A 1153433-nucleotide genomic window follows, 5' to 3' on the forward strand; every position below is an offset into this window, starting at 1 on the left:
CTGCTGTTGGCTGTGAGAAGACAGTCTGAGGGGATGGGAATGAGGAGCTCCACAATGGAGAACGCTCATGAAGCAAGCCCAGATCGCCATAGAAGCGAAGTGCCGTTGTTGAGTGATGTGCAAAGGGCAGGCCACCTATGCAGCCTCTCTCCCCATGCACCAGCACCTGCCTCCCCAGGCACTAGGAAGGGCTCCCGCTAGGGCAGGCTCTCACGCCCCTGGCTGCCGCCTACTCCACCCCCTCCTGCCAGGGTAGGCTTGTGTGCTCCGGGGCAGCTTCAGGAGCAGATGCCTGTGGGTGGCTGACACACAGAGGTGGGGCTGAAACCATAGCTGTGCCCCAGGGGCCGTGAGAGATGGGAGAAGAGCTGAAATCTCTCCTCACAGCTGCACAAACTGTGGATTTACACCCTGCGACTGGCTTTGTAAACTCAGAACCTGCAGAACATCTGATCTGACAATGAGTGCTCCCACAGCCAAGATGGGTCAAGCTTTAGCAGCTGTGGACTTTGTGGGCAGGTACATGTGGGGGTTGGGCAAGGCCAGAGTCTGAGATGCTTCCATAGTGCCCATAGCCTGTCCAGATCCATGATTACTGCAATCTTGGGACCTGACTTCAGTGGATCTGTGCTGGTGGCTTGGTGAAAACAATGCCTGAGAGACACCAGGGCCAACTGCTGGCATACCTATGGTTAAGGTGGGACTGACAGCAGTGCCAATGACAGTGTAATCTGAGTGCTCCCACAACAGGTGAAAGGTGACAAAACAGAGCACACCTGCAGGTGAACAGTTCCAGAGGAGGAATACTCGGTGGCTTCACTCTCAGTGGGAATGCTCCAATCCTGTCTACATCACACCACAGATCAGAAACACAGCTAAGAAACAGATCTGGGGGCCTCTATTCCAACAACAAGGGAGCAGACGCTGATCCAAACAGAGCGGTGACAACCACAGAGCAAAGGGGAGTCCCCACTAAATATGCAGGGCTGGCTCTGGTCACCACAATACCAGTCACACCTCCTGTATCAAGGGGATAACTACCAGCATACACTGAGAAAAGAGGTGTCAGACATCTATAATAAAAACAGCTCTCACATCAAAACATATTAAACCAATGCAGGCTACGCAGGGACATTCCCACATAAAAATAGCCCTCCAAGACAGTCTGAGCATCTGGTATCTGGAGGAAGAACCCCCAGAGCATTTAGCCTTGACACCCAGTGGGGCGTGAGTGCAGGAGTTCTGCAAGGCTGGGGGAAACAGAAACTCCACTCCTGGAAGGCATACAAGATCCCACATGCACTGGGGCCCAGTCCAAACAGTACCTCCATAGGAACCTGGGATAGACCTACCTAGGGGTCTTGGAGTGTCTTCTGGGGAGGCCAGGTCAGCTGTAGCTCACTGTGGGAGCACCAGTAGCAGAGGTCCCAGGTAATACTGATCAGCATGAGCTCTCTGGGAAGTCCCCATTATGCCACAAAGACCTGGCTTCACCCAATAGCCTGCAGGCTCTAGTGCTGTAAATCCTCAGGCCAAACAACCAACAAGATAGGAATACAGCCCCACCCATCAGAAGACAGGCTGACTAAAGACGTACTGAGCTCACAGCCACCTCAAAACACAGCCCTTGACACGGCTCTGCCCACCAGAGGGACAAGTGCCAGCTCTACCCACCTGAGGGCAGGCACCAGTCCCCTCCCACCAGGATGGCTACATAAGCCCCTGGACCAGCCTCACCCACCAGGGGGCAGACACCAGAAGCAAGAGGAACTATGATCCTGCAGCCTGTGGGAAGGAGACCACATACACAAACAGACAAATGAGATGACACAGAAATATGTTGCAAACAAAGGAACAAGAGAAGAACCCACAAGAACAACTAAATGAAGAGGAGATAGGCAATCTCCCTGAAAAAAGTATTCAGAGTAATGATAGTAAATGATCCAAAACCTCAGAAGAATGGAGGTATAGACCAAGAAGATGCAAAAAATTTTCAACAGAGATAGAAGATTTAAAGAACAAAGAAAAAAACAAACAGATGAACATAATAACTGAAATGAAAAATATACTGGAAGGAATTAATAGCAGAATAACTGAGGCAGAAGAACAGATAAGTGAACTGGAAGACAGAGTGGTGGACATCAATGCCACAGAACAGAATAAAGAAAAAAAAAAGGGGGACTTCCCTCATGGTGTAGTGGTTAAGAATCCACCTGCCAATGCAGGGAACATGGGTTCGAGCCCTGGTCTGGGAAGATCCCACATGCCACAAAGCAACTAAGCCCGTGCACCACAACTACTGAGCCTGTGCTCTAGAGCCTGTGAGCCACAACTACTGAGCCTGCATGCCTAGAGCCCGTGCTCTGCAACAAGAGAAGCCATGACAATGAGAAGCCCGTGCACTGCAACGAACAGTAGCCCCCACTCTCTGCAACTAGAGAAAGGTCGCACAGAGCAACAAAGACCCAATGCAGCCAAAAATAAATAAATAAATAAATAAATAAATAAATGCATTTATTTATTTATTTAAAAGACGAGAAAAGAATGAAAAGCAATGATGAAAGTTTCAGAGACCTCTGGGACAATGTTAAATGCACCAACATTCACAGAAGAAGAAAAAGGGAAAGGGCCTGAGAAAATATTTGAAGATATAATAGCCGAAAATTTCCCCAACACAGGAAAGGAAACAGTCACCCAAGTCCAGGAAATGCAGGGTACAGGATCCTGATACAGGATAAACCCAAGGAGGAACACACCGAGACACATAGTAATCAAACTAACAAAAATTAAATACAAAGAAAAATTATTAAAAGCAACAAGGGAAAACAACAAATAACATAAAAAGGAATCCTCATAAGGCTATCAGCTGATTTTTTCATCAGAAACTCTGCAGGCCAAAAGGGAGTGGCATTATATATTTACAATTATGAAAGGGAAATACCTACAACCAAGAATATTCTACCCAGCAAGGCTCTTGTTCAGAATCAATGGAGAAATCCAAAGCATTACAGACAAGCAAAAGCTAAAAGAATACACAGAAATCTGTTGCATTCCTATACATTAACAATAAAAGATCAGAAAGAGAAATTAAGGAAACAGTTCCATTTACCATCACACCCTAAAGAATAAAATACCTAGGAATAAACTTAACTAAGGAGGCAAAAGACCTGTACTCAATAAACTATAAGATGCTGATGAAAGAAATCAAAGATGACACAAACAGATGGAAAGATATACCATGTTCTTGGACTGGAAGAATCAGTATTGTCAAAATGACTATACTACCCAAGGCAATCTAGAGATTCAATGAAATCCTTATCAAACTATCAATGGCATTTTTTACAGAAGTAGAACAAAAAAATCTTAAAATTTGTATGAGTCACAAAAGACTTTGAATAGCCAAAGCAATCTTGAGAAAGAAAAATGGAGCTGGAGGAATCAGCCTCCCTGGCTTCAGACTATGCTATCAATACAAAGCTACAAGTCATCAAAACAGTATGGTACTGGCACAAAAAGAGAAATATAGAAACCCAGGCAGCTATGGTCAGTCTACAACAAAGGAAGCAAGACTATACAATGGAGAAAAGACAGTCTCTTCAGTAACTGGTGCTGGGGAAACTGGACAGCTATATGTAAAAGAATAAAATAGAATATTCTTTAACACCATATACAAAAATAAATTCAAAATTGATTAAAGACCCAAATATAAGACTGTATACTATAAAACTCTTAGAGGAAAACATAGGAAGAACACTCTCTGACATAAATTGCAGCAATATCTTTTCTGATCTGTCTCCTAGAGTAATGGAAATAAAAACAAATATAAGCAAATGGGACCCAATTAAACTCAAAAGCTTTTGCACAGCAAAGGAAACCATAAACAAAATGAAAAGACAATCCACACAATGGGAGAAAATATTTGCAAATGATGCAACTGACAAGGAATTTATCTACAAAATATATAAACAGCTCATGGAACTCAATATAAAAAAAAACCCAATCGAAAAATGTGCAGAAGACCTAAATACATGTTTCTTCAAAGAAGAAAAGATGCTCAACATCACTAATTATTAGCAAATCAAAACTACAATGAGATATGACCTCACACCAGTCAGAATGGCCATCATCAAAAGTCTACTAACAATAAATGCTGGAGAGGATGTGGAGAAAAAGGGAACCCTCCTACACTGTTGGTGGGAATGTAAATTGCTAAAGCCACTATGGAAAGCAATATGGAGGTTCCTTAAAAAACCAATAGTGCTACCATATGATCCAGCAATCCCAGTCCTGAGCATATATCTGGAGAAAATAATGGTTCAAAATGATACATGCACCCCCAGTGTTCATTGCAGCACTATTTCCAATAGCCAAGATGTGGAAGCAACCTAAATGTCCATAAACAGATGAATGATTAAAGAAGATGATGTACATATATACAACAGAATATTACTCAGCCATTAAAGAGATGAAATAATACCAGTTGCAGCAACATGGATGGACCTGGAGATTATCATACTAAGTGAAGTAAGACAGAGAAAGACAAATATCATATGATATGGCTTATATGTGGAATCTAAAAACATGATACAAATGAACTTATTTACAAAACAGAAACAGACTCACAGACTTAGAAAACAAACCTATGGTTACCAAAGGGGAAAAGTGGGGGGGGGGGCAGGGCTAAATTGGGGGTTTGGGATTGACATATACACACTATTATATTCAAAATAGGTAACAAACAAGGACCTACTGTATAGCACAGGGAACTCTGCTCAATATTCTGTAATAACCTAAATGGAAAAGAATTTGAAAAAAGAATAGATACATGTATATGTATAAGTGAATCATTTTGCTGTACACCTGAAACTAACACAACATTTTTAATCAACTAAACTCCAATATAAAATAAAAATTTAAAAACTTACAAATAAAAAACAAAAATGCCTTATTCACTACAGATATTTCCTGAAAGTTGTGTAATAGTAATAATGATAATAGTAGTAGGAGTAGTAATGATAATAATAATAGTAATAATAATACCTTGTATTTGTAAGGTTAAGTCATGTTCTAGCATATTTAATTTGGAGGACTGACTTTAGAAGTTAAAGCACATACTGAAGACTCCATTACCATTATTAATCTTTCAACAACAAACAAATCTCTAAATGTGTATTGAGATGAAAGAAAACTGATGATCAAGAAATGGAACAGCACTCTGCAAACAGGAAGGGTCTTTTGGGAATTTTCTATTCAGCAGGGCTTTGACTGTTACCTATAAAGTAAAATAGTTAGCATGACAAGACATCTGTATATAGATTGAACTTTTGTTAATTCCTTTGGTTTCAATCAAAACCTTTCAAATTTTATCTCCATAATTACTCAACACAAAGCTAACTGAACTTTGCTCTCTCAGTGATTTAAGGATTTTTCAGTAGTAATTCTGACTCCCTGATTTTTGCTTTGCCACTTAATTCCTCAATAAGACCGTACTCCATGTTGTTTTATATTTAACAATACTCTTTTTCATAAACTGTTTTACTGGGTGAGTTTGAAGCACCCTTGCCAGGGGAGTGTTACTGTCTTCATTTAAGAATGACGTCAAGTGTGAATATTGGAGGTTTTCAAAAAATATGTGTGGTAGAATTTTTTTTGGTAACAATGTCTATGGTGCCCCTCTCTGTATCCAAGCCTTTTGGTAGTGAATTCCTACATTAACTCTGGGCTTGGTCACATGACTTGCGTTTGACCTATGGGACAATAGCAAATGAGTCATAAACAGAATTCAAAACATGCTGGTCATTTGGGCATCGTCTCTTGCTGTTCTCTGAATTCTGAGACTTCCATGGGAATAAGCCTGCTAGAGGGTCAGCAATACATGGCTCATTGGTGTCCATCACTCAACCATCAGACAACTAACACCCAGAAGCAGAACTGTGAAGATGCCCAGGAGCTATGCCCAGATAGCTCAAGCAAGTCCAGTCAATATCAGAAGAACCATTCACCTGAGGTCAGCCCAAATTCTAACCCACAGAATAATGAACTAAATATATGATTGTCACTAAGTTAGGGATGGTCTGTACTGCAGCAAAAGATAGCAGATGCCACATAAGAGAATAATGTCCAGATGGCTGACCTGGAGGGAAAGAGTTTAGTATGGCTTGAACTTACTTAGACTGTTGGTAAGAATATGCGGATGCATGCTCGTTGGATGTGTCCACTGCTATCTGCTGCTGCTGACCACTTGTGTCCTGGGATGAAGGTGCCACTGTCTGGGGAGAGGTATCAGCAACAACACCCTATGGAGGCAATAAGAACACAAAAGTCTTATTGGCTTTAGCAAAAGGGCTTCTTGCAGATGGACTGTAGGGCATACCCATCTTCCATATGGCTTGAGTAGAGCTGCACTCAGCTATATAAAGCCACAGCAAGAACCCAAAGAAAAACCACAGAGCACATTTGAATAAGGGCTGAGGAATCTACCTCAATGTGTCACCAAGAAGCCTTGCCATCAGAAGACCCTGTAGCAGTCAAATGATGAGGAAAGCATTTTGCCCATAGTTAGAACTTTTAAATCATGGTTGCATACAGCCACACTAAATAATGATTCCTTAATCAAAAAATTCACGCAGAATTCCTATAAAAACGTGTATATTTGAGCATTTTCCTGGGAATAAAGTAGTCTACCCTGTCTCTATGATCTGGCAAAACAATGGACTTTGACCTTCATAAAAATCTACATCCAAGTTTGGAATTCTTTTAAAGGACACTGTTAAGCAGGGTCTCCCTTAAGCAATTTGATTTGTTTTATTTATTTATTTTCATTTTCCTTGATGTGAACTGGAATTCATTTAGAAGTTTCAGAAAAAGAAAGAAAGAAACAAGCATCCTTAATTTTGATTCGCTTCTCCCCTTACCATTTTAATGGCTTTTGCCAACAAGAATGGATTTCTTGAGTTGGTCATCATTCAGAATGTGTTTGGTTCCGAGAGAGGTTTGGTAGTTAGTAGTCCTAAGGAGGGAATCTATCTGAATACATTCTCCTGGTTTTACTTATATTATAGCCTTGGGCTTCTGCAGGGATATAGGTTTTTGGTCAACTCCCTATCCCTAACAAAAGCTCCCTGAAATTGTTCCTCAGAATCTGAAAATTCTCCCTTTATGAATTCAATCTTTTTTTTTTCCTAATATACTATTTGATGTTATGCATTTTGATGAAACTCCCACCCACACTGATTTGTGTGGATACTGGTGAATTTTCAATGCGTGTTTTTACATAGAAAATGAATCAGTGCTTTCCTTTATAAGCACAAATTCAAGGCAATATATCAGGCTATACTTATATAATTCTTAGTGAAATATTTCTTTTTAAATCCCAGATTTAACTATAATTAGACTGTTCCCACTAAGCAACACCGTCAAATGTGTCTCCTTATTTTATAGTCCTCAAATAGCTCAGATTCTGGAGATAAGCACACACATTTGGTCCAGAGATAGAGAAATGCGGATATGTGGCAGAGATTTATGCTTAAAGTCACCTACAATGTCTAGATTCATAATTTTCTTATGGCCTAGATGGGTTTTGATAGCTAAATATAGCAAAGAACATACATTTTAATCACATATTCTTGAAATTCTGAAAAGCCAATTAAAACTTCTTTAATACTGAAACATTCCTTGGGGACCATAGGTCTGGAACACATAAAAGATTTAAAAATTGGACCTCCTTGGTTTCCTAAGTGGCAGGACACTGTCCTCTTAAATGTCTGTGCTTCCCAAACCCTGGTACAAGCAAATATTTGTCACACACTAAAAACAAGCAAACAAACATTTCAAAAGATCTAATTTGGTCTGTAAAGATCTCACCCAATCTCTGTGGCTCCAGAGGTTGGAAGAGTCATGGTGGTCTCCCACAATGAGTGGTACCAACATGAGTTGGTTGGCCAACTCATGGAGTATCAATGGCGTGAACTCCAGAGGAGTCCCAACTGATGGAAGAAATGCACTGTGACCATAATGGCAAATGTGCATCAGGAGAAGGGGAAGCGGGGGCAAGAAACAATAATGGTTAGAACCGGAGAGAAGTATACACCTCTAAGTGTCTTACCACCATCCACATAGCCCTATGCCCCACTCCTTTCCTATGTATCTTGCTGGCTCTGTCCAGTAAAATAATGTGTAGAGGAAATGGATTCAGCCCAATGAAAAGAGAGAAGGAAGGGACAAAGCTTCTAGTAAGGAAAATACGACTTTATCTTTCACAGTATCCACAGGAATATGAGTGGTAGAAGTTTTTCTCTCTTGTCTGTAGGATGCCACAGTCCTGTCAAGGTTCATTGGCAAGAGCAGTGGTTCTTCATCTTTGGTACACATTAGAATCACCTAGCATCTTTTAAAAATCCTGGTATCCAGTCCATACCCTAGACCCCATCAGACTCTCTGGCAATAGGACCTAGGCATCACAATTTTTTAAAGTATTAAGTTTTAAAATAATTTTGATATGCAGAAAAGTTTGACAACCAGTTCTTTAATCCAGTCCCTCTCAACTTTTAATGTGCACCTTGATCCTTAAGGGATCGTGTTAAAATGCAAACTCTGATTCAGTAGATCTGGGTGAGGTCTGAAAATCTGCATTGCTAACAGGCTCTCAGGTGATACTGATAACGCTGGTCTAGGGACCACTACTGGAGAAACAAGGCATCAGAGAACTAGCTCATTCAAATAGCTGCACATGTTTGCCTTCCTCTTTCAGAGTGTTTGTGGCTAACATTTGATGAGGTAGTTATTTGATCTCTGATCTTTTCTCTAAACATAAAAATGGCACTCCTCTCAGACCGGGATACCGAATTTTGCTTATGTCATATGCAAAGCAAAACATAGGTATGTTCAAGTAAAGTACATACTTTCACAGAGTGAGTTTGCAACTTCAAATTTTCAAGTAGCACAAAAATCACAAATAAGGATTTTGGGGGTTATGGTGGACCCCAGTGCATGTGGCTGAGATTTATCTGCCCTAACCTTGTTCTGTAAGAAGAGACAGACTTACTTCAATGGAAACAGCTGTTGGAGGCACAGGCGTGTACTGGGGAATGTAGGTCCCTTGCATAGGAGCGGCGGCAGTCATATACTAGAGGGAATCAAAGAAAAATGCAGGTGAACTTGGGCGTGCAACCAGTGAGAAAAGTGATATCACATAAGACTGCTTTCGATGTGTGGCCCCCCACCAATGCATGATGAAACTTAAACTTTATTTTGACCAAAAATATTGCAGTTCCTATCAGCATAGAATAGTCATCGCTTACTGATTCCGTACCAACAGCAGCCCACCTCCCCGATGTCAGTAAAAGTTAATTCACCCCATCCCCTCATTTTGTCCTTTTGAATATTCTACATCAGCTCCCAAACGTTTCACTTTCACATCTAAAACACAAATGCCAGGAGGGCAGGGATGACGTCTGTTTTTTTCTCCATTTTATTGCTAGCACATAGTAGGCTCTCAACAGATTATTTGTTGAATGAATGAATCATTATATTGTGAATAATAATTTCTTTTCTAACTAACGTAAAAGAGAGGAATAATGTAAGAAATACTTATCTAGCAACAATCAGAATAGGTAAATGTTATCATTTTTGTCATTTGATCACTTTTTTATATATGAAGGAAATAGAGTGTTCCAGATAATGTTGAAGTTGCTTTTCTTCCTTCCCCCTATTCCATGTTCATTTCACTGTATTTCCTTTTCCACTCCTTTAATTCTCCAAATTTTCTTCATCCAGATGAACAATACAACAGTCCAATCATTCTTCACTACATTGTAGTAGTCAGTAAAATATGTTGGGGATAACATGTATTTTGGCAATGAAAAACGGAAGCCCCAGAAAAATTATATGCCCACCACCATAAGCATGACCCATATTCCTATTTGTAATACACATACCCCCTGAAAAGTCAAAGTTCTACTCTTTGAGAATGGAATCTTCTATGAAATCAACTGTATTTCTGAGTTTCTAAACTTGAACATCACAAAATTTCAGAACCAGAACCATCTAATGAAAACAAGGTTTCTCAATACACAAAGCTTTAGAGGAACACTTTTTATGGAAAACGACAAGCCCATGATTCTTTCTTCTTCTAAATTTGCTGAGTTCATGTATTAAGGCCATGCATAAATATGCAAAACCTAAATTACAATGTTGTGCATTGATCGGTACTTTCAGTATCCAAGAGGCATGATAATTCTGAATCGAGAGAAATATCTGAATGGAGGTTGATTCATCAGATGTTGTTGTTTACTATTGAAGAGAAATACAGCAATAAAGCAACTCTGGGATAAGTGCTTCTCCATCCTAAACTAAGCACTGTCTTACTACATCTATTTGCTAAAAACAGAGACAGCCTTAGTGAAACAACACTAAATCAAACAAACCAAACCGCTGCCTGTAATCCATGTGTTACTGCTGATAACAACTGTGTGCAATTCCTATGTGTACAAAAAACAGCCTTGTAATGTGTACCAAGGGCAGTTGTTTGCAAGGATTGGGGATATTACTAATTAACTTCATAACTGAAAATTAGCAGAGGTTTCTGTGCCCCATCCTCTGTGTTCCCAGAGTGTTCATCACTCGTCTATTAAAATTGTCCAGACTCTCATCTCTCTAAAGGCATGGACCAAGTGTTACATGTCTCTGCATCTTCCAACACTCCACACAATGCCTGGTACCTAGTAAATAATTGTTCAATGGCTGAATAAAAGGACACAAGAAGAAAGCCTTCCATTTCCAATTACAAATCTTGTATGCCTCTTAGCTGTCAATAATTCTGAGTTCTCTATAGATATCAATTTCCCCACCCCTATGAAGTGTTTGTATAACCTTTAAACAAATACTTTAGCCCCCCTTGCTCATCATTACCCCGTGTCCTTAAGCAGACAATGATTATTCAGGTATCCAACTGCTATCAATTTTTCAAATAAGTACAGAACTCTGGAGTCACATTTCAGCAAATATTATTTCATATCTAGTACCCATGGCAGGTGTCTGCTTTGCCAACAAAATTGCTCTAGAAAGTATATTGGAGATAACAGTTTCTTGGCCATTTCAGACAGGTCATATAGGTTTTAAACATCCCTTAATTTAGTATTCCCTACAATGTATTTTTTTAAAAATATTAGCTCAACTGAGAAAAAAGCTTTCTGTGTTCCAGAGCAATGCTGCACAATGTATCCTCTTTGCTATAGAGATAGAATTTTAAAACTCTGAGAAATCAGGTTTTACAGAAGCCTATTTAAAGGAGATCTAAAATCAGTGTTTCTAAAACTGTTTTTGGTAGCACCTACTGATTGTGCTTAAAACTAGTACTCTCAAGAATATACTTTGAAAAAGGTTTCTTTAATTGAATATCAAAAATCCTAGTAGATCTGTAGCAAGTGGGAATGTGTTTTCACCAACAGAGTTAATGCTCTTGTGGCTCACGTTCTCCCCTTTGGTCATGGTTTTTCAAGATGTATAATACACCAGTAAAAGGATGCTCCCTCACTGATCTGAGTATTTTCTATTCCTGAGTTAGTAATTCCAAACTTTGCAATTGTCATCAGTGAGTGTGCGTGTCCTTCCTCGACTTAAGACAATGTCACTGGACATGGCTCGACCCACCCCTGCTCCATGGTCTGCATCGCTAAGGAGACCTTTCTGTGAACTAGATTTAGGGACGTGGGCTGGGGCCACACGTAGCACCGTTCACGACTTCTCATGAGAATCCACCTCAGTTTTAGACCTCTCTTGTCAAACTAGAGTTCTCAAGCAGTGTAGTTAATGAAAAGCATTTTGTGTCATTCTTAGCTAAAGCTTCTTGAAATGACTCTGAGTTATTCAAAACCCCATCTGCGTTCTGTTCAGTAAAATCAGTACATCTTCATACCTTCTGTGGCATTCAATGAAGTTGTGAAAGTGGCCCAGACTGAACTGCTTATAGCATAAATTCAGAGTTATCTCTTCAGAACAATGCTGTGAGTTAGGCAGTATGGCTTACCCATTTTACAGACTGAGAAACTGAGATATACTGGAATAATTCCAGTTCTGTTGACACAAGATTCAGCCCACTTTTCAGTCTACTTCAGTACCCTTGAAATAAAATAACTAAGGTCCTAAGAGCTTTTATGATCATTACCATGCAAAATAATATCAACTTTTAAAAAAATAATAGACTTTAAAATTGGAGTTTCAATTAAATATAGGATAATAATACCTTGGTTTAAACATTTTATTGTCATTTAATTTCCATAGATTTAAAAATTTTCACTATATACTCAGAATACCTCATTTTCTTCTAGAAAGGCTATCCCTTGTGCTTAACTTATTTTATAATTTAATTTTATGCTACTCTTCAGAACTAATAGAGATTTTATAGTATAAATGAGATCAGCTCAGTTCAATGTGTTGTGTATGTGTATTTTTTAATTAAAAAAAAAAAAGCCCTTCTGGCTGCTCTTCTTTTTTTTGGTGTCACAGAAAATCTAATAGAGCTGGAGAATGTTGTTTCAAAATTAGGGATAGGCTTATTTTAAACAAGTCAATGCTATGGAGTCTTATACCCCGTAAGGCTATTTATCTCTCGATAAACGTTTGCAATGAAACTTTTCTGTGGTAGACATATATTTTCTAGGGTAAAGCCTCAAGAAGTGACAGCCTTGTAAAATAACGCACAAGAACTTACAGGAAACGGCTACAGCTATGTGTAAGATCAACTCTCAGCTTTAGGTAATTGGTGACAAATAACTCTGAACTTTCTCTAAGCATACAGTATGATTTCCTTAAGAGCAAAGATAAACTACAGTCAGACTTAATAATGCAGGCTGTACAAACATGGTTTAGATCTCAGTGCCTAAGATTGCTTTCTTTTCATCCAGCTAATAAATGACAAAAACCTAAAGAAGGACCTGTGATATAAAAAAAATCTGCCCTTTGAGTTGATAAATTTCTGTGAATTACTTATTAAAACCAAAAGAAGAATGGATTTCTATCCTTTAAGCTAATTTATTTTACTGGTTTTTCTCAAAAGCTAGAAAATGTCTTCCATAATTCTTTCACGAGTACACATTATTTTGCATTGTGGGGGGATATAATGGCTGATGGGACCCATATTACAATAAGATGATGTAGATAAAATGGATAAATCCATATAATATTTCCCCGTTGGTGGCAGCTTAAAGTTGTGATATTCATGGATAAGTTTTCTTTTTTGGTAAACAATTCAATGATTTTTACATATTCTGAAAGCACTGGATTTTCACATAGAAGTATGTAGGAGACGCAAATAGCCATTTTCAAACCCACGGAATAAATTCCAGACTCCATCACTTCTTCCAAGAAGTCTAGACACTGCATCACCAAGACAGTTACATGAAGAGAGAAAAAAAATGGTGAAGTTGGAGAGGAATTGTGTTTTTGTCTATTTAATTTAGAACAAACTGTTTCTGTTACTGTGGACTCATTGATTATTTCTGAAGAAACAGAAAGTGAAAACTCCAAATTTTTAGTTCCTGATTTACTTTCTCTTCCCCCACCAAAGCATAACAAATAAAAAACGTTTTCTATATTTCCCTTGAGCAAACTTTTCCTTTTATTTATCTGTAGAGCAAAGGAGTGGCAAGGAAATCCCCACATTTCAATTCTTGGAATTTCGTAAAATAAAATAATTGATCAAACTTGTTCATTAGGAGTTATTGTTATACTACGTAGGTTTAAAATTGGTGCGTCTAGTCCTTGCTATAACATTCAAAAATCGGTTTAACAAATTTCAGCAAGAGTAGTTGTCCAGGTCCTATCAAACCCAGAAAGTCACTGAGAAGGATACAGGAAAGGAAGTTGAGCAGAGAAAGCAGAAATTGTGCTGGATGATGCTAATAGCATGCAGTGTGGATTACTATGAGTTCCGTCTAATACAAAGTTTCCTTTCATAAAGGAAGCTTGTGGGTATAGGGAACAACCTGAATTATGATTCATCAGTATCTGGTAAGCGGCTCAGGAGGAGGCCACAGAGTTACCTTAGGTAGAGGTATTCTGGGGTTTTGAGGATTATATTTCTTGGATTTGCAAAATTCTGTCATCTCAGAGCTAGGGAGAGGTTGGTGTACTTGGGGCGGCAAATTAGTATCATTTCACATGTTTACATTGGCTAAGTAGCAACAGCTGCCTGGAGTATAATTCTAAGAATGCCTTCTAAGTCTCCATGTCACTCAGTGGATGAGAGACCATCCATAGAGAAGAATAGAGCTGAAGAGGGTCTCGTTGAAAGGAAAGAGTGCCCCCACTAGGGCACTATGGCTGAACTTCTACTTGGACCTCTACTGCTCAGTTCTTCCTATATTCTTCCACTCCTGCCAATGAAATGCTGGAGAGTAAGTGGATACTCCCATAACAGTAATAGTGTAGGCTTTCATTATGTTTTATGTTAGTGCTAATTTATAGCCTATTTACTTTTTAAGGTACTAATGCAGAAATATCAAAGTAGACATCTATGAGTGATGAAATAATTATCCCTAAAGTGTAGGTAGATGTGAATATAGATAGCAGCATAGACTTCACCTACTAGAGTAAAAGCACCTGAAAAGGGAAGAAGACCAGTTAGTAGGCTTGACAGAAACGGGAGCCCAGAATTTTTAGGAGTATGTAGCCTATGTTATCTTATACAGCTCACCAGAATAGTGCTAAACATAGCTCAGAGAGGTGTGCATTAAACTGTTAAACAAAAAATACAGATTGTTGTCACTGTATTCGGGGTTGAGGCCTATTTGTTGCTGAGGAAAGAGAGGAACAGCAAAGAGAGGAACAAAGAAGAATCTTGGAGGTTGATCTTAGACTGGAAATCTACAAAACCTCACCCACTGCAATATAGGGAGAAGTTGTCATTCCCACGGGATCACAGTCTATGGAAGCCTTCAACTGTGCAGAAAAAGCAATTTTCAGGAATGTTTGGGAAAAAACCAAAGCCCATTAAGTTTGAGCATGTGCACAGATCACGTGGTAGCAATCAAAATAAAAGATAATACTATGGAAATTTAGCTGATTAAGAATCTATGTCTAGGGCTTCCCTGGTGGTGCAGTGGTTAAGAATCTGCCTACCAATGCAAGGGACACAGGTTCGTGCCCTGGCCCAGGAAGATCCCACATGCCGTGGAGCAACTAAGCCCGTGTGCTGCAACTACTGAGCCTGAGCTCTAGAGCCCGCAAGCCACAACTACTGAGCCCGTGTGCCACAACTACTGAAGGCTGCATGCCTAGAGCCCGTGCTCTGCAGCAAGAGAAGCCACAACAATGAGAAGCCCGTGCACTGCAACAAAGAGTAGCCCCCACTCACCGCAACTAGAGAAAGCCTGCACACAGCAACGAAGACCCAACACAGCCAATAAATAAATAATAATAATTTAAAAAAGAAACTATGTCTTAAAATTTGAACTTGAAACAACTCCATATAGATATCATGAATTCCTTCCTACCCTCTCCTCAATTTTTCTGTGATGGGTAACATGAAATACAGAGAAAGATAAGAGAGATTCCATGAACCACAAAGACCACTCAGGAGATAAAAGTAAGTCAGATAAAACTAGGAATTAGAATGGAGGCAACTATGAAAGCATATTCACAGTGGAGTAGCAGGAATTAAAGACTCCTTGGGCTTAGTAGAGAAGGGAGGTAAGTAGAAAAGATAGTAAAAGAATATTATGAGTAAAATTATGTCAATACATTTGACAACTTAGATAAAATACACAAATTTGCTGAACAGCAAAATTTAGTAAAATGGGTGCAAAAAGAGATAAAAAATCTGCATAGGGCTTCCCTGGTGGCGCAGTGGTTGAGAGCTCGCCTGCCGATGCAAGGGACATGGGTTCATGCCCCAGTCCGGGAAGATCCCACATGCTGCAGAGTGGCTAGGCCCGTGAGCCGTGGCTGCTGAGCCCGCGCGTCCGGAGCCTGTGCTCCGCAACAGGAGAGGCCATGACAGTGAGAGGCCTGTGTACTGCAAAAAAAAAAAAAAAACAAATATCTGCATAGTCTATATTTACTAAAAAAAATAAATTCAGAATCCAAAACCTTCCCAAAATAAAATCTTCAGCTTCAACTGGCTTCTCTGGTGAATTTTCCAAACATTTAAGGAGTAAATAATAGCAATCTTGTATACATTCTTCCAGAGAGTGCTAAAGAAGGAACACTTCTCAACTCATCTTATGAAGTAGCATATTCTTTATATCAAAATTTGAAAGGGACATTACGAGAAGAGAAAACTACAAAAACTACAGCCCAATGTCTTTCATGAGTATTTATAAAAGCTCCCTAAATAGTGTAGAAAATAAAATTTATCAACTCAGTGAGATATATATATATATATATATATATATATATATATAAAAATATATAATAATATATATAATATATATAATGTTCAAGTAGAATTTATTTCAGGATTGCAAGGTAGGTTTAATATTTGAAAGTCAATCAACATAATTCACCATAAAGAAAATTATATGATCATTGTAATGACTTAAAATAACTTTTATAAAATCTAACGTCTGCATATGAGGAAATGTCTTGGCACACTAGGAGTAGATGGAAACTAGGAATAGAAGTCGGTAAACAAAAAATTTACAGCTAACCTCACAGTTAATGGTGACACAGTGAATGCTTTCTATTTGAATTTTGGAATAACACAAAGATGTTCAGTATCATCTCTTCTAACATTGTTTAGAGATTCTAGGCAGTGCACAAAGACAAGAAAAAGAAATGGAAGGCATAAAGAGAAAAGATCACCAGAAGTGAGAAATGAAGGAAACTGAGAGGTGACGGTGCTCTACTGTAAAATTCCAATAATTAGCAACATTCAGTAAAACTGTATTGAGCCCCTAGTGTGTGCCAAATACTAAGTAAACATAAACTACAGTCTTAAAGCATGGGTTAGGCAATAGGACCTGATAGAGCCCAGAAAAAACAGATTTCATTACCAACCCACTGGATGTCCTGGATAGTTCCTTTCTCCTTTATTGTCTGACATATATAAAGCTATTCAGTTTTATATATTATTCATTATTGCCAATTTTACATTTACCACAGTATCCAGGAACAGATTAAGTTGGTCTACTGTATTAGTACTTTCTTGTTAGTCTTCCCTTGTTGTATTTAAATTTCCTGTCTGTTAATACCATCCTTTTTGTTTCTTAACATTCTCTATTATTTTTGCTTATTATTATTGCAAAGAATTAAGAGTCTCTGTAAAGTAATGACCTCTTCAGATGAGAGAGGCTGTTGAGGTCAAATCAATGTTTACTCAAATCTGCCTCTAAATCTGCAAGCTTCAAGAAGAAAAAATCACTTTAACAAATGACCTGACTGACCTGTTACCTGGATAGCACTTTCAGAAACTTACATGAACACACAGGCCAACAACTAACACCCTCAGCCTCTCAAGGCTCGCTTGATCTTTCCCCTAGGAAACGGAGTTTTCTTCTCCGTCTTGGAAATGAAAGAATGGAGGGATTTTTGTCAAGAAGATAGACAAGTCCTCCATGTGCCTCAAAGCTTTGTTGTTTTCTACTTAAGTCTGTGACTAAAGCATTAAATTGGACTAGGTGAGGACACTTCAGACAAACTGAAAAAGCACTCATTCAGGCTGACATACACACAGTAAATTCCATTTCCACACAAAAGATTTCCCCTCAACCATCTCAGACCCACTCTTCATAAATTCTAGCCATTCCAGTGAACTAGAGTAGACAATGAAAGTCAACAAGAGGAAATGTTGAGGGTGCCCTTTAAACTGTCCTTTAAAACAAAGTTCAGTCTCTACAAGAGTCAACAAACATATCGTTTTTGTGTGCGTTTGGTTCTGAGTCAAGAGACTTTCAGGTGTGGAACCTGACCTACTCGACTAGATAGAATATTCACATTAGAGATTGATCTAAGATGGGTGGGGAACAAGTGAAGATAAGAAGGAAGTGAGGAGAAGCAGGGAAGATGCGGTAATGTCCTAAATAAGGAGGAAAAAATAATATAAAGCAACAACAAGTTGAAAACTGCAAAAGTAGAGCATAAAGCTATTTGAGAAAAGTAATTCTAGGAACTGTACATATTTAGGGGGAAAAAACCCAGATTGGAACAATATTACCCTATCCATGTGAGCATATATAACTTTGGCAACACAAAAGCATAATAGAGGAGTTTCTGCTGAGCTACAGATATTATCATTCTTGCCTCCAAGGATGTGTTCAAAGTAAAGAGTTAAGGGCAAGGGATAGGAGGACCAGCAGGAAAGAGACCTTCTGGTACCAGAGTCCAGATTCCACTTTTTGCCACAAAAATTGAAGAAAAACTTGTTTGATAACAGCTGTCAAACAATGGATAGACAAAGGACATCATCTTGGGGTAAATTTCAACCCACTCGCACTGAGGTCTTAAGAATCACCGTGAACTGCACCATCTCACATATGTTCAGTTTTACCCCAGTCCACCTGCTCGCAGTTTACTTGAGTTGTTTAGCATGATGGTTAAGAAAAATCTCAATTTGTAGCTATAAATCTCTTAGTGCGTTGTAAAATGGAGTCAAATATTCATACTCGAAAGCTTTTTTTTTGAGACATATTAGTCAAATAATGCATACAAGGCTCTTAGCATAGAGCTGGGTATATACTAACAACCTAATAGATAGGAACAGTCATTGCTATTGGTTTGATTGATTGATTGATTGATTGATTGATTGCGGTACGCGGGCCTCTCACTGTTGTGGCCTCTCCCGTTGCGGACCACAGGCTCCGGACGCGCAGGCTCAGCGGCCATGGCTCACGGGCCCAGCCGCTCCGCGGCATGTGGGATCTTCCCGGACCGGGGCACGAACCCACGTCCCCTGCACCGGCAGGTGGACTCTCAACCACTGCGCCACCAGGGAAGCCCCTGGTTTTATTTTTATTGATTTGATTATTATGACAAGATGGAAATGTCATTATCTTCATAGTTTGGCAGGATCAGAAATCAGCTTAGGCAGGAAATGTTCATTTCTTTCTCTTGGAAATTACATTGATAAGACACTTGGTATCAACAGAGTCTCCTAAGGCATGGGTGACAGACACTTAACGTACATGAAGAGATAGTTGTAAATGGAGGGAACTTGTGTTTCTGAGAAAGAGGGAGAGGAAGGAAGCCCGGAGGAGCTAGAGGAAAGTGGGAGGAGAGAGGTGGCCAGGAGCACGTGGAGGGGAAGGGCTGGCCGAATCCCATGGTGGGGCAGGGGGTCGCTGAAGGGCATTTTAAGCACAGGGATGAATCTTTATATTCAGTCTGAAATTGCTTACATGTCCATTACATGTCCATTACTGAACATGACTCAAGCCTTCCCTAATGTTATTCTGAGTAGGATTTTTGGGGGAAAACTGGAAAGAGGGTGAATTTTACATCTGAATCAGTGTGGAGTAGACAGAGCAGACACAGGTGACAATATGGTCTCAAAAACGTAAATACATAATTCAGAAAGCGTTGGACTTCTAAAGGGCATGGAATTGGGGGTTCCAGACAATCTTATCTGGTTTCATAGTATGTCAGGATCCAGTGACATCTGGGTTACATTCTTAAACAGAGAAAATAGACTTGGATACAGTTGACTCAAAAAGACTGAAAAGTTGCCCCAAATCTTAGTATTTTCTGTCTACTGGAGAAATAAATAAAGGGTTGGATCATTGAGAGAAGCATCTAAGAAGCAGTTCCAAAAAGAAAGAAAAGCAACGGTTATTAAAAAATATGAACAGGAAGACCAGAAGTGCACGTTTTAGGGTGGTGGTATAGAAGAAGTTAGGCAGTAAAGGTCAAACAGAAAAATCAGTATAGATACAGACTATTCTTAATTTCATTTCCGTATCTTCCTTGGCCTGGTCCTACCATCTGACCTTGATTTCTATATCCCAGGAGACGTTAGCTTCTGTTTAGGGCCTGGGAACACTCCTTCACAAACTCACAGGCTACTATGGACACTGTTTTCCTAGAATGTTAACTATAGATTTTTCTGGAGTTTAGGTCCTGTTTTTCTTTCTCATGACCAAGGCACTGTGTTTCCCACATATCATTAAAAAATATTTATGAAAGCCAACTATGTTTAAGATGTTATGAGTCTTATTTCTCCAAAGAAGACATATAGATTAGGCACATGAAAAGATGCTCAACATTGCTAATTGTTAGGGAAATGAAAATCAAAACTACAGTGAGGTACCACCTCACACCAGTCAGAATGGCCATCATTAAAAAGTGTACAAATAAGAAATGCTGGAGAGGGTGTGGAGAAAAGGGAACCCTCCTACACTGTTGGTGGGAATGTAAGTTGGTGCAGCCACTGTGGAAAACAGTGAGGAGGTTCCTCAGAAAACTAAAAATAGAATTACCATATGATCCAACAATCCCACTCCTGGGCATATATCTGCACAAAACTATAATTCAAAAAGATACATGCACACATATGTTCGTAGCAGCACTATTTACAATAGCCATGACATGGAAACAACCTAATGTCCATCAACAGATGAATGGATAAAGAAGATGTGGTATGTATATACAATGGAAAGAAGGAAATAATGCCATTTGCAGTAACATGGATACAACTAGAGATTAGCATACAAAGTGAAGTCAGAAAGAGAAAGATAAATACCATATGATGTCACTTCTATGTGGAATCTAAAATATGACACAAGTGAACCTATCTATGAAACAGACACACAGACATAGAGAACAGACTTGTGGTTGCCAAGGGCGGGGGTGGGGGGCGTTGGGGGAGGAATGGAGTGGTAGGTTGGGGTTAGCAGAGCCCTACTGTATGGCACAGAGAACTATCAATATGTTCAATATCCTATGATAAACTGTAATGGGAAAGAATATTAAAAAAAAAGGCATGGGGCTTCCCTGGTGGCACAATGGTTGGGAGTCCGCCTGCCCATGCAGGGCCAGGGGTATGCGGGTTTGGGCCCTGGTCCGGGGGCATCCCGCATGCCACGGAGTGGCTGGGCCCGTGAGGCACAACTGCTGAGCCCACGCACCTGGAGCCCGTACTCCAGGGCAGGACAGGCCACTGCGATGAGAAGCCCGTGCACCACAACCGAGAGTGGCCCCCGCTCACCACAACTAGAGGGGACCTGTGTGCAGCAGCAAAGATCCAACACAGCCAAAAATAAATAAATAAATACATTTATTTTTTAAAAAAAGGGAATGTAATAAAAAGGTGTTATGAGGGCTTCCCTGGTGGCACAGTGGTTGAGAGTCTGCCTGCTGATGCAGGGGATGTGGGTTCATGCCCCGGTCCGGGAGGATCCCACGTGCCGCAGAGCGGCTGGGCCCATGAGCCATGGCTACTGAGCCTGTGCGTCCGGAGCCTGTGGTCCGCAACGGGAGAGGCCACAACAAGTGAGAGGCCCGCGTACCGCAAAAAAAAAAAAAAAAAAAGGTGTTATGAGTCTTATAGTGGCAGATACAAACCAATCTCCTTCTTGATGAATTTCAGGCACTCTTATAGAAAATAAAAATACATGGATTTCAATTTACTAAAAAATATCCTTAATTGTTATCTAAAGGATATTTATAAAACAAGAAAAGAAACTTAAAAAGAGGGATCAATGACTAAACCGTGACCCTAGATCAAAAGTGAAAAATCCAAGTCTATAGTAAGTGTAGATTCTAGACAGCAGGGCAGGAAGAATGATAAGAGGGCAGGTACAGTGACCAGTTACTTTCAACCACTCAAAATCCATTTTCCCTTCCCAATGTAACCTGTATTTCCTTTGGGAATTCTTATGCACCCCCCCCTTCTCCAATCACATAATTAGAATGTGACTGACTCCACAGTTAGTATACCCTGATCCCCTGTCCAGAAATGGATGAAAATAACCCTCGCAGAACCAATGAAACTAGAGAAGATGTTTATTAGGAATTCTGGGAGAAGAAAATATTATTCTTTGTATGTGTAGAAACTTCTAGAAATTACCTTTTCTCTTCCTTTGGCATGTAAGTGTGAGCATGTAAGGGCATCATTGCTACCTTGACAATGACGGGGAGGAACGGGTAGGCTGGGTTCATCAGACGTGAGGCTGTGAAGATGATACACAGCTTAGTAGAAAGAAAACAGGTCTTTAGAGATATCATTTGAGCCAGTTCTCTCTATGGCTTTTCAGGTACATGAATCAATACATTTATTTTTAAATTAAATCTTTTTGAGCTGAGTGTTTAATTATTCCTTGTGGTTGAGGAGGTCATATGAATTTGAAAGGGGAAATTAGGCAAATGAGAAAATGAGTTTAAAAAATACACAACATCATCAGCTCTGATAGAACTGCCCAGAACAGCAGGTCAGGGGTAGCACAGGCCTCTGTTACCTTGCCTACTAGGCATTTGGTCCTCTTATTCTGTCAATAAAACTCAACTGCTTACAGAGCCTTCTCTGACATTTGAGAGTTGGCTCTGCCTTTCAAATGTTTATCCGAATCCAATTTGCCTAATTACTTTAAATATTTTTCATTACTATTTACAGCATCTCAAGAACTTTTCCTAATTAGGAGACACTAATTAGCAGAATTTTTTGAGATTTCTGAGGAAACTCATATGGAGAATGCCCACCATCATTCTGCAACGGCCCTGCAACTAAAATGGAAACAATCTACCACAGTGCCTAAAATTCCACCCTGGGATTAAATGTTAACTCAGTCAGAAACTGGTATTTTACCATATAACTGGCCCTCAAGAAGGAGCTGGGAGAATCCTGAGAAAGAGACTGAGGCTAGTTTTGATGAAGGGAAGAAGAAACTATAGGATTAGAGTTGATGGGACAGGCCCCAGGGGTATAAAGTTCTGAGGTTTTTAGAAAAGCCTAGGAGAAGAGAATATCAAATGGAGTGTAGGGATGTGGAATAGTCCCAAACTATCACTTTATTTGTATTGACCCTGAATGGGCCACCAAGTACTAGATCTCAGGTATCCTGGCATATTTCTGCTATCTTATCACTCCATTTTCTTACCTGATTGGATTTCCCAAACTTTTCCAGTGTTTACTACACGTGGGATCTCTCCAGGTACCATTCATCGAACTTGTTTGTTCTGTGGATTTGGGGGAGATTGACTTTCCTCAACTAAATCTTGTTTACTGCCTGTGACCCAAGTATCCTGTTTCTATCAGACACCTTGTGTAAATTCTGAACTTGTATGCTAACCTCAGTAAGTTACTTTAAATACAAATACCTCACGAGGGTGAAACAAATCTGGATATCTGCAGGGTTTTAGCGAGCATTGCAAGAAAAGACTTTGCACTGGATTTCTTTTATTCAGTATCTTCCAAATAATATTCCATGGAAGGCTCTTTCAAGGAATTTTTTACAGCTGTTCCACAGTCTTGTTTACTCTGAGTCAAAAAATTTGAAAAATGAAGGAATAAACCAAGCTAAGCAGGTATTTTCATTTTTCTTGCAGATGAGGTTTCCTTTCTCTCTTTTTCCTCCTTCCTTCTTTATATCCACTGTTTTTTTCCCCTGAAGTACTTCTCCATCTTTAGTTTGTAAATATTTATTGTGAACCTACAAGCATCTTAAGAAGAAAAATGCAGTTGGTTATACTTCCCAAAAGTGCTGGACCTCAGCACTTTTAATTTTTTAAATACAGTAACATCTCATGAGATGGAGGCGCAGTCTCTAGGACCCTGGTTCTCAACTTTGGCTTTACATTGGAATCACCTGAGCCATTTGAAGAAAACGCTGATGCCTGGGGCCCACCTACAGAGAACCTGATTTAATTGGCCTGGAGTGTGGCCTGGGCATTAATATTTAATGCTCACCTGGTAATTCCAATATGCTACAAAATTTAAATCTGCTACCCTAAGGACTGTTCGGAAAATTATGCTTAAATATGTTCCCCAAGGAAATCTATAATTCACATAAATGATCAAAAGATTAATTAAGTATAAGTGATAGATTTATGTTACATACTCTGAACTTCTATCATTCTTCCTTGGAGGATCTTGCATTAAGAAAAGGAAAACAAAACAGAAAAATATATATATCCCCAAAGGAACTGAAAACAATTGTGAAAGGTGCTGGGAGGTAAGTAAATATATGCCCAATAAAATTTCTTCCCAATTCTACCCAGGATTCTGCAGGCACTGGCAAAGGGTTGGGGGCAGGGTGAAGAGGAGGAGAGAAAAGTACAACTGTCCTCATTAGCCATAAGTCACAGTGAGTCTGTAGACAACCAAGGTCAACTTGGGTGTGAAATTAGGGGCTCAGTTGAAAGCTTTGTTTCTAGTTTTATGTATCTTAGAAATACAAACAGTGAATAATCAGGATTAGATGCTGCCAGTTACAAAAAGAGCTTTAATATCCAAGTATGGAGTAATCCTCTTAGCTGTATTTCATACCAGTGGAAAACAAAAAAGACCAGTTTAGTTACTGTCCTAATTACTAGAGGCTCAAAGGAATGTGCTGGGGAAGAAGATGCTTGTTGACAATATATGAGTCCTTCCCTGAACTCATGGGCTGCCATGAGTTCTTTAAAAGGACCAAGACTCTTATTATAATATATATGTCCTTAAAAATGGAATGAAAACTCTTGACATTAGGAAGACCTTCCTGAAGTATGAAGTATGAGTATGAATATAATAGAAAGGGGAAAAGAAGACCATAAGCACTTCACACCCAGGAATTACTGCTGTTATGTTTGTAAACAATGTTGGTTCCCTCCCCTCCACATTAAGAGATAGGATTGAGCTCCCATTCTGGTTTGGGGTCTTAATAATCCTAAAAGTATCTCCTGGGAAATAACCGTGCCCTAGTGAATACATACACTACACCCATGTGCCAGTTCACACGGTTTCTTTGTCCCGCGAGTTCTTACATATATCATTACAGGCCATGAACCCTGATAGTTTTGAGCATAGAGCGTAAATTCAACTAGGGATTCATCTCTTTCTCCCCAAGGACCCACTCTACTCAGATTCCAACCTAAGTCCAGTTCTGTTGGTCTTTAAAAACACATCAAGCAGAAGGAAGGAAATCATACAAGACAACAACAATATATGATGGAATTCTGGAAGGAAGGAAAAAGTTGGAATAATAGAGGATAATAAGCATCTCTACTTTTATTCTATCATAAATTTAATCCTCCATTGTCTTAAGCGTTTTTTCCTTCCCCCATTCACACGCATGCCTGTGATTGGCTCCTTGGCTGGCAACTGTGGTTCTCAAACTTGATTGTGCCTCAGAACCACCTGGAGGGCTGTTAAAGACGATAGTGCTGGGTCCATGGCCAGTTTTGGATTCAGTATGTCTGGTGTGGGGTCTGGGAATTGTATTTCTAAGGTTCTCTCGTCTTCTCATTCTGTCCCTGGGAGTGGATTGTGGTGCGGAAGAGATGATGAAGGTCACCCACTGCCCTTCCCCAGGCTTCAATGCATCGGTTGTATCACATGCTTCAATACTCATCTTTGTAACACATAACTTAGCAATTGTAGTAAAAGGCCCGTGAGGCTGATGTCCTTTGCTCTGGCTGAGTGGTTGCATTCCACTCTTCGTGAGATTCCTAAGGAAAGGTATTTTAGGAACTGGACTGTATACACACGTGTGCACTTTAGCATCGTGTGGAATTAGCCCTTCCAATAAACTTGAAGTCTAAGTGGCTTGGGTGATAAGTACGAATGTCAGGGGTGTAAACTTTAAAGCAAGCAGACACCGTATAAAGTATCAGCAAAGGGCAAAATAGTTCAATTGAGTTTAGGGGATTAAAAAACCCTCAACTGTGGCCTGAACTAGCTGAGTTCAAGGCCATCAATCAAACAATTTTCTAAAGGAATGAAAATAACAGGGGGGTTTTACTACATGACTGCTAAAAGAATGATAATAATAATTTTTAAAAAAACAAAATGGCTACATATTTTATATGTATATCCAGTTTTATAATGAAAAAAAAATCAAGGGGAAAGCATCTCTTTGAGAGTAAGAAATTCAGGAAGCTAAAATCCACAGACAGAAACAATCAAACAGAAAGGTTTTCAAAAGACGAATTGATTTTTTTTTTCTTTATGAAACTGTTAATCTGCAAGGATTTTCAATGTCATTTAGAAAACAGTTCAATTCCTTATGGGCTGTCAGGACAAACTGGGACAAAACAAAATGAGAAAGAGGAAGGGGAGGAGAGCACAAACTTTCCTGCTAGATGAAATGGTGCCTTGTCTGATCCTGGTTGAAAATCCTACTTAAGGGAAAACAGCCTTATGTCCACTGGCTGGCTGCCTTTTTTCAGTAAGCTCTCAGTATAATAGTGCGTCACTAATGGATTGGGTATGGCGCGTTTCCATTTCATTAATGAAAAAAAGCTGAAGGCCGTTACTTGTCCTGATTACCATTCACAATGATGGTGGGGCACTTGGATGCATGTCTTCCAGAAAATCTGCAAAAGGCATGACACACGCCGCTGAAGAATTGATTTAAGAAATGACACACACACACACAAATAAGGCAAAAATGCTACGTCACTGAGACCAGTATGTTTGCAGTGGTGTCCACATGAGAGACCTGGACAATGAAAAGGGTATAAAAGTACTTTCAGAAGGTGACTGGGGAATCCATTATAATGATGTTGGTAAGATAAATAAATGTGATGACTATCTAGGGAAAACAATGAACAAAAATGAAACCTTCCAGATAAGTGGCAGTGATAAAGCGTAGTTATAGTTCTAACAGACACGTTGTAGAGTTCCACCAATATTTTAAATTATTTCATATAAAGATCCTCTCAGTAATTCTGCTTTCTCCAAATCCTTTCACTTTTTCTCTAACTTCTTGGGAATTCAGAATCTGTTTTCCTCTTGCTATTTTCATCTTTTGAAGTTAAGGTTAGGATTATACACAATGTGTTTCTTGCCATTCAGCATTCTTACAAGTAGGTATTATTTATTCAATAAACAAATATTTGTTAAACACCTACCCCGATACTACTGGGTCACAGAGAAATAAGGTAAATAGAAGTAGTCCCTGCTCTCAAGGAGTTTACAGTCTTGACTCTAGAGAGAAAGAAAGGTAATTTAGCAGAAAATGATGATTTAGTGAATTAAATTTTATGATGGAGATATTCCCAGGGATCTGAGGGAATAAGAAAAATGGGCAACTCTAGGACAAGATGGAAGGATGAGGGAGACTTCTAATGAGAAGGAAACATCGAGACAAGCCCTGCAAAACCAGCTACAGATCCCTGCTGAGAAAGCATCAGGTTGAAGCATGGAGGAAACAGCATTCTAGCCAGAGGGACTGCTCATAGCTACCATACTCTCACTTATATGAAGACCCTGGTGGCTTGGCCCATCCTGGGAGCTGAGAGGAGCGCCCTCTGCCTGGAGCACAGGAGGAGTAAGAGGTCAGTCTGCAGCAGCAGGCGCCAGGCTTAGGAAGGGCTGTGTACATGGGCTAAGGACTGAGGCTGATGTTTGGAAGGTTGTGGAAGGATGGGAGGCCGGTCATATGTGTGGTAGAAAGATGGCTCTGGTGGCTACAGAGAGAATGGATGAGGGTGGGTGAAGACTTGGATCTGCAAAACCCATCAGATGGATGCTGCGCTAAGCCTGCAATGGATGACCGTTAATTACAGTAACTTTCTGGGGGAGAATGTCCAAACTTTTAGACCTTTTAGAGAAAATGCAGGCATCTGATGAGCTTAGTATTGTCTCCCCATTTTGTCTTCCACATTGATTTGGAGTGAAAGCCAGTGCTGAATTCTTTAATTGAGGGTGAGTCTTTATTTAAGGACTGTTTTAGACTCACAGACATAGAGAACAGACTCGTGGTTGCCAAGGGGAAAGGGGAGTGGGGGAAGGAAGGATTGGGAGCTTGGGACTAGCAGATGCAAACTAATGTATATAGAATGGATAAACAACAAGGTCCTACTGTATAGCACAGGGAACTATATTCAATACCCTGTGATAAACCATAATGGAAAAGAATATAAAGAATGTATATCTATGTATAACTGAATCACTTTGCTGTACAGCAGAGATTAATACAACACTGTAAATCAACTAGACTTCAATAAAAAATACTGTTTTATTTTCATCAAAAATTTGAGCTTTAGTGCCACCAGAAATAATAGGAATAGTACAGTCCTTGACCTCCAAACCTCCATGGACCTACAATCTAAAAATGGGGTAGAGAGTGGTGAGGAATGTACAAGTATCTATACAACAGGAGCCCACAGAGGGCTTTGAGAGTTTTCCAGATAAAGTGAGATCACATCTGGCTGTGCGAATCAGAAAGAGATTGGTGGAAGAGATACACCGTTACTGATAGGTAAGATCTGACCAACAGAAACTGCAGGTGTGACGGGGAAGAAATTCCACGTTGAAAGTCAGCAAGAGCAAGGCAAGAAAGAAAGTTCTCACAGCCAAACACATACTACAAATAATTATGACCAGTGAAAGAACAGAGTTATGGGGGCAGACAGTAGGAATAACAGTTGGTTAAAGTAGCTTGAGGATTATACGGCGGCAAACTCAAACACAGGCTGCTGAGTCTTTAATTTTTGCAGTCTTTGTGTTGTGGCTTTTGACTGGGAAAATAATGTATTAGGAGTCTCCCTTCACAGAATTTAAGTATAGCTCACCTTGCTCTCCAAAAGGATTTTAGGCAGCTTCCAAACTTGTATAAAGTGTTGTAGTACCAATAAGTGAGAAAAATGAGACAAAGGGAAAGAAAGTACAGCGAGGCTAATAAAATAAATGCCATTAAAATTTATCAGAGATAAAAAAAAAATGGTTCTGAAGAACCTAGGGGCAGCACAGGGATAAAGACGCAGATGTAGAAAATGGACTTGAGGACACAGGGAGGGCGAAGGATAAGCTGGGAAGAAGTGAGAGAGTGGCATGGACATATACACACTACCAAATGTAAAATAGATAGCTAGTGGGAAGCAGCTACATAGCACCTGGAGATCAGCTCGGTGCTTTGTGTCCACCTAGATGGGTGGGATAGGGGGGGTGGGAGGGATTTGCAAGATGGGGGAGATATGGGGATATATGTATATGTATAGCTGATTCACTTTGTTATAAAGCAGAAACTCACACACCATTATAAAGCAATTATACTCCAATAAAGATGTTAAAAATTTATCAGAGTTATTTAGCAATAAATTACATGATTCCCTGTGTTCATTAGGTAAGAAAATAAACCAGATACACGGAAAAATAATTCCCAATATGGAGGCAAGAGAGATATTTCTCCCATAAGTCTGAAAGGAGCAGATACTATGTAATCTTAATGAACAACAGCTTTAAAGTAAGCAAGCAAGTTTCCAAGGGCTATTTATCATACATTCCTTCAAATGTAAGTGAATGGCATGATGCCAATGCATACTTTAGGAAAAGCTATTTTTCAGGGGGTCAGTGGGACACAGTCATCCAAGTAAGACGGCTTTCGCAGGTTAATCCAGGGATATAATTTAGATGAACCAAGGAGAATGGATATACTGCACATTTTCCAAATGCTCCTCCCAAAATTTTATTTTCTCTTAGCCAAGGTTCTGAAAGGTAGGAATAGCAGTGACTTTGGAATGGTTATACTTCTTGACAAGGACTTGGAATGTAGCTTTCTTTGCTGCTGGTTACACATGGACCCCTATGTTTTAACCATCAGCCACATTTGGCATTGGATGGATCGTGTCAAATTAAGGAAGCTAAAAATAATTTCAGAGAACCTACTCACTCCATATGAGATAAACCTCCTCTATTTGGAGGTTAAATTCTTCTCAGAAAAATTTTAGGTCTGTATACACACAGAGACATCACACTGTGGGTCTACAGTATGACATCTTCGTAGAACAATCTACGTAAGCCATCCACAGCTTTGAGCAGTGAAGTCGTTCTGGTATATCCTGGGCAGGCAAGTTTGAGTCTTGCTATTAAAAAAATGACTTCAGATTCAGAGATCTAATCTGTACCCTCTTTCTGGCAATAGTCATATGGTAGGGATAGTTACCTACTAAGGTAGTCCCAATTGTTATATTAAGACCATATCCTTGCAAATAAAGTTTAAAAAATGTTAATGTCAAATTTTATTCATGTATTTGGGGGAAGGCTAAATAAGAAAGGGAAGGGCCAGGTGTTGACACTAGGAAAACACTGCAATAATAAGATTTAAAGGTAACAAAGGTGCAACCTGGATGGAGGTAAGGGAATGGAATGGGAAGGACAGAGTAGAAGTATATTGTAGAAGTAGAATATACAAGAAAAAGGAAGCTTGCATGTGGGTAGACTGAGCCAAAACATCTCGGAGGTTTTGAGCACAATTGCCTGGAATAAAAATCACCTGTCAATGAATAAGAGATTTTTCTATCCTTTCTACTCCAAGCTCAGTTGAATATTAAATCATATAGCTCTCACCCAGAAAGAAGAGCTATACTGCAAACCACTGTCAAAGACCATAACAACCCTAAACTCGTAGCTACACTTTCCTTGCAAGATCTTGGCTTAGAGAAATAATATTTATAGAGGTTTGCTCAAACCCTAGGGAGGTCTGGAAAAGAAACTGGATTGGGAGGAAAGATTATGAGACAAATTGTGAACATGAAGTTTGAACTTCCATGGGGCTATCCAAGGGTGGGGGCACCTACAAGGTGGCTGGAAACACAGGTGTGGAACTCAAAACAGAGGCAGGATGAGCAATATAGATAAGGAGGTCACCTCTATGACAGCTAGAGCTGAGGAAGTAGATGGCTTCACTGAGGGAGAAAACAGAAAAGTAAAGTTCTCTGAGACCAGCACCCTGAGAAACATGAAAACAAGATAGAAAGGATCTACACATTTTTTTAAAGCAGAGTAAAGTCACCAATGGTTAAGTATATAATGAAGGAGACACATGTGGGTTAGAGAATAATCAATGCTGTAAACCAAAAGAAAAAAATAGGTAAAAATAGATGAAATCAAGAATATAGGAGGAAGGGTTAACATTGACAAAGAGAGGACCTTGACCTGACAAACTATAGGAGGATAGGAAGAGAGGAGGAATGAAGAAACAGACATTTGAAGTAAAGAGAACACCTTTGTGGGAGATCAGATCAGTTATGGTTTCCATCTTCTCATCAAGGAGGAGGTCGCCATTTTCTGAGAATAAAAAGCAGGGCTTGTGTTTGGCCTTTGAGAAGAGCAAAAAGTTTTAAACAGCCAAAGGAGCATAAATGTAAGTGAGGGTCTAGCTAGGCTTATAAAGAATCAATTTGTAGAGGACATATAAACTTCCTTACTGGGTGGTTGTGACTACTGTATGTATCAAATGGACCCACCTGAAGCCCTCAGCTCAGTGCCCTGGACATAGCATGTTCTGTGAGTACATATATTCACCTTCGCATTCACAATACCTTCCATATACACTCAATGTATGTGATTAATAAACCACATTTGACCTACCCCACATTTGTGTTTACATTTGATCAAGGCTACTAAATGTTCAGTTATATTTTTGTCAGGCAACATGATAATTGTCCTTTAGATAAGGAAATAATTTATGGAAATCTTCCAAATTATCTTTAATTAGCTGGTAGCTATTAGCCAGGTCATAGTATTCACAATTAAACTATTTTAAGTTATCAACAATTATCAGACAAGAACACACCATGAGTAGGGTAGATAAAAGACAGAGGGAAGGACATTTTGCAAACCTAAAAACAATGAAACACCTCCCTTTTCAGTCTATCGTGACTGCTGCATCTTTATCAATGAAGCTCTGCTTCGTTCCTCTCACCTACTGGACGATGCTTAAGAAGACGCCCAATCTTTCAAGCCCCCCACCACTTCCTGATAGCACCCAATGCAGAAAAGACCATCACTTAAGCTTTTACCAAAGTCACACTGCATGCTCAAATCCTACAATAAGACCCTCCAAATTTCCTCTTCTCAGATGTTCCATTATTCACCTGATATAACTTCTCCCTTGTTTCTGCAGGCTAGTAAACCTAACTTTGCTTGACTATAGTTGGTTCTTGGTCTCTGTTGGCTACGAGGTTTTACCCTTCCAAAACAAGCATCTCAAAAATCTCAATAACTATTTTTTTTTAATTAACTCTGCATATTTAATTTGCTAAAGTAACTGCTCAGTTATGAATGCAATGCCCATTCTCTGAATCTGGAGTCCTAAGCTTTCCCAGATTTGATTCTCTTGGGCAGACGGATGGACTCAGAGCAGGCACATAAAGTAATTAAATTTATGTCTTAAAGGGACCCACAGTCCATTACTCTGAATCCAAAGTGGTTTTGCTGCCAACAGAAATATGCCCATTGCATGTAAATTAAAGAGCATCATTGGTTTAAAGTCTTTTCAATGTATTGTTTTCCATTTTTAAGGAAATTTGATTGGAAATGATTCTAGTTTTTATATGTCGTATTTGGGCCAGGTAGCTGATGGCCTTTCAATCAATATTTTATCAAAGCTAAATCACAGTGATTACACCAGAGTGCATGGTTCAGACAAGTGGGGAAAAAAAAGACTGGCCTGATAAGAAATAATATACTGTTTGTAATATAGTCTGCATTATCAAAATGAATAAAAGTTAGTTAGTAGAAAAGAGAGAAGAAGCAGCAATACCTTGGGTGGCAAATGGACTTTGAAATGATATTATAATTTTGGTAGGAATAAATATTTTGTGATCTACAGCTTGGGAAAATGAATTATCTCCAATATTAGGAGATTTCATGTATACACACACACAAACATGAATACACACATATAATTATATATACATATATAGATATAAAACTTGTGGAAATTAGACTTAATGTCATATGTAATTAAAGTATATTGTATATGATCCCAATTTCAAATGTATGACATCAATCCCATTAAACATAAGAGACTGGAAGTCTCACTTTAAAAAAGCTGGGAGGGGGACTTCCCTGGTGGCGCAGTGGTTAAGAATCCGCCTGCCAATGCAGGGGACACGGGGTCGAGCCCTGGTCCGGGAAGATCCCACGTGCCCCGGAGCAGCTAAGCCTGTGCGCCACAACTACTGAGTCTGTGCTCTAAAGCCCACGAGCCACAACGACTGAGGCCGTGTGCCACAACTACTGAAGCCCGTGTGTCTAGAGCCCATGCTCTGCAACAAGAGAAGCCACCACAATGAGAAATGAGAAGCCTGTGCACCGCAACGAAGTGTAGCCCCCGCTCGCCACAACTAGAGAAAGTTCCGTGTGCAGCAATAAAGACCTGATGCAGCCAAAAAAATAAATAAATAAATTTATTAAAGAAACCCAAAAAACTGGTAAGATTTTAGGTTATTCCAAGCACTATACGCAAGGAACAGAATATATATCACTTGAAATTTGATTTCAATAAGAAAAATGTTAAAGGCGGCAGTCACTTGGTTGTGGAGATGCACCTTCTGATAGGTGGATAATTAATCCACATAAAAATAGTAGTGTCTTAAAAATAAACTCAAAATGGATTAAAGACCTAAATGTAAGGCCAGACACCATCAAACTCTTAGAGGAAAACATAGGCAGAACACTCTATGACATAAATCACAGCAAGATCCTTTTTGACCCACCTCCTAGAGAAATGAAAATAAAAACAAAAATAAACAAATGGGACCTAATGAAACTTCAAAGCTTTTGCACAGCAAAGGAAACCATAAACAAGACCAAAAGACAACCCTCAGAATGGGAGAAAATATTTGCAAATGAAGCAACTGACAAAGGATTAATCTCCAGAATTTACAAGCAGCTCATGCAGCTCAATATCAAAAAAACAAACAACCCAATCAAAAAATGGGCAGAAGACCTAAATAGACATTTCTCCAAAGAAGATATACAGATTGCCTACAGACACATGAAAGAATGCTCAACGTCATTAATCATTAGAGAAATGCAATTCAAAACTACAATGAGATATCATCTCACACTGGTCAGAATGGCCATCATCAAAAAATCTACAAATAGTAAATGCTGGAGAGGGTGTGGAGAAAAGGGAACCCTCTTGCACTGTTGGTGGGAATGTAAATTGATACAGCCACTGTGGAGAACAGCATGGAGGTTCCTTAAACAACTACAAATAGAACTACCATATGACCCAACAATCCCACTACTGGGCATATACCCTGAGAAAACCATAATTCAAAAAGAGTCATGTACCAAAATGTTCATTGCAGCTCTATTTACAATAGCCAGGACATGGAAGCAACCTAAGTGTCCATCAACAGATGAATGGGTAAAGAAGATGTGGCACATATATACAATGAAATATTACTCAGCCATAAAAAGAAATGAAATTGAGTTATTTGTAGTGAGATGGATGGACCTAGAGTCTGTCATACAGAGTGAAGTCAGTCAGAAAGAGAAAAACAAATACTGTATGCTAACCCACATATATGGAATCTAAAAAATAAAAAAGGGGTCATGAAGAACCTAGGGGCAAGACAGGAATAAAGACTCAGTCCTACTAGAGAAGGACTTGAGGATACCGGGAGGGGGAAGGGTAAGCTGGGACAAAGTGAGAGAGTGGCATGGACATATATACACTACCAAACGTAAAACAGATAGCTAGTGGGAAGCAGCCGCATAGCACAGGGAGATCAGCTCGGTGCTTTGTGACCACCTAGAGGGGTGGGATAGGGAGGGTGGGAGGGAGGGAGACGCAAGAGGGAAGAGATATGGGGACATATGTATATGTATAACTGACTCACTTTGTTATAAAGCAGAAACTAACACACCATTGTAAAGCAATTATACTCCAATAAAGATGTTTAAAAAACAAAGCCCCCCCCAAAACGTCTTTATTATTTTCTTTATTTTTATTTTTTTTATTGACGTATAGTTGATTTAAACAGTGACTTTAGACAATAGAATTGCTCATAAATTCTATGCCACCTCTATAGAAAGATATGTTTCTTGTAATTCTGCCTTAAGTGCCATAGGGTTGAGATACAATGAATGGAAGTGGGGACATTTTTAGAGGTCACCACTGCTACCACTACCATCAATATAATCGTCATAATCACCATAGTCCTCATTGTCATAGTAATATATTCCTGTTTCCCCAGCATATAAATTGTGCACTTTAATACAGTGCTTAATTTTTTATTTTATTTATTTATTTATTTATGCATGCCGTACGTGGGCCTCTCACTGCCACGGCCTCTGCCGTTGCGGAGCCCAGGCTCCGGACGCGCAGGCCCAGCAGCCATGGCCCACGGGCCCAGGCGCTCCGCGGCACGTGGGATCCTCCCGGACCGGGGCGCGAACCCGCGTCCCCTGCATCAGCAGGCGGACTCCCAACCACTGCGCCACCAGGGAAGCCCCTACAGTGCTTAATTTTATAAACCCTTCACAAATTCTACTTGGAAACACAAAAGCTCTAATTCCTATGGTAAATAATAAATGAAAGAAAACTATGTATATTTAAAGACTGTGCTGTTAAAATTAGGTATGTATACATACATACATAAAATTATGTATATTAAAAGACTAAAATTATGTATATTCAAAGACTGTGCTGTTAAAATTCTAGTAAATTATATAAGCCGCAAAGCAGCATGTCTAAAAGTTTAGAAAAAAATTAAAAGCACTTATGATAATCACTTAATTCATTCTCTTCTAGCTTCTGTTCATATGTACGTTTTAGGACCCAAAATCCTAATGATTATTTACTTCTGTTACCTTTTTTCACCTTCCATTTAGAAGATTATTTTTCATCTTGTTAAAAAAGCTTTATAATTTATTTATTATATTAATTCAGCTAATAATATTATGATAGTTCAGCCAATAGAGAAGATACACATTTAAACCCCTTAATATTTCTTCTATCTTTAGATACTGAGTTTGGAAACTCTATTTTAAAATACTATTTTGGTTCAGTCCACCTATCATGTAAATGTAAGGTTAGTGACACTTCAAAATTCCTAATACACTTCCCTAAATGTGAGGAAAGGAAGAGGAAAAGAAGGCTCAATGATAATTTAATATCTATTATGAGTCAGGTACTAGGTACTTTAGCTGTGTCACCTCAATAAATTCTTCTATTAATACACATAGAGAGATGCTAATGCATTATTATCTATACTTAAAGAGAGGGAAAGTTAGCTTCAGAAAATTTAAGTGGCTGTCATTGTTAAATAATTATTAACTAGCTGGACCAGGAATCACATACATACTCTTGACTCTAAAAGCCATTTCCAATTATTATACCATACTTACTCCTATTCAGAGTTGCATGTGTAATGAATAAAAACAGTGCCTGCTGGCAATTTTTTCTATCAGATCAACGCATAATCATGATCATCTTTCATTTTATCTTTCCACCGAGACTTTAGAGCACGCAAACTTCCCTGAGCCCATTAGCATTTGTTTCGTTTATTTTTTACCATAGGAATTAGAGCTTTTGTGCTTCCAAGGGGAATTTGTGAGGGATTTATAAAATTAAGCACTGTATTAGAAAGCACAATGAAAAACACCAGCAAATCAACAAACAGCTGAGAGCAAGAGAGAGAACATGATATACCAGGAAAGTCTGCAGTGTAGTACATCTGATTCCCACTGTCCTGACAACCAAGGCCAAAGGGAAATAGACTAAGTTATGTATTTTTATATTGCCAGTTCAAAAGAAGTATATCCGCTCACGTGGAGAGAGATACTTGCCGAGGCACTGAACTCAAGGAGCGATTCATCATTTGTTTCTTTATAAAGGATGCTGGGTAAAATAATGGATAATTACGTCCACTGTGGCATCTTAAAAAAGCTAGATGTTGCTTAAATGTGTGTGTCATATATCACCTGTCTAAGAAAGAAGAGGTTAAAATGTTAAAATTCACCCTGAGAAAGCATTTCTACAGGGATGTGCCATTATATGGTTCAGGTATTTTGCTATCTGATAAACCAATTTAACACAGAGTCTAGAGAAATGTTAGCGTGTCTGCGAGGCAGTCTCTCTCCAGTGTCAGGTGTCTCAAGCATGCCTTTGGCAAGGGCTGCATTGTAGTCAATTCATGGTTGGGTTCTCCGACAGGAACCTCAAGTGCCCACTTTGTGCAGTTGATTAAAAAGGGAACAATGTGGTGTTAGTGCCAGATGGGCTGATGCCTGCACATGCAGTTAGCTTCCTTTAAAATCTGTTGTTGTCTTGAAAATGCTCTCTTTCTCTGTCACCCTTACGTAGGTACTGCCTTTTACAGATGACTGAAGTACTCAGGACACGTGTGTGGCGGCCATGGCTGCCCTAAGCCCATTGCTGCCACCCACTGAAGGATTCTACCACAGGGAAGACACTGTGGATACTGCCTTTCCATTGGATGTGTGCGCCAAGCAGAACACAATGCTCAGAGAAAGCAGTCACCCGGGAACACAGAATCACTAGCGCTGACAGATCAAGGACAACTTCAGTGGACTCAAACCAACCACAACAGCAACAACAGTACCAGCCCAGGTGGAAGGACAAAGATGTAAAATACATTTTTACTACAAATCTATTGAGATGATGTATCTTTTACCTTTTCCCTAAATTGCTAAAAGTACAGAATTCTAAAGGCTGCCAAGGGGATATTAACAGAATATATATTGATTTTCCTGGTTGATAATCCTCTGTTGCTGGCACATACAGATACATCCCAGAAAACGCATATAGGCTGAGCACATGAAAAATATAAATATGCTTAAAGTGTTTTCATACTTCGGAACTACAATCAGTCATGTTGTGCAAAGTAAAACTATAAGAAATGTCTCTCTCAGTACTCATTTCCATCTCTCCACCTCTGCCTTTCTGACATTTCATCTGCTTTTCATGAAATTAAAAACACACACACAACTGCTAGCTTTAAAGGAAAAGAACTTCATGCTCTTATTACAAGGAATGTCAGTAATAGTATTTAATTTGGAATACTTAAGAAAATACATTGAGTAGAGCAGAGGTGGGCAAACTGTACCCCACAGGCCAATCTTGGTTGCTGCCTTGTTTTATAAATAAAGTTTTATTGGGATGTGGCCATGTTCATCCATTTACACATGGTCTGTGGCTGCTTTCATCCTGAAAGGCAAGAGTAGTTGTGACATGAGCCAATGGCTGGCAAAGCCTACAATATTTACTTCTGGACCTTTACAGAAAAAAAAAAAACTCGCTGGATTAGAAGGTAAGGCATAGGATTTTGTATCCTCCTATCCCATGCTCTGCTCCACCTCCACCCCGGAAAAAAGAAACTGGGCTAAATAACAGTGATGTTTAGATATCAGAAAAGACTATGTGTGTAAGTTCTCTTTAGTTAACAGTTTCTTGAATAGAGCACTAAAAGTTGTGGTCCCACAGTTAGTCTTTTAAAACTTCATTTCTGTAATGTAGTGAACAATACAAATGCGCCAGCAGGATCACAGTAACAGCGTGCACGGGCCTGTGTGTCAAATGCTTGTACAAAGTCCCGCTCTGTGTACTGCTCTTAGGATATCTGTCACATGCTGTGTTTCGTGACAGTTCTTTGTAACTCTGTCCTTTGCTGTTAGAATCTATGTTCTTTGAAGGCAAGGGATGTATCTCTATTTTATACCATCTAGCCTTGGCTCCTTGTAGCACTCTAGGAGCTCAGTGAATATTAGTTGAATGAACGAATAATAAGTAGAACAAAGTCTCCTTATTGAACTTATCAAAAAGAAAAAAAATCAATTAATTAGTACATTTAAACAAATGCAGTTTGGTAATCAAAGTAGATGCACAGAATCTGAGCAAAGAAATGAAACTGATTTTCATGCATGGCTTGTGGGAGCACGTATAACTCTGTGTCAGGTCTTTTACAGTAAATACAACTTAATGGCTAATTGTAGCTAATTGGAGGTACTAATGGACCTAATTTTTAATTAAGAGATGGAGATCATTTGTAATTAGCTCATGGTATCCATGAAAACCAATGTTTAGAGCTTCAAAAATGGTTTGAAGTAGCTTAAACACACCCCCATTTGAAAAATGGTTTTGCTCTTTGACGTAGCTTAAACATCACCCCTCATCCCTGCCAAATTATGGAAGAGTTTTATAAAGTAATACCCACTCAAGAAGAGTTAGTACAAAGATGGGTTTCAACCAAATCTTTGGTAGAGCATCACCGATTCCAAATTAGGGAGGCTGGGCTTCCCTGGTGGAGCAGTGGTTGAGGGTCCGCCTGCCGATGCAGGGGACGCGGGTTTGTGCCCCGGTCTGGGAGGATCCCACATGCCGTGGAGCGGCTGGGCCCGTGAGCCATGGCCGCTGAGCCTACGCGTCCGGAGCCTGTGCTCCGCAACGGGAGAGGCCACAACAGTGAAAGGCCCGTGTACCGCAAAAACAAAAACAAAAAACAAAAACAAATTAGGGAAGCTTTCCAATGCAAACTGATATTATTGACTAGCAAAACAACATGGAAAAACTGCATAAGTTTAACAGTGAATTTTGTCTGAATCAGGGCAAGTACCATGGTGGAGACTTCATTCTTGTCCTGAAGTTGCACTGATGATAAGATTGACTCTTTTCAACCTATTTTAGCCAGTATGTAGAAGGAATATGGCAGAGGATGAAAGTATGTTCAGAAGTTCTATGGGTTGCTGTCAAGGTATTTTTGGCCCTTTGTTTCATTTTTTCCAAACACGGATTCAAATTCTGAATTCTAAGGTTTTCAGAAAAGGAGAATGAATTTTGGTTCTACTTCAGTTTGTTCTCCGTCCATTGTGGTGTTTTTCTTGATTTCATCATCACAATGCCCATCTAGGAAATTAAGTCCAAAGCAACTGAGATAAACATCTGACAACATTTATCTGTAGTTTTCATATGTTTCTCATAAAATCCAACTATGAAAAGAAAAAAAATGATGTTTTACTTTTCATTTTCAAATAGGAGGATCTTTTAAAGAGTTATCATTGTATGGAAAAGAAACACTAAAAAGAGAATAGACTCGTGATTTTGCATGAAAATGTGGAGGGTAGTTCCGGACTTCCTGTTTTCTGTCCTTGAAATGAGCTGGATACGGTGTAGCTGAGACTTGGAGAGGAGAGAGGAAGTAAATCAGAGACCCCCATCTCCCAAACCTCAACCACTTTTTCTGGACATGACCACTCTGGCCTTAGCTCTATCCTTCCTGAATTATTTTTTTGTTTTAATGTATTCACTGTTTAAGTATTCACCTTAGACTTTTCCTAAGCAAAGAGATCTTCAGCCATGCATCTGACGACCTTAATTCAAATTCACATTAAAGTAACTCTACAGCTGCTGAAGTCAAAATAAAAGGTTTTGGTGCCTATACTCCTAAAATCACTTCAAGTAGCATGGTGATACCCAAATCACACTCTGAAAAAATACTACTCTGATATACTTTCCTGCCTTTAATTAGATGTATATTCCAAAGGTTCCAGAAAAAAAACTTGATTCTTAAATATTCTGTGAGGTCAAGTCTTCAGTGTCTTTGTAACATGTTCCAGAAATATGTTCTATCAGTGATCCCTTCTATTGGGGACATTCTTCCTGATGATTAGCCCACATCTTATTAGTGTCAAAAACCAAATCAACAGGGCTTCCCTGGTGGCGCAGCTGTTGAGAGTCCGCCTGCCGATGCAGGGGACACAGGTTCGTGCCCCGGTCCAGGAAGATCCCACATGCACGGAGCGGCTGGGACCGTGAGCCATGGCCGCTGAGCCTGTGCGTCTGGAGCCTGTGCTCCGCAACGGGAAAGGCCGCAACAGTGAGAGGCCCGCGTACCGCAAAAAACAAACAAAAACAAATCAACAAAACAAAACAAAATCTAGACGTACAAAAATACCCCACTGAAATAGCACCTTCTTATGCTCATATTGATGAACTTCCTTAACCTCCGTCACCTTCACCTCAAGTCCACTTTGGCCAGCTACTCCCATGACCTTGACTTTGCTGAGAAATATTAGTTCATTATCCACATTCCTAAATCTAAGTATTGTACTTCTGACCACTTCGTATGCCTCGTTGAGACCTCTAGTCTCTATCTTCCTTGCTTTCTCCTTTTCTCCCACACTCCACTGCCTTCTCTTCTTTTTCTATCCATCCCGGAAACTAGTTTGTCACTCGGTAACTCTCTTGCCAATGTCAGCACACGTTGCCCCTTTTCTCACTCCACTCAGTGAAACCTTAGCCCTGGATTAATCCACCTGTCTGCCTTCTTGGCTACTGATCACTACAGTGAAAAATCGAACATCCTCACAGACTGGTATAACAAAGATCTATAGTCTGTAGCTTCAAATGGCCCCCCAGGGCTGCCCCTCAAGCTTCCTGTGTATTGCTAATTGGCTTTCTTTTTCCAAATCTCTGTTCTCCTTCAGTCCCTTACCATGCCATTCCCACTCACTCTCAGAAGATGGCACTTAATACTTCACACACACACACACACACACACACACACACACACACACACACACAAACAAGTAGTATCATAGAGATGATCATACTAAGTGAAGTAGGTCGGTCAGACAGAGAAAGACAAATATCATATGATATCACTTATATGTGGAATCTAAAATACGACACAAATGAACTTATCTATGAAACAGAAACAGACTCACAGACATAGAGAACAGACTGGTGGTTGCCAAGGGGGAGGGGGTTGGGGGGAGGGATGGAGTGGGAGGCTGGAGTTAGCAGATGCAAACTAGTATATATAGGAAGGACAAACAGCAAGGTCCTACTGTACAGCACAGGGAACTATATTCAATATCCTGTGATGTTTTATCACAGGATATACATGTATATATACATGAATATATACGCGTATATATATATATATATGTGTGTGTGTGTGTGTGTGTGTGTGTGTATAACTGAATCATACTGTACAGCAGAAATTAACACAACATTGTAAATCAACTATACTTCAATTAAAAAAATTAAAACAAACAAACAAAAAAAGTATTTATCATGTAGGAAACCCTACATTTGGCTTCCTACTCGTATGCTTACAAACTTACATGCAGGGGCACTGTCCTTTCCTCCTGTCCTCCTGCATTCCTAGAGGAGATGTCTGGCTTCCTCAGTGATCTTGTTCTATCAGTCATCCCCTGTATGAGTTACATCTTCAACCATTAGAACTCTTTCCTGGCTTCTTCCTATCATGACCAAACATTTCCCATCTTAAAAAAAAAACTAGTCAATGGATCAGTTCCCTTCTCCATTCGTTTTCCGTTATTATCGTCTCTCCTCTTCAAAGCCAATTTTGTTAGGTACGACACTTTTTACATCCACTTTGTCATAGGACATTCACTGTCTTGCTCTTCCCCCTAAAACGGCCCTAGCAGAGTGGCTAGTGACCTCTGTGTCACGAAATCCAATGGCTTCTTTTCAAAACTCATCTTAACAGACTGGCCTCTCTTGCTTTGGTGAAACCCTCTCTTGCTTTGGTGTCTTTGGAAACCTCACACTCTTGATTTTCCTTTTATGTCTATAGTTATCTTTTCCAATCTTTACTTTAGGTTCCTTTTTCTGCCCATTCTTTATTTTCAAGGATCTCTTCACTTGAAGCACATTTTCTGGGTGACATGAGTTTAATTCCATGACGATGACTCCAAAATCCATTTCTACCTAAAAGCTGTCTTATGAGCTCCAGAAACAGACATCCAAATATTTATTGATTATCTCTATTTGGATGCCTCACAGACATCTCAAACTCAACGTGTACAACACTGCACTCAAACTCTTTCTTGCCAAATTTGATTCTCTTTCCTCTGGTTCAGAGCTCAGCAAATGATACCTCAGGCCATTGAGTGCTAGGAACTTAAGAGCTACCTTTAACTCTTTCCTCTCCTTCTACTCTGACATCCAGTGAGTTACTAAGTCCTGTGTATTCTACCTCTTTCAAATTTGTCAAATTTGTTAACTCTCCATTCTTATTTGCACACCTTGGGCACATGTCAACTTGATTTTGTGCTTGGACTCCTGAGTCCTGGTCCCTGTTTTCCAGTTCTGTCTCTCTCCAGTGCATTCTCCACCTATATCCAGAGTGATCATGTCACTCTCCAACTTAAACTTTTTAGTTTACATCTATTGCCAGCAGGATGGAGTCCCAGCTACCATAGCTGGTGACATCGCTCTACCTTATTTGTCCAGGATCATTTTCTCTACTCTCATCTCTCTTTATGCATCCCTGTCCTACTGAACCATCTGCAGTTCCCCGAATTTGCCATATCCTGCTACCCATGAGCTTTGTACATGCTGCCCTGTTAGTCTGAAACTCCCCCCTCCATCTTATTTTTCACTTGGCTAATTCCCATGTGTCCTTATGTCTCCATTCAGAGGTTTCTTCCACTTTCTCTGACTCCTACCGTGGGTCAGTTTTCTCTTTGTGTCCCCATAGCACCTTGTAACAAGGATGATTAGCATAGCTGTTGCTAATAACATTTGAGCACTTATTTGATGCCAGAACCTGTGCTAAGCAGGCTACATATCTTAACTCATCTAATGCTCACAACACCTTACGAGGTAATTAATATTTCCTCAGATAAATAATCCAAGCTACAGAGAAGCTACATAATTTTCCCAAGGTTCCACAACTAGTAAGTGACACAGTAGATTCTGAACTCAGGCATCTTATTGAAGACTTTACAAACTTGTAATCTCTTGCTTGTGCCTAACTTCCTAATCGGACCCTAAGTTCTTAGAAGGAAGTTGTATCCCTAGCACCCGACACAGTGATTGTCACAAAGTGTGCTCCCAATAAATACTATTTGAATAACTAAAAGAACAAGGTGGCATGTGGCTCAAAGAGGAAAGAGCTCTTGCCTAAAATCAGATTTACCCTGATTACCCTGAGATCACCTTCGGTGTCTGCCATCGTGATGTTTTGCCCCAAGAATACCAAATAACTTGCTGTCATCTAATCACCCCATAGCATTTCATTTCCTGTCCCATTCACCTCATGTACATTTCCCACTCTTGTCCAGCTGGTAAACTCATATTCATCCTTCCACATCAAGCTCAGAATTCACTTTATTCCTGAGGGTTCCCAATCTTCACTGTAGATTCTAAATTTTAGTTCCTCCATACTTTATACATTTCAACATCATCATCATCAACAACAACAACATTAATTTAGACCATCATATATTTTTTTAACCAATGGTCCATTTTCTATTCATCTCTGTATCCCTAGTACTTCAGCGTTGTGCCCAGCACTCAGAGGGTGGTCAAAAAATGTTTGATATATTGATCGAACAGAATTAGGTTGGGTTTTGTTTCTGTAGATTACCACGGAGATATCTCAAACTCTGATACATCATGGCAGTTTAGTTGGCTCCTACAATGGCCAAGAATCGATTGCTATTGGAGTTGTCCAACACTGGCATATTGGGAGACATGAGAAGAGGATATCACAATACCTTATGGCTGTTTCACTTTCCTGATCTGATCAAGGGTTTGGCAAAGGATATGTTACCTTTTCAAGTGTCATTCAAGTTGTGCCCACCAGGTAAGTCACAAACATTTTAGGAAGGAAAGTCTATTTTCCTTTAGAGATGGACTAAAAAGGCCAAAGAAGTCTGTGCAAATTTATAAGATGTCAAACCACCAACCCAAGCTTGTAAGGGGAAAACAACTGTAAAATCTCCCAAAGTGTTATTTTTCCTGTCACTTCTATTTTAGTCCCTTTGTATTTCACTGGGGTCTTAGCACTTATTTTAGTTTAGTGATATCATATCTGAGCTTTCTAAATGTTCTACGTAATTACTGGGTCTTATTCCTCAAGCACACACCAAACTGCCAGATTAAGTTTCTCAAAGCACTGCTTTGAGCAAGTCATTTCTCTGCTCAAGGACTCTCAATGGCACCTGACTATGGAATTAGGTGGGAACTCTGAGTCCAGATTTGCCTCCAGATGTTCTGCCACAATTGATTTGTGTAGAGCCTGACCCATGACACACATCTAGTAAGTGCTTTTGATGTTTTCATTGATTTTTCCATTGTGTTTTTGAAAGTGAAATCAGAAAACCTAGTTGAAGGAAAGTTCCATTTTGTGTCTTTCATTATTATCAATACTGGCAAATTATTAAGAGTAGATGCCTCTTGTTAAACAAAGATGCCACACGGTAAACAAAGTAAAGGCTACATACGTTAGAGAAAGCATCTTCCCAGGGGTCCCATATCCTAAATAAAACAGGCACATGAAGATATGACAGGTAATACACTTTAGGGAAAGATAAGTGGCATTTTCATTAATGACAACTTATAGAGATTTCCAGGAGGACCAAAGTAAGTAACTTCACAGCTGAAAGCTAACTCATTGCTTCTCAACTGAACTTCTAAGAGGAGTATTCAGCCATGAGCATAATTAAACAAGTCCACAAGACATGAGAAAAGGATTACCCTGAATATGCTGGGTCAAGCAAACCAGGTGGCCAAGAACACGATGTTCTCTGCTTGAAAACCACCACTCAGTTGCCAGACTCTGCTGCTCTCTGGGCTCTCCCATTCTGTTTCTGGCCTTTGTCTCTTGCTCTCTCTCCAGTGCCCTTTCTTGGTTTAGATTTTATGTCCTCATCATCTGACACATCAAAGGATTAAAGAGTTCAAAGCCCTTCATGCTGCCAGTATTATATTTAGTTAAAATCAACAAAAATGAAAACTTGTGCCCATTTTCCTCTTTGCAAGAAACCAAAATGCAAAATCAAGATGAAAGCACAAGAAGATCTGTGCTGTTCAAAATTAAAACTCATGTCTTCACATATGTATACTCTGTGACAAACTGCACCACTGGATTTTATGAAACTACTTCAATATTGCTAATTAAAATGCTCGAGACACTAACGAATTCTCAAATCAACCTCTGCCACTTTGTTGTACAAATGGAACATTGGCAGATTTTCTTTCAATATCCAAAACACCATTTTTGGAACAAATTTGAAGTTTTGATTCATTCAACAATTGTATCGAGTACCTACTATGTGTCAGACACTATAGTGGGTGCAGAGCAAGCAAAATGGGATGATTTTCTGATTTCAGAGGAATTCCGGTCTCTAAAGCAGTGCTTCTCAAACTACTTTTATTCATCTGTGCCCTCTTTTGATAAACACAAGTATCCTTCTCCAATTTCCCAGAAAGTCTAATGAACGCTCCAACACTAAGAATTACTGATACACAGAACATAGACTCAATTTTCTGTGTATCCTTCATAGACCAAAAGTCTTTGAGCTTTTACTTTTTATTTCAAAAGCAACACATTTATTTTCCATACACAAAACTGGATTGGAATATTAAATATCCTTTTTTGAACCACATATGCTAACCCCCCACCCCGGAACTGAAATTGAAATGCCTGCTTAGAATCACTGTTTGAGAATCACTGCTTTAAAGAGTTTTGGAGAAAAACCAGGCAAGCTCCCTCTCTCCCATCCAATCAAGTCTTAAAGGAATTAGAATTTTCCTACCTGACACAACAGCTGGTGGAGTATCATAATCCTGTCTTGGGACTGAATCTTTGAATGAAAAGAGCATGAGAAAGAATGCAATGAAGTACAAAAGAAAATAAAATAGAATTTTAGCTCTAAAACGTGGAAGTGCCCACTGTATGTCACATGGTACCTAAGGCTCCTGCCTTCAAGCACTCAAGGAGGCACTCTGACCCCTTGACAGTTGACAGTTGACACAACGGTCCCCACAACCACCACTCTGGACGTGTCGTTAGGCCCCGTATGACCTGCGAGGACAGCATCATCTGTCCCAGAGTATTGTCATCTTCCTCATCTTTCATAACTTTGGTCCCTCCCTTGGGTCATCAACTTGCAATATGTACCCTCTTTGGCTGACACAAAAGTTCTACAAAGTGGCCCGTCAGGAAGGGGACCAAAGTGCAATATGAAACCCCAGTCCTGGAGAACAAAAGAAATAACTACAATTTCAAAAGAGATAAATGAAAAATTTGCACATTCCCAAATTCTATGGAGGCTGACATGCTTTGAAGCTAGAATTTTGTTATTGACCACTCATCTCAGGCTCTGTCTCCAGTGGTCGAGGCCAAGGAGCTTCGTGTGCTGGTATCGTGAGGACACAGATCAATAGAACAGAATCTATTCAACAGATGGCTGCTGTCTTTTTCCAAAGTGTCATAAAACTGGAGGTGGCAAATTGTAGATCGAGGTTAATTAAACAACATGACAACCATTTCAAAAGTTGGGGTGATGTGGGACCAAATATAACTGCTTTTTTAAAGATGAAAAAGAGGCTTTGGCTTAATATCATTTCTTTAGCCAGGGATCTTACAAAGGAAAGTGGGACATGGCCCCACTTCTAAAAATGGAAAGTTCTAATTTCTCCAGCTCCCCTTGGAGGGTAAACTGTGTAAAAGGGAACGGGTATTGCTCATATTCAAATAAACTGCCCAAACATGGTTAAAAGGATGCTTTTGCATGACCCTCATTCCATTCATATGATCATTATTCCATTTTAAAAACTAAAACCTCAAACTTCGCTTGTCCACCTACTTGGTAACTTAATTTGGACTATCACAAATTTATCCGTTTCATCTCCTTGCCACAAAAGGACAATGTTGATCACTCTCCCATGAGTGAATGGTGTGTGAAAAGACAGATTAGAACTTGAACAATGCAAGGCCAGGCAAGCAAGCATTGATCAAAGATTCAAATGCAAGTAAACCTTAGGCATGAGTTATTCTGTTTCTCAGAACAGGTATGTGAACTAGTGACTTGATTATAATCCCCTAATCTAGAATATATAAAATCATTTTCAAGGGGTCTCCAAATATTTTATTAATACTGGTAGTAACTCCGATTATCTTTTAAAAAACTAAGCGCACATTATTACTACAAACAAGACTGTGACACTAGTCATTTTCCAAGAATATATTTATAACATTTTAGAATTTATAAAAAACCATGCTCATTGTTGAATTCTTGGAGAATGTAGAAAAGTATCATGATTAATATAGAAATTATCCCTAATCCCATCATCTAGAAACCATCACACTTGTTTGTACTTGTTATAGCCTTATTTCATAAATATTTTTTCATAGTTGATACGAACTTCACACATGCAAATTTACATCCTGCTCTTTTGATTTAACATGATAGTTAATCCCTTCCTAATTATTTTATACACTTATAGCTTCATGCTGCATTACATTCTAGTTTATGGATGGATTATGATTTATTTAATCTTCCTTATTAGACATTATAAAGAACACTGGGCTGAATATTTTTAAGATATATTTTCTGTTATTCTAGAATATTTCCAGAGAATAGATCTTCAAAACTGCAACTATTTGGTCGGGGAATAGAGCTATTTTTGAAATGTCTTTCAGGCCCACCCTGCTATCCAGTTGACACTTTCACAAATTTGGATTCCTACCATCACACTATCCATGCTTGAGAATGTATATCTCCCCACCCCTTCGTCAGCAATGTGTATTATTTTAATAACTTTATTTAACGGGTTATATGTGTGTGTCTGTATTAGATTTACTGTTAAGTTGATCGTTTTTCATATGTTTTTTGGCTTTCTATTTCCTCCTTTATCAACTATCTGTTCATTTCTTTGGCATTTTATACATTGGTACTTTTGTATTTTTTGCTAATTTATTGGAATTCAGAATCTAGTTTTTAAACAGCAAAAGCTTACTATTTGCAAATAAACTTTCATAATACTAGACTTTCACTTAATGCCTACTTGTTTATTGTTTATATTGTACTAACTTCAAAAATTCACTTATCTTACAATAAGACTAAATAAATTTTAAAAAACTCTTCCCTTTCATCTATATTTTCTTTCTTGTATTTAACCATTTTTAATTGATTGATACTTTTTCCTGAAAAAACATTTCAGGAGATGTACTCATGACCACTTATGAATTTATGATACTGTTTCCGAATCATGAGTCCATTTAACATTGTGTATTGGTTTTTATCACTCTGTCTTAATACTTATATTCCTGGATAATAGTTGAAAATAGACAATCTCTAAGCAAAATGAATAATTCAGGATTTTCACCTGATACCATCAGAATTTCAAAGCAATACAGGAGGGATGGTGCCACTGAAAACTGTGAGAGAACTATGTTGAACAAGTCAAGAACAATTACAAGATTATCTCTGTGAGTGGCTAGGTTACACCACCAGAATCCAATGATGTCACAAATCACCAGTGGTCTGGAGACACAAACAGAACTGCAGATAAGGAGGCTGCAGAACAAAAACTTTTTATTTCTTTCCACAGATTCTGGTGACATTGTAAGCCACTGGTGACCACCAACTGAACAAATGAAAAGGAGATAAGAAACTTGTAAAACCAGATTGTCATGCAATTTGGAGGTTCTCATAACACAGTAAAATCCCCAATGGTTTCTGCTAAAGCTTACAATAGACTGGTAAGAAATTACGGATAATAGGGCTTTGGTCCTTGAGGGAATCCTGTGACAAAAAAATAAACAAAAGCAGAAAAGCTAGATACTTCTTCAAGGTCAGCAGAGCCCTGGAATAAAACCGTTATACTGCTTGCATAAAATTCATTTCTTTTAAGCGCTGCAGATTCTGTCCAGCTTAAAAATAGGCAAAGAATTGAACGATAAACATTTGAGGTGGCAAAGAATGGTTAATTAACCTACAAGGCATCCCTTTCAAAATGTGGGGTCATGGGGGACCAAATACATCTAATTTTATGAAGATGAAAAAGAGGCTTTGGCTCAGTACACTTCCTTTATTCAGGGATCTTAGAAAAGAAAACAGGACAGAGTGTATGGCCTAAGGCACCCCTTCTGAAGATGGAAAATTCTAATCTAGCTCCAGGTCCCATTAGCCTTGAACCCTGCTTACTTTGGTTACTCCCTGGATCTCTCTGCTCTGCCCCTGGAAACTATTTCTGGACTTGAGGTTCCTGTCTTAATCTCGACTTGTCACTGTTCACACCTTGTTGTGCAGAATTTCAGTGAGCTCAGATGTCTGAAAGCCTCTGGAAAATTATAGTAGGAGAGAGACGTGGTCGGAGAGTTTTAGATTGACTGGCTGTGGCAATATGGCTGGGAACAGACTGGAGTAAATTGAGGTGGGAAACAGGAAGAACAGTTAGGGGACTATTACAGTTAATCAAACAAGGCCCAGGGCAGAGACTCTAGAATATGAAGGAAGGGATGTATTTGACAGATGTCTATGGGACTTGAATAGTAACTGTATGTGATGGGACTTGAGAAGGAAAGGGTCTACACTGGGTCCTAAGTGTAGTGTTGGACTCCCCCGGTGAGTGGTCGTGGGTTCAGCTTGAGAGGGGACAGGAGCAGGACCCTATAAGAGGAAGGGTCAGTGGGGAGAAAGCTTGGGAAGCTCATGAGATTAGTTTGGGTCATGTTGACTTCGAGATGTCAGAGGGAGAGTCATGGGGAAATATTTAGCAAGTGGTTGGACAAATGACTAAAATTCTAAAATGGTCTAAAATTCTAAGACAAGGTTAGCCCTGAGGACTCAGATATAAGAGTCTTCGTCATAGAAGGCAGAGTTCAAAACCATCGAAGTGGAGGAGCTTGTTGAGGAAATCATATATGAATGAGAAGTAAGTTTAAAAACTTATTTAGCAGCCTAAGAAAGAAAAGAAGCAATGGCCAGAGAGATCAGAGGAGGACCAGGAAAACCTTGGGGAGGAGTCTCAAACTGACAGCTCTTAGGAAAATTGGGTCCAATATGCAAACATAGGGAGATTTCCCATTAAAATCCAAGTAGTTTATCTTGAAAAACTGGAAGTTTTCCGTATCTCATGCCATTAACACTCACAACACCCCTGGGATATAAACATTACTTTTCCCACTTTGCAAAAGAGGAAATAAAAGTTCAGAGAGGTCAAGTAACCTGCCTAAACATGCACAGCTAATAAGGGGGCAGAACCAGGCTTTAAACTCAAATTCAACACCCACTGTTCTTTCCATGATACCAGGCCACCTTCCCAGCAATGGATAAAGTGTGTTGAAAAGATGTAATAAGGTGGTGAAATCTGATTAAAAGAATCAAAAGAATCAATAAGAGCCACTCCAAATGCCAATCAAAAATTCAGATAAAATGAATCTATTATATTATATCAAAGTGTAAGAGTGACAGTTTAAGAAAAAAGTATAACTTCCTGCTGGACACTCAACATTGTCAGTGATATTTTGTTGACTAAGTCTAAAAATTAATACTGTTTTCTCTCTGCCTTTTCAGAACCTTATGAAACTTTGAACCTTTGCAAAACATCAATTTACATAAAGCTTATAATGTTTTTAAGCATTAGTACAAATGTGAAGGAGGAAAATAATTTTTAAAAAAGCTAAAAGAAATTTGATGTTAAATATAAGCCACATGCTTAAAACTTTTGCTTTCTGAGAAAGAAAAGGGGATATATCATTATTGAATACTTTGGCTATTACCAGCTGGACAAAAATTGTGGTCTTGTATAAACGAATCCTTTTTGAAAATACTAAAACAGTAGTCATAATAGACATTATTGAATCAATAAGTATTGTACTTCTGACACTGTTCTATATAATTGAGCTTATTTTTCAATTTCTTAAAGGATTCAGTCATATTCTCAATTAACTTAGGTCATATTTTTCCTAGTTTCCTCCAAATTTGAATTTCAGTGAGTCAGCTGGCTTTGCTTTTGATTCAAATGAGTAGAATTTATAAAGTGTTTCTTTTTATGCTTTGCCTTACAACTCCCTCCTTTATCGGATTACAATTTGTCATTCAATACAGTAAAAGTGCATTACTTCATTTGTTCATAATTTGTGATCATTTAAGTAGGGGAAAGCAGATATAAAGGGAAATCAGTAGTGGGACATGAGAAACTTCAAGCCTTCCAATATTGTCCTGGGATCTGCTTTATTAATAAATGAGAAAAGTGACTACAGATAATCTTCACACATTACTAAAAGCTATAGAAATAGTATCTTCAAATTCTAATGAAAATTAGCTGTACCACACTGTAAAATTAAACATAGTCTTAGACATGACTTTTAGAAGTCTAGTTCAGAGACCTAAAGAATCATCTGATCTAGTCTAAGCTTTCAGGCACACAGGTATCATCAAATGCTTTTTATAGGTTCAGCAACTGAGGCCTTCTAGATGGGTACTTTGTTTCTGTTCATAAAACTAAATTTCTTTATTGAAACAATGGGACTCTTTCCATTAGGTATACAGACTTTCCTCCTATTTAGAGCAGATTACTGAGACCTCAGTGGACATGTCAGAAACGTCTTAAATCCTCAAAAGCCTGTGAGTCAACACATCTATGTAGCAAGCAAGCCATTGCTTTAAGGTAAAATCTCCAATATACAGCTAATGTACCTAGTGTACTTAGATGTTTGGAGATGTTGCCAGCATAACTGAGAAGAATCACAGTAGTGGTGACTATGAGACATATAGGCATAAAGTCATAGAGGCATATGGTTGAAGGGGTCCCACAGATCTCCATGTTCGTTACTTCAACTGGATGGAGAGGGGCATTGAGATCAGGAGATGTTATCTTCCTAAGGACAGACAGAAGCAATAGGGCTCCATCAAGCTTTCTATAGTATTAAAGCTGTCTCACTCAGAAGAAGATACATGTTTTCCTCTCTCCATCTTTAAAAATGACAAAATTATCTTCATTAACATTTATGAAAAATAAAAACTGTTGCATAGGATATTGGTTTTGACAGTTTTCATTGTTCTCTATAATAAAGTTGCAGTATTCCATGTTGTATTTGACATTTGCCCTCCTGACCGTTTGGGGAACTGTCTTTGAAAAGATTTTTTAAAAAACAAAGGTTTGCCAATGATTTCAACTGCCTTGTTGATATAAAAGCAAGGCTGCAATGGGTATTTTTGAATATACTTTTGTGCCCTAAGGAAAAATAATGGCTAATCAAAAACATCCCTACCTATTAAAAAAATCAGGTACATTAGATTCCTTTCCTTTCTTGAACATCATCTATGTTGACATATTCAAAAGAAAGATTAGAATAAGTTGATTATGTGAGGTTCTCAATTACTTTTCATTGCTTTAAACATTGAAAGTAAATAAAAAGCCCTGCATATTAGTCATAATCAAGGTTGGCCCCTCTCTTGTGAATAACCTGGGGATGCTGTGAGCTGAAGTGGTAAATATCTGGGAAAGAAAAACTAGGTTCAAGTGTATGAAGTTACAAGGTCTAAAATAGACACACCTGGTGCATTGCATCATAGGAACCAGAAGTAACACAAATTTAAATGCAACGCGGTAGAACCTTCAGCCTTGTCAATGCGAGTAAATGTGCCCTGGAACTGTGCATGCAGAGGGCAGTTCATTCACAGTGGGACCTAAAAGGCATGTTAGTCAGTGGTGCAGAACCAGTTCTGCTGATGATGTCAGTAAGAACAGCGAGTATTGCACCTTATATTGATGAAGTCCAAGAAAACAAAAGGAAACAAACTCTTCAACTCACCGTTCCTGTTGTGCCCAATGAAAGGTGATTCATCTGTTGTGTCAAGGGGCCCATCATGTTTGCTGGCTGCATTGACATAGGATGGTCCATTGTTGGCGTAATCACAGCACCCTATAAGCACACACAACGTCCAACTGAAAACATGTTCCACAATGAAGGAAACTTTAAAAAAATAAACACAGTAGCTGTGTTAACATCATACGTGCTTACTTCTCACTAAAAAGGCTAACTTGAGCCATGTGTGATTTTTACATCCATTCATTTCATTTTGTGCCTGTCTAAATATGTAACATTAGCGACTTTATCTCTGATGTGATTTATCTGTCATTGTCATTTATACTTCCAATATTCAATGTAGAATGTATTCTAAGGACATCAGATATATCCTCTCTCACTGTTCTAATACAAACTTCTCTGACTGAAAAATATAAATACTATGGAAATTCTCTAATTGTTCTTGATATTGAGTGAAACTTTCGTTTTTGTCATTTACCCAGGATTTATACAGATAATTCTTGATCACCTTAATACAACCTTCCCTCAGGGGGATAATTCTGGTCCAGATGGGTTTCTTGACGGGATACCTTTAAAGGACATATTGAGATCTAACACAAATGTTATAAAAATCAAAGCTACTATTTCCCATATTTTTTCCTCCTAATCTTTTGACCTACTTTCTTTCTATCTGTGCTTTTGACACAAGCCTAGAGGATACTAAACTCTGCTAAACGCTGGTCAAATGAAACAGCACTGAAATTTTTTTAAATGCAAAAATATCAAGTGTTTCATCATGGAAAGGCCTACTTCTAGAATATGCTTTCTGATTTATCATAACTGTTGGAAATGCAAGAAATAATAGACATAAAAAAAAATTCTTTCCATATACAAAGTGTCACATGGCCCATGAAGCCTGGAGCCAGGCCACACTACCCTTCCCTTCCTTGTCCTTTCCACTATCCTACTATTCCACCTTAATTGACTAACTTAGAGAATGGAAAGATTTTTTTTTTTAATTGAAAAGCTAGGGTTGGATGGAACCTTTGAGACTGTATAATTCCAGTGCTTTATTTTAAAGATAGTAATAAAGGCAGAAGCTCATTTAAATACCCAGTGGTAGAAAAATGATTATGAATCTGAATGCTATTTTTTTCTGTAAACATTATTTTTCTATGTGACTTTTTTCATATAAATAAACATTTTGAAGAAAAAAAAAATAAGTCAGATTCATGTGGATGGAAGGATCTCGGCACCCAAACTAATTACCCACAAGCAAATATGTCCTAAAATGCCTTAGCTCAGTATAATCAGTTTCTCGTGCTATTATCCAAATCCAGCTCCCTGACTGTACCTGTTAAAAGATCAGGCTGTCACTCAGCCTTCCTTGTGGGCTCTACCTCATCAATATGGAAGGAAAATAGAAACTGAACCGTATATTTGTAAATGATTGATATACAGAGCTAGCTTTGTTCTCAAAGACGTTTGGACTTTTGAGCTAGAATCAATCAAAACACATATGTTATTTTATAATCTGTAGCTTGTAAATAGACATAGTTGTGCATTTGCATTGCTTGAATTTCTTGATGCTTCCATAAACTGTCATTCATCAGAATGCTTCTCAAATGAGAGACATGATAAGCTTTTACTTAATTATAATTCAGAGACACAACACTTTTTCTTCCGGCTGCCTGAATTTAACAAAAGCATCTTTACTTTTTCCTTAAAAAAAAAGAAAAAAGTTACTAGCCTTTATTTCAGGTATTTGTCATATCAAACTAGCAGTAAATACTTTGAGAAGAACTGAGACGCTTCTTAAATCACTTAGGGATAAACGATAGAATAATCTCAGAGTTAAGACAGAAGTTCTGAAGCATTCTTTTTTTAGCCAAAATGTGGCACTTTCACAACATTCTAATCCTCAGCAGGTGCAAGACTTCAATACTCTTCTTGAACTTGAGATTTAGGCTATCTTCTTAGAATATTTGCCCCTACAGGTTCTGACACACAGCTAACTTGTGACAGTCCCGGAAACGCCACAATTCTAATCAGACTGCCCTAGTCACATAAAGAATTGTTCATCATATATCAGAGATAAAGACCAAATTGTGTTTGGCCAGGAAACTTTCTTTGCAATGCCCTAGGGGTGACCTCACTCCCCAGCAGTGTGAGAGGTAGTCTTAAGTCTTTTTTTGGGGTGGCAACACGTAAATGAGATAAGGTGAGCCTGTGACAGACAGATAAATCAAAATCCATGCATGATAAGTATAGAAGGATTGAATGTCTGCATTTGGAATTAATTTCGGAAGGATCGTCTGGTCTCTTTAGAGAATCTTTTCATGGAAAATGCTTGGGGACTCATTTGATTACAGATGCCACAGAGTGAACACTGCTTCTGTGTATAAACCAGAAACCTGACAATCAAAGGGAAGAGTGTGTGTGTGTGTGTGTGTGTGTGTGTGTGTGTGTGTGTGTGGTGGGGGGAGGGATGTGTCATCATTTAGAATTGGAAATAGCAAAGCTAGGCACGGAAGACAATGTAAGAGAAACATTCCTAACCAGGCCAGCTATTGCAAATAAAATGAACAACGAAATAAGGCTTCTTGGGGGAGGACACATCAGGTCATACATTCTTATTCAAATTTAGTAAAAATGTTCAAGAAACACAGGATTCCAACAAATGATTAAGATCATACATTTCTTAAGAATCTCAAGGGACGGAAGAAACTTACAAGCAGTAAGTTGGAAATAGCAGACAGGAACCCCTTGGGGAAACACATTGTCTTGATGGTGCTTTACTAGGGACAGACAACTTAGGGAGTTTGAAGCGCTGGTTATCTACAACAAAGACTGGGCTTTGCCAGTCACTGTGTTCATCAATTGCAATTCAGCTACAGAATCTCTTTTGTATTGTGTAAGACATGAAAAAGTGTGGGGGAGAGAAAAAAGAAAGAAAAAACAACAAAAAAGGAAGAGAAAAATCTATGGTTGTTAAGGCAAAATTATAATCGTGCCTCATTAAATCCCTTCCTATCCGATGCATTTAAGCCATAGACTGAAGAGTGTATTGTGACAGATGTTGCCAACACATTAAGGGTAATTTCATTTACTCGAAAGGTATAGAATGTGCTGTCTGACGGAGTTTGCTTGGCAAATGGCAAAGCAAGAGGAAACAGATTTTTCATTTTAGCATCTCCGGATGTCTGGGTTTGCTCAATGTTTAAGCTGCAAAGAAAAATACTGTAACATGCTGCAATTCCACTAAAAAGCACAATGACCAGACAGCTGATGGGACTGCCTGGTCTGTTTTAGCCACGGCCTCTGCAAAACAAAGCTGTTCACACTCAAGTGTCATAGGGTGGAACCGTTTGCCCTAATTCTGAAATAAACAATTTCAACAGGATTTTGAATAAAGTTTCCAAAGATCACTAATGTGGAATAAATATATCTGACCTAAGGCCACAAAAGCATCTGTGTTGTTAACCTCCTGCCAATATTTGAAAGAAATTTTAAGTCTAGGAGAGTTCATTGATATTTTAATTTTCTAACAGAAATATAGGATCATTGGCAAATTGGGGAAAACACCAGCAAGGCTCTCTCCCATCAAGAACACACATAGCTGGTTTAAAACCTACATTAATGCCATGATATGGACCACAATGAGAATTACCTGTATGAATGTTCCTGTGAATGTCAATATTCTAGGCCAGTGCCACTCCAAATAAGATCAAGAATTTAAATTCGACTCTCTGGGCTTCGGGCATTGGAATCTGTGTTTTAATAAACTCTCCACCAGCTTGAGTGTGTTTTATAATTCACTGAACTGGCAAAACTATGGGCATTGAATTATTCAAAACATGGTAGGTGAAGGAGTGATATGTGGGGAGGAGGTGATCAAAGAAATCAGTGAGACTTGATATGTCTTGTTATCTCATTTTATTTACCTTTTAGAACTCTTCCAAATATCAGAGGAAAGAAATCAATATCAATTTTCACCTGTCACGTTCCACACTTCAATTATTAACGAATGTCAAATTTGACCACAGTTTTCTGTACCACCTGCTCTGCAATAATATTTCTGAGCCTTTATTAAAAATGTAAAATTGTCGTTGAACTTCCAAAAAAAAAATAAAATAAAATAAACTCTCCAAATGATTCTGATGCCCCCTACATTTGAGACGTGTGCTCTGTCTATAAACGGCTATTGTATAAGTCAGTGCTACAAATACTTGGTCTTACTTTATTTATACTGTTTCTCAATTATTTGTTTTAAACCAATCTTGTGATAGGGTATGAGCCTTTGTATAGCAATTATATTACATTTTGTTTAAAAATGCAAAGAGGTCAAGCCTGCATTTTTGACGAGCTGAAATGGGGTGATTATCTGAGTAATTCAGGCCTCAGTCTGATGATCTGACATGTTTCTTTTTGATCAGTGTGCTTGTGTTGGAGCACATTTAAAATTCCTTCCTGTTTGGAATCTTAGGGAGCCTTGAATCTGAAATCACAGAAATGTAAAAGTATTAATAAAAGGTAGGAAAATTATAACATAAGTGAAAAAAAGGAAAAGAAATATCACCCGCTTTTTCCCTCTTGTCCAATCTAGATGCCTCAAGTCAAAATGTTTGCAGCCCAAACTGGTATATATAGGACGGATAAACAACAAGGTCCTACTGTATAGCACAGGGAACTGTATTCAATATCTTGTGACAAACCATAATGGAAAATAATATGAAAAAGAATGTATATATGTGTATAACTGAGTCACTTTGCTGTACAGCAGTAATTAACACAACATTGTAATTCAACTATACTTCAATAAAAAATAAATTAAAAATAAGAAAAAAATGAAAAGAAATCTTTATGTTTCTTCCAAAAAGAAAAAAAATGTTTGCAGCCCATATTGTGCTCTTTTCCTATGGTCACTTATGCAAAACCATAGGACTTGTTAGTAGTAATCATTCAACACGACTTAAAAAAATGTGGTTTAAGGTCATTTGTCTTCTTTCTCATCTGTGTGTTTTCTGGTTCTCAGTTTTTAATATTTCTAGAATAAATACCTAGTGGAGTTTGTGTACACCAGGCTATTTTTAGCACATGTGATGTACAGAGAATGATATGCCCTTACAAGTAAACTAGTTAGTGTAACGGATTTTCCAGTAGCAATGATGTTTTCATAATATAAATGGCATAAAGTTATTTCACTTAACTTGGGAAAGCAAATGCGGTGCCTTGCTATATGAGTGTGTGACACTCCATGCTGTGTATGTAGAGATGTTTCACCTTTTCATTTGCTGATGTTGGCATGGGTTTTGTTTTCTTTTGTTTTGTTTGCAGGGGTGCTTGGTGAGGTTTACATAGGGCTGCCTAGGGAGAGATAAAAAAGGATTGGGAAAGATTTCCCCATCCTCAGAAACGCTCATTAATCCTCGACTACCTTGATCAATGTCCAACTTGCAGAGGATGGTCTGTCTTAAAAAAATATATATATATATATTTGAAACCCAGAAAGCTGTGGCAAAGCTGGTAGACTTCCACTCTGGAAGCATTTTGGAATGATCTCCAACAAACACTGGAGGCTTGGGAGAATCATAAATAACCAGGTGTGGAAGACAGGTTGCCTCGAGGACCCCATGTTAGCCCCTATCCTTCCTTCCCTTTATTATTCTCCACTTGCTTCTTTCAATATACCTTCCAAGAGGGCGAGGGTAATGTTTACACATATTTGTAATCCCTGTAATTATGAATTACATGCAGTAGATACTTGAAACTGTTTGTGAATTAATTTTATATATCGGCACCACGAATTGTTCAGTAAAATTAAAAATGGCTAGCATTTACCAACTTTTAAAATTTCGATTGTTCATTCTAAAAGGGCTGAAATCACGTTTGCTTGTTCAAACTGTCTATTCACAGTGTCGTGGTGTTGTCTACAGTAGGAGGCATGTAATATATATTTCATAAATATTGGTTGGAAAATGATGAAAGAGAAAAACTCAAATCAAAAGGTTCTTACAAATGTTATTTTGAGATTAATAGTCAAAAGGAAGCAATCCAAAGATTCTGAAAAATCTTGTTCCACAAAGGGCAGTACAGTTTCAAAACCAAGGTTGTGCTCACGTATGTGTGCATTTATTAATATATTCAATCACGACAACCTTACAGGTGAGATCTGAAATTCACCTGATGTAAAAAGTTCTACTAATGCCACCATCACGTATTTATGGAAATTATCAAAATAAAAAGTATCTGTGTATGTGCATACACCAGTGGTCCTCACCAAGGGGTGATTCTGCAGTGGCTAAAAGGGCCATTTGGCAATGTCTGGAGACATTTTTAGTTGTCAAACTGGGGAAGGGGTGCCGCTGACACCTCGTGTGTAGAGGCTATGGTTGCCGAATATCCTACAACACACAGAACAATTCTCCACAACAAAGAATTATCCAGCCAAAAACACTAGTGCTAGGGTTCAGAAATCCTGGTATACACAAATATATATTCATAAGCTCCAGTTACACAAAATGAGAAAGATTTGAAATTGCAGTAATTAGAAAATGCCACAAAGTAGGCATCCACTCTCTGCTCCCTACATCTAACAGCAGACCTTAGATTCTATACTGAGATTATATTTATGCTATAAACCAGTTTCTTAAACACCTGACATCTAAATCAATTGCCCAAATCCTATAATTTATCAATGAAAGGAAGCAAGACTATTATTGACTTTACATTATGTAACTTTATAGAGCCTATATGGTTAGTTTTGAGTTCAAATGTATATTGCTATTTATTTTGGAAACACAGCTAACTAGAGCTGGGTTTCTCTTTTTAAGTTTAGACAAATTAGGTTTGATTGGTATATTTGGACTACTACCTAGAGGTGTGTACCTGTAGGTTTGGGGTATCATGTTTAGAAGCAGGGCATCTTCCATTGTTATGTGGTAAATTTAGAAGAGTTTTGTACGTAGTTTATCTAATGAGAGAATATCTATTAACTGTAAAAACAGAGGGTTTTTTCTTACAGTCTTATAAACATTCTTCATTTCATGTTGCTTTTGGGTTCAGTTGCCATTAATTGGAAGTGTTTTATTAAAAATATGTAATATTAAAAGTCAAGCCAAATTTATTTTAACCATGGAGTCCCCTTTAAAAGAATCCTAATTATATACCATGCTTATTCAACTGTGAATAATGGTTTCAACTACTGGTTAAGTGCTTATTTATACAAGAGTGTCATTTTGAATGAGAATTTAAGTAAATATGTCACATGGAAGTATTTTTTACCAAAGCAGGTATATAGATAATAGTATTCTCAACAATGCTTTATTGAATCCTTTAGAGTTCTGTGCTTAAAATTAAGAAATTTGTTTAGCAGTGACTTCTGATGTTTTAACAATCTTCTTTAGAATTCTAATCGAGTACAATGGCTTTTAAATATACTACAGAATTGAGGAAGAGTTGATATTTTGAAGACCTTGGGGCCCAAGGCTCAAATGGTTTTGTTGACTGAATGTGTAGTAGACCAATTAGTTCTTTTATCATTAGACTCCTAGACCTGGTTAAAACTATAAAAGGAATTTCATCATGCAGGTGGGTTACAATATAATCTTTTCTTTTCATATTTCTACTTAAAGAATTATCATTGCTGAGACAATGGAAATATTAAGTGTGCATGGAAGGATCCCAGGGCCGCCTCAGAGAGTCTTATGTCTTCAGCAACAAAGGGTGGATTTGTGTTCATCACCTCCCATTCCAACCATGTAATCAATGTGTGGCTCTCGGCCACGAGATCCACCACACACAAACCTATGTGCCATAAAAACCCATGCAGTGTGAGGTAGACGATGTGAAGGAATCACATTATTTGTGTGGGAAAACTAATGGTGTAACCTAAGTCCTCTGTCTCCATTTGCAGGGCCCCTGTGGTATATGGCTTCCTCACCCAGGTGCGTTGCACAGTTCCAAAATCAGTTTAAAGAGATTTGTAAGCTATTATCTATGGAATGGATAAACAACAAGGTCCTACTGTATGACACAGAGAACTATATTCAGTATCCTATGATAAACCATAATGGAAAAGAATATGAAAAAAGAATGTATATATACATATAAATGAATCACTTTGCTGTACAGCAGAAATTAACACAACATTGTAAATCAACTATATTTTGATTAAAAAAAAAGAAGTTGCATGAGCAGGGAAACGATGTAAAAGGCTCCATAATTTTTCTAATAAGAAAAAAATTTTAAAAAGAGATTTGAGAAAAATAAAAATAAATAAATATTAAGGACCATTAAGCTGTGGCACTTATCAAATGAATGGGTTAGTCACATTATATTTCACCATCTTCCCTATTTTTTTTGTTTGTTTTTTGCGGTACGCGGGCCTCTCACTGCTGTGGCCTCTCCCGTTGCGGAGCACAGGCTCAGGAAGCGCAGGCTCAGTGGCCATGGCTCACGGGCCTAGCCGCTCCGCGGCATGTGGGATCTTCCCGGACCGGGGCACGAACCCGTGTCCCCTGCATCGGCAGGCGGACTCTCAACCACTGCGCCACCAGGGAAGCCCCCTATTTTTTAAGAACAAAAAAAGCCTCTGATATCTACTCATCACATATATTACATAATAGAAAATTATACTATCAATATGGATAACAGCTCCCAACCATTTTCCTACCTTAAAAAAAAAAAAAAAAAATACACTTGTCACTTTAAAGATGAGCAAAACTGATTTTCTTTAATTTTTGTTCTAACACAGGATATAAAGGAAACTGTGTTAAACTGTCTTCTCTACCAAAGTACAGCCTAGATTTCATGCTTACAACTGAGTTAGCATCTTGAAAAATATTGTCTTATAGCGGAAATGTCACATGTTTAGGACACTGGCACTGATAAGCCAATGGCTACTGTAAGTTATATTTGAGTATAAGAGTAGATAGGATGATCAATTAGAAGATCAAAATAGTTTCCATTCCTGCTTATCCCATCTAGATTGAATGAGCAGTAGGGTCACCCATGAGGTTGTGCCTTCCTACTCATTTCTACATTTTATCTCCAAAAGAAGGTCCCTGCAGGTAGATCCAAGATGGCCCCTTGAGCATGGTACACATGTTCCATTAAGATCCCATGGCTTACAATTTACCCTTCTAATCTAAATCCCATCCACATGAAGCCTCTCCTCCAGCACACTGAACTACGCAACTGTCTCCGACCCATCTTGCTCTCCCATCCTTGGCGTCTTTGCCTGGGCATCTCCAGCAGATCTGCATGCGTGTCTTAAGATTCTTATCAAATGCTCCATTCTAGGGAACAGCTCCTGTGTCTGACCCAGGTCATTTGCTCCTCTCTTGTCTCCTAGCTTTTGGCATACATCTGATCATGAGTATACTTATTTATACTTATTTATTTCTCCCCTGAATTCTAAGTTCATTGTGCCATTCATGATACTTTATTTTCTAAGGGTTTCAGAGCCCTTCACAGTGTCTATCATGAAATGGGTCATAGTGGTGCTGAATTTCTAAATGAGTGAAGGGCACTTGCTCATCTGACAGGGCTGCCATGACTTTAAAAAGATGAAAAACGTAACAGCGACTCTATGTTCTAACTGGACAAGGTGATTGGACAACAGCATGGTCTTAAAAATCCATTCATTCAGTTGCTCTGCTTTCCTTTAAAAGTGCCCATATCTGACCACTGCCAGCTGGACAGTCTCGCCATTTACCAAGAGAATTTCTGGGCTTCTAATTCTAAGGGCTGCACACCACCCAAGGAACTCTAAGGTTGGATCCACTGCACGATTTCCATTTTACGCAAGAATTACATGGACCCAATCAAATGCTGCAAAATTTCCTTTATATATCACAGTATAAGCTTGTTTTTACGAGGGCTTTCACATGCCACACACTGCTTTAAGAGCCATATATATGCCTAAGATTCTTGTCAAACCTTGCCATGTGATGGAGAAGAAATGCTTTATTCACTTGTACAGCCATCACTTTGTATACCTCCAAGCAGATTTTCAACGTACAGAAAGTTTAAAATGCACATCAGAAGCAGGATTCCAGGCCAGTCTTCTTCCAAATGATAAGGCAAACAGGATTCCCAGCAGAGGTCTGAATATTTATGGGCAGCGTCTTTTGTCTGGTAAGATGTTTGTCTCACTTTAGCACTCAGGATTGTGAGCTGTCATAAAACTTCTCATTAAAAATTTCTCCTTGCTGACAAATAAGCCAAAACACCCTGCTGCAAATTATTTTCAAGGTCTTGCAGCATCCTATTGGTGAAGGGGCCTGGGAGATCATTTCTTGATCACGGGGGTGATCAAGAAGAAGGGCTATCTGTTACCCTACTTATGGCCATTGTATATAGTGCAAATTACCAAAATATGTCACAGGCACCTTGATTCTGGATATTACTAGGAAAGCCACTATTCCTTGTCCTGCAATTTGTTACAAAATGCACTTTATTTTGTGGTCCCTCGGAGGACACTTCTGAGCTATTTGTTTTCTCCTTTAAGACATTTTTAGGAATTTGCCTGGTTAAAGCTGCCAACTTGAATAGACCTAAGATACAGGTATGAAGCCACGACCCTATTCAAAAAGGGATTTACTCCCTTTAAAGTGCACTTTCTGTCAGTACTATTGTCACTAACATGCCTCAAACTTAGTATATACACTGTTGATGAAATGTTTAGTAACCTAACGCTGATATAAAATACGTCCTGGTGGCATGGCCATATCCTAAGGTAAAAAAGTTACATATTAGCAGCATCCAACCAAGATATATTCTGAGGGATGTGAGATGTTAGTTAATGTACCTAAAGTTGTCCAGTAGATGAGATGAAAGCCAACTTTATGTTTCTACTCTTCAGTATTCTATTTTTTGTATTATTTGTGCTAGAAATTTAGTTACACTTAGATTTTATTGCCATTTCTCCTAAACAGTATTACTATATCAGTGGGTGTGACTTTTTCTTTGTTTAATAGAATGGTCTTAAACTCTCTAGTACCTTGCTCTTCATAGTGTGGTCCAGGCACAGATAGTGTCATCTGGGAGCCTAGTATAGAATCTCTGGTCCACCCCAGCCCCACTGCATCAGAATCTGCAGTTCGATAAGATTTCCAGGTGAGTCATATTCAAGGTCAAGTATGAGAAACTTTGCTCTATTTTTTATATGTCTGCCATGCCTCTAGCTGAGTAATTATTCTACTGCATTGCTTCTAAAGAAATTCTTCATGTATTTCTTACTCATTTTGTTAATTCCCTTTTCGGTTCCTATTTGAGGGCCACGCAGCTTCAAATAGTCTTTGTAACATTAATACGCCTCCTGCAAATATCTTATAACCACGAACAGCCAGTAATATTTAGTTCATCTCCTCAATAGTCTCCATAGGGTTTCTGCCTTTATCCATACAATCTCCTCTCCAAAACAATTTCCTTTCTTTTCTCATGACATATTTGCATGGCAAAACCCTCCAACTGAAACCACCATTTCTCTCCAAATAATGTCTTTTCCATTGATGAGTTTGAAATGGCTATTGCAGGCAAGTGTTGGAAGAGATGCTAAATGCCTTGTAAAGTAGTGAGTCAGCATCTACGTACATATCACAACTACATACAAGGGGTTAGGTGTCAGAAGTAAAATTCCAAAATATTACTACTTGCTAGGTCCTTATGGAATTAGTCTAAAGGTAGTTTAAAAACGAAAGTTTTTGAAAAGTTCTTTGTTGTCTTGGCCTTTTTTCTGAACTCTTAACCCAAGTTTCCAGCTGCTCACTGAACCTAGAATCTCAGGCACCTCAAAACTACCATGTCCCATTTTGAACATTCTCTTTCTATCCTCAGAGCATATCATATTCTTTCTCCTCTGTTCCATTCTTGGAATAATACGTAAAATTCGAAGCCATCCTTGCCTTCTTTTCCCTCATCACACATAACAATACCACAGTCAAGTCTTGCCAATCCCACATCATAAATGACTCCAGATCCTCTCTCTTCTGTTCAGGGCTACTAGCTAGGTTATCCCTCATTGGCTTAATCCAGCTACTTCTTGTGGTGCCTCCGTCAGTCATGGCTGGAGACATTTGTTTTTTAATACTCTCTTGGCATGTTATTAGTTTCCCCCAAAGTGAATCCTGCCTTTTCAATATAGAATTGAAAAAAAAAAAACCCAAAACACTACATTTCCTAGACTCCCTCGCTGTAAGATGTAGATATATGACTAGCGTTAGACAGAAGTACCTGTGAAGGACTTAGATTTTGAAGATGATGACGAATGAGAAGTGGCCAGGGCCTGTGGCATCCATTTTGCAATCCAGGCAGGGGCAGAAGCAGCATGAATTCATGGTTTGCAGCAATGTGGTTTTGGGGGATAGTGGCAGTAGCACCTCTTTGGGTCACGTTACAAGCGATCTAGAAATTTCTTATCTGCTAATCATCAGCATTTATTTGCTATCAGACTAATCTATTGTCAGAATTTGTCTTTCTATAGCAACTTTACTTAGGAAATAAAAACATGCTAATTTCATTGTATTTAATTAATTAATTAATTTATTTATTTATTTATTGCCGTACGCGGGCCTCTCACTGTTGTGGCCTCTCCCGTTGCGGAGCACAGGCTCCGGAAGCGCAGGCTAAGCGGCCATGGCTCATGGGCCCAGCCGCTCCGCGGCATGTGGGATCTTCCCAGACCGGTGCACGAACCCGTGTCCCCTGCATCGGCAGGCGGACTCTCAACCACTACGCCACCAGGGAAGCCTGTATTTAATTTATTTTTGAAGGTAGCGGGTGTGAGAAAATAAACTAGCATTATTCTTTTAAAAATAGTTCACCAAGTTTTTTGTTTTATTATTTCCTACTGTTCCCTGAAGGAAAACAGATATGTCTTTATATATACTAACTGGTATTCAAATTTTGAAGTGTTTATCATCTTAGGGCCTTGATGATATACCATCTTTATATTACTTTTCAAAACTTCTATAAAAGATAACATGGGGCTGCAAATACATTAAAATAAACTTATAGCAAAAAGGATCTTTCTGACTTTTTGACCACCAGCTAAAATTATACTATTGTTTTAAAGTTATTCAAGAGAAAGTATTCATAACCAGTTTTTCCTCCTAGATTTACTCCCATCTTTCTTTTGGCACGCCTTCTCTTTCTCATAGATTTTGTGTGCAATAGGTGGGGAAATAAATGTTTGGCAAAATCAGGCAATTTGACTACTCAGGGGTTTCAACACGTACGTTTGCTTTATTTCATGCAAGAGCAGGCCCGAAGCCATCTGCCTGCCAACAACTACATCCTTCATTTCCACTACGGAGGCAGAGCCCCCACCTCATCATTCAAAGGCAATCTTCAAAGGGACCTTGTTTTTGCTCATTCCCGTTGTGACAGATGTTTTCTATCATCTACCTCCACATGCTAACTCATCTGTGAGGGTCTGCCCACCCCCTCTCTGCAGCCAGCTGTGGAAACAGCCCCAGTGTCATCTGTGGCAACACTCATTCCGTTCTTCTGACCTCACCAAAGACCACATCCAAGAGCAGGAAAAACAAACATCCCTGATAACTTCCTTCAAAACATTTCCAGGGCAGGAGATAGGCCGGCTCCAGATAAGAGCCCTTTACAAAGTTTGTTACAAAAGAGAGGAAAGCTTATTGGAAACACTCAAATGTCACCAGGCTAGCCAATTGGGGTAATCCCCAGATTAAGGACTAATGAAGCAATAGCATCTGTGGGCATAGTTCAGCTGAAAACATCTGGTTGACTCAGAACCACTTCAATTAGCCTAGGTACATATCAGTCATTCATTTCTTTTCTTTGATTGTATAAAGTTCCCATGAGGAAATGTTTACACCCCAACTCATCCAAGTCTTTGAAATACTGTGAAAAGACGGTATCATTTCTTAAACGGACAGACAATTAACTTGAGTTGCTCTGTGGCAGAGTTACACTCCGATATTAGAATATATTTTAGGAAGAAAAATTATTACGCTTTTTAAGAAGTCTGTCTTGGCTTGCTTGAAACTGACAAAGCAAAACTTTTAGTATAAGAATCATATCACTTCCTGATATTGAGGGGACTGCTTAAATTACAGTATATATGCCAAAATGTCTGCAGTGTTAGGGCCTTAATAACTTTTTAAAAGATATTTTGGTGATATTTAGAGTTTAGGAACAAGAACATTAATTAATTGATTCATTCACTAATACTTACTGAGGTACTCTTATGTCTTGCCCTGAAAAATCTTAGTGTTTAGTAGTTAAATAACTTTAATGAAGTGTAAGAAAAACCAAGTTTCAAAAATGTAATGCGGACAAAGAGATCAAGGACATTACAATTTCTCAGAGAGGTAAGCATCATTGGCAATACCAATATCAATTTCTGTCTTCAGTTTGTCTACAGTGTTGGCTGACTGTTTGCTAACACTCAAGTCCTGGGGTCACCAGTGAGGCCCAGGATGTGTGTCTCCCCTATAAGTTAAGGCATTACCCAGGCTGAGAAAGCCTGGAGGTTTTTCTACAGCAGGAGGCCATGGGCCCTTAGGAAACAGTCTGAGATCACCAAGCACCAGGCTGAATATGAGAAGGAAATAGCTCTAAAAAATGAGAGAGAATTATAGATTAGACACACAGTAGAGTGTGTCTAAAAATAACTCCATGTTTACCTTAGTTATCAGGGTCAAAAATGCCCTTAAAGGCTGAGGTTTCTCAGGATGGATGGCTCATCCTCGAAGAAGAGTTGGTGGTAATTTCAGATGTGTTCATTTCTATTGTCAACCATAGCTCACTTAGCTCTTTCATTAAAGCCCATCGTTAATTGACTGGTAATATTGTATTGTGTTATTCCTCCTAAGAATTTTGCCTGCACCCCAGAAACAACTATTCAATTGATAGCTTTTAGTATTTGCATGGTAATGGAACAGCAAGCATGACTACCCCACACCTACCTATTCTGACTATGGTGGGCATTTTATAAAATTTTTCAAAAACACAAATCTAATTATAATTCAGTGGTTTTCTCCTAGGATAGGCCTAACAAATATTAATATCCAGTGGTCTTGGTGTAGGCCTAACTTTTAAAAAATTATTTCTACACAATGTATAAAATTCAAACAAAAATCATTAAACATCATTGGTTCATAATAGTTTCTGTGGCTTTTAAAACAACTATTTCTCTGATAAAACATTCATCTGGGGACTTTATGACTCAGGAAATCAATGATCAAAGCTAAAAATAAAAATTATATTCCAAGACTATATCCAGATAAGAAGAGATTATTTCACCCCATACTACATCCTATAGCCCTATTGTGGACTCAAATGGGTAAAATGACCTTTTCAAGGTATTTTTGGGATGAAGCTAGTCTGCAAGAAGGTAGCCTGCAAAAATTTAAGAAAAGGAGAGAGAACTGTTTTTGATTCACCATTCTTTTTGAAAACAACAGCAGAATGCAATGTTTAATTTGGCATTCTTTTAACACCTAAACTGTGAAGACCAGTAATCATATTTGTCAATTTACTCCTGTCATAAAATTTCAAAAGCCAAAGTATAAGTGAGTCTGCTCAGACACAGAAAAGAAGGTCCATTTCAAATGCCAAAACTTATCAGCAAAAAGCAAAGGACAGTCCAACTTTCCTTCTTTCCTTCTTCTTTCCTCCCTCCCTCCCTTCCTTCCTTTCTCTTTTGGTCGCATTTACCTTTTTGGATCTGATTTGATTTTTAACCTATGTGGCTAATTTTCAGCAGGTCAATGGAAATCTTGCTTCTTGTTACTGCTATGCGTGATCAAATTTCATGAATCAGATCCCCAGAGGTAGTGGGACATCTTCCATATAGGTGTGCTAAAAAAGTAAGTCAGTAATGGAAGAAACAAGCTTTCTGAGGAGTGCTAGGGCTAACACTCTAAAATCATGTCAAATCAACCATATTAGTCCACAATCTTTTTCTTAGAATCTGAAGTGGGGAGAAGCAGGGAGGTCATTGGGTGGAAAATGTGAGAACAAAATTCCAAGATGTAGTGGCAGAAAAGTTGACAATCCACAGAGTTTAAGAGAAGCTGGTACAGCTGTTTCAGGCAATGGCTTTGGCACTGTGCAGCGGGGCCTGCATGGAGCTTTCTAGAATACCTGAAGCTCTCTAGAATTGCTGGCCCCTGAATCTGGTTCTGGGAGGGATCCCCTAAGCCTGCTCCACGGAGGCATCCACAGTATTAAAATAAAATTGCATCCCAAACCTGAATATTGTGATTATAATTACGAAGAGACAGGGAATTACAATGGAAAGGTAGGTGGACAGTTGAAAAAGTTATTAAGTAGAATTAGCAACTGCAGAAATTATTGATGCCACAAACTTGCTTGCAGGCATCACACTCACTTGTGTAGGAGGATGCTGTGATAGTTCGCATGAATTGAATTAGAGGTTCTACAGTTTTGAGAACTGCATTCCCCACCCCTCCCCCTCTCCATGAAAGCTTCTTTCCTTTTTTTCTTCTTTGAGAAATTCTCCCTTTCTCTGGTCCTTTACTTTAGCTGTCCCTGACTTCCTGGAAGAGAGTTTGCAATCCCCATGCAAATCCAATATTGACTTTCTCTCCCCAAAGGAGTGAGCTGGTCCCATTCTTTGTCTTTCATCTTTGGTGAGTCAGAAAAAGGTCAATGAAACTTGCTGAGTTTGTTTCTGTAGTTTTAAAACTTCTGTGTTTGGCAAATTATTCTCAATGACATTACATGAATGTAGGATTTTTAGCAAAACTTCCTAAGTCATTTTAAAAATGAATTAGGAAAAAACCTAAAAACTGTAGGAGATAGTCCATGTTTACTAATAATTACTTTTCTCATTAAAAAAAATGTGAGTTTATATGAAAAGACAAAAAAAGGAACTTCTTTTTTGGTTTTATTTTTAATGATTTATTGTTTTTACTTTATAAAATAGAACCTAATATAAGTAATTTAACAAAATATCATTACTTTAGAAGAAATTATTCAATTTGAGTTTAATTCAGAACTCCTTGATCTTTTTGAATTAATATGTGGGATTTTGAAAAAAGTAAGAGTCTGGTCTTCAAATCAAAATTAAAGCAAAATTATTATACAATCCTCAAATTACTTATGGTGCTTCAGTAATAAGCTATCTTCTGTGTGGAGAAATTATAAAGAATTTTAGCACATAGTTTCAGACAGTGCTCTAGTTAACACAGGCTTAAAGAAAATTCAGTAACACATTTTTTGGTATTGTGCTTTCATGATATTTTCTCTATTTATTATGTGCTTTATCTAATCTACCTCTTTTAAGATGCAAAAAGGGTCTTTAAATTGATAAGCTGAAATATCTACAATATTTATGTTAATATGAGCCATTTCCAATGATTATGCAGACTAAAATTAAGAAAAATTTACCTCAGGCATATCATCTAGCATTATATAGTTTTAAGACAAAAAGCATTACATGATCATGATATGTATTTGGATGAAGGTGCCTGTCAAAATAAAAACTTTTAACTAAATTATATGAACTCTTTTCCACTTAAACTGTAATGATGGGACAGCTAAAAGATTAAAAATTTCTTACTTCTTATGCTAATCTATTCGGCATTAATGGACATAATTACTAGTATTTCATGTTCTATGTAGAGAAGGACCCAATCACAATTTTTTTTATTAATCTGTCAACTTGATTTACTCTGGGTTAAATTATATAACATGAAATATAAAAATTTAATGAAGAATCAAGCCAGATGTAATGAAATAGAATTGGTGTTAACTGGATTGAAATATACCTGTCCCAGCTCTGCCAGCAACTTGTGTGATATTAGAAAAGTCAATTAACCTCTCTGAGCCTCACCTTCTTCATCCATAAAAACATTATTCTATAATATTCAGGTTTATCTTTTGTGATAACATGTAATATCATAAAAAACCTCATAAGAAGACAGAGCAAAGGACTTCTATGGAAACTGAACAGGGAGGGCATTATTTCAGAGATTGGAAATTCTAAATCCAAGGACCAATGCACTTGTATGCTGATGCCTGGAATTTTCTAGGGAGTTAAACTTTTCATTTATGTAGTGATAGAAAAAAATGCGCATACCCAAGCCTACTGATAACCTCATCCACACTAAGATGCTAATAATCAAATTGAATTCTTCGGAAAAGGCTTTGAAAGAAGCATACACTCTATTAGTTTAGTTGGCCTGAAAGGCTGTTTTATGTTTCCCATCGTCCCTCTCTTGGCTTCCACCAGACAGACAGACAGACAGACACACACACACACACACACACACACACACACACACACACACAGAGTCAGTGCCCACTGACAGATACAACCAGAATCTCATAAATCTTTCTTTAATAGGATTTATAACCAGCTTATTTTCATGTTCCTTAAGACACTCATTTGATTTCTCTCTTTCTTCCCAGACACACTTTAAGTTTCATGGGGGCAGGAACCACACCTGTTCACCCTGCATTGTAGGCATGAACATGGAACAGCAAACAGTGTCTGGCACATAGTCAGTTCTCTATAAATACTATTTAAATAAAAAAGCAAAAGAGAGAAAGAACGAGCTTTTGGAATATCTAAGTGTCTTGAAGAAAGGGCATCATGGTGGGGTTGGGGGTGGAGTGGGTGTTGAAAATAAATGGCTGAGATTCCCAAAGACAAATCATACCTTCTTGATAATTTCATCAAAATCTGGCCTCGAATATTTAACATCGTTGCTTAGCATATTCTTTGTTATTTAATTAATTTTTTCCTGCTAGAATGTACGTTCCATTTGGGAAAAAATCTCTTTTAGGTTCACTTCTGCATTCCAAGTGCAAAGCAGACACCTGATAAATGTTTGTTGAATGAATGAATACATGGATGGATAAATGATTCTGGTTTGATTTTCCAATAAGTTTACTGCCTTAAAAGAAATCTAGCATCTTTAGTGTTACAAAAGGAAAGACTGGGTAAGGAGTATCTACTTTTTCATTGCTGTTATTATTCCAAGATACAGGCAACAGAAGTTTTCTTGATTCTACTGGAACTGTTCCAGAAGTTTATTAATTACACAATAATTATAATCTGAAGCCCTTGAATGTTTCTTTGGAGGATTCTTACATATCAGGAGATTAATAAAATTTAAAACACATGTTCTTTCCCTAAGGAATCTCCTTAATTTTCAAATGCACAATATTTTTATGGAATTATAATCTACATGTTTTTGATTCATTTGCACTTATGATGTTCTATCACAATTTTAGTTAGACATGTGATAATGAAAAGCCTACTTTAAGACAAACATGTGTTTCTCCTGAACAATCAATAAACAAGTTTTCAAATGAAAGCAATACGAGGGATATCCAACCACTTTCAGATAGGTTCAAAAATCATGATTTTTGAGGAAATTTAATCATTCAAAGTGAAAAAAAGTATATGATCTCTAATGGATACTCACTGGAGTTTATTAAACTTAGTAAAATCAAGAAGAGAAAATATACCTTAAACAAAAGTGTGGTGAGATTTAGTAATTGTCTAATGAATTTAATCTGTATCAGATCAAAAGTAAATGAAGAGAGAAGGAAGGAGAGAAAAAGATCAGAGAGTAAAGGAATATAAGTAAAAGCAGGACTTTCCTTCTTACATAATTTTGACTCTGCTAGGAAATCAATGCTGTAACAATTTATTTCATTTTCTAGGACAGTTGTAAGAAGAAACTGTGTCAGCCAAAACACTTCTCATCACATGCCTGGCCATGTGTAATAGAAATGGACAGGATCAAACGACTGGACCATTCTGATTTACGTGGTACTGTCTATATAACTTCATAAGCAAGGGTGATTGCAACTAACAGGGCAGCCTTGTTGAACCAGGCAAACCAGAATCATGAAGTACTGGAGATATATTCTAATCTATCTCAAGAGAAAAGGCTGAAGCTGCATGTTCTTGCATTAGATGTTTATTCCAGATGCAAAATTGAGAGTCTCTTGTTTTACTGTTGTTCTTATTAGAATTACGAAAGGAAAAAAATTGACAAAATCTTAGACACCGGTTCCGATGTCAGTAATTAGATGGTACAGAGACTAAAGGTTTATATGTGAAACATTTAATCCTGTTGTATTTCACATAATATTCCACTAAAGGACCCTCCTGCTGATTGGCTGCCAATGAATCATCACTCTTGCCAATTTCAGACTGAACCTTATTTTGAGAAAAAGACATGAAGGAAAGTTAAATCTTTGAGCCACAATCCGATTTGTAAACACTGTCAAGTGATATGGACATATGCTAGGGATTCTTAAGAAATGTACTTTAAACGTTCTACTCTTTAAAATGTCAAATAGGGAGGAGAGAAAAGCCCAAGGAACAGCATGTATGAAACCCTCAGGGCATGGAAAAATCCCACAGGAAAATATGATGTTCTTCAATAACTTAGCTCTCACAACCCCCTTCTGTGTCCTTTCAAGTTGGCCATTTGGAACGCTGGAATTATTGAGTCACTCTGAGCTCATGCTTTTATGATCAGTAAAAGCGGTTCTTATTACCAGCATCAAGCATAATGTCAGAGAAAACTACAGTTGAAAAGCCCCAGGGCTAAGGATAGGATAATCCAGAAAAGCCTGAATTAATCTAATCTTGTCAATAAAACAAAAGAAATGAAACATTTTCATGAACATAAAGAAAGACCATCCTATGCTAAAAGCGGTAAGACCCTCCAATGGTAGTAGTTTAGAGTTTATAGATTTCCTACGTTCACAATGACTAACAATGAGATAAATAAATCTAAATATACAGAGGCCCCTTTGGATGTTTGGCAAAGGGTTGATTGCTTCCTTGGTTTGTACCAGGCAGGGGATTGCTTCTGTGCTTTTCAAATTTTGTCGATTTTCCTTGTGCTGGATTGCTGGCTACAGAGGAAAGGTGATTTAATGAAAAATACCTTCCCAAACTGTTACATGGAATTGGAATAAAACAGTCTTGTATGACGATTTTTCAAACCATTATATCAACTCCTAAACTTCAGTGGGGGTTGGATTAAATAGCCTCTAATTGAAAGTATCTATCTCTATTTTCCAATTTATCACTGTAGTCAGTTCCCGAAGTGGAAACATTAGGTGCATATACTTTGGTTGACAAAAAGTCATATATGATATAATACATAATTAGCCTAAAGTTATAGCTGTAAGCAAAAGTATAAGTAAGTTGCTAAATAATCTTGCTTGCAAGGGGTATAAGGAAGCATTTGATTTAGTGTACATTAGACTAGTACACTAGATATTATGTCATCATATGTATATTATTTCATATTCCTACATCTAAGGGCTATTGCATAGATCAAGCAAGGTAATTATTAGTGAAAAGTAAATGGATTGCTAGAAATCCCACCTGTTCTCTCCAATGGGAATGAACGACTCCCAAGTCTATCACTGCCACTTTTGTATGCCCAAAGCTACATATTGAAAACCTTTATCTGGTTCCACAAATTCAACATGCTCCAAAGGAACTCTGTGTCCCGGATCTTGAACTTAATCCTTTTCTTACATACACTAATTCAGTTTAAGGACATCACCTTCTACCTAGCCATCTAGGCTGAAATCGGCTAGAGTCAGATTTGACCTGTGCATCCTCCATATCTATTCTATTTCTCTTCTTCAATTTTTCTATTTCATCTCCTTCATACCTTTCTTTCTTCCTCCTCTCATTCTAGTTTATACCATGAATTTCAACAGTGTTTAGTCTTTCTTTTGTATCATGCAAGTGTGACTTTGAACATGGTCATATAAACATCTACCTATTTGTATTATATGTATAGGTCAGTGTTTTGGAAATAATATTTACAGTGGAGATCAGCATATGTGGACAGAAATATGTTCATGGTATTTATCCATCTATACACCAGTCCATGCCATGTATAATATAAACTATTCTTTGAAGTAAACTTTGTGTATGCATCTCAGGAAGTTAGAGAAATAATTTTAGAGCGTGACAAGAATCTAAGGATTTCTGCATGTAGCATGTAACAGAAACTTAGCATTATAATGATTTTTTCGTATTGATTGAAAACATTCCAGATACAGGACTGAGAGATAGACAGCTTTATAGAAAAGTAAGGATTGATTTTTAATATACACTATTGTTATGCAGAAGTTGTTCTAATGTGTATTGATCAAACGCTTTCAGGATAACTCTTTGATAAAAAGTCTCTCTTGTGAATAGAAGTTTTAAGATTACGGTTCAGAGCTCAACTTCATAATCTGATTTCCTTTGTGTTAAATGAGAATTAAGAAGCCAAGAACACACTATGCTTTTTAACATGGATAAGGATGAATCCTCTTCCTTGAAATCTGCTTTCAGATTTCTCACCTTGTTCCTAGTTTTCATCATGTACAATGAAGTCATACTTACATTATGTGGTGTAAAAAGGAACAAGCGCCACAGTAATTTTTAAAAATGTCTTACGTAAATAGTGTATTGCCAACAGAACTATTTGTGTGTCTTCCCGTCAAAATTAGAAGGAAGGTACGTTTTGTCTTCTCTGCTGATAATCTGGTTTTGCTGTCATTTCTCAAATGTAGTTTTCAGAGTCAGCTAAACTTGAGGAATGACTGTAAGATACAATGGCTTGATTTGGCTGAAGCTAAATCGTTAATCTATGCATATACTCTAAAAATCTCATAATCCATACCAAATAATTCAATTCTGTGGTTCAGTTTACTACATTTTACATCTCACTCATCTTGACAACACATCAGGACCTAGTACTAGTAAACATCATGAATGTAAGCCACTGAGTGATGATGGCCAGTGGTTCTCACACCTACCATCAGTATTTTAGGTGAAATTTGCCTCTCAAACACTCAAAGAAACAGAACCACAGGCTCTTAATTGAGTGTATGTCCAGGCTATTCTAAAAGATAGAGAATTATGGCACAAACTGCAGATAATTTTGCAGCCCCCTTTAATGAGGAAGAAAAACAACTTTATCTGGATGATACTCTGTCAGAGGGCATAATTTTCATAAAATCCTGGCTGAGGTGAAGGATATTTGAAAGACTGAACAAGCCCAAATCTAACCAATTAGATTTCTTAAGTGGCACGGTTGTATCAAGTTAGGTCATGAGAAACTTGTATATCTGAAAAATCTTAATTTAGCTGCTCTAGACATTTCATCACAAAATTGAAAGTTAACATTTGCTTGTTTTTTATTGAGAGTTAATAAACGAAATGGCCACATTTATTATCTCAGCATGTAAAACTGCTAAGACACTGAGTTGGGAAATGACATTATACCATTATAATTTTTTTTTCTAGAATATAGCAACAGAAAAAGAAAAAAAAAATTCTCTCCCTGGCCTTATGATGTTTCCTTTTATCAGAGAAAGAAACAATATAACCAGTTTTATTTTTTTTCTTTTTAGCCATTTGGCCTTGGCTTCTAAAAACTCAAGATGAAATTTGAATACTCCGTTATAGTAAATTACCCACAGACAGCCTAAAGTTTTAATAAATTTATTTCCTCTGCTATATGACACGTGTTCCTTTTTGCTTAACTGTCTTTTTGAGTGTGTCTTTAATTTTAAGTAACCTCAGCTCTTTTCTAAGAGTGGGCAAGGTAGAAATCCTTATTACTCATTCTTCTTGGTTATGGAAGGGGGTGGATATCTCCTTTTTATTCAAATGAATCTCAATATCAAAAGAAAGAGATTTGCTGGTAGAAAATTAGGTCACACAGGAAGCAGAAGAACTAAACTTGCTCAGATATCAAACTGTACAAATTTTTCCAAATTCGTTCTTTTATTTGATCTGAGAAGAGTGTTTTCCTATATCATAGCGAAAGTGAGGGTTGCTGCTTTTCCTAACAAGTAGATCTACTGATTTTTCAGGTTTTTAAGACGGAAAAGAAGATGGAGAAGAGATTGGCAAGAATCACCTTCACTATATACAGCCTTTGCCTATAATGATCACCCATGGCCAACAACTGCATAAATATACTGCAAACACTGCACTCTGGAGCTTCATAATGGACAAACGAAATTTTGCAAACCCTTTCCAAATTTCCCAGAAAGTGATGAGAGCAGAGATTAGGGAACAAATACACTTGGTGAATAACACAGTTTGCTTAAGCTCATATAAGCAAAACTATAACTAAAAAGCAATTAGACTTTTACATTATGAACACAGAAGTGTTTTTCCTAAGTTGTTTTGAACAAACCTGTTGACTGTCAATGACAAGATTTAATAATCAAATATACAGAGACAAATTTGATAGCAGCATCAATTTCCCTTAAATGTTAGGCTTGGATTCAAAGAGGATGCACCCTTTTGCTTTCCTCAGAAACTTTGTCAGCGTCCTTGTCTAACAGAAGCTGGTTGCTTGTAGTGTATCAATATTTGTCAATGTAGAAATAGCCTATGCAGTGTAGTCTATCAACAAATATTTAGTTAGTACCTAATCTGTGCCAGAAAATAAATGAAAAGGGAGAGATACTGTGAATTATATGTGATAAGCTCTCAAATAGTAAAATTATACTCCAGTTGAGAAAGAACTAGTCAAATGCCCCTGGATAAAGTAACGATTACCTATCTATGTATCTTCCTATCTATCTATATCTATCTATCTATCTAACTATCTATCTAATCTATCATCACTATCTATCGATCTATTTTGTGAATATTACCTGATTAACTTGTTTTTCTTGTGTGATTAATAAATTACTCTGAAAATTATTCCCAAGAGGAATTAAAAAATTTTTTCTGTTCTAAGATGACATCATTAGAAAATGCCTCCCAAATTGATTCCACTGCAGAAAAAACGAAATGAAAAACAAAACAAAAGGCAAACAAAACCCCCTCATGTAGACATATAAGTCCTGCTATTTTTTCTTAGCATATCAACCCTCTCACTTTATCATTTGAATAACTAAACAATGAAGCATTTGGGACAGTCAAGTGATGAGACACTATGCACTCTCCGGGCTCTGAGGAGGGTGGGTATCCCACTTCCAACTGGGGTGCTCAGGGACTAGACCTAAGACAGCCTAATGCAGAAAGTGCAGTGATTATTTTATGACACCCAAGTGATATTAAACACATGCCCTGCATATTTCACTCAACTCTGAGTGGAGAGCTTGTGAAAGGTCTGGTGTAAGGCTTTGTCCGGAGGTGTGGGCACATCTCTAGGAGAAGATGCCATGTTGAATGGGATGATATGACAGCCCTAATTCATGATTAAGTGACACCTTCTGTGGCATCACTGTTGAAGGTCACACAGATGCCATGTTCATGGCAGATGCAGCGTTAGAGGCACCTGGTAGCCTTTGGAAATTCCTTGCCATCTCAGATGCTCACCAGCTGTAACATGTGGTATATAAACCAAAGCCTTGGCTGTGAGCTCGTGTTTGCTTAGAATACCCTTCCTGCCTGACATCCACAACTCTGCCTGAAAAACTCCTTTATTTTTCAAAGCCAAGTTCAGGAGTTACCTCCTCTGTGAAGCCTGCTCTTACTCCTTTACTCCCTGGCACAATGAATAAGCCCACCCTCTTTACCAGTTCTACACTTTGCACACATTTTCCCTGCTACCCATAGCTGAATATACTATAAGCATTTATTTTCTAACAGGGAGTTTGAACAAGAGAGAAGCAAACAATATGTGAGTGCAAGTCCTACCTTTGGCAAATATTCCTCTTAGGCAGTAGAAGAGAAAAGTTTGAAGGCACTTTACTAGTATTTGCATTAGTATTTTGACAAATATTACTGTAAATTGTGTAACTTCTTACATTTGTTACTGAAGCTAAAATGATGCCACTTTTTTCAAAGCATACTTGATTAGATCATATGTGACTCTGTCTCTATTACGTCCCCTCCCCCGACCTGGTGCATCTTAATTATTGGCTTAACAAAACCTAAGCTAGCCAACACAATAAACCATGACCCTAAATGGTAAACACACCACCTAGGTAGAAATACCTGGGCTCTCCAGGGCTAACCCAGCAAAGGTTAATCTTTAAAGCAAAATAAGGTGTCCCCATGACATTCTGAGGGGCAAGAAATAGTGAATAATATCTTTGAATACTTAGAAATACTCTCAATATTTGAACTCGTTCATTACCATTTGTTTAATGAATATCCACATACTTCACAAAACTGTTAAGATCATATATAAAGATAAATAAAACAAACCTTTTATTCCAGTGTGCTACAAAAGAACAAATAGTTCCATAGATTATCTGTACACTAATCCTCAATCCTCTACTGATTTCATAAGTAGTTTCTGTTGCCCTGGCAGCATTTATAAAATAAATTATTTACCCTATCTCAATATGATTGTGTTGCCCTGGTAACTCGCTGTTTTCTAGAAAGTCTGACATAGATTTTATTTTAGCTACATACTTGCTTTGTCTAGAGATAATCCATAGAAAATAGGGCTTTAATAGATTCGATAAATTTGTATCCTATGTTTACAACATATCTAATTATATTTCATATGCTAAGTAGCTCTTAAGGATGTAATGTTGTTAACACCTTTACAAAGGAACTCGCAAATTCTGGTTTACTGATGATGCTGTGACAAAGAAATTCTAAGTGCTATCTAAGGACACACTGGGGGTAATGTGCCATTGGAACTTTATCTCTTAGTACCTTGTCAATCTTATGTTCAGAATGACGCACCTTCAGTTCTAAAAAGTAATACACTATTCCTTGACCTATTCTTTCTCTTTAAAGGTCCGTATTAAAATAATATAAAACTGCATGGCAAAAGACAGGTGATATGCACACATCTGGATTTATAAAGACTCCACATTCACTGCTTATTCTCACCACTCCTGTGCTTAGAAGGCAGGGATCTTAGACATCGGGAAACGTTCTCTCCAAGAAACTTTCAGAAGCTCTACTTGAAAAATGACTGTTACCTCCAAAAATAATTCCATGGATATAAAAAGAGGCTGTGCATGATGACATTTTCATAATGCAGCCAAATTGAAAAGTTTTGTCCATTCATGAATGATTCATCCATGATGCCCCTGGAAATTGTGACTTTTTCACACACATCAGTGACATAATTTAGCCTATTTTCCAAAGTAAGCCTAAATTCTAGACAATAGCATTGGGACCACCAAGCTAATAAAAAATGTATAGGAAAGTGTGCCAGATTTGATGAATAAAAGTTGTATTTCAATAGAACACAATTTACCTTTCCAACCAAATCTTTCCCTAACACAAAAAATTCACTTAATGCAGGCTACCTGCCTTGCTGCCCCCTGAAATAATCTGAGGACCCCCTCAGTACTTTTGGTGTGTTATTTTCACTGAAAATGCCCTCCTTCTTTTTCTTTATCCCCATCAACCCCACCCATCCTTTAAGTTCATGCTTTCATCTCGGTTCTTCCATGTCCTTAGCTGTTCATAGATACTTTGTCATTTTCAGTGTTATATAAATGCTAAGCGTTTCACACCTTTTCTGCTGTAGATTTTTAATTGAATCATTCTACACATATAATAATTATCTCTACAGAGAGATCGTGTGCCTTGAGGACAGATTGTTTCTTTCTTACTCTCTCTCATTTCCAACAATACCTAGAAGAATATTCTGTGCATATTTAATGCTCAAGAATATTTGTTTATTATTTGTTGATTTTTTTTTCATTGAACTCAATGTTCTCAGTTTCTTGAAATGAAGAGTTGACGTCTGGTATAACTAAGGGCCCAGTAAAAGACTTAATCAAGTGACCATTTCAAGGACAAAAATGACCATTTCAAGGAGAAAAACACTCTCATGTTCATTGCAGAATTATTCACAATAGCCAAGATATGGAACAATTTAAGTCTCCTTCAGTGGATGAATGGAACAAGAAAGTGTGACATATATATGTATGTGTTATGTGTGTATGTGTGTGTATGTGTGTGTATACTGGAACATTATTCAGCTGCAGAAAGAAGGAATCCTACCATTTGTGATAACATGGATGACCTTGAGAGCATTATGCAAAGTGAAATAATCCAGATAGAGAAAGACAAATACTACATGGTACCGCTTACATGTGGAATCTAGGGAAAGACAAAAATAATCAGACTCATAGAAACGAGAAGAAAGCAGTTGCTAAGGGCTGGGGGTGTGGTGGGGAGTACAAATTTTCAGCTATAAGATAAATAAGATTTGAGAAGCTAATGTAAATCATGGTGACTATAGTTGATAACACCATGTTGGATAACTGAAATTTGCTAAGAGAGTAGAACTTAAATGTTAAGGTATCGAGGAGACTTTCTGTGCAAGTGGTCTTCTTTGTATTTACTTTACCCCAGGAGTATATTTATAGGGAGGTGACACCCAAATGAAGTTGTTCCTTCTAAATTTACTCTCACATATTTTTTTAAATTCTCTTCTGGTAGAAATAGTATAAATGGGCTAGAGTTACTGTTCTGTGTTTGCTAGTCACTTAAAAAAGATTTGGTCTGTAGATCTATATCCACCAGGTAACTCCTTACGTAGCAAACACACTGTCTTTGTTTGGTACTTTGACAATGATACTTACAAAGAATTTTTGCTCAGTTCAGCGGTTGGAATAAAATGATAGTATCTGAAAACTTTGCTTTCTGAACAGAATTCGAATGACTTAAATGTTCTTTCCAAATTTGGTGATGTGTTTTAGGAAAAACATGCCTGCAAATTTGGAGGACATGGTCCCTAAAATTAAGCCTTAGGTCTTACCTACCTGCAGGTAAAGAATGACCAAATCAAGTATTCTGGGGCTTTTTTGAACTTCTTCTTTTGTTGTAGAGGGAAAGTTTATATTGACTGTTTAGCTATAAATGTAAGGTTTATTCATCATAAGTCGTACTTTAGCCATGCATAGCAACAAATCATCCAATGACTCCATAAGAGCATCTTGCATTTCTTAGAATCCTGTAGTTAGGTAAGTTATTTGTAATTAGGCAAAAATGAAAGTTGACCTTTCTCCTTGAGAATAATTAATGCTAACCACATGAAGAACAGAAGATTTATGATTCACATGAGCCTAAATAAAATTTAAGAGAATTGAACTCCACTTCTTCTTGGGAACTATCATCTTTTCTTCCTGTCAGTAGGGATGTAACAAAATACCTGACGTATCATAACACAGGGATTTCAATTGTGCATTCATATGAGATTCCAGTGTGACAAGCTGCCACACAGAGTAGATATTTAGTGCAATCCGTCCTCTATTAAAATCCTGTCAGTCCCACCTTACTCTTCCCCCTCCCCGTGTCCTCAAGTCCATTCTCAGATAGCTAGTGGGAAGCAGCCGCATAGCACAGGGAGATCAGATTGGTGCTTTGTAACCACCTAGAAGGGTGGGCTAGGGAGGGTGGGAGGAAGAAGCAAGAGGGAGGGGATATGGGGATATATGTATGCATATAGCTGATTCACTTTGTTATAAAGCAGAAACTAACACACCATTGTAAAGCAATTATACTCCAATAAAGATGTTTAAAAAAAAAAAAAATCCTGTCAGTGTCGTGGTGAGATTTCAGAGTTTAGGACAGAACTCTGCACTGGGAAACAGCAACACGTACCAATTGCATTGGCAACATCAGCAAAGAGTGAATTCCTGATTTAGTCTCACAGTGCTCTCTTTCAGTGGAAAAAAAATAAAGTGCAAATAGAAACGCTCTTGCTGTCCTCAGTGGGGTTTGACCTGATAAAGTTCCAGAGTCAGACAACTGACAGAGAATGGTTTCCTTGCAGAAACACCCGTACGAGAGATATGACCAAGGCAGGGAGAATTTTATCCCCTCTTCCTTAAAAGTGAAAAGCCTCTCAGAGTTTTCTTCTAAGTTTACAAAAAAGTGCATTGCACACAACTCAGAAATTTCAATCTGCAAAGAAGCAAACCTAAACAACCAACTTCAGCTTTATGCTTATGCTTTCTGTTTTTCTCTTGTCCTTTTACTACTCCCCTCCCTTCTTTCCATCAATTCATGTCTCTCTTATAGATCATTACCCCTCGCCAGTAGGGAAAGATTAGAGGCACTGTGCTCTACTTTAAGATTTGAATGAAGCACTGTTTTCTCTTCAGATACAAGCCTGGTTGAGACCTTGGGGCCCTCGCGTAGAGCCTAAAAAGAACCTGAAGGGCTCTTGCTGCAGTGTAGGAGGCCGTGTGATTCACAGTGATGGGGGAAGCATGCCTTTGCACCCTATACACAGAGAGCTTATCTGTGCGATTTTCTCAAAATAGTGGAAGAGAAAACGTGAGAAGGGAGAAAAGTTGTAAGCAAATCATTATTATGGGCAATATATTGGAGATGTGTAGCTATGGACACCTTGAATTTATTTGTAAAGTAGGTTCCAGTTACTGACATACAAGAGGTACCCAATGGGCCTTTATTTTTTATTTTCATTATTTTTATTATAGGTGTTGAAAGATTTAGGAAGTAAATGAGATAAACACCAATCTAAGCAATTTATCTTATTTATAGCCATAGAGGCTATCTCCACCAAACTCATTAGGAAAGTATGCTAAATAAGCAGTATGAATGTGGTAGAAATGGGTGATTATTGCTTTTTCTCATCTTCTTCCTATACCAACAGTCATTTCATATAATTGGGCTAATCTAAAGCACAATGTGCAGTCATCTACTCATACAACTGAATAATGATAACAGTAATTTACTGAGTGTTTGCTATTTGTCTGGCATTATTTTAAGAGCTTTAAAGCCTTGCTTCATTTCATGAACTGAAACCATAATAATTTAGTCATGATTATATCCATATTACAGATGAGAAAACTGTGGCTCAGAAAGTTTAATTGCCTAAAGTCCTATAACAGAAAGGTTTTCCTCTCTCAAAGAGACTAACCAAGAATCCATGCTATTGGGACTTCCCTGGTGGTGCAGTGGTTAAGAATCCACCTGCCAATGCAGGGGACACAGGTTTGATCCCTAGTCTGGGAAGATCCCACATGCTGCAGAGCAACTAGGCCCATGCACCACAACTGAGCCCACGTGCTACAACTACTGAAGCCCGTGCTCAGCAACAAAAGAAGCCACTGCAATGAAAAGCCCGTGCACTGCAACGAAGAGTAGCCCCCACTCGCTGCAACTAGAGAAAGCCCACGTGCAGCAACGAAGACCCAACGCAGCCAAAAAAAAAGAGTCCATGCTATTAATCACCACGTCATTCATTCCTTCCCTTCAGATCCAGGTATTTTATTTCTCCACCCTGGACTGCCTAATTATTTTTATGTTTTAGTATCACAGAGTGATTAATTTAACCAACCCCACTTTGATGATGAAACTAAGACCAGTTGGGTAAAGGTTCTTTATACAATAAAGACAACCAACAAAACTGTTACAGGGAAACGACTGATGGAAAATTGTGTCTCCATGATGCGGTTTAGCCAATTTTTCCATGTTAAAGATAACAAGGTGGTGGGCGCCCCAGCCACTCCTTTCCCCAGGAATCTGCCCCAGCCACAAGCATTACATCTTAAGGGGGGTGACCTAAGCTCAAATATCATGCAGAGTCTAGTCAGGGGAAGTGAAAAGATATTAGGGAGCAGAAGCCATTGCAAGAAAGATCCTGGTGGGGGACAAATGAACACACACACACACACACACACACACTCACACACACACACACACACACAACTATTGCTAGGGGAAGATATACAAGAAATAATACGTCCAAAAAATGGGTGAAGCTGGTCTGGGGAGAAGGAGAAGCTAATAAAACATTTAGCTAAGGCCCTGAGTGACAGTCGGAAAGAAACACATACAAATATCTTCTCATCTCCTCACAGCTCCAGAAGTACTATGGAATCTTACATACTTTGGTATCTGGAAAAATATTCAGATTTTGCCAGATGTGCATTCCTTTAGGCCACGATGAGATGATGCTTGACCTCAGTGTGAGGACTAAGCTAGCCTCAATGCCCTTTAAACACACACAATATTTTTTTAGAGGGTAGTTGTTTCCATCTATTGAGTTCTACCTCACACCTGGGACGGAAAAGAACAGCCTGGATTCGTTGCGTGTTGGTCTGATTTATACAACACAGATCAGATGAACTCAGGAAGCCCCCAAGGTATGTGAATAAGAGTAAATATGGGGATCTGCAGAATAGGGTCTAAAGTTCTGCTCTAGTAAGCTACATATTTTTATTCTTCAAATAAAAAGAAAACTATCAAAACACTAGGAGCAACATGGAGTGTTCCTTATTTTTTAAGAAAATGGACAAAGCTCAAATATGAAAGCCAGGTGCTGTGATCCTTTGAGTCCAGGAAATAGATGTCTGTGTATTTAACTCCCTGGTTTTTAATATGTGCTACCTTATTTACATTTAGCTTTGAAAAGGCTTAAAATGTAGCATTGCTTCTTCTTTGAACAACTAATACATTCAATAATAAGGATTAATGATAATAATAAGGTATAGTATGTCATACTTCAAACACTGTTTTCACATATTCTCTCTGTTTTGATCCTCTCCAAAGCCATGTTAAGTATAGTGACAGAAAAGGAAACAAAGTTACAGATTTGAACATACCCAGGAGAGTACAGCAGAGACCTTGTCACACAACCTTCTGCTGGGGATCTTTCCCCTATCTCACACTCCCATGAGTATATTGCTCTTGAAATCTCCCTGGCTAGTACTTCTATAGAGCTCAAAAACATGGAAGACCTCGACAAAGATACATGGAATCAATAGCCTTCAGCCTGGATTCTAATGGAATAAGTAATATTATTTCCCTTGGGACTAATGTAATATTGTACCACAAAATGGGAAAGCTAGCTAGTAGAAAATAGAGTTTGAATATTTTGGGAAGAAATTTTCCACTAAAAGAAGAAGAGAATGGCTCTAGTTAGTTAACATAAAAGTCATCTACCAACCTTGCTATCTATTATCTATCTGCATCTATTAGTAGACAAATACCTTCCTATTTCAAATATATTGCTTTGAGTCAACACTTAGCCATGATACACAAAATCGTTCCCAAAGCACACCCAACTGCAGCCGAAGAAAACAAAGCATAACAGGAGGAGAAGGACAACAGAAAGGCTTTCCTCCTATAATGGATTTAACTGTCCAGAGTTCACAATTCTGCATGAAGTAGACATTCCCCTTTCATAACAAATGGTAGACTGCAACATGAGAGTTCGATTGCTATTTCCTCCAATCAAGTTTGTTCTCTTCCTCCCTCTCTCTCTTCCTCTCTCAACTCTGTTTCTCCCCATCACTATCACTCTACCTACTGTATACACTTTTATAGAATTTCAGGAACAGCTTTGTATCTGGAAAATAGGGCTGCCAGAAAGAGGCATGGAATAGAACAAAAGCTTTACCCCAAAGCTTCTATGCATTACAAAAGCTTGCACTCGGATAATAGAAACATCGAGCCTCAGGTGACTGAGAACACTTACTGTTGGTTGCATAACGTATGGCGGATGAGGCATCCATGAAGTACTCTGGACCTATGCATCAAACAGCATTTATTAGAAGAAAGCAATCACAGAGAGAACTCGGTTCTTGCGTTCAGTGGAGTCACACTAGGTCATAAGAAAGTGGAGTCCACCTGACTTACAGCGAATCAGTGCTCAAAACTAAGGGTACAAAGGAAATTCTTGGACCTGATTCATTTGGTCCCTGAAACATGGTACAATGTAAAGCAAATTCCTACTTCCCTGGAGCTGGCTGTAGTGCCCACATGGGCCAGGCTGGGCCATGGAGCACATTTGGAGGCTTCAGGAATCTCCTGTTTATAGGTCAACTTCCGGGAAGACCCGGGCGAATAAGGAAGGAGGCATTACTTAGCATGACTGCTAAGACTTCCTCTTTTTCTGTCATTGGTTCTAACTTCATACTCTCAAGTGATCCCATCTTGGAAATAAATCCAAGTGGCAAAAGTTGGGGAAGAATCAGAGAGATCAACCAGAAATTTTGAGGTATGTTTTGGGTTAAACCCTAGTTAAGCAAGTCTGTGATTTTTCTCGCTCATGGTAATTGGTATGGCAAATAAAAATGAGTATATGAGCCAGCCAAGTGTTCTGAATGTTCGCCATCAGCCAAATGAGAAAGTCAGCTTCTAAGAGCTGATTGTGACATAGAGAGCCCCGAAGATTTTGTTTTCAATATACTCACATCAATGAAATTGACAATGAACTTTAGATTAAAAAAAAAAAAAAAAGAAGTGGTGAAAAGCAAGAATCAACAACATAGGAAATTGCTCTAATTCCTTTTTTGAGAAAAGAGAGCCAGAGTTAAATTCCACTTATGAACCCTCCCAAAAGAAATGACTGTTCTGTGGAGATTTTATTCATGTCACCAAAGTGCTCTACAGTGGAGCTCAATGGGTGGTCTTGGCTGAAACAGAGGCCAAGATTAGAAAAAAATGGGTAAAAAACCAAAAAACACACATTACAACCAGGCAGGCCTGTAGGAAGAACAAAAACTGAACAGCATCTGCACTTAGCCTCATGGGTCCCAAGGAAAGGCAATTAAGAAATCAGCCATTCTGAGACCCTCTAATGCAATTCACATAAAAGTCTATTCCGCTCACCTGACAGGTATCAAGAATCTAAGTGCAGACACAGAATGAGAATGATCTGCTTTGGGGGGAATCAGTTAAGGAAAAAAGTGCATAGTCTCAAGCATGATGCTCTGACAGCTGGGACCTCCTGATATGACGTATGTAGTGGATGAATAATGTGAAACTTCACTGAATTCGTAGCAGTCAGCAACATTACAGTTTTCCCTGTTGTAAACCCCCCACCCACCCACCATCTGCACAATATAGGGAAACACGCAGGCACACAGTCACACTCTTGCTCTTTCTTTCTCTCTCCAAAGCTTTAAACAGTGACACTCAACACTCTTGGTAGCATTCATAGGCATTTTTTTCTATTTTGGATTAGAAGAATTGTCTGAAGAACGACATGAGGTAAAGAGAAGCAGGGAGAAATATCATATCTTTGATGACTCAAAGGAATAAGATAAGGAGCACTGTTTGAGGGAGAAGGATGGCTATTTCAATCCACCTGTGGACTTAGCATTACTAACTGGCTACAACATCTGGTTTAGGACACACACTGAGTCTCAGATTTTCTTGTGTTTCAACATGTGGAACCCCCGAGGTCTCTTTTGGCCTCTTTGGAACTGAGAATGAAGTAAGAGGAGGAAGTAGGAATTACTTTTACCCCTTTGATAATCTTCCCTATTTCTTGGAGCAAATGATTTTGCATCTATCCATGTAGCTTTCCATGGATACACAGAACGATTGTGACAAAATGAGATGACAATGATACAATATCCTGGAGGGTGTGCAGGGAGTTGCCAGAAATGTGTTCTCATAAAAGATACCCTAGGGAACAACAACCAAAATAACAGAAAACACACAAAATAACCTCTCAGTGGTAAGAAAGCTGCACTAATGTTGGCTGGAAAGTAGCAAAATCATGAAAACTCAGCAGGAAGAATGGAAAGCTTGGTGGATTTTTATCATTCAGTGAAACAGATGCAAACAAGCCCTTGAAAGTGTAGGCTCAATGGATAGTTTGAGTATTATGACATTAAGATATGACTAAAGGGAAGACAACTTAAAACAAAAATCCTACTGTTTCCCTTTTGTCTTGATCTAGTCTGTTCCTGGCAAGAAAGGTTTCCCGGGAGGTGCAGGTAAACCGGACATACCTGGTATGTGGAGACAGGGGAAGCAGCAATGAATGGCGTGATGGGTGTCTGTGGAATCATGCGGTTGGTTGCAATACTGTACGGTGAAGAATAAAATCTGCAAACAGAAAAACAAAAAGAAGATTCATAGATTCATGAAGCTGATGTACGCCTGGCTGCTAACCAAACGCTACCACACACGTCTGGAGAAGACAGAGTTCCACCCTCATGTTGCCCATCAACTGTTAACAGGATCATGCAGGAGACTGATGGTCTTTGATTCCACAAGAAATAAGTTGTTCTGAATAAAATGACAATTTTGAGTCCTCTTATAAAATTGACTGCACAAAAATCTCTTAGGCCAGGTGATTGTAATAGTATGCTTAACCAATAGCAGAGAAAAGCCATGTGCATTGTTTCTAAAGCTCCTTGAAAGAAAGGCAAAACCACAGCACCAAGCTTTATAAAAGTTGCTGGTGTTACACAGACAGAAATTGCATCTATCCCTTCATTCAAGAAAGAGGATCAGGGCTTCCCTGATGGTGCAGTGGTTGAGAGTCCGCCTGCCGATGCAGGGGACACGGGTCCGTGCCCCCGTCCGGGAAGATCCCACATGCCGCGGAGCGGCTGGGCCCGTGAGCCACGGCCGCTGAGCCTGCGCATCTGGAGCCTGTGCTCTGCAACGGGAGAGGCCACAACAGTGAGAGGCCCGCGTACCGCAAAAAAAAAAAGAAGTAATACTTTGAGGAGAAACCGAAGCACAGTTTCCTATGAAATAGTATAGCTAAAGAAAAAAAAAAAGAAATAGGATCAGCTTACAGAGAATTCTGGATAATTTGTGCTAGGCATGAATCTATGCCCTCAGGTAGAAACTAAGTTAAGTACTTTCTTTCTCCATGAAAAGAGAAGGACAATTTGTGGACAATTTAGGTCTAGGTGAGGAAAGGAATCTTTTCTGGATTCAGTCAGGGCACTGATGGAGATTATGGACCTATGTGATATACCTCTGTACACGCTGTAAAAAGCACTGAGTTTTCTAGTCCTCCAGGGTCCTTCATTGAACAATTATAGAATAATACTGGGCAAGATCAGAGCTTCACAAATCAGAAGTGGGATAATCCTTCTGGAGATCTATTGAAGGACAGCTTTAATAGAGATCTATTAAAGGGTATCAAAAACACTTACAGGCCATCTCTGCTCAGATTTATACCCTGGAGTCCACAAGTTACCTAATGCTCAAATTCCTCAGCAGAATTTTAAATCATGTTTTTTTCTTTATGTCTCACTGGTAAGGGAAAGGCTAGAGTGACCAGCCACACATCGTGCAGACAAAACCAGGTGGGCTGTGATGGAGTATTTCACTGATATCAGGATAGAATGCGAAAATGCCTCTCAGGGATCATGGAATCATTACTTCACTTTGCCATACTCTTAGCAAAAGACAATTACTACTTTTAGTTTCTTTCTTTCTTTCTTTCTTTTCTTTCTTTCTTCCTTTCTTCCTTTCTTTCTTTCTTCCTTTCTTCCTTTCTTTCTTTCTTTCTTTCTTTTTTTTAAATAGTATGACTGAGGTTGGAGTTTTGGACACAAAAACTTCATCATCTCTCAGGGGTCACTGATATTTTGAATAGAGGATCTCATGGGTCACCTTTCTAAAGAAGCATTCCATGAGAACCCCACTGAGTGTAGGGGGGCTGGATTTCAAGGTTGCCAGGTTTCAAAGAGTAAATTCTTTAAGCTTAGATCCTATACAAGTCTTCAAGCAAGGACTGGGGAACTAGAGTCTTAAATTGATCTAGCTCTCAACAAGGATTATAAGGTCACAGTCTTTTGGTTAAAAAAGATGTAGCTGAAAAAATTACACCATTACACATTGCATCCTCCTTACTATCCATACCTATACCTACAATACCTCTAAAATTTTAGAAAAAAAGAATATTGACTATATACTCATTAAAATGGCCAAATTAAAAAAAAAGACAATCAGAGCTGTCAAGGATTCAGAGAAAGTGGAACTCTTTCATTGTTGGTGGAGATACAGGATGATACAGCCCTTTTAGAAAACAGTTTGGCAGTTTCTTATAAAGTTAAACATATACATAGCATATAACCCAATTATCCCACTGGTACATAGTAACTGAAGATAAATGAAAACTTGAGTTCACACAAAAACCTTAATGCAAATATTTATAGCAGCTTTATTTAATACTTGCCAAAAACTGGAAACAAGCCAAATATCCTTCAATTGAATTAATAAACTGTGGTCCATCCATACACTGGGATGCTACTAAACAATTAAAAGGAAAGAACTACTGATATATTTAACATGGTGAATCTTAAGTAAATTATGCTAAATGAAAGAAGTCTAACTCAAAAGTCTATATTTTATATCCATTTATATAATACTATGGAAAATGCAAAACTTTAAAGACCGAAAATAAATCATGGATGCCAAAGGCTGGGATTGGGGGAAGAGTCTGAGTGCACAGACACCTGAGGGAATTTTGGAAAGTGATGTAACTGTTCTATACCTTCATTGCTTGGTGATTCCACAACTGTGTGCTTGTCAGACCTCACAGAATTGTACACTCTTAAGAGTGAATACATACACGATATAAATTACAGTTAATAAATCTGACTTTAAAGTCAATTACTATGTAAGAAAACATCCATCCTTCCACTTTAAAAAATGTGTTGAACATTTACTATGTATACCAAAGATGGGTAGGACGTTCCTTTGAGTTTTTCTATTTAAGCATTTAAATTGAACCTTATCTATTCATTAACCAGCCTAAAGCTGGTCAATGGCTTTCCGTTGCAATGAGAACAAAAATTGAATTCCTCATATTGATGAGCACAATCAGGCTATTGCCCACCTCTCTCCCCAGAGCCAACTAGGATCCAACCACACTGACCTTCATCTGTCACATGAGCCTGTCATTCTCACTCTCATCTTGGGCCACTATGCTTACAATTCTCTCTACCTGGAATGGTTATTTCCCCAAATCACCCTAGAACTATCTCTTTCTCATTATTGATCTCACTCAACTTTCCCATCTTTTCAGAGGTCTCTAGTTAAAGTAGCAACCACCATCTCTGCCCCAATTGTTCTCTATTCCTTTCCTCTATTTTTTTCCCATTGTTCTTATCACTATCTGAACTAGTAATTTAAAAAAATGTCTTTATATATGCTATGGACCGAATGTTTGTGTCCCTTTAAAATTCATATATTGAAGTCCTAATTTCCAAAGTGGCTGTATGTGGAGATGGAGCATTTAAGGAAGAAACTAAGGTTAAATGAGCTCATGAGCTCAATGAGCTCACTCAAATGGTTAGTGCCCTTATAAGAAGAGGCATTAGAGTGCTTGCTCTCTCTCTATCCACATGCTCACATGGAGGAAAGGCTGTGTGAGGACATAATGAGAAAGCAGCCTTGTAAAAGCCAGAAACTAAATCCCAAACTAAATCAGCCTGATCTTGGACTTCCAGCCTCCAGAACTGTGAGAAAATATATTTCTGTTGTTTAAAGCCACACAATCAATGGCATTTTGTTACAGCAGTCAAGTTGACTAATGGAATGTATTTATTGATTATTTCTCCCTCTAGAATGTCAGCTTCAACAGAGTTGAGGACACCTTGACTTTGTTGCCTAGAACAGAGCCTGGGACACAGTAAATACAGGAATACCTCACTTTATTGTGCTTTGCTGTATTACACTTCACAGATATCGCAACTTTTACAAATTGAAGGTTTGTGGCAACCCTGCATTGTCAGATGGTGCTTAGCATATTTTAGCAATGAAATATTTTTAATTGATGTATGTACATTGCTTTTTTAGACATAATGCTTTGCACATTTAATAGACTACAGTCTAGTCCAAACATAACTTCTATATGCACTGGGAAATTTTTAAAAATTGTGTGACTCATTTTATTGAGATATCTGCTTTACTGCAGTGGTCTGGAACTGAACCCACAGTATCTCCAAGGTATGTCTTGCTTAATACCTGTAGGTTGAATGAATGAATAAATGAATGCAGAGCAGTTTAGAGAGATAAGTAGTGATTACAGTAGAGGCCGCCAGTGTCAAATTGGTGGGGGCACAGAAGATGGCTTCTGTTCAAATAGGCAGCTGAGAGGTGAGAACCCAGAGAAAATTGGCTGGCATCACATATCTGTAAATGCTCAATGGAAGCTTAAACAAATGCCTGTTTTCTAAGCATGCAAAGGTACTGACAACCAGGGAAAACAGACCTTTTCTATAAAAATCATGGTTTGCATTAAAAAAAATGCTTTAGGTCTTATCTTTGACAGATTTTATTTATGAGTCAGTGAACAGAAAGACTTATTTGGGGCTCATAATAACATAGCAGGTACTCATGACCACTCCACAAACAGCCCTTTTCATTCACCATGCAAGTTTCTTAGAAACCCAGTTTCAGGCTCTTGTACCAACAGAGTGAATCATGCGTCACATTTTAGAGTGGCTGGTTTATTTTGTGAAATGTACCAATTGTCATATTAAAAATGAAAGCAGTAAGAATAGGATGGACTCGCAAAGTTTTCAGGAAATTTTATGGGAAAAACAGCAGAAACATAAACAGCCAAGTAAACGGATACTAACAAAGGGCACCCTTGGGGGAAATTTTCAGGCATTTTTGTTCTGTCTGCTCTAATCCTATCCATCAAACAAGAATATTTCATACTTCCCAGCAAGTTCCAGTACTGCCCCTCAAATCGGAGAGTCATTTAGAACAGAAAATGTACTGAGAAGATCAGACTCAGCACACTGTCTTGATCCCCTAATTCTGGTATTCTGAAATAGGATCTCCCCAAATCCAAACATAAACCGGATGAATTCACAGGAAACCTTTGCTTAAACCATGACAGGAGAGGATATTATTGAATCTCAGGCTTAAAGGCACCATATCTAAAGAAAATGCACCTAGCCAGACTCCAAAGAGAGAACTGCAGAATGAATTTCCCAATCTCTTCACTTTTTCTCAATCCCTGCCATGTATCCTTCATGGTTTAAAAACACTCTCACATGGCCATCACATTTAAAAAGAAGAAGAAAGAAAGAAAGAACATCCAAATAAATACTTCAAGAATAGGTGTCCTGTTTGGGGGGAACAGGAAAGATGAAATTGACAGCACTTTTTGGCCATAATAACAAAGCTAAGGTCATTCTAAACATGTGACTTAATGTTTTTGTATCTGGTTATTTATGCATTATGCCTTGCAAATGCTATTATAGAAAACTGGGAATGAATTTTTAGCTAACCATTTTTCTGGGAAGAGTTTACTCCCCTAAGGTATTTCTTTGCCAAAAAGTACATAGCGAATCCACAAGTGTATGACAAGTATTCCTTTTCTACCTTGTTCTAAACTAAAAGGGATTTTGCTCCCCAGGGGACATTTGGCAGGATCTGGAGATATTTTTGGTTGTCACAACTGGGTCAGGGGGCTGCTACTGGCATCTGTTTGGTAGAGGTCTGGGATGCTGCTAAATACAGTACAGCTCCCACCCAAAAAATGATCTGGTCCAAAATGTCACTAGTGTCAAGTTTGAGAAACTGTTGCAGGAATGCGAACTAGTTATCTCTGGAGAGGTTTCCCATGAACAAAATTCCAAATGCTAAAGGGGCTAAATGGGTTAACTAAAAATGATCTATCTGTAGAACTCTAAGCCAGCCTCTGAAAAAAGTTATATATATATATATTTTTTTTTTTTTTTGGTGGTACGTGGGCCTCTCACTGTCGTGGCCTCTCCCATTGCGGAGCACAGGCTCCGGACGCGCAGGCCCAGCAGCCATGGCTCACGGGCCCAGCCGCTCCGCGGCACGTGGGATCTTCCTGGACCGGGGCACGAACCCGTGTCCCCTGCATCGGCAGGCGGACTCCCAACCACTGCGCCACCAGGGAAGTCCTGAAAAACGCAATATTTTTAAGGAATGCAAAGGGTTATTTGGTTTTCTGGCATGTAAAGCAAGTGGGCTCCAGAAATCCAGAAAATGGAAGTCTAGGTCACTAATAGGACATTATTTTGCCTGCAGAAAAGTCATCTTCAGGGGATTTGGCAGTCAGTAGTAATATGGTGAAATCTTATTTCACTGACAATAAAAATAACATGTATATATCAATAACCCCAGGGTAGGATGTTTTTTAATGCAGAAAACCACACACAATCCTATTTGCCCACTGAAATAAACAGCCCTGCCTTGTCTTTCATGTCCATAGGCAATTTTGTTGGAGTCAGAACCACAAATACTATCCTCAGGGCAATACTATAGCACAAGATTAATAAGTTATTGGTCATTTTTATTGTAATGCCAACGTATCCTTCACACTAGATTCCTTTCCTAGTGTAATAAGATAAGGTTTCTGTATCACTTAATATCAAATGCCCATATAAAACAGCTGGCAAACCAAGGCTACAGAAAACATTTTTTTTCACATCTCTCCCAAGAATCCATTTTCTTCAAATAAAACAATCCAAAAGGCTTTTACACAGCAGCCCTTAGTGAAAAGATCACAGGAAAGTTGCGATTTTGACTATGGGGGAGGAATTATTTCCCACCTCCCATGCTCATAGTTGAAAGTGATGGAATTTCATATTGGACTGTTAAAAAAGCAATAGGGCAATAGTAATAACACATTATAGATTTATGCCAGATAGCTCCGAAAGAAGAATGGACATTTTTATTTTCCTAAGTTAGCCTATAGTAAAAAGTACCAAGCGTTTTACTTTTCCATTGTGACCCAGAAATTTCTTCACTGTAACCTTCAAAGCCTTAGATAAAAGTGACATTGAATTAATTTTTTTAAGTGATAATTTGTGTAGATTCAAGCAGATGACACAACTGACATTTTTTACTGCCTACATGCAAGCAGCTCAGATACACCATGGTCCATGTTTACAAGTGTTTGTTCTTCATTAGAGAAATATCAAGCTTAATTTGGGAGTACTTATTTCAGTTTTATGTTGCTGTATTCAGGTTGAGGTTATAGAATTCAGAACATTTAACTGTTGACACAATTAAGTTACCAGCTATTCCTGAGACACATATTTGGACTTGATACTCAGAAACCCCTATGGCTGAGTGCAGTTAAGGGATGCCACAGGATCATAACATATGTCCTTTTTTTTTTTAATTGAAGTATAGTTGATTTACAACGTTGTGTTAATATCTTCTGTACGGCAAAGTGATTCAGTTATATATATATATATATATATACACACACACACACACACACACACACACACACATTCTTTTTTATATTCTTTTCCATTATGGTTTATTGCAGGATATTGAATATAGTTCCCTGTGCTATACAGTAGGACCTTGTTGTTTATCCCTTCTGTATATAATAGTTTGCATCTGCTCACCCCAAACTACATAGGGTTGCCATATGATCCAGCAATCCCACTTCTGGGTATATATCCAGACAAAACTATGATTCAAAAAGATAAAATATGATCTTTAGTGGTGACATGGCACATCTCCAAGAGGACAAGCTCATGTCACTGTTCCATCAAGAAGCCTTCAGAATCCCTCATTAGAATGTAACTGCCTTTTCTCTGTAGTCCTATGACATTAATTTTCTTTATTTTTCTTTGTGAAGAGAATAGAAAAATATAAACAGTGAAAAATAAGTCTCCCTCTCACCCCTACTTCTCGGTACTCTGTTGGCTCTCCCCAGAGAACCACTGTCACCATGTCTTGTGTATTCTTTCAGAAATATTTTATACATATAAAAGTTAATACATACATAAATCTCATAGCACTTTGTGCTTCTGTCACAATACTACTTGCATTGTATGTAGAATTTGCATGCGTGCCCATTTGTACCTAACAGGATGGGAAATATTTTTTTTCAAATTTGCATCACCAGAATGATTTTAAATGGTACAATAGATAAGTATTCAAATGATAAAATTTGTTAATCTGAGTCAGCATTAAGCGACCTTTAACAATATTAACTGGATTGGAGTCAGCTGCAACTGTATCTTTGGATACATTTGTTCTACATAAAATGGGACCAGTTTCTTCTCTACAGCAATAAATATTTCTCTCTCTGTTAGGTTACCGCTCTCTGAGTTAGGTTTGCCTACTGGATCGAATACAGCAATGTAACTAGGAGTAAATGCTTAACTCTGGATATTCATGTTCCATTCCTTCATATGCTAAGTGAATTTTCTAAATCAGCTTCCCCACTTCAAAGAGGTACATGCTGACAATAACTCAAGGAACAGTGTGTTGAGGAAACGTGTGTGGTTATTTTGGCATCTTAACATCCATAGAAATGACCATTCTTCTACTCCCCATTATTTAAATGTTACCATATAAGGCAATAAAACCAAAGATGAACAAAACATTTAAAAAGTCGTCTACATGAAGAAATATCAAGTGAATAAGGTTAGTGAGCTACAATCTTCTGATCTCTTCCACTTCATGAAATAAAGTTTCTACCTTCTTGGCACCAACAACACAATGGATAGTCTAAGCCTTCCGAAATTCCATTCTTAACCCAGGACATGAGAAACTCAAGTGCAGTTTGGCTCCTTTGGGTGAAACTGCAGGTTGCATTTAAGTAGGATCAAAGCAGAAATAGAGACACAGACATTGAGAACAAACGTACGGATACCAAGGCGGCGGGGGGATGAGTTGGGAGATGGGGATTGACATATGTACACTATTGATACTATGTATAAAATAGATAACTAATGAGAACCTACTGTATAGCACAGGGAACTCTACTCAATGCTCTGCAGTGACCCAAATGAGAAGGAAATCCAAAAAAGAGGGGATATATGTATAGCTGATTCAATTTGCTGTACTGTGTAAACTAACACAATATTGTAAAGCAACTATACTCCAATAAAAAAAATAATAAAGCGGATTAGATTTGGGTGTTACATGGGGACTGAGTGGCTTGATGCCAGGAAGGGGAATGGTTTCCCTAATGCCACCTTGCTGGAGCCAAGCAGACGTCATCAGTCACATTTTCTGTATCTGATTTGGCATTCATAGTACTAAGTTAAACAGTCTGTAAAGATGAATAAGACATGGAACCTGACTTCAGAGTTAATAGTCCATCAAGGAAATAAATATGATGTCAACAGCTACATGATAAAAAGACTGTCAGTGTATCATGGTCACATGAAATGTAGTGTAACAATAGTGTCAATATTGACAATGAAGATCACATTGTGCCATGCAGGGGTCCTTTGATCCTTACAAAGTCTTATGAAAAGGTACTGTTACTATCATCTCCACAGAGGAGGAAACTAAAGCACAAACAACTTGCCCATGTCTGGTAAATGACAGAATTTGGTTGTGCTCCTGGGCAGGCTGGTTTTGGAGTCTGAACTCCTAACCACTGCTTAAACTGTGTCTCTTACGATTAATTGTGTAATTAGCTCTGCCTGGTATGATTTAATGGTGTTCTTTATTTTATTTATTTATTATTTTATTTGGCTACATTGGGTGTTCATTGCTGCGCGTGGGCTTTCTCTAGTTGCGTTGAGTGGGGGCTACTCTTCGTTGCGGTGCGTGGGCTTCTCATTGCGGTGGCTTCCCTTGTTGCAGAGCATGGGCTCTAGGTGCATGGGCTTCAGTAGTTGTGGCATGCGGGCTCAGTAGTTGTGGCTCGTGGACTCTAGAGCACAGGTTCAGTAGTTGTGGCACGTGGGCTTAGTTGCTCCACAGCATGTGGGATCTTCCCAGACCAGGGCTTGATTCTTAACCACTGTGCCACCAGGGAAGTCCCTAATGGTGTTCTTTAAATGAGAGCAGTGAAAGAAAGAAAGAAGGAAGGAAGGAAGAAAGGGATGGAGGGAGGGAGGGAGGAAAGAAGGGAGGAAGGAAGGAATTAGGAAGGAAGGAAGAATATCACCATTCTCTCCAGGCAGAGAGAATTCCATGAGCAACAAGACACACGGGTTAAAGTAGCTTGGGATTCTCTGAGAATCAAAGAAGGTCCAGTTCAGTTGCAGGAACCAAATCATGGAGTTCTTTTTGTGCCATTCTTGGAAGTTTGAGCTCTGTTCTGCAGTTAGTAAAGTCCACGTAATATATTAAACCAGGCAGGTGGATAATTACTGGTTGCTTTTTGCTTTAAAAAATTAATTCAAAAAGCAATGTGAAAATGGTTTGGAGGTCAGTTATATTAGAAGCAAGTAAAAGCTTAGTACAGGTAGGGACTGGTGATTGAATAAACTCAACCAGCGGCAGGGAGGCAGAGCTGGGTTGAAGATACAGTTCAAAGACAGATGGAGTAAGTTTTAAGGACCAATTTTATTATAAAGAATGTCTTAGGAGAGAATACCCAGAGAACTGGAATTTATGGCTTAAATGGCTTTAGAGTGTATTTTTAAAAAAGGAACAAGTAATTTGATCTTGTTTTTCATTTGATTTGGTTTGTATGCTGAAAGATTGATTGAAGATAATGACCTCACTTTGGGACAAAGACATCCAGGAGCAGCACCTAATGCAGTTAGACACACAGGTGATTTTTTTTGGCATCTAGTTATGAACTTGAAGTATGGACTTGGGAGTCTTCAGTTCCTAAAAGCAGGAGGAGTGGATGAGATCAACTGGAGAGAACACAGAGCGAGAAAAGACTAAACCCTGAGAAAGATTAGTAAAAGTGGGCAGAAGAGGAGGAATCCGCAGACACCAAGTGAGCAGTGCAAGGGGAAAGCAAGGAGGATCAGCAAAGGATGCAGTGGTGAAATCTAAGAAATAGGAAATTTTCATGAAGCTGTAAATGGTAACAACAACAACAACAACAACAGAAAATCAATGATGCAAGATCTCAAACAGTATAAGGACTAAGAATGTGTCAGTTACAACTGACAAATTTGGAGATGAATTTGGACAAAAAAATTTGGACAAAAAAATTTGGACAAATTTTCTTCTCCAATTTGGAGACACCAACAGGGAAAATTCCAGTCAAGTCTGAGACCAGAATTCACACTTTAATGGGCTTAATTAGAGACAATATGGGAAGACAGTGTGTATAGAAAACTGGGGTTGTTTACCAGTGAAAAGAAAGCTAGAAGAGTGTGGTCAGTAGAAGTGATCTCATGGGCAGAAAAGGATTGTTTTGCTTCTACCTTCTTTATAGGCGGGAGAGGCTCGAGTATTTTACAGGCTGAAAGGAATATTCAGTAGACAAGACAGTATTGAAGACAGGGACTGCTGGATGACACAAAGTTCTTTATCAGATGACAGGAGATAAAATAAAGAAGATGGTATTCTCAGCATCTTAACTACAATTTGTTTCCTGAGGGAAATATTCATTGTTGTAAATGTCTAAGTGGACAGTGGAGAGGATGAACCACTTTTGCAACTGTTGAGAAATAGTTCAAAGAATAGAATGTTATACTTTTACCATAAGGTTCAGACAAAGATGTCACAGACGGCAGACGTATGTACTTGCAGTCGACCTCTATACGGTATAGATGGTGACCTGGGAAGGGAGACATGCTCCCTGTGTACTAGGCAGTCCTCACTGCCTCTAATACGGCACCACCCAAAGTTCACTTTGGTCTGCTCAGATTGCAGGCTGAAATCTCAATCTTTTTCCCCTGTACGTTTGTAATGGATCAGGATGAAAACTTGGAAAGTTAGGTCTTTGGGAAAACAAATTCAGATTTTAAATTGTGCACTGGAAAGATGACTGACTAAAGCAGAGCATTCACTCTCTCCAGTCCGGACCTAGGTCACTGGGGCATCTCCAATCCTTGACACCATGTGCCATTAAATTACAAATGTAAAATACTTGGTACTTAGTATGTGTTCAACAAATGTCATTCCCTTACATTATAATACCTGTTTTCTGTCACTGTCGCTGAGCATATAATGCCTTATTCTATGCCTTTTGAGTTAACTATTTTATTTTCCCAACTATACAGTATGATTCTAGAGGACTTTATTTCATGTCTTTACATCTTGTCTTGTGTTCTTCTGACCACCAAGTTTAAAGTGCCTTGTTGGAAATAAGAGAAGGCTTATTGGATAAATGAAAGGATATTCTTAAGTTTCACTCCTAGAAAAGTTTTAACGAACAAAGGACAAAGGACTAGACTCTTACCCTAGACTACCAACCATGTTGACTCTTTCATGGAAGGATAGACCATGAGTTTCTTGAGGGCAAAGCCCTTGTCTCATACATTGTTTTTTTTAACCTATAGAGCATAGTACTGTGCTTGGCAGACTCATTGGATGTTTACTGAATGAGTAAATAAATGACCCCCTGAATGAATAACTATAAAAATAAGAGGGAGCTAAACATTTTCTACATCCCACAGGTGTTCATTAGATGCAGCTGACTAACTAGAAAAATGGAGTTTAATTCCTTCTATCCTCTAAGTTGATCTTAAATGAGACCTTCATTCTGATTGATTCTTTCATGAGACTGAAAGACAGAACACTGAAAGCCATGGAGAAATCTAAGATAAAAGGGTGTGAAAATAAAAATAATACTTATTCTTTGGTTTGTTGGTCCATTGCAGGATGGCCAAACTAAAGAAAAGGAATTGCAAAGTAAGAAGAAAGTTTCAACCAAAGAATATTCAGAATGACAGAATTTTAGAGAGGCCAGATCGTGTAGCTTAAGTCTGATTTTTCAGAGGAGAATTTTAGGCTATGTGACTTGTTCTAAGTAAGAGGCTGCAAGTTTCCAGGTGCTTATTACGATGAAGAATGAAAATGCAATCACCAAGCTACTAACTTGACTCTGTCCGTTACCCTTCCCCTGATAGCCAGAAGGCAAGAGTGGAAGCACTGTTAATGTCAAAATGAACCTGGGCACATGCTAAAACTACTGAAGTCTAAACTCTAGATTTATTAGTAGGAGTGACACTCTTACCATAGCGATACACGGACACTTCTCCCAGACCAGTCTATCTACATACACCCCCCTTCAAATCCTACTCCTTACTCTTTCTCAGATGAGAAAGGGAGAGTCAGAATGTGGGCAGAAGCATTGTAAGAATGGGTGACATGGGGGGTGCCATGAAATAAGAGTCACTCACAGGAAGAAAAAAATACAATGATGAGAAAGGTTTAAAACAAAAAGAAAGATTTGAATATTTTTCTTCAGTACTGATTTCAGAGTTCAAAGATACCTTAGCAATTAAAATAGAGAAAATGTAGTCTACTTACCCATTCTGTATGGCAGCTGTGGGGTCATAGGTCAGAGCCATGCCAGCCTGTATATGGGGGGAAGAGGGGAGAAAATGTATCTTAACATTTTTATGGTGGTGTCCAAAGCATTCAATACGCACAATGCTTTTATCTTTACTTTCTACGATTTAAGTTTACTTTATCCTGTATATTTCTCCTCCCTTACTACCAAGACTAGCAGTTTTACTATCTGAACACAAGAATCCACCAGTGAGTTAGGGAGTTTATATTATATATCCAGACAAACCAAAGAACAATGCAGTTTGGATGATTTTCATTTCTAATTCATAAGCCATGCACTGTTTAATCTGGTATCCTTATAATTTCTCAGTACTTTCAAGAATACCTATTGTATATCCCATGGCATGAAAAAAAGGAAAGGATAGATGCTGGGGTCAGAGTAAAAATAAAAGCTACTTAAAACACATTCGACCTTTTAGAAGAAAATGTTAAGAAACATTTATTTTAAAATATTGCATGCCTCAGGGGTGTCTAGGCAATGAATCACAGAGTGCTGTCCAATACTTGCTGGTACCTGTCTCACTAAGAGTGTAGAAAGGGAAGGTCATTTACATGTGATGGAAATTCTAGGCCTTGTGGCTAATAAGGAGGTGGTTTAGTTTTTTTCCTAAGAATAAAACCACCACTGAAAAACTACATTTCTGTAACCGGCAGTTGTTGCAGAAAAGAATATCAACTTGATGGTCGCTGACTGACACCCTACCTCCTTTCATACACATCATCATATTTCATCCTCACAAGGACCCTATGAAGTAGGCAGGAGAAATATTTCCTCCATTTGATAGATGCAGACACGGAAACTTGGAGGGATCAATTGACTTGGTTAAGGTCACATGTGTGGAGGAAGAACCAGATTCCAACCCAGACCAGCCATGACATTGACTAGGATTTTGAATGAGCCCCGAAGATCATTTCTCTGTGGCCGCATGGGTCTACCACCCTTTGTTTTCCAGAACTGTCAGCCTGGTTATTGCTTGTGAGCAGAAACAGAAATAGAATGAAACAAAGATGACTAGGTTGTCTTTAGGTCGGATTTTTTTCTTTTTGGAAACTTAAAAATAAATTAGTCCAATGTCAATCTCCTGGCTCGATAATGCACTATTATTATATAAGATGTAACCACTGGGAGAGACGGGGTGCAGGGTAAACAGGACCTCCCTGTGCGTGTCTTTTGCAATTTCCTGTGAATATATAATTATTTCAAAATAATAAGAAAAAATAAATTAGCTTTAGTAAGAAAAAAAATAAGAAAAAAATAAATTGACTTTTGTAGAGGATAAGAAAAACCATAAAAACTTTAGAGAAAATAAAAAAGAGCTTTCATGTTTGAGTTTTTTTCCAGTGTGATTGAAGGTGGTTTTCCTGATAAGCTCATTTAATTCCTCAGTTTTAACACATAACTGAAATGAAAATTCTCAGGCTTTCTAAGATAGGGCCTGAAGTCCAGGACGGCCTGCTACATTCAAGTTTACATGCATTGTTTTCCCTAAACAGTAATTTAAAAATTATTATTAAGATTGGTATGAGGAACAAAACTGTAGAGCCATCTATAAATGAAACTGGCATACAGGGAGCACACGTAATTGAAACGAAGTTTGCAAACAAAGCTGAGATGGAGATGCACTGAGAATACAGGCTTAATGATAACTGCCCATCACTCATGTTGAAGAAATACGATATGATAATGTGACAAGCTGGGGTCTGGAAAATGAGAATAGAAGAGTGGAAATGAAGACAGATTACTTTCCCCCCATGGGAGAAGCAAAGGCAGTGATGTCAAAGCACATAGATTCTAAGTCTAAATTCTTCCCTAGATGGGGTTTCTGCCATGTGACAAACAGGAGGCTGGTCTGAGGCCAAAGACTCCCCAGGAGGGACCTGTCCAGGCGGGACTCCATGGTTCTGGGTCCTGGAGAGGGCAGCTGGAAAAGCTGTCCATCTGGGATGAGATTTCCCTCTTAGAAACCCTAAGCTTCTTTCCTCTAACTTATCCAAGATGTCACACCAAAGACAGGATGAAAAAAACAGGTTTTGTACTCAATAAAGATATTGTTATTTAATAAGAGATTTAAATGATCACTGTATCTTCAGACCCCTGTTCGCCCCCAAATTGTTTAAATCCCAGGGGACTTTAGGAAGTCACATTGAACGTATTTTCCGATAGTGCTCAGAGACCAATGCCTTTCTTGAATTATAGGTCTTCACTATTCTCTTTTAATGCCATGTGTATTTGTTCTGGCAATGTCAGGTAAAGATTTTTTTCCTTTCACATTTGACTTGAATTCCTCATGGATTATAGTTAACCAATCAGGTCTAGCTAGGAATACGGTAATTATCACAAAAATTCTCTCTCTTTCTTGAATAGTATTTGATAATCAGAAAGCCTAAGTTGGCCTCTTCCTCCATCTTAAACCTCCACTCATCTTTCAGAAGATGGAAAGAACTAAATAGATGATAATATGGTTTAGTGGAAAGAATATATGTTTTGGACCTGGGTCCAAGTCTTAGCTCTGTTGTTCTCTAGCACTGTGACCTCAGGCAAGTTATTTAATCTATTTGAGCCTCATTTTCCTTAACTGTCAAGTGGTATAGTAATACCTACCTCAGATGATTGTTGTGAAATTTAAAAGATATTACTTTTGTGAAACGCCCACCACAGTGCCTGGAGACAAGACACACACATAAACATTATAACACAAAGCAACACGTGGCAAGTGCCCCATGAGGGTATGCATGAGGTGTAGGGGAGAGGCCAGGGTGGTCGGGGAAGGCACTTGGAGGAGGTACAGGTGAGAGATTTCCATAGATGGAGATGAGAGGCGGAGGCCAGCTTAGGCAGAAGGAATAATAGCATGGAAAAGGCGTGTGAATAAAAAGGGCAAGGCGGACGATCCACTTGCAGTAGAACATTGGAGGGAGCAGTTGACAATAAGATTTGGAAGGAAAGGAGGAAGGTCTGGTCATGATTCCTTGGTTCCTCTTGGGGAGCCACTGATCATTTTTCAAGCAGGAAAATGATATAGTCAAAGAGGGCTTTGGCAACAAGAAATAGCATGAGCCCCCTGGAAAACAGCGGGAAGAACCAGAGTGATGGGTGAGTAGGGTAGGCACTGGGGGACAGGTGGGTGGAGAGAAACTAAGGAGAGGATGAAGCCAAGTTTCATCTACTTCATGATTTGGCCTGGGGCCAGTCGTGCCTCTGAGGACCTTTGGCAAGAGAAGACAACCAGAGATCTGCATTTGGAACACTGTGGTTTACAAAGCAAGGCATGGGTTAAACAAAGGGGTGTTTGAACTTAAACCGCTGGCTGAATATCACAGCACAATAACTAACACTGGGATGCACCTGGTTTTCATTTCATGTGTAACAGATTGTTGAGTTATAATTCTAATATGGTCTTAATGCAGATTTTGCATTCCATTTCCTTTTGTTTCTTTCCACAAGGTAAAAAAGAAAATCGATTTTGCTGCTCTGTCTAGCCACCTTTATACTGAGCTAGAACCATGAAATCGTCATTATGTAATTAACAAATTTTATGGCATGTTTACAAACTCCAGAGTCACACAAAAAGTAAAGTAACTTGGAACAAAACGAAAATGCCACACCACATAAATAGAGAAGTGATGTTTAATCCCGTCACTCTCTTTTGAAAGGGGTTTATTAAATTCACAAATATTTTCCACTTTTTAAGTTCACATTATTTGTGGATTAAAGGCATTTATGATTTATTTAAAACAAAGAGGGGACATTTTTGTCATTTTCCAGCAGCAGCTGAGTTTTGGCTTAATATTTCAGCCATAATGGGGTATTTCTAGTCCTTTCAGATAGAATCTAAAAGAGCTAAATAAAAAATTTTAAAATATGGTTTATTGGAGTAATTAGGTGTCAATGAAAAAATGTTGCCTGCCATATCAGTAAACAAAGATTTGCAGCCATCAAGCCATCACACTACAGCCACTCTGGTGAGCCCTGAGGGAACTCAGGATAGAAATAGGATGCCCACCGTCAAATCATCAGACACTGCAGCCACTGCCCACCCCACAGTGCATCCTGAAGAGACTCAGGATGAGAAAGCACGGGATACTGGCCCCAGATAGCTGAGGTGCATATCAAAGCAATGATTTCAATGAGCCCTGACTTTTGCATCTTCCCATATATAGGAAGATGCATCCTTAACTTGAGATCTTTTGTTGCAAAAACTCCTGTATCTCCTGGTTCCTCCCTTACCTCTTTGGAAGCAGTCTCTCAGAGTGATCTGGATGCTGTGTCCCAGGCTTAAGTTCTCAGTTTTGTCCAACAAATAAAACATAATTCTCAACTTTTAGGTGGTGCATTTTTTTTTCAGTGGACATAGGGACCCAAAATTATTTCCAATAAACATAGGGGATTCATTGAGACACATCATTTTGACTTAGGGGCTAGATATTTGATATCCATAACTTTAAATGAGGAAGTAATAATTATGGAAATACTGCTTAAAATGTACTTGCTAGAGAAGGCATTACCACTTCAAGAAGACCTTCTAGACCGGAATGCTTGGTCTTATCTGAGGAGCAGAGTAACATTGACTCTAACAAAGCCACTGAAAAGATAGCTGATAGAACGGTTTCTATGATTTTTGAAACTGTTTTTAACAGTGTAATGTGAATGGGAATCAAAACATTTGATTACATGGACAAATACACACTGTAATTCCTGGAAAACTGAAACACTGATGTTGTAGCCTAATGTTTCTCCTTTTTCTAAATTCTGCCCTGACACACAATACATCATGATGAGATGAGTTACAAATGAATAATTATAAAACTTTCCAATCTTCTAAGATCAGATTTCAGGCAACACTTTAATAAATAGCTAGTAAATATTGTATATTTTAGTAAATATCGCGTACTGAGTTAGCACAAGATGAGTTCAGGAAGCCAACGAAGAAAAGGATAACTTGGTTTTCTGGATATTATTTTTAAAGAGTTTAATTCTTGCAACTAATTAAACAATCTTTATAACTGTTAGCTGGTTATGGTTAAAAATTTAATAAGTGAAATAAGATGACTTAAAAAGTGATATGTGAAAATGGCTTAAAAGTATAATGCGTTATAAATGTTTAGGTACTGCTATTGTCATGAAACCTCAATTAACTTTGTTTATATTTATTTACCAGCCTTTCTCTTTAGAAAACATGCCTTTTAGTGAAGAAATCATGATACAAAATTACGTGTACAATATGTGTGAACAAATAAAAATTTTAAAAATCTTCGACTACTAAGGAAAAATTACTGTCAACAATGTTCAATATTGGGATAAGTATTAACTATAAATGGCTTTCTTTTCTTTCATATTTTTTTCTGGCTCTTTTAAGTTGTATATGATGAGAAATATTTTATAATGGAGGAAAACCCAAAGAAACATACTATATCTTCTATTATTTGTTTTAAAATTATAAATTCAGGAGGGTAGAAAAAGGCATACTATTTGTAAAAAGTCATATAGATCAGAGGCCTGATTCAGAAGTAAGCTTGAAAATGTCAGGAGACATTTGGGTTTGCTGGGTCAGTAGAATACAGAAAGCTGGGAAGGATAGGGACTGTTACAGCCAGAAGGGTCAAGGTGACAATGAGCAGGGGGTCAAGAATGAAGACCGAGAATCCAGGGTTAATGATTCAGGGTTTCTAGTGGTGGAAGCTAGTAACAATTTATAAATCCAAAGGCCAAACTGGCTGAGAAATTGAAGGTTTCATATGTGATCCCCGAAGTGTGGATATCCAAGACATTCAGAGGAATCAGTAAAAATCACCAGAAAACCACAAAATGATCAATACCCTGTCAAGCTTTTGGCCAAAGAAAGGGCTTTTAACCTCTTTCCTGTTAAGAGAGTGCGCTTGCTGAAGAGGATATGAGAGCCTGAACTCCTGGCCTTCAGAAGAGGCAAGTGGTAGGGTTTTACTGGGAATGGCTCTGGCATGGATACGTGACCACTGAGTGGTCTGTGTCTCCTGGGAGAGGCAGTCAACCATGTAAGGCAGGTCTCTGCTCTCACCTGCTGGAGGGATGCTCCTTGGGCTTTGTGCAGCCAGCCCCTCCTCTAAAGAGAGGATGAGGGACAAATGAGACGGGAGACAAGGAAATGTCCAAAGCCTACAAAAGGGAGCCAATACTGCATGGTCCTAAGATAAGACAGAAATCCTAGCTAACTGTCCCAAAAGATGCCAACGAACCCCTGAACTGGCTTACAGTACACTCCCTGACTTTCATAATTTCTGAACCCCCAAATCACTGTTATTCCAAATCGTATTTGATTAGTTTGCATCATTTGACCAGGGATTTTTTTTTTTTCCCTTCTTCCTTCAAAACTCCTTTCCCTCTGCTTCTGTGAGGCTCTCCCCTAGTTTTCTTCTGACCTCTCAGAGGGCTTTTTCTTGCTCGATCCGCCTTTGAGGTGCCAGTGCTCAGGACCAGGGTTTCCCTCGTTCTCTCTCCTTCTACACAACGATGACATTCACTTTCTGATCCCAACTATTGTTTATGTCCAAGTGATGCCCAAATCTTGGTCTCAAACTCAAGTATCCATACTGAGTTCCAGACACTTATTGCCAAGTTAAATTAGTAAGTTCATGTATCATCAGTATCTTTTTTTAGGTTATCATTTCTTGTTTGGGTGTTTACTACTATCCTTTGGTAAAAATATCCTCTCCAGCCTTTGCTTGCACCTTCCTTTCCATCCACCAACCATACCATCATGCTGTGAAATGAGTTCTTATGATAGGCAGATCTGAACACATTGATGGCATCTTATCACCTTTGAGATAAAACATGGCTTACAGAGCCCTTCATGATCAAATGTGTATGTACCGCCTCACCTCCACAACTTTCCTGTGCAATTCCAGACCCCACCCTTCACCAAACTCAGACATACACTCACCCTGCCCTATAGTGTTAACCTCTGGGCCTTTGCTGCTATAGGTTTTGGCTGGAAATGTTCTGTATCATTGTCTGAGGGAATATTGCAATGCTCTTCTCCCAGCCTCAGGCTAAATGTCATAGCCTCTAAAAGCCATTTCTCTCTCCGTAAAGCATTAACCTCTTTCTTAGCTCTGTCCCCATGACGCAGGATGGGAGCTAACATGACCACACTTTGCCATGCATATGCCTCTCTTAACCAGGCTCCTGACTGTTTCCATCTTGGTATATCTTCTTCCCGAACCAGTGCTTGGAATGTAACAGACTCAGTAAATGTTTGTTCAATGAATTAGTAAATGAATATATTTCCACTGTGGGGAATGGAAATTTTACGCAGTGGAAATGTGGAGCCCCAACCGCTGGACTGTCAGGGAATTCCCAAATTTGTATTTGAAAATGGAATTGGAGTGTTTTAGATTTTCCTTATTAGCAAAATTTCCTTAAAACAATTTCAAGTGAACTCACTCAAACGTCTAAAGACGATGTCTCAGCCCTTGATTGATTAGTAGAGATGGGGGGAAGCAAAATGATTGTTGGGGTCATTGGGAGACCTTCCCGATGTAACAGGGCAGCCCGTGCACATGAACCATATCGTGAGGGGGAGGCCAGGAGGAACTCGAGGCCCCTCCTTACCCAGGCATCTGACCCCAAGTGCAGAGAAGAGGAGATCGTTAAAAGTCGTCTTGAAATCTCCAGGAGTTTGTCAGGAATCAAGCAAATGAAATGCAGGGGACTTATCACTTTAAAAAGAAATAGTAACAACAGGCAGAGAATAGAGGTAATTTGCCTCCTTGTGTTTGGGAAAAGAACATCAAGGAGAGTTATGCTATTGTTTATGAACTCTGTCATCTCGATATTTCTGCTTTTTTGGCTTTCGCTACAGCATTCTTGTCAGACAGAGATGCTCTCCCTTATCTTACAATAGAGAAGGTCAAGATAAAAAGATGCAGACAGAATTAAGACTGGAAGGCTGAGAAAGTCTATGGCGGCACACACAAAAAAGCATTGTTAAAAAGGAAACAGGGGGCTTCCCTGGTGGCGTAGTGGTTAAAGATCCGCCTGCCAATGCAAGGGACACAGGTTCAAACCCTGGTCCGGGAAGATCCCACATGCTGCGGAGCAGCTAAGCCCGTGAGCCACAACTACTGAGCCTGCGCTCTAGAGCCTGCAAGCCACAACCACTGAAGCCTGTGTGCCTAGAGCCTGTGCTCCACAACAGAAGCCACCGCAATGAGAAGCCCGGGCACCACAGCCAAGAGTAGCCCCTGCTCTCTGCAAGTAGAGAGAGCCCATGCGCAGCAACAAAGACCCAATGCAGCCAAAAATAAAAATAAATAAATAAATAAAATTAAAAAAAAAAAGAAGGAAGCGGAAGAAAAGGTATCATAGCATTATACCATGTAGCTAAAGGTCTCAAAGTCTTGGGGGAAAAAAAGTGCTAGTCTGAGTTCGTCATTAAAACCAAAGTTAAATGAAGCCTTGATTGATAATTATAAAAGCGATAAGAGAACATTGCCATATTTAATGTAGGTACTTCTGTTTTTATCTCTGTCTAAATGACTGATCTTTGTAGATTCCAAGACATAGTTTTGTTTTTTGTTTTTATTTTATATTGGAGTATAGCTGATTAACAATGTTGTGTTAGTTTCAGGCATACAGCAATCCAAAACATAGTTTTGTTTCACTTTTTAATATCCATGAAATTGGGGCTCACAGTATACTTGATGGCATTTGAGAGTTTGGCAAGTTTCTCTGCTTTTTTAGTGGTATTTGATATAATACTTTATCTTTAATTGATGGTGTCTTAGAGTCAATGATGTAGTGTATATGCTTATTAATCTCCACCATAACATGGATAAATAGGGTAAAAAATATCAGATGCTGAGGTTGCATCCAGGGTGAGCCTGTGCTGCTAGACAGCTGAAAGTCCCAGGTATCTAGCTAACTGATCCGTATTCTGCCAGGTCCCAGCCATAGTTTGATGTTACCTTGAGGTCATAAGCTGCAGCTTAAATATTGATGGGGATGACCCTGCATCTTGTGACAGGTGGGTTGCCAAGACAGTGCCCACAACTCCAGAAATCCCCCAGGTTGTTGATGCCCCACTTAGCTGCCCTGATCCATGGAGACTGGGTCAAGGGCATACAGGAGACGTGGAGATCAACCATCAGCCTTTCTCCTTGTAATTGCTTGATGTAATCTTCCCAGCCTTCAGCCCCTCCTAATTCTCCCAACACTATCCCCTCCCCAAGAATATAAGTAAGTTTTCCCATTCTCCTCCTTGGGAATGGAGAGGAGACAGAGGACTAGAGCTTGTCATCAATCACATTTTATCCAAACTTACACTATTACAGGAATTTACAAGATTTACCTTTAGTGATCATAGGTTAGTAAATATTAGACTCAGCAGCTTTAAAATAAGAACACTTGGGCTCCCCTGGTGGCCCAGTGGTTGAGAGTCGTCTGGGAAGATCCCACATGCCGCGGAGTGGCTGGGCCCGTGAGCCATGGCCGCTGAGCCTGTGCGTCCGGAGCCTGTGCTCCGCAGCGGGAGAGGCCGTGACAGTGAGAGGCCCGCGTAGCGCAAAAAAAAAAAAAAGAACACTTAACTAAGAAAGCATTCATGCTGAGTTACTAAGAATTCAAGTTCTTTTGCCAATGGGAAGCTTTCTTTTGAGATTAGAAGGGTCATTCACCTTGAGTCTGCTTTTGAAATTGCAGGCAAAGCACATGAAATGAAAACACTACATCTGGTGGGCTGGCTAACACACTTAACTGCAAGTGCTGTCGTGTATCATAACAGCCAATTGCCCTTTTCAAGATCACATATGTAAAGATTCTCCTTCAGTTCAAAGTTAAAAGGACTATTTTCAGAACCTGGCCATGTTGCTAGATACATCTTAACTTTTTTCCCAAGGTCTCATTAAAGAAAATAATTGGACAACTAACTGCCAAGCACTATGATATATCCAATGGAAACAGTAGCAAACTATATAGATGATGTTTCTACTTCCATGGAATATGGTTGAAGATAACCTCAATCTACATGCAACTATTACTAAGATTTTCAGATACTTCTTTAGCTATACTATTTCACAGGAAACTGTGCTTCAGTTTCTCCTCAAAGTATTACTTCTTCTTTTTTTTTTTTTTTTTTTTTTTTTGTGGTACTTGGGCCTCTCACTGTTGTGGCCTCTCCTGCTGCGGAGCACAGGCTCCGGACGCACAGGCTCAGTGGCCATGGCTCACGGGCCCAGCCGCTCCGCGGCATGTGGGATCTTCCCGGACCGGGGCACGAACCCGCGTCCCCTGCATCGGCAGGCAGACTCCCAACCACTGCGCCACCAGGGAAGCCCTAAAGTATTACTTCTAATGGCTCATTGGGGCAGGACGTCAATTCTGTATCTCTGAAACAAATTTTCTAATGTTCAGTATTGTAAAATAAAATTGTAGTCAATAGGGTTCCCAAGCTAACAGAAATGATGAATTCCTGGGCCTGCTGTCAGGTTCTTCTCATACTTAACACGAAGGACACTGACTGGTGACTGATCAAATAGTTTGGAAGCAGGATGCACTAGTCAGAAAAGATCCAACTGCAGGCCAGAGGGCCACGTGTTTGAGTTGTGCCTTGTTTTCCTCACTGCTAAGAATGTCTCAAAACATGTGCTTTACAATAACATTGGTAACAACTACTGACAGCCAAATGCTTTCAAGAAACTCAAAATATTCTGTTGCTAGGGTTCCCTATGAACTGTGACTGGAGTGATAGCCTCTTCTCTCCAGATTTTATGGAGCATGTTTGCTGTTACTTCCACAGACATCTACATGCCCTTCAGCATCAATAATGTCCATATCAACGTGACCCAGTTTGGTTCCTACAGAGCCAAAATGGCTTCTTCTCAGATGCAAAGAGGTGTGTAAATAAGAATGATATAAATGTAGTAGAAATAATTCAATGTATTAGGCTAATGACTTTTTCTTGCTAAGGAAGATACATGAATCTTTACATTGTGTCAAATGTTTAAGGATTTCATGAAATAATTCCGAGTCTACTGGTCACTCATAGACTCATTAAATTAATGAAAACAGGATCAGGGCTTTTTCCAAATTCCTTAGAAAGTTTTACAAATATTGGTTGAGTAGAGTAAGAACTAATGTCTTTAAATCCATAAAGGCTGACAATAGACTGTAACACAACTCTTCAAATTAAGACAGTAGGCTCATACACTGGTAACAGTTACTTTTGATACCCATGCACATTATTTTTTACATCAGTGGGAGAGACATAAACTTAACCAAGAGACTGGATCCCATTCAATGGCAGTGATCATAAAACAAGATAGACTTGAATCTTGTTATCTGAAGTAATTCTATTCTATTAAGTCACCATGAACACTGAATTAGGGAATACTGAGTCACTGCTTCTAGAGGAAATATACAGTTAGGCTCCTGCCTGGTCACAACATTTTCACCAACTAATCAATAGATAACCTTGTTTTATATCTATTTTTCTCTAAAGACACCATATTTAATATATGCTGCTGATTCATTAACACTGAACTCAAAACCAACAGTGCTCTAAGTCATGCCTGAACAAAGCTTATCTTTACTTTTCCATATTTTTTCCATAAGGCACATTATAGATTTCTTTCACATAGAAACACTAGACAACACTTCGGCACTACACTTGAGGGCCATTTTAAACAGTGAAAAGCACGAACAAACAAAACCTGTAACCCTAAATAAACCAAAGAAAGGACATTAGTTGATAGTATAAGAACTGAAACAAGAAGGCAAAGCATCACGTGCTTAACCTCATCTGGGGGGTATGTGTTTGGTGACTCAAACTTTTTGCTGCTCTGCACATCTTCAAATGACCATAAAAACACGGTGAGTATTGATCCTGGTACCAAATAAATTTTAGCAAGTGGGATAAATTTACAAATCTGGTTCCCACGAATAACAAAGATCAACTGTACCTTTTTTTTTTTATGCGGTACGCAGGCCTCTCACTGCTGTGGCCTCTCCCGCTGCGGAGCACAGGCTCCGGACACGCAGGCCCAGCGGCCACGGCTCACGGGCCCAGCCGCTCCGCGTCACGCGGGATCCTCCCGGACCGGGGCACGAACCCGCGTCCCCTGCATCGGCAGGCGGACTCCCAACCACTGCGCCACCAGGGAAGCCCAACTGTACCTTTTTTCAAACTGATTATTTCGTGAGTCTGAGTCTTTCATTAAACAAAAGGAAATTTTATAAATTAATAGCACTATTTATAAGGATTCTAAAAATTCCTTACACAGAAGAATTTGGTAACCTCACCCTTGAAATAGATTAGGATGCAGAAGCTTAAAGCTTATTCAGTACTATGAAGTCCGTAGAATATGTAAGAGAATTCGTTTGCTAATTCTTTGTTAAATCCAGAAAGTCACCAGTTGTGGCATCAGAATGCTTCTTCTGTCAAAGATAATAGTTTTGAAAGATACTGGAAAGTACTTGACCATGAGGAGTACTTTTCATAGCCAGGGAGGTTGTATAAGCACTTTTGTAAACGTCATTATCTGCCAGAATAGGTAGGTTAATAATTCATCTTCTTTCCCTTTAAAAACACCAACCATGTAATTCATCAGTAGCTCAATCTTTTCCTTGATATCTACAAGAGTTCATGTTTTTCTTTTACTTTTTTCTCTTTTTCTTTCATCTTCTCCATCCAAGTCCCCCTCTCCTTGCCAGCTCTTGGCTTTTTTGATTACATGACCTTCAAGGGAAAATTTGCTAGAAATTTGAAAATCACGTAATGTTCAGTGCCAAATAATGCTTGGAACGCAAATAACGATTGTGGGTATGATCTTATAAAAACATTAACAAAACGTGGGTCAAAGTTTGTCATTCAGCTTGAAAGCTGTGGATTTGTGACTTAAACTCCAGTGTTTGACCGCGTTAGCCACTCGAGTAGCGTGCCTGGTAAATTACAATCAAAAGCAAACAATTTTGAGCATATCACAGACCTTGACACACATGATTCCCTAAAGTTCAGAAAGAATTATTATTCTCAGTTGGGCACATTAGAGGACTCAAGATTTATTAAATAACAACTCAAAGCTCAAGTTACTTCTCTTAACTTTATTATCTCAGAGCCACTCAGCACCCGTGAGCATGGATGCCTCTACGGGATGGGTGACAAAGCAGAGCTTTCCAACTTTCAGGAGAATTGGGGGTGGGGTGGGGTTTAAATGTAGACAAATCAGCTACCTACCCTGAAAAACAAACAACCAATCAATCAAATGAACAGTTAATGGTTAGTAACATGACAAATGTGAGCTGATATTCATGCGGCTGCTGTTTTTGTTATTATTTTTGCTGTTATTTTGGCTTTGGCTTTCTTTAACTGTTGTGTAGGTACGAAGCCAGTTACAGTCAGTGATTTGATTTCTACAACCTAAATTGTATTCAGTTCTCCTTTTAATCTCCTACTTTGCCACTTTAGGTTCCAAGGGGGTAGGGAGTCTGTCTATATGTTTCCATCATGTCTGTAGTATCCAGTCTTGGATACTTTGGCTTCAACTTCATGTCACCAGCTGCATTAGCCCCTAACAAAAGTCAGCGTGTCCTTTGAAACTTTGAAGCTGGGCACTGACTTCTCCCCTCCAGCTGGGAAAGTCCTAGATAGCATATTCCTCCCGAAGAAGGCTGTTTCATCTACACTGAAAATCTGTTATTTAGTGTAGCCACTTTTATTATCTTATCTAGACCTTCTGGAGAACTTGCTGCAACTTCTACATCAGCACTTGCTGCTTCACTTTGCACTTTGATGTTACTGAGATGGAGTCTTTCCTTAAACCTCTGCTAGCTTCAGACTCTTCTTCCGCAGCTTTCTCACCTCTTTCATCGTTCCTAGCATTGAAGAGAGTTAGGGCCTGGCTATGGATCAGGCTTTGGCCTAAGGGAATGTTGTGGCTGGTTTGGTCTTCTATCCAGACAACTAAAACTGTCTCTGTATCAGCAATAAGGCTATTCTGCTTTTTTATCATTCATGTGTTCACTGGAGTAGTGCTTCTAATTTCCTTCCAGAACTTTTCCTTTGTAGTGACTACTTGGCCAACTTTCAGCCTATCTGGGCTTTTGATATACCTTCCTCACTAAGCTTAATTATTTCTAGCTTTTGATTTAAAGTGAGGGATGTGGGACTCTTCCTTTCACTTGAACACTTAGAGACCATTAATCAGCCTAATTTCAGCATTGCCTCAGAAAACAGGGAGGCCCAAGAAGAGGGAGAGAGATGGGGGAATGGCCAGAGAGTGGAGCAGTCAGAACACACACATCATCCTATATGGACACAGTTCATGATGCCCCAAAACAATCACAATAATCACATCAAAGATCACTGATCACAGATCACTATAACAAATATAATAATAATGAAAAATTTTGAAATAGTGCGAGAATTATGAAAATGTGCTGCTAGAAAAATGGCACCAATAGACTTGCTCAATGCAGGGTTGCCACAAACGTCAATTTGTAAAAGACACAACATCTGTCAAGTGTAGAAAAGGGAAGTGCAGTAAAACGAGGTCTGCCTGAATGCAAGTCTAGTCATCTTCTACTCAGCCAGACATTAAAGGGATGGGCAAAAATGTAAAACAGTGCCTTTCTTCAAAAAAAAGTCTTTGCTTTGAAAAACATAGTACTTTCCATAAAAGAGTTCTATTTTTGTTAACAGGTGATGGGTTTATTTTTTTTAATGAATAACTAATAATTTTTAAGAGCATAAAGGAAAACAAAGACCAAAGAATTTGAGGAAGGCTGCATTAAGAAACAAAATGGTAAGACTGTTATAGAGTCCTTGGAAAGAGAGGGCTCACAGCCCCAATCCTTGGCCCTTCTGCTCATAGCTTTTGGCGTCACTTGAGAGATTAGTTAATAACTTAAAAATATTCCAGTATTCTTCACTTATGCAAAAATATGTCTGCCAGCATATACTTATATTTCAAAACCTGGCTAATTTACACTAATTTATGTGTATAACGTGTTCAGTAATAGCATTTCACCAAACTATGCTAGAAGAACTGTTATCAAAATGCCACCCAGAATAAAACAGCTTCACATAATAAATTAAAATTTTAATTAGCCTATCAATTTTCATGTTTAAGGTACTTCAAAGTTGCTTGCAAGCCACTAGTTTTGTATCTGAAGCATTGTCTCAGAAATCTTTTTCACACTATCATTTTTCACCTGACTCAAGAGAGAGGACAAGTAAACATTAGCCTCATTCTGGGCTATGATCTCAGGTTGTGAAGAAGCAGAATCTAAACTATCATTTTTTATTTTATCTAAGGCAACGATGATCGAAAGGTTTACCATTATTTTATATAACAAAACAAATAAGCAAAAACAAACAGCCCAAATGATCTCCTTATAAAGCTGGAATGCCGAAGGGCTACAAGGTAAATAAAACACCAAACCACCCACCAGAAATGGACTTCAAGGGAAGATGCATGTCTCAATCTGGGTGAGGGAAGGAAGCAAAAAGTTCTCTTTAAGAGTCTGACCCACAGTCCTTGCTTTGGTTAGAGTTTCAATTGATAAGATCTATGCGGTCAAAGACCTAAAGCAGAGAATGTAGATAGTACCCCCAGGTGACTTAACAGGAGAAAATACAAACTGTCTTGCCATTGATTATAAGATGAGAGTCAATTTCAACAGTGTCAAAATGTGGAAAAACAACAGCGACAAAAATGTGTGTCTTAGAAACAATGAAATACAGTAACTAGAACTGACTGGTTTATAAGAAATGATTAAAAATTGCTTACACAGGATTAATTTGTATGATGTCATACCTTATACACCATACTAATATACACACTTTTATTTAGTCTAGCAAGTACTATGCAAGGGGAAATAGAAGAAAAAATATATGTAATAATGGGCAAAGCTTTCCAATATTCTTGGTGTGTCTACTTCTAAGACCACAATCACATAATCACAGAGTAAAAATTAACATGCTCATCTCAAAACCAAGATATCTGATAAGTGTATTTTCAGTTCATGCCATCTATTTTCCTGATTTCTTTCCTCTGAAATGTATCTGCATACTTGGAATATGTTTTTATTGGTCACAGATAAATTTATGATGGTCCCTTGATTTTCATATTCAACAAGAAAACCTATAGCTCTTAAAAAGCAACTTTTGAAAACAAAGATTAAGAATATACTTTAAAACCTACATTTAAATTACAAGGTGCCTGGGTCCTAAATTTGACTCCACAATGCTTCCATGGCAATAGTACACGTGGTCTTTATCATGCTCTAAACCCAGAGCCCTGGATTCTGTATACGGTAGCAAGGTGGCCGCTCTAAGTTTACATTTCTTTTATGTTTATTGGTTTGGTTTCTAAGAAATGTAGACTCAAGTGAGGTGTCTTGCTGCAATTGGTATCTATTCAGTGAATGTAATAATATAGGAACTGAAATTTCAGTCATCATTGCTAAGTTACCTAGTTAAATATTGAGGCTTTGGGGTTATGGTCTGTGATCCAGAAATCTCTAATCAGCGGGCATTTGACTCAAGTACATTTTGAAAGATCAAATGAGTCTTTCTAGACCATGGATGACTGGCATGGGACCATTGTGAAAATGAGTGCTATCACAAATCACCTTTCTTCTGGGGGCAGTGGGCTACCTGCTGATCACAAACTGCCCACTAAAAACACACGGTCACACCCTGCCCTCTTCTGTTCTGACTACTTTGCTAATATTGAAACTCTTGGTTTTTTTTTTAAATTAGCTTCACGTGTTCAGTGGTGATTCTCTTTTTCCTTAAGGTAATGAGTTATAGATTATACAGTACTCAAACATAGCTATCCACTTTACAAGGGGTTTTGAGATCTGCATGGAAATACTCAAAACAGACTACAGTCTTAGAAACTGAAAAATGGCTAAAGGTTTTGCTGAGTAAAAAATCCCACCCTCTTTTCTTTCCTTACAACTGTAATCTCAGTGTTGAAAGTATAAAATGCTGCATCAAGTAGGATGCCTCTTAAATGATAAATGGATGAAGTAGATGCTTTGAATAGAAATACTAAATAAAGCTCTTCTGTTGAAATGATGGTCTTGGTGCAAAATGGCATTTATTCAAGGCATTCAAACAACTCCATTCTATTTCACAAAGAATAAAAAGACCTCTTGGAAGCCCAGACACCTTTTCCTTGTCTTCTCACAACAAAAATAACCAACAGGAATCCATTCCCAAGTGGCCCTGGAGCCATAAGCTTGCTTTTCTACTGTTTTGTGTTAGGAGAGTAAAGGGATAATTAACTGTTAAATGCTTTTCTCCTTTTTGGGAAAAGCAAAACCTTGTGTGTGTCTGCTTTTCTTTCTTCTTGACCGACAGAAAATGTTATATTTTATATTGATATATACATATATAAGACACATATCAACATGTTTATGAGCACATGGGCATTTCGTAACTACACATATATGTGCAAGTGGAACATCTCAACAGTAGAATGAAATAAATCTAAATTTTTGTTTGTTTTTTTCACATAAACATTTAACTCTCACTATTGTTTTCACTGAAAATATTTTCTTAAGTAATCATACCCCCATTTTATAACTATGACACAATTATGGATCAATTCTTTGTGGCTAAGCCTTTCAGTGAGTATTATAGGATTCAAGTTTGGTTTAAGAGAGAAGACTTACTGTAGTGCAGAACTGAGGTCAATTTGGAAGTCCTATACTCCTCCTGAACTGATTTTATTCTGATTAAATCAATATAGGCCTGCTCATTTGCCATCTGGTTTTCTACAGGACCTGGTTCTCTCACAGCCCCGTGTGTCTGTCTTGCCACCCTCCTGAGGGATGTCTGTGGCCACATTTCTGAGCACAGGTCAGTCAGGACTCACCTCTCCTTCCCTGGGCCAAGGCCTTCCATTCTGGGTGTATTTACTTTGATTCTGTCGCTTCTTTTGTCCTCCATCAGCGAATTTGCACAGTAAAGGCTCACTAGGGGCTGGGAAGATAAGAAACCAATTTTACATTAGCAAATCCCCTTTAAAAATAAGTGATTATGTGAGTCACAGTAGTGCTTTGTAATGCATATCTTTTGAAGTCCTCTTGCTTCTGGAGAGACATTTGGCCCCCTTTTAGTTTCAACTCTGTTGGCGGCTGTTCTAACTAACTGGGCTTCAAAAAAGTACTGGCAGACCATAAAAGAATATAACAAATATTGTTGAAAAAAATAATCAGTTGAAGCAGAATGTGAACTTGCCTTAGAAGTAAAGAGACAAGAATCAACCCCTTCCGATTATGTTTGTGTTAAAAACAAGACAACAAGCCCTAAATGAAGTCACTTATGCTAAGCCCCATGTCACCAAACAGAGACTTATAGTTTCAGCCTCTCTGAGAAATGGAATCTGAAACCAGTCCATCAGGAATCCCTTGGTCAGCACTAGAGAGGTAACCTGCCTGACAGACCCCCTGCATCCCCTAAAGGAAAGGGACCTTGTCACAACCAATCCACTTTTTGCTAGTATGCCTTTCTTGTCCCACTCTTTTCTGCGTATAAAAGTCTTTTATTTTATACAGCTCCTGGTAGCTCCATTCTCTCTGCTGGCTGGGATGCTGCCCAATTCATGATCTCCCACATGTGGTCCTAATTCTTCACCCTTCCCTGTATCCTTGTCTTTTGCCATGAATGACTGCTGACTGAGGGGCTCAGTTTTTCTGAGTGCCTGTCAGGTATATAGGAAGTATACATGCTATTAAACGCCTGTTTGTTTTTCTCTTGTTAATCTGTCATTTATTACAGGGGGTGTCTCAGTCAAGACCTAGAAGAGTAGAGAGAAAATTATTTTTCCTCTCCTACTATACATATGTTTATGTGTGTATATATACATTTAAAAGTCTTTTTTTGGTGAAACCTTGGAAGCTATAGAATTGGGGAACAGTACTGGCAGGAAAAGAAAAGACTGAATGAATGATTAACCTTAAGATTTCTTTTACCCACTAGCATAAAAAATTGTGCAGAAGCATCCCTGAAACAAATATTACCAGATAACAATAGTCTAGCTTGCCAAGGATCAAATATAGATAGACTAGGAGATTCTGGATTTTAAGCCTATCTTGAAGTTTGCCATTACTGAAATGAGAACTTTCAAAAAATTGTTTTTAACACTAGGGGACATTTAAAAAGTCATGGGGTGAGACTTTCTTAGCTTTCAACTGAGATATCATTGCAAATTGTGTTTTACAGTGTCTTAGAGGCTTCAAATATTAGCCACCCTGATATTCAAGGATCTTCATAAACTGTCAAGCTATGGATGTTGACAATGACCTATTTGTATTTATTGGCATTGCTAAGTTGAAACATCTCCTGTTACTTTCTTAATTTGAAGATGATTATGATGGTAAAGAAGATAGGGCCACAATGTTTCGCTAAATGAATTTAAAAAATAAAACCCCAGAAACAAATGTTCAAAAGTGTCATTAGAATAAGATGGAATATCCGTAATATTACCCTTGAATTGCAGGCTTGTCATTCTGATTGTTAGTTTCCCAAGGGACTATTTTATTCAGAGTGGAAGAGAAAACATTAGTAAATTAGTTAGATTTATATAATCTTCTAGTCCTCATGTAATTTCTAAGCACCTGCAGGATAAAATCTCAACTCCTCAATTAGAAGATAAGAATTTGTGCCCTTAATCTTACCTTTCATCAGTCTCCTCCTCACCCCCAGTGGTTTACAGTCCCCTCACCTCTAAATGCCTTTCCTCCTGCCTGAAATTTCCTTTTGCATCTCCCTCCTACCCCGCCCCCTGGACCCATACCCTCCATCTGGCAAACTACTAATCAACCTTCAGAATGTAGCTCAAATGTCACATTCTTCTGGAAGCTGTCTCTTACTACCCCATGTCACTTCAGAGTGAAATCCCCTAATGCTTACTTGGCAGATTTTTTTCACAGGTTCAATGATGTTTTGAAACCAAGAAGGACCCTGTGGGGCCCTCCTGGGTACAAATCCTTTCCGTGTCCCCCATTTCTTCTTCGTAGGAAATAGGCTTCATTCAGCCTCCTTGACCTTCCCTGAGTTCCAAAGGGTAGATTCAAAGAGTTGCTAATCAGGGAGAGGAGAGAATGCAGAAACAAAGGAGGAGCAGGCAAGAACCACTAGTGCAGCCGCCCTGGGGCAGGGTCCTGGTTCCTCCTTAAGGAATATACGGAACAATATAGCTCTGAGTTCTTCTGCAGGAACTAAGGCCCCAGGATGATAACTTCGGGTCAAGCACAAAATTCCTGGATACCACCCTTGCTACCTCAACACCAACCAATCAGAAGAAGGGCTATACACAGAGGAAGATAACAAAGACTCTGACCCCCTCCCCAAATGATTCTTCCTTTAAAAACTTTCATGGTTGAGCAGAAACTTGGGAGTTGGTTCTTGGACACGAGTCTACCTTCTCCCCACGTTACTGGTCTCCTGAATAAAGCAATCTTTTCTTTTCAACCAACACTTGTCTCTTGAGTATTGGCTTCTGAGTGGTGAACAGCGGAAGTTGATTTTGGTAACAGTTTCTGTTAAGTCTTCTAACAATAATAAGTAATTTCCAGGCTTGAAGGTGGAAAGTGATTATAGCAGAGTTCTGGGTGAAGTTTGTGTGTGGGTGTGAAAATTGTTAACAGCATTTTGCACATAGATATACATAATACTTGACAGTGTTGCTATTCAGTGTGGCCCAAGGACCAGCAGCAGTGGTATCAGCACATGGGAGCCTGTTAGAAATGCAGAGTCGAGGGCCCTTTCCCAGATATACTGAATTAAAATCTGTATTTGCAGCAGATCCCAAGGTGATTCCTGTACGCATTGAAGTTTGAGAAGCACTGATGTAATTATGACTGAATCCTTAAGGAAGGAGGAATATACCTTAGATGTTAAACATGAATCCTCTGAATAATGAGACGATTTCAGTAGCACAGAAATATTATATTGTCTACAATTTCCTTATTGCAGTATTATGATGCCAATTGATTTTGTTTAGTCTCTTTTAACAGTAGTTGAAATAGAGGCTAAATGAAGAAAAGGCCTTTGTGGAAGTGAGATGCAGTTATAAGCCACAGTTTGTAATGTGCTAGAAGACATTATGGTCTCTCATGTAAATGGGGAATATTTAAAATATAATTATAACAATGCATGGCAATAAAGTTGCATGGCAATTATGAAGAAGTAATTACAATTTGCTTGCTTAGTGGATTATTTCTAGTCTTCCAAACTCTGCACTAAACATAAAACATCGGATGCATAAACTGATAAAATAATCTAATGGTTTACAGGATTTGCTATCTTAAGCAAATGAACAGACGACAAGTATTTTGCTTAGCAAAATTAATGTAAAACACTATATACTGATTTTTATTTAAAACTTAACACAAGTCCAGTTTTATGATTCACTAAAAATGTTTCTAACATCGTATCTTATAAGTAGATACTGACATACATTTCAGCTAATATGTATTAATAGGAGAATTCCTGCTGTCCCTTAGAGAAGTTGAACATTTTAAATTAGCATTCAGTTTATTTAAATTCTTCTAGTATTTATATTGGATTTGTAGTGATGCTTTTTAAAAAATATCTCTTTATTATCATAACTTACAAGTCTGATTTTTTTTTTTTTTTTTTTTTTGCAGTACGCGGGCCTCTTACTGCTGTGGTCTCTCCAGACGCACAGGCTCAGCGGCCATGGCTCACGGGCCCAGCCGCTCCGCGGCATGTGGGATCTTCCCGGACCGGGGCACAAACCCACGTCCCCTGCATTAGCAGGCAGACTCTCAATCACTGCGCCACCAGAGAAGCCCAAGTCTGATGTTTTAAATATTAAATTTTAAAATTTCTCACCTCAGATAGATTATAAATCTTACTTCAGAAAAAAAAAAGTACAGTGGGAGGAGCTGGTAGAGAGAGTAAGCTAATGACAACAGAAGCAGTTTATTGGGGGCGAGCTTAAAAAAATCTTTGTGTGAGAGTAGAGGGATGAGATGAAAACAAATTTAAAAAAATTTCAAGAACTAAGATAAAATATGATAAAATTTTAATCTAGAAACTATCTTTTTTTTCAGGTATGGATATGAATTAGTTTTTAATTAAACTATCCCTGTGATATTCAGGGTGACTTGTACATTAAAAAGCTGTTCAGGGCTTCCCTGGTGGCGCAGTGGTTGAGAGTCCGCCTGCCGATGCAGGGGACACGGGTTCGTGCCCCAGTCCGGGAAGATCCCACATGCCACAGAGCGGCTGGGCCCGTGAGCCATGGCCGCTGAGCCTGTGTGTCTGGAGCCTGTGCTCCGCAACGGGAGAGGCCGCAACAGTGAGAGGCCCGCGTATCGCAAAATAAAAAGCTGTTCATACTAATGAATTCAAAAACGATACTAATCAAAGGATGTTAAACTTAGAAACATTTTTAACACATTCGTTCATTAATAAAAGAAAACTGAAAGCTATTCAGTATACGTATATGTTTCACTACCCTGGACTCTGTACCTGAAAAAGTGGTCAGTCTAGAGGGAAAAAGACAAGTAAAAGGAATACTCTAATGGATGGCAATGGCTGTCATAATAGAAATATGGATCGGTATTTGGGGAACAGAGAATGGATGTCTGCCTCTATGCATAATAGCCATAGAACATCCTCTAGCTTAGAAATCACGTCCAACACCACAGAGTTTGGAAACATCACAGTTCACATGCATGGTTCTCTCCATGCCAAGTGCCAGATTATGACCTGAGCACAGGAAGGACTAATACCAAGTCTGGCTAAAAGCAGGCTTCTATCAAATGTTTGCTAAATGAAAATATTAATAAATGAGATGGATACAATGATAGGATGTAGTTGAAACACTTTTAGAATTCCAGATGAAAACTGCCAGCACTAGAGCTGAGAACAAAGAACAAAGAGCCTGGCTCAGCCCTCAGCCCTAGGTCCTTAGCCACTGCTGTCACCAACAGGGTACCGTCAGGGGAATCTGGGATGAAAAACAGGATGCAGCACTCTGTGCTTTGGACAAACAGGCCCCTTAGACAGTTAGATGTAGAGGTCAGGGAGAATTTTAATGAGCCCCGATTCTTGCTTCCTCCCATTGATAGAAAAGCACCAAAATCATTAACTTAAGATATTTGTTCTTTGTGACTAGCAGTAATTTTTTATCAAGGTGTATGCTTGACTGCACATATTCCCAGGCCAAAAGTCATATGTAAGCTAGTTTCTCCACTACCTTTTTGGAACAATTCCCTCAGAGCTTCTGAGAGGCTGTCTTCCAGGCCACAGTCCTCAGTAAGGTCCCTGAATAAAACTTTAACAACTCCTATGTTGTGTGTTTTTCTTCAAGTTGACACAACAGTGTATTTGGACTTTCAGCCCTTACTATAATTCTCCATAGTCCTTAAGCTTCCTGCTGTCTTCTACCTGATCAGGATCCCTAATTCCTTCATATGTAGACAGAAGTAGCCTGTACTGATATGGGATAAATAATAATGATGTACAAGTTATGGATATAAGTCTGGTTCTAACTCTATGTTAGAACCCATGTCCTTATTTTTTTAATACTACCTTTAAAATACTTGCAGTTAGATGCAGAAAACAAACTTATGGTTAGCAAGGGGGGAAGGGGGGACAGGGATAAACTGAGAGATTGGGATTGACATATACACACTACTATATATAAAATAGACAACTAATAAGGACCTACTGTACAGCACAGGGAACTCTATTCAATACTCTGTAATGACCTGTATGGGAAAAGAATCTAAAAATTCTTTTAGAATGGATATATGTATAACCGATTCACTTTGCTGTATAGCAGAAACTAATACAACATTGTAAATCAACTATACTCCAATAAAAATTAATTAAAAAAAAATAAAGTGCTTTGCAGTAGAAAAATAAAATAAAATACTTGCTGTTATATCCAGGAAAGTTTGCAGATGAATTCCTCTGATTCGTATGCAAATGATTTGCTATTTTCTCTCCCTCATATGCTTTATAATGATAAAGTTCATATGCATATATGTACGTGTATATCTATAGCTACATATCTTCCTAGATGTAGAAACAGCAAGTCCCAAATCTAGACCACAACCGACATGACAAACATTACTTGAAGGTTACAACACTGAATTATTATATTTTGGAGTTAGAAAGCCTTTTGCATATAGCAAAGTGGGCTATTTGGTTCCATTTCCTTTCAACTTCTATAGCCTGTTTACCATTTAACTATGTTTTGCATACTAAATGAGGTATAGTTATTTGGACAGTTCTTAGTTGTACTAAACTTCCATCCTGGAAGGCCTATAGTCCCTGTCTATTGTTTGATCTTAAAATGTATTTAATTTAAACTCTTTACTTTGCCAATAAAGAAAATAAAAGTTCGATGAATTGCCGGCTAAATTGTGGTAGCTAATAGAAACATCATACCCAGAACCGCGTATTCTGAATTTCTAATCAAACACTCTCTCCAACTGCTTACCTTCCACCTTCCCCATCAGAGGTAAAAAGAAATGAGTTTTGGGCAGTTCTTGTGCTTGAGCCATAACTTTGGGATGGAGCAAAAAGACTGAATATTCACTAAGATATGATCACTGTGGTTCTCTGAGCACAGGTTAGAATTAGAAGTGAAAACCAAGCATTCAATGAGATCTGCTAAAATGATTTGTACTGCCATTCTAATAACAGTTTTTTTTAACAGAATAAACAAATTACATGGGTAATATATATATATATTTTCACATTTTATTTTTTTATTATTTTTAAACATCTTTATTGGAGTATAATTGCTTTACAATGGTGCGTTAGTTTCTGCTTTGTAACAAAGTGAATCAGTTATACATATACATATGTTCCCAATATCTCTTCCCTCTTGCATCTCCCTCCCTCCCACCCTCCCTACCCCACCCCTCTAGATGGTCACAAAGCACCGAGCTGATCTCCCTGTGCTATGAGGCTACTTCCCACTAGCTATCTATTTTACGTTTGGTAGTGTATATATGTCCATGCCACTCTCTCACTTTGTCACAGCTTACCCTTCCCCCTCCCCATATCCTCAAGTCCATTCTCTAGTAGGTCTGTGTCTTTATTCCCGTCTTGCTCCTAGGTTCTTCATGACCTTTTTTCTTAGATTCCATATATATGTGTTAGCATACAGTATTTGTTTTTCTCTTTCTGACTTACCATAGGTAATATTTACAAATGTCAGACACATGTGTACTCCTATCATTTAGGCCAAAGAAAGGTAAAATGGTGGAAACAAATAAAAAGTTAATAACACTTAAAGAAAGTGTAACTTGCATGTACACTCCTAATTTTATCTTTCTGAAATGGATTAGTGCTTATATTTAGTTGCAAATAAAATTCTTTACTATGGGAAGCAGGCTGACAGAAAAAGAAAATGCTCCAGAGTGACAACAAAAGCAGAACAGCTGTTTGCCTAGAAAGAAAGAGAGAAAAAACATAGTATGGTGTTTTTTTTGATAAATCATACTATGGCTAAGTAATTATCTCAAGCTCACCTCTCTGTTTCAAGTATTAAAACAAACAGACTGGTGGTTGCTAAGGGGGAGGGCATTGGAGGAGGGATGGAGTGGCAGGTTGGGGTTAGCAGATGTAAGCTTTTATATATAGAATGGGTAAACAACAAGGTCCTCCTGTATAGTGCAGTGAACTATATTCAATATCCTATGATAAACCATCATGGAAAAGAATATGGAAAAAAATATATATATATGCACAACCGAATCACTTTGCTGTACAGCAGAAATTAACAACATTGTAAATCAACTGTACTTCAATTAAAATTTTTTTTTAAATTAAAAAAAAAGGAAACAAACAAGCAAGGCACCATCTTTTTCTTATTTGTAACAATTCTCTGATAATTCTTTTCATATAGAAAAATTTACTCTTAGAAGAAAAACCAAACCTTGTTTAGGGGAATAACATAAGAGAGAAAGTTGATGATTCACGTAGATGAGACACAATGTACATGTTGGAGGTACAATTGGTTCCTTCTGACTGAAACCTCATCTGTGCTGAGTGAAGACACCAAGAAAGTGCAAAGCACAGGTACTTCCAAGAAGCACCAACTGACTAATCTACAACTGGCTGACTTACCTGTCCAACAACAGATTGTGGAAGCTTGTGTAGTTGGAAGGCAAAACATCAAAGGAAAATGTTTCTAAGATAAAGAGTCTTTAAAACAAGGAGAATCTTATTTACTGACCAAGATGGACCATATCTGGTCTTGTCTTCCTCCTCCCCTCCCTCGTATTTCCATGTGCTGTACTTGCCCCTGATAGACCTCTTTGCATACTATATGTAATCTTTATAGATTACTACACACTCTATGTAACATGGCACTTTTTATTAGAAAGAGGCACAAAGAAGAAAAAATATACAGCAATAATCTTATAGTACAGATATCCCTTTGATATTAAAAATCAATAAACACATAAACAAAAGAAGGACATTCTTGGTAGTAAATTCAAATTATACAAAGGTTAAAAACAAAAAGTATAAGACCCCTTCTCAACTCCCCCCATTTTATTATAATTCCTTCCAGGAAAATGCATAAATATATACCTACTAATCCATCTTCCAGTTATCTGGTTCTTTTTTTTTTTAATTCCAAAGGGGACACTCAGAATGTGGGTTTTATTGTTTGTTTAATTATATATGAAGAGTCAGCACATATCATCCTTTTGAAATGCTGCTCAGTATTGTAGCATAATTATCATGTACCATAATTTATCAATGTCCATCAATAGGGGACCAGCTAAATCTCATTAAATTTCCATAATGCGTGTCCATGTTCTTCTCCACTATTAGGAGAATTTGATTTGATTGGAGTCGGGAGCTGGGTCATATTCACCTTTGCCCAGCATCCACCCCAGTGGCCCAGCAAATTGTCTGAGAGAAGCACACAATTCATTATCTGCTGATCAAATTATTAAATACATGCAGACAGATAGACAAGAAAACTTCTTAAGATTCCTTACATTAATGAAATTCTAAAGGATTTAAGAGTGAGAGCACAACCTTTTCCTCTTTTAAGAGAGAATAGAGTCCCATAATTTCCATATTTAGATATAACTAGCCAGCCTGCTTGAAAAATCAAAAAACAAGAGAGAATTTCAAGTCCTAGTCCCAGGTATAACTCTAATTTCACATGGAGCTCATGTTACCTGCCCTAAAAACAAATGGAGGGGGAACCAGAGTAAGGAATCTTATAATGAAAAACATCAGGATTTTCCCCAGTATCCACTTACAATCCTCCACCAAGGAAGCAAACGCATATGCACCCCCAAACTGAACCCAAACTCAGGTCAAGAAAACATAGGTCAATTTCCTGTATGCTGTTTCTAAGCATATATTACCTGGGCTAGAGACTGAAAGAATTCCCAAAATGCAGTAACTGAGTTAGTAGAAATAAATGTGTCCCAGTATCAAAGGGAAAGCTGTATATAACTGGGTAGGTATCTGTTTACAGGGCTCCAGGCATCAGCTGGGAGGAGAACGTCCCTACTGTGGATGAAGGATTTATGGGGGAAATGGCTTGGGGCTGAGCTTTTTCTAACTCAAGATTCAAGGAACTAAAATTGTGACAATTTGAAGAGTGCTTTCATGGAGCCTGAATCACTTACTAATCGATACTAAGTAAATTTAACCGAGACACTAGAAACTGCGTCCTTCAAAGATGTGTTAAAGACCATATGTGCCATAAATGTCTACAGATAAATCTATCTAAGGAGTCATACAAGGAATCAGTCCTCGCTATCGAGGAGTTGAGTGTAAAAACAATGCATATGAATGGCTCTAAAATAGAATATCCATTTGTACTTGCTACAGAAGCAAAGGGATAAAACAGTTTAGGGCTAGACTACCCCAGAGGAAGATTGAGTAACTATCCTAAATTCATTTTTCTTAGATAGGTATCAATTCTTCCATTGGGACTGGACATTAAAGGTATTTTATATGGATTTCTATTGCCTATAGATCTTCCTATAATGCAAACTTTTTCATGTTAATCTTCCATATGTCCACCTATAGGATAAAGTCCAAACTCCTTAGCACAAAATGCTATCCAAAATCATGACCTAAATATACACATCTCTATTTCCACTTAAAGGACTACTCAGAAAGGGTTGAGACCTTTCACACATTCCTAGATTTGCTTATACTGATCCTTCTGTCCTGACTGGCTTCCCATTTTCCCCACTTAATCATTTTCATAGAATCTTTCCTGATCTCTTTATCCACGTCCCCTGCCCCAAGTTCCCATAGAGAGACCTTACCATTAATTAATGTTTTAATACATTCATTCAGTTAATTCATCCAACCTTTCCTGAAATACTTTCAAAATTAATTTGAAACATAAGTGCTATCTACCAGGTATTGTGCTATCCATGAAAGATTTAAACAGGGAATAAAATGGACACATTTATTCCCACACAGTTCTAGCCCTCAAAGAATTTTCTTTCTGATAGCAAAATAGACATTAAACAAGTGATAAAAAAATCGCAAGTCGATTCCAATCTCTTCCTGTGTGCATCTACCATATAGACATTTAATTTGGCATGTGTAAAACACTGCTGCTCGTTCAGGTTTATATCTTCCTCTACCAAATCAAAAACCTCTTGAGGGTAGGCTCCCTGCATTATTCATCTTTGTTTTCCCCAAGCATAACGTAGCTTCTGGAACATAGTCGATTACACACACACACACACACACACACACACACACACACACACACACACAATTTTAGTAAGCATGCCTATTTTTCATTTTTAGGGCAGAAGACACCCAGAAAACTGTATCATGACTTGACAACAGAAAGCACGGAGGATCATTCCTTCTGCATCTACTCAGCTGAATAAGCCAAGACTGTTCTTCAGTCCGGTTGGGCAGTGGATAATACCTGCCAAGTTTTTAAAATATTTTTGCCTGAAGAGAGTCTCTAAGTTTCTTAATAATACGTTTGGTGTTTAATAAGTCTGCAAGGAAGGCTTTTTTTTATCTAAAGTAGGCATGGAAACCTTTTCCTGGTTTCCTAAAGATTATTTCAAATTTGGCTACTATAAGCAACTGTGGTTTGATAATACGCTCCTTTTTAACTTAAAAATAATCATAATCAAAGAAGTAAACACTTTGTATTGAACACAGCATGTATTTCCTGGACATGGTGATTAGATATAAAACCTGTAGCAGCAGTCACCAACCAGGGATATATAAAAGCTTTCCTGAAAGGAAAAAGCCATTGACACAGTTCTCACAAACTGAGGATAGTTGAAGGTATGAGGTGTACGGTCATTTTGCTGATCATGAATTTTATTTTCACATCTCAGTTTTACCATTTATTCATTATAAAACCTTGGACGAGCTGCTTACGATTTCTGGAACTTACTTTTAACTTGTGGCTGCTCCCTGACTCACAGGGTCACGTGACTTTACATTCAGCACTTAACCCTAAATCTGGTATATAGTACCACAGAGTAAATATTAGTTGAACGAATGAAAGATTGGGAGTAAATGTGTGACAATTACATAAGACAGGCAGAGAAATAGCTTTTTATGAACCATGAAGCATACAAATGTTAGGTGTTATTAATATCTTTGGGGCACATGTAAAAAATATGACTTTTAGAGCCATTTCCCTGGAGCCATTTCTCTTTTATTGCCACCATAGATAATATCGTCACTTGAAAATAGACCCCAAACTGCAGGCATCACAGTGATGAATTTCAAGTGATGAGTTCAAAGGTTCTGTTTTAGACTCTAAAACTTTAAGTGGTAAAAAAAAAAAATAGTCACAAAGTGGAAATGCATTATAAATTGCTTTCTGCTTAATTATATGTATATGTGTGTGTATATGTGTGTGTGTGTGTGTGTGTGTGTGTGTATGCAGGATCTTCGTGTCTGCTGGTTTTGTTTCTTTAATATTATTGGACCTTCCCAACATATATAAACATCTAAATTTGAAAGAGAATTTTCAGCATTACCTGATTAACAAAAAAGCTATAATGATAAAACAACTCTTTAATTGACCTGCCTTTAAATGTGAAACACACACACACTCATGCACATTTCATTAGTGGCAGGGGTGGAAGGAATTCTAGGAGTTGTGTGTGTGTGCATGTGTCCATATATGTGAAAGAGAATATTTTTAAAAAGGAATATATTTTTCATCTATTCATGATGTATTATGACAGAAAAGAATATCAGTCTCTAAAAGCCTGCAAATATGCTAACAATCACAAAAATATTTTGTGTGATTTTCTGATCAAATAAAATGATGCCAATTACACTCCAAGGAGTAAATTCCATTACTCGCAACGGGAAACTGAAAAATGTTCTAAAATTGTAGCATTTTTTCCCCTTAATTTCCACTTAGGTTTTAGATTGTCCCCTTACATTTTTGAACCTTATGTATCAATGACATAAAACGCCTCAAAAGTTTGTCTAAAAAATGCTCAATCATCCCTATATGCCTGTTATAAATAACTCTCTTTACGAAAATTTTCAAACATACACAGAAGAGAGAAAATAGTGTCCCCGTATCCCACTCCCCCAGTTTCAACATTCATTCATTGTATACCAATACAGCCTTATCTAACATTCCTGTCCTTTTTTTGGCTGATGTACTTTTAGGCAATTCACAGACTATAAGAAGACTCTTACATAAAAATCCTAGATTATTTTTTAGGTCCTTGGACTTTCCTTGGATTTCCTTGTTGGACAATAGTTGTTCCAGAACCTATAGTTATCCCTGAAGAAAATCTAAAGTACCTCATAAAAATATGCATAAGCTTCAAGTAAAAGAAAAGACACAAGAGAAACCACTGAGCTGCTATTAAACATGAGTTAAAACAGAGTAAGGTAACACTAGAACACTGCTATGTAGCTTAGTTTATGAAATATAGACATATGAAGAAAAGTGACAATGGCATATTGGAGGAAGAGCCTGTGAAGGCATTCCTGCAGTCTGTCTATGTGCTCTGGCTACCTTGCTCTGTAGGACCTCACTCATCTGCCTTTGGAGGGTAGGACTTCTGGGAGCAGCCCTTCTCTCTCTCCTGAAATGGCCATCAGCACTGAGAAACTCTACATTTGGTTCCTTCACTGCAGACATAGCGAGGCATCAAGGAAAGAGGCGAACAGAGTCGGCTCTGTTCTGTATTGAGAACAGGTGTCCTGACAATCTACACAGTATGAGGGGAAAGCCACATCCCAGTATGTGGATTCACAGTGTTTTATTTAAGATGCAAAACTAGAGTGGTCCAGGGCTTCCCTGGTGGCGCAGTGGTTGAGAGTCCGCCTGCCAATGCAGGGGACACGGGTTCGTGCTCCGGTCTGGGAAGATCCCACATGCTGCGGAGCAGCTGGGCCTGTGAGCCATGGCCGCTGAGCCTGTGCGTCCAGAGCCTGTGCTCCACAACGGGAGAGGCCACAACAGTGAGAGGCCCGCGTACCACAAAACAAACAGACAAACAAAAAAACCCCAAAAAACTACAGTGGTCCAGATTTATCCCCTTTACTGGACTTAATAGAATTACTAATCTGCTTCATGAGAAAAAGAATTTTAAATGAGTCACTGATACTTCACTTTACTTGTTCAAGACTTAATATAGAAAATTACAGATCTTGGCCCAGGGAAATTTTCATCTCTGCCCATAATAACAGGCCTTCAGCTGCCAAAGGCAAGGGCTTTGTGCACTGAAATTGGAACTCTGACCCTAGGTACAAAGTCATAACCAGTAAGCTCAAAGAGAGATTTCAGTACTTGAACGACTTAACATGGAAACAAACGTGGGTCAGTTTATTTATCCACACAATGTGTACCTTGTACAACAGTATATCTTAGATCAGGGGGGTAGAACCTTCTGCTCAATATAAACTATTTTATTGGACACGATTGAAAAGATAAAAGGCAGGTTTAATTTATCATTCTAAATGGCTTCTCCATTTATCTCTCCAAAACAGGCTTTCCCAAGATTATGTCAGGTAAGAGCTTCCCTGAAATGACAAATGTATTTACCCTATGCTCCTTGTTATCATGTATGTCATACCATAAACCTCTTGTATCTCTCATTTCTTCTGCCCAACATCAAATGGGCATGGCAGTAGATTACAGCAACCCATACTTAATTAACTCAAAATTTCAGCCTAATATTTTATTTCATTAGAAAAAAACCTGACCTAGTTATTTTTAAAATAAGGGAGCTATATAAACCTGTTATGAGTAAAAACCACTCTTCCTGGCTTTTGGGCCATGGATGAATCCTCAAAAGAAAATGAATTTTCCCCGTTTCTGACCCTGAAGTAAAATGTATTTGCCTCCATCAGTAAGTCATCTTTGTAAATTCTATCAGATGTTTCTTTGGAGGGCATTTATGAACTTCTAAGTTCATAAATCTAAGAGGTTTCCTTTCTTTACCTCCACATCTTTACCAACCTTTAGCTCTACTTTCAAAATGCATCCCAAATCTTTCCACTTTTGTCCATCTCCCCTCCCATCTAATTTGTTCAAAAGTACCAGGGATTAGCAGATGTATGCTATTATATATAGGATGGATAAACAACAAGGTCCTAGCAGAGAGAGCTATATTCAATATCCTATGATAAACCATAATGGAAAAGAATATAAAAAAAAGAATGTGTATATATGTATAACTGAATCACTTCGCTGTACAGCAGAAATTAACACAACATTGTAAATCAACTATACCTCAATTAAAGAAAAAGTACCACTATCTCTTTCGGGGATTCTGCAATAGCCTCTATTACTGGTTTTTTTGTGAAGCAGTCAGTGAAATAAAGCAAAAATCAGGTGAGTCCTTCTCTTGCTTGAAAACCTCTGATAGTTTTTCATCAAATTTAGAAAAAGAAAAATCAAACTCTTTTCATAGCAAAGGTCCCTCCTTATCTCTATGACCTCATTTCTAACCACTCTGCCCATCACTTACTCTGCTCTAATGACATTTAATGAGTCAAGGTGCTTTGTACTTGGAATTCTGCCAGGCAGGCTTTTCTACCAAATACCTTTGTGTCATTCGAATCTCAGCTGAAATATTGCTTCTTCAGAGCCATCTCTGATCTTACAAAATGAAATATTCACCAGTCTTTACCAAACATTTCTGTTTTTGTACATTCATAGGAATTATCATGATCTGAAATTACACAGTTCATTTACCATTGCTTGTTTATTCCCTGTTTCCCTCGTCACTGTTCCAGAATCCAAATTCCATGAAGGTAAAGACCTTGCCTATCTTGTTTATTGCTCATCCCTAGACTCTAGAATTCGGTGTATGCTTAATAAACACCTGCTGACTGTATAATTAATAATTGTATATATCTGTCACAAATGGAAAAATCAATATTTTTTTAGCATATAAATGCTAAAATGAATCAAGGTATCTTAACACCATTGCATTAAAAACACACACAAATAGGCATTTAAATGGTTTGAATCAACTGGTAGATCCAATGAAGGGTAAAAATGTGCAGTGACAACAAAACCCCCATCTTTTTGGAGGGAGTGCTACATGGCAGCACTTTATTTCAGTTAGTCCCTATAACAATCTGATGAGGTGAACCAACCTTACAGTGGAAGAAATGGAGGTTCAGAGAGTTTTAAAAGTTTGCCCGAAGTCATAGAGTTGGTGGTGGATTCTTAGCTATAAACGTACTGCCTCTAAAGTAATCATGATGATGATGATGGCAGCAAAGACAATCACTAACATTTATCGAGCTATTCTAATTATGTGCCAGGCATCTCGCTAAGCATTTCAGATGCTGTGGGAAAGACCATGCCTGTAAATATCCATATTCCCAGTCTTCCTTATGTTTCCAAGTCTCTCTGGCCTATGTACCAACAAATGACACCTGTGTGCCTTCTGAGACAGCCTCCAGGGCTTGTGTGCCCCTCCCGTCTCTGATCCCCTGTCATCATGACCTTGGAGGCCAGGGGTTCTATTGGTGGTGCAGCGTCCTCTCACGATGCTTTCTGAGTCACTGTGCGGCAGAGTCCCCAACAACTGACTTTATAACGTGAATAAGGAATAACACTTTTTAGGAGTTAAGCCACTGATATTTGAGAACTTATTCATTACCACTTTATGTTATATCTGACTTGGACCAATTCAGATACACTATCTCACTTAATTCCTAAAACAATTCAATGAACTACATGACTCCCTCCATTTTATGGATTATATAAGTAAGTCTTAGTGACAAATCAATCCATCAAAACCATATAATCAGTAAGTGGATGGAAATGCCAGGCTATCTGAACCCAAAGTCTGAACCTTCCACTGAGGACTGTGTTCAGTCCTACAGCGGGATTCTGCTCTTTAGAGGAAGTAACTTTAAATTATTCAGTGGTGATATTAATCATATTGGCTTACATTGCATAACCTCCTAGAGAAAGTTTGGATTAAAGGACAACTAAAATCTTATTTTCTTACCAAGAAATGCGACCAAATCACACATTAGTTAATGGTGACATTTCTGGACTCTAGTGTTTCCTAACAAACCTTAGACACAACAGATTGTGCTCTAATAACAGATTGTGAGATTGTACTGGCTAGCCCAGTCATAACTGCATTATAATTTATAACTCCCCCACAGCTTTCCACTTTATCAGAAATTGTGGATTTTGCAGGTCCCCATGGGAACCAATTATAAGCAAAGCAATTCAAAGAGCCTTCTTAGCCCATCAGTATAAATGGTCAGTTATTTTACAGTTAGAACAATATTTATATAACCAGGGAATTTGTACCACATCTATTTGCATTCTTCCTGATGTAGACAGAATGACTACTAAGAGCAGAAAATGTAAAATGACATATTTTAAATATGAACCAAAGGAAGAATGCCGCCAATTGTTTTGGTCGCTAGTTTTCCCACGCCTCAGAGGTATCAATTATACTTTCTGTGAGCAGACTAACTGAGCCCAATTGTTAACATTTTGCTCTTTATAGTCCAAGATGCATAAGATAAATAAAAGCAGATACAATTCATCTTCCATTAACGAAGAAATAAAACAAAACCCTAGTTAATGTCCATGGGTTTGATAAATTATGTTTATGCTATAGCAAAAGGATTTTGGTTATAGATTGTGAACAATGAAATATACTTCAGTGGCTATTGGAATAAACACACATAAACTAAATATATGCCTATGAACATCGTTTCAATAATTTCAATGTTTTAAGATCACACCTAGGCTGATAACATAAAAATCACTGGAGTCCTGCATTGCTTATCTCCATGACCCTGTATCTTTAAATAATTTAATGTTATTTTCCAATAAAGATATGAGGTTAAGTTCTGCAGGTGCAAAGTTAAAGGACAATTTGTTCTTCTAAAAGTGGGCAGTATACTTTGATTTGAATGTGTTTACATTCATGTGACAAAGACACAAAAGGCCTTTAAGCTGATAGAAGGCATAGTTCACTCATACAAACAGAATATCTGCTACGGCAAAAGGGTTGAACGAAAATGTGAACTCCACATATCACCAATCTAAGTGCTAAGCACTGTCGCAGATGTTTGGTTCTGGAGGCAACAACTAATGGCATGAAATATAGAAAGAAATGGAAGCAAAAGGGGTGTATTAGATGGCCATTGCTGCTACAACAAATTTCCCCAAACTCAGTGGCTTAAACAATACAAATTTATTCTCTTACAGTTCTGAAAGTCAAAACTCTAAAATTAGCAGAACTAGGTCCCTTCTGGAGGCTTCTGGGGAACATCGGTTTTCTTGCCTTTTCAGCTTCTAGAAGCCGTCTGTATTCCTTGGTCTGTGGTCCCTCCCTCACATTTCCTAATCCTCAGATCCTCCTGCCTCTCTCTTATAAGGACTCTTGCAGTTACATGGGACCCATCAGAACAATCTAGGATAATCTCCCTATCCCAAGATACTAAATTAATCACATCTGCAAAGTCCCTTTTACCAGGTAAGGTGATATGTTTATGAATTCTCGAGATTGGGACATGGATATCTCTGAAGTGCTATTACTCAGCCTACTTCAGAGGAAAGTAAATGAAAGAAAAAGCAAAAGAGGTAGAGAATTTTCAAGTATTGGTGTAATAATAATATCACTAGTAGTAGTAGTAGTAGTAGTAATTATTATTCATTCATTCAGCAAATATCTATTTGAGCCATTAAATCACATCAAATAAGATCTGGTAGATGGTAGACACACTCTAAAATAGTTAGCCCACATTAGCAACACTGGTCATCTATTCAAATGCTTATGGCCTCTGAATGTCCAGAGTGAGTATTGAGAAATAAGTCATATTGTGAACAAAGCTTCAAGACAAGTCTTAAAAGAAGTTTCATAACTTCTGAAAGAAGTTTCATAACTGAATAAGAACTTGCTTATTCAGTTTCTTCAAAATGTGATAAAAATATATTTTTAACTAGATTTGGTACCAGGATGCTTTCAATAATGACATAACATGGGTGGTGCTCAGAAGAAACAGCAAATTCAAAATAATATGTTTTAAAAAGTTTTAACTGAGGAACGTTCTTTTACTGTGAAAAGATGTGTAATATTGCGAAGAATGAGTTGAAGGTAAAGTATAACTGAAGGTCTAAGAACAGCCATTCGAGAAGAACTTTTTTTTATGGGGAATCTTCCTTTTTTGCATTCATTGGCAAAAACAAGAAAAGAAGACACTAAGTGGTCAGATGAAAAAGACAATTACTAAGACCTTCTCTTTTATGCCTTGGAGAAAATTAGAGCTGGATTTCAGATTGTGTCTCTTCTTTTTAACAAGAAAATGGAAACACTTATGAAAGTAGAACAGATTTTGCCTCAGGACAATTTCAGGAATTATTAAAATTTTGGAATTCATCTATTTTGATACATTATTCCAATTATGGAAACTATCATTTTCTTATGAGTTTATCAAAACCACAGCACAGTCTTAAAAGATTTCTATATCTAAGTGCATTACATTGGGAATTTCCAGTAGATGGAAATGGAGAAAAAGAGTGTTTGATTAACATCACTGTAGAAGCTCCCAAAATATTAAAAACCATGGACAAGGGACATAATCTATAAAATTTAGACAGTACTGCAATTCCAAATCATCAGATTGAGGAAAGTCTATCAAAAATTGTGAATGTATTGATTGGGAAAAATATTTATGGGACATATACCTACAACATTTATTCTTTCTTAGTATTTCAAAGAGCTAGGGAACAAGAGTGTATATTGCTTTGCTTGAATTAAATATTTATAAAACCTTTTCCTTAGAGGGTCAACACATCATACTTTAAAATATGCATAACTTTTAAAAAATTGAAGTGTATTTGGTTTACAATGTTGTGTTAGTTTCAGTGTACAGAAAAGTGATTCAGAGATATCTATATATATGTAGATATAGATATATATAGATATATGCTTTTTCAGATTCAGATATATATATATATATATATATATATATATATATATATATATATATATGCTTTTTCAGATTCTTTTCCCTTATAGATTATTATAAGATATTGAGCATAGTTCCCTGTGCTATACAGTAGGACCTTGTTGGTTATCTATTTTATATTTAGTAATGTGCATATATTAATCCCAAACTCCAAATTTATCCCTCTCCTCACCCCTTTCCCCTTTGGAAACCACAAGTTTGTTTTCTCTGTCTGTGGGTCTATTTCTGTTTGGTAAATAAGTTCATTTGTATCATTTTTTCAGTTTCCACATGTAAGCAATATCATATGATATCTGTCTTTCTCTGTCTGGCTTATGTGCACCCCAATGTTCATAGCAGCACTATTCACAATAGCAAAGACATGGAAACAACCTAAATGCCCATCAACAGATGAATGGATAAAGAAGATGTGGTACATGTATACAATGGAATACTACTCAGTCATAAAAAAGAATGAAATAATGCCATTTGCAGACATGGATGGACCTAGAGATGATCATACTAAGTGAAGTAAGTATGCATAACTTTTAAGACAGTAATTCATTTTTAAATATCCATCCTTTACATATACCCATGCATGTGGACAAATATATCTTTCCATCCCTTTTTTTTTTTTTTTATTGCGGTACGCGGGCCTCTCACTGTTGTGGCCTCTCCTGTTGCGGAGCACAGGCTCCGGATGCGTAGGCTCAGCAGCCATGGCTCACGGGCCCAGCTGCTCCGCGGCATGTGGGATCTTCCCAGACTGGGGCACGAACCCGTGTCCCCTGCATCGGCAGGCAGACTCTCAACCACTGCGCCATCAGGGAAGCCCATATCTTTATAAAGATTTTCATTGCTGCATTGTTTGTAAGGAAAATAAAACCTCAAAGAGATACAAATACACATCTGCAGAGCAATTTTATAAATAGGGTATGTTCATTAAAATGGAATACTATACAGCTACAAAAATAAAATATGTCTATCCTAGGCTAGCAATTTTCAAATTGTTGTCTGTGTTTCAGAGAGCTGTCAAGGAGTTTACAAGGTCAAGACTATTTCATAATACTAAGATGCTATTGGCATTTTTTCACTTTTTTTTTTAGGCCTCATTCTCAACAGGTACAGTGTAGCTTTTTTAAAGGCTACACAATGTGTATTATAGCAACTGCAGAAGCAGATATGAAAATTCAACTATGTTCTATTAGATAAAACATTAAAGATAGTTTCAAAGATATAGAGCAATTCCACCCTTCTTACTAGTTGTTTGCTTGTTTGGAAAATATGATTATTTTTATAAATATCATTTAGATTAATATTTCAATAGGTTTATTATTATTCTAAACAAATTAAATAATTTCCAATTTGGTAAATTATGATAAGTATAACCAACATACAATTTTTGGAATTCTTGATAGTTTTGTAGAGTGTAAAGGAGTCCTGAAACCAAAAGCCTTGAAAACCATTAAACTCTGTCAATATGCTATTTCCCAGTAGAATTCTCCACTCTATTCATTCTCTTACAGCTTCATATTAAAATATAGATATATAGGAGGAAGAGGAAGGGATAAGGATATAAATAAAAAACACACACACACAGAGAAGAATTGAAGTCATGAAGAAGTAAAAAGTATTCCTATATAATTTTCAAAGTATATTGAATAGTAATAGGTAGGTGGTGTAAATGTCACAGAGAAAATTAGTATTACACTAAAATTATATGGTAAAAGTCTTTGAAAGATATTCTTTTTTGTAATAATTTTCATTATGTTTATTATTCATGGATATAATCATTATTTTAGTATTATAAAGATTTTTTTCCCAAAAAAATTGTTTTATAATATTTGCAAAATGCAGAGCACAAAGAAGAAATCTGTAACTCCACTGCTAAGACCAATCATTGCCATCATGTTGGTGTATTCCATCTGACTGTTTTCCTACTATGATTGAATTATTTATGAAATAAAAATGAGTTCATTTTTTAACTTTTTGGGTAACATTTTATAAACTTTTTCAGTGTCATTCCAATTATATCTTAAAATGTTTCCTCATTAATAATTTTGAGAATTGTGCCCTTATGAAATTTCATAAGAGTCTGACATTATTTCCAGGAAAATGACCCAGCAGGGAGCCCTAAGAATGAAGGGGATCCTATTTTTTAAGAGAAGTTGGGACACTTCACGCAAAATAACCTTAGCAGATGTTGACAGCAGTGGCTCTGAAGACAAGAGAAGCTTTCCAGACTCTGAGAGCCACTGCAGGGAGGCCTTATAACAGAGAATAAATGATTAGGCCAAATGTCACTGCTGACAGGAAATTCTTTGGGTAGTGACAGAAACCTCTCAGAAATTTAGAAGTGTTCCCTGCACCACACAGGAAGAAAGCCATCTGTGCGTTTCAGTATCAGGGACCACTTAAAATAATTATTGGCTGTCACCAAATTAATGGCTACAGATGAAGGACTTGGGCTACCTGGAAGAAAGTATTTACAAATCTACTCACTACTGTTGACATTGTAGTTCTGGAATAAGGGACAATCGTTCACTTTAGTAAAACCTTAGCCATTAATCAGGAGGACTCACAAAGTGTATTTCCAATAGTAGCTGGCAGCCTTATAAGGATGTTCATGAACATAAACTAGTCAGTTTCAAATACTCTCCTCCTCTTTGATTACCCTATATTTGGAGAGCTACCTCATGAAACCCAATCTCACAGAATTTATGAACCTGTTTTTTAGAGTTTTTTATGTAACAAAAACATTCTAGTTGACAATAGAAATATAAACTTGAATCAAACCTAAGAGTTCTCAACACAAATAATTTTTTTCTTTTTTTGCTTTCTCTTTTTATTGTATTTATTTGAGATGATGGATGCTCACTAAACTTACTGCAGTAATCATTTCACAATACATGTCAAACCACTGTGTTGTATACCTTAAATTTATACAGTGATGTATGTCAATTATATCTCAGTAAAATTGGGTAAAAAAAGCTCCAAGTAATCCCAAATATTTCACTTGAGAACATATTAAAATGGTGAAATATCTGAAGCAATCTCATGTGTTACTGTATATTAGTTACCATTTTCTATTGAAAAATTTCCTGTGCTAATATTGATAATGATTTTATCACATTTTTAAATGTTTAAAAAAGAAATATAAACTTGACACTAATGGGTACCTTTATTTGTATTAAATCTTTCTGGTTAGTTGATTTAATTACTGCATAAAACCAGGACTAATAAATTGCCAATCTAAACTAAAAAATAATTGGCTATACTGGATTCTGCAAATACCCGGCATTTAAAACCCTCCAATGATAAACTGCATCAAAGTGACTGAGATAAAAATATAAGTACATGGCACAAAATAAATCAAAACACACTTTGAAAAAGTAAGTGGGAAATTCACAATGTAATATGCTTCTTACTATTATTAGTTGGCCTTCTTTTATGGTTTTCCACTTTAATATTTGTGTTTGAAATACCCTATTTAGGTGGGGCCAAAATCAATAAAACATTGAAGAACATACTATTACTTAAGGGTCAAGTGGTCTCATCATAATCAAAGTGTTAATCATAAATATTAGATAAATTTATAGTAGAAAGTGTTAGTTTTATTTCTACAAAGTGGCCTGTTTCAATATTCAAGTATTCAGAAGGAAGGAAGAGACTATCAAACACCTACTCTGTGACATAAACTTAGAAAAAGACAGTTTGGCATCTGTCACCCCTCACAGGGAAGCCCGTGGAGGATGCCTTCATTAGAGCACGATCGTATAGTCCTGTGTCTATGACTTGGAAGACCTCTGGCAGGATGAAGGAATGACAGAGGACGTCATTCAGTGGACTATGCCTCACCAGATAGACCCAGAAGCATATATGACCACAGAGCCACAAAACGAAGGAATCACAAAAATGCTAATTTAATCTTTGGTGTCTCAGTCACTACCATCATGGATTTAGATTTCACACTTCCTTGAAATTAAATGTCCATTGCTTTGTTGACAAAAGGTCCATGGACAATTTTGATGACCAGGGAATGAAATAACTATTCTATTTTGATTTCATAAAATATGGAAGCAGAAATCTCCATTGCAACAATTTGACTTACTTTCTTGGAACAAAAATACCATTCATTAGTGGCATTAATTAAATGCATGAGTAGCTCATACCAGGCCAGGGCAAGTGGTACAGCATTGCATCCAACTTTGATTCAGACCTATATGTAAGAAGGACACAGGTCTAAAATCCTTGGAAAGTTCGACGGGTTTAAGTGAACAAAATAGCAATCAGAGTTTAATGTTCCAAATGTACACCAGGTATACATTTATAATTTATAATTAACTCTTAATTAAAGTATAAAGAAGAAAAGCAAGGAAATTAAACCTGAACACCAAGGACATAAAAAGTACACAACCCACCATAGGGATTTAAGAAATATCAATAAGCAACAACAGAAAAACAGTAAAAAAAAAATATTACTCTATGCTCACTAGGATACAGCTTCTATTCAATAGACTCATAATCACTATGATTAAGGAGAAGAATCATCTGTGCTGAAACTATCATTACAGCAGTGTTGGGATGAAAAATTGCTAAAGTGTCTGCACTAATGATGATTGGCCCAATCTTCCAATGTAATGAAAACCATCATTTGAGGACAGCACTATTCAAGGATTAGATATCAAGGCAAAGGCAAGATCTGAAAGGTCATTTCTCTTGGTTCTACACCCACTCAAGGGCAAGGTCACAATTATCTGGAGATATTAGGAGGACAAAGATGAGGCCACTTGTTGAGATCAGAAAGTATAGGCTAGATCTTCATCTTATATGTAAGTCCATCATTAGAGTTTAATAAATTTATCACCTGACCATCTACTTGGTGTAAAAGAAAGAACTCACATTAGGCAAAAATACATCACAAGTCATATTTCTCTCTGTCTCACCTTACTGATGGCATTTCTTGAAGGCTTCGATATGCCAAGCGCAGTGTTTAATGCATTATTAGCATTATCGCATTTAGTCTTTACCAGCATCTTATGAGGAATATTTTACCATTACCTCTATTGTTCAGCTGAGGAAACAGAGACTTTTAGAAACTGAGGTTACACGGGGTCTTGTGTTTAGTAGGACCAATGTCATGGTTTATAACCCAGGTCTGCCTGTCTCCAGAGCCTGAACTTGTCATCAATCTGTTAGATTCCTTTGCCGTGAAGTATATCAATAGATTTCATATCTAAGCCAAAGAGATAGTACTTTAACTGTAGTCACCAGTTTCAATTTTAATATTATTTCAAGATGTATAAAGATAAAAATTTCTCATTATATTCCTCTATTTTTCAATTAGTTCCTGTTCCACCATTTTGAAGGAATATATTCATTAAATTACTTTCAAGTGAGCTCTCAAGGATTATGAGTATGAATATTAATAAAGGAAAAGAAAGTAGTAGATGAGTGGTGGGAATGGAAGACATTTGAGTACAATCAGTTAATTAATCTCACTGGTGTTCATGCCATTCCACAGATGTAAAAGCTGAGGATGGGAGGGATTAAGTAACCCACTTAAATTTATGGGTAAATACAGAAGTCAGGATTCTAAACTGGGTTAAAATCTAGTAATGCTTGTTCTACTCCAAAAAACAAAGAACATATAGTCAGCCTATGAGTCTATAAGAAAAAAAAGACATATTCATTTTAAGTATTTAACATGGCACTGAATAGAGAGACAACATAATTCCTTCAAATCTATCTATCTTCCTTGGCATATATTTCTAAGAGATCAGGGTATTAATTTCCATGGCATTGGGCCTGGTGTAGAAAGTGATAGAAAAACACAAAGGAATATTATAGAAAATAAAAAGTGGATCATATAACAATTAAATAAGCCATTTAAGTCTTATTAAGTTTGTGATCACACACTAAAGTTTTACATTAAAAATGGATTTTTTTTTTCCCATCAAGAAATTTTGCACTTCAGTGAAAGGGTACTAAAAAGCTACATGTTAATAAAGTCTAGAGATTTTGGTTAGGTACCAAAGCACTCATGCCATTAAAAATATATTTGTTGAGTATCCATTAGGAACAACTAAAAGTCTGCTAGGTGTTAGGAATACAAAGGTGACCGAGGCAGGCATGGTCCTTTGTCTAGTAGAGATGACATTCTAATAGGTAAGAAAGACATGGAATAATTCATTACATAAATTATCACTTTGTTGAAATTCTGATATGTTAAAAATGCCAAATGAAACGGTCTGATCTGGTCATGGAAAGGCCAAGAAAGGCTTTCAGGAGGATGGGAGTTTCAGCTGAGCTCAAATTTCTGCTGAAGTTTGAGCAGAAATTAAAAGGATGAAAGAAGGGAAAGAGAATTCTAAGCAAATGGTTCAGCACATGAAAAGCTATGATGAAGGAAGAAACATAGACTGTTCAAAGGGAGGGAAAATGATCCACCTGATTAAATGATGAAAAGTGAGGGAGTAAGTTAAGACAGCAAAGTAGGGGCAGCTAGATTTTATAGGGACTTTTAGACTCTGGTAAATAAAGTTGGTCCTACAACTAAATATTTGGAAAGTCTTTAAGGATTTTTAAGTATTTGAGTAAGAATCATATTTGTTTTTGGTTGTTTGTTTTTAAAGATTAGGCCGGTTCCAGCGGGGAAAATAAAGTAAGGACAACTTGAGAGAAAGCTGGGGAGGGAGGAGGATAATTATTTCTATTTTAATTCAAGTTTCGAGGTACTTCTGAAATGTCTAAAAGGAGATATTAAATAAGTAGTTGCTCATACACATTTGGAGCTCAAAGCTGGACTGGAGCTGAAAAATGGGAGAGTCATATAAATCAACACTGAAGCCTGACCATGGATTCAGGTGTTTAGAAACAGAGTATATGGTAAGAAAAAAAAGAGTTTTGAGGGTTAACCTGGAGGGATGCCATGATTTATAGGAAGAAGTAGAGAAGCCAGTAAAAGAGTATGGAGTTACAGAAACCTAGAAAAGAAGGAGGAAATGGATAATGTGATTGGATGCTAGTGAGAGGTTAAGTAAAATAAAAAACAAAAACTGAGCAATGAATTCAGTGCATGAGACCATTGATGATATTGACAAGAGATATCACAGCAAACTGGTGGGGGTGGAAGGCAGGTGGCTAAGATGTGCATAGGAGTTTCTTAACAACTTTCAAGAAGTTATGCTATAAAAGAGCTGTAATAGAGGAAAAAGAGATGGAGGGAGATGTATGTTTTGCTTTGCCTGATTTTTAACTGGAGAAAATTGTTTCTGTATAGATATGGATGCTATTGAGAAAGATCCAATAGAGAGAGAAGAGCCAAGTAACAGGTGATCAAAGGGATATTCATTAATGAGAATTATAGAGAACAGGGAAGGGTGGATTCCAAGGTGTGAAGAAAAAGAAAACAGCCTCTGAGAGGAAGAGAGACACCTCTTTTATTGCAATAGGAAGGAAGGACACAGCTGTGTTCTGATGATAGATTTGTAAATTTGACGGTGGCAGGTTAAGGGAGTTCCCATCACATAACTGCTACCCTCTAAGATAAGTGAAAAGGGATGTCATTTGCTGAGTGTCTGGAGAGGCATGGCAGCAGCAATTTCAGAAGAGTGAAGACTGTTTGCAATAGCCATTGCGAATTGGAGACTAAGTTAACCAGTGAAAATAGGCGGATTTTAGAGGAATTCCAGAGATGCAGTTGAGGTTGGCGATCATAGTACAGCAATTTGTTTTCCTCTTCTGATTTATTTTATTTATGGTTTATCTGGAGACACAAAAAAAGACATAGCCAGTGTCTGGAGACACTGGAGACACAGCCAGTTGAGTGCATCTAAGTTTGGGATTTAATCAGATAAGAACCACAAAGGATGACAAGTCCAAGTTAGGGGACAGGATAAAGAAAGAGGGGTCAGTGGACCAGACATTCCCAAGAGGCTGGAGAAAGATCATTAACTGAACAACCACCCTGGAAAATAGAAGGTTACAAGATGAGAGTAGGAAGTTGACGTCATGATTTTGGAGAGAGCAGTTTCCTGAGGTTGTGTGATCTTGAGTTTGAGAGTGAGTGGCTGAGAAGAAATGAAGAGGAAGTTATGGCAGATGATGAGGTAAAAACATCGAGAGGCCAGGTGTTTAGGCAGGATGGTTCAATATAACAAATGACTGTTGACAACACTTAGAGTATTGGCAGGAACTTTGTTAGAAATGGAAACTTATCCAGATGCCAAAACTTCAGTGACAGAGCACATTATCTGAAGGCCAATGGATGATGGGTGAAGAGGGTGGTCTTGTGTGAGCCTCAAACAAAGCAGAGTGTTTACCAAAAGGAAGAGGAACCATCATCCAGAAGCCACAAAAGAGCGTAAAAGCCACTACCCCAGTGAGAATAAGCAGAGCTCAGAAAGGTTGGAATGGAGTAGTTTCTTTGGGGAAGAGCCTGGATTTGATGCTGGCAGGGTGGTAGCAGAAACTCTGAGTGAATGCTGAGGGTATACTGTCTTTGCTGATGGTGAAACAGTGGATCCAGGGATAGATCAAAAAGGAAGAACACAATTTTATGGAATGGTAGATAACAGAGGACAAACAACATGGAGAATGAATATTATACCTCAAGTACCGATGACTTCAAGATGAGACCTCAGGGAAGTCCTCTAGGATAAAGGCAACACTAGGTCTAAAATATGGAATTTCTGACCTATTGGGCTTTAAGCAGCACCAGTATATTCAGTCCTCAAATTCTAGAATAAAAGAATCTTAACTGCTGAACTAGTGGTTTACCATCCCCACTACAGCTGATTCAGGATAACCTTTATCATCTATGAAAGACTGCATCCTACGGTGTCAATTCTCCCGCCTTAATTTGTTAACTAAGGTGAAGGTTTACTCTCAAGGTGAATCAAAAAAGCATTAATACTCTTCTAAAAATCTAAAAAAATGATACAAATGAACTTATTTACAAAACTTACAGACATAGAAAACAAACTTATAACCATAAGTTATAACCAAAGGGGAAAGGGGATAAATTGGAATTTGGAATTAACAGATACAGACTACTATATATAAAGTAGATAAACAACAAGGATATATCACAGGGAACTATATTCAACAACTTGCAATAACATATAATGGAAAAGAAAATGAGCATATATAAATGTATGTATATATATGTAAATATAACTGAATCACTTTTCTGTACACCTGAAACACTGTAAATCAACCATACTTCAATTTAAAAAAATTAAAAATAAAACTCAATATCAATTTACTCCCTAGAGAAACAAGAGGATAAAACAAAATCAGTCAGTGGCCTTTGGAAAATCAGGATCTTATATAGAATTTTTAAAATAAATTAATTTTATTTATTTATTATTTTTGGCCGTGTTGGGTCTTCATTGTTGCACGTGGGCTTTCTCTAGTTGCAGCAAGTGGGGTTTATTGCTTGTTGCCGTGCATGGGCTTTTCATTGTGGTGGCTTCTCTTGTTGCGGAGCACGGGCTCTAGGTGCATGGGCTTCAGTAGTTGTGGCATGTGGGCTCAGTAGTTGTGGCTCACAGGCTCTAGAGCGCAGGCTCAGTAGTTGTAGTGCACGGGCTTAGTGGCTCCATGGCATGTGGGATCTTCCCGGACCAGGGCTCGAACCCGTGTCCCCTGCATTGGCAGGCGGATTCTTAACCACTGCACCACCAGGGAAGCCTGAGGATCTTATATAGAATTTTGAAGAGAATAATACTCTAACAGATTTACTACACATTTCTATTTTTTCTCAGTCAAAGTATTTGAAGGATTTTGAAATATTTATTTTACCTTCTATATCAGCAAGTTTTGAGTGAATTATAATAATTAATTACAGTAACTATGTGAAACTCAGATTATTCATCTCTTTAATTTATATTCCTTTTCTATAGTTTTAAATTGCCTGTATTAGAGATCTTATGGTACATATATCTTGAATTATGGATCATTTAAAAATCCTTTTTGAGATATAATCCAGAATTTTCAAAGCTTAAAAAGACCTTGAACATCATTTTGTCCTCTGCTTTTATTTTGTAGCCAAGGAAACCAAGGTACAGAGAAGTCCCACCAGGAGGGGCAGGGTCCAAGGTAACTTTAGAAGAAAAGTGGGATGGGAACCCATGCCCTTAACGCCTATCCAGCCCTCATAAGAGGTGAAAATTATGAGCAAAGAAACATATCTTGCTCTCAAATGTTTCTTTTTTTCATTCATCTTTGCACCATTTCAGCCTGTAAATAAAGTAAAAGCACAGAGCAGCCATGTTTTAGTTTCTTCATGTAGGAAGGCTGTTTAAAACACACTCTTGAGTCAATCTTTTGGCAGTCAAAAGCTTTCACAGAAGATCTGTGTTATTTTAAGAATGGTATTTTTTCACTGATCCCTGAAGAACTAGATACTTAAACATTTATTGGTACAAGGTCATTGCTTTACTGAAATGGCTTTAACTTAATATAAATCAACTTAGCACCTCTGTATATCCTACTTTAAGGAAGGACAGAGAAATCTGAAGTTGAAGGTCAATTTAATTCTTTCTGGCCCAAACTTATTGAGCTAATTTCTACCTCCCTGTACCTCTATTTTCTGTTGGGTGTTTAAGCACTAAGGCTATTGCAAACATTATTGGAAATGAATACACAAGTGACAGAGTCTGAACTGCAGTGTGTTAGCTAAACAAGTCGTTTTCTATTTGATGTGTTCACTAGAAATAAAAAATGAAAGAGTCCAAAAGCCATAATTTTAAGTTAAATACTAAAATTCTCAACAAGGGAAACTTTCCAGGGGGCTCTTGTGACCTGTGCATATATTACATACACAACCACTCTACGTATATATTTTGTCAAAGCTTTATGAACAAAGCGATCTATTGACCACAATCAAAAGTACTCGTGTTCTGAAATTTCTTTCGTTTTTCAGTGCTACAGCCTGCCCTGAATCTTCACTATCATCTCTTGCACTCTGTTGACTTTATCTGTGAGATAAGTGTTAAAAAGCATAGCATGTGGTCAAAGAAGGGCTGAAGATGGATTAAGTGGGTTGTTTGCTTGATATCTGCTCCAGAACAAAGTTTTTCTATGTAAAAACGAAAACGCTCTCTTCTTGAAAGAAATCTTTGATTTTAGTTTCATGTGCACAACTTCATTGAGTCAAATTGTTTAAAAAAGTTTTAATATATAAAAACGATCCTTTTCAAGTTGCTCCCAGCAAAACTTTCTCAAAAATGCTCCAAGACGGAAGTGACAAGTGGAGCAAAAGATTGTCAACTGCTAAAAATATCTGCACTATGTCATTAGTGGATACGCGTATATAAATGTAGCCCAAAGAAATAGCACAGCTTGCTAACAAAATCGACTTCTATTTAACTGAAATAAGGAGACTTTCACAAGCCGCTCAAAAATAAAGCAACTTTAAAAAATTAATTCCCTTGACTAAAGTATCGAAGAGAGACCGAGAGGCAGGAAGCCCTCTATTAATTCTGCAAGTTCTAATCAGACATGCTAGAGATCTAAGCATGAGAAATGGGACCAGAATTCATGTAAACAGAAAATCCCTCTGAGCAGAGGCAGTCTCCTCTTACTCTTCCTTTCCAGTTTCCTTTAGAAACCAATCTTGGATGCACATTCCATCTTAATGTCTGATACTGGAATAGGGGGTGCTATAGGAATTTGTATGAAATCTGTTGTAAATGGCTTTAAACCCAACTGCTTCGTCAAACTACAAGTTTTTGTCAGCATCAACTCTAAGCATATGATAAAAATTAACAAAAAAAAGTACCATTCTCAATGCTTGGTTTAAACAATTTCCTTTTATTCTCCACCATCTCCACTCTCATTCTGCCTTGGCTATCTTCACAATACTCCAAAATATAATGAAGATGGAAAGAAGACTGTTGTGTCAGCAGCTCTGGAGAACTGAGATGGCAGATTGGAATCAGTGGCGGAGGGAGAGGAAATTCCACCAGCGAGATGGGAAACATATCTATTTTATCTTAGCAGGATAGTCAGCAAGTTTGTATCATGAAATGAGAAAAGAAACTCCAATTAGCACTGTAGCCTAAGAAACATGTTCGCTGACAGTGGCTGATGCCAAAGGCACAGCAACTCTTGATTCTGCTCCCTACTACGTGGATTATTACTGAATAGACAATTATGTTTAGGATGGGGAGAAAAACAAATGCTTAAGCATGTAAACTGATTGCAGAGAATGCAAATATTTCCATTTTGCTTTGCTAAGGCCATTAAAAATACACAGAGGAAAAAAAAAGCTACTTTTTCACAAATTAATTTTCCTCCTCTAGACTATGCAGGTTTCAATCCAACATCTGTTACCATTGTTAGTCTGTGATCTGCCAGAGATTGTTCTTTTTAAGGACTGTCTAGCACTACGTAAAATTCATAACTTTAATTCTTTGAATGTTATATAATTTTTAAACATGTATCTTATTTAGTGGAGGTTATGTGGAAGACAATGTTGAGGGAAAGATACATATCCTGTGCTCTCGTATTACTTAGGGCTTGGGAAAAAATGATAATATACTGTGTACTGGATGCACCATTTTCTATGTTCCAAGTCATTTAGTGCTAAGCAACTTTCAAAAGAGTATGTGTTGGGGGGCAGCTTCAAGATAAAGGAAGAATAAGACGTGGAGATCACCTTCCTCCCCACAGATACATCAGAAATACATCTACATGTGGAACTGCTCCTATAGAACACCTACTGAAGGCTGGCAGAAGACCTCAGACCTCCCAAAAGGCAAGAAACTCCCCACGTACCTGGGTAGGGCAAAAGAAAAGAGAAAAAACAGAGACAAAGAATAGGGACGGGACACGCACCAGTGGGAGGGAGCTGTGAAGGAGGAAAGGTTTCCACACACTAGGAAGCCCCTTCGCGGGTGGAGACTGCGGGTGGCATAGGGGGGAGCTTCGGAGCCGTGGAGGAGAGTGCAGCCACAGGGATGCAGAGGGCAAAGTGGGAAGATTCCCACACAGAGGATCGGTGCCGACCAGCACTCACCAGCCCTAGAGGCTTGTCTGCTCACCACCGGCGCGGGCGGGGGCTGGGAGCTAAGGCTCGGGCTTTCGTCGGATCGCAGGGAGAGGAATGGGGTTGGCGGCCTGAACACAGCCTGAAGAGGTTAGTGCCAAACAACTAGCAAGACAGGAACACAGCCCCATCCAATAGCAGGGAGGCTGCCTAAAATCATAATAAGGCCACAGACCCCCCAAAACACACCACCAGATGTGGACCTGCCCACCAGAAAGACAAGATCCAGCTTCATCCACCAGAACACAGGCACTAGTCCCCTCCACCAGGAAGCCTACACAACCCACTGAACCAAGCTTAGCCACTGGGGACAGACACCAAAACCAACGGGAACTACAACCTGAAACCTGTGAAAAGGAGACCCCAAACACAGTAAGTTAAGCAAAATGAGAAGACAGAAAAACACACAGCAGATGAAGGAGCAAGGTAAAAACCCACCAGACCTAATAAATGAAGAGAAAATAGGCAGTCTACCGAAAAAGAATTCAGAATGACAGTAAAGATGATCCAAAACCTTGGAAATAGAATAGAGAAAATACAAGAAATGTTTAACAAGGATCTTTTAGAACTAAAGAGCAAAGAAACAGTGATGAACAACACAATAAATGAAATTGAAAATTCTCTAGAAGGGATCAATAGCAGAATAACTGAGGCAGAAGAACGGATAAGTGACCTGGAAGATAAAATAGTGGAAATAACTACTGCAGAGCAGAATAAAGAAAAAAGAATGAAAAGAACCAAGGACAGTCTCAGAGACCTCTGGGAAAACATTAAACGCACCAACATTCGAATTACAGAGGTTCCAGAAGAAGAAGAGAAAAAGAAAGGGACTGAGAAAATATTTGAAGAGATTATAGTTGAAAACTTCCCTAATATGGGAAAGGAAATAGTTAATCAAGTCCAGGAAGCACAGAGAGTCCAATACAGGATAAATCCAAGGAGAAACATGCCAAGACACATATTAATCAAACTGTCAAAAATTAAATACAAAAAAACATATTAAAAGCAGCAAGGGAAAAACAACAAATAACACACAAGGGAATCCCCATAAGGTTAACAGCTGATCTTTCAGCAGAAACTGCAAGCAAGAAGGGAGTGGCAGGACATATTGAAAGTGATGAAGGAGAAAAACCTACAACCAAGATTACTCTACCCAGCAAGGATCTCATTCAGATTTGATGGAGAAACTAAAACCTTTACAGACAAGCAAAAGCTGAGAAAGTTCAGCACCACCAAACCAGCTTTACAACAAATGCTAAAGGAACTTTTCTAGGTAGGAAACACAAGAGAAGGAGAAGATCTACAATAACAAACCCAAAACAATTAAGAAAATGGGAATAGGAACATACATATCAATAATTACCTTAAATGTAAATGGATTAAAGGCTCCCACCAAAAGACACAGACTCACTGAATGGATACAAAAACAAGACCCGTATATATGCTGTCTACAAGAGACCCACTTCAGACCTAGGGACACATACAGACTGAAAGTGAAGGGATGGAAAAATATATTGAATGCAAACGGAAACCAAAACAAAGCTGCAGTAGCAATTCTCATATCAGACAAAATAGACTTTAAAATAAAGAATATTACAAGAGACAAAGAAGGACACTACATAATGATCAAGGGATCAATCCAAGAAGAAGATATAACAATTGTAAATATTTATGCACCCAACATAGGAGCACCTCAATACATAAGGCAAATACTAACAACCATAAAAGGGGAAATTGACAGTAACACAATCAGAATAGGGGACTTTAACACCCCAGTTTCACCAATGGACAGATCATTCAAACTGAAAATAAATAAGGAAACACAAGCTTTAAAGATACATTAAACAAGATGGACTTAATTGATATTTATACAACATTCCATCCAAAGACAACAGAATACACATTTTTCTCAAGTGCTCATGGAACATCCTACAGGATAGGTCATATCTTGTGTCACAAATCAAGCTTTGGTAAATTTAAGACAATTGAAATTGTATCAAATATCTTTTCCGACCACAATGCTATGAGACTAGATATCAATTACAGGAAATGATCTGTAAAAAATACAAACACGTGGAGGCTAAACAATACACTACTTAATAACGAAGTGATCATTGAAGAAATCAAAGAGGAAATCAAAAACTACCTAGAAACAAATGACAATGGAGACATGATGACCCCAAACCTATGGGATGCAGCAAAAGCAGTTCTAAGAGGGAAGTTTGTAGCAATACAATCCTAACTTAAGAAACACAAAACACCTCAAATAAACAAATGGGCAACCTGGAAGAAATGGACAAATGCTTAAAAATGCACAACCTGCCAAGACTGAACCAGGAAAAAAGAGAAAATATAAACAGACCAACCACAAGCACTTAAATTGAAACTGTGATTAAAAGTCTTCCAACAAACAAAAGCCCAGGACCAGATGGCTTCACAGGCAAATTCTATCAAACATTTAGAGAAGAGCTAACACCTATCCTTCTCAAACTCTTCCAAAACACAGCAGAGGGAGGAAGACTCCCAAACTCATTCTACGAGGCCACCATCACCCTGATACCAAAACCAGAGAAAGATGCCACAAAGAAAGCAAACTGCAGGCCAATATCACTGATGAACATAGATGTCAAAATCCTCAACAAAATATTAGCAAACAGAATCCAACAGCACATTAAAAACATCACACACCATGCTCAAGTGGGGTTTATTCCAGGAATGCAAGGATTCTTCAATATACGCAAATCAATCAACGTGATACACCATATTAACAAATTGAAGGAGAAAAACCATATGATCATCTCAATTGATGCAGATAAAGCTTTCAACAAAATTCAACACCCATTTATGATAAAAACCCTGCAGAAAGTAGGCATAGAGGGAACTTTCCTCAACATAAAAAAGGCCATATATGACAAACCCACAGCCAACATCGTCCTCAATGGTGAAAAACTGAAAGCATTTGCACTAAGGTCAGGAACAAGACAAGGTTGCCCACTCTCACCACTCTTATTCAACATAGCTTTGGAAGTTGTAGCCACAACAATCAGAGAAGAAAAAGAAATAAAAGGAATCCAAATTGGAAAAGAAGAAGTAAAGCTGTCACCGTTTGTAGATGACATGATACTATACATAGAGAATCCTAAAGATGCTACCAGAAAACTACTAAAGCTAATCAATGAATTTGGTAAAGTAGCAGGATACAAAATTAATGCACAGAAATCTCTGGCATTCCTATACACGAATGATGAAAAATCTGAAAGTGAAATTAAGAAAACACTCCCATTTACCACTGCACCAAAAAGAATAAAATATCTAGGAATAAACCTACCTAAGAGAGAAAAGACCTGTATGCAGAAAATTATAAGACACTGATTAAAGAAATTAAAGATGATACAAATAGATGGAGAGATATACCATGTTCTTGGATTGGAAGAATCAACATTGTGAAAATGACTCTACTACCCAAAGCAATCTACAGATTCAATGCAATCTCTATCAAACTACCATTTTCCCAGAACTAGAACAAAAAATTTCACAATTTGTATGGAAACACAAAAGACCCCGAATAGCCAAAGCAATCTTGAGAATGCAAAACGGAGCTGGAGGAATCAGGCTCCCTGACTTCAGACTATACTACAAAGCTACAGTAATCAAGACAGTATGGTGCTAGCACAAAAACAGAAATATAGATCAATGGAATAGGATAGAAAGCCCAGAGATAAACCCACACACATATGGTCACCTTATCTTTGATAAAGGAAGCAAGAATATACAGTGGAGAAAAGACAGCCTCTTCAATAAGTGGTGCTGGGAAAACTGGATAGGTACATGTAAAAGGATGAAATTAGAACAGTTCCTAACACCTTACACAAAAATAAACTCAAAATGGATTAAAGACCTAAATGTAAGGCCAGACACTCTCAATCTCTTAAAGGAAAACATAGGCAGAACACTCTATGACATAAATCACAGCAAGATCCTTTTTGAGCCACCTCCTAGAGAAATGGAAATCAAAAGAAAAATAAACAAATGGGACCTAATGAAACTTAAAAGCTTTTTCACAGCAAAGGAAACCATAAACAAGACCAAAAGACAACCCTCAGAATGGGAGAAAATATTTGCAAATGAAGAACTGACAAAGGATTAATCTCCAAAATTTACAAGCAACTCATGCAGGTCAATATCCAAAAAACAAAGAACCCAATCCAAAAATGGGCTGAAGACCTAAATAGACATTTCTCCAAAGAAGATATACAGATTGCCAACAAACACAGGAAAGAATGCTCAACATCATTAATGATTAGAGAAATGCAAATCTAAACTACAATGAGATATCATCTCACACTGGTCAGAATGGCCATCATCAAAAAATCTATAAAGAATAAATGCTGGAGAGTGTGTGGAGAAATGGGAACACTCTTGCATTGTTGGTGGGAATGTAAATTGATACAGCCACTATGGAGAACAGTATGGAGGTTCCTTAATAAACTAAAAATAGAACTACCATACAACCCAGTAATCCCAGTACTGGGAATATATCCTGAGAAAACTATAATTCAAAAAGAGTCATGTACCAAAATGTTCACTGCAGTTCTATTTACAATAGCCAGGACATGGAAGCAGCCTAAGTGTCCATCAACAGATGAATGGATAAAGAAGATGTGGCACATATATACAATGGAATATTACTCAGCCATAAAAAGAAATGAAATTGAGTTATTTGTAGTGAGGTGGATGGACCTAGAGTCTGTCATACAGAGTGAAGTAAGTCAGAAAGAGAAAACGAAATACCGTATGCTAACAGGTGTATATGGAATCTAAGAAAAAGAAAAAAAAAACGGTCATGAAGAACCTAGGGGCAAGATGAGAATAAACACAGACCTACTAGAGAATGGACTTGAGGATATACGGAGGGGGACGTGTAAGCTGTGAGAAAGTGGCATGGACATATATACACTACCAAATGTAAAACAGATAGCTAGTGGGAAGCAGCCGCATAGCACAGGGAGATCAGCTCGGTGCTTTGTGACCAACTAAAGGGATGGGATAGGGAGGGTGGGAGGGAGGGAGATACAAGAGGGAAGAGATATGGGAACATATGTATATGTATAACTGATTCACTTTGTTATAAAGCAGAGACTAACACACCATTGTAAAGCAATTATACTCCAATAAAGATGTTAAAAAAAAAAGTACAGCAGTGGAGATCTATAAAGCTAGTTGATTCTTTGAAAAGTTGATAAATAAACATTACTTAAAATAGAAAAAAAAGAGCATGGGTGCATATCAGTCTAGAAGCATATATAAAAGGTTTCGCTGAATATAGTCAAATAATCTGTTTATATTAAAACAAAATAAACAACAGCAATAATAATAGTAAGCAGTTTGAGTTGAAGGCACGCAACTGGAAAGGGACAGGGAAAGAGGGGTCTACAGAATAGTGGCAAGTCGGAGCTCCTCGGGGTATGAGGACAGCAGAATTTCATGTGGCTGGAAAGTGATTTCTAGGAGAGTATGGCTAATAGATTTAGGTTGGCAGCTGAATTGTTGAGACCTGTTCAGACCTGAGCTACTCCTGAAAAGCAAGGGGAAAGGATATAAATGACTCATAGTTTCTTGATGCTCTGAGGTTACCAGCAGGGAAAGTATTCACCAAAAGATTTAACAGAGACACAATCTAATTATGCCATTTCCATAGGCCTTTCCCTGTCATCTTTCTGGTCTGTATCTTTCAGCCTCCCAACTTGCTGACTAAGCTGTGGGTTACCCAGTGAACAGGCTGAGTTGGGATTCATTCATTGTTTTTCTTAGGTAATACACTTTGTTCCAACTATGCCCCAGATGCAATGTGATATTCAAATAATGTATCACCAATGGTTCTGGTTCTAAGAGACCTACTCCAGTAAGTTAACACAGTATTCAGTAACACAGTATGGCATTGAGAGAAAGCCTCTTTATGTAAGTCAGAACTGAGAGCTCCAGCCCCGACTCAGCCACAAACAAAGGAGACATGTGAACTGGAGAATCTGTTAGCCTTCTTGGGTATCAGCATGCATATTTATACAATGAAGGGGAAAGACAGGATAAAACATCACAACCCTGCAGCTCCCCCCCAAAAGTCTAAGATTCCAGGATATTTATTCAAATAATGTATTTGCAAGAGAAAGCAAGACAATAATTATCACAAGAAAACTACTGACCACAGACTCAGAAAACAACCTGACAGTCACATGGCCTTGAAAGAACCACTGAATCCACAGATCCCATTAACTCTATGATTTTCACTGCAAATTGTTCCTGCTGAACCTGACTGATGGTACTTCAAGTGAGAGTGTATCTAGAAGAATCTTTAGAGGGAAATACAAGAGACCTCTGAGACTCAAGACTTTAAGGAAGATTCTCTAGCAATCATAAAAGGAGAACTAGGTTCTAATCCTCAACTTGGTAAAGATGGGTAAGCCAGTTTGGTACTCCAGAAGAACAACATGTGGTTTCACCAGACTTCATCATTTACCACTTTTCTGCAAGAAACTTCTCATCCTTGTGACTGTCTCTATCGCACTGCAGAAAAAAAAAAACTCAAAGAAGAGAGGTCACTGCACACTCAGATAAGTATCAAAGTAAGTCAGTTGCCCAAATGGGAATCACAGAAGTCTTCCAAGGAGAAATACGCCCATCCATTCCTTTCTTTATCATGGTAACTTCACACCAATTTCAGCATCAGATAATCTATCCCTGGTTGAAGTTGCTACCAGTATATCTACGGATAGTGTAGGCTGTATGTGGGCAAACTTGGAAAAGTTTGCAAATTATAAGCGTTTGCAATTATAACCCTATATAACAAATTCTGAAGAAATTCAGCTCAGAAGCCAAACAGGATAAAAACATCCTAGTTTATAGAAGAGGATGCTATATTTGTACAGATATATCTACTGATTCCCGATGAACAAAGAAACCAAAAATTCACATCAAAAAATGTGTGATTAAATAGACAAAGAACATTTTAAATTTTCACTTAGTCTTTTCTGAAATTCAATTACGGTAGTGCAGCAAATACACTTGCATTATTCTCCATTTCTTTACTCTGTTCATTGTCAAATCAATACATTTCCACAGCACCTGCTATTCTTATAACATGGATTCTTAGAATAAGGTTATGAGTCCAGTATCTTTAAACATTCTTGTTTTGAATGGCTGTCCATTCTGATCCTTTTTTTTTTATTGTTTGTCAGTGATGTAACTGGTAGAACATCTTAAAGTAGTGATTCAAATTAGAGGTAAATGGAAAGGTCAGAGTAAGATAGTTTATTCATTTATAGTATCATTTGCCAACAAAGCAGGCCATTAAAGTCTGGGTGTCTCATTCTAATGACAATGAATAAAATGAAAGCATAAATGAATTGAAGGACCCCATGAGGACTCACTAGAAGGTCTGGCTGCGTTTCCTCAGACCTTGCTTGCCTTTTAAAACTCATGAGAACTCTCCCATTGTGTGTAACAATGCTATGGACTTACCCTGTCATTTTTGTTCTGATGTGTGTGTGTGTGTGTGTGTGTGTGTGTGTGTATATATTCACATACACGCACATATAAATATAAATATATATAGAGAGAGGGAGTGTTTTATTTAGAAGTACCATAATACACATACCTTTTAATTGAAGTCATTTCTTTTATGTTCTAAAATTTTATCTAAATATTTTACTTTCTTTTTAAGTCATTTTACCTTAGTGATATATCAGAGTCATTTGGTCCTAACACTCACTTTCTCCCCGAGCTCTTGAAGTCAGTAATTTAAAAATTATAGAGTAAGACCTATGGCATCTCAGAGGCAATATGATAAAGCACAAGGAAGTTTTAAGAATTAAACAAGGAAACAACTGTGAAGTAGCTCTGTCTACCAAGTATAGTGGTAGCAACAGTTCTGTAGAACCCAAGGCTACCTTGGCTTCAACATGAATTTCCTCTATGCATATATTTTTACTTAGTTTAATCTTTCATTCATTTCATAATACTTCACTCAAAGGTAATAAATTGTTTTAACCATTGGGTTCTTAGGTATGCTAATCAGTGATTTCAAATATAATGTTAAAACCTCATATACAAATATATTTTCATTGTTCTGGCTATAAGCACACATATATAAGTTATACCACTTTTTAAATAAAATATACCTCTCCAATTGCTTGGAAGCTGCAAAAGTTTCCTTCTCAAACTTGCTAACTTTTCAAAACAATGTGTTTCTCAAGGAACAGAAACCTTGTCTCTGAAGAAACTGGTGTGAATCACTTCCTTAGATCTCGGTCGTCATCTTGAGAAGAGAATAAGTCCCAGCATAACATTTTCCTTAATGAATATCCCCAAATAATTCACATACTCTGTTATCATAAGAGGGTAAGAAAGAAAAGAGAGAGTGAAGAGAAAGAAAAAAGATACTAGTTTGCCTTTCTCCTCTGTGTTTTGAGTTAGGTTTTTAGTAACACCTTTTTATCACTGAAGAACAGACAAAAGCAAAGAACTTACTCCTCAAGGACATTGCGGCAAGAATATTCAATCACTCATCTTTCCACTGATTCATCTGTTTATCCATCCAGCCAGCCAGCCAGCCTTCCAGCCATGCAGTCACTCATTTATTCATGTGTCCATTCTTTCAAGAGAGGAGGCTGTATCTTTTCTCTTTTACTCTGGCCAATGCACCTCCTTGAAGAAAAAATCACGTTGCTGCAGAATAATTTTAATTGTGAAGATTCCAGTCTCTGATTAGGGCCAGTGTTTCATGGGCAGATTTTCCTGCTTCCTGTAACTTTGTTCCATAAGCCTGGGAACAGTTTGGCAATAATCTTTCTTACCATGTAAACAATTTTACTCAGAACTACTCAGTGAATCACACTAAATCCTAATAACAAGGTATAAAGAGGCAGCCAGTAAGCTGAGGGAAAAGGTCTGGACCAAGGGTCAGGAGACCGTTGATCCAGCTCCTCTCCATGAATTTCCAAAGTCCTCAGGTATCCAGACGCCACAGTGCCTTCCATAATGGTTTTTGCTAGAACTCCTCTGGTTTTCTCTCTTTCCCAAAGTATTGTCTTCTTCTGAAGTGTGCTATGTCTAGTGAAGAGTGACATTAGAACATAGCAATACACTTTCTCTAGAACAAGTGAAAGAAACGAGGTCCTTCTCAAAAAAAAGTTTTATCTGGAAGTCATATGGGAAAACTATAGATACGTGACGCTTCCTAGGAGCAGAGCAAGTGAATGCCTCCAAGTGAAACCTGTAGAGAAATGAGGGTCGCAGGGCAGAGCAGGGGAGAAGCTAAGCAAGGATGTTATCTCAGGCTTGAGTCTAGCCTCAACCTGGTCCCTGGGGGAGGTGGAGAGCAGGAATGGCACCATCAAGGTGTCCTTCCTTGCAGCAAGATGGCTGGTCTTTTATATCCTATGGAGGTCAGTCATTGGCTGTTGATTTTTCCTAGGAGAAGAAAATAATCTCCAAGGAATTTGTGGTCAACGTAGGTGCCTGTTGCCAAAAGTAATTCTTAAGAGCAGGGCACAGGTACAATCTGTCAGCCCCCACAGAGGCTGGAGGGGGGAGTGTTGGGGGGGATGATACAGCCTGATAACAGGGATCTGGGTTGGGGTACCAATGGGCTTCAGTCAGGATGTTTTTAGGTTCTCTTACAGTTTGTCATAGGGGTAATAAATGAATCTTATAGGGAAAACTTGTTTCTACTTGATATCTGTGCTATATTTCTCTAGCTTGTTCTGAAAAGGATGTCTTCTCGGGATCAACCACAGTATAAGGATCTTGAAGACAGGCCTGTGCACAGTGACCCCTGGCATTTAGCACAACATGATGGTAAGTGGGCATCCTGGGAAATCTTTTCACTCCTCCAGATACCATTTCTTCTTCTGCAAAATGTAAAACTCTTACTAATAAGCTACTTCTAATTTATCCATTAAAGCAACTTGTCTTGAGATCTTAAATTGGCCTCTGAGGATGTAAATTTGGATCAAGTTTGAAAACATGAAATGAACTTACAGGATTCTAGATCCAATGTAAAATTTGGATTTGGGAGAGGCTCCTTTGGCAAGATGGTGTGAAAGTACTGAGAGCACAAAACAGTTTCTCTGTTTCATCTTTTATTCTGAGTTGGCCCTTTCTGTTACTAGGCTTTCTTTAAAAACAATCCTAAGAAATATGAACTAAACACACTTTATCAATCTTTAGTCAATTGGAAGATAGTGAACTAAGGCACTCTCCATTGCCCTGGAGTCTTCAAACTGTTGTTGAAATTGAGATAAATTGTATCATCATTCCTTTCTAATTTGTTGCACATGAGAGATATTAACTGGTTAAGAGTTTGCCTTCCTAAATCATAAAACATCAGTTCAAATCCCAGTCCTGCCACCTACCACCTGCAAGACTTTAGGCCGTTTACTTAACTGTTCTAATATTCAGTACTAGTATTAGTTTACAGATGGGATTAAGAATAGTATCTGTTGCGAGGAGTTCTGAAGATTAAATAACAGAGTGCTTAGAAAACACTGTCTCTTACACACAGCAAACATCAAACAATTCTTCTTATTTTCTTTTGCATGGTCTTACTCTTATACTTGTTTGTATAATGCTTTGGGAAAATTCTGAAAGTGAAGGGCTTTTCTTCCATCTTGGTATCAGTCAATTGGGTCATTAAGACCCCAACTGGCTTGTCCATGGTATACATTGATGGTGTCAACCTCAGTGATTAGATGGCTAGAATGATGACTTTTAGTTTTAGCTAGACACTTTAATTCGCAGTGATAACATTAGTTTAAGATGCTGGTTGCAAACTTTAACCGTCACAAGCTATGAGTCTACTACAGCCGTTGTTCACCTTAATGCTTCATGGGTCCTTCTGTCTAATTACCACACACACTGTATTTCTGGCTTAAAAGGTTCTTGCTACGCTCTCTATAAGAGCAAATACAGCTCATCTCTCATGACCCATAAAATAGGCCTCTTTCCTGAAAACTTCTCTGTTCAGCCCAGCTGTTAGGCTCTCTCCCTCATTACCTTTTAACTTTACATATTCCAGTTAGGCGTTTGTATTCGTTTTCTGTTGGTGTAACAAGTCCATAAACGTTGTGGCTTAAACCAATATAAATTTACTACCTTATACTGCTGTAGGTTAGAATTCTGACATGGGTCTCACTGGGCTAAAATTAAGGTGTCACCAGGGCTGAGTTCTCTTCTGGAGGCTCTAGGAGAGAATCCACTCCCTTGCCTTGTTTGCTTTCTAGAGTCACGCACATTCCTCGGCTCTGGTCCCCAGTCCTCCATGTTCAAAGCCAGCGTCATTGGGTCAAGTCCTTCTCATAACATCACTTTGACCTTCTCTTTTTCCTTCCTCTTCTACTTTTTGGAACCCTTATGATTATACTGGGCCAAAAGAGGTAACCCAGGATAATTTCACTAATTTCACTAAGGGTGCTGATTAGCACCCTTGATTCTGTCTGCAACCTTTATTCCCCTTTGCCACATAGCATAACATCTTCACAGGTTCTGGGGATTAGGATGTGGACATCTTTGCGGGGCGTGGGGGAGCATTATTCTGCCTGTCACAGTCATTAGCACAGGAGGCGTGTCTTTACCATTATAGAATTATAATCTAGTGGGGTGAGGGGGAGATACAAGTAAGAAAAGTAAACAAATAACCCAATGAATGACAATAAGTAGCGATAATATTTAGGAAAGAAATAAACCAGATGAACTGTTAGAACCTGTGAGAGGAGGACCTGTATAGATAGATAGTCAGGGCACGCATCACTAAAAAGGTGACACTGAAGCTGAGATCTGAAGGAGGAGATTGGTGCTCATGTGAATGGCAGACAAAGTAGAGTCAGGAAAGGCTGGGAGGGGAAAGAAGGATAGCTTTCCAGGCAGGAGGGACCACAGTACAAAGTTTAAAAGGCAAAAGAGAGATATTTGTCCATTTAATGAACCACAGAGAGTCCATGGAGCTAGAGTATAATAGGCTTGGGGGAGGGTCGGAGGCTTTAATCCTAGGAAAATAACCAGGACCACATCACTTTGACAATACAATGGGAAATACAATGGGAAATGGGTAACGAAACTAAAGCAAGGAGTTACTGTAAACTGATTTGTATTTTTCAAAAGCAAGGAGTTACTGTAAACTGATTTGTGTTTTTAAAAGGATCTGACTCTTTTGTGAAGACTGGATTGGAAGGAGCCAGGAATGGAAGTGGGAAGACTATGCGGGCAGCTACAAAAGTCAATCTATTAATGGCTAATTTTATGTAATAAAAAATATCAAGTATTATCAGGGATGTGGAGAAAGTAGAAGTGTCATACATTTCTGGGAAGGCAAATTGGCTCATCTGAACACTACTGGTGGAGAAATACTAAAGCTGAACATTTGCATACCCTATGACTAAGCAATTCTACTCCCAGATATAACAGAAATAATTCCCAATAGAAATGAGTACATGCATTTACCTAAAGGCATGTTCTAGAACTGAGCTATCCAATACGGTAGCCACTAGCCAAATGTGACTATTTAAATTTAAATTAATTACAATTAGCTAAAATTAAAAGTTTATTTCCTCAGTCACACTAGCCACATTTCAAGAGTTCAACAGCCACATGTGGCTAGTGGCTGCCATATTGGACAGTGTAGACATAAGATGCTTCTATCATTGTAGGAAGTTCTATTGGACTGTAGAATCCTAGAAGGTTCATAGTGACACTGTTAGTAACGGACAAAAGTTTGAAGCTACCTAAAAGTCTGTCCACATTAGAATGGATAAATAAATTATGACATATTCACACAAAAGGATACTATGCAACAAATATAATAAATAATCTACTCCTATAGGGAACAGGATGGGTGAATCTCACAAACATATTTGAGTAAAATGTCAGACACAAAAGATTATGGACTGTAAGATCCACTATAATGTACAAAAACAGGTAAAACTCATGCATTGTGTTAAAGGTTAGGACAGTGGTTATCCTTAGTAGGTGGAGGGGTAGTGAGTGGGAGAGAATATGAGGAGTCCTTTGTAGAACTGGTAACATTTTGCTCAGTGATGTGGCTGTTTAGTTTGTGAAAATTTATCAAGCTATTTATAATACATATATATATTATACTTTAATAAAAAGAATTTTTTCAAGTTAAGCTGTAACACAAATTTTAGTGTGAATTAAAAAATATAGATAATCAACGGGGACCTACTGTATAGCACAGGGAACTCTACTCAACACTCTGTAATAATCTATACGGGAAAAGAATCTGGAAAAGAATGGATATATGTATAACTGAATCACTTTACTGTACACCTGAAACTAACACATTATAAATCAACTATACTTCAATATAAAATAAAAAATTCAATTAAAAAATGTAAATATTCACCCTCTCTTCATTGCCAGAAAAAGTGAGGTGTTTAATTTCTTGAATTTATCAACAAAACAATGGGTTCCTCCAGGTACCACACTTGACTAATCTGTCCTTCTTAATGTTTTCAGATGGAGCATGCAAGGTGCCTCTGAGACAGTGGAGGATTTTAGAGTATTTCTTACCACCAAACCCACCACTGTGCACCAGAAAATATCTCTGATGTACTATGGCAGCCATGACACCTTCGCAGATAGGCAGGAATGGTGACACAAATGAAGGCCCACGGAGGTTACACAGTTTGCCCAGTGTCACAGAGCAAATCAGTCATGGAAAATCAAATCAAATCCATATCTCCTTCATGTACTCTCTCCAGTATATTGCTTTACCTTTCTACTCTGAGTTTTGGGCCCCAAAGCCAATAATTTATAGCATACATTGTCACTGGATACACTGAAAAATGTAGACACATCACATAGAGAGTGGAGTGTTGGAGAGAAACTCAATCTAAAGCCAAAATTAATTGAAGTGTCTCAGAATCTGACATTACTAGAAGAAACATTGCTGCGACTCTCAATTTATTCCACCAAAAAAGTGCAACCTAATATGTTTTAATGCACTTTCTGTAGGTCTGCAATGCAAGTTTGATTTGTTTTCCCCAGAAGCAATTTACTTTTAAATTCCAAAGCCTCAGATGTCATTGAAGAATGTTTTGGACAACTTAATCATGGCAACAGGGATTAAACTGGGAAACCGGCAGAAATAGTTTGTCTAAAATTAGGCATTCACTAGTCTGAAGGAAGGCAGGACGAAAACTCTCAAATACTTGCTGTCACACACTCAGACTGAGGAAGTGGCAAAGGGCACCGAATGCCCTGACAAATGAAGTATGTCTGAGCAAATGTGAAAAAGAGAAAAGCATCTACCAGCCTGACACAATGCACACAGGAAAGCTTAAGGAGTATCACCCAGTGCAGTTGGTAAAAGGCCAGTCATATATATGAGTTTGAATTACTGACTCACGAAGGAACGTCTAATGGGGTAATAATGTTCCCTAGGAATCAAGTGACAGTTGAGTTTGGAGAAAATCAGTCAGACATAGTCTATTCCTGATCACTTGTTTTCAAGTTTCTATTTCCTGATGACGATTACAAAGGATCCACTTTCATCAAAATCTGATGTGGCGAGAAGCAACAAGAAAGAAAAAAAAATAAAGGCAAGAACTTAATGGTAACCGCAAACATCCCTGGGTGTTTCAGGACTATATTGACTCTGGGAACAGTGCTGAAGTAGACGCATCTACAATGACTATTTCTTTTAGTATTTGGTTTACTTTAAAAAAAAATCTTTCAAATGGTTTATTCTTGCTCCCCACTGGCCCACACAGACTTAGTTCTCACTAGGATATCATCTTCCAAAATGGAAGATGACATTGCATTCATAAATCTACTTTCCTATACTAAGGATGCTATCCAAAAACATTTCTTGTTCCTGATGTTTTCTTTCCCAAATGCACGCTGACTTCTATTTTTAGATTCAATCAGAAATAAGGAAAACGTGACAGAACACACAATTACTAAACTCAATTTGTGTCTTTCAGAATGTGTCTCTTAAAGATTTTAAATGCAACACATTTTAATTCAAAAAATTAAGAGTAATAAAAAAGATGGCTAATAGGAGATATGTGATATATGCTTCATTTTCCACTTATATAAAAAAATATATATCTATTTAGACGTCAATTGAGACCAAACATGACTTATGTACTCTGTGCCAATTTTAAAGGCTCACAACAGTTTTGGGGGTGTAGAAATGACTATTTTCAAAGGTTCATTTTTTGTTAAAAATGAAAAGACCTGTAAATCATGAAGATTTATAATAATACCTTTGTATGAAATTGTTTCCAATCACTGCAAAAAAACTTTGATTTCTGGGCTGGGCTGGGTTAAATTCAACAAAGCAAGTCACCATCGGAGGAATGCTTAGAGGCTGTGCCAATTCACAGAAATATGTTGATTTTATCCCCAAATGATAATCGCAGCAGAAGCTAGCTGAAATGTTCACCAGCATCTGTGTTCTCTTTCTCCTGGGCATACAAACAGACTACATCTCCCTGCTCTTCTGCATTTAGGGGGCCGAGTCACAGGACGGGGCTCAGTCCAGTGAAACGTGCGGAGGAATGTATGTGACTTAGGGGTTTGCTACTCAGGCTTTCTCCCTTCCTTTGCCTGCTTCTGAATAGAAGAGCATGCAGTGGAGGACTCTGAGGTCCTAAAAATGGTCAAGCCATATGATGATAGAGGCCTGAATGTGGGCGTGGGTTAGAATCCACATACCCTACACTCTGACCACACTGCACCATGACATAATGAAAAATTAACTTCTACTGAGTTATGACAGGGAACCAATAGTAGCTACAATAATAGCTAACACACTTATTTAATCCTCACAACACCCTGTTTTTCATTTTAATGTTAACCCTCTTGTAGCAAAGAACAAACTGAGACTTAGAGCAGTTAAATAATTGCCTTCAACTTCTAACCACATGTCAGTGTAAAGCCTGTATTGTTCAACATTGCCATGTATTGTTCCCTAAGAAGAAATGTGGATGTGAGGAAGAAGAGAAAGGAGATACAACCATGGTTTCAGTGTTTAAATCTGTGACAGAGGAGACTATAATTAACAGCTGAGCAGGGCAGTTGAGGCAGGTGGTCTCAGGGTTGGGACATATAAGGGAAACAGTGCAGGGAGGAGGCTTAGGAACCTGGGAATTACCTTACATGAACAGGGGTGATGCTTCCCTGCATCTAAAGTAAAGTGACAATTAAATCTATTAGCTTGTGCTGCAGTTGGAGATGAGACCCCAGGGCCCCAGAGAAGTGCCTGGAAGATGGGAAATGGGGATGAGTGGATGTCTACTCAATCCTGCCTGGACCATCTCATTTGCCATTATGAGAGCTATTGTTACACTACTTCTCACCACATCTTTTTCTCAACATCAATTCTTACAAAAAGATTCAACCAATGCTTTTAAAATCTTTTAAACAAGATATTCTCTGGCAACACGTGGATAGTAAGTGCAACGAAGAAGAGATAAAGAGCCTTTAGGGTTATGACTAATATCTGACCAAACCCTCAATGGCAAATACTCCCAGGAAGTCGTTTTATTCTGCTTTATTGGGGAAGCATCAAAGCTAAAGGGTTCTTTTGGAAGGAATTTCTAATGATGGAAAAGACCCTGAAAAAATCATCTCTATGTTCATCTGTAAAAGGAAAAAATTTCTCTGAAACTAAATATTCTAGTTTTGAATTTTCTATAAATTGGAGGGATAAATCAGCATATCTATCTACATGTTAGATGCACTTACCTTGGGATCCCAGTGCCCCAAATAGAAAATATATATCATCATATGTATGTAGAGAAGTCCTTTGAAATATTGCTTCCTCCTCCTAGGGTTTAAATGAGATCATACAGTGGACCCTTGAACAATGCAGGGGTTGGAAGCATGGAATATCTGCCCATATAACTTTACAGTCAGTCCTCAGTATATGTGGGTACGCATCTACGGATTCCACTAACCTCAGATTGTGCAGGACACCAGCATGTATTTAGTGGAAAAAATCCACATATAAATGGAACTGCACAGTTCAAACCAGTGTTCTTCAAGGGTCAACTGTACATATAAAGAACATAAGCCCTCAATAATGTTTTTAAAATACAGGTTATTTTCATTATAGTAAAAATAGGGAGATGGTCAAGTAAATTATGGTATATGCATGCAACTGAATACTATGAAACTATTTTAAAAAACGAATCGGATCTGTATTACACAATACCAATCAAAAATCAAGCTGCCAAAAATATTTATAATTTCTTTCCATTTATAACTCAAATCTATGTGCTTCATTTGGCATAGAAAATATTTGGGTATATATTTTATATATGACCGAATGTTTTAATTTCTTACAGTGAGAATTATGTAAATAAAAGAGAATTCTTTAAAATTATAATATTAGGGCCTTATTTCCAAGCTCATCTTACTTTAATTTTATTTATTTTTTAAATAAATGTATTTATTTATTTATTTTTGGTTGTGTTGGGTCTTTGTTGTTGCGGGTGGGCTTTCTCTAGTTGTGGCGAGTGGGGGCTACTCTTCGTTGCGGTGTGTAGGCTTCTCATTGTGGTGGCTTCTCTTGTTGCGGAGCACGGGCTCTAGGTGTGCGGGCTTCAGTCGTCGTGGCGCACGGGCTCAGTAGTTGTGGCTTGTGGGCTCTAGAGCGCAGGCTCAGTAGCTGTAGCGCACGGCATGTGGGATCTTCCCAGACCAGGGCTCGAACCCACATCCCCTGCATTGGCAGGTGGATTCTTAACCACTGCGCCACCAGGTAAGTCCCCTTGCTTTAATTTTAAACTGGCAACCAGGCAGACCTACTTTCCAAATAGCCACTTGGAGTTTTCAAGGAAACACTCATTCTGAAACTCTCTCTTCTACAGGGAGGAGACATAAAAGAGGGCTTTCTAAACTAACATGAGAGATTTCTAAGCTCTTTTGGTTTATGGGAAACTGTTCCACAAAAGACAGAAAATGAGATATCAATTTTGAATTTCTGTATAGCACAACATGGTCTCCTGAGGGAATTTTCTAGGAAGATTTCTTAACTCATGCCATTTTGGGGCTGTTATGCCAAGAATCTTATGGAAATATTATGTTTTAACAACATAAATAAAGCTTTCCAGAGTTGGTTGTAAAAGATTTACCACATTTTGAACTAGGTATCTATGATGACCCATAAAACATATTAAACTCAAAGAGTGACTTTGATAAAATTACCCCAAGCAAATAATTGAGGATCTGTAGAAAGGGAGAACCATAAGTATGCTTATTGCAGCATTATTCATAATAATGAAAGCTGGAAACGGCACTCGGGTCCAATAACAGGGGAATTAGTTAAATGTTATGGCACATGAAGCTATTAAGAGACATATTTATATGTAAAGGAGTTCATGATGAACTACCTCAAGAAGACAGCAGATAGTACAACAATATATAGTATATGAAACTATTTATACCTATGCATATGTGTGTATATATGAAAAAATATTCATGATCAAATAAATAAGTTCGGGAAAATATACATGCACTAGGAAATAAGTAATACGTTTCTATGGGGAGAATTTGTTTTCCTACTTAGGTATATTTTTTATTGGTATCTAAAATAAATAATTAAGATGTTATAAAAATCAAAAGGAACCAAAAATAAGGCTCAGTACAACCATGACTCTGTTATTTGGGGGGAAAACAACTTCCAAGAGTGAGACGAGAAATATGAATTTGCTTACTTTAATCCTTATTACTGTCTTCTCTGAGAATAAAAAGTGATATATATATATATATATATATATACACACACATATGTGTGTATATATGTGTGTGTGTATGTGTGTGTATATATAGACACCTACCTGTGTGTGTATGTATATTTGAAATGTCACCTGAAGGAGACATGTAAAATGCAAAAGAGCTCCAAGATTGTTTGTATATTTCAACCATTCACTTAAACAGAAATAACCTATGACACATAAATATCTAATGCTTCCTGGATAGCACAAAGGAAGTCCAGAAAGTTTTAATTTTAAGTTAGAAATAAAAGAATTATAACTGGAGATCCACAGAATATTAGCGCTAAAGAGATCACCTGTCTTTAATTAGACATTGCTCATCAAATCTCTTGTTCTTATCCACCCAAATGACCTTGTCAAGATGACTATCTTTATAAGGAAACATTGTGCTAATTATCACCAGGATGAAAAGAATTACTTCTATTAACTAAGTGTACACTACAATCTAGGAACTATGCTGTTTCTTTACATTTCTAACATAATGGCTTATTTGATATTGATAAAGAAATTGAAAATGATGTTTCCTGGATTTAAAAAAAGCAGATTCCTTAAACACTGTGTCAATACTATGATAAAATGAAATAAAACAAAATTTGAACATGTCTAACCAATGGAAGAAAAGAACCAAGATGGGGGTGACAGCAGTGATGGAATCTTGATTTTAAACAGATGTTACTGATGTACTTTTTTCTTCCTCCAAAACTCCTGAGGTTAAAGCTCTTTTCTTCATTTACTAGAAAGCATTTCAGCCTAACATTGCTGTCTTCACAGGAAATAGCAGCCCACTATATTAATCATCACAGTAAACAAACCTTAAAGAGCAATCTCCAGAAAGAGGGCACTCTCCCAATTCCTCAAAAATCTGTGAGAGACGGGAACACTCAGGGGAAAACAGAAAATGTGAGCTCTGAAATGAGCTGCTTCCCTGCTACCTTTTATTAAAAAAAAAAAAAAAAAAACCGCAAAACTTTAATCAAATGAAATAAACTTTTAACTTTAGTAGTGAAAACTGGCCATAACTATTGACATAGTCAAAGACCTATATTCCTAGTAATAAATTGATAATTTATTTTCTTATCCCAGAATAAAAAGCTATGCACACATGTGCATATACAAATGTTAGCTGGTATAACACACACACACACACACACACACACACATTGTGTCCATGTGGATAAATGAAACAAATTTAACACCTAGGTATTTTTAAAAGATGTTCTTATGACATTCTCTAAAGTTAAAGAACCAAACCCTTTTTTTTTTTTTGTGGTACGCGGGCCTCTCACTGTTGTGGCCTCTCCCGTTGCGGAGCACAGGCTCCAGACGCGCAGGCTCAGCAGCCATGGCTCACGGGCCCAGCCGCTCCGTGACATGTGGGATCTTCCTGGACCGGGGCACGAACCCGCGTCCCCTGCATCGGCAGGCGGACTCTCAACCACTGCGCCACCAGGGAAGCCCCAAACCCATATTTAAAAAAAAAACAAAAGAACTGAGGTATGTATTGTCTTTAAAACTTAAAAATATATACATTTAATATTATTTTACATATCTTTTAAACAGTAATTCCTCTGTCTATTTCCAACTCAGGAGAAATAAGAGGGAAAATCATCAAAGCTGGGTGTAGAAATGGAAATTTAAATACTTTTGTTATATCAGGACCATCATCATATACGTATTTTTTATTTTTTTTGTAGAGAAAACAAGAAAATCAATTATGTGAAAAAAGACAAGTTTATTTTATACCTCCTATGACCCAAAACTATTATGAAAAAATAAAGCTAGTCAATTTCTGAACATAAACTGAAATTTTAAAAAGCATTTTTAGATCAATTCCTCATTTCTTTCATTGGTCCACAACAAAGACTTGGTTGATTCTTTCTTTCTTTCAGTATTATTTTATTCAACTTTTGAAGTCTGAGATAGTGGCAAATAATATTTTCTGACCTTTAAGTTTTATTTTATCTTCTTCATTGACTGTTAGGAAATAAAAGTAAATCAGAGGACAAATAAGAAGAATCTACATTTAGGTTCTTTTCTGTCACTGTAACAAATCACATTAAAAATCAATATTTCCTCACTGACCATTTAATTAATGTTCTTTATTCAGCAGAATTCAGCAGGAAATTTTAAAAAATTATTTAATTAAAGTATAGCTCATTTACAGTGTTGTATTAATTTCTACTGTACAGCAAAGTGATTCAGTATTACGTGTGTGTGTGTATATATACATATATATATATGTATATACACACACATATATTCTTTTTCATTTTCTTTTCTATTATGGTTTATCACAGGATATTGAATATAGTTCCCTGTGCTATATAGTAAGACCTTGTTGTTTATTCATTCTCTATACAATAGTTTGCATCTACTAATCCCAACTTCCACTCCATCCCTTCCCCATCCCTGCTCCCCCTTGGCAACCTCAAGTCTGTTCTTTATGCCTGTTTCTGTTTCATAGATAAGTTCATTTGTGTCATATTTTAGATTCCACATATAAGTCATATCATACGGTATTTAAAATACCTTTTAAAATATCCTTCACTTCATGAAAATATCAGAATTGCTATTGTCATCATCATAATGCTTTTAAAGCACGTTATCCAATGTACTGATCCTTCCCATTTCTCACACTTTTCTTATTCTTTTCTTCCTTTATAATTTAATTCTTTTCAAAATGAGTCAAACAGGTCTAAGTGATAGTTGAACAGGTAGAATGAGCCCCACTGTGATGTCTTTTTTTTTTTCGGCCGTGCCATGCAGTATGTGAGATCTTAGTTCCCCGACCAGGGATCAAACCCATGCCTGCTGCAGTGGAAGCACAAGGTCTTAACCACTGGACCGCCAGGGAAGTCCCTGTGATGTCTTATTATAAGGTATGGGGTCAAGCAGACATTAACTTATTTAACCCATCCTTATAGTGATGTGGGATTAGAGGATCATTCGTACACTTGGCTGCTTTACTGAACAGCTGATCAGAAGATCTGCTCTAGGTATTGTATAAAATTCTTTCCTGTGGGGAAGTGATGTGTTACACTGTAACTTCAGCAATGCATTCTTATTTTACCCTCTGTGTTTCAAATTGCAAGCTCCTTTGGCATTTTCCTTTTCATTTGTCACTGGGGTTTAGAAGGCGAGAGATTTCCTGGAGCATATTCCATTGCATGGTTAACAATATCAATTCTACATTCGATACATTAGCAGGCAGAAGGAAAGAGAAGAAGCCAAATTGAGTATAAATAATTAAATTTGTGAAAGGTCAGTGAGCAATGGCAGGAAGGAGAAACCCTGGAGAAGTTGTGGGGCTTTGCTGCTTCACCACAGAGGTATTAAAATATGAATATTATCTGCTGACATAGCCAACAAAAGGGATGAACAACAACAATGCTTCCAACTAGCACGAGATCCTGAACTGTGCTGGAAACAGAGTGGCGACCTGTGAATTGTGCTTTAAAGGGAAGTGACACAAACCACGGACTCCTATACTATAAACTAACGTGAGAGCAACTTATCCACTTACATTTAAAAATAAAATCAATGTGATATGTATTATGCTTTGAGTCAAAATTTGGTGACACTAATTTGGAAAAAAACTGCATTTCCTTTGGCTTAAACAAAAACTGAAGTTTGGAATTAAGCTGTAGGGGAGAGGAAGAAAAGGATTAGAATTTGAAAATGGGAAAATATTATTTTTCCCATTGCCCAAAGCAATATATTTAGATATTACACACACACATGCACACGCACACACACACACACACCTTCACGTGGTATTTTATTTTTACAGTGGGATTGAGCTACACCTAGTGATCCTGAAACCTGCTTATTTCATGTAAAAATGTACTGTGGAACATCTTTACAAGTCATCACATCATCATCTTTTTTTTAATGTCTGCATAGTATTCCATTGTACATTGTAAGGTTTTCTAAATTTTAAAAAATCATTTTCTTGTTGAGAGACATCTGAATTGTAATACCAGTTTTTTAAAAAAAATATTACTAGCAATGCGGCAATGAATTTCTTTGCACAAATATCTGTATGCATATATGCTCCACACAGGATTATGCATGCTTTTTATTTTAATGCACAGTAGAAGATCACCCTCCAGTAAGGTTTTATGTCTAGCAGAGATCATAGAAAATATTTTATTTCATTTAATTTTGTTTATTAATGTATTAGGCTCACTGCTTCACTCTGAAAAGGATTTGGGGAAGCTGAGAGGCTAGATGTATGCAGAGCAGAAAAAGGCAGTGGCTTAGTGAGGCAGTGGCATTTTTGTCATGGTTTGATATAAAAAAGCAATCTTGATGCTGACAGTTTTATGTTCTTACTCTTTCATTACAGGTGATTGTACCCCTCCTTCAGACACTCTTTAACACTTTCCCTTAAGGAAGTAAGAACTCATTTATTTCTCTGCTTCTAAAGGTTTTCCTGCTTAATTGTCCATTAACAAATTAAAGCATATATTTTCACACACACCCAACTTAGAGCTTAATAATGCCGATAGTCAAAATTGATTCATTGTGACATTTGAAAGTGAATACAGATGTTCATGACTCAGATATTTATAAAATTCAAAAAACAAATCCACTTCAATTGCACTGCAAAAGAATCCAAATCCTTTTGGAAAAAGCAACTGCAAATACTTAATTTGTGAAAAGCAATAAGCTTAAAAAGCATGTAGATCCTTCAGGACTCAACGTAGAATAATCAGTAGGTGCTGAAAGAAATAGAATTCATGATGTACCTGAATCAAGTGAGAGATAATACATGGACGTCCAGAAATCTGACATTACCTTGTAATAATTATTAAAGATCCGTGCCATTCTAGGCTGGATTCTACAAACTCATGTGGTGAAGGACTAAAGCAACCATGATTTCACTACTCTCTTTCTCTGTGACATTTCACATTTACTTGTAAACTCTGTGTTAAGTCTTCGACCTGATGTGAGAATTACCCATGTAGGTTTGAAAATTGGGCTGGCTTCCTTCATTACCCACCAAAACTCTGCCAGCTGGTATGGTCAATAGAAAGTATAAAATAATTCTAGATTTGCAGGATAACGCTTCCACAAAACATCATACCTCATACAGCACACTTCCTGGGTGACTTTTGGACTGTCTGTCCCAACAGACTCTCTGTGCCTATCTTCTTCCTCGCTGACTTAGATTATGAGGAGGAGAGCATGTGGATGAAACACTGTCATTCGCCTGGTTTGAGACACTTGCACCGTGACAGGTGATATCAAAGCGACAGGAAATAAACCAGCGGTGGAAAAAATAAATTCTGCTTTTTGAAAATATGGTGCGATTTCTTTCCCTAGGTTCTTTTTTTTTTTTGCTGTACGCGGGCCTCTCGCTGTTGTGGCCTCTCCCACTGCGGAGCACAGGCTCCAGACGCGAAGGCCCAGCGGCCATGGCTCACGGGCCCAGCTGCTCCGCAGCACGTGGGATCCTCCCGGACCAGGGCACGAACCCGTATCCCCCGCATCGGCAGGCGGACTCTCAAACACTGCACCACCAGGGAAACCCTTTCCCTAGGTTCTTTTTTGTGTGTCTGTAGGTTTCAATTCTCTGTTTGAGAAGAGAAATATGGCTCATGGATCAAAGCTTTAGTTTTTAAAAATCTATTATGCTGCAGAATGAAAAAGAACAGGCTATGTCTCAGAGTCATTCTTACTCCTCATACATTTTGAAGACAAATTTGTGCTAAAACCAGATATTAGATGGCAGTTAAAGTGAGAGGGGGAGGACTATTAGCCAAGTTTGAATACACGAGGGAACAAAAATCTCTATTTGTCCATTTTTAATGTACTTAGAAATCCAACAATCCAGTCACAGACCAGATAATAAACAAAAGGATTTAACACTACTAGTGGTTTTAGAATAGAAAATTAAATGGATTCAAGAGGTATTCCTGGACATTTCAAAATTTCAACAGGATTTTGCCACAAACATCACACACACACACACACACACACACATACACTTGTCTTTGCCAAGAAAGCCTGATACACTGTAGTAAGGTATGTTATTAATTAGACTAGTTAAAGCAATTGGCATCTTCATTCATACATGATGAGAAAAATATCACAGATTCATCTTGTCCTTTCTTTAAGGTATAATGTAAATTGAGGTTTCATTACAGGCTCTGTAAGTGAACAAACTGGCTTTTGATAGGGAAGAAATCAGAAATAGAGACTTTTATGAAAAACATGGATTATCTCTAGTTTCTAGAAATAAACAGTAAGAAAAAAGAAGCATTTTAAAAAACATATAAAGCTCAGAGTGTTAGAAGAGCAGCCTTTGTATCACAAGTTTTACTATTTCTTAAAAGTAATAGAATAGTAGACTTGCTTCTTAATTATTGGCATATGGTTTATCTAATTTGGAGAGTTTCTGTGATGGATCTTAAAACATAGGTTTCTTTACTAAGCTCTGCGTTGTCTTTGAATTACTTGGCATGGATTCAAAAAACATTAACCCAAATAGAATATATGTCTATGTATTGTGAAGCTAATTATAAATTATTCAGGTCTGTTTTGTGATCCTGTTTTTTCCTGTGTTAATTTCTCAAATCAAGTCAAAAGCAGATCTGAAATAAATGGCTTCCAGACTGATATCTATGTATGTATCTTTTCTGTCAGAATTTTCTTCTCAATTAGTTTTATATCAAACATGAATACAACCAAATTTCTCTGAATAGAAAGGTCACATAAAGAATTTCAGTCTTGCTTTTTTTTTTTTTTTTTTTTTTGAGAGCAGTGGTAAAAAGACCAGGTTTTCTCAAATCCATCATAAAGAAATATACGTGCAACCTGGTGGTCCAGGGCAAATGAATTAACTGGATAGGGATTTCCTTATCTGTGATGATGGATTTGAGTTCCTTAAGGATTCTTATGTGCTTTTATAAGAAATCAGAAGTAGTTTAGAAGAAAAACACACATGATTGTGAAGTTGCATTTTTTAAGGGAGAAAATGGCTCTGCTCTAGGTCACAACATTTATCTTTGAGAATATTTCCTAATAAAAGGAGCTAAAATAAAACAAAAATAAAGAACTTAACGTCCACTCTATGTATACAAATATTGCCACATTAAATGTTATTCTACTCAATAATAATTACTCATTTGATAATAATTACAATTACCATTTATAGAGAATGTACCATGACAACAACTTATGCTCAGTTTAAAAATGTATTCTTTGTTCTTTATTTGCAGTTTCTCTGTAGCTTGAGATTGTTATATGTGTACACGTATATATATGTGTATGTATATTATATATGAAATTGTCTCAACATGTTGATAAAATTCACCTTCTGGCTGTATGCTAAGACACTACAGCCAATCACTTTCCAAACTATAAAGACCACATTAAGGTGGATGGATGTTCCCATCAACTGCAGCTTTCCTCTTCAGCACTCCTTTGTCCCTAACTTCCACTCCATAGATATCATTCATATAACCCTACGGTGAGGGATGGGTGGAGGTACTCCATGCTGCCACTGAAGATAATGTTTTACATTTATTCAGTAGTTTTTAGGTTTTTGTGAAGCATCTTTACAGTCATCATCAAATTTCAGTCTAAAAAAATGAATACAAGAAACTGAGATTAAGAGCAAAGGTCCTGTGGTACCTGTAACACAGATGAACCACAGCTGGGTCTCCAAATGATCTGTGCACTGACCTCCATTACCATTTAATGTAAGATACATTAAAGCTTCAGTTTTTAATTTGCCTTTAAATAAATAATGTAAAACTGGCTTCTATTATCCTTCATTACTCACCTATTAGTTTACACTATTTTTCAACAGCTAGACTATAACAGCCTATTAATTTCTTTATTCTGGTTAGGTAAGGGGAGGAAGAGATTGGACAGGTAAGCAAGTGAACAGGGAGATGTTAGGTAGGTAGTTCTAGGACACTTTTCTCTTAACAAAAGGGTCCCAGGGACTGGGAATGTTTGACAAACCCTGTAAAAGATCAAAATTTTGTGATGTGGAAAAATCTGTATGTTCTTCATGTAATTTTCACAAAGTAAGTGTCAACTCATCACTATTAATACAATGTTTTAATATACTTTAACTTTACCATTATTTAAAAAATGGGCAGTATTGAATGTATACAAATTTTTCTGGTTCCTCAGAAATTATATTAGAGAATATTTAAATTGTATTATTATTATTAATTACTAATATAAAAATATGTTTTGTAGTGTAGTTCTGATATATAACCCTTGGGATCTGATGATATGATGCTACAGAGACTCTTCAAATAAGCAGGAATAGTGATTATTGCCAAATATTGTGATAAAGTCTTATGTAGAAAACATCTCATAGATTATTTTATTCTTTGTATTCTATAACACTGAAATTTTACCTACTACACTTATAGGAGATAGTTTTGGTTTTTTTTTAAAATAAAAATTATAGAAAGCAAATCCCTTGAAAGAGAGGACCCAGCATTGGGTCTTTAACTGCCAGACTGTCTTTTTTCCTTCCCTTCCTTTTTTTATCTAATTTTTCTAGGCTTAACACATAACCAGATGAATGGGGGCGGGAGAAAATGCTATAATGGTGAAAAATATTATCCCCTCCTCCAAAACTATTCAGAGCATCAGTTAACAGAGTTCAAAAGGAAGGGGAGTGAATACAACTGAAGATTTTTTTCCTGCACTGCATGAGATGAGTTCCCATTGATTAATTTTCGAGAAGCTAAAGCTGATTAGCATTCTCTGTGTTGGCTTCGATTCCTAGATGTCATTCAGTGTACCTGGACCATCTATCATGTGATGTGAGCAGAGAGAGCTAAAAGGGACAAACAGTGACTACAAATCTTGTTAAAGGTATTCACAAGGAAAGCAGGCTACGGGGGAAAAGGTATCGAAATATCCTGGCTAGCAACTTCCATATATTTGCTGATATAAATAAAGCTCTCAAGGGGCCCAGGGGTGTGGAGATGCTGCTACACCTTCCTTGTAGAGGCATATGGAATCACAGAATTCCAGGGTTAGCTTTCTACCAGCTTTTACTTTTTTTTTTTTTGCGGTACGCGGGCCTCTCACTGTTGTGGCCTCTCCCGTTGCGGAGCACAGGCTCCGGACGTGCAGGCTCAGCGGCCATGGCTCACGGGCCCAGCTGCTCCGCGGCATGTGGGATCCTCCCGGACCGGGGCACGAACCCGTGTCCCCTGTATCGGCAGGCAGACTCCCAACCACTGTGCCACCAGGGAAGTCCCCAGCTTTTACTTTTGTTTGCTCATTTGAACGAAGTATATACTTTAAATGTATTAACATGAATTATTTAAGGACACAGCAGGAAAGCAACAGATGTACCCAGCTGAGGGGGGTCATGCTTAGTTTCACTTGATGAATGCTTGTTTTGTTGCTTTGAAAAATTAATGCAATAAAATATTTTACATGAATAAGGAGGTTTCAAATCGAGTGGGAGAAAAAAGTCTTTCCTTCCAGGATTGTTTTTTGATGCGCCATTGGCATTTAGTAGGATAGTATTAACATAGTTTGTCGTGATGTGTTAAGAAAGTTGAAGAGAATATTTATTAAGTGTAGGTGTGTGAGCATCCATCATGCATTTAAGACAAATTTTGAAATGTGAGAAACTCAAGTGTATCATGTCACTGAATTAAGTCAGAAAAAAATGTAAAAGGCTTAACAATTTGGAAACGGGTTATTTGGTGGAGGAAGACAGGATTATATAAAATTTGAATCACTTAATCACCTGTGTTCAAAGTTTCTTCAGTTGTCTTCTAATCTTGGAACATAGTTTAGCATTAAGTCAACTCCATTTATGAATAGTTGACAGGAACTCATCATTATTTCCTTAATGAGAATTGGCTGCTCTATTGGTAAATCAATGGCATTTCTCAAGAAAAACCTGTCTGAAACATCTGTTAAATAGTTTAAAAAGTTAAAGAAAAATATAACAACAGACAATAACTTTAAGGATCATACAATCCAGTGTGTGCTTGGGGTAGTGTTACTGGTTTCTAGAGAGTTGCCCCTCACATGGCACTTTACCATCATCCCTGGAGGTGACAATAAATGACTGAGATGCCTGTGTTTTCCCCTTGCATCACCCTTCACTCAACCAAAATAACTGATGTTTTAAACCTCTCATATATTCCCTCATCACTTATAGGAGAAAATATTTTCTCCAAGTATTTATTTTTTCATTTTTAAAAAAGAGCATCCTTAATGGATGTAAAGGCTAATTTCCCTTCCATGTGGAAAGAGAAGCTTTTCTCAGAGAAAACTTTGCATATATCCTGAACTTCCTTTGGATACTGTCAGAGAGATGGTTCAAATGAGTACTGGGCAACAGCATCCGGGGCTTAGCGCCTGGTACAGACAGGGGCTTGGAGGAGCAACTGTTGGACCTATGAGAGAAGTACTTGCTTTCACGTGTCTAGAGAAGGGGACGACAAGAGTCAGTCCTCAAACATTAACTTGCAGGCTACTGTTTCCCTCACTCTTCCCAATCTACATGTATTGTCAATCAACAGAGCCATGTGACCAGCTGTGAAAAACAGTGGCTTGTATTAACTGTGCTCCCAACAAATGAGGCAAATTTACCTCTGCCCTCGCAGTAAAGGGCCCCATTAAACCTCAAAACAAACAAAAACAGGGGCTTCCCTGGTGGCGCAGTGGTTGAGAGTCTGCCTGCCGATGCAGGGGACACGGGTTCGTGCCCCGGTCCGGGAAGATCCCACATGCCGCGGAGCAGCTGGGCCCGTGAGCCATGGCCGCTGAGCCTGCACGTCCGGAGCCTGTGCTCCGCAGTGGGAGAGGCCACAACAGTGAGAGGCCCACGTACAGCAAACAAACAAACAAACAAAAACAGTGGACCGGAGAGTCTCTGATGCTAACAGGCCCTTCTATGTACCATGTCAAATATACAAGTTCCCAGCCTAAATCTTGTAGGTAAATAGTTAAGTTTTTACTGAGCACTTGCTATATGCAGGTATTTTACCGGTTCTTTACATGAATTATTTTATTTAATCTTTAGCAGGCATCTATACTGACTCCTGATCAGAAATGAACACAAGACTCTTCAGCCACTTTGAAAGCATTCTTCATCTTTTCTACCTTCATAGATGATGACGCCACCTATTTACATCTGTAATGTGAAGTAATGTTACTCACATCATTAATCTAAGAGTCATCTGGGATTCATCCTGGAAACCATCCTTTCCCCCCAAACTAACACGCAATCTCTCACCCAGGTCCTGCCTCTTCTACCTCCAAAATGTAACTGTAAATGTAATTAAAAATAAGTAAATGCAATTTGGGATAAGACCATATCCACCCCCGACCCCCAAGCCATCTTTAGCTCTTTCCTGTGCATAGCAATAGCTTCTAATGGTCACCTGGTTTCCACTCAATTTTTTCTATAGTCCAGTTTCTACACATGAACCAGTGCAATCTTTTAAAGATATAAATTGGACTATGTCACCCCGCCCTGCCTAAAAACTTCCCAGTGTACTTAGAATCCAGTCCTGACCTTTAAGGAGGTCTCTGAGGCCCTGAGGGATCAGACCAGCCCCCGATCCTGGCCTATGACTGAGCCCTGCTCTCTCCTTCCTGGGCTCCACAGGCATCAATTGTCCTGCAACTGCTCAGACCCCCTCACTCCTTCTGCCTCAGGGCTTTTGCACATGGGTTCCTTCTGCCTGTAATGCCGCCTCTCTCTCTCCCACTCTTCACCTTCCTATGTCCATTTCAGGTCTCAAATTAAACAGTCAACTCCAGAAAGCTTTTTTTGATAACTAAAATAGGTCATATCTTATTCTTTTCATTGCATTCTGTTTAATTTATAGGCATTACACATTTGGGGGTTATCTGATTATCAACTGTCTCCCACCCAGACATTAAGTTTCATGAGTTCAGGGCCCATAACTATTTTGGTTGCCACCATATTTCCAGGACCTTGCACTCTGCCTGATTAATGGTAGAGATTCAATAAGTACTTGCTGAGTAAAGAATAAATGCCAGGACAGACAGTTTCACTCAAGCAATTTCCCTAGATACTCTCTTCTTGTTCTTTGTTGCTGTTGTTCTTGTTGAATTGTGCAGCTAGTCTAGAAAGTAATTAGGGCTGCTAACAAGAATAGCTGTCTCCCACTCCAAAACTCTTGATGGCAGAGTTTAGGATGTGCTAAAGCAAGGTGAAAGTGAATAAATAACACTGACCTCTATTTGTGTTGGTGATGATGATAAATATTCTTACTGAGTACTTATTGGGAGGTGACTCTACATTAAGGGCTTTACATCTATAACCTCATTTAACTTAAAAATCCTATGAGGTAGATGCTATTATTGTTCTCATTATACAGGTGCAGAAACTGAGTCACAGAGGGGTTAAGTCACTTGCCCCTGGTCACACAACCAGTAGGTGGTGGAGCTGGGATTCTGATCTCTGGTTCAAGTTCAGTTCATGCAGCCCTTTTTTTCTGAGCAGCCATGGTGGTAGAGGACAAGGCTAGGAACCTTGGTAAGTGTCAGAGTGTGGAGCCAAAGCATAAGGGGCCCTCCATTTGAAAGGAAGGTATTCAGCTGGAATATGAAAAACAAGAAGACATATGGGAATTCCTGTCCTAGAAACTGAAGTGGAATTTGGATTGAGTACCTATTTTTTGATAACTGGAATTGAGACTGTGAAAAATGAATGATAATTATGGATGAAGCAGGGAACCAAGGTTTGGATATTGCTCTAAATCCATTTTCTCTCCTCTTTTTAACCCTCTGTTACTTTTAGACTGAGAATAGCAGAGGCCCAAAAGAGAAATCATAGTATTATATGGTTAACAGAAAGCTATGATGATACACCATTGAATTCTGGTTAGTACACTAAAATTTACTTCAATAAGTCATCGGACTTTAGATCACTCAAGGAAGAGCTCAGTGATGTTTCTAGTTAACTGAATATATTCAATAAACTATGATAGGATTTAAAACAAATTGGAAACTAAGGTGTGTTATTATCTTTAAATTAAAAAGTAGAAACTGGTCATTTCAGGGAAAAAATAAATTGGTGATGATTAAGTACAGGAATAACCATTACATGCTAGTGCCAATTCAAGTTTCCTATTTATGTGTCCAAGACATTGTCATATAAATGCAAAATGCATTGACATATCTGTCAGTGCTTTGTTAATGGGAGTCTTTTCTGGGACATCCACTAACAAGTTGTTAGTGGATCCCACCATGGTATCTTAGAAGAGAAGGAGGTTCTATCTTGGTTCTCCTAGCTGAGTAGATGGAGTTTCGGACTAGAGGGCAGTTCTAGCCATTTAATGATGAGCTCAACTGTGGTATCTCTAGGTAAGAAAATCCTCCACCTTTAATGATAAACAGTAAGATCTATTCTTTATAGATTGGGCCTAGTTCAAAGCCATCTTCCAAAAGCGGATTTTCTAGAAGGAAAGAGAAAAGAGAAAAAAGAAAAGAAACCACCAAGAAGCTATTTGAATAATGATGTCAGCTAAAGTACACAACCATTTGTTCTTTTTATCATTTATTTGTTTGGATTTTTTTTTTTTTAAATGACATTCTGAAACTCCGAAGATGACAGGTAAGAGGCTTTTAAGCATGATTTCAACATCTCTGGTCAGTCACTTTCATTTTGCAACATGGAATTTCTGTGAAAACAGCAATACACACAAAAAATAGGGTTGACTTCAAGGCTTTAAGATGAGATCAATGTAGGAAACGAAAATGCAATTCTACCAGGTGGCATTTACATAACACCCCTCTCGAAAGAAATCAATGTTATTCACCTACTCACCTCACTTAGGTATGAGAGGCTTTATAAAATAAATAAAAGGCCTTCTGAAAGCAGGATTTCTTACATAATTTCACAAACACACAATTTCCTCTGTAAATTTCCTTACAGAGGAATAAGGTGCACATTCTACCAGAGGCTGGTGTGAGGGTTCCCTCTGATTTCCTTGACTGTCGCCCACCAAGTCCAACATTCACTTGGAAAGGAGGAGACAAAGTTAAACAAACAGAAGGTCTTCGGAGCTCAGTGCCAGGGGATGTTCACCAAAAAAGCATTAAAAGCTTTGAAAAGTAAATGTAAATCAAATTTGTATTTCAAAGATCATGCAATTGGGGAAATTTCACTCCATATCAAAGTATAAATATTTTACTGTGGAGGCTATAAAATAGCTCAGTATTTTCAACTTCAAAATCCCTAAAACTGACTCAAAAAGCAAGAAAATGGGGCAGGCACACAAAAAAAGCAGTTCTTTTGAAAATTAAGCAATTCTCCAGCAGGCTTAATCTCTTCCTGTAAAACACTTGGTAAATCACAATACCAGAGAGACGAAAGGCGGGGGTAACACCTGGGTCATTCTGGAGACGCTCCTACATCTGTGTAGGGTCATTCCCAGAGGCATACTTCTGAGCGCTTTGATATTCAATGAAAAATCATCAAGGCAGGCTTTTCTAATGATTATACAAGAAGTATGGGTTACAGATTACTCAGGAATGAATCATGCTCTTTGGAAGGTCACAGAGCCAAAATCCACAGAATACATTCGTAAGTCCCATCTACACTAAGGTAAACTATGTAATGGAGTCCTCCTAGTGGCCTGCTGTACTTTACAAAAGATGCTTCAGAAACAAGTGGTATAATGCAAGCATTTTCATTCTTTAAATATGAGATCTAACCTTTATATTGTTATATAATTAACAATTATATTTTGTTTTGATACAATGTTTTAACTTTCATATATTGCTTTTCTTCCACCACTGTTTCCAGAGTGGATTTTTTAACTGTATTTGAAATATTGGGCAAGAAATATTTTTCTCAATATCAGTGTAGAAGAGAGCTATTCATTTCAGTAAAAATGTGTTCACAGTCAAAGAAAATGGAAAAGGATCTCATCATGGTTGGTGTTTCTTAGCTGAATCACTTGTAAATATGCAGAATTATAAGATATTGTAATACCTTCTGCCTTTAAAACTGTGAGTTGTAAGAGGCAGAAAATGGTTAGCATTGCCTATGGAGTGGAAGTGATTTATGTCACACTATCTAGCACAGCAAGAAACCATTCTGGAACACATGGCTATAATTTGGAATGGCTGTCAGGTGATGTCATAGTTTTCCTTTGGTAACTAGCCCTCAAAGTTGAAAGTCTCCTCTTGAAAACAATAGGTTTGTCTCACAAATGAACAAGTCATAAAATGACCATATATTTTGGGGGGGAGCAGGTATAAAATGAATTCTAAAGTTAGTGTCAAAAGAAATCAGAAATATTATTAAAAAGAAGAAAATTGTCAAGGTGGTGATGGGCATAGTCCTTCCAGGTATTAAAACATCATAGAAATTACTCGTTATTAAAGTTGTAAGTTAACACCTGATTTGACAGAACAATAAAAATAGAAATTTCAAGGAAATTAAAAAATGTACATGGTAATTGAATAGATGAAAAATGTAGCATTTGAATTCAGGGGGAAGGAATGTATCATTCAATAAGTGGTGTTGGAACAACTGACTCTCAGGAAATAAAGAAAAATAAAGCTCGTTTCTCCCTTTTTGCAGCTCATGCTAAAATCAATTCTAGATGATGTCACAATTAGATTTTAAAAGATGAAATGATACCATTAGTAGAGAAAACAATGATATTTTAATATTTTTAGAGTGGGCATTACATGTGTGTGTGTGTGTGTGTGTGTATAATCTTAAAAGAATCTGAAATGGAAAAAAAACCCCACCATTAATGAAGGCAAAAGATAAGTGACTGACAAACACCAGTTTTCTTTACTGTAATAAAGTACCTACAAATGAATAAGAAGAAGGCCAGTTGAAAACTGGACAAACAATATGAACAGAGTTCAAAAAGAGGAAATATCAAAGCCCTAAACACATGCAAAGATGCTCAACCTTCATTTACATTTCTTTTATTACTCTTAAGACTACAATATGGTAAAACATCACCTGTTATATTAGCTAAGAAAAAGATTCATAACCATTATACTGGCCGAGGTGTCAGGAGAAAGAACTTCTTATACTGACTGGTGTGAGTGGGGCTCAGGATAACCTATGAGAGGAGCAATTTGGCAAAATTTATCAAAATCTAATAAGCAAGGAAGTATTACTTTACCTACCAAGTCCACTTTCCATATTTTTCCTGTAGATATGTTGCATTTATGTGCAAAGGGTACGAATATCAATGTTCATTTCTGTGCTATTTGTAATAGAAAAGGATTAAAAAAAAACCTAGATATTCATAAGTAAGGAACTTTGAACATTTTTATAAAAAGCACTGTGTATCAATAAAACGGTATACTATACAACCATCAAAAATAGTGAAACAGCTTTCCTTGCACTGTGAAGAATAAATCTGAAGGTAGCTTGTTCAGTGAAAAATATCAAGGTTTAGAAGAGAGTGTCTACTTGCTACCATTGGAGTGAAAATCTAAATGTTTGGTATTCATGAACAGCCTCTGGAAACACAAGAAATGTTGACACCAGTTCTTCTAGGGAGAAAACTAGGGTGACCACTGCAGGAAAGGGAGAGAAACTATTTTTCACTGTGAAGTTCTTTTGAATGTTGTAACTATTTGTACATATTACCAACTCAAAATATAACATAAACCAAATGTATGTTGAAAAAATAATCCATCATAGTCAAGTTTTAAATTTGCCAGGAAAATAAACGGCTTAGTATTTTAAACTTTAGCTACAAAAGAGACAACAAGTCAAGGATTAGATAGTGATTACTCCACGTGTTAGATAAAATCCAGGATCCACTCCCAATTAATAGTACCCCCCTCCCCCCCAAAAAAGACACTGATTTGGCATCAAAAATGGGTACTTCGTCATATCTAGTTTCAAAAAACTTATCTGCCTTTCAACTGAAGAATAAACAAAATGAGGCACAACAATTTAAAGAAATACTACACAGCAATAACAAGAAGTGAACTAATGATCACCCAACAGCATGCACGGACTTTAAATCCTTAGGCTAAGAGAAGGAAGGCAGATTTAGAAGACTCCACAGTGTATGATTGCATTTATATAGCATTCTCCAAAAGGCAAAACTACAGGGATGGAAAACAAAGTCGTGGTTTCCAGTGACTAAAGGGGAAAGGGAGGGTTTGACTACAAAGGGGAAGCATAAGGGAGTTTTCAGGAACTATGTATGTGATTTTCATTTTGGAGACAGTGTGACAAAACTGATTTTAAAGTAGGTCTGGAAGCAAAATAGCTAAAACTAAAAAATAAACATCTGATCTCCCTGTGCTATGTGGCTGCCTCCCACTAGCTGTCTATTTTACATTTGGTAGTGTATATATGTCCATGACACTCTCTCACTTCGTCCCAGCTTACCATCCCCCTTCCCCGTGTTCTCAAGTATGTGACCACCTAGAGGGGTGGGATAGGGAGGGTGGGAGGGAGAGGCAAGAGAGAGGAGCTATGGGGATATATGTATATATGTATAGCTGATTCACTTTGTTATACAGCAGAAAGTAACACACCATTGTAAAGCAATTATACTCCAATAAAGATGTTTAAAAAAATGAATAAATAAAAATAAATAAAAAATAAAAATCTGGGGCTTCCCTAGTGGCGCAGTGGTTGAGAGTCCGCCTGCCAATGCAGGGGACGCGGGTTCGTGCCCCGGTCCGGGAAGATCCCACATGCCGCGGAGCGGCTGGACCTGTGGGTCATGGCCGCTGGGCCTGCGCGTCCGGGGCCTGTGCTCCGCAACGGGAGAGGCCACAACAGTGAGAGGCCCGCGTACCGCAAAAAAATAAAAAAAAATAAAAAAAAAATAAAAATCTGAAAGTAAGATCTAGAGGAGGGTCTAGCTCTATGATATACAGTATAATGTCGGATACGTGTACTATTGTGACTCTTGTGCAAAGTAAGCACACGTATCACAGGTAATTAACCTAGCACAGGGAAAGGTAATATCAAGTATGTGCAAGGGATGCATTAATTTCTAAGTACTGATGAGATACCTTGTTAAATAATCAATTTAGATACTTAGTTGATACCAAATACACTAACAAGTTAAATGTAGAGGAAAAGTAAAAGATACAGAAGTGAATGCTAATGAAATCGCTTACATTCAAAGTTTTTTTAAAAAGATATAGTGGAGAAGATTACTTTATTTCACATAAAAATTAAACTATTTTTTTAAAAAATGGAAGTTAAATAGTAAACTAGGTAAAAACACTTGTAAGAAATGTGATAGACAAATGTTTAATATCTTTAATATAGAAGCACTTAGTTAAAAATAAAATTGATCAACTTCAGGTTTCTAAAAAATCTAACTGTATGGAACTTAATCCAAGTACCTAGTTTAAGCCCAATCAGACCAAACCAGCCCCAGCTAGTTCTATTCAATTCAAAGTATTCATCAAGATCTGATCTGGGCATCTCTCCTCCAAGTGGAATTGCTCATTCCCTCCTTTTACACCCATTCTCTGGCCGCTTCATTACTCTTCTTCCACTGTATGTTTATTCCTCACCCTGGAAACGTATTCCTAGGTCTACTTTACACTCAAATTAAAAATATTTGCTTAATAAATAAAGAAAAAGTATTAAATGTCTACTAGTGTAAAGGACATTGAATTACCATCAGATAAACCAGGCTTTAAAGTACCATCTTTCTGTGCCTCCAGTCATTAAACTATACAGATTTTCTAACATGTCATTGAGATTTTGATTTTTTGGCCTTAATCTAGGATTGCCAGAAATTTTTTCAAGCCAGTAGATATTCTTTATGACTTTGAGATTCATAGCCCCTTTGTAATCACAAAAGGAATTCTAGTCAGTTCTTTGAATTAGGTACCTGTAGTAATTGCTTTTCTAAGTGGTACTTTTCAGGCTGGAAACAGTACTGAAAGCAAGATACTTTCTCCAGTATCTTTGGTATACAGGGAATAAAAAGCATTATCAGGTCTCAATCAGTTTCCATTGCTTCTTTGGTCCATCCAATGAGAGGATACCATAGAGGAGAAAAAAACAAGTCTGTAATTCCTCTAATTGAGGCTTTTTTAGCAATCTGCCTTTTCTTCTGGACCCAGCTCTCAAACTTTATATACAACTCAAAACAGCAAAAATAAAAGAAAAAAATCATTCTTCAGCTTAGTTTTTGAAGAAAGATGGTTTCTCCAAAGGAAGTTTCTATAAATAGGTTACCTATCCTTTACAACAAGAGAACCACTTATTAAACACTAGTATAAAAATGAAGTACATGGTTTGCTGAAAGTGATGGCCAAATATTTCTACTCCTCTAAAAGCTAGAATAAGTATTGAAGTGAGCAACTGAATCTCAAAGAGGAAGGCTTCAAATGTACTAAAGGAATGAAACACTTAACCCAATACAGAATATTAATACTCATCTTATTTAGCAAATAAAGAAGAAACATGGTGTTCCAAGTTTGGGAATGGAGGGAAAACATACATAGAGGAAGAGTTATGGGATTTCCTCTCCTATAGTACTTCCCCTTTCCATCCAAGAAAAAACATTATGACAGTATAACTAAGTGCTACTTACACCTAAAAAGCACTTAGTATTTACCGGGAACATTCCAAGAGTTCAATATATAGGTGTTAACTTATTTAATCCACAGCCACCTCACGATGATGGTATAGAAAGGAACTATGATTATCTCCATTTTGCTGATGAGAAAATTGAGGCACAGAGAGGTTAAGTAACTTGTCCAAGTCACATATCCAGTAAGTGGCAGAAATTAATCCTGGGATCAATCAGCCCACTTACCATGTGTGAGTCTGAGCAATTTACATAAATTCTGTAAGTCTCAGCCTTCTCATCTGCAAAATGGAACAGTGCCTTTTTCCGAAGGGCACTTTGAGAATAAAATAGAATAACCCATAATGCACTAACCACAATGTTTAGCATATAGTAACCCCCCTTTATTCTCCTCATAAAAGAAGTGTTCATTGATAGAACGTGGGAACAGGGAAACAGAGGCATTTCTTGGCTCTATCTTTTCTTCCCCCAGCTTTATTGAGATTTAATTGACATGTAACATGTAAATTTAGCTTAGGTGTTCAAAGTGTGTTTGATGCACGCATATATTGGTTTGATTACCTCCATAGTGTCCGCTAACACCTCCTCTAACTGTATCTTGTAGGAGACATTGTTATCAAAAAGTGAAATTGAAGTAATCACATACAAAGAATATCAAGAGAAATACTCCACAGGCAGACAAGAAACAGAAAGACAAACATTCAGAAATTGGAAATGTTTATATCCTAAAGTTAAAACAGGAAACCCAAAGACAGAAATTATTTTCTTTGCAGAAGCCAAAAGAGTGTAAAATAATTCCACTAAATCCAGAATGAATATGTTTCTGTGCCAAACCTAAGGCAGTAAGGGATTAACAATGTAAACAAAACAGCTTGATAAAAATTTTCTGAACGAACAGGTGACAAAGGTCAAGGGGAGAAGCTCTTCGTGCTGTTGATAAAGGACTTCATTAAGCCATCAGGGGAAAAGGGTATAAATATTTATTCAAACGACAGTTCAAATCAACGGAAAGGTTAATGAGTCCATTCTGCTGATGGCATGGGGCACTGTGGCCCCTATGCACGACAAGGACAGAAGCTGCAGGAACTTTAGGAAGAGAGAAACCTTTGAAAGGGCTAGAGCTGTGTTCTCAAAGGATTGTAAGTAAAAGACAGTAGGTCTGTTGTTAGTTGTAGAATTAATTGTAAAATCCAACAGGATGTTTGGTGTTCTAACACATTTATTTTATATTCTTTTTGCTTCTTTTATATTTCATAGCCCATTACTTTTTTGTTTTTTTAATCGGATGTAGTAGGGTATAGAATGGAGAGATAATTTAACCTTTATGAGAAAGAAAAGGATAGTTGTATTTTTGAACACTGACTTCCAACCAATGAAAGCTTTTGAGATTTAAATGTTTTAAAATTTACAAAAAGGAACATATTATGCAAAATATTTCTATATGGAATTGTCATAGTTGATAGCTTCTATATTCACTTTATAAGTATTTACTGATCGAATGCATTATTAAGACAGTATTAAGAAATCACACTGGAATAATGGGCTCAATGTTTTAAAATTAAATTCAGTGTATCTATATTAAGCATCTCCTATGTTTAAATGCTAGACATTGGAGGAGATATAAGTATTAAAAAAGGCATAATTCTGCCATCCAGTGGGATAAGGCAAGTAGACAGCAATTGTCACACGAGGCTTTATACCACAAATGGATACCCAATATAGGAGAAAACAATTCAATGGGATGCAGTGAAATTTAAGAGCAGAGAAGTTGGAAATCAGGAAAATCTACATGAAAAATGTTATATTTACTTTTGAGCAGGATTTCTTTGGGAAATTAGGGTAGAGGGGGATCCTAGGACCTGTGAACTGGAGGTGCAAAGATACGCCGAGAAATGATTACAAGAGGTTTGAGGTCATTCGTTTTTACAGATGTTTTACCTAAAATAATGACCCTCTGCATTAACACGACTGTCTTGGTTCTATCAGAAGTGTGACCAGTATTTATGAATTGGGGGTCACCACAGCAAATTTCAGGTAAATATATATCTGGTGCGCTACTTTTTCTAACCCCCCTAGAGAACTGTTGAGCTCCCGCTGAGACACTTAATTAATTGGACAGTATTCTAGAATGAGATATGTGTGAAAAAGTTTGGAAATTGAAGGGTGGTTTTAACCTAGCTCTAAGAGAGGTATTCCTTATACAGTCCATGTACTAGATAAATGTCCATCAATGATTATAGTTCATAGGTTTCAAAAGTGAAATTATATTTCCAGCCTAGAGAGTGGATGTTGATGAAATGATTCTTATGATGCAAACAGATGCTACCTATAAAGGGAATATCTACCATTTCCTGCCAGAACTTTTGTGGAGCTGCACAAAATCTCTCAGTTAATTCTAGCAACACTTCGGTAAAGAAGGCATTATAAACACTTAATGGAAACATTAGGGTCCTTGACGAGCCTGGCAAGAGACTAAATAACTTGCCCATATTCAAAAGTAACAAGAGACAGAACCAAAAGTCAAACCGAGATCCATTAGTCTCCAAGGGAGAAGATGGTTTTCTCTATAGAATATGTTCTCCCGCCAAGTAAATTCACAGAGGAAAAAGAGCATCCCAGCCAGGAGGCTCTCAAGCAAGTGGATGTCGCACTTTTCTTTACCATCATACATGCAGCAAAAAGGAAAAACACTTGTCCTTGGGATGGGAAAAGTGATGGGGCTGTCAAAGGATGTCAACAAATATTAAGTTGGGTCTTTTCAAAATAAATTACAGGAGAAATTGTATCTAACATTCTTTTATCTCTTACATGAATTCATTGGGTTAAAATGATAACCAATTACTAAAGATGACTAGGTAACTACTTTCCTTAGAGATCTTTTATATTAGGTTAAGAGGCAATAAGCTTAAAAGAATCATGATTTTGGGACTCTGGAACAGGAGACTACCATTTCTGAAAATTAAAAAAAAATTATGTGAAAACTAAAAGTATACAGTGTTCAATTAGTTATGTGTTACTGTTATTATACTACTGCTATTATTTACTTCAACTAGCAAACCTGGAAGTCTGTAAGATGCATCCCACATGGTGGGTAGAACTCCAAAGTACAGTCCAGCTGGAAGACAAGCACTATGTGAAATTAGCAGTCCTTAAGATGATAACAGAACTCCTATGTCATATCTGTGGTTAGCCTTCTGGCTCTTAAATATTATCCTTAAACTCTCCCTAAGTTCCGACAGACTCATGTGCCACTCACATATCACACACTTCCATTCCCATAACCGTGCACACCACACATGCTGTGTATGCACATTGTTCCAACAAAACATTCATGTACTCGGTCAAACAATATACTATTTGCTAATAAAATGATGAAGCATATGTTTAGAAGCATAACCATTGCCTCTGCATTTGAAAAACAAAAGACTCACTATAAATTAAGGAATCTGTATGCTTGCTTCCAAAAACTAATAGTGTAACTCATTTAATAGAAGTGTATTTCCTAATCATTCCACTTAAAATAGTGTTCCAGAACACATCCAGTTTTTCCACATAAGATTAGAAAGATGAGAGGATTATTTTAAACTTCATCTTTATCATTGCTATCTTCCTTAGTCTTTTCTAATTCTGAGAAGATGAAAGGACTTGAATCTTGAGCTTCACTCTATATCAGGGACATTCAAAGTTGTTAAGTTTTGTTTGTTGATTGTTTATATATTTGCTTCAGGACCTCTTTACACTCTTAACAATTATTAAAGACTCCAAAGAGCTTTTTAAAAAATTATTATTATTATTTTTTGCAGTACGCGGGCCTCTCACTGTTGCGGCCTCTCCCATTGTGGAGCACAGGCTCCGGACCTGCAGGCTCAGTGGCCATGGCTCACGGGCCTAGCCACTCCACGGCATGTGGGATCTTCCCCGACCGGAGCACAAACCCGTGTCCCCTGCATCGGCAGGCGGATTCTCAACCACTGCCCCACCAGGGAAGCCCTCCAAAGAGCTTTTGCTTACATAGGTTAAATCTATTTATATTTACCATTAAAAAACCCAGAACTTTAGATATTTCCTTATTAATTTATTTTAAAATACAGACGTAGAAAACAAACTTATGGTTAACAGGGGGTAAGGGGGGGCAGGGATAAATTGGGAGATTGGGACTGACATATACACACTACTATATAAAATAGATAACTAATAAGGACCTAAGATAACTAACAAGTATACAAGTATAGCACAGGGAACTCTACTCAATACTCTGTAATGGCCTATATAGGAAAAGAATCTAAAAAAAGAGTGGATATAGGTATATGTATAACTGATTCACTTTGCTGTACACCTGAAACTGATACAACATTGTAAATCAACTATACTCCAATAAAAAAATTTTTAAAATCACATGATACCACAAGTGATATATTTTTATAAAAAATATTCAAAAACAAAATAAATAAACACAAGAGTGGCCTTGTTTTATATTTGTGCAAACCTCTGTAATTTTGGGCTTAATGGAAGACAGCTGGATTCTAATATCTGCTTCTGCATTCAATCTGTTGCCATATCATACATCACGTAGCCTCTGGGAAACTCAACTCTATGCTCATGAGAGAATCAGAGTGAAAAAGGCAAACAATATGCCAGTATTATGAAAATATGTTGACCTTGCAGACCACCAGAAAGGGAAAGAATCTCAGGGACCCCACAGGTCTCTGGACCACCATTTGGTTCAAATACACCACACCATCTTAAAGTTATTGCTCATAAAAAATAGTTTCAATATTTGATTTCTATGCTTTTGTGCTTTGTTAGGAATGCTTGTATTAAAACTCCATTATCTTTTATATTGGTACAATTTTGATTCTTTGGGATGTACCTTTATCAAGACACAGTGGGATCAGCTAAATCGTGCTACCCACCAGTAACCTACTCACTCACATTACACAGGATTGCAATTCTATCCACCACTACAAAGGTCTTATCAATAGTGAAACTGTCCTTGCTTTTTTTGCAGAGAAGCCTGATAACTATCAACAATTGCTACTTTACTTAGCGTGTGTCTAGTATGTATATGTCCAGGTAAGTCAGGGAAGCTGTGGAGATAGTATGAGATATATTTTTGTAAATTCCCTGAAAGTATTTTAATCCTGTGAATAATAAGAAGCACTTAAATCAGTACAAATTTAAGCACTTGAATAATAAGAATATACAGTTGATCCTTGAATAACACAGGTTTGAACTGGGCAGGTCCACTTATACTTGGAATTTTTTCAATAGTAAATTGAAACACTGTAGTACTACACAATCCGAGGTTGATTGAATCCATGGATGTAGGACTGCAGATGTGGAGGAACTACATATGCAGAGAACAAACTATAAGTTATACAAGGATTTTCAACTGCAAGAAGGGTTAGTGCCCCAACCCCGGGGGTTGCTCAAGGGCCAATTGTATATCGTGTTAACACTTAATAAATATTGATAATTATCTCCCTGAACTTCTACTTATGTCTCAAAACTAAGCTTCCCTATGGGACTCACCTATTCAGAGCTTTAGGGCACTCTTCATTTCATGGGACAGTGAGCCAGAATGGGGCATCATATATGCTTTAGATATAATCACCTAAAACTCAAGGCTGATATCAGCTTTATAACCTCTTTGAGCTCTTCTAAACCCTAATGATTTTTTTTTAATAACAGCAATTACTGAAAGCAAATATTAGGGTTGAGAGTTAAATATTTGCATGAATTTAGATTACAGTGGTATACTTTTCCTGGCACATTTTAAGGAAACAAATGGTTTGAAATGATATTTGCTTTCTTTAGGTCAAAAATAACATTCTCTATACCTGCACCCCTATGTTCACAGCAGCACCATTCACAATGGCCAAGACATGGAAACAACCTAAATGTCCACTGACAGATGAATGGACAAAGAAGATGTGGTACATATATACAATGGAATACTACTCAGCCATGAAAAAGAACGAAATAATGCCATCTGCAGCAACACGGATGTAACTAGAGATTATCATACTAAGTGAAGTAAGTCAGAAAGAGAAAGACAAATACCATATGATACCACTTATATGTGGAATCTAAAATATGACACAAATGAACCTATCTACAAAATGGAAACAGACTCGTGGATATAGAGGACAGACTTGTGGCTGCCAAGGGGGAGGGGGTGAGGAGAGGGATGGAGTGGGAATTTGGAGTTAGCAGATGCAAATTATTATACTAGGATGGATAAACAACAAGGTCCTACTATAGCACAGGGAACTATATCCAATCTCCTGGGATAAGCCATAATGGAAAAGAATATAAAAGAGAATGTATATATGTGTATAACTCAGTTGTTTTCCTGTACAGCAGAAATTAGCACAACATTGTAAATCAAGTATACTTCAATAAAAAAGGAAAATGTTCTCTGATACCTTATCATCCATCTCCAAAGACTCTCTTTTTGGATGTTTAACAGTCTTCCATTCTAATATATCTTTATGAGAAGGTATAAAGAAACTCTAAAGTCAAAATAATTAACAGGATAGTTTTTCCTATTTGACATACAAGCCACCAAATAATACAAAGAAAGTTAAAAATACGAGAAACTAAGAAATTTCTCCAGAGGCTGTTTATAACGTAATTTAGAAACAGTTTGGACAATATTCAGTTGAAATGAGTTCTATACTAGTCTATTAGTTTTATGTTACTGCTATAACAAATTAACAAAAAACATGGGGGTATATAATAATACAAATTCACTACTTTATACTACTGTAGGTCAGAAGTTTGACACACATTCCACTGGGATAAAATCATGGTGTCAACAGGGCTGAGTTCCTTCCTGGAGGTTTTAGGGGAGAATCCAATTTCTTGTTTTTTTCATATTCCAGAGGCTAGCTGCCCACATTGCTTCATCTTTAAGGCCAGCAGTGGTGGCTCAAGTCCTTCTATTGCATCCCTCTGAGCTCCTGTCCTGTCCCCTCCTCCACTTTTAAGGACCCCTGTGATTACACTGGGCCCACTCAGAATAATTTCCCTACTTTCAGGTCAGTTTATTAGCAACCTTAATTCCATCTGGAACCTTAATTCCTTTGCCATATTCACAGGGAATGGGGATTAGGTCTTAGAGTTCTTTGGGGGAGGAAGGGCATGATTCTGCCTATCACAAGTAGATATTGACTCATTTAACAAATAATTATTGGTACTCTTCTGTGACAGGCATTGGGTTAGATGCTTGAGACATGAACACCAAGGTGCAGTCTTTACATTCAAATAGTTTATGAGTTGTTTGAGGAAAAGGGAAAGATAAACATTAAAGTTTTTTCTTAGAAAAATATACAATCTAATTGGATAAATATGTCTTTGAAATATATGAATTCTAAAAAAAGATCAAAAACATGCCAATATCCTTTGAAAGATTTCTTCTTCTGTAATGAAAAATGACTAAAATAATAAATAAACTAATTGATTCATCATTCATAGGCTTAAAGAGGTAAGAAATCAGAGGAAACAGTTATAAGATAAATGATGGCTGGTTCAGAGCTCTCAATGAGCGTTTTCATTTATATTCCTCTTAAAATATTTTCTTAAACTTTGCAGACTTTTCATTCTAAAAAATTAGATCATAAATAGTGAGCTGTGTACATGGCAGGCTTCTTGATAGTTACGAGCAGAGAGTGGTGAGAATTTAATTCAGGCTACTATCAATTTATCCAAAAATTGGTTAGAATGTATTTTTAAATCAATCCTATTAAGTGAATCTCTAGATGTGGAAATGCACTAAGCACTTAATTATTCAGAGCTTGGTTTCTGTGGCTTGTGTCTTAATTGGTCTTAAGCTACTCAAACCTCTTTGCTTGCTAATAGGACTCATTCGGACAGACACTCATGGTTTAACTACTCATTAGCAATGCTGACAGAAGGCAAAGCCCAACATCATTTTAGGAATAAAATTAAGGCTTTGTAATTTATTTTGTAAGTTTTTTTTTTGGCTGCGCTGTGCGGCATGTGATATTCTAGTTCCCCAACTAGGGATGGAACCGGGGTGCCCTTCAGTCGAAGCGCAAAGTCCTAACCACTGGACCGCCAGGGAATTCCCTTGTAAGTCTTTACTGTGAAATCTTCAATGCAGAAAATTTTTGAAGACCTGAATGGAATTTTTATTTTACATAAAAATAGACGAAGATGGTTCGTGATTCTGGAGATGTATAGAAAACCTCTTCATCCCTCTTCTCAGTTCCATGAAATTTTGATTTAAAAAAATCAGATTCTGGAGCCAAGTGCAGACTCTAGACAAATTCTGCTACTATTCATTGGTGCTTATACATAATTATAGAAAATATATGACCAGCAAAACATATTGTCCATATCATATTGATTAAACACTACATATTGTATTATATATAATATTATAATAGGAATAATAAGCCAATGCAGTACTTCCTATAGGCAGAGAGAAGTGACTTTATGCCAAAAGGAATAAAAGCATAGACCAAGAAACTCTCTTTTCTGTTTATTCTCAAGATAGTCACATTTTTATGTGAAAAAAGAAAAAAAAAAAGTACAGCATAGTAATAGTGCCTAACTAGATCCAGTGGCAAGAAGTTAAGATCTAGACATTATTTCAACATAAATCAGGCAATATTATTTTCTGTGCCGGAAAGCAGAATTCATCATTGTCCCATTCAAGAATGAGTTCTTTAAAGAAATAACAATTTGATTACCAGCATAACACCTTGGAAAGCAGTCCTGGAAAATGAGGCTTTTTAAAAAGCAACTAGAATCTTTCTCAATCAAATTAAGTTTCTTTTTCTTGTGAATATGTAGCTCTCTCTCTCTGTATATTTAGATATACAAATGTGTTGTAGAGAATTTTTGTGAGAAATTAAGAAAAGATTTAAAGATTTCTCTCAATGTTTTCCTCCAAGTTTGTTGATGACACAGAAGGTGGGCATCCCCCATACATCCTCAGGAATTCCATTAAAAACAAATATAAGTATGAGGGTTATTCAGTTCATGGAATTGTGCATCAACTTCAAAGAACATTTACTGAGAATCTACACTGAGCTAAACAATAGCACTTGAAGCAACAACAATAATAAAAACAAATAAAACAACTAAACAAAACCCTGGTTCAGAAAACTCAGAATCAAATACATAAACAAAAAATCACTCTTCACCCTCCCTAACCTTCTCCTATGAAGATTAGAACTTTAGGGAAGATCAAGGGAAGAGTGAAGGTTAGTGAGGAAATCTACAACATTGTTGAAAACCCTCCCAACATACTAATCAGAAGACCAAGTTGTTCAACTAAAGATCATTTCACTTCCATCAACTCCAGATGTTCCCACACTGGACCCATTATCAACGGCCACCACTCTACCTTTATCCAAGACCAAAATCTCACAAATTCTTTTCTCTGTGTCATGATTTTCTATGCCCACCCCTCACCTTCACTTTGCTGGCATTATGACTATTTCCTGGGCCCTCATTCTCTCCCCATTTGCATCAATGACCACCTCTTCATGTCTGCAGTTTTTCAAAGGTCAGCCACGTCATGGTGGCACTTCATCCTCATTGTCTTACACATCTCTCTTGCTAAATTTAAACTCCGACTACCATCTGTATAGGATCACTAATATTCACCTTTATCATCCCTAATACATGGTTCATAAATGCTACTATAAATTTTTAAAATAAAGTAATGAAAACAATATATTTGGTCAATGAAATTCACTTCACTACTTAAGCTGTATCTCCCTTCTTCCTCTATGGCCAGAAGTTTTAAATCAAAACATAATTCTCTACCACAATTGCTGGATCACCCTCCTTAATTTGAGTTCCCCCAAATCAGAGCCTGGAACAAAATAGTTTAATTGGGAGCTGAGGCCAGGAAGCAGAAACATAATAAGAAAGGAAAAGAAAGGGAAGAAAGAAAAGCCAATAAAAGGTGCCTCACTGAGCTTGTTACCATTGTGGGAAACTCCTAGAATCTGCTGACTCTCATTTCCCATTGATTGAGAGTTGTACTAGGGAGTGATAACTCCCCCAAACTTTGCAGAAAACCCATATCAGGTTGAGTGAGGTTTTATAGATTTTTAGATTTTATAGATTTTCCCTGAATTACAACAGTGGAGAGATTTGCTGGATGCTTGATGTGGGATGCTTCCTGGATGCACCCCTCTTCCTCAGCTGTTATCACAGGCAGAGGAGGGCTATAGCACAGGACTCAAAACCCATTCCAATCATGTTTAATCTCCTGAAGATGATCCCCTGTACCCTCTCTATCTGGCCTCTCACTATCCAGATTTCAAAATGTAATAATCTCTGTCACTACCTTCACCGTATCAGGTATGGCTCCATAGAAAGGCTGAGAAATGATTGGCCAAGAACATAGACTTCACAGCCTCTAAGACTCTATTGGCTATGAAGTGGTCAGTTTGCTCTGTGAAATTCACTAATAATACTCCAGCAGTGTTTCACCATGAAGCAACCAACTATGTGTTTGGTAGATAGAAATAATCTAGAAAGCATCACTAACATTAAAGATGAAGAGCTCAACAGAAAGTACCTCCTAAGTACTGCAAAAATCCTCTTACTAACGAGAAATCTAAGGCAACGCCCAGTTGGGGATCAAGGTATTTGCGAAGTTTATTATGCAAATGATGCTTTAGTTTCACAAAGAAGAAAAACTCAGAGTTAGGCAGTGCTTCTCGTGAGTAGAATCAGAGATATATTTTTACTGAACTGTACACGATAATACTTTTCTATTTGCTGCCTTTTACTCAACTATAGTTGCATTTGTGACTTATCAGACTGGTACCACTGAGGAAACACTGCTTGTGAGAGTTGGCAACATTTTCCCTGATAAAAATGTGTCTGTTCCTCAAATATTCAGAATTGTAATCTAAATTTCATTTTAGTACATTGTTGATACATTACTCTGAGGGAAGTTTGAAATTTATGCAAACAACATTAATTTTTTCCATTTTCTTTAAAAAATTATCAGACTGTAAATATTTTTCCTTGAATGCTCCCCTAAATACACATACACATCCAAAGTCCTACACAGTTTTTATTTACATAAACATACAATCGTAAAATTATATATCAAAGGATCAGGGACTTCCCTGGTGGCGCAGTGGTTAAGAATCCGCCAGCCAGTGCAGGGGACACGGGTTTGAGCCCTGGTCCGGGAAGATCCCACACTCTGCAGAGCAACTAAGCCCTTGCGGCACAACTACTGAGCCTGCATTCTAGAGCCCGTGAGCCATAACTACTGAAGCCCACGCACCTAGAGCCTGTGCTCCTCAACAAGAGAAGCTACCGCAATGAGAAGCCTGCGTACCACAATGAAGAGTAGCCCCTGCTCACCACAACTAGAGAAAGACCACGCACAGCAACAAAGACCCAACACAGCCAAAAATGAATTAAAAAAAAAAAAAGGATCAAGAAGGTACATAGTTTATTTTACTGATTAGGAAAACATGATTCATCTGTCCAAATTTCTGTTGATCAGAAGATTTGCTAAAATTGAAAAGATCCCCAAATAGGGTGAGGTCTCTCTCAACCCTTCCCTACTTCTTGGAGTTCAACTGGGATTAGATATAATTATCCAAAGAGTAATAAAATCATACTAAAAGTGGGTTATTCCATTGTCTTCTGAAAAGACTGCTCCACTGATAAGAACGTGTGCTTACAGGCAAAAGCCTAGTTTAAGAGCAAAACGTGATTTCTTTTTCCTCAAAGCAGTCTGAATGTTCTGCTCGTCAATACATGTTCTTAGATGCCGAAGCCTTTCCACGTGGTGCTCCCGGGCTCTTTGAACGTGAGCTTTTCTAGTTCATGCCCTACAGATCCCTGAAGTGCCCAGGAACTTACCCTTTCTGTTAGAGGTTTTAAAATGTAACGCTTTGGGGCTGCACAAGTTGCTGTGCAATTTGTTTTGGAACAAAGAAATGTCTGGGGTCAAGCAAGCAAGCAACTAATGATGCTTCATTTTGTCCAGAAAACATCAAGATCAATATGTACGACATGCGACATTTATGGAACAGTGTTTTCTTTTCCCTCTAGGGGAGGGAGAAAATACCGGATGATCCCTTTCTGCAGAGCAATGACATGACTGACGCTATTTAACATGTCTTTGGCCGCTGCTTCCCACCTGCTGGTAGCAACACGGCCACATGGTCTTAGTTAATTTCCTGTACCTCACATACCAGAATTCGAATAATTAGATTTTTTTTGATGTATATCTAGCTTCAATGATCCAGGTAGCCAAAATCTGGGGACAACGTTATAATTCAAAGTGAACAGAGCTAGTTCTGGGAGGCTATAATAGGCATTAACAATCCATGATGTATTCATTAAAATTAAATCTGTTATGAACAAATTGGAGGAACTCAGAGAGAGAAAGCCTGATCAATGTCAGAGTTTTGGGTTGATGTAGATTTTTATCTTGTTCTTCTATAGAAATGACACAGGATGGGATTTGGAAACTAGATCATCATCTCAGGAAAATAATGAACTTTGCATTTACTTTAAGAGGAATCACTGTCAAGAGTGACAGAACAAAAATGGCACATTTCCCCAAGTTATCTCTAATGAAGAAGGAAGGGATGTGAATATGGTACTGATTTCTCTCTGCTTGCTTAGAGGGAGGTTAGAAGCAAGGCTCACTCTTTTCCACAGCTGTCTTAGGGTCTGAAAGATCTTAGGTCATTTTTGGATCCTTGTGGGTCTCTCGTTCACACAACCTTAAAGCACTGCATTGAAACCATCCATGTGCTGCTCTAAAAACCCACAAATTTCTGAATTCAAAATGCCAAATCTTGATAAAGTGAAACACTGAGGTTTTTACAATTTTTTAAAGTTCTATTTTAATTGCAAGTGGTCAGATCAATTATAGATGATTTTGATTAGCACCCACAAGCAAGGACCATCTCTCTAAAGCTACATTAGTATTTAAAAAGTTAGGAATTCATCACTTCTTTTGAAAATATCAAAGGATTCACTAGATATCAGGGCTCATTGTGACATCCTACTCACATGCCTCAAGATGGAACAGAAAATAGAATTAAGGTATGAGTTTCTGAAAATAAGACTTCAACCATCTACAAGAAATAAGCAATGAGGACCAAGAAAGGCAAACAGCATGCATGCAAGTTTAATTATCCCTGTTGTGACGGAGTAAATGAACCCAGCAGTCATTTTACTTCAGTGATTTCCAAAATACCAGCCTCTTGCATTATGTCATTTTATTCCACACCAAATTTAAATATCAAATTAAATATCAAATAAAATATCTTTAGGTTGCTTCCATGTCCTGGCTATTGTAAACAGTGCTGCAATGAATGTTGGGGTGCATGTGTCTTTTTGAATTATGGTTTTCTCTGGATACAACCTAAATATCCATTGAAAGATGAATGGATAAAGAAGATGTGGTACGTATATACAATGGAATACTACTCAGCCATAAAAAAGGATGAAATAATGCCATCTGCAGCAACATGGATGGACCTAGAGATGATCATACTAAGTGAAGTAAGCCAGCGAGAAAGACAAATATAATATGATATCATTTATATGTGGAATCTAAAAAAAAGATATAAATGAACTTATTTACAAAACAGAAACAGACTCACAGACATAGAAAACAAACTTATGGCTATCAAAGGGGAAGGGGGAGGGATAAATTAGAAGTTAGATTAACATATACACACTACATGGTATATCTATATGTTTTTATCTATATATAAAATAGATAACCAACAAGGACCTACTGTATAACACAGGGAACTGTACTCAATATTTTGTAATAACCTATAAGGAGAAAGAATCTGAAAAGAATATAAATATGTATGAATATATATATATGTAAAAGAATATATATAACTGAATCACTTTGCTGTACACCTGAACTAATATAACATTGTAAATCCACTATACTTCACTAAAAAAATTATGTCTTCGGTTAGCATTTGAAGCCTTTATTAAACTCTATTTGACTTCCAAAGTAAGCATAAACAAGCAAATTCAAGTATTGACGATGACCGATATTGTATATTCAATTTAATTATGTTGAAGGCTAATCTCAGAAGCATAAAGTTGTATCTCTTAAGAGTTTTTAACTGAGTGTAATTATTCTGCCTCTCATGGTCCCACGAGATAAAAGTGAGAGAGAAACCCATAACTAAGTTCTTGCTATTCACAATGTTCTCACTGGGTCGTAGCTATGATATTAGATAGGTTGATATCACAGCCTTCTTATTCAAGGAAGGATGCTCAGATCTTTGGGGGACTTGTAGTAACTTTATTTGTCCTTAGCATTAAATTCTATTAGTCAGCTGTATGTTCTATGGGTTAACCTAAAACAATTTCAAATCAATCAGGTCAAGAAGGATTTCACTGTCTTTTTCCAAAAAGGAAGAATCATAAAAAACTGAGACTTGTATTAAAACTTCAATCAACAATAATTTCCACCTATTTTGTTCATAACCATGTAATTCACGTCTAGTTTGAATGCCTTCTATATAGGTGGCCATCTGTTGGATTAAAATAAGATGAATAAGGGGAAAATCCTTTAACAATGCAATTCCTTTACTCAGTGATGGGTCTGAGCAGAGTGTCTTAAAATGTCCTTTATGCTAAGAGAAAAAAAAAAGTATTTCTCTTAAAATGCAAGGGCAGCTGACATGCTGAGATGAAAACTGCTAACTCTTTTCTCAACAACACCATATGTCTCCAATTGGATCATAATGCAGCCGGTTCTCAAGGGAATGTCACACATGGAAACTAACCAAATTGAGGTACAACTTCACTGCCGCTCGTGATTAACCGGGGGCCCTACTTTGGGATTTTCCAGATCATCCAAGTGTCAGTCTGAAGGGCCTTTCTCCTTTCCCAACATCCTCCCAAAACTGAGTGAGTCATAAAAGGAACCTGATCCCCCCACAAAAATATTTCTCTTTTTGTTCAGACTTCCTTTTCTATATAACCTCAATATACTTTAAGGAACCAAAATGCTCAACCCCTGAACTCTTTAGCCATGGGTTTTAAATAGTAGATACTTCATGTAGCAGACACTACAGAGAGGCAGCTTAAAATCATCAAAAGGAAAAATATTGTAAGACTGAAGAATTTCACATATTTTCTCCTGAGAATCACGGAAAATCGAAAAGCAACAAATAAACCAACGTGTATAGTCAGATATTTCCTTATCTATTTGTTATAAATTTTTTTAGAACTTCACTCAACCTTTAATATTTTTATGCATGAGTAAGATATATTTTTTCTTCCAGTTTTATTGACATATGAGTAAGATATATTTTTTAATTTATTCACTTAATATTCAATACTTTTCATATATACTACTTCCAAATTAATATCATGTTGAGGTATTTCTAGCTCATATCCTGATACATGTGATGTAGTCAATTCTTTTACATTGACTATAATTCTTAATAGCATAAAGTTATACCATCTTATAACGCGTGTCAAATCTTAAGAATTTTGCCTTTGGAAATGTGAAATGCCCTGAGGTAGCCTAGATTGGCGCTTCCTAGACTATCTCTGATGCATGGACAGCTTAAAATAAATTCAATGTACATTTGATATTTTTGTAAAATATGAAGTTATGCACTAAGATTTCATGATAATGTCATATTGCTATAAAAGTTTCTAAATGCTTACTCTCCTTTTCTGTACTCTTCTTGTCATGGACTGGTAAGAAACGTCTGTCAACTGGCCTCAATCTATGGATGCCACTGTCATTTTATTTATAATATATCACCGTTTAGGTATGTTACAAATTAGAAATCAGGATACCAATATTAATGATAGGAGTCACAAACTTTCTTCACTTCGAGTGCATTTTAACCTATTCTTTGCTATGTTTTTCTTCTAATTCACTTTAGGGAATTAGCAGCAGAGATTCAAAAGACAGGCCAAAGAACAATCACCAAGAAACTTTTGGTAGTTTTGAGAAAGATGCGTTGTTACATAGTATTAAAAAATACATATTTTTAAAGGCAAAAATTTCCCTCCCAGTGGCCAACCATGGGCTTTCCTATATACTCATTCTGATAACAGCAATGAGCCTAGATATTATTTAATGATTACTTTATGGTATTTCTTACCTGGGATGCCTGGTGGTGTTTTCAGATATTTTCCATTAAAATGTTGAATCACCACTTCACATTTTTCAGTAGACTCCATTCTGGGAAAAGAAGTAAACAGGGGATCATATGCTTTCATGAAGTTGTACATATCCAGGAAAAATAAATTAAAAAGAAAAGGAAATTAAGAAAACCATAGAAAAGCTTGATTTCAGAATTTTACCAGAACCGCCAACTGTTGCCATGACCACCATGACCAGGTGGATAGAACATCACAAACCCATCACTACTAAGAGCATCACTTACTCTACTAAATGTTGCCACCGTGGACGGCGCTGTGCAGAGTCATCACCCAGACGTAATCCTGAGGCATTATCTTACTTAATCCATACAGCAATGCTTGGCACTTGAAAGTGCTCAATAAATGTGTGTTGAATGTCTGAGTTAGCAAACCGGAGAGGCAGGTCTCGTTATTGCCTTTCACACTAGTGAGGGCAGCAAGGCTTAGTGACATGAACCACCTTGGCAGTTAAGTGGCGGAGGCGGGCTTTTACCTGAGGCCTGGGTGACACCAACCTGCACAGGAACTACTAAGCTGTACCTCAAGGGTCTCCACAAAACAAGGGGAGGGGATGCATTGCGTTTAAACAACTGGCGGCCTACAGGAGATTCACGCAGTGGTGTTGTCAGCAGCATCATGACGGCTTTATTGAAAACCCACTGGGTGAGAGATAAAAGGGAGTTATTTGGGGTCCCAAATGTGGGAGGAGAACATATATACACAAACCTCAGGTCCTGAACTTTCTTAATTTTCAATCTCAGACAATCTTCTATTTTTTCAAACTAGGTATCAATATTCCTAGACTGGGTTTCTTGTGCCAAGTTTTGGCATCTCAGATACAAGCTAATGAATAACATTCGGGGCCATAGCATCATACTGTCAACATTAGCAGTGTTGCTCTCCCCTAAGTAGAACAGTATCAGCAACATTTTCTAAATAGTAACTATATCTGGACTTTATTATTTTGTAAAAGAGTGTGGAAGATAAAAATTAAAGGGTCAACTGTGATCAAAAGAAATTAATTCCCACAAACGGTACACTAGAGGAAAAACGGACTTAAGAAATGGCACACATACATATAAAAGAATGTGTATGAAATGTGTGAAATTTTTTGTCTAAAAGGTAAAGTGTATAATTTTGGATTTTCTGCTCTGTTATTAATATGAACTTTCTTGGAATGGAGCCCTTTGACACAAGTTGTAAAACTTTCTTACATCCAAATTTTATGTGTGTTTTCATATTCATATTACATGCAGAGAAAAAAAGAAAAGGAAAAAAATATATATATATAAGCAAATGCCAAATAAGTTATATATTTATTACACCGAGAGGAATTCAAATGTGAGAGGAATTGCAGAAGCCAGGAAAACTCTGAGAAGTGGGCACAGGAGGACAGAAAGGCCTTTGCAGAAGTAACTAGGGTAGGGGCCAGGCTGGGAGGGGGCAGGCTGTGTCCTTGTAGATGGGGTAGAGTGAGTAGAGCACTGTGGCCCAGTGGAAGGTTCACTCAGGGAAACTCTTGGAGATAAGCTGAGGGGTGCAGGCAAGAGCATCTGAGTTACCAGGTTAAGAAATTTTTTTTTTTATTGAAGTATAGTTGATTTACGATGTTGTGTTAGTTTCAGGTGTACAGCAAAGTGATTCAGTTATACATACATATATATCTATTTTTTTTTCAGATTCTTTTCCCTTATAGGTTATTACAAAATATTGAGTAGAGTTCCCTGTGCTACACATTAGGTCCTTGTTGGTTACCTATTTTATATATAATAGTGTGTGTATGCCAATCCCAAGCTCCTGATTTATCCCTACCCCCATGTTTCTCCTTTGGTAACCATAAGTCTGTTTCCTAAGTCTGTAAGTCTTTCTGTTTTGTAAATAAGTTCATTTGTATCATTTTTTTTTTTTAGATTCCACATATAAGTGATATCATATATTTGTCTTTCTCTGTCTGATTTACTTCAGTTAGTATGATAATCTCTAGGTCCATCTGTGTTGCTGCAAATGGCACTATTTCATTCCTTTTTATGGCTGAGTAATATTCCATTGTGTATGTATATACCACATCTTCTTTATCCATTCATCTGTCGATCGACATTTAGGTTGCTTCGATGTCTTGGCTACTGTAAATAGTGCTATGAACACTGGGATATATGTACCTTTTCAAATTACGGTTTGCTCCAGATATATGCCCAGGAGTGGGATTGCAGAATCATATGGTAGCTTTATTTGAAGATGGTTTCAAAAGCACGTTCCATCTGGGGAGCTATAATTACCTTATGACTCAAAACAAAACATTTTCCAATGTACATTCCTAGGAAGCATGGGAAAGATGCACATTTTTTCTGTATTGATAAGATGGTGAAGCAGAGCAGGACCAATGTCAGGGGTACACATGCAGTACCAGAGTCCTGTGCTTAGAAAAATCTTGCACTTGATTTAAAGTTCTGCTGTCACCATCCTGACATCCTTAATATGTTTTAAACAAGGGGTCTTGTATTTTTAATTTTCACTAGATCCCACAAATTACGTAGCTGGTCCTAATATGACAAGAAAGCACAGGAAACTAATCTGACGTTAATAGGTTAATGTTCATTTATTAGATGCCCATTGGATCTACCTAGTGTTATTTTGAAGAACATCTGAAGAGTGACTCACTTTTGTGTCGAAATTCAAAGCTAAAACTCTTTAAGCTTAATAATACCCACTTTTAATAAATAAAAATAACAACAAAAATAGCATTTTATTCACTGCTTAATCACAAATTCCCCCAAATCAGAGGATATTTGGATTAGAAAGATAAGATGAATTGTTTCCCATTCCAAATATTGAGGAGCAGCTAAGTATAATTTTGCTAACTCCTTCACATTTTCTTTCCAGAGGAATCTTTTACATCTTCCAACTTGTTATTTTTTAATTAAAAAAAATAAATTTATTTATTTACTTCTGGCTGCATTGGGTCTTCGTTGTGGTGTGCGGGCTTCTCATTGCGGTGGCTCTTCTTGTTGTGGGACATGGACTCTAGGCACGTGGGCTTCAGTAGTTGTGGCATGTGGGCTCCAGTAGTTGTGGCACGCAGGCTCAGTAGTTGTGGCTTGCGGGTTCTAGAGCACAGGCTCAGTAGTTGTGGCGCATGGGCTTCGTTGCTCCACGGCTTGTGGAAATCTTCCTGGACCAGCGCGTGAACCCGTGTCCCCTGCATTGGCAGGTGGATTCTTAACCACTGTGGCACCAGGGAAATCCCTTAATTTTTTTTTAACTAGGAAACTTCCATTTCTAGGAACAAAAGAATTCAAATTCTGCTCTTTCTCTTTTCCCAAAGGACCCACTATCCATTGTCTCTTAGGGAAGATAACCTTCCCTCCTAGCAGAGACATGAATGGGAGAGGAAATGTGCGTCCTTAATTACTACAGATGTTGCTTTATGGAATTTTGATTCCAGGAGAGCTATGGAATGAAAAGCTTATGCCCCAGGGCCCCCTCCCTGTTCAGTTGCTCTCTGGGTACTCATCTAGATAAAAGGCAGTTAAGAATCTAAAGCTTGCTTGCCAGAGTCCTACAAATCAAACCCTTCCCCTTTTGTCTTTAAAACGACACGGAATTCTAAACGCACACTGAAACTGGATGGGGGATAGCGTGTGTGTGCTTGGTGGCTTCATCTCATCCATCCACCTAAAACATTTTTGTCCTGGTTTGAAAGCCTCATATCTTCCCTTTTGGATTCTAGTACGATCATCTTTTGTTAAGACTGGTTTACAGCCCCACCAAGCCTAGTGGGGGCCATTTCTGTGAACACCAGACAGCAGCGTAGAGTGTTCACTCTGGCTTCATTCAGATTTAACTAAGTATATGTCTGCAGGAGCCTTTAGAGACTCTCATCTCTGAAAGAATAAATGCAATAAAAGTCTGTTTTCTGTAGCTGCCAGTGCTTAGTGTCAAACCATGTTATGTGGCATCACCCGGCAGTGACAATTTCATTTTAATACACAGGGCACATTTTAACAAGGCCAAGCCATCCCAGCAAAGAGGGAAATCGAGGAGCTGCCGAGGGGAAAGGCTCAGAGTGAGACCCATGGAACTCTGGGGGAGAGACTGCATTTGAATGGCCACCTTAGCAAGAATGTGACCATTTTCTTCTCCAGTTTCACAATTAGCCTATTTGAAATGCCAGCCCAAGCTATCTGCAATCTGGCATGCGCTCCACTTGAAACTGACACTAATATTATCAAGTGGGTCTGAAAAGGCAGCGTGCCAGACAAAGCTGCCTTTCCATGGCCCCTTCAGATGGGCCACTGAATCCCTACAACTGCACTCATTCTTTCTAGGCGGTACCTGAACCCTCTCACATCCCTCAGAAGAGCTCGTGTGCCTGGCCAACCATTCACCCGACAATGCGATGCATTAATTAGGTTCCTACAACGCTCCAATCATTGTATAAAGTCTCAGGGTTTTCTGTTAGGTCTGATGTTTAAATACAAACGTGCATTAAAGGTCCTGTTTGACATTCTTTCTTGTCTCTGTGCCTAGGAACCTGGCTTCAGTCATTCGAAACGCACCACTGAATTGTGATTTAGAGAACATTTCTTTTTTACAACAGCTACTAATAGGTGCTAGTTTCATAGCCAATACAATCCCCATGGGCAAATTACACCAGATGAGAGCCTGATCCAATACCGGGAGAATGTTCTGGGTCAGACTTAACACACAGAGGTGGCAAAGTATTGTGTACAACGATTTGCAGCCTACCTGTCTCACCTCCATGGAGAATCTCTCAGTTTATGATCTTAAATCAATAAGCATGATTATGCTCATAGTTAAAACAAATCCACCCTGTCATTTATGATGCTTAATGAAAGGTTTCCACTATTGTGAAATTTTTGTGGTTTTGCAATCACAGGCTCCGTACAAATTATTGGCAACTTAGAACATACAGCTTTGCAAGCCATTCATCCTCGCTTCCGGTAAGATTTGCTGAAAGTGTCAACATGAAAAGATTTTGTAAAAAACAAATTATGTCATTGACTTCACAATCCATGGTAACAGAAGGAATAATACTGAACTTCAGCAAGAAAGAGGAGTGAAGGAGTTGAATTTTCTCAGTTTTTGCAATTTGTTTTCTTCCTTCGAGGTGCTTGACATCTTTAGGAGACAAGTGTCATAAATGCAAATTAGGGCAGTAGACTGGCCTTCCTACCACCTCCCTTTGCAGAAACTCTGACATTTTGGTGGCCCCTTGCTTAGCACTGAAGCACATTCCTCTTATGAAATGGAGCTATGGACAATATTTGGTTCATGAAAACCCACTCCAAAACTTTAGAATCACATATATTCAGGACTGGAAATACCAACTTCTACATGGTACAGAGGAAGAAAATAACACCAGAAAGCAGTGGCTTCTCTAAAGTTGAGTTGGTGGAGAAGCCTGCAATGGAACATTTGTCCGTTGACGCTGAGTTCGTTGGCTTGTTTGGAAGGGATGGGGCTCCACTGCTGGCCTCCTGTCATCACTCCTGATTTCCTGCCCTGATCTGCTTTCATCTGTGTTGAAGCTGGATGGGGCCAGCCATCTCCATTTCATTCAGCCATGATTAACTAGAGTAGGTGTTCTCAGAAATGGAGATTATACCCTGATATGATATAACAAGAAGGGCACTTCACCTGTGTGGTATTCTTTCCAGAACTTAGACATAACATGGATCCCATCATGAACTAAACATCGAAAAATGCAGACCTGGAGACATTTTCCAGGATACCTGGCTGGGACTACTCATGGAAAACAAGGAAAGTCTGAGATAATGTCAGAGACCAGAGCAAACTGATGAGAAAAACCACCAAATGCAAAATGGTACCAGGGATTGGATTCTGGAACGAAAAGAGGATATCAATGGAAAAATTGGTGAAATTCCAATGAAGTCTGGAGTTTGGTTAATAATAATGTACTGATGTCAGTTTCTTAATTCTGACAAATATGTCATGGTAATGCAAAGGGTTAACAATGGGGAAAACTGGATGTAGGGTGTACAAAACCTGTGTATTACCTTTGTAACTTTTCTGTAAAACTAAACTTATTCCAAAATAAAAAAGCTTATTTTTAAAATGATGGTACACTAAAATTATCAGGGAACTATTTTTTAAAAATATCAGTGTCTGGGCCCCAGCTCAGGAGATTCTGACTTAATTGCTTTAGCATGAAGTCTAGGCACATATTTTTGAAAGCTGCCGAGGTGATGCCAGTGTGCAGTCAGGGTTGAAAACCACTGTTCTGGAGTTCTCTGTCAGGTGCCCCAAACTGGAAACCATGGGCCAAATCCAGCCTTCACGAATGTTTTGCTTGGGCTGCAAAGAGTTTTTGAAAAATTTGAAATGGTTGTCAACATTTAGAGATTGGGAGACTTCACATGAAAAGTTGAATTTCTGATTCCTCTTGAAAGATGCGATGAAAGACGAGATAAGGTGTTTTCTGCATGGCAACTATGGTATAACAAAAATAAATTTGATCTCTGTCCTTGGTTCCTAGCACAGAACTCCTAAAACTCTGGGGATTTCCCGAGTGAAAGGAACATCTGTTATTTGTAATGGATCACTTTTGACTATACCTGAGTTTCTGTTAATGAGGTGATTCAAGGTGAGACCCCTAGATAGCTTCAGAATAGGGCTGGTCACCAGAAAGACCAAAGAATTAGAGGGCTGGAGCTGTCAGGCCCACTCTTCAGTGTCTGGGGATGGGTGAGGCGCTGGAGATTTGAGTGCAACCACCAAGAGCCAATGATTTAATCAATGGCGCCTATATGATGAGACCTCCATTCAAACCACTGAACAACAGGGTTTGGAGAGCTGATGGGTAGGTGGGCACATTGATGTGCTGGGAGGGTGGGACACCTAGAGAAGGCAGAGAAGCTCTGAGCCATTCTCCCACCCCCTTCCTTACCCTATGCATCTCTTTCATTTGGCTGTTCCTGAGCTGTATCCTTTATGACATACAGGGAAATATTTAAGTGTTTTCCTGAGTTCTGTGGATAGTTCTCGTGAATTTTCAAGCCTGAGGGGTGTCAAGGGAACCCCTGAATTTGTAGTGGGTGGGGAAGAATTGTGGGTAGCCTGGTACCCCATTTGTGGTGGTGTCTGAAGTGGGGACACTCTTGTGGGACTTAGCCCTTGAACCTGTGCAGCCTGATAACAATTCTGAGTAGTTAGTGTTAAAACTGAAATGAATTGTTGGACACCCAGCTGGAGTCAGAGAACTGGATAATTAGTATGGAAAAATGACACATATTCAATGTCACAAAAGTCCACATATTTGGTGTCAGAAATGATGTCAGAAAAAAGACATCACGGCAAAGTTACTCTAGATTTGAGCAGTTGTTTTCTGTAAACAGAGCCAGTCTGCCATCATTCCAACCTACCTGTATCCATTGCCAGTCTGAAGGAGAAGGAGCGGGTGGTATTTATTGCTGACTTTGCACTGCTTTCTATTTCTACTTTTTAATAGTGGAGTCAAGAGGAAAGAAAATTAGTTCACTCATCCATGTGTGCTGATGTTTTCTGCTTAGCCCTCCCCCATACGCCTTCTCTGCTCTGCTCTATGCCCCAAAGAAGTGACCCTTCCATGGACTGTATCACCTTTGCTCTGTTACTTGATGGTTTTTATTGGTGTCACCACTGGAGGCCTGGTGGAAACAGAGAGAGATCTGGCTGGTCCTCCTCATTCTCTCTGCTTTGGCACCACGTCTGTCTGGCAAGGGTTACATCCCTCCCTGTCTACAGCGCCTCTAGGTGGCCCCTCCTCCAAGGCTCTGGGTCTCACTGGGCTCTGGGCACATGGCTTCACCTGCTGTCTGCTCTCAGGGGTAAAGGCTTCCTTCTGTGGCTCATCTCTGGGTATCTCAGCATCCCTTCATCCGTCCCCTTAACTCTGCCCACACTTCTGTAAATACTCCTCCATGCTAGCCTCTTCAGTTGGATCATTTGTGGTGAAACTATGTTTCTAGCCAGCACTTTGACGGCTACATCATAAAAGTATCAATACCCAAGGAACAAAATGATCTCTGAGGCTGTGTATTTCAAGAAAAATGTAAGAAAAAATAAGTTTACTTACACTTAGTCTGGGAACTGCTTCTTTCAGACTACCTACCTACCCCCAGCGGACATCCTTGTCTGGATGCATCATAATCTAAATCTATCTTTTAACCATAGATTAATTGTGTTCAAAGAGAATTTGGTAAAGAAATGGAAAAACATTCAATTCAAAAATTAAAACTGAGATAAAGAAGGAATCAATAAGTATAATATGTTCAGGTATAGAAAAATCTCACCATTCATTGCAACTGGAACTCATTTGATCACTTTTAATCAGTCTCTTTGAGCTGTAGCCATATTTCATTCATTACTAGATATTACTATCTATTACATTTCTCTTCTTTTTTCTATAATATATCAACCTTGCCTTTTTTCTGTTTCCCAAATATGAGGAACTGGCCCCAGCTTAGCTCTCTTTCTCTCTTTTCCTCTGCTGGGACAGCTCCTTTCCCTCTCCAGGCCCACCAGGTAGTCTCATGCTGGTTTCTTCTTATCATGTGCATCTTAGGTTAAATGCAGTCTCCTCAGAGGGCTTTCCTGTCCTTTACCTCAGACCTCTCATTTTGTCACATTCTCTATAGCACCCCTATGCTTTATTTTGTTTTCATAGCACTTTAGTTATTTGATATTAATTGTTGATACTCATTATTTACTATTTTATGTTTGATGACATACTTACTGTGTCCCCAATCCAGTAGAATGCCAGTCAATTAAAGCAGATACTTGTGTGTGTGTGTGTGTGTGTGTGTGTGCACATCTCTAATTATCACATGTAGAATAATTACTGGCACATTACTAGTGCCCACATATTTACTGGGTGAACTGAATGAATGCATGGATGAATACATTTTACAGGACTTCCCTGGGCGCAGTGGTTAAGAATCTGCCTATCAATGCAGAGGACACGGGTTTGAGCCCTGGTCCGGGAAGATCCCACATGCCATGGAGCAACTAAGCCCGTGAGCCACAACTACTGAAGCCCGTGCGCCTAGAGGCCGTGCTCCGCAACAAGAGAAGTCACCACAACGAGAAGCCCGTGCACTGCAAGGAAGAGTAGCCCCTACTTGCCGTAACTAGAGAAAGCCTGCGCGCAGCAACAAAGACCCAATGCAGTCAAAAATAAATAAATAAATAAACAAACAAATAAGTAAATAAATAAAATCAAGATGTCAGTACTCTGTAATGACCTATATGGGAAAAGAATCTAAAAAGGAATAGATATATTTATATGTATAACTGATTCACATTGCTGTACATCTGAAACTAACACAACATTGTAAATCAACTATACTCCAATAAAAATTTTAAAAAATATATACATTTTACATATAAGGAAGGGAGGCTAAAAGAGTTTAAGTAACTATTCCAAGAACACAGATAGGAAGAACAGAACTAAGATGAAAACTAAGTTATTTCTGACCATAAAGCCATATTTATAACCACACGGATACAGATGGATGTTAGGTTGGTCCAATTCATAGAAAGCAGAGCATGTATGAAAGATATTAAATAAAAGAGGCTCACATGTGCCCTCCAAATGATATTTCGAAGTCTTTCTCTTTATTGGCGGGAAGCCAACAACCTACCTGAAATCCCCACAGCCTTCAGGGCCCAAGAGTCCCTGTCATGGTTTGTACTTAGGGCAAGCACAGGGTAAAGAGATCTTACAGACCCTGAGCACAGGGAATGGCCTCTATTTCCAATTGCAAGGTAACAAAGTTCTCCAATTTCAGTTTCACAAGGATAAATAATATTCAGAACTCTCCTCCCATCCCACGGAGGGCTGACTTTGGAATAACACCATTCCAATTTCAAAATAATAGAACAATAAACTATATGTTTTTTCTCCTTTTCTAAGTTTTTATAAAAGCATGTATACAGAAAGATTGAAGACCAGGGGATTTCAGAATAATAGATTATTCAATGCAATTTAATTCATTTGTTTGTTTGGTTGACAGGTTGGTTGGTTTGTTTGGGTTTTGAAAACCAGGGCTCCTAATACACGGAAAAGAAAGTAGAGTGATCTGCCTTCTCTAGCCATGACCATGACTTTCTGATGTTAAAAGACAGAAAGACAAACAGACAACATAAAGAAACGATGAAGATAAACACATAAAACAAGAATAAAGATAAAGAAGCTACAGGGTGGACCAGGGGTTTTCTCTTTAGTGGATCACATCTGCTGGCAATTGAGAGAGGAATTAAAATTACTAAAAGGAATAACAGTCCACCTTCTTTTCAATCTCAGCAAACACAGTTGTAACCTGTTTCTGTGCAAACACAGCTGTAGTTTGGTGGTTACTAATCACTAAGTTTATTTACATTTTAGAGATTTTCTTTGCTCACATTTGATTTCCTAGTTCCATGCATTTGAGACAGTAATGGCAAATGAATTGCCAAAACATCAAGGGAGAAATATTAACACAACATTTCTTAAAGATGGATTTAAGGTAGATATGAATCGAAACACATTCCAAACAATAAAATCACATTTAGATAGGCTTGATGGTCATTTTAAAGCATCATATAGTTGCCTACAAAGAAAGTATTGGCATTTGCCTTATAATTTTAAAATTTTCTATATTTTCTTTATGCTTATTCTGAATCTGAGTTCTCTTTCTATTTCGGGAGGTGGGAGAAGATAGGCAGCAAGAAATGTCAGGCAGTGGAAAGTAAAGAATAAAATTGTAACGATATTTAAAGTAATTAAAAGAAAATACAAAAATAATATTTTAATTAATTTTTAATAATCAGCCTGATATTTGTCTTCCTGTAACTGTGATTAATTTTTTTACTTAGTGAAAAGAAAGAAGCACTGAAATGATTTATTTGGAAAACTTGCCCATTTGGTAGGGAGTGGTAGAACACTGCCCAGATGTTAAAAGTCATTCAAACAAAACTCCATGAGAATCAAATTAAGAGTACTGAAGAGAGGTGAAAAAAACTACAGAATACAAAGGTCTCTGTGCTCAGCGGTCTCTCACGCCCTTTAGCTCACCAGGGGACAGTAAATGCATTGCTTAAAGAGGTTCTATGTTCCCAGATGTTGAAGCTGGAGTAATTGTGAACGCTTACCCTCATCCCTTCTCCACTTTGGGTCATTCTTTACCGGCCTCTCATAACACTCGTTCAATGTGATTTTTGTTAGACAAACGGTCTTATGTTTCTGGGAATGGGAAATGGATAACGTGAACATGCAGTCCTGTCCCTCCAGACTCAGGCTGATTTATGCTCTGATCCTCATGCTGGAAGGCAAGGTAGTCTGTTGGCATCCGCGAGCTCTGCAGTAGTGGGTCTGACTGTCAGCATTCCCACCATAAACTTTTGTTTTTCAGGGTTTATGACTTGGCTATAAAATGCTGCCTGCAGGGGGGTGGATCTTACAAAACTGTTTTATGTTACGAGAGGAAAAAAATAATAATAAAATAAAATGAAAGTCTGTAATTTCAGACACCATCTAGTGCTTCTGGAACGTTAAAAAGCCTGTAATTGTGCTGTCTCTGCACCCTACTGGCATTCAAATCAATGCTTTGAAGTTCAGTGGTTTAAATATAAAACGAAGATACCACCTTTACTTTGAAGAGGTGATTTTCAAAGAAGATGAATATAGCTTACAAGTAAAATAATAATGGAGGTTTTCTTTTGAGTCAAAGGAATTTCAGGATCTCTTGCACATGAACCAAGAACCACACCGGGGATTTTGTCCCAAGATGGCAGTGCAGAAAGACCCTGAGCTCACCTCCTCTCACGAGCACACCAAAATTACAACTATTTACAGAACAACTATCAATGAAAAAGACTAACTTAACAGAAAAGATCTTCCACAACTAAAGATATATCATTATTTGTTTGATTATAGCCCTTGTGATCTTGAGAACATGGGCTTATGTTCACCTATACCCGAACCTATAAGTGGGTTCTCCTGCTTATCTTCTGTGAGATATTGTACAGGATTTTAAACTTCTTTTGCCTTCATTTTTTCTATAATTGTAAAATGTGAATATAATAATATAACAAAAACAATAATAATTAACTCAAAAAGCCAAAAAGAAAAAAAAAGGAGGAACCACAATGAGACAGGTAGGAGGGGCAGAGTCATGGTATAGTCAAGACCTGTGCCCCCCCACCACCAACCCCAGTGTGTGAATCACTAAGGGGAGGATAATTACAACTGTAGAGGTTCTCCCCAAGGAGCAAGGGGTCTGAAACCCACATCAGACTCCCCAGGCTGGAGGTCCTACACTGGGAAGACGAGCCCCTAGAACGTTTGGCTTTGAAGGCCAGTGGGGCTTACTTTCAGGAGACCCAGAGGGCTGTCGGAAATAGAGACTCTACTCTTAAAGGAGGCACACAAAATTTCACACACTCCGTGAACGAGGGCAGAAGCAGTAATTTGAAAGAAGCCTGAGTCAGACCCACCTGCTAATCTTGGAGAGTCTCCTGGAGAGACAGGAGGCAACTGGGACTCCCCCTGGGGACAGAGATGCTGGCAGCCGTCATTTCTGGGAGCTCGTTCTGCCATAATAACACTGGTGCCGGAAAGTGCCATCGTGGAATCCTCCCTCTAGTTTATTAGCCTCAGGACCCAGCTCCATCCCCACCCACCAGTCTGTTGGCACCAGTACTGGGACAGGCAAGAATGTGGAGAAAAGGGAACTCTTGTACACTATTGTGGGCATATAAATTAGTGCAGCCACTGTGGAAAAGAGAATGGAGAGTCCTCAAAAAACTAAAAAGAGAAATACCATGTGTTTTAGCAATTCCACTAGTGTATATATCAGAAGAAAACGAAAACATTAATTCAAAAAGATACATGCACCCCAATGTTCATAGCAGCATTGTTTACAATAGCCAAGACATGGAAACAACCTATGTGTCTATCAACAGATGAATGAATAAAGAAGTTGTGTATATATGTTGTTTTTTTTATATTACATTCATTAATTTTTTTTTTTGTTTTGTTTTTGTTTTTTTTGCAGTACGCAGGCCCTCTCACTGTTGTGGCCTCTCCTGTTGCGGAGCACAGGCTCCGGACGTGCAGGCTCAGTGGCCATGGCTCACGGGCCCAACCGCTCCGCGGCATGTGGGATCTTCCTGGACCGGGGCACGAACCCGTGTCCCCTGCATTGGCAGGCGGACTCTCAACCACTGCGCCACCAGGGAAGCCCACATTCATTAATTTTTTTATTGAAGTATAGTTGATTTACAATGTTGTACCAATCTCTGCTGTAGAGCAAAGTGACTCAGTTTTACATATATATATTGATACATTCTTTTTTTTAATATTCTTTTCCATTATGGTTTATCCCAGGAGATTGGATTATAAATTGTGTGTATATATAATGGGTGGATCCTAATCGAATCTGACTGACGCCCTTTTAAGAAGAGATTAGGAGCAAACACAAAGGGCAGACCATGTGAAGATATGGGAAAAGAAGGCCATCTACAAGACACAGAGAGGACACCAAACCTACTGCCACCTTGATCTTGGACTTCTAGCCTCTAGAATTGGGAGAAAATAAATGTCTGTTGTTTAAAGCCACCCAGTCTGTTGAATTCTGTTATGGTAGCCTGAGCAAACTAATATATCCATACTTTGTACCAAAAATCTTTTGTTTAAAAAACAAAGAACAAAACATAGATCTTCTTAGAAAATGTGTTCTCTTGATGAATCTGAAACATGTTCCTTTCTCAGCAGGAGCATAAATGAAGGAGAAACTAATTTGTTAGAGAGGTTTTGCGGGGCAGGAGGTGGGTGCTGAGCCAAAGGTGTGTGCACGCAGTGTGAAGTGGAGCATGACAGGCATTTAGTGCCTTCTGCACTGGCTAGGCCTCCAATAGCCGGCTGTACAGTCTCCAAGAATGAGTAAGTTGGACAATTTCAGAGACCCAGGTGTTGCAATTAGCTCTGCCTTGACCATGACAATCAACAGTTAACAATGTTCTGAAAACTTGAATGCCTCATGCATGCATTCAAGTCTGGGAGATGTTTTTCATTCTGCTGACTTCTCTTCAAATCTTCAGACCTGTATCCTGCATATGTCTCCCGGTCTAGTATGTGTAGAACATTGTGGGGAATAAGAAGAATTTTAAGACATGGTCCATGACCTCAAGGAAGTCAAGTTAGAGATCAGTTGATCAATGCATTTTCATATCTTTCCAAGTGGGTTCACGGAGGTTGGTTTGGGATGGTTTTTCCAATGATGGCAGGGTTCCCCATAGGGGGAAACACCTGCCTGCAAGGGGCTGCCTTCCAGATGACATTAACATCCATCCATTCATTCATGTTGAGTCCGCTCAAGACCTCAAGACGCATAAACACACCCAACCGTGGAGACACAGCTTTTCCTTTTCTTCTTTGTTATTGAGCAGTTTCGGTTTCCCTGTAGTTTCCTTAACTTTGTTTCTTCATGAAAGCACAGCAGGTACCACCATTTTAACTCCATTCCTGGCTGAGATCCTCTTTTGTAAACATTCTCTTAAAGTTAAAAAGAAAACTACTCATCTTTTTCCAACAATGAGAAAAGTGCAATTTGTTCTTTTCTGTTTTGTTTAAAACATCAAAAACACACAGTCAGGGCCTCTTAAATGCAAATGCCCTCTTCACCTCCCCTTAAATTTCTGAGTTCCTTGAGACTACCCAACAGTTCCTGTTTCTCGAAATCTTTCCTCTCTTCTCTCTTCCCCTGACTGAGAAATTCTACCATCTTGCTCTTTAGAAATCAATGCTGAAACATGTGGATGCTTTGTTCACCCCATGGGGTCTTTAGCTCTGGGGTGCTGGGCATTTATTATCCCTAGTAGAAACTGACGGCATCTGATTTTGTTGATCTACAGGCATAGAGAGGACTGGGAAGGGGTTATGCATACCATTATGACTTGAGACAGATATAAACATTCTATGTACAGATTTCAGCAAGAACAACATATTTCTAGTTACATTGGAATTCTCTGACTCAAAGCAAAGATACACTCAGTTTGATAAGCTACTTTTCTTTGAATATTCTATATTCCAGCACTCTTGTAAGTGCTAGAAAGGGATGGAATTAAAGGGAATACAAGGAAAGAGCAGGTGTTTTACCTGGCAAAGCCAACGCCTCTGCTGACTCCATTAGCATCTCTTAGTATCCTTGTGGAAATGACATGTCCAAATGGTTTCAGCATAGTCTCAAGCTCCTGTTCATCCATAGAAATGGGGAGATTTGAGATATATAGGTTTGTTGGGTCTTGCTCTTGTTGCTAAGGGAAAAAAGAAACACATGCAGTAAGTTCTGAATATTGAGAAACATTGCAGAAATTTATACATTTTGCTTACCCTGCCATCTAGATTCCAATCTCTAGCATGCTCTTGGAAGTTCTTTCAGTAAGGGTGGTATTTCTTTTCACTGAATTCCTTCTTGCCAGAATGCTTCTCATAGAAGCAATGTCATCAGTGAAAATCAAACTTTCTGTCTAACCTTCCTTAGAAAAGTCTAATAAACTTTTATTGCAGTTGAACTAAGGTAGGTATGTATATTCTATGACCATAACTAGTGGTTCTATTACCACTCTAACTACTGTCACCACTAGTTACTAATGTTGCATTTAGTGAGTGTTCATAACATGCTAGGCATTGCTTTAAACACTTGATATACATTATTTCATTCAATATTTCCAGTACATATAATTGTTACTACTTTACAGTGGACAAAATTGATCCCTAACTTGGTCTAAGTTATACAGCTCTTAAGTGTCAAAGTCAGGGCTAAAACCTGGGGGTATCACCAAAGTCCATGGGCTTCCCTGTCTTTCTATAGTGCCTTCCACTGCACCAATGGGGAGAAAAGAAGTGTCCTAGGACAGCATTTATCATCAGCCTCAGCATCAATGGGGAACTTTCTAGAAATGCAAATTCTTAGGCCCCACCTTGGAATCAGAAACTTGAGAGTGGGCCAAGTGATCTGTGTTTTGACAAGCCCTCCAGGTGAGTATGATGACCGCTCAAGTTTGGCAATCACTTCCATAGACCACAGTTAAATATTTATATGTGAATGAGATTATGAAGCAGTAGTGCTTAAATAAGCTTTGCTTAATAGAATGGGAAATCAAACAACAACTGCTAGCATTATTTCTAAGTGTGTGAATATCTTCTATTTCACACAATGAATTAATAAGTTGGAACTTAGTTGTACGCATGTCTCAAAGCACAGACAAAAGCCTGACATGATTGATCATTAATATCAAAATAGATCCCATATTTAAATGAACTATTATATTTTAACAAACACAACAACTTTAACTTCAAGAAGAAACATGATTAAATTGGAAAAAGCAACTCTGAAGTCTATAGGAAATGACATTATATAATAGTAAAATATCTTTTGTGCAGAGATGATATATACTGTAGCAAATTTGAGGTTTTAAGCAAAACGAAAAATACAATAAACAAAATTCCAAATATTATTACAGATCAAGAAATAGTTTTGGCATGAAACTAAGCTCCATTACTTTTAATAACTCTAAATATTCAGACAGGCCATAATATTTTTATTAAGCTTTGAGATGAATAAGATCTATTATTAGGTTCTTTTTGAAACATAGTTTAGTTTTCAAACTTTTTGATCACCATGAAAAACAGTGCAAATAAACAGGTAATCAATCAGGAAAAGATAACAGCTTTAGTATTTGGGAATAGTGTATATGTAGAAACTGTACAACTGTAGTCTCTCTCTCTCTCTCTCTCTCTCTCACACACACACACACACACACACACACACACACACACACACACACATCCTGCTAATTAATGGCATGATCCTAGAGAGAAAACAGAGATGATATTATTTTTTTCCTAAGTGGACATGATCCCCCGCCCAAATGCTGGGGTGATGAAAAAAGAAAAAAAAACCTAAAAGAAAAAAAAAAGTGGTGTTTCAGATACATAATAACAAACCTATGTATATATGACTTTTGACTTTATATTATTTTACTACTCATCCTTTAATTTTAATCTTCACATCATCATTCCAAAGGTAGCTAGGCAAATATCATCATACTTATTGGATAATGAGGAAATGGAGGCATGAAAAATTCATCATCTCACCCGAGGACAATCCAATAATTAGTGACAGGGTTCAAATTAAATTTAGTCAGATTTTCTATCTTCCATCTCAGTGTATTTTTCCAGTAGGCCAAAGTTTCCAAAGTTTCAATCATTCACATATCATCTTAGAAAATTTGCCAGCCATGTACTATAAGTTTATTTACTTAAAAGGTTTCTTTTGCATTAATTAATTTTTATTTATTTTGGCTATGTTGGGTCTTTGTTGCTGCATGCAGGTTTTCTCTAGTTGCAGCGAGTGGGGGCTACTCTTCGTTGTGGTGTATGGGCTTCTCAACGTGGTGGCTTCTCTTGTTGCGGAGCATGGGCTGTAGGTGGGCGGGCTTCAGTAGTTGTGGTGTGTGGGCTCTAGAGCACAGGATCAGTAGTTCTGCTGAGTACATGGGCTTAGTTGCTCCATGGCATGTGGGGTCTTCCCGGACCAGTGATCTAACTGTGTCCCCTGCACTGGCAGGCGGATTTTTAACCACTGTGCCACCAGGGAAGTCCTCAAAAGTTTTCTTTAAATCAAAATATCTTTGGGCCTAAGTAAATCCATTGAAAAAGATAACAGTATGTTGCTACCATAGCTAAAAAGCCAGTATCACTTGGCATAAGTAGGTTACTATCAAAATTGGCAACAAATTCACATGATTAAATTATATTAGATACTGTTTGTTCACAGAAGATTGTGACCCTGGTGGTTGACTCTCTCTTAGTAACAAATGAGATTCGTAATTAAGAGAGGTATTAAGGGGCTTCCCTGGTGGCGCAGTGGTTGGGAGTTCGCCTGCCGATGCAGGGGACGCGGGTTCGTGCCCCGGTCCGGGAAGATCCCGCATGCCGCGGAGCGGCTGGGCCCGTGAGCCATGGCTGCTGAGCCTGCGCGTCCGGAGCCTGTGCTCCGCAACGGGAGAGGCCACAACAGTGAGAGGCCCACGTACCGCAAAAAAAAAAAAAAAAAAAAAAAAAAAAGAGAGGTATTAAGCACACTAGGACCAGACAGAGTCTTTTTCCTGTGAAGAATCAGAATTGAGAAAGAGTTGAGAGAAGAAAAACTTTCCTATGATGTGATTTCTGGAGCTTATACCCTAGATCAACTCAAGTTCCCGTGGGAGTTCCTGCTTAACCCAGAGAGTGGGCTGCAGAACATGGCAGTCCCATGAATGGGTTGGCATTTGCCCAACATTCTGTATACCTTCATCCTTAATGAGGCTAAACAACCATAAGCAACTAATCCCACTAGTGAAGCATAGTGTACAGATCTAAGTAGCAGTACACCAGTGTATCCTGATTCAAATCCATTTCCAAATTCCGCAAGTATAGGATGCACTGCAACTGCTCAAAATGGTGTGTAATTAACATACGGAGCTTAATACACAAGAGATTGCCCGGTAGCTATTTTCTGAATCCAAATTCAAACAGCAAGGCCAACTCCTTAATCTGTATTCACAGAGACAGTACAGAATTGGAGAGTGTCATTCCTTAGTTTGTATTTACAGGAAGAATACAGCATTTGGGCAGTGTTATTCATTAAGTAATTCTCTCCTTTGAAATACAATATAAGTCTTGAACATATTCGTTGATGACAACAGAATTTAACTTCTGCATAGAATGAACTTTAAAATAATATATGCATTTATATTTTTATTTTCAGTTTTATATTTATGTACCACATTTATGTAAATAGATGGGCTCTTTCAAAAGGTTCTTTGGCACTATGAACCTAAAAGAATGTGCCTTTTAAATCTGCAGAAAAATAACTCATGTGATACCTGCAATCTAGAATCTTTTTGAAATCTTTTTGTTTTTTAACTTAAATTTTCATGATCATTTAGCTCCAGAATGGACCTAAAGGAGCATCTTGTCCAATCTGATATTTAACAGATGGGAAAAACAAAAACGAAAACAAGCTAAAATAGTGCTTATGACTTACTCAAGGCCACTCAGCTAAATAGTAACAGGCTAGAGATAGAACCCATATCCTTTCATACCTGATCCAATGTTCTTCCCAGTTCTTAACACTGCCTTTCCTCCTAAACATCAATGAATAACAGATGGCAAATTGTGGTTCAAAGGAATATTTGCACATACAAGAATAAATATCTCTGAATCCCTTATTTTATTCACTTTTGCTTATTCATGAAGTAGCTTTAGTTACAGAGGTAAGGCTACAAAAAAAAAGGATTCCTAGCCTTAGTCAGCATTTCACACATCATCAACTGAGTGAATACTCTGCAGTGTATGCTAGTCTGTAAAAGTATATGACTACAATTCATACATCTATTACATTTAATTGACCATCTCACCATAAGTAACTCCTCCATTTTGCTCTGTTTCTGTATCTTTTCATCTGTATGGGGATTTCTTGATCTACTATTTAGTTTTGTCAAAAGATTGTGAAAAAATTAGAATGGTACCCTCTCCATCGTTAATGGGAGCAGAGACCTTGTCATTTTACGTAAGAATATAAAAATTCTTTTTCCTGAAATGACTTCATTTTTCTCAGATTTTTAGTGTTAGGTTTATTGGTACTCATTTGCTTTATTACAGTTGAAGACAATGTCAGAACATTTCAAGGAAGCTTAGCAAATGAATACAAATGGAGGGCAAAATTATTGCTCATATATAGATCAAAGGTTATGTCTGGGGCTGTGTTTTTTGGATACACATTATGACTATTATATATACATGATTCTGGAAAAGGTAACTACCTTTGAAGAAGATTTCAACACTCAATCTGACAACACTCATGCTTGATGAAATTATATTTAAATATTCAGGAAGTAGTTATTGGCATTAGGAATTTTAGAGCAATGTTTCTCAAGCCACCTGTGGTGGGGACCATTTTTATTTCCAATCTGTCACAAACCAACATTTGCAAAATATTTACATTTTTCAAAGTTAATAGAAAAAATTAAGAGACATACAAAATGCAAGTTGCAAGTTTTTATTACTACATTAAACAAACCAAAATTACATTTGGATTAAATGTCATGCTAATGTGAACTTGTTATAAAAGGTTTTAAATGCTTACTCTCTATTTCTGTATGTATTTCCTTGTGAACAAGTACCATTTGGTGGACCAAATTTTAACACTGTTTTAGGGGACTAGTTCCTATTTTTTTCCACGATAATATATTACACTATGGGTCTTTCTAAGTTATTAGTTTTTGCCTACTTTACATACTATCAAGTTTTTACTAAATCACAAAATTATGTGTAATCAATTTACAGTCACTTTTAACTGTTAGGTGGACAAAGCTGTCTCAAGATGAATTGTCCTGAGCAGTGGTGACAAAATATCCTGAAATATCCTGAAGATGTTTGTAACAACTCTAAAGCAACCTCGTGACTGTAATACTTTAAAAACAAATTGAAGGGGATGTTCATATAGACTGAAGATAATAATATTTCCTTACATGCAGCAGAGTTTTACAGCACTTAAGGTGTTTCAGGGACATTTATTTTATTTTGTATGGCCCTTTATAATAACTCTAGGCAGTAGATAGGGCAAGAGCTATAAACCCCCCTCTACCAATGAGAAGATTGGTTCTAAGATCTTAAGAGGGATACAAAAATCCCATGGCAAGTAAGTGAATAAATGACATCAGAAGTGATATTTTTTGACTCTTGACCCTTTCTACTACAATACGCCAACTCTGGGGATTGCCTATAAATACTGCCAGTCCATGGATATCACCAGTAGAAAGAAAAATCAATGGGGAGACAAAAGCACAATTGTTTTTTAATGGGATAGCCTATTTTAAATGCTGTAGCAATTTAAAAATTAATAATAAAAAAATAAAAAATAATAAACAATAATAAAAATGAAATGTTTTACTTCTCCCCCAAAACAGAAGCAGGGAGTTGGAGCCTCCTGCATTAAGAAGCTACCCTAAAGGCATGGGAGGTTTTAGAATTAGTTGAACACTAACTTTGTACACAGATGCTCTTACTCTTCTAGTAACATCAACACACACCCCTTACTGGTTGTTTCTCTGGAGAACCCTAACTAATACAGTGTGTTAATTTTTTTCAAATCTGTTTTGCCATAAATATATAAGGGCATATGCTCAGCTCTGACCTTCACAGTTGGACCTCTGTGTTCCCTAGCTACAAAGTCACGGCCTTGGACCGGGTAAAGAGGGAGAGCCAGAGCCTTCCCTTATGATGGGGGCTCTAGAAGCATTCATTTGAGGTAATACATTAGAGGGAAAATAAAGAAAGACTGCCAAGAGGTAGGCTTTCACCCCTAAATGGTGCCCAACAAGTGTGTCCTCTGTCTTACTGGCTAAGCAATGAAGGGGGTGTCCTCTGTTTTCAACTGTCTTCTCCCTCCGCTAAAAGCAAGAAGGTGATTTCTCTTCCCCTGATTTCACATACTGATGGAGTCAGAGGAGAGCCTCTACCAGTTTTTCCTCCCACGGCACCAATAAGAACAATTTCCCTAAAATAATAACCAATAAGAACAACTTCCCTAAGGAACACATGTTTTAAAAGAAGGATTTCATTGTTTCAGACTCCATGTAAGCACAGCATTGGCAACTGGCATTCTCATCCCCAAGTTTAATCAGGGAGGGTGCGGTTAATTCTGTATAACATACTCAGCAAAGAAAGAGAAACTGTTTCTAGTGCTCAGGACAACCTGAACACTGGGTTGTGTATGTTATTCTTTAAGGCAGGGCTGGCTTAAAGCAGCCCTTGGGTTGAGATGAGCAGTGAAGTGTTATGAGCCCCTTGAGTCTCCATGACTGAATTAGAGTTACCTGTGGTCCTGGGCCAGGTGGCCAGGTGGGATCCTGGCTCTCCTTGACTTCTCCCTCCATATGACCTCATGAGCTCAGCCCAGTATCACCTGATGGGATGGTTTCTCCTGTGAGAAAATGCTAAATTAACATTTTACAATATTGAGATCTCTCTATAGTTTTATCGTAATGTACTGCTATATCACAAAGACATATGGTTTTGTACTCAGGGTCCTGATGGTCAAAAGTGTGAACAGGAAACAAAACTATAGAGAAACAAACTCAATATTGTAAACAAATCTCATCCCCTTTCCTCAGTCTCATTCACCTCTCTGAAGGGGGTCACCCTGCCATGAGCTCTGGGATACAAAGTTGTCACTTGGTTCGTTGACAATGACCGTAATTCTCCCTCAAACAACTGGAATTCTGGAAACGGCATGAACATGGCCATACATTTGCTATGGCACCCTATTAACTTCTTCTGGAATAATCATCACAACACATACAAAGACAGAACAGATGCAAACCATTTCCGTGTCTTCTGCCCAGAATATGACAGCATAGACTTGCCGAGGCTCACAGGCATATTGGGAACACACACAAATGTGTCACTGAGCGAGGTATAAAGATATTAGGGACAAAGAATTCCACTCAAGGGCAACCATTCCCATTGTGTTCTATGTCAATGATACCCCAGAGCCCAGCACCAATGGTAACTCCTGGAGTTGTGCAATAGAACTTGGGTGGCAAACACTATGTCCCTTGGGAGTAGGACAGCCTGATAAAATACAGGACATCCTGTTAAATTTGAATCTCTGTGTGAAACCACAAGAAATTTTTTAGTATAAGTGTAATAGCGAAGAACAAATCAGACTCCATATTGGATCTGTTTCTTTTACTTTGACCTTTGTATGCTATTGCTTTTGCTACAAGTTAAAAATGTTACCTGTAGCCTGATATATACGGGATAGTCCATTCTTAAGGTTCTGGCCTTTAAAGTTATAATACTTTCCATTCATACAGAGATAAAAAGTTGCAGAACAGAGAATTACCTTTGTTTTACTGGAGGTTTACAGGAATATCATGACCAGATCAACTTTAATAGCAGCAAGAGCAAAAGATTCCGGCACCAAGAGGTTTGCAACAACCAACCACACCCTCTCCCCTTTTAGTATAAAAGAAGCCTGAACTCTAACTCAGGGATGGTTTTTTGGACACAAGTGCACCGTCTTCTCAGTCCTCTGACTTTCCAAATAAAGTCACTATTCTCTGCTCCAACAACTCATCTCGATTTATTGGCCTGTCCTGAGGTGAGCAGTACAAGCTTGGACTTGGTAACATAAGTATGTCCCAAATATTGCACGGGACATAGTCGTACTAAAATATTCATTGCTACATAGGATTAATATTATTATCAAGTCATATAACTTACTTGTTGTTATATAGGACTCATTATTAGCACTGTATGGCACAATATTACCTAATATTTATTTTAAGCTTACTGTGTGCCACACACAAGGCTTTAAAATTATTTAAATTCATTATGGGTCTATTCCTTAAAACAGCCCTTGAGATAGATATGGTTAATGTCCTTATTTTACATGTGACAAAGCTGAGGTTATAAGAAGATATGCAATCGTCCGAGGTCACACAGCTGTTAAATCCAATGAGAATTCAAATCCCGATCTATTTGATTCGGAGACCTGAGATTTCAACGTAACACAGTGTGTTTAATGGCTGGCTCACAACGTTTTCTGATAGATCAACGGGAAGGAGCCAGCAGTGGCTGGATTCCTACAGGTGTTCAGCGTGTAAACCTACTTGGAAGCACAATTCACCTTTCAAAGAATGGAAATCCCTTCATCCTACTGAGGGAATGAGTTCACAAAAGACCCAAAGTTAAGTTTTGTTTTCAAGGCTGGCACAAGAAAAATTTCTCAAGTTGCTAAGAAAAACACACCTGGCTAGTTTTCCTCTAACCTCTATTACATATGGATACATTGAAAACGTATATGCTGCATATACAGAAAGTGAAAAATTACAGCTTTATACATGAAGTTGCATTGCTGTTTTGCTTAAACCCACTTTTATTCCTAAATTGTCCAATGTCAATTTCACAGGAAACTGGCTTTGTAAAGCCATGTATATTTCACGTGGAATAGGGAAAGAGGACACAGTCAGCTCTACACCAGCAACATTTTTTAGAAAACAAATTCAGCTATACATTTAAATCCTGTCAGTCTAAGTGAAGGATGGCATATCCTAGGCTTATTTAATCCTAGCCTTTCTGAAAAGAGCTGGAAAAGGCTGCAGAACATGTGGTGGCCTACAATCCTTAACATTAGCTTGGAGAAAATGTATGTGTGTGTGTGTTTGTGCATGTGTGTTTGATTACCACCATGAAAACTGATCTATCAATGCAGGAATGAAGCAGGTGGGAGAAGGAAGCCAACTGGGTGCTACCAGTTTGCTTCACTTCTTGCATTTCTGGTATTAACATCATGACCTTGGTAGAGAAATAGCAAACAAGAGGTGCACAGTAGGTTGTAGATGTTCAAATGAGATAAACCACTTTACCTTTGAAAAGCATAACTTCCATCATCAATGCCAGCTTTTATTTGGCATATATATTAATTGCGATTTTCTTAAAACTCACCAGTAGGAAAGAGATGAGTTTTATTCTTAACGTGACTCAACATCGAGTTAAATTATGTCACCAGGACTTCCTGGAAGACAGATGAGAAAAGCATGCATGCATCTCCATTTTCCCCCAGTTCTGTTTACAGGAGTCCTGGGCTCTTTGCCAGCACACCTGAGCAACTGGAGGCCCACAGGGTCACAATAGGGATCCCAGTCAAAGCCACTTGTGGATTTACATATCTTGACTCAAGCTACTTTACTAAATGGATCATCCTCTTATTTTTTATACTACTGACCATTCATTCACTCACTCATCAAACATTTAATCCTCTAGTATATACCAGCCACTGAGCTAAATCCTGACAACAGAGACATGATGGGCCATGATTCTCACCTGCCACAGAGAGTTCGGCCTCGTGGCTAGTTTACAGCTAAATTTCACCAATAAAAGCTATTTCTCATTAGCAAACACATTAGTGCAGGCAAGGATGTAGACATCGGCCTCCTATGCTCTTACTGTCCATAACTTGAAATTCTATTTTCTTCAGTGTGGTGATTAGACAGTCTAAATTATTTCTAAATGGTGTCTCAGCTATGTCATGAACACAAAAATTAATTCTTGAAATATATAACCCCCTAGGATATATTAAGCCTTAAGACAACCAAAATTTTCAATGTGGGTTCAACTATTTATATATCTCAATTTTAACAAAAAGAAAAACAAATTTATTTATAAACCTCCAGAAAATGTTGGGTAGGAATAATCTGTAAAAGATAGTGACATGGTGACTCTGGCATTTACCAGTTCTATGACATTAACTAGCTATCATTTCTCAGCAAATTTCCTGAACTGTAAAGGGGAAATACTACTAATTACTTCAGAGTTATTATGAGAATTGAATGACACAATATACTAAAAATTTAGTGGAGTTCCAGACACATAGGAGAAGCTCAGTAACTCATTATCCTTTCTATAATTATGAGTAATTATAGAAATAAAGAAATTTAGGACATTGTAGAAGGACAGTTACTAACTAAATGTAAGTCATGTTCATAAAAGAGCAATTACTGCTATTTATTTATTTATTTTAGATTTTTAAATGTGGACCATTTTTAAAGTCTTTATTGAATTTGTTACAATATTGCTTCTGTTTTATGTTTTTGTGTTTTTTTGGCCCCGAGGCATATGGGATCTTAGCTCCCGGACGAGGGATCGAACCTGCACCTCCTACATTGTATGGCCAAGTCTTAACCACTGGACTGCCAGGGAAGTCCTGATTATTGCTATTTAGAATCTGTCCCATTGCATTCCTCATAGGTGCAAACTTACTAGATACTATATTAAATTACATGGATGTTAGGGTATGTTAGGGTACATATTAAACTGATGATAAGATCCTTAAAATGTGGCCATTGGATCAGCAAGGAGAATCTAGAAATATATTGCAGGGGGGAAATCTAGAAATATATTGCAGAGCACTGTTCCTGTCATTTATGAGCTAAAAAGATTAATGATTTATTACTAGGCTCATTAATCAAAACTGTGGCTGTTTTTTTTTTTGTAAGGAGCAATCCCATGGTTGAAGTCAATTAGCCCACCAAAGCTATTACACCAAAGAAGTTGCAGTGTTATTCAGACTTCCCCAGGAGTATTTAGAGTATAAAATAAATGCTATTATTCAGAAGATACCAAATTGCTAAGCTCCTTAAATTCATACAATTGGGAACCTGCAGTACATTAACATGCTGAAACTCATTAAGTGTCTTTTTCCCCCAGCTTTAGAGTCCTGGCATTCTCAGCACAGTTAAGAACAATAACGTGCTCCAGGCTTCCAAGGAGAAAGTGACTTGTGCTCCTCCAGCCCCACTTCAATGAATCACTGAGGCAGAACTGTCACCCACCCTTTGAGGCAGTGGCTGCTTCTGCTGGATGACCCTAACACCTGAATAGGACTGCAAAGTTAGCTCATACGGTGCGTACAAGAGGACAGAAAAGAGTAGCAAGTTTATGGCCACCATTTATCTTTACTTTCTCAGAGCTCTCTTTAAAACATTCTGGAATAAATATTCAAAATGTTAGGATTTAACCCATAAAATAAGAATCTATGAGACTCTTTTTTTAATTGAAGTATAGTTGATTTACAATGTTGTGTTAGTTTCAGGTGTAGAGCAAAGTGATTCAGATATATATAACAGTTAGGGTTAGGGTTAGGGATACACACACACACACACACACACACACACACACACAAATATTCTTTTTCAGATTCTTTTCCTATGTAGGTTATTACAGAGTACTGAGTAGAGTCCCCTGTGCTATACAGTAGGTCATTATTGGTTATCTATTTTATATCCAGTAGTGTGTATCTGTTAATCCCAGACTCCCAATTTATCCCTCCCTCTTTCCCCTTTGTTAACCATAAGTTTGTTTTCTGTGTCTGTGGGTCTATTTCTGTTTTGGATATAAGTTCATTTGCATCATTTTTTTTTAGATTCCACATATAAGCAGTATCATATGATACTTGTCTTTCTTTGACTGGCTTACTTCACTTAGTATGATCATCTCTAGGCCCATCTATGTTGCTGCAAATGGCATGATTTCATTCTTTTCTACGGCTGAGTAATACTCCATTGCTCTACTGCATATACGTACCACATCTTCCTTATCCATTCATCCGTTGACGGACATTTTGGTTGCTTCCATGAAACTCTTCTTATGTAAGTGATTAACTAAATAAATGAGGCATCTTTAAAGTAGGATGCAAACTAAAACTGTGGAAGGAATGTTGGAATTACAAAATCACTACTTAGGGGGCTTCCCTGGTGGCGTAGTGGTTGGGAGTCTGCCTGCCGATTCAGGGGACGTGGGTTCGTGCCCCGGTCCGGGAAGATCCCACATGCCGCGGAGCGGCTGGACCCGTGAGCCATGGCCGCTGAGCCTGCGCGTCCGGAGCCTGTGCTCCGCAACAGGAGAGGCCACAACAGTGAGAGGCCCGCGTACCGCAAAAAAAACCCAAAATCACTACTTGGTAACAATAATAGTAACAACTGACTTACGCAAGAACGATCAGTGTATGTGTCAACACGTGAGTGAAAATTTGATGAGAACTAGGAACTGTACATAGTCTCAAAGAATTTTCCCCAAAAGGTTACTAATTACAAGAGGAAAATAGTAACTTTTCCATGGAGATACCTTGCTGACCACATCTTTTGGTCAGTCACATCACCAGCATGAAGCAGGTGGACATCAGGTCCCGCCCACCCCGCCCCCTGTGTGATGCACCAGAAGGACAGGACTGCTCTGTAGCCTTCCTTCTAATAGCGAAAAGTTGAACCCACTCATTGGAAAACATCGGACAGCCCCAAGCTGAGGGACATTCAATGTACTATAATTGGCCTTTAATCTTCAAAAATGAAGAAATGGGGGCTTCCCTGGTGGCGCAGTGGTTGGGAGTCCGCCTGCCGATTCAGGGGATGAAGGTTCGTGCCCCGGTCCGGGAAGATCCCACATGCCGCGGAGAGGCTGGGCCCGTGAGCCACGGCCGCTGAGCCTGCGCGTCTGGAGCCTGTGCTCCGCAATGGGAGAGGCTGCAACAGTGAGAGGCCCAAGTACGAAAATAAAAAGAAGAAGAAATGATGAAGAAATACTGAAGAAGTACGATAGGTTGAAGGACACTAAAGAGACGTGACAAGTCCATGTAGGGACTGATGCTGGATTGAATCCTAGCTCCTGCCCTGATTAAATGCTTGCTTATTATAAAGGACCTTAGTGGGACATTAGATTAGACATTTTTAGTGTACTGAGGTTAATTTTCTGATTTTGATCATTTTACTGTGTATGAATGTTCTTGTCATTAGGAAGTACAACTGAAGTATTTAAGGATATCAGGGCATCACATCTGTAACTTTGTCTCAAATATTTTAGAATAATAATATTATTATGTATATATTTATAGAGAAAATGATAGAGCAAATGTGGAAAATGTTAAATATGTGGAAAATCTGGGTGGAAGGTGCTATGTGACTTTTGCAAATTTTTTTTGGTAACTTTTAAATTATTTGAAAATGAAAGTTAAGCAGCTGTAAATATAAAATAAACAAGCTATTAATCTTGATAGCTAAAATCCAAAAAAATAAATATCTATCATAAGTGCTTCACCTTACAAAAGAAATATAAGACAGTATACATTCTTTGTCTTGCATTCAAACTACACTCCCTGAAGATAGAAAGAACAAAAAATGTAGAATTCAGCATTTGTTTCCCCTAATACAATGTGATTCTTATAGTTAACAACACCCTGTACAGTGCACATCTGTTTGGCTCACATGTATACTCCTAGCTCCTGGTCTCCAAGAAAAGGATTTTGTAAAATGTTTGCCTAGGTGATTGAACAGAGAGAATGAAGATGGAGATTCAAACTGGATCTCAAGAATCTAGAAACAATAGAGCATAAAAGAAGAGCTAGATAAAATCTCTTTCAAGGCAGACGTAATTCTTTGCCAACACCGCCATCTCTCCATGACCCTGGTAGGTTTCATCCCCATAGTGTAGCCCACATATGCACCATCAGGACGCTTCCCTCATTCGCAGACACGAAGTCGATGCTGTTGAGAGTCTGTAACCTCAGACACAGCATGGGACAAGGCAGTGGTCACTGTAGATGAGTAATGCATGGATCACTGATTCTGAAATGAGGCAATGTTGCCCGTCAGGAGACATCTGGCAATATCTGGAAACATTTTTATTTGCCACAACTGCAGTGAGGAAGCTGATATCGGTATCCCATCACACAGACGAAAGCCCTCCGCAACAAAGAATTGTCTGTGAAAGACAGTATCTGTCATGCCAAACTTGAGATACCCTGGTATCAACCCCTTTAAAGTGGAAAAAACAACTATGTGTGTGTGTGTGTGTGTGTGTGTGTGTGTGTGGTGTAAAAATACTGTCATTATATCTATCACTATATCATTCTATAGTTTATAGAAATATACCTAATAGACTCCCAGTGTTGATTTGGTTATATTTATTAAGGAGAACTTAAATATGTGCAAACATTTAATCAATGAGGTATATTGATATACCTCCGTTTATAGCTCCAATACAACTAGTAAACCAAGTGCACTTTAAAATTGCATAAAAGCAAAGTTGCATAACCACTACAATTAAAATATTAATGTGATATCATGGAGGATGTCATTTTGCCAAATCTAACTTGCCACTGGCCATATGAACATGCTACTGATTGCAGCAGGTATTTTTGAATTTCATGGGCTATGTTATTTTTGCCATGCGACATTCTGATTCTCCCGTCAATTTCTCTATTTGAATTGCTATGAAACCTTCATCTGAGCACAGCTTGCCAGGCTAACTGCTTTCATTTGGCCTAAAAGCATCATTTACTTGTTACGTCTGCCTTGTTTTCTCCTCATTAGCCCCTGACAGTGACAGTAGGTCTCCTTGGCACCACGCGATTATAGACACAAACACAGACACAGGCAGTGACATCAGCTGGCCAACCAGATGACCTCAAATATGCTTTCATAATCATTTCAAAGATTATCATAGAATGGAAAGTCCCAAATTTATAAATTCTCATAGGAAAGTCAGGAAGACCTAAAAACATTTCCACAAACTCCAGTGAGAAAGATGCCAATATAATGAAACACCACCAGGGATTTCCAAGGCTGATCTAGTTTCAAATCCAGAAGCAGTTACATATTATATTACATATAAGTTTACGTGTATACACACACACGCACATGCACATGCAAACACACACACTCTATAATTCTGGACTAGTGAGTTCACTTCCTTGACTGTCTCCTCGCCATTTAAAAGAAGGATACTGCTATCACAGGCTATCACACTAAGGGTTAAATGACACTTCACAGAGGTTAATATCTGTATCTTTTCCCCATCTAAGCTGCTGTACACATTCACTTGGTGCCTGCCTCTGTTTTCTTCTTAAGTAAATGAGAAACAAAATAAAATTAAGCACTTGAGGGAACAGGTAACTGGATCAATTTCAGAAGCTTACATTAAAGAATACACTAAATCAAAATGTATCTATTTACAGGTAATGGCATTTCACTTATCAGCTAGTCAGTGAAAACTGCCTGCTTTAGCATAGAGGAAATCAGAAATCAAAGAAGACAGGTAGGAAGGGCAATGAGGACAGAAATCAAGGCTTTCTTTGATTTTTTTTCTTTCCCTCACTGTTTCCTTATGAACCTTTAAAAGAGTGGCAGATTAAGACTTACAACAGTTAAACAGATTAAGATTTACATAGAGAAAGGATTGGTGCATATCAGATTAACTGAAAAAAAATGACAAAATTCATAGGATTCAAAACATTTTCCAGGCAGGCAGAAAGGCCAAGTTCCTCCGCAGGAAAGCACTTCCTGTGCCCAAGGAAAAGGGCCGGTGTGGCTGGGACACAGTGAGCCAGGAGACAGGGGCAGGAAATCATGCTGGAAAGGTAGGCAGGGCCCAGACCTCTGAGGGCACTGTAGCCCTGCTGGGTCTATGCATTGGGAGCCAGGATTTTGTTCTTTTTTAAAAAGTTACTTTATATTAGAGTTGATTTACAATGTTGTGTTAGTTTCTGCTGTGCAGCAAAGTGGTTCAGTTAAATGCATACATATGTCCACGCTTTTGTAGATTTTATTCCCATGTGGGTTATTACAGAATATTGAGTAGAATTAGAATTTTGTTGTTAGAATTAGAAATTAGAAAATTAGAAAATTAGAAATTAGAAAATTAGAAATTTGTGTTCAAGTGGGGAAAAGCATGATCTGATTTGTTGAGAAAGTCAATTTGTTTCTAAGAGAATGGGGAGCTAAGACATAGGGGAGGGTTCCCATAGGCTGGGAAGCTTGTGCAGTAGATCATGAGAGTGATGGAGATGACAGTGGAGGTGGTGGAGAAAAGCCGACTTAAAAAACCCCATTTTTCAGGTACATTCTACATACTTCCTCATGACTGGGAGATGAGGAATTTGAGAAGGGATTCAAGGATTATGTCAGGGTTTTGATTTGTATCTTCACCCACACAGTTACTCATTATTGTAACAGAAGACATGGAGGACCAAATTTGAAGGGAAAAATCTAAAACTCTCTTTTGGATCCTTTAAGTTGATTTATCCATAAGACATTCAGGTTTGTGATCTGATAAGAGTAGCGATGATGTGTAAACACTCAGGAACCCTGGAATATTCCAAATCCAGTCTTATAGGCCATCTTGGCCAAACACATTTATAGAGCTGAGCAGATGAGAAGCCTGTTCTCTTTGCAAGCAAAGGAATGCACACATTGGACCATAAATTCTACACCGGAACCAAGGCACCTGCATGATAACCATGTCCAAAGCAAGTTCACAGCAGGAAATTAGAGTCTCTCTTCTCCTAGTTCAATAGGTTATCTTTATGCAAATTCTCCAGACTCTTAAGAAGAAGTACTTTTACAATGTACAAGTCCCCTTCAAGTTATCTGGTTGTAAAACCTTGAACTCAAAGCATGGTTTGCGGGTCAGCATCACTCGGGAACTTATTATAAATGGAGCATCTCAAGCCCCACCCCAAACCTGCTAACTCAGATGTGTATTTGAACAAGATCCCCAGGTAATTCATGTGTACAGAAGAATTTGAGATGCACTGTTTTAGAAGTTAAATCACTCTTGGTTTTAGGGAGGATTATTGGGCACACCTCTAGGTTCACAAGGTAAAATGAGGACAAAAACTGGCATTGCTCTCACTCAAGTGATTAGCTGGCCCGCATTCAGTGAGAAATGCTGCCATTAAAAACAAAAGGTATGAACTACACTCCGTATCTTGTAATAACTTATAATGGAAAAGAATCTGAAAAAAGAATATATATATATATATATATATATGAATAACTGAATCACTTTGCTACACACTTGAAACTAACACAACATTGTAAATGAACTATACTTCAATATAAATAAATAACAATAAAACACAAAGGGTATGTAAATATGTGTGCATGTGCTGACTTGGGGATGTATCCAAGATCCATTGCTGAATTTTTTAAAAGCTAGTTGAAGAACAACACGCAGGACAGGGTTGGAGATGACGCTCGGTGCTGGCAGTGCACACAGCATCCTTGGCCCATCTAATTAGCACACGACGGCGGTAGACACTCACAGGCACCATGTCCACTCCCAGGTAAGGTATGTGCAGGGTTTCTCTGCTCTGCCTTTTCCAGATCTGCAGAAGGATGCTAGTCCGGGCACAGGCACAAGCCAAGCTGCAGGGGAGTTTACAGTCTGGGGGCAAACGTCAAACAATGGGGTATGGACATTGACAATAAATGCTATAGCCCCCTCATCTGATGTGCATTGTGCTTGGGTCCTGGGAGGTATCCTAGCAACAAACAGGAGCTCCGACCGCCTACAGCCCAAATCTGCCTGTTAAAACATCCTTGTTGGACTTTCCTCCTGTCTCTATCTCATTTTCCCCACTCCTTAACTGCTGTTTTCCGGGATCACTTCCCAAATAAACTAAACACACTCAAATTCTTGCCTCAGGGTCTGCTTTGGGGGGTAAGAAAACTAATGCTATTCTTTAAAGTGTATGTAATACAGATAAGTGAAATACACAAGGATGTAGACTTGCATGCGTGTATGTGCATGGACAAAGATAAGAAGGTTTGGGCTTCCCTGGTGGCGCAGTGGTTGAGAGTCCGCCTGCCGATGCAGGGGACGCGGGTTCGTGCCCAGGACTGGGAAAACGCCACATGCCGCGGAGCAGCTGGGCCCGTGAGCCATGGCCGCTGAGCCTGCGTGTCCGGAGCCTGTGCTCCGCAACGGGAGAGGCCACAACAGTGAGAGGCCCGTGTACCGCAAAAAAAAAAAAAAAAAAAAAAAAGATAAGAACAAAAATGATAATGTGTGTCTCTGGGGCAGATGTTCATGAGAATTTTATCCCAGATATTTCTCTATTATCATTATTTTACATTGAATGTTATTTTTTTAACTAAAGGAAAAAATTTTTTTAATCAGAAAAGGAGATCTTTTTTAAAAAAATTGAAGTATAGTTATTAACAATGTATGTTTCTGGTGTACAGCAAAGTGAACATATATATATATATATATATTTGTTATATATATGTTTGTTTTCTATGTCTGTGAGTCTATTTCTGTTTTGTAAATAAGCTCTTTTGTATCATTTTTTTCAGATTCCACATATAAGTGATATCATGCGATATTTGTCTTTCTCTGAGAAGAGGATATCTTTTCCTCTCTATACTAAAGACAGGGCAGAAAACATCGGTGTACACAAAATTACATAATAAGAACTGTCAGTCATGATTGTTCTCCCTGGCTTCCATTTTCCACAAGAATCTGAGTATGACAATGGGTCCCTTCCAAAAGGGTGACTCTTCATGATTTTTTTTTCCCCTGAGACATGCAAAATGCTTATGGCAATATCCCAAGTCAAGGATCCAGAAAAGTCACAGGGCATAATGAAGAGATGTGAACAGGATATCACCAACTGGCCCTGCCACTAAATCATTTTTCTGCTTCTCCTCTTTCATTCTGAAGCCTGCACTAAATTCCCCGAGCATCATGTCCTGTGTTCATGAGGTGAGTGAGAGGATTATAAGAGTTCAAGCCCCACATTTCTCTGCAGTCCTAATAGGTCAACAGCCCCATTCCTGTACACAAATTGTGTTCGATGTACAAAAATGTTAAAAGATTTTTAAAAATCGGCAATTTGGTAGTTCCGATTTAAAGGCTACCAACCCATAGAGATACCCAAAAAACTGGAGCTCATGATTTTATCATCAGTTTCATTTTCATGCTAGTAACTGACAATTCATATTTTAGCGATACTTGGTGTGAGGAGAGGGGCAGAGGATACAGGAAAAGAGGAAATGTGATTATTACAGAGATGAACACATAAGCCTAATGCAACACAGAGCTGAGGAAAAGATCCCCAACTGGAAGTGAAGAGAAAGTATGTGGCAAAAGCTGAACAAAAACTACAATAATATCAAAAGAACAGAGCGAAGGGCGAGCAGCAGGTACCAGGGGTGATGATGGCTGCTTTTCATCAAGCATGTGCTGTGTGTTAAGCCCTGTCCTGCATTGTCTCCAACACTTATATTTAGCCTTCAAGGTGGATCTTATTGTCACCACTAGTTTGTAGATGAGTAAACAGTGGATAGAGGACTGGTCTAAAACCACACAGCCACCAGAGTCAAGGTTTAAACCCAGGCTGGTGACTCCAGAGCCCAGGCTCTTTAAAAACACCAGACTAACACCAATGACACAACTGTACCACCCCAAATCCAAAAATATATGTGTGTTAAAATTAAATGCTGTGTCTGAAATTAAAAGAATAATGTGTTATAGATGTGAGATATAGATATATATACACACACATACATACATATATTATATACATATAGTAACTTCTTGAGTTATTATACCAGCCATAAAAGTGATTTACCAAGAGAGAAACAAATTAGAATATACATACTGACCCAGACTCTGTCAACAAAGCTTCAGCAAAACCAGAATCAATGAGGATAACATGGGGCAAATAAATAAAATAATAAAAAAGGAACGTGTTAGGTATACTTTTTGACCTGCTACTATCGGAGTACTTCAAAGCAAAACTGGAAACAACTAAATTTCCTGCACAATGGAAAAGTTTAATTTACAATGTTTCCATAAAATGGGGAATCTTGTGGTTATTCAAATGGATTTTTGTAGAAAGTTCTGATAAAAGAAAGTATCAATGTTATCAAGCTATATGGGGAAAGTAGGAAAAAAGCCATGTTGGCACATAATGTATTTGCACAAAAAGGGACTAGAAGGAAATACATTCACTTTCTAATGATGGTTACCCGGTGGCACCCTGAATATAATTTCCTTCTTCTTCTTTCTGACTTATCCATGATTTCAAAATTTTTATATAGAAAGGATAAGATTTGTTACATTATCAAAATAATAAACTTAATATAGAGTCACAGCTAAATTTGTTTTGGTTTTTAGAAAGTCATCGACAAGTCTTTGCTTTTCAAGAATAGTGCAATAAGCAAATATTTTGGTCCAGTTATCTCTGCCCAGGTATCTTAACTCCAGCAGCGGTGTGACTATATCTAGAGGATACATTTCCAGAAGTAGGATTTCTATATCAAAATAAATATTAATTATGTTCTAGGTACTCCATAAAATTTGTACCAATTTTTACAACTGCCGAGAGTGTATATAAGTTCCATTTTCCTTATACATCTACTATAGTAGTGTGACCCATCTGTTTAATCTTTGCCAATTTATTTGCTAAATTTAGGGGCCACTTGTGCCTTCTGTCCTTACAGTCATTGAAATTCAAACTTTATATTTTGGGATCTTTTTTTTTTTTTTTTTTTTTTTACTTCCTAGGAATAATAAGGCAGAACAAAAGATGAAAAAGCATCAAAGGGTAACAGACTGCTTTGGGATTTGTGCAGGACAAATGAGCATGCATGGAAGCAGTGTGCACAAATGTGATAAGGCAATTTGATGCACCAAGTTGAACGGCCCCTTCATCAAACACGTACAATGCCCCAGCAGGTAGTCTACCCCCAAAAGAAATGATCTGCTACTAGAAAACTGGACCTGTGGTTTCACCTCTGACCTTAAGATTGGTTATTCATCTCTCAGTTACCAAGACTATGACTAAAGCTAATAATAGAAACAGCCATTTGATGGGCAGTGAGGATTAGGGCAGTTGCACATTGAACATCCAGGGGAATTCTCTAAGGGAAGATGCTGTCAACACAGATCACTTGTGAATGTGCTTAGTCACGTGATTGGAAGACAATAAGCACTGACTCCAGGGAAGTAATAGCAGGTACACTTTCAACTTTAGAAAGATCTGCTTGGTTTAGGCTTAGGTGGAAATTTTGGTAGAGTTGTAAAAAGATGCAGTATGATATACAGAGTAAAGAGCACAGGATTTGAGTTACAACACTCATTTTACTACTTGACCAGTTGCTTAGTTTCTCTGAATCTCACTTTTCTTGGACATAGATGGAGCTCACTATACCATTATCACAGGGCTGCTAGGCAAATAAGGTGAGAACATTTATGAAACATCCAGCACATGGTTAGGCATAGATAGGCACTCTCAACCAGCCCCTGGATTTCACACAGGTTCATTAAAGGAAAATTTCACTTGACTGCAGGACATCATTTCACAATTCACAGAGGACAGTGAAATCACTTTCTAGAAAATATTCTTCAAACCAAAGTTTCAAAACAAAACAATAATTGGGCAGAAGTTGGGTTGGGGGGGGAACAACACAGAGGAATGAAATTATCTTCAAGAAGTACTACTCTTACTTTTTCCTGAAAAATTAAAACAGTTCTCAATTATCTAGCTGATAAAATGACACTAGTTCCCTTTGTGCTCTGTAACATGGAAAACAGACAGCACTCTCCCCAAATAATCAGACTTAGGCCCAGGAAGGAAGATTTGCCTCAAGGCCTGTAACTGCTGTTATCTTTATCTTCATCATGGGCCAAGTTTCAAAAAGAGCCCATTCAACGTTACCCCCATTTCTTCTGAGCTATCATCTGAGTGCACGTATGCATGCCTGCGTGCACGTGCATGCCTAAATGTCTAAACTTACTTACTTACTAACCCTAATCCTAACTTTCAACAGCCTAATTCTACCTTGCATGTTAAGAAAATAATTAATTCTACCTTCCATGTGAAATGAAAGTAAAATAATTAAAGTTACTTACTATATATACCTGATCTTTGTGCTTCTAGGGAGAAGAGAGCTGAATATTCACTCTCACTTAAATCCTGTGTTCCCTCCCCTACATGCAATCCCCACCAGGCTATCTTATCAAGTCTCATGAGTTTAAATTCCACCTCTAAGCCATCTCTCCAATTCTGTCCTTTCCTTTCATCTCCAGACTTGTGTGCCCAACTGCCTGTACTCAGCATTTCCACCTGCACATCCCACAGCCACTGCCCCCCACCACAAATCACCCCTTCCCAGTCTTCTCCATCTTGTAAATGGTAACTCTTCAGTGGCTCAGGTCATAAAACTTGAAGTCGTCCTGGACCCCTCTCTTTCTTTTCCCTTCTGCATTCAGTCATTAAATCCTGTTAATCCTGCCTTCAAAATCATTCAGAATTCACACACTTCTTCTCACCTCTGTGTGTGAAGCCCAGTGTCCAGCCCAGGGGCATCTCTCTCCTGGGTTATTGTAACAGCCTCCTCATTGGTCTCCCTACTTCCACACTTGCCCAAATATAGAACCTTCTCAACTCAGCCCATCGGCAGATTGAGATATCCTTGCAAAGCTGTAAATATGGTCAGGTCATGGTCCTGCTCAAAATTGAAGTGGTTTCCTATCTCACGGAGAATAAAAGCAAATCCCCATAGAATGATCTACAACTCCTCCCCACTCTGTTTCCTCTTCTTTGCTCTCTCTCTGCTCTGCTCACTCAGCTTCCTTGCTGTTCCTCAAACACCACAGGCGTGATTCTGACTCAGGGCTTCTGCACTTGCCGTTCCTTCTGCTTAGAATCATCTTTTCCCAGAAAATCACATAGATTTCTTCCTCTACTCCTTCACATCTCTGTACAATATCACCTTCTCAGAGAGGCCACCCCTTACAACACTGTTTAGAATTGCACACACCTGCCTTTACTTCCCTCCCTTTCCATGCCTTGTCTTTCTCCAGAACAACATGGTTCCCTCTCCCCCATGAAACCGCAGGTTTTGTAGAGCAGGATATTGTTTACCTTGTTCATTCATGTGGTTCCAGCTCCTAGAAGACATCCTAGCACACAGTAGGTGCTCAATAAATGTTTGTTGAAAGAAAGAGTAGATTTTTAGCAAAGTTTTGGAGCATTGGCTGGTTGCACTGCTCTCAAGACAGCGTACATACTTGGATGAAGCAAGGATCCTGTATATGAACATGCATTAAGGTGGGGAGCATTTTCTTACTCATGCTGTGGCTAGCAGGGTTAAAGAGAATGTGAGGTGCAATAGCCAAGATATGGAAACAGCCTAAATGCCCATTGACAGATGAGTGGATAAAGAAGATGTGGCACGTATATACAATGGAATATTACTCAGCCATAAAAAAGAATGAAATAATGCCATTTGTAGCAACATGGATGGACCTAGAGATGATCATACTGAGTGAAGTCAGAAAGAGAAAGACAAATATCATATAACTTATATGTCATCTAAAATATGACACAAATGAACTTATCTGTGAAACAGACTCACAGACACAGAGAACAGACTTATGGTTGCCAAGGTGGGGGAGTGGGGGTGGGGGAGAGATGGATTGGGAGGTTGGGATTAGCAGATACAAATTATTATATATAGAATGGATAAACAACAAGGTCCTACTGTATAGCACAGGGAGCTATATTCAATATCCTGTGATAAACCATAATGGAAAAGAATATGAAAAAAACCATATAAAACTGAATCACTTTGCTGTACACCAGAAACTAAGACAACATTGTAAATCAACTATACATCAGTAATAATAGAAAAAGAAAACAGTGACTCTTATTTACAAACCACCCAAAGATATATAAATTTTTAACTCCTTTAATAATTTTGCTACTGTTCACTTTTACATTGTAAATAACGTAGTTGCTTTGCTTTATTATTTTCCTTTTCTTCAGCTCCTGACTTGAGCCAGATATTTGTTCAATCACAAAAGACAATAGCTAATCCTTATTTTAAACCCATCCAAACTTTACAAATGGTCCATCCTATTCATTAGATTAAGACCAAGGCAAGCCAAAAATTAGAGCCTGTGTATGGAGCCATGGGAAGAGGGTGATCTTTGGAGGAGAGAACTGGACTCTGGTCTGGCTTTTGCTACGAGTTCATTCTGAGATCCTCGGTTAGTCACTTGACCCCTCTTGGCTCTAGAGTTTCTGGTCTGTTTGAAATTGTTGGAGTAGGTGGTCTCTAAGGCCTCTTTCAGTTGCAAATTCCATGACTGTATTCATCAGGCAACCTCATAGGCCAGGCTCCAAGTTCCTTTGAAGCCAGGAACATGACCCAGTTATTCACACTCAGGCTAGATCCACAGACCCAAAACAGAAACTCTCTTCCCAAACATATTCAGGACAGCCCAGAGATCCAGCAAACATAGAGAAAATCATTTCCAGGAACAGTCTCAGGGGTGTATTCAACAAGGGGCCAAAATTACATATCAAGATGGTAGGGGTAGCGGTCATGAATCCAATCCAACTCCAATAAATAGGAAGGATGACACTGAGACATGGACAAGGTTCTAATGAGAATCTGTTCTTTGCAGACCTGGCAGGAATCCGAGCTAATATGCTGAGGAGGATGACCCAATATTTGGGAACAGTTATGCAAAAGCTTAGGGCTTAAGGTTTCTAGGTCTTTGTGGATCTTATATCAATTGGGTTAAACACATGGAGGTCCAAAGTTTTGGGGAAAAAAGGGTGGACTATAAAGGGGAATATAATCACTTGTGTATCTCAGAATACAATCATTTGTGTACACAACATCATTTGTGTATCTTAGAACTTTATATAAAATATATGCAATAATCACTGCTATTTACAACAATTAAAAGTTTTAGGCCATGTTAATAGGCAAATACATGGCTCAAATCCTATTATTTGCATAGTACTTTATAGTGACTCATGCATTTAAAAAAAAATAACACATTTCATTGTTTTCAAAGCAGAGATGGGGAAAATATTTTCCTTAGAAGTAAATCCCTTCTATTTCAAAATGTGCTCAGGTTAAGAATGTGAACAGCTTCATGGATGAATTCATCAGAGCAAATTATAATCAACTGGCTTCTAGAACTCATATTGCTTGCCTCTTTTCCAATAAGGAAATGACATCATGAAAGTGGGCACAATATCTATTTTCTTTACTGTTCTATATTCAGTGCCTGGCACAGAGTCTAACACACAGTAGGTGTTCCAATATTTTTGGGTGATGCACTAGTGTTCCTTGGCATATATTAGAATGGTTACATAAGTAACTGTTTATACTGAAACAGAAATTAAGGCATTCCCATTAAGCATAGCATTAACTCATGCCAAGAAATAAAAACCAAGCAACAGGCAGGCTGATACTTCTTAGAAGCCTCCAAAGAGAACAGTAACTCCTTAAACTCAGACTCAGAGGTTCTAGAAACAAAAGTGGTGACTTGCATGGTCTGACAGTTAAACTGGATGAAGAGAATTCACTGAAATGAGACAGGTGACGGTTTTCCATCCTTGAGCTAACACACTGTGTTTTTACTTGAAGCGGATTCTATTTCATTTGAGAACACAGAGCTGACATCCACCACTGTTCAGTATTTTGGAAAAAGTACGGATGATAGAGTCAGGCTGTCTGACCCTGAACACTAAGTCTATTCCTTTCTAGCTCTGTGACCTTTGGTGACTTATTCAAACTTTCTGAGTCTTAGCATCTCATGGGGTTAATGTGAGCTTCCCAAGATTTCTGGAGAAACATAGAGAAAATATATGTACATGCATGGGTATAGTGCCTGAACAGCAACATATGCAATGAAACTTAGCTCTTATTATCACAGAGATATCATTATTTACTGCTGACAGAGCAAAGAAAGAGAATATTTAGCTTCCCTTCAATTAAAAAAAAGTCCATATAAATTTATATGGCCTGAGTCCTTTTTATTCACAAGTCTTAAAAGGCAAATAAATAAAAATTCCAATAGAAGATAGGTGAACTTTTAAAATCAAAATGGCTTAAAGGGTTGCTTTGTTAAAATTTTTCATACATGTAACAACCAAGTAAGGTCAGTTTGTCACACAAATCATCTCCTTCCATTCTGTTTGCAATTGCTAAGGAAATTCTGAATGCAATCTGAAAAATGGCAACCTGCTTTCCCCTGCATCTTTCCACTATCCATTCACTCAACTGACCCCATTACCCCTCTACTGCCTTTTAGTATCCTTTGTGACTGATAAAATACCAAGAATGACTTTTATGCAAAGTAATGCTTCATCTTCATTACTATATTTGATTATAACTTTCTTAGAGAAAGAATCAAATATAAATATAGTGTTTTTAATTGTCCACAGGCAGATTATTTAAAACTTCATTCTATAAGGTATTTGTATTCAAATGTAAGAAAAAAGTAGTTAGGGAAAAACATAAATGATTCTGGATAATGCATTGTTTTCGTTTATCTTGGCCACCGCTGCCCTCCACTATAGATAACTGAATTGGCAGCATCACTGAGTCCTGATAATAAAGGCAATTAATTCTTCAAAATCTTAAATCAAAAGGGTGGAAGTCTTTTAAAAGGGAAAAATTCATAGGCCCATGCACATAACTCAAAAACTGTAAAAGCTTCTCCATAGACTAAAACCAATATACTTCTCACGAAACGGAATAGAATCTTTTGATTTTCTCCAATTCCGTCAAGAGCTGATGCTTGATCCTAGATGTAAAGATAAAGGCTTGAGACCTTCTTTCCATAAAGTCACATCACATTTCTATCCTCTTAGTATTAGCTGTGAAGTTGCTTGTATTGCTAACAGGACCCATCACACATAAAACAGGGCTACAATCCTACAAAGTCACTTACAATTGTAATTGCACATCGTGCAGTAAAGCATCTGCAGTGTGTCTGGTTGTCTGTTGACTGCAGCTTGGGCTCCCTAGGAAGTTGACCCTCAGATGGAGTTTTAGAGCATCCTGTGTATTAAGGACAGACTTTGGAATGGTCTCCTCTGCAAAGGAGTGGACAGAGGGGGAAGTTGAGCCATGATGCAGGCTTGACCTTGGCTGGTCCCAGAGCTAGGATGGCCCTTAGTTGTTCTGATTTGGGCCTAGATGACCAGGCACTCATACCAGCACATGGGTCAGTCCTTGGATGTGGCCTTCCCAAGAAAGGCAAAACCTTGGACCCAGCGGTCCTGTGCAGCTGCAACCATTCCTGTCAATGCTGTTGTCTGTCCATAGCCCTCCCAGTAGTTGGGGCAACAAGTTCTTCATTGAAGGGGCATTCGGGTGGCATGTCACAATGTCACCACACCCTTCAGTGCTTCCAAGGTTAGTTAGTTCCGTAATTATGATTCCTGATAGATCTAGAAAAAATGGGGTGGGGATGCCGCCCATAGTCTCTGCTTCCCATCAGAGATGACTGGCTTGGATCCATCCATCCCACCACTGACAGAACACTGGCCACTGCTAGAATCATCCCCATCCCCTGAGACTTCTCTTGACAGCCCAGTGGGAGTATCAAATCCAGATAATGACAATGAAGAAGAAATTAAATTTGCACAGCTTTTAATAGGTAAACAAGGAAAATTATTCCTTTCCCACAAGATCTAATTTCAACTCTATAGGGATTACACTGTTTATGATTCCATTTTTTCTCTGAAAGAACATCTATTGCAGTCAAAACTGGGATTAAATTCTTAATATTTTCGTATACATTTAGAGCCAGAAATAGCCATGCCTCTAAAGTGGTGGCTACTTTATCTCTTGAGACTTAGGTCAGTGACTATTTAGTAACGTAATCAGCAGGCTTCAAAACTTTCCATCTGCAATGAAATAATGCCATTGGTAGCAACATGGGTGGACCTAGAGATGATCATACTAAGCGAAGTAAGTCAGATAGAGAAAGACAAATACCATGTGATATTAGTTATATGTGGAATCTAAAATATGATACAAATGAACTTATCTAGGAAACAGAAACAGGCTCATAGACATAGAGAACAGACTTGTGGTTGCCAAGGGGGAGGGGGCTGAGGGAGGGAAGGACTGGGAGGCTGGGGTTAGCAGACGCAAACTAGTATATAGAGAATGCGTGAACAACAAGGTCCTACTGTATAGCACAGGGAACTATATCCAATACCCTGTGACTAAACCATAATGGAAAAGAATATGAAAAAGAATAGATATATTTATAACTGAGTCACTTTGCTGTACGGCAGAAATTAACACAACGTTGTATATCAGCTATACTTAAAATAAAAACAAAGCCAAACAAAAAATCCTTTCCATCTGCTATTAAAATGGAGAGTAGTGATAATCAGTAAGTTCTTCTTCAGTCGATCCTCTTGCCTCTTGACTTCTAAAGGAAGGTTGCTTTGGAATCTGACTTCCTTGGATAAACTACCCTCTAAGGGTGTCGAGTGTTAAAAGAATGCAAAACAAAAGCAGCTCACAGGGCTGTCAGTCAGTAGTGGCTTTGCTCTGCTCTTTATTGCAAAAGGCTGATGCTCTCTCAATGGAAGGAGCCATCAGCCCCCGTCAAGCCTGCCACCAGGAGCATTTGACACTGTCATACTTGAGGGCCATCCCACAGGCTGGGCCCATCAGTAGAACTTAATAAAATAGATCACAATAAAAGTGTCAGCTGGAAGCATCCCAGCACATATCTGTACGCTGTTCTGTATTTTGTAGGCTTTCTAAAATGAAAAACCTTGACCTGTCTTTTCTCAAATGCGCTTACTGGCTCCTGACAGCCTTTCCATTCCTACCCTCATTTGGCAAGAAATCCAGTAAGAAATTGTCCCATGGAGGAGAGAAATGGCAGGGGACCAAAAAAAAAAAAAAAGTGTCTGATTTCTGTAAACATGAATTGTGTCTAGTTTAGCCTTATTTGAGTTTGAAGGAATAGACAACAAAAAACCAAGCGTACTCTTTGTGTGTGGGAAAAATAGAAAAAAACAGTGTGCTTTTTCTTGGGGGGGGCGGGGTAGGGGAAGACTGATTTAGCAGCTTTTCTTGTTGGATGTTTCTTTTAGTTTTAGTGAAGATGGTGATTATTAACTCATTGCTATCCTTATGAAAAAGCATTTTCACACTGAACTGAAAAAAACATATAACACTGTTTTCCAAAATAAACAGGTCCAGAAAAGATGGCTCTTTGATTAAAAAGTTATAGAAATGTCATTCATCCCTGATATTCCATCCAAATGCTCTAGCTCTAAGGATGAAGGTGTTTATTAACCCAATCGGCACAATCTGCCCAGGCACAAAAGTAGACTCTTATTTCATACAACTTACTTAATTGCAATAATAATAATAATCTTGCAATAATAACCTTTAAAAGAGACTCTAAATAGGCATTTCTATAATTTGTTTAAAATATGCATGATAAAACTTTATGGTGATTTGGAGACAGAAACATTAATATAGAGAAATATTTTCCAGATGTAAAAAAACTAACCTTTTGAAAGACATTAACCTCAAGGCAGAGACAGCTCACGTAACATCCCCACCTTGGATTTTACAAGTACACAATGTTCCCTTCACTATTCATTTGCCATGGTAAAGAGATGTATCAGTGAACTCTCTGAGGCCTCACGTTTATGTCAAGAACAGATAAATAGCAAACCATCTCTGAAAAAGTCTGCATTTTCTTCCCTTCCTATCCAAGAAACTGGATATAACTCTGGGGACTTCAGCTCTCCTAATGCGATCTTCTGTTCTTGGAAAAGCAGTCCTGGAAATGTCTTGCATGCAGAAGTTTCTGGGAGCCATACGTGAGCCACTGTGGTTTTCCTAAGACATCCCTCTCTCAGATCCAGAGCATCTAAATGATGGTGATTGAGGGTGTGATCATCCTTTCTGTTCATGGCTCCATCCCTGAAGATCTGTAAATGCTTCAAGATGTCACTGGTTGTTCTGCTTGGAGAATTTCTTGTGGGAGAGTGGTGGAGTGGGGTACATGTCTTCACACTGGATGAGTTCTGCCAAATCCTGAGTCTCAACTTCACTCAAAGGCATCCTTGGAGATGCTTTTGTAGACAGCTCCCCCATCACCCCCGTCCCACTGCTGCCTGTGCCATAAACAATAAAGCAGAACAATGGAGCCTACTCAGACCTGAACGTCTTCATTACATGTCACTCTTGCTAGATGTCATGACAATATCACAGCACCCTTGGCAGAACAGTGCAAATCAGGGTTATAGATGCTTCAATATTTTTAGAGATTTTACTAGAGGCGGGGGAACCACAAGTATCAATGCAGGAAAATACAATACTGGGATTATGCTACAGAAGGCAAGTAATTATAAATGTTAGGACTAGAATGGTTCATGGAGAAGGATCTTCATGGCAATTTTAGGCATACAGTGGATTCACCACTGTTGATGACTTCTCTCCCTGACATCAAGTGGCAGAGTTCTCACAATCAACAGCATATGCTTCTTTTGTACCAGGGACCAATTATTCTGTCACAACAGACTGGAAGCCTTCAGCAGGTGACATCATGTCCTTGGAGCATCAGTGGCTCACAATTGCTAGAACCAGCCTGATGGGAATGACAGCCACAAAGCTAAGGCAGAGCCCTTGCTGGCACACCTGCTGCTTTGTTGAAGGATCAGTGAAAACTCAACCAGGAGCCCTCCCTCTCCTGTTTTCCGGTAGTAAACCTGAGATTACCACCATTCCTTATGCTAATAGCAACATCAACTGTGTGGTGCTACCATCACCCTTGTTCGCAAATCTAAATAACAACACTAATTCCTGAATCTCAGTCCATCCTTCCCACAACCTTGTGACATAACTGTGCTATGATAATGCTTCTCTGTGAATTAAGGTTTGCATAGGGATTATAAGTAAAAGGAAATGAATGGGAGGATGTGGAGTGATTCAACGTAGGAGATGGCTAAAGAAAACGCAAAGGGTAAAACAAACTATAGTTATTCACAAGAAAAATAAACTCTGCTAAATTTTTACGTTAATGAAATTCCATTTTTTAAAGCTTATGTGCAATTTCTTATGCTTTCACTCTTTGTGCTTAAGTGCTACACTCTCTTATCCTCTGGAGGAACTTCTCTGATTCTGGCTTCAAAGCAAATGTAGTGCTCCTACAACATGTGACTGCTTGTTACAAGAGTCAAGAAACAGGAGAAAGTGAACTTTATTTGTATAATGGGCTACTCTTAAAAACCGTACCCTGGTGTGATTAACATATACACACTACTATATATGAAACAGATAACCTACAAGGACCTACTATATAGCACAGGGAACTATACTTAATATTTTGGAATAACCAATAAGGGAAAAGAATCTGAAAAAAGAATACATACGTGTGTAACTTTGCTGTACACCTGAAACTAAAACAACACTGTAAATCAACTACACTTCATTAAAATAAATAAAATTCTAAAAAATGCCCTGATCCAAAGGAAAAATGGGGGGATTTATCCCATATAGTTTTTTGTCCTCACGAAAATTATTTTTTAAGCTTTATACAAGATACTAGATTTAAATAACCCACTGTGATTTAAATGATCACAGCTGCTAGGAAATCTCTCCCCTCCTTACCCTTCAGCTGACTCAAAGGCAAGAGGACTGCCATTCACTCCGGATATGACTGAGGAAGCTGTATCTTTATTTGCTGAGTCGAATAGCCCCTAGTTGCAACCTACTGTCTAGTAGCAAACACATGAGACTTGACACCAGGAAACATGTCTCCTTGGAAAACTGTGGGGTCACATTTTAATTAAACCAACAGTCATGTGACAAGAGTCTTGATCACTTTTCTTTTTAAACATCTTTATTGGTGTATAATTGCTTTATAATGGTGTGTTAGTTTCTGCTGTATAACAGAGTGAGTCAGTCAGCTATACATATACACACATCCCCATATCTCCTCCCTCTTGTGTCTCCCTCCCACCCTCCCTATCCCACCCCTCTAGGTGGTCACAAAGCACCGAGCTGATCTCCCTGTGCTATGTGGCTGCTTCCCACTAGCTATCTATTTTACATTTGGTAGTGTATATATGTCCATGCCACTCTCTCACTTCATCCCAGCTTACCATTCGCCCTCCCCGTGTCCTCAAGTCCATTCTCTATGTCTGCATCTTTATTCCTGTCCTGTCTCTATGTTCTTCAGAACCTTTTCCTTTTTTTTAGATTCCATATATATGTGTTAGCATACAGTATTTGTTTTTCTCTTTCTGACTTACTTCACTCTGTATGACAGTCTCTAGGTCCATCCACCTCACTACAAATAACTCAATTTTGTTTCTTTTTATGGCTGAGTAATATTCCATTGTACAAATGTGCCACATCTTCTTTATCCATTCATCTGTCGATGGACACTTAGGTTGCTTCCATGTCCTGCCTATTGTACATAGAGCTGCAACGAACACTGTGGTACATGAAGAGTCTTGCTAACTTTCTAAATTTAGAATTAGGACCTAGCCCTGCCAAGCAATGGTCAAAGCTAATAAGTGCCAAGTTGGCCTCTTTTATGAAAAAGATATATTTCATCTTAACAGGTAAACTCTGCTAACTCTTGAGTAGAGATAAAGTATAGTGGCATATTTGTATATTCCTCTCAAAAATCTAAATTCTTCACTGAGATCTGTTTTTTAGTAATTATTTCATTCAGAAAGCTTGTCATCAGCACAGCAATTTGAAAAGTAATCTCAGCATTTTAAAATAATGACAATGCAACTCTACTGTCAAGGAAGAAAAAAAAAGTACCAATCTTAAATTGGTTGGATACCCACTAGGTACCAACCACTTTACATGTATTTTCTCACAATATTCCTGCAAAATAGGCATAATGATTGCCATTTTACAGATGAGGAAATGGGGACTTCAAGAGGATAAGTCACTTGCCCAAGCTGGCAGAAATGGGTTACTTCTGTTGCTCTTGGTGACCTGTTTTTACCTTTTGAAAAATGGTGAGGCATTTAAAAGAAAATGTGGTAAGTGCCAAAATGCATCTGTATTTCTATACTGGGAACACTTAGTCAATAAATAGCTCTATATATGCCAATTCTTTCACACATATTTTATTTTATTTTAATGTTTAAAGGTTATACAGGTCTTTTGGGCTCTGACTGGGAATCTGGAATCTTGACTCTCAATCTTCTAAATGTATCCTAATGAGGTGAGTTTCTACCTACTTTAATATTGATTAACTTGCTAGACATGGAATGATGAAAAATAATACCTTGCTATAACATGGCACTACCTGGGTAGAACTTTAAGCCAACCACGTGTACACATATTCTGGGCATGGTGGAAATGTTAGCATACATGTACCTACCTACATGAACTAAGAAAGTTCCTACTCATAATACTTCCCAGGTGACAACCAGATGCCACTCTTAAATAGCATTCATTAAGTATCTGATCTCTTCAGAATGTTGGCTATAGTCAATGCTTTTTATAATTTCACCAGCCTTTGTGTCAAGTCCCGTCTCCCCCACTGAATTAGAATAATATGTACACATATTAACCAACTTCAAGCAACAGAACTATGCCTGCTTACTTCATCATAGTCTCCATGGGGGTGCCTACACCCAGTAGTGAACCCTGGGACCAAACCACCTAAGTTCAGGTCATGCTTCTAGAACTGTGTAGTTCTACGGCTGCAGAAGTGTAATTCAACCACATTTTGATGCAGCGTACTTAACTGTAAGTGGGGATGATGATAGTAAACATATACACCTCAACAGGTTGTTTGGAGTGTTAAATAATACATTTAAAATGTCTCAAAATAGTGCTTGTGTCTACCACTGGCCTCTAGCACTGACATAAACACTCATAAATGTTAGTCATTATTAAACTCTCCAGGGCTCTGAATCAGTCTTTTCATCCTTCACATGTGTTAATTAGGAATTCATTCTTCAAGTTGCAGTGAGTGGCTTTTGTTTAAGGTTTTTGTGTCTTTTGGTGGGGAGGCAGGGGGGCAGGTTGACATTCCCTACCTAAAACTTTTTAACAGTTCTCCATAGTCTTAGGAATTAAGTTCAAAGGTTTCAGCTGGCCCTGACTTACCTCTACAACTCCTTCATCCTCCTCAAGAACATGATGCCTCCATTCCCAGCACGTGAGTGCACACAGACACACACAGACACACACGTTCATAATCTCCCCTGGTATCCTCAAGACCAGATTACTTGAAGTTCCCAATTTGCCTTTTCCCCCTTCTTTCCCTTTTGAACCTTTAAACCTTCCTACAAGATATTCCCTCCTTCCAGGACCCCCTCTCTTTTTTCCCCCTTGGCTAATTATACCTTGTCTTCACTTTTCCTGGAAAAAAAATCTACAATAGTGAATTATGATTCCCTCCTCTGTGCCTACTTATAACTTATTATGACATTTACCATCCATAAAGCTCTATAATTACCAAGTATCTCGCCTGTCTGACCTCCTAAACTCTAAGATCCTTTAGAACGGGTATATTTGCTATTCACAGTTGTATTCCTAGAACCAGGCAGCCAAATATTAGGATAATAAAAATCTGGAAACATGGGCCTTGCAAGAGATGTAGAAAACATGTATTCTGGGGAAATTCTGAAGTCTCATCAGATCTTGCCCCACCACCTGCCTCACTGGAAGGGCCTCAAACACAACACAGTTTGGGGTTAACTCAACAACACATGAACAGAATGAGAAAGCAGTCCTTACTATCCCTGCCTTCACAGGGAGAGGTTACCCCCTAGCTTATCACAGTAAAGAACCTCCATATTTTTATGTTGAACTACAACACATATAAAATAGGCCTAAGGGCAGAAAAGGCAGACAAAAGTGTCCCTGGGGTTAAAGGTCTCAGAAGGAAGAAAGAACAACCAGAGGTCACACTGTCCAGTAGTATGACTTTATTTAGGATTTGGCTAAAATACCCTAAAATGAGTTTTAACCGTGAAGGTATCTTAGAAACTCAGTAAATAAACTCACCTCTAATTACACTTGCTAAGTCCAGCCCCCTTGTTCAGTCTTAGAGGAAGTAAAATAAATAAATTACTGGGCCATCATCATCCTTTATACAAGTGCTGTTTGAAATACTATTCAAGGGCCAGCAGCATTGGTTCACCTGGGCATTTGTTAGGAATGTAGAATCTCAGGTTCTGTCCCGGATCTACTGAATTACAATCAGAGCTACAGTCTCCTGGACAGGTAGCATAGGTATCATGCACTGATGTTTAGAGTACAAATCAGAATGTCTTTCCTTAATTGTAACAGAGCAATATGTATCAGAAGGTGTCATGTGTCTACATATTATGGAAAAGTTGTTAAGGTAATTACAATATGATACTATGCAGACATTAAGATAATGTTTATGGAGAATTGTTTTTGACATAGGTAATACTTAAACCACAGTGTTGACTGAAAAAAAGGCTACAGGAATCTGTATATATCTTAGTCTCCTGTGCTCTTAGGGTTGTGGGTCTTTGAAAACAGAACAAAAGCTGGAAGGATGAGGTTAATAGTAATTATCTCTGGGTGTTTTTAATACACAGTAATTTGGCTATAAATCTCCATTGGGGTATACACCTTAGGGAAAATAAAAAAGAACTGCAAACGTATTTTATACTTTCAATATCATAGCAAGACTTTATTGTTATTTTAAGGCTCACTTAACAAATGAGTAATAAGCTAATGGTCACCTTAAAAACAAAGATTTTTGATATAAAGAAAAGGAATACAGATATAAAATCAACGAGGCTAAAAAAAAGCCAATGATCCTGAATTTGAGTTGGAAGTGAAGTGTATTTATAAAATCATAACATATTTTATCTTGGAAAAAAAATCCTGTTTCTGTCCATTGAAAATGCCTAGAAATAAGGACCAAAACAAAAGCAACGAGCACTCTTAGTGCCTAGATTTTGGCTTTTAATGACCATTTCCCACTAAAAGGAGCCAGAGCTCCTTGAAAAATTAGCTGACTCCAGTGCTGGGAAAGGAAAAGTGTAAAATGAGCTTGGATTATCTTGTCCTACCTGAAAGCAAAGTAACTGAGACTCCTAAGATTGTGTCAAAATGACTGCTATGCACTAAACTGTGCCCTAACCCCCATGTGATGGAATTTGGAAAAGAGGCCTTTGGGAGGTAACTAGGTTCAGATGAGGTCACGAGGGTGGAGCTCTTGTGTTTTTCTCTCCCCCTGCCACATGAGGACATAGTGTGAAAAGTGGTCATCAACAAGCCAGGAAGAGGGCTCTCACCAGAACCCAAGCATGCTGGCACCCAGATCTCAGACTTCAAGCCTCCAGAACTGTGAGAAGCAAATGTTGTGTAAGTCACCTAGGCTATACTATTTTGTTATGTCAGCCTGAGCTGACTAAGATGAAGACTCAGAAGCCAATTTGCAGAGGTTCTCGCTGATCTCTCAAGTGGGACAATTTAAGCACCATTAAGAAAATATAACTAGAATGGATAGAAACATAGTAAATTTAGTTATTTCTGTGAGTTCATAATGATCTTTAAAACAAAATAAAACAAAACATAACCAAAAGAACCTTTACTGGTCATTACAAAATGTTAGGGAAGGAAATTGTTATATTTGATTACAAAGAAAAAGAGTTAAGCCTTTATCTTGCCTTTCCTATACAAATGATCTTGATCTTACAGAGTCACTGAACAGTGGAAACACGGCCTTATACAAGCATCCCAGCTAATAAACAAGACAGGAATACAGAACTGGAATATCACCATTTTGCCATTCCTAATGGATTAATAGAACTTGACAATAATCATCAGACTGTCACTTCACAAGAAATTTGGGTAACCAGACATTACATCCCTCCTGATACCACTTATGAAGGGATCGTTCCAAACCACAAAGTCTACTTAACAATCCACAGGAAACACAGGGTCGAAGGAGCATATTAAATGTCACCACATGGATGCTATAGCAAAATCCAGCTTATAGCAAACTCTACAGGACAAATAACTTGGTTTCTTCTAAAAAAAATTCAGGGGGGAAGAAAGAGAGATGAGATGACCTACAAGTAAAACAAGATTTAAGAAATACTTCATCTAATCACACGTAGAGACATTCTTTGGAAGCTGATTCAAACAAACTGAAACTTTTAAGAGATGATCTGAATATTGAACATTTCATTGTTATTAATGGACTATTAATTTAGGCTTTAATTTTGGCATTGGGGCTTTATGTCTTAGAAATACATGCAGAAATATTTACAGATGTTATAATAAATTTCTAATTTGCTTCAAAATAACTTGGAAGGAACAGGAGTGATTGGAATCATAAATGAAACTTGTTGGGTGATGGAGACAAAAGTCTTCACTATACTACACTCACTGCCTTTGAATGTTTGACATTTTTATAATAAAAATGGAAGACACGTAAAAAACCAATAAAAAAGTGAAATGAGCAGACAAGTTGTAGAATCAAAATGGCTAATTCACATATTTTAGAAGATTAATACCAGTACACAGAAAAGTATAAATTAAAACCAGAACTTATTTTTCACCTATAAGATTAATATAAATAAAAAAGGAGAAAGGTTTCAAAGCTAGGTTCTGTGTTACTTAATCTACTAGCCTAAGATACGAAAACAAAACAAAATCTCAGTTTTTTCTGTGATACACATGCTGTAGCAAGCTGCTTCTGAATGAAGACCTAAAGGCCTCATTGGGATAGAAATAACCAGTATCATGAATATGGTTCTGAGTGACTGTCCACTCCACCACAAATATGAGTCCTGAAACAGCCACCAAGTCCCTCTCCAGGGTCCCCTTTTTTAAGTGTTACTTTACATAATTGGCCAGCTTTAACTCAAACTTGCTGAAAATGGGATATTTTTCTTTTTGTTGCTTCATGAGGAATGACTTGATTCTGAAGGCTTCTAAGATGATGTAATGAACAGAAATATGAACTAGCCATACTACGATATTGGAGACAGAGAGTGAGAGACAAAGAGAAATTTAAGTAATGTTGAACCCTTAATCTTTCTCAAAGAGCTACCAGAGCACAGACAGCCCAGCCACAGATCCATGGGCCAATGGGATTCAAAGAATCAATCACAATCATTCTTGTGAACGATGGAGTTTTTTCATTGGTTGGTTGCATTTATAGGTATGTCAAGGTCATTTCATTATATTCTATCAGGCTCCATCCCATTGTATAGTGTATCTTGAAAGTTCAACTCTTATAATCCCTAAGCCAAATACAGTAGCAACTGAAGACAGAAGTTTCATAATATTCTTTAATATGGTTATGTAATTCTATAAATTTTTCTTACAACAAAGATATGTAATTACATTTAAATGGTCAAAACAATAATTAAGAGTAGGTTCTATATATTAAGCAAAATGTCCCCTCCTTAATAAGCCTTAAGAACAGCATAGTCCATATGGAGTATTTCTAAAGTTCTTAATACGGTGAAAAAAATGAATGGGAAGACAGTAACAGTAAATGTTTGTACTCATTTTTCCTTAATGTTTCGGTAGACATACACAAATTCTCTTCCCACTCACATGAAATACTGTTCCATTTAAGCCCACATCTTGACCAACCATCCATAAAAACAGGTATATTTCAATGAATAAACAAAGAAGGAAAGAGTGTTGAGAAGTCAAGTTTTCTCTGAAAAACTGTAATTCTCCGTTTGCCAATTTCATAACAATGCCCATTATATCCTGGCTATGGAATTTACATGAAAACAAAATCTAGTTTACAGCACTTTCAGACACAAACTGCTCCAGTTTTATTATTCCAATAAAATCAACGGACTGTTGATTCTGTTTTTCTCTCTCACCAGGGATTACATTTTGCCAAGGCTGCATTTGCTGTGTATGTAGAATTCTGTGCATTACTCAGAACTTTCTGGACACTTATAACACTGAAGCCCTGTGGCTATAAATAGAATAAGAGGTGTCTGAAGAAGGAACATTAATTTCACAGGAATGTGGACACAGCCACAAGCCTGTCACTTCAGGTAGCCCACAAAAAATGAAGCACCAGGTATGATGATTTCTGTGTTGCTTTTCTTCCGTAGTTTTTAGGACTCAGGTGCACATGGTACACGTCAGAGGAACAACAGTTATCAGCAATATAACAAAAGGACAGAAACTGGCAGAATCTGCAAGTGAATGCACTACCAGGTGGATCAGGTAGCAGAGCAGTTATCTAAGTTTCTGTGTTAATAAGTTTCCTCCTTTGTGAAGCAGAATAATAGATGAAATAAACTGTACCCTGCCAGTTCATGGATAACATATTGATATGCAAAGTAGTTAAGAAGGGTAGAAAAGAGAACGAAAAGAAAGGGAACTTGTATGAAGCTCTGGTCATATTCCCCCAAAGTTTCAGAGAGATCAAGCATGTGAAGTAAAACTGATAAAGATGATGGTGCAGTGGGTCCAGCAAGTGCTCAAGGATTGATGCTTTGGAAGAAATTGTCTAAAATTCTGTAGGCATGTTATAGCTTTTCTTTATGCAAACTACATGTGTTTCTAAATCAAACTTCAATATAAACCTACTGTATCCTCAAAAATATATATTCAGGAAGGTTCTCATTAAAACCTTATACAAATAAGTAATTGAAACAGATGCTTTTGGTGCCCATTTATATGCCCTTGTTTTTCCCACCACAGGGCACACAGACCCTGCATATCTTTATATAAGGACTTCCCTGGCTGGCCAGAGCTATATTATCCCCCTTCGTAGCAATCTAGAAGAGCTGGAGAACTAACAAACCACTAGGTGTGACCCTTAATTGGTGACTCTCACGGGTTGGTGTATAAATACCCCAGTTCCCTCGCTCCTAAATGTGATGACAGTGAGATATGTCATGGAGTTGTCCTAGTGGGATTGAGCTCCCATCACGCACAGTGGTGGCTAGCTTGATGAGGTGTTCTTCCTTGTCACATTCCCCCACTCCATCTCTGATGTTTCCTTTACTTCCCAGATGAATACTTGTTTTTGAATCTTTATTTCAGGGTCTGCTTCTTGGGGAGCCCAAGCTAACAAAATAAAACCATCAACTTTCAAGTATTATTAATGAAGTTGTTTTGTGAACACCTAACTTTCCATCTTCTCCCGGCTTCTGTTCAGAAAGGAGCTGGCAGTCACCTGTGATGCAGTGTGGCTGATATAACAAAAGATCCCTCCTTCCACGCTCTGATACCATGTGTAACATGCTTCGTAAGGGTCTTTCCACAATGAAAGCTTGATTGCTGAATAGTTTCAATGATTGCCATAAATTGGCTCACAATAGCAGGTATCATCTATCTAGTACTTACTATGCTCCATTCTGTATACTAAGATAGTTTATTTTACTTATAAGATAGGAATTATTATAGTCCTATTTTAAAGATGAAAAAAAGTGAGAGCCTAACTCATGGGAAGCCACACAGCCAGTAAGGGGCAGAGCTGTGCCTAAAGGCAGGACTGCTTGAGTTGGATGCCTACAAGCTTCCATAATCAAGGATCACCATCAGTCACTATTGGGCCAAGATTCTAAGGGACTTGTTTAATGGAGAACAAGGAGAATTCTAAAAACACCAGTGCCTAGGGGATCTTTATCTAAGGCAAATAGGAGGAAAGAAACACTGAAATCCTAGAGACTGGTCTTGGTTTAGGGGAAACACCGCAGCGAGTGACCCCTGGACCCTACTGTTCGTCCCATGACCATCTTGCTGCTCAATCTGATGAGCTCAATCAACAGAGAAATGGACAATAAATAAAAAATCAAACTGGAAATCGGTAAAATTTTTGCTATGGGAACTGGCTCATATTTTGGGGTAATATTAAGTTTGGGTTTGTTTGGGAAACTAAATTAAGCAAGAGCTGGCAATGTATACAAGCAGAGTTTGTTCTCTACTGTTGCCTACAAACAATTTCCTAATAATAAAAAGAAAATTAATCATCTGTCAGTAACAGCAAAGTTTCATAACTTCCTGGCATTACTCTGATATGACATTATTGTTAATTTTTCACATGAAATTGTTACCTGAAGACTGAGGGTTTGCTTAAAATTTTGCACTGGGGAAAAAAAGGAGAAGGGAAGAAAGGGAATCCAGCAGAATAAAAACTCTGGAAGAGAAGGACTAACATTCAAGAGTCAAAATAATAATAAAGAGTAAGCTCTACGCATGGAGTAAAATGCTCCCTACTTAATGGACATTAGCAATAGCATAGTTGACACAGGGTTCTAAGAAGTTAGATAAGAACATGCATTTATAGAATGCCTTCTATGTGTCCAGCCAATTGCCCACATTATTTTACTGAACCATTGTGGGAATCCACTAAAGTCGGTAGGACTAACCATCTTTTATAATAAAGAAAAGGCCACATATCTAAGTGCTGGAGCTGTGTTAGTTTTGACTTCTACAAGTTTGTTTTATTTACTCTTTTTTACACTAAACTTTTGCACAGCTGGAGTAAGAATTCATTCCTCCTATACCATCCAGAATCCCAATATGAAGAAAGTCTACTTTGGTACTAGTCATAGTAAAACTCAAAAAAGGAATTTTCTGTTTCCTTTGAGCAAAGGTACTGTTTCAAACAAACTGCCAAACTTGCTCTCGAAGTGAAGGGGTAAGTGAGCAGGTGGCAAAAATCACCGTGGGCACAGAGAGGCTCCCAACCACTGAAAGGGCAGGGACAAACAGCAGGCGTGCATAGGTCATGACAACCACACCAGGAAGTGCTACCCATAAACTCTATGCGTCCAACGACTGTTACAAGAATATAAAGTCAACTGCTATGTTTTCTTTTTTTGTTTGTTTTTTGTATGCATCTTTTTCACTTTACTAGATATTTTTAATTCAGGGGTTTGGGGTGGGCAGAAACTTTTTTTTTTTTCATACTTCCTCTTCTGTAGCCACAGCATCTAGGGCAGTAACTTGCATAGAGAATTAGTTTGAAAGACAACTGAACTGTAACATCATGAAAATCCTGCATTGCCTAGAAATTCAGAAACCACCCATATTCATTAGAATTTTTAAAACTCAAGCAGAAAAATACTTTGGCCACTTGCATTTATACACAGATTTCCAGGCTTTGCTAACAATGCGTCCCAATTAACCCAGAACAGAGTACCTCTCTCTAACTAGTTCTACAGTCATAACTTCTTAATAAGATTAACTAAGTTAGCCCTATAAAATATTTCTAAGGTAGTTTTTTTTTTTTTCTCATGGATTAACAGTGGTAAGCGATTTGCCTACTTATGGTATGAAGCTGACTCTCCCAATCTGTAGAAGTTTGTTATAAAGACGAAGGCTTCTGTGAATGATTTTGGGGGATGGGAGTTAGAAATGAAAAACAAATATAGTTTTACATTTGAGTTAAAATGTATGTGACAAACAGGTGAAATAATTAATCAAATTTTATTGAAAACTGGATATCAGAAGCAGAGGTTACCCGGACAGCTATGACAACCCAAAGGCTGTTTTGGCTTACTAAGTCATTGATTTCACCTTTTTCTCCACCAAGAAGGGAAGATTTATAAAGCGAAGTGAATATACAAGTTAAGTATGTTAGGCTTCCATATACGTTAATATCAGTTAATCCTTGCACTAATCTTGCGAAGTAACACGTGTAGTCTATTCTATACATAAGGAAACATAGATCCAAGAAAACAAAGTCATTTGTATAAGATCACAGTCAATAAATGACTTAATAGAAAAAAATCTGTGTCTTTTTCTTGTCCCCCACCCTTATTATTGGACACTTATTTGCTCATGACTTGGGCTATCCGTTAGATTTAGGACTGCAAATGGTGGTTATATACAACCTGATCACAGATGAAGGACCAAGGATTCAACCACTTGAAGCACGTGAATGAACTGACTAAAAATTATTCTTTGACCTAAATACTCCTCGATATACTTTTGAAACAAAAGTAATTAGACTCTTCTGTGTAGGCCATCTCTAATAGTTTCAACATCTCATGTCAAAGAGCTAACATTTGTACTCATTTATATAGAGCTACACATAGATGAGCATCCCCACAGAGGCACTCACATGTGTATATGTGAAGATGCAATCAATAAATGCCATTATTCCTCAGGCATTAAACCACCTTAAAATATCTAACTATCCAGCGAAAATTATATTCATGAATCTGAGATCCATGTATTAGTCTGAATTTGCCATCAAACATTACCATCATGCATTCTTAATAAACGTTTTCTGGTGAATACATGTCTTTAATTCATTCTAAATTTGGGGAAAATGGAAAAGAAGGGCCTTGTGTTTTTATCAGATAACAGAATGCTGATTTGTCCTGGAGGAAAGCGTCTCAGTAGAAGATCACTTTAGTCTCAAGATGATTATAGGGAAGTGTTTTAGCCATTAAACAGAATGAGTTATGGTATATGCTTATGAAAATATACAGGTAAATCATGATCTCTAGTCGGTGATTTTAAAAATATTAATGAAGTGATCTTCTAAAGCCTCTTTCCATGCCAAAAAAATAAATGAGCACAATGCACTTTTTATAAAGCAAATATTAAGTATTGAATCTGAACATTCATCACTTACCCTAAAGAAAAGAGAGCATAATTACTCTCAGTGTTATATTATGTTGTCTGCTTTGCAAAAGATCCATCTTAACATTTGTCCCGTTTGGAGTTACTAGTATATTAGTTTCTATTATGCAGAAGCAATATAGCTATTTGCATTTGCATGTGCTTCGTAACAGTATTACTAGGTGGTCTGTGTAGAGGATCAGAGAAATTATATTATTATATACTGTTTTCTCTCCTCCTGTCTCCCCACTGAGGGAAGGATTGAAAAGGAGGCTAAGGATCACATTGATTAATGTCTAAGAAATGATAGGAGGGGATCACAAACAGCCAGTTCTTTAATTAGGCTACCAAACAAGTTCTCTTAGTGTGGAGGTTTCATGAATACTTGAGATGGTTCTGGTATAATTCCCCTGTTCTGTTGTCCCATTTTTAGTGTCAGCAAGTCAGGACATTCAAACATATTCATACCTGATTCATTAAAGCTTTTAATGCTTATCGCTGTACCTCATTGCAAATTAGACCCAGACAATAAATACTGGCAAGAGGTACCAGAGAGTAAAAGTTATACCTTTTTAAGCTTTAGTAAAGTTAAAATAGAAACATGGCATTTTAAAGAGTATAACTAAGGGTCACACATAAATAAGACTTTTTTTAAACTTGTTTGATCACTACCAGCATTTGATGGCTATCCACAGAAACTCCTAGGTGAAAATCCACACTGATTTGTGTTGGGGAGAAGACAGTTTCTACAGATAAAAACAAGCCATTTACTTTCTCTTTTTAAAAATTTATTTATTTATTTATATTTGGCTGCGTTGGGTCTTCGTTGCTGCACGCAGTCTTTCTCTAGTTGTGGCGAGTGGGGGCTACTCTTCATTGCAGTGCATGTGCTTCTCATTGCCGTGGCTTCTCTTGTGGAGCATGGGCTCTAGGCATGCAGGCTTCAGTAGTTGTGGCTCGCAGGCTCTACAGTGCAGGCTCAGTAGTTGTGGCGCACGGCCTTAGTTGCTCTGCAGCATGTGGGATCTTCCCGGACCAGGGCTCAAACCCGTGTTCCCTGCATTGGCAGGCAGATTCTTAACCACTGAACCACCAGGGAAGTCCCAAGCCATTTACTTTCAATAGGTGTCTTTTCCGTTAGATTTAACTCTAGGGCAGAAGTATGAGTCTCTGTCAGAGAAACCAGACCAGAAATAAAAATTTAACCTGGCACTTATCCTTCTTACATGACAGATGAAAGGAGACTCTCCTTTCATCACAAGTGACACAAATTCTTGATACTTAAATCACAAGTGTCAAGAATTCAGCCATTTTGTTTGGTTTTGTTTTTTTCCTTTTGGGTATTTCTGCAGGACTTCTAGATTTTTCTTCCCTAGATGAGTAGAAATAAAGAACCCACTAAATAAATGGCTGGCTATTATAAAGAACTGCTTGATTGGTGTTGTCAGAAACCCACAAACAAGTCATGAGAAGTAACAAGGGCAGGTGTGATTATTTCTTAATAGGAGAGCAGATAGAGAGGTCACCTTCGAGCTGTATTTTGGGCCAATCTTACAAGGCGAGAAAGTCATTCCTCAGGTCAAGGGCAGGTGTTTTGGGAGGAGGTACAGAACCCCTAACCATCTGGTCCATTTTCTTCTTGGTGCTTTTGTGACCTAGAAGACTCAGTCTAAATACAAGAGAAAACTTTTCCTCTGCACAACACTTACAGGAACTTATGTGTCAAGATTAAGGTTTTATTGTCTCATGTTTTGATGGAAGCCTCAACACAAGACTGTGATGTCAAAATATGATTGGCTTATTTGTGTAATGTCTCTTCCTGCCTGCAATTCTGTAGAGTTAAACTTGCCTTTCAAACCACAAGATAACAGAACGCCCTCTGGTAGACTGTATTTTCTGCTACCCAATCCTCTACACATATATAAACTTTGCTAAACATTGCACATGAAGAACACAGAAACCCTTTAAAGTAGATGCAAATTCTGAAATTTAAAAAACTATATATTCCCATTCTTTTGGATTGAGAAATGAGAGAGATGTTTAGTTTAATGAGTTATAGTGACATAAAAATTCCTGAAAGATCATCATTTTCTAGTCAACGTGCATGTGTTAAAAAATTAGCCCAGATAATCAAACTGTAGCAAAGAGGCAGAAAAATATACACAGAAGTTTAACGACAGGGCACAAAAGTCAAAGTGCTTAGATGAAACAAAAACAAAAAATTCAAATACTGGTATGGAAAGTACAGAAATTGAAAGAGGATTCTGGGTTTCTAACATTTCTGATCAGGATAGCACTAACTAGTGGCAATGACTTTCAAAACTTTTTGGCGATGTGAACAGAGATAATTTGGTACTTGAATATTGTAAAAAATGAGCCATAAATATACATAATCAATTGCAAAGATAGAGCAAACAAACAAACAAAAAATCAATTCATTAAAGATTCCTAGGAGGTGAAAGGCAATCTGAATCAAAATTTATAAAAACAAAATTAACAAAATAAAAAAAAAACATGTCATTTTACTTTCCCTTAAACATCTCTACTAATATCTTATAAATATATCACTTACGTTGTTCTATATATAGTAAGAGACATGAAAAATAAAATTTATACTCCCAAAAGGTGCCATAAAATCAACATCTTAAGCAATGTGTCATTTCTTTTGGGTAGCTAGCAGCTAGATTGTCAAAGAAGCAGTCATCCTGTACCACTCCTCCCTTTAAAGAGATTCTTATAAACATGTAAAATGTGCATGCAAAGATTGCTCTGTAATAAAAGTGATTTTCTGTCTCTTTCTTGGTCTAATAACCCAGAAAATAAAATCATTTGCATAGTGTTTCCTGACAAGGTAGGCAATCAAGTTAATCAGGATGTGTAAACAAACTCTATTGAGGGCTCCATTTTGCCAGTGTAGGATAAACCTTGTATATACTCCACCCTGCTTCCCTGGTAAAACTTCCCTAATGAAATGTTGTAAAACTCATAAACCATCAATTCTCACCATATGAGTAAAATTAAACCCCTGAGAATATCTACTGCTTTTTTTTATTAGCCTGATTTTGAATATTCAAAATGTATGGGTCATAAAATTAAGCTTAAGGCTATGTTTTCACATAAGTTAATTTGTGTATTTTAAAACCATTAAAAAAAGAATCGTAAATAATTTCCACCTAAATCCTTCTCTGTAGTCATGGAGAGCACAGAAGCAATGACAGAAACAAGATGTCGGTTCTCCTTCAAAATTATGCATTTTGCTGTAAGACAAGAAGAATATCCAAGGGGGATTCTAATATATGTTTAAATAACTAAAGCAATTCATCCTTTAAAAAAAATTCCTTTACCAAACTCACAAACTCTAAGAGAGACAGGAAACCAATATAAATAAAAACAAAAAGATCAGCTCTAGGAATTTTGGTATAGGGTTCATAGACCACAGAGCTGTGAGTCTGTCCCATGTAAAGACTGAATCATGATCTCCTCTTCACAAGTTCTCAGTTCTCTGAGTTCCCTTTAAAGAGCAATCTTCCTATAAATCTTCATCGAGAAACATCCTGTGACTTCCTGTGCCTGATTTGACTATCTCCATTAATCCATATGGAAAAATGTATATCAAACTAAAGATTAAATTTAAAATGTGGAAACATGTACTCTTCCAGAGTGTAAGCAGCCTTCTAAAGCATTACAATTTGAAGACAGGAAAATGTCTCCTCTGTCCTCTTCCAAACTGACAAAAGAACTCTTATCAACAAGAATGTATTATGCCCTTCACATTGCAGTAAGAATTTTAGGAAACTACCAAAGAAGCAAATGATTTCTCTATCCTCAAGAAAATGGGGAAATGAAATGAATTCATATGAAATCATTGGAAGACTATTCATAAAGCAAAAAAAACAAGTGAAGCCTGAAGAAACCATCTTATTAAATGGAAAGATGGTCCTTGCTCTGGGAGAAACATTGCATAGCAATGGTGGAGCTGAGTGAAAACCAAATCCATTTGGATATTCCATGAAACTGACTGTACTTATTTTTTCTACTCCATGCAGTTTTCTCAAGCACCATTAAATAGTAATGTGACTGTTGTCTTTTCTGGCAAGAAAATATTAAAACACCTTTAATCTGGAAATGTTCTGATATGCGTAATTACTAATCAACATTCTACAGACTTGACTTCAGTTCATGGAGCTAATAAGCCCTTCAAGGTTAGTTGTCACCACAATTAAAAAGGTAGCATATCATTTTATCATCTTTCACAACTTATTTCTAGCAAATCACAATTGTGAAAAATTGGTATTTTTTTCCGGCAGCCCAAAAAATGGGAATGCAAAGTTTGATAGCCTCATTTTTTCCCCTCAAGTCCCTTATAATGTTTTACATTTAAAAAGAAGAAACATTTTCCCACAAATGCCAACACAGTATTCTCCCAAAGCATTTGTGTCTAATTGTCAGTTTTTATCGTTTATTTCTCAAAAAATAATTAGCTCAGTGCCTTTATAATGAAGTAAAATGGGGATTAAATTGAGACACTTCATGTCACATAGGAAACAGACATTCTTTGCTCTACAAATCTGAACTAAATGTCTCTATGTTGAAAGAAAAAGAATTCCTGTAGATAATAATGTTCAAATGCCTAGATGACTTTGTCAAAGCTCACTAAATAACATAATACATATTGCCTATGGACTGGATTCTTTAAAGATTCTACCCTTTTGATTACTTGCAGATGATTGTATGGCTTTACATATCAGGGACATGAGATACATTCTGAAGGGACTGAATTAAACAGAAAGCTAGCTGTTCTGTGGACTTAGAAAAATCCCTTTAGGCTTGGTGGCTTTTAAAATCACTTATATTATCTGTAACCATGCCCTCAATTGATGCAATGTATAAGATTCTGCATAAAGGTGTAAGTGAGACCTAAAAAGGAAAAGAAAAAAATCAGACTCAAAAAGAAGCCATGCATAAAGAAAATCCACAAAATATGCTGCACTTTCAAAACGTATGACCTCATTCTTTCCTAGTACTATGTGGAATGCAAAACAAAACCGATGACATATATTAGTAGGGGGAACAACTAGGCAGAGCCTGCCATTTTATCTCAGAGAAGGAAAGATAATAGCCAGGTTTACTAAGGACAGCAGGCCCCTACTCCTTAAACAAAAGAATGAGTCCATTTCTCCTAAACCCTAGAATTTTGTTGCACACAGAAATTGAAGAAAAAATAAAGAAATGGAAGAAAAAAGTAAATAATAAACATTAAAAATTAAGCTGCTTAAAGTTACACCCTATTATTTTGGAGTTCGTATGTACCAAGAAGGCTGTGTAAAATAAAAGGAAGGTATATGTACTAATGTAAGCAATCATGTTTTTATATTTAATTTGTTATCTATTCTTTTTCATATTTTTACTTAAAATATTAGAATTGTCCATAACATTCTATCCAAGAATAGATATGTATACCAGCCCACTCACAGACACAAGGAACTTGAAAAGATGGAATGAAATATTTCTTGATATGGAGGGACTCAAGGAAATATTTTCAGTAGGAGACATGCAAACAATTGGATTAAAATGTGCTCTTTAAGGTAACAGAAATATAGTCAAGATGGGCAAATGAGAGCTCAAAGGAAAAATCTCTTTTGTCTGCCTAAGTACCCAGAGAAAGGCTTGTGATGAGAGCCCTCCTGAACATGTACTAAGTCCCAGTTGGCGATCACCTTTCAGATCTGCCTATCTGAGGGCAAGAGTGCTTGCCATGGCATAGTGCCTGCCTCCACTTCCAAATGAAGCTCCAGGCAGGGACAGCAATGCCATCCAGTTCAAAGTTGGGACCACTAAACCCCTTTGGAAGGACTGTCAGTAAAGTACATCGGACGGAAAACCCACATTAGAAGTCTTCCTGAGTCACCCAGCTGCAGGAGTGGGGTGATGGTGATGGTGCTAGTGGTGCAGGTGGGGGTGAAGTGGGGATAACCGTGCCCACTGAAGACTGCCAGGAAAGGTCACTGGAGTTCTTATCAAAATGAAGACGCAGGCAAGACTTAGATAAGTCTTAAAATAATGCATAAAACCTCTTAAAGAAAGCTCACTTAAGGAACCTACATTTTTCCTGGCCATTATGCCTGCTTGCTCAAGATCCAGTCCTATGGTTAATGCCTGTTTTTGTGAACTATTTCTTTCTAAATATATGTATATACCTCTTGCTCTGTCTCCTTATCTGTCTATTTCCATGACTGAGATGGCTAAAATAATGGCTAAAGAATGGTTGCAACTAATGCTTTTTCCTTTTTTAGAGAATAGAATAAAAAAACCTGGGTTTTGTTTGTGTGAACTCCCATGGGGGTGGGGAAAGTAAACTTGGAATAGAGTTTAAGTAGTTGAGTATTTTATCAAACGTATAGAAGAAAAACAACACAAAAACTCATATCAAACATATTAAACCTTCCTTTACAAAAAAATGCCAGAAGTTTTTACCACTGAAAGATATAAACAGTTAGATGAACACATATACACACACGCAATAAAAGAAAAACCGAAGTCTAAGAAAATAAAACTTGCAAAATAAATGAAAGAGAATTGTATTTGGTTTTATCAGGAAACAGTAAGAAAAAGAACAGTTATTCCTCAAAGTACATAAAAACCAGCCTACTTACCTCATTGGGGGTGTGCGTGTGTGCGTTCATGTGTGTGTGTGTGTGTGTGTGTGTGTGTGTGTGTGTGTGTGTGTAATGAACCCTGAATTTTAGCTGTTCGAATTTTGGTCCACAGCTGTACCTCTCTAAATTTTTCTGATATCCTCTGGTATCAGAAGCCATGTAGGATAATGACATTCAAATTCTGTATAACAGGCAATATTTTAAAAAATGTTACCCTATGATAATAAAAATAGAGGGGAGAAATCATATGTGAAAAGAATCTAATATCCCAGAATTTATGAGAAAAACTTTTGTTCAAAGTGCCTTTATCTAATAATAGAAAACAGAAAGCTAACAATGCATTCCAGCAAAAATGGCCATCCTACAACTCTCTAATGTAATTTTATACATAGTTAAAGAAATCTACTAGAAGTGATCTTTTACCAGGCACAGTTAGTTTTATTTGATTCTATAATGTTTTAACCATGTGATAAAACTTATCATAAGCTACTCACAAAAATACATTGATATACCTCACTTTACAGAGCTGTATGTTTTTGAAAACCTCTCCTATTTTAAAACATTAAAGTGCATTTCAATATGGCACTTGAAATTCTTCAAGGTGTCAAGAAAACAGACTATCAAAAGTCAAAATTTAAACACTGGGACTCATCTTCTAGGAATGAGGATTGCATTGATTTTATTTTATTTTTGAGTTTTACTTTGCAGACTACCCAGCAGAGCACCCTACTATTAGAATGTTTGCCTGCCATGTTACTAAGTGTATCTTTGCGCTGAAAAAATTCTGTGTCGTGCACTATTCAAAACAGAAAATGAACCATACTTTGACCATGTTGATATGGCTAATTAATTGGCTTCTCATAAGAACATACTGTGTGGCTCCTTTTGTTTATTACACTATTCACACCTTTCCTGGAGCAAAGAGTCCTCTGCTTACAGAGCCACTTATATCTAGAGAGGAACAAATAGCCTCCATCTGTGATAGACAAGAAAACTGTCAAGCCAGCAGCTCTGGGGATAGTCATTTTCCAGAACTGCTTAGTCATCCCTGTCTAGCCCTGGGATGCCCATGTATCAGCTGCTGAGAAGCCATATCATGAAATGTTAATTTGGCTCTTAAAGATAACATGCTTTTAAGAAGTGATAAGAAAGAAAAGTCGAGCTGGGTTCAGACAGACTGTCTCTGTTCCCAAGTTCTGAAAATGCACTCCCAGAAATATTTTCTGTAGCCTTATCATCAGCAGCATTCCTCAGCAATCCTGATGAAATAAGAATGTTCTCCCTTCAAGGAGGTGGGGTGTCTGTGTGTTTCCCCTCCTGTGTATTTCTGGTCAGGCGTTCTCAGGAGACTTGGTAAGAAAACCTACCCTCCAAGCATGCCCCTTAAACTTCACACCTTGCTAAAACGGTTCTTTTAACTTTGCTCTCATCTGAGCCCTCCCTCCCCAGCCCCGCATCCCTTCCCCCCTGCCGTTGTTCAGTTTGGTAGTGCACTATGGATGTAATCTTTATGGGACCTGCCATTCAACATAAACTCACACTCTGTCTCAGCATCCTCCCTTCTCTCATCTATCCCCCTTGGAAAAATGTGATAACCTTTGTTTTCAAAAGTACTACTGACTTATGTGGGTGTATTTGCTTTGAAAATTGAGTCTTCAAAAAATGCTTCTGAGCCAAGCAACTCACACGTGGGGAACACTGCTGTGAAGAGGGATAGCACGGAGGCTAAGAGCAACAAAACACATTGTCTTGACATCTGCTGAGGTGTTACAAATAAAGCTGACAGAAAGCAAAGCTGGATTCCTCACCTTACTTTCCTGACTCCCACGCACAAAGAATAATCTTGACTGGCCCCATATCTATTTGCTTCTTAGAGAAAAGCAGAAAAGTTGAACTGGGCATTATGATCCCACAGTAGCAGTGATTCAAATAGTTCACTACTTAGAATTTTACTTTGCATAAGAAGGGTGATTCCTGGAGTATATCAGCCTTAAGGCAAATAGTGACACATTTTCATGCTTAGAATGATAGAACACATTGGTCCCTGCCTTTCCCTCTCTCTTTTTCCCCTGCCTTATTTGTTTTTTTGGCTGCACCACAGGGCTTATGGGATCTTAATTCCCCAACCAGGGATCAAACCCAGCAGTGAGAACTTGGCGTCTTAACCACTAGACCGCCAGGGAATTCCCCGCGCCTTGTATTTTTAAACCCGATTTAGACATCCTGTTTGTGGGTAGAACTGTTTCAAAGCAACACTGATTATTTTAATAAGATACAAATATGAACTAGGACAGATGTTTTAGACTGGCATTCAGTGTCCTTCTGCCCTTTTCAGTTGCCTGGTTCAATCTAGACATGTTTTCGGATGGTTACATGGAATAGTCCAGGAGCTCACACAAGTCTAGTATATAAAAGAGATGACACACCTGCTGTTGCTTCCCAGCCCCAGCTTCTACCTGTGGCAGACAGCACTAAGCAATTGTGGTACATTCTCATTAAGTATAGACAGAGCCTCAGGATCCTTCCTAACACAGCACTCCCAGCAACCAGCAGTCATTAACAATGAACCAGAATTGGTTTAAAAAATAACAACAGATTGCCTTCCTGCATCTGGCCATCCTTCCTGAGGAGCAATGAGCATGGAGAAAGCTGTGGGTCAATTAGCATGAGTCTATTTACTTTTACTGGAGGTGGCTGGTGAGGGGAGGAAGCTGAATAAAGTTAACTCATGTAGCTTGGCATTCTTCTATTAATTCTGATGAACATTAGAAAATTAAACCATGAGCTAAGTGTAGGATATGTAGGATGGCAATTAGACTGAGTAGCATGTCATTTTCATTAAGTAAGAGAGTAGAGAAAGATAGCAGAGAAGATAAACACGTCAGCTCCCAGAGTTTCCATGTGAAGCCCTAGGGGAGCCTCATTAAATTAAGAAAAGTGTCAGAGGTCTAGCAGTATGTATACATCAATTCAGAACACATACATTAATTAATTTTTAGGGTAGTGAGCAATATTCTATATGTGGATAGGGTTTGGATTACGCAGATGGATATGTTTGGCAAAGCACTTTGAATGACATACTTAAGGTCAGTGTATTTCATTTTATGAAAGTTTCACCCAAAACCAAAAAGCAAGTATTGAACTTTAGTTAATGACATACATGTTGAGCATTTAGAATTAAAGTGTACTGCTGTCTGCAACTGATGTCTTATTGAAAAACATAAGATAGACTGATGACTGAATGAGTGTACAGTAAAGCAAGTTCAGTATAAGATAAATTGTAGGATCTAGAATAGTGAGTTCACTACAAGCTGATTTCCATTTTTCCATATGTTTGAACATTTTCATAATAAAATGTTGGCGAAAAACTACAACACCCACCTTATCTTATTCTCAATAGTGTGCAATCTAGCTGTCCTTTCTCCTGTTTCTTTCTGATTAGAAGCAAGAAACAGCCAAGTCTGCACAAGATGCAATTACATGGAATGATGTGTTACTGAAATGTCTTGACTGTCTTCATAAAGAAGAATTTGGACGTACCCACGTAACTCTAGCCAGGGGAGAAGAAGAAGACACACAATTTTACTTAGACTCTGCTATCCTCATCACACCTAGAGCAATGGAAGTGGTCCACTACACTGCATCCTAATCCAGCATTTTTGATAGGCAAAGCATCACTGAAATGCAAATTTCCCACCCTGATTAGAACATCGCCAACCTTTTCTGTTCATCTTTTTCTCAGAGTGAGCATTGATGCTGACTTGGCAAACCATGGTTGATAAACTGCTGCTCTGTTAAACCTAGCCTGGAGATTTCAGGGTCTAAAAGATGGACATCGTGGGGCACAAAGTATTCAGAGTTCGGGCTTGTATAAAACAAGTGCAAAGAGCTCAGTGAAAACCTATCACCACTGGTAGAATGGAGGGGGCAACAAAAATGGTCCTTCACCAGCAGTGGCCATCATCAAATTTACATGAAATGTCTTCCAATTCTCAATCACACTTCTCCCCAGTTTAGTGGTTTGAGGGCAGCTGGACATGGCATGCTAAAACAGGGCACTTTTTAACAAACAGAATCAAGAACAGAATGTTTAACCTATTCTATTAATTCTCATAGCAATGTGTACGCTAATATGCCTGGCAATAATTTATAACCCTTGACCGAAAAAAGATATTGCTATCTTTTTTACCCCACTTGTTCTAGTCTAGTTTTGGGAACTACAAGTCCCAAGGAACAGGATGATACTGAGATAATACAGCTAATGGGAATAAGTGGGCACACTGCAATATGCTTCAAAGGGTCACTGCTCAGTCTATGATTCCATACTTTTTAATTTCTTTGTACAAGCAGAGAACTGAAAAATAGGAAAATGCATTTGGCTGGTCTGAGCTACAAATTAAATCCTTGATTAAATTTAGGCAATTATATCTCCAGGTTGTTTCCATTTAAACATTTTAAATACATTTGAATAAGCTTCTTAATCATGATCTTGGCAATCTATCGTATGGCAAAATGGACTCTAAGAAATACTATTAAAAGGTTAGCTGATAAATAAAACAATGTAAGGATCCTGCAAAGAAATACTTTACCCTGCTTTTAACTTGTTTGCATGTGTTGCCAAGAGGTGGAAAATAAACACAAGAAGCTCACGTGGGTTCTTAACCAGTAAAGAGCAATCCAATTCAGTCATTCTCAAATTTTATCATGTATAAAAATCACCCAAAGGGCTTGTTCAAACACCGAATCCTGGGACTCCAACCCTAGAGACACTGATTGAGCAAGTCTGGGCTGTGCCCATGAATCTGCACTTCTCACCAGCTTCCAGGCAATGCTGATGCTGTGACCACAGGACCACTTGGAGCAGAGCTTAATGTGTGCAAGCACAGTGAAGTGGCTGTCAGAAAGTTCAGGAAATACCGTAAGGTAACCATAATCATTTGTCCAGCTTTTAAAGATATCCAGAAAGGTGACTCACCATCCCACCCAAAAGTCAATGGCTAACAGCTCCTGTGGAGGGTCGGGTCGCAATAAAATGGAGAGGCAGGTGGGCCCCCAGACTCCCCTAGGAGGTAATGTAAATTTCTTCCCACTTGAAGAACCCAGTATCTTATTACCTCTCCAGTAGCCATTCCCAGTCTCCCCATATCCCAAGGGGGTGGTCCCTCCTTACAAGGAAGCCTAACCTTGCTTTCGTTGTCTGGAGATTATCATCATGCAACTAAAATCAATTTTCATCTGCCCCGTTATCACTGGAGACAAAGAATCTCAGCTGGCTATTAATCTTACCTGTATCACAAGTGGTAGAGTATGAAATCTCCCCGCTGACTTTCTTCTCCAAGGAAAATCCTATTAGCTTCTTTAGTGTTTGGTAAAAGAATGGCTTCTTAACCCCTAGTGATATTTATAAATCGCCTTTGAATCCTCTCAAAATTGACTGCATCCAAGTACTTGAAAGTCAAGTTCCAATGTGATATATTTTTTAAAACCTTTCTCTCTACCTCTCTCCCACCATCCCCAATCCAACAGAATACTTTCTACCAACCAGAGCTGCAATGAATCATGTTTTGACAGGGGATGAAGAACAGGAAAAGAGAACTTCCAAACAGACCTAAAAGGAGCTGAGCACACTGGAAGGATTGCTGTCTGGTCCTGCATGGATGGATCTTACTTCCTATAGCCTGATGGTTGCTTTTCAATAAATACGATAATAGTAGCTTGCACTTCTACTTATAGTGGGTATACAGGTAACTTCCTCATATCTTCAAGTAGGTTGCTTATTTAATCCTCAAGACAACCTTGTAAGGAAGCAGAGATTCAGAGAGTTTTGGTTGTCTAATGGGGGCCACAGAGCTGGTGTGTGACAGACAGAGCCCTGGTTCAACCTGGGCCTGACTCCCACTCTGGGGCTAGGCTATTCCCCACACTAACCCAAAAGTATGACAACTCTTACAGGATTACCCTTCATTAGATCTAATTTTCAGGTAAACCATCCCAGACTGCCTGTAGAAAAATAAACAACTTTTCCAGAAAACCCAATGAAATGAAAATAATAAGAAAAATCTGAGAAGCTGAGGCTATACAACAAGACTGGGAAAATACTAAATCTCCAGACAACAGATGTTGAGGTACATCTGCCAAACACAGAGAAATTTGGAATGAGAAGTGGAGTAGATATTTCTGAAAACCAAGTCACAGATCTGCTGGAAAGGCTTTGGGGAAATCCACCTAACAAAAATATTCAAGGTTTAACTAAATGTTTCTAAAAAAACAAATAAAGACTTTCATAAACCTACATCAAAATGGAATATCACATTTTAGGAAAAATTTGTTACAAAACAAGCAATAACAAATGAATTTCAGGGGTAGAGATAATACTTGAGGCATCCATACTGAAAAATAAATTTAGCTATCAGGTAGAAAATCAGGATTACTTTAGCAACACCAATATTGGAAAAAAAAACAAACAACAAAGCAAACGAAAACAAAACAAAGAATTGCAGTGCAATGAGTTTTAAAAGGGGAAAGTGACATGAATTTTATACCCTATGTATCGGTGTCATTTACATATGAATGTAAAATATAGACATTCTGACATATGCACAGACATTGTACTATAACACTCACAACGGCTTCTCTAAAAACTACCAGTTTATGAAATTCAGAAAAATGTGATATAAAAATGAAAATTCAAGAATTGCATAGCCATATTATAAAATGATTGAAAATGAATACTGATTTTGTTTAAATGCAGACCTAAAGTTGAATAATTTTAATTATGTTATATAACAAAATGTAAATATTACGAAGCTGGATATAAAAACAGTAATATGAATAAACAAATTTGGAAACTGGAGAAGAGAGGAAACAGCTAGAAAAGTAAATATGCTAATTTTCAACTCTAAATAACAAATGTATCTATATTATTTAATTTTAAAAAGCAATGTATACAAGAGTTAAAAAAACTTACAAATGATCAGAATAAGCAAGAATAACAACAAAAATAAAAATAATACAAAATAAATTAAAGGCTTTTAAAAACAGGATACATAAGCATGAAGACATACATAAAAATTGAGATGTTCTATTGAAAAACAACATCCTGGAGTAGAACTTTACTGAATAAAATGAGTTTCGTATATGATGTAGGTAGGAGGAGAGATGAATTCAGGCCTCTTTTTTTTTTTTTTAACATCTTTATTGGAGCATAATTGCTTTACAATGGTGTGTTAGTTTCTGCTGTATAAAAAAGTGAATCAGCTATACATAAACAGATATACCCATATCTCCCCCATCTTGCGAATCCCTCCCACCCCCCCATCCCACCCCTCTAGGTGGACACAAAGCACTGAGCTGATCTCCAGGTGCTATGTGGCTGCTTCCCACTAGCTATCTATTTTACATTTGGTAGTGTGTGTATATGTTCATGCCACTCTCTCACTTTGTCCCATTTGACCCTTCCCCCTCCCCGTGTCCTCAAGTCCATTCTCTAAGTCTGTGACTTTATTCCTGTCCTGCCCCTAGGTTCTTCAGAACATTTTTTTTTTATTTTTAGATTCCATATATATGTGTTAGCATACGGTTTTTGTTTTTCTCTTTCTGATTTCACTCTGTATGACAGTCCATACAGCCTATTTGTAGTGAGGTGTATGAGGTCCATCCATCTCACTATAAATAACTCACTTTTGTTTCTTTATATGGCTGAGTAATATTCCATTGTATATATGTGCCACATCTTCTTTAACCATTCATCTGTCGATGGACACTTAGGTTGCTTCCATGTCCTGACTATTGTAAATAGAGCTGCAATGAACATTGTGGTACATAACTCTTGTTGAATTATGGTTTTCCCAGGGTATATGCCCAGTAGTGGGATTGCTGGGTCATAAGGTAGTTCTACTTTCAGTTTTTTAAGGAACCTCCATACTGTTCTCCATAGTGGCTGTATCAATTTACATTCCCACCAACAGTGCAAGAGGGTTCCCTTTCCTCCACACCTTCTCCAGCATTTATTGTTCGTAGATTTTTTTGATGATGGCCATTCTGACAGGTGTGAGGTGATACCTCATTGTAGTTTTGATTTGCATTTCTCTAATGATTAGTGATGTTGAGCATCCTTTCATGCGTTTGCTGGCAATCTGTATATCTTCGTTGGAGAAATGTCTATTTATATCTTCTGCCCATTATTGGATTGGGTTGTTTGCTTTTTTGATATTGAGCTGCATGAGCTGCTTGTATATTTTGGAGATTAATCATGTGTCAGTTGCTCTGTTTGCAAATATTTTCTCCCATTCTGAGGGTTGTCTTTTCATCTTGTTTATGGTTTCCTTTCCTGTGCAAAAGCTTTTAAGTTTCATTAGGTCCCATTTGTTTTTTTTGTTTGTTTGTTTTTGTTTTTGTTTTTGTTTTTGTTTTTGCTGTATGTGGGCCTCTCACTGTTGTGGCCTCTCCCGTTGCGGAGCACAGGCTCCGGACGCGCAGGCTCAGTGGCCATGGCTTACAGGCCCAGCCACTCCGCAGCATGTAAGATCTTCCCGGACCGGGGCACGAACCCGTGTCCCCTGCATCGGCAGGCGGACTCTCAACCACTGCACCACCAGGGAAGCCCCCATTTGTTTATTTTTGTTTTTATTTCCATTTCTCTAGGAGGTGGGTCAAAAAGGATCCTGCTTTGATGGATGCCATACAGTGTTCTGCCTATGTTTTCCTCTAAGAGTTTTATAGTGTCTGGGCTTACATTTAAGTCTTTAATCCATTTTGAGTTTATTTTTGTGTATGGTGTTCAGGAGTGTTCTAATTTCATTCTTTTAAATGTAGCCGTCCAGTTTTCCCAGCACCACTTACTGAAGAGGCTGTCTTTTCTCCATTGTATATTCTTGCCTCCTTTATCAAAGATAAGGTGACCATATGTGCATGGGTTTATCTCTGGGCTTTCTATCCTGTTCCAGGGATCTATATTTCTGTTTTTGTGCCAGTACCAGACTGTCTTGATTACTGTAGCTCTGTAGTACAGTCTGAAGACCGGGAGCGTGATACCTCCAGCTCTGTTTTTCTTTCTCAAGATTGCTTTGGCTATTTGGGGTCTTCTGTGTTTCCATACAAATTGTGAAATTTTTTGCTCTAGTTCTGTGAAAAATGCTGCTGGTAGTTTGATAGGGATTGCAATGAATCTGTAGATTGCTTGGGTAGTACAGTCTTTTTCACAATGTTGATTCTTCCAGTCCAAGAACATGGTATATCTCTCCATCTGTTTATACCGTCTTTAATTTCTTTCATCATTGTCATATGGTTTTCTGCATACAGGTCTTTTGTCTCCGTAGGTAGGTTTATTCCCAGGTATTCTATTCTTTTTGTTGCAATGGTAAATGGGAGTGTTTCCTTATTTTCTCTTTCAGGTTTTTCATCATTAGTATATAGGAATGCAAGAGATTTCCGTGCATTAATTTCCTATCCTGCTACTTTACCAAATTCATTGATTAGCTCTAGTAGTTTTCTGGTAGCATCTTTAGGATTCTCTATGTATAGTATCATGTCATCTACAAACATTGACAGCTTTAATTCTTCTTTTCCAATTTGGATTCCTTTTATTTCTTTTTCTCCTCTGATTGCTGTGGCTAAAACTTCCAAAACTATGTTGAATAATTCTGGTTCAAGTGGACAACCTTGTCTTGTTCCTGATCGTAGAGGAAACAGTTTCAGTTTTTAACCATTGAGAACAATGTTGGCTGTAGGTTTGTCATATTTAGCCTTTATTATGTTCAGGTAAGTTCCCTCTATGCCTACCTTCTGGAGAGTTTTTATAATAAAAGGGTGGTGAATTTTGTCAAAAGCTTTTTCTGCATCTATTGAGATGATCATATGGTTTTTCACCTTCAGTTTGTTAATACATTTTATCACATTGATTGATTTGCGTATACTGAAGAATCCTTGCATTCCAAACCCCACTTGATCATGGTGCATGATCCTTTTAATGTGCTGTTGGATTCTGTTTGCTAGTATTTTGTTGAGGATTTTTGCATCTATATTCATTAGTGACATTGGCCTATAGTTTTCCTTCTTTGTGACATCTTTGTCTGGTTTTGGTATCAGCATGATGGTGGCCTCGTAGAATCAGTTTTGGAGTATTCCTTCCTCTGTGATATTTTGGAAGAGTTTGAGAAGGATAGGTGTTAGCTGTTCTCTAAATGTTTGATAGAATTCGCCTGTGAAGCCATCTGGTCCTGGGCTTTTGTTTCCTGGATGATTTCTAATCACAGTTTCAATTTCAGTGCTTCTGATTGGTCTTTTTATATTCTGTATTTCTTCCTGGTTCAGTATCAGAAGGTTGTGCTTTTCTAAGAATTTGTCCATTTCTTCCAGGTTGTCCAGTTTATTGGCATATAGTTGCTTGTAGTAATCTCTCATGATCCTTTGTATTTCTGCAGTGTCAGTTGTTACTTCTCCTTTTTCATTTCTAATTCTACTGATTTGAGTCTTCTCCCTTTTTTTCCTGATCAGTCTGGCTAATGGTTTATCAATTTTATCTCCTCAAAGAACCAGCTTTTACTTCTAGTGATCTTTGCTATTGTTTCCTTCATTTGTTTTTCATTTATTTCTGATCTGATCTTTGGGATTTCTTTCCTTCTGCTAACTTTGGGGTTTTTTGTTCTTCTTTCTCTAATTGCTTTAGGTGTAAGGTTAGGTTGTTTATTTGAGATGTTTCTTATTTCTTGGGATACGACTGTATTGCTAAAAACTTCCCTCAGAACTGTTTTGCTGCATCCCATAGGTTGTAGGTCGTCGTGTTTTCATTGTCATTTGTTTCTAGGTATTTTTTGGTTTCCTCTTTGATTTCTTCAGTGATCTCCTGTTTATTTAGTAGTGTATTGTTTAGCCTCCATGTGTTTGTATTTTTTTACAGACTTTTTCCTGTAATAGATATCTAGTCTCATAGCCTTGTGGTTGGAAAAGGTACTTGATACGATTTCAATTTTCATAAATTTACCAAGGCTTGATTTGTGATCCAAGATATGATCTATCCTGGAGAATGTTCTATGAGCACTTGAGAAGAAAGTGTATTCTGTTATTTTTGGATGGAACATCCTATAAATATCAATTAAGTCCATCTTGTTTAATGTATCATTTAAAGCTTGTGTTTCCTTATTTATTTTCATTTTGGATGATCTGTCCATTGGTGAAAGTGGGGTGTTAAAGTCCCCTAGTATGATTGTGTTACTGTTGATTTCCCCTTTTATGGCTGTTAGCATTTGCCTTATGTATTGTGGTGCTCCTATGTTGGATGCATAAATATTTACAATTATTATATCTTCTTCTTGGATCGATCCCTTGATCATTATGTCGTGTCCTTCTTTGCCTCTTGTAATAGTCTTTAAAGTCTATTTTGTCTGATATGAGAATTGCTACTCCAGCTTTCGATTTCCATTTGCATGGGATATCTTTTTCCATCCCCTCACTTTCAGTCTGTATGTGTCCCTAAGTCTGAAGTGGGCTCTTTTAGAAAGCATATATATGGGTCTTGTTTTTGTATCCATTCAGCCAGTCTCTGTCATTTGGTTGGAGCATTTAATCCATTTACATTTAAGGTAGTTATCCATATGTGTGTTCCTACTAACAAACCTAAAACAATTAAGAAAATGGTATTGTAAGTGTTTTTCTTCTCTTGTGTTCCCTGCCTAGAGAAGTTCCTTTAGCATCTGTTGTAAAGCTGGTTTGGTGGTGATGAATTGTCTTAGCTTTTGCTTGTCTGCAATGGTTTTAATTTCTCTGTTAAATTTGAATGAGATCCTTGCTGAGTAGAGTAATCTTGGTTGTAGGTTTTTCTCTTTTATCACTTTAAATATGTCCTGCCACTCCCTTTTGGCTTGCAGAGTTTCTGCTGAAAGGTCAGCTGTTAACCTTATGGGGATTCCCTTATATGTTATTTGTTGCTTTTCCCTTGCTGCTTTTAGTGCTTTTCCTTTGTAGTTAATTTTTGATAGTTTGATTAGTAAGTGTCTTGGCGTGTTTCTGCTTGGATTTATCCTGTATGGGACTCTCTGTGCTTCCTCGACTTGACTATTTCCATTCTCGTATTAGGGAAGTTTTCAACTATAATCTCTTCAAATGTTTTCTCAGTCCATTTCTTTTCCTCTTCTTCTGGGACCCCTATAATTTGAATGTTGGTGCGTTTAATGTTGTCCCAGAGGTCTCTGAGACTGTCCTCAATTCTCTTCATTCTTTTTCTTTATTCTGCTCTGCAGTGGTTATTTCCACTATTTTATCTTCCAGGTCACTTATCCGTTTTCTGCCTCTGTTATTCTGCTATTCTTCTAGAGAATTTTTAATTTCATTTTTGTGTTGTTCATCATTGTTTGTTTGCTCTTTAGTTCTTCTAGGTCCTTGTTAAACATTTCTTGTATTTTCTCCATTCTATTTTCAAGATTTTGGATCATCTTTACCATCATTACTCTGAATTCTTTTTCAGGTAGACTGCCTATTTCCTCTTCATTTGTTAGGTCTGGTGGGTTTTTATCTTGCTCCTTCATCTGCTGTGTGTTTCTCTGTCTTCTCATTTTGCTTAACTTCCTGTGTTTGGGGTCTCCTTTTCACAGGCTGCAGGTTTGTAGTTCCCGTTGTTTTTGGTGAATGCCCCCAGTGGGTAAGGTTGGTTCAGTGGGTTGTGTAGGCTTCCTGGTGGAGGGGACTGGTGCCTGTGTTCTGGTGGATGAGGCTGGATCTTGTCTTTCTGGTGGGCAGGACCACGTCCAGTGGTGTGTTTTGGGGTGTCTGTGAGCTTATTTTGATTTCAGGCAGTCTCTCTGCTAATGGGTGGGGCTGTGTTCCTGTCTTGCTAGTCGTTTGGCATAGGGTTTCCTGCACTGTAGCTTGCTGGTCGTTGAGTGGAGCTGGATCTTCGTGTTGAGATGGCGATCTGAGAGCTTTGGATGTTTGTTATTACATGGGGCAGGGAGGTCTCTGGTGGACCAATGTCCTGAACTCGGCTCTCCCACCTCAGAGACTCAGGCCTTCCACCCAGCCGGAGCACCAAGACCCTGTCAGCCATATGGCTCACAAGAAAAGGGAAAAGAAAGAAAGGAAGAAAGCAAGGAAGGAAGGAAGGAAGGAAGGAAGGGAGGGAGGGAGGGAGGGAGGGAGAGAGAGAGAGAGAAAGAAAGAAAGAGAGAGAGAGAAAGGGAGGGAGGGAGGGAGGGAGAGAAAGAGAGAGAGGGAGGGAAAAGGAAAGAAAGAAAGAAAGAAAGAAAGAAAAAATAAAGTTATTAAAATAAAAAATATATTAAATATAAAAAATAAACATGTAATAAAAAAAAAGAAAGAAAGAAGAGAGCAACCAAACCAAAAAACAAATCCACCAATGAAAACAAGAACCAAAAACTACACTAAAACAAACAAACAAAAAATACAGACAGCACCCTAGGACAAATGGTAAAATCAAAGCTTTTGGGAAGTCTGAGGTCTTCTGCCAGCATTCAGTAGGTGTTCTGTAGGAGTTGTTCCACATGTAGATGTATTTTTGATGTATTTGTGGGGAGGTCGGTGATTTCCATGTCTTACTCCTCCACCATCTTGAAACTCTAGCCCCAGCCCTGTTTTCTAGGGCTATCATAATAAGGTATCACAAATTGTATGGCTTAAACAACAGGAATGTATTGTCATGGAGGCTAGAAGTTAAAGATCAAGGTGTCAGCAGGGTTGGCTATTCCTGAGGGTTCTGAGGGCAAATCTGTTCCCTGCCTCTGCTCTTGGGTGCTGCTGGCAATCTTTGCCATTCCTTGGGTTTGTAGAAGTATCACCCCAATCTCTGCCTTCATTTTCACATGGTGTTTTCCCTGTGTGCATGGCTGTTTCCAAATGCCCCCCTTTTATCAGTCATATTGGATTAAGGGCCTGCCCAATTCCAGCATGACCTCACACTAACTTAACTAATTATGTCTGTAACAACCCTATTCACAAGTAAGGTCACATTCTGAGATACTGGGAAGTCAGAATTTCAACATATGAATTTTAAGGTGACACAATTCACCCATAATAAGGTCCCTTTCAGTCTTTTATGCAGTTGGAAATATATTAAATACTATTTACTGTGAATGAAAGATTTGGCCATCACCAGAGACCAAGGAGCAGTTGCCAGCAATGACTGTATGGTCCTTCTATGTTAGAACAGGTCAGAAGCTGACAAAACAAAACAAAAAACCCCTGACAAATGGCAGGTTAAAGGGCCTTTTATAAGACCCTGTAATTTGAAGCTTGGCAAGGAAAACCCTTGCAGAATGTCTTCAAAAAGACAGTGAGACATGATACTATGAAGGAGCCCTCGCCATCTGACTCCATGTGAAAGTGCTGGACGAAAGGAGATTGATGTGTCCAGTCATCTTCAGGAAGAGGCCTGCTCTCCATTCTTTGGCACAGGTGGTTTAAAAACTAAAAAGAAAAAACTAACACTGAGTGTGGGAAGAAAATAAAAAGGAGGAAGAAAGTGGAATGAGGGGAGAATCTAGAATCATGTCAAGGCTTAACAAATCACCCACAGAACCCTGGAAATGGTCTGGGAGTCACTAATACCCTAGTGAGATCTCTGTTATTAAATTGTTAGTTTTTATCTACCAGCTGTTCTGGACTCCCACTTTGGTGGGGCCTAAGGGAAATTACAAAAATAGTCAAAGTGGTTGTGAATTGTTTAATTTTTCTGAAAACAGTAACAGGGACTACTGGCTCAGTCACTACAGTGACCCCAGGATCAGAACATCAGGTTTATTCCCACTCAGATGGCTTCCTGGGACTCACTCTGCCAACTCAAGCTCAGCTTAAAGATAAGGGTGAAGAGAAGAGTATGGGCAAAGTCTTAGGGTAGGGTTAGGGTTAGGGTTAGGTTGTGTCCCTAGATGCAGTCCTGAGGCAGGAATCCAGGTACACATGATTTACTGAGGGGCTGATGCAAGGAAAGTGAAACAGGAGAGGAGATAAGGAGGAGCCGGGCACAGCTGTGGGCTCAGGCGAAGTCTGGCCCCGGTTTCTTCCATGGAGGGCTCTGGAGCATCTTCCACACCACTGGGCTTGTCCTGCCTTGATACGATTGGATGGCTTTTTGTACACCTTATCAACTGGTTACAGTAGTAGGCTCCCGTAGTAGCAGGTGGGAGGCCACACTCTGGCCCAGGGCAATGCTCCAGAGAACAGGGCAGTCCTGAGCCAGTAGCAAGCAGCACTGCCAGCCACGAGAGGAGGGTGTCCTAGCCTGGCAGAGAGATGGAGAACAACCCATTTCAGGTAGGGAGTTCATCTTCTAACACCATCTTTTGCCACAGCTTTGCCTTTACTTTGTAATGAACAAGTCCGCAGATTTCCTTTCAAACCCTCAGTTCTGTAGCTAAAAATTATTTGAAAAAAAAAACACATGCAAAAGAATGCCAAGAGTCCCTGAAGCTCTGAAACTCTGTGATTCCATGAGTTCCACGTGATTGTTTTAAGATGTATCCTCATGTCTGGGCAGGTCATTTGCCCCCTTTCTTTAAGCTTCATGCCCCCCTTTTGTGTATTATTCAGTATCCCAGGTGCTAGGACCTTGAAAACTACATTTCCTGGATTTTCCAGCTGACTTCTGGTTAGGTCAGCCCATAGGAGGGACTGGTGGGAGACTGGAGGAGAGGAGAAAGGGAAAGTGCACTTTCTCTTGGCTTTAGGAGGTGTCACCAGTGTTGGCAGGCAGCTACATGTTCCAGCAACTTCAGAAGTTCTGGTTCAGCTGCTGGCTCCAGCACTATTGCTGGAAATGGCATGGCTGGCCAGGCTAGCAGTAGTGTCTGGCTGCTCTCGCTGTGGGATTAGTGGCCCTTTCAACAGAAGTAGAGTCTTCTAGCAGTGTTAGGGACCAGTGTGCCCTGTCATCTGGTGACACCACTCCTTGGTTTTGTTTGGCCAGCCTGAGGGGTATCAGCAGTTTCTTGTTATCATTAATCTCTGTGTTACTGTGTCCTCCTCCTCTAGTTTCTTCTTCAGTCCTTCTAACATTTTGTAAACAATTCCTGTATTAAAGGCCCTCAGTCGGAAATACCTAGAGTGGTTTCTATTTTTCTTGTCTGGATAAACAGGATAGGATTCCTTATCCACAAAGAAGCTAATATGGTTTGCAATAAGAATGACATCAAAGACACAATAAAGGGAGTGTCTTGGGAGGGGTGGTATCTGCTATCCTTATTCTAATAGGTTACTCCTTGCCCCACTTCCTGAGTCAAAACTTATATAGATGTCATTAAAAATGAATACTGCTTTTGTTTTGAGTTATAATTTTCCATGAATATAATTTGCTATCCATATAAGATTACTTAAACTTTTCTGTTTAATTTAACACTTTTCCACTTTACAAATTAAAAATTACAAATGTGGACTTAATTTCTGCAGATAAAAACGAAACCAAATATCAGAGAAAGACCACGTCAAACCGTGGATCTCCACCAAGACTTTCCATGTGTGCCAGTCCAGACACTTCAGAAGACTTTCAACAGAGGCTTGCCAGTTAGTGTCTTCAGCATAATTTCCTCTGTGGGAGAATGTGCGTTTTGCATCTTTATTGCCCCACCACACACAGGGTATTACTTTTTTCTTTTCCATAACGTTTTTTACAGGATATTGAATCAGTGTTTCCCATATAATAACGGCTCTATACATATTAACCAAATAGGATCAATCAGCATTTCTCAAACTAGCTGCATCAGAATCACCTCAAAGAAAAAACTGATTTTGAGTGATTGGGGCCCACACTCAGAGGTCTGGGATGGGGCCTGAGAATTGACACTTCAAACAAGTTCACAGGAATACTGATGTTGTTGGTCCATGCTTCACTTTGGGAACCACTGGGACAGATTATAGAACCCTCTGAGAGTTAAACATATCCAAGTGATGAGTTCTTACCCAAGACAAATGGATATTTCCAGCCTATGTCAGTGCCAACTTGATAATAGGCAGAAGCTCTATTATTTCAAAACTATATTCCATCATATACAGGTTGCCAGACCTCAGCCATTTATCACTGATGTTTTCTACTCGTTTTACCTTCTCAATTCCTTTGAGAGTGGAGAGGGACAAGCACATTGTTTCCCTGAGTTTTTGAGGCAAGGGAAATGTTTGGTTAAATATTAAACATCAATTTACATGTTCAGATAATTTCAAAAACTGACTTACTGAGTGCAAGATGGGGCATTAAAATCTTATTTGTTCTTATTTGTTCTGTTCAGTGAAAGCAGGATAATCCTTGATCTTAGTAGATTATTAAATTGGACAGGTCAGTAGAGTTTAGGTGAAATATTGAACTTCAAAGCTAAAGAATGTTTTGAGAGCTAATAATTAATAATTATAATGGATTAATTTCTACTTATACAAGAATGCTAAATATTAAAAGTATTTTTATACAAAGTAACTAACTTGAAAAATTATTCTCTTGGCAGATTTATATAGGTATTAATAAAAAGTTATGAAATTAATGCCAGTGAGGTAAATAACACCATATTCAATTATAGTAATATTCAACAAATAGAGAATGATTAAAAGATAGTATTGGCTTTACAGAATCATATACTTGCTTATGTGACATTCCTCTCCATTCAGGTTATAAAAAGGAGTTGACCTTTTTCTCTAGTCCACCTATTTGCCATGTAAGATTCTAGAACTAAAAAATACACATTTCTACTGACATGCTGAATAAGTTCAAGAGCCCTGTAGAAATATAAAATGCAGTAAATATAAATTTATTCAATCATTGAAGAAATATCTAAACAAATACTGGATACCCACTAGATTCCAGGCACTGTTCTGTCCCCTGGGCATACAGTAGTGATAATCACAAATGCCCTCAGCAAGGTTTCATTCTAGTAGGTGGAAATAAACAAGTAAAAAGTAAATTAGTTAATATATTACAAATGCTTTGAAGAAAAATAAAGTGGAGGTAAGGATGGGGAGTAGGGAATTATAATTTCCAAAAGGGCATTCAGGGAACACCTTATTAAGAAGGTGACATGTGAACAAACACTTGATAGAGAAAAGGAAGGCAAATGAATATTTGGGAGAATATGGGTCCAGGAAGAGGAAGTGCTGTGTATTCAGGCCCTGATGCCAGCATATACTTATGGAGCAACCAAGTGAGGGAAGACAGTGGGAGAGATGAGGAGAGGGTTGACTATGGACCAGCGATATTCCAAGGTCTTGTAGATTATTCTAAAGACTGGCTTTTACTCTGAGTGAGATGGAGAGCCATTGAAGGGAATTTTATTAACCATGAGATATAACTGGTAGTTTCAGATAATGGCATTGGTGTTTAATTAAGATTTGAAACTTTATCTGTGCCGTACAGTTGGAAAGTTTCGTATAGAATCCCTACCACAGTACCAGATGTGAATGATAATTAATTAATAATTTTTTTTTCTTCTTTGAGCATACAAAACATACAAAATGAAAAAGATCAGACTGTTTATAACTGGTTACCAACAAGTTGTACTCAAAATGAAATATGTTCTAAGATATAAAACCTAAAAGAGAAACATTGATGAACTTCAAGGCTTACTTATTTAGAGCAACTGTTTACATTGCCATCAGTTCTGTTTGTGAAGAAGAGGGCTATTATCAGAAAGTTTATGTTCACAATATCATTCCTGAAAAACTGACTAATTTAGGCTGGTAGGGGAAGAAAGGGACAGAGGATGGAAAGGGGAGGAGGAAAAGGAATCCTAAGATACTGAAATATTTCTTTGGCATAAAATAATAGAATCATCAAATCTAGCTAAGGCTAAAATATGCAAACTATTTCACTTTCAAAATATATTAACGTTTTACAAAGAACAAATGAGAGAATTCAGTTATTACATGAGTCACTGATATATAATGTGTTGTGTTTTTCTTGGGGGCAATATAGAATTTATTTATTCTTCAGTGGCCTCATGTTTAAAAAACACCATTAAAAATAGTAAAGAAGAGATCCAATCTACCTAGATTCTCACACGTGAAATAATATCACTAAATATTTATCTTTCAGAAATCTGGTAACAACTGGTTTCCAAAAGTCTGGATATGCCTAATTTCAGCCACTAGCATCTTCATCATTTATTCTATGCATTTCCTTAGCTGGTACAACCTGGAGAACTGGAATGTTATTTTCACTAAGCATTATTCCTCAAAATTATTTTCACTCTTCCTACTTAAACTGGGGCTTTGAATATTATTCCTTTCTTTTTCTTCTAGCCATCTCAAATAGCAATTTCCTTTCTTTTTTCTTTCTTATTCTTCCTACCCAGTTAGTTCTTACATTGTACAGAAATCTGGAATGATTGTCAATGCAGCCTCTATGAACTCTTTCTTATTTGGTGCTCAGAGATGAACCCTATTAACCTGGAAGTGTTCTAAAGGATGCTTCAATCCACATATACAGCTCGGCTTCAATTAGCAAGATTATTGTTCAAAATGTTTAAGTATCTTCTAAAGATGCTTTTAGCTTAAAGTCTGGCTCTGAAGAAACAAAATATTTTCTTCTCATCTGAGCCTATTATTTGTTGATATTTGGTAAGAGAGTCTTTCCTGGCTGGATTCTATTTCTCTGGATAATGCTGTATCATCCCAATTCGATTGGACTGCTAACATATTTACAAAGAATCATTGCCTCAACTTCAGAAAAAAATGACAAGTTATAATAAACATATAGGCTAAGAATAACCTTGATGAACAAATGCAGGTGGCATCCAGTCCCCTTAAATATCAAATTTCTGAATCTGAATTAGAGACATTATCCTCTTTCTGTCTTAAAAGTGGTGAAATTCATGGTCAAAGAGAGTTCTAGACAATTTCATCATTTTCAAGGGGATTTATGTTTACTTATAGATCAATTCAATTGCCGTATTTAGTAGAAAACAATTTTAACACATTTTAAAAGTTTATCAAAATTAGGAAGATGAAGCCATAGAAATTATCCCATTGAGTAATTAATTCATTAATTCATCCAAAACATGTATTGAGCTCCTACTTTTCTGAGTACACTCTAGGCACTGGGAACACAGCCTTAAACCAATTAAGACTTTCCTCTCAAGGAACTAACCAAAACCTTAATATTCTCTTTATCTGAAATACCAGTTTTTAAAAAGAAATAACCTATGACTATCACTGACCATAAACTATTGTGAGGAGCTCCCCATGGTGTTGTCAGACTAATCACAAGAGTTCTTAGATAGTATTGACCTCTTGAGGCCACTGGACCCCTTACATCTCCCAAGATTGCCTCTGGTGACTACCCAACCTTTAGTCCATCAATTGACTGCTCAGGGCTGTTGCATTATTCCAGGTCCCAAGAGAGAGGGAATTTTTTTTTGTTGTTGTTCCCTTCTGGAAAAATGCCATAACATTATTAGGAGAATCAGAAAAAATGTTTCATTAAAGGCAGCAAAAATATCTTCATAGCCACTCTACTAACCAAAACTATAGAAAAATTGCTTTTCTTCATATACCCCCAAAAATGGCACTACTGATAATCCAGAGTAGAAATCTTCAATGTGCAAAAAATTAATTACAGTTTTTGGAATATGTTATCTTTGGCTACTAAGGAATTTTAGAAGCCATCAGGCATTTGTGTACTTCATAGGGATGATAGGCATTAAATCTATCTCCCTCTTTCTCTCTCTCTCTCTCTCTCTCTCTCCCTCTCTCTCTCTCTCATGAAATGTTCACGGACATGATTCAAAACTAGAGACTATTTTTTATTTATTACATTATAAATCACAGGGAAAAGTGTGGTGAGACAACATTAATTCAATCCACATTTTTTTGAGTTCCTACTCTATGAGAGGCATTGTATGATCAAGGCTGTTAAAATAAGGCACAGCTTTTGTCTCCAAAGAACTATCCATCAGGCAGGAACCTCTGCTCAGAAAGACCCCACTGTCTTCCATCTTGGTAGATAGCAAACTTATACCAACAAAAACCCCAGACATTTATTAGAGCTAGGTCAGATTTATAGTCACAGCTAAAGATATTCTTGGAAGGATCAGATGTTTTATAACATTTATACTAATAAATAAAGTATAAAGCTGGTGTCTTAGCAGCACAAGCTTTGTATGGCCAACCCATTGGTGGATTACCCCTTTTCTTGAAATATCTTATCATTGCCATGTCTTTCATTCCTGGCTTCCCAAGGAGAGGAAACCTCAAGATGCACAATTTGAGAAGCGAGAAGAATCATATGGGTAGAAGTCAGAGATAACAATCATTTAGAGATGGGCAGGGCCATCAAACAAACTAGTGTGGTCAGAGAACTGTGGGGGCTGAAAAATTTACTTACAACCCCAGTTTTCTCCTGGTATTGGAATTCAGCCTGTTCACAGTTTATGTTGACAGCTTGGACCCATCATCAACTTTTGGTCACTTGGGGAACGACTGCTTGTTTTTCATTGTCAAATTTTGGACCCCAAGGATCTGGGTTTCCTTTACTATATACATTTGAAATGGGCTAAGTTAATATATATAAGGCACTGCCTGTTACTCCAGAAAAAATAAAACGTTTATTTATTGTCAGTTAATCTTAATGTTCTCTGTTTCTTTCTAATACTTAGACATAGGTAATATAAATTGGTACTATTGTTGAAAACACAAGAACATGTCCAAGTATATAATTAGGCTCTCTTTCAATGCTTTCAATTAAAAAAAAGTCACGACTCATAAATCCTACACATACATGGCTAATTCTAATCACATTTATCACATGCCTTTTCTTTTTTCCCATATGTTGTACTTTTAACAGAACAATCCCACATAATAAACCCTTAAGTATAGAAGGATGCAAATACTGTTGCAAGATGTGTAGACCACTCAGTTGATAATTATGTAAAGTAATAAATACAACAGTTGGCTGTAAAGACCGAAAATATGTACACTGAGGGTACACAGTAGCCACAGGGCCTTGTAACAGGCAGTAGGGACTGAGATTTTTATCAGATGAGTGCTCTGGGTTCCTAGCTCCTGGGAGCTTCCTTGTTCATCTCTGAACAAGGCTTGTACCATTTGACACGGTAATATGGCAGAAGGACAGATGCAAGGAGAGCAAAGGGAAAAGTGGAAATTCAACCCTCTGTAAAGGGTCTTCAAAGTCCAGCAGCAGGTCATTGCCAATATCACCAAAAATCTTGACTCTGCTGTACAATTCAATTAAAATAACGATAAAGGGAGAGAGGAAAAATGGAATATCTAGAAAGATGACCAACAGATATGAAAGAGTTCAGAGTCTGAATAAAGGAGAACCCTTAACAATGACATACATGAAGCAGGATAATGCATTACTAAGTGGACAATTAAGGGAAAAAGATGATATTAATGGAAAGAGTAGTGATCTAAATTAAGTAATCTAGCAGGAATCCCAAGACACTGCTCTGAAAAAGAATGTAACGAACTTTACCAGAAACAAGAGCCAAAAAACACTAGACAAACTTAGAAGTCAATTACTGTCTTCCATTTAAATTTTTAGTCTTTTCTTTAGCATACTGAAGAAATAATAATGCCAGATCAGCCAATGGTAGACAATAGCCCAAGGGAATCATGTTTTAAAAACCCAACAAATCAGAACAGCAAAAAGTCTCATCAACGTTGAAGTCCATCAACCCTGTATCACTGACTCTTAAGACAACATTTCCGGGCCATAAAAATTCCTGACACAAAATGTGACATATATGAAATTTTGGATTACTTCTTTTGCTCCTCAGGCATCTCATTCAACAGCATCTCTTGCGCATTTATGGGTGATTTTCAGATATTTTACACCATGAAGGGAAATTTCTCTTTCTCATCATATACCAGGAATCAATTTATCACATTCCTAGATAAACAACAGACAACTCAAAATTTAGGTAAGGATATAACTATAAAGTTTAATTCTTTATATTTAAAGCATAGTCCATGGACAAGCAAAGTCAATGTAATTTAGAAACTTGTAAAAAATACATCATCTCAGGCTCCTTGACAGACCTAATGAACCAGAATCTCCATAGTAACTTGATATTTAGGTACTGGTATGCCCATGACATTTTGAGAAGTATTGTTGCAAACCATTTTTCTCTGTAAGAAGATGCTTTTTTTTTCTCTGTGTGCTTGTAACAACTAACCTTAACAAGTGCTTCCTACTTGCCATAATCTCTTCACAAACATCCTCTTATTGATCCTTGCTAAGACATCATGAGTTCCATTTTTGTTATCTTCATTTTACAAAAGAAGAAACAGAGTTTTTTGCAGAGAAATTCAGATAGGATCTGGTATGCCTAGGATTGAAACCTGGGGAGTCTGTTCCTATAGCTCTTAACCCCTATACTCAATCGCCTCCAGATATATAATTACTAGAGGTTTTTTTTTTGTTTTTACGGTACGCGGGCCTCTCACTGTTGTGGCCTCTCCCGCTGCGGAGCACAGGCTCCGGACGCGCAGGCTCAGCGGCCATGGCTCATGGGCGCAGCCGCTCCGCGGCATGTGGGATCTTCCTGGACCGGGACACGAACCCGTGTCCCCTGCACCGGCAGGCGGACTCTCAACCACTGTGCCACCAGGGAAGCCCTAGAGGATATTTTTTGTTGCTTATTTACCTTTCAGTATCTTGAAGCTTTCCATTTTCATGAATTTTGAAGAGAAGCTCTGTCAAGGGTTAATTAAACTTATGTTTTTCATAGATACTTAGATTCTCAATCCTCATAACATTCACCAGCTTGGATGAATATGTGTCTATCTTCTTTTCCTTTATCATTTATCAACCATTAACAGCTACATTGTGCTAAAAGAGCAAGACCATTTGTATTGTTTTGTGTGCATTGATTAGTATTGACTGCTTACACTAATCAAAGTCACTGTATAATTCCACAATATTCAATCATTTTATTTTTACATTACACATCACTCAAAACAGAACCCTGCCTCCCATGACAGTCTCAGAATCAAACACTGAAAATAACAAACATGTATTTTTATTTCTACCCAAGAATCAACAACTTCCACCAGGAGCCATAGCTAAGGACAGCAGACAGTAGCAGGCTATGTGAGTGGCTGCCAACGCTTCCTGACAACACAGGTATTCAAATTCAGCACTCAACTCTCAATGGAGAAGAAACCTCCCTCTTAAGCAATAAGATGAAGAATGAAGTTAGTAGATGGAAAGAACAGAAGGGTTAAAACAGAACAAAACAAAAGCTTACACGACAGTGTACAAAAGGTGTTTGGTTTAACAGAAAACCGAAAAGCCAGTATGCTAGCTGCAGAACTGCAACAGAATAAAGGGAAAGACAGACTCTATCTCCAGTGTCTTGTGTTAAAGGAAGCAACAGTATATTCAGCAGGTGATAAAACGGGAGGACAAATGTCTGAAAACATTTTAAGCTTGGCAGTGACTGTGGACAGTCCCCCAAATTTCCTCTTCTTTGGGGGACCGTGACGACATTTCCCAACCTTCCTTGTGCGGCAATGTGACTGAGTTCTAGCCAAGGGGATGTGAGCCGAAATGGCACGTGCTCTTTTCAGGTGTGGCTCATAATCATCATCCACATGTAACACACTGCACTCTGACTCCATTTGCCAGCTAGTGGGGAAGCCCAGAGGATGGAGAGCCATAGGATAGAAGGGCGTTGGTTTTCTGAATCATTATGTGAAATGCCACCCACCAACTGGGAGTATCTCAGAGAAACATCCGCTATCATTGGGTTAATACAGTGATATGCTGGGGCTTGTTTCAGTAGTCTACCCTAGCTACGTAGGAGGGAGGGAGGGACCAATAAAAAGACAATTTGATTAGAACATAAAAAAGGATTGTGAGCCAGAGCCTTAGGTAGACAGTTCATCTGCATTTGCTCACACTTTTCCAACAGATAACAAAGTCACAAACTCACATAGTGAGAGTTTTGCTCTCTTCAGCTTACACTGCGTTGTCTACAGTACCATGCGGACAAAGTCTCAGCATCCCCAATGCCATTTCGTAGTTCCCCCCAGGAGGTAGTCATGAAGAAGTGTTTCCAGCCTCTTCCTCCCTGGTTTCCTCTCTTATAACTCCCTGCAGAGGGGGAGCTAAATGGTCCAACTCTCTTTCCATGAAAGCTCACATAATTCAAATGCTGTTAGTATTCATAAGCCATCCTTCTTCCACCCAGCAAGGAGCGCTTAACCAAATGACCTCATTCATCTTCCCAGGTGCTGAGGTCCTTGATTTTTTGGAGGCAGAAAAACAAATGCTCTTACCCCTAATTCACAGATCAAGACACTGAGGAAGAAGGAGTGTGAGGCAAAGGCTCAGAATAAAACAAAAGGGCTGCAGTTTAGTGGCTACATGAAGTAAAGCAGGTGGAGTTAGAGGCAAAATTCCAATCTTCTGAGTCCACAGTCAATGAGGTCAGGTTTGGGAGGACTAGTACTGCCTTAACAAAATGGTTGTTAACGTTTAGAAATCACTCACACACACACACACACACACCCCAGTTTATGTATTTTGACTTCTCTTAGAAAATCAGAAGATGGGGTCACACCCAACCCATATTCCTACATCTCAGGGCCCCTTACAGTAGAGGTGCTCCCCTGTCCACCAGGTTTACTCTCTTTGATTTGCTGCAGTGTCCACATGACAACCTGTGGCCCATAATTACTGGTGACCCTGAAGACATATGAGTCTGTGCCCCTATATTTACTACACGTCATTAAAAAGGTAAGAAATCTCAATTCTTCTATCACTATTTCCCTCCCTTACTACATGCAAGTTTTATCATTTGAAAAATGGGTTTAAAATAATCAGAAGTGGGGTTATGTGCAGTGTCTCTTCTGTCAATCTTTCCCCCCTTTTTCCTTTTTAAAAAAATTTTTATTGGAGTATAGTTGACTTAAAATGTTGTGTTAGTTTCAGGTATATAGCAAAATGATTCAGTTATACATATACATATGTCCACTCTTTTTTAGATTCCTTTCCCATGTAGGTCCTTACAGAGTATTGAGTAGAGTTTCCCGTGCTATATGGTAGGTTCTTATCATTTGTCTATTTTATATATATTACAGTAGTGTGTATGTGTCAATGCCAATCTTACACTTTATCCCTTCCCCCCTACCTGCTGGTAACCATAAGTTTGTTTTCTGCATCTGTAACTCTATTTCTGTTTTGCAGATAAGTTCACGTGTACCCTTTTTTAAGATTCCACATATAAGCGATATCATATGATATTTGTCTTTCTCTGACTTAGTGTCTACACCTAGCAGAGGTAGCAGCTAAGCGGCACCTACAAATGGACTCAATGCCAATCTTTGTTCCTTGCAGAGAAGGAGCGGGGAGGAAGGCCACTCACAAGGGATGCAAAACACTACAGGAATCCTTGAGCACAGAACAGTAAACATGCACCAAATAAGTGAACACATAACAAGGTTTATGAAGACACTGAAAATGGGGCCTGACCAAGCATACCTTGCCGTTGAAGACTGAACAACTTCTGTTTTATGGAAAACATTAGACCTTCCCAAGCATGGTATTGTGGTCAAGAAATCTGACTCATGGCCAAGTCACAACAGGTAGAATTATAACAGGATGATTACCAGAGATACATAATGGTGTTTGATATTGGTGGTTTGGAGAAGTAGCTACCAGGCTTCTTAGGTGAAAAAATATACCCCCAAATGATAAGTGCAAATACCACAATGAAAGTAGTGTTATCACTATGAAAGGATGATTATGTTAGTTAAGATTCAGGCACAAAGACTGTTATCACCTAGAAGCCCATAAACACATTCTCATCCTGGTCCATGGCTTGGAATCCTTTAGCTACAGGGAAACAAGACTAGTCCTGAAATTACTGCATCTCTGGCCTTGAGTAGTAAAACATGCTTCAGAGATGTCTGCCTTCAGCTCTGTAACATCTTTTAGATTTGAAACAGAATTATGCCTCTCCAGTGATGATGAAGAGGAGGATAAGTTATAACTTAGTCTTTTCCAGGTTTTACATTAAAATTTGCTATTCGCTATCAGTAGTCTTCAGAACAACCATGAAATGTAAGTACACTTATCCCAATTTTACAGATGGGGACATGTCACTTCAGAGAGTTTAAGTAGCTTATCTGAGATCTCATAGCTAATAAGCAACAGATCTGGAATTAAACGTCAGGTCTGTAAGGATCTAAAGATTTGTCACGATGTTTCTATCACAAAGATTTCTAAGCAAATCTGAACAAGTAATTTTTATGAGGGCTTTTATTTTTCTTTTTCCAATTAATGACTCTTTTCTAACCAATATCTCCAAGTATCTGTGCTCTTCTTAATCCACTCCTTCCTACGGAATTTGACTATACAGGCTGTTTCTAGTCCACCTGCCCACCTACATGAATCCTGCTGCTGTCCATTTCCTTGCTTCCTACAAATTCACTCTTCTAACCTTCACATATGTTCAGACCAAAGGGAATAAAATAGCCTTTGGGATTTAGAGGTCAGCCTCTAGGAGCAGAAAATACGATGAAGTTTGCATTTCCATTGAGTTCAGAAATTCACGAGAGCATTTGACTTGGTAAAGAGGTTCCCTTGACACCTCTGGGATACGAGGGCACCATCACAGGACAAACACTGGAAATATTTGACGAACAAATTCCAAATATTTTGCTTATTAAACACCATTAAGCCCCATTTTGTTCACCTGTATTAATCTAGACACTTCCCAAAAGACCTTCCTTTGAGAAATTTTAGTTTTGTCTCTTGTTCCATGTATGTGAGCAATAAAATTCTGCCGCACCTTCTTAGTGAATTCCTCCTCAAATGCACGTCAGGCATGTAATTATAAGATCATTAACAGGAGAGCCAAAACCCATTGATTTGTGATTAAATATTAAATGGCTGAAGGAAGTCATAGACATTTAAACTACTTTTTGATTTCTTACTTAATCTTCAGTGTTTATCTGGGCTCTATACACTTTGACAAGCACCCTAGGTGATATTTTAGGTAATTGCCATTTATATGTGTTTTTGGCTTTCTCTTCACGTCATCTCCCAACTCCCTACAAGGATACAAAATTGTGGGAAAATCTACAGGTTTGGGTAAAAAAAAAATTTACAATGAGAATTTATATTTATAAAAACTAAACAGGATAGAATCACAGCAAGGAAATTATGGCCACATCCATCCCTATGTGTGTCACATGTTTAGGAAGACAGGAATTTGCCAATACATTGAAATTTCCATATTTCTCGATTGTTTGGAATCAAGGATGTCCTAGTTAGCTAAAGTAAAACAAGAATGTGCTTATATGAGTTAAAAATCCCATGTGTTAGAATTTGGTGACATAGTTTGATTTGTTAACATGGCCTTTGCGTAACTCCAAACGGAGATAAGCCATATAACAAGATTTCCTGGACTTCAGGAGGGAAATTATCTTAATGATGGTCGGGATGAGAAGGAGATACTTCTTTACATTTACTGCCATGTGAACATATTACCTATTCAAAAAGTAAATAAAATATCAATTCAAAATTAATTAAAAGTAAAGAAAAAATAATGTGGCAACAGAAGGGAGGAAGGAAAGGAGAGAATGAGGGAGGAACAGACTTTGAGAACCTTGGACCAAAGAAGTTATGTTTATTTAAAATCACAATTAGTTCTGAAGTTGGAAATGAGTATAAGTCACCATGTTAGTTGTGCCGAAAGGCCTCAGGGCACCTTTTAATACTCTCAAAACAAGTGGTGAAGTTCCATGGTTCCTAGGGGATTTTCCTAAAGCTGAGAAGAATGTACTGGGTGTTTCAGTGACATGAATTAACCCATATGCAATTGAAAAATAAGAGACTGATGTAAGGACAACATGGAAGTGTGTTGGCTCCTCTGAGATTCTTCCAAGCATGCTAATGTTTTGAAGTGAGCAGAGGTAAGCTTTCTTACAAGTAAAAAAATAAAAGAAAACAAAACAAAGTAAAACAAGCAACCAAAAATATATAGTAGACATTTCCAGATGTTTAGGGAAAAGCTTCAGAATTCTGCAAAATTACCTTCCTTTCATGCAGGATGGTTCAGAAGCTTCAAGAACCTCTCTGCTTTCTACTCTGCTAATATATCTGACAAAGCTGTGAATGCAGGTCAAGAAGCTGTGAAGACATTTCTCTCATGTTAAAACAATTGATTAATAAAATGCAGCTGAATTTAGTTTTTAAAATTGTATCATAAAGAGTCTCTAGGAGAACTGAATGCCCTCCCACACCTACATCCAGAAGGAGCAAGTACTTACTTCAGGGTGTAAACTTGCATTGCTAGTATTTTTTGTAAGTGTTGGGGTTATGAATTTTCATAGGTTTTGTGGAGTCTGCACTATCTTTATTTTTTCCACAAGTTTCATTATTTTTAGTGCATGATTTTGCAGAGCATGAAATCCTTAAGGAACTCATATGTGCTGTTAGAGTAGAAAACCCTCTGTATGACTTTCCATTCAGTAGATCCAGTGGATTTCAGCCATCCTTATATAAATCCTCACAGTGGAGACTGACTCATTCATTCAGTCTTCAACTAGTATTCACATCCCTCTCCCCATGTAGCTACTGCACCAAAGATATGAAAACCAGTAAGACATGGAAACCAGTCATTGGAACTGAATGGGGAAGTGCAGTCATAGGTAGTATCAGGACTCAATGCTTAGCGCGTCTGGGATTGGCTCGGCCAGGGGTGTGTCTGGTAAGGAGCTTCTGACGTGACTGCCAAAGGCCCCTCCCTCTCGGTCTTTGTGTAATGCCCTCCCCGTGGGTGTGGGCTAGAACTAGTGACTTGTTTCTAATGAATAGAATGCAGCAGAGATAGGATGTCCTTGTCAAGATCAGGTTATAAAAGGCTGTGATCCTGTCTTCTTTACATTTTCTCTGGCTCTGCACACTTGCAATGCTGTAAGCTGCCCTATGGACAAGCCCATGTGCCAAGAATCTGAGGCCTCGGTAAAACAGCCCACGAGGAACTGAGTCCTTCCAACAACTCAGGATGCAGCTCCTCCCCTGAGTGCAGTCCTGGACAACACTCTGAGTACTGCCTTGTGAGACACCCTAAGCCAGAGGGCCTAGCCAAGCCACCCAAGGATTCCTGACCCCGTGAGACTGTGAGATCAAAAATGTTGTCGTAAGCCCCTAAGTGTTGGGGTCATTTGTCATGGAGCAATGGACAGCTAATCCAGGGGTGGTGGCACTTCACTAAAGATGGAGCATCTGACAAAGGTAAGTGATGAGTCCAAGCTCTCCAGGTAGCTGATGTATAGGAGTGCATTCTACTGGTATTTATAGTGAAAGCAGGTACACAGCTTGCTCCGGGAGCTGCAGTAGGCTAAATATCACTAAAAGATGAGGTGCTTATGGAGAGAGGTAGCAGATAAGACAGTAAAGGTAAGCAGTAGGACATTCACAAAAGACTTGAGGATTTAAAAAACATATGTAATAACCTTTATATTTTCAGAGAAATGGGTGTGATCAGTTAAAAAATTATGGCAAGAATTCAGTTTAAAAACTCATATATCTATATCAGAGAGCTATGAATTCCCCAAATCTTACCGTTTTAGGATTGTCAAAGCATGTGTCTGGGAGAGGTTACCTAAGGCAATGAATACACAGTCTGGTCCAAATATAATATACTCCTAATCATCTCAAGTTCTTCAAAATCCTAAGCTTTTGAAGACACTAGGGAGTAATATAACTTCTTTTATTTTGTGCATTTGTTCCACACTGAATTACTGTTATGAATTTCCCCTTCTACTTAGAAACCTGACAATGGAACATTTAGTCTTCTTTCTTGTGATCGTTTCATGGGAAAACTTTGACCAGTTTTTTGGAGTTTGATGAGTCCCAGCTTTCAAGGAGAACAAGTGTCTACAGAGAGTGAGGACACTTCGGGGCAGGGGCCACCACAATGCCACAGGCATTCAGGGTCTAGCACTTGATAGAAGAGAAGAAGGATATTTCAGAAGCCTGATGTTTGCTCCCAGATGATTCTACCTATGTACACACACATTCAGAAGGAGGATGGGAGTGCAAAAGATAGTTGACTTGCCTCAAAGCTTTTTCCACTTAAACCAAGTGGGAGATTCCAAAAACAGAATATCTACTTTAAAAGACACATTTAAGTCTCCTCCCTTTCTTCCCTCTGATAACTAAACATCATCAAGGCAGAATTGCGGGAACAGGGCAAGACCAGAGAAAGGGAAGAAGAGGAAAAATGAGCCCTTGGCTGGTGTGGGATAGAGGTGACTGAATGAACAGAAAACAAAAGCATCTCTAAGAAGCCTTAACCAGTATTTGAAAGTGGACATATTTGTAAGAGTCCTTAGGTGACAGGCTAACAGTAGTGAAATAAAAAGACAAAGCTGTCAAGCGGCTGTTGGTCCTGTTCCTTTTAAAGAATGAATAAAACCAACATTTGAACGATTTCTTATAATTGCAACGAGAACTCATGATGAGGTGTAATTACACGTGTGTTCCTTTGAGAGTCTCAGCTACTTGTATTGACTTTGCTGCTTCTGGTATTGAACCTGGAATTGTCTGGCCACACTTGCTCTCTGCCTATGAGTCAATGTAGGCCTCTCTTCTGGAAGTCCAACCACAATGATGGAAATATTCTATATCTGCCTGTCCAGTCGGGAAGCCACTACTTACATAGCGTTCTTGAGCACTTGAAATGTGACTAGTGCAACTGAGAAATTGAATCTTTAATTTTCTAAAATTGAAATTAATTTAATTTCAATTTAAAGAGGCACATGTGGCAAACTGTTACTCTACTGGACAGCACAGATATAAGGGAATGTCGTGAAGACAGCAGAATTGTGTGTCACCAACCTAAGGTATGAGGCACACCCAGCAAATTGTACCCAGCATACTCAACAGATGAAAAGTAATGTGGGGCTTTGCAAGAATCCCCAAATGTAAGCCATGCCAAGGTGCACATAAGTAGACAATATAAATTTAAAAGACTATATTTTGTGGAGGAGGTGAAGGCCTTGGATAACAGCCAGCAATAATTCACCCAAACTGCAGACTTTTAAAATCTCATCAAAGTCATTGACCGATTCCTATACGGGTAGTATGCCTTTCATGTTGCAAAACACCAAATATCACCTTGCAAATTTCTAATAGTGTAGGGAAGTATAACAATCACCATCTTGAAGTAGATTTTGACTCAAAGCTAAAACATGTTAAATGAATTGACTTCTAAAAAAAGAAACCAAAACAAATGTGATGGGGAATAAACAGTAGTAAAAATGATACAGTGAAATGTAAGATCCCTGTACATGGGATCAAAACTTGAAATAATTGCCTCATCTTGATTTAACTAAAGTTCAAAATCTAACTTGATTGAGGGCAGGCTGATAATTCATATACGGTAATAAAGGAATTTATTAGTGTTCTTTATATAAAGACCCTTCTGTCCTGGGACATTCCTTAGACAGCATCAGACACCCTAGCAAGGAATGAATAAAACACAAAGCTGAACTTTTACAAAGCCAAACTCATTCAGCAGATATTAATTTGAACAGAGGAATCAACAATGTATACTGATTTCCAGATAACAATCACTTGTGTAATTCAAGATCTAGTGTTTAAAGCAGAGAAAAGAGTGCCACATTAGCAAATACCTAGAGGTTCCATTGCTCAGATAAGCCCTTAATATTGCAGTCTCCTTTGTGAGTCTCCTGCATTCCCGAGTCATTTTAACTTGTACTGAGAAATAGCCTTCAGAAAAAGAACCACTGTTTTTTTATTTGTGCCAATTATACACTGAGATGTGGGATCATTACAAGTCATCGCTATAACATATTTTTTTTCTCATTTTGATTCTGTAAGAAGTAAGCAACATTTCTGTAAGGATTAACCACCATGGCATTAATTTCTCATGAATGCTTTCACATTTTCAGATGAAAGTTGTTATACAAAGTAATACAGAATTGACATGTTTAAATTATTGTGTAAACATTTCAATTAGTGTAGAGAATACATTTCATCTGGATGGAAACACACATTCTGACTCATGGAAGTATTGATATAAATGCCTGGCATGAACTACTCTTCAGATGTAGTAACCCTACTTTCATCTGTACTTTGGAGTCAAACAGTTATAGTACTTGCAATCAGAGACTAAAATGTGCATATTATATTAGATAAGAGTCCCTAACTAGGGTTTATTTATACTTTGAGTGAACTCCTTAGATAAACTCACAGTGACAGTTTTTGTGGAATCTACACCCAAAACTAAAGAAGAGATGACATCCTTAGGAGCAGAATGATGGGTACTGATATCAGTCTGCATGCTCCATCCCAGACACACCAGCCTCCAGGCCCACACGCTTCAGACTCTAGGCCCAAATATACCTGTGATTCAGCAACAGTTTCTGTGTGTACATAGGGGGGCCTATACCACCTACAATTACAGAAATAAAAACACTTTTAACTCCATAAAAAATTGAAAGTGAGAAAGTACAAACTGTGGTTGAAACCTGTTCAAAATTACAACCAACAACTGAACACAGCATTTTACATTTCCTCTTTTTCGTGTCCACATAATATGTTGTGTTATGACTGCTAGAGGCTTTTGGGAAGCCCATTTATCATGGATAACTTGGGGGAAATTACTACATTATAAACCTATTAGTACCTGGAATTCCCCTCTATTAGACTCAAATGTTTGGATTCAGAATGACCAAGCAGTGATTATGCAAAGTTGGAGAAATGTTCAAAACACAGGAGTAGAAGAAAAGAGGTCTGGTGCTGGTATAATGATTTTTCAGAGACACCTCAGTTTTTAGAGTGTCAGAAGGCCATGCACTGGAAAAACATTCTGATTTACGGGAATAATATGAAATTATCCTAACTGAGGGTTTTCAGAGAAAGAAAATTGGCAGGGTATTAATTACTGTGGCGACACAAGTTCCCCTGCTCAGTGGATGTGTTTTCTTCTCTCCTTTTTTTTCAGTGTTCACATTCTGTACTAAAATTGTGATGATGGAAATGATTCATGATCGATATTGCCTAGAGCTTGACATTCAGAGTCACTGACATACTAAATATCTGCTCACTGTCTCTTTTCTCCATAAAACCTATCTCCAAAATTGCCCACATCAATAGAGAAATGACATGCAGAAGAGTTCACAAGCCACAGTGCTTTCCTTGTAGAAAAAGAACTTTTTCATCTTTCTTTTTCTCCTCTGAAAATTGCATAGCATCCTTCATTTATCCCTGCACAAGGAAAGAAGCAAGTGGACCTGAGAGTCAGACCCCTTCCCTATGACATTCAGAAAGGAAGGTCTTGTCCAACTTAGAACTTGAGGCTAAACTAAGACCATCTTAGCCATGAACGGGAGGAGTAGGGAGGAGAAAAACAGCAACAACAACAACAGTAGCAACCAACCTGAAGAACCCAGTTTGGGGGAGGCTGACAAAGAAATCTCACCACAGTGAAGCCCATGCAGGCCCCAAACTTTGTTCCTGAAAGCTCCCCATGAGTGGCTGCCAACGCCTGGGCAATGTGATTAGCTGCCTGAGAAAGGCCCAGAATTACTCCCGTCCTGACTAGATTACTGAGTAATTAGATTGGGAGCACTCTTCCCTGACTGGAGCTGTCAGATTAAATCTGGCTGGTTCTCTTCAGATAACTGTCATGTCCCGCAAAAACAAACAGAGGCTGACACAGTGAGGATCTTTTTTTAAAATGTTCAAAGAATCCACGTCTCTATTTTCTCCATAATAAAATATGAGAAATGTTCCCTGGACATAAGGGTTTATTCAAATTGTCATTATATTTGATGAAAATGCTACCAGACAAAGCCTGGCCACACAGGCTTAACCTGTGCTGGTAACTGCAAGTCACCATGCTGGACCAGCCATGTCTGGGATCTACGGATGGAAAGAAGCCTGAATTACCCAGAGAATGAAGCCACTGGTTCTGTTTTGATGCTCTGAGTCTCTAGACCTTTGTTCAAAGGAAGTTAAACAGCATGTGTTGAGCACCTTCTCCCAGCAGGAGCAGAACCTCTGGGGCCCTTCTTTCTTCTCCTCTGAGACAAGCACACTCACCCTTCACACTGTAAAGATGTCTCCCCAGTTCCTCCCGGACCACACGGAATAGAACAAGAACAAAGAAACCAGTAGGAGAAAGGCAAGGTCCCCGGTCTTGTCCTGCCATCTATAGAGATTGCGTTTTTCCTGTTAGGGAAGCAGGGCATGGAGTGGTGTCCCCAGATGTGATCACCTCTGGTCTCCGGCAGGAGGTATGAGGAGGGGATGGAGGGGTAAGATGATTTTAGGTAGTACATGTGAAAGCGTATATTTTTATTTATGTTATTTATATGCAGTAAAAATTATTAATATTCCCTTTATGATAGAAATAGAAAGTTTCCTTTAAAAACACTTTCAAAAATAAATATGAGATCAACTTAAGGAAGAGGAGCATACAGCTACAGCAAAACTCACAAATGTACCAAAGACTGAAGGTTAAGAACCCAGGTGTAAATGAGAGTGGAGAGCTGGGAGTCACAGCTGATGGTGAACCCAGCACATCCACTTGACATTGCAAGCTCTTGGGCAAGTTAACTCACTTCACTGGCAGCTCCCAGGCATTATCCCCCACGCATTATCCCCATTCTGATTACAGGTGGTAGTAAAACATCAGCAGTATGCCTGTCACAGTACACACGTTCAACAGATGAAAGCAGTTATGGTTTTTGGTAAGGGAAACTGGATGTTTTCTCTGTATGAAAAATGCTCTAGAAATGTCAGTTCCCTTTGACCCCCTACACTGCTGCTGGGAATTTAAACTGTTTCAGCCACTATGGAAAACAGTACGGAGGTTCCTCAAAGAACTAAAAATAGAGCTACCATATGATCCTACAATCCCACTCCTGGGCATATATCCAGAGAAAACTCTAATTAGAAAAGATACATGCACCCCAATGTTCATAGAAGCACTATTGACAATAGCCAAAACATGGAAGCAACCTAAATGTCCATCGACAGATGAATGGATAAAGAAGATGTGGTACATATATACAATGGACTATTACTCAGCCATAAAAGAGAATGAAATCATGCCATTTGCAGAAACATGGATGGACCTAGAGATTATCATACTAAGTGAAGGAAGTCAGACAGACAAAGACAAATATCATATGATATCACTTATATCTGGAAACTAAAAAACTGATACAAATGAATTTATTTACAAAACAGAAACAGACTCACAGACATAGAAAACAATCTTATGGTTACCAAAGGGGAAGGGAGAGGGATAAATCAGGAGCTTGGGATGACCATACACACTCTACTATATACAAGATAGATAACCAACAAAGACCTACTGTAGAGCACAGGGAACTCTACTCAATATTCTGGGATAACCTATATGAGAAAAGAATCTGAAAAAGAATGAATGTATGTATACGTATAACTGAATCACTTTGCTGTACACCTGAAACTAACATTACATTGTAAATCAACTCTACTTCAAAAAAAAAAAAAAGTCAGTTCCCTTTGGGTGGGACTTGTCAAACTTCCCTGTTCTAGATTCTCCAAGAGGATCCCTTCGCTGCTAAAGGCTGATACACTAGATACCATGACTCAGCACTAGCATCCTGGTGTGTCTGCTGCCCACCCTGCAGAGCGCCCGCTTTCAGTGGGTGCTCAACTAGTGTCTCCTTGGTGAGTGTGACAATTTAGGAAGTAAAACATTTTAAAAGGCTCAAATATTTGTGTATATTCGCGAAAGTCTGGCACAGACTTTCTGGAAGGCATGTTAGCAACATATAATAAACATGTATTAGACACATATTAAAAATATACCATTTTGTTCAGTAATTCTAATTCTAGAAATTGATTCTAAGGTAATAATCATGGATATGCACAAGTATTTAGTTTTGAGGAGAGTCAGTGCAGCTTTCTTAAAATATCAATGAAACAGCCATTATGTCCAACAATATGATATTTAAATAAAGTATAATGCTTCCTTACAAAGTGAAAGTAATATTTTGGAAGCATATTTAATAAGACAGAAAATGAGTTAGTTTATATAAAGTTAGCAGTCAGATTATATTATAATATATATGAGAGGGTCCATTTTTGTATTTTTTGTTTAAACAAAGGAGGAAGATTAAAAAGTCACTAAAATGATGGTACCTCTTGCCTTGGATTTAAGAATTTAGATCATATTTATTTCCTTCTTAATGTTTTTCCTCCTAAAGTTTCTATTATGAGAAAACACCAATTCTAATTAATTTATTTTGCACAATTGGCTGCAGAGTATGGTCAGCCCTTTACATGCATTAACTCATGGGATCCTCACAAATGTCCTACGAAGTAAGAGGCATCATTATTTCTATTCACAGGTAAACACAGCTGCAGAGAGAGGAAACAACTCATCCAAGGTCACACAGGGGTAGGGGTAGAGGTAGCTTTCAAACTCAGTTTAACTGACAGCACAAACTACATGCTTATGGGCTATATACAATATTGTCTCATAAGTATTATTTTCTAAATAGAGAAAAAGTTATCTTTAAAAGAAGGAAAAGGAGTCACACATCACTGTATGATTGACAGCAAAAAGAACTGTACAGATGAATATAAAATCATTAAAATGTTTTCCCCACTTTGAACCAGTGGAATCCATGCATGATGCAATAGTTCAGTGTAAATTATTTTGTGTAGCATGTCAGATTTTGAGAACTCAGGAGTTAGATTTTATTTATGACAGACCAATGTAGGTCGTTCTAAAATGTTAGCTAGTGTAGCATAGCTCTTGGCACTGCAGGATTTTAAATTAGGTATTAGATTTGGCTGATTTTCTATCACATTTAGAACTTTTTTGTTGAAAGACTTCTAAAAATTATCGGTATTTACCGAAGTTTAACTACTTTTTCCTTTGTTATATAGATCATAGATCATATATGTCCAGTGGAGGACAGCAACAAAACAAGATATGAAGCAATTTTAATCTCAACGTGCAGATAACACTTCTACCTTTTGCTGTCTGTTGTTTAGTTCTTTCTTGTGTGTGTGTGTGTGTGTGTGTGTGTGTGTGTGTATAACCAATATATCAACTTCATGGGACTACCCAGGCCTTCCAGATTTCTGGTGTCACTCTTATATTTGGGGAAATCATTAAGATGCCTAACATGTCTGCATCTATCCCTGTGTCATCCTGATTTGTCAGTGTTCTCTTCCTCCTGCCTTGCATCCACATGTCTGTGGGTTATAGCAGTGCCTTTTCTCTTAAATCTCCCCAGTGCGTGCTTCCCGAAGGTCAGGGTATAGGAGGGGATTCCATGAAGGTTCAGGACAGTGCTGTACAGCAGAGTTTAAATTGCAGTAATGGGCATCCCTGGTGCTGTGTCTTGGTTATCCTCAGAATCTGGAATAACTCATTGACTCATTAACTCATCTGTCTCTTCAGTCTTTAACCTCTTGTTCAGCCTCCCTTTCTTTTCCTTTTAGACATATCTGTTCTAAAAATCCCTGCCCCTTTTCTGCAACCTTTTTGGTTGTGCTTTGTCTCATGCTGGTCCCTCTCTCAAGCACATTCACATCTGGGTATCTTCCTGAATGAAAAGTGGACACCTGAGGCCAGCTTTTACGATGACACTTTTTATTTACTCTGGGCTGCATTCTGATCATAATCTCTATATAGTTTTATATATAGACTAGTTTATTTTTTGTCATTATGTATTTTATTGTGAATATTTCCTCATGTTCTTACAAATTCTTCAGAAGCAGAATCTAGTGGTCAAATAACATTCTACCTTACAAATGTAAGAGTGTGATGTTTCCAAAGTTTGCATAAATGTAAGAATAACCAGGGGTATTTATAAAAACGACAATTTCCAGAAACTTCCCTTGGGATACTTTTATTTGCTAGTCTGAAATAGAATCTAGGAGTTTGTACTTTTCAATAAGTGCCTCCAAATTATCTTTCCTGTGTATGACCATTTCCTTTCTTTTAGACATGAAGATCATTTCCAAATTTTTGCAAAAGTAGATAAATAATAATGAATTCTATAGCCTTTCATGCAGAGATTAAGTTAAATCACTTTGGAATTCAGCTGTGGTAGAACATCTAAACATGTCCCAAGTCTCACCCAGGCCCCTTTTCCCAAATTGGACTAGCCCTTACAATGGCACTTTTGCATCTTTATAAATCAACTGGAGTAAATAACTTGAAAGGAAATCTATAAGACTTCAGAATAAAAGACAATAAAATAAAATTTTAACTCTTGGGCCAGAGGTTGTTCTGATCATACAGAAATCTGAAAGTGTTTTCCAATTTCTGAAATTAAAAAACTGTGGTCTTATTTTACACTGATATACATTAAGAAAATTTCCAAGTTTGAAGCAACAAACTTGGGGTTAATTTGTAACAAGAGACATGAACAACCAAATAGTCTAGCCTTATTCAGCTCAAAATTGACCTAATTTAGAAATGTCTAAAAAATAACACAGTTTTCAACTTTTCCTACCATATTTCAAGTCAAGAAATGTCAAGAAATTTTAGAGTAGGAGAAACTCTGGAATGTGTTGGCCTGTCTCTTCCTTGCAGATTTTTGCAGATTTCAAATGCTTCACAAATCATTCACTTGAAAGGCGATTGAATATTTAAGGGCTGATGCTATCTTTTGGTGGTTCCAGGATGAGGAATAAATTGGGAATTATAGTCCAGTAGTGACTATGAGACACCCATCAACAGCTTCTGAGATGTGTGAGGTAACAGAGTATGATGACAGATAAACTAACAAGTAATTTTGCAGCTGTGTGGGAAAATCTTATAAGCCACATGATCCAGAGAGATTACATGAAATTCTCAGGATAATATCAGAGTACAAAAATTATGAGTTACAGCCTTGGTGGATTAGTGATTTTAAATAGGTATATCCATCACATACTATAAGATAGGCTCATAGTCTATTGTTAACTTGAATTTAATTTTAATACATGGTTTTACTCCAGGAGTATCACATGCTTCACGATACTGTCCTGGCAAGTTTTCCAAGAAGTTATAACATGCAGGATATTGACTACTGTGAAACTTAGCAGCATACTGTTTGTAGTCATATTAAAACTGTGTTTAGGCTCTGGTATCTTTTTGTTTGGTAGGAGTGGAAGGGGGCTACTCTATCTCCCTGTGCTTTCCAGGAACACAATCCCAAGCTGCTTACATACCCATATGCACCTTTCCCTATGGGTCCTAATAAAAAAACCCCAGCTCTCTAAGAAAAGGTATCCTTCCAAAACTCACAGTTCCTCTGAATGGTATGAATGTTTCAAACAGTTGGTTTTTTCCTAGTGGCAAAGAACAAAGAAGATGGCATCTAACTATCACCAGTGGTTTCTTAGGGGCCTTTAAATACTTGCAGAGTTTGGCATTGTTAGGAAAGTTTCTGTATTGCTCTTAAAGCTATTCCATTTTTTGAAGAGAGAAATGGTCCACTCCGGTGCCCATGTTGTTAAGAGTGCTACATGCTTTATAAATGTATTCCAGTAATAAATACTGCATAATGAGGAAACAAGGGACTTTTAAAGATAATCCTAAACTTAGTGTTTTTAAGTCTAAGTTGCATCATATTCATTCATACAAGAGGAGCCTTCTTCAACTTGCCTTGATGGTAAGAACAACCAGAAATACTTGTTAGAAGTATACCACCCAGGCCTTAAAGAACAGAATTTCCAAGGGAAGAATTTTTTTTAGTATTTACACATCCATTTCACATTTATTTATCATAACAATTCTGTAAGAAAGTATTATTATGCACTTTCTACAGTGAGGAAACGGAGGCTCATAAAAGAGGTATCATGGCTCATCATGTTATATCTTCCATTTGGAATCCCATTTCTTTAATTTTGTTTTTGTCCCATTTCCTCAAGACCTAGCTGAAATACCACCTGCCCCAGAAGCTTCTCCCTTTCTCCCCAAGTCCTAATAGTATCATTTTCTTCTACATCTCTAATCCACAGCACATTTTATATACCTCCCTAATGGTTTTTATTTATTTATTTAATTTTATTTTTTAACATCTTTATTGGAGTATAATTGCTTTACAATGGTGTGTTAGTCTCTGCTGTATAACAAAGTGAATCAGCTATACATATACATTTATCCCCATTTCTCCTCCTTCTTGCGTCTCCCTCCCACCCTCCCTATCCCACCCCTCTAGGTGGACACAAAGCATTGAGCTGATCTCCCTGTGCCATGTGGCTGCTTCCCACTAGCTATCTATTTTACATTTGGTAGTATATATATGTCCATGCCACTCTCTCACTTCGTCCCAGCTTACCCTTCCCCCTCCCCATGTCCTCAAGTCCATTCTCTACATCTGCCTCTTTATTCCAGTCCTGCTCCTAGGTTCTTCAGAAAGAGTTTTTTTCTATTTTTTTTTTAGATTCCAAGGGAAGAATCTTAAATGTACATTTTTTTTTTACCAAGCATGTATCTCTTATAATCAGGCAACTTTAGAAGCACTGAGTTATAGAAAAAATTGAGGTCCTGAAAACATTGTATTTGAGAAAGGCACGGTGAAAAAGAATCCATTAATATCTTCTAACCAACCTTAATGAAATTAACTTGACTGCTTTGTCTTTTTGGGGGTGGTGGTGAGCAGAAGGTACCAACCAAGGTTTCAGGAGGGTTTTTAAATTTCTGCCTCCAGAAACGTAAAGTTACCAAGAATTCCAGCAAACACAGAGCTCCTGCTTGCTGCCTTCTTCTGCCAGGCACCAACAGGATACTGTAGTGCCCAGGGATGTCAATCTGGCATCTCTTTGGATCAGCAAATTAAGTAGGAATAAACCCACAAATGAGCAACAAGAAGAAAAAGTGCTACTTCTTGCTGAAACAAACTTTGATTTGTAAATGAAAGGCAGGAATGCACCAATGAGAGAGAGCTTCCCCATACTCGCTGTAACCTCCTCACTGCTTTAAGTTGGGACTGAAATGAGTTACATTGTACACATACACACTATGTTGCTTGATACTTCCTTGAAATGACCTGTTTGCTGCTTTACATAAGTTGGACAAGAGGTGCCTGCTATTTCTGCACAGATGAATCATTCATGCTTGGTTTGGCCAGTAACTTTATTCATTAAAGAAAATAAAAGCTAATTAAAATAAGGATCCGTATACCAATTCAGAAAATCGCCTGTCAGGGCAGAAAGACTGAAGTAAGAAACTGTGTTTATTTACCTGGTGAGGCCCTGCTGTACTGATACATGGGAGGTGACACTCACATTTTAAGTATTTCCAACACAAATGTTCACACAAAATATCTTTGCTTCTAATATTCCACCTGACAACCAGAAGAAACCCATTAACTGCTTTACATTTTATTTCCAAGGTGTTAGACATTCTATAACTCAAAAGCCAAAACAAAACCAGACCAAAAAACAACGAAATTCTAAACACGCCCCAATCCCTCGCACCCATCCGTTCACATACACATTAGTAGTTCTAGTGACAGAGTATTCATTTACGAGTCTTAGTGAGTTTGATTTCCTTTAGGAACATTTTTATTTTCACTTTACAACTATCATTAACTTCAAAGGATACTGACAGTTCTCAAGTTATTAAGTTAAAAGGCAGCCAACTTTCCGCTGGAGTCACTGAAAATTAATTCTGTCTTACAAGGCCACATTGGGTCATTTCCTGAGCCAATGGTAATAAATAGCCCTTATTCTAATATAAAAACAAGTGAGTGTAGTAATGCTTTTCTGATTAAAATGTTCAGAAGTGGGCAGGACCTAGACCCAGTGTAAACCACAGGTAATTTTATACCAGCTATGGTAGAAAGTACTTAGTTATCTACACAGTATACATTCTCCCTTTCTTCTTTTTTTTTTTCCCTCTCCCTTTTTCTTAACTGACAAAAAAAGAAAAAAAAAAAACCCAAACACCTGATTTTCTTCATGGCAGCAACATAACTTTCTAAATCCTTGCATTTCCCAGCATCCTTTACAGCTAGGGTGGCCAAATGACAGTGTTTAGCCAATGAGGAGCAAGCCAAAAGGTTATGGTATTTTTCTAAGAGTTGTCCTCTCTAGCTTTGGGAATGAATTTTCTTTGCTTTTCCTTTTTTTTCCCAGCCTGAACCACAGATAGGAGGTTTGATACACAGGATAGTGGAGAAAAAAGCTGAGATATATAATTAATTAGGATAATACCGTTAAAACACTACACTTTAAAAGCTACTAGAAGCTAAGTTTCAAGAGGATAGGAACCATATGTTTCTTGTTCAGTATTCATCCCCAAGGCCTAGAACATTGCAGACACAGACCAAACGCTTAGAAATATCTGTTGAGTGAATACGATGATTGATTAATTAATTCATGTGACAGTAGTGACGTGAAAGACGGAAAAAGTAGTAAAGATGACGGTCAGGGAGATATGAGCGACTCCTCAAGTCAGCCCTTATGGCCCCTGTAAGGATGCTGGCTTTTATACTGAGTGAGAGGGGGATCCCTTGATTGGCTTTTTGCAGCTGGGGGCCATGATCTGACCTAACAGTTTTAAAGGAACTCTGTCTCCTGTATTGAGAAAACAGAGAAGAAGGAAGAGCAAGAAGCAAGGGGAACAACCAGGAGGCATAGCAATCTGGGTCAACATAAGGTTGGCTCATGCTAGAATTTTACCTGTAGAGAGGGTGAGAAGTGGTCCAATTTGGAATATATTTTGAAGTTAGGGACATGAGGATTTCCTAATGGGCTAGAGGTGAATTGTGAGGGGGAAAGTTGATAAATCAAGGATATTTCCAAAGTTTTGGGTCTAAGAAATAAAGGGAATGGAGCTGCCATCACTGAAATGGGAAAGGCTGCAGAATGAGCAGGTCTGTAGGGGGAGACCAGGGGTTCAGCTCTGACATTTTGAACTTGAAATGTCTGACAGACATCCAAGTGCAGATGTCAAGTAAGCAGTGGTGCCCAAAAGACTGGCATTTGAGACAGGTTCCATATGGAGATATAATTATTGGGTGTCAGTGGCATACAGATATTGAAAGCCATAAACCTGGATCATATCACTATAGTAGTGAGTGTAGGAACCTCTGAAGATTCTCAAATGCTGGGATGCAACTAATAGATGATTAGTAAAACCTGTCTGGCAGTGGTTTTCAAGACTATCTGAAGGTATAAAAGCTGGAAGTAGAAACTCCAGTTAGAATACTGCTGCAGTAATCCACGCATACATGGAAGGAGACCATAACTGGTGTACTGTGGCAAGGTGAACTCACCATGCAAATATTAGTGATGAGTTGAATAGGGAGCACGGGGAAGGAAGGAAATGGTGAGGTCTTGGAAGAACTCTCATTCTTTCACCTAAATGAACAGGTTGTATTAGAAAACGTTATTATCTTATTTAGGGTTCTCCCAGAAACAGAGTCTGAGACAAGGATGTAAGTACAAGTAGATGAATTGGGAGGTGAAACCAGGAAACACCTATCAGAGGTAGGGGATGAAAATCAGGCAAGGAAAGGAAGTCAATAAAAAGTACATTATCAAGCGAGTCACCACTCTGAGAAACTAGGGAGCTCTGGGACTTGGTATAGAACACATGTCTGAGAATAGTCCCAAAGTAGGTCTGACTCTTTACTTACCTGTTCCCCATTTGTTAGTGACTGAGGGTTACTGATTCCAGGGGAAAAGTCTGCAGGTGGAGAGGTATGTGCAGAAAGCTGCCTACGGTGTACAGAAAAAAAAGACAAGGTATAGATAAAGCACCAGCAGTGCCTGCTAGGTTGCTAAACTGCAGAAAAAGAAGGGAAATTTGGTTGATGAAGGTACCCCATGATCTCTCTTCTAGGTGAGAAAAGTGTCTGCGTTAACAAGGGCAATTACACATAATATGCTTCTGCATATTAAAGCAATTCCATTAGTGGGACAAATTGCTATATACCCAAATGTCAGCTAGTAAAAAGCCACCTCAAAAAGAGCAGCATCAAAGAAAGAATGTATCTCTCTCCCTCTTTTGTACCCCGACAATGACTAAGACAATGCTAAAACACTGTTGGTGATTACCTATTAGACCATTTGATATTAGTTATTCTGGTGATATAGACATCTTCCTTTGTCAGAGACAATTAATACTGTAGGTATTAAAACACTGCTATGAAATTTACTTATGAGATATTAGCAGGTTAGTTGTCTCCATTTTGCCAATGCTCTTGTAGGAAAAACAAATGAGATTATTGAGTGGGAAAACTGATATCTTTGGATCCTGAGAGCTATTAATATTCAGCAGATAAAATGTGGATTGGGAGTCAGAAACCATTGTGTCCAATCTCCATTCAGCCAGGAAATCAGCCAAAAGTACAAGCTGGATTTTTCGTCTGATTATAGGAATGTGGCAGGGACTTGGGGTACTCATCTGTGGATTCATCTTTCTCCCTCTGCTCCAGGGAACTCGAGAAGAGAAAGAATTCTCCCTCTACTTGCACTCTGAGTAGGAGATCTATGGCTCAAGGCACTTTTCAGGTCAGAATCAAGTTTCTGCATTGGCCAATCCAGCAACTGCTCAAGAAAAACAATTTGGAAACCCAAAAAATATCCTTTGATGGTTTACAACACTGAGCAAAAATAGCAAAATGGTATCCAGATGCCCGAGATAGTAGTAAACTTGTATTTAGCACTAATTTTGTTTCTGGATTTCAAAATACAAGACACTGGAAACAGTAATATTATATTATGTAAAAATAATTTAGTATGCTATAATCCTACCATCCAAACTCTACCACTATTATCTAGAGGAGATATGAAGTATAATGCCTTCTGCCTACTCTATTTATTTTCCTGCTATTGTCCAACTGCATTTTTTCCTGTAGAACAGATAACTCCCTTGAGAAGGTTATCTGTAGGTTAAGTAGAAAACTGGAATAAAGGTGTATTTCTAAATCTGACCACAAGTTTCAAGGAGAAAACTGACTTTTATTTCTTCCATCTTGAACCTTCAAATTTTTAGACAGCCACACAGAAATTTCATTTTTTGGTGATTTGACACAAGGGGGTGAAAGTAGCTGCTACTGTCTGAATGTCTGTGACCTCCCTGCCCTCAAATTCATATGTTGAAATACTAATGCCCCATGTGATGGTATTAGGAGGAGTGGCCTTTGGAAAGTGCTTTGGTCATGAGGGTGAAGCCCTCCTGAATAGGATTAGTGCCCTTATAAAAGAGACCCCACAGGGCTCTCTAGCCTCCTCTGCACAGGCTATGAACAAGGAAGAGAGCCCACAGTGGAATGAGACCATGCTGGTGCCTTGATCTCAGAACTCCAAGCCTCCAGAACTGTGAGACATTAATTTCTATTTTTTATCAGCTACCCAGTCTGTGGTGTTTTGTTATAGCAGCTCAAATGGACTGAAACAATAGCTATGGATAAGTGGATATCATGAATATGGATAAGAAGCAGAGGCAGAGATCATGCTTTAGCAAGATGAGTACAGTGAAAACCTGTAACATTTCCCTGGAATGTCTTCAAGTATGATTTATAGAAACACAGTATAAGATTTGCTTGGAGATCTTTATAAAATTGCTTTTAGCACACTGTAAATCTCATTGGAATAAAAATAAAAACAGTTACGTCAGTTATTCATAAGAAAATAAAAAGTGTCATTAGAAACTACATAAGGTATTGGGGAATCAGCAGAAGAGAAAAATCCACAGCTTTGTTCTTATATTGTCCAGAGAAAACCTCTTAAATTCAATGTTGGGAAGAATGCACATAAAGATCCATTCTTTGCTTATTAAGCTTTATACATTCATAAATCTCATTTTAGAGAAGTTACCTTGCAATGTCTTGAAAATGAGCAAAGACCCACTTAATCATTTCCCCTGGCTTTTGGATAGCAAAATGCTATTTACAGCACTGAGTATTTTCAAAGCCATGACAAAATCCTCTTAGCAATTATCATCAAAAATCCTAGCCACGGGCTTCCCTGGTGGCGCAGTGGTTGAGAGTCTGCCTGCCGATGCAGGGGACATGGGTTCATGCCCCGGTCCGGGAAGATCCCACATGCCACGGAGCGGCTGGGCCCGTGAGCCATGGCCACTAGGCCTGCGCGTCCAGAGCCTGTGCTCCGCAACGGGAGAGGTCATGTCAGTGAGAGGCCCACGTACCACAAAAGAAAAAAAAAAAAAAAATCCTAGCCACACTCCATAAGGGAAGAATAGAATTCTCAAATTCCAAGATACTCAAGTGTTTAGCAGTTCTCAGTTTTGAAATGAAAGATAGAATTCGAAGACTCTATATTATGTCAGTTAAAAAAGATAACTTGTCATCATCAACCAATAAATCTTAAAAAACTATAAGCATATTCCGTTGCAAACATTAAGACCTTCTCTATTTTTCTTAGTCTCTTCTCCCACTAAGACTATTAAGGAAATTTACTAACACGAAAACAAGAAGCAATGCAGAACAAAGGTAATTCCATGAAAGATCAAAATTTCTATTTCTCATACTGGGTGAATTCTCATACTATTAAATGATCAATAGTCTTGGGAAAGCTGCTAACTCCTTGGATCCTCAGTGCCTCCATCTATGCAAAATTTGGCTAATGTGGAATTTTAATCTACTGGAATTATTTTGGGAAAAATCTCATCAAAGCACATGCTCAGGGTCTGAACTGAAGCAGCTCCAGAGAGAAATAGAACAGACACCAGGCTGTACAGGATCAAGAAAGCATCTTATCTAATTGCTAGTCTTTTGCAAGGAGGTATTGTGAACAGACTTTCCTTCTCACCCACTTGCTCTTCTGGGGGGCATGTGCATGCATGTGTCTGTATCAGTTGTTCTTCTCTGTGGCTTAGAAGTTTTCTTGGGGGTGGGGGAGTGGGAATGTTGTTGGTAGGGACGGAGGAGCGTCATAGGATTGCCTCTTGCTTACCATTCACCCAGTGTAAAGAAGTTTTGCCTCTCCTTGCCTCTCCTTGCCTCTCCTCTCCTTTACTGTTTAATTTGCACAGATCATTAGCAAGTAAAAGGTGCTCGGCAAACAGAACAAAATAGGTTTTGAGATAGGCAAATAGTGATTTACAAGGACTAGATAAACGACGTTCAAACTGGGCTATTCATTGCAGAAAATCTTATTATAAATAAATCAATGAGCCACTCATGATACAGGACACGTGTGATTATTTTGGTTATGATCAATTTTTGTTCTAGTGGGATTCTGGTGTTTGACCTATGGTGGATCAGCATGCCTTACTGAGAGAAAGTAATAATATTCCAAAACTACTGGAAAAGATCTCTACTTATATTTATACAAATGTTAATCAAAATCTTATGTGGGAATTTGAACCTCTTATTTCCTCTGTGATTGAGCAATCAGGTCACTCAATAATGTTTATAATACTATTTATAGTAGTATTTATAATGCTATTTATAATAGTATTTATAATGCTTTATCTGATGCAGACCCTAATAATAACAGAGAGAAGCAGTTAGAGATGAAATGGTGGTACCAAAGTTGTATGTGTCTGGAGACAGAAACATACACAAATAGAGCTTGGCAAGGTGACTATGCCATCTATCACACTGCAATGAAGAGCTGTTACCAAGTAGAGCCTTAAGGAATGTTCTCATTTTTATGTGATCATATCTATTTATGTTATTTTAAAATAATTTCTTATTATTTATTATCTGTACAGTAATAGGTATAATATGATTAGCATATAGAAAAAGTTTTTGACTTTCTGAATCACTTCTCTGAATCAATAACCATTTAACTCCTTTTAAAAATACTCAGGTTCCTGAGCACTGGAGAATATTAGGTCCTCAGATAAGGATAAAATTGAATGTTTTTCTGCTGCCTGATGAGAAAGAATAGACAACTCAGGAAGAAGAGTAAAATGATGGTTTGGGAACCAAACGTAAAACAAGGAAACTCCCTCCCCAATCATTTTGCTGCCCAGTACCACACTTCCATGCCCCTAGTTCTACACTGGTCTGAAATGAATCATAATTTATTTTATCAACTTAAGCAAATTAAAAAAAATATGATCATCCTTCAGTATTTAAAAAAATTGCCTCAGCATTAAGAGTGATGATTATAAGTTACAGATTTCCAAGGCTTGATCTTGAGGATTTGGATTCAGTGGGCCTGGGGTGGGGCTCAAGAATCATTTCTAACCACAAATTCAGGTGATGGTACACATGATTAAGCAGTTGCTTTGTCCTATTGGTGAGATTCAGAAAGAATTCAAGAATATTCTCTGAATAGCTAATTGCCTCTCTCTTCTATTTCCCATCCTATTCTTACTAATTTTCTTGGCAGGGAATAAGAATTACTAAATGCCTGATGCATGGCAGGCCTGAACTAGGCGCTGGGGGAAGCTGACAGTGAATCTGTATCAAACACTTGCTTCTAGATTGCTCATTGCCTATTCTAGGAATGATAAAAACTGATAGCACAATAAAATGCATGTGAATCAATGATGCTAAAGTCCATTTCTCCAAAATTCTCTCAACTTGAACAGTAGCTGTCAGTGACTATAAGGACATTCACCAGCTTGTCTATCCCAGGAGACAGAAGACAAACAAAATGAAGATGGTGCTCAACCTAAGTCCGACTTTATATTTTATGAAGGAAACTAGAACCTGTGCCTTGTTCTATGGAAAATGAGATGCTTTTTCCAGATTCTTCAGGTGTTGGCAAGATGAAGAAGCAACAGAAATCAGGAAGAAAAATAAAAACGCCAAGGTTAGCCAGTGGCTCCCAAGTTTTAGTCACCTCCTGGGAGAAGCCATATACTGCTTTTAGTTTCTTCCTTCCTATCCTTTTCTGTTTCATAAAATGAGAAAGATGATTTCCTGTAACCTACTATGAATTTAATACAGAATTATCACCAGGAATGAGAAGACTAATTCTTCGATTTGAATTTTCAAGCTGTGTACTGGAGGTAACATGTATCTCCTAGCATTGCACTAGGAGATACATGTTAGTGTCAAATAGATAACAGCCTTAGCAGGTCATCTGGGTATTAAACCATGTCTCTGAGTTAACATTTAACAGCTGGACTGAAAATGGGTAGAGGAGAAAGAATAAAATCAAGTCTTTGACCTATTGCTGATTCAACATTTGACCTCAGCCAAAATTCAAATTCTTGATAGGAGGAATTTAAAAAATTGACAACACAACCATGGATGGGTTCTCTGTTAAGTGAAATATGTTACAAACCGAGGTATCTGAATATGCCCTTCATCTTCAAAAAGTAACCAATTCATTATTTCTTTTTTTTAATTTTTAAATTAATTAATTTATTTATTGACTTTTGGCTGCGTTGGGTCTTCGTTGCTGCACATGGGCTTTCTCTAGTTGTGGTGAGCAGGGGCTACTCTTCGTTGCGGTGTGCAGGCTTCTCATTGCGGTGGCTTCTCTTGTTGCAGAGCATGGGCTCTAGGCGTGCGGGCTTCAGTAGTTGTGACTCACGGGCTATAGAGCACAGGCTCAGTAGCTGTGGCACATGGGCTTAGTCGCTCCATGGCATGTGGGATCTTCCCACACCAGGTATCGAACCTGTGTCCCCTGCATTGGCAGGTGGATTCTTAACCACTGCGTCACCAGGGAAGTCCCCCAATTCATTATTAAGACATAACTACTTTACGCATTTTAGCAATTTCAATCTGGAAACATCACATACAAAAGGTTCAAATGCAGTGAAAACACCAGTTTAAGCTCTTGTTTCATGGAAAGAAGAGAATATATTTTTGTATAACTACTTAGGGCAAGGAGGTCTATTTATATTTATTATCTCCAATAAATATAATCTTTAAGACAAGGTTTACAGATGAGGAGACAGACTTGGAGAAGCTAAATAATTTGCCCTCATTACAACAGCCAGTAGACAGAGGAATATGAACCCAGCTCTGGCTCTAACACTTATGTACTTTCCACTCTGAATTTTGTCACATTTTTATTGTTTGTTTGTTTGTTTTTGTTTTTTGCAGTACGTGGGCCTCTCACCGATGTGGCCCCTCCCGCTGCGGAGCACAGGCTCCGGACACGCAGGCCCAACCGCCATGGCTCATGGGCCCAGCCGCTCCGCGGCATGTGGGATCTTCCCGGACCGGGGCACGAACCAGAGTCCCCTGCATTGGCAGGAGGACTCTCAACCACTGCGCCACCAGGGAAGCCCTTTTGTCACATTTTTAAAGTAGAAAGAAGACAGTTCTCATCATTAAGGTGTGAATTACTTATTTCATCAATTTTAAAATGCACATTTTTTCATATTTTAATGGCTCTAAAATTAGGATCCTTCTTAAAGTAGTTGTCAGCCATGTACAATCAGGATGCAACCATTTTCGCCCATGTGTGAACTTCGAAAGGTGCAGGATTGGTGACTTAGAAGAGAGGACATCAGAGAAGCACCAATGCTATGTCACCAATGCTCTTGATGGCAGACAGGAGCATGCTGTGTGGGGCAAAGCATGGGATATGACAATTCCCAGCCATAAAGTCATTCAGAGTTAGATGAGGATTGTGAACAACTGTTTAAAATAAACAGTTTAATTTACTTATATTTTCCTTTTTATGAATGCACAAGAATGATTTTTTTTAAAAAAATCTACATTTAAATAAGTCTGAAGAGTTATATGAAAATAATCTGTATTATAAGATAGTGTTGTCACCTTAAAAGGTATGCTTTTTCTTTCCTTGTGGTATATGAAATAATGATCTCTATTAAACTAGATGAAATACATTAATCAGACTCTTTAAGTCCTTAAATACAGAGGGTTTAGGGAGAGATGCTAGTGCATTTAAGTTCTCGGTACCCTTTGATGGCTGGGATATGAAAGCACCATCTCCCTAGAGAGACCACAGGCCCCTCTCAAGTTCATCCCCACTGAGGTCCATTCTGAAAGGCGGGTGGAGACACTAGTCTGAGGAGAGAATCACTAACATACCCAGCTCTGTGTGAGGAGAACCTCAGTCCTTCCCTTTCTCTGGGAACAAATGTTCCAATTGTATCGACATGGACTGTGGACTTCAGCACATTTTTTAAAATTGTTGTTTTGATAGAAACATGGACTTATGGAATAGCTGAGGCAGCCCCTGCGTTTCATCTTGCTGGTGAGCATTAATCCAGCAATGACAGTTGAGCTATGCTGGGAGTTCCCTCATAAAATATGTGCTACTCCCTGAACATCCCTCCAAAACAAGGGCTGCTTCCAGGTTCTGTTCTGTCCTATCCAGGGATAGGACGTGTCTCAGAGGACTGATGCTCATGTAACAACAATGGGCCAGGTTTCTTGCAGAAGTTGGGCCTCTCCTGGGAGTAAATGGAGGGCTTGGCTCTGCACATTAACTCCTCAGGAACCTAGTTACCCCTGCATCTCTGGCACAGCAGTGGACCCGGAAAGGTATGCAATGGATGTTAGACAACGTCAGAACCAACATCCCATTTTCCAGATGAAAAAACAGAGACGAGATAGACTAAGTGACTCCTTCAGGAATCCTAATTAGTGCCATGGCCAGATCATATACCTGTCATCCATCCTTCCACCCCTCCTCTCCTTTCCCCTCCCTCCCCCTCTCCCTCCCTCCCTCCCTCCCTTTCTGACTTCCTTCAACAAATATGCGATAGTACCTACTATGTAGAACCAATGGTGAGAAAGACACAATTCCTGGCCAAAATAAACTTCCAGTCCATAGGGGGATATGGATAAGTAAATGGGTAATTATGATACAAAGTCAACAATTATCTGGAGATGTACATTCATGAACACAACAGGAGAGACCATAATGGATGCCCAGGAATGCTTTCTGGAGGCAGTGGCATTTGAACAATGCTTGAGAGCAGTGATTCTCAGTTGGGGGTGATTTTGCCTCACAGGGGATACTCAGGAAAGTCCGGACACATTTTTACAGGTGAGATGTGCATACGTGGGGAGGGGTGGCTAACACTGCAGGGAGCACTTTACTAAAAGTTACTGCAGTAAATGTTAAAAAAAAATTAAAATTAAAAAACAACAACTCCTGACACATGATTAGTTCCTGAAAACTATAATGCAACTGAGGGTACATTATCCCATTCAATTTTTCAGAATGAGAGAGGTAAATCTTCTTATTACCATTTTTTTCAGATAAGGAGGTTGAGATCCAGAGAAAGAAGTGGCAGAACTAGGGTAGCAGCCCGGGCTTTTTTATTCTCTACAATAGCAATGAGACAGCCGACTCTTTCCTGTGTGTTAGGAACTGTTCCGGGCACTTTGCATGTATTAACTTACAAAGTTCCATTAGTGTTCCCATTTATACATATAAAGACACTGAGACATAGAAAGATAAGTAGCATGATCCCTGGTTCAGTTAGTGGTGAAGCTGGTGTATCAGATGCTCTGGCTCCAGGGTTTATGCCCTTCATCTCAACACCACACCCTTGCTCTGGTCACTGCTTTCCTCTTGGTGACATTTATTAAACATTGGCACTGACATCCAGACCTACTGATACTGCAGATGCTTTGTGTTTTATACTCCTCATACTGATGTTACTATTAGGATGTTTGTATATTCACATCTTACTGCTCAGTGATTACCAAACAAGAATGGTCAAAATACCATTCATAACTAACAGTAAATCTGCTTGACCACTACTTTGGGTAAAGAATTATTTTCTAATGTTTTAGATGTAGGTCACCTGCAAGACTCACACTTCAAATTGTATCTCCCATGGGCTAATACAGGTTTCCCCCTCTATCTCAAGGTAGAGCATTCCTATGAAACCATTCACAAGCCAAAATGACATAAAGCGAAGAAGCAATTACCTTAGGACACATCTTGCTAAGGGTGCACAATATCGATTGAGATCAAGCACAGATGCTTAGAGACACAGTTCAAAGCTATGGTAGTAGTTTGATGCTGAGACGCTGAGTGTAGTTCCCAGGAAGGAGCTTAGTGGGGCCATTCTTACTGCTAGGGGAGTGGGTGGGTGGCTGCCTCTGTAAAAGCTCCCTGCAAAACAAATGCTGAAGGATATTTTCGCTTTTTGCCCTTTTCCATAAAAGCAAAAATCCTCTTTGGATTTCTTTTGTTTAGCAAAAAGTAGGTATTAATGTAGGTCTTTCGTAAAAGCGAAGCGGCATAAAGAGAATTTTCGAAAAGTGGGGGAGACCTGTATTGATGTCTAGGCTTAAGAGAGCTTGATCACTTTTTGTCAAAATCCAAAGGTTTTTACTTTCGAGCAGAAGTTACTGACTTTTATGTCTTCTGTGATTTTTACCCTCACGTTCTTTCTTCTTGGAACTACACATAAATTTTTGAGAGGGGAGTAGGCCAAACATTAGTCTTTTCATGTTACCAATACCCTGAAACTCAGAGTTTGACTTATCCAAGAGCAAATAGCTAGGTGATGGAAGGGCTGCTCAGCCTGGTTTACATTGCACCACACCAAGATATACATGCAAAGTGCCTGGAACAGTTCCTAACGCACAGGAAAGAGTTGGCTGTCTCATTGCTGTTGTAGAGAATAAATCATCATGTGATTTAAGCACAGGCGTATGAAGGCACCCAATACACGTACACTATTATATTTTTAAGGGCTTTCTGTTGCTGCTTATCACTAAAATCTGTAATTAAACGATTCTCTTCCCAATGACTTGGGGTGGGGGAACATATCCCAGGAATGCTGTCTTCTTGTATCTCAGCAAATGAACTGGTTTGGTGACCTTCTTAACACCTGGGTAGCATATTTGCAGTTCTGGAAGAGTTTACACTCTATAGATTAAGAAGAGATTATTGGCCATAGATCACCGAAAGCTGTCAAAGCTGATGAATGGTGGGTCTACAGAGGTGTCACCAAGAAAACGTCTTGTATCAAATTGTCTTCCCCAAGGATCAAAGGTTTTGCTTACACTTGTTTTAAGTTGGTTCCATGGGGTCCGTTACACAAATACCATAAAAATTTTGAAAAAAAAGAAAACCAAAAACCGCTGTGTTCAGTAGTGCCACAGTTTGCCTTAAGTGCTGAGAAATTTACATAATCTGTAGTCAACATTCTAAGCCAAGGGAATTCCTGATGGGACCAGGAAATATATTCTTTTCCGTCAAAAGATATCATCATACACTGAACATTTCTGGGGAATCAAGAGAATATGTTCCTATTTATTTATGCTCATATGTGTGCTCCTTTTATTTTTCTAAGTTTTTCTATTTATCTTTAAGTTTTTAAATGGAGATAAGAGATATGAAACCATCAGAAACAAAAATGGATGGTAGCCCACTGGGTCTCTCGGCTTCTTATATTGTCCCTTTCTCTCACCTCCCTCCTCTTCCCAGTTGTCAGAGTAAGAATTTAAAACATAATACTAAAACCTAGTAAGAGGAAGAGAAAGGGAATCTGGCCAGTCAAGGTTAATGGATGTTTACAGGCTCTATTTTCAGAATATTCAAAAACAAATTTTCAGTAACTACCCTCCGCAAAATTAATTTACCAGGCATATCACATAAAAGCATCGATTTGTTCCAGCAGTAACATCCTTCATTCTCACTGTACAGCCCACTCTCCTCCATCCATCCGTCCGATACAACACTGGAACCCACCACCAAGCAAGCATTCCATTTTCCAATAAGGTGATGAAGGGCATTTGGGTTATTTTTCCTCTAGGTGGAGTTTTCATTGTTTTCTCCAGCATAACTCATTTGCTTTGAACACAGCCTTTCAAAAAATGACTTGTGTTAACGTAGAAGGTCATTGTGGAAGGAGGGAAAAAGAGAACTGACTTCTATAATGTTTATTCATTGTCTAGTATTCAGTGCATAATTAAGGGTAGTGATTTTATTACGTTAGGACCAGCTTAAAATTAAATATATTAAAATAGGATAATAATAATAAAAGATTCCCTAAAATAGTAGATTACCCTATTAATCCCCATAGCAACTTTATAGACTAGAGGCTACTCTTTAACTCCGTTTTACACATGAGGATACTGAAACACAGGAAAATGAAGTAATTTGCCTAAGTTTCCATAGTAAATGGTAGAGCTGGAATGTGAACTTGGGTGTTCTGGCTCCATAATCGGTGCTCTACGTCACGATCCATGGATTCTCTGTGGTCAGTGATGCTTTGATGGTACATATTATTTATTTAAGCTTTAGGTTCCATCCTGGGCACTTGGTAATTTTTTACACTTTGGATGTTTCTATGATGTGGGGCAGAGAGGTTAACAGGTCAATTTCACTGCACACTGCAGCTGATATAAGATTGTTCTACTGGATAATATTTGTGAGCCCAATATTTAAAGCTGTCTCCCAATACGTCTTGATGCGTTTATTGTATGAACGGTATTTAGATTCTATATTATGAAACTAACTGCATATGCACACTCTCGACATCACCTTGCCTTCTGAGCTCTGTTCTAATAATACACATAGCTCTCCCAGGCACTACCATGTCAGTCTATGTGCTTCTGTTACTTCACTGAGTTATTACTCCCTGGAATTATACTTTATTATTTGTTTACTTTTTTCAGGTTCTGTCTCCTTCAGATGTAAGCCATTCTCTGTCTTGTTCACCCCATCACCAGTACCTACAGCACAATTGCTAAATCATAATAAACATTTGTAGAAAGAATAAATGAATATATTCATTGATTTTTACACAGAACATCAGAGCTGGAAGCATGTAGAGATCATCAGATTCTTTCATTTTATGAATGAAGGAACTACGTTCTGGTAAATAAAGAACATGAAAGGCGTATCTTAGTTTTTACTTTATCTCTAGGATCTTGTACAGTGCCTGGCACAAGATAGGTGTTCTATAAATGTATTCACATTTAACTATGGCAAAGCCAAAGCTAAATCAATGGTCCCAACTTCAAGATTGGAACTAATTCCATAAAGTACATTTTCTATTTTTCACAGGTACATGATGTTTTTTCAGTCAGGATTTCCTCTGTTATCTGACAGATTTTCTTTCTTTCTTTTAAAAATGGCACAGGGCATACTTTTTACTGCCACAACAAAGTAAAATGCTTGAATCAGGCAACCTTAATCTTGGCCAAAACAAATATTATTCTCACTCCAGAACTAGACGGTAAGTTGTCAGAAGACTTTTCTGATAGGTTAAAATTTGTCCTTCCTAGTGAATGGACGTAAAACTCTAGTCAAGTTTACTAAAGAGTTTAATACAAAATACTGTAGGCTTTCTATAGATACAACCCCTACCTTTCTGTTTATTATTTTACTAATGACATAAAGACCATCAAAATGAATCTACAGCCTTCATGACAATCAGTAGCCTTCATCTTTCCCACTGATGCCGGAGCATCCTTCTGAAATGGAGACTATTTAAATTTTCTAAAGTTCAGCATTTATAACTACATGAGTACCTACAGATTTATGTTTCCATTCCAGCCTCTGCAATGAGTTTGGAGTATGCAAGGGTTTGAAATTCCACTCCACTATGTGTTACATCAGTTACATTTTAAAGAGACAGAATTAACATGCTCTCTTTCACCCAATAGAAGCATAAAGAAGCAGGCATTTGGAGTAAGGTGACATGAATAAATAACCACAGGAGGCTTACCAGGACAAGGACCAGAGTTTCAGGGACACGATACTGGACGCTCATGTGGGCCAGCATTTTCCAGCAGCCCATAACAGCTGTGGGTCCCTGGGTATATTTGTGCGGTATCGGAGGGAGCACTTCATTTAAAAGTAAGTACTATTAGACTTCTTAGACTTAATAGACACATTCGGATATTTTAGAAAATTGATATGTGTTTTACCACAATTAAAAATAATAATAATACTGAAATAATTGGTTCATTGCAGTATTTCAATTATCAGTAAAGCCACCCAATTTAATTCCCTAAAATAGCAGTCCCCAACCTTTTTGGCACCAAAAAGGGACTGGTTTCATGGAAGACAATTTTTCCACAGACCAGGGGTGGGGTGATGGTTTCGGGATGATTCAAGTGCGTTATATTTTATTGTGCACTTTATTTCTATTATTATTACATCACCTCCACCTCAGATCATCAGGCATTAGATCCTGGAGGCTGGGGACCCCTGCCCTAAAACAATTACCTTTTTAAAAAGGGTAAACTGGTGACTTTAGATTACTGAGAAAAAGCAATTCAAAATAGCCAGGGACTGGCTCCTAGGATGACCTGTTAACAAACATCTCTAGGAAAAAGGTTAATTAAGGACCTTTATTCCTCCTAAATGAAAGTCCTTTTAAGAATGTCAAAGTTGGGGCTTCCCTGGTGGCGCAGTGGTTGAGAGTCCGCCTGCCGATGCAGGGGACGCGGGTTCGTGCCCCGGTCTGGGAAGATCCCACATGCCACGTAGCAGCTGGGCTCGTGAGCCGTGGCCGCTGCGCCTGCGCGTCCGGAGCCTGTGCTCCGCGGCGGGAGAGGCTGCGGCAGTGAGAGGCCCGCGTACCGCAAAAAAAAAAAAAAAAAAAAAAGAATGTCAAAGTTGGAGAGACCTTCAACATGGTGGAGGAGTAAGATGTGGAGATCACATGCCTCCCCACAAATACATCAGAAATACATCTACATGTGGAATAACTCCTACAGAACACCTAACGAATGCTGGCAGAAGACCTTAGACTTCCCCAAAGGCAAGAAACTCCCCACGCACCTGGGTAGGGTAAAAGAAAAAAGAAAAAACAGAGACAAAAGAATAGGCATGGGGCCAGCACCTCTGGGAGGGCGCTGTGAAGGAGGAAAAGTTTCCACACATTAGGAAGTCCCTTCACTGGCGGAAACGGAGGGTGGCGGGGGGAAAGCTTTATAGCCACGAAGGAGAGCACAGCAATAGGGGTGCAGAGGGCAAAGCGGAGAGATTCCCGCACAGATGATCGGTGCCGACCAGCACTCACCAGCCTAAGAGCCTTGTCTGCTCACCCGCTGGGGCGGGTGAGGGCTGGAAGCTGAGGCTCGGGCTTCAGAGGTCAGATTCCAGGGAGAGGACTGGGGTTGGATGCGTGAACACAGCCTGGAGGGGGCTAGTGCACCACAGCTAGCAGGGAGGGAGTCTGGGCAAAAGGCTGGACCTGCCTAAGAGGCAAGAGACCATTGTTTCAGGGAGAACGAGGAGAGGGTATTCAGAGCACCTCCTAAACGAGCTCCAGAGATGGGGCATGAGCCGCGGCTATCAGCGCGGACACGATAGACGGGCATGAGACGCTAAGGCTGCTGCTGCAGCCACCAAGAAGCCTGTGTGCGAGCACAGGTCACCATCCACACCTCTCCTCCCGGGAGCCTATGCTGCCCGCCACCAGCAGGGTCCCGCGATACAGGGACAATTTCCCCAGGAGAACACACAGCGCACCTCAGGCTGTTGCAACGTCATGCCAGCCTCTGCCGCCGCAGGCTCGCCCTGCATCCGTACCCCTCCCTCCCACAGGCCTGAGTGAGCCAGAGCCCCCAAATCCGCTGCTACTTTAACCCTGTCCTGTCTGAGCGAAGAAAAGACACCAGAGGGGGGCCTACATGCAGAGGTGGGGGCAAAATCCAAAGCAGAACCCCAGGAGCTGTGCGAACAAAGAAGAGAAAAGGAAATCTCTCCCAGCAGCCTCAGGAGCAGCAGATTAAATCTCCACAATTAACTTGATGTACCCTGCATCTGTGGAATACCCGAATAGACAATGAATCATTCCAAAATTGAGGCTGTGAACTTTGGGAGCAACTGTAGACTTGGGGTTTGATCTCTGCATCTAATTTGTTTCTGGTCTTATGTTTATCTTGGTTTAGTATTTAGAGTTTATCATAATTGGTAGGTTTCTTTATTGATTGGTTGCTCTCTTCCTTTTTTTTTAAATATATATATATAATATATATTTTTCCTTTTCCTCTTTTTGTGAGTGTGTATGTGTATGCTTCTTTGTGTGATTTTGTCTGTATAGCTTTGCTTTCACCATTTGTCCTAGGGTTCTGTCTGTCCATTTTTTTGGTTTGTTTTTGGTTCTGTTCAGTATAGTTTTTAGTGCTTGTTATCAATGGTGGATTTGTTTTTTGGTTTGGTTGCTCTCTTCCTTCTTTCTTTTCTTAAATTACTTTCCAATTTTTAAATTTTTTTTATGCTTTAACTTTTTTTTATTAGATTTGTTTCTAATTACATACTTAGTATAGACAACTTGAAAAATATTTTTAAGAAAGAAAAATTTGTATAATTCCATCACCAAATATACATTTAACTCCAGTTGCCTTCCAGTTTTTTTATACATAAATATTTTGTTTATAAAAGTATACCACACTATTTTGTAGCATAATTTGTAAATACAAACATTTAAAAAATAACTTTCTTTTCTTTTCTCCCTCCCTTCCTTCCTTCCTTCCTCCCTTCGTCCCTTCCTTCCTTTCTTTCTTTTTTCTTCTGGGCTGTGTGGCTGACAGGGTCTTCATGCTCCAGCCAGGTGTCAGGCCTCTCTGAGGTGAGAGAGCTGAGCTCGGAACATTGGTCCACGAGAGACCTCCCGGTCCCACATAATATCAAACAGCGAAAGCTCTCCCAGAGATCTCCATCTCAACGTTAAGATGCAGCTCCACTCAATGACCAGCAAGCTACAATGCTGGACACCCTATGACAAACAACTACCAAGACAGGAACACAACCACACCCATTAGCAGAGAGGCTGCCGAAAGTCATAAGTTCACAGACACCCTAAAACACACCATCGGACGTGGTCCTGCCCACCAGAAAGACAAGATCCAGCCTCATTGAACAGAACACAGGCACTAGTCCCCTCCACCAGGAAGCCTACACAACCCACTGAACTAACCTTACCTACTGGGTGCAGACACCAAAAACAACAGGAACTACAAACCTGCAGCGGGCAAAAATGATACCCCAAACACAGTAAGTTAAGCAAAATGAGAAGACAGAAACACACAGTAGATGAAGGAGCAAGGTAAAACCCACCAGACCTAACAAATGAAGAGGAAATAGGCAGTCTACCTGAAAAAGAATTCAGAGTAACAATAGTAAAGATGATCCAAAATCTTGGAAATAGAATGGAGAAAATACAAGAAATGTTTAACAGGGACCTAGAAGAACTAATAAAGAGCAAACAAACAATGATGAACAACACAATAAATGAAGCTAAATATTCTCTAGATGGAATCAATAGCAGAATAACTGAGGTAGAAGAACGGATAAGTGACCTGGAAGATAAAATAGTGGAAATAACTGCTGCAGAGCAGAATAAAGAAAAAAGAATGAAAAGAATTGAGGACAGTCTCAGAGACCTCTGGGACAACATTAAACGCACCAACATTTGAATTACAGGGGTGCCAGAAGAAGAAGAGAAAAAGAAACAGATTGAGAAAATATTTGAAGAGATTATAGCTGAAAATTTCCCTAATATGGGAAAGGAAATAGTCATTCAAGTCCAGGAAGCACAGAGAGCCCCAGAAAGGATAAATCCAAGGAGAAACATGCCAAGACAACATTGATCAAACTATCAAAAATTAGATACGAACAAAAAATATTAAAAGCAGCAAGGGAAAAACAACAAACAACATACAAGGGAATCCCCATAAGGTTAACAGCTGATCTTTCAGCAGAAACTCTGCAAGCCAGAAGGGTGTGGCAGGACATATTTAAAGTGATGAAAGGGAAAAACCTACAACCAAGATTACTCTGCCCAGCAACACTCTCATGCAGATTTGACAGAGAAATTAAAACCTTTAAAGACAAGCAAAATCTAAGAGAATCCAGTACCACCAAACCAGCTTTACAACAAATGCTAAAGGAACTTCTCTAGGCAGGAAACACAAGAGAAGGAAAAGAACTACAATAACAAACCCAAAACAATTAAGAAAATGGGAATAGGAACACACATATCGATAACTACCTTATATGTAAATGGATTAAATGCTCCAACCAAAAGACATAGACAGGCTGAATGGATACAAAAACAAGACGCATATATATGCTGTCTACAAGAGACCCAGTTCAGACTTAGGGACACATACAGACTGAAAGTAAGGGGATGGAAAAAGATATTCCATGTAAAGGGAAATCAAAAGAAAGCTAGAGTAGCAATTCTCGTATTGGACAAAATAGACTACCACATAAAGAGTATTACAAAAGACAAAGAAGGACACTACATAATGATCAGGGCCCAATCCAAGAAAAAGATATAACAATTGTAAATATTTATGCACCCAACATAGGAACACCTCAATACATAAGGCAAATGCTAACTGCCATAAAAGGGGAAACTGACAGTAACACAATCATAGTAGGGGACTTTAACACCCCACTTTTACCAATGGACAGATCAGCAAAGATGAAAATAAATAAGGAAGCACAAGCTTTAAATGACATATTAAACAAGATGGACTTAATTGATATTTATAGGACATTCCATCCAAAAACAACAGAATATGCTTTCTTCTCAAGTGCTCATGGAACATACTCCAGGATAGATCAAATGCTGGGTCACAAATCAAGCCTTGGTAAATTTAAGAAAATTGAAATCATATCAAATACCTTTTCTGACCACAATGCTTTGGGACTAGATATCAACTACAAGAAAAAATCTGTAACAAATACAAACACATGGAAGCGAAACAATACACTACCAAATAACCAAGAGATCACTGAAGAACTCAAAGAGGAAATCAAAAATTACCTACAAACAAATGACAATGAAAACACGATGACCCAAAATCTACAGGATACAGCAAAAGCAGTTCTAAGAGGGAAGTTTATAGCAATGTAATCCTACCTCAAGAAACAACAAAAATCTCAAATAAACAACCTAACCTTACACATAAAGAAATTAGAGAAAGCAGAACAAAAAATGCCCAAAGTTAGCAGAAGGAAAGAAATCATAAAGATCAAATCAGAAATAAATGAAAAATAAATAAAGGAAACAATAGCAAAGATCAATAAAAGTAAAAGCTGGTTCTTTGAGAAGATAAACAAAGTTGATAAACCATTAGCCAGACTGATCAAGAAAAATAGGGAGAAGACTCAAATCAACAGAATTAGAAATGAAAAAGGAGAAGTAACAACTGACACTGCAGAAATAAAAAGGATCATGAGAGATTACTCTAAGCAACTGTATGCCAATAAAATGCACAACCTGGAAGAAATGGACAAATTCTTAGAAAAGCACAACCTTCTGAGACTGAACCAAGAAGAAACAGAAAATAGGAACAGACCAATCAGAAGCACTGAAATTGAAACTGTGATTAAAAATCTTCCAACAAACAAAAGCCCAGGACAAGATAGCTTCACAGGAGAATTCTATCAAACATTTAGAGAACACAGCTTCCCTGGTGGCACAGTGGTTGAGAGTCTGCCTGCCGATGCAGGGGAAACGGGTTCGTGCCCTGGTCAGGGAAGATCCCACATGCCGCGGAGCGGCTGTGACCGTGAGCCATGGCCGCTGAGCCTGCGCATCCGGAGCCTGTGCTCTGCAACGGGAGAGGCCACAACAGTGAGAGGCCCGCATACCGCAAAAAAACAAAAACAAAAACATTTACAGAACAGCTAACACCTATCCTTCTCAAACTCTTCCAAAATACAGCAGAGGGAAGAATACTCCTAAACTCATTCTATGAGGCCACCATCACCATGATACCAAAACCAGACAAAGATGTCACAAAGAAAGAAAACTACAGGCCAATATCACTGATGAACATAGATGCAAATATCCTCAACAAAATACTAGCAAACAGAATCCAACAGCTCATTAAAAGGATCATACACCATGATCAAGTGGGGTTTACCCCAGAAATGCAAGGATTCTTCAATATACGCAAATCAATCAATGTGATAAAACATATTAACAAACTGAAGGAGAAAAACCATATGATCATCTCAATAGATGCAGAAAAATCTTTCGACAAAATTCAACATCCATTTATGACATAAACCCTCCAGAAGGTAGGCACAGAGGGAACTTACCACAACATAATAAAGGGCATATATGACAAACTCACAGCCAACATCATTCTCAATGGTGAAAAACTGAAATCATTTCCTCTAATATCAGGAACAAGACAAAGTTGCCCACTCTTACTCAACATAGTTTTGGAAGTCTTAGCAACAGCAAACAGAGAAGAAAACGAAATAAAAGGAATCCAAATTGGAAAAGAAGAAGTGAAACTGTCACTGTTTGTAGATGACATGATACTATACATAGAGAATCCTAAAGATGCTACCAGAAAACTACTAGAGCTAATCAATGAATTTGGTAAAGTAGCAGGATACAAAATTAACGCACAGAAATCTCTTGCATTCCTATACACTAATGATGAAAAATCTGAAAGAGGAATTAAAGAAACACTCCCATTTACTATTGCAACAAAAAGAATAAAATACCTAGGAATAAACCTACCTAAGGAGAGAGAAGACCTGTATGCAGAAAACCATAAGACACTAATGAAAGAAATTAAAGATGACACAAATAGATGGAGAAATATACCATGTTCTTGGATTGGAAGAATCAACATTGTGAAAATAACTATACTACCCAAAGCAATCTACAGATTCAATGCAATCCCTATCAAACTACCAATGGCATTTTTTCCAGAACTACAACAAAAAATTTCACAATTTGTATGGAAACACAAAAGACCCCGAATAGCCAAAGCAATCTTGACAAAGAAAAACGGAGCTGAAGGAATCAGGCCCCTGGACTTCAGACTATACTACAAAGCTACAGTAATCAAGGCAGTATGGTACTGGCACAAAAACAGAAATATACATCCCTGAAACAGGATAGAAAGCCCAGAGATAAACCCACACACATATGGTCACCTTATTTTTGATAAAGGAGGCAAGATTATATAATGGAGAAAAGACAGCCTCTTCAATAAGTGCTGCTGGGAAAAGTGGACAGCTACATTTAAAAGAATAAAATTAGAACACTGCCTAACACCGTACACAAAAATAAACTCAAAATGGATTAAAGACCTAAATGTAGGATGAGACACTATAAAACTCTTACAGGAAAACATAGGCAGAACACTCTATGACATACATCACAGCAAGACCCTTTTTGACCCACCTCCTAGAGAAATGGAAATAAAAACAAAAATAAACAAATGGGACCTAATGAAACTTAAAAGCTTTTACACGGGAAAGGAAACCATAAACAAGATGAAAACACAACCCTCAGAATGGGAGAAAATATTTGCAAATGAAGCAACTGACAAAGGATTAATCTCTTAAATATACAGGCAGCTCATGCAGCTCAATATCCAAAAAACAAACAACCCAATCCAAAAATGGGCAGAAGATCTAAGTAGACATTTCTCCAAAGAAGATATACAGATTGCCAACAAACACATGAAAGGATGCTCAACATCACTAATCATTAGAGAAATGCAAATCAAAAGTACAATGAGGTATCACCTCACACCGGTCAGAATGGCCATCATCAAAAAATCTACAAACAATAAATGCTGGAGAGGGTGTGGAGAAAAGGGAACCCTCTTCCACTGGTGGTAGAATGTAAAGTCATACAACCACTATGGGGAACAGTATGGAGGTTCCTTAAAAAACTAAAAATAAAACTACCTTATGACCCAGAAATCCCACTACTGGGCATATACCCTGAGAAAACCATAATTCAGAAAGAGTCATGTACCACAGTGTTCACTGCAGCTCTATTTACAATAGCCAGGACATGGAAGCAACCTAAGTGTCCATCGACAGATGAATAGATAAAGAAGATGTGGCATATATATACAACGGAATATTACTCAGCCATTAAAGAAACAAAATTGAGTTATTTGTAGTGAGGTGGATGGACCTAGAGACTGTCATACACAGTGAAATAATTCAGAAGGAGAAAAACAAATACCATATGCTAACACATATATATGGAATCTAAAAAGAAAAGAATGGTTTTGAACAACATAGGGGCAAGACAGGAATAAAGATGCAGACATGGAGAATGGACTTGAGGATACGGGGAGGGGGAAGGGTAAGCTGGGACGCAGTGAGAGAGTGGCATGGACATGTATACACTACCAAATGTAAAATAGATAGCTAGTGGGAAGCAGCTGTATAGCACAGTGAGATCAGCTCGGTGCTCTGTGACCACCTAGGGGTATGGAGTATGGAGGATGGGAGGGAGACACAAGAGGGAGGATATATGGGGATATATGTATATGTATAGCTAATTCACTTTGTTATAAAGCAGAAACTAACACACCATTGTAAAGCAATTATACTCCAATGAAGATGTTAAAAAAAATAGAACGCTAAAGTTTACTTATACATTTGTCAAAAAATTTTTTAAGTCACACTGTGTTTTAAATGCAGATATGGAAATCAAGTACACAAAGATAATACACTTACAATTTTTTTCTGTTAATTGACTTTTTACAGCATTTATACTGTAGGCGGGCCACCGCAGTTAAAAAACAAAGGCGTATGTCACATGAACTTTATCCTAATGATAGCCTATAAAATTGTTTTTTACTATGACTCAGGGTAACTGGTGACACCCGCCTGGCTTCAGTGGAAAGTAAGATGTAAGCCGTAAACTTGAATATATGAACGAGAAGTCACTCGTAGCAAGAGTAAAAACTTTTTCAAAAATAATACAAAGAAGTCATTGGAAGATAGCTGATCACATGAAACAGGAAATTCCGAATGTATGAAAACATTTGCTTTACACCCTACAATTCTTAATAAGGGGCATGTATATGAATATCACATACTTTCCTACACACTTTACAATAAGATCTTGAAAAATGTTTTCTTCTCATAATTCTTTCCCTATCTAATTTTGTTTGGGCTTGGAAGGAATCACCACTCCTCTAGCAGACACTACTCTGAGTTAATTGTTGTCATGTTCTTGCTGGGAAAGGAGGGAAAGAAAGTAACTTCAAGCAGCATCCAGCTGCTGGCTATAGACTGCAATGGTAGGTAATCGCTAAAATTATTGTGGTATTTAAAAATGCTTGGTAAGTTAACTGATGTGAATAGAAATTCCTAGAAATCAACATATTTCTGGTAATAGTATGGATCACAGGAAAAGAAGCCTTTATTTTATGGCTAAAAGTTGATTTTTTGGACTAGAGAATCTTAGATGTCTTATCATCATGCTATCACCCAATCCCTTATCACCAAGGACCTATAGAGAAATGAGAAGGTGGGGAAACTTGGGCTTAAATCTGTGATATTTTAAAAAATGTATTTAATTTCCTAAATAGCTAACACATTTATATACTTTAAAAAATAATAATAGGAGATGCTGTACTGCAGAAATTAATGCAACATTGTAAATCAGCTATACTCTAATAAAAATTTAAAAAAAAATAAGTAATAGGAGATATTCTGTGTAAAGCCCTCCACCCTCATCTTCCATCTCCCCACCCCAAACAGTAACCAGTACACTTTTTAAAAATCATTTCTGAGGGAGTTTTACAGAATCCTACAAGAAAATGTGAATATCTCCTTCCTGCCCTTACTAACATAAAAAAGTGGCCTGTATCATTTAAGTAATGAATACACACACACACACACACACACACACACACACACACACACACACACACGACTACCCCCCAAATGAAAAACAGGACATTATCAGTGACCCAGAAGCCTCTGTGCTCCTTCCTAGTTATCACGCTCCACCCAAAGGTGGCACCTATTCTGACTGCCATCATCATAGCTCAGTGTTGGTTGTTTTTCAGCTTAATATATACAGAAATCATAATGTATATTCTTTTTTGTGTCTGACTTATTTTAACTTCTTAAAGTGTATGATCTCGTTTAATTCTTAAACCAATCCCACAACATTGATAATATCATTCCCATTTTAAAAATCACAGAAATGATGTTCAACAAGGTTGAAAAAAGGGACCATGTCATGATACACCAGTGTTGGAGCTGGCACTAAAATCTGGGTTTCCCCAGCTCTAACCCTATGCCATTACCAGGCAGCATAGTCATACAAGAACATTCTCCAGCTCCTCAGTTTTGAAATTACTACCTGATGTGGTCTCCCCTGGCCTTCTACCTTCCTTCTTTCTGCCATCTACCCATATTTCCTTCCATTTAGTGACCCACGCTCCCCCCACCCCTCCCTCCACACTTGGACATGCACTACAGGGAAATGAAAATGACTTTTACTCCTGACAGACCTGCAGGAATCCGAGAGCTATCGTTTAAAAATTGGTCTTCCTGGGACTTCTCCATCCGTATATTTTCCCCATATATCAGCTTGGATTTTGCAAAGTAAACCTAGTTTTTTGGCTTTACTATTGCACATTCAAAATTTTGAATATTGTTTCTTGTACATAATTGTTTTTAATTATTAAATAAAGTTGGCTAATTAACTATAAAATAGATTCTATTTTTTCTAAGAATATATAGAGAAAATACAGTTATTTAAGCTAACACACCATTGTAAAACAATTATACTCCAATAAAGATGTTAAAAAAAAGCAAACATATTAAAAAATAAAATAAACCATAATAAATGTCAAAAAAAAAGTCTCTAGGGAAACATAGCAGATAAGCTTATTTGGGGCTATAGGAAGAGGTATTGATCAGGCTGCAAGGCTCTGGTCCTGGTGGGCAGCTGTGGCCCCTCAGCGACGGGGATGGGCTGCAGAAGCCCATCTGTGAGTGAGAGAAGGCCCTGAGCCCTGCATGACTGTGGGGCTGCCTCACAGTTGTACACACCTATCAAAACACATGGCTTTGTACATTTCCAATGGATGCAATTTGTTGTACATAAATTATACTTCACAAAAGTTGACTTTAAGAAAGAAAATTGGAAGAGCAGAGAACAAGGTCAATTTTCCTACATTCCCTCCTTTAAAGGCCTCTCATTTTCTCCTTGCCTGGTCAACTCATCCCGAACACTGAAAAGAACCAGGGTTCCTACAGCTGCTCCATCTCTCTTTCCTCAGCCAAAGCTGCTTTAGTTCCCTAAACCCTCACTTTGAAAATCCCCAAAGCTAGTACTTCTATTGCTCATTTTGAACATTATTGTTTTCTCCCATCATTCTATTGCTCTTAAAATTCTAACAAGCCAAAAGTAAAGACACAAGACAGACTTCTCATTTATATGAGGAAGTGGTAAAAGAAAATAAGAATTGATTTTGGTTCCCATGAGTTTTCCTGTTGCCCATCGCTGGGTCAAGTAGGATGGAATTCAGAAAGACGGAACTCTGTGTTCATTGCTAAAGATGACAATGAACTCAATGTAGTCCAAATACCTACTTTACAACAATGCCACGGTTTTTGAATAAAAATTCTCATAACCTTCATGGGTGATCCAATATTCAACACTTGAACAATCACTCTGGGACTCAGTTTTCTCACTTATAAATGAAGATTCTGGAATAAATAATCTATACTGTCTTTTACTGTAATAAAAAAGCATCCTAAAGAAAATGCTGTGACCTCCTAAGCATAGGTTCTTTGTCCAGCAGCTCAATGTCATGTGAGTCGACTGATATTCTGTTCATCCAACATAATACTGGTGTAGGGAAGTTAATATATTACACATATTCTAAAATGTCAGTCAAACATGGTAATTTAAAGCTAATTCAGTTGTGTATTTTTTATAGTATCTTAACATTATTAATCCAAATGCACCCACTATTATACACTGTGATAAAACCAGAAATTTATAATTCAGTGCATCTTTTCATTTGTTCACCCCAGACTTATCAGATATATTATTAAAACCATAAAATTTTATTTAAAATACATCTGTCCTACTGTATTATACCAATAAAATGTATGAAAATCCATTTATATGAAACATTTTTTTGGCTTCTTTATTATTTTTTTGCTCTGACCATGGTTCAGGTTCTTCATAGATAATCTCATTTAGTCTTAAAAATGTTCTATAACATAGGTTTTATTATCATTTTACCATCAAGAAAGTCAAACTCAGAGATGCTCTCAAGGGCTAAAGCTCACAGGGTTCAGGCTTTGAAGCCAAGTAGTCTAATTCCAGGACTTGAGCAGGTCTCCTCTTCCATAGCTATTTAGAAAAATCCATGTTTAATTGATTTTGATTTCTCTATCAGGTGGAGAACCCAATCATGGAATATTATTGTGGCAACTGCTTGCCATTAGAACCATTTATCAAAATGTGGAAGAAAAATCTGGACTGGGAAAGGAGGAGAAGGTGGGAACACCAACTCAACAGTTCAAGTTCAAGAACGGTTAGTGAGGTCAGTGTCATTGAACACAAGTATTAAACTTGCCTGAGCTTCAGTTTTGTTGCTAAATTGGGATTATCAGGCAATTAGATCTCTAAAGTATACATCATCAGCACAAAATAAGCAACTTCCCATTTGACCTAACACTTTGCATGGGAAAATACTTCTGTCTGTGTTTAGTGAAATTCTACCACAGCCTTACAGGATATGCATTTATATAAATGCAAGGCATTTTTACTGTTCAGAAAATAAGATCCCTTTGAATTAGACCTGTATCAAAGTCTCATTCATAATTATTTTCTCAGAGCTCTATATCAGACATTTGGCTGACATCCTGTTAGACACTGTATCTTCTCAGAAATAAGGCATGAGCACAACTGTGTGGCATTTCCCAACAGACAAACAAATATACTGTGTGTCAACTCAGCCAGCCTAATTAACAGAGAATTTAATTGTTGCTCACCAAGACCAGCTATATAATTTGTGGAGCCCAGTGCAAAATGAACGTATGTGGTCCCTTGTTCAAAAACTGTGAAGAATTTCAAGATGGAGACAATAGAGTGTCAACCTTGCATGGGGACCTACTGAGCATGGGGTCCTGTGTGTTTCTACAGGTCTACACAGCCATGGAGGGGGCTTTGGTGCTAATAAGGTTAATAAGAGGAGGACGTGAAATTGATTTGGCTCAAATTTCATATTAATTACAATAATTACATTGTGAAACTAATCTGATCATTTACTATATAATTTCAAAATAAGATTATAAAAATTGTTTGCAATATTTCTTTTAGAATTCAATAAAGTTGTATTTTTGGACTGCAATTCTTTACTTCATGTTTGGTTTATGATATGTGACTACTGGTCAAAAAAGCAAAAGCTACCTGCTACCAATTAAACCATTTTTGGCAACTTCAGTGTAGTGCCTTTTATCTTGGTGTCTCTTTCATGGGCTTTTTTTTTTTTTTTAAAGATTCGGCCCTAAATAGAGAGTCTTCAAAACATCTCCCTTACAATGACAACTTCCTTATCTTGCTAGTAGAAGAAAAGCTTGGCAAAATTTTGCAGTATATTTGTCATTGACTACCAATATTTTAAATGTGAATGTTCTCAAGCCAACCTTCATCCATTTATCCTATAGATAATGTTTTATAAGAACACAATCATATACAAACAAATCTGCTATGACAACATTGTTCATAGCACAGGACTGGAATAAATCGGAATTTCTATCAATAGAGGACTCATAAATTAATTACAGTATATCCATGAAATAGAATTCTATACAGTGATTAGAAACAAGCCTTTATATATATATTAACATGACAATGTGTCCAAGATATATGCCAAACAGTGTGTATAGGAAGACATTGTATAGAAATGAAAAAATATATGCAAGTATCTATTTACATACATATATGTCATGCTCATTCTTTTGATTAAATAGATATTAAAATTTTATTCATAATAATAACAAACATAATCAACAGTTAAATTTGAAAGCTTCTTCAATAAGACAGATGCTCTCCTAAGCTTAAAATACCAGTTAATCCTCAAGTGTATGACACAGGTACTATAATCATCCTAAAATTACAAGGGAGGAAATGAGGAAATTGAGGGGAAGAAAGCTACACTGCCTCTCAGGTGTATACACCGCAGAGGGTAGAGGGTACACCTGCGCTTGAATACACACAGGAAATGTCTGGATGTATATATGGGACCTCTTAAGAGTGATCACCTCTCGGGATGGATGAGGAATCAGAGCCTACTTTATATTTCACACTTTATGGAACTTCAATTTTTTTATGTTGAAAATGCACTCCCTAAAAATATACTTTAATGTACAATATGTGTAACACTTCTGGTTTTCGACCCTGAAACCTCAATTGCAGAAATTTAAAAGTTGCCCAAGAGTGTAGGGCTTTCTAGTGCCAGCCTGGAAAGATTAACGTGAAGATTCTTTGATTTACTCAATCCTTAGATTCTTCTAGTGCATAAGATTGACTTTTTACTGCTTTGTAGAGTATGCAATTTCATAAAATACACATCAAACTCATCCAAATAGCCAGTTATTTAGCTGTCTATGTGGTGTACTTATGCATTCTGTCATATACTGTGAACAAAATACAGCTGAATTTGATCAGCCTGTTTATAGTTTAAGACAGGGACCTCTAAATGACTCCTCTTTGGTATGTTTCTGGAAAGGTCAGGCACCAATGTGTTTTACCAAATAAAACTCAGGTTTGAAGAATATGCCTTCTAAACTGATTTTTACTACCTGAACTATAAGTTTTACAGGGCTTCTTTGTTAAACTTCCCTGACAATTTCCATTTCCAGTTGCTTCAATCATATTAACAGAAGGTAAAGTTCACAAATAGTAAAATACGTCATTGCACTGCACTTGGTTTTCGGAAATAGATCACACAACTGACAAACACATAAGACATCATATTTGGTGTTCGAATTCATGTTTGGGTTGGCATATCTCACACAGGGCAGGACAAGATGTCCTACCACAAACAGAAGCATCTCATTACTCAGGAAATAAAACATGTCTGCACCCAAGACTTGACAAATCCCATTAAATATACAAAAAGAATAATGGATTTTTTTTTCCTGAAAGATAGACAGAAAGGTCAGGGAGGTAGGGTAGAAAATATCTGCATAAGAACATTAGTTCTTAAAAAGGTTTAAAAATATATGTGTAGAATTCCACCAGAAAGCAGGAATTCTTTACAGAATCATTTCCAAAATACGATGCCATGCTCTATTGCAGGGAGTGTTTTCTAGGAAACTAAAATAAGACTGCTTGGTTTCTGAATGTTCATTAAGAGATCGACAATCTATTGTTTATTTTATGAGTCAGCATCTATTTCTTGAGCCCCTACATGCCAGACATGAGGCTAATACTATGGGAGAGATCAGAAGTAAAGAGCCAGTGTCCAATCTTTTAGTCATTTGACAGGATAATTATAGGAGGCTGGAAAGACTCAAAGAAGGGACATATAACTAAAGATGGGTGAAGGCACTGTCCATCAAAGTGGTTCTGAAAGAAGTGTCATCTACCTTGAGATCTGAAAAATGTTTTATATTACTTCACCAAGGAGGGGTGGGTGGTAAGAGTGGATGGTGAGAGAAAATCTCATGCATAACCCAGGACTTGAGAAAGAACACAATTGTGGTGACTGCTGTATAAAATCTAATTCTTGTGGGCATTTAGCCTTATATTACTTTGTCCCTGTTCTCTAGCTGATGTGTATATATTAATCTGTCATTTCCATTCTAGAATGTACATGTGTTAATGATTGAGTCCTCACGTATTTTGTACCCACCTTCATCAGTTAACATTCCATACCCACCTCGGTGGTTGTTCTCAAATAAAGAAAATACATCATCTAGAAAGTACTTCAAGTTTTAAAAATAACTTCTTTTAGAATAGCTCTTGAGTCAAAGTCAACGTGATTTTTTACAATGAAAATTTCTACTTATGAGAAGAAAGCCAAATTGTTACAGCTGCAAACATGCAATTAGGATGAGGTCATGTAAAGAGACAAGCTCCATGTGAGCTCAAACCAAAAGTGCACTAAGGATTCTTTGATTTGGACATGGGTTCCCAAATGATCCATGCCCCTTTTTCGTGTGTGTGCTTAGGCCCTGATACATCTAATTAGAAAGAAATTAGATGTCCCTGCATGCCCTGAAATTGACATACACACATCTTATCTTGGTGTCTGAATTACCATTAATACAAACTTTAAAGGAGAAGTGTATCTTCTACAAACCTCATTCAATCAGTCACCCATTCACTAAACACATGTGTACCATGATCTACTACGTGATGATGGGACCAATAGGTACTGACAAGGTTTGCGTTTGGTTACACTGGTTGTTAAAGTATTGGAATACTGCCATGACTCCCAGAAAACAGTTTCTTACTGAACCTCCCCACCCCAGCCTTGACAAGTTTTACCCAGACTCCCTGGTTACCCTGACTCTTCTTCCAGGATCCTTAGAATAATCTCGCAATCCAGTTAAAACCTGGCACAGATAAGGGGGCATCCAGGACCCCTCTCCAGGCCTTTGGCTGGGGTCTGGGCTTGCTGGTTAGTGACAGTGCCATACTGGCAGTTCAATACTATGACTGTCACAATCCAGTCCAGTTTGCAGACTAGGGCCACAACACAAAATGTTTGCTACTTGTCTGAGAAGAGGTAAGGAACAAAAATGTAGACTAAGCTTTTAAAAACTTACAACAATTTATCCCACTCCTGGGCATGTACCTGGACAAAACTATAATTCAAAAAGATACATGCACCCCAGCGTTCACAGCAGCACTATTCACAATAGCCAAAACACGGAAACAACCTAAATGTCCACTGACAGATGAATGGGTAACGAAGAGGTGGTACATATATACAATGGAATACTATTCGGCCATAAAAAAGCACAAAATAATGCCATTTGCAGCAACATGGATGGACCTAGAGATGATCAGACTAAGTGAAGTAAGTCAGAAAGAGAAAGACAAATATCATATGGTAACACTTATATATGGAATCTAAAATCTGACACAAATGAACCTATCTACAAAACAGAAACAGACTCACAGACACAGAGAACAGACTTGTGGTTGTCAAGGGTGAGGGGGAAAAGTGAGAGGGACCGACTGGGAATTTGGGGTTGGTAGATGCAAACTATTACATTTAGAAAGGATAAACACCATGGTCCTACTGTATAACACAGGGAACTATATCCAGGCTCCTGGGATAAACCATAATGGAAAAGAATACTTTAAAAAGAATGTATATATATGTAAAACTGAGTCACTTTGCTGTACAGCAGAGATTGTCACAACACTGTAAATCAACTATACGTCAATAAAATTTTTTACAAAAGAGAAAAAACTTACAGCAATTTGACAGACTAGTTTTATATATGTTAAAACTAATTAATAATAATAATAAAATGGGGTTTGTATTTTGTCTCTGCTTTCTTTTATTTCATTTTTCTGAATTCATTTTTATTATATTTTACAAAAGCATCAATCCACAGCAGGTTTGAAATAAACACCATGGGTCCTGAAATACACAGAGTACTTTTGAGAAGCAAGTACTCTGCTAATACCAACACTGCAGTGAATATTACATGTAAAGAATATGAATGAAACATATAACACACAACCCAAGCATTCTATTAGCATACGAGAAGAATCCTGGCTGCTCTCTAATGTTCTCCTCAAGCCAAGCAAGGAAGACCGAAGAGAGACATGTACACACTGAATCTCTACATTGGTTCAGGAAACATTTGGACCTTCTACCTCTCAGCTGTTCTGGTTAAAGTGTAATTAATCAGTGCTCTCCCTAAACAGTTTTGGTGAATATATTCAACCATTCTTGCCTTGACCACATTCTTCTAGTCTTAGCAGTTTATACATATAAAAAAACATGTATACAACTTAGGTGAGTGATACATGTAAGTGACAGAGAACATCCTCTCATCTAAACAGTAGCACAGAAGAACTAAAACACCCACCCCAAGGGGATTAGACTGGGAAGTTTTCTGCAAAATCGTATAGTCTTGACAGTTAAGAAGCATATGACTCAGAAACAATGAAGCTAAGAATTTAAGACGAAATATATCCTGCCTTATCCTTTAATATTCCATTAGTATTATTACATTTAGTTTTAAGTCATTTCTTTCCAGATAATTCTCAATTATTTTGTTGGAAAGATTTAAATTTGATTTTAACTGAGAGCACCCTATCAAACGTATTAAAATATTTCCACAAAAATTAAAACAGCTTTTAAAAAATAGCTCATTCAGGAGTAGTTTCATGAGTATATACAAATCCTCAGCTGGTAGAGGTAAATGGTGAAATATTTAGAGATAACCTGATATGATGTCTGGGACGTGACCTAGTGGAATGAGGAAACTGAGAAAGCTTGGATGGAATAGGACTGACAGTAGGAGAAACGCTGTAGTTAGGGATGAACATGTTAAGGCTCCTTATACCAAATTATTATACGATTTTCTCTGCATTTGTGTATCTTCTGAGGAATTCTAAAATAAAGGTGAAAATACATAAAATATTTGTAGGCATATTTTTTCAACAAAGTTTATATTTCCTATGAAACCAGCAGCAAGGAATTAATATCATAAATAAATGATAAACTAAAATTTATGAGTACAATATTTAAAACCATTAATGAATTTTTATAAATTTCAGTTTTAATATAATGTGATTGGTAACCTCAGGCACAGAAAGATGTGAAAAATACAAGAGTAAGATATGAATTTTCTGAAAGTAGAGTAAAAATGTAAAGTGCTTAAATTTTCTTTATTTCTTTACGAAAAGGTGTTTGGGAAAAACTTCAAAATCCAGAAAACGAAAAATAGGCAATCTTTTTTGCCAATTGTATAGCAAATAAAAGGGGACCTTGAAATTAACTTTAATGAAAATTTTAATGGTTTACCATTTACATCTTCTACTTATAAACATCTCATGAATATCTAAAACTTGTAATAAATTGACAAGTTAAATTTACAGTATCTTGAAAATGTATCAAATACAGCAATTCTGGAATCCCAAATAGGATGGTTGCTGTTTTCCAAAACATCTTACCACACAGACTTTAACAGAATACTTGATGTTGACTCAAGCTGTGAAAAAGAATGTTCTTTTTTTCTTTCAGATTTTAAAAAATTATTGTATCTTGTATTATTTGTCATTGCTTGGATTGAATATTATGGAAAAGTTGTGTTTCACGTGAAAGAATTCTGCTCTCCATTGATATAGTGAAGATTATTTTCCCAATTTAAAGAAAAATAGTACAATTTAAAGAAAAAATGGATAGAACGTTTCTGCCCATGTATTTTTCTTAAACATTGGCATTAGCAACATTTGTCTGCAAGTGAGCTCTAGAAGATGAAAGAATAAATAAACAAGTAGAAAAGGAATAGTAAAGAAAAAGTCAGAAACAGATGTGAACGTTTAATCTGGCTCCTGGTTTTTCTCACGTCCACTGATGCCGAGTTGTGATTTTAGATTGCATACATACAACATAGTCATATGTTCTGCTTATAAAATCAACCTGAGTTATAAGAAATTACACTTGGCAGCTTCTCATAGATGCTTTGTACTTTGAGAGTCTGAGGAAAGATTCTTATGATATGAGCAAACCATCCCCTGCTCTAGCTCTGATGCAAGAGTCGTGGGTTACTGAATACTCTGGGTACTCTGGGCTCCAGGAAGATTTACGTTGATGATCTAAGGAAGTTAAACACACTTAAACACCCCTGAGAAGAAAACTCTTTGGTGTGAAAAATGACCTGGCCAGAATGTCTATCAATTTGTAAGCCAAGTCCTGATACATTTTGTTTTTGGGTTTTTTTTTTTTTTTTGATGTGGACAATATATTTTAAAGTCTTTATTGAATATGTTACAATATTGCTTCTTTTCTATGTTTTGGTTTTTTGGCCACGAGGCACATGGGATCTTAGCTCTCCGACCAGGGATCGAACCCGCACCCCCTGCATTGGAAGGCGAAGTTTTAACCACTAGACTGCCACGGAAGTCCCTGGAAATGTTTTGTATCTTGAATTTTTTTTTTATATCTGGGTGGTGGTCACACGGGTTTCGTTTTCACTGTGGGTTCTTCCCTGACTTTGGACTTTGGCATGATTTTTTTTAATATTTATTTTTGGCTGCGTTGCGTCTTCGTTGCCGTGCATGGGCTTTCTCTACTTGCGGCGAGCAGGAGCTAGTCTTCGTTGAGGTGCGTAGGCTTCTCACTGTGGTGGCTTCTCTTGTTGTGAAGCATGGGCTCTAGGCACGCGGGCTTCAGTAGTTGTGACATACAGGCTTCAGTAGTTGTGTCTCGCAGGGTCTAGAGTGCAGGCTCCGTAGCTGTGGCACACGGGCTTAGTTGCTCCACGGCATGTGGGATCTTCCCAGACCAGGACTCAAACCCATGACCCCTGCATTGGCAGGCAGATTCTTAACCACTGCACCACCAGGGGAGTCCCTGATCCATTTATATTTGCACACGCCTTGTTGTGAGTCAGATCCCAACAATACAGTCTTTAACCACCAATTACACAGCCACCCAAAAAGTGTGTTATAAGACCACTGAGTTTGTGTTGAACAAAAACTAGTAGTGAGAAAAGACAGTCATCTGTGATCTAATTTATCACTGTACAACTCAAAGATAGTAGAGACAGGTAATTCACAATTTCATAGTATTGATGCACATGCACGAATCAACAAAATTCCTACTTAGCAATAGCTTTAGGAAGTTGGAAACTGAAAATTGTGAGTTTCACCAAAGCTAGTATCTTAACTCCTAAGATACCTACAAGCAGCAAAAAGGAAACCTGCCTTGTTTCACACCTTAACAAAACCAAGAAGAGGGGCAAACAGCAAGAAGACCATATAACACACCTAACTTGCTATAGAAGACCAACTCCTAACTAGTTATTACAAAATCTTTGGAAGTGCAATGACCATGTTAGCTGTATTAGTGTGAAAGGACATAAGTCACTGAAGTCTGCAGGAGACACACACATTATGTCCACCCATTAAAGTCAAATTAGGGAGAATATGGAAAAGGAATCAGAAAGCTGCACCATTTTTTCCCCTTGCAGAATTTGAACTGCCGAGACCAAGGCTAAGAGACATCCATGATTTATTTTTGTTAGTTCATCAACTTGTGAAGAAATATTATATCTTATCTCACTTCTATTTTCTCTATATTCTTCTTGGATAACCCTTGTTATCTGCATCCCATCTCAACCCCACTTCCTCTTCTACGAGGGTCTGCCATGAAGTACACGAGGTACAATGATGATTCCTCAATCCATGCTACAGAGCTTTTATGAATTCATTTAGAATTCTGGAAAATGCAAAGGAATCCCTATAAAATTACACATTATTATCCTGTCGATTGAAATGTACAACAGTCTAGAGGTGGGGACTTGTCTATATTAAAAACTCTTCATCCTTATGCTGGTGCATTGACCTTTTTACCACCACATCAATGTCATTAACAATAAACATTTGTAGCGCTTTTTTTGCCTTCAGCTTAAATATTTGTATCCTGTATAGCTGCCCCACTTAATCCACAATGTGTTTTTCAGGTTGTATTTTAAAGAAGAAAAAGTAAATGAGGGTAAACAATTTACAAAAATATAAGCAGAATGTAAGTATTACACTAAAAATATTTAGAGAAGAAACAGAATCACCATCTTCAATGCAAGTTATAAAAACCAGCTATGGGAAAGTTGTAGTGCCTGCACAGAGGGGAAAAAAATCTCAAAATAAAGTTATCAACGTGAAAGGAAATAAAATCATTATATGGTTTATTTTTGCTTTATTTTGGGAGAGTATGTCAGCATAACCAAAATATATCTGAAAGCAGCTGAATTTTAATTAATCATCATTTTCTATCCTTTTTAAAAGGACACGCTGACAGGCAAATGCCAATCAAATTTCAACTCTTCTAGTGGTCTACCCCTGAAGGAAAATGAATGATCTCCAACAACTAAGATGGATCTTAAAAAATAAAGAAACAGAGGCATTTCCTGAAAAAAATTCTAACATTCAGAGCAAATTATCCAGAAGGAGCTTAATCATATGTGACTTCAGAATCCTAACTGAAAGAATTTTTAGTGATCAAAAATTTCTTATGTGGGCCCATTTGCAGGTACTACAGTATAGTAAGTATTTTAATCCATTGATCTCTACTTTTTAGTAGACTTAATTGTTCAGCCTCTCCAAGAGAATTAACTGGTGTGCAGTTTTCCAATAAAAAATTTGAAAGCCTACCATGAGGGAAATATGAAGATTGAATCAAACACGGCCTCTGGCCTCAAGAAAGAGTGTGGTCATAGAACTAGACTAAAAATGGAAGTGCCATAGAGGATTAAGATTGGACTGTGATAGAAATTAAAAAGGAAGGGGTATGATCAATTATTATTAAGTATGATATATCATTAAAGATATTAAAATTTTAATTTTCCATTAAGTAATCACATAGTTTCCCATCACTTATAAGATGAAAAGTCATAGATGATGACTAGATAGATAGATACTATTTTACTGCCAACTGCAACTTAGAAAAATATTGAGGACAACAAAATTAAGCTGGATTTTAAAAATGTAGTGATGACATCACAATGACCTGGCATTATCATTCTAAAAGAGGATTTCTCAACCTCAACCCTATTGATATCTTGGACCAAATAATTCCTTGTTGTGTGTATGTACTGGGGGGGGGGGTGAGGTAATGTTCCACGCACTGTAGCATGTTTAGCAGCAACCCTAGCCTATACCTACCCTTTAGATACTATAGCAACCCCTCACCACAATTGTGACCCCCCAAAATTTTCTAGAAATTGCCGTTGAGAACCATTTCTCTAAATCATCCTTTAGACATTAGCTTAGACATTACTTTTTCTGGGAGAGCAATGTTGTCTCCACTATGTGCCACTGTATGTACCTCTAGATAACTGTTTACCACATATGATAATTACCTATTCACTTATCTGCAATTCTCTATAGACCGTTAAGTTTACTTTCATCTGGAACTGTGTTTTATTCACCATTGGTTCTCCACATACCAATAAGCCTAGGCAAATATGTTGAGTAAATCAATGAAGAAGGAAGAAAGGAAGAAGGTCGGTAGCTGAAGAGGCCAATGCAGAGGGGAGGGGCCCTTTCCTGCACCATAGGACACCAGTAGATCCTGGCAGCACCCTTGCCCTGAGTTGTGACAACTGGCAACATCTTCAGACATCACCAGATGGTCCCTGTGGGTGAAAAGTTGTCTCTAGCTGAGAATCAGTGCTCTAAAAGACTATACAAAGAAGTGGTAAATATTTAATAAAGTTCAGTTTTGATATAAAAAGCAAATAGATTTTGCGGTGCTTTCAGTGTCCTACTCAATCAAAAAAACTCTGATGCACTAATGGTTGTATGACTTTGGTTAAGTTAAATTTTTGAGCTTTAATTTCTTCACTTGTAAAACCCAAATGATGATAACTCCACATAGTTCTTTCATTCAACAAATGTTTACTATTCTGTGCTATCTGCTGGACAGATGCTGTGCAATGGTGGCACTGTTATGGTCTTTGCCCCCATGAATTTTATACTCTGGGTGGCAAAGGGAATGTAGCCAACTATCTCCCATATAAGACTTAAATTACAAATTGTGAACATAGAGTCTATGAAGCTGAACACGGTTCTATGAAAACATATAAAAAGACTAGGGTGTCATTAGGATTTCCCGAGGAGCTAGCCCTTGAACTGTGGCTTGAGGGAAATGTGAATGCTGACTATGAAAGGGGGGCAGAAGGAGAAGGGTAGGAAGATTAAATGAGATAATATGAACATGAAAACATAGGTCATGAGGCTGGCCTGATGCTCTGCAGAAAATCAATGAATGCAAACAATGGATTATAAATAATCAGCACCATCACTGACAAAACGAAGACAGGAATAGGACATTAAGCAAAGTGACATCTGATTTAATACCTTTTTCACAACTAAACAATATTCATGATTCATTTTACACTAATTAAGAAAACCATGTTACAAGAAAACTATGATAATAGTAGGGTTAAAATAAAAAGGTCCTTTTTGAGTATAGAATGTTGGCGCCTTTAACACCTTGACTGGGTATACAGTTTCCCATTGTGTTGGATATGATGGTAAAATTCTTCAGTCAGGGAAAAACAAGGATTAGCACATAGTCCGGTTAATAAAGCCCTACTATTCCACTTTGCTAACAGCTCCTATGAGAACTCTAGCCATCAGTTAAACAAATCATTGGGCTGGGAACAGAGCGTTTACCATATGCACGAGTTACTAATTTCCTGGACATTATCAGCCATTAGCTGGTTTCCTGTGTCCCAGCAAAGGCTGAGGTGAGCCTTGATTGCCAAAATTGCACATTGCAGACATTAATCCATGGACCACTTCCTCCACCTAAGATATAATAACTCTCTATCTGTAGTTCTTTTGTCAAATACATATGAGAAAGGGCCAGAAAGTTCAAGTGAAGGGAAATGTGTAAAAAAGGAAAGCTAACAGTGTACTAGTGTAATTATGTTGGTGAAAAACTATTAAAATTTTGGGAACTTAGAGCAGTATGGAACAGAACAAATCACCAAAGAGATTTTACACAGCATTTTGGGATTTCTTTAGAACTCAGAGTGTGTTTCTCTTAAGATTAAATATGCTTCAAAAATACCATTTTAGTAGATGAATTACAGGTTTGCTATAACCTATCAAACCACTATTCTACAAATACTATGTCTACCACAATTATTCTTGGCTATTTGATATCATCAAAATTTTTCACACTTAAAATTATTTCTACAATAGGTCTTGGTCTACATGTTGTATTATTTTAAAGCTAGATTTCTAGAAGGAAATGAATAGGTCAAACTCAACAAAGTAATTTCTGGAAAAGTCAGACCAATTTGCATTTCAACAATTAGTAACTTTGCCAAAATATGATACTTTTATTTGTTTTAATCACTGCAAATTTGATAATAAAAATATCTTATTTTTATTTCTTTTATTACTAGTAATATTTATGATTATTTTTAACGTTATTGTCCATGTATATTTCACCTGTGACTTGTCAGCTCATGTCTTTTCTTATTTACTAAATTTGAATTTAAGAATATTTATGAAGTGAGGTAATCACTATGTATATTAAGAAGATCAGCTTTACACTTCAACTAGATAGCGTTTCTGCGGCTTCATTTAGAAGACTGAATATATAATTTTGTGGTCTTACCTCCAACAATAAGTAATCATTACTCCATTGTCTCCTGATTTTTAGCCGCATAGTAAATATGTGAAAAGGGCTAATTTTTAAAAAAATTTACTTATTTTTTATTTTTTTATTTTTGGCTGCATTGGGTCTTCGTTGCTGTGAGTGGGCTTTCTCTAGTTGCAGCGAGTGGGGGCTACTCTTGGTTGTGGTGCGTGGGCTTCTCATTGAGGTGGCTTCTCTTGATGTGGAGCACAGGCTCTAGGCATGCGGGCTTCAGTAATTGTGGCACAAGGGCTCTAGAGCACAGGCTCAGTAGTTGTGGCGCACGGGCTTGGTTGCTCCGCGGCATGTGGGATCTTCCCAGACCAGGGCTCGAACCCGTGTCCCCTGCATTGGTAGGCGGATTCTTAACCACTGCGCCACCAAGAAAGCCCAAAAGGAGCTAATTTTTGTGCCCTTTTTAGGTAACCAAGGTTTTCCCCCTGCATGGATGTATGTACATTTAAAATACTTTATTTAACTGTTTAAATGATCCCAAAATATCTATAGCTATTATGTCTTTTCATTTTGCTTGGAATTTTTTCAATTCTTTCAATCTCCATGAAAGGATGCATCAGCTCTGGAAAGATGGCTTCAATTGACATATTGGGTTATTGCTTCTGTTTCAGCTTATTTCTCCTTCTGGATGATATGCTTGTTGTTACGTTGGATCTCCACCCTCTACCCTCCATGTATATCATATTTTCTCTCATTTTTCCAAAAATTTGACAATTTTGTTTTTCTGCATACTTGGAGAGCTTCTTTAATCAAATCTTCAAGACAGATTTAATTTTCTATGGTGTCAACTCTGTCCCTAAGTACCACCAGTATGGAATCTAATTCTGTTAATGCACTCTTTTCTTTGTAATATTTCTTCAGTTCACTAAGTTCCTTTTTCTCCTTAGCTTAATGTTTCTGGATTTTGTCCTATTGAATTTGGACTCAAACTTTTCCAATCCTTGTAGATTTTTGGTCCTTTGCACATTTTGCATCTTCTAGAGAGGTTGATCACAAATATGGTTAACCTTCAGAATTACTGAAGAAACTTTTTAAAAATACACATTCCCAGATTCTGCTTTTAGATACTCTTTATTGAAAACATAAAAAGAATGAAAAAAATCTCCTCAGATGAATATGATGCTCAGCAAGGACAATCAAAATAGAAGATGCCGGTATTTGACAACATGCTGTGTGTGATGTGGGCTTGTTTGTGTGTTTGCATGTAATATCTTCTTCTAGCAGCTAAGCAAGGAGAGAACCAAGGAAAACTAGACTTAGTTGTATAAACTAATTGATCATAAGGTAGTGGGGTGTTAAGAATCTCAATTCTGCTCCAAGGTGCCAGTATTGAATATGGTATTCTTGAGTGTTTCTAGAAATTTGTTTTCTGTTAATCTTGGTTTTTCAAAGTTATGTATTGGTTATTTTTTCCTCTATCTTGTATATTTCATGGGAGAATTTGGAGTAGCTACTTCAGGGATTATGAAACCAGAACTGGGTAGATATTTTGAATGACTTCCATATTAGTAAATCAGAATTTTTATTTTCTGGAAGTTTAGAATACAGACTTTTGTGTGTTGTATTCAACACCAAAGTATTCTCCAACAAGAATACTCTTATTTTGTTTGATATTGTACCTTTAAAAGTTGGTGTAATTTCTTACACAATAACTGACCAGTGTTCCTTCTAAAGCCAGATCGCTAAGAATATATATGTGAATGTCAGTACCCCTACAATATGCCATTATTCTTATAGAATATGAATTATATTTTTGAATAACAATAATTTCAGAAGTCTATCACCTCTCAAGCAATTTACCTTCGAATTAGTAAATATCTTTATGTAAAATTCCTTTTGTACTGGGCTTATCAAGCAGTTCTCTTCAATTATCTTAAATGTAAATAACAGGGAAGATAGTCTATGTCTGACATAAAAATATTATTACCAAATGGATCCTAAAAGCCTAAAGTCTTTCAGCAGTATGACAAAAAAAAAAAGGATCAAAGTTTATTTATTTATTTATTTTTGCAGTACACGGGCCTCTCACTGTTGTGGCCTCTCCCATTGCGGGGCACAGGCTCCAGATGCGCAGGCTCAGCGGCCATGGCTCACGGGCCCAGCCTCTCCGCGGCATGTGGGATCTTCCTGGACCGGGGCACAAACCCGTGTCCCCTGCATCGGCAGGCAGACTTTCAACCACTGCGTCACCAGGGAAGCCCCAGGATAAAAGTTATTTATCAGTATAAGAAAATAAACCCTTAGTATTGCTTCACCTAAAAGTTTCTTTTATTGAAAGGCACAAGAAGTTGCGTAAGTCACTTTTCCAGAGATATTAAGAGGAAAAAAAAAAGAATTTCAGTAGGGAAAGAAAGTCTGTATTTGTTTTGAATTTCACCATTTTCCTGAAGTTGAACATTTCCTTTTTGTTTGGAATATTTCTTAGATATATATGGAGCATGAGCAGATGTGCTCACGTAGTTGGAATGTCAACCCCAACTGATTTGGCCAGGAGACCCTGAGTTTCATGGCGTGGTTGATTAATTCAAGTAGTGGGTAAAATGCGTGTCCTGGAGTTGGTGGGGAAGGAGTCCAGCTGGATATGATGCTAGCTCACTCACAACACTCAAATTTCTATCTCTCCCCTGTGTAATGCATTCATGAATAGTTCCCATAAATATTGAAGTGATTCAAATCATGTGATGCACAGAAAATCAGAGATTGCAGAGGCCTATTATTTAATTTTGTTATTACTTAACTTTAAGCTCCACTTTCAAGCAAAGGGTAGACAGGCTGTGAAGCTGTCAAACATTTTTGTATTTATTGAGTAATTGCATGGGAAAATGATGTTAATTAAACACCTTTAGGATCAGGTGGCGCTTTGTGACCACCTAGAGGGGTGGGATAGGGAGGGTAGGAGGGAGATGCAAGAGGGAGGAGATATGGGGATATATGTATAGCTGATTCACTTTGTTATAAAGCAGAAACTAACACACCATTGTAAATCCAATAAAGATGTTAAAAAAATAAAAATAAATATTTTGTAGATGTATGTATGTGCACGCATGTATGCATATGCAACTGCATACCCACTTTCCTAAAGGTTTTAAAATGTAAGAGCTATTCATCTTCATTTTCAAATCCCTGGCACATATCTTCTTAAGAAACAAACATGTCCATTGTATCCAATAAACACCATCACCCCCAATCCATAGTTGGAATGATTACCTCAAACCATTTTTGGTGAACTCAGGAATTACGTCCTCCCAGATAACTGGCTGGGAAATGAATTAAAGGAATATTCCAGAGCAAAAGTTAGTTCAAGGTCACAAGGATTTATCAGAGTTGAAAATTATTATAATAAACAACACCGGTGATTCATTTGTTCATTCATTCATTCCTTCATTCAAAAAAATTCATTAAGTTACTACTATGTAAGTCAGAAACTCTAAAAGACTCAGAAGTCCACTGCATTAATGATTTTTGTCCAGTCTGCTTTTTACTTTAGAAATTAAATAGCCAGAGATTGACATCACAACAAGACCAAGTAAGATATCCCTCACCCATATCACCCTCTCAACAACAATTTGGCATCCATCCACAGACAAAAGTGCCTTTGCAGGAGCTGTGGGATCCAGCAAAGGACCTGAAAGGAGTCTCACACAGCTCTGCATCAGGTAATAGGAATACAGAGCCCAATCTCAGCTGCAGATGCTGCAGGGGCTCATGAACTGGGACCAGTCCCTCTCAGCTATAGTCCTGGAGCCCCTGAGAACAATGTCTTAGACAATCACTCACGAATGAGAGAGCCTTTATTGAAGTCCAGGTTTCTAGTCGAAAAGTTACAGCACACAGTTGGAGCCAAATAATACAAGTTTGGATGTACTGGAGAGGGTAAGAAAAAAAATTTGACTTTACTCATGCCAGCCTTCCCCCAAGGTGGCACAGTTTAGTGCCAAGAGAGACCATCTTGCCCTGCGATTTCACCCAAGGAGGATGAGCATGCGTGTGAATGCCCAGCTTCCCCAGCTGTGGGGGACACTACATTTCTCCTTGTCACATCCAGATTATTGAGCTGCATGACTGGGGTGTGAAAGAGGCTGGGAGAGTGGCAGATAGGAATTTCAGAGGGTGTTAAAAGGGATGAGGATCCTACTAACGGCACTGTGAACTCCATCAAAAGTCCACTTGCAAGGCACTAGGGACACCCTGCCTGGCCCATAACTCTGAGTATCTCAGCCACCCCCACCCCCACACTGTGCACTCCTGGTGGTGATAAGAGTGAGTTTTGGAAAATGGCTAGTGAGCACACATGGAAAGTAAACCTGAACCTGCAGGCCAGGAAGACACCACAGACTTGAGCTTTAGCCTCACACTGGAGAAAGCAAAAGAGAGGATGTCAGCACCCAGGTAGTGTGCTGTAGGATCAAAAGAAGGCAACAAGCTTGAGAGCTCTGCCAAAAGAGGGAGCAAGAAGCGTGGGCACGTATATCCACAGAAAGTCCAAAAAAGCCTCAGAATCCCTAGCAGGGCTGAGGGAATGTACTTCTCTCCCATAATCAGATAGTAAAGACTAGAGGAGGTGACTCCCACTTCAAATGCAAAGACAGCAGTAGACAACATCAAGGAACATGAGAAATCCAGGAAACATGACGTCACTAAAGGGTCACAATAATCTCCAATCCCAACAATATGTACATCTGCAATTTACCCAATATAAAATTCAAAATAGCTCTTTTAAAGAAGATCAATGATCCAAAAGAAAACACAGAAAGACAATTAAGTGAAATCTGGAAAATAATACATGAACAAAATGAGAAAACAAAGATATAGAAACCACTTAAAAAGAACCAAACAGAAATTCTGGAGTTGAAGAATACAATAAATTAAAAGAAATGCAGCAGAGACTACCAGCAGCAGAATGCATCAAGCAGAAGAAAGAACCTGTGAAATTGAACTGTGAATTTCACAAGACTTGTGAAATTATCCAGGAGAAGAAAGAAAAAATACTAAAAAGTAAAGATGGAATAAGGGAACAATGGATTACCATCAAGAAAAACAATCTGCAAGTTATTGAAGTCCCAGAAGGAGAAGAGAGGGAGAAGGAGGCAGAAAGCTTATTCAAAGAAATAATGATGGAGAGATTGGTTCAAGATGGCGGAGTAGAAGGACGTGCTCTCACTCCCTGCGAGAGCACCAGAATCACAACTAACTGCTGAACAATCATCAACAGGAAGACACTGGAACTCACCAAAAAAGATACCCCACATCCAAAGACAAAGGAGAAGCCACAATGAGACAGTAGGAGGGGCGTAATCACAGTACAATCAAATCCCATAACTGCTGGGTGGGTGACTCACAGACTAGAGAACACTTACACCACAGAAGTCCACCTACTGGAGTGAAGGTTCTGAGCCCTACGTCAGGCTTCCCAACCTGGGGGTCTGGCAACAGGAGGAGGAAATCCTAGAGAATCAGACTTTGAAGGCTGGCGGGATTTGATTGCAGAACTTCAACAGGACTGGGGGAAACAGAGACTCCACTCTTGGAGGGCACACACAGAGTAGTGTGTGCATCGGGACCCAGGGTAAGGAGTGGTGACCCCATGGGAGAATAAGCCAGACCTACCTGCTAGTGTTGGAGGGTCAGCTGTAGAGGCAAGGGGTGGCTTTGTCTCACCGTAAGGACAAGGACACTGGCAGCAGAAGTTCTGGGAAGTATTCCTTGGCATACCCTCCCAGAGTCTGCCATTAGCCCCAACAAAGAGCCCGAGTAGGCTCCAGCATTGGGTTGCCTCAGGCAAAACAACCAACAAGGAGGGAACCCAGCCCCACCCATCAGCAGACAAGAGGATTAAAGTTTTACTGAGCTCTGCCCACCAGAGCAACAGCCAGCTCTACCCACCACCAGTCCCTCCCATCAGGAAACTTGCACAAGCTTCTTAGATAGCCTAATCCACCAGAGGGCAGACAGCAGAAGCAAGAAGAACTACAATCCTTCAGCCTGTGGAACAAAAACTACATTCACAGAAAGACAGACAAGATGAAAAGGCAGAGGGCTATGTACCAGATGAAGGAACAAGATAAAACCCCAGAAAAACAACTAAATGAACTGGAGATAGGTAACCTTCCAGAAAAAGAATTCAGAATAATGATAGTGAAGATGATCCAGGACCTCAGAAATACAATGGAGGCAAAGATCGATAAGATGCAAGGAATGTTTAACAAAGAACTAGAAGAATTAAAGAACAAATAAACAGAGATGAATAATACAATAACTGAAATGAAAAATACACTAGAAGAAATCAATAGCAGAATCACAGAGGCAGAAGAACGGATAAGTGACCTGGAAGACAGAATGATGGAATTCATTGCTGTGGAACAGAATAAAGAAAAAAGAATGAAAAGAAAGGAAGACAGCCTAAGACACCTCTGGGACAACATTAAACACTCCAACATTTGCATTACAGGGGTCCCAGAAGGAGAAGAGGGAGAGAAAGGACCTGAGGAAACATTTGAAGAGATTACAGTCGAAAACTTCCCTAACATGATAAAGGAAATAGCCACCCAAGTCCAGGAAGTGCAGAGAGTCCCATACAGGATAAACCAAAGGAGAAACATGCTGAGACACAAAGTAATCAAATTGGTAAAAATTAAAGAAAAAGAAAAATTACTGAAAGCAGCAAAGGAAAAATGACAACATACAAGGGAACTCCCATAAGGTAACAGCTGATTTCTCAGAAGAAACTCTACAAGCCAGAAGGGAGTGGCATGATATATTTAAAGTGATGAAAGGCAAAAACCTATACAACCAAGATTACTCTACCCGGCAAGGATCTCATTCATTTGATGCAGACATCAAAAGCTTTACAGACAAGCAAAAGCTAAGAGAATTCAGCACCACCAAACCAGTTCTACAACAAATGCTAAAGGAACTTCTCTAAGTGGGAAACACAAGAGAAGAAAAGGACCTACAAAAACAAACCCAAAACAATTAAGAAAATGGTCATGGGAACATACATATTGATAATCACCTTAAACGTGAATGGATTAAATGCTCCAACCAAAAGACACAGGCTCTCTGAATGGATACAAAACCAAGACCCATACATATGCTGTCTACAAGAGACCCACTTCAGACCTAGGGACACATACAGACTGAAAGTGAGGGGATGGAAAAAGATATTCCATGCAAATGGAAATCACAAGAAAGCTGGAGTAGCAATACTCATATCAGATAAAATAGAATTTAAAATAAAGAATGTTACAAGAGGGCATCCCTGTGGCGCAGTGGTTGAGAGTCCGCCTGCCGATGCAGGGGACATGTGTTCGTGCCCTGGTCGGGAAGATCCCACATGCCACAGAGCAGCTGGGCCCGTGAGCCATGGCCGCTGAGCCTGCGCATCCGGAGCCTGTGCCCCACAACGGGAGAGGCCATAACAGTGAGAGGCCCGCATAACGCAAAAAAAAAAAAAAGTTACAAGAGACAAGGAAGGACACTAAATAATGATCAAGGGATCAATCCGAGAAGAAGATATAACAAGTATAAATATTTATGCACCCAACATAGGAGCACCTCAATTCATAAGGCAACTGCTAACAGCTATAAAAGAGGAAATCGACAGTAACACAATAATAATGGGGGACTTTAACACCTCACTTACACCAGTGGACAGATCACCCGGACAGAAAATTAATAAGGAAACACAAGCTTTAAATGACACAATAGACCACATAGATTTAATTGATAGTTATAGGACATTCCATCCAAAAACAACATATTACACTTTCTTCTCAAGAGCGCACGGAACATTCTCCAGGATAGATCACATCTTGGGTCACAAATCAAACCTTAGTAAATTTAAGAAAACTGAAATCATATCAGGCATCTTTTCTGACCACAATGCTATGAGATTAGAAATCCATTACAGGGGAAAAAAAGTAAAAAAAAAAAACCAAAAAACACATGGAGGCTAAACAATACATTACAAAATAACAAAGAGATCACTGAAGAAATCAAAGAGGAAATCAAAAAATACCTAGAGACAAGTGACAATGAAAACACGATGATCCAAAACCTATGGGATGCAACAAAAGCAGTTCTAAGAGGGAAGTTTAGAGCAATACAATCCTACCTCAAGAAACAACAAACATCTCAAATAAACCATCTAACCTTACACCTAAAGGAACTAGAGAAAGAAGAACAAACAAAACACAAAGTTAGTAGAAGGAAGGAAATCATAAAGATCAGAGCAGAAATAAATGAAATAGAAACAAAGAAAACAATAGCAAAGATCAATAAAACTAAAAGCTGGTTCTTCGAGAAGATAAACAAAATTGATAAACCATTAGCCAGACTCATCAAGAAAGAGGGAGAGGACTCAAATCAATAAAATTAGAAATGAAAAAGGAGAAGTTACAACAGATACCACAGAAATACAAAGCATCCTAAGACACTACTACAAGCAACTATATGCCAATAAAATGGATGACCTCGAAGAAATGGACAAATTCTTAGAAAGGTATAACCTTCCAAGACTGAACCAGGAAGAAATAGAAAATACGAACAGACCAATCACAAGTAATGAAATTGAAACTGTGATTAAAAATCTTTCAACAAACAAAAGTCCAGGACCAGATGGCTTCACAGGTGAATTCTATCAAATATTTAGAGACGAGTTAACACCATCTTTCTCAAACTCTTCCAAAAAATGGCAGAGGAAGGACCACTCCCTAACTCATTCTATGAGCCTACCATCACCCTGATGCCAAAACCAGACGAAGATACTACAAAAACAGACCAATATCACTCATGAATATAAATGTAAAAATCCTCAACAAAATACTAGCAAACAGAATTCAACAGCACATTAAAAGGATCATACACCATGGTCAAGTGGGATTTATCCCAGGGATGCAAGGATTCTTCAATACACCCAAATCCATCAATGTGATACACCATATTAACTAATTGAAGAATAAAAACCATATGATCATCTCAATAGATGCAGAAAAAGCTTTTGACAAAATTCAACACCCATTTATGGTAAAAACTCTCCAGAAAGTGGGCAGAGAGGGAACCTACCTCAACAAAATAAATGCCATATACGACAAACCCACAGTAAACATCATTCTCAATGGTGAAAAACTGAAATCATTTCTTCTAAGATCAGGAACAAGACAAGGATGTCCACTCTCACCACTATTATTCAACGTAGTTTTGGAAGTCCTAGCCATGGCAATCAGAGAAGAAAAAGAAATAAAAGGAATATAAATTGGCAAAGAAGAAGTAAAACCGTCACTGTTTGCACATGACATGATACTATACATAGAGAATCCTAAAGATGCCACCAGAAAACTACTAGAACTAATCAATGAATTTGGTAAAGTTGCAGGATACAAAATTAATGCACAGAAATCTCTTGCATTCCTATACAGTAATGATGAAAAATCTGAAAAAGAAATTAAGGAAACACTCTCATTTACCATTGCAACAAAGAGAATAAAATACCTAGGAATAAAAGTACCTAGGGAGACAAAAGACCTGTAGGCAGGTAACTATAAGACACTGAAGAAAGAAATTAAAGATGATACAAACAGATGGAGAGATATACCATATTCCTGGATTGGAAGAATCAATATTGTGAAAATGACTCTACTACCCAAAGCAATCTACATATTCAATGCAATCCCTATCAAACTGTCAATGGCATTTTTTACAGAACTAGGACAAAAACTCTTAAAATTGGTATGGAGACACAAAAGACCCTGAATAGCCAAAGCAATCTTGAGGGAAAAAAAGGAGCTGGAGGAATCAGACTATCTGACTTTAGACTATACTACAAAGCTACAGTAATCAAGACAATATGGTACTGGAACAAAAACAGAAATATAGATAAATAGAACAGGATAGAAAGCCCAGAGGTAAACCCACACACCTATGGTCAACTAATCTATAACAAAGGAGGCAAGGATACACAATGGAGAAAAGACAGTCTCTTCAATAAGTGGTGCTGGGAAAACTGGACAGCTACATGTAAAAGAATGAAATTAGAACACTCCTTAACACCATATACAAAGATAAACTCAACATGGATTAGAGACCTAAACGTAAGACCGGACACTATAAAACTCTTAGAGGAAAACACAGGAAGAACAATCTTTCACATAAATCACAGCAAGATCTTTTGATCCACCTCGAGTAAAGGAAATAAAAACAAAAATAAACAAATGGGACCTAATGAAACTTCAATGCTTTTGCACAGCAAAGGAAACTACAAACTAGACGAAAAGACAAGCCTCAGAATGGGTGAAAATATTTGCAAGCAAATCAACGGTCAAAGGGTTAATCCCCCAAATATATAAACAGCCCACACAGCTCAATATTAAAAAAATAAACAACCCAAAAATGGGCAGAAGATCTAAACAGACATTTCTCCAAAGAAGACATACAGATGGCCAAGAAGCACACGAAAAGCTGCTCAACATCACTAATTATTAGAGAAATGCAAATCAAAACTACAATGAGGTATCACCTCACACCAGTTAGAATGGGCATCATCAAAAAAATCTACAAACAACAAATGCTGGAGAGGGTGTGGAGAAAAGGGAACCTTCGTGCACTGTTGGTGGGAATGTAAATTGATACAGCTGCTATGGAGAACAGTATAGAGGTTCCTTAAAAAACTAAAAATAGAATTACCACATGACCCAGCAATCCCACTACTAGGCATATACCCAGAGAAAACCATAATTCAAAAAGACACATGCACCCCAATGTTCATTGCAGCACTATTTACAATAGCCAGGACATGGAAGCAACCTAAATGCCCACTGACAGACCAATGGTTAAAGATGTGGTACATATATATAATGGAATATTACTCAGCCATAAAAATGAATGAAACTGAGTCATTTGTAGAGATGTGGATGGATCTACAGACTGACATACAGAGTGAAGTAAGTCAGAAAAAGAAAAACATATATCGTATATTAACACATATATGTGGAACCTAGAAAAATGGTACAGATGAAATGGTTTGCAGGGCAGGAATTGAGACACAGATGTAGAGAACAAACAAACGTATGGGCACCAAAGGGGGAAAGTGGCAGGGGTGGTGGTGGTGTGATGAACTGGGAGTTTGGGATTGACATATATACACTAATATGTATAAAATGGATAACTAATAAGAACCTGCTGTACAAAAAAATAAATAAAATAAAATTCAAAAAAAAAGAAAGAATGATGGAGACCTCCCCAAATCTGAGGACAGATTTGGATACTCAAGTTCATGAAGCTCATAGGTCACCGAACAAACTTAACTTAAAAGATCTTCTCTAAGACCATTATAATGAAACTGTCAAAAATCAAAGACAAAGAGAACCTTAAAAGCAGAAAGAAAAAAGAATCTTGTAATTTACAGGGTAACCCTGATAAGGCTATTGGCAAATTTCTCAGTAGGAATCTTATAGGCCAGGAGAAGGAAAATATATTCAAAGCAGTAAAAGAAAAACCTGCCAGTCAAGAATACTCTATACTGGCAAAGTTCTCTTTTAGAAATGAAAGAGAGATAAAGATTTCCTCACAAAATAAAGCTGAGGGAGTTCATCATTACTAGACTTGTCTTTCAATAAATGCACAAAGGAGTTCTTCAAGCTGAAATGAAAGTAGCATGAAAACATATGAATATATACACTGCACTGGTAAAAGTAAGCATATAGTCAAATTTAGAATAATACTATAATATGGTGGTGTGTTAACCACTTCACTCTAGTATAAAAGTCAAAGAACAAAGGTATTAAAAACATCTATATCTATAGTAATTTGTTAATGAATACACCATATAAAAAGAGGTAAATTGTGACATCAAAAATATAAAAGGAAGTGAGAAGAAGTTTTTGTGTGCAAGTGAGGTTAAGTTGTTATCAGGATAAAGTAGACTATTATAAGATATTTTATGTAAGCTTCAAAGCAAAGCAAAAGCTACAGTAGATATACAAAAGATAAAGAAAAGGGAATCAAAACATACCACTACAGGTAATCATCAATTCACAAAGGAAGGCAACAAGAGAAGAAGAAAGGAACAAGGGCACTACAAAACAGCTAGAACAATTAATAAGATGACAGTAAGTCCTCACCTATCAATAATTACTATAAATGTACATGGTTTAAATTCTCCAATCAAAGGGCATAGAGTGGCTGGCTGGATTAAAAGACCTAGCTAACTGCTGCCTACAAGAGATTCATTTCAATTTTAAGGACACACATACTCTCAAAGTGCAGGGATGGAAAAATATATTTGATGCAAGTGAAATCAAGAGAACAGGAATACCTATACATATGCCAGACAAAGTAAACTTTAAGTCAAAAATAGTAACAGGAGACAAAGAAGGTCATTGTATAATGATAAATAGGGGTGAATTCATCAAGGATATGTAACAATCATGAATATATATGCATTGACATCAAAGCACCAACATTATATTAAGCAAATCCTAATGTCTGAAGGGAGAAATAGGTACAATACCATAATAGTAGGGGACTATATTATCCCACTTTTAACAACAAACAGATCATCCAAACAGAAAATCAATAAAGAAACACTGAATTAAAGTATACCTTAGTCCAAATGGACCTAAAAGACAAATATAGAACAAATATATTCCATCTGACAGTAGCAGAATACACATTCTTCTCGAGCACACAAGAAACATTCTCTAGGATATGTCAGATAAAAAAATAAATCTAAGCAAATTTAAGAAAACTGAAACCATACCAAGTATATTTTTCAACTACAGTGTTATGAAACCAGAAGTCAGTAATTGAAGGAAAACGGAAAAATTCACAAATATGTGGAAATTAAACAACATACTCCTGAAAAATCAATGGGTCAAAGAAGAAATCAAAAGTAGAATAAAAAAATATATCTAAAAAATACCGGAAGAGAAACACAGCATGCCAAAACTCAATGGATGCAAAAAAGCAGTTCTAAGAGAAGTTTATAGCAATAATAACAAAATACACATCCTTTCATGGCAAACTCTAAACAAATTAGGTATAGGAGGAACATACTTCAACATAATAAAGGTCATATATGACAAACCCACTGCTAACATCATACTCAATGATAAAGGTTCAAAGATTTTCCTTTAAGATCAGGAAAAAGACACAGGTGGGCACAATCACCACTATTCTTAAACACAGTGCTGGAAGTCCTAGACAGAGCAATTAGGCAAGAAAAAGAAAAGGCATCCAAATTGGAAAGGAATGAGTAAAACTGTCTTTGTTTACAGATGATATGATGTTATATACAGAAATCCCTAAGACTCCACTAAAAAACTGTTTGAACTAATAAATGACTTCAGTAAAGTTGCAGGATACAAAATCAGCATATAGAAATCAGTTGTTTTTCTATACACTAACAATAAAATAGCTGAAAAAGAAATAAGGAAAACAATCCCGTTCACATTAGCATCAAAAAGAATGCAATACTTAGGAATAAATAAAATGTATTGATTGACTTTTCCACCCAGTCACAGGAAGCAACATCTTCCATGGTTACTAAAATTTCCCTTGAACAATGCCCCTCTCCTTCGTACGTGAAAGCCTTTGAGAAATTTCCTTGTTTGGCTGGTTTACCAGCAGGCCCCACCAATGTAGTGACCCCTGGACATCAAATAGCCTTCTTACTCTCATATAGCTGGAAATGATAAAAGCCAAGCAATAAAACCAGAGTAAAAGCAATATTATTATTGTCATAGGCCGAAAGAGTCTGGCTGAGGAAGCCTGGTATGTGCCTCTACATTCAGAAGAGTAGCTTTGATAGACAACATCATGAGGCTAGTGGTTGAACTTCATAAAAAAAGTCTAGAATATTCTATGGAATAGGTCCTTCTTTCATTAGCTAAAATTCTCCTACTGGAATATAACTGTTAGGACTCCACAAGAGGTGATGCATTTTAAAAAATTAATTGTATGCATACACACATTTGAATTTATTTTCCTATATTCATTGATTTTTTAATGATCTCTTCTGATCTCAAAATAAATGATTTTTTTCCCCAAAAGAACTATTATTAAGGTCACTGATTTATAAAAAAGAATTCCTTTACTCTGGTACCAATCTGGTTTGCTACAATGGTTGACATGGTATTATTTTATTATCCTAATGGTTGACACAATGTCATTATATTATTCCCGATGGTCTGAAATCCTCTTGGATACTTGGTCTCTTTGGTGATCACTTAACTTTGATTTCTTCTACATATACCACAGTGGAGTGAACCACCGTTAGTGACTGGAATGTCGGTCTTTGTTGTAGACCTGATAAAGCCTTATCTAAAGGCCCTGAGGAGGGGGTGACTCCTTCCCTGCAGGGGAAAGAGATGTAGTCTGTTTTCTCATGCTTGGAATTGACAGAAAGCAAATAAGAAAGAGGCCTGCTAAGCCTGAGGTTACTCAAGGCCTGGCTGGTGATAATTGGTGACTGTGGAGCCATTCCAGAGCCTCCAAATTTACATCCAGAAAAACTCAGTTTCTAAAACTATGCAGCCCTCCAGGGAGGCCACCATGAGACCCTGGGGGATAGTGGGCAAGGAAGACCCATTTGAATGGCAGACATGGGTGATGCAACTGGTTAACCAAGGAACATCCTACACTGACAAATCAAGAATTCTACTCCTGCCCAGCAGAATTTGATATGTATTAGTATCAGTGATTTCTGTTTGTTTTCCATTCTCTCTATTCCCAAGTGGTAGTTTTCCCTTGGATTCATGTTTCCTGTTGTTTCTCTGTCGTTCTATATCGTGGGAGTACAGACAGATAACTTGTTTTTTTAAAGCTATGAGTTGCTAAGCCAAGAGGAGCAGCTGAGTCTGGGTCTGATGGAGATGATGTCATCCCCAGATGTGATTACAGGGTGAGGCTTTGAGGTGGGCTCCCTTCAGGAAAGAATGAATGCATGTCACCCAAAATGTATAAATGGGAAGAATGGGTTTGTGTATGTTGGAGAGCCAGGGAGATAAATGACTCTTAATTTTCTCTACTATAGGCCAAGAAGCTAAAATGCTCATCATCCTAGAATCTCTTGCAGCTAAGGGGGAAACCATATGACTCAGTTTTGGCCATCGAGATATAAACATAAGTTCCTGAGCTAGGATTCTGGAAAAGCTTTTAAAACTTCAGAATCAGCCTTATGATTCTTCAGCCTTTTGCCCTTTTCTTTTTCCTGGCTTAAATGTGGATATAATAAGTGGCACTTTAGAAAAGAACATGTAAATGTATGGATGAAAGCCACATATAAAGAATCACAGAGCAGCCTTGACCCTTGATGGCACCCAAAACATTTTGCCCTTCATTGCTTATCTACAGCTTTCTTATTAATGAGTAAAATAAACACCTACAAGGTAAGCTATCATTAGTTGGTTTTTCTCAGCTCTTTTCCTTTTATGCTTGAGACATATTCCTTGGCAAATGACTATCTTTTAAATCCCCTAAAATTGGCAAGAGTAGCAACAACCAATATTTTTAATCCAGAGCTGCAGCAGTCCCAGGAGATAAATCATATGCTGAAAATCCAGAATAAGAAAGAAGTTTTATTCAGTGTTGATTCTCCAACACCTAGCACAGTGCCTGGCAATAAAAATGTTTGTTCGTTGATCCTATTGATTGTATTTTTCAGAAAACTTTTAAAATAAAGTAACACTTAAAGCATATATCAGGATTTATAGAAAGTTCAGTAACAAATTTGAATTTAATGCATAACAATATTTATTGAATAATTAACATGTATTGAATTGTAATCTAAACACTATACTAAATTCTTTGTGTTTATTTTTAGTTAATTTTCACAGCAGTCCTATAAACTAAGTATTATTATTGGAGAATTTCAGAGGTATTTAAATAAGTTAGACAAGGTCACACAGCCAGGTGGTATGAGAGCCAGGATTCAAGGCCAAGTATATCTCCCTCCAAACCTATGCTCTTAATCACTATGTATTAATAAAATATTTTAAATCTGCTCTCCTAAAAGAAACACCCTTTGATCCCTAAAAACCCTTTCTGGCAGAACAGCAAGTACACAGAAAATGTCGGTCTGTGTTAATGGTTATACATTATTAATCAATTACCACTTACTGGATGATTTATTAATTCCTCCTGGTTGACAAATCAGTTGAATTTTTCATATGCACACATTGGAGTAAGTTAGCTAAATAAAGTGATTCACTTGGAGCATTTCATGTTTGCTGCAGGTTGCTATTGGGAACCTCGGTTATTTGTGGCATTTTTGCTCGAAAATCCTGGAGTCATTAAAATCTGGCCCCACAGACTACAGAGTAGGATATTGATAAGAACAAGGATGCAGGTGGCAATTCAGTAGATACTTAAACGGAAAAAATGTAGTGCAAGTTTCCCACACCTTGCAGACTGCAGGTTTATATGATAATAAACAATTATCACCAGGACAAAGAGGAAAAGGCCATGAAATCCAATAGCGCAGTGAGAAATCTACTAATACAGGTGGTCAAGCTTGTTCCATTTCATTGTCAAAGGAAGGCTATTTACTTGCTTCCAGTAGTTCAATTACAGAGTCATTTACTGCTGAAAGTTTTCCAGTAGGCAGATGTAGATCTACAGCTCTGGGCTTTACATTCAAAATTAGTGAGGAAAAAGGGAATAAGAATCTCCTCCACAGACAGCATAATTGATAAGGCAGAGATCTGTAAGCAACTCCAGAAATAAAATAAGTGTCTTTAAGCATCCCAGTTGGAATCTCCTTACTGTGTATAGTGGGCATGGGGAAGGGTCAAGATGCTGACTATAATTAATGATTTTTTAGAAGCTCTTTAAAATATTTTCCCTTTGATAGTTTTCTGTCTAGATGAGATATCAGTGGTTGGTGTGTGTGTGTGTATGTGAAAAATAGAGAGAGAGAGAGAGAGAGAGAGAGAGAGAGAGAGAGAGAGAGAGATTTCCTTGTGTACCAAAATGCTCAGAAACAGAGGGAAAATATTCACAATGGATCCTCAGTAGTTATAAAATCAAAGACAACTTTCTCTTCCTCTTACGCAAGATAAAAGTGGTTTTTATCCAACAAATAACACTATATGTGTGTGTGTGTGTGTGTGTGTGTGTGTGTGTTCTGAGGACATCTGAAACAGTGGAGATTATACAGACTGTAATCATTATTTCTAAACTGCCACAGTCTAGCAATTTCCAAAATTTGGCAGTGTATCCATAGACTAGATCAAAGATATGTCAATAACAAGGGTTTTTCTTGAGCATGTTTTTCATCATTTTCTTGTCAATAGGTTCTGCCTTTCAGTTGAAATTCAATTTATATCTTGCATACACCTAACCACTGTAATTTTATCACTTGTTTGATGGGCGTAAGAAGCCACTACTTAAGTGACCAAGTAACTTGACTCTTGTCAATCAACCTTTAAACCAAGACATGTATGTAATTCCCTTATTAATTACAAAGATTAACTTCATCAATCTTAGTTCATGACCAAATTCAAAACTTCCAGGCACAATCATGCTAAGAAATACACAGCTGAAAGATTTTAAATTCTAATTTATCCCACCTTGAAAAACAATTAAGGTGTCATAAAGGGCAATGAGTCCACCAAAGTAATCTCTATGGGAAGTGAGCCACAACAAAAGGTTAACAGATAGGGGAGGTACCAGCTTGCTAGAAGACAGCTGAAGATGAAGAAAACCAAATATACCACCTCTAGTTATTGGATGCTGAAATTGGAAAATGTCATCAGAGAATTTTAGCAATGATAATAAAATCCAAATGACCAAAAATTTGACAACTTAGTCAATATAACTCAGCTCTCTGTGGGAACAGTTAAGAGTAAGTATATACATACGTATGGCATAAAAGCATTAGATCAGGATTTCAAGATCTATTGGCTTTTCTACCTAACTTTTGAGAATCCAAAGATCAACACATTCACTGGTAGTAATCAGAAAACTTAAGTTGCATGTGAATAACTAATGGTCCAAAATGACCATTATTTTAAAACAAATATGTACCAAGCATCCCTATGCTATAACCAATTTTTTAAACTTTTTATTTGGAAATAATCATAGATTTACAGGACGATAGTATAGAGAGATCCCCTGTACCCTCCACCTAGTTTCCTCAAAGGTTATATCTTACATAATTTTAGTACAATATCAAAACCAGGAAGTTGACATTGTGTGCACAATATGTGTGCATGTCACTTTTATCATATGTGTAGATTCTTGTATTTACCACTGCAATCAGGATACAAAACTATTATAAATGATTTTATTTGTTTTCTTGAATATAAAAATGCATTATAATTTCAGGTAGAAAGTTCCAGACTACTTGTTTTACAAAACAATCACAGCATATTGAAAATTATTAATATTTTGGAAATTATTATCTAAGAAAACTCTATTTATAAAGGCCAAAGTGAAATTCTAGCAATACAGACAACATACACTTGTGTTAAACTTATCTCCCTGCACAGATTAGACCACCCCATCATTCAGCAACTGGCTCTCCGCAGCATGAGAGTGAGCGAGTTTTCAACACGTAGTTTATCAAAGACATCTTACTGAGAACTGTACTCCTCCAAAACTGTTTACTGGTGAAAGCCCCAGATACACACATGCGCATACACACAACGCTCTGGTCTGGGGTAAAACAGAGCACTTCACAAGTGCCTTTAAATCACTAATGAGGTTACCATAATAAAGGAGAACATTAATAAATATACACAAAGAATTAATGAAATAAACTAGCCAGATTCTTCCAAGCCAAGTCTATCATGGGGTTTCTTATTTTCCCTAACAAGTAAACATAATCCAAATTGTTGCAAACTCCAATTCGATTCAGCTAATGGCAGTGGAAAAATATATGATCACAAAAGAAAAAAAAATCAGAATCGAAACACCATTCTTACCTTGGCCATTTGTGCCTGCACGCCATTTGCCTTGAGAGACGCTACCGCTTTCTGTGCAGCTGCCGGACTGTCAAAATCTACAAAACCATACCCTGTGAAAACACAAAGACCCTGGTTAGTACTCACAAAGAGCTGCATCTCTGTCACACCAATAGAATGTGTGTTTGTGGTCAGACTTGCACTCATGACCCTGCTTGAACCATAGACCTCAATCCATGGCCCTTAACATGTCAGGAAAGATACCACAATATCGTTCAACATAAAATAGTAACTCGCTTATTTTCTAGAGGTTGCTTTTGAGATTGGCTATGTAATCAGCAAGCTGATTTAGACTAATTTGGTGAGTAAGGTAATATATTATTTAACCATGTTCTTCTTTCTTCAGTGGATTTGCTGCAAGAATGAGGAACACAAAATGCTGAAAAATAAAGAAAAGTTTATCTCAAAAGTTAATTTTCTAAACCTAAAAAAAACTGATGGTAATAAAAGCCATGATAGAACCAGCATGAAGTTAGTACAAGCAACCTCAACAGTTTCTGGTATTCAGTAGGCATTCAATAAATGCATGTTGACTACATGAATGAATGAAGGTTGTGAATGAGTCCAGGGAGGTTTGAAACTAGTTGCAGTTGATTTCCAAGCTTGTATTAAGTCATTACAGACCTCGTCTCTCTCAAACATAACATCCTAAATAAACGATTTGACTGTTAAGGAAACTGTGATAAAGAGTGAGTAAATAGAGAAATATTCAAGCGTCTTTTAAAAATAAGAAACAAAGACCCATGTCACGTATGTTACTTAAGTATAATCTGAAAAGGGTACAAGAGTTGCCTATACTGTTCTCTGATTGTGTGCCTGTGTGTGTGTGTGTGTGTGTGTGTGTGTGTGTACAGAGTGAGGCCAAAGAAACAGCCAGTAAAACAGAATAAATGAAAAGGGGATTTTGCATACCCATAAAATAGCTGATATTAGTTCAGGACTTAGCCTAACAGTAATTTCAGCTGCCAAGGATATTTCAAAATAAAAATGCTCAAGAATGAGTGTTTGGCACTCAGTGCCCACCATACGTATCCCGCTCCTCTCCTCAGCTGTCAGGCAGGGATTTGCTCTGTATTCCAATATTTTTCTCATTTAGAAGTTTTGAGGGAAACTGCTAAGGCAAACCTACTAACCATGCACTGTGACCATGCCCCCTCCCCACTAAAATAAACCAAAGAGTGAAAGGGAGTTCAATTACCAAGTTGTTTCTTGTAATTAACTTTTTAATTTTCTCCCCTTGAATCTCTTCTTTTTCTCCCTCCCAGCATGTTAACCTAAAATGAACTTGTTACACATCAGTGTACCATCAAATGCTCTTGAAAAGCTGGGCAGAGAAACTGGAAAATTTGTATTTCGAATCCAAAAGGAAGCCTGCTCTGTCAGTATTGCTAATTCCTTTCTTCCCACAAAATTCAAACTATGTGACTAATATGAGTATTACCACCCACTAAGATGAGTAAGATGAGGGAAAAAGCAGAAAGAAAAAGAGGAAAAAGAACAAAATAAGTCAAGAAGTAGAGTTAGAGGGAGAGGAAGATAAAACTAAAATGCAGACTTTATCTCCTATGTTCCAGCAACTGCCCTGAGTGGGTGATGTGTTGACACCTGATGAAATGATAATAATACATGTACTACTGTCCTCATGCCTGTTCACGTACATACATAGAGAAACTGAAGCTTAGGCCAGGTGACAAGACTGGTCCCAAATCACTAGCTGCTTAATCAGTAGAGCCAGGATGTGAAGCAAAGTCCACACACGCCCTTTCCAAATATACTGTACTATGAACTGCTTTATAATCTTATTTTGCAAACTATTTCTAGAAGCCCCTGAAACCCACCAGAGAGAGGACACAATTCTTAAAAATCCCTTAGACTCTGAGCTTAGCATATGAAATAAAACAATCCCATAAAAGAATTCAACCCAGCTCATTCAGTCAGTACACTTATTCATGGAGTGGTTGAGTTCTCAGCAGAACGGGCTACATGAGGTTTGGCAAGGCACCCCTCCCACCTCATGCTTTGGTCAGTCTTCCTCATCTGTTTGCAGGCTCATTCTTTCACTCAATAAGGAAATTCTATGTCAGGCATTTTGCCAGGTACAGGGTATAGAGTAGTGAAAAAAGAAAAAACAACCCAGTTCCCACCCTTACGCAGCTTATAGTTGAGTTGGAAGATGGACATAAAACAAATAACCATACAAATGAATCTATAATTACAAATCGGTATGCCTTCCCTGAAAGTAAATGAGATCATATACCAAAGAATCTGATGATTGATTGTTCATTATTGAAAGTTTTAAGGGAGCAGTGGCATGGGATGACCTGCATTTCTTAAAATATCACTCTAGCTGGCTTGTCTTAAAGATGGTATTGGTTTTGGGGGAGGCAGGTAGCAAGAGTGGAATCAGGGAGATAACTTAGGGGCTATTCCAGCAATCTGAACAAATGACAGCTGGCCATGAAATGGCCAGGATGCAATGGATGGTCTGAGTTACATTCTGGAGGCAGAATTAACAGGACCCAGTGATGGATGGACTGGGTGGGAGTAGGGGAGATACAGGCGACAAGGATTACTACAGCTTTTTCAGCATAAGCCAATGGGTGGGTGGAGATGTGATCTATAGAAATGGGGAGCTGGGAGGAGGAACAAACAGGGGAGAGGGAAAATTAAAATACTGGTTTGAGGCATGGTGAGCCACAAATGCCTGTGAGACATATAAGTAAAAATGTCAAAAAGCAGCTGGATATATTAGGCTGGTGCTCAGAAAAGGGAATAAGATTGGAAATATAAACTAGGAGATCAACAGCACGAAGATATGATTTACAGAAACAGAAAAAGACAAAAGTGCCTGGTGTAAGTAGAAACAAAGAGCCCAGGTTTGGAGCTGAACTTCACCACTGAAGCGTCAGACAGGAAAATGAGATTGCAAAGGAGGCTGAAGGAGAATCCGAGGGAAAGAAGGAAATACGAAGGGAATAAGACGTCTCATAGCCAAGGTAAGAAAGCTTCCCAAGCAGGACAGAGAGACTGACGGTGTCAAATGCCACTGAGAGTGAGAGCAAGATGGGAGCTTGAGAGACCCAATGTTTCAGGAACGTGGACTTCTTTATTTAACTAGAGTTGATTTATAATATTGTGTTAGTTTCAGGTGTACAGCTTCAGATTCTTTTCCATTATAGGCCATTACAAGACACTGTGATGTATAGTTCCCTGTGCTATAGATAGGTCTTTGTTGTTTATTTTATATACAGTAGTGTATATCATGGACTTCTTTTCATGCTTGGCTACAGGCCAGTGGGGGCGACTGAAGTCTGCTTGAGTAGTTGAAGAGCAAGACTAACGGAGGTAAAGAGAGTGTTTACAGTCTGCTTTGCCATTATGCTGCTGGCAAGGAGAATTAATAGCCAGCTTTAGCTCGAGGGGGATATGAGGTCAAAGGAGCTATTTGTGCTCGTTGGTTGTAAGATAGGAGATGCTATGGTTTTCAACCTTAGCTGCATGCTAGATGCACTTTGGGAGCTAAAAGAATGACCAATGCTCACTTCTCACCCCCAGGAAAATGAAATCAGTGTCTTTGGGAACGTGGCCAAGGTGTTTGCACACACACGTGTGTGTCTATTCCCCGGCTGGTTTCAGTGTGAAGCCAGGGTACAGTACTGCTGAATATTCATTCAAGTTATTCAACAAGTATTTATCTGTTGCCCCTATTATGAGATAGATACTGTTCTTGGCACTTTTGAATGTTGGTAAGAAAGATCAAGCAGAAGTCAAGAGGTTAAAGCTTCAGGCAGAGAAGGGGATAATTTATAGGGCAATGTTCCTGAGAAGGTGGAAGTGTGAGGGGTTCTAGAACATGAATGAAGTGCTGTCCTTTGCTAAAAGAGGGACTTTGCCCTTGGCCCATTGTAACTGGAAGGAAGAAAAAAAGAGCAGTCTCAATTACCAGGTGTTATTTCTTTGTATATCTTTGTTTCTGGGACATAGCCTGAGCTTAATAAACATTTGTCGAAATTAATTGAAACCATGTTTAAAAGATGCTAAGTTACTTCATGGGACTACAGTGGAGATTAACTAATAAAAATGTCTGTTAATACATTTTGACTCTAAAGAACAATATAAATGCCAAGCAGCCACGGCTCTGGCTTAGCCACGTTGCCACCCAGTGACGCCACCAAGGATTTCATGTCTCTCGGCCTCTATCACAGTGTGGCTTCCTCCATTTTTTCCACTACACACATCACACAGGATATTACAAAATCAAGATGCTGTTCTCCAGGGCTGAACTCCAATCCAAACAGAAGAAATCCTTGTGAGGGCAGGAGACACCCTGAGCCTTGTCTGAATTGGGGAAGTTATGGGTGAACTTCGAGAAGAGTGTCTTTCCAAAGAGCCATCATGCCAGCAAGGAGAGAGGCCCCTAAGTACAAAATATCTCCTCTCCTGAAGGCTCCTGGGAAGCAAAGTTATAAATAAAGAATCAATGTTTCACTGAGTTCTGTGTTTTTCATACAAACTTACTTTCACCAATTAAAATGAACAAGCAGAGGTAAAATGTCTCAAGCACCACCCCCCGCAAAAAAACACCACAATTCTGGAAACATTGCATTCTTGACTCTTATGTGACAGCATATACTACATCGCAATCAGAAAGGAACAAAATTAAATACGAAGCTGCCCCTAGAGAATAATGATGCCTTTACGAAGGAATAAAGCAACTCCAATTTGGTTTCAATTTGCTTTCCTTAACTACAAATCATCAAGCCTGGGAACAAAAACCTCTGTACCTACATCTGGTGAGAGGCAGGGTAGGGAGATTAGTTCAGCTCCAGCTAATAATGCTTTATGGTAACTGCTAAAATCCTCCATAAAATGGGATCCATTGGAAACACCAGCCCCAGTGACTGAAAGGCCATTGGTCTCTCTCAATTACATAATTAAGCTTGGCAGCAAGGTTCAAATGAATGAAAACTGAATGTCACTGTTTTCTCCACACACCCTTGTACTTGTTTTCCTTCCTTGTCAGAGGGATAAGGCCAGCAGTTCTGCAATTAGCGGGAAGCAGAGAGCAGCAAGAAAGAACCATCTCCATGCTAATTAGGTCATTCACCAAATGCACTCACTCCATTGGCAGAGCTAATCAATACTTTCCGAAATGCTTTAAACTTGGTGTGTTAATTTAAAGTTTTGTTATTTTTATTGCACTATAAGCCTGGTGACTTTATAAAAATAAGAAAATATATATATATTAAGAAATTATGACAGAGTTCTACAAACAATGGTACTGCCAGAGCGTTTTGTTTTTGTTTCTTCAGTGCTATCTGTAGGCAGCTTCTCTGTGACCTTTGCCATTCAGCTGGACCCGTGTGACAATTCATTTGAATTTTGTTAAAAGTCTCTTTATCATCTTTTTTAAAATTTAATTTTTATTTTACATTGGAGTATAGCTGATTTACAATGTTGTGCTAGTTTCAGGTGTATAGCAAAGTGATTCAGTCATACATATACATATACCCATTCTCTTTCAGATTCTTTTCCCATATAGGTTATTACAGAATATAGAGTAGAGTTCCCTGTGCTATACAGTAGGTCCTTGTTGGTTATCTACTTTATATATATTAGTGTGTGTAGGTTAATCCCAAATGCCTAATTTATCCCTCCCCCACATTTCCCCTTTGGTATCATCTTTAACAGTTAATTTTATACTTCTGTGTTGCAACTGGATCCTTAAATTCTCTATGTAAACTGCTTACATATTTACCAACTTTGGATGGTTCTTTATGTGGGGGAAATGATACAAACCAGAATTCCTGGTTCAGATGTGTGGTGGCATGAGCCGAGTGAGACTCGCTCTCAGAGTGTAATCTCACACGACATTTCATATTTCTGCAGAATGACTGTCATAAAAGCCCACTTGAAACACAGATGGCTTGATGTTAACACCCAACTTCTTTCAAAGACAATCCAGATGTGAGTCAAATATGACTTTTAAACAGAAGTGAACACTTTGTCTAGGAATCACAGGTTTCACTGAAGTTCCACTCATATTTAACAGCTGAAGATGTTTAAGAATCGCCCTTCCATAAATCCCCCCTCTTTCTACTTAGGCTTAAGAATATTCTGCGGCTGTCATCTGAGTTCAGAGCATGGAGAGAAGGTGGCCTGCAGGAAGGAAAGAGTGATTTGCAGGCTTCCTGGAAGTCTGCTGGACTCATGGCTGCCTCCAGGCATCTGTATTTCGATTTTTTTGTACATCCCTAAACTGTTGAATGACTGCCAAATGTCTGCTCTTATTATTGGATTTCCTAGTTCTCTGCATTATGTTGATCAAAGGAGGTAGTTGAAGGACAGCAATGATAAATTCTTTGCTACATGTATGCTTGTAAAACCAAACTAACAAGGAAACCCAATCATTTCTTCAGTATTTCCTTTCGCACTGATGTCCTGTGACTGACCATTACAATGAAGCAAGGATGCTACAATGCAATAGCCCTGCAGCCTAACTTACATGTGTGGAAAAAAAAAAAAAAAAAGGCAAAAGACAAATCCTGCTAGAAAGCAGAGGCCAAAGACAAGAGTGCTCATTTTGAGGAAAAGAATCCAAACCATTAAAATCTGAAATGACCTCCACTTTGAAGCATCTTTGGAAAAAGGATGGAACCATTTTATACAGAACAGAACAGTGTCTGTACTTATGCAAAGGGCTGCAGCCTTCAGACACTTAGCAAACAGAGGCAAATAAGGTGGGTAATAGGGTCCACCATACAGGAAACAGATTACTCCATTCTCTTCCCCTGACTTCTGAGCTTAATTACCTAAACATTCTGATATTCTAGTGCCAGGAACACTAAAATAAGACATCAGTTTTTGGAATAGAATTGACCTGTTTATATGGGACACTTTTGAACCATGATGTGACTTTCTTCTTATTATTTAATCTTAATTTTATTTTAAATTTTTTATTATTTTAAAATTGAAATATAGTTGATTTACAATGTTACGTTAGTTTCAGGTGTACAGCAAAGTAATTCATAATATATATATATATACCTTTATAGTTTATTACAGAATACTGAATATAGTTCCCTGTGTTATACAATAGGTCCTTGTTGTTTATCTATTTTATATATAGTAGTTTGTATCTGCTAATCCCAAACTCCTAATTTATCCTTCCTCCATTCCCTTCTCCTTTGGTAACTATAAGTTTGTCTTCTATGTCTGTGAGTCTGTTTCTCTTTGTAAATAAGTTCATTTGTATCACTGTTTTAGATTCCACATATAAGTGATATCATATGGTATTTGTCTTTCTCTTTCTGACTTGCTTCACTTAGTATGATCATCTCTAGGTCCATCCATGTTGCTGCCAATGGCATTATTTCATTCTTTTTTTATGGCTGAGTAATAGTCCATTGTGTAAAGACGATGTGGTATATATTACTATTACTTAATTTACTAAACATCTACTATGTGCAAAGAAGATAGTGTGTTCGATGCTGCAGGGAAAACCAAGATACTCTGACATGGCCCTTCCCGTCAGGGAGTTTATGGTCTAGTAGGATAGATAAAAACATTTAAATACAGTGGTGGGTCCTCTTATGCAAGGGGTTACGTCAGTGAGCATATGCAAAATGGCATGTTTTCATTGAGTATAATATGCATGGTTTTGTGTGCACAGCTCTGCTCATCAGAGCTGAATACCTGAGTCAGGTCCCTTCTTATTGAGCAGCATGATGGTAAAACTATCCACATTCTACATTTATGTGTGCATTAGTCTATCTTTCTGTTTTCCTGTTTTTGTGCATAATAGAAACGTATTAAGTTAAATACAAAATATAGGGAGGAATTAGTATCACATAAAAGGTGAAAAGAAAGTGCTAGTGTTCTAAGATAGCAAATATTTCTTCCAGGTGGGGGCAAACTCAGTACACTTTGAGAGCAAACGACAAAAGTGAGGACTAGGGAAAAGAAATTAGGTCCCAAGTGGCATTTCCCTGCAGAATAAGACAATTACAAAAGACACGACGAATTTAAGGAGCAACATACTTAGTGGCATGCCGCTTGAAAATGGGACGCTTCTTATTCCAGTTATGGTGCACAGAGAGTCTTATTAAACCAAACACAAATTCAAAACCCAAAACTCACTTCCCTTGTCACCCTGTTCAAATGATTTTTAAATGAGAGAAATTGCTTCTTTCTACTGAATAAAGTCAAAATTAGGATCAGGATCATTATTTAATGGGCTTAGAGAGATCATTATGCTTTACTGAGATTAAAGAAATTCACTGATTTGTCAAGGTTTTTGACTAAACCAGCCATGATTTTATTATAATATTGTAGAAATTAAGGGAGCAGTCTACTTGGCTGTAAATGGATAGATTAACCTCTGTGAATCATCTTGCAAAGTTTTCCTTTCCTTTGTTCAAGGACACATATAAAATATATGTCTCATGTGAACCTTTGGTCCTAAGTGTCTCTGCCATCAACAGCAGTGAGATGTGTAAGTATATAATGCATTCTGGCCGCAGGAGCAGGCCAGAGTATTGATAAAACAATTCCACTGAGTCTGTAAGTATGATGGAAGCAAGCTGTAACTGAATACTCTAATTACAGCTCTGCAATCCTAGCCCACAGTAGGCAAAACTATGGTTTTATTCCTGGGTGCCCATCTTTCCTCCCCTCTCTTTGCTCTGGCCTTACAGGCAGGTAAAACTGTAAACTATTCCTCCATCAGAAGAGCAGAGTTGATGGCCTCAGTGTGTGAGGATCAATGGAAGAACAATCTCCCCTTCCCCACCCGCCCCCCCCCCCAAGTACTTTAATCCACACTCACTCAATGCCTCCAGCCAATGGCCTGGAAAGCATGTCTGTAGTCTTACACATCCTTCTACAGCAGAGACATCTCCTGCCCTATGTCACATTCACCTTTAGAGGGTGGACACTGTAGTGCAACTAGGTAACCACCCAGAAGGATGCATTAAGCAGCTCACTGCAAGAAGGAAGGAAGAGAAAGTGAATCCTACATACAGGTAACCTCTTTGAAGAGGCATGCACCTGTGTACCTTTGTTTTTGTTACAGTCTACAATCTAGCTAGTCCCTCCACAGACTTGTCAATCCATCTCTATTTCTGTACCAAGCCCTGGGGCCCTTTGAACACCATTATTTTCCTGGGAAAGGGTTCCATCCATGATTTCCTACTTCCAAATCTTTGACAAAACTCACTTTGAAACCCTCGGGAAGCTTCTGTCTAATGCATTTCCTAACATATACCCATGTTTTACTGGAAACAGTCTTCAGTCACATATTTATATGCCAAATTCCAAATATTTAAAATAAATGTCCACAAGTACTGTCTCTGTCACTATAAGTGGTAGCTTTGACATCCTCTTGGACCCTAAATTACTTCTCTCCAACCCACCTGACATACCAAATACAATTCTAGTTTTGTATTAGAATCTAGAAAACAAAGAAACTTAAATGTGCATGTAGGCAATTAAAAATAACACATGCATGTGATTAAAAAGATTAAAAATAAAGTATAAAAATCATGCCAAACAAAACATTATTCAATGAAATGAAATTTCTTTTCTACCTAGACCTTAATGCTCTGGTCCAACTTCCTAAGAAACTGTCCAATGAGTCCGTCTGTGTTCTAACTTGAAAAAACAACTAGAACTAATTCTTGAGCTCTTACTTTTGTATGTATTAGAAGCACTTAGGGATTTATATAGAAATAAAATAATTTCTGCTATTAAAAATCATGAAATGAAAAACATTTGTAAGATTTTGTAAATGGCTCCACAATTGTCCATTTTCCCTTAAAAATAAATAGGAGTCTTGTTTTCTTTTAATTTTAAAAGTCATACAATTCTATTGGAAATTTCAGTTGATATGGAGAAAAATTAGCCATGATGCCACCTCCTAAAGCTAAGTAAATTGTTACCTTATTTTTTCCTTTATTTTTAACCAAAATGGTGCCACTTTATACACACATTTTTATGGGTTTTTTTTCTCTTAATAACACATGTGGCTACATTTCCTGGTCGATAAATGTGGATCTCTAAAATACCATTATTCTCTTATTTTCAGCATCCCAATTGACAAACTCTTTCTTAAAGATTTCTGAGCTCTACATTATGCCTTAGCCAAATGTTTTCTACTTCGCAAAACTGATTTTATTCCAATATTTTGAAAGAGTTTAATTAATAAAATAGTAATAGGCAATATTTTCAAAGCCTCCTAGACTTTAGAGAGTGGTTTTTCTTAAGTGTTTTGATTCTTTCAAAGATGTTTCAAAGAAAGACCCTTAGGCATTACAAACCAAAGATATCAGAAACCAGTCAAATCAAATTCAAACGATACCCTCCTGAAATATAGGGACTGGAAGCCCGTTTTCTTTCTCATTGCAATTAAGTTGGATCTATCTCAAAGGAATTTTGGAAATATATCAGGATCTTGCGAGGCAAAATTACAGCTCTGTGATTCAGAAAGGATGCCATGAGTTCGAATAGTCATGCCATTATACTCATGACTGCACATTCATTTATAAGTTGAAAGTGAAATCTTTTTCAACAATCAAAGACATGTTTTTCCCAAGGTAATTTGACCGTAATTTGTAAATTGGTACAGTAGCTGATTGCACCAACTCTTTTGAATCCCTCTGATAGCTGGTGATCCATGACTTACAGCTGAGGTCTTTCCTCTTACAGGCAGAGCCTGCTGGAAGAATCCTGGTTGTCTAAAGAAACTAGGATTTCATGATCCTAGAAGATGCTGGTTGAGATGCAATTTAGGGAACAGTGACTAGGATATAAAATGGTCCTAAGTAGGATCAGGACGTGGATCACTAGGGAAGTGGCTCTACAAGCAGACCCAGAGTGGCCTCCCATGAGAGGTTTCCTTTATTTTTTTTTAATTTATTTTTTTTGTACAGCAAGTTCTTATTAGTTACCTATATTATACATATTACTGTATATATGTCAATCCCAATCTCCTAATTCATCCCACCACCACCACCCCCTTTCCCCCCTTGGGGTCCATACATTTGTTCTCTTCATCTGTGTCTCTATTTCTGCTTTGCAAACCAGGTCATCTGTACCATTTTTCTACATTCCACATACATGTGCTAATATATGATATTTGTTTGTCTCTTTCTGACATACTTCACTTTGTATGACAGTCTCTAAGTCCATCCATGTCTCTACAAATGACCCAATTTTGTTCCTTTTTATGGCTGAGTAATATTCCATTATATATATGTACCACATGTTCTTTATCCATTCGTCAATGGACATTTAGGTTGCTTCCATGACCTGGCTATTGTAAATAGTGCTGCAATGAATGTTCAGGTACATGTGTCTTTTTGAATTATGCTTTTCTTTGGATATATGCCCAGTAGTCGGATTGCTGGGTCATATGGTAATTCTATTTTTAGTTTTTTAAGGAACCTCCATATTGTTCTCCATAGTGGCTGTATCAATTTACATTGCCACCAACAGTGCAAGAGGGTTCCCTTTTCTCCACACCCTCTCCAGCTTTGTTGTTTATAGATTTTCTGATGATGCCCATTCTAACTGGTGTGAGGTGATACCTCATTGTAGTTTTCACTTGCATTTCTCTAATAATTAGTGATGTTGAGCAGCTTTTCATGTGCCTCTTGGCCATCTGTATGTCTTCTTTGGCGAAATGTCTATTTAGGTCTTCTGCCCTTTTATAATTAGGTTTTTTTTTTTAATATTGAGCTGCATGAGCTGTTTATATATTTCGGAGATTAATCCTTTGTCCGTTGATTTGCTTGCAAATATTTTCTCCCATTCTGAGTGTTGTCTTTTCATCTTGTTTAGAGTTTCCTTTGCTGTGCAAAAGCTATTAAGTTTCATTAGGTCCCATTTGTTTATTTTTGTTTTTACTTCCATTACTCTAGGAGGTGGGTCAAAAGATCTTGCTATGATGTATGTCAAAGAGTGTTCTTCCTATGTTTTCCCCTAAGAGTTTTATAGTGTCCAGTCTTACATTTAGGTCTTTAACCCATTTTGAGTTTATTTTTGTGTACGGTGTTAGGGATTCCATTCTTTTACATGTAGCTGTCCAGTTTTCCCAGCACCAATTATTGAAGAGACTGTCTTTTCTCCATTGTATATCCTTGCCTCCTTTGTCATAGATAAATTGACCATAGGTGCGTAGGTTTATCTCTGGGCTTTCTATCCTCTTCCATTGATCTATATATCAGTTTTTGTGCCAGTATCATATTGTCTTGATTACTGTAGCTTTGTAGTATAGTCTGATGTCAGGGAGTCTGATTCCTCCAGCTCCACTTTTTTCCCCTCAAGACTGCTTTGGTTATTCGGGGTCTTTTCTGTCTCCACACAAATTTTAAGATTTTTTGTTCTAGTTCTGTGAAAAATGCCATTGGTAATTTGATAGAGATTGCACTGAATCTATAGATTGCTTTGGGTAGAATAGTAATTTTCACAGTACTGATTCTTCCAACCCAAGAACATGGTATATCTCTCCATGTTTTTGTGTCATCTTTGGTTTCTTTCAACAGTGTCTTATAGTTTTCTGAGTACAGGTCTTTTACCTACCTAGATAGGTTTATTCCTAAGTATTTTATTCTTTTTGTTGCAATGATGAATGGGATTGTTTCCTCAACTTCTCTTTCTGATTTTTTGTTGTTAGTGCATAGGAATGCAAGAGATTTCTGTGCATTAATTTTGTATCCTGCAACTTTATCAAATTCATTGATTAGATCTAGTAGTTTTCTGGTGGCAACTTTAGGATTCTCTATGTATAGTATCATGTCATCTGCAAACAGTGAAACTTTAACTTTTTCTTTTCCAATTTGGATTCCTTTTATTTCTTTTTCTTCTCTGATTGCCGTGGCTAGGACTTCCAAAACTATGTTGAATAATAGTGGTGAGAGTGGACATCCTTGTCTCGTTCCTGATCTTAGAGGAAATGCTTTCAGTTTTTCACCACGGAGAATGATGGTGCTGTGGGTTTGTCATATATGGTGTTTATTATGTTGAGGTAGGTTCCCTCTATGTCCACTTTCTGGAGAGTCTTTATCATAAATGGGTGTTGAATTTTGTCAAAAGCTTTTTCTGCATCAATTGAGATGATCATATGGGTTTTTTTCTTCAATTTGTTAATATGGTGTATCACATTGATGGATTTGGGTATACTGAAGAATCCTTGCATCCCTGGGATAAATCCCACTTGATCACAGTGTATGATCCTTTTAATGTGCTGTTGTATTCTCTTGCTAGTATTTTGTTGAGGATTTTTCCATCTATATTCATCAGTGATATTGGTCTGTAATTTTCTTTTTTTGTAGTATCTTTGTCTGGTTTTGGTATCAGGGATGATGGTGGTCTCATAGAATGAGTTTGGGAGTGTTCCTTTCTCTGCAATTTTTTGGAAAAGTTTGAGAAGGATTGGTGTTAGCTCTTCTCTAAATGTTTTATAGAATTCACCTGTGAAGCCATCTGGCCCTGGACTTTTGTTTGTCGGAAGATTTTTAATCACAGTTTCAATTTCATTACCTGTGATTGGTCTGTTCATATTTTCTATTTCTTCCTGGTTCAGTCTTGGAAGGTTATACCTTTCTAAGAATTTGTCCATTTTTTCCAGGTTGTCCATTTTATTGGCATATAGTTGCTTGTAGTAGTCTCTTAGGATGCTTCGTATTTCTGCGCTGTGTGTTGCAACTTCTCCTTTTTCATTTCTAATTTTATTGATTTGAGTCCTTTCCCTCTTTTTCTTGATGAGTCTGGCTAATAGTTTATCAATTTCACTTATCTACTCAAAGAACCAGTTTTTAGTTTTATTGATCTTTGCTACTGTTTTGTTTCTATTTCATTTATTTCTGCTCTGATCTTTATGATTTCTTTCCCTCTACTAACTTTGGGTTTTGTTTGTTCTTCTTTCTCTAGTTCTTCTAGGTGTAAGGTTAGATTGTTTACTTGAGATTTTTCTTGTTTCTTGAGGTAGGACTGTATTGCTATAAACTTCCCTCCTAGAACTGCTTTTGCTGCATCACATAGGTTTTGGATTGTCATGTTTTCATTGCCATTTCTCTCTAGGTAATTTTTAATTCCTCTTTGATTTCTTCAGTGATCTCTTGGTTATTTAATAATGCATTGTTTAGCCTCATGTGTTTGTGTTTTTTACATTTTTTTTCCTGTAATTTATTTCTAATCTCATAGCATTGTAGTTGGAAAAGATGCTTGATATGATTTCAATTTTCTTGAATTTACCGAGTCTTGATTTGTGATCCAGGATGTGATCTATCCTGGAGAATGTTCCATGTGCACTTGAGAACAAAGTGTAATATGCTGTTTTTGGATGGAATGTCCTACAAATATCAATTAAATCTATGTGGTCTATTGTGTCATTTAAAGCTTGTGTTTCCTGATTAATTTTCTATCTGGATGACCTGTCCATTGGTGTAAGTGAGGTGTTGAAGTCCCTCACTATTATTGTGTTGTTATCGATTTCCTCTTTTATAGCAGTTAACATTTGCTTTATGTATTGAGGTGCTCCTGTGTTGGGTGCATATATATTTATAATTGCTATATCTTTCCTTGGATTGATCCCTTGATCATTATGTAGTGTCCTTCCTTGTCTCTTGTAACATTTTTATTTTAACGTCTATTTTATCTGGTATGAGTTTTGCTACTCCAGCTTTCTTGTGATTTTCATTTGCATGGAATATCTTTTTCCATCCCCTCACTTTCAGTCTGTATGTGTCCCTAGGTCTGAAGTGGGTCTCTTGTAGACAGCATATGTATGGGTCTTGGTTTTGTATCCATTCAGAGAGCCTGTGTCTTTTGGTTGGAGCATTTAATCCATTCACGTTTAAGGTAATTATCAATATGTATGTTCCTATGACCATTTTCTTAATTGTTTTGGGTTTGTTTTTGTAGATCCTTTTCTTCTCTTGTGTTTCCCACTTAGAGAAGTTCCTTTAGCATTTGTTGTAGAGCTGGTCTGGTGGTGCTGAATTCTCTTAGCTTTTGTCTGTCTGTAAAGCTTTTGATTCCTCCATCAAATCTGAATGAGATCCTTGCCAGGTAGAGTAACCTTGGTTGTAGGTTCTTCCCTTTCATCACTTTATGTATATCATGCCACTACCATCTGGCTTGTAGTGTTTCTGCTGAGAAATGAGCTGTTAACCTTATGGGAGTTCCCTTGTATGTTATTTTTCATTTTTCCCTTGCTGCTTTCAATAATATTCCTTGTCTTTTATTTTGGCCAATTTGATTACTATGTGTCTCGGCATGTTTCTCCTTGGGTTTATCCTGTATGGGACTCACTGCGCTTCCTGGACATGGGTGGCTATTTCTTTTCCCATGTTAGGGAAGTTTTTGACTATAACCTCTTCAGATATTTTCTCTGCTCCTTTCTCTCTCTCTTCTCCTTCTGGGACCCCTATAATGCAAATGTTGGTGCGTTTAATGTTGTCCCAGAGGTGTCTTAGGCTGTCTTCCTTTCTTTTCATTCTTTTTTCTTTATTCTCTTCCACGGCAGTGAATTCCACTGTTCTGTCTTCCAGGTCACTTATCTGTTCTTCTGCCTTGGTAATTCTGCTATTGTTTCCTTCTAGTGTATTTTTCATTTCATTTATTGTATTGTTCACGTCTGTTTGTTTGTTCTTTAATTCTTCTATGTGTTTGTCTTTAATTCTTCTAGGTCTTTGTTAAACATTTCTTGCATCTTCTTGATATTTGCCTCCGTTCTTTTTCCGAAGTCCTGGATCATCTTCACTATCATTGTTTTGAATTCTTTTTCTGGAAGGTTGCCTATTTCCACTTCATTTAGTTGTTTTTCTGGGGTTTTATCTTGTTCCTTCATCTGATATATAGTCCTCTACCTTTTCATTTTGTCTGTCTTTCTGTGAATGTGGTTTTTGTTCCACAGGCTGCAGAATCGTAGTTCCTTTTGCTTCTGCTGTCTACCCTCTGGTGGATGAGGTTATCTAACAGCTTGATAGAGGCTATCTATCAAGCTCTCTGGTGGGAGGGACTGGTGGTGGGTTGAGCTGGGTGTTGCTCTGGTGGGCAGAGCTCAGTAAAACTTTAATTCACTTGTTTGTTGATGGGTGGGGCTGAGTTCCCTCCTTGTTGGCTGTTTGGCCTGAGGCAACCCAGCACTGAAGCCTACAGGCCCTCTGGTGGGGCTAATGGCAGACCCCAGGAGGGCTCACACCAAGGAGTACTTCCTAGAACTTCTGTTGTCAGTGTCCTTGTCCCTGTGGTGAGCCACATCCACCCCCCACCTCTGCAGGAGACCCTCTAACACTAGCAGGTAGGTCTGGTTCTGTCTTCTATGGGGTCACTGCTCCTTCCCCCTGGGCCCTGATGTGCACATTACTTTGTGTGTGCCCTCCAAGCGTGGAGTCTGAGTTTCCCCCAGCCCTGTCAAAGTCCTGCAATCAAATCCTACTAGCCTTTAAAATCCGATTATCTGGGTATTCTTCCTCCTGTTGCTGGACCCCCAGGTTGGGAAGCCTGACACAGGGCTCAGAACTTTCACTCCAGTGGGTGGACTTCTGTTGTATAAGTGTTCTCCAGTTTGTGAGTCACCCACCCAGCAGTTATGGGATTTGATTTTATTGTGATTGCACCCCTCCTACCATCTCACTGTGGCTTCCCTTTGTCTTTGGATGTGGGGTATCCTTTTTGGTGAGTTCCAATGTCTTCCTGTCAATGACTGTCCAGCAGTTGGTTGTGATTATGCTGCTCTTGCAAGAGGGAGTGAGCACACATCCTTCTACTCCACCAACTTCAACCTCCCCATGAGAGGTTTTCTACTTTGCTACTCTACTTGGGATCTGAGGACCAGCAGCAACGACATCACTTAGGAGTTTGTCAGAAATCAGAACATCAGCCCCATCCTGGAGCTACTAAATCAGGCTTTACATGTTGACAAGATCTCCAGGTACCTGAATGCACATTAAAGACTGAGATACCCAGGACTTCCCTGGCAGTCCAGTAGTTAAGACTCCGTGCTTCCAATGCAAGGGGCACGGTTTTGATCCCCGGTCGGGGAACTAAGATTCCATGTGCTGTGTGGTGGCGCAGCAAAAAAAAAGACAAAGAAAAAACGACTGAGACACCCTGGTCTGCAACCAGCCACTGGTCAAGTCAGGACTGCACACACCGTTATCATAAAATGGAAGAAAACGGGGATCATCTCATCCACCTCTACTTAATCTTCAAATATGCTATGTGATAGCACTGAGTCCAAAGGCACAGAACACACAACCAAAATTAAGGTTAATAATAATATTACCTTAATTAAATGTTGGCTCTGGGAACTGAATAAATTTAAATGCCTTTAAAGCATCTGGCCTACTGCCTAAGCATCCTCTCTCTCCAACGTCCTCACCTTCTCAGACTGTGCTGAAATCTGCATGCTGATTTAATCCACTCGCCTTAAATACATTCTAAGACACAAGCCGGGCAGGTATATTACGTTTTCCACTAACATTTTTTTATATTTTTAAAGACAGCTATGCTGCCCCAGCTTATATTTGCAAAATGAATATTTGAAAATATAGGATTGGGGCTATTTTTATATAATAACCATGTTCAGCACAAGTGCATGCCCTCCCTCTCTCTCCCATATATTTGTCCTTCAGAGATATACGTAATTCTGTTCAGTTACAAAGTTCAAATTGGCCCTACATTAATATATTCCCTTAAAAAGTACTGTTCATTTGAAGAAGCAGGTAACCAATGTGAAGAGTGATCATACAATAAATGTATTATGCAAATTCCAGTGAACATTTTATGCACACTGGATAAAGAATCAAATTAAAGTCTCATAACCCTTGGAAAATTAGAGTTAGCAAGCACAGAGGTTGATTTGCCCTTGAACACAAAAACTGCTAAGAGCAGACATTCCTCCATCATTTCCACAAATCTGAACCATTTTGGAAGGTTTCAGATTAAAATAAGAAATCCCCCAGGAGTCATAAAGATCAGCTATTTTTACAGGAATAATTTGGAGTCACAATTTTAAAGTGTTATGAGTTGGAAGGAATGGGTGAACTTCTGTGTCACATTTTGAAAAGCTAATATTCCAGGTTATCAGCCAGTTTGGAACACCAAAAATTGCACAAGGAGAGGGGAAGTGGGAAGGGGAAAAGATTTCTGAAGAATGAGCACAGGAGGGCTGACTTAAGAGCTTTCCCCATAACAACCCAAGTGGCAGCTCTGTGACAGACCACACGCTCCTTCAATTACCCTTCACTCGATGTAATAATGGGACATAATAGCTCTCTTCCTATTACACTGTCGTGTCCACTCTGTGCCGCTTGCCAACACTGATTCTACCACTGGACTCTCCGAAGAGGAATAATGGACCATTAAGAAGCATAATGCAGACAGTCAACACAGCACTTACCTACTGGAGGACAGAGAAGCCGTCACAAGCATCTCACTAAATCAATAAGCAAGTACGGGTGTGAAGAAGGTGAGTCGAATACCCATTATGCCCCTAATTTTTACACATGGAGCCAGGATGTGGGCTCCAGTCCATCCATTCATCAACCCCTGGAAATCAGTTTTGTTTTCTGTTCATCCTTTTTAGGAACTAGGCAGGACTTAAATATGAAAATTTTGCTATTGATTGACCAAGTGTTCAGTGAGGTCCACTTCTGAGTTCCGAGGAAGGTGATATGAGGAGAAAAAGACAAACAAGATGCAGATTCTCTCCTAGGGGGACAAGCAAGCCCAAAGGAGAACCAGCCTGTGTGACACCCCCATACTCCTTATGGGCTGTACGTGGTGTGTGTATCAAAGCACAAAAACCTATGGCACATGGCACGGTGCTGGAGGGAAAGGAAAGCTTATTTCTGAGGAGAGAGACAAGGGAGATGGAATTGGAGCTTTTTAATACCTTCCTTTTTCTTATTTTATAACTTCTTACTCAACTTTATTGAAGTATAATTTACATATGATAAATGCCCATTTCAGTGTACAGTTTGATGAGTTTTGACAAATACTTTCACCTGTATAACCACCATAACAATCAAGATTCAGCACTTTCCTCATCCCCCAAAGTTCCCCTTTCCCCCTTATAGTCACCCCTCCCCAGCTGCCAGCCTCCCAAACACTGATCTGTTTCCTGTCAGTAGAGATGAATGGTGCCTGTCCCAGCATCTCATACAAACAGAGTCACAAGTGTGTACCCTTTTTTCTGTTTTTGTGTTTTGCTCAGCATAATGAAAACTTTTAGAGATGAGAAGGAAAGGGCACTCTAGTTTGAGCAAAGATTTGGAGCCAGGTAAGTAAAGGGTGAGCTCAAAAACTTTTCTGGGACTGCTAACATAGACCAAAGAGGAGGGGCTGGGGAAGGAGCTGCGTGAATGAATGATCTAACCTTGCACAGCCTGGAACCTCTGAACAATTTCACACCAACTTCATGCCCTCTCATGATAGTCAGGCCATGCTGCCTCAGGGCCTTTGAACCTGCTGTTCCCACTGGCTGGAATGCTCCTCTCCTAGACTGTACATACCTGGATTCTCCCTCTCCTCCATGAGCCTCTATCATCACATGCTGTTAAAGTCCTTCACTGTGCTGGACACAATCTGTGGATTACTTTATTTGTGTATTTTATCCTAATGGACTGTTAGGGACAAGATAATAGAGAACAGGATGGTTCTGCTCATAACTGGACAAATCACCAAGACTTGGGACACTTTCTGGTTCAGATTAGCCACTGAAAAAATGAGGAAATGAGTGAGTGAAAGAATGAATGGTAAATTCATACAAATTAAATACCTCTGCTTTCACCAATCACCGCAATGAGAAGCCCACGCACTGCAGTGCAGGGTAGCCCCTGCTCGCCGCAACTAGAGAAGGCCCGCGCAGCAACAAAGACCCAACACAGCCAAAAATAAATAATAAATAAATAAATTTATTAAAAATAAATAAATAAAATGCCCTTTCATCATTATATAATTTAAAAGCAACAGAGTCTTGTAAATTTGCCACACCAACCCCCAAAATGGCAGCACTGGCCTGATCTGTGTTTATGCCTTTTGGGGCAACAAGACAAAATATTTAACTTCCAGAAAGACCTGGAAGATGCTGGATGTCAAAGTCACCATGACTAAAAAGAGTTATTATTATTATCGTAATAAGGTAGGGTTTTCTTTTCTAATTATGTCCAAAGTGGCCTGAAAACAGGACTGAAGTGTTTTGGTGTTAATGCTTTGGCTGTTTTTGAGGAACTGAAGTTTTGTGCTCTAGGATTTTAAGGTGACGTGAGACAAGTGCTGTTTTCAAATCAATAAACGATTTAGTGTCACGGGCCTGCTGGTTGCTCACCTCGTTTACTGTGACTTAACAAAAGGGCCCAGCAAAAATACTGCTCAGCAGAAGGGAAAAAAGTGAACTGATGGCTCATCTGAAGGAACCAAGAAACACCAAGACCAGTGATGTCCATAAAGAAGTGCAGCTGGAGGCTATCAGAACCCACACTGAAGCAGAACCATGGTGAAGGTAGTGAAATAACTGTTTTCAAGTCCTGCTCTAAGAAACTTGACCTTGAAAATGTTCTCAAAAATTCGCAAACTGTGGCACAAGCCAGAAACATTTTTATTTTTTCTTTCTGACACAGTAATACTACAATAAGAACTCATTTTCTATAAGCTTCTATAAGCTTCTAAAATCTTTCCTTTCCCTGTACCCTAAGGTCCTCTAGCCATTCAACAAATACCACATACGAGGTAAATAAATGTTTGGGGACATAATTTAAGTTTCCTTTTCCAAACCGCTGGTGAGGGGAGAATACATTTCCCTCTTCTTCATTTTGTATCAATTTCTTCTGCAAATGAACAGGAAGCTTTGAATTCCTCTGGGCTTCAAATACAGATGGAAAAAACACACAAAGATTGACCTAAGAGAGCTTGCTTTCTATCTGTATGAAGAAGGAAAGGATGAAAAAAAAAAAAACTACAGGAAATCCCTGTTGCCCAAAGCACCCTCTTCTAGGAAGTGAAGCAGCGACAGTTTCAGTAACATCAGATATTTTAAGATTGATTTTTGAAAGATATTCTTTTCTTGGAAATGATAGAGTTGACTTGTATCTAGATCCAAGCTGATAGCATTGTCTTTCTAGAAGCTGACTTGCCCAGCTGACAATACATTACAGAGGGTGACTTCCATCCTAGAATATAAAAAGTGGGGCTGGAGAGTAGTAGTGAGGCAGGTGATAGCTGGGCCCCAGGCTGAGCAGCTGCAGTCTCCTGTTGACACTCAAGATAAAGGTAAGGACAGGAGCAGAGCTCTGCTTGAATAAAAGATAAGGGAGACCACATTTTTCTCATTCTTGTGGTCAAGGAGACCTCCCAGACCACACATGTACAAAAGAGATCCTGGGGGTTCAGCACCAGCCCCTAATATGTCCTCCCAACCTCCCAGAGACCCTTGTGCTGGAATCCATCTTGGCTGAAAGATGCACCTGCACACGGGAGAGGGCCCTGCGTCAGACCAAATGTGGGCACAAGCAGGATGACTGGCCAGAGGGCACCCAGAAAACTTTAGCCACCCTTATTGGAGCGACTCACTCTGAGTCTGTCCATGTGTTCTTCCATGAGGGCCTTGCCTCTAATAAATGCTTTATTTGCTTCATACTCTCTGTCTCTTTGCTGAATTCTTTCGTGAAAGAAGACAAGGACTAAGGTTCTGTTTCAAGCTGCCACATCCCACAGACCTCCAAGATCAGTGGTCCACCTCTTTCCTCTGGCAAGTTCTGGAGGGTGGTTTAAACCTCCTGAATTAAAGAAACACTACAATGTCCAAAATATACATATCAAATTTACATAATAATAAAAAGAAAAACTGCATACTCTGTGCTGTGTACAGCATTAAGTTTTTTGTGTGTTTGTTTGTTTGTTTTGCGGTACGTGGGCCTCCCACTGCTGTGGCCTCTCCTGCCACGGAGCACAGGCTCCGGACGCGCAAGCTCAGTGGCCATGGCCCACGGGCACAGCCGCCCCGCGGCATGTGGGACCCTCCCGGACCGGGGCACGAACCTGCGTCCCCTGCATCGGCAGGTGGACTCTCAACCAGGGAAGCCCAGCGTTAAGTTTTTTTTCACAGTTTACCTCAGGAAAATCTCCCAACACTTTCTAAGTTCAGTATTACGGCTCCTATTTTGCACACGAGGTGACCTAGTCTCGGTGAGCAGAAATGTTCTTATTGTCACATAAATGAGTTGCATAAGAAGCCTGAAGTTGTGCAGCAGGGCTTCTGTGTAATAGATATATTTTTTTTAAGTAACAACCATAAAGTCAGAAACATTTTATAGGAAATGTGCTTCAATTATAATACTTATACATGACATATTCAAGGATTTTTTAAAAAATTCATCCATTGGTCAAGAATGTCTAGTTTGGGATTAACAAATACACACTGCTATATGTAAAAAGGACCTACTGTACAGCACAGGGAACTACACTCAATATTTTGTAATAACCTATAAGGGAAAATAATCTGAAGAAGAATAGATATGCACATATGTATAACTGAAACACTTTGCTATACACCTGAAACTAACACAACATTGTAAACCAACTATACTTCGATAATATATATATAAATTGAAAAAAATGAGTGAAAATATGACATTAAAATATTTTTTTCTTGTGTAATTGTGCCAGAGGCTCCCCCTGTAGTAATGAAGATTAAAGATGGGAGAATTTCCTACTGATATATCCTGGCTGAGGGTTCAGCTAGGTGTGGATTTCCTACAATATCCTCACCCCTGCAGGGATGTGACAGTCACTCGAGAAACATCGATTGCATAAATGAACTAATGAATGACCGTCGAAAGGGTAAAAGAGACAGACACAGGATGGTCACCAGGCATTCTGGATAATTGGCAGTAGGTTAAAGCATGGAATCCCGGAGAGTTTTAAGAGGGCATTTTATCGTTTGATATGTCTCTTTCCTCCTCTACATCTTTCAAAGTAGCAGGCATAGTCCTGGCTCAGATGTACAAATAGACAGCATTCCTTCCTGTAGACCTGTAGGTTCATTTCCATGAAGCCTTTCAGGAATGGGAAAGAGGAGAGATTATTAATGGAAAAAGGGGGTCCTCTACAAGGATCTGCTCTTCTAGAGGTTTATCTGATCACCTCCTATAGGAGACCTGGTGCTGTACTCTCTCTCTTGGATCAAACTGTAAAATCAACAACATTAAGAACCCCTTGATTTGTTTCTTCTGACTCTTTTTTCTCCCTCTCTTCTACGTTTTTCTTCAAGAAATGTCTCCATCCTGCAGTTCTTTAAGGCACATCTTTAAGCCCAAATCACAAGTGAAACTATCTAGGTAAGTTGTAGAAATCTCAAGAGTGGCTTCCCTGAAGGAACGCTATTTGTAACATGGGATGATTTTCCCTAGAAAATGATTTGGTGTTTTATTCAAAGGTGGCCCATGCTCATGATGGGGGAGCATGGGTTAGCAGAGGATAGAGCTGAGCTGGAATATTTTTACAAAGTAAAATCTATGGAGAAAGAGGGATGCAGAAAGACCCTCCTTGCATTGAAAGTTCTAACATCATATGTGAAATTCTGTACCCAAAGCAACCTTACACCAAGTAGTATAAGATAGATTGAATGGGGAAAATAGTTCCTTGGTTGTGTGGAGAGGGACAGAGAAGTGGTTCAGGCAAGCTTCTGGAACATCCCCACAGGGAACAAGTCAGCACTTCACACACTTGGCTCCACAATCGACATCACAACTTCCTCCGTACTGACTAGTGCCAGTCCAGGGAAGTGATTTCTTTGAGCTGCTCTGTTTCTAATGTTTTTTTAAAATTCATTTAGTTCATTGCAGTGTGCTTTCCAATTTGAGTTATTTCAGATAAGAATCAGATTTTTCAGCTTCTCTTTAATAATCAGAAGATTGGGCAGCACTGGATTTGTGTGAAAACAGTTAACTGCCAGCTTCTTTAGTTTGGTCACGATTGCATCCATTTTCCACGTTGCCCATCTAGCCACACTTCCTTCCACTTACTGTACTTCCATGTCTTGCCTGGAACACTCCTGGCTGATGCCAACAAACAAAAATTAGTCCAAAAGTTGGATTTCTGATATTCAAATGCCTCCAGCTCATAAAATCAAGAATAACTGAATCATGTTCAAGAAGAAAAGGAACTTTACACAGACTTCTCTTTATTATCAGTTGATAATACACCATCCTCCCCATGCACTGGGTCAATCTATTTTGTAGCAATAGTATTCGTGGATTTCAATTTCTTGCCCAAATACATATACATCACTGTTTGAGAAACAACCAGCAGAGCAGCCCAGTTAAGCACTGGCACTCAGTCCAGAAGGTGTGGCGTCAAATCCTCATTATCAATCTCTGAATCTCCATTTCCTCATCAGAAAATGAAGATAATCACAGTACCTATCTACAATTCACTACACTGTTGTGGAGATTAAATGAATTAATATATGTCAGTCACCTAAAATAGTGTCTGACATGTTGTTAAAATAAGCAATCAATTATTATTTTTGTCAGTAAAGACCTCAAATGTTGTTGATTAAAAGCCATATTTTTAATGACTTTCTCAACTACAAAGAGGTGTGGCCCAAGGATGAGTCACAGTGATGCTTGTGTTGACATATCAACATATCGAGACCAGTATTTATGCACATGAGCAGACGGCTCAACTGTACTCTCTTCTCTTCTAATTCACTGAGTGATCTTGATCTTCACTCTAAACCTACTGGGGCTATGTTTTCTTTTTTACATTTATTAAAGGAAGACAGTCACGTTTTAAAAGTGTCTGATTGTTTTAAGCATGGCATTCCATATTAAAATATTTGGTTTTCCTCATCTCATTATCGGGGAAGTGTTTGTACTCACTAAGACATTTTAAATAGGGTTGGCCAAAAAAGTTCATTTGGGTTTTCCCATGTTATGGAATAGATACATTAAATATATATATATATATATATATATATATATATATATATATATATATATTAAAATGCCATCTTTAATTCCAGTCACCCCCCCCAGATTCTCTCTCTTTCCCTTTCAAAATCACAACATCTTTTAATTCTGAGCATGAACAAACTATTCTGGGGCACTTGCCATATATGCAGCATTGAGGGAAAGCATTCTGCAATCCTCACATGAAAATAACAAATTTAAATTTTATGACTGATTTTTCCCTTCTTTCAGATATTTTTGTTTCCACTTTTTGTTTTTGGTGATATGTGTATGTGTGCTGGGAAGCTTACTGTTTATACGTGAGTACATTTCATACTGTTTTCATTGCTAAGTTACCAAGTATTTCCAAACATTTTTGCATATTTTTATATAACTCATATAATTGCAAAACATAAAGAGCTGTAAATAATCCCATAATCTAAGGTACTAATAGGATGGAATGTAGCCATTGCAGAAGAAAAAAAATTCTTAGGCACAGAAAATAATTAATTATAAAATACAGATGGGTTCTTATTTTTGGCATACGATATTTGTTTGGAAAGACAGTGTCATCCACTTTCAAAAAGCAGGAAACTCCATCTGGTATTTGTACTTTTCTTTGAGAGGATGCTTGGATTCTCCCATTGTCGTTTTAACTCATATTGAATGAAATTCTCACTGTTGATTAAATTTAAATAATAATCATGTAGATATACAATCAACTATGAAAAGTGACTTAAATATTTTTGAAGGCTGGGATATGTGAAGAAATAGTGAATTAATACTGGGCTGAGATCTGACCATGTAAAATATACCTTTGCATGTCATAGGGTGCCTTGCACCCATTAGGCAATTTATAAAGTTTGTTGAGTTAAGTACCTAGAGAATTTGAAGTTTAAGTACATATAAATTAAAATGCTAATGGCCTTTGAAAGAACACTCTGAGTTTAGGTTCACCCCTTGGAAAAATATTAATAAGTAACATATTAGCCAATAATTCATTGATTCATTGATTTCATCCATTTATTCAATAAATGTCAAAGAGTTGCTAATGCCACTGTGTGGACCATTTATTCTTGAGAACGGTAATAGATGTTCTGCACTGCTCTATGGACAAATATGTTTGGAAAATCCTGAAGTAAATGATATTAAGGGTTTTTTTAAACATTGAGACATTTCAGAGCCTTTAAAAATGCTAATGTGCATAGCCAGTTTTTAATGAATGACATAAAAGGTGATGAATGCTTTCAGGAGGTGCTGACAGGAGAATTCACAGATGGCATTCAGATGAGGGCTGGTGGGAGCTTTACCAAGAAGTCAACATTTGAACTAGGACTTTGGGGGGAGTTATTTTCCTTTTTCTCAACATAAAATTAATGTATATTCATTTAGAAAATACAGAAAGCTATAAAGATGAAAATAAAAATTAACCATTAAGGACATGGCCTAGAGAGAATCTCTATTAACTAGTTTTGAAATTCCTGACAATCTGTTTGACACCTACCTCTTCCATTTTAACTGTATCCTTTATATAAAGAACATGGTATATGCAATTTTTATGCTGACTTTATGCAGAACTGTAATGTCGGGATTTTTCTACAGCATTGAATAATCTTCAAAAACTATTTCAGCAGCTACAGCTATGTAATCATTCCAAGGCAGCTGAACATTTTTGTTCTTTTCCTTCCCAAATTCCAGTTAATATAAATCAGTGGTTCTTGACGTGTGGTTCCTGGACCAGGTACATCAGCATCTAGTAGGAACTTCTTAGAAATGCAAATTATTGGGACTTACCTGTGACCTACTGAATCAGAAACTCCAGGGGGAGAGCTCAGTGTATAAATCACTTTGAAGATTATAGCTTTACATAAGCCTTTGAATGTAATTGTGATGATCAATTATTTTTAATTCTATACAAGGATCATCATTTCAGGTTATAAACATAAATTTTATTTTCAGTATCTAACACAACGCTAGACACATAGTAGGAGCATACTATTTTCTAAATAAGTGAATTAAAGGACAGCTTCCCTAAATTTGCTTCATCATCCTTTGAAATTTTGTGAGGCAAATAACTCTATGGGGCCAAACTAATATTAATAAATTCCTTTAGAGATAACCTGCATTTTTCTTCTGGTTGTTTGTCAGTTTTTCTCTTTGTAATTTAAAAATATAGTAGAAGGGGGAGGAGGGTGGGTGAGGGAAAGAGTAGGAATTTGGGATTAGCAGAGGCAAACTATTGTACATAGGATGGATAAACAACAAGGTCCTACTGTAGAGCACAAGGAACTATATTCAATATCCTGTAATAAACCATAATGGAAAATAAAAATAAATAAAAATATATCAGGATACGTGTCTAATTATTTAAATTTTGCCTGGATTATGGCAAACTTCTGTCATCTGCATCTCTAGCCACCCCCTTTCCTCCCAACCCCCCAGCTTTGAGGAGGGTCCTTTAATTGTGACTTTTCCAAATAATCTAGTTTGCTTCCAGAACACTTATTCTGAGTTTGTATCTTCTCCTTTATCCTGTATAACTTTCACTTCATCTAATATCATTTTCTTCCGTTCTTCTCTATGCTGTGATGGGCTCCGTGTGTGTGGAGCGCCGACTCCAGCGTGGTTTTAATTTTGAAGTTCTTGTTCTGGCCTCCACGTGCTCCTCCTTCATCTCACCAGACTCCCATCCCATCCCGGCTTGTTTCATTGCCCTCACATCCTGTCCTCTCTTCATTTCATCCTGTTGTCCCTTCATCTCAGCTTATTCTATTTTGTGGCTTTCTTTTCCTGTTTACCAAAGGCGATGTCTTCTGAAATCAGATTAAGTAAGACAAATAGTCTTCTGAAGTTTTTCTGGTTCCTGTTATAAACGGTGCTCAGAGGTCTGCTCTTCCTCTGGTTTTCAGGGTCATTTCTGCCACAGGATCATTCTTGTAGGTTACATTTTTGCTACTGACCCAAAAGAAGGAGACAATTACCCACATTTTGTGTTTATAAATAGAGTTAGTGGATTTCCCTTGCTTCATGGTTATTTTTAAAATATCTGGGTTAAAATCCCAATCAGATCTGTAGTTGGACTCCAGCTGGACAACCCTGGTGTCTAACAGTCAGTCTGTGTAGGTGTCCTGGGCAGAGGTGGGCTCATCCACCCTCTGCTGTTCATCAGGGTCTCTGAACTCATCAAACACACTAAAATCTTTAGTTCCCAGGATGCCTTGTACGACTGCTCCCTTTCTTCTTCCTACCTACAGCATCCTACTTATGGGAACTGGCTTCCAGCCAGAGCTTGGTCTCAGCAGCTCTTTCTGCATTTTGCAATTACAACCATTGTTTGGATGTAGAAAGAACAAGGTTGGTAGAAATAGCCACAGTGCCTTGGGTACCACAAAAAGCAAATTCCACACAGGCAACTTTTTTTTTTTTTATTTCTGTAAATCCTGGTTACTGAATCTATACACCATTTCAGATGATAGGGAATGCTCTGTTTCATTATACTTAACTTTGTCAGGGTTATATGTACAACTGAGAGGATGTATTAACCCAGAATACATCTCTAAAAGGTGGACTATAGGAAAGAGATGCTTTATACAGAAGCACTATCTTCAACTTCCCTAGAAGTATACTCTAGGACGAATCTTTATAGGAAAGCTGTTTATTAAGGAAGCACTCCCAGGCAATCCTGTTTGGGAGTGATAGAAGCAGACAAAGGAGACGAAACCGAGCCAGTATACGATTTCAGACAAAGTTTTATGAAAGGTAACATCAGCCTAACCCTGCAGGGGATTTCTGGAGCTAAGTTATACCTCGGAGTTGTCCTAACCCAAGCCAAGGGAGCTGGGCTTTCATATTCAGACAGCAGATAGGCATTGGGTATGAGCCCCTGGTGGGGAAGGGGGCCTCTCAGATGTCCAGGCACTTGGCTTGTGCACCTGCAGGCAAAGCAGCTCGAGTAGCCTCAGGGTCACAGCAGCGAGGAGAGTCAGAGACACTAGCAGTTGGAAATAAGCACACCCAAGTCTGGGGAGAGGTGTGAGAACAGAGAAAAGGGAGCCAGGGGGATGGGCCAAGCACTGACAGTGTCCTGTCTAAACACTTTGCCAATTTCAATTTGCTCCTTACCTACACCCACCCCACCCCACCAGGGATATAGGAAGCTAACCATACCAACCTAAAGGTTGCTAGCTCCTGCCTCAAACCATCAAGCAACAGTTCATTGATTAAAGGATGGTACCTGAGATATAATTTTGTCCTCTGAAAGCAGATCTTTTACCTGGTGATAAGCTTTTTCTTGATTTAAGTTTATATTAGCTGACAGACAACTTCTGATTGTGGAAGAATCATAAAATGCCTATTTGGAAATCTCTAATGTAAGTAATGACTTTCAACATGTTTTCACAAATGATACATTTCAAGTGTAATCTGGTTTTATCTTTCTTATATTTTAATCAAGCACTCGATGGAGCCATAATAGGTAATGTATAAATAAGACTTAATTACTATGATTACATTAGCTCTGAAAAAGGTTTTGGAAAATATGTCTTGTCCTTGTAAACAAAGCACTTTTCTTTAGAGCAGTGGCTCATCTGTGAGTATGAAATCTAAGTGATGCAGTAACCACAGCCTGGTATCACGGTGTGTGCCTGATTGAGAGCAAGGTTGAGGGCAACCCGCAGTGGGGAGGGGCGGGGAAGGACCAAATCCTTCCTGCTGTGTGCAACAGCAGGGTTAAAATGCAGGGTGGTGGGCTTCCCTGGTGGCGCAGTGGTTGAGAGTCCGCCTGCCGATGCAGGGGACACGGGTTCGTGCCCCGGTCCGGGAAGATCCCACATGCTGTGGAGCGGCTAGGCCTGTGAGCCATGGCCACTGAGCCTGCGCTCCGCAACGGAAGAGGCCACAACAGTGAGAGGCCCGCGTACCGCAAAAAAAAAAAAAAAAAAAAAAAGATGAAAATGTGAAGGAAAAGATCATTTAGAGTCATGTATTCCAGGAACATGGTGCTAACAGGAAGTAAGAACTAGTGGGAGATGTTGACAGGAGACTCACATCCCAGGTGGGACGATATTGCACTAATTCAAGGAAAGTTAACTAACTTCTTGCATTTTTTCTTTCCTTCATTCATTCATAATTCATGAATATATAATCATCTTCCAGGCTGTTAGGGCTGGGACTGTTAGAATAAAGATCAAGATCTATTTAAAACTGTACATTCACCCAACAAATATGACTTGAGAGCCTACTTTGTGGAAAAGGGGTAGTCAGAGCTGAATTCACCTCAAACCTTAAACTTGAGTTCTCAGCCGGGTTGTGAATAGGGCATCACATTAGGTGATTATAGGCTGTCATATTAGCAATATGAAGAGAGCACTGAAGTTCTCACCAAGTACCATTCCACAGAGGAGATGAGATGGACTTTCTAAATGATGCTTCATCCTGACTCTTGAAGAGACAATGGATCACTCTGTTCTCCCATATTTTCTCCTCAGTCTACACACAGGGAAGCAAAATCCAAACTCAAATAAAACAATACACAGGCCAAGTCATCTGGCTCTTTGGGGGTTAGGAGGAATTAGAATACCTTGAAATATTTTATATTAATTTCCTGAGTTTTGGGGACATTCTCACTTCTGTGAAAAATCCAGAGCTTTGAGATGCCACCCTGCAGGCTCCGGACGCGCAGGCTCAGTGGCCATGGCTCACGGGCCCAGCCACTCCGCGGCATGCGGGATCTTCCCGGACCGGGGCACAAACCCATGTCCCCTGCATCAGCAGGCAGACTCTCAACCACTGCGCCACCAGGGAAGCCCCACATTTTCATCTTTTAAAACTCACCATCCCAGATGACTCACAGTTCCTTATATTCATACATTACTTTCACATCTTTCCTTCGCTGTTACTTTTCTTTTAACTTAAAACATCCTAATCATTTTTTCCCCTTGTCTAAATTTTACTTTTCCTGCAAAGCCTAGCTTAAAATCCTCCTCTTCTATGAATCTTTCCCTCCTACACAGTTAGAAATCATCACTCCTGTCTCTTCTCCACTGCGTCACTGGCTATGTACGTTTTATTCTGTGCCTACTCCTTTATATGACTGGACCACACTTTCAGCCCTAAACTGTTTCCAGGTGCAGATTGAGTATCATCATTGTTATAACTGCCCTTTAACACAAGTCAGCATCGACTGTGACTGTTTACTTAATTGAAATGATTTGCTAAGTTCAGAATTTTATAATTTATAGAATGATTTGAAAGGGAAAACCTGGAATAAAGCTGAAAGCCAAACAATTTACAATACAGCGACTTACAGTATAGCGTTTCTCATTACTATGTACTTCTCATTACTAAACCTACAGTATGGTTTCGCATTAGAAACCTGTTTCTATTACAGTATAATTGTGAAAATGAGTAGCTACATGAAGATATTTATAATGCAATGTTAAGTTAAAGAAAAAAAGATAATGAAAAATATAGACCTACCATAAATAGGCTGATGTAAAATACATTTGCATATTAGGAAGGGTAATATGGCAATTTGAAAAAAATAAATACAGCTGATATTCTTAGTATGGAATAATGATGGGTACATTTAAAATCTCCTTCATTTTTCTTATAATGCAATTAAGGCCATGGAAATGAAAACAAAAAGCGCATAGTGAACTAGGCTTGCAAGAAGATTATAATAATTCTAAAATGTTCAAACATTACTTACAAACTCAACTGTATCTATACTATAACAAGATGACAAGTTGAAACATCGGAATTCACAGGGTGAATTTTCAGGTTATAAAGAAACAAGTGCCTGGGGGGAAATGTTATTTTTCATTAAATTAGTTAGTTATTTGGTATTCGAAAATTACTTTCCATTATTCTCAATCTGAGCATGCAAGATCTATATTCAAGCAAATTAAGACACTGGTGACATGAAAATATGAATATTACAATGCACACATGGTGGCTGTAGTGGTCACTTGATGGTGCTTCAAGACTGTGGGGGCCCCCCTCTTTTGGTGACTGCCAGCTACCAGGTGAGTCACTCTCAGGCCAAAAGAGCCACCTGGCTCGAGATGAGGTCATGTCCCCTCCCTCGCAGAGCAGGTCTGCATTCAAGGACTCCTCAGCAAGGGCCTGGTCCCCTCTCTGCAAACTGGGACAACCTGGAGGACCATTCCAGCTCTAGAACTTACTTCCCTGAGACCCAGGTGCTGGCCAGGTCCTGTGACCTGCTCTTCTGCCTGTTCCTGCTTCCTTCACTCCCCACTATCACTGATCCCCAGGCCACCCCCTAACAACCTTATGCCTGCAAATCTCCACCTCATAACCTCTTTCCCAGGAAACTTGGCCTGCCTTTGTCATTAAATCAGCCTAAAACCTAGAACACTGGGAATAGTCAGATATAAACAAAATATATTCTGTGAGATGTTCTTTAGTCTTTTGTAAATAAAAGCAATATTCTTTCATATTTTCTAAGAACCTACAAGCAAGGCACAGTGAGTGCCACACATTTCACAGATATTAACATATTAAATGCCCACAATAACCCTAGGAGGCTGATCCTATTCCCTATCAGACCTATTTGCAGATGAGAAAGTGAGTCCTAGAATTGTGAGTTTACCTGCCTAAGAGCTAGTTAGTGGAAGAACTCGGGCATGTAAGCTTGAGCTTCTACCCTGTGCTATGCATTGAGCGTGGTGCCCTAAGAAACTGAACACGCAAAAGAAATCATAGATTTCCCTTTCCCATTTGGTGTCACGACCACCTAGAAATAAACAAGATCCTTCAGCTCTGAGATGTTGAGCAGTGGGATTTTTTATTCTTTTCTTCAGACAATATAGAATAAAAATTGTAAGGGAGGAAAGATTCAAAGCAAAACCATTAGAACAACACTACTGCTATTCACTTTTTGCTTAGAGATGACTATTGTTGCATTTTATTACCAGCTGACTTTATTCTTGGTATGCTTTAAAAAGAAATAAAACAGTTCCTCTGCTGGCTTCAGGGATTGCAAAAATTAGGTAAAAAGAAGACCGGGCCATTTTCAGAGTCATGCTGCAAGGAAGATTCTAGAGTACAAATCTTTTCATTAACATATGTCTTTTTTTTTTTTAATGCATGCCCTGACTATGGATGCCTAGTTAGGAAGGGTGAGTAGAGCAATTTAGAGTTTACAGCAAACCTCTTGAGACTTTGGAATAATAATTCTAGCTTCCAAAAAGGACAGGAATGTGAAACATTGAGATAACATGGTCCTGAGTAGAGAAGTATGCTTTCTCATGATGTTCTGACCAGACTTGTCCACTAACCTTAGCAAGAGTAAACATTCCTTTCCTTCCCCAAAGCCATGGTGTGCTGTGTCAAGATTTTGATTTTCAGTTCTGATATTCAGAATCTCAAAAATTTACCCCTGAAATATACTCACTATTACAATTTGGCTTCCAAAGCTAGAAGCAAATCTGTCATACAGTGTTTCATTTTTTTTTCTTTATGGACTTGAACAATTTTTTATTTGAGGATATTGCAAATATATCTCATTAAAGCAAACTAACAGTTTTAAGTACTGAGTGTGCAATAGTGAATGGGAATCAAAACCTTTCTGTCTTTTCCAGAAGCAAAGAGCTTATTTTTTATCATAAAGATAAAAATCTTTATGATTTTTAAAGCATCTATCCAAAACTTCCAGAAGCTTTAGATTTCTTAATATGACAAGATCTTCTCTTGTTCTTATAGACAGAACTGTAAGCTAATCACGTAATTTGAGGGTTTACCATCTAATTTTATTTGTTATATAGGGCCACTCTCTAAGCAAATGTGCCCATAATCCACATCCCTCTTTCTGTCCAGTTTTTCTGATCATCTTCATAGGATATCATATATCAATTTAAAATTAAATCCTCTTTTTAATAAGGTAAGACTAGGGATGATGGACAAACTTGAGAGATCTATATGCTAATCAAAGTGTGACCAGTAGAACAATGTCAACTTCATCTCCTTTATGCTCTGGCTTTCTTACCTCCATGGTAATGTTTATGCTGTTTTGCTCATAAAATGCCCTTTTACTTCTCTCTATGTGCCCATCAAGACTCAGGTTAGATTCCATCTCCAACATGGCACTCCCAGGTAAAAGAGATTGTTCATTCCGTTAACTGCCCATAGTATTTCCAGAGCCCTCTACTGCTATGTAATCATCCTTTTGGCATCACTGATGCACAAGTATCATTGGGTGAATACAACAGAGCTCTTAGTGGTCATCAATTATCCATGAGCCATCCTCGACTCCCAGTCTCCACTGCAGTCAACTGACACCATGTGATGGGTTCTGGCCAATAGACTGTGAGCAGAAATGATGTGTGTTACTTCCAGGCCAAGAAGATAAAGCTCCAGGGATGCCCTCCATTTATTTCTTCTCCTGGCTGCTATCACCTTGGATGGCATTTGCTGAAATGTGCAGGGTTGCCAGATAATGTACAGGACTCTCATTTAAACTTAAATTTCAGAAAAATTGTTAACAATTTTTCATGTAAGTATGTCCCAAATATTGCATGGGACATACTTATACTAAAATTATTATACAAAATTATTATTCTATTGAATATTATACTATAAATTATCTACTCTATACATCCATAGTACTATAATACTATACAAAAGATGTTATACACTATATGCTAAGTTATTATACTATTATGCTATTTCTGTTTGGATACTGAAAACATATACTATTGTACTAATTTTTTTCTAAAATGTTGAACTTCAGATAAAAAGAAAATACTTTTTAGTGTAACTATGTGCCAAGTATTGCATGGGACATACTTATACGAAAGGAAGGAAGGAAGGAAGGAAGGAAGGAAGGGAGGGAGGGAGGGAGGGAGGGAGGGAGGGAGGGAGGGAGGGAGGGAGGGAAGGGAAGGGAGAATGAAAGAAAGAACACGTCTGAAGTAATGCATAGCAGCATTTTCTGTGACAAGGCAGAGATCTAACTAAGTTAGGGTCCTTTTACTTCTTTGATAAATATAAATTGTCATATCATATGCGATTTTTTTCCAAAAGACATTCTAAGCTGTTTAAGGATTGTGGATTTTGTTAGCCCTTTTATATTGCTTCATAGTTTTCTTTTCTGTTTTTACTTCAAACTGAGTTCAGAAAATGTCAACTTTTGCCTAGTACCTGCAGCAGGACTTTGGTTTATCTTTTGATAGTAACACTCAGCTCTAATCCAGGGCTTGACAGACACGCCTCTCAGAGATCCAGGAAAAAAACGTGGTTTTAAACCTGTTTGTTCCCCTCCTGCCACGTGGTGGATTACCTCAGAAACTCTCCAACACCCAGAGGGGGGATATTGCCCAGAGGATTCTTTCTCACCATGACCATACTGAAGCTTTATCATTTTTCTTAAACTTGAATCATTTAAAAATATTTTTATTGCTTCTGAAAATTCTTATTATTAAATTTTACCTTTACCAAAGATGGTGAATGGTATTTTATACACGACTTAAGAGATTCTCTGATCTTTTTATAAAAGGCAAGAAAAGAAGCTAGTCTTTGACATAAATGCCCCTCAGGAATGGTAAAATAAGAGGAAGAGAGAATTATTCAAACATTACAACTAACTGTCAGCCAACCTAGAAATGGCTCAACACTTATTAGAGGGAACAGAGTGGTTACCAGGGAGAAAACTGTCACCTCTCTTGCCATGTAAAAATCGGGTATGTTAATTCCTGATTTGGGGCAAAGAATACCACCTACTTATTAGAGTAAGTGACAGGCAGTTGGCTAGGTGAGGCTGCACTTTTAGGGATCTGAGCTGAGAATACATTTTTGTAAGTTTTTCACATTTGGGTGGTACTTAAAGCCACATTTTATATTCATTTAGTGCTTAGCAGTATGAAATTTAAGCCCACCCACTTAAAGCAAGTACAGGTAAACTTGGAGGTAAACATGGGGATAAACTTGGTCAGGCAATGTTCATGTCCCTGCAAGCACAAAACTATGTAGTTTTCTATCTGTTTCCCAGCTTGTTTCCCTGAGATCATGGGCAAGAGCAGGCAAATGAGGGGAGATCAGTTGCTGGAATGTGCATTAGAGTAATAATGCAATTTGGCATAGTAGGGAAACACTTCCGAGAAACTTCACAGATTGTGAAGAAATTGATCTCTATGGCAAATGGAGATGAGCCCAAGTCTGCATCTCTACTGCTTCTGAAAGAAATATTATGGGTGTGGATAGAAGTTTTCTGCTCCCAGGCATCAACCCAGACCATGGCCCTGTGTAAGTGTACTGCCATGAAGAGTGCTGTTGGTGGGAATGTAAACTGGTGTAGCCACTATGGAGAACAGTACATGGAGGTTCCTCAAAAAAATAAAAATTGAGCTACCATATGATCCAGCAATCCCACTCCTGGGCATACCTGAAGAAAACCGTAACTCAAAAGATACATGTCCCCCAGTGTTCACAGCAGCACTATTTACAACAGCCAAGACATGGAAGGAACCTAAATATCCATCAACAGAGGTATGGATAAAGAAGATGTGTATATATATACAATGGAATATTACTCAGCCATCAAAAAGAATGAAATAATGACATTTGTGGCAACATAGATGGACCTAGAGATTATCATACTAAGTGAAGTAGGCCAAAGACAGATATCATATGATATTGCTCATATGTGGAATCTAAAAATAAAAAATGATACAAACGGACTTATATACAAAACAGAAATAGACCCACAGACATAGAAGATAAACTTATGTTTACCAAAAGGGAAAGCAGGGAGGAGAAGGGATAAATTAGGAGTTTGGGATTAACATATACACACTACTATATATAAAAGAGATAACCAACAAGGACCTACTGTATAGCACAGGGAACTCTATTCAATATTTTGTAATAACTTATAAGGGAAAAGAATCTAAAAAAAACCAGATATATAGGTATGTATATCTGAATCACTTTGCTGTACACCTGCAACTAACACAACATTGTAAGTCAACTACACTTCAAATAAAAAAAAAGTCCACCCTGCCTGCATACAATTCTGGTTCACAGGTCTACCAGCTCAGCAGTCTCCAACCTTTTTGGCACCAGGGACCGGTTTCATGGAAGACAATTTTTCCATGGACCGGGGTGAGGGGATGGTTTTGGGATGATTCAATGCCTTACATTTACTGTGCACTTTATTTCTATTATTATTACATTGTAATATATAATGAAATAATTATACAACTCACCATAATGCAGAATCAGTGGGAGCCCTGAGCTTGTTCTCACTTGCCACTCATTGATAGGGTTTTGATATGAGTCTGCAAACAATTGATTTATTATGGTCTCTGTGCAGTCAAACCTCTCTGCTAATGATAATCTGTATCTGCAGCCGCTCCCCAGCGCTAGCATCACCGCCTCAGCTCCACCTCAGGTCATCAGGCATTAGATTTTCATAAGGAGCACGCAACCTAGATCCCTCACATGCGCAGTTCACAGTAGGGTTCCTGCTCCTATGAGAGTAACGCGGCTGCTGATCTGACAGGAGGCGGAGCTCAGGTGGTAATGTGAGTGACGGGGAGCGGCTGTAAATACAGACGAAACTTTGCTTGCTAGCCGGCCGCTCACCTCCTGCTGCGCGGCCCGGTTCCTAACAGGGGGTTGGGGACCCCTGTACTAGCTGACTGAGGCAAGTAACTTAACTTCCCCAGCCTCGGTTTTCTCATCTGTAAAGTGGGGATTATAACTTTATGTGTCAAAGAGTTATGATGGAGCTATACGAGATCATGTGTGTGAAGTCTTGATCCTAGAAGTCAGGGCAGATTAGGAGCACAATAAATGTCAGCTAGTAGATCTGATAGAAGCATTCTAGATACTACTCAACGTGTTACAGACAAAACAGAAAGATTAGGTGGAACTACTGATTGTTAACAAACAAATGTGGTGTAGAATACAGAGTCAAATAGTGGAGTCAAAGGAAAAGAAGTAAATTAACTGCCTAATGGGAACTTCAATAAAGGTGGTACATAACCAAATCAAAGAAAGAGAAAATTCTGTAGTCATATATATCAGAGAAAGTATAAAGCAAAGCTCTCCTTCCAGTTTGTCATGTGGGAAGCACTTATTCCTGTTTCTAGTCACTTTATCTTTAAGGAATAATGGAAATAAAAATATCCCCTTTGCAATGTACTAGGAATTTGGCCTATGGACATGGAAATATTTAAATGTAATTTAGCTGAAATGAAGACTCAAACTTTAAGGTATTTAAAAGTTAATTTAAAATACTTGAGTAGTTGTTTTAGAATGTTTTTTCTTTTCACTGTGAATGAAACCCAAAGAAAAAAGACAGAGGCATGCAGGTGAGACAAAGGGAGGCTGCTTGAAGGATGAGTGTGGCTAAACCTTGGACCACACCTACAGAGAAGAAGATGAAGCTTCCCTCCCTCACACTCTTTAAGGAATAAACAATTACCTCTTGTGAATAATTCCAAAGGAAACCTGAGAAAAGGTCTGTGATTCTCCATTAGGAAATATAACTGAACAGTCAAGTATTCAAGAATTTTAATGACTTTGAACTTTGGGCATGTGTGGCATTCCCAAGGTCTTGTCATTTTTGATAACACTTGGAGAAAACAGAGTAACATTTCACTTTCCAGAACACAGTGTAAACCAGCAATTAAATCAAAAGGAGCTCCAAGGAACTAAAAGACAAGGCACAGAGTTCATGTATAAAAACCCAGGTACTTGATACCTAGATGACCAGATTCTATTTATTCTTATTCTACTCAAAGTTAAAATGAGCTTTGATTATCTGATTTTCAAATCCTGAGCAGATTAGATGTCATGAATTAGAAGGAGATCAAGGGGCCACAAGGCTGGTAAAAGGAACAGATTCCAAACGCCCAGGAGGCTGGAGCTCCTTGTGTAGGACAAACATTCCAATGACCACAAAGCCCCCCAGAGTTAGCCTTGTATTAAAGCAGAATAAAGTCTAATAATTCTAAATCGCTCTGAGAGTTTATTTTTATTTGGCATATTCACTTTTAAAAAGCAATCCAATTTGAGAAAGATTTACATTATGAATAGTTAACTTTATGGTTTGAAACAATAGTATGTCTTGTTCCCAAAAGGGTAGACCCATAGCTTTGGAAGCCCACGTATCCATAATAATTCATTTCCTGCAAGTCCCAAGTAACTATAGCATTGACTGCCGAATAGAACTACCCGAGTCAGTTATAATTTCTGTGACGATACTCATTTTCTTGTGTAACATACTCCTCAATTATGGAAGTGAAAATTATTGACCAGTTGGAAAGCACAAAAAATGAGGAAAATATATACTTTTATCTTTAGCATCAATGTTTGAGACAGTACTATGGCAATCTTAGATTTTTTAGATCTATTTTCTCATGAATCTCAATAACCATGCAATTTAACATTTTTATTTTATAGATGGAAGAAAACCCGGAAGGTAACAGAGGTCACAGAACTTGACCAAGGATACAAAGCTGGGTACGAATCCAGGTTGGCGGGAACTGCTCTGCCTCCTGGTCAGCCTGCGCCTCTACTGACCACAGGGACAAAGTCGACCAGAGTGAACCACCTGCTACTTATTTTCCTCTTTCTAATATGACATTTATCAAAGTAATACTGAAAAAACCCAAAGCTTGTAATTTGGAAATATAAATCTACCCAGAGTACTGTTTTTAACCACCAAATTCAAACTTGCTGGCTTCTAAGCTCCACTAAGCAAATTAAGAACACTTCTTCTAGAATTTTCTGCCAGAAAAAACTCTGGCCTCTCCCAAGGAGCTTCCTCAGTTGGAATAAGGATAGGGATGTCCCTTATTTGCGTCCCTTTCTGTTTGGGTTACCAGGCGGCTTAGCATTCAATAGTAGTCTACACTTCTTTCCACTTCCTGTCAATGCTCTTGGTTTTTCTATTTCTAGTTCAAGTTTATTCTATTCATTGTAAAGCAATTTTTTTTGCAAGTCACCTCAAATCTTTAATGGGAAAATCCTGGGTACATCATTGTACAGAGGTTGAGACAGTTTATGTGTCCGTGTACTTGACTGAACATAAATGCTCCAGTACCTGGTTGACTATCTATGAATTCACGTTTATCTGTATTCACCTTCCTCAAGTAACACCCAAGCATTTATAAGGGGTTAACATCATAGGTACAGCCTATTTTCCTAAGTATCATAGATCTTAAGTATCACAGATCCTAAGTATCCTAAGTATCACAGATATTATAATTATCTGCCCCCTGATTTTCAAATGTTGTAAAACTTTGATGCATACACACAAATACACAAACCAAACAGAAGACTTGAAACACTTGCCAATGCGATGTGTTCACAGCCAGTCATGACTTGTGATGTGAAGATGAAAATAGAAAAAGATTCAAACTCATAGTGTGAGAGGCACAATTTGCTTTTATGAGGGCTCCTGAGTATTCCTGAGAAGATGGTACAAGACTTTCTGGAAACAACTTTCATCCAAGAAATTTAGTTTAAGGTATTTTGGTAACTTCTTAGGATTTCATTGTATTCACTAGCATACACACTTGAAATCGCTGTTGCCAAGGGGTCAGATTTGGAAGCCAGAATGTTCTTCTATTAAAATACTTATTCTTTCCAAGTACAATAAAATAGTATTTCACCTAGTAAACAGCCTTTGGGGCCAAAGTTAAGGTCCTGATAAACCATTTCAAATTCCACTTGAAATGAAAACATGCCAGTGGTCCATTCTGCCAACTTAAATATATTTTCAAATTGGGAAAAAGAGAAATTATTTGCAAATGTTACAGGGATAGTGATTCAGTGATGAATAATCTAGACACATCATCTTTTTACTAGAAAAGCTGTCACTTTCCGCCTGTGTCAGTTTTGTCTTTCTTACCTCTTATCCTGTTCTCCCCTCAGCAGAAGATCTAGAAACACCTTTCTAAATTAATACCTAATCCAAATCTATTTGGAAAAATAAATTTGAAAAATTTAGGAAAGCTGTCATTCCTTGTATTTCCAAGAAAGGGAGTACATATTATAACAAGTTTGAAATAAGAATTATTTTCCTTTTCCCTGCCTTTTAGCGTTATGGACTGCATGTTTGTATCCTCCCAAAATTCCTATGTGATAGCCCTAAGCCCCAATGGGATGGTATTAGGAGACAGTGTCTTTGGGGTATAATTAGGTCACGATGAGGTCATGAGGGTGGAGCCCCCATGATGGGAATTAGCATCCTTTTAAGAAGAGAAAGAGGCTAGAGCCAGCTGTCTCTGCCACATGAGGACACACCAGAAGACAGCCACCTGCAATCCAGGAAGAGTTCTCTCACCAGACACCAAATCCGCCAGTACCCTGACCTTGGGCTTTATAGCCTCTAGAAATGTGAGAAATAAATGTCTGTTGTTTAAGCCACCCAGTCTATGGTATTTTTGTTATAGTAGCCCAATCTGACAAGGACGAATACTCTTTCCAGAACCTACAGGTTGTGAAAGTGTTGGTACAATACTTTTAAAGTCATTTCACACTGAATCTCTGAGATACACTGACCAATACCTTTGAGTCCAGCCCAATGCTCATATTTCTGATGAGCACCTGGACTCAGGGGAGAAACTGCTTTTTTCATTCTAAGTGGTAAGAGAGGCAGGTGCAGAACACGACAATTCATTTTCTCTCTCTTTCTATGGTAATTCAGGGTGGCATCACAGTGAGGTTAACAAATTGACCTGGCCAGAGAGCACATCACTCACACACTCTGGGCTGCTTGGAGTATGCAGCTCACTTCTGCAGCACAGCTGGGCAGCCCCTAATGTATGAGGCTGGGAAGCTCTTCTGACACAGCTCCAAGGCTTCCTAAACCCTTGCAAGGTCACAGTGGTGAAATATGACAGAGATCGTGGCACAGTTAAACCAGCATATGTTCCAAATCAGTGACTATCAGAACGGAACATGTAACTACAACAAAACTGACACAACATGTGGTGCAAATGCTGAGAAAAGTAAAGAGAAGCGATATTAATGATCAGTCAGTAATCCTGGAAGAGATTCTTTTTTTGGTGGCTAGTCTGAAAAAATTAAATATGCCAATCTAGCATATTGTAAATGTTAGTGTCACTTGGTTATTGAAACACACACACACACACACACACACACACATACACACACACAACTGCTTTCCCTTAAATGCCATACTTCCTATTAACGAGATTACCATAATGACTGCCTAGATTCTACTCTGTGTGTGTGCATGCCTACCAAGAGATTTGTGGCATTGCCAGTTGCAGATATTCTCTATTTGGGAAAGTAATACAAATCAGAAAGAAATCTGAGACTACCAATGATGTTAACTGTTCAGGTCTTTTGTTCCCACTTGTTAAGAGGTTCGGAGGTCATTCCTTGGCAGGACTATTTATGTCTAGCTAATTCTGTAGTAATTCCAAACTTCAGATGAGAATTAAAGAGGAATAAGATTAGTACACTTTGGAAACTATTAGAGCAACTATTTGTTGCTTATTATCAAAGGTTTATAATCAAACGTTGCTGATACGTCAAACCAGTAGACTACGTATAAACCAGAAGTAGATCACTTTGCTAATCCAAGAGAAATAACTCAGTAGAATCCTTCTTTGGATTTTAAATCAGCTCATCAGATGAGTCATGCAATCCAAACCCACCACACTGGATACCTCTTGCTCAATTGCAATTCAACTGCATTTACTAGAAATAAATTTTAAAAAAAAGAGCAACGACATCAACCATTAATCTTATACCTAAATGCCTTATTAGATATGCATCTGTTTTATGGGGCCACGAATGCTTTTGCCTAGTGCATCAAGGGAAAGCTTGTGGAAGGAACAAGGATACAGACTAGGTTTGTCAAAGTTCAGCTCTGAGGACTCCAGATCTGAAGAAATGCCATTATCCTGAATCTTCAGAGATCTCCAGAGGATAGAAAAAGCTAACCAGAAGAACTGCATATTCAAAGGGCAAAATGAACTTACTGGAGATGGCATTTAGTTCCTCTTTAACCATTGCCAAAGAATTTTAACACTGTCATGCAATGAAATGCTTTTAATGGAAGTGATCTTGATCTTAAGATTCAGCAAATGAGATTACAGAGTGATACATTTACAGTCATGAGAACAAATTGTCAAGATGAAAACAATCATTCAGTGACACTTGTAAAATCATGATATTCTCATCGTCATCTAGAAAACAAATATCTTTGCTATATAAAGAGGGTGTGTTTTATTGCTTAAATTCGAAATTGCTCTGAAAACCCCTAAGGAAAGTTAGCAAAATGTATGAACCCCTTTGTCTGACAATGAAATGTCCTTAATAGGGAATCACTAGGTAAATGATCTTGTATGTTGTGTGCTAAATTGCTTCATTATTTGCAGTCGGTTTCATTCATAGGAATAAAATACACCTTTGATATTTAGTTTGGCAGTTTCCATAAAATCAGCTGCCAACATACATCATCATGTTGACTGGATTTTTATTTTCTCGATTTGTGCTGGGCTTTCTTTTCTTCAAATACTTCCACTGAATCAATAATCCCTCTCATCAAAAAACTTTTAACTAATTAAAGTATTACAGTTATAATTCTTCACCAAGTTTGCCTGATGACATATAATATGAGTGAATAATATGTCAACTGTACTGCTAAAAGCCCTGGAACCATACTCAAAGGATGATGGATAATCAAGTCTTGTTTAAAGTATAATTAATTTGTCACCACCTAGAAGATTTGAAATAAATCCTTCTAAATTCCCAGTGCTAAATATCTTCATGATCCAAGAGGTTAAACTCATTCCAGCAAAATCTATAAAACTGAAATTAGTCATCTAAATTCTCTTAATGCTAATTCAAGATGCACAGAATCTTTAGAAAACATGTTCTCACATTGAACAGATGTGGGTCATCTCCCGCCTATGACATGTCTATAAGAAAGACAACATTTACATTGTTTTTTCCCTATTACAGAGTATGAACTTACATGTAATTACAAAATGAGATATTTCATAAAAGGAGGTGAACTCGTGGCCTTGTTTCACTGAGCCACTTCTTAGTTGCCCACTTTGTGAGACACAGGGATCCAGCCAGACTTTCCTTTCTGTCTGCAGAAACTTTAGATTTCTTGTTTAAAGATAATCAGTTGGGTTCAAAAGTAGATGTGCTGCTATTTACAATAGCCAAGACATGGAAGCAATCTAAATGCCCATCAACAAATGAATGGATAAAGAAGATGTGGTACACATATACAATGGAATATTACTCAGCCATAAAAAAGAATGAAATAATGCCATTGGCAGCAACATGGACAAATCTAGAGATTATCATACTAAATGAAGTAAGTCAGAGAGAAAAAGACAAATATCACGTATCACTTATATGTGGAATCTAAAAATTGATACAAATGAACTTATTTACAAAACAGAAACATACTCACAGACTTAGAAAACACACTTATGGTTACCAAAGGGGAAAGGTGGGTGAGAAGGATAAATTAGGAGTTTGGGATTAACAGATACACACTACTATATATAAAACAGATAATCAACAAGGTCCTACTGTGTAGTACAGGGAACTCTACTCAATATTCTGTAATAAACCTAAATGGGAAAAGAATTTGAAAAAAGAATAGATATATGTATAACTGAATCACTTTGCTGTACACCTGAAACTAACACAACATTGTAAATCAACTATACTTCAATGTAAAATAAAAATTAAAAAGTAGAATGTGCTGGCAGGTAAAAGCTTGCTAAGGGTGTGGATGGACAATGACCTTTGTCCCCAGACAGGGCAACATGTGCTGCGTCTACAGTTGACAGGTGATATTATGTGAAGATGGATCATATCATGGTAAGATAGGAAACAAAACTCCAAGGTCCAAGGACAGTGGCCCGGTCTCTTCTTATTTAAGACCTGGAGTTAACTGCTCTTCCATTGACATCCCCACCAATAAAAAATAAAAAACATGGAAGTATAGCACATATGAGAGACCTAAAGAATGACCCATAATGTTTATCAAGAAACCCTTGGTAAATACTTTCTTGGGGTTTTAATCACAGGACATAGAATGCTTGATAGAACGAATAGATTAGAAACAGATTTTTTTAATCTCCATAGTGAGAACTGAGCAAAAGTAGAAGCTCCAAAAGGGGTATTTAATAGATGATAGTTTTTTTTAAAAACTGCATAAAATGATACTGGCATGAGGATATCTCATCCAACCACATGGGCCTAAATGTTTCCAGCATGGGGTGACTTCATGATTGACTGGCATAAAATACAACCATTTAAAAACTCAAAATCAGACAAAGGCACCTGAGAGAAAAGTAATCATCAGAAGCCTTCAAGGTAGTAACTTTAAAAATAAAATCTAAATAGAAATCCCCAAATCCGGAGAGTAAACTTGTATAGGTAACCAGTGACTTAATTCACACAAAATATTTTTAGGAGCCATGCTTCTCTGGTTTTTGTCATGGCACAATGTGAAATCTAGAAGGTCATAGACAAAATGCACTTTATTACTTCCCATTAGAGTGACACTGATGTGCTGCGCACTGTCAATTATTTTGATTTCTTACAGGATCACACTCATTTTTTAAGAGCTTCGAAATTTTTCTCAATAAAAATTGTATGAAGCAATATAGTCCATACAGTAGGTACAGGGGACCCAGTGCCAGAAACAGGGAGCCTGGACCCCCTACCCTCAGCTTCCCTGGATGAAGAATGGCACTAAGGCACCTCCATCAAAGCCGGAGCCCAAGCGATGCTTCTCTCAGGATGGATCAGCCTGAAAAGCATGAATTTTCTGTATAGAGATGGTCTTTCAGTCTAAATCTTATTTTGTAGATGAGGAAAATGCAAGCTGAAAGAGCTAAGTAGTACCTCAAAGTCCTATATCTAACTATTAATAATAAGAGAAAGAGGGAAATGATCTAACATTTATTGAAAGCCTGCAATATTAGCAGGCACAGTACCGGCAGGCCTACTGAGACTCAGAATGGTACTCTTTCTGCTATTCCAAGGAATATAGTAAACAGATTGGAGACCAAAATAGTCTGTGGACCAAGCTTCTACAAGAATGGACAAGCAATAGAAAAAGAGGAAAAATAGTAGGGAATTGCTACGTGACCAGAGACAGTTTACAATGGTCCCCCAATGAGCTCACCGGGCTGAGTTCAGACTCTAGTGGTCCAAGTTCTATTTTAGTTCCTAAAGTTTGTGTCCAAATTTGATAAATGCTGAGAGGCACAGAGACTTAGCATCATATTCATTACCAGGACGACATCCTGCACAAGCACAGAACTGCATTTTCCTTGCTGCCTCAGCAAGAACACTTGAGATGCTCAAACACCAAGGGAAGGACACTTATTAACAACAAAAACATCAGAAGCTGAAACAGAGGACGCATGGAACACTGGCATCCCTTATTCTATAAATATCCTGGTAAAGAAAATTCAGCTCCAAGAGACATCACAGGTTTTCTTTTCAAATTACATTATGTCCTAAATGAAGTGGAAAAGAGAACAAATGAGGAACAAAAGACGTATCCCTTTGTACAAGCATAAAGGTGAGTGGTGTCACCATGCAGTCTGTAGTTTTAAACAAGCAAACGAAAACAATCCAGGTAGAGCCCATAGTTGAAGCCTGTCTGACGAAGCATTAGAACAGACTAGTGCTTCTCAAATTTTAACGTGCATGTGCATCATATAGGGACCTGGTTAAAATGCAGATTCTGATTCTGGAGCTTTAGTTTGGTACTAAGATTTTGCATTTCTGGCAAGCCCCAGGATGATGCCATGGCTGCTGGTTTTTAGACCACACTTTGAGTAGCAAGAGAATGGAACACGTTCCCCAGATAATGGACACAAAATACTCAGCGTTCATCTCTTAGTGGGATGGTGATTAAGGCTTAATTTTCATTTTGTTAAATTCTTAAAATTTAAACTTTGAGTTCCACAAAAACAGTAGGCCAATAAAACGGAAAACCTAGAAGAAATGGATAAATTCTTAGGAATGTACAATCTCTCAAGACTGAATCAGGTAGAAACAGAAAATATGAACAGACCAATTACTACAAATGAAATTGAATCAGTAATCAAAAACTCCCCACACACAAAAGTCCAGGACTGGCTAGCTTCACAGGTGGATTCTACCAAATATTTAAACAGTTAACACCTATACTACTCAAACTATTCCAAAAAATTGAATAGGAAGGAATGCTTCCAAACTCATTCTACAAAGTCAGCATTATTTTGATACCAAAACCAGGCAAAGACACCACACCCACACCCAGCCACCTCCAACCCTCCACACACATACAAATTACAGGCCAATATCACTGAGGAACATAGATGCAAAAATTCTCAATGAAATATTAGCAAACCAAATTCAACAATACATTAAAAGGATCATACATCATGATCAACTGGGATTTTCCCAGGGATGCATGGATGTTTCAATATCTGTAAATCAATCAATGTAATATATTACATTAACAAATTGAGGAATAGAAATCACATCATCAACTCAATAGATACAGGAAAAGCTTTTAACAAAAGTCAACATCCATCTATGATTAAAAACCCTTTACAAAATGGGTACATAGGAATATACCTCAACATAATAAAGCCCATATACAAAAAGCCCACAGGTAACACCACACTCAACAGTGAAAAGCTGAAATAATTTCTTCTGAGATCAGGAACAAGACAAGGATGACTACTCTTGCTACCTTTATTGAACATAATACTGGAAGTCCTAGCCACAGCAATCAGACAAGAAAAAGAAATAAAAGGAATCCAAATTGAAAAGGAAGAAGTTACTGTTTGCAGATGACATGATACTGTATATAGAAAATCCTAAAGGAAACACCAAAAACCATTAGAAATAGTAAATAATTTCAGTAAATTGCAGGATGAAAAATTAACCCATATATAAATCTGTTGTGTTTCTGTATGCTAACAATGAACTATCAGAAAGAGCAATGAAGAAAACAGTCCCATTTACAACTGCATCAAGAAGCATTGAACACCTAGGAATAAATCTAACCAAAGAGGTAAAAGACTTGTACTCTGAAAACTATAAGAAATTGATGACAGAAACTGGAAGTGACATAAACAAATGGAAATATCTATCATGCTCATGTATTATCATGGAATTATATATCAAGATCATGGAAGAATTAATATTGTTAAAACGACCATACTACCCAAGGCAATCCACAGATTCAATGCAATCCTCATTAAAATACCAAAGACATTTTTCACAGAACTAGAACAAATAATTCTAAAGTTTGTACAGAAACACAAAGACCCTGTACAGACAAAGCAACCTTGAGAAAGAAGAACAAATCTGGAGGTATGATATGCCCTGATTTCAAACTATATAACAAAGCTACAGTAATAACGACAGTAAGGTACTGGCACAAAAATAGACATATAGATCCACAGAACAGAATAGAGAGCCCAGAAATAAACCCATGCACCTATGGTCAATTAGTTTATGACAAAGGAGGCACGAGTATACAGTGGGGAAAAGACAGCTTCTTCAATAAATGCTTTTGGGAAAACTGGACAGCTATATGCAAAAGAATCAAACTGGAGAACTTTCTCACACCATATACAAAAATAAACTCAAAATGGATTAAAGACTTAAATGTAATCCTGAAACCATACATCAAACATAGACAGTATGTGCTTTGACATTGGTCTCAGCAATATTTTTTTAGATCTGTCTTCTGAGGTAAAGGAAACAGAAGCAAAAATAATCAAATGGGACTACATCAGACTAAAAAGCTTTTGCACTGTGAACAAAACTAGCAGCAATACATAAAGGCCTCCTACTGAATGGGAGAAGATATTTTCAAATGATATATCTGATAAGGGGATAATATCCAAAATATACAAAGAATTCATAAAACTCAACACTGAAAAAACAAACAACTTGATTAAAAAAATGGGGAGAGGGCCTGAATAGACATTTTTCCAAAACAGACATACAGATGGCTACCAGGCACCTAAAAAGATGCTCAACATCACTAATCATCAGGGTAATATAAATTAAATCCACAAAGAGTTACAACCTCACACCTGTCAGAATGGCTATTATCAAAACAATAAAAAATAACATGTGGGTGAGGATTCAGAGAAAAGGGAACCCTCCTGCATTGCTTGTGCGATTGCAAATTGGTGCATCTACTATGGAAAACAGTATGGAGCTTCCTTAAAAAATTAAAAATTAAACTACAAAGGATCCAACAAAATCACTTCTGATATGTACCTGAATAAAATAAAAACACGAATTAGAAAAGATATATGCAGACTGATGTTCATTGTAACGTTATTCACAACAGCCAAGATCTGGAAGCAACCTAAGTGCCCACTGATAGATGAATGGATAAAGAAGATGTGCTATATACACACAAAGGAATATTACTCAGCCATAAAAATGAGATATTGCCGTTTGTGACAACATGAACGGTCCTTGAGGATATTATGCTAAGTGAAGTAAGTCAGAAAGAGAAAAACAAATACTGTAAGATCTCACTTGCATGTGGAATCTAACAAAACAAAGAAACAAACAAAACGAAAGCAGGCTCACAGACACAGAGAATGCTGATACTCCTCACACCCACTGAGCCCCCTTTGTGTGGAACAATAATGCCACTCTCTGGATCCTCCTGGATGTGGTGGCCAGGTAGCCTCCAGGACGGTGCTGGGAACACTTCAGAGTCAGCAGTTGCATCTTTGTCTTTGTTCCACAGTCCAAAAAAAAAAAAAAAAACCCTGTACTTCTCTACAAACACATACAATAAATATACTTACTGATACATCTCATGGAATGTTATATATATTATAGCCCATTTTACACAACATATCTTCAGAGAAACTGGACATCCAGAGTCCATTAGTGAGACAGTAATAATTATGGTTGACAAATGTGGAAAGCAGGCAAGGTAAGGAACAGTAGAAAATCTACTTAGCATGAAAAGAGATAAGAGGGGAGGGATATAGAGCAAGTGGGTAGAAACCAAGAAAAAAGAGAGGATGAGAGACAGAGAAAGAGAGACAAAGAAAAGGGATGAGAAACAGGTTAGTTATCTTCAACTATTTGAAAGGTTAGATTAGACCTATTCTGTTTGCTCTAAAGAGAAGAAATAAGGTCTAAGTGTGGAAATCACAAGGAGGCAGAGTTCAGCTCTCCAATAATTCTTGCAAAAGTGACATCCCTATTATTGGAAGTGATCAAAAGAGATTGGAAAACCCCTCACAGGACTGCTTACAAGATGCGTTTGAAGTGTGGATCTGGGCCAAACTTTAAAGATTTTCAAACTTTAATTTGCATAGGAAGCACTGGGGGGTCTTGAGAAAATGCAGATTCTGGGCAGCAGATCTGGGGTGATGCTAAGATTGAATATTGCTACCAAGCCCCGGGAGATGCTCATGCTGCTTCTGTGTGGACACACATTGAGTCACTAGAGAACAGATGATACTTACGGTGCCTTCTCACTGAAACTACTGTGTTTCCTTGGTCAGGTAGTGACATAAAAGAAATCAAGAAAATCACAAGTCAAGTGTTAGCGACACTACATGCTCAAATTTCACTGATAAAATAGCTAAATGACCCTGTCTTTCTAGAGGCAGAAAATAGCTGAAAAACAACACTTCCAGAGATAATAACATAAGCACTGAGATGATACTAAAATGCCCTCAAAGAAAACTGGCAGCAGTGTCAGATTCATACGCAGCGTAGACAACTGTGAGGACCTTGAAACTGAATGGAACTGCTAATATTGAAACTGGACCCTGCCAGCTAATAGCATGTTCATACAAGCCGGTGTTTAGGGGATGAAGATGGGAGATTGAAGGACTCCTTGAGGAGATGGGCATGGGAACGGATTGCATTACTGAGCCCTCATGAGCGTGGAATTACCAACCAACACACTGCACTGCTCTGTCTTCCTTTTGACCTTTGGACTCAAGCAAACCCAGAAAGGAAAGAGAATTGGCATTTTGGTTGCATCTCATGCTCCTTTTTATCAGCTGGATGATCTTGCTGCCCTGGAGAACACTGCTCCCTATTCTGTGCGGACAGCTTGACCACGGGCCAGCGGAAGGGCTGCCACGGGGTCAACAGGAAGTGAGCCTGGACAAAAGGTCCAAGTTTAGGAATGCCTCTCTGGATTTTCTTTGGATTCAGAACCTAGTCAAACTCAGTTCCTGCCGCCAGAGTCAGAATAAAAATGTGCTCACAGGCTAACCGTGGGCTTTTAAAAATATATATTTTAAAGTCACAGTTCCCCATAATAGTCATACACAGAAATCCAACTGGAAGAAAGGCCAGAAGAAAGACAAGGATGTGAATGCCTCAATTAAAGGACTTGCCAATTATTAAAACAGATGCTTATTTAGGTTTTGCTCACTAAAAGAAATCCATTCTTCAGGTACTTTCTTCTGTGGCTGGTGGTCTCACAAGAGGTCATTGTTAAGAAGTAAAGGCCGGGCCTTCCCTGGTGGTCCAGTGGTTAAGACTCTGCACTTCCACCACAGGGGTCACAGGTTCAATCCCTGGTTGGGGAACTAAGATCCCGCATGACACACTGCACGGCCAAAAAAAATTTTTTTTTTTTTTTTTTGTGGTACGCGGGCCTCTCACCGTTGTGGCCTCTCCCGTTGCGGAGCACAGGCTCTGGACGCGCAGGCTCAGCAGCCATGGCTCACAGGCCCAGCCACTCCGCGGCATGTGGGATCTTCCCAGACCGGGGCACGAACCCGTATCCCCTGCATCGGCAGGCAGACTCTCAACCACTGTGCCACCAGGGAAGCCCCCCCGAAATTTTTTTTTTCAGTTAAAATTGTTTTTTAAAAGTGAAAAAGAAATTCCCTTAAAAGAAAAAGTAAAGGCCATCTTTTCCAGGCCTAAATGTTTTATGAAATCGGTGTACAGCATGTGCTTTCTAAAGGTGCATCCACATTCCTCAGGCATCAGAAGGAGCATCTGCGTATCCTTCAACCCCTTCATCTCTGTGTGCTTTCATTTTGTATAGGATTGTGTGTCATCACTGAAACCTTTAGCTCTGTACTGGATGGATATAGTTCAAATCCCCTTTCTGCTGCTAACTGGGTGTGACCCATGAGTCTGAGTTTCCTCATTTTGAAATGTCCTCATATTGAAACTGGACATGATTATAGTGGAAAAAGAATAGGTAACAAATAAGGATGCAAAATAAAGGCACTGGAAAATTTTATCAGAATGCTCACAGGGTTGCCATGTGCATTAAAGACGATCATGTATGTGAAGCTTCTTAAGTACAGTAAGTCAGCAATGGCAGACTGATAAATAGAAAGCAGCTGTTGTAAGAATTCTGCCTCATCAGAGTTCACTTTCCAGGAATCAAACTGGTTATGTTCCCAAGAACGTGGTTTATAACACTGGAGAACTCTAAAGAAGATATCTCTGGATATCTGACCCCAGAAATTTGCTTTCCAGAAAATAACATGCAGTTGTGGAGATGAAAAAGCACAGGACAGTTAGACTATGGGAGATGAGACTACTGAAATGTAAAAAACAAAGGAAATAACAATTACTGAAATGTAAAAAACAAAGGAAATAACAATTTGAAAAACAAACCAACCCATGTGATTATAAAACTTAAGAATCTAAGTGATTACTATGTAGTAGTAAAATCAGGAAATTATTTTTCAAATGAGTATTTAATGAGTCCCTGCTTCATGCAGAGCCCTGCACTAGGAACCTTGAGAGGCAGAGGAGTGCGGTATTAAGAGAATGCACATCGAAGCTGGACAGCCTGGAGTGGAATCCAGGTTCTGTCACTTACTATGCAATGCTGGGGAGTTACTGTGCCTCAGTTTCCCCATCTGGAAAATGCGGATAATGGTTTGCTTACTCTATAGGGCTCTTTTGAGGGTAGAGCGGAGTTGCTGTGTGAACAGCACTTAACAACAGTGCTGTACGTAATAATACATAATAGATAGTACAACAGTGTACAACAGTGCTGTACTAAGCTAACATCTATTATGCCTCTACCACAAAAGAGGAAAGGTTTATTACCTTATCACCTTATTGGGCCGTGGGAGCTCTGACGTCAGAGGACGCCTAATGTGTCCGGGTCAATTGCCTGTCGGCCGGCAGATTATCCTTCTGCTCTGTATCCTTAGAAACTACACTTCCCAGGCTCCTTTGCCAACTATGTTCCGGTAGGCTTGGCCAATGGGAGGCCCTGGCAGAAGAATAGGCAGCAGAGGAGAATACAATGTATTTCTGCTACTGTGTCTCCTCCTGGCTCAGCTCCCACCAGGTAGCCCTTCTGTGGTCCTAGTTTTCACTGGATGGCCCGATTTCTGGTTATGGTAACACCAGCTTCCCCCTCTCTCCCTCCAGACCTGGATGTGCTGGCAGTTCCCTGCTGTCCTCACCTCTGGGTTCCCCCATCGGCTGTGTTCAGCTTCTTGGCTCTTCCATCTCTAGGCAAACAATCCCTCTTTCTGAACAGCCTAGAGGCATGGCCGTTTTCCTGACTGGCCCAGATTTTACAGTATGCTTAGTCTTGTAAAATGGGTAAGACCGGGTTACTAAGATGGAGATGAAGAGCATTCCAAACTAACATCGTGCCCAAACCAGAAGAAACAACTTGGGATCTTAAACTTCACGGGAGAGGTAAACAGTAGTTTTATTTTGGTTAGCTGCATCGACCTTAGGTATCGGGTTGTTAAAACAACCTGGAGCCTTTCCTTGCCTCAGTGTCCTCATCTGAAAAAATGAGGGTAAGAATAGCACTGGTGTTACAGTGAGGATAACTGAGTTCATACACATGAAGAGCTGAGAACTGGCCACCCCCGTGCAAAGTAAGTGACCCATATTTTGTTGATTCCATTAAAAATTAGCAAACAAATTTGTCAGCATAGATCGATACATCATGAACTCAATTTTCTGGCACTTCAGTTCAAAAAGGAAGCTTAAAACCATTGAGATTGAGACTGTTCCCAGGAAGCAAGCTTGCTGAGGGGTGGAGCTCTGGCTCCACGAATTCTACTGTATTCTTGGCAGCTATTATGTGCCTGACTCAGTGTAGGAGCCCCATAGGAGGAAGTGAGGGAGCAGAGATCCAGGAGCGGTTTTGCTGACTTCCAAAGTGTGGAAGACCAATTCAAACTTGGTTTTTGACATATCAACAAGTTATTAAATAACAAGGAACAAGAAGAAATAGACGTACTAGGAAATATCAGAAAGCCACAGGATCACAGCCCCCCTACTTATGACCCAGGCACTATTCTAGGTTCTGCGGATACTGCAGTAAACAATTTTGCCATCATGAAGCTTTATGCTAGTTGGGAGGACAGAAAGTAATATACACTACCTAAAACAACTTAAAATCTTCAGTACTATGAGGGATGGGATGAAATAAAATAGAATCCCAGTGTTACAAACAAAATAAAGTGTGTAAGCACGAGAAAGTGAAAGGGTACATCTCCATCTCAGATAATACTGTCACAGGAGGCCTTCTTGAACAGACGACATTTTAGCAGAGACCTAACACAGTAAGGACTGACCCAGGGGCTCTCTGCAAAGTACGTTACAGGCAGATGGAACAGTTAATATTAGTTTTGACATGAACCTTGACCTCAGTAGGTAATACCTTGTGATTCCTTCCAAATTTTGATGTCTGTGTTATGAGTCTCTAACTTCACTGGATAGAATTAAACACCAATGAGTTATAGTGAACTCCCTGGGGAAAGACTGCATTGTATCATTGAAGTTACAGAGAAATCAGCACTTTCAGTGTTTTGCTGAGAAACAGCAATAAAGGATAATACCCTTTCTATTAATTTGTGCAGAGTACCTATGCATCCACTGATATGAACTGTTTATCAAATCCAACTACTTTCACCAACATGAAGATATATTCTCATTTTTCTCACTTGACCTTGGCTAGGTGTGTTTTGCATAAATCTTGTACTACTTTCATTCAGCCTACTCTGCTGATAGTATTTATTTGGCTTCTTAGAAATCTCTTCTGCAAAACAGCTAAAAACCAGAATTTCCTCCAGGCCTAGAAAATCAGTACTGCCCAACTGAAATCTAATGTATGTCACAAGTGTAATTGTAAACTTTCTAGTAGCCACATTAATAAAAGTAAAAGAAACTGGTGAAATTAATTTTAATATATTTTATTGAGCCCAACCTATCTGAAGTGGTATCATCTCCACATTTAATCAATATTGAAATTATTAATGAAGTACTTTCATTCTTTTTTAATGCTAGGTCTTCACAACCTAGTGTGTATTTTACACTCACAGCATATCTCAATGTGGACGAGCCACATTTCAAGTGCTCAGGTGTCACATCTGGCCAGTGGCTGTTGCCACTAGGTCTCCACATTAGAATGAAAGTACCTTCTTAATATTGAGACTAAGCTGCCAGATTTAGCAAAGAAAACACCATGATGTCCAATTCAATTTGAATTTCAGATAAAGAGTGAAAAATTATATGGGACATATACTAAAAATGCATATACTAAAAAATGCATATACTAAACATATTTATATTAAAATGTATTTGTTGGTTATTTGAAATTCAAATTTAGCTGGAGCTGCTATATTTTATCTGGCAACTCTGATTAGAACAGAAGGGTCAAACAAATGAACCCATCTATGAAACAGAAACGGACCCACAACCAGAGGACAGACTTGTTGCCAAGGAGGAGGGGTGGGGAAGGAGGGATGAATTGGGAGTTTGGGATGAGCAGATACAAACTATTATGTATAGAATGGATAACTAACAAGGTCCCACTACTGTACAGCACAGGGGACTATATTCAATATCCTGTGATAAACCATAAGAGAAAAGAATATAAAAAATAATGTATATATGTATAACTGAATCACTCTGCTATACAGCAGAAATTAACACAACGTTGTAAATCAACTACACTTCAATTAAAAAAAAAGAACAGAAGGGTCAAACTTTTGGCCATTCACTCAATAAATCACAGAAAAAGTTATCATCAAATACACAAAAAAACAACAAACAACAAGAGCAACAACAACAACAAAAAACATACCTTAGAATGCATTGTAAAACTTCCATTGTAATAACAATACAGCAGTTTGATAGCATTTGGGGGGATAAATTAGGTCCAAGTTTGGGATTGCAGCAGTAAAATCTACCCCATAAACCCATCCTAACTGATCTAGCTGACAGAAGTGTGAAGGCAAAGGAGGAAATTTTCAGATAGAAACCAAAGGGCCGAAAAACAGCCAGCCTCACAGTTCAACTGATTTGATTTGGGTTCTGTTGGTTGACCTCTGAGTTTCACACCGTCATCTGAGGAGAAAAGCATAGACTGAGTGGTTTTCCAACTGTGGTCCTCACCTAAGGGATAAGGGAAGTACTTGGGATGGGAAGCTGGGAAGAAAAAGGCGTATAGATTCTCTGCAAAGCTTCAAGTAATGGTGTTCCATTTCTATTTGTTTCAGATATGCTCTGTCTGTCCATCTAAACTTTTACTTCATTAAATACAAAGCATTAAAAATCACTAGTTTCTAAGAACACTCCTCAACTTCATAACTCTACAGCAACGTGCAGGTTAAATGTATGAATGCTCTCAAGTTACTCTTGTTGCACAAATATAATAAAAATAGTATTAACAGCGAATGAAAGAAAGCATTTTCATCATCCTACCACCCATTCAAATTACAATATTTTCATTTTTTATCTCCATTTAGTCCTTGTCCTTATGAATATAAACTATAATCATGGCAGTGATGTATTTCACTCTCATTTTTTACTTAATGTTATGAGAATTTTCCCAAGATGCAACACAGTCCTCACAATGATTACTATGTATTAGTATCCCACTCTAAATATATTTTTACTTCTTTGTTGGGTTGCTTCCCAATGACCACTTATGACTTCCAAATCTATGTCTCTAGCCTGGATATCTTCTAATCCCAGACCTGTTTTTGTTTGTTTGTTTGTTTGTTTGTTTATGTCTACTCAGCATCTTTGTCACACAGACCTTTCAAATGCAACAGTACTCAATGCAAACCCTGGGTAACCCTTCTAGTATGTTTTTCTGCTTTTGTATTTTGTTTCTAAATGAGTGAGCTAAGACAGCTGACCAAGTCTGAAACCTCCAAGGTCATTCTAGGCTCTCTCTTCTTCTTCACCTTCCTACCCTCCACTCATCCCCTCCATCACCCGACTAGGTCAAACTGACCTTCTAACACTTCCTGAATCTCTTACATCTTCTCCATTCTCAAAGCCCTTGCCTTATTCAGCTTTCATAATTTCTCATTTTTAGTTTTCAGGTGACTTTCTTCTCTTGGATTAATTTCTGTCCCAAGATTAGTTCCCAGTAGTATAAATGCTGAGGTAATATACATAAGGGCCTGAAACTTATGGACAAATTGCTTTCTAGAAGAGTTGTACCGATGTACTTTGCAACTATCGATAAAAGCTATGGCAATTTCCCTACAACACTGCCAGTTTAGGCTATTATTTAGGGAACATAGAAATATAGGTAAGGCGTATGTAAGGCAACCTCTCCATTCCCACCTCTCTACCCCAGTCCCCCATCAACCTTGCTCACATAGGTTAGGTACCCCTAACATTCTCTGTTTGGTTTGTGTGTTTGTAAATATCATAATAAATTCCTTAAGGAAGAACTGAATACTTTATTCGTTGAGACACCAAATTAAAATGTCATCTTTTCCACCTTGTAACACACAGTATATAAGTGGACCCCTGCCTTCAGCGAATTACGAACTGTGAATGAGCTTACAAACTCTTACTGATTTTGAAAGATGAACAAACCAAGTGGTATGAAGTGTGTTCATGAGATGAAAATGGTCACTTAAACTTTAGACATATCCCGCTAAGGTGAAAAGAGAGTTGCCCCTGAAAACTATAAATGTTTTCATACTCATCTCTGTTAAAGGATACAGCTTTAATCATGACCTTCTCAGGCTTCCCTGGTGGCGCAGTGGTTGAGAGTCTGCCTGCCGATGCAGGGGACACGGGTTCGTGCCCCGGTCCGGAAAGATCCCACATGCCATGGAGTGGCTGGACCCGTGAGCCATGGCCACTGAGCCTGCGCGTCCGGAGCCTGTGCTCCGCAACGGGAGAGGCCACAACAGTGAGAGGCCCGCGTACCGCAAAAAAAAAAAAAAAAAAAAAAATATCATGGCCTTCTCTTGCGATGGAAGAGGTCATACACATTATTAACAATAGAATCTTTCTGTATTTTTCCCGAGGTATTTTCATTACTTGCATGTGTCCATGCATGGAGGTGGCTACTTTATAGCCTAAAACAAGAAATGCATATAGCAGTTTGATAGCCAGGAGATGCATAAGATGGTGCCCAATACCATGATATGATAACTCATAAGACAATGGTTGTTCTGTCTTTAAAATTCAAAGAAGAACTCATTTCTAAGTGGCTGTGGGTCCACGTAAGAAAAGTAGACATGTGTCTAGTATTTCTCAGAAATGATCTACAATGAGTCTGACTGAGTCACCCATAATGTTGGTGCAGGAAGACACAGGATGGTCACTCAGCATACACCGTGGACGCATGGATTAAGAGCCCTGCATTCAGAAAGAGATAAGAAGCAAGCACTATTTAAAAATGTAAGCATTGCAAGTTATTTTGACTTATGCACAACAGGCTTGCTTTCTGCCCTTTTAGTTACCCCAAATGCTCTACAAGTCACAGCTTTCAAAAGCTGCAAAAATGGGTGTTTAGCAGCTCATTCAACTCAACAACAACAACAAAAAAACCCAGTCAAATCAATGGGCAGAAGACCTAAAAAGACATTTCTCCAAAAAAGAAATACAGATGGCCGATAGGCACATGAAAAGATGTTCAACATTGCTAATTATTAGGGAAATGCAAATCAAAACTACAATGAGGTTCCATCTCATGCCAATCAGAATGCCCATCATTAAAAAGTCTACAAATAACAAATGCTGAAGAGGGTGTGGAGAAAAGGGAACCCTTCTGCACTGTTGGTGGGAATGTAAGTTGGTGCAGCCACTGTGGAAAACAGTATGGAGCTTCCTCAGAAAACTAAAAATACAATTACCATATGACCCAGCAACCCCACTCCTGGACAAAACTCTAATTAAAAAAGATACATGCACCACAATGCTCACAGCAGTGCTATTCACAACAGCCAAAACATGGGAACAACCTAAATGTCCATTGACAGAGGAAAGGATAAAGAAGATGTGGTACATATATACAATGGAGTATTACTCAGCCATAAAAAGAATGAAATCATGCCATTTGCAGAAACATGGATGGACCTAGAGATTATCATACTAAGTGAAGTAAGTCAGAAAGATAAAGACAAATACCATACAATATAATTTATATGTGGAATCTAAAATATGACACAAATGAACCTATCGATAAAACAGAAACAAACAAACTGGTATACATAGAATGGATAACAATAAGGTCCTACTGTATAGCACAGGGAACTATATTAAATACCCTGTGAAAAACCATAATGGAAAAGAATATGAAAAAGAAAGTATATATATGTATGTATATATATATATATGACTGTACAGCAGTAATTAACACATTGTAAATCACTTCAATAAAAAAATAAACTAAAAAAATGGGTGTTTAGAAAAAAAAACGGGCACGTAGGATTTAAGAAAGAAATAAAGTATAAAATTAAATGTTTTCACTTGAATTTAACTTGTGGAAGGTGCCCATATTTCCTTGATGTTTCCTATCCCCTAACACCATTTTGGATCTGCCTTGACTTCTGTGTGATTTCTTCTCTAAACACAGCTAGTCCCTGAAAGAATATGAAATCAACCTACATACAAAGTTAAGAAGTGTATGTATTAATATACTTATTTTTTCAACATTTGTTGAACACTAATAATGACCTAATTGCCGACCCAATATCTTCTTTGCAGTCTGGCATCTTCAAGGTACTCAACACTGCTGAGCATCTCTTTTTAGAAATGCTGTTCTTTGCTTTTATGGCATTACACCCTGTCTGTTTCCCTGACTTTTTCTGCTTGCCCTTAAAGAGTTCCTCTCCTTGGTCTTGTGCTATCTGCCATCCCATTCAGTCTGCTTAGGTGATTTAATCAGCTGCTGTGGTTTAGATGACCTGACACCCATCTCATCATCTCCTGAACTTTAGGTCCGTTTACAGCAACTTACCAAATTTTTCACAAGATGTCCCAGTGCTATACCCAACTCAATATATCTGAATCACATGTATTACTTTGTCCATAAAACGAATCTTTCTTTATTCTCCCCATCTCAGTTAAAACCATTATTACTGACCCAGTTGCCAAAGTCAGAAACTACAGCATCTTCCTTGATGCCTTCCGGTCCCCAGCCTGCCTCATCTTATTAGTACCTGGGTCTTCTGGATTCTCACCCATAAAATGTCTCCACTTAACCTTTTCTATTCCCAAAGCTCCTCACCCATCCTTCTCAAATTATTTCAAAAAATTGAAGAGGAATGAATGCTTCTGAACTTATTCTATGAGGCCAGCAACAACCCTAATATCAAAACTAGACAAAGGGGACTTCCTTGGAGGTCCAGTGGCTAAGACTTCACCTTCCAATGCAGGGGGTTGCAGGTTCAATTCCTGATCAGGGAGCTAAGATCCCACATGCCTCGGGGCCAAAAAATCGAAATATAAAGCAGAAGCAATATTGTAACAAATTCAATAAAGACTTTAAAAATGGTCCACATCCAAAAAAAAAAATCTTAAAAAAAAAAAACTAGACAAAGACATCACAGAAAAAGAAAAATAAAGGCCAATATCACTGATGAATATGATGTAAAATTCCTCAACAAAATATTGAGATTAGAAACCAAATTCAACAATACATTAAAATAATCATACACATGGTCAAATCTGCAAATCAATCTATGTGATACACTACATTAACAAATTGAAAAATAAAAATCATATGACCATCTCAATAAATGCAGAAAAAGCTTTTGACAAAAGTCAACATCCGCTTATGATAAAAAAAAAAAAAGGTCTCAACAAAGTGGGTATAAAGAGAACATATTTAAAAAAAAAAAAACCCTCACAGAGACAACTGTAATATCCACTCTGAAAGAATTCTCTTCCTACCAGCACTCTATTTATCAATGGCTGGCAACGTGCCTAGCTATAGAACTACAATTTCCAGCCTCACCTGAGTATCCTGCACCCATGACTGTGTTACAGTCTGGGGCCAATGACACATAAGGGAAAGCTCTTGAACAAAGACACACTCAGCTGTCACTTATCCTTTGCCCTTCAGCCCTGTCATTCTTCCTGTCTGAAATGCAAATATGGAATGCAAAGTGGAAGGGGGGAGGTCTGCAACCACAGGCGAAAGGCTTGAAGATAAGAGTCACAAGCCAAGGACAGGTTCCTAATGATGGAGTCTCCGTATTGTCTCTGGGTTCCCATCTTCCTTCAGCCTTCGCCTTATGTTGTGGAGAAACACAGCTTACATCCCTGTTCAGCCATGTTTTCTGTTGCCAGGAGATGAATGCAAGGGAAAGGATCCATCCTCCTGTGCTCCTGCAACTAGCTGTCATCTTCTCTCATCCCCAATTCTTTTGCTAGAACTGACTTTCCAAAAGATAGCTCTGACCACATTATTTTCCTCTACCTATAAATCTCTTTGGTCCCCACTGCCTTTGTAATAGTTTCTTTACTCAAGCTTTTACAAAAAAACCTTCCAAATAAGACTTGAGCTTGCATTTCAGGTTATATCGCTTCCTGTTTTCATACACGCAAGCACTGAACTTTTAAGCCATCAGAATACACCATGCTCTTCTACAGCTTTTGGCCTTTGCCAGGTCTTTCCTGTTCCAGGTAAATCTCTCTCTGCCAATTTCTGCTGCATAAACTCCCAATCACTCTTTGGAGTCAAGCTCAACTATCACGTCCTCCCTGAAGCTTTCCTGTTTCCTGTGTGCCTTTTCTAAACTGAAGGGGAATGTAACCATTTCCTCATTTTTGCCTAAGAGCACTCTAGTTGTAGCACTATGGTGTGGCAGGTGAGAGCACATATTTTGGAACTATCTGGACTCAGGCTCTGTGGGTAGGAGGTTGAGTGATCTTGAGAAGAGTGCCGGGCTATCCTCACCTGTGAAATGCTAATGACCCTTACACCTACCTTATGGAGTCATTGGGAGGATTAAATGAACTCAGATAAGTGGATTTATTAGAAGATCTGACATGTATAAAGCGCCCGCTGGCCATTACATATTATTATCAGCTATTGTGTTCATCTTATCTTTTAGTTATATATATATATGTATATAGCATCTGTCTTTCCTACCCTCTGAGTACTTGACTATAGGCAATACACCTTCCCTATTTCTTACCCCAGTGCCAAGCATAGTATCTATCAAAAATACGTATTTGAAGTATAGTCAGCCACAAAAAGAATGAAATAATGCCACTGGCAGCAACATGGATGGACCTAGAGATGATCATACTAAGTGAAGTAAGCCAGACAGAGAAAGGCAAATATATGATATTGCTTATATGTGGAATCTAAAAACATGGTATGAATGAACTTATTTACAAAACAGAAATAGGCCCACAGACTTAGGAGACAAATTTATGTTTATTAAAGGGGAAAGGGAGGGAGGGATAAATTAGGAGTTTGAGATTAACATATACACACTACTATATATAAAACAGATAAACAACAAGGACCTACTGTACAGCACAGGGAACCATACTCAGTATTATGTAATAACTTATAAGGGAAAATAATGTGAAAAAGAATATATATATATATAAAACTGAATCACTGTGCTGTACACCTGAAACTAACACAACATTGTAAATCAACTATACTTCAAAGAAAAATACAAAAGAAAACCATATTTGGCAAATTTTGGTTCAAATCAAATTAGACTGAGTAACTAGGGGTTTATAAACCCCATTTAATACTAAATGTCAGTCTACTAAAGTTCATTTTAATAAAGTATCACGTACGTTAAATAAGCACTACCATTAGTCCCCAACAAATCCGAAGAATTCTTAGGAAAAGAACTACTGAAATGAGGAACAACTACCTCCGTGAAGGTCTGAGTGGCTTTAAGTTGGTACAAAATTGTCTATGCTGGCAAGGGAGTGTCTGCCATATAGCTTCCCATGGAGTAGATAAGATACAGGGAAGAACTAAGCATTTTTAGAAGAACAGAGAATTGTATCCACTGCTATTCCCTCGGCACAGTTTTTAATTCAGAGAACAGTTCCTGACTTTGTAAAGTATGTCATAAATCCCTCTTTTACCTACTCTATGCATCCTGATGCCATGACACACTGCCCACTCGAACCTACTTTGTAAATATGTCTGAACGCTTAGAACATGTCAGCACTATGCTGGTCACCAGAAGTGCAAAGATGAGTCAGATCCCAGGACCGGGTAGGGAGGCTGAGGGTACAGCATATTTTATAGAGTGATGAATACCTTTCTCTTTCCCCGGGGCAGGATCATGTCAAAGGAAGTTATGGGTGTTGAATTTTGAAGACTCATGCAGCATTGCCTTATTTTCAGATATGGAAAAGCAAAGCAAGAAGAAAAGCATAGAATGACATCAGGGAAGGAAGAAAGCACATTTTTATAAGCTTGACTGTGGCCTGGCAATATTTTATTTCAAATGGAAGGCCAGGGAAATGAGCAAAACGTGTGGTGTCTCACAAAGAGAAATTTTACAGACACCCTGCACTTCTCTCACAAAGTCTGCTTCCTTCTCCCAAAAGAAATGGAAAAAAAAAAAAATGATAGAGGTTACTAAAAGAACTGCAGAAATCCTGGCAAGGTAATTAACGAATGACAGGTCAGTTACCCATGTGAAAAAATAAAATGTGGCATGAAATCATGGCTTTGTCAAGAACTTTGAGGTTTTGTAGACTGGAAGCAATTTGTCCAAGGACTATTTTGACCATACCACTTCCTAATCTCAGTACCCATAAAGTCTGGGTGGGGGCCAGCTGGAAAAGTTTGTCTCAGCTGCACAGATATCGTCCACAGAGGAAATAAAAGGATTTTCAACACTGGAGTCACTTCCTTTGGTTCTCAGCTCTTTGAGAGAAAAAAAAAAAAATCCTTTTTGTTAGTGATATCTTCAGCTCAATTCCTACAGTCTGGCTTAGAAAAATAACAAAATCTGTTCCCCGAAACACTTTCCAATCAGACAAGGGACAGGTTTCAACTCAAAGCATTAAGTCCAATAAAAGACCTTCCTGGTCCAGAATGTTCTAGGAAGACGCACACCTTTTTAAGGTTCAGACTGCTTCCTAACGAGTTCCATAAAAATGTGCAACCAGTGTAAATGTCAGATGTGAAAGATGTGTTCAAGAGAGGGACCTGGATAATCAAATCTCGGGCCCGCTCCTTCGGAACTGCTGCTAAGGGGTCTTGTGGAAAATAATAGGGTCCATTTATGAATCACAGCACACATGGTAATGTTACCAAAAGTGGGGTCTGGCTGCTCGCCACTCTGAAGCCAATAAAGAAGCAAGGCTGGTGGAAAGGAAAATTTGCTTTATGTCAGAGGCCAGCAACTGGGGGGAGGGGGAGATGCTATGTTTTTATTTCAAAGCCATGATAAGAGTTAACTTCAAGCTTTCTCCTAGAAATATTTTTCTTCTCTCAGGGTCAGAATTCTGAAAAAAGCATTTTATCAAGCTAGCTTTCTCTAACTGCATATGCAAAAAGAACCAGTTTTGGTGTTTTAAAAGAGTTTCATCTTAACCAATTTTTTCAGAGTTTGAAGAAGAATTGAACCTGAATTTCTCATTTTACAAAAGGCAACAAGAATACCAATCACACAAATGGAATACACACTCACACACCAGAAGACAGAACTGTCACAAACCCTCTGAGAGGATGACCTATACGGAGTCCCAAACAAACACTCCCCAACACAAACGGGCCTCGATGTCAGACACAGGTCAGAACCAGTTGGCAAAATGCCTAAATGACACTCTGTGTTCATAAAGGGTGCTCAACGTCAGAAACACATCAGAAACCATTGGCAAAATGCCCAAATAGGACTTTGTACTCAAAAGAGAAGTTTTCCAGGTGCACACTGGTGGACTTACTTGGTCTTGGAGCTCATCACCTCTTCCAGAGGCATCTTTCCGTTCCACCAAGGAAAAGCGTACGTTGGCAGCCAGTGCCTTGCAGGGGAGAAACAGGGAGAACCCCCGAAACAAATGTTTTGGGCAGCTGTTAGGAATGTCTCCGCCAAATCCCCTCCCGGGGGCAGCGAGACACGAGCTGCAGTCTCCTTGCAGCCATCCCAGCGTGTCATCAAGGCGGAGGCTCTGCTCCGGAAAACACACCCCCGGGAGCCAGATATCGCGAGAGCCCAGCCTCACGTTGGGAGCCAAAATCTGTTTGCGAAAGTGGGTACAGGTGCTCACTGCTCAAGCGGCAAGGTTGGTGGAAAGGAAAGTTTAATTTATTTTGGAGGCCAGCAGCTGGGGGCGTGGGGAGGGGCAGATTCCTGTCCAAAGGCCAACTCCCCCCAGTGACAACCAGTGGGCAAGCGCTTTTATAGGCAGAGGGAGGGAGCTACATGCAGAAACAGCACAGTCAGCTCTGACGCTCATCTTGAAATTGGTCATGTGGTGGTCTGACTAGCGTCATCTTGATTTTTATAAGTGCTGTTAATCTTCAGTTCCAGGGTCGGTTTTTTCCCATTTCATTCAGGCCAATTCTTGGAACATTGGCAGTTTACGTCATGGCTACAGTCTGGTCATCGTGTAGTTAAACTTCCTCCACCTGGTGGGAGTTTTAGTCTCTATAAGACAGCTCACAGGATATGGGTCATAGTGTTATCTATAGCCCATGAAGAGGAACTAAAGGCCCTTGACTATGCTTAATGACTAAACTATTATTATTTAGTCTTGTTGAAATGTTTTCATTTGTTTCTGCATTTTCTTCCTTCTCTAACTTATTCTTTGGCTGAAGTTTTTCTACAGACAAAAAGCAGGTGGAGGACATTGTGGGGACGGACCACAGGGTCCTGCTCCGTTTCAGTAATAGCAGGTTGCCTCTGAAGTGGTACCTTGGCAGCTTTGGAATGGTTACCCGAATGTGTCGAGAGCAGAAAAGCAGCACTTTCCAAATCTATCCTCCAGCTAAGGACTTTTGGAACTGCTACAGAGATTATAAAGAAAAGATAGATTGTCAGAATACCCTTCTGTTCATATACGTGCATTCTAAATGCTAAAGTTGAAAGCCCATGCATGCAGCATGGTTCACATGCCACACCATTTGAAATATTAGACAGCCTTTGTCCAAGATGGATCTGCAAGGGAGTATTACAGCTCTCTTCACCACCGCTTGTTGTTTTGTTTAGTGTGTTCTCTTTTTTATTTCCCCTGCAAGGTCCTTGGTGTTAATTCTCAAGTCTTTGGGTCAGTTTCTTGGTGAAACCATAAAGCTGTTGGATCAAATATCAAATGGAAAATGTAAAGAAATGAAATTACCTTTATATCTTGACATCAAATCTTAAAGTTTTAAGACTATTTAAGTTCCTTATTCCAGGAATTCTCATGGACAGTCTTATAAATTTTAATTATCTCCTTTAAGAAGGAATCATGCAATATTTATAGTCTCTAGATAATAATTTAATTCTAACTGTAATATCAGGTGAATCAAAATCCCCTTTCGCACTCATCACCATGCTGCAGCTAAAGAATAAATTATTTTTCTTACTTTTTTTCAAATGCTCATATCCCAAACTTAGAAATATGTGAGGTATTTATTTACTATCCAGCATAATGTAAAGTGACAGGTCAATCCTCCACTTGCTGAAAAATTCTAATGACTATCTCTTGAGAGATAGGGAAGGTGTAGACTTTTCCATTTTTTTCTTTCTCTTGCCTTTTATTTTTAATTATCTTAATGAATTGTTAGAAATTATAGCAAAAGGGAGGCTTTTGCTACATGTATCTAAAACAGGTAATGTTTCTGAAACCAAAAAAAGAAAAAATATAGTACCATAAGAATTTTAATTGCAGGTAAATTTAAACCAAATGTTACTGGAAAAGCTCGCCATTTCCTTTTCAACTTCTGTTCTCCAAGGAATTCCAAACTCAGGAGGCACAGTGTCAGTGAAGGGACTGAACATGACCAGATATGAAATTTCTGTTTTCAGTTAGTCTTGTGACACATGTGTTTTCATTCTTTCCTAAGACACAGTGGGACCCCTCAACTTTTAAGTCATAATATGAAAATCCCATTTTGTTATTACTCTTATAAACAGTGAAATGATGGAGGCGTATTCCCCAAATAAAGTCAAAAGGGTGTTATTCTTTATATATGATGGTCTTATGAGGAGGGCCCATGGTTTCTTTCATTTTTTGCCTACCCATTCAAACTTGTTTCCCAGGTTTCCCTTTATAACCAACAGTAGACATTGGCCAAATGTTGGGCTAAATATAGGGTTGAGGTCTTTTGACATGGGGTGGTCAGTAGACCAAACATAGCAACTCACAGAGGCACCAACAGCTATCAGAGGAGAGTAAAAACTGTTCTCCACATATGTTACATGCTAAATATTAAAGTCACACAAGACACCCAAGCACAAAACTAGTTTCATGGTCTCATCTGTTCACATCCAACAGTGTATCATTAGAATCCCTCTCAAATCACAAATTTGAGAGTCAAACTTATTTTTAGAACCCAACTTTTGACTTTAATCAATTCTCTCTATTGAAAGACTTTCTCCTTTGTCATTAACCAAAGGGAAACTCAAATCTTTTCCTAATAAAGTGTTCATAAAGTGTGCAAAATAGATTCTAGCCCATAGTGGGAACTGAATATCTTGTAGTTTGAAACAACAGAAGAGATATGTGGTATCTGTTAATAATTTTGCAGGGACAACAATGCTGGCATAACTAAAGCATTGCTGAAAATAGTCACTGATATTATTAAGTGGTAAATTATCCGACAGAAGCAAAGAGAATTCGTAGAAAAGAGACTTTACCAAGAGCTAAAGTAGATAGGAAAGCTTCCATCTAGTAAGTAGAATTTTAATTTACCAATAATCTAAGTCTGGTTTAGAATCGAAGAAGATTCCAGATGTACTCTGGAGAGGGGGGATGAGTTGAGTAAAGACCCCAAGGTGGTACAAACATGATGTGTTGGGAGAGTAAAGTGACTGGCCTGCTTAGCCTGACAGGTATATGTTGAAACAGAATGAAAAATACTGTGAGTTGATTCATATTAGGAGGCCCTTTAAAGCCATCCTGAGGAATTCAGACTTGATAGGAAACGAAATAGCAAGTCATGGACAGGTTTTAACCAGGCAAGGGGCATGATTAAAGCACTGTTTAAAGAACGCAATGCATCTGCAAAAGTACTCTGAGTCCAAATGTTCTTAACAAGACCCTGAGCTTAGTGCAGCTGGATGATAAATGGCTACAATTTTATCCCAGTTTCTAATCACAACCAAAATCACATGCATGATGATTTCTTGGTGCAACATCCATGTATTAAGAACCTAAGATGTGGTTCAGCCATTCATTATCTTATTCTTCCAGCCATTCTTGGGATAACTACTTCATGTGTCAAGCATATGCTAAGTACAAGTGAACAAGATACAGTTATTTTTGTTTTTGTTTTTTTTCCTGAATAAGTGTAAAATACTTGCCCATGATAAGCCCACCATGTAAGAGGTACAAAAAAAAAAAATCACTGATTATATCCAGTTTTCTAAGTGCTGGGGAGACTTTTGGGAAAACAAAGAGCTTTATTAAGGGAGACAGAGGAAGGATGTCTAGGTTGGCTCGGGCATGGGTGGAGGGAGAAAGAAAGCTTTGAAGACTTGGTTCTTATCAGCTGAGTCACCCAAGTCAAGGAAGAGCACAGGCAGCACAGGAGAGGGATGTGAGAGATTAAGTGGTTGGGCTTTAGAACAAAGCAGCCCTGAATTTACATCCCGCATCTGCTATTTCGTGGTTGTGGAGACGTGGGCAAGTTCCTTGTCTCTCACACCTATAAGATAGAGATAATAATTATAACAATTTGAAAAACACTGCCATCATGTATATAAAGCTCTCAGTATAATTTCTGTACATAGTAAGTGCTCAATAAATACAAGACTTTATTATTAAATAAGAGGTATAATGATTGTTCCAAGCAAAGGGAATAGGCACCAAAGTGCCTTTACATATGGCGTGTTAGTAGTTGGGGATGATTAGATACATGGTAAGAGATAAGAACTGAGCAGGGTCATCAGTATGGCTGCCTAAGTTGCTCATTACACCAGTGGGGCTGTTCATGGGAATTACAATGTGAGTGCTCCCCAGTCCCAGAGCTTGGCAGGACTCACATTTTACAAAAAGTGCAGTAGCCCTAAGTGTTAGAGAGTACAGTCCAGACCATGAAAGGCTGTGCATTCTACGATAAGTAGTTAGAAGTTTATCACTTATGACATCTCATTCAAATGACAGATATTCAAAAATGTACACATATAACTGAATTTTAATGAAGATGCATATCTTTAAACTCTCTCATTATCGAATAAATGAACGTTTTCTTCTTGTGGCATTTCAATACTGGTAAGTTATGCTGACACTAGTCGACTCTTTTTTTTCTAGATAGCACATTAAAAAAAAAAATATATATATATATATATATATACATACATATAAAATGGAGATTTGAAAATCAATATATCACCATACAGAGAATCCTTGTAATCACTGCTCCATGATATCTTCAAGTTCTTAGCCTTTTAAGTATTATTTTTATGGAATTATATTCAGATTTTAGATACAGTTTTATAATTTGCTTTTCCTGGCTATCTTTTAATGGATTAACTGAGAAATACTGATTAGCCCTTATTATATGCTAGGTCTTGGTTTTGCAGATATAGGAAAATGTGATCCCTCCCTCAAAGAATTCACAATTCAGAGAAGACATAAATGTCAACCAATACTTACACCTACCAAGCAAAACTATCTTCAATAATCACCATGCATCATCTTTTGACCTAGTTATTAGCAGAGCATAGAGAGACTTTTCTATTTTTCTTTTTCCCATTTTACATCATACTATAGCTAGTTTCCTATGTGGCCTCAAAGTCTTAAAAGTTATCTTTTTAAATGGTTGTAAAATACTCCATTGCTTTAACCAGAGTTTAGTCATTCTCCGTTTTTGCATATTTAGATTATTTCCAAATTTTCAGTAATACAATGCAAAGATTACATCTTTAGGAAAAAATGACAAGACAGTTTATTTTGCTGAAAGGGCTGGAACGTTTAGTGACTCTTGAAATGTAGCCATCAAAGAATAAAACAAACAACTTTTGCTTTTAAACAAGGCTGGTAAAAATGAGACATCTCTATGGTCCCTTTAAATTAATTTTTTTCTTGGTTAACTTTTCACAGATAAATTATCAATAATTTCACCAATTATCAGTCATTTCCACTTTGTTTGGGTCCATTTTTTATGACTTAACAGAATCCTACAGGTCTACGCACTTAAAGTGAGCTACCGTCCACTGGATCAAGGACATGGTCAAGTCGTAATGACGCACGTATTATCCGGGAGGTCATTTTTTTCCCTGCTGGCTGGGACAGCTCAGACGTCTATGTGACCTGGGCAGAGCATCAGTCCCAGTTCCTGGCTAGAGAGAGGGAAGCATTTCCTCTCTAAACTTAGAGGCCACGTTTGTATTTCCGGAGTGGATCTGAAGGTCACAGCCTCTGTGTTTCCACATGTGTGCAGTTAGCTAATGAGGGCTGGGAATTCAGAACACAACCATCTATCTACAAATTGTTCAGAGAACAAAGCCTGAATAAAACCACTGGCAGCACAGAGCTTCAGGCAATGCTTTAATTCTTGAGTTAAATCCAAATGAGAAAGCTTTTCCTTTTTCTCCCATTGTCCAAAAAATTCAAGGAACTCTGGCGATGTCCAAGGTGACTGGTTATTATGGAAGAACACAGATGCCATGCCAAGGTAGGACGTTATAGTTTCCAGTGCATGAGGACTTCCTGTTTGCCTATTATAACAATCTTCAGCTTGACAAGAAACCCCACAAAACACATTCATGCCCTGCCTCAGAATGATTTAATTTTGGTTACAAATAGGAAAGGGCTACCCTTCCTGCAAAAAATCCCAGCAGCAAAAACAGACTAAGTGCAGATGATGGTGTTACAGAAGTGAAATAATTCTCTCAACAGTTCCAGTAAGTAGGATCTAGTTATAAAGTCAGCACCTGGAAGGAGAACATCAGGCCTGAGACATGTAACCCTCAAGGACTAGACCAGAAAGAAACAGAGTTACAATCCAAACATTATAACAATTCAGACTCAAATTTGGGCAGGGGATTCTAAAGTGAGGTTAAAAGCACGTACCAGAGAGTTGACAAAACTGGGCGATGCTCAAGACGAGGCAGCCTCTGGGTGGAGGTGGAGACTTGAAGGCAACTTAAGACAATAGGAAACTATGCGGATGGGGGAAGAATCTTTGGAGAAAAACCAGCTTGAAAAAGGAAAGACTGACGTGAGCAGGCATTTGGGTGTTTTTGCTGCAAGAGTTGGTTCATGGATAAATTCAAAATATTAATAGTCTTTTTGATTAAACTTGATCGTACCTTTAGAATCCAAATAGAAAATAGTTGTTTATCCCTGGGTTCATCCATCAAAGAGATAATGACACCAAAACGCTCCCTACAACTAAGTGCAAGCTATTTAAAGAAAAGAAGGAAGGCTGGGTAAGTAATTGGGACGGAGTGGCCTCTTCAGAGGTCTTAACCTTATCCCCGCGAGCAAACATGGGAGGCCAGCCAAACAGAACTTAAACAAGATGAAAGAGAATGTTTGCTGTGAAACTCTACCACATGGGCCCTTTAAGGAAGCACATGCCTCATTCTGAATCCTGAGAGTAAAAGAAATTATCAACAGCACTGTGCCTGCCTACCACCATCCATAATTCTGTGATATTTCCCCACTTAAAATTGATTAAACTGCTACTCGCATTGAAGTCAACACAGATGAAAGGCTAGACGTTGGTCAATATCACTTAAGTGCAAAATTGAAGTGAACAGAAAATGGTTCCCAAAATATATTAAAAAAAAGAAAATAGCTCTAAATGAAACAAAATGATCAAAATATTTTCAAAAGGTACTATGCTTTCAAGGCACAACCTGCAGGTTCTTTTACATCTATATGAGGTGACATAACAGAGCTATAATCCCCATCAATACTGTTGTAATGGGATGCAAGGGGGTGGGTGAGAACCACGGTGTGTTTCTTTCGAACTGTTCGCCTCACACAAACTTAAAACACTGTGCTTGCGTCTGCTTGTCATTACTACCATCCAGGATCTGTCCTGCTAGTCTTACTTATGGGGATTATTTTGAGGGAGGAATTGCAAATAATGGGAGCAAAGCTTTGACAGACTATGACTGGATGCTGGCAATAGTGGTCGACAAGTTGTCCACCATCTCCAGGTTCATTTCCTCTGCAGTAAAATGGAGATAATAATAATTCTGAGTTACTTGATATCCACTCAACAAGCTATTAAAAATTGAAGCCATGCATGCCTTCTTGGGCCAAGCAGGTACACAAGTGAGTGAAGTGGGCTGCTTTTATGAAAACAGCAGAGTGGTTTAGGCACCACTAAAAAGTATTCACATCTAAATACTTTTAAGCAGTATTGTAGCCAAACAACAATCCTTCACTAGACAGATTTGCCCTGTTGATGACTTACAGGAATGTTCTAAGAGATTTCTAGACTCCGGGATGCTGAACAACTATTTGACCAAGGCTGAGTTGCACAGCGTATTAGTACAACTACATCTCCTGCCCCACAGCCACTGTTTACCGTACTTCTGAGGATCCCACAGGGCATCATCAACTCATTCGCCAGCTCACTCTGTAAAGCAGGGTTTCCTTCCTGGACAAACAGATCAAAGACGCCATTCCTGACCCTTGTCACTGGGATTCACTTTTCACTTCCTTTTTTTTTCTGTCTTAGTCCTTTAGTCTGTTTTATTTGGTTTACTCATTGATTGGTTGGTGGGAAATATGTTGAAGACTTTACTTCCTACCCTTAAGGGAATTCAGATGAGATACACAAGAAAAAAATATTGGTGAATGCTGATAGGTCTGATAGCCCTTGACACTACAAGAGACCAGGGGTTCATAGAGAAACCATATGTCTTCCTCACCACACAGACCAACTACCCTTCAGTTTGCCATCATGGCTGATGTTTTCACCCATGCATGGACAATACGGGCTTTTGATTTTCCACAGAAGGTCACTTATAAATTGGAACTGTCTTATCTGGAAAGTTATACTTCATATAATTTTAAAAAATAATTTCCCTAACAAGAAGCAGAGCCAAAGGACTGGCTCCAGACTAGTAACTAAAAAGACATTGAGAGAGGAAAGATAGGCTGACTTGGACAACATAATAGGATGTGTTATTTGTAGTAACAGTCCATGTTAATAGGACATAATAGGTGGAAATACAATGATGCAAGTAGAAATGTTAAATTTTTACACAGATTTCACCCTAACCCTAACATATACACATTGTATCAATGCTTTATCAAGATTTTTGATCATTGTATAAGCAATGTTGATACCTTATAACTTGTCATATTATCTTCTCACAATAGAAGAAAATCGCAAAGCACCCGATCACTATCTAAGGCATAAAAACTTCCCCTGGACTTCTTTGGTTTATGTAACACAGCAGATGCTTACTTACAAAGAATGGTGAGGATTTCGCTTCAAGCTTCTTTTAAGAAAATTATGTTCTACTAAACTACAACAAACTTTGATATAAATCTTTATAGAATGATTTTTAAAACTCTCTTAGGATACAAGCGTCTCATAAATATTTTTCCCTGTCTTACACACACACACACACACACACACACACACACACACACACACACTCTAACATACATATATCATAATATGTATAATAAATATATAAATAAATATATTAATACATATAAAAGTTGTATGTGTACATACATATTTCACTTGGAGTTATTCTCATTTGTTTAAAACAATGGTTAAAATTGAGTAACACTGGGCTTTCCTGGTGGCGCAGTGGTTGAGAGTCCACCTGCCAATGCAGGGAACATGGGTACGTGCCCCGGTCTGGGAAGATCCCACGTGCTGCGGAGCGGCTGGGCCCGTGAGCCATGGCCGCTGAGCCTGCGCGTCCGGAGCCTGTGCTCCGCAACAGGAGAGGCCCCAACAGTGAGAGGCCGCAACAGTGAGAGGCCCGCATACTGAAATTAAAAAAAAAAAAAAAAATTGAGTAACACTGAAGGAAATTCCAGTTTTCATATGGGAATCTTTGGTTTGTTAAGTTTTCCTTTAGTTGGCAGAAAATATTTGCAAACCATAAATCTGATAAAGTTGGTTAATATCCCAGTTATATAAGGGACTCATACAACTCAATAGCAAACCAACAAACAAAAACAACCCTATTAACAAATGGGTGAAGGACCAAAGGATATGAATAAATATTTTCCCAAAGAAGATACACAAATGGCCAAAGATAAAGAAAAGATGCTCAACAACACTAATCATCAGGGAGACGCAAACCAAAACCACAATGAGGTATCACCTCACACCTGTTAAGACAACTATTATCAAAAAGATACGAAATGTTGGCAAGGATGTAGAAAAAAGGGACCCCTAGTGCACTGCTGGTGGGAATGCAAATTGGTGCAACCACTGTGGGAAAACAGTATGAAGGTTTCTCAAAAACCTAAAATATAACTACCATATGATATTCAGCAGTACCTCTTCTGGGTATTCATCTGAAGGGAAAGAAATCAGTACCTCAAAGAGTTACCTGCAACCCCTTGTTCACTGCAGTATTGTTCACAATAGCCAAGACATGTAAACAACCTAAGTGTCTGTCAACAAATGAATAAGGAAAATGTGGTGTATATATATGTACATATATATACAATGGAATAATATTCAGCCTTAAAAAAGGAGATCCTGCCATTGCAACAACATAGATGAATATGGAGAACATTATGCTAAATGAAATGTCAGACATAGAAAGACAAATACCGCATGATATCACTTATATGTGGAAGTTAAAAAATCAAATATACAGGAGCAGAGAGTAGAGAGGTGGGGGAAATGGGGAGATGCTGGTCTAAGGGTACAAAATTGCTGCTACGTAGGTTGACCATGTCTAGAGATCTAATGGGCAGCATGGTGAGTATAGTTAATACTGCAGAACTGAATCCGGGAAATGTGCTAAGAGAGTGGATTTCAGGCACCCTCATCACACACACACACACACACACACACACACACACACAAATGGTAACTCTGTGAGGTAACATGTTAATTAGCTTGACTACAGTAATCATTTCGCTGTGTACATGTGTATCAAATCACCATGCTGTCCACCTTAAACACATGCAATTTTTATTTAAAAAACAAAATTTTAAGTTTTCCCCTACTCAAATTATTCTCAATTTCATCACCTGCTTCTCTATGAAAAACATAGTATTAGCCATAATTTCTTTATATTGTATATATGAAATTAGAGATTTTCTGATTTTTTACCTCTTGTTACTCAAAAATATCTCATGAGAACTTTGAGAAACTCTTTAATCACAGTTTTTTAACAGTATTTTTTTAGTGAGCTTCTAAATTCTACCTCACATAATTCTCTTTTTTAAGAAAAAAATTTCTTTTCTTTCACTCTTGAATAAAAAGCTACAATTTTCACTTTAATTATCTATTATAATAAAAGTACTCCAAAGACATAAACTCCAATGCCTTGTAGTCCATGTCTCATGGGATTTTGCCACTTGGTTTCATTTAGTACAATCTCAAACATGGTTATTTTTCACATCACCTTTAAGCCCAAAGCCCAGTGTGTTTCTGAGCAGTTGCTTCCCTAAAATCTTTTGTTTCAGCTCTCACTTTTCCCAGAGTGGACAAGCCCCAAGGATGTGAAAAGCTGTTATATCTGCAGCTTAAGCGTTTTATTATCTCTTCTTGAGAGAAACTATATCTTTAAAAGCGGCACAAGGAAGGTGTCCCAAAGATGCTCCATGAATACAGGTTTCTTCCAACTCAGGGCTGATGTCAGCTTAATGACCAATAGGTCTATTCAGATGCCTAGTAATTAAAATAAACTGACCTTTTAAGAGAAGTAGTACAAATTAAATGTGAACCTTGCTATTTTCTCTTATTTCACAACACAATGGGGAAACCAAGCAGGTTTTTAAAATGATCATATGAAATAGAGACCTTATATCACTAATATTTTATGGATAAAGAGACATGTGAGCCCACTTACAGCCACTTAAAATTATAACAAATGATACATTCATCCTTCAAATTCAATTTTGGTTTTTATAGTTTGAGGTTTTTTTTTTTCAGTCATGTGCATGAGTTTTTCTCTTTCATATGCCAGAGTTCTCATTTCTTAACTGAAGGAAAGGAAATATAGCTATTTTAAGAGCAGCATGAATAACCAATAAGTCAATAAGAACAAACATCAAATCATATGATTTTCACCATCCCTTAAACAAAATATGCTTTTACTATGGTTTCAAAGCTAAGGAAGCAAGAATCTTTAGGCTTTTTTCCTTTTACCTTTGAACCTGTAAAACAATGTTATGGGGTGAACATCATGACAAAGGGTGAACAAAGGGGCACTTTTTTCATTCTTTCAGAATCTACCCAACTCAGAATGAATTCCACCACCTGCCACTGTGACGGAATGCACTTTTCTTCAAAGACATCAAGTTTATAGGCCTTGAAAAATCCTGAGGGCTATCATATAGCCAACACAAAAACGTATGAAAAAAAGTCCTTTAAATACTTTTTGCTATTAACAAAGCCAGTCTCATGAATAAACAACAAGGTCCTACTGTATAGCATAGGAAACTAAATTCAATATCCTAGGATAAACCATAATGGAAAAGAATATAAAAAAGAATGTATATATGTGTATAACTGAGTCATTTTGCTGTACAGCAGAAATTAATACAACATTGTAAATCAACTATACTTCAATTAAATAAGTAAATAAATTAAATTAAATTAAAAAACAAAGCCAGTCTCAATAAACACATGTCAATTCATGAAATACACATTCCTTGAACACTTCAAAAGTACTCATAACTGCATTAAATTGTATAAGATATAATGGTGCTCTAGACAAGATGGTTCCTACAAGAAGAAATCCAAGTGCAAGACCACAGAAAAATTTACCTGACAGATGTGCCAGACACATTACAAACAGGGTTCCGTGTAATTCTGAAAATACTTTTTTCATTGTAGGTATAAATAACCTCATTTGACAGTTAAGGAAACAGATGTTTAGAGACATTATGTAACTTGTCCAAGAAAACTAAGATTATTACTTAGAAATTGTCTCAGTGTAGACTTCATCTGAAAACTCCTTGAAGGACTAAGAGGGTTATTTTGGGGGAAAAAAAATCTATATTTTTTTCAAGTCCTATATTTGAAAGGATATGTATTTACATGGTGTTGCAAGTTTACATGAATTTTAGTAAACTGGACACACACCAATATAATATTTATCCATTCTATGTCATTACAGTTCATATATTATTTAAAAGAAATATTACTATATTGGATTTCCCATATATTTATGAAATCATTGATGAATGAAGATAGATAACTTCAAACAAGTCAAAGGGATAATTACACACTAATAAATATTCTCAGTTATAAGTGCTTACCTTTAAAGAATAACTGGAAAATGTATGTATACTATGTCTCTGGTACCCTCGGTGGTTTTACAGGCCTTTGGAACATATACCCAGCCATGTTTGTTCTTTCTACTGATGTGACATCAAAGGCTCCCAGAGAGAAAGATAAAGCCCATGGAATCTAAGACCCCTCTGAACCGTCCTGTCTCCTCAACACTTTGACAGTAGAAAATAAGGTCCATGAGAAGCCTGAGGAGTTTATAATCTAGATGAAGACACACACTAATCACAAAAGCCCAAGAGATAAGGGGGTGTAAGATCTTTGCTCCCACATGGCGCTCAGAGGAGGTGGTGTTGTAAAATGTATAAATAGGATGAGGAGAGTCTACTCAGGACTTCTTGGGAAGGTGAATTCTGGAAGAAATCATTAACAGACTAGCGGAGTTTAGGAGAGTGAGCATTTTATATATATTTTAACAAACTCTAAACATAGGGAGTTGAAGGACAGGAGCAGGAGAGCAAACAGGATATCTGGACAAAAGGATTTCTGTGAAGTTAGAAGACATGCGTTAGCAAAAGTCACATTCAGATTATGGCTGAGAGCAACGTAACTCTACCATTTTATTTTTTAATTTTTATTTTATATTGAAGTATAGTTGATTAACAATGCTGTGTTAGTTTCAGGTGTACAGCAAAGTGATTCAGTTATACATATATACATGTATCTATTCTTTTTCAAATTCTTTTTCTTTAGATTTTTTGGGATGTGGACCATTTTTAAAGTCTTTATTGAATTTGTTACAACATTTCTTCTGTTCTATGTTTTGGTTTTTTTGGCCATGAGGCATGTGGGATCTTAGTTCCCTGACCAGGGATCAAACCCACACCCCCTGCATTGGAAGGCAAAGTCTTAACCACTGGACTGCCAGGGAAGTCCCCTCTTTTTCAAATTCTTTTCACATTTAGGCTACCATTTTATTTTTAAATGATTTTAAACTCCACACAAACTATTTACATTTTTTTCCAATAAAATAATCTCTTCACACACAAAAGAGCTAGGGAGATAGGTTATAGTATTAAATGATGTCAAATATACATTTATGCTTTAAAACAGCAATATTGGGACTTCCCTGGCAGTCCAGTGGTTAAGACTTCACCTTCCAATGCAGGGGTGCAGGTTCAATCCCCGGTTGGGGAGCTAAGAGCCCACATGCATCGCAGCCAAAAAACTAAAACATAAAGCAAAAGCAATATTGTAACAAATTCAATAAAGACTTTAAAAATGGTCCACATCAAAAAAAAAAAACTTAAAAATAAAAGCAGTTACCTATTAAATTTAATGTTGGTGGAGAGTTTTACTTTTGCCTAATGTGTATATTCACAGTGATTACAAGCAAATACAGAGTAAATATAGAGCTATAAGACACTCTTGAAGAAAAATGTGCAGTTGTATGACTCCCAGAACATGAATAGATATTTTGTTTTACATTTATCTCAAAGTCTTCTCAAAGTTAACTCAGTACCATTGCATCATCATCGTCATCTTCATAAAAGAACCCTCTAAAATACTGAATATACTGAACTGAGAAAAACAGTTTCGAAAGGATTATCTTTGACAGGAGAAGTGTCTTTAGCTGCAGTTGTATGGCTGAGTTGGAGACAACACATGGTGACCATTTACCTTCAAAGTAAGTGTTCTTTCCTAACTCTGGCTATAAGACTATAAACACTGGAGTCTTCTCAAAAGAGGCCCAGGATGAAAATTTCATGTAAAAGGTACCTACAGGACAATTCTGACTGAAGTTACCAAAGTTCCTACACAAACTAACTGTTTCTGAAATGAAAACAAAACTCAGTATCAATACCAAGGGAAGCAAATATATGTTTATATATTGATCACCTGTGCCTAGCTGCAAAATTAATACTATACCAGATTAGAGAAAAATTCACAAAAGAAGTTCAGGGAAAAATCACACACTTCATACCGCAAAGGGAAATGGGAATTTTAGTTGTCTAAACAGAACTGTTTTCATCTTTTCTTTTTGGTAACCTAATTCCAGTATTTGAAAATTAAATAAATGTGTTTTTCAAGTCTCATTGCATCTTGGGCTCCTTGCACTAGAGGCTGTGAGCCCAGCTGGGGGAGGAGCCTATTCCTCTCAAAATGTAATTCCTCAGACTCATAAATTTCACAGAATATTTATTTTAGTTTTCACTGATTTGGGGAAATAACAGGTATTGAAAAGAGGCTTTTCATGGTGTTTAGTTTCTTCCTTTACTTGCTTAGTTCCCTTGTGGACTAGGCCCGGATAGGTATGCTATTTTCTGGAAACCAAATGGTTCTACTTACACACACGTTCTGCCCGGGTACATGGCAGTGTCACTTACTAGGATTGGTCTGTAGGTAGGGGCTACTGCATAACCTGCAAAGACTACAGAAAAATATGACAAACTAGAGTATCCATCTCTCCCTCCAGGTTCATGGGATTTAATACAGAAATCCACACTTTCCTCACTTGCTATTTAAGTACTCCCGGTTAGTGACTAAAGGAGAAAATTAAATAATAAATAAAATGGATTAATTCCAAATTTGTCTAAGTGTACCGCCTCCTACTTAGTTACCCAGAAATACTTTAAAAAAGCATATAACAGGGCCATGAATCTAGAACTGCTAAATGGGTTCATTCACATCCCTCCATGAAGCAATCTAGGTGGGTTCTATCCCTCTCTATAAAAATGAATCTAGTATGCAGAATTATTTCTCTTAGAGAAGAATAACAATTTATGGTTTCATTTAATAAAGAATTAATGATACCCTTCATGGATGATCTCAGAACTTTTGGATCCTTGTCTTCAACTTTGATTTTAGGGGTCCAATGAAATGGTAAGGGCAACATAATCTTCCATAAATATAATTCAAGCAGCCTGTGACAACAAAGGCAAGAAGGGAGTATTTCAAGATCTTAGAAGTCGGTATGCTTGGCACACTCTAATGGCTCTTATATCCTTTGGCTGTTAAGCATGGAAACTTTCTATGGAATATCCATTACTCATTCCCTCTGCTCTAAACTCATAGCCTGTCAGAAAAAAATGGCTGGCGGGGGTGGGAGGTGGTACAGAGGAAGCCAAACTTAAAAAGCAGGAAAAGGCAGAGACAAGTCAATTCATCGAAGATTTACACCTTGTTTTCAATGGCTTCTTTCATTTCATTTCCCCTGACTTTTTAAAATTAGCAAATACACTGGACCCAGGAGGAAAACACATGGGGAAAAACAAAACAAGAAAAACAAAGCAGTGCAAATCTCTGTGACTTGTACAATAGCTCTTACTGGGTCCTGGTGTTTGAGTGGCTGAATGAACTGCGGTCTGTTTTTCATTACTCTCCATCTGGAGCTGCGGCCTGCTTTGTTCAGCAATTTCTGGTCATTTGGGCCTGCTGGTGACTGTTTTGTTTTATGTTGCCATATTATACAGAATGAAAGCTGCCGCAGCCACCACCCAAGAAAGAACAATCCTGAAAACGAGAGGTTATGTTGAAAGAGCTCCCCACGACCCCTTCCGGAATAGAGAGTGAGTGTGTTTATCCGGGCCTGCCTACCATACAGACTTAGAGGCCTGGGGGTGGGGTGGGGTGCAGGAGGGAACAAAAGCCCTTCCTTCAGATGCTAAGACCCAGGAAGTGTCCAGAGTTGGGTTAATTCTGACGCCTTTTCACCTCTAAGGAGACTAGTGCATGTACTTTCTCATACCTCACTTGCAACAGCTCATGAAAAACTGAACTCATATCATGTCTCTAAAAACAAAATCAATAAATCCTGTCTTCATAATATTTGGTTTCAATGGCATAGCCTTAGTCCAGAGGCCACACTGCAAATGATTCAAAAGCGAGTGTTTCCAAGAAGACCGAATCCAATTTTCATTCTTTAATGACAGGCGCCCTTAGTGATTTTGTTTAAAAAAGCCACCTCAGACACTGTTTCCATTTCCCTCCTTAAGAAAGCAATGGTCAAGAAGAACTCTCTTCTACCTTTTCGTTAAAGAAGCAAAGGGTAACATTCTCTCTTAATTCATTGCTATTTTCAGCTAACTAATTTACAAAAACAAAGAAACATATGCAGGTGCTACTAAGGTTTAACAGAAAGAACAGCCAAAATATAACTATAATTGAAACCACTTTAGTTTTTCCAAGAGCTGTTTTTGCCTTTTTTTTTTTTTTTTTTTTTAGAAAAGACAATATAACAAGTTTGGAGAAATGTAAAGTTAATAATAATCTATCACCTTAACACAAAGATTTTCCCTGCTTAATATTGCCATTTTATACAGTCAGCATGAGGTATTGTTGAGCATTACCTATGTATTAACTCATTTAATTATCAAGTCAGGCCCTATTATTATCATTTTATAGATGGGGAAACTGAGGCACCCAGCAAAGTTAAGGGATTGACCACAGGTCACACATCTATGAAGTGGAAAGGCAGTGTTTGCACCAAGCATCCTGGCCACCCACAGACATAACGATGAGCACTACTGACTGTCAAATATTTCCATAGCTCCGTGTTTATGGTACACATGATTTTATATCCTCCCGTACTCACTGAACTTCCTCTAATAAACAATTCCATGGTTTGTCGTAGTGTAGTCCTCTCGACTATCATGGCAATGGCTGTATAACAGTGCTACCCATATAGAGAATAAAGTGAGCATATAAAACACTTTAAAAACATGTCTGAATAAAATCTCTCAGTAGAATTAGTAGCATCATAGTACATTCCCGATTGCTCTTTTCATAATGACTTTTTCTTTCTTTTACATTTTGATATTTATTAACAAAAATGGTCCAGAAAAGTCCTGGGTCAACATTACAGTGGTAAGCATTAAAATAAAAGCTGTTCTTAGTTGTCCTGTTTCTAGGGGACAGTAACCAATCCAGAAAGCTGTTTTATCTCCTAAAACGGGACTTAAATCACACCATTCAAGCGTTAGATTTCAAAAGAAATTCTTCCTCTTCTCTTTTGTCAAACCAAAATATACCGGAGGTCTTTGTTTTTACCTGCAAGGCTGCCTTTCCCGAGAAGCTCATGCATATGTGGATGGATGAAGGGGGGTCGGGTGGAGGGAGAAGGCAGACAAGAAAGAAAAAGATAAAATCGTAAAGTAGGAAATAAAAGCTAGTGAGGAAGACGGGCTACCAACTGCCCAGGGATTGTTCACTGAAGTAAATCCTCTAGTCCCTCCAGATCCATTTCCAGAGAGGAGTTGAGTGAGGCCAGAGCAGATGACGCATCCTTGCTTCTCTGGACACTCGGTTGGGGCATTTCTGGTTGGACGGATTCCTTCTTGATGTCTTTACCTCCACTGAGGATCCGATGGCTCTCAAAAAAGAACTGGTTTGGATGACTCAAAGAAAAGCCACAATCATCTATCTACATTATGTGTCATCTTGAAGAACTTCTGACAGGCTACCTGGTAATGTGTCCCTTTTACTAAATCCAAAATCTGGTTGATCCCTGAGGGAGGGATCTTGTACACTTGCATCTTCTGCCTCAGCAGTTGAGGATCACTGTGCCAGAAAGGGCACCCATGATAATCCCCTTGGCTTGGTGGATTGGTTAGGATAATCTTCAGGCAACTGTAAAGTGTGTAGTCTGTCCTCTTGTCTTCCTTTCCAAAGCTATGACAGATATCGTAAGAGTAGCCTTTATCAGATTTATCTGGATCCATCTTTCCTCTGATAAATGTCTGCTTCCAGAACTGCCACGCCTGTTCCAAGGTTAGGCCAATGTCCTTCAGGAAGAGGCCGTACTGCGTGAGGCCCCCATGACGAAGATGGTGATTTTCCCGCAGGGCTTTATGTAGCTGATCTATGCAAGGTGGGAAGGATTTGGTAGAAAGCAAATCGATCTGATCTAAAGAAACCTTCCCAACATTTGCCTGTGTACTGTAGTCTTGACCAGGGTACGAATGACTGAGGTGGCTGAGCAGTGGCTGGAGTCTCTCACCTGACTGCACAGCAGGCAAGGACCTGGCTGTTAAAGCCAAAACCTTGCACAGTTTGGTTTTAAATTCATTCAGGATGATCGCCGCAATGTCCTTGAGTTGTACATAAGCAAAGCCATTTTCCAAATAGACTTTCCTTCCTCGGAACAAATCCAGAGCATCAGCAAAAGAGCCCTCATAAACTGACTCCAACTGAACCCCACCTAAACGGTGTGATGAAGCCAAAATATCCTGTTCTCGGAGAGTCTTCTCTTCATACTTATAGCCTCGAACTGCAAATGGCTATCCTTTAAGAAACTCTGAATTTTGTCCTTGGGGCAAATACTGAATTGAAATAGAAGGAGATTCATTTCTTGTTGAATGAACCAGCGCCTAAGCTCTTCAGACTGGCAGTAAGCAAGGTGTAAAATAAAGTGAGAAACGTGATCTCTTCTTCTGGGTTCATATTCATCTTCCAAGTTTTCTCTGTAGGAAAACTTAAGCTTCCGAAGCTCAGCCTCCAGCTTTCTCTGGTACTGCTCGGTTCCTTTCACATAGCTCACACCAAGACTCTTAACTGCTTTCAGCGATTTAACTCTATCGGTAGCCAAGTTTTCAAATTCTATCAAAGATATGTTTCCAGAAGGCGGCTGCAAGTAAAACAGAAGGCTATGTGGGTAGCAAGCATTCCTCTGGTCATCTGCCAACCTCAGTTTCCTCCGATTTCCTCCAAGAAACTGCATCTTGTTATGTCCAGCCACACCAGACGTGAAAACAGACAAACCCCGGCAAGCATTTTCCCCGGGGAGGGGGGTGGGGCGGGAGAGTTCGTACAGGACCCCATATTGACTTTTAAAAGGCTCTACCAAATTAGCATGGTCCTAATGAAGAAGGGGTGAATTAGTTTCACAGTAACCAGCCTTGGAAGGCCCACATGTTACGTCTGCATCCTGAGTGGATATAAACTATCACTGCAAGTTGCTTCCATTTGCACGTTTCCAATCATTAACTGATTTATTCTGGGGACACTGGGCCTTTGTAGCCCTCCCAAGTGTGTTTTTCCCCCTACCATCCCTTCTCCCACTGGACGTGTAAGTGGGGAGTCCTCCTTGCTCCTAACTCCATATGGCTTCCCTCCTACCTAAAATCTCCAATGTAAATCTCACCTCACAACATTTTATAACCAATGCACCTTCATTTTCACCATGGTCTACAGACTCCTGGTATCATTCCTGCTATTTCCCCACAAATGCCTTCTGCATCAGTCCATTTTTCCAGTACTACCCCTGCTCCAATTCTTGGCTATTTAAAACAATACTTCAATGCTGCTCTGGTGCCTGGTCCCATCAGCTCCTTGAATTCACAGTGACCTTCTTTCCAACCTCGGCAACTTGCTCGCACACTCATCAATGACTATAAACAACTTTCCATAAATGGAATTGCTCTCTCTTCCCAACTGTATGGAGTTTCTACCTATAACTCCTTCAGGGGCCGTTTTTCTGAAGAAAATAACAATACTCTAAATAGGACTTAAAGTATCATTAAAGTAGTATTTTTCCCCAGACATGGAAGTGGCAGTAGTATCTCTCTGACGACAAGGGCTTACTTTTAGGGTACCCGCCCCATGTGCTTGGTGAAAGATGTGATTCAGTCACCACTGCCATCCACAGGCTCCAAACGCTGAGGCCAGAAAATGCCATTGGAGGCTTTTATTAGTGTGAAATGACCGCGTGATCACCTGCCTCTTTGACATGAGCCTCAAGGCAAAAAGTCTAGCAGCCCTCTGCCCTCCCAGAAGATCATCCTTAACTGCCTTTCCTTCAATGATGTCCCGAGGGGGTTCTGTTGTCCCTCCCTCCCTTTATTTCTCCTTATCTTTCTTCCCTCCTTCCCTCCCTCCACTTTCTCCTTCCAAATTTATCAGTGCTTATTACGTTTGAGACCAGTAGTCTCCAAATTACTTTTTACATCCATATTATTATGAATAAAAATATCTTAGAGCAGCAAACTCAATATTTATACATTTATGTGTTTAAAACATGAGCATTTATAAAACTATACCAACAGGTACATTATAAAACACACACATAAAACACACAGAAACTTGACATCAAAACAGAGATATGTTCTAATATTTTCTTCGAGTATTTCCAATAGACAGTCAAGCATTCCCCTGCAACTCCCTTCTCTGAAGATACATTTTCTAGATTACACAGGTCCTGTCTTCACTGAGTTTAAAGGTTTCTTTGGAGAGAGAGAGGAAATTAAATAAGCAGTTACAAGAAGATGTGGACAGGAGTGTTAGGGGTTGAGGTAAGTATACTCACCACATCTGTCCAGATCAGCACCCCACTGTTAAGAGATAATTGCTTATAGAAACTCTGACAAGCCTTTTCAGCTACATCCCCTTCCTCTTCAAACCTTATGATTATAGTCTAAGATACAGCTTTTCCAGGTTAGCAATGGACCCTTTTGGTTTCACCAGTGTTGTACAGTGACAAGAGATACTTTCATTCCCGAGCAAACCTTTGCCTAGTGGAGGGTCCCTCCATATGGACCACTCCAAGGATCAGGCAGGTCATGGGATCCACTGAGGTTCACAGGGCTTGCTTGTCTGTGAAGCATCTGCCTTTGTGACTGGGGCTCAATCAATATTACTGACTGCCTGAGTTGCGTGCCTCAATTGTCTCTGGTTGCTCCTGTAGATATTTTTACCCCAAACTTTAGGAATCGGTCAGGCATGTCTGGAAGTGACAGAATTAATAGTCTAAAGCTTCTCACACACCACATGCTTCCCACGGGCTGAGAGTGAAGGATATCTCACAGTCATGGCCCAATGTTGTTAGTATATGTCCTCCAAGGTTCAGTTTTCAGCTGCCTACCCTAATGGACCCCGCTCCACCAGCTCCCCTTAGTGTTATTATCTGCTCCCTTGGTTATGGCCATCATCGTAGCTCTGAGCTTTCTTGTAGCTCCGTCTTGACCTTGCCCACAGGGATGCTACACCAGGGCCTCTAGCTCAGGATGTCAGATACATAACTCACCACCTCTCCCCAAAACCCACCACTACTACTTCTGGACTTCCTACTTCAGTCAATGACACAGCCCTCTTCCCCAACAATGACAGCTCAACATGTGGGTTTCATTGCCCGCATCCTTTCGCCTTTATAGAAAATATCTAATTCTACCTTTGAAAACTCACGTGACCCCCTTTCCATTTTTCTAACAGTGCCTGAGGGACTTTCCTCATTTTCCTTGTGATCTATGGATTTCAAATGTACATTGCTTTTTTTTCTGCCTCTAGTTTCTTCCCCCCTGTAACTCAGTTTCACCCACTTTGGCAAAATCACTTTTCTAAAACACAGGTAGAATCATATCATTTCTGCTCAAAAAAACATATAAGGGCTGTGTACAGAATTAAGTTCAAAATATCCAGGATAACTTTATAAATGCCTCCAAAATCTTGGCCCCTTCCTTCTTTCTACCGATATCCTTACCTGGGCATTTTTTTCTATTCTAGTTATATGGGTCTGCTCAATTACATTCTGAAATTCTTTCTCCTGAACACCAACCTTTCCCAAGGCCATCCATTCTGCCTTGCCTTTACAAACTTCATTCCCCAAAAGGGAATCTCCATATTCTCCTCCCATAGTATTTTGTGGATCCCTGTATTATAGACACCACTGTTACACGCTCACATATATTAGGCTGATATACTGATCCTAACACATATATTAAGATTAGTTTCTTGGTTTTCTTGGTAGTTTCCTTTTCAACTAGAAATTGAACTATTAGATGATAGAAATGATGTCTTATTAATTTTTGTCTTGTAGTAGCTAAATACCTGGGGGAATTGTGAGTTTACAGGACACAGGGAATGTTGTTTTTTTTCCTTAATTGCTGAATTGAATCTGACCATTACCCAATTAAGCCAGGATATACTCTCAGTGTATAAGTGTTCCGAAAACATGCACGCATTATATTTGTACATGAAATAGGGGCAGTGTTTAGAATGATCTTGGCTCTACCATATTTCTTGATGTTGGTATTATAAAAATGACTGGATTAGAGAAACAACAAATAACACATGTTACAAAAAGGATTTCAATTTTCCAGTATGAACTCAGTCATGCAAGAGAGCCCATATAGATTTCACAAATAAATGAATGCAGCCCTTAAAAGAGTACTGGATTCCCAGACATGAAAAAAACATGAGCCACAGATATAGCCAAATAACTTCAGAAATATTTCCAGGAAAAAAAAGGAAACCTCGAGAAGATACAAATTCTGAGATCCTGTGAGATGCTTACAGCTGAAACTGAGACACAATGGGCCCATCAGTAAATTCATTCCTAGTCAACCAATGTAGCTAAAGCTTTAAACAACAGATAAATGAGAACGTGTTTTGCATGGGAAAGTTCTCCCCAGAGTTCCTCATTTTTATGTAGGAAATCAATTTGCATCACTGATGATATCATTCAAATCAGACAACCCAAAGTTGTTAGGAGGTAATTTAGTTTTATGCTGAAGCAATTTGATACTTGTTCTGATTTGTGATTTTCATTTTGTTTGTTAATGAAAAAAAATTAATGAGCAATGTTACTAGAAATACAACTCATCAAAGCCTCGGCGTGCTTAAAAAGGTTGCCATATACTGTACATTGGGATCGCTGTGCAGCTGGTGCCTGGGCCTCGCCTAGGAGGAGCCATCAGTGGAACACACAGGCGCAAGCTCAGGTATCAAGGCCCTGACACATACCTTTGCATTGATTTGTGTTTTTGTCAAGGATTGCCTTTGTGGATACGATTTTTCCATACCTGAAAGACAGAGAGAGAGAGGAAAAAAAGAAAAAAAATCCATGTTATTGTAGCCCAATGAAGACACTTAAAACACCGTAATAAACATCGGTGCACACACAATTGAGCAGGAATAAACCAAGAAAACAAGCTCTGAATCCCCATTTCACAGCTGGATGACCTCTTTTCACCAGCTCCTCTTTATAACTAAAGAATGAGCTTCCTTCCCTACATAATCACTGGGTTGAGCCTTCGAAAATAAACCCGTCAGGCTGTCATAGGTGGCTAAGAGGGGATTGTGTGTGATTGTGATCAAAGTAAATCACACTCTGTGGATTCATGGAAAAATGCACAGGCCTTGGAGCCAGGCTGATCAGGGCCTGTGTCTAGCTCGGGCGCTTACCTAGCGCTGTAACTCTGAGCAGTTCAGCACAACTTATCCAAGCCCATTTTCTCATTTGTAAAAATGAGAATTGGAACAATCACTTTTCGTGATTTGGGAGAGGGTTAAATTGAAATGTTGCGATTTCCTAGCAGGTTGTAGGATAAATAGGACTTTGTTTTTGCTACTAAAAAGGTATTAGTTATACTGTAAGTTAATTGAGGATAAGGGCTGAGTTTTGTATTCTCCATGCCTAACACCACCGGTAATAGAAGTTAAATAAAATTTTGCTGTAAATAATCAATGATATAGGTTATCCACGGTGCTTCCTCTACAATAAAATTTCTACCATAATATATCTATATATTTACATCATAAATGTTTTAATTATTTTATCATCTCTTGCAGAAGACCTAGTCTAGGTTTTTTTTTCAAAGATGGGTCATATGGAGAAAGAAATAATTTTGTTGAGCCTATTTATGAGGTATAAATGATAGGACTGAAGAAGATAAGTCCTAAGACCCTGTCCTTCTTTAGGATTCCATGAAGCATGCTTCTAGATCAACATAAGTACATGGAGAAGTTATAAAGCAAACTTAACTACCAAGTTTATTAACAACTCATCTTATGTTCAAGATTTCAGCTATGGTCACAAAATATTTGGCAAGTTTTCCTTTAATTCTATGTTCCTAAGGAAGTATAAGAACATAAGATAAATATTAAACATTCTGTGTATTAATGAACTAGGTTCCCTACCACCAATGTTTCTTTTCCATTTGTAATCACCTTGTACTATACCACTAATTCTTTGGAGCATTAAATTCTTGGAGTGGTCATTTATTAAAATTCTAGTGTTGAAAATAGCATAGTGCTAGAAATGCCTTTGCCTCTTTTTTTTCCCCAATGGAATAGCTATCATTATATTAATATCACCTACAGCCTTGAAAATCATTCCAGTAGGAGATGAGCTATTGGTAGGTCACAATAGAAACAGGAATAATTGTATGAGATCAGTGGAAGGAGTCTGAGATGATTCCCACCTATAAGCTCCGCCCTTCTTAAGTCAGTCGAACTGGGCTGGAGCTGTCCAAAGCTGAACTGGGCAGATTTCACCAGCATAAACCTGACGCTTCAGCTACTTGCATCTTTAGTACACCTGCCCTTCCTGCATCATTACAATGATAACCCTACAGTAAACAAACTCGAAGAGAGCTAGGGTTGAAAGTGTCTCTTACTATTTTGCAGATGAAGAAAGTATGTTCTAAAAGATCATTAACTTGATCAAAATCATATAATTTGTGAAACTTCCAATAGGGACTTGAATATGGGATTTTTGAGTTTGGTGCAGTGCTTAACTAATATAGCATGCAGCCTCTAAAATAGAAAAGCTACATATATCAAGTCGTCTTGTTCAATCAACCTTCACGTCTTTGGGGATCCAAGTATTTGATCTCCAGGGCAATGCAATGTAGTCATTAAAAGAATATATTGTGACAATAAACTTCCATGGCTCAAATCTCAGTTCAACCAGGGTATATTTGATTAAGTCTTATGTGCTCTTTGTGTCATTTCACCATCTATAATGATATAAATCTATTTTTATATTGATTTAGATGATATTTATTTAAAATTGTGTACATCTACTTGTAAACCTATAAAATGATGATAACAGTCTCTACCTCATAAGGTTGTGGGGTTCACCTAGAGTGCTGATAACGCTGGCTGGCATAGAGAAAGTGCTCATTTAATATTAGCTTTTCTTACAATCACTTTTTTGCTGTTATCTGCTACATAAAACTGTCTCCAGTCCTTGGCATTCTCTGAGGTAGATAAGAAGTGGAAAGGGGGTTAAGGTTCTGTCCCAAATCCCAGCTTAAAACACTACTACTTAGACTGTCAAAATCTTCCACTAAGAAACTTGGAAGGTAACGTTATTTGCTAAAAGGATAATTTGCATTTATAATTTATATTGTTATTTTTAATGTTTGGAATTTTATTAACTATATTCTCACTGTATTTAATCATACAATTACCCATAGGTTCAAATCTTTTCATGGTTTATTTAGTATGACAAACTGTCTGTTGCCTCATTTTATTTTAACTTGTAGATTTTTATTGAGCAGAGATACAAATAATTTCTGTCCAGTGGAAAAGATAACCCTCAAGTTACAGCTTATTGCCATGTTCTACATTAATTAGTTTTGTATCTAAACTGACATTCTTATCCTAATGTTCCTTTATAAGTTGCCTACAGATATCTAGCTTTTCAAATGCTCTTTGAACTAGTTTTAACACCTTGTATATACAAGCCCACTCTCCCCAAAATTCTTCCTCCTTCCACCTTCCCCTACCCCCAGGACATACATACAGCCTCTCTTTAGAGCTCTATTTCATCCCAAGAGTTTCTCTTTTAGGAAAATAACCAGTACAATAATGTATTTGAACAGTGTGTTCAGTAGACAATGTTTAAAGGTACCTATAACCGTACCCATTAACTACAGTGATGTTTGCTAGGTTTGGACTATTCAGGCAAGTAAACATTTGCAAAATTATATGGATCTTAGAGAAGAAAACAAAAAGAGAGAAAAAAGGGAATATCTGCTGAAACATTTTTCCCCACACAAAGCACCCATCAATACAATATGGAAGAAGTAAAAACCAAAGGAAGAAAAAGAATTTAGAACATTTATAACCATCTCACATCAGGCACATAAACCCTTAAGACAAAAATCCTTCTTTTGTTTCTAAAGCCACTCCTGAAATTTTTCCATAAGTACCTTCTAAATTAAAATTTAGCTCTGTCTCTTAAAGAGGAAATTGAAAATTACTGTATCTCATAGTGAATTCTGTCTCACAATGGGACTCTTAACCTACGGTGTCCATGTTGTCCTACTGTATCACTGTTACGAGGATTTCTTCTTCATAAAATTCAGTATATGCAAAAGATCACTATCAGTCTTTTAACGGCCGAAAAAGTGAAATGCTTTCTTGTAGAAAACATTTGTGACTACTTTAGCAAGCAACATTTTTCTTAAAAAAATAATTTTATTATTCAGAAAGTATTACAATACTACTATACATGGAAAAATCACACACACACACACACACACACACACACACACATATGCCAAAAAGCAAAGTATGCTGTTTCTTGACTTCCCTATTCCTAATTACTCTCTAGGCGAGACTTTCCAATGGTCCAGAATCACAAAACCATAGAACACAACTTGTTAGTTCAGCCTCTACTCTGGCTGGAGCTACAGGAATTTCAGTCCTTGGCTCAGTTACAAGATTCTGCATTAAAAATTATTTCACAAAGCTAGAATATGCTTTAAACAACAAGAGAAGGTATTTAATGGGCCATTGGTTCTAATTCATGTCTGAACTCTCACGATGACAAACAGGGACTTTCTGCATGACTGGTGCTGTATCCTCCCTGCCCTGCAAAGTCAGCCACTGATGTAGGTAAATCAAGTTTAGACTTTTTTTTTGAAAAGACCTAAAACCACCATAAAGACAAAAACCACCCATATAATGTACCTGTGAAGAATTGTATTAAATTTCTCTTATGTCTTGTCAAAGTAGAGTAAAACTACTGACTAAAGTTATTTTTTTATATATTCTAAAGAAAAAAAATATTTCTCAGGTAAAATTATTCCTAAACTTACATTATATTACTTATTTACTCTTCCCCGTTTTGGAGTTTAGATCAAGACCTTAAGTGTTCAGAAAGCTTTTTTTCTTTTTTTTTATGCCACCCACAAGTGGAAAGCAAAGTCTGATATTAGAGGAAAATATGTGACCCAATTACTGAACAATGCCTGGAAATAGACACCTCAGTGGGGTCCCCGATTCTCTCTTCTATGTTTTCACTTCCTGAAGCTAGAAGAGATAAAATATCACCCACAGTCAACTTCCTGGGGATGTTTCAACTTCTTGGGGGTAACAAATAAATGAACACATTTTTTTTAACCATAATTCTTTCCATCTGGGCTCAGTGCCTTCTCCAGCCAGTATGAGAAGCACCTAAGACAGCACTGCTAGGGCACTTTTCTATATAAAAATAAACAACTCCATGTCATATCTACAAAGTCACCAACTATCCTGAGTGCCCATAAATTCTCCAAACACACCCCGGTTCCAAATAACATTGTCTTTATAGTCTAAGAGGACTTTGTGATCACAAACAGAAGCCAATGCACAATAACCACCCACTTACTACATTTTGAGTTTTCACAACTGAGTTTTATAATTCATGTGTTGTCTATCAACTCTAAAAAATACGCTTACCTGAGCTTGTCAATAAAATATTTACATTTAATTTTTTAAAGAAATAGTCAATTCTTTCTGACATTTATTCTTATTCTTAAATAGCATCTGAGTCATTTGTTGATACCCTTGATTATTCCACATACAAGCCTCATTTAAAATAATGGAATCTTTTATTTTCCAAAACTGAGGAGAAAATAGAGCAATTATGGGTCTACTCTTCATCAATTATGAAGACATCAATTTGGTGGGATTTTTCTATAAAGAATTTCTTTTTAAAGCCTTTTACTGAATCACCCACTGTGTATATTAATTCAGGTAATACAGGCAGAGACTGAAAATAGTTTCGGCAGTCAATCAACTCCCAGCTAACTCATTTTTCACATGCCTTCTATACTGATACCAAGACAAGAACAAAGGTATTACATTTATTTAATGGATGGAATATTATCCTTTTAGCCAATGTGGTTGTTTGCCTACTTCTAGAATGCTCATTCATTCTTTGGCACTTGGGGGTGCTAATGGGGTATATCTATGGCTTTTGAGATCCAGTAGGAATGTGGTGGGATTATCTCTTTGAGGGACCACATCATCCAGGTTCCATATACAAGAGAACAAGTCTACAGCCCATTAACATTCTGAGTCATTAACAAATTCATTCTACAAACAAGTGGTCAAAGCCAGGAATAACTATTGTGGGCAGAACTATGTCCCCTCAAATTTCATATGTTGAGGCTTAATACCAACACCTCAAAATGTAACTATATTTGGGCAGATAGCCTTTAAAGAGGTAAGGTATACTCTATAGTAGCACAGGGAACTCTGCTCAATATTATATAACAATCTAAGTGGGAAAAGAATTTGATAAAGAATGGATATATGAAAAAAAATAAAGAGGTAAGGTAAAACCAAGTCCTATGCATGGGCCCTAATCGAATATGACTGACATCCTTATAAATTAGGACAAAGGCACAGAGGAAAGACCACAAGGCACAGAGGGAAGACATGGCCATTTACAAGCCAGGAGAGAGGCCTCAGAAGAAATCACACTTCTGACACCTTCATCTCATATTTCTAGCTTCCAGAACTGTGAGAAAATAAATTTCTGTTGCTTAAGTGGTACTTGGTTATGGTAGCCCTAGCAAACTAACACAATAACTTCTTATTCAAGATCTGGTGAGCTTTGATAAAGGGAATGAAGATGAGACCTCCTTAAATTCTTGACACAGTGATTTGGCAGTGGGTCCCACCAAGCCCTCACCTAACACCTCTAAGTTCTCTGTCACCCACGTGTGTGTGTGACAACAGAGGCCAATAAGTATCACCCAGAACAGACAACTAATACTCTAGAACCTGGTTCTTGGCCTTGTAGTTCGGGCATTCTTTTTATCCCCCCAGAGATAATCATACTCTTGAATCCACACCAAGTAAATGTCACAAGTTTATTGCACAAACAGAAATGTCCTTTTTTTTTTTTTTTTTTGTGGTACGCAGGCCTCTCACTGCTGTGGCCTCTCCCGTTGCGGAGCACAGGCTCCGGACGCACAGGCTCAGTGGCCATGGCTCACGGGCCCAGCCGCTCCGTGGCATGTGGGATCTTCCTGGACCGGAGCACGAACCCGTGTCCCCTGCATTGGCAGGCGGACTCTCAACCACTGCACCACCAGGGAAGCCCGAAATGTCCTTTTTAATTTACAACTTCGGACTAGCACACTCCAAAGAAAACAAAATAAGAGTTTCTAGCTGGGAGAATTGAAGAAAATTTCAAAGAGGAGGAAGTGTTTAAAGAAGGGGTAACATTTTGACAATCAGAAATGTTTTTTATACTTCTTAGGGATAAGAAAAACAATTCTAAAAAAAAAAATTTCTTTTTTAGACACATGTATTACTATTTAGTACATTACTGTTTTCACGCTACAAATAGGTTCACCATGATCCTAGGGCTGTCATGCTACATTTACAATCTGACCAACTCTAAGACAATGGTTCTCAGACTTTGATGTGCCCCAGAATCTCTTGGAGGGCTTATTAGCACATGGATTGCTGGGCCCAACTCCCAGAAATACAGACTCTGCAGGTAAGAGGTGGGTCTGAAGGATTTGCAGCTCTAATAAGATTCCAGGTGATGCTGATGTTGCTGATAGTGTTATGAGAACCACCACTTCAAGAAAGAGAATGACATACAAACACCAAAGCATGTGTGGTTTGTTATCTGCAAAATTCACAGTCTGAGGGAACTTTCTATAGCCACGGAGAACTACTTTCAAAACTGCAAACAGCATTTGCTTTTGTTCAAATGATATTCTATGTTGAAAAAGATGGACTACAAATTTTTTCAGAGTTTTTGCTTAATAATTTTTTATTATAATAATAATAATATAATAAATATATAATAATAAATATAATAAAATTAATAATAATTTTTTCATTTACCTAATATAATGACAACTTACAACTCAAAGACAGCTGCTTTGAAATTTTTGTCAGGGACTTTTTAGAAAGTCCAAAGAAAACACATGGACAATATCTATGTAACTCTCTTCCTTCATCTGAAATAACTAGTTGCTAGTTCCTAGTTTGATTGAATTAGAGTACTAATATGAAAAAAATAACTGGCAGGCAAATAACGATTAGTAACTGGTTAGTGTCTTTGCTGGTTCTTTAATGAGAAATGGATGTAAAGCTGGAATGAGTATACTAGACTGAAAATGAATACTTTCAAATTCTGAAACAAAACAAAACAAAAATCACTAACTTGTTAACTCTTGGGTTACATTTTAGGTTATGTATTTATGTTATGTAGTTAGGGTATATAGCCTGTTATCTTAGAGAAAGCTTGCGAGAAAGAGATTTCCATGCAAACAAATGGGATGGCAAATCACATCCTTTTGGGTACTTTATACAACCAATCATAGCACATTTCAGCATGCTTAACATCCTTTAATATTTGTTCTGCTAATGAGGAAAGAGAATAGGCTTTGGAACCAATTAATATGGACTTGAGAATTTGAAAAAGAATAGATACATGTATATGTATGACTGAATCACTTTGCTGTACACCTGAAACTAACACAACCTTGTTAATCAACTATAGTCCAATATAAAATAAGAAGTTAAAAAAAACTATGGACTTGAATCTGACCTGTACCACCCATAGGATGTGAAACAAACAAACTACTCAACACCTTGGTACCTCAGTTTGCTGATCTGTATAGTGTAATCACTAGGCCTGCTTTTTTAGTGGCTGTAAAGATGAAATAAAATAGTGTGTGCTAAACTTCCTAGTACAATGGGTGACCCATTGAAATTTCTTCCATTGTCTTACTAAAGCCTACCTTATGCTTTATTACCTATACATTTACCATGTAGCATACAAATGTCCATGCATAACTTGGACAACAATATCTCTTGACTATTTGATAGAGCCAGTCTCCGTGCTGGCAGAGGCCCCTGAGGAAGCATAAGCTTTGACACTTATATGACCTCTCATTTATGCTCCAAGTCAATTCACAGTTTCTCCTCCACTCACACAGTCTCCTCCTGGCAACACCTAACTCCTTGCTCAGTCTGATCTCAAAGTTCAGCCCCTTCCATGCAGCCCCCACTACCTTTCCATATGCATCTGCCTTCTAACCTCCCACCAGTACCCACTGCCAGTTACTACCACAGGCCCACTCATTCTCAAGTTCTCCCTCTCCCAGCCAGCAGCCAACAAGTCATGGTACTTGGTGGACCACATCTTGACCCTGGCCCTCCTTGGCTCTCACTGCTGTCCACTCCTAGTTCATCCATGCATGGTTGACTGTCAATAGCATCCCACTCCAAGGCCGTTTGGTCTTCAAGGGCCCAATCCTGGTCTTCTGTAAGTGGATTTTAGATTTCAGAGATTTTAAATACCTCTCTTACCAGAAGCAAAGGATCCTATCAGGATTCATGGGTCCTCCCTTCAAAACCTCTCTAATGTCCATCCCTATTTGTTTTATTTAGTTGACACTTTTACAACACTTTCTATGGGCCAGCCCCTCTTCTAGGCTCCCTATGTATATTCGCTCTTGTTAGTCATCACAACAAGCTCTGGATGTGGTCACTAGCTGTGTTACGGACAAGAACACTGATACAGAAACACCTGAAGTAACTTTCTCAAGGTCACATGACTAGGAAGTAGCAAAAGCAAAATCCCGGGCTGTTTGGCTTCAGAGCATGGGGCCTGCCTCTCAGCTCTAGTGCCTCCTGCCAACCTCCTGTCTCAAAAAGGAAGCCATTGCTTCTCCTTTTCTCTCTTCCAACTCCCATTCATCCCTGCCATGTCTGTGCCCTTGTTTCCCTATATATCACCTATGTTTTCTGAAACTTAATCTGTTTTCCCCAGCACCAGGGCTCTTTCCCCTCTGCCTGCCCTTGAACATTTGTAGATCATTTCTTCCTATACATTGGCTATCATCAAGCTTCTCTCTTTTCATTCCTTGACAGAGTGGTCTTGATTGATTGCTCTGCTCATTCTACTTCTTTCTTCTTAATTTCTAATTACATCCTAAATACTGACTTCTATTATTGGAACATAACTGAAAATTAACTTCTTAATAAGTAAAAAAATCAGTTAGCATCATCCTTGACTTCTCACTACCATTTAACCCCCTGGAAAACCTTCATTTTGAAACATTCTTCCCTTGGGTTCCATGCAGCACACTAACCTGGTCCTTATCTTCCTTTCTTGCAGACAAGTTATCCCTTTATCTTTTTCACTTGGCTTTTCTTCTCCTCTAGGTTCCTAAAAGTTGCTGCACCTCAAGCGTAATCCTTAGCCCACTTTTGTTTTAGTGCTACAATATCCATGAGACTGCTAATTCCCAGAAAGGACATGTATCAGAATCAGCTGGATGGCTTCTTACAACTCTGGGCTCCAACCTCAGAGTTTTGATTGTTTGGGATGAGGTACAAGAAAGTGAATGTCTAACAAGCTCACAAATTAGAACCAAGAATCACACTGAGAACCATTGATTAGAAATCTCCTTCATTATCACATTTTGAATTTCCATTTCTTTGTGTTTCCATCTCATATTTCTTTCTCTAGATCTGCCTTCACCCTCAAACCTCAGTCTAGAATCTACAATTAGAGTTATTGGATATTTAGAGTTATTAATTATTTCCCTTTGGAAAAATAAGAATTATCGGATATTTCCCTTTGGATGGAATGGTCATCTCAAAATGCAAAATGCAACATCTCAAAAATGCCACAAAGTTGAACTCGCTGTTTTCCCCTTTCTCCCTTCTCTGAAAACATCTCTGGGGCAGAAGCTAGTTGGGTAGTAACATGTGTACAGGGTGGAGACTCTGACAACCTGGACAACTCAAGCCCCAGCTGGAGGGGCTCTGCATCCTGTCTCTGGACATTGTTACCGCAAGGGAATGGGATCCAAATGTTGCAAGGCTTTCTGATTGTTTCTGAAAGAAATCTGGATTTTCAGGAAATATTTCTCAATTTTTCAAGATTGTCTTAGAGTTTTTATAAAACAATGTGAAAACACTCTTCTAGGCAGACTGAGCTTGATGGCTGCCAGTTTGTGACATTGTCCTGATGTCCTCCAGCTGCCCCTTCTCATTCTAAATAACATAGATCCTTCCAGGGCAAAATGTATGTTCTGACCCATTGTCTGCCAGCTATTTCTCCCAAATCTGCATAGCTGTTGTGCTCATGGCCTGCATAAAATCATCTAGCATTATTATTATTTTTTCCTGTTTTATGGTATTATTTGTTTGTTCCCCATGAGATTGTCTCTTCAGCCAGACCTTGATTTTTCAGGGGTCTATATAATGCTTTATGCTTCTGTGGACATCCCTGAAATATCCAGGACAGAGTTGGATGAATAATAAACGTCTGTGAAAATCTGCTGATTTTTAAGTAAATTTTATGAACCTGACAACTTTTTCCACATCAGAAACACCTACTAATGACTGAACTACACTTACACACAAACAAATACGTATATACCATTAATTGAGCACTTGCTATATGCTGGTCACTACACATAGTGCATTAGGTATTTTATTCCAAATTCTCACAACTACCTAATAAGCTGATATTATTATTCTCATTTTTTAAGGATGAAGAATTAAACTTAGATACCTTAAGTGATTTGCCCAAGTTGACATAGCTATTGAGTTACATTGCTTATATTTGAACTCAGGTGCATTTGGCTACAAAACCCCTACTCTTTCCTTGATAATCACACTGTCCTTAAAGCATAATGAATAAACTTGGGTAAAAGTCAGTCCCCTGGCCAGTCCTGGGGTCACAAAAACATTTGCAAGTCTTTTGTACACGTTGGACATGACTGAAGCTCCAAAAGGCACAAAAATGACCAAAAGTCATTGGACATAGTATAGCTGGACATTCATCATAGATTGTTAGAACTCACTTCTAGAGAAACTTCTTTCTTAAAGAAGCTTCTGATTTCACAACATGTAGCCCATTCTAGTACATCTGTGACTCTAATGTGAACTGTATGCATAATAGAAAACATAGCTTCACAGCAGAATTGACATTTGCCATTTGGGGAAGACATCAGACCTCAGATTCTGAAAATTCTGACATCATCTATTGACTCAACACTATTAAAAAAAAAACTGCATCAAACATGTAGCATATGTGACCATTTTGAGAGCCGTGTTTTAGTAGCAGTGGAATCAGCTGTTCAGAGCACATGCTCAGTCTCCATGATACCCCTCAGTACCAAAGCACATAATCAGGTTCTCAGGAAAGTTCTGTGATGGAGTTGTTACTAATAAAGTAGTAGCTCCCAATCCTCGCTTAGGCTACTTAGCTTCCTTCTAATTCCCACACAGATTTTCTTTGTCACTACCTTTCCTCCTCCAGCTCAACTGGCATCTTCTCTCTGATGCCTTTTCTCTCTTCCCCAAGTAGCTCATTTCAGTTCTGGTTATGATCCAACATGGCATTGAGCATACCTCTATTAGAAAGTGCATTGTATCATCAATTGTGTCAACGACAAAAATGCAATACTTTATCAATACTGCATTGTACTGTGCTGTACTATACCTTTGACCATCCTAATACTGAAGATGAGTTCTTCAAGGGTAGGGCATAGGTGTTATTTATTTTATATCCCTAGCCTTACATGCAGGGCTCACTCAATAATTGTTTGTTGGATGAATGAATACATGAGTGAATACCTTATACCACATCCCCAACATCAGAATGTAAATTCTGATGCAAAGCTATTTTTGCATTATGTGTACAGTTGACATTAGAGCTACAGTTGTACGAGAATGGGCTAAAGGTTGTGAAATCAGAGAAGACAATCAGAGTGTCAATGAGAGTCAGTACATCTAGGCACAGATATATCTTCCACTTTGCAATGTGACAAAGTGCATATCCTACTGACAGTGATACATCATGTTTTAGATCTTATATTGAGCACATTCGCTTCATTTCATTCAAAAAGAGAGTGAGTTATAACATCATTAAAGAGCCAAACTATGAAATAGTTGTAAAGTCTTTGTTGTAAAATGTTTTATGGCATTATGTTACTTTAAATTGACAAAGACACTCAAGAAAAAGAACTGACATAATATACTGAATGAGGAATTTCGTATAGTAGAGCAGGTACTCTAAGCTTTTTTTAATACAAGAATGCCACTGCTTTATTTAAAAGAATCAGAACTTGCAGTGGGAAAAATAGACAAAACCATGTCATGTAGAGAGAAGTGGTCCCATGAAGCTCACACATACCAGAAGCAGAAAAGATGAAAATCAAGCCCAACTTTTACATCTCATATCTTTAATTTCAAAACTTATAAAACAAGGTACCCAAGTGGATGAGAACACAGCCATTTTTGTCAACACATCAATCTCTTCACATAAAATGTTGAGGAAGTTAGAAACTTTCCAATATAAATACAAAATATTGGATAAAGCTCTTCTGTATCACTCCAAAAGATTCAGTCCTTGTGTTACCATAGCAGAAAGCTCACTGTCCAATGGATATTCAAATAATTCATAACATAAATCAATGATGCAGTCCATTTACCTCTGTGAAGATTATTTGTTTTATAGATTGTCTGTATTAGTCATAGTATTTTAAAAATTGTATGTAAAAATATATAACTATCACACCAGGTAAGTGAGAAGACAATAAAAGAATGCATGTTAAGCATTCCAGCTTAGTAATAAGCTTATAGCAGTTGATTCTCCAAAACAGTAGTTGCTGGAGTGATGTTCAATCTTTCAGTTACTTAATAGTCAGACAATTTAAGCTTATATTATAAATACATTCTGAAAAACATAATTAAGAAAGTGAGTAGACTGCAAAATGTGTGCAGTGCTGTCTCCATTCAGTTATCAGTGGCTGCTTGTTCATTTGTCTTAACCCTTCCCACTATCACTGCAGGTGTACACACACCTCTGAGTGCTTTCCTTTCTTTCCACTGGGAGAATGTTTTGCATGACAAGGTACACATCTCTGAGACTTTTTTAGTCCATTCCACTTGGGGAGGTTCAGGGCTAAAGGGAAAATGCAAGGAAAATTCAATATGCTCCCCATATCAGGAAGACTATCATGTCTTCTTATAGATTCTTTTTACCTGATCAACTCTTATCTAATAAAGCTTGAATATATGGTCTCTAATGTCCACTATAAGGTCCCTTAAGATGCTCTCAGTGTAACATAATATCTATACTATCACAACCAAAGCCTTGTTTGCATACTTTCTTGAAAAATCTATGACTATGAATTTTGTGTATAAGCACAGATCATGTCCCATAATACTGAAGGGGAGACTCCATGTTTTATACATACTCATGGTGCAGACCATCTACACCTAGTAGTAACACAGTAAACATCTGATGATGTGATAATGTTCCTCCAGGAATGATAAAAGCAGCTGTTCTAAACTGTGGTGCAAATTTAAAAAGGAAAAACTTATCAAAGTTAATCACTTACTGGCAGATGCATTGTGCTTGATTAACTATTCTTACTCCCTGTGTTTACTTGTGCCTTAAGAATCCATTACAGACACTACTCACACCAAAATAAACTCTTCACTTTCATTATATTATATGTATAATGTTACTCAACTGGGTTACAGTATCACCTCAGTAAAAAAAATCCAAGAATAATTTTGCGCTCAACAGTTCTTTGCCCCACAGTGCTTTACATATCTCATTTCTACTACATCCGTCAGGGAAGACAGCCAGCTCAGTTTCTCTTTCTGGTCTCCAATCTCATCATCTCCCAGTGTGAGCCCCCAAATCCAACCAAAGTTGACTCCTGGAAGGTTCCAGAATGTTCACTGCTAAAATGCAATTCCACCAGCCTAGAATTGTCTTCCTTTCCCCCTGCCTCTCTATTCACAACTTCCTTTGCCTCCTATCGGTGTGTCTCCTCCAGAAAGATTTCCGTCATCATCTGTTCTTTTAGCTGAATTAGGAGCATCCCCTCTCCCAGGGGGCCTGGTGTTTTCTCCTTGTAGCTCTGTTCCCACTGCACATAAGCACAGGCTTATTCCTGAGAGTTACTTGAGAACAGAAACCATCCTCCTTGTTTGTATCACCCAGCCATCATGTGGAAGACAGCAGAGAATAGATGCTCAAGAAAAGTGGTTGAATAGACAATGATGAGGATATTAATTCCTATGTAAAAAATCAGCTTACAAGAAAACAAGGTTGAAACTTTTTTTTTGTTAGACACACAACATATGAAATTACTAGGGAAGCTGTGTTTCTTCTTCCTTGTATTAAAAATGGTTTATAACAATATAATGGATAATATATTGGATTTATTCAAACGATAAAATACTACACCGTGATGCGAATGACAAACAATGGCCATAAGCAACAATATGGAGGAATCTCCAACGATGAGCAAAATGAAGCAGACAGACAAAAGCACATATTAAAAGATTCTATTTATATAAGTTTGTATATTAGAAATCAGGATGGGGGTTATCCTTGGAAGGAGTTAGTAACTAGAAGCGGCGTGTAGGTTTGCAGTGCTGGTCACATCCTGCTCTGTGAGTTGGCTGCTGGTGATATGGGTGTGTTCAGTTTGTGAAAACACACCAAGAAGCTGTACACTGACAATTAGTGCACTTTTCTACTAGAGAGCGTTTTTCAATAAAACATTCAGAAAATAATAGCATGGTGGCAGAGGTTAACGATATTTCTAACGAAAAGGAGCCACACAGACATGGAGCAGCAAATAATACTTCCCATCCATCCATTTTCTGAGGGAATTTTACTGTTTTCTTTCAAGTCTCTAAAGAGCCTTAGTTTAGAACCATTTGGCACAGGCTGAATAAAGACGAAATATACAAACAGAATAAAAATAGAGGTGCTAATAAATCATCAGCAACATATTGATTTTTATTGTGTAAAGAGACTTTTACCTATATCATAGCATAGTAATTTGGAAAAAAACAAAACAAAACACAAACTAAGGCCCCTGACATAAAATTCATTATAGCAATAAAAATAGTAGTTTTGAGAAGAAAATATTATAGCATATGCCCTGTATCCCCACATACATATATTTATGTCTTGCAAATAAGCCTGATTCTATTGCCAGGTGGATTCCTTTTGAAGCTACATGATTTTTCCCAATTGGATTGGTGTGGGTTTCATTGTACCCTGCTTACAGATGTGTGTTACTCAATAGAAATTCACCCACAAAGAGGAAGTAATATATTCTGCTCAGGAGGCGGCCTCTTGTCCCTTTTGTCTTAAAGTTAACCACTGGTAAACCAAAGTAAAAGTTGATGTGTTTAGATGGTATGAGCTTTCATGTGCCATGGGAACATAATTGGTTCCCCTTTCCTTAACATTAAATGTAATGAAAAGCCACATTTCATGCCCGTAAGATTGAAATTCTACTAACAGTCTTCAGCCCACTCCTCACTTGAGCACTGACATTTTAATAAGTGATTATTTTTTCCATTATAGAAGGGCTATATCTCATAAAATCAGATTTGGAAAATGTAGAAAAAATAGACAGAAATTATTCATAATCTCACCACACAAACTCTTGCTAGGTAGGTTAATTTCCTTTCCTACATATGGGTTTTCTTGTTTATGGGTTTCACATATCACACCACTTACATAATTCCTTATCCAGCACTAACACTTTCAAAGACTTTCTATATGACTATTAAGTATAAGCAATGCCAAAATCAATGTAGTATATAACATAAAAATTATTTCAGTACTGTGAGAACAGTGTAAGCCACACACACAAACAAGCAAGTATGTAAAAGTAGTGATCTTCATTAGGTGGTTTACAATGTGCACACTTATAAAGGCATCTTTATTATTATTATTACTATTATTATTATTGCTATTACTATTAAATTAATTAACTAATTATCTAATTTTTAGTGAATGTTACCAAGTACCAAAGGATGTCCTCAGGAATGTAAGGGTTACAGTTCATTTACTGCCTTTCTACTGCCTTTTTAAATTTCAAGTATATCATCATTTCAGGGTATGTCATCATATCAAGGAACTTCAAAAGAATAAAGGTGTGGATGGCTGACACCTGCCGATATATGTGTCTCCTGGCTATTTTATTTTATTTATTTTTCATTTTTAAAAATTTTTTGGCTGTGCCACGTGGCATGTGCGATCTTAGTTCCCTGACCAAGGATCAAACACGTGCCCCCTGCATTGGATCTCCTGCCTATTTTAGAACTGATTTTCCTACACGTATCTTTTGAGCTAACATTTACTGCTTCCTCCTGGAAATTACAGGCTTCTCAAAAAAATAGCAACATTAGAAAGCATACAGATCTGTGTGTTTGTATGTGTGTCTTTGTGTACATGCACTTATAGAGAGGTCTCTTCCTACAGCCCCTACAGCAGAGTTCCTAAGAGAACAGATTTAATCTTGTTTGAGCGATAGCTAATATTTCTACTTCAAGTTGTCGCTATGCTGAAAAAATTCATTCACTGCACATAAGGGACAGGCCTTCCAAACACTCAAAAGAATCTTTGAAACCATGAAGCTTCAATTTCCTATTCTATGATAGCTGAGTATTTTAAAGTATTTACTATCAAACTGCAGTTTAAAGACAAACAGACATTTCTAACACTTAAAATACGCATTGCTTTTTGACATTTTCTATATTGTACTCAAAAAGTAAAAGTTTGGGGATAGTCACGGATTTTTTTTTTAATATTAGTTTATTTACAACCCTGTCTTGTTTTGTTTGTGTTAGAATTCACAATACTGAATTTTTAATAATTCAGATTGAAAATAATAAATGTGTTTATTTTAATTATACATTGAATTACATAATATTATATATATACTGTTATTATATATTATTTTATATAAATAAATATATTAATTATATGTTAATTTGTATAAATAAATTAATAAGTATTTATATATAAATGAGTATTGAATATGTGAGATTATTTATAACATATGGAAAAGATGTAAAAACTTTTTAGATAAACATATATCACAGAGCTGAAGAAATAAATTATTGCTTATAATTGTCAAATACTTTGTTTCCCTCTTTCTAACCCCATTTCCTGCACTTACTTCTATAGATAACCACTCCCCTGTATTCTCTAATAAAGTACCCCTTGTTTTTCTCTACTGTTTTATCATATTATATGATATATATTGGTTGTTTTACTCATGTTAAAACTTTACTTCAATGAATTATAGTTTACATGTTTTACTGCACCTCATTTATTTCACATTTTAAATCATCAATTCAATCAAGCTGGTGCAAGGGACTGGGATTCTTTTATTTTCACTGGGGTAGAGTGTTCCTTTGAACAGGTAATTCACAATTGTTTATCACAGTTCCTATCTATTTTCACTTAGGTTTATCCATACACATCCCTTCATTTTTGACACTATGAACACTGCTATCATTAATATTTTCATATTCACTGGTGCAGATGTTCGGGAAGGGAACAGCTGAGGCATGTAGAACACATGTTGTTTCCCAAAGTGGTGTATCGCCCGCAGAATACTGGTTTCTCCACAACCCTACCAATGTTTCATGTTGCAGGCTTCTCTAATGTTTCTCAAACTATTGATTTTAAAATATTATCATTCTTTATGAGTAACATGTCTAAGTTTTACAGATTAGTAAGCAGTGCCTTAATGAAACATGATGGACTAAATTAGGCCAGGTTTCCAGGCATGCCTTCCTGCTATTTATGAGAGATCAATATACTGTAACTTTATTGCGTCATGAACTACGTCCAACTCATGGTCTGATTTTTAGAAGAGGTAAATGTTTGTAATGTTCTGTCTCACTATGTCTCTATAATTCACCATGATTTGAAGTAGGATCTTGAATCTGTGTGTATGTGTGTGTGTATGTATGTATATGTATTTGTGTGTGTGTGTGTCTTGAATATAAAACAGGCAATGTCAGCAACTCAAAATGACGTTATCTAGAGAGCATCCATGTTTCCAAATACTGCATAGAAGTTTCTGTCTCCACAAGACTTTGGTCAATTTGAGGCAGTTTACATTAGGTCTGGAGAAGACTCTTGTAGCTTAGAAGACTGATGCCCTACAAAATAAACTACTTAAGAGGGTTTTCAAATAATCCCAGTAGTAAGTAGTTGACAGTCAAAATAAAACTAAGTCTTCTGGTGTTACCACAGAGACAAAACTAAGAGCTGAAGTAAATGTTCCTCTTATTTCCAGTCATCTCTCAAATATTACATAAGCTATTAGAGTACTTTCTATACTGAAAAGCCCAAAACCCAAGTCCTACAAAGTTACTGTATTTCACCCAGTACTCAGGATCAGCCATTTAGGTTGTTCCAGATTAGGTTAATGCCACGTGATGTTTTCCAAGTGTAATGCCATAGAAAAAGCCAAGGCTTTCGGGAGGTAACACATGGGTCTTGTGTGTGGTTATCTAAACAAGCTTATGTTTTATCAAGCCACAAGCCTTCTGGGGCATCTGGCACCACAGAAGCCAAAGAACATGCAGATTTCTGGTCCACCCCTCCCTTATGAAGGATGGAAAATTTCAAGAACATCAACAATGTAGCATGCAGACTGCTGGCCGACTCAAGCTCATTTTAAAATAAAAACTCAGCAAAAGCAACCCAATTGATGGGATATTTTATGACCCTCAAGTCGCTTCCACTGTCGTACCTATTTCTGTATTATACAGGTACAAGGCCACATTAATGTAGAGAAACAAAATAGCTGAAGGTATGCATAGCATTCCTTGAAAGGTTAAACTTTAGCTAAAAGGCAAAGAGGTAAAACAATATTTATTCCTCTCCCTTGATAAAAGCCCTACTAGACTCTCAGTTCCTTAAGTTAATAGTCTCACACCTGTACATATTTTTGAGGCCTAATTCTTCACCTACAAAAGATGTCACATGCTTAATTCTCCTGATTTGTGACCTTGCTGTTCAAAGTACAGTCTATGGAACATGGCACAGACATCACCTTCAGCTTCTTAAAAATGCAGAACGTGAGGCCCAGCTCCAGACCTACTGAATCAGAATCTGCATTTTAACTAGATCCCCAAGGATTTCATATACACATCACTGTCGTAAACACACAGTTTAATGACATCCACACACAAAAGTCATGAAATTCCATGCATTTTTGTTGAACCTAGGAGTTAAAAGAAATTAACTTTCTATTAGGAGTCAAGGTAACTTTTCCAGTTACCAAAACTCTGCCTTTGCCAAAGCTGACTAGTTGAAAAAGGTAGATTTGAATTTTATTTGAGGCTCTGGTTTTCTTCTCCTTTTGCAAGATTTTGTACACTGTCATCTGCTATGTACTCATAGTCTATAGCTAATACATGCAGACAACTCACGTCAAAATTGCAGCAAAAGGCACTTTGGTCTCATCTGGGGAAATTTGTAAAATTTGTAAAGAAAAGAAAATCCCAGCTTAGAGAGAATGTGAAAACTCTTCAGAAATTTAATTATATTTCACTTGGCCTAAAATGTCCCCATAGCCTTTGGTCAAACAATTTGAGAGTAATCTAGTAGCAATGGGATCTGTGTTATCAAGTCTAAATCAATGCCAGCCTTATGTAAATAAAGACTTAGGGACACAGAGCCAAATTCCGCTGGCACCCTGCATTAGTATCACTAAATACAATGGTAATAAAACAATTAAGCAACATTCAAACTGCACAGAGAGTTAAAATTACAGCGCCGTTATTACCTAAACCACAGATTATGAAAAAAATAAGGCCAACACTGTCTGTGTATAAACAGTGATTAATTTGTCATTGTGTGAGCTGCGTGTGTGTGTGTGTGTGTGTGTGTGTGTGTGTGTGTGTCTGACAAGCTGTTCAGCCTCCTGCCTTCCTAAGTAGGTTTCACTGTTAAATTATGGCTAGAATTAACCAACATGCCAGTACACCATGATATTAATCTCCCAAGTATTCAATCACGTAACAATAGCACCATTATTCTGGAGAACTCTGCTTGTTCACTGTTCATGTTTTCAGATGTTTCATTAAGAGTAATTTTATTTCCAAAGAATTCAAAAGTTGTGCAAATGCATGATCTAAAAAAAAAAAAAAATCTTAAATTTTTCATCCTCCAAAAGGAAGCCAAAAAAAAGATAATCAAACAATCACTAGGTTGGTGAATTCAAAACAATGATTGAAAATAAAAGCATCTGGAGAGTTCATGGAAAGGACACTTGAAAAGGGTGTTGTGGAGCATGGGAGGCTGCACTCTGCTTTTCACAGAGAAAACACCCACTTCCAGGTGTGTTTTCTGTCAGTCGCTATAATTCAGCTGTGGTTGCAACAGCTGTGTCCCCTTCTTGTCATATACCTATGGCCTGTAATTGGCATTGGTGTGAGGAAATGTGTGTCATTGCTGTGTCAGAACCGGCCTTCTCTTCAGACGACTGACTTGTATAGTTCATTAAAAGCATTTCTCAAGTGGCCTTCCTATTGAATTTTGACTTCCAGAGTGCCCACAGAGGAACAGTTAACAGGCAGTGAGTGAGATCCTGCCATGGAGTCACACTGCTTCTTGAATGACATCCAAAATTCAGTGAGCCCAGTGTTTCCAGGACCTGCTGCTGACACAGCTGTTCAGATGGCCCAGGGCAAACCAGAGCGACCAAATCTTTCTCTCCTAGTCAACTCCACCAAAATATGCCCAGACCTGAATTAGGACGGAATTCAAGAAGTAAAATCACAAAGCATATATGTACAGCACTCTTCCTGTGATTTCAGAATCTGCAGGGCTGAACAAATACTTAGGGAATCTTCACTTTAAAAAGTCAATAATATGAATGAGTTGCTTTGGAAAAGTCAATCCTCTGAATAGCAAGGCTTTCTGTCTTTGAACACACCTTTTTGAGGACTTTACATAAAGTATTCCAATTAAAGAAAATGTTCACCATATAGATACCTGAACTTATAAATACAAAGTATGTGTTTCTAAAAGGGGTCTCACTAGATATGCAGGAAAAAAAAAATGTTTCAAAGGAAATGCACATTTCCCTCTATGCTGGTCCCAAATCATAAAGCCTTTTGTTTTTGTTTTTTTATAAATTTATTTGTTTGTTTGTTTTTTGGCTGCATTGGGTCTTCACTGCTGGGCGCAGGCTTTCTCTCATTGCAGTGAGCAGGGGCTGCTCTTCATTGTGTTGTGTGTGCTTCTCATTGCAGTGGCTTCTCTTGTTGTGGAGCACAGGCTCTAGGTGCGTGAGCTCAGTAGTTGTGGCATGCAGGCTCAGGAGTTGAGCGCAGGCTCAGCAGTTGTGGTGCACGGGCTTAGTTGCTCTGTGGCATGTGGGATCTTCCCAGGCCAGAGCTCAAACCCGTGTCCCCTGCATTGGCAGGTGGATTCTTAAGTCCCATAAAACCTTTTGAAAAGATAAATGGAGTCCACCAATATGGCAGAAATAATAGAAGCAATCTCTCTGGAGTAATATATTAATTATTTATTATTAATTATTTAAGTGCTATTGTGTTCCCATCTCTAAATATACACTTGTATGCTAGAAGCAGTCACTGAAATATATTGCCCAACTACTAATGCTGGCGCATTGCACTGAGAAGCTGGAATGCTTACCACCAATAAATCCATTCGCTGACATTTATGTCTTTTATTCACGTGACTTGTGCTGTGGCTTTTCAGAAAGCAGGAAAAGAAGAAGCCAGACTTTCATTTTCCATTTCCTGCCTTGAAAACCCTTCATTGTTATCTGCCTTGTTTTGTGGACCTGGCACACCCTTTTAGAGAAATGAGATTGAGCTAGACAGGTAAATGAAGGTGTTTATCACTGTCATGTTTATTATTTACTATTCAGGTATGGATTTTATAACTATATATCTGGCTGCTTCTGTGTTCCAATCACTGTCCTGGGACTAGAGAGATGGATCAAGTGTAAGCTCTGTCTCAAAACTGCTCACTGACTAATGCGGCATCAGAGGCATGAAAATAAATCCATCCAATACAGTGTCAGGGGTACCAAGTGGCTGTGATTCAAGCATCCACACTATGACATCACGAGGAATGTGGATGAGAAAGGACACACCTCTGCTGTGAGCCAGGGATGGGTGGGGTGAACAGTGGAAGATGAGTCTCACAAGCTTCCTTCCCAGAGGAAGTAAACTTGAGCTGAACCTTAGAGCTGTGTTTGTTTTTGTTTGTTCATTTGTTTTTCTGACAAACAACATTCAACCCGTGATATTCACTGAAAGCCTTGTGGACTCCGGCAGTCACAGAGAGCTCAATCCATCAGCCAGACATTTACTTGGTGCCTGTTAAGTACAACAAGTGCCATAGAAGACATTCGGGGAAAAAAATTTTTTTAAAGGTTCAAGGTCCTGGCTTTAACTTGCTTCTAGTTCAGCTGAGAGTTAACCATGGCTTGAACAACTCACTTGAAAGCCTAAGCAGGCTGATAAAGACCAAATATGATCATTTAAAGGAGGGATTGGGGGTGCGGCAAAGCAGAGGAGGAGAGCGACCCTCAGTCTAAACTCAGCTGTCTTGAGCAAATGGCCCTTGTGACAATCTTGAACCAGACAAACGCCCTGCACGTGGCCACTCACCCTGAGAGACGGGGCCTCCCCTCCTGTCCGCCATCCTCAATGGCTGCAGCCACAGATATACTTGGCTTCCTTCATCTTAGAGTTCTTTATATCTGAGAAACCCTTAGAGCCCCAGGTAGTGGCCAGGCTGACTTTCCACTGAGCTGTGGTCCGTTTTCACGTTAAATTGTTTCAGGACTGCAGGTTTCAAAGGAAAAACAAGATCATGACAGATGCAGAAGGTCTCGAAGACAATTATGCATTATGTTGGAAATGCGTCACAGTCAGTGAGGGGAGCTGGCTGGCTGCACTTTGTACTTCGATGGGTGGAATGTAGGTGTGGCTGCATCTAGTCTCCTAAGAATACAAAAGCCAACAGGATATACGCTGTCTTCTTATTTTACTCATCTAAGTTCCACAAGATAGTTTAATGTAATATGTGAATTAAAGAACACTTGGGAGCTGGGTTAGGGAGCAAAGGAGGCAGATGTACAGAGTTCTCACCACAGAGGATTTCTAGGTAATGAGGTGTCCACTCCACATACTTTGCCCTGGAATAAGGCTCGGTGTTCTGGCTGCAATGGCCAAGACTAGTGCCCAGAGGCCCCTCTGTGAACCAAGAGCACTTCCTCTTTCAGGCTGTTCTTTTACTAACTACAAACACAGAATCCTGGAATTTTGGTATTTTGACAAGTGGGCCTGTAACCTTTCTGTAACCAAAGGTCCCTGAGAGAATTGTGCTTATAGGACTCAGCACTATTTCCAAGGGAGCAACGGTGAGATTCCAGGCCTGGGAAGAAACTGGTCTATGAAGAACGATTCTAGAATTCCAATATGTTAACCCCGACCACATCAAAGCTACATTCCTACACATTTAAGCTCCATGTTGGAAAGGCATTTCCCAGGCAGGCAGGGCTATGGAAAAGTGGCACGTTCACCATTTGACTTTGCTAATGTTAAGTGATACGAAGTAAGTACATGTGTTCCTTGGTTCTTGATCAAAATAGCAAAGATGCCCAAACGTTTACCTAAAAGCAGGTGAAATGTTAACACGCTGTGATTTACCACATAGGAGCTCTGGAAACACAAATCACCCAAATGTCTCCTTGTTCTGAAAGCCTTTCCTCGAGGTTCCTCTCCTCCGCAGCTTAAATCAAGTCCCTTTAACATCAACTCTCACAATACCCTGTACTTTTCTTCCACAGTTTTTGGTGGTTTCATGTTCACTCCCTTCATTACACTTACAGATTCATAAGGACATCATCATATCTATTCTGCTGCCCTTTGATACCCCAATACCTAGCATAGCACCAGTCACATAATGAGCACTTACTAAGATTTTGTTGAATCGGTGACTGAGCTCTGTATCTAAAACACTGTAGCTATCTGAAAAAACAAAAAATAGGTTGAATTTTGCAATTCCACTCTTAGTTTTCTTAAGCCATTTTGTGTTTCTAAGAAAAAGCCATAAGTAAGAGCCCTGATGGGCACAATCCATCCTCTTAGCTTACGGATTTATCATTCCCAACAGCCTAGCCATGGCTGCAATCTATGAATACACATTTGGCACAGCATCAAAAAATAGCTTCATTGAAACTGCTAAAATAGGAGAAGCTGGGGTAAAGTAAGTGCTACATTCACTGTAAGGGCTGAGTATATTCGGGAAAGCAGAGCCAGTGGCTTTGTCCCAGAACTGACATTTAAGAATCAAGGAAGGATTTCCCTGGTGGTGCAGTGGTTAAGAATCCGCCTGCCAATGTAGGGGACATGGGTTCGAGCCCTGGTCCAGGAAGATCCCACATGCTGTGGAGCAACTAAGCCGGTGAGCCACAACTACTGAGCCTGCGCTCTAGAGCCTGTGAGCCACAACGACTGAGCCCGTGTGCCACAACTACCAAAGCACGCATGCCTAGAGCCCATGGTCCACAACAAGAGAAGCCCGAACACCAAAACGAACAGTAGCCCCCACTTGGCACAGCTAGAGAAAGCCCTCATGCAGCAACGAAGACCCAACACAGCCAAAAATTAATAAAATTAAATGTTTAAAAAAACAAACAAACAAAAAAGAACCAAGGAAAGTGAGGTGCAGCTCTGAGGCTGAAGACAGGTAACTGCCAACAATGTGGCCCTGACTGCCCAGAAAGCTGAATAAATGGACAATAGAAGTAAATGAGAATATGTAATGCCATCCAATTAGGAGGTGATATATAATAGTATACATGCAAGCAAGTAACCTAACCAGTGATTTATCATTAAATATCTGGAAAAGACAAAAACTATAATCCAAGAAGATACATGCATCCCAATGTTCACTGCAGCACTGTTAACAATAACCAAAACATGGAAGTAACCAAAATGTCCATTGACAGATGAATGGATAAAGAAGATGTGGTACATATATACAATGGAATATTACTCAGTCATAAATGAATGAAATCATGCCATTTGCACAAACATGGATGGGCCTAGAGATTATCATACTAAGTGAAGTAAGTCAGAGAAAGACATGTCATATTATATCACTTATATGTGGAATCTAAAAAATAATACAAATGTACAAAACAGGAACAGACTCACAGATGTAGAAAACAAACTTGTGGTTACCAAAGGCGAAAGGAGGTGGGATAAATTAGGAGTTTGGGATTAACAGATACAAACTACTATACATAAAATAGGTGAACACAAAGGATCTACTGTATAGCACAGAGAACTATACTCGATATTTTGTAACAACCTGTAGTGAAAAAGAATCTGAATATATATAAAACTGAATCACTTTGCTATATACCTGAAACTAACACAGCATTGTAAATCAACTATATTTTAATTTAAAAAAATTTGAATTGACAAACAATAGGAAATGAAGAAATGTCATAGCCTCAAGACAGCCTCTCCTAAAAGGAGGCCCAACCTGACATTGATGTCAGCACCCTTGAGAAAGGGTCTGTAGAGAAATGGGACTTAACAAATGAAGCTGTAACTCAGGAATCAGATTAACAGTGGTAATTAGGACAGAATCTTCCATGAGGGTAATTCTTTATTTTTGATCATGCATTTAAATCACTCTACTTCATGATGTATTATCATCCACACTAAAGAGAAAGAAATAGAGACTCAGAAAATGAAGTAACTTGCCCAAAATTAACAAGGCTAAAAAGGGGCAGATTTAAACTCAAAATGTTAGACTCCCTTTTTATATTTAGACTTCTTGTCAATGAAAAATATTAAAGACTCATGAGTATCTCACACAGAGAAGATCACTTCCCACTCCTACCTCCACATTTCCAGAGGTCCTCACACACAATGTTGCAATATTACCAAGATGTACACTCTTCCAATCTGTGTGTATCAAAGCTTCTTTTTGCAATTGTTAGACTTTTTCAACACTTTTTGGGAATTGTGTGAAACTAGGGGTGCCATTTTGTTGTTGTTGTTGCTGTTATTGTCTGCATGATAGGAGAGTCTTGGAGAGAGGGGCCACAGGAACAGGTAAAGCCAAGTGAGGCTCTGGGTTTCAGGAAGGGAGACAAGAAGACAGTAAAAAGAAAGGCATGGGCATGATGTTGAAGCATGGGTCTCTGAAGACAGAGACAGCTTTAGAGGGTGGGGAAATCCCTCAAGACTGAAAAACTATATGATGAGTGTTCTCAAAGGGAGTCTTCAGATAATTCTAAGATACAACAAGAAATGCAAGAAAGGAAGAAAAGAAAACTGCATGTTCAGGTGAAACAGCAACAAAATGAGAAAATCAAGACAGGACATCCACTTGAAACTTAGTGTCCAGTTGGAAATGACAAATAAGAAGCACAATTTCTGGCTACTTTGCACTGGGAATTTCTATTAAGGAAACTTACTTTTGGACTGGAAAAGTAGAACCAATGTTGAGATCATAAAAGAAGGCTGAGCCCACTGAACCCATCTTTCTCCCTAGACGATGTAAGGACAGTTCAGGGAAGATGTGTTAAGGGAACTAAGATGGGTCTGACCCTTGCTGAGCTCAGCCAGTATAAATGAGTTGACTGCTCAGAATCAGACACGCTTCTCTCTAAAAAGAAACTGCCTTCTTGAGTTTATGTCTCTAACCCTGGTCTCCCCTGCAAGCACTATTCCCAATTCTCCAACTGTCTCCAAAGTAGGCTGTGAGAAGAAACTATTAATAATTTCTATTTAGTTTGATTTTAAAATATAAAAGAAATTAAGTGGTACTGTACATTGACTCTATAGATTGACACAGTCGGACCCTCACTTAGTTCTCCTGTAAGTTAGTTAAGTGCCACTAAGGGCAGTGGGACTGAGGGTGGTCTCCATAGATCAGCAGTGGCAGAACCCAGGAGCTTATAAAAAGGGAATTCATATTAAAATTGCAATGCAACTCATCCTACCTGAGACACTTCAAATCAGAATCTGGAGAAGAGGGAGGAGGGGAATGGAACATAATCTGTTTTTAACGAACGTTCCAGGTGAGTCTTATGCACATTGACTTCCAGAAATCCTTATTTAAAGTATGTGAAGCTAGGGGGAAGCAGCTGCATAGCACAGGGAGATCAACTCAATGCTTTGTGACCACCTAGAGGGGTGAGAGGGAGGGTGGGAGGGAGACACAAGAGGGAGGGGATATGGGGATATATGTATATATATAGCTGATTCACTTTGTTATACAGCAGAAACTAACACAACATTGTAAAGCAATTATACTCCAATAAAGATGTTAAAAAATAAACAAATAAATAAAGTATGTGAAGTCTCCTGAGGTGTGAAGTATCAATGGTTTTATTTTAATTTAATTCAATTTATTTATTGTGATTCACATTAAGAAATAATTTTACTACCATATGATATCACTTATATGTGGAATCTAAAATATGACACAAATTAACTTATCTACAAAACAGAAACAGACACAGACATAGAAAACAGACTGGTGGTTGACAAGGGGGAGGGGGCAGGGGGAGGCAAGGATTGGGAGTTTGGGATTAGCAGATGCAAACTAGTATATACAGGATGAATAAATAACAAGGTCCTACTGTACAGCACAGGAAACTATATTCAATATCCTGTAATAAACCATAATGGAAAAGAATATGAAAAAGGATGTACATATATATATGTATAACTGAATCCCTTTGCTGTACAGCAGAAATACAACATTGTAAATCAACTGTACTTCAATTAAAAGAATAAATAATTTTAATATGGGATTCAGTATATATATAAACACTGGCATACAGAAACATAGACATGCACACACACCTGAAATAAACCTTCCATGAAACAACAGTTAGGCTTACTATGTGTAAAACACTCTGACATTTTGTATTTTATTCTATTCTACTCTAATTCTTACCCGTCAGACTGATCTCAACAGCCACGAATTGTAACTGGCACACTGAAAAATACTGTTCTACCTTTTATATTCAGAAAAGACTTTGGGATGGTTAACAGACTTCTACCAATAGTGTATTGATTTTATTTAGCCTGGAGAAAAGACCCAAGGGCACTGACAGTTACCTTGTTATATTTTCAAGGCTGTCACCCTGAAGAGAATTAGCTTTGCTCTGTATGGCAAGATGTATTTTTAGTTGTTACAAAAAAATACCTCATAAACAATGAGAGCTGATCAACAGTGACATGAAATACATCAAAAGGTGGGGAGTCCATCTCATCATAAATATTCAAGGTAAGCTAGTGAACCTCTCGGCACCTGGGTTTTAGATGGAACTCAAGCCTTAGAAAATAGTTTGGACTTGTGTTTTAGTGCCCACTCTAAGCCTATGATTCTATGGTTCTCTTAATTCTGGATCCTTGCTTCACACTAGCACATTGATGGTCTAATTTTTCTATTTGCACTTTCTCAAAGGGCCTGCATAACAGAAATGCACCGAAAGCTGAAATGTTTTAATTTAGAAGTCATGCACTTAGCAGTTAGCACACTGCTGTAATCATTTCCTTTCCTGGTCTCCCCACTCACCTGTAAGGTCCTCATGGACTGAGTCTTTGCTCTAAATGCTTTTTATTCTCAGCACCTATCACAGCAGCTTAAACATAGCTGGCAATTAGTCAGAGTTTGTTAAATGAGATAAAGACTGAAGGAATGAATATCTTTCATGATAATAAACACCGATTCCTAAGAAGCAAGAAGATGGTTTAAAAGAAGAATATAATTTGTCTTTATGACATATTAAGCAGGTAGGTGACAAATAATGCCATCATTATTGTAGATGAATGTTATATGCTTATGTGATTGTTCAGCTGGCAGTAGGACAAAAAGACAGTACAAATCAAGTCTTCAAATTCCAGACATGCTCTGCCTGATGGCACTGCTGATGAGAAGTACTCCTCCTGCTAATAGTATCTCATGATACCGTGTGCTTTGGGGCTGGAAAACCAAGGTGGGGAGGGACAGTAGTGAAGTTTTCAGCCAAGCAAACTAACCCTGTCAATTTTACTTCCTCAAGAAAAGATGATGTGTGTTTATCATTGGACATTGGAAAGTGCCCTGCACATAAAAGAGTGTTAATAACTCACTTGTCTGTGGGAATAAATGACTTGCAAGTTCTGATCAACTCATCCCAGCAGCTCTTTTCCCCCAGAGAGTCAAAATAACTTATCCAAGGCAACAGGCTCAGGAACACAATCTCCTGATTGTGCCGCTCTGTTCACTTCACCAGGATCCCTCACATCATGATGTAATAGGGAAATTAATTAATTACAGAGAAACATTTTAAGGAAGTTGAATAAAATAAGACATAGCCCTAACTATTTGAGATGTTATAAAATACGCTATGCTTAGCTTAGAGTATGGTGCTAATATTCATCCCACCTAACCCCTTTCCACCCAAGGACTCAAAAAAGACGTCAATACTCAATGTATATATTTGGAAAAAACATTTAAATGAAAGCTCTTCTGCCTTTGTCCTGTCAAGATTTTTAATCGGTTTTTCAATATTTCTATATATTTTTTCTATATAATTGAAAAACTTAACCATGAGTAACCATGAACCATGAGTGCATAAATATACATTACACAGGTAAATATGTTTATCTCTGGCTATGTATCTGTCCTTCCTCCAAAAATCTTCCCTAGCCTGTGTACCTATTACTGTACTCATTCAATTTACACTGGAAAATATAGAATGGTAAATAAGATGTAGTCCTTATCTATGAGGAGCTTACAATCTAGTTGGAGAGTGGGCCAAAGATTTTTCAATGTAATTATAATACACTGTGTATTCATTCTATGTAAGCACAGGGTGCTCTGTGAGAAATTCAGAAGGCCATCTGGTCTAATCTGAGAGGAGTTGGGAAGGGCTTCCTAGAAGAACTGGCATGGACTGACGCCTGAACAGGTGCCTAGGAGTTACCCAGGCAGGAGGAAGGGAGAGTGCTCCAGGCAGTGGTAACAGCAGGTATAGAAACCTGGAGGGAAGTCTTAGTGACTTGAGGCGAGTTCATTAATGTTGACATAGAGAGTGAAGGTGCCAAGTGGTCAGAAGCGAGGCTGAGACAGGAAATGGGGGCTCCTTGACCTTGAGAAGACTTGATGGCAGGCAAGGGTGGTGGGAAGGCTTGAGGGCTCTGGGCTGAGACTGGACCTTATGTGGGTCACCTAATGTGAAGCTGATTCTAGTTGCAGTGCAGAGGACAGGCCAAAGGGCCTTTGTTAGGGCCCTTCAGGAAGGCCTTTCCATAAGAGACAGCAGGACCTGGATGACAGCGGTGGTAGGAAGGATGCAGGAGCAAAGGATGAACAAACTCAGAAGAAATCCAGGAGGCAGACGTGGCAGGACCTGGCAACTGACTGCATGTGGAGGTAGAGAAAGACAGAGTCAAGGATGGCTCCCAGATTCTGGGGTTGAGTGACTTAAATTTACCTCTGTGGGAACTCATGCCCTGTGCTCCCCACGCATGGGTCAGCCTGGACAGAGGTGTGACTCCATGTGTGCTCTGTGCCGTCCCATTCACAACACTGTCCATGCAGGGTCCGTCTCAAAAGAGACTTTCTAGGTCCTTTCATGTGGTGGCGTCTTTATCACACCCAAAAGCTGATTACCCTCATATGAAAGTTATTTCTATAACTTGTCTTTGGTGTGTGTGTGTGTGATAAAAACTTTAAAGATTTACTCTCTGAGCAACTTTCAAACATTCAATACAGTGGTATTACCTAAAGTTAAATGCTGTGAACCTTCAGGACATTTTTTTTTGGTGGGTGTATACATTTTATTTTTATTTATCTGTTTATTTAACATCTTTATGAGAGTATAATTGCTTTACAATGGTGTGTAAGTTTCTGCTTTATAACAAAGTGAATCAGTTATATATATACATATGTCCCCATGTATCTTCCCTCTTGCGTCTCCCTCCCTCCCACCCTCCCTATCCCACACCTCTAGGTGGTCACAAAGCACCGAGCTGATCTCCCTGTGCTACGCGGCTGCTTCCCACAAGCTACCCATTTTGATAGTGTATATATGTCCATGCCACTCTCTCACTTTGTCCCAGCTTACCCTTCCCCGCTCCGTATCCTCAAGTCCATTCTCTAGTACGTCTGCATCTTTATTCCCGTCTAACCCCTAGGTCCTTCATGACATTTTTTTTTTCTTAGAATCCATATATATGTGTGAGCATATGGTATTTGTTTTTCTCCTTCTGACTTACTTCACTCTGTATGACAGACTCTAGGTCTATCCACTTCACTACAAATAACTCAAGTTCGTTTCTTTTTATGGCTGAGTAATATTCCATTCTATATATGTGCCACATCCTCTTTATCCATTCATCTGTTGATGGATATTTAGGTTGCTTCCATGTCCTGGCTATTGTAAATAGAGCTGCAATGAACATTTTGGTACATGACTCTTTTTGAATTATGGTTTTCTCAGGGTATATGCCCAGTAGTGGGATTGCTGGGTCGTATGGTAGTTCTATTTGTAGTTTTTAAAGAAACCTTCATACTGTTCTCCATAGTGGCTGTATCAATTTACATTCCCACCAACAGTACAAGAGGGTTCCCTTTTCTCCACACCCTCTCCAGCATTTATTGTTTCTAGATATTTTGGTGATGGCAATTCTGACTGGTGTGAGATGATATCTCATTGTAGTTTTGATTTTCATTTCTCTAACGATTAATGATGTTGAGTATTCTTGCATGCGTTTGTTGGCAATCTGTATATCTTCTTTGGAGGAATGTCTATTTAGGTCTTCTGCCCATTTTTGGATTGGGTTGTTTTCTTTTTTGTTATTGAGCTGCATGAGCTGCTTGTAAATTTTGGAGACTAATCCTTTGTCAGTTGCTTCATTTGCAAATATTTTCTCCCATTCTGAGGGTTGTCTTTTCGTCTTGTTTATGGTTTCCTTTGCTGTGCAAAAGCTTTTAAGTTGCATTAGGTCCCATTTGTTTATTTTTGTGTTTATTTCCATTTCTCTAGGAGGTGGCTCAAAAAGGATCTTGCTGTGATTTATGTCATAGAGCATTCTGCCTATGTTTTCCTCTAAGAGTTTGATAGTGTCTAGCCTTACATTTAGGTCTTTAATCCATTTTGAGTTTATTTTTGTATGGTGTTAGGGACTGTTCTAATTTCATTCTTCTACATGTAGTTGTCCAGTTTTCCCAGCACCACTTATTGAAGAGGCTGTCTTTTCTCCACTGTATATTCTTGCCTCCTTTATCAAAGTTAAGGTGACCATATGCGTGTGGGTTTATCTCTGGGCTTTCTATCCTGTTCCATTGATCTATATTTCTGTTTTTGTGCCAGTCCCATACTGTCTTGATTACTGTAGCTTTGTAGTATAGTCTGAAGTCAGGGAGCCTGATTCCTCCAGTTCTGTTTTTCTTTCTCAAGATTGCTTTGCCTATTCGGGGTCTTTTGTGCTTCCATACAAATTGTGAAATTTTTTGTTCTAGTTCTGTGAAAAAAGCCAGTAGTAGTTTGATCGGGATTGCATTGAATCTGTAGATTGCTTTGGGTAGTAGAGTTATTTTCACAATGTTGATTCTTCCAATCCAAAAACATGGTATATCTTTCCATCTATTTGTATCAACTTTAATTTCTTTCATCAGTGTCTTATAATTATCTGCATACAGGTCTTTTGTCTCCTTATATAGGTTTATTCCTAGATATTTTATTCTTTTTGTTGCAATGGTTAATGGGAGTGTTTTCTTAATTTCACTTTCAGATTCTTCATCATTAGTGTATAGGAATGCAAGCAATTTCTGTGCATTAATTTTGTATCCTGCTACTTTACCAAATTCATTGATGAGCTCTAGTACTTTTCTGCTAGCATCTTTAGGAGTCTCTGTGTAGAGTATCATGTCATCTGCAAACAGTGACAGCTCTACTTCTTCTTTTTCAACTTGGATTCCTTTTATTTCTTTTTCTTCTCTGATTGCTGTGGCTAAAACTTCCAAAACTATGTTGAATAACAGTGGTGAGAGTGGGCAACCTCTTCTTGTTCCTGATCTTAGTGGAAATGCTTTCAGTTTTTCACCATTGAGGACGATGCTGGCTGTGGTTTTGTCATATATGGCCTTTATTATGTTGAGGTAAGTTCCCTCTATGCTTACTTTCTGGAGGGTGTTTATCATAAATGGGTGTTGAATTTTGTCAAAAGCTTTCTCTGCATCTATTGAGATGATCATATGGATTTTCTCCTTCAGTTTGTTGACATGGTGTATCATGTTGATTGATTTGCATATATTGAAGAATCCTTGCATTCCCTGGATAAACCCCACTTGATCATAATGTATGATCCTTTTAATGTGCTGTTGGATTCTGTTTGCTAGTATTTTGTTGAGGGTTTTTACATCTATGTTCATCAGTGATATTGGCCTGTAGCTTTCCTTCTTTGTGACATCTCTGTCTGGTTTGGTATCAGAGTGATGGTGGCCTCGTAGAATGAGTTTGGGAGTATTCCTTCCTCTGCTATATTTTGGAAGAGTTTGAGAAGGATAGGTGTTAGCTCTTCTCTACATGTTTGACAGAATTCGCCTGTGAAGCCATCTGGTCCTGGGCTTTTGTTTGTTGGAAGATTCTTAATTACAGTTTGAATTTCAATGCTTATGACTGGTCCCTTCAGGACTTATTTATTTTATAACAAGGAGTCTTTTGATGCCCTTCACACATTGTACCCATATATACTTGTTTAATTCCTGTGCTCATAGAGCAGGCAGATGTCTTTTCATGTATTTCTTATACCACCTTCTATACACAAACACTTGGTTCTTTAAGTGAACGTATTTATTTATAGATGCCAAAGTTTAAATTTTTTGAGTTTCTTTAAATACTTACACATGCACACATATTTGAATAACGCCTTGGAAGTATAATATCCATTTTTTTCTATTAGAAAAAGATCTATTACTATGAAAATGGTCATTACTTTCCTATGAGTCTTAATGAACACATCCTTTCAGTGTTGTTCATAATCCCACACAAGATGAATAAAGAGATGCATGTACTATAGCCACTGGTACATAGTGGATCAGATACATTGCAGACAGAAGTTCCCCAGAGTGAATTATCATCAATAATACATGCATATCTATATTCTATTCTGAGTTAAACTCATTGCTGCTACTGAAAATCCATTGTGCAAATATTTGTGCTCGGGATGGGTCCTTATGCATTCAATACTTTATTTTTAGTTAATATTGCATTCACTTCTAGATTAGAACAAATTATAGGGGGTATGGAGTGTCTTCTGGAAAACACATGTTTTTACATGCTCTCAGTTTTCTTTAGGAATTAAACATTCCGATAAAAACGAGTGCCTTATTTAAAAATAAAATCTGGGAATTCCCTGGCATGCCACTGGTTAGGACTCCACACTTCCACTGTAGAGGACACGGGTTCAGGGAACTAAGATCCCGCAAGCCACATGGCATGGCCAAAAATAAATAAATTAATAAATATTAATTATAAAATTAAAAAAAATTTTTAAATCTACTTCACAGAAACAGACTTACAGCCATAGAGAATAGACTTGTGGTTGCCAAGGGGGATAGGGTGTGTGGGAGGGAAGGATTGGGAGTTTGGGATTAGCAGATGCAAACCATTATATATATATATGTATGTATAACTGAATCACTTTTTTGTATAGCAGAAATTAACAACATTGTAAATCAACTATACTTCAATAAACTTTTTTTTTTAAAAAATAAAGTTTCGTGGAGGAGAACTGCTATCATACTGAACACTCAGCAGAAGGAAAGGGTTCTTTCACAGACTAACAGGCTGGGGACTGGTACTGGTCCGCAGCCTGGGGCTTGGGGACCCCTGAATAGAGAACAGATAAACTACAAGGTCCTACTGTATAGCACAGGGAACTATATTCAATATCCTGGCATAAACCATAATGGAAAAGAATATGAAAAAGAATATATATATATAGGTATAACTGAATCACTCTGCTGTACTGGAGAAATTAACACAACATTGTAAATCAACTAGACTTCAATAAAAGATAAATAAATAAAAAATAAAACCTACTTGGAATGAAAATTTCCAAATCAGTACTTATAAAACACCCACAGTTTTCTAATTCTATACCCCACCACACACCCAATTTGGATTAAACAAAACGGTGACTATCAGATTAAACAGTAGTGATATATAATATAGTTCATCCTCACTCTTCACAGATTCAGTATTTGTAAATTTACTTACTCGCTAAGATGTATTAGTAACTCCTATACAGTGGTTTCCTGGTCGTTTGTGGAAATGTTCAATGAGGTGAGAAAATGGAGTTTCCTGACCCACATGTTCTCAGCTGAAGCTGAACAGGGCCACACTCTGCCTTCTTGCTTTAGCTTATCCTGGAAACAGGTGTCCTTTTGGCTGTCTGTTTAGTGCACATTTTTCACACGTTTGTGTCTCTTTTTTCTTCTATTTAAAATGGCCCCCAAGCCTAGTGCTGAAGTGGTCTCTAGTGTTCTTGAGTGCAAGAAGGCTACCATGTGCTGTTAAAATAATGTGGAGACAGGGATTGAAAATCTTCCAAGCCGACAAAACCATTTAAGCCATGGACACAAGCTAAATCTAGCTTATTTCATGAACATGAGTGAAACATCACTAAGGTGATTTCTTGGAAATGCGTCTGATAATCATAAAAGACACTTAAGTCATCTTCCTAGAAGTGGTATAAGATCATCACTGTTAACTAACCCCTGCCTCTGGAAACGCTCCTTCATAATAACCCATCACTGTAAAGGTTACACAACATCCTCATTGTGACTTTATAAGCCATCTTGTCATGTCAGGCCTCAGAGCTTCCTACCAGTTTTGAATTTGAAAGTTCTCAATTCATAACCTGTTCTTACTTGCACAGTCAACTCTTCCTAAATACTGTTTCACTGATTGGGTAGTTTTAATTTTGCTATTTCTGGATTTTGACAGTGCCTCAGGGAGAAAATATGTGTTAGGTGTATTTGTTCAGGCCTGAGTTATAGTGCTTTAGCCACCAGTTTAATGCTAATGAATTAACAATATATATTAAACAGGTGTCTTGAAACACACAAAACAAGGTTATCTATTGACTGGTTGATAAAAATGTTGTAGTCAGAGTTTTGCAGAAACCTATCTCTCTATTAGGAGCAATGGTTCACTATTTGTTAATTCAGTGTTTACAGTAACTTTATAGAATAACTACTGCAAATAACAAGAATCAACTATACTTCTGCATCTGGAGAATAAAGAAGGTCTTGCTGTAAACGGCAGTCATTTCACTTCTCCATATAATTTAGTGTCGCTGAAATTAAAATGCATTCAAATATGGATAAGGGACAGTTCACCCCTCAGCGTGCTCACCATCTAGTGGGAGAGACAATAGGAAGGAATGAATTACAACACAGGGCAATAAATGTGACAACCATATAAATAAGGTGAAATAGAGTTACCATATGATCCAGCAATCCCATTCTTGGGCATATATCCAGACAAAACTCTAATTCAAAAAGATACAGGCACCCCTGCGTTCACAACAGCACTATTCACAGTAGCCAAGACATGTAAACAACCTAAGTGTCCATCAACAGAGGAATGGATAAAGAAAATGTGGTACGTATAGACAATAGAATATTACTCAACCATAAAAAAGAATGAAATAATACCATTTGCAGAAACAAGGATGCAACTATAGATTATCATACCAAGTGAAATAAGTCAGACAGAGAAAGATAAATACCATATGATATCACTTATATACAGAATCTAAAAAATGACACAAATGAACTTATCTATGAAACAAATAGACACACAGACATAGAGAACAGACTTGTGGTTGCCAAGGGGGCAGGGGGTGATGGAGGGATGGATTAGGAGACTGGGATTAGCAGATACAAACTATTATATATAGGATGGATAAAAAACACGTTCCTACTGTATAGCACAGGGAACTGTATTCAGTATCCTGTGATAAACCATGAGAGAAAAGAATATGAGGCAGATGAGCTTCAAGATGGCGGAGGAGTAAGACAAGGAGATCACTTTCCTCCCCACAAATACATCAGAAATACATCTACATGTGGAAGAGCTCCTACAGAACACCTACTGAACTTTGGCAGAAGACCTCAGACTTCCCAAAAGGCAAGAAACTCCCCACGTACCTGGGTAGGGCAAAAGAAAAAAGAATGAACAGAGACAAAAGAATAGGGACTGGACCTGCACCAGTGGGAGAGAGCTGTGAAGGAGGAAAGGTTTCCACACACTAGGAAGCCCCTTTGCGGGTGGAGACTGTAGGTGGCGGAGGGGGGAAGCTTCAGAGCCATGGAGGAGAGTGCAGCCACAGGGGTTCGGAGAGCAAAGCGGAGAGATTCCCACACAGAGGATCGGTGCCGACCAGCACTCACCAGCCTGAGAGGCTTGTCTGCTCACCCGCCGGGGTGGGGCGCGCGGAGGCTGGGAGCCTTAGCTCGGGCTTTGGTCGGATCACAGGGAGAGGACTGGGGTTGGTGGCGTGAACACAGCCTGAAGGGGTTAGTACACCATGGCTAGCTGGGAGGGAGTCTGGGAAAAAGTCTGGACCTGCTGAAGAGACAAAAGACTTTTTCTTGCCTCTTTGTTTCCTGGTGCGCAAGGACAGGGGATTAAGAGCGCTGCTTAAAAGAGCTCCAGAGACGGGCGTGAGCCTCAGCTATCAGCACGGACCCCAGAGACAGGCATGAGACGCTAAGGCTGCTGCTGCCGCCACCAAGAAGCCTGTGTGCAAGCACAGGTCACCATCCACACCTGCCCTCCCGGGAGCCTGTGCAGCCCGCCACTGCCAGGGTCCCATGATCCAGGAACAACTTCCCCGGGAGAACGCATGGTGCGCTGCAAGCTGGTGCAACGTCATGCTGGCCTCTGCAGCCGCAGGCTTGCCCCACATCCATACCCCTCCCTCCCCCTGGCCTGAGTGAGCCAGAGCCCCCGAGTCAGCTGCTCCTTTAACCCCGTCCTGTCTGAGCAAAGAACAGATGCCCTCAGGCGATCTACACGCAGAGGCGGGGCCCAATCCAAAGCTGAGCCCCAGGAGCTGTGCGAACAAACAGAAAGGGAAATCTCTCCCAGCAGCCTCAGGAGCAACGGATTAAATCTCCACAATCAACTTGATGTACCTTGCATCTATGGAATACCTGAACAGACAACGAATCATCCCAAATTGAGGAGATGGACTTTGGGAGGAACGATATATAAATTTTTTTCCCTTTTTCTCTTTTTGTGAGTGTGTATGTGTATGCTTCTGTGTGTGATTTTGTCTGTATAGCTTTGCTTTTACCATTTGTCCTAGGATTCTGTTTTTTGTTTGTTTGTTTGTTTTTAGTATAGTTTTTAGCGCTTGTTATCTTTGGTGGATTTGTTTTATGGTTTGGTTGCTCTCTTTTTTCTTTATTACTTAAAAAAATTTTTAATAATTATTTTTTATTTTAATAAATTTATTTTTTTAAATTTTATCATCTTCTTTCTTTTTTCTCCCTTTTATTCCGAGCCATGTGATGACAAGCTCTTGGTGACCCAGCCAGGCATCAGGGCTGTGCCTCTAAGGTAGGAGAGCCAAGTCCAGGACATTGGTCCACAAGAGACCTCCCAGTTCCACATAATATCAACTGGCGAAAATCCCCCAGAGATGTCCATCTCTACGCCAAGACCCAGCTCTACTCAACGACAAGCAAGCTCCAGTGCTGGACACCCTATGCCAAACAACTAGCAAGATAGGAACACAACCACACCCATTAGCAGCGAGGCTGCCTAAAATCATAATAAGGCCACAGACACCCAAAAACACACCACCAGATGTGGACCTGCCCACCAGAAAGACAAGATCCAGCCTCATCGAACAGAACACAGACACTAGTCACCAGCACCACGAAGCCTACACAACCCCCTGAACCAACCTTACCCACTGGGGACAGACACCAAAAACAATGGTAACTACAAACCTGTAGCCCGTGAAAAGGAGATCCCAAACACAGTAAGTTAAGCAAAATCAGAAGACAGAGAAACACACAGTAGGTGAAGGAGCAAGGTAAAAACCCACCAGACCTAACAAATGAAGAGGAAATAGGCAGTCTACCAGAAAAATAATTCAGAATAATGATAGTAAAGATGATCCAAAATCTTGGAAATAGAATGGAGAAAATACAAGAAATGTTTAACAAGGACCTAGAAGAACTAAAGAGCAAACAAACAGTGATGAACAACACAATAAATGAAATAAAAAATTCTCTACAAGGGATCAAGAGCAGAATAGAGGCAGAAGAACGGATAAGTGACCTGAAAGATAAAATAGTGGAAATAAATACTGCAGAGCAGAATAAAGAAAAAAAAAAGTGAAAAGAATTGAGGACAGTCTCAGAGATCTCTGGGACAACATTAAACGCACCAACATTCAAATTATAGGGGTCCAAGAAGAAGAAGAGAAAAAGAAAGGAACTGAGAAAATATTTGAAGAGATTATAGTTGAAAACTTCCCTAATATGGGAAAGTGAATAGTTAATCAAGTCCAGGAAGCACAGAGAGTCCCATACAGGATAAATCCAAGCAGAAACACGCCAAGACACAAAGTAATCAAACTATGAAAAATTAAATACTAAGAAAAAATGTTAAAAGCAACAAGGGAAAAGCAACAAATAACATAAAAGGGAATCCCCATAAGGTTAAAAGCTGATCTTTCAGCAGAAACTCTGCAAGCCAGAAGGGTGTGGCAGGACATATTTAAAGTGGTGAATGGGAAAAACCTACAACCAAGATTACTCTACCCAGCAAGGATCTCATTCAGATTTGACAGAGAAATTGAAACCTGTACAGACAAGTAAAAGCTAAGAGAATTCAGCACCACCAAACCAGCTTTACAGCAAATGCTAAAGAAACTTCTCTAAGCAGCAAACACAAAAGAAGGAAAAGACCTACAATAACAAACCCAAAACAATTAAGAAAATGGTAATAGGAACATACATATCAATAATTACCTTAAATGTAAATGGATTAAATGCTCCAACCAAGACACAAACTGGCTGAATGGACATAAAAACAAGACCCGTATATATGCTGTCTACAAGAGACCAAATTCAGACCTAGGGACACATACAGACTGAAAGTGAGGGGATGGAAAAAGATATTCCATGAAAATGGAAATCAAAAGAAAGCTGGAGTAGCAATTCTCATATCAGACAAAATAGACTTTAAAACAAAGACTATTACAAGAGACAAAGAAGGACACTACATAATGATCAAGGGATGAAATCAAGAAGATATAACAATTGTAAATATTTATGCACCCAACATAGGAGCACCTCAATACATAAGGCAAATACTAAGAGCCATAAAAGGGGAAATTGACAGTAACACAATCATAAGGGGGCTTTAACACCCCACTTTAACACCCCGCTGGGGTCTGCACCCACAGCGCCCCAAGAATGAGGAACAGGACAAAAGGCAGAGGAGGGGTGTGTCACCAGCAAAGCCCATGACAAATTCCTGGGAGATAAAAATAGAATCTGGGCAATAAAATAAAGTCTAACCTTGTTTTTCCTTTGTGCTTTGTCTAATTTCACTTGCTCCTAGGTTTCCACATGCAGAGGTCCCACACCTGGCACTTCAGACCCGCTTTTCTAGTGCAAAATGGCTGGGCCGACACCTCAGCTCACGGGGCCCCCTGCAGACTCCATGACATAGAGCCTGAGCTCCAGCCAACCTGACCCTCGGGAGCTCCGCCCCCTCCCTCCCGCTGATGCTGACGGGATCCCAACACAGCAGCCCCGCCCACAGCCCACGGGGGAGTGCACGCTCTCACTTCTCCATTCTCTGATCAAAATATAAACTTTTCGGGGCTTCCCTGGTGGCACAGTGGTTGAGAGTCCGCCTGACGATGCAGAGGACACGGGTTCATGCCCCGGTCCGGGAAGATCCCACATGCCACGGAGCGGCTGGGCCCATGAGCCATGGCCAGTGAGCCTGCGCGTCCGGAGCCTGTGCTCTGCAACGGGAGAGGCCACAACACTGAGAGGCCCACGTACCGCAAAAAATAAATAAATAAATAAATAAATAAATAAATAAATAAATAAATATATATATATATATATATATAAAGTTTTCCTTTGCTTCTCATACCCAGATCATCCAAAATGAAAATAAATAAGGAAACACAAGCTTTAAATGATACATTAAACAAGATGGACTTAATTAATATTTATAGGACATTCCATACATAAACAACAGAATACACTTTCTTCTCAAGTGCTCATGGAACTTTCTCCAGGATAGAGCATATAATGGGTCATAAATCAAACCCTGGTAAATTTAAGAAAATTGAGATCATATCAAGTATCTTTTCTGACCACAATGCTAGGAGACTAGATATCAATTACAGGAAAACATCTGTAAAAAATACAAACATATGGAGGCTAAACAATACACTAATTAATAACCAAGAGATCACTGAAGAAATCAAAGAGGAAATAAAAAAATACCTAGAAACAAATGACAATGAAACACAATGACCCAAAACCTATGGGATGCAGCAAAAGCAGACTACTAAAAGGGAAGTTTATAGCAATACAATCCTACCTTAAGAAACAAGAAACATCTCAAATAAACAACATAACCTTACACATAAAGCAATTAGAGAAAGAAGAACAAAAAAACCCAAAAGTTAGCAGAAGGAAACAAATCATAAAGATCAGATCAGAAATTAATGAAAAAGAAATGAAGGAAACTATGGCAAACATCAATAAAACATCAATAAAACTAAAAGCTGGTTCTTTGAGAAGATAAACAAAATTGATAAATCATTAGCCAGACCCATCAAGAAAAAAAGGGAGAAGAGTCAAATCAATAGAATTAGAAATGAAAAAGAAGTAACAACTGACACTGCAGAAATACAGAGGATCATGAGAGATTACAACCAGCAACTATATGCCAATAAAATGGATAACCTGGAAGAAATGGACAAATTCTTAGAAATGCACAACTTTCTGAGACTGAACCAGGAAGAAATAGAAAATATGAACAAACCAATCACAAGTACTGAAATTGAAACTGATTAAAAATCTTCCAAAAAACAAAAGCCCAGGACCAGATGGCTTCACACGCAAATTCTGTCAAACATTTAGGGAAGAGCTAACACCTATCCTTCTCAAACTCTTCCAAATTATAGCAGAGGGAGGAACACTCCCAAACTCATTACACAAGGCCACAATCACTCTGATACTAAACCACACAGAGATGTCACAAAGAAAGAAAACTGCAGGCCAATATCACTGATGAACACAGATGCAAAAATCCTCAACAAAATACTAGCAAACAGAATCCAACAGCACATTAAAAGGATCATACATTATGATCAAGTGGGGTTTATCCAGGGAATGCAAGGATTCTTCAATATACACAAATCAATCAACGTGATACACCATATTAACAAAATGAAGGAGAAAAACCATATGATCATCTCAATAGATGCAGAGAAACCTTTCGACAAAATTCAACAGCCATTTATGATAAAAACCCTGCAGAAAGTAGGCATAGAGGGAACTTAGCTCAACATAATAAAGGCCATATATGACAAACCCACAGCCAACATCGTCCTCAATGGTGAAAAACTGAAAGCATTTCCACTAAGATCAGGAACAAGAAGAGGTTGCCAACTCTCACCACTCTTATTCAACATAGTTTTGGAAGTTTTAGCCACAGCAATCAGAGAAGAAAAAGAAAAAAAAGGAATCCAAATTGAAAAAGAAGTAGAGCTGTCACTGTTTGCAGATGACATGACACTCTACACAGAGACTCCTAAAGATGCTAGCAGAAAAGTACTAGAGCTCATCAATGAATTTGGTAAAGTAGCAGGATGCAAAATTAATGCACAGAAATCTCTGGCATTCCTATACACTAATGATGAAGAATCTGAAAGTGAAATTAAGAAAACATTCCCATTAACCATTGCAACAAAAAGAATAAAATATCTAGGAATAAACCTATATAAGGAGACAAAAGACCTGTATGCAGAAAATTATAAGCCACTGATGAAAGAAATTAAAGTTGATACAAATAGATGGAGAGATATACCATGTTCTTGGATTGGAAGAATCAACATTGTGAAAATGACTCTACTACCCAAAGCAATCTACAGATTCAATGCAATCCCGATCAAACTACCACTGGCTTTTTTCACAGAACTAGAACAAAAAATTTCACAATTTGTATGGAAACACAAAAGACCCCGAATAGGCAAAGCAATCTTGAGAAAGAAAAACAGAGCTGGAGGAATCAGGCTCCCTGACTTCAGACTATACTACAAAGCTACAATAATCAAGACAGTATGGGACTGGCACAAAAACAGAAATACAGATCAATGAAACAGGATAGAAAGCCCAGAGACAAACCCATGCACATATGGTCACCTTATCTTTGATAAAGGAGGCAAGAATATACAGTGGAGAAAAGACAGCCTCTTCAATAAGTGGTGCTGGGAAAACTGGACAGCTACGTGTAAAAGAATGAAATTAGAACAGTCCCTGACACCGTCTATAAAAATAAACTCAAAATGGATTAAAGACCTAAATGTAAGGCCAGACACTATCATACTCTTAGAGGAAAACAGGCAGATTGCTCTATGACATAAATCACAGCAAGATCCTTTTTGAGCCACCTCCTAGAGAAATGGAAATAAACACAAAAATAAACAAATGGGACCTAATGCAACTTAAAAGCTTTTGCACAGCAAAGGAAACCATAAACAAGACGAAAAGACAACCCTCAGAATGGGAGAAAATATTTGCAAATGAAACAACTGACAAAGGATTAATCTCCAAAATTTACAAGCAGCTCATGCAGCTCAATAACAAAATAGAAAACACCCGAATCCAATAATGGGCAGACGATCTAAATAGACATTTCTTCAAAGAAGATATACAGATTGCCAACAAACACATGAAAGAATGCTCAACATCATTAATCATTTGAGAAATGAAAATCAAAACTACAATGAGATACCATCTCACACTGGTCAAAATGGCCATCATCAAAAAATCTAGAAACAATAAATGCTGGAGAGTGTGTGGAGAAAAGGGAACCCTCTTGCACTGTTGGTGGGAATGTAAATTGATATAGCCACTATGGAGAACAGTATGGAGGTTCCTTAAAAAACTAAAAATTGAACTACCATATGGCCCAGTAATCCCACTACTGGGCATATAACCTAAGAAAACCATAGTTCAATAAGAGTCATGTATCACAATGTTCATTGCAGCTCTATTTACAAAAGCCAGGACATGGAAGCAACCTAAGTGTCCGTCAATAGATGAATGGGTAAAGAAGATGTGGTGCATATATACAATGGAATATTACTCAGCCATAAAAAGAAATGAAATTGAGTTATTTGTAGTGAGGTGGATGGACCTAGAGTCTGTCATACAGAGTGAAGTCAGTCAAAAAGAGAAGAACAAATACTGTTTGCTAACATATATATATATATGGAATCTGATTAAAAAAATGGTCATGAAGAATCTAGGGGTAAGATGGGAATAAAGGTGCAGACCTACTAGAGAATGGACTTCAGGATATGGGGCGGGGGAATGGTAAGCTGGGACAAAGTGAGAGAGTGGCATGGATATATATAGACTACCAAATGTAAAATAGATAGCTAGTGGGAAGCAGCCGCATAGCACAGGGAGATCAGCTCGGTGCTTTTTGACCACCTACAAGGGTGGAATAGGAAAGGTGGGAGGGAGGGAGATGCAAGAGATATGGGGACATATGTATATGTATAACTGATTCACTTTGTGATAAAGCAGAAAGTAACACACCATTGTAAAGCAATTATACTCCAATAAAGATGTTAAAAAAAGAGAATATGAACAATAATGTATATATGTAGATGTGTGTGTGTATATATATATATATATATATATATATATATACACGTATATAACTGAATCAATTTGCTGTACAGCAGAAATTAACACAACATTGTAAATCATCTATACTTCAATTAAATAAGTAAATAAATGAGATTTTGAGTGAATATATACACTAATATGTATAAAATGGATAACTAATAAGAATCTGCTGTACAAAAAAATAAATAAAATTCAAAACTCCAAAAAATAAAAGTAAACAAATGCAATAAAGTGATAGATGTACTAGTCATATGCCTGGCTCCAGAAAGTGACCAAATATTACGAATAAAAGACAAGTTTCATAGAAATTATCCCATAGGTACCTTTCCTATGTGGTGGGGCGGGGATCCCAGAAATTAAACACAATGGAGTCTTTGGTCCTCCGTGCCAACATTTTTAGAAATTTCAACCATTGTAGTATACTTCAACTTTCCCTAGGAGAAATCACAGGCATCCTTTGAAAGATACTGAGAATTACCCAATATCTATGTTCCAGTTGTCAGGCTTCATCCTGAACCATTCTGAATAGTTCTCTGAGTTCCAGGGAATCACCATGGAGGGCACAGCGCTCCAAACTATATAATGGTGTTGGTTAGAGAACAATGGGAAAAGCATCTTACCAAAGTCCTTTCTGTGCACTCTCACCCCAACAATAAAAAAGAGGGATGAGTGCTTTCCAGATATGCTGAACCCAGCTCAATCAGTTTAAATTCATCAGCAGCTGCAGCGAACTTACAGATGGTGCCAGACCCCAGGAGAGGAACACCTACCGGAAGCTGGAGCATCCTGAAAAGCTGTCCTTTCTCCCTTCCAAAAGCTTAAGATCAAACTAGTCTCAAGGTCCAGAAGTTCTGGCAGAAAGAGGGAGTCCAAAAACCCAAGTAAGGGATTTTTTTTCCACTTTAGTAACTCAGAGAAAATTTAGTAAGATCCTGCTCACCCATGGCTAATGTCACTCTATGCCTTGATCATGGCTGTGTCTCCTGGGCCAAATTCTCTTGCCTTTCCTCCTCCTGGAAATTCCCTCTTGACAAGTTTGCTCAGTAGGTCCCTTAGTCTTAGCACTTTTCGCAAAAATCAGCTCAAAATAGATGCCAGCAGGGCCCAAGGCAGATGCCAGCAGGCTGTCACCTCTTTGCCCCTGGCTAGAGTGGAATGCCAGCAGCTCACATTGACTCTGCCCTCTCCCTGCCAGCCTCTAGTGAAATCATGCTCTGGCCAGTCCCGCCTGCAGAGCCAGCCCCGGCTGCCCAGTGTTCCCTCAGCCTTCAGGAGTCTGTAAGCATCTTCTCCAGCCAGACGCCCCAGCTCAGGACCAGGCAGGGGCAAACTGCTGGAGACCCCCCTTGCCAGGGCAAAGCCCATCCCAAGATGAGATGGGAAGGGAGTCAGAAAACGCCTCCAGGGTTCAGTTGTTAACTGGGTTGGAGGGTATGGCACCAGAGTCAGGGCCCCGTGCATGCTGCTCAGATTCACTGCAATAACCAGCTGCTTGTCCGGTCGCTTATTGCCAAATAGCAATCTTGGCGTCTAGCCATCCATCAAGCTGGCACTGTGATGGAAATGCTGCAGTTCAACAATTTTCGCCAGGCTGTGCCAACCCAGAGATATAGAGACCTGCCCTGTCTGCAAGCCAGCCCAGTGCTTATCTACTTCCTGGGGAAGCTTTAAGTCTGAGTGTTCCCTAACTAAGTGGAGTAAAAGTATTTCAGAGAAAATGGCTGAAAAGCCAGTGCTACCTACTAAAACTTCTCTTCCAAATGGGTTGAAAGTAAAACAGTGAGATGAGCTAAATTTGGTGTACCTGCAAGAGTTGCCATAGTCCCAAGGCTTCTGTTTTAGCAAGCAAGAGAAGCAGGAGGAATTCAAAGAGCTTTCAGTGGAACCCGCATGAATATGTAGATTTCTTCCCATCTATAAACATATTAACAGCAAGATTACACGTATGGGGTTGCTATATATCCAAGAACCTATTAAACTGCCTAACAATTTTTAAACATTTTCAGGCTATGTAAATTTCTCCCAGAATAATGTACACTCAAGCCTATTTTCAAAATTTTGCATGCATTTTAGTGGTTTCTTAGAGCCCTAACTAAGAACCCAGCTTTATTTCTTCTGTTCAATATTAAGTCCTTGGTTTGAACTTCTTGAAAAGGAGAGTGCCAGTGTATGTTTCTCTCTTTTTCATCCCATATTTACTATCTGTTTTTGTAAACTGTAACCTAGATCCCCTCCAGAAAATCAAGCAAAGGTCAAATAATTTGGTGGGACATCAACGATGATTTTGCTCAACAGCTGGAACTGTTCCTTCTCTCTGGCTCTGCTAGACTGCTTTCAATTCTCTGCACGACACTTGAAGTTTACTCATCCATTGTGTTACTGACACTGGCTTAAGGGCATTCTAGGTGTCAGAAAAACTTAATTGTTCATCATGCTGATACTTGGAACCATAGAGCTCCCTTTTTCCAGCTGCTTCAAGAAATTTGAACTTTGAAGTCAATTTTACAGAAATGGTTGATTCTAGATCACAGAGTAAACTCTAGGAGGCTGTCCATCATAAAGGCATGTCCAGGACTCTAAAAACAGGAGGCAGCTGATAAGCCACTGGCCTGTCTCATCTGAGTTTGTTTCCGTTGGTACAGATTGCAAGAAAGATCTATGCTTTGTCTGTTTAGGACTAACACACACACCCCTGAGGGTTACAGTAAATGAGAGATGCAACAGAGAGGGAAATAAGTTAAGATTCAACTAAGAGGTACGCTTCCTCTTAGGGACCTAAATATTGTACACATCGCAGTTAAAGGCTATTAGCTCCTTACAAAGGAAAATCCCTGCATTGGTCTGAGGTCTCGCCTACGTGTATAACTTGACATCCTGTAAACATAACGAACGCATCTGGATCCCGAAAACATCTCCTCTGAAAGACTAATGGCCCAATTTGTCCTTGTTTGCCCAAAATATCCTTAACACTCATTATACAATCAATTTTTTTCCTTTTTCAGGGTAAACAAAGGGGATTAGCACATGATGCTCTTGCACTTGAGTTACACCGTGATTTGTTCACACCATTGTCATATCCTGTGTGACAGCCTGACTGTGGTATGCTTGCAGACTCTTCAGGAGAAACTTTCTGAAAAACAGTTGTGTATGGGACTTCCTTGGTGGCACAGTGGTTAAGAATCTGCCTGTCAGTACAGGAGACACGGGTTCGACCCCAGGTTTGGGAAGATCCCATGTGCCGTGGACCAACTAAGCCCATGAGCCACAACTACTGAAGCCTGCATGCCCTAAGGCCCATGTCTCACAACTACTGAGCCTGTGTGCTGCAACTACTGAAGCCTGCACGCTTAGAGCCCGTGCTCCGCAACAAGAGAAGCCACTGCAATGAGAAGCCCGCACACCGCAACGAAGAGTAGCCCCTGCTCACCGCAACTAGAGAAAGCCTGTGTGCAGCAATGAAGACCCAACACAGCCAAAACAAAAAACAGTTGTGCATTTCCTGTCTAAGCTGCCTAGAAAAGAACAGCCAGGTACCTATCTAGTAGTCCATCTCAAATGAGGCTGTAGATTGGCACGCTGCCAATCACCTTCCATCCAAGGAGGAAAAAGCATGGAAATGCCAGCAACCTTCCTCTTAGAGAATTTTTGTGCAGAACCTGCTGTGTCTGCCTTCTCAAAAAGTGAGGAATCCTGATGTCCTTGACTATCTGGAGAAAACAAAACAAAAGCCCTCATAAGCTGGGGGCTGAGGCCATTGTGGGTAACATTGAATGCTGTTTCAATATTCAATATGGAGAGAGACTAAAAAGTTGGTGGAGGTGTCCTTTGTCTATTTATTCTCTTCTGACGTAATGAAATGCTTGCCTTTACTGTCTTTTTATTTTAAAGAGCCCAGAGAGGGGAGCTGGCACTGATTTTCGAAAGTATCTATGACAACATCCTATAAGAATATTGCTCAGCCGTAAAAATGAATGAAATAATGCCATTTGCAGCAACATGTATGGACCTAGAGATTATCATACTAAGTGAAGTAAGAGAGAGGAAGACAAATATCATATGATATCACTTATATGTGAAATCTAATAAAAAATGATACAAATCAACTTATTTACAAAACAGAAACAGACCCACAGATCTTGAAATCAAACTTATGGTTACCAAAGGGGAAACGTGGGGGGAAGTGATAATTTAGGAGATTGGGATTAACATACACACACTACTATATATAAAATAGATAGTAAAAAGGACTGTATAGCACTGGGAACTCTACTCAATATTCTGTAATAATCTATATGGGAAAAGAATCTGAAAAAGAATGGATACATATACATATATAATAACTGATTCACTTTGCTGTACACCTAAAACTAACACAACATTGTAAACCAACTATACTCCAATAAAAATTAAAAATAAAAAATAAAAAGAATTTCTTTCTTGTTTTACCTTCACCTACACCCTTCCAACTACCTACTCAGTATTTTGCAGGTATAAAAATGTTGGTCCTATAGTTTTAATATCCATAGGGATATTAACAAATATTATTCTGTGAAGTCTGGTTCTGGAGAAAGCCATTTTTTCCCACTCTGCCCTAAGGAGTAAAAATAAGAATTTAAGATGTAAAAGCATTCACAGGACCTGGAATTTAGTCCCCAACAGATAACAACATTTCATGCCACAAATTGTGACTAGGCCCTGGGAATGTGGCAGTCACTGAGCTAAATGTTGGGGATTGGAAAAAGAAACCATTCCTGCTCTCAAGGAAATTATGTCCAAATATAGAAGTGCTCATAAGCATACAGACACCATGTGTGTGTGCACGTGTGTGTGTGTGTGCACGCGTGTGTGTGTGTGTGTTATGTGCTGATACGTCCTGGCCGTAGTACTTGCTTTGGAAAACCAGCCACAAGTTTCCAATCTGCCCCACTGATTTTTGGCATACAGTATTTAGTACATGCTTTCCTTATTTGTTCGACATTTGATTTGCTTGCTTGTTTTCTATTTATCACCATGGTTTAGGCTTAGGGCATCTGTGTTCCATCAGGTTGCAAAATGACCTCTATGAACAAGGCTGATTAATGCTTTAGGACGTATTGTTCATTAGCAGAAAGCGGGGATCTCGGAGAACTGAAAATCAAACAGCTGTGCGTTTTATAACAGAAGGATTCTGGAAGGTCATACAATTATAGGGGCACCTGAGGCTTAGTGGGTAAAGGGAGTTGCCAGGGCCATGGAGCTCTTTGGCTGCAGAGCTAGGATGTGACTCGGGTCTCCCAATCGCCAGTCACCACACTAGTGGACAATCCTCGACAACATTTTCTGGACCCAACCTATGCCTTTCACATCCATCCCCAACTGCTCCTTCCTGGTGAGTTGGGAGCTCTGGGTGGGGGGTAAGCACCCTGAGCTGAGACCACCCGCGCCTGGGGTGTGCTATGCTAGCCTGTCGCAGCTTCTTCCATTCTTGGTGCTGGCTTGGGGGCTGTGGTTCCTCAGCATCTCTGTTTGCCCAGAAAAATCTCAATTGAGTGAAACAGCATGAAATACACTGCTCCCATTTCTGTCAACACAGGGATGTGAAACTGGAATTCTACAATGACTGTGGTACAAAAGGGAACTCTGGAGCAGTTGGTGTCATGTTGCACTGAACACAGTTGCACTGAACGCTGACACACTGGTACCCAAAACAAGTGCCTGGGATGCTACAGCACAGTCAAGTTGTTTTTCCAACATAACACCTATTTTTGTAATATGTTGAGATAAACTTTCTTGTGTTAAACTAGGATGACGGCCCGTCTAGTATTAAAATGAAAATTTGAAAAACAAATGTGCTAGTGATAGACAAATTGTGCCACTAGATCTATATGCTTGTAATCATCATTTACCAGTAGTAGGTGTTTTATTTAGTATCATTGTTTAATAAATTTAAAAGTTGGTAATACCACATTGCCTGTCTCCCTTTTTTATTATTTGATCACTTTTCTAAATTTGAAAATCTGGGAGCTATTATACTACTCTCCTCAGAACATTTAGCAATTCATATAGGTAGTGAATGATAGAAGGAATAAAACTCTATCAAAGGGCATTTATATCACAATAATATCCAGGAAATAGTAACTTCCATTCGAAACACAGTTTGATGTTTTCAGATATTTTATCATAATTTGTCTAAAGAGTTCTTCATGCTTTTATAAGAAGGGGAAAAGGATCTTAATGTAAACAAAACACATTTTGCTGAAGTGTTTTTTTCCCCAAACTAGACACTCAACACTGTTCCTTAAGTAGTTACTATGCAAGGCACTACAGGGCTGTACAGTACAGGTGTGTTGTTTTGGCAGAATTTTGCAAGTCATTAATCAATTTTCTATGGTGGCTCAAAAAGTCCTTCCTTCATGCCCATTGACAGGCAGTTCTGAGATTGAGTCTGCAATATGATTTGGTGTCACCAAAGAATGGCATAGAAATAATTGTCTTCCTCTCCTTACACCCCCAGGCATTGAAGTATCCAAGTTCTAGGCCAAGTTTTGGTGAAAAGGGTCTGTTTCAGCAACTTATGTGCTTATTCCAATACCTAAACCTAGGTGAAGAATGAGAGTCAGCTCTACTGTCTGGGTTTGAATTCCCACTCAGACACTGGTAGGATGTGTCAATGGTTCTAGAACCTTCAAAAAATGACTTTACCTCTCTGGATCTCAGTTCCCTTAGAGGCAAAAGAGAGTAACAGTTGCTCATTGGTAATGGAAGAGGTTGGTAATTAAGTGAAATAATACCTGTTAAGTAGAGTCCTCTTTGCCTGGAATCAGGGGGTTCCAGGTTCCATGCTGAAACCTGGAAAGTCTTGACAAGCCAGAAAGAGCTGACCATTCTGATAATGACCAGGGTTCTTGGCCTTCCCCAATCAATAGAAATTGACTAGAGGCCAGACAAGAAATTCAGGCAAGGCTTTATTGGGGTCCCTGCTGCAGCAGGGGGGAGCGAGAACAAACAACAGGTTCCCTTACTTTGCTTGCTCCCTGGGGGGCTGGCAAGCTTGCTCCTTATATGGGGTGAGGGTAGGGGTGTGTCCAGGGGTTGGGCCAGAGGGGTAGCTTAGGTCGTCTGCCCACCCCTCTGGTGGTGTTAAGTGCAGGGGGCATGCGCAGTACCCTGCTTTTGCTCCCAACACCCTGTTTTTGCTCCTGGCTCTTCGGAAGTGGCAGTTGAGTTTTTTTGTCTTTTGTATCTTTTTGTCCATAATTTGCCCCAACTGCACGTGCAAGCAATTATTTTTAGTCCCATATAGTTTCTTTGTGTTTTGTTGCTGGAGGAGAGGTTTGTCCAGGTGCAAGCATTGCAGCACTACAGCAAAGGGTCCCAGGTCCCAGCCTGTCTCAACTCTACCTGCAAAGTGCTTGCAGTAGTACCTGGTACACAGCACTCACTGAGATGTCAGTTTCACTGTCATTGTTTTTCATTTCGCTGGAATTCTAACATGAAATGAATGTGAACAAATTCACGGTCCACAGGATTAGCGCGAAGTTGTAACCTCATAAATACTACCTTTTTGCTTTAGATTAAAGCAAACCGAGTCACATACAAAGGCAGAGACCCAGGAACTATTTATGTAAAGGCCCACAGCAAATCACTTTCCGCTCAGACAAAATGATCCTGACATGAAAGCATTCCCTGGAAATATGCCTCCTTCCCTCTCTCAGAGGTGTCATTCATTATTAGTGCCACATGACTCTTTTAAAATTTGAAACTAGGGGGAGACTTTTACAGTTCTCTGATAACCTCATTTCTAGTTCTTACTTGAACTGCTCATGGCCTTTTTCTGGTTTGTGGTCATGAAAGTATCCTAAAGACCCTTTATCCAATAAAGCATGCAGGTAATTGTAGTGCTCAGGGAGTTCTCTGTGTGATCGTGCCCTGGTTCTGTGTTGAGACACGCAGATCACCCAGAGATTATGTCTCTGCCTTGCCCTGGGATGTTGAAGCATGAATCAGTGAAACAGGTCAGCTTTTTGTCTTAAACTTGGTTGCTTTCCCAAGATTCCTGTGCAAGAATCAGCAAGGCTCAATCCTGCAGGTAACAAACCAATGTTAGGCTCAGTGCCTTTGAAAACTCTGGTATAGAGGGCAATAATTACCAACAACCAAGGCCTGTGTCCTGAATAATGAAGGCAATTGTGTTCACAGAGATAAAGGCTGCAAGTGAAGAATCACAGGGCTCCAGAGCTGAAAGGACTTGGGGTAGTATGTTGTCACATGCAGTTTCAATACAGAGCTAGAAATCATGACCACTCACTTCACAGGGAATGTTTAGATTAGGAGCAAACTTATTTCAGTTTATATTGGTAAGTTCTTGTAAGCGTAACACCCATACCAGGCCCTATTTTAGTGCTTCTCATGTATTAACTCATTTAATTCTCTTAACAACCCCAAAAGGGAGGTATCATTACTGTGTCCATTTTATAGAAAGAGAAACCAAGGAACAGAGAAGTAGTGTAACTTGTCCAAGAACACAGAGCTGATAAAGTTAGATTGAGACTCGTACCCAGAGTGGTCCTCATAATGATGTACAGAGAAAAAGGCGACCTGTCACAGGTTCTGGATTTGCATCTGAATTTATATGGTTACAATGAATATTTCAATAATTGATATTATTTAAGATCTGTCTCCCTAATTCTAAATTTAATGTAATTGTTTCAATAAATATAAGTTCCTAGTAAGCACAAAAGAGCTTTCTATAACATTGTTTAATAGAAGCAGAGGAAACACTTTTTAAATATATACTTTGGAAGAAAATTTAGTTGGTAAGGACTAATTCAAGCTAAAACCAACTCAACCTATTGATTCAGCAGTAAACTCTAAGTGAGATCATAATATCATCAATATACACACGTTGACTAAGACTATCAAATATGTTTTAAACCACTTAATTATATTGAAGAGCTAAGATGCTTGGCATCAGTTTGATTCAAAAACTTCCATTTTATTTGTTAAAGCATATCATTATGCCATACTGAAGCACTATGGTGTTTTAAAATTTATTTTGCACTGTTTTAATCTTTTAGATCAAGCCTAAATTGTATGTATTTATCCTGATACTGTGACTGTTTATAGCATGACTGTACCACTGAACAACGGATAGCAACAATCATACAAAATACTACAACTTAATACAAGATTTTATGATTATATAGAGATAAATAAGACAGGAATAATGCAAAAACCAAAATATGTGCTCTGTTTGAACACAGAGCCCTTAAAATTACAGGTGAGCTCTACTTAATTTACTACTGTATAAATGACAAAAAAGATTTTTCCATTGCATAAGTGAATAACGATAATTAGAATTTATTTAGGGTTTAATACGTATCAGTCACTAATATACTCAGATGGGCTACGTGACTTTATCAAGCTTACACCACTTCTGAGTGATTAATGAGAACACACAACCGATTAAAAATTCTCTGATACTCTCATGGTCTGATGCCACCCCCTTGCTTTCTTAAGTAGGATGGCTTTATATTGCAAACTTCTTAGCACACTGACTATATTGTTAAGAAGCCTTAGGGATGATGGAAATTTTTTATATCTTGATTATTGTGGTGCCTACACAGGTGTATATATTTGTCAAAACTCATCAAAAACTACACTTAAAATGAGTGTATTTAATTTTACTCCTAAATAATGTTGATTTAAAACTAAAACAACAAACATATATACACAATTTTCAGAGGCATATTTAAACCGTAGAGTGAAGTCCTTATTTGTCAAGAGACATCACATTGTTAGAGATATAACGAACATGATAACAGATAAACACTAAAGCAAAATTTTTTTAAAAATTTTCTTTTTAAGAATAAATTGTAACCTATCCCCTCTATAACAATCAATAAGTATTAACACATTAACAAAATGAAGGACAAAAATCACATAAACATATCAATAGGCACAGAAAAAGCCTTTGAAAAAATTCAACATCCATTCATGATGAAAATTCTCATCAAAGTTGGTAAAGAGGGACTATATCTCTATATAATGCAGGCAGTTTATGAGAAACTGCTAACATCATACTCAATGATGAAAAGCTAAAAGCTTTTCCTCTAAAATAAGGAACAAGACAAGACTCAATATCAAAAAACAAACAACTTGATTAAAAATGGGCAGAAGACCTGAATAGACATTTTCCAAAGAAGACATACAGATGGCCCACTGGCACATGAGAAGATGCTCAACATCGATAATCATCATGAAAATGTAAATCAAAACCACAATGAGATATCACCTTACACCTGTCAGAATGGCTATTGTCGAAAACACCACAAATAACAAATGCTGGAGAGGGTGTGGAGAAAAGGGAACCCTAGTACACTGCTGGCAGGAATGTAAATTGGTGCAGCCACTGTGGAAAACAGTATGGAGGTTCCTCAGAAAACTAAAAGTAGAACTACCAATTAACCAGCAATTTCACTCCTGGGTATATATCAAAAGAAAACAAAAACACTAATTTGGAAAGAAACATGCACCCCAATGTTCATAAGAGCATTATTTGCAATAGCCAAGATATGGAAGCAACTAAGTGTCCATCGACAGATGAATGGATAAGGAAGATGTAATATATACACAATGGAATATTACTCAGCCATAAAAAAGAATGAAATTTTGCCATTTTTAACAACAGGAAAGGACTGGGAGAATATTAGGCTGAGTGAGATAAGACAGACAGAGAAAGACAAATTCTCTGTGTTCTCACTTACATGTGAAACCTAAAAAACAAAATGAATGAATATAACAAGACAGAAACAGACTCACAAGTATAGAGAACAATCTAGTGGTTAGCAGTGGAGAGAGGGATGGAGGGAGGGGCAAAGGGTTAAGAGGTACAAACTACTATGTATAAAATAAGTAATATACAAGGATATATTGTACAGCACAGGGAATATAGTCAATATTTTATAATAACTTTAAAATTAGTATACTCTTCAAAAATAATGAATCAGGGGCTTCCCTGGTGGCGCAGTGGCTGAGAGTGCACCTGCCGATGCAGGGGACACGGGTTTGTGCCCCGGTCTGGGAAGATCCCACATACCGCGGAGCGGCTGGGCCCATGAGCCGTGGCTGCTGAGCCTGTGCATCCAGAGCCTGTGCTCCGCAAGAGGAGAGGCCACAACAGTGAGAGGCCAAAGTACCACAAAAAAAAAAGAAAAAAAAGAATCAATATGTTGTATGCTTGAAATTAATATTGTAAATCAACTATAATTTAATAAAAAAGAATAAATTTTAACTATAACATTCACAATCGTGATTAAATAATGTATACAAATCATACTCTTGCCAATTTTCAGATTAAAAGCTGTGATATTTAATATGGCAAGTACACAGATTTGCTTTGTGTATTTTTTTCATCAATAGTCTGTAATATGGTAGCCTCAGAAGTCACTGGTTGCAAAGATCAATCTGTAGAAAAATTCCAGAACCAAAAATTTTCAGCAAACACCATTCTATGAGCCCAAATTACTTTGCATTAGCTATGGAATTAGCAGTCAGTTGGCACACTGTGACCTGTTTGACAGCTGAGACCTGATAGTTCAGGCCAGAATAAATGGTTATTTCCTGTCTCAGTAGCAATACTGAGTGAGTAATCAAAGTATTGATCCTTATTTGATTACTTCCACACATGTGCCTCAGGTTATCCTGAGGCTTCCCTCTAGGAATCTCCTTGGGATCTACAGTGTAAAAAACCTTCATATCCTGTGTGGTGGATGGACCTAGAGTCTGTCATACAGAGTGAAGTAAGTCAAAAAGAGAAAAACAAATACCATATGCTAACACATATATATGGAATCTAAGAAAATAAAAAAGGTCATGAAGTACCTAGGGGTAAGATGGGAATAAAGACACAGACCTACTAGAGCATGGACTTGAGGATATGGGGAGGGGGAAGGGTAAGCTGTGACAAAGTGAGAGAGTGGCATGGACATATATACACTACCAAACGTAAAATGGATAGCTACTGGGAAGCAGCCGCATAGCACAAGGAGATCAGCTAGGTGGTTTGTGACCACCTAGAGGGGTGGGATAGGGAGGGTGGGAGGGAGGGAGATGCAAGAGGGAAGAGATATGGGAACATATGTATATGTATAACTGAGTCACTTTGTTATAAAGCAGAAACTAACACACCATTGTAAAGCAATTATACTGCAATAAAGATGTTAAAAAAAAAACCCTTCACATCCAAAATGTTTCTTCTTTCATTCTAGTAGTACAAAGGTTTTTTTTAAAACATCTTTATTGGAGTATAATTGTTTTAAAATGTTCTGTTAGTTGCTGCTGTATAACAAAGCAAATCAGCTATATGTATACATATATCCTCATATCTCCTCCCTCTTATCTCTCCCTCGCACCCTCCCTATCCCACCCCTCTAGGTGGACACAGAGCACAGACCTGATCTCCCCGTGCCATGCAGCTGCTTCCCACTAGCTATCTATTTTACATTTGATAGTGTATATATGTCCTTGCCACTCTCTCACTTTGTCCCAGCTTACCCTTCCCCCTCCCCGTGTCCTCAAGTCCATTCTCTATGTCTGCATCTTTATTCCTGTCCTGCCCCTAGGTTCTTCAGAACCATTGGATTTTTTTTTCTTTATAGATTCCATATATATGTGTTAGCATATGGTATATGTTTTTCTCATTCTGACTTACTTCACTCTGTATGACAGTCTCTAGGTCCATCCACCTCACTACAAATAACTCAATTTCGTTTCTTTTTATGGCTGAGTAATATTCCATTGTATAAATGTGCCACATCTTCTTTATCCATTCATCTGTCGATGGACACTTAGGTTGCTTCCATGTCCTGGCTATTGTAAATAGTACTGCAATGAACATTGTGGTACATGACTCTTTTTGAATTATAGTTTTCTCAAGTTATATGCTCAGTAGTGGGATTGCTGGGTCATACTGTAATTCTATTTTTAGTGTTTTTTTTTTTTTTTTTTTTTTTTTTTGCGGTACGTGGGCCTCTCACTGTTGTGGCCTCTCCCATTGCGGAGCACAGGCTCCAGACGCGCAGGCTCAGCGGCCATGGCTCACGGGCCTAGCCGCTCCGCGGCATGTAGGATCTTCCCAGACTGGGGCATGAACCCGTGTCCCCTGCATCGGCAGGTGGACTCTCAACCACTGTGCTACCAGGATAGCCCTATTTTTAGTTTTTTGAGGAGCCTCCATACTGTTCTCCATAGTGGCTGTATCAATTTACATTCCCACCAACAGTGCAAGAGGATTGCCTTTTCTCCACACACTCTCCAGCATTTATTGTTTGTAGATTTTTTCATGATGGCCATTCTGACTGGTGTGAGGTGATACCTCATTGTAGTTTTGATTTGCATTTCTCTAATGATTAGAGATGTTGAGCATCCTTTCATGTTTTTGTTGGCAATCTGTATATCTTCTTTGGAGAAATGTCTCTTTAGGTCTTCTGCCCATTTTTGGATTGGGTTGTTTTCTTTTTTGTTATTGAGCTGCATGAGCTGCTTGTAAATTTTGGAGACTAATCTTTTGTCAGTTGCTTCATTTGAAAATATATTCTTCCATTCTGAGGGTTGTCTTTTCGTCTTGTTTATGGTTGCCTTTGCTGTGCAAAAGCTTTTAAGTTTCATTAGGTCCAATTTGTTTATTTTTATTTCCATTTCTCTAGGAGGTGGGTCAAAAAGAATCTTGGTGTGATGTATGTCATACAGTGTTCTGCCTATGTTTTCCTCTCAGAGTTTTATAGTGTCTGGCCTCACATTTAGGTCTTTACTCCATTTTAAGTTTATTTTTGTGTATGGTGTTAGGGAGCGTTCTAATTTCATTCTTTTACATGTAGCTGTCCAGTTTTCTCAGCACCACTTATTGAAGAGGCTGTCTTCAACATCGTATGTTCTTGCCTTCTTTATCAAAGTTAAGGTGACCATATGTGTGTGTGTTTACCTCTGGGCTTTCTATCCTGTTCCATTGATCTATATTTGTTTCTGTGCCGGTACCATACTCTCTTGATTACTGTAGCTTTGTAGTATAGTCTGAAGTCACGGAGCCTGATTCCTCCAGGTCAGTTTTTTTCCCTCAAGATTGCTTTGGCTATTCGGGGTCTTTTGTATCTCCATAAAAATTTTAAGATTTTTGGTTCTAGTTCTGTAAAAAATGCCACTGGTAATTTGATAGGGATTGCACTGACTCTGTAGGTTGCTTTGGGTAGAATAGTAATTTTCACAATACTGATCCTTCCTACCCAAGAATATGGTATATCTCTCCATCTGTTTGTGTCATCATTGATTTCTTTCATCAGTGTCTTATAGTATTCTGAGTACAGGTCTTTTACCTCCTGAGGTAGGTTTATTCCTAGGTATTTTAATCTTTATGTTGCAACGGTGAATAGGATTGTTTCCTTAACTTCTATTTCTGATCTATCATTGTTAGTGTATAGGAATGCAAGAGACTTCTGTGCATTAATTGTGTATCCTGAAACTTTACCAGATTCATTGATTAGCTCTAGTAGTTTTCTGGTGGCATCCTTAGGATACTCTATGTACAGTATCATGTCATCTGCAGATAGTGACAGCTTTACTTCTTCTTTTCCGATTTGGATTCCTTTTATTTCTTTTTCTCCTCTGATTGCTGTTGCTAAAACTTCCAAACCTATGTTGAATAATAGTGGTGAGAGTGGGCAACCTTGTCTTCTTACTTATCTTAGTGGAAAAGTTCAGATTTTCACCATTGAGAACGATGTTGACTGTGGATTTGTCATATATGGCCTTTATTATGTTGAGGTATGTTCCCTCTATGCCTACTTTCTGGAGAGTTTTTATCAGAAATGGCTGTTGAAGTTTGTCAAAAGCTTTTTCTGCATCTACTGAGATTATCATATGGTTTTTATCCTTCAATTTGTTAATATGGTATATCACATTGATTGATTTGCATATAAGAATCCTTGCATTCCTGGGATAAACCCCACTTGATCATGGTGTATGATCCTTTTAATGTGCTGTTGGATTCTGTTTGCCAGTACTTTGTTGAGAATTTTTGCTTCTATGTTCATCAGTGATATTAGCCTGTAGTTTTTTTTGTGATATCTTTGTCTGGTTTTGGTATAAGGGTGATGGTTGCCTTGTAGAATGAGTTTGGGAGTGTTCCTCCCTCTGCTATATATTGGAAGAGTTTGGGAAGGAAGGGTGTTAACTCTTCTCAAAATTTTTGATAGAATTCACCTGTGAAGGCATCTGGTCCTGGGATTTTGTTGGAAGATTTTTAATCACAGTTTCAATTTCAGTGCTTGTCATTGGTCTGTTTATATTTTCTATTTCTTCCTGGTTCAGTCTCGGAAGGTTGTGCATTTCTAAGAATTTGTCCATTTCTTCCAGATTGTCCATTTTATTGGCATATAGTTGCTTGTAGTAATTTCTCATGATCTTTTGCATTTCTTCAGTGTCAGTTGTTACTGCTCCTTTTTCATTTCTAATTCTATTGATTTGAGTCTTCTCCCTTTTTTTCTTGATGAGTCTGGCTAATGGTTTATCAATTTTGCTTATCTTCTCAAAGAACCAGCTTTTACTTTTATTGATCTTTGCTATTGTTTCCTTCATTTCTTTTATTTCTGATCTGACCTTTATGATTTCTTTCCTTTTCCTAACTTTGGGGTTTTTTTGTTCTTCTTTCTCTAATTGCTTTATGTGTAAGGTTATGTTGTTTATTTGAGATGTTTCTTGTTTCTTAAGGTAGGATTGTATTGCTATAAACTTCCCTCTTAGAACTGCTTTTGCTGCATCCCATAGGTTTTGGGTCATCGTGTTTCCATTGTCATTTGTTTCTAGGTATTTTTTGGTTTCCTCTTTGATTTCTTCAGTGATCTCTTGGTTATTAAGTAGTGTATTGTTTAACCTCCATATGTTTGTATTTTTTACAGATTTTTTCCTGTAATTGGTATCTAGTCTCACAGCATTGTGGTCAGAAAAGCTACGTATATGATTTCAATTTTCTTAAATTTACTAAGGCTTGATTTGTGACCCATCATATGATCTATCCTGGAGAATGTTCCATAAGCAGTTGAGAAGAAAGTGTATTCTGTTGTTTTTGGATGGAATGTCCTATAAATTTCAATTAAGTCTATCTTGTTTAATGTATCATTTAAAGCTTGTGTGTCCTTATTTATTTTCACTTTGGATGATCTGTCCATTGGTGAAAGTGGGGTGTTAAAGTCCCCTACTATTATTGTGTTACTGTTGATTTCCCCTTTTATGGCTCTTAGCATTTGCCTTATGTATTGAGGTGCTCCTATGTTGGTACATAAATATTTCTAATTGTTATATCTTCTTCTTGGATTTATCCCTTGATCATTATGTAGGGTCCTTCTTTGTCTGTTGTAATACTCTTTATGTTAAAGTCTATTTTGTCTGATATGAGAATTGCTACACCAGCTTTATTCTGATTTCCTTTTGCATGGAATATCTTTTTCCATCTCCTCACTTTCAGTCTATGTGTGTCCTTAGGTCTGATGTGGGTCTCTTGTAGACAGTGTATATACAGGTCTTGTTTTTGTATCCATTCAGCCAGTCTATGTCTTTTGGTTGGAGCATTTAATCCATTTACATTTAAGGTAATTATTGATATGTATGTTCCTATTACCATTTTCTTAATTGTTTTGGGTTTGTTATTGTACGTGTTTTCTTTCTCTTGTGTTTGCTGCTTAGAAAAGTTTCTTTAGCATTTGTTGTAAAGCTGGTTTGGTGGTGCCGAATTCTCTTAGGTTTTGCTTGTCTGTACAGGTTTCAATTTCTCTGTCAAATATGAATGAGATCCTTGCTGGGTAGAGCCATCTTGGTTAAAGGATCTTCCCTTTCATCACTTTAAATATGTCCTGCCACTCCCTTTTGGCTTGCAGAGTTTCTGCTGAAAGATCAGCTGGTAACCTTATGGGGAATCCCTTTTTGTTATTTTTCCCTTGCTGGTTTTAATATTTTTTCTTTCTATTTAATTTTTGATAGTTTGATTAATATGTGTCTTGGTGTGTTTCTCCTTGGATTTATCCTATATGGGACTTTCTGTGCTTCCTGGACTTGATTGACTATTCCCTTTCCCATATTAGGGAAGTTTTCAACTATAATCTCTTCAAATATTTTCTCAGTCCCTTTCTTTTTCTGGGACCTCTATATTTTGAATGTTGATGCATTTAATGTTGTCTCAGAGGTCTCTGAGATGTCCCCAATTCTTTTCATTCTTTTTTTTAGAATTCTGTTCTGTGGTAGTTATTTCCACTATTTTATCTTCTGGGTCACTTATCCGTTCTTCTTCCTCAGTTATTCTGCTATTGATTCCTTCTAGAGAATTTTTAATTTCATTTATTGTGTTGTTCATCATTTTTTGTTTGCTCTTTTGTTCTTCTAGGTCCTTGTTAAACCTTTCTTGTATTTTCTCCATTCTATTTCCAAGATCTTGGATCATCTTTACTATCATTACTCTGAATTCTTTTTCAGGTAGATTGCCTATTTCCTCTTCATTTGTTTGGTCTGGTGGGTTTTTACATTGCTCCTTCATCTGCTGTGTATTCCTCTGTTTTCTCAGTTTGCTTAACTTCCTGTGTTTGGGGTCTCCTTTTCGCAGTCTACAGGTTTGTAGTTCCCCTTGTTTTTGGTGTCTGCCCCCAGTGGTAAGGTTGGTTCAAGTGGGTTGTGTAGGCTTCCTGGTGGAGGGGACTGGTGCCTGTGTTCTGCTGGATGAGACTGGATCCTGTCTTTCTGGTGGCAGGACCACGTCCAGTGGTGTGTTTTGGGGTGTCTGTGAACTTATGATTTTAGGCAGCTTCTCTGCTAATGGGTGTGGTTGTGTTCCTGTCTTGCTATTTGTTTGGCATAAGGTGTGCAGCACTGTAGCTTGCTGGTTGTTGAGTGGAGCTGGGTCTTAGAGTTTAGGTGGAGATCTCTGGTAGGGTTTTCGCCATTTGATATTATGTGGGGCCAGGAGGTCTCTGGTGGACCAATATCCAGAACTCGCCTCTCCCACCTCAGAGGCTCAGGCCTGTCACCTGGCCAGAGCACCAAGACCCTGTCAGCCAAATAGCTTTTCTTGTTCCTTGATCTATGTAAATATGGTCAGATATGAAGCCCCAGTCAATTAACTGAAGCCAGGTACTTCCTTGTTTCCTGCTTCCAGTAGTTCAACTTTAAATGCAGTGTTAAAGAAAAAACCCTACTTCCTGTATCTCGCATTATAAACTCAAAGTCTACCCTGAAATAAGTTTTATGATTAAATCCAATAAAATCATTTTTATATCACTGATGCATTCAGGCTTTATTCAATCAATAAATATTTATTAGTTACCACTTAAATATTGGAAACTATACTATGCATCAGGAGTGAAAAATGAGCAAGATAAATCTACTGACATCAAAAGCTTATAGTGAAAGAAGGTAAGGGGAAAATGAGAAAGAGTTAAAGAGACAGAAATAGAGATAGAGATAAAGAAAGATAAAGAGAGAATAACCAGAAGATCAGTGGAGAAAATGACTATTTAGGCATAGTTCAAGCACAAAGGAGAGAGAGGCATTTTCACTTGGAAGCACTGTCAAGTGATGACCCTAAAGAAAGGCCCACCAAATGGCTTTCAGCTTTTACCCCATTCAAAGACAGCCCTGGTCAAGCTTGCCAATGACCTTGGCAATGCCAAAACCAAATGTAGGTTCTCTATTTCTCTTTCTTCTACATTTCTTAACTTTTCAGCAGTATTCCACACTCTAAGTCATTCTGACTTCTTGAGATACTGTCTTTTCCCAGCTTCTATAATATCACTCTTTTGCTTTCCTGATTTCCTCTATCTCATTGGTTCCTTTATAAACTCCTTTCTTGGCTTCTCCTCCTCTCAGAATGTTGAGTCTATGACCACTTTTCTTTTCATGCTTTGTGCACACCCTATGTATGAATCATGGTTAAGAGAGGGCATTCAAACCACACTCCTTATTTTAAATCCTGGACTTGCCAACTACCACCTATGTAACCTTGGGAAAGTCACTTAACTTCTTTGTGTCATTTTTTTTTACCTCTAAAATAGGGGTTATCATGAAGTACAAATGAATTAACACAGGTGATATGAAGTACTTAACATGTATAATACTTGGAATAATATCTAACACATATTAGGCACGATAGTATTATCAGTACAATGTATTTAAATGCTATTTATAATGCTTAGGACTTGCATTCTGTATCTTTTACTCTAACCTCTGCTTTGAAAACTAGTCATATATTAAGCTATGAACTTGTATCTTATTTTAGATGTCTAATAGCATCTCAAAAATAACAAAACTAAGAAGAACACTTGATTTCTCTCCACTCAAAACTGTTCCTTCCACAATCCTCCCCATCGTATTAAGTGACTCTATACCTTGATGCTAAAGCCAAAACGTAAGAATTATCCCTAATTTCTCTTTCCCTTAACTCTCCTGCCAGATCCAATTCATCAGTAACTTCTATCAAAACTCTCACCAAAATATATTGTGAAGCCATCCATCTAACCTCCTCTACCACTATGATCCTAATACAAGCCATCACCATCTCCTTCCTGGAATCCACAATGGCATCTTTGCTCATTTACTTGCTTCTCTCATGCTCCCTAAAATCCATTCTTTACAGAGTAGTCAAAATAACTTTTCTAAATAAAGTAAATTTGGATAAAATCCAATCTTCATGCTCTGACTTAGAAAACTCTATTGATTAGGCCCTGGTATACTTTCTTTTACTTCATCTTTTACCATCCCCACCTCCCCTATTCACTATTCTTTTGCAATTCCAACCTTCTTTATGTTACTTGAAAACATGGAGCTCATTTCCACCTTTGGGATTTTGTACAAGCTCCCACATTTATCTGTAATGCCATTCTTCCTGAATATCATATGCCTGGTTGCTTCTTGAAATTGACATCTCACCTCAAAGAGGTTTCTCGGTTCATAGTAACCTCCCTGTCATTACTTACAACCTTCTTTTCTTGGTTTTTCAACCTCCTTTCCATGGCATATTCTGATGTTTTCTTCTTTATTCATTCATTCTTGTATTATCTCTCTCTATTAGAATGCTAGTTCTATGCAGAGACCTACCAGGTCTTCAGGTATCTGCAATGCTTGGCACATAGATGACATTCCATAAATACTTTGGAATTAATAAGTAAATAAACGATGACAGTAGTGAAACAAAAGAGACCAGCAGTTGAAATCTCTTTGCCTTGGAAACTATTTCTAGGTTGGGGAAAGGAGTGATCCTAAGATAATTTATTTGCATGACCAGATGGGTGATGCTGTCATTCAGAGAGAAAGAGAACGCTGAAGAAGGGAAAAGTCTAGGAATAATCCTTTTTGGACAATGACTTTGACAGCTCTTGGGATACAAATTTGGAATTGTACAAGGAATAATGAGATATGGATCTAGGACTAAAAAATGTATACCTCCATGGGCTGGACATATAAATTTAATAATCATCAGAATAGCTGACATTTAAGTAGAGGAGAACAGAGAGTTTTTGGAGTGAGAAGAGAGGAGGTCTAAACTTTTAAAACACCAAAATATTCAAGAGGCAGATAGTGGAGAAGCTGGAAGACAAAATCCTAGGAGGAGACCCAGGAAGGAAGAGTATGCCAGCCAAGGAGAAAGTAAGTTTCTAGAATAAAGGTGAAGTCAACAGGATCAAGTAACAGAGAGATCAAATAAAATAAGTACTAAAAACAGTCAGCTGTATTTAGCAATTAGAAGATCATTGAGCAAATTGAAAACCAAGATGCCATCTGAACTTGCCAGATTCCTGCCCTTGAATTCCAAGTCCCTCAAATTTTCAAGCACTATCAAAATATCTGTCTGGAATTCCACCTCTCCCAGACCTCTAAGACTTGATTTGGCACCTCCAACATTTTTGTGCTGCCACCAACATAGTAACCTAAGTTAACTGGTGCTTTCAATGGTTTAATCACTGTTTTTTCTCTTCTCTATCTGCAGAATAAATAAGAAGAAAGTATTTTCAGCTATCTGCAATTTAAATAAATATATTTTCAAATAAATCTCAAAAATTCAGCAGAATCTTCTTCATCCAAAGTAATTAAAACAATAATGAATGGATAGTCAATGAATCAGTGGGACAATAATTTCGAGGATGCCCCCAAAATGCTGGAAAATGCTGATTTCTTTTTAAGATTCAGTAGACTTACGTTTAGCAGACTATGGGGCAGCAAGAAAAAATAAATATATATAGAAGTTTAATAACACGAGTCAAAAAGGAAGAATTTATTGCTTAATTATCAATTAAGTGCAAACATTATTAAAAACTGAAATGTTGAAGAAATGCTTGACATGAAAATTATGTGAAGGAGAGTATATTCTTTAAAGCACTTTTAGGTACCTATTCCAGACCTTGATTTTTCATGTGCCTAATTTAAAATTCCCATTTTGTCATCAAAATCCAACTTATCCTCCAATTACCTTAATAGAATTTTTATATAAGTTTATTTATATTTTATTTATTTATTTTTGGCTGCATCGGGTCTTCGTTGCTATGCATGGGCTTTCTTTAGTTGCTGCAAGCAGGGGCTACTCTTTGTTGCGGCACATGTGCTTCTCATCACAGTGACTTCTCTCATTGCAGAGCACAGGCTCTAGGCATGCGGGCTTCTGTAGTTGTGGCACACGGGCTCAGTAGTTGTGGCTTGCAGGCTCAATAGTTGTGGCGCACAGCCTTAGTTGCTCCGCGGCATGTGGGATCTTCCTCAACCAGGGATCAAACCCGTGTCCCCTGCATTGGCAGGCGGATTCTTAATCACTGCGCCACGAGGAAAGTCCCTAGAATTTATTTTTAAGTCTCTTGGTTAACTGAAAGTAAATTGGTAGGTCCTATGAAATTTCTAGATTCTCCAAAAGTCAGAGTAAGGAAGTTAAAATAGAGGATTCACTTATGTTTTGTGGTTAGTGTGGCATTATTTACTCCAATGATTCTCAAGCTTTGCTACATATAGAATTTCCTAAGCAGGCTTTTAAAAATCTTAGTGTCTAAGCTGACCCCATACTAGATAAATCAGAATTCCTGGGGGGTGAGACCCAGCATCAGTATTTTTTAAACCTCTTCAAGGATTCTCCTGGATTTGAGAACTGAGGAATTATGTTACCCTTCTCATTAAATGAATGTTTTAGTGGTTATAAATAAGGGCTTTGAAGTCAGAGCTGGATTTGGAATCCTGGTGGCTGTATAGACTTGGACAAACCCCTTAATATGCTTGAGACTCAGTTTACTCAACTATAACTCAGTAATTTTTGTTCCCACTCTGTAGGGTTGTTTTGAGCATTAAATAAGGTAATATAAAAACTCAGCAGAGCACATGGTATATAATGCACAATAAATGTTAATAATCTATATAAAATAACTGTGTTATTAAGGATAATTATTTGTGAATTACAAACCAGATACTCTGTGTGGTTTCTAATACATACTTCGCAAATATAACTGTACTTAAAGCTGAATTATTATATGTAACAATGTATCACATCTATGCTGACTCACTGAATTCAGGCCACCAATTTGGGCCTTAGAAGCACTCTCTCATTTGAATGACACAAAGGCAGAGTTCAAAGAGCCTCAACTTCACCTCCTCCTCATACCTGCCACCACATGGATACAGGACACCTCCAAAGCAGCTGCATCATTTGAGCCTGACTTGCAGGTGAAAGCTACTCATAAATTTCCTCAGGTTTTATTAGAGAGAATTTTTAAATCTTCATTGACATGGGAAGAAAGAACTCAAAAAAAAATTCCAGTCACATTTTTTTCTTATTTACTCAGTTCCTCTGGAGTGTGTGACGACTTGTTTTCCTTTAGTTGTATCTGAACAGTTTGACATATTACTGTGACAAGGTTACTTTTTAAATTGATAAAAGGTTTGATTGTGTCAGTGCATTTGTCAAAACTGTCTGACACCATGTATAATGGACTCTGCACTCAGAGCCCGGATGGCACTTGAGGCTCCTCTTACTATTCTGCGTTCAGCCAACACCTAACCAGACATCCAGCAGGGTTGGGTCAAAGTCGGGGAGATGAGCGTGGGTACAAACACTCCTACTTTGTTCCCCTGGCTTTTCACTGTGGGAGCTTCTCCTCTCTCGTTAAATGTTAAAGTGACATTTACAGCTTCCTTTTAAAGGGAGCGATGCTAGGATGTCAGAGCCTGAGCGAGGAAAACATTTACCCAGAAAAATGAAGGCTGGGGCAGCTGACTTCCTGGTCTTCAGGTGATGATTGGAAGTATGTGTGCACCTACCCTAGAGTTCCCCTGTTTTTCCTTTATTCTGCTTAAAGTGGCCTTGTCAGCAGCACATTCACTTTATAACAGAACAATTCATTCTGTACCTGCATGGTGCTGGCCTTAATTCCAGATTAATCACTTGGAAGTGAGGGCAATCTGGCCGGGGCTTTCTGAAAGCATTATATTAATTAAAATTTATAAGTTATGAGAATGGTTAGATAAAAGGTAGATTGTAGAAAACATAAACACATTAATGATTTTACTTTCCATTAAAAATTCTGTCCAGGGCTTCCCTGGTGGCGCAGTGGTTGAGAGTCCGCCTGCCAATGCAGGGGACACGGGTTCGTGCCCCGGTCCGGGAAGATCCCACGTGCCGTGGAGCGGCTGGGCCCGTGGGCCATGGCCGCTGAGCCTGCGCGTCCGGAGCCTGTGCTCTGCAATGGGAGAGGCCACGACAGTGAGAGGCCCGCGTACAGCAAAGAAAAAAAAAAAAATTCTGTCCATTATGTTAAATACGTGCCTTTACTTTTCAAGACTAATCTCAATGTGTTTCAAGGGGATGTTTAGAATCACATAATAGAGGTTATCAATTTCTCTGAGGTAGGAAACAGAGCTTAATATGTGAAAAATCATTATACCACCAAAATTTTATTTGGTCCAAAGAAGTTGCAATGCTCTCTCTCTCTCTCTTTATTAAGCCAAATTTATCTTCCCTCACTTCCCTTTCCCCCTTTTGAGATATGCATAAATGGTGCATAACTCAAGTATTCCACCCAGAGTCTCCAACTGATAACCCATTTAACGAATATAATTGTATAATCAATTGGATTTTCAGTTTTCACTATATTAGCCTTGCATGTTTTAAATACTGCAGCCACTAAATATTTAATAGTATATTGATGACCCATTCATGACAGGGTAAGAAAAAGAAATTAAAAATCAACTAACTTGGGTCCTCTTTTGGGCTACTTTGTTGTTTCTTTCGGAGTTTGTTTGGTTAGTTGTCTCTAACGTCCTTGTTTTTTTAATAGAAAAACAAATGCATATGAAAAAAGACATCTTTCACCACACATAATTGTTCTTCCACCACAAATATTAATTCTCACACCCTCTTCTCTGACCATTAGTTATTCTGCCTCCAGCTCGCTCTTCAACTGTCCTGCTCTCTTCCTTAATCTCGTAAGGTCTTTTCTACTTGGCAGTCGGAATTATCTTTTTGAAACAAAAATCTGACTCTGTCACCTTCCCGTTTGTTACAATTCAATGATTTCCTTCATTGAAACAAAGCTCCTAAGTGACATACAAAGGGATCACCATACCCCTTCCATGTTTCCAGGTCATGTTGCCCCAGGCTCCACCCCCTCTCTCTGCTATAACAACTTGCCCCTTGCTCAGCCTCTTGTCTTTGCCATGTTCCCTCCAGCCATTGGTTCTGCACACATGGAGTTCCTTCTGCCTAGAATGCTCTTCCCTTCCTTCCTCATTTAGTTAAACCTATTCCTACTCTTTCTGATCTTAGCTCAGAGATTCCTTTGCCCATTGCCTTAACAAGGTCTCATCCCACGTTACAAATCCTCTTATTTCCATGCTCCTCTCTTTTTGTCGCATTTGTAGTTGCAATTTTATATCAAATCACACGATCATTTCATTGATTTCCATTTTCCCTATCAAAATATAATCTCTGCTAAAGCAAGACCTTTATCTAAATGTACTCACCACTGAATCTTTAGCACACTATCTGGCATGCAATAGGTGCTCTGTGAAAATTTCTTGATTGAGAACACAATGAAATTCCTTGAAACTTTTCAAGGTAAAAACGTCGCAAGGTCTTGTTTGCAGGGCAGAAATAGAGACACAGATGTAGGGAACAAATGTAAGGACACCAAGGGGGGAAAGTGGCAGGGGGAGGTGGTGGTAGTGGGATGAATTGGGAGATTGGGATTGATATATATACACTAATGTGTATAAAATGGATAACTAATAAGAACCTGCTGTATAAAAAAATAAGTAAAATTAAATGTTTTTAAAAAAGACATTACAAGGTCTTTAGTATTTCTTACAAGACACACAATGCCATGTATTCATCCAAAACATAGGTATAACTAGCGAGATTTTCCATAGAGTAAAATGATTCTTCATGTCTATTCTTTAGTCTTGCCTTCTTTCCTTGACTTTACTTGTGATCCAACCATAGGAGCTTTGATGATAAATGTGAATGGAATCTCTTAATCAGAATTTGCTTTCAGATAATACATTGAGAAATAATGCAATTTCTTTCCTTTAATATCATTTTCTTACTGTTCATTAGTATTCATATGGATATTGTATTCTAATGCCAGATAATCTGCTATGTCTCTCCCTTTTTAATATATCTCTGTTTTCTATTATTTTATTACTATGGATATTAGAAAATATTGTACTTCTTATAATATAAGGGAATAGTAACTCTGAAAGTTCTTATAATTTCATAGAAATAACCATGGAAAATTGATCCTGATGGCAAGATAATTGAAACCTACAAATATTATCTGTTTTGTAGGTAACATTATTTTAAAGTGTTGGATGAGTCATAGGAATGCAAGATGATTTGAATCTTTAGAAGAATGCTAATTTAAAAGAGCAAGGAGCCCTCTAAGACATCACCACTACAAGAGAGGAAACCAGGATTTTATAAAGGACTTACAATGGTCCCTAACAAAGGCGTCCCCAGCTCTCAGGTCATATTCATGCAGCGGAATCAGCTCAGGCAGTGGCCCTGCCAACACTGTAAAAGGGGATTGGTGAAAGGTGACCAGAGTAGGTTTTTCTGCTAACTAGTGAGGGCCTCAATGAACTATCAGGCTTTTAAAGTAAAAAATATTTAAAAGATTATCATGTATAAACAAATTATTTTATACATGGGGAAAACCAAAATTAAGAGGGGACAAGTCACTTGTCTAGGGTCACATACCCAGTTGATGGCACAGCCAGGAGTGAAACCCCAAACTCTCAGCACATGGCTATTTCCTCTACATTATGCTGCCCGGTCACATTAGTTCTTTCAGTCTCCCGGAAAGCAAATCTCGGCAATAAACCTCAGGTCCAGACCACTTCAATAATTGAAGAACCCACAAACATTTTTACAATAACAATAACATGGGCCAGGTCTTATTAGCCAGCAAAAATTAATATGAACAAGTAACCACTACCCTCTGTGCCCTTGGCATTCTTTAAATTTCTCAAATAAACAGAAGAAACACAAACAAAACATTTTTTTCCCTCAAACATAATGTTCTTGTGCCACTAGATCTCTTTCCTGAGTTAAAAATGCCAATGCAGACTTTAGGTAACCCTTTCCATTTATAAATTTCTGGCAATATCTTTGCAGAAATGGACACTGATACAGAAATTCATAGTATAATGCTACATCAGTGGTATGTTCATAAACCAGCTCTCAAAAAACAAAACTACATAGAATTTTAAAAGCCCTCATTTATAGGTCTTGCTGATTCCTGTGATATAAATACTCCCACCATGGCCGATTTCAAGATACTGAGTATGTAACAAATCACTCAAGAATTCCTGAATATTTAACCATTGGCTCTGGTGCCTCAGTCAGAGGCAGCTGCAGTACACCACTGGTACTACAGGAAACCTAGAAATAATCAAACCCAGCCCACTCTTTTATACGAGGAGACGGAGGCTCAAAGACAGTAAATGATTTGCCACAAGATCACACGGTGGCCAAGCAGGTTATAATACACCACCTCAAATACCTTCACATATTTAGTGAGACTTTCTGCGTTAGAAATAGTCAGTGGACTTTGTATTAATGTAGAGATATGTGGATGAAAAAGGTCAACTGCTACATCAGTAAACAAAGGAGGTTGCGGACACCAAGCCATCAGCCACTGAAGCCACCCTGTGCATTCTGAGGAGATTCAGGATGAAGAAAAGCAGGATACTGGTCCTAGATAGTTAAGGTACATCTCCAAGGGATGATTTCAATGAGTCCAGACTCTTGAATCTGCCCATATACAGAAAAACACTAAATTCGTTAACTTGAGATGCCTGGTTTTCCTTAATTAACAGTAATCTTTTGATGTTCTGACTACCTGGTCTTTGTTGCAAAAACTTCTGTATCTCCTGGTTCCTCCTTTACCTCTTCAGATCTGTCCCTCAGAGCTGGCTGAGAAGCTGCCTCCTAGACTTAAGCCCTCAGCAAGTCTGCCCCCCAGACTTAAGCCCTCAGCAAGTCTGCCCAATAAAACATAATTCTCACTTTTAAGTTGTGCCTTTTTTTTTTTTTAAAGAAGTATTTCTCAAAAAACCAGCAGCATCATGACAACACCAGGGAACCTGCTGAAATTTACACTCTCCGGCTCCAGCCCAGACCTAGTGAAATCACAATCTCAGGGGCCCAGAAATCTGTGTTTCAACAAGCTCAACAAGTGGGAAAGAATCTTCCCTTAAAACCCACCAATATTTTTTATGAATAAGATTCACACACAAAGATAATGGCTGGCCTTCTTTTTCACATCAGTATCCATTACAGGAGATTATTCATCTGAAGCTTCTAATATAAAGTCCGTCATCTTTCACATTTTCAAAGCCCTTATTTATCAAAATAGTTTAGAATTTTCTAACACTAGCAAAAAAATTAAAAAATGTTGAGTGATTTACCTTCCAGTTCTCAACCTCAACATTTTATAGACCAAAACCTAACATATTTGTATATCTTATCCCTAGCACCTTTCTTTCTTTTCTTTAACTGCTTTCAAATAAATATTTCTTTTTCAATGTTCTGTCTTACCTCTTTCACAAATCAAGGCAGTTGATAGAGCAGGGTGCCCCTACCCTAGTCTACATACTGCCTTGTCAACTGATTATATATTTATGTATTTGTGTTTTGTGTAATCTGCCACTTCCTGTTGTTTTGATATTTGTTCCCAATCTTCAAAACCAGAACAAAGGCAAATAAATACTATCTGCCTTGTTTTCCTCTTCCAAAATTTTAGAGGTTGGAAAATTTACAAAATAAATATCCTCTCAACCTTCTTATAAAAGCATTGCAAAACAGCAAAAGAAAAACTGAGTAATAGTTTCCCCCAACTTAAAAATACCCAGCTAACGCACAGTCAAGTGACAAATAGCTGCACTGATATTACTTTGAAAATAATCAGACAGGGGCTTCCCTGGTGGCACAGTGGTTGAGAGTCCGCCTGCCAATGCAGGGGACACGGGTTCGTGCCCCAGTCCGGGAAAATCCCACATGCCGTGGAGGGGCTAGGCCCGTGAGCCACGGCCGCTGAGCCTGCGCGTCTGGAGCCTGTGCTCCGCAACGGGAGAGGCCGCAGCAGTGAGAGGCCCGCGTATCAAAAAAAAAGAAAATAATCAGACAGCAATCTAAAAATCCAGGCCTATGTTTCTTAATTTGTTATCCACTATTCATTTAATTTGGAGGGTAAACTTAAATATGTTTAATTGATTTGCACAGAAATAAGAGAGTTAATAACATAAGTGTTGGTAGATAGTAGATGAAAGAAAACATTTTGGAAGGGCATTTAGTCACTACCATATTTCCTGGGAAATATAAAACTAGGTGAGTGCGGTTCTTGGCTTTGGTGGGAATAGCTTCACTGGACTTGGAAATAGATGTTTTCAAGGAAACAAAAGGATTAGCCTTCTAATTTTCCAGTTACCTGGTCCCAGCTGAACTTACATTTACTAAGCAAGAACTGACAAGAAGAGCTTTGCAACACAGCAGGTGACCATTCTGAAATCTACCACTTCTGAGTTTTTGCGATCCCCATCACTAATACCTCTCCAAAAAAAGAGCACAGTTTCTTTCATGAGATTCATCATTGATTCCACCAACCACAGGTGTGAGAACCTACCAGCCACAAGGTGTGAGAACCCACTGGCCACAAGGTATGAGAACCCACCAACCACAAGGTGTGAGAACCCACCAGCCACAAGGTGTGGGAACCCACCAACCACAAGGTGTGAGTACCCACCAACCACAAGGTGTGAGAACCCACCAACCACAAGGTGTGAGAACCCACCAACCACAAGGTGTGAGAACCCACCAATCACAAGGTGTGAGAACCCACTGGCCACAAGGTATGAGAACCCACCAACCATAAGGTATGAGAACCCACCAGCCACAAGGTGTGAGGACCCAACTCCATGATTGCTCCTCATCTTCTTGGTCAATACATGCACATCAGCCAGCAACCCTATGTCTCTCTATTCAAGAACCTTCTCTTTCAAAGCAAAAGGCAAACAAACTCCATTCCCAAAATAAGCTGGACTCAGATCTTAAATTTAAGCCCCGTTTCTACAGCAAGAGTCTTCCTCACTGGGTACATTGGGTGCAAAACCCAACCCCACATGGACGAGCCCATGTGGGCAAGGATGAGGTTGGAAATGGCGCAGAGGGCGGGGGGCACTTACGGTTGGCACAGCTTGATTAGGTCCTGGTCAGTGGTGCCTGGCGGGAGGCCTCGAATGTACAGGTTGGTTTTACTCAACTGTTCCCCGCTGCTGTTGCTGCTGCTGTGGTTGCTGCTGCTGTTTGTGCTGGGGCTGGGAGGAGCCATGGGGTGGGGAGCTGGTGCATAGGACTGCTGGAAACAGAAAAGGCTGTTACTGGAAAAACAAAGCCAGCAACCTATTCCCAGGCCAGCAGAGCAACTCGAAAGCAATGCAAGCTTCTCAGCCTCTCCAATCCATGCATGCACACTCGTGTTCATGTCCCTACTCTGGGGTACTTCTGAGAACATCACTTGCTCTCCCCCCATCTGGCCCTGCATTTGGATCAGCCTAGCACAGTTCTCTCCTGGGTGCACCGAAGCTCTGGCCCAGCTCACCTGTGACAGACAAGCATCTTTGCCTTGCCTCTACTCCGTCTTCCCTCCTTTTCTCCAAAGAAACTTCCTCATATTGCTTTCCTCACCATTACTCTCCAGTGTGATCACTCTATAAATAGCAATGCTACGAATTAACCAATGAGTGAATGACTCCATCTTATCTCGTTCTCCCATTCCCAAATCTGCTCCTTTATGGTGAATGCCCTTTATTTGCAAACTGAGCTACTATTCTCTCCTCTTTGAATCACTCTGATTGAAAGTCTCAGCTGAGGCACTACTGATATACTGGGCAGGATAATTCTTTGTCGCCGGGACTGTTCTGTTCATTGTAGGCTGGTGGCAGCATCCTTGGCCTATACCCACCAGATTCTAGTAGCACCCATCCCCCAGTTGTGGGACCAAAAATGTGTCCACACACTGCCAAGTGTCCCCTAGGGTGGGGAACTCTCTCCCAGTAAAGAACCATTGGTCTAACCTGTCACACTGTGTTATTACAAAATGTAAATGATAAGATGACCCCCAGTGACTTGGAGTATGCAATGTGAGGATCTTTATAATTATACATGCCAGAATTAGGAGGTATATTACACTTTATCCTTTATTTCCTTTTCATACAGGCATATCTTCAAAAGTTCTAAAATTATACTGACTGTCTGGGTTTGAGTCCATGATGTGTTTATTATTGGCTGTGTGATCTTTGGGGTGCCTGAACCTCTCTGAGATGCAGCATTCTCATTAATATGAGTAGGATAAAATTAGTACTCCCCTACATCATAGGGTCTTTACAAAAATTCAATGAGTTAACGCAAACAAAATGGTTCCTGGACATAGTAAGTGCACAATAAGAGTTAGCAATAACAAAAACACAAGAAATAATGATGATAATGGGAATTCCCTGGTGGTCCAGTGGTTAAGACTCCACACTTCCCCTGCAGGGGGCGTGGGTTCAATCCCTGGTTGGGGAACTAGGATCCTGCATACCATGTGGCACGGCCAAGAAATAATAATAATGATGATGATATTTGTGATTCATATCTGTCTGGCAAGTGATATTAGTCTTTAAATCTATCCCAGGTTTTCTCAACTATAATCTAGAATGTTACGTAAATACACAGTGAATGCATCAATCATGATTCCAGGGGGCACACTTTGGCTGAGTTCTAACCTGAAGATTCATTAGCTGTTTTATCAGGGGTAGGAGGTGAGTACTTATCCAATAGCAAGTGGATGCTTCGTAAATACTCAAGCTACATCCCACACAATAAAAACTGAGTGATCACAGCAGTTAGCTCGTAAAGACAGGAGGCTGTGTCCGGTTTTGTTTCTTGCTACAATAATTCATTTTATACCATCCAGGATTTCAGATTTGCCCCAGTCCATATTCCCAATTGGCTATAATACAAGGCCTCTTGGATGCAACATGTGAAAATGTAACTCATTCCCTCTGGTCTTTTCTCTCCCACTCCCCACACAGCCACCCACCCATCACAAAGACCCATTGCTTTCCATCTTGCTGTCATTCTTGCAGCCTCCATGCTAGAAACCTTGGTGTTAGCTGCATTCAACCACTTATTCAGTATTACTTAATCTATGACCAACATTTTTAACGTACAATTTGAAAATGAATTACACGGGAGAATACCTTCCATTCTCAATACTTGAATAAAATAACGGGTATTCATTGCCTTTTGGAATGTCGTATCTGCATAAAGCTGAATAAAGTTTCTTGGCTGAGATTTAAAAAGTATTCTCTCTTGACCTACGAATTCTACTTCGCTCCTCCGATGCCCCAGAACACTTAAGCTCTACCTCTTTACAGGTCCTGCACTTAGTAGGTGTTCAATACGGCCTTGCCGAAGCGGTGTCCTGGTCTGTGTATCTCACAACAGAACAGATGGGATTTATCTTTGACTTCCCTCCTGTGCAGTTATTCTTTTAAATTTCCCAGGGCTTTTTTCAAGCTGTTTCTTACCACTTTCACCTCCCCTCTCTCCAAATTCTTTGAATTCCATTCTGTACTCAGGCTTCTTTTAAAATGAGGCTTTGTTTAAAGCAGTTTTTCCCACTGCATAGCCTTTAAAACCACCAGGGAGCCTGAAAAATGCGTCTAGCTTTATGTGTCACAGATCAGATGGACCAGTTCAGACCCAATGAGCCCTTGACTGATCAAATAAGAAAACACCAACTACAGGATGATCAATCTGTGTTGACTTAATTCTTTTCTTGCCCCAGGGGTCTTTGCAAGCATTTCCATAACCGGACACCATTTAGTAAATTGCATGGTGCCTAAAACAATAAATGTGCCCTCCAAAGGGCCCAGTGGGAAAAATTAAAACAAAACGGTCAAAGCAAATCGAAGCTAGGATGAGTATGGGGAACTTGTATGCATGGAAATAAGGTATATAATTTAAAAATAGTAGTGGAAGCACCAGATTCTTGTAGAGAAGGATGTATTTCAAAAGCCCTTTGAAAAATACATACAGTGAAAAGTGGTTTTCTATGCCCTATTCTTGTTTGTGAGTTCTAGAAATTCTACTGAAAGATGTAGACTTTCTCAGTCTTATTGAACCAATCACTTCACAGGTTTTAAGAGTCAGTGCCAACACTCTTGCTAGTCCTTAATATTTTCGTTTATCTGTTGATACACTGAACGATTCAGGTAGCATTCTACATTGTAAGTCATTCTTTTGTTTTAAGAATTATAAATTCCTTCCTTTCTACTCATTTTCAAAGTACACATTCTTTAATCAACAAAACGCTGGCAGAAGGTTCCTAGAATGTCTGGCAAATGCATAGGCTTGAATTAATACGTGAAAAGCAAAAGCAGTTTTGCATACTCTGGCTGCCAAAGACAAATGACTAAACTATGGCATCTCTAAAAAAAAAAAAAAAAAAAAAAGGAGCGACGATAACCTTTAGGGGTCAGTGGGTCACAGCAGCCACTTTCCTGATTAAAAGTGGCTCTGATTCCTTTCTCAATTCTTTGTTTTTAGATGGATTTGTGATTTTATCATTGATTAACGTTTAAATCATTTTGAGGTACTAAGAAAGACATTTTAAAATGTTACTTAAAACTATTATTTCCCTCAGATAACATTGGCTTTGCTATATTGATCAAAGTCACACTTTATAAATCCTATTTAGGAAAGGTGAGGACTTAAGAGTCTGGGGATACAGAACATTGTAATGCTGAACTGTACCAGGGCAGGGCATTGCCACGAATTTGCAGTGTCAGCTTGTTAAAACCAGTAGGAACAGCAGACTTTCAGAAGAGGGTCTTCAGATGGTACTGGATTGAGGAGGGGGATAGAGGGCTTGTCTTGAAGCTGCATATGCTTGGCAAGTATGCAGATTTTTCTTAGGTGTTTATTCATGGTGGCAATGCTGGGAGGGTCTGTTAGGGATTCTTACATGGGGGCTAAAGCCCTCTTAGCCACATGTCGGGGCTGCTAAAATCAGCCAATCCGTACCAGCGTCCTCTTTAGGAAATTAAATAAAATGACTTAGCATCCATTTTGGAAGATGCTATATTTAAAATAACTATTCAAATAATTAGAGGTAACATTTGCCATCTGCTTGCTAAGCATGTTATATGTTATCTTCACAACAGCCCGATGAGGCAAATCATTTTCTTCTGGGTTTACAAATGAGAAAACTGAGGCACAGAAAGGGCAAATGACTTTCTCAAGGTCGTGCAGCTGGAGCTCCAGTCTGAACCTAGGGAATCTGACCCCAGAAGCCACACAGCCCCACACAACACTTAATACATAACCTCTCCTCTTCATGATATGGGCACCAATAAACACAAAAGGCTTCCTTGCAATGAACTCTGCAGGATGACACCCTTCCGGGAGCTCTGGCCCATCCAAGTGTAAAGGGGGAGGAAAAGAATGAAGATGATAAACAGCATACAGTCACAAGGAAGGTTAACAAGACCTTTCCCTCTATCAGAATTTAAATGAAGTCCATCTTAAATTTAATTTCAAAGGGGAAGTCACCATCAGAAGCAAGTGTGTTATGAGTTTTTCAAATAATGTCAAACAAGGGGGTTCATTTGTCAAGATTCATGGTTTGTTATTTAATAACAGAAAAATGAAGTGGCTTGTAGATCATCCTAAGCAGCTGATTCATTTAGTGTGCTTTGTTAATATGCCTCATTTTTCAAGTTTGAAAAGTGAATCAACCAGGTCCTCCTACATTCTTGGAAAATGTGTGGTTTGGAGGGCGGCCCATTTGTGTTTTTAATCCTTAGGTACTTTGGAGATAAACTGGAGAGGGATGTGAGTTGTGTTTTTGTTTGTTTGTTTTCCTGTTTATTTTTTAAACAGAAAGCATTTGGTACATCAAATACATGTTCACACATCAATAAAATAAAACATTAAAAATCATCTTTTATACAATGTCAGGTTACCTTGGATGAACACCTGTCTGAAGGACGTGTTGTTATGCACAGACATTAACCAGGTCCTTTTAAACCAGGGACCCCCTCCTTGGCCCTGCTGACATTTTGGACAGGATAGTTCTTTGTTGTGGAGGGCTGTCTTGTGTAGGATATTTAACAGTACCCCTGTCTTCTACCACTAGATGCCAGTTGTGCTACGCTCCCCTCAAGCTGTGACAACCCAAAATGTCCCAGATATTGTCAAATGGGCCCTGGGGTTATGACATCGTCCCTGGTTGGGAGCCACTGCTTTATAGAGATCCATCCCCTCTCCTTGAATGGCCAATACAGTCCCCATTGTGGAATAATGACAATGACTCAACGGCCTAAAACTATTCATTGAAACACCCCTCACCTAACCAAAGTTCAACTTCTTACGCCAGTACCTTCACCCTTTGTAAATAACCCTCTGCCACATTTCCTTTGCAGCAGACTAGGTCTGAAACATACTTCTCCCTGTGATTGAAAACATAACTCTTTTACAAAGAGAATTTTAAATATTTTCTGCATGCGATTCCTCTTGTCTAGGAATCACAAGGCCTTGATGCCAAACTGCAGTCAATTCTCTTCCCAGCGTCTGGTTGCTGGCAGGATCCTGAAGCAGTTGGTCTGGTGGTTTTGGGTAGCCTTGGACTCCATCATGCAGCAGTCTGCTCTGCTGATGGTCTCCCCAATTTGTTTTTATTCATCTCCAGTGCAAGAGAATTTGTACTCTTTTATCCACTCAAGGGTAAAGCCCTGGATAAAGTCTCCCGTGAGACTGACATGGCAACTCTTTCACTCTCCAGAAATGAATACAGACCACATTCCTGTCTTGCATCATACATTATTTAGCCTGCACGTACGCATGCAATCCTTTGCTCGGTGGATGCTGCTGTGGATGTGACAGGAATCATGGCAATCACTGTAGTGTCTGTAACAGCCTCAAATGAGGGTGAAGAAGAATATTGTCCATGCAAGCAATAAGAAATGCGGCTAAATTAATATCTAAGGCAAGCCACGTGACTGTAGCCAGAGTTTCATGAACCACATACGGGATGGCTTTGCAATTTTATGCTAGGCAATTGCCTCTCCATTCTGGAGACTATGACTGTAGAAAACAATCGTTTCAGTTATACCTTTTATAACAGAGTTTGGCAAAAACCTGCCCCACTTCACTTTGCCTATCTGGAGCTCAGATATGGAAATGAGTACTAAAGGACAAAATTCCCCACAAAAGGCATTCATTTGCACATTCTGGCCACGGGCCTACGTAATAGCTGCTGTCAACAATGGTAACAGGATGCGTAAGAGCTCCAGATTGCCCGCTCAGAATCCACACCACCACTAACTAGTCATGAGTAAAGGACGGATTATGATGATCTTACCTCAGAGGTCAGTTGTGAGGCCTTACTTTATAAATTGCATGTAAAAGATTTAACACAGTCCCTGGCACAGAGTCAACACTAAACAAATTATTTTTTGTTCTTAACATTTGCATCATCATCACGAGGCAGATCCTTAAAATGAACACGGATTTCTCAGTCCCAGTTGGAGAAATTTACCTTTAAGCGGGAGCTACAAGAGTCAATCTTTTTTTTAGGTATGGCAGCCACTATTCTTGAGATGAAACTATGTCATTAGAACTGGGGTTTGCCGTTTTTATCAAGAACCGAAAAGCACTAAGCACTGATGAAACAATCACTGTGGATGGACTAGATGATGAATTTCAAGGTATTTACACATCACTACTACTACTGAGGTTTGATTAAAATTCTGTTAGGATGAGATTCACTTTTGCACTAAATATTAGTATTTGAAAACCCCAGCAGTTGCATCATCACACATTGCTCTGTGCTATTTACAAATAGGCTTAATCTGAAGTCACTGAACTCCATTCAGAGGTTTCAATATTAAATGACATTTTAAAATTCATGGTACTTGGAAACACAAGTAAAATAGTTATTGTTCATTTCAAGCAGCTATAACCCAGTTTCATTAATAAATTTACAAGCTTGAGAGGAGTGACTACTATAAATGATGGAATGAATTTTTATAAAGATTGCTCAATTCTCCAAATGTCAATGACATCTGGTCTCTGCCCCAACCCTTCTTTTAATGTGGCCAACTCTTGATCTTTTTAAGGAAAAATAAACAAAATTCAGACAGACTTTGAAATTTGAGGTGCTTACTTAGTTTAAAAAGTCAAGTCTACACTTTGCAAATAACCTAAACAGCTCACGATTCCTAGATTGATAATGATTGGTTCCTCCTGCAAAAATTGAGCCATGACTGGTTCCCCAGGTGGAGATTACAAAGTCCACTACAGTATAACGATAATTATTAGAATTCCCCAGAAATCCTGAGAGCAACTAATCCCTGTATGGTACCTCTGTTCTGTCTAGGGAATACTTCAGAGATAAACTCAAATGTCTGCTTTCATGATGGGCTAGGATCACTGGGAGAAGAGTGAAAATCCAAAACAGGTCCCCATCAGCTATTGATGGAGACCTCCAGGAGAGCCAGTGGTCAGCACCTTGATTCACAATGCCATCAGAGTAAGGGAGGGACTTGGGGAGAGTCAAACAATTACAGTTGAGTCACATTCTTGTACCTTATATGTTTACTTAAATTTTTAGTTTAGTTCTCCCCCCGTAATCTCTAATTTTGAAGGTTTTCCTCATTTTTTTACAATATTCTATGTTTCACAGTTTAATACACTGTTTCCCTAAAATCACAATTAGCAATATTGCCAACAATTAACTCTCTAGCTTTCTAATATATGCCTAAATAGAATAGAGACCAATAGACGTAGCTTAAAGAACACCCACCGTAAGTTATGTCAACCTGGTACTTCATTGCAACTCAGTAAACACTTTCAAAGTTTTCAGTCATGGAAACAGATAGAATGAGGCAGCTAATCAGTGATAAAAAGAAAGCAGTTTGTTTCAAACTTTGATTTTGTGTAACAAAAATTGCTATCGATAACAGAAGGCCAATCAGAACATCAAATAATGTAAGGCTTTTTTGACACACCAAATCATTGTGTCCAATTAAATCAGAATTTAGTTTTTCTGAAAGTAGATCTATGATGACTTTGGAGCAATGTAATAACAGCATAAATACCACATAAAATAACATCTACTTTCCTTGTCCAAGCTCCCATCCCACCTTTATAATGTCCCTCCAGCCCACACCTTTATAGTCACATGTGCATGCATCTTTTTCCCTCCACTTGGAATAAGTGGGCTGCATGCCTATGTCTTCCTCCAGGGTGACTCTAAAAATGTACCTTACAACACCATTGGGATACTTTTGAGAACAAAAGAGTAGATATTAATAATTAAACCAGGACACAAGGTATAAATTGAAACCGTCCAAAGCAAATTGGAATATATAGCCACCCTATAATTACTTTCTCTATATGTCCATCTCACATATTCCTCCAGTAAACCTAAAATTCTATCCCATGTCATGGACTTTTTTGTTTATTACTTTAGATCTATTTCACTTCTATCTCTTTTTCAGTTTCTACATTCTTAAAATCTATAGAAGGTCACAAAATAATGAAAAAGAATAGCACAGGCTAATGTTTGTTGAGCATATATTTTAGGCCAGGCACAGTTCAAAGAGCTTTATACTCACTGCTTTATTTCATGATATCAGAACTTTTAGAAGTAGGTCCTATTATTATGCCCATCTTGGAGCTGGGAATACTGAGGCTTGGGCAGGTTACAGGGTTTTCCAAGGCTGTTTAGCTACCCTGCAGCACGTCCAGGACCTGAAGCTGGGCGGTCTTCATTCCAGTTAATCCCAGATTTAACCTTAGATATGTGCAGTCCAAGACAGTAGCCACTAGTCACATGTAGCTATTTAAATGTAAAGATAATTAATTCAAATAAAGTGAAAGAAAGAATTCAATCCCTCAGTCATACTAGCCACATTTCCAATGTTCAAGACCACTGGCTACTAAGTGCTATGTCGAACAGGCGGGCACAGAACATGGTGATCTTGGCAGGAAGTTCTACTGCACGTGCTGATGGAGATCATTCTGGCAATTCCAAGGCCCTGCCTCCCACAATACCCTACGCATATATAGCACCTCAACACACTGAGCAGAATAATTGTCGCAATGTCTTTGCTGCTCCTCATACATTTTTAAGTGCAGTTGATCTCCTTTCAGTAGAGACCACATTTCAGTTTTTTCTCCCTCCTGAGTGGGTCTAGATTTTGGTGTCTAAAATCTCTCTTTCAACTGATACTTCCCCTGACCCAGAGTAGTCATCATTAAAAGAGATTTACAGGAAGTCAAATATAATCTGTGGGAAGGACAAGATGTATTTTATCTGTGTTTAACTAATAATCAAGGTTTCATCTGTATTGCAAAAATTGCTAAATACCAAGAAAAGAAAGCAACTGAGGTAAATACTGGTACAGAATAAATGTCTCTGTTTTTGGCAGATGAGCTTTATGTCTGAGAAGGAAGCTTTGCATTTTCAATACGACATCATCTACTTCACCTGCACATCCCCCCAAAAGAACACCCCGACCCCATGTTGTCTGTTATTCTACCAACCTTATTTCTCTTTAAACTAGACCAAGGTGAAAAACGAGAATGCTTTCATATAGTGAACTTCCGGGGCAATTCAGCAAATTCATAAAAAATAACCCATATTCCATGACATGAAATAATTGTGTTATTTTATTAGCCAGTTCATTCATATTTTATTGTTGCAGCAAAGTTAAATGGGAACAGAATCAACACTTTGAAAGTCCTAAATCTAAGAAATTTAGACTATAAAACACAATAATTTCCTCAAGAAGACAAAGAGCACAGATCAATTAATTGTGACAGGAATTAATACCTACAAAGTAATTGCTTCATTATAAAAACTGGAAGGAACACTTGTGGATAATTTTCTATGAATATATTTTCAACATTTATGGTATTTTGGGCCGAGATGGTAACTGTAAGAATAGATTAATGCTCAAGTTCAAGAAAAAAAAAAAGATCTGATAATAAAATGAATATTACACATTTATATTGTTATCAAATTTATGATAATTTAAAAATAAGAAACATATGAGATATTTACACATTCAAACTTCTATTTCTCATGATCATAAACCTCTATAAGCGTTCCTTTTCCCAGTATATTTTCAGTCAATCCATCTTGTGCTTTAGAGAGTTTCCGAAACCAAATCCAATTTTTGATGCATGCTCTTTTTTTGTATGATTATTGGAGATTTATTTTGCACAGGGATATCCTCCATAATCAACAGAATGAACTACCCCCAATAATAAGACAGTCCTGCTTTTCCTTCTCCAAATTACTCTTGTCCTTTTAAAATAAGTGATTAAGACTTCAGAGACTGGCAACAAAAGGGTATTTGCCCTTAATTGGGAGACTCTCCAAAGACTCAAGATGAAGAAGGAAGTGTTATTGTCACTGTACAGCCACTAAGACCCTAGATCCTGAAGCCACACCACCCAGGTTTCAATCCTGCTGTACCACTCATTGTCTGTATGACCTTGGGCAAATTACCTAACTGCTTTTGCCTCAGCTTCCCCATCTGAAAATGGGATAATAACTACCTTAGAAGATTGTAAACATTTCAAATGAGTAATTATGTGGAAAGTACTGAGAATAAAACCTGGAACACAGTAAGCCTTCTATAGGGGATAGCTACCATTATTACATCAACCTTAAAGCATTTTTACAATATTCATTGTTATTATAAACAATCATGATCTGTTGAGTAAGACGTGTACTGGTTGGTCTCTTGAATGGTCTAGTGAACTTGGGTTTGCCTGGTTTAAAATCTTCCAATGCAAAGTAAACAATCCACTGATGCTTGCCAAACTGAAATTCTCTCCATTAGAAACTAAGAAATGTCATTCTTCAATGAGAAATTAGGTTCAGTTAGTACTATTTCAGCTACTGATACTAATTGCCTTCAGATAAACTGATGACAAGACCCTCAAAAGAATTTTTAAGATAAACATAAACTTTCACAAGGGAAAGTCATTTTCAGAATATACAAATTTTGAGAAAATATCTACAAATTGTGAAAGTGCTCATTAAAATAAGATCTATCTTATCTCCTGTGGAAAAACGCATATGGGTTAAATAACACACTAACTACTAAATGTCTACCCTCTTACAAGGAATTTTATATACACAAAATAAACTGTACCAATTTCATAGCTTCCAACTCTAAATATAATTAGGTTTTTTAAAATTGTTGCCCTACAAGAAGACTTTGTGGGTAAACAATTGCTTAAACTGCTTATTTCTGTTTAATTATCTCCTTCATTTCTAACAAGTATGCTATGTGCCCTAGGATTGTACACAAATGGGATAGTCATACATATTTACGTTCCGAAGTACTTACTACACATCTCCAATATTCCAGAGAATGATTTTATTTTGTTTTGTTTTCTTTGGTTTGGAGAATCCTATGTGTTACTTGGCAAACAGAGATACGAGCCATTTTTAAAGGATAATCACTAAAAGACATTTTGAAGAGTGACCATTGCTTTTGCTTCTCCAAAAGAAGCCACAGTTCTTGCTCTATTCCGTAGAAGGCAAATTGGTCAGAGTGAGGATCAAAACAGAAAACTAACTCAGAATTAGTACTATGCTGGTATTCCAGGTCTCTAAGGAAAAAACAAAAACAAAACCGAAAAAGCCCTGATGTATATATAGGTTTGCTGATTTTTGTCATATACGCAATTTTATTTGGCTGATTTTAACCTACTAACAGTTCAACAGTTGGCTGACAAAATTTCTGAAAACTTAGCCATCAGCTTTCATAAATGGTACCAGCCAGTGCCAGGGCCCCACTGCATCACAAACAGATGTGACCACAGATGAAATGCCCAACATCCTAGAAGACATAAACAAAGGAAAGGGTTTATATGCATACAAAGAAGGAGCTAGAATATCCTGGGAAGACAGAATAACAATTTCTTGGTGGTTTTGTCTCAGCTTCTAGGACTAGAGGGCACCCTGAGAGGGTGCGAGGGCAGAATGTGCAGACAGATTTAGTGAATCTCCATGATCTAATGATGTAACAGTACAGGAAACATAAGAATCCCTTGAAGAATGATGGACTCAAAGAAAACCTGCCTCTCATTAGCCAACAGAGAACTCCTTGAAAAGAAAATATTTTTATGTCATCACCCCTTGATGTACAAACACTCGAGACCCACTTAAACTCTTTAAGGGCAGACCATTAACTCCATGAATCTGATCACATCTTGAGCAGAATCAAAACAGAGACAACCAAATGTAAGAAGCTAAACTATGACAACATCTATTGCCAAAGCAAAAAGTATAGTACTAACTATAGTACTAACTATTGCAGTAGTGATAAAAGCTGCCTCCTTGAAATCATAATATCTGTAATTTTATAAGGATTCTGTAATTCAGTAAATGGGTCTAATGAACAGTGTGTAGAGTTAAACATTTTAATAAGCCAGCTTTACATATTAAGTTACGTATGTAACATAAAACACATATGTATCACAGCACCCCTTCTGCTTATAACCAACATCATACAGAACCCAACACTATGGCAGATAATGGGTAATCAACTTGTTCAAGTTTATAAGACATGGACAGGAAAGCAGCCTAGAATTACCCTTCCTTATAGTTTTGCAAATAAACTATTTCTTTCCTATACGTAGAATTCCTGAAGTTGCTAGCTTTAAAATTTCTGTCCAGAATTTTGACTTGAAGAAGGGGTCTATTTAGAGAAAATTTATATTATACCAAAGAAAGACCAAAGAGTTCTAATTCTCAGATAACCAATACAAATTTAATCTGTGCTACATATGTAAAACAGAACATATGAGAATTCATTGTGTAAGTGCAACAATAATATATAAAAGTAAATATTATTATGAGAAGATACTTTAAAAGATAAAATATAACCAGTGACAATTACTCTTTAAGTGTTAAAGAGACAAAAATAGAGAAACAGTTCAGGCAGGTAAAGTTAGCATAGAGTTCTGAGCACATATATTTGCAGGATAGAAAGTAAATAAAAGATAGGAAAATTGATATACACCAAAATGTGGTCGATATTTACATCTATTAAAGGATAAGAGAAACAGTACCAATGATAATTCTTATGAGAACATCTATTTCTTTTATTGTAAGTTACATTTCTCATAATAAATTAAAAAAACATATTTTATTACTCAGGTTATTGTTTTAAGTATGGGAATGAATTGAACTGTGAAATGGTCAACTTTTATAACCAGAGTTCTCAAAGACAATAAATGCAATTAATTTGATTGCTTTTTCTAGTGCTTTACAGAAATCAGAGAAAATTACTTTCATAAAAATAGAGATAAAATAAAATGAGAGAAGGTACTTAACCACATGGAATTTTCTCTACCACTGTGGTGACTTTTACTCAAATGAGTTATGGCCATATTTAAGACATTTCTTGGCAAAGGAATATTTTTTAACCAGTAGAACCCAGCATCCTCTGGTGTTGGTTTCTGATTTCAACAGAGGAAAGTAAAGATGCCCAAAGTGCAGACTACACCACAGTGGCAGAGCTCCTTCTTAATGCCTAAAGTCCTCCAGTTTAGGCAAACAGAAGAATGACACCCTAATACACCCACCACTAGCCGAGAAGCACTGTTTGGGGTACAGTCTGCTTTCCATGTCCAAGGCTGCCGAACTCTCAGACACGGAGCCCGACTGTACCACCCCATTTCCATTTTATACAAGAGATTTGAGCATCTGTGGATTCTAGTATCTGAGGGAGGCCCTGGAACCAATCCTGGCAGGTAACAAGGGACAACTGTACTACATTATTCTACATTGTTGACTGTCTACTCACCTCAGAGCTGGCTGTGCTATGTGCAAAGACAGGTTTCCTTTTATTTACTTAGATTCCACTAGTCATTAATTTCAATCAGTACTAAGGTGTCTGGCAAGGACAGTTAGTGTCATATGTTAGCAGTTTGAGAATGACAGAAAGACACACCTCTAATCTTGGCCACCAGTTCCTATTGCGGACACACTCTACCATCTTGTGTGAGCACAGAGATAACAACAAAAAGATGCATGTTTTGCATTTGCTTCCTCATGATGAGAAGACTGAAAATGGGGTGACCCGATGTGTTCTATCTACTTTGAGCTACTTATCATCCCTGGCTGGTCAAATAAAGATAAGACTTGTTTATGCATGGAAGAAAATGAAAATTAGGTCTGTAGCTGATACATTACTTCTAGTGACCAAGCAATATCCTCATGTCTTATCCCTACCTAATCTTACAGATTCTTTTTCATAAAAGACACAGAGGGATTGGGAAAATTCAGAAAAATGATCACTGACATTCCAAATTTGTCCATTATATAAACTTCAATTTCAGTGAGTGGTCTTCCTGTGGGCTAGAATACATCTTATATATTCTGTTATAAAATGACTCCATTCTTATTTAGCATTTAGTATTTAATTATATAACATTTGTTTTAACGGAGTAATGATAGGTGGTAGGTAATCTCTCTCCATTCAAAATCATTTGTGTACTTCTGACAATACTTTACTAAATAAACTAGTTATAATTCCTGAAATCCTCTACATGGAATAATGTTACAGGTCGAGATCTTCTTAACTTTGGTTTATATTCTGCAGTTTTGATTCGAACCACTTATCTATGATTTGAACCAGTATTAAAGTTCTGGTTAAATATATTTCTCAAATACTATGTTATGCAGAGAGTGGAACTATTTTTAAACTGCATTGAGATATAGAGTATTAGGGAATAGTAATGTGTTCCACTAATATATAAACCACTAAGACATTCTGTAATTATAAGAATTAGAGGATGAGGATATTATAGAGTAGAGCTAGATGACAGAACGTAAAAAGGATGAACGCACAAAAGTTGAAAGCAATGGATGCTGCTAGTCCCTTCCTGCTGCTATAACAAATTACCATAGGCTGGGTGGCTTATACACAACAGAATTTTATATTTCTCACAGTTTCGAAGGCTGGAGGTTCAAGATCTGAGGCCAGCATGGTTGGGTGAGGACCCTCTCCCAGGTCCCAGATTATCCTGTCTCCTCACAGGGCAAAGGGGCAAAGGGTGTTCTGTGGGGTCTTTATAAGAGCACTAATCCCATTCACCAGGGCTCCACCCTCATGATCTAAGCATCTCCCTAAGGCTCCCCGCATCTTAATACTGTCACATTGGGCATTAGGATTTTAACATATGAATTTGGTGGGGGTAGGGGACACAAACATTCAGATCACAGCAGGTGTTTAATTCCAAAACGGTCTGCATGGTTGGTTGGGCCAGACATTAAGATTATGTACTTCATTATGAAATTAAGATCAACCCCCCAATGCAGGGAGAGATCCAGGTTTTGTAGTACCTAAAACTACAAACAGGGGGCAGGAGGATTCATTAAAAAAAGAATAAAATTTATAAAATTGGTTACAAAAATGAATATTCATTTAGAATGAAGAAATGTTGCAACAAATCAGCAATTTTAAAAAGCTGATAATTTTTTAAAAAAACATAAGCATTGAAAGTGTTGAAATAACAATGTTAACTCCCTGACACACTTCAAAAATAATTCTCCTTTGTTTTTGGTCTGCATACTCTTTCTCTCATCATATGACAGTAATTTCATAATATTTTCCGTAGAGAGAATAAAAAAGTAATTCTGTCTGTCCTCTAGTGGCTGATAGAGAGGAATAGATATTATTTTCATTTTTTTTAGGAATAGATTTTATTTTATTTTATGTTTTATTTTTTATTGGAGTATAGTTGATTTACAATGTTGTATTAGTTTCACGTGTACAGCAAAGTGAATGAGTTATACATATTTTTAATCGATAGTTTAGAATATTTTTTTTCTTCAGCCTCACAACTCATTAATGGTAATGGTTTATAAATGGTTGGGATGACAAATTTGGGGACAAAAAATTGGGAAGACTTTTGCATAGACTTATCTTTTGGCTTCAGATCTTGCAAATAAATCTTTTTCTCCTCCTTCCCATATACTTGCAGTGTTAGGGGCCAGAGGCAACACACCTAACACACTAGGATCTCGTGGCCGTGTATGACTGCCACAATGCCCAGAAGATCACACAGTGGGCAGTTTGAGATTCTTGGAAACCATTCTTACCACAGGACAGCTAGCGTTAACACAAACACGCATGTATCCAGACTAAGTTCATCTCTACCAGCGTCCCCTCAGCGGAATTCCAAAATACCACCACCACTTGGGAAAAGTGAGGATGGGGCAGTTGACGTGGAAAAGGACAGGGTCTTAACCAGCTGTTATCAAAATATCTTTTGCAAATTTTCCAAGCCCATATGACCATGTGAACACACTTCTAGGCAATAGAAGAATGTGGCTTTTGTGGGGCTAAAGTTTATGTGCCCAATTTGGATGGTCATTGGACTTTTTAAGAAGAAGAATACAGAATGAAGATATAAGATTAGATATAGGACTATTGAAAAGGGTGGAGAAGAGGAGGGACCCTAAAGCTTAAATTTCATCAGCTTCTAAGCAAACCTGCTGCCATCTCTTCTCCACCAGCCTCCCCAGCCTCCCCTGTACCCCTCCCCATACCAATCAGGGATTTCCACTTTCAGATGTGAAGCCTTTGTGGTCATTTGCCCCCATGCTTTCCCACATGCTGTTTTTTCCGCCCACAGCCTGCTTTCAGCCTGCATCCCCTGGTGCCCTTTTCCGGATGCCTGCTGTGCTTCCAGGCATCTCCACGTGTTGCCCAAATCACGGCAGCGACGTTTCATAACACATTATGTCTTGAATGTTCAACTTTAACTTAGCAGCCATTTTTCACAGATCAACTGTGCTTTGGTGACTTAACATCTGGATACATCTGTTTTTGATCTTCATGGCTCTGTCTCATCCGGGCAACCAAGTCCTGTTTATGCTTCCTTCGCTGTGCCTCTCACATCTGTCTTTTTCCATTCACTCCCTTGCTTCTGCTCTTGTCTGGGAGCACTTCACTTCACATATGAATCAATGTTCCTGTCTCCAAATTGTGTTTCCTGTTCCCAGGCTCCAAGTACTGATACTGTAATCTGTCCTGCACACAACCTTAAGCTTTATCTTCCTAAAACAAAACTTAATTTTCACACTTTATCCAAATGTTAAAAAAAAAAGAAAGAAAATCATGAAATGCTAAAGAGTATCTTCCTTCAACTGATATTCAAGGGCTCTGGACCTTTTAATTTATTTTTTAGAGCTCAGCTTTTTATTGAACGTGTTACTAAAGAGATTTAGTCAAAAAGACCAAAGCCCACGCCACCATCAGACTCATCAGATTCTTGTTTCTTTGCTTCTACTTTCTTATTCTCAGCTGGGGCACCAGTGGCAGAGGGGGCAGGACCTCCTGCTGGGCAGGTCCACCAGCCCCCACATTGCAGATGAGGCTCCTGATGTTGACACTGGCCAAAGCCTTTGCAAACAAGCTTGGCCAGAAAGGTTCAACATTTATACTGGCTGCTTTAATGGGGGCATTGATTTTATCCTCAGTGCCCATCACCTCATCATGGTGGAGGATGAGGACTGAGTAGATGCAGGCGAGCTCCAAGACGGAGGCCATGGTGTAGGCGAGTGCTAGGTGGGGGCTGCTGGACTCAGTGTTAGTCGCAGGATGAAGCGAGGGCCTCACCCCAAGGACCAAGCACCTTAGCGGCAGCTGAGGAAAGCTGGACCATCTTCACACAGTCTCCATGATCATTAGCATATAAAAAAATTCTTACTTCCAAATGTTCATAAATTTTCCTCTCTTCTGTCTGCAAGTGATTCTCATTTTTTTTTCAAATTTAGAATAATGCAATGCCTTTGCTAAAAAAAGGAAATGATTGCTTTTTGATGCACATCTGAGTACCTATGACTCAATAAAGGATGTCATTTCCAGACTGCCAGTTTCTACGGTTTGCTGGTTTTCCACCAAAAAATCCAACACAACCAGGCACTTATGAGAGCTCCATTGAGTGATATCATCTCAAAGGGCAGAAGCGTATTTGCATATTTCACCTTTACAAAGATATGAGTCATACAGATCTTCTTTAAGCAGGGAGACTGCTGCGTTGTGATGGCTCCCATAGAAATGACCTGGGATTGTCCTGCACAGCATTCATCAGGCATGTCCTCATTTTATTCTATTAGGAGAGAAGAGAGAGCAATGCCAGGCTGATCGATGTGCCGGTGGGTCTTACGGCTGTATTTTAGCATGAACTATATTACAGGAGTTAGGCAAACGTAAGAGAATTTACTACTCACAGGGTAATGGCTCACTGCGGTGTAAGGGTGTCCCAAACACGGCCTGCTCTTGCTTTACTTGCTCCCCACTGCTTCACTGAGAGTCTTTTTCCTATTTTGCCTTACTTTTGAAAGCATAGATTCTCTTGCCTTACTGATCTCTTTATACCCTTATCATTTTCCCCTGAGTTATTTGGCTCGATGGCAGCAGTGCGACGCCGAGGCTGATTTAACATCATCCCCCAAGTATGCAGCCCTGAACTCAGAGTCGAATATTTTAAGACTGAAACATGTAACACATCTGTCAGGCAATGATACAAATACAGTCCCCTGTCAGAATGAATGAATGAGGTAATCCAGAGTATGGATAAATTGCAGGGAGATGGAAGATGCTAGAAACTGCGTTTTGCCAAAAAGCATTTCTGAGTAATTAAGTTATTTGAGGGAGAATGATATTCCTTTGTTTGGGGTTCGAACTCATTTTTTTTTAACAAAGAGACCCTGGTGGTAATTCCTAAAGAATGAAAGTGAGGTGAGAAACAGATTCAGCTATACACACATAATGGAAAAAGTGTGTGGTCCTTTTCTGGGCTATCTCATGAGAAGGATATATTTTTTTCTGTAATATTTTGTAAAATTTGCTTAACCAGGTAGTTCCTCTTTACGTGATTACAGTCCCATTTTTGTATGTATTTATTACAAAAACCAGACACGAGGATAAACCCAGAAACCACTAAAAATGCTTCAACATTGATAGAAATGGACCTCATCATAAAACCTGAAAAAATTCTCAACAAAGAGAAAATAATATCCCCAAGTTGGTTGTTTATACTGAAGGTATATAAGCTCCTTCCCACAGGGGAAGGGTGTGAAAGGATAGCTATGTCAGATACGTCATTAGAAACAAGAGGACAAGTAAGTCAGGCAGAGAAAGACAAACACCATATGACGCCGCTTACGTGTGGAATCTAAAAAAATGGTACAAGTGAACTTAATTACAAAACAGAAGTAGAGTCACAGATGTAGAAAACAAACTTATGGTTACCGGGGGAAAGGCAGGGTGGATAAATTGGTAGATTGTGACTGACATATACACAGTACAATATATAAAATAGATAACTAACAAGGACCTACTGTATAGCAAAGGGAACTCTAGTCAATACTCTGTAATGACCTATATGAGAAAATAATCTAAAAAAGAGTGGATATATGTATATGTATAACTGAATCACTTTGCTGTACACCTGAAACTAACACAACAGTGTGAATCAACAGTGTGAATCAGTGTGAGGACGGAGTGCAGCCTGTACGGGAAAGGTTAAGTGAAAGGAAGGAGGAGACCAGGAGGACTATGTCCCTGGTTCCTCATTGATCATTCAACTGGAAAGGAAGTTCCCAACTTTACACACGATTGGCTCAGTTATTTATAACTTGGGATGTGCCATTTGAAGCAGCCATTCAGTTCTGTGAATGGTCCACGCACACTCAATTCTCTTCATCTGGAAACAGAGGTGAAAATCTCACACTGAAGATCTAAGATAACAATGACCAGGCAGTGCCATGTGAGTAGAAGTTATCACTAATCTCATTTAACCCTGCACGCACCTAGAATCCTAGTGTCCTGATACCATCTTCAATAATATCTCAATGTGACTCTCACATACAACTAGAACTATATTTATAAGTATGTGAGTTATTAGATCTTTATTAGAATAGGACTGTACATCATAGTCTAGTATCTTCTCGAGACTATACTGGATTGTTCATTATTTTTCAGCTGCAACTTCAAAGAGGAGAGAAATGATGTCAATGTTCAAACAGGCCACTTATCCTTTTTTGCGCCATCTCACCTAATCGTGGTGTTTGAAAGTTTGGCAAAGTGGAATCTACTGCCTCCAGATCAGTGCTCTTGTTCTATGTGGGATGCCCTCCTCCTGGCTCTCACTGGTAGGAGAAAACCTACATATCCTGACTCAAATTCCACCTCCTCTGAGAAACCTGTATCACAGGCAGATTTATCTCCTCCCTGCTTAAGGCTCTATCTAGGGGCACTTTGCCTCCTGCCTCTGCTAGTGATAAATATTCTGTGCAGTATTTCATCCTTTAGTAGCTATCCCTGACTTGGCACACTGGAGAGTTGAGGACAGGGCATGGGGCCCTGACCCTCAACACTTATGTATACACAGTAAGTCCCCTACATACAAACCTTCAATTTGTGGCCTTTCAAAGAGGCGAATGTGCAGCTGGTTCCAGCAAGGAACCAGAACCTGTGCCATCAACGTCAGGCATGAGTGAAATTGCAGCTTGCCCTCCATTTCCTATAGCTGATGATCCTTCAGCTCTACCATCTCCCATCTCCTCTCCCTCCTCCAGTCAGTAACTCTTCTTGCCTGTTCACTCAGTGCCAGGCCCTGTATGCCAGCTGTTGTACTATACTACTGTGCTTTTCAAGGTACTATACTGTAAGATTAAAAATGTTTTATTTTTTGTTTGTTTTTTATGTATTATTTGTGTGAACTTAAACAGCTGATTGTATTAGTTGGGTACCTAGGCTAACTTTCTTGGACTTATGAACCAATTGGACTTAATGCGCTCTCTGAACAGAACTCGTTCGTGTGTAGGAGACTTACTGTACTGAGGACCAGTCTTTCAGTTGGTACTTAATCATTTGCTAGATGTTGAATTTTACCATAAAAATCTTGTCAATAGTGATTGTTCTTGGTAGATCCAGGGATAATCCAGAAACCTAAACCCCAATTATATTCTCAGTTTTATGAGATAAATGTATGCTGTGCTATATGGTTGTGAAAACATGGCATCTTGAGGAGAGGCTGTGCCTGCCTTTCTACTGATGGGGGCCTGTGTGAAGAACAGAAAAAAGGAGATATGGAAAATAGATCTCTTCCTTTCTTCTTCTTCTGCAGCCCTCTGCCAAACACCTGCTAGCCTGCTGCTTATAGATAGAGTTATAGCAGCTGGGCTAAGCCAAGAGAAGTTATGGAAATATATTTACTCATCACTGGCCAAGAATACACTCATCTTTTCAAACATAGGACAGTCACACATGTCTGTCAAAACTTTGAGGGAAGTGAACTCCATATTGTAGATCTCACTATGTATGTATCAACTAAAATTTGCCTGTTACAAAAATACAGAGATAGAGAGAGCTCATAAGATCTTTGTAAATATCAATACATGTAAATAAACGTCTATTCCATTATAAACTGAACTTGTGTATACTTGAATTAAAAATTCATTTGCCTATCAACATTGAGACATAATTTTTAAATTTTGATTTTAATAAAGATATTGAAATAATTGTTACAATGTATTTTTCCAACTAGTTTGGTAAATAACTTCTTTCTTCATATCACATCCTCTGATGGCTATGGGACATGAACATAACTTTCTTTCTGCTTCATATCAGATTTGCGCGTGTGTTTAAAACAATAAAAAGTCCATTCAGTGGCTATTTGAGAGTGATGATGTAAAAGATCCATTCTTTGCTGGAAAAGAAATATATTTGTCACAAATAGCCACCAACTTCAGTGGAGAAAATTATTTGCACACTGAACAGGGAAACTGCCAAAGCGAAGAACAGAGCATCTGCTGTGGACAAGGGTATAATTATCTTGCTCATCCAAACACTGTTGGGCGTAAAAGTTTTACTCTCTCTCTGGCAAGATGCTCTGCTCAGACTTTTTTTTTTCCTGCTTAGACTTTTAACACAACATTATTAGCAAATAATAACTAGTTTGGTAGTCCTGTCAATAACAACAGTCCATTTTTTGGACCATTTCCTGAAAAAATGGAAAGCAGACTCTAAATCTAATGAAATTAACCATTTAGGTGCCAAAATGATCAAAAGCATCAGTCCTGTCCAATCGTAAACCTTTCATATACCTGCATACATCGTTTGACATAGAATTGTGAATTTTTCAAAAAGGGGAAACATTTTATCTTTCTGGTTCTAGATTATAATTTACTGTACATTTCTATGAACTATTTTCTGATCCTTAATGTTTTCTTTCCCAGCTTGGTGAGGCCAACATTACTTTTATGCCACTCTACCTTTATTTAGAAAGAAACATGAGTGGACCATTCTGGTAGACCAGATGGATAAAAGAAGTTTGTTTATAATGAACAGATACCAATGATCATAGTTATCGGTGCTTTTCTGAATCTGCTGTTGCCAATTCTAACATTTCTCTTGGGATTTCAAACTTGAGATGGGCAAGAGACTTGAGTATGCTCATAAAACCATTGGAACAAGGGGGTTAGACTTCCCTTTCCAATTGCGTACATGTAATTGTTGTCTTTTTTAAAAAAGAAGAAAGAGGGGATAGGAAACATGAGGCCATTTCTAATCAATGCCTTTAATAGGCAGGCCTGTTGAAATAACGTCATGCCACTGTTTTCCCCCAAAACTTCCAACCTCTATCAGCAACAGCTGACAAGTTCCAGTTAATTTGAAATTGTGTGTTCTCTCCTGTGAAGAGCAGACCACACACACAGTATTGGAAAACACCCAGTAATACCATGATTTCCCAAACAGAGGGCTCATCATGTTCCTTCTTCTATGCATAAAATAATAATGTGTCCTTTTTTATTTAGAATAGAAAACTTTCCCATCCATTTAAATTTTATTCTTTAGTAGCAGGGGGAAGAGGAAATCAAATATTGAAGTCTATAAAAATAAAGTAGAAGTGACAATTTCCTCCAAGGTTGATGATTCCAGACACTGGCACAAATTCATCCAACTGGGTGTCTCAAGAACATATTCCCCCATGAGGATCCAAAAGGGAAAGTGTCACAGAACTGACAGATGGGCTTCCCTTGCCTAGATTAGCCTAATGGAGCTTTTAGGCAATTTGCATACTAGCTGTCAGTGACAAGGTGTGTGTCAAGGACTTGAGAATGGCCAAGAGAAGCCTCATGGAAGACATGGCTGCATGACTGATGTGTGTGCATGCTGATGGGCAAAATTTGTTAGGAGGCTGCCAGTTTAATGGAAGCACTTTTTTTTTCCTTTCTGAGTTACTGGCTGCAGCAGTTCACTATAGGGTCAAGGCCAGAATAATCTTCATCCCAAATAAAAGACACACTGAAGTTTCGTTCTTTCTTTTGGTAAATCACACCCAAAGTTGTGTTCTCATGCCTTCACTTTTTTTTTATTACATATGCATTGGAAATATTTTTTCTAGTCTTATGGTTGAATATTTAAATGTTGAAATATTGACAGCAGCCTGGTTTATCAAATCTCACTATCTGAAATAAAGAAACAGTGGCTAACAAATTGGAAAAACTACAAGAAGTAAATAAATTTGTAGAAACATACAAGCTGCTAAGACTGAATCAAGAAGAAACAGACAATTTGAATAGATCAATCACTAGTAGTGAAATTGAATTTGAAATTGAATCCAAGCAAACAAAGGTCCAGTACTCGATGGATTCACAAGGGAATTCTACCAAACATATAAAGAAGAGCTAATACCCACACTTCTCAAACTGCTTTTAAAAAATTGAAGATGACAGAACACTCCCAAATTCATTCTACAAGGCCACCATTACCATGATACCAAACCCAGACAAAGACTACAAAAAAACAAAATTACAGGCCAATATCTTTAATTTTGTATAGATGCAAAAATCCTCAACAAAATATTAGCAAATCAAATCCAACAACATATAAAAAGGATCATACACCATGATCAAGTTGGAATTATTCCAGGAATGCAAGGATAGTTCAATATTCTCAAATCAATCATGAGATACAACACATTAACAAAAGGAAGGATAAAAATCACATGATCATCTCAATAGATCCAGAAAAAGCATTGGACAAAATTCAATATCCATTCATGATTAAAAAAAACTCTCATCATACTGAATATAGAGAGAACTTATCTCAGTATAACAAAAGCCATTTATGAAAAAACCCACAGCTAATATCATACTCCATGGTGAAAAGCTGAAATTCTTTCCTCTAAATTCAGGAAAAAGACAAGGATGACCACTCTTGCCACTTTTACTTAACATAGTATTGGAAGTCCTAGCCACAACAATCAGACAGGAAAAATAAATAAAAGGCATCCAACTTAAAAGGGAAAAAGTAAAACTGTCACTATCTATAGATGACATGACACATTATATAGAAAACCCTAAAGTCTCCACCAAAAAAATACTATTAGAACAAATAAATGAATTTAGCAAAGTTTCAGGTTAAAAGATGAAGTATACAGAAATCTTTTGCTTTTCTATACACTAATAATGAATTATCAGAAAGAGAATGTTTTTAAAATCACATTTAAAATCACATCAAAGAGAATAAAATATCTGGGAATGAACTTAACTAAGGAGGTGAAAGACCTATATTCTGAAAACTATAAAACACTATGAAGGAAATTGAAGATGATACAAATAGATGGAGAGATATACCATGTTCTTGGATTGGAAGAATAAACATTGTGAAAATGACTCTACTACCCAAAGCAATCTACAGATTCAATGCAATCCCTATCAAACTACCAATGACATTTTTCACAGAACTAGAACAAATATCTCCTAAAATTCATGTGTAACCACAAAAGACTCTGAATTGCCAAGCAATCTTGAGAAAAAAGCAAAAAGCTGGTGTTATCACCTGCCCAAACTTCACACTACACCACAAAGCTACAGTAATCAAAACAGTATAGTACTGGCACAAAAATAGACAAATCAATGGAACAGAACAGAGAGCCCATAATTAAACCCACACAGCTATAATAATTAATCTTTTTTTTTTTTTCGTGGTACATGGGCCTCTCACTGTTGTGGCCTCTCCTGTTGTGGAGCACAGGCTCCAGACACGCAGGCTCAGCAGCCATGGCTCACAGGCCCAGCTGCTCCGCGGCATGTGGGATCTTCCCAGACTGGGGCACGAACCCATGTCCCCTGCATCAGCAGGCAGACTCTCAACCACTGTGCCACCAGGGAAGCACTACAATAATTAATCTTTGACAAAGGAAGCAAGAATATACAATGGGGAAAAGACAGTCTCTTCAATACGTGGTGTTGGGAAAACTGGACAACTACATATAAAACAATGAGATAAGAACATATCCTCACACTATACATAAAATAAACTCAAAATGGATTAAAAACCTAACTGTTAAGACCCGAAATCATAAAACTCCTAGAAGAGAATATAGGCAGAACACTCTTTGCCGTAAATTGTAGCAATATTTTCTTGAATCATCCTCTTACGGCAAAAGAAATAAAAGCAAAAATAAGCAAATGGGACTTAACTTAAAAGCTTTTTCACAGCTAAAAAAAAAAAAATCAACAAAACAAAAAGACAAACTACTGAATGGGAGGAAAATATTTTCAAATGATATGTCCAACAAGGGGTTAATATCCACAATATATAAACAGTTCACACAACTCAATATCAAAAAAATGAACAATCCAATCAAAAATGGGCAGAAGATGTATTGAATAGACATTTTTCCAAAGACATATACGTGGCTAACAGGTATGTGAAAAGATGCACAACATTGCTAATTATTAGAGGAATGCAAATCAAAACCACAATGAGATATCACCTCACACCTGTCAAAATGGCCATCATCAAAAAGTCTACAAATAACAAATGCTGTTGAGGATGTGGAGAAAAGGGAACCCTCATATGCTGTTGGTGGAAATGTAAATTGGTGCAGCCACTATGGAAAACAGTATGGAGATTCCTCAAAAAACTAAAAATAGAATTACCATATGATTGATCCAGCAATTCCACCCTTGGGTATATATCTGGAAGAAAATGAAAACACTAATTTGAAAAGATACATGCACCCCAATGTTCACAGCAGCATTATTCACAATAGCCAAGATTTGGAAGCAACCCACGTGCCCATCAACAGATGAATGGGTAAAAGAGATGTGGTACATATATACAATGGAATATTACTCAGCCATAAAAATTAATGAAATTCTGCCATTTGCAGCAATGTGGATGGACATAGAGAATATTACACTCAGTGAAAGAAGTCAGAGAAAGACAAATACTGTATATCATTTATATGTGTAATCTAAAATAATAAAACAATTGGATGTATATAGCAAAACAGAAACAGACACATGGATATAGAGAACAAACTAGTGGTTACCAGAGGGGCGAAGGAAGGGCAAGATGCAGGTATGGGATTAAGAGATACAGATTACTATATATAAAATAGATAGGCAGCAAGGATATATTGCATAGCACAGGGAAATACAGCCATTATCTGGTAATAACTTTTAATGGAGTATAATCTATAAAAATACTGAACCACTATGCTAGACACCTGAAACTAATATAATACTGTGAATCAACTATACTTCAATTAAAAAAAGAAACAGTAGCTGCCAAAGCCAATGTGAATATTCCTGTTGTTTATCATATTCTGGAAAGTTTCATCCTAGTCCTACAGTCTACTGTAGGATTGTTTCAGTGAAGCAATGCAAGAAATTAATTAGAGAAGCATCAGTTCTACATGTTAAAATATTGTGTTCTCACAACTTGCTCTTTTGACTTTGACCACATAAATTATCTGTCACCATGGTCAGAAGGCACATGGGTAGCTCCAAATGAACACATCTTCCATAATTTACACTCTATTATAACGCTGCCTCATATTATGCTGGTCTGGACCATAATATTTTTCTTTCACCAATGGTTATCCGCAAGTTTGACACAAGTCGTTTTGATAACCACTTATACATTGGGATTTATTCTCTTGAGATGCATTGTCTTGTAACACAGCCACCATCCTGTAAGGCAATTATCCCAATAGCATAATTTCTTGAAATGGGTTTTTACAGATAAGCTTTAAAGGCAATAATGTGTAGTCATTGAAAGGAAGACTATGTTAAGAGTTAAGGCTAAAACATGTGCCATTTCAGTCACAGAATATTCTGCAGGAGAGAGAGGCTCCATGGAGATTCCCTGGAGGCCAAGACAGCATATGGAGAAAGAGGCCATGGAAAGGAGAACTGAGGTGCCCCAACTGAGGGTTCTCCACAGAGCTCCTGATAAACGGATCTGTGTAAGTGACTCTAGGTGGCACCACATGGAACAGAAAGTCTACCAGGTCAATGCAGAGAATCACAACCTTATTCAAAAAATCAACAATTTAATAAGCAATATATCATACTTGTTTTTAGCCACTTTGTTATCTGTTGCTAATTTTTATGCAGAAACAGATAACTGAAATAACCACTTAAAAATGCAACTTTTTTCCGAGATCCTGATGGACAGCTAACTAACTAGCTGGGTGACATTTAATCTGCCAGAGGCTGTTTTCTCATCTATAATATGAGCAAGTTGAACTAGGTGACCTCAAGGTTCCTTCCAGCTCTGAGAGTCTATTTCATTCTGCACTGGGATTAGAATAAAGGTTGTTAGCCATCTGACTGCAACAGCAAACTAATTATGCAACATTGCAACCTTCAAGGGAAGAGACTTTAGTTGGCAATCCTGTCCAATATAAATCCACCAGATAACAAAAAATCCTTTGTGAAAAGGGCTTCAATCTCAGCCTCATCATAGCTGAGCATTTTTGATGTAGATTCTTCAACTCTGTATTATATATATTCTGAAGAAAACAATAGTTTTGTGTTAGTGATTACATAATATGAGATGTGTGCTTTTCAAAAGAGCTAGGATCTGCTGCTGTAAGTTCATTCCACTATTTAGAAAGAAAAGGAATAAAAATATAATGTATATGATGACATTAGAGAGTCAGAAATCTGTACCTATTTACACATATAATTTCCCGAAGGGTAATTTAAACACCATTATCAAATGGTTTATTCTGTACCAATTTAGTACCAAGAATGAGATTATGATTGCTTTTTAAACTTGAGGACTTTTTTTCCCCTTAATCATCATTTTTATAGTGTTTGTGGTGTGTCATACATTCTTCCAAACATTATACAGATGAGGAAACTGAAGCATATAAACATTAGGTACACAGGTGACATGTTAGAGCTTGTCTTATATCCCAGAAAGTCTGGCTCCGGATTCTGTATCCTTACACATAAATGTACTGTTTTGACCCATATGAGAAGTAAACCCAAGATCATGTTGTTATTTAAACCAAATTCTGACCGAGTGAGCTAATTAACATGATAGTTATATTTAAAACGTTGAAGAATTATGTCAGAACTGTTTAGAGATATGAAGGTATTACAGAAAAATCAAAGACCAACTTAACTCAAAACAAGTCTGTAATTTGGATGCAAACTAAACTGAAATCTTTTATTTACTCAGTTTTCAAAAAAGCACCTATTTTTAGAAATGCTTTCTCTAAGTTCTGCACTGTCTCTTAAAGACATTAATATTTATTCACTAATTTTATTTCCATTCATAATGTGAATTATCCTATTATTATCCAAGTGAGAATATTTACACACATGCCAGAAAATCTCAACAACCTAATTTCACGATGTTGATTTCTCCAGATTAGCTTTGGGGACACTGATTTGTACCCACTGTAAAGAGGACTGTGCTTAGAGTCATTTCAGCCACAGAAGCAAGTGTGATGCCCGAGTCTAACTCAGTTATCTCTTAGGGAGAAAAGGGAGGAGGCTGTAGGAGTGCTTAAGTGCCACCCTGGAAGCATCTTCCTAGACTGAGATCTTTGACTCTATGTAACCTAATCACACTCAGATATTGCAGCGGCCTACATTATAATTCTTTAAATCTGCATATTTGAATCAAATTATAATTAGTGTATAGTATCTGCCTGTACTAACATCCTTTGACTATTCATATTTTAATCAAATTATGCTGAGTATATTGATGAGCAAAAGTGCCCCTAATGTTCAGCCATAGAGCACAGTAGCAGAGAATGGACCCTGAAAACTGCTGACATTTGCATACAAGCTTCCTCAAGGTCATGCTACCTTGGAGAGGTTATTGAACATCTCTGAGCCTCAGTTTCCACACCTGAGAGCTAAGGTTAAAAATAGTACACCCCTCTTGGAGCTGCTAGGATGATTCAGTGAATGCAGCAGATGTGAACGACTTAGAACAGTCTCTGGGACTGAGTAAGCACGTGTAATTGTTAGTTATCATGATCATTTGTATTGTTCCTGCTCATAAATTTATTACTGAACTGCACTGGCATCTACATTGGCTCTACAGAGTGTACCAGGCAGTTCTCCATGTGAGAGCTTCCACTCAGGACACTATGAGAACAGCATGTGTCTGATTTTCATAAATATGATTTTTATGATGATCACCCTTAACATTAAGATCATTTCTTCCTTGGCATTAGAAACCTGCATATAGGTAAGTGACTATAACACACAGACAGCAAATTTGAGCATTTAAAAATTCTGTCGATTTTAGCTATAGCTCTACAAGTTAAATAAAAAGAAGTGAAATTTCAATAGAATGACATTTTGCTAATCCTGTCAATAAAAAGTAAAACTAAAACAAAATGATTAAACCAAAAAAGTGTGCATGTCTGCGTGTGTGAATACACAAACATGTGACTTTTTTATTTTTTAATTTTTATTTTATATTGGAGTATAGTTGATTTACAATGTTGTGTTAGTATCAGGTGTACAGCAAACTGATTCAGTTATACATATACATATATCTATTCTTTTGCAGATTCTTTTCCACTATAGGTTATTATAGAATATTGAGTAGAATTCCCTCTGCTATATGGTAGGTCCTTGTTGTTTATATATTTTATATATAGTAGTGTGTATATGTTAATCCCAAACTCCTAATTTATCCCTCTGCCCCACTTTTCCCGTTTGGTAACCATAAATTCTAAACACAGACGTCTAGTTAAGGGTTATCAACAACATTTTTGAATGCAAAGCCCAGTTTTGGTTTCTGATGCACGCACTGTAAATGTTTGCTAAAATTGAATGACAAGGCAAAGGGGTTGAATTCAACAAATCATGTGTAAGAAATGTTTGGCTTGCTTATCCAGGGGGAGTCGTGATGTGGTTTAATGAGCCAGACCACCTTTCATTAGGACACAGAAAGGGGCTAGGAGTGCCATTTAGGGAGTGTAGCTGTATGAAAATAATGCATTGCTCTGTGCCACCTTTAAAGATTGCAATCGTAGCTTTTAGTGCAGATTTCATTTTTAATAATTTCCTTAAAAATCACTAAAAATATCACCCCACTGTGTAATTTGTTTCCTTCACTCTGACGGCACTCCCACTGTTTAAAACTAATTGCTTTTCTACATTCTCTTAAGGTCAGGCTCAACAGAATGAATTTGAAGACAGCATAACTATGAGCCTCAACTGTTTAACACATCGAGAGCAGATCATGATGCTGACTGAATGTCTCCTTCAGAAACGTGCTGAAGATATTTAATTTGCCTCTAGGCAAACATCACAGTGACTGACAGTGTAACTTGAAGGTTTGTTAAATATAGTCTGGTGTTTATTTGCCTCTCTCTGGAAAATAGTCTAGAAATTACATCCTTTTTAAAAATTCAACAACTAGGATATGCAGCAGGAAAAACATTTGTCTATATTCAGTTGGAATTTTTGTGAGGACATTCAAGTACTGTTTTAATCTATCTAATCTATCTCTTTCAAGATAGCATATAAATTCCAAAGTTGTGAATCTCTTCACTTTTCCTAAGAGTGGAAACTTGGAAAACCAAAACAACAAAGTATATTGTCCAAATCAATCAGTAGCTGACCAGGTACACCTTGAGTGACTGCAAATATAGCTGAAAGGGCTGAATTTTCCCCTCTGCTGTCAGTGACAAATGAATCAGACAGTTGAACAATAGCCATACAATTTGCAGATTGAGTTAAGCAAGATGTGTTTAAGCAAATCTGTGTGTGTGTGTGTTCCTGCATGACTCATTCATCTAATTAGTACACACTCCCCCTGTTCCTACCTTACCCAACATACATGATGACCACATGTGTGGCCAAGGGTACTTGCAATAAATATATCAAAAATCAATGAGGCTCAGTATGAAAGTCATGTACCCTGATTTGCCACAAAACCAATTTAAAAAAAACAAATGAGAGGATTTATGGATTAAGAAGTATTGGTGGTTTTTTCTTTTCTTAGAGATGCTTAAGAATAAAGAATTTTTAAGAGCATGACCTGACATATCTATTTTCTGTGATTTTTTTTTAACATGGGCGCAGGACCATACACAAAGTCTGGAAGTCAGTAACTAAAAGCACCAACAGTGGTTTGCCTATCTGCAGTATCTATTTTCTCACAGAAAGTTGTGACCATCTTGAATTCTTAGAAACAGCATGGAGCCTTCCAAATAACTTGTTCATGAAGAATCACCAACTTTCCCATTATGATCTAATTTTCTTTTGAAAAAGACTGTTTAAAATCCATGAAAACTTAGATTTTGGTCCTAGCATTTAAAACACATCCTAAAAACATAAACTCTAGACACAAAGTGACTAAGCACGATCATTCACCCATGGTTATTGTGACTTTTAAGTCTAGATAAATGTCTTCTTCCATTCCTCCTTTTATTATCATTCATTAAAATTCAGAGAGGGTGGGGGAACAGTCTAGCATTAAAATCATTCCACAGCTGAACATTTATCCAAGACTACAACAGTTAACAGCTTTTATAGTGATGGTTTTGTTGCCACCTTTGGGTGTGTATTTTTCACTACAGGTTTTGGGAGAGAAGAGGGAGCCAGTGACCTCAGGCTGTAGGCGATTTGCCATCTACAGAACTGACCTACTTGTAACTCAGTACTCTCACTTCGGTTAGTGAAGCAAATGGAAGTTTCATCTCTCAGGGCTGACCTGCCAAGGCACCATCCTTATGCCACCTGGAGCCCTCAGGGGACAGCAGGGGCCACAAGGGGGGTGTCCCTAGAAAGTCCAGAGCTACTCAGGTAGTCATGTCCTCCCTCAAAGTAGCTGGTCCAAAGAGCCACTACCTTGCAGATGGTGTGACAATTAAGTGACAACTCTGCAAAAATAGAGCCTGTAAACCCTCTACTAAAAGATGCTCTTTGCTCATTTGTTTACATGGGGCCTAACAGAGACCATATAGATAATAGGCTGGATGGCACAACTAGTAAAAAGAAAATTCTATCAAAAAGGATAGAATCGTAGGATTTCAGTGTATTCCCACTTCATTTTATAAATAGGGAAAAGAATTTCAGGGAGGGCAAATCACCGTCCCAAAAACAAACCACAGAGCACTCTAAATGAGTGGGGCTCCAAGTGTGGTCTGTGGGCAGGTGCCAGTCTACAAGCCGAGTCCAGTCTGCCACAAGTTCAATTACAGAAATCGAGAGAGAACGCTTACAAATGTGGATGCCAGTTTGATAGTCACAACATCCAAATGTCTGGTTTCATCCTTTACAAAAGCATCAGGCTGCAATGGATTAGAAGTAAACAAAAACTCCATCTTCATCGTGGGTCGTTGAAGAAGCACCCCTGGGAATCATAATCTCTTAACTTCTGGGATGTTAATGTCTCCACCACACCTTCTTGGTCTTTACTGCAATCTGGGCTATGACGATACTGCACAGTCCAGTTGAGAAGAATGCTGATATCAGATATAACTTTATGTCAATAGGAAAAGAACATAAAACTAATCCAAATGTCTATTACCAAGAAGTTTCAGGTGGGAAAAAGGAGAAATCACTGAGCAGTTTGGGAACTACATCACGGCTGTCTTTGGGGTCAGATTTGTATACCTTTTAAAATGTGTTTGATTAGCTATTGTTTTCCTAGGTTAGAAGCAGAGACAAGGAACTTATTTCTTTACCAATTAAGATCTTTAATCGTATATCTGCAATCATATTTTATTAATGACAGAAAAGGAGAAAAGTAAAAATGATTGATTTTCCCCAACTTCAATTGCATTTCATTGTTTCAGCCACTTCACCACGGGCTTTCCAGAGAATTTCCAGCAACCATCATACTGCCCGGGAAAAAGTTTTCAACAGCCCTGGAATGTCCTTCTAGAAATCCCATTGCTTCCTCAAGTCTGGCCTTTCTTGTGAGCCTCACAATGGATTGGGCCTCGAGTTGGAGGTGCTGTTTTTACAAGTCCTAGATCAGCTTTCTCCAGCTCAGGTAACCAGGTAAAGCTGACCCCTAGAGCCATTCCACTGCTTCTACCTAGAGCCAGATCTGGTCGGATACACACAATATTTGCTTCCTTCACCCACCCTTCAACTTAAACTGACAGCAGATGCTCCACATGTTTTGCTCTAAACAAGTACCTTAAATATATGAGACCAATAGCTTTTGGGAAAAGAACTGAAACCATTCAAGTCATGTCATTTATTTCCTTTGACCTTTCCTCCCAAACTTCAGCTTTGGCATAGCTGGGCACTTCCCTGTCAGGATAAGGAAATACATTCAAATACAGCTATGATTCTGAAAGAATTATAGGAAAGTAGGAGATTAGGTATGCTTCTTTGTTTGTTTGTAACTTTGTAATCTTTTACTTTGCTTGAGAATAGGACACATCTGATTGATTTATGATCAACAGCTCAATCCCTCCTCCCTTTTATTCTCCTATTTTAAAACATTAAAGGATCATCTTATACTTTTCTTCACTGTTCAAGGGACTTGTACAAATTAAATGCTCAGTAAATAAAGTATAAATAGCTATTGTAGGAGATCATAGTGGCTTTTGTCTCCCTCTGTTTGGAAACGTGGAGTTACTTTGTCAATAAATTCAAATTCATTTTCATAGCCCTCCATCTGAATTCTTTATTGACCCAGCTTGAATATCCTCTGCTGTAAAGTTCTGTGTCACAAACTGCAAACTGTGTATGTAGAGCACTGCCCCCACCCCCCCACCCCATGAAAAATATAAAATTTAATCTCTCTTCTAAATCCATAAATATGCTTCTTTTTGGAGTCAGTACAGGTTATACAGGGGGGCCTCCAAAATCTTCTGATCTCTGACCAATTATACTTCTATTCAAGACTAGTTTGCCATCAAATGGGAAAACAGTTCCAAGATCTCTCTGAAAAGATCAATATAGTTAACCCACGGCTAGTACGATTAGAAAACAAAAAAGATAGTCAAAGCACATCTCACAACTACTTTATTATGTTAGTCACATTTTTGGTTTTTGGTGTTATAAAAACCTACATCATTGCTTAATTTGTTCACTCGTGGAACATTTATTGAACAAAACTCTCTGCATGGAATACAAAAATAAATAAGATGCAATGCCTTGAAATATTTTGACTGATTTCGAACACAGGCAGTTGAGCTGTTTGTGTATTTGGCTATATACAATTCTGCTGGAATCTTCAGTCCTAACTTGAATTCTTGGTTGTAGACATTTCAGATAACCTCTTCCTTCATTATAATAATTTTTCCTGCACCCCTGTCTTTAATGATTGGAGGGCCATAGCATCTACTATTTTTTCAGATATATATCCAAAAGCCTATTCTTCAGATTACTAAGAGCTCTTTTCATCATTGTCACTGTAAAGTCATCACTGTGGCATAAAGTGGAGCACACTGAAAGTGGCTATCATCCAACAAGTAACACACACCAGCCTGGTGTCTGTGTTGTTATCGAAATTACAGTATAGGCAGCTACACTAACATGCTTGATGTCTAAAATGCTTCACTGGGGCAAGTTGTTCAAAGCTGTCTTTCTTTAATTTGAAGCAATTTCCCCTTTTCCAGGTTAAAAAAATTAATCGTCATACCATGACCACAAGAGAGAAAAGAACTGTAGCAGCTGTCTGAACACTGAGAAGAATAAAACCACAGCACAGAAGTTTTTCTGTAAAGGGAGTTTCTCTGTTTAAGAAAGTTTAAAGGATAAATTCAAGTTCAGTCTTACTTATAAGCAGTCTCTGAAAGAAGGAAATCTTTCAATCCCTCAGTTTCATTTACAACTTCCAACGATGTCATTATTACACATCTATGCTCCTTTATGACACTAAAGTGATTATCACTGTTTAAATTAAAAGCCAACATAGTTTGGTTATAACGTTTCCTCTTAAATTCTGCCCAGGGTTTAAATAAGCAGTAGTAAACATAAGCAATCCTCCTTCCTGAAGCTCTGCATCCATGAGGGCATCACATACCCTCTCATGATGAAAAGGTGCTTTGCTCTGCAACCCTCCACCCTGCCTGACAAATGTTAGACTGAAGATGCACATACTGTAAAGGCAGAGGCCTGAGTTAGATTTCATGTCGCTTTCACAGAAGTACACATAATAGTTTATAACTTAACTTTACCAGTGATATGGTGGAATCTTGCTCAAATATTTGTTGAACCAGTGTTAAATACAGAACATAACATTTTTAATAATTTGTAATTAATATGGGCTATTTTTAACAATGAGTGATAGATGTTTCTGGAAACTCTATTTGACTTATTTATATCCAGTACTATGTATTATTTATAATAGATTTTATTTTTAGAGCATTTTAGTTTCACAGCAAAACTGACCAGAAAGTACAGAGAGTCCCACATACCCCCTGCCCTACACACACACACCCTCCTCCATTATCAGCATCCTGCACCACAGTGAGAGACCTGTTACAATCAATAAACCTGAATTGACAAGTAATTGTCACTCAAAGCCCATCGTTTACATTTGGGTTCACCCTTGGTGTTCTACATTCTATGAGTTGTGACCAATATTTAATGATGTATATCCACCATTGTAATATCACAGAATAGTTTCACTGCCCTAGAAATTCTGTGTTCCACCTATTCATCCCTCCTTCCCCTCAACCCCTGATCTTTTTACTATCTTCATAGTTTGCCTTTTCCAAAATACCCTATAGTTGGAATCATACAGTATAACTGCTTTCTCAGATTGGCTTCTTTCACTTAGTAATATGCATTTAACGTTCCTCCATGTCTTTTCCTGACCTGATGGTTCATTTTTTTTAAGCACCAAATAATATTCCATTGTCTGGATATATCAGTTTATTTATCCATTCACCTATCAAACAACACATTGATTGCTTCCAAGTTCTGACAATTATGGATAAAGTTGCTACAGACATTTATGCATTTTCTTTATTCACTTATTTGTTTGTTTAGTTTAATTTTTTTTTCAGCTAGGATTCAGTCATGGATTCTTTCATTTTTCTTGGCAGTTCTTATTGAGATTTCAGAGTTTCTTTAACTGTAATTAATGAAATGATTAAAACACTGAGCACATTTACCTTCCACTGAATTTAAAGAGATGGAAAAACTGTTAGAACTAAACAAATTCAGTAAAACTGCAGGGTACAAAATCAATATACAAAACTCAGTTGCATTTTTATACATCAGCAATGAGACATCTGAATGAGAAACAGAGAAAATAATCTGGTTTGTAATAGTACTAAAAATAATAAAATACTTAGGAATACATGTAACCAAGGAGGTGAAAGATCTGTGCACTGAAAACTATAAGATATTGATTGAAAAAGACACAAATAAATGGAAAGATTTTCTGTGCTGTGGATTGGAAGAATTAATATTGTTAAAAAGTCCATACTACCCAAAGCAATCTACAGATTTGTTGCAATCCCTATCAACATTCTGATGGCATTTTTCACAGAAATAGAAAAAACAATCCTAAAATTTATATGGAACCAAAAAAGACCCTAATTAGCCAAAGCAAGCTTGAGAAAGAAGAACAAATTTAGAGGCATCACACTTCTTGATTTCAAATTATACTATAAAGTTATAGTAATCAGAACAGTATGGTACTAGCATTAAAACAGACACATAGATCAATGGAAATGAATAGAATCAAGAGCCCAGAAGAAATAGACCCATGCACATACTGTTAACTAATATTGACAAAGGATCCAAGAATACTCAGTGGGAAAAAGATAGTCTTTTCAATAAATGGTGTCGATAAAACCGGATATTCCTATGCAAAAGAATGAAATCTTACATCACTCACAAAAATTAACACAAAATGGATTAAAGACTTAAAGGTAAGACCTGAAACTATAAAACTCCTGGAAGAAAATATAGGGGAAAAGCTCCTAGACACTGGTTTTGAGAACAAGTTTGAATATGACACCAAAAGCACAAGCAACAAAAGCAAAAATAAACAAGTGGGACTAGATCAAACTAAAAAGCTCTGCACAGCCAAAGAAATGATCAAGTGATAAACAAAATGAAGATGCAACCTAAGGAATGGCAGAAAATATTTGCAAACCACATATCAGATAAGGGGTAATATTCAAAATATATAAGAAATTCACACAACTCAATAGCAACAAAATTCTGATTTTTGAAAGGGCAAATGACCTAAATACAAATTTTTCCAAACAAGACATGCAAATGGTCCTCAAGTACATGAAAAGGTGCTCAACATCACTAGTCATAAGGGAAACAGAAATCAAAACCACAATAAGATATCACCTCACACTTTTTAGGATAGCTGCTTATCAAAAAGACAAAGATAAACAAAGTTGGTGAAAGGGATGAATGAGTTCTGGGATGTAATATTCAGCATGGTGACTACAGGCGACAACACCACATCATATACCTGCACCTTGCTAAGAGAGTAGAATTTAAATATTCTCGCATGATATACACACAAAAATTATAATTATGTGAGGTGATGGATATGTTAACTAATTTTATTGTGGTAATCATTTAGCAATATATACGTGTATCAAATCATGTTCCACACCTTAAATTTACACAATTTTACATGTCAGTTATATCTCAATAAAGCTGGAAAAAGATGGAAAAAGAGATGGCAGAAACCCAGTGACACAAGCATTGGAAGATAAATGGTGAAAGTTATTATCCTTCCTCATATTATCTTCTATGGGTTTTCCTTGTTTGTTTTTACTCTGCTGTTTTCACCTAGGTTTTAAAGCAATCTCTTAAGCCATTATGACATTTACTCTTCCACCTGGAACTCCTAACTCTTCCTCTGATTTTCCCTGGTCCCTTCCAACCTTGGCCAGTGTAGGGCTATAAGGGCCTCCTCTCATGCTCCCACAAATATTCCTGCCCCTTCTGACTGCCCTCCTTTCTCTCTTGTAATTTTTAATCTCTCCCTTTTCCTACATTGGCTCCTGGCAAAATGCTCAGGTCTCTCCAGTGTTTAATATCCTTCACTGGATCCTGCTTTCCTTCCAAGGCTCTGTTTTCATCTTCTCCCTTTAACTTTTGAGCTTCCTTAAAGGGTCATCCCCATGTGTTCCTTCTATTCCCTCAATCTTCTCCCCGTCTCAAACTCCTCTCATCTGAGTTGTGCTGTAAGCACTCTAGGATCACCCTGCCCTGTACAGTGAGATCTGAGATCTCTGATCACCCAAGCCAGTGGGATTTTCTCAGTTGTCATCTTTCTCAGATTTTGGAAGTGGTTGCACTCCATATCACTCGACTTTCTGGAAACTACATCTGTGGCTTCCAACATTCCATTCTTCTACCTTCTGTCCACAATGTGTTTGACTGCCCAACTCTGTCCTTTTGGGGATGCTTGTTCCTCACCTCCCTCACCGCCATGTGATCCAGGAAGGCATATCTCAAAGGCTCCTTTCTCAATTCTCTCTCTCCTACTTGTAATGCTTGGGACAATGATTCCCAATACCAAATCCAGAGCAGATCGGTATTTCCTGTTACTTGTTTGCCATGCTACTGAAATAAATAGAATTTAACACATTATCTTCCTCAGGTATGACTACTGGGGGGTGGGGGGAAGGACAAGACCAGTCAACTGGACTCAAATCTGAATCACCACTGAATTTCACTGTCTGACCCCATATGACATCAGCAGATAAAATCAAGAGCTGTAAATGCATCTTGCTCTCCTTCCCTCACTCTATGTGCCCTGCTTCTTCTCTAATTGAGTGCAGAGCAATACTGATTACATCAATATCCTACCCCAAAAGCTTCAGTGGTTTCTAATGACACAAAGACTTGCATAGATCATTTTACTTTAGTATTCACCTATTCTCCAAAATGAACTTTCCAGTCCAAACTCTTCTATTTATATTCCATACCCCATGCTCCGGGCAAATGTATCTACTAATTCTCGCTTAGAAATGTCATGGTCTTCTTTGTATTTTTCACCATGATTCCTACCATTTTTCCCCATAAAACTTGAACACATCCATGGAGAAACATCTTAGGTGATGAGAGGTCATAGGAACGGAAAAGAATGACCTCATTTGGCTGACCAAATAGGATCTTTCAACCTATTGATCCCTACAGACATTGGTTCCATTTTGGGCTATTTATTTACTCTCTATCTGGTCTAAAGTTAAGTAGCATACTTCTCCTACTTGCCATGCAATTGTAAGGTCCTTGACAGCAGGTAATTTGCTTTTGTTTTGTTTTTTTCTGGTTTTCTGTCTTAATTTTTTATGGTAAAATATGCATAGAATAAAATTTACCATTCTAACCATTTTAAGTGTATACTCACATTGTTGTGAGTACACAGAAGCATTTGTCTCTAAAATATTTTTATCATCCCAAATTGGAACCCTGTACCCATTGTACAAAAACTCCTCATCCTCCTTCCTCCCAGCCCCTGGTAACCAGTATTCTACTTTTTGTCTCTATAAATTTGATTACTGTAGGTACCTTATATAAATGGAATCACAATATCTGCCTTTTTGTGGCTGGCTTATTTCACTTAGCATAACATCTTCAAGGTTCATCTATGTTGTAGCACGTGTCAGAATTCCTACGGCGTCAGCACAGTGTTTTGAACTTAGTAGATACCCGATAAATATTCCTTGAATTCACTATTTGTCTCAGAATTAATTACAGACAACAGCATTTCACTGACTTAGTAGGTTTATCAAGCTTTTCTCCACAGAAGAGATGGCAACTAGACTTTTAAACATTTTAATTATTGCTAAGAGCTGAGTGTTCTGCTTGTACAAGTTTTCTGCTTCTGAGTTGACAAAAATTGGGCTATCCTTTTGCTCTATTTCTTTAAAACCTGAATACAATAACCTGGTGCATATATAGGGACCCCCACAGATATATTTCCCTTTTATAATCTTTCCACCCAACCATTCTTTAAAAAAAAAAATATATATATATATACATATATATATGTATATAAAATTCGCTATTCTTTTGGGATATCTGGCAAACACAGCTGGTTCCCTGATGCAGCCTCCATCCTTCCTTCTACCTCTTTCCCTGCCTAGCAGCCTTCCAGCTGGGAGTGGCTTCAGGATATTTCTGGCCAAAAAGATATAAGTGGAAGTTGGCTGAGCAAGTATTCAGGAAAATTCTTACTTCTCTAATCAAAATAATAGACTCATCTGGCACAAATCTTTGGCTTTTGTTCCTCTCTTTTTGGCTTAAGTGGGGCCTTGGAACATGGTCATTTCGAGATGCTGATGTCATCAGGGTATGATGGCTGGAGATTCTTTAGCTGTTTTGAGACCATGAGGCTAAAGCCAAGGTGCTATGGGTGTCTGAAACTTTTGAGCATCTCCTCACTCCTGGAGTGCTTCTCTCAGCTTTCTTTTATAAAAGACAAACAAACCACAATTTTTAAAGCTCCTGATAAACATTCTTTTACTTATAAGCAAGAGCATTTACTTCTTAAGCAGCACGCTCAGTTAAATTGCATCTAAGCCGACCTTCAAATTCAAGTGCTTTACTACTAAATTATTACTTATCTGAGCTTGTGAGATGAGAACATATATAGCAATGTGTGTGCATATTTATGTGTATATGTACATAACATCTACATATATGTATATGAATGGGGCTACAGCTGTTTGAGATTTGGGCTTTGTCTGTTTATTTGTTCCAAATGATTATGCCCTGTAATTTATGAAAGGAAGTTCAAATTTCTGGGGACAAGAAAAGGAGATGAGGCAGGTCTAGAAGGAGCGAGGAGGCTTGATCTAGAAAGAAGTGAATTTCCAAGGCTGGCAGTCAGCCAGAAACACTGCCTTAGCACCGGCAGCCTGGGAGCACAGAAAACAGAAACGCCTTTCTGAGATCTACACAGTGATTCACACTCTCAACAAACATTTCCCAGATGTACAGCAGAAAATTGTCACAAAAACACCAAAGCCCTTCTCTTCAAAGCTGAGTTCCAAGAGCCTAAATCACATTCTCTCCTTTATAAGTGTCTTCCTGCACGGTGACATGCCATAAAAAAATAGACTGGTGGAGATTCACAGTGCCTGGCTTTATTCATGCTATGTAAACATTTCTCGGGTCACTTGACACTTGCAGCACATGATGGTCTTGGAAGGCGAGGGTCTTTAAAGCACTCTTACTGTGTACCCATCTAACAGCGTTTCCAGAATCCTAGTCACAAACTGTCATATGGGCAATGGCCATGTGTTCTCTCTGGAATTCTGCCAACAGGGAAGAGCTGAGAAAGATCTTTTCATCTCTAATTCAGAAGAATTTTCAAGTCACAAAAGTAATTCTGGCTTTTGCCAGCCTAAGGTCTGGTTATTGTCAGTTACAAGACGATTTTGTTTACTCCCATAGCTGTCACATGGTCCTAGGAAGTACAGTTGATGAGATGTTGGCCACTGACATCTCGAGGACTGAAGAGATGGGAGAGGGATGTGCCTCAGTGGTCCATAAGCTCCTTCACTAACCCAAAAAAGCTCTGGACAGACTGTCTTAGAGCTGGAGAGTGAAGTCTCCAAAAATTAAAGAAATAACACTGCTGAATAAAATAATAGCATGCCAGCCACGGCAGGAGTTGCTGTATCTGTGTCATCTCATTTCATCCCCACAAGAATCCTCTGAATGGTACTGTCATGACCTCCATTTGACAGATGAGGAGTCTAGGGTTCAGAGGTTGGCTTATGACACTCACCCAGCTAACGGGGGTAAAGAAGAGACAAACTCGGGTCCATTTGGGTCTATGGACTTTCTACTCTCATTGATGGCACTGAGAGTAGCTGCGTGTGTAACTCCCCAAAGGCCACGAGGAGATTTCAAAGCCTCTCCCACATCCTTCCTTTCTCACCACACTTCCAGGACTTGGTCATCATGGAGGCATTTCTTCTATTTATTCTGTCACTGATCCCAGAGCAAGACCCAGAGCGGTTATGGGATTGCCTGCCTGTAACTCTCTGGTGGCTAAAATGGAGAAATGCCTGGAAGAGAAGAGTTGTAAGTGGGGAGCTTAGAGGGTGTGAAGGAAGGAGGGAGAAAGGTGGCCAGTGAGGGAGAGGACTCTAAGGTCACAGCTGTCTTAGGTGAGCTCATGCTTCTCTTGAAGACTAAAGCTAGGCTGCCTCCCTCCTTCCAAACTAGCCCAAGCCAATGATTGCACTGCACATGCTGAGCAGAAATGGTAAAAAGTTGTGGGCAAACATTCAACACAGGAACCATTTAAGATCAAGGTCAATTTTCGTGATAGCACCACTACAAACTGAGAACTAATTGACTCTAATTTATGCAAAGAACTCTGGGATATTAATGGAGAACATAATCAGTATTTGAAAGTGAATAAATTTAAGTGCGGACCACGGGAAACATGTTACCAAATCATGCTATAGTATGAGTCTATAAGTGGATGTCTTAGACCACATAACCAAAAGCTCAGTGAATGAATAGGCACTTTGTGTATAGCAGGCAAACTCATAAGGTGCCAAGGCAACCCGGCCATTGTGTATGTAAACAGGCATTTACAAAGCATCAGTTGGTTTACTCTGCCTGCAGTCCTCCCCTTATAAAGTGGTTTGAAGCACATATTGCATTTGTGTTCCTAACACATATGGGACACAGACATTTGAAAATGAACTTTGTACAATTTCATTATTAAACACTCAGCAGGCTTCAAAGACAACTGCATTTCATTAATAATAAATAATAAAAATGAAGACGCAGTAAAATATTAACATATCAAACACCTCCATGGTGCTATTTTTATGCACGAAACATCTTCCCTTCCCAAAAGACCAAGTCCCTGCCTGACTGTAAGTTAGGTATTTAGAAAAGAAAATAATCTCCTTCAGAGGAGTCAAGAAGTCTCCACTGCAGCCCTAGGTGGTAAGTGAGTGCCTCGTTATTTTTAAAATTTTTTTTTAGAAATAATTTCAAATATAGAAAAGTTGCAAAAATAGTACAAAGAATATCCAAAATACCCCTGCCTTTTCCTCATTCTCACCTGTCACATTCTACCGCACTTACCTTAAATTTGCTTTTCTCTCTATCTAGACCTCTCTATTCATCCAACCATCTCTGTTTCTCAGACATGTCTTTCCGAGCCAGCTAAGGGTAAATTGGTAAACTGTGGCCTCAGTGTGAGTTGGGATTGAGGGAAGGTGCAGGAGGGGCAATTCATAAATTAAAACAGGGTGGTCTGGATAGATTTAATTAATAAGTTAACATTTAAACAAAGTCTTGAAGGAGGTATGACTACCTAAAGGAAGAGCATTTCAGAGAGAAGGAATAGACAGTGAGAGAGAACTGCAGCCAGGCCATGTTCGAGGCTCATCAAGGAGGCCACTGTTGCTGGAGCAGCAGGGTGGATGGACCAGAAAAGTACCAGGAGATGCAAAGAGGTGAGGGATGGAGAGCTCACGGGCCTGTGGTTGGGGGGTGGGGGTGTCTCAGAGGCCAATGTGAGGGTGATAGGGAATCATTGAAGGGTTTGGGGCACCAAAGTCACACGATCTGATGACTTACATTTCAGTAGGACCAGTAGGGTTGATATTTTCATTCTATATGGCAAACCTGGTTTTGCTAAACCTGATACTATTAAATGGGTATCTGGGTAGCTAATTGTTATTCTCTCTTTACCCCGATGGTTTTGCATTCCATAATTAATTTAGTTTAATTTAATTTATTGTATATGTGTGTACGTATGTAAAACTTGGGATATATGCCTCATAAATCATTTCCACTTGAATTATTTCATTCTTCAACTTTTTCCTTTGTTCACCAACAATAATTTGAAAAGGTCCACTCCTTTTCCTTCCTACATTACACTGTGTATATGTACATATTGGTATTATATCTGGGATCATAATTTCCTTGAAGGAAGTCCCATTCATCTTTTAGTTCTTAGTTTCTAGGTCACAGAATGGGTCTCTATAATGTTGATTGAATGACTACACATAGAAATAAGATATATCACATGATCCAGCAATCCCACTCCTGGGCATATATCCAGACAAAACTATAATTCAAAAAGATACATGCACCCCTGTGTTCATAGCAGCACTATTCACAATAGCCAAGACATGGAAACAACCTAAATGTCCACTGACAGATGAATGGGTAAAGGAGAGGTGGTACATATATACAATGGAATACTACTCAGCCATAAAAAGAACAAAATAATGCCATTTGCAGCAACATGGATGCAACTAGAGATGATCATACTAAGTGAAGTAAGTCAGAAAGAGAAAGACAAATACCATATGATATCACTCATATGTGGAATCTAAAATATGACACAATTTAACTTATCTACAAAACAGTAACAGACTTACAGACATAGAGATCAGACTTGTGGTTGCCAAGGAGGAGGGGGTAAGGGAGAGGGATGGATTGGGAGTTTGCGGTTGGTAGATGCAAACTATCAAACTATTACATTTAGGATGGATAAACAACAAGGTCCTACTGTGTAGCACAGGGAACTATATGCAATATCCTGTAATAAACCACAATGGAAAAGAATATAAAAAAGAATGTCTGTATGTGTGTAACTGAGCCACTTTGCTGTACAGCAGAGACTGGCACAGCATTGTAAATCAACTAGACTTCAATAAAAAAGAAATAGGATATATCTGTACATATTATCACATGGTATATTATATTACAAGCCATGGAAAAGATTCTGTCCTGCTAAGTGTTAAATAAAAACATCAATATTAAAATGTATATATATATATTATTTTGAGGATTGTTCCTGAAAAATGCTAAATTTCAAATCAACTTTCAGGTTTTGTAAAAAGGAAGGAAAACTCTTAAAAGGCTCACCTCTTCTGGGGCAGCATTAGAAAGCAAAGTGACAGAGATCTCATATCCCCTTATATGTGTTCTCACATAGGTACGTATTAGAAGTTTACAATTTAAAGTCTAATGATAGGGCTTCCCTGGTGGCGCAGTGGTTGAGAGTCCGCCTGCCGATGCAGGAGACAAGGGTTCGTGACCCAGTCCAGGAAGATCCCACATGCCGCGGAGCAACTAGGCCCGTGAGCCATGGCCGCTGAGCCTGCGCGTCCGGAGCCTGTGCTCCAAGTCTAATGATAAAAAAAAGTGGCTCCTATCCTTGGGATGCCAAGACATCATTTCATGTCCATCAAAGATGTTGCTTCACCTTTGTAGTGCAGTTTTCACTCATAAACCAGCAAAAGTTTACTCTTTGTTAAAGGAATCTGTGAAAATAGTGGCTCTTTCAAAAATAAGAGGGAAAATGTCATCAGGGTGAATTTAAAGCTAAGCTTTGGAAGAAAAGTTCTAACAGGGAAAAGAGAAGGTTCCTTTGTGGTTTCTCTGCAGACACTGTGTCATTTTGCAATGCTGATGCCTGGCAGGACCTCTTTCCACCTGAGGAAAGGTCACAGAAGGATCCTTCTCTGTTACCCTTGCCAGCATAGACACGTAGTAATGACTGATCACATTAAGCCAATTGATATACACATGTAATATTTCCCCTACTGTGGCAGTCATGGTTTGCTTTCTAAAATATTTTATTATCTGAAATTTTAATAAATTACCTAGAAGACTATTTTCCACTAGGCAAAGGTTTAAAAGCTCTAAAGATGATACACTATTTAATTAGTAGGAGTGAATATGATGGATTAAATTACATTCTGTTTATTCATCTACTTTGTAAATATTTTGTAAATATTTACTGAGTGACTCCTATAATCCAGCCACTAACATAAGAGCCAGGACACAATGATGAAAAAGACAGTCTACTCTCATGAGTGATACCTTCCAAATGGATGAAACAGAGAAGGAACAAGTAAGCCAAAATAAGGTAATTCCGGATATAGTAATACACATTTCCATTTGGTTATGTCTCATGGTCCACCTAATCTTTTCTTTATTTTTCTCTATATTCTCTTAATTTAATTGTATTTGTCATAGGTGTAACTCATTTATTCTGCTAAACATCAGTCTCATAGTTATACTTATCATTTAGTGGTCAGCGAATTGCATAATGCCATTACTTTAGATTTCTGTAGATAAGTTTTACAAACTCCAGAACGACAGACTATGACAATAAGAAGTGCCTAAGTCACTGAGCAGTTACACAGTGAGGTTCTCAGTTACTTGATTTTGTTCATCCCTCCCTCTTGACCGTTGAGGAAGCAGTGACTGCAAAGTTGAACATCTTTTTCTGAGGATCTGAACCGTATCTCTTCCTCCCCCAAACCGGCCCATATAAAGTTCACAAGTATAATTGGGCCACCAACTGTCATCAGATTTAAACAGTATTTCAAGAAAAGTTCTATGATCATAACTAAGATTATATCAATGGCAATAATTTGTACCTGTGTCTCTCCCCATACACTCTCACCAATCACAAGCTCAGACGACCTTCTTTCTATCCCTTTTCTAGTTGAACTCCTCTTAGTAAAATCAAAGACAGCTTTTGCTCAAATTCAATAGCTTGTTCAAAATATTTTCTTTCATTTTTTTCTATATACTTAACAATTGCTCTACTGGACTTGTTGTATCTATTTCCTTTCAAGGTCACCTTTCATTTCCTCTTTTATTTTTCTCACTATTTCTTCAAATCTTTCAATAGATCACCTGTCTTTGCCTGCTTGTATTGGATAATACTCCACCAAATAATTTTTAACAAATATAAAGTTGAGTGGTGTGATAGAGACTCAGATGGTTTAAAAGAATTTCAGCAGAGAATTTTACTGCGGTATCTCTCATCTACGGTACACTAGTATACTCCATGACTCTCCAAAAATGTTGTACACATTGTATTTCATAAACTCGAAGACATGCATTTTTTTCCTACAAAAAAAAACCTTTGAGATGGAGATGTTTCTATAATCAAATCATAGTTTAATTGGCAGCAATTATTTTCTTGGCTGTACATTAAAAAGTGGTCAATATTATGGTCAACAGCATCTTAGATTTAATAAAACATAGTAATAGGCAGTGTCTTCCAAGCTTATTTGACCAGGAAATTTTATTACATCAAAACATATTGGGTTGGCCAAAAAATAATATCACACAGAAAAACCTGAACGAACTTTTGGGCCAACCCAATATCTCTTTGAATATGTGGCAATAGAACATATTTTGGGAAATATTGTGTAAAAGCCATGTTTCCTAAATCTATTTATTTTGGAGCAGTGAAATTTTATCCTGAATTTGGAAATCGCCAACCTATCTACCAAGGCAGGGGAAACAGTGGCAGAGGGATTTTTGTAATCTTCAATTTCCAAAAGAATTTAAAAAATCTCCATAGCTTTATTACTCATTCAGAATGGAATCTGAGAGAAAGCTGTGCAAACATAAATTAAAACTTTAGTTTTTAGCAGGGGTGGAATCGAGGGGACTTTTTATGAGAGTCCCTTAAAATCTCTCCAGCTCCATCACACTCTCACCAAAGCCACAAGAAAGTAAGCAAAGAGAGTGAGCCAGCCACTTTCACCAGCAATCCCCCACCCCTCCTTCCACTCCAGTTCCCACTCCCATCCCCAGGGAGCAGTTCTGGAGCCTGTAAGATCTACTTACCCCTGGTGAAGCCCCAAAAGCAGGAAATAAACCTACTCTACAGCCTCCATTTGTGGACAAGCACGAAGGTTGCAACTACGCAAAACTCAGAGGATTATGGCTCTTATTTTATTTGGGACGCACTTCTCTGGTCCTACCCAGTGTCTGTCACTACAGAGAACTGTAGAAGCAAGAAAGACACTTTCACTAAATATGTTTATCACCATCCAACTCGATGTGAAATTTAAACATTGACTTGACCAGTGATGCTGAAATAAGATCTGCAATGCCTGCTAATCTGACCTTCAAACTGGAATGTCCTTAAGGGTGTCAGCCCACAATTAAATTATACCTGAGAACATTCAGAGGGTTGCGCACACCCCTCCACAGTTCAGTTTCTATCACAAAACACTCGTTCAGGTATTTAAACACCAATGTACAGGCAGCCATCACAGAGCCAAGCAGCTCTGTATCTCAAGAGTGGCCTTTTCCCCCATTTTTTTCTTATTAAATTGTAAACTTGTCTTATCAGAGATTCGAATCACTGTTCCAGCAATCTCAAAAGTAGGCTGTTTTAACAGAAAATAAAAAGCTAAGCTGAAGGCAGGGAGGGGAAATAACAAGCCATGCTAGGGGCATACCTGGGTACTGGGGGGAAAGAAAGCAGAGAGTTGATCTTTTTGTACATTTTAATTTTTTTTCTTATCCAGAGGGAGAGTCAAACTGATTCTGTTGTGATCTCATCACTATTGTCCATGAGGTAGAATAATTCCCCAAAGGAATTCAATTAAACAACACTTTTAAATTTTTTAAAAATTGAGAGGATTTAAGTTTTAGGCAAGTGCTATCCCCCTCTACCCAATTCCTCTCAAATGCTCAGAACAAGCACCACTGCAGGAACTTGCCTAACGATGTGTCCATATTAAAAGGAAGGGAGACATCCAGTCTGCAAGCTCTTTCTGTAGGAAAAAAAAAATGGTACCTTGTTGCAGCAGAAAAATTTCACCAATCTACAGATTGGGGAGGGAACAGGGAACACAAAATGGTGTTTACTCGAAATGGTGTTTCTTTAATTGGCCTTCCTGGAAAGCAAATAGGGGTTAAATACTGAAGTGATTTAAAGACAAAAATCAAAGCTATGCAAAAATGTTTGTTATTCATTCAACAAATATTTATTGTGCACCTGCTCTGTGCCATGCACTCTTCCAGGTGCTAGAAATCCAGCAAGGAACAAAGCACACATTCCTGAAGTTTGCATTCTATCGTTGAGAGTCAGATAATAAACAATCTATCTGCCTACTACTTAGGAGAAAGGTATATGGGAAGCTAGGAGTAGAGAGAAAGGTGACATATGTGTTATGTATGTATGTATGTATACATACACACACATACAAAAATATATATGTATATATGTATACCTATGTATTGTATATGGTTCGGTTGGGGAAGCTCTCTCTGAAGGGTGACATTTTGTTAGAAACCTGAAGAAATAAACAAGCATAACTGGAAGTGGGGGTGGCAAGAGGGTGGGATTGGGGTCCTCTTAGCACGAGGAATAGGTAAGAGGCCAGTGTAGCTAAGATGCATTACCTAGGAGAGAAGAAGAAGGCAAGGCAGAAACGTAACAGAGCCTCATAGATGTTTATAAAAGAAAAAAAACTTCTGCTTTTACCTTGATTGAGATGAGAAACTTTTGAAAGCTTTGGGGCAGAAAAATGACATCAATGGATATATGTTTTAAAAAGTTTACTCTAGCTGTAGGGTGAAGAACAGAACTTAGGGAAGCAGGAATGAAACAAGGTCGTTAGTTAAAAAGTTATTGTAATAATATAGGCAAAGAATTGGTTTGGACTGGGCTTATAGAGGTGAAAATGGTGAGAAATGATCAAATAGAGCCATTAATATTTGCTCATGTGATATATGAGAAAAAAAGAGAAGTCAAGGTTGTACCTGGGTCAGATAGAAGTACAGAGTTGCGCTTTATAGAGGTTGTAAGGATTAAAGATAAAGCAAGTTTGAGAAGCAAAAAGAATGACTTGTTTTGAACATGCTAACTGTGCAATTTCTATTTAATATCCACAGTGGAAATGCTGGTTTTCAGTTTTCTACAAAGTCTGGTGTTTAGTGGAGAAGCCAAGCTTAGCAATATACATTTGGGTATCATCAAGATATAAATGATGTTTAAAGATGCAAATTTTGATAAGCTCACTAAGGACATGATCAAGACATTCAGAAATGCCAGGACTGAGCTCTGGAGTCCTCCAGTATGGAAATAAGGGGAAACCAGCCAGGAAGACACAGAAGAAGCAGATAGTGAGCTAGTAGGGGCACAAAGGAGAACAGTGTCAAACAATCCTCGTTTTAAGAAGGAAGAGTGGGTCGAGTATGTCAAATGTTGCTCAGTATTAACAGCACAATAAGATGGAAATGGCCCATTGGACCAGGCAACAAGAAAAGTAGGGGTGATTAGGACATGATGAGAGTGGCCTTAAGAGAGCAGGAGGAGGGCAAGTGGAAACAGTGAAGAGACTTGTCTCTTATGGAGTTCTACTTTGTAATAGGGCAGAGAAAAAAAATACAAAATAAAAATTAAAACTTGACAATATAGAAATAAATTAAAATTAAAAATAATTAAAATTTAAAAGTTAAAAATTAAATTAAAAGTTATAAATAAATAAATAATTGGGCAGAGAGATTAGGCAGTCACTGAAAAGAGAGTGAAGTTGAGAACTTTCCATTTTTTTTTCTCTTAAAATGGGAAACCTTACAGCATGTTTGTGCACTGAGAGGAATAACTCCATTGGAAGATATGGTGGTGGGAGCATTTAAAAATTTTTCTTTTGTTTGCTTGTTTGTTTTTATGGTTTCAATGAGGTAGCAAGCAAGGAAGAAAGAGAAGAGAACATGTACCAACTAGTCATCCAGGAGGAGTGGGAGCACTGAATACAACAGGGAACTCCAATATTGCATGGTAGTAATAAAGGATGGTTTGAGGGGAGGGGTTGTGAATTTCAGCTGAGACCAGGTAGCAGGTAGAGTGTTTTTCTCCTGTCAGGTTCATGAGAGTTAGAAGAGAGAAAGAGAGAGAGCTGGAGACAGCCAGGATTAGAATTTTACCAGAGTCGTTCAAAGGAGGGAGTATGGGATAAGGAAATTTATATAATTATATGTAAGAGAGTCATAATGGTCTTCCATGAAGCCTAAGCAGAGGATGGAGGGATGAGGGGGAATGAGGAAATGAGTGACAGAGAAAAAACTACTGAAGCAATGGCTCATTGTTCCTAATGAGATTTTTTTTTTAAGGGTTAGAATCAGAATCCCCAAAGTAGTGAGCTAGACAAATAGGAAGAAATTACCGAAGTGTAGGATCCCTGGAATTGGGATTACAGATGAGTTTTAGTAATTGTTAATGACAAGATCTGGGATATGGCCATTGGATGAGTGGCTGAGGGAGAAGAGAGATGAAACTCATTGGAGAAGAGGCCAGGGTCCTAAAATCACCAAGAATATGGCAGGATCGATGTGGGATACCTGAATGACCTGGAAGGGAAGGGGTGTGGGTGAAGGATGGAGGGGAGGTAGGTGATATGGTCTGAAGACTCATGAGACTCAAAAATGGAGGTGTTTACAGAAAAGAGAGTGAGAATGATCTGAAGATGGCACCTGGGAAGGCCCTCTGGCACCAGTGGGGTGCAGTCTCCCAATCTGAGGTGGTTTGAAGGGAAGCAGTGTCTTCTGGGATATCAGGTTTGAGTTTGAGTGAGAAAGTGAAAGAGACCAAGAAGAGTTTGAGGATAAAAGAGATGCTGTCTACAACTCTGGAGTTCTGGAGAACCCAGGAAAAGGAGTTGGATCTGGGTCAGAAGGAGGAGTGGACAAAGCTATGAGGGATCAGGGTGTGAGTGTGAACCAGACAGCCTGGGGCAGCGTGTGGCATGGCATTAGCCCTGAAGGTCTGCTGGGTGTTACAAACAACTGAGGTCATTGCAACATGTGCTCAGGGACAGCACGTCAAACACTCTGGCTCATTTTTCTCCTTAAGGAGCCTGTCTTCTGATCCTGTCCTTCTGAATGGCAGTGCTCTGTGCCCTCCGCTGGGCTGGACTGAGCACACACTGAAGACCATCTGTTATTAGGACTTTCCCTCTTTACCTTCCTGTCCCACACAGGAGGGAGGAAGCCCTGTGTCAGAGATGGGAAGGTCTGTCCTGCAACACATTTTTTTAAATTTTTATTTATTTCTTATTAAAGTATCGTTGATTTACAATGCTGGGTTAATTTTTGCTGTACAGCAAAGTGAATCAGTTATACATAAATATACATTCTTTTCATATTCTTTTCCATTATGGTTTATCACAGGATATTGACTACAGTTCCCTGTGCTATACGGTAGCACCTTGTTGTCCATCCATTCTATATGTAATAGTTTGCATCTACTAACTCCAGACTCCCAATCCTTCCCCCCCACTCCCCTCCCCCTTGGCAACCACAACATTTCTTTTTTCTAACCTCAGGAGTTACCAGATCGTATATCTCTGCTCCAAGAGCACTGCCTGGGACAGCTGGAATTGTGGTGACAAGGAACGTATGCTCATACTTTTTCATTTAACCAGAACAAGGTAATCTGAGCCAGCTAGGAAGCATGTCTCTCCTGCCGGCTCACAACACTGAGGAATGTCCGAGGCCCTCGGGAGCAGGATGGTGATGCTGAGCAGTGTGGGGAGGAAGGAGACCGCCTGCTGGTTACCAGCGCTACCCTCTGAAGTGCCCATCTCCTTCCAGACTTTCCAACGTAGACTCCAGACAGCGGCACAGAATCACACTTATATATTAATACGGTTAAAACGTCAGATGATTGTCCTTGATAGCAAAACTTCCCGCCTAGTTTTACGGCCTGGGTGGTTTAATAAATCATTCTAGACCAGAAAGCAGTAGCTGTTGGCCTCTGTCTCACTCACGACCCTCCTTCAAATCCCGTCAGGGGTTATAGAATACGTCTGGAATCTTTCCGGCTTATGTGTTTTCACTTTTCAAGCAAAGTTAGAATTCCATCTCACATTTAGATTCTTTTCCATTGTAATTTCATAGTTACCAACCACCTCAGGGTAATGGCTCACCTCAAAGTTCGGTGGGTATAATACGTATTATATGGTTAAATTAACATGTATTGGTTGTTCATTATGGGCTAAGTAACTTACATGCATTATCCCATTAGATCTTTATAATAATTCTAGGAGGTAAGGGGTAATATTGCCTACAATTTACAGTTGAGACACTAAAATATTGAAAACTTATGACCCCAGGATCCTAGAGTAAGTAGCAGAGCCAGGATTTGAACTTGGGTGTTGATTCCTGATTATACATATTTTTAGCTACTACAATACACTGCCAGATTCTGAGTTAGGCGCTGGGTGGGGAAGCTGATTAAGACAACGGACATAAAGGAGCTCACAGTCCAGTATGGAATTAGATATTTTATGCTCACAATATCATGCTATCATCTGACGCCTAGGTGCTTACCCACCCACAACATTTTGAATCACCATAAATGTAACTAGCCACCAACACTGATTTTTAAAGCATGCTTGTAGGCTGAGAGGAATCCTTCTTGGCAAATCAATTCATAAGTGTCATAGAAGAAAGATTAGTGTTAGAGAAATAACCTTCTGCAGCCTTTTTCCCCATCTTAAAGGAGTCAGCAGCATCAGCAAACACAGAGAGCTGAGAGATGGGTGTCCAGAGCCAGAGCAGGACAGAGCAGGTTGTCTTCTACAGGGAACCATGAGCTGCGAGAGTGCTATTCTCAAAAAAGGACTATTTCCGTTTAAGTTTCAATTCTTACTGAAACACACTAAACCAAAAGAAAAACACAACCTTGACTTATTTATGAAATCAGAATGTAACAGCTGCCATGGCAGAGATCAGCTTCCCTTCCTAAGTAGCATCTTTTTATAAGTAGCCTCCTCCAATTAAAGGCATTGTTACTTTGACAGAATATATCATCTATGACACTGCAGCCTAGAGGCCTGAGTACAGGTGAAGGTTGGCTTCACTAAGCCATTCTCTCTTCGACACCTTGTACCTTAAACATTCTGTTTTGTTTTCTCATCATAAGGATCAACTAATAATGTGTGTAAATGAATGTGTGTGTGTTATTTTTTTCTTTAAGCAACCCCAGATTTTTTTTATTTGCTTAAAGAGGGTTAGTAAAAGAAATAGGAGAAAAATATCAAAATTCAGAATGCTATCTATCTAAACTCTATGTTAAATTGTAAATGATTGTATTAGTTTGTTTGAATGATGATAGAACAGAAAGGGGGTATAATTGTTTTAAAAAAACCCGAATCACCACATATCTAGAGTCTATAGTAAAATTGGAAAGGTATTTCAGTGGATCATACTTTAGGTGTTGCCTCCTCAAGTCAAAAGAATGTGTTGTTTCCAGGACCTCAATGAACAGAGCTGTCATCTGATGAAAGCTGTTTGATTTTTAGTGCTCCCAACAGTTAACTGAAGAACTTATAATACTTCAGAGCACATATCCCCCATATACCCCTTCCCCACCCCCATACACAGTAGGCAAATTTCTTAAGCGAGACAATTTAGATAAAGCAACAGATACCTTGCAACCTTGAAGATGCAGGAAGTAATACACATTAAGGAAGAGATCAATAAAGTACAGGTCTATGCTTCTCCATGTACATTATCATATATGTGAGGCCATTCATGTCTCCGTGCACCAAACAGCGACTGCTTCCCTGTTCCCATTTACTATCCATGAAGCAAGCCAGTCAAGGCAAACGTTCTGTCTTCTATTGGCATAAGTAGGTGATTTACTTGAAATGAAATTGGCATTGTTTTTGACTAAGACAACATGAGAACTAAATGTCTTCTAAAAATTCCACATCTCTCTTTGTGTGTGACTTGTTTGTGGAGGCATCTGTACTTTGTGAGTATTGTGAGCCTTCAGACGTCTTTACCACGGCTCTGGTTTTATTCAAAACTGCAGAGAAATGCCCGTGTAATGGCAACATACACTTAACAATTTTTTTATCATAAGTTTTTCTAATTCTCCAGTAGAAAGAGAAAGAAAGAAAGAAAGGAAGGGAGAGAGGAAGAGAGGAAGGAAGGAAGGAAGAAAGAGAGAGAAAAAGGGAAGGAAGGAAGGAAGGAAGCAAGGGAGGGAGGGAGGGAGGGAGGGAGGGAGGGAGGGAGGGAAGATGGACAAGAGTTTCCCCACATAGGCTGTGTGTACTGTTTTGTTTCTTTCAGGAAAGAGAAAGGAATCTGATTCCATAGCCAACACAGAATACCAAACACATAAGGTAACATTAATAACAACAATAATTAAGACTAAAATGAACATATCCCTTCCACCCAGGTACCACATGTTTGATATCTGACCCAGAGAGTCATTAGCTCCGAACAAAATGAACCTCTGCAGTTAAAGCCCGAGCGGGGCGGGGTGGGGGGGAGCTATGATTTAAGGGTTATCATGTGGGTTAAAAGATAAAGATTTCTGGGCAATGTGCTGCTGGCACTGATTTACTGTATAAGGTTAAGAACATTACTACTTCAGTTCCTTTTCTACTATTTTCAAAACAATGCATCCTCCTGCCTCTCACTGCATGGAGGTGACGTTACAGGAATCCACCCAAATTTCATAACTGATCCCATTTAACCAGGCTGCTGGTTGTGGCTGCTTCCGGTTATTGCCTTAGTAGAGTAAAAAGGTAGCACAGACCATTGGTCCACTTAACACCAATCTCCCGGACCACGTGACCAGAGATAACATTGATAAGCACCCAGCACTTAGACCACCTTGCTCCTCCCATAGGCTCACAATTTCCGGAGGTGCTGCAGGACGGCTGTAGTGAGGTGATAGTCATACTAAAGAGCGCAAAGTGTTCCTTAGCAGTAACAGTGAAAAGCAGGAGGTCACATGACCTCTTTCCCTTCTGGACCTTTCTCTCACACTTCCTCAGAGGCCCAAGGGACAGGAAGGAAATAAGACAAGCTTCCACAAGGTAAATGACAAATGACACTTTTGCACGTGATGTATCGCGTGGGCTACCAAGAGACACAAAAGAGATTTACCACCATATTTCATCTAGAGCAGGACAGTGTACACTTCAGACCTGTGCTTTCGGAACTACCTGAAGGACCGTTTTCCTCCCAATCCATCATGGAAACATAATTGGACTGTACTCAGGTCAGATGCAAGCCCACACAACTTTCACGACACTCTGTTCAAGGGGACAAGACCACTGATCACACACTTGCTCCCAATTCCATACTCACTGCAGACCTAGGACAAGCGGTTCACAGACTGGCATCACGCTATGTGGAGTATGGGATTTGGAGTCTCACTGCCTGGCCCTGACCTTGGCTCTGAGGCTTACTTACCAATGTGTGTGACACGGACAATGAACTTAATCCTCTGTGCCTCAGCCTCTTCATCTGTGCAATGGAGATGAAAACAATAGCCACCTCATGGGCTTGTGGTGAGGACTGAAATGAGTTAACATACACAAAGCCACCAGGACAGCTACAACAATAACAGGCACACAGGAGCCCCTCTGTGTGAGATTTTATTTCTCTTGTGTGTTTTCATCCATAGCCCAACTGGCTTTGCCACCTGTACACCTCAAAAGGGGTAGAGCCGCAAATAAGATGGTGGAATATTAGTAGCCCTTGCCGCTTGTAAGAACAAGCCATATTTATCTCTCTCTCTCTCTCTCTCTCTCTCACACACACACACACACACACACACACACGGGGTGGGTGTCTTTCCCCAACGGAAAGCCCAATCCATCCCCACTGTCTGTCCTTTGTAACCTGTCTGGGAGGCCTGAGGCAGGACTCTAACCACTGGTTGGGGGTCTCCTGTTCCCTCTTCTTTCTGGCCCCCTTACTCTCTTGCTCCTTCTCTCTGTCAGAAATGCTCCCCTCTGGGTCCCTGTAAAACTTACTCCTCCTGTTTCCACAGGTCTCAGATGAAAGGCTGTCTCTTCCATGTCCTTCCTTGACCACTCTGAAACAAGTCTCCTCCATTTTGAAATTATTTATCATGTGTTTGTCTACCTCGGTGTGCATCACACGGTATCTGTAGTCTTCACTGCTAACCCTCATCTGCACCCTGATATTTGACATGTAGTAAATATTCAGTAAAAACCTGTTGAATCAATGAAGTATATTTCTCTATGAATCTGAAATAAAATTTAGTAGTTTCCCTTTGATCTTTTTTCCTTGTTACTCTAACTTCTCTCCACCTTCAAAAAATGTACTCTCATTCAATCACTCATTCAGTATTTACTAGGTTACAGGTACACATCAGCACGCTTAGGTGCAAAGGGGATGGAATAATACATTGGGTTGCTGCTTTTAAGGATTAGGGAAAAATGATGAACAAATAAACCTTATAAAAGCTGATATGTGGGCTTCCCTGGTGGCGCAGTGGTTGAGAGTCCGCCTGCCGATGCAGGGGACACGGGTTCGTGCCCCAGTCCGGGAAGATCCCACATGCCGCGGAGCGGCTGGGGCCGTGAGCCATGGCCGCTGAGCCTGTGCGTCCGGAGCCTGTGCTCTGCAACGGGAGAGGCCACAACAGTGAGAGGCCCACGTACCGCAAAAAAAAAAAAAAAAACCCAAAAAACTGACATGTGCTCTATATGAGAGCTTGTGTCTGTGTTTGTGTATGTGTGTGTTAGTGTGATGCTCAGAAAACTCAGAGAAAAACACAGAATGACACAAGGAATTTTATCACAGTGGATTCACAAAAGGCTACAAATTTGAGGCTGACCTTGAGAGAAAGTCTCTAGGCATACAAAACAAAGATGATACTTTGAAGGTGAGAAACAGTTAAACCAGGAAACCCATTTCAAAGAAATTATAAAATAAATGAGCGATCTTATTCCAAATCCCAATCGAGCTTATTTGGAAAATAAATTCTTTCTATTCCTATATGCCTGCGTTTTGATTTTATATATTTTTGTTTTAATTTTGATGTCATACTTAACAGTTAAGAATGATAAGATTAGAAAAAATCACTCTAAGAGTTTCAGTAAAATTCTGTCTTAGCAAAGACAGCATCTGCAACCAAATTAGAGCTGCAATTAAAAGAATATATATCAGGAGAATACTTATTTGTGTTATAAATAATCAGCTGAACATTTGCATGTTTATCTTTACTTGTAACAGCTAATACCACCCGGCTAGCCAGTAAATATGAATAATATTTTACATCTGTAGGATGAGACTCTTTTCAAAATTATCTCATCAACATGATCTCATTTAATCCCCATAATACCCCTGTGAGATACAATGACAGGTATTTTAATCTCTATTTCACAGACAAGTCAGCTGATAGAGAAGTGTTAAGGGACTCGTCCAAGGCTGCAAAGCGACCTAGAGGCAGATCAGAGATGAGATCTCAGGAGTTATTCCACTATAACTTGGCTTTCCCTGGCCACCAAAGTCCAAAACGGAATCAAGACTTCTGCGTGTTAAGGTTACAATATTTGAAATTATATCAATCTATATATGCTGATCAAAAATATATGCAACAAGAGTCACTTTTATTCTAGTAAAATCCTTGCAGAAAGACCAGACTTGAAATAAACGTAACAATTTTAGGATTACCATCACTTTTTTGCTGATGATTAGAATGAAGCCTTTAACAGATGATTTCAACAAGGACCATCCAAGCCAGTGAAGCAGACATACATCAGTGTGCTCGACACCTGTCTTGGTGGGGTTGGCCATGGTATAGGAGCATCACTGGACAGGGAGGTGACCATCCAGCCTACAGAGATTGTTTGGGAGGTGGACACACATGCTCCAAACCACACCCATTCAAGTTCTCCCGAGGTTTTTAATGGAACTTTTGGGAAAGAGTCACTCTCTTGTTTGGTGATGGGCAGCTCTGGGGCTCCTGCAATCCTGAAGCCACTCCATCAACACAGAGGTGAGGGAAGAATTACGAAGAAAGTGGACACAGGTGAGTCACGTAGGCAGCAGCGTGACTGGGGGAAGAAGAAATCCATAGGAAGGAGAAAAGCAAAAATAAATGTTAGGGGCTTCCCTGATGGCGCAGTGGTTGAGAGTCCGCCTGCCGATGCAGGGGACACAGGTCCATGCCCCGGTCCGGGAAGATCCCACATGCCGCGGAGCGGCTGGGGCCGTGAGCCATGGCCGCTGAGCCTGTGCGTCCAGAGCCTGTGCTCCGCAACGGGAGAGGCCACAACGGTGAGAGGCCCGTGTACCGCAAAATAAATAAAAATAAATGTTAGTTTTCCCTGGACCAGTAGTTCTCAACCTTGCCTCCATATGAGCACCACTGGGGAGTCTTACAAACTCCCACTGTCCAAACCTCACCCCAGTTCAGCTAAACCAGGACTTTGGTTCTGCCCATGTCCACATTCCTGTCCACGGTCAGCACATCTGCCTACCAGTGGTGCCCGAGGTCTTCTGGCTTTGGCAGAGGTTCTGCAGCAGTAGTAGAAGTTGGTTCTTAAACACTAAGAAATGGAGCCACTAAGAAAGAAGCCAGCAGAGGGCTGATCAAGAGGCAGACTTTACCAGATAGCACTGCATTTATTTTTTAATTGAAGTATAGCTGTCCACAATGTTGTGTTAATTTCTGCTGGGCAGCAAAGTGATCCAGCTATACATATATACACTCTTTTGCATATTCTATTCCAGTATGGTTTATCCCAGTAGATTGGATATAGTTCCCTGTGCTATAGAGTAGGACCTTATTGTCCATCCATTCTATATGTAATAGTTTGCATCTACTAACCCGGGTCCATCCCTCCCCCAGCCCCACCTTGGCAACCACAAGTCTATTCTCTTTGTCTGCGAGTCTGTTGCCACAACTCAACAACAACAGCAACAAAGAACAATCCAATCAAAAAATGGGCAGAAGACCTAAATAGCATGGCATTTAACACACTGTATCTTTTCAATTGCTCCTGTGAAGGCTTCAGAATCACTGTCCTGCTGCTGCTTTCCTGTGGGTGGGAGTAAGGCCAGTTAAAGCCAATTTCAAGCTACCAACAACACATCACGAAATGCAGAGTTGGGAGAAATGAGTAGTTGCAACCCATTTTATGATATTTTTACCATATGGATATAATAAATGTTAAGAACTTCAAGAGCACAGATAATAGCAAAACCCAGTAAAATCATTACGAAGTGGTGAATTTTGAGTATTGCCTTTCTAAAATATAATTTATTTAATTACAAGTTTCTATAGTGTGATTTCAAATAATGACTGTGTTTAAAAACCATCTTGCGAAATTCCTAGAAAATTTAAAAATTGGTTTTCACAAGTGTCAACTTAAAAAAATGCACAACGTGAGAGTGCGAGTTTAGTTTTATTTGGGGTAAAATGAGGACTGCAGCCTGGGAGCCAGCATTTCAGATAGCTCTGAGAAACTGCTCCAAAGAGGTGTGGGGGGGGGTAGATCAGTATATATGTGACTCTGGTGAAGGCGGAGTACATGCAGTCAAGCACATATTTTTTTGGCAGAAGGTTTCTGCTAGTCACGAGGAGCAGTCATCACCATGGAGGATTTTAGTGTTTTTCTAGATATGAGGAGATACAAGAAATGGGCTCATAAAATTGGCTCCTGAAAATATCTAACTATCTGAAGACCTGTTTTCCCAGAGCACAGCGTGTCTCATTTCAGATCTCCACCCTGAACTCCTTTCAGGGGGTGTTGAAAATCAGCAGCTGCAGCAGCACATAATCCTTGGAGAGGTAGATGGCAAGTGCCCATGGCGAGTGCCAACTGTAGTTGACACAAGCCAGGTGGAGCTCTCTGTAGGACACCATCCGTACCTTTTACAACTTCAGGGATGTATTCTCATTATAAAGCAACTCACCAGATGCAAACTAGTATATATGGGATGGATAAACAACAAGGTCCTACTGTATAGCACAGGGAACTATATTCAGTATCCTGTGGTAAACCATAATGGAAAAGAATATGAAAAAGAATGTGTGTGTATATATATACATATATATATATGTATATATATACACACACACACATACATATACATATAACTGAGTAACTTTGCTGTACAGCAGGAATTAAACACAACACTGTAAATCAACTACACTTTCATAAAATGTAAAAAAATAAAAACTAATCAGATGGGAAAAAAATAAAACAAATAAAGCAACTCACATTGACTGAAGGGCTCTTGATTCAGGTCGGGAAAGACCCACCTTCACAAGTTCATGGTCTTGTTCTTGCTGACCTCTGCCATTTTGGACTGGTTGCTACACTCAGACGGAGGTGAGTCAAAAGGGCCCTAGTCCACCCTCACTCATCCTCTCTTCCCTGTAAGCACTTGGTGTCCCACCGCCCCAGCACTAAACCCTCTCTCTATGCAAACTGAACAGCACCCTGGGTTTCCTTGCCTCAGTGCATTGAAGTCTAATGCTCTGATGCTAACCACCCACTTCCAAGCAGAATTTTTAAGGTTTCCAGGGTCACCAGGCAGGATACTAACACATCATTTGATTTGCATCATTGTGCCTCCAGCTCCAAACATTCCTCAGTCATTTTTAATGCTAAAAAGGCTTTGATTACTTCTGAGAACACTACCCACCCCTCTCCTCCCCTTTTCAAACAGCAAAGTCTAGAATTTCATTTCCTGCAAACAGGCACTCTGAAACCAGCTAGATGAATATCAAAAGTGCATTCCCCTAAATGATAGCTGCTTTCCAAAGGATCCCTCAAGGCTCAATTACTTGCCACTTCTTTGCTTGGTTTCATATGTTAGCATTCCTTCGCAGTCTCCAGCGAAAATCATAAGGGCCTTAACCACTGATAACAGTCTGCAAACAGGGAAAGTCATCATTACCATTCCTTTAACCAACACCGAGGGTTTCCTACCCACAAGGTCCGGGGCCAAGTCTGACTCTTGTTTCCCTTTTACATCTTTTAGTTAATTGCTTCAATTTGTTCCATTCCCATTCACTTTCTTTTGCTAAATCACAATTATTCATCACATATGTGTAGCCAGGAGGTTAGGGAGAACACCCAGCTGGTATTATTGGGAAGCCAGAATTTCTTTTAGGGGGAAGATTATCCTTGGTGTGACCCAACATTATCCTTTTCTCTTTTTTTTTCTTTATTTTAACTTTTTGCCTAGCTTCAGAAGCTGCTTATACCCAGAATAGCAGTGCTGTGATTCACTGGGTTAAATAGACAGAACAAATTCAATATTAACCCACAAGGGGCCATGACATCACCACTACAGGCATGTGGCCTCCAGAAGACACTCTAACACGAGAAACCCCAGACACTAATTCAGAAAATAAGTCCAAGCACCCTGGCCTTATGGAATTAAACATTCAGAGGAAGTTATATGTGCCTATATCTTAGAATTTTGCCTGCTAGTTTTTTAAAATTTAGAATTAGATTTACTAATGTATAAGCACAAAATAGAAGGAACATAACTGAGCTCTTACTATATTCCGAGCACTGTTCTAATGGCTTCAAGTGAATTTTTTTTTCTCATTGAAACATCACAGTAAGGCTGTGAGGTAGGTCCTGTTATCATTCCCGTTTTACAGATGGGTAAACTTGAAGACAAATCTCTTTTGTTTTTGTGTTTTTGCAATAGTAATTCTAGGCCAGTTAATAGTTTCTCTTTTCTCATTGGGAAGACAGATGCGCTTGATCTCCCCGAGACATTTATTACTAGAGGAACCACAGTACAGCTGGGAGTAAGAAACAGAAATCCAATACTTGAGAAACACTACAATTAAAAGAAGCAAATAGAATTATTTTGTTGCTTATCAGTTTATGGAGACATTGGAAACTCTGGCTCCCAACGAAGGCATTTAAAATTTTTTTCTCACAATAGTTTGCAACTTAAATTTCTGAAATATTCCTGTTTGATTATTCACTAGAATATTTTCTTATTTGTCAGAAAAGGAAGATAAGGGCACTTTAGCTAGCTTATCTTATTACAAACGCATACAACCAAGAATTAATAAAGTTTTTTTTAAACAACGTATTTAAGCTTTTCTCTGAAAATGAAAGCATCATTTTGGCTAACTTTCATACTTTAACTGTTTAATACACTGTGAGTACTAGTGGTGATCATTGGAAGATTACAACTGCTTCCTTGGTGTCCCCCACCTCATTCCCACTGTATGCTTTTGGGCAGTGTTTTTTATTCTATGATTTTGTATACTTTTCTTTGAATCCCTCACACCTAAGAGAATATTGATATATGACTGTTATATAAAAAATGTTTAAAGGATTAATGAATGAAAGAAGCAAGAGATCTTTTAAAGGTGATGAGGCTACGGGAAAATAATTCAGAAAGACCTTTTGTACTTAGAACTGACTGAAACACAGCCTGATTCTCCAAACTCTAGATTAGTCAAGTTTTCTGGTCTCTCTCCTTCAGCACATCATCTCCATCTTCAGGCTGGACCTTTCCTGCAAAACCTAGATCAAATGTAGAGCCTTCCTTGAATCTACCATGGCAAAATGATCTGTGCTGTCTCCTGCCCCTGTTTTGTACGATGCTCTCTCGCTCTCTCTCTCGCTCTCTCTCTCTCTCTCACACACACACACACACACACAGACACACAGAGAATTAATAAAATCACTGTCATATTTTAATGTAATGGCATTAATTTGTGTATATTACCTCTCAGTTTCTTGACAGCACTGACCATGTTTGCTCACTCAATAATGCTGTGAGTATGTGTTTCCAACATAATTCTACAGAGAGATATTTAAACAAGGACCTGGTCAATAAATTTGCCTGGCAAATGTTTTGGCTTTCTAACACCAGAGATTGCCCCACCCCACTGGCAAAACCAATCAAATGTCTGTTTCCGTCTCAAAGATGAGCTATTTAAACTTATCACCTTGTGCCTGTCTTTCTCCAGTCCACACCCCTGCACCATACAAGTAAACCCTCCCAATCCCCAAACACTAAGCATGCTGAGATGATTCTTAGGGTGGTTGAAAGGAACACAGGTGTAGGTGAACCACTATGTCAGAGAAGATACTTCCTGTGCCACGTACAAAATACCAGCGTTTGCTCAAGGAACCATGAGGACACAGCATCTTGGGAAGGCCCATTCAGCTCACTGCTGGAGCTCTGAGCCAACAAAGGTAGCATAAAAACCAAAACACAAAAATGGTATCAGCGATCGTGACACGCAGACATTTTTATTCCTCTCTTTAAAACGTCAGCTCCTCCTGACAGCTAGATCCAGCCACTGGACGTAAGAAATGTTTCGATTTGTGAACCCCTTCCGCCTTTGCCACGGAGGACGACTTCAAACAGCCATCAGTAAACAGCATTCTCATCACTCCAGCCCAGACTGAATTCTAATCAAGGTCTTTTAAATGCCATTGAACAAATCTATATACTATGGATTGTTTTCTTGTATGCCTCTAGCCAAACGCTATTCACCGGGTCATTTATTACTTTTAGAAAACCAAAACAATCCACACTAATAGTATAAATTATAGTACATCTAGAAGCAGCATCCAGGCATCCTTGGTAACTTAATAATAGAACTGAAAGAAGCTTTTAATTATTCCTCCTCCGGTAATTTATTAGACAGTCTGTATCTAGGAATTGCATGAGTGGAAGATCCAGGTTTATATCACCATTAATCAACAGAAACGTTCTGGTCTGCAAATGCGCTAAAAACCAAATACTAAAATCCAAGGAGTAAGCATAGTTGAGTTCAAAGAGAAATAAAATACGGAAATTTTTAAAAGTCCAACAGATTATCCAAAGCAATATATCTAGCAGGAGTCAGGAATTCTTAAATAGGTTATCTAACATAAAAATGAATGTCCAACTTGCAGGGAACTTCTGATAAAATGTTTCTGTAAGTTGTAATTTTAATCTAAGACATGAGATGCAGGGTCAACTACAACTATACTCCAACCTGATTCAATGATGCCCAGGTGAAATCAACAAATGATGTCATGATTTACTCACTTTCTCTTGAGAAAAGCCCATGGAAAGCAATAGAGTAAACAGCAGACCACTTAGCTGCTCAAGTTCTTTACATCTGTAAACAAGTCAATTAAAAAGACTTCCCAGAATCGCATGTCATAAGGCCTGTCTGTCCATCATCTCCGAATGTATGAAAGAAAAACCACAAAGCCATTTCTCTGGGCTATTTATTAGAGAGACGTAATTGTAGGCTTCAAGAAAATGACATCTGAAAGAAGAGCTGGGCCTGCATTGTATCCTCAGATTAATTAAGCCAAAGCCTTGGAGGTTTGGCATTGAAGTTTCAGAAAGAGCTGCCTTTTTACTGAGCAAAGTTATTTCTGTAAATCAGGGTTGGAACTGGGGAGTCCTCACTGTCACCATTTGGGGACCTTCTTACTGGACAGAAAGAATAATTTCAGCTACATTCATTTCTAGGTCCAATAATCCATTCCACACTAGTTTCCCATATTTCTCTCTTTCCTGCCCCTTAGCTCTGGATGCTGGGACACGTTTCTGTTGGTTATGCCAATATTCCCTCCTTCCTTGACCCTGTCCCAACCGTCAACAAAACAAGCCAAAAGGAAATTTCAACAGTTTTCTTAATTTACACACCATCATTTTCTTCATTGCCCACTCTCTCTTCCCCATCTTCAAACTGTGTGTGGGTATGTTGGGGACAGTGGCTTAAGAAGTTTCATCTGAACTACTGCAAACACTTGTGAGATTGGAAAAGAGAAAGACAAATTGGGGATATCTCTGATTCAAAAAATTTAGAACAATTCTTGTATTTTTTTTCTGTTCTGTTTAAATTTCATTGAAGCTTTACTTTTTAACAGTCTCTACTGAACTCCTGTTTTTCATTAGTGATGTGAAAGATAGCTCAGGTTGAAGCTGTAGAATTCATTAATTCAGTCAACAATATTTATTGAGCACTTACTAAGTGCCAGGCAATGTACTAGGCATGATGCGAAAAGTGATGACAAATTTGCTCCCTAGTCGTCACTCCAATGAACATAGATCAATCTGCTCTTTTGGCTTTCCACATATCAGTATAGACACTTCCATCTCTCTGGGTGATCAGGCCAAGTACCAACAATAGGGTTTGCTGAACCAGCTTCACTCCACACATCCCTCCATGGACCTTGGTGGTCTTTTTTACTAAATGATACAATGTTAGACTCCTTTCTAACTTCTGATGGCAAGCTAGTTCAGGCTGAAACTTCTCTATTTTAATAAAAAGTTAACTCAATTGATGGCCACGTAAGTATCCGGAATCCACATACAAAGAGACATTTTGCAATTCTATGACTAGCACAGGGTCTGAAGAATTAGTTACAGTTTCAATGAATTCTATGCACAAAGTAGTCTCAGTGTCTAAAAGAGAGATGCCACAGTGATTCTCTTATTTTCATCCAAGGTGACATCTTGATCATTGGTTTATGGATGTTTCAACATATCACCCTCAATATTTCTTTTCATTTACTGGCTTAGAACAGAGGAAGAAACATAATAAAATCAAGTGCACTCTTGTCCTTCCTGATTAGTTATAATCTAGTTGTAGAGAAAGTGCATTACTGTCCTTTATTTTTCTAGTTTCACCAAAATATTTGATTAAGAATGGGGAAATATTATTTGCCTCTTTTGTAAAAAACAAAACAAAAAACTTATCTTTTCTTCCAAGAACAGTACATGTTCTTTATAGGAAAAAATGGAAAATATAGAAAGTCAGAAAGAAATAAAAAGTAATTATATTCCTATCAAGCAAATACAACCACAAGTTTTAAAAGCTGTATATCCTTTAAATTTTGCTATGCTTTGTTGGTGATTAAATAACATTTATGGTGTTTTACTGATTATAAGGGTAATAAATGTTAATAACAGAAAATTTGGAATATACAGAATTCTATTAAAGCTAAATTATTTGATTCTAGCAGTGTTCTTGTTTTGACACTTGCCTTTCCGCATCAACTAAAATATTTTTCTGTCTTGCTTTCCCTTTGTCTCTCTGTCTCTGTTTCTTCTCTCTCTCTCTCACACACACACATTCACACACACATTGTATGTTGCTTTCTTAACATATCACAATTGTTTTTCAGGTTATTAAATGATTTTCTTAAAGGTAAGTTTTAGTGGAGACAATATTTCACCATATAGACGTAAAGTAATGGAATGCTTACATATTAGAATTAAATTATTTTTCTATTGTAATTATTGATGGGATAAACATCAATTTTTTAAAAATTACACTATAAGTTTATCCATAAAATGGAATACCACATCAAATTATTAAGCATGTTGAAGACGTCTCATAAATATCACATATTTCACCAGAAAGCTTTTACACAATTTTCACCAGAAAGTACATACAAATATATAGTATTTTTCTCTTTCAGCTTTTCCATGTATTTCCAAATATCATTTTATTTTTTACAAAATAGTTCCACCACTGTTGGACATCTAGGTTGCTAATTAACCTTTACAATTGTTTTTGATTCCCTGATCAAGGATGAACACGCTTTTCTAGTAAAGACTGACTTTCATTTTCATTTTTAAAGCTGTAGATACAGAAACAATGGCAAAGAAGTCATCGACAAGTGTCACAGCTCAACTAGATAAAGGATAAAAGACTGTAAAGAGATGAGCTTAATTTTACTTGTGTCAAAGTAGTTGGTTTGCTCTGCGGGGTGTTTAGAAAATTCTTGTCCCGCAAAATAAAAAATTCCCTCTAGTTAGGCCAGAAAAACAAATTTGGAGGAATCTTTCATTAGAACCCTAAGTTTTTTTTTTTTTAATATTTCTCAAATAGATCAATATAGATATGTGTTGTTAGGTAATGTCTGCGTATCACTAATAACAGAACTGTCACCTAAGTAATCCTATTTTACTTTTTATATTAAAAGAAATAAACCTGACTTCAGTTACATTTTTCCAAAGAGTGATTTCTTTACCTGTCCCAAATTTAGATGCATATGACAGTGAGGAATATTCTTAAAGCTGAAAGTTGGTTCAACTCTTATTTCAGCCTAGCATTATTTTCTTTCCTCTTTTAGTAAAAGATTTATTTATTATTTATTTATGTTATTTATATTTTTTGGGCTGTGTTGGGTCTTAGTTGCGGCAGGCGGGGTCTTCATTGAGGAGCGTGGGATCTTCTGTTGTGGTGCACGGGCTTCTCTCTAGTTGTGGCACACAGGCTCCAGAATGTGTGGGCTCTGTAGTTTGCGGCACACAGGCTCCAGCTGAGGCGCGAGAGCTCAGTAGTTGTGGTGCGTGGTCTTAGCTGCGCTGCGGCATGTGCGATCCTAGCTCCCCGAACAGGGATCGAACCCACGTCCCCCTGCATTGTAAGGCGGACTTTTTTTACCACTAGACCACCAGGGAAGTCCCAGCCTAGCATTATTTTTGGAGATCCAAATGTTTATTGCCACTTACATGTATTATTTTTTTTCCTTGTTTGATACACACAGGAGGATTAACCAATTCTAAAAATATTTGAATTATGGGAAAATGCTGTTATGCTAAATTTCTAAACTGAATGGCAATTCCTTAAAATTTTAAAAGGAATATCTACTATATAGTATACTTTTCCTAAATCTTTTTGATATCCTTACTTTGAAAAAGCAAAGCTTAATGGTGAATTTACATGTTATTGCTTTCTGCAGCCTTCCTCACCTACAGAAATTGCCATTGTCCCACCCATAGAAATTGCCATTTAGTGTGGCAAGGCCTTTTCCAGAATCTCTCTGTTTGAAAACTGCAATTTAATGTAATAATTTCCATCCATATAAATAGATGCTATCGGATGCTCTTGATAGTGGTATTAATGGAAGCTGGGGTCAGACTCTAATACAAAATATCAAAAAGTATTTTATGGGATCTTCCTTAATAGCCCTTGTGAAGTCGATTTTCATTAATTAGCTCTTATTTCTCACTGAGTTCTTCAACATCGAGAATAAAGAGGACTGCGTAGGGCTATGGCAATCTGAACTCCACAAATTATTTTAGGCATCAGTCACTCCGTGAACTCGTGATGCTGGCAAAACTTTGCAGGAAGGGATAGGTCGGCAATCCCAATACTTCAAGCTACAGGAAAATGGAAAAAGCACAAAAGGCATATGCACCTGAAGCTCAGAAAGCCAGTGCACAGAGAAGTGAAATTTATTATTCTAATGACTTTCCCAGCATGAGACTCTCACCAGGAGACACAGGTCTGTGCATCTAATAAGGCCATAGAGTTCGGGGATTCCTGAAGGACTCCCGTGGCTCTTTCCAAAGCAGCATTTTATAGGTGGGAAAATACAAAGTATGTGAAAAGGGTGCAAGACTGCTACTATCTACACTGCTTTGCTGCTAGCTACCTTCACATGTATTCCTTGGAAATGAAGCCAATTTTGGCCAGCAAGCTCCAATTAAAATATTTAGGTTGTTTTAAATGCTTATTCATATTTTGTTCTTAAAGCATGAGAAATCCTAGATCAGGCTAGCTGGAATGTCTCACTTCCGTGGCATATACAACTGGGTCTACAACATCTAGGTCCCTCCAAGTTCATCCTTCTCCACTTTATCAGCCCTTTTATGCAATTATAAATTTTTATGGACATATACCCCTAAATCTATTTTTATATAATAATGTGATTATTCTACATGCATTGTTTTGCCAGGTTAGTACTTTGTTTTTCAGTAAATGATATACATGAGGTTTTCCAGTGTCATATATGTAGCTGTATCATATTTAACCAAACCCCCTCCACTTTGGGCCTTTAGTAGGTTCCAACATGTCTACACAGGCCATCCCTGTGCATATATCATTTTGTCCACGTGCACATAATTCCTCAAAGTAGAAATTCTGGACCTAAGATATTTTGATGGACATTTCCAAGTGGCCATCCAAGTAGCTTTTCTGATTTAGTCTGTGAAAGTAACCATTCCTGGACATCATCATTATCCATGTGAGGTGATACAGGTGTTATATTTTTAATCCATTTGATAGCAAAAAAGTTTTCTCATTGTTGTTTTAAATTAGAACTTAACCTCAATCACTCCTTTTACATCTTGATGTTTCATGAAACCTTGGGTTAGAAAGCCTCAGTAGGAATTACTTTATATAGTCATCAGGTCTCGCTAATGTGTTTGTGATTATTCACAGTGAAGATCCTGGTCCACAAAGTAGGCAAACCCAAATAAGAAACAGTCTACTCCTAATTCTTTCCAGGCTCGTGTCTGCCCAAATGTACTCCAAATTAAATGTATCATGTCCCACTCCTTCTTTTTTTTTTCTTATGGTGTGTTAGTTTCTGCTTTATAACAAAGTGAATCAGCTATACATATTCATATATCCCCATATCTCCTCCCTCTTGTCCCACTGCTTCTGAATTAAGTAGTAAGCTGCCTCAGGGATTATAATGAGGCAGTCGCAGATTTAGGCCAGAGCATGAGGACATACCAAATTCAACCAAAAGTCCTAGCAGGTAAGAACATAAATCAGAATTAGAAGCTGAAGCTACTATCAGGTGTTTGGAACAGACTTGTCTCCAGGGCAGATGAGAGAGAGGCAGAGTTTCTATATGGCCCAGGATGTAAAAGAATGGGAACCACTTATTTATTCCTTTGCATGCAGGAAGATCTCAGAAAGTATTGATATTGGAATGACATTCCAAACAGGACACTACCCAAAGGACCAAAGAACTGCAATGGGGTGGAGTTGCTCCTTACCCGGAAGTAGGTTCTAAAGTCAATATTAAGGCCCAAGTGTAGTCAAAACTACATGTTAAAAATACCTGATGTTATTTGTACAGTACACTGTACATGGTCCAACATGGAAAATAGCTGTAGCATTTGGGAAGTAACAATATAGGTTAAAATTGTCACTATACCCACTATTTTCCCCTTTGGAAACTGGACATTTGTATGCAACCACTCATGTGTAAGATCTTGTAAAGGCTGTGCCCAATGTAAGACCATCCCTCTTTATACATTTCCAACCAAATAATACCCAACTTTTCTTGAGTATATTATCTCATTTGGTCCTCCAAGGAGCTTGATGCCATAAGTGCTATCACTAACTCTCTATTTTGGGGGGAAAATGGTCTCTTTTCACATAGGAGGTAGTAGGTGTGTGAACGCATATACATACTCACTGAAACACACACATATATTTCCCAGTAAATATTATTCACTATGTAAACTTCAGATTGATCACAGGAGTGTATACAAATTACCTACTGTTTAAAGCAATACAGTCATAAAGAAAAATCGATACGCTTAACAATGACAGTTATTTGTAAATATTTTCATATGCATATTTAGCAATAATGGCCAGAACACTCATGAATATTTATTTAGTAGAATGAAGGTCATTAAGATCACATTTTAGATGGAGGTTAACCAAGCTCTCTGAAACTAAGAAATACTGTTATTTCTCCAGAGGACTTTTTGGCCCAATAAATTGCCTTAAGAAAATAGCCTCTTGAGGGATAATTATGATCTAATTGCTTGAGATCTGAGCACCACAAAATTTGCCACTAGGGCAACAAAACATAGAGTAAATGGATTTTCCCATCACTACTTCATTGAGAGAGTTGTGAAATAAAAAGACAACGTGACAGAGGTGAGAGAAACTGTCAGTGTGAAGCCTGCTTCTCAAGAATGATCTTGAAACACCCTTAAATGTCTGTATTCAACATCATCTGACTTGTGAATTCAACTTGCACTGGTCCTACTTCATCAGCGTGTTTCTCTGGATGACGTACCTACCATGCAACCAATGAGTGGACCTTACAAAAATAAAAGTGATCATGATTACAGTTCTTTTTAGTAACTTTTGTTTTTACAAGGTTCACATAAAGTTCTAGAAAGAACAGACAAAATTACGATATCTTGATAGAAATCATATCAGGGCCTGGTGAAAGGTGATAGTGCAGAGCACCGGCTGGAAGGAGGAATATGGGAAATTTCTGGACCCACAGAACTGTTCTATATCTTGATTGGGGTGATAGTTAAGGGTATATACTTTTACAAAAGTCATTGAAATGTAGACTTAAGATCTGTGCTTTTTGTTTTATGTAAATTTTTCTTCAGTGTAATTTCCATTAGGATTTCTTCTTTGGAAAAAAAAGCAATTGCCATTTATCCAAAGCTTTCCCTTTGATTTTGGAAACAAAGGAGCACACTGTGTAGTCACTGACGTTTTGGAAGACTAAATGTTGCTGTAATGAGGAATATGTTTTTTCTGGGATGTGACATCAGAAGATGAACAGAACATCTACTTTTTTTTTTTTTTAATGTGCAGATTTCCCCATAAGAGTTACCTTGTTTGGCTAAAGAGTGAGGTGTTAGGAAGCTCCAAGTTATGAGAATGGCCATTTGTAATGAACATTCTAAGTGCACTGATGACAAATGTGAATTAAGCAGTAGGCCAAATGAAGCATATGTTAGAAAAACATACAATAGTTTTTCTATATTGCTTTTTCTTAACCAAATTTCATCTTTTCAGAGTTTATTATGAAGGCTGTTTATGAAGAGGCATAAGAGAAGGGGTATTATAGAGACAAATTTTTATTTCAATTCAATTTAAAACAAAATAAGTTATGTATTCCCTATACATGGCGGCCATTGTGATGACACCAGGAACAGAAAGGTAGACAAGATTGTGTGTTTCCTTAGTCAGAGAATATCTAGTCTGGCAGGAGCCCAGGCCTTGAAATGAATAATTACAACACAGATAAAAACTGAGGCAGGGCTGCTGTGGATAAAAGTATGGGCTCTGGAACCAAACTGTTCAAATTCTTGTTTGCACTTACTAGGTGTATAATCTTAGACAAGTTGTTTAAATACCTTGTGCCTAAATGTTACATCTGAAAATGGAATGGATAAATAGTATCTATCTCACAAGGTTTTGAAGGATTAAGTAAATTCACAGATGTAAGGTTCTTAGAACACAACCTGGCAGAGAGTGAGTGCTATGTAAGTAACAGGGAAACACGTGGCCGCCAAGGGTACTTCCTCTCGGTCAGTGTCCACTCTGCCAGGTGTCCTGATGTTGGCAATGAATGCATCATGATTGCAGAGACTGATACTACTCAACAGAAGCACAATCTATCTCCTCTTGTGTTAACTCCATGGAAATCCATGAAAATCTGAATCACTATGTAGCTGATATATACAGTGAGAGAGACAGACAGACAGAATGAGAGGAAGAGACAGAGACAGAGAGACACACAGAGAGAAACACAGACACTGAGAGAGAGACAAACAGAGATGGTGTGAGTGTGAGAACCAAGGCTATGGTCTGCTTGAGAGTTATATTTCACACCATAAATGAACAAAGTTGTACTATGGCATGAATATCTGGCAAAAATATTGTGGAAATTAATATGCACACACATGTAAACAGGTACATACACCTTTCACAAACATCTATGTGGAATGAAAGAAAGAGAGCAAGGGGATGTTCAAATGTGTATTTCCTAATTCTAGAGTTGGGATAATAACTCTAAGAAAAGTGGAAAATGTCAATGACTAATCAACAAATGGTAAGAGCAATTTTAAGGCATACTTCCTAAGAAAACTTACCATTAAGTAAAAACCAGAAACAAAAAGAAACCAAAAACAAATGAAAACCCCTCTCATTTTTACTGGAGACTAGGATTGCTGGCAAAGCATCTGGATCTCATACTAATCTGTGTCAGGTAACAGGATTTCAAATGTTGTAGAGTCCAGATGAAGAACTCATCTACTTCTAAAGGACTTTGGTTCACACCTAAAATAACTCTGCATAATTACATCAATGAGATTTGCTAATAAGAAACCTCATATGTATTAAAATACAAGTGTTAATCTCTTTTTTCTGGTTTATAATTTTATCTCATCAAAGTCCACATGCCCTTTGGTAGAAACTTCCAGGCAATAATTAATTATGTTGTTTAAAACATTATTGGCTGTTTTGGGTGTCTTAAGTTGTGAAGATTAGAATCCCATTAGCAAAATCATCAAGTGAAAAATACATAACTCTATTTGATTTGCTATACAGAGATTCCATGATGAATAATTAAAGCATCCCCTCCAGGACTTCTGGTTTCAGATGGCAGAATGAAGCATGATTTCAAAATCTTCCTTCCCGCAAGCCTAATTATAGTAAGTAAAGGAAGAAAAAAAATGCCCAGCTGCAGTCAAGCAAAAAAAGAAGCTGGTGGCCACTTAAGAAATAAATGCTCCTATGAATCTATACTCCTTAATCGACACAAAAAAGGCACAGTTCAAGTCCAATACTGATGCTAAAATAACCTGAACAATAGAAATATCTGCTTTCTTTATACCAACTCAAATGCGCCCATGCGTGTGCGCGCGCGCACACACACACAGTCGAACGCTGTCATCACTGTTGATAGGGTAAAAAGAATCAGTCACATTTAATCGAGAATATAACAAGAATGTGTTATAATTTTAAACTGCTTTGTAGGTATTAGATAATACAATCAGATAAGAGAAAGAAAAAATTATAAAAATAGGATATCAAGAGACATGTTTATCATTAATCTTAGGTAATGTGATTATGCTTCAAGGAAATATTAATTTAAAAATATATTAGGAACACTAGGAGAATTCTGTAAGAGAGTGATATGAAAGTTATAATCTAAATGTAGAAAATATAATGAAGAGATAAATCAATTTTTAATAGTAAACAAAAATATTAAATACTTGGTATAAATCTAAAAGAAATCCACATTGCTTACGTGAAGGAAATTTAAAATTCTACTACATACCATGGCATAATTTGGTGAGTGGATAGATATGCCATGAACTATAAAAGGAAGACAGGATAGTATAAAAAGGTCAAATTGTTCAAAATTAATCTGTGAATACAAATGAGTCCCCCAAAAGACCCATAAAACACTGTGACACATGTTTGTGAAAATGAACAAAATGTTTATCTCAAAGAAAAGACATAAAAACTTGAAGAAAATTTTTGAAAATGAAGATTAAAGAAAGGAGAATAGACCTAAATGGTATACAATTAATTACAAAATAATAATTACTAAAATTGTTTTAGAGAGAAAAAATGGACTTATAGTATATGGAATAAAATTAGAAGGATTCAGAAATATAGCAAAAACATATGGAAATAAAATCCATGGTACAACTAAATTTCAAATCTCTGTGGAAAGAATTATTCAATAATTAATGTTGGGACTGTAGATCCAGTTGATTGGATTTTAAAAATTACATATATGAACTATAATATATATTTGTGTATATATATCATAAACATGAATGTGTATGTGTATATGCATATGTGTTTGTGTATTTTACCCCTTACACTAGAATATAAAAATAAATTCAAAAGGTCTAGAAGAAAGTATGGATGAATTTATTCATAATATTTTAGTGGGAAAGCTATTTTAAGGAGGTCTAAAAACCTAGAATGCTCAAAAGAAAAATATGTTAGATTTTATACACACATATTTTAAACTTTTGTACGGCAACAATATCATGAAATCAAAATGCAGAAAAGAAATTGGGGAGAATATATGTGCTACGTCAGATAGAATGTTATTTTCTTAATTTATACAGAATTCAAAAAAGTCAGTAAAAAGATATACAATCCAAAATAAAAATCTGTAAAAAAAATGAGTAAGCTTCTAGAAAAATATACAAATGATGGATAAAGGTGATCTAAGCTCCTTCATAATGAAAGAAATGTATTAAAAAATGAGGTTGCATATTTCACAGTTCAGATTGGCAAAAAATTTGGAAGTTCAGCAGTCCAAATGCTAGAGAGGTTATGAGAAAAAGCAGATGCTACTGGTTAAAATATAAATGTATGGATCATTTCTTACAGGCAAGTTGGCAATCTCTGAAATAGCAGAAACCTCAGGGTTCCTTTGATCTAGTGTTAAGACTTAGGAATTTATCACAAGGTTCAAAGATATATGCGTAATAATGTTCATCACATCATTGTTTGTATTAGCAATGAAAGCAGTCATCAAGAATGCACTGATTGATGACATTCTGGTACCCAGATTACAAGAAATGTACTATTGCTGTTAACAAGGATGAGGTAGAGTTGTAGGAGAGATAGAAAAGGTGAAGAAATGAGGGAAAAAAGAAGCAGCTGGTATCTACATATCTCTAATGATAACTTTATATACATATATGCAAATATAAATATGTCCACATTAAATTAAACAGGCAAGAACTCTTAGAAGTTAGTTAGTTAGATTTGGAAAGAGTTAGTTAGATTTGGAAAGAGGAAAGAGGAAACAGGACACAGGATAGAAGATGTTCACTTTTCCTTTCATAGCTTTCCATTCTATTAAAATTTTCTTAACATGCACTTATATTTTGGTTTTGTTCTATTTTGTTGTTGGTTTTTTTTTTTGGTCAAAAGGCATTATCTGTGCAGTAGATTATGGACCATTTTTTGTTTTCTCTTTAAATTCCTTAATATTAAACACACTACTTAATATTATGTTTGAAGTTAATTCTCCAAATAATCAATTACCATCCGAATGAAACTAAGCTGCTCCACATGTGTGATGTTGATTAAGGCTCATCCTAGGCAACCACCTTGTCCTAGAGCAGACCGTGAGATTTGTTCTATGCATCTTCATGGCCCCTGTACCATCTACTACACTGCCTTGCAGATATAAGGTGCTCAATGCAATTTTGTCAAATGAAAACACTTTAAGAATGTGTTAAGTTTTCATTTATTCTATATATGGTCAATTAACTGAAATCTACCTATAGAATTTTCTGTTCCATGAATCCAGACCTGGAAACATCTGTAAGTAAATTAGTAATCTCCAGAGTGAATCAGTCCTAAAACAATCAATTGTTCAATTTATAAAAACAAAACAAATAATCAACAGTGTTAATGAATAGGAAATGCATCCCTTAATTCTTAGCCACGATTTTATAATGACAATTTTAAAAATTCCTTTACTTTCAAAAATGTTTAAAATGAACTGTTAGAATTATGAGTAAATAGGGATTCATTGGATGGCTTCACAAAGAGAGAATGGAATAAGAAGTTTTGAAAGCTATTAGAATTTAAATTATTTGTAATGGTATGTTAAATTATATTTTTTTAGAATCTGAAAAAGAGTGGATATATGTATACATATACCTGAATCACATTGCTGTACAGGAGAAACTAACACAACACTGTAAATCAACTATACTCCAATATAAAATAAAAATTAAATTAAAAAAAAAACTACCACAAAAAAATAAGGTACAAGGATATACTGTACAACATGCGGGCCATAGCAAATATCTTATAATAACTACAAATGGAGCATAACCTTTAAAAATTGTGGATCACTATATTGTACACCTGTTACATATGATATTATACATCAACTATACTTCAATAAAAAATAAATTTAAAGAGAAAAATTATATTCTTGTAAAACCGAGGTATGAAGATAAAATAGATAGCAGACCGCTGAGCAAGTTGTAATAACATTTGTAAAATGTCAGAGCAGGGCATCCCTGGTGGCACAGTGGTTAAGAATCCGCCTGCCAGTGCAGGGAACACGGGTTCAAGCCCTGGTCCAGGAAGATCTCACATGCCGCGGAGCAACTAAGCCCGTGTGCCACAACTACTGAGCCTGTGCTCTAGAGCTCATGAGCCATGACTGCTGAGCTCATGTGCCACAACTACTGAAGCCCATGTGCCTAAAGCCCTGCTCTGCAACAAGAGAAGCCATCTCAATGAGAAACCTGCGCACCGCAACAAAAGAATAGCCCCCGCTGCCACAACTAGAGAAAGCCTGTGCACAGCAATGAAGACCCAACGCAGCCAAAAATAAATAAATAAGTAAATAAATAAATAAATAAATTTATATAAAAAAAGAAATGTCAGAGCAGAATGACAGGAAGCTGGTTAGATGGGCTTAAATGTACATCGAGTGTTAAAAAAATGGTGCGGGCCAAGGAAACTGAGATCAAAGAAGGACATGTGAGATGATGTGTCTGGAGAAAGTAGTTCTGTGCTAACCCCTCAACTCAAGCAGAGACAGGAGCCTCAGAAGCACCCATCAAGGGCTGAGTGTGTTGGCTCTGAGTTAACAGGGCCAGAAGGACTGTGCTTGGTCTCTACTTAGAAAATGGAGAAAGTGAACAGCTGGTAAGCTGCTTTGGGTGCAGATTAAAGGTGGGGGAGGTCTGGGGGTGGCCTTGCATACTCAGACTTCGTTGGGGCCAAGGATGCCTGTCTTCCCTGGACAAGATATGGGTTACAGAGGAGAGGGGGACAGAGCCAGGTGCAAACATTTCTGTCTCCTGTCTATGCTGGACAGGCTGGACCTCCAGGGGCTGAGCTGGGAGCACAGGGCTAGAGAATAATGATCATCAGTGTCACAGTCGGGCTTTCAGACATTCATGGTAGAGGCCTCTGAAGATACTAAGAATGTTCCCAAGAAAGAAAGAGACTTGGGAAGAGAAAGCAGAGCCATCTCACAACAGAGGTCAAGTGAGAACTTCTCTGTCTTTCTCACTCACCTTTCCCTCTCACCCTGACACCACTAGGGTCAGGGCAGCAAGGATCTGCTGGAGGGAAAGACAGACAGGAACACGGTGCCTCCTTCTTTACTCTGAAGCGTCCATTCCACCACAGACTTGAGCTGGAGGAAGGGATGCAATCAAATGTGAATCTACATTTTTATTAAAGATTAATTATTGGGTGGGAACTATATATTCTAATTTCTGAATCAAGCCTCAATTTGCTAAAATCCATCCCATATCCCTGTGACCTCACTGAATAAGGAGGGAACTGGAGCTCAGAGAGTTTAAGGTTTTTTTGCCAAGTACTCTTCAACTGACTAACAAAAAGCTGAGACTCTCAACTGCATTTCCATTATTGTATGGAACCCCTTTTAAAAATTAGAGTGATTTGATTTGACCTTTTTTTTAGCTTTTTTTAAACCAATTTGTACCTTTTTCTTTTTTTTAATTTAATTTTTATTTTACATTGGAGTATAGTTGATTTACAACTTTGTGCTAGTTTCAGGTGTACAGCTAAGTGATTCAGTTATACATATATCCATTCCTTTTAAGAATCTGACCTTTTTTTAAATGAGTGGAGTCAAGAGTGAAAAGTTCCCATGGCCTGAAGGCCACCACAAATATGTGACACTGTAATAAAGCCTGTTGATGAAGTGCATAAATTAACTTTCGTTTTCTGGAGACAGTAAATACAGTGTTTTGTCTGAATATATGCACGAAGAACAATGCAACGTTTTATACCATTCCTTTTATGCATAACCCCACTTGCATATTATTAATATTTCCTGACTAGATTAAAAGTCTTAGAGATGATTTTGCCTGAAATGTTTTAGTTCAATGCCCCCTTGGGGGAATTATTTTCAGCCTTAATTAACTTAATTGACAAGGCAACCAAGAGAATTAAAATGAGAGAAAAACAAGAATATTGAGAAGAAAAAATAAGGTTTCCCACTTTATTTATAAAGAGTCCCTGAAACTCAGTGTGTAGCAAGAACGTGCAAATCTGGAACGTTCACTTATTACTGAGTTCATTACCATTTCATGTACCTGGTCAACCTTACCCTGTGCAGTTATGTTCTTTCCTGAAATGTTTTAAATAGGCTATTATTATGACCACCAATCTAAACTTTTTTAAAGCCAGTATCATCTAAAATAAATGCCTCTGTGCTTCACATTGCTAGAAATTTTTATCATAAAAGTATGCATTCCCTCCCTCTTACGGGTGGCCGTCACAATGGGTTTTGTTTGGAGAAATAAACGGAAAATTTAATTCTGTCCCCACCCTGCACTCCTCCCAAAGTAAAGCATCTGAATTGTAATTCCAGCCAATCTCCCTTCAGACCTTGGTTCATGAATTTCAGAGGTAAAATGGTCACAGCCTTGGGAACTGTGTGGAATCCGCATAATTTACTATTTCCTGTGTTTCATCAAAATGCCATTCTTCCCAAGAGGCCATTTTTTCCCCCATCATGAACACACACGTACACTCACACAGAAACATACCATAGATAACTTTAATTATCAAGAATACACAAATAGACTGTAATTTAAAAGGATTACAAGTGTGTTTAGTTACATTAAGTTAAAACAAACAGATCCCTAAACCACTCTTTCTCCTATGAATTTTTGTCTGCATTCTGCGAGTAACAAATAGAACCCATTTATTTAAGTATCTTTAAAAATTACAGACCTGGAGTGAGTGGACTTACCTACACTTATTTGTCACTTGAAGAACACGAACTTGCATTCAACTTGAAAGTGCTAGAAAGTTGACCTATGCTTTATAAAAATTCTCAAACACTTTTAGATCTTACTTTAAAAAGAAAACGAAGTAAACTACAGGAGTCGTCAGCATGATGATTACGGCACCCATCCTCATTTTCCATTCTCTCATTGGCGTCCAGAGTCCTCATATTTCCTCTTGGGCACCAAAGGAATTCCCGACATTCTTGCAGGAAACTTCTTTCTCATGTAGCCTAAGGCATTAACTGAAAATCCACCACTAGGCTTTACAGAGCACAAAGAGCAGGAAAGTCTGAATTCTGGCAAGAACTTAGTTCTCATGTACTTCTGGTTAGAAAGTTCCAGTCAACAGCTACTGACATGTTATGTTTGAAGCCCCAAAATTCTTTCTGGGAATATTTTCTTCCTGCACTAAGAGCACCATCCCCACAGTGTCAAATATCAACTTTTCTAGAAGCTAAGAATTCTAACTAAGCTATGTGTGCAAAGAGGCCTGAAAATATGGTTCCATTAATGCTTATTAGTAATCCACACACCAATGGGTCTATGATAATTCAGGAGTTCCAAACCCATAAGACTGAACTGCCTTCACCAGAATTCACAGAACAGAAAAGGCCGATAAAACCAAAGTGTGAACAGAAAGCAAAACTTCATAGTCTTTTCACTTTGCCATATTCAGAAGCACTGCTCTGGCTGCCTCAACACACACACAAATATTGAGCTCCTACTCTGTGTCTTCTGCTGGTATTTCTGTATTCCATTTACTCCTCTAAAGTAGCAGCAAGTAAATATGTGGTCCTTTTGATTGAGAATTAACTTATATTAACATGGGCCAACTCCAGGTTTACAAATATTCTCTCTGTTTTTGTACCTGTCATCCCAGGCAGCAAATCTGCAAAATGGGCTTGGATGAGAGACCCAAAGACTCACAGAAAAGTCACCAGGATAAAAATCACTTATACTTTTTCACTTTGTAGCATCCTTTCCATAAAAGAATAACCCAAGTTGAACATACATCTTCATTTACCCCTCTCTGTATCAAAAAGTTGGTTTCCCCTGGCTACGTGTACAGTCTGCGGGTATGGCCAAACCATGTTTCTCATTAGTTTGAAACACTTCTCTTACTCCAAATTAATCATTTGATTTTGCTGTCAACGCCTGTGTCAAGACTTCCATCAAACCTGTTTCCTTAATGGTCCCCTCTGGCCATGGACTGCCAGTACGTCCCTTAAAACGTCAGACCCGCACATATGCTGGATAACATGAATTTTCAGGGATATTCTAGTAAGTTGCATTACAGCGTGATGAGCTTTATATTTGGATGAGAAAATCATGCAAGCCAAAAAGTGTACAGACAGAAAGGGCTGTCTCTGATGAAAGGGCTTCCTATGGGGAGAGGCATTTTATTCTTTTAGCGGAATCCCCATCAAAGCAAGAGGAGAAACCAAGGTTTTAGATCAAGCATAGATCAAGCAAGAAAGAGTGAAAGAGGATGCATGGGAGATAAAATATCCTTCTTCCTCCAAAAATGTTAGAATATAGTACTTCCTATTACTAAACATTCCTCAGTCAAGAAAATGTAAATCTACAGCTTTCTGTGATAGAATTAGATAAAGCCATGACTTTTCAGGAGACAATTTACCATTCTCAGTCCCTCTGTTCCTCTCACAAGGAAAATTATAGACAGGACTCTCAGGTAGAATTCATTGAATGAAGAATGGAAATTGCTGTCCCTCAGTACATGAGATCATTTACAATCATAAAGGAAGCCTAGATGGATGGGAAGGCCCCAGTCAATAGCTCACTTCCACCATAACTAAGAGGCTGTCCTGGAAGGAAAATAGTGCACCAATGATTTCACTTCAGGTTTTTAACAAGACAAATATCGCTGACATCACATTTGGCTAGATGGTGTTTGCAGGAGGGTTGAAATTCGACATTGGATAACTAACAATCCTACAGCCCTTTGTGAAAAGACTTCTGGTTGGGGTTGAAGTTCTCAAAGAGAAATCTTCAGGCACTGGGCTGGGAGTCAGAGACAACAGTCACTGGTGGTGTCTGTATTCTCTTTTCTGGAGAAGCCCCTTATGGGGAGATGGCAAAATAATCTATTTTGTTCATTTCCTCTGTGATTACATGTTGAAAGTTTTAAATTATCCTTTTTGGGAAGAGAGAAAGGGAACCACATACATAAAAATTGTTGGCTTAAACTCGTTCCAGAAAAGGTACCAAATACTGGTAGCATACACAAAACAGAAATTTTACCTTTCTAATCAGCAGCCTGCTTGCACATAACAGCTAATTGATTTTGGACTGCATTTAAGACATTGGCCTCAACAAAGGGAATACAGTTTATAGACATGATAGTCCTTATGAAACTAAAAATAGTAGCTCTGGGAACTTGCTCTCTACCAGCAATTCCCAAAAGAAGATTCAGAACTGGTGAACCCAAGCAAAACCAAGGACAATTTCCAGTTGCCCTTGTTTAGTGAAGGGTAAGTTTTTAGGAGACAGTGTCTGTTATACTTTCCAGGAATGAAGCAACTGCTATCGTGTGATAAAACTCTACTGACCACATTGTATGGTTGAAACTGTTTAGCCTCTCTGGGGCCCAGCACAGCACCTGGTCTATAGAATGCCATCAAAAATAATGGATGGATACCATAAAAAAGAATGAAATAATGCCATTTGCAGCAACATGGATAGGCCTAGAGATGATCATACTAAGTGAAGTAATTCAAACAAAGACAAGTATCATCTGATATCACTTATATGTGGAATCTAAAAAATTATACAAATGAACTTATTTACAAAACAGAAATAGGCTCACAGATGGAAAACAAACTTGTGGTTACCAAAGGGGATAGCAGGGGGCGGAGGAGGGGAGAGGGAGGGAGGGATAAAATTAGGAGTTTAGGAATAACATATACACACTAATATATATAAGATAGGTAAACAACAAGGTCCTACTATATAGCACAGGGAATTCTATTCAATACCTTGTAATGACGTATAATGGAAAAGAATCTGAAAAAGAATACACATATGTATACATATATATATATGTATGTATATATACCTGAATCGCTTTGCTATACACTTGAAATTAACACATTGTAAATAAACTATACTTCAATAAAAAAATAATGGATGGATAAATATAAGAAAGACTTACCTTTACAAATATGACTGAGTTTAGTGTCTTTGCTTTAATAGAAGGAAGGTAGGAAAAGAAGGAGGGAGGGAAGTGGGGAGGAGGGAAGGAGGAGAGAAAAATGTGATCTTCTGTCTGGGATCAGTATAGGTGATATCAATCCCAGCTTTGCCTCCCATCCTTTGGGCAAGTCCCTTAGACACGTGCCTTCACCATACACACCCCCAGTGAAATGGGAACACTGCTGTCTATGCCTGCAGTGCAGTTCTGAAGCACTGCATCCTTGTTTAGTAAAGAACAAGAACAGTGGAGACAAAGGGGCCCACTACTAGTACACCTAACTGGGGATGGTGAGGCGGTCCCAGTTCAAATCTGGGTTCTGCCGCTTACCAGCCATGACCTTTGGATCAAAGGCAGCAGAGAAATTAAATGTATGCCTCTATAACGGATTCTTTGTTTTGTGAAGGAACCATTAAAATAGAGGTGTTTTCTGAGAGGCAGAGAGTTAGAATCAGCTTTCCTGGTGCTTTCAATTCACCAACATTCCTACCAAGACCTAAGTGCTATTCCAGTGCAGGAAACATCATCTGCTACCTTTGAAGTTACAAAAATTTTTCTGCAATTTGGTGTTATATACAAAAGAAAAACTTGCTCATAAGTAAGGGGAACATATGAGCCATCTACTTAACAGAAACTACAAAATATTAATTATACAGATGTGTAAAATAATTTTCAAGTCTTAAGTTTTATTTTGAAAGTTTCTCAAATTATTCACTCAGACTAAAACACTTAAGATTTTAAATATCAGTGTCCTTCTTTGCCTATTAAAGTGGTTTATTTAGACTTAGCTACATTTATCAACGTTGGTATTAGTAGACTTAAGTAGAAAACACATGGTTTCCTCAGGTAATTGGTTGCATTTTTTTTAAGAGAAACAGAAGTCTCAATACAGCATTATTTATGTCCATTTCTATAAGATAGTTCACTCAGACCAGAAATCATAACCTCTATTGAATGGACTCACATATGCTCTTTTTAAGTTGTTTATATATATTATTCAATACGTTATTAGATAAAAACATCAATGCAAGCACATTATTGAATCTAGCTACATATACAGATACAAACTTTTCACCTTTTCAGAAATTGTTCTTCTACTGAATAGCAACTATATAAGAAACCAGTATATGTTTAAACATATACATATACGTTTATGTTTAAACATAAACATATACAGCTTAAACAAATACTATATGACATTCCTCTCATTAGAATTTTCCACCAGTAAATTAGCCCAACAGAAATTTGTTACTGGCTTCTCAACATTTTCTTCATCTTACAAATTTAGAATCATTGCAGTAAAATTTTATAGAGAGAAGGGTCTTTGGGGGATCGTCTCCAACTCTTCCTCAAATGCATGAGCTGCTTCTACAGTGTGTGGAAACCTTCCTGATTTAATCACAATTTGTAAATTTTTAATGTACACTTACCTAACTAAGCAATTGGTTAAATTATGAGTAGAACGTAAGGTTCGATGCTATATTTTTGACAACTATGGCAATAAATTCCTCACACACTTGGTAATACTAAGGCATAGTTAACTGATCCATTATGGTTTTGTAATCTAAATCTTAAATTATTTATTTATTGTACTCTGATCCTTAAAGATAAACTTGAAGAGACATTTTTTTTCATTGATTCTTAACTTTCAATACCTCAGGCAAATAGACATGAGACAAAAGTGCAGATTAGCAGACAACATTGGGTAATGCACAGGAAAATTAATTTTTGCATATTCCAAATCCAGAAAAGCAACCAGGTAAAAATATAATAAAACCAAGAAAAGATTCACTATTTTCTATCCATTGGAAATTGCCTTCAAAGTTGATTTTACAATTGGTCAGCTTTTCAGTATACCAGTGAGTGGTAAAAAGAACTAGGTCTCAAATCCCCATGGATGAGCCACTAAGTCCTTTGTAAAGAGCACAAGTATCTATTTTCTGTTCACATTTGAAGCCTCCTTTCTAGGAAACAACTCAGAACTCAGAAGAATCTCTTCTCGATCTTTATACATTATTATTGTGGAAATGCATTCCCCTATCACACTGGAATCCTTCAGCTTTCAGCCTTCTCTAGACCCCAGCTACCCCAACTGTATCCCCGGAGATGCAATCTTACCAAACACATGATGTTTTATGAAAATTAAACCAAAGAGGTGAGGTTCCACAGACAAGAAAAAAAATACCTTTTTGGTTTTAATCCAATTAGCAGTGTTTGGCATGGTCCCTAAAATGAAGAGCTGAGTTCTATATTCTCAGAATGAAAATGACTAGTTTACTTCCTTGTTTAAGGGTAATTATTATTTTAGATGGTCAGAGATGGAAAATCATAATTCTACACTTGTTAAGTAGGTAGAGATTTATAAAGGATCATAAACTACTGAGGATAAATGTATCCTGTTACTTGAGAGTAGTGACCACAGGAGAAGCCAGGCTGGTCCAGGGACAAGAAACAAGACCCGGGTCACTGGTGCAGTGTCCTGGTCTCTGATGGGCTCCTGAACTGAGCAAGTCGCCCTAGCTTCTTGAGCTGTAATAATCTTGTTGATCAAATCAAATAGTTATTACATGGCTTACTTCATATAAAAGACTAGTAATAAAGAGAGATCATAGAATAAACATACTGAGAAAAATTCAAAATGTTTTGCTTGAGACTGCAGGGTAATATAGAAAGAACATGGATTTTAAAATTAATACAGATCTGTGCTTTGAACCCTCCAATGTGTGAAAATGGGCAACATAACTTAATTTTCCTTTACTTGAATGAAGGGTGATAAATCTACAGAGCTGTTAACAATTAAAGGAGAGAATATTTGAAACATTTTGATTGTTCAGTATTTCTTAATATCGCACTTATGTAATTATTAGTTATCAATTTAATTACATATATTATTAATGAAAGATTTTACTGTTTATTTTTTTACTTTATATATGCATATGTATAAAAGTGTTGTAGATGCATGGATGGATGCATGCATGATGCATGCATGGAGGGATAGGTGATTTATTTATCTTTCTCTAACAAGCCAATAGGAGTATTGCCAGTGGTCAGCTCTTCCTATTCACTGCATGAGTGCTGTGGAGCTTATGACAATACCTCACAGGTTGCAAACTAATAAAACATAGAAGAATATGATTAAAAAGCATCAAATAAAGATCACCTTTTATCTATTCAGAAAGGATTTAGCTTAATCTAATTTTTAAAGGGTATATATATATATATATATATATATATATATATATATATATATAAAGGAACAGGATGATCAAAAACACAAAATATACTTTATTTGCTACCATTTTTGTTATACCACTGAAATACTGTGATATAATTATCTTGCCAAACCAAAACAACAACAAAACAAAAGCACATAGAAGAAACTGAGATACTTGATATCTCCTAAAAAGTAGAATTGCTTACAAGAGATTTTGTGATAAGACCAGCTTTGCTTTTGATATGACGGATTCAGACAAAAGCCATTCTCTCTTCTAAGGACACAGTTTTGGAGCAGAAGAAAATAACTGGTGTTTTGCCAAATCTCCCTGGTACAAACTTGGAATTAATGTTAGAAAGACGATGAAGAAAGGGTAGATTTTGAGACACGTTCAACTTTCAATTTATTTGGCCATTAAAGAAGGTATTACTCCATTCTCAAAATCCTCCATTAAGTCAACAGGGAACTTTCAATACACAATGTTGAAAAAAGACTTTACAAAATTGCATTCTGTCATAAGATGGCAGTCCAGTGGTGATGCACACTGGTCAAAAAAGAGGACAAATACTTTGAAAAGATTAATAAAGAAAGACAGTCTCCATGGGCACAAGACTTGTGCACAGGGCTATGACTTAGAAGGACACTGCCTTTCGTTTAATTTTCTGCTGCTGCCGTCTAGAAATTCCTAATAATTTTTGAACAAGGGGACTCATATTATCTTTTGCACTGCACCTTTCAAATTATTTAACCAGTCCTGAGGGAAGAGAGAGAAACTGCTAAAATCTCTCCTTAGATGGGGCTGAAGTTTCTCTGATCTAGGATTGTTGGAGAACACTGCCTTGATAGAAAAAATCTGTTAGTAAAGACCAGTCCTCAACAAAAATGCAAGACTATGTTTACATCCAGCTCTATCTCATCTTTTTGCACCATTCCCCTGGTGCATCTTCTTAGGGGCTCTTATTTCCCTCCTTCCTGCAACCAACACAATATGACCCTCGCCCCACCCCGGAGCATCACCTGAAATCCGAACTCTGCACCATTTTGTGCTTTGCAGTCAATAATTTGTCTCTTCTCGAGGCATTTCTACTTTAGGTCTTCCTCGAATTTATTAAAAGTTCTTTCCTCTGAAAGGGAACACTCTTACACTATTGGTAGGAATGTAAATTGGTGCAGCCACTATGGAAACAGTATGGAGTTCCTCAAAAAACTAAAAATAGAGTTGCCATATGATTCGGCAATCCCACTCCTGGGCATATATCCAGACAAAACTATAATTGAAAAAGATACATGTACCCCAATGTTCACAGCAGCACTATTTACAATAGCCAAGACATCAAAATAACCTAAATGTCCATCGACAGATGAATGGATGAAGACGATATGGTATATATATACAATGGAATATTACTCAGCCATAAAAAAGAATGACATAATGCCATTTGCAGCTACATGGATGAACCTAGAGATTATCATACTAAGTGAAGTAAATCAGAAAAAAGAAAGACAAATACCATATGATATCACTTACATGTGGAATCTAAAATATAACACAAATGAACTTATCTATGAAACAGAAACAGACTCACAGACAGAGAGAACAGACTTGTGGTTGCCAAGGGGTAGGGGGGTGGGGGAAGGAAGGACTGGGAGTTTGGAGTGAGTTAGCAGATGCAAACTATTATATATAGAATGGATAAACAACAAGGTCCTACTGTATAGCACAGGGAACTATATTCAATACCCTATGATAAACCAGAATGGAAAGGAATATGAAAAAGAATATACATATGTGTATAACTGAATCACTTTGTTGTACAGCAGACATTAACACAATATTGTAAATCAACTATATTTCAATAAAAGTTTTTTTTAAAAAGTTATTTTCTTTGTAAAAGAAATTTCTGGCACCTGTGATGTATCAGGAACGTATTATTCTAGATAGGGATTCTTGAGAGAACTCTTGGAATTATAGTGGCAAGGCAACTGCTTACTTAATACCACTGGCCCCCTCACTCGAGACATGTGACTTTCCTGATAACATCTTGCTGTTCTTTTTTTTTGATGTTGGGGGTAGGAGTTTAGTAATTTATTTATTTATTTTTGCTGTGTTTGGTCTTTGTTTCTGTGCGAGGGCTTCCTCTAGTTGTAGCAAGCGGGGGGCCACTCTTCAACGCGTTGCGCGGGCCTCTCACTATCGCGGCCTTTCGTTGCGGAGCACAGGCTCTAGACGCGCAGGCTCAGTAGTTGTGGCTCACGGGCCTACTTGCTCCGCGGCATGTGGGATCCTCCCAGACCAGGGCTCGAACCCGTGTCCCCTGCATTAGCAGGCAGATTCTCAACCACTGCACCACCAGGGAAGCCCATCTTGCTGTTCTTTTTAAAAAGTGATGAGGTTTACTTGAAGCCCATCTATTTCACAGCACTGCCAGGAGTTAACAGTCACGCAGCTTTCCCCCCCATTGCTTAATAATCATGATTCATGACTCTGCCCTGCAGACATTTTTGAACAACAAAAGGTCAGAAATTCTGCATCTGTGAGGACCTGCAGTCACTTCCAGGTGCCCCCATCAGCACCTGAAACCAGACAAAACAACAGATCTCTTATCAGGTGTGCTCCAGAGCCCTTGTCCCCAAGATGGTTTCATTTGCAAATGCCATTTGTCTTAGTCTTGACTTCTGCCAGACAGAGATAATGAAGTGAATCTAGGTTTGGCAAAAAGGGAATCCAGGTCTAGAGCTAGAGGAATGAGGCTTCCCTACTCATCTCCAGAAGAATTATGGCCTGGGCTCTAGAGAAAGCAGGTGTTCCCAACCAACTAACCCCACTCCACACTCCTGCCAGGAGGGATCTCAGGCAGAATGAGAGGGCAACAAGAGAGAGAGGATCTCGGAGTCTCTGGGCTTGCAATGGCTGGCCTCGCAGCGGGGCTTGTCAAAAGAGATGCCAGTTAGCGACAAGCATGGCAGAGACACAGGAGACACAATCATTTGAAATTTGCAAGGGACACACTGGCCAAGAATCGTATTGAAATTGATAATGCTGGTCCACTTATCCACAAAGGGGTGACAAAACCGGCTCTAAACTGCATTGGAAGTCCAGAATAATGGCTGCTATGGTGGTTGCTTAATAACTCTAGATTTAAAAGGTAGTAATTTATGAAAAAATGAAAACTAAAGTACTTATGTAATAAGAAAGAGAAAAGGAAGGGAGGGAAGGAGGGAGGGAGGAAAGAAGTAAAAAAGGAAGGAAGGGAAGAAGGCAAGAAGGTAGGAAGGAAGGAAGTTAGACCTGTATAATCTGAATAAGTAGACCAGTAGTTTTTAAACATTAACCTGCATAAGCATTACCTGGGGACCTTTTAAAACAGATTGCTGGGCCCCCCACATACTTCCTGATTCAGTAGGTCTGAGGAGGAGTCTGAGAATTTGCTTTTCTAACCAGTTCCCAGGGGGATGCTGAAGCTCCTGGTCCAGGGACCACACTGAGAACCACCACTCTAAACCTTTATAGGAAAGATTCTATTCTAGTTTACAAAGGACATATTGTTGGGTGGAAGGCAAGCCAATTACTCATTTTTGGGTCTCAGTCGATGTCAATCTGCAGAGTACCAAACATTTTATTTGCTTTTATATAACTCACAGATGAAGTATAAAACGTGCTAAGCCTTATTTATGATATTTAAGATGCTGGAATTGATATTTTATAGCTGGACCATAAAAGTGAACGCAAATGAAAGACAACATAGATGTGAAGATTGTTCAAAAAAGCCTAAGGAGGGCCAATCAGGACTCAAAGAAAAGAACACAGACCATGCACGTGGATTTTGTTCCACTCTGTCCATTGCTAACTGGCCTTAGGTCTTGGGCCTGTCACTTTGTGCTGTTAGCCTCAGTTTTCTCATCTAAAAAATGGGAAGGCCAGAGCAGAAGAACTAAGTTCCCTCCATGTGCACCGTTCTAACCTGGGACACCGGCTGTCACTGGAGCTGTTTGTTTTTTCAAATTGCTTGCTCCTTCCTAAAGCACAATGACCAGATACTGTTTTGTACCATAAATGCAATTTGGAAAGATTAGTCTTGCCAGACCTGTCCCTTAACCATGCTCCTTGGAACACAAAACACCAGTAGAGACAAGCAGTGTTGAGAGGTCATTTCATAATTGTGTCCTAGGTTTATAACGTGGTTTTAGCATCACATGAGTCCTTGGTTCTGTGCAGCTACATATGACATCAGAACACATGTGGAAATCTGAAACAGAATTTTCCCTAGCGTGTCCCTAAAGACTATGGATAACTTGGGCCTCGCAGCAACCGTTTCTCTAAGAAATAATGTTGATCATCTGGGAGAAGTTTTCAACATTTTTTATCAGATATTCCTAAAATCATATGCTGGATTGCTAGAAGTTAATCTTGAGATAGCAATGTTTTCATTAATTTATAAACACCTCTGTAAATGTCTATCAACTTTAGACTGAAGTATTTTCCTTAATCATCTCCACAAAATAATGAAAAGGACAGGTGTGGGGGGTTAAGAATAATCAAAGATATTATCTGTACTATTGTTCCAGGGTTAATTTTAGAATTTTAAGCATGTTGCCATGAAATTATCATGACAGCATTTTTTAAAAAGTTTCAGATTTTTCTGAAACTCTGTACATTAAAACACCAAATAGTGCTAGAAGGCTTAGAAAAACAAGGTACACAGAATTTGAGCTTCATTTTTTTCAAATTATTTAAATATGAATTTGACCAAAAAGATCAAGATTTTGCCATTTTTTCCTCTTCTAAGGGTGAACACAAAGGCAAAGTAGAAGGTGTCTGGCCTGGGTTTGAATGTCTGTTAGTATTTATCAGCCAGTTTACCTTTGGTAATTTGCTAAACTTTCTGAGTTTCCGTTTTCTCAAGTTAGAGTAACTGATTACTCGGATATACTAATCCTATAATTTAATCTTTATAAGATTAAATGAGAAGATATAAAGTCCCTTTTGTGACGCCTAACTTGTGGTAGTCAATTACTAAATTAGAGGCGTGGTTATTGCTCTTACAAGGGCTCAGCTTTCCTAGAAGGCAATCCTTTGGTTTGGCACCAAAGTCACTGCCATCCAGGATTGTTTGCAGATCAGGCTGTGAACAGAACCTTACAGGCTGGCTGTGTAGTTCTTCATGTAAAACTATGTAAGAAAAGTCAGCATTGGCATAGGCCAGCAGACCTCGATTGATCATTTTCACTCCTTGAATTAGAGTTTTATGTGAAGGTTGACTTACGGTAACGTAAGTGGGGCCTTGATAACAAACACACTTACTATATAATATTTCAGATCAGAAAGCATCCTTGAGCAGAATAAGTTGTACACAAAAGTACATCAACTCTTAAGCCTGTGAAAATTAACAGAAAGCCTGTTTCCAACTGTGCTTACCCCACAAGACATGAAGAAAATGTCAAAATATTTTTTCCTACTTGTTGGAGCACTATTTTTAGATGGTTTTTGAATAGAGAACACATATTTGTTAAAGAGACTGAATTCATTCCAGATGGAGGCTTCACTGTGAAGTGATGGGCTGCAAAGAGCTGGTTTTCCTTTGTTAAGAAAAACCAGAAAGGCTGATCAGCTGAAAAATTCAGGTTGGCCAACCCAGGACTGAGAATGTCCATGAATATTTTATAATCATTCTTCATACGTTTAGAAAAGAGCTCCCTTCAAAAAGAAAACACAAAATCAAAGACAGGGAGGGAGGAGTTAGAGGAAGGGAGAAAGGAAGGGGGAGTAGAAGGCAGGAGAGAGGGAGGGAGAGAGAGGGGGAGAGAGAGGGAGGGAGAGAGAGGGAGGGAGGGAGAGACAGAGAGAGGGAGAAAGAGGGAGAAAGAGAGAGAGGGGGGAGGGAGAAGGAGAGAGAGGGAGGGAGAGGGAGAGAGAGGGAGAAAGAGAGAGAGAGAGGGAGAGAGAGGGAGGGAGAGAAGGAGAGAGAGAGGGAGGGAGAGAGAGAGAAGGAGAGAGGGAGAGAGGGAGAGGGGGAGAGAGGGAGAGAGGGAGAGAGGGAGGGAGGGAGAGAGGGAGAGGGGGAGAGAGAGAGAGAACTTCAGGGCTTTCTGGTCTAATCTACCTTCATTTAAACCCTTCCCGGTGAAAACGCATCTCTCTGTCGATCTCTGGGTTGGTGACTGCCCCACTGGGGCTTTGGAATGCTCACACTTCAGACGTGACAGTCTCTGTACAATGGGCAGTCCCAGAGTTACGAGTTTCTCCCACATACCAAATACATGAAGTAGCCCTGGAGTGCTTGGAAGAGCTTTGGCTCAGGGCCACCCTGTAACAGGAACTTGCTTGGCAAAGAGCTGCTTGAAACACATTTGCTGTGTGTATATCTGGAGCCATTTCTTTCCCTTCCAGCCCCTAGAAACTGACATGGGTGGGCCAGTTCTCTGAGGACGTCCCCCACTGAACAAAAGGCAAAAGCCTGACTTTCTAGAATTTGCCCCATGGGCTGTGTCCACAATTTCTGCTAACCAATTCTCCTGCTCTTCAGGCCCACATGCCTTATAGGTGTACATCCCACATTTTCCACTGTGGGGAGCTGAGCCTTGAAATATTATATTAGTAAGCATTCTCGTAGAGAATTAAATCAAAACCAGGAAGGAGGAAAATACTGTCGGCTCTATCACAAACCTGGCAAAAAAGGAAGAATGAAAACACCTATGACACCCATAGTGGAGTCTCACTGCAGCCATGAACCCTTTAAAAAATGCCAAACATAACTTAGAAGCCGGCCCACTCTCCAGTATGTTAACAGCAAGAAAGGCGGACCTACAGTCAGGAGGACGATGCCTGCTATTAAAACATAACTGATGAATGTTACAAAAAGAGTATTTGTCATCAAACAATGCTTCCATTGTAAAACAATTTCACCCTATGCATGAAAGATTCCAAACGCTAGTACAGCATTCAATTTGATACTGGAGTTTTATCATATTATTTCATGCGAAGAAGACTTATATACTCAATCTGACAGCTTTGCATATAAAGAACAGTTTCTGCATGACAAACGTGGCAAGCTTATTAAGTTACCAACACACTGCCAAGCCATATTGTCTCAGCACCAGCAGACCCCAAATATTTTCAAATGATTTTTTAAAGGGGCAATGTGGGAAAGCCAGAACAACCACATGTTCTGACTTTAATAAAAGTCACAATTGCAAGAATATTTACCTTATATCTAATTAGAACAAATCATCCATAAGCCTCATTGAGCCCATATTTAGTCTGTCACAGACTTTAATTTTTTGAGGTAGTTGGAAATATTAGTTTTTGATTTATCATTTACTGCCTCACAGCTGCAAAACAAAAAAAGCTATTAAACTGTATATAAAAACAGACCACTTTTTCTTAAAAATATAGAGACATAAGGGACTTTACAAACATTCTCATATGATGGGAAGAAACAAACTATTGAATAATGCAAAAGATTACTTTAAGAGTGTACATAATCAAAATTGGGAATAGAAAGTAATTCAAGCATCGCTTCTTGCCCTTTTGACTAAGATCAAGTGTAGAAAGTAATTTAAGCAGACCAGCCTCCTAATTTCCTCATATTCTTGAAGACATATTTACGCTCAATCTGGATATGAACTAAAAACACTAAGTTATATTTGTATTGCAAACAGGAATTATAAAAAGCTTAATCATGTATAATAAAAACAAAAAGATAACAGCTAGGACTCTACTATTAATATCATTAACTAGTTCCACTAATAAGCATTTGCTAGGTGTCAGGTACTAAGCTAAGACATTTAGACACAATTTTTTTTTCATTCTCATATCAACTCTCTAATTCAGTGCCATTGCACAGATGAGGGGGAAAAAAAACCAAAAACCCATAAACTATACAACTTGCCTAAGGCCATCAGGCTACAAGCAAACCCGAGTCCCTCTGATTCCCAACGCACTGACCTCGTAACTACTCTTTTACTGTATTTCCTCACACAAATGAAAACTAGATGGGGTTGTCAGACTATCAAAGATCTTAACCTAGTCATACTAAAATAACAAAGACAACTTTGCATCTCTGCTCTTATTCTACAGTGACCCAGAGGTGACACAGCTAGTCAATTATCCAACAGATTGAAAGTCATTTTGTTTTGTTTTGATTTCCCTCTATCCAAAATGGTCTAGAGTTCAAGAAGAATGGGTTCATGTAGTAGAATTTTCAAATGAACGTTTTTTATGTAGCCCCGTGACTTTAGGCCACCTCCCCAGCACTGAATGTTACATGTGTTGATTTCCACCTGGGCAGAAAACCTTGAGAGCATCCTGGATGCCAGGGGCCACGGACTATCTCACCATTGGTCATAAGAATAAGGGACAGAATCTACCAGGTAGTGTCATGCCATGAAAGGGGCAGACAAGTGATTGAAGATAGTCCAAGTTGCAATTTTAGACCATATTTACCAAGACCATTTTCCTTAATCTCTCTCTGATGTAAAAGCAGCATGTGTAAATATTACTATACACATAGACTTCAGATTCATACACATATACAAATTTAATAGGATATCAACCAAATGAAAAAAATACATAGTCACTGAGTAAAAGGTTAGGTTTTCCTGCTACTGAAATTTTTCAATATTTATTTTCCGTTACTGAATTTTTTTCATATTTAAAAGAGTAGCTGAGAAAATAATAACAAGCAAAATCATATGCTAGTCTACAGCAAGGGTATGAAGTCATCCTAGAACAATGTCATGATTTAATTATACTTTGAATTCTCATTTCAGTGTCAGCCTGCTAATGACTGCAGGAGTAGGCAACGTAAATACAACCTCCTTATTTATTTTTCAGTGTTATCAATTATGGGTTTGGAAAATAGCTTTTTGTGCTTACAAGAACTACGGTCCCAAGTTCGTTTGCTCCTTGCTTTATTTATTCAATATTAATTTGAAAAATATTTATGGAGCTCCAACTGTGTGCAAGACACACATAGAAGGAGGGTGGCTAACTGGCTGTTTCAGATAGGGCTAGGGTTAGAGTTAGGGAGTTGAGAACAGTAGGAGACGTTTAAAGAGTTGAGAACAGAAGGAGACATTGACACCACAATGAATGTGTTGTTCTCAGTTGCAGCAAAAACTTTCTGGAACATTCATGAACAGACAAGCTATCCTTGGTGCCTCCAGGCTAATTCAACACTGCAGTCAGGTCAGCTCTCATTCTCAGAAAGATACTCATTTCTAAGATAAAGCATGTTTCTCAGTTAATATTCCTAAAGTATTTGAGAGAGAGAGAGAGAGAGGAGAATAGGCTGAAAAAAAAAAAGTTCTATTTGTGGATAAAGACCCACAGGAAAGAGCAAAGGAGGTGAGTGAATGATCATGACTGGTTCTTGTTCTGTCCCCAAATGCATCACTTCTTCCTACCTTGCCATTGACCCTTGATATTCTGATATTTATTTATTGGGGGTATAAAATTTTATTGGACTTAGAAGAGATAAGTCAGACAGTGTTGCAGGAGCTGAGCTAAGTAAACTGAAACAAAAGTGGCAAATCAGTGACCCAGCCATGGGGACTTTACCATCAATATGGATACACTTAAGTCCTTTCATCAGTAGAAGGCAACAAACAACTATTGGGCAGCTTTGGAGTAGAAGACACCATATGTATGAGTTGCTTGTCCATGGGTTCTGACAAGCTGGTACCCCCTAGGAATTCACAGTCGAGTTTGAGGACAAATCTTGTAGTTGGAGGCAGCACGTAGCTTGTGCTCTAATAGGTGGACGAGCTGCTTTCAGAAGGAGCACGAGAGATGAAGCACTTGAAGAGAACTCCAGGAAAGGGGACCCACTTTGGGTTTGAATACCAAGTAAGCTTTGCTATTGCAAACAATGCAAAGCAATATTAAGGACAAGCCCCTTTCAATCTTGGAACAAAACTTGTGATTTCCGTGGGCAGGATCAGATGGGTTTGTCATGAAAAAGCATGCATGGAAATCAGCTCATTTACCACACGAGGTGGAAAAGCCTGACTTCCCATTCTCAGTGGATAACAGAGCAACAACTTGAGCCTGGTTCACGGGAGGAAACTCCAAGACGAGGATGGGCACGATTTACTGAAGAAGTGTTCCCAGGATAAACTGATAAGGGAGTGGGGGAAACCTGCCAGGGAAGGGAAAGAAACCAAGCAAGGGTACTTTTCTAGCAAAATGCTACAAGGGGTAACTTCAGTTTGATCTCACTGAAGACCTAAGGACTGCAGGCTGCATGTTAGGGCTTGTCCCAACTAAAAGCAAGGAGCTGGGCTTTCATACACACCAGGGAGCACATGAACCCTTAGGCACCTCAGCTTTTCAGCAGCCCAAAGGCAGCACTCTAAAGAAAGTCCCAAATGCTGGCCAGCAGAAGCAAAGCACCCAGGGCCTGGGTGATGGGAGCTCAGAAATGGTAAAATGAAATCAAGGAGACATGGGTACGGTGCCAATGCTGGGTAGCACAGGTGGATGAAAAAATGGGTGAGGAAGCTCCTTATCCAGTCTCCATAGCCAGTTCTTTTCTGGGACAATTCCTGAGCCACACTCTCCTAAGGCCTGTCCAGCCAATGTCCTTGTCCCAACACTACCACAAGCATGCCAGGATAGCCCCTAAATCATTGTGTTAATGTAATGCTACAATTAGAACACCTAGGTAGGGAAGAACATTACTGGCTGTGAAACTCACACGTCTGCGAAGTAATTTCATGCCAGTGGCACTACCAATTCAATCACCACCCTGGGCGGCAGATTTAATAGCTTAATTTTCTAAGGACTGACAGCATCGATCCTAGCAGGCTCAGGACAAGGTTGCATAACACAGCATTTGGTGCTGTTTGCTCCCGTAATTACCCCCCTTCTAGAAGCATTCCACAGGGTGGGCAGGGAGGAAAAAGTTAGCAAGGGAAACTTCAGCACAGCTTCAATATTTACAAGACAGAAGGTATCATTACAGGATTAATAAGCAAGGCTAGTTCAGCAATAGGGAAGATAGCCAAGGAGGCTGTGGGATTATTACACTGGAGATAATGAAGGCTGAGAATAGATACCCACCCAGAATGGATTTCATGAACAATAAAAATCTATCCGGCTCTTCTCAGAAAGGAGATGAGCTATGTGTTTCACTCAAGGTCTCTTCCAGCCCAAATGATTTCATAAATTAGATAAAGTTGTTTAGTTTAAAATAGCACTGATTAAGTATGACTTATTCCAAAGTGTATCCAGTACAGGGGTGGTGAAAGGCAGAAGCTATTGAGTGACACATATAGCTGGAATGATAAACCCTGGCTGGCACCTATAAACAAACACCCACTCTGAAAACAGGACCAGGAGAATCCAGGAAGGCAGGTTTCTACAGCGGAGAAATAGAGACCAAAATACCACATCCTGGCGTATTTGAGCTTCAGGTATTTGGAGCCTGAAGTAATAGTTTCAAGTGTTGAGTCTGTGCTTTGCTCAAACACTGTCTGATGTCTATTACGCAGATGTAGAGCTCTGAAGACCTAGTCTATCCTGGCGACTGAGCCTAGTAATGTCATAGAGGGCTAGCTAAATTTCACAAAGATCAGAAGGGTTGCATGGGACAGATGGTTCTGGAAGTTGGAGGAATGAATACACTTTTACAGCATTCTGGGAATGTGAGAAGGGGTTCCAGTTTCCAGATTTGATCATGGTCTTTTTAGGTCAGGAACAAAATTTTTAAATTCCATCAGGGAGTAGAAGACCAGCTCTCCACTGAGACGCTCGGTCTGGTTAATTAGGCATCTTGTCTGGCTTGGAGCTCAGCACACTGAATCACTCGATTTTCTTTGAATGGGTGAATTGAGACAATGATAAATCTACCTATTTAACTCTGTGCAGTGACCTCTGACCAAACGAAGTACAGAGACTAAGAGATTCTCTGCCCTTTATCCACTTTTTCTATGATGTTCTTCTATGATTCAACTCAATAAATTATTTCTTTCAGTTTCATTCTAAACCTTTTGCTAAATCCTCTTGCTGGGGAACTAATTCTGTGGCTTTCATTGTATATGCGTTGGACACAAGCTAAGTATAGAATCTGCTGTGATTTTAAATTTTTCGATTCTGATCTTAGAGCAACACAATAAATTACTGAAACCTCTCAGCCACCTGCCCTTCCAAATTTTAATTACACCATGAGCTCTGGAGAATTGTATATACATTTTAAAGTCCATATGCTTACACTGGTAATTGGTTCATGAAGATGTGGATGTGGTTATGCCCTGAAACCAAAAGGGTTACCTTCAAAAACATGGAGAAATATTAATTTTATTATAGGGAGAAAAGATATAATATATTGTAGAATTAAAACCCCAAAATACCTAGAATGGCTAAACAACAAGGTCTTACTGTATAGCACAGGGAACTATATTCAATATCCCGTGATAAACCATAGTGGAAAAGAATATGAAAAAGAATATACATATGAATAACAGAATCACTTTGCTGTACAGCAGAAATTAACACAACATTGTAAATTAACTATACTTCAATAAAATAACATTTTAAAAAATACCTATATTACCTACAAACTGGCATTGAAAACATTAATTTACTTTTCAGAGTAAAGAAATGCTTTTGGTTTAAATTTCAGAAAATTAATAAAATCATAACTCAGTATACATTTGATAAAGATACCCCAAATGATATACCAAAAATGAGTATTTTTAGATCTGAACAGTCTTTCATTTTTCAAAAATACTGATTCAACACCTATTATGTGTAAAGCCCTAGACTAGGGACTAATGATACAATAGAGAGTCGAACACAGTCCTCAGCTTCACAGGCTTTAGACTAGTGAGGAATCAAATAATCATGTAAACGAATGTGAACTTGAAGTTGTGAACTTGAAGTTGTGACAAGTGTTAGGAAGAAAGTGGTGCACTGAACACCACACAGGAGAGTCTGACCAAGCCAAGGAGGGCCGGGAAGGCTTGTAGGAGCACGGGAGACCCGAACTGACATTAGAAGGACAGAGATGCTAACAAGTGAAGGAAGGAGAGATTACTTTCTAGGCCGTGAACATACTGGTGGCATTAGCTGCCAAAACACTTACCTAGAGGTTGGGGGAAAAGAAGACAGATCCCAGAGTTCTTAAGTCATCTACCTATTGCATGGAATCTGTGGAAAGCAACAGATCACCCTAATTCTGGGGTGAAGAGTTGGGTGGTAGGGGATGATAGAATTTAAAAAGAAGTGAATAATACCAAACATCCATTTTGTGTCAATCTTGCAAGCTTTCAGTTTTCATTTCCACTTATTCACATTTACAGTAAACAAGTCTAACAAGTCACAGTAACTACTTCTAACAAACAATCACGACCTCACTGTTCTTAGAGACTTTTCATTTCAACAGTCAAAGTCATGCCTGCTCTCATATACTCCTGGGTTCAATAGAAAATTTGCTAATTTAAAAAAAAGTCTTACGGCCAATTAAGCCAAAGATTTTATAGTACGATGAAACCATTTGAATGTGCTCATTGTTTAACTGGAGAGGCACTCTGAAAACAGCTGAAGGGCGATTGCAGTATAAGGGGCCATGGGCAAGCCATACTGATGCTATAATAGACGAGATCAGAGTAGGTCCCACTAAGTGAGCACACTGCAGAACAATACCATTCTCTTTTCTTTCTTTGTTCATGAATAATCATTTATTGAAAAAAGAAGAAGGAAAGCACCCGACAACCAAGATTCAGGGACTAATACTGCTTTCTCTCATACTCTAAAAAACAACCCAAAGTGATGAATGATAGTTCTTTGGTGCTAATTTTGATTAACTGAAAAGGCAATAGTGAGTTACACATAAATACTAGCTTTTATTATCAGCTACAAAACAGGGAGCCCAACCCTCAGGTGAGATAAAGATACAATGACTAGAACACCCTCTTGTGATAAAACCCTCCAACCCTGAGTACCGGTTAGTAATATATTGGGTTGGCCAAAAAGTTTGTTCGGTTAGTGAATACGTCGTTCAATAAAGTTCTTGGTGAAAATGAAAAATGTCTTTTATTTTTACTTAAAACCGAAAAAACTTTCTGGCCAAACCAATATCTGTGTGATCAACAGTATCTACATACCAACAAAGAATTCACATCCCAGGATGAGTATTTACTCCACTGGGATTAATTTAATATTTTTCAACAAAGGTAGAAGTCCCACTTAGATAGTCTAAGCTAACAGGCTATTATTTTTCCAGATCAGAGGAAGTAATAAAAATAGCAATAATATTAAGTAAACAGAAAGGTAAGGAAAAGGAGGAGGGGGAGAAGTAGGAGGAACAAAACCTCTCATTTATCCTCCACTCCAAAGTTTTAGATTTATTTTTTGGAGAACACTCAATCCTGTCTATGGTCTCGAGATATCCTGAATTTTTACAATTAAATATGAACACAGGCCTTCAAAACTACAGGAAAGATCAATTAACATAAAGGCATAATTAACAAAAGGACTCAACACAACTCATATGAGTCTATTGCTTTCATCATCATCAAAATCAACACAAATATGAAGCAAAGGAGATGATCAAAGAGAACCTGTAGACTATATTCAAAACAAAATCTTGACCTTATTGCAAATAGTAAAGAAATTGGAGAGTTTGCTTTAGACTTTCAACTTTCAGGTCATAGTGGATAAGCACTTCTTTCCCCACTCTCAAGATCTTCCTGAACATTAGTCGCCCATCTTTTTAAAAAAGATTTATAAAAACCTTCTTCCATATAGAAAAGGAGTCCAAGGGTAAGACTGAAGCATTGCTAAATATGACAATATTTACTAAGCATAAAACTACTGTAGACTTACAGTAGCCCAGACATTGGGCTAAGGAGAGTGAGTACAGGGTGACCAGGGGTTTCTGATGTCAAGTGCTCACTAGTTGGTAGCAGGACAGTCACATAAACAAATATCTGGAATACACTATAATAAGTACCTTTAAAATAGGAGTATACGGGACCATGGAAACATAAATAGGAGAAAATTAATTTTGGATGGCTGGGGTCAGAGCTACAGAGAAAAGACTTACTTGTGTGGAAACTTTACTTGGAAATAAGGTGTCTGAAAGGTACGGAGGTTGAAGAAGGTCTTTCTTGGTAAACAGAATGTAATTCTCAAAGCTGTGACCTACGGGGGAGGGCAATTTGGGCAAAGAACAGGTATAGGGTGTTTGCGAAAAAAACTCAGTGACTGGAGGTGAATGACATGCCTTGTTAAGGAGTTCAGTCCGTATTTATTCTATAAGCAGTGAAGAGAGATGGGATCTGTGATGGTTAATGTTATAGGTCAAGTTACGTGGAGGAAGGGATGCCCAGAGAGCTGGTAAAAGGTTATTTCTTGGTGTGTCTGTGCAGATGTTTCTAGAAGAGATTAGCATTTGACTCAGTGGACTGCCTAAAGAAGATCCAACCTCACCAATGCAGGTGGACATCATTCCATCCTTTGAGGTCCCAAATAGAGCAAAAAGGTGGAAAAGGGTGAGTTCTCTCTTTCTTTACTTGAGCTACATGTCTCTCCCCCGACTCCATCACAGGCCTTTGGAACTCTGACTGCGAATTACATCATGGGCTTCCCTGATTCTCAGGCTTTTGGATTCGGACTGAATCATACCACAGGCTTTCCTGTATCTCCAGGACTTCTAGGCCGCCAAAACTGCTTGAGCTAATTCCTGTAATAAACTTCCTCTTATGTCTCTCTCTATATATACTACTGGTTCTATTTCTCCAGAGAACCCTGATTAACACAGGATAAATTTACTCAGGAGAAACATGATCCAAACTGCCTTGTAGGAAGATAAATTTGGTGGCAGGGAGAACGTTAGACCCGCAAGGAAAGCCTGGAATTCAGAGTGACTTTTCAGAAGAAGGCTATGATCCCAGTGGTAGATCATGAGGGCTTAACCTACAGCTGTGCACAAAGTTCATAAAGCTTGGATGGAAAGGTAATTCCAGAGAGAAATGCCCCACCACACAGTACTACCCAAGTGGCCCAGCAAAGTGAATGAACTAAGACTTCAAGGGTGTCTAGAGCACAAAAGAGAAATAAAATAATACTTTAAGGGCATCATAGCACAGGCAATCTGGTGGCAGCTTTTTGGTGCCTTAACTAAGATAAACATTCTATTGAAATATATGAAATTGCCAATGTTCAAAAGCATTTTTGTCTATGAAAATGACAATTTTACATGATTCAAGCCATAAGCAACTAAGAGGCTAGAAGGGCACCCATAAGTTTGGACAAATGTCCCAGTCATGGCAATGCTTTATATTTTTTTTAACACTTAATGGGTCAGTAGTCTTCTTTCAACTGAATCTTACTTTGGCTTTTGATTTAATTTTTGGAATAGATAATATATTAACATGTTTTTAAAATTTAATAATTACAAAAAGGTATAACAATGAAATCCCTCCTCCCATTATTCTTCAGCTCACCCATTCCCTGTCACTTACGAGTAGCTTCCTGGGTTTCCTATACAGATTTCTTAGTGTGTTTACTAGTTACAATAAAAGCAAAAATAGAATCTGATTCCCCACCACTTTTTTCACAAAAGGAAATATAAAATTCAAATTGTTCTGCACTTTGCTTTTTTCACTTAACAAAATGTCTTGGAGATATTTACAAATTAATACACAGAGCACCTTCTGATTCTTTCCTAGAGTTGCATAATGTTTCATTATATGGATATTTATTGTTTACTCAACATGTCCTCTGCTGATGGACCTTTGAGTTGTTTGCAATCTTTCTTATTACAAACCATGCTGCCATTCATAATCACCAGCATGCAACCTTTCACCTGTGTGCAAATAGATCTGTCGGATACATTTCCATGTGTTGGGATCTCATTTTCAAAAGATATAAAAGTAAAAGAAAGATCATAACAAAGAGAAAAGAAGGAAACAAAAGAAATAATGAGAAGAAGGAAGACAGGCAGATGAGGAAAATCAAAAGAAGGAAGGAATGAGAAAGGAGAAAAAGGAGAGAAGAAAAGAATGAAGAGAGGGGAAAGCTGTTGACTTCTGCAAGATTCTAGGAGGGGAATGATTCAACTGTAGTGCAGGGGGTGGAAGGCTTAATGGGAAACGTCAGGGAGCCCTTCAATGCTGGGAGAACAGAACAAGGAAGCTGCTCTTCCTGTCCAAACAACCCACCCACTACGGCAACACAAGGGAAATACACCCCAAGGCTAAAAAATTACAGCGCACAGAACCCGAGATGTGGCCACTCCAGGTTATACAGCAATAAGAGTGAGCCTTCCAGACTGAAGCCAAATGCTTTGAAAAAGAACCAACTACATGTAAAGACCTGGCTCTTGAGGCCATTGTAAGTCATATGAGTCAAAATGGTGCATAATCTATAAATAGTTAAGAGGTTTTAAAAGAAGCTCACAAGTATATATTCTTTAGATACATGTACATGTATATAATTGAATCACTTTCTCTAAACTTGAATCTAAAACAACATTGTAAAGCAACTATACTCCAATATAAAAGAAAACTTAAAAAATAACTAATTTTTTTTTAAAGTATGGAATATGGAAACAATTTTAAGTTCCAATCTCACAAGTTCTACTACTTCCGTTGGTTCCAAACCCAATAATAGGTTCACATTCTACTAGTAACTTTCACTTACAAGCCATGCAGCCTTTGAAAAGTTACTCACTGCTTCAATTTTCCAAAAAAATAAAAATAAAAAGTAAAAGAAGCTCGCAAGAACAGTGCACATAGAAAGGGAGAAAGAAAAAGCTGAAGAAGAAAAGAAGAACCCAGACCAGAACAAAACGCTGTGCCTCTTTGCTCAGCATCAGTGGCTAATGCTCTCAACTGGGTCCCTCCAGAGGCAATGAGAGGGTAGAGGCAGTGTTCATGACTTGCTTTATAGAAGTGAGTGCATTTAAGTTCAGCACACAGTACAGTCTACATCATCCCACTCCACTGAGTTTCTCTGTCCTCTTAATAAAGTCCAGAGTTAAAAATAAAAACAAATTTTTAAAGAAATCTATAGGTATTGTTAAAGATAGTGATTTGTCTTGGAGTGAATGTATTTCCAGCAGACTGGGCAAATCCTAGAAAACAAGCCCTATATCAGAACCCTGTTGGAACAAGGGGAATCTCTGACCAGCTGTGCCATTTTGTTGGCTTCATTCACATTTTCCCAAAATGCCTCCAACAGCCAAATGCCTTAAAAAGTTTATTTCATGCCTGAGACTGCAAATATGCTTAAATGAAAGCCATGGGGGAAATGCCAAGGAAGGATGTGGCTGATATTAAGAGATACTAAATAGCTGATTTTAAAATTTCCTCTCAACCTCATTCATCTAAGAAGAGACACATTTCAGAAAAGAAGAGAAGAAGGGATCCAAGTGTATAACAGACATGTTACACGTGGCCTCTGACTTTCATTTCTTTCTGTTGTTAATTTGACTTCAGCACTGGAGTTAAGCATGCATTTTAGGTCATGTAAAGATGAAAATAATGGAAAAAACATAGAAGATTTGAATCTCAGCATTTCCCAACTTTCAGTTACGCCAGTTCCCAGTTCACCAAATGGTCAACACTGCTCTGTCACAAAATTCAAAAGATCAAGGCAGTAACATGAGCTAGCGTACGGCTTTGATTTGTTCACTATGGTAATTGCACATAATTCTGCAATTATTGTAAATTCCATTGTGTCACGCAGGCCTATTACAAAAGTCAACTTTACATGAAAATATAAACTGAAGTATATTTCTATTTTTCTTTAGAAAAATAATTTATATATATATAAGCTGTATATCTGTTATTTTGACCATCATTGACATTTATATATGACATTTGCACATTCAAACCCAGATATTTCATTCAGTTTGAGCCTCAGTCCTTCTTGACTTGCCAGCACCAACTCCTGCTTGGTTCTGAAAAATGAAACTAGAATTTGATGGTCTCCATGGCAATGCCAAGTCTACATCTTGGCACACTGTATGCTCTTAAATAATACTTATTAGATGAATGAGTGACTTTTAGCAAGAAACATTAAAAACATAATCTTCAAACAATGGGCTGGTCCAGAGTTCCAAGTGGTCCCAACAATTCTGCACACTATTCATTCAGTGGCAAAGAGGTGCCACTCTATTTAACTAAAGTCGCTAAAGAGCTTATGGCAATCATTTATAAATAAACCCTCTCCCTGGCATGGGGTTTAAGTACCTTCTAATGCTCATGAAAATTAACTCCAAGGAACTATCTACAAATCCTTTGCATAGAGTGCAGTTCCCTTATATGACATATTTCCTGAAATACAAAGACCAGTAGCTGGAGTGTGGCCATTTCCCCCCCGCCTCAACATATGAAAAATGATTAACAAGGCAACTGCCTTAGTTTGGACTTGGCGGTTTAAGAGAACTGCGATCAAGAAATTGCAAGACTCAGATTTTCTACTCATAAAATGTACCTCTTATATTCACCAGATCTATTTGAATGTTAAAGGATGAACTTTTTTAGTTGTTGTTGTTGTTGTCTTTTACCTTTATTTTTTAAGAATGAACTTTCTAATTTTCTCTATGGCATGTGGAGGCTTAGGTTAATTGATAAAGTTTCCAGAATATTGTATTGTAATGTATCCAATATGATTATAGCTTAATTAGAATTTATATGTTTATATGTAAATAAAGACAACTTCTGGGTAAATTCAAAGCAAAGAAACAGAAAATACTTTCACTAGATTAGAAATTCTAACTTTTCATTTCACTGATGCCTTGTATGATGTCTGGCTCTTGGTAGGGATACAGTAAATATTGGTTGACTCAAAGAAGAAAGGAGGTAGGAAAGAAGGGAAGGAAGGAAGGAAAGAAAAGGGAAGGAAAGAAAAGAAAAGAAGAAAAGGAAGGAGAAGAACTCTTCACAAAGGGAGTATCCCGTAGAAAATTCTATAAAACACTATCCACAGTACCTGGCAAAATCACTGTTAACTCTTTTTCCACGTTTTATCATGGACAATCTTGTAATTAAAAACCACTACTGGGGAGGCAGAGTCAAGATGGCGGTGTGAGAAGACACGAGTTAGCGTCTCCCCACACCTAGGGTGCCTGCTGACAGCTGGTGGGGGACTCTGACGCCCAAGGAGACGGGAGGAACCCTAAAGTGAACCGGTAGGATGTAGGGGGACTGAGGGGGGAGGAGAAGTGGAGGACAGACATGATCCACGCCCCTGAGGATGGGAAGATCAGGAGAGGCAGGTGGGAGGAGCCATTCAGGAGCAGTGGGAGAGGAGTGGAGGGCGATTGCCCCATCACTCAGGCACGGGGAGACTGCTGAGCTCCCAGGCCAGCCAGCTGCCCTCCAAGACCCCTCCAGGCTGTGTGGGTCCTTGGGGGCATATGAGGGAGGCTGGGTTGACCAGGAGAGGCAGGTGGAACAGGCCCTCCCAGACCACAGACCAGAGGAGCAGGAAAGGAGAGGAGGGTGTTTGCCCCGCCCACTCGAGCCCAGGAAGCCTGCTGGGCTCCCAGATGAGGTCCCCTGCCCTCTGAGACCAGGGACGGGGGGCACGCCTGGGCCCCTTCTGTTCCTTGAGCCTAAGCACCACCCACAACAGCCTGGTGGTTCCTGAGCATTGGTAGCCCACCACCGAAACCTCGCCTTTGCCTAGGCCCTGCCCTCCACAGCCAAGGCCTTTCTCCCACCCCCCTTTTTTTCCTCTTCCCTCCTCCTCTATTTTTAATATTGTGGTACTGATGTACCTTCTGGCTATTGATTCATCTATATTTTTATTTTTACATTCTTTCTAACATATCTGTTAGTTTCCCAGCCTAATTTTGTTTTTTACTTTGTTATTGTTCTTTTTTTTTTTTTTTTGCCACCCACGAGGCTTGTGGGATCTTGGTTCACAAGCTCAGGGTCGGGCGGAAGTTCCTGCAGTGGGAGCTCTGAGTCCAAACCACTGGACTAACAGAGAACCTCAGACCCCAAGGAATATTCATAGGAGTGAAGTCTCACAGAGGTACTCATCTCAGCATCAAGACCCAGCTCTACCCAATAATCTACAGACTCCAGTGTCGGAAGCCTCAGGTCAAACAACCAGTAAGACAGGAACACAATCTTACTCAAAAAAAAAAAAAAAATGAGATGGCCAAAAACAATGTCACAGATGAAGGAGCAAGGTAAAAATCTACAAGACCAAATAAATGAAGAGGAAATAAGCAATCTACCTGAAAAAGAATTCAGAATAATGATAGTAAAGATGATCCAGAATCTCGGAAATAGAATGGAGGCATGGACTGAGAAAATATAAGAAATGTGTAACAAAGATCTAGAAGAATTAAAGAACAAACAGAAATGAACAAAACAATAACTGAAATGAAAAATACACTAAAAGGAATCAATAAAATAACTGAGGCAGAAGAATGAATAAGTAAGCTGGAAGACAAAATGGTGGAAATAACTGCTGAGGAGCAGAATAAAGAAAAAAGAATGAAAAGAATTGAGGACAATCTCAGAGACCTCTGGGACAACACTAAATGCACCAACATTCGAATTATAGGGGTCTGAGAAAAAGAAAGCGTCTGAAAAAAAGAAAGTGTCGGAGGAAATACTTGAAGAGATTATAGTTGAAAACTTCCCTAACATGGGAAAGGAAATAGTCACCCAAGTCCAGGAAGCACAGAGAGTCCCATACAGGATAAACCCTAGGAAAAACACACCAAGACACATATTAATCAAACTAACAAAAATTAAATTCAAAGAAAAAAATATTAAAAGCAGAAAAGGAAAAGCAGAAAATAACATACAAAGGAATCCCCATAAGATTATCAGCTGATTTTTCAGGGGAAACTCTGAAGGCCAGAAGAGAGTGGCAAGATATATACTTAAGGTGATGAAAGAGAAAAAACTACAACCAAGATTACTCTATGCAGCAAGGATCTCATTCAGATTCTATGGAGAAGTCAAAAGCTTTTCAGACAAGCAAAAGCTAAGAGAATTCAGCACCACCAAATCAGCTTTACAACAAATGCTAAAGAAACTTCTCTAAGCAGGAAACACAAGACAAGAAAAAGACCCACAAAAACAAATGCTAAACAATTAAGAAAATGATAATAGGAAGATACATATTGATAATAACCTTGAATGTAACTGGATCAAATCCCCCAACCAAAAGAAACAGACTGGCTGAATGGATACAAAAACAAGACCCATATATATGCTGTCTACAACAGACCCACTTCAGACCTAGGGACACATACAGACTGAAAGTGAAGATATGGAAAAACATATACCATGCAAATGGAAATCAAAAGAAAGCTGGAGGTCGGCGGGAAGATGGCGGAAGAGTAAGACGTGGAGATTGCCTTCCTCCTCACGGATACACCAGAAATACATCTACACGTGGAACAACTCCTACAGAACACCTACTGAAGGCTGGCAGAAGACCTCAGAGCTCCCAAAAGGCAAGAAACTCCCCACGTACCTGGGTAGGGCAAAAGAAAAAAGAAAAAACAGAGACAAAAGAATAAGGACGGCACCTGCACCAGTGGGAGGGAGCTGTGAAGGAGGAAAAGTTTCCACACACTAGGAAGCCCCTCCGCGGGCGGAGACTGCGGGAGGCGGAGGGGGGAGCTTCGGGACCGCGGAGTGGTGCACAGCGACGGGTGCGGAGGGCAAAGCGGGGAGATTCCTGCACAGACGATCGGTGCCGACCGGCACTCACCAACCCGAGAGGCTTGTCTGCTCACCCGCCGGGGCGGGCGGGGCTGCGAGCTGAGGCTCGGGTTTCGGTTTTGGACGGAGCACAGGGAGAGGACTGGGGTTGGCGGCTTCAGCATAGCCTGAAGGGGTTGGTGCGCCACGACTAGCCGGGAGGGAGTTCGGGGAAAAGCCTGCACCGGCCGAAGAGGCAAGAGACTTTTTCTTCCCTCTTTGTTTCCTGGTGCGCGAGGAGAGGGGTTTAAGAGCGCTGCTTAAAGGAACTCCAGAGACGGGCGCGAGCCGCGGCGGGAAGCGCGAGCCCCAGAGACGGGCGGAAGATGCTGGGGCTGCTGCTGCCGCCACCAGGGGGGCTGTGTGCGAGCACAGGTCACTCTCCGCGCCCCTCTTCCGCGGAGCCTGTGCAGGCCGCCACTGCCGGGTTCCCGGGATCCGGGGACAGCTTCCCCGGGAGTACGCACGGCGGGTCTCAGGCTGGTGCAGCGTCACGCCGGCCTCTGCCGCAGCGTCACGCCGGCCTCTGCCGCCACAGGCCCGCCCCGCAAGCAGTGCCCCTCCTTCCCCCATCCCCCAACCCCCGGCCTGAGTGAGCCGGAGCTCCCGAATCAGCGGCTCCTTTAACCCCGTCCTGTCTGAGCAAAAAAACAGACGCCCTCCAGCGATGTGCGCGCAGGGGCAGGGCCGGGTACAAAGCTGAGCTCCTGTGAGCTGTGAGAGCAGGGAGGAGAGGGGGAGGTCTCTCCCGGCAGCCGCGGAGGCGGCGGATTGAAGCTCCACAATCAACTTGATGTGCCCTGCATTGTGGAATACCTGAATAGACAGGGAGTGATCCCAAATTGAAGAGGGGGAATTTAGGAGCGAGATCTGTGATTTTTTTCCCTTTTCCTCTTTTTGTGAATGTGTGCGTGTATGCTTCTGTGTGAGATCTTGTCTGTATACTCTTGCTTCCACCATTTGTCCTAGGGCTCTATCCGTCCATGGTTTTTTTTTTAAAAAAAAAAATTTTTTTTTAATAATTAATTTTAATTGTAATAACTTTATTGAACTTTACCTTCGTTCTTTCTTTCTTTCTTTCCTTCCCTCCTTCCCTCCTTTAGACAGCGAATCACCCCAGGTTGAGGGGGTGGTCTCTGGGAGCAGGATTTATGATTTTTCCCCCTTTGCCTCTCTTTGTGAACGTGTATGTGTATGGTTCTGTGTAAGATTTTCTCTGTATAGCTTTGCTCCCAACAGTTGTCCTAGGGCTCTATCCGTCCATGGTTTTTTTTAAAAAAATTTTTTTTTTCTTAATAATTAATTTTAATTGTAATAACTTTATTGTACTTTACCTTCGTTCTTTCTTTCTTTCTTTCCTTCCTTCCTTCCCTCCTTTAGACAAAAAATCACCCCAAATTGAGGAGGTGGTCTCTGGGAGCAGGATTTATGATTTTTCCCCCTTTGCCTCTCTTTGTGAACGTGTATGTGTATGCTTCTGTGTAAGATTTTCTCTGTATAGCTTTGCTTCCAACATTTGTCCTAGGGCTCTATCCGTCCATGGTTTTTTTAAAAAAAATTTTTTTTTCTTAATAATTAATTTTAATTGTAATAACTTTATTGTACTTTACCTTCGTTCTTTCTTTCTTTCCTTCCTTCCTTCCCTCCTTTAGACAGCGAATCACCCCAGGTTGAGGAGGTGGTCTCTGGGAGCAGGATTTATGATTTTTCCCCCTTTGCCTCTCTTTGTGAACGTGTATGTGTATGCTTCTGTGTAAGATTTTCTCTGTATAGCTTTGCTTCCAACATTTGTCCTAGGGCTCTATCCGTCCATGTTTTTTTTAAAAAAAAAAATTTTTTTTTCTTAATAATTAATTTTAATTGTAATAACTTTATTGTACTTTACCTTCGTTCTTTCTTTCTTTCCTTCCTTCCTTCCCTCCTTTAGACAGCGAATCACCCCAGGTTGAGGAGGTGGTCTCTGGGAGCAGGATTTATGATTTTTCCCCCTTTGCCTCTCTTTGTGAACACGTATGTGTATGCTTCTGTGTAAGATTTTCTCTGTATAGCTTTGTTTCCAACATTTGTCCTAGGGTTCTATCTGTTGGTTTTTTTTTTTTTTCTTTCTTTCTAAATATTTTTTAGTACAATAACTATATTATACTTTATTTTATTTTTACTGTATCTTCTTTCTTTCTGTCTTTTTTCCTTCTTTCACTCCTTCCTTCCTCCCTTCCTCCCTCCCTCCCTCCCTCCTTTCTTTCCTTCTTTGCTTCTTTCTTCCTTCCTTCCTTTCCTCCTTTCCTCCTTTCCTTCTTTCTTTCCTCAAACTTCTACTAATTCTCTCTACATTTTCTCCTTCTTTCTCTCCTACCTTCCTTCCTTCCACCCTCCCTCCCTCCTTTCTTTCCTTCTTTGCTTCTTTCTTCCTTCCTTCCTTTCCTCCTTTCCTTCTCTCTTTCCTCAAACTTCTACTAATTCTCTCTACATTTTCTCCTTCTTTCCCTCCTTCTTTCCTTCCTTCCTCCCTCCCTCCCTCCCTCCCTCCTTTCTTTCCTTCTTTGCTTCTTTCTTCCTTCCCTCCTTTCCTCCTTTCCTTCTTTCTTTCCTCATACTTCTAATAATTCTCTCTAATTTTCCTCCCTTTTATTCTGAGCCGTGTGGATGAAAGGCTCTTGGTGCTCCAGCCCAGGAGGCAGGGCTCTGCCTCTGAGGTAGGAGAGCCAACTTCAGGACACTGATCAACAAGAGACCTCCCAGCTCCACATAATATTAAACGGTGGAAATCTCCCAGAGACCTCCATCTTAACACCAGCACCCAGCTTCACTCAACGACCAGCAAGCCACAGTGCTGGACAACCTATGCCAAACAACTAGCAAAACAGGAACACAACCCCACCCATTAGCAGAGAGGCTGCCTAAAATCATAACAAGGCCACAGACACCCCAAAACACACCACCAGACGTGAACCTGCCCACTAGAGAGACAAGACCGAGCCTCATCCAGCACAACACAGGCACTAGTCCCCTCCACCAGGAAGCCTACACAACCCGCTGAAACAACCTTAGCCACTGGAGACAGACATCAAAAACAACGGGAACTACGAGCGTGCAGCCTGCAAAAAGGAGACCCCAAACACAGTAAGATAAGCAAAATGAGAAGACAGAAAAACACACAGCAGATGAAGGAGCAAGATAAAAACCCACCAGACCTAACAAATGAAGAGGAAATAGGCAATCTACCTGAAAAAGAATTCAGAATAATGATAGTAAGGATGATCCGAAATCTTGGAAGTAGAATAGACAAAATGCAAGAAACAGTTAACAAGGACCTAGAAGACATAAAGATGAAACAAGCAACGATGAACAACGCAATAAATGAAATTAAAAGTACTCTAGATAGGATCAATAGCAGAATAACTGAGGCAGAAGAACGGATAAGTGACCTGGAAGATAAAGTAGTGGAAATAACTACTGCAGAGCAGAATAAAGAAAAAAGAATGAAAAGAACTGAGGACAGTCTCAGAGAGCTCTGGGACAACTTTAAACGCACCAACATTCGAATTATAGGGGTTCCAGAAGAAGAAGAAAAAAAGAAAGGGACTGAGAAAATATTTGAAGAGATTATAGTTGAAAACTTCCCTAATATGGGAAAGGAAATAGTTAATCAAGTCCAGGAAGCACAGAGAGTCCCATACAGGATAAATACAAGGAGAAATACACCAAGACACATATTAATCAAACTATCAAAAATTAAATACAAAGAAAGCATATTAAAAGCAGCAAGGGAAAAACAACAAATAACACACAAGGGAATCCCCATAAGGTTAACAGCTGATCTCTCAGCAGAAACCCTACAAGCCAGAAGGGAGTGGCAGGACATACTGAAAGTGATGAAGGAGAAAAACCTGCAACCAAGACTACTCTACCCAGCAAGGATCTCATTCAGATTTGATGGGGAAATTAAAACCTTTACAGACAAGCAAAAGCTGAGAGAGTTCAGCACCACCAAACCAGCTTTACAGCAAATGCTAAAGGAACTTCTCTAGATAAGAAATGCAAAAGAAGGAAACGACCTATAACAACGAACCCAAAACAATATGGAAAATGGGAATAGGAACATATATATCGATAATTACCTTAAATGTAAATGGACTAAATGCTCCCACCAAAAGACACAGATTGGCTGAATGGATACAAAAACAAGACCCTTATATATGCTGTCTACAAGAGACCCACCTCAGACCTAGAGACACATACAGACTGAAAGTAAGGGGATGGAAAAAGATATTCCATGCAAATGGAAACCAAAAGAAAGGTGGAGTAGCAATTCTCATATCAGACAAAATAGACTTTAAAATAAGGACTATTAAAAGGGATAAAGAAGGACACTACATAATGATCAAGGGATCGATCCAAGAAGAAGATATAACAATTGTAAATATTTATGCACCCAACATAGGAGCACCTCAATACGTAAGGCAAATACTAACAGCCATAAAAGGGGAAATTGACAGTAACACATTCATAATAGGGGACTTTAACACCCCACTTTCACCCATGGACAGATCATCCAAAATGAAAATAAATAAGGAAACACAAGCTTTAAATGATACATTAAACAAGATGGACTTAATTGATATTTATAGGACACTCTATCCAAAAACAACAGAATACACATTTTTCTCAAGTGCTCATGGAACATTCTCCAGGATAGATCATATCTTGGGTCACAAATCAAGCCTTGGTAAATTTAAGAAAATTGAAATTGTATCAAGTATCTTTTCTGACCACAACGCCATGAGACTAGATATCAATTACAGGAAAAGATCTGTAAAATATACAAACACATGGAGGCTAAACAATACACTACTTAATAATGAAGTGATCACTGAAGAAATCAAAGAGGAAATAAAAAAATACCTAGAAACAAATGAAAATGGAGACACAACGACCCAAAACCTATGGGATGCAGCAAAAGCAGTTCTAAGGGGGAAGTTTATAGCAATACAGGCCCACCTTAAGAAGCAGGAAACATCTCGAATAAACAACCTAACCTTGCACCTCAAGCAATTAGAGAAAGAAGAACAAAAAAGCCCCAAAGCTAGCAGAAGGAAAGAAATCATAAAAATCAGATCAGAAATAAATGAAAAAGAAATGAAGGAAACGATAGCAAAGATCAATAAAACTAAAAGCTGGTTCTTTGAGAAGATAAACAAAATAGATAAACCACTAGCCAGACTCATCAAGAAAAAAAGGGAGAAGACTCAAATCAATAGAATTAGAAATGAGAAAGGAGAAATAACAACTGACACTGCAGAAATAAAAAAAATCATGAGAGATTACTACAAGCAACTCTATGCCAATAAAATGGACAATCTGGAAGAAATGGACAAATTCTTAGAAATGCACAACCTGCCAAGACTGAATCAGGAAGAAATAGAAAATATGAACAGACCAATCACAAGCATTGAAATCGAAACTGTGATTAAAAATCTTCCAACAAACAAAAGCCCAGGACCAGATGGCTTCACAGGTGAATTCTATCAAACGTTTAGAGAAGAGCTAACACCTATCCTTCTCAAACTCTTCCAAAATATAGCAGAGGGAGGAACACTCCCAAATTCCTTCTACGAGGCCACCATCACCTTGATACCAAAACCAGACAAGGATGTCACAAAGAAAGAAAACTACAGGCCAATATCACTGATGAACATAGATGCAAAAATCCTCAACAAAATACTAGCAAACAGAATCCAACAGCACATTAAAAGGATCATACACCATGATCAAGTGGGGTTTATTCCAGGAATGCAAGGATTCTTCAATATACGCAAATCTATCAATGTGATAAACCATATTAACAAATTGAAGGAGAAAAACCATATGATCATCTCAATAGATGCAGAGAAAGCTTTCGACAAAATTCAACACCCATTTATGATAAAAACCCTCCAGAAAGTAGGCATAGAGGGAACTTTCCTCAACATAATAAAGGCCATATATGACAAGCCCACAGCAAACATCATCCTCAATGGTGAAAAACTGAAAGCATTTCCACTAAGATCAGGAACAAGACAAGGTTGCCCACTCTCACCACTCTTATTCAACATAGTTTTGGAAGTTTTAGCCACAGCAATCAGAGAAGAAAAGGAAATAAAAGGAATCCACATCGGAAAAGAAAAAGTAAAGCTGTCACTGTTTGCAGATGACATGAGACTATACATAGAGAATCCTAAAGATGCTACCAGAAAACTACTAGAGCTAATCAATGAATTTGGTAAAGTAGCAGGATACAAAATTAATGCACAGAAATCTCTGGCATTCCTATATACTAATGATGAAAAATCTGAAAGTGAAATCAAGAAAACACTCCCATTTACCATTGCAACAAAAAGAATAAAATATCTAGGAATAAACCTACCTAAAGAGATGAAAGACCTGTATGCAGAAAATTATAAGACACTGATGAAAGAAATTAAAGATGATACAAATAGATGGAGAGATATACCATGTTCTTGGATGGGAAGAATCAACATTGTGAAAATGACTCTACTACCCAAAGCAATCTACAGATTCAATGCAATCCCTATCAAACTACCACTGGCATTTTTCACAGAACTAGAACAAAAAATTTCGCAATTTGTATGGAAACACAAAAGACCCCGAATAGCCAAAGCAATCTTGAGAACGAAAAAAGGAGCTGGAGGAATCAGGCTCCCTGACTTCAGACTATACTACAAAGCAACAGTAATCAAGACAGTATGGTACTGGCACAAAAACAGAAAGATAGATCAGTGGAACAGGATAGAAAGCCCAGAGATAAACCCACGCACATATGGACACCTTATCTTTGATAGAGGAGGCAGGAATGTACAGTGGAGAAAGGACAGCCTCTTCAATAAATGGTGCTGGGAAAACTGGACAGGTACATGTAAAAGTATGAGATTAGATCACTCCCTAACACCATACACAAAAATAAGCTCGAAATGGATTAAAGACCTAAATGTAAGGCCAGAAACTATCAAACTCTTAGAGGAAAACATAGGAAGAACACTCTATGACATAAATCACAGCAAGATCCTTTCTGACCCACCTCCTAGAGTAATGGAAATAAAAACAAAAATAAACAAATGGGACCTAATGAAACTTCAAAGCTTTTGCACAGCAAAGGAAACCATAATCAAGACCAAAAGACAACCCTCAGAATGGGAGAAAACATTTGCAAATGAAGCAACTGACAAAGGATTAATCTCCAAAATTTACAAGCAGCTCATGCAGCTCAATAACAAAAAAACAAACAACCCCATCCAAAAATGGGCAGAAGACCTAAACAGACATTTCTCCAAAGAAGATATACAGAATGCCAACAAACACATGAAAGAATGCTCAACATCATTAATCATTAGAGAAATGCAAATCAAAACTACAATGAGATATCATCTCACACCAGTCAGAATGGCCATCATCAAAAAATCTAGAAACAATAAATGCTGGAGAGGGTGTGGAGAAAAGGGGACACTCTTGCACTGCTGGTGGGACTGTGAATTGGTTCAGCCACTATGGAGAACAGTATGGAGGTTCCTTAAAAAACTACAAATAGAATTACTATATGACCCAGCAATCCCACTACTGGGCATATACCCTGAGAAAACCAAAATTCAAAAAGAGTCATGTACCAAAATGTTCATTGCAGCTCTATTTACAATAGCCCGGAGATGGAAAGAACCTAAGTGCCCATCATCGGACGAATGGATAAAGAAGATGTGGCACATATACACAATGGAATATTACTCAGCCTTAAAAAGAAATGAAATTGAGATATTTGTAATGAGATGGATAGACCTAGAGTCTGTCATACAGAGTGAAGTAAGTCAGAAAGACAAAGACAAATACCGTATGCTAACACATATATATGGAATTTAAGGGGAAAAAATGTCATGAAGAACCTAGGGATAAGACAGGAATAGAGGCGCAGACCTACTGGAGAACGGACTTGAGGATATGGGGAGGGGGAAGGGTGAGCTTTGACAGGGCGAGAGAGAGTCACGGACATATACACACTAACAAACGTAGTAAGGTAGATAGCTAGGGGGAAGCAGCCGCAAGGCACAGGGATATTAGCTCGGGGCTTTGGGACAGCCTGGAGGGGTGGGAGGGGGAGAGTGGGAGGGAGGGAGACGCAAGAGGGAAGACACATGGGAGCACATGTATATGTATAGCTGATTCACTTTGTTATAAATCAGAAACTAACACACCATTGTAAAGCAATTATACCCCAATAAAGATGTTAAAAAAAAAAAAAAAGAAGAAGCTGGAGTAGCAATATGTGTATCAGATAAAATAGACTTTAAAATAAAGACTGTTACAAGAGATAAGGGGAGACACTACATAATGCAAAGGATCAATCCAGAAGAAGATATAACAATTATAAATGTTGATGCATGCAACATAGGAGCACCTCAATACATAAGGCAAATGCTAACAACCATGAAAGGAGAAATCGACAGTAACACAATAATCGTAGGGGACTTTAACACCCCAATTGCCCCAACGGACAGATCATCCAAACAGAAAATAAATAAGGAAACTCAAACTTTAAATGACACAATAGACAAGATAGATCTAATTGACATTTATAGAACATTCCACCCCAAAGTGGCAGAATACACTTTCTTCTCAAGTGCACATGGAACATTCCAGGATAGATCACATCTTGGGTCACAAATCAAGCCTCGGAAAATTTAAGAAAATTGAAATCATATCAAGCATCTTTTCTGGCCACAACGCTAAGAGATTGGCAATCAGTTACAGGAAAAAAAACTGTAAAAAACACAAATACATGGAGGCTAAACAAGGTGCTACTAAATAACCAAGAGATCACTATAGAAATCAAAGAAGAAATAAAAAAATACATAGAAACAAATGACAACAAAAACACAACGACCCCAAACCTATGGGATGCAGCAAAAGCAGTTCTAAGAGGGAAGTTTATAGCAATTCAATCTCACCTCAAGAAACAAGAAAAATCCCAAATAAACAATCTAACCCTACACTTAAAACTAGACAAAGAAGAACAAAGAAAAGCCAAAGGCAGTAGAAGGAAAGAAATCATAAAGATCAGAGCAGAAATAAATGAAATAGAAACAAAATAAACAATAGCAAAGATCAATAAAACTAAAAGCTGGTTCTTTGAGAAGATAAACAAAATTGATAAACCATTAGCCAGACTCATCAAGAAAAACAGGGAGAGGATGCAAATCAGTAAAATTAGAAATGAAGAAGGAGAAATCACAACTGACACTGCAGAAATACAAAGGATTATAAGAGACTACTACAAACAGCTATATGCCAATAAAATGGACAAATTCTTGGAAAGGTACAATTTTCCAAGACTGAACCAATAAGAATTAGGAAATATAAACAGACCTGTCACAAGTAATGAAATTGAAACCGTAATTAAAAATCTTCCAACAAACAAAAGTCCAGGGTCACATGGTTTCAGTTAATTCTATCAAACATTTAGAAAAGAGCTAACACTGATCCTTCTCAATCCCTTCCAAAAAAACTGCAGAGGGAGAAGCACTCCCAAATTTATTCTACGAAGCCACCATCACCCTGATACAAAAACAAGAAAAAAGATATCACACAAAAAAAAATTATAGACCAATATCACTGATGAACATAGATGCAAAAGTCCTGAACAAAATACTAGCAAATAGAATCCAACAGCACATTAAAAGGATCATATACCATGATCAAGTGGGATTTATCCCAGGGATTCAAGGATTCTTCAATATATGCAAATCAATCAAGGTGATACACCACATTAACAAATTAAGGAATAAAAACCATATGATCATCTCAAGAGATGCAGAAAAAGCTTTTGACAAAATTCAACACCCATTTATGATAAAAACTCTCCAGAAAGTAGGCATAGAGGGAACCTACCTCAACACAATAAAGGCCAAATATGACAAACCCACAACAAGCACCATATTCAATGGTGAAAAACTGAAAGCATTTCCTCTAAGATCAGGAATAAGACAAGGATGTCCACTCTCACCACACTTATTCAACATAATTTTGGAAGTCCTAGCCACAACAATCAGAGAAGAAAAAGAAATAAAAGGAATACAAATTGGAAAAGAAGAAGTAAAACTGGCACTGTTTGCTGATGACATGATACTATACATAAAGAATCTTAAAGATGCCACCAGTAAACTACTAGAACTAATCAATGAATTTGGTAAGGTTGCTGGATACAAAGTTAATGCACAGAAATCTCTCACATTCCTATACACCAACAATGAAAAATCAGAAAAAGAAATTAAGGAAACACACCCATCTACCATTTCAAAAACAATGCCTAGGAATAAACCTTCCTAAGGAGGAGAAAGACTTGTACTCAGAAAACTATAAAACACCGATGAAAGAAATCAAAGATGACGTAAACAGATGGAGAAATATACCGTGTTCTTGGATTAGAAGGAACAATATTGTGAAAATGAGTATACGATCCAAAAAAATCTACAGATTCAACGCAATCTCTATCAAACTACCAATGGCATTCTTCACAGAATTAGAACAAAAACTCTTACAATTTGTATGGAAATACAAAAGATCCTGAATAGCCAAAGCAATCTTGAGAAAGAAAAACAGAGTTGGAGGAATCAGCCTCCCCAACTACACCACAAAGCTACAGTAATCAAGACAGTATGGTACTGGCACGAAAACAGAAATATAGATCAATGGTACAGGATAGAATGCCCAGAGATAAACCCATGCACATATGGGCACCTAATTCATGATAAAGGAGGCAAGAACATACAATGGAGAAAAGACAGCCTCTTCAATAATTGGTGCTGGGAAAACTGGACAGCTACATGTAAAAGAATGAAATTAGAACACTACCTAACACTATACACAAAAATAATCTCAAAATGGATTAAAGACTTAAATGTAAGACCAGACACTATAAAACTTTTAGAGGAAAACATAGGAAAAACACTCTGACAAAAACCACAGCAAGATCTTTTTCAATCCACCTCCTAGCGTAACAGAAATAAAAACAAAAATAAACAAATGGGACTTAATTAAACTTAAAGGCTTTTGCACAGCAAAGGAAACCATAAACAAGACAAAAAGACAACCCTCAGAATGGGAGAAAATATTGCAATTGAAACAACAAAGGATTAACCTCCAAAATATACAAACAGCTCATGGAGCTCAATATCAAAAAAACAAACAATCCAGTTAAAAAATGGGTGGAAGACCTAAATAGACATTTCACCAAGGAAGACATATAGATGGCCAAGAGGCACATGGAAAGATGCTCAACATCACTAATTATTAGAGAAATGCAAATCAAAACTACAATGAGGTAACACCTCACGCCAGTCAGAACGGCCATTATTAAAAAACCTAGAAGCAATAAATGCTGGAAAGGGTGTGTTGAAAAGGGAACTCTCCTATACTGTTGGTGGGAATGTAAATTAATACAACCACTATGGAAAATGGTATGGCGGTTCCTTAAAAAAATAATAATAGAGCTACCCTATGACCCAGCAATCCCACTATTGGGCATATACCCTGAGAAAACCATAAGTCAAAAAGAGACAGCACCACAATGTTCACTGCAGCACTATTTACAATAGCCTGGACATGGAACCAGCCTAAGTGTCCATCGACAGATGAATTGATAAAGAAGATGCGGTGCATATATACAATGGAATATTACTCAACCATAAAAAGAAATGAAATTGAGTTATTTGTAGTGAGGTGGATGGACCTAGAGTCTGTCATACTGAGTGAAGTCAGAAAGAGAAAAACAAATACTGTATCCTAACGCTAATGCATATATATATGGAATCAAAAAAAAAGGTATTGATGAACCTAGTTGCAGGGCAGGAATAAACAGGTAGACATAGATAATGGATTTGATGACATGGGGTGGGAGGGCGAAGTTGGGGCGAAGTGAGAGTAGCATCGACATATACACACTACCAAATGTAAAATAGTTGGCTGGTGGGAAGCAGAACCATAGCACAGGAAGATTGGCTTGGTGCTTTGCGATGACCTAGAGGGGTGGGATAGGGAGGGTGGGAGGGAGGCTCAAGAGGGAGGGGATATGGGGACATGTGTATGCATATGGCTGATTTGCTTTGTTGTACAACAGAAACTAACACAGTATTGTGAAGTAATTATACTCCAACAAAGAGCTATAAAAAAAATAGATAACTAATAAGGACCTACTGTATAGCACAGGGAACTCTACTCAATACTCTGTAATGACCTATATGGAAAAAGAATCTAAAAAAGAGTGGATATATGTATCTGTATAATTGATTCACTTTGCTGTACAGCAGAAATTAACATGACATTGTAAATCAACTGTACTCCAATAAAAAGAAAAAAGGAAAAAATACCACTACTGGGATCCATCATAATATCTAATTTTAAAAAGTCAATAAATAAAATAAGGCATTAAACATGTTTTGTTTTCTTCTTAAAAGGAAACCATGCAAAGCCACTTAGAGTTACTGAGAGGAGCAGAGCAGTTAACAGAGGAGGGAGGAAACTGCCAGGACTCAGACTGCAGTAGTTGTAGCCCTAAGCTGAACACCTCTAGCCAGCTGGGTGGCTTTGACCTTTATAAATGTTTAAGTTGCTTTCATTTTTAGCCATGTAACTGATTATTGTATCCATGATGGCAGGAAGTATATGGAATCAGTACTGGTGTTGAGATATAATTTGCTATCATGTTACATAATACATCAAGATGATATTAGTAGTTCATAGTCAACTGTAAGAAGAAAAAATACAGGTTGATATACTGCTATTTCCAATTTGGATCTTCATTGGTAAGGAATAAAAAGCTACACATGCCAGGAATATTTCACAAGCTGAAAAAAGCTCACAAACTAAAATGTGTCCCTTAGCTCATCATTTAGAAACAACTTGTGAAAATTATAGAATTTAGCCACACAAAACACGCTACCATCGGAAATCTCTTGTGGTCAAATTATTCCTATATTTTCCTATTTTCTGTAAGTTTTTATAATTTTTAACTTTGAGGTAACTGAACAGGGTACATCATTGGTTAAATGGGAAACAGTAAAAAATTGTCTGGTTATTTCACTTTATTTTGCCCCAGATAATAATGTCAAAATGATTATTTTTAATTCATAAGGAAGCTCCTAAGATCATTTATTCAAGGAAATGGGCTATTGTATTAAAAAGTTTGGGAAACCTTTATCTGGTACAATAAAACACTTAATTCAAGTGACTGCTAGGTGTCTATTCAGGTTGTAAATGAGGGAAAGCTCAAGGGAATTCTCTCTTCAGATTCTTGACCTATGACATGAATAGGACATCTAGGGGTCATTTGGCACCTGCATTGGCTAAATATTTTATATCTTAGCTCAATCTATTCCTCGAAACATACTGGTAGTGCAGGACAGAGGACAAAGCTTAAAGGTTTTCCCAAAGTCTTAGAAATAAAGAACACCAGAGCCTTGGTTCATATTCTATCCTCTCTGCTTCAAAGTCTATTCTTTTCACTATGTCACATTATATTTACCTCACCTTTCTATGAAAGGCTATTTTTATCTGGCATTTCAGAAACTCTTATAAGCCTCCCACTTAAAAAAAAACTAGTTATTTATTCAAAGTCTTAATTCATAACTAAAACTAGCATCCTTTCTCCAGTTCATTTCGGGTGACTCCGAGTTGCCCAAGTAGCAAAATCATGACTGATAAGAAGTAGTTAATAAAATAGAAATTCCACCTGTTAGCAAAAGTTTCTTTTAAAAATATTCCTCCATAAGTGAATAAAACTCTCTCTGATTATTATTCCCAGGAATTAAGCATCTTGAAGTGATGTATGTCATGACTGTAAATTTTTCTCTGTGATAGTATAAATGTCTCCATTTATATGCCACAGAATATTTCTAAGAAGGAAGATGATCCAGTTTATTAAGCAATGAATGGCTCCTTTCACCTCTGGAAAGAACATTTTTCATGACATACCTTGAAGACAGTTTTAAGGAGTTTGATATTTAAGAGTTAAAACAAAACCAGGCATTTTGAACCTTTCAGAGAACCCTGAATTTACAAAGTCCTCTTATTTGGTGGAACCCCCGTCCCTTCCAATCCACAGTCAACTGAAGTCTAATCCCAGCACGAGATTATCTCCTTGCTATCTAAAAGTAACTCAGCATCTTGTGCAAAGGTCATCTAGATAGACAATTGGATGCCTCATCTGAGAAAACAAAATCCATGGACTTAATGAGGTAAGTCAGATCCTTTTACACAGTAGGGATTGAATAGAGTTCAATCTCAGAGATTGTCATGGGCAGGGTCAGATTTAAAACCTGTCTTCAGAATCTCAAAGCTGCTTTTTCCAACAGTGTGCCTACCTGAGTATTTGTGGAGGAGGTTTCAGAGGGCAGGGTTTGATGGGGACTGAGTCATTACCTCCTATACCTACGCTGATGACATCTCTGCCTCTTTTCATATACAATCAAACAAGTATCAATAAAGGGAAATTGATCACACGAGCCAGGCAGGCCCCCAGAGCTCACTTCCAGAGGGGAGATACAAGCGAAATGAAAGGAAGAGATATCTCTCAGCAGTTGGCATGTGAATTCCATTTAGGGAGAGGAGGCCTGCCTTTACTTTGAAGGTCAGACCTGAGGAAATGCCCTGAATGAGGCAAGGGAAGAGTTTTGCGGCTCTGGTGTCTGCATGAGGTTCAGGAATGGACAGAGTGGACTCTTCCCTTAACCTACGCACTTTGTTCCCAGTTAGGGCAGCGTCCCCTAGCTTAGCATCCCAGCCTTTTGCGATCTGGCCTCTGGCATTGTCCGCAGCTTCCACACCTACCCCCTACCCTCAGCTCCCATGGCTCAAGTCCAGTGAAAGTGTTTGCCATTCCACAAATACCTGAAACACTTTACTGTCGTCTTGACTTCTTACAGGTTTCAGGGCTGTCTCACTGACTCTTTAACTAGACATTCCAGTTTTTCTCCAAAATTCAGTCTAAATTTAGGTTTCTCCAGGGTAATTCCCTTGATTCCTGATTTTGATGCCTTTACGTTCTCCTAGTATTCTGATCATGTTTCTATTATAGCACTGATAAAACGGTAATCATTGATTTGCATAATTATTACTCACTCTAAGCCTCTGGAGGTTTGGGATCTTGTCTCACTCAACTTCATATCCCTGGCACATAACACCATACCTGGTCCACAGTTGGCACTCGATAAATGATGAATGTGTCAATGAATTAATGAAATGTCCAAAGGAAGGGGCTGGTCTATGATTGTCTACATTGGTTGTGACTTTGGGCAAGTCACAAACTCTATCCAATCATCCAAAGGTCATCATTCAGAATTAATCATGAATCAGTGCCAGAGGATGACATATTTCATGGTAAGGGGCTCTTGTATTTGAGGAGCTAAAACAATGAGGACCTGTCTTTTGAGGGCTTTCAAAAAGTGTGATGTTGGCCAGCCAGCTGACACACAGGGGCATCCATCTTTCTCGCACAGTGCATCTCCCTCTCCTAATGGTGCTGTTTCTGGTACCCATGTTAGGACCTTTTGCATCTTTAGGCATCTTCATTTCAACTTGCAACTGATACCTAAGTGACCTCAGTTCCTATAGTCCTAATTCACAGGATTCCTGACTACCTATTTTACTAACCTAAGAAAAAGTTAGTAAAATTAATCAGGAGGGATGGGTACGGCATAAAATATAAGCTTTGCTTACAATCTCGTAAAGACACCAAATTTTTATGAATGTCACAAATGCCTACTTTTTCTAGTTGGATTGACATATACAGAAGAAAAAACAGGAAATTAATGCTGAAGATGCTCAGGACAAAAGAAAAGTGTTTAACAGGATCCTAAACAGGCTAATTTGATCTTTCCCATTATTATCTTGTATGTACCTACAAATCAGAACAGGAAAAGGAATTCTTGAAAAAAAAATTAACTAAGATGAAATAAGATACTGCATTCATCACTGAAATTCAACTATAAAGAGGTTAAAGCTGTCTTGTAAACTCCAGATAAAAGGTTCATAACTCATTTCCATTGGAGGGTAATAAGACAAGTTGTTCTTTCCATGAGTGGAGGGAACAAGTGTAGTCTTGTAAGGAGAAAACTAAAGGTGAATATAAAACGTAGTCCCACTACCTCTGGAAGAACTCTGTAGTTTAACTGATATGACATCACTGTGTTCTTGACCTTTTATAGTCATTAGGGAGAAGTATTCCTTCTCAAATCTTTAGTACATAAACACAAAATCCCTTTCACATTTCCTAATTTCTTAAATACCTTAATTATTTATGTTTAGTTTCCTTTATTTTTATGTATTTCTGTGTGTGTGTATGTGTTCATTATATGTATTTATTGATTCTTGTTTTTTCTATCCAATTAATCTTAGCTTTTATGTGTTGTCTCTGTGGCTTCTGAATGGCTGCAAATTCATTACACATTCCTCAGCTTATCACACTAGGGATACAACAGGTGAGATTTTTCCACTATAGATGATTTAAAGCTTTCAGGTTCAGATAAAACCTAAAACCAGAGAGAGAGAATGAACAAAACTTAACATGCTACTGTAGTTCTCCTAGTGGACATCCCATTTTACTCTTTGAAATATAAGGGTAAAAAAATAATTTTATTCATTATATTGCATTTGCTTTCTGAATATATCATTGTTCAGATCTATCATAGTTTAGTTTAGATAAGCCAAAAACATATTAGCAACTGACATAAACCTTTCTAAACAAGAATAAATGTCACCATACTCAAACTGAATAGGCTGTCTTTTAGACCTATTGTATTTTGATTTAGGGCTTTTCTCAAATGTTGAACTGAGTCTTTTCTAAACTCCTTTTATCTCTAAAAACGTTTTGAAAAAAGAGTGAATCTCAAAGAATAAACTAAATCTGGTACATGACCAAAAGAGCAATGAAAGTATAAAACTGTACACCAAATTAGAGTCTTAGACAAACTTTACTTTGGTGTGTCAATATATCAATATTCATTGTTCACAGTAGAATCACTAACATTTCTACAGATGAGTAATAATGGTATTAGTATTTTTCATTCATTCAATAAACGTCTCTTGAGTGCATAGGAATTAAAATTTAATCCACATAGCCATTTACACAAGGCTCATTTCCAAGAAGTGTATAGTTCAGAATAGAAGATAATACTGTACTGTATACTTGAAATTTGCTAGGATAGATCCTAAATGTTCTTAACACACACACACAAATATAAATGAGTGAGGTGATGGATATGTTAAATAGCTTGATTGTGGTAATTAATTCATTATATATTTATATATATATATCACATTATATATATATATATATCACATTGTATATACAACTTTATATATACCTCAATAAATCTGGGGGAAAAAAAGAGTGGTTGAATTTTGGGTAGTAGAATTGGAGTAAGGAGCATTTTGACATTTTATTCTATACATTTCTGTTTGACTACTTTTCAACCAGAATATTATTGCTTAGCAAGATAGATAGATAGATAGAAAGAAAACAGATAGATAGAAAATAGATAGAAAATAGATAGATAGAAAATAAATATAGATAGATAGAAGATAGAAAATAGATATAGATAGATAGAAGATATATAGAAAATAGATAGAAAATAGATAGATAGATAGATAGAAAATAGATACACAGATGGATACACAATTGATAGGTAGATAGAAAATAGACAGATAGATAGAAACGAAATAGATAGACCATAGAAAATAGAAGATAGATAGATAGATAGATAGAATAGAAATGCCTCCTCCTTCTCTACTTACAGGATAATTAGATAAAAGCTTAGGAACATTTTAAGGTTTTAATAAATATTGCCACATTGCTTTGTAATAGTGCCAATAGAGTCTAATTTGTATGTTTTCTTTTCCAAGTTAAATTTCAAGTTAGATTTTAGCAAGGGCTATGATTAGACCAGAGATGGCCCTGCTCCTAGGCCTAAAAGCTTACAACTGTAAACATTCAAGCTCTATATTTCTGACTGAAGGCATTTAGAATTTTTCCCAGTCCTGGATTCCCCAAAGTCAAATCCAGATAGAGGATACAATGCTATTTTGGTATATCTCTTACTGATCTCATATTCCAGCTACTGGAATCACTTTACCAAGAAAAGCACATGCCTTTTGTGGCACTTTAGGAAAGAAAGACTCTAATTCAGAAAAATGCAATATAAGACAACATTCATGGTTGATACATGAAGTTAGGTTTAATATAACCCCTCCAGTTCATAAAACTCATTTTGAGATAAAACTTGAAACTTGAATTCAAAGTGGAGGTCCCTCAACAAGCCAGCTCCCAGTTTTATGCACACCTGGCTCCCTCCACCCCCAGGCACCTGGGGAAAAGCAGAACACAAGGCTGAAACACAGGGTACCTGGAACTGAACCAAGGTCATGGCCATGGTCTCCTGACTCTTAGGCAACAACTTTATCCCCTAGACACCTTTTATAAACCTCAGGCTGTACCGGACTGGGCTCAGAAGCCACACGACTCAATAAGCCTCCTGCCTTCTAGCTCTGTGGTCTTGGAAAACTACTTAAACACTCTACTTTAGTCTCCTCATTTGTAAGCTAAGGATACTAACAGGATAGTAAACCCCTGTTGTACCCTTTTAAATGGGATCTAAATATTCAATCCAATAAAATATGAGCATGCATTTTTGTGAGAGTCATGGGATGACCAGAGTTAGCTAGCTGGCTGAAAGCTCCAGGGATCCTGGAGCTAATTCCCCATTACACAAGGTCCAAGTTTGTAGGGTACAGTGTCACGGCAATGAACTTGCTGCGAGGACAAAGTTAATATGTCAAATACCTAGAGCGGGGCCTGTCATGGAGTCAGTGACATAGACAATGCTTGCTATTATTGCTATGTATGCTTCCTCCATGACTATGACCCTACACAGCCGCTGCTGCAGCACCACCAAGTTAGGAAAACCAAAGAAAGAATTTGCCGATGACCGAGCAGCAAGAGGATGGCAAGAAGGAGCAGAAAGGAGATTTCCATGTATCTGTTCAAGGGTAACCCCTCTAGGTTTTACTAACTATTCTCCACTCATCCTGAATTTTCCATTTTGCCAAAAACTATAAACAAACTCTGGGAGGGAATAGGGCCAAGACTGGAGGCTGGCATTTAAGAGAGAGTCTCTATAAAAGAGACTGGGTGGATATTAAGCACACTGTGCATCTATAGCCTCATCACCTGCTTGGTACCCACTGCTTGCTCTGGAGACAAATGCTCTCCTTCCAATGGGCATTGTGCCTTTCTAACAAAATACTGTCTACCTGACGTCTATGTACCAGCAGCTACAGATGTTCCCATGAGAGAGCTGTAGGATCCTTGAGGGGGAAAGTATTGCTTTGTAGCTAGGAAATTTGGGAGGTAGTGGTGGTTTACATCTCCGTTATTAACATCATGACATTTAATGTGACACTGCTGCAAGTAAACCACGTCCCCACAGACACCCATGACCTGTACCCCAACTTTCCTCGCTCCAGGCAGGGGTCCCAGACTGGAGTCTGGAAAAGCTGGCCACACAGCTTTCAGGCCCACAGATGTGAAAATGAGTCTTGACAAATGTAATGGTCATAGACTTAACTTCTTTTCTCTCTGGAGGCAGTAAGTTTCATAATACAATTGCAGAAAGAGAAAGACATCAGTGCTGAGGACAGTGAGAGCCTTTACATGCTTCCTACCTCTTTCTTGTAATGCACTAAACAGGACCAGATGTTTCAACAAAGAAATGAAACCAGTCACCCTGCATTTGATTTGTGGGACCACCCTTACGTGAAATGCCAGCTCATCATTCCAAGGTTTTAAAAATGATGTGTGTAACAAGCGAGATAAGAAATGTGGACATTCCTTCAAAAGTGTCATTAATATAATTATGATCCACAGATGGTAAGAAAATGCCTTCCAGGTCAGCATTGAGAAATGTGGAGATTATTTGCAAAGGGGTTGGAACAAGGGGGGACTCTCGTCCCTCTGATGCCTCTGTCATGAAATGGGAGAATCACACGTGGGGAGTGAGGGTCCAGGAAAGCAGAGCCGAGGAGAGGGGCAAATCAAAGGCACCTAGAGTATTCCATGGTTTCCAGGGAATAGCAGTTTAGCAAAAAGTAAGTGCAGGGAGACACAGCACATGCACATTTAATTCATGGGAACTCAACTCTATGCTTGTCAATGTGCTGGTTTGGGGGAAAGATAAAGAAGCAGAGAGAGAGAAAGGGGTCAAGAGATGAAGATAAAGAGACAGAAATAAACCAGGACATGCAAATATACAGGACACAAGACAGAAAAGACACACAAACACAAATGCAGATAGTTAGAGAGGAAGCAGGAAGAATGAAAAGGGATTAGTGATCTACGTTTGTGGCCACTTGCTACGACCAGGAACTTATAATAGAGGATGAGCTCTGGTCCTGAAAGAGGAATTTCTCTTCCCCTGGTCATCCTTGGTTCCCTTATGTCTCTATGTAAGTTGAGCAGTTCCGGTTTTTTAAAATAGAGTATATATTGTTCAAAAAATGGGTTCCCTAAATGCAAATTAATCACTTTATCTTATGCTTAACCAAAGTAATAGAATTCTAGAGGAAAAAAAGTAGCTGGTGTTTAGGATGTTAAATTTCTGATCATTGCCTTATAATTTAGAATGTGACTCCAGTGTTAGACTATAACCCTGGAGGTGTTATTCTGCACAAGATGATGTGGACAAAATGTTTAGGAAATGGTGGGTTCACCCAACTGAAACAAGCTTCCTCCCTTCAGCCCTTCTCAGAGCCTGGTATACACTGATGGACACTGAGTTCTCCATAATGTCAATGGATGGTGCAGCCTTGCCCAAGCAGACTTGGAGAGTTCTTTCCTTTACAAACTATACCTCAGAGTACAAGTGCATTGTGGAGCACACTTTAGGGATCTCTGATCCAATACAAGCCCTCTCATGTCCCCTTTTCTTGCCTTCTGCTAGCCAAGTATATATGCCATCATCAAGCAAATCTTCCCAAATGGACATTTCATTGCATGTTCCCGTGCTTCATACCCTATTGTGGTTTCCAGTTGCCTAAAACTATAAATCTCAAACTTTCCCCAAACACCTGGAATAACGGACAACTCAGGAACATATTCCATATTTATTCCCTGGCTTCACAAATCTTCTGGCTCAATACCAGCTTCCTTTGATGGTTTGTATATCGTGATACGAGAGACACATTCAGAATAACAAGTACCTATTCCTCAATCAATCTGGCAGCCAGTGCCCATCACACTCAGACTTCAGCCCGATTTTCTTTTTATTTTAAACTTTTTAAAATTTATTTTTTATACAGTAGGTTCTTATTCGTTATCTATTTTATACATATTAGTGTATATATGTCAAACCCAATCTCCTAGTTCATCCCCCCACCACCACTTTCCCCCCTTGGTGTCCATATATTTGTTCTCTACATCTGTGTCTCTATTTCTGCCTTGCAAACTGGCAAGTATCATTTGTATCATTTTTCTAGATTCCACATATATGCGTTAACATATGATATTTGTTTTTCTCTTTCTGACTTACTTCACTCAGTATAACAGTCTCTAGATTCAATCACATCTCTACAAATGATCCAATTTCGTTCCTTTTTATGGCTGAGTAATGTTCCACTGTATATATGCACCATATCTTCTTTATCCATTAGTTGGTCGATGGGCATTTAGGTTGTTTCCATGACCTGTCAGCCCAATTTTCCATCCTACCTGTGTCCTTCTTTCTTGAGGCCTGGCTATGGAGCATAAAGTAGTCTACAGAAACTGTTATTACATTCTTCCAGCCCGGATTGATTGGCAATCTCAATTTCAACTAACAGGAGAGCCATATTAGAGAACAGACCAGGCTCTCTAAAGATAATAAGAGAACCCAACAAAGAAACGCAGCTCGAGTCTGTTTGCACATAACAGATAATGTCTAGTTTTGCTTATTAGCTCTGTTGATCAACCAGGACCACACTTGGCAGCCTTCTTAACCTACAGAATCAGGGATAGGATTGAAAAGTGCCTATGGCGTGGACCACAGAAAAGGCAGCACTCAGGTGTACTAACACAGGGGCACCGTTGATATATAACATCAGACATGGATTTGGACTCACTGAGAGTTGCATAATGCAAAGTAAAAGGTTTTATATATTGTTTTGCTTTGCTTCACTCTTATTTAATAACAGAAAAACTCAGCGGAGATAAAACACTAGTTTATATAAAACAAACAGAATAACACATGACCATCAGAGCCATGAACATGAGCAAATATGCCAGATGCTGCTTCTCAAAATGACACATGATAGTAAATTTTCATCGCATGAAGTCACCACAAGGAGTCTACTTTGAGGGATTTTCCCCTCCAGCTTTAGCCTAATAGCAATGAGAGAAGATGGGGCTGGAGGAGATGGGTCCTGTGACTTTCCTTTGTTTCATTTCCCCAGGAAGAGAAAAACCTTCCTATAAAACAAACAAAAAAATGAAACTTTTTAAAAAAATAAATTTATTTGATTTATTTATTTTTGGCTGTGTTGGGTCTTTGTTGCTGCACACAGGCTTTCTCTAGTTGTGGTGAGCGAGGGCTACTCTTCATTGCAGTGTGCAGAATTCTCCTTGCAGTGGCTTCTCTTGTTGCAGAGCATGGGCTCTAGGTGTGCGGGCTTCAGTAGTTGTGGCACAAGGGCTCAGTAGTTGTGGCTTATGGGCTCTAGAGCACAGGCTCAGTACTTGAGGCACACGGGCTTAGCTGCTCCGCTGCATGTGGGATCTTCCCGGACCACGGCTCGAACCCGTGTCCCCTGCATTGGCAGGTGGATTCTTAACCACTGCACAACCAGGGAAGTCCCCAAAACGAATCTTAATATTAACATGTGCAGGAGATTGGCTCAAGATGGTGGAGTAGAAGGACGTGCTCTCACTCCCTCTTGCGAGAGCACCAGAATCACAACTAACTGCTGAACAATCATCGACAGGAAGACACTGGAACTCACCAAAAACGATACCCCACATCCAAAGACAAAGGAGAAGCCACAATGAGTTGGTAGGAGGGGTGCAATCACAATAAAATCAAATCCCGTAACTGCTGGGTGGGTGACTCACAAACTGGAGAACACTTACACCACAGAAGTCCACCTACTGGAATGAAGGTTCTGAGTGCCATATCAGGCTTCCCAACCTGGAGGTCTGGCAACCAGAGGAAGAATTCCTAGAGAATCAGACTTTGAAGGCTAGCAGGATTTGATTGCAGGACTTTGACAGGCCTGGGGGAAACAGAGACTCCACTCTTGGAGGGCACACACAAAGTAGTGTGTGCATCAGGACCCAGGGGAAGGAGCAGTGACCCCATAGAAGATAGAACCAGACCTACCTGCTAGTGTTGGAGGGTCTCCTGCAGAGGCGGGGGGTGGCTGTGTCTCACCATGAGGACAAGGACACTGGCAGCAGAAGTTCTGGGAAGTAATCCTTGGCGTGAGCCCTCCCAGAGTCCGCTATTAGCACCACCAAAGAGCCCAGGTAGGCTCCAGTGTTGGGTCGCCTCAGGCCAAACAACCAACACGGGGGGAACCCAGCACCACCCATCAGCAGACAAGTGGATTAAAGTTTTACTGAGCTCTGCCCACCACAGCAACAGCCAGCTCTACCCACCACCAGTTGCTCCCATCAGGAAACTTGCTCAATCCTCTTAGATAGCCTCATCCACCAGAGGGCAGATAGCAGAAGCAAGAAGAACTAGAATCCTGCAGCCTGTGGCACAAAAACCACATTCACAGAAAGATAGACAAGATGAAAAGGCAGAGGGCTATGTACCAGATGAAGGAACAAGATAAAACCCCAGAAAAATAACTAAATGAAGTGGAGATAGGCAACCTTCCAGGAAAAGAATTCAGAATACTGATAGTGAAGATGATCCAGGACCTCAGAAATAGAATGGAGGCAAAGATCGAGAAGATGCAAGAAATGTTTAATGAAGTCCTAGAAGAATTAAAGAAAAAACAAACAGAGATGAACAATACAATAACCGAAATGAAAAATACACTAGAAGGAATCAATAGCAGAATTACTGAGGCAGAAGAATGGATAAGTGACCTGGAAGACAGAATGGTGGAATTCACAGCTGCAGAACAGAATACAGAAAAAAGAGTGAAAAGAAATGAAGACAGCCTAAGACACCTCTGGGACAACATTAAACACAACAACAATCACATTATAGGGGTCCCAGAAGGAGAAGAGAGACAGAAAGGACTGGAGAAAATATTTGAAGAGATTAGAGTCAAAAACTTCCCTAACATGGGAAAGGAAATAGCCACCTAAGTCCAAGAAGTGCGGAGAGCCCCATACAGGATAAACCCAAGGAGAAACACACTGAGACACATAGCAATCAAACTGGTAAAAATTAAAGACAAAGAAAAATTATTGAAAGCAGCAAGGGAAAAAGGACAAATAACATACAAAAAAGGACAAATAACATACAATAACTCTCATAAGGTTAACAGCTGATTTCTCAGCAGAAACTCCACAAGCCAGAAGGTAGTGGCACAATATGTTTAAAGTGATATGAAAAGGAAGAACCTAAAACCAAGATTACTCTTCCTGGCAAGGATCTCTTTCAGATTAGATGGAGAAATCAAAAGCTTTACAGACAAGCAAAAGCTAAGAGAATGCAGCACCACCAAACAAGCTCTACGACAAACGCTAAAGGGACTTCTCTAAGTGGGAAACACAAGAGAAGAAAAGGACCTACAAAAACAAACCCAAAACAATTAAGAAAATGGTCATAGGAATATACATATCGATAATTACCTTATACGTGAATGGATTAAATACTTCAACCAAAAGACACAGGCTCACTGAATGGATACAAAAACAAGACCCATTATATGCTGTCTACAAGAGACCAACTCCAGACCTAGGGACACATACAGACTGAAAGTGAGGGAATGGAAAAAGATATTCCATGCAAATGGAAATCAAAAGAAAGCTGCAGTAGCAATATTCATATCAGATAAAATAGACTTTAAAATAAAGAATGTTACAAGAGACAAGGAAGGACACTACATAATGATCAAGGGATCAATCCAAGAAGAAGATATAACAATTATAAATATATATGCACCCAACATAGGAGCACCTCAATACATAAGGCAACTGCTAACAGCTCTAAAAGAGGAAATCGACAGTAACAAAATAATAGTGGGAGATTTTAACACCTCACTTACACCAATGGACAGATCATCCAAACAGAAAATGAATAAGGAAACACAAGCTTTAAATGACACAATAGACCAGATAGGTTTAATTAATATTAATAGGACATTCCATCCAAAACCAGCAGATTGCACTTTCTTCTCAAGTGCACATGGAACATTCTCCAGTATAGATCACATCTTGGGTCACAAATCAAGCCTCAGTAAATTTAAGACAATTGAAATCATATCAAGCATCTTTTCTGACCACAACGCTATGAGATTAGAGATCAATTACAGGGGAAAAAACATAAAAAACACAAACACATGGAGGCTAAACAATACATTACTAAATAACCAAGAGATCAATTAAGAAATCAAAGAGGAAATAAGAAAATACCTAGAGACAAATGACAATGAAAACACGATGATCCAAAACCTATGGGATGCATGCAGCAAAAGCAGTTCTAGGAGGGAAGTTTATAGCAATAAAATCTTACCTCAAGAAACAACAAACATCTCAAACAAACAACCTAACCTTACACCTGAAGGAACTAGAGAAGGAAGAACAAACAAAACCCAAAGTGAGTAGAAGGAAAGAAATCATAAAGATCAGAGCAGAAATAAATGAAATAGAAACAAAGAAAATAATACCAAAGATCAATAAAAGTACAGACTGGGGCTTCCCTGGTGGCGCAGTGGTTGAGAGTCCACCTGCTGATGCAGGGGACACAGGTTCATGCCCCAGTCCAGGAAGATCCCACATGCCGTGGAGTGGCTGGGCCCATGAGCCATGGATGCTGAGCCTGTGCATCTGGAGCCTGTGCTCTGCAATGGGAAAGGCCACAGCAGTTAGAAGCCCACGTAACGCATTAAAAAAAAAAAAATGTAAAAGCTGTTTCTTTGAGAAGATACACAAAATTGAAAAACCATTAGCCAGACTCATCAAGAAAAAGAGGGAGAGGACTCAAATCAATAAAATTAGAAATGAAAAAGAAGAAGTTAAAACAGACACTGCAGAAATACAAAGTATCCTAAGAGACTACTATAAGCATCTCTATGCCAATAAAATGGACAACGTGGAAGAAATGGACAAATTCTGAGAAAGGTATGATCTTCCAAGACTGAACCATGAAGAAACAGACCAATCACAAGTAATGAAATTGAAACTGTGATTAAAAAGCTTTCAACAACAAAAGTCCAGGACCAGATGGCTTCACAGGTGAATTCTATCAAACATTTAGAGAAGAGTTAACATCCATCCTTCTCAAACTCTTCCAAAAAACTGCAGAGGAAGAAACTATGAGGCCACCATCACCCTGACACCTCATTCTATGAGGCCACCATCACCCTGACACCTCATTCTATGAGGCCACCATCACCCTGACACCAAAACCAGACAAAGATACTACAAAAAAAAGAAAATTACAGACCAATATCACTGATGAATATAGATGCAAAAATCCTCAACAAAATAAAAGCAAACAGAATCCAACACATTAAAAAGATCATACACCATGATCAAGTGGGACTTATCCCAGGGATGCAAGGATTCCTCAATATATGCAAATCAATGAATGTGATACATCATATTAACAAATTGAAGAATAAAAACCATATGATCATCTCAGTAGATGCAGAAAAAACTTCTGACAAAATTCAACACCTATTTATGATAAACATGCTCCAGAAAGTGGGCATAGAGGGAATCTACCTCAAATAATAAAGGCCATATACGACAAACCCACAGCAAACATCATTCTCAATGGTGAAAAACTGAAAGCATTTCCTCTAAGATCAGGAACAAGATAAAGATGTCCACTCTCACCACTACTATTCAACATAGCTTTAGAAGTCCTAGCCACAGCAATCAGAGAAGGAAAAGAAATAAAAGAATACAAATTGGAAAAGAAGAAGTTAAATTGCCACTGTTTGCAGATGACATGATACTATACATAGAGAATCCTAAAGACGCCACCTGAAAACTCCTAGAGCTAATCAATGAATTTGGTAAAGTTGCAGGATACAAAACTAATGCACAGAAATCTCTTGAATTCCTATACACTGATGATGAATAATCTGAAAGGGAAATTAAGGAAACATTCCCATTTACCGCTGCAACAAACAGAATAAAATACCTAGGCATACACCTACCTAGGGAGACAAAAGACCTGTAGGCAGAAAACTATAAGATACCGATGAAAGAAATTAAAGATGATACAAACAGATGGAGAGGTATACCATGTTCTTGGATTGGAAGAATCAACATTGTGAAAATGACTATACTACCGAAAGCAATCTACCAATTCAACGCATTCCCTATGAAACTACGAATGGCATTTTTCACAGAACTAGAACAAAAAATTTCACAATTCGTATGGAAACACAAAAGACCCGAATAGCCAAAGCAATATTGAGAAAGAAAAATGGAGCTGGAGGAACCAGGCTCCCAGACTTCAGACTATATTACAAAGTTACAGCAATCAAGACAGTATGGTACTGGCACAAAAACAGAAATATAGATCAATGGAACAGGATAGAAAGCCCAGAGTTAAACCCACACACCTATGGTCAACTAACCTGTGACAAAGGAGGCAAGGATATACAATAGAGAAAAGACAGTCTCTTCAATAAGTGGTGCTGGGAAAACTGGACAGCTACATGTAAAAGGATGAAATTAGAACACTCCCTAACACCATACACAAAAATAAACTCAAAATATATTAGAGACCTAAATGAAGGACCAGACAGTATAAAACCCTCAGAGGAAAACATAGGAAGAACACTCTTTGACATAAATCATAGCAAGATCCTTTTCGACCCACCTCCTAGAGTAATGGAAATAAAAACAAAAATAAAAAAAAAATAGGACCTGATGAAACATAAAAGCTTTTGCAAAGCAAAGGAAACTACAGACAACCCTCAGAATGGGAGAAAATTTTTGCAAATGAATCAACAGACAAAGGATTAATCTCCTAAATATATAAACAGCTCATGCAGCTCAATATTAAAAAAAAAAAAACAACCCAATCCCAAAATGGGCAGAAGACCTAAATAGACATTTCTCCAAAGAAGACATACAGATGGCCAAGAAGCACATGAAAAGCTGCTCTACATCATTAATTATTAGAGAAATGCAAATCAAAACTACAATGAGGTATCACCTCACACCAGTGAGAATGGGCATCATCAGAAAATCTACAAACAACAAATGCTGGAGAGGGTGTTGAGAAAAGGGAACCTCCTTACACTGTTGGTGTGAATGTAAATTGATACAGCCACTATGGAGAACAGTATGGAGGTTCCTTAAAAAACTAAAAATAGAATTACCATATGACCCAGCATTCCCACTACTGGGCATATACCCAGAGAAAACCATTATTCAAAAAGACACACGCACCCCAATGTTCACTGCAGCTCTATTTACAATAGCCAGGTCATGGAAGTTACCTAAATGCCCATCGACAGATGAACGGATAAAGAAGATGTGGTACATATATACAATGGAAAATTACTCAACCATAAACGGGAACGAAATCGGGTCATTTGTAGGGACATGGATGAATCTATAGACTGTCATACAGAGTGAAGTCAGAAAAAGAAAAATAAATATCGTATATTAACGCATATATGTGGAACCTAGAAAAATAGTACAGACGAACCAGTTTGCACGACAGAAATTGAAACATAGATGTAGAGAACAAACGTACAGACACCAAGGGGGGAGAGCGGCGGGGGCGGGGTTGTTATTGTTGTTGGTGGTGGGATGAATTGAAGGATTGGGATTGACATATATACGCTAATATGTATAAAATGGATAACTAAAAAGAACCTGCTGTATAAAAAATAAATAAAATTCAAAACAAAAAAAAACTTGTTCACACACAAATATGATTTCTAAGCCTCTCAATCGTGGTCTTGAGAATTTCACTAAAAATAAAGGCTTTTAAAAAAATACAGAAGCCTAAATTCTTGGATTCAAGTATTTTTAAGAATTCCAATGGAAAGCATCCAATTCCACCACACATGTTTCTTGTACACTTAGTAATAGTTTCCTCTGTTTGAAAATTCCTCAATTATTGGAACTGTAAAGCAAGAAGTTCTACTAGGAAGAATAATTTGCCTTTGCCTCTGCAGATATGACCTCTCCCAGGCCCTCCTGGCTCTCTCACAGAAGATGACCTACTTTTCTGAGATTAAAGTTTTCAGACATGATCTGTTTCTACTTTGTCCCAACGCAAAATTTATCTCTGTCCTCATCTACCCTTTCTTTCTTCCTTTCTTGGAGGAAGAAGTGATTATAGATTAGGTTTCTAAGGCCAGCTGTCCCACTGGTGCCCCTGATCTGTTCATTATCTGCCCCCTGGATTCAGGATGTGTGTTTAATGGCATCTCTTACCTACTTCCTCTCACCTCCAATCCCTCACGGCCACCTCCTCCCTTCACTGAAACCACAAATACTCTCAAGCCTCTTGATTTCAAAAACACCTTCCATTAATTACATGATTCCAGTTTAGGGTTTGCCTATCTCCCAATTTTCAGTCTCAAACTTCTAGAAAGCATGGACTACACTAATGCCTCCCACTAAATTTTCAAAGCCTTCTTCACCTGCCCTCCAGCTGAAACTATTTTCCTGAAAGTCAACAATGACCTCAAATTACTAAATGCAATGCACTGTTTTCTGTCTTCAAATATAGTCAGCTCTCCGTATTCAATCAAGGCTTGGGTGGAAGACATTAAGAAAAAATATTGGATCCACGGTTGGTTGAACCCTCAGATGTGGAAGCTGCAGATACAGAGGACCAACTGTAAGAACCTTGAGCATCCCGAGTATCCACCGCCCAGCGGGGAAGGGGTGAGGTGTACTGGAACCTATATCCCTCAGATACAGAGGGATAATAATACCTTAAACTCTTTATAATACATGAACTAACTAAATACTTTTCTTGTTATGAAATTTCCTCTTCCCTTTGCTATCATAATACTCAATTATGTTTCTTCAGTCTCTCTGACCAATTCTTTTTTTAATTTATTTTATTGAAGTACAGTTGATTTACAATGTTGTGTTAATTTCTGCTGTATAGCAAAGTGATTCAGTTACACACATATATATATACATTCTTTTAAAAATTATTTTCTATTATGGTTTATCACAGGATATTGAATATAGTTCCCTGTGCTATACAGTGGGACCATGTTGTTTATCCATCCTATATATAATAGTTTGCATCTGCTCATCCCAAACTCCCAATCCATTCCTCCCCACCACCACCCTCCTTGGCAACTACAAGTCTTTTCTCTATGTCTCTGACCAGTTCTTGCTCCTTCACTGACTAGCTCCTTAATATTCCCTAGGATTCTGTCCTTGAATTGTTTTTCTATTTCCATTGTAATCTTGTTTGCTCTAAAAGCTCTGCTGATGACTCCCAAATATCAGTGAAATGATAACTCTGGTGCCTACCTCATAGGTTGTCGTAGGGATTTAATGAGTCAATACAATACAACACAAAACTCTTGAAAAAGTGTGAGCTGTTGCTGGTATTATTCTTAATTTTATTAAATCTGAATCTTTATTCCAGATCTTTATTATAAGCTTCAGTACATTTTTTTTCTTTTCTCTGTACAAATTTCTAACAGACTTGGAGGCAGCTCCAGGTTGCCGACAAACCGACAAACACTTCCATGCTCGCATGTCCAAAACTCAGCTCAATGTCATCTTCCCAGGACTTTCTCTTCCTCCTAAGCCTCCTCCTCTGGTGAGAATGTCCCATCTTCAGGGTCACCCCAGCATAAAGCATTAGATTCACCTTTGAAACCTCTCTACCCTTTACCCCCATTCCTCGAACCCAATGTCTGCCAACACTCCCTCGACAATTCTTTACTTTCAACAGAACTTTCTGAAGCCAGAAGTTCATAATCTGTTACCTGGGTTAATCTGATAACATCCAGCCTGACCTCTTGCCTCCAAGCTCTCTTTAGCATCTCCATCCTAATCAATTATAGAGTAACTGTTCACAACGATTGTTGTCTGATAATATCATCCCACACTGAAAACAAGACTACAGCTCATGATCTTCATGAGAACATACAGAATCCTTACCGTAGTGTTCAAGGTCTTCCTGATTTCTGACCAAACTTTCTTTTCCAGTTTTTTTCTCCTTGTTTTCCACCACTATCCTCTATTCCTCTCAAGTGCATCCTTTCCAACTCTAGACCTCCAACAATGCCAGCCCTACAGACACTGCCACAGGAGTCTAGGCATTCTTCAAAACACATCTCAAATAACACATCCTCCATGATGTTTTCACCAATGGTTCTGGATTGACATAATCATAAACTCTGGCCCTGGCAGGTTTCTGTACCTACTGTAGGACTGAACCCATTCTATATCACATACTAGGCAATATGCTCCTGTCTTAAATCCCTTCCCAAATTATAGACTGAGATCTTATTTAGTAATTTAATCCCCCTTATTCATTCAGTGTTGACAGAGTGCTTTCCATGACAGACTTTGGAAATGCAATACGAAATTCTCTCTGTCTCCTCCAATAAGCCAACTCTTTCAACCAAGCAGAGTACCTGGGAGATGGCAGGTGCTGAGTAAATATGTGTAGAATGGAATTGTCCCTAACCTCACAGGTGAAATCAAGGTACTGTGAATTCAAAGACTTCTCCAAATCTCCTGACAAGCTAGTAAATAGTGGAACTCTGCATTTATCAGTTTTATCTATTATTTCAATTGCCAGAGCATGCCATCCCACAACTGTTAAAAAAGAGTTTTATATAAAGTTTTATATTACTTTACTGGTCTACAAAAACGTTATTACACAAAAACTTGGGTTTCCTATATATAGGCTTACATTTTTAAAGCAGTGAAGAATCTGGTATATTTTCAGTAAATCTAACTCAAAAGCAAAATATGAGTTGTGATTTTCTTGATCCATATAATTTACCTATTTATGCATTTAATGATTTATTAATTCACTTATTCTTCTACCCTGTAGGTGGCCTGTTCCCCTTAATGTTCTCTTAAAATTTCACCCCCAAAGACAGACACCATCTATGTGTTCAGTGCTCTACCCGAGGCATCTCATTTGTTCTGCTCAGGCTTCACCTTTGCACTGAACAACATCACCATCCCAGGAAACGCAAACAGTGCAGTGATGAGTCACCCCAATCCTTCTGGGTTTCCCCGTTCATTTCCAGCACAATCCTGACCTCCAGAAAACCCTTCTCCCAATATAGACCACCACTTCTAGCCAAGCTAGCATGGGAAGGGGCTGTGAGCTACTTTATAAATAGAGAGTCACATGCCTATTTATTGCAGCCGCAGCTGTAAATGAATTACTCAAAATACGACTAACACACTTGCATAACTGCTTATAAGCAATGCAAAAATGTTGACACTGGAGACAGCTCGACCTTCCTGCAATCCTCCACTTACGACTTCTTTAGATAAAGCACAATGCATCAATTAGCTCTGTGACCAGTCATGGAAAGGACACGAATGCAGGTGGAGACATTTGCGGAGGGGAGTAGAGCCAGAGAGAGAGGAGAGGATGCTCTCAGGCTTCCGGAGTTTGACGAATGAAATGGAAATAGTGGCAGCAGAACTAGCAGCTATTTTAAACAAGGTCACCACATGTAGCGGTGAATATATTTTTAAAAGATGAGTTTCCTCTTAATTGTGTGTTTTCCTTATTTAACGATTAAGTTAATATATGGCTTTTTGTCTAGCAGCAAGACACAAGGCCCGTGGTTATGTACTGTACCTGCTATAAAACCAACAAGACTCAGTGAAGGGCAGGGGGAAGAAAGAAGGGGAAGGGAAAAGGAGATTCACTTTTATCCTAGGAGGTAGGATGTGAGCGGGACTTAGAAGATGAAGCTGGGGCAGGAAGGCCTAAGGAAGACGCCAAACAAAGGAGACAGTGCAGCAAAGTCAAACAGATAGAACCCCAAATTGACCAACTGAAAGGACCTTTCTGGTAAGGGAGACACTGCATTCTTTGGAAGTAATGAGTGCTTCGTCCTTATACAAACATTCACATCACAAGGAAGGGAGGGATAAATCTGAGGTTCTGCTCTATTTCCCCATAATATGAAATATCAATTCTTTGTCGTATTATTAGTCGACATTTATTAAATAGTTACTCTGTATGAGTTAGGGTTCCATGGTTGCAGGTAACAGTGATTGATCCTTATTGTCAAAGCAGAAACATCTGACTGACTAGAGCAAAAGCAAACCTAAAAAAGCAAGCATCTGGGGCTTCCCTGGTGGCACAGTGGATAAGAATCTGCCTGCCAGTGCAGGGGAGACAGGTTCAATACCTGGTCCAGGAAGATCCCACATGCCATGGAACAACTAAGCCCATGTGCCACAACTACTGAGCCTGCACTCTAGAGCCCACGAGCCACAACTACTGAAGCCCGCACACCTAGAGGCTGCACTCCGCAACAAGAGAAGCCACTGCACTGAGAAGCCTGTGCACTGCAACAAAGAGTAGCCCCTGCTTGCTGCAACTAGAGAAAGTCAGCGCACAACAATGAAGACCCAACGCAGCAAAAAATAAAATAAAATAAATTAATTAAAAAAATTAAAAAAAAAAAAGCAAGCATCTAAGACAGGAACCAGAGAAGCTGTGGGAATCTAAGCTGAAGAAGCTGATGGACAGTTAGCTAAAGTCAACATGGACAAAGCAAGACACATCTTCTAGGGAAAGAACATCTGCTTTCTTAGATTTGGTCAAGAGTCTTCCTTATGTCCAGATGCCTTGCCCCATGATAAGTAATTTAACCAAAACTATATCCAATAGATTAGTTTCCCAATAAGAAATTGGGGTACAATTATAAAAACAAGGAAGAATGGGTGCTGGGCTAGCGAAATCCAATGTTCCCAGCATGCAGATTTCAGCATAGAGAAGAGGAAAGAAGTGTCAAACACACTGGCATGCAGTGTGCACACACGTGTGTGCTATTGCTCCCTCATGTGTTTTTAGACCAGCTGGTGAACACCCCCCTGATCTGTTGAGGTTCTTGCTTCCTTTGGACCACTCTGACCACTGAGTTCTAATGGGACCCAAACTCTGCATCTCTGCATTTTATCTTTTGCTAAGTACCTTCAGGTGTTTTTAAAAAGAAGAGCAAACTTTCCCTAAACAATTTCCTCTAAAAAGCCAGTTTAGTTAAAAGGAATGTGGATAATCCACTGTAGGTACCATCATTCCAATTCTGGTAGAATGGAAATTCAGAAACAACTTGAAGAATCAGAGAGGACATGCTGCTTTGATTTTATGCTCTGGTCAGCTGGTGGAGCCTCCTGGAAAACTAGGAGGGTCCCAAGGAGGTGGCAGGCACCGCTATCAATTATCTGTACCTTTCTAGCTGAGAGAGATGCGATGGTGAAGCTGGCCAATGTATCTGAGGTACGTAGGTTCATTACTGTTATCGGACAAAGGAAGCATGATCTTGGCCTATAATCTAGCACAGGCACTGGGAAAACAGAGCCAGATACAGAAAGAAACCTGACCGGCAGCCGGTTACTCACTCAGCTAATGTTTATTGAGCACGTACTATGTGCCAACCCTTGTTCTGGGCTCTGGGGATACAGCAGAGAACAAGAGAGACTAGATCTCTGTTCTTGCAGAGGTTACATTTTAATAGGGAAGGCAGATAGTAAACAACGAAGAAAAAAAAATAAGAAAAATATCCAGTAACGGTAAGAGCTCTGTGTGTTGCAGGGAATGAAAATATGGTGAAGCAATGGAGCTTGACTGGGGGATGCTTTTAAACTGGGTGGTTTAAGCTAGGATCTGACCAGCAAGAAGAAACCATTCCTGTTCAGATTGGGCAGAGTAAGGGAGGAATTGAGGCAAAGGGAACAGCTCTTGCCAAGGTCTCGGTGTGTTGGAGTAACAGAAAGAAGGCCATTGTGGCTGGAATAGGAAAGGGTGAGGGAGAGAGGGGTAGGGGATGAGTTCACAGAGGTGGGCAGGGGCCAGGTGGGCGGTTGGTCATAAGGGCGGTTTCTAAAGGGAAAACTCGGAGGGTGTTTCCAGAAGCAGTCACTGTGGATGTTTATTAGAATGGTGGGGAAACCAGGAAGGCAGTCAAGTCAGGAAAGAGCCATATCTGGGAATTTGGGAAGTGACCTAAGGGAGGGCTCAGGTCCCTGGGATGCAACAAAAGATTAGATTTCCGTAAGGAAGAAGAGGATGGATCTGAATCTTGCCGGGGATCCAGAACCTCCCCATGAAACCGCATGGTGCACCATCAGGACAGGAAGGTCCTGCAGAATAACTTAACAGTTAGTGAGGTGGGGGTGAGGGAGAAGCATGGCTCTGCATACTACCCAGAGGTGGTCTTATGCAAAAGTGCCAGGCATTGGCAGTACTGTGGTCAGGTTACCACATCCCATACTTGGGTGGGCAATTTATTCCCAGGATCCTCCAAGGGGTGAGGTGAGAGCTATGATAGCCCTCTTACATGAGCCAAGATTGGATTAGGCTTTGTCTGCAGGGTTATGATCTCAGTGGATCCAACTGTAAGAAGCTGAGGAAGGCAGAGAAAGCACTAAGGGGTGGTGAGTCCAGACATTCTCGCAGTGCCTTTGTTTGGAGTCTTACCACCCATTCTAAATACCAGTTTGAATTAAAATATTCCTTAAGAATAACTACCATTACTCAAATACATACAAAGAACCACATACTGGGCAAGTTGCAAACATTATTCCTTATCCTTGATTCCAATTACAGAGAGGAAAAAAACTGAAACCCAAAAATGATAGTAAATGATTAGAATCAAGTGTTTATGATCACTTTTCCCCATTATGACAGAACATAAAAGCAAACATATATGGAGTTCTCTATGAAAAGAAAAAAAAATTACTCTATTCCCCTCTATCAACTAATGCATATTTGAAAGTATAATTTCAAATGTATGGATCTAGTACAGTAGGCCCACAATCCATTCAGCCTTATTTGGAACTCTGATGTATATTTTCCCTCTGGCACGTTTTTAAGAATATATTCACATCACCAGGATTTATTCTTTGAGGTTTTTATAAAGAAGTGTCATCCTGTGCTACAAAGGTTAAAAAGAGAAATTCAGTGAAAGTGAAGTTCACTTTCAAAGGTAAGCAAAACAGACAGGTTTTCTAATGCAAATATGTGCTTCTTAAATTAAATTAAGGAAGAGGCCTCGAGGTTAAGGTTTGATCGATTCTCACTCTGACTTTAGCACCGGAACCCGATGCCAAGCACCACGATTCAGACTAAGACACCACAAAGGAGAAACACCCCACAGGCAGTGGAATATTTTGACAGTGAACCTAGCTTTTGGATCCTGTCAACTGGCAGGTTCAAGAGATAATCGGACTCCAGTGGAAGGTTATAGTCTCAACTTTACAATGAAAGGGCTAGCCTTAATGACTTCAAAGTTCCTTTCCGTTTTATAAAATTCTCTAGTTCTGTTTCCTAGTGAATGAACAAATGCACTGCAGGTAAAGTGCTCAGAAAAGCAGAGGAGTGTCCATTTAGGCCTGGCTGTTGGCTGTTCATAGGACCCAGCATTTTGCTGTCTTGGTGAATTTATGGTGGATCATGGTTCTTCCCCAGCCTTGCAGATTTAGGAACTGGACTTTTTCAGCACACACTGAGATGATCAGAATCCTGGGGACAGATGCAACCTAACTCAACTCACATGAGACCAATGTATAAACCAGAAGGCCAATTTATCATAGATAACACACATATTATGATCAGCATATTCACATTTTACAGAATAACATGGGAAGCTTGTTAATAAAATGCAGTTTAAAAACAGAGAAATAATGCCACGGAGCAACTAAGCCCATGCTCCACAACAAGAGAAGCCACAACAATGAGAAGCCTGCGCACCACAACAAAGAGTAGCCTCCACTTGCCGCAACTAGAGGAAGCCCGTGTGCAGCAACAAAGACCCAATGCAGCCAAAAATAAAATAAATAATAAAAATAAATACATTTAAACAAAAACACAGAGAAATAAACAGGCAAAAGTGATGTTTTTCCCCAGACCAGGTTGAGTCACATAGCAGAGACCCCTTCTGTATTGGCAAGAATGCTTGGATTTCAGGATTCAAAGTTCCTTCCCCTTGGACAGGGCACCACACATGTGTTCAACTGTCAGTCCTTTCTGTAACATAGTTTTTTCTCTAGATAGCTTTAATAAATCACTGATTAAACTAGATTTTCGTACATTCTTGCATAAATATTGCTTTTCCATATGTACTGGCAAAGTCAGTTAATTTTAACTATCAGAAGGCAAACTAGTCTTTCTTTTTGCCAAGATCCTGGGGATAACTCACTGTGTTTCCCTTGAAGTCTCTTTCCAATCGTATCATGAATGTATGAAGGTACCAGGGTCAGGAGAGGTAAACCACAAAAATAATTTTAATTACTTAAATTACAGGCCAGTTTAAATCTGGATAAGTGGCTATAGAGCACAGTATAATAATCAGGAAGTGCCACCGTCAACATTTCAACAGACTATTTGGTGACGTAGTTGGTTGGTTCTTTGTGAAAGGATGGTAAGTGAAAGTGCAAGTGGGCTTCAAAATCATGTTTCCTAGAACAGTGTTATTCAATGTGTGGTCTGCAGGCTAGCAGCATCAGCTTCACTTAGGAGATCATGAGAATTATTTCTTAGGCCCTACCCCAAACCTACTGAGAAGGAAGGACGGAAGGAAGGAAGGAAGGGAGGGAGAGAGGGAGGAAGGAAGATCCACCAGAGGATTACTTATGTATGCTAAAGTTTGAGAACCAGTACCCTAAAGTACAACTTGAGAAAGAAATCCCACAAAATAATCAGTTGGTCAGTCAAACAAATAAAATAAACAAATAAATTAAAATTAATCATTTAAGCAAGCCCGCAAACAAATGAAACATCGCCAACTATCCCATGCTCTCTAAATAAAACTTTTCAAAAATAGGTCCACATAAAAGAATCACTGCAACAAAACAGGAAGTGAATGGCCAAGGACACTGCATGTAAAGATAAAATTAAAACCTGGAAAAGACGATTTCAGACTTTAAGATAGGTTGAGTTTCTGCTAGTCCCATTTTCTAAACTCTCTGAGGTTTATCACTTAAATACTCTTGCTAGTAACGAATTCTTTTCTTAACCTTTGCAAGAGCTTTGCCATACTGAAGATGACCTTAAACCAGAAGTACATGTGGGGCACAGGTAGGGAGGAAGGAGCATGAACTCTGTTTAGTATCCCCTCTACAATCTCAGCTTTGTCCTTACTTCCCGTTAGCTCACTCACACTTACCACATCAAATGCCACCTCCGTGTAGGTGACACCTAAATCTGTGTTTGCCATTGGATTCACTTCATGCTCAGCTCTTCCTCCTTGCCTACAGCACATCTTAATCTGGGAGTCCCACTGTCACCCTGAAGTTACATTTCAAACTGGATCATAGTCTATTTTCAGATCATTCTCAGCCCCTTTCTCCAGCTTCCGTGTCACCTACCACACTGCTCTTTTTCCAGTCCTTGATATTTCGTGCTTTCCTGTCTATGCTCACCCAGGTTTAGCTTGATATCCTAAATGTTACCCTTCTGCGCCATTACATCTTGCAACATACTAGTAATCAATCCAAAATACTCCTTTTATGAATGTTTCTTCCCTCCCAGAGGAACAACTTGTAAGCGCTCCCCTCTACTAACTGTGTGGCTCCCTCTTAACTTGTCGTCATTATTTTTTGGAAACAACTTAATTTCCAGTGTTAATTGTTTGAGTGATCATCAACTCATACTCAAAAGCCTTAAAAAAATATGTCATCCAAAAACCCAGACAAAATCATTCCTATGCTTTTTTAGGAACAGGTGAACACAGGACAAGCATAAACATGCACACACAGACATACAGGATTTTAAAAATAGGTTTGGAATCATATTATATCACTGTCTTATACCTTATTTTTAAAACCTAACAATATGTCATTTTCCCTGGTCAATATATCCATATGCATAGATTTCATGGCTGCATAAGTGTTTTTTTGTAAAGATACAACAGCATTTATTTAATCTACACCATATGTATGGACATTTAGATTGCTTACAATCTTCTCTATTAAATACAGTGCTGCAATAAGCACCTTTATACACCCATACTTTTATCCCTTAGCAGGTATTTCTAGAATTGAACTTGCTGTATAACAAGGCATGTACATTCTGAAAGCTTTTGATACATTCTTTCAAACTGAGATCCAAAAGGTACCTATGTGTCAATATTCCCCTGAGTATGAACAATGTGTTGGAAGCCACTGCCTCCCTATAATTCAATGTACTCTGGCTGCTAAGAAATGTTTAACTTCTAAAAAATGTAGCCAGTGAAAATAATATCTCACTGTTATTTTAGTCACCATTTCTTCGATTATTAGTGACATACTTTTGAGTGCTTGTTAGCTATTTCTATTTTTTTCATTTGTGAATTTTTCTCCCTTTTATTATTGGAGTGTTTTCATTTTTGTCCTACTGAATAGTAGGAACCTGTTTTATACCCAGAGTATTCAACCTTAGTAATATTATACTGCAAACCTTCTTTATAAGACTGTTTACTTGCTTTTTACTTTAAATTATGGTAGGGTTGTGCTAGATGAAGATGCATAAGTATGTCTGTAGTCATAATGTGAGAATTGCATTAAAAATAAAGAATTTTAAGTCTATCATTCTTTTCATTTATAGTTTATGCCTTTGGAATGAATCGTATAAACCTACTCCCTCCACAAAGATTAAACAATAGTTCACGTTTTTCTTTTCTGACCTCGAAGGACTTACAGTCATTGCTGTGTTCTGGGAACCCAACCAATTCCCTCTGCCACCCATTCTCTGTTCCAGCAAAGTCTGATTCCTCACTGTCTGGTATCCCCCCAGTTGTACCTCATGCCTATGTTATGTTCCTGCTCTAATTCTAGCAGGAGTGCCCACCCATCCTTCCCTGACTTCACCAATATGCCAAATGTCCAATTCCTTTGTTCTCTTCCAGACTCACCCCAAACTCTCTTCTCCCTTCATGGCTCTTCTTACCCAAACAGCCCTTTTCCCTTCTCTTTAAGTCACTGTCACACAATTTAGCATCTAATCACTCCCTTTTGTTCCATGTGTCACCTCTGTTTCCTTAAATAAATGGTCGTCTGAAGAGCAAGAATCATAGTATAACCGCCTTCTGTCTGAACAAACTGTTACCAGCCCCAGTCCTTAGATTCTCTAGTCAATAGAAACTGATGAGAGGCCACCGGAGAATTGCAGGCAAAGCTTTATGGGGACTTGGGTCAAGGCTCAAGACAGCAGAAGCAAGAGTCAGGTGCCCATGCCCACTCCCCTGCTTGGGTCCTTAAGTGGGGTAACAACGGGGCAGATTGGTGGGTGGGGCAGCAGGTGTGGCTTAAATGGTCTGTCCACCGCCCCGGTGGTGCAGGGATCATGTACAGGACCCTGCTTTGGCTCCCAGCAACTCACAAATGGCAGTTGGTTTGTGGCCGTTTTGTACCTTGTTTATAATTTGCCCCAACAGCACATGCATGCAATTATTTTTCATCACGTACAGTTCCTTTGTATCCTGTTGCTTAAGAAGACCTTTGTCCATGTGCAAGCACTGCTGTAAAGGGTCCCAGGTCCCAGCCTGTCTCAAAACCCCCTATACAGGGCCAGCCTAAGGAAGAGCTCTATGAACGTGCATTGATTGACACCTTGGATTTCACATTCAGAAATTCCACGTTCCAAATCACTTCTTAATAACTATAGGATACGAAATAAATTGGCACAGCACTAGACTATAAGATATTATAATTAAACAGTGCACAAACACTGAAAAATCTTATTTCCTCCTTTTCCAAAGCATCTTCAAGCCAAACATACACGAAGGTGTGGGAGACAGCAGGTGTACACAGACACCTTTTTTTTGCTAAGTCAATATTGACCTGAGAGTAAGCATGAGGATGAGCAAGAATAAAGCAAATACTTTACAGAAAAAAAAAAAGCCAAACACCTTGAGGAGATTTCACCTTTATATTTCCTTCCTACTTTTATGTATCTTCGGAATTGAAAGTGCGGTATTATTTTGAAATTAAAAAGGAATAAAGAAAACTATAGCAGAAGCACAGATAAATATGGAGTGGTTTCATTCAACTTTCCAGAAGATTCTACAATCAATTAAAGGATGTTTAGAGAGTGAGAGCACGGCCTACATGCAGGTCATCGTTGTAGGGTCTGAGAGCGAGACAAGGAAGAGCAGGACGAGGATTCTTTCCTCTGGGGGCTGGATTTTTCGGAAAAAAACAAAGGGAAGAAAAAATGGTTATGTGCCCAGAAAGCATAAGTGTTATCAATAAGTGTTACTAGAGTTCAGGATATGTAACAACTTCTATGTCATCAGTTGACATTTATCAAGCACCTACCAGATGCTGGGCAAGGACTGAGGGTCTTCCAGCTGGAAGATCTTTGAGATGGCCCTTGGGTTTTGAGCATGAAGATGTAGGTGAGGGAAGCCATTACAGTTGGAAGAAGATTAACAAATAATTACAATTAAGTTCAGCGATGTTACATGTGAGCAAGTTTGAGAATATTTGAAAGCCCAGTGTAAGCTGGAGAAACTAAAAAACCTCAATTCCTTCATTCCCCAATGAACAAGTCTGGAAAATTATCTAGTTAAAACCCAATACTACACCCAGAGCCAGTGCTGGCCTCACTCAAAGCATTTTTAAACACGAGCTATAGCTCTAGGGAAGCAAGGGCTGACACTCTATAAGCTGGCTACAAGAAAATGACACCCCTCCCTTCTCTAATTTAGTTACTTTGGGGGACAAAAAGCATCCTGGGAATTTAAATGAGGAAAGTACAAGTATTGTGAAATATAGCAATGTAAAACCCAGACAATTTCTCAATAGCTTCATCTCAGACTGCAGGGTGAGTTTTCTATGAAGCACTGAAACAGACCTGCATTGCTTTCCAAAACAAAACCACAATAAAAAAAAATCATGGAAGAAGTACGAGAAATACTGAAAGCAAATCTCTCTACATGATTTTAATCCAACTGATGGCAGAAATGGAGGCTGGAGAAACATAATGGAAGTGCAAAGAAATGTTTCAGTGAAGGGCATTGATCTGAGCTCTCGTAAGGATTTGTGGTCCATTATATTCATGTATCAAGTCAATTTTAGGCCTCTCAGTCCCCCTCTTCTTACCGTTATCACTTATAACAATCTCTTGGAGTTAATGGTTCTTATTTATATTTTATCATTTTCATAATATGTTAATATATTGGCATTCTTTACAGAACCCTGAAACACATTACTACTAGTCTAATATTGATCGTCAAGACATTCTTACCAAATAACTAAATATTCTTATGATGGGAAGAAGTGGCAGGAAACTGAAATATAAAAAGGTCAAGAAACCTTGGGGATATGGTATTAAAGCAAGTTCTAGAATCAAAAAATTTGGCCTCCCAGACATCTCTCTCTCAGAATCCTTTCACCTAACCAAAGTGCTCTTTTCATTTCTGATTATTAAATTCCTTTTCCAGACTTGGTTAAAATGTTTCAACTTGCATTAAATATATATGAAGTATGGTATACTGTTGCTTTTTAAGCATGGGTTAAAAAATGGTTGGTATTCTAGTTGTAAAAAGAGAAAATGCTAAATTGGCTTTCCTGTGTTGAACTAAGCTCTCCTTCCCATCTCATACACAAAATAAGAGAAAAAAGTCATCCTTGCAGGTCTATGTTTAGGATACTCCCTGAGTTTCCAAAGAAGCATATGGAACTTGATCATCAAACTTTAAAAGGCTATGAAATAGAAATACATTGAATAGAATTAAGTGTTATTAGAAATACATGTCCTTGATTTACCTTTTTTATAGGAAGAGCAAACAGTTGAGGCTTTATGATCTGCTGTCTTCTAGATGGATTTCAGTTGGTAAATATTTCTATATCAACCCAGCATAGCACCTTCTGCATCTTTTGTTTTCTTCTTTTCATTGCCATGTTTTAACTTTAATTAAAATTTATGTTGGGGCTTCCCTGGTGGCACAGTGGTTGAGAGTCTGCCTGCCGATGCAGGGGACACAGGTTCGTGCCCCAGTCCGGGAAGATCCCACATGCCGCGGAGCGGCTGGGCCCGTGAGCCATGGCCGCTGAGCCTGCGCATCCGGAGCCTGTGCTCCGCAACGGGAGAGGCCACAACAGTGAGAGGCCCACGTACCGCCCCCACCAAAAAAAAAAGAAAAAAAAATTATGTTGGAAGTGAGAAACAGGACAAGTACAGGGCTATCACGAAATATAATTTTGCAGTATTCCCAAGATAATAACATAAAAAGGAAAATCCTGATGGCCAAACTCTTGGGACACGAAATATTTGCTCTAATACAAAAATGCCTCAGCTAGATTCCAACCACTTAGGAAGATTTGGGCTGCTTGAAGCTGTCCTCGCCTGCTATTGCTCTTTCAACTTGGAATATGAGTGGCAGACAAAGCAGATCAACCTGGATCACAAGTGTGGCCCCATGGGATGGACAAGAAGCAAAGAAATGTTTGGCCCTGCTGACCCCAAGCACTGCTGGGATCCCCATGAGGGTGTCACACACACAAAAAAAGACATTTCTTCTTCTGCCAAATGTGAGAGGCTCCCTTTCAGCTCAAACCTCAGTCCAGAAGTTCATCTTCTCACCAAAAGGAACAGACTTCAATAACCCTTATCACTCCAACACAAAGGGGCAGGTCAGTCCCACAGGACACAGAATCTTCAGGTTAAGAATCCAAGCACTTAACACATATATATGGAACCTAAAAAAAAAAAACGTTTCTGAAGAACCTAGGGGCAAGACAGGAATAAAGATGCAGATGTAGAGAATGGACTTGAAGACATGGGGAGTGGGAAGGGTAAGCTGGGACGAAATGAGAGAGTGGCATGGACATATATACACTACCAAATGTAAAATAGATAGCTAGTGGGAAGCAGCCGCATGGCACAGGGAGATCAGCTCAATGCTTTGTGTCCACCTAGAGGGGTGGGATAGGGAGGGTGGGAGGGAGACGCAGGAGGGAGGGGATATGGGGATATATGTATATGTATAGCTGATTCACTTTGATATAAAGCAGAAACTAACACACTATTGTAAAGCAATTACACTCCAATAAAGATGTTAAAAAAAAAAAAGATCAAGGGTAGAGCAATGCCAAGAAATGAGGAAATGACGGCAGGTATTGCTTAATAAAAAAAAAAAAAAAGAATCCAAGCCCTGATGTCAATCCTTGTGTAATAAGGAACTCATCAAGGCATTTTTCAGTGTTTAAAAGGAAGCAAACCTGCCTAGAAGATAAATGATTCAATTTTCAGTACTGAAATGAGTACCTTATACATTTATTGTAAAATTATTCATAATGGCAAAACGCTGGCAAAAAAAATCCGTGCCCATCGATGGGCAATAATTGCATAAAATGTGATGCAAACACACTAGAAACAATTACCCTGACAATTAACAAAAAGGACATGTCTAGTGAACTGGGGAGAATGCACAAAGTATGTTTTCCATTGAAAAAAGGAGTAAAATAACCTGCTCAGTTTGATCTCAGATACCATAGATCTGATTGTATGTTTGTATGAGCATAAAAAATGTTATAGAAGGGCACATATGATTTTTTTATTAACATGTTATTTCTGAGAGCTCTTCATAGACCAGTGTGGTGTGCAGAAGAAGATTATTAATATTTTCAATATATATCTTGAGTTGTTTCACTAGATACGATTAGTTTGGATTACTTTGCAATAGAAAAATCTACTAAATGTTGAGGAATTACATATATAGAGACTATATTTTCTACAAATGGTAATAAGAGACTTGATGCAAAAAAAGAACATGGTAGAGAAAAAAAAATACAAAACTTCAAAACAAACATAAGAGATTCAACACAACTTGGAAAAATCAAGAGGCATCCAAACCAAAAACACAGTTTGCAGCCACAACTGGGCTATTGTTTCCATACATTCCTTAGTGAGGAAGCCTTTGAAGTTGACATCAGAATCCCATCTTATATCATCTATCGTTACTTCGGACATATCTTTATACCTGCTTAGTTAATTGTATAGGGAAACTAGAGCTTTCTTTTCCCAAAATAGGCATTTTGTCAGTCTTATTTGATCTTTGAAGTTGTCTTTTCAAAATTTTGAGTTAAAAAATCCATATTGCTGTGGATATTTACATGGCATAGGGAGATAATATATGACTATTATACTCAAGATCCTCTGTCTCAAATAAGAAAAATAGACAAAAAGATGGGCCTAGCACTCAACCCATCTCCTAGCTGCGTCTTCTGCGTTCACCTCCTGATATGTCCAACTCTACACCAACCCAAGAAAGGAAGCTGCATATACAAGCTGACAGTCTTGGCAACTGCTCAGGAATGGCCTCTCCAGTCCCCTCAAACCACCACCACTGCCATTTAGTCCTGACCTCCTTGCTTGTTCTCATCCCCAATTTCCAAATATTGGCTGTCTTTGAAATACACTTCTGTCCTTCCAAGTTGGCATGCGTTCTGATGTTCTTGCCAGCATCTTGGGAAGCAACACTGTGCCAGTTTTTCTCTTCTCTCCTCTTCTCTTCTCTTCTCTTTTCTCTTCCCTTCTCTTCCCTTCTCTTCTCTTCTCTTTTTTCTTCCCTTCTCTCTCTTCTCTTCCTATTGCAGTTTCTGACTTAGCTCACATGCTATCACAGTGTGTCCCATTAGCTGTGTATATAACCTAACTCTAGCCAACAGTCCTGGGGTCCTAGTGGCCCACATGCTTCAGGGGAGAAAGGTTGGGTAGGGAATGATATATCAGTTGGTATATGTAAAAGAATTTACTTTAGTAAGACTTATTTATGCTATACAAAATGCCTTTTGACATAAAGCATCACAGAGGTGAAGGGAACATTCAGCAACTCTGGTTTTAAAAATCACTACCTTCAGTAACAGAGGACTGCATGAGACATACTGAACAACACGGATTAATACACACTAAAAACCTTCTGTTATGCACTCAGCCTGCACCAGGCACTCTACTGGATCCTGCGGGGCATTCAAAGATGAAGACCCTGTGGTCCTAGTCTTCAGGGGGTTCACAGACTAACCCTGAAACAAATCTGATCCTGATAAGTAAAGGTATATTTGAAAGCCAAAAATAGATTTACAACCAAGCAAGAAAAGAAAGTCAAAATCCAATCCACTCTACCTTGGAAAGAAATGGGAAAAAATAAAAAGTAATAACTAAAAAGATAAGAGGAGACTGAGAGCAAAGAGAACAAAAAGTAGGAAGAAGTTTAGGAGCTAAAGGCAGGGAGGCAAAGAAGGCAAATCCATAGCAGACAAGTTGAGGATAGGAGAAAAGGGGTGAGACAGAAAGGGCAAGGGGAGTGGAAGCTGTGAAACAGAAAGAAAAGAGTTAGTTTCCCAGGAAGGACAATCTGGGAAAGGCAGGGAGATGGAGAGGATGTAGTGTAAATGTGAGGTCACTGCAGACAGACATCCTAAATGGAATAAGGATGGAGAAGTGAGTAAAATGAACTTGGCAGAAAAGACAGATCATGAATAATAATAACAATAATAGCTAACTTTTCTTGGACCTCTATTGACCTAAACTGCAATGACCATGTTGAAATCTAGACACTCTTTCACCAGGACCCACCCTCTAACATATGAATGTGCTGAGAGCCAGGGTACTTAAGCACGACTGCATTCATATCTTCAATTCAACAGTTCTGTGGATCCTTGGGCACATCAGTGGCCCTTAAACATCACTGCCATCTGGTTAGCATTGTACAATTCTTATGCCAATACTGCTTTGCTGGTTTTATAACTTATTCTATTGGATTACCCCACTCAAAGCCAGATCCTTTCTACATAGAACAACAGAGCTGCGCTCATGATTATATTTTTGAGCAGATAAAAATTTTATATGAATATTTTATACATAGAAATTTCAAATATGTGTAAAAATTTTATGTCAATATTCTTCTATAAAACACCCTTGTTTCCAGTCAAAAACAATAAGGCTTTTATCCAGGTCGTCGGGAGGAATGAGTGATGGGTAAACCAGAACAAGAAAAGCAGGTGCTGGAAGTTATCAAGTGCATTGATATGTGGAAGCAGAACAAAGCACTAAGCTGTCCTAGAACAAAGCACTCAGCTGTCCTCAGAAGCATTGAATTTTTTACTTTTTCACAAGACACCAAAAGTCTCAACTATATGACTCCTCCAAATCAAGTTCTATATTCACATCAAAGTTTTTCCCGAAGATGGTTCTTTGATTCCTAAACTATCACTTCCTTTGCAAACAGCTCTTATCCTTTGCCTTTGGAAAGAAAAATAGTCAAATTCCAGACATTTTCAAAAATAAATTAGAACTTGATAACATTAGTCTCTTATTTTCTCTTTCTTCTTTTCTTTGTTTTATCTTTCTTGGTGCTTCTCCTAAATCACTTGTAAAATTAAAATCATGGAACTGCCATTTTTTTTCTACCATGCTATTGACAGCCTCATCATTATAAGCTTTGAGGATCATTAGAATTTCCACAATATAAACAATAAACAATGAAATTGGGGAAAAATTAGAGTCAATCTATCAATAAGATTTCTAAAAAATTCTATCAAGAATAATGGAGGAAAAAGAATATATATATAGTTTGCATAATACATTATCAATATATCTCAGATCATGGGAAGATACTACATTTTTGAAAGAAAGTAAAACTTATTAGTCATCTGTATTTTGGTGAGACTCGTCCCCTTTTGCCATCAGCTAGCAGCAAAAAACTTATTAGACCTGAAAAGAATGAGTATATGTCTCCTTAAGACCACTTTGCCCCTCCATATTTCTCAGTGGTCATTTAGCCTCAGAGAAAATCAGAACCATCGAAACAATTCTTAAAGTTTCCAGAAATGTGTGTGTGTGTGTGTGTGTGTGTGTGTGTGTTTTATGTTTGTGAAAGAGAAATCAAAGCTTATTCATTGAATCTGCTGATGAAATTTGGTGAGATCTGGCTAGAGGGCTGGGAAGGAAAACTGAGTAATTAGGAGGAGAATCAAAACATTGGGTGATTATGAGAATTCTCCCTTCAAGATTGTGGGAGGGGAGTTTTCGGGTGTGAGCATATGCAGGGGTCTAAAGAGACAGAGAAAAGTCCTTCTTGACTGAGGTGGGGGGAGAAGGCCATGCTCTGGACCTGGAATCCTTGTTTTCTTATATTACTGAAAATAATAAAAATCAGAATAAAAATGAAGGAAGCATTGTGCTTGGCTTAAGGCTAGAGAAGCAGTATCTTCAGGGTACTCATCCACTTGTGAAAGTCATGGTGGGTCTGACTGGGGTGTGCATATGTGCAGACATGTCTGCTTTCAGAGGCATACAGATGTTGCAGGGTTGACAGGGACCTCTGGAAACCAAGAGAAGTCATCCAAGGTGAATAATCATGGACTTGGGGAACAGGAGGAGGTGGCCGTTTTAATACGTGTAAAAAACCCATGACCCTATTTAGAAACAGAAGAATTTAGAAAGATTATGCCATAAAATAACTACTGTGCCAGGAACTTGCCTCCTGCTTGGACCCTAAGCTGAGAGCCCAGGGAAACACCTGTTACAGTCAAGCTCTTTTTCTTTCCAGTTGGTAAACAATTCTACCAATTGCACAATGAAAAAATTCTGTGAACCTGGCACCCAGATCTGGAACTCTCAATTGCTCTCACCACCAAAGGTCAATCCAATGTATCTGCTTGTGACATATTTTAGCCAAAGAATGTTAATGACATTTTCCAATACACTGTGCTGTTCTAACACATGTCCCACCCTGGAAATTTGGGATTACTAAAATACAGAGATATCTTGAATGCCAAAATGTCACAGTAGGTAGAGATATGGCCAGCTTTTCAGGCTCTCCGACCACTTTAGGGACCCACAAAAGCACTGACAAGATGAGAAAAATGTATTGCCTCCAAACAAAAAAGAAAACTGTGAAACCAAATTTAGCAAACATTTGTTTCTACAAAGCATAATACATTGCCAACTTTATTCATTGTTCTATTTAGTAGAGACCGAAATAGTATTTCTTTGTACCTCAAGAAGATCTGTAGATTAGATTTTTTTCATTTTGCAAGAACACCTACATATACAAGATGGTAAGTGCACATAAATTCACAAGCACACATAAATGAATTTACTCGTACTCAGAGAGTTTTAGTGGCAAAATAATAAAAACTCTTCCCATATTTTATTACAAAAAATATAATTTGATGTGGAATATGAGTACACTTTAATATGTTTAATATATTTGTTGAGAAGTGGGAGGCTCCTAAAGTGTTCAGAAAATATGGAAGTTTTAGAATGACCCTTTACTTCTCCCATTGTTAAAGGACATCGCTAAATTTGGAGAAAAAGTCTTCCCTGTTCATGGATAAACAACAAGGTCCTATTGTATAACACAGGGAACTATATTCAGTGTCCTGTAACAAACCATAATGGAAAAGAATGTGAAAAAGAATATATATATATGTATAACTGAATCACTTTGCTGTACAGGTGAAATTAACACAACCTTGTAAATCAACTATACTTCAATAAAAAAGTTTAAAAGATCAGAATTCTTCCCTGTTCACTGACCTATTCCCTTGTACTTTTTCCTCATCTTTTTTGTGTTTAACTTCAACAAAGTTAAACACAAGAACAAGCCAGAAAGGGAAAATTCCCTGTTGCTAACATAAGTCCAGTTGTCCTAACAGATGAATAATAAAGTGTAAAGTCAATGGTTAACTTTTTGGAATAAATTGAGAAAAGAACATCAGAAATTTATTCTTTTCCGATTTCCCTGCCTACCTAGATTACAACACAACATCCTTACTTCTGAAGGCACAGTCTCGACTGGTATGCCTGGCAATGGACAAGAGACCGAGGGGCAGAAAGCCAGACCAAGGCTAACACAGGAGCTGTCACAACCCTTCAAGGGACTAGCATCAAGCTAAAAATAATCTGCTTCTCTCATCTCTCAAGAAGAAATTCAACATCATGGGTATGTCATATGGTTTTCTTGTATGATATCCCTGAAAACAGTCTGAAATTTTCTTCCAAGCTTTGTACACACTTCTTCAAATACTTCATCTACTCAAAATTATTTGGGGGACTTCCCTGGTGGTCCAGTGGCTAAGACTCTGTGCTCCCAATGCAGGGGGCCAGGATTCAATCCCTAGTCAGGGAACTAGATCCCGCATGCCACAACTGAAGATCCTGCGCGCTGCAACTAAAATATGCTGCATGCCACAACTAAGACCCAGCATAGCTAAAGAAAGAAAGAAAGAAACCAAGATTTTAAAAAACTATTTGGGACTTTTAAAGTATATTTGCTTAAAAATGCAAAAATAAAGAAAGAGAGAAAAAATGTATATTCGCTTGAATTTTAAGTTACCTTAGTTCTAAGTTATATCCAGGATGCCACCATCCAATCTGTGTGAATAAGTTTTAAAAGTGGCAACCTAAGAGTTTACAGTCATCAGTAATAGCCTCAAATATGACTTGTATACATAAGAAAACCTTTTAAGAAATCTTAAACAGTTCCAGAAAACCAGATAGCATTCTGTTTCCCATTTTCCTTTTCACTAAATTGTCATCAATCAGAAATATGACTATGACAAATAGCAGTCCCTAGATAAAAATAGGAAGACTTCTCCAAAATTCTCATTAAATTCTATACATGATCCATATTCAGCTTGAAAACCACCAGTTAAGAATGAGATAAACAGAAGGTCACCTGCATCTGGCAATACATGCCAATTTCTTAACCCTACAGTATAATGATAAGAAAACTAATTCTAGAAAAAGTTAAAAATCAGTTGCCCAAAACACTTACTACCAATATTTAGAATATCATGAGATTTATTTTACTTCTATTATGTCTTACTTTCCACACAACAGGAAAGGATATTATCAGGGTTGCCTTGACTGTGTATGTAGTCTAGTTTATTTTTGGTATTTGTTAGTCATTCATAAAAACAAATTTCAGGGTTCCATTTACTTTCATTAGTTCAGGTAACAGGGGCTTTGAGGAGGACCAAGAAGAGTATCTAGCGAGAAAGAGAGGAAAAGAGAATGTTTTTGTTTATGTGTCATGGAGAAGATATTATTTTTCTCCTACAATACCATGCACTCTGGTTACTAGAGTATTTTTTCCCTGCTCTTTAAAGGTTACTATTCAGAAATTCAGGGATTTCAAGGTTTTGCAAACTCCAGTCAAAATAGCATTTCATCTATCAATTGTTATTTCCACATGTACACGAGCTCTTAGATTCATTCATGAAACTAGGGCTGTCGGGATCTTTTTTTTTTTTAATTTATTTTATTTAATTTATTATTTTTTTTGCGGTACATGGGTCTCTCACTGTTGTGGCCTCTCCCGTTGTGGAGCACAGGCTCCAGACTTGCAGGCTCAGCGTCCATGGCTCACGGGCCCAGCTGCTACGCGGCATTTGGGATCTTCACGGACCGGGGCACGAACCGCGTCCCCTGCATCGGCAGGCGGACTCTCAACCACTGCGCCACCAGGGAAGCTCGGGCTCTTAGGATCTTAATGAGATCAACTGGTTTAGCCAAACACATGCATCACTATTCAGCTCTTATGCCACCTGGAGAGAGCAAGTCTTCGCATAAGGCCTAATTTTACCCACTCAAGGAAGAAAACTTGAACCACGACAAAGCCAGCAATGATGATTAAAGAGTGCCTGTCACTTGGCCTCACCCCTGGGAGCTGCTCTCCACCTAATCCTGGGTAATGGGGGTGTTTCTCTGGGTGCCCTGGATTTAGATGTGGTGAAGGATGCAGACAGTTTCATGTGTCAAGCCTCCAGAGTCGTCAAAGCAGCGCTTGATCTGCTCTGTAGAAAGCGCTGAGGACCCTACAAAAACTCATCAGTGGCACAAATCCAAGGTCATCTCCCAAATATCCCTAATATATCAAAGCAGCCTCATCCATCTCAAAGCAAGAGTCACAAATGCTAAGCCTGGAAGGGATCTTAGGGAACCTGTCCTAAAAACTAACTCACTGACACCAAATCAGAGAATTCTCCCAAAGAAAAGCAGAATGAATGTCCTATAATTACTCTCCATCCACTAGAAATTGGATGTATATTAGAGGTTGATGTTCTGAAAAGCAAAACTTCATTCAGATATCTGATTCTACATGGTATATAGTTCCTGACCAATAAATCTACATGGAAAAATAAAGTTATGTGAACAAATTCTCTGCTAATATCAACTTGAAAAAGAAAAATTAAAAACCAAAACAAACAGAATCCAACTTACCTCGGTCCATACCTCTTCTTGCCTTTAGAAAATTGCTTTTGAATGTTTGAAATCTGAAAATAGCCAATTCTATAGGCTTTTTCAAGGCCCTGAAAATGATCACTTAGTAATAAATCTTTTATTAGTATTAGTAATCCTATTGATTGATAATCTCTAGAAGATAAGAGATTATAGTTTTCATGAACAGTCTTTCAAAAACACTGTAGTTAAAGCCTCTTTACTATAACATCCCTGCTAAAGAGATAGAAACAAAAGTTGTCTCCTTGTGTGACTATGTAATTTTTAACACTAGCAACAAAATATTCATATTCATACCAAACTGAATATCATATTCTCAAACATCTTAAAAAAGAATCACACTGCCACCTATTTTGCTCTAAGTCACTGATCCTTACTATGTATTACTCTTTTGTTTAGGGATAAATGGCCTGAAGGTTTTCTTACAATAGTTCCATAGATTAAAGTAGCAAAGAAACAGAGAAGAAAACCATTTATAATTTCAAAACAGAAAGGAAAAACTTCACTTTTGCTTTTTGAATGTGTGCTTCATGGGAATAACTTTCATCTTTCCATCTGTATTTCTTTCAGATCCATTCAGTAACTATGTGTTTTGCAATGAAATGGCATTCCATATTTAAAATAAAAATTGGTATTTTATGTTGGTTTCCATTTTCAAATAGCATATTTTTAATCACATCCAAAATAGTTCAGCATTTTTCCCACTACTGCCAAAAATAGCAACACGTACCCTCAACACAACGTATCATAACATATCCTCAACAACACACGTATCACCACACACATTTCTGCTCTTGGGCTCCCCTCAGCCCCATCTGTACTCTTGCTGCGAACAGCTATAGCATAAAAATGTCTCTTCTCACATGCTTTTGATATTACACTATTTAATCACATACAGCTGTGGCTTATGAGGCTGTTACAAAACACAATTTTAATGTAGTACTTGAAGTCAATTTTGGATAAACATCAACCATTTACTCTGAATAAGAAGTCCAACACTCCAAAGATTTTCTTTTAAAGGAAAACCCTGGTTTTCTTAGAATTTGGCATGGGCATCATTGTGACTGAGACTTCTCTCTGCCAAAAAGACTGATAATGTCAAAAAGGATTGTGTAAATCATATTAGTGCAAAAACGAAGCTTTCCATAATTCCTGGAGCCAGAAAGACCTGGAATGATGTGCATCCTTCCTTCTCTTTGGCCTCTTCCTTCACGTGGCCCCTACCTCCAGCCCTCAAATACATTTTAGTACTTCATGGAAATAGGTTTGAGTTATAATTCTGTTTTTCTTTTTCCAAATTGAGAGAAAGTGAAAGGAAAATGTGTTGGAAAGATACTGTTCAAAGAAATATACACGGTGTTTCCCTTAAGTTTGGAATTATTCTAGAAAAAAAAAAAAAGCATGAACTTTTTACATTTCTACTCCTTTTAGTAGGCACCAAACTTAGCGTTGTGAAAACAATGACGACATTAGAGAAAGAAAATCCCAATGCAAACAAAGATTTGGAGGAGTAAAGAAAAAAAACCAAATTGAAAAGGCAAGGTGGCCTCTTGTTTCTATGTTTCTCTCATTTAAAACCAATTAAAATAGTATACATTCTAACAGGAGATAAGATCGATCATCATTTCATGCTATCATATAACCCCCCTGCAGTGAAAGAAATATGTGGAGTTATTCCTAAAAATTCTCTTGCTGTAAGATTTTTAGAAAACTGGTTTTATATGTTTCAGTCTTTCAAAGGAAAACAGTACCTGGGAGTTTTCAAGGCTGAAACATACAAAACTGGTTGGTAACTGGCAAGTTACCAACTCTGACTATCAATGCAAATCTGAGGCAGGAAGTACTAAGGAAATTCTAAACTCATTCCCTCCCTCTGCAAGATTTTCTACATTTTCATGTGGGAGGAATGTGTGAAGGGTTGTTTTGTTTTGCTTTTGTAGGACCTGTACATTCACATCTTTAAGAATATCCTTGGCCCCTGGGGAGGCTCCCTCTTCCTTTGCAGGCAGCCCTGGCCTTGTGTTTTCAACTGTCTGCTCTTTTCATGGCACAACTGGGGTCCAGCTAGACATTTAGAGCGGGGCGGCTGTCCAGCTGCAGATGGCTGGAAATTCAGCCTGAAATCAGTGTGCTGGTGATGAATTACTCCTCCACCTGACCCCAACTTCATACCAGGCTCTGAACAGAATTTGAGTACCACCAGCCAGGGAGACCTGGTCAGGGTTCCATGGTCTGAACCCCTTTCTTCAAGGTCTTCTGGGGAAGCAGATGGCCAAAGAAGGGCAGGCAGCAGACTGATGAAAAAGTAGAGTGATTAGAAACTGCACTGAACTGGGAGAAATAGAGTGATCTGGCAAGGGCATGGAAAGGAAGAAAAGACAAACTTGCTGTGTGTGCTTGGGTGAGTTTTAAGTTTCATGAAGATGACTAAAGTTTTCTAAATATCACATATGAGAGAAATATCTATTTCTCAACTGCAAAATATCAACTCACCAGGCTGTGACCACGTTTTACTCTTTAGCTTTCCCAGTTCAACTCATTTGTTTTTCAAAAAAAACACCCCCAAAGTACCTCCAATTCAGATTGAAATTCACCCTGGGTCTCATAATGCAATAGCAACAGGTTGGTTATTTGGAATGGGCTGTAACAAAATTCTTGAGAAATATTATGTTACAACTTAAGCAAACATCATTACATATATTATCATTAAGCTAAGAAACTATTTTTTGGTCTCCTTTCTCTAAAACTTGCTGATTATTATGGGTGGCTTTTCCAACAGCAAATTCGTTTTGATGAAACTCTTTTTTTAAAATCCAGTTATGTCTCTTATTGAAATATTATGACATGTCACCAAAATTTCTTCATTACTTCTAAATAAAAGTAATGTTCTTTTTAGAAACTGCTTCTTTGCCTAGGAAAACAAAATCTGTCAAAAGGAAAATTGACAAGTCAACTTTGAATGTGAGGTCTGGGAGAGTAAGCATGTTATACCCACATTACTACAAGGTACAACAGCTACAAGTCAGCCATGGGTTTTCCTTTTATTTGACTTACCCATACATTTTTCTAATATAACATTTTAAGCATCTGGAAATTTTTTTCAAAGAAACAAAAGCATAAATATCGTATTTCTATTATTTTTTTCTTTTTAAGCAACACAGTGAAGAGATTGGTTCTAACGTGATGGGTAATAAGGGGAGCAGAGAAAGCAGGGAAGTGTCACAAGTTTTTCTAAAACTTAAATTGCATTTGAGGAAATGGAAGACAGTTGCATTTATTTCAAAATCCGTTTTCATTTTGTTTTATCATAAGAAAATAGCAGCTGCATTTAACACACATATTTAGGTAGAAAGAGAAGGCTCAGTATTTTGGCATTTTCTGAATGAATACAATAATAAACATCCCATGAAGATTTTCCAACCAAAACTAATGTCAGCAAATAGCTTTTGTGGGTGAGTTAAAAACACCTGAATTTAGAGAGCAGTTTAAGGCATGGTATCACCAGAATATGATTTTTGTTGTCAACCACAGAATTCTATTTTTATCAACCATAAATGTTCTTTACATATCAGCATCATTTTAAAAAGCAATGATTTAAAAATTGGATTAAAACTACAAGCCAAGGCTGGAAGGACAGTGGATTTTATGGAATTCCACCTAGGCTTAGCAAATAAATCTAAGCAGCATGCATTTCCTTCAAAATTACTATAGGTTATATTTTGAGATATAAGTGTAAAAGGAGCAAAAAGTGCTACCGAAACAACCCGGTTGTTTTCATGCTATGCTGGGGTGTGATGAGACTTTATTATACAGTGCGAATGCTGTCAGAAAGTTCCCATATTTTAAAATATTGCACATTGACCCTTCCTCCCATTCCCTGAGTGCCTAAGTTCCCAAACAGGGCACATTTTCATATCTTCAGCTTCCAGGAATGTCATTAATGTCTGTCATTTCAGAGCCACTGTAATGATATTTGACAACTTCACAGCACTGTCGAAATTTTACAACGTAATAATCAATATGAACTACCATGATAGCCAAAGTAGCTGATCTTATACTCCCTACCACCCTGATCTGATTACCCAAATATCAGCTGAGGTCGCCTAATGGATCTAACTTCTTTAAAAATGTTCCAGAAGTTGATGGCTTTGACTAGCTTGAAAGTAACAAGATCCAGATGCTGCCTGTCTATACAACACTAAACTACATAGGACCCCAAAACAGATTTATTTTTAAATTCCCTCTCTATTTTTCTAGCTCTCTTTTCCCTCAACACCCTATGTTTCCTCTTTACCCCAAACAACACACACACACACACACACACACACACACACACACACACACAAACTTCCCACCAGTGTAGCTGGTCCTGTGTCTTTAATATAACGTGCCCGACATTATTTCCTGCTAGCAATAGGTTAAAAGAAATCTCAAACCAAAAAGCAATTATTCCATTCATTTTGATCTAAAGTTTCTTTTCTGAATAGACTTCATCAGAGAAAACGAGAACCAAAAAGAAAGCATGAATTTTGAAACATTTGTAAAAATTTAGCCAAATGACTAAAGGGGATGGAATGTGCGATATTTTTCATGCAACCTTTGTTTGTTGTTTCTGTTTCTTTGGGGGATGAGAAATGACTATAAATTTCCCCTTTTAACTTGTCCTTGCTTTGCCATTTCTTTGAGGAAGGCAGGCAGCCGTTCTCTTCCCAATCCCCCAAAGAGTTAAAACTCTAGCCACTGGAGCAGGCGGGCTGGTCTATTTATTTCAGCAGCAGCCCAAACTAAATGCTCACAAAGGCAAAAAGCAGTGTGAGTCGACCTTGGAGGGGCAGGGCAAATTGTAAAGCGACTGAGAAAGGAAAGGAAGAAAAGAACAATCTTTAATATAATACTGAAAGTCTGCTGCCTGATCTGGTTTACAAATCAGCATTGTTTGGTGAGAGAGAATAAATGAGAGCTAACTACGGCATGAATTACCAAACCCAAATCACAGCACCCAGTCCTGGTGACAGCACAGATCACTCAGGCATGCCTTGTTCACTCCCGGCGTATTTACCAAGAACACAGTAGAGTCTGGCTAATGCAATATAAAATAATATCATCCATAAAGGAATACAATCCATGCATTCAAGGGGGAACAACCAACATTTTCCCCTGAAATTAAGTCCGATGTAATTGACAAATTGGAGCAGTGATTTCACACCTGAGAGTCTTCCATGTCTGAACTGCAGGATAAAGTTCATGATTGGCATGACCCACTGTTCAGTGACGTGGTCTTGCCACTGGCCCCCTCATGATCATTTGAGCACACACATAAAGCCTAAAGTATTTAACCAATTCATGTCCAATTATCATCAGTATATTTCATCGTTTTTCAAGACCCAGGCCTCCTGATGGCAGCCAACATCTAGCTTCTAAAAGTAAAGAACATCTATTGTAAATCTCCTAAATTCACTCTCTAGCATCCTGATCATCCTCAGTATAAAATAAGGCCATAAAAAAAAACAAAAACGTACCCAAGCAAACTCCAAGAGACTTGAATTAGTTACCGTGTACCTTCCCACACCCGCCTTTCATTCTACACTCAGCAGTTAAAAGTTTGAGTCGCCCCCACCCCGGCGTGTCCTATCCAGTGGGAAAAAACCTTTTAGAGCCACAAACAAAGAACAGCTCACCAGAAAAGCCCCTGAAATTGTATTCTTGTGCCTGATCATCACTGTTATGATCTCCTTTTTAACAACCCTGCCCATCTGCCAAGGACTTGACAGATATTAGGAACACCTAGGCAGCCAAATAACAACAAAGGAACTCAAGTAAAACTATTATCTCTTCTTAAAGAGAAAGCACCGGTTCCAGGCTTGCTTTCTTCTTATATCCTTCTCTGCTTCATTAACTCCATTGCTATGTTACTAATTTCAAAGAAGCAGGAAGAGGTGATGGGGTAAGGGGAGGGAGGCGGTAAATAATAATTCACATGCCTGTCTGTTTCCCATCCCAAGTTCAGAAGGACACCCCACTGCTGCCAGACTGTGGAGCGAGCCATACCTTGGTTTGGAGATAATGAGGATAGTAGTAAGTGTACTGGGGGTACATTTGTGGCTGATCCAGGCGTTTGCCCATGTAGCTGGAATCTCTATCTCCGAGGCAGGGAACTGGATGACAGGGTATGTGCCCCAGGCCGAGCTTCCTCTGGAACCACTATTCCTGACAGTCCCGATGACTGATGAGGCTTCGGAGAGTCTTCCACCACTCACTAGTTCCAACACAGCAAGAATTTTAAAAAGAAACACACCAAAAAAAGAGGGAGGTGGGGGATCTGTAGGAAAACCCCCACACAGCCTCCCCAGCTCTCGCCTGGGGTCCACTTGGGATGAGGCAGTTTGTTCTCTACCCGGCTGTCCGTAGTGATGTCAATTGCCAACGTTTGTAAAGGAAAAAAAAAAAAAATCAAAGTCCTTTTAGCACAACTCAGAAATCTTGCAGATCAGCTTCCTGTCTCCTGTGTGTCTCTTTCCCCACCTTAAAGAAAATGAAAAAAAAAAAATAGAAAGGAAAAGAAAAAAGAAAAGGGGGGGGGGAGAAAGAAAAAGAAAGGGGAAAAGAAAAACTAAAAAAAAAAAAAAAACCTCTCACAGCTCAGTTGCTGCTGTGTCCCTCCCAGAGTGACATGGTGTTCGGTGCTTGTCCTGTCCTTTCATTCACGTCCCCTCCTTCCAGCCAGTGGGTGGGACCCGGAGAGCCCCTCCAGGGAGCAGCGTACGCAGTCCAGAAGGCTGCAGTCTTTCCTCCAAGAAAAAAAAAAGGCTGCTTCAACCCCTGCTGCAAGCAAAGTTCCGATTCCCTCTACTGGCTATCTCGAATAGCAAAGCGGTTTTTGCAGCAAAGCTGCTGCCGCTGCCGCTGATCCCGGGGAACTCAAATGTGGGCGGCGGATGATTCCTTATCCTTCCCTCCATCAACCCCGCACAAGAGCTGCCTTCTTTGCTTTGCTTGCCAAGTTTCAAGGTAAGCCACACTGCGAAACAAAACACAGCAGACCCCGGGAGGGACAGGAGGACGAAGGGAGGAAGGGAGAGAAAGGAAAAAATCAAGGCAGACGGGCTAAGCTTGCTGGTGAAAATGGAAAAAGTGTGTCCCGGATGCTTTCAAAACCTGTGAACGCACTAAAGCCGAAGGAATCCAAGACCTGCTTTAGAAACTAACCTTTTACTTCTCGGAGAACGTGGAGGATGGTAAGTATTGAAGAAATGTTGTAGTCTACTCCAGGACTGCTCGTTACAAGCCAGGCATCATCAGATCACAATTAGCAACTTATCATAGCAGAAATAATCAGATCATTACATCCATTTTGTAAAAATCAAAAGAGGTGTCCCCTTCGGTTTATGATCGTCTTGATAAATAAAATCACTGTTTCTCTCACTGTCTATCTCTTTATGATTCATGGAGGCTTTAATCACTTTCCTGACATCATCATACACAAACACAAAGAACAAAAATCATAATCACTTGGCAGGGTGTTTCTCCACCAATAATAAGTAGTATTCTGACGTGTCTATCAGCTGCTACATTATAATACAGATTGTTTCAGAGGAAATATATTTCCTTAAAGGGTCCCTTTTCAAGGCAGGCGAGGCTAAAATTAGACATGCCAGCTGTGTTTTGCTGAGGGCTCACGCATGCCCAGAGCGTGGGCAGACCAGCACTGAACTCCTCTCGACTTTGTCAAGTCGGCTGTATTCTCCCCAGCCCAGAGTTGCCTTTTCAGATGAAAGGTTCCTGGTACAAATCCAGCTTCCTAGGCAAGAAGACCAGAGAATGCGGTCCCATGTACAAGCCCTACAACCCCTGGGGCAATGGGCTTCCCGCAGGGGTCTGGTTCCTGGGAGCCCTGTGAGTGCAGGTAGGCTCCTTGGAGACAGATCAGGATGGTGGGCACACAGTTTTATGTTTGACTTTTGACAAGAATGACGATCGGAAGGAAGGAAGGGGAGAGGGTGGAGAGTAGGAGGTAGAAGCCCTGTCACTGAGAAAATTAAATCAAGTCTGCCAATGTTTATGTGTTCTTCTGGGACTCAAAGGTCTCATCTAGAAAATGGAACTACTTCCAACTTACCTAGCTGGAGAGAGTCAACTGAATCAGATACTAAATAAAAATCCCATTGATTTTAAAATTCTTTGCAGCATCTCACTACTCAGACAATAGAGTCCTAACTTTTGGTATACTTTTCAAGTCACTTAAAAACCTAACTTTCTTCTCCAGAGGCAGGCAGTAGACCCTGTCCCCCATGTCTGATGCCTGAGTGACACTGCCCTGCTTTCAGGTCTGGGCTGTGCTCTCAGGGCCTTCAGTCATCCCCTCTGCCAGGGGGGCTCTCCCAGACCCACCTTCAGCAGATCCTCCAGCCCGCCCTTTGGTCTCAGCACCACCCACACCCAGTGGCTTCGTATGCACTCTGGCTTTCCCACAGCACCTTGTATTTACCCTAATATAATGCTCATCCTATGTCACTACGTATGAATTGCCTGTTTTCTCTACGATGCTCTAAAAGCATCAGGAAAAGCAGGAAAGGAGGAGGTCCCATCATTCTTGTTTACCTTCATCTTTTTTAAAACTGGCATGGCATCTGGCACCAAATGGTTGCTCCGTAAATGTCTGAAGAATAACACATCTTAAATATCAGAAACAACTCTAACCCAACTCATATGCATCTTTCAGTACATTCCTGGGTGCAGGGGATATAGTGCTACACAGATCAGAACAAGGCACCTCCTCCAACCGATGCCACTGCCCACTTCATACAGTTATTATGAGAATTCACTGAGTTAAACATGTGAAGCATTGATAACACCTTGGTACTTATTGGATCTGCTCAATAAACACAAGCCTGCACCTGGAGAAGAGCATCCCAGGCTGAGGGACCAGTAAGAACAGAAAGCCTGGCAGCAAGCATGTGTCTTTGGAATGTGCCAGATATAGTGCAGGGGCTGGAAGGGAGCAAGTAAAGAGTAGAGGAGTAAAGAGTAGAGAATGAGGCTGGGACAAGATCTACAAGCCTTGGTGGAATTTGGTGGGGAAAGCTAAATTAGTGATGGTTAACAGTGCAGCCAGTACTCTATCCAAATCATCTTCAACTACAGAATGCTGTCTTCCTAAATGAAAGATTGGGGTTCCTCCAAGTTATAAGACACCTAGGATCAGGATCCTAGATGGCTTCTGCCAACACAGCCACTTTGGACAAAGGACATCAGTATTCTTTCATTCATAGCTGCCAAGATGCTCCTCCATAACTGCCAAGATGCTTCTGCCAACGTGGCCACTTTGGACAAAGGACATCAGTAGTCTTTCATTCATAACTGCCAAGATGCTCCTTAAAGGGAAAGGACTACTGTCTTATTTACAAATAAAAAGCCAAATAAATAACTCCTCTCAGTGTACGCTATAGCCCACTTATATGCAAAGTTCCCAGTATGTGTCAATAATATGAGCAATTTCTACACAAATTCCCACTTCCCAAAATCTATTCTATTCCATTGGATTATCGGTATTTTCTGGGCACTAATTGTCATTAGCTTAAGAACATTCACTGAACATTTAAAGCTTTTCTTAAATAACGTAAAGACAGTTTAGCGCTTGTGAGGATGGTAAAACCTGTGTTTCGTTCATTTTTTATTTTTTTTTCCCTGAGATCCCATTAGCCATGGAGATTCGGGGGGCAAGATAGTCATGTCAGAAATAGTTTTTATATCATGTCTGCTGTGTTGGAGCTGCAGCATTTTCCATTTAAACGATCAAGTTAAGGTAGGAGGGAACTAGTTTAAGGCACTCTCTAAATCAGAAGCCAGCTGTGTGCCATTTGCCAAATAAACAAATTTTGTACAAATCCAAAAGCAGCAAACTGCATCAAAGGGCATGGACTCTTATAGATTCACGTGATTCACAGCACAGACTGGAGAGGCACTCATTTAAGACAAGTTCTTGGCTAACAGAATTGAGAGGATGTTTCAGACATATATCCAGAGATGGGGAAGTGATGGTATTGAAATAAGGGGCAATTGGGCAGAGACACAGACTCTTCTGGTTTGCCCTTGACCTAGCCACTCAGAGAAGAACTGGGTCCCCTCTCTGGATGATTGATTGATTGATTGATTTTAATTTTTTTTTTTTTTTGGCTGCGTTGGGTCTTCATTGCTGCATGCGGGCTTTCTCCAGTGGAAGCGAGTGGGGGCTACTCTTTGTTGTGGTGAGTGGGCTTCTCACTGCGGTGGCCTCTCCTGTTGCAGAGCACAGGTTCTAGGCACGCAGGCTTCAGTAGTTGCAGCGCACAGGCTTCAGTAGTTGTGGTTTGCGGGCTCTAGAGCGCAGACTCAGTAGTTGTGGCGCCGGGGCTTAGTTGCTCTGCGGCATGTGGGATCTTCCCGGACCAGCGCTTGAACCCGTGTCCCCTGCATTGGCAGGCGGCTTCCCAACCACTGCACCACCAGGGAAGCCCTGGATGATTTATTTTTGTAAATTACAAAGACTTAGTCAAAAGTAAAAGAACAGTAGAGATATAAGGAAAAACCATAATCATACTATCTTCAAAAGGAGTATTCTATTTTACCTTTAAGAAAGACATCCATGACCTTGAGTAAAACATAAAAGGCAAAAATTGTGGCATTTCCTGCCCACTTTATTCAAATTTGTGAAATCTCTTTCCAACCCAGCAGTTGCCAAATGAGTATGAAACATAAAAGTGGTTTGTTTGTTTTCTTAAAGACAAGATGGTAGATTGCAAATTCCAACATTAATGTTACAACTTTCTTTTCTCCTACTGAATCCTTACCAATGGTTTAAGAAAATGTCTGAGACAAATAAGAAGAAAGAGATTACCATTCAAGTATGTGTGGCCCAAACTTAAACGATAATTGAATGTAAAAATATTAATGTAGATAAAGACAATAAAAATTGGCCTTGGAAGAAAATTTCAAGCCTCAAGACAAAACTACAATGGACTATAGTTCAAGACAGTTAAGTAGAAAAGCAAGAGCAGTTTAAAACAATGAACAATATTAACTTCAACAACAGTTTACTGAGCCTCTATTCTGGGCCTAAAAAATCAAGGGTACCAGTATAAATACGGTATTATTATCCATGTCCTCAAGTAGATTTAACAAATCAGTATGTCTCAAACTTCAACCATTCACAAATGACCTTAATGTTTTTTCTCATATCTGAGTACCAATTTGAAACAATAAAAATAATTTTCTTTAAGTTGACTCAATTTCTTCTGAAATCCATGTGAACTTTATTAGAATTCTAAGCAATAATATACATAAAGCTCATGTTTATTTTGCTTCCATTATCTTTTTAAAAAATGCACACTATCCACCAACTCTCTATATACATTTTTCGTAGCACTCAATACTGTGGCGGGCACATCTGGACCTCCTTTACCACTGGGATTAGCAAGACTCACACTTCTCCATTTCACTGAAAGTAGGAACGGCCACATGACTTGCTATGCCCAATAAAATATGAAGCTTTTACGAGCGACACCCACAAAAACTTTAACTGCTGCTGTTTAATTCTCCAGTCCACTCTTCTCTGAGGCAAGAATGTGCTGATATGGAATAAGCATCTCAGAGGGGTGAGAACAGCTGCCTTGAATAGTCACCTGGACCAGCCACTGACTTGCCATGCATGAGAAGTAAACCTTTGTTGGATTATGCTATTGAGATTTGGTGACTTACCACAGCAGCACCTAGCCTACCCTGACAAATCCAACATTACTTGTCATTTGATTCTGTATTCATTGGTTTCCTTGCTTGAGTAGCACCCCCGCTAATATGTAAGCTCCACAAAGGAAAGGAGCATATTTGTCTTGTTCCCTGTTATATCCCCAGCACCTAGAGCAGTCCTTGGAATTTAATACACAATAAATGTGTGTTAAATAAATGAATAAATAAAATGATTATCTAAAATCATCTCATTTACTCATCAGTGCTTAATGCATGCTACTTTAGGAAATCATGGAAGGTGAAACGAAACATATTCACAAAAAGTAAAAACCGAAGTTTCATAGGGAACCCTCCTACACTGCTGGTGGGAATGTAAATTGGTGCAGCCACTATGGAAAACAGCATGGAGGTTCTTCAAAAAACTAAAAATAGAGCTACCATATGATCCAGCAATCCCACTTCTGGGCATATATCTGCACAAAACTCTAATTCAAAAAGATACATGCACCCCAATGTTCATAGCAGCACTATTCACAATAGCCAAGATATGGAAACAACCTAAATGTCCATGGATAGATGAATGGATAAAGATGTGGCACATATATACAATGGAATATTACTCAGCCATGAAAAGAAACGAAATTGAGTTATTTGTAGTGAGGAGGATGGACCTAGAGTCTGTCATACAGAGTGAAGTAAGTCAGAAAAAGAAAAACAAATACAGTATGCTAATACATATATATGGAATCTAAAAAAAAAAAAAAGTGGTTCTGAAGAACCTAGGGGCAAGACAGGAGTAAAGATGCAGATGTAGGGAATGGACTTGAGGACACAGGGAGGGGGAAGGGTAAGCTGGGACAAAGTGAGAGAGTGGCATGGACATACATACACTACCAAATGTGAAATAGATAGCTAGTGGGAAGTAGCCGCATAGCACAGGGAGATCAGCTTGGTGCTTTGTGACCACCTAGAGGGGTGGGGTAGGGAGGGTGGGAGGGAGACGCAAGTGGGAGGGGATATGGGGATATATGTATACATATAGCTGATTCGCTTTGTTATACAGCAGCAACTAACACAACATTGCAAAGCAATTATACTCCAATAAAGATGTTAAAAAATTTGTATGTATTAATTAAAGCACTAAGCATGAACAATTTGTAGCTGTTTTATAAGCCTCAGGAAATGAACAAGTCTTGTAAATTTTAGATTCATTTATTCAGGAGAACAAAATATACTGACTTTCTTTTCTCTATGCTATTTCCCACCTCTATCCTATTATATGTATGCATGTACGTTTATAACATTATGTTTTTCTGATTGCAAAAATAATGATATACATTGTACTTTTGAAATGCAGAAAACAGAAAAGAAAATTTTAAAATACTACAATTCAAAGATAATCATTCCTCTTAAAATTTTGGTATATGTTCTTCCTGGTTAGATATGTATTCTCTTTTACAAAGCTGTGAAAATATTGTGGAAACTCTGTGTAACTTTTTTAATGTAACAATTACCTTTCCATGTCCTTAAATATTTTTCTGAAACATGACTTTTAAATAACTCTGTGTATGTTTTTACTGTAACCTAACTCAAAAATGTTCTGAAAATTGGTAGAATATAAAATATAAATAAATATTAACCATCATAGCAGAAAAACAAAATGTGGTACATATATATGATGGAATATTACTCAGCCATAAAAAGGAATGAAATAATGCCATTTGCAGCAACATGGATGGGCCTAGAGATTATCATACTAAGTGAAATAAGTCAGACAGAGAAAGACCAGTGTCATATGATATCACTTATATGTGGAATCTAAAATATGACACAAATGAACATATCTACAAAACAGAAACAGACTCACAGACATAGAGAACAGACTTGTGGTTGCCAAGGGGGAGGGGGTGTATGGGAGGGAAGGATTGGGAGTTTGGGATTAGCAGCTGCAAACCATTATATAGAGAATGGATAAACAACAAGGTCCTACTGTAGAGCACAGGAAACTATATTCAATATCCTGTAATAAACCATAATGGAAAAGAATATGAAAAAGGATGTGTGTGTGTGTATATATATATATATATATATATATATATATATAAAACTGAATCACTTTGTTGTACAGCAGAAATTAATACAACATTGTAAATCAACTATACTTCAATAAAATTAAAAAAAATTTTTTTTCATGGGAGGAGAACTGCTATCATACTGAACACTCAGAAGGAAAGTGTTCTTTCACTGACTATTTGGAGTAAGTACTGGGGTGTGGTGTTAACTAGTCAAGAGATAAAGAAGGCAAAGAAGTAAATGAACACAGATATAGATGGACAGCTACATACTAGACATTGGAGGAGATGCCTATAAATGTTTCCTCAGTGAAAACGCACAAGTACCTGGGAACTGGGTATGATTTTTCACAATTTACAAAACTGAGAAGGATCAGGTTTAACTACCTGATCCACACTCACCCAGTTATCACGTAGTAGAGGAACACTTCTGCCTCATTTCTGTATAAGGTCCAAACTCAGGCTCTTTCCTCAGTGTCCTTGATTGAAATCTTAAATGCTTTACTCCAAAATCGGATGAGAAAACCTTTGTGTTTAAAACATAAAACTCACAGTATACAGAAACATCCTAAATAAGTCACTTGTGTCTTCATAGCAAACTGGAAAGAAAGAGCATGGCTGTCTGTCATACAGCATAAACTATTTGGATGACAGATGTGATGGTTAATACACAGTTACATGTGTCAACTTGGCAAGGTTATGGTGCCCAGTTGTTTGGTCAGCACCAGTATAGATGTTGTTGCCAGGTATTTTTTAGACATGATTTACACTTAAATCAGTAGACTTTAAGTAAAGCAGATTACTCTCCATAATGTGGGTAGGCCTCATCCAATCAGTTGAAGGCTTTAAGAGTTAATACTAAGGTCCCTCGAGAAGGAAGGAAGTCTGTCTCCAGACTACAGCTGGACTAAAGACTCAACTAGCTCTTCTCTGCATCTCCAGCTTGCCAGTCTGCCCTACAGTTTTGTGATTAGCCAGCTCCCACACTCATGTGAGCCAATCCGTTAAAATAATTTGCTATCTCTCTCTCTCTCTCTCTCTCTCTCTCTCTCTCTCTCTCTATATATATATATATATATATATATATATATGCAAATACATATCTGACTACTTGTGTTTCTCTGGAGAATGTATTAATAAAATGAAAGAAAATATGGCAGCAGTGAAGGTCAACGAAATGGACACTCTTATACATTTCTATTAAATGTCTACTGAACAAAATGTATAGCCTTAAAAATCTCCATCCTTTTCACCCAGTAACTTCAGTTCTAAGAATCTAAAAGAGATCATCATTAGCATTTTAACGGTAAATAACTAGAGAAACCTGAATGTCCAACTCTAGGTGATTAAATAAATTACAGTATAAAGTATAATTCAACCATTAAAATGATCCTTAGAAAACATTTTAACAATATGGGAAATGCTTAACTTGAATAGCTAATGGAAAAAATAAAAATTCAGAAAAAACAGAACATTGTACATGCAGTAGGTTTTCAACTACAAAATATAAACACATAGACAATAGAAGAACTACATCAAAATAACAACAGTGAAACTTTCCCTTTCTGGTGAGGTTATTGGTGATTTTACTTTTCTTTTTGACAAATTTTGGCATTTTCCAATTTGTCTTAAAATCAGCATGTTTCATTAAGTGAAATAAACATTGTTTAAAAATATATATATATTTCTAAGTAAGGTTTTTATTATTAGTTGAGAGGAAATTTTTAAACTCTCAGAAGTGACGATATCAAAATGAATTACATGTGTATTTTAAGTAGCCATCTACTCCTTACCTGAGACAGCAATTTAAGAAAAGTTTAAGTCTTTAAAGTCTGGAAGCATCAATTCGACATCAAAAAAAGTTCAAAACTCTCATTTAAGACCTAAAGACTGGGATTTCCCTGGTGGCCCAGTGGTTAAGACTCTGTGCTCCCAATGCAAGGGGCCTGGGGTTCGATCCCTGGTCAGAGAACTAGATCCTGCACTCTGCAACTAAAGATCCCACATGCCGCAATGAAGATCCCACATGCTGCAACTAAGACCCAGCACAGTCAAATAAATAAATAAATATTTTAAAAATAAATTAATTTTAAAATATTAAAAAGCCATTGTCTTAAAAAAAAAAAAAAGACCTAAAGACCTATTCTCTTATTCAGTGAGGGTAATGAAAAAATAACGGCAACCAAAGGCAGAGGACATAGTTTCAAAAGGATTAAAATAAAACTGTATTGTATCTAAGATTTTATTTTTATCTTCAACTAATTCTGCCTTTGTACTTCTACGTTTCTCATTGAATTTATTTGTAAAAAATATTGATGCAGCTCTGCCAGCTTGTTTACAATATGTTGTAGAAACCAAGAATGTTTTTTTCTTTTGGTTTATCACTATGCCTCCCTGTATATTTCCATGCAAAGAATGTCACTATTTCCAGTCCATTGAGTCAATTTGGTCCTGATATAACTGGCAGATTCTAGAGGCCGTTCTTACAAGTACACCGTCTGCCATGACTTGTGCCATTAGTGGGACTAGAGCTTTGGAAAACCCCAAACTAAAAGCCTCAAAGTAGAGAAAGATGAATAGCTGCTTTGTTACATGGGAAACATTTTTCTAAAAGGAAGATCATCACTTTGTATCAACTGTCCAGCTTCCATCTGCCAATAGCTAAGCAAGTTGGGTTGATATGGCCAGATTTGATTGGCTAGACTGATTCCTCTTGCTAGAAAAATCCAGAGTTGCAGAAGTCTAAGCTGAAAGGATACTACTAACTAGAGTTACCATATAAAATACAGCACACCCAATTCAATTTGAATTTCAGAAAAATGGTGAGTATGTTTTTAATATAATTATATTCCAAATATTGCATATGATATGTCCTATGGAATATTTGGGTCATACTTATAAAAATTATTCATTGCTTGTCTGAGATTCAAATTTATCTGGGTGTTCTGTATTTTTAAGTTCTGGCCAAACCTACTCCTAACCGATGCACTGACACAGTTCACAGGCCTTTCAGAAGACACAAGAATTGATACAGTCTAAATTTATGGACAACTGGCAACGCCTAATATTTTCAATCGTCTTTACACTCAAACCAAGTAAAGCAAACATGTCCCCAAATTAAGCCTCCCTTCAAGAGACTTAAACCACAGTTATGTTCCCAATATGAATCCATACAGTGTTCCAAAGGCTCTGGTTTGTTTTTTTTTTTAAACATCTTTATTGGGGTACAATTGCTTTACAATGGTGTGTCAGCTTCTGCTCTATAACAAAGTGAATCAGTTATACATATACATATGTTCCCATATGTCCTCCCTCTTGCGTCTCCCTCCCCCCTACTCTCCCCATCCCACCCCTCCAGGCTGTCACAAAGCACCGAGCTAATATCCCTGTGCCTTGCGGCTGCTTCCCCCTAGCTATCTACCTTACTACATTTGTTAGTGTGTATATGTCCATGACTCTCTCTCGCCCTGTCAAAGCTCACCCTTCCCCCTCCCCATATCCCCAAGTCCGTTCTCCAGTAGGTCTGCGTCTTTATTCCCGTCTTACCCCTAGGCTCTTCATGACATTTTTTTTTCTCCTTAAATTCCATATATATGTGTTAGCATACGGTATTTGTCCTTTTCTTTCTGACTTACTTCACTCTGAATGACAGACTCTAGGTCTATCCATCTCATTACAAATAGCTCAATTTCATTTCTTTTTAAGGCTGAGTAATATTCCATTGTGTATATGTGCCACATCATGTGGGTTTTTTTTTAATAATTATGAGTTTGTTTCTTTTTAGCATAAGGGAATATTTAATGTATTTTCTTAAATTGTTATTCAGCACAAAAAGTGCCTGTCCAGAATAACACATGCCCAGATCCCCTTCACTGATATCATAAAGGTCCAATTCAGAGAAACCAGACAAATGTGCAAAATACAAGGGAAAAGGAGGTCAGGAACAGTGCTACCTGAGTGTGGTCCCCAGACAAGTGCTGATGGGCAGACCCTACCATGTCCACTGAGCACAGGGCTTGAGGTTGAGTGTCCATCAACTTTATAGGAAGAATCTTATGTCTCTTGTTCTCTAAGTAATGAAAGTGTGGACTTATAGTTTAAAAGTCTGCTTTTTGCATTTCATTTTTCTAGTAATTTACAGAAATATCAGCTAGTCAGTTAGAAATAAACAAAAACCAGTCTCTCACTGAAGAGTTTGAAAAGTGCTGATCTAGGAAATACACAATTGTCTTATGTCGTCTCATTTCTATTTGCACATTTCTAGTGGTGAAAACATTGCATTGATGTCTTTTCCCATTGCAATACAAAGAATAATGAAACCCACATGAACTACAAAGGAAAATATTCCTTCCTGCAAATTTCCTTACTCACTCTCTTTTCTTTGTCTATTCCTTACCCTCTACCCTATGCCACCTTCCTGACCCCAGGGATGACATTTAAGAGTACCAAACCCAGGGTATGCAGGGCTTCTGACTGTGAGTGACTGACCCTGGAGAAATCAACTCCCTAGCTGGAGCCTCAGTTTTCCCAAGTGTAAAATGAAGGTTGTGATTAGGTCATTTAAGGTCCCTTTCTGACTCCAGTATCCCACAGTCCCAGGATACACTTGTTAAACCAAGTTGACACTACATCTTTTTGGCTGCAGGGGTACACTGGCTGGCTCCAGAGTGGATGGGAGACTCACACCAGCATCACACCTCAGGTTGACACACCTGAGCCACAGGCTTTGTGTGACTCCCAGCCATTCCCAGCAGCTGTGTGCTGGGAGACACCAAATCCAAAAGCAGCCTGCCGTGTCATAGGGAAGAACAAATCTGACTCCATATTAAATCTGTTTCTTTTACTTTAACCTTTGTATTTGATTGACTTTGCTTGTGTATAACCTGAAATATACAGGATAGCCCATTCTAAAGGCTCTGACCTTTAAGGGTTTAACTCTTTTCTATTCATACAGAGATAAAAAGTTGCAGAACTGAAAATAACATTTTTCTTGTTGGAAGTTTACAGGAACATCACGACCTGACCTACCTGGACCAATGCAAGAACAAAGGATTCTGACACCAAGAAGTTTGCAACAACTAACCACGCCCCTCCCTTACCTGGCCTTTAAAAGTGCTTTGTTGAAACCCTTCTGGGAGTTTGGGGTTTCCTCCCATTCTCCTTGCGTGACCCTGCAATAAACTTTCTCTGCTCCAAACATTTCGGTTTGTTTGGCCTCACTGTGTGTCGAGCATGAACTTGCATTCAGTAACAGCCCCGCACGGATTATGATTTGCCTTCTAGAGATGACATCCCTGAGCGGAACTAAAATAAGGCCAAACAGTTACCTGACTCTTTAGCCAATGCCTTGAAAATAGTTTAATCCCGGGAAGTCGAGATGCACCAACTGTCCCACCCAGGGTTTTTCACTATTCTGAATGTTTATGCTCATTCTGCAGTCAGGAAACGTAATTATTCGTTTTTTCTTTAAGGAAGTTTATGACCAAAGGTAATGGGGGGAACATAAATGTACTGAGTGCTTACTGAGACTCATAAATGCTAAGAACACAGACAAATAATTGTTGCTTGGAGATTTGTTTTTGTCGCGTAGAATCTTCATTTTTAGCAATTTAACTACTAAAAGTTTCCCCACCTGGAGGAGAATTATTTAGTCGGAAATAAATCTTAGCACCTAATTAATTCATTCCCGGCTCCAACAACTTTCATCCTTTCAGAAAAGCGGCTTTCACATATAATGTACAGAAGGTAGCTTGTTATACAGGGCTAGTAAAACTCAGAGGTAATTAGTATAAGCTAAACCTCTAAATAATAATGCCAAGTTTTTAACTTTTGCAGAGCCCTAGGTCAACATTTACTAATAAATTCTCTGTTTTCCTTTGTGAGAGATAAACGTTGCTACAAATTATCAAGAAATTAAAAAAAAAAAAAGAAAGAATGAATGAAGTTAAGAAATCTGTTCTGGCCAATTAGTAAAGAAAAGTGGTTAAAGCTCAGGTCAGAATTTAGCAAGAGCCATCAAATACCTACACCTCTTCAGAGTTAGGAACTTAAGAACAGTGCTCATTTATGGCTGGGATGGGCCATGGGTCAGACTGGGCTCATCTTAGGAGAATTTCTGGGAAGGTTTGGCATTGCAGGGTGGAGAAACCAGTGTGAAGACCCTGGGACTTTGGGACCCCGATCTCCTACCTTAACTGCCTCTGTGACAGGTAAATGATGACATTGTGTGCCGTCCCACAGTGGGTGCGAGGGGGGGTGGGGGGCGACACAGAGGAATGCTGCAAATAACTCAGCCTGTCAGGTCGCCCGTGGCACCTTCCCTCCCACGGTGGAAGCCGCGTGAAACATGACAGCTCACTGCCTCAGCCCCTCCAGCCCCGGCCACCTCTCAGGTTCCCCAGATCGCTGCCTTTGCAAACAGAGTTAAAAGCGAACCACACCAACAAAGGAAGTTTCTTTTTTCCAATGCTGAATAAGATCCCTTACCAGCTCATCTCTTTTCCTTCCTCTCTACTTCCAGGGGGGGAAGAGAAGTGAGAGTGTTGCAGGATCAGCAGCATGACATGGAACAGTCCCTTGAGGGAGGATACAGAGATGGCTCATCGCACCTCACTTTGGAGAGCAGCACAAAGGAACCCGGGGACAGCACAGCTCCACAAAGCAGTGGTTGGAAAAGGAGACATCTGGCCCAGTGATGCCTTCTGTTATTTCTCCCTTAGGTTGGAAATGCTGAGTTCTTGGTCCATAAAGAGGGCAGATTATTAAGAGGAAAATAGGAAAGCCAGTCTATTTCTCAGTGTGATGGATTCCCATCAAACCAGATCTGTACAAGACGCCTCACTCTTCATCTCTATCTGACAAGGGGTGGGGTGGGGGGCTTGTAGCAATACTTGGGTTCATATTGGCTTGGAGACTGAGACAGATTTTTCTGTTCTCTCCAGGAGAAAGATACACATGTTACTCAGGATGGGGAGACAGGCAGGGGATCCACGTGCTGAAATGGACCTGTGGATTACAGTTTCCGATGAGCAACCATCACACAGCAGCTGTTAGAGGCTGCTGTCCAAGCCCAGCTTATTTCTTTTTGCTGCAAAGTCTAAAAATTAGGTTTGTTTCTTGGTGAAAAACAATGCTGTGTCAAGACCCCTAGAAGAATCGTACAGTGTTGTTCCATAAGCTGGTAATGGAAGGACCTGTCCATTACAACCAGGGATAAATGTATTGGATTCAATAAGTTTGGTTTGGGAAATCTCTCTTTGTCAGTTCCAGGATAACCAATTGTCCTTGTTAAGAGGAGCTGATGTAGAAATATTTTACCTCCCCATCCATAAACACTTCTTTCCTCCCAGAGCAAGAAGGGGCTGATCTTCTAGGTCTTAGTGTTGTTTTTTTTTTTTAATTATTTTTTTGGGGGGGGTAATGTCATCTTTTTTTTTCTGATATTTCTTTTCAAATGAAGAAACATGATTTGCATACCAGGTGCAGTTTTCCTTTAGTCTTTGTGTAAGTGCCTGCCTTTTAAATGACTCCTAGAACTAAGATCCTGACCACTTGCCCTTGTTAAATATCTGGTGATCCTTCCCCTCAACAGATGGGAAGGGCCTCCTGATATGCCCCTGGCCTCATTTCAGTTTGGGTAATTGCATTCTGTTGACTTGAAATTTCCCCACCAGTTTCATCTGCCTGGGATATGATGCCTCATTCTCAGCCCTGAGCTGCCTGGCGTGCCGTCGGAGGCTGGGGAGCAGCTGGTGCATTCCACCCAGAAGTGGACGCATTTTAGTGGCAGGTGCAAAGGTTTTCTTTGGCTGAATACAAATTCTAACCTAGGAATGAGCTGCATGGATGCTCTTTATTTATTTATTTTTAACATCTTTATTGGAGTATAATTGCTTTACAATGTTGTGTTAGTTTCTGCTGTATAACAAAGTGAATCAGCTATATGTATACATATATCCCCATATCCCCTCCCTCTTGCGTCTCCCTCCCACCCTCCCTACCCCACCCCTCTAGGTGGTCACAAAGCACCAAGCTGATCTCCCTGTGCTATGTGGCTGCTTCCCACTAGCTATCTATTTTACATTTGGTAGTGTTTATATGTCCATGCTACTCTCTCACTTCGTCCCAGCTTACCCTTCCCCCTCCCTGTGTCCTCAGGTCCATTCTCTACATCTGCGTCTTAAGTAACTACCAGGAAGCCAAAAATATGGAAGTATCCAAAGCATAAATATGAATTGGGATGAAAATACACTTTCACTAAAACCAGTCTATTGTGTGATCATTTTGCACTCCATGAATCTTACCATTCTTCTAGATTTGAATTTTGACAATAAGAAATAATTCACATAAAGCAGACAACTCTTCTGAAAGGAAGAATTTTATGCACACACACACACACACACACACACATATGTATGTCCCGGCTCTTACCTCCCTCTGGAGTCTTCCTCTGTTTGGAATAAAAGCAACCTTCCCCAGAAACCACATTAGGTGCCCTATGCATACCTCCTTCGAGTAGGTAACACATTTAATCATAATGAGCTTATCTCCTGTACCAAACTGGAATCTAAAAACTACCCCATCCATTTTTGTTACCCCAGCACCAAAAACATAATAGGTGCTTAATAAATGAATTAAATACAGACTGCATAGGCCAAATCTAATTAGTCGTAAGCTCTGATCCAGAAAATACTATTTCTAAGGGCTGTGAATCAAGGTGTGTTTTCTTCACGTTCACACACCTGGGTGAAACCTTGGGAACTTGGTGGTCCATGTCACCATGTCACATAGTCGTGGCCACCTCAGCTCGAGGGAACAGTTTCTGCCAGCACAAGTTCTCTGCATGGAGGGCCCCTCTTCCAGCAAATGGCACCAACGGCGGGACCAGGGAAGCTGAGGGCCAGGGTGGTTGCACAAAGGCTGCGCTGAGCTACCAGCAGAGGACAGGTGCTAGTAGATACAGTTCCTGCCTCTCAGCCTTCAGGCAGACAATCTGCAAGCCTTTCTGTCCCTTCTCAGGATGCCTCAGTGAAGCTGATCCCCACTGACCAACTGCAGCTTTTTTTTTCCCTGTAAACGTTTTAGCGTGACCTTGATAACACTGTGGACTCTCCTCCTTCCACTCTCCTCTTGCTTCAGGAAATCACCTCCAGACACACTTTCTGCACACAAGCCCTTGCCTCAGTCTCTGAGTTGGGGAGGAACCTGAACGGTGACAGCTTGGGGCATCCCCACACTGACAGTCACACCACCCATGTGTGCACATGTAATATGCCTATTCCTCCACCCTCCGTTTCCTTTCCCTGTCACAGGACAGAAAAATAATATGAGGAGCACCCCAACACATACAGGCTGACAGATTATAGGTGATGCTGATGCCAGGAAATAGGGGGGACCACTAAGACTGTTCCTTGATATGTCTTCTGAAATATTAAAGATTTCAGCTCTAAATATCCTGTCTTACCAATGAGGTAGGAGTCATTCCCAGAGTTTCATAATAGGGGAACAATCCAGATTCTGCCTCATTTTAGCTTCTGCAGGTCACCATAAATTAGCTTAGAAGCCCCAAGCCTCCGTAATGACTCGAGCTGACTTGCATCCTAATTTTGACTATGCGGCATTCTTGCCGATGCCATCTGCATGCATGCGTTAGTCTCACACTGCCCTGGCCCATGGGGTGGAAGAAGGTTTATGTAGTAGGACCAGTCACTGTCATCCCTGCTTTGTGTAGGTCATCAGTGTGTAGTGCCCTCACCAAAGAGGAGGGCTGGATGAAGCCCAGAGGCCACCATCGTACACCCAGGCAGCTGCGGAAACCAAGGGCAGGGTGTCACCCAAGGGGACTACCCTGGAGTTACCAGTGTCATACTTGCTGCAGGCCTGCCCCACTGGCCACGTGAGACAGAGGAAGGTAGCAGACAGGTGGATTGCAAGGAATTCTCATCAGTTTTGGAGACACTGGTGCTTAGACCCCTGCCTGGCGCAATGTATTCAAACTGAGGCAAGAGCCTGATGTAGCAGCCAGATTGAGGCAAAGCTGGACAGAGGGGCGCAGAGGTTCTCAGTTCATGGGAAAGACTCTGACAGGTTAAAAGTTATATTAGAGAAGGCCTATGAGGCACATGGGTCATCCTTCGAGTTTTGTAAAATTAGTAATTTTTCATCTGACTATAAAAGCTCTACCTTTTCACTGTAAAATGTTGAAATGCAAAATCGTATAAAAACAAATTCACATATCTGATCTCATCTGACTCTACAACCCAGAGGTAATGGCTATTAGTATTTGGTCTATTTGCTTCTGGATTTTCTTTTCTCTATGAATAATGAATATATATTTGTCTCTCTCTGTGTCTATCTCTCTGTCCATCTCTGTCTCTCTGACTCTCTGTCCACATATGTGACATCTGGAGAAAATACTGTATTTATATCTTCTTGTACTTGTTTCTTCCAACAATACATGGTGAGCATTTTCTTTGAAAACAACATATAATGGGGACATAAATTTTAATTATAACATTTATGATTCTCTATTGATAGATATATAGGTTGTTTCATATGTTTGTTATCACAAATATATATAATATATATTCTTGGGGTTTACCCCCTTTTGGTGTGGATTCTGGAACTCCTTGCTGTAGCAAGAGGCAAAGAAAATGCCCATCAGTGGATAGTGCCAGGGTCAATCACATAACACTGCAAGCCACCCTCAGCATGTTGATAGCTGTCCTCATGGTCACAAGATGACTACAGATATCTTCACCCACCAATATCTGGAATTAGCTACCTTTTCCTCCTGTGCCTTTTAAATAACTTTTACTAGAAGCTCCTGCCTCAAGCAGTCTTCTCCTCATGTTTTATTGGACAGAATTGGTCACATACTGTTTCCTAAGTCATTCACTAATGAGGAAAATGGAATTACAACCATTGGCTCAAACTACACAAGACATACTACCCTCCTGAGCATGGGAGAAAGGTCATTTTCTCAGAGCAAATGGCTGCATATGGCTTAAGAATGGAGCATGTACTATAGATCAAAATTAGAGCCCTCCAGAAAAGAAAGAGGGATTTAAGGGGAATTAATTTGGGTAGGCAAAACACAATCATCTCCAATATCAAATAAACTTGTTTGTTACCCTCTCACCTACATTATAATGCTCTTTTCTCTGATAATATTAACCTTCCTTAATTCACCACCTAGGCACTTTGTTTTCCTTAAATCAGACCTTTGCTGGTTCTCCACGGATCTTCAAGAAGTTAACAGAAAAATGAACATGACAATGATAATGAGCTTGAGATCTTGCTCTCCTTGGGGGCATTTCTGTTCGAAAAGGAAGTTCTGGAAGATAGAAACATCTCCAAGATCTACAAGAACAAAGAAAGAATGGGGCCTGGCAGGCACAGAAGGACTTGAGGCCCTCCTCACCTCATCTCTGCCGGCTCTCCTGCTGCCCCGCTCACCAGCCTCCTGCCCTTCCACCAACTGGCCAGATAACTCTCGTCCTGGAGCCTCTGCACTTTGCTTCCCTCTGCCTAAAACAGGCTTTCTTTGGACAGTCTTGACTTAATCCCTCACTTCTAAAGCTCTCTGCACATATACCACTTTATTAAAGAGGTTTTTCTTAATCATCTTACATAACATAGCACCTTCACTTCATTCTTTACCCTATTACCCTGCTTTATGCATGTAAGTAGAGAGTAAATTCTATGAGGATGGAATTTACGTTTGTTGTTGTGTTTTGTTTGTTTATTTGTTTTACTGTTGGTTCCTCATATGCATTCCATAAAATTGTGGAGAAAGAATTGGTGGCTGGCTTAAAAAGAAATGAAATTGAGCTATTTGTAATAGATGGATAGACCTAGAGTCTGTCATTCAGAGTGAAGTAAGTCAGAAAGAAAAGACAAATACCGTATGCTAACACATATATATGGAATTTAAGGAAAAATGTCATGAAGAACCTAGGGGTAAGACAGGAATAAAGACGCAGACCTACTGGAGAACGGACTTGAGGATATGGGGAGGGGGAAGGGTTTGCTTTGACAGGGCGAGAGAGAGTCATGGACATATACACACTAACAAACGTAGTAAGGTAGATAGCTGGGGGGAAGCAGCCGCAAGGCACAGGATATTAGCTCGGTGCTTTGTGACAGCCTGGAGGGGTGGGACAGGGAGAGTGGGAGGGAGGGAGACGCAAGAGGGAAGACATATGGGAACATATGTATACGTATAACTGATTCACTTTGTTATAAAGCAGAAACTAACACACCATTGTAAAGCAATTATACCCCAATAAAGATGTTTAAAAAAAAAAAAAAGAATTGGTGGCTGGGTGGATACTTTGGCAACACGAAACTTAAATGGTCATCTTGCTTAACCTGGATCATAGCAGAAGTCAAGTAAGACCTAATCCTGCACAGGCATCATTCTCTGTCATAACCAGTGGTGTCCGTAAGTCCAAGTTAGTCAAGATTTCCCTTATTTAACCTACTTCCCTCTAGGCAAGGCCTTCATTTTCTAGGCTGATTTGTATATTTTGAAATCTACACAGTAACTATCTTTCTAACATGAAATAAAAGCTGAGTTCCAACTTAGAGAAATGAGATACATCATACAATTGTAATACTATCTAATTAATAAAACGTGTTTTAACTCTGATTAAAATTTATTTTGCATGCCAAAAATAGTCATAAAACCATATCTCAAAGCCATGAGAAATATAAGTATGCAACAGTAATTTAAGAAGTTACTGTATGAGTTGGAGTTTCCATTTGATGTTGCGTTTGATACACACACACACACACACACACACACACACACACACACGTTTCAGAGACTTTCAGACAACATGCGCACATGGACATGATCGCCGACATGAAACTATGAAAAAGTCCATATTAGAGTTCAGAAAAGGATGTACTAGGAACTACAGCCACCTACCAAAGAGCAGAAGTGATTTCTGTTAGTTGTGGTATAAATATACCAGATGGTCCTAAAGACAACCAGACAGCACTGACAGACAGGTGAGGGGACAGCCTGTCTGAGATAAACATGGAAGAGATTCCAGCAGAACCTAGTAACACCCACTGTGCTGTGCAAGGGGACAGTGGTGGTCAGTGTGTATATATTTAGAACACACAAGCATCTCTGGAGAGACCACGGGATACAGGAGAGCATGATGAATGGCCTCTCTAGGTCTGCATTAGGTGAGCAAAGCCCAGGCAGGGTTGGAGGAAGATCGGGTAACCTCCAGCTTAGAACAAGGGCACCCTTTCCTGACACCAAACAGAGTTCTGCCCAGCTAACTCTTGGCTCCCACACCAAATTCAGAGAGGAAATTTTCTGGTGAGTCTCCCAAGCTAAGGAGCTCTGAAATGACAAGATGAAAAAACAGCAAACCCAAACAGGTCCCTTCCTGAAGGACTTCTGCCCACTGCTCCCCACTCTCAGACAGATCCCATCCCAATTCTTAATTCTGTACATTGGGTAATATATTCTATTTTTGGAATGCTATAAAACTTTTGTTCTAAATATCATATTTTCAGCTAATATTTAAGAATGTAGAATATCCTTATGTCATAACATATATTAAGCGAAAAACTTATGCACTAGTAGGTAGTATAGAATTACAACCTTAAAATATTTTATATAAATAGCACATACACTAATCCATACAAAAGTACTAGATAAATATACTCTATTATGGTAACAGTGCCCCAAAACTTGAAGTTATTTCTATTCTCCTACATCATATGTTGTATGAAAAAAAATTTAATTGGCTCTTTATTCCAAAATATATCCAGAATCCAAGCACTATCCACCACTGTCCCCACCCTGGTCTGAACCACCATCATTTTCTCCTAGATCATCGTCATCCTCGTCAGATCCCCTCATTCACCTCTTGATAGGGTGCCTGTCTTCCTTCCTGGCTACCCCGTGACTGATCATCTATTCTCCACACAGCATCTAGTGTGACTGTGGAAAATATGTCAGATTCCCCTGCTCAGATTCTCCAGTGGCTGCATCTCACACTCCTTTCGTAAGCCTCTCTAGTACTTTCCAGTCATCATCTTCAGCTACTGTCCTCATCTGACTCTCGTCCAATCACACTGGCCTCCCTCCTGGGCCTCACGCTTGCTGAACACCCTTCCTCTTTGCATAGGCTGGTCCCATGGCCTGGAACCCTCTTCCTTTAAATAGTACCCCCTTCAAGATTTTCATGTTACCTTCTGGAGCAATCCTACCATTGCCCCAAAACCCCACCTCCTCCTTCTGTTCTCACCAAGAGTCTCCAGCCTTCCTTCCTAGGGCCATGTGGCATTGTTCCAGAAAATGAGATTCTCATAAAATAGAATGTGGATGGTACACTCTGAAGTTGTGTGCAGTGTGAAGACCTTCCTTTGCTTTTCTTCATCGCTCTTATCACCTTCTAACACACTGTATCCTTTACTTTTGTTGTTGTCTATCTCCCCCTATGGGACTGTCAGCTCTGTGAGGGTAGGAGTCACTTTACTGCTAGAGCCTCAGTTCCTAGACCAGTGCCTGGCACACAGTACATGGAATGAATGAATGAATCACAGGGTAGTAGAAATAAAAGTCATTTTTCTTTTATTCCATCAATGAGCTATATTTTCTCTATTATTTTTAAAACCAGAAAAAATATAAAAAGTAAAAAAATGTATAACATTGACCCTTTCATTGCCCTTTTTCTTAGCTTGGAAAATAAATTTCCTGAACTCAAACTAAAGAACAACTAAAGAAGAATACCTGTTTAAACTATTGTTGAGTCGAACTCCCAGTAAAATACATCTAAGCTCTGTGGTTATTTCCACAGGTTTTCCCACTCCCACTGATTCTCGTGTAGTTTCTGATCAGTCATGATGGTGGGAGATGACCCAGTTTCATAACATCTGAAGCTATTCAATTTTTCTATGATACAATTCCATCTTGAGCCAAGTTGAATGGTCCAGCGGAGAGATGTTCTCACATTCTCTTAAAAGGTTATCCTTTTGGCTTTCTTTGAGATATTGTTTCTTAGACAGGAGAAAAATTGAAACTTATATCTGAGGACCAAACCATGAGATGAAAACTTTTTCTCTGTTACCTTCACCCAAGGGAGAAACAATTCTGAAGACTTATACTTTCAGTCCTAAAAATGTTAATGACTGCAAGTGAATTTGAACCTTACTTTAAAATATTATTTTTATCAGTTTAGACACTAACCAACTGAAAATTTTGTTATTTTGTAAAATATCTAAAAGGTGACTGTCTGACAATGGTAAATAAAACCAAACCAACAAACAAAAAAACAATAAATGAGATTTGTTTTTTCGGCTGCTTTTAGCTTTCTTTAACATGGCAGCAATTTTCTCTGTAATAACAACTCAAAACCAAGCAAAGACATACCAACCGTAAAGGAGAAAATAAGTCTGGTCAACAGACACTTGGGACCCACCATTAATCCTTTAATAATGGTCCAGAAATTGATTTATCTCCTACTGCTATTTTGTATCTGGAAGTTCAACTGAAGACATCATTTTTCCTCAGCAGGGACAGTAATTTTGATGCTAGCCTCTGTGAATAGCTTTGTATAATTTATATAGTTTTTAATTTTGGTAATAGCGACTAGCTGGCTAAGGCAATAAGCCCTTTCTATCACAGACTAAATAAAGAAATCTCTCATGTTTCAACTAACGAACTAAACCAAATCATAATGAGTGTGACTGTTTCATTTCACTTGGCTGTTACTCAAAGAAGGTTCATTTAAAAATGATTCATTGTTAATATGTATAATGTTCACACTAATATTACGATGTTCACACTAGTGTTGGAGAATTAGAAAAACATCAGTCTGTAATAGAATGACCCATTACATCAGCCAAAAAAGTCTTGTTTTCACTGAATTAATGGTTTTGTCCTCAGCTTTTTACCTCCTGAAGTGAGACAGGTGCTGAGGAAGCAATGGGTGGGGATTGAAGATGGTGCAGCATACCAGGTCATGTGGATGAGCCCCATCTTTTGAGGTTGTCAATAGCCTCACTAGTTTTATACTTTGTGCTGAAGATTAAAAAATACATGCACATCTAAATAGGCACTTCGCCAAAGAAGACACACAGATAGCCAAAAGGCACATGAAAAGATGCTCCACGTCGCTATTATTAGAGAAAAGAAAATTGAAACTACGATGAGGTATCACCTCACACCAGTCAGAATGGCCATCATCAAAAAGTCTACAGATAACAAATGCTGGAGAGGGTATGGGGAAAAGGGAACCCTCCTACACTGTTGCTGGGAATGTAAGTTTGTACATCCACTATGGACAACAGTATGGAGGTTCCTTAAAAAACTAAACGCAGAGCTACCATATGATCCAGCAATCCCACTCCTGGGCCTATATCTGGAGAAAACCATAATTCGAAAAGATACATGCACCCCAACGTCTATTACAGCACTATTTACAATAGCCAAGACATGGAAACAATCTAAATGTCCAACGACAAATGAATGGATAAAGAAGACATGGTACGTACATTCAGTGGAATATTACTCAGCCATAAAAAAGAATGCAATAATGCCATTTGCAGTAACATGAATGGACCTAGAGATTATCACACTAAATAAAGTAAGCCAGACACAGAAAGACAAATATCATAGGATATCATTTATATGTAGAATCTAAAAAAATGATACAAATGAACTTATTTACAAAGGAAAAAGAGACTCACAGACATAGGAAACAAACTTATGGCTACCAAAGTGGAAGGTGGAGGAGGGATAAATTATGAGTTTGGGATTAACAAATATATGGGATTAACATATATACATTACTATATATAAAATAGATGAACCAACAAGGACCCACTGTATAGTACAAGGAGCTATACTCAATATTTTGTAACAACCTATATGGGAAAAGAATCTGAATCACTGTGCTGTACACCTGAAACTAATGTGGTATTGTTTGTTTATTTTTTCTTTTTCAACAGGTATTTATTTATTTAATTGGGGTACAGTTGTTTTACAATGTTGTGTTACTTTCTACTGTACAGCGAAGTGCAGTTTGCTGTATCATACAGTAGGTTCTCATTAGTTATCTATTTTATACATATTAGTGTATATATGTCAATCCCAATCTTCCAAATCATCCCATCCCCACTTTGCCCCCTTGATGTCCATACATTTGTTCTCTAGGTCTGTGTCTCTATTTCTGCCTTGCAAACAGGTTCATCTGTACCATTTTTCTACATTCCAAAAATATCCGTTAATGTACGATATTTGTTTTTCTCTTTCTAACTTACTTCACTCTGTATGACAGTCTCTAGGTCCAACCATGTCTCTACAAATGACCCAATTTCATTCCTTTAACATAGTATTGTAACTCAACTATACTTCAAAAGAATATATATATAATATATATGCACAAGAAAACACTAGTTTCAATATTGTGTATACCATTCTAGCAAATCATAGTAGTCACTGAAAAACTATTGATAAGTGTAGTTAATAACCTCTTCTCAGATATGACACATAATTATGATTATGTATGAGAATATCATATACTTGTCCTCGACCAAAGGTAAGTTTCAAAAAAGTATATGCAGATTCTATCAAAAGTCCATCCTTATGATCAACTTAGAAGTACAATAATTCTTACAAACTCTTGTATGTACTGTATTACTTTAAAGTTAAAGTCATTTAAAATAACCCATTGTGAGTTAATCTCAGAAATTAAGTTAATAATCTAATATTGTAAAAGTTGGAATACAAACTTCTTCCTACTTGCCATTTAGCTATCAAGATTTATATATTTCCAAGTTTCGTGCACACTTTTGTTTTTGAACATCTCTGAAAGCAGGCTGTGTCACAAAATGGAAGATAAGAAAGTACTGCATTATAATTTAATAGGAATTATTGTGTTTTCCTTCATAGTAGAACAGTGAAATATAAAACAAAGATGTGTTTTGCAATCAGTGCTTCTTGAATTCGATGAAATACAGGAATAGACATTGTTTCCCTGGCTCAATACCTAGATCTGTAGTATGATATTATCCCTGACTGAAAGCTGGTTAAATAGAATCTAGGATAGACAGCCGAGTGGCCCACTCACACTTAAGTCACGTAGCACAGCACTTGCAAGAAGTGAGATCTCAACACATGTGAACTAGCCCTCTCTTTGATAGCCATCAAATATCTAAGTATGAGTTGCAGATGCTATTTCTGTTCCCTGCCCAGATCTCCTTTACCAAGCCAGTGTTCCCATGCCTCCACCTTTCCTGGAGGCTCCCCTTTAGCCTACAGAAGGCACCTTGTCCAGAGTTGCTGGGAGGTTACAACTACCCACTTCCTGGGGTGACTCATGACCAAAGGCATAAAAGCCCAGCTCATTTGCCTAAAGGCAGGCAATGCTCTCTCACGATCCAGAGCTTCCCCTGGCACCAGGCTGAAGCTGGACTCCTGAAACCACACCTCTCCAATTCAGTCTGTTTCCTACTGCGTTCCCCTCACTCCCTTAAAGGTTTCTCTTAAGAGCCTGCCTTCAATAAATCACTCACAGAGGAACTGCCCAGTCTGCTTGGAGAGAGTCCCACCTAAGAGTCTGTTTCCTCATGTTTCAGCTGGGTGTGGGATTTCTACTGGTTTTCATGAGGTGTTTGGCCAACATAATCCTGTGAAAACAACCAGTTGAACCTTGGGGAACCATATGTGTTTATATGTCTGCCCTCAAAGTCTCAGAGGAGAAACAGATATGTAAATAGGCAAACACAAATAGTAAAACGCACACTTGTAAGAAATGCTACAGAAACACAGGAGCAAGAGTGATCACACTGCCCAGAATGCCACTGAAAACTGCACCGAGGAGGTGAAATGTGAGTTCATTCATGAAGACATGAGACTGGCTCAGGCAGACAGAGGGAAAAGGCAAAGAAATCAATAAAAAATAAAAGCCTACGTAATACGTGAGCTCGCTTTGAAAAATTATCGTCCAACTGAAGGAAAAGTACATATCCCGCACTCCTTGAATCACTTGCTAGGACTCTGAAAGCAAGTGGATATTCATAAACTATTGAAATTGAAAACTCTCAAGGAAAGCTGTCACGGAAGGGTAGAGTGGAAATTAGCGAAGTTGAGAAAAGCGTTAAAATGTTTGTTTTTCCTTTGGGCAGAAATCTTTTTAACAAGTGTGTTATGAACTGAAATGGGTTCCCTTAGATTCACATGCTGAATTTCTAAAATAAAGAGAAAATGCCAAGTGGTAACACTCAGAAGTTTGAGAAAGCGTGTTGTGTTCCCAAATCTGCGAGTGGTTTGGCATGTAGGATGTAAAGACACAAACTGGTATGAGATCAGTGTGTGAATACACACACACACACACACACACACACACACACAGAATTATATACAATTCATGATCAATTACATGATGGAGAACCAGTAAAATGTAAGTAGGAAAAGGAAATCAGTCGATTTTTAAAAACTGTAATTGTTTCACTTTATGTGAAGTATGCATAAGAAAAGAACTCAAAAGGTATAAAAAGATATAGAAATTGAGTTTGATAAAGAGGACTCTAGTGCAGCCCAGAGAATCTGGGGAAAGAGAGTGGATGCTTTGGGGAGGGCAGCCAGTTGAGAGATGCAAGAATGGAGGTACCCAAACCTCAGGAGGGAGGGGAGCACAGGCCCCTGGGGGATTGGTCTGCTCTTCATTCTGGTCACAAGCACTCACTGTGTGTTGGGCCTATTCTGTCTCTTGCACTTAGTAGGTAAGCATGCAGGCACATAGACAGACCCTGTATGACACACAAGATCAGGCTATAAAACTTCATGGAGAAAGCCCAGGATAGGTTCTCGAGGAAGAGATGGGCTTACACATCCCTTGGCCCCGTAATGGGTGTCAGGTCCCTTTGTGAAGATAAGAGATACTCGTCTCTCCACTGAAGTGGACATTTCTGAATCTCAGCTTGGTAAAGCCACTTCCATGAAATTGATGGAGTCACATATTTTCGATTTCTCTGTAAATCATCATTACACTTTTGATGAGCCCATAGCAAGCTATTTAACAAGAGCCCAGAGAAGAAGTGATAAAGGTCTAAACTAAGACAGTGATCTAGGGAAGGAGAAAGGGGTGAGGGTATAGGGAGGACACAGAAAGATCTATTGGGTAAAAATAAAATAAATGCAAATTGACTATGCTTTGAAGGAAAGATAGAAGGAAGCAGCAAATACATATTTGTGCCACCTTAAAAATGCCTCAGTGTTCATCCACTAAAATGATATTAAATAGCCTAACATTTGTTAAATCACAAAAGTGTATCAGTTCACAAAACTCAATTCAAGAGGGGCGGAAAAGGGAAATAGAACAAGAGCTATCTACCTATGCCATAAAAACAAGATACAAATGTTTAAGCTAGACCTGCAAACTAGGAAAACAAACAGAAAGGTACTATTTTTCCCATACAAAATTTCACTATTAAACTACTGGTGCACTAATTACAGCTGTGAATCACAGCTATGGTAGGGATAGAGTAGGATAATTAAATAGTTGGATTAGAAATCCCACTAGGGGATTAAGGACAGAAAGGGAATTTTAAGGGAGTTTGGGAGACTGTTGTAAGCTAATGACCACTCAAGAATCCAGTAACCTAGCAACAATCTACACTACTTTGAAGGAAGACCAGGTGCATCCAAGTGCCAGACACACTCAAGTCACAAACCCTGATAAAACACAAGACAACAGATACAGGGGCTGAATCTTGTTACATGAAGTCAAAGAGTTGATAGTCCTTGAAGACTAGCATTTCTGCATGCAGCCGAGACAGAAATATAGGAGAAAGGGGACATTATACCAGAGCCCAAGATGAATTACCATATTTTAGTATATGTGACCACACTTCTGCTAATACACATATGATTTAAATAGCACCATGACAGTCCTGGTTAGACCATATAGGGTCAAAGGAGGAACTAATCATGTAAACCTTGATGTCTACCTAAAAATGAGGAAGAAGGTGATCTCCTCTCCCCACTTTTTCTTTGATTATGAAAACATGGCCCTCTTTGTTCTCGGCGTTGTGCTCCCTTGCCTGTCTGCTTCCATCTCTCACAAGCATCCTATACTAATAAACTCACTCTTTGCCTGCATCTTTGCCTTATGCTGAATTCTTTCTGCAATGAGACAAAAGGACCTGAGCTTCAGTGAATCCTGACACCAGGTGAGCAGTTTCAATCAAATGACAGTGGTTTCGAGTCCCCTGCTAGTCAGGGATTGTGGGTTCAAGTCCCAATCTGAGATGCAAGTGGGCTCAAGTCCCAGCTCGTGGGTTTGAGTCCCAATCTGAGTTTTGGCTGGGTTCAAGTCCCACCCAAGAAGGAGTGAGGTTTCAGCTACATGGCATTGATGCTACTTCAGTCTCCTCTTGGCAAAGCCATATCCCATGACATTAGGGAAGCAGGTCCGAACATAGCCAATGGCTAAGTATTGTCCTTAAGTATCCAATGACACACACCTTCCTGCCAAAAATGAGCAGGCTCAGCTAGGCGCTCTTTCTGTTAGAAAGGAGGTTTGCTGAGGTGTGGAAACTTTTGTTGCAAGGAAAGAGCCAGCAAAGACCTATCCTCCCTTTGACCAAAGGGTTGCACCTGGCAATGACTCAACTCTTGAATGTCAAATGAGAGTTGACTGTTCACAGCTGGCCCAGATCCCCTATACAGAGCTGGTAACCCCCATCCTCCAACTCCTCTGCATGCCATCTGCTAAGGACTCACAGATGCCCAGCTTCGCATAACTGCCCACAGGTGACACGTTGCTGTCAGGGAGAAGGACTTCATAGTGTGACTTAAGCTCTGGAGTCCTTTGAGGATGAGGTCAGGGCTCATTATTTCCACCCTTGAGCACATCCTCTTTCCTATTGTTTCCCTCACTTCCTTTAAAGTATTTCTGTTTGTCTGTTTCCTGAACAGCACTCCTGACATAAATCACTTAAACCCAAACCCCTGCCTCAAGATCTGCTAGGAAATCTGACCTAAGACAAATGGGTTAAAAGCAAGATGACTGGTTTCAAATAAAAACAGTCAACCGAGATTTTTAGCAAGAAAAGAGAACACTATTTAGTGATAATATTCATAATCCTAACAATACTGGTAGAAAAAGAGATGCTTCTATTTTATTAGGTCTCAAGATAACATAATGGTCCAACAGAGAGGCGTTATGTACTAATTATCTGTGACAACAGGAACATTACATCAGCAAAGCCAACTAACAATTGCATGTTGTTTTCCTTTGGAATTGTATTTCCAGTAATACACCACATCATCATATTTGTATGTCATTAAGTATGTGACCTTGAAAAAAAGTTGCATAAACTCTCTGATCCTCAGCTTCCCTATCAGTATAAGAATGCCTTCCTCCTGTGATCAGGATGAATATTAATGAGAGGGTCCTGAAAAGCAATTATCATAGTACCTGGCTCTCTCGAAATATTAATTTCCTTCCACTCACCTACCTTGTCACCATCAATTAATATTTCTTTTTAATGTGCTGGCTTATTATACCTTAATCAACACTAAGATTTAATCCAAGTTTATTCTTTTGTCATTGCCGAAGATGCCGTGATCAGTATGAGTGACTATTTCCCATGCTTCCAGGAAAAAAAACAAAACAAAACATTAGAGAGGGATGGGATTAGCTCAGTTACTGTAGTGGATATTTGTGTTTTTACCTGCCCAGCATCCTTTTTATTTATTGTTTGTTTGTTTGTTTGGTAATAGCATGCTATTTTTCCCCTGGGAAACAGTCCCTCTGCATTTATGAATTTTTATTAAAGATGGTCTCCTACTCACAGGAGGGTTGAGCACTGACTCAACTGAATCAGTCAGATTCATTTCTCAAAAATGTTTGTCTAAAAAAAAAAAAATGCTTGTCTTGGGTGACCTTATCATGGACAATATGTGGCATTTCTTCCTGACCACAGTAATGCCCAGAAGATAGTGGAGTCCTCATTATTTTTTGTTCCTTGATCTCTCAATTTCAGCTCTTCTTTGACAGGTCTTTGGTTTTTCAATCTACATATCATTTCAATAGATTGCTTCTATTGTTATTAGACAGAGATAGTCTCTGTTGCCTACAACCAAAAGACCTACTACAATGACTCAAATTAAAAATCCAATAATTTCAAAAAGTCTTTAAAGAGGGACTTATGACTTCACATTCTAAAGGGGAATGGTTTAAAGAAAAGGCAAATGAAGAGACCATTCTCAATTTTACTTGAAGGGATCAATATCATAATTATTCATAAATATATATGATGTATAGAATCACTTGCCAGTTCTGACGCCAATGGATTACATATCTTAATTAAACCTCTTTGACACTAGAAATATATTATATAAATGTTCAGGTACCACTTTACACCCCTTTTATATTCCATTGATGTGTTTTATAACATAAGCCCCTGCTCAATCTAAAAATTAATATATTAACAGACTTTAGTATCTCTACCTTTGGGGTTGGAAATACAAATATTAATGGTATTTTCAAATTATAACTAAGTTATGGCAGAATGGAAGACTATCCCAGACCTTATGATTACAGATGAATTCCTAGGAAGCTAACAATGCACTATTTTACAGGGTATGTCCTAGTATCTATTGTTAATCTGCCAAATAGGAATTAATATGGTAGCAGCAGACCCCGACTAGTACCTGGATGATTCTCACAGTTAAGAGAAGCATCTGTCCAAACATGCCCTCCATCCATCCCACCCTTATTGCCAACATGCAATCCCACCACTGGGCTGCATGCAAATATGCTTAGACTAGACAGGCAACAAAGACATGAGAACCTCCGTGGAGGAATGTTCAGCAGGAATGTTCCTGGTCCATGGAAATGTAGAAAGCCCATGGTATTCTGGATACCAAGTACAGGTTTCTAAGGTGCTGTGACATCCTCAGTATCTCTCTCTTTGGTTTTAAGCCACTAAGTGCTCCAAGTTCTCCTACCCAATCCCTTATGTCTTCTGTTTCTCTTAGAGAAACCACTTCAGGTCAAGTCCATTCCATTGCAAACTCATTCATTCACTGATATTCGTTCATTCAGACATGTATTGCTTGGCAGCTATGTGCAAGGATCCCAGCTAGACTCACTGAATACAATGGGGAACAAAACTGACAAAATCCTGATTTTTACAGTTGTGGGGGTGGGGAAGGAATGGGCAAGAAGCAGGTAAATAAATAGGCTAAGTAGACAATTTCAGACAGTCATAGGCACTATGAAGAAAATAAGTAAGATGAGTTGGTTGAAAGGGACTGGTTTGGTGACCAAAGAGGATGGTCAGAATTAAGTTTGGTAGTTCAGGAGGGACTCTCAGGGGAAGTGACTTTCTTATCCTATAAAGGTGTCAAAGAACTGTAGAAACTGACTTAAAATTGGAGGGAAGAGCAGAGGCCACCAAAATACACCCACAATGTATTGGTTATTTTAGTGTATGTGTCCCACTGGCCTGTATCTATCTGAAACACACAAACACAGGATATCTTAGTTTTGAAAAAAGATCTTAAATCTCCTCGAAGCCACACATTTTATGTGGGTTGCAGTGTGCTTTGTAAACATAAAAGATAAAATGACTTGGCTACCTGAAATGCTTGGTTTCTTGAGAAGAAATCATTCTCTTTTTTCCCCTTTGGCATATTGATTACTCATTAATCCAGCAAAACAAAGGATTAATTAATCTCTATGGTTCAATGAAGAATAAATTAGTGCAGTTTAAAATGGGCCTGATCCAATATTACAAATTGGAGGAAATGTTCCTCACACTCTCTCTCCATTCACTTCTCCAAACCTAATCTCCGGAGAATGGTCTTGGAAAACTGAATTTACTTTGCATGATATTTTGTACTCTTGCTCCTTCTTTAGAATTCAGTCTCTTGAAAAGAGCTCATTGCTTTTCCCAAATCCCACTTTAACTATTTCCAAACACAGAAATAGTACCATTTTTAAAGAGGGCTTTAGACATATCACATATCTGAAACAAAATTTTCCTATGTAGAAAACAATTTGAATAGCCAGTTTTTCAAAACGGAAAATAATACAATAGCCACATACATTGAGGCATTTACATAACTGTTCAATTGTTGCATGAAAAGGACTCACACAGATCACATTCAGTCAGGATGCCCCTGGAAACTACAAAACATGAGGTACAGTCTCTGAGCATTTCATGGAAAAAAAGTGGTGTGCTTTCTAAAGTCATTCTGTTGGTTCCAAATAGAGTTTTTTCAGAGCTATAAAAGAATCTAATGTCAGATTCTCAGAATGCACTAAGGGGTAGGATCTACACTTGTGAAGAGAAGCCTCCTATTTGAATAGTCAATATCTAGGATATGATATCCCCCTCAGTATCCCCTTCCCATTTTTGTTGCAATTATATCAGTTTAAAGGAATTGTGCACCTAGAACTGGCCTCTGGATTCTTAGCCAAAATTCCTACAAAGAGGTAGCACTTGAAAAACTGGAGAAAGAAAAACTTAGGACTAATCTTGATCTCCTACAAGCTTATCTTTTTTATTAGATATTCTAAGACAATGATTTTGTTTTCTGTTTCTCTCTTTGACAAGAGATGATAATTTTCAGGTATGAATTTTAAAACAATAGATGAAAAACCAGCTCTTCCTTTTAATGTTAAAAAATGAAATCTTATCATAGGCTATATCATGGATAGTCAATATTTATTTCTATAATATAGTATCAGCATATATATTAGTATCAAAAGGATACTATCTATGGCCAAGGGAATTTACATGTTGTGTTCTGACAATACCATGGTTGAAAGAGTTCAGGACTGGGAATGAATATATGTGCTTTCTCATTCACGTATAGTCACATTCCCTACCTGTTTGGAAAATTCCTCCAATTCCCTGGAGGTCAGCCTTCTCACCTGGAGAAAGAGAGGTTCTGATCAGATGAACTTGAAGGTCATTTCCAACTCTAAAATTGTATGACTTGGTAATTCAGCTGTCTACTCTTAATAACATAGTTAAAATGAGGCTGGCTTTGGAGTCTATATTTACTGGCACCTCTGGCAAGATAAAGCTTTCAAGGAGCCAAGCTGGCAGTGAGATGAGGAAGCCAAGGGGAATTGTTGATGTTGCTGGTGAAGAAGCATGATGGTTCTCCATCGAAGAGGCCCCCAGGCATCCAGGGCTGTGCCCATAGTCAGAGACCAATACTCAGAAGTCCTTGTGAAGGAGGGTAACGCTCACTAAAATGCTGTCCTATCTATGGCTTTGTGCTCAGATGGACATAGGATCAGAACCTGTACTGAGAGCTGACCCAGATGTGAGGAAGACATCTGTAAGCCTCAATCTCCACATCTATAAGATGGGCACTGAAAATCATATACCTCCTTGGGTTTTTGTGAAAGTTAAATAGTGGTTGAAAATCACTTAGCATAATATCTCATTATTTTTAGCAGTTTTTATAGATCTCTCTGACTTTCAGACAGAAAAGAATCTGCATGGAGGTCCACCTATACCATATGTTTTAGAAACACTAAATCATTCCAACAGCAGGTCCAAAGATGTTCTCAATAGGTAACAATTTACTTCCTTAAAGTTAAAGTGTTTGGTTTTATTAAAACAAGCAAAACAAAAGTACTAAGGTTCTGCATTTAGTTGAGCATTGGTGGGCACATAACTATAACCAAGCTCCATGAATCTGACAGCCAATTTCAAGCTGGATTTTATGGAAGTGTACGTACATCATGCTGCCCTGTTTGGAACACAGATGACATACAAATACAGCAGCACTAAAATTCAGCGAACCACTTAAAGGCCCACAGAACACCAAAAACAACTTCAGTATACAGACTACAAGCCTGGAATCCCCACAACATTGATGTTTGTCATTGGTCATGCTGGGCAGGCCACTCTCTGCCTTCTGATCTAATCAACTTCAGAATGACTGTGAAGTCGACAGCTATTTCAGAGCAAGTGAAAAAATAGATTCAGAACAAAGAGCAGACCCATCTCTCTAGGGCAACTCCCTCTGGAACATACACTAAACTTCAGTATAAATATTTCATTCACTATTTTGTATGACATTCCTCCCATGATTTACATATGTCTGACCCATTACTTTAAAAAGTACATTAATGTCCCCTGTCAACAGTGTCTCCTCTATCTGCCCACCTCTCTTCCTTATTGAGCCAGGGGAATTGGAACCCTAAACAGAATCTGTGCCTGTTCTGTATAACATCACAGGGTATTGAAACTGAACAGGACCCTGTGGGTCTCCTGGGCACAAAAGCCTTTCTGTGTCCCCCATTTCTTGATTACAGGAAATAGGCTTCATTCAGCCTCCATGACCTTCCCTGAGTTCCAAAGGGCAGGTCCAAACAGTTGTTAATCAGGGAAGGTAGGGGACAGGGAGACAAAGGAGGAGCAGTCAAGAGAAACAGTAGTGCAGCCTTGGGGCAGGGTCCTGGTTCCCCCTCAAGGGATACACACAATATCTTTGAGCTGTTTTGCAGATACTGAAACCCCCACCAGGTGGGAGAAGTTAACTGTATGCTGCCCACAAGCGCGTAGACCCCAGACCGGTTGGAACCAGAAGGTTGATGATGCTGACTCCCAGTTACCTCACCACCAACCAATCAGAAGAATGTCCATGAGCTAATGACGCCCTCTTCGAACCATTCCTATAAAACTCCTCACTACATTCTCCGGGTCAGGACACAGAGGGCATTAGCATGCTGTGGCCTCCTTTGCCTGGCAAAGCAATAGAGCTACTCCCTCCTACTTCACCCAAAACTCTGTCTCTGAGATTTAATTCAGTGTTCGGGTACAGAGGCCAGATTTGGTTTCAGTACCAAAATATAAACTCATTTATTTTCTTTTTGTAGAAGTGTACCTTCCCTCAGAATAGCTGCTTCTCCAGGATGTTTTCTGTGTTTTGCTTTCTTTCATGATATTTGAGAGAGATGAGAGTGGCTTCTGGAAAAATGGCATGAGGAGGAAATGAGACCCTGCACTTTCTATTTCTTTTGGAGTCTGAAAGGGAGCAGTGAGAGAAATGGGGGACAGGCATGGAGAGAGAGGGAGGGAAGACAGGAGTCAGTGTGAAGCTGTTAGAAGGAGCTAGGAGTCCCTATCCAATCTCACAGCTGGGCCAGGGGATTCAAGGATGCGAAATGGGCAGGATCCACATGGCCTCCTTCAACTGCTGAATTTTGTCTTTGAAAATTATAAGAAAAAAAATTCCACTATAAAACTCTTAGAGGAAAACATAAGAAGAACATTCTGACATAAATCACAGCAAGATCTTTTTTGACCCACCTCCTACAGTAATGGAAATAAAGACAAAAATAAACAAATGGGACCTAATGAAACTTCAAAGCTTTTGCACAGCAAGCTTTCGTCTATAAGCAGGATGAAAAGACAACCCTCAGAATGGGAGAAAATATTTGCAAATGAATCAACAGATAAAGGATTAATCTCAAAAATATACAAACAGCTCGTGCAGCTCAATATTAAAAAACAAACAACTCAATCAAAAAATGGGCAGAAGACCTAAACAGACATTTCTCCAAAGAAGACATACAGATGGCCAAGAGGCACATGAAAAGATGCTCAACATCACTAATTACTAGAGACATGCAAATCAGAACTACAATGACGTATCACCTCACACCAGGCAGAATGGGCATCATCAGAAAATCTACAAACAACAAATGCTGGAGAGGGTGTGGAGAAAAGGGAACCCTCTCGCACTGTTGGTGGGAATGTAAATTGATACAGCCACTATGGAGAACAGTATGGAGGTTCCTTAGAAAACTAAAAATAGAATTACCATATGACCCAGCAATCCCACTAATGGGCATATACCCAGAGAAAACCATAATTCAAAAAGACACATGCACCCCAATGTTCATTGCAGCACTGTTTACAATAGCCAGGTCATGGAAGCAACCTAAATGCCCATCAACAGGTGAATGGATAAAGAATATGTGGTACATATATACAATGGAGTATTACTCAGCCATAAAACGGAACGAAATTGGGTCATTTGTAGAGATGTGGATAAACCTAGAGACTGTCGTACAGAGTGAAGTAAGTCAGGAAGGGAAAAACAAATATCATATATTAACGCATATATGTGGAATCTAGAAAAATGGTACCGATTAACTGGTTTGCAAGGCAGAAATAGAGACTCAGACATAGAGAACAAATGTATGGACACCAAGGGGGAAAAGTGGCGGGGGATGAACTGGTAGATTGGAACAGACATATATACACTAATATGTATAAAATAGATAACTAATAAGAACGTGCTGTATAAAAAATAATTAATTTAATTTAAAAAAATTCCAGTGTTTAAGTAGATTGGAATAAATGCAATATATGATTAAGCATAATCCCCACCTGGGGATTTTCACGTGCTAATGATGATGCTACTTAGATTTAGAAACATGTGGGCCAGAACACTGTAGCGTACCAAACATGTCAGGAAACACAGGATTTAAAATATGAATTACATTTTTTAATAGTATGATAACTATGATTTTTGTTAACCTCCAGACACCTTTTCAGGGAACTGGCTCAAAATTTAAAACAATGGAGTCAATTGCTCATCTGGAAAAAGCACAATGGATATACCATTTCTCCATTACTAGATATTTTGGAAACTCTCAAGTGTTCCTGGTCCTCCAAGTATAAACAGAGCTGCACTGATGGAGAACAAATGCTCCCAAGTGGATTTGTATTTTCTCATTCAGTGAAAGGTTCCTGTGCAGGTAGGTCCCTGGTCAGGTTGCCCTCCTGTTTGTCCCTTGCAGCCCCTCCTCCCCCATCCCCCATGAAAGAGGTGCCTTGGTGCAGAGGTTCCCAGGTTCCTTGTGTTTCCCAGGTTCCTGGGCCTGCTGGCTTCTACCTGGTTTCCATCTGGCTGGAGACTGGATAGCAAGGAGAAGGAAAATGTTATTCTCTCCTTCTTCCTTGCTTTTGGAGGCTTCTCCATCAGCAAGTCGTTTCAGCTTTTACCACTTGGCACTGGTCCAGGGCCTCAGCAGCATAAGTTTTCCCATCTGCCTCAGCAGAGGGGATGGTGGCTTCCTGCTGTTGACAATCTCAGGGATCCCTGTTTGGTTCCTCAGTTCCTTCGTCATCTGTGTGGACAATTCCCTACATCACATTCCTTCTTCTTTTTTTTTTTTTAAATTAGCATAGATCTGTATTTCTGGCTGGACTTTCACTGATACAGCTCCATAGTCACTGACAGACTACTCATTTTTCCTTCATTCATTCATCATTTCTTGAGTACCTGTATGAGGCATGTACCATTTTAGTTGCTAGAGATCCTGCAGTGGCTGTTCTCATGAAGCTTCATAAGTTCCAGGAAAAGAGACAAAGAACAAAACATGTAGAATAATAGATAATCGTTGTGAAGGGTGGAGAAGGAACACCGGGCGATGCGAGGGTGGAACTGAGCACGACTTTAGCTGGGAGAGTCAGGGCAAGAGGTTCTGAGGAGGCTCCATTTGACCTGAGATGTGATGGATGAGAGGGGCCTAGCTGCGTAGTGGAAAAAATATTCCAAGTAAAGACAAAGAACCTCAAGCAGAAGGAGCTTAGAATAGTGGAGCAAGAGAGAAGCAGGGAAGGGAAAGCTTGGAAGATCAGGCAGAGGTCAGGGTGGAGGGAGAAGGCTGATCATGGAGGTAAGAGTGTGAATTTTATTTTTCTAAGTGGGTTTGGAAAACATTGGAGAGTTTTAGCAGCAGTAGGGGTCATGAGTACTTGACAGTTTTAGAAAATCACTGTGACTGCGTTTTGGGGAGTGTGTTCAGAGAGGGCAGCGTGACTGCGGAGAGAGGAATCACCTCTGTTGCCAGGTGACTGTGGTGGTGATGGTTGGATGAGGCTGGAGAGGGTGGCTGTCTAACCACCATCAGAAGGGGCAGCAGACAGGATGCTGATGGTAAGAAAAAGAGAAGAATGAAGTGACTGTGATGTGGTTTTTTGTTATTTTGTTTGTTTGTTTCAATCCATTTTTTTTCTGATTCTTTTTTTATTCTACATTTTTTAATTGAAGTATAGTTGATTTACAACTTTGTGTTAATTACTGCTGTACAGCAAAGAAGTTCAGTTATGTATAGATATTCTTTTTTTTCATATTCTTTTCCATTATGGTTTATCATAGGATATTGAATATAGTTTTCTGTGCTATACAGTAGGACCTTGTTTGTCCATTCTGTATATAAAAGCTCAAAATGACTGTGATATTTGAGCAGCTAGATGAATACTGAAACCAAAAACCACTCCTCATCATATTTCTGTTGCCTTAATTGAGTTAATTTTCTTTTCTTGAGAAGTATTCATACATGGATATTAACCAATATAAAATATAAATAAATATTTGTTTCATTCCCCAATGTGTTAGTCTGAAAACTTTCAAACCTCTGGGAATGTTATAAGGACAGTGCTATAAACATCCACATTTTACTTTGCCTAGATTCACCCATTTTAACATTTTGCTACACCTGTTTTGTCTTACGTTCTCTCTCTGTAACCCCACACACGTACATACACAGATTTTTACTGAAACATTTACAAGAAGCAGCCAATGACACTTCCCCTCTTGATTATTCAGCATAAATCATCTAAGAACAAGGACCTTCTCCTGTAGAACTGTGCAAAATTCCCATGAATTTTGACTTTCATATGACACTATTAGCTAACATAAACAGCTCCTATTCAAATTTCCCTGATATTCCTCCAAAAAAAAATTGTTTCTCATAGCCCTTAGGGCACTAAAAGAAAAAAAAAAAGGAAACCCAGTACCCAGTAGTGAAGGATTATTTGTGTCTCATGTACCTGTAGTCTCCTTTAATCAAAAATAAAACATTTATTTAGGCTGCGCCAAGTCTTAGTTGTGGCACACAGGATCTTCATTGCGGCATGTGGGCTTCTTAGTTGCAGTATGCGAACCCTTAGTTGCAACATGCACGTGGGATCTAGTTCCCTGACCAGGTATTGAACCCGGGCCCCCTGCATTGGGAGTGTGGAGTCTTACCCACTGGACCACCGGGGAAGTCCCAATCTTGACTTTTTTTGAATAGTGCAAACCTGTTGTTAAAAGCTCCTCAATGGGGATTTGTCTGATTGTTTCCTCATGATTGGATTGAAGGCAAACTTTGGCAGGATTACTACCTAGGTGATACCATGCCCTTCTTAGGGTATCAGTCAAGAGGCACTTGGATCTGATTATGGGTGATGCTAAGTTTGATCACTTAGTTAAGAAAATGGCTTTTGGTTTTAACCAACACAATTCTTAACAGACTTTGCCAGCTTCTTCCATCCTTAATTCTTCTCTACATTAATCTCTTATTGCTGTTTAAAATGTGGGAGTAGCCACTCTACAGAATGTGCATAAAAATGTCTACTCCCTTTAGGAACATTCAAGGTGGATGGCTCTCTGGAAACATAGGGACATCAGTAACAGTGACAGTGAAAGAAGACACTGTGTGTGTCACTCATCTTAAACAAGCAACTGGGGCCAGTTTCCATCAGCAATGACTCTTTGGAGAAGAGTTAGAACATAGTGTGAGTAGAAAATGATACACAGACCTCTATTTCAGTGATCAAAGAAAGTGGATTCTTCCATGCATAGTGTCAATCATTTGCTGGAAATAAGTGTCCCCAGCTAATTCTGGGAAAGGAAACTTACATGTAATGAGCAAATATTTATGCCAGACAAAATGCTGGATATTCTTGTATTTGTTTTCTCAATTAACCCTCAGGAAAACCTCATTATTTTGTAAGGAGGGATGGAGACTCAGGAAGATCCTTTAAGTTTCAGGAGCTCAAATTCTCAAATGTAATTCTCAGTATCAATTCTCAAATACTCAAGGTTAATATGTGCCAATTTATCATTTGACTCTATGTCTAAAATGCAGACACTTTCCAGCCAAGCCTTGCAGCTTCACAGAGCATATCCTTTAACAACAATGTTAAGAGTCATCACACTTTTCCTTGATTATAATCATGAAAGGGGATGGAAATAAATTAAGAAATTAATTAGAATACAAAAACACCTCAGTTTTATCTCATCCTTTAAAGAAAGGTGGGAAGAAAAGAAGATACTGTTTTCTTTTTTTCCTTTCAAATATAATACCTTCTGGAAAATTACAAATAGTCAGTGAGAACTGGAAGTACAACACTGTGGTTAAAATAGGAATGTAAGTTAAAATTAGTTATATAATGAATGCAAGTGTTACATAAATTTTTATTCATAGTTTTCTCTGTAAAATTCTTTCCTATAATTTTTAATTCATAGAAGCAATACTTGATGGCTGGTTGGTATTGTTAAGCCCATTTAAAGGTTTAGTACTTAAATCCAAAGTCATTGACTGGTCTATGGAAAACTGGTCCACACAATTGAAGGTAAAGGAAAAATTGACAGGAATAGTATATATTCATTCTTTTTTTTTTTTTTTTACATCTTTATTGGAGTACAATTGCTTTACAATGGTGTGTTAGTTTCTGCTTTATAAAAAAGTGCATCAGTTATACATATACATATGTTCCCATATCTCTTCCCTCTTGCGTCTCCCTCCCTCCCACCCTCCCTATCCCATCCCTCCAGGCGGTCAAAAACCACTGAGCTGATCTCCCTGTGCTATGCGTCTGCTTCTCACTAGCTATCTACCTTACGTTAGGTAGTGTATATATGTCCATGCCCCTCTCTCACTTTGTCACAGCTTACCCTTCCCCCTCCCCATATCCTCAAGTCCATTCTCTAGTAGGTCTGTGTCTTTATTCCTGTCTTACCCCTAGGTTCTCCATGACATTTTTTTTTCTTAAATTCCATATATATGTGTTAGCATACAGTATTTGTCTTTCTCTTTCTGATTTACTTCACTCTGTATGACAGACTCTAGGTCTATCCACCTCATTACAAATAGCTCAATTTAGTTTCTTTTTATGGCTGAGGAATATTCCATTGTATATACATGCCACATCTTCTTTATCCATTCATCCGATGATGGACACTTAGGTTGTTTCCATCTCTGGGCTATTGTAACCAGAGGTGCAGTGAACATTTTGGTACATGACTCTTTTTGAATTATGGTTTTCTCAGGGTATATGCCCAGTAGTGGGATTGCTGGGTCACATGGTAGTTCTATTTGTAGGTTTTTAAAGAACCTCCATACTGTTCTCCACAGTGGTGGTATCAATTAACATTCCCACCAACAGTGCAAGAGGGTTCCCTTTTCTCCACACCCTCTCCAGAATCTATTGTTTCTAGATTTTTTGATGTTGGCCATTCGGACTGGTGTGAGATGATATCTCATTGTAGTTTTGATTTGCATTTCTCTAATGATGTTGAGCATTCTTTCATGTGTTTGTTGGCAGTCTGCATATCTTATTGGAGAAATGTCTATTTAGGTCTTCTGCCCATTTTTGGATTGGGTTGTTTGTTGTTTTGTTATTGAGCTGCATGAGCTGCTTATAAATTTTGGAGATTAATCCTTTGTCAGTTGCTTCACTTGCAAATATTTTCTCCCATTCTGAGGGTTGTCTTTTGGTCTTGTTAATGGTTTCCTTTGCTGTGCAAATGCTTTGAAGTTTCATTAGGTCCCATTTGTTTATTTCTGTTTTTATTTCCATTTCTCTAGGAGGTGGGTCAAAAAGGATCTTGCTGTGATTTATGTCATAGAGTTTTCTGCCTATGATTTCCTCTAAGAGTTTGATAGTTTCTGGCCTTATATTTAGGTCTTTAATCCATTTTGAGCTTATTTTTGTGTATGGTGTTAGGGAGGGATCTAATCTCATACTTTTACATGGACCTGTCCAGTTTTCCCAGCACGACTTTTTGAAGAGCTGTCCTTTCTCCACTGTACATTCCGGCCTCCTTTATCAAAGATAAGGTGACCATATGTGCGGGGGTTTATCTCTGGGCTTTCTATCCTGTTCCATTGATCTCTATTTCTGTTTCTGTGCCAGTACCATACTGTCATGATTACTGTAGCTTTGTAGTATAGTCTGAAGTCAGGGAGCCTGATTCCCCCAGCTCTGTTTTTCGTTCTCAAGATTGCTTTGGCTATTCGGGGTCTTTTGTGTTTCCATACAAATTGTGAAATTTTTTGTTCTAGTTCTGTGAAAAATGCCAGTGGTAGTTTGATAGGGATTGCATTGAATCTGCAGATTGCTTTGGGTAGTAGAGTCATTTTCACAATGTTGATTCTTCCAATCCAAGAACATGGTATATCTCTCCATCTATTTGTATCATCTTTAATTCCTTTCATCAGTGTCTTATAATTTTCTGCATAGAGGTCTTTTGTCTCCTTAGGTAGCTTTATTCCTAGATATTAGTGTATAGGAATGCCAGAGATGTCTGTGCATTAATTTTGTATCCTGCTACTTTACCAAATTCATTGATTAGCTCTAGTAGTTTTCTGGTAGCATCTTTAGGATTCTCTACGTGTAGTATCATGTCATCTGCAAACAGTGACAGCTTTACTTCTTCTTTTCCGATTTGGATTCCTTTTATTTCCTTCTCTTCTCAGATTGTTGTGGCTAAAACTTCCAAAACTATGTTGAATAAGAGTGGTGAGAGTGGGCAACCTTGTCTTGTTCCTGATCTTAGTGGAAATGCTTTCAGTTTTTCATCATTGAGGACATGTTGGCTGTGGGTTTGTAATATATGGCCTTTATTATGTTGAGGAAAGTTCCCTCTATGCCTACTTTCTGCAGGGTTTTTATCATAAATGGGTGTTGAATTTTGTCAAAAGGTTTCTCTGCATCAATTGAGATGACCGTATGGTTTTTCTCCTTCAATGTGATAATATGGTGTATAACGTTGATAGATTTGCATATGTTGAAGAATCCTTGCATTCCTGGAATAAATCCCACTTGATCATGGTGTATGATCCTTTTAATGTGCTGTTGGATTCTGTTTGCTAGTATTTTGTTGAGGATTTTTGCATCTATGTTCATCAGTGATATTGGCCTGTAGTTTTCTTTCTTTGTGACATCCTTTTCTGGTTTTGGTATCAAGGTGATGGTGGCCTCGTAGAATGAGTTTGGGAGTGTTCCTTCCTCTGCTATATTTTCGAAGAGTTTGAGAAGGATAGGTGTTAGCTCTTCTCTAAATGTTTGATAGAATTCGCCTGTGAAGCCATCTGGTCCTGGGCTTTCGTTTTTTGGAAGATTTTTTTTTTTTTTTTTTTTTTTTTGCGGTACATGGGCCTCTCACCATTGTGGCCTCTCCTGTTGCGGAGCACAGGCTTCAGACACGCAGGCTTAGCAGCCATGGCTCACGGGCCTAGCCACTCCGTGGCATGTGGGATCTTCCCAGACTGGGGCACGAAACCGTGTCCCCTGCATGAGCAGGCAGACTCTCAACCACTGCGCCACCAGGGAAGCACTGTTGGAAGATTTTTAATCACAGTTTCAATTTCAGTGCTTGTGATTGATCTGTTCGTATTTTCTATTTCTTCCTGATTCAGTCTTGGCAAGTTGTGCATTTCTAAGAATTTGTCCATTTCTTCCAGGTTGTCCATTTTATTGGCATAGAGTTGCTTGTAGTAATCTCTCATGATCTTTTGTATTAATGCAAGAAGTTGTTACTTCTTCATTTTCATTTCTAATTTTATCGATTTGAGTCTTCCCCCTTTTTTTCTTAATGAGTCTGGCTAATGGTTTATCAATTTTGTTTATCTTCTCAAAGAATCAGCTTTTAGTTTTATTAATATTTACTATCGTTTCCTTCATTTCTTTTTCATTTATTTCTGATCTGATTTTTATGATTTCTTTCCTTCTGCTAAATTTGGGGGTTTCTTGCTCTTCTTTCTCTAATTGCTTTAAATGCAAGGTTAGGTTGTTTATTCACAGTGTTTCCTGTTTCTTCAGGTAGGATTGTATTGCTACAAACTTCCCTCTTAGAACTGCTTTTGCTGCATCCCATAGGTTTTGGGTCGTTGTGTCTCCATTGTCATTTGTTTCTAGGTACTTTTTGATTTCCTCTTTGATTTCTTCAGTGACCACTTCATTATTAAGTAGTGTATTGTTTAGCCTCCATGTGTTCGTATTTTTTACAGATCTTTTTCTGTTATTGATATGTAGTCTCATAGCATTGTGGTCGGAAAAGATACTTGACACAATTTAAATTTTCTTAATTTACCAAGGCTTCATTTGTGACCCAAGATATGATCTATCCTGGAGAATGTTCCATGAGCACTTGAGAAAAATGTGTATTCTGTTGTTTTTGGATGGAATGTCCTATGAATATCAATTAAATCCATCCTGTTTAATGTATCAGTTAAAGCTTGTTTTTCCTTATTTATTTTCATTTTGGATTATCTGTCCATTGGTGAAAGTGCGGTGTTAAAGTCCCCTAGTATGAATGTGTTACTGTCGATTTCCCCTTTCATGGCTGTTAGTATTTGCCTTAAGTATTGAGGTGCTCCTATGTTGGGTACATAAATATTTACAATTGTTATATCTTCTTTGTGGATTGATCCCTTGATCATTATGTAGTGTCCTTCTTTGTCTCTTGTAATAGTCTTCATTTTAAAGTCTATTTTACTGATATGAGAATTGCTACTCCAGCTTTCTTTTGGTTTCCATCTGCATGGAATATCTTTTTCCATCCCCTTACTTTCAGTCTGTATGTGTCTCTAGGTCTGAAGTGGGTCTCTTGTAGACAGCATATATACGGGTCTTGTTTTTGTATCCATTCAGCCAATCTGTGTCTTTTGGTGGGAGCATTTAGTCCATTTACATTTAAGGTAATTTTCAGTATGGATGTTCCTCTTCCCATTTTCTTAATTGTTTTGGGTTCGTTGTTGTAGGTCTTTTCCTTCTCTTGTGTTTCTCGCCTAGAGAAGTTCTTTTAGCATTTGTTGTAAAGCTGGTTTGGTGGTGCTGAACTCTCTCAGCTTTTGCTTGTCTGTAAAGCTTTTAATTTCTCCATCAAATCTGAATGAGATCCTTGTTGGTTAGAGTAATCTTGGTTGCAGGTTTTTCTCCTTCATCACTTTAAATATGTCCTGCCAGTCCCTTCTGGGTCACAGAGTTTCTGCTGAAAGATCAGCTGTTAACCTTATGGGGATTCCCTTGTGTGTTATTTGTTGTTTTTCCCTTGCTGCTTTTAATATGTTTTCTTTGTATTTAATTTTTGACAGTTTGATTAGTATGTGTCTTGGCGTATTTCTCCTTGGATTTATTCTGTATGGGACTCTCTGTGCTTCCTGGACTTGATTAACATTTCCTTTCCCATATTAGGGAAGTTTTCAACTATAATCTCTTCAAATATTTTCTCAGTCCCTTTCTTTTTCTCTTCTTCTTCTGGAACCCCTATAATTCGAATGTTGGTGTGTTTAATGTTGTCCCAGAGGTCTCTGAGACTGTCCTCAGTTCTTTTCATTCTTTTTTCTTTATTCTACTCTGCAGTAGTTGTTTCCACTATTTTCTTCCAGGTCACTTATCCATTCTTCTGCCTCAGTTTTTCTGCTGTTGATCCCATCTAGAGTATTGTTAATTTCATTTATTGTGTTGTTCATCGTTGTTGTTTCCTCTTTAGTTCTAGGTCCTTGTTAAATGTTTCTTGCATTTTGTCTATTCTATTTCCAAGATTTTCGATCATCTTTACTATCATTATTCTGAATTCTTTTTCAGGTAGACTGCCTATTTCCTCTTCATTTGTTAGGTCTGGTGGGTTTTTACCTTGTTCCTTCATCTGCTGTGTGTTTTTATGTCTTCTGATTTTGCTTACCTTACTGTGTATGGGGGTCTCCTTTTTGCAGGCTGCAGGTTCATAGTTCCCGTTGTTTTTGGTGCCTGTCCCCACTGGCTAATGTTGGTTCAGTGGGTTGTGTAGGCTTCCTGTTGTAGAGGACTAGTGCCTGTGTTCTGGTGGATGAGGCTGGATCTTGTCTTTCTGGTGGGCAGGTCCACGTCTGGTGGTGTGTTTTGGGTTGTCTGTGGACTTATTATGATTTTAAGCAGCCTCTCTGCTAATGGGTGGGGTTGTGTTCCTGTCTTGCTAGTTGTTTGGCATAGGGTGTCCAGCACTGTAGCTTGCTGGTCATTGAGTGAAGCTGGGTGCTGGTGTTGAGATGGAGATCTCTGGGAGATTTTTGCCGTTTGATATTATGTGGAGCTGGGAGGTCTCTTGTGGACCAGTGTCCTGAAGTTGGCTCTCCCACCTTAGAGGCACAGAACTGACTCCTGGCTGCAGCACCAAGAGCCTTTCATCCATACGGATCAGAATAAAATGGAGAAAAAGTAGAAAGAGAGAAAGAAAGAAAAAAAGAAAGAAAGAAAGGAAGGAAGGAAGGAAGGAAGGAAGGAAGAAAGAAAGGAAGAAAGGAAGGAAGAATGGAAATAAGAAAGAAAGAAAGAAAGGAAGGAAGAAAGAAAGAAAGAAAGAAGGGAGGGAGGGAGGAAGGAGGGAAGGAAGGAATGACATAAAGAAGATAAAATAAAATAAAGTTATTACAATAAAAAATAATTATTAAGAAAAAAACTTTTTTAAAAAGCCCCTCCAAAACAAAAAACAGACGGATAGAACCCTAGGACAAATGGTGGAAGCAAAGCTATACAGACAAAATCTCACACAGAAGCATACACATACACACTCACAAAAAGAGGAAAAGGGGAAAAAATCATAAATCTTGCTCTCAAAGTTCACCTCCTCAATTTGGGATGACTTGTTGTCTATTCATGTATTCCACAGATGCAGGGTACATCAAGTTGATTGTGGAGCTTCAGTCCCCTGCTTCTGAGGCTGCTGGGAGAGATTTCCATTTCTCTTCTTTGTTCGCACAGCTCCCAGGGTTCAGCTTTGGATTTGGCCCCGCCTCTGCGTGTAGGTCACCGGAGGGCGTCTGTTCTTCGCTCAGATAGGACGGGGTTAAAGAAGCCGCTGATTCGGGGGCTCTGGCTCACTCAGGCCGGGGGCAGGGAGGCGTACGGATGCGGGGCCAGCCTGCGGCGGCCGAGTTTGGCATGACGTTGCACCAGCCTGAGGCGCGCCATGCGTTCTCCTGGGTAAGTTGTCCCTGGACCCCGAGACCCTGGCAGTGGCGGGCTGCACAGGCTCCCCGAAGGGGGTTGTGGATAGTGACCTGTGCTCGCACACAGGCTTCTTGGTGGCAGCAGCAGCAGCCTTAGCGACTTATGCCCGTCTCTGGGGTCCGCTCTTTTAGTCGCAGCTTGGGCCCGGCTCTGGAGCTCCTTTAAGCAGCGCTCTTAATCCCCTCTCTTCCCGCACCAGGAAACAAAGAGGGAAGAAAAAGTCTCTTGCCTCTTCGGCAGCTCCAGACTTTTCCCGGACTCCCTCCTGGCTAGCCGTGGTGCATTAACCCCCTGCAGGCTGTGTTCATGCCGCCAACCCCAGTCCTCTCCCTGTGCTCCGACCGAAGCCCAAGCCTCAGCTCCCAGCCCCGCCCACCCCGGCGGGTGAGCAGACAAGCCTCTGGGCTGGTGAGTGCCGGTCGGCACCGATGCTCTGTGCAGGAATCTCTCCACTTTGCCCTCCGCACCCCTGTGGTTGCGCTTTCCTCCACGGCTCTGAAGCTTCCCCCCTCCGCCACCCGCAGTCTCTGCACACGAAGGGGCTTCTTAGTGTGTGGGAACCTTTCCTCCTTCACAGCTCCCTCCCACTGGTGCAGGTCCCGTCCCTATTCTTTCATCTCTGTTTTTTCTTTTGCCCTACCCAGGTACATGGGGACTTTCTTGCCTTTTGGGAGGTCTGAGGACTTCTGCCAGCGTTCAGTAGGTGTTCTGTAGGAATTGTTCCATGTGTGGAAGTACTTCTGGTGTATCTGTGAGGAGGAAGGTGATCTCCGCGTCTTACTTTTCCGCCATCTTCCCCTCGTCCTATATTCATTCTTTCCAATTACTACAACTGAACTACAGGCCAATTACATTTGAGAATAACAATAACTGTTGAACATTCTCTCTGAAAATCCTAAGACTAAGTAGAAATGAGTAAGATATAGCTCCTATCCTTAAGTGGCTCATAATCTATTTAGCCCTTAACTTCTTGATCCAGGAATAATAGCAAGAACTATTTCAACAATGTTTCTTTCAACACATTATGTTGGGACAAAATCCCCTCCATTTGTCATAGCATGTCATTTTTTCAATCATCCTCAACTTTCTCAGGAACTGTGCCTCTTAAGACAAATTTTAAGCAAGTGGGGAACATGGAAGACTTGAAATATAAAAACAAGATGAATAAATATTTTCTTAGTGCAATCAGTTTGTTTGTTTGTTTTATATCACTTTCTAACATGTCTGGAATATTACAACTTCATGAGTAATGCAAAAACAATAAGCACTTTTAGGTAGCCAAAAAATCATAACCCTCATACTTCAAGTTTCCTCACCTTTCAATTTTAGAAAATTGGTGCTTTGCAGTGTTTTGATTTTGCTTATTTTGACTGTTTGTCTTCCTTAAAGCATTAAGATCAGCAAGTAGATAAAGTGTTTATAAAATATTTAATTTAAAAATACAGGAATTTTCCCTGGAGGATCTCCAATTCTTTAAAAAGTTGACTCTCCAGTTATCATAATGTCTTTATTTGATAAGCAAAAGACCAGGGGTTTTGATATTTGGGAGGGATAAAACTTAGATATGCAGACTATTTGAATAAAATTTCCCAGAATGACAGAATAGTCAGCATGACAGAGGGAGAGAATAAGGGCAAGAGACAAAGACCAGAGAAAGACAAGTGGATTACTGAATTTCATTCTGTACTTTAAATTCCCGAAATGCCCCTCTTCCTACCCCCTTATAAACATTAACACCATTTGTAAAATGAATAAATACAAGAAAACTGAATGGACATGTTTCAAGAAAGGAGAAGATTTTTGAGTTCTATTCCAGCTCAGAAATCATTCAGCTTCTGAGAATTTGGAAAATTCTCTGGTAATTGTTGTTCCTCTGTAAATGAGGGGATTGGACTAACTCTGTTCAGCTCGAAGATTTCACAACTCCATGATTGGAAGTTTAGAGAACTTTTCAGTAGCCCATTGCTACTGGGTATAGAGTATCTCTATGGCCTAGGAAGAATCTGAGATTACCTGACACAGCTTTATAAATTTTTAAATGATAGCTAAATTCCTTTTCTATGTGCTTATTTCTTAAGCAGTATGTGGTGTGTCCGTGTAGCTTTATATCAAAAATATTAAAAACTTACCATCTCTTATCCTGCAATAAATTTAATTTGGACATAAGACTTTGGTAATTGATTCTTGGACCCTAAAAATACCAGTCAGCCGGCTGAGCCAGATCATCCCAAACATCTCATTAAGCTCTCAATAATATGAACAAACATTTTGTGCATTTGAATTTTTGGTCACCACTTACAGTGCTATGTTGGGATTTTACTAATATATCTGAGTGTATGTATGTATTTACCTAAGCAAATATAAAGTCAAAAGTGATTGCTTTCTTTCTTTTAGCATGAAAAGTTTCTGAATTGTCAGTAGAGGGGTCAAGAAACAGGTTCTTATTTCAAAGATTCCACTGGACTTTCTGGATGCCTCCAGATCCTTTTTGCTGCAGGAATATTTCCTGATCAATGGTTTCACACTTGCAGGACGTTGGCCAGACAGTCCCAAGAGAGCCATCGTTGCAAAGCCATTAAAGAAAGAAATATATTCAAATGGTGTCAATAATTTCTAACACCTAACTATTGGAAATTCTCACAGACACAATGCAAATGGGCTCTCTCAAACAATTCTCCATCCTAGTTTCTTCCTCAGCATTTTTACAGACAGAAATTTTTTTCTCTCACCAGTTGAACAAGAAAGAACAAAAGTAGATTCCCCAAAGGAGGAATCATTCGTACTAAGTTTCTTTATATAGGTCACCTCTGATGTGTTCTTGGTTGCATTTCAACTGCTAAATTTCCCATGTCAAGCTTTCAGTTCTGATGGCTCTGCACATAAATTCTATTGCTTTCCAAAAGAATAATTGTTTAAGTTCCCTGTTTGAATGTTGAAGGATGCTAGATTTTCCACAGACGCTCAATACATTATTGGTCATGTTAGTAGTATGATAAAAAATACTAAAATATTTTACATGGAGGTGTCTCTGTGTATGTACATTATAATATGTTAACAGGAAAAACTGTTGTTCATTAAACTAATTTAAGGAGAGTGACTACCACCTATACTCAAATAGACTGTAAAAGTATGTCCTTTGTTGTTACCAGTCTACCGTATACCAGGTTAGTTTCCCTAACTTTTTCCCTTCTCCAGATTTATGTCTTGTAAATATCTCTTGAGCCCATGTCCTCTGCTGTATTCCAAGGTTCAGTTTAAACCTTTGGCAAACCATTCTACACCTTCTATCTTCAGATCTATCCTCTACTCTACCATCATATGTTTCTAAAAAATAGATCTTGTCAATTCACCTCTGCTTAAGAAAATTCCCTTTCTTCACTAACTATGAAAAAAGATTCAAACACCCTGACATGGCATTCGAAATCTCTGATTATCTGTTGTTAATTTATTTACTCAGCCTCATTCATTTGTGTGTTCATCAGTCAGCAATAGGATGAAAGTGCCCCTGCTAAAATATTTATTGCCCAGAAGAATGTAAGCTCCACAAGGGTGTGGATTCAGATTATTTCTTTCACTAATGTCTACTAAACATCTAGAACCCTATGTGAATGAAAAATATTGCCTGTCATATCAGTAGATAAAGCATATTGCAACCATCAAGCCATCACATTACAGCCACCCTTACAGTGAGCCCTGAGGGAACTCAGGATAGAAACGTAATGCCTACCATCAAATCATCAGATACTGCAGCCACCCCCCACCCCACGGTGCACCTAAGGAAACTCAGGTTGAGAAAGCACAGGATACTGGCCCCAGATAGCTGAGGTGCATTTCAAAGCAATGATTTCAGTGAGCCCAGCCTCTTGCATCTTGCTATACATAGAAAAGTGCTAAATTCCTGAACTTGAGATGTCTGGTTTTCTTTAATTAACAGTAATCTTTGATATTCTACCTGATTTTTGTTGCAAAAACTCCTGTATATCCTGGCTGTCCCCTTGCCTCTTCGGAGCAGTCCCTTGGAGTTATCTGAGATGCTGTGTCCAAGGCTTAAGTCTTCCACCAAATAAAACATAACTCTCAACTTTTAGGTTGTGCATTTTTTTTCAGTCGACACATATTTGGCATTAGGTAGATGCTTAACCGATATTTTTAGAATTAATAAATTCAGCAAACTTGCTGAGTGCTTATTATGTGTGACGTAGAGAGCCTGGCATTGAGAATCTGTGATGAAAGCCATTGTCTCTATTTTTAAAGAGCTGGCCAGTGAAATTGACATTTCTAATGAATTCAGTGTGTATCTGTAAGTATCGCTCTTCTGTAGGAAGCAGAGTCATAATTCATTGATCTGTATATCCTTTGTTGCAAACTAAGTGTTCATTAAATGTTTACTAAATAAATTAAGCTAAGAATGCAATTAGTGCAGAATGTCTGAAGGCTGTGGTAGGCAAAATAATCTTCCACCCCACCCCCGTCAAATATGACCAGATCCTAATTCCAGGAACCAGTGAATATATTACATGATAAAGGTGAAACACTTGCAGATGTGACTAAAGATTAGGAAGCTGGAGAGGGGGAAATTATACCAGATTATCCAGGGGAGCCCATTCTAATTACATGAGCCTATAAAAGTGGAAGAGGAGGGAAAAAGAGGGAGAGAGAAAGCACTTGAGAAGGACTCAATTTGTCATTGCTGGCTTTGAAGATGGAGGAATGGGAACAAGAGCCAAGGAATGTGGAGGTTTCTAGAAGCTGGGAACAGCCCTCAGCTGAGTCAACAAGAAAACGGGTCCTACAGCTAACTGCAGGGAACTGAATTCTGCCAGCAGCTCAAATGAGCAGGAAATGGAGCCTCCAGGAAGGAATGTAGCCCTGCCAATTCCTTGATTTCAGCCTGTTGAGATGCTTATCAGACTTATGACCTACAAAATTTGTGTTGCTTTAAGCCACTGAGTTTGTGGCAATTGTTACAGCAGCAGTAGAAAACCAATACAGAACTTGCCATATCCTTGGAAGACTGGCCAAAGTGAACCTTTGCCTTGAGTTCCCGTGACCAAAAAGAAAACTATCATCCTTGAACTTTTGACAGTACTATCTCAACATTTCTTGCAAAGGACATACACAGATAGAAAATTAGCTACATTTCCAGATAAATCAAAAGTGTTCTTCCAAAACGGAATTTAGGTAAACCATTTTCCAAAATGATGATGGCTTATTGAATCATTAGTGTCCTAGGACATCAAGCTGTACTATAAAAAATCTATACATAAGTAACCTTTGAAATGTGTTCTCAAATTTTTATGTCCTTGAAGGCTAACTTTGACACCAGGGAGATTCTGAGTTACAGTTTTCCTCTCAGTCCAGAGATTAGCAGAAAAGAACCACAAAACAATGGCCTAAGAATGATATTTTGTAAGTCAGACAAAGACTAATATCATATGATATCACTTATATGTGGAATCTAAAAAAATGATACAATTAAACTTATTTACAAAACAGAAACAGACTCACATAGAAAACAAACTTATGGTTACCAAAGTGGTAGAGATAAATTAGGAGTTTGGGATTAACAGATACACACTAATATATATAAAATAGATAAACAACAAGGACCTACTGTATAGCACAGGGTACTATATTCAATACCTTGTAATAACCTATAATGGAAAAGAATTTGAATTTATATATATATATAAAACTGAATCACTCTGCTGTACACTTGAAACTAACACAACATTGTAAATCAACTATATTTCAATTTAAAAAAAGGATGTAAGGAAGCACAAGACTATGAATTAAATAGGAAATTTCCTTAGCCATGAAAGAACAAGTTGGCACCAGGCTGCCATTTACATCTGTGTAGATCACAATGGGCAAGTTGTAGCTAAAATGCAGGTCACACCTGCTCACCAAGCCATGTGCTCTGGCCTGAGGCAGTGACCCTCCCAGAGGAAGGGGCCTCCTGATGGCAACATCCTAAGGCTGAACTGATTATGTAAGGTACAACTTCACAAAGTCTACTGTAAGAACAGCATCACCTGAAGATGTGCTATGCAGTGGCCCTAGACATAGTTTTGTTGTGTGCTTGCCTAGAATTCTCTAGGCAGGCTGCCTTCCCCCAGAAGGTTAGTGTTTTCTAATTCTTGCAATGACAAGTGGCTCTGGTTCAGCCTCATAGAGGAAATATGTGTTTGCTTTTTATGTTATTGTAGCCAGATATAGAAAAGTAAAAAAGGACACTGAACTTGGGTTTGTGGGGAAACGAAAGTGGTCTCAGTGTCCCACTCTCAAAAAACCCTATGGAGGTCTTAAGTCTCTGTCCCATGTAGAACCCAAATATAATTTCAGGAGTTTAAGGCATCCTCCACAGTGCATGGTACAGTCTTTCTCAAGCTAGAAGGCATGAAAATGGAAAATCCATGCAGAACCATTCCCTTATTCTAAGTGTGGACTCCCCTCCAGAATTTCCCTGCTTTGGGTCTCTGTTCAGTGTTTTCTGATAGCTGTTCTTTACATTTTGCCGAGAGTTCAGTGTTATCCATAGAAAGGTTGGTCTAATATGAGTTGCTCTATCATATTGGAAGCAGAAATCATCCCTAGCTTCACTTTTGTCAAATGTGTCCAGGTGTCACTCCGAGGGCATATGATCCAATCTAACATCTTACTGTACTGAGCTTTTGGGCTTCAAGAATTGAAAAAAATATGGTCACCCTACCCATAAGACACAGTAGCAAGAAAACTGTATCTTCCAGAAGACAAATCAAGAATAAGGACTCGGAGACGAGGGGAAGATGGCGGAAGAGTAAAACGCGGAGATCACCTTCCTCCCCACAGATACACCAGAAATACATCTACACGTGGAACAACTCCTACAGAACACCTACTGAATGCTGGCAGAAGACCTCAGACCTCCCAAAAGACAAGAAAATCCCCACGAACCTGGGTAGGGCAAAAGAAAAAAGAATAAACAGAAACAAAAGGACAGGGATGGGACCTGCACCACTGGGAGGGAGCTGTGAAGGAGGAAAGGTTTCCACACACTAGGAAGCCCCTTCATGGGCTGAGACTGCGGGTGGCAGAGGGGGAAAGCTTCGGAGCTGCGGAGGAGAGCACAGCAACAGGGGTGCGGAAGGCAAAGCGAAGAGATTCCCGCACAGAGGATCGGTGCCGACCGGCACTCACCAGCCCAAGAGGCTTGTCTGCTCACCCGCCGGGGAGGGCGAGGCTGGCAGCTGAGGCTCGGCCTTCGGTCTGAGCACAGGGAGAAGACTGGGGTTGGCGGTGTGAACACAGCCTGCAGCGGGTTAGTGCACCACGGCTAGCTGGGAGGGAGTCCAGGTAAAAGTCTGGACCTGCTGAAGAGGCAAGAGACATTTTCTTCCCTCTTTGTTTCCTTGTGCATGAGGAGAGAGGATTAACAGCAGTGCTTAAAGGAGCTCCAGAGACAATTGCAAGCTGCGGCTAAAAGCGCAGACCCCAGAGACGGGCATGAGACCCTAAGGCTGCTGCTGCTGCCACCAAGAAGCCTGTGTGCAAGCACGGTCACTATCCACACACCCCTTCCGGGGAGCCAGTGCAGCCTGCCACTGCCAGGGTCCCGGGATCCAGGGACAACTTCCCCGGGGAACGCACGGCGCGCCTCAGGCTGCTGCAACGTCACACCGGCCTCTGCCACCACAGGCTCGCCCCGCACTCCATACCCCTCCCTGCCCCCGGCCTGAGTGAGCCAGAGCCCCCGAATAAACGGCTCCTTTAACTCCGTCCTCTCTGAGAGAAGAACAGACGCCCTCCGGCGACCTACACGCAGAGGCAGGGCCAAATCCAAAGCTGAGCCCTAGGAGCTGTGAGAACAAAGAAGAGAAAGGGAAATCCCTCCCAGCAGCCTCAGAAGCAACGGATTAAAGATCCACAATCAACTTGATGTACCCTGCATCTGTGGAATACATGAATAAACAACGAATCATCCCAAATTGAGGAGGTAGACTTTGAGAGCAAGATTTATGATTTTTTCCCCTTTTCCTCTTTTTGTGAGTGTGTATGCTTCTGTGTGAGATTTTGTCTGTACAGCTTTGCTTCCACCATTTGTCCTAGGGTTCTATCTGTCCTTTATTTTTTAATTAAAAAAATTTTTTTTCTTATTATTTTTTATTTTAATAACTTTATTTTATTTTACCTTACTTTATTTTATTTTGTCTTCTTTCTTTCTTTCCTTCTTTCTTTCTTTCTTTCTTCTTTCCTTCCGTCCTTCCTTCTCTCCCTCCCTCCCCCCTTCCTTCCTTCCTTCCTTCCTCCCTCCCTCCCTCTCTCTCTTCCTTTCTTTCTTTCTTTCTTCCTTCCTTCCTTCCATCCTTCCTTCTTTTTCTCCCTTTTATTCTGAGCCATGTGGATGAAAGGCACTTGGTGCTCCAGCCAGGACTCAGTGCTGTGCCTCTGAGGTGGGAGACCCAACTTCAGGACACTGGTCCACAAGAGAACTCCCAGCTCCACGTAATATGAAATGGTGAAAATCTCCCAGAGATCTCAATCTCAACACCAAGACCCAGCTTCACTCAACGACCAGCAAGCTACAGTGCTGGACACCCTATGCCAAACAACTAGCAAGACAGGAACACAACTCCACCAATTAGCAGAGAGGCTGCCTAAAATCATAATAAGGCCACAGACACGCCAAAACACACCACCAGACGTGGACCTGCCCACCAGAAAGACAAGATCCAGCTTCATCCACCAGAACACAGGCACTAGTCCCCTCCACCAGGAAGCCTACACAACCCACTGAACCAACATTAGCCACTGGGGACAGACACCAAAAACAACAGGAACTACGAACCTGCAGCCTGCCAAAAGGAGACCCCATACACAATAAGATAAGCAAAATGAGAAGACAGAAAAACACATAGCAGATGAAGGAGCAAGATAAAAACCCACCAGACCTAACAAATGAAGAGGAAATAGGCAGTCTACCTGAAAAAGAATTCAGAATAATGATAGTAAAGATGATCCAAAATCCTGGACATAGAACAGACAAAATGCAAGAAACATTTAACAAGGACCTAGAAGAACTAAAGAGGAAACAACAACGATGAACAACACAATAAATGAAATTAAAAATACTCTAGAAGGGATCAAGAGCAGAATAACTGAGGCAGAAGAACGGATAAGTGACCTGGAAGATATAATAGTGGAAATAAATATTGCAGAGCAGAATAAAGCAAAAAGAATGAAAAGAACTGAGGACAGTCTCAGAGACCTCTGGAACAATATTAAACGCACCAACATTCGAATTATAGGAGTTCCAGAAGAAGAAGAGAAAAAGAAAGGGACTGAGAAAATATTTGAAGAGATTATAGTTGAAAACTTCCCTAATATGGGAAAGGAAATAGTTAATCAAGTCCAGGAAGCACAGAGAGTCCCATACAGGATAAATACAAGGAGAAATACGCCAAGACACATACTAATTAAACTGTCAAAAATTAAATACAAAGAAAACATATTAAAAGCAGCAAGGGAAAAACAACAAATAACACACAAGGGACTCCCCATAAAGTTAACAGCTGATCTTTCAGCAGAAACTCTGCAAACCAGAAGGGACTGGCAGGACATATTTAAAGTGATGAAGGAGAAAAACCTGCAACCAAGATTACTCTAACCAACAAGGATCTCATTCAGATTTGATGGAGAAATTAAAAGCTTTACAGACAAGCAAAAGCTGAGAGAGTTCAGCACCACCAAACCAGCTTTACAACAAATGCTAAAAGAACTTCTCTAGGCGAGAAACACAAGAGAAGGAAAAGACCTACAACAACGAACCCAAAACAATTAAGAAAATGGGAAGAGGAACATCCATACTGAAAATTACCTTAAATGTAAATGGACTAAATGCTCCCACCAAAAGACACAGATTGGCTGAATGGATACAAAAACAAGACCCGTATATATGCTGTCTACAAGAGACCCACTTCAGACCTAGAGACACATACAGACTGAAAGTAAGGGGATGAAAAAAGATATTCCATGCAAATGGAAACTAAAAGAAAGCTGGAGTAGCAATTCTCATATCAGACAAAATAGACTTTAAAATAAAGAGTATTACAAGAGACAAAGAAGGACACTACATAATGATCAAGGGATCGATCCATGAAGAAGATATAACAATTGTAAATATTTATGCACCCAACAGAGGAGCACCTCAATACATAAGGCAAATACTAACAGCCATGAAAGGGGAAATCGACAGTAACACATTCATACTAGGGGACTTTAACACCACACTTTCACCAATGGACAGATCATCCAAAATGAAAATAAACAAGGAAAAACAAGCTTTAAATGATACATTGAACAGGATGGACTTAATTGATATTTATAGGACATTCCATCCAAAAACAACAGAATACACATTTTTCTCAAGTGCTCATGGAACATTCTCCAGGATAGATCATATCTTGGATCACGAATCAAGCCCTGGTAAATTTAAGAAAATTTAAATTGTATCAAGTATCTTTTCTGACCACAACGCTATGAGACTAGATATCAATTCCAGGAAAAGATCTGTAAAAAATGCAAACACATGGAGGCTAAACAATACACTACTTAATAACGAAGTGATCACTGAAGAAATCAAAGAGGAAATCAAAAAATACCTAGAAACAAATGACAATGGAGACACAACGACCCAAAACCTATGGGATGCAGCAAAAGCAGTTCTAAGAGGGAAGTTTATAGCAATACAGTCCTACCTTACGAAACAGGAAACATCTCAAATAAACAACCTAACCTTGCACCTAAACTATCAAACTACCACTGGCAGAACTAGAACAAAAAATTTCACCATTTGCACGGAATCTCAAAAGACCCCGAATAGCCAAAGCAATCTTGTGAACGAAAAATCGGAGCTGGAGGAATCAGGCTCCCTGACTTCATACTATACTACAAAGCTGCAGTAATCAAGACAGTATGGTACTGGCACAAAAACAGAAAGATAGATCAATGGAACAGGATAAAAAGCCCAGAGATAAACCCACGTACATATGGTAACCTTATCTTTGATAAAGGAGGCAGGAATATATAGTGGAGAAAGGACAGCCTCTTCAATAAGTGGTCCTGGGAAAACTGGACAGGTACATGTAAAAGTATGAGATTAGATCACTCCCTAACACCATACGTAAAAATAAGTTCAAAATGGATTAAAGACCTAAATATAAGGCCAGAAACTATCAAACTCTTAGAGGAAATCATAGGCAGAAAACTCTATGACATAAATCACAGCAAGATCCTTTCTGACCCACCTCCTAGAGAAATGGAAATAAAAACAAAAATAAACAAATGGGACCTAATGAAACTTCAAAGCTTTTGCACAGCAAAGGAAACCATAAACAAGACCAAAAGACAACCCTCAGAATGGGAGAAAATATTTGCAAGTGAAGCAATTGACAAAGGATTAATCCCCAAAATTTATAAGCAGCTTATGCAGCTCAATAACAAAAAAAAACAACCCAATCCAAAAATGGGCAGAAGACCTAAATAGACATTTCTCCAAAGAAGATATACAGACTGCCAACAAACACATGAAAGAATGCTCAGTATCATTAATCATTAGAGAAATGCAAATCAAAACTACAATGAGATATCATCTCACACCAGTCAGAATGGCCATCATCAAAAAATCTAGAAACAATAAATGCTGGAGAGGGTGTGGAGAAAAGGGAACACTCTTGTACTGCTGGTGGGAATGTGAATTGGTACATCCACTATGGAGAACAGTATGGAGGTTCCTTAAAAAACTACAAATAGAACTACCATATGAGCCAGCAATCCCACTACTGGGCATATATCGTGAGAAAACTATAATTCAAAAAGAGTCATGTACCAAAATGTTCATTGCAGCTCTATTTACAATAGCCAGGACAGGGAAGCAACCTAAGTGTCCATCACTGGATGAATGGATAAAGAAGATGTGGCACATATATACAATGGAATATTACTCAGCCATAAAAAGAAACGAAATTGAGCTGTTTGTAATGAGGTGGATGGACCTAGAGTCTGTCATACAGACTGAAGTAAGTCAGAAAGAGACAGACAAATACTGTGTGCTAACACATATATATGGAATTTAAGAAAAAAAAGAAGAAAAGAAAAAATGTCATGCAGAACCTGGGGGTAGGACAGGAATGGAGACGTGGACCTGCTGGGGAATGAACTTGGGGATATGGGGAGGGGGAGGGGTAAGCTGTGACAGGGCGGGAGGGTGGCATGGACATATATACACTACCAGGCGTGGAATGGATAGCTAGTGGGAAGCAGCCGCATAGCACAGGGAGATCAGCCGGGTGCTTTGTGACTACCTAGAGGGGTGGGATTGGGGGGGTGGGGGGGAGGGTGACGCAAGAGGGAAGAGATATGGGAACATATGTATATGTATAACTGATTCACTTTGTTGTGAAGCAGAAACTGGCACACCATTGTAAAACAAAAGAAAGAATAAGAACTCATGAGATAGCAGGAAGGGTTTGTTTCTATCTACCTTTTACCATAGGAGAGAGCATTCTATCTGAAGACACCCTGGGGAGGGGAACCTATTTCTATGTTAATTATGATAATACTCTGCCTAAGCACTCTTTTGCTAAAATTTAATCCCATTTTCTCTCTTCCTGTACTTTGTATAAATTGATATTGTGTTCCTTTCTTCCCTAAATTTAGCCTTTATATACTTCAGGAGAATTAGGAAATCATCTCTCAGCCATATCTTCTAGATTGAGTAACCCTAATTCCTCTTTCTCCAATCATAAGTACTATTTCACTTCATTTTAATCATTTGCTGTGCTCCTTCACTCTGAACAGCATTCCAAATCACTTTTTGAAAATACAAGCCTGACCCTATGACACCAAAACACCATTCCTAGGTATATACTCAAGAAAAATGAGTGCCTATGTCCACACAAAGATCATGGCAAGAATGTTCTTAGCAGCTTTAATCCAAGTATTCATTCACAGAAAGATGGATAAACAGATTGGAAGAGATTCAGACAGTGAACTACTACAAAGCTATGAAAATGAAAAGCAAACAGATAATAACTGAAAAAGATCATGGGTAAATCTCAAAACTACGTTTAGTGAAAGAAGTCAGACTCCCAAAAATGCACTCCACATAATTCCACTTTCACCCAGTACAACATGGAAAACTAATATATGAGGATAGAAGGGAAAAGATTGGGTTACCTCTACGTGTGTGTATATATATGTATACGTGGAGGCTGAGGGTGGGAGGGGTCCCTTTAGACTAGAGAAGGGATGAGGGAGCCTCCTGGGGGAGGTCGAAATGTTTAATATCTGGACATGGGTGGTGGTAATATGGGTATATCCAGGCATGTATGTACGGATGTGTGTGTGGATGCATGCGTGTGTGTTTGTTTGTGGATGCAAATCAAAGCCAAACATTGCTCAACAAAGAAAGCCTTCCTCAATGATGAAAGACCCCCAAACTTAAATCTGCAGCCTCGGATCCTCCTAGCAGCTCTTTGTACCACTTCCTAACAGAAATGAACGCGGAAGAAAAAGTCTCAGGGACTCTTATGAAAATAGAGATTGTTTTACAACAGATCCATGAAAATATCAGCAAAACCCTTCCAGCTGGGAAAGTTCATCTGATGGAAGAATGCTGTCTACAGATGCTTCATAACATGTCTGCAAGCAACTTAAAAATCCTCAAAAAACAGTAATTAAATATGTCAACTTGACTGAATGCAATTATCTCTGGGTTCCTGACTTAAAATGCCAGGTTAGAGAAGTGGTTATAAGCCTAGAAAAATGGACAAGGGCTTTGAGGTAGGATAGCCCTGAAAGTGGGCCAATCTCCTGTCTCTATCTAGCTATGTTATCCCATGAAATCCTATTAACCTCAGAGGTGTTCAGTTGCCTCCTCAGGAAAATGGGATATTCAGAAAAATGTCATAGCATTCTCTGAGAATTAGGTGAACTAGTATGTAAAAAGGGCTTAGTAAAATGTTGGTAGACAGAAGAGAAATAATTAATACCATAAAATTTTTGACAAAGGAGGCAAGAATACACAATGGGGAAAAGACAGTCTCTTCAATAAGCGGTGCTGGGAAAACTGGACAACAAAGAGTGAGACTGGGCCACTGTCTTCCACCAAAAACAAAAATTAACTAGCAATGGATGAAAGACTTGAACGTAAGACCTGAAACCATAAGACTCCTAGTAGAAAACATAGGCCATAAACTCCTTGACATCAATCTTGGCATTTTTTCAGATTTGACACCACAAGCAAAGGCAATGAAGGCAAAAATAAACAAGTAGGACTATATGAAATTAAAAAGCTTCTGCACAACAAAGGAAACCAGCAACAAAGTAAAAAGCAACCTACTTTTTATGGAAGGAATGGGAGGAAATATTTTCAATCATATGTCTGATAAGAGACTGATATCCAAAATATGTAAAGCAACAGCAAACAAAAAGAAGAAAAAATCAATTAAAAAATGGGCAGAAGATTTTAATAGACGTTTTTACAAAGAAGACATACAGATGGCCAACAGGTACATGGAAAGACTCTCCACATCACTAATCATCAGGGAAATGCAAAGCCAAACCACAATGAGATATCACCTCACACCTGTTAGAATGGCCAGCATCAAAAAGACAAGAAATCACAAATGTTGATGAGGGTGTGGAGGCAAGGGATCCCTTGTGAACTGTTGGTGGGAATATAAAATGGTACAAGCACAATAGTGGAGCTTTCTCAGAAAATTAAAAATAGAACTACCATATGATCCAACAATTCTACATCTGGGTATTTATCTGAAGAAAACAAAAACACCTGCACAGAAAGATACATGTACCCCCACGTTCACTGCAGCATTATCTACAGAAGGGTGTGGAAAATTGGGAGGTGACCATGGTTATGTCACTGTGTATATCTGTCAAAACTCACAGAACTGGACATTAAAAAGGGTGATATTTACTGAATGTAGATTATGCCTTAATAAAAATAAAAATAAATGACTATTCATGTTTTAAGACTTCACCTTTCTATGAACTTGTTCAAACATATGAATATAATAAATCTGCCAGGGAAATTATTCTCCTAAAAACAGAAGCAGTGTTATTAAAATAATACTCTGAAAAGCAATTATACTCCAATAAAGATGTTAAAAAAATAAATTAAAAAAATAACACTCTGAGCAAATCTAGGAGTAAAGTTTAGGAAGTGTATGCTAGGGAGTTTGGAAAGGTAAAAAAGGGATATAAATACAAAGTGTAGTAAGAGCTAGTCTTTGTTTTTGTTTAATTTTATTGAAGTATAGTTGATTTACAATGCTGTGTTTAATTTCTGCTGTACAGCAAAGTGATTCAGTTTTATATATATTCTTTTCCATTATGGTTTATCACAAGATATTGAATACAGTTACCTGGTCTCTATATAATAGTTAGAGCTAGACTTTGAAAGTCACCTCAAAGAAGATAAGGAAGGCAAGTGTCCCAACAAATCAGTTGACTCTAAATCTTGGAAATGTATTTAGATAATTCAATGAAAACTGTTCCACTCTTTAATTCACGGAGTATACATAAACAGATCTTGCCATTAAAATATGTCATTGCAGAATAAGAGCTCCATGGTTTCACGCTCATTCTTAAAACAGGAGAAGGTGTAGTAACAGAAGTTAAGTATGAAGATAAGGATAATGGAGGGAAATACTGTATGTTAGACAAGGACTATCTGATGGTGCTCTCTCCCTTATCTGGACCTTTCCCTGACACCACACATGCCAGGCCTCATTACATACAGGATCACTGCAAACAGAAGGTCAGGGACAAGGATAAAGGACAAAGTGTTTGTAAACAGAGAAAGGCAACCCTGTGTAATCAAAAAGCTTCATCTCCATTTGAAAAGGAACCATTATCCTGAACTCCTTTCCCATTTTTATTGGATCTTTCAAGTCATTTATAAGAATAACACACAAAAAACTATCCTCTGGGTGTAATATAAATACTACTCATAATAAGCAAGAAACAAGATCCAGAAATATGCTTGCTTCTCATGTTAGGAAATCAGGATGTAATATTTTACACGGTCAAGAACTCATTGGAGAAAGAAAAAGAACTGTGAGGAAAAAAGTCAAGAGGCTCTTCTTTCTAAGCCACACTATTTATAATGCTCTTAAAGAGGTTTGTATTTGCGTAATCATGATGACTGAAACCACAATTTGCCATCAGTTCTATATTTAAAGAGAAAACTCTGGTGGTCTCCTAGCTCACATTTAATTAATGGAAAAATTTTCTTTACAGCTATTGGAAAATTTTTCTACCTAATTCTTTTACTTGAAGACATTTCCAGCCAAGTGTCAGCCCCAACTCTGATCAAGCAAGCATAACCCCCTCCATGATATGCCATGGTATTCGCTGGCACAGGCTCAGACGGTGGGCTTTTTACATCACCAAAAGCACTTCAAGTCCTCTGCCCCACACACCTTGCAGCTACCCACTAAATCTTCTTCAACTGATGCTATGTGAAGGTAATTCAAAAATAGTAAATTTTCATACATAGGTTCAATCAAATACCTTCTTGAAAAAAAAGAATTTACTTACATGGTGAAAGCACAATTTAGACATTCATCATTCACTCATTAATCTATTCAATTAATGTTTACTGAGGACCTAATAATATATTCCAGGCACTATTCTAGGAACTGGAGAGAAACAATCATAGGCCATGCCCTCTAATAGGGGAGACAGACAATAAAAACATAAAACAAACAAAATGAAAAAGGATCAACAGGGAAGACAAATACGACTACTGAAAGCTCAGAGCATCTAACCGCAGCCCAGTTGAAGTTCTACACCTATGTACAGCTAAAGAGTTTTATTTTTCACGCTGCCAGTAAAAGACACGCAGAGCTAACCAAAGCTATTCTGCTTACACCTTTTTATGATCATTGTGGAATTCAAATGATATTCAAATGTGCTGACTTGTCGCATAGTTTACACAAATCACTCTGAATTATTTTAATCGTTCATGTGGAACTGCTAAAAATTCTGCTCTCTTCCATGCTTTCACATTCATATAGATAATAAATTAGATGATTTCCATTGTGCTCTTTTCGTTGTTGTGTGTATTCATCCTCCCACCCGCTCTAACTCTTCTTTGGTAAACAAGAGAACCCCTAGCAAAAGAGCCTGCTCACAGAGCTTCAGAGCCTCACTGTATTGGAACAGCAGAATTACAAGAGGATTAAATAACCGAGCTGATCAATATACATCCTGGTTCTGACAACATCAAATGACCTGATGTGTTCACCCTCTTCCTCCCCTCCTAGGTGCAATTCCACAAGCCAACCTTCAAAGATGGGAGGTGAGGGGAAGGCAACAATGACTGCTTTAAATCAGATATCAAATTTGTGGCAGCTCCTTAAAGCTATCACAGAAATGCTCGACTTGACCAGGTCAAATTTTATTTGTCTTGTACTTTGATCACTCTCAAAGTTAGTGCAACATGTTTGCCATAGAAATAAGGAAAACAAAAATGAACTGCCCCATTGGCATGCCAGATTAAAAACAAGTGGATTGATTTTATACTTTTGAAATAACCAGCTGGCTTGAAGCTTCTCCTACTTTCTCTGTTGAAAGATTCTGAGCACTATGTACTAACTATGTACTAGGGGTGATGCTACATGATTTGTGCACATTACCTTATTATGACTTCTCCTTCCTATTTGCTTATTAAATTGTTCTCACCCTCCTGAATCCTCCACTTTCCCCCAATCTATTGCTCTCTTCACTTATTTAAAAAATGCACTTGGCGAGGTATACCCCCCACTTGCTACTTACCTAGAAAATCAAGTAATTAATACATGTGCTACACCTGAATGGCTAAGCTCGGCTGACGTTCCACAGAGAGACAGCTGGGTTCCACTGCAGATGTAAGATCACCAAACTCAAATGGGAGCATGGCATTGACTGGCAATCGTCATCCATTTCTTTGATCAACTTAACTTGTCATCGTCTGCAACAAACTTCAACCTTTTCTATTCCTCTCAAAGAGCCAACTACTAACCTTTCAACTGCCCCTTTCTCCCTTAATCTCAGAAGATGATTCTGCCTTTTACTTTGGTGAAAAAAGTTGAAGTGACCAGATGGAAAAGCCCTCACTACCTTCTACTAAAACTATAAGTGCTACAGCTTCCTTTGTCTTTGATCCCTCATGTTACTGCAGTGGGAAGCTCTTCCCATCATTTAAGCCCAATAAGCCCATTTCCTTCTTGTTCCTTTCCTATTATCTTCTTCCTTCTCAGTAACTGTTATGCTTTCCTGCATATTCCTGTACTGTATAATCAGTTCTTCTCAACCAAATCAGGCCCATCAAAATTTAATTATGCTCACATCTCTCCCACCTTAAGAGTCCCTTCATCCATCACCCCAAACTCTTTACATTCTCTCTTTCATTTCATAGACAAACTTTTTGAAACAATTGACTCCACATTCAATATCCATACTCTCAATCCACTTGATACTGGATTCTAACCACAGCTGAATGGAAACAGCTCTAGCTGGGGTACTGTGATATAGATGGAACTGCTCATTTTATAGAGGTAGCAGTAGTGAAGCTGGGATTTGAACTCAGTTTGATTCTAGAACCCAGGACCTTAACTAATAAATTAGACAACATTAAAAAAAATTAACTTATATCTACCCAAATTACAAAATCATTAACATTCTGGCCTAAAATTTCAGTCTTGGATATTTACCTTATAGGTATATTTACACAACTCAAACTGGCATATGTACTAGGTTATTCCTTATTCATAGCAAATATTTAGAAATAAATATGTTGTCCATAAACAGAGGATTGGACAAATAGATTATGTGGGTAAAATGGAACATTATGCAGCTATACAAAAGACTGAAGATGCTCTGTAATTGTTGGTGTATCAAAGACTTTAAAGACACACTAAGTTTTTTAAAGTAAGGTGACATTTTGTGTGTAGTTTGCATAAAAATGAGAAAAATGAAAATATTCTTATTTGCTTATTTTTACATAAAGGACATAAGCACACACAAATAACAAAAATGATCACCTTATGTTGATGGCTGTTGGGAACTGGGCAATAGGAGAAAGGAATAGGAGTGCAACTCAGCGTAGTATACTATAATAAGAGCCCTCACTGGCTGAGAGAGTCTTTTCTGCCAGATCCAGTTCTAAGCATTAAATATATTAACATATTTAGTTTGTACCTACAAAGCAGGTGGTAACAGTAACCTTACTGTACAGATGAGAACACTGAGACACAGACTGGCATATAATTTTGCCAGTGTCACACAGCTAGTATATAGCAGGACAGAGTGGTTGAGGCAGTTGTCATATCATCCACAAGCCTAAAATATTTACTGCCTGCTCCTTTAAAAAAAAGTTTGCTCATCCTTTATGTTGATAACATGAGCAAACTGTATCTATGACTCCAGGTCAAAAAAGTTCCAACCCTATAATATACAGAAGCAAGACCTTCTTTTTCCTGACTCGATAATGTTACAACAGCTGTCCCTACAAGCCATCCATGGCATCTGTGTTTTTAAATGATTTTGTGTTTGTTTTGCTAAATCATGAAATGTACATTGTTATTTTCAAACTGCTCAGAGTCTTCCCTAGGTCTGGAGAAAATTTATAATCTAACAGTAAAAATACTTGGTTCTGAAACATAACAGTGATATTTGAGGACAGAATGCCAGGAAACACCAACACGATGTTTTGATGAATATTTATGAGCATCTCCACCTGGCCTTCCAGTTTCCCATGCTTTGTTGCTAATGTTTTTATGCCTGCATGGAAGGGTGTGTGTGTGTGTGTGGCAGGGGGCATGTTGAGGAAAGGGAGAACCATTCTGAGCCTACCTCTTGAAGAATGACCAAGTGTGCTGAGTTCAAACTTTTACCTCCTTCCTCCCTTTTGTAAGCCCTGACTGCATATCATCTTTGAACCTTAACTGTAGAACACTCTCCTGACTCTTACATATGCACTGTCTTCATTCATGTAATTATCACCCCTTTTTCCTGAAACATATTTTTTCCATTTCTCTTCCATCATTTCCATAAGCACACAGGCATGCTGTTTTGACTCCCTCCAGTTGACACTAATTTCTTTCATTATCTTTACAAGAACCCTCACTGAAAGACCTTTTTATATTTGCCCTCTCCAATGACTCTCTTCCATTCTCCCTTGAATCCATTCCAATCAGGCTATTTGGCCCCTGCTACCCACTCCACTGAAACTGCTCTTTTCAAGTCACTGAAGAGTCACTGCCAAATTTGACATTCAGTTCTCAATGCTTATTCTACTCTACCTTTCAGCAAGATTTCAAAATTCAGCTATTGTAAATAGTGCTGCAACGAACATTGGAGTGCATGTATCTTTATGAATTATGGTTTTCTCTGAATAAATGCCCAGGAGTGGGATTTCTGGATCATATGGTAGCTCTATTTTTAGTTTTTTAAGGAACCTCCATACTGTTCTCCATAGTGGTTGTACCAATTTACATTCCCACCAACAGTGTAGGAGGGTTCCCTTTTCTCCACACCCTCTCCGGCATTTATTGTTTGTAGATATTTTGATGATGGCCATTCTGACCGGTGTGACGTCATGATTTTAAATACTATTGTTATCCTGATTAGCTCCTGCACTAACTATCAGTTTTCAACTGGAATGGACCAACAGTATTCCTTTGCTGTCTTGCATGAAGACTGTGCCAGCTCCCCTTCCCTCTGTCATAACCTAGTCTGTAGAAATCGGGATTGTCTGGACAATCTGTAGATCAACACACTGGTCCAGCATATGGATGGCATCATACTGATGGGACCTGGAAAACAGGAAGTAGCATGAGGTTTAAATGCCTTACTAAGACACATGAATGCCAGAGGATAGGCAAGAAACAGAAATTCAGAGGCCCTCGACCTCTGAGAAGTTTCTGGGACTCCAGTGGTCTGGAGCAAGTTGAGGCACTTCCTCCAAAGTGAAAGACAAATTGCGTCAACTTGGACTACCTGGAATTAAGAAAGAGGCATAAGGCTAGTTTGGTATCTTTTGGATTTTCGAGGCAAATATATATCATATTTCAGTGTGCTGCTCCAAACTATTTAAAGGGTAACTTTAAGGCTTCTGATTTAGAGTGGGGCCCAGAGAAAGAGAAGATTCTGCTACAGATCCAGGATGCAATGAAAGCTACTCTTGCCCTTGAGGCCTTATAACCCGGCACACCCGGGGGGACTGAAATGTTTGTGGCAAATATGCATGTCTCATAGTCCTGCTAGTAGCCTTCAATAGGACAATCACGGTGCTGACCTTAAGGCTTTCAGAGCAAAGTCTTACCCCATTCTATGATAACTATTCTCTTTATGAGAAATAGCTCTTAAATGGCCACTGGGTTCTCCCAGTGCTGTACACTTGACTGAAAGACATCACTTGACCACACATTCTGAACTGCCCACGATGGTATTTGACCGATCAAACCAGAAAATTGGGCATATGCACCAGCAACCCACTAGGTGGAAATGGGCTATAAGAGATGAACCTGGAGCATATCGTGAAGGCAGACACAAGTGATGTCATCAAGTGATTCATACATCACCTGCTCCTGCTGCATTGTCTCTACCTCAATCTATGCTTCGGGCATCACAGGGCATCCTTATGACCATTGGGGCCTGGTTTATAGCGTGATATACTGAAAGCAACTGGAAATAGATTGCTTCAGCATCATTGCCCCAATCTAGAGTATTTCTTAAAGATGGAAGTGAATGGAAAACATCCTGCTAAAGAAAATTTAAGCAGAATATTCTGTTGTCCCTTTCTCTAGATTCAGAGATAGCTAGAGGAAAAGGTCTACACTGATTCATGGGCAGTGGCTAAGAGTTTAGCTGAATGGTCAGGGACTTGGAAAGAATAGATTGGTGACAAGGAAATCTGGGGAGGAGGTATGTGGATAGCTCTCTGAGAAAGGCATATGCAAAGATATTTTTGTCCTCTACGAATTATAACCAAATATCATTCATGACAGAGGAGGCTCTCAGTGATCAGATGGCAATGGAAATACATTCATGGATGCCAGTCAGCCTCTTTCTCTAGCTGTTCTAAGTGCTTGCTGATGTGTCTGTTAAAAAAGTAACCAAGGCAGCAGAGATCGAAGGTACGCATATGATGAAAAGCACGCACTTTCCTCTTCTAGGCTGTCTAGGCTCTTACCATTACTGAGCAACTAACTTGCAAACATTAGACACCAACACAGAGCCTCCTACAGGACACCAATCCCAGGGAGACCAAACAGCCACGTGGCAGCAGGTTGATTATACCAGATCCTTCCATCCCAATGGGAGCAGCCGTGTGTCTTCATAGGTGTAAACACTTGTCATACTGATTTGCATTTGCTCTCTGCAATGCTTCTGACAACACGACCATCTCACAAAACATCACTTCTGACTAAAGAACTCATTTTACAGCAAAAGCCCAGCTACGGCTTTGGACCCTGTGGACTACACTGGGAGTTACCACATATACCATTATAGAAGATGACCCAATAGATCAGTAGGATGGCCTATTGAAAGCTTAGATGTGGCCTGTGTTGGAAGCAACACTCAGAAAGCTCAGAGCACTTACCTGTAGGATGAAGTACAGCTTTGGAACCAGGGGCTGTGCTGTTTCTGTCATAGTCAGAATATTATGGTGAAAGGAAGTGTGGGTCTTCTCGCTATTACAACTAATATTCCACTCAAAGTATTGGCTTTCTGTTCCTCTAAATTTGACTCCGTTCATTTAGTCATTTCAAATCCAAGGGAAGAAATGGTCAAGGTGATGCAACAAGAAGTTCACTGGATTGGAAACTGACACCATCACCTGGCCATTTGGGCCCATTGGTGCCACTAAAGCATTAATAGGCAAAGGTGATTAAATTATTGTTAGGGTGACTAATGTCATTTACCCAGAGGAAATCGAGTTGATGTTATACAGTGGGGGCAGGGAGGAATACATGTGGAACCTAAGAGATTTTCTGAGATGCTTCTTAGTCATTTCATATCCAATAGTATAGCTTAATTGGAAAACTATAGGAAAACACAAAGACACAGACATTGATCATTCAAATCTTTCAGAGATGAAGGCCTAACTTAACCCACCAACTGAAACACTGTTGAGAAGAAGGACTGGCTGATGAAATAAGAAATATGCAATAAGAAATATGCAATGAGTAACAGGAGAGTTATAATGATCAACGACAGCCTTGCTCCAAATGAAATGTGAAGTCTTCACCTTGGCTTCACAGTCTCTATAAGCTCTGTGCCCCAGAAACATCTCAGACCCCGTGTCTTACCACTCTCCTCAGGCTCACTCTGCTGCAGTCAGCTGCTCTCGACGCTCCCAGGACACCCAGCACCATCACTACTCAGGGTCACTGCACGTGCTGTGACCTCTGCTTGACCTACTCTTCCATTTCAAAGTTGTCTCAATTTAAATGTGCCTGAGAAGAGGGCCTTTCCTGACCACTCACTCAAAACACCCCACATCATTTCTCTGTAATCCCTACCTTACTCTGTTTTTCTTCTGATCATATAACACAACCACACGACAGATCAAATCTTTATTACCTACTTAACTATCTAACATTAATATTATTTTTAAATATTTCATTTTATTTAAAATATTATTTAATATTATTCATGTATTAAATGTACTGCTATAATAATATTTAATAATGATATTTATTTATTTATTTACTGTTTTTCTCCCCCTCCAGAATGTAAGATCCACAATGTCAAAGTTATTATTTTTGTTCACGCCTATATCTCCCTCCACTGCCTAATGTAATTTCTGGTATATAGTACCACAATCAGGATACTTTTTTTTTTTTTTGCGGTATGCGGGCCTCTCACTGTTGTGGCCTCTCCCGTTGCGGAGCACAGGCTCCGGACGCGCAGGCTCAGCGGCCATGGTTCACAGGCCCAGCCGCTCCACGGCATGTGGGATCTTCCCGGACCGGGGCACGAACCCGTGTCCCCTGCATTGGCAGGTGGGTTCTCAACCACTGCACCACCAGGGAAGCCCTGGAAGGATACTTTTTTATCTTGAACTACCCACCTACCCTATATTCACTTTTGAAGCAATCAAAGGATTCACTGCTCTCATATGTTCAGCTCCTCCAAATATGTGACCTTGGTAAATGAACAAGTATTAATTACAGCTCTGGATTCATCACTTAATTAGTGACATACAACTTTATAAAGGCAATGCTTCTCCCACAGTGCCAAATTTAGCCCTTGACAATTTGTTTGCCCTTTTTAAAGGATTTATTTACTGACTAACTCTTAGATCAGAACTCAATGGAAAGGAATGAACAACTAGTGTTCCATCAGTACTGAAAGGCCAAAGACTTCCTCAATATTATCAGGTTGTCAAGCCTCTGGTCTATGTTTTTACCTCTCCTAGAAAACATATGCTCTCCTGCACTTCTGTTCCTGACTTAAGCAAAATCACGGGCTAGTCCTTGCCAGGGAACGAGACGGTACCTGCAGGCATTATGGATACATCTGTTCTCCTGTGATGCTGTTTTCAACACAAAAGATGCGCATACACCCTTAAAGATTTCACCCTAATAATTCCACGTCTATGTTCTGCAGAGACAAAACAAGGATGCACCTGTTATATCTGATGACTATCGAAGTTATTCTGTAACTCAAGTTTAATGTAAAACTATTTAGAGAAGGAATTGACCTTGAAAGAATTTGGAGAAAATATGAAGAGTTAATCCACTTCAGTTCAGGTTGCTACTTCTAATAGCTGTTCTCTTTTTACCTAGTATTTGTACTTTGTTGGTACATGATCATCAAGATAAAACTTGATTTTTTAGCCTCTTTTTGTAAGAAAGTGTTGCCATGTGACCAAGTTCTAAGCAACGGATGTAAGATGTAATGTATCAACCTCTCAGTTACTCTTAGACTTTTATATGTGATGAGTTATATTCATAAATTACTTCAACTGCTGTTATTTGGGGTGTCTCTTACAACTTTCAAACTGATATCCAATATGTCAAGAGTGTTAACAGACAACACAGCACTGAGTTCTCACTTCTTCTATAATATAGTATAATCTTTAGGAGCATAGGCTCAAGCCAGTCTCTGGGTTTGAATCCTAGTTCACCATTTATTACCTGTGGGACTTTGGTCAAGTGATTTTACCTCTTTGTGATTCATCTCTTCCTGCTTTCAGTAAAATTGGGACAGCTCTAGTGCTACCATTCAGATTTGCTGAATGCCATGAACTACTATGCCTAACAGGCTCAGAGCATAACCTGGCAGTCAATAGGCAGGCCCAAGGCCATTCAAACATTCATCCAAGTTTTTATCAAATCAGTGAAGCTTTCTTTTTGTTATGCAAGTTTCATTCTCTTCGGAGCTGGTATGGCAATTCCTGCTTGAGGGAGAACTGAGAAAATGTCTCAATAAGCTCAGTTGAGCTAGGTGAGTTCCATGGCGGGGAAGTGAGTGGAGGCTGCTGCCGAAATTATTTTAAAAAGAGACTTGATTATTCTGAAGAGAGCAAGAGGGACAGTTTTATGATGCCAGGGGTGAAGAAAGAAAGAAATGTAGGAAGGAAGGAACTAAGGAAGGGTGGGAGGGAAGAAAGAAGGGAGGGAGGAAGAAAAAAAGAGGGTGCAAACTAAGAAGATGATAGAAGGCTGTGCAACAGTTGTTACCCACTCACTAGGGTCATGAAATACTCAGTGAACTTACGGTCAGAGAAACAGTGTGATTCAACATTTTTAGGAAACTGATGATGGAGCTGAGTTTCCCATTCCAGTTAATAGGAAATAAAACAGGGACTTTCGTGGGGCTCCCAATGCAGGGGGCCCAGGTTCGATCCCTAGGCAGGGAACTAGATCTCACATGCCTCAACTAAGAGCCCAAATGCCACAACTAAGACCCGGAGCACACCATCACCCTGATACCAAAACCAGACAAAGATACTACAAAAAAGAAAATTAAAGCCCAATATCACTCATTAATATAGATGCAAAAATCCTCAACAAAATACTAGCAAACAGAATCCAACAACACATTGAAAGGATCATACACCATGATCAAGTGGGATTTATCCCAGAGATGCAATGATTCTGCAATACATGCAAATCAATGAATGTGATACACCATAATAACAAATTGAAGAATAAAGACCATATGATTATCTCAATAGATGCAGAAAAAGCTTCTGATAAAATTTAACACCCACTAATGATAAAAACTCTCCAGAAAGTGGGCACAGAGGGAACCTACTTCAACATAATAAAGGCCATATATGACAAACCCACAGCAAACATGATTCTCAATGGTGAAAAACTGAAAGCATTTCCTCTAAGAGCAGGAACAAGACAAGGATGCCCACTCTCGCCACTATTATTCAACATACATTTGGAAGTCATAGCCACGGCAATCAGAGAAGAAAAAGAAATAAGAGGAATACAAACTGGAAAAGAAGTAAAGCTGTCACTGTTTGCAGATGACAGGATACTATACACAGAAAATCCTAAAGACGTCACCAGAAAACTACTAGAGCTAATCAATGAATTTGGTAAAGTTGCAGGATACAAAATTAATGCACAGAAATCTCTTACATTCCTATACATTAACAACAAAAGATCAGAAAGTGAAATTAAGGAAATAATTCCATTCACCATTGCAACAGAAAGAATGAAATACCTAGGAATAAACCTACCTCAGGAGGTAAAAGACCTGTATTCAGAAAACTATAAGATACTGATTAAAGAAATCAAAGATGACACAAACAGTTGGCGAGATATACCATGTTCTTGGATTGGAAGAATCAATATTGTGAAAATGACTATATTACCCGAAGCAATCTACAGATTCAATGCAATCTCTATCAAATTACGAATGGCATTTTCCACAGAAGTAGAACAAAAAATCTTAAAATTTGTATGGAGACACAAAAGACACTGAGTAGCCAAAGTAATGTTGAGAAAAAACACGGGGCTGCAGTAGTCAGTTTCCCTGACTTCAGACTATACTACAAAGCTACAGTAATCAAGACAGTATGGTATTGGCACAAAAATAGAAATATAGATCAAAGGAACCAGATAGAAAGGCCAGAGATAAACTCACACACCTATGGTAAACTGATCTATGACAAAGGAGGCGAGGATATACAATGGAGAAAGGCCAGTCTCTTCAATAAGTGGTGCTGAGAAAACTGGACAGCTACATGTAAAAGAATGAAATTAGAACACTCCCTAACACCATACACAAAAGTAAACTCAAAATGGATTAAAGACCTAAATGTAAGACAAGACACTACAAAACTCTTAGAGGAAAACACAGGAAGAACACTCTTTGACATAAATCACAGCAAGATCTTTTTTGACCCACCTCCTTGAGTAATGGAAATAAAAACAAAAATAAACAAATGGGACCTAATGAAACTTAAAATTTTTTGCACAGCAAAGGAAACCATAAACAAGATGAGAAGACAACTCTCAGAATGGTAGATAATATTTGCAAATGAATCAATGGACAAAGGATCAATCTCCAAAATATACAAACAGCTCATGCAGCTCAATATCAAAAAAAACCCAAACAATCCAACCAAAAAATGGGCAGAAGACCTAAAATAGACATTTCTCCAAAGAAGACATACAGATGGCCAAGAGGCACTTGAAAAGATGCTCAACATCACTAATTATTAGAGAAACACAAATCAAAACTACAATGAGGTATCACCTCACACCGGTTAGAATGGGTATCATCAGAAAATCTACAAACAATAAATGCTGGAGAGGGTGTGGAGAAAAGGGAACCCTCCTGCACTGTTTGTGTGAATGTAAATTGACACAGCCACTATGAAGAATAGTATGGAGGTTCCTTAAAAAACTACAAATAGAATTACCATATGACCCAGCAATCCCATTAATGGGCATATACCCAGAGAAAACCATAATTCAAAAAAACACATGCACCCCAATGTTCATTGCAGCACTCTTTATAATAGCCAGGTCATGGAAACAACCTAAATGTCCATCGACAGATGAATGGATAAAGATGTGGTACATATATTCAATGGAATATCACTCAGCCATAAAAAGGAATGAAATTGGGTCAGTTATAGAGATGTGGATAGACCTAGACTTTCATACAGAGTGAAATAAGAAAGAGGAAGACAAATATCATATATTAATGCATATATGTGGAATCTAGAAACATGATACAGATGAACCGGTTTATAAGGCAGAAATAGAGACACAGATGTCAAGAAAAAATGTATGGACACCAAGGGGGGAAGGCGGTGGTGGGACGAACTGGGAGATTGGGATTGACATATATGCACTAATATGTATAAAATAGATAACTAATGAGAACCCGCTGTGTAACACAGGGAACTCCACCCTGCTGTACAGTGGAAACTAACACAACATTGTAAAACAACGATACCCCAATTAAAAAAAAAAAAAAAAGTAGGGGCACGTAGATGGCTCTGGTGTGCTGGCAATAATCTGTCTATAGAGCTACATAGTGATTATAAGCTATTAATTTTATAATAAACTTTTGAAGTATATATTTTATAGTCTTTCACAAATGTATTTTTGCTAAATTTCACAATAAATTGAGGTTATAAAAAAAAGAAGACCTGGTGCAGCCTAAATAAATAAATAAATAATTAAATAACTTGGAAGGAAGGAAGGAAAGAAGGAAGGAAGGAAACAGAACCTGGGCAAGCAGGAGCAGAGTTGAATATGTAAGTTACTTGTAAGTAATTTCTACGTAAAAATCTTAGAAATTTGTTAAAAGATACTCTAGGATAAATCCTTAGGCCCTCTTACTTCTGGGACCTGGAAGACTGAGTCATGTTCAGGCGGCTCTCCACTGAGGAGGTGCATCTCCTCTGCCCATCTCTATCCCAGGGAAGTTGACCACGTTCTCCCTGGAGTTTCCATTGAACCACGTACACACTTCTTTTCCATCAGCTATTATGTTGTACTGAGTGTTGCTATTTGTTTCTTAATATACCTTTCTCTCCTTCTAGAATATGAATTCCTAGTGGTGGGTGTTGTGTTTTTTTATGTCTATACCTTTAGCTTGCAAAAAATGCAAGTACTTATTGAATGAATGAGATAAAATAACACCTTGATATCCACTTTTCTATTCATACTCATGGGGAAAGAGAAGAGGGTAGTGGGTTCAGCCACCTATGATGAGTAAAGGTATTGAAGGAAGAAAAACTATAACTATTTCATCATGTGCTATTGTGATAATCATAGTAGCTTATCTACATATTATATTCTGTCAAATAAAATTGCCAGTGGCCAACCACTTTTTAAAAGACAGGCTTATTTCAGAGAGAAGGGCATAGAATTTACACAAAATATCCACTATTTATGTATTATAGTAGCATCTTTCATTGCACTGATCAATAGAAGCAGGGTAAGTATCTTAGAGCCCCGAATGGGGGAAATCTTTAGTTTTATGCTATATCATCCCCTACATAAATCATGACTTTTCTACTTCCAAAAACTTCCAGGTTCTCTTTATTTATTCAGTTTTTTAAAATCAATGGAATCTTGCTTTGAAAAAAATATACAGGAACATATGTTAGTCATCTGGGAATGAGAAAGGTGGTGGGAGACACTTTGGGAAATATTTAAAGTATGTACAGGTAATAAGAAGAACTATCTTTCAACAATATTGACACTGTTACCCTTAGTTCAAGGAATTAGGAATTTTGGAGAGGTTAGGGTTTGGTTAACGTTTTGTGTTTCCAATTTTATCATCACTATGCATGTGTGCGTATTAATCCATTAGTTTACATGTGGGTGGTGGGAATGTGCAAAAAAAGAAAACAATAGGAAGTATAAAACAAAATTCCAAGGCTTTGAGCTCTTCTATGAATGAAGCTGGATATCTTTGGCTTGCTGGGCCCCTGCCTCTGCCAACTCCAAGTGTAATCAATAGAATCTGTTAATTCAATAATTATCAGATGCATTAAACATGATTTTTTTCATTATTCTCATTCTGAAGTATTGCATTTTATTTTTGAGTTTTAATACTCTTTACACAGGGGGTCCATCTGGGGCTTTTGATTTTAAAATCTGATAGAGTTCATCTGTGGCAGAGAGAATGCAAATAAAATTCAGCCCAACTTAGAAAGGACAGTATGTGTGGCTTGAGCAACTTATGGTGGAAACAGAAAGCCCCAGTGTATTATGCACAAAAGAATCTCATTACTTTCTACTGATGGATGGCATTTCCCGGCAAAACTGTTTTGCTCCTTAATAAAATGAGCAGAAGTACCTCAAATCCAAAATTTTAAGGTGGCAGAGAAAGAGACATAAAAGATGCACAGCAAATGGTTGGGAGACTGAGGTAGATCAAGACAAAGGAGGTAGACAGACATTCATGAGGAATACAGACACCCGTTCATTTAGCATCATGTATTGATCTAGTTTTAATCTGCAGCATAGCTTTTCATGTCTAACACCCCACTCACAATTGCCACTGAATTACAGCACTTCTAAAGTTGGCTTTAAAATTCTTACTGACTCCATAGACCCCCACCCCCATCACCTATCAGTGGCATTTGGAATCATTAAAGATTTGCAAACATTTCAAGGACAGTGATATGGAAGAAAGCATGATCAGAAGCTGAAGTGGAGGCAAGTAGGGCACAAGGGATTAGAGAAGAAGGGTTAGAAGGGCAAAGTAGGGAAGCATGAAGGAAGCAGCCCCTGCCATGGGAAGAGGGCTTCTGCAAATGCAGTGGCACCAGGAAGAAACGAGCTTAGCTAAAACCCACATACGAGATCAGATTATTTGCTCGCTTAGCGCTATTTGGTAGATATACCAATACCAAATTATAACTACTAATTCATTTGATTTGTGAAGCCCCGCAATTTTTTTTAACAGCTCTGTGCTTAAAGCAATACTAAAACCCAAAAGGATTAAATTATAATGTAGAATCTTAATCTGATGAGTTACTTTTAATCTTAATTATATTTGTCCAACAGTAATTCAAGGAATTAGAACAGGGCATTAATAATATGCTGATTAACAAGGGGTTTGTTCTGTTTTTCCACTTCAGCCAAATCCTTCTCATGACACAGTTTATTGGTGAAAAGCATACCATCTGATATTACCTTTAATATATATCAGTTTCCTGACACGGAGTCAGTTCCTAGTCTTTGAACCTAGGTTTCCCTCATCTATAAAATGCTGATAACAACAGCCTGTATCTCACAGGCGATTAATAGAATTAAATGAAGTCATGTTGAAAGAGTTTTGTTCATTGCCAAATGTAATTAGCACTCAATAAATGTTAGCTGTTGCTCCTACTGTTATCATTAGGTTCATCTCAGACACAATGTGTCCAAGGAGACAATGTTCCCATTTGGAAATATACAGTGTAAGAAGGAGAAGATCTGTTCAAATGCCATGCATCAGGAGACAGAATTTTTCTCAGAAAAAAATAAATAAATAAAATTTAAAAAAGCAAAACGAAACAAAAAACTATGAACTACTATTTACTTAGTTCCTTTTCCCCAAATCCTGGGTCATCTAAGGTTAGCCACTTAATCTTCTTGTTTCTTTGTATCTATTACATTAGAGAAGATAACACTGTGTACTTCATAGTATTGTTTTGATAATTATGAAGTAATGACTTTAAATGGATTAAAAAGTACTAATATTTATGCCAGACTAAATGATATTGACCAAGAAACATATTTAGCAATTATGAATAGCTTAGATAAAATAGAATTATTTAAATCTTCTTCCCCATACTGCTAAAGATTTTCAGATTACAGCCTATCTATTTTGATTAATTTTATTATCTCTATCTAAACGTGATAAACAGATAAAACAATATGCTTTTGAATCTTACACTGACACTAACAAAATGTGTGAAATAAAGGGTGCAATAAATGCCAAGCACCTGTTCTAATGTAATAGGTTTTCATGTGATTTTTCATAAAATCATCTGGCTTTCTCTGGCTCTTTGGGAATTGTTCTTATCATGAGAGCATAAATTCTAATGTGTACTAACAATAGATACTACTATTGTGCATTTCTTTTTTGAAATATGCACAAATAAAAAGGTTTTAAAAGTGTAGCCCCAGTTTTCTTTAAGTGTGATTTTCAGGAAAAGCTAACACCTACTCTCTAACCAGCAGAGAAAAAGAACTCCAGGGGAACCAAAAGGAAATCCACTTTTCAGCCTCAAAGAAGGGAGAAACCATCTGTGCTAAATCATAAAACAAATGCACTGAAAGTTTATATCAATATACACATGGGAAGGAGGTTATTTACTCTGTGGAGGAAAAATTCCTCGTTATGTTTAATCATGCGAATTTCATGGACAAGTAGACTCCTAAACCATTTTATGCTTAAAGAAAATACTTAAAATTTTCATCTTAAAGAAATATACTCAATCCACTGTCAATTAAACTCCTCAAATAGATCCAAGCTTAGAAACTTCCTTATCTCTATCCAAATATGTCCAGGATTTAAATTCTGGAAGGGAGTATTAGAAAATGAGTTATTCACATCTTTTCATGTTAATTCTTTCTCTCTAGCAATCTCTCACAGTACTTTTTTTCACATTAACTGATTCTGCCTGTGGCCTCTCAAAGGTCTAACACCAGATTAGCCAAGGAAAAGACACAAAACATTAAAGTAAGAAGGTGGTAATTCTGGAGGGGTAATTGTTACTGTTTTTTAATCAGGTTACTAATATAATGTATTATAGATTTGGGTATCCGAGCAATACTCAAATAACAAAATATTTCTATATTTGAGTTCAGAATGAGGCTTGTCTTGAACCCATCCAAAGGAATTTATGCCTGGAAGTGATAAAGGACCCTCATTATAACTCTATCTCATAGCAGGAGGTCCACATTAGATCTCTGTGAAATATTAAACTTGGAATAGAAACAGAAAATAAGAAAAGACTTCCTGAAAAGCAATTGCAATAGACTCCAAAATAATTTGCTATAGCTTGATGATGAAGAGGCTGACTTTATAATTCATAAGCACTTGAAGTTTTCAGACTTATAGAAATTTTTATAATCAATATCTATAGCGATAGCTTAAATAGAAGGTTTATTGCCTTGTGAGGGCAAAAATAGGTCTCTAACGTGAAAAGATTATGGAGTTTAGCTAGAAGGGAGCAGTTCCTAGAATTGAAACATTTCTCTAAACAATTTAATGAATAATGAAAATTCTCTCAAAGTTACTCCTAACAATAGAAATAGCCTTTTTTGTATAAATAGGCTAAGAGAAAAATGGAAAGACATAGGCACAAAAGAAAATGGTAAATTTTAGAGTTTTTATTAAACATGGGCTAAATGTATTTTAAGAATTCTAATGGGTTGTGCCATAAGAATCTGCATAAATGAATTCCATACCCACGGTCTACATTGTATTCATCCAAATCTGTTACATGCTGAGATAAGTCTATAAAATATATTCATTTTTTTTGTATTTAAAATTTCACTCCATCTGAATAACTTTCTATTTCTCTACTGGTCTTTATGAATACTTTAATATTCATGTCCATTGTGTAAATGAAAAGCCAGCTTGTCATTTGGTTATATGCAAGATTCATAAAGTTTGATTTCTGAAATAACATCACTTCTAAACTTCCCTTCCTCATGCACTGTTGCCTCTAGTCAAATATCTGGCATTCTCTCTCATCTTATTTATGATCTTCAGATGCGAACTTTCTCTATCTACCCTGACAGCTGAAAAGTTACACAAACTATTCCGGGAAACTTTTCACTTTTCACTCAATGCTCAGGCAGCAGTTATGTATTGAATACCTCCTGTGTTAGCTCCTAGGATATAGCTGCTGGGATACAGCACTCAACATTCTGACTCCAAGAATATATACCACAATGGGAGTTTGTGAAGGATAATAGGCTTTTAGGAGAGCGTGTGAAATCTAATTTGTACAAGGCAGTTAAAATGAGTTTCCCCTTTGCATCCCCAAAACACAAAATCACTTTTATTGTCTACAGACATCAGTCTAGTTTTTAAAAAGACACACCATTACAGTTAAGGATTGTCTCTTTAATGATATGAATACCCATAAAATGACACTCTTGTTTTCAGAGTGCTTTCTTTTTAAAATTTATTTCTTCAACTTTTTATTTTAATAAGGTTTTGGGTAACTTACTAAATGTAACCTCTAGAACATAAAGGAAATGATGCACATTCCCTTCTGCATGGCTTTCTCTTCCTCAGAACAGCTCTTGTAACGAATCTAGATGTGATTTTACAACTTTCTCAACACAGCACTTCAAGCACTGCTGTCAGTTGGCTAGCTGAAGAAATGAACCCTCCTTACCATGTCTCACAGAAGGGTAAGTTCCCTGAGAACAGAGCTGACATTTTCGCCACAGAGGCCAGCACATTGGCTTTACCTGGAGAAGATGCTCAAAACATCATAGAAATAGAAATCCTAGGAGCATGGAACTTGGAAAGAGACATAAAATCTCCTCTAATCCAAAGCCCTCATGTTATAGATAAAGTTGGGCCTCGAGAGAACGATGATGCATTAAAAAAAAAAAAAAAATAGGCCTTTGCCTTGCTGTTCTGTTTGTTTTTCATGACCTCCCCTGCACACAGCTAACTAACTTTTCAAGATTCCACTAAAGGACCCTTTCTTCTGTATCGTCATCCCTAGTAGAAAGCAAAGGCAGTAAATCAGACTTGGAGCTGCCATGGCACTTTCCAAACCTTTACCTTTCTCTTGTGATTCTAATGATCTGTACGTGTCTCCTATCCCCTTAAACTATGAACTCCTTAAATGATTACATCTTACTTATTTCTGTACTCCAAGCATCTAGACCAACATGTGGCACATTGCAGATCTCAATAAATATTTGTCAAAAGAATAAATGAATGAATGAATGAATATATAAGCCCTTTTCAATTTGAAATAGCATGTGTTTTGAAAGAGTATTGTAAGAATTTTGTAATTCAAAATGCATTTCCCTGCAAAACAAATTTATATAACATTATGCAGTAGTATATTGTTTAACCACGGCCTGTAGCAATGTTTCAATACAGAAGAGGATGAAGTCAGGAAATTACTTCCTGGAGGAAGTAATACCTCCACTGAGTTTAAAATGAAGGGAATCTTAAATCACTCCCTTTGTCCCCAGAAGAGAAACGTCATTTGATTCAAAGAGTCTTCAAGTTCATCAAGTCCAAGGAAATAATAGGAGTACAATGAGCCTGGAAGAAGGGAACAGTCCCCCAGTGGGACCAGGAAGAACAGAGTAGAGGGGATAGCGATGGAGGGAAAGATGAGAGCTGCCGAGTGACGCGGGGATGCGCAAAGGAATGAATGCATCTATGATTCCACCTACGCTCAAAACTGCTTCCTTGGTCCTAGAAGAAGAAAAGCTCTGAATGAAGCAAAATAGAAAAAAAAGAGAGCTTAAAAGTCAGGATGGTCCAGGCATGATGGAAAGTTCAGAACAGACAGGGATTTTACAAAGAGAATGAGAGGAACTTAATTGTCAGGATGCTGGATTGAATCAGAAATATTTGATTCTAATGATGCTAACATTTTCCCATTAATATAACATTAAATATTTACCACACTTTTCCACCTATGTTATCATAGTTTGCAGAGAATACCAAGTCAAAATTTACAAATAATTTGCCCAGAGTAAGGAAACAAGTAAACGGCAGTCTAGACACAAACTTAGGTCATTATATTCTCTGCTCTTGGTACAGCATCGACCTTACAAGACATAATAGAAAAGCTGGATGATAAAGAGGAGATAGCAATACGTCAGTAGAGATTACCTGGTCTAAATGCCTTAAGTTTTCTTCTAAAAAATATCACTCGACTTCTTCTTTCAGCTGTATAGAGTGTTTATATCTGTTTAATCTCCCCTGAAAATAATTACAGAATTCTCCCTATCCTTAAAAGGAAAAAAATTGTTTCTTTTTTTAATCTTTTAAATTATTCATGCATTAGTTGAACAAGGAAGAACAAAAGGGAGACTTTCTACCCTGAGATGCACATATCATGTGACAATTTCAAAGTTCTACCAACTCGGTTTCCCAAGTAGAGGTTTTCCACACAGAGCATCGCACTGCAGGGCCCTTGCTCTTGGTCATCTCACATCATTTAAGGAAGATAAATCAGTGGCCAACTCCTCCACCTACATATCTTGTGTTGAATTCCTTTCATTTCCCAGGATTCAAGAGTGAGCTTGCATCTGTCCTCCTTAGACGGACAAAAGATGCCATGAGTATAAAATAAAATGAAAGAAACAGGAAGGCATTGAAAGAAAAATTGAATGACAGGGTTAGAACAGGACTCTGTGCTATCTTTTATCCTTAATTGGTTGAGGATTTCCAGTGGTCTAGGTTTTGAGGGAAACATAGACTTACAGTGATTTAACCTAATAATCTAGCCTTCAGAACACATAGCTAAACTTAAGGAAAGTTAGATATCAAGAAAATAGAATGAAAGTAGCGGCACTTTGAACCTTTGAACACATATAAACTCTAAAAATAGCAGGCTAGATGGTAGAGAAAAAAAAAGCATGGTTCATTGGATAATCCTACGAGTTAAATTTGGAATAGGGTTGCCATACATTTTAAAAGAGGGGAGTATTTGCAAGCAATATTTCTGTATAAAATACTTTGTATTAAGTTCCACAAGTTTTCTTATGTCACAGTAATTTCACTGTCGACAATGATTAAATATGACTAAACTTCTTACTGTAAGAGCAAAGCATATTTATTATAGAAAATTTTAAATTAAAAAATATTAAAAATGTCCTTTGTTAAATATGCATTGGCTTGGGAACCATCTCAGTGGTTTCTGTTGTCCGAACTTTTAACATGGCAGAACACATTGTTTTGCATCATTTCATGCATGAACTAGAAAAAATTCCACAGTATTGACTAAGAACTTGGTTGAAAGCGTGGTTACATTGTGGCTGGCAGTGTGGTTTTGGAGTCTGACTCTGGTATAAATCTGACTCTTCTTCAATGGCTGTGGGACCCTGAAAAAGTTATTTGAATTCCATATTTCCCCATTATTTTCAGGGGGACAATAAAATTCACCTCCTGGATTTGCTGAAATGATTAAATGAGATAATGCATCCAGAATGCTTAGCAAAGACCTCTGTACACAGAATCAGGGAAGACCTGCAGGCTCTGCTTAAGGTGGTCCCCTGCTTCCCCTCTCTCCAAACATCCCACTCCCGACCTCCGTCCGTGAGCTTCAGCCAGACCCCCTTTCTTTCTGAGCTTCAAACACACTAGGCTTGTTCTGACTCTGGCCCTTTGCTTTCTGTCTGGACAGCTTTTCTTTGGATTTTTGCATAGCTGACTCTTTCCCCTCATTCAGAATTTTACCTCAAGAGAAATTCTTTCTCTCATCATGCTCCTTAGAAAAGCTCCCTTCCCTCGGCTGTTGGTCCTGAAATTCATTTGGTGTTTTCTACACTGCATTCATCACTATCTGTAAGTCTTACTTACACGTCCACGTACACGTCTGTCATCTGCTGTGCTGAGTCAGAAGGGATGCTCCAAACAAGTGAGAACCTTGTCTGTCTTGTCTAATATTGTAGCACTTTTGGCACAGACTGGCTTCATACTCAATAACGTATTTTCTTTTTTCCAGGAAACATGGCCACATTTCCCAGCTTTCCTTGAAACTAGCATGACCACATGGCTGAGTTTCCAGCAAATGGAATGTGGTGGCAGTGACCTTTGCTCTTCAAGGCTAGATCCACAAAGACCTCCCAACAGCCATTCTCTGTTCTCTCCTCCCTTCTTGGTGAGTTGGATGCAGAGGGTCCTGGGGATGACCCCCAGGCTCTAGGGGATGGCAAAGCTGGGAGGCGTTAGGAAATGAGCACCTTAATCACTGTGCCAAAACCTTCACACAAATAAGAAATAAGTTCCTCTTTTGTTTAACCTCTGAGATTTGAGGGTTTCATATGGCAAACAGACATAGGAAAACCTGACCAAATATACTACAAGACCCAGAAAACTGCCCGTCATAGTAGGTGATATGGGCTGAATGTCTGTGTCCTCTCCAAAATTCATGTGTTGAATCCCTAGCCCCCCAATGTGATGGTATATGGAGGTAAGGGACTTATAAAAGTAACTAGGTAATTAGTTTATGAGGGTAGTGCCCTCGTGATGGGATTGACACTCTTATAAGAAGAGAAAAAGACCTCTCTCTTTCTCTGTCTCTCTCTCTTTTTCTATTTCTTTCTCTGTTTCTCAGCAGTAACTAAGGAAAAGCCATGTGACCACACAAGAGGAGAAGCTGGCCGTCTGCAAGCCAGAAAGAGAGCTCTCACCAGAATCTGATCATCTGGCTCCCTGATCTCAGACTTCCAGCCTCCTGAGCTGTGAGAAATAGATGTCTGTTGTTCAAACCACCCAGGGTACGATATTTTGTTATAGCAGCCCAAGCCGACTAAGACAGTAGGTACACAATAAGTATGTAACAAGTATTGATTAAACAAACAAAAATAATTAAATTAGTGGCATTTTGTGCCCAACCATATCAGGTCTCTGGGCCTGACTATATCGTCTCAAAGTGGGCTGAAGAAAACGTCACTCTGCCGTAAAAAGTTCCATTCAGATGATGATGCTTGAAGCTCTCTGAGGGGTACATGATGTTAGAGACTGAGGAAACTACACCTCCTGGGCTTAGAGGTTTAGTGAATATTAACATAAAAAACAAACTAAAGGAGATTTTGGTGTGCAGTGTTGCTCATCCCCTGCATGGACATTTCCTGTTTGGTGTCATAAAGGGAATATGAAGGCCCCATAAAAACCTAAATGAATTGTGCTATAAATGTTAACTGCCCTGACAGCAGTGTGGAGGCCGCTCCAGTGTGGGGCCGCCACCGGGGCATCTCTGCTGAGAGCCTCAAAGCCAGAGTCATGGCCAAATGTGGACATTAGACACGGCCCTACCCCCACCAGAGGCTACACTCTCCTTCCTGTTGCCAGTGAAACACTTGGCCAATTCAAGTTATATTTGTTGAAACAAGATAGAGCTCCCCACCCTGAAAAGGCTGCTTCGCAAAATATTCCTGTGCATTTTCATTATTAAATCCCAAAGTGACAATTAGCCTTCAAGCCATTATCTTCCAAAATGAGCCAGAGTTTTGAATTTATGATCACATGAAGCCCATCACGCTTATCCTTAGGACTTGATAACAAACACATTTTGGGAGATTTAAGAAACTCATCATCTCAATTTAAGAAGTAAAAGGTGTGAGCTTCAGATCTATATTCTAATAGATGCAAACTATCAATGGAGGAGAAAAAGCAGTTAGTTACAGTTTTAAAAAATGTTTTACCAGTGTGGTTTGGGGTAGATTTGTTGAGTCATGTACCATTTCCATTTTTCATTCTTTTCTGAAGATGCCTTTAAGAACTTTTACTACTTGTGGTGCCATGAGAACTAAAAGAATTCTAGTGATTGCTGCATTGGAGTGCTCACTTCTGCCACACTGAGTACTGGCATCCAGGCCACTCAGAATTGGTGACTTGGCTCCATGATCCCTGCACAGAATGGCTGCCAAATATCCTGGCATGTGAAACCCCTCAGATGTGATCATTAAGCTTTAGAGTGGTAATCCTTTTTTATATGCCACGGTAGAACAGGAAAAAGGCAAGTACTGAGGTTTTAATTTTAAATATTAAAAAATATTTTATAATATGAGAAAGTATAAACCACATATGCAAATACCTGTGTCCATATCACCCAGCTTCAGAAACACAATATTAACAGGAGAGTTGAGGTACCCATGCACCTTCCCAAATGTTCCCTCATATTCTGAATTTTGTAATTTTCCTGGGTGTTATTTATGCTTTTCTATGATTCTGTCATTCACATTTAAAAATGTTTTCACTAAAAGCTTGATTTATGGAATAAGGATTAGAATCCTGAATATATAAAACGTCTTGAAAAAGTTTTACAGTACTAAATTAATAAATATTCTGTTGTGTTTTGTTTTGTTTCATTTATGTCTGCTGATTTAAAAGTATTTAACATGCAACAGATCAGATAAGATAACACTGGTGAGAATCTTGAGAATCTCTTCTTATTTTAAAGCATCAAAACTAAAATATTTCAGGCAACAAACCCAGACAAATCCATTAGTTTTTAGCATGGTTAGGTCTGTGATGTTTTAGGTTAGGTACAAATAGCGACAAAAATACCAATTTGCAGGTAATATAAATATAATTCTATTGCTTTTATGATGCAAATACAGTGCAGTAAAATGGCAAATATCTCTTCAGTTACACTGGTTTATATTATCATTCTACTTTTATTCATTATAAAATTATAAATGGTTGATAAACACTTCAGAAGATGTTTGGCCTCTCCAGTGATGAAAGAAATGCAAAATATATATATATATATATCATACTATTTTCACCCAGATTAAAAAAAGTCTAATTGCCAGATAGTACCAATATTGACTACAGTGTGGTGAAGCTTACGCTTGTCAACATCAGTGGGAAGGCGAGCTTGTAGCTACAGTAAAAATTTTAAATGAAAATATCATTAGTCACAGCAATTGTGTTTCTCCAAAACAATACTAAGGAAGCAATCTTAGAAATATATAGGGATATACACACACACACCTATGTACACATTGCATGTGTCTACACATGAACATATTCACTCTATCATTATGATAATAAAGAAAAATGGGGACCACCTAAATGGCCCCTAAATAGGCAAGATTTAGATACTTCATATAAAGCCACGTTATTATATTTTATGCAGCAATTAAAAGGAAGATGGATTTTATATTTCTAGCAAGGAAAGGATCTTCATGATACATTGTTAAGTGAAGGAAAGGAGGTTAAGAACAGCAAGCATAACGGGCTTCCATCTCTGTTAAGTCCTGTTTTGACCTCAAGAGAATTCCTGCAGGGATAACACTGTATGTGTCCCAAAGAAATTCCTTTATGGACTTGTCTGGGATAGAATCTGAGGTCCCAAGGGGACCTGAGTAAATGCAGCATTTTTCTTTCCCAGAGAACTTCTTGGTGGTTCCACTGATCATGAAGAGAAAGAGAATGAGAAAAGAAGTTACTAGAGTGGGGTACGCAGCCACCCACTGCACTGAATGCATGACCCCTCTCAACCTTCCCTCAAATGCCCAATGCAAAAATCCTAAAATAAAAAAATAAAATAAAATAAAGTCTGGCTTCTTTGTTCTGATTATCCTAGAAGAGGGATGGGGGAGAGAAGAGACAGCCATCGTCTGCCTTGTAGTAAAAAAAGAATTTCTCAAGCAACACAATAGAAGGGCTACTCATTTTTTTTAAGTTTGATTGATTTTGATACATTCAAATTAAGAACATTGTTCAGCAAAAGATACCATAAAAAATGAAATAGTAGCATCCAACTGAGAGAAGATATTTGCTATATACACACTGTAAAAGATTATTATCCAGCTATATAAAGAAACTCTACATGTAATAAGGAAAAAGACAAATATCTCAGTAGAAAAATGAAGAAAAGATAGTGCAAGTCTTTCACACAAGAGGAAATAAGAGAGACTCATGTTCAACCATAAGTTGGGGCACAGCTGCCATGTGGCATTGCCTACGCAGCTTAAATACAGCACACCCTACAACCCAGCAACTCCATGCCCTGGCATAAGCAACAAGTGTGCCAGGAGACAGGAAATCAGCAGCATTGTTCATTGTGGTAAAAACAAGAAACAGCCCACATACTCATCAACAGGAAAATGGATAATGGAATTGTGGCATATTCAGTTTCATAATACAACAGTGAAACTGAATGAACTCTAGCTAATTACATTAAATGCATGGATCTCAAAAACATAATGCTGCACAAAAACAAAAAAAAAAGCAAAATACATGCAGTATTGTACATTTCACATTTTTATAAAGTTCAAGACTAGGCAATGATATGTTTAAGTACCTATATGGGGCAAAGCTATGAAAAAAGGCAAGGAAATACTTAAAACAAAATCCTGGATTATGGTTACCTCTGGGGGCTCTGAAGAAGATGCATTAAAGGATCTTTAAAAATATCTATAATGGGGCTCCCCTGGTGGCTCAGTGGTTCAGAATCCGCCTGCCAATTAAGGGGACAGGGGTTTGTGCCCCGGTCCGGGAAGATCCCACATGCCGCGGAGCGGCTGGGCCCATAAGCCATGGCCGCTGAGCCTGCACGTCCGGAGCCTGTGCTCCGCAACGGGAGAGGCCACAACAGTGAGAGGCCCGCATACCACACACACACACACACACACATACACACACACACACACACACACACAAATATATATGTATATCAGTAATGTTCTGTTTCTGAAGCTAGCTGTTGAATTTAGAGGTGCATATTTTGTTATAATTTTTGTGATTATTTCTCCATTAATATTTAAACGCACATCTAAGTTTGAAGAGCAATTGAAGGAGAAAGAACATTCACAACCAAAAAGTCTCTGAAAGGAAAAACCATCCTCTATGGCTAGGAAAGAAGGAAGCTGGAATTTTCACTTTAACGTTCCTTCCAAAAGTTTAAATATTTATCCCAAAAGAACCTGTGCTAATCTTGTCATTGAAAAGAAAAGACCCAACCTTAATGGGTCTTCATACATGAAGGATTAGGGAGCTGCTCCAATAAGCCGAGCTGATGAGCTGATAACGCCGATGCCATCCAAGTTCACTGCCTGTGATCATGGCAAAGCTAGGCCTTAAGAGGCAGCATGGAAAGTCCCTTCGTAAAAGTTATTGATAAAATCTGCATTTCCTAAAAGGGTGAAAGGAGCTAATCAGAGCATTTTGTTTTTAATCTTAAAATTATTTTCTTTTCTTTTGGAGAGGGATTCATTACAACGGAAGCATATTTTGCCTTTGTTTCTTTCAAAGACTCAGTTGAACATGTTTGCGAGGCATCCTTCACTCACATGGGTAACAAATTACAGACAACTCTGGTAATTTGTCAGCCCCAGCATTTAGAACACTGCTGATCACAAACCAAAACCTTTCCATCTCATGTGCCTTTTTGTAACAGTGGTGCCACTTTTCTTCCTTATCATCTTGAAATTCTTCTCATGTGTCAGGTTCCTTGTTATAAAGAGAGTTTAATCTCACTCCAGTGCTCGTAACCAAATTTGAAAGAGGCCAGGCTGTCAACTAAAGTCTTTGAAAATGGTTTATTTCTATAGTAAATTGATTCATCATTGATGATTTTATTTTTTTATATTTATTTATTAATTTTGGCTGTGTTGGGTCTTTGTTGCTGTGCGTAGGCTTTCTCTAGCTGCATCGAGTGGGGGTTACTCTTCGTTGTGGTGTGCGGGCTTCTCTTTGAGGTGGCTTCTCTTTTTGTGGAGTGTGGGCTCTAGGCACGTGGGCTTCAGTAGTTGCAGCACACAGGCTCAGTAGTTGTGGCACACAGGCCCTGGAGTGCACGGGCTTCAGTAGTTGTGGCACATGGCTCAGTAGTTGTGGCACATGGGCTCTAGAGTGCAGGCTCACTAGTTGTGGCACATGGGCTTAATTGCTCTGTGGCATGTGGTATCTTCCCAGACCAGGGATTGAACCTGTGTCCCCTGCATTGGCAGGTGGATTCTTAACCACCGCACCACCAGGGAAGTCCCTATTTTACTTTTTAATATTTATTTATTTATTTTTTTTGGCTATGCCAGGTCTTAGTTGCAGCACATGGGATCTTCATTGTGGTATGCGGGATCTTTAGTTGCAGCATGCAGGATCTTTAGTTATGGCATGCGGGATTTAGTTACCTAACCAGGGATTGAACCTGGGCCCCTGCATAGGGACCGCAAAGTCTTACCCACTGAACCACCAGGGAAGTCCCTCACTGATGATTTTTAAATTTACTATTTCACGTGATGCTGTATTGCATTTAATCAATTTTAATGTTAATTTTTTAAAAATTATCAAAGCAGGAGATATTTAAAAATAATCAAACTCACAAACCCAAGAGCTGCTTGGAGGTAGGTTTGGGCAGCCTAAGATCCTGCCCTGAGTTCCCACAATGCCTTACGAAATCCAAGCTCTTCCACGGGAGGTATGGACCAACCCTAGATGGATGGCTGTATCGATTCCCCAGAATGTCTGTGCTGGATACTCAGAATTAAGTGGTGTCAAGCCATGCATTATGGAGGTGGGTAAGGGACTATTAGAGAGACTTGGCCATGGGAAAGGAGACCATCATGGCTGGGAATTGAACAAAGGGCATAAAGTACACCAGATGAAACCTCAGCTCTGGGAAACATCATGGGAAAAAATAAAGGTCAGGAGGGAGAAGCAGGAAGGCCAGGATTCTTAACTTTATCTGGAAAACATAACCTCTGGGGAGAATACCGTATGAAACAGATGGCATTTAGACCTTAGGGTCACTAGAAATGACAGACTCTGGGCAAAGTTATAATGCTTTCCTGGTCTTGATCTATTAAACAGGATATTCGACAGCCAAGAAAGAGAGAGGTTGAGATTTCCAGGCAGACACATGTACCTGAGGGTCTCTTGATAATTCAAATCCTGAGCCCCAAGGTCTTAAAGAAGATGCCATCCAAATAGTGCAAACTGGGAGCCTGGAAGCCTTCTCTGATGCCCCAAATTAACATTGATTTCTTTCCTATTTTAGTATAACTTCTATCTATTAAGTGATTTATAAGGGATAAGCCTGTGTTAAATAGCTATGAATGTATTATCTCATTAAATTCTCACAATGACCTCAAGAAGTAGGTTATAAGTTTCCTATTCTATAGAGAAGGAAGTTGACTTAGAGGCTCAATAACCTTGCCCAAGGTCATCAGCTACTAAGTGATAGAGGTGGGATATGAACCCAAGCTAGTCTGATTCCTGAGTCCAAATGCTTAGCTAATTCCTCAACCTACTGTGTTACAAGGATCCACATTTAGTATTTGAGAACCACTGATTTAGAACTTTGTTACAATTATCTAATTTCAGTCTGTTTCCTCAAATCTCTTCCCCACTAGCTTTTAAGCATCTTGAAAATATGGACACTGTATCCTTCTCCATTCCCTTCTTCTTCTACCCTTCCTCCTACCACTGTCCCCACCCAGCACAATGTCCAGCTTACAGCATGTGCTCAGTTAATGTTTGCTGAATGAATACATGACCTCATTCAAAGTTTAAGAGCATTGAGGGGTCAAGGCTGGTACTCAGCTGCTCCAGGTAGTATGTACAAACACTAGACAACCAAAACTGTATAGTCAGGAAGCAAGCGCACTTCAATGAAACAAACTTTAGCCCCTGAAGGATTATGCACAAGAAGGAGGAAAGTTTAGGGCAGTAAGACCAAGAATATACTCCTTGAGACACGTACAAATGGGCAGCCACAAACCAGCTTCATAGTGAAGTAGAAGCAGCACAATCAATTTAAGCTTGGTTTTATATATTGTGATAAAGGCAGGAATTGGCTTTCAGTGTATGATTTTTAGAGCTGTGTTCCAAGGAGACTTAATCTTTCTAGGGAGATGCCTCAGGGCATGCTGGGGGAGGCAAAATAACAGAAGTCTGGGCCCCTAGAGCAGATACTGTTAATTGCTTTTGCAATCCTCATTTTCCTTTTTCTGTACAATAGAACCTTGACTTTGTTTAGCCCCAGGGGATAATACACCTAGCCCCCCGGGAGAAATTATAGTTTGTTTAAACCAGTGCTTTTCAAACTTTCAAGTACAAACAAATAAACTGGGGATCCAGATAAAATACAGATTCTTATTTCATAGGTGGAGACTAAAGTCCCCAGGTGATGCTGTTACCATTGGTCCCCAGATGACATTTTAAGTAGCGAGGTTCCAAACCAATGATTCTCAACTATGATTGCAGTCACCTGGGTAGGTTCTGCTTTCATTGGTTAGGAGTTAGGCTTGGGATTAGTTTTGTTTTGTTTTTCTTAAAAAGAAAAACAAACAAAAAAAGATCTCCAGGCAATTAATTTTTTTATAGACATTCCAGCCCACAGGGCCATTTTTATTTTTAAATTTATTGATTAATTAATTTATTTTTGGCTGTGTTGGGTCTTTGTTGCTGAGTGTGGGCAAGTGGGGGACTACTCTTCATTACAGTGCTTGGGCTTCTCATTGCAGTGGCTTCTCTTGTTGCAGAGCACAGGCTCTAGGCATGTGGGTTTCAGTAGTTGTGGCATGTGGGCTCAGTAGTTGTGGCTCATGGGCTCTAGAGCACAGGCTCAGTAGTTTTGGCTCATGGGCTTAGTTGCTCCGCGGCATGTGGGATCTTCCCGGACCAGGGCTTGAACCCGTGTCCCCTACATTGGCAGGCAGATTCTTAACCACTGAGCCACCAGGGAAGTCCTCCAGGCAACTTAAATGCGCCTGGTTTAGATCCATGTTGGGAAGTCTGTTTTCCTTTGCTTCATGTTAGTCTAAAGTTGAGCAGAAAAACCAGTTCTGGTCAATGAGATGTAAGGGCAAGCCTACCAAAGGAATTCTGGGGAAGATTCTCTTCCTTGACAAAACTGGTGCAAGATGAAAGCTCCTGCTTGCTTCCCTCCTTCCTGAGGTGCTGCTGTATTAAATGAAATGTCTGGAGTTGTGGGTGTCATCTTATGCCTAGGGAAGGTGACACCACAACACTGAGGGTAGCAGAGAAGAAAAACAGAAAGAGCCTGAGTCCTTGATGAGGCTGACCCACTACTGCACCAACTTTGAAACATCTATTGTTCCAGCTGCTATTTCTGGGCAACAAACCATCCAAGGCTGTGACCTAAAACCATGGCCATTTTGTAATGTTCACAGTTCTGAGGGTCAGAAATTTGGACACACTGAGAATGGTTTGTCTCTGCTCTCTCACGTCTGAGGCTTTAGATGGGGAAAGCTCCCACAAATACCTGGGTGTGGCTCAAACAGCAAGAGAATGGAGTCACCTGAGGTCTTCTTCACTCACACATGGGGAGTGTGGGCTGAGAAGACTGGAAACCAGGCACAGCTGAGACCAGAGCTCGGACATACAGCCTCTCCATGCAGCTTGGGCTTCCTCACAGCACAGTGACTGGGTTCAGAAAGGGGGTGTCCTGAGAGAGGGCATTCAGAAACCCAGCTTTTTAAGAGAGCTAGATAAAAGTACATGGCCTTTTCTTTCTCAGCTGTATGTATATATCCCTGGGCTAAAGGAGAAGAATAGCATATCCAGAAGGATGCACCTTGATCTGGAAGTCATGCAGCATCACTTCTGTCACATTCTGTCCGGTAGAAGTGAGTCACAAAGGCCAGATTCAGGAAGAGGGCACTTAGATGCCACTTCCTGGTGAGAGAATGGCAGTGTCACATAGCATAAAAACACGTGGGATGGATGGTATTATTGCAGCCATCTTGGCATATAGAAACGTGCACCCTACTTCCAGACTTTGTATTAAGACAGTCAATATATATCTCTCTCTTTAAAGTCACTGCCAGCTGGATACTGTTATCTTCAGCAGAAGTACCCTAACTGATAAAATTCCTTACCCCAACTTCAATGAAGGTAATCGTGTTACTATTTGTTTTGTATATTCAGTCTTGTAGGAGATTTTATGAGTGTGGGGAGACCCATAGCCTTAGAAGTGATGAAATGTGAGAGATACAGATGTGTAGAGATATGCAATCTCTTGGCCTTTGGAACAGCTGGGCCAGGTTGGAGGCTGAGCCCTGAGCTGTGAGAGGCTTCAGTCACTGTGAACAGGCTCCATGACATGAAAAAAAGTTTAGAAAAAATTACTGTTGAGTAGTGGTCTTCAAACTCTGTTAACGTGTCCCTAGAAGAATTTTGAAAACTTCCATACCTTCTTTCCCGTTTTTAAGTTATCTAAAAGCTTAAATGAGCTTTCACTATGAGCTTAAATAATTGCACAGAGATACACAGACAGCTGGGGAAGACTAGAAGCCCCATTGGTTTAGGGAGCCTGATTACTCATCACATGAGGTGTCTCCTTCATTGGCGCCCCTCTGGGATATTTTCACACCCTGAGGGAATAGACCAAAGTAAGGTTTATACGCAAAGAACATGCTTTCCTTTGTAAAGGGCTGTGGTAGGGAGACCATATATCTTCTCAAGTTGAATATTTTTGAGAGTAAAAGGGAACACTGTTAATAACGACTCTAAGGAAAAAGCATAAACCAGGAAAATCAGGATAGTGACCCTAGTTATTGGAATACTAGTAAGTTATAGGGCAAGCCAGTTTACAAAGGAAAATTCATGGAAACTGAAGAGCTGGTCATTATTTCACTGAAAACTGTCCATTTTCAGTACTCTTTGAAATGTTTTCCATTTATTTCCAAAGTTGGTGGGTTGTGTTGAAACATAGAAGTCCTTATATAGGAAAAAGGAAACTTGCCATCTTTTCTAATGCCTTCTATAATCCTCCCAAAGAAATGCTTGTTCTTGCCCATGGCAGGTCTGGGTTCAGGGAGCAACTAATAAGGCAACTGGGTGCCATGGACATAGATAGTGAATAAATACATTCATTGTGGGATAATGTCCTTTCTGATAGGTTTGAGAAACCCTTGTTTTATTTGACAGCTTAACTCCTGATGGAAGGCCGTTGTCCCTGGGCTTTGCAAATAAGTTTCTAGAGAGGGAATCTCCTGGAACCTTATTCAGGAACTAAAAGAGAGAGTCCCCTAGCAAGACAGTGCTGTGGTACCTCCCCTTTTCCTGGCAGGATTTTTTCTAGAAAGCGAAACCCAGCACCCACTCTTCCTCTCCTACCTGTCTGCTCTTCTCTTGAGAGAGACAGGGCCTCAGCAGCAGCCTTCACAGCTTCCTGGCAGCATCAGCCCCCAGGCACACGCCCACTACTTTTTAATTCACTTTACCTCTTTTTTTCTTTAGCTGTTTCTGCTTTGTCTCCATTACTAGCTGAGTTGCACCTGGTCACTGCCTCATGATTGGCACAAAGAGAGAATAACACACAGGATCCTGGCCTCAGCAATGAGGATCAAATACTCCCCACCTACTTTTTATCTCTTCCCACTTCCCGTCTGCATCTCTCCATCTCCCCAGGATCACCCAAATGATGGCACCATTTCAGGTATGGGTGCAAGTTAGGAGCAGAGGCAGGGGTCATGGAGAGCTCAGCTCGCATGAAGGGCAGCCCAGCAAATCCCCTTCTTTTATGATTAGCATGATCCCCAGTCACTTAATGGCTATCAGCATAGGAAGTTGCTGGAAATTTGATGTCATTCCCCATGTCAAGTCATAAAGCCAACAGGGTTACCATTCAGCTGCTGACCAAAGAATCAAATGAAAGGTCAAAACCAGCACCCTAGTCAATATACTATTTGGAAATTATTGGAATAATTTTACAAATGAAATGTATTAGAAATAATATGACTAGGTAAGAAAAATATATGATATATCATTTTAACTTCCTTAGTCAATAAAGACTGTATGTTATATTTAACAGTTGACTTATCAATTATATTATTATACTACTTGAATATTTTGAATATTAGTTTTTGCCACTTTATATCCCAAGTTCAAGAGGCCACCCTAGATGTCTGGATATGTTTTCTTCATTTGCATGGTTTCCTTTTTCTTTTACTAGTGCAATGGATTAAATGTTAGTAGAGTTTTAATCACCTTGCCTTCACATTTTCTTTTAAGATCTATAATGGAGTGGCTATCATCTTATTTTATAAGTGGAAAAACAGTGGGTTCAGAACAATCAAATGTATGCCAGTGAGTTTCAATAATTTCGAATTTCCATAGAATATCCATTTCAGTCCTCTACTCCTCAAAAAACCCCTCTCACATCATGTCCCTCAGTGAAAAGTCTCATCAATTTCAGGAAGCTCTGAATAATTACCTAATGGCTCAGAATTAGCCACTGAGTCACTGGGTAGTATTGTGGTAGCTGAAAAATAGTCCATGTTCACAACCAAATCCCTGGAAACTGTGAGTGTTATTTTTTTTATAATTTTTAAATTTATTTATATTTTTATATAGCAGGTTCTTATTAGTCATCAATTTTATACACATCAGTGTATACATGTCAATCCCAATTGCCCAATTCATCACACCATCACCACCACCCCTGCCACTTTCCCCCTTTGGTGTCCATAGGGTTCTCTACATCTGTGTCTCAATTTCTGCCCTGCAAACCGGTTTCTCTGTACCATTTTACTAGGTTCCAAATATATGTGTTAATATACGATCTTTGTTTTTCTCTCTCTGACTTACTTCACTCTGTATGACAGTCTCTAGATCTATCCACGTCTCAACAAATAACTCAATTTCATTCCTTTTTATGGCTGAGTAATATTCTATTGTATATATGTACCATTCATCTGTCGATGGGCATTTAGGTTGCTTCCATGACCTGGCTATTGTAAATAGTGCTGCAATGAACATTGGGGTGCATGTTTCTTTTTGAATTATAGTTTTCTCTGGGTATATGCCCAGTAGTGGGGTTGCTGGATCATATGGTAATTCTATTTTTAGGTTTTTAAGGGACCTCCATACTGTTCTCCATAGTGGCTGTATCAATTTACATCCACACCAACAGTGTAAGAGGGTTCCCTTTTCTCCACACCCTCTCCAGCATTTCTTGTTTGTAGATTTTCTGATCATGCCCATTCTAACCGGTGTGAGGTGATACCTCCCTGTAGTTTTGAATTGCATTCCCATTTTTGGATTGGGTTGTTTGCTTTTTAAATATTGAGCTCCATGAGCTGTTTATATATTTTGGAGATTAATCCTTTGTCCGTTGATTCGTTTGCAAATATTTTCTCCCATTCTAAGGACTGTCTTTTCATTTTGTTTATGGTTTCCTTTGTTGTGCAAAAGCTTTTAGGTTTCATTAGGTCCCATTTGTTTATTTTTGGTTTTATTTCCATTCTATAGGAGGTGGATCAAAAAAGATCTTTCTGTGATTTATGTCAGAGTGTTCTTCCTATGTTTTCCTCTAATAGTTTTATAGTGTCCAGTCTTACATTTAGGTCTCTAATCCATTTTGAGTTTATTTTTGTGTGTGGTGTTAGGGAGTGTTCTAATTTCATTCTTTTCCATGTAGCTGTCCAGTTTTCCCAGCACCACTTATTGAAGAGACTGTCTTTTCTCCATTGTGTATCCTTGCCTCCTATGTCATAGATTAGTTGACCATAGGTGTGTGGGTTTATCTTTGGGCTTTCTATCTTGTTCCATTGATCTATGTTTCTGTTTTTGTGCCAGTACCATATTGTCTTGATTACTGTAGCTTTGTAGTATAGTCTGAAGTCAGGGAGACAGATTCCTCTAGCTCTGTTTCTTTCCCTCAAGACTGCTTTGGCTATTCGGGGTCTTTTGTGTCTCCATACAAATTTTAATATTTTGGTACTAGTTCCGTAAAAAATGCCTTTGGTAATTTGATAGGTATTGCATTGAATCTGTAGATTGCTTTGGGTAGTATAGTCATTTTCACAATATTGAGTCTTCCAATCCAAGAACATGGTATATCTCTCCATTTATTTCTATCATCTTTAATTTCTTTCATCAGTGTCTTAAAATTTTCTGCATACAGGTCTTTTGTCTCCCTAGGTAGGTTAATTCCTAGGTATTTTATTCTTTTTGTTGCAATGGTAAATTGGAGTGTTTCCTACATTTCTCTTTCAGATTTTTCATCATTAGTGTATAGGAATAGAAGAGATTTCTGTGCATTAATTTTGTATCCTGCAATCTTACCAAATTTATTGATTAGCTTTAGTAGTTTTCTGGTGGCATCTTTAGGATTCCATAGGTATAGTATGATGTCATCTGCAAAGTGACAGTTTGACTTCTTCTTTTCCACTTTGTATTCCTTTTATTTCTTTTTCTTCTCTGATTGCCATGGCTAGGACTTCCAAAACTAAGTTGAATAATAGTGGCAAGAGTGGACATCCTTGTCTTGTTCCTGATCTTACAAGAAATGTTTTCAGTTTTTCACCATTGAGAATGATGTTTGCAGTGGGTTTGTTGTATATGGCCTTTATTATGTTGAGGTAGGTTCCCTCTATGCCCACTTTCTGGAGGGTTTTTATCATAAATCGATGCTGAATTTTGTCAAAAGCTTTTTCTGCATGTATTGAGATGGTCATATGGTTTTTATTTTTCAATTTTTAATATGGTGTATCACATTGATTGATTTGCATATATTGAAGAATCCTTGCATCACTGGGGTAAATCCCACTTGATCATGGTGTATGATCCTTTTAATGTGCTGTTGGATTCTGTTTGCTAGTATTTTCTTGAGGATTTTTGCATGTATATTCATCAGTGATATTGGTCTGTAATTTTCTTTTTTTATAGTATCTTTGTCTGGTTTGGGTATCAGGGTGATGTGGCCCCATAGAATGAGTTTGGGAGTTTTCCTTCCTCTGCAATTTTTTGTAAGAGTTCGGGAAGGATGAGTGTTACCTCTTCTCTAAATGTTTGATAGAATTCACCTGTGAAGCCATCTGTTCCTGGACTTCTGTTTGTTGGAAGATTTTTAATCACAGTTTCAATTTCATTACTTGTGATTGGTCTGTTCATATTTTCTATTTCTTCCTGGTTCAGTCTTGGAAGGTTATACCTTTCTAAGAATTTGTCCATTTCTTCCACATTGTCCATTTTATTGGCATAAAGTTTATTGGCATAAAGTCTCTTAGGATGCCTTGTATTTCTGCGGTGTCTATTGTAACTTCTCCTTTTTCATTTGTAATTTTACTGATTTGAGTCCTCTCCCTCTTTTTCATGATTAGTTGGCCAATAGTTTATCAATTTTGTTTATTTTCTCAAAGAACCAGCTTTTAGTTTTATTGATCTTTGCTATTGTTTTCTTTGTTTCTATTTCATTTATTTCTGCTCTGATCTTTATGATTTCTTTCCTTCTGCTAACTTTGGGTTTTGTTTGTTCTTTCTCTAGTTCCTTTAGGTGTAACGTTAGATTGTTTATTTGAGATTTTTCTTGTTTCTACAGGTAGGCTTGTATAGCTATAAACTTCCTTCTTAGAAGTGCTTTTGCAGCTTCCTATAGGTTTTGGATTGCTGTGTTTTCATGGTCATTTGTCTCTAGGTAATATTTGATTACCTCTTTGATTTCTTCAGTAATCTCTTGGTTATTTAGTAATGTATTGTTAACCTCCATGTGTTTGTGTTTTTTACCCTGTAATTCATTTCTAATCTCATAGTGTTGTGGTCAGAAAAGATGCTTGATATGATTTCAATTTTCTTAGATTTACTGAGGCTTGATTTGTGACCCAAGATGTGATCTATCCTGGAGAATGTTCCATGCGCACTTGAGAAGAAAGTGTAATCTGCTGGTTTTGGATGGAATGTCCTGTAAATATCAGTTAAATCTATCTGGTCTATTGTGTCATTTAAAACTGCTGTTTCCTTATTTATTTTGATTTTGGATGATCTGTCCATTATACAAGTGAGGTGTGAAAGTCCCCCACTATTGCTGTGTTACTGTCAATTTCCTCTTTTATAGCAGTTGCCTTATGTATTGGGGTGCTCCTATGTTCGGAGCATATATACTTATAATTGTTATATCTTCTTCTTGGATTGATCCCTTGATCATTATGTAGTGTCCTTCCTTGTCTCTTGTAACATTCTTTATTTTAAAGTCTATTTTATCTGATATGAGTATTGCTACTGCAGCTTTCTTTTGATTTCCATTTGCATGGAATATCTTTTTTTGGCAGTACGCCGGCCTCTCACTGTTGTGGCCTCTTCCATTGTGGAGCAAAGCTCCGGATATGCAGGCCCAATGGCCATGGCTCATGGGCCCAGCCGCTCTGCGGCATGTGGGATCTTCCCGGACTGGGGCATGAACCCGTGTCCCTGCATCAGCAGGCGGACTCTCAACCACTGCACCACCAGGAAAGCCCATGGAATATATTTTTCCATCCCTTCACTTTCAGTCTGTATGTGTCTCTAGATCTGAAGTGGGTCTCTTGTAGACAGCATACATATGGGTCTTGTTTTTGTATCCATTCAGCAAGCCTGTGTCTTTTGGTTGGAGTATTTAATCCATTCATGTTTAAGGTAATTATTGATATGTATGTTCCTATGACCATTTTCTTAATTGTTTTGGGTTTGTTTATGTAGGTCGTTTTCTTCTCTTGTGTTTCCTACTTAAAGAAGTTCCTTTAGCATTTGTTGTAGAGCTGGTTTGGTGTTGCTGAATTCTCTCAGCTTTTGCTTGTCTGTAAAGCTTTTGATTTCTCCATCTAATCTGAGTGAGATCCTTGCCGGGTAGAGTAATCTTGGTTGTAGGTTCTTCCTTTTCATCACTTTAAGTATATCATGTCACTCCCTTCTGGCTTGCAGAGTTCTGCTGAGAAATCATCTGTTAACCTTATGGGGGTTCCCTTGTATATTATTTGTCATTTTTCCCTTGCTGCTTTCAATAATTTTTCTTTGCTTTTAATTTTTGCCAATTTGATCACTATGTGTCTCCATGTGTTTCTCCTTGGGTCTATCCTGTATGGGATAGACTGTATGGGACTCGCTGCACTTCCTGGACCTGGGTGGCTATTTCCTTTCTGATGTTAGGGAAGTTTTCGACTATACTCTCTTCAAATATTGTCTAGGGTCCCTTCTCTCTCTCTTCTCCTTCTGCGACCCCTATAATGCGAATGTTGTTGCATTTAATGTTGTTCCAGAGGTCTCTTAGGCTGTCTTCATTTCTTTTCATTCTTTTTTCTGTATTCTGTTCTGCAGCAGTGAATTCCACCATTCTGTCTTCCAGGTCACTTATCCATTCTTCTGCCTCAGTTATTCTGCTACTGATTTCTTCTAGTGTAGTTTTCATTTCTGTTATTGTATTGTTCATCTCTGTTTGTTTGTTCTTTAATTCTTCTAGGTCTTTGTTAAACATTTCTTGCATCTTCTCGATCTTTGCCTCCATTCTTTTCCTGAGGTCCTGGGTCATCTTCACTATCATTATTCTGAATTCTTTTTCTGGATGGTTGCCTATCTCCACTTCATTTAGTTGTTTTCTGGGGTTTTATCTTGTTCCTTTATGTGGTACATAGTCCTCTGCCTTTTCATCTTGTCTATCTTGCTGTGAATGTGATTTTTGTTCTACAGGCTTCAGGATTGTAGTTCTTCTTGCTTCTGCTCTCTGCCCTCTTGTGAGTGTTACTTTATATGGCAAAAGAACTTTGCAGATGTCATTAAGTTAAGGATCTTTGGGTGGGGAGATTACTGGATTATGTGGGTGGGCTCTTAAGTGTAATCATAAGCATCCTTATAAGAGAGAAGCAGAGAGAGATTGGACTACAGAGAAGGCAGAGTGAAGATGAGGTAGAAATAGGTTTGAAGATGCTGTGATGCTGACCTTCGTGATGAAAGAATGGCCCACGAGCCAAGGTGTACAAGGAATGTAGTTCTAGAAGCTGGAAAAGGCAAGGAATAGAGTCTTCCCTAGAAGATCCTGAGGGAGTGCAGCCTTGCCAACAGCTGATTTCAGCTCAGGGAAACCCATTTCAGACACTTAACCTCCAGAACTGTGAAAGAATAAATGTGCATTGTTTAAAGCTCCCAGGTTTATGGTAATTTGTTACATCAGCCATAGGAAACAAATGCAGTGATGTACAACAGGACTTTCTTGGTCAGGGAGAGGCCTAACTATATTCTGAGATTTCTATAGGCTACTGATATGAAGTTAACTAACCAGGCATTCATGGAGTATCAGAATTCCTCTGTAGCAGGGGAACAAAACGTCTACTGACTGCAAAAACATCTCACTGGCTGACACCCTTGTAACCCTAGTAACCCCAGGAAACTAAAGAGCTGGAAGTCTTCAATTAAGCCAGTAACTTAAGAAAAAGGGCCAGAATCTCACAAGGGAGACAGAACATTTACATCTTCATTAAAGGCTACTAAGTTATATGACTCAAGAAAGTCACTGGCAATCTCTTCAGATCAGAATTCCATTTCTGTGGTTTTAACCACAAAACCTCTGTGGATCTTACACTACATGGCAACTGTGGGATCTACTGTCACATTTTAGAAGCTAAATTATTTCTCCAGTATTTTGACTTGCAACAGGGACCCAAGTAAAAGTTATGAGGTGGTCAACATTTTTGTATGTTATCGTAAGTCAGCTCTCCAAGTTTTCCTATACTGGGCATCTGGTTTATTATCAGATGATATCATTCCTTTTATAAGGTGGTAGCAGAGCTAAAGGGCACTGATCTTGGAGTCAAGAGGTTAATGCCATCTGATTAGGCAGGGGAGGAAGACACAAAAGAAAAGTTTAAATGCTGAAATAATGGAAGAATGTCCAGTAGGCTTTAAAATTGATCCTTAGAGTATCCTTGAAATCAGAAGTACAACACCCATGACTATTTTTAAAAATATTTTCTAATCTTTTGCTTCTACTTTCCATATTCGACTCACTTTACTCTCAGTGGTGTAACAAAAGAAAGTATCAGTTTCTGGATTTTGAAGCATAAAAAAATGGCTAGACATCCTGTAATTATCCCAGTAGTTTCCAAGACAGAATAACACCTATTCTTTATTCCAGGCCCCAGACCTAAAATTGAATATCTTATAAATACAAGTACCTCTCTGAGGAGTAGAGAGGTATATGCACATTTAAATTAAATGATTAAAAAGAGTTTTATCTGAGGTACAACTATGGGATTGTTCTCAATATGTAGATAAAGACTAATGGTAAGGAGTATAATACATATAATCCAATGTTTAAGAATGCAGGTTACAGACTAGACTGCCACATTTGAATCTCAAGCCCCACTACTAGCTGTATAACTCTGGGTGAGATGTTAATTTTTCTAAGCTTTATTTCACTAATCTTTAAAATGATGATAATAATAGTACCTACCTCCTAGGGCTATTTTGAATATATATACATATATAATACACATAAACGTGCTTAGTACAAGCTTGAAAAATATTAAATGCTCAATAAATGTCAGCTACTTATAGATGGCCTTGAGACCAATAAGAATATGAATTGAAATAGCACATTAAATTATAATTTGTCATAATCTTGTTTAACAAATAATGACTGAAGGGAAAAAGCTAAGGAGACATTTTAGATATGCAACTGGTTACTAAAAAAATTTTTATGTAATATATATACAACTTGTTTTTTATTACTATGAACAAGTTGCATATATTTTGAACACCAAAAAGATCAAAGGATATATAAGAAAAAGTCCTCCTCTTACTGCAGAACTTCAATTCCATTCTACAGAAGTAACCCCACACACATACACAGACATGCACAAATGCATTTGTGTGTGTATATGTAATATTATCCCAGTTTGACTCCCTGATTTCCTTCTTTTTCCGCTACCAGAAATTCTTTACCCAGCAGCCAGAGTGAGCCCTAAAATATACTATATCATGTCATTAATTTCCTTGCTTCAAACACTCCAATGGTTTCCCATCAGACTTAAACAAAATATGAACTCCCTCTGCATTACAAAGAGCTGTGCGCTCTGGCCGCTGCCTCTCCTTTTGACCTTACCATCTTCCACCCTTCCCAGACCAAGCTCGGGGCACACTGGCTCCCCCTGGATGGAGAACATTCAGGCTCAGTCTGGCCTCAAGCCCTTCACTCTGTTTCCTCTGCTTGGTGTGCTCTTCCTCATGATCTCTGCATAGTTCTATCTCTTGTTTTATTCAGATCTCAGAGGAAACCTGGCTCCAGCTGAGGACTTGCTGACAAGACAATCCACATAGCCACCTGGTCCTTCTCCAACATCTCAAGCTATTTTGAGTCTCTGCATAACATTGAACACTGCTGTATATTTTTCTGGTTTGTTTGCTTCTTTTTATTTATTCATATGTTTATTTGTGTAGTTGCCAGCTTCCCTGTTCCCTAGAACAGAAGCTCCCTGAGAGCAAGACTTGATCTTTTTCATTCCTGTGCTTCTTTCACCTGGAAGAACTCTGGAATTCAATAAATGCCTAATCATGCTTCAGATATTTTTGAAAGAATGGATGAAGGAAAATGAATGAGGTTTGTTTAGGTTCTTCTTCCAAGTACTTGTAAAAATGTTGCTAGCATCATACTTAGGCATACATCTTGTACATGTCAGTTAATTGCCAAAAGTTTAATTATTGAGTCAAAGCTATGTGCAATTTAAATTTTCATAGTTTTTCCAAATTGCCTTTGAACAAAGTTATACCAATTTATATGATGAGTGGATACCTTGAGTCTTCTCTTAAGTGACTTTATGTCACAATATTGGAGAAAAATTATCTCAATTTGGGATAAAGCTTGGGACACTATGATCTCATAACCTTGCAATGCAAAAAGGAGAGCCAAAGTGCAGAAGTCACAATGGCTCTTCTGAACACTGAAGAATACACATTTACTGATGATTAGAGGACTTAATGTGAGAAGCATGCACATCTACTCTTAAAAAATTTTTTTTAATTGAAGTATAATTAACTTAAAATATTATATGTTTCAGGTGTACAACATACTGATTCAATAGATTATACTCCAAATAAAGTTATTATAAAATTTTGTCTATATCCTCTGTGCTGTATATTACATCCTTGTAACTTATTTCTTGTATACCTAGCAGTTTATACCTCTTAACCCCCTTAAACTATCTTGCTCCTGCACTAATCCCTCTCCCCTCTGGTAGCCACTAGTTTGTTCTCTGTATCTGTGAGTCTGTTTCTGTTTTGTTTTATTTTTTAGATTTCACATATAAGTGAAAACATATAGTATTTGTCTTTCTCTGTCTGATTTATTTCACTAAGCATGATACTCTCCAGGTCCAGCTATGTTGTCACAAAGACAAAATTTCATTTTTTATGGATGAGTAATAATCGTTTGTGTGTATGTGTGTGTGTGTGTGCATGTATATATATATATCTCACATCTGTTGGTGGACACTTGGGTTGTTTCCATATCTTGGCTAAATAAGGCTGATATGAACATTAGGGTGCATACATCTTTTCAAATTAGCATTTTCCTTTTCTTCAGATAAATACCCAGGTATGGTATTGCTGAATCATATGGCAGTTTTATTTTTACTTTTTTGAGGAACCTCCATACTGTTTTCCATAGTGGTTGCACCAATTTACATTCTCACCAACAGTGCATGAGGGTTTACTTTTCTCCACATCTTTGTCAACACTTGTTATTTGTTATCTTTGATGATAACCACTCTGATAGGTGTGAGGTGATATCTCATTGTGGTTTTGAGTTGCATTTCTCTGATTATTAGTGATGTTGAGCAACTTTTCATGTGCCTATTGTCCATCTGTATGTGTTTTTTATTTTTTGTCATGGCATGTGACTTGTGGGATCTTAGTTCCCCAACCAGGGATTGAACCTGTGCCCCCTGCAATGGAAGCACAGAACCCTAAGAACTGGACCACCAGGGAATTCCATCTGTATGTGTTCTTTAGAAAAATGCCTATTCAGATCTTCTGCTCATTTTTAAATCAGGTTATTTTTTTGAAATATTGAGCTGTATGAGTTCTTTACATATTTTGGCTATTAACCCATATCAGACATATAGTTTGCAAACATCTTCTCCCATTCAGTAGGTTTTTCTTTTCATTTTGTTGATAGTTTCTTCACTGTGCAAAACTATTTTAGCTTCATGTAGTCTCATTTATTTAGTTTTACTTCTGTTTCCTTTGACTAAGTAGACATATACAAAAAATATTGCTAAGATCCATGTCAAAGAGTGTACTACCTAGGTTTTTCTTCTAGGATTTTTATGGTTTCAGGTCTTACATTTATGTCTTTCATCCACTTTGAATTTATTTTTGTATATGGTGTGAGAAAGAAGTGCAATTTGATTCTTTTGCATGTAGCTGTCCAGTTTTCCCAGCACCACTTGTTGAAGAGACTGTCTTTTCCCCACTGTATGTTCTTGCTTCCTTTGTCATGGAGTAACTGACCATATGTGTGTGGGTTTATATCTGGGTTCTCTATTCTGTTCCATTGATCCATGTGTCTGTTTTTGTGCCAATACCATACTACTTTGATGACTGTAGCTTTATAGTATAGTCTGTTACAGAATGTGATAGCTCTAGCTTTGTTCTTTTTTCTCAAGATTACTTTGGCTATTCAGGGTCTTTTATGATTCCATAGAAATTTTAAGATTATTAGTTCTAGTTCTGTGAAAAATGTCATGGGTATTTTGTTAGGGATTACATTAAATCTGTCAATTGCTTTGGGTAGTATGGACATAACAGTATTAATTCTTCCAGCCCATGAACACAGGATACCTTTCCATTTATTCGCATTGTTTCAATTTTCTTCATCAATATTTTATAGTTTTCACAGTATAGGTCTTTTACCTCCCCGGTTAAATTCATTCCTAGGTATTTCATTATTCTGATGCATTTGTAAATGGGATTGTTTTCTTGAATTCTCTTTCTGATAGTTCATTATTAGTGTATACAAATGCAAGAGATTTCTGTATATTAATTGTGTATCCTGCAACTTTACTGAATTCATTAATAGTTCTAATAGATTTTGGTGGAGTCTTTAGGGTTTTTTACATATTTGTCATCTGCAAACAGTGAAAGTTTTCCTTCTTCCTTTCCAATTTGGATGATTCTTGTCTGACTGACATGGTTAGGATTTCCAATACTATGTTAAATAGAAATGGTGAGAGTGGGCATCTTTGTCTTATTCCTGATCTTAGAGGAAAAGCTTTCAACTTTTCACCATTGAGTATGATGTTAACTGTGAGTTTGTCATAAATGGCCTTCTGGTGAGGTATGTTCCCTCTACCTAACTTCGTTGAGAATTTTGATCATGAATGGATGTTGAATTTTATCAAACTCTTTCTGTATCTATAGAGAATGTCATGCAATTTTTATCCTTCACTTTGTTAATGTGGCATATCACACTGATTGATTTGCAGATATTGAACTATCCTTACATCTCTGGAATACATCCCACTTGATCATGATGTATGATCCTTTATATGGATTGTTGAATTTGGTTTGCTAATATTTTGCTGAGTATTTTTACATCTATGTGCATCAGGGATATTGGCTTTTAATTTTCTTTTTTTTTTTTTAGTGTCTTTGTCTAGTTTTTGTATCAGGGTAGTGCTGGCCTTGTACAATGAGTTTGGAAATGTTCCATTTTCTTCAATTTTTTGGAATAGTTTGAGAAGCATAGGTATTAACTCTTTTCAATTGTCTGGTAAAATTCCCCTGTGAAGCTGTTTAGTCCTAGACTTTTGTTTGTTGGAAGTTTTTTGATTACTGATTCAACATCAAAACTAGTCATCAGTCTGTTCAGTTTTTCTATTTCTTCCTGACTCAGTCTTAGAAAATTGTATTTTTCTAGGAATTTATCCATTTCTTCTAGGTTGTCCAATATGTTGGCATATAATTGTTTATAGTATTCTCTTATGATTGTTTATATTTCTGTGATATTGGTTTAACTTCTCCTTTTTCATTTCTAATTTTATTTATCTGAGCCCTAAGTCTTTTTTCTTAATGAGCCTGGCTCATCAATTTTGTTTATATTTTCAAAAAAGCTATTAGTTTCATTGATTTTTAAATTATTTTTGTTGCTATTTTATCTCCTCTCTGATCTTTATTATTTTCTTATTTCTTCTGAATTTGGGCTTTGATTTTTCTTCTTTTGCTAATTCCTTTAGATGGAAAGTAAAATTGTTTACTTGCAATTTTTTTTGTTTCTTGGGAATAGAAATAGACCTGTTTTATAAACTTCTGTCTTAAAACTGCTTTTTTGCATCCCATAGATTTTAGGAAGTTATGTGGTTATTTTCATTCATCTCAAGGTATGTTTTGATTTCCTCTTTGACTTCTTCATTGACCCATTGGTTTTTTTATTAGCAAGTTGTTTAGCCTCCCCATGTTTGTGATTTTCCCCCACTTTTCTTCCTGTATTTGATTTCTAGTTTCCCACCCTTATGGTTGGAAACAATGCTTGATATAATTTCAATCTTAAATTTATTGTGACTATTTTTATGGCTTAGTATGTAATCTATCCTGGAGAACATTCCACATACACTTGAAAAGAATGTGTATTCTGCTGTTTTGGGGTGGAATATACAGTAGATATTTACTAAGTCCACCTGGTCTGATGTGTTACTTAAGGCCACTGTTTCCTTATTGATCTTCTGTTTGGATGATCTATCCATTGATGTGAGTGGGGTATTAAAGTTCCCTACTATTATTGTATTACAGTTAATTTCTCCCTTTATGTCTGGTAATATTTGCTTTATATATTTAGTTACTCCTGTATTAGGTGCATACATGTTTGTGATCGCTATAGCCTCTTCTTGGATTGACCCCCTTTTCATTATATAATGCCCATTTTTGTCTTTTATTACAGACTTTGCTTTAAAGTATACTTGGTCTGATATGAGTGTTGCTATCCTAGCTTTATTTTCTTTTCCATTTTAATGGAATATCTTTTTCCATACCTTCACTTTCAGTCTGTATGTGTCTTTAGCTCTGGAGGGTTTTTTTTTTTGGTAGACAGCATATTGATGGGGCTTATTTTTTTGTTTGTTTGTTTTTTGTTTGTTTGTTTTTATCCAATCAGCCACCCTATGTCTTTTTGGATCATTTAGTCCATTGACATTTAAAGTGCTTACTGATAGGTATGTATTTGTTGCCATTTTGTACTTGTTTTCTGGTTGTTTTTGTAGTTCTTCTCTGTTCTTTTTTCTTTTAGTCTCTTACCTTGTGATGTGATGATTTTCTTTAGTGTTATGTTTGGGTTCCTTTCTCTTTATTTATTTTTGTGTGTGTATCTATTGTAGGTTTTTGATTTGTGGTTACCATAAAGTTCACATATATCAACCTATAACTATATCTGCTTGTTTTAAGTGGATATGGCTTGCTTTTAAAAGCCTCTCATTACCCAGGAGTCTTATGTTTATATTTTTAGCAGAAAACAGGTGTCTTCCTAATCAACATTCATCATAATTTTTCCAAGTGTGTAAGTGTAGTTTACAACAACAAAAATCTTAGTGTATGAGAATTGGATTGAGACTCAGAAAACAATGGCAAAAACAGGAATCCTGTTCAAAAAGATTCTCAAATTCCATGAGTTTCTCTCTACTAAATGTTTCTTTCTCTTGCCCTTTGAGTCATCTGTGCCAAGAACCTCAGAGTTCTGTGTAGTAGTAACCGGAAAATACCCTACTAAGTAATTTATATCTGTATGTTAATATCTGTTTAACTATATCAACAAGGCCACTGATGAAAGTGGGAGCCTACAGCCTCCACTGACTGTTCTGTGCCACTTTGAAAGACACCCTCTCCCAGTGTAAAAACAACCAACTAAATTCATAAGGAACAGCCAGGAGAAAATAAAACCAGAGACCTACATACATTCAGCCTTCACACTAACACAATTCTGAAAATTCTGCCAACCTATTTCACCTAGAAATGACTTTAAATAAGACATCAATTTTCAGCAAAAAATCATCCAAGCATGCCATTTAAATGCCTAAGATATTCTCCATTGCTCATCTTTTTTACTCAAGAGTAGCATACTCTTGCTTTAGAAGAGTTATAACATTGGAAATACTGCTCACTTAATAGAGAGATACCAACTCTGGATTCAAAATGTACCTGCATAAAGCATCGAATTTACTAAATACAGAAAAATGGAGTACTTACAGCAGGATGTCCAGTACAGTAGGTATAGCTGGCATGCGACTGATAGTGCAAGCTTGCTCTTGGAAAGGAGTATGTATTCCAGGCTGGTTGGCTGCTGTTCCACTGGGAGCTGAAGCCAGGACTCATGGTCACTCGAGACTTACTGGTTTGGTAGCTTCTCACTGTGGAGCTAGACTATCAAGAAAAAAGAAATGCAATGTAAAGACAGCTCTGTATAGAACCCAAGTCAGCTGTGTATAGCAGTGTGCATTCCCATGTATGATCAAGGCACAGGACTTGGCTGGTTAAAGGAAATGTGTGATTTCCTAAGAGGAGGCATAAAATGCTGTTCTGGCTAGTATAAAAGTGTTTTCTCACTATTAGAATTTTGACGATCACAAAGCACAAAGGCTCATTGAAATTAATCTTATTGAAAATAGTTTTTCTTAGTTGTAACATGTAACTCCATCCTCCAGGAATGAGATACACTTTACTGGTGACAGCAATGGTGATGTTTTCAATTCCATAAATATCCTTTCATTACAAGGTTCACCTTAGAAATTCACCATTAGTTTTATCTGAATTCAGTAAACAAATATCTTCATTTACAAGGGTTGGATCGAGACGCAGGTTGGTTCCTGACTCCAAATGGTCTTCAAATTCCATGAGGCTATGACTCTCCTGTGGGGCACATCAGCAGAAATCTGTACACATTTCAACATGTCACCATTCTACTACCTAATGACAGAAAAATGATGAAGGATTTGAAATCATCCTTTACCCCCAGCTGGCCCAATGTAATTAAAAATAGAGGAACCGGAAAAAATCAATTTGTCAAATGTTAAATATATCTAGTTGTTCATAATTGTATATGGGGTAGAATGGACTGAAAACAAAATTCACTTGTGTCTTCTGTCCTTCTTTGTCCTCAGATGGCCATGGCATATAAAGCATATAATAGTTTCTTTTCAGAGAACACTTTCTATCATCAAATTGCAATAGCTACTTACCCAAGTAGCACAGTAACTTTCACAATAAATTCTATTTATAAATCTATGGGCACATGCCAACTCAATCACTGGGAAATGTGCTAATCTCATTGCCATTATATTCAGAAAACCTAATGGGGAAGAAACTTTTATCTGAGATTGTGTTTCCTATTGGGCTAGAATCTTTTTTTTTTAATTAATTAATTTATTCATTTTTGGCTGCATTGGGTCTTTGTTGCTGCACATGGGCTTTCTCTAGTGGTGAGCGGGGGATACTCTTTGTTGCAGTGCGCAGGCTTCTCATTGTGGTGGCTTCTCTTGTTGTGGAGCATGGGCTTTAGGTGCATGGGCTTCAGTAGTTGTGGCACACGGGCTCAGTAGTTGTAGCTCGTGGGCTCTAGAGCACAGGCTCAGTAGTTGTAACGCACAGGCTTAGTTGCTCTGCGGCATGTGGGATCTTCCTGGACCAGGGCTTGAATCCGTGTCCCCTGCATTGGCAGGCAGATTCTTAACCACTCCACCACCAGGGAAGCCCTGGGCTAGATTCTTATGCCATTAGATAGAGGAACAACTTTTCTGAAGACAGATTTGGGCATCTTAAAATAACCAAAAAAAAAAAAAAAGAAAAAATTGAGGACCTCAGCAATTCAAACGTAGTAGTCAGATCTATTTCTCTCACAATAGCTTCAAAATAGTTGGCAAGGGAAAAGTAAATTTAAATCAGTGATTTACTTACAGACAATTTAAAATATTTAAAGCAAAAATTGGAGAACCAATTAGCCTTGTTAAAGCAGACAGATTTACTTGACTGTCTGTATCCAGTCTCATCCCCATCATCACCCTAACCATGTGCGCTATCCAAGTGTTCAATATGTAATAGAGAAGAACAAATTTGACTCCATATTAGATCTGTTCTGTTGCCTGTGCTTAGTCATGCTGGCTCTGCACCTTTTGTAAAAGAATGTTGCCTATTACCTGAAATATATAGGATAGCCTATTCTCAGGGCTCTGATCTTTGAGTCAATTCATACAGAGATAAAAAGTTATAGAACAGAGAATAACATTTGTCTTGTTGGAGGTTTACAGGAACATCATGACCTGACCTATGTGGACAGCTGCAAGAACAAAGGATTCCTACACCAAGAAGTTTGCAATGACTAACCACGCCCCTCCTTCACCTTGCTTTTAAAAGTGCTTTGCTGAAACCCTTTGAGGAGTAAGGGGGTTTTTGGGCATGAGCCATCTGTTCTCCTTGCATGGCCCTGCAATAAAACTTTCTCTGCTCCAAACTCTGGTGTTTCTGTTTGTTTGGCCTCACTGTGCATTGGACACACAAACTTGCATTTGGTAACAAATAGCTCAATGAGATGGGCAGGTGCAGCAGCAGAAAAGCACAGACTATTGCACACCTCCTTAGAACAAACCTGTGCTGGAGCAGCAATAGTGGACTTCTATAAAATTAGGATATTTGTGCTTGGTTCTAGGTACAGAAGCTCCATATTCACATAAAAAGCCCATATTATTTTTTTTAACACATATATAGTCACTTCAAAGACTAAATGAGCCCACCCAAAAAACTGCCTTTGGCACTGAAAATGTCTTCGTTTCTGCATCTATGGACACTAAACCTAATCACTCTCACTAGGTCAGTTGATTCTATAGGTAGCTTCTTCAGACTAGACATGTTTAGGTACTTTATCTCTTTTCACATTTAGATTGGCTCAGGGATTTTTAAATTCATGGAGAAGCAGGCAGTATATGCATAAGTAATTTAGGAAATATCCTCATCTCTTAGTTTAATTATGTTCCCAAACAACATCAGTCTCTACTCAGTGATTTTATTCATGGGGTCTTCCTCCTGCACATTCCTTTCTCTCCTTTTGCAAAGCTCATGCTCAAGTAATACCTGTATTTGGTCCCACTCCCCCATGATGCCTGTGGCTTTAGTGGCCCCTTGCCTTCCTGCTCTCACAAAGCTCTCACAGTGCTGCTCAAACACTGTAGCATGTGATTATGTTGTTTTGTATTGTTTCCTTACTATGTAAATTTCAGCTCACCAACCAGGCTGAGAGCCTAATGAGGTCAAGTTCATGTGTTGCCTTTTCTACAGCTCCAAGGAGTGTTTATCCTTCTCTGAGCCTCTAACCATTTGACCTGTGAAGCCTCTAACCATGTTTATCCCCTCACCATTGCAATCATCTTTCTCTTGGACTCCACAACCCTTCTGGCTATACCTTCTTCTCTCACCCCCTTGCTTCTCATTCTCTTTGTTTGCCCTAAATGTGGTCTTTTGCCAGGGCTTAATCCTTAGTCTGTGTTCTTCACTCTTTTAACTTCCTTCCTTTGTGATCTCATACATTATCAAAGCTTTAAAAAGATGATTCTCAGATATCATTTAACAGTACCAACTCTCTCCTAAATTCCAGTTCCAGATCTTAAAATATTTGTTGGATATAGAGGTATAACCCTTAAAAATCACCACAAAGGGACTCCCAAGTTGAAATTACAGTGTATAAAATTAAATGAATTCATCGTTTTACTCTAAAATTTTATCTTTTATAATTTTTAAGACTCTTAATATTCTGGCAATAGTTTGAAACCAACAGCCTTGAAACCTTAGAAAATCTTTGACTCATTTATCTGTCCTCCAAGTTCCATCATCAGTGTCACCAAATTCTATTGAATCTTTTCAGTAGTTCTTGAATTGATGTTGCCCTTTCCATTCTCATTAGCGCTATGCATTTTTAGGGTTTTAACAGTTTATATCTGAGTCACTAAAACTACATCAAGAACCTTCTACCTTGAGCCTTGATTAACTGTCTACAATGACACTAGATTAATTTTTTCTAGAAACCTACTTTATTGTATTACTTCCTGCTGAAAAAATGTTCAATGACTCTCCACTATCTATTAGACAAAGTCCAAACTTGCTAGTCTTTCATTTGAGATACTAATTTGATCCTAAACAGCACTGCAAGTCTTATTTTTTTGTCCCTTTTCATATACTCTCAAGCTCCACATAGATTGTAAATCCAAATGTGATTTGTACAACCATGCCATTGTTACAACCCATCTTCCTTCCTGTAACGTCTTCCCCTCCTCTCAGCTCACATTTCAATGATCCTACAGGACTCTACCTTTTCTGGAAAACCTATTCCAATGCTCAGTCACCAGCCCATAGGGACGTTTGCTTCTACCAGGCACCGATATTACTAATTTTCGATCATATTCATCTGGTCCTTTCATTTGCGTGGGTACCCAGGAAATCAATGTCATAACTTCATGAGCATATCATCAACTCTCTTAGTCTTACATACAATTCTTATGTCCCAACATGCATCTTTCTGGAAATGTGTCTCATCTGTATTTCTCCAGAAGAGGATCTCAATGCAAGAACTTGAGTACAAGCAGTTCACTTTGGAAGCGATCCTAGAGAAAATCAGTCAGAGAATGGGAAATGTGACAGAGAGAGGATGAGCTGATAAGTTTACATCGTTGAATAAGTGATTACTGTAGAGAACTAAGGTTCAATTCCATTGAGGGACCCTGGGAGACAGTGTAAACCACACTTCAGAGTTATTTTACCCAAAGTGCAAGGAAGATGGTGTATTTAACCTCCAATTCCCATTCATCATTGACTGAGGGTTGTTCCTGAAACATTAATCCCCTGGCATTTCAGGTCTGCCCTACACATAGGCCAAAAGAAAGTTCTCATGTATAGAGTTCCAGGACATTGTATACATGCTCAGGGAAAGTAAGTGCTAAGAAAGCAGGGGCAGACCATCGACAGCATCTGCTGCTGAGTGGAGGACTCCCTGAACTTCTCTGTATCTGCCAGAGAACCCAAGATACTCACATTTTCCTTTCGAACAGCTAAGAGCAGGACCTCAAAAATATTGGTCAAATTGGCTTGACTAAACTACCATTAAGGACTTGAAAGGACAATGCGCAAACATATGTTGGGATAGCAGGTAAGCATGGTGAAAGGTGCTCAAAATCATTAATCATCAGGAAAATATAAAAATAAACCTGCAATAAGATACCAGTTCATACCCACTAGAATGGCTGAAACTAATAAGACTGACAACTCTAAATGTTGGTGAAGTTACTGATGACCTAGAACTTTCACATGTTGTCAGTGGAAGGGTAAAATGGTATAGCTACTGACCGGTAGTTTCTTATAAAATCAAACACACTTCTACCTTAGGGCCCAGCAATTCCACACCCAGTTATTTACTCCAAATAAAATATTTTTACACAAAAATGCTTTTATAAGAGTGACCATGGGGACTGCCCTGGGGGTCCAGCGGTTAAGACTCCACACTTCCACTGCAGGGGGCACAGATTCAATCCCTGGTCAGGGAACTAAGATCCTGCATGCCACGTAGCATGGCCAAAAAAAAAAAAAAAGAGTGACCGTGGCAGCTGTATTCAAAATAGCCCCCAAACAGAATTTACTCAAATGTCTATTAACAGGTAAATGGATTTTTAAAAAAAATGTTATATTCATGTAGAAGAATACTACCCAGTGATAAAAAAGAAATAAACATCCAATACACACAACTACATGGATGATCTCAAGATTGTGCCAAATAAAAGAAGACTAAGAATGGAACAAAAGTTATGTGTGATTTTATGTATGTGAAGTCCAAGATAAGGAAAATATATGTAGTAATAGAAATAAGAAATTGGCTCAATACCACCTCACACCAGTCAGAGTAGCCATCAACAAAGTCTACAAATAACAAATGCTTAAGAAGGTGTGGAGAAAAGGGAACCCTCCTACACTGTTGGTGGGAATGTAAGTTGGTGCAGCCACTATGGAAAACAGTGTGGAGGTTCCACAGAAAACTAACAGAATTGCCATATGATCCAGCAATCCCACGCCTGGGCATATATCCAGACAAAGCTATTAATATACTTCAAAAAGGTACCTGCATCCCTATATTTATAGCAGCACTATGCACAATAGCCAAGACACGGAAAAAACCTAAATGTCCATCAACGGATCAATGGTACATATGTATAATGGAATACTACTCAGCCATAAAAAAGAACAAAATAATGCCATTTGCAGCAACATGGATGCAACTAGAGATTATCAAACTAAGTGAAGTAAGTCAGAAAGAGAAAAACAAATACCATATAATATCACTTATATGTGGAATCTAAAATATGGAGTAAATGAACTTATCTATGAAACAGAAACAGACTCACAGACATAGAGAACAGACTTGTGGTGGTCAAGGGGGAGGGGGGTGGCGGAGGGATGGATTGGGAGTTTGGGACTAGCAGATACAAACTAGTATATATACAGAATGGATAAACAAGGTCCTACTGTATAGCACAGGGAACTATATTCAATATCTGGTGATAAACCATAATGGAAAAGAATATTAAAAAAAAGAATGTATATATGTGTATAACTGAGTCACTTTGCTGTACAGCAGAAATTAACACAACATTGTAAATCAACAATACTTCAATAAAAAAAGAAATAAGAAAGTGGCTCCTTGGGGAATGGAGGGGAATTGACTAAAAAGGGGAATAAGGTACTTTTCTAGGGTGATAGAAAGGCTTTCCATCTTATTCTGGAGGGTCATTACATGAATGCATACATTTGCCAAAACTCATCAAATGGAACATTTGAGATCTGTGCATTTTATTATGTCTCAATTAGATCTCAATCAACAAAAAATACACTGCCATTGCAGAAGGCTGCTTCTGAATTTTCCATCGTAATGGATGGTAGAGATGGCCCAGAAAACTGAAGCCCACTGACCCCCAAATCTTAATTTTCTAGACCCCATACTTAGCTAATCTGAGTTCTGCTATCTTTTCCCTCCTTGGCACTCCCTCTGAGAGCAATGCCAGGGAACATGTGACAGCCAAAAGGCAGGCAGCCAGAGAGAAGAGCAAAGGGTCTGGATAAAGAGACTCTGAATAACCGAGAGCTGGCAGCATCATCTGGTGTCTGCCAGCAGATCGGGGGGCAGGGCATGGCACAGAAGAAGGGCCCTCTGACGTGCTTCCAGAAAGTACAAAGCTGTACTTTTGCTGTTCTACCTACTCAGTCAGCACTAGCAAACAAAAGGAAGAGAAAGAAAGGGGCAGAAGGAGGCTGCACTAAGTTAATGAGAAAGAATAAGTAATACTAAGATTTATAGACAAAACTGAATTAGTTTTACGAGGAGACAGTAAGACTTAATGCTTACATGCAACATCCCATCCATCAGACACATTCTAAGTGTTTCATATTTACACTGCCATAACTCATGTATTACTCATGTTAGGAAGTAGTTCCTATTATGATCTATATTTTATAGGCGAGGAGACTGAAGCAGAAAGAAATAAGGTAACTTAAAAACATAAGGTAATATAACTAGTAAGCTGTTGAGTTGAGATTCAAATCCAGACAAATGACTCCATAACCCACGCTCTCAACTACTCTACCATTACACTGTCTTAGTTTGGATTTTCTCTAAAACAGATTCTAAGGTAAGGATTGTTTGTCTGTTTGGAGGGTTACAAAAATCAAGAGGGAAGAAAATGTGAGTCTTCGTCAGAAAATGAGAATAAAAAATCTACATGAATGTGCATTATTGAGATGTATGCTATAAAGTAAAAAGCACTGGATTCTCCTGAAACCACTGAAAAGGGTTCAAAATGTCCCCGAGAATTATCCACGGAAAGATGCTGGAGCGTTTGTGGACTGGCCTCTGTCCCCCGACTGGTTCAGAGTTGCCCTCAAGGGAATGATCACCCCCAGCACCTTCAAGCTGCATTTGGGCATGGGAGACTGAACTCACTTGGCATCAGAGAAGGGCCTGGGGCGAAGGTGGAGAGACACACAGGTAGACTCAGTTAAGATGCTGTCAGTGCTCAGTGAGTAAAACTGTCCTTCACAGTTGCAGCTGAAATCAGAGATGAACCAGGGATGGGCTTGTGGGGATTTGACTGGTTACCAGAGGAAGCTACTATAAACACATCTCTGAGACTAGTAAGTAGAAGGGGAATGATCACAATAGCAACATTTATTGACACCTGCTGCTGTGTCTTTCACGCACTGTCTCTCTGAATCCTCAGAACAAACCAATGACAGAGGTGTCATTATCCCCATTCTACTGAGGAAGAAACTGGGATGTACGGTGGTTAGACAATGTCCCTAAGGACACATTGCTAGAAAGGATACAGAGCTACAGATGAAAAGTTCAAAGAATGCAGAATTAGGGTTGGTTATGTGATTAGCAACTTGTCATCTCCAAAGAATAAGGCTTAGGAATGAACCACATACTCCATCTGAAAGAGAGATTGAGAGAAACCATTATAGGTATGTATTAATATAAATATATATAGACAATCAACAATCCAAAAAAGCACAAAATTGTTGTAAGATGCAGGCATGAGCACCACTCACTGTATGGAATAACACCATCTTTCCCTGTTGGTGACATCATTATCACATGAGAATGTACCACCGTTAACTCAAGTTCAATTACCATGATGATACAATAGCCAACTCAAAATGTCCACATTTGAAAGCTGCTCAGCCTCCATCAGTGAATGTGTTTCTCAGCAGGAAGAGATTGCAAGATAATTCTAGAAATATAATCAATAAATGAACCCTGAAATTATTTTCAGTATATTCCAATGTAATCTAAAAATACATCAGCAGAGCTGGAACTCCCGGCTCAGGGACTCTTCCCTCTGCCGTCACGGAACTGCCCCGGAGTCTGAGGGGAGGGCGGCCTCACTGAGGCTGCCGGCTCTGGATAGGCCCCAGCAGCCAAAGCCAAGAGAGTCCTGGGGACTGTGGGCCGGTTGTTTCAACAAGTAACTTAAAGACAAAATGGAAAAATAAGGAGGTCTGTGCCTGAGATCATGTTGATGTGAAACCAGGGACAGCCACCTTGTGCCAGTTTTGGTGATGATGGGGTGCCGTCAGGGATATGACATCATTAAACACGATAGCCGTGCGGATGAAAGGCTCTCGGTGCTCCAGCCAGGAGTCAGTGCTGTGCCTCTGAGGTGGGAGAGCCAACTTCAGGACACTGGTCCACAAGAGACCTTCCAGCTGCACATAATATCAAACGGCGAAAAAATCCCAGAGATCTCCAACCATCTCAACACCAAGACCCAGCTTCACTCAACGACCAGCAAGCTACAGTGCTGGACACCCTATGCCAAACAACTAGCAAGACAGGAACACAACACCACCCATTAGCAGAAAGGCTGCCTAAAATCATAATAAGTCCACAGACACCCCAAAACACACCACCAGATGTGGACCTGCCCACCAGAAAGACAAGATCCAGCTTCATCCACCAGAACACAGGCACTAGTCCCCTCCACCAGGAAGCCTACACAACCCACTGAACCAACCTTGGCCACTGGGGACAGACACCAAAAACAACGGGAACTATGAACCTGCAGCCTGCAAAAAGGAGACCCCAAACACAGTAAGATAAGCAAAATGAGAAAACAGAAAAACACACAGCAGATGAAGGAGCAAGGTAAAAACCCACCAGACCTAACAAATGAAGATGAAATAGGCAGTCAACCTGAAAAAGAATTCAGAATAAAAAATGACAATAATGGATGATCCAAAATCTTGGAAATAGAATAGAGAAAATACAAGAAACATTTAACAAGGACCTAGAAGAACTAAAGAGGAAACAAGCAACAATGAACAACACAATAAATGAAATTAAAAATACTCTAGATGGGATCAATAGCAGAATAATGGAGGCAGAAGAACGGATAAGTGACTGGAAGATAAACTAGTGGAAATAACTACTGCAGAGCAGAATAAAGAAAACAGAATGAAAAGAACTGAGGACAGTCTCAGAGACCTCTGGGAAACCATTAAACGCACCAACATTCGAATTATAAGGGTCCCAGAAGAAGAAGAGAAAAAGAAAGGGACTGAGAAAATATTTGAAGATATTATAGCTGAAAACTTCCCTAATATGGGAAAGGAAATAGTTAATCAAGTCCAGGAAGCACAGAGAGTCCAATTCAGGATAAATCCAAGGAGAAACATGCCAAGACACATATTAATCAAACTATCAAAAATTAAATACAAAGAAAACATATTAAAAGCAGCAAGGGAAAAACAACAAATAACACACAAGGGAATCCCCATAAGGTTAACAGCTGATCTTTCAGCAGAAACTCTGCAAGCCAGAAGGGAGTGGCAGGACCTATTTAAAGTGATGAAGGAGAAGAACCTACAACCATGATTACACTACCCAGCAAGGATCTCATTCAGATTTGATGGAGAAATTAAAACCTTTACAGACAAGCAAAAGCTGAGAGAGTTCAGCACCACCACACCAGCTTTACAACAAATGCTAAAGGAACTTCTCTAGGCAAGTAACACAAGAGAAGGAAAAGGCCTACAATAACAAACCCCAAACAATTACAAAATTGGGAATAGGAACATACATATCGATAACTACCTTAGAGTAAATGGATTAAATGCTCCCACCAAAAGTCACAGACTGGTTGAATTGATACAAAAACAAGACACATATATATGCTGTCTACAAGAGACCCACTTCACCCTAGGGACACATACAGACTGAAAGTGAGGGGATGGAAAAAGATATTCCATGCAAATAGAAATCAAAAGAAAGCTGGTGTAGCAATTCTCATATCAGACAAAATCGACTTTAACATAAAGAGTATTACAAGAGACAAAGAAGGACACTACATAATGATCAAGGGATCAATCCAAGAAGAAGATATAACAATTGTAAATATTTATGCACCCAACATAGGAGCACCTCAATACATAAGGCAAATACTAACAGCCATAAAAGTGGAAATCGACAGTAACACATTTGTAGTAGGGAACTTTAACACCCCATTTTCACCAATGGACATATCATCCAAAATGAAAATAAATAAGGAAACACAAGCTTTAAATGATACATTAAACAAGATGGACTTAACTGATATTTATAGGACATTCCATCCAAAAACAACAGAATACACATTTTTCTCAAGTGCTCATGGAACATTCTCCAGGATAGATCATATCTTGGGTCACAAAACAAGTCCTGGTAAATTTAAGAAAATCATATCAAGTACCTTTTCCGACCACAATGCTATGAGACTAGATATCAATTACAGGAAAAGATCTGTAAAAAATACTAAAAGCATGGAGGCTAAACAATACACTACTTAATAACACAGGGATCACTGAAGAAATCAAAGAGGAAATCAAAAAATACCTAGAAACAAATGACAATGGAGACACGACGACCCAAAACCTATGCGATGCAGCAAAAGCAGTTCTAAGAGGGAAGTTTATAGCAATACAATCCTACCTTAAGAAACAGGAAACATCTCAAATAAACAACCTAACCTTGCACCTAAAGCAATTAGAGAAAGAAGAACAAAAAACCCCCAACGTTAGCAGAAGGAAAGAAATCATAAAGATCAGATCAGAAATAAATGAAGGAAATGATAGCAAAGATCTATAAAACTAAAAGCTGGTTCTTTGAGAAGCTTGAGAAACCATTAGCCAGACTCATCAGGAAAAACAGGGAGAAGACTCAAATCAACAGAATTAGAAATGAAAAAGGATAAGTAACAACTGACACTGCAAAAGTACAAAGGATCATGAGAGATTACTACAAGCAACTCTATGCCAATATAATGGACAACCTGGAAGAAATGGACAAATTCTTAGAAATGCATAAGCTGCCGAGACCGAACCAGGAAGAAATAGAAAATATGAACAGATCAATCACAAGCACTGAAATTGAAACTGTGATTAAAAATCTTCCAAGAAACAACAGCCCTGGACCAGATGGCTTCATAGGCGAATTCTGTCAAACATTTAGAGAAGAGTTAACACCTATCCTTCTGAAACTCTTCCAAAATATAGCAGAGGGAGGAACACTCCCAAACTCATTCTACGAGGCCACCATCAACTTGATACCAAAACCAGAAAAGGGTGTCACAAAGAAAGAAAACTACAGGCCAATATCACTGATGAACATAGATGCAAAAATCCTCAACAAAATACTAGTAAACAGAATCCAACAGCACATTAAAAGGATCATACACCATGATCAAGTGGGGTTTATTCCAGGAATGCAAGGATTCTTCAACATATGCAAATCCATCAACGTGATACACCATATTATCACACTGAAGGAGAAAAACCATATGGTCATCTCAACTGATGCAGAGAAACCTTTCGACAAAATTCAACAGCCATTTATGATAAAAACTCTGCAGAAAGTAGGCATAGAGGGAACTTTCCTCAACATAATAAAGGGCATAAATGACAAACCCACAGCCAACATCGTCCCCAATGGTGAAAAACTGAAAGCATTTCCACTAAGATCAGGAACAAGACAAGGTTGCCCACTCTCACCACTGTTATTCAACGTAGTTTTGGAAGTTTTAGCCACAGCAATCAGAGAAGGAAAAGAAATAAAAGGAATCCAAATCGGAAAAGAAGTAAAGCTGTCACTGTTTGTAGATGACATGATACTGTACATAGAGAATCCTAAAGATGCTACCAGAAAACTACTAGAGCTAATCAATGAATTCAGTAATGTAGCAGGATACAAAATTAATGCATAGAAACCTCTGGCATTCTTATACACTAATGATGAAAAATCTGAAAGTGAAATTAAGAAAACACTCCCGTTTACCACTGCAACAAAAATAATAAAATATCTAGGAATAAATCTACCTAAGGAGACAAAAGACCTGTATGCAGAAAATTGTAAGCCACTGATGAAAGAAATTAAAGATGATACAAATAGATGGAGAGATATACCATGTTCTTGGATTGGAAGAATCAACATTGTGAAAATGACTCTACTACCCAAAGCAATCTACAGATTTAATGCAATCCCAATCAAACTACAACTGGCAATTTTCACAGAACTAGAACAAAAAATTTCACAATTTGTATGGAAACACAAAAGACGCTGAATAGCCAAAGCAATTTTGAGAATGAAAAATGGAGATGGAGGAATCAGGCTCCCTGACTTCAGACTATACTACAAAGCTACAGTAATCAAGACAGTATGGTACTGCCACAAAAACACAAATATAGATCAATGGAACAGGATAGAAAGCCCAGAGGTAAACCCACGCACATATGGCCACCTTGTCTTTAATAAAGGAGGCAAGAATATACAGTGGAGAAAAGACAGCCTCTTCAATAAGTGGTGCTGGGAAAACTGGACAGCTACATGTAAAAGTATGAAATTAGAACACTCCCTAACACCATACACAAAAATAAACTCAAAAATGGATTAAAGACCTAAATGTAAGGCCAGACACTATCAAACTCTTAGAGGAAAACATAGGCAGAACACTCTATGACATAAATCACAGCAAGATCCTTTTTGCCCCACCTCCTAGAGAAATGGAAATAAAAACAAAAGTAAACAAATGGGACCTAATGAAACCTAAAAGCTTTTGCACAGCAAAGGAAACCATAAACAAGACCAAAAGACAACCCTCAGAATGGGAGAAAATATTTGCAAATGAAGCAACTGACAAAGGATTAATCTCCAAAATTTACAAGCAGCTTATGCAGGTCAATAACAAGAACAACAAAAAAGCCAATCCAAAAATGGGCAGAAGACCTAAACTGATATTTCTCCAAAGAAGATATACAGACTGCCAACAAACACATGAACGAATGATCAACATCACTAATCATTAGAGAAATGCAAATCAGAACTACAATGTGATATCATCTCACACCAGTCAGAATGGCCATCATCAAAAAATCTAGAAACAATAAATGCTGGAGAGGGTGTGGAGAAAAGGGAACCCTCTTCCACTGCTGGTGGGAATGTAAATTGATACACTCACTATGGAGAACAGTATGGATGTTCCTTAAAAACTACAAGTAGAATTACCATACAACCCAGCAATCCCACTACTGGGCATATACCCTGAGAAAACCATAATTCAATAAGAGTCATGTATCACAATGTTCATTGCAGCACTATTTACAGTAGCCAGGACATGGAAGCAACCTAGGTGTCCACAACAGATGAATGGATAAAGAAGATGTGGCACATATATACAATGGAATATTACTCAGCCATAAAAAGAAACGAAATTGAGTTATTTGTAGTGAGGTGGATGGACCTAGATTCTGTCATACAGAGTGAAGTAAGTCAGAAAGAGACTTATGCTAACACATATATTTGGAATATAAGAAAAAAAAGAAAGAAAAGGTCATGAAGAATCTAGGTGTAAGATGGGAATAAAGTCACAGAGCTACTAGAGCATGGACTTGAGGATACAGGGAGGAGGAAGGGTAAGCTGTGACAAAGTGAGCGAGTGGCATGGACATATATACACTACCAAATGTAAAATAGATAGCTAGTTGGAAGCAGCCAAATAGCATAGGGAGTTCAGCTAGGTGGTTTGTGACCACCTAGAGGGGTGGGGTAGGGAGGGTGGGAGGGAGGGAGATGCAAGAGGGAGATATTGGAACATATGTATATGTATAACTGATTCACTTTGTTATAAAGCAGAAACTAACACGCCATTGTAAAGCAATTATAATCCAATAAAGATGTTAAAAAATAATAATAAATAAATAATTAAAAATACAACTCAAGTTAGTCTTAAGGAGAATGTATGTCCTTTATAACAAATACTATTAAAATATTACTTGGAATAAATACACTGCTTGGACTAAACGGATCAGAGAGGCCTATAATAATGATTGTAGTAGATATCTTTCACCAGCTAAGCAGCCCATCTGGTCTTCCCACAAGTCCTGCCGAACACAGAGCATACCTGTGTAGACATGGTTATTACAGGTGACCTCCCAACCCGAGTCTGATGGAACCAGGTAGTCACCTGGCCCAATCTGGGCCAATCAGATGACTTCTCCTTGAAATGTGAAATTGCCATCCAATAATGACTCGTAAATCTCTACTGGGCACTTGGACTAAGAAATGATGCAAAGGAAGAACAGGAGTTTGGTTGTATAAATATAAAAACAAAGCCCATCTGGGAAGCGTGGGGGATGCAACAGTGAAAGTAAGGGGAGGGCTGGGGGGAAAGAAAATTTAAACAGTGACGGAGACGAGACAAGCAACACTCTAGCTACAGAGAGGTGGAAGGAACGTTTCAGTTCTGGGTGACCTTTTTTTTTTTTAACATCTTTTTTGGAGTATAATTGCTCTACAGTGTTGTGTTAGATTCTGCTGTATAACGAAATGAATCAGCTATATGCACAAGTACATCCTCATATCCCCTCCCTCTTGGGTGACTTTTATAGTTTTTGGCTCCTTTCTTTCAGAACACCTGGCTGCACTCCTGATCCTGTATTCCTGGGTCCAGATATTAAATCCTTCTTTCCTGCTTAGGTGATCTTGAGAAGAAATTGCAATTAAATGGCCACTGACTGCACAAAGTGAAAGGAGCAGATGTGCGGAAAGAAGCAGAGTTGAGTGACCACATGGCCCAGATGGAGAGAGAAACCAAGGGCTCTCTGGTTCCAGAAGGCCTGTAACATGTTTCATAGGAATCCCGTGAACCGTTCCAGTGACACCCCCTTTGCCTTCACTCATCTGGACGGATTTCTCTTCCTAACGACCACATAGGGGATGTGGGTATTCTTTCCCTTCACCCATGTACCGTAATCTTCTCCTGTAAAATGCATTTATTGTTCTTCTACTTTGGCTTTTTAAGCCAGTATTTTCAGTTGACATTAGGGATTCAGTGACCCTTCACTGAAGATTTTAAAGTTGTTCCAGCTCTAAAGCAAGAATCATATAAATAAAAATAAAAAGCATGAACTGAACATTACACATAATAATGACATCCTGGGTCAAGCAGTTAGTGTAAAACCCTACAAAGTACATGTGAGAAAGACCACCCAGAAGACTGTTAAAGAGTCGTTTAGAAATATGTCACCTATATTTAGTTTCTACTCCCAAAACACAGTGCTGTCAAAGGTATCCACACCTCTATTTTTTGTGTTATTCTTTTTTTTTTCCCATGTTAATTTTTTTAGCATCACATCATAAACATTGTGGTCTGGGAGGATTAGAAAATGTTTATACACATAGACATATCTGTGCATACACACACATACACACACATGTATATGCACCCACATACATACATTTCTTAAGTACCACAATGAACTTTTTGGTGAGCATATGTCAACATTGAGTTCACAGAGAGGCTAAATGACTTCCTGTGCATGTTTATTTCCCGTACAGCCTGTGAGGAAGTCTAAAAGGAACAGTTTCTATCCAACAGCTCTCAGAGTTTCAATAGGTTTTTTAAAGTCCTCTCCCCAACCCGTGCCCCAAGCAAAGGATTCCCGCTGTGTGGTTCTAAAGATCCCACTTACAAGCTGCTGAAAACAGGGCCTGAATGGACAGTAAACCCACCCCAAGCCCCTCTCTGCTCCCTGTGTGGGACAAGTGGTGACTTTGTTCACTTACAAAGGCTGAGAGAGAGAGACAAACTGCCTTGTGGTATAAGAAGCTTCTTTCAAATCAATCCTTTTAAACCGATCTAAATTATGACACTCAAAAGGAAGAAGGCCGCATGAGGAAATGGGGAGAAACTTTCAAGTCCTTCCCACACTCCAATGCCCCAGAAGAACAGAAAACGTCTTCTCTTCTCTGATGTCTTGGCTTTATTGTTGTTGGTGTTGTGCCGGTGTTTTTTTTTTGTTTGTTTGTTTTTTGACATGGAGATGTACAAGTATTTATTTTTTTAATTTAATTTTTATTTTATATTATAGTATAGTTGATTTACAATGTTGTGTTAGTTTCAAGTGTACAGCAAAGTGGTTCTGTTATACATATACATATATCCATTCTTTTTCAGATTCTTTTCCCATATAGAATTACAGAATATTGAGTAGAGTTCCCTGTGCTATCCAGTAAGTCCCTGTTGTTTATCTATTCTATATATATTAGTGTGTACATGTCAATCCCAAACTCCTAATTTATCCCTCCCCCCACCTTTCCCCTTTGGTTACCATAAATTTGTTTTCAAAGTCTGAGAGTCTGTTTGTGTTTTGTATGTGGAATCTAAAAAGATGATACAAATGAATTTATTTGGCTTTTGTAACATTCCTCAAAGATGAGTCTCTTGTTCAGACTCCACCAATATGCTTCTCTGAGGAAAATCGGGCTTTTTTGGTTGTGTTATTGTTACTGCTGCTCCCTTGATGTGGGGACTGTCTTTATTTTTCCAAAACTGCTCTTTTCATGACTTGTCAGTATCAAGTATCTGAGTGAGCTTAATTTATCAGAGGCCCTTTTAATAAAATAATCATAAAATATGGTGCTTTCAGGCACTTTATTCTACTGCTAATGTCGAGCTTCAAACCTTCAAAGGGTGGCATCTGACAGAACATTCTCTGTGCTCTGCAGGCACCCTTTAGGGACCTTGCCAGCCACTCTGGTGCTTTCCCAGCTCCAACTGAGGGCTGTTCCTAGACTATAACCCAGCAGGACCCTAGGGGCCCTTCCTGGGACAGACCCTTCCCCCCATATCCTCTGCTGTAGCTCCTCTCTGAAGTACCTAGATAATAGCATCTCATGCATATTTCCTGAGTTTTTCAGTGCTAAAAAACACCACCAAATGGAAGAAATTAACTACTTGATGACCATGAGCATGTAGCCCCAGGCCTACTGGAGCCTAAGGGTTGATAATGTTAACCCCTGTGACACTGCTTGTTACCTCAATATCAACCAATCAGAGAATTGTGCACTAGATGATCACATACCCTGTGACGTCCCCCTCACTTGGCCTTTAAAAATGCTTCGCTGGGGCTTCCCTAAGTGGCGCAGTGGTTGAGAGTCTGCCTGCCGATACAGGGGACACGGGTTCGTGCCCCGGTCTGGGATAGATCCCGCATGCCGCGGAGCGGCTGGGCCCGTGAGCCATGGCCGCTGAGCCTGCGCGTCTGGAGCCTGTGCTCCGCGACGGGAGAGGCCACGGCAGTGAGAGGCCCGCGTACCGCAAAAAAAACCCCAAAAAACCTTCGCTGAAGCCCTTCAGGGAGTTCAGGATTTTTGAGCATGAGCTACCTGTTCTTGCTTGGCCCTGCAATAAACCTTTCTTTCTCTGCTCCAGACTCTGACGTTTTGATTTGTTTGGCCTCACTGTGCATCAGGCACACAAACTTGCATTTGGTGGCAAGACCACCAAGGGTGTACCAGTGACTCCCAGCTCACTCGTATCCCTGGACCCACCCTGATCAGATGCTCTCTCCTAGACACTGGGAACTGCCACTTCATGATGAGAGAGCCTCTGTTAAGGTAGAGTAAGAAGACGCCCTATCCATGACAAAGTACTAATTACAATGACTCAGTACCTTGAAGATTGGAAAGAGGGTTTTTGGCATGTGTGTGAATGGAGAGGAAATTTCACATTCTCTCAGTTGCTTTCACATACTTCTCTGGGAAAGGATCAGGTAAGTCAGAGCTGGGCTCTGTTCTCTCACAGCTTTTTCACCTTGGGAATGTCCCATACCCTTAGGATGCTCCTATGACAGTGCAGTTCTTGCCAAGAGGAGAGACTGCTGGTACAAAGACTATACTTTCTTTTCCTTCTTACCCACATCACCTCAGCTTTTAGATTCCTCCTACCTGATGGAGTGGTCACAGGACCAGGGCTGCAACTACAGCTGCTGGAAACAGGGATGATTTCTAAGCAAGAAACTGTAACTATGTCTTTTAACCTTTATGTCAGAATCCTTAAGGGTCTGATGGGGTGGGATGTGCCCTCCCTTCATCTGGCACATTTGGGGTTAACAGTGACTGAAGCAGTATGGCCTAGTGGTGAAAATCGCCCACCAGCTCTGCACCTCTGTAAACTCACCCTGCCTGAACAGGAGTGGACTGTTCTGGATTGGTTGCCAGCACAGTGGCTAAACCCAGTGTCCCTTCCAAAAGTGGAAAAGCTTTGGTATAAATAAAGAGTAGAAGGAACAGTAGCTGAGGGTAAAAGAATGAGTAAGTGGGTATGTAATGAGGGAAATCCAATATTACATTAATCCCGCAAGAGAGGCTCAGAGCAAAAGATGACACTCTCTTAGTTCAGTGACACCAGATGTCTGAAAGTATGAAGTTTGCTGAGACCACTCATGTTTTTGGAACCTGACAAGATTAAACGGAAGCCTGCCAATTCAAGTGGCCTCGCCCAGGGAGACAGTTTTCATGCAATACGATGATGGATTGCACTAATTATTAATGACTGAATGGGATCTACAACATTCCAGGACCTTGTGAGTTGTATATCATTTTGCTGTGAGGGGTCCATGGCCAGAGACCAGGGGGTGAGTTGTGAAATAATAGAAAAAATATATATATATTGGTTTCTGCCCCCAGTTCCTGACACAGAGCTCCAAATCCCTTGGAATTTCCTGGGTGACAGCAGTGTCTTTTGTTCTAATGAGGTGACTCTGGGTGGGCTCCTGGATGGGGTTGGGTCACCAAAAAGACCAAGGCATGATGAGAGGCTTGGAACTTTCAGCCCCACCTCTTGTCCTCTGGGGAGCGGAGAGGGGCTAGAAATTCACTTAGTGATCAATCACCCTGCGTGATGAAGCCTCCATAAAAATCCCAAAAGGCCAGTTAGGGAAGCTTCTAGGTGGGTGAACACATGCAGGTGCCAGGAGAGGGCATGGAAGGTTTACACCTCTTCCCACAGACCTTGCTCTGCACATAGTTTCCATTTGGATGTTCATCTGTATTTTTTTTTATCTTATCCTTTTATAATGAACTGGCAATCTAGTAAGTAAAATGTTTTCCTGAGTTCTGTGAACATCTCTAGCAAATTAATTGAACTTGAGGAAGGGATCACGAGAACCTCTGATCTAGAGCAGTTGGTGAGAAGCACAGGTGACAATCTGGACCTGTGATTGGCATCTGAAGTATGTGGCAGGGGGTGGGGGACTGGTGTGTATGACTGAGCCTTTAAGCTGTGGGATCTGACACTATTTCCAGGTACACAGTAGAATGGAGTTAAATACAGGACACCCAGCTGGTGTCACAGAATTGCTTGGTGTGGGAAAAACCGCCACACATTTGGTGACCAGGAGTGCCCAGGGTAAAGTGTTCTGTGTGAGTAGTCAAGGGAAGACCCACAGGGGAAGTGTGTTTTCCTATTCACCCTCCCTGTGCCTCAGTTTCCTCTGAGGTCAAGTTGAACTCATAATAGAACCCACCTCACAAGACTGTCATTGGGATTAAATAAGTTAATAAAACATCTAATAGAGTGTCATACTCATTAGATGTTATTAGCAATTGTTATTGAATTAAAATCCTACTTTTAAAAAAATTTTAAAACAATACAAACATGTAACTTTAGGAACTGAAATTTATGAAAGCCTTCTTTCTTTCCCTCTTTCCTTCCCTTTTTCCCTTTTTCCTTCCCTTTTCCCCTCCTTCCCTCCCTCCCTCCACCCCTCCTTCCTTTCATCTTTCCTCTCTTTTCTCCTAAATGAAAAAAAAAAAATCAAACTAGCAGAGGCTAATTTCTTTATATCTGAGTAATTGAGTCTCATAGTTACCTTTCTTTTCTACACTAAAAGTCACTTTCCAGCTCATTCCTGGCTCAGCACATATCCAATGAACCCACGGCCGCTACTACTCCTGCATGAGTGGGTTGGAAGGTGGAGTCACATAGAACATCCCTGGAGGAGAGTCCACAGCCCCAGAATGACTGAGCCTGGAATGGGCTGATTTCCCAAAATGAAATTAGCCTGTAAAAGTGACAACAAGATAAATGGAAATGATACTTACAACTCTTCTAATAGCTTAATGTCAAGAGGTAAGCTAGTGTGAAGAGGAATTTCCATGCCAGACCCTGAGTGATGCTGGGGCAAGACTTAATCCTCTTCTTATCTCTGCAACTGGAACCACATCTAGCTCAGAGTAAATGCCCCACATGAATCATCCATCCATCCATTCATTAAACACTTATTTAATGAGGGCCTATAATGAGCCAGGCATTATGTAGAGGCTGGGACTACAACGAGAGAGAAACTAATAGAGATTAATAATTAGCAAGGGAGACAGGCATTTGAATAAACACATAAATACTGATTGTTTTAATGCGGAAAGACATAGTAAAATGAGAATAGACAACAGGGGCCCTACTGGGACATGGTGGCAGCAGAGGAAGGTGCTGGGTTTAAACTGGAAGAATTGATGTTATAATAGAATCTCGAAGACAGAGAGGAGTGCCCGAGATGAGAGGATGGAGCCACTGAAAGAATGGCCCTGATTATGTGCAAGAGGGCAGTTCATGTGTGAAGTTCAGTGTGACACCATATACAGAAATAAAGTAAAATGTATTAAAGACCTAAATGTAAGACCAGAAACCATAAACCTCCTAGTATAGAACATAGGCAGAACACTCTTTGACATAAATTGTAGCAATATATATATTTTGATCTGTCTCCTAAAGCAAAGGAAATAAAAGCAAAAATAAACAAATGGGACCTAATTAAACTTAAAAAGCTTTTGCACAGCAAAGGAAACGATTGACAAAATGAAAAGACAACCAACTGAATGGAAGAAAATATTTACAAATGATATGACAGATAAGAGGTTAATATATCCAAAATATATAAACAGCTCATACAACTCAATATTAAAAAAAAAAAAATTAAAAAATGCACAAACGACCTGAATAGACATTTTTCCAAAGAGGAAATGCAGATATCCAATGGGCACATGAAAAGATGCTCAACATTGTTAATCATCAGAGAAATGAAAATTAAAACCACAATGAGATATCACCTTACACCTGTCAGAATGGCTATCATTAAAAAGAACACAAACAACAAATGTTGGTGAAGATGTGGAGAAAAGGGAACCCTTGTACACTGTTGGTGGGAATGTAAACTGATGTAGCCACTGTGGGGAAACAGTATGGAGTTTCCTCAAAAAACTAAAAAAAGAAAATACCATATGACCCAGCAATTCTACTCCTGGGTGTGTACCTGAAAAAAACAAAAACACTAATCCAAAAAGATACATGCACCCCAATGTTCATAGCAGCATTATTTATAATTGCCAATATATGGAAGCAACCTAAGTGTCCATCAACAGATGAATGGATAAAGAAGATGTGGTACATATATACAGTGGAATGTTACTCAGCCATAAAAAGAATAAAATTCTGGCATTTGCAGCAACATAGATGGAACTAGAGAATACTATGCTTAGTGAAATAAGTCAGAGAAATACATATACTATATGATATCACTTATTTGTGGAATCTTAAAAATAATACAAATAAATGTACATGCAATACAGAAAAAGACTCACAGATATAAAAAAACTTGTGGTTACCAAAGGGGAAAGGAAAGGGGGGAGGAGCAAATTTGGGGTATGGGATTAAGAGACACAAATGAACATGTATAAAATATATAACACGTATATACTGTACAGCACAGGGAAATATAGCCATTTTCTTATAATAACTTTTAATAGAGTATACTCTGTAAAAATACTGAATCACTATGCTGTACACCTGCAACTAATATAACATTTTAAATCAACTACTTCAATGAAAAAATGAAAAAAATACAACTTGGAGCAAATTGAAGCTGAGATGTCTATGTGTCTACCGTATGGAGAACTGTGGGTTTGGCATTCAGTAGAAAATTCTGGGCTGGAGACTCAGAAGTCATGAGTAACTAACACCATGCAAATGGACTGCTTTGAAAAAGCATAAAGCTTAAAGCTATCACTAAAGTTATTACGATAAGCTTAAGGTGATGAGCTAATTCAATTAGGCCTAGTATCCAAAAAAAAAAAAAAAAAAGAAAGAATTCCCATCAGCCAAAGACATGAGGAGTAGCTTATTAGTGGAACATTCTATAAAATTATTGTTTCCATGCTGCAAAGTATGGCAAAGTACCAAGAGTTGTTTGCCCTTGGCATCAAGCTTGTTCTAATATTAATATTACTCCTTGAGTTCCTACTTCAAAGGACACAGATGATGGCTAGTTTTCATTCTAAAGAAAACTGTACTCTCTACCAGCCATGAAAGTCATCACAGATTGAAAAGCTGGACTTGGGTGTCAGATAATTAAGGCTGCAGTAACAAATAAATCTTAGTAAAAAATGGTAATCATTACCCAAGATAATTCAATGGCAATGACCCGCCAATGCATCCCCTCCAAGAAATCCTGTCAGAAGTTATGCCTCCTCAATATTTTACTAGTTTATGCTGTAGAATGTTATCATGCATTTGTTACACACTATTTCAGCAGCTAATTAAATAACAGGTATTTACTGTTAATTTACTATGTGCATGGCACTGTGCTAGGTCCTGCAGAAGGCACAAGGAAGTAACAGATTCTCACACTAGGTAAACTTCCCATCTATTTGAATATATCAGTAGATACTTAGTAAATATTTATTGAAAAAAACCTGCCTCTGCTAACCTCTTGTTATTAAAATTATACTAATTTTAAAAGGTTCTATCAAAATGCAAGCTGTTCTGTGAAGTCTTAATCAATTTGTAGCCCTGCAGCAAATATTAATTGCTCTTTCATCTTTATCATCACATCATTTTGGAACTTATATGTATATTTTTAAGTTCAAAATATTAGAAGATGTGTTTATGCACACATTTATATCTTACCCTATTACAGACACACACACACACACACACACACACACACATACACTCCATCTTTTAGATCAGGAGTGGACAAAATTTTTTCTGTTAAGGGCCAGATAGTAAATATATAGTCTCTGGGCCACACAGTCTTGGTAGCAATTATTCAACTCTGCCATTGTACGGTAAAAGTAACCATAGGCAATCTGGAAGAGAATGGGTGTGACTAAGTGCCAATAAAACTTTATTTGCAAAAACAGACAGTGGGCTGGATTTGGCTTGCTATAGTTTGCTGAATTCTGTTTTAGACAGTCAACTTTTTAATTAATCTCTGTACTTTCCCTAACAACTAGCGTAACAGTATTAAAATAGATGTCACTGAAAGAAAAGACTTTGAATCAATTAATATATTTCTTCATGCAATTACACAAAGCAATTGATTTTGAAATTCAGAAGGATAAGATCACCAAGATGGTAGGTCTGTAAAAGAGTGATATTAATGAGCTTGACAGGGCAAAGAAAACAGTGTTTTGGTAGAAAAATTAATATATCTATCAGTATTTTGCTCCATACATCTATAGAACAACCAATTGGAAATATCCTACTGAAGCAAAGATGAATAGGTCTAAGCATGAAGTTAGAGAACTGTAGGTTAGAGGAGCACATTTGTGACAATGCACCAAAAGCAAAAAATTTGAAATCATTTTACAAGATCACATTCCTGAGGAACCAAGTCAACAAATAAATAAATAAAATAAAAAGAATCAGAAGGCTGAGAATCTGGGGTTATTTATAGGGAAAAGTCAGTTTTCAAGTATGGGACTGCTATGGATTGAATTGTTTCCACCCAAAATTCATATGTTGAAGCCCCATTCCCACTGCAATAGTATTTAGAGATGGGCCTTTTGGAGATAATTAGGTTTAGATGAGGTCATGAGGGTGGGGTCCCCATGATGAGATTAGTGTCCTTATAAGAAGAGTTGCCAGAGAGCTTACTTCCTCTCTCTTTTTATCTCTACCATGTGAGACACAGCAAAAAGGCAGCTATCTGCAAGCCAGGAAGAGGGCTCTCACTGGGGAATGGAATTTGCTTGCACCTTGATCTTGGACTTCTCAGGCTCCAGGAGTGTGAGAAATAAATTCCTGTTGTTTAACCCACCCAGTACAAGATATTTTGTTATGGTAGCCTGAGCAGACTAATACAGGAATGAAGGAGAAAGTTGGTTCGATAATACTAACTAGTAAATTCACCTTTAAGGGAATCTCATTATTTAAGTATAATTATCATTTCTATAAGTGTTTCACAACCATATCTCATTCTACAATCCTAAACAAAAAGGACTTTCTGAGACAGTGTTTGCAAATATGAGAAATGGGGTTTAAAGGTTTAGGTGTGTGCACATAAATTCATATGCATGTGTAAATATGTATTATACTATATATGGGTAAATAGGCAATTATATTTTTTGTCACTGTAAATTAGGTCTGATTCACCCAGACCTGTGCCTAAGAACATTTTTCTTCATCTCTTCTCTTTCTTTAGGTATAATATAGTGAGAGTTTACTTAGGAGTCCATGTAGTTTCCAGGGAATAAGAGGAAGTGAGTAGGCTCTTAGAAGAGAAGAATACAAGGAAAAGAATCAAATAAACTTGCAAAGAAGCACCATTCACTTTATAGGTGTGTTTATACATATATGCATATTACATACCTAGACACACTTACAAACATACACACAGAATGAAGAGAGAGAGACGGAGAGAGTGAACATGCTTGTCATTGCCTAGCATTTTGTGTACATTATTTAATTCTTCTCCACAACAACCGTGTTTGAGGTCATTGTTGAGGACTCTGAGGCTGGTGCTACCAAGTGGTGAGACTAGGTTTTTATTATTTTCCAAATCAAAAAAAATTTTATTAGATTATAGTTGATTTATAATATTATGTTAGTTTCAGGTGTGCAGCAAAGTGATTCAGTTAAACATATATATATATAAAATCATTCTTTTTCAGATTCTTTACCCATATAGTTATTACACAATATTAAGTAGAGTTTCCTGTGCTATACAGTAGGCCCTTGTTGGTTATCTATGTTATATATAGTAGTGTGTGTATATCTCCAACCCCAGAACACACGCTCTTCATCCTCTTTGCTATGTTGCCCTTGACTTAGTGGATAAATCTCAAAACCAGAAGTAAGAGAAGTAACTAGAAGGGTCCAAAAAGTGTTGAATGGGGCTTCCCTGGTGGTGCAGTGGTTAAGAATCTGCCTGCCAGTGCAGGGAACATGGGTTCGAGCCCTGATCCGGGAAGATCCTACATGCCTGGGAGCGACTAAGCCCGCGCACCACAACTACTGAGCCTCCACTCTAGAGCCGGCGAGCCACAACTACTGAAGTCTGCATGCCTAGAGCCCGTGCTCCACAACAAAGAGAAGCCACCGCAATGAGAAGCCTGCGCACCGCAGCAAAGAGAAGCCCCCGCTCGCCACAACTAGAGAAAGCCCACGCACACAAATGAAGACCCAACGCAGCCAAAAATAAAATAAATAAATAAATTTATATTTTAAAAAATGTTGAACAAATGAGAGAAAGTGAGAGAGAGAGAAAAGAAAAATTGATGGGAGAGGGCCCTCATGAGCCAAGTTTCGATCTGAGGATTTTCTGTATGGGAATGAGCTGCTGCCTGTGATTGGATAGCACCTATCAATCCTACCGATCCTGTGGTAGTGGCTTCTTGGGGATGCTCTGTGCTCACTGGTTGAGGAGCCGTAGTTTTCTAACTCTCTGACCTTTCACCAATCCATCCTCTCCCCCAGTCTCCACAGTTTATACTGACAAAATGGGGAAGGCATCCTACAAGATGGTCATTCACCCTATGCAGGCACATTAATGGCCGATGGAAGGCAAGTAGTGAAAGTCTGCTTCCAGAACGTCTGCCTTGAGGTTGCAGATATATTTGTTTTAAATTTTTATTGAAACACAGTTGATTTACAATGTTGTGTTAGTTTTGGGTGTATAGCAAAGTAATTCAATTTTATATATATACATATATATTCAGTTATATATATATATAATGCTATATATATTTATTTATATATATATATGTGTAAGACCCCTACATACAAATTTTCAAGTTGCGAACTTTCAAAGATTCAAACGTGCGTTCAAAAAAAAAAAAAAACGTGCGTTCACATGTTCAATCACATAAGTTAGCTCACGTGTCTGGCGTACATTGTTACGTGCATGCATCCTCTACAAGTGGTTGCACTTTTGTGTACTTTACTGTACAGAACTGTATAGAGTACAGTAGTACAGTGTCTTTATTTCAAGCCCAGGACGTCCAGAAGCAGGCATAAAAGCAGCGGTGATGTAGCTGGTACTACAGTACTACCCAGACATCACTGGATCATTTTTTCAAGAGGGCAGACAGAATTGAATCCAGCAAGGAACCAGAACCTGTGCCATCAACGTCAGGCGTGAGTGAAATTGCAGCTTGCCCTCTGTCTCCTATTGCTGACGATCCTTCAGCTCTACCATCTCCCACCTCCTCTCCCTCCTCCAGTCAGTAACTCTTCTTGCCTGTTCACTCGATGCCCGTCCCTGTATGCCAGCTGTTGTACTGCACTACTGTACTTTTCAAGGTACTGGACTGTAAGATTAAAAATGTTTTCTTTATTTTTTGTGTTTGTTTTCTATGTATTATTTCTGTGTAAAGTATTATAAACTTATTACAGCACAGTACTATGTAGGTGATTGTGTTAGTTGGGTACCTAGGCTAACTTTGTTGGACTAACGAACAAATTGGACTTATGAACGCACTCTCAGAACAGAGCTCATTTGTATGTAGTGGACTTAACTTTATATATATATATATATATATATATATATATATATATTTTTTTTTTTTTTTTTTTTTTTTACTTTCTCTTTCTTTATAGGTTATTACAAGATATTGAGCATAGCTCCCTGTGCTATACAGTAGGTCATTGCTGGCAGATATTAATATAAGGGAAGGCTGGAGCTTACAGGGGGAGCTTTAGAGTGGGAAACTGCTTCAAAAGCAAACTAGCAATGGTTGGGATGTTGGAATAAAACTGACAGAGGAGTTCCAGTGATGCCTCAGTTGCTGCACCTGTAGCAGATGGTGACACTGTCAGCAAGAAGGGGATTTGGCAGAAAAGAAACTCTAAGAGAAAGAGAAATTGTTGGATCTTGGAGCTGCACTGAAACATCCAGGTAAGTGTTAGAGAAATGTCTGGAAATTCAGCACATCACTCTTGAAGTTGCTGTGTGAGTAGGAAAGATAAATGGGAATTATCTGTATCTCCATAGTCAGAGAACTGCCAGTATTGCAAAATGGTTTGCAGGTTACACATCAGTAACCCTTTCAGGCAGAAGCCTTGATTTGCTAAGTTGATTTTGAAGATTTTAATTTCTTATTCTTCTTTGGGTTGGCTAAGCAGATACAGAAGATTGGGTTTTGCCATTATAAAAGGAAACATGTGGCTATATTAAAGAAGCTAATCTCATATTTCCTGTCATACTGTAAGTCCCAACTTTGTAGGATCAAATCCATAACTTAAAAAAAAATCAAAATATGTTCAGTAAATCATGGTTAAAATTAAGCAATGCATGCAATTTTGTTTGCGTAAGTTGAAATTAAAAGTCTTCTAATTTAAAAATGGCATATATTTAGTCTAATTGAAAACATCAAGTACTGTGACTATTATATGTATAATATAATGTCCTGACATTATATTAATGTCCTGACATTATTTTTCCCTCTAGAAGCTTCACTACAGGAAAATGTACAATTTCTGTTAATTTTTGTAAAACACTGAGTTTGTAAACTTCCTCGCTCTGCACCCCATCCTGTAATTGCTTCCACCACCGACTGTGAACCTCTGTCCTTCCAAGCTATCCACCAGTACTCAGGCTTGGGGTTCACAAATGTTTTCTAAACTCATCTCAACTTTATAAAAAATTTTTTTCAAAATCATAATTTTAAGTTGTGATATTACATAAGGAAACAAAGAACAGTTTGGAGTAACAGCCACAGTTCTTCCGATGACTTTCAAGGCCCTCCTGGATCTTGACCTCCCAGGCTGACCTCCTCCACCCTCCCCTACTCTCCCCCTTAATCACTTGGCTCCAGCCATACTGGCCTCCCTGCTGTCTCTAAAGTACCCTCAGCATGCTCTTGCTTCAGAGACTTGGCATTTGCTTTTCCTTCATCCTGGAAAAAAACTCTTCCTCCAGAAATCTCACAGCTGTGTGTAAATGTCACTTGCCAGCCTGTATAAAATGGCACAATGCTCATCCACTCCTGCATGATACATCCCTTCCTCTGTGTGGCAGGCACGATTCTAAGATGGTCTTCAAGATCCCCCACCTCTTGGTGTATGTACCTTCCATAATCCCAGGACTGTGAAAATGATGGATTTTACTTCCTTGATTAGGTTATCTTCTATACACATTTGATTTTACCAAAGGAATATTATCTGGGTGGACCTGACCTCACCACATGAGTCCTTTAAATCTGGACTTACAGGTCAAAGACAGACAAAGGGAGAGGTTTACAGAAGCAGAGAGTTTCTCCTGCTGATCTTAAAGAAGCAACTGCCATGTTGTGAACAGGGCCACATGGCAAGAAATGATGAGTGGCTTCTAGGAGCTGAGGACAGTCCCTTGGAAGACATACAGCAAAGAAACACAGGTCTTAGTCCTATAACTGAAATGAACTGAAGTCAGCCAACAACTTGAATGAGCTTGGAAGAGGACCCCATCCCTCAGGTTCAATAGCAACCCTGGAAGACACCTTGATTTCAGCCATGTGAGATCCTGAGCAGAGACCAGATGTGCCATGATAGACTCCTGACCAAAGGAAAGATAATAAATTTTTCTTATTTCAAGGTGCTAGGTTAGTGATCATTTTTTATACAGCAACAGTGAACAAATACAACTTTTTCCAGTTTTCTCCAAAGCACTTATCTCCACCTGGCATATTATCTATTTACTTTTTTCTTTGTTATCTGTCTCCCCTCACTAGAATGTGAGCTCCATCAAGACACGGACTTTATCAGCTTTGTTCACTATGGTATCCCCTCCTCCTAAACAGTGTCCAACATAATGGGCTTTTATTGAATATTTATTGAATGAATGAGGGAAATTTTGCAGTTGAAGAGTGTGAATACTTCAAAAAAGGCAAGGAAGAATCTAGTACATGATGGCACAAAGAAAAAGAGGAAGGGTCCCTTCCAAGGAGACTGGCGATTGTCCAACTCCACCTTTCAGCTTCTCCCTCTCCTTTCCCCTGGAAATAAGCTGAAGCACACCCTTCTCAGCAATGAGACTCTCTTATAAGTCTCTAGAGCAGGTACTAGGAAGCAAGTGTAGCATTCACTGAAGGACTCACAGGAAATTTCAGGAACAAAAATGAACCCCCAACTGAATTGTAAATCAAAACTGTAAGAAGATACTACTTCACACCCACTAGGATGGTTACTATCAAAAACAAAACAAAACACAACAAAACAGAAAATAACAAGTGTTGGTGAGGAGGTGAAGAAATTGGAATTGTTGTGTACTGTTGGTAGAAGTCTAAAATGGTACAGCTGCTATGGAAAAGTGTGTGTGTGTGGGGGGGTGGTTCCTCAAAATATTAAAAATGGAATTTCCATATGATCCAGCAATTTCACTTTTGGGTACATACTCAAAATAGTTGAAAGCAGTGTGTCAAAGAAATATTGGCACACTCATGTTTATAGCAGCATTATTCACAATAGTAAAACATGGAAACAGCCCAAATGTCTATAGACAGATGAATCAATGAGTAAAATGCTATTTAAACATACAATAGAATATTATTCAGCTTTAAAAAGATGGAAATTCTGACATATGCTACAACATGCATGGACCTTGAAGACATTATACTAAAAGAAATAAACTAATCACAAAAATATGAATGCACTTAATACCATTTAAAGATGATTAAGGTGGTAAGTTTTATGTTATATGTGCTTTACAACAATAAAAAATTTGAAAAAAAATGACCCCTACAAATCACTATATATATATATATATATATATATGTATGTATATATATATATATTTAAAGCCAGCAGTTACAATGATAATCTTGAAATTCAAAAAAAAAAAAAAAAGAACACATACCCAGGGAACTAATGCTGGTGGTAGGGAATTCAAGGCTAAAATCAATAAAATGGGGAAAATTAGATATTTGCTACAGATAGGGAAATAATCTACCCAAAAGATGGAACTTTAAAAACTTTAAGCATATAACTGAAATATATTTTAAGAGCAAAAAGAAGTAGGATGAAAGGAAAAGTGGGAAAATGCACAGCTAGAACAGAAAATTTTAACTTGCCTGTCTAAGAAATTGACAGATCAAGTAAACCAAAAAAAAGGCAGTGCTATAGACTAAATACAATAATTAAGAGGCTAGACTAACAAATACATATATATACACATCTATAATACTTTGTGCTCCAAAAATACCAATAGAATATACATTTTTTCATAAGACATATAATTCATTGACTAAAATGGACTTTGTTTTAGATCACTAAAAAGAAGAGGCCCTAGAAGTTATTCTCAAAAGCCACTCTGGAAAGAAAATGGAAATTAATGCATAAAGACCTCTCCCCTGTCCCCTTAAAGTCAAGGAAATAAACTAAATAAAATAGAAGGAAAGAATTAATGAAAGAAAAATTATGAAACACACACCCAATAAAAAGTAGAATTTATTAAAGTTGAAAGTCAGTTTTCTTAAAGTTCACTAAAAAAGAAGAGAAAAAACTTTTGAAATTATGGTTTCCTGAAGAAGAAATAAGGATGAAAGACATCAACTTGAGGAAAAAAGAAAAAAGACACAAAGAAGCCAACTTTAAAGGGGAAAAAAAAGAGGCAAACAACTTACAGAGGATTATTTGAATAAAAACTTTTTAAAAGTAAAGAAAGGCAGAAAAGAAAAATTATGTTTAATTTGAAGCCAATATATTAAACAACAATATTATCTAAGAAATATGTATTATATACTATATATACTATGATTGGCTCACAAAGGAAAATAAAAGGAAGTAAAGCTCTACCTTTAAAAGTCCTGAGAACCAAATAGATTTAGGTATGGGTTTCATCAAACCTTTACTGAACATAATATCTATTTCACATACATATCATTAGATCCATAATCCTATAAAAGAGAGAAGAAGAAAGAAAACTACCTTGTACATTAGATAGGTTGGTTGGGTAGGCAACTGAAATCCAACTGATTTATGAACATAAATTCAAAACTACAAAATTAAATATTAAAAATTTAATCAACTGTATTCCAAAAAGAACACTTCAAGATAAATTAGGGGTTTCAGAATGACGGAAATCCACCTAACATAATCTATCTATTGTTATTAACCAACTATGTAACTGTGGGCAAGTCATGTGACAATTTTGTGCCCTAGTTTCTCCATGGGTGAAATGACTGAGAAATAAATGACAGATTACATGTAAAGTACCTAGAACAGTTCCTGGCATAAAGAACTCAATACTATGGCTGTTGTGTATTATGGCAGTACATCAGTTGAACAAGAAGAATATGTAATATCTTTACTGGTGAGACATTCTCAGCAAATTGGTAAGTAGGAAGCATACTTTACTTAATGACATCTATTAGAAAATTAAGAAATGTTATACATCATGGCTAAATAATACAAATGATCCCATTTTATTCCAGAACTAGATAAGAATTCTGCTACTTGTTCATTACTGAATTGGATATACTAGGCAATCCAATAAGATAAGAATAAAAAAAGTTATAAAAGTAAAAAAGGTCAAACTCTATGTCAGGATAACATATCCATCTACATAGGATTAACTTTAAAATTATAGAAAAATGAAGAGATTTCAGCAAGGTGGATGGATTCAGAATCAAATTACATAAATTAATAGTTTTCATATATACTCACCATATTCAATAAGAAAACTTAATAAGAAAAAGAATCTTTCTATAATAACAATAAAAAATCCCAGGGAATAAATCCATCGGGAAATATGTAATACTTTTATAAGAGAAAACTAAAATGCTTTACTTTTAATAGATCTTGACAAACTGTAATAGTCAGATAGAAGGAAAATATACAAGAATATTTGAGCAATATTTAAAAGAGGTAACAACAAGTGGAAATCATTTCTACCAAATATAACATGATAGTTTAAAGGGTGACTAATTTTAAAAACTATGAGATAGGCACAAATGTAGACAACTAGGCTATAGGATCAGAGGTGAGTTTGAAGAAGCCCATGTGTATATAAACATTGAGATTATGATAAAGATGTCATTTCAAACTCTAATGAAAATAATTTAGTATTGAATAACTAGTAAAGAAACAATTGACTACTTTTTTGTGAAAAAAGTAGCGTCGCTATATTTCACCACTAAAAAAAACCCCTGGTGAATTAAAGAACTAAATTTTGTGTGTAAACACACACACACAAACAACCAACCAAACAACAGCTACAACAAACAATTGAAGAAGTGGCCTCTTTCCTTCCAAGGTGGGAAGAAACTCCAAGTACGACATGATAGCGCTTAGCCTCCATGACTCTGAAAATCCTTGTTGAGCTCTGGTCAAAGGTGACATAGGAGGCTTGAATTCACCTCCTCCTATGGACACATCAAATCTACAATTACACACAGAGTAATCACCTCTGAAAGAAATTCAGAAATTAGGGAGCAAGTCCTACACATCAGATGAATGAGAAAATACCCACATTGAACTGGGTCTTGGCACACCCTCCACAACTGGGAGCCACTGTGAGCAAAGGAGGAGGCTTAGACGATTCCTCAGTACGTGAAACAGATATTGCTATATACTGCTGGAAGGAATATGAACTCTTACAACCATTTCAGAGAGCAGTGTGGCAGTTTAAATTAAATAAAAAAATTTTATATCCTATGGCATCCATTCGTCTTCATTGTATTTCCATAAGAGAAACAAACCCATAAATGAACAAGGAAGCAGGTACAATCATTTTCACTCTAGAACTATTTTTAATAGCAAAGATTAGATATCATCTAACTGTTAACGAACATGGAAAATTAGATAACCACATTCTATGACAGACTGAGTTGCCCACCCATCAGCCATCCCTTTCTTCTTTCTTACAACCAGAATAGCTCTATTTGCAGTGATAATGTGAAGACTCAATGATAGATCACTGTAGGTCTAAACCAGTAATAACCATATGGTTCCCCTTTGCTGGACATTCCCGTTCCCACTGTCCTTTGCAGCTGGTGTAGAACTGACCCTGTTCTGGTGAATAAGATGTAATGGGAAGTATGCTGAAGGGTCCTGGCTTCCTTATAGAAGAAGAGCTACTTTGTCCTGGCCTTTGGCTCTTGCTTTTAAATTCAGGGTGAGCAGATGCCAAGACCAAAGTAGTCAAAAGCATGAGGGAAAAAGCCGACGTGTGAGGATGAGTAAAAAGATGAAGAGAACCTGGGTCCCTGGGTGATGCTGCTGAGCCCTTAAACCAGCCCTGAAAGTACCAACCTTCAGTTTCCTTGTAAGTGAAATAGCACGTGTCTATATTGTTGAACCCAAGTTAGGGGAGTTTTGGTTACTCTCAGCCACATGTCTCCATTATACATACTGTGGAATATTATGTGGTAGTTTTAAAGGAAATCATATAAATCTGTATTTACAGATATGTTGTTAACTGTTAAAGGCAAGCCATAAAATATATATATACACAAAAATATATACACGTGTACACATACTATATATACACAAATATGTTTACATACGTACACACATAAATATATATATATATATATATAATGAAAACACTTCTGCGTGTGTATGTATTGATACTTATATATCTATATAAATGCTTAGGGAAAGGTCTGAAAGCTTACACACCAAAGTGATGACTAATTACAATGGTGTCTGGGGATGTGTGCCAAGTTGGGGATGAAGGTACAAGTGGGGATCTATCCGCTGTAATTGTGATTTCTTGTACAACTAAAAGTAAATGAATAAAAAGTTCAGTGAAATAAAATGTATATGTCACCTCTTTATTACTTTTTATTTTAAATTATTTTATTGATGTCAAAGTCCTAATGAAGTGTATCAAATGGTCATAAACCTAGAATGAATCATGGATGCAAGGTGTTTTTATTATCTGTTCATACTTAAAGCCTGTGGAGGGTGTTGTATATAAATGATCTATTCATATATCTTCAACTATCCTATGGAAAATAGATTTATTTTGCTAAACAAACAAAGATACTGGGAAAGACATGTTCTAACCTTTTAGAGAGATACGGGAAACACAAGGCTCCACACACAAAAGGATGCATTTCTCAACAGATGTTGCCATGGAAGGCCTTATGCTGCCCTGTTGTTGTGGCAAGTGCATTCTGAAACAGAAGTAGGGAGTCGCTTTAATCTGTAAAGACTCTCCCATAAACGGCAACCCACAATATTTTCCGGAATCCACCACCACAAGATAGCAGATGGTGATGGCACCAATTACAGAAGACTGTTAAGACGTCATATGTTGAATACATCAGAACATTTATTTTCAAGATTAATAATGGAGTTAGACATTAGCCAATAGACAAGAGAAAAAGATATGTTCAAAATAAGATTCAAATGAGATAGAAAGCCAACTAGAATGATAAATCAGCAAGACCAGGCAATCACTGTTAAAACATAGGAAACTTCAGTTTATAGGGGAAAGAATGTGAGCCCTTTCTCAAACTCTGTACATCAGTATGGAGGACCGGATATTTATTCAACATTCATTGTATGCCTGTTTTGTGTAAAGATTGTGCTGGATGCTTGAAATTAAAACATGAAAGGCACACACTTTCCTCTTATGGAATTACCATCTAGTTGTTGCAACCAAATAACGTTGGAGTGTGATAAATAGAATATTACTAATCAAGCAATGTAGAGAAAGTGGCCAGGATAGGGAATAATTAGCTCTGTTGGGGAAAGGAGGAAATGAGGAATCAGTGATGACGTAGGACTTGGTCGGGTAGTGTGGCGAGCAATCAGACAAGTTTTGGGAACTGAGTGAAGTCAGGCTTTACTGATGCACACATGGGAGGGGCCATGATGGGGCCAGAGGCTGTAAGCGGCTGAGCCAAGCTTGCAGGGCTACTCATGCTAATGAAAAGCGCCAGCCCCTTGTCCTCAGATATTGGGATGCAACTGCAATGATGTGGCAAGACTTGTATTTTGGAAATTTTAGACATGCACCTTACTCTGGCATGGCTGGGATAGAGGGACTGGAGGGGCAAACTGCAGATGGACGGGGGGACCAGTTAAGAAGCTGTTTCAACAATCAAGGCAAGAAAAGATTAGGGTTTGTGTTCGTGTATCCATTAGGTGCTCAAAAATATGGGCTGAATAAAAATAATCTGGGGACTTCCCTGGTGGTCCAGTGGGTAAGACTCCATGCTCCCAATACAGGGGGCCCAGGTTTGATCCCAGGTCCGGGAACTAGATCCTAGTTGCATGCTGCAACTAAGAGTTCACATGCTGCAACTAAGAAGTCCTCATGCCACAACTAAGGAGTCCACATGCCACAAATAAGAGCCTGAATCCTGCAACTAAAAATCCCGCATGCCACAATGAAGATCCCGCGTGCTGCAACTAAGACCTGGCACAGCCAAAATAAAGAATATAAATAAACAGATATTTAAAAAAATTAAGTTCCCATTTAAAAAAATAATCTGAAGGATGTTTCCACCCTGTACATATTGAAATAAAGAAAAGAGAAAAGAAGAGAGAGAAGGAGGAAGTAAAGAGTCTATAAAGGGGAAAAGAGCCTGTATGCAGCACAGGCGTTCTACGTCAATAAAGGGTTAAGTGTTGCAAATGACAAATCCCCAGTTTTTCTCAGTACATACCATTTACTTTACTGGTTTCCATATGTTGTTTTAATAACTCTTTTCCTTAATGACTGTCTGGGAAATGTCCCCTTCCTTCTTTTGAGTAGCCTACTTTCTATATTAGTACCCACTTCAAATTCTCCTTTTCTATCAGCTCTTCCCACATTCACAATAACCTGTCTCTACTGAAAACAGTACTAGGTGTCCTTGATTATATGATGAATTTTTGTTTTCCTAGCCATTTATGTGTGCTTGTTGCCTTCCTAATTAATGGTAGGCTTCCTAGACTTTGGGGAGTTCTAATAATTTGCATTTCAGTACCTAGCAAACTGTTGAGCCCAGAGAAGCATCAAAGTTAAGAGACATAAGGGACCTCAAATCACCTTATAAATCTCTCTTCCTAAATGAAGAAACTCTACTCAGAAATACTGAGTCCTACTGAAGATTACATTGTTAGAGAAGGAATGAGGATTCGAACCTTGGAATTTATTCAGTCAGCATTTTTCGAGAGCCTACTATGTACCAGGGCATTATTCTCATATTCTTATATCAAAAGACAAAAAAATAATCATGTGGAATTTCAAGACAGATTGTGCTTCTAATAGTTGCTCATTTGATTGGAATGGTACGCAGGTGGATTTTGCACCAGAGGCTGCCTGTCCTTTAGGCAAACCTGAGTCTCTGGGCTCTGCCGAGATGCACCAGGAAGGTTGCTAACAAAAGACATAAGAGATATTGTACCTGAAAACTCCATCTCTTTCCTAATGATTGAGAGAAGACATATGCTAGATGTACCCCAGAAGAAATGGATTCTGACCATTTTCTAAAGGTGGTCATGACCCAGCTCATGGAAAGTTCCAAATTGAGAAAAACAGAGTCCATGGTGAATCTGAAAACACACAAAGAAAATTCTCTCTCTCTCTTTCTCTCTCTCTCCTGAAAGCAACAGTTAAACTAATTGCAAAGAACTTCGGGTCTTGCACTCAAATTAAATATTCATAGAACTCCATTTATGTGCTGCATTTAGAAGCTAAGAGACTTTAAAAACCCTTCTGCATTCCCAGTAGTCAGCTAATCCATTAGAAATGTGATACCCACGCTAACCCACAGTAACAGAGTGCCAGCCCAGGAGGCCAGCTGAGCCTGGAGCTTTTTCAAGAGCTGCAGGCTGGGGCTTGAGGATGCTAAGTCATCCTGGTGGCACCACTCTGGCCCTTCTCCCCAGTGAGGTTTATCACCGAGCAGTAAAAGAGAGGGGTGTGCTAAGGGGGATAACATGAAGATGGAGGGCAATGTTTCACGGTGACGAAGACATTTTCTTATTTGGTAATGGCAACTGATTCATCTGTGGCCTGGGGGAAAAAGATCTAGTACTCAAGGAATTTAAATATTTCTTTAAGTTGGACTTGCTTGTAAATGTGTTTACACAGAGAGGGGTGGCTATGGTGTAGACAGGTGGCTTCTTTCCCATATTTATACATTTTGCATTTTGTTAGACAAGGAATTAGTAACCTACAGGTCTGTGGGCCACATTCACCCTGTCACCTGTTTTTGTAAGAAAAGGTTTATTAGTACACAACCACGTCTATTTGTTTTCTCATTGTTGAGTGTATTACTGAGTAGTTACAACAGAGATGGTATGGCCCACCCAGACAAAAATATTTACTATTTGATTTTTTTACAGAAAAAAATTGTCAACTCCTGCTTTAGAAAGATATCAGTGTTATAAACAAAGTTCAAATTGTACTTGAACTAAGCCACATGGGGCTTTACTGTACTTAACTGTATTAATTAAACACGCATGCATACACACACACACACACACACACACACACACACTAGTATTAGGAAGGTGAAATTGAAATTCAAGATTTAAGAGAATTCAGGGAAGTTAACTTTCTTACAGTCTGCTATATGAAAAGGCACAAACAGCAGAAAGTGTTTGAGCATTACAACGCAACCATCAATGTCCTGCCATTGGTCCGCATTTTCTACCAGCATTACTGGCAGAAACCACATTTTTCTCTCATGGGTCCTCACACCCAAAGTGGGTGGGGAAGAACAATTCATGGAGACAAAAGAACTTGCTTGGGTGAAATGCGTTTGTTATATACCAGATGAGCTGGAAAGCTTGATGGAAGCAATCCTTCATAATCCCTTGCTGTTCTCTGGATGTTTTATTATTTATTCAAAGTAAGTCTTCTGTGGCACATAAGAAATACATATGTTGCTTATTTATTATTTACCCGACATGTTGTTGGCAACTAGAGTTGGAAACTAGTTCAGAGCCCAGATTCTTAGGAAAACACCAGGCAAGGAGACCAGAAGACTCAGGCCAGTGTGGTGACTAGGTACATAATACTGGGTATTTTTCAACTCAAATCCTTGGGGAAAAAAGATGAGGTGGAAATAAATACATAGGAACACTGAGGTTCAGCGTATATATGGGTCTTCTCTTCCATGGCAGATGAAAGAACAAATGGGCAAGCCAACAGCACTCTCTCCAGGCAAGGAAAAAGTGTTTAGGGAAACAAAATGATGTTTGTTCTTTTGTATCTCTGGAGAGCTACCTTCTTACAATATCTGATAAGAGCCACCTCGATCATCTGTTGGGCAGTGGAAATGTGACTTTTTATAAACAGTTAACTTATTTAACCTGAGCCTACTTTTCTTTAATCACAAACGGATATCATGCTTTCCATTGATCTTAAGATCACATATCACATTTCTAAATCTGGCTCAGTCTGGCATTTATTGAGTTCTTACTATACAATAGGATACTATGATTCCAAAGATGAATAAGACATATATCCTACCCTTGATATGTTAGTAGTTTAGTGGAAGAGAGAGATATTCCAATATATTGCATATATGTTCAACAGATCATTCGATATACTGAACATACATTTCTCAGATCATTTCAAAATAATTTAAGACCTAAGAACAGGTTTAAAAATTACAATCCTGGGCTTCCCTGGTGGTGCAGTGGTTGGGAGTCTGCCTGCCAATGCAGGGGACACGGGTTCATGCCCTGGTCCGGGAGGATCCCACATGCTGCGGAGCGGCTGGGCCCGTGGGCCATGGCTGCTGGGCCTGCGCGTCCAGAGCCTGTGCTCTGCAGCGGGAGAGGCTGCAGCAGTGAGAGGCCCGCGTACTGAAAAAAAAAAAAAATTACAATCCTATCTTTAATGATGTTGCTCCCTAACTAGGAGGCAGATACATAAAATAAATGAATTCAAGATATGCATTAAAATTATGCTTTTACTCATTCTTTGTTCTCAGCCTGAACATTGGCAAGACCAAAAGCTCTAAATGCAAAGAGGAGTAAATATTCACTAGTGCTTCCTGAATGCAGCTTTCAAGAAAAGACGGCTGCCTCTTGACTTTGTATCCTAGACGGCTTGGTGGATTCAAAACTCCTAAAGGACAGGGACTCTGTGCTGGGAATCCTAGTACTTCCCACAGCATCTTGCACACTGTCAGGTGAACACAAGGAGATGCCCATGGTCCCGGAGTGAACAAATGAAAAAATGTGGGTCTGCTTTTCAAGACTGTGACTTTAAGCTATATCACACTCAGGGTCAATCTTGATGATTCAGAACAGAACTCAAACTGCACAGCCTGGGTGCCAAGTGCCCACACATCTGACAGCTTCTACCCCTAGAGCAGCTACGCTTGGTTTCACTCAGCTTCTCCTATAAAATAAAGAAATGGTCTGTGCGTTGCCATCACCAAGTCTGCAGAGAACCAAGGGCTAATAACCACAGATCATTCCAGTACCTGGTACTGTCCACTGAAACAGGTTTTTTTAAAATTTACCTTTGGTCTTTTTATTTACTTACTTCCTTATTCCTTTCTTTCTTTTCTTTCTTTCTTTCTTTTCTTTCTTTCTTTCTTTCTTTCTTTCTTTCTTTCTTTCTTTCTTTCTTTCTTTTTTTCTTTCTTTCTTTCTTTCTTTCTTTCTTTTCTTTCTTTCCTTCCTCCCTCCCTCCCTCTCTCTTTTTTCCTCCCTTCCCTTCCTCCCTCCCTCCCTCCCTTTTTAACCAATTTTATTGAGATATGATTCACATATAGCACTGTATAAGTTTAAGGTGTATGGCATGATTGGACTTACATGCATCATGAAATGATGACCACATAAGTTTATGAACATCTGTCATCTCAAATAGATACAACACTAAGGAGTTAGAAAAGGAAATTTTCTTGTAATGAGAACTCTTAGGATTTACTACCACAACTTTCATATGTAATATACAGCAAGGTTAATTATATTTATCATGTTATATATTACATGCCTAGGACTTATTTATCTTATAACTGGAAGTTTGTAATTTTTGAAAGCCTTCATCTAAGTCTCCTCCCCTACTTCCTGCCTTAGTAACCACAGATCTAATCCCTTTTCCTATGAGTTTTTTTTATTATTGAAGTACAATTGACCTACAACACTGTGTTAGTTCCTAGGACACAACAATGATTTGATATTTCTATACATTTGAAAATGATCACCAGGATAAGTCTAGTTACCATCTGTCACCATGCAAAGGTATTACATAATTATTGACTATATTCCTCACACTGTACATTTCATACCCACAAATAATTTATTTTATAACTAGAAGTTTATACCTCTCAATTTTCCTCAACTGTTTCTCTCCTCCCCTAATTCCCTCCCCTCTGGCAATTACCCATTTGTTCTCTGAATCTCTGACTCCATTTCTGTTTTGTTATCTTCATTCATTTGCTTTGTTTAGATTCCACATATAAGTGAAATCATACAGTATTTGTCTTTCTCTCTCTGGCTTATTTCACTGAGCATAATACCCTCTAGGCCAACCCATGCTGTCACAAATGGCAAGATTTCATTCTTTTTTATGGCTGAGTAATATTCCATTGCATATATATACCACATCTTCTTTATCCAGTCATCTGTAATAAGTTTGTGTGGTGACAGATGGTAACTAGATTTATTGTGGTGACCATTTTGTAATGTATACAAATATTGGATCACCATGTTGTACATCTGAAGCTAACATAATCTTGTAAGTTAATTATACTTCAATGAAAAAAAATGTAACCAAAAAAAAAGCTCAGAGTTCTTTTTTCTTTTATTGTTTTGCTTTAATAAAAGAGGTACAAAGGATTGTACTATAAGGCACACTTCCACCTGTTAATATTTTTAGCAGCTTTTTTCTCTCCCTTCCCTTCTGTTCTCTCTTTTCTTTATCTTGTTGTGCGTGCACATGCACATGTTTGTTTAAAAAAAAAAAATCAATGCTCACCCCATGAAGTTACATTGAATAGTACCATTCTCTTAGTGTTGTTATCTGAATAATAAGAGATAAAATGGAAAGGTAGAAGGAACAAGGAGAGTAAAAGAATGAAATGTATAAATATAAACAAAACTAATTTAAACATTATGTAGGTTTGTTACTAATATAACAGGAATTTGATAAACCTTTAAAAATATACTAAAGGAAAGCCTTGCAAGCAGTTCAGGTCACATACATGATTTCTCCAAGTTCATGGATTCACGGAATTAATTTTACAACTTGTTGTTGCAAGTGAACATTTAAAAAAAATTTTTAATCATCTGAATCGCTTTCAGTAGAAATGAAGATGTAGAATCAAGATTCCGGGGTGAAAATTTCAGTGTCGAAAATATCTTATTTGTCACTGATCTTAGTGTTCTTAAAGACTGACTTTCTTTAATCTGACCAAGAATTAGCTTTTTGAAAAAAGTGAATCATATTTTTCTCACCCAAATAAATATTCACTCATAAAAATCACATGTTTAAACCAATTATTCACACCTCTCAAAAACATTTTTCATATTTCATCCCATTGGTCTTATATATCGAAAATTCTAAAAGACAGTATCCTATAATTCAATTACTGTATTAGAATTTATAGCACTTAAATTGTTCTGATTTCAAGCTCTGCCCAAGGAACAGTAGAAACTGAAGCCTTATACACAATTTGGATTTTATAACAATGAAATAGTTCTCTAGGAAATATTAATTTATTTTAAAAGAATGTAGTAATACGAGCAGGTTGATGATAACTGAAAAGTCATATTTTGGAGTTCATTTCCAGATAAATGAGTTGGGCACATAAAGTCTAGGAATGCAAAAGGCACCAGGTAGCAACTAACAAAGAGGCCCCACAGCAGGCAGCCAGCCCAGGGGTCCTTGCCTCCCAGGGGACATCTGGCAGTGTCTGAGGCATTTGTGATTGGCACTCCTGGAAAGGGCTGCTGCTGGCAGTCAGAGACAGAGGACAGGGATGCTGCTGGGCGTCCTGCTGTACACAGGGCAGCCCCATGACCCAGAACTTGTCTGCCCTAACAGGTGAACAGAGCCCAGGCTGAGCACCCCTGTGGCTCCCCTGTGGTCCACAGTCTTTTAGGACCTGCCACACCCTATCATTTCAAAAGATGCTTCTTCCTGTGTGAAAAATATTAATCCTATAAATGAAAATAAACAAAATTAATTTTCTTGTTACTGTTTCTGCAACACCCCTTAACATGACCAGAGGCCCCACCTGGTGTTGCATAACTGAGACTGGACTCATGATCCTAGCTCAGAGCTGACCCAGTTAAATTCAGGGCATTTTGGCACCTCTCAAAGAATGGGGAGGGATGGTATTTTATTTCTCATTCCATTGCCAATTCCTCAAAAGCCTTAAAAAAAAAAAAGAATATACAAGCTCCTAATCACTTAAAATCAGAAAAAATAGAGTTTTTCATCTCTAAGTAGGGAAAGAGCATTTTGTAAAGGTAAAAAGATTCTTTAAATTTTGATCTTATCTTCTTGGGGAATTTTCCACATCAGAAATTCTGGGGTTGAAACAATTTATTAGGTTTACAAAGTGCTACTTAATTTTAGCCTCATAAAGCAGAGAAGAGAGCAAAGGACCAAGAATGTATTCTAATGTCAGAACCCCTGCAGGACTGTCCGGAGCCCGGGTATGTGAGTTGCCCTGTGAATCTGCTAGAACGGCATCTCACAGGGTCTCCTAAACCACTCTTACTACCTTTTAAATAGAACCCTTTATTTGGTTGCATTTTATGGAACTGGCGTTCCACAGAGCTTATTTGGAAAGCGCTGGAATGGTAAACCTGGCTCCATCCCAATGAATTTCTCTGCATGTGGAATAAAATCAGTGGTCTTAGCCAGCTTATCTGATGGTTCTATTAGCTAGCTTGTCTCTCATTTAATTGGACCAAGTCAAGCCTTGGAAATGCAGTTCATTAGGCTGTTCTAATGGATATGGATTGGATTGCCCTCTCTTTAAGAGCCTAAACCCTTCCAGAGCAACTGGTCACATTCTACAGAATACAAAGCACCCTAGGCATCTCTGAACTGGTGGATTTTCTGTTTTCTTCCTTATTTAAAGAAACAATGCCAATGTATTGCTCAATATATATTTAAAGCAATGAAGCCACAGAAAAACAGGGATACATGTTATCATGGCTTTCAAAATAGCATTGTTTCTCTAAGTCTTTCAACCAGGGTAGTCTATGTACATACCTACATACATAGAAAAGCATAAATATAGGTGCAATAATGATGTAGATTTGCAGTGTTCAAAAAGGGATTTTCATTGACTAGGATGAGTTTTGTATACCGTAGCAGAGTGAATAAATCATGAACATTTTTTCTAAGTGTGTTGTCCTTTACTTACTCTACAATACCATTTATCCACGTCCAAAGGATATACGCTATAAGGTACATTTTCAGTTACAGCGAAGGATTAATTTTGATTTGTCAATATTCTCTTTGCTGGATCTTCTTATCAAGAATAAGCATTTGGGGCTTCCCTGGTGGCACAGTGGTTAAGAATCCACCTGCCAATGCTGGGGACATGGGTTTGAGCCCTGGACTGGTAAGATCCCACATGCCACAGAGCAACTAAGCCCGTGCACCACAACTATTGAGCCTGTGCTCTAGAGCCTGTGAGCCACAAGTACTGAAGCCCGTGCGCTTAGAGACCGTGCTCCACAAGAGAAGCCACTGCAATGAGAAGCCCGTGCACCGCAACGAAGAGTAGCCCCCACTCACCGCAGCTAGAGGGGGCCTGTGCGCAGCAACGAAGACCCAACGCAGCCAAAGATAAATAAATAAATTTAATTTAATTTAAAAAAAGAATAAGTATTTGCTGAGCTGCTGTTCACATTTCAATGTTAGATCTATTACTGTCAAAGCAGTCTCAGTCCATGGTAAATTTGAACCTCATTTTATTTAGCACAAGATCCTTATTGACTGAGTGAATCAGTCACATATATGGATATAACTTCATTATACTGGATGGCATCTTTTTAAAAAAAGTATAGGTGTTTGTACCCTAATATGGGTACACATTTAAAAATTAAAATTTGTCCACAAATCTGAGGCAATGCCAAAGGAAAAGTAGAGGCGCAACAGAATTATATTCAACTCTTTTTTCTTTGTTCAAAATATAAAAGTACTGAGATGGGGGCAAATAAATGATTCTTTCAAAGAGCCAACTGTATTTATTTGTCCTCTTTATTAATTATAAAACTGTCTTCATTTTAAGTAGTCTGTCTCTTTCTTTCTTTCTTTCTCCCCAACCCCCTTTTCACTCATTCATTCATTCACTCACTCAACATTGTTTGAACCCTTGCCAGGCATTCTACTAGAAGCAGTGTAGTATAGTGGCATTAAATTAGTGCCAGAAAAGACACTAGAAAACAGTGGAAGTAGGTCTGATTCATAAGAGATTGCAGCAGTAAATATAAAAGAAAGGAGCCTAAAAAACCACTCTTGGACAAAAGATATGCTTCAGCTTAATAAATGTTTTCAGTACTTCATTAAAACTTCCCTTTTCGTATAAGTCAGGGGTTAGCAAACTGTAGCTCAAGGACCAAATTCAGCTGACTGTCTGTTTTTGTACTGCCCACAAACTAAGAATGTTCTTTTTACATTTTTCATATGGTTGGGGAAAACAAAACAATAATGTTTTGTGATATGAAAATTATATGGATTCAAATTTCGCAGTGTTCACAAATAAAGTTTCATTGGAACATGGCCACACCCATTCATTGATATAACGTCTATGGCTACTCTGGTGTTATAACAGCTGAACTGAGTCGTTGTAATGGAGCCCTTATAGCCCATAAAGCCTAACATATCTACTCTCTGGCCCTTTAAAGAAAAGGTTTATGAACTTCAGATATCGTTGGTCTGAGAAAAGCATTATGTGTTGACACTGTAACTTCAAATTCTGTTATGTTAAAAACAATCAATAAAAGAGTTTCCTATTTATCTATTAACCTATAAAATAGGCTGAAACAAAAGATGTTATATCTAAATCCACATGCAAGTATGTGAAGAAGGGATAAAGGAATCACAGTAGTCTATGATTTTTGTAGTGACTCTGGGATATAAGAATGAAAATATACACAAGAATTATTAGATGATCCATCTACCCACTCAGGTCAGCACTCCCTTGATCCTACTAAAATACTGTCTGGTTTAAATGAAGAGTTTAGAAAGAATTAAGCGAGAAATAAGGGAAAGATAGAAAGCTAGAAACTAAAATAGATGCAAAAAGATGAAAGAAATCAGAATAATTTAGTGGGGAGAGGAGAAAGCCAAGGGGTGATTTACTACTGGACTTTCAGGCATGAAGAAGGCAAGGCAGAGGCAATGATCTTGAGCTATAGTTGAAGGCACTGAGCTTTCTCATGAGGGAGGCTTCTGATAAAGTGTGTTGTTAATCATGAAACTGTGTTATCTAGAAAGACAACTGGTTCTTCCAGCCTCGAAGCCCTGAAAAAAACAAAAGAGACATTCATTCATGCTATCCTTTAGAGAAAAATTGATTTACATACATGAGCGGCATTGAGTGACCTCTCAGGATGCTTGGCCTTCTGATTATTCTAAGACTACTGCAAATCTAAAAATGTTAATAATGTCCCACAGCAGTTGGGAGAAGGCTGTCAGAGGGATAAGCACATACATGAAGATTACTGTGTCTGCCAGTTGTCCCTATAAAATGGGGGTGGGTAGAGTAAAAACCTCCCTACATATCTTTGTTGTGTGAACTCAAAACAACTCAGGTCAAGATTCTTCTTGCCAAAAGCAGAGCTTTCCAAGCAGTACTGATATTTTTGGCCTTGATTTATACTGATCAACAAGCATATGTCTTTAGGGATTAAATTAATTAGAGGAGATTTGCTGGATAATGTTCAAAGACAATAAAATTCCTAAAGGTTTACAGGCCATACAAGTTAGAGCACAAAATGGTACACCTTGGGGGAGGATTAAGAGGAACTAATTTTGTACCCAAAGGACTGTCATTTTCTATCCTCATGCAAAAGAGGGACTTTGCTTCAACACGTTTCCAATTGGAGAACTAGGTTAATTACTATAGAGTTACATGTGCTGGGAAATAGGTCCTGAAAAGATAAACTTAGAAATAAAAAGGATTACATGAAGAAACATAAAGTTTAAAAGGCAAATAGCCTCTTTAAACATTTTTTTCAAATGTCCAAAGGAAAGGGAGAGGATATTAAGCTGCTATTTTCCATTTTTTATGTTCTAAAAACAGGATAAGAGAATGTTTTGTCTTAAATAAGCCACAGGATACATTTACAGATGAAGAGGACTAACTTTTGAATAACTTATTTTAAAAGCTGTAGACTTTTCAAAAGTAGGATTATTTTCTATGACACAAATGAACCTATCTGCAAAACAGAAACAAAACCACAGACATAGAGAACAGACTTGTGGTTGCCAAGGGGTAGGGGGGTGGAGGACCCCCCTACCAGTGGAAGGACTGGGAGTTTGGAGTTAGCAGATGCAAGCTATTATATACAGAATGGATAAACAACAAGGTCCTACTGTATAGCACAGGGAATTATATTTAATATCCTGTGATAAACCATAATGGAAAAGAATATTTTAAAAATAATGTATATATATATGTATAACTGAATCACTTTGCTGTCCAGAAGAAATTAACACAACATTGTAAATCAACTATACTTCAATAAAAATAAATTTTAAATAAAATAAAGTAAAATAGGATTATTTTCAACTAGGAAGGCTGTATGGGAGCATAGTCCTTCCATACCAGGCAAGAGACAGAGCTACAGCTTGACGGGTTTCTGCCAGTCCTGGACAAGCTGTGGAACAAGTCCCAGACAACAAAGCTGAAACAGGTGGCTGCCTGTCTCTACAACGCATTGGTTACTGAAAGGCCCCTGCATGAAGACATCTCCTTCAAGCTCCTGACCCCCTACTGTTAGGATCTGCATTTCTACCAAGTTCCCACATGATGTTTCTGCTTCTGGTCTGAGGACCACAGTATGGGAAGCATGGGTCTAAAGCCATCTGTGCTTCATTTAACACCACTTAGAAGGAAGACACCAAAGATCCAGCTCTCTCGCTAACTCCTAGCCTTCCACCCAAACACAAACACTTTTACATATGCTCAACTGGCACCTTCTATAAGACTTACATCTAATTAGTTACTGACTGTACAATCATGTTTGGTCATGGCTCATTCTATTCAAAAAACATACAAAGCAGCCAATTTGTCCAGGGCTTGAGAAACAAAATTACAGGAAAAACAATATTTATTTGGGGAGGGGGGCAGGGATAAATTGGGAGATTGGGATTGACATATACACACGACTATATATAAAAGAGATAACTAACAAGGACCTATTATATAGCACAGGGAACTCTACTCAATACTCTGTAATGGCCTATATGAGAAAAAATTTTAAAAAGAGTGGATATATGTATATGTATAAGTGATTCACTTTGCTGTACACCTGAAACTAACACAACCTTGTTAATCAACTATACTCCAAAAAAAACAAGAACCAAAAACCTGCCAACAACAACAAAAAAAGAATATTTATTTGGCTGAGGGCTAAAAGCTAAGATTCTACCTAGGTCCCCCAACCCCTAGTGCCACAAATTTAATAAAAGTAGAATAAGATAAAATAAAAAAGCTTTTTCAGATTGCAGCTGGCATTTAGAGCCTTCCACAGGCAATGCAAAGGAAAGCAGAGATGTAATGATATAAACAATTGGGAAGCTTGATTCAGGGACTATCTCAGGAAAGTGAAATGCAAGAAACTCATTAAGACCTTGAACCAAAGCATATTTGCCAACATGTGACTTTCACATGCTATTTTCCTCAGGGTTCATATATATCCAATGACAAATATCCTTAAGTTTATCTTATGCTAATAATGATTTACAATGTTGTTTTTAAACCTGTACAAAGGACCATCTCTAAGACTGATTCCTTTATCCAGTCAATATTCAATGACTGGCTAAGAAGCATACCCTTATAAAAAAGACACATTCTAAGATATTTTGAGTTAATTGTACACACGTAAGTTGAATCATTTTACATTTAGTAAGGGTATTAGCTAATCAAAGTAAACATATAATGAATCATTTGATCAAGTTACATAATTTCAAGTTAAATAATTTAACTCTTTAGTTAGCATTGGTAAGTTTTAGGTTTGATGTAGTAAACTTGGCATGTGAGAAACTGTGACATGACAATTTTATGCTCTTTGGTAAAGGCAACACTTACTTTCATGAAATTTGGCCCCTTATTGTTTGTATAACTGGAGTGAAAAAAAGAAAGAAAAAGGGAGAAAGGAGAAGAAAGAAAGGGGATGAGGAGAAGGGTGGGGGGAGAGAGAGAGAATGTATTTTTTCTCTTTTAAAGGGAGGTGATTTTAAGCTCCACACTTTGAGATTGCTCTGTGAAGGGTCAGCATATGTAACTACATAATCAAAGGCTGAGAAGCTGGCGAATCCCAGCTAAGGTTCTGAAACATGCACAGTATCTGCAGTGCCATGCACGTACAACCAACTTGTTCTCATTCAGTGGATTTCAGCCAGCTACATGTGAAGGGAAAATGTTAGGATTTAAATGAATTGTTTTATCTTGATGTTTTCAAAGCATCTGACTTCAAGTTCTTGTAGACTTATCCACGTGAATACTTTGTGACCAAAATGCTTAAGAGCCCAGCTTATAAAATATATTTAAATGGTTACGCTTTCTGAAGGTAATTAAGAATTACCAAGAACTCTTAAAGGGCAGAGCTAGGTCTGAGTTTCCCTAATTTTTATAACTGTATATGGCACAGATGCTTCAAAAGCTTGCATACTCATAGAAGTTTGATAAATCTGCTGACTAGCATGGAGAACATCTCACATACAGTGAAAACAGACTGGCAGATAGTAACATGTCCCTGTTGTGAAATGCAGTTAGTTTAGAGCTCCATCTGTTCCCAGACTTGAAAAGTCTGGGGTTTTCTCAAAACCACCGCAAAAGATTTGTGTGTTGTACCAACAGAACTCAGACATTTTATGAGCTTTGGGCCAAACATTTATAAATAAATCGCTATCCTCATAACATAAAAAAATTTGAAACTGTAAGCATGCTCCAACCTTCAACAAAATACCATTGGTTCCTGACATGGTCACTGTTTATCTTTCAGATGCATCATTCGTTTTACGAAAATACAGTGACAAGCAAATAGCCAGTTTCCCCAGTCTGCAAGGATATTTTCTGAACTTTGCCCTTGAAAAAGGTGGATTTTTCTGTAGTTGTCTCAACAAACTCATTTCAATCACTTTCTTGCAATTTTCTGCAAGGAAACACCACCAGGCAAATATCAGTGATCTCACATCAGGCAAGGTTTCTTCCTTGATAATGTTAGTTTGCAGCATGCTCACAAAGAATCCAGACAGCCCGATCTAGCCCTGTTGCAGGAGTGAAGCCTCTGGTGTGGGAGGAGAATCTTTGCTGCCTCTCAGATGTGTACTTCTATCTACCCCTGCTGTCGGCAGCGTGAAACAGAAGAGGCAGACACAAAAGACCTGTCATCTGGGCACTGGTGTAAAACATCTTTCTAACCACAGGACACAGTCAACTGAGAACATCCTGTATTTATCAGGGATTGAAGTTTTGAAATTGTGCAGCACATGTCAGGGTAGATACCAGAGAGTTAACGAGACTTAGAGGCCACTCTTTGTCAGGATTAATAGTCAAAAGTATAGCATTAGTGTACAAACTCCAGTTTCTCTTTGGATTTTACAACTATTCCCTGGGAAATTTTGGGATGTGAGTCTGGTCCTAGACTAACAGCTTCTTTTGTATCAGTTGCATGTGTTACAGCTGAGCCAAAAGGAGGAAATAATGATGCTTCTACTACAACACCCTAAATAGTGTTCCAGAAATAACAGAAATTCAATTAATACTTGGTAAAAGGGAGTGAGCATATAACTTATTCCAAAGTACAAATAGAGAGTGACATTTAGCAGGGAACTTGTGATGGTTTTGCTTGAGTAGTTTCTGAAGAATGACTCAAGTGTCACAAAAAGCTGAAGAGTTGTAAAGGAGACACAGTCCCTCGGGTAACAGGAGTATAGAAGTTGAGCGCTTTGAAGGCCCTCAGTCAGCGGGTGGCCTAAAGAAGCAGCAGCCATGTGCCTGTATGTAGGTCTAGCCCTGAAGCAACCAGTGGATACAAGAAACATAGGGCCCATGTGACAGTCTGACAGCCACTGAGTAAGAGAACAACCAAGACAGACAGGGATCACATGAGAAGTGGGGAAAACCAGGGCCAGTTTGGGCCTGAGACTGGGATTAATGCTAAAGTCAAAACAAGGCAGAAGGCAAGGAAAACGCTAAATTAGAAACAAGGGAAGGGGCCCCATACATGATCGAAACTTGATTACCTGTGGATATCCAGAAATCCAATGCTCAAGCACTCATCACAAACTCAGATGACTGTAGGATCAGTCTGGTAACCTAAGATGGGAACCTGGTGGCAGAGAATAAGACACAAGGGAGTGGGGTGGGAGGGGGCTGGTCAGCCCTAGAGAAAGAGATATCTGCCATCACATCCCGGCCGCTGAATTGACCGACCTCGTTGTGTTGCAAAATGGGCCCGGGGTAAGTGAAGGAGTTAGGAAGACCAGTGTTCAGCAAGAGGTCTGGTGGACAGGAGTTACCTGTTGGAAGGTCAAGCCAAGGGAAATTTTACAGTAAATTGGGTCATTTATTTATCAGCTGAAAGTGTAGCTACAGAAAACATGAAATTTAAAACACATCTGCCTATATTTGATGCGGCCTCTAATTTGTGCTCATCAATTTTATTGAGTTTGACTTAAGATCCCTAAATTCAGGAAAAGGAGCTTGAAAGATGAACCATACAGCATTATAAAATGTGTGTTGGCCCGGTGAGGTGAACAGTTGTTGGAGGATTGGGGAATGTAAGTGCCGACAAGTGGAGGGAGCAGTGGGCAAGGGAAGAGTTAACAGCAGATTAGGTGAAGGCAGTCACATTACAGGTAAAATAGCAATGCCATGTCACAAAGCTAGAAGATAGAACAGGGCATCATGAAAACAGAAGAGGCAGCAAGCAGGGATGAGTGTGCACATCCATGGAGTGACTATTACATGGAGGGCACCCTGGGCCCCTGCACGGCTTTGATGACCAGAGGCCGGGTTTGGAATCGCAGTTCCGTCACTAGCTGTGTGATCATAACCAAGTTAGTCAACCTCTCTGTAGCTCATTTTTCTCCTCTGGAAAATGGGGATGATAATAAAAATGGGGCCACCTCATAGGGCTGTCATGAAGGGGTGGAGGAGTATTTTCAGAGCACTTAGAACCTGTCTAGCAGGTAGTAAGTTTCATTTAAGTTTACATACAACTGCACTGGGTACTTAACAAACATTGTTTTATCAAATCCTATCAGCAAGTCTGCAGTGTAGTGTTAGTCCCAGATGACATTTCATAGATGAGAAATTGAGGTTCAGATCCTACCTAAGGATCACAGGGCTGGGAGCTGGCAGGGCTGGAACAGGAGTCCCACCCTCCCCTACCTCGAATCCATATCCCACTACCACCAGCTTCAGGCCATGATACACAGCGTCTCATTCCAGAAGCCCCCTGGCTATATCCTCTATATCAGGGTTTCTGTTCCTAAGAATTGCTTTCCCTGAATACTTCTTACCTTTAAAAAATTGACCAGACCCTTCACCAGGACTGTGAGAAATTGTTAAATCACACCTAACCATGACGGGAATTAAAAGATAGGAAGGGAAATAGCTTTTCTCATGAATATGCAAATAAACTTTAAATGGCATTTACATATTTAAAACAGGCATTAAGAGGAAATATGATCCTCTGTCTGAGACAGAATGGATGCTGGATAACAGTCTGTGGAAACCAGCATCTTAACTATTGTGAGTTATACCACCAGTGCCTTGAAATTTTTGGTCTAAATGTAAACAACTCTAAGCCATGCATAAGAATAAAAGTGAAAAAATAAAAAAGGAGGAGAAAGCCATGGAAATGGCTATTTGTTTTTCCAGTAATTATGAGAAACTAGGTTCAGAGTTGCTTTTGTAGAAAAACTGACTGCCCATAGCCCTAATACCACATCTGGAAATCCCAAGTTCTGGCATGAAAGCATTATGGACGGGCCTCTGGCAAAACCTCTTGCCAGGGAGAATTGTGGATTGTCAGCCATTCATGCCGAGCTTGGAATGTTACTGTCCCATTAAAGTTTCCAGGGCCTTTCCCCTAAGAAGCTTTATAGGCATCCTGGGCAGGCCTGGCCCAGAGCTTCAGGACTCAGAAGAAATTTGGAAAAGGAAGGTTTCTAAAGAGGGAAAATAGAAGTAAATATATGGTAAGAGAGAGAAGGAAGGCAAAGTGATTGCAGAAAGTTGTTTGGAGGCAAACTTGAATGGACCATTTGAATACAAGAAAGAGAATAAGAGAAACAGAGAGAAGCAAGAGAGGGAGATGGAAAATGTAAACAGACAGCTAAGAGACAGGAAAGCAAAGGAGGAAAATTATGAACTATGGAATGAGATTTCATGCCACAGAGTCCTCAGGAAGGAAGAAGACCTCCTCCTTCTTCGACACAGAAAGTCTTACAAAGCATGGAGGAAGGATGGGAGGGAGAGAGGAGGGGTGAAGGTCTCTGTTTCCCTCTCCCACCCCCCACTCCACTGGGTTTAGGGTTTACTCCCAGCTCCCCAGGGCCCGGGAAATAGGCAAAAATGCAAGAGACACGGGTACACACTTTCACCCAGAGTTCAAAAGCAACCTACAAATCATTCATGTGTCTATGCCCCAACGTCTAAGGCAGGACATGGATGGAAAAGCAGGTACATCAGGGGAGAAAGCAAGAACCGAGCCTTCCTGCTTTCTTCTCTGTCCCAAGTGCTGTTTGTCTTTCGCATTCCTCATACCCCAGAGCCACACCAGAGGAAGGTGCTGACAATGCCTGGCTCTCTGCAAAGGGAGCAGCTTCAGTCCAAGAATACACAGGGACAAGGTTCTCCTCATACCTGGGACTAAGAAGAAGAAGAAGATAATAGTCTCCCATGTCACCTGTCAGGGATTAGTTACCCCTACGCCTCAAGCCAGAGCTGATGACCTGGATTGGATGCTGAAATTGTGGCTCCCAAGAAGGGTCCTGGCTGCTGCCCAGTTAAGGGGTCCCCTCCCTCTGACTTCAAAGCCCACCTGTTGGTGACATTAGCAACTGCGGAGATGAAAGCCCTGAGGAAATCAGTCTGTAGGGAGGGGACTGGGGCTGGCAGTTCTGTGTCGCTTTCATCCTGAATGAGAAGATGACAGAGAAAGATACAAAGGACTTATTGTACGCTGAGCCATACAATCCTGACTTCGGGGGAAGAAAAAGCCCAATAAGTGCATGTTTCTCTCAGAAGATTCTATTTTGATGAAATGGAGATATTCCACCAGATTCCTCACATGTTTGCTCTCTCTATATATTTATTTTAAAAGTGCAGTATTTCAGTGATGAGGGGACTTTTGGCTGAAGTGTCTACTTCATGAAAGACATAAAATTATTTCTCAAGTCCAGAGAAGTATTAGGTTGACCTTCCCCATGTTCTAGCTTATTAGTTCTTAAACACTGTTGAGTAGCATGAAATTTAATTTTTACTCCCATCATGGGGATTGGTAAGAATTACGATCCTCATCATGACCTCACATCCCATGAAAAATAAACTACTGAACCAAGTGTATGTGTGAGCCAGCTCTATTTTAGCTAAAAATGACAGAAAATTCCAAATCCAACTAACTGAAACTGCAAGAGAGGAATCATTGCCTCTTGTAAATATAAAGTCCAAGAGGAGACTAGCTTCAGGTATAGTCTGATCCAGGGCATTAAGGGAGTGACAAGAGCTGGTTTATCTCTTCATCTTTTAACTAAGCTCACTGCAGCCCATCATATTGGCTACTCTATCAAGCAACCTCTTGATGGCAAACAGTAGTAGCTTCCATCTTCCACCCTTACAAGCCTAAGTCCAATGCAGGGAAAACAGAGTGAGCTCCTAGCAAAAGCCCTGTAAAATCCCAGGTTTTGCTCTGATTAAATTGACCTGGGTCACATCACCCCTGAACTAATCACTGAGGTTAGGGACGAACCAGGCTCTGAACAGGCAGGCATGAATTACAAGTTACCTTCTTTGAGTTACCACACAAACCTCATGAACTGAAAACTTGAGTTTTTCCAGAGAGAAATTGTGCTGATTTTACCCAAAGAAGGGTATATGGAATCTGGGCAGGTACAACAGAAGACACACACTAATGCATGGTAGAATATTTCAGGGATTTGCTGCTAACACGGGAGTATAACTCTTCTAGTTGTACTCGAAGGCAAATAGGTGGTAACAGACTCAAAAGCATTAAAACAAAAACTAGGAGATAAAGTTTGAAATTGATAAAATTCTATTTTTCTGTAGATTTTTGTTAGAGAAATGTTATTTCTTTGTGTTCCTGGCTTACACCCTCTATCCGCTTTGCTAGACACCAAGAAGGAGGGTGCTCAGGGCCTGCAGGGCTGGCTGTCCAGGTGCTGCCCCTCTCCCGCCAGAGGGCAAAGTCCAATGACACAGAATGTGAGATGCAGTCACCATTACTGTCCTGGACTCATTCTTCGGTGGGGACCAGTTGTCGAGTCCCTACCATGCACCAGATGCTGTGCTACGTACTCTCAACACAAAGTCTTTAACCCTCAAACCAAGAGACTTTATGTCACTTGTGCGAAGTCACACAGTGGTAAATGGTGGAGCCATGATTTGGACCAAAATTTGTCATATGGCCCTCTAGGCTTTTTCTAGGTACATCTTCTTTTGTGCTTGGAGTTTAAACATGTTCCCACTTTCCCAGTTTCAATCTTGAACCTACTTGCAGGTGTATAGTGCATTTTTCCTGAAGCTGTGCTGTGCTGTGCTGCCTTGTGTAACAGTTCTGTCACTTTAGCACTGGGGTTTTCCAACACTCTGAGTATGAATAGACTACTAGACCCATTACTAACTCTCTCAATTCAAATTAGATGAATTTTCTATCGCCTAGTATAACATGTGCCTTTTCATTTCCATTCCCTTCTTCACAGTGCTCACTCGGAAGTCCCTCCAAATGCCATCTATCACTAGTCCATCTGTTTCCATGTATCAAAATCTTACCCATTAAAATAAAGGTCTACTTTAACTAATTGGTATAGTCTTCTGGAAGATAACTTTGCAACATACATCAAAAGTCTTAAACATGAGCATACCCTTTGACTCAACAATCCCACTTCTCAGAATTAACCTTGAGAAAATAAAGACGGCTGCATGGAGCTAAACAAACAAACACACACATATACTGTCATGTTAATTTTAAGAGCAAAAGATGGAAACATCCTAATTATTATATGGTGGGGCATTCACAATAATTTATAGTTATCCATTTTATAGTGTAATATACAATGATTAAAAATAGCATCATAGGGCTTCCCTGGTGGCGCAGTGGTTGAGAGTCCGCCTGCCGATGCAGGGGACGTGGGTTCATGCCCTGGTTTAGGAAGATCCCACATGCCGCGGAGCGGCTAGGCCCGTGAGCCATGGCCGCTGAGCCTGCGCGTCCAGAGCCTGTGCTCTGCAACAGGAGAGGCCACAACAGTGAGCGGCCCACGTACCAAAATAGCATCATAGGAGAATAGCTAATAACCCATATAACAGTCACAATATACAGGTTCCAAAACTGTATGTACAGATTGACCCAATTATGGAAGATACACTGATTGGCCGTTCTGGGTTTACTCATGATCCTCCTCTATCTTACTCTCTGATTGTAAGCTCTACCCATTGGAAGCTCTTGATCTTTGTTTCCCAGCCAGGTTCAGCCAATTGGAAGCCCCAGCACAAGATCTGAGACACAAGGAGAGGAGAGCAGGGTGTGTTCTCTCCACTCTCTCCCTGCGAAGTTGCTTGGGCTGGCTGAGTCTATTGAATGAAGGACACTGCTTCTCTCAAGGTCATTTTCTCTACTGGCTCTCCTTCCATGTTTTAGTAACCACACCCTCCCCTGATTCCTTCACTAACAGCCTAAGTTTGGTAACAGCTCCTTTACTATGACTAGTCTTGATTTCCTGCACCACCCCCATGCTTCCCTTATGTTTTACCCACTCATAGAATTTAACTCTGCTATCTGTTTTCTGCTAAAACCTCGACTAACACAATACAAATACAAACACAAACACACTCAATCATAAATGGCGGAAAAAACCTTACAACAATACACCTCAAAACCCAACAACACATATCTCACTAGGTGGTGGGATTATGAGCAATTCTGATATTTTTCTCCTTATTGCTTTTCTGTACTTTTCAATTTTATACAATCAATATATAATACTTTCAGAATATGAAATAACCACAGGTATTATGTTTTTACAAATCTAACTTATGACCAATGTTAGCTCTTCAGTAAGTCCTTCCCTGATCATACACCCTCTAAACTTACCACTCTCTAAACTGAATTTTTCCACCATTTATTTTCTGTGCCATCTATGTGACACTTACAACTTCCCGATGTTGAAGTGAGTGTATGTATTTTATTTACACCAACCTTACTCAGTGGGCTATTTAAGATAGCACAATTTGTACACAGCACTTTCCTTTTTGGAGATTAAAATCTCTTGGAGGGCAGGGACCATGCTTTATGCTCTCTCTATCCCCTACTGTACCTATTACACAGTAGACAATCAGTAAACATGGATGGAATAAATGAAATCTATAGAAGAGATTTAAAATCTCATTTATGTCATTTCAACTTCCTTCCTATCAACTCTCCTCTATAAGCAATAAAAATGAATTGTTTGAATTCAATTTCTCAACACATCCATGTTCTAGTGAAAGTGCGAATCAGGAATGAAATACCTCACAGCAAGCTGGCAGAAGGACGGGAGAGAAACAGGGTTGGAAAAAGATGCTATGAAAGAGCAATAATGAGTTTGTGGATTATGGAGAGGTGACTAAGTTTTAGGACTGAGCTTTCTCACTAATGATAAACCTTGAGATTTTAGTTTCAGACTTCTAAAATTTATCACCAGAGGAAGAAATTTGAATAACGGTATTTGGATTAATGGGAGTCATCATTATTCACTGTGGAAAAGAAAGCAGCTAGACTGGAATCAGCCTTGCAGAAGATCAGATTGTGACCTGATTCCCAAAGCATCATTTTTTACTTGCTGTTTCTATTTTTCCCAACCTCCTAATATAAATAGAAGCAGTGAATCTAATAAGGTGTTTGAATAGTCACCAAATGCAATTTTCTAAGTTCAGCTTTAGCAATGAACGATGTACCCTGAGACAGTAAAATGCTACCCTCAGAACCTGCAGGGGAGGCTGGCTAAAATGAAAGTTTCCACCACCTTCTGGAGATGCCCTTGCCATGGGTATCTACACATCCCTATTGGGTGTGTAGCTACTTTCAACAGATTGACACAAGATAGCACAACCCTGGGATCAAAAGCCAATCCACATAAGCCTCTAGGAGAAGGAGCTCTGTGTCTCCCGATTCAGGGGTTCTGAGCAATACCTTTAGTAGAGCAGGTGAAACAAAGTGAAGACACGGTAAGCCTGTAATTTATTTCCACTGACTTCCATAATGGAAAAGGAGGGATGACTTGTCTACAACATCCCTAGGAAGTTCTGGATCTTACTGTCTCATACAATTTTATTTTATTACAATCTGAATTCATACACTCCTGGTCTCACCCTTTGTCTGTAATACAATTGCCTTTCAATGCTTCCCAGACCACCTGTTGTTCAGCTGCCTAATGCATGCTTCCACGTGGCTTTTATTATTAAAATAACATTATCAAGAGGAAGAAGCCCCAGGACGAATGGCAAGAACTGAGCATGTCCAGATGCAACCAGTGCTTCTGATTTACTGTTTGGAGGTGCAGTGGTGCTCCTGCCTCAGCCCAGTCATCTCATCTGTTTTCACAAAATATTTGTTCTCTCAAATTCAGTAATTTAAAGAAACTGTTTATTCCTACCAACTGAATACACAGCACAATGCATACATTTTTCTCGATAAATCATTTTACTAAATACATTCACTGTACTCAGCTCTTAACTAATGGATACTCTATTCTAATACAATAAGGGTTTCCCTAACTATTCTTATACATTGCTACCAGCATCAGTAATACACCGAGCTATATAATTCTTCACTGCCCACCCCCGCAAGATGCAACACTCTTCATGTCTCTTGTTATTAAAATCTGCTCTCAGAATCTGATTAACTAATTCACCTTGAAAGGTAAATGGTTAGTTAAAAAAAGAATGGATACAGTCTTTCTAGATGTTTCTATTCTAAAATATAAAATGTTTAAGTGGAAAAATCTCTTGACATAGGATTTCAACAATAGTGGTAGATAGTGTGTTGTTGGGGGTAAGATGGGGGTGTTTTTAGGGGAAACCTTCATGGAGCTTTCCCAGCCCTAGGACACAGACTCAGGAAGGTCACTGCTGACCTTGCCTCTGTGTCAGCCAGTCCTGCATAAGAATAAGAGCACTACCAAATGTAAAATAGATAGCTAGTGGGACGCAGCCACATAGCACAGGGAGATCAGCTCAGTGCTTTGTGACCACCTAGAGGGAAGGGATAGGGAAGGTGGGAGGAAGATGCAAGAGGGAGGAGATATGGGGATATATGTATATATATAGCTGATTCACTTCGATATAAAACAGAAAATAACACACCACTGTAAAGCAATTATACTCCAATTAAGATGTTAGAAACAAAAAAGAATAAGAGCACTCATAACACATCAGTAACAATGTTAACTGTTACTACTCACACTGTCATTTATTAAGTGCCTTTTCTCTTCAGAGTTAGGATATGAATTTTAAAATTGTTATTTCATGTTTACAACAATTCTATGGAATCACCTTGTTATTCTCAATTTATAGTGACAAAATATAATGTGGTTAAAACTACCCAACTAAATAAATGGCAGAACTGGGATTTTAACTCAAAGCTGTGGGATTCTAACATCCATGGTCTTAACCATTATGGTCTGTATTCTAGTGATCTCAAACAGATGGAACTTTTAAGATATTCACTGCCTGTATGGGAAAAGAATCTAAAAAAGAGTGGATATATGTATATGTATAACAGATTCACTTTGCTGCACTGCAGAAACTAACACAAAATTGAAAATCAACTATACTTCAAAAAAATTATGATTTAAAAAATCATATTCACTGGATAGACCTATTCTTGTACCAAAATTTCTTGTTTGTTTTTCTCACCTTCTCTGTTCAATATCCTGAGGATCAGGTGATTCATCGTATTTGAAAAATTAAAGTTTTTCTTTAACCCCGTTGTTTATCTAGTCACTTTTATGCTCCAAGGAAAGCTTACTTAGGTTAGATTTTTCCATTAAAGTTTTTTTCCCCCCAGCACTTCCAACTCATAAAAAATATATTAAAGGGGAAATGAAAGTGTGCATTTACATTATAGGGGTCCCAGAAGGAGAAGAGAGAGAGAAAGGACCTGAGAAAATATTTGAAGAGATTATAGACAAAAACTTTACTAACATGGGAAAGGAAATAGCCACCCAAGTACAGGAAGCGCAGAGAGTCCCATACAGGATAAACCTAAGGAGAAACATGCCAAGACACATAGTAATCAAATCGGCAAAAATTAAAGACAAAGAAAAATTATTGAAAGAAGCAAGGGAAAAATGACAACATACAAGGGAACTCACATAAGGTTAACAGCAGATTTCTCAGCAGAAACTCGACAAGCCAGAAGGGAGTGGCATGACATACTTAAAGTGATGAAACGGAAGAACCTACAACCAAGATTACTCTACCCAGCAGGAATCTCATCCAGATTTGCTGGAGAAATCAAAAGCTTTACAGACAGGCAAAAGCTAAGAGAATTTAGCACCACCAAACCAGCTCTACAACAAATGCTAAAGGAACTTCTCTAAGTCAGAAACACAGGAGAAGAAAAGGACCTACAATAACAAACAATTAAGAAAATGGTAATAGGAACATACATAACGATAATTACCTTAAACGTGAATGGAATAAATGCTGCATCCAAAAGACGCAGCCTCACAGAATGGACACAAAAAAAGACCCATATATATGCTGTCTACAAGAGACCCACTTCAGACCTAGGGACACATACAGACTGAAAGTGAGGGGATGGAAAAAGATATTCCATGCAAATGGAAATCAAAAGAAAGTAGGAGTAGCAATATTTGTATCAGAAACAAATAGACTTTAAAATAAAGAATGTTACAAGAGACAAAGAAGGACACTACATAATGATCAAGGGATCAATCCAAGAAGAAGATATAACAATTATAAATATATATGCACCCAACATAGGAGCACCTCAATACATAAGGCAACTGCTAACAGCTCTAAAAGAGGAAATCGACAGTAACACAATAATAGTGGGGGATTTTAATGCCTCACTTACACCAATGGACAGATCATCCAAACAGAAAATTAATAAGGAGACACAAGCTTTAAATGACACAATAGACCAGATAGATTTACTTGATATTTATAGGACATTCCATCCCAAAACAGCAGATTACACTTTCTTCTCAAATGCACATGGAACATTTTCCAGGATAGATCACATCTTGGGTCACAAATCAAGCCACAGTAAATTTAAGGAAATTGAAATCATATCAAGCATCTTTTCTGACCACAACACTATGAGATAACAAATCAATTACAGGGGAAAAAATATAAGAAACACAAACACATGGAAGATAAACTGTACATTACTAAATAACCAAGAGATCACTGAAGAAATCAAAGAGGAAATCAAAATATACCTAGAGACAAATGAAAATGAAAACATGATGACTGAAAACCTATGGGATACATCAAAAGCAGTTCTAAGAGGGAAGTTTATAGCTATACAATCCTACCTCAAGAAACAAGAACAATCTCAAATAAACAATCTAACATTACACCTAAAGGAACTAGAGAGAGAAGAACAAACAAAACCCAAAGTTACTAGAAGAAAAGAAATAATAAAGATCAGAGCACAAATAAATGAAATAGACTCAAAGAAAACAATAGTAAAGATCAATAAAACTAAAAGCTGGTTCTTTGAGGAGATAAACAAAATTGATAAACCATTACCCAGACTCATCAAGAAAAAGAGGGAGAGGACTCAATCCATAAAATTACAAATGAAACAGGAGAAGTTACAACAGACACAGCAGAAATACAAAGCATCCTAAGAGAAAACTATAAGCAACCCGATGCCCGTAAAATGGACAACCTGGAAGAAATGAACAAATTCTTAGAAGACTGAACCAGGAAGAAATAGAAAATATGAACAGACCAATCACAAGTAATGAAATTGAAACTTGGATTAAAAATCTTCCAACAAACAGAAGTCCAGGAACAGATGGCTTCACAGGTGAATTCTATCAAACTTTTAGAGAAGTGCTAACACCCATCCTTTTCAAACTCTTCCAAAAATTTGCAGAGGAAGGAAAACTCCCAAACTCATTCTATGAGGCCACCATCACCCTGATACCAAAACCAGACAAAGATACTACAAAAAAGAAAATTAAAGCCCAATATCACTGGTTAATATAGATGCAAAAATCCTCAACAAAATACTAGCAAACAGAATCCAACAACACATTAAAAGGATCATACATCATGATCAAGTGGGATTTATCCCAGAGATGCAATGATTCTTCAATACATGCAAATCAATGAATGTGATACACCATAATAACAAATTGAAGAATAAAGACCATATGATTATCTCAATAGATGCAGAAAAAGCTTCTGATAAAATTCAACACCTATTTATGATAAAAACTCTCCAGAAAGTGGGCACAGAGGGAAACTACTTCAACATAATAAAGGCCATATATGACAAACCCACAGCAAACATGATTCTCAATGGTGAAAAACTGAAAGCATTTCCTCTAAGATCAGGAAGAAGACAAGGATGTCCACTCTCACCACTATTATTTAACATAGTTCTGAAAGTCCTAGTCACAGCAATCAGAGAAGAAAAAGAAATAAAAGGAACACAAATTCAAAAACAAGAAGTAAAACTGTCACTGTTTGCAGACGACATGTCACTATACACAGAGAATCCTAAAGATGCCACCAGAAAACGACTAGAGCTAATCATAGAATTTGGTACAGTTGCAGGTTACAAAATTAATGCACAGAAATCTTTTGCATTCCTATACATGAATGATGAAAAATCTGAAAGAGAAATTAATGAAACTCTCCCATTTCCCATTGCAACAAAAGGAAGAAAATACCTAGAGAGACAAAACACCTGTATGCAGAAAACTATAAGATACTGATGAAAGAAATTAAAGATGATACCAACAGATGGAGAGATATACCATGTTCTTGGATTGGAAGAATCAATATTGTGAAAATGACTCTACTACCCAAAGCAATCTACAGATTCAATGCAATCCCTATCAAATTTCCAATGTCACTTTTTCACAGAACTAAAACAAAAAATCTTAAAATTTGTATGGAGACACAAAAGACCCTGAATAGCCAAAACAGACTTGAGGAAAAAAACGGAGCTGGAGGAATCAGCCTCCTTGACTTCAGACTATACTACAAAGCTACAGTAATCAAGACAGTATGGTACTGGCACAAAAAACAGAAATATAGATCAATGGAACATGATAGAAAACCCAGAGGTAAACACATGCACCTATGGTCAACTAACCTATGACAAAAGAGGCAAGGATATAGAGTGGAGAAAAGACAGTCTCTTCAATAAGTGTTGCTGAGAAAAGTAGACAGCTACATGCAAAAGAATGAAATTAGAACACTCCCTAACACTACACAAAAAAATAAACTCAAAATGGATTAGAGATCTAAATGTAAGATTGGACACTATAAAACTATTAGAGGAAAACATAGGAAGAACACTCTTCGACATAAATCACAGCAAGATCTTTTTTGATCCACCTCCTAGGATAATGGAAATAAAAACAAAAATAAACAAATGGGACCTAATGAGACTTCAAAGCTTTTGCACAGCAAAGGAAACCATAAACAAGACACAAAGACAACCCTCAGAATGGGAGAAAATATTTGCAAATGAATCATCGGACAAAGGAGTAACCTCCAAAATATATAAACAGTTCCTGAGCTCAATATTAAAAAATCAAACAACCCAATCCAAAAATGGGAAGAAGACCTAAATAGACATTTCTCCAAAGAAGGCATACAGATGGCCAAGAAGCACATGAAAAGCTGTTCAACATCACTAATTACAGAGAAATGCAAATCAAAACTACATTGAGGTATCACCTCACACCAATTAGAATGGGCATCATCAGAAAATATACAAACAACAAGTGCTGGAGAAGGTGTGGAGAAAAGGGAACTCTCTTGCACTATCGGTGGAAATGTAAATTGATACAGCCACTATGGAGAACAGTATGGGGGTTCCTTAAAAAACTAAAAATAGAATTACCATATGACACAGCAATTCAACTACTGGGCATATACCCTGAGAAAAGCATAATTCAAAAAGACACATGCACCCCAATGTTCACTGCAGCACTATTTACAATAACCAGGTCATGGAAGCAACCTAAATGCCCATCGACAGACAAATGGATAAAGAAGATGTGGTACATATATACAATGGAATATTACTCAGCCATAAAAAGGAATGAAATTGGGTCATTTGTAGAGACGTGGATGGATGTAGAGACTGTCATACAGAGTGCAGTAAGTCAGAAAGAGAAAAAGAAATATCGTATATTAACACATATATGTGGAACCTAGAAAATGGTACAGATGAAATGGTTTGCAGGGCAGGAATTGAGACACAGATGTAGAGAACAAACGTATGGAAACCAAGAGGGGAAAGCAGCAGGGGGGTGGGGGCGGGGGTGTGATGAAGATGAAGTGGGAGATTGGGATTGACATGTATACACTGATGTGTAGAAAATGGATGAATAATAAGAACCTGCTGTTTAAAAAAATAAATAAAATTAAAAATTTTTAAAAAGCATGCATTTATTCCAACCTTCATACTAATCAAAAAGAAAGAAAACAAATCAACAAAATACTATTTTGTATTTTGGTGTTATGAGAAAATGTCTAAGTCGATGTTGTTATGAGAAAATGAGTGCTTTCAAACAATACTGGCAAGGGTACAAATTGGTAAAAGTTTTCTAAAGAACAGTTAGACAATATGACCCAGGAATTCCACTTCTTAGAACTTGTTTTAATTAAACACTCAGAGATGCACTCAATGGTTTATGTATGAGAATATCTGTCTTTGTATTGGGAAAAAAAAGGTAAAAATAGCCTAAATATGTAATAATGAAGGACAACCAATTAAAATTTGGTACATTTGTATGACAGTAACTGGAAAGTTTTCAAATAATTCTTTTTTTAACATCATTACTGGAGTATAATTGCTTTACAATGGTGTGTTAGCTTCTGCTTTATAACAAAGTGAATCAGCTATACATATACATATATCGCCATATCGCCTCCCTCTTGGGTCTCCCTCCCACCCTCCTTATCCCACTGCACTAGGTGGTCACAAAGCACCAAGCCGATCTCACTGTGCTATGTGGCTGCTTCCCACTAGCTATCTATTTTACATTTGGTAGTGTATATATGTCCATACCACTCTCTCACTTCATCCCAGCTTATGCTTCCCACTCCCTGTGTCCTCAAGTCCATTCTGTACACCTGCATCTTTATTCCCATCCAGCCCCTAAGTTCTTAACCATTTTTTAAAATTCCATATATATGTGTTAGCATACAGTATTTATTTTTCTCTTTCTGACTTACTTCACTTTGTATGACAGACTCTAGGTCCATCCACCTCACTACAAATAACTCAATTTCGTGTCTTTTTATGGCTAAGTAATATTCCATTGTATATATGTGTCACATCGCTTTTATCCATTTATCTGTTGATGGACACTTAGGTTGCTTCCATGTCCTGGCTATTGTAAATAGAGCTGCAATGAACATTTTGGTACGTGACTCTCTTTGAATTATGGTTTTCTCAGGGTATATGCTCAGTAGGGATTGCTGGGTCATATGGTAGTTCTATTTTTAGTTTCTTAAGGAAGATCCATACTGTTCTCCATAGTGGGTGTATCAATTTACATTCCCACCAACAGTGCAAGAGGGTTCCCTTTTCTACACACCCTCTCCAGCATTTATTGTTTGTAGATATTTTGATGATGGCCATTCTGCCTGGTGTGAGGTGATACCTCACTGTAGTTTTGATTTTCATTTCTCTAATGATTAGTGATGTTGAGCATTCTTTCATGTGTTTGTTGGTAGTCTGTATATCTTCTTTGGAGAAATGTCTATTTAGGTCTTCTGCCCATTTTTGGATTGGGTTGTTTTTTTTTTGACATTGAGCTGCATGAGCTGCTTGCAAATTTTGGAGATTAATCCTCTTTCAGTTGCTTCATTTGCAAATACTTTCTCCCATTCAGATGGTTGTCTTTTCGTCTTGTTTATTTTTGCCTTTGCTGTGCAAATGATTTTAAGTTTCATTAGGTCCCATTTGATTATTTTTGTTTTTATTTCCATTTTTCTAGGAGGTGGGTCAAAAAGGATCTTGCTATTATTTATGTCATACAGTGTTCTGTCTATATTTTCCTCTAAGAGTTTTATAGTGTCTGGCCTTACATTTAGGTCTTTAATCTATGTTGAATTTATTTTTGTGTATGGAGCTAGGGAGTGTTCTAATTTCATGCATTTACATGTAGCTGTCCAGTTTTCCCAGCACCACTTTTTGAAGAGGCTGTCTTTTCTCCATTGTATATTCTTCCCTCCTTTATCAAAAATAAGGTTACCATATGTGTGTGGGTTTATCTCTGGGCTTTCTATCCTGTTCCATGGATCTGTATTTGTTTTTGTGCCAGTACCATACTGTCTTGATTACTGTAGCTTTGTAGTATAGTCTGAAGTCAGGGGGCCTTATTACTCCAGCTCCGTTTTTTTTTCCTTCTCAAGATTGCTTTGGTTATTCCGGGCCTTTTGTGTTTCCATACAAATTGTGAAATTTTTTGTCCTAGTTCTGTGAAAAATGCCATTGGTAATTTGACAGGGATGGCATTAAATCTGTAGATTGCTTTAGGCTGTAGAGTCATTTTCACAATGTTGATTCTTCCAATCCAAGAACACGGTACATTTTTCCATCTGTTTGTTATCATCATTAATCTCTTTCATCAGTGTCTTATAGTTTTCTGTATACAGGTGTTTTGTCTCCTTAGGTAGGTTTATTCCTAGGTATTTTATTCTTTTTGTTGCAATGGTAAATGGGAGTTTCCTTAATTTCTCTTTCATATTTTTCATCATTAGTGTATAAGAATGCCAGAGATTTCTGTGCATTAATTTTGTATCCTGCTACTTTACCAAATTCATTCATTAGATCTAGTGGTTTTCTGGTAGCATGTTTAGGATTCTCTGTGTATAGTATCATGTCATCTGCAAACAGTGACAGCTTTACTTCTTTTCTGATTTGGATTCCTTTTATTTCTTTTTCTTCTGTGACTGCTGTGGCTAAAACTTCCAAAACTATGTTGAATAATAGTGGTGAGAGTGGGCAACCTTGTCTTGTTCCTGATCTTAGTGGAAACGCTTTCAGTTTTTCACCATTGAGAATGATGTTGGCTGTGGGTTTGTCATATATGGCCTTCATTATGTTGAGGTAAGTTTCCTCGATGCCTACTTTCTGGAGGGTTTTCATCATAAATGGGCGGTAACTTTTATCAAAAGCTTTTTCTGCATCTATTGAGATGATCATATGGTCTTTATCCTTCAATTTGTTAATATAGTGTATCGCCTTGATTGATTTGCATATATTGAAGAATCCTTGCGTTCCTGGGATAAACCCCACTCGATCATGGTGTATGATCCTTTTAATGTGCTGTTGGTTTCTGTTTGGTAGTATTTTGATGAGGATTTTTGCATCTATGTACATCAGTGATATTGGCCTGTAGTTTTCTTTCTCTGTGACATCTATGTCTGGTTTTGGTATCAGGGTGATGGTTGCCTTGTAGAATGGTTTGGGAGTGTTCCTCCCTCTGCTATGTTTTGGAAGAGTTTCAGAAGGATAGGTTCTAACTCTTCTCTAACCGCTTGATAGGATTTGCCTGTGAAGCCATCTGGTCCTGGGCTTTTGTTTGTTGGAAGATTTTTAATCACAGTCTCAATTTCAGTTCTGGTGATTGGTCTGTTTATATTTTCTGTTTCTTCCTGGTTCAGTCTCAGAAGGTTGTTCTTTTCTAAGAATTTGTCCATTTCTTCCAGGTTGTCCATTTTATTTGCATATAGTTGCTTGTACTAATCTCTCATGATCCTTTGTATTTATGCAGAGTCAGTTGTTACTTCTCCTTTATCATTTCTAATTCTATTGATTTGAGTCCTCTCCCTTTTTTTTCTTGATGAGTCTGGGTAATGGTTTATCAATTTTGTTTATCTTCTCAATGAACCAGCTTTTAGTTTTATTGGTCTTTGCTATTGTTTCCTTCATTTCTTTTCCATTTATTTCTGATCTGATCTTTATTTCTTTCCTCTGCTAACTTTGGGGTTTTTTGTTCTTGTTTCTCTGTTTTAGGTGTAAGGCTAGGTTGTTTGATATGTTTCTTGTTTCCTGAGGTAGGATTCTATTGCTATAAACTTCCCTCTTAGAAGTGCTTTTGCTGCATCCATAGGTTTTGGGTCATCCTGCTTTCATTTTCATTTGTTTCTATGTATATTTTGATTTCCTCTCTGATTTCTTCAGTGATCCCTTAGTTATTAAGTAGTGTAGTGTTTAACCTCCACATGTCTGTATCTTTTACAGATTTTTTCTTGTAATTGACATCTAGTCTCATAGTGTTGTGGTCAGAAAAGATACTTGATATGATTTCAATTTTCTTAAATTTACCAAGGCTTGATTTGTGACCCAAGATCTGATCTATCCTGGAGAAAGTTCCATGAGCACTTGAGAAGAAATTGTATTGTGTTGTTTTTGGATGGCGTGTCCTATAAATATCAATTAAGTCCATCTTGTTTAATGTATGATTTAAAGCATGTGTTTCCTTATTTATTTTCAGTTTGGATGATGTACCAATTGGTGAAAGTGGGGTGTTAAAGTCCCCTACTATGAATGTGTTATTGTCGATTTCCCCTTTAATGGCTCTTCGCATTTGTCTTATGTATTGTGGTGCTCCTATATTGGGTGCATAAACATTTACAATTGTTATATCCTCTTCTTGAATTGATCTCTTGATCATTATGTAGTGTCCTTCTTTGTCTGTTGTAATAGTCTTTATTTTAAAGTCTATTTTGTCTGATATGAGAATTGTTACTCCAGCTTTCTTTTGATTTCCATTTGCATGGAATATCTTTTTCCATCCCCTCACTTTCAGTCTGTATGTGTCCCTAGGTCTGAAGTGGGTCTCTTGTAGACAGCATATATACCGGTCTTGTTTTTGTATCCATTCAACTAGTCTATGTCTTTTGGTTGGAGAATTTAATCCATTTACATTCACAGGAATTATTGATATGTATGTTCCTATTACCATTTTCTTAATTGTTTTGGGTTTGTTATTGTAGCTCTTTCCTTGTCTTGTGTTTCCTGCCTAGAGAAGTTCCTTTAGCATTTGTTGTAATGCTGGTTTGGTTATGCTGAATTCTCTTAGCTTTTGCTTGTCTGTAAAGGCTTTAATATCTCCGTAAAATCTGAGTGAGATCCTTGCTGGGTAGAGTAATCTTGGTTGTAGGATTTTCTGTTTCATCACTTTAAATATATCCTGCCACTGCCTTCTGGCTTGCAGAGTTTCTGCTGAAAGATTAGCTGTTAACCTTATGGGGATTCCCTAGTATGTTATTTGTTGTTTTTCTCTTGTTGCTTTCAATATTTTTTTTTGTATTTAATTTTTGATAGTTTGATTAATAGGTGTCTTGTCATGTTTCTCCTTGGATTTATCCTGTATGGGACTCTCTGTGTTTCCTGGACTTGACTGACTATTTCCTTTCCCATATTAGGGAAGTTTTCAACTATAATATCTTCAAATATTTTCTCAGTCCCTTTCTTTGTCTCTTCTTCTTCTGGGACCCCTTTAATTCGAATGTTGGTGCATTTAATGTAGTCCCATAGCTCTCTGAGATTGTCCTCAATTCTTCTCCTTCTTTTTTCTTTATTCTGCTCTTCAGTAGTTATTTCCAATATTTATCTTCCAGGTCACTTATCCGTTCTTTTGCATCAGTTATTTTGCTATTGATTCCTTCCAAAGAATTTTTAAATTTCATTTATTGTTACGTTCATCCATGTTTATTTGCTCTTGAGTTCTTCTATGTCCTAGTTAAACATTTCGTGTATTTTCTCCATTCTACTTCCAAGATTTTGGATCATCTTTACTATCTTTGATCTGAATTCTTTTTCAGGTAGACTCACTATTTCCTATTCTTTGTTTGGTCAGGTGGGTTTTTAGCTTCCTCCTTTATCTGCTATGTGTTTCTCTGTGTTCTCATTTTGCTTAACTTACTCTCTTTGGGGGTCTCTTTTTCACAGGCTGCACGTTTGTAGTTCCCATTGTTTTTGGTGTCTGCCCCCATTGGCTCAGGTTGGTTCAGTGGGTTGTGTAGGCTTCCTGGTGGAGGGGACTGGTGCCTGTGTTCTGGTGGATAAGGCTGGATCTTGTCTTTCTGGTGGGCAGGACTGCATCTGGTGGTGTGTTTTGGGGTGTCTGTGACCTTATTATGCTTTTAGGCAGCCTCTCTGCTAATGGGTGGGGTTGTGTTCCTGTCTTGCTAGTTGTTTGGCATAGGGTGTCCAGCACTGTAGCTTGCTGGTCATTGAGTGGAGCTGGGTCTTAACGTTGAGATGCAGATATCTGGGAGAGCTTTTGCCATTTGATATTACATGGAGCTGGGAAGTCTCTGGTGGACCAATGTCCTGAACTCGGCTCTCCCACCTCAGAGGCACAGGCCTGATACCCAGCTGGAGCACCAAGACCCTGTCAGCCACACAGCTCAGAAGAAAAAGGAGAAAAAAAGAAATAAATATACAAAAGAATAAAATAAAATTAAAAAGTAATAAAAAAAAGAAGAAAAGAAAACGGACAGACAGAACCCTAGGACAAATGGTAAAAGCAAAGCTATACAGAGAAAATCACACAAAGAAGTATACACATACACAATGACAAAAAGCGAAAAAGTAAAAATATATATCATTGCTCCCAAAGTCCACCGCCTCAATTTGGGGATGATTTGTTGTCTATTCAAGCGTTCCACAGATTCAGGGTACATCAAGCTGATTGTGGAGATTTAATCTGCTGCTCCTGATGCTGCTGGGAGATGTTTCCTTTTCTCTTCTTTGTTCGCACAGCTGCTGGGGTTCAGCTTTGGAATTGGTCCCACCTCTGCATGTAGGTCACCCTCTGGCCTCTGTTCTTTTCTCAGACAGGACGGGGTTAAAGTAGCAGCTGATTAGGGGGCTCTGCTTCACTCAGGCCGGGGGGAGGGAGGGGCACGGAGTGTGGGGCAAGCCTGTGCCGGCAGAGGCCAGCGTGACGTTACAACAGCCTGAGGCGCACTGTGTGTTCTCCTGGGGGAAGTTGTCCCTGGATCACTGGACCCTGACAGTGGAGGTTTGCACAGTCTCTCAGGAGGGGAGGTGTGGAGAGTGACCTGTGCTTGCACACAGGCTTCTTGGTGGCTGCAGCAGCAGCCTTAGCGTTTCATGCCCATCTCTCGTGTCCACGCTGATAGCTGCGGCTCACACCCGTCTCTGGAGCTCGTTTAGCTCGTTTAGCCCGTCTCTGAATCCCCTCTCCTTGTGGCCCGAAACAATGGTCTCTTGCCTCTTAGGCAGTTCCAGAGTTTTTCCTTGACTCCCTGCTGGCTAGCTGTCGTGCACTAGCCCCCTTCAGGCTGTGTTCACGCAGCCAACCCCAGTCCTCTCCCTGGGTTCTGACCTCCGAAGCCGGAGCCTCAGCTCCCAGCCCCAACCCGTTCCAGCAGGTTAGCAGACAAGCCTCTTGGGCTGGTGAGTGCTGGTCGGCACCGAGCCTCTGTGCGGGAATCTCTCCGCTTTGCCCTCTGCACCCCTGTTGCTGTGCTCTCCTCCATGGCTCCGAAGCTTCACCCCTCTGCCACCCGGAGTCTCCACCCACGAAGGGGCTTCCTAGTGTGTGGAAACTTTTCCTCCTTCATGGTTCTCTCCCAGAGGTGCTGGTCCCATCCCTGTTCTTTTGTCTCTGTTTTTTCTTTTTTCTTTTGCCCTACCAGGTACGTGGGGAGTTTCTTTCCTTTTGGGAGGTCTGAGGTCTTCTGCCAGCGTTCAGTAGGTGTTCTGTAAGAGTTGTTCCACATGTAGATGCATTTCTGATGCCTTTGTGGAGAGGAAGGTGATCTCCACATCTTTCTCCTCCGCCATCCTGAAGGTCTCTTCCCCTCCCATTTATATAATAACTGTCTGCTCTGTGTGTGCATCAGTGTTCTTTTACTTTTTAGGGTCCCTTTTTTTCTCTGAGCTAGCAAGCATTTTGCTTATTATATGCTATTTATAGTGAGAACTTCAAGCTCCGCTTTCGGTAACAAATTACACCTCATTTGCTCTTCTAAACAAATGCTATGCTTTGGCAAAAGCCTTAATCGGAAGAGTGAATTGAGATGCTGTTACCGTTCTTTCTTTACTCTTTCTCCCCTTTTATTGACTCGTCCTCCTCTTGGTCTCTTCCTGCTCCTGGGGCTCCAGGACCTTCACTTTAACATGTCTTCCAAAGAAGCAGCAGGGAAGCCCATCTGATCCGGAGAAATTTGTTCCTGGTTCTGGAAGCAGCGATGCAAGACGCAGGCAAAAGGGCATAGAGCAAGTCTGTTGAGAATCTCAAGAGGGAGGTTCTAACAGAATCATACTAACAATGACAGTATTTTGCTTTCTTCAGAAGCACTCCAAGTGCTTCACCCATATTAGCTAATCTTGTGTGGTGAGGAGGTGTGATTACACCCAGCCTGGGGTTTATTTTCAAAGCCATCAGGCCGCTAATTATTCTTAATGAAAAAATTGTTAAAGATAAAATAGTAAGTGAAAAAAGAGATACGAAGTGTTTGCTTCAAATACATTTAAGTTTCTGAGAATAACAGATATTATACACCAAAAAATTCATTGTTATTATAGTTAAGCAATGAGATTGTGGATATTGTACTGTTACTTTGTTATGCATTTAAAAATTTCCCCCAAATTTTCCAACAAAAATTTATTACTTAGAATCAGAAGAAAAAGAATTCATTTCTAAAAGAGAACTCAAAGGAGAGCTTTTGCTTATATGTAATAGGAACGATTGGGTCTTCTTTTTATTTTCAACCAGTTTCTACCTTTCATAATTTGAGGTTGTCCTTTCAACATGTTACATTTTTTTTTTTTTTTTCGGTATGCGGGTCTCTCTACTGCGGCCTCTCCCATTGCAGAGCACAGGCTCCGGACGCACAGGCTCAGAGGCCATGGCTCACGGGCCCAGCCACTCCGCGGCATGTGGGATCTTGCCGGACGGGGGCACGAACCTGTGTCCCCTGCATCAGCAGGCGGACTCTCAACCGCTGCACCACCAGGGAAGCCCACATTTTAATATATAGTCCTAATAATTCATTACTGACACATATCCACTCATTATTAGCTATTGACACCAAGATACAGGAAAATTAATACAATATAATTATATCATTCAAAGCCAATTCTATGAGCTTGGGATACATAATGCAAATAAATGTAAGTTTCACTCATCCCTTTCTTGTTACAAATTCCCTCTAGTAAAATGCAGTGTGATAATTAAATTGTGTGGAATGGTGACCAGGGTGCAGCAAGTATTCTCAAAAATTGCACGCAAAAATACTGGAAAGAGGAAACAATGGGAGGAGGGGAAATTGATATTATGATAAAAGAATTATTTCATATCTGCTTTGTTGAATGTAGAGATAATAGTTAAGTGTCATGGATTTAATTTTGCACCAGAAAGAGAAAGTGCTATACATCAGGAATCCACGTCTATAACAGTTAGTGTGAGTTACAGGGGCCATGAATCCATCATGGTCCCTTAAAAACAAATAGATCTCTTTTTCCATATCTGCAAGCAGTATAAAGGGACATTTGTAAGTCACAATCTGACAACAGACTATGTACACACATAAGATGATAAAGACATTCACTGTTCACGGATTGTTTTGTTCATTCATTAGAGAATTTACTGAGTAGATGCTATGTGTGAAATCCAAATTAATGTTCTAAATTGGTCTCTAAGTTATAGCAACCAGTGTATGACTTAGTGCCCCAGGGTGCTCATTAACTACACTACACACCCATGGATCAGAATTTATGGGGTAGGACCAAGAAATCAAAACTGTTACCAAGCTCCATGAGTGAGTCTTATGAACATTACTTTCAGTATATTCTTTTGTCGTTAGACACGATTTGTACAGGAAATATATAATTTTTTTTTAGTTTACAAAATACTAAAGGAGCAGATTCATGGTTATCAGCAAAAGTGAAGCAGTTAGGGATATTAATAGGGTGACTTTAGTGCTTTTGTCAATTTAACTTTATTACAGTAGTATACTTTTGGCTAAATGATTACAAAATACTACCTATAGTTGGTCAGTAATGAATCATTAATCTTTGTTTAAACTAGCACTAGATTTGCCTAGATCAATGGCTGAATCAGAACACAAATAAAATAAAAATTTTTGGTCAAGTTAGTATAAAGGGAATGAGGTATTTTGAAACACAATTTCTGGAGCCACAATTTTTGAAGCCATGGAAAGGAGTATGACTTTTCCAGAAAATGAAATAGGTGATGCTACATTTAATTTCTGGGGAGACAGCCTCCAGGCTCTAAAAAGCAAGTAATCAATATTTAGTTTGGAAAAGTAAAGAGGACCTATCATTTACTGAGAATTTACCATGTGCCAAGTAGTATGTTGAGAACCTTATTAAATTATCTCAATTATCTATTAAATCTAAGAGGTAAATAATATCACTGTATTATCCCATTTGAAGATGAATAAACAAAGGCACATGGAGATTAAACAGTATTTAAGGCCACATATTAATATTCTACAGCTTGTATGCAAGCTATTGTTTAAAGACCGAAAGAAGAGTCTGTAAGGAAGTGAAAACCAACAACAAAAGTCTCACATCTTAGTAAATTAGGGAAGAACAATGGAAACAGTAACAAGTCACACTGACAGATATAATCATCCCAGGCTTTTGATGGTATACCACTGATAAAAGATCACAGAAACACAGTAGTAATGGAGAAAGAAAATTTTAAAGTCATTTTTGTCCCACTGCCTCTACTATAGATGAGGAATCTTAGTCCCCAAGAGCTGAAGTGATACAGGGTTAAGCTCTGTATCCAGACACCCAAACACCCAAACACCTATGAATGGAGCTTCCCACCTCACTACTCCCTCTCATGGGTCCTAGAATTCTTCCTTCCAATCAATACATCACTCAGATGGGACTGCAAAGTCAGTATATTGGAAAGTAGACACATCTTCCGTTTAATGTGTAATTTTCCCACTATAGAACAATGGTAGGAAATATTGAAATGTAAAGTATATAAAAGGACACATTTACTTGGCTTGTCTTTTTTGGAATCAAATCCCTAGCTCATGTCCCTTCATCCTCTGTTCTCTGTTCCAAGCTCTTAATTGTGGAAGTTGCTATCATCATTGCCATCATTATCTTCATGTTTCTTGTTTGTAGTTCAACCTCTCAAATTCTTTATGAATTCTCCAACTCTCTTTAACTTCTTGTGTTTGGAGTAACACACTTGAGTTCTCAGCTCATTAATGCTACTTACAAGGTGTAAGAACTTGGATGAGCAACTTAACTATCCGAGCACAAGTTTCCTCATCTTTGAAAATAGACATAATAATGTCCAGTCATAAAGGCGTCATGAGAAGTAAACCTAGGTAAAATATCAACTTCATTGGCTAGTACAACAGGTATTTAAAACTTAAATGACTTTTCCTTGCTTCCTTGGCCTGAGTGTTTAATTTTAATGGCTCCATCATTCTTCAGCCACCATCTTTTTTCTTCATTTGCCTTTTATCTTGCCTCAGGAAACCTCCTCCTGTTTCTTTAGATTTGACTTTCTAAATTTCACCTTTGAGTGTTTTTCTACAGTTCTCTGAGTCTTTAAAGAGGAAAAGGGAGGGAAAGTGAAATAAAGAATGAGCAATTTAGCTGTCAATGAATTTTTCTCATTTTTTCCTTTTGTTTCAATCTTGTCTCTTTTATTATTGCTTAAGATAAATCCGGTTTATTCTGCTCTTAGAATGTATGTTATTCTCTGAGGTATCCATTGAGAAGAGGGAATGCTTTTTCACCAACAATAACCTCCAAAAACGTGTTAGGATAACTGACTCTAGTCATACTATTGACAGGAGATTGCCACTCAGAGATTACCAAAAAAAGGCATTTTCTTAAAAAATCTAAACTTTTTAAATCTTACATAGCTGTGCTCCATAGAAATGACTAAATTTTCCAAGCTCCTTCTTCCTTAAAATAATCAGCTCTCCAAACCTTTGGACTATAAATCATTTTAAAATTAACAGTGTTGAGCTGTAGGGATGAAAGAAAGATCTTAGGGCTTGAAGAGAGAAGAAAACATGTGCAAAAGGTGGCGGGTAGGTCAAGGAACCCGATATAAACAAGGCCAAATTATAGAAGAACAAGAGTGCAGAGTCAAGGGCTGAAGATTTAAAAATAAACTTTACCCTCTATAAAATAATATCCTGTTCCAAGTGGAGAGAGTCATGTCTCTGTGTTCAACTCTGAGTCTCTAATATCATGGACACACAATTTATATTCAGCTCTTGGACTCATCATTCTAGGTAGAATTTCAGACATATTAATCTGGAGCCAGAAACACGGTTCTAAACAGCAATTGTAGGACATGAAAATGTGCAGTCAGCCTCAAGGATGTGAATAACCAACAAAAAAGTGCTTTTCATTTATAGATGATATTCTGGAATCCTAACTTCACAGTGGAGTCAGTCAGAGAGAAAATATTATTAAAGACTGAATGAGAGACTTTTTAATGACATGTGTATAAATATTCATTTAAGTCACATGAACCTCCTTGGCAGAGCAGTTGGAAACCTGATTGTCCCAGGACTGCAGCTGGCCTGGAGTCGATGGGAGCAGGGTCCAGGTGACACGTCTCCTTCCTGTTTGCCAGCTCTGTCTGCAGCTGAGAAAGACAGGGGGCTCAGAAGGGAGGTCTGCCATGGGAAGGGTGACTTGGCAGCTCCTCAAAAGTCAGGTGCACTAATGTAGCTAAAATTTTGCCTCTTCTATGTTGTCGTTTGCTTCAAAAGTCCCCATAATTTGGAGAAAGTTCAATAATAGATATTTACTACATTTCTATGGGGCAAGAAAGAGCAGGGCAAATTGGGTCCTTAATCTCACGTAGCTGACATCCCACTCACTATGCTTTATTGAGCACTTATCATTGGTCATGAGCTAGACAGGACACTAGGTACTATGGATTTAAAGATGGAACAAGAGATTCCTGCTGCCAAAAGGTGCATGGTTAGGTTCAGTCAACAGACTTGTATGTCAGTAACTCCATGGTGAGATAAATGCTAAGAGCTACTTGTACAAAGTGCTTCATCATCATCTAGATAATGGAAACAGTGCAATGATCTCTCCCAGATTTTTAATATCTTAAAGAAAAATTGCATTTGTTAGGTCCCAGACAGCTGTTGCATTTATGAGCTAGTGAAACAGATAATCTAGTAAACCAGAATCAATCATTTTAAACAAAGAAAGCATTAGACACCATTATATTAGGGCATGATATCTACATTTTCTCTTCCCTGTTCTGATGGAATGCATTTTAAAATGCATATAATAAGTGATCAGACCAAGGCTGTCATCAAAAAGGGTTATTTCCCATTACACGTGTTTGTGCTGGTTTAAATAACAAATTAGGTTTATGGAAATAAAATGGTAAGGTAATAAGACTTAGATATTGGATATCACCTATTGATCTACATTAAAGGGTCATTCACAGGACCACGGATTTCGTGTAAATTGTTAAAGAGGCTCACAAGATTATTAAGTCAAATATGGTCTATGGTAAGTCTCTTAGTTTATGAAACATAAGTATTGAGCAAAAATAAAATAATGAAATTCTGATTAAAATAAAAGTCACATAAATGATGGGTTTTGCATTGGTTGAGTTTTCTCCTGCAATTAAATGTCAGGGCCCAAAAATTAAATGTCGGTCTGAGGTAGGTAAAAAGAAACAATTCTGGACTTCATGTTACTTTACCTTCAGTCCCATGTTCTCTAATCTTTATACCTGAACAGGCAGTATGCACAGCCAGAATTGACATTTTAAGGGAAGATCCCACAAAACCCCCAATAAAAAAAAAAACCCAAATTTTAATAGTATCGCCTGTACTTAGCATGAAAAAAAGCCAATTACAGTTTTCCATCAGTTCTAAGTGCCATTAATTGCATGACACGCCATTATTTTATACATTATATGAAATAATTTTAAAGCTGCCAATTTAAAAATGGCACTAGTTTGATTATCACATCTTTATTCTACTTATTGAAAGAGCTCTGTTAGGTTTACTTGGACATAGAATTTTAACTCTGTCACTTTTGTGAGATCATAAAAAGGAAAATATAAGTGAAATAAAAGGACTCATAATATTCTATCACATTCCAAGTCTGAATTTTCTGTATCACTTTTTGACTCAGAGATGTCACAACCCATGTTTCCTGTACAAATATTCTCCAGGCCAACAAGAGGGTTAGTGATGCAGCTTTTCTTAACAGGATGTCCTTCTAGGTCTCTGAGATTTTCTTCCAAGCTTCAGACCCCAATTCTGCCACTCTTGATGTGGACTCTCTCTAAATCTCAACAGGCAGTGTTATTAGAAGGTTTTAGGGAACGAGCAGGCTTCATGTCCTCAACAGTCTCCTCTAGAAATCCATGAAGGGTGTGTAGCATGAAATTTGAGAGCTGAAGGTGTCCAGATGTGCCACCACGGACCAAACGAAATCTTCTCAGGAGCAGGCTGTGACCATGGTGCCCAGACGGCTGCCTGGCCAGAGAGGCTGTAGGGATGTCATGGGCTGTGAGGCACAGTGCAGGTTCAGAGACGTTAGGATGTAAAAAACATGCACCCTAAAATCTACAAAACACAGCAATCCCCACATTAAATGACTCAGGATAGCACACTTCTCTGACATTCTCATTACTTATATATTAATATGTAGTATAATATACACTATACACTAATATATATGTATGAAATTAAAGATCATAACACAATAATGTATTGCCAGATACTTTATATAATGTTAGCAAATCCTTGATTTCTAGGCTTTGTTACTCTACACAAAAAGAGCAACAATGGTGTCTTCTTTTTTTAACTGAAATATAGTTGATTTACATTATTTAGTTTGAGGTGTGCAGTGATTCAGTTATACATATATATTTTTTTCAGATTCTTTTCCCTTATAGGTTATTACAGAATATTGAGTAGAGTTCCCTGTGCTATACAGTAGGACCTCATTGTTTATCTATTTTATATATAGGATTGTATCTGTTAATCCCATACTCCTAATTTATCCCTCCCCCCCTTTCCCCTTTAGTAACCATAAGTTTGTTGTCTATGTCTGTGGGTCTGTTTCTGTTTTGTAAATAAGTTCATTTGTATCATTTTTTTAGATTCTACATATGTGATATCATATATATTTGTCTTTCTCTGACTTACTTCACTTAGTATGATAATTTCTAAGTCTATCTATATTCCTGCAAATGGCATTATTTCATTCTTTTTTATGGCTGGGTACTATTCCATTGTATCTATATATCTAGATATCTATCTGTCTATCTATCTATCTATCTATCTACACGCACATTTTCTTTATCCATTCCTCTGTCGATGCTTCCATGTCTTGGCTATTGTAAACAGTGCTGCTATGACCAGTGGGGTACATGTACCCTTTCAAAGTATGGTTTTCCCTGGATATATGCCCAGGAGTGGAACTGCAGGATTTTTAAGGAACCTCCATACTGTTCTCCATAGTGGCTGTACCAACTTACATTCCCACCAACAGTGTAAGAGTGTTCCCTTCTCTCCACACCCTCTCCAACATTTATTGTTTGCATACATTTTGATGATGGCCATTCTGACCTGTGTGATGTGATACTTCACTGTAGTCTTGATTTGCATTCTCTAATAATTAGCGATGTTGAGCATCTTCTAATGTGCTGGTTGGCCATCTGTATGTCTTCTTTGGAGAAATGTCTATTTAGATCTTCTGCCCATTTTTTCATTGGATTGTTGGTTTGTTTTGATATTGAGCTGTATGAGTTATATTTTAGAGATTAATTCCTTGTCGGTTGCATCATTTGCAAATATTTCTCCCATTCTGTAGGTTGTCTTTTCGTTTTGTTTATGGTTTCCTTTGCTGTGCAAAAGCTTCTAAGTTTAATTAGATGTCTTAACAGGTGTGGTTTTTCTAAGTGATCAAAACAGTAATTATTAATAATATAAAGAATAATTGACTTGAATAAAATATAAGTATATATTATGAAAGGCACATAAAATAGAAGCAAGAAAGGAAGAAAAGACTCTCTCCCCCCATCCTTGACCTATAAAAATGTTGAAAAACCTGGAATTGGAAAGTCAATGAAAATGAATTAAGCAAGGGTTTTAGGGTGGGTAGGTTTTGCTGCATTTTTTGCCAAGTTGCTATGAAAGAGATATTTCCTTCCTTTTTAACTTTCTACAAAGAAACACCCATCCCTGAGCAACATCTTACAGAATTTATGGAAGGAAAAACATCCATTTGGAACAACAGGGCAATTTAAAAGACACATTTTGGTGAGTTGTTCATCATGAACTTACATTAGGAATCCATCCTGTGTTTAGATTCCAAAGCACATAGTAGAGTATGTGGCCAAAGAGGATTCTAATACATTTCTTTGCCCATTAGCAATACTCTTCTGACATATGTACTAAGTAGATCATAGAACACAGAGGTTTTCATATGTATAAAATCTCTAAACTATCTCAAGGGCAATAGATTACCACTTTTAAATTCTGACATCACTGATAATATGTGACACATAATTAACACTTAATGATACAGTCCATCATATTAATTTTGCAGGACCATAATGGGGATGTGCAAGCGTAAATGAAGGATGAGATCAGAAAGATGAATTTAAATTGGGAGCTGTGTTATCAGCTCTCCTTAATAAATGTTAGTGAACGTGTCTAATGAATAACCCAAACCCTCATTAGTAATTCATTCAAGTGTTTTCTGAACTGATAGGCATTTTGTGGGACTTTCATTTTGTTCCAACAAACAATGCTGTAGTATTTCAGATTTTCAAATGTGGAGATGTAAGACAGTTAACAAGCAAAGGGAGTTGATAAATGTGGCTAAATGTAGAAATGCAGACATCATATATTGAAGTATATTATATTTTCTTAAGCTGATATGTGTAGTATTATATATAATCTTATTTGTGTAATATAGAACATATAGTCATGTCTTTCAATCTACAGTCGTCCCTCAGTATCTGCAGGGGATTGGTTCCAGGACCTGCCAAGGATACCAAAACCCATGGATGCTAAACTCCATAGTCAGCCCTCTGTATCCGCAGTTCCGATGTATATTTATTGAAAAAAATCTACATATAAGTGGACCTGCGAATCGAACCCCATGTTGTTCAAGGGTTACTGTGTATCCCCATATCCATCTACTCGTCTGCCTGTCTCTGTCAACCCACCTGGTCAATCACACAGTGGTGTTAAAGCTTCTACGTGATGTGACCACACTCCTGTCCACTTCAGGTGATGACTCTTTACGGCTTCTTGTACCCTAGGCTCCAGACACACAGTAGCCTCACTTGTAGCATTTGGAGCTACTTGCCTTCCACAAATGTGCTGCTGTTTCAGAACTTGAAGCCTTTACTTATGCTCCTTTCTCTACTTGGAGTGCCTTCTTGACAGCTGCCAAGCCCCTTACCGTGCTTCAAACATCACTGACTGGTGAAAGAAAGTTCCAGTAGGCAATGCTTTAAATTGGAGCCATTGTGATGAGAGGGCTATAATGCAAGCAAAAGTTTTCAATGGTATTTGGTGCAGACATTAAAGAGGTGACTGCATTTGAAAACAAAACCAATCACGAATAAAATTTTGTCTATGTATTTTCCAAATACTGGGGCTACAGTTTTATCATTCTGATATACATATTTTAATTTAGTTTGGGATCTTCATGACAATAGATTAAGCAAAAACCTGTAAACAGCTCCTCATATTTACTTTCCAGGCCAGTAATTCAAATGGTGAAAAATATATAATGAAAAATAAAAAAGGTATTAAAGAAAAATTTTACTCTCCTCACTATCATCATTGAAGCAATTACTGCTTTAAGTAAAATCACTAAAACATTTAATTGAAAAAACTATCTTTGAGATTTGTAAAGTAGTTATCATAAACTAGTATGACAAGAATAATCTTTCTTTCTGAAATGTGTTATTTATTTTTAACAAATCTTACCCATGTGTCTACGGAAGAAAGTTCCGGCTCTAAATTAAAATTAATTTCAACTTATTTTAAAGAACAAATCTAGGATATAATATTTACTACAATTAGCTCTAATAGAACATAAACTCCAGCAGCTGAAAAGATGGAAATTACAAAATGTACTGATGATTCAAACAATGCCAAATCAAGGTGAAGAGCAGACTAGATCTCAAAAGAAAATTATATCAAAGAAGTATTATTTTGATTTAATAGTTTCCTTTTGTTTAGATTTTAAATTATAAAATTTATTTTTATGGTATCTTTTTGCTTCAGCAAAATATTTTATTAAGTAATAAAGATATCAATAAGTATCACAAAATAAACTCTATTATATTTAGAAGACTAAGTTTGTACATACAAAGAATATACTAGTGATTAGGTTGTCTTCTCTCAAGATTCTTGAAAATTTCATTAAAAAAATGTAATATGCTCCCTAAAAATGTAAACATTTCAAAAAGCTACAGGTTAAAGAGTAAAATTTCCTTTTCACCTCCCTGTACCTCCACTTGACCACACTGTCTTCTGCCCGAATAACTGCTGGTGACAGTTTGAACGTAGCCTTGCAGAAGTATTTAAAGTACTTACATTGTGTATATATCTGTATGTATTCTCTCTCTTATGTTACTCTGTAAACTGCTTTTGTCTCAAAAAACATAAAAGAATTTACACTTCAGTACACACAGATAGATCTGTTTGAAAGGTGTTGAGTGTCCTGTGCCCCATTAGTGTGGATGTCCCCCTGTTTGTCTCCTGATCGAAATGTAGCTTACTTCCTAACTTTAATTGTTATGAATAATTATTTTACTTTATTGCTATTGCACTCCATCTCCCAACATTAGGGTACAAAGAATATTCCAGTGAAAGCAATTAAAGATATTTGATCACATGTTGTTAATGCCCTTGAAGGCATCAATCTTCTGCTAATAAAGTAAATAATATTACTGAGGCCAGAAGCAGAGCTTAACCTGGCACCATGGACTGAACATTTGTGCCACCCACCCCCTGAATTCATATACTAAAACCCTAACCCCTAATCCTTAATGGAGGTCAGCCTCTGGGAGGTAATTAGGTCATAAGAGTGGAGCCCTCATGAATGGGATTAGTGCCCTTGTAAGCAGTGACAGGAGAGAGATGATATCTCTGTCCTCTGAGGAGGTGGTGAGAAGGTGTCCATCTGCAGACCACGCAGAAGGCTCTGATTGGGAACTTAATCAGTCAGGACCTTGATCTTGTCTTCCCAGCCTCCAGAACTGTGAGGAATAAATTTCTCTTTTTTTTTTAGTTTTTTTTTTTTGCCGTGTGGGCCTCTCACTGTTGTGGCCTCTCCCGTTGCGGAACACAGGCTCCAGACGCGCAGGCTCAGCAGCCATGGCTCACAGGCCCAGCCGCTCCGTGGCATGTGGGATCTTCCTGGACCGGGGCACAAACCCATGTCCCCTGCATCGGCAGGCGGATTCTCAACCACTGCACCACCAGGGAAGCCCAAATTTCTCTTTTTTTAAGTCACCTGGTTTATGGTATTTTTGTTATAGCAGCCTGAGCTAAGACAGCCTGCTTGTAACTTAAGAAAAAATTTGAGCATCTCAGAAGACAAAATCTAGGGCTTTCTCTAGGCGAGAGGTCTAATTGGAGATAGTAAACTTAGGAACCTAATGGGCATACCCTTATTCATAAAAATTAATTGGCCAGACACTTTCAGTGCTCCCAGGCAAATGACAGAAACAAACAGAATTCCTTTCTGGAAAAACACATTTTCATCTTGAAATAAAAAATCCACAATAAAAATTTAAAGGAAAATGAGCATCTTAGATATCCAATTTCCAGTTCCACACATAAGGAACTTAGAAGTCACCTCTCCATTCTAACAAGTAAAAAACTGAACAGACTGAAAAATCAGCAACTCTTCTGGCATTTCTCTACACCAGCAATAAACAATTAGGAAACAAAATTTGAATCAATATATGCAAACACTGGCAATGCAGTGGGAGTGCAGCCTTCTTGCAAAATGTTAGGAGCAACGGCTTTTGTGTTAGCAACAGCAGCCTCAGCAGTACATGAATTCTGGGGGACAACATTTTCCTTTTTCTCTTCCACAAATAAGGGTGATTCGCAGTTGATATAGTAATGAACTCCTTCAGGTCTTTGCTCTTTAGCCCTTCTCCCTCTTTTGTAACCATTACCTGTATTAATTTTCTTTTGTTTGAAAACACCTGCAGAGGTCCTGTGGATGCTCACTGATAGAGCTTCCTTATACCTTTGAAAACCTCTAGTGTACTTTAGTAAGCATCTTTCATGGTCACTTTGGTCTGAAATAGTGTAAGAGTAAGTTATTTTAGTGTTAAGCATAATTTCCCTCATGTTCAACATTAATCTGGTCTTCCTGTATCAAACAGATAGGTTTAGATGAAGAGAAAAACTTGAAGAGCAGTGACTTACTATTTTTGAGAAACAGATTCATTAGATATAGTCTATATTTAGTAAAGTCAAGTCTACAATAATGTGGACCTAAATATTATTTATACCTTTAAATATATGTATACACATATCTGTATGTCTATATTTCATATGCATACATTTATCCATGTTATTAGTATGTGTGTAAATATTTACCACATTCTTTAAATATTTTGTTATTTTCTTATAAATTTTTGTATGAACTCTCCTTATAAAGGTAATATTTAACTCTAAGGGAAAAGCTCATATGATTTTTCCTTCTTTCATTCTTTATTGAATGAACCTAAAACTCATGCATTTTTCTAGAAAATTGGAAGACTAGATGATTTCAGCATTTCTATGTTGAGTCATCCAAATATTCACATCAAGCCATTTGAGCTTCCTACTCAAACCCCAAATTTTTAATTTTCTATGAGAATTGTTTCATCTCTGAGGCCAAATAAAGATGTGGAAAAAGTCCTTTGTCAAGAATAAAAAGAAGACTACCTCATCAACTAACTATCAAATAATAGAACTAATTTAACCCAGACAACAGGGACAGTTTTCGGAACACGGTGGTAATGAACTTACAAAAGTGTAAAAATAAAATGTTTTTTAAAAAATTCTCACAGAAGTGGAGGTGGATGGAAAGGAATGCATCAATTTTATTTCTTAATTGCTTTTTATTTTCTGCTGAAGACTTTACCTCTCAAAGGGGAATCAGGGAGGGTCAATGACTTTCTCAATTTTTATTGATGCAGTAATATTTTCAACTAGGCTGATACATTTGGAAACAGCTATGGGTTTAAACCACTTAGACAATAAATTTAACAATGTGAAATTAAATTATGAGAACTGAACATAAAGCTTCATTTTTTTTTATAAGACAATTTTTTTGAGACCAGTATTAGGTTCACATCAAAACTGAGGGGAAGGTAGAGAGATTTCCCCTACGCTCCCCACCTCCACACATATATAGCCTTCCCCATTATCCACACCCCCACCAGAGTGGTATATTTGTTACAATTGATGAACCCACATCAACAAATCATAATAACTCCAAATCCATATTTTACACTATGGCTCACTCTTGGTGTTGTACATTCTATGGGTTTGGACAAATGTATAATGACATGTATCCATCATTATGGTATCAGAAAGAGTATTTTCACTGTCCTAAAAATCTTCTGTGCTCTACTTATTCATCCCACTCCCACCCCCAACCTCCAGCAACCATCAAACTTTTTATCGTCTCCATAGTTTTGCCTTTTCCAGAATGTCGAGTAGTTATAATCATATAGTAAGCTGCCTTTTCAGATTGACTTCTTTCACATAGTAATATGCATTTAAGGTTCTTCCTTGTCTTTTCACGCCTTGATAGCTCATTGCTTTTTATCACTGAACAATATTCCATTGTTTGTATGTACCAAAGTTTATTTATCCATTCACTTACTGAAGGGCATCATGGTTGCTTCCAAGTTTTGACAATTTGAACAAAGCTGCTATAAATGTCGATGTGCAGGTTTTCATGTGTATATAATTTTTCAACTCATTTGGGTAAACACCACGGACTACAATTGCTAGATCTTACGGTAAGAATATGTTTTGTTTTGTAAGGAACTTCCAAACTGTCTTTCAAGTGCCTGTACTATTTTGCATTCCACCAACAAAGAATAAGAGTTCACACCAGCATTTTGATCCAGTGCTCTGGATTTTGCCCATCTAGTGGTACACAGCGATATCTCACTGTTATTTTAATTTTCATTTGCCTGATGACATATGATGTGGAACATCTTTCATATGCTTATTGTCGGTTGTGTATCTTCTTTGGTGAGGCGTCTATTAAGGTCTTTGGTCTAATTGCTTTGGTTGTTTCCTTATTGTTGAGTTTTAAGAGTTCTGTGTATATTTTCGATAATAGTCCTTTATCAGATGTGTCTTTTGCAAATATTTTCTCCCAGCCCCTGGCCTGTCTTCTCATTCTCTTGACAGTGTCTTTCACAGAGCAGAAGTTTTTAATTTTAATAAAATCCAGCTTATCAATTCTTTCTTTCATAGATTTTTGCCTTTGGTGTTGTATCTCAAAAGTCATTGCCATAAGCAAGGTCATCCAGGTTTTCTCCTCTATTATCTTCTAGGAGTTTTATGGTTTCGCATTTTATATTTAGGTCAATGATCCACTTTTGAGTTAGTTTTTGTGAAGGGTATAAGGTCCGTGTCTAAATCCATTGTTTTGAATCAGGATGTCCAGTTTTTCCAAGACCATTTGTTGAAAAGTCTACCTTTCTTCCACTATATTATCTTTGCTAAAGATCAGTTGACTATATTTATGCAGGCTTATTTCTGGGCTCTCTATTTTTTTCCACTGATCTACTTGTCTATTCTTTCACCAAAACACACTGTCTGGGTTACTGTAGCCTTATAGTAAGTCTTGAAGTCGGATAGCATCAGCCCTCCAACTTTGTTCGCATTCAATATTGGGTTGGCTGCTCTGGGCCTTTTGCCTCCATATAAACTTTATAATCAGTTTGTTGATATCCACAAATGAACTTGCTGTAATTTTTATTGGGATTGCATTGACTCAACAGACAAGTTCGGAAGAACTGACATCTTGACAATAGTATATTTTTTTAAATAAATTTATTTTATTTATTTATTTATTTTTGGCTGCATTGGGTGTTTGCTGACGCACACGGGCTTTCTCTAGCTGTGGCGAGTGGGGGCTACTCTTCATTGTGGTGCACAGGCTTCTCATTGTGGTGGCTTCTCCTGTTGCAGAGCATGGGCTCTAGGTGCTCGAGCTTCACTATTTGTTGCACATAGGCTCAGTAGTTATGGCTCATGGGCTCCAGAGCGCAGGCTCAGTAGTTGTGGTGCATAGGCTTAGTTGCTCTGCAGCAGATGGGATCCTCCCAGACCAGGGCTTGAACCCATGTCCCATGCATTGGCAGGCAGATTCTTAACCACTACGCCACCAGGGAAGCCCCAATAGTGAGTATTTCCATCCATGAAGTTGGAATATCTCTCCATTTATTTAGTTCTTTGATTTCTTTCATTAGAGTTCTGTAATTTTCTTTGTGTAGGTCTTGTACATATTTTGTTAGATTTATACTCATTTGAGGGGTGCTAATGTAAATGGTAATGTGTTTTTAATTTCAAGTTGCGTTTGTTCATTGGTGGTATACAGGAAAGTGACTGACTTTTTTACATTAACCTTGTACCCTGCAACCTTGCTATCACTGCTTATTGGTTCCAGGAGTTTTTATTGTTATTGTTCATTCTTCCAGACTTTCTACATAGACGATAATGTCACCTATGAACAAAGGCAGTTTTATTATTTTATTTATTTATTTATTTATTTTTTCCTTTCCAATGTATATACCTTTTATTTCCTTTACTTGTCTTATTTAATTAGCCAGGACTTCCAGGACAATATTGAAAAGGAGTGGTGACAGGAAACATCCTTGCCTTGTAACTGATCTTAGTGGGAAAGCTTCTAGTTTCTCACCATTAAGTATGATGTCAGCAGTAGGTTTTTTGTTAACTACTCTTTATCAATTTCAGAGCTCCATTTTTAACCTTCTTAAAACTAAAATAATGACTACTTTACATGTAACAGGTTTTGTTTTTATTTTGTTTGGTATCTAAAAGATTTCAAAAATTTAAGAGACCAGAATTCACATCATTTGAATTTTTATTTGTTAATTTAATATGATTTCCTTAGTTTAGAAGTCTACTGAATTCACATTATTTTAATTTTAGGGCAGCCTTAAACAAGATTAAAATCAAATAATCTAAGAGAAGTCATTATTTAATCTAGGGAAAGCAATGGGCTTATATCAACTATCTTTTGTGGACCCTTGACCCCTGTCCAACCTGTATCATAAGCATAACCTCAAGTCAGGAAAAGAAAAGATTTTTGTTCACTCTTCAATCAAGGATGTTCACCTACTACAGTCAAGATAGACCTATGCTATCTTGAAATTAAGGAGGTCTGCACTGTGATGCTGACTCTAAAGCCAGGGGGTGTGGTTTCAGACCTCAACCTACCACTTACTAGTTGTGCAACTCTAGGAAAGTTATTTAATTCTCTGAGTGCTTCATCTAGTATTAGTTAAGTGGAATAATATCAATTTCAAAAGGTCATTGTGAAGATTAAATGAGTTGACACACATAGTTCTCAAGACAAAGTCTGCAAAATAGCATATACTCTGAGTATTACTATTATCATAAAGTGATGAGAAATACAGAAAAGTACCTGCATAAATAATTCAGGTAAACCACCAAGTCACATAATTTTTCAGACTCTACAACTTCATATAAATGTCAATATGACCAATTTAAAAAATTACATCATTTCAAGGTGTTACAACAATGGGCTAAAGAGCCAACTTACCTGTGTGGGAAGAGAAATTACATGAATTTAACCAGCTACGAGCTTGTTTATTTTTTCTACTCTTGGTGGACACAAAGAAGTAACTAATTTGAATGATAATTGATTTATCTTAACCTGTTACCAGCAATAAATACATAAGCAGGACCAGGACCATTTCATTTATCTGGATAAGCTACAATCTCCCTTCAGGAAAGTTAACGGACTATTTAGGAAAGAGAAAGAAAATAAGAGAAGCATTAACCCCTGTTCCCAAATCAAAGTGTGTATTGAACATATTTTCCTCTGCTTAGCTCCACAGTGTTTCTGTCTCTATAACCGGACGTTTCTTTTATGAGGTACAATAGGAGGTTAATGGATCAAATGAGCAGATGGTAATATTCTGGAAAATAATGATGATACTTATGCCACTGCCAGGGACTCGACCCTGCTGAGTGATATGGTAACTCAGCAGTGGGGAATTGTTCCTGGGGGTACACAGTCTGTAGGGCTGCTTCTATTAAGTGGCTGAATGATCAGCTGCTAAACACACACACACACATACAAGTCACATTAGAACATATTGCATAAAATATGCTGTTAAAAACAGTTATTCTAAAGTATGCTCAGGGACCATTAATTCTTCAAATAAACAAATGTCTAAGGAATGTCAACTTCATGCTGTGCAATACTGCATAGTACTTCTCAAAATATGTTATGCTTAAAATTAGAAATTCACAAAATAATCTTGGGCTTTATATGCACAATTAAAAATATGTTGTGTGCTTATTTTCTGTGCATAAGGAAAACATAGATACACAGAAAAAAACATTATTTCACAAATATTGCTTAAGATAAAATGAAAGCGGATATGTAAGTTTTTTTAAAAATGCCTTGGGGAAGGATTAGACAAGTTCATTTAGATGCACTTTTCCCCAAAACTCCAATAAAATGATGGCAAATAAATGTTTTAAAAGAACAAAACAACAAGCACAAAAGAAAGTGAAGAGGGGACAACAGCAGTGTAATTTGATAGTTTGAAATCAGAAGAACTAGGTAGGGGAAGCTTGCTTACCTGGTCCTGGGAAAGTGGAAGGAAGCTTGGAAACACACCCCTTTTCACTACAGAACTCCCACAAGTTAGGAGTGGGCTGTATGGAAACTTCTATAAGAGGGAGTGACAGTAGGAAAAAAACCTGAAGAATGTACTGTAATTTTGCTCAAGAAGAACTTTGATGCCCAGATTCTTTCTTACACTTTGCATAGCCAGGCAACTGCCCCACCCTGCAAAAGACTGGAGTATCTGGGTCCCAAAAGAGTAAATAAATATGTCTATGAGCAGTGAGGCAGAGCTAACAGCAGAGATACTCTGGAAACCAATAAAAGTTTACATATGAATGCTGAGATTACAAAAGACTGCAAGATTCTTCTTTAGTGATTCTAACCAAACTGGTAATGATCTTGGGGATGACCTAATAAAATAGCCCGGCCAACCCACGTTTGAAAATTATAATTTGCACATAAGAATTTTCAACCATCCCTGGTACCATACTCCTTAGTTTGAGCAGATAAGGAAGGATAGCCAGATATTTGGGGGGGAGGGGGGACAAAAAACAACACTAATGTGCAAAACAGAAACTAAAATACACAGGAAAACAAGGAATTTGGGGGAAGCAGAAATGATGCATGAGAAGAAAATTTCACAAATATTGTTAATATTTTTTTAGATAGTGAATAGTGAATAGTTTTTCATGAATCAAGAACTGAATGATATAAAAAGAACAAAGTACAAAAATGAACTTTTAAAAACTAAAAGATTTGCTAACAGAAATCAAAACCTCAAAGAAAAGGTGGAAGAAAAAGATAAGGATATCTCCCAGAATATAGAAGATGGAAAAAGGAAAATATGAAAGAAAAATATAAAACGTTTAGAGAATGTATCCAGAAGATTGAACATCTGAATAACAGTAGTTCCAAAAAGAAAAACGGAATTTAAGCAGAATGGGAAGAAAATATCAACCAAAAAATACAAAAATATTTTCAGAAATGAGTAACTTAGAATTCCAGATTTAAAGGGGCACCAATTTTTCAGAGCACACCTGTGACAATGTGAAAAAAATCAAAATCCTAAAATCAAGAAAAAAGTTAGCATGTAAGTGATCAAGAATCAAAACAGCATCAGATTTTTAAATTGAAGCACAGAAACCAGAATACAATGGAGTAATGCCTTCAAAATTCCAAGATACATTATTTGCAACCTAGAATTTTATATTCAACCAAATTATCAATCAAGTATGATATAGAAAAAAAATAATTTCAGATATGCATTACTGCAAAAAATTTACCTCACATGTGCTCTTTGCCTCAAAGATGATGAAAGTTGTATTTCTTAAAAACAAGGAAGTAAATTAAAAATGGGAAAGACCCAGGATCCTAGAAACAGGAGATTCATCACTAGAGAAACATAAAGGAAATTCTCAAAATGATGGTAATGGGGAGCCCATGATAACAGCTTTCAGTAAAGAGCAAACCATATAGAATGAAGCAGTAGAAAGACTCTGGGGGAGATGTCTTAATCAAGATGAAATTAATATAGAGCCCAATACACTGAGAAGATAGCTCCTAACTGGGTGGCTTTGGGGAGCTGAGTTAGTGGTACATAAATTATTAAGCAAGTAGGAGGAAAAAACCACAATTATTAACTCTGGGAAAAGTAAATGATTGTACACAAAAGGAAGGAAGTATAGGCTCAGCTGTCAAAACAATACAAATACTAAGTTGACATCTAATCCAAATCATGAGCTGTCTACACTGGAGAGATGGGAAGTGGCCCTGTCTGACAGGTAGGATGGGTAAGAGAATTAATCTTCACGTTCCAAACTGAAGAGTTTATACAGAATACTAAAAATTAAAAAAAGGAACAGCAATATAAGTGTGTCACTGAGTGAAGTTGAGGTAAAAACAAAGAACCCACTGAAGGAGTTGAGAGTTGTTGCCTCCAAGGAATAGGAAGTATGCATGTCTGTTCAAGAAAGAATTCTTCTGTTCCTACTGCCACTTCTTGTTTTCAATTTTAGGGATTATCTACAGACTTTTAGCCCTTTTTTCTCTTTAAACTTACATGCATATATATTTTTGACAAAAGTGATAATCATAGAGATGGTACCAGGATATGTCAAGACTCGTAAATGCAGAACCTGCAGGACTGAAATGGGGAAGCACGAATAGCCTACAAAACAATCAGTTAGACTCGGGCTATAAGAGAGGAGCCATCTGCAGTGTTGTTGGCGCCTACTACATGGCTCCATAGGGGTGGTGGCGTGTGAGATGAAGGGTATATGCCATCATGACAGGTGGAGATGGGTTTAGGCCTTTCCTTTTAGAGAAAATGGCAATCACAAAACAAAAACAGAAAAAATGTGGGAGGGGAGAGAAACAAAATAGAAGAGAGTCACAGATATGGAGAAAAGAGGGAAGGAAAGGGAAGACTGGAGCAGACGTGGGGTCTGTTTTGTAGGGGTTGAATATGGGTTGCCCAGAGGACTTCCAGATAGAGACATTCAGCAGAGTCAGTAGAACTGTGAAGAGAAGTCAGATCTGGTGACAAAAACTGAGAGCTATTCATGTAGGATATTACTCTACCCTAATTCCTTCCCTTCCTCCCTCCTTCTCTTCCTTTTTATCCAACAAATATTTATTGAACACCTAGATAGAATAAGACAAATAAGATCTCTGCACTTGTCAAGCTTTCATTCTTCCAGGAGGTTGCTAATGAAATGCATGAGATCAAGAAGAGAACGTGTCAAGTAAAAGAGGAATGTGATTTTGATGGCAAGGGTGCCAGCACTTCCATGTGCCCGACTTGGTTTTAAGCCCTTTTCCTCCTTATTCCTCACATATGTAGTAAGACCAGCTGCACCCATGTCACCTGGAAACGTGTCAGAAATACAGACTCTCAGGCCCCACCCCTGAACTACTGAATCAGAATCTTCCTTTTATCAAGATTCTTCTTTGAGCTGTATGCAGGTTATAGTTTGAGCAACTCTGTTTTACACACTTGTACTCAGTAAATCTTCATATATCCAATGAGGTCAATACTACTATTAGCCCCATTTGAAAGATGAAGAAACTGAGGCATATAGGGGTTAAGGGACCTGCCCAAGGTCATACAGCTAGTAAGTGGATGAGCTGGGATTTGAATCCATGCCATCCAGCTCAAGTACCTATGCTTGGAATCACTAGGCAACCCTAACCCTAACCCTACTGAGAGACACTAGTCTCTCAATGGCATTGCACTGTGGCAAAAACTCTTTTATTAAAAGAATGGGAAGAGTAGGGAAAGTCTTCTGAATTACACAGTGAGGAAAGAAAGATCTAGGAAGAAAACAAGGAACAGAACCACTTAGGAATCAAAGATTTGAGTTTGTAAAGGAAAATGTCACACGCCACATGGCCATCAAAAAAAGATGAATCCAGACCGTTGGAGCTACCAGTTGGGAAGTTATTAGGGATGTTTGAAAGAGGAGTGCTGGCTGCAAAGCTGGGGTGGTGCCCCAGTGGAAGGGATGAGAACAGACCCCCTCATTCAAAAGCAGCACCAAAGAGAGCAGATGTCAATTGCAGTAGAAGCGACAGGGGAAGCGTGCAGAATCAGACCCACGGAAGGTGGACATTTCCTGCACTTGGAGGATTAACACTCTCCCCATCTGGTTCACTGCTCTCTCCAAGACAACGTCAGAGCTCAATTTTCTCTCCCTAGTTTGCATAGACAAATGTCAAGCTGGACATCTGAGTTAAAGGGATTTTGATTGGTGTTGAAGCATTGCATGGATTAAATGAAAGAGGGAAACAGAATCTGCTTCCATCACAAATCCACCTTAGTAAATGTGTGGGGAAATATGTTTTCAGCAATTTTCTGATCCATTTAAACTTCAAAATACTTTAGATTATACCTGCTCTCCACATTTATGCCTTTTTCCTGCCTCCAAATTTTAACATGGTTTCCACTTAAGTGAAAACTCAGATGAAAATGTTGTGCTCTCCTCATCGACTGACTTACCAGGTATGGATGCAACATCACTACTCTGGTTCTCTAAATTAAGTTTGGAGATTTTACCTTTCTTCTCCTTTACATGTAAACTTGCTAATTCTGAAAATTATTTCTGTTATCAGGGCGATATAAACCAGAAAATCTCTCTTTAAATTCTGCTTTCATGTTATGAAGAGCAAAGTCACAAAAAGGCCTGCTGGAAATTCATTCATTGGTGCAAGGAAATAGTAAAACAAAGTTGTTAATGGATAGCATGATGTGTTGTCAAACCTACATTTTCCCAATTAACGTATCTTTACCATCTATGGACGATGAGAAACTGAAAGTTCAAGCATTGAGTTAATCACATGAATGATTATGAAAGACAAATGCAACTCCCAGGATCCTCCATGTGAACCAGGGTGAACAAACTATGGTCTGCTGGCCAAACCCAGCCTGTCATTTATCCTTGTAAGTCAAGTTTCATTGGAATATAGCCATGCCTATTTCTTCATGTATTGCTGTGGTGGCTTTTGCCCTATAACAGCAGATTTGAGCAGTTGCAACAGAGCCCATAGTGCCAACAGAGCCTGAAACACTTGCTTTTGACCCTTTATAGAGAGTGTTTACCAATCCCTGATAGGCAATGTAGAGGGAAACATGGGGTAGAGGGCAGAGAGGGTAACTAGTTATGAGGTTTTGTTTGTTTTTCCTTTTTCTAAAACATGGACTAAACTTTGTAACAAAATAGATAACTCAATGCTTCCATTTAACTCCAATTCCCTCCAAAGTTCCAATAAAATAATAAAGATATGTAAAATGTACCCACAATAACATAAAAACGGAAGAATGAAATCAGCAAACAAGAAATTTTGACAAATCTCTGTAAGATAACAGTTAGATGGGTCTTATTGATGCATAGGTCAGATCAGAGGAAATAGAAGAGGTTGCAATGGAGGTGGGCGTAGTGCTTCCTGTGGAGCCCCCCAAAGCCCCAGCAGGTACAGGAGTACAAGTAAACTGGGGGTGGGAATTAGGATAATTAGTTAAAGGGCATGCTGTGCACAGGTGGGGCTGGGCAGCCCCTTCAATTTCATATTCTGTTCAGTTGGCTACAGCAATAAATCCCATCTTGAGCCTCAGGTAGGGATCTCTAATAAGAAAGATTTATTTGTAAAGAGTCTGTTAGTGTGTATTTTAGGACAAGAGAAAGATATTAAACAAGTACAATGCCATGGGATCAGTGGGGTGAAAAAGGAAAGGCTATTGGACCAGGAGATAGAAATAAACTCAAGTGTGTTTCCCCACATGGAGGATCTAGGACATTTAAGACTGCTTTCTGAGTACTCACTCTGCTTTTGATGATCCACCACATTGTGAATACTGTTTCCTGAGGTATACTGTTTAAAGCCCTTATTTCCTACCCTCTGTTGCAACCAGAATGTAGACATATGACTAGCTCCCCCAGTCAGCTGTATCTATACAAGAGTTTGATTTGGCTACATGAAGTAGCCAGCAGACAGGGCATCTGTCCAGCTGCTGAAGTGGCAGCACAGGGACAGTGCTCTATGGCCCAGTAGCTCCCTAATTAGGCCAGTTCTTCAATGAGTTTCTGGAAAACGTTTTTTTGTTCATTTATTTTTTTTCCAACAGCAGTTTCTTCTAGAAACTGATTCTCCAACTCTCTCAACAACTGAATGAATTATTTAATGTTTCAGTAAATCCCTCCTTGATTAAACTAACTGGAGTAGATTCTTTGTTCTGTACCCAAGAATTCTAACCAATAAAATCTCAAAATAAAATGTTCTTTAGCTTAGTAACAGTGGTAGCCCTAGGCCTGCCTACATATGTCCTGTCCACATATCCTAAAGGGAAATGTGTACAAGGACAGGGCCTTTATCCTTGTATAGAATCAGCCTTCCCTTTCAAAGCATAAGACTTTTGGGACAACAGCTCCACAACTGTAAAAGAAATGCAGGCCACCTATCTACACAAATCAATGCAGTTCTTCATTGGTAAAGATGAAGAGCTAATCAAAGTTCACTTGGTGTTTGAAGAAAATTCACAACTTCAAAGAGAAAGATCAAAATAGAGAATAAAAACACTGACCCAGAGGACAAAGAAATAATGTACCTTCTAATTTTTTAAAAAAACGTTGTTTATTGTCCTCTGAGAAATTTGAGGAAAGAGTCATCCATAACAAGATGAGCAACTATAAAAAAAAAAGGATCAATTAAATAGCAAGAAAGGGACCTTGGAAATCAATAAAATTATTACAAAATAGAATGTTGACTAGAGAGACTAAATAACAGAATGGACACACATACAGGACATGTTAATAATATATAAAATAAATTCAAAGAAAACCCCAAGAACATAGTCCAAAAAGATAGAGATGGGAAATATTAAAAGAACATTAAGTGATATGGAAGATAGATTCAACAATGTCCAAACTGAATCTAAAAATTGTACAAAGATAAGAGAATAAAGACAATGGAGGGAGAATTTTTTTTAAAAAATTGAAGAAAATTTATCTCCAGTCTTTGTAACCAATGAAAAAAGTTTCAAGTATACACATTTTGATGAGATTTCCACATTCCACTGGGAGTATACCCTAAATCTTCCCCAAAAGAAAAGCATGTCGTCTACAAAGGAATAAGGATCAAAATGGCATCAAAATCCTTTCTCATCATCAACATTTCAAGTGGAGGATTAAAAAGTATCGATTAAGGATGACATGGAAGAATTCTGGAAATTACTTTCCACCTCTTCTTTAAACAAAACAAAGCAAAAAAACAAAACTAAAAAGCTTGAAAATCTATTCCAGCAAACTGAGAGAGGAATCCAAGAAAAAAAAATCATGGTAGCTTAGAAACAATAGATGACTTTGGGAGTGAAATAAAAAACAACAGTAAATAATCAAAGAATAGCAGTCAGTATGTGCAAAGAATGCCTTCAAGAAGAACACAGACTCCATTCCATGTACGTGGTAATAAGATGAAGGCATATGTTCTCTATCAACTACAATTCCACGACTATTAGAAACTAGACAAAAAGCTTGAAAGACAAGTCAAATTTTAAACAAAGATTAAGTTTTGTTTTGAGTAACTGATGGAATGTAAGAATAAAGAATACACATTTGACACATTCTCTTAGAATCAGACATTCTATTTTCCACCTTTGATTCTGAAGTAAATAATATTAATCAAAGTGTTATAAACTATATTGATAAAATTTTCAAAGTATAATATCAACTTATGGGCAAAGCATTGAAGAATTTAATTATAATCATAGAACAAAAGGTAAAATACACAAGTCTTGAAATGTTAAGCCTGGAGGTAGGAGAAGGAAGAAGAGGAGAGAAACAATGTCAGGGAGGCATAATACAGGGCTATAAGTTTATAAAACAACATCCTTATATTACCTAGCAGGACTGTTCAAAGTTTAGGATCAAGAAGTAGCTAAGTATGTTAATTTAAATTGTTAAAACAATAATATCATTAACAAAATCAAACTCAAGAAGCAGAGAGAATACATCAGAATTGTAACTGTAAAGTTTCAAATATTTCATATCAGGAAATCAGCAGAAACTTTATCGTTTAGCTCAAGCCGCTATAACAAAATATCATACACTGGGTGGTTTAAATACCACATAATTCTTTCTCACAGTTATAGAGGCTGAGTTAAATATCAAGGTAGCAGCAGACTCAGTTCTTGGTGAGTGCCTTATTTCTGACTTTCAGATGGCCACCTTCTCACTGTACCCTCACTTGACAGAGAGAGGGAAGAAGCTGTGTCTCTTTCTCTTCTTATAAGGGCACTAATCCCATCATGGGGACTCCATCCTCATGACCTCATCTAGACCTGATTACCTTCCAAAGGCCCCACCTCCAAATACCATCACATTACAGGTTAGAGCCTCAACATATAAATTTTGGGAGGAAACAAACATTCAGTCCATAACACTACAGAAAGATAAGCTTTTTAAAAATTACAAATTAGTACATTATTTTAAATGATTGACAACCACCAAGGAGTCCCTGGAAAGATTTAAAGACAATTGTCTCTAAGGAGTGGCATTAAAAGTGGAAAAGTCAAGACAGGAAGACTTTTTGGCTTTTATTTTTATAACCTTCTGTTTTGTTGGAACTTTTTTATACTATATGCATACTTTATTTTATAATTTAAATAAAGCACTGAAGTAAGATAAAGGCCAAATTTATGAGGATAACCAGAACAAGATTTAGATGCTTCAAATTTTAAGAATTATCCAAAATAATATGATTAGAATGTGTATTACAAATCAAAAAAATTTTATTTTTCTTATGTTTGGGCCATAGACAAATACTTATTAATGTATATGATAACAAATTTCAAAATAATGTTTTATCCTCCAGGCTCAAGCTGTACTAACATGCACTGGAGTGTTTATTTGGATAACAACTATGTCCATTTCCTTCACAATAAGAGCTAAGTTTCTTTTAGAATAGATGGTAGCTTCCTATTTTCTAGACCATCTGCTCTAGCAACTCTACCTCATCAATACCCTTGATCCACTGGTACCACTTCCTTCCTCTTAACTATCAGGCCGCTCACCACTGTGTTTTACCTCCTTACTAAGATTAGAGTACATTCATCATTTTTATATTCACTGTCTTGTAAATACTCCTGGTCCCCCTCTGCCTTTCTACCATCTGCATGGTTTCTCTCCTTCATTCGTCAAAGATCTGGGTTCTGAGTTCCCTTTCTTTCTTTATTCCTCGAAATCTGCCATTGATGGAAACCTCATAGTCCATGTGAATGACCCATCTCATGTGGTTTCCTTGATCCTTGGTTCCCTTGTCTCCAGTGACTTTTCCGCATGTCGCTTCAGCTACCCCACTTCCAGAGTCAGATTCTAGGTTTTCAGCACTGGAAACTGCTGTCTCTAAAGGCATCTGTTCAATCATCCACTCTCTGACAACAAACTTAAATGGGGAATGGATACACTCTTTCTGTTCCTTTTCCCTTCCTCCTTGGAATGGAACACACTTTTGGACCATGAAATGGAAGTCACATGATGGAGAAAAACAGAGCACCAAACAGAGGGGTCCAGGCCCCTCTGTACCAGACTGGACATAATAACAAGTAATCTGAGAGATAAACTTTATGTAGGCTACTAACATTTTGTGTCTAGGTCCACTGAAATCTGATTCAAATTTGCTGACATCACTATCATTTCTTGGTTACCTGTTCAAACAGCCACTCGGCACTGCTTGGCATTCTTCACAGTATTTCTCTAATGAGATCTCTGTCCACTACCCTCACTACCTTCAGATACTTGGACTTTCTCCTCCCCACTTCCCATCCTATCTCTTTCAGCTCCACACCAATTTCTTGCTTCATAATTCTTAAAGAATATAATTAATATTGCTATAAAATCTATTAACTAAGTTAAATCTTTACTTTTCCCTTTTTCCTCCAGTAACCTTGGAGGAAGGGAGGCTCTCACTAGCAAAAGCCAGTCCCTCTATGGGTGCCCAGAGTCTTACCTTCCTGCTGCCTTGGTTATCCCCCAACTTGCATTTTTAGCCTTCCTGCCCTCCTGTGCTCTCTCTCATTCTCAGTTCTCTAAAATCAGCATTTTAACTTGCTCCAATTGGTGTCAACTTAAAAAAAAAAAAATGAAGAGTTCCCTCCATGCCATCTCCTCTCTGGCTACTGTCCTCTCTTTGCAAGCTGCTCATGAGTGTTATCTTTGCACTCTGACCACTTTCTCACCTTCAGAAATTAGACACTTCTTTACCCTAAACCTGAGGACATTGCTCTTGATAAGAAAACATGCATTTGAAATTTTTTTTAAAAAAAACATTTAAAACAACCCTTGTGCTAATGCTGATATCAAAAAATGAAAGGTCACCAACAGCCTCCAATCAGTGGACTTTTTTTAATCTTAAACTTACTTGACCTTATGTGATCATGCTTTCTTTTGACTTTAGGACAACAAAGTCTCCTGGCTTTCTTCCTATCTCTCAGGCCAGTCATGTTCCCTTTCCATTACCAATTCAGCTCCTTTATATTAGAAAGATCCACATTCTTAGCCTTGTCAGTAACTTTGTTTTGTTGATCCCCTTCCCTGAAATACCCTCTCCTCTCCTCTTCTCTCCTCTTTGCAAGGCAAACTGTTACTCATCCTTCAGGTGCCATTTAAATATTACTATCTCAGATAGGACTTGTATAAATCCCCAATCTAAAATTGTGTGCCACATTGTCTTTTTTAATTTATTTTTTATTAGAGTATAGTTGTTTTACAATGTTGTATTAGTTTCAGGTGTACAGCAAAGTGATTCAGTTATACAAGCATCAATATATATATCTATTCTTTTTCAAATTCTTTTCCCATATATGTTATTACAGATTATTGAGTAGTGTTCCATGTGCTATATGCTACATTGTCTTTTAAAGTCTCTGTCTTTTGTAATTTTATACTCATTTTTGATATTATTTGCATCAGGGCTTACATTCTACCATAACCTCTGTAAGGGCAGGGACCATGTCTGTCTATTCATTGCCATTTGAGCATCCTAACACATGAAAGAGGCTCTATAATTAATTGTTGGATAAATGAATGAATAACCTAGGACTAGGACAATTTTCAGTTAACGCTATTGTAACATGACTGCAGAGAAAGAGGGGGCATGCATTAGGTATACTCATATTTGATCCATTTTCTATTTTCTGCAACAAAGATCAACAAATGTGTGGGACAGTTGTATATTATATTGTAGCTCTCTGTACTTTCTGCTCAATTTTTCCTGAAACTTAAAACTGCTCTAAAAATAGGTTTATTAATTAAGAAAAAACTAGGAAGGACCACAGCTTGGTAGTGAAAAGCATGGGCTACAAGTCAGACTGGTAGTTTGAGTCCCAATTCTCTTACTTAAGAGCTGTGTGACTTCAGGCAATTTTCCTAAACTCTCCCCAAGGGTCGGATGGTTTTTGTTTGCTTTATTTTGTTTTGTTTTAATGTTTTGGTCACTGCTGTATCCACAGCCCCTAGAACAATGCCTGGCATGTAGTATGGACTCAATAAATAACTACTGAATAAATGAATACACTTTTTAAAAAGCCAACAAACAAGTCTCAAACTTTACAACACAATTTTGTGGCCAGATTGAGAGTTCTCTGTTTATAAAACCCACATCATTGCTTCATTTGCCAAATGAACAGCACATCATAGCAGATCATAGCATTAGTACCAAATGCTTATACACTAAGATGTTCTCCAATTCATGTTTCTCGGTATTTCAAGTCTGTTTCTCCCTCTGGGGAAGGATGCAAGTTTCTCATCCACCTAGAATTTTCATCAAGAAAGCACTTCTTGTGAATAAAAATGGAAAGACATTCTTACGTCTTCATGGACAAATAAGCACTTCACTCTACTTGTTTGCTGCTATTGGGTGAAACGACAAACTTTTAAAAAACTCCAGCTGACAGTGGTCCACTTAGACCCAGTCTCCAGCTTGCAGAAGCACTTGGTACTAACCCAACTTAACATGTCTCAGGGAGACAATCTACTGATGTTGTCCAGTAATAATATCATGTGTATGACTCCCAGAAGTGCAGAGGAAAATAATTAATGTCTCTCTCTAGAAATAAGAAATAGAATAGCTAATACACAGGAGAGTGCCAAGACCAAAAGCACGTTCCACAAAACTTGGCAGAGGAATAAAAGTTGGCAAAGGAATCAAAACATTCTTACAATGCAGGTTGGGATCATGTTGAATTCATGTCAACAAATCATAGTTCTCGAAGGACTAGCTCAGCACATTTATATTGTTTAAGAAAGAAAAGCAATGTGCTCTGGACGGTACAGTTACGTTAAATGCCTTCAGCTCCATGCATTACATGAGGAACATTTGTCCTGGTATTTTGAAGTTGAACAGAGGTTTTTTTTCAAGATTATACTTCTAAAATGTACTGCCAGAGGGAGATACAATCCATCCTATTGAAAATGTTAACCCTTGTTGAAAGGAAAAGAAAAATCACTCAGTGCCATCATAGTTAGATCATGAACTGTGAGCCCTGTCTGTCTGTCATCAACCTCATCATCAACAAATATATATTGAGTATATACTATGTGCTGGACATTGTACTAATCTAAGAAGACAAGTTTTCTTATCTACACTCAAAGGTGATAAAATATGGTTGAAAGAAAGCAAGTCAGTACTTGTCTGTTTATTTGTTCATTCATTCATTCCATAGTCCTTATTATTTGCCAAACACTGTGCCCAGTGTTTGGCATCTAGAAGTGAACAGAATAGATATGGTCTCAGCCTTCATGGAGCCAGATATTCTACTAGGTATTTTACAAATATTACCTCCCTTAATTTAAACCTCAAAGTTACAGTTACCAAGAAACCAGTTTCCTCTGTGGCAAAGAAAATGTGCTGCTCAACAAATATCCACATTTTCCTACATTTTCCAGCCCCCCTTGGAGGTGTGTTGGGCTGTGTGAAAATTTTAAATAATAGATGGAGATAAGAAGTAACAAGTGTCCCTTCCAGACCAAAACAATTAAAGCTGGTGTGCCTCTTCCATCTCTGATCACTTATTTACCTGTGCCCATGAGGGCCACGTGCTCAGATAGTTCTGCCACAAGATGGAAGCTGCCTGGAGCCCTGAGTCACTGACTGGAAGAGAGCATCCTTGGGGAAATCAATGGAACTGCATAGAAATTTGTATGAGCAAGAAAAAACATGCATTATGTTAAGTTGCTGAGATTTATGTTTGTTACCACAGAAAAGCCTGAATGATACACCTTCCCCCTTCTTAATCATGATTCCTAAGATTCTGAGTCATTGTAAATTAAGACAGAGGCTCTTTGGTTCATGAATCCTCTAGGATCACTGGTGCCAACTGAAGGTTGGCACTTGCCATCTGGCTCTACGAGAATTAAATCACAAGCTGCTGCAACCACTGACCTTCAACACCCCCTGAAAGGAGTTCAGTGTGGAGATCAGGAATGAGGCACTCTGTGCTCTCGAAAAAAACTGGCAGAACAGGAATTCAGATAGTTATATATTTTCAGGAGGAGATTTTATGAGCCCAGTTCTTGCATCTCATATTTAGGAAATCACTAAAAACTTTCATGGTGACAACTACTCCTTGTGACTAGCAGTAACCTTCATGAGACTAGCAGTAACCTTGTGCAGAAATGTGTGCTTCACTGCATGTGCTCCCCCTTCACCAAAATCACATATATACTGACCTTCCCCCCTGCCTCTTTGGAGCAGTTTCTGAGAGCTATGTGAAATGCTGTCTCCCGGCCTATATTCCTCATTTTGCTCCCAATAAAACTTAACTCCCATCTCTCACATTGTGCATATTTTTTTCAGTCAACACTAGTGATCTGTCATCTCTAATGTCAAAGAAGTCCAGTAATATCAACTCGCCAACGTCTGGGAAAGGTTGAAAGAAGGTTTGTCAGGAGAAATGGCTGCTTATCTGAGGGGTTTCTGATTCTATCATGTCCCATAACTTTATCTCAAAATTTAGCATTCCAAATTGCCCATAACATAACTCTTGTCTCTTCATGCTGCAGGTCAGACTGCTAAATTTACATACCAAATGGGGTAAAACAACCATTTTTCACTATTTCCATCTCTAAACTATTTTTGCAGAAAGTTAAAATAAGTTCAGGATCTAACGTCAAATTTGTTTATCAGGGATATTTTGACTCTAACTAGAAAGACACGCTGAAATGAAAGCCAGTCTGTACCTGTTTGATCATCCAAAGCCATATTTCCTTATGTATCAAAATACTGGCAAGTAGAAAATTTACCTAAATCTCAGACATTATAAAGAATATCACTTCTCTACACAATTATTCATATTATAATTCAACATTCAAAATACATTTTTGAGGTATGAAGTAATGTTTCACATTTTACAGATAAGGAAACTGAGGCTTGGTTAGTATTACCTAACTGGTGAATAGATATGAATCCAGCTTTATCTGGTTCCTTTTCTAGGGTTTCACGTAATACTGAGAAGTTAAAACAGTGTGAGGAGAAAGGAAATATATCTGACACTGTTTGCTAGCTAATACAGCAGCCATTCCCAAGCCCATTTCTCTGCATCCACCGAAGGAGCTGAAGAGCCAAGTACTCACTTCCCAGCTTCCCTGGCAGCTCTCAGTAGCCACATGTCCCATTCCTGTAGCAGAAGTCTGGTAGGGATGTTGGAAAAGTTCTGCTTTCCTAAGGAGTAGAACTGGAGCAATTGGTGAAGCCATTTTCTCTTTTTCCTGCCCTGGGCACAGATGTGAGGCCTGAGGGTAGGGCGGCCCTCTTGCCATGGAAAGAAGCCAAGATGCTAAAGATACAAATATGCTTGATGACATCATCAGTCCAGCCCTTGACTGTCTGCCCCCAAATATACTGTCATACGAGATGTAAAACAGGAAAGAAAAAAAGAAAGGAAGGAAGGAAGAAGGAAGGGATGGGGGGAGTTAGCTTCTTAAAAATCCATGAGAATTCACTATATCAGTAATCTATTTTTGTGCAACAAATCATCCCCCAAACTAGTGGTTTCAGAGAGGTACCATCTATTGATGCAGGACCAGCAGTTTGGGCTGGGCGCAGCTGGTGGTCGTTCTGCTGGTCTTGCCTTGGTTCATGTGGCTGTCCTCAGCTGGCAGATCGACTGGGGCTAGGTGATATGAAGTGATCTTACCTACTTGTCTGGAGGTGGCTCAGCTCATGTGAGGGTGCAAGTGCCAATCAGAACAGCAAAGTCTTGGTATTTAGAGGGTTTTTCAAAAAGTTAATTTGTTGATATGCGATTTTTTTTTTTTTTTGGCTTATTCACTAACTTTAGGATTAGGATGTAATTCCAACATGAAAACGAGCTCTGAAAGGTAGTTACCACCAAGTGTACTAAAACTCCACTTGACTTCAGAATAAAAACTTTATTTTTCCTAAATATTCCACCTGGTATGCTCTGAAGGGAGGGGCTAGCAGCCCAGATAGTGTTAGTGCTACTGCTTCCACTAATTTCACTGTGCAAACCAAAATATTTTATTTGGGGGGAGAAGTAGAAATGGAGATGTAAAGATGAACATAGAGAAAGTATGTTGCTGCTAAGTTTCTTCTCAGAGTTAGACTAAAACACTGAACATGCAGGGAAGGACTACATGCAAATCTTTCATCATATAAAAAAGTATCATCCAGTATTTGTCTGACACAAATGCTAATTTTTAGTCCCTGAGGCAGGTCTGTGATTGGCTTTATAAGTTTCCACAATCAGAGACAGAGCAAGATTCTTACAGTTTCACGTCTTCCATCCAGTTCATCTTCCTCCCAGTCACTAGCTTTGCATCTTCTGAATTCTCTGATGTAGCCAAGGAGCAAGAATAAAAGGTTTCCCAAATGCTCGTTCCTTCTTTTTCTCTCTGAAATCAATGTCACTGTCAGTTTTCCAGACATTGTAGGGCAAGGAGGGACATTAAATTTGTTCTGAGACTATTTAAATTGGCTGAAAAGACATGTTTGAATGTGTGGCAGCTTTCAGATTGACTTTCTAAAGAACGTCCTTTCATAATTTGACAAGAGATACTAATGGTTGCCTCTCAGCCTTAAACTTCCAAGCTAACACTTTTGATGTGTAGGAATTTGTATGGAATCATAATAAACTCAACCAAAAATACCTAAGAAGCCAAACAACAGAAAATGTTTTTCAAAATGGCTGTAATTTTCATCAATAGGGTGTGACAATGGGATCAGATGAAAAATCACTTCCCAATACAAGATGTTGGCAAATATTATTTTTTCAAAACAATCTGATCTTCCAGAATAGTATACCAAAAAGCTATTGAAATTCAGACAGCTGCTTACTAAACATTATGGAAAAACCATTTTTTGTTTAATATTATTTGTAAACATGATATAGTTTGAACAATAAGAGATAAAGCAAAAGTCTCAAAAAATCTCTATCACAGGGATGACCTACTTCACCATTCTCAATTCATTTTACAAAGTATTTTAGGGGGCAAGTGGAAATGGCTGGAACTACTGCATTTTTTTTAAGAAAAATATTAAAATAATGTAATATGGCTGTTCTCAAGGCAAGAAAATGATCCTCCAACGAGGAAAGAGAAAATAGTATTTTTATTTTACCTGATAGACCTTGGTTGAATTAACTCAAAACTTCAGACTGAGAGTTTAAATGCTCCTGCCTGAAAACTGAGTAGTTGGTAAATAAATCTAATGAAGAATACAGAGATGCTGTGCCTGAAATAAGATGCTCAGTTCACCTAGGACTTCACAGAAATACATTCTGTAAATGCTCAGCAAACTGAAACGACCTGAAGAGAGGGACAGCTTTCTACTCCTACTCTTTGGAGGAAACACAAAAGCAAAGGAGGAAGAACCATCTACTTCCATGCAGTTTCAGACTCTGGGAATATAAGGACTTTCCTCTTAACCCATCTTTGAATTTCTCATAGAGTGATGAAAAGAGCAAAATGTTGCCTAGGGTTCGTGTGACAGTGAAATCACTGTGAAACATTCCCTGTGTTTAAATCCCATAAAAAAAGGTTATATAGCTCCTGACCATAAACCTGGGCAGGAACTGGCAGGGTCATTTTTTTCATGGAGACAGAAAATGTTCCTTTACCTTTGCAAGAAAGACCATTTTAAAGAGCACTTCATAGCTACAAATGATAAATGTGGATAATGGAGAAAATAATCCACAGTCATTATTTCCTACAATTTACTCGTTGAATGTATTATAGGTTATGAAAATTCTATACCCAGTTATTATTGTTTGCCTGTCTATAACCAATGAATATTTCTCTCTCCCTCAAATGCATATTAATAGATAAATACACACATGAACAAATATATATACACATACAAACATAAAAGAGACTTTTTTCTTCTTAGAACCTTGGAAGAATGTAAGCCTTCTTCTTGCCCAATTTCACTTGATTCCCCTATTGTAAGAATGCAAAATACGTGGTTGGCACAAAAGACCAACAGGTTTCATCTTGCCTGCCAACTCTCGTCCACTGCTAGTGTCTGTCTGGAGCAAGGAGTTGAGAAGGATTCTGAGGCCAAATCTAAGTTCAGCCAAAAAGGGTATTATAATCAACTTCCCAGATGGCCTCTCTGGGAAGGGGCAGGGAGCTACATATTTGCTCTTCATTTTAGCTCTCTCTCTAAGCGTTCTTTACTTTAAGAGGCATGGCAATACAGACCTCAGAAGACAAACCAGCAGCTACCAAACCGACAGGTGTTGGGTCTGTGGGTATGTTGAGTGTACAAGGGTAGAAAGTAGAGGGATATGGAAAAGCAGGTACATCCTGCTGAGACAGTCAATCTGCAGCTGCATCATTCAGTTACATGTTTATTAGCTCAATTCATCACAAGTAAACCTTTTGGACAGGGCACAAGTACTTAGCACTGGCAAATTCATTGTGAGCACGGGAAGCAAGTACACGTTAGAGGGTGAATACTTGGGAACAAGCTACACTTCCTTTTTCCACAGATGATGAATACAGGAACAATCTCTGAGCCTGACAGGCCTTTTAACATCCAAAAGGAGCAAGTCTGACGAGGGGTCAGGCATGGTTAGCAGGACTATTTACATTTCCTAAGGAACCTATACTCTCATTAAAAAGCACGATTTCAAGGTGGCAGCCTTTCACTATCTGGATGATTGTGTCCCACAGAAAGGAAGGAAAGGGCCCCTTAGTTGCCTTGTCTCTTTCCTCTAATGCTCCATAGGGTCCACCATGTAGAAGGGCGCCAACCTTTTATGGCTTCCTCTGGAGGCCACCCATGTCCAGAAACTCTTAAAGAAGTTTAGCTGTTTACACTAACCCTAACCCTATGCTGTTTCCTAACCCTACTCTGTTCCCTGCGAGGGAATGAATGACAGCTGAGGGGGAAGGTACATAAAATTTCAAATTTTGTAGCTTGATAACACCATACTTTAAAATCATCAGCTCTTAACAAGTTGCAAATTTGCTTATTAACATTCAGAAAAATCACAGACACGTAATAATTTTATTTTGAATCCTAAAACTATTGACTATTACCAAATCAAAAAATTAAGTATTTGATAAGAGCAGGGAGGGAATTCTTCAGGTACAACTCCAATCCTCATAATAAAGATCACCTGGACAGAGTAAAGGGAATTTGGTGTTTGAGCTCTGTCATTCCTTAAGTTTTCTGCAGGATGGTTTCTGCAGTGGTGGCATGGCTCACTGTAATGAGATTTAAAACCGATAAAATATCATATGTTTTGAGAGGACATTGGTTATAAAGCAACCAACTTCAGCATTTGGCCTAGAGTAGGTATTAAGTAAATAGTAGTCACTCTCATTTTATGAACTGTTGTGCAAGGGCAGAAGTTAAGCGGGTCTTTATAGAGCTGCCCGAGAGCTGCCTGAGACCTGCCCAATGAGCATCTATGTCTTTAACCAGATTTTGATTCATAGAAATTCATGCAGAAATTAAGTCCAGTTCCTTTGTCATAATCTAATGTTGTGGTTTAATTTTTTTTTTAAGATGGTATCATTCTTCTTCTTACCTCTGTGCCTAGAATAACTGTTCTTTCACTTGGTGAACTTCTACTTGTCCACCATTCAGGACTCAGCCTAGACCTTACTTCTTCCAGGAAGGCTTTTCCTTGCCATCCTCTTCCCATCACTCAGGACAGGTATCACTTTTTTCTCATAGCATCGTGGCCATACCACTATCACAATACCCATCACAGTTGTGTTATCATCCTTTGTTTTACTGTTTCTCTATATTCTGGGTTCCTTAAAGGCAGGGACATTTCATTTATATCCAAAGTACCAGACACGTTTAATAAATGTATACCAAGTAAGTGTCAATTCTGTTTTAAACAATATAACCATATTTCTATTTAAGGTGAAACTTCCCTGAACACTTGCTTAACACCTTTATCAAAATAAAGAATAAAAGGTGAAATCTACTGAGCATTTAATACCTGCCAAGCACTATGCTAAGGAATTTCTTTGTGGAATCTCATGAAATCCTCTCAAAAACCCTATAGAAGAGGGTCTATCACGATCCCTATTTTAAAGAAGGAGAAATTGGGCCTTGGAGAGAAAAGTAACTTGCCTAAGGAGGCAAAATTAGTAAATGGGAAAGTCATAATTTACATGAATGTGTTATGACACCCAAATCCTACATTTAACCACTAAGTCATGCTGCATTCCATAATATTTCCCAGTTTGCAATTAATATCCTGTTTAAGGTCAACCATAGTGTGCATTAAAGTACACACCCACACACGCACAGGCACATGTAGGCAAATAAAATGCTAGAAAATAAATCAATACATAATGATAATACTACCAATTCCAGCATAAAAGGCAACCATGACTAGTTTCAGGACTTGTGAATTCTGCAGGCATCACAAAATCTGAAGTCAGGTGGCAGAACCTGGGAAGGTTTCTCATGATGTTAACTTGCCTTAGTATGATGGGAGGCGGAAACCCATACACAGATGATGTAAAGGAATGCCAGGTGGACTCCAATATTTGGGGTGAGGAGGCAGATGGATGGCAGGTGAAAATTAACTCCAGAAAGGGAGAAATAATACACATCAGATCAACTTTCAGTGCCACATCCTGGATTTCTTTTAACCTTAGTATAAAAAGTCAGCTCACAGATTCCCCTGTCACAGGAGCATAGCTTGTAAATGCAAGAGAGTAAGTATCACAGGATGATAACTTTTCCCGTGTAACTTGCATCGGTCAACAGCTGGGCTCTAAAGTGACCAAAGATTCTACAGTGAAGATAGTTTGGAGTTATTCTGGAGTTACTCTGATGATGTTCTTCACCGTGAAAAACAAATTTTCAGAAAGCAAACACGATGCTTGGCAGAATGTTAAAGGGAGGGTCCCTGACACACTGCCTGGGCCTTAGAACCGGAGGTAAGACTGCCCCAGAAAGCAAAGAGATCATCTCATTCAAATATAAAGAGCAATATTTGGACCAGAACCCAAGGGCCTTCAAAGCAGTGCAATGAGAGATGCAGCCACACATTTAGATTTTATGAAGTAACAAATATAATTAATATTTTCATTTTTGCTGATGGAAGACCCTGAGAAGTACTGTTTTAATACTACGATGAGTTGGGGAGAGGAAGGTCTGTTTTCTGTGCGATTGTCTTCTGCTTCCTTATGCAGTTTTACAAAGCAAGAACTAGGGTCATAGGGAGGTGATGGCAAGTAAACAAAATATATGAAAGGAGATCTTTCTTCTGCACAGGACATAACTAGCTGTGGCATTCAAGGTCGCTGAAGCTCAGAGTGTCAAATGCTGTGGGTGGAGTTAAAAGAAGCTGGAAATTTTAAGATCCACAGTAATAATGACAATGGGGTAGCTGAAAGAGGTGTGATCAAACCCCAGGCCCAGATATGAACAAATAACCTTAGAGGTACTAAAAGGTTTGGATTAGCCTTGCACCAACCTTGAACCCAAAACCCGACTGGGCTGTGGGCATCAGAGGCCAAGCTCTGCTTTCCCTGCCTTTAGGAACAGCTTTGGAGGCAGAGAGCATCACCTTCAGCATCTGAGAAATGACAGCACAGGGACATTCCCACCTTCCTACTGATCCAAGGATGTTCTTTGCTTATTGTTGACAGACTTCTACAAACAGTGGTCTTTCTTACTAGTAAAAATTTAATACTAGCTAACACCATTTAAAACATGAATTGTTCAGGAGTAACTTAGAACTCAAAGGAACTTCTTTAAGGAAATATATGGGGCTTTTCACTGTCTATCTCTCTATCTATCTATCTGTCTATCATTTATCTACTTTTCACTGTATATGATCAGATAAAATTTATCTTTCCTCTTTTAGAAACATAATTTTGATATACACATCCTATTTTTAGTACCCATGAAAGAGTACTATTTGCTGCATATTTGGGTTTTAATATTACAAGAAAACATCTAGAAAGGTGGATAGAATCATGCCCCATCCCCCCAAAAGGTGCCCATGTCCTAATTCTCAAAATTTGTGAGTATATTATTATCTCAAATAGCAAAGGGGACTTTGCAGATAGGATTAAGGGCATTGAGATGGGAAGATTATCCTAGATGACCTAGGTGAGCCTGTGTAACCACAGGGGTCCTTATAAGAGGGAGGCAGGAGTGTCAGAGTCAGAGAAGGCGATGTGACAGAAGCAGAGGCAAGAGGGAGAGAGAGGATGAGATTTGGCGATGCTGAGTTCCTGGCCTTGAAGATAGAGGAAGGGGCCATGTGTCCGGGAAGGTACATAGCCTCTCTAGGCAAAGGCAAGGGAATGAATTCTCCCCTAGGGGCTCCAGGAGGAATACTGCCAACATTGTTGATTTTCTGTCCTCCAGAAATGTAAGATAATTTGTTGTTTTAAACCCCTAAATTTATGGTAAGTAAGTTGTTACAGTGGCAATAGGAAACACACACAGACTTGGGCAACGGAAGTGGGCTGCTGCTATTAAAAACAACTGAAAAATGTGGAAGTGGCTTTGGAATTGGGCATGGGCAGAAGCTGGAAAACTGCTGATGACCAGGACAGGAAAAGTCTACATTGCCTTAAAAATACTGTAGGTAAAAATGTGGATATTGATGACTCTGGTAGGGAGGACTTAGATAAAAATGAGGAGCACAGTGGAGAAAACTTACATTTTCTTATTTAGGAAGACTGCTGGTGGAAAAGTGGACTTTAAAGGCATTGTTAGCAAGGGCTCAGGACACGAGGAATATGTGGAAACTGGAGGAAAGGGGTCTCTTGTTTTGTATATAATGGCATAAAGCTTGGCTGACACGTGTCCCACAAATTTGTGGAAAGCGGCCTTTCTGGGCCATAACTTAGGGTACTGAGCTGTGGAGATTTCCAAGCAAAGTGTTGAAAGTACATCCTGGTTTCCTTTTGCTGTCTGTAATAAAATGTAATAGGAAAGAGAAAATTTGAGGAAAGAAGTCTTAAGCAACAGAACAAAACAAAAACCCAGCACCTGATTATTTTAGAAATCCTCAGCCAATTCAGATTTTTTAAAACCTGTGATTTTAAGATTCTCAACTCTAGAACTGTAAGATAATAAATATACATTGTGTTAAGCCACTAAGTCTACAGCATTTTGTTACATCAGCAAAAAGAAACTAATACGGTAGCCAAAATGAGAAGCCCCGGGTAAATAAAGAACATGTTCATTTGCGAGGAGAGCTTCTGAGACGTGGAACTCAGCTGGTGACTCTCCTTGACACTGACGCTCACTGTTGCCCCCTTTCCCTCACTTCTGTGGGGCCCATAACGACTGCAGCATCAACTAACCACCCCAAAACTTGGTGACCTACACACCGCAATGTGTTATCTGTCATGAGTCTAAGGATCACTGGCGGGCTCACTCCTGGTCTGCAGTCAGCTTAGGAAGTCTGCTGGGTTCTGGCTGGTCTCGCATTGCCTCAGCTGGGATGACGTGGCTCATCTCCCCACCATGTCTCCCCCTCCAGCAGGCTGGCCTGGCTTGTTCTCACAGCGGCGGCAGGGCTCCAGAAGAGAACACAGAAGCATGCAAGGCCTCTTGAGGCCATGGCTCTGAACCAACATACCAACACTTTCTGCTGCCCAAAGCAAGCCTCACAGCCAGCCCAGAGTAAAGGGTGAAGAAACAGACTGACTCTACCTCTTAAATGGAGGCGCTGCAAAGCCCCACTGATACAGGTTACAGGGGTGGGTGAAAAAATGGCAATATTTGTGCATCAGTGCACCGCTATGTTTATGATAGAAACACTGATAATGACTTTCTAAATGGAAGTTTAGGCCCAGGAACCTAGATGTACCTGCAAAATATCTGTTTTTGAAATCATTCAGCTAACAGCATGGCCCAGAGCCTGGACAGGGAGGGAAGGAGGCAGAAAGAGATCCAAGAACCCAAGATTGAGAAACCAAGAAAGAGATCCAAGAACCAAAGATTGATTCAATGGTATATTCTTTGATAGCAGAGCCAGAAAAGAGACTACAAAGTTTGGCTATCCCCGCTCCAGTGGGAATGAACCAATTATACATTGTTTACTGCTGGGATGGCTTTTCCTGTGATGTCACAAATACAGAATTGTCCTGATCATCAATAGACCTGAGATTTGCAGAAAACATCTGTCTAACATATTGATTATCATTCTTAGGTTTACTTTGAATCTATTAAAGAATCTTTCTTTTAAAAAAATAACCTACATAATCAACTCTTAAACAGAAAAAAATATGCAATTAGCCTGAAAGTCAGCTGAAATTGGACACAGATTTTAAATAAGGCCCATCACATCACACTTTTAATTCCCTAGAAACAATATTGCCCAGTAACCTAGAACAATAAACACCCAAGTGGTACTACAAAATGCTTAACAGGGAAATGTATGAAAGACTAGAAATATTTTTACCCAAAGGAAAAATTTGATAATTCATATCCACCCACTCCCACCATGATTTATAAAGAATAATTCAAGATGTGTTGGCTAGATCAACAGAAATAGACAATATTGTAAAGATGCTTAGGTCTATCATAGTTTGATAGCTGAGTTCTACCTAAATTGATTCCAATATTTTTAGAATTGTCTAGTTGAAAAAAAAAGGTTTTTTTGGAAGCTGAATCTAAGCTATTTTAGCCTAATAATAAACATTTTCATTTGCCTGCATTGGACAAGCATGTCGTATATGTAAAGCATTTTCATGGAAGTTATCGAATTTAATCTTCATTAAAACCCATGAGGTGGGCACTACTGTCCCATTCCAAAGTGATTAAAGAATTTATGTATGGTTATACCACAACCAAGTTATAGGGCTGGGATTCTATCTGAAATCAAAGGAAGTAATCTCTTTACTTCCCTTTCTGCCTCCTATGCCTTCCTATGTAAAAGTGAAAGTGACAGGCTGAAAAGTAAACCTGGGATGTTAAAAGCAAAGAACAACAAAGACTTCCTTTGTCTCTGGACCACGGTCAGTAATGTTGAACGTCTGGGCACCCCATCAGCCTGGGGTCCCAAGGACTCCAGAAGAGCAGTGAGAGAGCCCCGTTGCCCGTGACAGGCAGGCCCTGGGAGCCAGGAGTCAGTCTTTGCTGATCTAAGCCTCTGACATGTGGGGTTTGTTGGTTACAGCAGTATAATCTAGCACATCCTCACTGATACACATGAGGTTCTTCCCTCCCCAAGAGAAGATGCTTTGTGGGTTGCACCAAATCCATACACTAATCCACCTGGGAAGAGTAACCAACTAACCTTAACATCACAACAAAACACAAGGCGGCTCAACCAGATACAGCAGATATGAGCAGAACTGACCTACATATGAATGAAATAAGAAGGCATTTCCAGGTAATAATAAAAAAGTAAACATGATGTTGTTTCTCATATTATGAATGATGAAGTTTCAATTATTTTTTTAAATCTCTAATTTGTCACAGACCAACATATGATCTCACCATGTGAGTTCATGTGATCCACTAACTATTTTATAGCTAGTAACCCCCTTTGACTTGCCAAGTGAATTCGCAAATTGTTTGTTGAGATGTGCATTATTAAATTGCTCTAAAAGTTTCTAAAAGCTTACTTTCAATTTCTCTAAGTCATTGCAGACCAGTAATCAAAAGGAAGACTTTTTTTTTTTTTTTTTTTTTGCTGTACGTGGGCCTCTCACTGTTGTGGCCTCTCCCGTTGCGGAGCACAGGCTCCAGACACGCAGGCTCAGCCACTTTGAGGCATGTGGGATCTTCCCGGACCGGGGCACGAACCCGTGTCCCCTGCATCGGCAGGCAGACTCTCAACCACTGTGCCACCAGGGAAGCCCCCAGACCAGTAATCAAATGTCTGTGGTCCTTCAGCAGTTCAGGTAACCACACTATGCGTAGCACTGCTTAACATAACAAAGTTTCCTTGATTTGTCTTTAAAGTGAGCTTTGCATTTGCACAACCAGAAACTCATAATTTTCCATAATTGGTTAAAAAACTCAACATAAGGAAATTGGGCTGAAGAGTACTGGATAGAAACAAGATGGACAGTGTGGAGAGCATTAGCGGAACTCTGTTGATGAAATGAGCAATCTGGATTCTGCAGATCAGAAATATTCCTGTAGCCATACTTACTAAGCATTTTACCAATTCCTAACAGAAAAGAATTGTTAATATCAAAACATTTTGTATATTATTTATAGTTCATCGCACGGAAATCATTCTTAGAGACAGAGTAAACTATACATAGTTTCCACTCCTTAGGGTAGGTCTGGTGTTCTCAGGTAATCTTTTGTAGTTAAAAAAAAAAAAAAAAACAATCGCAGTTTGTTGTTTATAGGAGTGCTTAAACAACTTGTATAGATAAATCTGACCCAAGATTGACAACTATTATGAGAATTCTAGTTCCCAGTCTGAGCAGATGGAGCAAAACCAACTTAGATGAAAAGGTGCCTTCACATAGTTTATTCCTATCTGAGAATGCTATGCATTAGGATTGTTGTTAAAAATTGGTGTGTATGTATACACATATACAACACACAGCACACACATATTACATCTCTGTATATACAACATGGTTTCTCAACCTTGGTATTTCATTACCTAATGATTTGGGCCAGTAATCCTTGTTGTGGGAGCTGTTCTGTGCACTATAGGATGTCTAGAAGCATTCCTGGACTCTACCCCACTGGATGCTAGGAACACAGCCCCAGTCATGACAATCAAAAATATCTTCAGATATTGCCAAGTGCCTCATGGGGGAAAACTGTCCCTGGTTGAGAACTAGTGATATGTACTGTGTACAATATATATCTATCCTAGGCCATTCAGGCTGCTATAACAAAATATCACAGATGGAATAGCTTATAAACAACAGAAATTTATTTGTCATAGTTCTGGAGGCCAGAAATCCAAGATCAAGGTGCCAGCAAGGTCACATTTTCCGTGAGGGCCCTGGTTCATGGCTAGGACCTTCTCACTGTGTCCTCACGTGGGGGCGGGGCAGAGGGAATTGCTCTGCAGCATCCTTTATAAGGGCATTAATCCCACTCAGGACTCCACCCTCATGAGCTAATCACCTCCCAAAGGACTACCTCCTAACACCATCACCTTTGGGGGTTAGGATCTGAATACACAAATTGGGGATGGGGGTTGGGCACAAACATTCAGTTCATAGCAATATCTTTCAACAAATATTGTTCTTAATTTCTTGGGAAAACTCACATGAATCCTTTGAAACTCATTAAAAAGCAAACAAATGTATTGCTTTTCAAAAAAGCAGTATGGGACAAAATATTAAAAGCATCACTTGGTCAACTTTTTATGCAAGTGATTTAAAGGTACTTAAATAGTGTCCTGATTGCATTTTCAACACACTGTATCAGGCACTGGTCTCTGTAAAGCCAAAGGTCCAAATATCATCTCAGAGTAAATGTTAGACATAAAATACTTCAATTATTTCAAGTGGATTGGAATGAAAAAGTAATGTCAAGATGTGTGTTCTGCATCTCATTCCAGTATATGGGAAGACCAGTCAGAAGACATTCGTGCACTTTTCTCCCAGGACTGGAGGAGCCAGCTGGAGTAACCTGCATTGCCCTCAAGGGATGCGGAGGTTTCTGTCTAGTCAGGCCTTTGGCAGGACCCTGGCAGCTTTGTTTGTGGGCAGGCGACCCCCTCACAATTCTGTTACTTTATCCTTAAGAAAGTTGCCATGGAGACAGGCAAGAAGATGGCGGTCAGCCAGGCGCAGAGAGAGAGAGTTTTAGGTTGAAAGAAGCACACACACTCACACACACTCATGCTCTCAAAATACAACCTTGTGTGTACATAATCAACTTAAAAAGAACACACTTAGGAGTCATCATGTATTTGGGTAAATGGTTAAACCATTGTTTCTAACTTGCCCAAAGAAACACCACCAGCTAAAGAGCAGTTAATGAAGTAGGAAAACAGCACCTATTAAAAGTAATCCATCACAGCTCGTGAACACCCAGCTAGTGGGCATCTGATGGCAAAATCTGTTTGCTTGGGAAAAACAGTCATAAGAAAGAAAAGTGAAATGATACAGTAAATGAAGACTGTATTCTTCGTTTGGTGAAAACAAATGATTTGGTCAAATTAAATATTATGAAAAAGTCCAACATTTTAGTTTATTTGCACACAAAAAAAGTAAAAAGAACATAAGGCTTTGCAGATTTAGTTTTTAATTTTGGAAGAACAGCTGAATGGGGATTATCATTAGCATTCTGCACGGCCTCAGATTTTATCCAGTATTTGGTGTCTGGAGCACTTTGCACTAACAACCTTCGATTTCAAAGTATCTTGTCAAAAGTGATGAGAAAATCCTGAAGGACATCTGAGTTGGTGAGTAGTACATGCAGGAAAGTCATAAATCCTTCAGAATACTCTAAAACGGCATTAGAAACTTGTATACTGTGGATGCGTAAATCACTTAGTGTTTTTTTGGAAAGTAAATCTCTTTATGCAGCATGCACACAATGAAATCAGAGTTTCTATATGCTTTTATTCCCAGCATTGGGATATGCATATAAACAATATGCAGGAAAGCATCTCTGTAATTCAGATTATTGGGGTGAGGACAGTGCGAACAAGCCGTCAAACAGGAAGAAAAATAAATGAGACGGCTTCTCTGGTGGTTCAGTGGTTAAGAATCTGCCTGCCAATTCAGGGGACATGGGTTCGAGCCCTGGTCCGGGAAGATGCCGCAGAGCAACTAAGCCCGTGAGCCACAATTACACAGCCCATGTGCCACGACTACTGAAGCCCATGCACCTAGAGCCTGTGCTCCACAACAAGAGGAGCCATCGCAATAAGAAGCCAGCAAACCACAACGAAGAATAGCCCCTGCTCGCCACAACTAGAGAAAGCCCGCACACAGCAACAAAGGCCCAATGCAACCAAAAATAAAAATAATAAATAAAAATAGATAAATTTTAAAAATCATATAAAGAAAAATTCCGCAAGATGAAACTTTCCTTTCTGCTTCTTATGAAAGTGGTGTGGACTCTCCAAAGACTGGTGACTTCTATGCATGACCAACTAACTCAATCAGATAACAACAACTGTGAAGTCTTTTCCTCTATCCCCTAAGGACATATTCTCTTGGACATATTCCTATGTGGGCTTCTGTGTGGCCCCAATAAGCTGACCCAAAGGCACTTCACCTAAGGTTTAAGTTGAAGCTTTGTTTTCACAGTTTGGGGAACACTGCACAGTCTCACTCCAGAATCACTGCATAGGTATCAGAACTTAGTGTTTTGTAGTCCTCCCGATGATCAAGTATGTCTGGATTTTACATGGTCCTTTTGTCACTAGATAAACAAGACCTGCTGAAATTGCAAAGGAACTATACAATTATTAGAGTTGGATGGGCACCACACTGCCATCAGGCTGATACTATTTAAATCAGCTTGTGGTCCACAGGTCAGCAACATCAGAATCCCTCATCTCCACTCGATTCCCTGCTCTCCTTGCCCAGTGAGCAACACAGCAAAAGTCAGAAGTCTGACTAGACAGAGGTAATTTATTCAAACTGTCTCCTTCTGTAACCCACAGAAAGAGATACCTGCAATTCCTGACCATGGAAACTGACAGTAATTAACATGAAATTTCACCATCACATTAATGGCGACCCAAACGACTGAAAGAAAATCACTTAAAACCATTTTTATTTTAAGGCAAAGGGCATGCTTTGCAATAAGGGAGAGTTGGTTTTTTATTAGAGAATAAAAAGGTGAGTCCTCATTCTATGATGCAATTCTGATTGTATTCAATTATAACATATTTACGGTACATCAATCTTAGTGTAATTTTTACAAAGAAATTTCAAATACATCTTGGTAAACTTGTTTAAAAGTTGAATCAAAACCTCCCCCACCCTCTCCCACCCCCTATACACACTCCTGCAACGCTTTGGTATTATTTTCAGCAGAAATGAAGGTAAGAATGTTCGTTGAGAGCTATGACTTTTTAAAAATATTTATTTATTTACTTAGCTGTGCCAGGTCTTAGTTGCAGCACGCAGGATCTTCATTGCCTTGTGGGATCTTTAGTTGTGGCATGTGGGATCTAGTTCCCTGACCAGGGATCGAACCCAGGTTCCCTGCACTGGAACCGTGGAATCTTAGCCACTGGACCACCAGGGAAGTTTCAAGAGCTATGACTTTTAACTTTTCACAATGAGAGGAGCAGTGTGCTTTCCAGTTTCCACTGACACATCAGGCTTCCACATTCCTTCAATTAAAAGATTTGAAAGTATCTGCAAATACAGCACAGGGAACTCTACTCAGTGCTCTGTGGTGACCTAAATGGGAAGGAAATCCAAAAAAGAGGAGATATATGTATATGTATAGCTGATTCACTTTGCTGTACAGTAGAAAGGTATGCTGGGGAAAATAAAAAAGGTAAAAATAGTGATTTTCTTTCAGAGTTGCAATTGCATAGAGGATAACTTTCCTCCATTGAGAGAAGGCAAAAAGCAAACAGGTAGATACTTTACCACAAATTATTTTGCTTATATAAATAAAAGCAATTTCTCCCCTAAGCGCTATTAAGTCTGGAGTCATTTCCAACACGTATGATTCTGTTGATAACCTTGGAGGTGAATGAGATCAGGATTCTGGTTTTGTGTTTATTCATTCTACTCACCCTCCCATCTGCACCATTTTCAAACATTTCTCCAGATTCTTGGGACCTCCCTCCTTCTGCCATTTCCATCCCATCTCTTGAAACCAGATGGAAGTCTTCTCTCACCAGGCAATATCCTACCATCTTTCTTTGTCTATGAAAACTTGCCTGTCCTGCGTTCCATTCCTCCATTAGTTGGGTGTGACAACCTGATCTAAATGCATCCTAATTGATGCATTTAGTGATGGGTGACTTGCTGCTGTGGCCCATATCCTCACCAGGCACAGTAGAGACAGTGCCCAGGGCCCGCAGTGCTTTCAGAGATCTGTGAAAATGCTTTTTTTTTTAATTAGAAGAAAAAAAGTATGAACTTTGAAGTCACAAAAATGTTTTATTATATAATATTAGTATATTTGTCTTTTCACCAACAGATTCCTAAAATATAATTTTAAATATGTTTTTATAGAGGAAGGGGCCATGAAAGTCCTAATGTGGATATGTTGCAGTCCAGTGACTTATGCTCTGGGTGGATTAGCAATTCCCATTTATTAATTCCTCTATTTTCTGCTACCCATTTCTAATTCTTTTTGGGTAACTTTTATGTGATGTGAACTTCTTTCAAAAAGGAAAAAAAACATGAAGCAAAGATCTATGAGCTTCTTTCTAATAACAATCTGAGAATAATCAAACTAAAAAATTTAATCCTCATAGAAACTGAGGGATGATTACAGGTCTAAGATAGGACCCTTATTCGTGATGACAATGATGATATGATGAGTCACATTTGTAGTACAAAGTATTTTCATAACCTTTATTTCATGTATAATGAGAAAATGTATCCTTTTAAAGTATCTCCCCAGATAAGAGTGGTGTAGCTCTTGCACCCTTATGATCAGTTTCCTGTACTTACCCTTATAAACTCTAGGATTATTATAATATTTTAATACTATTTTTGGATGGAGAGTAATGAGGCTGCATGAGAATGATCTCATGTTTAAAGATTTTTGTAAACCGTGTTATGTAAAAATGCTAAAGGAACTTAGAAATTCAGCTTGTCAATCCTTCCTCTTATGTGACAAACCATACACAGTCCTGAAATACAAAGAAAAATAATAATTAAAAGGCAAAATGGAAATTGGGGACATGGTCAAATATGAATGTATACTTTCATCCATAAGCATAACTCATATGAGTCATTGTAAGCAGCAAAACCCAACATGTACTACAGAAAGGACAGGGGAATTATCGGCTCATGGACTCCAAGGAGGGCACAATAACCAAACCCCATATAAATGACTTTGAGAACCATCAAAATCAAGGACATGAATGCCTCCAGGGTTTATTATTTGTTTATTTTCTCTACTTCTTTATGTGTAAGAGGAGCTCAAATTTACAAAGAAAGTAAATGGTGGACCAGGGATTTTAAAGTTCTTTTAATCATTCTGCTATACAGGATATTTCTTACAGTGGAAATGGTGAGTGAAATCAGGGAATCACATAAAAAAAAAAAAAAACAAAACGGGCATTCCAGAAAATACATATCCCACTAGTTTTCTGGTCCCAAAGTGAAATACATAATTGAAAACAGTCAACGGAGCATCAGGTGTTACGAATTCTGAGACAAAGGCACATGTCCCCTCTTTGCAATGTAGCTTCTTGGAGCTGTGATTACATGGTCAACACACAGTGTTTGCCACCAGTGACGACCTGTCATCAAAGGATGGGAGCTCAGATAAGAAAGTTATCGGGAAACCTATGTTTACATGAATAGGAAATTAAAGGTACAAAGATCAAGAGTGTTACATCCCCGAAGTCATCACTTTGGCATGCGTGTTTTCTAGAATTGGCCCTTCCCTGAGCTCCTGGATTTAGGTCTATATTTGTTGATAACACAGAGCGGTTAGTAATGAACTGGTTAATCAAATAAATATCATTATTTGGGACTAAAATAGCATTTATTATTAACTTAATTTTTCTTGGCATTTTTGGTAACAATAAGGATATATCAACTAAATGCATGGGTTTCAGTTTAAAGAAATTTTTGAAGTTGTGTTTATTTTTAAAGGTAAGTAACCAATCATTTAAAAGATAATCAATTAAGAATTTTAATGTTCAAAATTACATTCTGTTAACACAACCTAGTGTAAGCTTCTTGTCTGTCAGTTTCCAGACACTGGCAGAGTCTCATTGCATCAGAGTGAAGAGAACCGCCGTGTGCTTTGCCAGACAGAGCAAAGCCACAGGCTCCTAGTTACTGTACATACATTTCTGAGGGTCTTCTATGTATGTTCGCTTAGTTAACTGGTTGGTTTAGTTTTTGTAGTGAAATCTAAAAACATTTTAAGGCAAGACAGCTCAGTGAACAGTATGGGGGGAAAAGTGTTTCTCACTGGTTAGTAGCAAAGATTCAAAGAATTAGACGGAACCTCATTTTGCTTGACATCCTTAATACCACACTATATTTTTTTATTCATCAGAGTAAAACACAATGACCTCCACGTTGGATCTGTTATCATATACTATAGAAGTATTTTTATGCAGAAGGGTTGAATTTTTTAAATCAGTTTTCCAAGGTAGCAAGGCTATAATTTAGATTATGAAAGTAATGATTTTGTTTGACGTTAAATTACTGAGCATAAACCAAGACTTTTTTTTCCCTGAATTAATATATTTGGGCAGGAAAGCTTCCTTTTTGCTTTTTTCTTTGGCCAAGATGGGAGGGGTTAAAAGTTCATAGCTGCAAAGAAGTGGAGATTATAGTGAAGTTTCTATTGAATAGGGATCATTTTAAAAACTGCTGTAGACCACTCTCAAAACACATTGATTCTAGAAGCAGACCCTGATGCTAATTCTCCTTCACTTCAATGTGGATAGGTCTGGAATGCATTGTGTATTCAGAGGTAGCCCAAAGGCAGAACAACCTGGGGCAAACAAGAGAATCATAGTCACAAGAGCCAGAAATCAAAGCAAGTACGAGAGCAGGAGAAAGGCACTGGGGCCTTTGCTTGGGGCCAGAGCAGGGTAAGCTTGACTTATTTCAACTCAAGGAAAACTGTAGATTCAACAGCTTTATTTACAAAATAGAGAGTAACCAGAGCAGAAGGAATGACATTATGGGATAAGGGAACTGGGAACAGGCAGGTGGTCAGAAAGTAATTGCCACAGTGCCCAGGACGTTGCCTCTGCTGGGGTGGGGGCCACACAGGACCAACAGTCAAGAGGAAGCCCTGAATGCAGGCACTTCCTTCACACATCTGAACTGCTTGGAGCCACAAGGCTAATAGCAAAGCTAGTATTCTGCAGGACCATCCAGAGCTCCTAGAGATGTGAGACGTGAAATCAAAAGACAGTCAATTTCATGAACATTTGAAAAAGGGATTAATCTCCTGAGTCATCGGGAAAAGGCAAATTCAAATCACAATAATATACCTAAACACATCAACTAAGTTGCTAAAATTAAAAAGACAGACAATACCAAGTGCTGTCAAGGATCTTGAAGAAATGGAACTCTCATACACTGCTACTGAAAACCAATTGTAAACAGTGCTTGGCAACACTCATCATAGCTGAATGTATGCATCCCAATAAACCCAACAATCCACTCCTAGATTTATAACCAACTGAACTGCATTCGTATGTGTATCAAGAAACTTGTTCAAAAATGCAAAGAGCAGCATTATTTGTAATAGCCAAAAACTGGAAAAAGAACAAATGTCCATCAAAAGTAAAATATATATATAGTATACAATGAAACATTATACAGTAATGAAAATGACTGGATTGATGCTTAAGGGAAAAACCTGTGTGACTTTCATGAACAAAATGTAGAACAAAAGCCAGGCACAAAGGAGTACATCCCTTATGATTCTACTTATCTAAAAAGCAAACATTAGCAAAACTATGTTGTTAGAAGTCAAGACAGGGATTTCCTTTGGGGTTACTTACTGGAAATGGGCCTGAGGAAGGCTTCAGGTGCTAATGATGTCCTAGTTCTTGATCTTGGGTGTGACCTGATATGGGTATGTCTATTTTGTGAAAATGTATCAGCTATACAATTGTCATTCATGCACTTTCCTGTATTTAAGTTATCCTTCACTAAATAAACAATTTTTGCAAAAAAGCTATCAATAAATGTCATAAGCAGATGGAGGAGAGTGGACAGTAAACATGAGAGACAGTAGCAGGGAGATTCCTATAAAAGAAGGGGCCTGAATAGGCAAGCAGAAGTGCTGTCTGCACCAGTTCTGGAAATTTGGCCAAGGGCACACTTCCCACTAGAAAATGGGTAGCCTTGTGTGCTCAACTTTTCCCTATTTCTCACTATCTGCATTCCTGGACTCTCTAATACCTGATTATCTCATCCTATAACTTGGAAATATCTTGTAGCTTTATTTAGAAAGAGAAAATGAAAGAGGAAAAATGTCTGGTAAAGTACCTAGAGCAATTCTTGGTACATAGTTGATAAATGACAAATACAGGTCCCTCTGTGACTTTCCTCCATTATTCAGTTAGCTCACATGAGAAATGATCTGAGAATAGAAAGAATAAAAATCTAATTTTCTTTGTTTATTAACATCAAACAAAATTATTTTTCACATCCATGTCTATGAACAAGGAGACCTCAGTTACTACAAGAGAGGAAGAAACATGGTGTGGGCTTGGCCTCATTTCTTTTTTTCTTTCTTTCATTTTTGTATTGGAGTATAGATGATGTGCAATATTATATAAGTTACAGTTGTAAAATGTAGTTGGCCTCATTTCTTAACTTGACTATAAAGAGAAATGGCCAAACTACCAAACACAATGTCCAAAGACAGATGTGAAAATAAGGAATTGTATCTCAGGTATTGGTCAAACAGTACCAACTTCCAGTTATAGAATTAACAAATTTGGGGATCTAATGTACAGCATAGTGATTATAGCTAATAATATAGTCATATACTTGAATGTTGCTAAGACAGTAGATCTTAAGTGTTCTCACCACACAATAAAAATGGTAGCTATGGGACAGGATGTTAGACAGCCTGGGTCCTGGGACCTGGGATCCTTTGCTGCAGTGCTTGCACCTGGACAAACATCTCCTGGAGGAACAAAATACAAAGAAACTATAAGGGAATAAAAATAACTGTGTGCATGAGCAGTTGGGGCAAATTATAGACAATAAGATACAAAAAGCCTAAAAGCCCAACTGCGTTTCTGAAGAGCTGGGAGCAAAAGCAGGTACTGCACATGCCCCCTGCACTCAATACCACCAAAGCGGGGGGGTAGGCAAAACACCTAAGCGACCCCTGGACCTGCCCCTACCCTCACCCCATATAAGGAACTATCTCACCACCCCTGCCCCCCCCACCTCCCCAGCCTCAGGGAGTGAGCAAGGGAACCTGTTGCTTATTTTCACTCCCCCCCATTCCCCACTGCAGCAGGGGCCACAATAAAGTCTTGCCTGAATTTCTTGTCTTGTCTGAATTTCTCTTATCAATTTCTATTGATTACAGAGGCCAAAAACCCTGGTCAGTAACAGATAGAAGTGGTAGGTAACACTATGGTGGAAATCACTTTGCAATTTATAAATGTATCAAATCAACATGTTGTATATGTTAAAATTATACAATGTTATGTATCAATTATATCTCAATAAAACTAGAAAAAACGTATCTTAGTGTTGGGAAGGTAGGATTGGATTCAGAATGACAGGTTACAGCAATGAAGAACAGGCAATAATTAGTTTTTTCCCTATCACAATCTTCTTAACTATAACCAGGGAGAAGATCTGTTTGCCGACATGGATAACAGATCAGTGGTTCATTTTGAAAAGAAAAAAATTAAAAAGAAAAGTTTATAATGCTAAACTCATTTTGGAAAAGCATATCATTGATCAGACAAAAGAATTTATAGCTTCCAAGATGGACTTTATTTTGAAACAGGCTGCTCTAAAACATGGTGGGAGATCACCATTGTTCTGTTCACAATTCTCTGTTTTAATATATAGCAAAAGTTTTTGATAGAAAGAAAATGTTGACATATAGTGGTCTGCCTTGCAGGAAGGTGGCTAACTAGAAATGGAACGAATGGAAAGTCAGCTCCTTGGAAGGAGAGTGAGAGGACACCCGGCATATCAGGGGAACCAGTGGGTTGCCAAGTCTCCTCTACCCAGAAAGACTGAAAAGGAATAAAACAAAACCATGAAACTGCCAGTACGCTCCCATACAGCCCCACAGTTCAACACTCTGAGAGACAGTACTTCTATGGAATAACAAAAGACAATGGAACAATTCTTAGCTCCTCTGAAATTAGAAGAAAGGTGAGGTAATCCAGGGTTCAAAATCTAGTGCCTGGCAAACAAGGTCCCTGCATGTGAGAAAGTGGCCCTGGAATCTAGAGGGACACAAACGAAAGTGACCATGATGATAGCCACCAGAATCCAGCAGTCCAGGTGCAGCTTCACAGGCACCTTGCTTTGGTGAGGACAGCTAGACCATAAGACTGCATCGTGTGTCAAAGGTGGTAGTAGATTATAAGATTCACCTACAGAGTAACAATTCCTTGCCTTGCAACATTCCAGTGACACACAGTTTTGATTCCTTGCTTTCTGGTTTCACTCACTGTTCAAGTAATGAATCAACAATTTCCATAGTTGATTTCACTGACTTTTCACTACTTGTTCTCCTTGGGTTGAACTCTAAGTACAGAAAGACATAGCTGTGTGTTTCCAGCTCATGGGCCATATATGTTATATCTACTTCTTTCTCTTCACTTACTAACTCACTGATTCAATTGGAAAAGTGTGACCAAGCTTGTCTATCCCAATTTGTACTTTATAAAACCAAGTTCATTATTGCTAATGTTCTGTTACTCCATTGGATATGTACAGCTTTTTCCTCCCTATTTTGGTCCCATTACTTTAATAGAATTTGAAACTAGATTTAGTGGTTGGTAATTGACAAGACCACCGGTGTGGCTTTTTGTTTTTATTGGTGTTTGTTTTCTTCTTATTTCTCTGTATAAACAGGGAGGGGGGAAAATGTTATAAAGCTTTTTCAGGTAGATGTTCATTTATGATTGAATGTTGACAAACATAAGGACATTTATATGTCAATTAGTAAAACAGAGACAATATATCAATGACACAGGAAATCACGAACAGCCAATCTCTTAATGAAACATGACTTCTTCCTGCCTCCATACATCTATCTCTTTCTCCCTCCCTTCCTTTCTCTCTTTCTTTCTGTCTCTTCCTCTGATATACTGAACAAGCAACTTGCATCACTCTAGAAATTAGAAGTATTGATAGAAAAAATATAATCCACAGATGTCCTCCCAAGTCTTATTTTCATTAGCACTTACTTGCACAGTGGTCCTGTGGTATGATAGAAAAGACACAGAACTTGAAGCCAGAGAACCTATGTATTTACCCCAGGCCAAGTTTACTTATCCTCTGTGAATTGTTGTACCCTCTTTGATAATATTAGATAAGAGGTCATGGAACAAGGTGGCTGAGAAAGAGAGCTCTTGAACTCAGATTGCCTGAGTTACAAGCCCTTTACCACCATGTACTATCAATGTGACCTTGAGAAATTACTGGTGTTCATTTCATCCTCCGGAAAATAGGGTTGATAACAGTCCAACCTTATGGAGTTACAAACATTAAATGAGTCGGATTATACAAAGCACAGCACCTCATGTCGAGGAAAAGGTCAATCAATGGTATTATTAGTAGTAGAGAGCTCATAAAATAATTCATAAAATAAAAGCATTATCACAGTTTTAGGTTTTTTTTAGATTTTACGGGAGATGTGAAATAACCAAAGGCTGGACATATAAAGAGATAAAAGACATAGCCTTGTCCCTGCCCTAAAAATAATGCTTAAACTGATGATGAGACCGGATATAGTAAAGTAAATATCAAGACCCATGTACAGACCACAGGTCAAATCTGTCCCTCTAACAAATCCATGTTGCAGAAGGTAAGATGAGGGTGAGGTGGGAATACACTTGGCAAGTTCTGAGGCTTGTAGACTGGATGGATGAAAGGAAACATTACTACAGTGCAACAGTAGAAAGTGGGTTTCAGGAAGTTATAAGGGAGCAGATTTTAAGTTCAGAGGCTCAGGAGGACAGAAAGAAGGAAGAAAACAGGATTCAGTGTGGTGTGCTAGAAACTTTAACTGGGCAGGGCTGTACAGAGGATAGACAGGTCCCAGGCCAGGGGACCAATTATGAAACAACCCGAGTGCTCCAACTTGCTTGGGTTCCATGCCTTGTCCCCTGCAAATATGATCTAAGCCAACTGATGTGTGTGTGTGAGTATATGTGTGTGTGTACACACTCATGTCCCCACGAATGCTTGTGCTGTACACTAAAATCCCTTCCACCAAAGAATATAGGGTTAATACACAGTAGCCTATATCTGCATGGCTGGAAAGAGATATTATCCTGGCCACTGACTTCACGTACACAAGTCATATTTCCATACCACATGAATTCGCATGAAAGTGAAAATCTCAAAGAGGAAAAAAAATCAGTAAAAGTTCTCTTATTGGGATTCCCTAGTGGCGCAGTGGTTGAGAGTCCGTCTGCCGATGCAGGGGGCACAGGTTCATGCCCCGGTCCGGGAAGATCCCACATGCCGCGGAGCAGCTGGGCCCGTGAGCCATGGCCGCTGAGCCTGCGCGTCCGGAGCCTGTGCTCCGCAGCGGAAGAGGCCACAACAGTGAGAGGCCCGCGTACCGCAAAAAACAAAAACAAAAACAAAAGTTCTCTTATTTTAGGTATTATGTTCATACTACACATTTTAAATAAAAATAGCTAATATTTATCAAGTGTTATGTAGGTGTTAGTCACCTTTTATGAATAGATAAAAGGTACTTTTATCCATTCACTTATTTAATTCTCAAAATGATCTTCAGACATTTATCCTATTATCCTATTTTATAGGTAAGGAAATTGAGGCAACCACTGAATAAAAGTGACACAGCTAGGAAGTGGTAGAGCTAGAATGGGCAATGATGCTCTAGAGAACAAAGAATTCTCACCCCCTTTGCCAAAGGCACATAATAACCATCTGTGTATCCCAGGAATTGTTTAAAACACAGACTCCTGAGCCCCACCTCCAGAAATTTTGATTCATTAAGTTGAGGGTAGGGACCCAAAAATTTGCATGTCTAACAAGTTCCCTGGTGATGCTGATGCTGTGGCTTATGGGTCACACTTTGAGTGGCATCACCCTATGTTATAATATTTCAATTGCTGGCTAAAAGGAGGTAAAATTATAATATGAAAAAATGATCTCTCATTTTCAAAATGTTTAACGTGAACTTAATTTCAAGGCAACATTCCAAAGCATTGATATGAATATTATAGATTTAGACCAAAAGCATAAGCTTGTTCATTAAGCCTGGTGATAGAACCAGATGAACCTACACCAATATTTAGGACTCAAGCTGTGTTTGTACATTTATTTTCTAAATGGTCTCAGTATTTCTTGTCTATATCTTTTCTGTATTTAGTTAACAACTTATAGCTCAGTACACTAATTGAAACTTGTCAATACTGTAAAGCGTTTCTTAATTTAAATTACAGGAGACAATCCACTTGGAAACATATTGAACAGTCTCTTTCAATGTTTTATTACAACAAACAGAATCCGACATGATAAAAAATTTGACACAAATCAGAACCATCTTTAGTGTCAGTGGAAAAAGGAAAAAAGGAATGACGGTGAACCTAGTAGAAAACAAATCTGTTCAGTTCCCTCATGAGAGAACTTTTAAATGCTGATAAAAATAGAGACATTTTTCCCTTTCTGGGAGGATACAGTCAACATGTTTCCCTATTCTTCCCACTAGGTATAACCAAAAACCTTAACATCATATAAAAAACAAACATCATAAGATTGCAAACCAACCAGGGACCTGGGGACCTAAGGAATGACACAGCAGTGAGTTCTCTAAGTTTACTTTCTGCTTATATATCCCAGAATTAGGACTGAAGAAGTCGGAAACTCAGACACACAGGAAAAGAGGAAAAGTAAAACTGAGAAAGAAAAAACAGTGCGAACAAGCAGGAAAAAAATGGCAGAGGCAGGATCGGTCAGGGTAGGAAGACCCTGAGCTCACCTCCCCAATGAACGCATCAAAACTGCCACTACAGAGGCAAAGTCAGAACACATCTCACAATTTGCACTTTCCCTTTCTTCTCCTTCCCACAATGTGAGAGGTGGGCATCTCCCTCCCTCTTCCTACAGGAAACTTTACTCCATGGTCCAGTTAGTCCAGTCTAGACTTTGATCTCCTAAAAGGGGAGACAAAGGGATGCAGACTACCCTTTCTCAGTAGCCTCACAATGGCTTATAAGGCTCTTGTTTTGCGAAATAATCCTATTTCATGTGTTGGAAATGAAAAGAAAAAACAAACTGTCACAACATATAGAGCAACTCTCACTGAGAATGACCGAAGGACAAGTAAAACAGTTCTTCTACAACCAAGGCTGTAAAGAAAGAACCACAAGGAGTCAGGTAGGAGGGGAAGAGAAGCAATCTAGTTGGGTCCCAAACCCCTAGCAGGGACACAGGAGAGGACGGGACATCACAGGCTCAGGGATCCTCCCTGTGGAGTGAGGGATTCCAGCGCCACATTGGACAACTCAGCCCTGGGATCCGACAACAGGAAGACAAGCCCCTTAGGTGGTTTGAAAACCAGTGGGGCTTACCAAAGGACTGTAAGAAACTGGGCCTCTGCTCTTGAAGAGCACACAGACCTGCTTGTTCCCAAAGTATGGAGGCAACACATTGAAAACTGCCAGGGGCTCTGGCCACACTGATCTCCTGCTCCAACCCTCCTGCTCCAGCACTGCTCCCTACTAAGGCAGAGACTGCCTTTGACAAGGTGCACACATGTGCCCCGGCATAGAAGCACCTGAGGCCCCAGTCCAGCCTCTACCCAGGGCAGAGACCACTGCCAGGTAAGTAGCAGAGCCAGTTCAGAAGTGCAGCCCCAAGCCCTCAAGCTCTGGCCTCACCCCCAACCGAGACAGAGACTCTCATCACTCCTAGAAGCCCAGCTCTCTCAGGGTTCCTGCTCCAGACCTTTGGGCCCTGGTGCAGTCCCAGTGGGGTGCTGACCACCTGTGAACTTAAGAGAAGCCCTGGCTTGTACCTGCTCTGGCTCTAGCCCCTCTAACTTCAGCCCTACCTCTCACCAAGGCAGTGGCTGCCAGCCCACACTCGGGGAAGACATGGTTCATGCTCACTTCAGATCCAGCTCTCCCACCACATGCAGACCGTAAAGGGAGACTCCCACCCAAGATACCCCTTCAAGACTGGATAAGGCAACTGTTTTACCTAATTTCATAAATGAAGAAAGTTGAACAAAATGAAAAGACAGAGGAATATGTTTCAAACAAAAGAACGGGATAAAACCCCAGAAAAGAAAACCATAATGAAACAAAGATAAATAATTCACCTGATAAAGATTTCAAAGCAATAGTACCAACAATGTTAACTGAACTCAGGGGAAAGAATAGATGAACTCAGCAAGAACTTCACAAACAATTAGGAAATATTAAAAACGAACCAGAGTGAGGAATATAATAACTGAAATGAATAATACACTAGAAGGAATTAACAGCAGATAAGGTGATACAGAAGAAGACATAAGCAAACTAGAACACAGAACAGTGGAAATCAGCCAATCAGACAGCAAAAAGAAAAAAAAAATGAGACTAGTTTAAGGGACCTCTAGGACATCATGCATACTAACATTCACAGTATATGGGTCCCAGAAGGAGAAGAGAGAGAGAAAAGGGGGGTTAAAATTGAACTTAATGAAATATGGCTGAAAACTTCCCAAGGCTGAAGAAAGAAAGATATCCAGGTACAGGAAGCACAGAGAATCCCAAACAACATGAATCCAAACAGACCCACCCCAGGACATATCATAACTAAATGGCAAAAGTTAGATAAAGAGAGAATTTTAAAGGTAACAAGAGAAAAACAAAGAGTCACATACAAAGGAACACCCATAAGGCTATCAGATGATTTTTCAGCAGAAATTTTGCAGGCTGGATGAGAGTGGCATGAAATATTTAAAGTGCTGAAAGGGAAAAAAAAGTCCCCTACAACCTAGGATATTCTATCCAGCAAGGCTATCATTCAAAATTGAAGGAAAGATAAAGCGTTTCCCAGACAAGCAAAAACAAAAAGAGTTCATCACCACTAAATCCACCTTACAAGAAAGGTTAAAGAGTTTGTTTGTTTTTTGGCCACACTGCACAGCTTGTGGGACCTTAGTTCCCCAATCAGGGATCAAACCCATGTCCCCTGCAGTGGAAGTACGGAGTCCTAACCACTGGACTGCCAGGGAATTCCCAAAAGGTCTTCTTAATGTGAAAAAGAAAAGGCTATAACAAGAAATAAGAAAATATAGGATGGGAAAATCTCATTAGTTAAGGAAAATATATAGTAAAGGCAATGGATCAACCAGTTAAATAAGGTAGTACAAAGATTAAAAGACAAAAATTGTAAAAATCAACTATAACTACAGTAAACAGTTAAGAGATAGGCATGAACAGGAAGATGTAAAATATGACATCAAAAACACAAAATCTGGTAGGGGGAGTAAAAAATGTAGATCGTTCAGAATGTGTCTGAACTTAACCTACTATCACTTTAAAACAAGTAGATAGAGTTTAGGTTGACACTGTAACCACAAATCAAAAAACCTGCAATAGATAAAATTTAAAGAGAAAGGAAACCAAACAAGTGATTGGTGGAGCCAGGATTCACACTCAGGTCATCAGGCTCCACAGTCCATGGTCTCATCCGTGTCTGAACCTCATTATGGTTCCATTTTAGATCTGCCTCTAATAACTAATTTTCCTTCGCTTATTTTTTTGATCTCAAGCCATGTATAACCATTATAATCACAAAACATAAAGTGATATGGAATATATCAGCTAATTTTTATTCCTCACTTGGTCATTAATTAACATTTAGTCACTCTATCTCTAATTAGAAATATGGCAAGTGAGGTCTCAGGACTGGGATTGGATTTATTTAGATGAAAAAGTTCTAGAATATCAACTTGGCCACTATCTCTAAGTTGGCAGCAGTAGTTGGGCCCTGAATTGTATCCCTTGAAAGTTTCTAATAATGTTTCTTGTGTTCCAACTGTACAACTGAATGCATATCAACATAAGGTCACTGCCTCTCTTTGCAGTATCTTCATACTCATTATGGTTCCCTTCATTTGTGGTGTCTTAAATGCTAACGGAATTTAGTTAGGCAATGATAATAAAAAGACACTAATTGCCAACATGTTTATAGCAAAGAAGTAACAATTCCAGGTTTCTATTTTCCTGATCTGATAAAGAATATGTCCTGGTGTTGGGAGTAATTTGTTTCACTACCAGAAGAAAAAAATAAGACCAGCATTTAGTAACCATTTTCTTGAAAAAAATAACAAATTAGGATTAATTCATTGTTGTCCCAATGTCATTTTCCCTTACATGTTGTTATTATGCCTTCCGGAGTGGGAAGGAAGGATTAAGTTGGACCTCCTACATAACCAACATTCTATCCCATCTATGCTACAGTCCACAGGGAGCACATTGTTAATAGTTATGAAAATTACAATTCATTGGAGTGCTCACAAGTTGTGATTCTATAGTTAGTTCTGCTTTCTTTTTAATTTTCCACATGGGTAATTTTTTAATAAGCAAGAGGCAGGATGGATGAAGAAAGCCAAAGTGTGTATCCACATCTTCATTTACATCTGAGATGTAAGGATGGTGTGAAAATGTGTCAGTAATGACACAACCACTATGGTTATCAAGCCAAAGGCAGACAAAGATGATGATATAAACTTGGCATTTACTTGGACTGGGGAGTAAGACAGGGTTTTTTGTGGAAGGTTACCCTGTAGAATTAATTCAATTGTCCTCAAACAGATCTTTAGCATTAGGTGATTGTATTAAGAAGTGACCCACTTTGAAAACAATAATGATTCCTTACATTACTAAACTTTCATATTGATGTCAACCAGTTCTAATAATTTAATCATTCCCAATTTATTGATTGGGTTTAAAACATCTTCTAAAGAAACATTTAGCCTAGTCATTTTTTATTTACCTATTTGAAAGGAGAAATATCCATTTGAGTAGTTACTCATACACTGCTTATTCAAAACGTTATTCCATAAATGCCTATTAAGTACCCACTCTGCACACCAGATATTTGGTTCAGGATGAGCCCCGATGGGTGGAAGACAGAAAAGGGGAAGGTGTAGTAGAAGAGAGTGAATTTTAAAAAATACTCTCCAGGAATTAAAATTCTAAGCATGGAGAGTAAAATAACAAAATTAGGCAGTGTATGATTAAGTGTCAGATGAATTGCAGACAGTGAGTCAGATAATAATTACCACAGAAGAGCAGAGGTTAACTTACCATTAAAAAAAAAAGCTTAGACTTCAGGGCCCCTCACTTGTACAGGACTCTCTAAATAAATATTCACTCCTTTAACTAATTTTGTATATGTAATTTTAAAATATTTTTTTCTGTAAAAGGGCCCCTCAAATGGTATAAGCTCCAGTCCCCACAACCTGCCTATGAATAGGGATTCAGAAATGCAGAGCAAGAATTTTCTCAAGATCTATTCCCAGACAAAGTTGGGATCTTTCCAACTTTTGTGGATGTTTATTTCCAACTCTGCATTTCCTATTCTGACTATGGCTAGTGGTTCTCTTCATTCTCTACCCAGTATCTAGTCTTTACAATATTTAAAGAACTACTTTGATAAACACACATACACACACACACACACACACACACACACACACCCCTCTAATTTTTTTGTAGAAGAAACATAGGGCTGTCCTTCATCTCTGAACATTAAGGGTGACCCCAAGGCACAGCTGTTTCAGAGAAAATAAAAAGTACTTATGAAAGAACAGATGTTGATAACAAAATCCAGAGCCCAACTCCTTCTGGAACCAGCAAGTCTCGTTGGTCGTGAGCCAACAGCAAATCTTGCTTGGACATAAGGTGTAGAGTTGTACCTCTACAATTCTATTAAATGCCCTCAAATGAGTCAGGAGTAGTCCCAGAGCTTATGGCAGGACTGAAGCAGACAGATGGCATTTCATGGTCCCTATTTCAAAGGTGACAGGGATATAGGGACAAAGAACCTAACAGATCATTTATAAGTTGTTAATGTAAATTTCACATGTAAATATAAATTAATATATGTGTATATTTAAATAATTCTAGTGAATTTATTCTTTCGTTTTATGGCTTCTTGACTTTGTATCTTTCTTAGAAAGACTTCACCTACACTATGGTAACCTAACTTTTTTCTTGATTTTCATTTTTTTTAAGTTAATTAATTTATATTTTATTATTGGCTGCATCTGGTCTTCATTGCTGCACTTGGGCTTTCTCTAGTTGCGGCAAACTGGGGCTACTCTTCCCTGCAGTGCACGGGTTTCTCATTGTGGTGGCTTCTCTTGTCACGGCGGACGGGCTCTAGGCATGTGGGTTTCAGTAGTTGCGGCACACAGACTCAGTAGTTGTGTCTCGTGGGCTCTAGAGCACAGGCTCAGTAGTTGTGGTGCATGGGCTTAGTTGCTCTGTAGCATGTGGGATCTTCCTGGACCAGGGCTGGAACCCATGTCCCCTGCATTGGCAGATGGATTTTTAACCACTGCGCCACCAGGGAAGTCCAGTAACCTAACTTTTTGATTCTAAAATTTTAATTTAATTTATACATAATATGGTGATCTCAAAATGATTTTAGCATAGAGTTTTGAGTCCGTGTTCAGCTTTATTCCTTCTCTAGACATCCGGTAGATTTTACCAAAATAGTTTATTTAAAAATTTGTTTCCCATTGAGCTAAAATGCAACCTTAATATATACTAAATTTTCATAAATATTTGGATCTTTCCTAGAAAATCTGTTTTATTCCATCCATTTACATTGGATCATCTATCCATGCCTGGGTATAAATTATTTTAAATACTGTAGTTTTAAAATATGTCTGAACATTTGTTAGGGTTCTTCATTCACTATGCTACTTTTCATAATTTTTTCATAAACTTTCTTGACTATTCTTTTATGCTTCCATTTTATTTGAAGTTCTGATATGTGATGTATGCTTAATTTTCATAGAACTAAATTTACAGATACATATTTCTCTGTTTTTTAATCATTAATTTAAAAAATATACTTGCTTTCAAAACCTATTACCTATCTCTGACTTTTCTTTCAGGCTTAAAAAAAAGTCATCTATCTAAATTGCTTAGAAAAGCTTTAAGATACATGTTACTATAATGTAGGTTTGGTTATAAAGTACCTGCTCATTGAATCCATCTCCCATGATGAAGAGAGGCTCTCCCTTCTGGAATGCAGAAAGCTTAAAAGGAAGGTGTCATCCTTGCCCCTCAAAGGCAGTTTAATAACATTCTCCTACTGTCACAGAACACCACCAGCTTTGGAGTAAAGTCAGCTGTCTCCTTGAGAGTTTCATTACCTTTGGCTGTTTTCCTTCACACACGTTATTAAACAACAAGCAAACACAAAATTCTCTGAATTCAACAAAAGCAAACCTTTACATAAATCTAAAAGAAGTGTTATGTTTTACAAATAAAAAGGACTGCATATATTTATCTTTTATGGGATATAAAACCTAAATTGCCACTAGTTATATCTTACATTTGCTTAGGAAAAAAATGATTAATATTAATAAGGTATCGTGATGTTTTTGCCTGATCTTACAAAACAAACATTTTTGCTTAGCTATTAATATTAATTATTTTTATCTCTATTCTTGACCCAAAACAGGATTTGATGCAAATGTATTTTTACTTAAGGTTACTTTAAAAAGTAAAATTAATGAAACAAAGGAAAAGTTTTGTATTATTTGCTAAGACGCTTTCTTCTTATTTTTTGTTCAAATCTGGGCAATATACAAAAATAAAATTTCCTAGCTCTCTTGAGCTATAGCAGAATCAAAAGGCAGTATGCATATATATATATACACACACACACACACACACACACACATATATATATATATTTACACCAGAAAATATACAACATTGTAAATCAACTATACTTCAATATAAAAAAAAGCAGTATGCTCAGCACAGGGTTAAAATATGCTATTTGTTTATCCTTCTCATTAATTTCTTAACTAACTCTCCCACAAACATCAAGAAGATCCATTTGAAAACTGTGACTTGACATATAATAAACCCAATTAAAACACACATACACACACAGATTCATACACATACACTCACACATTTGTGCAGCTCCTAATGGTGCCAATAAATCAGCTCAAAACTATAAAAAAGTAATTAGGGACAAAGAAATGGCCTGTCTTGATGTTGCTTTTTTCTTAATATGCTTCTAACGCGATTATACATGCATATCTAATTACTACAACTGATGACCTATGGTCAAAGCTTGATTTCTGTATTACAAATGGCCTGACATTTAATTAGTTTGTGTGATTAAATTATGGAATATCTACATGGTGACCAAATGATTAAAACTTTTTTGTGCCTCTAGTTTTCTCAGCATTCAAGTTAATTATATCTGCCCACATATACAGTATGTGAACAGACTCACAGAGAAATCTTTCCAAGTGAAAAGAGAGTTATAGTTCTGCAAATTAAGATTGAAAGAATCATCACTGAGTACATCTCACAAGAGGTGCAGTGGGATGGGGTAGGACTTCAATTACTGCAAGAGCTTCAACCCTAAATTATAATAAGGATGGAGCTGGTAAGCCAGGGTTCCCACTTCTCATTCATTCTCATTTCATTCCCTAAGGAATGGCCCCTGATGTATGTATGGGTTTTTTTTTATAAGAACTGATCAATTTATATAAATTTTAGATTAAGTTTGGTTATTACTGTCACAATGTCAACGTTTTTTCTTTTTTTCTTTTCTTTTTGCAGCCCAATTCAACCAGGGATTCTTCACAGCTTGTCACCTGAGTTGCAACAGCTCTACTCTCACAAGTACAAGTGTCAGTGAATTCAGGAATTTTGAGTTGCCACAAAATGTGGGCTTGTTTTAAGTTCCAAGCAGACCTGAAGAATGGCCATGAGAAAAGGATCCCTACTCCCATTTATATAAGCAAGTTGAATGAAGCAGGAAACAAAGTTAGAATGCTTCTTAAGACACATCTGCATTAACAAAGGATATCCTTTTGACATCCTGAACTCCTATCTCGTTCATCTTTACCCCATCCCTATGATGTGAAGGTAGTGAGTACAAAGGCTCCTAATTATCCCAGCGCTAGTATTGAGAGACAAAGAGGGAACACTGAAATCTACCAATGATCCCGAAACCTTATTAGGTCAATGCATTCAATAACTGCACCATGAGAGATTTTTATTCATAACAGATAACAGAGAACAAAGTTGGCTGATGTAGGAATCTCACACATACAAAACTAGTTGGTTAGAAAAAGAAACTTTACTAATTTGACATTATTCCAATAGTAAGTTACTTCCTAAACAGCTAGCTATGATTGCTTAGTAGGATTACATGATTTATCTTAAAAACAGTAAGTTCCTTGATGAAACCTCCATGTCCTCCAGAAGGTAAAGGCAGATATAAAAGTATAAGCTTTATACCCTTTCCTTTTCTCTTAATTTACAGTAAAAGTTGCTAGAATAGTTCAAATGGCCAGTATGTGAAAATAATGGATGTACAATCTAGAAACTAATCTAAACTAAAAAAGGAAAACAATAAAAATATTATTGAAGTTCCAGGTTAACTTGCGAGTATGCAAAAGACACATCATTCTTTTTCGTTAATACCAACAAAAACCAAAGGCAATTAGAAATTCTGGAAAAAAGAAAGGAAAAGAAAAAGATATGAAAGTTATAACACAAATATGAGGTGACTTTTAAAAATTTTCAAACACGTGGATTTCCCTGTAATTTTTATACTTCTTGATTTCTAGCAAAATGTCATTGCCATCAGAGAAAATACTCTGAATGACTGTAGTCATTTGCTATCTGATGAGACTTGTGCTTGGATCAATTTATGGTCAACTTTCATAAAAGTTCCATGCGTGCTTAAAAAGAATGATTACTCTGCACTTGGAATGTGGAAAATCTCCCCACTGACTTTAATCAAATACCCAAATTCCAAGAACAAGAAGGTGGTATAAAGAATCCAGAACCCTCATATTGGTTTACAACCAAGTATAGCCCAAGAAAGCAGTAAGTCCCACCTTAAACACAAAGGCGAAATGCACTGACAAAGAGGTAGAGTAGAAATGTGCTGGTAATGAGTGTAGGCAATAGCCTGAAACAGCCTCCTGGAGTTCCCAAGTGACCAAGTTTTGTGACCTTGGCAGTTAGATGAGGTCCATATATCCTCATATTCTAAAGAGGTGCTAAAAGACTTTGTACAGCCCTAATCAGTTGCCTGTAACCTGAAGTGAACTGAAAAAAATATGATTTAGTCCCGGCAACCCAGAGAGTGAAGAAAGTTGCTGGCAGAGATCTGGACTTGCAGAGACCTTGATAGAATAAGAAACAATAATGCAGTGGTCTGTAGGGATTGATTACCAAGAACCAGAGGAAATCATGTTCACTTCAGCCATGGCCAAAATGGACAGATGTTAACCTAAAATAAGATTCACTCCTTCCTCCATGTCTCCAACATATTAAGACATCCCTTGAAAATCGGAAACTCAGTGGTTTTGTCAAAATGTAAAATGATGATATTTTAAAATTGTAGAGAACTGTGCATGTCAACATACATCCTTGGCTCCTATACATTATCTTTGACCTCTCTCGTCCCACACTCCTGGGCTGTATTAGTTTCCTATGGCTGCTGTGACAAAGAACCACAAACGGAGTGGCTTAAAAAGCAGACATGTATTGTCACCCAGGTCTGTAAGATAGAAGCTCACAATCCAGATGGGGTCAGATGTTGGTGCTCTTTCTGAGGGCTGTGAGGGAGTCACCTAGCTTCTGTTGCTTTGCTGGCAATGTTTGGCATTCCCTGGCCTGTAGATACATCATCCTGATCTGACCTCTGCCTTCATCATCATATGGTTTTCACCCTGTGTGTATGTCTGTCTTTCTGTCTCTGGGTCCATATTTCCCCTTTTTATAAGGAAGGCCACCAGTCATATTGGATTAGAGCCCACCCTGATGCCCTCATTTTAACTTGATTACTTCAGTAAAGGCCCTTTCCCAGATAAGGCTGTATTCTGAGGTCCTGGGAGTTAGGACTTCAACGCGTCATTTTTAGGGTACAAAACTCAACCCATAACATGTACCAGGCCTCATTGTCACCCCCACACCACTACCGCCTCATTGCTGGTCTCCACACCAGAAGTGGGGTGAAGACATCAATTCAGCATGCTCTGTGATAATAAAAAAAAGCTGAAATTTTATATCTGAAGTTTAAAATTTTTTTTTAAAGTCCTGTGTGATGGTGTCAAGACAAAGGACTATAATCCTTCCATGATACCATTTTCTTTTCTTTATTTTTTAAAATTGAAGTATAGCCGATTTACAATGTTCTATTAGTTTCAGGTGTGCAGCAAGGTATACACCTATTCTTTTTCAGATTTTTTTTCCCTTATAGGTTATTACAAAATTTTGAGTATAGCTCTCTGTGCTATACAGTAGGTCTTTGTTGCTTATCTATTTTATTTTATTTTTAATTTTATTAAACTATAGTTGATGTACAATGTTGTGTTAATTCCTGCTGTACTGCAAAGTGACTCAGTTGCTGTACATATATATATCATTTTTCATATTCTTTCCCATTCTGGTTCATCACAGGATATTGAATATAGTTCCCTGTGCTATACAACAGGACCTTGTTGTTTATCCATCCTATATATACCAGTTCGCACATGATACCATTTTCCATCTCCTGACAATTATTTTAAAGTGAAAAATAGGTAAATTTGGAGTCCTCATATAGTTAAGGTTGCCAATTTTCTACGTAAGTTGAATAGTATCAATAGACTACTCCACCTTCCCCCATCAAAGACATATAAAATGCTATAGAAGATCAACAAATTTCTTTTGGTCTTGATTTCCACTGCTGTTGTTCCATTGGGGAAAAATGGAAAAATAAATAATTAAGAAGACTGAGGGTCTTGGTACAATATTCACCACCAGGTTTCACTAGGATTAAAAAAGTAGCTCACCTCTGAGCTACTTGCTGAAAAATGAAGCTTGGTCAAATTATTTTAGGCTAAACTCCCCTAGGCCAACAGCCAAATGACCAATATTTATATAAATAGCAACTAACTCTTCCAAATATTGTGTTACATCTATCAGTTTCATCTATAAGGGATGCAATTTTGTCTGTGTTCCCTGTCAAAGGAGAGAATCCTGACGTATTTTTATTCTTTGTATGCCCTTTACAGTGCTTATCTCGAAGTCTAGCACACAGTAGGGCTTTAATAAATCATTTAAATGAATGTATATGTGCATGAGTAAATTTTCTATCATTTAAAATTTTGACACTCCCACATTCTAACTCTTCTTCATTGAATCACTTAATTGTTCTACTTTTGAGACAATTTATTTCCTTTCTTTCCCAATTCAATTTTCAGTTTATTTTTTATGAAGAGGAAAAATTAATAAAATACATTTTAGAATTTGAAAGCAGAAAAGGACAAGACATAAGTAAGGGAGATGTTATTTTTAATGCACTATTTCTCAAAAATACATATCTGTGCATAGTGAGAAATTTGTATACCATTCAATACATTAGTTTTCAAAAGTACAGGGCTGGATAAAGCATTTGCAGAACTGTATTTGTGTAGAAGCATGCTAGTAGATAGATCAGTTAATATTCTTTTTTATACACATTAATTCAACTAACAGCTTATACTTCCCCAGCTTCTGAATCTTTTTCATGGCATCCCTGGTAAATTGTTTCTAGAACAATAATCTTGGGCCAACATCCCAGGCTCCAAGATATTCTAGGCCAGATGTCAGCAAACTATGATCTGTGGGCCAAATCTGGCAGCTGTTCTTTTTTGTCAATAAACTTAGACTGGAAAGCAGCCACACCTATCCCTTTATGGATTTTCTATGGCTGCCTTTATGCTACAACAGCAGAGTTAGTACTTGTGACATAGACCTTGTGGTCTGCAAAGCCCAAAATATATACTATCTGGCCATTTGCAGAAAAAGTTTGCCAACCTCTGCTATAGACAATGGCAGATGCACTGAACTGATTTTTTCTTTTTTTTGTCTTTGTAGACAAGTCCAATCACCAAATGATTTTGTTTAAATATCTGTTTTTGCTTGACCATACATAGACCTGCAAAAGATTAGTTTTGATGAAACTGATCACTGTGAAGCGACGCCTCTGTTGGCTGCAGCTTGTCTTAGCTGCCTTCTGGAAAATGGAGTAAGTTTCTACCAAGGCAAAAGTACAACTTTATTAAAGGCCTGCAATTCCACTCTAAAGGATCCTTCTTATAAACATGCTTGCCTTTGACAGTCATGTCTGTACTCTCATTGCAAACAGGAGTATCAATATTCAAGAAAGTCTTATGACGATGGATTTATTTCACCCCGGGTCAAGTTGAAAATCAGAGTGGTGATCTCAGGCCTACATCTTCCTCTTCTCTCTGTTCTTTCAGCTTCCTCTTTATCACTTTCCACGTGTCAATACCAAACATCCTCATTTTTCTTATAAAGTGCCTCATCTATCCACTTCAGAATTAAAATTAACTTAATCTCTCACTCCTTTATTAATGAGGATGGCTTTCTTCTAGCCTGTCTTTCCTCCTACACATTCAAAGAAAAAGATTTGTTTTTACCTTTTTTAAAACCATAAGGTTAACAATCAATCCAGTCAAATGCCCTCAAATAATCTTTCATTTCAGGCTTCATGTTTAAGTTTGTGATTTGTTCGTCCATGGATCACTGCAAAACTGGTTGTTTTCTTTTTAATAGAACTGTAACCAGTTGGGGGGAGAGATTAAATTAGCAGTTTTGGATTAACAGATACACACTACTATATATAAAATAGATAATCAACAAGGACCTGCTGCAAAGCACAGAGAACTATACTCAATATCTTATAACAACCTGTAATGAAAAAGAACCTGAAAAAGAATATATATATGTACATATATAATACTGAATCACTTTGTTGTACACTTGAAACTAACACGACATTCTAAATCAACTATACTACAATTAAAAAATAAAATAAACATTTTTGCACAAACAATAAAAGAATCTTTCATACAACACAAATGTGTGGAAGACTATATAACCTCAATTAAAAAAAAATTTTTAATTGAAAAGGAAAAAAAAAATAACTGTAACCAGTTCTACTAGTGCTGTGGAGGGTTTCAGACAGCTACCGTGGCAGTATACTTCCTTCACTCTCTTAAACTTTGGTTTGGAAAATTATTTTTGTAATTGTATTAAGAAAAAAAAAGTTTCTGGAATTTCCTCTCTTCACTTTGACTCCAAAAGAGAGAGACTCGACAAGGCCCACTGGGTGAGACTGTGCTGGCAGAAGAGGGGGGAGGGGGAGGTAGGAGCAGCTCCATAGGGCATCAGGGCTTTGGGTGGTGAGGGGAGTGGGCCACGTGTCTCCTCGCACTAAGGACAGAGATTGAGGGTGTGGAACTGGACCCCAAACTGCAGACTTGGAGAGTGAGGGGGTCTCTGGGGTCCCTGGAGCTGCAGGACTAAGGAGACAGGTGACAGGAGCTGTCAAACTCCAAAGCACAAGACTTCTGGGACAAATCTGACTAAAGACCTAGTCCCTCCCCAACTTTTCCAGCACCCAGGAGACCAGAATCTTTTTTTCTTAATTGAAGTATAGCTGATTTGCAATGTTATGCCAATCTCTATAACAGCAAATTTATACATACATACATTCTTTTTTATTCTTTTTCATTATGGTTACCCCAGGAGATTGGATACAGTTCCCTGTGCTATACAGTAGGACCTTGTTGTTTATCCATTCTAAATGTAATAGTTTGCATCTGTTAATCCCAACTCCCAATCCATCCCTCCCTCTCCCCACTTCCCCTTGGCGACCACAATCAGAAGACAAAATCTTGAAGAGCTTGGGAGGGAAGCCCCCAAATGGCTGAGGCTGACTTTCCTATCAGATTGGCAGGGGGCACCGTGGAGCAGAGTAAGTATGATTTAGGGAAGGAAAAAGAGAGGGAATATTCTGGGCTAGAACTATAACTTTGTACAGTTTGAACCCTAAATGAGTTAAGTTTCAAGCATAACTTGTACCAACAATGCAGTAATCTAATCTCATTTGGCAACAAATAAAAGCTGTGCAATCTCCATCCATAGACTTAGATCCAAATACAGTATTCAATAAAAGTAACTACTTTTTTCAGATTTGTGGTGCTTCTTGTACTTAATCTCTTTGTTTCCCTTACACATTTGCTTTTTATCCTGAATTGTTCTTTTTTGTTCCATTTATAATTTGCCTCAAATCCTGCCAGAAAGCTGAATGCGCACGCTAAATGAGGGATTGATTCAAGTTTGATTCAAGTACCTTAACTTCACATTTCTTTAGAATCAGTTTTCTTCTAACTATTCTAATCCCATTATAATATAGAAAAAAAATGTCATACCCCCAAGAGGCTTCACATAGCTCTCATTGCCATGCTTTTTCAATGCGGTGAAATTTGTTTTTAAACTAAAGTCACTTTTTAAAAAACAGAATGGTTCAATTATGTAGACTGTCTAACCAAAGTAACAATAACACTATAATTTATCAAATTTATTCATTTGTGTCCCTTGAAAGCATTTTTAATTTTTAAATGTTTCTGAGGAAAAAAATATAACATAGGACATGCATGAGAACAAACAATATTTTGCTATATTTTGTCTCAACATTACTTTTTGTACAAGAAAAAAATATAAATACAACTAAGGCTTCATTATATCCTTCTATTTCTATTCTTTCCTTAAAAGTAGGCATTATACCCAAACTGGTGTGTTATCATATAAATATATACATCTCTATACTTTCACTACTTACACCTCTATCCATAATATATGACATTAATTTCTTTAGACATAAGTGGCATCTTAATGTGCATTAAAACTTGCTTTTACTAATAATTTTAAAATTCTTGAAAACTATTAAGCATTATTTTACGAATTAGATTCTGGGTATTTTCTCAAGGGTTGGGTGTGTTACACATTTTTTTTTAATTCAACTTTTAACTTAGAGATAACCATAAGTTCACTTATAACAAATAATACAGATAGATCTTGTTCTATCACCATAAGGATCCCTTGCATTACCCTTTTATAACCACACCCTCCTCTCTCCACACTCATACTCCAGTCTCTAAGCCCTGGAACTACTCAGCTGTTCTCTGTTGCTATATTTTCATCATTTCAAGAATGTCATATAAATGGAATCATACAGTATGTAACCTCTGGGATTGGATTTTTTTTTTTTCACTCAACTTGCCTTCCTATGCGTTTCTTGGACATTTTCTAAGCCCTTATTTATTTGTTTATTGTGTTGTTGAATGTGTTATTTGGTGTAGTCTCTTAATGGTTTCTCTGGGATATATATACATAATCACAACCTACTGGTATCAACATTTTACTACTGGAAACCGTCCATGTAGATTCCCTTACCTGCCCCACTTTTAAATATCATACTGTCTTCAGTAGCAGGTGGTACCATCGTTTTTGCTTCAATAATCAAATATGATTTAGAAAATTCATGAGGAAAAAATGATTGTTTTTACCCATATTTCTGCTCTTTTCATTATTCCTTCTTCCTTCCTAATGCTCCAAGATTTCTTCTTTTACCTTTTCCTTTCTTTTTGAAAAACTTCCTTGAGTCATTCTCTAAGGGTAGGTCTGCTAGTGGAGACTGCTCTTACTTTTCCTTCATTTTGGTGTCTCTGTCTCCCCTTCCTTACTGAAGGACAGTTTCACCAGATACAGAATTTGCAGTGGACAGCTCCTCACTTCCAGCACTTGGACATGTTGTGTTGTGTCCACTGTTCTCCACGGCCTCAAGAGAAACTCGCTGTCATTTGAACTGGTGTTTCCCGTAGGGTACATGCTGCTTCTCTCTCATTGTTTTCAAGGCTTTTTTCCCTTAGTTTTTAGAAGTTTAGTGATCATGTGTCTTGGCATGAATTTCTCCGGGTTTATCTTATTGGATTTGCTCTCAACTTCTTGAATCCGTAGGCTGATGTCTTTTGTCAAGTCTGGAAAGTTTTCAGCTGTTATTTCATCTACTCTTTCAGCCCCACTTTCTCTCTCCTCTCCTTCTGGGGCATCATTCTGCAGGTTGGATCCACTTTTATTATCCCACAGGTCCTTGAGGCTCTGTTTATTGCTTTTTAGTCCGTTTCTCTCTGTTGTTCAGACTGAGTAAATTTTGTTGATTTGTCCTCAAGTTCAGTTACTCCTTTGTCATCTCCAGTCTCCTAGTGAGCCCATATTTTAAGATCTTAATCTGTTATTAGCTTTTTCAATCCTTTAATTTCAATTTGGTTTTTCTTTGTAACTTCTGTTTCTTGCTGTGATTTTTCTATGTTTTGTTTTTAGTATCTTTCTATCATTTGTTTTAAGAACATTTGAATTCTTGGTTGAAGCATTTTTGTGACACTGCTTTAAAATCCTTGTTGGATAATTCCAACATATAATTCATCTTGGTACTGCCATCAGTTGAGTGTCTTTTCTCATTCGTGTTGAAATCACTATATGTCAGGCTATTTTCTATTATACCCTGAATATTTTGGCTATTAGGTAGAGAGACTCAGAGTCCTACTTAAATCTTTTATTTTAGCAAGCAGTTACTTTGTTTAGGCTTTGGCCTATTTTTGTGGGCTGTGAAGCCAATGACAATTTCATTTTCTGAGCCTTTGTGATGCTCTCTTGGTCTTACTGGGTACTTCTGGGGCTCTCGATGATTCCTTATGTTACATCCTGAGAGCCAGAAGGTGCTTCCTCAGGCCAGCAATCCTGGTGCCTATAGGTGGTAAACAGGAATACAGAGCACATCCCAGGCTGGGTATTGTGGTGGAATCCCCATCAGCTAGCTATCCCATGTCTCCAGGCATGGGGAGGGATTCTCCCGCCCAGAAAGTACTGAGAATGATGCCCAGGCCAGGTGCTGGCTGGCAGGTTCCCCACACGTATGGCACCAGGCTGCCCTGTGTCTCTAGGTGGGGAAAGGCCCGGTGGGGAAAGAAAGGACTCCCTCTGGCTGTTTATTGTTAGAGGGACTCCCAACAGACCCTGAGCTTGCCTGTGCTGTCACTGTCTCCCTTGTAATCCGGGACAGGGGTAGGGGGAAGTTAGACAACTGGACCACCTTCTGTTGCTCGACTGGGGATGGGGAGATGCAAGGCCTGGGCTTTGTGCTGTTGGGTGGAGGGTGATAACATGTCCTATGTGCTCTGTTATTCCCCTAACCATAGAGTCCCTGATCAGTTTGCCTTCTTTCCACTTTTCAGACTTCTCCTTTGGTTGCCTCTTGCATTACTTCCAGAGTTTACAGTTAACTTCATGAAGAGGATCAGGAGCCATGCAGGTTTGGTTTTTACACTGTCAAAGTTAATCTACAAATTGTTTTTTATCAAGGGAAGTGTTTTGAGAATTTTATTTTTTAAGTGGCAACTATTTCATAAAGATATGATAAAGGCTAAAATTTATAAAATATTTCCTACTAACACATTGTTTCAAAATAGGTATTGCCATAATTTTCTAGGTGAAATCTATGAAAACTTTTCAATAGGGGAAGGTTAGTGTCCTTGCTGACATACTCATAGAAATGCCACCTTTAGGCTCTGGTCCAACAGCATTGTTCTTTTAACAGTGCCTTTCGTGTGGTAATTGTTAGGAGCCAACTAGACCCATAGCAACCCAGTACTCCAGTGATTTCTACTGTGTGCATACTCGTTTATCATAAAAAGTAATTAAAAGGAAAACCTCTACTAAATGTATATAATATATTGCCAGTATCATGTCTACTTTGTAAAAAGATTAGATATTCAATCTTAGAACCATAGAAAAGCATTAAAAAAGCTGTGTGTCTAAAACTATCTAACACAATCCCTATTTAACTCCTTATATATCAAAATAAATACTTGATGGATCAAAATTTCATATAAAATATAAAACCACAAAAGTGCTAAAAACATTAACTTCTAAAAAAACATGGAAAATATTATGGTTAAGGGGAAATGAGCAAAATATTTTAAGGATAATACAAAAACCAAATAAAATATTTATAAACCTGACTAGGTAAATAACAAAAAAATTTACATGGCAAATAAAAGTTCTGTATAGCATAAGAAAGTCAAAATCAAATCACAGACCAGAAAATTAAGTAAATAATAATTTAAAAAATAATTTTTAAAAGATTATTTTCTTAGTATATAATTGCTCATAAAAATCAGTATAGAAATGACTAGAAATCAAAGATAATAGGTAAAAAAATTAATAGTCAATTCAAAGATAAATACATATAACTTTAAACATGTGACAAGATGCTTAAATCAATTATATTTAGAGAATTTCAATTAAAGTATACAAGTGAATTATTAAAAACAAAAAAATAGGGAATTCCCTGGCAGTCCAGTGGTTAGGACTCCAGTTTCACTGCCAAGGGACGGGGTTCAATCCCTGGTGGGGGAACTTAGATCCCACAAGCCGTGCGGCACAGCAAAAATAAAAAATAAAAAAGTAGTTTTGTAGCAATAAATCCTTGTTTAAAAATAATAATAATAAAATAGAACTATTCTAAAATTAAAATTTTATTTAAAAAAAATTTGCCTTCAGCTATAACAATGAACCTGCATGATTTTGGAATTTAGCAGCTGCCTGTCCCTTTGGTCAGAGCCAACAGAAGGACTCAAGCTAATGTAAAGCTTTTTCTCAATTAGAATTGAGAACTCAAGGTTGACACTTTTTTTTGTTAAGGAAACAAAGGCCAGTTACCCTAGTTTGTGTTCTTTTGAAGATATGGATAATGAAAGATAAAAACTGAATTTTTTTTTTTTTACCAAGACAGAATAAACGTATATGAGAAATTCTGAATCTTAAATGGTTAAATGTAACTTGAATACATACTTGTAATAGAGATGACACCAGCACACACCCAAAAAAATCACCAGGAAATAGAGGAAACTAAAATGTCTGGTTTAATGAAAAGACCTGGCAAGAAAGGTCTTTTCTTTTTGTTAAGCTTAATGATAAAGGAATTCCATTATAATGGCCTCACTCACAGGAAAAAAAAAACTGAAAATTACTGATAAAGAAAAAAAATAACTTCTCCTGGTAGCTAGGTGACAAGTGTTAGGTCAAGACAAGCATTGAAAACTGGCTACAAGGACCCAATATTTACAGTCAATCAAGGTACAAATCAGGCCTATCCATAAGTTCAAGTTCATAAACTGTGCCACAATCAGCCATCTACACTAGTGAATACATTCTTCTTGCTAGAATATTCAGGAGCCCACGATGCAGGAAGAGCCCCTTAAGACATAAGCCACAGCCTAGACAGGTCCCAAGGGCCAATGTTCACAGTGTGCTTAGCCATCAACCCCTATCTATTGCTCTGATTTATCAACCAACCAGTAAGTTCCCTGTGGAACACTCTTGAATGCCAAGACAAAGTACTATATGTTTATTTTCACCTGTGTTTATATTAAGAGCAGTAATTTTATTTTTTCTCACTAATGTAGCAACAGTGGCTCTTGATGCACAAAGGATGACAACAGAAGTTGCTGAGCTGAAATTTACCATGAGAACTACTGGAGTGATCCAATGGACAGTGATGTCCTGCTCTGTGAACAAGTTGGCTCACAGCTGGACAATCCTTAGAGTTTTCTGGGGAATCAACTGACTTCCCATGTGTTTCTACAAACTTTACAAACCATCTTTTTTTTTTTTCTTAACCAGGCTGAACCTGAAGTGTAAGGATGTAATACTTGGACATAATTAATATACAGCTTACCGGGGTGCCTGATACATGGGGCTGGTCACTTACTAAATTGTAAAGCTGAACTTCATCTCTGGGATGCATCAATGAAGTGACAATGTTAAACATAACAATAGGATCTGAGGGTCCAGACATTTCTTCAAAGCTTTGAAAACTTATTTCATGTTGTATGTAACGCAATATACATTTTCTTTCTTTCCATGTTCCCTTTCTTCCTTCTTTTTGTCCTTCCCTTCCTTCCTTCCTTTCTTCTTTCCTTCCTTCCCTCCTCCCCTTCTTCCCTGCCCCCCTTCCTCTCTCTCTCTCTCTCTCTTTCTTTCTATGTTTCCTTAAGGAATGTTTTTGTGGCTTCCCTAGGTATGCTTTAGAAAATGCATTTTGCTCAGAATTCCTCTAATTATACTACATATAGGCTACTAATTTATCCTTCCAAAAGTAATGTTAAAAAATAACAATACACTAAAAGGTTTTAATATATTATGATGAAAATGATAAGAGGGTAAACAGGAAAATCTCAGCCATGAATGATTACACAGATCACAGGGCTCAGGATAGAGATTTTTATTGTGCTATAATAAAAAGACATATGATTTGAGAATTCACCAGAACCAACCCATTTGCAATGTTAACATTTACTTTATAAGGATTAATCATTCTTGCATCCATATTCTAAGGCCCTTTTACACATTTAGTCAGCAAATTAGAATGTTCTTACCCTTGGTTCTCTGTCACAGGATAGCCTTAATCTGTGCAGAGCACTATCATGTATACTTGAATGAAGGAAAAAAGCCCTGCTTTCCATCTCTGCTTTCCTAAAGATAGGAAATAAAAAATCTATGGGCATTTTCCAATGCCTGAAGGTGGTAAGCTAGTTGCTTTAAGTCAGACTTCCAAACACCAGTTGGGTTGTTAGGAAAACAAAGCTGCATTTCAGTGCCGGAAAACCATCTGTTGCTCCTCTGGGTAATATACTCCCTGCCCTCTAACTTCGGAAAAGAAGCTTTTTTCTCTTCCTGAAGCCTTCTTCCAGCCAAACAATTAACTCTGAGGCTCTGGAACAGACACAATATCCAGTATTATTAGCATAGAATACTGTATTACACAGAGCACAACTCAGCATTTGCCTTTCAATATGCTCTATCTTACTAGGTTCAGGGCAGTGGAGAACACTCAGCTTTTGTGACCTTTGTGGAAGTGTTGGATGTGCATTAGTGTGGGTACAATGTGTTTATTAGCTTCCTGAGAATTCAGTGAGTTTCCTAACAAAGAGAGCAAAAAAGAACCTCCTTGAAAGTCACCCATGAGAACTGACTTCCAAAACTAAATGTTTGGTGGAAAGATACATCCAGACCTCACTTGTTCAACTTTTTATCCCTGTGGCAAAGAAAAATGAAAAAAAATTATGAATCATCTATAAAGGCAGATCAACCCTAGAGAATGAACTGAGAATTAGATGCCTGGACCCTGCTCCCATTCAATATGACAAAACTCCAGAAATGCTCACAGTCGCCATGGTTTGTTAATTGCAACACAAGAGTTATCACATTAATGCAACTCAGATGCCAAGAAGGGTTTAAAGGAAGTTAAATGAGTAAAGCACACAAAATGCTTTTCATTGTTCAGGCTTATGGGTAGTCAATGAGTTGTATAATTGGGATCCCTCATGTTTCCAGCTCATTTAGTCTTTTACTGTATTGTGTGAACTCAACAAACATCTGTCAAAAAAAAAAAAAAAAAAGCTCAACAGTTCAAAATCAAAGATCCCCAATGCAAAAATAAAAAAAACATAATTTTCCTCCCATGCAAAGTTTACTTCCTCAGAAACTAGGTTTTTAAAAAATATATTTGTTTGCCTTTCTGCTTTTATTTTTAACCAACTGCCACAACTGCTAAAACTTTGCTAGTCAAAATATAGTCCGTAGGCCATTAGCCTCACCTGGGAGCTTGTAGAAATGCAGACTCTTAGGCCCTCCCCATAGCTACAGAATCAGAATCTGAACTTAACAAGATCCCTAGATAATCTGTATGCACATTAAAGTGTGAAAAGCTCTAACTACACAAAACCCACATGAAATCAGTGAAGAAAAAAATACATACATTTTTTACTTTGGCGTACGAAACATGAGTCTTTTAGTTCTTTGACAAACACTCATCCTGAGGTTATAAGCTCCTAGAAGCTCTCCTGCTCTACTGTCTCTTAGGGTTGCTAACTAAATGTGAACACACTTGACTACAGACATATTTGACGTTAAATTCTTGCAAAATTGTAATAATAAAGTAGAAAATAGGTAACTCATGTGCAAAGGTTCTTCGGCCACTTTTTGTTGTTAAACATAAGCTTTTATTGAGAGGGTGCCTGAAACTCTGTCCAGTGGTATCCTGGTATATGGTTAACAACTGGCTGCCCAGGAGAGGGGATGGCTCTGATTTAAAGCATTCGGTGATTTCTGGTGTGAACAGTCCAGTTATGGCCAACTTAAAGCCACTAATATGAGGTCATGGAACCCAGATTTGGGAAGAAATGTACACAATTGGCTCTCACTAGCCAGTAGGAGGCAGCTCTGGCTTTCTGCTACACAGACACACAGAATTGGCCCCTTAGCTCTCCCTAGAACCTCAAGGCTTTGGAACCCAGGTGAAAAACTGCTTCAGTACAACAGGAGGAAAATCAAAGCAACCAAGCATAAAATAGCTTTTGCTTAATACTTTTAATTCCTTTCCTTGGTTCTAACACCTGTTCTTCCTGCCCTGCCTAGCTTGTCCTGGGATCCTCTGTCTTGATCCCCATCCTGACAATGGCATCTTTCCGATGTCCTCAATTCTATACCAGTGGCTTTGAACTACCAACTATGATCAGAATCTGAAGTGTTACGGCTCATAATTTTTAAACTAATGATAAAGCGTACAAGTTTGCAAATGACTTCCTTTTCTTTATATATTAAAGTAATTCAAAGTTCTATTCCAAATCCATTCTACAAATATTCAGTAACCTTCTATTGCTAGCATGGTAATGATTTCTTAAAAAGGAGGAAAAAAGAGGCTGAAAAACAGGTGGGATGATGAAGGCTCAGGTGTGTTTGGCTGGTGAGTTTCACTCATGCAGGGATGCACAGGGAGGAAGCCAGGGCTCTCAGCTCTGCATCATGAGTGTCCTGCTCTCCATTCTACATGAAGGAAAGAGGTTCCCCACCTCAGCCCCCTCCCTCAAGCCTGGGAACCATCCAGGGGATAAAGTTCCTGAAGCAGATGTTCAATCTTAGTTTCTTTAGGAATCCCTCCTTTACAGTGATGGAGCTAATCAAAGAGAAACCAGCCCTGGGCTTTGTGATAACTTTTTAGGGTGGCTAAGTGGCAGGCAGATGTGGTCTGGAAGGGCAGACCCTGACAATGGGGCTCACTCAGGGTGCCTGACTTTATTACTACACTTGCCTCCCACAAATGCTTTCTAAAAGTAACACATTCTCACAACAAGCAACCTCTGGAATTCAAGTGCTCAAGACATAGACGTGAACAGCCGCTGCCTACAGGAGAAGATGCAATTGGATACAAGACAAGGAAACCTATGCAGGGCTGTTGGACCACGCTCAAATCAAAGGTTCCATGTATTTGAGCAGCGTAGCCTAAAGTCAGTTTTCACTTTGCTTTATCCTCCTCAGTTTCCTTTCTGAGAATGTCTATTCTACACAGCAATGGCAACTACAGTAACAGCAACCACAACCGCACTCATGCTTTACTGCATACTGATATTGTCTTCTGCTTAGAGTTTCTGTTAGTTTATGAAAAAGAAAAAGAAAACGTTGATGTTAGAATCTTTAAAATTCAGCAATTTTGTTTATTTTGTAAAAATAAAAACACGCAACTAGCAAATTTGTGTGTTATCTGAGTAAAACATACTTTCAACTCCCATATACCAATTATAGACTCTAATATAGGAAAAAGACATTCTCTAAACACCCATTAATATTCAAAAGTAATTTGTTTGAGGGTATAAACTTCAAGACATTCCTACAGATTTAAAAGTCCTGTAAAATGACAATTATACAATTGTACTTGTGATCCATACACAGAATATGAAAAAATTATTTTAATAACATAATCATGCACATAGAGATAGCTCAAAATGTGTGCTGAATAAACAAAGTGACCAGAGCATTTATAATAAGAAAATCACCATTTGCTAGTAGTGACTAATAAACAATCAGCACAGGTTAATGGCGTGGTCCAGTATGCTATTCTATTTGTACACTCTTCCATATTAGCAATTTAAATCTACCTTAGTGGAAATTAGGGATAAAAAGTATGTACAACACTTCCACCTTGAATCTTAGCTCTCAGAATCTTAAATATTCTCTAATGCTGTCATTTTCTCATCCTTGGCATGTTTACTGCTGAATCTTTATGACACAATTTAAATAATGTGTAGATTTGTAAATATTTGGTTAATATATCCTGAAGAACACTTGGGCTAAGGTCCAGATAGGCACTTAAATTTCAGTGCTTAAAATTATCCTTAGAACTAAAAGATACATTTTCCCTTTAAAATAAGAGGTTTAATATCGAAATTATTGGACAAAACCCAAAAGAGACATCCACAAAAATACACCCAGCTGTAAATTATGTTTTTACATATGTCTAATTTATTTTGAAGAATTAAAAAAAAAACTCATTCACTTATTTTAATTTGAATGCCTAAAGTTAATCTCAGGAGAAAAGAATATATATAAATATGAAGAAGAATGAACATTGTAACTCTTAGAGTAACAGCAAGTTAGAGGTCTACGGAAAGTATAAGAAACCATTCATTGTGGTCTTGGGACTTCCCCGGTGGTCCAGTGGTAAAGAATCTGCCTTCCAATGGAGGGGATGAGGGATTGATCCCTGGTCGGGGAACTAAGATCCCACATGCCGCAGGGCAACTAAGCCCTCACGCCACAGCTACTAAGCTTGCGCGCCTCAAACTACAGAGCCCGTGCACCCTGGAGCCCGTGCACCACAACTAGAGAGAGAAAACCCTCACACCACAACTAGAGAGAAGCCCGTGGGCCACAACGAAGAGCCCGCACCACAACGAATGATCCTGCACGCCTCAACAAAGATCCCGTGTGCCACAACTAAGACCCTACACAGCCAAAATAAATAAATAAATAAATTAATAAATTAATTAATTAATTAAAATAAAAAAGAAACCATTCATTGTGGTCTCAAACAATGTGATGTCATTTCATTTACCTAAATGTTTTCTATTTTAGATTTGTGCTCTGGGGAGATATTTAACATAAAAACAGTAATTTTATGAAAAGCAGAAGAAAGTGGGGTGGTACTCACAAAAAGCATTAAAGTAGCATTCTTTAACAAAGAATTCATTATCATGACTTGTGGTAGCAGAATTTTAAAACCGTGTGCTCCCCCATAGCTTTGTAAACCTCAGTCTTGTGTGACAAACTTACAGGGGGTGAGCTTGAGCCAAACAGCACTGATGGAGGATGAGGGGCACCATCCACTAACCACATGACAATTCACAATACTAAACTAGAAGAGAAATTGTATTATTTATTCTAGAAACCCTCTTCATTTATCTTAAACCATCTACATATAAACAAAGAATGAATATCACTAGTACACATGGAGAAACAAAGGCCCTTGCATCACATCTGACAATCATCCCTGCTCTGTCTTCCATCAGCACCTACGTTCTCCGGGGGCGGCAGGGTCCCAGCAGACCCTGGAGCCCTCAGAGACGCAGAGAAGCCTTCAGTACCAAACCCCAGCTTCTCTCCATCCCTGCAGTGCTGTTTTCATACTGGAAGCAAGTTAAACAGTGGCAGCTTCTCATAAATTCTGAAAAATGTTCCCTTTGTCCAGGCACAGTGAAAAGAAGCTGCAGGTTAAGTATGACGCTGGGATAAAGCAATGAGACAGCAAACCTAGCATTACAGAAACCAGAGTTCCACCAATATCAGAAGAAAGGCCAGGTCTCTAGGGCCAATAACACCATGTAGAGATGTGTTTATATTCCCTTCCCTTCCCAGTTTGAAGGAAAATATATAGGAAACTTTGAAGGTATGCTGTTTCTTACACTTTAAAATATTCCCTTCCTTTGTCTCAATTTCTATACTTTGTGCACATTTTATTATATAATTTTTCTTTATTTATATCTAGGGCTCAGGCCTCAGAAACACTTTACATTTTTCAAAATCACTGAGGATCTCAAAGAGCTAATGTCGATGTGGGTTATGTGTATCAGCATTTACCATATTCAAAATTAAAACTGAGAATTTTTTTAAAGCACGAGTATGCATAAGCACACATTTTTCTAGTCACTAGAGCAATGACATAACACATTATATAGCCTCAGAAAGCTCCACTGCACACTTGTGAGATAATGAAGAAACCAAAATTGTCTGGGGGTTATCATGAAAAGAGCGTTGACCTTGTGGACCAGGGGACTTCCAGGGGCACCTGGATAGTTAATTAAAAACTACTGCTCTAAATAAATAGCAAGAAAAAAATTAGACTTATTTTTATCTTTTTCTTATAAATTTCTACTCTTCCTCTAAATGTTAAAAAAAAGAAGAACAAAGTTGAACTTACAATATTTGACTTCATGAATTATAGTTCACTGGTGCTTCAGACCATGTAGTGTTTAGACCTATTAGAAGACTAAAATGAAGAGGACGATCATAACAACTGTTGGTGAAGATGTGGAGGAACTGGAATACTCAATTTGCTGGTAACAATGTAAAACAATCAACAGGAAAACAGTTGGCAGTTTCCTTAAAAAATTAAACACACGCCTACCATGTGATATCGCTATTCTGCTCTTACGCCTTTACACAAGAAAAATGAAAGCAAACGTCCACACAGAAACTTGTACATCACCACTATGGCACCTTCAGCTGTAACAGTCAAAAACTGGAAACAACCATATACCCATCAATAGGCAAGGTGATAAGCAAATTATGGTACATCCATACAGTGGCATGCTACTCAATAAAAATTAATGAACTATTGACATATGCAACAACTCAACTGAGTCTCAGATTTGCTTAGTGAAAGAAGTCAGTCCAAAACAGCACCAATATTAAGGGAATGAAAAAACAACTCACAGAACTCAAGAAAATCTTTGCAAAACACATTTTTAGATAAAGGATTTGTATCTAAAATATACAAAAAAGTTCTTAAAATTCAATAAGTAAAAAATACAACTCCATTAAAAAGTAGGCAAAAGATATGAACAGATACCTTACAAAAGATATACATATGGAAAATAAGCATATGAAAACATGCTCAACTTCATATATTATTAAGAAATCAAAATTAAAACAATGAGATAACCACTATATATTTATCAGAATGGCCAAAATCCAAAACACTGACAGCACCATATACTGGAGAAGATGTGCAGCAACACGAACTCTCATAAATTATTGGTGGGAATGCTAAATGCTACACAGTCAGTTTGGAAGACAGTTTAGCAGTTTCTTACAAAACTACACATACTCTTACCATATGACCCAATAATCATGCTCCTTGGCATCTACCCAAAGGAGATGAAAGCTTATGTCTACATAAACATCTACACATGGTGTTTATAGCAGCTTTATTGATAACCGATGAAACTTGGAAGCAATCAACATGATCTTCAGTAGGTAAATGAATACTCAAACTGTGGTACATCTGTACACGGTAATAAAAAGAAATGAGTTCTAAAGCCATGAAAAGACATGGAGGAACCTTAAATACATATTGCTAAGTGACAGAAGCCAACCTGAAAAGCCTGCAGACTATATAATTCTAACTATAGGACATTCTGGAAAAGGCAAAACCATGGACACAGTAAAGAGATCAGTGCTTGTCAGGGAGAAGGCAGGAAGGGAAGGAGGTGGAGCACAGGGGTTTTTTAAGGGCTGTAAAACTGTGATGATGATACTGTAATGGTGGACACACGTCACTATATATATATGTCAAAATCCATATAATGTACTACACAGAGAGCAAGCCCTAATGTAAACTATGGAATTTAATTACTAATCATGTCTCATTATTGGCTCACTCACTGTAACAAATGTACCACAATAGTGCTAGTTGACAAAGATAGGGGAAACTGGGTGAGGCCAGGTGGGGGTGACTCTCTGTACTTTTTGCTCAATTTTTTCTATAAACCTAAAACTGCTCAAAAAAATCTATTAAGTAAAAAAAATAAAATCTATTTTAAAATACACTTTGTATGATTCCATTCATATAAAATTCTAGAACATGAAAAGTAATCTATATGACAGAAGTGGATCAGTGGTTGCTGGCGATGAGGAAGAAGAGGAAGAGCAGTGGGGTGGAGGGAAAACTTTGGGGGTAACTGGCATGTTCATTATTTTGATTGTGATGATGATGTATGGGGGGCATATGTATACCCAAATGTATCAGTTTTTATACACTGTATATGCATGGCTTATTTATGTTGATTTGCATTTCTAACCATTTCCTGGGTTTGTGAGCGAAGGAAGAAAACTATGACCTCTACTGTCCATGTCACCCTCAAGAACCTCTCTTGCACATAACCCATTTTTAGTCCCTTAAGGATTATTCCTAATTTGATGTTCTGAAAAATAACTCAGGCCATATCTTATAAAGAGGACCCTCAGATCTTCCTCCAGTGGCCTGAACATAGCGATGGGACTTCCCTGGAAAACATCTGGTTGGCTTATAAAACTCTGTTGAGTATATCAAAAGCTATATTATCAGCCATCTGAATTCTAATCATTTGTGGTTTCAACTAAACAAGAGCTATTGTTGTACCTAGCTAAATTCCTCAATCAATGCAACACAGGCCTTTTTTAAGTCAAGCCTAAAGGTAAAGGTAATTTTATAAAATAATATATGTATAATTGATTAAATAAATATGTCACTAGTCCAACAAACAACAGGAAGTTCAGTCTAAGAGTATTTCAAGGCATTTGCTATTTTAGTGTGATCTTAAATTTAGCTGCAAAAATGCAATTATATTGTATTCATATCAGCATTTGTATTCTGATGTCAAGGAGCTGTATTATTTTGTATAAACAATTTACTGGAATCAATTATCAATGAAAACACAAAGTTCCTTTCATGACCACCGAATTGATGTCTTTATTAAAAACTGAATTTTAATGATCCCAACAGCCAGCTTTGGCAATCTGAGAACTACATGCTCAATTCCCAGTGAGGCTCTAACTCATCCATTGCACTTTTTAAACTCGTTCCAGCTAAATGCCACAGGGGTGAGGAAGACAGTGTTTGGAAGGGGCCTGCACAAACAGAAGCTGAAATTATCCCCAGAACCAGTCCTGTGAATGTATTCTTGATCTCACCTCCTCAAGAGTGAGGCAGGTTTTTCTATCAGAGAGCTCTGCTCCTACTTCTCCTCCACCTCACACAGTTCAGATTTAATCTGTACAGCAGGGCCCACACCCCCACCCCAGGGCTGCAGAGTGACTGGGTTCAGATGAGCTGTGTTCTACGGTCAAGGTGCATGGCACACACGTGGTGGAGAAGAGAAGGTTGTAAAGAACCCGGGTTCTGGTCTAGTCCTACCCTTTGAAACTGATTTCACTTCATGGTCAACAAAGATGATAATCTGACCTGAGTTCACTTCTTGAGTGTGATACTCTCACCTTCCGGGAAATAGACATTTGACATAAATATCTGACATTTATAACATTGGACATTATGACATAAATAGACATTTATCACATCACTATGATAAACCATAATGGAAACGAATATGAAAAAGAATATATATACAACTGGATCACTTTGTTGTGCAGCAGAAATTAACACAAGGTCGTAAATCAACTATACTTCAAAAAAAAATTTTTTTAAAGAATAAAAAAGAATAAACAAGATAAAAGCTCAAATTGGTCAGAGAAGTAATGAAGAAAATATGCAACTAAAAAAAAAAAAAAAGGTGTTACTTCTACTTCTGTTGAGGAAAGGAAGTCACGAGATAAATTTGCTCCCAGTTTTAACAAAATGAGAAGCCAAAAAATATACAAAAACAAATTTTTTTTCAAAGTCTATGAGAAAACTGAAGAAATAATAATAACACCCTTGAACTAAAGCCCAAAGTGTGATAAGCCTCTCCTAGAAGAGAAGGGAATCATGGCTGCTTTTCTTCCCCAGCCGAGAGGTAGAAGAAAAAGCCACCTTAGATACAGGTAGACAAAAACTGCTAAACTTTCAGCAAATGTTAAGACTGTGTGTGGGCTGGCATGACTGGCCTGGGAACCCCACATTACAGAGGCGTCTCTTTGCTTACAGGCTCTCCTGAATATTGGTTACAAAGCCTGGGCAGGAGGACCAACTGGGAGTGCCAGGGATGCCCCAGGGCAGCCCAGAAGAAGTGGGGGAAACACCCCAGGTAAGTTGGGCTCACACCTGAGTGCCACAGCCATCTACCACTAAAACAGAAATGGAAGAACTGCATTAAGATACAGACGATTTTCAAAATGAAAGGAAGGAAAAAGATATACTACACAATGACCAAACAAATAATAGCTTATATGAATAGTAGACAAAATAGACTTCAATAAGTAGAATAATATCCATACAGATACTTCTTGAAAAGGTAAAGATGTACACATCTATAGTTGTATGGAACGGGGCTTAGGGATCCCATTCCTAGGTATATATTCAAGATAAATGAGAACCTATGTTCATAAAAAAGGCTCATATACAAATATGTTTCAAAGACTTATTCATAACAAACCAAATCTGGAAAAGTGAAAGTATTAACAGGGAAAATAGACGATTAATAGTATATTCATTTCCTGGAATACTACTTAGTACTAACATGGAATAAACTACCGATATATACAGCAACATGAAAGAATCTCAACAACATTATCCTGAGAGAAAGACTCCAGAAACAAATAGTATATACTATATAATGATGTTTACATAAAGCTGTAGAATAGACCAAACTAATGTGTTATGATAGCATTAAGACTAGTGTTAGTTTCTGGGTGGGGGGCACTTGACTGAAGGGGCCCCAAGAAATATCCTGGGGATGTAAATATTCTCTACTAGAGAGAGAATGGGTAACATGAGTGTATTCATTTGTCAAAAATTGATCAGTCTGCATACTCAATATCTGTGCATACACTATATACCTCCATAAACTTAACATTTGGTTATCAAAAGCCTTTATACATGACTATGAAAATCAGTAGGCATTCATGTAAATTGACCGTACTAATATAAATACTTGTTTGCTAATTAAACTGTGTTTTGGTCCAAGCCAAGAAGAATATTTGCTAATTAGATTCTTCTGCTGCTAAGATATCAAACACCCTTGGATAGTTCATTACCTGAAAATAAGGATAAAATATATATAAAAACGTAGCATATAATAAATATTCAACATAACGCTTTTCTTCTTTTTCGCTTAAAGAGGATCTAAAGGGAAAATTTCTTATCCAAAATCTCACATCAGTGTAAATACAGTCCCTTCCATGTTTGAGACACCTATGACCCACTAGCTATAGCACTTTTCCAACAACCATGGCAGCCACTTCCAATGGATTTGAGTTGGCATACAGCTTGAAACTTGTGTGCCACCTGCTCCAGAGTATGAAATGCAGCTCTCAGAAGCTTTGCTACTGGTACAAACTGGGCTGTGGCAGAATAAGATAGTTCTGGTTAAAGTCAGAACTTGAATGTAGACGAGGACAGGTAGCAGAGTAATATGGGGGGAATCCAGTGATAAGTTAAAGCTATATATCCTAACCTGGCCAGTTAGCCTGGCAAAAGTGGAGACGATGAGAGGAGAGGAGAGATTAGGGACAAGGAGTTCAGAGGAATTAGAGGGAGACAGGCTTGTGCTGGTGAACTCAGGTACAAAGTACATTCTGTATATAAAAGAAGGCATCTGGGGGTCAAGCAAAGTGACGTGACTTACCCTGGATGCCAGCTTTAGTTTCCAGTAAAGCTGGCATTAGAAAAGTGTTTCCATTATATATTACACTGTGCTCTTTTCATAGTTATTATTGGGCTGATGGCCCAGGGAGAGGGGAGTTTCCTATTTATATTTCAAAGTGTATGACTTAGGGGGTTCAGTGAGGAAAAGAACAGGATGTGATGCTTGTGACTGAAATTAAATTGTAATAAAACTCCATGTCTCTCAGTTCTGCTTAAAATGTTAACTTGAAACGCCTGCTTCTGATGAAGTCCAGTGAAGCAGAAAATTCCCAGGGAGAACTAGCAAAGGCAGATAACTAAACAAAACATCTGGATGAAGTTAGCAGGACCTGCCAAGGAGAGGCAGGACTGCAGAGGCCAAGGTAATAGAAAGAAAGATCCTTGAGCCGAGCCCAGCTCTCTGCGCACTGCTTCCCCGAGTCATTCGCGTTCCTGGTACAGAAGGAGAAGCTAAGAAGCCTGGCAGATGCCTGCCATGACCTGGCAGAGGAGCCAGCAGGGCTTTGCCACTCATGATGCTGCTGAGACAAAAATGGCATGAGGAGCTGCCAAATGAGAAGGCGCTGAAGGTCCAAGTATCTAAAGGGAAGTGATCCCAACTCTCGGCACAAGTTTTGCCCTTGAGGTATGTACCGATTCTTAAGTTACACTGGACAAAATACCAAGAAGCTGCTTAGAAAGGAAGAAAAGAATTGAAAAGCACAAGGTGTTATTAATATTCACATGGTACAAGGAAGATAAAAACTGACTTTTAAAATTGCAGCAGGGAAAAGCCCTCCTAAATATCCTAGGTGCTCAGGTGGAATACTCAAAGAGCTAAAAGATGGGAGGGTCTGAAGCAAAGGTAGGTTGAACTGAAAAAATCTGCAACCCAGCTTTGAGTCAGCTCAGTCCCTGGCTGAGGTGATGTCCCTCTGCCCACATTCAAGCATCACCTCAGGAAAAGGATAATATCATCCTGAGTCCCCACTCTGTTGCAAACGTGTGTTAAATATCAAGAAACCATTGCTAAAGATTAAAACAATAGGAGCAGGAGAAAAACAAAAAGACATCAGACAGATATGAATGCCAGGAAACAGATATGATGCCAAATTAACTTATGAAAATGTCAAGAAAATCAACATTTGGGTCAAAAACTTCACTAGAGAATGGGAATCTGTGAAAAAGAAAGAAACAGAAATTCTAAACATGGAAAATAAAATAGTAAGGCATCTACCAGTCAAGGAATGCCAAGGATTCCCAACAATCACCACCAGCTAGGAGACATCCTTCTGTACAATCCTTCAGAGTCTGATGTGTATTTTACATTTACAGCACATCTCAATTCAATTAAAAATGCAGTTTCTCAGTTGTACTAGCCATATTTCAAGCACTAAATAGCCACACATGGCTTTAGACTACCATATAACATATTGGACAGTATAACTCTCTCTCTCTCGATGGATAGTAGATAGATAGATAGATAAAAGAAAGAGAGAAAGGCACAGGTACATATAGAAACATGCATGACTCTTGTAGACATACATTGCTGAACAAAAGAAATCAGATTAAAAAGAGATTATGCTGATGATTCCTTACACAAATTTCAAGAAAAGGCAAAACTAACTGATGATCATAGAAGTCAAAATAGTGATTACCTCCTGTGGGAATGGCTTTGACAGGAAGGGGCATGAAGGACATTTTTGGAGTAATACTCAATATCTTTACCCAGGTAGTGGTGTATACATAAGTAAAAATCATCAAGTTGTATATTTCATTGTACCCTGTGCCATTTAGTGCAATGTGTACTAATATCCTGTACTGTGCTGGTAAGCTGGCATTCCAGGGAGGGAAGGGAAGGATTCCTGGTCTGTAGAATCTGCCCGTTTCCACTGTGAACTGCATATTCGAACAACGGCCAATTTCAAACTAGCAACAGGACGTCACGGAATATAAATTTGGAAGAGATACGCAAAATCAGCCCTTAGATGCTGGTGCCAGCCAGCTCCAGCACACACACCTTCATAGGAAAGGAACAGAAATAAATGTTTGCAGAAGTTGTGGTTTGCACATAAGCCTTCTGCATATGGAACCTACTCTTTTGATGATACCCTGTATACTGTAGAACTAATCAAGATGAGGAGAAAGGGAGAAGGATATCTTTTTCCCAAGACTTCTGTGATGTTCAAAGCAAACACTAGTAAAGATGCTACTGAGTGAGATATGGCATAAGTAGGCATGCACCCTCCCGCTCAGCGGAGCTTACTCTCGCACACCCAAATGGAGCTGATGGATGACAACCCAGGCATGCAGAATGCGCTTTCTGCTCTTACATACTGTACGGTGCCAAATATGCTATCAAATTCAGGAAATAATACATTTTAAGATAATGAAGTGTATTAAACAAGAATACCAAAGGCAATATTGAAGTGTCAAGTAAAAAACTTACAACAGTAAAATAAGGCAGATGTTCCCAGGAGCCTGGCTTGTTCATAGGAGAATATATATTCAAGCAGAAATAAAGAGCATATGCTTGACTGGGTCTGTAAATTTTTACATGTTTGCTGTGCAAGAAAAGTCATGCTGAGAGTTCCCTTTTGCATTTTCTAACCTTTGTTAGGACTCTACAGCCTCCATGACACAGGGCTGCAACAATTTGAAATTAATTTCCTGTTTAGCTCAAAGAGATACTGTCCTCTAAAGGTTATCAATTAATGAAAATTCTAATTCATTGTTAACATGGGGCCATAAAAGACCTGGATTCTGTACAAGGTGGCCTACTCCAGAGGGCAGTATGACATTTGCCCCAAGGCCTAGTATGACATACAAGAAAGAGAAAACAATGGTAATAAGGTGCTTTACAATAATCTAATGCCATAAAACAGTGTCACTGAGAAAAAAAAATTCTGATTACAATGGTACAGTGGTTAAGAGGCAAGGCTCAAGCATTATTCCCTGAGGTTGAATTCCCCTTGTGCCAATTACCAGCTGTGCAATCTTGGGCAGGTTTCTTAACTTTTTGTGCCTCAGTTTCCTCATGTGTGAAATGGGAATGATAACTGTAACTATCATATCACACACATATGTGATCTTACAAATATATATATATAGCTTATGAGTAAATAAGCACTAAAATTTAAAGCTAGGAGACACTGTAGACAGAAGGAACCAATCCAGTGGTTTTCAGAGTGTGGTCCCCAGACCAGGAATATCAGCATCACCTGGAAACTTGTTAGAAACGCATATTCTTTCAGTCAACCCCAGACCTACTGAATCAGAAATTCTGGCTTGAGAGCCCACCAATCCGGGTTTGAACAAATGAGGTAACTCTAATGCAGAACACAGTTTAGAACCACTGACCTAGTCAAGTCCTTCTTTTCTAAATGAAGAAAAGAGGGCAGGACAAAACGACTTGACTAAGATCACATAAATGAGTGGCTCTCCTGGAGCACACTGTGGTCACAGGCAGCTGTGTCTGGGTTTTTCCCCTAGTTTTTTTTTTCTTTTTTTTTTTTAATAGTTTTTTATAATTAGTTTTTTTTTTATTAGAAGTCATTTCTTCATGCTCTAATAAGATGTACACAGACACACACATGCACAGACACACATAATTTAAAGCAAAAAAATTATTATATGAAAGTCAAGGGATTGTGTACTTTCTTTTCCCAACTTCTGTTTGGAAACTTCCAAGTGTGAGACTGTCATATTGAATATAAAGAGCTGGTAGGACACAGGCCCTGGCCTATCAGAATGGGTGCCAACTCTAAATAACTGGCATGGCCATGCATGTTCTTTAGGTTAGAAGAACAGAAGATAGATGGGCTCCAGGTTAGACATTTACAACCAGCCTCTTGTTTATACTTCAAGATAGAAATAACAACAGGAACAGGCTGAATAGCTGGACTTTGTCTCCTGTGGACACTCGTAAGATAACATTAATGGCAGGGCAGATAGGGGCTACACCCTGGTTGGGTAAAGATAAGGAGGTCACATATTTCTCATCTTTGGGGACAGGGAGACCTGCTGATTGCACATGAGCAGAAAGGCTCCTCAGGGGTCAAAAAGGGAGGGGGCACTATCCAATAATAGGTGTGTCAATCTCCCAGGGACCCTTGTGCTGGAATCCATCTTGGCTAAAAGATGTGCGCCAATATCTGGATGGGCCCTGAGTTCAGTCAGATGTGGGAAATGAATCAAGGTAGTTGGCCAGAGGAAAACAAAGACCCAGAAGAACTGCCCCATATAAGTGATTAAATCCACCTCAGGAACTTCCCTGGTGGCACAGTGGTTAAGACTCGTGCTCCCAACGCAGAGGGACAAGGTTCAATCCATGCTCAGGGAACTAGATCCCACATGCGTGCTGCAACCAAGAGTTTGCATGCCACAATGAAGGAGCAGGCAAGCCACAACTAAGGAGCCCAATAGCCGAAATTAAGGAGCATGCCTGCCTCAACTAAGACCCAGCACAACCAAATAAAAGAAAAACAAAAAATCCACCCCAAAAGTGTGTCTCTTTCTCTCTCTCTCTCAGCTCGCCCATGCTTTCTCCATACATATCTTCTCTCCTAATAAACACTTTACTTGCCTCACTACTTTTCATTTCTTTGCCGAATTCTTTCTTCAAAGCAGACAAGAGCCAGGGCAGTGCTGCGGTCACCCCACAGCCACCCAAGATTACTTCCTGGCTGCCTGTAAACCCTGACTACATCAAATCTGCTGCTAATGACAAAACCAGGTCACCAAGATTATTAGAACTCTCTCAAGAGAGAGGCTCTCAGGGAGCAGTTGACTGGTCTCCTTGATATAGCATCCTGATTTTGAAACCCCACTTCAGACTGTCCACAAGATTTTGTGCTTCTTCCCAGTTTTTACTTCTTTCCCAGAGATTAAATTGAAAGGGTGTGGTCTAGAGAAATGAGGTGCAATTGTATCTAGATTTAAATAAAGGTGTTAAAGATATTTTGGAATTTTAAACTCATTCTAAAAATAACATAAAATCTCTACTCTGCAAAGGCCAACTCTGGAAATGGTAGGGAAACTCTGGCCATTCTTATTCTGACTGCTCTCCAATCTTTGATGTATCTCCACTGTCTCATCTTTTGGTGGAAAGGGACTAAAGTAAAGCTAGGATTTCATTTTAATGTTCTCTTTTCCCAACTGTCCAGGAACAAAGTGAGCTAGGTAGGTTGACAGCAGTAGGAAAATTATTGCTTTAGAGTGCAATACATCCTCCCACTGCAACTGATAAACTGTGTTCTTTGCTTCTGTTTCACAGTAAAAATAGGTTTATTTTTGTGCTATGAAAGTATACATAGATAAGGATGATTTTCAAAGATTTATCAACCACAGTGTCATGGGGACCAAGCAGACAGCAGACATTGTTTAAAGCCAAAGCAGGCTCTGGAAGGCCCCCACTGCATGGCATTACTTTAGTTGCTCAATGATGGGGGATAGAGGAGGGTGGGGAGGAGGGGCCAGGTGGCCAGAGCAGCAGAGACAGGGTCACACTTACTGAGGGGGCTCAGGATACTTTTCAAACAATATGGAAGTATTTCCATATTTTAACCACTAATATGACTTTAAGAAAACATACCAGCTGAAGATCAGCCTTGTATATAAACATTGTTAATGCTTAAGGAAAAAACAAAAAGAAATTTGAAACCATGCTTAACCCCACCACACAGGGATAGCCACCATTAAAATGCTGTCACATATTTAATATAAAAATATAATATACACACTATTTTGAACCAAACAAGAATATTCTTCACATACTACTATTTTGTAACCTGCTTTTTCATTAATAGAATATCAGTATCTCTCAGTGTCAATAAGTATAGATCTATGTTGTTATTTCAATGATAGAGAATATTCAATTTTTACAAGCATAATTATCTATCTAACATGTGACTGTGAACAGGTATGTTAGTTTAAAATTTTTACATATATTATTATTATGAATAAAAATATAGAGTAATGGAAATAAAAACAAAAATAAACAGGTGGGACCTAAGTAAACTCAAAAGCTTTTGCACAGCAAAGGGAACCATAAACAAAACAAAAAGAGAAGACCCACAAAATGGGAGAAAAATATTTGCAAATGATGCTACCAACAAGGGATTTCCAAAATCTACGAACAGCTCATGCAGCACAATATCAAAAAAACAACCCAATCAAAAAATGGTCAGAAGACCTAAATAGACATTTCTCCAAAGAAGACATATAGATGGCCAAAGGCACATAAAAAGATGCTCAACATTGCTAATCATTAGAGAAATGTGAATCAAAATGACAATGAGGTAGCACATCACACCAGTCAGAATGGCCATCATCAAAAAGTCTACAAATAATAAGTCCTGGGGTGGGTGTGTAAAAAAAGTAACCCTCCTACACTGTTGGTGGGAATGTAAATTGGTACAGTCACTATGGAGAACAGTATGGAGGTTCCTTAAAAAACTAAAAATAGAGCCACCATATGATCCTGCAATCCCATTTCTGAGCATATATCTGGAGAACACCATTATTTGGAAAGATACATGCACCCAATGCTCACTGCAGCACTATTTACAATAGCCAAGACATGGAAACAACTTAAATGTCCAACAACAGATGAATCAATAAAGAAGATGTGGTACATATAGACAATGGAATATTACTTGGCCATAAAAAAGAACAAAATAATGTCATTTGTAGCAACATGGATGGACCTAGAGATTGTCATACTGAGTAAAGTAAGTCAGACAGAGAAAGACAAATATCATATGATATTGCTTATATGTGGAATCTAAAAAAATGGTACAAATGAACTTATTTACAAAACAGAAATAGAGTCACAGATGTAAAAAAACAAACATGGTTTTCAGGGGGAAAGGAGCAGGAGGGATAAATTGGGAGATTGGGATTGACTATACACACTACTATATATAAAATAGATAACTAATAAGGACCTACTGTATAGCATAGGAACTCTTCTCAAAACTCTGTAATGACCTATATGGGAAAAGAGTCTAAAAAAGAGTGGGTATATGTATATGTATAACAGATTCACTTTGCTGTACAGCAGAAACTAACACAACATTTTAAATCAACTATAATAAAAATTTTTTAAAAAGAGAATGAAATAATGCCATTTGCAGCAACATGGATGGACCTGGAGGTTATTATACTAAGTAAAGTAAGTCAGACAGAGAAAGACAAATATCATGATATCGCTTATATATGGGATCTTTAAAAAGATGATATGAACGAACTTATTTACAAAACAGAAACAGATTCACAGACTTAGAAAACAAACTTATGGTTACCAAAGGGGAAAGGTGGGGGGAGGGATAAATTGGGAGTTTGGGATTGACATGTACACACTACCATATTTAAAATAGGTAACAAACAAGGACCTACTATATAGCACAGGGAACTCTGCTCAATATTCTGCAATAACCTAAATGGGAAAAGAACTTGAAAAAGAATAGATACATGTATATATATAACTGAATCACTTTGGTGTATACCTGAAACTAACACAACATTGTTAATTATACTCCAATACAAAATAAATTTTTTAAAAAATATATAATGCAATGCTTTCAACTAGATCTTTCTACATCGTTTGGTTATTTCCCTTGGGAAAATATCTAGGAGTAGAATTGATAGATCAAAAATATATACATTTTAAATTATTTTGAATATATATTTCCAAAACTCATTCCAGAAGATTATAAATATACACATTTCTAGCCCTCAAGTAAACTCTAATATGTATATATCTTAGTATATTTATTTGGTTTTAATTGTGGGTTAAATCCCACCTTATTACAAAAGAGTTTCAGGTAGCTTTTTAAGCTATATACAAGATAAAAAATGTAAGTAAAAAAATGTGATCAAATGGAAACTAAGGGTAAGAAAAATAAGAGGAGGACAGGTGTGATATTAACATATAAATACCCTGAGGTTCTTTACAAGCTGAGCATTTTGACTGTGTAAGAAACCATATTCAAGCTTTATAAATATCCAGACAAATACCTGATTAAGCAAAGTGATGACTTGAATGAATCATCTCCAATTCCTTTTGAAAGTTGGCATAGCATGAATAATAAAGGACTGAGTTAATGACAGTAATAAAACGTCATGTTGATAGTCCACGAGACAGACATGAATAATTAGATGATGACCATATTAGTAAAATGGAAATAATTTTCACTCAGATGGACATAAAACTATAAAGTCCAATGAGGTCTTTAATCCAAAAAGGAGATTTACTATTCAAATAATTATTACAATCTCCTATTCGTTTGCTCTTTCCTGTCAGAAAATTTTACCCCAAATATTGTCCTCCTTTACCCCAAATATTCACTATACATGCAATATTAGCCAACTTAGCCCTGCTTATATTGCACAATTCCATTTCTAAAAAGTTGAGTGGACTCTTAGACCACACTTGTATAGAAGAAGGAGGTGGTAACCTCCAGAACCAATCATTAACAATCATGAGAACAAATCAATGAAACCAACAATATTTCAGTGTTTCTAGAGGTGTCTGTCCAATATGGTAGCCCCTAGTCACAAATGGCTAGTTAAATCTAAATGCAAATTAATTAACATTAAGTAAAATTTAAAAATCAGTTCTTCAGCTAATCTAACCATGCTTCAAGTGCTCAGTAGCCATATATGGCTGGTGGTACCACTCTGGAGATATATATATATATATATATATATATATATATATATATATATATATATAAAATATCTAGAATAGGCAAATTCACAGGTACAGAAAGTACATCAGTGTTTATCAGGGCTGGAGGGAGACATAAAGGTAGTTACTGCTTCATGGGTACAAAGTTTTGAAAACAGTAGTAGTGGTTGCACAATATTGTGAATAGTTTGTGCCACTAAATTGTACACTTAAAAATGGTTAAAACAGCATATTTTGTGTTATATATATTTCACTACAATAAAAAACCCTAAAAAAGTACTCACTGAAGGATTGACCAATGTAAACACTAAAAATAAAGTCTGTTTAGTCTTCAATGTAACTGGAATCCTGCACATTGACAATGCAACATAGTTATAAATAATTCTATTGTACACTTGTAACTAAAACAGGAAAACAACTGCATCGCTGAGAAACAGTGCTTTATTTCCTGGGAATGCTGTAGTTAAGGAATAACAAGCTTAATTAGAGAAGGAGGTGTCCATCTGAGCAGGGAATTCTGTGACAATTCAGTAAACATATTCTTGGCTTTTCCATCAACAATAGAGGTGGCTAACAAATCATTCTATGTTACAATTTGATTGAAAAATCACAACATAGAGCTTTTTATTTTCCTTGTCATGAGGGTATCACTGCCAGTAAACTTCAGTGATCAGTTTAGGTATTTATTTTTTGCCTTCATAAATGGAATTTTAAAAGAGAAAGAAAAAGGGATGGGGGAAGGAAACAATCTTTCATCAATTAAATAAGCAAGAGTAGAAAATAAAGGAAATTTGAAGAGGTTTGAAGCTAGTATTTGTGCTAAACATTTTATATACATTATCTCATTAAAGTGCCTGTGGGGACAGGTGAGAAAATAAAGTGATAAAGAACAAACTGAACTGTACACAGAAAATGACAGAAGAGTGTATCAGAAACTAACACCACATTGTAAATCACCTATACTTCAATTAAAAAAAAGAAATAAAATGACAGAAGAAAGAAATTAAACAAGAGATTATGGATACATATAATTACATTGAGACTGAAAAAAAGATGTGATAGAACAGACATAGAACTTTGCTACTAAAAGTGTGGTCTATGTACCAGCAGCTTTGGCATCACCTGAGAATCTGAAGCTACTGTTTCACAATCTGTGTTTCAGCAAGATACCTCAGTGATTATATGCACATTAAAGTTTGACAAGAAGGAAGCACAGAGGAAACCTCTGAAGGAGGACAATTTGATTTCTCCCTAGATGGCATCGCACACTGTCAGTGACCTCCCCATCAACCATCCCCAAAGCCCTTCTCTCTTGCCTGCTTCCAATAATAAAACTAAAACAGCAAGCTACTCTCCTGCCTCCCTTGCAGCTAAGAGTAGCAATGACCACCCAGGCAGAGAATGAGATATGATGAAATGTTTACTGGGCAGCTTCTGGTAAAGATTTTCCTGTTTGAGAAAAGTAGAGATGGTGAGGTGAGATCTTTTTGCCACCTGCTAACTTCCTTTGTGCTAAGATTCCTATTGTAAAGTTACAATGCTCAGGACTGGGTTAGCTGTTTCATGGCTAATGAGAGGAGGCATCACCGACATAGATACTAAGAACAGCTAAGTGGAATTAAAAAGAGTCCTTAATGCCATCACTGAGCTGCTGCACCAGCCACACTGCCCACCTTTGAACTTCTTGTGTTTTGTGAGATAATTACATGTCCCTGTAAGTCACTGTGCTATTACTTGCATCTGAGAGCATTTCTAATGGTCCTTGGGGTCAGCAGAGTGAGGAGAAAAGAGACAAGAGGGAACTGTCTATTTCACATGTAGAAAGTTCATACGTAGGGGACTCAAAACTCTGAAGGACTCAAATTTTTAGTCATATTGTAGATTTGATTAATTCAGTTATTTCCATCTCAAAGGGTTTTGTGTGTGTGTTTTCTCCCATAAAGAAATAAACCTGATTGTTGGTAAGTCTATAATTTGCTTTTTCTTTACAGATATAGAATATGAATCATACTTGAATTTTAGTTTTATATCACAAAACTGTTTAAGTCAGTGATTAAAAATGACAAGCTTTGTACAGCAGAAATTAACACAACACAGTAAATAAACTATACTTGAATAAAATAATTTTTTTAAAATGACAAGCTTTGCTACTTTTTTGTTAACCAGGTTACTTTTAAACCTTATTTCTTTCAGATTGTGTGTTGTTGCTACACATTCACTGTACCTCACCAAACCTGCTAAAATATAGAATTTCAGTCCATAGGGGAACAGATATCAAAGTGATGTAAGAAGTAAACAGGTTATATTTTCCCCAGACTTCTCATGATTAAAAAATTTAATCCAAGAGTATTTCCTCCCACTTTCTTTCCTTTCCTCTCAATCAACAAAGTCTTGTTTGGGAAAAAAAATGGAAATTTCAGCATCTATTTCTATATGGAATTGAAATTTTCCATGACACTTCAATCACACCCTACCAGTATAAGACAGGGCCACTGCTGCTGCTGCTGCTTTTGCAACAAAAAGAAAGTACAATAAAAGATATGAATTACCAGAATTTGCAAGGATTAAGGTTTAAATCTTCTAATTATTGAGTATAATGAAACAGTATATTTAAACACTTGCGAATGAAAATCTTTTAAAAATCTATAAATGAATTTCTTTCTTTACCATTATAATAGTAGCATAATAAATCTTTAGATCATTGTGAACTTTCATGGGCCTCATAGTAATCGATGATGTTCAAACTATAGAAAGGCTAAAATGAAAGGTGGATTGTTTGAACTTACTGTTCATGTATCCTAGAACATACCTTGGAGATATATATGGGTACTATTTCTGGAATTTTTAAAAATTATTTGTTTTTGGTTCAGACTTTTTTTTCTTTTGCAGGGGAATTATTTGTCTTTAATCTCTTCTCTCAAAAGATTACAAGATTATGTTCAACAAATAATTTAGGCATTTCAAAGTTTTATTATTTTTAAATAATATTTTTTACAGTACATGCACTCAAACTTAATATATACCTAGCAAAGTAATTCTCAAATTCGCATGTGCATGTGAATCACCTGGGGTCTTGTTGAAATGCAGACTCAAACTCAGTAGCTCTGAAGCTGGGCCTGAGACTCTGCATTTCTCACAAGGTGAGGCCGGTGCTGTGAGTTCCCACATCAGTCTTTTGGTAGCAGGGCCTTGTATCTTATTCTTCACAAAGTGCGTTAACTTACATAATCTCCTATAATTCTCACCCTACCCCCCACCTGATCAGCGCCTAAGATAAAGTAAGTTGCTGAGACCTTCAGGGTCTTGTCAAGACCATAAGTACCAATAATAAAGCTGACACTCCAACCCGTACAATCTGACACAAATCTAATTTTCTTTCTACTTCAAAAGAGGGCTTTCCCCTGCACCTCTGCCAGGTAAACATCCAGTCCTTTGGAGCAAATCAGAACAAATCCTGCAATCCATCAGTTCATTCAGATTATATATTATCTGACCAATGAAAGAGCAAAATACATCAACTAATTTTACAGACTACAATAGAAGGATCAATTTGGCTTTATTCACATAGCAGAATGTGCTGTAATTTTGACTTTAATTAGACATTAGAATGTTACACAGAAAGAAATGTCCACTTACATACACTGTGTGCCATTAGCATGCCAGCCTTATAGAAAGCAGAAGTTAGTTTATTTTCAGATGAGGGAAGGACGGTTGGTAAACAGACTTGCTAATTCAGAAGATGCTAGTCACGGTCCAGAGAAAAACAGAATTAGGGCTTCATTTTCCTCCCACTTTTGTCTTTCCTTCTTCTCTCTTCATCTCCCCCCTCCTTTATTCTCTGCCACTGCACACATATCCATAAAGCCCTTAAGGATTTAGTTTCATTTTTATGATTCAACTAACTGAAAAAGCTAAAATCCCTTTTAAGGTCTGAGAGCAGTAGAAAGTCTGGTTATTTGGAGTTCTGTTGGCCAGTTTTTGGCATCTGCACTCAAGGAAGCCTCCTGCAACAACCATCCAGAATGAGCGTATGGCAGACCTCTGTAAGCAACCAGCATTATTCAGTCATTGTTCATTATGTTTGAATTAACAGTGACAGCACACATCCTGCCTGTTAGATGATGTTTCTAGTTAATTCCCTATTATCTATTAAAATCTCTGAGCTCTTGTAGAAAGGATGCACAGAAAAGTCATGCACAGAGGCTCAAGGACCACCCACATATTACTTTCCCCATTCTTTCCACAATACAGTTCAAAAGAGTTGACTTTAAAAACCAATACCACCACATTAGTACTGTAACCTCATACTTCTGGTTCTGACTAGAGTGTTGGGAGGAGAAATGCACTGTTGCTTTTTTCCTATCTATGAGCCAAGTTATACTCACTCCTGGGGAAGGGAGTAGGAGTGACACGGAATTACAGAGTTGCCGGGTGAAAAGATCGCTTCAATATACTGTTGACGGTATTGTTATGTAAGCTACCCCAGCATCACTGTTCTCTGATTCTACACATCGGCCATTGGGTCAATAGCTGTAGCATCACATGACTGGAAATGAAGGCCAACATGGACCTACTTAAAAACCACTGCCTCTGTTCCGTAGAGCTCCGATATTGCTCTGCTGATATGATGTGGGAGGACTGTGAACTGCGAGGTTGCCATTCAGGAGCTGTCTGAACTAAGGCCTTGGTCCTGTGGGTTAGCTCAAGCTAGGCATCTAAGAGACTTTTGACTTGGATTTTCTGAGATCTGAATGCTTATTACCACCTATTAATCTCTCATCCTAAGTGACCACTATGCTGTTGGGATACAGCCAGCACTAGGATCACCAAACATAGGCTCCAGTGTCTCCTATTTTTTGCTTGAAGAGTGTTCTTCTAAAGTTGTAGGTTACCCACTGCTGCAAAACAGCTATAACCACCCTGGGGATTTCATTCCCATATGCAGACTTCTCCCCTCCCCCACTCTGATTTGATTAGAGAAAACACATCCTTGCAGATCTAATACCTGTGTTCACCATGTCACAGCATGAGAATCAGGAACTCTATGCTGTGAGGCCCTCCAAGGTCTCCAGGACTGATTATTCTTTACTGAAAACAGAATTGCAAAAGTTTTCCTCAGCAGAAAAACCGAGGCAAAGTAGCCTAAAGACAAAAATTCATTTACTGAGTACATTTTGTTTAAAGTAGCATATGATCTATTCAATGTCTGAGTTCACTTGTAAATAAATGACTACCCCTTCTAATAACAATAATGATAACATGCTGCATGTGTTAAAAGCTTTTACGCTTTCAAACACTTTCCATATGGATTGAACCACTTCTAACTCAATAAACATCCATAAAATTTACACATTGCTTGAACTGTGAATGTTCCACCAAAAAGATATGTTGAAATCCTAACCTCCAGTACCTCAGAATGTGACTTACTTGGATAAAGGGTCTTTACAGCAGCAATCAGGTTAAAATGAGGTCATTAGAGTAGACCCCACTCCAGTATGACAGTATCCTTATTAAAAAGACAAAAGTTAGACACAGATAGGCACAGAGGAAGATGATGTGAGGAGAGAGCAAAAGGACAGCCATCCCCAAGCCAGGGAATACCTGAGATCTCCAGAAGCTAGGTTTCTTCTGCTTACCTGAAATCAATCATTTCAACTATTGTTTTCTTAATGAGGCTTCTCTTGGAGGATATGACATGGAAGCTGATGGGGTCTGCTTCCTAGAAGAATGAGCTACAGTTACAAAAATGCTGAATTTCTAAATTTACATAATGAGTGTTCAAGTAATATGATTGTGCATCCTGGAAAAATAATTTCAGAAGCAGGTTCCTTCTTTCTAAGTGGGGGCTTGTAATTTCATTGCATAAATGTCCTAGATTATTCAGCATATATTTATGAAGTACTTATTATGTACCTAGTACAGTATGAGATAGAGGATCATTCATGAAACACACAATTAAACTGAGATGTCATTATAAGTAGACCTGGCAAAAGAATGACAACAGTTTCCTAAATACTCTGGGTAGAGCCAGGAAAAGGAGGAGTTCCCACCCCCAACTTTGAAAGCTTGGGCTAAGTTTGATACTGTCATGGAAGACCTTGGCATATTCTCCATCAAAATGGAGATGGTTTTGTTGGGCTTAATAAATAATATTAACTAAGCTTCATTGTTCAATTAATTGATAATTGAATAAAATGATAGTATTAGCAATTCTAACAATAGCAAGACCTAAACTTTACTTACCAGTATCACTATGCTCAAACTTGTCAAGCACTTCCTTCTTTGATCTTTACAACCACCTTATTGGGTAGGTAATACTGTGAACCCACTTTAAAGATGAGTAAACCAATGCACAGAGAGGCAAGTAACTTACTTAAGAGGTCACAGAAGTAATAAAGAGCGAAGTCAGATTCCAAAACCATGTATGTCGGTTCTCAGAACTGACAACAGAAACAGAGGACACTCCTTTTCTAAACAGCATATCCATTAACCAGGTTAAACTTTGGGTAAAAATTCACCTCCAAATTTCATGGAAGAATAGCCTTTGATTCATACTTATGCAAAATCCCCCCTTCATTTTTACAAACAAAGTCTGAGTCCAAGAGAGTACTAGTACTCCAAGAAAAGAAAATAACAATAAAAACTACAGAGAGCAGGGTTTACAGATCCCTCAGAATGTGAATTTCATCTGCTGAATAAGTCACTCCAGAAAACAAATTAGAATTTCAGTAAGAGGAAAAATGCATATATATATATATATATATATATATATATATATATATATGATCATTGGAGTAAAGGAAGTAACAGATGACAAGTGGAATCCTTAAAAATCCAATACTGGTGAATCAGACACATGAGATTGGAAAACAGCCTTTTGTTTCTAGCTTCAACAATTCTCTCCCCAAATAAAAATTATGTCAGCTACAGAGTTTAAATCAAATCTACCACCAAGTGTCCAAAAAAAACCAAAAAAAAGGAAAACTATGACATTGTTGAATGACAGAAGTGGAAATGGCCTTAGAGACCATGCTTAACCCTCATACAGAGCCTGAAACATCAGCCCAGAGTTTAAAGTTGGTAACAATTGTAGATAGAAATCCTAGAGCTAAAATGTATTCATTGTTAATATGGGAATTCTAATAGCATATGCCCAAATTATTCTTTCTTTTCTATGTATTCTTCTCGATGTGAGGTCTGAGACATTTATTAGTTCAAGCAGTTTGTAACTCTGTTAAGAACATCCAGTGCTAATATATTTTCTAAAGCTGAATTGTCAGTGTATTCTGTCTCCCAACACCAGTAAGGTTCGTCTTCATTTTGGCAATGAACCCTTTCACACATGGGCCACATGCCAATACAGCATTTTTTCCTCATTATCTTGAAAACTGAAGCAGAGGTAATGACGCCATCCTTCTTCCAGAGCACGTGGGCAGAGTACCAGCCACTATGACAGTTGGGGGGTGACCTCACTGAGTTCTGGTCCTTGATATGTAGCTAGGAGAGGGAAATTATTTTAAAACATGCTTCACATCCCGCCAGCCTCTCTTCTCCTTCCATGGTGGCTTCGACATCTGGATTTTTAGGGGGACAAAATTCAGCCTATAACAATGACCTCCCTTGTCTCAAAGAGCTATAAACAATGAGGGCTGATATGCTCCAGAGAGCCTCTGCAGGATAAGGCTGAGGCTGGGACATGGTCTGAAATCACACTCTTTCCTGGGCTTCTTGCCCTTGTTTGGCCTGCTTTGCTCAATCTTTCAGTGGTTTCTCCTGGGAGCCCTTCCTTAATAACTTACTTGTACAGGGATTCTCATCTCAGGTTCTTGGAAAGCGGAACCATTAGATAATCCTGAATAATACAGCTTCCTTTGCTCAGATGGTCTTCCAACAGAAAAACCTTCAAGAGGATATGCACATCTTCTTTAAAGCATCAGGAAGTGCTGTCAATGGGATGGAGAAGTAAGGACTTCAGAAATCGCTCTCCTCCATAAAAGCACTGAGAACACTGGGAAAAATTGTCAAAAATCACCTTTTTCAGAGCTCTGGAAATTAACCAAAGGCTTGCAACATTCTGGAGAACACATACTTAAGAAAAATGGCTGAATCTCAGTAAGAACAGAGAGTTTGTAGCATTTTAACTTGGTCTCTTTCTATCCCCTTTTCCAATTCTGCAGTAGACTTGAAAACCAACAGCCTCACAATCACAGTGAAAACCAGCATTCTGGCAAACAACGAAAGTGACAGAACAGGGTTAGAGCTATTCCAATGCCCAAATCCCAGAGAACTGACATTATTTGACCTGCCTGTCCACTCCCTGGAAAGGTACTCTCACAGAGTTTGCTTTCCTTTGACCAAATGCAAAGCTCGTCCAGTGCAAACAATTTCTCAATACATCATAATCAAATGATCAAATCTGAAGACAACAAGAGATTCTTGAAAGCAGCAAAAAAGAAGTACTTATCACATGCAAGGGATCCTCAATAAGATTAATACTGATTTCTCATCAGAAATCATGAAAGCCATAGGCTGTGAGATGATATATTCAAAGTGCTGAAATAAAAACACTGTCAACTAATAACTGAACCAGCAATTCTAGAGAACCAAGAATTTTCATCCAGTAAAATAATCCTTTGAAAATTCAGGAGAAATTAAGGCATTCCTAGATAAACAAAAATTGAGAGAAGTGGTCATAAAAATATTTGCTCTACAATAAATACTAAAGGGATTCCTTCAGGAAGAAATGAAAAAACACTAGATAGTAACTTAAATCCACATAAATAAATAAATTGCACCAGTAAAGATAACTATATAAATAAATAGAAAAACTGTTATAATGTATGTACTGTTTGTAGTACTTTTTCCTCCTAGCTAATGAAAAGATAACCGCATAAAGCAATAATTATAAATCTCTGTAGATGGGTATAAAAAGGAAGATGTAATTTGCATGACAATAATAACAAGGTGAATCAGTTATACATAAATACATATCCCCATATCTCCTCCCTCTTGCATCTCCCTCCCATCCTCCCTATCCCACCCCTCTAGGTGGTCACAAAGCACCTAGCTGATCTCTCTGTGCTATGGGGCTGCTTCCCGCTAGCTATCTGTTTTACATTTGGTAGTGTATATATGTCCCTGCCACACTTTCACTTTGTCTCAGCTTACCATTCCCCCTCCTCATGTCAAGTCCATTCTCTATGTCTGTGTCTTTATTCCTGTTGTACCCCTAGATACTTCAGAACCACTTTTTTTTTTTATGATTCCATATATACTTGTTAGCATATGGTATTTGTTTTTCTCTATCTGACTTACTTCACTCTGTATGACAGAATCTAGGTCCATCCACCTCACTACAAATAACTCAATTTTATGTCTTTTTATGGCTGAGTAATATTCTATTCTATATATGTGTCACATCTGCTTTATCCATTCATCTGTTGATGGACACTTAGGTTGCTTTCATGTCCTAGCTATTGTAAATAGAGCTGCAATGAACAATGTGGTACATGACTCTTTTTGAATTATGGTTTTCTCGGGGTATATGCCCAGTAGTGGGATTCTTGGGTTGTACGGTAGTTCTATTTTTAGTTTTTTAAGGAAACTCCATATTGTTCTCCATAGTGGCTGTATCAATTAACATTCCCAACAACAGTGCAAGAGGGTTCCCTTTTCTCCACACCCCCTCCAGCATTTATTGTTTGTAGAATTTTTGATGATGGCCATTCTGACTGGGGTGAGGTGATAACCACATTGTAGTTCTGATTTGCATTTCTCTAATCATTAATGATGTTGAGCATTCTTTCATGTGTTTGTTGGCAATCTATATGTCTTCTTTGGAGAAATGTCTGTTTAGGTCTTCTGCCCATTTTTGGATTGAGTTGTTTGGTTTTTTGATATTGAGCTGCAGGAGCTGCTTGTATATTTTAGAGATTAATCCTTTGTCAGTTTCTTCATTTGCAAATATTTTCTCCCATTCTGAGGGTTGCCTTTTTGTCTTGTTTATGATTTCCTTTGTTCTGCAAAAGGTTTTAAGTTTCATTAAGTCCCATTTGTTTATTTTTGTTTTTATTTCCATTTCTCTAGGAAATGGGTCAAAAAGGATCTTGCTGTGATTTATGTCATACAGTGTTATGCCTATGTTTTCCTCTAAGAGTTTTATAGTGCCTGGCCTTACAGTTAGGTCTTTAATCCATTTTGAGTTTATTTTTGTGTATGGTGTTAGGGAGTGTTCTAATTGCATTCTTTTACATGTAGCTATCCAGTTTTCCCAGCACCACTTATTAAAGAGGCTGTCTTTTCTCCATTGTATATTCTTGCCCCCTTTATCAAAAATAAGGTGAGCAAATGTGCTTGGGTTTATCTCTGGGGTTTCTATCCTATTACATTAATCTATATTTCTGTTTTTATGCCAGTACCTTACTGTCTTCATGACTGTAGCTTCGTAGTATATTCTGAAGTCAGGGAGCCTGATTCTTCCAGCTCTGTTTTTCGTTCTCAAGATTGCTTTGGCTACTGGGGTCTTTTGTGTTTCCATACAAATTGTGAAATTTTTAGTTCTAGTTCTGTGAAAAATGCCAGTGGTAGTTTGATAGGGATTGCACTTAATTGGTAGATTGCTTTGGGTAGTATAGTCATTTTCACAATGTTGATTCTTCCAATCCAAGAACATGGTATATCTCTCCATCTCTTTGTATCATCTTTAATTTCTTTCATCAGTGTCATAGTTTTCTGCATATGGTTTTTTGTCTCCTTAGGTAGGTTTATTCCTAGGTATTTTTGTTGTTGTTGCAATGGTAAATGGGAGTGTTTTCTTAATTTCACTTTCAGATTTTTCATCATTAGTGTATAGGAATGCAAGAGATTTCTGTGCTAATTTTGTATCCTGCTACTTTACCAAATTCATTGGTTAGCTCTAGTAGTTTTCTGGTAGCATCTTTAGGATTCTCTATGTATAGTATCATGTCATCTGCAAACAGTGACAGCTTTACTTCTTCTTTTCCAATTTGGATTCCTTTTATTTCTTTTTCTTCTCTGATTGCTGTGGCTAAAACTTCCAAAACTATATTGAATAACAGTGGTGAGAGTCGACAACCTTGCCTTGTTCCTGATCTTAGAGGAAATGATTTCAGTTTTTCACCATTGAGAACAATGTTGGCTGTGGGTCTGTCATATATGGACTTTATTATGTTGAGGTAATTTCCCTCTATGCCTACTTTCTGGAGAATTTTTATCATAAATGGGTGTTGAATTTTGTCGAAAGGTTTTTCTGCATCTATTAAGATGATCATATGGTTTTTGTTCTTCAATTTGTTAATATGATGTATCACATTGATTGATTTGGGTATATTGAAGAACCCTTGCATTCCTGGGATAAACTCCACTTGATCATGGTGTATGATCCTTTTAATGTGCTGTTGGATTCTGTTTGCTAGTATTTTGTTGAGGATTTTTGCATCTATGTTCATCAGTGATATTGGCCTGTGGTTTTCTTTCTTTGTGACATCTTTGTCTGGTTTTGGTATCAGGATGATGGTGGCCTTGTAGAATGAGTTTGGTAGTGTTCCTCCCTCTGCTATATTTTGGAAGAGTTTGAGAAGTATAGGTGTGAGCTCTTCTCTAAATATTTGATAGATATCGCCTGGGAAGCCATCTGGTCCTGGGCTTTTGTTTGTTGGAAGAGTTTTACTCACAGTCTCAATTTCAGTACTGGTGATTGGTCTGTTTATATTTTCGATTTCATCCTGGTTCAGTCTTGAAAGGTTGTGCTTTTCTAAGAATTTGTCCATTTCTTCCAGGTTGTCCATTTTATTGGCAGACATTTGCTTGTAGTTGCTTTTCCTCCTTTTTCATTTCAAATTCTATTGATATGAGTCTTCTCCCTTTTTTTCCTGATGCGTCTGGCTAATGGTTTATCAATTTTATTTATCTTCTCAAAGAACCAGCTTTTAGTTTTATTGATCTTTGCTATTGTTTTCTTCATTTCTTTTTCATTTATTTCTGATCTGATCTTTATGATTTCTTTCCTTCTGCTAACTTTGGTGTTTTTTTGTTCTTCTTTCTCTAATTGCTCTAGCTGTAAGGTTAGGTTGTTTATTTGAGATGTTTCTTGTTTACTGAGGTAGGATTGTGCTGTTATAAACGTCCCTCTTAGAACAGCTTTTGCTGCATCCCATAGGTTTTGGGTCATCATGTGTTGATTGTCATTTTTTTCTAGGTATTTTTTGATTTCCTCTTTGATTTCCTCAGTGATCTCTTGGTTATTTAGTGTATTGTTTAACCTCCATGTGTTTGTATTTTTTACAGACTTTTTCTTGTAATTGATATCTACTCTCATAGTGTTGTGGTCAGAAAAGATACTTGATATGATTTCATTTTTCTTAAATTTACACAAATTACACAATTACACAACTTTACACAAAGGCTTGATTTGTGACCCAAGATATGATCTATCCAGGAGAATGTTCCCTGAGCACTTGAGAAGAAAGTGTATTCTGTTGTTTTTGGATGGAATGTCCTATAAATATCAATTAAATCCATCTTGTTTAATGTATCACTTAAAGCTTGTATTTCCTTATTTATTTTCATTTTGGATTATCTGTCCATTGGTGAAAGTGGTGTGTTAAAGTCCACTACTATGATTGCGTTATTGTCGATTTCCCCTTTTAAGGCTGTTAGCATCTGCCCTATGTAATGAGGTGCTCCTATGTTGGGTGCATAAATATTTACAATTGTTATATCTTCTTCTTGGATTGATCCCTTGATCATTATATAATGTCCTTCTTTGTCTCTTGCAATAGTCTTTATTTTAAGTCTATTTTGTCTATTATGAGAATTGCTATTCCAGCTTTCTTTTGATTTCCAATTGCATAGAACATCTTTTTCCATCCCCTCACTTTCAGTCTGTATGTGTCCTTGAAGTGGGTCTCTTGTAGACAGCATATATACGGGTCTTCATTTTGTATCCATTCAGCCAGTCTATGTCTTTTGATTGGAGCATTGAATCCATTTACATTTAAGGTAATTATCAAAATGTATGTTCCTATTACCATTTTCTTAATTGTTTGGGATTTGTTCTTGTAGTCTTTTCCTTCTATTGTGTTTCCTGCCTAGATAAATTCCTTTAGCAATTGTAAAGCTGTTTGGGTGGTGCTGAATTTTCTTTGTTTTTGTTTTTCTGTAAAGGTTTTAATTTCTCCGTCAAATCTGAATGAGATCCTTGCTGGGTAGAGTGATCTTGGTTGAAAGTTTTTCCCTTTCATCACTTTAAATATGTCCTGTCACTCCCTTCTGGCTTGCAGAGTTTCTGCTGAAAGATCAGCTGTTGACCTTATGGAGATTCATTTGTATGTTATTTGTTTTTCTCTTGCTGCTTTTAATAATTTTTCTTTGTATTTAATTTTTGATAGTTTGAGTAATATGTCTCTTGGCATGTTTCTCCTTGGATTTATCCTGTATGGGACTTTCTGCTCTTCCTGGACTTGATTGACTATTTCCTTTCCCATATTAGGGACATTTTCAACTATAATCTCTTCAAATATTTTCTCAGTCCTTTTCCTTTTCTCTTCTTCTTCTGGGACCCCTATAATTCGAATGTTGGTGTGTTTAATGTTGTCCCGGTGGTCTCTGAGACTGTCTTCAATTCTTTTCATTCCTTTTTCTTTATTCTGCTCTGCGGTAGTTATTTCCACTATTTTATCTTCCAGGTCACTTATCCGTTCTTTTGCCTCAGTTATTCTGCTATTGATTCCTTTTAGACAATTTTAAATTTCATTTATTGTGTTGTTCATCATTGTTTGTTTGCTCTTTAGTTCTTCTAGGTCCTTGTTAAACATTTCTTGTATTTTCTCCATTCTATTTCCAAGATTTTACATCATCTTTACTATCATTACTCTGAATTCTTTTTCAGGTAGACTGACTATTTCCTCTTCATTTGTTTGGTCTGATGGGTTTTTACCTTGCTCCTTCATCTGTTGTGTGTTTCTCTTTCTTCTCATTTTGCTTATCTTACTCTGTTTGGGGTCTCCTTTTCACAGGCTGTAGGTTCACAGTTCCCATTGTTTTTGGTGTCTGCCCCCAGTGGCTAAAGTTGGTTCAGTAGGTTGTGTAGGCTTCCTGGTGGAGGGAACTTGTGCCTGTGTTCTGGTGTATGAGGCTGGCTCTTGTCTTTCTCGTGGGCAGGACCGCGTCTGGTGGTGTGTTTTGGGATGTCTGTGGCCTTACTATGATTTTAGGCAGCCTCTCTGCTAATGGGTGGGGTTGTGTTCCTGTCTTGCTAGTTGTTAGGCATAGGGTGTCCAGCACTGTAGCTTGCTAGTCATTGAGTGGAGCTGGGTCTAAGCATTGAGATGGAGATCTCTGGGAAAGCTTTCACCATTTGTTCTTACATGGAGCCAGGAGGTCTTTGGTTGATCAATGTCCTGAACTCAGCTCTCCCTGCTCAGAGGCAAAGCCCTGACACCCAGCTGGAGCTCCAAGACCCTATCAGCCACACCACTGCTAGTGTTGGAGGGTCTCCTGCAGAGGTGGGGGGTGGCTGCGGCTGACCATGGGGACAAGGACACTGGCAGCAGAAGTTCTGCGAAGTACTCCTTGACGTGAGCCCTCCCAGAGTCCTCCATTAGCCTCACCAAAGAGCCGGGTCTGACAAAAAGTTAAAAAAATTTTTTTAATTTTCAAAAATTTTAAAAGGTTTTGAGGTTAAATTTGTATTAATCTGACTAGATTGTGTAAATTAGTATGTTAATCATAATTTCTAGGTTAATCAGTAGGAAAATAATGAATATATATAATAAAATAAATGACAAGCAAATTAAAATCATACACTAGAAAAATCTAACACAAAAGAAGGTAGTAAAAGAGGAAAGGCAGAACAACAAAAAAGACAAGGCATATAGAAAATAAATAGAAAACTGGAAAATGTAAGTCTTACCTCTTATAGTAATTTCATTAAATGTAAATGGAATAAACACTCCAATTAAAAGGCGCAGCTTGGTGGAATGATTTTTTTTTAAAAAAGAAACAAACAGTGATCTGGCTACATGCAAACAGAAACACAGTGAGATACGACAATATTCTAAGGTATTATCTGTTTTTTACTGTCTTCTAAAGTTAAGCTATCTTTACTAGAGTGCTGTTATTTGGGGCATTGAGTGTTTTGAAGAAGACACTGAATCATACCTCACCTCTGTGTACACACACACACGCACACACACACACATACGCTAGCATATTTCTATGTCTCAGTTCTATGTGCTAAAATGTAGGAAACTCAACAGATTAAGACAAAGTAATTGTATTCATAGAACTTAATGCTGTGTCAACAATTTGCCTACATCTACCCACATAGGATTTCCAGAAAGTTGTAGAAACAAAATTTATACTCGCAAAATATGCTACATCCATGCAAACTGGGCCAGAGAGACTTGCAGAATCATAAGGGACTATTTTCCACATACACTATCTCACTTTATGTCCATTTCAACTCTCTGATATAAATTTAACAGGTATTTTAATCTCCACTTAAAAAATAAAGACTTAGACTTCAAGAAGACACATTATTTGCAGAGGCTGCACAGTTAATTTGTGGCAGAAACAGTACGAAAACATATCCTCATTCTTTCCTATGTTTATTGGAATGAGCACATCCTCTTCCCTCTCATTGTGCTAGCAGCCCATTGAAGTAGCAGGAAAACTTGTTCTGACTTTGTAGTTAAAATGCCTGAGAGAATTTTAAAGTTGGTGATGAGGTTTTGTTATTCTATAACTTAATTTAAAAAGAGGAATGAAAGAAGTTGTACTGAGAATGGGATGCAAGTCTTTAACAGCATATTTGCTTAAAATATCATAGAGGGAATTGTGCATGAGCCGCTTATTGAAATCAAATAAATTTCCTTAAATCACTGTCTTTTTCTTTCCATTAACAAAGTCTGCATTGGCAATGAGTTTGCAGTCTACACAGTCATAAAATGCAGTCTATCAACCTGTCTGTATGAAGTCAATAGCACACTGAACTAAGCCCCCTCCCTTTAGCATGCACACACACACATACAATATCCTCATTTTATGGCCTGAATTATTTTTTCTTCTAGTATGTGCTTTCCAAAAAGTGTCAATGCCTTAGAAGCATAAGGAGGACTCTCGAGCTACTTTTTAAATAAATTCAATATCTACTCCTGTTAGAGAAAATTGCCATAAACCACCAGGCATCATATTTTGGCTAAACTATCAGTCAGCCACCTTTTATGGAACTGTCTTTATTATCTAGTTCATTTCTTGAAATTGTCCAGCTTGCTTATAAATGTCAAACAAGGTTCACATACTTATCTAGGCTTTTCTCTTCAGCAAGTGACAGCAAAATGTCCTCCCAGTAGGGTGCTATACATGTAATTTACCCAAGGAATCAAAACCAAGAATCAAAATGTCTTTTACCTCACTGCGGTCACACTGCAGAACAGGGAAATCTCCCCTTGCTCTCCCTAGGAAGCAGCACCAAAAGAGAACACAGAGCATGTCTGTATGATGCAACCAGCTGTGCATGGAATCAACTCTTAATTAAAAATTACTTAAGAGTGGGCTTCCCTGGTGGTGCAGCGGTTGGGAGTCCGCCTGCCGATGCAGGGGACACGGGTTTGTGCCCCGGTCCGGGAGGATCCCACATGCTGCGGAGCGGCTGGGCCCGTGAGCCATGGCCGCTGAGCCTGCGCATCTGGAGCCTGTGCTCCGCAGTGGGAGAGGCCACAATGGTGAGAGGCCCGTGTACCGCAAAAAAAAAAAAAAAAAAAAAAATTACTTAAGAGTAATAAAACTAGGGTCATCCTGCCATTTTAATTTCAATGGAATTGAAAGGCAATGCTCTGCCAACATTAAGCCATTCTGTTTCATTTCCATCAAACAATCTCCTCTAGGATTATGGAGTCAATGCAGCATAGGTCTCCATTCCTACGAGAAGAGATTAGGTTGGAAGACAATCAAGGACTACTTTAAGGCACAGAAGGGTCCCTATAATACCTATAATATTGTTCTCCCTTCTTACTGAAAAAGGTTTGGCTTCCTGTTTTCTTCACCTGTAAAATACTAATAAGAATATCTGACCATTAAAACTGTTGTAAAGACTGAATGAAAAAAAGTGTGTAACAAAGTCTTCTGGTTAAGATGGCACCAAAAGTCTGCATAGAAACACCACCCAAAGTCACCTCTAGCCAGGCTAACCAAGAATGAAAGAGAGGACACGAATTGCCAATGTCAAAGTGAAAGAAATATCATCACTATGGATCTCATAGATATTAAAATGGTAACAGAGGAATCCTTACTACAAGCAACTCTATGTCCACAAATTTGACAATTTAGATAAATCAGATGAACTCTTAAAAGACACAAATGACTAAACTCACATAAGGAGAAACAAAAAAGTTGAATAGCCCTGTATGTAATTTTTTAAAAATTGAATCAATATTCAATAGCCTTCCATAAAAAAGAAAGCATCAGGCTTAAATGGTTTCACTGGTAAATTCTACCAAACACTTAAAAAAGAAATTACACTAATTCTCTGCATTCTCTTCCAAAAAACAGAAACAGAAGAAATACATCCTAATTAATTCTATGAGGCCAACATTACCCTAAAACTGAAACAAGATAAAGATATTATAAGAAAAAAATGACTAATAGCTAAATGATTAATGAACATAGATGTAAATTTCCTTACAAATATCAGCAAATGATTTAAAAAATACATAAAAAGAATTCTATACCACAACCAAGTGGGATTTACTCCAGGTATGCAAGGTTGGTTCAACATTGAAAAATCAATCAATGTAATCTATCTTATCAACAGAAAATTCTAGATAACATAAAATGAACAAAAGATTAAAAAATTTTAAGGATCAGAAGCAAAATAACAACAATCATAACAACATAACAACTGAAATCACTCACCAAGTCCTTCCAGAAGTGACTGTTCCACTCACTGCCATACCAGTTCAGCCTCATCCCATCCAGAGCCAACAGAAAAATGACAAAAGGCAAGGCCAGAACTATTAGGGGCTGTCTTTCTCCTACCTTAGAGTCTGAATGAGGATCTTGAAATAGAGCTGTTTATATACCCACTTCACAGAAGAGAGAAAGCCAATCCTCAAAAAGACTAAATAACCTGCCTTGGATAAATCAGTTCTTGAGTAACAGACCAGGAAACGATGCCAGGTCTGAGAGCCATTGAAGCAGACTGGATCTTAGAAATCAGCAAAAAAGAAACTCCTGAGGGACAACAAAGGAGCCATCTGGGAAATTCCTACATAGTGATGGGCAAACAGGCCCGGATTAAGAAAAAGGGAAGTGAGTCTCCTCCATAGTAGCAAACAGGCAAATCACCCTCTTCCCTCTCTGCTCCTTGATCCATGGAGAGTGTAATACTGGAACTCATGGAGCTCAAAGGCTGAGGGAGATAAGTGGAAAGGAAGGTACCCACAACACCGCAGGTATAGAAAGGAATGCCACCACAGTGCTGGGGGTGGGGACACGCCTTACCTGGGAGGCTCACAGAAGTCTTCACATTGAAGGTAAGGAGTGAGCTGACCCTTAAAGATGAATGGACATCAAAGACTCCTCTATTAAATAACTGTCTGAGCCTAGATGAGTCATATAACCTCTCTGGACTTTGCAATGTTTAATCTATAAAATAAGGGAGGAAGGTGAGAGTTTTTAAGAGTTCTCTTAGCTCCATCAGTCAAGAATTCTATAAATTTGTAGTAGAATGGAAATACTGTTTGACTTTTCCCTACCATCTCTCATGTATCCTATGTTTTTCCTCTCCCTCTTGCTTGCTTTGGCAACCCACACTACCCTACCACAACCCCCGCCACTGAAAACAGAGGAAGTGAAATGAAAGTTTTTAAATGACAGGTGCCTTTACCCTTAGCTAAGTTTAACATGCATTCAGTCATCTGCTGTGGGTTATTTTGGCTTTAGACTCTATTTATTCTGTCAGTCAATATAAAAGGTACCACTCACCATACCACCACCACAGCAGACGTGCAGGCTGTAGCATGGAAAGAGAGGACTCCTTCTGTGGAATTTTAGAAAAGCTATTAGCTATATAGGATTTCACTAATATTTTTGGCATTTCAACATAGGGCTTCAAATCTTAGGCATGTGGAATCTCTAAGAAGTCTATTATATTTGAATAAACTATAATATTTTATTGTTAAAGGGATATTTTTTAGATAAACTGAAGAGGAAAAAATGATGAAAAATGCTTAGTCATTGTAGAAACAGAAGAAAAAACAGAAAAGTACAGAGGAATCAATATAAATACACACCTTGGATTCTGACTAAATCCAAAGGGCAGAGATGATTGTAGAACCAACATAGGCTGATTCAATTCTTCAAGACCTTCTTTCCATTCATTACCAGCAAAGAAAAACCAGCATTCCTGTGACCATGTTCTGCCATACAGGTAAGCTGGCATCAAATCACAGAGAGAGGGAGAGTCCCAGCCTTTGAGAGAGCAAAGTCCTAGACCCAGCTTCTGAGTGCTGTGTGACTTTGGAGAAACTCTAACCTCTCTGAATTTCAGTCCCCTCATGTGCAAAATGAGGTCTTCTGGGAGAATAGGAAGTGAAAAAAATAGGTTTTAGGTCACACTATCTGGGTTCATTCAGTCACTTATTCTTTCAGTCCTCAACTCTACATTATGTGCTTACCAGGTACAAAGCACTAAGGATCTCCTGGTGAGTAAAAACAAACACGGAGCTATGAAAAAGTAAGTACACTAATAAAACTAAAGGTACAATTGTGAGGTTGGGCAGAGGAAAGATGTGCGACACCAGGAGAACTATGATAGGAGTTGAGTTGTGCATGTGATGAAAATAAAGGGGTGGTGGTGGGGGGGATAGGAGAGACATTTCCAGGTGTGGTCTTTCGGGATTGCAAACCAGAATTATCTAATCAAGGAGGACAAGCCTCTAAGACAAATAAAGGAAAGGCCATTAACACTGTTGAAGACAGAACAGGGTCTCTCAAGCAGGTGGCCTGTGGTTGACACTGTAGACCACTGCTAGCAGGTCAGCTGGTACCAGCACTGAGAAAGGACCATCGCACTCCACCACAAGGTGAGCCTAGTGACAATGGGTGAGCAGGCAGGGCCACATCTACCTCTCTTAGCTTAGCGACTGTCAACAAGTCTTGAGGCCAATTTGAGCCTCAAATTTCCCTACATGTAAAAATGGAGCTTACCACGTCTCCTTCAGAAAGAATTCTACAGTATTTGGCAGAGTATATGTTCACAAAATATTTCCCTGCATGATCAAGGTTCATCCAAGAAAACTGTTTTCATGGCATTAATTCAGATTTAACATGTCCTCAAATTTGTCTTGGTGGGTTAATCAGAATAACAATTATGAAATTGACTCCTACAGTCAATTATGCTATAATTGACAGCTTTTAGGTAACAATCCTCATAAAAGTGTGAATATGAAAGCAAATAAACTCAAAATTAAAAGATCATTAGTGGCAATTCAGAAGGATTATATATAATAGAGGTCTATTATACGGGCCAGTTACAGTGTTGACAGCACAGTCATCATCATTTAAAATTTCTCTTCCCCAGCATGGACTAAACCAATCTTGCAACTCCCAAGATGATACCTCAATTACTACCTCATTCTTTTGCAAGAATTAAAACAAAGAAACAAAAACCTCACCTAGATTCCTGCCTGTTGACATTCGTCAGCAAATAAACAGCATCTGCAAAGCACAGGGCATTTTCCTCTTGCTCTGCTTTATCTGGGAGAACAGGAGGCAGGACTACATTTGGTTCCATACCTGTTATGCCTCAATCACTGAGTTACATACACACATCATCTCACCTAAGCGCCTAGCAATCCTGCCAGTTATGACCAGTCCCAACAGGTGATGAGACTGAGGCTCACTGAGAATAAATGACTTACAGTTACAAGGCTGGTACATGGCAAAGTCAGGATCTGAAATCAGATCTCTCTGGTTCTAAAACCTAAAACTTCATTACATCAATTTTCTTTCCAAACTCAATGGCTCAATGGTGCAGCAATATGGGAAGCAGGGAGCAAGTGGGAGGGCAGAAGGAGGAGTCCAGTGATAATACTGGCACTAAAGGAGGACATTATCTGTAGATAAGTGCTGCCAGCTTTAGCAAAAATATTATAGGACACCCAATTAAATTTGAATTTAAGATAAATAACCATTTTTTTGTATAAGCATGCCCACATGCAATATTTGGGACCTACCTATACTAAAAATTTTTTTGATGTTTATCTGAAATTCAAATTTAATTGGGCATCCTGTATTTCACCTGGCAACCCTATTTGTAGAGAATTTTAAAACAATAGTAAAACTCCCTAAAACTTGGTATGCTTTTTATTATCACCATACACCAGCAGTTCGAAACACTGTCAGTGACAGAATACTCTCTGGTGGGTGGGCTTCCCTCTACCACCCTGCCCCCACATACTTAGATTCATCACCACCCAAACTGTTTTCTAGAATGTCAGTGTCCATGAGATGCTGAAACATCTGGAAGATGCCCACCATTCATCCCTTCCCTTCCTCCATGCTCAGGTGTCTCCATCAAGAGGTAGAGTCTAATTTCTCCAAAGATATACCGACGGCCAAAAGGCACATGCAAAGATGCTCAGCATCGCTAATTATTAGAGAAATGCAAATCAAAACAACAGTGAGATGTTACCTCAGAATGGCCATCATCAAAAAGTCTACAAATAACAAATGCTGGAGAAGGTGTGGAGAAAAGGGAACCCTCCTACACTGTTGATGGGAATGTAAATTGGGACAGCCACTATGGAAAATATTATGGGTTTCCTCAAAAAAACTATAAATAGAATTACCATATGATACAGCAATCCCACTCCTGGGCATATATCCAGAGAAAACTATAATTCAAAAAGACACACACACCCCAATGTCCATTTACAATAGCCAAGACATGGAAGCAACCTAAATGTCCATCAACAGACGAATGGATAAAGAAGATGTGGTGATGTCCCTGGTGGCACAGTGGTTAAGAATCCGCCTGCCAATGCAGGGGACACGGGTTCAAGCCCTGGTCCGGGAAGATCCCACATGCCGTGGAGCAACTAAGCCCGTGTGCCACAACTACTGAGCCTGCGAGCCACAACTACTGAAGCCTGCATGCCTAGACCCCATGCTCCACAACAAGAGAAGCCACCACAATGAGAAACCTGCACATCACAACAAAGAGTAGCCCCCACTCGCCACAACTAGAGAAAGCCTGTGCACAGCAACGAAGACCCAACAAAGCCAAAAATAAAAATAAATAAAATAAATTAATTAATTTTTTTAAAAAGATGTGGTATATTTATACAATGGAATATTACTCAGCCATAAAAAAGAATGAAATAATGCTTTTTGCAGCAACATAGATGGATGTAAAGATTACCATACTAAGTGAAGTAAGCCAGACAAAGACAAATATCGTATGATATCGCTTATATGTGGAATCTAAGAAAAATGATACAAATGAACTTATGTACAAAACAGAAATAGACCCACAGACAGAGAAAACAAACTTACAGTTACCAAAGGCAAAAGGGGGGAGGGATAAATTAGAAATTTGGGGTTAACAGATACACACTACTATATATAAAATAGGTAAACAACAAGGACCTACTGCATAGCATAGGGAACTAAATTCAATATTTTGTAATAACCGATGAGCAAAAAGAATCTGAAAAAGAATTTATTTATATATATATATATATATATATATATATATATCACTGAATCACTTTGCTGTATACCTGAAACTAACACAACATTGTAGATCAACTATACTTCAATTTTTAAAAAATTTTAAGAAAAGAGGTAGAGCCTAACCCCCTTCTCCTTTGGATCTGGGTTGGTCTTGAACCTTGCTGAACCAAGAAACTGTGGCAGAAGTGATGTTCTGACACTTCTAAGCCTAGAATATTAGAAGTTTTGGAGCTTCCTCCCTGGTCTCTTGGGATGTTCACTCATCAGATGCCCCCTGTGAGAACACTCCCTCACTAAATCCCAATGAGAACGCATAGGCATGCAGCCAGGATGTGGGTAAGCACTCTTGTTGACAATCACGGCTGAGCTCCCAGCCAGCAGCCACTAACAACTGCCAATCATATAAATGTCCAGGCTAGTTGAATCTTCAGGTAATCCTGAGGTAATCAGAAGCCCAGACTCTTCTGATTGCAACTGCACAAGAGACCCCAAGCAAGAACCCAATCCAGTCAGGCACACACTGTGAGAGACAGTCATAAATTGATCTATATTAGGGGTTTGTGCATTGTAAAGCAATAGATAACTGGAGGAACAGGATTTTTGTGGGATTATAAAAAGGAAGTTCCACAAAAACATTTGAGAAACACTGAAATAATCTCTTCTTTTTGTAGATTCACAATGTCATATCAACAGTTCTGGGAATTTATGCAAGGAAAAATGGATTTAATTTTATTCAGCCCAATATTTCTTAAATGGTCACATAATGCATTCTGCATAACACTCTCATTAATATTTTGGGAAACAGTGTCTTGGTAAGCTCACTTTAGGAAACTCTGCACTATTCCATGCTATTTCTCATCGAAACTAATGAAATGACAAATCCTGCTAAAAGTGTGGGCTCTAAGAGAGAACTAAGATGTAGAAATATTTAGATTATACAGCATATATGGTAGTTACATTCACTGAAAAAGCAGGGGTATATGTTCTAATCAAGAAGAATATACATACACGGAGAATGGGAGAGAATATTTGAAATTGAGATCTACTGATTGATTGAGGTTTATTCCTGGAAACCTGGGATGCAAAACAGCTGAAGCAAAGTGTTACCTTTATTTTTTCTTAATAGACCTTTACTGGAATATAATTGCTTCACAATACTGTGTTAGTTTCTGTTGTACACCAAAGTGTATCAGCCATATGCATACATATGCCCTCATATCCGACCCCTCTCCAGCCTCCCTCCCATCCTCCCTATCCCACCCCTCTAGGTCATCACAAATCACTGAGCTGATCTCCCCTCCCCGTGCTATGCTGCTGCTTCCCACTAGCTATTTTACATTCGATAGTGTGTATATGTCAATGCTACTCTCACTTCGCCCCAGCTTCCCCCTTCCACCTCGTGTCCTCAAGTCCATTCTCTATGTCTATGTCTTTATTTCTGCCCTGCAACTAGGTTCATCAGTACAATTTGTTTTATAGATTCCATATATATGCATTAGCATATAGTATTTGTTTTTCTCTTTCTGACTTACTTCACTCTGTATGACAAACACTAGGTCCATCCACCTCACTACAAATAACTCAATTTTGTTTCTTTTATGGCTGAGTAATATTCCATTGTATATATGTGCCACATCATCTTTATCCATTCAGCTGCTGATGGACACTTAGGTTGCTTCCATGTCCTGGCTATTGTAAATACTGCTGAAATGAACACTGTGGTACATGTCTCTTTTTGAATTATGTTTTTCTCAGGGTATATGCTTAGTAGTGGAATTGCTGGGAAATAAAAACTAAACTAAAACTATCTTTAGTTTTTTAAGGAATCTCCATACTGTTTCCATAGTGGTTATTATATCAATTTACATTCCCACCAACAGTGCAGGAGGGTTCCCTTTCCACTGCACCCTTTCCAGCATTTATTATTTCCAGATTTTTTGATAATGGCCATTCTGACCAGCAAGAGGTGATACCTCATTGTAGTTTTCATTTGCATTTCTCTAATAATTAGTGATGTTGAGCATCTTTTCATGAGCCTCTTGGCCCTCTGTATACCTTCCTTGGTGAAATGTCTATTCAGGTCTTCCATCCATTTCTTAATTGGATTGTTGTTTTTTTTTGATATTGACCTGCATGAGCTGTTTGTATATTTTGGAGATTTATCCTTTGTCTGTTGTTTCATTTGCAAATATTTTCTCCCATTCTGAGGGCTTTCTTTTTATCTTGTTTATGGTTCCCTTTGCTGTGCAAAAGCTTTTAAGTTTAATTAAGTCCCATTTGTTTATCTTTGTTTTTATTTCCATTACTCTAGGAGGTGGGTCAAAAAAGATCTTCCTGTGGTTTATGTCAAAGAGTGTTTTCCCTATGTTTTCCTCTAAGAGTTTTATATTGTCCGGTCTTACATTTAGTTCTCTAATCCATTTTGAGTTTATTTTTGTGTGTGGTGTTAGGGAGTGTTCTAATTTCATTCTTTCACATGTAGCTGTCCAGTTTTCCCAGCACCACTTACTGAAGAGACTGTCTTTTCTCCATTGTATATTCTTGCCCCCTTTGTCATAAATTAGGTGACAATATGTGCATGGGTTTATCTCTGGGCATTCTATACTGTACAATTGATCTATATTTCTGTTTTTCTGCCAGTACTATACTGTCTTCATTACTGTAGCTTTGTGGTATAGTTTGAAGTCAGGGAGCCTGATTCTTCCAGCTCTGTTTTTCTTTCTCAAGATTGCTTTGGCTACTTGGGTTCTTTTGTGTTTCCATACAAATTGTAAAATTTTTGCTTCTAATTCTGTGAAGAATGCCATTGGTGGTTTGATAGGGATTGCAATGAATCTGTAGATTGTTTTGGGTAGTATAGTCATTTTCACAATATTGATTCTTCCAATCCAAGAACATGGTATATTTCTCCATCTGTTTATGTCATCTTTGATTTCTTTCATCAGTGTTTTATAGTTTTTGAGTAAAAGTCTTTTGCCTCCTTAGGCAGGTTTATTCCTAGGTATTTTATTTTGTTACAATGGTAAATGGGATTATTTCCTTAATTTCTCTTTCTGATCTTTCATGGTTGGCATATAGGAATACCAGAGACTTCTGTGCATTAATTTTGTACCCTGAAATTTGCCCAAATTCATTGATTAGTTCTAGTAGTTTTCTGGTGGCATCTTTAGGATTTTCTATGTACAATATTATGTCATTGGCAACTGTGACAGTTTTACTTCTTCTTTTCCAATTTGTATTCCTTTTATTTCTTTTTCTTCTCTGATTTCCTTGGCTAGGACTTCCAAAATTATGTTGAATAAGAGTGGTGAGAGTGGACATCCTTGTCTTCTTCCTGATCTTAGTGGAAAGGCTTTCAGTTTTTCACCATTGAGTATGATGTTTGCTGTGAGTTTGTCATATACGTCATTTATTATGTTGAGATTGGTTCCCTCTATGCCCATTTTCTGGAGAGTTTTTATCATAAATGGGTGTTAAATACTGTCAAAAGCTTTTCCTGCATCTATTGAGATGACCATATGCTTTTTATTCCTTAATTTGTTAATGTGGTTCATTGATTTGCATATATTGAAGAATCCTTGCATTCCTGGGAATAATCCAACTTGATCATAGTGTATGATCCTTTTAATGTGTTGTTGGATTCTGTTTGCTAGTATTTTGTTCAGGATTTTTGCATCTATGTTCATCAGTGATATTGGTCTATAATTTTCTTTTTTGTGATATCTTTTTCTGGTTTTGGTATCAGGGTGATGGTGGCTTCGTAGAATGAATTTGAGAGTGTTTCTCCCTCTGCAATTTTTTTGGAAGAGTTTGAGAAAAATAGGTGTGAGCTCTTCTCTAAATGTTTGATAGAATTTGCCTGGGAAGCCATCTGGCCCTGGACTTTTGTTGGAAGATTTTTAATTATGGATTCAATTTCATTACTTGTGATAGGTCTGTTTATATTTTCTACGTCTTCCTGGTGCAGTCTTGGAAAATTGTACCTTTCCAAGAGTGTGTCCATTTCTTCACGGTTGTTCATTTTATTGGCATATAGTTGTTTGTAGTTGTCTCTTATAATCCTTTGTATTTCTGAGGTGTCAATTTTGATTTCTCCTTTTTCATTTCTAATTTTATTGATTTGTGTCCTCTCCATTTTTTTCTTGATGAGTCTGGCTAAGGGTTTATCAGTTTTGTTTATCTTCTCAAAGAACCAGCTTTTAGTTTTATTAATCTTTGCTACTGTTTCCTTCATTTCTATTTCATTTATTTCTGCTCTAATATTTATGGTTTCTTTCCTTCTACTGACTTGGGTTTTCTTTGTTCTTCTTTCTCTAGCTGTTTTAAGTGTAGGGTTAGATTGTTTATTTGAGTTGTTTCTTGAGGTGAGGTGGAATTGCTACAAATTTCCCTCTTAGAAGTGTTTTTGCTGCATCCCATAGGTTTTGGCTTGTCGTGTTTTTGTTCATTTGTTTCTATGTATTTTTTAATTTCTACTTTGATTTCTTCAGTGATCTCTTGGTTATTTAGTAGAGCACTGTTTGGCCTCCATGTATTTGTGGTTTTTACAGTTTTTTTCTGTAATTGATTTCCAATATCATAGCCTTGTGGTCAGAAAAGATGCTTGATGTGATTTCCATTTTCTTATATTTTCCAAGGCTTCATTTGTGACCCAAGATGTGTTCTATCCTAGAGAAAGTCCTATGTAAACTTGAGAATAAAGTGTATTCTGCCACCTTCAGGTGGAATGTTCTATAAATATCAATTAAATCTATCTGGTCTATTGTGTCATTTAAAGCTTGAGCTTCCTTATTTATTTTCTGTTTGGATGATCTGTCCATTGGTGTAAGTGAGGTGTTAAAAGTCACCTACTATTATTGTGTAACTGTTGATTTCTCCTTTCATGGTTGTTAGCGTTTGCCTTATGTATTGAGGTGCTCCTATGTTGGGTGCATAAACATTTATAATTGTTATATCTTCTTCTTGGATTGATCCCTATATCATTATGTAGTGTCCCTCCTTATCTCTTTTACCAGTCTTTATTTTAAAGTCTATTTTATCTGATATGAGTATTGCTACTCCAGCTTTCTTTTGCTTTCCATTTGCGTGGAATATCTTTTTCCATCCCTTCACTTTCAGTCTGTATGTGTCCCTAGGTCTGAAGTGGGTCTCTTGTAGATAGCATACATATAGGTCTTATTTTTGTATCCATTCAGCCAGTTTGTGGCTTTTAGTTGGGGCATTTAATCCATTTACATTCAAGGTTATTATCGATATGTCTGTCCCTATTACCATTTTCATAATTGTTTTGGGTTTGTTTTTGTGGGTCTTTTTCTTCTCTTGTGTTTCCCGCCTAGAGAAGTTTCTTTAGCATTTGTTGTAAAGCTGTTTTGGTGGTACTGAATTCTCTTAGCTTTTGCTTGTCTGAAAAGGTTTTGATTTCTCCATTGAATCTGAGTGAGATCCTTGCTGGGTAGAGTAACCTTAGTTGTAGGTTTTTCTCTTTCATTACTTGAAGTATATTCTGCCACTCCATTCTGGCCTGCAGAGTTTTGCTGAAATAATAGGTGATAACATTATGGGGATTCCTTTGTATGTTATTTTTTGTTTTTCCTTTGCTGCTTTTAACATTTTTTCTTTGAATTTAATTTTTATTAATTTGATTAATATGTGTCTTGGTGTGTTTTTCCTAGGCTTTATCCTGTATGGGACTCTTCTGCACTTCCTGGACTTGGGTGACTATTTCCTTTCCCATGTTAGGGAAGTTTTCACCTAGAATCCCTTCAAATATTTTCTCAGACCCTTTCTTTTTCTCTTTTTCTTCTGGGACTCCTATAATTCGAATATTGGTGTGTTTAGTGTTGTCCCAGAGGTCTCTGAGATTGTCTATAATTCTTTTCGTTCTTTTTCTTTATTCTGCTCCTTGGCAGTTATTTCCGCCATTTTGACTTCCAGCTCAGTTATTCGTTCTTCTGCCTCAGTTATTCTGTTACTGATTCCTTCTAGTGTATTTTTCATTTCAGTTATTGTGTTGTTCATCTCTGTTTGTTTGTTCTTTAGTTCTTCTAAAATTTTGCTAAACAATTCTTGTATTTTCTCAGCCCGTGCCTCCATTCTATTTCCAAGATTCTGGATCATCTTTACTATCATTACTCTGAATTCTTTTTCAGATAGATTGCCTATTTCCTCCTCATTTATTTGGTCTTGTAGGTTTTTACCTTGCTCCTTCATCTGTGAAATATATTTTTGACACCTCATTTTTATTTTTTTAATGAGTGGGATTATGTTTCTGTCTTACTAGTTGTTTGGCCTGAGGTTTCCAACACTGGAGTTTGTAGGCTATTGGGTAGAGCTGGGTCTTGGTTCTGAGATGAGGAACTCTGTGAGACCTCACTCCAATGAATATTCCCTGGGGTCTGAGGTTCTCTGTTAGTCCAGTGGTTCAGACTTGGAGCTCCCACTGCAGGAGTTCTGGCCCTAACCCTAGATTGTGAACCAAGATGCCACAAGCTGCGTGGAGTGCCAAAAAAAGAGAGAACAATAACAAAGTAAAAAATAAAATTAGACTAGGAAACTAACAGATATGTTAGAAAGAATATATAAATTAAAACATAGGTGAAACAAAAACCAGAAGGTATAACAGTACCACAATAGTAAAAAAGAGGAGGGAAAAGGAAAAAAAAAAAAAGGGGAGGGGAAGGCCTTGGCTGTGGAGGGTGGGGCATAAGCAAGGGTGAGGCTTATGTGGTGGGTGGGGTCTATGCTTAGGACCCAAGGCCTGGAAAAGGCCCTGGGGGCTGTGGTGGGTGAGGCTTAGGCACAACTGAACAGAAGGGGCCCAGGTGTGCCGCCCACCCCTGGTCTCAGAGGGTGGGGGACATCACCTGGGAGCCCAGCAGGCTCCCTGAGCTCAAAAGGATGGGGCTCTCCTCTCCTGCTCCTACAGTCCTGGAGGGCCCCTCCCACCTGCCTCTCCTGTTCTCCCCTCAGCCTCCTTCCTATGTTCCCAGGACCAATGTGGCAGCTAGGGGGGGTGGGGGGTGGGAAGGTAGGGGAGGACGACCTTGGAGGGCAGACCAGCTGGGGAGCTCAGCAGGCTCCCGAAGCCCCAGTCGGGGGGGCAAGTGCCCTCTGCTCCTCTCCCACTCCTCCTGGAGTGCCCCTCCCACTTTCCACTCCTGATCTCCCCAGCTTCCTTCTTATGCGCCCAGGACCCATGTGGCCTAGAAGAGGCTTTGGAGAGGAGCATACTGGCCTGGGAGCACAGCAGGCTCCCTGGGTGCAAGTGGGTGGGGTAATCACCCTCTACTGCTCTCCTGCTCCTCCCAGAGGGCCCCTCCCACCTGCCTCTCCTAATCTCCCTGGCCTCAGGGGTACCAATCCTGTAAAGCCACCACTTCTCCTCCACCCTCAGTCCCACCATGTCCTACCAGTTTGCTTGGGGGTTCCTCCCACCTCCTTGGGCATCAGAGTCCCCCACCAGTGACCAGTAGGTGCCCTAGTTGTGGGTAGACACTAACTCAGCACCTTCTCACATGGCCATCTTGACTCTACCCCTTACCCTTATTTTTTTAATTTTTCTTAGTAGTCATCCATTTTATACACATCAGTGTATACATGTCAATCCCAATCTCTCAATTCATCACACCACCAAACACAGCCCCAACTGCTTTCCCCCCTTGGTGTTCATATGTTTTTTTCCCTACTTCTGTGTCTCAATTTTTGCTCTGCAAACCAGTTCATCTATACCATTTTCTAGGTTCCACATATATGCATTAATATATGATATTTGTTTTTCTCTTACTGACTTACTTCACTCTGTATGACAGTCTCTAGATGCATCCACGTCTCTACAAATGACCCAATTTTGTCCCTTTTTATGGCTGAGTAATATTCCATTGTATATATGTATCACAGTTTCTTTATCCATTCATCTGTCGATTGGAATTTAGACTGCTTCCATGACCTGGCTATTGTAAGTAGTGCTGCAATAAACATTGGGGTGCATGTGTCTTTTTGAATTACTGTTTTCTCTGGGTATATGCCCAGTAGTGAGATTGCTAGGTCATATGGTAATTCTATTTTTAGTTCTTTAAGGAACCTCCATACTGTTCTCCATAGTGGCTGTATCAATTTACATTCCCACCAACAGTGCAAGAGGGTTCCCTTTTATCCACACCCTCTCCAGCATTTGTTCTTTGTAGAGTTTTCAGGATGCCCATTCTGCCTGGTGTGAGGTGATACCTCATTGTAGTTTCGATTTGCATTTCTCTAATAATTAGTGATGTTGAGCAGCTTTTCATGTGCTTCTTGGCCATCTGTATGTCTTCTTTGGAGAAATGTCTATTTAGGTCTTCTTCCCATTTTTGGATTGGGTTGTTTGTTTTTTTAATATTGAGCTCATAAGCTGTTTATATATTTTGGACGTTACGCCTTTGTCTGATGATTCGTTTCCAAATATTTTCTCCCAATCTGAGGGTTGTGCTTGTGTCTTGTTTATGGTTTTCTTTGCTGTGCAAAACCTTCTAAGTTTCATTAGGTCCCATTTGTTTATTTTTGGTTTTATTTCCATTACTCTAGGAGATGGATCAAAAAAGATCTTGCTGTGATTTATGTCAAAGAGTGATCTTCCTATGTATTCCTCTAAGAGTTTTATAGTGTCCAGTCTTATATTCAGGTCTCTAATCCATTTTGAGTTTATTTTTGTGTATGGTGTTACGGAGTTCTAATTTCAATATTTTACATGTAGCTGTCCACTTTTCCCAGCACCACTTATTGAAGAGACTGTCTTTTCTCTACTGTATATCCTTGCCTCCTTTGTCATAGATTAGTTGACCATAGGTGGATGGGTTTATCTCTGGGCTTTCTATCTTGTTCCATTGATCTATATTTCTGTTTTTGTGCCAGTACCATATTGTCTTGATTACTTTAGGTCTGTAGTATAGTCTGAAGTGAGGGAGGCTGATTCCTCCAGCTCTGTTTTTTTCCCTCAAGACTGCTTTGGCTATTTGGGGTCTTTTCTCCATACAAACTTTAAGATTTTTTCTTCTAGTTCTGTAAAAAATGCCATTGGTAATTTGATAGGGATTGCATTGAATCTGTAGATTGCTTTGGGTAGTATAGTCATTTTCACAATATTGACTCTTCCAATCCAAGAATATCGTATATCTCTCCATCTGGTGCTATCATCTTTAATTTCTTTCTTCAGGCTCTTATACTTTTCTGCATACAGGTCTTCTGTTTCCATATGTAGGTTTATTCCTAGGTATTTTATTCTTTTTCTTGCAATGGTAAATGGGAGTGTTTCCATGATTTCTCTTTCAGATTTTTCATCATTAGTGTATAGGAATGCAAGAGATTTCTGTGCATTAATTTTGTATCCTGCAACTTTACCAAATTCATTGATCAGCTCTAGTAGTTTTCTAGTGACATGTTTAGGATTCTCTACGTATAGTATCATGTCATCTGCAAACACTGACAGCTTTACTTCTTCTTTTCTGACCTGTATTCCTTTTATTTATTTTTCTTCTCAGATTGCCGTAGCTAGGACTTCCAAAACTATGTTGAATAATAGTGGTGAGAGTGGACATCCTTGTCTCATTCCTGATTTTAGAGGAAATGCTTTCAATTTTTCACCATTGAGAATGATGTTTGCTGTGGGTTTGTTGTATATGGCCTTTGTTATGTTGAGGTAGGTTCCCTATATGCCCACTTTCTGGAGGATTTTTATCATAAATGTGTGTTGTATTTTGTCAAAAGCTTTTTCTGCATCTACTGAGATTATCATATGGTTTTTATTCTTCTACTTGTTAATATGGTGTATCACATTGATTGATTTGCATATGTTGAAGAATCCTTGCATCCCTGGGATAAATCCCACTTCATCGTGGTGTATGATCCTTTTAATGTTTTGCTGGATTCTGTTTGCTAGTATTTTGCTGAGGATTTTTGTATCTATATTCATCAGTGATATTGGTCTGTAATTTTCTTTTTTTGTAGTATCTTTGTCTGGTTTTGGTATCATGGTGATGGTGGCCTCATAGAAAGAGTTTGGGAGTTTTCCTTCCTCTGCAATTTCTGGAAGAGTTTGAGAAGGATGGGTGTTAGCTCTTCTCTAAATGTTTGATAGAATTCACCTGTGAAGCCATCTGGTCCTGGACTTTTGTTTGTTGGAGGATTTTTAATCACAGTTTCAATTTCATTACTTGTGATTGGTCTGTTCATATTTTCTATTTTTTCCTGGTTCAGTCTTGGAAAGTTATACCTTTCTAAAAATGTGCCCATTTCTTCCAGGTTGTCCAATTTATTGGAATACAGTTGCTTGTAGTAGTAGAGTTGCTTGTAGTAGTCTGTTAGGACACCGTATTTCTGCGGTGTCTTTTGTAACTTCTCCTTTTCATCTCTAGTTTTATTGATTTGAGTCCTCTCCCTCTTTTTCTTGATGAGTCTGGCTAATGGTTTATCAATTTTGTTTATCTTCTCAAAGAACCAGCTGTTAGTTTTAATGATCTTTGCTATTGTTTTCTTTGTTTCTATTTCATTTATTTCTGCTCTGATCTTTATGGTTTCTTTCTGTTAACTTTGGGTTTTGTTTGTTCTTCTTCCTCTAGTTCCTTTAGGTGTAACATTAGATTATTTATTTGTGACTTTTCTTGTTTCTTGAGGTAGGCTTGCATAGGTAGCTACAAACTTCCCTCTTAGAAGTGCTTTTGCTGTATCCCATAGGTTTTGGATCGTCATGTTTTCATTGTCATTTGTCTCTAGGTATTTTCTTATTTCCTCTTTGATTTTTTCAGTGATCTCTTGGTGGTTTAGTAACATATTGTTTAGCCTTCATGTGTTTGTGTTTTTTACGTTTTTTTTCCCCTGTAATTTATTCCTAATCTCACAGCACTGTGGTCAGAAAAGATGCTTGATATGATTTCAATTTTCTTAAATTTACTGAGGTTCAATTTGTGACCCAAGATATGATCTATCCTGGATAATGTTCTGTGCGCACTTGAGAAGAAAGTGTAATCTGCTGGGTTTTTTTGTTTGTTTGTTTTTTGTGGTACGCAGGCCTCTAACCACTGTGGCCTCTCCCACTGCAGAGCACAGGCTCTGGAAGCACAGGCTCAGCGGCCATGGCTCATGGGCCCAGCAGCTCTGCGGCATGTGGGATCTTCCCAGACCAGGGCATGAACCCGTGTCCCCTGCATCAGCAGGCCGACTCTCAACCACTGTGCCACCAGGGAAGCCCTAATCTGCTGTTTTTTGATGGAATGTCCCATAAATGTCAATTAAATCTAACTGGTCTATTGTGTCATTTAAAGCTTCTATTTCCTTATTTAATTTCATTTTGGATGATCTGTGCATTGGTTTAAGTGAGGTGTTAAAGTCCCCCACTATTACTGTGTTACTGTGGATTTCCTCTGTTAGAGCTGTTAGCAGTTGCCTTATGTATTGAGGTGCTTCTATGTTGGGTGCATATATATTTATAATTGTTATTTCTTCTTAGATTGATCCCTTGATCATTACGTAGTGTCCTTCCTTGTCTCTTGTAACATTCTTTATTTTATAGTCTATTTTATCTGATACGAGTATTGTTACTGCAGCTTTCTTTTGCTTTCCATTTGCATGCAATATCTTTTTCCATCCTCTCACTTTCAGCCTGTATGTGTCCCTAGGTCTGAAGTGGGTTTCTTGTAGACAGCATATCTAGGGGTCTTGTTTTTTTTATCCATTCAGCAAACCTGTGTCTTTTGGTTGCAGCATTTAATCCATTCACATCTAAGGTAATTATCGATACGTATGTTCCTATGAACTTTTTCTTAATTGTTTTGGGTTTGTTTTTGTACGTCCTTTTCTTGTCTTGTGTTTCCCACTTAGAGAAGTTCCTTTAGTATTTGTTCCTTTAGCTGGTTTGGTGGTGCTGAATTCTCTTAGCTTTTGCTTGTCTGTAAAGCTTTTGATTTCTCCATCGAATCTGAATGAGATCCTTTTGGGTAGAGTAATCTTGGTTGCAGGTTCTTCCCTTTCATCACTTTAAGTTTATCATGCCTCTCCCTTCTGGTTTGCAGAGTTTCTGCTGAGAAATCAGCTGTTAACCTTATGGGAGTTCCCTTGTATGTTATTTGTGGTTTTTCCGTTGCTGCTTTCAAATTTTTTTCTTTGCTTTTAATTTTTGCCAGTGTGATTACTATGTGTCTCAGCGTGGTTCTCTGGGTTTATGCTGTATGGGACTCACTGCGCTTCCTGGACTTGGGTGGCTATTTCCTTTCCCATGTTAGAGAAGTTTTCAAGTATAATGTCTTCAAATATTTTCTCTGGTCCTTTCTCTCTCTCCTCCTTCTGTGACCCCTATAATGCGAATTTTGTTGCGTTTAATGTTGTCCCAGAGATCTCTTAGGCTGTCTTCATTTCTTTTCATTCTTTTTTTCTTTATTCTGTTCCACAGCCATGAATTCCAGCATTCTGTCTTCCAGGTCATTTATCTGTTCTTCTGCATCAGATATTCTGCTATTAATACCTTCTAGTGTATTTTTCATTTCAGTTATTGTATTGTTCATCTCTGTTTCTTTCTTCTTTAATTCTTCTAGGTCTTTGTTAAACATTTCTTGAATCTTCTCGATCTTTGCCTCCATTCTTTTTCCGAGGTCCTGGATCATCTTCACTATCATTATTCTGAATTCTTTTTCTGGAAGGTTGCCTATCTCCATTTCATTTAGTTGTTTTTCTGGGGTTTTATCTTGTTCCATCATCTGGTACATAGCCCTCTGCCTTTTCATCTTGTCTATCTTTCTCTGAATGTGGTTTTTGTTCCACAGGCTGCAGGACTGTATTTCTTCTTGCTTCTGCTGTCTGCCCTCTGGTGGATAAGGCTAACTAAGAGGCTTGTGCAAGTTTCCTAATGGGAGGGACTGGTGGTTGGTACAGCTGGCTGTTGCTCTGATGGGCAAAGCTCAGTAAAACTTTAAACCACTTCTCTGCTGATGGGTGGGGCTGGATTCCCTCCCTATTGCTTGTTTGGCCTTAGGTGACCCAACACTGGAGCTTACCCTGGCTCTTTGGTGGTGCTAATGGTGGACTCTGGGAGGGCTCACGCCAAGGAGTACTTCCCAGAACTTCTGCTGCCAGTTTCCTTGTCCCTTGGTCTGCCACTGCTGCCCCCCACCTCTGCCGGAGACGCTCCAACACTAGCAGGTAGGTCTGGTTCTCCTATGGGGTCACTGCTACTTCCCCTGGGTCCCGATGTGCACACTACTTTGTGTGTGCCCTCCAAGAGTGGAGTTTCTGTTTCCCCCAGTCCTGCCAAAGTCCTGCAATCAAATCCCGCTAGGCTTCAAAGTCGGATTCTCTAGGAATGCCTCCTCCCATTGCCAGACCCCCAGGTTGGGAAGCCTGATATGTGGCTCAGAACCTTCCACTCCAGTGGGTGGACTTCTGTGGTATGTGTTCTCCAGTTTGTGAGTCACCCAACCAGCAGTTATGGGATTTCATTTTATTGTAATAGCACCCCTTTTACCATCTCATTGTGGTTGCTCCTTTGTCTTTGCATGTACGGTATTTTTTTTTTTTTGATGTTGGAGCTAGGAGTTTATTAATTAATTAATTTATTTTTGCTGTGTTGGGTCTTCGTTTCTGTGCGAGGGCTTTCTCTAGTTGTGGCAAGTGGGGGAGACTCTTCATCGCGGTGCACGGGCCTCTCACTATTGCGGCCTCTCTTGTTGTGGAGCACAGGCTCCAGACGCGCAGGCTCAGTAGTTGTGGCTCACGGGCCTAGTTGCTCCACGGCATGTGGGATCCTCCCAGACCAGGGCTCGAACCCATGTCCCCTGCATTAGCAGGCAGATTCTCAACCACTGCGCCACCAGGGAAGCCCCTGTAGGGTATTTTTTTTGGTGAGTTCCAGTGTCTTCCTGTCGTTGATTGTTCGGCAGTTAGTTCCCCTTACCTTTATTTTTAATAGGAATTTCTAAATAAAGAAGCCTTCTATCTTAACACAAGCTGCAGATCTCAACTCAAAGTTTCACTTCACAGTTTGAATTACGTGGCTTGGCTGCAGCTGACAATCCATTTCAAATCCAAACTTTAGGCTGTGCTACATAGATAGGGCTTTACTAGTAAAATAAATCACAGTTAAAGTACAAGGAATATTTGTCTCCACCCATTTGTCTGAAATAGATCTCAAGTCATAAAAACTAATTCTCTAGCATTTCTTGACATATATACCAGTTGCCATGTTTTCCTCTTTAGTTCATGATAGTAGGCTGAAAGGTATTTTTTTTACTTCTCATTTATCTGCTTTTAATAAATCATAAAGATAGCATATTCTTTTGCAGGTTTTCTTAAAGAGTGTTTTTAATGTCAACTGCTTGAAGGAAAAGATTTTTATTTATGGATTCAGCTGAGATGAAAGAAAGTAAACAGCTGTATAAATAAATTGCTACAAACATCACTTTCATTTTAATGTAGTTATCAAATACAACATGTATTTACAATGAAACACTGCACAGAGAGAAGGTGAACACAGGAAAGGACCTAAGAGAGATGCAGTTAAGACGAATTTGTGGCCTTACTATTTTACTTGTGCAGCTTGAGGATATCACTGAATGGAAAGCAGGGTCAGCTCAGCATAAGCTACCAATGCAGAAGGAGTCACTCTTCACAGAATGCTTATCTTGTTTAACCCTATCTGGTTCATTTTGCAGAGAACAGACTCGGGCTTGGATAAAATCCCCACCCACCTTGCGGGTGGGCAGTAGCAGGATCTCCAAAAGTAGCACCTTTTCAAAAATGTTCACATGTCCATTGTTAAGATAGTATTTTTTTTAAATGAGAGAGAAAAAAATGTTAGATGAAGTGTAGTGAGATACACTACAGAATCATCAATAATCATACCTTAGGAAGCACAGTAATCAGAGGGTTTTTGGTGAGTGTGTCACCAAAAATCTGTTTTCTCCCCTCTACTAACAACAAAACAAGCTCCATCTCTATAAAAACCATGTTGTCTTGTTCTGGGGGTTCCATTCACATTGAAATATATAGAAATGGTACTCCTGGAAATATGCAGTGCACATGTGTGGCCCTAAAGAGAGACGCTGCCCACACCCTCCTCTTCACTTGCTCTGCTGCCAGGTTGCTACACCTGACTACACCTAAACAGCAAATCAATTCTTCAAGTTCATATATCCTTCCAACCAATAGTGGCACACCCTGAGTGTATACATAGCCTCTCTGATTTTAAGTCCCATTATGGTTTTTAGTTACATGTGGCCAAGAGAATTAATACTCCAAGAACATCTAGGTTTTCATCAAGTGGGGAAAAGTAATTTAGTTATAGGTGTGTAAGAGCAGAAACCAAGTAAGCAAAAAAGTCCAAATGGCTTTGTAGAACATTTAAATTCTTAAAACCCTAACTCATGCTTCCTTCCCATACGTTTGTTAGAGAGACTGACAAGCAATTTAATAAGACCAAGACTCTCAAGACATCCCTTAGGTTTTCTCGGAAAAAGAAATATTAATATTTTTATACACACACAGCAGAATCACATCTGTGTGCATATGCATGCATAGCCACTGATGAAAAGAAAATACTCTGGTTACTACAATCAATTGCATGAAACCATCCTTTCATTTATAGTTTGCAGAACAAACATAAATAAGCCAGTTCTATGAAAGTAAAAACTTCACATCCTTGACCTGAGCCCTCTTTGCTAGAGTTTTTAATTTACCTTTTTTCATGTAATAATTGTACTTGAAAGTTTATTATCACATTTACACTCCCATGTTCTTTTTCCTATTCAATTCTCATGACAATCCAGAGAAACTGGACCCAATTATATAGACAAGAAACCCAGGGCCAATAGGACTTTGATGAGTTTCCAAATGACACAGCTACTTAGGGGCAGACAAGGTTGAAGTGGAAACTGTTTTTTCACTATTAATCAACTGTTCTCTCTCTAATGATTGATTCTCACTTTATGTCTCCCTCATTCCCTTGCACCATTTCTGTATTCAATTTTATGGTGATAGTATCAGGTAACTCTCACAGTTATTTGAGATCATTCGCAGGAAGGTAAAAGCAAAAATCAGTTTCCAAGACAGAATTCAGACCAGGCAAAAAGAATCTCACTATATAACAAATGAATGACAACTGTGCTGAAATGGGTTGGAGGAAATAAGTATAGACCTAAGTAACTTTGGAAATGAGTGGAGACTCTCAGGTTAAAGATAAAAGGAACTGCACATAGGCACAATACTGTAGTTGATAAAGGTGTTTCTCATGGGAATAGAAGCAACCAATTTTGAAACCACTGTATATGTATAGTGAGACTAAACATATAGGTAAATGGATGGTGGGCAGTAGGAACTAGGTTTCTCATTATTAAAGATAAGCAAGGGAGGAGGTTAGAATGAATTATGTGATACAGGATTAGAGTTGGAGACATCAGTATGAACTAATGTTTACCCTAATACAGGTACAGCTAAATATAGAAATGGTTATTGATGTGTATATATACACAGGTTAGTAAACATATATATGTCTGTGTATATATATATTTCCAAATTCTGTTTGCTTTAAGCAATGACATCCCAGTAGCAATGAACACATCTAGTGCCCAGATCTTGGTTTCTAACATCATTCTCCAATACAAGGAACTAGGACTCCTTGGAGAAATGACTGATTCTGGGGCTAAGGCAGAGAATATACAGGTGATCATGGAGTACCCCATAGTGCCAGAAAGTAAGGAAATGCTAAAAAAACAAAATTATAGGCATATGCCAAAGGGACACAAGAGCCAACTGAAAGTGCTCAATGACCAAAGCTTGAGCACTTTCAGTTGCTCAAGCTTTAAAGTTGGCTCAATAATTTGAGCCACAAAATAAATAACATACTATTGGGTTATAGCCTAATATATAAAGTAAATATACAGGAGTCCACACTGATATAAATAAATGATTAACTAAATAAATAAGGAAGAACAGGCAAATCTCCTATGCAGAAGAATTCCAAATAATTTATATAGTTCCTCTCATTCAAGGAGGTAGAGCATAACACCCCCACCCCATCCCAAGTGTGGGCTACACATAGTAACTTCCTTCTGAAGAGTACAGTATGGAAAGGGAGGGGAGGAGTAACTTTACAGTGAGAAACCTATTTCAACCAGGTGATCAAGTTTAACACCATCAGTAAAGAGTCATGTTGATAATATGTATTCTTTTTTATTTTTTAACATTGTAGTTGATTTACAATATTATAGTAGTTTCAGGTGTACAGTATAGTGATTCAGTATTTTTGCAGATATTGGGTATAATTCCCTATGCAATACAGTATATCCTTGTTGCTTACCTATTTTATATATAATAATTTGTATCTGTTAGCCCCATACCCCAAATTTGTCCCTCTGCCCTTCCCTCTCCCCTATGGACATAGAGAACAAACTCCCCATAGAGTCTGTTCTCTATGTCCATGATTCTGTTTCTTGCATATACATTTATTTGTACTATTTTTTAGATTCCACATATAAATGATATCATATAGTACTATCTTTCTCTATGATTTATTTCTCTAAGCATAATATTCTCTAGGCCCATACATGTTGCTGCAAGTGGCATAATTTCATTCTTTTTTATGGCTGAGTAATATTCCATTGTATATATGTGCCACCTCTTATTAATCCAATCACCTGTTGATGAACACTTGGGTTGCTTCCATGTCTTGGTAATTGTAAGTAGTACTGTTATGAACACTGGGGTACATATCCAAGGTATCTTTTCGAATTCATATTTTCAATTTTTCTGGATATATACCCAGGAGTGAAATTACTGGATCATATGGTGGTTCTATTTTTAGTATTTTTTAAGAAACCCATAATGTTTTCCATAGTGGCTGCCCCAATTTACATTTCCACTAACAGCATACAAGGGTCCCTTTTCTCCACATCTTCTCCAACATTTGTTATTTGTAGACTTTTTGATGATGGCCATTCTGAGGTAACATCTCATTGTTGTTTTGATTTACATTTCTCTAATAATTATCAACATTAAGCATCTTTTCATGTGCCTGTTAACCACCTGTATGCCTTCTTTGGAAAAATGTCTATTCAGGTTTTCTGCCCATTTATTGATTGGGTTATTTGTTTGTTTCTTTGATATTGAGTTGTGTAAACTGTTTATTTATTTTGGATATTAACCCCTTGTTGGTTACATCTTTGAAAATATTTTCTGTCATTCTGTAGGTTGTCTTTTCATTTTGTCAATTGTTTCTATTGCTGTGCAAAACCTTTTAAGTTCAATTAATTTTCATTTCTTTATTTTTGCTTTTATTTCTTTTCCTTTAGGAGACTGATCCAAAAAAATATTGCTACAATTTATGTCAAATAGTTCCTATGCCTATGTACTCTTAAGAGTTTACAGTTTCCATTCTTACATTTAGGCCTTTAAACCATTTTGACTTTATTTTTGTATATGGTGTGAGGGAATGTTCTAATCTCATTGTTTTACATGTAGCTGTCCAGTTTTCCCAGTACCACTTATGGAAGAGACTGTCTTTTATCCACTGTGTATTCTTACATCCTCTGTCATAGATTAATTGATCATAGGTGCATAGGTTTACTTCCGGGTTCTCTAGTCTGTTCTATTGATCTATTTGTCTGTTTTTGTGCCAGTACTATACTGTACTGATTATTGTAGATCTGTAGTATAGTCGGAAGTCTGGGAGGGCAATACATCCAGCTTTGTTCTTTTTTCTGAAGATTGTTTTGTCAATTTGAGGTCTTTTGTGGTTCCATATGAATTATAGGATTTGTTCTAGTTCTGTGAAAAATGTCATGGGTGTTTTGATAGGGTTTGCATTAAATCTGTAGATTGCTTTGGGTAGTATGGCCATCTTAACAATATTAAGTCTTCCAATCTAAGAGCATGAAATATCTTTCCATTTCTTTGTATAATCTTCAATTTCCTTCATCAATGTTTTACAGTTTTCAGAATATAAGTCTTTCATCTCCTTGGACAACTTTATTCCTAGATATTTTATTCTTTTTGATTCAATTTTAAATGGGATTTTTTTAACCTTCTCTTTCTGATACTTTATTATTAGTGTACATAAATGCAACAGATTTCTGTACACTAATCTTGTATCTTGCAACCTCGATGAATTCATTTATTAGTTTTAATAGTTTTGGGATGGAAACTTTAGGGTTTTCTATGTAAAGTCATTCAAGTCATTTACAAGTAGTGACAGTTTTACCTCTTCCCTTCCAATTTGAATACACTGACTTCTTTTTCTTGTCTGATTACTGTTGCTAGACCTTCCAATACTACATTAAATTAAAGTGGGGAGAGTGGACATCTTTGTCTTCTCAAATTTAGCAGGAAAGCTCTCAGGTTTTTACCATTGAGTATGACGTTGACTGTGGCTTTGTCACAAATGTCCTTTATTATGTTGATATATGTTCCCTCTGTACCCACTTTGAGGAAAGTTTTTATCATGAATGGATGTTGAATTTTGTCAAATGTTTTTCTGCATCTATTGAGATGATCATGTGATTTTTATCCTTCCTTTTGTTAAGGTGGCATATCACATTGGTTGATTTGAAAATGCTGAACCACCCTCATAATCCTGGAATAAATCCAACTTGATTATGGCATATAGTCTTTTTGTTATATACTGTTGGATTTGGTTTGCTAATATTTTGTTGAGGATTTTTGCATCTGTATTCATCAAAGATACTGGCCTGTAATTTTGTTTTATAGTGTCTTTGTATGTTTTTGCTATCAGGGTAATGGCCTCATAGAATGATTTGGGGAATAAGTAGTATATGTATTGGTTCTTCTTTATTTGTTTGGTAGAATTCCCTTGTGAAGTCATCCAGTCTTAGACTTTTCTTTTCTGGAAGTTATTTTTTATTACAAACTCAATCTCACATCTAGTGATCAGTCTGTTCAAATTGTCTCTTTCTTCTTGGCTTAGTCTTGGCAGGCTGTATATTTCTAGAAATTTTTTCATTTCTTCTAGGTTGTCCAGTCTGTCAGCATGTAACTGTTCATAATATTCTTTTATGATTTTATGTATCTCTGTGGTATCAGTTGTTATTTCTCTTTTTTCATTTTTTATTTTGTTCATTTGGGTCTGCTCTCTTTTCTTCTTGGTGAGCCTAGCTAAAGGTTTATCAATTTAATCAATTAAAAAAAATAGCTCTTGGGGCTTCCCTGGTGGCGCAGTGGTTGAGAGTCCGCCTGCTGATGCAGGGGACGTGGGTTCGTGCCCCGGTCCGGGAGGATCCCACATGCCGCGGAGCGGCTGGCCCCGTGAGCCATGGCTGCTGAGCCTGCGCGTCTGGAGAGACCACAGCAGTAAGAGGCCCACGTACCGCAAAAAAAAAAAAAAAAAAAAAAAAAAAAAAAAAAAATAGCTCTTGGTTTCACTGATCTTTTCTATTTTTTGATCTCTATTTTATTTTTTTTCCTCTGATCTTTATTATTTCCTTTATTATTATTATTATTTATTATTTCCTTCTTCTGATTTTGGGATTTGTTTCTTCTTCCTTTTCCAGTTCTTTTAGGTGATATGTTAGGTTGTTTATTTGCTATTTTTCTTGTTTCTTAAGGAAGGCCTGTATCGCTATAAACCTCCCTCTTAGAACTGCTTTTGATGTATCACATAGATTTTGGAAAGCCGTGTTTCCATTTTCATTTGTCTTGAGGTATTTTCTGATATCCTCTTTGGTTTCATCACTGACCCATTCATTTTTTAGTAGCATGTTGTTTAGTCTTTATGTGGTTGTTCTTTTCCCATTTTTCTTTTTGTAGTTGATTTCTAGTTTCATACCATTGTGGTTGAAAAAATGCTTGATATAATTTCTATCCCATTAAATTTGTCAAGGTTTCTTCTATGGCCTAGTATGTCATCTATCCTGAAGAACATCCCATGCACACTTGAAAATAATGTGTATTCTGGTTTTTTTTGTATATAGTGTCCTGTAGATCTCAATTAAGTCCAACTGGTCTATTGTGTCATTTAGGACCTCTGTTGCCTTATTGATTTGCCCACTGATGTCAGTGGGGTATTAAAGTTCACTACTATTGTATTATTGTCAACTTATCCTTTTGTATCTATTAGTGTTTGAGATATATGTATGTATGTATGTATATATATATATATATATATATATATATATATATATGATCCTGTATTGAGTGCATATATGTTAACAAGTGTAATATCCTCTTCTTGTATTGATGCCTTTATCATTATATAATGTGCTTCTTAGTCTTTTGTTATAGCCTTTGTTTTAAAGTCTATTTTGTCTGATGTGAGTATTGCTACCCCTGCTTTCTTGCCATTTCCATTTGCTTGAATGTTCTTTTTCCATCCCTTCATTTTCAATCTCTGTGTGTCTTTAGCCCTGAAGAGAGTCTCTCGGAGGCAGCATATTGAAGGGTCTTGTTCTTTTATCCAATTAGCCACTGATCTTTTGATTGGAGCATTCACTTCATTAACATATAAAATAATTAGTGATAGGTAGGTACTTTTGCCACTTTATTACTTCTTCTCCAGTTGTTTTTGTAGTTCTCTATTCATTTCTTTTTGTTTCTCCCATCATGGTTTGACAATTTTCTTTAGTAGTTTGCTTGGGTTGCTTTATTTTTGTTTTTGTGTACCTATTGTGGGGTTTTGATTTGTGGTTACCACAGGGTTCATATATGTTGATCCATAATTATATTTACTTGTTTTAAAGTGATAGTCATTTAAGTTCAAACACATTCTAAAAGATCTATGTTTTTTACTCCCCTGCCCCATATCTTGTGTTTGTGATATCATATTTTACAATTTCATGCTTATTCTTTAGCTGTTTATTATACTTATTGTTGCTTTTTAAATTATCTTATCTTTTAATCTACATACTGGCTTATTTAAGTAATCTTTGATCTTTACTAAATATCTGCCTTTCCTACTGGGATTTCCTTTTACTATGGATTCTTTCTTCTCTTCCATTTAGAGAAAACCCTTCAACATTTGTTTTATGGTATGTTTAGTATTGATGAATCCTAGTATCTGCTTGTCTAAGAAGTTCTTTAGCTCTCCTTCTATCCTAAATAATAATCTTGCTAGGTAGAGTATCCTAGGTTGCATGTTTTTCCCTTTCAGCAATTTGAATATATAACGCCACTCTATTCTGGCCTATAAAGCTTCTGCCGATAAATCAGTTGATATCCTCATGGGGGTTCCCTTTCATAGGACTCTTTGTTTTTCTCTTGTTGCCTTTAGAATACTCTCTTTAACTTTGCCATTTTAATTATGATATGTCGTGGTTTGTCTCTATTTGAGTTTATCTTGTTTGGGAACTTCTGTGCTTCCTGTACCTGGATATCATTAAAAATGTACCAAGTGAAAGGAAGAAACAATGTCATGGATATTCCAAGACATAAAATATTTAAAATTACCTTTATATCTGCTTACAAAGAAACTGCGGCAATGTCTTTCCTCTCTTACCTGATTTCCCTTTTTTATTAGATTTTGCTTGGGCTTATGCTGAAGTTACTCAGCACACTGTAGAGTCACCAGTTGGCAGTGGGAAGCAGTGGTTTGACACAATGGGCAGCAGAGTCTGAGATTCAAATATTTACAGAGGATAGCCTTGCAAAGTGGACAACCAGGTCTGGGCCTGAACAAAGATGGCAGAGTAGAAGGACGTGCTCTCACTCCCTCTTGTGAGAACACCAGAATCACAACTAGCTGCTGGACAATCATCAACACAAAGACACTGGAACTCACCAAAAAAATACCCCACATCCAAAGACAAAGAAGAAGCCACAATGAGACAGTAGGTGAGGCACAATCACAGCAAAATCAAATCCCATAACTGCTGGGAAGGTGACCCACAGACTGGAGAACACTTACACCACAGAAGTCCACCCACTGGAGTGAAGGGTCTAAGCCCCAAGTCAGGCTTCCAAAACTGGGGGTCTGGCAACAGGAGAAGAAACTCATAGAGAATCATACTTTGAAAGCTAGTGGGATTTGACTGCAAGACTTTGACAGGACTGGGGGAAAGAGAGACTCCACTCTTGGAGGGCACACACAAAGTAGCGTGCACATCGGGACCCAGGGAAAGGAGCAGTGAACCCAGGGGAGACTGAACCAGACCTACCTGCTAGTGTTGGAGGGTCTCCTGCAGAGGCAGGGGGTGGCTGTGGCTCACCATGGGGACAGGACACTGGCAGCAGGAGTTTTGGGAATTATTCCTTGGCGTGAGCCCTCCCAGAGTCTGCCATTAGCCCGACCAAAGAGCCCAGGTAGGCCCCAGTGTTGGGTTGCATGCGCCAAACAACAAACAGGGAGGGAACCCGGCCCCACCCATTAGCAGTCAAGCAGATTAAAGTTTTACTGAGCACTGCCCACCAGAGCAACAGTCAGCTCTACACACCACCAGTCCCTCCTATCAGGAAACGTGCACAAGCCTCTTAGGTAGCCTCATCCACCAGAGAGCAGAGAGCAGAAGCAAGAAGAAATACAGTCCTGCAGCTTGTGGAACAAAAACCACATTCAGAGAAAGACAGACAAGATGAAAAGGCAGAGGGCTATGCACCAGATGAAGGAATAAGATAAAACCCCAGAAAAACAACTAAATGAAATGGAGATAGGCAACCTTCCAGAAAAAGAATTCAGAATAATGATAGTGAAGATGATCCAGGACCTCGGAAAAAGAATGGAGGCAAAGATCGAGAAGATTCAAGAAATGTTTAACAAAGATTTAGAAGAATTAAAGAAGAAACAGAGATGAACAATAAAAGAACTAAAATGAAAAATACACTAGAAGGAATCAATAGTAGAATAACTGAGGCAGCAGAACGGATAAGTGACCTGGAGATAGAATGGTGAAATTCACGGCTGCAGAACAGAATAAAGAAAAAAGAATGAAAAGAAATGAGGACAGCCTAAGAGACCTCTGGAACAACATTAAACGCAACAACATTCACATTACAGGGGTCCCAGAAGGAGAAGAGAGAGAAAAAGGACCAGAGAAAATATTTGAAGAGATTATACTCTAAAACTTCCCTAACATTGGAAAGGAAATAGCCACCCAAGTCCAGGAAGTGCAGTGGGTCCCATACAGGATAAACCCAAGGAGAAACATGCTGAGACACATAGTGATCAAACTGGCAAAAATTAAAGACAAAGAAAAAAATTTGAAAGCAGCAGGGAAAAACCACAAATAACATACAAGGGAATTCCCATAAGGTTAACAGCTGATTTCTCAGCAGAAACTCTGCAAGCCAGAAGGGAGTGACATGATATACTTAAACTGATGAAAGGGAAGAACCTACAGCCAAGATTACTCTACCGGGCCAGGATCTCATTCAGATTCGATGGAGAAATCAAAAGCTTTACAGACAAGCAAAAGCTAAGAGAATTCAGCACCACCAAACCAGCTCTACAACAAATGCTAAAGGAACTTCTCTAAGTGGGAAACACAAGACAAGAAAAGGACCTACAAAAACAGACCCAAAACAATTAATAAAATGGTAATAGGAATGTACATATCGATAATTACCTTAGATGTGAATGGATTAAATGCTCCAACCAAAACACACAGGCTTGCTGAATGGATACAAAAACAAGACCCATATATATGCTGTCTACAAGAGACCCACTTCAGACCTAGGGACACATATAGACTGAAAGTGAGGGTATGGAAAAAGATATTCCATGCAAATGGAAATCAAATGAAAGCTGCAGTAACAATACTCATATCAGACAAAATAGACTTTAAAATAAAGAATGTTACAAGAGACAAGGAAGGACACTACATAATGATATAGGGATCAATCCAAGAAGAAGATATAACAACTATAAATATATATGCACCCAACACAGAAGCACCTCAATACATAAGGCAACTGCTAACAACTGTAAAAGCGGAAATCGACAGTAACACAATAGTGGGGGACTTTAACACCTCACTTACACCAATGGACAGATCATCCAAAATGAAAATAAATAAGGAAACACAAGCTTTAAATGACACAATAGACCAGATAGATTTAATTGATATTTATAGGAAGTTCCATCCAAAAACAGCAGATTACACTTTCCTCTCAAGTGTGCATGGAACATTCTCCAGGATAGATCACATCTTGGGTCACAAATCAAGCCTCAGTAAATTTAAGGAAATTGAAATCATATCAAGCATCTTTTCTGACCACAGCGCTATGATATTTGAAATTAATTACAGGGGAAAAAATGTAAAAAACACAAACACATGGAGGGTAAACACTAAGTTACTAAATACTCAAGAGATCACTGAAGAAATCAAAGAGGAAATCAAAAACTACCTAGAGACAAATAACAATGAAAACACGACAATCCAAAACCTATGGGATACAGCAAAAGCAGTTCTAAGAGGGAAGTTTATAGCCATACAACCTACCTCAATAAACAAGCAAAATCTCAAATAAATAATCTAACCTTACACCAAAAGGAACTAGAGAAAGAAGAAAAAACAAAACCCAAAGTTAGCAGAAGGAAAGAAATCATAAAGATCAGTGCAGAAATAAATGAAATAGAAACAAGAGCAAAGATCAATAACACTAAAAGCTGGTTTTTTGAGAAGATAAAGAAAATTGATAAACCATTAGCCAGAATCATCAAGAAAAAGAGGGAGAGGACTCAAATCAATAAAATTAGAAATGAAAAAGGAGAAGTTATAACAGACGTGGCAAAAAAACAAAGCATTCTAAGAGACCACTACAAGCAACTGTTTGCCAATAAAATGCACAACCTAGAAGAAATGGACAAATTCCTAGAAAGGTGTAACCTTCCAAGACTGAACCAGGAAAAATATAAACAAGGTCTTCTCTGGTGGCGCAGTGGTTGAGAGTCCGCCTGCCAATGCAGGGGACATGGGTTCGTGCCCCAGTCCGGGAAGATCCCACATCCCGCGGAGCAGCTGGGCCCGTGAGCCATGGCCGCTGGGCCTGCGCATCCAGAGCCTGTGCTCCACAATGGGAGAGGCCACAACAGTGAGAGGCCTGCATACCGCAAAAAAAACCCCAAAAAACTATATATATATATATATATATATATATATATATATATATATATATATATACAGACCAATCACAAGTAATGAAATTGAAACTGTGAATAAAAATCTTCCAACAAACAAAAGTCCAGGACCAGATGGCTTCACAGGTGAATTCTATCAAACATTTAGAGAAGAGCTAACACCCATCCTTCTCAAACTCTTCCAAAAAATTGCAGAGGAAGGAAAACTCCCAAACTCTTTCTATGAGGTCACCATCACCCTGATACCAAAAGCAGACAAAAATACCAAAAAAAAAGAAAATTACAGACCAATATCACTGATAAATGTAGATGCAAAAATCCTCAACAAAATACTAGCAAACAGAATGCAACAACACATTAAAATGATCATACACCAAGATCAAGTGGGATATATCCCAGAAATGCAAGGATTCTTCAATATATGCAAATCAATGAATGCGATACACCATATTAACAAATTGAAGAATAAAAACCATATGATATCTCAAGAGATTCAGAAAAACTTTTGACAAAATTCAACACCCATTTATGATAAAAACTCTCCAGAAAGTGGGCATAGAGGGAACCTACTTCAACATAATAAAGGCCATATACAACAAACCCACAGCAAACGTCATTCTCAATGGTGAAAAACTGAAAGCATTTCCTCTAAGATCAGGAACAAGAAAAGGATGTCCACTCTCACTGCTATTATTAAACATAGTCTTGGAAGTCCTAGCCACAGCAATCAGAGAAGAAAAAGAAATAAAAGGAATACAAATTGGAAACGCAGAAGTAAAACTGTCACTGTTTGCAGATGACATGATACTATACATAGAGAATACTAAAGATGCTACCAGAAAACTACAACAGATAATCAATGAATTTGGTAAAGTTGCAGGATACAAAATTAATGCACAGAAATCTCTTGCATTCCTATACACTATTGATGAAAGATCTGAAAGAGAAATAATGGAAACACTCATTTACCATTGCAACAAAAAGAATAAAATACCTACGAATAAACCTACCTAAGGAAACAAAAGACCTGTATGCAGAAAACTATAAGACAAGGATGAAAGAAATTAAAGATGATACCAACAGAGAGGTATACCATGTTCTTGGATTGGAAGAATCAATATTATGAAAATGTCTATACTACCCAAAGTAATCTACAGATTCAATGCAATCCCTATCAAATTATCAATGGCATTTTTTACAGAACTAGAACAAGAAATCTTAAAATTTGTATGGAGACAGAAAAGACCCCGAATAGCCAAAGCAGTCTTGAGGGAAAGAAACGGAGCTGGAGGAATCAGCCTCCCTCACTTCAGACTATACTACAAAGCTACAGTAAACAAGACAATATGGTACTGGCACAAAACAGAAATACAGATCAATGGAACAAGGTAGAAAGCCCAGAGATAAACCCACACACCTATGGTCAACTAATCTATGACAAAGGAGGCAAGGATATACAAGGGAGAAGAGACTGTCTCTTCAATAAGTGGTGCTGGGAAAAGTGGACAGCTACATGTAAAAGAATGAAATTAGAACAATCCCTAACACTATACTCAAAAATAAACTCAAAATGGATTAGAGACCTAAATGTAAGACTGAAAATTATAAAACTCTTAGAGGAAAACATAGGAAGAACACTCTTTGACATAAATCACAGCAAGATCTTTTTTGATCCACGTCCTAGAGAATGGAAATAAAAACAAAAATAAACAAATGGGACCTAGTGAAACTTAAAAGCTTTTGCACAGCAAAGGAAATCATAAACAAGACGAAAAGACAACCCTCAAAATGGGAGAAAATATTTGCAAATGAATCAACGGACAAAGGATTAATCTCCAAAATATAAAAACAGCTCATGCAGCTCGATATTAAAAAAACAAAACACCCGATCCAAGAATGGCAGAAAACCTAAATAGACATTTCTCCAAAGAAGACATACAGATGGCCAAGAAGCACATGAAAAGCTGCTCAACATCACTAATTATTAGAGAAATGCAAATCAAAAGTACAGTGAGGTATTACCTCACATCAGTTAGAATGGGCATCATCAGAAAATCTACAAACAATAAATGCTGGAGAGGGTGTGGAGAAAAGGGAACCCTCTTGCACTGTTGGTGGGAATGTAAATTGATACAGCCACTACGGAGAACAGTATGGAGGTTCCTTAAAAAACTAAAAGTAGAATTACCATATGATCCAGCAATCCCACTACTGAGCATATACCCAGAGAAAACCATAATTCAAAAAGACACATGCATCCCAATGTTCACTGCAGCACTATTTATAATAGCCAGGTCATGGATGCAACCTAAATGCCCATCGACATATGAATGGATAAAGAAGATGTGGTACATATATATAATGGAATATTACTCAGCCATAAAAAGGAACAAAATTGGGTTATTTGTTGAGACATGGATGGATCTAGAGACTGTCATACAGAGTGAAGTAAGTCAGAAAGAGAAAAACAAGTATCGTATATTAACACATATATGTGAAACCTAGAAAAATGGTACAGATGAACTGGTTTGCAGGGCAGAAATTGACACACAGATGTAGAGAACAAATGTATGGACACCAAGGGGAGAAAGCCATGCCGGGGGAGTGATGAATTGGGCGATTGGGATTGACCTGTGTACACTGATGTGTATAAAATTGATGACTAATTAGAACCTGCTGTATAAAAAAAAAAATGTGATCAAATGTATTCTATTGGAAAGAAGCAGAAATAGACCGTATTTACTGTGTAAATTATATAGTTTAATGATATTTAGCATCTACTGCAGATGTATTTATTATTGCAGATTATATTTGCTTTATCAATGTCTTTGCTTTGGTAATCAAAATAAAATAAAATAAAATCTGAAAAAAAAAGAAAAAGAAATACGTAGGAAATTTTTTTAAAAAGTGGACAACCATATATGGATAAGGAGGGGTTAGCCAATATGCTCAAAGCTTTCATTAATTCTAGACTCAAGAGTCTAAGGTTGCACTGGTCGTTTAAATAGAGTATATTATCTTCAAATTCAAGCACTAATTAGAGGGCTTCCCTCAACATGGTCAAAAAATCAGAAGGCATGGGAAGCTTTTATTTTCTACTTCAATTCTAAGCAGCACAGTGAATGGATATAATGGAAGAGCTGAGCCCAGCATGGTGCAAAGTGAGTCTCTTTCAATGAATGGCACAGGAAGTTGGAGGGGGAGGGAGATGCCACAGCAGTAGGTAGGGAGGGGACTTGAAAATTATACTTTATATTCCAATCACTGTAAGAATTGTGGCAGGTTCTGATCTCCTCACTATCCAATTTTTCTCATTACTAGAGACAGCAAACAAAGCAAAAGAAAACAGCCTCAGGCCTTAAAATAGCAGGTTTCAAATGCTGAGAATCATGAGACATCCAACACCTTGCGGCAACCCACTGTGCATGATTTCAGAGCAACAAGTAGTGAAAGGACACAGGCAAATGGATCGCTCCAGCGTCACCTTCTAGAAGTTACTACCAATCCCAACTCAGTGGAGAAGAGACAGTCTCAAAATGGATTACAGACCTAAATGTAAGACCGAACACTATAAAACTCTTAGAGGAAAACATACGAAAAACAGTGAGGCTGTTCAGGAGCCTTGAGAAGCTGCAAATTCTAAATACTCATGAAAAAACAAACTGAATGCTCTCGATCTCCGTCCAAGAAGCCCTAAGCAAATCTGTGAAAGTTTCTTCCTGGATACTTCTCCTGGGCACTTTTGATGCTTTAGTCTTGAGTGCATACAACAATTTCAATGGTAATATTTCTCTAAACGAGATGTACCCATAGAATCTTGCTGCTGGTTCCATTAATTACAATTTCTGGGTAATTCACCAGATCCTTTTGCCAGGGCCACGTCATCTTGAAATTCCTGGGAATTATGTTTTCTCCACTGGGGGAAGCCCAAAGCCAATGACTGTTTCATGGGTACAAAAGTTCATTCTCTTGTCTTGGAGTGGGACAGCTTTTGGTGGTTCATCCTCCAGATCTCCCCATGGGATCAGGCTGAGGTTAGACCTCTGTTAACCACATTGTTGCTTCAATTATTCCTTGTCCTATTAGAATTCTCTCACTCCCTTACAGGTTTCACCTGAGTAATCCCTCTAGAAATACTTGCACCAGAATCCCTTGCTCATTTTCTCCTACTAGAGAGCCTGATCTAGGTTGACCCCAATAAAAAATGCTGCTGATGATGATAGTGACATTGTCAACAACTGCCAACACAATAGAAACTTACATTTACTGAGTGTTTATTATTGCCAGGCCCTCTTCTAAAGGTTTTTCAACAATCATCTCTTCAACCTCACAAAAACGCCTGAGGTAGGTGTAATTAGTATCCCCATTTGGTAGAAGAAGAGTCTTGGAGGGGCTAAAAATACTTGCCCAAGGTCACACAGCCAGTACAAGTTGAAACAAGAATCCCAGGCAGTCAGGATACAGAGCCTGGGCTCTTCACTTTCATTCTACTCTAATTCACGTCCTAATATATTTTACAACCACGAGATTCTTAAAATCAGTCCATTTGTTGTAAAGTTTCTTACCTTCAGGACCCAAAAATGTATCTTTAAGCAGCTAGTCTATCTTTGGCTCCGAAATCTAAAGAAAGTGTGAAGAACTGTGGCCTGAAAATACATGTAGGCCAGCTGCTGCTTTGTAGGGTGTTGGGGACACCATTGAGAGGAAGGGGCCCCATCACCTCCCCTTCAGTAGAGCTCAGACCACAGGAAGTCAAAATCCAGATTCCTTCTGTTTTATAGGCTGATTTAAGGAACATCTGGATATTCCAGAGCTGCTGGATATCCTGCACTTTGTTTGGGTTCATGACTCCTGGCTGTAAGAACCCAAACTGGACATCATAAAAAGTTGAGCAGGAAAGGAGTTAGGACAGCCTTTTCTCTCCTCTTACCTATGAATGGCAGCTGTACATCACCTCAACATGGAGCTTCAGGAGGGTTGTTTTTGCTTACTGGAGCCAGTGAGAAAGCAAAAGGCCAGCAAAGTCCTGCCAGACACTCACTGTGCCCTGGATGGCTTCCCACATAAACAAAGTGGGGACGCCTTTAAAGAAAAGATGCCCTTGGCTTTTTGAGGGTGAGAGTGATCTTCCTACAAAACCACAAACTTTCCCTGGCCTTGAGTTCCCCATTTGAAAAATGTAAGTATTTGTGGTTTTACTTCTGTATAACCTTTTTCAGCAAACCCACAAGAATTTGGGTTCCAGTGTAAGAGATTTGCCAATTACTCCAGTTGGGCATAATTATAAAAAATAGAAACCAGGGTTTACAGAGGAAGAAGGAGGTAACTCAGAAGGCAGAATCAGGGTAGAAATTTTGGCAATAAAACCCAGAAAGAGAGAAGAGAGGGAAAACAAGTTTAAATCAGGGCCAGAGTAAGACTTTTAGGGACTGATGTTTAGTGAAAAAATTGCTCCTCACTCTATATGTAATTAAAAACAAAAACTTTATACCCTATACAATCAGTATAACTTATGTCAAAATTAAACTAGTTTCTCCAATTTTTTTTTAATTGCAAAATTCTGGAGAAGTCCATAGCAGCTGGACTTCTATCTTTGGAACCTTTGGTTGGCCAGCCCCTTAATATACTTGTTGACAAAGCAGCGTGAGGTAAAGTGAAGCCTAGGTCTTAAAAACTAAATCCTTGTGCCTATTGGGAAGAGGGCAACTGTTATTTGTGTAGTAGTTGTTGATGTCTATATTTCACATAAATGGATAAAAACAAATCTGAATGTTTATTCTGCATTTTGGAGGCCAAGGAGGGTGCTAGAGGTGGGACACAGGAAGATGGAGGCAATATTTTTGTGCTAAAAATTCCAATAAAATCCCTATGGCATTGAATATTTATGAGAAATCCTAGACACAGAGGGGAGAAAACATCTTGAAGTGTGCTCATTATTGGCAATAAAGTAAAGCAACTCTACAAACATAACCAATATTCACCTGGAACAGGGTAGTTGCATCATACTCATTATTAACCCATTGAAATATGTCTTACTGGTTGTGAGATAGCTGATGTTCTCAAACCCTCTGCTCCTCAAGCCCTCCCCAGGAACCACAGGATTCCCAGGACCCAGCAACTAAAGGATTAACACCTGGACAGGCTCAGACCCGTGTCCACTCTGGTCAGTGTCCCCCACTGATGGCACACCAATCCGTAAACATGACATTGAAACCACATGGTGGGAGATCATGAAATTGTATTAACAGATAGGAGCTGCAGGGTGGAAATGAAGAATGTAGTGGCCATTACGACTCATTCAAAATAAATTTAAAAATTTTTAAAGAAAATTCTCATAGTCTTTTTTTTTTTTTTTTTTTTTTGCGGTACGCGGCCCTCACTGTTGCGGCCTGTCTCATTGCGGAGCACAGGCTCCAGACGCGCAGGCTCAGCGGCCATGGCTCAAGGGCCCAGCCGCTTCGCAGCATGTGGGATCTCCCCAGACCGGGGCACAAACCCACGTACCCTGCATCGGCAGGTGGACTCTCAACCACTGCGCCACCAGGGAAGCCCTCATTGTCTTTTAATTAAAGTTTCTCAACCATTACTTTTCCCACTATGGTGTTTTTAGGACTCTAAGCTTTGGAGTTGGAAAGACAAGTCTCTATTTCTAAAACTTGTTCTTGTGGGTGAGTAATAACCCGAGTACCCATTAACCTTTACTCACATTGAGCTGCTCACATGGGGCTGAGCAGGAACGCTCGACAAGGACCTGCCTACAACTCCCCAGAATTCACAGACCAGCAACCAATCCTGTCATGTTGCTCCCTCTTTAGAATGATTCATACTTTTTAAAAGTTCTTTCATTTCACCATTACAAACTCCTGTAGAAGAGGGTTTTTGGAGCCTAGTTGTCCAGAAATCTTCCCCTTTTTTTCCAGCAGTGAGCAAACTCTAGCCTGTTGCACCTCTTGGGTGCAGATGGTTCCCTAGCCATCAAACAAACAGTGGACATGAGTAAGTCTGAGGAACGTGCCTGGTAAATTACAGGCAGGTGCAAAACATCAACAAAGACATAGCTGCATCCAGGAAGGGTTTTCTTATATATGTTTGGTTGCCTCTCTCTCTCCCCCTCTCTCTCTGTCGCTCTCTTTCCTTCTTTCTTTCCCTCCTTCCTTCCTTCCTTCCTTCCTCCCTCCCTCCCTCCCTTCCTCCCTCCCTCCCTCCCTTCCTCCCTCTCCCTCCTTCTATCTCCCCATCCCGCTCTCTTGCTCTCTTATTTATGATCTTCAGTAGCCTTTCTATTTAGAAAGAGATCAAGAGAAAAAGAAATGAGGAGGGAAGGAAGGAAGGAAGGAAGAAAGGGAGGGAGGGAGGGAGGCCCAGCCTCTGCTTGAAATGCTAGTTAAGTCACAGCCCAACAAGTATTCATATGATAGCATTAGATAACCTCCCTGCTTCAAGCTGAGGAATTCAAGTCCTTTTACAAAGGATAATTTCTCTTACAAATGTTTAGTATCTGCATTAAGACCCTCCTCATTCCCCACTGCCAATACAACATCTCTAAGAAATCACCTTCTGTTTGGTAATACCTTGTTGGGTTTTTATTTTCTAAAACTATACTTTAGAGATGAGACAGTGGAATTTTAAGAGATATTACAAAATTTTAAATTCTGCCTGTTGCAGTTTCTTGGAACTAAAACCAATCCTCAACAAATTATGCTAATTTACTGTACAATGTTTAATTAAATCTTACCCCAGGCAATCTACTTCCAGGGTTTATTTTTACAGCTTAGAACTTTCAAACATGGAAATGCCTTTCAATTTAAATAGAAAAAAAAAAAAAAAAACGATTCACTATTTCACTGGGAAAATAATGTGCTTTACCTCCTGGGCATATGCCCACCTTAAGTCTCTTTCTTTCTCATTCTCATTCTTTGTCTCTTTCTCTTCTCAGGAAAACAAAAATGCTCCTTAGAAACCCCCTTCTCTATTCTGATTTCTCTCTGAAATGGCAATTTTCTTGAACTCTGCCATTTCCCTGACAGATTGTGTTCTACTAAAAGTAAATGTAACTGACTGGAGATAAGACAAGATCTCTTCCACAAGGAAGTGGCAGTGGCTGCACATGTCACCACTGACCACGGGGGTCTCAGCGCCTCTGACCCCTCAGGCTCACTGCGTTTGGGGAAGAACAGGCTGACATGTACCAGCTGCCCCATCTCCTCCACCCAAGCCCAGCATGTAGCCCCTGACTCAGTCCTCTGTCAGCTGTGCTTCCTAAACCTTCCCTTCTAGAAACCCCTCCATGACCAAGCCCACTGAGCTTCTGCTGCTAAACGTTCACTCAAGAATGTTAGACGAGAACCAGCAGGTCTGAAATTTCACTCCAGCCAGGCATTTTTTGTCCTCCTGCACAAAATATTACGACATTTGCCCAAAATCTTGATTTTAATAGTCTGCTTTCAAATTGTTTTCCAGAGCAAGTACTATAACAACTTTATAATTTTCCATCCTTTCTTGGATTTGAATTAAAACAGTGAGCATTGTCCTCTGACATCTGAATGCCACACATGATTCAAAGTGGACACGGCTTCACAGAGCTGTTTGCCTTTTCCCATCAGAGGTCTCTACACCACCTTCTTTTTACCTTTGCTGTGTGACTTCTGCCCTTTCTGATGTAAGTCACAGGGAGGAGGAGCAACCTCCCACATAAAAAACCCACTCCACTCACATACCACAATGTTCATTGCAGCTCTATGTACAATAGTCAGGACATGGAAGCAACCTAAGTGTCCATCAACAGCTGAATGGATAAAGAAGATGTGGCACATATATACAATGGAATATTAGCCATAAATAGAAACGAAATTGAGTTATTTGTTGTGAGGTGGATGGACCTAGAGACTGTCATACAGAGTGAAGTAAGTCAGAAAGAGAAAAACAAATACCATATGCTAACACATATATATGAAGTCTAAAAAAAAAAGTTCTGAAGAACCTAGGGGCAGGACAGGAATAAAGATGCAGACATAGAGAATGGACTTGAGGACACGGGGAGGGGGAAGGGTAAGCTTGGATGAGAGTGGCATGGACATATATACACTACCAAATGTAATACAGATAGCTAGTGGGAAGCAGCCACATAGCACAGGGAGATCAGCTCAGTGCTTTGTGACTACCTAGAGGGGTGGGATAGGGAGGGTGGGAGGGAGACGCAAGAGGGAGGAGATATGGGGATATATGTATATGTATAGCTGATTCACTTTGTTATACAGCAGAAACTAACACACCATTGTAAAGCAATTATACTCCAATAAAGATGTTAAAAAAACAAAAACAAAAACCCACTCCACCTCCCTGGAGCCCTTGTGTAGGCAGCTTCCAAGGTGGCGTCAGTGATGCCTGCCTCCTGTCTTTCCCATGTTGTGTACCCTCTCCTGCACGGTGCCAGGTTGGTCTGCATGGTCAGTGGCATACAGTCGAAATGATGGTGTCACTTCCAGACTTCATCTGTAAATTATGACATCCCCCATCTTGGATACTCTCTCCCTCTCGGTCAGTCAGTCTCTCCTCTCTCTCTCTCTTTCTCTCTCTCTCTCTCTCTCTCTCTCTCTATCTCTATCTCTCTCTCTCTCTCTCACTCACTCCTCTGAACACCTGCTCTGGGAGAACTTAGTGCCATCAATGCATAGGCAGCCTGTGGAGAAGCCCATGGTGAGGAGTCCCAGCCAAGAGCCCGCCAACAACCACACAGGTGAGGCTGAGAGCAGATCCTCCCCTAGCTGAGCCTTCAGATGAGACCTCAGCTCCTGGCAACATTTTGACTGCGATCCTATGAAAGACTAAGCCAAAACCACCTAGCTACCCAGATTCCTGACTCACAGAAACTGTCAAGTAATAAACATTTGTTGTTTGAAGCTGCTAAGTTTCAGGGCAAATTGTTACATAATAATGGGCAACTAATATAGAAATGTTGACTATCCTTTCCTCTTCTGGTATCTCAATCAAAGTCTGATCAAGAAAGAAGTCACTTGATTATTTGGAACAAAGGGTCTTAATGCAGGGAGTTGGTTATATAGGTGAGAGATATGCTGAGAACTCAAAGAAAACAGTGAGACAACCCAGAGGTTAACAGCATCAAGCAGTCTCTACCACCCCTTGACCAGAATGGCAAAGAGAGGAGGTGGTGTTGCCAGAGCCATGGGCCAGATCACTCTACAGCGCAGTGCTGCCCAATAGGACCTTTTGAGATAAGGGAAATGATCTATTATTGCACCATCCAATATGGTAGCCACCAGAGACATGTGGCTACTTAGTCCTCCAAATGTGGCTACTGCAACTGAAAAAACTGAATTTTAAAAGTTTATTAAAATTCAATGAATTTAAATCTATATAGCTGCATATAGTTATACATGATAGCAGCTATCATGTTGCACAGTGATGCTCTAGAAGCTGAAACCAAAGTAGGCCGTTCTGTTGGGAGCTGGAGCCTTGAAGGACATGCAGATACCACCTAAGATGCTACCAGAGCTAGTAAAGGACCAGGAGGCAGTCCCTGACATGGCTCATCCCCACCATCACTCTCTCTCTCCAAATTCCTGCCACCGCTTCCCACTGGTAGGATCTAGCAGGAAGCAGATTCCAGGAGCCAGCCTCCCTGTGGGATGCAGAGCAGAGCAGGGAAGAGGTACCTACTTCAAGGGCGCATGTGCCCAGGAGACAGGAATTCACAATCTTGATGAGCTCTAGAACATCTACAGGCACATACCTTTCTCTCCATGAAGCAAACAACATCTTCTTGCACATTTCACAGTAGCCCTGGGACTCAGCCAATCAAGTCTTTCTTCCAAACATGTACAGTCCTCTTCCTAAAAGGGATCCAAGCAAGTAAATGTCTCTCTAACTTGATTTATGTGGTGCATTGGCTATGGCATTTTCCACAGTAAGCTATAAACTGCTGTATTCGTTTTCTACTCCTGTATAACAAATTACCATGCACTTAGTGGCATAAAACAACATATTTGTATTTTCTTACAGTTTTCCTAGGACAAGAGTCCAAGGAGAACTTAGCTGGGTCCTCTTCTCAGGATCTCACAGGCTGTAATCAAAATGTTGTCCAGGGCTGCAGTCTCATCTGAAGGCTCACTAGGGAAGAATCCACTTCCAACTTTACTCAGGATGTTGGAAAAATTCATTTCTTCGCAGCAGTGTGGCTAGGGGCCCCAGCTTGTTACCAGCAGTTATCTAGAGGCTGCCCTCAAGCCCTAGAAGCCGCCCATGGTTCCCTGCCACATGACACTTCCTATAGGCAGTTCAGAGCATGGTCTGAGCAGTCTGATTTTCTTGCTCAGACAGCTATGAGGAAGTGTTATAAAACAAAATGTAATCATGGGCACAGCACCCCATCTCCTCTGCCATATAACATAACTAATTATGGACCTGACATTCCATCACCTTTGCTATATACTATTGGTTAGCAACAAGTCACAGGTTCTGCCTGTCCCCAAGGGGAGGGGATTATACAAAGACATTACTCATTGGAGGTTCACTTTAGGTATGTCTTCCATACTGTTGGAGAACAAAGTCTATGTACTACTAATATTTGCTGTTTATATTCTTAACAAACATGCTTAGCGTACTAGAGTTGCTTAATAACAATTTCCTGGGTTAGAAAATCACATTTTCAAGGAGTTGCCCCTTAGGAATATGTTGACACCCAGCATGTAGCAAGATGGGAAATGCACAGGAAACAAGGTGGTCCCGGAGGTCAACTGTTTGCTTGGCTAAGACAGTAGTGAGATGTCTCAGCCTTAGGTGTGACAACACAGGTTTACCCACCTACAAAGGTACAGACACCAGGGTTTGCATAGTTCAAGAACATGGTCTAAGATAGAAGTCACACAGGCATAGCTGTGTCACAGGTCAGGAAGCAGATGGAATGTACTTGGCTCACATGACATTTTTTTTAAAAAAATGAATTAGTTGCTAACATTTTCAAGTCAGGAAATTTCACACCTAAATTCAGATTTTATTTTCTTCTCCTGAAATTGCAATAATCAGCAGAATATGACTTGTGGCCACCCCCTTTAAATGGAGCATGTACTTTCAATCCATCTCAATCTTTACCCAGCTCTCTCATTCAGAAGTCATATGAGTTTGCAACCTCTGACCTACGATAATGTTGCAAAGAGTCTCAGAATGTAGAACAAGCTCAACACCTGGGGACAGAGTAAATGACTAACCCCAGAGGTCCAGCCAGGGAGCTGAGTTCTGGGAGGTCTCTAGATGTGGAAAGCATTCATCAAAGATGGACTCTGTAAAGAGTGGAGTCAGAGTGAAGTTATAAAGAGACTCCACAGACCACAGTCTTTACAGAGGAACTCAGCATAGGGATAGGAAAGAAGGCCAGTTCTACTCAGGGAACCCGTGTGCTATGGAATCCCACACCAGAACTGTGCCATTGCAGGGCAGTGAGAAACACACAGGATGCAAGGATGCCTGGTGAGCCCAGGGACTCCCATTCTCAGGGCAGTGTACTCAGAAGAGAGGCTTAATGCTCCTCTCCCACCAGGGTGAAGGGGCAGAGAGCAGAGCTGCATCCCTCAAAGAGGACTGGCTCAGAAACTAGAGAAGAGAAATAAACCTACAACTGGAAGTAAATCCATGAAGAGATGGGGAGAGAGGCTGGGGCTAATAAAGAGATTTCACTTCACTTAATTCTTCAATTACAAGAATCCAAATTTGTTTTAAGAACTGTTTGGTTTTCCTCAGAATTAATGTATTAAGGAATCTGTCTTCTGTTTCCTTCAAAAATAATAAGATATCATCACAGAATCTCAGACATACTTAAAATCACAAACGCAGAGCTTCTAGAACAGTTAACAAAAACTATTTCTATTCCAAAGGGGAACTTGCTGTATTTATGAATTTTCCCAAAGTAATAGAAAAGGTTACTCTTCTCTGAAATTTTCTTCTCTGGCCAGTTTCTCCTTCCACCACATTTTCTATTTCTTAGTCATCCACTATGTAGATGTAGGGAAAGATCAACTTCCTGCTAGTAAATTTCTGAGTACTTTAACTTCCTGTTAGTGAATTTCTAATGCTTGGTACAATCATTGGTTCCCATCGTGATTAACTGAAAGTAACTACCACCCACTGGATGCCCACAGACTTCCCCACCCATGCCGGGCAGCCACCCCTATTCTTGGTTCACAGAGGGTCTGTGTAGTGAATCTACTGTGTGCCCCCAGGATCAACTGTGGAGGTGGTACAGATGGCTGGACAACTGAGCAAAGCGGCAGCAGTCAGGTAGGTCTCAGTGGGAGGTGATCAGGAACAGAGAACAGCCCTCCAAAGTCAGTGCTGCCCATTCCAGGGTTGGCTTCAGATGCCAAGAGTAGTTTAGCTCCCAGGGCTCATGCCCCATCCTACAAAGAACAAAATAAAACTCCCCCGAGAAACATATGACCTGGAATTATGATGGAGGTGAGGGCAGCCATGAGCGAAGGAATGGGAGGGATTGAATGGGAAAGGGGAGAGGTTGCCATTGCAGCAGATGGAGCACCTATCCTCACTGTGGTTAAAGGAACATAGAGCCCCCAAATTCCCTCCATAGAATCTGGCTGTCACTGCCTCTCTTTCCCCAGTCCCCCATCCAGTACCTGGAAGTCTCCTTTGTGATATGAATAAGTCCTCAGTTGTTTTTTTTTTCTTTCACTGTTCTTGGAAACCTTGAATAAATCAGCTGAATATTCATTAACTTAAAAATGTATCCAGCTACAGGACTGCTTGCTTATAAACTCATCAGGTAAGTGCTCAGTGATTTCTGTGAAAGGAGGATGTGCATTATTCTGCTCCCAGGAAGGTAGCAGATTATTATACCCTAAGGGAGGGGTGGGGTGGAAATGTGTCCTTGAAGGATGACTTTATTGCTTCTCCATGGGGCATAGCTTTAACTTTAAAAGGGACCTCTGGGTACTAGAAGCTTGGTACTAAATTTCCTTTTCTTTTTCTGAATCAGTGTACTGCCTTCCACTATTATCTAATAACAGAGCATGTCTGGTCCTTGATGAGCCTCTTTTTAGAAAAGCAGGTTTCAGCTCATAAATATGACTGAAATTTCGTTGCAAACATACCCCAAAGGTTATGCGGTGATGCTGCAGACACATGGAAAACACACTTATCAGCCAGGCTCATCTGTTCCATCTGGAGTGGGTCCAGGATAGGGACCACAGTGAATTCTTTCGGGGTTTAAGTGAGAAAGCTTGTGAGAGGAAAGATGAAGTTGAAAAAAGATTTACTTTTACACAGTAGACAAAGGAAAGGAGGTCAGGATTGCTACCGACAGGTCTCCTAACATTCCGTGACCACCCCAGCTGTGTGCACTGTACTGCCCCCTTCCCTACCTCTCAGGAATGAGCAGGATCTTACAAATACACGACTTGTGGCAGGGATGATATTATGCCCTGGGATAAGACCCAGATCATGGCTCAGGGTCCCCAATCTCACTTTTTAAAACATAAATTTATTTATTTATTCATTTTTGGCTGCGTTGGGTCTTTGTTGCTGCACGTGGGCTTTCTCTAGTTGCTGTGAGTGGGGGCTACTCTTCATTGTGGTGCGTAGGCTTCTCATTGCAGTGGCTTCTCTTGTCCAGAGCATGGGCTGTAGGCACATGGGTTTCAGTAGTTGTGGCACGCGGACTCAGTAGTCGTGGCTCATGGGCTTAGTTGCTCTGCAGCATGTGCAATCTTCCTGGACCAGGGATCGAAACCGTGTCCCCTGCATTGGCAGGTGGATTCTTAACCACTGCACCATCAGAGAAGTCCCCCCCAAGTCTCACTTTTATCAGACACTTTTTCTCAGTCTGTCAGGGAAAATGAGTCACGTAGAAGAGGAACAATTTATTCCTTCTCACAACTCTAATCTCTGCTTGTCTATTTAATAGTAGATGATCTAGTTATTTAAAAGATGCTATTAAATAAGCAGAAAACACATGTGATATGTATGTGTGTGTGCACACGTGTGTGTGTGTGTGTAAGACTTCAAATCTGAAGATGAATAATTGAGGCTAAAGCCATGCAAAATGCCAATTCTTGTTGGATGGCCTGTTTCTATATTGTTGAACAACCAATTTCCCCTACAACACTCTTTTTTTAGCTAATGAAATCATAATTTGCAGTCAAAATATTGACTTGGATCAATAGTTACTAACACAAAAGACTTTTTAGGTTTATTAAGTAAAACATTAATTTAAGAAAAGCTAGTTTCTATAACTTCACAATAAAGCTAGCATTATTGATTAAAGCAAAATTTAAAAACAAACTAAACATCAAAAATAAAAATATTTAAAGAAATTAAGATCTTTTCCCACATGAGAAAATGCTGCAAAGTCATGTTTCCAAGGCCTAATTCAATACAGTAAGTTGAATCCATATTTTTAAGTCTCCTCTATCCCCAATTCCTATTGAAATGAAGAGCTGCAATTAAAAATCAGGAAACATTATGCTAGCCTTGGAAATCAAGCAAAGATATATATATATATATATATATATATATATATATATATATATATAGTGAGCGACGAGGAACTTGGTTTATTCTAAATACTCCTGTATTGTTTGAATTTGTGAAAACATATGCAGTTGTTACTTATGTAATGAAAGGTAACTATATTAAGATAAAGGAGACTTTACAAAGCCACCGTAGAATCCATTCCCTTGGCACAGTAGTGACTACAACTCCTCATCTGAACAACTGACCAGTGTCCATTCAAATCAGCCACCAATACTTCTCCTTACCCTCCGAGTCCACAGACTTTATCATGTATAGAACACACTTTGACTCATTCTAAAGTTTGAAAACTGCACGTCTTTGCTCCCCAGTGAAACCAGTAAGCACTTGAAGGCAAGAATCTTGTCTCATAGATATTTTATTTCCTGCCTTCCTACCATCCAGTTCATTGTTTAGCACATAAAAAGTATTTGATAAATAATAGTTGAACTTAACTCACTCTAAATCTCCTCTTTAAGCTAAAAATGTGATTGTCATAAATGTCTGAAAGGATAGAGACTACAGACATGCCGGAACACAAACAACCCCTTTAAATGTACACCTTCTGCTCCATGGAGCTCAGAGTCAAGAGAAAGGGGAGAAGCTCGCTTTAACAGACAGATTTTCTGATCTATAACTGACAAACATTATTCTCTTTATCTTCTGTCATTTTAAAAACTGTCTCAAAAGGGTGTATTATTGAGTTTCCTAGAGCTAAGACAGAAAATTTTTGAGATACATGGATAAAGTTAGAGATACAAAGAAGTTTGTCACAGCATTATTGATTAAAGCAAAATTTAAAAACAAACTAAACATCAAAAATAAAAATATTTAAAGAAATTAAGATCTTTTCCCACATGAGAAAATGCTGCAAAGTCATGTTTCCAAGGCCTACTTCAATACAGTAAGTTGAATCCATATTTTTAAGTCTCCTCTACCCCCAATTCCTATTGAAATGAAGAGCTGCAATTAAAAATCAGGAAACATTATGCTAGCCTTGGAAATCAAGCAAAGATGTTATCCAAAAGCCAGACATTTTAAGTAATTATAGCAAGATCTAGTATAAATGAGACTAGATCAAGCAAAGAAAGAGGACAATAAATTCACAACTGAGAAATTAATGAAACGGACTCCCAGCCCAGGTGAAAAAAATGTTTTCAATATGGCAAAGACACAGTATGCAAATATCAAAATACTTGATGAAATTATGTAAATAAATAGTAATGACCTAGAGTGAAAGTCACAGATAATTCCAAATAAAACCTGGAGTTTGTCCTCTCCCATATTCCCCTCCAGGAAGAGAAGATAGAAAAATTTTCTCAATTTACCAACTTACAAGAGAGGCATCAACATCTTTGTTCAGTCTTGATTTAAATTCTTTCTTTTTTTTAACTTAAAGATAATCTTTAGGATTTTCTGGATGGCCAGACTTGGAAGTAGTTAGAGGAATTAAGAGCCAAAAGAAAAATGTTCTCACAATCTTTCTTAACCTACACATGAAAGGCAATTGAATTGAACATTCAAGGCTCAGTCCTTGGAAAAGAACACAGTCTTATTTACTGTGTGTGGCCAAAACAAAAGAAAGAAGTGGCACCCCCTAATCTGCTACCTCTAGTCCCAGGGCCCAAAATTCTAACAGACGTACATTCACCAAGAGGATGAGTGGGTGATGAAAGTAGCATTAGTGACCCTTTTGGACCTTTTGACTATCTAAAGATGCTTATTCCTAAAAAAAGCCATATGGTTAAGTTCTCAAAACATCCTCGGAACATTACAGATGTTCCATTGCATGCCCAGGCTCAACTTTATAGAGCATCCCGAATTGTGTTTTTGTGTTTATCAGCAGTCCATGTCTTGTAAAGATTCCCATCTTATTTTTTATTGATCTGTATGGGCTTAAAAGGTCTATTATTATTGGCATCACTGCTTTATCTTGCTTAGTGAGACAAAGTCTATAATATTATTAACTAAAATGTTCTTTTGTTAAAAGTTGTCACTTTTTATATCCTGTCATAGTAGTAATTCAGTAATAAAATTAATAAATTTTATTACTATATTACAGTAAAATTTATTAGTAGTAATAAAAACATAGTTTGAGCAATTCAATGAAAATACAGGTAAAAGGAGAAATGGACATGGTTTGTTTAAATTGATATAATACAAATGTTAAAATTATGTTATCAAAGAGTATGGGAAATTTACAATACTCTAAATAAACAGCAGACTCCCAATTTTGTTTGAAAAAGAAGAAAATGTTTGTATGTATTTTTAAGTATGTTTGTGTATACGTGTGTTTATGTATGTGTATATATATGTATGTGTATATGTATATACATATACATACAGATTGACAAAAATATCTCCAATATTTGTACTCTCGAGATGCTGAAATTACCTATAACTCATTTTTTAAAATCTGTTCAAAATTTCCAATATTCAGCCCATCTAAAATTAATAAACACAAAGTAATATTTTAAATTTAAAAGCTAAATATAATCAACAACAAATGAAGAGACAAATTTGATTTACTTGTAATAGGTTAGAATTATAAATTCAAAAGCAGAGAAAACAAAACCTAAAGGCAAGTCAATGTTCAATACAAAATGAACACATTTTCTCTATTTATTGTAACCAAATTCATTTACTAAGTAAAGCCTTTACTATATAATTATTCAATTCTCAACTCAAGTGAGTAGCTTTGATAAACAATAACACCCCAAAAGGTAACATCAGTCAATATCATACTACACAGGTTTTTTTTTTTGGCGGGGGGGGGGCGGTGTTTGTTTGTTTGTTTAGTATATAATGAAGAGTCCTGGACTTAAAGTCAGAGGCTGGAATTCAAGAATGTGTCTGACATTTTCCAACTGTGTGATTTTGGCTGTCACGTCACATTTCGGAACCTCCCAGTGCCCACAGACTACAAAACATTGTTACGCGTCTCACTTCACAGGATTCCTGTAATGAAATGATAGAATTTGGGCACTTTGTGTAAGATAGTGTAAAGAGAACTGCATTAATTTAGTGATCTCAAATCTGCTTTTGGCACAGTCATCTGTAATTGCTAATAGCAAATCATATTTTTTTTAAAAAAAACCTTTAAATTTAATGAGGGAATAGAAAACATTTCCTAACTTATCATCCGAAATGCCAAATAAACGATAGAATTGTGGCACAAAGTGAGAGATAAGTATGATTCAGTTGCATTACTCATGTACCACCAAATGGAGAAATGAGTTCCATGGCTAAGTTTGGAGTTCAGCTCATAACCAATACAGGTTAGGTCATGAAAAAATGCTTGCCTTTAAATGATCAATATTTTGAAAGTTAGAGAATTAACCATCAGAAAATCTATCACTAAGATACAGATAACTAAGATGGCTGGAAAGAGTCTCACACAGTATCTATCCAGCTGAGATTATGTAGCTCAAAATGTAATAGATGGTAGTTCATTTTTATGAGACTAGATTTTGAAAATAGTCTTTGATTGAAAAGAAGATGATTGCAATGTAGCATAATAACAGAATATAGTCACTGATGATAGTAGATGAAATCTGACAACAAGTTGAAATACTTGGACAAATAACAGAGAAACACTCAACTACCTTGGCAACAGGTATAATTATGATGATAAAATTATGTATTAAAGTAATTTTTAAAGGGTAAGTACATATTTGTAAAGAGTCTATGTTATATAAATATATATGTATCTCTATTACATATTCAAGTCTAAAAACATTGAAAAAGGTAACTACGTAAGGCACTAGAATAAAATAATTAATGAGGGCAAATATTTAATCACAATATGCATAATGCATCAGAATTTACTCATGTAGCAATTTTACACAATATAAAATAAAGATGAAAGCAGAAAAAATATATGTGGGCGATGGCAGTTGTGCCAATTACTGAAATTTCTGCTTATAAACTATTATTATACTTTTTATTATACCCAGTTATCTGGGATCCTTTCATATTTTAATGACAGTTGAAGGATTGCATTGCCACACCTGATCCTTTCAATTAAAAACTGGTTATCCGAGGGGGGACCTTGAAGATGGCGGAAGAGTAAGACGCGGAGATCGCCTTCCTCCCCACGGATACACCAGCAATACATCCACACGTGGAACAACTCCTACAGAACTCCTACTGAAGGCTGGCAGAAGACCTCAGACCTCCCAAAAGTTAAGAAACTCCCCACGTACCTGGGTAGGGCAAAAGAAAAAAAGAAAAAACAGAGACAAAAGAATAAGGACGGCACCTGCACCAGTGGGAGGGAGCTGTGAAGGAGGAAAAGTTTCCACACACTAGGAAGCCCCTCCGCGGGCGGAGACTGCGGGAGGCAGAGGGGGGAGTTTCGGGACCGCGGAGTAGTGCACAGCGACGGGTGCGGAGGGCAAAGCGGGGAGATTCCTGCACAGACGATCGGTGCCGACCAGCACTCACCAACCCCAGAGGCTTGTCTGCTCACCCGCCGGGGCGGGCGGGGCTGCAAGCTGAGGCTCGGGTTTTGGTTTTGGACGGAGCTCAGGGAGAGGACTGGGGTTGGCGGCTTGAACATAGCCTGAAGGGGTTAGTGCACCACGACTAGCCGGGAGGGAGTTCGGGGAAAAGCCTGCACCTGCCGAAGAGGCAAGAGACTTTTTCTTCCCTCTTTGTTTCCTGGTGCGCGAGGAGAGGGGTTTAAGAGCGCTGCTTAAAGGATCTCCAGAGACGGGCACGAGCCGCGGCTAAAAGCGCGAACCCCAGAGACGGGCGCGAGTCGCGGCTAAAAGCGCGAACCCCAGAGACGGGCGCGAGCCGCGGCTGAAAGCGCAAACCCCAGAGACGGGCGCGAGCCGCGGCTAGAACCGCGGACCCCAGAGACGGGCGGGAGACGCTAAGGCTGCTGCTGCCGCCACCAAGGGGCCTGTGTGCGAGCACAGGTCACTCTCCACACCCCTCTTCCGCGGAGCCTGTGCAGCCCGCCACTGCCAGGTTCCCGGGATCCAGGGACAACTTCCCCGGGACAACGCACGGCGGGCCTCAGGCTGGTGCAACGTCACGCTGAGAGCCGGAGGCCCCAATCAGCGGCTCCTTTAACCCCGTCCTGTCTGAGCGAAAAAACAGACGCCCTCCAGCGACCTACACGCAGAGGCAGGGCCAAATCCAAAGCTGAGCTCCTGTGAGCTGTGAGAACAAAGAAGAGAAAGGGAAATCTCTCCCAGCAGCCACAGAAGCAGCGGATTAAAGCTCCACAATCAACTTGATATACCCTGCATCTGTGGAATACCTGAATAGACAAGGAATGATCCCAAATTGAAGAGGGGGAATTTAGGAGCGAGATCTATGATTTTTTTTCCCTTTTCCTCTTTGTGTGAATGTGTACGTGTATGCTTCTGTGTGAGATCTTGTCTGTATACTCTTGCTTCCACCATTTGTCCTAGGGCTCTATCCGTCCATGATTTTTTTAAAAAAATTCTTTTTCTTAATAATTAATTGTAATAACTTTATTATACTTTACCTTCGTTCTTTCTTTCTTTCCTTCCTTCCTTCCCTCCTTTAGACAACGAATCACCCCAAATTGAGGAGGTGGTCTCTGAGAGCAAGATTTATGATTTTTCCCCCTTTACCTCTTTTTGTGAAGGTGTATGTGTATGCTTCTGTGTAAGATTTTCTCTGTATAGCTTTGCTTCCAACATTTGTTCTAAAGTTCTATCCGTCCCTTTTTTTTTTTTTCTAAATATTTTTTAATTCAATAACTATATTATACTTTATTTTATTTTTACTGTATCATCTTTCTTTCTGTCTTTTATCCTTCTTTCCCTCCTTCCTTCCTTCCTCCCTCCCTCCCTCCATCCCTCCTTTCCTTCTTTGCTTCTTACTTCCTTCCTTCCTTTCCACCTTTCCTTCTTTCTTTACTCATACTTCTACTAATTCTCTCTACTTTTTCTCCCTTTTATTCTGAGCTGTGTGGATGAAAGGCTCTTGGTGCTCCAACCAGGAGTCAGGGCTCTGCCTCTGAGGTAGGAGAGCCAACTTCAGGACACTGGTCAACAAGAGACCTCCCAGCTCCACATAATATTAAACGGTGGAAATCTCCCAGAGACCTCCATCTTAACACCAGCACCCAGCTTCACTCAACGACCAGCAAGCCACAGTGCTGGACAACCTATGCCAAACAACTAGCAAAACAAGAACACAACCCCACCCATTAGCAGAGAGGCTGCCTAAAATCATAATAAGGCCACAGACACCCAAAACACACCACCAGACGTGAACCTGCCCACTAGAGAGACAAGATCCAGCCTCATCCAGCACAACACAGGCACTAGTCCCCTCCACCAGGAAGCCTACACAACCCACTGAAACAACCTTAGCCACTGGAGACAGACATCAAAAACAACGGTAACTACGAAAGTGCAGCCTGCAAAAAGGAGACCCCAAACACAGTAAGATAAGTAAAATGAGAAGACAGAAAAACACACAGCAGATGAAGGAGCAAGATAAAAACCCACCAGACCTAACAAATGAAGAGGAAATAGGCAATCTACCTGAAAAAGAATTCAGAATAATGATAGTAAGGATGATCCGAAATCTTGGAAGTAGAATGGACAAAATGCAAGAAACAGTTAACAAGGACCTACAAGAACTAAAGATGAAACAAGCAACGATGAACAATGCAATAAATGAAATTAAAACCACTCTAGATAGGATCAATAGCAGAATAACTGAGGCAGAAGAACGGATAAGTGACCTGGAAGATAAAGTAGTGGAAATAACTACTGCAGAGCAGAATAAAGAAAAAAGAATGAAAAGAATTGAGGACAGTCTCAGAGACCTCTGGGACAACATGAAACGCACCAACATTCGAATTATAGGGGTTCCAGAAGAAGAAGAAAGAAAGAAAGGGACTGAGAAAATATTTGAAGAGATTATAGTTGAAAACTTCCCTAATATGGGAAAGGAAATAGTTAATCAAGTCCAGGAAGCACAGAGAGTCCCATACAGGATAAATACAAGGAGAAACACGCCAAGACACATATTAATCAAACTGTCAAAAATTAAATACAAAGAAAGCATATTAAAAGCAGCAAGGGAAAAACAACAAATAACACACAAGGGAATCCCCATAAGGTTAACAGCTGATCTCTCAGCAGAAACCCTACAAGCCAGAAGGGAGTGGCAGGACATACTGAAAGTGATGAAGGAGAAAAGCCTGCAACCAAGACTACTCTACCCAGCAAGGATCTCATTCACATTTGATGGAGAAATTAAAACCTTTACAGACAAGCAAAAGCTGAGAGAGTTCAGCACCACCAAACCAGCTTTACAACAAATGCTAAAGGAACTTCTCTAGACACGAAACACAAGAGAAGGAAACGACCTATAGTAGCGAACCCAAAACAATATAGAAAATGGGAATAGGAACATACATATCGATAATTACCTTAAATGTAAATGGACTAAATGCTCCCACCAAAAGACACAGATTGGCTGAATGGATACAAAAACAAGACCCTTATATATGCTGTCTACAAGAGACCAACTTCAGACCTAGAGACACATACAGACTGAAAGTAAGGGGATGGAAAAAGATATTCCATGCAAATGGAAACCAAAAGAAAGCTGGAGTAGCAATTCTCATATCAAACAAAATAGACTTTAAAATAAGGACTATTAAAAGGGACAAAGAAGGACACTACATAATGATCAAGGGATCGATCCAAGAAGAAGATATAACAATTGTAAATATTTATACACCCAACATAGGAACACCTCAATACATAAGGCAAATACTAACAACCATAAAAGGGGAGATCAACAGTAACACATTCATAGTAGGGGACTTTAACACCCCACTTTCACCCATGGACAGATCATCCAAAATGAAAATAAATAAGGAAACACAAGCTTTAAATGATACATTAAACAAGATGGACTTAATTGATATTTATAGGACACTCCATCCAAAAACAACAGAATACACATTTTTCTCAAGTGCTCATGGAACATTCTCCAGGATAGATCATATCTTGGGTCACAAATCAAGCCTTGGTAAATTTAAGAAAACTGAAATTGTATCAAGTATCTTTTCTGACCACAACACCATGAGACTAGATATCAATTACAGGAAACGATCTGTAAAAAATACAAACACATGGAGGCTAAACAATACACTACTTAATAATGAAGTGATCACTGAAGAAATCAAAGAGGAAATTAAAAAATACCTAGAAACAAATGACAATAGAGACACAACGACCCAAAACCTATGGGATGCAGCAAAAGCAGTTCTAAGGGGGAAGTTTATAGCAATACAAGGCCACCTTAAGAAGCAGGAAACATCTCGAATAAACAACCTAACCTTGCACCTCAAGCAATTAGAGAAAGAAGAACAAAAAAACCCCAAAGCTAGCAGAAGGAAAGAAATCATAAAAATCAGATCAGAAATAAATGAAAAAGAAATGAAGGAGACGATAGCAAAGATCAATAAAACTAAAAGGTGGTTCTTTGAGAAGATAAACAAAATAGATAAACCGCTAGCCAGACTAATCAAGAAAAAAAGGGAGAAGACTCAAATCAATAGAATTAGAAATGAAAAAGGAGAAGTAACAACTGACACTGCAGAAATAAAAAAAATCATGAGAGATTACTACAAGCAACTCTATGCCAATAAAATGGACAATCTGGAAGAAATGGACAAATTCTTAGAAATGCACAACCTGCCAAGACTGAATCAGGAAGAAATAGAAAATATGAACAGACCAATCACAAGCACTGAAATTGAAACTGTGTTTAAAAACCTTCCAACAAACAAAAGCCCAGGACCAGATGGCTTCACAGGTGAATTCTATCAAACGTTTAGAGAAGAGCTAACACCTATCCTTCTCGAACTCTTCCAAAATATAGCAGAGGGAGGAACACTCCCAAATTCCTTCTACGAGGCCACCATCACCTTGATACCAAAACCAGACAAGGATGTCACAAAGAAAGAAAACTACAGGCCAATATCACTGATGAACATAGATGCAAAAATCCTCAACAAAATACTAGCAAACAGAATCCAACAGCACATTAAAAGGATCATACACCATGATCAAGTGGGGTTTATTCCAGGAATGCAAGGATTCTTCAATATACGCAAATCTATCAATGTGATAAACCATATTAACAAATTGAAGGAGAAAAACCATATGATCATCTCAATAGATGCAGAGAAAGCTTTCGACAAAATTCAACACCCATTTATGATAAAAACCCTCCAGAAAGTAGGCATAGAGGGAACTTTCCTCAACATAATAAAGGCCATATATGACAAGCCCACAGCAAACATCATCCTCAATGGTGAAAAACTGAAAGCATTTCCACTAAGATCAGGAACAAGACAAGGTTGCCCACTCTCACCACTCTTATTCAACATAGTTTTGGAAGTTTTAGCCACAGCAATCAGAGAAGAAAAGGAAATAAAAGGAATCCAAATCGGAAAAGAAGAAGTAAAGCTGTCACTGTTTGCAGATGACATGATACTATACATAGAGAATCCTAAAGATGCTACCAGAAAACTACTAGAGCTAATCAATGAATTTGGTAAAGTAGCAGGATACAAAATTAATGCACAGAAATCTCTGGCATTCCTATATACTAATGATGAAAAATCTGAAAGTGAAATCAAGAAAACACTCCCATTTACCATTGCAACAAAAAGAATAAAATATCTAGGAATAAACCTACCTAAGGAGACGAAAGACCTGTATGCAGAAAATTATAAGACACTGATGAAAGAAATTAAAGATGATACAAATAGATGGAGAGATATACCATGTTCTTGGATGGGAAGAATCAACATTGTGAAAATGACTCTACTACCCAAAGCAATCTACGATTCAATGCAATCCCTATCAAACTACCACTGGCATTTTTCACAGAACTAGAACAAAAAATTTCGCAATTTGTATGGAAACACAAAAGTCCCCGAATAGCCAAAGCAATCTTGAGAACGAAAAAAGGAGCTGGAGGAATCAGGCTCCCTGACATCAGACTATATTACAAAGCAACAGTAATCAAGACAGTATGGTACTGGCACAAAAACAGAAAGATAGATCAGTGGAACAGGATAGAAAGCCCAGACATAAACCCACGCACATATGGACACCTTATCTTTGATAAAGGAGGCAGGAATGTACAGTGGAGAAAGGACAGCCTCTTCAATAAATGGTGCTGGGAAAACTGGACAGGTACATGTAAAAGTATGAGATTAGATCACTCCCTAACACCATACACAAAAATAAGCTCAAAATGGATTAAAGACCTAAATGTAAGGCCAGAAACTATCAAACTCTTAGAAGAAAACATAGGAAGAACACTCTATGACATAAATCACAGCAAGATCCTTTCTGACCCACCTCCTAGAGTAATGGAAATAAAAACAAAAATAAACAAATGGGACCTAATGAAACTTCAAAGCTTTTGCACAGCAAAGGACACCATAACCAAGACCAAAAGACAACCCTCAGAATGGGAGAAAACATTTGCAAATGAAGCAACTGACAAAGGATTAATCTCCAAAATTTACAAGCAGCTCATGCAGCTCAATAACAAAAAAACAAACAACCCCATCCAAAAATGGGCAGAAGACCTAAACAGACATTTCTCCAAAGAAGATATACAGAATGCCAACAAACACATGAAAGAATGCTCAACATCATTAATCATTAGAGAAATGCAAATCAAAACTACAATGAGATATCATCTCACACCAGTCAGAATGGCCATCATCAAAAAATCTAGAAACAATAAATGCTGGAGAGGGTGTGGAGAAAAGGGGACACTCTTGCACTGCTGGTGGGAATGTGAAATGGTTCAGCCACTATGGAGAACAGTATGGAGGTTCCTTAAAAAACTACAAATAGAATTACCATATGACCCAGCAATCCCACTACTGAGCATATACCCTGAGAAAACCAAAATTCAAAAAGAGTCATGTACCAAAATGTTCATTGCAGCTCTATTTACAATAGCCCGGAGATGGAAACAACCTAAGCGCCCATCATCGGATGAATGGATAAAGAAGATGTGGCACATATACACAATGGAATATTACTCAGCCTTAAAAAGAAATGAAATTGAGCTATTTGTAATGAGATGGATAGACCTAGAGTCTGTCATACAGAGTGAAGTAAGTCAGAAAGAAAAAGGCAAATACCGTATGCTAACACATATATATGGAATTTAAGGGGGAAAAATGTCATGAAGAACCTAGGAGTAAGACAGGAATAAAGACGCAGACCTACTGGAGAACGGACTTGAGGATATGGGGAGGGGGAAGGGTGAGTTTTGACAGGGCGAGAGAGAGTCATGGACATATACACACTAACAAACGTAGTAAGGTAGATAGCTGGGGGGAAGCAGCCGCAAGGCACAGGGATATTAGCTCGGTGCTTTGTGACAGCCTGGAAGGGTGGGATGGGGAGAGTGGGAGGGAGGGAGACGCAAGAGGGAAGACATATGGGAACATATGTATATGTATAGCTGATTCACTTTGTTATAAAGGAGAAACTAACACACCATTGTAAAGCAATTATACCCCAATAAAGATGTTTAAAAAAAAAAAAAAACTGGTTATCCTAATAATTGAGTATTAAAATGTATATAACACAAAAATATACTTTCTTATTTTATTTTGTTTTTTAATAGTTCCCTCAAAACTATGTAACAAAATAATATTAACATTATCACCCTCATACCAGGAATTTAGATGAGATTTGTTTCATTGAATCTTGAGTTTTATTTGATTTTTGTATTAATTAGGACATATTTCCCCCCAACCCCATCTAAGGCTGATACCAGAGTAAAAAGTAACAAACTCTAATGGAAAAGAAAGCCAAAAGCAGATCCAAAATATATAAGAATTTATGTATGGAAAAAACGGCATTTCAAACTCTTGGAGAAAGATGGAATTCATTAATATCAATATCATGCTCATTGCACAAGCTCTGAGGTATATGGCATCTACTTAGCAGAATGCCTGGCATATACTCAACAACTAATAAAAATTTTGTTGAGTAATTCAGTGAAAAAAAATGATCAAAAAAATGTTTGTTGGTTTTCAACCACAGAGATTTAAGATGTTACTATAAGGAAAAACAGCAAAATAATTCTTTTAAATGGCAATTATTTATCTCAATTCAGTTTTGTGTAAGTCTTACTAAGCAACACAAAAAAACAAAAAGAAGCAACAAGATATCATGGAAAATATGGATAGATTCACAAACATAAAAATAAAAAACTCTAATGAAAGAATAAATACAACTAAAAGAAAAATGATTACATGGGAAAATATATGTCATATGTATCACAAGAGGTAATCAGAATTTAACAAATCAGAAGAAAAAGTAATTCTAAGAAAAACTGGCCAGGAATAGCCATAGTTAAAATCACAAAATACAAATAAATGATCAATAATCCTGAAAAATACTCAAGCTTACTAGTAATGAAATGAATGCAAATGAATACTGTGATGAAATGCCATTTTAAACTAAAGAATCTCAGTGATTAAAATAAAAGTTAATAACCAAGATGGAAGCATTCTGAAAGGCATTCAAAGAGTATAGATGAAAAGATGTAAAAACATATGTTTACCTAATATTCCATATTTATCTCAAATCAGTTATCAAATATGCACATTAATACTAATATACAAGAAAGTTCTATATGATATTTACAATAGAAAAAACTAAGAAAAAATCTATATGCCTACAGCAGATATTATTAATTCCTCCCCACTCTCCATTTTCTCCTTCACTTTGTAAAAACACCACCACTCTCCTCCCCAGGTTTTATCAGATGACATTTTTATAAGAAAGTAACTTGCCTTTCCTATAAAGGGCAAGGGCATGGAGCTCGTGAAATAATTCCAAGCACACAAAAGAAGGCAACACCCTTGGAGATGGTAGAGAAACAATACAGAAGAAATCTGGATTTCTAGGGGACCTCACAGAGCAAAGCCCCCTATCACAGCGAGGCCACCTGCCTCTCTCTATGTTGTCAGCTTCTGTCATATCTGAATGACCAAAGCTCAGGTCTCTTTGTGACATCTGCGGAGCCTCTCCCCTAGTTAATTCAATGCCCAACAATACAGAATTGTTTACATGACTTCATTCATACAGTGAATTCAGCTACTGAAAATCACAGTCCTGAAAAAATGTAAAAATAAGGAAATGCTCATGACATGGAGATTATTTACTAACCTGGTAAAAGCACATTAGTAAATAATAGATGTAATAAATATATCAGAATCCTAATTTAGATACAGAAAAAAATATGAATTAAAAGAGAACAAAACAGTAAAATGATTCTAACTAGATAATGGGAATACAGATAATTTATTTTTTTAATTTTCTGTGATCACTTTGTACTCTTTTGATAGAATGTAATAAAACTGGGGGAAATGTTACAAGAAAACACAAAATTCTGATAGAGGAATGCCATTGCCACAGCTGAATGAAGAGGTGCTCTACCTGAGTGTTTAAAGCTCTCCCTGACCCAGAGGGGTGGGAAGGTTACACTGAACTGTGCATACAGGGAGCTTAACACATGTTTATTAAATCGGACCAAAGCAAACACGTTTTCCATGAAACCATTTAGTAGCATTTTAATGAATTCTTTCAAAGAGCAGGTTAAAGTTTAGCCCAAGTTTTAAAAACTGCCACTATTGACAACATATTCAACAATATTTCAGGATTTTGTTAAGGGACTATTAAGTGATTTTTTTCACATTCAATAATTCCAGTAAGTATGTATTTATCCTTTCGTGTGGCTTATAGCTGATGTGATATTCAACAGAAAAAGTGCTGTTAGTCATTCAGCTTGTTTGGGCAGAAGATTGGAACTTACCTAGTGTCAACCTGAACAAGTAAATACAAATGTTAAATAGGAATTCACACAATTTTGTGGGTGATACAGAATTACAAGTTCAAAAACACGGGATAATCTGCTTCTCAGGCTGATTTCTTTACTGCTATCAAGGTTTTTTTTCATGTAGACGAAGGACAGAAAATAGTAGACATTTTCAGAATTTATGTCTCCATCTAAATTTCCCTACCCACCTGAGCCCAAACACTGTATATTATATTTGGTAAGTGTTAACCAATGTCAAGTCCAAGGAAACTTTGAAATTTTTCTCTAGGGATTCCATTAAACTTTAGATGCCCTGATTTTTTTCAGTGATTTTGGGATGACCATGGAGACTAGAATGAATAAATTTGTACAGAACTGTCAGTCCTTTTTTTTTTTTTTTTTTTTGCGGTACGTGGGCCTCACTGTTGTGGCCTCTCCCATTGTGAAGCACAGGCTCCAGATACACAGGCTCAGTGGCCATGGCTCACGGGCCCAGCTGCTCCGTGGCATGTGGGATCCTCCCAGACCAGGGCACAAACCCATGTCCCCTGCATTGGCAGGTGGACTCTCAACCACTGCGCCACCAGGGAAGCCCAGTTCTTTTCTTAACGAGTCAATCCAAACAAAGATGGATTAGTTGGACATTCCCAAGTATAAACAGCTCCAGTTAAAAATCACTCTTTAGCAGTAAGACTTTGTGTATTTAACTGATCTGTCTCAACGTCCATAATCTACATAAAAACAAATGTCCTGAGGTGGCAGTTTATCTCCTGGTAGATATAAGGTGACCTTCACAGAAGAGGATTCTTCTGGAGCATTCTTCTGTTCCCTGAATCCCATATTTTAGATAAACGTTTAAGGAGAGACAACATCCCACCTTGCTAAGCCCATATTCCTTGGCCTAACCAACTCTTCAGATTTCAGGACAAATATCACTTGCTCAGGAAAGCCTCCTGACCCCCTACCACCACCCCACAGTCTGGGTTAGATGCTTTTGCTACATGCACCCTCATCACCCTACACAATTTTACCATGGGCTTGGCAAACTTTATGGTAACTGCCCATTGATTTATCTATATCCTCCATTGAACTCCATGGAGAATAGAACTATTTCAATTTTGCTCACTGTTTTGTCCCCAGCAATTAGCACAATGGGTGGCGGAAAATGGGCATTCAACTGTCAAATGACTCAATGCATGCATGCATGAATGAACAACCAATGCCAAAGAAATGAAAGGGCAAGACAGATCCACCATTTTTTCACCTGCTCTCCTGGGTCCAGGATTCAATGTTTCATTTGGGAATGAGGAGTGGTTATTTCATAGCCACCTCTCACTGAGCCTCATTCCTTACTGAAAACCAGTTATTACCTTTGAAGGCAGGACCCAAAGTCCTGTTCCTCTGCATTACATGTCCCAATCTTGCTTAGAACATTTTGAACAATATGGAGAAAAAGATGCAGGAGATCTTCTTGCTAATTGTTTGAAGGTTTATCAACTACTTCTGGACCCTGAAATAAGGCTTATTTTCTTGGATGTATGTTGCAGCTATATCAGCTAAAATCTGTGGGCACTGAGTGTAGATGAAATCTTTCAATATGTTATGCATATAAGAATATGTAATAATATAGTCTTGCATTATTTTCTGAATGTTAAGGTAATCATCATATAAAAGCAAATTTCTAAAAATTCAACCTGCTGAGGTAAATTAAGATAGTCATTTGACATAATAAAATGAGAGTAAAATCAGAAGTTAGGTGACATTAGCTGCAGATTTGAACCATTACCATCACTTTTCCCATCCACCAGCTGGGTTCCCTGAAGTCAGGAAATCTAGTAGAACAAGGAAGATGTACTAGGACTCAAGTGCCAAGAGTTGCCTTTGGCTCAATCACAGCGTTGAGATCATAAATTTGAACTGCTCATTCAATTTCCCCATTATGAAATTTACAGACATTTCTTCTTTATATTCCAAACACTTTGCCACCCAACTGTGGTCCCCATCTGGCTATAGCTTTCTCTGTATCAGTCCTGATTTTCTGGTTGATGATTCTACTATGGAAATTGTTTCTGAACAAAATGTTACAGAAAACAATCTCAGCTGCTGAAGAAATCAGTTCTAAACTATCCTGTTTTAATTTGTCAACCTTAAAAATCTGGAAAAATGGAAACAATTTTGAGTCTCTAAGAAGAATCAAGATAATTATGTTTTTAAAATTACAATTGAGACGTGTTTAGTACAAAATCGAGCTTACTTTTTGTAAGAGATGGGAAGCAGGCAGAAAAATGACATTTATATTTGATGTGTAGTGTTAATGGTTTATTGTCGTCCTAACTTGCTGCACAGTTTCTATCATCCCTCAAAGCAGCTGCTAGTGAAGGGTTGTGATTATTTGCTAACAGTGCTAAGTACGCATGTTTTAATAATTCTTTAAAAATATGTTTACAAGATGCCCCAAAGAAAAGGATCTTATTACGTTCTACTTGAGACAATTGAAAACTTCAAATATATTGGAAACTTATTGGTTGAAAAAGCTCTAAAAAAATGAGGCCATGTCTGGGCTTCCCTGGTGGAGCAGTGGTTGAGAGTCCGCCTGCCGATGCAGGGGACACAGGTTCATGCCCCGGTCCGGGAAGATCCCACATGCTGCGGAGCAGCTAGGCCCGTGAGCCATGGCCGCTGAGCCTGCGCGTCAGGAGCCTGCGAGTCCGGAGCCTGTGCTCCGCAACGGGAGAGGCCACAACAGTGAGAGGTCCACGTACCGAAAAAAAAAAAAAAAAAAAAATTAGGCCATGTCTGCACACAAAAAGAGAAGTGGAAAATTGAGGCAATTACCCAGATCTTTCAGTATAAGAGAAACATCTTAGCCTTTATACATCTAGTCACTGAAGCAAATGCTTGTTTTCTTCCTTTTTTTTTTCTTACTTTCTTTTTCCTTTTTTCCAGCATGAAAGATAAATTGTTGAAAGTCCCTATTTCTCCAAGCCTGCCCTAAAACAAATATAAATGCCTGACATTTTAATTCCTATTCAACCTGAGTTTTGCATTCTTGTGGGGAGGGGGGCAGGTAAGGAGAGGAGGAGCTCATCTCCCTTGCGTCCTGGTAACTGAAGCAGCTTTGGGTTAAGAAGACCCATCAAGACAAGAGCAGGAGACCTTGCTGGGTGCCTGGGGCAGTGGCTGCAGGAGTTGCAGGTACGGGCAAAGTCCTTTACTCTCTGGGACCCCATGTCGTCATCAGGCTAGTGGTCCCTAACCTGCTACCTGGTAGTGACTAGTAAATCACAAAATAACATCAGCAAAGTACTCAGCATAGGACCCAGAGACAGCATGAACTTGGTAAAAAGGAGCTTTTGGTCCCAGTTGGTTTGGGATGAACTCTACTAACAGTTCATGCCTATATATTCATAAATAAGTGCATTTTCACAGCCCTGAAGTGCAAATACCTCAGTTTCAGAACAAACTAAGCCTGTATCATTAAAAACAGGGCTGTTGAAGCCCTTTGTCAGCACTCCTACATCAGGAAACCTCAGTCCCTTTCATGTATAGCCTATTCAATGCAGCCACACCCAACACAAAATACAATTTTGTATATTTTGAAATAATTGAATTGAATTTTTATTGCTGAACATAAATGTAAATTTAGCTCTGATTTGATTTCTCAGCAGTCATCAGTATCTTCTTGTGATCTGAGTAGTCTAATCTATCATTGTTTTCCAAATGTGATACAATGTCTATCCTGATAAATTTAATAACTTATTCAGATTAACATATTAATTAACATATTAATTTTGATTGGGACCATTCTTGAGTGAGAAAAAAGAAATCATTGACTACTTGTCAGAGACTTTAAATTCCACCTCCAGCACTTTTGAGCAGGGTGACCTATATAAAATGGCCCCTTTGAGGCTATTCTATGAAATAACATCACTGTTTCCACATCCTTCATCCATGTGTTACGATGCTTCCATGAGAAGGTATATGTGTAGGTACCCTATAATGTGTACGAACATTAGTACTTAGAGAAGCAAATGGAACAAAAACAGTAGTAGCAGCTTCAAAGCCAGATCCAGACTCTTTTTTCAGTTTTTCCACATCCTTTGTAATAAGTATGAACGCAGAGCATCCTGGGGGAGGATAAGAGTGTGTGATAAGACCCCACATCTACCCATAAAGAAAAGTCGCAGATCTAGTGGCTTTCAGCCCTTCCTGGGAGGTGGCACAGAGAGGTCCATGCCACATTCAGTGACAACATTCCCTTCTTATGTGAAGGCAAAAGCCTCAGGAAACAGGAGTGTCTTCTGATTAGAACCCACCCTCCAGTAGCCATTCACACAGTGCAAGGAAGGGCCCCACAAGTGGCTTGCTCTGGCTCCCTGGAAACTTCTGTGGCTTTCATCAGAGTTTACGAAAGTGAAACGAGGCCAGACATCTTTCCAGGGCCAAAATGGTTTGGAAACAAAAATATGCTGTGCAGAAAACCCACCTAAGCCAAGGCAGCTGAATAAGCACCCAGCTCGCAGCACAGGAAACCAGGCTGCCCTGTAAATAAAATTAACGTAATGAGACTCTGTCGCCATCCCACGTCTGAGTTAAAAAGTGATTTCTGCCAAGCCCTGCATCCAATCAGATAATCATGTCTCTGAATAGCATGAGACTTTTGGCTAGAGACTTTCCAATGGAAATTTGGAGCACCCATTCATCAAAATCTTTTTTTTTTTTACAATCCGTCTCCCTACAGAATTATAGCATAGAGAGGACTTGCCCCATTCTGTGATTTTAGGAGCCAATTAATTACACCAAACTCTATATTAACTGAGAAATGGGCATAAGAGTGAACATATACTTATGGGAGCCAGGAAGGGAGGAAGGGAGGGAGGGAGACAGGGAAATACAGCGAGCCAGTGAGCGAGAGAGAGGTTTTCACTAAAGCATTTTTTCTATGGTCCCCAAACTAATAAAGAACTAATGACTTAGACACATCTCTGGCCCCTCTGCAATAGGGTACCCAATGAGAGTGGCTCTCAAAGGATTTATCCACAAGGAAAGCAAATTCAGTCACATAAACAAGAAGGGAGGGGAACTGCTATAGATATGTCACAGCCTTATCTCAATAGGCTTGGCTGTGTATTTAGATACTTGGCTGAATTAATATATCCCACTAAGTAACCTTGCTGTCTCCTGTCGCATGCTCAGTGAACAAGAGAAAGGCAATCAACGGCAGGTGACAGTATTGTATGTGCCCCTTGTTGCTGAAATCAATGACTAATCTTGCATGGCTGGAACAAATAAAAAGGTAGGGAATCTGCTCTGACTGCAGAATGCCTCATAATATTTGCATTGAAAAACCTTTAATAATAAGCTCAGCCATGGTTGTCAACGTTCTATAGAAATACAACAGATTAGCTAGTTGACCCCTACCATTTGATTAATTTATCCCTGCTCTACGTACATCCCTCTGAAAGCGTTCCTACATGACTTTGTGTTTCAGTAGGTTGACAATCTTCTCTTTCTTGGGTTACTCTCCAGGGCAACTAGGTCAGAACTCTACCCATTGTGGACTCCATCGAATAGTCCCAGTTGATTGACTATCGTTCAGTCTTGGAGACATTTTAGGGAGAATGATAGCTGGGAACGTGGCATAGTTAGAATTACCTAAGTGCAAAAATCTTAAAAACTTAACTTTGGAAGGAGGCCTAAATGTTTAGAACTGAAACTTGTAAAATAGGCTGGAAAGACGAAATAATTAGTCAAAAATAAAAAGCCTGATTATTTTTTTCATGTGTACCAAAAAAAATTTTTAAAGGTGGGGGAAGGTAGTTTAAAGAAAATTCCAGAAATGTCTGCTCCTGAGAGGTTGGAGGGGGATGGTGGAATGGAACTGCAGATTCTTGTGTATGCAAAATAAATCTTGCTACCCTATGGTGATAACAAGGTAAAAGAAAAGCCTTTGCTCTGAATCACCATAAAAAACAGCTTATACTCTCTAAACAGTAGTCTCCCCATCCATAAAATGGGAGTGTTATTAGAATTTTTGTAAGGATTAAACAAGATAAAGCACATAAAGTGATCATAAGTATGTCCCACAAATGACAAAATATACAATAAACATGGTCATAATTATAGTATCAATGCAGAGTATAAGTGTGCCAAATGTTGCCTACATGCCTAGGCTATGAAAGTTTACATTAACAATCAGTGTGCCACCTAGAATTACAATTCAATTCAAATACAAAACTCTTGCTCCAGTTATTTAAAAGCATAGTAAAATGTAATGGTTTAAAGTTTTTATTCATTGTTAAAGCTAATTCTGAGGGGAGTTAAAAGAAAGATTGGAATATGTGAAGAATGACAGCATCATATACAGCAAAAAGCAACAATCATGAATAAAGATAGAACCTGACACATACATATGCCACAGTTAATGTCAATCTCAGCTAAGACCTATCAAAGAACAGCAAGCCAAATGCATTTTGTCTCCTCCTAATGGATTCTGTTTACTATCTTTAGCAAGACATCTTGTAACATAAGGGTGATTTTAAGATATTAAAAGTTAGCCTCTGGAGTTAAAAAATAAACACAAACAGAATCTACAAGCTCAGACCACCCCAGAGTTAGAAGTCTTTAGACTACCATTCAATTCAACTTTCCCTCCATGTAAAAATCCCCACCTGGAGAGCTGTCGGTTACACGTCTGAACACTAACAATCATGGGAGCTCAGTGCCTCCTAAGACTTTCTACCCCAATTTCACACAGTTCTAATAGCTAAAAAGTTCTTTGTCATGAATTACATTCCACATCCTTATTACAATTTCTACCATCTGCTAGAATAATGCAAAATTAATCTATTCTTTCTTCTACATAAAAGCCCTTTATAAATAAAAATTGTTATCAGTGTGGCCCTAAAATCTTTCTGCCTTAAGCCAAATATCCACAGTACCATCAGAGAAGTTTTGGGTTTTGTTTTAATTTCAGGGAAGTTCTCTGATCACTCTCCTCTTGGCTTATCACTGAATCAGCTACTACATACCGTTCTCTGGTGTGAACTGAGAAGCCCAGCTTAGGACAGAAACTTCAGGTCCCTCAGATTTCACATTAACCTGCTATTAATGCCATCCACAGAAAAATTAGAATGCTTAACAGCTACATCATTCTGTTCCCTAGCAGAAGACTTGATTTGTATAAAAATCTGTTCAGGGCTTCCCTGGTGGCGCAGTGGTTGAGAGTCCGCCTGCCGATGCGGGGGACGCGGGTTCGTGCCCCGGTCCGGGAAGATCCCACATGCCGCGGAGCGGCTGGGCCCGTGAGCCATGGCCGCTGAGCCTGCGCCTCCGGAGCCTGTGCTCCGCAACGGGAGAGGCCACAACGGTGAGAGGCCCGCATACTGCAAAAAAAAAAAAAAAAAAAAAAAAAAAAAAAAAAATCTGTTCATGTATATGTTGAGAGCAGCCCAGATAGGTCTCCCCATCTCTGTTCTTCTTTGTTTCCTAACCTAAACAATTGTATCTGAATTTAATCATGATAAATGGAGTTGTCTTGGTTTGGGCTATTTGTTCCAACCAGCTTAAACCATCTTGAATTCCATATTAATACGTGATCCTCAGTTTTCAGGCATTTGCACACCTTTTCAGCCTACATTTGGCTTTGTGAAAGGGGAGGGACAAGGGTAGGACAGGGCATCCTAGGCCACTCTCAGAGTAAAACCTCACAATCACATTCTTTATTGACGGAGTTCCAATTTGTCAACAGGAAATCAGTAAAAACTGTCAAATGACTTGCTGAAATTAATGAAGACCTTGATTTTTTTTCAATCATCTGATCTAGAAGTCTAGTAATCTATCAAAAAAGAAATCAAGAGTAATTCTTATGCCTGGCCTAAAGACCTAAATATAAAACACGACAGCATAAAACTTCTAGAAGAGAACAAACACAAAACATTCTCTGACATAAATCGTACCAATGTTTTCTTATGTCAGTCTCCCAAGGCAATAGAAATAAAATTAAAAAATGGGACTTAATCAAACTTATAAGCTTTTACACAGCAAAGGAAACTATAAACAAAACAAAAAGACAACCTACATAATGGGAGAAAATATTTGCAAACGATGCAACTGACATGGGCTTAATTTCCAATGTATACAAACAGCTCACTCATACAACTCAATAACAGAAAAACAAACAACCCAATCAAAAAATGGTCAGAAGACCTAAATAGACATTTCTCCAAAGAAGACATACAGATGGCCAATAGACACATGAAAAGATGTTCATCATCACTAATTATTAGAGAAATGCAAATCAAAAGTACAATGAGGTACCTCCTCACACTGGCCAGAATGGCCATCATCAAAAAGTCCTTGATTATTCCTCAGGAACAAATACCTTAGGAAAACTCATAATATTTATGTTATCCATTTATGACATTTTCACCTTTCTGTTTTATCCATCCCTCTTTGTTCTAGTATATTGGAGGATGTGATTTCCTTCTATAGCCTTAATTTAATATATGTCCATTTTTCATGTATAGGTTATATATTGCTGAGGGAAGCAGTGAGATGCTGTCATCACTGTTTGCTAACTAGACGAGATTTTAAAGAAAAACTCTAGAATGATTTTAAAATCTATGTTTATCAGCAGCATTTCTACATAACACATTAATATCTTTGCTCATTTACATAATTCACAATCATCTGGCCAGAAATGCATTTTGGAACTTCTTCTCTATCCCTTGAGCCATATATAATTTTACATTACTTGTTCCTTGAAGAACATTCTTCTGGATTCCAAGATCCAAGAAAGACAAATCATGTCTGTTACATGTCACATCTAGCAGCATTACCTAACACACCACCAGGCTCATGGTACATACTCAAAACCTACTGTTTGACTGGAATATTACTCTGCATAAAACATAAATACTTTAATTCCATGACACGATTCAGCTCTCTATGTTCAAGTCATTAGATACTGATAGAGCCACGGTAAAAGTTAGCAATTCTAGAGAGAACGAACACAGTTTCTGCCCTCAAAAAGGTTATCAACTATTAGGGAAACAAACAAGTAAACTAAAAATTGAGATAGATGCGGGAGAAGAGTGGATCATGGGATGTTAACAGAAACGTAAAAAGGGGCACCTAATGTTACCGAAAGTGGTAACACTGTTCTCTCAGGGTCAAGATTCTGAAAAAAGTATTTTATCAAGCTAGTTTTCTCCAACTGCATATGCAAAAAGAATCAGTTTTGGAGTTTCAGAAGAGTTTCATCTTAACCAATTTTCTCCAGAGTCTAAAGAATACTGTTGCCATATATTGTTCCCATTCTACAAAAGGCAACAAGAATACCAATCACACAAATGGAATATACCCTCACACACCAAAAGACAGAACAGTCACAAGTCATGGAGAGGTTGACCCATATGGAGTCCCAAACAAATACTTAACAACACAAACGGTCTTCAACGTCAGACACACGTCAGAACCAATTGGCAAAAACGCCCAAATAGCACTTTGTGCTCACAAACGGGCCTTGACGTCAGAACCAACCGGCAAAACACCCAAATCACACTTCGTGCTCAAAAGAGAAGTTTGCCGGGTGCACACCGGTGGACTTACTTGGTCTTGGAGCTTGTCAGCTCTTCCAGAGGCATCTTTCCGTTCCAGCAAGGGAAAGCATACATTGACAGCCAGTGCCAAGCAGGGGAGAAACAGTGAGGGGCCCCCAAATAAATGGTTTGAGCAGCTGCTAGGAATGTCCCTGCCAGACCCCTCTCAGGTCAGGGCCAGTGAGCCACGAGCAGACAGGTCCTCGCAGCCATCCCAAAGCTTCTTTATGCCGGCAGCCCTGCTCCGGAAAACCCGGGAGCCAGATATCGCGAGAGCCCAGCCTCACGCTGGGAACCAAAATCTGTTAGCAAAAGTAGGTCCAGCTGCCCGCTGCTCAAAAGCCAATAAAGAGACAAAGCTGGTGGAAAGGAAAGCTTGCTTTATTTTGGAGGCTGGCAACTGGTGGTTGGACTCCTGACAATCAGTGGGCAAGAGCTTTTATAGACAGAGGGAGGGGGCTACATGCAGAAACAGCACAGTCAGCTCTGACAGTCATCTTGACACTGGTCATCGGTGGTCTGGCCACCATCATGTTGATTGTTTTAAGTACAGCTAGTCTTCAGTTCCAGGGTCGGTTTGTTCCCATTTCTTTGAGGCCAGTTCTCAGAATTGTGGCAGCTTATGTCATGGCTACAGTCTGGTCATCATGTATTAACTTCTTGCACCTGGTGGGGGTTTCAGTATATAAGACAGCTCACAGAATATGGCTCAGAATATTATCTCTAGCCCTTGAAAAGGAACAAAAGGTCCTTGACTTTGCTTAATGACTGAACTTTTATTATTTAGTCTTGTTGGACTGTTTTCCTTTGTTTCTGCATTTTCTCACTTCTCTGATTAGACTTATTCTTCGACTCAAGTTTTTCCACAGACAAAAGGCAGGCTGAGGACGTGGCGGGGCAAGGACCATAGGGTCCTGCACCATTTCAATAATAGGGCCTGGCAGAACATGGCCAGGAAACTCTAGTTATAATCCTAAGTGGAGACTCCAGGTCTAATATACTTTTGAGCTGCAAAGACATCCATGACAGTACCTTTTCAGTATTTATCACACACACTTTCAAAGCTCATAATCTCCCCTTTTTTGACCCAAAAATCTCAGCTTTTCTGTTCTCCCTATCATGATGAAATTCAGAATATATGTGTTTTCCTCAATGCCAAAAAGAGTATTTTACCACATAAGAGGTTTTTATATGCTCACAAAATATAATATGTATTAAAGCAAGAGAACCATCTTACAAGCGGTCCTTGTTTTGATCTGTAGAGGATTCATAGCTGAATTTAGGAAAATGTTCTTTCCTCCAATAATTGCAATATCCATCTAATTCTAGCTGAAGCAAACTCTTGTCATTCTGCTTATTCACTTACATTCATAAGCAAATGTAATTTCCTTGAGAAAAAGTATGTTGCCTGAATTGGTAAGAAAGAAATAGGTAAAGTAATTATTCAAAAAAACACAAAAAAACAAAAGAAACTTGGGCTTGCTTATTAGTTCTTTGGTACGGAGCCATGATTTGAGTTGGGGAGCTTGTGTAAGTGCACATCTCATGCCTGGTTTGGAAAGAAACAAGGAACAAACACACAGTTTATGGAGGTATAGGGGATCTTCTTTTGATCAATTACTATAGCATGTAATGGTAGCTTAACATATATTCATCCATAAATATGAAATGATAATCAATCAACTTGCTGTTTATTGATAGGCACAAGAAAACCAGCAAAGATGAAAACGTGACCTCCAGTATCTGCAACATGTGTTTCTGGCTGGCCAGTGTCTGAACTCCCTTCCTACCTTTGGAGAATTTACGTCACTTTACAAATAATATTTATAAGGGAAAAAGAACCTGCTCCAACTATAGAAGCTGCCAAAGACTCACTCCCCAGGTCCCCTGCAGCAAGAGAGAAAGGATGAGACCTACATTCTATCAAACAGGTCCACATGCCAAAGGCATTGAGTCCAGAGTGGATCACGGGCAGCACCCTGGGCCACTGGTGGTGCCAGTTGAGGACAGTGCACTGATACTCAGTGGCGACAGCCACGCCATCCTCAGCAGACTGACCCACTGGCAGGATTTGGTTTGTAGTTTCTGGCTTCCCTTTTCTTCTGCCTATTTTGCCAACCTAGTTTTCTATTCTTCCAAGCAATTCAGTGGCCTACCTAATGTAGTCTTGAAAAGTTCCTCTTCTGTTTAAAATACCCACAAATAATTTCTGTTGCTTGCCACCAATAACCCACAAACAAAATGGTCTTACCAATGACTCTCCTCCCTGATACTAATATCTGGGCTATTATTGTGTCCACCCCTCACTATGGTGATTCACCTTTTAGCATACCTCATTCTCTCGTGTGAAGTCCTTGAGGGCAGGCATAACTTTGGTTTTCTAAGTTATGTTTATAACACTCCCTTAGCCTATTGGCACATGAAAAACAATCCTCATATAAAACACTTATTCCAGGGCTTCCCTGGTGGTGCAGTGGTTAAGAACCTGCCTGCCAATGTAGGGGACACAGGTTTGAGTCCTGGTCCGGGAAGATCCCACATGCCACAGAGGAACTAAGCCTGGGTGCCACAACTACTGAAGCCTGTGTGCCTAGAGCCCATGCTCTGCAACAAGAGAAGCCACCGCAATCAGAAGCCCACGCACCACAATGAAGAGTAGCCCCCGCTCACCACAACTAGAGAAAGCCCGCAAGCAGCAACGAAGACCCAATACTGCCAAAAATAAAATAAAATAAATTAATTAAAAAAACAAACAAAGAGACAAAAAAACCCACTTATTCCAGTTCCCTGATGTACCCAAACAGGCCCCAGGGGACTAAGGAATCTTTGAATATCTGATTTTAGAAAAACCAGCTGAAACTATCAAATGCATAGCATCTATACCACATAATTATCATTAGTAATGTCTAGTATTTTATAACATGAATAGGTACTGTCTCAACTGATCTCCACATATTTGAGGAAGATGGTAAATATTTCTACCATCCCAACTCACACATTGAAACACCCACTATAATTTCCCCCCAAACCATCCTCCTAGACTGTCAAGCAGCCAAAACACTAAAGTTGTTCCATAGGGATTTTAAGGAAGATATTTTTTTACTTCCATATCCCTCTTGAGCTAACAGTTAGACTTGAAGTGGAAGATTTTATATGCTTTTATATATATAAGCACCTGGCAGCTGGTCACAGAAGTGAATGTTGTTATTACTATTGTGGTTGTTGTCAGGTACTAGGCTCAGTACTTTAATCCAAAGTATTTTTTTATTTGTTAATTTTTTATATTTCATTGAAATATAGTTGATTTACAATGTTGTGTTCATTTCTACTGTGTGGCCAAGTGATTCAGTTACACCTCATTTTATCAAATACACACCACAGATCTTATGTAAGGCACTGTTCTTATCCCCATTTTACTGATGGGGAAATCGAGGCTCAGAGAAGCTGGGTAACCTGTCCTAAATCTCCCTGTTCATCCAGGATTCACTCATACACCTCTCTCACTCCCGAGACCACCTGCTCTGCCAGCACATCCTGCTTCCTTTCCCATCCCACACCTCCTGCCCTCTCACTGTGCTCTCACTTCTCGTGGATGGATGGGGCCACCGCATCACACATAATGAAGTCGCCTCCAGCCTGTCACTCCATTACTCAGGGGCTGAATCACAGCCCTGAGCTGCACCTTGCCCCCCCGCCTCAGCCCACACAGTCCCTGATCACACACTGAGCCCCAGAGCTGTCTCCTTCAGCCCTGAGAGAATGACAGAACCTCCCAGTTTATTTATCAGAAGAGCCCTAAGCCTTTAATAAATGACCACTTCAGAAACATAGTTTCAGAGATCTCTTGGAGGGCTATAATTGGAGATGGTATTGTCACGGGTGCGATGGAAGGCCGACTGTATTTGCTCCTCTGTCCTCTTATGTTCCCTTCAGGTACCACGTAAAGGCAGTAAAAAATAGCTTAGCCATGCCGAGATCTCCGCAAGGGTAAGCATTTCTCTGTCATTCTCTGCTACAAGGCTGAGGCCATCCTTAAAATGGAAATGCCTACTGAAATGACCCACTGGTGGCTTCCTAATGGCCTGTTTCATTGTTAAATGTCTCATTTTACTGATAAATCATTGAACCATAGCATCAATTGTGTGTGAGGCTAAAAAAACACCTTGCTGCGGATCTTTCCAGAAACAACCCTACCCCACACACAATGCTTGTTCTTTATTCCGCATTCTGGATTAGGTGATTCGCCTGCAGACTCCAATCTCCTTAGGGGAGGAATTTTCTGTTATTTGTTCAACACAATTCATTCCATGAGAAATCTCTGTGTACCTGGAGAGTAGCACATAAATAAAGCTACTTGAGAGCCAGAGCAAGAGAGAATATAGAAAATGTCATGTTTTGAGAAATGAAAGATACCATGGCTTCATGAATCTGAACATTACATTCATTTTACTTTTTTAAAGATTTATTTACCTTATATTATTTTATTTTTTTGGCTGTTTCAGGTCTTAGTGGTGGCACGTGGGATCTTTGTTGAGGCATGTGGGATCTTTTGTTGCGGCACGCGGGCTCTTTGTTGTGGTGCATGGGCTTCTCTCTAGTTGCGGTGTGTGGGTTTTCTCTTCTCTAGTTGTGGTGCGCGGGTTCTAGGGTGTGTGGGCTCTGTAGTTGTGGTGTGCAGCTTCCAGAGGGTATGGGTTCTGTAGTTTGCAGCACGTGGGCTTAGTTGCTCCATGGCATGTGGGATCTTAGTTCCCTGACCAGGGATCAAACCTGCATCCCCTGCATTGCAGGGTGGATTCTTTACCACTGGACCACCAGAGAAGTCCCCCATCACATTTATTTTAAATTAAAAATAAAGGTATATTTTTAAATTGTGATGATTCACTCCAGGAGAGGCACTGTTTTCTTCAATGTAAATGGAAGCTTTTCATTAACAAACAAAATTATATATAAAATAATAACTTACATGAAAAGAATGTCTTCAGAATTAGAGTATCTCAGCCTCTGGACCAAAGTATTGTGGAGTCAGTAAAATGATCTTTATGGAACTATATCATGACATGGGGGGAAGCAATACACAAAATATTACCTATTCTTGAAATTATGACCACTCTTATACAGAAAAATTACATAAAATTTCCTAGATTTAAAGAACCTTGGGATAGTCGTGAGGCAAAAACTGGGGAGCATATACATACCAGGGGCTACAGTCCCCTGTATTAGTCAGGATAAGATGGGTTGTGCTGTAGTAACAAAGCAGCCCCCATAGCTCCATGACTACATACATCTTGTTCCTTAATCCAAGTTCTCTGTGGTCCCATTGACTCTCCAAGGTAGCACCTTCCAAGCCATGGCTCATCACTCAGCTCCCTTCCATCTGGAACATCTGTGCCATCTGAACACACGGCTTTCAGGGTTGCCCAGGCAAGTTGGAGGATGACACAGGAGACATTCCCTCCTGTTATGGACCAAATTGTGTCACCCCAAAATTCATATGTTGAAGCCCTAGCCCTCAGTGTGACTGTATTTGGAGACAGGACCTTTATTTTGATTAGTATGAAATGAGGTCCTACGGATGGGTCCCAATCTGATGGGGACAGTACCCTGATAAGAAGTGGAAGAGGCACAGGAACTTGTGCTGGATCTCCTTCCCTGCTCACTTGTGGGACAGCAGTGTGAGGTCACAGCAATCAGGGAGCAGTCTATAATGAGGAGGACAGCTCTCACCAGAAACCAAAGTTGCCAACACCTATTACCACAACTGTGAGGAAACAGAGGCCTACTGTTTAAGCCACCCAGTCCATGGTATTTTGTTATGGCGGCCTGAGCTGACTAATAACATGACTGCCTCAGCTCCAGGGTGACATACAACATATCTGACCCCAGACTACTAGTGGGAACTAGTGAGACGGCTCTGTTGACAGCATGGAGGCAAGAAGTTCTATTTCTCACACGCCCAGAAGGAAAAGAAGAGTAGGTATCAATGAGCACTGGCAGTGGCTCCTACACCTCCCCCCACACCTCCCAAATGAGGGCCAAACCAGCTCTGATCTGGGGAGAAAACAGACAGGATTTCAGGAAAATAAGAGAGAGCAGGAACCAGTAAGGAATTAGTTTCACTTCCATCCCTGTTGGATTGAGACCCAAGGGACAGGAAGTGTATGAAATGAGTCTTGAAATTGTGGGTAATTTTGAGAATAGATGGTGACTATGAATCTACTCTTAGGTTTCTGAAAATAAGAGTTTCCCAAGGTCCCATGTATTGTCACGACACAAGGAAGCCACATTATGGCATATTGGGGAGGTGGTTCCCAGGGGTTTACAGGGATTTTGTTAGAAGATTTAAGTAGAAGATTCAAAAAGCAGTAACACCCCAAGATTGGACATAAAAATAATCCCAGGAGAGAGTCAGCTGGTGGCCCAGACATTACACTGACGAGGGGAACAGCAGCATCTTTTTGAAGCTCCCTGGTGCTGTGTCCTTCAAGACAGCGTTCACAGTAGGAGATGCCAACGACGGCTGGGTTTTATAGCTTCAATAAGGACAGCAGAGGCTGTGTGGCATTACTTGACAGACAGAGGCAAGATGAATGAAATTACCCTGAGGAAAAGCAAAGCCAAATTGGCAACCAGGGAGTCTTGATCCGCAAAGATCTGTGACTACAGCATACAGACCACAGTATCCCAGGAGCAGGGTCTGGCATGTCAGGAAACCCTCTCCCAAGCAGAAAAGAAGTTGTGGCCCTTATGCCCCATAGCTCTAAAAATAATGTATAGCATTTCGTGGATCTCTCTGAATTTTAGAGGCAGATCATACCACACTTGGGAATATTGCTTTGAGCCATTTATCAGGTGACACAGAAAACGACCTGATTTCAGGGATGTTCAGAGCAAGGGTGTTGGCAGTCATTCCAGGATGTAGCATAAGCTGTCCTGCCACTAAGGCCATACGACCAACAGATATCATGGTGTTAGGAACACTCATGTTGAATAAGAATGCAGTGTATTTTCCCTGACAAGCCTCAATAGAAGAGTCCAGTGTGCATACCTTGGATTCTACAATAAGGCCATGTCTTTAGCAGAAGAAAACTACTTTCCATTTGAAAAACAGTTCTTGGAGTTCTAAGAAGCCCTAGTAGAATCTTAAGAGCCTGACCACGGGACACCAAGGAAGTATGTGTCTGGGTTGCCCATTATGAACTGATACTATCAGATCCATCAAACCATAATGTAGGGTGGCTGCAGCAGCATCCTTCCTATGATGGAAATGGTACCTCCAGGATCAGGCACAGACAGGTATTGAAGGCACACAGAACTTACAGGAAGAGGTAGCCCATCTCTCAACTCATGTCTTACATCCTCAAGGGGACAGATCCTACGAGAAGGTACGTGGGTCCAATTCTCTGAATGATCAGTTCTGGGTATTGATGCTGGCTGATGCTGCTGCCATGTAGAAGCCTGGTCAGAGATGGCCTTGAGGGGAACACTCCCAATGGGCAAAGATAAGAACAGGACATGTGGTCCTTGTTTTGTAACAGAGGAAGAAATGACCCGACCTGAAATGTATAATAATATCTAATTCTGGGCATTGCTGAATGGCTCTTCTTATTGGTCAGCTGCAGGGAAGGAATGAGATCAGAAGAACAGAGACAAAGGAATTTGGGGAACAGGCATGGGGTGAACTTGTTGGAAAGGACACAGAACATGCTCATGTTCATGTTTCATGTTAGAGTTCACTTTGACGTAACCATTACCCCAGAGCTTGCACAAAAGGCCCTTGGAACAGAGTTGCTATGGTGATGGTGACAGGAATGAAGGTGATGTATGGGTCACACAGCAAGGGACTCCTCTTACCAAGGTCACTGCTGAACGCTCAGCCTGCCAAGAGCAGAGTCTGATGCACTATCTCCCAAGGAGACCTGCCAGCCACTTACTGGAATATTTATTTATCAGACAACTCTTATTTCAAATTTTACGTATTGGAATTGATACCTATTCCAGATATGGGATTGCCTTCCTGGCCTATAGTCCCTCTGTTGGAACCATGCACAGACTTACAGAACACCTTTACAGCTGCATATGCTACCGATCATTGCCAACTAAAAGACCCTTTTTATGGCGGTGGGCATTTGATCACTTGATCCACTAACCCTACTGTATATCACATCACTCAGAAACAGGCAGCCTAATGGCATGATGGAATGGCTCATTGAAGTCTCCTATGAGATCCACCTCAGGGACAACATCCTGCGAGTCTGGGACACTGTGCTCTGGGATTATGGAACTGAAGTAATGGCTGATAAACATGGTGCTGTGTCCCTAAAAGCCAGAATCAATTGATCAGAAAACCAAGGGATACAAGTGAGATAGACAACACTTATCATACCCAGTTTGTAGTTTTCGGAATTTGTTCTTCTTGTCCCTAAAATGTTAGGCTCTGCTGGGTTGGATTCCATGTAACCTTAACCTACAACTACCACTTTGCCATTCTGGGGCTCCTTGTGACAGTAGAACATCCAGCAAGAAAAGGTGTTGTTATATTGGCAGTTCTAATTAATCCCATTATCATGCAGAGGGAGGGATGCTGTTATGCAGTGATGGACAGGAAGGAGCCCAATATGGTACCACAGGGCTTCCCTGGGGCATCATTTAGTGCTTCCATGTTCAGTAATAACTGTAAATGGGAAACTGCAGAAACCACAGTTCAACAAAGGTAAAACCGTTGAGGACTCATATCCCCCAGAGATGAAGTTCTGAGTTACCCTTACAGGCAAGCAACTTGTCTGCACTGAAGTGCTAAATAAAGATGAGGGAAATATACAGTGAGAAATAGAGAAAGGAAATGAATATTGTGGCCTTAGAATGAGTTGCAGAAGTAGTAGCTGAAGTTTGTTCCATGAACCCTCATGTTTAAGCCTTTTGTAGACTTGGAGGGGTGAGCACAGCTTTGAAGTCTTTGTGAATGATTAAATATAGTGGAAAGCAAAAGGTATGGATGTACTATATTGAGTAGCTTTGTACCCTAATTCACGTCTTCCATCAAACCATTTACTCCAGCCACTGGCACAACAAGCTTCTACCTGGACGCTTTACCTGCAGTTACATATAACAGCACAACACTTCAGCTGCCTTGCTGCTTCCCTGGATCTGCTATGTGGAACATCTACAAGAACTCACTTGGCACTCACACATGGAAATCCTGAAAGTGCAAGGGAGTTAACGCTTTACAAGGAAACATTTAGTGATAGGGGATGGGAGCTGTGGGTAGAAAAATGCTCCTCTCTTCTGTTCCTTTGGTGGACAATTCTGAAACACCTGATCTTTCAGAGGGATATGGCAGAATCCAGCTGCAGGGGCCTCCATTGCTGATAGGCTCAAGGATGCACAATTCCAATTTTTAATCAGGTTTTTTGCTTTTTTGATGTTGAGTTATATGAGCTGTTTCTCTATGTTGGCTATTAATCCCTTATTGGTCATATCATTTACAAATATTTTCCTCCATTCAGTAGGTTGTCTTTTTGTTTTTTTGATGGCTTCCTTTGCTGTGCAAAAGCTTTTACATTTAATTAGGTTCCATTTGTTTATTTTTGCTTTTATTTCCTTTGTTTTAGGAGATGGATTCAAAAAAAATACTGCTGCTATTTATGTTAAAGAGTATTCTGCCTATGTTTTCCTCTAGGAGTTTTATAGTATCCAGTCAGATGGTTTCACCGGTAAATTCTACCAAACATTTAAAGAAGAAATAGTACAAATTCTTTACCAATTCTTCTGAAAAATAGAAGAGGAAAGAACATTTCCCAATTCATTCTATAAGGCCAAAGCCAGATAATGACATCACAAGAAAAGAAAACTTTAAACTAATGTCTATTATGAATGTAGATGCAAAAATCTTCAACAAAGCACTATCAAACTAAACCCAGAAACATATAAAAAGGAATGCAAACCATGATCAAATAGGATTTATCTCAGGAATCTAAGGTTGGTTTAACATCTGAAAATCAATCAATGCAATATTCCATAAAAACAGAAACAAATGGCAAAAGCCACATAATCATCCCAAAAGATGAAGAAAAAAAACATTTGACAAAATGCAATATTCTTTCATGATTAAAAGATTTAACAAATTAGGAATAGAAGGAAAGTTTCTCAATCTGATAAAGAGCATTTATAAAAAACCAACAGCTAACATCAAACTTAATGGTGAAAAAATGAGAGCTTTTCCCTTAAGATCAGGAACAAGACAAGGATGTTCACTTTCCTCACTTCTATTCCAATTGTACTGGAGGTGCTAGGCAGGGCAATCAGGCAAGAAAATGAAATAAATAACATCTGGATTGGAAGGGAAATAGTAAAGTTATCTTTAGCATATTCAGATGACATGACCTTGTATATAGAATATCCTAAGAAACTCATTAAAAACTATTTGAATTAATAGACTAGTTCAGTGAGGTTGCACAACTACAAGAGAAATATACAAAATACAACTGTATTTCTATATACTAGCAATGAACAATCTGAAAATGAAATCAAGAAAACAATTTCACTTACAATAGCATCAAAAAGAATAAAATACTTAGTCATAAAGTATTTGAACAAATGATGTATAAAATTTACACTTCGAAAATTAGAAAACATTGTTCAAAGAAATTAAAGAAAAGCTAAACAAATAGAAAGACATCCATGTTCATGGATCAAAAGACTTAATATTATTAAGATGGCAATATTCACTAAAGCAATCTGCAGAGTCAACACAATCCCTATCAAAATCCCAGTTGGCTTATTTGCAGAAGAAATTGGTAGGCTGATCCTCAAACTCATATGGAAATTCAAAGGTCTCAGAATAGCCAAAACAATCTTGAAGAAGATGAATAACATTGGAAGACTCACTGTCTTAGTCCATTTAGGCTGCTTTAACATAATACCATAAACTGGTTGCTTATAAAAACACATAAATTGGGACTTCCTTAGTGGCGGAGTGGTTAAGAATCTGCCTGCAAATGCAGGGGACACAGGTTCAAGCCCTGGTCCAGGAAGACCCCACGTTCTGCAGAGCAACTAAGCCAGTGAGCCACAACTACTGAGCCTGTGTGCCACAACTACTGAAGCCCGTGCACCTAGAGCCCGTGCTCCGCAACAAGAGAAGTCACCGCGATGAGAAGACTGCACACCACAACAAAGAGTAACCCCCACTCACCGCAACTAGAGAAAGCCCACATGCAGCAATGAAGACCCAACGCAGCCAAAAATAAATTAATTAATAAAATAAAACAAAATTTTCAATTTCTGGGGGCTGTGAAGTCTAAGATGCCTGCACATTTGGTATCTGGTGAGAGCCCTATTCCTGGTTCATAAATGGTCTTTTTTTCTCCATGTCCTCGCATGGTGAAAAAGGGATGAGTGAGCTCTCTGGAATCTCTTTTATAAGGACATTAATCAGATTTATGAGAATTCCACAAATCATGATCCAAGCAACTCCCAAAGGCCTCACCTCCAAATACACTAGGATTTAACATAAGTTTAGGAGGACAAAAGTATTCAGTCAATAGCACATATTCCCAATATCAAAACTTAACTACCAAGGCACAGTAATCAAAACAGTGTGGCAACTGGCATAAGGATAGATATATACCCCAATGGAATAGAATTGAGAATACAGAAATATACCCTCACATATATATGGTCAACTGATTCTTGACAAGGGTACTGGAACAATTCAATGAGGGAAAGAAAAGTCTGTCAACAAATGGTTTTGGGACAAGACATGAAAATGCATAAGAATCAAGTTGTAACCCCTTCATCACACACCATACACAAAAATTAACTCAAAATGGATCACACACCTATCTAAGTGTAAGAGCTAAAACTAAAACTCTTAGAAGAAAATATAGAAGTACATCTTTATGACTTTGGGAAAGGCAAAGCCTTCCTGTAGTTAACAACAGAAGCACAAGTGACAGAAGAAAAGATAGATAAATCGGGCTACATCAAAATTTAAAACTTTTGTGCTCAAAGGATACCATCAAGCCCATCATCAAAAAATCTAGAAACAGGGCTTCCCTGGTGGCGCAGTGGTTGAGAGCCTGCCTGCGGTTGCAGGGGACACGGGTTCGTGCCCCGGTCCGGGAAGATCCCACATGCCATGGAGCAGCTAGTCCCATGAGCCATGGCCACTGAGCCTGCGCATCTGGAGCCTGTGCTCCGCAACGGGAGAGGCCACAACAGTGAGAGGCCTGTGTACCGCAAAAAAAAAAAAAAAAGTCTAGAAACAATAATTGCTGGAGAAGGTGTGGAGAAGAGGGAACCCTCTTGCACTGTTGGTGGGAATGTAGATTGATACAGCCACTATGGAGAACAGCATGGAGGTTCCTCAAAAAACTAAAAATAGAACTGCCATATGACTCAGCAATCCCACTACTGGGCATATACCCTGAGAAAACCATAATTCAAAAAGAGTCATGTACCACAATGTTCATTGCAGCTCTATTTACAATAGCCAGGACATGGAAGCAACCTAAGTGTCCATCAACAGCTGAATGGATAAAGAAGATGTGGCACATATATACAGTGGAATATTACTCAGCCATACAAAGAAACAAAATTGAGTTATTTGTAGTGAGGTGGATGGACCTAGAGTCTGTCATACAGAGTGAAGTAAGTCAGAAAGAGAAAAACAAATACCATATGCCAACACATATATATATATGGAATCTAAAAAAAAAAAAAAAGAAAATAGTTCTGAAGAACCTAGGGGCAGGACAGGAATAAAGATGCAGACATAGAGAATGGACTTGAAGACATGGGGAGGGGGAAGGGTAAGCTGGGACAAAGTGAGAGAGTGGCATGGACATATATACACTACCAAATGTAAAATAGATAGCTAGTGGGAAGTAGCCGCATAGTACAGGGAGATCAGCTCGGTGCTTTCTGTCCACCTAGAGGGGTGGTATAGGAAGGGTGGGAGGGAGACGCAAGAGGAAGGAAATATGGGGATGTATGTATATGTATAACTGATTCACTTTGTTATACAGCAGAAACTAACACACCATTGTAAAGCAATTATACTCCAATAAAGATGTTAAAAATAAAAATAAAAAAAAAGGATACCATCAAGAAAGTGGAAAAACAATGTACAGAATGGGAAAATATACTTTCAAGTCATGTATCTGATAAAAATACTTGTATCTAGAATATATAAAGTACTCTTAAAATTCAATAATATAAAGAAATAACTCAATTGAAAAATGGGCAAAGGATCTGAATAGACATTTTCTCCAAATATATACTAATGGTCAGTAAGCACACAAAAGATGTTCACCATTGTTAGCCATCAGGGAAAGCAAATCAAAGCCTCAATGTGATATCAATTCACACCTCCTACGATGGTCAAAATCAAGTGTTGCCAAGAATGTAGGGAAATTGAAACACTCATACATTGCTAGTTGGAATGTAAAATGGTACAATCACTTTGGAAAACAGGTCAGCAGTCCCTCAAAAGGTTAAACATAGAGTTACCATATGACCCAGCAATACCACTCATAGGAATACAGCCAAGAAAATTGAAAATATGTCCACCAAAAACTTGTAAAATATACCAATGTTCCTAGCATCATTATAATAGCCAATAAATACAGAAAACCCTAATGTCCACCAACTGGTGAATGGATAAATAAAATGTGGTTTGTTCATACAAGAAAATGTTTCTTACAATAAAAAGAAACATAGTGCTGACACACTCTGCAATATGGCTGAACCTTGAAAACGTGCTAAGTGAAAGAAGCCGGTCTCATGTGATTCCATTTACGTGAAATTTTCAGAATAAGCAAATCCATAGAGACAGAAAGTAAATTGGTGGTTACCAAGATCTGGGAGAGGGTTGGGGGGAAATGGGAAGTGACTTCTAATGGGAATAAGGCTTCTTTCTGAGATAATGAAAATGTTCTAAAACTTGACAGTGGTGACAGCTGCACAACTTTGAATATACTTAAAACTATTGAATGGTACCTTTTAAATGAGAGAATGTTTTGTTATTTGAATTATATCTCAAGAAAGCTTTCTTTTTAAGGATGAAGAAACTAAAGAATGCACCCTTGCCTTGGCTTTTCCTCTAATCCTGTTTTCATCTCTCAAGCCTATTTCCAGGATCACCCTTCGTAATGAACTAGCTGCACGCAGCCCTGATTCAGGCTCTGCTTTCTGGGGAGAAGACAGGATGGGGATAGGTGCTGGTGAGTACTTTTCTCCTTGAAGAAAAAGTGAAAAGGTGGTACCACTAACAACATCGTCACCTGGGGAGCTGTACAAGGTTCTTTACCTGTTGTGCTTTCTTGCATTGATGGGATAAAGGGCAAACCCCAAATCCATCCCTATTTTCTCAGAGCCTTTCCTCACACAGACTTTATGAATCAGGGTAAATATGATATCACTTATATGTGTAATCTAAAATATGACAAAGTTGGGGACTTCCCTAGTGGCTCAGTGGTTAAGAATCCACCTGCCAATGCAGGGGACATGGGTTCGATCCCTGGTCCAGGAAGATCCCACATGCCGTAGATCAACTAAGCCCGTGTGCCACAGCTACTAAGCCTGCACTCTAGAGCCGGCGAGCCACAACTACCGAAGCCCCTGGAGCCCATGCTCCACAACAAGAGAAACCACCACAATGAGACACAGCCGCAGGGCAACGAAGAGTAGCCCCCGCTCGCTGCAACTTTCTGTTTCACCGCAACAGAAAGCCTGCGCGCAGCAATGAACACCCAACGCAGCCATAAATAAATAAATTTATTTTTTTTAAATGACACAACTTAACTTATCTATGAAACCAAAACAGACTCACAGACATAGAGAACAGACTTGTGGTTGCCAAAGGGGAGAGGGGTGGGGGGAGGGAAGGACTGGGAGTTTGGGATTAGCAGATGCAAACTAGTACATACAGGATGGATAAACAATAAGGTCCTACTGCATAGCACAGGAAACTATATTCAATATCTTGGGATAAACTATAATGGAAAATAATATGAAAAAGAATATATATATGTATAAATGAATCACTTTGCTGTACACCAGAAATTAACACAACATTGCAAATCAACTATACTTCAATAAGATTAAAAATTTAAAAAAAGAGGGCTTCCCTGGTGGCGCAGTGGTTGAGAGTCCGCCTGCCGATGCAGGGGACACGGGTTCGTGCCCCTGGTCTGGGAGGATCCCACATGAAGCGGAGTGGCTAGGCCCGTGAGCCATGGCCGCTGAGCCTGCGCATCCGGAGCCTGTGCTCCGCAACAGGAGAGGTCACAACAGTGAGAGGCTCGCATACCGCAAAAAAAAAAAAAAAAAAAAAAAAAAGAATTTGGTTAAGAAAATGTACTGACATTAATTTAGGGTTTTTTAAAATACTGGCATAGAAATAAATACGAGATAATTTTCCCTCCCTCATCTCTAAAAGCCTTGAGTTCTGAGCCTGGACACCCTATTTTCAGGACACATCACTGTTTTTGTTGCAGAGCTGTCAGGCATTCAGACAACGACCAGCTGCCAAAGCTTTCCTTGGGGGAAGGACAGGGAGATGAGAGAACCTATTCTAGGGAGGATAAGCAGGGACCTGGTCTGATTCTGGATCTAAGATGTACAGAATGTGCCTGCCTCCTACACAGTCTAGAGCAGGAATCTGTAAACTTTTTGTGGCAAACAGTATCTATTTTTTGGCTTTGTGGGCTACAAAGTCTCAGCCACGACTATTCATGTCTGTTCTTGTAGTGGGAAGGCAGCCAAAAGCTTGCTGTAGACAATAAAATGGAATGAGTGTGGCTGTGTTCCAATAAAACTTTATTTATGGAAACTGCCTTTCTTATCATAGAAATTTTAATTTCTTATCATTTTCATGTGTCATGAAACATTATTCCTGTTTTGATCTTTTTCAACCATTTAAAACTGCAAAACCATTGTCAGCTTGTGGGCCAAACAAAACCAGTAGTGAGAGAACTTCTAGGAGGGGGTAAGTAAGTGCCACTGCCCTTAGCAAAGCACATACCTATGCAATGAATCCCAGATTTTTCTAGGATCCACAGTGAAGGAAGACATCACCCCAAGCTGACTTTGAATTATTTTCCTCCATGAAGAAAAGAGGCTTAAAATATACTTAATTTCCTTATTTCTTTTTAGATTTTATTGAAGTATAGTTGATTTACAATGTTGTGTTAATTTCTGCTGTACAGCAAAGTGGCTCAGTTATACACACGCACACACACACACACACACACACATATATATATATATATATATATTCCTTTTCATATTCTTTTCCATTATGGTTTGTCACAGAATATTGAATATAGTTCCCTGTGCTACTATATTGTTTTTAATTTGAAGTTTATAGCATCCAGTGCTAAAATAGTAATTTCAACTTTCTGTATGTCCTCAGAAAAAGGCCTGTGTACCTGTTCCTGAAGGCTAGACCCTGGGGAATATCAGGTCAGGGAGAGACTAGAATCTGAATCCAGAAACAGGAACTCTCAGGTCAAGAAAGTGTTTAATAGCAACATAAAGTAACCTCTTTTTTTCTTCAGCTAAACTCTCTCATTGCCAGAGGACAGCCAACTTGTACCCTCTGTGAGTGGAAGCATAGCCTAAAGCTGTCTACCACAAGGGCAGACTTCCTTTGAAATCTAGAGCTTTATCTCAGGAATGCATATGAATTTGTGTTCTCCTCTATAGCCCAGCTGTGTGTTTGTTTTAATATAAAAATAGCATGTTAAACTTTTTACCGTCAGAGAAAACCGTTACTCCTTAAAGATGCATTGTGTTTACCCTGCAGCTTTGAGGAACCCCAGGCAAGCCACCGCACTCCCCAGGGGCACACACACTGTATCTGAGGAGCAAAAAAACACATCAGGCTGCAGATTTTCAAGATTCCAATCAGGCACTGGATACTCACTTTTCATTAACAGGGCATGATTGATATGGGTTTAGAGATCCCATCTTCTGTTATAGGACACTGGTTCTCAAAGTGTGGCCCCAGGATCAGCTACAACACCACCTGTGGACTTGTTAGAAATGCAGATTCTCAGCTGCATCACAGAACCACTGAATCAGCAGGTCTGAGGGTGGAGCCCAGTGACCCGTATTTAGTAAGTGCTCCAGGGGACTTTCATGCTCCTTCAAGTTTGAGAACTGCTTCTACAGTGGAAAGAGTTGGAAAGAGCCATAAAAACCTTTTAAAACTTCATTACTTCATCACTCAGCCATGAAAAAGAATGCAATTTGAAGCAACATGGATGGACATAGAGACTATCCACTTAAGTGAAATAAGTCAAACAGACAAAGACAAATATCATATGATATCACCTATATGTGGAATCTTTAAAAAATGATATAAATGAACTTATTTACAAAACAGAAATAGACTCATAGACATAGAAAACAAACAAAATTATGGTTACCAAAGGGGATAGCGGAGGAGGGGGTTAGATCAATTAGGAGTTTGGGATTAGTAGATACACACTACTATATATAAAATAGATAAACAACAAGGACCTACTGCATAGCACAGGGAACTATATTCAATATCTTGTAATAACCTATAATGGAAAAGAATCTGAAAAAGACTATATATATAATAACTGAATATATACATATAACTGAATATATATAACTGAATCACTTTGCTGTATACCTGAAACTAACACAGTATTGTAAATTAACCATACTTCAATTTAAAAAATGGTAATTAAAAACAAGTTCACTGTGACTAATCTCTCCAATCTCTCTCTGCCTCCTCTTCCCCATCTGTAGAATCAGGGCACCACTTTGCTCTCAGGATTGCCTTGAGAATTAAATCAGATCTACCCAGACAACCAGAAAACATGACACAGCACCTGATGATCACAAGTCCAGCATGAATTTTGTTTTCCTCCTTTCCCAGCTTGAACCAAATATTAAAACAAAGGTATGTAAGTACAACTGCAAGTAATGATCTATTTCCATGAGATGATATGAGAGATGTGGCTGAAACATTTCCCCAGGAGACACCTTCACCACATCCATCCCTTCCATCTACATTATTTGCATATTCCTGACGTTCAGCGTATGAAATTTTAAAATCAAGTCATTATCAAATTGAAAACTATTTAGGCTAAAAAGTACTGTTGACAAATCAATTTTCCAGCAGCCTATGTTTTTCTTTGACTTTACGAGTTCCTTTGGGAGCATTCATTTATAAATTATCCAATTTAAAGGAGGAAAATCTCTCAGAAATACCAGCTTCAAAGCATAGCATATTGTAAAGGGCACCATTTCCTTATACATCCCAAATTGAGAAAAATCTTTAAAGTTGCCTTCTGGTTTCCCACAAAATCACAGATTATACCCACTCGTCTTTATTCTCACTCTTCTTTCCTCATTTATTCAGGCAAACTGTTCAAAAAAAACTTTGAATAGCTATCAAAATTCAGATATACAGAGAAAACAAATATGCAAACAAACCAAAAAAATCCCTTTAAAATATGCATAGGGGAGTTACATAAGTGTGTTTCTCCAGTTTTCTTCTTTTTAATAATATTAGAATACTTTTGTACAGAATGCAGTGATCTACATGACATACGTGTAAGTGTACATACACATGTGTTCCTACATGCCTGCCCTCTCTCACAAACACATACACACAAATTCTACTTTCTACATAACAGATAGAATAAACCTTAAGACAGGCTCCCAAATGTTGAATTTTCAATTACTTGTGAAAGAATTAAATGGAAGTTTATGGATAAAAACTTGGCTCTGAAAATACCAGAATAACCCAGAAAATTTTGGGGTTATGATTCAGGGGGTTATTTGGGGTGGGGACCTATTTTAGCTTACTTAAGAGAATACCCTGTTTTTAAATTTTTTCAAATTTTTTTTACTACCACTACAGCCTCAAGTAGAAACCATTTATAAACCATTGGTTAACTGGTTAATTCTGAGTCCTTCCTTTAGAACAGTTTCCCAAAGAGCTTCCATGAGGCAACATCTTGCTGACCTGCTTCTGATGACTGTACGCTCCTCTACAGAACTTGGACGCTGCATTTCTTATGTCATTTTGTCACTCACTGACATAATTTTCTCTATGTCTCAATCTATATGAGTTTATGGTATTTCAGAAGCAAAGTAGATTTGTCTAATTATTTGACTGAGATTGAAAAAGAGTAAACTTTCTAAACCTGGCATTTGGGATCTAATTGTGGTGAATATCCTTCTGGAATATTCTCGCACAGCACTGCACACTATCAAAGAATAAATCAAAGACTATCAGATAAAGAAGATGTGGCACATATATACAATGGAATATTACTCAGCCATAAAAAGAAACAAAATTGAGCTATTTGTAATGAGGTGGATAGACCTAGAGTCTGTCATACAGAGTGAAGTAAGTCAGAAAGAGAAAGACAAATAACGTATGCTAACACATATATATGGAATTTAAGAAAAAAAATGTCATGAAGAACCTAGGGGTAAGACAGGAATAAAGACACAGATCTACTGGAGAACAGACTTGAGGATATGGGGAGGGGGAAGGGTAAACTGTGACAAAATGAGAGAGAGGCATGGACATATATACACTAACAAATGTAAGGTAGATAGCTAGTGGGAAGCAGCCGCATAGCACAGGGATATCAGCTCGGTGCTTTGTGACCGCCTGGAGGGGTGGGATAGGGAGAGTGGGAGGGAGGGAGACGCAAGAGGGAAGAGATATGGGAACATATGTATATGTATAACTGATTCACTTTGTTATAAAGCAGAAACTAACACACCATTGTAAAGCAATTATACCCCAATAAAGATGTTAAAAAATAAAAAAAAAAAAAAAAGAAGAAGGAGGAGGAGTGGGTGGAAAGAGAAAGGGAAAGTTTCTGTTGAGTTTATTTCCTTGGCAAGAGAAAACACAGCCGAGAAGACATCATAGAATGGCTGAGGAGGAGGGAGCCCAAGGAATCTGGGTTTCTTAAGCACGAAAAAGTGGTGTGGTTCAGGTGGTTAGACTTACTGAGGGTGGCAAACTACAACTCCAGGTTAGACAGAATGAGTTCATAAGTCTGAATGTGGTTGGTTAAAATAAGTCCTCTGTTCCTTCTAGAAAAAAGAGAAGACTCTGAAGACAGTTACATCCAATGAGGGAAATATTCTGGAGTCACTCAGTTATAGGTCCTTTAACATCTTTTGTTATGATGAAACACAGCATTCACACATACACATTTGTACAACACTGACATTGAAATAATGTTGAAATTTGGAGATAATATAGCATGCCAGTTAAGAGCTGGCATGAAATCAGACCACCTGGGTATCAGCCCCAGCTCTGACACTTATTGGTTGTTTGATGTTGGGAAGGATGGTGTAATCCCTCTCAGTTTTAGTTTCCTCATCTATGAAATGGGGGCAATAAAAGTACTCTTAGATATGATATAGTTATGAGGATTATATTAAAACATTTGTCCATATGTATTAGTAAATGAAAGACATTAGAAATAGCTTCCCTGCTGTTGATGGATATACCTTATCATTTTTCTATCTCTCCCAAGAGAAATTAAGATTCTAGGTTGCCAAGTGACACAAATATTCACCTAACACTGATCCATTCATTCAACGATTTGTGTTTGTGGAGTGCCTACCAGATAACCGGCCTGGCAGAACTCACAGTCTAATGGGAAACACAAATACACACATAATTAAGAGGTCATGTTGGGAGGAGAATAAATAGGGCATAATGAGAAACAGGAATGGTTTATTTCACAAAGGAATTGTGACTGTCGAGGTAGATAATTCTTTAGGAATCTGAGATAAGGTAAGCTCACCTATAAATAAGAGACACTTAGGTAAAATGTTCTGGGAATATACTCTCAGTTATAATGCCTGCCCAATTAGCAAATATTTTTGAGAACTTTCTTTTTGCTGGGAATTGCAGATACATGCGTTTCTGCTCTAACATTAAATACATTTTACTGAAAATTTTTGCATCCTGTATTATGGGAAAAAATAGGATTGGAGGCAGTTCAATAAAAACTTAAGAAACTTTGGAATAGAACTTTAACACGCATACACTAATAATCTTAATAAAAATTATTAGCACAAGTAAATCTTTAGCATCATTTGAACCTACCCTCTTTGGCAAGCCCTATACCTTGGAGTTTGCTCTCCTCCCACACGTCCTCCTCAGAGGTGTAGGGCCTGAAGACATTTGATTTTAATAGAAGCCAATTTCATCAAAATTAAAACCATAAGGTGGGCTCGCGGCAGTGCTGGGGATGGTGGGAGCCGGAGCCGGAACAGAGGCAGGCTCGAGGCCAGGCTCCGTACCCACCACCCACGCATTCGCCCGTGCATCCCCGCGCCTCCCCGCGCATCCCATCCCCCCGTGCATCCCGGCGCCTCCCCGCGCATCCCAGTGCAACCGCGTGCTTCCTCGCATATCCTCGCACATCCGCCACCCTCAGCCAGCAGGATGGACAGCGCGTTGGGGGTCCTGGGCTCTGGAGACCAAGACCCAACCACCAAGCTCTTTTCATGGTGCTGGGCGCAGGGGTGACAGAGCTCAGTCACCAGCTGCTCTACATGGAGCTGCCCATCAGACGGGTCATGAGCCAATACCCACACCATTGAGACCAATGTGCTGGGGAGGAAGGTCCTCTACCCTCCAACCTTCTTCACCTATGTCAAGGACATTGTGCAAGTGGATGGGAAGATAGGCTGTTCCGAGGCCTGAGCTGCTGGCTGACGTCCACTGCCCTCTCCACCGTGAGCCCGGGCAGCATGAAGAAGATTTTCTCTCCAGATGATATCGAGCAGGTTTCCAGCAAGGATGACACGAAGACTTCTCTGAAGACTGTGGTGAAGGAGACCTCCTACCTGATGATGATGCAGGGAATGTCCCACATATTGGGTCACCCCTTACGGGTCATCTCAATAGCTGCACGGTCCATTTTGTGGGACTGGAGACCAAGTACACTGGAGAGTTGAGCTCCATTGGGAAGATTTTCAAAGATGAGGGGCTGCTGGGACTCTTTGTCAGCTTAATCCCTCACATCCTGGAAGATGCAGTTTTCTTGCAGGGCTGTAACCTGCTGGCCACTTCTTCAGTGCCTACCTGGTGGATGACAGCTTCAGCCAGGCCCTGGCCATCCATTCCAAGCTACCCCACAGGGGTGGCAGTGGCATGCCGACCTACCCCTTCCTGCTGGTGGGCGATCTCATGGCTGCAGGCCGGGCTCCCCACTCACTCCCCAGAGTTCAAATCCAGATCCACTGCTGGAAGGACCTGAGTGGGCAGGGCAAGCCTTTCCGTGGCTCCAGACTGCCTTTCCACCACCAGGTGTCATCATGCTTTGCCCTGGAGTACCCCGAACCATCTCAAAAAACACTGTCTCTTAAACAACAAAGACCAAAGAACAAAGTATAGCACAGGGAACTATACTCAATATTTTGAATTAACCTTTAATAGAAAAGAATCTGAAAAAGAATACATAAATATATATAACTGAATCATTTTGCTGTACACTTGAAACTAACACAACATTGTAAATTAACTGTACTTCAATTTTTAAAAAAAGAAACACACACACACACAAACCCACACTATCTCAGCCTGGCCACCGTGAATGAGGCCTGATCATCTCCAGGCACCTGTTACATGACCAACCCAGCAACACCTAGATGTGCTCCAGCCCAGGTGGGCTCTGGGTTCCATATTTGCCATGTGTCTGCACAGAAGCAGGGGATGGGTGGAAGTGAGCCTACACCCAGTGGCTTGGTCACTGTTAGACCTGAGGAAGCAGGGTGGCATTGAGGAATTGGGGCAGAATCCCCTTCCATTGCAGATTTGCCGAGTTTGCCTTGTGCTGGGGCCAGAGAATGGCTTGTGGAGGCCCAGGTCAGAAGGCAAAGACTCAGGGGGTCAGGTACCACCCCCCATTCACACCCCTCGAGTTGGCCCCAGCTATCATCCTTCAGCTCAGCTGGGAGCATCGCTCTCCTACTTTGTAAATAGGGTGTGATCCCCTTTCAGGAGGCCACCGTCATGTCTGGGCACGTGCTAGGAAGTCCTGGCTAGGTTCTGCTTTCATTTTTCTCAGCACTACTTTTCTGATAAGAAGAAGGCAGCACCTTCTAATGGGACATCGTGTGACTGCTCAGAACATGTCCCCCTCTTCATCAGTTTCATGGTGTCGCCTCATGTGCAGGACCTGGTCACCGTGCAGCTGTGAACACCCAGAAGTTAGGCAGATCAGGGTCTCTAGTCCTTCCCAGTTTAAAAGTTCCTAATAAGATCTGACCTTTTCTCCCTCAAATAAATGTATTGGTGGTGATTTGAGGGAAAAAACCCCTACACTCTGAAGGGGATCAGAACATGCCACCCCCAAATATGCCATCCTGCTATATGGATTATTTTGAGCTTCATACACTTGAGGAATAGCAGGTGCAAGAAAGGGTCTCTGACCTCCCTCTTTCTACCTAAAAGCAGGACATACAATTTCATATGAGAAAAGTGCTCTCCCTGCACCAGGAAGAAGAGAACATTCTTATCTCCAGACGTGAAAAGTTGACACCACGATGAATCTGTGCAAACAAGCCTACTAAAATAACCTTTATCTCCCATTAGTTTCCCCCACATATTTCCTAACTTGCCCACAATTTGGCAGCCCCGCCCAGCCCCTTTTCCCTTTGTCATGTCTGGTCTCCACAGCAAACTGTTCTTTGTTACAGCAAACTTACATGGCATGTAAGTTTCCAGGTCTATCCCATCCTTACAATATCTCTGTCTTTTCTATGAAGGCTTTCATGCCACATAAAATATTAACATCAAGTAAAATTTGTATGTTTTTCCTCCTATTAATCTGTCTTTTGTCAGTTTAATTTACAAGCCTTATTACACAACCTAAGAAGACAGAAGAAAAGTCTTATCTTCCCTACAAATCCAATAGTACCTAGGATTCCACACCCACTATGTTTTTAAAACATGGGGAAATATCTTTGCAACATCTTTATCCACACTTGCAGTCTCTCCTAATAACTTAAAATAGTAGAAAGTTAGCAGTTCCTAAAGCCACTAAATCATCTGTTTCTTGCATAAAGAAAGGTACACTGGCCAGAGTTTTCCTTTATAAGGCTAAATTTTCTTCTTTAATTGTAAGAAAGCTTACATTGGATCATTTCAAAACATGAACCTGCTGGGGACTTCCCTGGTGGCACAGTGGTTAAGAATCTGCCTGCCAATGCAGGGGACACAGGTTCAAGCCCTGGTCTGGGAAGATCCCACATGTTGCGGAGCAACTAAGTCTGTGTACCACAACTGCTGAGCCTGCACTCTAGAGCCCGCGAGCCACAACTACTGAAGCCCGCATGCCTAGAGCCTGTGCTTCACAACAAGAGAAGCTGCTGCAATGAGAAGCCCGCGCACCGCAATGAAGAGTAGTCCCCACTTGCCGCAACTAGAGAAAACCCACGTGCAGCAACGAAGACCCAGTGCAGCCAAAAATAAATAAAATTTTTAAAAAACAAAAAAAACATGAACCTTCTGGGCCAACTCATATATGAATCAACACAACTTCCTCTTAAATGCCATCTTTCCATTATTTACAACCTTAAGAAACACACACTGCTTCGGAAAAAATCCTATGACCAGGCATGATCCCAAATCACAAATAATTCACAGTTTAGTAGGAAAGGTAGTCACACTCAAATCATACTGTCTTAAAATAACTACTTTATTAGAGAGAGAAAGAAGGGCTAGAAGAAATCGTGGTATACAATGATGAAATTTCTGGAGCTAACTTTGAAAGATTTCTCAAGTTGTTTATAATAGAAGAAACACCGAAAAAAGAAGAAGAAGAAGAAAGAGAAGGAGAAGAAGAAGGAGAAGAAGAAACATGTTGCTAGGCAGAAGGGAGTCTGGGAATACACTTCAAGAAGAAGCAACTGGAAATGCAAAGATGTAAGGTCCCTCCTCAGAGCACAGAAGAAGAAGGTCGCTCTATCTCTCTTGTCTCAACAATTTTTTGACATTTTATCCCTGACTCTTCTGGTTCTAATAATCATTGGGAAACTGTGGTCAGGCCTTATTTACTCAAACTCAACTTCTCCATTTTCTTGTGAGGATGTTTTGGAGAGTGGAGGTGAACAGGGGTGAAGAAAACTGTCTCCAAGCCTGGATTTGGCTATTCTCCTAGGTGAGGACTGTAAACAATCTCTCACCCAGAGTGGGTGCAGGTCTTGGGAAAATAGCTCCACTGGTTTAGAAGATGGCTGTGTGCATGTGGGATGGCAGAAATGGAGACCACAAAAGGTGATTGATAAAATCTTCACCAGGAGACAAGGAGAGGATTTTAACTCAGTCCACTGAGAAACTGGGAAGATGCTGAGAATTCTGCTACAAGTGCTACATGATGATGATGGTGGCGAAAAGTTTTAATAGAATTTTTTAGTATACTCCAGTTATTTGCTCTATAGTATCTAATGGAACCCTTCCCAGTAATCCCTAAAACATGCAATAAAACTCTTGATTTGTAGTTCCTTTGGAGGGAGGATCAGGAGATGTGCCACATGGGAGATGAAAAATTCCCATTCCCACATAATAGAAACAGAGTAAGAGAGAACATTTAAGAAGAGCTTTAGTGGGATGACATATTTAAATTCCTGAAATAAAAAGATTATCAACAAAGAATCCTATATCCAGCAAAAGTATCCTTCAAAATTAAATAAATTAATAATAATAATTTTATATATTATAATAATAATATATACTTTTAAATAATTTTAATATATAACAATTATATATTATTATAATTACTATATGATTATTATATATTATATTAATATAATAATTATATTTTATATAATGTTAATATATAATGATATTATATTTTATATAATTTTAAATATAATAATAATAATTAATTAATTAAAATTAAATAAATATGAAATAAAAGAAGAGCTTTGGACTTCTTAAAACCACGACCTAGCTGTTGGAATCAGTCTTGTCTAGATTTTAAGGAACCAGGAGACTCCAGTTAACATTGAGTTAAACCTGTGATCTTTGTTTACGTTAACTTTTTTTTTAATATAAATTTATTTTTTGGCTGCATTGGGTCCTCATTGCTGCATGTGGCCTTTCTCCAGTTGTGCCGAGCAGGGGCCACTCTTCGCTGCAGTGTGTGGGCCTCTCATTGCGGTGGCTTCTCCCGTTGCAGAGCACAGGATCTAGGCAAGCAGGCTCAGTAGTTGTGGCTCGTGGGCTCCAGAGCGCAGGCTCAGCAGTCGTGGCCCATGGGCCTAGCTGTTCCGAGGCATGTAGGATCCTCCTGGACCAGGGCTTGAACTCATGTCCCCTGCATTGGCAGGTGGACTCCCAACCACTGTGCCATTAGGGATGTCCTGTTTATGTTAACTTTTAATATCCTATGTTTATCCCTCCTGACAGCAATTTTATGCACTTTTCACACAAAGACATTGACCTTTGGATGTGTTCCGTAGGCAACCAATTGCCCAAAAGGGACTAACAGGAGTCAATTTATTTTTAGCATGTGTTCCCAAAAGAAGACCTTTTGCCTTCAGGTAATGGTGATAAAGAAAGGAAGTGAGCAGAGAATCAGCTTTGTGTCCCCATCCATCCTCAAAAGGAAGGTACTTAAACTCAAGTTTATGGCTTTTTTAGTTTTGTATATTCAGCACTTAGTCCATTGCCTAGCTAGTAGCCTATATTGGCAATCAATTTAGCTCATGTGATTGTGGAATCTGGCAAGTCCAAAGTCTGCAAAGTAGGGCAGTGCCTGAAGACCTAGGAAGGAGTTGATGCTTCAGTTTGAGTCTGAAGTTGTCTCCTAGAAGAATTCTCTCTTCATTATTTTTTAACATTAATTTTTTAAAAAATTGAAATATACTTGGTTTACAATGTTGTGTTAGTTTCTGGTGTATAGCAAAGAATATATATATATATATATATATATATATATATGGTTTTTTTTCAGATTCCTTTCCATCCTAGGTTATTACAAGATGTTGATTATAATTCCCTGTGCTATACAGTAGGACAATGTTGTTTACCTGTTTTATGTATAGTAATGTGTATCTAATCCCAAACTCTGAATTTATCCCTCCTCCCCGCTTTCCCCTTTGGTAACCATAAAGAGTTTTTGGTTTGGGAGAGGGCAGTCTTTTTCTATTAAGGCCTTCAACTGATTGGATGAGGTGGACTCATGTTATAGAGGGTAATTGGCTTTACTTGCAACCTACTGATTTAAATGTTAGGCTCATCAGAAAAATACCTTCACAGAAACATCTAGATAATGTTTAACCAAATAACTTGGCATTGTGGTCTAGCCAAGTTGACACATAAAACTAACCAGCACACCAATGAACCCCAGGAGCTCCATCCACATGCCCATCCCAATCACGACTCTTTGCCCCCACTGCACACCCAGCAAGTAACCATTACCCTGATGATATAGTAATCATTTTTGTGTGTATTTTTAAAAAATAATTTTAGTGCATCCCTAGACATGGTAGTTTATTCTTGCCTATTCGTTTTAATTCGATATTCCTTGAAGGTCTATTTTACTCCATAGAACCCAAACCATGTCTTTCTTTACATTTGATCTGTTGAAGAACTCAGGCCTTTGGATGTAAAGAATCACTCACATTCTGGTTATGGCTGATCGGATTCTGCATTAAATTTTGAATGTTTCTCAAAAGTTTTGTGCAGGCCATGTCATGATGTTCCCCACATCAGGTAGGTGGGAGGGCTGCAGAGCACAAGAAGATTCTGGTGTGTAATGTGTTCAGGAATCCCCAAGATGGGTCATAGGACCAAGGACTAGACCTGCAGAGAGAGCTCTGCCTGGATGTACAGAGCGTGTCTGGGAGGTGGGGAGAACGGGGAAGAGTCTACCCCAGCCCAGGTCTCCTTGGGTTCTGGACTGCAGCATCCCAGAGCTCAAGGATAATAGGAGTGTAAAAAGAATGGGTAGGTGATACGGGAAGGTACAGAAAAGCAAGGTAAGGATAAGTGAAAAATATTCCAGAGTCATGGGGAAAAGAAGAGAATTCTAATGAAGAGGGACATACAGAAAAATACACATACATGAGCGCATAGTTTGATATTTTCACAAACTGAACACACTGTATAGCTAGCATCCCAGTCAAGAAACAGAAGAGTCTCCTTCTTGCCCTCTTCCAATTCAGTTATTACTCTCCCAAAAAATGATCTCCAATGTTATAGATTAGTTTTTTCTGTTTCTGTACTTCAAACAAATTGAATCATAGAATATGCAGTCTTTGGGGGACTGGCTTCTTTCACTCAATATTACATTTATGAGATTTATCCATGTTTTTGCTGAGCTGTAAATCATTGATTTGCATTGTCATATAATATTTGATTGTGTGAGAATTTGGATAGATTCCAGTTTGGGGCCACTGTGGGGCTATAAATGTTGCAGAGAATGTCTTTTGTGAACACAAGTGTATGCATTTCTGTGGGGTCTACGCCTAGGAGGGGGTTTGCTGGGTCATGGCATATGCTTATGTCTAATTTTAATAGATATTGCCAAAGAGTTTTCCCATGTTGGGAAAATCAATTTATGTTCCCATCAGCAGCTGATTGAAATTTCCTGTTGTTCTATATTCTCAATACATGATCACTTTTGCCTTTTTATAAAATAAATAGGTACTATTCTGGTACCTATATAGTAGTATCTCATTGTCGTTTTAATTTGCATTTTTCTGGTTAGTAATGAATTTAAGAAGCTTTTCATAAATTTATCAGCCAGTGGGATATCCTTTTTTATGAAGTGTCTGTTCAAGTCATTTGCTCATTTTTCCATTGGGTTGCTTTCTTTCTCACTGATTTGTAGAAGTGCTTTATATATGCTGGGTGAGTAATTTGTCATATATATTATATAATATATTTTTCAAAATATAATATATTAATATAGATAATATATTATATATTTCAATATATATGATATATAAAATATATATTGAAATATATAATACAAATTATATTAACATATTTTATATGTTTATAAATATAAATTTAGTAATATAAATTTATATTAATATTATATAAATAATATAAATATATAATATTTATATAATATATTATATAAATAATATATATAATATATAAATATATATAATATATTTTATATATAAATAATATAAATTTATATATATTATATATATAAATAAATTTATATTTATATTTATATAAAAATATAAATTTATTTTATTATAAAATAAAATATATTTTATAATATAAAATAAATTTATATTAAATATAAATTTAATAATATAAATATAAATTTATTACATATAAATATATTAAATATAAAAATATTTCTATTATATATTATATATGTTTGAAATATAAAATATATTAATACAATATATAACTATATTATAAGAATAATATATTCATATACTACATATTATATATAAATATATAATTATATTAATATATTATATACAATTTATATTTTTAATATGTAATATATTTAATATATAATATTTAGAGATATTATTATAATAAATAATATATTGTATGTTATAATAATATATTAAAATAATAATATAATAATAATAATGTGTCATAATAATATATTAAATATATATGTGTTATAATGATATATTGAGAATGTATAATATATTAAAATGTATAATATATTTATATAATATATAATGTATATTTAATATATATTAAATATATATATGTTATAATAATATGCCAAAATAATATATTAATATATTATATATTTAAATTTAATGTATAATATATTAATATATCTTTAATATACATAATATGTATAATTATGCATAATATTTATTATTATGTATAGTTATACATGATATGTACAATATTATAATATTATTATAATATGTACAATACATAATTATACATAATATGCATGATACATAATATGTATAATATATATTCCTATAATATACATGTAGGAAATATATAATATACATATTTGAAATATATAATATACTAATACATTATAAAACTATATTATATGAATATATATCAGTATATTATATGGGGCTTCCCTCGTGGTGCAGTGCTTAAGAATCTGCCTGCCAACCCAGGGGACATGGGTTTGACCCCTGGTCCAGGAAGATCCCACAAGCTGCAGAGAAATTAAGCCCATGTGCCACAACTACTGCGCCTGTAAGCCACAACTACTGAACCCAAGTTCTACAACTACTGAATCCTGCACACACCTAGAGCCCATGCTCCACAACAAGAGAAGCCATCACAATGAGAAGCCCACACACCACAACGAAGAGTAGCCCCCCTCTCCACAACTAGAGAAAAGCCTGTGCACAGCAATAAAGACCCAATGCAGCCAAAAATAAAATAAATAATGAAATAAATAAATTTTAAAAAATATATATTATATAAATATAATATACATTAATATATTATATATTCTGGGTGAATCATTTGTCATATATATTGTATACAAGATGTATAATATATATAATATATGTATTTGAAATACATAATACATATTAATATATTATAAATATATATTAATATATTATATAAATTATATTATAGAGTTATATATAAATTAATATGTATATATATTGAAATAGCTCATCTCACTCTTGATTTTTTATGTAAATTTTTAATCTAAACTAGACTAAACATTTTAATGGCTGAAAATAATACTGTCCTTATTGTTAAAGGCAATAAAAAGTGAGAGAATGTCTCATGAAAAGACAGAGAGGGAGATATCAAAGAATAGGTCAGAGTACAGCAATGGAAGGAAAGAAAACTATTTTTCGTGTCACCATCAGGCTGAATTCATACACACAAATAGCTTCATTAAGCTCCTCAGCAAAACAGCATCACCCACATTTCACAGACAGCAGAACCAAAAGTCAGGGGATTCTCAAATGGACCCACAAGTGTGCTCCAAGTATAGGTAACTTCTCCAAATCAGCCAGCCTATTAAATGGTTGGCCAGATTTTGAACCCAAGCCATATGTCACCAAAGCCCAGTGCTGCTAACCCATGACATTAAACTACCCTGCCTGGCTTCTTATGTGTGGCTGTAAAAAACGAATGATGCCTTTGCTCATAACATTGGAAAGTTGTGAATGCTTCGGCTAATTTATGACGTATCTGTGCCAGGGAGGAAAAACATTATTTCCCCGCTGTATTTCCAGAGAGACAGCTGTCTAATGATCTTCGTGTGACCTTCCTAGCAGGTAGCTCGCTCCTAGGTTTTTCATAAATGCTCCCTGGATAAACAGACAAATAAAGGAATGAATGAATGCCTACATGCAAAGAAAAAACCTGAATGCTAATGTCAGCTTTCTGCTGAAGACACCATGAGTGACCACACAGGTTTCTCAGCATCCTCAGGTGTTGCGAAGTCATTCAGGTTTCAGATGTCCAAGAGGACATCAGATGAATTATTCTAAGCCATCACTTCTGAGACTAACCGCTGTGTTGACAAAAATAGGCGTGTGAAACAGCTGCAGCAGTGAAACATGCCCTGGGTCCTGGCATGGGTGGTTCCAGCGAAACAGAGCAGGAAATTTTAAGAGCTGGGAGGAGACAGAGCAGGAAGCTAGCTTCAGTCCTCTTGACTTCAGCAAAGGGAGGAAAGGAAAATGCTAGCAAAATGGACCTTGCAAGGAGCAGATACACTTAATTTAGCCCATCCCAACAATGGCACACATGCATATTTTGGTATATAAGCCCTAGAGCTTTTTAGAGCAATTACACAACCAGTGCCCCAGTGCATCAAAAGCCAGTGAAACTGGATGCAGCACCATGGTGTTGAGAAGTGCTGAAGTCCTGGCCTGCCTAGAGAAATGGCTGTAATCATGGCCCAAGCAAGCCATAATGAAACAGTCATTTGAATAACTAAGGATTCTATTAAAATGTTAAGAAGATCCCTGGGGGTTTGGGGTATGTCAGGGCACTCTGACATCATCTCTATTTTTTTTTTTTTTTGGCACTACGCTGGCCTCTCACCACTGCGGCCTCTCCTGTTGCGGAGCACAGGCTCCGGACGCGCAAGCTCAGCAGCCGCTCACGGGGCCCAGCCGCTCTGCGGCATGAGGGATCCTCTCGGACCGGGACACGAACCCGTGTCCCCTGCATCAGCAGGCGGACTCTCAACCACTGTGCCACCAGGGAAGCCCTCATCTCTATTTTGATAACATTCTTGCTCTGTCACCTAGAAAAAGTTATTAATTTACTCTGTATCTCAGTTTTGCCAGCCATAAAATGAGGATGATATTTTTAAATCTGTAAATCAAATTATCTAATGCTAATAATAGGCTATAGGTTATAGGTCTATAATTCCTCAACAGTATTCCAAAATTCAAAATGCTGGGAAAACTTCATTTTTTCATAGGTCATTTGGCAGCAAAACTTCATCTGACGTGAACAGATTTAGTGATGAAACCTGATCTGAGATAATCTGGAGATTTTTATTTATTTAGCCTCTTGCTAATGGGATTGATTAAGGACATTGCTCAAAACCTTTTAGGACTGTTATAAAGTATATGGAATATATGCTATTTTAACTTTCTAAAAGTCAAAGAAAGTTTGAATTTTAAAGTGTCAATATATCTGGTCATAAGGGATTAATATCCAACATATATAAACAACTCATACAAATCAACAACAGAAAAACAAAAGACCCAATTAAAAAGTGGGCAGAAGAACCAAATAGACATTTTTCCAGAGGAAATGCAGATGGCCAACAGACCCATGAAAAGATGCTCAACATTGATAATCATCAAGGAAATGAAAATCAACTCAAAACCACAATGAGATATCACCTCACACCTGTCAGAATGGCTCTCATCAAAAAGAACACAATAGCCAGGACATGGAAGCAACCTAAGTGTCCATCGACAGATGAATGGATAAAGAAGATGTGGGACATATATACAATGGAATATTATTCAGCCATAAAAGAAACAAAATTGAGTTATTTGCAGTGAGGTGGATGGACCTAGAGTCTATCATACAGAGTGAAGTAAGTCAGAAAGAGAAAAACAAATACCATATGCTAACACATATATATGGAATCTAAAAAAAAAAAAGGTCATGAAGAGCCTCGGGGCAGGATGGGGATAAAGACGCAGACCTACTGTAGAATGGACTTGAGGACATGGGGAGGGGGAAGGGTAAGCTGGGACAAAGTGAGAGAGTGGCATGGACATATATACACTACCAAATGTAAAACCGATAGCTAGTGGGAAGCAGCCGCATAGCACAGGGAGATAAGCTCGGAGCTTTGTGACCCCCTAGAGGGGTGGGATAGGGAGGGTGGGAGGGAGGGAGACGCAAGAGGGAAGAGATATGGGGATATATGTATATGTATAGCTGATTCACTTTGCTATAAAGCAGAAACTAACACACCATTGGGCTTACATTAAAAAAAGGTCATAATATATAAAATATAACTAAATGCCTAGATTTCTTTTTATCATGGTCCAAACTGCTTAACCTTCAATAACACGAAATCTACAAAATGTAGACCACAAATATCTATAAAACTTAAACCAGCTACTTCATCAGTGTTTAAATTTAGTATTCATAAAATATCATTGCATTTGAAAACAATTTAGATTCAGTTTTTCTCACTTTGTAAGAATGCTCATGTATGCACAATACATGTTGAGAAATGATAGCCCCTCATAAATTGTTCTTGTAGTGAAATGATTTCAAAGCAAAGTAATGAAAATTCTCCCAAATGTTTATAGAAAAATAGTATGGTTAGTATGAGATGGAAATGCAATTTAACATGTTTTATGTAAATGAGACCTTGTAATAGTCAAAATGTTCAGGTTGGCCACAGAGAGAAGTATCAGCTCTGTCAATGTAAGCTCTAAGAAGGATAATAAATATTGATGTGGAGAATTCTTCTCTAGGTATCCTCCGCATCAACTAAATATCCTTAACACCCTAGATTTTTCTGGTTCCAGTCTCAGTTACAGAGATGAACATCACCAAACATTCACTAGTCTGAAGACACACTCTGGAAAGTGACTTTCATACTAAGTGTCCAGTTAAGCTGACTTGTGGCTTGAAAGAATTCATCTTCACTTGGATTAATAAATTGATTGCAACCGAACACTGAATGGTGGCAAATGAATGCGGTTCTAAGTCTCAGACCGTCTACACAGAAGCACTAGTTCTGTGGGCATAAGTAATGGTTCATTACCACAACATTTAAACACAGACGTATGATTCCATTGCCAAGTTGCAGAAATGATTTAGCTATTATCATGGTATACTTCATGTACAAAACTAAAATTCTAGGTGTTTTGCTGACTGTTTTATTATTTAATATTCACAATACTCTATGAGTTAGCCACAATCATTTCCCTCATTTTACATATACAAAAACAAATGTTGAGAGATTCAGAGGCATCCCAAGATCAAGCTAGTGACAGAGCTGGGATAGGAATCCAGCTTTGCATGTCTCAGAGTCTGAGTTCTTAACCATTATTATGGTGAGAATTCCTAGCTCCACCCAAAATAACAAGCCCATCAATCTCATCATTTTCTCTTTTTCCCCCAGTGTGAAAGATGTTGTATACACACAAACACACACACATACCTTATAAAACATAAAGATATTTTCATCATATAAAATCATATTCCACTATGGGACTAAAGGCTTTTTTTTTTTTTTTTTTTTTTACTAATTTGAGGTCAAGTCCTGTATCTTATTTCCCAATTTCCAAAGAGACACACTCAGAGATTCTGCAGCCCTTCAAGAGATCAATAGTGGCACCGAGCTCCACTAAGAAAGCAACAGCAGAGACAGAGGAGAGACTGCAGTATGGTACAGCAAAGCCAGTGAAGCCACTGTTGGTTTTCCACACAGCAATCAGTAACCAGAAAAGAAAGACACCATGTTCATCGCCACTGAACCACAAGTTGCTAAGAACAACTACCTGAGTTTATTGTCTTATTTTCCAGCTTTTCCCCTGCCTAATGTTAGCAGGGGAGGCTTCTGTACTCCAGGCATTCATATCTAATTTGCTAATGGTCATTTATACTGATGAGTAGACCCATAGTGAAGTAAGATCCCCGACTTACTCCATATTCCACAGTCCCCAAAACATCAAGATGTCCCTCCATTTATTACACTGAGAATCCCCCCAAGTCTCTAGTGCACTGCTGACCACTGATGTAGCCATGCTTCCCTTAAGGCGGAAGTGAAGAAGTCACTGCTCCAGGTGAGAGTTCATCACAGCCAGTATGGATGTGTCAACATCAGATGGACAAAACAATCTTTTGTTCCACTCATGGCTTCTTCCCACAGCAAAACATTTATTCATAAAGTATTTAATGTGGCCCCTAATACCCATATTAGGGGTAAGGCTCCAATAATAGCCCCATTAACTGCTGATCTAGTGACAGAGGCTTTAGAATCTGTATTTGTGATGAAATGAATGAAAATAATATAGAAAGGGTATGAGAGCCTCAATATTTTCAAGCCTCATTTTTCATTTCTGTATAAAAGATGCACCTTAAAACTTGTACAGAAATCTAACCATTTAACACAAAATGATCAAGAAGAAATCTGATCTATCCTAACAGAGGTTAAGTTCCACAGGCAGTAGAAGGCAAAATTGAATGTCATTAAAACTGCAGTTGAAAGTCCCTTAGGAAGGGATCACATTGGATATCAATACATATTTCTCAATACATTCAACACCTCTTTTTCTCCAAAGATGAAACAGATCTCTGTTACTTTGGGCATTCAGTGAGCCATCATTTACATTTATGAGTTACATTACACAAAAATTGTGCATATTTGAACAGTAAAATCATACACAGGACAAAAAGATGGTCACTTCCTGAGGGGCCTATGGTAACTGAGGTATTTGGGGTCACAGGAGATATATTGACTAATCTTTCCAGGGTTTGCATTTATTGAAGAGATAGTCAAGTGGAACCACTGAGGGTACTTAAATTATTTTCTTCCCCCATCCTCTTTATTTCCCCAGCTTTTTTTCCTTTTTGATAGCATTTACAAGGATTGTTCATCTCAGAGTTGAAACAAATCTTGAGATTTCTTTAAGAAAACGGCCATCATACAACAAACTCAGCTCTACCTCTGTGTTTTTTTAACAGCATAATGCCCTCAAGCCTCATCCATGTTGATGCAAATGGCAGGATTTCCTTCTTTTTATGGCTTAATAATATTATGCTATAAATATACCACATTTTATTTATCCCATTCATCTATCAGTGGACACTTAGATTGTTTCCATGTCTTGGTTATTGTAAATAATTCTGCAATGAACACAGGGGTGCAGATATCTTTTCAAATTAGTGATTTTGTTCCCTTTGGATAAACACTCAGAAGTGGAGTTGCTGGATCATATAGCAGTTCTACTTTTAATTTTTTGAAGAAACTTCATACTCTTTTCCATAATGGCTACACCAATGTACACTCCCACCAATGGTGCACAAGGATTCCCTTTTCTTAGTTCCATCTCTTAGAGTAGATTAAAGTTGGTTCTATAAAAATTTCAGTAACACTAGCAGTCATTAGAAAGATGTAAATTAATTCTATAGAATAAAAATAATTGATGCTTGAGAAAACATGACAGGTATGACTATGCATTTTCCCCCTGAAAGTCTGTATGTTTCAATTAATTCCAAATGTTCATGGGGGAAACCAGCTCAGGCTCAAGCCACACGCTACCAGTGAGACAGGGAAGCAAGTTTTAGAGTGGATGAAACTAAGCTAGATCCAGACGTTAGCCCAGAAGATCCTCAGAGTTCAAGCTCAGGTTTGTCTTGGTAGGTAGAGGGAGGGGGTGTGGGCAGGGCAAAGGTACATTTCAGCCAGTGGCATGTCAGAGAAAAGTTCTGGGTGACTGACGGGAGCACAGAGAACAGCAAAAGTACACCATGGTCCCTGGACATCTGTTCATAAATGACCAACTTCCACTCCTTGGAATCCTGGACCAGAGTGGGAACCCCACTAAAAGTCAGCTAAGCCATGAGGGCTAAGAGTTAGAACAGCAGAAGTTATAATCACTCGCTCTGAAATCAAGCACATTTGTGTTGGATTCTGGCTCTGCCGCTCATTAGTAATAGCAAGTGCTCATTCGACGGTAACCATAGCCTGCATTCAGAATTGTCAAGAAGGATTGAAGATAAGTTGACCGTACATATAGCAGAGGGTTTAGTGCAGGAATAGAATCCTGGAATTGGTCAACATGGGGACCTAGGTAAGGTGGGGAGTGGGGAGGGGGTGGTGGGCCCAGGGCTGGCTTCACAGGTGCACTACCTTTGCTGCTACACAGGGCCCTATACTTGGAAGAGTTCCACACTTGGTTTAATGCTTTACTGTCACCATCTTGAAATTCTCAATAATTTTTTAACATTTTGCACTGGACCCCAGCAATTATATAGCTGGTCCTGGGTAGGCCATTATGGATACCAAAGACATTTCAAACACTGAAGATGTTGCAAGTACCCATAGATGTTGGGATAAGGCTCCACTGATTACGATTGGTTTAGACTTGTCTGGGCTTTGCAAGGCAGAATCCAGCTTTGGGAGATGGAAAACAGCAAAAACAGGACAGACTAGACAGAGGAATGGGCACACCTGTTTTTTTGTTGTTTTTTTGGTACGTGGGCCTCTCACTGTTGTGGCCTCTCCCGTTGCGGAGCACAGGCTCCAGACACGCAGGTTCAGCGGCCATGGCTCACAGGCCCAGCCACTCTGTGACATATGGGATCTTCCCAGACCAGGGCACGAACCCGTGTCCCCTGCATTGGCAGAAGGACTCTCAACCACTGCGCCACCAGGGAAGCCCGGGCACACCTGTTTGATAAGGAGGGTGACTATATAAACTGATATCCAGCAATTGTGAATGAGAATGTAAGTGGGTGCTATTAATAATTACCCCAAGACAAGAGGCTCAAACTGTGACTCTCTTGGTCAAAGTGGGAGAAAAGGTCACCCTATAAATAAGCCATTCTAGCAAAGTATTTTGAAGTTATTCCTAAAGGTCAAAGTTGGAAATTAATGAGGAAGATAGCATCGTGACTACAAAGCACATGTGTTCATAGAAAATTCAGATCTATTTTTAGAGGTGGAGGGAAAAGAGTAGTTATTATCTGATATTTGAAAGGATAATCAATCAGAATAAAATTTCATGTAGCCAAAACTTCTATTTGAAAAACTGCCCATATGTTGATAATTGTTGCAGGTACATGGAGTGCATTACACTGTTCTCTCTACTTTCATGTGTTTGGAAGTTTCATAATAACCATTTTTAAAAGCAAAAAAAAATAACTTAGATGTTTTTGTTGATATTACATTGATTGAATAAATATTTTAAATCTTCTAATAGATTATTTTATTAACAGCTTGCTGTAAAATTACTCTGAAAAATAAAAAGGAAAACAACTTGATTTGAGAATGATTTGAGTATCAAGTGTTCTCCAATTACCCAAGTGAATAAACAGTACTGTTGCCAGAATTTCTATATTGAGGGACTTAGGGATATAAATATAATTGGAGGAATAATCAGAAAGTCTGTCCTGAAGCTCTGTTTACATAGAAATCACATTATTTTTATTTAGATTTCAAGTTGATTTTGAATGGCTTGGGATTGCTGTGATGAGGCTTATGGGACATTAAAGCCTCCTATATTAGTCATAAGAGATTAGACTGTACTACAGATACAAATTAACCCCAAATCTCAGTGGCTTAAGAAAAATCCAGGCTTGTTTCTGGCTTGTGCTTCTGTCTGTTGAGGATTAACAAGGTGCTCTGCCCCTCCTCACTCACTGAGGGATCCAGGCCCTCAGAGGCCCTACCATCTTGTAACTGCTCCATCTGAAACACGTGGTTCTCTCTGTCCCCATGTCTGGTGATGAAGACTGGAGAGTCATACAGCCTCAGAACATAAGTTACAAGCCATTTCCACCAACATTTCATTGGCTGAAATCTGTCATGTGGTACCATCTGATGGCAGAGGGTAAGAGCAATCCAGAGAAGCGAATGGAATATTTGTTTAATATTACTGTCTCCACTATGTCCCAACCATGTCCTATGGATAATACTGCAAAAAAGTACAGTTCATGATTTCTGGGGTCTTAAGTCCTAGAGTCTGAGCTGAATGGGAATTAAAATGGCATCGATCAGTCGGAAAATATTTGTTCAGCAAATGAATAATGAAAAGAAGATTGCAGGGTGAAATTTCTAACTTTTTCAAGCAGTAAATAGTATTTATTTTCATATAAGAGGCATGATTAATGCAAATGAATATTGACAATTCATTCAAACCAGCGGAGCTGATCTGTTAACTGCCAACAATTTCCTGGCCATTGCCATGGATAACAGTAATGTTTATTTTAAGATCAGTGATGGCTTTAGTTACCTTTTCCTGCATAGCAAACTACCAGGTGGGCTCAGTAGGGTGGTTTCACTTGGGGTCTTTCCCTGCAGTCAGATGGTGGCTAGGGGTAGAATCATCTGAAGGCATCTTTTCTCATAGGTCTAATATGTCTGCTGGGATGCTGGGAACAAGTTGGGCACTGCCTGGCCATCTCTCTTTCCATGCAGCCTCTTCACAAGACTAGTCTGGGCTCCACACAGCCTGGCATCTCAGGATAACTGGCCTTCTGCATGGCAGACAGCTTCTTCTAGAGTAAGCATTCCAAAAGCACAAGGCCCAAACTGCAAGGTTTCTTAGCACCTCGGCTTGCAAGCCCCACAGTGTCACCTCAGTGCACCCCACTGGTCAAAGGTGAGTCAGAGTGCCAACTGAGCTCGAGAGAGGAAGCAAGGCAAAGGTATGAGGACTGAGCGGCATGGGCGCCATCTTGGGAGAAAGCTGTCAGTAACCAGACCTTTTATTTAATCAGACCCTAATTCCCTACACTCTAAATAGTTCATTTTCAAATGCAAGTGCAAATTTGTAAGAGTTTATATTATGCTAAGTTTGCTGTTCCACAGTTTTGCCCTTATCCTTTTAAAAAAACTGTAAATGGACATAGTGTGCAAACGCATAAGAATTGGTATCAGATTCCCTGATCTCTGGATCTAAAATGCTAGGATGGCAACTGGATGTCGACTCTAGTTAAGGACATCACCGCTTTGCTATTCTAGTCAGATTGTCAAATATCTGGGTGCAAGTGTCAGGATGAATGGAAGGATCGGGGAGGGTAGTGCAAGCCTTCTACTTCACATACACAATCATATAAATTGTGTGTGTGTTGTGGGGGAGTGGTTGTGGGTGTGTGTGGATGTGTAGGTGTGTGTGGGGTGTATGTGTGTGTTTGAGTGTGTGTGTGGTGTGTGTAGTGTGTGGGGGTGTGTGTGTGAATGTGTGTGTGTGGTATATGTGTATTTGTGGGTGTGGGTGTGTCTGTAGGTACACATAACACAGTCGTCTAAAGTCCATGGCTTGGCATTAGCCCTGAAGTCAAGGAGTTCCCTATTTAGCAAAACAATTCACCCAACTCAGATTATTGAACAGGACAAAAACAAGATCACTCAATAATTATATCTAAGCAGAGAGAAAAATGAGACCACTGTCCACATCACAAAAGGGACGAAACATTCCAGTCACCCAGGTAACAGGAGTGACCACTGCTTCTTTATCATTTACATCTTTAGCCTGGCTCCATTTCCCCACCTTCTGGATAAAGTTATTAGCATACCCCATCATAGAGTTACCCCCACCTCCGGGCAGTACTCAATCCAGAACAAACCCACCTCCTCACCTCTCACCAATACCACCCATCCCAAGGCCAAAGCTCAATGTGAGCTACTCTCAACAGCCACTCTCTCTTATTTGGGGCCCCTCCTTCTCCACTCTGTGCGTCCCTTTGGTCCATCACGAGGATAACATCAGCGCATGACATCAGAGTGACCGAGGATGGGAGTATGGATTCTCCTGGCATCTGGCCGCCTCTCCTCCCACCACAGTGATAAGAACTAACACCAGTGATGAGGTGAAATACATTTTACCCCAATCAATCCATAATTATCAGCTCTAATGTGAGCCTCGGCGAAGGAGAAGGTGGAAACTAATGATTGGGACATTCCCACCAGTATTTCATGCAGTGTATTCATCCTTTCATGCAGCAAATACTTCAGGAGCTGAGTACTGAGTCCTGCTACATGCTGAGTACAATGGAGTTTCACAGGCAGGTATGAAAAAAATATGTAATCCAGGAAAAACAGTAACTGTGGCCATTTATCACTAGCTATTTATCGCACTCCCCTTCTTTCTCTTAGGACACAAACACAGTAACACAATGAAATGCCTCTTTCTTCCCTTGTGTAACACTGATCCACCCAGACTTCTGCTCTCACCCTTAGGTGCTGTCCGTTCTATCTGCCACTAGAAAATGATGACACTAGAATATCTGGTTGAATTCTCAATTGTTACTCCTTAACATATTATATCTCTTTTTTAAAAAATTCACCAGTGTTCCCAATTAAGAAGATTAATTGTAAGGTTCTCACCTACCAAGAACAACTCTAAAGACCAAGTTTACTAAAGGGTCAGCAATCAATCAATTGATAATTATTGACCAAAACTTTATACTGAGGGTGCTTGGATTTGTGACAATTATCCAAAGGAAAATCTTTCCATTTCTAAATGACAGGAGAGGAGCTATTTCATATTTACAAGAAAATTTCTGAACATGAGAGGAAAATTTGATGGGAGGGTTGAAATTTTTCTAAAGAGAAGTACAAAACATACATTAACAAAAGTGATCACAATTTCAGTTTATCTCTTGGTATTTCAGATTTGAAGACAGTCACCATCCTCATTTGTCTGTTTCCTTTATCCAAAGTACAATTCATAATGACTTTTCTTTGGTAGATATTTGCAAAGCATATAAAACTTTATGTGTCTTCTTTACAAACTGCAAAGCAATGGGAGAAGCTACTTCTTTCTTACAAATATGTTTTCAAATTACTCCAAATGAAACACAAAGTGGTGCATTTTTAACTAAAATTTAATAAATATATTAAAGTCCATGCTTTAGAAGTTGCCTATTTGCAAATAGTGGATATAAGACCCTATTTCAACAAAAACGTAACTGTGCAAAAACATTTCAGAGTAGAAATAGTACCTAGAGCCCAAAAAGTTGTGTTCTGGTTAGGGCAAAACAGAACTATTTGTTAAAATGCTTTTCAGTTGCCTTAAATTAATCTAAAAACGTTAAAAATAATACTGCCGACTGGTTAAAAGACTAGGATGCTGGAATCTGATGAAATTAACCTTGTGTTATTGGATAAGTTAATTAGTTCTGGTTGTCAGTCCCCCCACTTAGATAATATCACATCATTATCATAGAGATATTGAGAGGATTAATGCATTGAGAGGATAGTGCATGTAAAGGAATTAGCAGACACCACATAGTAAGTGCTCAATAAATGTTAGATATGCTGATAACAATTATGAAGGAAAGGTGATGATATTAATTTTCAAATGAGTAGGTATCTTCCTTGTATACTGATTTACTCGTTACCATATCTATGTTTGTGTCTATCTCAGGTTTGCAAATAGTGTTTTGCAAACAAATAGGAAATGATCCACTTGGACTCTTAGTAAATATAAATCCATGACTCAATTTTTTTCCTAAATGTTCTGCTGATGCCAAAAATCAGAGAAACACACAAGGCTGGAATCCAGGAATGAGTTGCTATTGTATTCTCTACCTCAGGCTGAGAATTTGTGTGGGGACTTTCAGAGACAGAAGCCAATAAGCCTATTATATTGCAAACGCAAAAGACAATGGTTTTTGTAATAAACACAAATTGAAAAGGGAAGGATTAGAGCATGAGTAACAAAGAAGAGAAATAATTATTCTGAGTGGGATAGGGGTGTAAAAGGATTACCACCCACCAGGCCAGCTCAAGAGAATAAATCTCAGAGCTTTCAGCAGCTGCAAGGTAGGTGATCCTGTAAATATTCACATAATATTTCTAAAATTAAATGTCACTGTTACAGAAACAAAAGAATTAAATGGGTCATGCCACAGTAGGTGTGTCAGTCGGAAAACAGTCGGAAAAACTGTTGGAAAAATGGGGCCAATACCAGGCTGTTCAGTAGAAGGCATTAGTTATAAGGGTGTTGGTAGAACTAAAAAAACAAACAGGGAAAGATGAGGAAGCTGCTGCCTCCCTTAGGGTGGGGGGAGATGAGAGTATGTACCTAAAAGCCAGAAGTAAGGCTGCTTTATGGAAGTTAGATACACACAAGGTCTCAGACATGGAGATATACTGCCCAAAGCAAACACAGAGGGGGAACTAGATCCTATATTTTTCCAGTCTGCCAACAATGCCTCCCACAGGGACAACCTACACAGGAGCCAGTTAGCAAGGGAGCCTGGGAAAGTAGGTGTCAAGGGAAGGGCGAGGAGCAGATCTGAAAGCAAATAAGCAGATAACCAGCACAATAGGCAACCAATCACCAAGGAAACCTATGAAATAGAGAAAAAGGTACCACTCCTTCCACTTAGAGTTAAAAGGAACCCTCAACACAAAAGGGATGACATCAATATTTGTTTTAATTGGAGTACCATTTAGAAATGCCACTGGGTTATGTTCCCCCATCAAAAAGGTGCTGCTAATATTGAGAGTCTCCCCACACAACCAGATTTATTTCCACATGTAACAGGGTAAAAGGAAACCCATTTTTAGTTGTTCATCTGCTCTCGGATTTCATAGACCTGGAAGAATTCAAAGAAAAAACATGGGGAAATGCATGTAGGATGGTCATCACTTTAATTTCCCTAACATGAAACCTTACACAAATACCATCTAACAATTCCCTGATTTTATGAAATAAGGTCATTGTGATAGCAGAACACTAAAAGGATATATTTCCAGAATTAAGTACTGTCCCAACTGCCCTGTCTTTACTTTTCTCATTTCATTGCAGCCGGTGAAAAGTTTACAAAACCAGCACAGAATCACAGAAGGACAATGTAAGGTTATCTCAATGGGAGGTTCCCAAAAGGATTGTATTGACTTGTAAAACCGAATGAGCTCTGGAGAAGAAAGCATAGAATCCTGGACCAACTAAATTTGTGTAAGTTTGGACAATGTAATCTCTGGGTCCCACTTTCCTTAGACTGTGAAGATTAGATTTAGAACATCTCTGCATCTTCAGGGCGAGCAGAGATGTGAGTGTGGACTTGCTCAGCTCAGTCTTGGGGAAGTGTGAGAACAAAAATCACAAGTACCGATTCCCAAAGTGCACATGCTCAGGTCGTGCCCAGCACGTAACGTAGAAAGTCAAGGACACCTGGGCACTCAGATCAGCTCCCTTGGTTGGCGCCTCAGCCCCTCTTTCTGTGCCACCTTTTTTCTCAGCTCACATTCATGAATCAACGTATCCTCCAAATTGACCAAAAACTATTGCAGCCACACATGATGCCCATGAGGGTGGAGCCATCACCTCAACTTTTTTTCTACCAACCAATTCAATATAAAAATAAGCATGGTGATAAAATATGGCAATAATGGAAGAATTTAGTTTTCTCTTATTAATTTTAACATTGTTTTATTTACAAACGTCAATCTGTAATTGCAAGGAAAACAAAAGATAAAAAGAAAAACACAAAAAGAGCCCTCCCATTTTTCAGACGTTGGAGTAAATGGTCACCAATGCTAAATTTCTACAGAAAGTCGATGAAATGGAGGCATTGGGACTATAAGCCATTGACAACAGGCTCCTTGCATAATCACTGCAGCCAGCCCAAGTGACCTGAAAAGTCTAAGACAGAATTCTGGTCAATAAGGCAAAAGACAAATGGGAGGTTATTTCTCCTTGGTCTCATAACTAGAAGGTAATTTGAACGCAAGTCCTGCTCAGCTTTTCGAGTCCAAAGCTAGTGCTCTTACAATGAGCTGCTTCCAAAAGAAGTCCATGTGGTCACAGGCTGTCACCAACAGAAAAGGTGCTGCTTTGTTTATACACAGGGACATGACAGCATCTGCTGGCTTCACTGTCCCAAAAGAGGTTAAATAATGCTCAGTATTGCTTGATCTGAGGAGTGGTTGGTAACAACACTGAGGAACTAGGCAAAAAATACAACAACAGCAAAGTGATTCTTTGTAGTATTAGTGCATCTTCTGATATATCAGGGTACACACTCAGAGCCCTGTGTCCAGGCACATGTACACCCATGGGGAGCATACCCCCATTTCCTGCAATAAAAGGGACAGAAAGGATAATCTTGGGTTGAAGAAAAAAGGTACTTCCAATAGTCACTAGATTGATTTCATCAGCTATCTACTGAGGAGGGCTTTTCAGCATTTTCCTGTTACTGTTCCCCTCAGAGAGTCCTGACCCAAAACTTGAAGTCCAGAAAAGTTACCAATGAGGAACCACACAGCCCTTTGTCGAGGGGGCCACTGTCAGGTGAGACCAGACACAGCCCGACACTGTCCACATTTTCTCAGAGACAACACAATTGTAAGTTCGAGCATACCTCATGGGAAAGCAATATGTCAAGCTCTTAAAAAGAGCATCTTACCTGATGCGGCTGCGAACTGGACCATCTGCTATAGGTGGGAACACCGGATGGCTTGCTGGCTGAGGTTCTCTAAAAAAGGAAAGAGAAAAGAGATGTCACGCTGTCACACAGACTGAACACACTTTTCATTTCTCTAAATGAATGATTTATTCAGTGTCTACAGTTCCAAAACTTAACATATCTTAGATTCTATCTGAACTGAGTCTTTCTGATTCATTTCTTTCAAAACATAGTCTCCTCAACAAGTATAATCATATGGACATTAAAGTCAAGACATCTGGATCCACATCTCAGTTTGTACTAGTTGTTTAACCTGGTACGAGTCACCCACATGCTCTCTGTCTCAACTTTCTCTTCTACGGAACCTGGAATAATCATTTTTATGTCATGGGATTCCTGTGAGGGTCACATATGACAATAGCTGTGAAGCACTTTGTACAGTAAAGAACTATGCACATATAAGGCGTCCATTCAACAAGCAGAAAATAAGACACGTTATTTTACATTTCTGCTTGAAACAGAACTGGTTTACAAACACCTAAGTTAATAAATGAGGTCATGTGAGTGCCAGTTATTCTTGTTATAAAAAGATTCTTCATCTTACAAGACGACCACACCCTTGCTACCAGCAACCTGGGCTTGTAAAATGCCACAAGCTCACCATACATGAGCTCATCCCAAGCCATTCTCATCACCATTTCCTTTTTCTACTTCTACCATGGAGGCTAGAAAAGCTACATGCTCACTTTCTGAGTATTTCTTCCCACCAGCGCTAGCCCATAAGATGTGACCATAATTCTGCTGTGGGTGGGCGGTGGTCAGGAGTTCTGGGAAACACTTTGCTTTCCTGACAAAAGGGAAAAGATAAGGCTTATACTTTCCCGATTACTCTTCTTTCTCTCTACATGCACATATGTTACACGGGAGCTGAAGCAACCATTTTGTGACCATGAGGAAAAGGCTGAGATGCTATCTGTGATCTTGTTAAGCAGCTGAACCATGACTTCTGGCTGCTACTTTTGCCTAAACCCTCCTTGTGTCATTGACATTAATCGCATTTTTCTACTACTAGCAGGGTGTAATGCCATGCTCTGCTGTTCATTCAAATTGAGTCAAATTACAAGATTTTGGTTCTTCAGAAGCTTGTGGATGCTTCAGGCAGAGAGAACATACAGACAGAAGCATGAAGATGTGAAAGCGACTGGTATGCTTCGAAAATGATCAATAGGTCAATACGGTATGGCCAACTCCTGCATCCCCCATCACTGCACTCTATTTGCTCTTCAGGACTCTTGTGTGATTCCCAGCTGGCCTTTGCTGATTCCAACAGCTTCCTGCATCTCTGGGACAGAGAGCCTTGTGTGCTGGCTGCTGCTGTGTCCTGCCTGCTCTGATCAGCTTCCCTCTGCATCTGCCCCTCCCAGGGGGCAGGGCTGGGACCAGCTCTCAGGCCCTTCCACTCTCTCCTGCCTCACTGAGGTTAATGGGAATGAACCCAAGAGCAAGTGTGAGAGAAGCACCTCGTTTTCAACTTGGATGGAGGGAGAACCTCAAGGAGGAGCGAGAAGTTAAACCAAAATCTTCATCATTTTTCCTCAGGGAGAAACAACAGGGATGATCTTATCACTGAAGGACCATGTGCATTCTCCAATGCTCATTTTCCTTGTTGTGAAGTAATGTCCCCATGCTCCCTTCCCATCTAGCCCCAAATCCATTCAATTCAATGATTCTAATATATTCACTTTTAGAGTATATAAATGATTACCAATTATAGTGGCAAGACTGACTTTCCATGGAAGGATTAGATTCCTTTCAATGTTATGTGTTTAAAATATGAAAAAGAACCTTCTTCTTAAATCTCAGCTAACTAGATAAGGTTCATAATTGAGAATAGCTCTTTGCCCGGATGTTTTAACAGAGTCTATCTTCCCTACACTTTTAGGAAGAGGCTGTTGGCTGGTTTTCCAGCCCAACAATTTGGGCTTCAGCAGTCTCTTTAAGTCTCTTTAAATCATAAGATTTTAGAATTCACTATCAGACTAATTTTGGAGGCATTGTGTCTTGAGAACATAATTCATCATTATTTAAAGTCACAGTATGGGTTTCTGAAATTGTAACAATAAATTTTATATTTATTATCAGAAAAATTAAGATTTGGGCTTTTTTAAATTGAGATATAATTGACACATAACATTGTGTAAGTTTAAGGTGTACAACATGTTGATTTGATACATTTATATACTACAATATGATGCCCACTGTAGTATAACACTTCTGTCAGGTCACATAATTATCATTTCTTTTTTGTGGTGAGAACAATCAAGACCTAGTCTATCAGCAACTTTGAGTGTTGTTGACTATAATCTCTATGCTGTGCATTAGATCTCTAGGACTTATGTATCTGCTAATTGCAAGTTTGTACCCTTAAACAACGCCTTCCCCTCCCAGCTCTTGGTAACCACCATTCTACTCTCTGTTTTTACAATCATGGCTTTTTTAGATTCCATGTATAAGCGGTATCAGACAGTATTTGTCTTTCTCTGTCTGACTTATCTCATTTAGCACAATGCCCTCCAAGTCCAACCATGTTGTTACAAATGGCAGGATTTCCTTCTTTCTTGTGGCTGAATAATATTCCATTTTGTATATATATGCACCACATCTTCTATATCTTAAGTGTTGATGAACACTTAGGTTGTTTCCATATCTTAGCTCTTGTGAATAAACGTGCCATAAGCATGAGAGTGCAGATATCTATTCAAAATCCTGTTTCACTTTCTTTGGATATACAGCAGTGGGATTGCTGGATCACATTGTAGCTCTACTTTTAATCCTTTAAGGAACCTACATACTGTTCTCCATAGTGACTGTACCAATTTACCTTCCCACCAACAGTGTAGGAGGGTTCACTTTTCTCCACAACCTTGCCAACACCTGTCTCTTATCTTCTTGAAAGCTTTGGTTTTTATAAATAAAATTTAAATTCTGGTAATCAAAGTCAAGGTATGAGCACTGACATTCAAAACACATTTTAAAGAAAAGTTAGATGTGTGACATGCAGCATGTGACTCAAATTCTTAAGGAACCTTGAAGTGGGAAGGGCAGAAGATGGGTACTTGTGGATTTGAATGCAATTATAACTCCCTATGAAATGGACCTCTATCTCCTCTGGATGAGTATCACAATACTTCCATGCCCACGCTTCACTTTTTCCTAAAGGTCACACTGCACATCAGCACTGACACAAATATGATTCACTTTATAATGGCAATTACAGTCTTGTGATTCACATGCTTTATGTCCTTCCCAGTGCTCAGGATAAATGGAAAAGGCAAGAGAGACAACAAAGCAACTGGGCAACATTAAGTACAAATTTTAAAGGCATAACAACATTCATAATCATACCATAGCTTCTGAAGGATGCGGCTGTATTTGAAAACTAGTCTCATAGCACAAAACATGAAATTTGGTTGGGTTTCCTTCATGTGTTTTTAATAAACTAGCCATAATGTGTGGTTTGGATTTCAGCTTAAACAAAAATAAACTTACCCAACAAACCAGATAACTAATTGTTCATACCCTCATTCTCCTCCTGCTAGAGCCCTGGGCAACCAGTAGTTAATCAAAGGGAAATACCCACATCAGAATAAAGAGGCTTGCATGAATTCTTTGACCCCAGGAATTCACAAATCTCTGAGAGTGGGATCCAGCAATTTGCATTTTTAAGTGGCTCTTCAATTGATTCACATTAGATCTTAAAAGCAAAAAAAAAAGGCCAGAATAATCCTAGCACCTTCTCCTGCTACAGGTGTCCACTGAAAGACAAGAGCTATGAAGAGCAGAGGCAAGAAGACCCGAGGATATTATTGAGCAGTTTTCTCTAAACAGATAAAATGAACTCTCAGACTCTAGAGAAATATTTCTGGAAACTATGGGAAGACGCTTGGGGAGAAAGAATCTCATTTTTAATCTACAGATATGTATTAAACTTTGAACCACCAAACTTTTAATTAAATGGGTGGGTAAGGGTTTCAGTTTGGATATCCACCCATACCCCACACCCCTTACCCTTGGAAACCTTCCCTAAATACCAAGAATAGGCTCTGTCCTTCTGATGTGTTTCCAACACATCTGCACCTACCCCTTATCAAAACTCTCCTCACTCTATCTTGTAATTGCCTTCTAAATGCAGCTTTCTCTTGTAGACTGTACGTCTCACAAGGTTATAGGGATGGGGGTTAGCAAGTTGGGATTGGATGTTATTTACTCATGTAATCAGGCATGCCTGTGCCTGGAATACAGTAAGTGCTCAGTAAACATCACGTCAATTAATTAAAAGGTTCATTAAACTTAACCCGATCCAACTTCGGCAAGTATGGAGACACTGGTGAAGGAAGTGACATTTCTGAGGGAAAGTATCCATAAAAATTGGCAGGATTTGAGAGCCTCAGTGCTACTTGAATTTCTTAAAAGTGTAGCACCATTGGCCCAGACTTCAAGATATTAGGATAGGGAGTTGTCTTAAATATGGCTTCAAAGAAAATACTGCTCAAGTAATGAGGACAAGAAATAAGGAAAATGGCAGACACCACTTTGAACTTGAGAGTCTTGAGTGCATGTTAATCCACATAAAAGGTCTCCAGAATGAGTACTGTGGGGCACACTTAAAAAAACTAGATGACCCATCAAAGCAGGCAGAGGCTAGAAGTCAAAGAGATATTGAGACTTAAACATTTACCCTACTTTGCATCTTCTGTCTCTCCCTTCTCCAGGCTGGTGAGGCTTGTGGGAATGTAGTTTACTCATATCATGGAGAAAGGAGTTCAGGAGGAGAAGAATGTAGAATATTTTAGTGACAAAAGCATGCAGACAATGTCACTAAGAGGCTTCCTTTTTAACAGACTGTTTTGTCAAACCAAGGAAAAGGAGTGCTATGCAGAAACCTGGAAGACAGACCAAATTCAAGGGCAGCTCACAGTTGAGGAAAGCTGCCAGATGTTGCAGCAAGACGGCCAGCCAGCCAGGCAGCTGCTGTTCTCTATCCTACAACTGTCCTCCAAATCTAATTGCCCATCATCATAAGACAAGGAGCTTGGGGAACATGGACATTTTTCAATAGCTGGAGTTTTTCCTGCATTAAGCCTTGAGCCTAATTAAAGCACGAAAAATGAAAAACCAATAAACGGTGTTGGAAGATGCCAATTGGACATATGAATTTAACATCTTAGCACAAAAAGTCATTGACAGATAGGGTCCAGGAATCCACGTGGGTTACTCAGACAGACTGAACTCTGGATGATAGACATGACTTCTGGGATTTTCATTTCAGATGGAAAAATCATGTTTCCAACTCTAATGAGATGATTCATGCAAGGAACAAGACCAAAAACGTAAATAACCTAGACAGCAGCAACATTTTTAATAAGCAAGGTGTAGAGAGCTCACTCAAAAACCTTTCTTCCGGAGCAAGAAACTTTGTAAAGTACAAGTGGCAAAGGCTCTACCCACACTCACCTTAATAAGTAGCTACCAAAAAAATCACAAGTAAGGACGCAGACCAGACAAACTAAGAAAAGAAAATTGATTAACAAAAGAAAAGAGCATGGGGTGAAGTTCTGGATTCTCTTTAGCAATTTTGCTATTGAAAGGGCCACACGGTTTCCTCGTTGTAGTGGTGGTGTTCTAGAACATACACTCTAATATGTGTTGCTACACTGATTTGGCATTTACTAAACTCCTACACAGTTAGTGTCTGTGAGATAGATAAGAAACAGTCTCTAAACTCTCTGTCCTTTATAAATGCAATCACAAACTTATTACCCTCATTTTAATAAGGAATTATTGAGCCAATTATGGAATGCCAGAGCTCTAAGTAGCTCAGTCAAGGAGGACTAGCACATTCTTAATGCTACAGAGAATCCTAAGAGTTGGGTTAAGTGTTGCTACCTAAAAGCTGACCTAAATCTCTCCAGTTTCAATAAAAGCTCAGATCATTAAGTTATAGGACAAGCAGCTCCCATATTCTCCATTTCTTCTCAGTGCTAACCAACCTTTGGAATTCTTTTCTCCATTAAATCAATCCATTTTCTTTAACATTTCCCTGTGTGCCCTATTTTCCAGGCTTTCAGTCATGTCACTGCCCTCCTTAGCCACCCCTAAAACCTCCAAACTCCTCCCTCTGAAGCTGTGAAATCTGAAATTGGATGAGTTACTCTTTGGGTCCTCATTCCATGACAAAATGCAAAATAAAATAAATCTAAGCTAGCCTCAGTGCAAACAATGAAAGAGAAAATCTCAATACAGTCAAGTACTAAAGATGGATTTAGTAACTATATTCAATAGGCTTTGCCTCTTGGTTTTATTTACTTTTCAGTAATGGAAGAGAAATAGCTGAGTCTGGGTTAAGGAGAACTTAAATGTAAAATAACACAGACTCCATCTTCCTCTAAGAGTTAAAATACCATGTGGATTTACTGAAATCAAAATGATGTTCCCAAGGTCTTTGTTTATTAGTCCTCCCCACCCCCAACCCCCACCAATGCACTTTAACTTGACAAGCACTTTTTTGCATACCTAGTATGTACAAAGCACTCTATTAGCAACAGGGCTTACAAAGATGGATGAGATTCTCCCCAATGATGTTTTTCCTCTTCCTCCTCCAGTCCTGCCCCAAAGAACGAGGTGCAAGCCCATCTGCTGTCACTCTTCATCCCATTACCCTACTGCAATTTCTTTATAGCTCTGATCACTATCTGAAATTACCTGTTCGAGTACTTGTTTGGTTCTACATTGTTCGTGTCCCTCACTAGAATGTTAGTACCAAGAAAGCAGGGTTCTTGTCTTTTCCCCACTTTCCTCTATTAATCATTACTTTTACTATCATGCATACAGCAGTGTCTCAGTCAATACGAGCTGAAATTATGAATGAATGGAGAGACTCAGTTCTTACCCTCAAAGAGTGAAGGAGATTAACAAATCCAAAACTCTACTACAGGAAGGAGTGTTGCTCCTTCCCTCGTGGTTCTGTGCCCTGAATGGGAGAGCCATTCGCAACATAAAAAAATCATACGCTGGTCTATTACGAAACTTTTCCAGCAGAAATGATAAAGTGCTTTACTGTAACAAATTTACAACAGTATCCCAACAAGTGGAAGTAAAATATCTTAGGCAGGGTACCTAATTCTCAGTAACAAAAAGGCACTCTGCAGGCTACAATGGTCTCGCAAGGGCGATTCCCTGGCCTTGGGTTTTGAGTGTCCCAGATAAGAAGTGAGGACAGAAGAGGTTTTCTCACCAACAGATGCTGTTTTAAATGACCAGACTGTGGTCTTCAGGCTCCAAGATGGCCTCAAATGACTCCCTGGGTCCTGGTATTCATACCATTTTATAGCCCACACTGTATCAGAGCTGGTATGCTTTACCCACAAAAAGTGGTAGAGATGAGGATACTCACTCACTAGGTTAGGTTCTAACTTGGGTTGCTCCCTCACTCTGGGATCACTTCCTATGGGAGGGGCTGTATCATGAAACACCCTACGGAGAATCCCACCCGGTGAGAAGTTGAAACCGCCTGCAAACAGCCATGTGAGTGAACTTGAAGGTTGACCCTGCAGCCCCAGTCAAGTCTTCAGAGGCTGCAGCCCTGGCTAAAGGCTTGACTGTAACTTTAAAGAGAGACTATGACACAGAGCCACCCAGCCAGTCAGATCACATACCCCCTACCCTCAGAAACTGCGCAAGGTAATCCACGTTTGTTATTCAACTGCTGAATTTGGGGGTAATTTGTTACACAGCAATAGATAACTAATTCACCTTATTAGCAGAAAAACTATTCACCTCTTATAAGTAAAAGTCTGTAGAAAGGATTTAATATCCTATGAATCATACCTAAGGGGGATGAAAACACTATTCTTGTGACTAGTGGAAAAAAGAAGTTTCAGGACTTTTTTCCCCCTTTAGGTCTTTTTAAAAAGATAAGTCCCTGAATTTTCACATCATGATTTAACATGTCTTGCAGTCACTTTCTTCAAGGAGAGAGAACTGTAAGTCCCTGAAGACACAAACACAAGGTAATCTCCAGCTTCCTTCCTGTGCAAGACTAAAAACAGCAAACAGGATGCTCAGTAAATAAATGATAAGCTTCCTGTTATCAAGCAGCTTTCTCTGTAACTCAGCTTGATCTTGCTGTATCTTACCAAAAAGAATGGATTCACTTGAGCTGCTGGGCTCGTCTCAGAGACACAGAAACCCTTCCCTAGCAGCTGCCTAATGGGGCAGTGTATGGAGTTCTGCTTTCAAGGTACTAAGGGGAGGAAAGGCATGCACAGACTCTGTGTTCCCCGGAATGTGTGCTATGCAGAAACTGGACCTGCAAAGTGATCTTTAAAAAATGGTTCTTTGGTCAGTTTGGGGAAATACTATATTTCCCAATTGATCCAACCCAGGGGTCAGCACAATTTTTCTATAATGGGTCATACAGTAAATATTATAGGCTTTGTGGGCCATATAGTCTCTTTCAAAACCACTCACTTCTGTGGACCATGACAGCAGCCATGGACAGTAAAAATGGGTGTAACTGGGCTCCAATAAAACTTTATTTGCAAAAAATGGCTTGGGTCAGACTTGGTCCATAGGCTGGGGTTTGTATATTTTTCCTTCCCCTCACTGGAATGCTGAAGTACTGGGAAAGCAGGAAAATAAACACAGAGGCCATTGCTCCAACCTCTCTCTTAAAGAATCACTGCACATTACGACATATAAAAGGCATTAAGAATTTCTGCTCCAAAGACTTATTCATGGATCCATTTGTTCAACTCAATTTACCAAAAATTATTTGTCCAAAGAACGTATTTACTTACTTAATGATTTCTCTCCTGCACTCCCCTGCCTTCCCCTCTTCACCTCTCTTCTCTCTCTGTCAACTTGTCTTATTTTTTTAATTGAAGTAAAATTAACTGACAATGTTGTGTTAATTTCTGCTGTATAGCAAAGTGATTCAACTATACATATATATTCTTTTTTAAATATTCTTTCCCATTATTATGGTTTATCATAGGATATTGAATGTAGTTCTCTATGCTATACAGTAGGACCTTATTGTTTATCCATTCTATATATAACAGCTTACATCTCTCAACTTGTCTTCTTATTGAATAACTATTAATAATTCAGACATCTAGTCTTCCATAGAACATACTGAGGAAATAATGAGTTACCTAATTTGCAGTGTGTATCAGCCTGAGTGAACAATTATACCTCCGCAGAGAACTGACTTGGAAAGTGGAGCGTCAATGAATGCTTCAAGCGATACCTTGACTTTTATACATAGGATAGCCTCAAAGATAGAAAATTTTAGAAGTGTTTGGTTTTGGTTCTCAAGATGGTAGCATAGAAAGACCCTGAGCTCACCTCATCTCATGGGCACATCAAAATTACAACTATTTATAGAACAACTGTCAATGAAAAAGGTTGGAATCTACCAGAAAAAATCTTGGACAACTAAAGACATAAACTATAGCCAAGACCCACAAATGGGAGGATAATTACAGTTGCAGAGGTTCTCTCCAAGGAAAAAGGGGTCTGAGTCTCACATAGGGCTCTCCAGCCTAGGGGTGCTCACTGGGTAGATGAGCCCCCAGAACGTTTGGCTATGAATGCCAGTGAGACTCACTTTGAGGAATCTCACAGGACTTGGTGAAATAAAGACTCTACTCTTAAAGGATTCACACAAAATCTCACACACGCTGGGAGCGAGGGCAGAAGCAGTAATTTGAAAAGAGCCAGGGTCAGACCTGCCTGCTGATCTTGGAGAGTTTTCCAGAGAGGCAGGAGGCAATTGGAGCTCCCCTGGGGACACAGACACTGGTGTCAGCCATGTTTGGAGTCTCATTCTAATTGTGCTGGCAAACACCATTGTGGAATCCTCCCACCCGGCTCCACTCCCACCCACCAGCCCATAAGCACCAAGTCTGGGACACCTCAGGTCAAGCAACTAACTTGGGGATGGGGGACACAGCCACTCCCACCAGCAGACAGATTGCCATAAGACCCCCGGGAGCCTACAGCCACCCCTGAACATGGCCCAGCCCACCAGAAGACTCAGGACCCAGTCCCACACAACAGTGAACAAGCACTAGACCTGGGACCCCCCCAGAGACCTGCTGCCAGAGACCCCAGGGCTAGCTCCACCCACCAGCAAGTCTGCTTGAGACAAAGCCTCAACCACCAACAGGATGACACAAGGACAACTGCAGCCCTGGAGCCTGTCATGGCAGGATCTAGCCCACGCACCAGCAGGCCAACACAAGCTTCAAGATTCCGTGAACCCTACAGCCAGCTACATCAGGAACCAGCCATGCCCGCCAGAGAGTCCACATCAGCTCTGGGACCCCTGGCCCCGCAGCCAGACCACAGGACCCCACTCTGCCTGCCACTGGGCCAGCACTAGCCCCAGAACCTGGCTGCAGGCACCAGCCCCAGGATCCCCTAGACTCTGACTATGCTCACCAGTGAGGCAGCACTAGTCCCAGGGCCACCTGGAGATCTGCAGCCAACTGCCTCATGACCCGGCCCAGCCATCCAGTGACCAGAATGCTCTGGACAAGGCAGGACCTGGCCACCAACTGACCTTGGGGCCAGCAATCCCTATCAGACATCCCGGAGTAGTCAGCCCACCACAACAAAAGGACCCATGCAGCCCACATAGTGGGGCTGGGCATATAGCTCTAGTGTCCAGAGGTGAGTGCACTTCTGGGAAGCATAGGACATCACCTACAAAAGGCCATATCTCCAAGGTTGAGAAATGTAACCAACCTACCAGACACCCTCCCTGACTTCAGACTATACTACAAAGCTACAGTAATCAGAACAATACAGTGCTGGCACAAAAACAGACACATAGATCGATGGAACAGAATAGAGAGCCCAGAAATAAACCCACACACTTAACGTCAATTAATCTATGACAAAGGAGGAAAGAATATACAATGGAGAAAAGACAGTCTCTTCAATAAGTGGTGCTGGGAAAACTGAACAGCTACATGTAAAAGAATGAAATTAGAACACTTCCTAACACCATACACAAAAATAAACTCAAAATGGATTAAAGACCTAAATGTAAGACCAGATACTATAAAAATCCTAGAGGAAAACATAGGCAGAACACTCTTTGACATAAAATGCAGCAATATTTTCTTGGATCCATCTCCTAAAGCAAAGGAAATAAAAGCAAAAATAAGCAAATGAGACATGATTAAACTTAAAAGCTTTTGCATAGCAAAGGAAATCATTGACAAAATGAAAAGACAATCTACTGAATGGGAGAAAATATTTGCAAATGATACGACTGGTAAAGAGTTAATATGCAAAATATATAAACAGCTCATACAACTCAACATAGAAAAATCAAATATCCCAATAGAAGATCCAAATAGACATTTCTCCAAAGAAGACATACAGATGGCCAACAGACACATGAAAAGATGCTCAACATAAATAATCATCAGAGAAATCCAAATTAAAACCACAGTGAGATATCACCTCACACCTGTCAGAATGGCTATCATCAAAAAGAAGACAAATAACAAATGTTGGTGAGGATGTGGAGAAAAGGGGTCCTTTGTACTCTGCTGGTGCAAATGTAAATTGGTGCAGCCACTGTGGAGAACAGGATGGAGTTTCCTTTAAGGACTAAAAGAGAGCTACCATATGATTCAGGAACTCCACTCCTGGGTATATATCCAAAGAAAATGAAAACACTAATTCTAAGAGATACATGCACCCCAATGTTCACAGCAGCATCATTTACAATAGCCAAGATATGGAAGCAACCTAAGTGTCTATCAACAGATAAATGGATAGAGAAGATGTTAGATAGATAGATGATAGATAGGTGATAGGTAGATAGATAGGTAGATAGATAGATACAATGGAATACTACTCAGCCATAAAAAAGAATGAACTTTTGCCATTTGCAACAACACTGATAGACTTAAAGGGTATTATGCTCAGTGAAATAAGTCAGACAGAGAAAGACAAATACTGTATGTTATGTGTGGAATCTAAAAAATAAAACAAATGAACGAATATAATAAAATAGAAATAGACTCACAGATATCAAAACTAGTAGTTACCAGTGGGAAAGGGAAGGGGAAAGGGGCATGATAGGGATAGAGAATTAAGCGGTACAAACTACTACGTATAAAATAATTAAGATACCATGATATTATGTACAGCACAGGGAATATAGCCAATATTTTATAATAACTATAAATCGAGTATAAGCTATAAAAATGTTGAATCACTATGTTGTACACCTGAAACTAATTGAAACTAATATAATATTGTAAATCAACTATACCTCAATTTTTTTAAGTGTTTTGTTTTTGTGTTTGTTTTGTGAAAATTGTTCGATTGATGCCTTGCCACATTCTTCTGTCCTCCACCTTCCCCCACCCCCACCCGAGGAGTGATTGCTACTTCTAGAACTTGTAGTATGAAAACCATCATATTAGGAAGTTTTGGATTTGATCATTACCCCTAGACAATGTCAAGGAACTAACAGATTTAGAACTTAAAACTCAAAGTTGATTTCATTGGTCAAATTCACAAACTGAAGATTTTCTGGCAAAGTGTGTTAGAAACTTATAAGACACACATAGTAGTGTCAAGCATGGTCAGAGTTCTTTTAAGAAGAAAGCTTTAAATTCCTCAGTATTGGCCTATGATTATTGGTGACTATTGACCAAACAGGCCAATCCTGGTACAATGTGGGAGGGGACAGTGTGTGAATTCTAGGAGAGTGAATCACTGGAGGAGGTCTCTTGGAAGCTGCCTGTCACATAAGGTCTGTGGAAAAAAAAATGGGAAGCAGGTATTTTATCTCCTGAATCTGATACTAATTCTGTGGCATTAGCCAAGTCATTTCTGCTAATCTATAAATTGGGGGTTTGAACTAAAATCAAACTTTTGGTAACAATATAAATCTATCAATATTTATACATTACTTAATATATTTTCAGTGCACTTTCATATTAATGATATCACACGGTGGACAATGTTGAGTGAGAAGGGTCTGGCCACAGACTGGCTAGAAGCCAGTTTCCCAGAATGCGGCTGCCTCTGAGATTCCAACCTAATCGTTTCTTCCTCAAAGCCATGAGAATCTTCAGGAAAGTCAGACTATCCTGAGCTTAGATACCACCAAGGCCCTATAATCCACGAGGCCTTTCAAAGCTTGAACTTTTCAAAGCCTGAGAAGAGACTTGGCAGTTCCTGAATTTTAGGAGTGGTTTAATCACCACCCCCCACCCCATCAAATTGGAGAACCCCTTTCTATCTCCTTTCCTTCATCACACAGAGACATGTAGCTCTCAGAAGTTTTCCCCCATAAGAACATGTCCATCTTTTATCCAGGGATTGCCTCCCATCCCTTTATTTTCATTATGAAACAGAGTAGGAGGACCACGTTCTCTGTAAAAATAGCACCAGATGCCACAGCTGCAATGGGCCTCCCAGACACGGACACTTGTGACAAGGCTCTGATCTGGCCATGTGTGTGGCTGTGGGTTGTGGGGAGAGAATGGCCACAGCTGTCACAGCGAATCAGGTTTATCCTTGGTGCTAATGTCCATGTACCAAGCACCCTTGGCCTGCACTCTTTCCAGGATGAGTGTGTTTACAAGTGGAAAACGTTTGAAGTCTTTGCTCTGTGACTGAATGGAATATGTCAGAGAGAAGACTTTTATGACTCTTCCTGAAAATTATCATGTGGCTGATCCTTCTTTTGGGCCTAAAAGTAGAAAAATACACTTTAGTTTTTCTCTCTCCAGGAAACTAAAGATTTCACAATTCTTAAAATAAGGAATAAACTATAAAGTTTAAAACTTTATGTCGAAATAAGCAACTGTATCCTATGAAAATACTCATAAATTGGGGATTAAGTTAATTCTTCCAAATACAGCCATCTATTTAGAAGAATTTTGTTGCCATCTACATTATTCGGAACTTAAAAAAAATATATGCAGGAGGAGGGAGGTGAGGTAGAAAATTGAGCCTAATTTTAAGACAGTGAGATTTAGGGCCAGCACATATATAAAAGCATTCACAAGCATTAAATAACAAAAGAAATTAACTACCCCCTGCGATGTGTATTTAAGTGCAATCAATTCTAAGAAACTGTGGAAAGACTGCCCTCTTCAGACACACTACTTTTTCTTTTTAAGTTGCTATAGATTTTTTTTCTATATAAGTCTCTCTAGGGGAAAATGGAGTATGGAGTAAAATAGTTATAAATCAGAGGTTTATTCTAAGAAATAAATGTCAAAGAAGTACATGGAAAAAATGTTCTTAAGTGCCTAGTCTGCCTGTCTGGACTTGCCTAGAATATGTATCTTATAAGTATTCCACTTGGCTCTTGAAGCATCTAATAAGCAAGCTTTAGAATCCTGAGTGGTAATTAATTAATGCAACTGTCAGGGCTGAAATGTTTACCTCGGCTGTCACATAACTCAGTGTATTCAGAATAAACACCTGAAGTCACAATAATTGGCTTTCATGTCATTAGAATTTTTAATAGCCATGATGAACTCTACTCATTCCACACCAAACTCTTGTTTTCTGTTTTATTCCTGTCATTTGGAGCAAGCTGAAATGACAATTAGAGAGTCCTGTCATAACGAAAGGTATTGTGCAGATTTGGGTCCTTGGGCAGGCCCTCATCTGGCTGTCGGCAGAGTTTCCTTAGAAACTCTATAGGCAGGTCTTAGGGAGAACCAAGTGGGAAATTTCATTTGAAACTCAACTTTCTTTTCTACATTTCCTGATCTGGGCCTTTCCCCCACCCCCAATATTTACTTTTTCAATGATCAGATGAAAATATGAGTCTCATATAATGAGGAGTCCAAGAACCACACTCTAAAACCAATTTCAGGGCTTCCCTGGTGGCGCAGTGGTTAGGAGTCCGCCTGCCGATGCAGGGGATGCGGGTTTGTGCCCCGGTCCGGGAGGATCCAACGTGCCGCGGAGCGGCTGGGCCCGTGGGCCGTAGCCACGGGGCCTACGCGTCCGGGGCCTGTGCTCCGCGGCGGGAGAGGCCACGGCAGTGAAAGGCCTGCGAACCACAAAAAGCAAACGAACAAACAAAAAAAAATGTCAATTCCTTATAGTCAGTCCAGAACAAATTAGAGCAAAAAAAATGACCAACAAATGAGAAAATACCCCCATTGTATCACCTTCCACAAGAGGGACAGGAAGAAATCTAGTTTGCAAAGTGGCCTCTTTTGCTTCCTAACTGTGGTGAAAAGAGAAGGCACATTATATACTCAATTAAACAGAGGTCATTGCAGAGGGAAATTCTAAACATGTTCAAGAAACAGTAGTTTATGGAAATCGAATTAGAGTCTGTAGGAAAATGGTGTGTAAGGCAGTGATAACTAGTGATTTACATGATATCTGACATCTGTAATATACACGTGCGTTTTTGCAGTGGGACATAAACACGGAACTAACTTGTTTATGATTGGAGGCGACTTGCTGAAAGGAAATGTGTGCCAGCATGTTTCTCCTCTAGTTTGAGTATTCAGTTTCATGTATAATTGATAGATTACCATTTTTATGAAGGGTAAAATAAGAGTAAATAAATTATGAGGATTTAAAATATCATCCATTAGCCAGGAATACTCAGTTTTTCTTTGAATGAGCACTCAACAATTGCCATTCCTGAGGGCATTTCTAGCAGACCAGCAATTTCTCTGGCTTCTTGGCTCCCAAATTACTTGGGTCCAAAACTGAGATTGGTAGACAACCAGACTACAAATACCACCCAGGCCTCATATTTATGCATAGCTTAAATTCATAGCGTTTGGGCAGAAAAGCCAGCATAATTCCAAATTCTGAACTCAGATTATACCTGTACAGGGATAAAATGAATAAATTCCAAATGGAGCCATCAGAAGGAGCTTTTTACTCTAGAGCAAAGCCTTGAAGTGAAGAAAAGCTGATCACATGTTCCATAATGTCTGGGATTTCAAATATAGATATATTTACTTATGTAATTAAAATTCTGTAAAATTACATTTTGAATGTGTATACAACTATAGATGCTACATATACAAGTATATAAATTTATAAACTTGCACAGTTCATATGTGTACACAATATATACATTATGTATTCTGGATAATATGTTTGTATTGTATATTATAAATGTGTTTATGTGCATTATTTATATTTATTGATTGTTTTTTGTTTGTTTGTTTTGTTTTTTGCGGTATGTGGGCCTCTCCCTGCTGTGGCCTCTCCCGTTGCGGAGCACAGGCTCCGGACGCGCAGGCTCAGCGGCCATGGCTCACGGACCCAGCCACTCCGCGGCATGTGGGATCCTCCCGGACCGGGGCACGAACCCATGTGCCCTGCATCGGCAGGCGGACTCTCAACCACTGCGCCACCAGGAAAGCCCTTGATTGTTTTACTTATCTATTATAAATATATGAATAGCTCCTTGTATGTTCAATACATAAATATATACAATATACTACATATTATTTACAATGTATTACACTATACAACACATATTATACATAATATTACATATTAGATGTAAATTATATATAATATACTAATATTAAATATAGAGTATATATTGTACATTATATGCACATATTATATAAATGTTATATAGGGATATTACATATTTTATACACTATATATTATATTGCTGCATAGATGTGTACACAGAACTGTAGATACTGAACTTATTTTGAACTTAAACAGATTTTCAAAGGTAATCTTAATCGTATGCAAGTTCTAACTTCCACAAGGATTTCAGAAGGAAATCCCTTCACAGAGGAGACACCACTATACCTGTTTTCAACAGAGCACTTCAATAGCCTTCTTCCTCCTGCAGATGCAAACACATCTTTAATATTTAGAGTAATATAAAGCTCAGGAACGTCATACAATTTCAGATCTAAAACCAATTCGTTTTTTGAATTGGTGTTGGCTAGCCTGGCTTTTGTCTACTGGTTATTTTAAGTACAACTACTTTAAATACAGCTTTTAAGAACGATGTTGGCATCTCCAATGGGATGAAAGAAACACCAAGTTGCCCAGGATTTGTGAAGAGGTGAGTTAATGGCTAATGTTGGGACAAGACCACTCAGTGGGCAAGTACTGTAACCACAGGACCGCCCAGCCTTTTAGGTCTCCGTGCTTTGATTAGCAAATGTGATGCTCGACCGATCAGCACAATCATTTTAAAAGGCTCTGGAAACCCTTCCTCCCCGGCGTGCACATGAAACACACCAGCATTCATGTCAATCTCCCCTCAGACGCAGCATCACCAGCTCCCGTTACCGTGGCGCGGACATAAGCCGGGGAAGAGCCACGCACAGAGGGGTCGTTCCTGTGATTAACTGGTAGAATCTAAAGGAGACAAAAAGAATAGAGCCCGAGCTCAAGCCACGTTCGGCCATTTGTGCCTGTCAACACAATATGCATATAAGCAAACAGAGCGTGGATCCAACCTAGTACAATTCCAGACCTGAGCGTGTTTTTATAATCACTCATAAAACTGGGGGAAGAAGGAAAAGGAGCCAGGGTGTTGTTGTCCCGCGCTCTGCGGCCCCTGCACGGGCTCGTTAGTGCCGGGGACAAGCTGCCCTCTCTTGATGGAAACTTCGCAGCTTCAGGTCTGGGAGCTACAGGGGGTCCGGAAGGGACACGCAGTTCCAGATACTTGCCGCTCCCGGGATCGCCCAACAAACTGCTCAGGTCCGGACCTAAAGAAGAGCCCTGCAGCTGCGGTGGCCGTGGAGGGGGCTGGCACCTGTTCCCAGCCTCCAGCTCCAGGCTCTGTATCACTGGCCAGGTCCAAGGTCCCAGTTGGAGTCAGAACGTCGGGGCTGGAAATCTCTGTAATGGGCGTCTGTTGATGTGCTGGCCTAGGTCCCATTCTCGCAATATTTTTTATATATAACAACAGTCTATTCTTTTGAGAAGTTCCTCCACCCCCACTACAGGAGGCAGCTCAGGCGCCTGGTCCTCCAGGTGACCCAAGTCTGGCAGGAAGTTTCTTTACCCAAAATTTGGATCTTGAGTGAAACGGCCCAAGGGCAACTAGGGGTGCCCTGGAGAGACCCTTTATTAATTTCTATAAGTGTCCTAGATCACTGGAGCTTCCCTCCTTGTTACATTTCCAAGCACTGGAGGCTCAGTTTTTTCCTTTAAATTTAATTCTATGACCTATACCCTATTCTTCCAATAAATTCTATTTTGCTTAAATTAGCAGGATTAGTTCCTATTGGCTTAAAACCAAAAACCCATAACTGATACAGACCCTTACCAATGACCCTGCTTTCAATTTCTTTTCTGTTCTTCACTGCATGTTAGTTATCAAGTTCTGCTCATCATAAATATATCATTTTCTCTCTATGTATGATAATATATAATGGTATATTATATTCTACTATATTACACTGTCATATTTTTCTCATCCTTAAAATGCCCTTATGATATACATATAATTATTGCAATTACACTGAGGATGAGGCAGTAACTGGGCTCAAGTAGGTTAAATCAGTGGTGCATTGGGATAAGCCGAGGCCTTGTTAAACGGCGATTCCTGATCCCCAGGCCCTGACTCCTGATTCAGTGGGTCTGAGGGGCCCCTGGGAGTCACTTTCCTAACAAGCGTCTGGAGGATGATGTGGCTGGTCCAGGGCCATGCTTGGTGAAGCACTAGACTGAGTCAATCTTCTCAAACTCTAATGTGCCTACAAACCACTTGTGGAGCAAACCACCTGACTCCACAGGGCTGAGGTGATGCCCGAGACTCTGCATTTCCTACAGCTCCAGGAGCAGCTGCTGTTCCTGAACCACTCCCAGCAACACGGATCATGTGGCTGCCCCAGATCACATGGTGAGTCACAGCCCCAGCCTGACTTGACTTCAGGCTTGCCTGCTCTTGTTCACTCTTGCCTCCTGGAGGAAAGCCTGGTCTTTACAAGTGAGAATCCAGAAACCCAGAAGGATTCCCACAGCTGGTTAATTATACAGTCAATAGGATGCAACCCCCAAGTCGCTCTGGGGTGGGGCAGGCTCCAGAGTTCACAAAGTCCATTCTGCATGAAATCCTGACAAAAACACCAAGAAATGGGTCAGGCCAGCATCTGGTCACATGTCACTGATAGGGCAGGCACGTGAGGTCTGAGCAGAGAAGCCACTTGCTTCCAATCACTCAGCTGAAAGGTGCCAGAGCCTGAGCTAATGCCAAGTAATGTGCTCCCACCACCTACAACAGCCCCCACCCCCAAGAGGAGGCAAGACACACCCTTCCTCTAAAAGAAGAAATGGGAGTATGCCCCACAACAAAGAATGGGGACCCAAGACCCTCGAGACCAGGCGTCAAAACTAGTGGTCCACTAGCCCACCTGGCCTATGGAGGCATCTCTGGCCTGCACAGTGTCAGGTTTGTTGTCTGCTTACTCAGCTGTATGTGTTTAAATAGTGGGAAAATGTGCACTACAATCCAGAATGAACATTGTGAAATTCTGACGACACAGAGCCCAGGTTCACATCTTAAAGAATCAGCTCTGGTTGTGAGGGGGGAAATGTGGGGTCCAGGGGTCATCCGTGTAGCCACATGCCTAGCCTGTGGACTCACGTGACAGACACTGGACCTGGGTCTTCAGTGCCCACTGCCCCCCATCAGCCTACGGCCAGGCCAGCCTGCACCATATGGGTTTGGATGGCTGCAAAAAACGGGAGATCCCTGAACCAGGGCAGTTCACTTGTCAAGATTTTCATGGGATATGAGACAAGGGAGCAGAGCTGAGCCAAGTCACTAGGAAAAGGATGCATTTGTTCAAGCACTGGAAAAGAAACCCCAGAATACATGCCCCTGACTTTGCTGTCACAGGAAGGTGGCCTTTGGTTGGTGATTGTTGCTGACTTCTGGAAAACTCTGCCTTTGTTAAAAAAAAAAAAAAAATCCCATTTTCTCTTCCCTCATGGATTAGTGGTCCCTGCTGCACAAGGCCAAGGATGTTTCTGAAGGAGGCCGAGGGCCCAGCTGGCAAAACCCTGCTTTAGCATGATTTCAAATTGCCGAATCAACACAATGCCACTCTTCTGTTTAAATTATTGGACAATTAGGACTTCGTGGGGTGTGAGTCTAGCCCTGTATGCAGCCATATTTGTTGTTATTAAACGGCAACAGGAAAACACATCCAGAAGTAGACTGGGGCAGAGTTTCAGGGCAATCAAATTTCTGCAAGGAATTTAAACACTGACACCCTCTTTGCTGAAGACAAAAGGTTTGCCAGTAATTCATCAGACCTTTAAGACCACAATCACGCACGCACGTGCACATGCGCGTGCGCGCACACACACACACACATCTATATATTTGAGAGTCAGCCCTGAGAGGAAACAGCCCCATCCTCTAGTGTTCTGCTGTCGCCTTGCAGTCTGAAGGTAGAAATAATGAGCCTGCAGAAAGGAGTGGCAGATTTTATCTCAGAGACACTCACCCCCATGACTCCGTTAGCATCGTTCCAAGGAAAATTATCCCTCCCTCTGTGAGGATGGGAAGGAGTTGCAGGGAGACAGGAGGCACAGAGATGTTCAGTTTCCATTTGGAACCAGATCACTGCCCACCACCAAGGACACGTGTGCCCTGATGCCCTCATCCCACAAAAGCCAGGCCTTGTCTATTTCTATGCTACTTGCCTGCAACAGAGCAAGAGCTTCTCCAAAGAAGGAGCACTGCCTCCCACTCCCTGCTCTAACCAGAAGCCATAACCCCATTCAGCCCACATCAGTCCAGGCAGCCCATCCCTTCAGTTTATCATTCAGCCGATTTCCCTTCTGGGATCCTCTTCTTGAGGACAATCAAAGCCATGTGTTCTCCACAGAGATCTGACTTTCCAGAGAAAACCATCCTTTCCAGTTCTGAACAAGGGAAGGGGAGGGAGATGAAGTGGGGAAGGGGATGCTGGAGGGGAAAGGGGGGTTACACCCACATACACACACACATGCATGCACACACAGGGCATCACTGGGGACTCCAGGAAAAAACACCTCCTGCAACAATGTAAAGACACACTAAATCTGAGATGAGATCATTGGACTTTCACTCTTTGAGTGCCAGAAGTTTTTTAATCCAGAAATGCTGCTGATAGACATGGTTATGATTCCTAAGCTTAACCCTGGGGGACCTTGTACACATTTAAATAACTTGATTGAATAACTCTGAGGGGCTAGATTTCTTCATCGCCAAAATGAAGATATTAGTTTCTACTTTGCAAAATTGTCTTGTAAATTAAATTCAGAAAGCAATTGTGCACCTCAAATAGTGCCTGTTGCATACAAGAAGCTCAATAAATGTGGCCTAATCATAATCATAGAAATAACAATAATATTTGAATAAACCCTGTAAATGCACAGTCGGGAATGCCACATGCAGAATTAGCCCTTAACTGTGTAAGGCTTACAGATGAGGTCCATCCTGCATTCCAACATATTGCCAAAGGAAAGTTTTATCAGACTATGTTCCTCCCCCAGGACAGTTTGGGGGAGCCCCCCACTGCTAGACCAGGCTTCCTTCACAACTGAACTTGAGCTTGAGGACCCTGTGTCAGAGCTCTGTGCTGGACGGACTAGGAGACACATCTTAGATAGCTCACCAAGCCAAGAGAGCTCCTCACTCAAGGGAGAGTCTTGGTATATTAGAACGTGCTGGAAATCACAGAGTAAACTTACTACTTCTTCCTAGATGGTTAGTAATTTAAAATTTAAATTTTAAAATTACAACAAAGAGGGATATAAATAAAGTAAAAGGTAGGGGAAAAGCATAAGATTTTTAACTTAAAATATATAACTTCAAGAGAAATTCAGGCGTATAGGAGGCTGGTATTTCAGGGTCTTGGGTTGGGAGCAGAGAGTAAGCAGTCTCTCTGTTTTGCCCTTAGAGTGGTTGGGAAACACTGAGTCCCCACTTAACTGCATGACAACAGGTAGAGTGGATATTATTATTGCCATTTCATTGGTGAAGAATCAGGTACAATTAATCTGCAGTGACAGAAAACAGATCGGTGGTTTCCTAGGGCCAGGATCAGAGGAACTGACCACAAAGGGACATGAAGGAACATCTTAGGGCGTCAAATATTCTATCTTGATAGCAGTGGTGGTTACATGGCTGCACACATTTATCAAAAAACCAAACTGGATACCTAAAATAGGTATAGTTTATTGTATGTATAGCAAAACAGAATTGATTTTTTTTTAAGGCTTCAGTTTTTAATTGAGAGTTTAAAGGAGGCTGTTGACTCTGAATCCAATTGCAGGGAAAAACAATAGACCCTATTAGGCAGTAGAAGAACATTGTGGGGATGAGAAGGTTACAGATAAATGGCAGGGGGTGGGTAGGTGGCATTAGTGCTGAGCCATAATTAGCAACTTAGATACATGGGGAGAGTGCAGAGGAACGGCACATCTAGGGAAGGAGAAAGGAGAAGGAGGCAAGAGGAGGAAAGAGGGTGAGGCACTGGCCCCAGGACCAGAACCTGGGGGAATGGGGTGAGCCGGGGGCAAGGTGAGAAGGTTCAGGACAGGTGAGAAGTACAGTATCTGCACACAGAGGCATTTTCAGATGCAGCCTCTGGTTCTCCAAGCCATGCAGGTCACATGCTGTAAATTTCACCACCCCAGGCCAAGTTCCAGCTGCTTCCCTTAGAGCTGCAAAACTCTAGCAGAGGTTTCAGAGAGCCGAATATGCAAGCTGTCCCTCTTCCTTTGGCTCCGTGGGGGCCATTCTCCCTGGTTCCCTCCACAGAGATATTCTACTGCCAAGTGTCTCTGCACCAGGGAGTTCCATACTCCAAAAGACGGACTTATTTTTAGCTCTTGAAAAATCCCCTAGGTTTTTCAGTACAAAGGAAAGATGAGTGACTAGGCTTCTTTTGGTTTCAGGGATTGGGGCAGGGGGAGGAAAAGAAAAAAGAAAACCAACCTGAAGTTTGTTTCAATGTCGCTCTTCGTTTTTCAGTGTTAATTTGGAAATTGGCTTCAACTTGCTGTGAACCTTTGCACAGAAATATATTACACTGAACACCGAAGTGTTTTAAAAATACCGGTGCACTCTGGTAACCATCTGTCACTCTTTGTGGCACATAGCAATTTAAAATTATTGGAGCTCTTAAATTAAGTGCTTAAATTTGAAGGTGATCACCACTTTGAACATGTGGATTGCACAGCTATCTCAACCATAACAGTGCTTCAATTTTCTTTAAACAGGTCATTTTGGAGAGCGATAAGGGAGTCTGATTGCCCAGCATGCATTGATTTAAAACTACTGGAGTCGTCAATTCATTTCTACAAGCACTCCTGTTTGGGTGCAATCTTGCTCTGATGGCTTAAATTGGGCCAAATTAGCCTATACTGCACATGCCCAAAACGCTAATGTATTTTGGTAATCTAACCTTTTGGGGGGCAAAATTGACAATCATTTCAGCAAGGGCAAAAACAGCACTCAAGCAGATGTATTTGCCTTTCAAAAACACAAGGTCATCTAGGTGGGATTTTCTGTGTGTCTAATGTCAGAAAGATACAAAGGGAATATATGTATTGGTTTTTCAGAGACATTTGGCCCAACATAGTGTATTTCTCAAAAACAATAAGAAATTTATCAGAATGTAATGCCTGTTGTCGAACTCTGTGCCCTTGCTAGGACACACAACTTAACATTTCATTACATCTGAAATAGTAAGACACAAGTTTTAGCCACCTAACTGTACACACGGTATAAAAAAGCTTTTCTCAAACTAAATATGCCCTCCTCCAGTTACAAGAAAAAGAAAAAAAAAGAAAAAAAATTAACTAGAGTGTTAAAAAGAAAAACAGCCAATGGACAAGATGTCTCACATAACAGATCTCAAAATATCTCATTATCAGGTAGTCTGAGAAAAAGGAGATTTGCTCTTTAAAAAAGTGAGGAAATGCTGACTCAATTATACCAAAAACAGTAATAATAGCTAACACGTATTGAATACCATGCCTTTTTTATTTTTATTTTTTAAATTTTATTTATTTTATTGAAGTAGAGTTGATTTACAATGCTGTGCCAATCTCTGCTGTACAGCAAAGTGACTCAGTTACACACATACAGACATTCTTTTTTAAATATTTTTTTCCACTCTGGTTTATCACAGGATACTGCATATAGTTCCCTGTGCTACACAGTAGGACCTTGTTGTTTATCCATCCTATATAGTTTGCCTCTGCTAATATCAAACTCCCAGTCCTTTTCTCTCCCACCTCCCCTCCCCCTTGGCAACCACAAGTCTTTGAACACTATATCTTTATCTCCTGTCATCCTCACAGCAACCCCTGGAGGTAACTATTACAGACCCTTCACCTTTTACTGTCATATGGAACTTGTTTCTCATTTATTAGGAATAGATTCTCGTATCTACAAAAAAATTATTTTGAGGGGTCATCAGAGTAAGATAACACACAACACACACACACACACACACACACACACACACACACACATTCTCAAAGGGTTTCTTTGCAGCTCTAATGAGGTATAACACACATACCATAAAATTCAGCCATCATCAGTACACAATTCAAATGGCATGCTGTAAATTTATGGTTATATCATCATCTCCACAATCCAATATTAGAACATTTCCATCGCCCCCAAAAGTTTCCTTGTGCCCACCTGGTCTGCAGTCAATCCCCACTGCTACCTCATGGCCCAAGCCACCTCTAATCTGGGAATTTCATAAAAAGGGGATCATACACTATGTGGTCTTCCATGCCTGTCTTCTTTCACATAGCATAGTGTTTTTGAGGTCCATGTTGTAGCATATATCAGAAGATTTTTTCCTTTTTATTGCTTAATAATAATCCATTATATGTTTATACACAATTGATAAACATCTGGTTTGTCACCAATTTTGTACTGTAATGAATAAAGCTGCTATGACCACTTGTGTATATATCTTTGCATGGATGTATGTCGTCAGTTATCTCCTAGGTAAAAACCTAGGTGAACTGGTGATTCCTAAGATAAGTCTCTGTTTAACGTCGTAAGAAACTGCCAATCTATTTTCCAAAGCGGCTGTCCCATTCTACATATTTACCTTTGCACCAGCAATGAATAAAATCCCATTTTAGTAGGAGGAAAGGGAGGCCCAGCATAGGTATTTCCCGAGACTTCACAAACAGTAACTGCAAAGAGGTGTCTGTAGCTGAATTCCTGACTCTTGGATATCCAGGTTTCTTAACTTCTCAATGTTGCATAGATTATTTGAGGTTAAACAATTGTCCCTGCTGTAGGACTTAAGAAGATGTAAGACTCTGGTAGTTATAAGGAACTTCCAAGAGGAGTTAACGGCATGTAGTGTTTTACCACACAGTTTGCCCATCGGACCCTTCTCATCAAACTACATGTGTTCTGTTGAACTCCCTAGAAGCAGAGCCTGAGACAGAGATGGTGGGGATGATTTGTTGAAGAAACAAATGTGTAGTGGAATGAGAGAAGCAGGCTAGAAAGGAGAAAGGGACTCAAGGATGGGATTTCAGGTAGAGTCCATCTTTGGCCTGACTGGGGCCAAGAACAAGCTCTGGAACATAAATACAGAGTCCATCTTTGGCCCGATTGAGGCTAAGAGCAAGCTCTGGAACATAAACTACAGAACAGAGTGATCTTGCCCAGGGCTCCTCAAGTCAGCAGGTCACTGGCTGTGGGCTGCCACTGCTCCTTGGTGGAGGGAGAGCAGGGGCTATGACTTTTGTCCTTGGTGCCTCCCAGTGGTAGAGAGCAATGGTCCAGAGCAGGGGCTCTTGGGAGGCATCAGCAGCTGGCTCACTACGTGCCCTGTGCTGGCAATGGGACCTGGGAGAGCACCCTCTGCGCTCATTATAGGAAACTTCTCACCCTCTCCCAGAGGCTGACACACCAAGCTCTTTCTCACCTCTGGGGCTTTGCACTTGCTCTTCTAACTTGAGAATCTTACCCCAACCCAAACACAAACATATTGGCTTCTTCCCACCCCTCGGATCTTAGTTCAAATGTCAATATGAAAAAACTGAGGGACTTCCCTGGTAGTCAGTAGTAAAGAATCCGCCTTGCAATGCAGGGGATGCGTGTTCAATCCCTGGTAGGGGAACTAAGATCCCACATGCTGAGGGGCAGCTAAGCCTGCACGCCACAACTACTGAGCTCACGTGCCACAAACTACAGAGCCCATGCACTCTAGAACCTGTGTGCCACAACTACAGAGCCCACGCGCCCTGGAGCCTGAGCACCACAACTAGAGAAGAGGAAACCCGCATGCCACAACTAGAAAGAAGCCCAAGCTTTGCAACAAAAGATCCCACATGCCTCAATGAAGATCCCACATGCCACAACTAAGACCCGCACAGCCAAATATAAATACAATAAATAAATAATAAATAAATCTTCAAGAAAAAACTGAAAGAGAAAAGGGCAGTGCTGGTCATCAAAACTGGCTATACATTCTCTGCACGATCCATGGCCGCTCTGAGCTTTTACACCCCCATCATCACTTGACAAGGAAAACAACAGAGCATGTCGGGGAGGAGGCACTTCCTTCCACTTTGCATCAGTTTTCCCAGAATCACAGGCCTCCTGAGTATATATATCACTCAGTACAGGACAGGTTATCCTGCAGTAACAAATAGCCCCCAAATCTCAGTGGCTTAAAATAAAGACTAGTTATTTCTTGCTTATACTACACGTCCACTGTGGATCAGCAAAGGCAGGGGGATGGAGGCACTGTGCTCTCAAAGACATTCAGAGGCCCCCTGGTGGATAGGCCATCAGTCTGAATGTTGCTAATCACTAACTGCCACACCAGAGGCAGAGTGTTGCAGAGGCTGTAGCATCAGCAAATAAATGGGTCAGCCTGGAAGCAGCACATGCCACTCCTGATCGGGACTTGTTGTTACAACTGCTCACAGGGTCTGAGAAGTGCTATCTCCCATGAGCTCAGAAGAGAGACCAGTGGAGGAACATGTGGCCTTCCTTTAAGGTTTGACTTCATCTAATGATGAACAGTACAGCTCTGCTTGCTATTCACAGTCAATAAAGTAACTCCCTTTCTGATGGCCTCCCATGTTAAACTGGGTTTGGAAAGAACAGAACTTTCAGTGGTGTAAAGATAAAGAGCAATTAAAGGGGCCATGAGCAGTGGTTAATGAGCTAGCAAGCCCTTCCAAGAGAACACTAACTCAATCCCAAGTCACCAGCCAAGGAAGTTCTGCAGCATTTTAAAATGTTCAGAGCTTTTCTACTTTCACTTTGAGGAAGAGAAAGTTGGCTTGCTTCTACTTCTAAGGTCAATAAAGGTCAAGAAGCCATAAAACTTATTTTAAGACCAAGCCAGGACAGTGATCTGACAGGGTTATGGAACACAAAGGCTTAATTAAAGTTTCCATGTAAAGAGAAAGAATTTAACTACTTGCTTATATTACTCTCTGTGTAAAGAAAGTCTTTCAAACTTCTGTATCACAAGAAGCCTTTGCAAAAAATTAACTTAAAATAAGTCATCATTTTAAAGATACTCTCACACAACAGGCGATGAGGAAAGACTTCTTTTGCTATTCATCATGTGTGTAGCTGCTGCAGTGTACTTTAGAGCCTTCCTCTTGAAATTAGTTAAATTTAGGACCCTTCCCCACTTGCCTGTGAGTTGCCTAGAAAGACAAGAAATTCTATATACCACACAGAAAAGAGGGATGTAAGAGATCATGATCTATGGACACAGAATTGAGGCCATGTAAGGGTCAGCCATGCAAAAGTGTTCCCAAGGTTTAAATTAAGCGGGATCACCTCAATCGAAAAATGGGCAGAAGACCTAAATAGACATTTCTCCAAAGAAGACATACAGATGGCCAGTAGGCGCATGAAAAGATGCTCAACATCACTAATTTTTAGAGGAATGCAACTCAAAAATACAATGAGGTACCACCTCACATTGGTCAGAATGGCCATCATTAAAAAGTCTACAAATGACAAATGATGGAGAGGGTGTGGAGAAAAGGGAACCCTCCTACACTGTTGATGGGAATGTAAATTGTTGCAGCCACTATGGAGGTTCCTCAGAAAACTAAAATTAGAGTTGCCATATGATCCAGCAATCCCTCTCCTGAGCATATACCCAGACCAAACTATAATTTGAAAAGATACACGCACCCCTATGTTCATAGCAGCACTATTTACAATAGCCAAGACAGGGAAACAACCTAAATGTCCATCGGTGGATGAATGGATAAAGAAGATGTGGTGTATATATACAATGGAATATTACTCAGCCATCAAAAAGAATGAAATAATGCTACTTACAGCAACATGGATGGACCTAGAGGTTATCATGTTAAGAGAAGTAACTCAGAATGAGAAAGGCAAATGCAATATATCACTTATATGTGGAATCTAAAATATACAAATCAACATATCTATGAAATAAAAACAGACTCACAGATATGGAGAACAGACTTGTGGTTGCCAAGGGGGAGGCAGAGTAGGTGAGCGAAGGAATGGGAGTTTGGGATTAGCAGAGGAAAGCTATATAGGATGGATAAACAAGTTCCTACTGTATAGCACAGGAAACTATATGCAATATTCTGTGACAAACCATAATGGAAAAAACATGAGACTATATATACATATGTATGTATGTGTAACTGAGTCACTTTGCTGTACAGCAGAAAGTAACACACTGTAAATCAACTATATTTCAGTAAAATTTCAAAAATCAATTAATTAAGAGGGATCACAGAAATTGCCCATTGTTTCCACAGGTACAGGAGGAATTCAAGAATTTTGATGACCTACCCAAAAGTCAAATCTCAGAATGTCTAGTTTTGCTTATATTTGCACTTACAGTTGCTCTGCAGTGAAAGTGAGTGAACATCTGAAGTAGAAAATAACGCCCTGAGTCACTTGAGCCGCTGACCACTTCTCATCAGTTCTTTGGCTGTGCACATCTAACCCAACAACATGAAAGAAATGTCACTTGCCCAGGCTGAAGCAGAAGGCCATGGTTGGGGCTCTCCCTGCTTGTGGAGGCCATTTGGTCGTGTCTCTTAGAGCATTAATAGGCTCTAATAATATGCTGTTTGAGTGAGGTGTCTGTCCCCTCAGCCCTTCTACTCTGGCCTCCTTACTTTTCCTCAAATGTGCCACAGCCACCGAGGCCTGCATTACATCACCTATAAAATGAAGGTTTTGACTCTTGAAAAAATTAGAACATCTGGAAATAATGAGCCCCCAGGCCCCTGAGGCCACCAAGGTTGGCGTTGAGCAGCAGTTGTACTTTACCTTGGCATGAGTGCTCTGATCTGTCGCAGGGCCAGTTGTGGGCTGCTGGAGGAAAAGGGGCCCTGATTTGTGTTATTTGCCAATTTCAGTGGTATAAATACCCTGCCATGTTGATTTCAAGTGACCACTGGCATGTCTGCCAACTTACACATTTCCTGTAATTAAGCAATCAGCTTTCATGAGCTGGTACAAGCACGTGCAACCACGTTTCCAGAATGCCCTAGACAGTGCCCGACACTCCAGCCCACGCGAGGTGGTTGCCTGAGTTAAAATCAGACCTGCTTCACACAATACTTGACCCATCTGGGCTCTTCAGACATCCACACCAGCCACTACAGGAGGAGATGACCCTGGATCTTTCCAGCTGCAGCTCTAGCTGATTCCATGGCTTATAGGGGGACTTCTCAGAAGACACTTCCTATACTAACACCAGCATAGGCTGATATCACCTCAACAATTTTGGACCTAGAAAGGGCTGCTAGAAGATTGAAATTCTTATCTGGATTCAGATTTGACTTTGCAGTCTCCACTACCTTACCCTTGAATTATTGTAACAGCTTCTTGGCTAGTCTCTGCCACTCCAGTCTCTCCTTACTTCAATGCTTTCTGTAGCTGGGTGGCCACTAGAATAACTGTCCTCCAACAGCTGTAAGAATGAAGTCCCCCATCACTGTTTTCATCTGTCACTTCCTCACTAGGTAAGCCTCTGAAGCTTCCCATGGCTTTTCCTATCTAATCAAAGCCCTCAGCTCAGCATTCAAACTTATCTGACCATAAGCAAGAGCGATAATCCTGGGCTTTTGTGGCCTCTCATAACACCAGCCAAGGTCTCTGAAATCCCTACAGACCCTCCACACTGCGTCTCAATTTCCTTATTCACAGAAGACAGCATTAACTCTCACTCCCATCTTTCATCAGACCTGCTGGAATACAGGCATCTAGTAAGCATCTAGTAGCATGCTGTCTGCACACTAAGTCCCAGGGACACTCCGCCTACTCCTTTCACACTCACATCCCTAATAAATCACACACTCCTTATGAAAACAGAGAACATGGAAAGGATACACATTTCATTGTCACACTTTCAGAGCCCCCAGAGAACAAGTCTCCAGCTCCCTTGGCATTTGCAGAAAGCACTCTCCCCTCCTTCCACTTGTAGAAGGATGGTGGTCAGAGACTGTCCTGCAAGTCAGGTCCCTTTGTGTGTCCTACCTGTCATGAGCCTCATTCATCTACAGCAGAAATCTACTCACTATACATTTTATTAACTTTTCCCTGTTTCCAGTCTCACTTTCCTCACTTTTTCCCTTGTGTTTCCTTGTTGTCTGAACCCACATCTTGGGCTCTGCTTTTGGATAAACCAGAATGGAGGCCTGGGATCCTTGAGGGAAGAGCGGGCACGTGTGCTCGGGTGTCCATTCTCTCTGGGGCATGTCTGCAGGGTCCTGGGCAGCCACCTATCATGGGGTCATGGAGTCTGATTCCCACCCACAGAGTCTCCCTTGTTATAGACCAGTGGTGCCCCACTAGGGCCAATTTTCAGGCCCCCAGACATTTGGTAATATCCAGATACAGTGTTGTTTGTCACGATGGGGGATGAACATAACTACTGGCATCTAGTGGGTGGAGGTCAGGGAGGCTGCAAAACCTCCTGCAATGTACAGGACAGCTTCCTACAACAAGAATTATCTGGGCCAAAATGTCAACGTTGAAGTTGAGAAATCTTGTCATAAAGGAAGCATGAGAGCAACTCTGTCCCTGGGGAGCAATCAGACCATTTGGGTATCAGGCTACATGTGGGGCTCAGCTACTTACAGGAGGCATCTGGGGAGACCATCTGGCTGGCACTGGAGGCCTGAGGCCCATGGAGAGGAGAGGGGGCCAAATTCCTACTGGAAGCTGAGCTGGGGTGGCCCCCGGCTGGGATAGGACAGATTCTGGTCTAGCTGCTCATCCAGGCAACACAGAGCAAAGCCCTGGGGTTATTTTTCACTCTTGCACCACAGAAAGGAGGCATCAGCTTGCCCTCTATCCCTTCCTTCTAAAAGGAATATTCTTAAGAACATTCTCTAGACCTGCAAACAATTGCATTAACATAAAAATACAAAGCCCTCTATAAACGAATAAGTCCTATCCAAAGAGGAAGCCCCCAGTGTCCCTTGCCCTGCTCCCCATCTCCACACACATAACAAACTGCAAGGTACGAGGGAAAGCCAGACAGGGGTTTAGCCACTGCCACCTTGGCTGATCCAAAATGAGTAGGATTGGCTCAAAATTTTCTGGGCACAAAGAATATTTTCCTTAAAGGTTCGAACTCTCAAAGATATCACTGTGAGTTTCCTCAGAAGCACAGAGCAGGATCCATGGTGGGATTAAAATCCCTGGCATCCCAAGTGAGAAGGCATCAGACAGGACAATGATCCAGGTGAGCTACCTGCCCAGAGAGACCAGGATGTAGAGATGCTGCCTGGACCCCACTGCACCTGGAAGAGTGCTGCTCAGGAATTCCAGCCAAAGACACCAGGCAGGACTCAGTCAGCACTTGAGTGAGCACCTGTCTCCCTGAACAGCTCCCTGGGCTGCGTAATTAATCAGCCCCACTCCTGTAGGTGGCCTCCTGCCAAGGTACGGAGAGGGCTACCCAATCCTAGCTCAATTTCGGTCTCACATTAAAGCCTTATGTGCTCTGGAGCATCTTTGCAAATCAGTGATGGTTTCTTTTTGGGAAAACAGAGAAGCAGAGAAGGGTAGCAGCCCGCTGATTGACAGAAATCCACAAACCTGGCAGCCAGCTCCAGCCCAGAAAACAAAAGCGTCTTTGGTTCACCTGTCAAGACTGTGCCCTTCCTCGGCTTCTTCCCTGGAAGCTTATCTGATTCCTTGAGCCAGGTGTGATGGAGCGAAGAGCACTGACATCATCACCCAGGGTAAGCGGCTGGCTGGCTGGCTTGGAAGCTGCCAGGGAAACTGGCATAAGATGCTGCTCTCAGCAGTGGCTGCGGCTGCCTGGGAGACAGCGGATTTCTCTCCTTCAAACTGGCAGCTCAGAGAAAAAAGGAAGGAAATTAGGGGCCAGGGCTGTTCCCTGGGAGTGTCTGTGTTTACCTCTTGCCCTTGCTTCTAATTTCCAAAAGGTCCTTCCAAGAAATAAAAGAATCTTTCAAAGCTATGGGGAGGCATTAGCCAGACTTAATCAGACAGA

General features: G+C 38.6%; 1 protein-coding gene and 3 pseudogenes across 1 annotated transcript; 1 reads left to right on the forward strand and 3 right to left on the reverse strand.

Moving 5' to 3' along the window:
• Window positions 1-6164: 6164 nt before the first annotated feature.
• On the reverse strand, window positions 6165-537909 carry RBMS3 (RNA binding motif single stranded interacting protein 3). Its single transcript, XM_065884879.1, has 13 exons — window positions 537764-537909; window positions 462958-463016; window positions 374488-374579; window positions 222388-222545; window positions 207191-207270; window positions 120110-120216; window positions 102209-102255; window positions 89056-89152; window positions 88493-88513; window positions 86790-86840; window positions 53410-53520; window positions 9044-9124; window positions 6165-6248 (listed from the first exon to the last, which is right to left on the reverse strand). Exons 1-13 carry the CDS (start codon window positions 537907-537909, stop codon window positions 6165-6167), a joined length of 1134 nt encoding a protein of 377 aa, XP_065740951.1.
• Window positions 457430-458941, reverse strand: LOC136129770 (DNA primase large subunit pseudogene; annotated as a pseudogene).
• A 16979-nt stretch (window positions 537910-554888) lies between the features above and the next one.
• On the reverse strand, window positions 554889-555214 carry LOC136129833 (large ribosomal subunit protein P1 pseudogene; annotated as a pseudogene).
• Window positions 555215-1082604: 527390 nt separating this feature from the next.
• LOC136129594 (mitochondrial carrier homolog 1-like) lies at window positions 1082605-1098568 on the forward strand (annotated as a pseudogene).
• The last annotated feature ends 54865 nt before the right edge of the window (window positions 1098569-1153433 follow it).

Source organism: Phocoena phocoena, chromosome 10 (genome assembly GCF_963924675.1).
Source record: "Phocoena phocoena chromosome 10, mPhoPho1.1, whole genome shotgun sequence".
NCBI lineage: Eukaryota > Metazoa > Chordata > Mammalia > Artiodactyla > Phocoenidae > Phocoena > Phocoena phocoena.

Excerpts from the sequence above, each read along its gene's own strand:
- RBMS3 (XM_065884879.1), bottom strand. The coding sequence starts at position 537,909 with ATGGCTCCTCCCAGCCCCAGCACAAACAGCAGCAGCAACCACAGCAGC. Across the intron at positions 207,271-222,387 it reads AGAGGCGTTGGCTTTGCCAG|AATGGAGTCTACTGAAAAAT; the intron begins GTAAAACACCTG and ends TTCTTTTCCCAG. Across the intron at positions 120,217-207,190 it reads AACACCACCAGGCATCCCAG|CCCCTAGTGAGCCTTTACTG; the intron begins GTAAGAAATACC and ends TTATCTTCCCAG.